Genomic DNA, 1,153,433 nt, shown 5'->3' with positions numbered 1-1,153,433 from the left:
AGAACCTTGTGTGTGTGCACCGAGGGGTGGTGGGTAAGAAGGAAAGGCTGTCCCAAATTTACCGTGGGACCAGTATCTTTTTTTTTTTTTTTTTTTTTTTTTTTTTTTTTTAAGGTATGTGACTTGTCTGTACAGGACCAGGGAGAGGATGCTTGACTAGGTAGGTGTCAGATCTGATCAAGCAAAGCAGCTCCCTTGTTCCCAGCACAAGGGGCATCACGGAGTGAAGCAGCAGACCAGCAGAGCTAGAGCTGGAAGGGAGCAAAGGCAAGGAACCTGTAAATTATAATACTGCCACTTGAATATCTAACATTTCACCCTCTGTCAGGCTTATTGTTCATGTTATCTAGCCAAAATTTGAAGGCCTTATTCAATAATACAAAACAACAACAACAAAAACAAACAAACAAGCAAAAACAGCTTGAAGTTGGTATGATTTTTGTCCGAATAAAGCATCAAGACGTGCCTCATTGCTGTTAGAAACTGTATACAGACATGGCTCTCTACAAACATTGTCTGTCTCTAATGGCTTAAAATCAAAGGCAACAAAATAAGCTCCAGGCAAGGCAGATACTTCAGGAAAGAAGATATAAGGTGTAAAGAGTTAGACGCAAGTATGAAAGATGTATGGAAAAGCATGAGCTTAAAAAAAGGATGTAGAGGAAGCCTGACACATAAGAGGGGACTGTTTACCAGAAAACAGCATTATAAAAGGAATAGTCTGAGTGTAGGAAAAAATTGCAGGGAGTAGCAGACAAGTAGATTGCAAGGGACACAGGAAGAAAAGCAATAGAAGAAAATGAAAACAGACAGGTGGGAGAAAAGGAAGTGAATGTAACATCCATCAGGATTGAGTTTTTCATTTCTTCACTGGGGAACATTTAAAACCAAATTATATTTTATTAAAATGACATACACGAGAAAGGATTGTAAAATTGTCTTTCATTCTGACTGGAAGGTAGCTAATAATGTTAGTAGTTAAAGCAGGGAGAATGGAGTAGAGAGCAATGCTTCTATGGAAAGAATGGTTTAATTTTTGTTTCTGGTTTGCAGGAAAGCTGTTTGCAGGCTTCTCAGAGATTTAGAGTACAAATAATCATAGCAGAGGTGGATCACTGGGTCTGACTGCTGGTGATGATATCAAAGGTATATGATAAACGCAGTTTCTGACAATTACACGGATGATAAAAATAGATCTGTGCTTACATGGTGTTTCTGTTCTCGAATGTAGGCTTAATGTGATAGCATTTTTTTCATTTTGGCTTCTCTTCATCTTGATATGCTGGTATATTTAGGGAGGATATTTTTGCTAGTATATTATTTATGTATGTTTTTGTTACCTTGCAACTCAGAGTTGCTAGCAAGTGCTATATTAAAAAAATTATAAAGCATGTAGTGCAGTATGTGGCTCAGGGAGACAGCTGTAATTCAGTGAGCCTCAAAATTAATTTAATCAAGATCTGAATAACTTTTTCCTATGAAAATATCATTGCTTTAAATCAGTTTTAGAAAAGTTTGATTAAACTGGAAAATTAACGTTAGTACAATTACAACATTTCTTTTTGCTCATAAATAGAAATGCTACATGAGAATCAGGTGCAAGAGATGCTAAAATCTGCAAGTGTATTCCATGACAGTAATGCACATGCTGTCACAGTCACTTGGCATTTTACCTTGTATGCAGGCCAAAGCTGCATTTGGAGTCTTGTGAGCAACAGGACACAGATTGGAAGACTCCAGTCATCATCGCAACCCTGGCTGGCTGGGAGTGTGTCAGTATGGTATGGGGAGGGCCCATACATGTACTCAGCTCTGTTAGGTGGAGGAAGCGCAGTGTCTGAGCTACAGACTTCCACCATTCACTAAGACAGAGAATGGTATTTTTTTTTTTCTAGAGTGCTGCATTCCATCTAACCTAGAAATGTCATAAATACATCATTTTAATGATGAAGTAATTTAGGTGTTTTGTATTTGAGCTGCTGTAGCAGTATGTCTGTTTCAGTTTCGAGAATATTTCTTCTACCATGATAATCGGATCAGATTGGCTGCTGATGTTGGCATAGTTATAGGGTGTGTGTATGCCCTTCTGTATATGGGATAAGTGAATGCATATGCATATGTGTATACAAATATGTGTGTGTAAAATTAGCATATGCTGGCAATTATAGCGCTACATCAGCATATCCCTCTGTAACAGCTTTTGTTTCTCCTTTAAGAAAATAACTCTATAAGAGCTATAACAGCTATAAGACACCTTTACAATGGCAGAGAGGGCCATACTATGACAAACTGCATAATGGTCACAGAAAAGTAAAGAGAATCAAATGAGGTAACCTGCTAAAAGTTCTCATGTGTCTATGATACAGAACTTCCAGGATGACAGGGAACCAACAAAGAATTGGAAATCTTCTAAACAGAGTCCAGTTTCACTGGCATCGTGAATAATTGGTGGCCTAAGTCAAAGGTCTTGAATAGCGGTTGCAGAAGAGAATTGCTTGTTTGAAAAAGACAGGAGCAAGGCTGGGTTACTCTATATTCTGTCCAGGAAGGTTAACTTGCTCAAAGTCTAAGAAGATGGAAGAAGGCTGTATATTGAATATTTCTGGTTAAATATATGGAAGGGTAAGAAGACCTAATACTATTGTTGAGCGTATTACAGAACTCTTAATCAAAAGAAGCAGGTGCAGGAAGTAAATACCAAAAGCACCCAAAGTAAAGACACTAATGATCTGATTCCTGCCACTTCCCTGATCTCTAGCTTATAGAGACTGCTATAAGTTTGGAAGTACATAGGTAGTGCTACTCGAGGGATGTACTCATAATTCTGGTAACTCTTGTCTTTCATTCCTAGAAGTCGTACAAGCCAGCTAAATCCAACTCTTCTTCTACATCTATTTCTGATTGTCCCATGAATTTAAAGCCTCCTTTCTAATTATTGACATAATTTTTAAAAAATGGTCTTATTTACAACCTATATGTAAACATACGTTGTTTGTGTAATTGGTTACATGATTTGATCAGTCTCCACTCCCAGATATTCTAGCATCTGCTGCTTCATGAAATTTCAGCCAAATGATATAAAATTGATAGCACTTTGGTGGGAAAGAGAGATATTGAACACCCCATTACTAAGAACATGTATTATTGGATGTTAAGAGTACATATTTCTCATGAGGACACCAAAACATATTTGGTGCCTAAAATCTCTTCCTGTAATTAGTCCCATGACTGTAGCATATTCTTTCCCAAAAACATCTGGGATAAACTGTGAATTTTATATGTAATTTTGAAATTACATCTCTTTGTTCTGTAATGGATGTTTGTAAAAGTTTTGAAATTGACGTTAGACCTGAGTGCAGTTATCATTATAGTTGCAATGCTGTAGGTCACTCCTGCCACAGTCATTCTTATTTTTGCCTGTCAGTCCTTTTCTTTAACCCCTTTCCTTCACTGTCTCCCAGTTAAGTTCTCTTTTCTAAAGATTTAGGGGTAGACTATGAATTTATTTGTGCACAAAACTTGCATCACAGTACTTCCACTGGCAAAGCTGAAAGTTCTCACAATTCTGTTGTGTTTCAGGATTTGTGTTGCTTGGCTTTTTTTTTTTTTTTTATCTTCGGAATAATGAAATTTCAAAATGTTTTTCTGTTCTTCAGCTGTCCTTGATACGAGGGCTGTTACTGTGATAAACCGTTGCTAACTTCCACTTGACATACTTTCAAGGGAGAAATAGCACACAGGCTATTTCACTCCTTTCTGTTCTTATTTGGATTTTGAGGTCCTTCTTTCTCACGCAGCAAAACTAAACGAGATTCCTCGGCCTTAGCTTGGAATCAATCTTTCCCTTGTATGCCGGCAGGTATGTGGCACCTTCTTCATTTCTATCCAGTGCAATCCCACTGAACAGGGATTTCCCCATTTCTACTGCCTCAGGTTATGCTGGATGTCAATGATATGTGGCGTGTTTCCTGCGTATCACAGGAAATCATGATAGCAGGCTATCCCACTCCTGAACACTAGAAGGTAAGGAAAAAGACTGAATATAAAAATCATATATTTATTATTTAAAAAAATATAAAAGAATGTGTAATACTCCTTTAGTACTATTTGGGCTAGAGTCGGTTTTCAATATTTTGGGTGGGTAACACAGAGCTGACTGCTCTCCACTGTGAGAGGTTATCCATCTGGCCACTGGACCATAAAGTTTTACTGCAAAATGAAGGCAGAGTATTGCCAGTGACTGAAAAGCATTATGCATGTTTATGATGCTATATAATATGGTAAGTATTTTAGAATATGTTTGGAAAAATCTAAAAGGTACCATTTAAGTGATAGCACTGAAGCAATGTGGCTTTACAAGTAAAGGGATACCTAAAATCTGTGTTAAGACACATTAAGAAAGTAGGTTTTCTGTGAAATATGAAGGGGAAATATGTCAGCTCGATGCATTTTTAAAGTCAAGCAGATCACCTTATCTGGAGGTGGTCCATATAATTCATGCTCCGCTTTCGATCTTCATCAACAGCTCAGAAAAACAAGAGATACTGTTCTGTATTATGAAAACTAGACCCCAAATCTACAGAACCCAGTAGACCTCAAGCTGCATTTTGGGACTGGTACCCATTTCTGCAAAGCAAAAGGGGCAGAAAGAATGCTTGTTATGTCTGCTTTTGTAAAGGTAGCGGGCTTTGTGTTAAGTGATGCAAATGAGTATAACAAAGTCACTGAGCTTATTTAACTGACTGTTTCTTACTTGGCAGATTTAACAATGGCATGCTAGAGCAGGATGTACTCCTCAGGAAATGAGGTACGTGTTCACTTATGCTATGGTATGGACTGGGGGATCATGATTATGTTTTGGTTTTATCCTTGCAAGAAATTTCTGTGCTAACTGATAAATATTAATATTGCAGTCAGAGTGAACTAGCACGGTTTTACTTCACGTCTAAGTACTAGCCATTTCCTGGCGTAATTTGCTTAGGTGAAGCCTGAGAAGTCCTGTATCAAGCTGTTAAGAAGCAAGTCACGGTTGAAGTATTAGATCACTTCACCATACCCACAAAAAAGTATAGCTGTTGCTAAGTATATGTCCTGGAACAGACTTGCTTAGCAAGTAAACGTACTAATTTTTACTTCAGGTTAATACCAAATTGCTAAGAAACTTGCAGTTATGCTGTATACTTGTGGGAGGTGAAGATCTTAGATAATTTGACAGATGCCACTAAGGAAGAGAAAAAAAAAAAAAAGGGTAGTATCTGCCTTGTGCAGGGATCTGCAACCCCCCGCTAGTGATCCGTGCTTGTTGTTCTCAAACAGAGGGGAAGGCAGGCGGCTGAGTGGAGGGCCAGGATGTCTCCACATGGCACCGCACCACGAGTGCCATGTCCAGCAGATGCAGATACTCACGCTGTATGCAGAACGCAATAAATCTGCGCGCTGGGACACTTCGAAGTACTCGAAGCCAGTTCCGTGCACAAGTTGCACTCATCAATTAAAAGGCTTTGTTCCAGCCCTGACTTTATCACGTCTGTCCCATGCCCGCTCAACCCGCCGTTACTTGTGGGGAAGGAAGCGGTGAGCGCGGGGCTCCGGCGCAGCTCCGCCCGCCCCGCAGCCCTCCTGCGGGCAGGGGTGCGGGTGGCAGGGCCGGGCCGGGCGGGGGCGATGCGCGAGCGGCGCCTCCCCCTGCTCCTGCTCCTGCTGCTGCTGCTGCTCCCCGCGGCCCCCGCTTCTCGCCGCTGCCGCCGGCTCCCCGGGCGCGGACTCCGCGTGCCCGCCCCGCGCCCAGGAGCGGCGCTCCCTGCCGGCGGCGCCCGCGGGCCGGGCTCTGGGCTCCGCGCCCCGGCGGCATGAGCGGCGCGGCCTCGGGGGAGCCGGCCCCGGCCCCGGCGCCGCAGGCACGGGGGGCAGCGCCCGCGGTGCGCGCCGCAGCGGGGGCGGCGGCCGGGGCCGGGGGCGGGGGCGGCGGGGCCGGGGCCGAGCGGCCGCCTGGGGCCGGGCCGGGGCAGGTGCGTGCGCGGGGGGCGCCGCTCGCTGTGCGGCTGGGGCTGGGCTGGGCTCGGCGCGGCTCGGCTGGGCGCCGGCGGAGCGCGGCGCTCGCTCGGCAGCGCTCGTGTTTGCGCATGACCCCTCCCCGCCTGCGCCCTCCCCTCCCCTCCCCGGCGGCGGCGGCGGCGGGGAAGGTTAGGCTCGCACACAGGCGGCTGCTCGGCGGCGGCGACGCAGTGCAGAGGTGCGGGCAGGTTGCGCCGGCCCCGCGCCCCGTCCCTCCCGCGCCCCGCCTGCCTCCGGAGCCCTCGCCCCGCCGGCGGCCTCGTCGCGCCGGTGTCGGGCCGGCCCCCCGGCCATGAGCGCGGCGCTGGGTGTCCCCCCGCCGCGCCGCCTCCCCCGCCGCCCCCGGCGGCTGCCGGGCTCCAGGAAAGTAGCTTGATGAGTGTCCAAAGTAGCAGTGGAAGTTTGGAGGGGCCGCCATCTTGGTCCCGGCTCTCCACGTCCCCACCGAGCCTGCAGGGCTGCTCCGCGGCGGCGGCGGCCTCCCAGCTCCACGGCGCGCCGCCCGGCAGGCCGCCCAAGGAAGGTAACCGGCGCGCCGCGGGGCTGCGCGGGGGGCCCGGCCCTCGGGGAGGGGCCCGGCGACCGCCGCCGGAGGCCGGTCCCGGGCTGGCGGGGAGAGGCGGCGGCGGCGGCGGTGGCGGCGCGGGGTCAGCCCTGGGCCCGGCGGCGCCGCGGGGAGCCTCGGGCGAGCGGGGCCGCGCCGCCCCCGCCCGCCGCCGCCGCTGCTCCTCGGCGCCTCCTCGGTGCCCCTGCGGCCGGCTCCGCTCCCGGCCGTCCTCCCGCGGCGGGCGCTCGCCTCTGCTCCCGCGGCGGCTCTTCTCGGGCGGCCGCTCGCCGCGTCCTCCCCGACAGCGGCTTCCCCTCCTCCTCCTCCTCCTCCTCCTTCTCCAGCGGCGCGCCGGAGGTGCTGGTGGATGCGGCCGTTGTTGCTGGATGGAAGGAGTCGGGCACTTTTGGCAGCATGGAGGTGGGGCAGAGAGAGGGACCGAAATCGCAGCGTTTGTCCCTAGCACGAAGACGCCCTCGGGAGCGGCTGCCTTTGCGGCCCGAGGTGACAGGGCACCTTACGGCCACCACGGAATGACTGCAACTTTCTCCTTTCCTCCATCACGTCTTAGATGATAATATTTTTCTCCTCCCTCCCCTGCTCCTCCCCTCTTGTGTTACACCGACAGCCAGAGCGGGGTGTTGTGGGTGTTTGCAGGGAATATCTGTATGAAGGTTACGAGCAAACAAGTCCCCTTTCTATTCCGTTTCGCTTATTGTCTGTTTTTTCCTCCGTGCATTGAGATGGATTGCCACAAGATGTAGCAGTTATACAGCTGGTGAACGGCTCGGAGCTTTCAGCTAAAATAACTACTTGCTGAATGTCGGCTGGTGGCGGAGGAGAACTTTTATACACAGATACTTGCATACTAAACAGTTGTATAATTTTACTCGATTTGCCCCGGTTTAATGAATTCCGTATAGCTTTTCTTCTAGTGTCTGCAAAATGTCGCTGCCTAAGCAGGAAACTTGCTAACTTTAAATAGAAATGATAGCGAGAAGGGGGAGTCTTTGTTTTTCAAGTCTTCCTGTAGCTTTTGTTGTTGTTGTTGTTGATAAGCAATTTAAGGACTTGGTAACGGGGATCTGCTATCCTGAAAACGCGTAATGTAGGACGTGGTTCTCCATTTTCCATGCCAGTAGTTGTCAGACTTGTGTCACTCTCTGTCACTTTTGCACACGCTCCTCCAGGTAGATTGACATGAAATGCTCTAGAAAGTACCTGGAGAGGGATTACCGTATATGTTAAAGATGCTGAGTAAAGTGGCAGGCATTTTGTGCTCCTGTGCTCTCGAAAGCTGATGCTCTCAAAAGCAGCTACCGCCAGCTGAATATGCAGTTGATTTTAACTTTATGGAGTGTAGGTTTCATCACTGTCGCAATGCTTGTTATGAATGAGTGTGCATATAATATTCATGTAGGGTGCATATGTGAGGTATTTTTGAATATATTTCAGATGCCTGGCATACAAGCATGAAATGATTATTGCAGTATGACATACATACATACGTACATATATATATATATACATATATATATAAATTATACATAAAAACAAATATATATATATGTTATTTATTGTAAAGAAAACCGGCGTTCATTGAGAGTGTTATCTAGGCATGGAAAAACAGTGTTGTGAAATTAATTTTTTAAGGTGATGATGATGATTTTTACTTTTTTCTCACAACTCATGCAGTTGGATTTTCCTGGGCGCGATGGTTTACATCGTGTAGTTCAGATTCAGGGGTTACAGAGTAATGATAGCCCTGGTATGTGCTTGGTATTATAATGTACTTTATTTGCATAGCGTTCCTGTGTTGTGATGATTATGTGGCAGAGGTAGGTAGTTATGCTTGAGAATCGGTGTAGGCTATCAGCAGTGCTTGGATCTACAATTTCTGTTTAAACTGGCGGGATGTTAGCAGCACACCTTACTTCATTCATATACATGTATTTTACAGTGAAGCATCATGCATGAAAGCAATAGGCCATCAAATAGAGGCATGTCAGTGCGTTCACAGACACTGGCTTGTGTGCATGCAAGAATCATGGCAGACCAAACTAAGGAGCTCACAATGTTTGAAACGCAGTGTGGTGTGTTCATAGGAGTTTGTGTGCCCACGTGGTCTGGACTGACGAGCCCTTGCGGTGCTGCCGGAGGTCATGGACATGTCGGAAGCGGTGTGTGAGGCCATAAGCCTGGGTGAGCTCTGAGCCATGCTCGCGCTGGGTCTGGGGCCTGGTCCTGGTCTTGCTGTTGGATCTGTGGGACCCAGCCCCACTCCTTGACCTCAGGAACACAGGCCTCACTGCTGTGAGGGCTTGGTGCCTGCCCGCATGGCTCTCACCATCTTCTAAAGGTTTATTGAGAACAGAAACCCCCAGCACCCTGATTTAGGAAGTCCTGAAAGCATGCTTTGAACCACTAATATCGAGAAAGCAGAAACAAACAAACAAACCTCTGACACATATAAAACTGTCACCCAAAGATGTGTTTTTGTTGTTGTTGTTTTGTTTTGTTTTTTAATTGTAAATATAGTACCTTGTCAGTATTGAAAAGGGACTACTTAGGAAATACAGGGTGAAATGAAAGAAAATAATTAATCTCTTCTGAAGTGCGTTACAATATTGTAGCAATACTTCATTATAATTCATCAGATGTTATCTTCTCGTGTCTTGACTTATAGGGGCATCATGGCATAGCTATGTGGATTTGACTTAGGTTTTTTGGGTTTCAAAATGAAAATACTGAACTGGACTTAAGTACAATGATATCCATACACTTTTACTATACCAGAACTATCTCATGTTTCCCTCTCCATTCAGTATCTAAATTCTCATAGTTATATCAATTATTTTATATACCAGTAACTTATATGTGGTATATTTGGTCTCTTGTTCAAAAGCCGTACAATACGGGCTATCGGGAATTTACGATAACTATTTGTTATTTTAAATAACATATGTGATCGTATAGCTAGATCTCGTGCCACATAAGTTTCTTGACTGTTGACTGCTTTGTGGCTGCCTATAAGGAGAGTGCCCATAAGGAGACCAAACTGGCGAATTGGAGAGTGCTGTTTTGTAAATGGGGGATGACAAGGCAGAGGGAAGAAGTCTGGGGAGGGATGTGTGAGTATCTTGGAATAGTTCCTCTTCAGGGGCTGAGGCAGAGCCCCAGTGACTGGTAGTCAGGCATGGTGCTTTGCAGGTTGTTTTGTGTGCTTCTGGCTCTGAAGACTTCTGTTAAAAGCAGAACACCACCAAACACATCTCTGAATTGCCATGGCAGGAACATGAAGGTGCACATTTAGAATTTGAACCCAAGTTAACATATGATGACAACAGGGTAAATAACCTCATTATTTATTAAGCACTGTTTGAAGGAATAATGTTGTATGTGTAGCAAACTTTGGTGATAATTATTTCTTAATTTGATTTATATACAGTATTTGTATTCATTGTTACCTAAAATATGATGGTAGTTGTCCATCTGAGCATAGACATACAGGTTTTTGTTCTTCAAGTTTCCAGCTTAGCAAATGTTTGTAGGTACAGGTTTGTGTCACAAGTGCTTCATATAATGATATAGTGTTAGTACATGTGCATGAAACCTACCTTATTATATTAAAACTTGCATGTTTTTTTTTTTTTTTTTTTTTTTTTGGTAGTGTAAAAACTCAACTGTTTTATTTCCTTAACCAGTAAGCTCTCAGTAAGTTTGTTTATTGCCATTTCTTACCATTTAATTGTAGATGTAGAGCTTTGAGAATCTTATGGATTTGGCCGGTAAATGTGGGAATAAAGAAGAATGGGAGCATTTGCTGTTGAAGGTGATGGGTGTATATCTACATGGCATAAACACATCAATCGTATTTAGGCTGGCTACAGCAGGTGTTGTGTAAGGCTTAATGTTGTTCCACTGGTATGCACAGATTCTAGCTTGTGATATTACTGCTGTTTCTGTTGCAGATGTGTTTCTTACACTGAGCTAATGCCAAATTCTTACAAGATTTTATAGTGTACCCAAGTGAGAAGTGGAAAAAGACCTTTTTAATATGGGCACTTGTTTGAATCTGGTTTTCTGAAAGGCAAGTGTTGCAGAGAATAAAGCAAATTAATGTTCGTGTGATTGTTTTGTTTTAATTCTGTTTTAACTTGCCTAGAATGGAGTTTCCCATTAACCTATTCCATTTTAAATGGAGAGAGAATCGATATCTTTAAGGATAGGCTGTATTTATTTGTTATTACCTCCATTCAGATAACAAGCATGTTATTTCTCTGATTTTTTTTCTGTATTTTTTTTCAGTAAGTAAAATTTTTCTTTAGCAAGCTGAAATAATCTTGCTTCTTTGTAATAATTTTGTTCTGCAGTTATTGTTGATACTACCTTGGATTTTCTTCTAAATGGTTGTAAAATACTATTTTAAGTGCTCCTGGAAAAGACTGTTGTATGTCCATGGTCAGTAAGCTCTGTTTTGCTACCTGAAGAAAGGAGATTATGGAGACATGACTGGCTTAAATAGTTGTCTCTACTTTGTGTGTGTTTGACTGAAGGTGGCATTTTGAAGTACTACTTGTTCCTGATCCAGATTACTCCAACACTAAAAATATTGCCCCCACGCTGAAATTTTTGCACAAGTAAATGCTGGAGTTGAACTTAGTAAATACTATATGTTTATGAAGTAGAATATTTCCTGAACTGTGGCTCCACTAAAACCTAAAAGTATACCAGGGAAAAAGTTTTGTCTTTACAATCTTTACGAGCTTCTTTTTCATTGGCTTGGTGTGTTTTGGCTGTGGAAGAGGAAGAGGGAAATTAGGGTTGCTGGATTGCTCTAAGTAGAAATTAAAGTTGGGTAGGGAAAGAAAAATAATTACTTTTTCTTTTCTGTTTAGAATGTGTTGGTGGGGCAGTTCCATGGAGGTCCCGATGGTGACTCAAGGGTAGCCGTTAAACAGAAACTGGCCTTCAAAATACAGTCTGTTTTCTCGGGTGGGCTTGTAACTGAAAAACTTCTAATGGTTGCTAAAGATAGCAAGGGACGGGCACTGCACTTTGTGTTCAGTGTTTAAGGACTGAGTTCTGCAGCGGTGGAGAAGGGCTAGTGAGCATCAGAAAGTATTTTGGATCCTGCATGTCCTTTCTTCTTGACTCAGTCCGTATTGAGGTACTCAGTTTGGGGTAGAAGCCCAGGTTCTGTGTCCTTCCTGAGGAGCCTCTTGCTGGAGGTCTTCCTCCTTTCTTTCATTCCCAAGCAGAGCTTCAGAAGATGCCAGCGGGAAAACCGGGGCAACCAGCTGTTCCCAGGGGCGGACGCGGTAGGTGGCAAAAACGTGAGTGCTTCAAAGCTTTAAAAGAAGAGCAGTCCAAGTGTGCCCCAGGAGCAAGGGCAGGAGGGCTCGGCTGGGGCTGGGCGTGCTGGAGGCTGACGGTGGGCGGCTGCTGGGGGTGGGTCCACGCTGGGAGGGTTGACTGAAATCAGTGATTATATTACTAATTTTAATCATGGCTTAAATCAGCAAGCAGGAAATCCTGATTAAATAATTGTTTTTAATTTTATTTGCATTTGTGCTTAATTATTTTTCCCAAAGAAAAGTTGATTCTAATTGGTCTAATTTGATCACGCTTCTTGCTAGGCAGGGGGGGCGCATCTATATGCGTTTACTTAAGTGGTTACGCAGCTTAGATTCTTGGTGTTTAAGAAACATAATTCCCCATGCTTTAGATAGCTTTTAGCTAACTTTGTTAGCTAAATAAAACGAATCCTAATTGTGCTAGATACGTAAGAAGAAACAAACACATCCGAGTGTGTTTTGCGTTTAAAGCAGATTAAACAGAAGTGGAATCATCTGTAGTTTGTGAAATGAGTTAGTTGTTTCTGGCCACCGCGCCTTTCAAGATTTCAAGTTATCTGATCATACCCAGTCGCTCTTCCTTTGTTTGGGAGAGAACACCAAGACTTCTGCTTCCTGAATCGTCCATTGCTCTTTTGGTTCTGAGCGAAGTGGCTGCTGAACTGAAGGAGCTGAGCAGGCAAAAACAGCAGGAGCGGCTGCAGGCCTAGGTTGCTCGGGGCTTTGGCCCTCCCGTCTGGGCTGCGTGTGGGCACCTGCCAGCAGCATGGTACTGCCACCGTCACAGCAATAAGGTTTATGCTCTTCACATGTGTTTTTCACCTGTGTGAATTTAATAGGTCATAAACATGAAGCCTCGCCATAAATTACCATTCAAAATTAAGCTGAAATGTTTTAACACCAGGGGGTATTTCTAAAATACAGAAATAAGAAAAGTAACACATCCTATACTCCAAAGGCCTTCTTAACTTTAGGTGGGGAGGCTCCGAGGCTGACAAGTATCCTCAAAAGATTTGGAATGAAAGTTAGGGGTGGTTAGATGATTACAAGACTGTGATGGGAATCTAGTAGCTTTGGAATACGGAACTTCATTTACGGGAGCTTTTATGTGAAACTGAACATCAAGGGAGATGGTCGGTATTCCCCCAGGCCACCTCCACTTGCTGAGAGGTAGCAGCAGGAGCATTAAGAAATGGCTCTTGCCTCATCATATCTGCACAGCTTTGAGTGGGTGGAAGCTTAAAGGCCGCTGTGCTTTGTAATGTCCTTATGAACAAAGCACTCCGTACTTCAGGGTTTAAGAGATTGGGATGGTGGCAAGAAATTCCAGAGTGCCTTTTAGAGGAAATGAAGCCTGACTGTAATTACTTGGAGATTTGCAAGTACTGCATTCCCTTTCTTTGGACTTCTAATACAGCTATACCTGTAAGAAAAAATGAAGCAAAATGTCTCTTTTGAGGAAGAGCAGGAAATCTTGATGCCTTTAGAGAGAGATCTATTGTATGATACCATGTACGCCTAACCTTTTAGATACTTACCTAGTTTTATGCCTGTACCCTCAGCTCGTAACATGTAGATGCTTCAAGCACCGTGTCCTGCAGCTGTGGCTTCTGGTAGCTAACGCTTTATTTATTTTTTGGTAAGTCATAGACCTTTTGAATGATATGTATAAGAGCAATAAGTTGGAAAGTAATGTTAAACATACAAGTTCTTTTTTTTTTTTTTTTTTAAACTTGTATATGTCTGAAATAATATAATTCAGATCATGGTCCTGGACTTCACTCAGTGAGTTTCTGATGCTCTTGGGATCACCTGGAATTAATAACAGAGGCATTTTCTGTTTCTTCTTCCACCACTGAATGATGGGAGCTCTTGTTTGTAGGGAGACAGACTCAGGTGATGCCACAAGTAAAATTTCTAGTATGTCTTTCTTGCACCCCTGTGGCTAAGACTGAGTAGGCCTGTGCACTGTATACCTGCATATGATAAATGCTGCTTTGTAGTTAATACTGCATTCCCATCAGTTCCACAGTTTTGCCCTAAACTTTGCAGCTGTGTTTCAGCCAACGTTTGCAGATGTTTTTTGTTTGGTTGGTTATTTTTTTTGGTTGGTTGGTTTTGTGCCCTAATACCCTTTTTGTAGCTATTTGGGTCCCCAGGGAGATTTCAGTCTTTATTTCCTAGTTTATTCCTAGTGAAGGTGATGGGAGAAGAAGCATCCTTTAATAAGTTGGTGTATTTATTATAAAGCAATTGAAAACAAAATCCCCATGTTATTAATAATATGCTTTAACATTAGTAGAACCATGTCTTTTAAAATGAACTTACAGAGAATTATAACTAAAGCAATTGTTTAGAAAGTGTAATTTTATTTTGGTTGCTGGAGGTCTTTATTAGAAAATGCTTCTAGTCTTGATGGGTAATGATCTGTTTTTAACAGTTATATTAAAAGTTGTATAAAAAGATGTTACAGAAGTTCTGAAATTTTTTCAAAGTAAAAATTCTTTGGTATCTTTCATAATGTTCCCCATACTTTTGCCTTCCTTTTGTGCCTTATATGAAGATGAATGGCAGAATTATTTGATGGCAACTAATCCTACAGCTGATGTCCTTCGAACTAAACTTTGTGGCTTGGTGGAAAATAATCACATTTTGTCTTAGTTCAAATACGGTATTGGGAAGATAGTGTTCAATGTTATACGTTGTCCAATGAAGAAATACGTTTCAAGTAACCTCTTTCTTTCCATTTAGCGTTGTGCATATTGCAGTATGATGTCCCTTATTTGGGATAACTTTTCATTGGAATAATTGTATCAAAATGCTACATATATTAATGAGATTCATTGCTTATTTATAATACCTTGTGTTCTGTAGTGATTGACCATAAATCTCCACTTTGATCTTCTGATAATCCAATCCTTTCTGTGCATTGGTCACTGAGAATTAATTGAATAAGAAAACATACGAAGTCCAAGCATATCTTTAGTGTATGAAAGAGTTGTGAAATAAAGCATTTAAAGAGGAAATTTATTGGAAATGAGGTGGTGTAAAATGTGCTTAAATCAGTTGGAAATACAGTAATGCATTTGTCACATAGCATAGTGTCATTGCTAGCACATTCCTTAAATTAACTTTATAACCAGTGCACATTGATCTTCTAGTCATACTTGTTTTTTACCATCTTGTTCTCAGAAAAAGAACTTCAATCATTCTGTCCTAAACTTTGCTCACTTCTGTGTTTATTTAAAAAAATATATATTTTTTCAAATGAAAATTCAGTCAAACTCTAAGCTTTAGCCTTTCATGAAAGGTAAATGCAGGAAGGAGTGGGAGAAGTTCAGCGTGATGAAGTACCAGCTCAGCTTTCTTCATGTGTGCAATAAAAGGGGGAACAAAAACAGAAAAAACACACAGCAAAACATGTTGAGAGCATCAAAACAATGCTGCTTAAACCAAAGTGGGTCATTCTGGAAGGCTCAAAACAAGGAGATTGTGCTATGTGTTTTTATTAGAACTCTGCAAAAGGATAGTCTTCTCAGTATTTTCACAAGAGATGGGTTATGACAAGTCTTTAGTAGATAGTAGAAACTTTGATTTTATGGGAGAGAAAAGATCAAAATACTTTAAAATGCGTCTTTGCTTTCTCAAGATTTTGTCTAATTATTTTTTTCAGGAAAGAATCCCTTCTGTGTGCTTTCACTTTTTTAAGGTGTATCCAGGAAAGTGTCCTACTTTCTTTTCCCAGCCATTTTACCCCTGGTGTTTGCCCTTCACCAGTGAGGTGAGAGCCTGTACTGTAGTGAGAGGATAATCGTGATGATGGCGGTGGTATAGGTGATGTGCCTTCATTAAGTTGTTTTTTGGGTTTAGTTTTGGTGTTGATGGTTATGGATTATTTTATTGAAGTGGGTTGATTAGTACTTATCACTAGGGTTTTGCTTTGTTTTGCTTTTTTTTTTTTTTTTAAGTTTCCTTTGCAAGTCAGTTATTCCTTGAGCAGGGAAGTGGTTGGTATGTCTTTGATAGATATTTTAGAAACTTTTTGATTATTAGTGTTAAGCTTTAGTTTCAGTAGGTCTATTCATGGTACTGAACTGTATTAAAAAAGTTATCTTGCAAGTTATCCACAAGATTTAACTTAGAATAAAGTGGAGAAATCGTTATTATAGTACCTTTGTATTTAGTATTTTGAAGGCCACCTTAAGGAGTTGGATTTTTGTATTTTAGCATTAATATAGGGTGCCAATAGAAGTAATTCCTGAAGATGTGGGTTTAGAATTTTTAAATGAAATGCCAAAAAAGCACTTTTTTTTCTGTGCATGTTATTTTATGAGTTTGAAATCAAACTGTCTGTTTGATTTATCTCAACTTGTATAATCTGATTGCATGTTACATTTTTTAATTAAATGGTATTATTAAATGATTATGATGCTAATAATGCCTAAGATGGATAACACCAGTATACCATTGTCTTTGCTACCTTGTCAGATGGTATTTTGTATTCCGCATCCATACTTTTTTTCAGGCCTATGCTGTCACATCCAGAGCATCCAAGTGGTTAATATTAAGGAACAGTCAATTTTATGCATCATGCATGCACACACTTGCTTTTTGTGTATACAAAATACGTGTGCGAAGTCTCCATGAGCTGTTTGGTCATTTGGAATCCTGTTGTTGTTAGGACTCTTCATCCGCCATAGCAGTCTCATGAACACATTAAGCTTACTCGAACTTCGGTCCCTTTCTAGTAAGAATGTTCTAAAATCATGTTGTCTCTTGTTATGTACTTCTTCAAAACTTGTTTCATGATTTCAAATACACCATTTTGCTAAACCTGCTGGTGAGTGTTGCAGATAATACAAAATTTGGTTGCTAGATTAATAGTACTAGTTTTACCGTACTTGAGTTTTAGTTTTTTATAGATTGCTGTTTGCTTTCGACCAGAGAAATAAAAACATGTCAAGCTGAAAGAAAAATATTGTCTGTATATTACATTAGTATTATATTTCTTGTGTTTTTTTGTCCACTTGTTATCTTTGCAACATATATCTTAATTTGGGAACGAAATATCGAAGCTGTGATGGCAAAACAGTTTCCAGTAAATGACCTTAATAGTGATTTTTTTCCTTGTGTCGTGTGATTGAAAGCTGACCTGATTTGTTCTCCTGACTAAATCGCAGCGTGCTGTTCTCTGAGCCCTTTGCTTGTTTTGCTGTTCTAGAGAAGTGCAAATAACAGGCACTGGTCCCTGCCAGCATCTGACACCACCTTCCCAGCGTTTTTCTTAAATCTTCCTTCTTCATTTGTTTATACCAAAAAGAGAGGGAGAGGGGGACTGTGCCGGCTGCCATGTTGTTGTGATCATCATTGTTGCACCATCGGTTCCGTCATTCCGAAGGAAGGCAGGGTGTCAGGCAACACTACCAGGGACTCTGCCAGAAGGTGCAGGACCTGCCTGTGTGCTGGTGGTGCACCCACGTCCCACTCTCTGCACAGAGAGTGACATGCTTTCCCCAGCAGGCTCCCTGAGGCTGTGCCTTCCCACCACTGGTTTCCCTTTCTTACCAGCACTTGGCCACAAGCGTGACCTCCTGTGCCATCAGCGTGCTCTGCTTCCTCTCAGCTTCTGTGAACTTTAATTTTCCTCTTTGAACTGACAACCGCGTGCTCGGCCTTCGTGTTTGTCCCATACCGTGATGGCTGAGGAGTGCAAGCTGCCTCTGCGCTGGTTTTGCCAGCAGGACTTTGTTTTGCAAAGGGAAGAGGTGGCTGCTGCGGCAGCGACACCACCAGCACGCCCAGCGCTCAGGCACAACCCGAGGGGACGCTCGGGGACACGTGGCTTCAGGGGGAGAGCCTCCCAGGAGCTCCTCCCCAGCGTCCTGCGGTGTGCTGCCCAGCAGAAGATGAAACAGACTTCTAAGGTCATAGCGGATAGAGGTCCAAATGGAGGTTTGTGGTTTTTTGGCAATAACAGATCCTCTTAGCATTTCAGTCTTTAATAATGGAAATTCCTTGTGGTTTTTTAGACTTCAAGTTAAGACAGGTCATTACGATTGCTTTTTGTTACATCCATTGACTGGTTGAATCTACTGGTTTCTGCTTCCAGCTGTGCGGAGGTGTGTGGAAGAGTGTTCCTGACAAAAATAAAACATTTCTAGTAGGAATTCTCCCATTTGATAAATAATCATTAGCACAACTAATAATGTTAGCTTGTAATCAGAAAACTATTACGTGAAAGTAGTAAGCGAAGACTGAATCAGTGATTCAAGTAACTAGTAGAATACGTAGTGTGAGTAGCTGTTAAGGATTGAAATTAGTGTCATCAGAGACTCAACTGCTGTGTTATTTTTTTAATTTTAAGTTATACCCAGACCTGCACAGCGTACTCAGTCACTTGCGTCAGCACATGCCCCCCACACTCAGAAATTTGCTTGAGCATTTTGGCGCAGCGGTGCCCCTGGTGCTGGCGCTACGCGGGAGCCGGGCGGGATGGCAGGGACTGCTGCTGGCTTGCCTACCCTCATCCCCAGAACACTGCCAGTGAAACTTTCTTGCTCCTGATGGGTTTGGGGTTAGTGAATTTCACTCATTGTTAAAGTTTAGTCATCCTCAGGCTTTTCCTGTCTGAGGCCATGTTGCCAGGGAAGGGAACGGGTGTGTGAGGGGTGCCCAGTGCCTGTACGCGCAGGCGCTGGCCTGCTGGGGCTGCAAGGGTGTGCCTGGCGTGGCCCTGCCTCCTCTCCCAGTCTGTTGCAGACTTAATGCTGGATTCATTCTGGTTTTTAAAGTATCCTTGATGCGGTCAACTTGGGGTGTAGTTACCTCCAGCATCAGGGTTGTAGAACCAGAAGGGTTAAACATATGCTGGGTGAAATGCATCCCAATTCACCAGCCATTTGCTCCTGGTAGCACAAACTGGTCTGTCTCTGTCAAGTCACCTGTAAGGAGGAGGCTCTGGGAAGCTTACTTCAGCCGTCCGAGGATCTTCGTGGTCCTCCGTTGCCTGAGCTCTGTGAAGGAGAACTGCTTTCTCTCTCATTGGTTGGGGAGGAGAGCTTGGGTCACACTTGTTCTTAAGTTATGCTTGCTGTGGTCCTCAGAAGCCAGTGTAATGACATCAGCCTTTAAAGTAAGTGCGGTTAGTTCTGTAGTGCTACAAGTACTATGCAGCTGTGTTTTCAGGTCTTTCTACATGGTGGATGTTGTTAATTACACGTTTTTACTAGTGTCTTGAATATGTATGTTTTATTTGCCACATTGAAGACTAAGAGCTGCTCTTTCCTAACCCCTGGTTGTTCTCGGGGCTTTAACTGCACTGATGTTACAAAACTTAATCCAAGTGATCACAGGCTTTGTTCCATGAGGTCCGTTCTTTATTCAGCGTGCAAGATGGGCAGTCCTCAGGAAAGAGCCGTGCTGAAAAGAATGAGAATCCCTTCTTTCTTTGTTCTAAAACTTAAATGAATGAAAGTGATAGTATAGCAGAAAAGAAAGCTGGTTTAAAATTAGGCAAAGTACTAGATAGGAGAAACAGCTGTAATGCAGATTTCTTTAATGATGATGCTGAGCAAGACTAAAACCAGATTTCTGACAAATGATTACATATGATGTTTCTTTGTTTTTGAACTGGGTGGGTGCTGAATTAGAAATTAAAACATTTTTTCTTTTAGCCCTGAACTTGATTTTTCACTGATTCATGTGTGATTTCATACTAGACTTTTTTTTTCCATCTCTGTAGGATGGAAGTAATGCTGCAAGGTCCTAGGAAAATGTAGGTGTAGTCAGTAATGTATTGGTGTATGTATGTAATTTATTTGGAGCTGTGTTCTGAGACACTCCTCCTTATGAGGGGCATTGAGGAAGTGAATTTCTTGCTGTATTCAGCAAAAGCTTGGATTCTCTTGTCAGTTAGAGACGGCTGCTTGAGTAAATTAAAAGAAAAAATAAAGGAAAAGAAAAGAACAGAAAAAGAGGAACATATCTAGTTGCCTGATTCTTTAAGCACCACCTAGCCTCTAGACAGGGTGCCTACAAGAGACAAACAGCGATCAGTCATGCAGTTGGCGTGGCCTTACTCAGCACAGGGGGACGGAGCCACCGTTGCATGAGCTGCCTGGTGTCGTGCTGTTTTCTCAGCAAGCTTGTCGAAACTCTTGATGTAAATTTTGTTTGTTTCAGTTTCTAGTGTTTTATGTGCTGTGTGCTGTACGGGTATTTCAAAAGGAAAAATTAACAGTGTTGATGTGAGGTTAAGACCATTTTTCTTAAAATAGCGTTGCTGAAAAGCCAAAATGGCATATGAGGCTTGTGGTTACAGTCAGAGGTGAGTCGACTGTCCCTCTTTAATCTTAGAGGCTTGATAATTTCTTTTCTACATGTTTGCTGTGAAACTGTAGCCTGATACATAAGTATATGGGGGTTGAAATTTGGTCGATCCCAATGTTATGAAAGAAATAGATGAATGTAGTTGGAAGGACTTGTTTGATTTCTCACTAGCAGCGCGAGGCTCGCCTGTAGCAGTGCAGGTGGGAGCAGCGAGGGGAGGGGAGGTGACTGTGCCGGAGAGGTTTGGAGATCACAAGGGCAGAAGTGGCAGTAGGAGCTACGGAAGTAAGGCGATTAGGAAGTTTGGGGAATTAACAACTGAAACACGCTCCTATTGCCACAGATACAGCTTTCAAATACCAGATAACTTGTGTTGAAACTGGGAAGTATGAGATTCTATGAAATTGTTTTTTATGGCCACCTTTTTACCCTATGGATAACTTCCAGACAAATTTATTTGGGGAAAAGGTGTGTGGTTTGTTTGTTCCTTCATGGCTCGCTTTTTCTGTGGAGTGAGCAAGAGAGGCAGAAAAATGCTGCGGGGAGGGGCACTGCTCTCCCTTCCTGCTTGGTAGGTGACCTCTGCTTTTAACTTCCTTTCCACTCCTTCCTTAGATAGCAGAAGCTGCTGTTTATTTTTGATATGTACAAAAGGCCTGTGCCATTTTAAATTCTTGCAGAACAGCCATTTCGTGGGCTCAAGCATTTAGGGCTCCTGGTTTGTTTCCTTATAACTGAATGCAGCAAATGAAATGTGCTGTACTTTCTAGTATTTCTCTAGGTAGATGTTTCTTCTTCATGACTGCTCCGGGCTTTTAGTGCTTTTCAACATAGAAATAGAGGGGGGATGGAAAGAAGTGAGCTTTTGTTGAAAGTGTGATGCGCTTTTTTGGTGTATCACAAAACTCGTGTTATCCTGTGACCTGTTAGTCAGTGTTACCAACAAGTGACCCATAAACTTGCAGCTTGCTTCTCCCTGCCTGCTGCCTGTTCCCCAAAGGGGACAGGGAGCATCTGTTTTTTTTTTTCTGCAAATGAAGCTGAAGAGGGCAAATTCTGCTTCTGTCTTTCTGTCTGGATACCCTTTATAGCACTGTCTGGGAGCAGCAGTAATTGCTGCAGATTCCTCTGCATAGAGATGAGAGGGGAGCTGGTAGAGACGGGCAGACAGCATGTCACCTGCATGTGTTTGGCCCAGGCAGTACTGTTTTTTCTCTCTCTTGACATAATGTTGTGTTCAAGGCAGATGTGTGCTACCTAGAAATAGTCTTTTAGTGTTTCTGCCACAGATGTCTTACCATAACTTTGGCCAAAACCTTAGTCTCTTTCTGTAAAATGGAAATAGGCTTTTCCTAACTTACAGGGGAATAGTATGCATAAACTTCTCTGTGTATTGTTTATTTCTTTACTGGTGTACTTATATACTACAGTGCAATATACCGACACCGTTCTGTTGTCCTATGGGGGCAGTATGTGGACGTTTTAACTTTTTGATTCACCAAGCATCTCCAGAAGACTTAAACAACAAGAACAACAAAAACAACAAACCCTAAGTGGTGCTGTCATGTTTTCTTCTAGTCTTTCTTCTAACTTGATAGAATACATCCATACGAACAATATCTTCAATGTATTTTTTTCCTTAACCAAAATGTTGTCATTAACTCTAAAGAAAGGAAAGTTACTGCTTTTGACCTTACAGTGAAGTCTTCCATTTCCAAGAGGAAGTTGCCTGGAACCTAGAGATGATTGCTTAAGGCTTTAAAGGAGACTCTAGAAAGTGCAGTACCATGTTCATGCAGTCACAGATTATTATAGTGGTGAGAGATGACCAGAAATGCCAGGAGGGTGTGCTAGTTGCTTACCCAGCTGCTGCCAGCCCAAACAGTTGTCTTGAACAAAACTTTATTAAAAGCACTTTAAATGAGTGCTTTGTACTTCTGATTATTCTGTCACTGTAGCAGATGTTCAGATGCTGTCATTGAAAAAGAACTTTACTGAAGATGTACAGATACTGAATAACACATGCATTTGTTCTAAATGGACTAAATGCTTAGAGTAGTAGTTTGGACAGCGAGAGTGAACTAGTCAGGTAACTTGCTCTCGGGTATCACTGTCATCAGCTGTGACCAACAGAAAATGATCAGTGAATACTGTTAAGCTTTCTTGTTTCTTTGATATACATGGGATCTAACAGTTCACTATGAAGTGGTAGAAGGTAGTGGTATTCAAAAGCCATCAGTCATCCTGTTGAGTCAGAACCTGCTCTTTGATCACTTTTGGTAATCAAAAGTAATCCAAAGAACAATTGCAGGTGAGTAATCTGGATTTCAAAAAATATGGCAAAATACAGCACTCAACATTAAATAGCAACAAGTTTCAAAAGAATAGATACTATTCCCTATAAATAACATATTCAGGATATCACCAGTCTAGTTTGTAGATGTTCGGAGTGCTCAGTTCTTTGTCAGTCTTTTTCTGCATACAGTATTGTAGCCAACAACACGGGAAGTCTGTTTTTAGCAGATATTTTACTATTTAAGCTCTTAGACTTATTCTGAACTCATACAACTTTTTAAGTAGGACATATCCAGAAGGGTTGTTATTCACTGATAATACTTCTCTGTGGAGTATATTATTATTTAGTGCCTTTTTTGTTTGATACAGGAAGGTCTTCAAGATGGGAAAAGATTTGGGGTTTCAACACAGGACATACACTCAGCTTTTCCCTAGCACAATATTGTTTTTAAGTCTAGAAGAGATTACTGGACATGGACAAGGATCTTGGGCAAGTTCTTTGTCCAAGTGGAGTGTTCTGCTCTTTGGGCACAGCAGGTACTTCTGTTACTATGACCATGAACTGATCTGTTGAATTCAGTTTTTCTCTAGTTAAGGACTGTAAAGGAGAGGGGAAAATACGGCGATACTTATTTTCAAAAGGTAGCCTCCTTACCGCTCTTGAGGGTTGACCGTTCCAAGGTAAAGGATTTCAAGATTTAGTAATACACCATATGTTCTTTCAGTTGTCCTTTTCCCTTTGTTCATCAAGCTAAACTTTATTCAACAGACTCAGGAAGGACCTTGTCGTGGTTCTGTTGCTCATAGCGTTATTTGCTATGCTAATGCTTCCTGTACATGGTGCAAGTGGAGTTGTATTAGTAGCTTGGAAAATGGTTGGGTAGGTGCAATGTTGAATGTTCTGTGTTATATCTTATTGTTAAAAATTATTCTATGCTTGTCAACTTCTATCATTAAGATAGGAAAAAAAAAAAGCAAAAATAATGATGTAGTAATTTCAGGGGCAAAGTGGGAAAAAAAATGTTCTGTGACAAATTCCTGCAAGAAAAGGTAGCATAAAGAAAAGTCTGGCTAAAGACTTATCTATTGTAAGGACTTGTGTCAAATTAAGTGTTGAATCTTGTCTTCTGCATAATGAACAGGATTGGAATGAGATGTGGCATGCCATTGTTTCAAATGAGTATTTCAAAAAAGCTTTGGTAGCTTTCAAACCCATCAGCATCATCAATTGTACTTCAGTCTTAGAAGATGTCATAGACATACATGTTGTATATTCTCAGGTTTGGAATATAATTTTTAAAGGTGCTCAACCAGCTGTTTTTCTTCTTTCAAGTATTTCTCTTGCCTACATTAGTGCTTATCTTTCATAGGTACTGTGCTGCACATGTTGTGCTTACACTGGTGCAATAGATTTGTTGCCCACGGCGCTGAAGGAAAGCCCAATTGCTTTTATGCAGTATGTAGCCAAGCTGCTGTCACTCAGAAATAAGAGCTTTTGGTTGCTTCAGGGGGCCAGCATGCTGTTCTTGAGTCGTGTATGGCTTTTGGGCAATTCGGTAGTACTTGCAGGGGATAGAACCAGAGGGGCTTAGAAAGGAGGTGTCTGTCACTGGCTTGCCTTGGACATAGTTACATGACCAGTTCAGCCCCACTGACAGCAGAATAGACCCTTGGGGAGTTTCTTGGGGAGCCATTGAGTTTCCGTCCTTGTGGCATGTGCCCACACGCATGAGTGTGTATTGTTGGTTCATAGCCAAAATGAAGGCTTTGATAAGCAACTTGTAAATCCATCTCTGCCTCAGCTGCCTACAGCTGTCTGATGAGACACATAACAGCCAAGGGATCCTTAGAATATGGTACCTAGCTGAAAGGTGGGAAGATCATTGGGTTGTTACCCACAAATGCCTCCTAGCTGATGTGGATGGATTTGGGCCAAGTGGTTTGTTCATAATTCTTTCTTTAAGATGTTTGTGGAGGTTCACTCAGGAACATTTCTCTGTAATTCACTTTTCCAGCTTGTTGGCCAGACAATTGAAATCCAAAAACTGGCAGCATATAGATGAAGTCTAAAGATCGTTAGAATTTTTTAGCGTTAAAGAATTGATTTCTGTTGGAGAATGATTTGTAGAAAATGGCTTATCTATCCGGCAGCTCTGGGCTGGTGAGCTGTTGGAAAAAGTGAAATAAACAACCTCCAAATAGCATTCAAAAAAAAAATAAAAAAAAATCTATGGTCATTTGGGGGGGACAGACTTCAAAAAAGACTCTGAAAAAGAAATAGATTGCATCTTGGGGTTTGGAGAGGAAGTACACAGAATATCTTCCTGACCTTACAGCACCAGGAGAATTAATGTTGAACATAAGAATGCATGTAACCCTAACCATCTGCTCTTCCTTATCAACTCTTTAGTTCAAGGGAAATCAGAAGTTGTAGGGGCTTTTTCTCCCCTTCAGAAGAATGTGTTTTGGTGTGTTTTTTTTTTTACTTTGTATTTTAACAAGATTGCATCCAACAATCATACAACTGTAACCAGCAGACAAAAGTCTTTATAAAAGTACTTTGGAAGTGGATTTTCAAATTACATTTGTCAAAACAAACAAAAAAAAACAGCTATCTTCTGATGTTTATAGGGAATATTTTTTTCTTATTTGTTAGATTTACTGTATTTATGTTCTTTAAGACCGAAGTTTTTCGGTTACATTTTTTTTTTTTTTTTTTTACTTCCTACAGGTTTTATATGGACTAAAGTCTGATCTATCTGCCTGCTAATTATGCAGCATTTTTCCTAAATAAAGCGTCCTCCTTCCCTTCTTAAAATACCTCCTCCCCCCAAACCACAACTCCGATAAGCAGTAGTTATATTTCACTTGCCTGCATTCTTTTGAACATTATCCCCATTTTAAAGTACCTGAGTAGCTTCAGAATCTTTTGGCTAGGTGAAGGGCTATAAAGACAGAGAAGTCTGAAGTTTGTTTGAAGTTAACTGTAAATCTGTAAAGGAAGGAGAGACAAAACACTTACTAACTTGAATTTCAGTTGCATTTCCAAGTAGTGCTTTTAGGAATGCTGTTTAAAGTCAATAATTTTCAGGCAAAATTGTGGCTTTATGTTGCTGGATTTTAAACAAGTAATTCAGTAAGGGTATCATCTAGTTCAGGTTGTTACTCATTGGAACCCATGTGGAAAAATCAGCAGACATGAATGATATAAAACAACTTGAGGTATGGGATGAGTTGTCTTACTGAAGTCACATCTTGTATGTTATTTAGGTTGCTCTTTTAAAAGCACAGTCCTTCTCATTTCAAGAGGATTGCTTTGTGAAATAAAAGAATATTAAGTGTTTTAAGTTCACCTAGGCACCTTATCAGTGGTAAGAAGTCTGTTAGTAAACAGAGGTAGAAGATAACTTGAGTAAGAAAAACTGTTATCATAGGTCTTCTTCCCTATCGCGGGCTTTGATGTTACCAGCTCAGGGACTGAGGAATACTGTTTTCACTACGTATTTAAAATGACTCTTGATCAGTGAAGTAGGTTCTGTTCTTTCCTGACCCTAGGTTTAGATAAGTATTCATTAGGAATTTCCTATCACTTGCAATCTTTTCAAAAGGTTAGTTTCACTTGAACATCAGGATGTATTTTTTTTCCCTATTCTACTGTTTCTACTGCTACCCTTTGACTTGAAAGTCTTCATTGTAGCTTGAAAGTAGTACTCTACTTTTTCAAGTTGCCTTTGTGGAAGTTATAGTATAATCTACCCAATATTTATGGTCTCCTATATAAAAGTTAATCCTCTGGAAAAGCCAGAGATTACAGGGATTTCTAAATTTCCAGGTTATGCGTTGTCATGGCTGATCTGTGGCTGTTTTTGTTACGTATTATGTAAGTGCTGCAAGTCTAGGGTCTTAGTAAACAATGTCCTATAGATTTTGGATATGTGACTATTGTTAGGAGGTATGTATAATTTGAGGTTTTTCTGTTTTAAATCTCGGATTGTATTCTGATGTCCCGTCGACTGGTGGTTCAGGTTGGATGGGACCTTTTTGACTCCAAAGGCCCTAGAGCTTGAATGCCTGTGGCCTTGGGCTTGTAGCTCACCCTGGATGGTGATGCACTTCAAAGCCTTCTACTGAGGGTGGGCTGTGTTTGTGCTGCTATCTTGGAATTGAATTCTTCCTTCTCAAATTACTGCTGGTTGGCTTGATGCCATCATACTAGCACCTCAACTTGTTTTCTTAACACATTAGTAGTTTTCAAGGCTGTCTCCAATGCTGTTTTCTGTGATTCCCCAAAACATGCTGTCGAAGAAAGATTTATCAGCACAGGTCAACTTTTTTTTTTTTTTAAATCATTTCTCAATTCCACAGCCTAAATGTTCTATTTTAAATGGAACAGATATTTTTCTAACCTAAAAATTAGGAAACTTGCATTCAGTCCATACAGTGTGATGTTTTTACTGTATGTTGATTTGCCTTGCTTTTTCACATGCTTACAGTTATAATTTAAAGACATGCTCCTTCACTGACTGCTTGTTCTGAGTTGCTTTATTGCTGAGCCATAAATAAAGTATAAGCTGTAATAAATAGAAAGTTTTACTATTTAGAAGAGAACTGGATCAACGTGACTTGTACTTGTCACTGTACCAAATACTTCATTTTCTTGGAGGCAGAATATTAGCTTGATTACCTTATTTTCTTGGAGAATGAGAAAGTCCTTTCTGGCTGCTTCTGCAGTAAGGAAGGCCAAGAATTTCAGAAGGATGAGAGAGAAGAAAGAAGCTGAGTATGTATTTTGTTGCTTTTGTTTGTTTTTGTTTCCCAAATGAGACTAAAGCATAGTTCAAAAGGAAGTACATGTGGATGCAGAGATGAGATGCATCTTCATGTTGGTAAGACTTTCAAGGAAATCAGTTGTGTAGCATTTTTTATGAGACTGCAAGAATTTAAAAGTCTGTAAAGCTTTCGTTTTATCTGCCGGTGCATGTGTATGACATGGTGTCATGATCAGTTGTTAAGAAGTTAAATTATTAGAGCATCAACAAAGTGGGATAAATATATTTTAGGATATTCCAATTTGAAATAAAGTTACTTAAAGACTATAAGAACTACATTACAGTGCAGTTACCATGCTAAATCTTGATGTTTCTAGTTCCAGAGATTGTTTGATACTTTTATTTGAACTTCTATTTAAAAAAAAGAAAAAAGTTTTCCAGGCTGCTTTTCTTACCATTTGAAATGTGTACCATTCCCCTCTCCCCCCCTCCCCCGAGTCTCTTTTAGCCAGGTATTAGTTAGATCTATTGATCTTAAGCATGCTACTGTCAGTGAAGAGAATACATGGTGGTGATATAATCAATGTTAATGTGAAGTGTTCCAAAACCAAACATTGGACATGAATCTCACGCCATGCATATTACCATAATACCTGAGTGTCTACAGGGAGTACATTAGGAAATTCTATTTACATTTGGGCTATTGTTGAACTGTCGTCTTCTCTTCAATAGATAAGTCTCCCTGCTGAAGTATTTTGTTTTGGAATTAAAAGCTATATGCATATAAGACTGCTGAAGAAACCAGACCAAACCAGTATGCCTTTCACTTAAGTGAAAGGTGGTTTGTGCCAGCCTTGAATTCAGGGGAGGGGGCCTCAATCTAATCTTAAGGGTTGTTCTCAGAAGAATCTAGCTTCTGCATAATGAACTTTATCTTCATTGTAGAAGGCTGACAATGTGTGAAGCTGTTGATCTTTCTTCATCTGGAAGCTGTAATTGATTGCCAGATAACAAGTGTCCATTCAGGGTAATAAGGGAGTCGAAGGTAAAGATTGAGGCTTGGAACTTGATTCCGTATTTAGTAGGAAAGAAACTTGTCTGATCTGTCAGGCCTTTGTGTTTCTGTCTGCAGCTCTGCTCTGTAGCCTAGCAGTGTTCACGGTAGAGATCATAGTATGCGTGTGTCCCAAAAGATCCAGTTTGTCATAGGTTAAGACTTACAGCAGAAGCTTCGGCTAAACTTTCTCCTAAAATGTCATTTATACTGAGGTGCGAGCAAATGTTTGGTCAAATTGTCATGTCTCTGCAAGTATTCATATATTTGGGCATTTGAGGCCTGGTGTACAGGTGTTGTTGCACTTAATTATTTTCTGGTTACCAGTTGTGAAAAATTCAAACTACTGTGGAGAATCCACTGATTTCTTACATCTCTGTTTTGGTAAGGTAAAAATACGATATGACTGAGGATACTGAATGCCATGCAAAAGCTTGCAATTTCTCCGAGTTTATAATTCTGACTTTTGACACAACCAATTGCTAAAGAAGTTATGAGACATTTGGACTTCTCAGAAGAGTTTTGGCAAACAAAAGTCCTTCACAGGACATTATAATAGGACTTTTATACTAGAGGCTGTGTAGGGTTCTGAAAGCTAAATTGCTGCAGAAGAACCCACCCCCCACCCTATCAAAATACACAGCAACTGGGTAGTGTTGGTTATTTTTTATTTTCTTAGATGACCAAAAGAAGCTTTGCAAAATCTTGTAGTGATTACAAGAAATAAAGAGAAGTTGCTTTTTAGGGCTCACTGTAATCATTTAGGTAATCTTTGAGTTTGTTGTTGTTATTTGGTTTTGGTTTATTTTTTTTTTTTGAAGATAGTGGGCATTTGAGTGGCAGCAGTTGGTAGGAATGCCAGTCTGTCATTTAGCATCATTATAAATATGCCTCAATAAAATGCTTGAGCTTTGAGTTGGTGAATTGGCTTTCAGAGGTAGGAATGAAGCTAGTTCAAGAAGTCTGTGAGTATATTTTTAAAACTATAGGTTTTGTTTATCTTGTTAGCAGCAGTAGGATTTATGAAATTTGTAGTTTCCATGAAAAGAGAATTCCAAAACCTTTTTTTAATAGTGCCATTTGAATGCACATGGTTATTACTTTCAGTCCTTTTTGTACTATTTTTCTGACTGTGTGTTGTCCTGTGGGATTGAAAAGCACAAAGTTGGTAGTTGTATTTTAGTTGAAAAAATAAGGCTACAGCATTTTGTGAGGTACTAGAGGGATATGTCACTAAAATACTTCATAAAGACTTTGGCATTAAATAACTTATTTAAAATAAAGCAACTGAAATGTTTCCAATTTGAAGATAAACTGAATGTTCAAGTAGTTGAAAAGACAAAAACAAAGAACACAGTTTGTGTAAATACAGAAGGCTATTTGTCTACATGATCTTTAAGACTGATTAAACAGTCGTAAGTGATTTAAATACAAATTAGAAAGCTGCACATCATGCTCGTGCTACACATGCTCGTGTAGGCTGAGCTCATCAGAAGCTCCTTTTATTCCCCCACTTCCCCTTATCTTCCTTCCCCTCCTGATGCCAGGAGCACTGCTTTACCTCCTCCTGGCAGCATCTGTAGGAGGCACCACCTGTACAAGGGTCTCTGCTTACTCCTGGCTCCTTACACATTGCTGATGCTGCTTCTTGATTGTCTGCCTTCCAAATAATACCGCATTTCCTTGTGTGTGCTGCAGACTATGGTTTATGTCCTCATTTTCCCTTTTTCCTGTGATTTTTACTTGACTTGGATATTGATATTGTGATAGTCTAAACAATTTAAATAATACAGTGATCAGGGGGATTTGCTGAATTGGGAGGTTTTATGCTGGAAAATATTTTGCTTTTGTCGCTAGTTTTTTGTGTTTTTTTTTTTAATAGCTATAAATAGTTACCTAGTTGGCGTATCACACACTGCAGGCTCCATGACTCTTAACACGCCTCTAACAGATTTTAGTTTTCACCAAAATTGACAAGGGTATTCTGATACATGGAAGTTTACCCAAAATTTCTAGAATTCATTGAGTTAATTTGTTACTAAGTAACAGATGGTGAAACATTGACAAGTCAGTGGCATAAATCCTATCTTTGAATAGACCGGTGACATTTTTGGCTTTTTTGTAAAATACTTCACTGCAAGCAAGCTTTTTAGGGAATATAATGATTTATTTTATTTTATTTTTAGGAGCAATGGATGAGCTTCATAGCCTGGACCCAAGAAGACAGGAACTGTTAGAGGCAAGATTCACAGGAGTAGTGAGTGGCAGCACTGGGAGTACTGGAAGTTGCAGTGTTGGAGCTAAAGTAAGTTCTAAGAGCAGGTTACTCAGATCTGCTGTCTTTGAAATGTTATCTTATAGTGTCTCACTTATATATTGCCCATGCTATTTACTTGTAAAAGTACTGGAATGTAGTAGGGTCTCAGAAAAATCATTGTTAGTTGGTGATTTTGGTTTAAGATAGGATTGTTTATCCTGAAATGATCTATGACCATATGAACATTGAATTGTTCTTAAAAACACCGAAAAATGGAGTTATACAGGCTTTTTCATGGTTTTGTTCTAGTGTACGTGTGATCAGAGGTGGAAGTTTTTCCCAATATTTAAATGGAGCTGTCTCTTCTGCAGATGGCCAATTATTTAACTGTTTTGTGTGAAATAGACTCACAGAGTCGTGTGTGACCTATGTTTCCAAAATTAAACTTGTTTGAAGACTGATATATATGTAGATTAGCAAAGCCGTATTCCTTCAACTTTTCCAGGCATTTATATCAATTTTACGTACTTTCATTATACACTTTTTGCAATGTGTCCATTTATGTTAAAACCAAGATACAACACTTCAGTGAAAACCTTATGAACATTAAATAGTATGGCTTAATTACCTTCCAAATGTCATATATTACCATTCAGTTAACACATCTGCAAAATAAATCTATCTTTATAACAAATTCTATTCAAACTTACTTCAATTTCTAATTTTCTTCAATACTGTTGCCTAAACAGGGTTACTTCATTTTGAGTCATTTGACCCTGATGACCAGATACTGAAAGATCACAAAGAACAAGTACACATAGGCATTTTTAAACTAGAGACTGTTTTAGGGGGGCAAACCGTTTTTGTGTGTGTGTTTTTAGTGGTGTTTTTCTAGAAATCTTAATTCAGACGTGATCTAGTTATTCAGAAGATGTCACAGATCTATACTGTCCTGCAAGCTGATGCAGCGCTGGAATTTAATGCTTTGAAGCAAGCTGAGCGTGTGCCTTCAGAATAGTTGTTTTACTTCAAAGTATTTGTTCTGCCTTCCTATATGGAAAAAGAGAATAATCCAGCATTATAACATTTTTTTTATTTAAAAAAAAAAAGCTCAACTTACATTAACAGTTTTTCGTAAGTGAATACGGAGCAGACTCTTTCAATAGAATGTCCTTGTCATTCTTTGTTGAAAAGATCTTTGGATAAATCAGCCTTAGAAAAAGAATAAATACTGTAATTTGAAACTATTTCAGTTTTTTTCTTTTTTTGCTCCACTAGTCTAAATTTGTTGTAATAGGGGATATATTTTGTTGTAAAAATGTACAATGATATTGTCAGTAGCTTGTATTTTTGCTGTTGAATGGATTAAGGAACTCTCTCTACAATAGCCTAGTGCCTGTCTTGGAGAAAACTAAAACATCATTTATTTTGAAAATTAAAATTATTAGTAGCTTCCAACACTTTAAGCAATATTGGATGTATAAACACATTTGTTGGAATCATTTTGTAGGGTTTCTCATTTAATGTTTTGCTATTTCCAAACGAGACTGAAACAATTTTGATATTTTAGTCGTTTTTTGTTTTTCTTGGCTTAAAAGAAACTAAAATAGAGAACCATGTCAAAACATACACGCATCAAGTTTCTTATCCCAGGGATATTACAGGGACTCTTATAGCTAATCATTTTTTCCTTACAAGCATGAAATTTGATCACCGTTAATTTTTACAACTGTGAGTGATAATAAAGGACTAGCTGTTTTATAAATGTGTATGTAGTATTTGGTATTGTATTTTTCTTGGTAGGCCTCAACAAATAATGAAAGTTCGAATCACAGTTTTGGAAGCTTGGGATCTTTAAGTGATAAAGAATCAGAGGTAAGTATACTGGGCGTATTTATTATTACCTAGAAATTTTAATGCTTGCAAGGCATAATTTATATTCCACTTGGCTTTTAAAGTAAAATACAAAATACACATCTAGATAGGAGAAAGCATGCATTACTAAAAAGTACTGTTCTTTGGCTTTTAGTCACAAAACTAGATTTTGTTTACTAGTTTCTTCTGGTTTACCTATCTAGTCATGCAATGAGGATAAATACTACAGCTTTTGGTGCTGAAAATGCTTAAATACTTTGCTAACTTTTTTTCGAATAAGTAGTAATGCTTTTCATCGGCACAGATAAACTTTGACTAAGGTTTTGAAAATATATTTGTAATACTTGGTGTAGTAGAATATCATTTTACAGCTGGACACGTGGGATGCAGAGGCAAGATGTTTTTTTCACAGTCATGTCCAATCTACTTTTTCAGTCTCTGCACAGTGTTTTAACCTCAAGCTATACTTCTGGGTAGGAATACATACTGTATATTCCAATATACATCTCTATATACATTATATATATTTTAATACTTGAAATCTGAAATATAAGTATTTTTAAATGGTCTCTGTACCAAGCAGTTCAGTATTGCAAACTTGTGTTTTCTGAAAGTTCAGTCTTAATGACATTGAATAATGAAATATGGTTTCTTGACCCATTTTCAGAAGTTGTCAGTTGTATTCGCTTAAATTAAATTTTAATTGTAATACCAAATACGTTAACAAGTTATTTTAAGAACAGAACCCTAAAAACATCTGTTTCTTATGTGCTGTAGTCCTATGGAAAGTACACTTTAATACCAGAAGCAAGGTGTCTTTTTATGGTGTGACAATGAAGGTTTCGTAATAGAGAATTCCTGTTGTGGAAGGTAGTATAGAAATACAAAGACGTGCTCATATGGGAAGCAGTACCATCACTTGATGTGTTGAGAAAGAACTACTGTATTACAACAGCTGTTGAGAGAAAAATGTAGAAATGCAAATCTCAGAAACATTGAAATGAATTTGTAGCAAGAATGGCAGCTTCTTAGTAAACATGGTGGTACATGGTACATTCATGTAATCATACTGTACTTTCATTGCTAAGTTACTAACAAAAAGAAAAAAGAAAAAAACATTCTCACTTAGTTTTCCACACAAGTGGAAATTTTTCATTTTCCTGGTGTGTCAATTTTTCTTTTTTTTTTCTCCACAATGGGCTGTAAAAAAAAAAACAACTGTAAGAATTACCTTTTTTTTTTTTTTTTTTTTTGGACTGATGGAAGCATCAAGGACAGCATACTTGGATAATAGTTTTAGTAGACATACTTCACAAAGTAAACTTTGAACTGCAAAATAACTCGAAACCAAAATTTATTCTGGCTCTTCAATCTTAATACCCAGACCTGTATTTCAGTTTCTTTTTAAACTTTTATATTGCTACTGTTTTATTAAATGCTTTGTTGGTATGGTGCATATTTCTTAATTTAGTGTTGTAACTCTGTGTATTAGCTGTTTATAGTTGGGATAAATCCTAAGTTGACTACCTCAGATTGTGAACAAGTGCTTCTGTTAGTTTTCCAGTATTTTTGGTGTTCCCCACCATTCCTTGCTAAAGTGGATTACTCCTCCTTGTTTTGATTACAAATACGTTCTTTTAATTATAACTACTATTTTCTGTTTTCTGTAGATAATGAATTATTTAAAGGAGGAAAGCCTTGTCTGTGGCTTTATTTGTCCAGTTTGATTAGTTATTTAAATGTTTTGCTCTGCTTACTTGTAGCTTTTCAGTTGCTTCAGTTCCCAATAATACAGAACCCTCATTATAAATGTAATTTCAGAAATAACTGAAGGTTTGATCTAATTGGAATTCATAATGTGCTGCTGAGAAAAACAGCACTGCTGTATTTATTTGTGTATAGCTATAAAGCTTTGGGGGGGGTGTAAGATTTAAAAGAAAGTACTTACGCAAAACTCATCTCATTCATTGTGCAAATGAAAAATAATAACAGCTAAAAAGCAAAAGGCACACTGGCGATGTAAGTGTTGAGACAAAAAAAAAATCTGATTTTATTACACGCTTTTTCCTACAGAAATTACTTCCTTAGTTACATTGTTACCAGTTTTTGCAATAATGGTAGAAGATATTTAACTATACATAAAATATATAGAAATTCTTCTCCAATTCTTTTTTTTAAGGAAATTGATTAGTTGAGAGTTGGTGCTTAAAATGTTTTTTTCATAAAAGAGGATGTTAAAAGCCAAGTTTTAGAATATAAATATGAAGAAAAGACTGAGGGGAACCACATTAGAATTGAGAAGCAAGCTAGGATCAAGGCCATGATGGTCAAGGCTCTGCTAATATGCCAAGCTGTGGGTAACTTTAGCATAGATTCAAAAGCTAACTTTGGGTAACTTCCAAAATGTTTTCTTGCCTATGAAATAGCAGGATTTTAATCTGAATCTTGGCTATAGGTAAATCCTTCTGAAGTGATTGAAAGCAGCTTGAGTCGTTGTTTACTGGGAGGATATGCCTCAGTCCCATTAGACTTTGGTTTCTTGTAATTTATATGATTCCATCCATTAGAAAGGATTTTGGAGAATATTTGCTAGTGATAGATGCACACTGTACATTGCTATGCAAATATTGTGTTTAGAAAAGGATGATCATGACCTTGTTGGGTAACCTCATTAGTAACCTCATTAGCGTGCTAATACTTTCTAGTTTGGGAAGTTAAATGTTGAAAGAAATCAGGAGAGCTTGAGGAAATAGACATTTATGAATTACTTGAGTTTTAGTTTTAAAACTACATGTATAAACCTGTTTGAATGTCTGTTTTTTAAATAGAAGACATCAGTCGCTGCAGTTGGAAACTAATTTTCTTCAGGGAGAATTTTAAATGCTTAAGCGTTAATTAGCTTGTAAACAAGTTTTTTTGGCTTGATATGGTAGGTAAAACTGACTACATTAGAAGGATAACTGCAAAATTAAAAGCTGGAAAATACGAATAGGATGAAAGTGTGTGGCTAAATAGTTTCAATCCAGTTATATGGAGAGAGAGCTTAATGCCAACTATTTACCTGACAGCAATTGCAAATGATTAAAATAATATTTCTGAGGTACACTTTCTGCTTTTAGAATCATGTCATCGTAAGCTAACTCCGTTTTCAGGAGTCCGTGTTGTTCAGTTGGCTAGTGTACAATAGCATTGTAAAGTGCACAGATTTCAGTTGGAAGAGTTTATTTCATATAATATTTAATACATATATGTGATTTGAACTTAATTTGTAGCCTGCTAATATGATGGTTATAATTGTAAAGCTTCCAAAGGTGGTTTTTGAAGCTATCCAAAAAATTAATGCCTATAAACAGTATATGCTATAGATAAGGAAGTTAGAGCTTTCTTGTTCTGACTTTCCACTTGTAGGCTGATAAATTTCTGTAGATCACAGGTAAACTCAAGTGGTTCTTTGCCACAATATATGTTTTGGGATTTTTGCAGAAAATGTTTGAAGGTACCCACGTGAAGTTCTTGGAACTGAAACATACTCAAAATGCTTTTAGTGATAGGTTTGAGATTTGAATTATGATGACGTTTGCTATATTGGAAAATAATGCTTTAAGCACAAAATTATTCACAAACTTGGTGAAATGATGAAATACTGGTATCATAAAGGAAAGAAACATCTTATCACTGATGGCAAATTTAGTCTGAGATATTTTGTACCATAAGATTTGAACTTATCTCACAATGCTATAGCAGTGACATAAGTGAATAGAGTTGTTGGATCACATTGTTTTTGTTCTTCATAGACTCCAGAGAAGAAACAGTCAGAACCTTCTAGAGGAAGGAAAAGAAAAGCAGACACTCAGAGTGAAAGCAGCCAAGGTAAACTAAACTGTACATGAATTATATGGTTATTTCATACATTCAATCAAATTATAATGCTGTTTTTAGTGTTAGACTTAAAAATGCTGCATTTTTGCTTGCGTAAGACGAGTCTTGGTTTTTGTATTATAAACTACACATCTTCCCACCCCACTGAAAATTTATCTGCCACTGGAAGGGACAGGCAAGTAAAACTTGAGCCATGTTTATAATAGCCTGTAAGAATTGTGCACTGCTCTGCGTGTAAGTTGCAGCTGTGATGACATTCTGTGTAGTTTTAAAATCGTAGCAGTTCTTTTCATCAAAAATACCTTTGTGGTTTGTATTTCTCTTCAGTACATAAGGAGAAAAATGGTTTACTGATTATAATGTGTGATTGCTTGGTTTTGAGGTATATTTAAAAATGATTGAATTCTATTCTTCCTTACTGTGTGTACAGTATAGTGCTGTAGAGGGATGGATGACTCAGGATGAAATAAACTTTCCATTCAGTGTTTACAAAGCATGGTTATTGTTGTTCCTCTCTCTAATGTGACTTTTGAGGGGAGGAAATGGTGGAAATTTAATTTCAAGACAAAAATTAATCAAAAGAGGAGAAGAACTAGTTATGATAACATCTGCATTAGATTCTTTTTGTTTCTAAGCTAAGAAATGCTATTTCAGATTCATACTCAATGTGCTCCATATCTGGAGGGCTTCATGATGCAACATACTATTAGTTGAAGAATTATGTGGTTTGACTAAAATGAATTTCTTTGTAAGTGTTACTTCATAGAGACCTGGTTTGTTCAAAGAACTTGAATGAGATTTCCTATTTCCATTGTTCTAGTAGCTCATCCTTCCTGCTACTAGTAGGAGTTGAAATTAGAGATGATAGAAATTTTTAAACTTTTTGGCATAAATTATAACATGATTATAATGTTTAATAATTACTATTTTACTGTCAGCAGCAGTGAAACTGAGTAGTCTGAACTGCAGCATTCATAAAGAACTGTCCTAGGAAACTGCAGAATATTGGAGCCGTAGAGTTGAAGCACAGCAAATTCAACTATTACAATGAAAAATGAAGAACAAGCTCTTGTCTACAGCATACCTAGGATTTTGACTTCCATAACATACAAAATAATCTATAAATGTTGAATAAAAGTAGTTCTTAAAATATGGAGGTAATTAGAAAGTAGGTTAAAATCAGTGTGAATCTACATGGAATTGGCTGTGCCAAAATAAGTTGATGTATTTCATCAGTGCAGTTATGACGTGGAGTAGACTTTCTCTACCAAAAAAAAAAAAAGCAGTCTTTCTGATTTATCTAGATGAGAGCAAATTTTAACTTGATAAAGTGATATATAGGAATTAAGCATGGAGAAATCTAGCAGAATTACCTGGTAGGTAAATACCAGGATAACTAGTTGTATGTATGCAAAATGGGTAACTTCTGGAGGAGTTAGCTCTATGCTATTATAGGTCTTTGGTTTTATCTAAATATTTCAGGTAAAAGTTGGAGGAGTTGTGGACTCGGATGAGGGTGCAAAGGCCTTGCAGAGGGATCTGGATAGGTTGGAGAGCTGGGCGATCGCCAACCGCATGAAGTTCAATAAGAGCAAGTGCCGGGTCCTGCACCTGGGACGGGGAAACCCTGGCTGCACGTACAGACTGGGCGATGAGACGCTGGAGAGCAGCCTAGAAGAGAGGGATCTGGGGGTCGTGGTAGACAACAAGTTGAATATGAGCCGGCAGTGTGCCCTGTCAGCCAGGAGGGCCAACCGTGTCCTGGGGTGCATCAAGCACGGCATCGCTAGTAGGTCGAGGGAGGTGATTGTCCCGCTCTACTCTGTGCTGGTGCGGCCTCACCTCGAGTACTGTGTGCAGTTCTGGGCACCACAGTATAAAAAGGACATGAAACTGTTGGAGAGTGTCCAGAGGAGGGCTACGAAGATGGTGAAAGGCCTGGAGGGGAAGACGTACGAGGAACAGCTGAGGGCACTGGGCCTGTTCAGCCTGGAGAAGAGGAGGCTGAGGGGAGACCTCATCGCAGTCTACAACTTCCTCGTAAGGGGGTGTCGAGAGGCAGGAGACCTTTTCTCCATTAACACCAGCGACAGGACCCGCGGCAACGGGGTTAAGCTGAGGCAGGGGAAGTTTAGGCTTGACATCAGGAGGGGGTTCTTCACAGAGAGTGGTTGCACACTGGAACAGGCTCCCCAGGGAAGTGGTCACTGCACCAAGCCTGACTGAGTTTAAGAAGAGATTGGACTGTGCACTTAGTCACATGGTCTGAACTTTTGGGTAGACCTGTGCGGTGTCAAGGGTTGGACTTGATGATCCTTAAGGGTCCCTTCCAACTCAGGATATTCTATGATTCTATGAAAAGTCTTAACACAGAGAATGCTGCCAAATGTTTCTGTTTCTTCACAGTGACTGTTAGTGACAAAAAACTATGCATCAATGCCAATACAGAGGCATGTTGGACTAGTAAGAGGTGTTGAGGGCTGAAGCGATAGGAAAGTTTGAAAGTCTTTGCTTAAAAAGGGCAGATATAACTTCGGACCTATGGTTAATGATCTCCTAATTTATTGCAAAAAATCCTTTCTGTAAAGAAAAAAAAATTGAACAGCGGTATACGTACAAGATATCTCCTAACAGGTAGTTTGACCAGTTTTCAGTTTTATCTTAAAGCATAATAGAGTATTTATGCCATTGGATATAGCCTTGGTGACATCTCTGGAATGTCGCGTATGGGTTGGGTCACTCGTGTCAAAGAGTTCCAGTTGATTCTTCTGAAGTCTTGATAGTGATTATGATAAAAGAAATTCTATTTCCTTTTTCTGCTCTATCTCCCTAGTGAACGCTGTGACATAGATGATTATTAATCATACTGTGAGGAATGGAAATTATTGTCATCTTCCATGCCCACACTGTTTCTGGCACTTAAGGAAATTCTTGGGCTGAACATGTGGGCAACTCACCTGAAGCATTATTGATAGGTTAATTTGGTATTTTGGATGTGGGTAAACTTTGAGATAGGGTTTGAAAAGGGGAGGGACTTGGTGCTAATGGTTTCATCTGTAGAATGAGAGATGAGTTTCCTGTTATGAAGAAGAGGTCTAGACTCACAGCTAAGTCTGTACTAAATCAGGTTTAGAATTGAAGTGTGACTTCATGTCTGATTTCTCAATGAATGGAATATGCAAATCTGTTTGTTGTGGCCAGTCCCTTAATTATCTGCATGGGGAGAGCACATATTAACACATCAAAGAAAAGGAATTAACATGTGTTAAACTTTGCAATAATTACTGTACAGGTAAAAATGTAAGATATTTATAAATAATATGTTTATTCTCATGCATTTGTTTCAGGAAAGAGTATTGGGGGACGTGGTCACAAGATTAGTGACTATTTTGAGGTAAGATTTTTTATAGTTTTTATAGGTTTTTTTTAGGTTACTTTTTTGTTGAAAGCAATTTTAAATGGTACTTGTGAACTCAGGAGGATTACCAAACTACAGTGACAGCACAACATTGCATTGTACTTAGTGGCCTACCCTAATGCAAGTTTTGCATTAAAATATTAGATATAAAAAACTCTAGCTTTTCTTCAGATTATGCACTTTTTTTTTATGTAAATTTGTGTTAAGCCTTGAAGTAGAGCTGTAGTGGTTTTGTGGTGCAGCCTGAGTTAAAAGGCAAAAAACATTTTCTTTCACACTTTTGATGACCAAAGGCTACAGTAACACGAGTAATGCAATCTAGATTACAAATTCTTTGTACAGATGAGCTGTGTCATTCAGTGTTTGTATAATATATTTTAATCAAAAAGCTTGACTGATTTGAGGGTCATATCTTCTCTTCAGTACCAAGGTGGAAACGGCTCTAGTCCAGTTCGAGGTGTACCTCCTGCAATCCGATCTCCTCAGAATTCACATTCCGCCCCTTCTTCTGTAAGTTTGTGAACTTCATGACTGCTGGAGATAGTTTAATGGTCTAAAAGTAGTATAACTAGAAAAAAAAATCTATATATAAAGGAAATTTTTTCAAAGGAAGGAATTAATTCTTTAAACAGCAAAAATAATAAAAAAGAAATTAAATGTTAAAACTAAAAATTTCTAGAGCTAAACTTTTAACAGTGGGACTTTTTTTCTAAAAACAATACAAAGTACGAGGTAATGATGTGAACGGTTATAAAAATCTTAAAATGTTTTACTGACACTTACTTATAAGCCTCAAACAAAAATGAGTATTTTCATTAATTACAAGGAAAATGAACTCCTGACTTAGGACTTGAATGCTGAGCTTTTGATAAATCATGAGTTTTAAAATAATCGATAAATACTTTGCCTGTATCCTTTTATAATTCTCTTCATTAGTCACAATAATTTTTTTTTCCCCTCATATGCATGATTTTAGTGTTAGAATCACATGCATATGCCTACATGGCCAAACAGCTTCTGTCAATTACAGAAAGGGTTTATTTTTTTGTGTTGGTAGACCCTGGTTTTATTCCACATACTTTCAATTTCAGACATCCTTTTATTCTTGCGAATAGTATGGAGAATAATAAAGATTGTGGAATTTGGCTTGAAAACTGTCTCATTCATACAATCTAGTGGGCTTGGGGAAGTATTCAGTAACAGAATTTGTGTTCTGATCAGCACTAGCTTCCCCTTTCAGGTTCTCCCATGGGAAATAACCTCTCTGAAAATAACTCTTATTATTTCGAGTTGCAAATGCTTAGAAGCAGAAAAATAAATCTCTGTAAGATTAGCATTGCCTTATGTCAATCTTGTATTGTCTTAAATCTTTCAGTCTGTTTCCCAAGAGTGACAGTCATAGTTTTCTCAGAGAATATATTGCATCCTTTCTAGAATACAAGTGATGTATAACAGCGTAGTGGTAGTACCTGATGCAGCAGGGTACCTTGTGTAGTAAAGGTACCATATTTCTCTGTTCGGTATGATTTTCCTGCTATGAGTTATAAACAAGGTTATGTTCATAATTGAATATTAAAGTTATATCTAAAAGTCTTTGTTATATCTAAAAATCTTTGTTCTCATGCATTCCAGGTTCGACAGAATAGTCCTTCTCCTACTTCATTAGCTTTTGGGGACCACCCTATCACGCAACCAAAGCAGTTATCTTTTAAAATTACTCAGGTAAGCACTTTTGAGTAGAGCTATCCTGTATCAATTCAGACTATAGAAAAATCATGTTTATTTATTTGTCTTTCAGCTGTTTTAGAACTCTTAAATGATTTCAAGTTCAGCAGCTCATAGTTTAAATCTTTCAGATTAGTTTTGTATTGTGTTCTGCTTCCAGTATTAGATGACAATGTGCTGGCATGCTTTTATAGAAGTTCTTAGCCATTGCATGATCTTAGAAGGGGAAGCTTCTCTTCCAGATAATATTTAGGGTAGCACCTGCTATTGTCATATTACTGTTCAAATAAAGTATTGAGAAAGAAAAATGAGCTGTTAATCAAAATGTGATATAGTTCCTGTCATGACTTTTAAAAACCGATAGCACCTGTTTTATCTTCTCTGCCATTTCTAATGTGATTTGTTCTATCTTTCACAAGTTAGTTAGAACAAGGCTACTTCACCTGTTAACCAAATACAGAGGACTTGAAGTAATTAGTTGACATCTACGTTCTTGTCCTGCTTTATATGCTTATTTGTGAACAATAACTTGTCAATTGGTGATGAAATCTTTTCACACTGTTAGTGGTTTTGTCTCAACTGCTTCCAGTCTTCCTAATGAAGGGAGAAAGTAGCTTTGAATGTGAACCTTCCACGTCACTTCCAAAATTCATGAAAATAATATGTGCTGGACTGCTTAAATGTTGTTGAAGTAGCTTATTTCTCAATATAACCAACATGAGAAAAATAATGCTGTAATTGTTAAAGAAAATGGTTAAATATTTCAAAATGTTCTTTTCAGACTGATCTCACAATGTTGAAATTAGCTGCACTAGAAAGTAATAAAAATCAAGACTTGGAAAAGAAAGAAGGTCGTATAGATGACTTACTCAGGGTAAGTATTAGACATTGTTAGTGTTAGGTAAAGAAATCTACAGTGTTAGACATTGTAGACAGCACTAGGTAAAGATATTTATTCACAACAAGCAGTGAATTCTTAGCAAATATTTTAAATGTTTGAATAATTGATGTTTTTCATAGTTACTCTAAATGAAAAAGTTAAAAATATATATATTTTTTATTTTTTTTCTGAAAAATCTGAGAAGCCTATAAAATAAATGCAGAAGGTTTTTTTCTGCTTCCGTATTACAGCTTACTAATTATTAAATACATTTATAGACTGTCTGAAGTTACAAAAATGGTTGATGCTGTTTAGCAAGCAGTTACTTACGGAATTAAGTTATATAATTTCACATAATAGATTTTGTCTTAGTTGTGAACAGCAGTCATCAATGGGGCAGCTGTTTGCAGTTTCAAAATGGAGGTCATTGTGACAAACTGTTACAGACACTAACTCTTTCATAAGAAACTTGTGCTATCCTGTAGTCTAAGACATCTTCAGAGGTATAGGAGCCTTAATGCTTGTGCTCCTGAAAGTAGGGTTGGAGAGGTATTATGATGTATTTAAACTGCATACTAATGAAACAAAAGGTACTCCGTTCACAAATCATAGTCTGTTCACTATTTATATGTGTGCAAGCATATGTTTATCCATGAAACAAGACATAAAATTGTACTTATAGGCTTCTTGGGTGCCTGTTTTAGCACAGTTCTACAGTATGTGACGTAAAAAGCTAATCTCCAAAAAGCAGGGAAAAAAAAACAAAAAAAGGTCCATTTAAACAAGATAACATTGGTGTGTTTTTCTACGGCAATAAGATGAATATAATATAATAGGAATATAGGGAACTTAGTATGCTTTCTACTCAGTTGAATTTTTTCACAATGAAAATTCACAATGATAAAAGCTTGATTTCATATGACACACTAGAATTTTGCATTATTTCAGTAACAATATACAAAGGATCTGGAGCTAAATTAAATTTTCAGTTTAATATTGGAGGACTGTAAAAGCAATCAGCACAATGCTTTTATAGAAAGAAAACAAATACAGGCTGAATGCTCTGTATTACAGAATGTGGTTCAGTGTAAAGGAAATAATGTTCTTAAATGCAGTTTCATTCAAGTTCTTTCCTATTTTTCAAATAGGAAGAAAAGCGTCCTTCACAGATCTATCTTAATATGTAGAAATCAGATTTTTTTGAATATTTTTGAATATTTATGTATGTGCTTACTTCAGTTATGTGAAAGAAGATACATATGTTGAAAGTAGATAACTTTGTTTTCTCTGACTGCTGATAAAAGAAATAATGAAACACTATTTTTTAATACTTTTTTATATTAGGCTAACTGTGATCTTAGAAGACAAATAGATGAACAACAAAAGCTACTTGAAAAATACAAAGAAAGGTTAAACAAATGTATTTCAATGAGCAAGAAGCTTCTAATTGAAAAGGTAAGTTTACTGTTTTTACAATGTTTGTGATAAAAACTGAGTGTTGCAGAACTCCATTATGATTCCTTAGTTTTCGCTTTTTCTGTAACTTTTTCAAATGAATCCCTGAGACGAAAACTTTGTATGCATGATCTCTATCTGGAAGTATGCATTCTTTTATAAGTTCGAGTATCAAAACGAAATGTTGAGCCTTTTTCAGATTGTGAAAAAATTTGCTTTTTAAAACTTTTTCCCCCAATTATGAGTAATTCAGGTATAACACATCATTAAAGATAATAATTTACGATGCAACTAATTTTCTGGATAAAATTTAAGATTGTAAGTGGGTGAAAACATTTTTTGAACTTACTCTGTTGTGGAGAAGAGACAGATAATCTTTTTGAGATGTATAAGTGGCTGAGATAATTTTTGATGTAAAATAATAAAATGCTATCTCAGAATTAATAGAAGCAAGGACATGAAGATGACCATTTGCTGCCTTCATACTACTTGGAAAGAAATGTCTATTTCAAATGTAATGCCAATTATATTTGAACTAGCAGCACTTTTCCTTAAAAGACAAGGATACCTTGTTTCCCTTCCTCTTCTTTAAAATTGTCTGATTAAAAGAATAACTAATAAAAAGTGAATAGAAAATCATTTTATTAAAAATCAGGATATAAATTTTTTAAGGTAAACAGTCGAGTCTGTTCCCTAACACTAGCTGCTAGATGCTGTTGTCAGATAGAAGGGTGCAAACTGATCTTGTAGATTTTTAGGAGGAATTTCCTTGCTACCATATCATAAATTATTTCAGTCCTTTTTAACTTCCAGCGTGAGGGGAATAGAAGGAAAAGATGCATCATCTATGCTGCTAGGTGAGCAGCTTCATACCAAGAATATCACATAGGCATGCCATGCTGGCCTCCTCTTCAGTCTTGGAAGTCTGTTAACACAACAATCCTTCATTCCATCAACTTCTCACTATGTGGTATTGGGCCATAGGCCCAAGACGAAACCTACCTACAGTGCGTTCCTACCTAGCGATTCTTGAACCCAGTCACTTTGGTACAAGTAGTAAATCAGATATCCTGTCAAGGGAGTTTCCAGGTCAACGCAAATAGATACACTTCTAATATCTAAACAGGTTTGTTTAATATAATAGACATGTACAGGCATAATCTTAATTATACACTTAAACGATGCTGACACTGTTAGTTCTGCTGCATTTACAAATAAAATGTTTTATTAATTATGAAGACAAGTAAACTTCATACAGAAACTAAGTCTAACTCATTTTTTTGGTGTATACATATCATCAGTACCAATTCTGAAAACTGCAGATGAGCTCTGCAGAAGTGAGAATAAAAGGAGCAAAGTAATAAAGGATTTTTTTCATCTACTGTAATTTTTCCTCTCCCTTAGAAAGCTGTTGGGGGAAAAAAGCTGAGTACTTTACTGACTTTTTGAATATTTTAGTATTACTAAATATGAATATATTTTGTTTTCTTAGAGCACACAAGAAAAGCTGGCAAGCAGAGAGAAGAGCATGCAAGACAGATTACGCCTGGGGCATTTTACAACAGTTCGTCATGGTGCTTCGTTTACTGAACAGTGGACAGATGGCTTTGCATTTCAAAATCTTGTGAAGTTAGTCAATGCAATATTCTTAAAATTCTCAGTAATTGTTAGTTCCCTCTAGTGGATTTTTTTTATTACTGAGATTCTAGGATTAGAGCAGCTTTTCATACATTATATTTTGCTTTGCCTTTTGAAGACTGAGAATACAGTACAGGACTCCCTTAACCAGCTGAGAGAACACTATGGCTGGATGTCTTTGGAAGATGATTCGGATTCACTTGATTTTAACTGTCTTTACAAAACAATGTGAATGTACTAATTGAGCAGAATGTAATTGTTCAGCTTAGCTAGTAGAAAGAGCTGGGAAACTAAATCTGTGATTTTTTTCAAGCATCTAGCTGGGGATCATTGGGACAGATGAAATCTGTGAAGTTCTCATTGGTCACATAGGTGTTCTGCACATGCATGGTTGTAGCAGCTTTTTCAGGCAACAAGCTCCTCATTGCAATGAAAGATGAGGGACAAATCTGGCAGCCTTAGATAGTCTAGCCCAAATGGATGGAGGAAAGAAGCCAGCTGGAAGTGAGCTGCTGCAACAGGTCTTGCAGCAGAAATGGGGCCAAGGAAGAGCAGCCTGGGAGACAATTGGAGATGGTGGTAAAGTAATTATGCAGCGCATCAAAAGATATGTATTGGTAACGAGTCTGATTCACTCTTTGGATCTATATATTTGAGTAACTCACCAAGATTTTAGTTTTTGAAGGGATTGTGTAGTCTTAGCATTATGTGATTGCATAGGATGTTGATTTTTTTTAAAGACAATCTGTGTATGTGGTTTGCATAAAAGCCGTAATTGTCATAAAACCAAACTGATGAGTTGTTTATCAGGGTCAGATCAAATTCAGTATTTGGCCTCTAAAAATCAGCTACTTCCTATTGACTCTGCTGCTTTTCTTTTGACAGTACAAAACAAGGTATCTACCAGCTCAGGTGCATTTTTTTTCCGCGCAGAAATAATGTGTAATACTTTTAAATAAACAAACTGCAACAACAACAAAAAATACTTCAAACAAAAAAACTACTTCAAAATTAAATTGTGACAAAACTTATGGAAAAATCTTCCACCTAGTAAAGAATCATAGTTATTTTTCCTAAGGAACATTTTCAGATATACAGTACATTTTATTAAAAAATCTTAACTTCATCAATTTAAAAGATAGTTCTTTAAAAATGTAAAATGGTGAAACTTTAATAAAGCTTTTTTTGGGGTTTACAGGCAGCAAGAATGGGTGAATCAACAAAGGGAAGACATTGAAAGGCAAAGAAAGCTCCTGGCCAAGCGAAAGCCTCCAACTACAAATAATTCTCAGGCACCATCTGCCAATTCTGAACCCAAGCAGAGGAAAAATAAAGCTGTGAATGGGGCAGAAAACGATCCCTTTGTTAGACCCAATTTACCACAGCTGTAAGTTTAACATTTCAATCAGTCTTTTACATAAATTCTCAGATATTGTCTGTGTGAGTTCCATTCAAATAACAGCATAAAAAGACACTCAGTATATTCAGCAGCTATATTCTTACTGAGGACTTGCTGATGTTAGGGAAATTTGCACCACTGCCTATGAAGATGCCGTACAATTGCCCAATTTATTTTTGGTAGTCACCAGAGAAAGGCCTGTTCTGTATTTACGCAATGTTCCTTCTTTTTTCATAATCCAGAGGAGTCCTTATTCTGATTTCTCACTCGTGCAACGTTACTGATTTCTGTTGAACTGTTATTTGTCCACATTGATTTAGGAACCTCTTCTTCCATTAGAGATAATTTTTTTTTTTTATTTAACAGTCTTTATCTGACAGAAAAAGCTTTTTTTTTTGCCTTAGTATTTGAAAATGTGTCCGAAAAAAACAAAAAAAACAACAACAACAAAAAACTTTTTCCCCCTTCTGAATGCAGATCCTGAGTTCAGCTGTCTATTATGGTTACTGATCTATTTCACATATTGACACTTGAAATTTATTGTCATTTACACATAAAAAATTGAGGGCTATCAAAGAGTTTTCAATTCTTTGTTTTTTTGTTTTTTTTTTTCCTCCAAACAGAAGTGGTACCATCCAGGGCACAGGCAAATGTGTTCTTGACATTTAATTGAGTATTTTGAGAAGTTGCTTTTTACAGATACTAGTTACTGCCCTTGATGCTGAGAGGCTGCAGCTGATGGTGTTTTGTTTTTTTTTTTTTAAATAAAAAGTAAATAAGTAGGTTTAAAAAGACCAGTAAGTTAATATTTTTCTTTGCAGAAGTAGCCTAAGTGTGTTGCACATCATCACATGTCACCTGTCACTTGTTGGAGGTGGTAATTTATACCTCGAAGGAAGGGAACTTCTAAATTCCTTTGGTTACATCTACAAAATCATACGTTTTGACCATCAGTTTGAAGACAGCTGCACATATATGGATAATATATCATTCTTAAAGATCACATTGTGAAATTGTTTGGCTGTGACAAAAATATCAAAATATAATAGTAAGGCTGGCAATATAAGCAAATCTTGATTAGTGCTACTCGTTTTTTGGCAGAGAGCTAAAGAGTGTTCACTCAATTTGATTCTTTAGCAATACTTAGTGCGTACACTTCTTTTTGGAACATAATACTTCTGAATAGTATGGCAAAGATTACTGTCCTGTTAAAAATAATTTTTTTGTTTGAATGTGATATCTCTTGTTATTAAAAGTAACGTTTAAGGAATGAAAAATTACAGAACTTTTAATTCACTTTTAGTTTTAATTTACAGGCATGTTATCTTTGCCTGTATATAATCATTGTGTTCTTATACAGTATATGCTTCTTATGCAAGTCTCTGTATATTTCATAGTAAGAGAAAGCAAAGGTTTTTTTTCAGTTGATAATGAGATTATGAATTACTAGGATGGGCATCCAAGCAATATTTTCAGAACATTTGAGTCAGTGTGGCTCTAACCAATTCTTATTTTCAAAGTAATCAGGAAAAAAGATCTTCACTTTGAATGTGTACCCCATCAGCAAGAGAGTAGTACGTTTATGGTTGATGGGCTGATGTTAATGCTCTAGATTGTATGTGGGGCATTTTCTTGTGTAGAGACCACCTTTAAGGTTCCCCATTAATAGTGAAAGTTCATATAGTGTTTTCCACCTTTTAGGAGCTGATAATATAAATATAAAAATTTATTTTCAAATATGCAAACCAGATTTTTGTTTTAGATGCCTTCCATATGTAGCAGCTACATTGTATTCACTAGGAAATACAAATAAACATAAATAACAAAATGGTGGTAGTAGGAAGTCTGTAGTTCCCATTTCTTGTATTTGTGTAGGGAACTCTGTGTCGCTTTTTCCATTTATCATTGTCATAGAAGTTGTGTTTTGTTTATGAAGTTTGAAAACCCAACAATTACTATTTAGTACTATTTATTTGTATACCAGACAGGTGCATTTGGCCATGTTATCTTTCACGTTAAATTTCCATAAATTTGATGCTACTTTAGGAGATGATAAAATATTTACTTTGGGGAAAAATACAGAAGACGTGGCCTAATTATTAAGTAGGTCAAGGTGAATTCCTGTTAATAGACTTCTGAATAGCTTTTGGTGTTACGCAGTTTCAAATTATTTTGAAATTACTAAAAAAATTAAAAAAAAAAAAAATCATTTAATTCGGCTTAACCAGTTGTGTTAAACGGCACATGAAAATGCTTGCTGGTTGCAGAATTGCCAAGAGAAAAATCAGAATTGCCCTTTTGTGTCTAATAAAATGTTATTGAAACTGCTTTTGCCTTGAAGTATCCTAATTTGAACATAACATAATCAAGATACAAGATAGCTCGCCTTTATGATAAGCTTAAAAATTTTATTTCAAACCTTTGAGAAGGTTTTTAGTATGTCCTGAGATCACAGAATCATTAAGCCACATCATCCTCTTAGGCCTTTACTTGAAAGGGTGGTAAAAATATTTGTATTTATGATTTGTTACGATTTTATAGAGTAGTGCTGTGTGTTGATTCCTTTTTGCGTCTCAGTACAGAATTAAATATGCCTTGTGTACCTTGATAAAACAATTACTAATTCTGCTCTTCCACTTTAGAGTGGATTTGTCATCTGCTGTATGTGATTCCCTCCTATTACATCGTGCTTATCACTGTTCCTGTGTTACGTTGAAAGTAATGATCTTAATTAGTATAGCCAAATGGAAGGTGTTCTGTTATATGAAGCTAGGGAAAATACAGAGCTGCTGGGATTAATGAACTAAGGCAGTAGTAAATCAGCACAACATACATGCAACTGATCAGGCAAATCTTTTTCAAACAAACATCCTGCTAACTGTTGCTAGCAACAAGTGTCTACCTTCCTAACACTGTTTGCTTTAGAAGATGTCTCCAGCTGCAGGTATTGACAAGAGAAAATGATCTATAGCTTTGTAACAAGCAATGTTATTGAAGACTTTTCTGAAAACAGTGGTTAACTGTTTTGAAACTGACTTAAGGTGTTGCCTGTAGATATTCTTAACAAAAGCTTTTTAGTTTAGCTGGATACACCATGTTCTCTGATAAAAATGTAAAAGCAAAGTCTTTTGTATAGGTAACTTCAGTGCAAAGCGGCCATCTGTCATTACCCTGAGTGAAAGGTGATTTTGGTGTAAAGACTTCTGTGTTATTTAAACACCATTCTGATTTTCCAACATTCGTTTTGTGGCCCCAACCAAAACTAAAAAGTAGTTTCAGTTTTGTGAGATCACTTTTCTACCGAATGAAGTAACTTTATTAGTCCTATGTTAAAGCAATAAATTGAAATGTATTTCAAGAACGAAAATGTGTTTGAAATAGGGGTAGCCTTCATAGTCCTGGGAAAGTCTGTTTAAAAAATCCATTCCAAATTCCTGGTGACTTCAGGGATGATAACACTGGTCCCAACTTTTTGGAAGTAGGTCTTAATTTTTTACCAGGCAGTTGATTCTAGAAGCAGCATTTTATGTAGTGTGGGTGGTGTAGTCCTTCCTCTCCAGCTTCAGCCATGTTGGTTGTACTTAATTCCCAGCTGCCTCTTTCTCTGCTCACCCAGTTAGTCCATGAGAGTCTGCATGGGTCCTCGTCGCTGTACGTAATTTGAAAAAGAAGAGCAGAGAGAGCTGGCAAAGTTTGTTAATGTAGCTGAACAAATGCATCAGTTAGAGGGAGCATTCTGTTCTGTATGGAACAAATAAAAATATTTTCAGAAACTTTTTCAAATTGAAGTGCCAACAATGTGTCTGGGCTTTACAGGACAAGTGACAACAGCTCTTTTCCTGAGGCAGTCTCTTTCTAAGGCAGACATGGGAACAATGGAAGTGGGACATGGCAGAAAGACCTCATGGAAGGCTTGAATCGGTCAGCGTTCACTGACCATCTTTGTAGAAATTCTAGGAACTTGAATAAGTTTTGACCCAAAAAAGGAACACTTCAAAAATTGTAACCAAGAGCTTGTACTGGATGTGCAAATTGCTGTTTTGGGGCATGTCAGCATTCTGCCGTTAATGTGTATCCAGAATGATTTTTCAACTGGGAAAAGGTGGGAGGAGAGATTGTTGCAAAAGTGCCAGGCTTAATTGTCATGACAACCAAGAAGCATTTGGCCATTTTGTTTTTGTGTATGTGTGTGTTGTCGGTACCCACTGGTAAGAATGTTTTGGTCACAGAAAAAAGGTTTTGTCCTAACTTCTGAGGAAGAAGTGCAGAGGTTGGTTAGGTCTACTTGTGCATACTGTGTCGAAGGCTTATAAATTAGCCTATGAAAACATCATGAAGCTACTGGAAAGCTCATTTTTGCTAATAAAATAAATGTTTAAATCATGGTACCAAACCTCTCAGACCAGGAAGGCTGCCTGCTTTCTTCCAGTGACAAATAAATATGGCATGCCATGCCCCTACATGCCCTGATTTTCCATTTCAGTACACTTAGTGGCTGGTAGCAGCCTGTTGCTGGCCTCCATCTCTCCTGTGCGCTTCTCATCTTTGTCCTCCGTGCCTGATGAGTCCTGTGTTTCTTGGGTCGTGGGGGAGTAGCCCCTTCTGCAGGATGATGGCATCTTGTAGTTGACTTCTGCTGTCAGAAGGGGCTTCCAGTGTGATACCAGCCTGCAGAAGGCAGAGGGTAGACATAAGTGGGAGGTGGTGGAAAGCAGTCTGGTCTGGGTGTTTTCAGCCTGTGCAGTGGGCTGGTGGCCTGTGGCCAGAAAACAGACAACGTGCATGTCTTTGTACTATCTGTTATGTGCTATTTCAGCAGTATGTAGGCAAAGTATATATAAAGATAAAAAGTAATTAACCCCTGCTTTTTTAAACACATATTTCTGAATATGAGAGAATAAAGTCTTGTTTTTCATAAGTAACCTAACAAAATCCAAAGCAACTTTGTCTGTGTATAGTTGAGCATTTTATATGCCTTCCTACAAGATGCTATGGTCAGTAATGACAATTTCAAATTGCTGTGAATCATGCTGTGTCTCTAATAGAATTAGATTTGTAAGGAAATAGAAAAATAGAAAACAGTAACTTATTGGGATATAGCATGGGCACATGGAAAAAGTGACTTTGAATCTTAATGTTTTCAATATGACCTCTAACTTGTGCTCTGAGCTCAAGAGGGCTGTTTAAAAACTTTTTGGAAGGCAATAAGTGTTAGAGCTGTCCAAGCACTTTGTCATAACTCTACTTAGAGAGCTGAGGTTTAATTAAAAAAAAAAAAAAAAATCCTTTATTGTGTTATTTTTTCAGGGGATCTTTGGTTTTAGTGCTTTCAGTGTTCAGTGAAAATTCCGTAAAGTTTCATGATACACACTTTGTATTTTCAGTGTGTTTTACTTGTGATTCAGCTTTGCTAAGCCACCTAAAAATTATTCTACCTGAGAGAGACAAACATTACAAAATCTGTATTTCTGGAAATAAGTGCACAGACCTGTGATTTATACTGCACATAGGAATCTGGAAAGAAATAATACTCAACCTCATTCACATTGACATTCATTCTTTACTTTTTTTTTTTTGAGAGAGAGCTTATTCCATGTTCAAGTAGTTTGCTGTTCAAGCAGAAATATTGGAAACATGTCAGGGATGCTACTGTGAGTTGTCTAGCTTGGCCTTGATGCTGTCCTTGATAGGTCTATCATTAGAGCAGGAATTAGTGTGTTGTTTTCTTAGATTTCTTGCTGTCATTCGGACTATATGTGGAATGCCTTGCCAGCTTTCCTGTGCTATTGAGACGCTCCTTTTCACATTTGCTGTAATGCCTCCTCTTCTCCCCAGAGGAAATTTTGTCAGGAAAACAATATAAATGTTCAGTCCCAAAATACGGCTTTGAGAGATTTTCTGACTTTCCTGGAGAGAGGTGAATTTCCTCATTCCATTGTCTTCAGCATGTTTGTGGATTTCGGTTGGTTGGGATACATGGCTGCTTTTCATTCCAGTGGGGAAGAAAGATCCAGTGGGGAAGATGCAGAAAGAAAGATTAGAATCTTTAGAAAGAAGATTAAAAAAGATTCTAAATTATAATCTACTAGAAAGAAAGATTAGAATCTTTAGAAAGAAAGATTACTTTCTTTCTAAACTGGACAGGACGTGATCATGGGTGCTTTTTTCACCTGACTTGGAGTGTTTTCTATACATTTGTATAACTTACCTTCCGAGGACAGTTGATAATTCAACCTAGTAAAATGTGGACTTGGTGAAAACATATTCTGCTATTATCTTTAGCTTTGCATAATGCAAATAATAGATCTTGGCAAAGTAAAATGTGTATGCCGTCCAGCATTAGTTTTGTGCCTGTATTTGTAGGGATTTGTGTAGAAGCCATACTTTTTTCTTCCCCACCCCAATCTCTTGTCCCCCTTCATCATATACGTATGGTTTCTTCCCTAGAAGTTGAAGTGTCTTTGTTTTCTTTCTTTGTGATTTCTAAGCGGTTCTGTCCTGCATGTTTGTTGTTAGTGAGATGGATGCTGCGTGTAGTCAGTTTGTATGTTTCTTAGTTACTCATTCATATGAGCAGTCTGGATCCTCTGGGTGCTAACAGACCTCTCCTAGAAAGCCCACAGACAGTGAGGGACCTTTGAATTAATTGTAACCAGGAATCTTATCTGAAAGGAAGATGAAGAGAGAACAAGATGAAGAGTTGTATGCCAATTCAAAACTGAATTTATGGTCTCATGCAAAATGTAGTGTTAATGAACTTGGAATCTGTGGATTAGCACTACATTTTCTAAATTGTGGATCAAAAATCTACTGTTACAAATCTCATCCAGTTAGTTTCTGTATCTCCATCTCTTGGTGCATTACATGTTAGAGTTGAGAACCAAGCAATGAAGCATCAGCTGAAATACTAGGGCGGTGAGATGATTTAGAATGCATCCAGGTAATCTAACAGGCTGTCTGGGAGAACAGCTAGAGTCTATTGGGAGAGGCAGTTAATGTTCCAGAACACCAGACAAAGGCATTCTGTATGTATGTTTTCACTCTGAAATTACAAAGGTGTTCAAATGGTTCAAAAATGTACCTTTTGATAAAAAATGTACCTTTTGATACCATGGTTGTAAATAATTAGCATAAGATGCTCTGTTTACTGTAGCATTTAAGTAAGAATAGTAAATAAGTTTTTTTTTGTTTTGTTTTGTTTTGTTTTTTTTCAGTTTGACTCTAGCAGAGTATCACGAACAGGAAGAAATTTTCAAACTTCGATTAGGACATCTCAAAAAGGTATGTATATGGTCTGTTTTTTAACATTCTGGGGGCATGTCCTGAACCATGAAGACTAGTACTATTAAAATAAGGAGAGGGCTTCCTTGCCATAAGCATTGGGAGTACAAGGGAATAACAGTGAATCCTTGTAACAGAGATGTAACTGCCACTACTGATCTCATTTTAGAGTTGAGAATGTGGAGTCAACCAAATCTGATATGTAGCCTTTTTACATTTGTTTTTAATCTTTAAAAAGATCCAATGTATGGGACATGGTAGTTCTGAATAAATACCATGTTTTGATTATCTACAGTACACATTTCAGTTGTTACCAGTTAGCATATTACATGTAGTAAGAGAGAATAGAATTTTCCTAGTTTTATGGAAAACCTCCTCTCTGCCTCTTAAATGATATGTGCTGACAGATACTTTATTCCAGTTCCTGACTTCTGAAAAAAATCTAGTAATGCTTTTTTATTAAATCCATTCTAATAAATCTGTGTAATGGAGTAGTTACGATATTAACAAGCTATTGCTTATTCAAGTAAGGCTTTTGAAGAATAGCCTTTGAAAAGGAGTGACTGTTGAAGAAGGCAGAAGTATCTCAACAAGTGTGGAAGGAAAGTAACACTAAAATGTAGATATAAATGAAACTCTAGAGATAATTCAGTTTGAGTAGACAGGTATTTTATCTGCTGAGCAGTAGCTATTGAGATGTTTCATCAAAACAGGTCATTGTGTTTTTCCCCTTGAAACATGGCAAGAGTCTGTTTCTGGCTTGTTCTCTTCAGTTGTACAAATAACCTGTTACAAATCCTACTGTGATTAAATGGAGCTAGGCCACCATGTGAAAGCACTGATACTGTTGATCAAAGAATATGAAATACTTGAATCTGTGGTAAGGAATTTGCATACAAACTTGTTGGCCCTACAATGTAGACTGCCCAGTTTGCCCTTCACTATTAATGCTGTAGAAATAGCACCAGCTTCATATCAAATTCTGTTAGGAAATTTTGTATTTTTTCCCATGCTTTAACTATTTTGAAATCTATTGGAAATTTTGAGTGACTAATGAAAGAAGCTGTTCCAAATTTGTTTAATCCCCAAATTGTTTTTCACCTTTAGCATCAATGCTAAAGTATGCTCTGTATAAGAAAAAAAATTATTTGACTGAATGCCAGAGGGGAAATAAATATGATTTCTTAAAAACCAAGTTTGAATAAATCTGAAAATAATAATAAAAATACATTATTGCATTTTAATTCTTATGGGTGATACAGATTTTGTCGTTAACAAAGAAAAATATTTTTATCTTTGTACATGGATATATTCCCTAGTGCTTCATTGCTGGTTACATTTATTCTTTCCTTCTGCATATGCTGTTTTGCTGTCTGCTCCTCTTCCTTTTCACTCTCCAGATGCTTTCCTGGTGCTCTTATTTTTGGTGCCCTGTACATGCTGCCACCACCAGTTCTCTTTTTCCTTCTGCTCCCCAGGAAATTCTTTTCCAACTAGCAGCTTTGGTCCTGGAGAGAGGCTCTTGTTTTCTCACTTCCTTTTATATAGCACTGACCTGAGGCAGCTAAGCTGGTTCATTCTTGCTTAAAGGTATTCACAGCCTGAGTGTCCTAAATAACAGCTGGAAACAATGCAACCAGCCAGTTCTCTTTGGACTAACATTGGCCTATGAACCACATTTTGAGAACCACTGAATTGCATAATATATGAACAAAAAAGCCCAAAAGAGGCATAACTGATGTGTGTTTTTTTGTCAGCCTTTGGGAAGAACATAGACAATTGTGTGTGTATAAGTGTGTGGCCTTTTGGTGGGGGGGGAGAAGGGCTTGAATTCTTTATAGAAGACTAATGGGTTATGAGGAACTGCATATCATTTCAGGATATTTAATGGAAAACTGCAAGGATGAATCTAAATATGAAAAAGTTTAACGTTATATAAACAAACAAAAAAACACTTGACAGTACACATTAGGAAAAACAAATGATCCAGCTCGATTTGCTATCAGATTTAGTGTTACTTAGTCCAAATTTTAAATTATGAGGGATTTGAGTTTCTTTATTTGAATGGATGTTCATCTAATGTCTTGTTTGGGATGAGGATGGTGTGGTATTTTTTTTTGTTTGTTTGTTTGTTTTTCCCTTAGGTTATCATAGGAGAGATTCAGAATATTAACTGAAATCATCTGGTCTGGTTTCTGAATTTACTCATTTAATTAATGTATGTTCTAAGTTATATAAATACAGTTGTTGTTTCAGGATATGGTTTTACGATGTACAGTTTTTGGAAATACCATCTTTAAAGTATTTTATCTCCACTGTGCTGACTTACACCTCTATTCCCTTGTGCCATGACTTGTTGCTCTGTTGCCTTCACCAGCACTGCCAGAATGTGCAGTTACAATATAAATTGGATCAGAAAACTGATCTAGCTTCTTTCAAAAAATAAATGTTTTTTTGCAAGGCTTGCAATTTTTTTTTAAATTTTTTTATTTTTTACTTTTAAAGAAGAGATTGATTAGTTTTCCAGTCTGGTTCACCATGTACAAATAGCTGTGCCAAAATAACAAGAGATGGTGTGGGGCGCTGCTTCCACAGGCACTGCTGGGAAAAACAAAGAAAAAAAAACAAAAACAAAACATATCAAATGCAAGGCCTTCTTTCTCCTTTTCAGCTAGAATAATTCCATAATTATTAGCTTTCATGTACAGACTAATTTTGTCTCTATTTTTTTCCCCAAACTTTCAGGTCCTATAGGTACTAACTCTGAAATAAATGCAACACTTTCTACAATGTGTTTCAACGAGTATATGTTTTTTGCTTCAAGTATAAATATGCTGGTTTACACAAATTAGGCACTGTGCATTCTTATTTTTGGAGGCAGGGAGAGTCTGTAAAATCTGAATAGATACTTCAGTGCTGTTTGATACATAGCATAAAAATGACATAATTCTAAGTGCCAGGATTAGGGAATGTCCTAGGTGTATGTACTTTAGAAATTGCATTTGAAATTTTAGGCAACACATGTTCTGCATTTGTAATTTTAATAAGATAGAAATGAAAAAATCTTTTGAAATTAGCTTGGTTTTGGTGTTTTATATCAACACCTTTAGAGCACTTCTGCTGTAATGATTTATTCTTTTTTTTTTGGTTTGTGCTTCAGCCTCAAAATATTTCAGACATCTTTTCTTAATCTGCCTGTTTGTACAAAATCTGTAACTGCACGTATCTCAGTTTTTTCTTCATTGTACATCAATTTCAGACCGCTTCCCAGATAATTTCTCTCCTTGGCTGAGGTACAAAACCCAGCTGCCTCTCATTTTGAATAGCATCCCTACAGTGCAGAACAAAACTATGAACATCCCATTACCTGTGGGTTCATGGACAGAAGGTTCCTTGAAACAGGCTTTTGCCTTATCTCTCTGAATTTTTCAGGCTTTAAGAGAAAAACAGTGCTTCCAGTTCAGCAGGGTTTTATAATGTTATGTTCCTCTATTACCACTAGTATTGACACAGGGGTAAAAATATCCTTTTCAAATGGGGAGTAAATGAGCTTTTATACTTCATTCTTTTCATTTGCAGGAGGAAGCTGAAATACAAGCAGAACTTGAACGTTTGGAAAGAGTTAGAAATCTTCACATAAGAGAACTGAAAAGAATAAATAATGAGGATAACTCACAGTAAGAGATTTAATGTCTTAATTTTGCATGTCTACTTTTAATATAATGAGCTAACATCCAATTTTAGCTATAAGAAAGAAGCAGGTTGATAAATTTTTTCTTTGTTAGTTTATGTGTGTGTATATATATATATATATATATATATATATATATTTAAATCATTTAAACTTCGCCAAATAGAAAGGTTTCCAGTTTTTTAGTTAACGGTTTTATTGAATATGCAGGAAATAACATACACACACAGATTATAATGCAAGGAAGTTAAAACTTTCAAGACCATGTTACTAGGTTAAATAAAAAATCTTGTAAGGGAACCTAATGCAATTCCCTTAGCTGCCAGTAATGCAAGAAAATGGTGGGGAGGTTTGATGTCAGAGCAGAGATTTTATGATGCAGTTAAAATTAGTTTTAGTTCTATTGCACTGTAATTTACATATTGCACAGATACCTGATAGTAAAAAGATAAATGCAAAGTATTTTGAGTTCAGTTAAATGTTACTCTGTACTTCAGCTTGCATGGCAATTTATCATAACGTTGAATTGACATTTAAAATTTGCTTTAACTATGTAGATTCCAAAGTAATTACATAAGTAATAAAGTGTGTTTTCCATGGTGGAGAATACAAACATTAACACCACAGTTCCACCAGCAGTTAAAGCTGGCACTGTCGCTTGAAAGAAACCAGTTCTGCCTATCTACTGTTTCCTTATGCACTTGCCCTTTTTCTTTTCACATGCTAGCAATAGCATTTCTGTAGGGAACAGATGCTGGAAGTTGATTCGAGTTAAATTTCCAGCTCCTGTGGTTTCTTTTTCTGGATTAATTTTAACACCATATCAATCAAACTCCTGGCCTAGTTCTTTGCCCCCCATTGCACAAATGCTTATGCTGCCATGAGGAGAGAGGGCAACACGAGGGTGGAATGAGCAGCCATGGGGAAGGAAATAGCAGGACTGGGCTTATTTCTTTCTGCACTAGTAAATGTTTATGGAACAGTAGCCTTAGGACTTGAGGGCTTTAATTTCGGCTTTTTAGACACAGTAGATTTATATATACACTAAGATTTCTGAACATTAAAGCGACAAGACATGAAATTGTTTTCTACTGTTGTAATGGTCCCCATACCCTCAGGGAATACAGAAAAATTTTGTTACCATGTGGCTATAGTGCTAATTGATAGCTAAATTGATGTTGTGACATTGTTTTGGTTATGAAAAATAATGGGTGTTGATGCTTACACTTTGGTGGCAGAATATTTTCTTTTGAAAATAAATGTCCTACAACAAAATAAAAATAAACGTGTTTTTTTGCATGTTAAATGCTAAAATGCTAACCACTGTTAATCCTCAATGTTGGCATAAGAAGTTTAAAAAAAATCATTCAACAAGAAGGAATAAATACCGCAGCAAAAATTATCAGGTTGTGTGTCCGTGTAAACATTGTGTAGGAAGGGCAGGGACAAAACATGCCCAAATTAGTCCCCCTTGAAAACAGTTACAGGACATGGACAAGCACCTTTACTTCTTTTTCCAGTCAATGTTGGCATACTTTGTGATACAAAATTAAAAGCTTTCTACTTAGTGTTCATATTTTTGGGGGTTTTGGTTGGGGGGGGGAGAAGTGGCAGAGTTAGACTTGAATATTTGCCAAGTAGCCAAGCTGCAACTTACAAGTGTAATACAGAAGACAGAAGCAATGGGGAAGTCATTTAGGTCTGCAGCCCCTGCTGTCTTTTCCTAATATTACTTGGGTCTCAGCCACTTGATAAGAGTGGGTTCTGAAGTGAAGTGGCCTTTGGGTCCTGACACAAATCCTGCTGGGTTTTCAACTTCCACCTGGGGTCTGAGGCTGAGCCCTCTTTCTTGTTGAAGACTTCCCCTTCACATCACTCTACACATGCATGCATCCCTTAAGCCTCACAAACATGAAGTATTCTGCAAACTTACCTGTTTGGGGTCCCAGGCTTAACAACAGAATGTAGGAAATTTTGTATTGCCCAGAATAAAGATGAGTAAACTTGTATGTTACAACCCCACTGGGAGAATAGAACAAGTGGAGGGTAGAGGTTAAGGCTTCCCTGTCTGGGCTGAGAGCTCGTGAGATGCCGGGGCTACCTGCAGGGTGCTGGTTCTGAGTCATGGAGAGCCACACAGGGTTAGCAGAGGCAGCAGTGGAGGGAGGAGGTGGAAAGGTTCTCGCTACTGGTCCTACTAGAGGCATAGATGTCATAGAAGGACCAAGAAAACTTTAATTTTAAAATTTTCAAGAGTGGTTTGAAGAAATGGGCTACTGATAACATAACATCACTCTCATAATTATTATACCTCTAAATTTATTTAATCTGTACTGAATGTGTTGGTTATTATTTATGATTTTTAAAAAGAATCAAAACTTTAACATTCAAATATGTATTAACCTTCCTTAAGGTTTTCAATGCAGTCTAATTAGCAGCTGGCTCTAGATTTAGGAGTATAGGTATCTCATCATTGTACTGAAAATGTGATAAGATTATAGAGCCTATCAGGCTTTGTGAGGTCTATGACCCTATGAGGTCACCTGTCACTGTGAGTGAAGAGACTTGCAAACATTTGTTTTGTTCATGTCATTTACTACTAGAATTCATAAAATCTTACCTAATATTACCTAAATATTTACCTAGTTTCTTTTATCTCTGAAGAGCTCTACTAAAAATCCATATTTCAAAAGTGTAAACTCTGAAATCCCGTTTGTTATAGAAAGACAATCAAGTCACCAGCTCAGCTTACTAGGATTTTGGAAGCTGATAAGAAATGTGTTTTCATCTAACAAACCCCCAAAGAGTTCCAGCAGTTATTATCATCTGTCTCTGACTCCTTCACTATTTTTTTTTCTTCCCTGTGTTGCAAACATGAGCAGTCAGACTCTGGATGACTGTATGGAGAGATTTGTTTTGTCATCCTCACGTTTTAGCAGAGAGTGTGGTCCTTTTCTGTATCTTTCAGCATCATTTTGCATTTGGAAGGCATTTTTCCTTCCTGCTTTTGATAAGAGTATGTGCAGATACTCAGTCCTTTGGTATGTTTTCTTGTGTACTGCTGTTGGTTATTTTCTAACTTCTCAGCCTTATATAAAGTCAATTTATATATACATACATGTATATATGTAAAATAAGGAAGTATATCTTCCTTATTTGTTCCAGAAAATGGAAGCTGACATCTAACAAATTCGGCACAGCGAGCAGAGAGCCCTTGGTTCCCATCTCATTAACCTTTATGTAGAGGAAGGGTTTGGGATTTCAGCAGGATACATGTTGTAGGATGATAGGGAAGAGAACAGCAGCCCTCTAGTGATACAGGTTGCAAAGCAATATTCACCTGTGTTTAGAATATTACTGTTGGAGAGTTTCATATTTATTAGCAAAGGATAAATGAACAGATTGAAAGGGTGGAAAATGTTTTGAGTTCTTTGCTCACTTCTGATTTTTCAGACAGCCTAGAAGCAGAACTCATGCTATAGAGAGAATGCAGACTCGACTGTTATTACTGTTGCTGACATTGACAATGATCACTGTTGTTGATAGGCAGTGGTTTAGTTTCAAAAATTAAAAAAAAAAAAAGACAACGCAGAATAGTATTTTCTCTGTTGACTCATCACAAGAACAGTGTTTACAGTGAGTGGGTTAAGGGTGTTTTTCTTATCCTCACAAAAAGAAAAAAATGACAAAAGTTTGTCAGAATTGTGTGATTTGATGATGGTGTTGCGATAGCAGTTGTTTGCTGAGTAGTCGGCAAGTACTGAAATTGACTGCGTTGTATAGTTGTTCTATAAGGTTGCACATAGGGAAATATTATTCAGCGTGTTAGATATCACTAATAGAGAAGTTCTGTTTGAGCTGCTTGAAAAGTAATACTAAGAGATTTACATTTTAGGCTATGACTGTGTACCTTAAACAGAATTAAATTATTATTTTTTCTTTCAAGGTTTAAAGATCACCCCACGTTGAATGAACGGTATTTGTTACTCCACTTACTTGGCCGAGGTGGCTTCAGTGAAGTATACAAGGTAGAGTGTGTTTAGTCTGCTAAATCTAATGTTTGAGTCATATATTTTTGTACATCGAAATTTGGGGACTGGGGCAGAGGGGTGGTGAGGGATCTGAATAAACAGGAGGATTTTAACATGGTGGTGTACTCTTTAAACAGAGGTTGAACAAACTCCTTTATTAATGCGTGGAAGGAGTTAGCAGTACAGTAGACATGAGAATTACATGACAGTTTTTTTCCTTTCTGTTGGGTGTTATTTTTGGTTATAACTTTCCCATATTTGTGGGTTTCTTTTTTAGGCTTTTGATCTTTATGAACAAAGATATGCTGCTGTGAAGATTCACCAGCTTAACAAAAGCTGGAGAGATGAAAAGAAAGAAAACTACCACAAGTAAATATTAATGACTTACGCTTCGTATGTTAAATTGAATAGTGTTTTATTGATTGTGGAAGATTAATGTATCCATCTTCTTTTAGACATGCCTGCAGAGAGTATAGAATACACAAAGAACTGGATCACCCCCGGATAGTTAAACTATATGACTACTTCTCCTTGGATACAGATACGTACGTACATGAAATAAGTATTTCCTAAAACTTGACGAGGATTGTTAGTATTGTATAAACAGAAATGAAGAATATTTGAACAAAAAGAATATGTTCTTGCTTTCAGCCAAAATGTTTAGGGTTTTCTTAGGGTGACATCAGAAAACAAACAAAAACAACAAACGAAAAAACAACATGAGTTTCAGAATTTTGTATCGGATAAATATTGCAGACCTTCTATAAAGTGATGTAAACACCGTTTTGTAACACCTGACTAGCAAACTCTACAGGGTGTTCAGAGGATGAAAGGGAATATACAGTGTTATAATGCTGTTGGGCAGAGCAAGGGCTGCTGGAGGGCAGCCCGGAAATGCTGTAGCTTAAGTTTCCAAGACTAGATACCATCAGGAGCCTTGGTAGCCTGAGTGTGGCCAATGGTCACTGGGCATGAAATTTTGTGTCACAATAACAAATATATCTTTTCTACAGAGAAATATGACTGCATAAATAAGTGTGAGTTGGGTTGGTAGGGGTTTTCTGTTTGTTTTGTTTTGTTTTTCATACTTTATCTCTCTCTCTTTAGTAGGGATGCATTTTCCTGTTTGGTGAATATAAAATGTTCTGATTGATGTCAGATTTCATAAGTAATGGTTATGCCTTGTGTTTGACTAACAATTTCACTCATATAGTTTAATATTCAGGCAGCCGTTGTTAAGCTTGTCCATATCAAACTAGGTTGTCATATCTCTGATCTTGTAGTTCGATACATCATTTAATTTTGTCTCTCTAAATTCTGCCCTAGGTTTTGCACGGTGTTAGAATACTGTGAAGGCAATGACTTGGATTTCTATCTCAAGCAACATAAATTGATGTCAGAGAAGGAAGCTAGGTCCATTGTAATGCAAATAGTAAATGCACTACGGTATCTCAATGAGATCAAGCCCCCTATTATACACTATGATCTTAAACCAGGTAAATGAGGAATGATAAAATTGAAAATGTCAGCCCCTTTTTTATCCTTATTTTATTTGTAATTCATGATTGAAAATACCAAAATTATCTTCTGTATATCAGGTTTATTTTAATCAACTGAAAAATGGGTATTTCTCTTTCTGATTTTATTATAAAAATCAAATGCCTTTTCTTTAGAAAAATGTCTGTAGTAACTTTTCTCCTTTGTATTATTTTGATTTCGCTTTGTAGGAAAAAATCATAGACCACATAGATATGTCCATTAGCATTTACAACGTAAGCAGATAAGATCATTAATTGGCTCAGTCCTGTCTGATCATGGTGTAATGCTGATTTGTAAATAATTTTTCCCTTATGTATTTCTTAGCCTGTAAAGGATTAAAACAAGTAATCAATCACTTTCTGCAGCTGAGGATAAGCATTTCCAACCAGGACTTTACAGAACTTTTTTTTTTTTTTTTTAAACGTTGGGTCTAGTAGTGCCAGGCTGTTCGGTTGCTACTATGTAGTAAGTTGTTCGTATAGATTTCTATTATGGAATAATAGCTTTCATATTATGGCATTGTGCCAAATGTATTCTTAGTCTCCTTATTTTTTGTTCTCTTTTTAGAGGAACCTCATCAAATAACTTCTGTATCAAGAAATTGCTGTACAACTCTAACACATGGAGTTAGATTCTTAGCACATTATTGCAATAATGTCTTGGCACTATTTTGTGTCATATGCAAACCCTGAAATGTGTAGGGTAGGATTTGTTTTGCACATAAAAATATGGAACTTCATTATGACTAGTATACTGCTACACTTTGCGGTTTCCTCAGTGTCCAGCTAGCTCCCAGTTGAGGGAGCCATTTCAGATGATGATGATAACCTAGAGAGTTCCTGAGACTGCACTAAAATGTGTCATAGTCAAGTCACTCTAGACCTGAGGATATACAAATGATGTAAAGTTGTCACTGACCCCTCATTAAGTTGAATGTTCCTGAGAATTGAGTGGAGTTTTGAAAATTAAGAATTCTGATAGCTTTTTTTGAGCTTTATAAAAAAGTGAAACAACTTTTTTTCCTCCTCCTGTTTAGGTAATATCCTTCTTGTGGATGGAACAGCATGTGGAGAAATAAAAATTACTGATTTTGGTCTGTCCAAAATAATGGATGATGATAGCTACGGTGTGGATGGAATGGATTTAACTTCCCAGGGAGCAGGAACTTATTGGTAATGCCTGGTTTGATTTTATTGTTCAGACTCTGGGTCATTGTTCAGACTTAAGAAATGGTTTAATAGCTAATTCCTGTAGATAGCTAGGATTAAAAATACTCACATGGGTGACAAAGATTCTTATGCAGTATGGTGGATCTTGATATTCTCAAATATGACAGGATGATGCCGTAAAGCGAAGTAGGATAAAAGTATATATACAATGTGGAAAAGATCTGTGTGATTGATAAATATGGTTTCCCAGAAGAAGCAGGTGTTTAATCTTTGGCTGCAGGTGCTTGAAGACGTTTGACAGAGCTGTGATGATTAAGTGTGGGTGCTTAGTCTTTGGAAATCTTAGAGCAGGGATTACCAGAAGGTAATGTCCTTAGGACAAAAGAGCATTTACTCTTTCATCCTAAAGGTTAATGAGAGCTCAGCAGCTGTGACTTGTTTTCTGTGTACCCACATGCTTATCCCAAAACCTGAAATTTTGGAGCTGCCTAGAGAATAGGAATGACAAAAAAACCATTTTGTTGCTTACAGAAAAGCTGTTTTTCGAATTCACTTTCTGAAGATGCGCCTTCTTTTTGGCACAGTAGCTCTTTGGGCTTGGGTGCATGGTGGTTGTGTCAGGGTGACTGAAGTAGAAGCCTACATAGACCATGTTATTACTTTGTGAATTCATTTGCTCTTTTTCTCCTTGTTTCTGCCTGTAGCAAGAATACAGTCTGAAGCTGAAACCTAACTGTAAACAGAGAAGCCAGTGTCGTTCCTCTTTAATATTGCATTTTTCCCATATTTGAAAGTTGTACATAACATTTTTTCTATTTTCCTTCAGAATTTTTAGGAAAAAAAAAGCATACTCATTCAGTAACTAAAATGTGTATGTGCTGTGAAAAGACAATTATTCCAGTTAAAGCATTTTGGAAGTGTTACACTGTTTTGCTATTTTCCTTAATATTCCACCTACTTTAACGTTAAGTATTTAACTGTAGGAACACGATTCAAAGATTTTTTCTGTTGGATTTCATCTAAAATAACACATGCACTGGCAGTGCTGTGAACTGGGAGATCAAAAATGGTCTTTGAGCATTAGGGATTTGTGATGAATCACTTTTTATGAGCCCAAAATCTTCGTTAAGGAAAGTTTTGAGTGAGTTAGATGTGGGAATCTGTCTGTGTGAAGCCAATCACACAAATTTAGTAGTATAGTACTGGGAAAGATACTTTCAGTCATTAGGTCCAGTTACCTCTCCTTCCAAGTAGTCAGGTCACATAATATATTCTGTAAACTTAGTCGTTTGTATTGAATTTAGTGCTTTGTCCCTAATAATCTGATTTGAAGTCTGTTCTGTAACCTCAGTTTTATGATCATTAGAAACCTAATCTTCTAATTTACATCCTGTGTTTACTTGTAGCCAGTTTATACTTGTTTGTTCCTGCACCAACAGTGTTCTCCTCTGAAATAGGTTGTTTCCCTTCCTGATAGAGTAATTGCTCTATTGTGTTTTTATATTCTTTGGTTTTTCTCTGAGTTGGAGGCTTTCCATCTTCAGATCATCTCAGTAGTTTTTCTCTGCACTTGAATCAATTCAAGACCATCTATCTTTTAATGTTACAATCAGAATTGCACACCAGTATTCCAGAATAGATTTTGTGATGTTGTGTGAAATTAATATTCATGTTGCATTCTTCTCATCTTTCTGCTTATTTCCATTTTTACAAACATTCCTTCAAGATTTTTTCTAAAAACTTATATGCTGTTGATGAAAGAATGTCTGGTCTGTAATTGCTGTAATAGGTTTTTAAACATTTTTAAATTTTGAATATTACAGTCATTAATACTTAACTGCCCTCAGCTTGATAATTTGGAAGATTTATTTGTTTTTTAAAGGAGAATCCATTTCACTAGTTCTTTCCTAATTCAGAGATGGCATAGGAACTTACTCAACTTTCAGCCTTTTTAATACGGCTTCATGCAGATTGTAGGAATGGAAATAAGTGACCTTTGTCTACCATATACCTCTCTGATTAATGTCATCATTCTTACTGAAAACTTAGGTAAAGTATCTGTGAAGCCACATGTATGTTAGCTATGACTCCTACGCAGGCCTTGCTGTAAAATGCCCTGTATAGCTTTCATTTTTTCTCATGCTGAAAGAGGAAGAAGGCATATATTTAACCTAGGATCCCAATACTTGAAAAACAAATGATGATTAGTGGTTTAGTAGGTCAAGAATAGGCCCTCTGTTTGAAAGACTACGCAAAAAATTGTAACATCAGTTCTGAAGGGTGTGTGAAGTGTTGGAATGAGATCATAAGGTAACTGTACAGTTGTCAAAAAATCAGAGGTGGTATATGAAGCATTTGTAGAATCGCATATTTGAACAAGTTCTAGTGATTGCATACGTGTACTTGCTGACATTTAGGCACATTTTGTTTTTCAGGTACTTGCCTCCAGAGTGTTTTGTAGTTGGCAAAGAGCCCCCAAAGATTTCTAATAAGGTTGATGTATGGTCAGTTGGAGTAATCTTTTTCCAGTGTCTTTATGGTAGAAAGGTAAGGAAAACATTGCTTGAAAATCTTAAAGCTTTAGTGTAAAATGCCTGTTTCCAGTAGACTTTGAACAATGGTTATAAAGATGTGAATATATACAGAAAATGACTTGTAGTTTTATCTGGCATGCATTAATATTGCAAGAAATGTAGAAAATTTTGACAAGAACTTTTTAATTTTATAAATGGTTAGAAATTTATATCACCACTGTAACAACTTACTGTGGTATAAATATTTATGAATCAAAATAGTTGGATATTCATGCAGAAAATCCTGTGCTTATTTTTCAGCCATTTGGCCATAATCAATCACAGCAAGATATCTTACAAGAAAATACAATATTAAAAGCCACAGAAGTTCAGTTCCCTGTCAAACCTGTTGTAAGCAATGAAGCCAAGGTAAGATTTCATACAATTGCAGGGTAACGGTTAAAACCTGTCACTTATTTTTGAGGATTCAGCTATAACATTGCTCTTAAGTAAAGAATGCTCCGGGATACAGTAATTAAATATATAGGAAACTATACTGGAGGACTAATATTTTCATGTTTTAATTTCATCAAACTTATTTTAAGAATTCTTAAAATTTTGTCTTGAAAGCAAGACCTTACAATCCAATTTTTTCTTGTGAAGTAGACATTCTCTAAAATCACCTGCTTTGCTTTTTTGCAGAAGACCTTAACTGTCTCACTAAAAGTTCTTAAGAAATACTTCTGCAAACAGTAGAAAGCTCTTTCTGAAAATAGTGAATGTTTATTCTCCCCAGCCTTACTGGCTTAAAGAACTATTTGACTACTGAATACCTGGAGAGTGTGCCTGCCAACATTCTTCCCCTTGAAAGGTCATAGTATGTGTGTATGAACTTAAATCTGAGTTTAGAAACACAAAATCTTACAATTAAAATATTTCAATGATGATTTGAGAAAGAAGACTAATTAAATAGTTGAACAGCCTTAACAGTATGGATGGCAATATTTTCTGTATTTGATAATATTTTTGTTTTGAAAAATTTGTAGTATCAAACTCATGTACAGACTAGCCATTAAAAGAACAGATTAATACGTTTTCCAAAACGGCTGCCGTGAGTATCTATAACAAACCCAATTCTGTGAATACGGAGTAAAGCATTATATATGAGTTGTTTGTAAAACTGTCCTGATTTCTAAAAAACTAGTGGAGATATGCAAAAGTGATTCTCTCATTGGGAGGGGAAGAAAAAAAGAATAAAAAAAAAAGCCAGATTAATATAATAAATATATATATTATAATATATATAATACTATGGTTTGGGACACAAGCTGCAAAGAATTTAGGGATGTTAAGACAATTCAGCTTCTCAAGATTAAATTGAAAGAAAACACAGCTCTAGATGAAGTAGGTTTCCCAAAATAATAGGTCATTTCAGTTCATAAACCTATTATTAAAAATTGTGGTATGTTTATGATGAATATATTTTCTAGAAGTTTGATTTGAAGTTACAATTGTGAAAATTTGTTTGAAGAACTAGTTTTTCCTGTGTTCGTGTGTGTGTTTTGTTTGCTTTTTGGTTGATTTTTTTTTGATTCATTTGTTCCACTTTTGGGAAGTTTTTTCACCTCGTGTCCCTTACAACACAGTTGTAAGTGACAGACAAGCATACTATAACTGATACCATTACATCCTAGTGGCTTACATCTCTGTCTTTTAACTCTGCATTTTTTGTTATTAGTATTGCTTTTGTAGAGGATGTCAGGAGAAACTAGACAATTCAGCATGGTTCTCTTATAGAATTAATGACTTATTTTACATCCTTTGTGTTCCATGTTCTGTTTGTTTGAAAAAAAAGAGTAAGAGTAGAGAACATTTAAAGTTTATTAACACTGTCATGATAGCTGTAAAAGAGAGGGAAATGTTTAATCTCTGGTGGAAATACTATAAAACAATTTCAGATCAACTTGTAAATTTGAACTGTTCATGATGACTGTGCAGAATCTAAATTGTCTCTTGGATTTACAGGCCTTGTAGTTGGAAAAGAACAACTTCTAAACTGAAATTTTGATTTGGAAAATACGGGTATTAAATAAATATGGAATCTGAAATGACACTGATTTTTCAGATTGTCCTTTGATCCTTGACACTTTTTCTTATTTTGTGCAGTGTTCTGCTTTACATTACAGTAATATCTGCAGTGCCACAGAAGTGTTAAGTATTCTATGAAAATTTTAGAAACAAAATGTTAACCTGAGAACCATGCAAGTAATTGTTAACAGCTCATTTGATAGGGATTAATTAAGAAGCGATTGATTAAAATCCATAATGTCCAAGAATGTGTGCATATATGTTAAGATGTGTATGATTTTTATTTTTTAACTTATTCATGCTGGATATGAAGTGCTTGAAGTAAATTCTAACAGGATTCTTTGGAACATGTATGAGAGATGAGTTTTCCTTTAATCTTCAATTTTTAATTGGAGCGAAGAACAAACAACTGAACAGATTTATCGAGAAAAGATATGTAATTCTTTTCAATTAAGTTCTAAATTAAGTAATGATGTGCTAATCAGTTCTGTAGCAATAAAAAGGATTTTCTATCATTAAATGTTGAAGCCCAAGTTCCCAAGTGACTGAATGTTCTGTGTGTACTAGACGTGAGACTTGACAGAAACTTTCATTGTAAAATAATTGACTGACATTGTATGGGCCTACATGAAGGATAGTATATTGTCTCAAGAGTGTTCTAGAAGCTAGAAGATTTTTTTTCAATTCATCTGGTTTAAAATATAGAATTGAGTGTTCTCTGGCAGAGAAGTTCCAGCTAGGTACTGATTTCATAAATAGTCTATTGGTTATTTAATACCAATTGAATGTGGCAACAACCGGCTGTCAAAATTCACATTTTTGCTGTATTCAGTCATGGCACACGAAAATGCCTTTTTCCAAGGGCAAGCTAAAGCACTGAAGTTTTGTCCTGCATCTTCCATCTAGTCTTCATCTACTGCATTGCTGAATGGTTTAAGAAGTTCTGTGGAGCTCCTTCATACTTTTTCAATCCTCTGACATTTGCTTTTAGCTTTAACTAAGCTGTTCAGGGATAACACATGCAGAATTCTCACTGTGTGAGCTGCTAACATTTTACTTGTAAATGTAGTTCCTGTTTTTTTGTCTGAACATGGAAATACATATTTGAAGTGTGATTATTTTAAGCCAATTAGGCTTTTTTTTTTTCTGCTGCAACATACTCTGTTTTTCATTGGATTCAGTAGTGAAATGTTAGGCTGTCTTTGAACTGAATTATATAAGAACAAAAGATAATATTCAAAACTAGTTTATCTGTGAGGACATGTTTCTTTGCTTGTAAGCAGATGTAATTATTTGGAATGGTATTGTAATTTTTTATATTCCTTTTCTAGGCCTTTATCAGACGCTGCTTAGCATACCGAAAAGAAGATAGATTTGATGTCCATCAGCTGGCTAATGATCCTTATCTTCTGCCTCATATGAGGAGATCAAATTCTTCAGGAAACTTGCATATGACTGGGCTAGCAGCATCCCCTACACCACCTACTTCAAGCATTATTTCGTACTGAAATTTCTCCATTTGAGGAATGGCATGATACCTTTGTGTAGTTTCCAGATGCAGACTTGAGCTTGAGAGCATTTGAGTGTTTTTACGCAGGACAAGTTTGATAACTGTGTTTTCAGACAGAAGTCCTCCTACATAGTGTCATTTGTATGATTGGAATGGATCATGGACTGTGAATAAATGTACCCTTCAGAGAATAACCTTTAAACATTGAAGGATGACACTGCCTGTTGCACACTAACAGGTATACTGTGTTTAAGACTGAAGAAAAGGTTTTTAGTTTTTTCTGGGGAACATTGTAAATAATCTTTTTAATACTTAAAGTACATTTGGTTGATACTGGAAAGTTCTAACAGGAAGGGTAGTTTTTCATTATTTAAATTAAAAAAAAAAAAAAAGAAGGTAATGAGCAAATTTAAAAACACAGGAGAAAAATCTGTGCCTGGTTATAAACTAAATAAACTGCCATGTATCCAAGACATTGATCTTTTGAAACCAAAGTAAGAAGTGCAGGAAGGTCAAAGCTATGTTCTATATCGGATTCTTCAGATAAAATTATAGTATTTTATTTGGCAGCTCAGGCTTGTACCTCCAAAAATGTGGTGTTCTTTCACAGAATTTTGATTGGAAGGTGATAGGGAATTCCCGGTACTTATTTCTCAGATAGGTTGCTAATTTTGAAATAGACTCAGTTTTCTAAAAATACTATACTTGCTGTGGTATTGAAACTTGTGAAATTTTTCCAGGCCTCTGATAAAAGCAAGCAACAGTATGAAACCAAATGCAAACAGGTCATGTATAATGTTCTATGCAGGAATAATGATAAATTCCCTTCTAGCTCTATTGTAAATTGTTGTACAGATGTCACATTTTCAGTTAAATTTCAGCAACTTATTCCTGTACAAATGTTTAAAGTATGGCTTTTTCTAATTGGATATTGTATTTTTTTTAAGTCTCCCTCAAAGCGCTTTTAATTGCTGCTAAACGCTGTTGCTTTTACTTTCGCAAAAGAATCAAATGACCTCCTTAAGGTGCAAGTCAACTGTACGTTATAGAGAGACTGAGTAGGTAATTTGTTAACAATCAAGGCATGTAAAACAGATCTGTGTTGGCAATATACAGTACAGTTCTTTAAGTCAGTTTATTGCGCTCCTAACCTGTCGAGCGCATCAATACTAGATGTAGAAGTTGCTCATGGCTATTCTCTATTTCTGGAAGTTCCTATCAACAAGGAAATGTTTCTTGTGGCTTGTACAGATATTTTAAAATGTGAAACATTTTCTAACTGCCTTGTATGGTAGAAATTTATTTTTCAGAACAGCATATCTCTCTCCCATTTGCTATTCTTTTTACTGTCCCATTCTGGATGCTGAATACCTATATGTAATTTTGTCCATGTTTCAGAAAAAGGAGGCTGTATTACCACAGGTTTTCATTTAGTATTGTACAGTTAAACTGTTGCTCTTGTTTCTGATGTTGCAAGCCATTTTGTTTTCATTGTATATAAAGAAACATTAACTGTCTCTTTAAGATGCTGCTGAAATTGTAGAGAATGTAGCCAAAACAGTAATAAACAATGACAGTTGAAATTTCAAGGTTTTCATTGTATGTTTTTGCATTTCAACAAAGGGCAAATCAGTTTACCATATCACTGAGCTACATGTAGCTATTAAAAGCAGGCTCTCTTCAATTACAAAGGGCTAATAATACAATAATTCATTCAAGTAACGTTAGGGCTGAAAGGGGAGAATTCCATAAAACTTCAGGCGTCTGTCATAATGAAGTAACCAATGCATTATTTCATTGACTAGACCTCACAAAAACAATGTCAAGTATTTCAGTAGGTCTTTATGGATTTTTTTAACCATAGGATAAAGTTAGACTCAATGACGTGTACTGCCTTCACATTACACCGGAGTGCTGGGACTGCACCCTTTTCATCATCTACAGGGTGAAACCAAGGAGTCTTTTGCTGCATTGTCAAAGTGCAGGGTTCAAGAAATGTGCTATAGCTGCACACTTATGTGAGATTTCATTATTTCTTACTCTGCGTGTGTCAATCTCAGGAGTTAAAGACTATTTTGCCTAAGGAAAAATGTAGGATTGTGTTAACTATATTTATTTAACTGGAATGTATTGTGGTAACTTCTAGTTTATTGAAGTTCAGCAGTATGTTAGAGAACTGCTTAAGTAACTAAAAATTGTATAGCTACCTAAAGATAAGGGAGATTATGCATTGTACGTGCAGACTTGTTTTTCTTGTTAGCATCTGGGAATATAGCCTGTTGTGGCTGAATACATGACACTCCAGCTTGACAAATACATACTTCTGAAATCTAAGCACTCATTTTTAGTAAGTTTCCCCATAGAAATAAAGAAGAGTCACCATCTCATCTTTTGAAAGAAAGTTGCAAGATTTTTGCCTCCAAAGAACAGTCGTGTTTGTGTACAATACCATCAATAAAAGTTTTTTATTCCCATGTGGAGTCGCTCTGTGGTCACAAGAAGATGTCCAAGTTAGAGTCTTCAGTGCCTAAGATTCGGCAATTTGTGCTTGGGATAGAAGTACCCCTGAGGCCGAATCTAAAGGCCTGAATTACTGCAGGTTGTCAAGAAATGTTGATCTGCTTTAGGTAGTCCATGTTATTAGTAATTTAGTCTGTATTTCATGTGTATTTTACTGATTTCATCACACACCATCCACTGCTATATTTCCTAAACACGCCACTGATTTAGCATCAGGTAGATGAGGAATGAAGTTAAGCTTCATCAGTTTTTATTGAATTATTGAATCTTGGAAGTAAAAGTTTTATTTTCTTTTATACTCACAAATACTTCAAAATGTCTACATTTACTGAAAGATGCTAAAAGCATATGTTGCTATACTGTATAAACACCCATGTATGAAACAGAAGTGACTGCAAGATAAATTCTGCATTTTTAACTATGATTATAGTTAAAAAGTTAACTATGATTATAGTTAACTGCAGCCGCAGTTAACAATGGTTGGCTTGTTTCTTTAAAACAACCATGTTTTGGCACTATTCTATTTGTGTTTCTACTGAAATTGTTCAAATCTTACTGTGGAACATTATTCACCCTTAACTTGGTCTATGCTGGCTGTTGATAGATGCAGCTTTCCGAGAGGCTAGTTAATACTTGAATTTTCAGAAAAGTGCTTTTAACTCTAGCAAGAAGATGGGAAGAGTGTTGTGTTGCTGGCCAGCTGCCCAAGTGCTATTGACCACACACACCGCAGCTATGAGCAAACTGCTGCATAATTAGAGAAGCTTTCAAAAGCCCACAAAGCCGCCAGCCCTCTCGGTATGCGAGTCACGGGTGTGTGAGGCACAGTGCCGCTGCCCGTGCCACGCAGCTTGGTGGGGGGTGCAGGGCACTGCTGGGACCCTGCATGGAAGCTGGGAATTCAAGTGGATGACTGGCTAGGTGGTGTTTTGAGACCCGGAAAAGGAAAATATGCCTTGAGTCTTGAGACATCCCAGGAGATCCTGCTCTTACTTTGCCATCTCCATGATTATGGGAAAACACAAATCCAAGGCAGGAGAGCAAGAAGGAATCGCTGTTTGTAACCAACCCATGTCAGTGCCACTGGGCTTTACATCTTGTGTCTCCCCTGCCCACAAGCTGAGGAGTACAATTTAAATTACTTGAAGTCTTTCCTTTCCCTGTTGCACTATTGTGGGCTGAGTGGCCCTGAGCAGGGTGCTGAGGGCAGACCTGTATCTGCAGGCCACACCTATCTCCCCCAGCCTGTCCAGCTCTTTCAGCCAGTCAGGTCGGGGCACATTGTGTCTGGGGGGTGTGTACAGGGCCCCGCTGGTGCTCTGCTCCAGCTCTGCTCCCAGTTGCAGCTCTGCTGGGGACAAATCTGCTCCTGCCAGGGCACAAGGCCCACCGTGCCCACCCGGCCAGGTGGCAGCTGCCGCCATTTTGTTGAACTGCTGCTGGAGGAAGTGGCAGCCACCAAAATGGTGGGTGTCTCTGGGACATTTATTTCTCCTCAGAGGGCCCTGGGACTTGCTGGTCTACTCCAAAAACAGGTAATTTTGTTGGAAAGGGAGCCCGGGGGGGCTGTCTGGTGGGGAGGCTTGGGCAGGGTGTCAGGAGCTGGGACAGACACAAAATTTGGAGGCTTCCAATGTCAGTGCCTAAAACACTTTGTTCTCTCACTTGCTGTTGTATTTTCAAAGATACTTTATTTGTGTATCAACTGCTGTCAGAAGAGAGAGACTGGTTTCATAAACTAGTGGTGTCTTGCTACGTGGGACTGAGGGTGTTTCACTGTTGCAGGCTCACTTTCTGTTAGGCCTGCCAGACCACCATGTCTGTGCTCAGTCACCAGGCCCAGGTATGCCACATTTTTGTAGTCCCAGCATTATCCTGTCATGGACTTCGGGCCATAAACAGCCCTTCTGAGGGCTCCTGCTCCCTGAAGGCCAGTACGAGCAGTGCCATGTTCCTGTCACCACAGACTGACTGAGGGAGCACAACATGGCTGACAGGCCCGGTGCCACATGCCGGCTGCCTGGACGGCCAGGAGGCACGGGCAGCAGGGCTGTGTGGGCCTCAACACAGACCAGGCAAGGGACCTGAAAAACTCTCTGAGGTACGTCCTGACAAATTTGTCTACCCAATTCTTAAAGATAGCTGTCAGTGGAGAGTACCCCACCAGGAAACTCCAGCTTTTCTTCATAACCTTTTTCTTGCTGCTTGTTAGGCCTGTTAGTTTCTGTCCTATGTATGCTGTGAAGAACAGTTCCCTGTCATGCTGCTAATATATATATGCAGATGATTAGTTGTTTGTTTGTTTGTTTGTTTTTTTCTCAGTTTTCTGGTTATTGTGTTTTTTATGTAAGACTTAAAGGCCAAAAATTAGTTTGGTAATAGATTTTGACTACTTGAAAGGATAGATTGCAGCCTAAGCAACTATGTGACCATAAGGTACCATTAGAAGCAGCATATAAATTGTTTGCTGCTATTTTAACAGAATGAACAGTTAGTGATACAAACATAAAAAGATTTCAAACTGCCTGTTTCCAGCTTTCAGGTGTTTGTTGTTGTATGTGCCTCAGAGTGATACCTGAGGGGCTGGAAACATCTACTCCAAAAGAGGATTCAGTTTGTAAAAAATCTGAAATGCTCTAATAATTGCCTGATGTCTGTCCTGCCTCAGCAAAGTTGCTGTTTTGCACTAGCCCAAAGGCCTTTTAATACTCAAGTTAGGTGCTGTGCTTGCTTACGTGGCTGTGGGTGAGAGAAATGACCCAAAATAACCCTTTTGTTTGGGGCAGAAACATGAATGTTTAACCAAGTGCTGATTTTGAGTTCAGACTTGCTCACCTAAGAGTGGCTTGCAACTTTCTTAGTTTTATTAAATAGGAATGTTAGTAGAGTAACTGCTGAAGGTGAACCTTTTCTCTTGGTCTGTCTCTTGTACTCGGGTGAGCAAATTGCCTTGATCTACTTTTCCATGGAGTTAAATGATGAAGAATTTGTGTCGAACATCTGCTTTGCTTTCTGTGCAGTCCCCATGTATTTCACTTTGAACTGAATGCAGGTTTTTTGAGCGTTCTCTGGAGTTAAGACTATTATCCTCTGAACAAGTGAGGCTCTTCCATTATTTATGTCACATATTCAACTCCTAAAAGAATGTCAGTAAAACTCCTGCTGTTGAAGAAATTAATTTTTTCTATTATTCTTAAGGTGTAAGTAATAGAGTGAGTCACCCTGTGATCTTTTTATTGTGCTATGCTTCACGAACCAGTAAAATTCTGTGTGTAAATGAAAGGAAAAGGTTTTCCCTAGAAATCTCATTTTATATCTAGTGTTTCTCGAGCTAATCAGGTATCATTAAGAAATTACATGATGTTTTAATTCAGAATCCATTTGTTCAAATCTGTGGCTGTCTTGTTCATTGTTAAAACACACGAGGACTTTCTGTTCTAAAAAGTGATGGAGATCAAAACATTTGCTGTAGCCTCAGAGGATGTGCTACCATCAGACCAGCAGGTCAGCTAGCAAAGGAAGGTGTTTGCCTGCCTTTGTGTGGAAGCTGGGCCACGATGTTAAGCAGCATGTGGCTCTGTAGTCTACTGAAACAAGCATTTCCCAGGCAGAGAATCCTGCATCCTGAGCCCTGAGCCCAGTGCTGTTCCTGTAGATTGGCAGGTGTCTTTTCAGCATAAAACATCAGCGGTCCCTGGATATATCACCTTTGTGTTTGCTATTACTCATGGGAAACCATTCTGCTCATACACAGGGTTCGGATCGGTTTTGCACGTGGCCTGCTGATGCGTATTCTTGTTACTTTCAGCACTGGGGCACACAGGGGTGGCATAACTGCTCCCCTCACTGAGACCAGAAGGGAGTCCTCAGCAGAGCCAGGGACTTCAGTAAGATCTGGGAACATCTATAGCTCAAAGAGACGTCCAGTGCTGCAGTGCCTGTCAGTACCTTGCTGAATCAATGTCATAGTTTGTTTTTGATGATCAAATGCTAAACTATTTATAGTTGAGGACAGAACAAAAGGAGTCTTTATGCACTCTCAAATCAGCCTGTTCTAAATGTTTTTCACTAACAGAAAACTACAGTAGTTAAAATAATCAATTGTAAGCAGTTCTTTGATACGCAGCATCTTGTGGTAAATACATCAGCTGTATGGACAAGCATTAGGGTTGTTTTTTTTTGAATGATTCAGTAGCTAAGTGTCATAGACATCTGCAAGCCCATGTCTTGCATGTAGTTTATGCATAGTATGTACAAAGATGATGTTACAGATTGTAGTACTCAGGTAGGATCTAGCCCTACGTGCTTCCTATTGATCAAATTCCTTTTAACCATTCTTATACACTGTTTGCAAACTGCAATGGAACAGTGGGAACTGGGGCTTTGCAGAGGCTGAGACCCTGTTATGTTTAAATATGCAAATGAGTGTATGGATTTAATGAATACATAATTAAATAATAAAGCCAACAGAAGCCTGAAAAACCAATGCTGTGTCCGGGAGTGCTGCAGCGTGTCGCCGTGCTGCCATATTCCATGACGCATTGAGGATGCATTCCTGAAACATGCTGTGGTTAGTAGTTGGATGGATAGTGAAGGCTCCTGTAAGAATCACTGTAGTGGAGGTGAGATGTGTGCAGGGCCTTGAGAAATGCTGTTTGAATAGCCAGGGATATATTTTGCAATAGGAGCCCTTTCCTATTCATATCCCAGGAGTTCTTCCAGAAGAGTTCTCACTGCAAGACAAAGACAGATGAGAGGCCTTGTTCTGACTTACCTGTTGGGACATGCTCGTGCTTTCTGAGGCCTGGAAAGGAAAGCTGGAAGAGGGAACCTGACTCCCTGTCAGCATCAGTGAGAGCTTGGCTGGACAGAGCCCCGAGAGCTGTGCTGCTTTGTGCATGCGTGAGCAGATCCAGGAGGGCTTTGCTTGACTTCATTGCTAGAACAGCAGTTATCACTAAAAACAACAGGAATTACATCGACTTAAAGGATTCAAAGAAGTAAAACATGTTCCCCTATGCTCCCCAGTGTCTATCTGATCTGCCCTTGGGCTGAGCATGACAGAGGAACGGGGCCTGCCAAATGATCACATACATGGGGCTGACGTAGCAAGAAGTTGCAGCTTCTTTTATTCTCCAAGGTTTGTCCCTCTAAACAGCTCCATGAAGAGTTATTGCACAGCTTTGTACATTTGCATAATGGAAAACTTTCTTCTTGACAAAAATAATCATCCTAACTAGTGCACAAATGGTTCTTTTCAGGCTTACAGCTGCGGCTCAGTGGCAGCTGGCAGAGCTGATTCGAGTACTGGAATACCTTCCCTGTGTGCCTTTCTATTGAAAAGCCAGGTAAATAACATACTAATTGGCAAACCGTGCATAAGGACTTGCCCATAATGAATTTAGAGCATCATATTCCATTGGTTAAATGGTGAGTCGTGTCTGTTTATATGATACCATTAAATGCTCATGTTGCTTGTTGGGTTACATATGGCGATATGCAATGCTGAGTCTGAGCTCATAAATTGTCTTCTTAGAGCTGTCACACGTCAGGACAGTTTTATTACTGAGCCTAAACCCATTCCAGCCTAACAAATCAGCATGTTGTAAAGGTTATTGTCATATCATACAATTAAGAAAACCCAGCTACATAAAATAGAAGAATTATTCTCACATCCTTTATTATCTGTCCCAATTCCTGTGTTTTTAATGAATCTCACCCTCTTCCCCTTACATTAATGCCTTAGTTTACAGGTAGAAGTAACACATCAAGATACAGGTGGCAAGTTAGACAAAACATGGTCCTAATGGTGAAAACTATAAAAAATTACAATTTTTTTCTCCTTAGCTCAGAGACCACTGAGCTTAGAGACTGCTGTGAGGAATTCAGCTGAGTTACACCAGGAAAGCTTTCCTGTTTGGGATGTGCTCTGATGTCCCCTGTTAACATCAGGCAGTGATGTGACGGCCTCTGTTTTGTGTTTTTTTTTTTTTAATCATTATTTTTTATTCAGTGAATCACATCATATTTTTTCCCACTTGTATTGCAAGCAATTGCTTAGGTTGCAAGGGATTTTGTCAGTGCTGTTCTAGGGAGCAGTACAGCCAGGGCACAGAGAAAAGCCGCTCTGAGCTGTTCCTATTTGAAACTGGGGAAAAGCACCGGGCGTCAGCTAGGTAGGGCTCCAGACAGGTGGTGTTGACTGAAAAGGAGCTTCAGCTGTGCTCACTTAGCTAACCTGCTGTGTGCCCACGATGTGTTCAGACAGCCACCATGTACTGGGTGGCTACCAGGTGAATCGTTGTAACAGCTAATGGCAAAGTGGAAGGAATTCTTGTGGCATTCCTTATTCAGCTGTACAGAAAGCAAGGCCAGAGCACATGAGGGAAAGCAATGGTGCCTGGGCCACCACAACTGTATGCGCGCTGTGCTGCTCATAAATCAGCATCAGCCAAACCAAACCTTGCCCCAAAGACTGGGAGGTGCCACTGAAGATTTGCACCAGAGGTCTATGCCAGCAGCCCGGGCAGAGGAGAAGCACCTGGTGTCCTCTAAGTGGCAAAGCAAGCTGCTGCACTCAGGTGCTCCCCACCTGTTTGCATCTTACCTGACTGCACCCACCTGCCAGAATCAGAGGCTGAGACATACAGCTTGGGCATGGGAATAGCAGAGCGGCAGATGCTGGGACTGAGCCGTCAGGATTGCTCGTCCCTTTGGGATGTTGGACCAGGCCTACCTTCCCTCTTGCAGGCAGAGGATTTAAATGCTAGTCACACTGATTTTCTTAGAACTTGGCATCCTGTATCGGTATTTGCTAGTATTCGGCTATGCTTGACTAGCTATTGGTTCAGCAAATACTGAGAGAAAACTGTTTCTCTTACAGCTTGTGTAAAGCGGGGAGGAATGTTGTGGAACAAAGGTGGAGAGAAATTTGATGGTTTATATAATCCCTCTGACTTGGAGCATTAGTCTTAAAATAAGGATCAAAGCAGGATTGAAGTGTGACTTCTGTTTGAGGATTCATGGTATCATTTAAAAGAACTTTATACGTAACTGTGACCATTCTGAGTTTTGTCTTCTCCATTCTGGTGTTAACCCCAGACTCTCATTAAGAAACTTGGGAATTTTAGGTGTTCAGGTACCATAATGATGACTCTATAAAAGTTATTGATTAATACCTAAAAGTTTGAAGCAAGATTCACATAATGAATTTGTAACTGAAGATGGCAGGAAATATTGTAATTCAGCTCTTCGTCTCTGTTCTGGAGTTTATTCTTAGTACTGACTGCCGTTCTTATCATATGAAATGACAAAATCACAACTCAGACTCCCTTTGAAGTACCACATTTATCATTCTCAAGTTACACATTTCCTTGTGATGGTCACTGCTTACAATTTCTAACATGCTATTCATAGGATATTGTGGTGATAAAAGTACATTAATGATAGGAGCTTGTAGTTCTAAATTAATTTCTAATAAGGTGATAGACAGTGATAGCTGCTGCAACATACGATATGCAAGAGAGTTTTTTACTTTAATGTACTAGTTAGTAACCCTAATAGCATTCTGCTGTATTTTAAGGCAACTAAATAGCCTTTTACCCTGGAAGATTTTTTTTGTATTTTTGACCCCAGACAAATATTTAATGTGAAAATTACCTGAGTGCTTCACAGAAGTTAATTCCATCAGGCTGTGGTGTCACGTTAGACATGCCTTGCACTCATTTGTAGTGCACAGGGAGATGCTATTTTATAGCTGCTGGTCTAAGAGGCAGAGTGTGTGAGACGTGTGCTGCTCTCGGTCTTTCTGCACACTTTTTGGCCGGGTTCCCTCTCAGCCAGACCCACGCAGGTGCGGGCACCTGGCACCTGAGCGTGGTGTCCCCAGGAGGTTCCCCTTTCCCAGCCGGTGTCCCCAGGCCCTGCTGCTGGCAGCCTGGTGAGCGGCCAGCAGTGAGCAGCCAGCACCCAGCACCCAGGCAGGGATCGTGCCCCTGGGAGGACTCGGCCCTTGAAGGCAGCTGCCAGGCGGCTGTTCTCAAATGTTTTCGCTGCGTGGACATCTTGGAGGCGATTTTCTCCTGCAGTCCCCTTCCCTTCCCTTCGTGGTTGCACAAATAACTTCCTTCTCCAGTCATGGTCCCACAGTGTGCTGTATCCAGCTGAAACGACAGGGGGAAATTCAGACACAATGCAATAAAGCAACTGGAATTTGTTTGTCATAAACCCCGAGGGCATGTTCTCATTACAACAACGAGTGGTATCCAGCAGTTACACTCTTTCATGTTTGCATTACATCCCTCTAAACTGCCGAGATTAGAGCCCGCTTTCAGTGCTGTCTGTAGGTCTTTGCTCGGTTTGATGGGGAGGAAACTTTTTAGCCAGGGCTTGGAACAAAGAGACTTCCTCCACACGACAGCCATTAATCCTACCCTCGCGGGTGGCATAATAGCTTCATTCATTGACCCAAACCAGTTGTTTTAAGAGGAGTGCAAGGGAGTGGGGGCAGCTTACCTCTCACCTGACAGGCAGCCAGCAGCACCCAGGGTCGGCAGCAGCAGGCACAGCCTGGCAGGAGGTGGAGGAGCCCGCTGGGAGCCGACGCCACTGCCCACAGGTGCCTTGCGTAGCTGCCTAGTTCAGTGCTTCTTCTGTGCGGTCACACAAATACTTGACCAAAGCAGTGCTTTTTTTAGCATGTAAGAACATAGCCCATGCTGGTCTGCGCTGTCTGCTGAGGGTTGTGAAGAACCAATATTTCCAGGAAACAACCAAGATCACAGCAGCCACCACAGCCATCCAGGCGCTACCAGCATTGAAGCGCACAGAGCCATCTCTGCAGTTATCTCCAGAGAGCAGCAGTAACAAAAACTCACTCTCTTATAAAGTGTTTCCTGACTGAACTAACGCAGGAAGAACCCAGTGTTGTAATTAGCCCGTATCCCATGGGCGCAGCAGCGATTACTCCTGTAGGGTTTGCCTGGATTTGAGCATCTGATAGCGCAGCTACATTTACGCTCCTCAGACATCAGGGCTGCGCCCACACTGAGCGCCGGGCGCCTTTGTACGCAGTGACTCAGCAAGTACAGTTGTTCTGGCAGATGCGTGCCAGTCCAGTATGCACATGCACAATGTTTTCCTAAGTGCACTAAACTTGTAGTTACACGGGCAGTAAAATTCTCACTCAGTCTGTGGGATTTATGTAGGGTTAGACTAACGCATCATATTTCCAAGTCATAAGCCACCAACAAAGAATTAGCAAAGACTGCTGCCATGCTCGGCAGCATGTTTGCACTCTCTGAGCTCTTAAAAATGCTGACGGTATTTTAGAAATCTTTGTCTTTCTGGATGGGGCTTCTTAAAGCTGCGAATTTCTAACTAGATGTGGAAGTGGAAAAAGTTGTTAGTTTCTCTTGTCCATGCTGTCCTGCCCCATTCCCTCCTTTCAGCATTGGCTGGCACAGAAATGCTTTTCTAAACCCCACCTCCCTTGGACTGGAGGAATTCCCCCATTTCTGTTTTGGACAGGTACAATGCGCACGGTCTCAGAGCAGGCGTCCTCAGGGGGAGAAGAGAACTGGCACCGGGGGCATTTTCCACGGGGAGTAGGGGACTTGCTCTCCTCTCTTTGTTAGCTGTAGCCTCAGTGGAAGACACAAATTTAGGGGGGTACCTAGCATCCTGCAGAAATCTACTAGTAAATGGACTGAGGCAAATGGAAATATTTATTGCCAGGTTTCTGTGGATGAACTTGTAAAGAAATTAAAGTTAATCCCAAAGAGGGATGGATTGGGTCAAATGCGCAACTAAGAGCAGGGAGGAATACATCAAACTCTGGCAAACTCAGGCCAAATGCCATTGTTATTTGGTGCTTTGCATCTAGAGATCTAATGAGATAGAGATCCAAGCAGTAATCCACGCACACGTGCGTGTTGGCAGTACGCTGCCTCTGCCTCGTTACGAACACAGCTGCTGAGGCAGGGCCCTCCCCACGTGTTCGCACAGACCCGCCACGGGAAGCTGAGAAGTCAGCTGAGACCTTTGGATGCTCACTGCAGTGCAAATATCAGAGATAAGACATTGCCTAACAACATTTGCCACTGCTGAGAAAGGGGTGGGGTGTCAGCATCTTATTTACTTACGACTCAAGCAGACAGGTCCTTAAAACTGTTGATCTTACAGGCGAGAGGAGTGTTAGATATGGGGAGAATTACAACAGTGGAAGCAAACGCTTGCCCTTGTGAATTCTCATGAGCTATATTTAGAATTTAAATCCAAGCATAATTAAACAGTGCTAATGAGACAGAGGGGCTTATCTTCATTTGGTGTATAATTGGTATCACTGATTTCCTCATTCATTTTTTCCTAGTTTTAAAGCCATCTTGTTCTAGTGAAATCTGATGGTAAAAGTTACCCTGCAGTGAGAAGGTACCTGGCCTGGAGCGTAAATTCAGCTGGAAGCCTTTTAAGGGTTGCAGCTTTCTTGATAGCATCAATAACTGACAGCAAAGACACCTGTGAATGTGTGGCCAACACTCAAGAGAGGCACTCCTCATGCAGTGTGCACTTGAAAAATGCCGTTTCACACAGGATTACAAAGGCCATAATGGAGAGGAAAGGCTCACCTCCTATTTCTAGTGAGGCAAATGTGGGAAGAGTTTTAATAGTGGTAGGTGAATATCCACCACCATCAGCTGAGGTTTCTGCCTTGAAATATCCTCCAGCTCACCCAGAAATGTGGAGCTGGCACAGGAACTCCTGGTGGCGTTCGGTGGCTGCCATCTTGCAGCCAGTCAGAGCGGAAGATCCCGCTGATCTTACCTGGCCTTAGTGGCAAGCCCGCAGCTAGAGCAGCAGCCTCTGCTACAGCTCTGCCTGTTGCAGCCATTCCTCTGCTGGCTTTGTCTAGGCCACAAAAAAGTCCAGCCCCCTCCTGCTGCAGGTAGCTGTTGGTTTTTGAGCAGCAATAAAATCAGCTCTCGGAGCAGTCTATTTTTACCAATGTCCCACTTCACTTTTCAGTTGTGTCTTTGATTGGCTTCAGGCTCCTTTTTATTATGTCTTACTGCCTCAAATGCACTCAGATTTTTTGAGGGTGTAGTCCTTCTTTTACATCTATTGCTGCAAACTGCAGCAAAATCAGCTGTCTCCTGTGGGGTGGCACATTAATGACTATGTCTCCATACATCTCAGTGCCAGGTGCTTGTGTTTACCTGCTGACGGGTGCTCAGGACCACCGTTCATTCAGTGCAGACGGGATGTGCCTCACATCCTGGTGGGAGTGCTTGCAGCCAGCTGGAATCGGTTCTCAGCAACTGCTTGTGGAATAAGGAGTCTCCAGCCCCTCCTCCCTGCAGTGACCACTGCTAACTAAATGCCCGTCCACCCACTGAGCCAAACCAGTTCAAAGAGGAGCACTGCAGTGGCTGTGAGCAGACTGTTGGATATGAAGAGGGCAGAGCGAGATGAATCCCACAAAACAGCAATTGTTTTTCATCTTGCTCCAGTAATTCAGCACAGACTTGTTCTTTGGGTTGCTGAACCCAAGACTTTGTTTTGTCGTTTTTGAAAGGGGATTTAAACACTTCCCTGGTAAGATGGTTCTGCAGATTAATCTGAGACGTAGGAATTATTACAAGTATTTGGTCTAAAGTTTCCTTTGCTTAGGTTCAAGGGACCACGCTGACCACATCACCTGTAGTAAATGCCCCTCCATCTTTTCAAGGCAGCCTCCTTGGACCACTTGGGGCTGTGCTGCTGTTCCAGGAGGTGAGACTTGCAGCTGTCCTTCCCCTTTATCACTGCCTACCTGAGCTGCTCTGTCAGCACGGTTTTAGCTTTCTAGGGGAGCAGATCATTTCAGAAGTTGTTCCTCCTCAAAATAAATGTCTTCATCTGCATATAAATATCACAGAATGGCGTGTCTGCTCGTGCTGCTTTTTCACATTTCTAGTCTGAGTGCTCAAGCACTTAACACCGCCCTGTGGCTGAACAGCGATGAGAGATGCCACTGGTGACCCTAAGAAGTGAGAGCAGCAGCCAGCACAGGTGCTTGGCTTGTGAGCAGCCAGAGCTGCAACCACTTGGCTCTTTTTTTAGCCCAGCTAAAAAGATGCCCTTTTCCAGGAAGGTTTCTCTCTGACTTAGCTGTGAAGCGGAGTTCCTGTCTGCCTGTGGCTATGAAGAAAAGCCCTACGGCTCTCAAAAGTTGTGGTGACTTACGTCTTACCAAATTTTAAAATCTATCTTTGCCTTCTGCTGCCCTAAACATAATTTTCAATCACATTATTTTTTAAACCATCTTAGCTTAACTGCTGGGGAGCCCCACTGGCAGGATTAAACAGCTGTTTTGGTTCCTGCCAAGGGTGGGTGAAATGGCAAGCACCAGCTCTGCCTCCCTGGCTGCTGGGGGACCTGGAAAGGCACCGATGGCACAGCGCTCGCAGACAGCTGCGGAAGGGAGCTGAGGGCATCAGTTATTAGTTGCCTAATCAGTTTGAATTCACAAAGCACATTCCTACTGTTTGTTTTTTTTTCCTTTTTTTTTCTTTTTTTAGTGAGCTATATACAGGTCATGTTGCCTGCCCTTCTCTAGTGAAGCACACCTGCTGGATAAGCAGCAAAACTCCCCCTTGCACAGGACGTGGGGCTAGAAGCAAAGGCCTTGCACTTGAACCGTACTGTGTGTGCTCCCGGGCTGTTCTCAGCATGACAGCCCAGAGCAGAGGTTGCCCATGTTTAGCTCAGTATGCGATAAGAACAGCTTCCAATTACTCTTAATCCTTTTGAAGAGTTCTCCTTGAAGAGAGCACAGTGTCTCTCCTCTAACAGGCGACACAGGTGTGAGAGCAAGCGAGCTGCTATTGCAGCCTGCCTCTTGAAAACCACTTCTGTGCCTTGGGGGTGCCTCGGGTGTCGGGCACAGAGCAGTGTCTGTGGGTGCTCTCCCACCGGCTGGCTCATGGCCCTCCCTCGGGCCGGCCCGCTGCTTCTACACCAGCCACAGAGCTCTGCAGAGGAGGTGACCAGGGCTTGCAGGCCATCAGGCAGCGGATGTTGGTGCCAGCATCTGTTTCTTTCTGCTGGGGCCCTGAGAAGTTCAGAAAGCCTTGGCTTTCCCTGGGAGAACAGCATCTGAGGAGTTCGAGGCAAGAGGTGACAGTAGGACCCCTCTGCTCTGTGGAGAAGCCAAGCAGGTTGCCCAAACGCGTTGATTAACAAAGCCATCTGAGTTCCCTGCCCTTTAATAGATCGCTTTCAGTGTCTATCTCTTCCTACACACCACAAAACAAAAAACACTTTTTTTTAGCAAGCCTGTGCTACCCTTTCTGAGTGCTAGTGCATGGCACCACCCAGAAAAGACACAGCTTTTAGGTGAATAAGGAAAGAAAAAAATGTGAGTGGAAGATGAAGAAGACAAGCATCTGAGATGCCCTCAGGCCTTACCCTACAATATTACCTCTGTCAGCAGCCGCTGAGGCAGCACATCTTTCGCAGACGGGGCTGTTGGTGTATGTACTGAGAGATGGCGATGAGTTGGCCAAGGCTGGAGCAAGCACTGCCGCTAGCTGGTGAGTTCCTGGAGCAGACCACGCTTAGCCTGAGCTCCAGCAATCTGAACCTGCCATGCTAGTGTGCCTCTGTGTGAGTGAGGGATGGTAGTTCCCAACAAGCATTTCAAAAATATTTGGCTCAATTCTTCAGGGTTCTAGCTATCTCACCCCAAATTCCTCAAAGTCTTCCTACTCCTTTGTGACATGTAGTTTAAAGCTAAAAATATTCAGAAGCACAATGCAATCCAGAAGGATGTTATTTTTATTACTTTTTGTGTTGCTAGGAAGGAAAATGGTCAAGAAGTGGGTTAGGAACAATATGTTCCTTTTCATTATTAAACAGGTACTTCCCAGAGACCTTTTTTTTTTCCCTTCTCTCTGACCAGGTGTTGCTTGTAAGATGGATAAGAAATACATTCCAAATAAAAATGTAACCTTTAAACAAAAGGTATTAACAGTATTACAATTTTTTTTGAAGTCATTTAGAGTTTTTAAAAAGCCATTTTGAATGCCCAGCATGTTATTTGGCAACACACAGACTTCCAGTTGGTTTCTATTTTCTTAGCAGTTGTAGTTGCTTTCTAACAGGATTTTATCCAAGTACTGTTTATATGTACAAAAACATCTCCTGATGTCAGACGTCTGAGCCTTAGGAAACCAGTGTCACTGCCTGGGACCTCATTTGTTCTGTTCCCTGTTTTGTGTGAACACAAGCCCACCTAAAGGCATAAACAGTGTTGTGAAATAACTTCTCATATCTTTTCTTACAAGTCTAGCTTTTAGCATCATAGTTGATTAAGCTTGACTAGTGTCTACTGACTGTTAAAACTGAGCCTCTGTTTATAAAAATGTCAACATTTGCTTCCAAATTTTTATGTTTCTTAAACAAGCTGTGCTATTCCTCTGTTAGCTTGATTTCCCAGATCTTTTCTTTAAATTCTGTAAGCATTGCCTGATGGTACATGCCAGCCCCTATCAGTGCACATCTCCATGGGTATGTAGAAACTCCACAATGGGAGGTCTGAAGCGTTTGGTTTGTTTTTAATGACTATTCTGAACATTCAGAAAATGGAATTTCTTGGGAAGTCAGCTTGAAGGATAAGGTGGAGATGGTAGCAGGGTGGACGCTGCTAATCTCAGCTACTGACCTAGCTGTGCGACACGCGGCACACACATTGCAGCATGGAGAAATTGAAGCTGTTTCTCTAATAGCAGGTGAGAATGTAGTGGTGTTTGTTTAAGATACTTGGCTATTTGTGGCTAACATTCATCTAAGGAGCAAGAAGAGTGAAAGGAGCTGTTTGTTCATGAAATCTGCCAGCAGAGGAAGGTGCTTGATTGCAATGAGTGGGAAGAGACGGCTTCGAGGAGCTTGATCCTAGGCAGTGCTGTAAGTGTCCTTGCAGCACACCAGAAAGTCCAGAAAAGCCAACCCCCCGCGACCCCAATAGTTCCAACACCCCAGTCAAACATAAAGCCTGCAGCTCTACATGGCTTTTACTGATGACTAATAGTGGAGAAAGGGTCCTTGCAGTGAAATCTTTATTTATCTTCATTGTCTTCTTACCTCACCAGCAAGCCTATGTCAAATGCAGGCTTTGAAGCTTAGGTTCACAACTTATGTTGCATTTCATAGTTTCTGCTGGGGTTTCATAGCCCACCTATAAGCTGCAAATTCCATGAACAAAGTGTATGAATTTGCAACCACTTGCCTGCAAAGAGCAAACAGCTCTTGGACATGAGAACTGTTATTAAAATGGGTTGTTTTGTTGGCAGAAGTGGCTTTCACTGTTGCCATAGGTTGCCCAAGGTGAGTCTGACCTCTGTGGTTTCTCTGAAGCTCTCTTGTGGGTGAGCTGAGCAACATTGGAATGCAGCTTTTAAGGATTAGCTGAGCCCAACAAATACAGGAAACTGTGCTGAGAAAGTAATACTACATTGCACAACAAAGGAAAAACCTTATCTTCTGATCCTGTAGGATAAAAGTTCCAAGGCTGAGAACTTGACTACTTGGTAGGGCCATACTCGGCTTGTAACTGCAGCATAATCACCTTTGCAGCCTTCTCTCAGGGCAAAATTCTGCCTTTGCAGGTATACGAAGGGGCAGTGGAGAGGTAGGTGTGTGGCCAACAGACAGAGCTGGGACTGTATTCTCCTGCTGAGGAACAATGATGAGGACTCTTCCCAAGGAGTAAGGTAACAAAACATGAACCCCACCAAACCTTTCTCGACGAGAGCAGGCCTCCACATGCCAGTTCTGACGGGGCCCAGGCTGTGGCCTTTGAATTACGAGTCTTGATGGAGTTGCTTGTGCCAAGTGTATCACAAAAACACCACCTTGGTATTAGCGTGCAACTGAACTAACGTGCAAGGGATATTCCTAAGAAACACCACTTGGCCCTCAGAGTGAAATCCCAATGTGCTAGCTGTACACTGTCAACTGAATGTGTTCACAAGGCCTATGGATAAACGTGAGTTGAGGCTTCTGGAAAAGGATGTATTTATTCCTTACTAAGCTTACTGCTCCTTTCTGCAAAGCTCTTAGCAACTTGACATGTTACAAATATCTATGCTTTAACTTTTATGGAGCTTTATCTCTCTGTCTGGGGAAGGTGATGGGGTGGGCAGAACTGTTGAAGAATCAACTGTGGTAAATGAAGTTTTATTACGTTTGATTAAGTGAGCAGTTTTTTGAGATCATTCTTGCATCTTAAATAATTCACTTTTAAAAAAAAAGTGCTATGGTGAGTGTTGGCTCCTCATACTACAGCTAAAAAACAGTTTCCATCACAGATGGTGTAGGCAAATCACAAAGAATTTTTGCTTTTACTAGAAGGCCCAGCACAGGGCTGTACAAATACATGTCATTGGCAATGCTCTGGAGAACATACAGAGCACGATGACAAAGCACGAATTACTTACAAACGCAGAAATATTTTGCGGTGTAGTTTTTGCCTACACCCATTACAGGATTCAAACCTAGACCGAAACAGATTCTAGGTGCCCAGCTCCAACTGATGAATAAAAACTGAGCTCGATGCCAGTGAGGCCTCCATGGTAGGGAGGGATTGTCAACATTTGTTTGACTAGTACAGACAAAGCCTGGTGTATAATTGAGGAAGACAAGACATCATGATCAAACATCAGCGATCCTTATCCTGCCCCTTAAATTTAATTCCATAATCAGCACTTATATCACGGAGAGGCTGCAGATATTACCCAGGCTTCTCCTTCAGCATTGCACTATCTAAAATGAGTCTTGCCTGTAAGGATCTGTTTTCTTCAAAACAAACTTTGATCCTGCTCCTTGCTTAGCTTGACAAGGTGCCAGCAAAATTCTGGATTTTAGGAATAGCTTAAGCTCAGCCCATTCCTGCCTTCAATCAGTTGGTTTTACAGTTATCTGTGATTCCTCAAAGTACTATCATACAGCATCCAGCTGGCATCCATTTGAATACAGTTGTGCTGCTGAAGGGGAAAGAAAAAAAAGATAACACCATCATTAAGAAGCCTAATCTTGCAAATTCAGCAAAAATAAACTATTGCGCGCCATCTCGTGGCACTGCACAGCTATTTCCTGGCAACACGCTGGAGCTCCAACCATGACAGTGAGATTTAATGTTTGACAGGGTTGCTTAAAAAAATGGCCGTCAGGGTTAGAAAGAGCCCATTATACGACCACACTAAAGCTTCAAAGCATTCATCATCATTAACGCTTTATCCACGCTTGCATCTCGACTTTGTATCCTCAGCAGCTGTCTCCTGGAGCCGCAGCAGAGCCTCAAGCTGCAGAATGCACCTCTTTGACATGTGCTTGTGGTTTCTCAAGCAGAGCCATAGAGATGCTCCGCACCCAAAAAAACAGCTGAACCACTGAACACCACTGCAGCCTTTTGTGGAACAGGAAAATCCTTCCATCTTCCAGTAAGTCATATACACGTTAATCATTCTTAATTATATGCAGGACTTAAGAGATTCTTGGTATGTCCACCTTCTTGTCTCCTGTCAGCACAGGAAGAACTCCGTATGTTGATGTTTAAAATAAAGCTAGTGTGCTTATTCATAACTGTTCATTAACAGCTGAATGTATGAACTGATGGGAACAAGGTTAGACTAGCTGTCAGTCCCTTCATGTATCTTCAGTCTTTCTTCCTGCTTACTCTTTTAAAGGGGGAAAAAAGTCACTAAAGATCCTTGACATGAAGTGATTAAGCCATGATTTCCCTAAATCAAGCTAAGGAAATCAAACTACAAGGATAAAGTACAATATTAGGGGTTCTGGTCCTTACTTCTAAGTGACATGTTTTTGATTCGCACTTTTAATTTATTAGCTGGGAGATTAGAGCTTAAATGCTGCACCACTGAATCATCTCCAAGCTTGAAACTGTGTTGTCTTCAGCAGAACTGCCTTTCTTCCACCACTCACACCCATCAGGTCGCTGGATACATTAAGGTGTCTTCTTGATTGCGTTAAGTAACAGAAGTGCACGACTTCAGATTAAGCATTCTATTTTTTTCTGCTATTAGAGACAACTGCACAACTATGAAAGTTTGCAGCTTGCAGTTGGAAAGCACAGAAACGTATCAGCTAACCTCAGGTATTACTCTAAAGGACATTGTGCCATCCTATAAGAACAATCAAAAAGGCATCTGATTACAATCAGTAATTACAATCCTGGTAACAATTGCTCTAAATTTGGTACGTGACAAACCTATTTCTACTGCTCTTGGGTTAAAGAAGGAAAATAATGATGATAATGATGAGGACTGTAGCTGGGAAGGTTGTAAATTTACAGGAAGGACTGTTAGACCTGTAAGGCTTTTCGAAGCTCAATACCAACAGACTTTCTTTATACACAGTAAAGAAAAGAGGGAATATCCTTATTCTCATTCCAAGGTTTAATTCTGAGGTATGTGATACTGGATTTACAAAAGTAAATACATTTCTGACAAGCAGCGAGCCCTGTACTTACCAAGGCAGAGAAGACTCCAAGCAGTTAAGAAAATAAACTGCTCACAGTGTGAAAAAGTAAAGGTTTTGGGGTATTTGACAGACCCTTAAAGGCATAACAGCTGATGAGGAAACATGCAGTAGTGGGCCAAAAAAAAAAAAAAAAGACAAATACTTAAGTGATAAAGATAAGGCAGGACAGCAGGTATTAGATAAGGCTTCCACTTGAACTAATTCTTTGAATTGTTACGATAAGCAATTAGATGCACCTAGTATTCCAAGCAGTGAGCAGGCACACTGCGTTGCTGAAAGGGATTATGTGGCTGTGGAGACAGACGTGGGCTCCAGCTTGCTGATGATACTCCCAAAGTTTGAACATATTAGTAGCAAACACATATGAAATCCCAGTAGTATAGAAGGACTGGAGCAGTGTAGAAGAGTTTTCCACATCAGTTGCACCTGACACCTGGAGCTCAAGCACTATCACCTGGAGTACAGCACACATACCAGGTTATATACATGGAAGTCTACAATTAATCTGTAATTTTCATCCTGAACATCAATTTAAAAAAAAAGTTTGAAACATTTGCAGGCAGATTTCATGACTCATTGCTACAACAGATCTAGCCACTTCTACTGACCCTGCTTCTACTAGGAAGTCTGGCATTCCCCTCTTAGATCTGTTCCTCTGGACATGAGCCCTTGTGCTTGAGAGAGTTAAGCTCAGAACAGTTGCAAGAATTTCAGCATTAAGCAAATAAACGTGCTATTTTGTCACATGGGATAAAATTCCAGGAATTTATTGCTGTATGTATGCTTAATCCATTAATTTGTCTTACAGTAGTCATGAAGTGCCAAATTGTGTGCTACATTTAACATTTCCTGCATTCCCTTCCAAATGCCATTTTACAGTGGGCGTGTGAAACAACGCAGCAGCAGTCACAAAACATGGCTTGAGCATCTCTCAAGAGCTCAAAATAAAGATTTGTGTACAAGCTGAATAACAAGATGTCAGTTAACAGGTCACTCAGCAACTTTAATAGAAATACCTTTAGGTGGAAGTTTTGCACTGTTAAAATTTACAATTCAGACTAAACATTCTCATCCCCACTGTAGTAACAAGATACTCGCAAAGACAAGAACTATGGTATGTAAATGTCACACGCAAGAACTGCTTCATTTCTATCAGAAGCAAAAGTTGCTAATAATAAGCAAGGAGAGGCCTAGCAGACTAAGGCTATCAGCCTATATTAAAAACATATACCTCCGAGTTTGGCAGTGGAATTCTATTTACCACCTTGAATTTTATTTTTTTTGGCTAAGTACCAGTACTCTTCCTCCCCACCCACCAAGCACACTTTATAAATCCCCTTTATTTTTATTATACCTCCATATTATTTACAGGATTCCTAAAGATTAAGTACAAACTAGTATGAAATTAATGATAGTTTGCTCTTCAAATATGTATCCCATGGCTAAATAAATACCAAGCCAATCCAACAGAGTGATCTGGAGTTATGATTCAGAAGCTTGTGTATCTGTGATGCCAGATGTTTTCTCATTGACGGCCAAGGATTCACTTGATTTGTCAACAATAGTCGCCTTAGAAGTTGGGGTAGCGCTATCCAAGGTGAGTGTAGAGGTCTGTTCTACATTTACAGTAGTGCCAGGGTCAACGGAAAAGCTTCCAGCTTGAGTCATGGAGGGAAGCAAATCTGTAGGCACTGTAGAAACCTCTGTGACCAAAGGAAGCAGGGGAACACATTTTGGTGGCATCGATAGAGGTGTTATTCCCATTAGATTCAGAGGCGGCAAAGACGGAAGAGTTGGCAAACCTAAAAAAAAGAACAAAAGCAGTGAGCTGCTACATATCACAGATCTGGATAGATTCTGTGTTAGTTTAAAACCTTCCCCTTCTCTAATCCTCTATTTAATTTCAAATGGCTACCTCTTCTCCAAGAGGAGCGTGAGCACAATATACCTGCAGTACTGATTCGGCAGACGAGTTTCAAAGCCCAATATATTTTGGAGACAAAGAATCAGAATAAACTCAAGTTTGTTTCCGCCTCCCCAGAGGACTAGGACTTTAACGCATTAATACTGATGATTAGATTTTTCTGGCTTTCACTTAAGCTGCCAGAAAAAAAAAAACTAACGAGAACCTTATTCCATGTAAGCTTTCCATTTCTTTTTGCTTGTTCCATATGTATCTTCAGCAGTTTTATTTTATTCAAAACCATAAATCTAGCATTAGTTGGTACTTCTGGCATTCAATCAGGGTTCTTCAATCTCCTTGTCCAGCAAACAAGGGAGCACCTCATATTTTCTTCCACCCATAAAACTACATACTTTATTTCTTGGCACAGGACAATCTCTCCTGGGGTTATAAATCAGGTAATATGAGATGAAACAACTAAACACAGACACAGGCTTAGAATTAGTTTATCTCAAAACATATTCCTTGCCTACCCAATCTGGGCACTAATGTCAACTCCCATCTCCAGCAAACATTCAATTTATCCTCTTTAGGACTCCACCAGATGGTTCTAAATGAGAGTGTCAACGATCATCAAGGAGGGACCTGCTATTACAGTGTTTCAGTTTGCAGAAGCACTTACCAGGCTGTATGATTTCTGGAACGATGTGTGGTGCTGGTAAATTAAGTTTGGACAGATCAGTCAGGTTGGGAAGCCCTGCTGGTAACGGCATCAGACCTGAGAGGAGAGTGGAAAAATGACAGTTGAAAATTTCAAGCTTTTTTTTCCCCCGTCTCTGGGATCTTATTATTTGAAGTTGTTTCATATTGCTTTACATCTTGATTATCATCTTTACATATAAAAATACAAATTCACTTGACTTTCAACTTCAAGTTACACAATGAAAAAAAAGTTACCAACTGCAGGAAGATAGGACTAGTAAATATACAATCCTAATCTTTCACATTTTCCTGAGGAAAACAGAATCTTATTTCAAGGAATAAACATTATTTAATTTCAAAGTTCAGCTTTTTAATAAAAGTTATTTCACTGCAGCACTGTACCAGAAGCCTTCCATTCCTAGCTTGAATGTCAGAAGATCATAATAATATGAAATGCAGGAAAAAAAAGAAACAACAGTATTAAGGATCGGAAATACTATTCTTAGTCTTTTCTATTCAGTTTATAATTGAAGTTAAACACAAAAATATATAGAAAAGGCAAAACAGTAACTTTCAAGGTCAGGAAGGACTAAAAATACAATACAAACATACAATGAACATAACACATGGCGTTTCATCATTGTGTTTGCTGTAAAACATCTTTCCCCTCCTGATTCTCCTGTCTTAGACGAGCTGTATTTCTGATACAATGGCTTTCTTCCTACTTTATAGTTAGTTCAAGGAAGTCTAATTCTGAGATAAATTGCTAATATTACAGTAGCAACAGGGAGAGGAGGCAGAGAGTCTAAAAGCAGGCAACTGTACACAAATTTTGATGAAAAAACATCTTTCTTTACCTATCTGAGAATTTATTAGCCACAAAGGCTGACATCATCTGAGTCAGAGCTTTCAGTTCAGCTCTAAGCAACTGAGGTTTTTTTAATCTGAAAAAAATCTGAACTTCGCACAAATTCACTCAAATTTTAAACCTCCTATATATTTAAGGCTTAAAATTTGCATGTCCATACTAGTGAAGTTGTAGTGCAGTATTCTAATAACTTTCAAAAAGGCTATGGTACTATTCTGAGAACAAATTGGAATAAAAATTCATATTTGCAGCTGTTTGGAGAGAAGGGTTATGGATGCAGGAAAGGAGAAGATATCAACAGAAGCTAAAGTTAGTGGTTTACTATTTTAGCTATGGGGTACAAGATTAAAAGTTCCCTGCTCTTGTATGCAAGCACTTAGCTCCCCTACATAATATTTCCTATGTTACAGACCATACCTCCATGCATTACTTAAAACCTTTATCTACTTTTTTTACAGCCTACAAAACAAAAACACAGTTCCTTCAGAGTTTTGGAGTGCATGACTGAGTCCTGTACCAGTGCATCAATTACATGGCAAAATCCCATACAAAACTTATCTTACCTGCTATTCTGGAGCATTAGTGCTCAAAACACTGTTACCAGGAAATAACATACACTACTTTGGAGACAGACTATTGCTTTTATTATACAGGGTTTAGTTGGTAAATAATTCAGAAACAGTAACTGCAACATATAGTTCTATACTGTTAGCCGTCTGCTTATACTAAGAAGAACAATCAAGCTGAGCATTAAAAAGGAGTCTCCTAAAATTGAATTTTTAATAGATGAAAGGAATGTAGGAACAGGCAAAGTATGCCTTCCCTGATCTTTTTTTCTGTCTTCATGTCTGAATGAAAAGAACAAACAGGAACTCTGAAGCTGCTAGCCAAAGTATTTTGCACCATACTGTTTATGACGTATGGCAAGTAGCAATGTATCAAATCAAGAAGTGTTGCAAGCACACCTAATACCTTCCATAGAAATCTAGAATGCTAAATCTACTGTGCAGGGGGGCCTGAAAGGTAAATGATTATCAGCTTTCTTGCTAACTCAGTCCTCTGCGCTAGAACCATGTGTACGGTGGGTCTATATAAAAAAAAGCTCAGAACATTGCAGAGATTGTATAAAAATGTTCTGAATGAAATGCCTAAGCTGTACAAAGCTATATCCTGTAGCCCCAAAAGAAGGGTGGGAAAAAAAGACTCTGCTTTCTCCTTTGTTTCAGAAATGTTTTAAATGTTACCTACTCACCTGGTAATGTAGTTGCTGGATTAACTGGTGGCACGGAAGTAAGGGACTGACTGACTTGTGGTGGTAATAATGGAACTGTTGGAACACCTGGTGGAGTATACAGGAAAACAACACTAATTTTAAGCATACAACACTTCAGCTCCCTTCTTCAAGGGAGTATGTGCCTTAATTAACCATACAACACTGACGAAGAAAATCATTATTTAAAATAACACGTATTTCTTATAGAAGTTACCAAATCTTTTGTGAGCAGTACTTGCATTATGCTTGTGTTAAAGAGAATATAACTAGTACAATGATCTAGCCTTTGTTGTTAAGTAAGGTTTTGGGAAGACAGAGGTTTGGGGAAGAGTCTCTCTTCTCCCTTTTATTAAATACATGCAAACACCTGTGAGTCAAACAAAAAGCCAATATACCTATGCATTTCAGAAGTTAGTTACTTCAACACTAACCTGTACTGAGAACATTACTGACAGTAGTTGAGGGTGAACTAATAGAAAGTCCAGAGAGACTCTGTTCAAGTCCTGCTGGCCCAGGGGGTAACGCCGGTGAAGGATTAACTGATGACAGCTGAACCTTTCCAAAAAGAAAAAGTTACATCATTAGGGTTTGTTTTCACAAGAACAAGTAAAAGCAGAAAAAAAAACCAAAACAATCCATTTTACGAAGCTAATGGAATGACTACAACTTACCTCTGTAAAGCCGTCTTTGAGAGGACTGAGAGATGCACTAGGCAACTGTCCTGGGAGAGAGATTTTCTTTCCCTCCTCAAATGGGCGTGTAGGTATCCTATGCAAATACCCATAACCAATGCCACATCCTAGGCTTTTAAAACATAAACATTTAAAAGTCAGTAAAGCAACTTTATACTAAAAACTACAGCAAGCAAATGCATGAAATACCCAAGATGCCAACAGGTTTCAAGATAAGTTCTATACAAATATCTGTGTTTATGGGAAAAAGCTAAATGTTGCCTCATTTTCTATGGAGAAGTAATCATTATGAGACAATAGAAAGGCAACTGTAGCTTTTAGCAATAAATATTTAGCACAAGTTCTATTGTTATTTGAACCAAGCAGCTGTATCAGGAATACACCTTGGCATTCAACTCATGCCTGTTGTTTGCAGTCCTGTTCTGGTACAGTGCAATACTGTACGAACATACTACAGCCTAATGAGTATTTGAAGTCTCATGCAGAAAGCAATCATTGCACTCTGTGCATTTTTGAACTAGCTAATTTCATCTGCAAATATATCCCCCCAATTAGTAACTAAATCTGAATTTCAAGTATGTATGGAATTTACTATAGCAGAAACACACTGGATATAAGAATAGTCTTTTCCTGGTTTTATAGGGAACTTAAGGAAGCAGGTTTTAGGCTACTGCTAGTAAGAAAGTTGCCTCAGCTCCCATGACGCATTTTTTCTTACCTGCCTTCTCCACCCCAGGCAGAATTTGGAGTAATCACCACTTCCCGACAGTTATCTGTGTCTGTGTTGTACACATAAAGTTTTAATGGCTTTGTTTCATGTGTTTCAATAAGGGAGAAGAGATCTTCAGACTGCAAAAGAATAATAACGAATGAGGGCTCCTTTGTCCTTATTTTATCACTTGATATGAGAATGATTATCTTCCTTGTCCCAACTTTCTGTCCCAGAACCTGGAAACTGCTACATGGTACAGTTGTTGCAGTGTTGCTGTTTTATCACAAGGAAAACTTGAAGTCATTTGCTGGTACAACTCAGAAGATATGTGGGACAACCCCAGATCTTCAATCTGCTATTTGATATATTAACATTAGAGTACAAAACGTTTGTATCTAACTTCATAAAGATATTTAAAAGCAATTTTAATTTCCAGAATTGCATTTAAGCACAGTGCAGGGGCAACATGCCAGAACACCTTCCTCTTGGTATTGTTACTTTAATTAGCAGTGAACAGACAGAACACGGGATGTTTCAAACTGCCTAGGTACTGTTTTCTAGTTTAACAGAAAAAAATCAGTGTTACTTACGTACGTAAATACATATATATATATTTTTTATATATATAACTTACATAAATGTACACACCTCATTCATAACAGTATCTGCTCCAATGATATAGTCACTGTGAGGTCTGAGTCCAGCCAATGCAGCAGGAGAATTTGGTTCCACTTCCTGATTTTAAGATGGAAAGTTATGAAACATTACATAACAGTCAGGGTGCAGCAGAACAGTTACATATGCACTTCACACAAGTTTTGAGTGAGACAAACTGGTCAAGTTTTAAACCCAGTTAATGGAACTAGTAAACTGAACTAGTAAAACAGCAGTGAAGTGACAGTCTCATTACACACCACCACAAGGAGTTCAGAATACTGTGCAACAGCACTGATACGAGATTTGATAACATACACGATTCTACTTCAAAAGCCTTTCAAAAAACAAAGCCAATGACCAGAAAACAGACCAATTTCACCTCGTAGTTTGCATACCCCCTTGCAAGTTACTTTTCTATAAAAAGACTGAAAACCATTAACAGTAAGCAACATATTTTGCAGTAAGAAAAATACTCAGAAGTCCGTACATACCAATACATGCCATACGTTTTCGTTGGCCCCATCGAAGCTGCAGAAACGAATGCTCACCCCCAGCAGGCCCTGTCCACCCCACATGTTGCTGGGGGTCACTGATGTTTCTCTGAGCTCCAGTGTTTTGCTACTGTACACCAGCATTTTTACAGGTTTTTCAACATTTGCTTTCAACAGGTCCTTGAGAGTGTCATTGTCTTTATTCTGTAAATGTTTGAAGAAGAGCTTGATTTAGCGTTGAACACGGTGAACATCCAGTTCTATAGCACCACTGTTGCATGTCTGAAGTCCTATAAACACTAAGCATTATCAGAACGTATCTCTACAGCTATTTCATAACAAGCTTTCAGTCCCTTCACAATTCTGTAATACACCTCCAGAGAAAAACTGTGGTTTCCCAGTAATAGATCATATATTCCAAATGTAAAAACACTTCAATTAAACCTAAGATATAATATACAGGAAATTGACATTTAAATATGGAGATACGCCTGTTTCCCGTTCATAAACTTGGTACTTTTAACAAAGTTCACATCAGAAACATTCAATTCCTACAACATTCAAGTAATTAATGACAGAATTTTTGCACTGATACTAGCTAGCTCCAGTAACTTGTTTTAGGATAACTTGTTACCCAAAACAGAGCAACAGCATTTTTGGAACTATCAGTTTGTGGTTTTTTGTTTGTTTTGTTTTTGTTTTGTTAAGGACCAGTATATCAACAGCATCTGAGGCCATGTTTGCAAGAAGACATTGGGAACACCTCTCTGGCAAGAGGGAGCAGAGGACAGGGACTGAGGCACCCCTGAACGAGCCAGCTCTAGATTCAGAAGCCATGTACCAGCCCCACATGGGACCAAAGCCGAGCTGCACTGCTCACAGACATCCTGGTTACAGGCTCAGTTACACCACTTCAAGTTCCAGCTTAGCATTTATTGCAGCACTGTTTTGCACGTGGACATATACGTTGCTCTGATTAGTTTAACAATCCTCAGGTAGTAGAATCTTAGGCTATGTAAACATGGACCTGTTTACTCAAAACCCACGCAGGACATAATGTGCAATTCAAATTCTTAATTCTGCAAGTAAATCTGTATTATGAGAATGCCAGAAAACTGATTTGAAACAGCAAGTTTTGAGAAATAACTACAGGGCCTACTTGTCATGCTTCCAGAGAAAAAAATCACTTAAAGTAGAGCAGATATTTCCACAGGAGAAAGAAAGAGCTCATCCCACTCTGAGCTCTTTCCGTATGTTCTTAGATATGCCCTGCAGCTTTGCAGAGTCTTTCTTGAACCAGCTTCACTGGCAGAGTTTACCCACAGCTGTTTTTTTCCACTGCTCTGATGGTTTGCTGTCTCACAACAGCTCTGCTTGAAAACTTTCTCACATGGTTCCTGCCCAGCTAACAGCTTTGACAACAGTTCTTTCAACCAACTTGTTTTGACTGAAATGAGTTCACAAGTTCTCACACAAGCAGTTTTACAGATGGAACTGGAGGGGCACTCACACAAGCAGCTAGAGGTGGGTCAGCAGCTAGTATTACCTTCTGCTGGCAGAGATGGTTGCACAGAGTGTCTGTCTGCACTCCTACTTTCCAGCATAATTTTTGATACAACTACAGTTATAAGGTAATGGAAATTGATTTCTGATGTAGTTAGGCATTCCAATTTTAGACCAAGGATAAATATTATATATATATTTAAATAAATACAATTGTTTATCTATAGAAATAAGATTCCCAACATGTTGCTTGTATTCAGTCAGTATTATAAAATAACAGCACACTTACCAGTCTCGAACCATTAATAGACACAATAAAATCAAAGAACGGCTCCAGTCCAGCCCTGTGCCCCGGTGAGTTTTCTTGCACCTACCAGAAAATGAAACAAGAGTTCAGCAACAGCGTACCAGTGCTGGTTTATAGATTAGAATTGTATTTCTGGTTGTGCTATGTGTAGTTCTAGAAGCTACTGATATTTGTACGTACCATTTTTAGTATGTTCAAATACAATCTTTTGGATCAAAACAGTACCTCCCTTAAAAAGCATATAAAGATCACTAATTTATACTTTATTGAGGAAGGACAATACTAAACAATCACTGGGACAAACACTGCTTCAGCAGCTGCAGCAGTTAAATTGCAGACATTTATTTCAATAAAGGACATTATGGTCAAAGGGCAAGCATAACAAATTCTGAAGAAGTTTGTTAAAAAGCAGCATCTTTACCCTGACTACCAACACTGGGCCCTGCTTTTCATCTTACACTTATTAGAGGAAAAGGAGAGTTACATCTGCGTAAGCAGAGGTTGTTATCTCATGATTAAACATCACCTGTTGACATTCCTGAGAAATAGAGGGCATGTGTACAAGCTATGATTCATTACCATACCAGCAAGCCACAAGAAAAGGGAAGGATGCAATGTTGCAGCTATGGCAGCTCAAATAATTCAACCACTCCACTAGAACAGACCTAAGTGTTGGATATGCATTTCTCCCAGAATCTTAAAGTATGTTTTTAATTCCAAATGGAACAACTGAGACACATACTCTGCCAGTGCTGGCTTTTCACTGTTAGATGCATTGCCAATATAGACAAAAGAAACTCCAACATGGCTGTCAGATTTTTCCTACTGCCTTTGGAGCAAAGCATATCTATCTTTACTTGTCAATTGATTCATTTTACTTGCTGGCTTTCTTTTACATCCTACATTCATCTTCCAAATGCTCTAAAAAGCATCATCCTTTACAGTGTGGTTTCTTATATTACATGTTAATCCATCTGACAGAACTGGTACAAATCTGGTAGTTTGTTCAATACCAATCTAATTCTGCAGGAATTCAGCTTTCTTAGTATGACTCATTTAAAAGAAAATATTCTAATACGGAAAAAAAGTTAGATTACTACTGAAACTGGCCTCTTAGACTATTTATCTCTGCCTGACACAATCACAGTGTCAGGGCTTGGAAAAAACGCAGATTACTTGTGGGTAGCCTTCTGTAACAGATGCCAGAAGCCTAGAATATTAGTGTCACATAATCAAAACATTAACAAAAAATAATTTGGAATCAGTAGTTTCATTAATTGCTGTCAAAATTTGATAAAGCAGCCACCAAGTACAAATTAGACACTATTCTGACACTGTCAGCCAAAGCAATAAAAACAACTGAGGTAGAAATAACATCACAGAAAACCCCATTTCCAATGAGATCCTAACATGTGTCTACAGAAGTGTCTCTTCAAGACACCTGCATGCTCCTTGGAAATGAAAGGTATTATCCCTAGGTGCCAGCTATTAACTGCATGGGACCACAGCTCTCACTCACCAGCACAGCCCAGCAAGCCAGAAGCACGGGGCTGCCCCACGCTACGAGGCCAGTCTGTGGGTTTGAGATACCTCTCGCCAAGAGTCACTGGGGTCAGAGAGTGAGCTGTGCACCGGGTCAGGGGTGAGAGTACAAGCTACACTCCACGTGGTGGGCCCCCTGACGTGATTGCACAGAAACGCCTGGGCACACTGAGGATGTGTTGCTTTGACTTCAGTGAACTGTACCCAGAGCTCATCTTTAACTTTAGGTATTAAAACTTCCAAAAACATAGAGCCTCAGAACAGCATCCACAAACAAATTTTAGCTTAATAGAGAGGCTGGGTGATTATTCTGCTCAAATGTGGAGAGCATTTACTTGTTAAGTCAGGTACTCGAGGCTTTTCCACCAAAGAAAGGTTAAACAAACAATTTCATGAAAGCAGTAAAGAACTCCAGTTTCCGATGGACATGTTCCATAATTGCATTCTCAGGCTTGAAGTTTCTCCTATACTCGAGTTATTCAACACATCCTTTCCTTGGATGTGGTTCTTCTAGTAGCTAATGAAGGACGAGCTGTTTGTTGCTCAGTTTAGGGAGGGGACAAGAAAATGCTTTATAGGGTCTCCCTACCTCACTCCACCACCTATTTCACATTTTGTATTTTCTAATATGCCTGACAGGAAGGCTTTCCACCTAAACAAAATCAGCAGATGGTTTCAGAAAATATTGGGAGAACTCGTAAAGTCAGAAAATGTCATCTTAAACCTCATCAAGAAAAATGAGTAAACCCAGCAACCCAATACATTTCTTCAGATAACGTACCAGATTGTTAGACCCAGATACACGTCATGGCCGTGAAATCATGAAAAGCCAGATGCCAGCCAGCAAACAGCTGCAAAAGCAGCCCTGACACGGCTTTATTCAGAGATTCTCCTTATCCAGAGATTCTCTTTATTCAGAGATTCTCCTCCATTTCTAAATGCATTACTTAAAAGAAGAAGAAAAAGCCCAACCCCTCTGCCACAACATCCTTCCCACCACAACCTCACATATGATAGATGACATCCTGAACCTTTTAAACTAACGGTGACCTGTATTCAGTAAGGTAATCTTTTAAAATTAGAAGGAGCACCTACAATAAATGAGAATTACATATACTCAGCATCTATCAATGTCAGGCTCACTGACACATGAAATGGATGGATTTGGTATTCTAAGTACATTACTTACAGTCTGCCCAAAACTGATGAAGGCACCGTGAGAGCTCCCGAGTTCTGAACGATTAGTTTGCAGAAATTATCTTTAGATGTTGAACACTTTCCCACATATCCATCTGAACCCTGAACATCTTTGCACGGTCTCTTTGTAAAAGAGCTTGCAGAAACTGCCAGGAAGCTGTCTCTGAAAGTAATCAAGCTCTTACAGCTGCATAAATCACACAAACACATGTACCTGTACCCCCCTTCTGTCACCGCGTGTCCTCATCCTGTGGTGTACAGGTTCAGTCACAAAGTTCCGTATTTCCCTAGCTTGTTTGGGCCTGATGCCACTGGTGGGAAAGCGTTTTCATGCCTGACAGTCCCAGCAAAACCTGTAAGTGCTGTACTCATTCCATGTGAGAGCTCTTCCCCTCGAAGAAGCAACATGCTCAGCACTGCGTGACACCAGCAGTGACCCCACACAGCTCCACGCTGTGACCCCACGCTGCACCATCGTGTTTTCAACCATCCATCCATCCACCGCCCTGCACAGCGCCACGCACACAGCACAGCTTTCTGCTCCGAGCACAGGTCATGGTTCTCATCAGGAACTACAGCAATGAAGGGTAACTAGGGGTCCTGGGAAACACGAGGGCACAGAAACCTTGCTGCTCGTGATGGAAATAAAGGTTCCATTTATAGGTACATAAATTCTGGGCCTCCTGAGCAATCCTGCTTTGTGCTTCTCTGCCTGTATTTTCCAAGTCAGTCAGTAATCGAGTAAGGACTGAGGGGAAAAAAAAAAAAGTCAAGTATTGCCACTCACAACAGATGCGACTGCAGGCAAGATACCATGCACAGCTGCTTAGGAAGCCTAATTCCCTACAAGCCAGCTGTTACTGCAGCCGTGTAAGTTACAGCCACCTGTGGGTAAATGCTGTGACTTTCGTGAGTACAGAAAAGCAGCACAATAGACTACCAAGAAGAGCTGTGGAACCACTGCCACCAGAGGCTTTTAACAGCAAGCAAAGAAAATATCAGGAATGCTGAAAGTCAGAAGGTAGAAAAGGGCTTTATGGCCCTTCCAGCCTCATATAATGCTGCAGGCCCTCAGCTTCTTGCTGAGGTGGCAGCACCCAGACAGCAGGGCTGCTGAGCACATACATCACACACGTTATTTCACTTTTAATTCACTGTCATGAATTAAGAAAGGAAAAAGTTTCAAGAGCAAGACACTAATAATAATCTATGTAACAAATAAGATTTTTTTTCCATAAATACATAGTATTTCTTCTCACTAAAAACTCAACACTACCCCTCTGTAACTACATAGTATAGACTTATTTCACACATTACAGTAGGGCTGCTTAGCAACACAATGGTCACAATTTTAAGCCCTGAGCCTCCAATGCTACAGCACATGGAATGAGGCATGGAAGCCATGATTCTCAAAAGCAGATGAAGGCTCTTGGCACTTTTGAAAGTCATACTAGTGTCCACTTAAACCTTTTAGAGCTTGGCTGCGAGCACTAAATACACAACTTCTAGTAAGCAAAAGCTTCAAAGCATTTTATTTTTCAAACAAGAAATCCTAAGTAATATTTACTTTAGTACCAACAAAATGCTGAATAAAGTGTTTTTTTTTTTGTTTTTGGTTTTTTTTTGTAGTTCTTCTGCATGCTCTGTAATAGGTGATAAAACTTCATTATGTATAGTCTATGAGCAATTCCTCTGTTAGGGCTTATAACCAATTTTATTTGTCAGCTATTATGACACATTACACAGTATAACTGTATTGAATTTCCTTACGAACAACCAGCTTTTAAGAAAAAAAGCTTTATAAGCTTTTTATAAGAAAATAGATTCCCTCCGCACAGCACCAAATTTTATTTTTAACACACAGCACTCACATTGAGCATTTAAAAACCCAGCCCCCTTTAGAAAAGAAGAATCCTCTTCATGGCTACATGCTTGCATCTCTACTACAACAAACTGAAACATTTAATTAAAAGTTAGAAATCTACACTTCAGGCACAGTCATTCACTATCTTTTTGTGAGAACAGCATATGACACAGCAACATACAGATCTCTAGCAGATAAAAATTCTTGTATTGCTTATTTTTGAAAAAAAAACAAAAAACTGTCAAATGGAACGTGGACAAAGTAGCAGCTTTGCATTTGTAATGCCGAACAGGAAAGTTTTTCAAAATTACACTTCAGTCTGATTTGAAGAGCAGACATAAGCGTCTACTGAGAATACACAGAGGCAGACAGTCACCCTACTCCACCACGTAATTGTATGTTAAAAGGTGTATATTTGTTTCCAATGTAAGAAGAAGCTATGGTGAAAATCCCCAGAGTTCAGTAACAGTGCACACTACCAGCTGGGGAGGCAGCAGTTAAAAGCAAGATTTATCAGCACATTACACAACCCAGTAAATGAAAGCCTAACAGCAGAAGCATGTATGACAAATAAAAATATGTTCTAAAGAACTGATTAAAACACAGGACAGATCATTAGGTGTACCTGTGAAGGGGCGATGGCAACAGAACAGTCTGCAACTTTATCTCCATCTTAATTAAAAAAAAAAAAAAAAGCTACATTTCAGTGCCTAGGAACCCCAACAGCACAGTCCACAGCAGCTTGTCCCATCAAGGATACCTGTGATGAAATTGCTTTCCTTCTACAACGCTTCAGTCCTGGAGGGTTCATATTTCCTGTTACAAGTGCACTGATAAAAAGCCCACAATGAAAGCAATGCTGTGTTGCATATTAGCAGGAGCTGCCAAAAAGACTCAAGTAATCTTTTAAAGGAAAGTGAAAAGAAGTGAGAAATTAACGATTAACAAGTCTGTATTATTCCCTTGCTCTCTGTTCTCCTGGTCCTGCTCGGAGTGACAGGAATGGCACTTGCTCCCAGCCCCGCAGGGAGGCGGTCGGTGCGGTCTGGAAGGCTCGCTGTCAGAAACCTGTGACGTGCAGCTGCCTGGGCAGCTTCTGCGTGGCTCCCAGGCCTGCCAGTCTGATTTACATGAGCAAAACACCGCGCTCAGAACTCAAGTTTGAGCTCGAGTATAAAGTAGAAGACAGCAGGAGCACTGCTCAATGCGCTGCCAGAGGCTGGGCCACGCAGACAGGCCAAGCATTTGCGCAGAGCTCCTCCAGCAGCGGGAGCTGAGCTTAACATCGCTGAGCACCTTGCTACGGAGCACCAACTGCAGGGCTCAGCTTGGGAAAACTAAGTTGGGAAACTCTACTCACATACATTTAAATTTAAACATTTCAAATTATAATTTTATGGCTCTTCTCAATTTTGAATCTACAAACCTAACTAAATATAAGCACTGGCCTTGCTCCTATTAGGCTGCGATCATGGTGCAATTTAAGATGCCTGTCAACAGGAAGAATAATGGTTCGTTGTCATGGCATCTGAAGACTTCAGCAGGAAGATACAGTAGTGAAAAACAGACATCAGTCTGCTTGCAACAGCCTGCCGGTCCTTTCCTGCATTTAATGGAAAACTGGCTGTCCTCTCACAAGTCAACTTCTTCAATGTGCACCTACCATTTACAGTTAGAGACCAGTAATCAAACACTGCCACCTCAAGTTACAGAAAAACCATTACAACCAGAAGGTGCCTCAGTGAAAACAAAGTTGCCAGATTCAAGTAGAATTATAATAAAGGAAGTGGATTACGCTTCATAGAAGAGATGTGCCTCACTTTACTAACAAGCTCTGACCAAACCGTATGAACTGCTGAATCTGGCAGAGCTGACATTCTAACTGCACACCACTTATTTTACAGCCCCTGAGAGTAAGAAGATGGTATTTATGCTATCCCATGCTGAAGAGTAAGTGTCTTCCACAACATGCCTTTCTCACCTGCTATCCTAAAACAAGGTATTTGGTGGAGGAATGGAAAAACCAAAATGGATTCTTATACATTAGCAACATTACAAAGGAGAAACAGACCGCCACGCCTGCAGCTTATGTGGCATCTTTTCTAGCAGACGAACGGGTGTTATCAGAATACCAACATTCGCTTTCCAAAAGCATCACCCAACATCTTAACACCTCAGAGACGACCTCTGCTCTCCCACACGCAGCTGCAGCTCTCCGCCAGCAGCCCCAGCCGGGCACGGCCCTGCAGCTCCTCCACACGCCCGGAACGCGGGGCCGGCCCGGCTCGGCAGCTGAGGCGGCCAAACCAGGCGCACACGGGAGCCCCCGCACAGCAGCGCCCGCCGGGAGGGCGCCGTGCGCTGCTCCCGCGCCGGCCGTTGGCCTCCAGCCCCCCGGAGCCCTCGGAGGCGCTCCCGGAGCCGCCCGCAGGCCGCGGCGCCGCCCCGCCGGGAGCCCCCGTGCCGCGGGAGCCCGGCCCCGGCCCCGGCCGCTGCCGTCCCGCGGTGCCCCCGCGCAGGGCCGAGGCGGCGGGGCCCTAACGGCCGCCCTGTCCCTACCGGCCGCGGGCCGCCCCCTCCCGTCCCGTCCCGTCCCGTCCCGTCCCGCCGCGGCCCTCACCCTCAGGACGTGGTACCCCTCGGTGCCGCCGCCGGGGATGTCGACGCTCTGCGAGGCGCCCATGGCGGCGGGCGGGCGGGCAGCAGAGCCGAGCCGAGCCGAGCCGAGCCGCGCGGTGCGGGGCGCTGCGGGCAGGGCAGGGCCGGGCAGGGCCAGGCAGGCCCCCACGGACGTGGCACCCGCTCCTCCCGCCCGCCTCGGCAGGGGCGGGGCCCGGCGGCGCGGGGCAGGCCGGGAGGGGCCGGGGGAGCGGCGCCACAGCGCCCCCTGGCGCCGCCTCCGGGAGCGGCAGCAGCGGGAGGAGGGGGCGAGGCCGCGCGGTGGCCACGAGGGGCCGCGCGCCGCCCGCTCGGCACTGGCGCCCCCTGGCGGCCCGGGGGGGGAGCGCTGCGGCCGCCGCTGCCTGCGGCGATGCACGGAGCTGGGCGGGGGTCGGGGCACGGCGCTGAAGATCCTGGGTATCCTGATGGAATCCCGATGGAATCCCTTCGTTACAGGAAGAGTTAACCTCGCGGATCACCAAAGGCAGCAGCACAAAGCAAAAGGGCAAAGCAAGGAACGCGTAACTAAACTGCGTCTGACAAGAAATCCTGTGCGCTTTATAGGGAACGAGACGCTTACCGCAGCACGGTGTAACACCGACGTGAGTCAATAAAGGAAAAGTCACCCAAACGAGGCCAAGACTGTTACCAGCTGAAGCTCGTTTCCTGCTTCCGTACATACGCCATTTCAATTCTGGAAGAAGTTCCCAGCCATATTCTTTTCTTTTTTGATGCCAGTTGTTTATGATGGACAGCATCACAGGACATCCAGCACAGCAGTTTTGGTTCGCTTCCCTTTATCCAAAGGCTTCTGCGGGATCCACAGCTGGTGGCCAGCTGCCACCCATGGTCATTCTTTTGTGCTCTGCTGGGAGAGCGGCCCCTTATGTTGCTAGGCAGGTGCCATCAGTTTTGAGGACTGCCCGTAGGTGTTCCGTGCCCGCGAGGCAGATGCTAGGCAGGTGCTGCCCTCCCGGTCGGCTGCCTCTGCCATGCCCGCCCCTCCTTTGCTGTCTCTGTGGCCAGACAGTTGGCAGCTGCTGCCTCGCACTCAGCAGAGGCTGGCCATGCTCGCTGGCATCCTAGCTCCCCGTTCGCTCTCCCGCTGGACTTTCCTGCCCTCTCTGCAGTTACGTTATTTGTAACATGGCAGATTTCTGCACCTCTCAACACTAAAGGCCCAGGCTTTGATTCCCTTTTCTCTCAGCCTTTATTATTGCTTCCTTCAGTCACTTCCCGGCCCGGGATGGATCAGTCACACAGCCAGGCTCTGGCACTGACTGGCTGGGGACACATTTCACTGTCACACTCTCACCAGACAGAGGAACTCAGACGTGCCTGAGTAATGAAGTGATCTTCACAGAGCAACCTGAAAGGAGCTCTGGATCCAGCCAGGCCCCAAACTGCTGGCTCTGACACTGATCATCCAGGGTGTTCAACCTGTGGGTTTATCACATTATTTTAGACTTTGACTTTGTTGATATTTCATGTGCTGGTTTTAAATATCAGTGGTTGTCAACACCTCCACCCCTTCACAGCTAGGCGAATGGCACATCAGCTTTTTGGTTTGCTTCAGCTGGTCCCATCTGGACCAGTTCTCCTGGGGCACTCAGCACAGATACACCAAACTGTAAAAATGCACTGAGCTGTATCAGTTCAGAAACTACACAGTTAAAACAGGCACAGTGTCATGGGTAAAACCTCAGGGCTAGTGGGGAAACAAGGCAACAGAGATTTTGTGACTGTGAGTCTGCTTGGATGCTACGTCCTCTGAGAGCTGGTAGGTGCTGCTGCTTTAATTGTCAGTTTGTCTTATGCTCACAGACACAAATAAATTCTGTTTCCTTCTTCCTCAGGAGATCTCTAAATGTCTCATGCCTGCATGTGGTGCACCCCTTAAGAGAAATATTAACCTGGCACTTGTCTGGAGACGTAAGCCACATGCATTACTGCAAGGCCTTAGATGCTTTTTTGTAGGAACATTATTAGCCTTACCACAGCATCTCAGGTTTCCATCAAAATGCTGTCACTCCATTTGGGCTGGTTCTGCTTTGGTGAAGAAGGATGTTCTTTGTCGATGTCCACTGACTCCCATTAAAGACTGAACTGAAACACCAGATTTATCTGATGAAGTATCTTTGGTCTGGGTCCAACGTTCTATAGTGAAAGGCTAGTCTGTAAAGAAAAAGAACATTTAAAACCCTCTTAAGTGAAAAGACACAAAGCCTACATGGGAAATATGGAACAAAATTGGCTGAAAGTATCACTTAAGACCTAATGACAACAAACTTCATCTGCAGAAATTAACTAACAATATAAGCTACCTGTTCCTTTCTGTATGTATCTCAGCAGCTGCATTTCAAAAGTAATTAAAGTTAATGAGCTGTGCTTTGTGGTAGAATCATGAAAACTTAATTGGCATAATTAGTTGTGAGATAGCAAGCGCATCTTCCTGGATAACAACATGTCATCATTTGATAAGAATAATAATGAATTTAACAAATAAATCACAGCCCTTCTAATATGCTAGTAAAATAATGAAGGAGAAGAAACACATATGTGCAAATGATGAATTATTAGTCTGGAGATGGCATACAATTGTCTGCATGAGACGGATGTTGAAGTGGCCTTCTTGAAACTGTCAGCGAAGGCTCTTGGCTAAAATCCAGTTCCCAACAGATGAGACAGCCATGCTGACCTTTGGAGAGGATGTATTTCAAATGCTTTCAGCACAGGCCAGCATCCCTCCGCAGAGCAGGAAATACAGTGGCTGAAGAAAAGCAGCTTACTTTCCCTCCTTAATCCCTTCTGTATTGTTGGTGCTGTGCAAACAGGAATAAAGATGGATGGAGAAACCAGTGCATGTGAAACAGGAAGGGAGCTACTGAAATAAAAAGCACTAGCCAACAGGTTTGACCCAAAGCATCCAGGGGCTAAGACAAGCAGAAAATGATGATTTATTGCAGAAATGTCCTTAAAGTGAAACATACACAAATACACCAGAACAAGAGCTTTTGAAGCATTATTAAGAATCGGTAAATCATTTTAATTAATGTGTGCCTTTAAAACTAAATTAAGTGAATATTGCCAGAGTTATGGGGTGGCCTGCATCTCCAGTGGATAAGGTAATAAAAGGGATTGTCCCAGTAATCAAACACTAAGAGGAGACAGTTTTAGGCAGAAACAGATCTGTCTAGTGACTGAGAAGAGGATGGGACACAAGAAAGCTCTTGGTCATAAAATCTTTTATCCCTTAATCAACCTCATTCATTCCTGCTGTAAACGTATTGCCCAGCACAAGGAGCTGCAGGTCAGCATATCTGCTTGTTGAGTCCAGTCACAGCATAGCAGGACTGGGGTAGGAAGGAGCCATAAACAGTCTGATGTATGTCTAAAAACAACTCATCTGTTAGCAGTGCTCAAGGAGATTTGATATCCTTTGCAAGAGTGCAGGGAGCAAACCATGGCCACTTGGAAGGCATCCACCTGGCTTAGAATTTCACATTACTAGAGGGCATAAAGCACAGATCCTTCAGCTCCTTGGAAAAGTAGCTCTAGGCTGCACAAATGGCTGCTAAAAGCCTGCTGACACAGAGAAGCCTTAAACCCATCCATTAGGCTGCACTAGAACTCACATACACTATTCACTGCTTTGGTTTAGGAGCTGTAGGTGTTTTGGGACTGAGGTTATCTAATAAAAAGGTAAGCTAGGGATGGTCAGCATTTGTGCAAATGTGAGAGTCGTGAGGCTGAAGAACCTGTGCTTGACCTGCTACTGGAGACAGTTGTGAAAAGAGCAGACCATGTGTGAAATGTAAAGAGAAGTAGCATTGAATCCCTTTGAATGGAAGCCAAGTGTTAGTGAGCCTCAGTCCAAATAACCCCTTACAACTAGGCAGGCTGTGATTAAATACTATGGTCTGATGCTCTAAAAGTTAATTAAATGCAGGAGTAATGTGGGGCTTTTTAGAGCTGTTTTTATGGTCGTTAGTTGCTATGCAGCTGAAAAGAGAATGAAATGCAAGCGAGGAAGGCACTAGCTGGACAGGTTGCTCTCAGACGCAGTCTTCCCAGGGACAATGCTGCAGGGCTTGCTCTCCTTTGTGCTCACAGCAAGGCACAAGAAGACCTCTCTGAACTCAGAAAGCCAAGTCTTGACCTCTTGACATTTTTTACCACTATAAAAAAATCCAACAATTTTCATCGCATTATTGCTGATTTACACCATTGCACAAGGGAGGGGAAGCAGTTTGTGTGAGATAATTAGGAAAGACTTGTCCCCCCCAGAGAAAGAGCTGGAGCTAATAATCCCTCGACTGAAAACTCAAACTTGCAAATGCTGTGACATGCAGCAGCTTCCTTATGTCAGGAGGAGGGAAGAGCCACAGTGTCAGCAGGATCAGACAGCACACTGCATCTCTGTAGGGTGGCAGATAGCTGGCAGAATTGCTCTCTGCTTTTCCCCCAGAGCTCCTGGCATGAGGACATATTGGAGATGTAGTCAGTGTTGTCATGCTCTGGTTATTATCAGGAACAGCTCCTCTGGCTGCTGTAATTTGCTCTGAGGACGGCAGATGCCATCAACAGATCAGAGGGAGAGGGATTGTAAAGGTAATCTACAGCCTTCTTCCTCAACTGAAGTGAGTCCAGAATTGAGACTTTTATTTCAGAAACCAGAAATTCAGCAGAATTAATTTGTGGAGGTGCTATTAATAAACCACAGGAAATTAACTAAAACTTTAATTACTTTGGCTAGTAGAAGTGATTGGCTGTAATATGGATTAACTCTGCCTTTTTTTCCCAAAGCTGTTGAAGCCCTAGTTGTTTTCTTTGAGTTGGACAATGACAAGTAGTTTTCAGATAAATTTGTAAGGGGCATGGGTTTGACTATTAATGTATTATAGTAGTCAGTTTCTGACAGAATAGCTTTTTATAGTCTGACAACCTCTACTTGCTTCCTGTGGACACAGTGGTTTCACTTAAGACTAGAAGGCAGCAGATGAAATCCCCAAATAAACATCTTGTGCTTCCACAAAGATTTGAAAATGTGTGCTTCGATCTCAGAATGGGCTCGGTGAAATGAATGCCCTCAGTCCTCTGCCTTCAGAAGTTATTCCTCTAAACTTGTAATCCTTACTCTGGTTTGTTGTCCCATTTCATATAGCCAAATCAGATCCCAATTTCTATCCCAAAGGACAACAGTAAGCATTTCAAAGGAGGGTATGACTAAGAACAGGCATAATAGAGAATAATCTTTAAATACATATACTTACAATAAAAGATGCATTGATGAATTGTAAAGAGAGGGCACAGAGTTAATGAAAAATGTCAGAATGTCTCAAAGATTTGCTTGATTATTACCTAGGAAATAACACAGTGTACATGAAATCATGGACAATAGGTTTGCTTCACTGTTAAAACAGAAAAGAAGTCTCTCTAAATTATATTGGGCTGAAAAGAGGGTTTATAATAGAAACATTGATAGAATCTTAATTATAGAAGCAAATTGCTCAGACTAAGGTTCTGGCCACCCAATTTAGGAATTAGAATGCAAGTATTTAAGAGGCTTAATAGGCCTGCTACTATTCAGCTGCAGATAGCAGCTGGCTTTAGAGGTACTGTAGCTAGAGATGTTGTGTAAGAAGGGATTATAATGGAGGATAAATTAAGTAATTTTAAACCACTTCATTACATGATACTTACATGGGCTATTTGTCAGTCATTTTCAACCCAAGTGGTTAGCCAAAAATTAGGAGTTTTAGAAATAGCTTACAATAAGAGACTTGGGTGATAGTCAAAGATTTGCTGCTGCAATCCTTTTTGTTTACCAAGAACAAGTTAAATCCTGTTTTGTTAAACATAATAAATCAAACAAAAGAAGTGTTTTTTCTCACTAGAATCCCTTCTAGAGTATGTCTCGGTTGTCCAGTACTTTCTGCAGTGGTATGTACTATTCCAGTTACAGTTCTATAAAGGGCTCTAAATTCTTTTATTTTAAATGAAGGAGTCTGCCACACTTTGCTTCTAACAACCCTTATTGAGAGTTGAGAATGAAACAGAAATGACAAGCTTAGGTATGCACAAAAACAAATAAACAAACAAAACCCCTACTTCTGAGTCTCCCAGCTCAAGGTTTATTCTTCGAGACAAAACAGCAGCAGAACAGAGACACTAACATACATCTTGACTGTATTATCTAACTGCTAGGTTGTGCTGAGAGATGTTACGAACATCTATTGATGAAGACTCTACTGGAAGAAAGAAGTACAAGAGAAAGGCTTATGCTAAAGAGGTCTCAAAAATGAACCATGTATTAAATCTTTTACTGTCCCATCCTGAATGTCGCTCCATTTATTGTACCTGCCACAAAGGTTGAACACAAGGCCCTTCTTGGCAGAAAGTCCAAACCTTTTGGCCTTAAAGAGTAATTGCAAACATACTAAACATTAAGAAAACAAATTGCACTTGGCTTGACAGACTTGACCAGGAGTGCCAAATGTAATTATTCAGTATCAGAAACAAAAGACAACCCTGTGATTGTTCCATACCCATTTTATAGATTAGGTCTTCACAGATTTGGCTCTCAGACCACATGAGCAGCTCTAAAAGCCGTAAGAAACAGGAATGGCGTATGGACCAAGGCACAATTACAGGAAAGTTGCCTCTCTGGGAAACCCTGACATTTTCTTCTGTTTGTCTGAGTGCAGAACAGTGTCCTTTAGAACCTGGTATCGTCCACAACAGCCACTTATACACATGCTCTCATATCCCACAGACTGCTGCTGCTGGGCTTCTGCCACTTTGTTGTGCCTGGGACAGGCAAATAGTACAAGAGAAGAAATATGTAGGACCTAGAAGGTCCCTCTTTACAGAAAGAAGGAAGAAAACAAATGTTATCACAGAGAATTTGGGTTATGCAGGACAAATAGCACACTAGGACAGCGCCACTGGGATGATTTGACTACATAGGCTACACGTGCTGTTCACAATACTCTTCTTCCCTGAGTATGGAGCTCCAGCTCTCTGACAGCCCTCCTACGAGCATTCATTAGTCACAGAAGGCCACATTCCTCCATCTTTTGGACAGCTACAAACTAAACACCATTAGCCTCTTTCCAGCCATGCTTGAAACAATACATTGCTAACTCAGAGAAAGCAATCTGCCTTAGCCTCAGGAAAGGATCTTTTTAGTCTTTGTTATGTTTTGAGTTATTTTCATCCCTGACATGTTCTATGAAAGCTTCCACAACTGTGTATTTCTTAAGCTATCTTTAAGCTCCCTTCAGAAAAATAAAAATCTTAACTTCTTCTTCTCCTTTATCTTTTCTTGCCCTGAGAAGTCTTTTGTGATTTATTTTCTTCTGCCACAGCAGCTGATAACTTTTTTTCTTTCAAGCCTTAAGGGAAAGGATTCTTTTATCTTCCACAAGTCTTTTTTTTTTTTTTTTTTTTTTTTTTTTGGGGGGGGTGAGGAGGGGGAAGCATTAAGCAAGAGTAGGATCTACTAAGTTTTCACTGTTATTTATCACATTACTGCGACAGCAGGATGCCTCTGCTGGGACCTTGTGAACTTACTTTATTTATTTGGAGATTAGATTTGGAAGTTTGAATGCTATCAGACAAACTGGTAACATAATACAATATATGCCCTGGGAGTGGGAATCTTGTATGTAAACGTTTCTCAATTCATTACCTTAAAATCCTCATAAAAATGCTACTTGATAGCATATGCTGCAGGTAAAATTATTAAAGCCAGCCAGAGGATCTTTCTTTTTAAGAATTGCCCCTGGAGGAAACAATAAAAATAAAAAAAAATGGTTAGGAAAAAAGAGAAGTATTGGGATATACGCAGATCCTATGAGCCTAGCCATAAAGCAGTGTCATCCCAATGTACTATCCTGCCTTTTTCCTCAGAAGGTTGACTTTGTGGTCTCTCACATGTACTAATGAAAGTGGCTGAAGGCTGAAATTGAGGTTAATTCTTCCTTAACTGGCTAGGCTACCCAAGCGCTCTTGGCACTGTTTCCGAAGACGAAATGCTACAGGACTTCCTGAGAGAATTAGTAAAAACAATGAGTTTTAGAAAGAGTAAATATGTCACAACTATGTCACTGCTAAGTATTTTAAACCAAAGTACAACTTATCAAAAGTACATCTTATCAAAATAAGATGCAATATCCCTGCATAGGCATTTATTTCATGTGGGCTTTCCACTTCACTGCAGACAGACAGAGCTCACTCTATGTCCTGCAGTGTCCTAAAGGCAGCAGCAGAGGCTGTCACACACGTGTTGAGCTTAAGCATCAAATGAGTAGTTTGTCATCTGAATTCACCACAGTGAAATCCAAATGACAAAGAACAATAATGCTTTTCCATGCTGCTCATAAGAATGATTCAATGATCCTTGCTAATACCACCTGCTCAAATGCTTTTCTCAGCAAACACAAAGTTTGGGAGATGGGAGCTGGTGAGTCCAGCTGGATCCCATTGGGATGTGCTGGAATGGGTTTTGTTTACTTTGAGATGAGATTTGCAGGTTTCAGTGAAATCAACAGAATTGGTGACTTAGTGTAATGTACCAGCTGAAAGACCGGTGCTACCCCTTTGTTCCTTTGGTTACTGGCTCTTCTCTTGCTGTTCGAGGTAGATCACCATTAGAGCTGAGGTATTTGAGTCCTGCAGGGACCAGAGTACTTCTCTGACTGCACTGACTATCTTTTAAGCTACAACAGACTGCACTGACTATCTTTTAAGCTACAACACATTGTGAGGATAATTCAATAATGATTGTATCTTAACCATTAGAGGGCTTCTTCCTTCCTACTTGTAGGGGTAGCATTTTGTCATGTTGAAACTGATGAACGAAGCATTAACTATGACTTTCAAAGATGTTTCTGGAAGATCTTGCAGCTGTTTTCAGGAACACAGACATCACCTACCTAGTGTATTCCTTTGAGCATCTTGCCTTGATTTGGTCTCAGGGCCAGTGCCCTACGGGATTTTCCACATGGCTTTTAGATCCCATCACAAACTAGGATATTACCCTAAGCTCAGGCACTACTGGAACAGGGGTCTGGGCTGAGAAACTTCCAAGAAGGACACAGCAAAGCAACTTGAAGAAAATGAAAGACATAATCATTTGGGATTTTTCCTACTTAAGTCACCATGAAGGGGAAAAATGCAGTCAACATCAGTCTAGCAAACAGAAGTCTGGAGGAAATTACTGTGGCCAGGAAACAAAAGGGGACATGGCAGTTTACCCACTGGTTTCAAGGGAAGCCACAGAACTGTTTAGAAAAGGAACAAGGAGTAATGCAAGAGTCAGAAATTGCAGGCTAAGGCCCTGATCCAGCAGGAGCTGCAGAAGTCACAGGCTGGCAGTCATAGCCTGCCAGGGAGCAATTCTCAGATTCAGGTCTTGATGTGAGCTCTGTCCTCACCCAGGCGCCTGTGTGCTATTTTCCACCTTCTGCCCTTCCCTCCAGTTATCGCTTCTCTTTAATGACTACTGAGAGCCCAGTGGGAAACTCAAAATCTGCTTAGTGGGGGCTGTATGCAAACTTTACAGAAAAGTATTTTTTCATGTTAAAATATCAAAGGCAGTGGTATTACTTAAATTGCAAATCTCCATTTTGTATAAGCAAATTTTGTCTGTTAAAAATGCATTGTAAGATTTATGGGAGATTCCTAGTTCATTTCTTGTTTACCTTGTTTTGACTCCTTGCACCCTCTCTAATAAAATTGGCTACTGTCTTTTGCTGAGACTTCAAAATGTCCATTCTCCTACCATTCTGCGCAGCTGTATCAGCAGCAAAGACTGGCAGCTTAAAGCTGCTGGATGTTTAGCCATGAAATATGAACCTGAAGTTAGAGGGATGCAGAGATGCAGAGCACCTCCTGTGGCCACCCTCAGCTCATTCTCCCCCATATGTCTATTTATCCTGCTGTGACCACATTCCTCATGGAACCATAGCAGTACACCTTGTCCTAGTCCATTACATTTGGCCCTAATTTTTCTTCATTTAATTTCACTGAAATACAACAGAATTACGTGAGGGTGAAATTACTTTTTGTTTGTTTGTTTTTTAAGTTCTGTATTATCTTCTTACTTATGCCATCAGGTCTTAGTCTGCTAGACAGCCATCAACAGATTACAACCTAACTGCATAAATTGTTAACATTATCATTTGTTGATGGTTTCCTTGTTTTTTAAAGCAACCCCACTAATTCCCAGCAATTACAGTCAAATGCAAAACAACTGTAACAATTACTGAACCAGCTAAAAGCAATTCAACTGCTGTATCTTCTAAGACATTACTGAGTCCAGAGACCTACAAATTAAACAGACCTCATAGTACTAGTTATAATTACAATGTGTTTTTTAGAGCATGGATAAGTATGAATTGCATGATAAATACCTTCAGTTTATAAAGCAGTTAAAAAGTTATTTGTAGCGTATTACTAAAGAAAGCAAAACCAAAAGACTTCTAAATTCTTTCTAACATTTTATATATTTTATATATGTATATTTTAGATCTATTCTGTAGTTTTATTTGCTTTTTATTGAATATCTAATCCAGGTATTAGGTAAAAGTCAGATATAGAGACATATGTATATATACACACAATCCTCCTTGAGAAGATTCAGCATAACTTGCTATAAAGTCTTTTCAAACAGTAATTGAATTATAAATGTGTGTGTGAGAGACAGAGAGTGGAAGTGTGAGTAGGTTTTGGTGGAAGAGAACCTACCACATCTCACACCCCATTCACAACTAGGCATAAAAGCCTGATTTTATAGTGTGATAGGAAATGGGCCCCATTTTTTTCTGAATCCTTGATACTGCTTATTTTAACTGACCAACAGCTGCCCAGATTGTTGAATCTGCATTTCAGACTGCACATTGGATACAAAGCAAGAAGAGAGAGGCTAATAATCTGTTAGCTCACATCAGTTGCTTCTGTAAGTCATTACAACATTTATTCATGTGTTTTCCACTATTTTGATTTGCCTTTTGCCATTTCAGATGATTTCAGTAACAAAACTTGCACTATTTAGCCTAGGAAATGAATGCATAATTTGATAGGCATACACACTATCAGAAAATGAACATGATTTAAAATAGTTAAACATAGCTTAACATGGGTAAAAGAAAGCTTTACCTTTCTGAACAATTCCTCTGTTCCCCTTTGCTGAGCGATGTGGATGTAAAAATTTAAAAAGTGTTTCTAGCACCTATAAATGTAATGAAAAATATTACTGCTGGAAAAATCCTGTGCGTAGTAAATTATATAAATAAATAATTAGTGACAGGTAATTATTCACATACATTCAATGTGTTCTTACAAAACTACATACTTTAAACTGTTATTTATTTCAAACTATAAGTAATGAGTGTCACTTAGAGTCTAGATTCTGTTATCAAGTAATTTATTGGCTTCTTCTAATGCTTTACTACTTTGCAAATTATTCAGTCTTAAATGTGCTGTATGCTTGCTTTTATCTACTGGGCAATTTTACTATGTTGAAAAATACAGTAAAATAAAGCTCTGTGTGACTGTTGTCCTCAGCTTGGGACTATAGGACTCTTTGGTATATCACCACAGAACACATTATCTCTCTTTCCCCTTTTATTTGTACCTGAGACATCCACCAAGGTCAGGGTGTCTGAGCTGGTTTTGCTTTCTCACAACAGGAGAACTACCCCATCTCCACTTCCATTCAAACATAGATATGAGGCTGGTTTGGTAGCCTGACAGAGAAACCCTTCTTGCACTCAACTCACAATTGTCCATGCACGTGCGTGCACACTCATACATGCACTTGCAAGGATCTCCTTCCTTTCAGTGGAAGGATCTGCAATGTGCAATGCTGTGAAGATGGATGGATATACAAAGTGTTATTTACCTTTACCTGATGTTGCAAGCCTAGAGACGTATAGCTGTACATGAATTATGCTCACTTAAATAGATGAATTAGTAGCGTACTTTATAAACCCTAACGTGAGGACAAGGTCCCAAGCAGAGGCCATTTGTTCACTGAAGCTTTTTTAATTGTTTTTGTTAAAAGATGAGTCAGGAAGAGGCATTTCTGTTCTAAGTTCGAGCCATATACATTTTCGTGAATACCCAGCTCTCTATGGCACAACCCAGTGATCTCAGTTTCTTCTTTTGATGACTTTGTCAGCTTACAGGATATAGCTCTGGATGGAGCTACAGGGTGAAAGAAAGTCACCAAATTCCTCAGACATCCCGGACTTCTTCCAGTATACCAGTATTTGTACAACTATAAAACTATCATATATAGAAAATCAGCATATGTTCCAAAGTTGTTCAACAATAGCAACGTGTAATTATTTACATCACAGACACAGAATTTCTGGGAATAAATTAAAAATAAAATAGATTTTTGGGGAAGGAGAATTGTAGAAATAACTGGCCTGATTACTCTCTTAAAAGTGATGTTGATGTATTCAAAAGGAAGAAATGTTGTGTTTTCTTTCAACTGCAACACTAGCTCTAATGCTGCAATCAGAGTCTGTGTGTACTCACTCAGGAAAGCAGAGGGAGCTGTCTGATGGCAATTACAATTCTCACTGCTAGGGAGCCAGGTCACAAATTAGCAATCTGACTTCTCATTATATCTTGCAAAAAAAAAGAAGACCTGATGTCCTTTGGAAGACAAGAGAATATGCATTGCATTATACTGTAACATAGCAGAGCTGGTAATTAACCAACAGAGTAATTATGTTTCACTACATCTAAGCAGTAACAACAACGAAAAAGACAATTCACTGATATGGGGTATTTAGAACAGGGAAACTAAACCTGACTTTTCTAGTGAATTAGAAAAAAAAAAAAAACACTATTGAAAAATACGTGCAATAACTGAAGATGAAGCAAAGTAGTATAAAGAAATATAACACCCCTGAAACATAACATAACAAGTTACAAGGAATATATACATACGCGCATATATATATATATGCATATGCATATTATACATAGGTATATATTACAAGGAATATATACATACGCGCATATATATATATGCATATGTATATATATGCGCGTATGTATATATTCCTTGTAATATATACCTATGTATAATATGTATATGTATAATATGTATATATTACTTGTATATATACAACCCATATAGACAAATGCGCCAAATTATTGCAGCAGCATTCCTACCAGCAAAATAAAAACATGGATTATTAAAAGATATTGTTACAATGAATTAATAAAAGTCCTATTTTCCACATATAGGAAATCCTGCTATAATCCAAGCAGCTATGGTTCTTTGGTTCAGCAGTGTCACACACCCAGAATGTGGAGCTCTCACCCCATTGCCCTGTGAAGCTATATTCCTTGGGAAAATCAAGAACTATGCTATCACATTTAGTGACTGGCAGCGCTATGTGTGTAGCAGAAAAGTGCATTAGCTGAAACAGACACAGTCACTCAGGCCCTTTTCTTTAAAGAATGCTTATGGCCAGACATTGCAACAGGGAATCATAAAAAGTCAAAGTAATGGAAAGAAAGAGTTCATTTTATACGATCTAGTGGTCAGTCTGGCCCTATTCCCACAAATGTCAGTCTTACCCTGCAGGCAGATTTCCCAAATGTAAAGCACGAAGCTCAATTGAGATTAATGGCTTTTTTTCTGGAGACCAGGAAAAGCACTAATTAATAAAGCAATATATTGAACAGCAATCATAATTTATATGTGCAATCTTTAGAATACTTAATAAGAACTGACCAACATGACCCCGAGTGAGAATTATCTTCTGCCTGTCTCACACTGCTTTTCATATACCTTGTATTTGTCCAGGTCAAAGATAACATTCAAGTTTTTCTTATTTTCAAGTACATTTCCTTTATGTGCCAGGATTATCCAAAGAATTGTTTGTATCACACTGAGTGGACAGGATTTGAAATCAGTTTATGTTGTAGTCACAGATAAAAGGCTTCTGTAGGTTTAAGTTAAAGTAATTGCACTTACATGTGTTGATTTTGCTTTTACTGTCCATTTCTAGGCTTTCTTGAAACATTTAACTTAGTTTTTCTCTACTTCCTATCACCTGTAATACTGTTACATATTTTCTCTCACACTGCTGTGGGACAACTGTTTTCTACACAGAAAAAAAGTCAAAAATTTTCACACAGTAGTTCCTGGCTCAAACCAACTGTTCTCAGATTGACTAGGAACAATATCCTGTTAAAAAGCATATAATTTAAGAAATTCATGACAGAGATTTAATCATTCATAAACACACACACATTTTCAAAGGTAAGGGAAAATAATTTACTACTTCCTTCATGATATACTAGTTTAATGTTAAAGAATCTTTGCAGATGTTCCACAAAATGGTCAACATCATGCAATACTTTTTTTTTCCTGATACATATTATATACATGCACATGTCCTATATCAAGGAATATAAATACACTCACAAATACACATATAGAGTATACTTATCCAACTTAAAAGAATTACATTCAGATGCTGAATTTTAGACATATCACCTAATAAACTGCAAAAATAAATCAAGGTATGCATTATCTTATCTTTTAATTTTTCTATTATCAACATTAGTAAATGATGCTCCATTTTTCCTTGGAAGATAAATCTATTAAAACAGAGAACCAGAAAGTTTATCTTTCTTTACTGGTCTACTTAAAAATTTCACCTTATCTTTTATTCTAACCATCAATTTAATTCTGCTTTGTTTAGAAGTCCAGTTCTCCCAAATGCTCCAGTGAAACCCCAATCCTTCCATGTTGAGCAGCCATCCTTTTAGACTTTGCTTTCTGTTGATACTTCATCTTCTCATTTCCTCTTCACTAGCTTAATTCCAGTTCTTGATGAAGTACTCCAGATTCATCTGTCATCACCCTAAGCATACCTGTTGCAATCTGCAAATTATAAAACACTAAAGAAGAAATTTAGGGAGATATGATTCTATTGACATCAATGAGCTGTACCTAACTACCAAATCTCATTCATGTCCTAACATTTTATTGATTATTTTATTGATTAAACAATCTTTGCATAAGCAGAAATCTCCTTAATACTCACAAAAGATATACATTCATTTTCCATTATTTTATTTTAGTGCATTACATTATGTTATCTACATGCTACACTAAGAGACTGGACTTAAAAAATGTTTTTGCAGCATATAACTTTCTCATGCCCTTTTTTTTTTTTTTTTTTCTGCATAATTTTTTTTAACTTGGGAAAAAAAACCAAACAGTTCTTAATAAACCTCATCCTACCTGCAGGATGCTCATCTTACCCTAAAGTAATCAAAATCAAATCTGTGTTACATGTTACTAAAAATCAATGGCATTTCTATGGATAGTGCACAAATGCACATGGCAGTAATTAATCAAAATTTGTATACATCATGAAAATCTTTTTATACTTCTATGAATTCAAAATTTATTCTTATTTTCCAATATATTTAGTATACACAGAATTAAAATATTTTGACTCCCACAGTAGAATGGCAGGTTACCCCAAAATATGGTCTAGAAACCAAATTTTTAATTACCTTTTTCATGTTATACAGGATACATACAACATGTATGCATCATGCATAATATAGATTGATACACATGTATTATGTAATTCAAGTTTTGCCACAAAATCATTAATTCATACTATGTTTACACAGGAAAAGACTTGTAGTTTGTAATTATTATGCTTCATTTAAGTCTGACTTTGAAAAAATAAACAAAACAATATTTCCATGAAGTTATACATTCTTACAGACTTTACATTTCAACTATTTTCTGCTCAAACTCAGTTTCTGGTGTATTTTAAAACATATGACTCTATGTAAAACACACTGGATTTGTTTGATGTCAATTGCATTATGCATATCCCCCAACCCTGTTTTTTAATTTTATTTAATTTTATTTTTTTATTTTTATTTAAGAGAATATAAGAATTTCAGTATATTTTTCTACCTCAAACTTAGGGTTCCATTCTGTTGAAACGGTCTTTCAGTTCCAGGAATGGGTAAGATTGATTCATGCAATCAGCAACAGTTCTTCTGTGGACTTCTGTGATAGTAAGATTAAGCTTCCCTTGTACACCTTTCCAAAATTACTCTTACGCAACATATTTATTTGACTCACAAATGTAAAGTTGCTAACATTTCCACTGTAAAAGACTGCACATTATAATGCTTACTACAAAAGTGGCTGAACCCTCATCCAAAGAAAGACGGTTTTAATTGCACTGCCTGACTAACTATGATAAGAATAATCACAGATTTTCTGCTATGCAAAATTTCAACACTTGCAATCAGTCACCCAGTATCCCATAGCACTGATTTCACAGTGTTGTCGCCATGGGGCGCTGTGGGGGCTCCTCTTGTGGGGGCATCTCTGTAACTTGTCAGACAAGCACTTAACTGCTGAAACGTAATACCTTTCAAAACACTTTTAATCCTAGTATCCTAGTCCCATCCTTATTTATTTATTTGTTTATTTGTTTATTTATTTATTTTTTACATAAAAGCCCTATTTCTGTCAAGAGGACTTTTTGATTGCATAAAAACATCATAGCTCTGAGTGTGTGCAGATTTAAATATGCTTAGCAAATAAACACCAAGATCAAACAGTGGCATGGCAAAGCACACAAAATTAACTATGTATTCAAGTCTTCCTGGAAGTAAGACCTGCATTACAAGAATATAAATTTTATAAATATAATCACATATTAAATAGCATCATTTTTACCAAAACAATTTGATCTCATTTTTTTTTACCCATTCCAAAGTTCTTTTTTCACTTTCCTGGATCCTCTCTATGAATAAGTTGGATGAGAATTTCAGAAACCACACAAAACACCATACAGACAGATACTTTTTAAAGCATTTTTACATATTACTAATATTTCAACTACCCTCTTCAAAGATTAATGTTCAGAGCTTGTGGTTCTTCCTCAGTCTGTGTTGGTACAAGCTGACATTCAATTCACAATTAAAACTAAATAGTGGCCTTAGAATTTGCCTTTTTAATGTGAAGGATAATATATGGCTTTTGTCTCATATTCTTAAGGAAACAAAAGAGCTCACAAAAATTATATGAGATAAATAAGACAGTTTTAAGATCAACTTTTATTGAAAAATTAAAACTGCATTGCATATCTTCTTTATAACTTTGACATTTCTTTAACCACAAAACAGAGATTCTGTTTAAAAAATCTCTTCATATTTGTCACCATTCAAAAAACAGATTATGAATCATCGTTCAATTATTTTAAAATCCTGGGCTACTCTCAAGGCCCCTGGTTCTTTCTGTCTGCAATGAATGGTATAATCTATCTTCTCCAGAAAAGTACCTTTAGTAATACAACCAGAATTCTCCTCATTCAAAATCAACAGCTGCTGTTGATTTTCATCTAATGATCGGTCTTTTCTATAAAAATTGCTTCAGTTAATAAGCTCTGCAGCTACATGTTCAGCTAGAACCTTGTCTATTATTTCTTTGATCTGAATTCACCCAGGCAAATTACAGTGATTGTCAGTGTGATTTTAACGACAAAATTGCTATATTTTAAACCTCAGAAAAGCAAAGTTACTCACCTGGAATTGTAATGCTTTGAATTAGTCAACACTTCTGTATATCCATACTTCCTGATCTCTCATGGTTAATAGCGTATGGATTAAAAAACAGGAATATTCCAGGAAAGCTTTTGTTTGAGAAGCTGTAACATATTACCGAGATGAAAATTACCTGATAAGAAAACACAGATGAGTTTTCTTACTGATGACCATAATTGCTCTGTTAAATTCAGCTAGCCAGGTCAGAAACTAATATGAGCCCTGTGCATGTGGAAGCCAGTACATGTAATAGGGAAGCACTCTGGAGCTGGTACTAGAATTAAAAGCTTCACACACACCAAAAGAAACAAACAAACTAAACTAAACTAAAAACAGTATAACCTGTAGGTATCACCTATGTCAAGACAACACTGCAGAAAGGCAAGATAAAATTCAGAGTGTAGGAAGATGGATTTAAAGCTCCAATCTTTAGAGAAAGCACCTCTGTGATAACTTTCTCATTTCTCAGGCAAGCAGGAGGAGCTCTATTATTTCTCTCTGTATAAAAGCCATCGATGGCAACAGCTAAAACCTCTGATGCTTCTTACCTCCAAAAAGCAAGATGCACCACTAAATAAGGAAGCTGAAATTCTAGTGAGCAAAACACAATATACGTGTTGAGGAGATCTAGATCTATTCCTGACTACATCAACAGACTGTCCAAGCCTTGCCGTACGAATGCCAGTAAACCATATTACAATCTTTCCTACAGTTTTGCAGTCAGTTATATCAGATAATTCTTTTTACCTAGTTTATATGCTTCTAGGGGATATAAAATTTCAAATACCATAGATTGTTACTATCATATCAAGACAATGATCTGGATACAAAATCCATGAGGTTAAAATGTTAAGGTTAGAGGATTAAGTGTAAATTGTGATCTTCCAGCTTTGTAATACTGTTTCTGAAATAACCTGACAAAGGAGGTGCAGGAAGTTAGAAATTCTCACCTAGGAACTTGTAGAAGAAATCACAATGATTATGGTGCTGCTGGTGTGGAAGATGCAAAATACCCTAGTGAAGTAAGGTCAGTAGTTAAATGCATTTGCATTGATTATCCTAGTTCATATTGTTTCTCATAAACCAGAAGAAGTAAGGACTCAACCTGCTGTAGCTGGACTTTGAATAAAGTAAAACTGTGATGGAGACCAGATTTTAGGCAGAAGCCTTTAAACTGAAATGTGACAATGCTCTCCCTTCAAAACAAATTTCATTCTATAATCCTAAAAAACAGATTAAGTGAGAGGCCCTCAGATTTTGATGAATAGCTTATATCTAGAAAGAATAACGATATTGTGGAAGTTGGCACTGAAGTCAATATTCACACTGCTTCTGTGGGGCAGGCCTCAGGTCTTACAGCATAGCTGTTTTACATCAAAAAATGTTAACTAGTAAAGGCATAGTAAGATAACAGCCTTATAATTAAGGGAAGTTATGGTTTAAGATTAAAAAAGCAAGATACCAACTGCACTATCTTGATGAATAGAACCTACTAAAGAAATACTGTACTGCTGGGATTAGTAGGGGTTTCAAGGCTTAAACATAATGATGTATATAATCTTTTGAAAGTCATAACCATAAACTTAGAAGATAGTGACAAATTAAAAATCATTTTAGATTTAACTTGGATGATATCAAGAAAAGGTTTTGCAGAATGTTAGGGAAAAGGAATGAACAATAGTCCTACAAAAAGTTGGAAAGGCTGTGCCTTTCCAATGTGATATTTATTTTACATATTCTTCTTTCTACCTGTTCTGACCCAGCCGAAGATGTGAGACAGCATCCTCAGAAGACAACCTGTGGGACCTGCAGGATGGAAGTATCTGCTGCCTGTAGCTGTCTGTCCTTCCACAGAACTGAAGAGGGTGAGAGAAGCTGTGAATATGGCATAGTGTGACTGCATTTCACTGAATATTTCTAAAATAATTAGATTTTATTACTGATTTGGAGAAGAATAAAACAAACAAAAAAAAGAAAACCCAACTAATAATTGACTTGCATGGGTAATAGACATAGAATCATATATGAAGAGGTTTGAAATCAGCATATTCCATTTATCACCATGACAGTAATTTTGTAGACAGAGAACTATTGAATTTTCATTTTGTTCCACTATTCTGCTTCCAGTATGGAATTTTCCACTTTGCAGTATTGATTATCTAATGATTAAAACTGAACAAGCTGCAGATGGCGTCTATACTTTGAAAAGCCTGGCCAGTTTAAATTGTTGCAACAAGCCAGCTGTATTTAAAAATTCTGAGATGAATTTTGTTTCTATTTATTTTATGTGCTCCAACTATATAGTGAATTTAATTTCACTAAAAGAATGGTGCTGGTTAAGACTCCCATATAAATGCTATAGACCTTCAGGAATCTTCCCAAAGAATTTAGTTAGGATGGTCATACAGATCAGTTCTGAAACACAGCTCAAGACCAGGGGCCTTGGTTAGCAGCCAATATTCACTAGAAAAGCATTCAGAACACTGAACAGACATTCTGACATTACAATAAATAAAAATGAAAATTCTAATAGATTAAGGGGATTTCATTATTTGACAATCTATATACAATGTTAGAATTCTTTCTAATCAGTAAAATTATCTGTAAATTATTATTTTAAGGGCACTACGATTTAAATGAAAGTGTCAACTAATATTTTTGTATTTTTTCTTTGGCTCACAAATACACTAAAATACCATAAACATTATTTAGAACTTCAATAATATATAAATAGGATACATTACAAATGGAAGAAAATACAAGACAACTCTTCAGCATGGTAAATCTCTGCATATAAATAAGCAAATATTTCATATACCTACAATTCAACAGTTATCTTGCTGTAAAACTATTACATTTAAATCCTTTTACACAAAGTCAATTAACAATAATATACACAATCTACACAAATTAACCTCTAAAAATACAGCAATAATATACCTGTTACAATGACTCTGCTACTATTATCCCCTGATGTGACACTAAAGGGGAAATACAACTATTTTACTCAAAGGTGCTGTTGGAGTTTGCTGTTTTGTATGTAAGAGAAGCACCAACAATAAGATTTAATACTGTTATACGTTTTCTTTAGCTCCTAAGAATCTACATATTAGAAATGTTTCTATATGTCTATTTTTACCTGGCAAAAAATCTGTAGCACATTATCCACGTCATTAGTTGTTGAAGGAAAACTTAATTCTCTTAAAGTGGAAAACATGCTGTGGCTTAGGTCTAAGTTTATAACCACTTTATATATATATATGTATATATATGTATATATATAATTATATATATATTTATACTGTACATATGTACTGTGCAGAGTTCTTAATTTTCTATTTTAGTACTTACTAATTTCCTGCTGACAACAATAAACAAGACCAATGTAAGAGTCAACAGTACTTCAACTTCAAGATAATACATTTTCCCTCAGTAAAATGATCTACCAATACATGTATGTTTTAGTAGCCTATACCTTGTTGTTGCTGTTTAACGATGTCTTAGGAGATTGGAGCTTACAGAAAGGGAATTTCCTTAAAACATGTTCTGCAGGACTGGGTTAAAAAAATAACCAGTACTGGAAAACAGTGAATTAGAGAAATAAATAACTCAACCATTGCACTACAGCTCCTGCCCCAGTCTCTCTATTTCCTCAATGAGGAAGTCTATGTCAGACTTCGTTGCTGCTGGATTTGAGATGACCATTCGGAAGAAGTTGACTTTATCACCCTGTGGCTGATATCCAACCATGGTAGTACCTGACTCCATCATCAGTGCTTTGATTTTTGGTGCCACCTTTAGAAATTAAAATAAGAGAGAGAGAGTTTCAAATTTTTTTATGTCTTTTCTTTGTATATCACAACCTTTCTTAATTCAGGGAAAACAAAACAAAACAAAAATTAAATGGGCAAATCAAAAAGGCAATAAAAGAGCAAAAGCTTGAAAAACCACATGCGTGTTTAGGATTGGATACTTAAAGGAAAATCAACAGCAGTAACATCCACCTTTTAAGGAATCTTTTGATTACGAGACAGACACTAGCATCCTAGTGTATTCAGTCTGTAATATTTTTATATATCTAACATACATATCATTTCTATATGCTGATTAATTAATTTCTATTCTTATAGCCCAAACAACGAATATTCAAATGACAGGTACTGGAAATGCACAGTTCTGCTACGGTGTTTGGAAAAAAAAAAGAGGTATGGATGATTTTGTCATAAAGAATTTTATCACACCCCCTCCCCCCCCAAAAAAAAACAAAAACAAAAAAAAAAAAAAAAAAAAAAAAACAAACAACAACAAAAAAAACTCCGGTACTCCGGAACCAACTTTTTGAGTGTCCTGGATACTTTCCATGAAAATATATTTGTTCTCAGGGCCAATTTGCTAGCAGGGCAATACGGGGGATGGTGGAAATTTTTCTACAAGATCTCTGTCATAAAGAATATTTTCTGCTAGCATAAGCCATGGAAACCTTCCAGTATTCTTGCAATACTGCACATTTACCTCAGTCTGACTTCCTCGCTTTAATTTATAAGGAATACTGTTCCAACCGTCTTAATATTTGGGATTGAGTAGGGCAGTTTTGCTGTTCAGTTCTGTCTCCTGCTCTACTGTCTGCCAGCCAAGGTCCGATTTCTGGTTCTCAACTGTTTTGTAGGATGCTTTATAACGTTCTTTAACATGGTCAAGTCAAACATTTCATCTTTATTCCCAATCTCATCTATCTTCCTTTTTTCTCTCACTTTTGGCAATTTCTTTATCTAACTTATCAGTGGGTTGATCCAGGAATTTTTGTTCTCTCCCATTCGCTTTCTCAGTGTGTTGCAGACAAAACAATATCTACAAAACCTCCCAATTTGGCCCATTCTTCTTCCTTTCCACACATAAAAAAAGATGCAATTCATTTTTACAACTATAAAATCATTCTTTTGTCTGCTTAATTTATTTCATTCCACTTCTATCTGTCGAAAATGTTATTACAAAATTAATGTCTTTCACTTCCCTCAAGTCCTACATAACAGAGAAATTCTTCTGGTGCTTGTACTATGCCCTCATTGCCCTTTGTCATTTCTTAAAAAAAAAAATCCCAAAGTCTTTCAGAAGGTATTCATTTTCACTGAAATGGAGTAATTAGTTAAATATTACAAAATCACCCATTACTAATCAAGAACATTTAAAATCAAAATAAAAACTTGAGAAAAGGCTTACAGGTTTTCATGTCCTTTACCTGTCCCTTTCAAATAATTACCCTTTCTTTTCTCTTGCTGATATGGTGTTCAAACAGGATGGGGACCTTTTTTGTGCCTAGCTACTTTTTAAAAACTGTTATACGCTTTTGGGACCACAAAAGTAATAAAACACAATGAATAACTGAGTTTTCTATAGGGAAAATGTGACTTCAGCCCCAACAGGAGACAAAGGTGAATAAATATCAAGGTCATAACAAGCAATTGGAAAACTGATGTCCCAGAATCTGAAACATGTGTCAAGACATGGATGTATTGTTTTGAATTAACACAATACTTTGGGTTGAAATAGCAGAGTATATTTTTGCATTTAACGTAAGTCTCACCCTGTGTAACTTTTCTCGTCTCTCATCGCAGTCTGGCATGCCCCTGAGACTTGGTGGAATATACCAAAAACATACGTTTGTATGCTCTGGCTGCAAAAAGAATAACCAAACACGTACATCGATAAACAAAATAATACAGATCAATCAGACATTCTATGGGCTAGCATATTATAGCATAGACTTAGATGCCAAAAAATAAATAAATACAGTACTGCTTTTTGCATCTACTATCTTAGATTCCCTATACATCATCCCATTTGCAACATTTAAGGGTGCTAAGTGTCAATGTCTTCTACCTTCATGCAGTTTTAAGGGGAACTGCTTTTTAAATTCCCTACAAGGTCAACCCCATTTTCCTTTTCGTAGTAAATGAAGAGATAACAGATATGCTATTCTATGAAGCAGGAGTTTATACAGTACTGGGAGTTTCCACAGAACACAGCATAAACAGATTTGCAGTTATGTACGTGGCAGTACCTGGAATCTCAGAATTAATAGATTTCTTTAAGGTAGTCTTCATGCCCTAAACTCAAAAGACCTCTGCAGAGGAGAGAGAGAGGAGATAAAGCTGACATCTGTGATATAAACCCACAAGTAATTGGCCAAAAAATTTCCCCAGATGTCAATAATCATGTAATTCTTCAGAAAATAAGAGCAGTTCTGTGTAACTGGGTTGAACTATGAGAGGTGTGAAGACTGTTTTCAGAATTCCATATGGATTTAGCTCCTACACATAGGTTAAATGAAAGAAAACTTACCTCTCCTTCAAAAACCATTTCAAATTCTTCTCTGTTTTTGATTTTAGTATAGAGATATTCTGCCAGTTCCAGGCATTTGTTGATCTGATTTTCAAATCCTACTGTACCCTTTATAAAAACAAAGTATTAATTATATAGTAATATTTCATCCCCTGATGTAATCAACTTTGCAGACAGGCTTCAATCTTAAATGGCTTCGGACAAATCATTTAGCAGAATTATCTGTTGTAATTTAAAAGTAAAGTTGATCAATCACTACAGAAGCAGCTAAATATGTCATAATTGTCATCACTATTTCCTTTTGTTCTGTTTTTAAGAAAATTTATGATGATAAAAACAAAGACTTCTGATATTTTTAATAGAGTATTTTTTTCAGTTTTCAAATATAAAAATACTGTGTCTTGGCATCCCAGTTCTTCTTGAAGACCATGAACATGGAACAGAAACACAACTGAAAGGGTAAGATCTGGGAAGTAATTTATTTATCTAAACAGTTTGCTATAACTTTTCATTTTAAAAAGTCAGAAAACAAAAGCCTGTTTGCTTAAAGTCACTGTCTACCTACCGGTCTTCTGTAGTATTGGATTTTTTGAAAGATCATAATCCCAGAAAAAGTAAATGAGCATTGATAACAAATAAAATGTAAAAAAAAAAACAAACTTTTTTTTTCTTATAAGTATACTCCTTTATATGAATGAATAAGTAAAAGAAAATCAAAATTATCTTTATTATACTGCAGGACTATTTCTGAACTACACTGATCAAGTGACTTAAAACTTTCCTGTTATTTCCATCCAAACTTATTGATGGCTAATGTCCTACAAGTTGAATGGTTCTTTTTTTTACTTAATTCTCAGATATACCTATATGTTTAGAAATTGTGATTATGGAAGTGTTAAAAAAGCCTTCCATTACATGAATCTTATAAATTAAATAAATAATTTATGATATTTGAACTCTGATTTTATTATTTACCTTTGCTTTCCACATCAACCAGAATTTGAAAATGTCCACATGTCGACCACACTGTATTGCCTTATCTCCAGTGTCATAGGATACATCGTACTGTTTGTCTTGCTGGAAGAGATATCCTGCACACATTTGATTGCAGCCTTGAAGTATACCCTGTAATGAAAAGCATGGACATATATGAAACATGTCATAAGTGTGAATCTGTATGCATTAATAATACATAGACTGTATATCAAATACGGACAGAAGTGCATTGCAGCCTTTAAAATGATGGTCTACAGACCAATGGAGATCTACGGGCTACAAGTAAGGATCTCTGAAGGAAACACAAAGGAGAAAATTCCTGTATGTTACACACAGTTTATATATGCAACATTTCTAAAGTGGTCTGCATCTTCTTTAAAATATATTAGTGGTCCTTTTAAAAATGTCAAAGACCACAGCTGTAGCTGATGAACACAAATACACCCATCAAAATTCCCCCACAGAGAATGATTTTGCCAAAATCCTGCAACAGTTTGCATGATAAGCATGCATGCCACTAAATAATGGCTAGAGCTTCCCTCCAATAGATCTCAAAGTGCTTTATAAAGGCGAGTGTAACACTTCATGGGAAACATTCAGTTTAGAGATGGGTCAACTGGAAAACAAATGGCTGATCTAGAACTGAACTCTACAACATCTACATCTCTGCTCTACAGACTGCTACCACTTCCTCAACAAACATCTTCTAGTAGCAAATGACATGTTAGAAAATAGGGAAAAAAAAATAGTAGTCCTATCCACAGATGGCATGACTTTTTTTTTTTTATTACCTAAAGAAAATACTTAGAACTTAAAAGAAGTAAGACACCAGTCTTGCATTGATGGCAACAGAGAATCTTGAAGGAAGCCCTAAAAATACATAGTATGTATTTACACATACAAATTATGTGTTTTAAAAATTAATAAAGCAGTGTGGCTTGCTTTTAACATAATTGAGAAAATTTTAAATTACCACAGAAGGTAAAATACTTGCTTTTCAAGTAAGCAGTTTAGACAGTGACCAATTACTAACACCAAGGCTGTATGTTCAGTATATCATGGGAACAAAGGGACAGATTCTCAGATGAAATAGACTGGCATGGCTGTAGTGTTGTTCTTAAAATATGCAAAGATCCAGCAGCTGAGTATCTGACCCATATTGTCAACAGCTTTGACAAAAAGAAAAATGAACAAACAAAAATTTCCTAAACACAATATAAATCCACATGATTATTCCTTCCAAAAGAAGTTTTGAAATGAAATGGATTTTGCCCTATTCTTTTGAAAATTAGGGTTTGATAGTTACATTTTTTTTAACTGCATAATCACTAAATATAAAACAGACCTTCTCCCGGACCAGAATGGCAGAACATTGCAACAATACTCCCATCATCTTGTGTGGATTCCAAGTGACTGAATTGGCTCTACAAACAAAACAAACAAACAAACAAAAGAAATACATTCAGCTAGGTATGGAAAACAAAAATTCAACCTGGAGTAGTCACTTCAGTTTTCTGCTTGTAGCTGGAAATGCATGGAGATTTTGACCAGCTTATTTCACTATGGAGATCATTACTATCTCAGATGTCTCCTTTCCCAGCTGTCTCATCCAGGAAAGGAATTTTATGTGCATTAACTCTTTAATATCAGACTTCTGCTTAGTTTCTATTAGTATTAATACCAGATAATTAATGTCAGACTATGCTGATTAGCTGAAATACTAACTTCATCCCCAGATGTGTCCAATTCTAGAAATAGCACTAACAAACCTACCAGAAACAGTATGACAGGTTATTATTGATTCAAGGTACTAACAAGAGGATGGGGCAAAGAATTAAGAAAAATAATATGAAGCACTGAAAAAAATCAGTTCTTTGCCAAACAGCTGCTAGAAAGGTATAAAACAAAGCAAAATACACTTCTAATGCTTATCTGCTGCTCCAGGTAGAGCCATAAGCGGCCTTTTCTATACTACCTTGTCAAGTCTATGGACTGTTAAAAGGCTATAAAACTTTACAATCCTATCATTCTGCATGTAAAGGTTAAAACTCCTTATGTGTAAGCACAAGTGGATGCATAAGATCACCTAATTTACTTGTCAAACAGATAAGATTTTCTGTATTTTAATATATCATCCTAGACAGTTTAATGATGATGCTAAAATAAATGTACCACCATTGTATGTCCACTGACCTCTTCACCCCAAGTTATTAATTACCAAACGTCCTCTTGATTCACTGCATGTTCCAGTAGAAGAAACCATATAATGACATTTCACAGACTATACAGATGTTAACACAATCTGGTTTAAAGAAAGTTCAAAGAGATTTCCTCCTTCCATCCCTGTCTCTCAGAAGACACAGACACAACCACGGTTCCTCTGTTCCACAGTTCCTCTTCAACGCAACTTCTTCACCCAAGTCTGAGGGTGACTGAATCCACAAATACCCCAGATACAATTCCAATTTTCATCTGTGCTTGGTTAGATAGTAGCACATATTGGCCAAAACAACAGGGCAGCCTGGGCTGCACCTGGGCAGCTCACCCTCTTTCTAAGCCTTAGGCAGTGCAGCCAGCAGGTTAAGTAGCTCAGCTGGTGTCACTTTAGAGATTGGACTCTGGGAGTCAAGTATCTTTTTAAAAACTTCAATAATAGTTCAGATGGAGTAGTCAAGAAACAAGAACTTTATATAACAGCTTGTTTCTTTCTGAGAGTGCTATGGTTTCAGTTTTGTACATTCATTTAATTTTCAGGGTTCCAAACAAAGGCAATTTCAAGTAGCATTCCAAAGAAGCATTTGGTTTATTTTAACACGAAAACATCATTCTCTATTCTGCACAGTCAGACAGCCAGAGGCTATCCTCCTGCAAGCAATCCAAGCTATGTACCCATGGCAGCATGCCAGTCCTCCTATGTCAATGTCTCTGGGCAGTCCAAGTCTGCCCGAGTGTGAGCAACAGACCTCAGCTGGGGCCTGTGACAGTCGATTACATGGTACATGTGAGCCCCATCACACGTTTGAAGATAGTACAAGCTGTTAGAAAAGAAATAATATCATGCTTCGTGGCCTGCTGTTTTCAATATTTGCTAATTAACTAAGCTTACCACCCGAGTTAGCACCTTTGGGTTTACCTCACTTCAGAAGAGGTGTGCCAAACTACTTTGACTAAATCAGTGTAGCTTAAGGAAATTGTTTTATAATACTAACTTCATATTAGACATGTTGCCATAGCATGAGTGAGTGGCAAACTGGACTGGGCAGAGGCTTATACTGTTCTGCTGTTTTGGAGTTCTCTTACAACATCCTTCTTTGTGCCACAAGGGTCCATGTGCTTTTCCTACCAGTCCTTCCATATATTGTTTTTTATCCTGTACTTGTTCTTACTTACAGTATGAAATGACCACCACTGGGAAAGTCTATCTAATGAAGAACTCTGTTCACTGCTCTTATTTTATACCTTTATACAGTGCCCACATGCAGCACAGCTGGCTAAAGGAAGGAATTTTGTGCTAATTTGGGAGTACATGGGTAGAGTTTGTTTCGAATCCTTTTTTGATTCCCTTGAAGTTGATACCTGCAGTGATGGGGAAGACCTTATGTTTCTGGTTCTTCATTACTGTTCTGATTTTTATTCAGATGGGCAGCCTTTTATGATAAAGTAGTTTCAGGGAAAGTCTAGAGATAAACACACACATGGTACTACGAATATGGCATCTTCTACAAACTACAGCCTTGTCAACACTGGATGTGGAAACATCTATGCCAAAGCCTATACATGGAACTCCTAGGTCTAAATCTTTTCATGAATTTGTGAAGTGTCATTTACCTTACAAAATTACTTAAATAACAGGATTACTAATACGGAGCGTGTAGTACCTTTCTATTCCATTCAATTTATGACGATGCTTTCGGGACATTAAGAGTCCACCTCCCCAAGCAGCCTGGAAGAGATAGGAATAAAAAGAGAAGACTTGTTGTTTTGAAAAGCCTAACATATTTTAATTTACTCAGGTTCTAATAATAAATATTTTAGATCAAGACAAAAAGTGTAAACTAAAATCCTATATTGCCTTAATAACGTCATGTGAGTAAGCTACTTACATCTACATGGAGCCAGAGGTTGTATTTTTCACATATATCTGCAATCTCCTGTATTGGATCAAAGGCTCCATATACTGTTGTGCCTGCGGTTGCATTTACAAAGAGAGGAATGTATCCCTACAATAAAAATAACCGTATTAACTATAAAATCCAGCCTCTTTCAGATAAACAAAAACAAACAAACAAAAACCATGAAAACCATTTTGGCAATGTTGCTACCCCATTTTCCTGTCTGAAAATGTTTTTCTTCCCAAGTGAAAAGTACACACAAGTACCTACAGAAACTGAAAAACTGACTGCAAAGTAGGAATGAACTGTCTGTTTTTATTGCACTGTAAGTCCACAAAATTAACTAGTTAGAAGGTAGAGAATATTATTTTCTCTAATTCTTTCTGGTGAGGAGATTTAAAAGTTCTAGTAGCACACTAGCAATAGTCAACTAAAGCTTAGACTTTTATAGAAATATAAAGGAAAATTAATTAAATGTGTTAAATTGTGATTTGAAAGCTTGAAGTTATTCCTTTAATCTTTATCTACTGACAAACAGAATAGAGCAAAACAAAGCCATCCGAAACAAAAGTATTAAATGTAGAACCATAAGATCAAAATGAGACAATTTTGAGTTAGGTTAAATAAATGTGAACTGCAATTCCAAGTATAAAGAAGATAAGAAATCAAGAAAAATCTTGATACCCCTAACTTTGGTGGTTTTATATAAAATTAATGGATTTTTCATTGTGCTGATTTAAGAAATAATAATAAATGCTTCAAAAAATTAAACTTGCTAGGTATAGTCACTAACCCTGCAGCTTCACACATGGAATCTAAAGGAATTTTTAGGACTAACATCCAACAGAATTTTTGATGTTTTTAACTAAACTTTAAGGTTTGGATAAAAGTGGTTTTAGTTTCGTGTTTTAGTATTTTTCCATACTATTTCCAAACAGAAAATTATTTTAAAAATTCATAAAATACAGATGTGGGTCAAAAGTGTGTGAGATAGAGAGAAAGAGAAAGAGAGAGAGAGAGAGAGAGAGAGAGAGACTTTTAATAGTAAATGGAAACCATGGCAAGATAATTCCCTAAGCAATATAGAAGTGTATAATTAATCAGCTGAAAAAAATGTTATTATAACATTTATATTACTATAATATGTTTGTTTAATGTTAACCCTCAGCCTTCAAAGGAAGAGGTAATATATTTTACTAAGCTAAATATTTAAGCACTAATTTTTTTAAAACGCAAACCTTTTGTTTCGCTTCCAAAATTTTTGCTTCCAAATCAGCTGGTATTATTTTGCCTCTGTAATTATTGTAGAAACAGAAAGACAAAGAAAATTAAAGAGTGCATAGAGAAATACTAGCTACAGTTGAAATAATTTAATAGGATTTTCTCAACAGGCCATTAGCAACTTGACACACTGTATTGAACCAGTCCTTAAGTACAATAAAAGAAATTTAACAGATGAACACATTTAATATATCAAAACATTAGCATCTATCCTACCTTTCATTGCATTTTATCAAAATCACGTTGTCTGTTCCAAATCCAAGTGCAGCTCCAGCTTTCTTTATTGAGTAATGACTCTGAAGGAAACCATGCACATTTAATGGAGTAGCCATTTAATAATGAAATGTCTTCACAATATACATTAATTAGTTAACAGAGTATTGAGCTCACATGTTCTGAGGTAAAGAGAACCAGTTTAGGGACTGCAGCCATGCCTTTGGTTTTGACTTCAGGGAAATATTTGTAGCGTGCAGCCATTATGCTGTACATGTTGGAAATAGCTCCTCCTGTGAATGAACAAATAAATGAAAAGACTCAGAGTGATGATGAGAAAAAAATTATCTTATTAGACCAAACACATACAAGACTCACTTGGATTATCGGTGAAAGTGGCAGTGAACTATGAAAAACCAAATCTCTGAAATATATGGTCATATGTCTAAACAGCATAGGGACAGACGCTCTATAAAGCCATACTGATAATCTATCATCTCTTTCAATTGCTAATGTTTTGAAACACATTCCTAAAAAGGTCAGTTTTCATTTCATTGCTTTTGCATGACAGCTTCTTGTTAGCATGAAAAACAGGAAGTTACTGAATTCTCTGGGTCTGAAGAAAATTCACATACTGGATAGATTTATCCTGTCTCACTGAAGATGTAGAACTAGATGGCTAAGAGGTAGCTTTCTACAGCTCAAGTAGTTATCCTAAGTTTCCTTTATAGTCAGCTAAAAGAATATTTTGATACTTACTTTTGAAGAATGAGAATTGAGAGAAAATATCTATTTCCCTTTCTTTTCTTCTAAAAGGAGCTCAGGACAACTAGCTCAGTTGAACAATGCAGACAAGATTTAGTAATAAGAATTAGAACTACAACACTGGGCAAAATCTGTATTTTTCTTGCAGGTGGGACTAGAGACCAAGCAAGAGTGCATTTCTGGATTTTAGGTAGGCTATTCCAAAAGGAGCTGGAATTTGTCCTTCATCCTGTGAAACAGGATGGTTTCTCTTGAACAACAAACGCAGAAATCTGGAGTTCTGCTGGGTGCCCCAGCTTCCACATGGTTTCCCAGTCTTTTCTAACACTGCTAACAGCTTTTATACTGCTTTCATGGGAAGACGCTTCGACTTGGTCTTCAGAATGATACTTCTGAGAATCCAGTTGGATTTCTGGGAAAATTATGGCCCAGAAAGTGACAAACAGTCCCTTTTCTTAAGGCTCTCAAGAACGATTGGTCAGGAGAAGTTGTGGTTCTGCAGGTCATTACCTCCAGAAATGACACACGAGAAAAGGTGTCTAAATGCCTAATTACATGCCAGAGCTCATAATCAAGCTTTAAAAATGTTAGCCATCATAGACAGACACACCCAAAGATAAATTTTTTTTTTCAACTTCTTTTTGTGGGATGTTTGAACAAAGCATGTATTTCAGGTGAGAAATTCATACTTCTAAAACTCTGACATCATTTTGTCTTGAAGACATTTCAAGCAAAACATGGACATTCAGACACAGCCTCTGTTTATTTGAATATTTTAAGTTCAAATAAACGAGAAAAACCCACCAGGTGAGAATATTCCATCGCCATCTTTATTCGACCATCCAATAATCTCTCTCATCTTTCGAAGTGTTATTTGTTCCATGAGGACAAAAACAGGGGCAATTTCATATGTAAACCTACATGGATAAAGCAAACAAAATAAATAAATAAATAAATATAGATTTCAAAACACACAATCAATTCTCAGACTAAATTGAAAACTAGAAATGTGAAAATGCTCAATTCATAGAAAAAAAAAACAGGAATCTCCAGCATCTGATATAGCAAACTTTACACAAGCAAAAATCCTCAGGAAGACAAAATGTGAAATATTGGTCAATAAAGACCTGCAGTATCAATAACTTTTCTATTATAACCAACATGAGACCTAATGTTTATCATCAGTGTGCTAGGGACTGCTGTGCTGTCACACATTTGTCTCCCAAAGTGCCAATTCCTTATGAAAACTGTGAACTTACTGAGCTAACCACAGCCATAATTAGAAGTATTGAGCTAGGCCTTCAAAGTCTAAATACAATTAATTATGTGGATTTATTCCGTTGATGATCTCCAAGGACAACTTATTTCTACAATACCATGTGATCAATAACTGTCAAGAGTAATTATAAATGATGATTTTCTAATTAACAATTACAAAAAAAACAAGACAGCAGTCAACTGTTGTACCCATTTAATGAGGGCAAAACACATTGCATAGTCTGGTATGCCATGATGTCACAGACAGCTCTGTGGATGGAAAGTGACAGCCATACAACCATTTTTTGGATAAATTGCTACTGCTGTAAATAAACTGCTTGCTGTATATACCAAAAAAAAAAAAAAAAGGGGGGGGGGGCAGAGGTGAGGGGGGTAGGTGAAGGCAGAAACAGAAAGGAACTAAACAATTAATCTGTGATTTTTAACAGAATCTTCAAGAATATGACACCCTGACACTGGATCTGACTGATCATTTATGCCTTCCACTTGTACAATTTTACGAATGTATACGTTGTTTCTTTAATACTAAAATGACACTTTGATAATAGGTATGGCAAACCTTGAGGAGACAAGCTATGCCTGAAAACTTGTCTTTTACTTATATCTACACTGCTTAGTTTAAAATATTAACTTTCATATATTTTTTCTTATTATTACCATTGCTATTTTGAGAAGCAAAAATACTACTTATTTTGCTTTGATCATCATCAGAACTGTCAGAAATAGCTGAACATGGATCTGGATTTTGGGTGCTGCCAATAATTAGAGAAACACAAAATTAACAAACTAGCTGGTGTCTGCAATCTCCTCAGTAGCAAAAACATGACAGCTCATTTTGATTTGTGCTTTTTTTACATACTGCAAGTCTAAGACATATTCCAACCTTTATTTAGGCTGAATGTCCAACAGAAGCCAAAAGGAACTCAGCAGTGTACAAAACAGTGTAGCCTAAGAGAGGACATACTTAAGTCAATGTGATTTTTTTTTCCAGAAGTTTAAATGCATTTTTATTTTTATTTTGAGGTCTTGCACACTGATCCCTACATACTTCCATACTTCCTGGAAGACTTAATGGCTTGTATAGAAAGTATACAATATTAAGCTTTTTTTTTTTTTTTTTTTGTATTCAAAATACTAAATGATCACATGGGAATTTTAAATTATACTGAAAAGCAAGTAAAATAGAATTTATTTATTTTATTATGTAATTATTTTCTGAGTCTCCAAAGAGAGACTCAGAAAAAGTCTCTCACAAAAAAGCTTACAAAGAAGTCAAAAAACCAATTGTGGATGATTATAAATGACAAGACCACAGTAGTTATATTAGAAGATGGCTAAGATTCTGAAAATAGTAACTTGCTCAAGGTCAGTCCAACTTGTTTTAAATTTCAAGGATTTTGAAAATTTTGCTAAAATGCAGAAAATGTGTTTGGCCCATAAGGAACTGTCCTACTTTAGAGCCATTCTCCCGACAAAAAATCCTGACTAGATTTTTTTCCATACAGTTACGACCTGTACAGGTATTTCTATGAATTAACTAAAACGGTCATGAATCTCAGGTTTTCTCTAAAAGAATAAAATAATGGTTTTATCTTGGTAGTGGGTAGCACTGGCTTAATTCTGCCCTCACGTAAAGGCAGAAGCATTTTTATTAGGACAAACCATTCTTTCCCTGTTCTCATTTGCCAATATTAAAAAAAATACAAACATTCTGAGATCAAACATAAAGCATTTTAGATTATATATGTTAATTTTTCATAATTATGCATATGCATATTTATGTACAAATGCATAAACCCAATACTATCAACACAGTTCTCTCATCTCGGCTAACAGCGGGCATAAAATGAACTTTCAGACAGCATCATTGCTCTCTAACCTCAGCTGGCTGCCGTGTGGTGAGTGAGCTCCCCATACTACCGATCCCTAGAGCTGAGTGAGTAATAGCAGCTCCTGAAAATTCCACCCAGAAAGCCTTAAGCTCAGTGATGGAGCTATGAATAGCATGTTGATACATTATTTCCAAGTCAACATGGGAAGTTTATTATGTTTAATTTAATATAGCATCTTCACAGTGACATTTAAGGAACACTTCCTAATGACAATATAACTTTTTTTAGAAAATACAGATGTTTTCTCAAAATCCATTTGAGAAAGGAAATAAGTATTCTTCTAACTGTACACTAAGCATATATTTTAAGTAGTGTTTATAGGGGGAAAAGAAACATGGGAAATCGAAGACATACCCTACCACAATCCAGTGCTACTGTCATGTTACATGGTTGCGTAACTTAAATAGGTTAGAACAGTTTCCAGATAAAGGTCAGAACCTGCTCTTCCATGCCAGAACACCGCTCAGAACAAGTCATATGTTCCCCAGAGCTCGAAGAGTCAGTATGGCTATCGTTAATAACTTTGTCAGTTCTTTAAATTGTATTTTACAAACATCTTGCTTCAACTATACTTGCAATTACTGTTACTTTTAAAGCAAATCATGTTGACCTTGGTTTGCTGAAAAAAGAGCAACATACCATTTTGCATTTGATAAACATCAAACAGATTCAATTTTAACACTTGCAGAAAAGTGTTTTCAAGGTAGCTTCACGTTTAAAGTACAAATGGATCAGAAACTAGCTTTACAGAACTAGCTATTTAAAAATATAACTTTAAAACCAAAATAAGAAAGACAAAAGCAACTTCATAAAAGAGTTACTCTTACAGAACTAAGTGTGATGTTTTTAATAATGATGGTAACATTTCAGAAGATTATCAAAGTCTACCACATAGCTGAATTCTGATTTGCCATATTATTCTTGTGCAATTTCATTGATTACAAAAGGATAGCTAAGCTAACTAAGTCAGTCAAAGGAAATGAAGCCTGCAAAAAAGTGACACTCTTTAAAGTATGTTTTTGTCACAGAGGAACAACATTTAATCAAGATTTTATTTTATAAATGTAATCAGAATTGTTTTAGCTTTTATTTATGGTCCTAGGAAAGAAAAAAAAGTACCCTGCACTACCAGTTTTACAATTAAAATATATGTTGCTGTTTGTTTGTTGTGGTTTGTTTGTCTGTTTGTTTGTTTTTTTCTTCTAGTCAGCTTTTAGATCTGAATCTCTTACAGCAATTTTTAGCAAACAAAACTAATTGGAAAGATGATAATTGTAAAGAGCGGGTTGGTTTTGGCTGGAGCACCTTATGCAATTTTCTTTACTGCTAATGTCACAAAACAGGCACAGCTCCTAATCTACACAGAGCTGCTAGTGATCAGCTATACTTAATGAACCATTTATTCATGGATGGACCAGGGAAAACTGTTCATTTTCAGATCTGCAGATACATTTCCTGTGTTCTGCCAATTAGCAACAAACTAGCCAGACTAGAGGTAGCTTTACAGTTAAAACACATCCAATACAGGGCTAAAACAGAAGGCAGTCAGTTACCTGCCAAATATTTAGAGACCCGGCACATTTTGGAACATATGCAAATCAATACACAAATAAAAAGCATGAAAGTTTTCTTCACAAATGACACTTAGTTGCAAAAAAATCAGCATAACATCTTTCACTTACTTTTCTGAAGCATGCATTACTTTTGATGTAAAAAAAAAAGGAAGTTTTCTCGTTCTAGAAGTAATTTTTTACTTTTTCTGACTTTATTTTTTTATAAACTACTTTAACAAACCTTAGAGTGGGTAATTCCTTCATTACCATTAAACTAATTTCCAGTATTACATTTTTAACTCTTTTGAAGCCACCCAGAAGTAACTTCTTTACCAGCACGTGCACAGGAAAAGGTGGTGGTCCACGCCTTATCTCTGATGCCAAGAAGGAAAAAATGCAGTAGTTTTGCTTATGTTGTATTCTACTGTTACTAAATGCAGAATTACTCAGTCTATAGACAAATCTTTTTAAAAAAATGTATGGAAAAGATAAAGACTAGTCCAAGAGAAGATAAATCCTTTCTATTAGAATCTGAATATTAATAGCATATTAGAATCAGCATATTTTATTCACCACGTGCTCGGATATTTGCATTGTATTTATAAGAAATATTAAACTGTTCAGCTTCACGTAACTATTTGTTCTGCATTACTGTCACGGGTGACACTTTTATTGAAGATCCAGCAATCAGCATTTAAAGCTGATAACTACAGATCTATCACGATGCATGTCTATCGTGACAGATGACAACCCCTGTAACCACAGCACGAGGCACAGAAGCTGGCAAGACACCGCTTACATGTTTGTGTTAGCAGTCGATGTCAGCCACTCCCCAGCCAAGCCAATGATGTCCAGCCCTGTGGAGAGCTGATTGAAAAAGCGCGGATGACCTGAAAGACAATTGAGAGCGGCTCAGCACGACCCCACGGCTGTCCCCAAAAGCTCCCCTTCCAACCCAGCAGCGCCCCTCGGCTCGGGGGGCGAGGAGGCCCAGACTTCGCCCACGGCCTCGCTGCGGCTGGGGCCCTGCCGGCCCGTCAGCTCAGCCGCCATTTCGCCGCCCTCACGGAGCGGGCCGGGCTGCGGCCCCGCTGCCGGCAGGGCGAGCTTCGCCCGCCTGGCCTCAGCAGGCAAATGCGCGTCCCATCGCCACGGACACGGAGTCCAAACGCCGCCAGGCGCCGTCGATTATATCGGCCCCCCCGCACACCCCGCAACGAGCTCCCTCTGGCAGCCCTCCCGCCATGGCGGCCCCACACGGCGGTGAGGGGCTGCTGCCGCCGAAGCCCCTCACTGAGCCCGACATGAAGCGGCCCCGGCCCTGAGGAACGGGCTGCAGCTCCGCGATAAGGACGCGGCTGTAGGCGGCCATCGGCGGCTGGTTGGGAAGGGCCTGGAGAGGCGGGGCCCCGGGGTAGTGGGCTGAAATCCACAGGGTTCCTTTATTGATGATTCCTAGGATTTCAGTCTCTTTTTCATTAAACGTCTGGCGAACATAAAGAAGAAAAACTGCAAATTCGGCGTCATTTATGCCCTCATTTACCTAATGATATTGCTCCCCGGAGATACAGACAGCTCGCATTTCATCAAGTGAAAAAGATTACGTCTTAAAAACTTGTTTCTGGGCTCTGCAAACAGCACCGAGCCCTGCCGCCGGGGCCGGGCGGCGCACGGCTGGAGCCGAGCTCCCGGGGCCCGCTCCTCACCCAGAGGCTCCCCGGAGCCGTGCGAGCACCTACCTGTCCTCACCCCGTACTTGAGCGTGTCCCTGCAGTCCACCAGGATCTGCTCCAGGGACTCGGGGTTGTCCGAGAGCTCCAGGTTGAAGCCCTCCATGCCCTCCAGGAGCTGGTGCGGGTGGTGGAAGTCCAGCACTTTGGTGGACCTGTCAAACGTCTTCCTCACGTAGTTGAGGAGGATGTCCACGACCTCCAGCAGGAACTGCATGGTCTGCTCCTCGCCGTTCTTGGCGGGCAGCAAATCTGCGGGGCAAACCAGCCGTCAGCGCCTGCTTTGGGAGCGACAGGCGGAGGTGAAGCAGCCCCGGCCGCCCGCAGCCCTCCCGGCACCTGGACTCAGCCTGGCCAGGGAGGGACGGGGCACGGCGAAACCGGCCGCTGCCCCGGGGCCCCTCGCCCGGTGGGGAAGGGCGAACCCGGTCACCTGCGGGAACGGCGGGGCCCTCAGCCCCGGGAGCCAAAAGCCCCGCAGCTGCCCTTCACCTGGCCCGCTTCCTCCCCCGAAAAAAATAATAATAATAAAAAAAAAAGAAAATAAAGAAAGAAAATAAAAGATTGATTTCTCTTCCCCACCCTCCCCGTAGCTAGCAATCACAGACCGTTTCATTGCTGATCTATTGAGGAGGAAATAAAATACGAAATTGCTCTCCTCCTGGGAGCTGGCTCTGGGGTGACCCCGGAGGAACAGCTGGAGCTGAGCTGCGGATCAGCCCAAGGAACATAAACGTGCATTTCAGGAAACTTTTAAACATCGCCAGTGCGGCCCTCAGCAAACACACTCACAGCTCCCCTCAAAAGCAGCCAAGCAAAAGCACGGTCTGAAGGCGGCTGCACTTGCAGGGGAGGCGAGGGCAGACTGCTAGGGGACGTGACCGGGCTGGAGCACGCAGAAGCTGCAAAGAGCGTTTACCTCTGGCATACAAATTGGAGAAGTCTGTCTCGGTGCGCCGGAACCTGGACTCTTTCTCGCTGTTCTCACAGGCCAGCAGGCTCTTGGAGGACCGCCTTTCCTTCAGGGAGCTCACGATCCGGCCCTTGTCTTCCAGACTGTTGGTCCTTTGCAGGAACCCTACATTGTTATTGCAAGGTGCACAGGTCAGAGTTTTCTCACTTCCCAACATGTTTAGAAATATCTAAAGCAGCTCTCTAGACACCAGTTCGAAGCTGTGTTCGCTCTGGATCTGACTAATGAGGTCAGGAATAAGAGTATTTATGGGGTTTATTTGCCTCCAGGAGGGAGAGCTCAAAACGCCATCAACTGCAAAAACCCAGCCATGCAAAAAACAAATTTTTGTCATTTAGTGCAGCGGTACATTCTTATTAAGTCGATCAGACAGATTCCACTTCAGTAGCCAGCCACTGGAAGAGAGTTCAGGATGAGTCAATGCTATTTCAGCCTGCAGGCGAAGTTTATGGACCCAGCAGACAGGGGCAATGATGTATGATTAAAATCAGGGCCACTTTTGCTTCTCCTCGCGGTGCTCTCACGCACAAAAGACACGAGAGCGAGCAGCCGTCCTGGAGCATTCCCCTCCAGGGCTTAGGGACACGGGTAGCACTCACCAAGCCCCCTCCCCGGTGCCAGTGGGAATGATGTCCGCACCGGCACGTGTCCACACCATGAGGATTTTCCGCCCGAGAAAGCGCTTCAACACCGACCCCGATCCTCCCCGGGGTCCCTGCTCTCTCCGGACACGCAGTTCGGGCGCCCGGGGCCGCCGCCACCGGCCGGCGTGACAGCGGGGATGGAGCCACCGGCCCGGGAGCCACGCAGGGCCAGCCGGCTGCAACCGGGCGGAGCTGTGCCACCGGCTTCTCGGGATCTGTCCCGCGAAATCCATGCCCGCTAAAACGGGCACCGTGCCGGCTTCTCCCTCAGCAGCGAAGGCAGCGGCTTTGGGACCTCCCCGGCTGCGCCGAGCGCGCCCAGGTTGGGGGCAGGCGGTGACACCACACCGCTCGGAGGGGCACCGCGCTCCCCGGAGGTTTGCTCGATCTGTTTCGCTTCGAACGAGTAGTGCCTGAAACCAGGTCTCTTCGCGGCTGGGGACGCCCGCCAGAGAGGAAGACGTTGGAGCGAGGACAGCCAGGGCTGGCACTTCGCCCTTCCGCGTCCCCCGACGCCGCTCCTCGCCGGCCGCATGCCCCGGGCTCCTTGCAGCCCCGATGGCTCCCCCGGCCCGGCCGGGCCCCCTCAGCGCGGTGCGGGGACAAAGGAGCGCCCCGAGCCGCTAGGCCGGCCCGACAGGCTCGGGGCAGCCCCCGAGAAGGGAGCCCCGGAGCGCAGCCCCCTCTCGTGGCTGTGTCCGGCGCACTTTTGTCGTTTTGTCTCTTCATATTCATGCTTCGCTCATCAGCTTCCTTCTACGATGCTTTGAGGGACAAAGCTTATGTGAGACAAGCTACTTCAGAGAATCTCTCTTCTTGCAGAAATTAGGAGTCCGCGACCGAGGAGCTTTATTCGTGTGCAGTTTTGTTACTGCTTTCAACTGCCCCTGCAGCGGACCGCGGGCTCCTGCACCTGCAAGTGGTGTTCGCCTGCTCAACGGGCGGCGCAGCTGACACCGAATTAGGTGCGATCTGGACTGGACTGAATTGCGGAGCGACCACCTGCACCCCAGGTCCCGCGGCTTCGTTGTGCTTAGTTTGGCCACTCTTCTTTCCGCAGGGCTCCAGGCGGCGACGCTCGGCGGCAGAGCAGCGACGGGAGCGAGGTGCTCGGCAGGCCCCGCAGAGGTCGGGGCGGGCGGCAGGGGCAGCTCCGCAGGGGCCGCTCGGAGGACGGAGGTGCCAAAAGAGGTGCCATCCGTACCCAGCGCGAAAAGAAACGAACAAACCAAAAAAGAGACCGCTGTAGAAGAGACCCAGCAGGCAGCAGCGCACGCCGTACGGCAGGGTTGCCTCTCCCGCAGCAAGGGGGAGCGCGGCGCTCCCCAGCTGCATGCCGCAGGTGCCCCGCTGGGAGGTATTTGCATGGACGAGCATCAAGAGGGATCGAGTTTTTGAAGGCAGGGACCGACCCGGCGAAGGAGCCCCTCGATCCCCGTAGTGCCTACAATTCCTGCGTGGTTTCACAGAGAGGCTGGGCAGGAGGCAGCGTGCGAGGGGCTCGGCGGCGATCCCACGGGCTGTGGCTACGGGCTGAGCCTCCACCACACGGGGCTGCTGCTGAAAGCCCACCTGCCTGCGGGGGAGCCGCGGCGGGCTGCCGAGAACTCAGCCGTTCGCCTTATCCGGAGCAGTTCTGCCACGTCGAGTGCCTCCACCGACGGCAGCAGGCGGTAGCGGAATCAGTGCCAGCGGCGGTGTTAGTGGCCGGGGTGGGAGAGAGAGGTGCAGCCGGCAGCTCCGGGCACGGGGGGCAATCTTCCCGTGCTTTGCACGCTGAGATACTCCGAGACCTCTTCAAAACGTGTTATCTTTTCGAAGCTGATGCGTGCGGTGACGGGGCTGGGGGTGTGGCAGCCGCAGGGCTCTTTTCAGGCGGTGGCTTTCAAACAGAAAGGAACGGAGTTCGTCCTTAAATCGGTCAGTGGTTTGAAAAGAAATGACACATAAATCTCGGGTGCGTAATTACTGAAAATGTCAAATACAATATAGGAAACGGGTGGAAGGACAGACCCATTGTTCAAGACCTGCGCTCTCTTTGAGCTGAACCCTTATTTCAAGTTCGCGTTGAAAATGAATCGATTTCGGTGTGATACACAGAAAGAACAAATCTTAGTTTTCTACAGCTTTGTAGCGGCACAATGCTTAGGGTCCAGAATAATGTCTTGTGAAAGGTAAGGACAAGGCGATAATCAGCTCTAATAGTCGAACGTTAGCTGGTTTAGCACGCGTAATTAGGATATTTGGCATCCTCAATGCTTCACTCCGTATATTTACCAAAGGCAGCCTTCCCTTTCTGTTCCGTGAAGGTGTTAGATCCCAGTGTGAGGGCTCATATCAGTCGTGATCGAACTCGATGATTCCGAACCACCGTTATTAGCCACGGTATGTTTTCCGTGTCAAACAGAAAAAAAAAAAAAAAGCCAGAAAAGGCAAGCTAAAAACGAGCAAAATAAAAACAAAACCACAACATCATCCTTGCTTGCTTTGATTTCCCTTCACAAAGGCACTGCTACACTCTCTTTCGCCGCTCTCAAATCCAAAATGGTGGGATATTTCATTTTCAGTGTGTTTGATCTGACGCCTAAATTGAGGGAAGCTGCGATGTCCCCCTGTAACCCCGGTAGTCTAGCAACATGGAACGAGCCTAACGGTGCGTTACTTTATCAGTTCTGCTTGCCGGGCTAAATTAAAATGATGATGAAAAAGCCCATCGCTCCAGCCACTGAAGGGACTGGTAGGGAAACGGTCCATTACACGCGGATCAGGGGCTATTTATAGAACTAAGCGACTACTCGTTAATGCCGCCTGCGGGTTCCAACGAGATCTCTAATAGATACTGGGTTAAACACTTGCACCCTGATTCGTTTTCTGTCCAAACTTCCGCGTAGCAAAACGTTTAGCTTCGACTCGGAAGAGTAGGGCAAGGGGCTCAGACATGTCTTGGCTTTGAAAAAAAGCCCATTTCTCCCAGGAAATAATCCCCCGCCCCCTCCCAAAAGAGGCAGCTGGGGGAAATCGGAAATAATTTCTATTCATAAGGGGCACAGGCTAAGCTGAACGATTCTCGTCATCAGCAAATGAAAATTTGACTGTTTGTTCACGAAAACGAAGGCGCTACTGAGAAATCTGGAGAAGGAAGACAGCTTGTTATCTGCAAATGAATCTCTTGCTATAACGTTGTGATCTGATTGTGCATTTGTTTCCCTTCCTGCATCTCATGTGCCTGCGCGCTGACTGGCTGCCAGCACTATCTTACCAGCGCAGCAAGCTGACGAATTGCTCTTTAATAAGGCTCTCGTTAATCTTTTTCCCCCAGGAGATCCGTATTTTCTACTCCGATAAGGCTGAAAAATTTCAGGCGGCGAGGCGGCCAAACCCCCGTGGGTTCCCCCCGCCGGCCGCCCGGCGCTCCCCCCGCGCCTTCGCACCCCCAGCAATCGCAGGAGGGGCGGCGGAAAATGCCGGGGCCGAAGCAAACGCACGGGAGGGCGGCGGAACCGGGGCGCGGAGGGGAGCGGAGCGGAGGGGAGGGGAGGGAAGGGGAGGCTCCGTGCCCGACAGGGGGAGCCCGAGGCCGCCGCCCGGGGCGGGGTCGGGGTCGGGAGGTCGGGCGGACTTACCGCATATCTTCAGCCCGATCTTCCTGGTGCACCCGTGCGCCACGCCACACCACGAGTCGTAGGCTGTAAGAGAGGGCAGAGGAGTTCCCTGAGGCGGCGAGACCCCGGCGGCACCAGCCGGGGCAGCCCGGCCCCTGCGCTTCTCCCGCGACCCCCTCGGGGGGCGCCCTGTGCCCGGCCCGGCCCGGCCCGACGGGGCGCCGGGGGAGCGCTGCCGGGAGCGGGGCGTCCCGGAACGCGTTGGCGGGGCTCCAGGGAAGCGGCGGCTTAAAATAAAGTGGCGTGAAATGGGGTCACAGCCGAGTTCAGGAATTAATTGGGTGAAAAATAGTATTTGACTGGATGATGGGACGTGCCTCACTGAGCCCCGGCCGGACTGACGGGCCGCGGGCAGCCGTGATGGGAGACGCTGCCGGCCCCCCAGCCCCGGGGGCACGGCACCGGGGGGCCGCCCCCTCCCTGCAGGTGGCACGGCGGCGGTGGCGGCGCCGGGGGGAGTGGTGGGTCCTGGGGAGGGAGGGCGACGGGCTGGGGCTGGGCTCACCTGGGCGGGGGAGCGGCGGCCGGGGGCCCGGGGAGCCTCGGCCGTGAGGGGGCGGCTCAGCCCCCAGCCCGGCGCTGTGCCCGTCCCCCCGGCGGGGAGAAAGCCCAGCTCTTCCCCGGCCGCAGGGAGATGGCAGCGGAGTTGTGCCTGGCAGCCCTTTCGGGGTAAAAGCTATTCCCCGCCTTGCCTGACAACCTTTCGTCTCTTACTGTTGCCCCCGCTTTGTCTCGCGTGCTTTATAGCACGGAGCCTCCCCATTTATTTTTTTATTTTTGGTAGGCGACAGCCGGAATTGCCCGGCAGGGCTGTAAACTGATTCTCTATCCACCTGCAGCAGCCTCTGCTTCCCACTCACACCTCAATAACTCAAGGCGAATTCAGAGCAATTAGGAACACAAGGCTTTGAAAAGCTACAATTAGCATCCAAATTTCGCTTGATTACAGGCTTCAGCGTGGGCTGAAAGGAAGCTGTAGCATTAGCATTTATAAAACGTAAGGGAGGGGGAAGAGCCCGCTTCGAGCCATTGGTGTAACTTCGCCCTTTATCTGATTCATTTTCCCCGCTCCCTTTACAACATCCCGATTTTTTTTTTTTTTTTGACAATTCAGTTTATTGTCTAAATCCGTCAAATGCGGCTGGAAGAGAAAGGCAGCGCTGGCTGCTGCGGTGGGCTCTCCCTCCCGGCGTCTTCCCCGCACGGCCCCCTCCCGCTGCCACCCGCGGCTGCTTTCTTTGTGTGGAGCACTTTCCGCACCTCGCTCAGCGGCGCAGAACGGGGCTTCACAGATTCACCGTTTCGTTTCGAATCTGGTCTTCCCGAGCCTAGGTGGAGGAAGCCTCCAAAATGCTTTAAACGAGGAAAAGATTAAAACCTACTTGTGGGTCGTAAATTAGTCGGGGTGGGGTCCGGAGCGTCGTTGGAGGACGAGGGAGCAGAGGAAGCCATCCTTTCAGAAAAGCCCCGATCCCTGGAGCTCGGGTTTCCTTCGCTATTCCTCCGAGCGCGGGTGGGCAGCAAGGAATTTACTGGAAGGAAGAAAAGGCGCTTTTAGTAGCCTGCTCTCCTGGAGGACCGCGCCGGAGTCCTGTGGATGCCGGCAGACAGGAGGCTGCAGCCTCCGCCGGGCAGCGCAGGTCCCGGGCAGGCGGCGGGACGGGCTGCCGGGGGCAGGAGGGGTTCCCCGGGGGCAGGAGGGGCAGCAGGGAGCTCAGCCGACCGCTGCGGGGCCGAGGCGCTAAGCGTCGCGCCGGGAAAATGCCTCGACAGGCTGAAGAACAAACCCGTCCCTTCGCTGAATGCCGAGGCGCTGCCCCCCTTGCCTGAATGACGGATTTAGCAGACCATGAAGTCTATCGCAATTATATCGGTGGCCGCTGAGCAGGGCGATTATGTGCCTCGCGTCAAATGCAAGCCAACGTGCAGTGCGGGCTTCGAAATTCCCAGCCCAGATGCCCTCCGGTCCCACACGGAGCCCGTTTCTGTGCGTTTCCAGCCCATCCCCGAAACGCACGGCAGGCTCAGCGCTCGGAGCAGACCCACAGAGCCCCCCCGCCAAAACAAAGGTGCATTTCTCCCGAGTCCGGCGGCACGCGTCACGCACACATGTGTCGGCACACGCGTGTTTCAGCAAATCAGGGGCAGGACGTGCTCCAGAGCAAGCCGGCGCTCTCCGGAGCGAGCCCTGGCGCTAAGGGCGCCGACGGCGGGGGGCGGCGGGGCCGGGGGAGGCGCGGCACCGGCACCGGCCCCCGGTCCCCGGCCCCCGCGGGCGGGCACGGCACCTCCATCACCCGCTCACCGGCGGGGCAGTGCCGGGCTCGTCCCCTCGTCCCCATGGCTACCTGCGATTTATTTCGTTCCCCTTGTCAAGAAAATGAAGGTCGCGGCAACGAACGAGCGCTTTCTTTGTTAGCTGCTTTCGCACGTCGGTAGCTAGCGATTCGTTTCCATTGTTGGGCGCCTTCACGCCCGCGTGTAAACGCAACGGATCGATGGTTTCAATGGTAAACAAGTATTTCGCTTTTTTTTTTTCGGATGAAAAAGAAAACAACCATAAAGCAGAAGAGATTCGCTAGACAATGCCTGGGAGCGAAGTAACAGGTTAACGCAATGTCTAAGACGCTGGCTGTCTCAAAACACCCGTTATCCCTCTATAGGTACGACAGCGACCAAAACCGATTTTAGGAAAAAAAAAAAAAAAAAAAAAAAAAGGAAAAATTGTAAAAAAGCTCCAGATCCTGAAAGACTCTCCCGAAGGTTTGGAAAATGGGGTGCGCATCAAGACTTACCGAGGGGGCGAGCGGAGCGCTCTGGCTGCCGGCGTCCAAGCAGGCAGGGCGACTCCAGCCTGGGAGCGACTCGCCGCTTATAAACTCCGCCAGAAACGACGTCGGAATACCAATCGCGCCGCGGAATTTAATGCGAGATGACCTTTTTTTCCAGAAGTGCTCGGATTTGCTTTTTTAAAAGCGTGAATCGCCGCTTGATCTGCTTCGACGCAGGCATGAGTCACAGGGCTGCCGCCACCCACCCCCTCCGCGCCGTGCCGAGCCGTGCCGTGCCGTGCACGGGGCTGGGAGCGGCGGGCCGGGGCGGGGACTGGAGGGGCGGCCCCCGGCCCGGCTGCTGCCGCCGCCCGCTTCGCCCCGCGGCTCCGGAGCTGCCCTCGGCCTTCGACCCCACGCGGGGTTTGTGCCTCGGGCAGGCGGCAGCGGCGGCTTTCCCTCGATAGCACCGCCTCGCCCCGAGGCCACCTGCGCGAAGGCAGAGGCGACCCGGCTGAGCTCCCGGGGGGGCCGTGCCGAGCGCAGCCCCGCGCCCCCCGCCCCGCTCCGCCGTCCCCAGCGGCGGCAGCGCCCTCGGCGCGGGTCCCCGCCAGAGGGTGGCAGAGGCCCAGGCACCGCCGCTCCCTCGTCTTCCCGGCCGCAGGGGAACACCTGGATCTCTGTGACCTCCCCTCGGCGTTGCCGCTACCTTACGGCTTTATACCCCAGCCCCTTTTGCTAAAACGCGACTCGTTCAGGCAGCATTCCTCTGGCAGCCCGGCCCCCGGGTTTAGGTGCCTAAATCCAGCCTGTGCCACGGAGAGGGACGTTGGGGGGAGAGCAGCCCGATGGGGTCCTTCAGCCCGTGCTGGGGGTGCTGGACGAGCAGCAGGGACGTGTCCTTCTTGAAGGACTCGAGGGGAAAACTTCAAGGTCTTTTTGGAAAGGAGCCCGACCGACTGAGGGCGTGAAGTAGGCGAGACGACTGCTTCGCCGAGCAGCCCCACTGTCTAGGAACTGGACACGGAGCAAAAGCACTGGGAGCACGAAAGGCAGCTTGAAAACACGGCTGTAAAGTTCGCCGGCCCTAGCTGCCATGTCCTGCTGCCATCTGTGCCAGGCATTCGTTTTCAAAGGTTTCATCGTTTTCAACCAATCTGGCAAAACGTTCGCTCTGCGCGGAGCAGAAGAAACGAGAACGCAATTGTGGCAAATCGGCTTTGTAAGTGACCACAGCCATGGCTAGGAAGCGCGGCCGGATCGCCGTGCAAACAGCCACCGGCAGCTCACGGAAGCCCTCCGGAGCCACGGCTCACGGCGCCCCGCCGGCTCCCCCCGCCCCGCGGAGCGCCCGCCCCGCGCACATCCGCGGCCCGGGGCAGCCGCCGGTGCCCGCAGCTCCCGCGGGGCCGCTGGGCTCAGCACCACGGACAGCGGGCGGCGCCGCACGGCACGGCCCGGCCCGGCCCGGGAGAGCTGAGGCAGAGCTGCGGCAGGCGAGGCGGCCGCCCCCGCTAGGTGGTGCTGCTCCTCAAGGCAGCCCCGCCGCACGGCCGCTTCCCCGGGCGGCAGCGGCGGGCAGGCGGCAGCCCACGCCTCCCGCGGAGCAGGGAAGCGCTCGGTCCTTCCCCCAAACCCCGCCTCGGCAGCGGCCCGGCCGCGGAGCCCGGAGCCTTCGCTCAGCCCGGCCCCGCCGCTGCCTTCCCGAGGCTGCCGTCCCAGGGCCCCCGCGGGCCGGCTCCCGGAGGGCTCCCCGCCTGCCCTGCGCGGGTGAGAGCCCCGGGGGCTCGGGGCTGTGAACCCAGCCAGCCACCGAGGTTGGGGAAGGCGCAGGGAAGCCCCGACCCGAACCATCAGCAGCGTGCAAGTGGCTGAAGGCTGCTGCCAGCGCCCCGCTCAGATCACACTCAACCAACCAGACCGCTTCCAGCTCCCTACCCGGCCGTGCCACAACACGGGGGCTGAGTACCCTGCGGGGGCACAGGAGCAGAAGTGATGCAGGTCTCCAGCGACAGAGACCAGTCACTGATTATACAATGCTTATAAATGTGGGTATGCTTACAAAGCTGAGTACCGAGCAGGGGAATAACCGTTGTTATTACAGCCTGTGGGCTTGAAGAGGCATTGTGCTAGGAGCTGCACACACCATTCCATAGTGTAGCACGTATTTCGAGATAGGAAAGCCTCCTGCCTACAGTGTGAGGTGTTCTCAGTGTAACTACATGCCAATGGAAAAGCAAATAGCGGAAAGGCAGTGTGCCATGTTTTTTTTTTTTTTTTTTTTTTTTTTTCCTCCTTCATATTCAGAACTACATTCCTATTATATATGAATTTATGTGAAGGGAGGAGAGTAAATTGGCTTTTTGGCAATCATTGTGATTGTTGGTTTTCCTCCATGAACATTCTCTTTCTGTTGCCTTTTGATATTTTGTTTGGATTGTGACTATGTTAGCTTGTAGGGACCAGGCATGCTCCTTTCTTAAAACTGTATACAACAGAATGCAACTGAATATCTGTGATGTTTCTGATTTTTTTTTTTTTAACCACACATTTATAATAATGTATAATCAAGGCCGTTATTACAAAACATTAATTAATTAATTAAAAGGTATCTTTTTCCTTTCCCCACCATTTCTGGTAAACAGTCGCATCTCATTTACCTGTATCTTTGATAAACTGGAATAATTTAAATAGCAAATTTCCTTAAATCTTAACAAAAGAAAAATTGGAAAACTAAGTATTTCAGAATTTTCCTGGCCTGCACCTGCACTGCTAAAAATACAGATACAAATTATTGCATGTCTGTAGCCAAAGAGTGAACATGCCAAGGAAATTTAACAAACTATTGGTCTAATTACTTGTCCCTAGCCAAAGAATTCTACAAATGGAAATCAGGTGAAGAACTCTATTCTAAAGATAACTTCTGCTATCTGGTTTATGGCACCTGATAAAAATTCACTGAAGTTAAGAGAGAGGTTTGCTTTGGGTTTTGAGATCGATCAGATGCTGATGTATCCAACTGTCCCAAATGTAAGGATCATGTCCATCACCCAAATTTCAAAGACAGCTCAAGATGAGCTGCCAGCTAGAACACTCAGCACTGCTGTGATGAAGGGCACTTGGTGAAATCTAATCTGAAGCACATTGTTTTACATACTTTGTGGCTTCTTGCTGCAGGATGTCCCCTTCCTGATCCATGCTGGCACGTGTTGCTGTCCGTTTTGATCTGCTTCATCTGAAAAACATCCCAAAGTTTAACCCATATCCTGAACCAACAGCAGCAGCAAATCCCCACTCTCAATATCCCCAAGCAAACATAGAGGTAAAGAACATTCCTACCTCCAAACCAGAACAAAATATATAACAGAGTTTTATTTATCTGTATGGATCAAAAGAATTAAATTGTGGAACTGTGATTATAGCACAAAAAAATAGTGACAACAGTATACCCAGTAAGTCTACTCTCTATGAGATTTAGGATTTACAACTGTTTATCCTGTGTTTAAAATAAAATTTAATTCCAGTCTGTGACATTAACCCTGTAGAGACAAGACAGCTAATGCTTGGATTCTCTCCTAGCGATATGTTGTTGTAATTGTTACATGCCTCACTGAGCTGTATCTTTTTATCCCATTGGAGGGCATCAGTTTACAATTAGAACATTCAGTAATTTCAGTAATGCTGCTGCAGAAGATAATGCAGTTTGGCTCAGAATGTATTTGTAGAACTGGACTCTGGGATCTTTTAATACATAATTTATTTAAATTAAGAATATTTCATAAAGAATCTTTAAGATTCTTTAAAGATTCATAAAGAATCTTTAGGAAACAGGAAACATGGACTTTTCTTTCTTTCTTTCTAAGTAAAGGCTTCTCAAGCCAAAACTCACTCTCATGTATGGACTTTCCTAACTCTCAAAAATTTTCATATATTTATATACCATTATAGTTGTGCATTTGCCCCCCCCCCCCCCCCTTTTTTTTTTTCCTTTATTTTCTTTTCCTTGTGATGAAGTCAGGTTTTGGCTTGATGAATTTGGTAGCACACTAAAGAGTCACTGGTACTTGTGAAATAGTAGGCATTTTGTAGCATCATACTTAAAAAGCCTGATCCTTCTGCTATCTTTTTAGCTACAATTCAGAAATAGAAATATTTTATTTCCAGAAATGAAGGTTCAATACACCCTGTTGAAATGAAAGTGTTTTAAGAAGAAACATGATATCTAAGTAATACTTAGGTATTACTTAAGGTGCAAACAAAGCATACAAAGGCAATGTAGAAATAGGACAATATGAACAGGTACTTTGTCCACCAGAGAAAAAGGACATGCAGGTAAGAATTTTTTTTCCTATTTGAATGAGCAGTTCATATTTCCTGTCTTGAGGGGCTTTACTTTTTTTGCATTCTCACAATAAACAGATGCATCCAATTTTGAGGACTGAAGGAGTGCATAAGTTTTAAGCAAAGCCATCAGCTGTTACTGATGTTACTTTCTTTTCAGTATTTAGTTTGGAAGATTATATGAGAGAACTGAGGACTTACTTTAGGTAAAATACCTCTTCTCCCAGATTGAGAGACATGTGATTCTAACTGAAGTCACTGGCTCTCAAACAGATCTTCAGATTAATGTTGCATGTTCCAGACACATATTCAGATCTATTCATGTAATAAATTCCTGTCCTCTACTTTGACCCTTCAAAACTTCTAGGCAAACATTCATTTACCAAATGTTCTTGATTCCCTTTGCTGGCATTTTGATAGCTGCACTAAAAGGAGACGATCACAGGAATGAGCAGAGCTGCAGTCATCAGGGTGGGCGTTAGCCACTCAGCACTAGAACAAGAGACAACTTTGCTTCAATATCTTAAAGTTATTTTAAAGCCTGTGCACATCAGATAAAGAGCAGCACTGCCCTGAACCATGAATTGAGCACAACCTCTTTATAATCTTACGGGAAACTTAACGTTGCAAGGATTTAAAGGAAATGTCTGGGAAGGGATTCAAGGGAGGACAATGGATAGTGCTCTGGTATTCCTGATGGCCACATTCTCTACAGGACAGATAACAAGGCTACCTTCATTACTTTCTGACCCCAGTGAGAGAACACCAACAACCTCAACTTTCATTTACCAGCCATCTTTTCTTTTCAGAGACTACTCATCTCTTTAAGCAGAAGTCCAGACTAAATAAACTTAAAGTGATCTAGCAAAAATTCTGAAAGACATGACAGATATCCAAGCTCATGCTTTTCATACCATACAGAAAAGCTTGAACTTGGATGTAGTTTCACTGACCGCTTCCTTCACAGAAAATTCTGTCCAAAGGCTTAAGCAATCTGCTGACTGCAAAATGATCAACACATAACTTTATAGGATAGTCCGGAATTTTCTTCTCCAATATTTGACATGGACATGTAATTTGGCTTGTGTATGGTTGTAAATTAGCCCTCAATTACTTCAGATATTAACATATCCATGGCTTGCCAAAGGCAGGCTATGTAAAGTCCTGCAACTGTTTGCAATCTGCAGTAAGAAAAATTGGTACACGCATTAAAAAATACTGTATTTTCTTTAAAGAGATAGTCTCTTCCTCAAAATACACACAGCATGGAATCTAGGCAAATGAAGGATAACTACCAAGAGCTTCAAGAAATTCTTGCTCAAGCAGAAGCTCTACATATTAACTTGCTACTTAAGTGTTTGTTGGTTAACAGCCAGAGCTCCAAAATACCAATTTTAAGCCAAAAACAAACCAAACAACACAAAAGATACCAAGCCCTTTTAGAAATTATTTGACAAATTTCCACCACTCAAAAGATCAAGAAGCACATATTTACTAACAAGGTTTACAAAAAAGCCACCTTCATCAGACAGTGAAAATTAGCTTTGTATTTTACAGTTTTAAATATAACTTCTGTTATTAGACATGATAAATTAGATATAAAAAAAATACTTAATTTCCTTTAAAATGTAGGTAAAGATAAACTGGCTAAAATGTCTGCTTTCCAAACAGCTCTGAAAAGCTTTTGAGGCCTTTCACCTGAGAGGGGCAATAATCCTCTTCCTATGCTCTGCAGTCACATGCAGTTCTAACTACTCAAAATTATCTCTATCATTTTCTGAGTCACCAAGCTGATCCTCCTAACAGGTTTCTAATTTTGATTAACCAGACAATATAGGTTTCAGCAAAACGTGTGTATTACTCCATTTGTCTTTGCTCACACTTTTCTGTCCAATTCCACAGTAACAGTATGCGAGCTTTTCCTGGTCTAATTTATGAACGCTGTCTAAAGGTAACGGTAACATAGCTATGGCAAGGATTCAAACTTCAGAACACTTGAGTCACTCCTTATTCCCAACATGCCACCTTCTGAGTACTTTGATACATTTATTTATTTTTTTTTATTGAGTATGGGACTGTGAAAGCAGATGACAGATGTTTTAAAAGTAATTAGGGGAAAAAAAAAAAAAACAAAACCAGTTATCCTTCTCTTTTTCTTTGTAGTAATTCTCTAGAGAAAGCATGAAGAACAAGAATGTGCCGGTGAAGAGACAGATGACAGGACTGATCTTCAGAAGCCAACAAGATACATAGACAGCATCTCCATGTACCAGTGTATCAAGAAGTACTGGTGAATTACAAAGGCATCTCTACAACACAGGAAGATCTCTTAAAGAACAAAAGTTACCTGGAAGACATGGGGTTTCATGTCCTCTATGCTGCTGGGACATGCTTGTATTTAACAAAGAAAGAGACACTACAAAGCCAAGTCCTGTAACAGACATAAGCATTTGATAAATCTGTCTTCTTTACCCATGTGGATTTGCAGCAGGAATTATTGAAAGAAAAATAACACAAGACAGATACTACAGAAGCTAAGGGCAACTAAAAAAAAGTTTTTGTATATAGGCACATCTATCTAAGCATAACCAACATAAACCAATTATTTCTCCAAGACTTATAAACTTAGATCATTTCACTATTACCTGAGTATTTGTTTCTCATATGAAAAAGAAAAAAAAAAGACTAAGAATTATTCAGTAACATTTAGATACATCATAGGTAAATATTGGCTTTTCTCACACCAGCTTAAAAGGAAGTAACACCCTTAAAGTTACAGCATGAAGTGGCTACTATGTAGTTTCAAACATCAATATCAGGCCTTAGAATTTCTATAGTGAAAAGCAATACTAAACTTTAATGTACTCATGTCTTTAATAAAATATGTTTACTGTATCTTTTCTTCTGCCTACCCCAGAACAGCATGTTAGCTATGTTTGGTTTTCATTAGTTGACTTTACTGAATGTGATTACACTCAATCCAATTCTCCATCCCCATATAACTTGGGATTTTATACAATAAAATTCTTACTATTTAAAAAAAATAAACTTTAAATACAGTAAGAATTGGCTACAAGCCTTACCTGCAGTAGCATGGCTTAAATCAAAATATTTTCATAATTTTAGTGCAAATCTCTCGCTTTATCTGTGCAGTTAGATATGTACCTTTTTATAGGCATGCCAGTCAATTTATATTTGGACTTTTAAAAACACTTAGCTTATTATCTGTTTCTTTCAACATTGTAACATGGTTCACTTAGTCTTCACCATGTGGACACCAACTGATTTGAGGTAATACATATGGCAGACATCCCACATAGACATCTGCATTAAAAATGGCAGAAAATATTAGCACAAAATGTAAACCATCTTGAGTTTATATATCCGATCTATTCTTGAGATACTCTATTAAAAAGGGAATTTGCCTTTCAAGAGTATATCTGAATCATTTTAAAGTTTTAATGCCAGTCCAGAAAAATCAGCACATTGATAAAGTAGGAGGAACAATCCCCAGTCTATGAGTTTTCCCTGTCCATTTTAAAAGTGTGGATATGAATTCATTTAAGACTTGAGCAAGTGGTTCTTTCTTAGAAAAATCTCCAAATTAAAAAAACAAGCAATAGGAGCTGAGTAACGCAGACTCTAAAACTAACAATTCAGGAATCACAGCCTCAGAGGGCTTGATCATTTTCATTCCTTTCCATTTATGTGAGAAAAGAGGTGCTCTACTTTTCTCTGGAAAGCAGATGGCTTACTTATCTCTTGTCCACTTCTACAAACCAAACTTTTGTTCTTTATACAGCTTAGTTGTGTCCAGAGAAACAGCTGAATATCTGTGGTAAATTTACTCCAGAAGCTCGGTCCTGTAATTTCTTTATGCAGACCAAACCCACCAGGAATGTGAATTCAAACTTCCACAGTTGAATATGAATATTTTACATCACAGTGACACCCTTCAGCCATAGAGTATGTCGTCTCAGTCTATAAGTTTTTAAACATTAACAAAAAAATAATACTGAAGGGATACAAGTCACAATCTTATGAGTTACACAGATTTTCTGATCAATTTTACAACTAGCATTTATTCAACAGTGCTATAGAGTTTCTCTCTAAATTTGGACAGGACAAAAACCTCAGGTAAAGCTTTTCAGTTGAAATACTAACAGCTGTTTCATTAATGTCAAAGCCATACAACCAATTTTCAGCAAGCTGTGTTTTTATTTTAAGGTGGCATTTCTGTCACTCAAAACTTTGTTGTCATTTTCCAGAATAAAGAGTTTCACAAAATCATACTGGAAGATTTATTTTCACCCATTCAAGTGGAATGTAGCAAATGTAATACTCCTAAAATACTATGTTTTGCTCAACTGACAGTCTAAACCACAGTTTCCATGTGACTTGCTGCTCCAGGGAGAAAATATTTTACCAATTACTTCTGCATACATCAAGTATGCATGTGTCATCAAGTTAGAGAACAAGGTTATTTTTGCAGGTATAAGTTTGAAAGTAACACAAGGACAACAAAAATTCCAAGGCCTGATATTAATGTTAAAGACTATTGAAATTCAGAAGAAAAATATTATTAAACAGTGTAATTTAACATGCCTGTTGGAGAATCACAGAATCATCTTCAGAAATACTATAGGATTTTCCAACAAATTTTCTTCAGAATAACAACTTTCTTCTCCTTTTTCATTACTACTATTTGAATAGCTAATACTCTTGGTGTTGCTGTTTCTGCTTTCATCACTTTTTTCTTCATCATCTTCACAAATGGGGACATTTGCAGGTTCCAGTTATCCTTCTGCTATAAAAATACATAAATTTATTCTTTGTTGTACTATATTTTGTATTAAAGAAGTTAAAAGGAAGCAAGTAAGACAATTAGTTTCACCTATTTTCAATTAAATCATTTAATACCGATTAACCCTTTCTAGCAAATGAAGAAAGCTCTGCAATGATTGTGTGTCAGACTGCAGAGTTAAAACTATGAAGTCAGCTTGTATCCTGAAATGTGCTGTGACCACTTCACTCTTGGAATAGGCTCAATATAGCCCTAAAATCTACACAGCTGGTCACCAGAATATCTCTCATTGAGGGGTGGAGGGGAATGCTCAGATGAATTAAGCCACTGTTTAAGCTTCTTTGTTGTTCCTGTTTCCTGTAGCTACATAACAGCAAGAGAATGGGAGAAGATTCCTACTCTTTTCTCCTCCTTTCCCCTTTGCCAGGAGTCTTTATATGCTAAAATATACAGGACTAGGAAGTCCTGATCATGAGTAAGTAGTGTAAGCTAATGTTAATATGGAAGGGAAGAAAATGCACATCTAAATGCACATCTAAATCTAAAAATGCTTTGGAGTATCCAGAGATGTCTTAAAGTAATCTTACAATTCTCTCCTTTTCATTGCAGTATATTACAGAACTCTGAGGGACTTCCCTTAAGGTTAACGCCTTTCAGCCTAATACCCATTTGATGACAAACGCGGCTAACACTTCAGCACAATTCAACCACCTTAATCACAGGTAACATCTCAGATCATCATCAGCCTTCTTTTTGTGAATCTACTGAGTTCCCTTACTTATTGTTATATATTTGCTGCTGGAATTTTCCTGCCCAACTGCTAGGAATTTTTCTTGAGTGCTCCTCTTCCACTTCAGTGCAGGGTGAGCCGAATTAGTTCAAGGTCTAAATCAATGCTATGGACTAAAGTAGTTTACACTATATTGACAAAGATAAGGGGAGCTCACTTGGCCCATTCTACCTGTTCTGAGTTTAAGAGATGGTTTGCAAATTCATAAGAAGGTTTCTGACTCCTTCCTTCTTTAATGTACTGTAAAATGAATACTTGCAATTAACAACTAGAAAATATTTACTCTGGCATTTTATAGCCCAAAGTAGCCTATTTAAATCTAGAAAATCTAGATTAATACAAATATTTTCTCAATTACTGGCTTCTAAAACACAAAGTTGGGTTTCTATTATTACTATAATTCACCGTATTTATCTGTGAAAGGCAAAAATGTCTCTACAATAAAATAGTGTAGCTGTGATTTGTAAACTTACTCATCAACACCTTTTCTTCAAGAAGTAGAAAAAACTGCTTGGCCTCAGCATTTTCTGGTTCACAGATCAGAACTCTAATTTAACAGCATAATATATTACTAACATACATATGATGACAAAAATAAATAGAAAACCGGAAATAAGGCTTTCATTTATGGTTCATGAAAGTGCAATTATACAAATGAAGAATTTTACATACACACATATCAAAACGGTCCATTCATAACTTAAAGAGTGTCAAGCCTATTGTTATAAGCTCTGCTCCCAGGTAGCACCATAATTTTGATAAAGTGACTATGATGCAAAAAAAGTATTCTCAGTTGATATTATTAGTAATTTTGTATGAAAGTCTAGAATTAGGATGGGAAAAAGACAAATTACATTTAAGAGTAATAATGTCATAAGAATAATAAACACAGAAAATCAGATAACAGGTTAAAAATCTGAAAGAAACCCCCAAACAGTAAGACATGAAAAAGCATTAATATTATTTTCCATACCATGTGCATGCATAAACCATAAAGTGAGAAAAACCTATGTAATTACAAAATTTTACCTGAAAGAATAATCTCCGTATTTTCCTTAAGAGACAACCTCCCTCCCCTACCTAATCTCTCTTCTTTTTCAGAAGTACCATCTTTCCTCTTACAGTCCAATAGATATCTAATTGAATTCAGACTATATTAGGATCTTAACATATACTTAGCTTTGAAGTTTTCTGTTCTGATAACATACTCGAAGGAGTACTATGTCTGGAATTTGTGTACTTTTCCTCAGTTATGCAAGTTGGTCCAATAAAAGACATTACCTCTGCCATTGCACCAGGCTTATGTTTTTAGTTCATCACCAATATAAAAATGCTTCCACAGGAGTCATTCCCACACTTCTTTTTTCTTGCTGGCATGACAAACACCTAATAGCATAATGGAAAAAGGAATACATCCAGCAAAAATGTCCAAGAAAGACTCTATCCACAATGGCCTTAATTTGCTGATTAGATGTTTTTTTTTCCTTGGGAGTAGAAATTGAGATTTAAATCCCTGAAAGCAAAAGGAACTAAATTGGAGTCTGTTGAGATAAAAAATAAAACTTTCACTGACTTCCTCTGTAGAATTTCTTTACACTGGCCAAGTCTTATTGTCTGGCATATAAAGTTATTGATGCTAGCAGAATTTCAGACTCACCAGCTTCAGAAAACACAAACTTTATTTTGACAGAAGTTATTCTGTAGTGTGTCAGCCATTGGATGTTTGTTCCATGTTAGTCTAGCTAGAGGGCATCCACCACGTATTTATGGAGCTGTGTAATGCACTGGTAAAAGCCAAATGTTTTCTTTTTGTTGCTATATAAAAGACTATTCTCTACAGAGCTATATTCAGGAGATAACAGAACTGAAAAACATGTTTCTTATAGTCTGAAGTATGTTTACAGGCAAATGCATTACAGAGATAAGCACTCATCCCAAGGGTGAATACTTCTCCGTAATGCCAGATATAAACAGGTGCCAGGATGGTATAGTTAGACCTGAGGAAAAACATTATTTTGCACAACTGAGCTGCACAACTATTGCTTATAACATCTACTATAAAATAACCCATCACAAACATCTCATTTGATTAGTCATACCCTAATATATATATATATATAAATAGTAAAAATTACATAATTTTTCACTTAAGTTATCTGTAATAGCCACAGCAAAATAATACATCACTATGTAATAATCCTACAATAAATATTTTCTACAGACAAATGAGTTGGTTGAGAAATGAACACATATGTAACACACGTATTCTGAAGGACAAACCAGTAGTTCTAGTCATAATGATGCATGAGTAACCTCTCAAAGCTGAAAATCCCTCAGTTATAAAGTACCAGAAAGGAGCAGTCATTTAGCTTGCTACCTTCCTGCTTTCCACACAGCAAAAGAATTTTTCTTACATTTTAACAAGCCTTCTCCTATTATCCATGCTTTACATGGAATATGATGAATAATGAATTTTTTCTTTGCAATTAATTCCAAGGCAACCCAGATCAAAGTTGGGTTCAGTGACAAAAAATGGCTCTAAATTTTAGAACGTGTTTATTTTTGAAGCCATGTCCAGCTGACAGACCCATCCAGTTCAGACCATGTTTTCTCTGGCTGCCCAAGATGCTGCTTTTCTCCCCTCTGTCTGCGCTTACCCTAGGCAATGGCAGAACATGCTGACTGCAGCTGCCTGATCTGTGCCACCAGTCTCTTTGGCAAATCTACTATGTAACAGAAATTCAAGCTGGGATAGAAAATGTCTAATTACCTGCACATCCTGCTAAACCTGCAATTCAAGACTATGGTGAAGGTAGCCACAGAAGTCACTGTGGCAAGATTTCTTGCTCAGCATTGCCGTCAATCACCATCTGTTGACTGACCTCCAAGTGACCAGCCATTGAAATATACTGGATGCTACCTCAGTTTTTTAGAGGATTTAACACCTATTAAAAAACAGGGCAAAATCAGACTTATTTTTAATTGATATTTTAGAGATTTGTCTTGCATGGGAGACACTCATTGTCCAAATCTAAATCCTAAAGTACCTTATATTAAAAAGTAATGATTTTCCACATAGGGAAAACAAAATACATTCTCCTCCAAAGTTATAACACAGTGAAAGTACAGCGTTTTTCAGCTTCTACTGAACGAAGCTAGATCGCATCCAGACTATCATGGCCAAAAAAAAAAAAAAAAAAAAAGAAAAAAAAAGGTTATGATCTGAACTCAAATCCCAAGAAAAAAAGTTCTTTTGCAGACTTATTTCTCACTTTGCATACGTATATAACATTATAACATTTATGATAAAGAAAGCTACACTGAAGTTCTTCCCCCCCCCCCAGGCAGTACCTCACTGGGGCTGACAGCATCATTCTGTTCTTCAACGCACACGGAATGGTGGCAACGGTGGAGATCATTTATTGACACTGCATCCCTCAGCAGTTCCACAAACTTTCCTGAGCTTTAACAGCTCACGGAAGCCTTTCCTTTTTTATGGTTCTTTGAGATCGACATTGAAAACATCCAAGCAATTGAAAGTGCTCCTGTGTTTGTATACAGCAACTATGTTAAAGCATAAGTAATATTTATTTCTGCTTTTTCAACCATTACATTCCCTCAATAATTTGTCATTTGAGGTCTTAAAAATAGGTGAGTATTATCAGTAGCTTCCACAAACACATAATCACCATCAGCATGATCAAATCACACAGTAATTTTGTGGTCAGTTATAAGGGTGCTGAAAACAGTTCTCCAAGAAATAGACCCAGACATAGAAGATTCAGATGTGAACATTCAAGCTACAGCTATAAAGTTTGGAGAGTATGCATCCAGTATCCCACAAGGTTTCTCTTTATTTTTCCAATCCAAACCAGTAACTTTGCAAGAACAATTATAATAGTAGAGGGAGATGACAAAAATTCATTTAAGTACAGTTTAATAACTACCTCAGAGTTTCTGCATAATGGTGCCCACCCTAGAATCATTAAGTGCTTCCAAATGGCACACACCATTTGAATCACCATTTATGTCCAGAAGGGGCATTGCCTGAACAGCTAATAGCGTCTTTCAGTGCTACATTGAGAGCTGAGCAGAGCTGGAAGCTGATGCTTGCTACTTTTGCCTCTTTATGGGTGAAAAAAGTAAGACTGGAGTAAGTTTTTTTCCTGGTCACGATCCTGTTGTTGCTTTGTTACACGTTTAATGTATTTCTTTAATGTGTACCTGAGCAAACTTCAGTTTGGAAGCCCTTGAGGAGTACAAGGTATCGGGGCACATGGAGAAAGTAAGGAAATGTTACACGTCACAGCTTTAGTAAAGTGCACACATTGAATTATGGGCAAACTGTAATTTTTTAGTCTAGTCTGCTTCTCTAGAGTGAATATTCTTTTCAAGATAACCTGCCTGGGAAATCATACAAATGTAATAAGCATTAGGTCTGTAGTCTTAAGGGATACACACATTTCTTGACTGAATAAACCATTTTAAGCTTCACAAAAAACACAGAGGTAATGAAAAACAAAATCCCATTCTGATGCACTGAAATAATAGGATATCGTGACTTAAAGATTAGAAGTATTAAAAAAGCATACCAACTGGTTTATTTGGCAAGCCCAGAGTTTTCTCTTAACCTTGTAAGGACTTTAGTTTTGGTGGTTAAGTTTTTCAAAGCTGTGAAGCCAACATCAGGTTGAACTTTGCACACATCGATGCCCATAATGAAGTTTCTATTGATGTCGGGGCACAGGATCAGCCCTGGAGAGGCATTTTCACAGTATTTTTTTTAAATTACTGTTTCTAATTATAATGTCCTTATGTATTCTATACAAAATATGTTACACTTCTCTATCCATGTTTTTCTATAGGAGTGATAATAAAAACAGTAAAAACAATTATAAGACTAGTCACAGAACATGAAGATGTTGAAGTTCCTATAATGCAGCTTACACATTTTTATAGTATTTATTTTTTATTTGATTTAAATAACAATGGTGCCAAGTGAACCACGGATTAAAGAGTTCATCCATGTATTTCCAGTCTTTCAAAATTAATTGGATGACAAATGATTGCATTATCGAGCTCTAATTGCTCAAAAAAGCATGTAATAGATCAGCTGCAAAACCAAAGACTTCTTTCTATGGCACTGCTTGAATTGATTCAACAGCCACTTTTGAAAAGCAAATACAAAACAGCTGTTTCACATTTGGTTAACCTGATGCAAATTTTGTTCCTTATCTCTGTGATTTCTTGAACTTGAAGATGGTGATCTGTTTAGGAGTTCCACTTCAAATATGCACTACTGAACTGACCAACCCCATGCTTACTTAGATTTTCTTAATTGGGTAACAAGTATTTTAAAACAAGTGTTTTAAAAGTTTAAAATTATTTAACAATTTAACTTTTAGTTCCCAGATATATAATTTTTAATTGTGCATATCTGTTTACTCACAAAACAGAAAAAGTAACTTTAAAAAGTATTAATTTTCTATTTAGCATATGGCATTACTAAATTCATTATGCTACGATTTTTTTTTTTTTTTGCAATTTTAATACAAATCCACAGAAAGATATAAGCTGAAACTTTGCCACCATTTCATCATCTACGTGGATATTCAGAGCAATACAATTTAAAATATCATCAATAGAATATCTAAATGAGAAAAGAAACAAACCGTTGGCATAAAAGAGGCATATATTTAAGTGCTGGAGTAAGCTGATGCTTACACTCTTAGTCTCTGTCCTTTTTAAACAATTGTGCCTAGTAGAAAATTAAAAGCAAACAAACAAAAAACTGCATTAAAAAATTTTTAACACCAGACTATCAGAATTGGTCCAAATAGACATGCAACATCAAAACAAATTGATTTTATTTTATTTTTATTTTTTAACACTATGGGGACCACATGATTTTACCCAGAAACAGTTACTGAGGCAATTTCCTGATGTCAACTCCTAACTCAAAAAAAGAAAACAAACAAACAAAGAACACAAAGAAAAACAGCCAGGACTTTCCCAGTATTTTCTACAAGCTCATGAGGTGGGCTTCTTCCCTGGGGCCTCCATCTCTAGCAGAAGAAATCCATCCAGCAATGCACTGACGCACATGCTCTCACTCTATCCCATTATGTAAACAACCACAGTACGTACTTACGTCCTATTGAGATCACTGAAACTTAAATGTCTGCTTAAATCAATTTCTCTGTGGATTCCTTAGTAAGCAAACCACATGAATGCTGCTATTATGCTCTTTAACATTTATGAGGTGCTAGAATTTGTAATTATTGTTTCCAATGGCCTTGATTTTTCCACTGTTAGCAAACCACCAGCACAGACTGATTATGTAGTACTAGTGGATCATCACAACAGAGCAATATAGAACAAATGTAAAAATGATTCAAAAAATGTGTCTAATGAACACTCTTCATCGTCAGAGAAACAAAAAATTAAGCTCCTATGCTATGAGTGCCACATATCTTACCCTAGAGCCATTTAAAGGTCTTACTTTCTATGTCTTCTAAAAAAATACAATTGAGTCTACAATAAGTATGTCACACCCTGCATCCACACCTTGGACAAGAGCAGTTCAAAACTCACCTGGGAGAGAAGGGACAGCATACAGCCCCTCCTTGTCCACTGAACTATGGCTGGCATTCAAGGAGAGGCAGTGGGAATGAAAGTGCTACAGAGGTTTAGTGGAGCTGTAGGCTGCACTGTGTCTTTTCCCATCTGGCAGATCCCAACCAGGTAACTAAGCAGGGCTGTGCGACGATGTGTGACTGTACAATAGGGTTGCTCTTCAGTGTGTGAGGAGGAACAGCAGTCTCTACAATAAAGAGACACACAGAAAGTTATTGTGAATTCAAAATGAAAAAGATTAATTGCACTTACACAAGTACCTAACCTAAAAAAATCCTCCATCAGCTACAGAAAAAAACAATCAAAAAACCACCACAATATTTTTTCCTTAACTGTAACTACAGTGTCAGTTATGCAACTATATAAAATTATATATAAAATTTGAATGTAAAAGTTTCAACAAAATTAAAGGAAAAAAACCCTTAAAATTTCATACATCACAAAAACGATGCCAAGAGCAGCAAGTATCCTACTTAACCTACTTCGCCCTTCAGAATGTGCATTTTTTATTATAATTCTAATTTGGTCCACTGGGTGGATTGCTCCTCTTTTATCCACTAGGTTTGGTCAAATCAGGGCAATACAAGAACCACTGATGCATGAAATGATAGGTCAGTGTAACCTTGTCATGGAGTAACATCCCTGCAAATCACAGTAAACAAATAAAACAATTCATTTTATATGCACAGGGTTTTAGGCATAAATTTCAAAAACCTGACGTAGGAACATTCTTACTTCAAATATAATATATTGCTGCATACTACTATATGAAAAACTGATTTAAATAACTTCTTAACAAACAAGGGGAGAAATTTACAACTAAGCAGTAGTTGTAGCGGCCATTAAAAAGTCCCCTTGAATCACCACTGGCTGCAGTGGCCATTAAAAACTCCCCTTCATCCACCACTGGCTATTCCCAGATAAGTATACCTGATTTCTTCTTATGATCTTTGTACAATGAAGGCTTTGTACAAACTTTTGCAATCAAGATGTGTCTTTGTTTTCTTGTCTGTTACAGATGTCTCTAGAGTAGGTTCATCTAAACATGAGGCACAGTACTTTTAGCACAACTTTTACATGTAACAGATTTGGTGTTGCAATGTGTATTTTTCTTTTTAATTAGTTTATCATGCCAAAGTTAGTATTAGATTGTTAAAGTTTCCAACCGTTTAAAAACAGATTTGTCTTTTAGATGATTAACGATCATATAAGAACTTTGTAAGACAAGTATAAAGGTAGTCAAAAACGGAACTACCACCCCAGTAGTCCCATACTAAGACATCATCCTTTAAATTCTATTAGAGATATTAATGTGTGGTTTTATTCTTAAATAAAAAATAATAATAATTTATTTTCCTCTGCTGTGCATTGCTAATAATACAAGACCTGTTTTTAAAACTTTCAAAATAAGCTACATATATGTTTGTGTGAACGCACACACATAGACAAAGGGTGGAAAACACAACTTACAAGGTTGGCATTGTGTGCTCACACTGTTTTTAGACAGTGGGAATTAAATACTTTTTTTATTAAAAAAAAAAAAAAGTATTTCATTCCTACTCTCCTCCCTTTCAGAAAAACACTATTTCACTATTTTATTTTTTTTTTCTAGTTAATTCAGTAACACTGATCTTTGGAATAAGTTATTTTATTCCAAATTTCTTACATAATCAGAGCTCATAATCACTGAACACAGACAGTGGTATTACAACACACTAAATATTGCTTGATGCTATCACTTTCACTAACAACAAATACAGGCAGCATGGCTCTTGGATTGAATCTCTCAGCTTTCCAAGTGGAAATTTAAAGAACCCAAAACACCATTTAAAAGCACAAAGGTGGCACATACTTTGATTAATATTCTTTTTGCTAATATGATGGGGGATAAGTTGAATATGTGTGGAGAATCCAACAGTTCTAATGTTTCCCTGTTCTAAAACAATGGATGAATAACAAGTATGAAGCCATCCTGGAATTTTAGAAAGTCTGAAAAAAATAAAGAAATAAAGGCAAATTAAAAAGTGCTATGTAACCAGAGGTCCATTAAGTCATTTTAAGGACACGAGTCTCACATACTCAGCAGAACAGAGAAATGGGGATTCTGTGGGCCTGTAGACATCTAAGGCCCATGATTTTCCACGACTGAGGACTCTTGGTTTGTGCACATTCTCTATCTAACTAAATCAAACACACACACAAAAAAACACACACACACAAAAAACAAACAAACAAACAAACATGAAGAAACACAGTTTAGATATTCTAACCTACACACTGCAGTACCACCAAGACACATCTGCCCAACGATCTAACTGGACCCTCTTTATCTTAAAAAGGTTTGCTGTATGCAACAGCTGTATAGAGGACAAACTATGTCTACTGCTGAGTATCTAACGCATACTGAAAGGCTGAGTTTTGTTTTTGTTTTCTTCCCTTCCTAAAACAATTTTAGGTAGCCATAGGGATACTTTTCTTAATTAAAAAGTATTTCATTTTATAAACAAACAAACTATTTTAAACTTAAAGAATCAGTGAATGGAAAAAAACTTGCATATTTTAAGCATTATCTAACTTAAACATGTATGTAACACACAGCTGCATAATTTAACATGAAAATATAGATCAAAATAATTGTAAAGTCTGAAATATATTGTTTATATTTATACATTTCACAGAGTAAAGAAGTGTTGGAAACAGGTGTTGAAAATATTCCATTTTTCATGTGGGAGATGAGAGAGCACACATGCTGCTCTCATGATAGATATCTCAAGTAGGGTACTCCTGTTAGTGCAATTTTTCAGAAAGTGGACATGTCAACTACACAATTTACACAGTAAAACCCAGAGACAGGTCTATGCTACAATGCCATTATTAGTTTTCATCAGGGTCTGTCTGGCCACACAAAAGACAATATATTAATATTCTTAATATTTCTTAAAAACACAAACCAAAAATTCAAAACAAAAATATAAGACACTAAAATATGTCACTTATGCTCTTATATACTAATAGGAAACACACTTGCCCCTGTTTTAAGAAAGGGCTTGGAAATTATAAGCTCTTTACTTATCTGTTATCTATTAATCTATTATCACAGATAGCTCCTATGAAAATACCATCTGGACTGATCAGTTTTGGCATTCTAAAAAACTGAAGAAGAAAAAATTAATCAAGCTTGGTCACCATATCCATTATAAAATCAACTCGAGATATATGAAGGCTCCTATGAACAAAATCAGTTGGTTTTCCATTAACCGTAGCCTGAAAAGTCCTATGATGCAGTACCTATATGCCAAAAAAAAACACTGATAACATTCAACAAAAAGATCTGGAACTCATCTGGATCAAAAATAAAGCTATTATTTTGTAGTCAGTGTTAAGGATACATAAATTTTCCTAGAGCATGCAGATCAGAAACTCAGTAACAAAAAGCAGTGTTCCTCAACACGCAGTAGCTGTGCATCCTTGAAAGCAAGAGCAACGTCTCTGCTCTCCTTGCCAGCACTGGCATTTGTAAATGTTTTTCCCTTACCACTATCTCACTTTGAAGCAGCCAAAGCAAGCCGTATTTCAGTTGCTGGGTTTTGGCCTAACCTCACAGAAGGCACACAGCTGTCAGGAAAGCACAATGTTTTATGTTTGAATTCCACTGAAGGGCCAGGCTCTGCTCCCTTAAAAGTCAGAGAAAGTTTTTCCTTTGACTTAATTGGGAGCAGAAAGAGGTCCCAAGTAGCAAGTTTCTTCAACAATGTGCCTATTTCAGTGGAATAAAGCGACAGGCAAAAAACAGGCCAGCAGGGAAGAATACCAGTGCTACCACCTGAGAAAGTGGCTGAAATCCAGGCTAGATCTCATTGACATCCCAGATGTGGTCCTACTTAATCTTCTGACAACAGATAGCAAATGCCACTGAAACAACCATGTCAGCCCAGCCCAGCCCAGGTGCCGAGCTGGTTTCAGTCTAGGGGTCCCTACTGACACTTGTGCCTATGGGCTGCTCCACACATGACAAGACCTGTCCCATGACGAGCACCTACAGCAGTGCATGCATGCGTTCAGCCTGCCACCACAGAGCTGAACCCTTCTCCTGCACCTGGTCCTAAGCTCAAGGAGCTGTCACCACTGCCCCGTGCCTGCTGCTGCTGCCCTTAGCTCGTGCCCTGAGCATTGCGGTTACCCTGGAGCCCCGAGCCCCTGCCTCCCTTTGGTGCCCTGCAGCAGGAGATTTTTCAGCTGGCTGATGCCATCTGGCTCTGGTCCACACATGGCAGGGGATTGTTCAGGAGTAGGAATGAGCAGCACAGGCGGAAGAGGGGGAATTAAAAAGAGATAGGATTAACTACTTCAACTGACTGAAGCAGCACAGGCTCTGAATGCTGAACCACGTGTCTTACGACATGGATCCCTCAACTGCAGTGTACAGGAAGCTCACCAGATCTTACGTACTGCCTTGGAAATACATATACACACACATGGAATCATAAAGATGTGTTAGGAAACTTATCAGAGAGAAACGAAGTATCAGAAGGGCTATCCCCTTTCAAACATTAACATCCTAGCTGTTCTCATCTTTTTGTTTCACGCAATAAAGGAACAAGATAAAAGTCAGGACTATCTGCTTGTCAAATCACATTTCATTCTTTTAAATTAAATCAGCTTTCATGTTATACAAGCCTACAAAAAGGTTTTGAAAGCTGTAAACCCATACATTTTAACTGTTTTAACTCCGAAGTTTTCCACTAATGGGAAAAAAGCTTCAGGCTGCGCGTGCCAGTGGGGGGCTGCAGTGGCACCGCTCAGCCCAGGGACACCCTGTGGAGCGTGGCCATGTGTGGAACATCAGTCTCGACACCGATTATTGTTATTATTATTAATTATTATTATTAGGAAGTTGAGGAAGGCGGATCTGCAAAATGCGTTCCTGCCCACAGCAAAGAGCCGAAGCTCCCTGGCCGCAGGCAGGCCGCTGACCCTGCTGACTGCACCTCAGCAGCACGGGCCGCAAAGAGGTGGCCGGGCCCCATGGGCAGCCCGTGGCCCTACCCGGCATCTGCCGCGCTCCCTGGAGGAGGGGAAAAGGCATCACTGAGCGCAATTAAATCCCCTCAGCACCAGAGAAAACTGAAATGGACGTAAACACAACAGCTCCTTCTCAGCGAGGGTATCAGCTAGGCACACAAACAGCTATCTACAAGCACTGCGGGCCTGCAGAGTGTAAAGCCGTTCGTAACGGGATGAGACAAATCCGTGAAGGATCAGTGTGTCGCGACTATTGAACGCAACAAGCTACATCCAATTCCAGCTCAGGAAGTTCCCGGAGCACTGTTCCCCAGAAGCTGAGAGGCCATGCCCAGGGGAATATCTATTTAAATATGCTTTGTTTTTAATCCATTTTCCTTAAGCATCTGTTACTGCAAAGCATGCTCCTAGGTTAAACAGACCTGTGGTCTGGCTCATGATGGTTATGCATCTCTGTTACACTTGCCCTTTCCCCTGAGAAAACCATTCTGAGCTTCTCCATTCCTGCTTGCCGAAGGAAGCTGTGTGTGACAGTACCTCTCCAGTGATTATTTGGCTGGGTCTCAGGGAGCGTGCACCTTCCTTAAGATCATGGCCCACCCTACCACCACCCAAGAAAAGGCACAGCCCTGAAATTATTTTAAACAGATGCAGCTAGGATATCGTTAAACCTTTCCTGAGAGGATTACCTTGGAGTGGGTAAAATATACTGACCCCAGGGGCATGAATCAGAGCCCTGCTAAGAACTCAGAAAAAGCTGCATCCTGGTTAGGTAGAGTTATTAAAAACCTATTAACTGAGGCCTAAGACCTGAAGGAGGCAAGCTGCAACCCTAATTAAGGTGTTTTGTTGCCACAGGCCACAAAAACTTTGGGGCATTACCTGTGAAGCCAATGTGCGATCTATCTCTGGGCAGATCTTTAGGGCTTACCCTATCTTTTTGTGAACCTACTCAGCCGAATGGTTGCTTATTGCCGTTTAGTTTAAAGTGATTTCCCAATGACAATGAAAATAAGCTTGATATAAGTAAAATTGTGAGAAAAAGTCACTTTACATGTTACAATTCTTAGATTTCTGAACTTAAAAATCCTTGGTATTAAACATCATTACTGTAGCTCTAGATGCATCTCATGCTAACATGCTTTAGTGTTACAGATTAGTTGGTTAGGATTTCCCGATAAGCAATTAAGAAAATGTTCCATGTTTGGGGGAAAAAAAAAAAAAAGTGCTCCTTTCTGTCAGCCCAGCTGCTAAAGACAAATATTTTCTTTTTCAAAATTCTAATTTTGATACTGGATTGTAATTGATGCATAGGAAACTTTTACACATGGAAAGGAGAATAGAGAATCAGGATGGCCACTTAGTTTGCCTCTGACTGATTTAAGACTTCATGGCTTAACCAAAGAGAAGGACATCTCCTGCAGGCAAAAAATCAGATGAGACTATTTTATGCTTTTGATTTACCTTTTTGAATAAATGATGATAGATAAAAGTGATATCACTCTATAAAAAAGCGCTGTGGAATCAGCAGCAAGTCAGGAGGTTTGGTTGCTTTGATTAAGGTTTTTCATGTGGCATTGAGATGGTAGGAACTCAGTCATTTCTGCAGCAAGATTTCATGAGAGAGACTGCTCTTACTGCTTTTGAGATCAAGAGCAATACATTCAGGACATATTAAGGATGGTACATTACATAGTCTATTAGTTTTAAAGGGGTGAGGCATGCCTATAATTGGAGGAAATCTTGGTTGGCTCATTTATCTTATTCTATTTTATAAAGTGTGCTTTGCTCTATGCTGTGTTTTCCTCTTACCCCTTTTAAACAGGAAGGATTTTTTTTTTTTTTTTAATTAAAGAACAAATAATTAACACATAATTGGCACATACTCCATAGGTTAAAACCAGTACAGGCTCTGATGTGATTTAATATCTCAGCCACAGGAGGAGGATGAGGACTGCAGCATCCCTAGACTACTGCTCCCCAGAAGGAATTGTGCATTCAGAGGAACAATTCCTTACCCAGAGGCAGTGGATAACTGCAGCAATTCCCTTGAAGGTTAAAGATTCTTTTGTTAGAGTACCCACTTGATTCACAGATATACTTTTTAAATTATTTTTTTGAGAAAACAGACCCACATCCCAGAGCATCCCACCTCCTCCAGGTTGGCTTGTGTCCCTGTGGGGCACACAAGTACTGCATCTCTTTCTGGACCTTGTGCAGTGAAGGGAAACTCCACATGCCCATACCCTGCTCTGTCTTGCAGATCTGTACAAAACCCACAGGGAATCTAAGCCTGCATCATCATTTTAATTGTTTTTACCAACATCTAAGTTTTGCATCTTTGATAGTGTGTGTATCTTAATTAGGAGCTGTTTCTCAAGTGTATTGAAAAGCAACTGAACAAACCAAATAATTGTATAATTCTAATAACATCATTCCGAGTATTCAAAATATCTAATTGCTGTAGCTTATTAAAACAAGCCTAAACTTACCCTCCTCCTTCCCCTTTCTTGAACATACCAAATGGCAGAAGTTCTAAAATGTAGATCAGAATCCAAATCTGAGTATTACAACTGATAACTAACACCTGTTCTGAAATAAGCCTAGGAGGAATGAATGCATTTAATAAGAAGAGAAATGAGATTCAAATGTACTTCTAATGTATAACGAATGATTTTAATGTAACATACTATTCTGCTTTACTGGGTGTTTAATATTTAATATTACTATAGCTGATTAAAAGTACAGTTCTAATGAGAAAAAGAGTTGACTGGCAAAACTAGAAGGTAATTCCTACATTTAAATCTAAGTGATTTCAATACATTCTAATTTCTGTTTTTAGCTTAGGAACCGTTCTTCATCTTATGTGCCATGGTATTTCAAAACAGTGTAATTGCACACAATGATTTTTGGTGGGATGGGGGGAGAGTGCAAAATTCATAAAGGCAACGCAACAGCTGCATACTAGCACATCCTACAGAGAAGCTTGGGGCTGGACCACAAACTCTTGTGAGCTGTGTGGCAAAACCATGAGGAGTGAATCAGCTAAAGGCTTCTAAAAATTCTTGGTTCTTGTCTCTCCTCTGCATTCAGGGAGAAGAGAAGGGAACTAGGACTCTTTCTTAATGCCAATATTTGTGGCCATAAAATGATTCTATGATTATTATGTTCCTCCATATATGATAGAAAACGTGATTAATGAACTAGATTAATGAACTTCAGGTCTATGCAAATCTCCCCCCCCCCCCCCTTTTAACTTTTACAAGCCCTTACCCTGATGAGAGCTGGGAAAAACAAACAAACAAACAAACAAACAACAGTTCCCTGTAGACTGTCAGGATGCAGAGATCATCTTTAGCTCTGTCACTCTTTGTATATCCAAAGTGTCATGGGGATAGCAGAGTTACAGTTCAAGTGTTCACATGAATTAACTGAGTTGCTCTGGCCAGTTTTAAATAGTGTTACAGGAAACATACTTCCCCTAATGAGATTGCTCACAGTTCTGTTCCCTTTCTAACTTAACTGTTCAAGCACTGAATATACCCTTGATTCCAGTACTTTGCAAGTAGCTTGTCAGTGTCGTCACACAATTTATTCAAGCATTTTATTAAGAAGCTCAGACATAGCCTTAGGTCTCATGTGGGCATTTAAGAAGATTTGGTTAATATTTTGGAAAATACAAAAGTGTAATCTTTGCCTGCTTAAAACTATTTCTTTCTTTCCTTTCAGAGCAAATGAACAGGAAGAAGTCAGTGGAGTCACACTGCTAAAGGATCATGTAATGCTGAGAAGAATAAACCTCCTATATTTGGCTACTAAAGTGAACATGCAATGTCTTGTAACATGCTAAGTAAGCAGATGTCAAGTGTTTGGTTGGTCTTTGCAGGGATCAGCAAAAGCAAAGCACTACCGCTATTCCTGGTCATTCTAGAAAGCAGATTAGTTACATGTAAGTGGGAGAAATGAAGCCATTTCCACACTCCTTCAGGATTAACATGCAGCAGCTGAGAACACCTGACATTCTCAGGCTGTGTTCCCCTTCCTGACTAATCTTTAATGAGGGAATAGTGCGCATTTCCCTTTCCCTTCTTCACAAGTGCATCTTACGCTTACAGAGAGCAGTCTAAACTAAGGAGGAATGTGGCAGTGTGACTGACATCTCCTTTCTGTGCAGATGAGACATCTGCACGTGGAGATCACAGGCGCACCATCTGATCCTGAATAAAGCATGTGGGATATGACCCCAAGTGAAGATATGGGCTTTGGTCTAATAAAATTTCTTTTAACCTGCTTTGTAATTAGAGCCTATTTTGAAAGTGTGCCCCATAATGGCTGGTTCATGTTAAAAAGGAAAATGAAAAATGTTTTTGAGTAGTATAGAGGTTAATGCTGGAAATTTGTTTAAACAGCTCAGAACTGCTACAAGAACAGGGACTTAGAGGTAATAGGAATATATCTTTACAGACAGCCCTACCTTTTAAAAACACATACATGACGTTGTTCCTAATGAAGCTGGTGATGTGGATATTTGTAAACAGAAACATTTAACTTATGACACAATTTAACTTATTTTTGAAAGGAAAAATAATATTCAGATGGGAATCTCCTAAATAAAGTGTTCTTCTTATGTGATCACATAATATTCACTTGGAACATCTCTGTCACTGTCATGGTAGAAGTCTGTGATTCGCTGACATCAGGGTATTTCAAATGTAAAAAAGATTGCCTTTTATTACGGGTCAGGTTGACAGGAAGGGCAAATTGTGATGTTGCCTAAAGTGAGTTACTTGCTCAGTTTTGGCATCAATAGGCAGCAGAGGCCAGTGAGTGCTGCTCTAGAAAAGAGGGATTAAGATGAGCTAGATGGAGGCTAGGGAGTTTCCTACCATAAGGGAGAGTTTATATCATATTAGACTAGAGAGAACAACTACATCTAAACCATAAAAGTCTGTGTTCACTTGAGGAGGAGGTAGACCAAGGTTTAACCATATGATGCCACAGGCACAAGTGTGCCAATCACGAGGAAGGTGGGGGAAAAAAAAAAAAAAAAAAAAGACATCTGCACCCACAGAAGACTACTGTAGATGCAGCTATACAGACAAGACAGCACTTTTGCTGATACCGCTTCTTTTTTAGGCTGGAGGTGAGGAAAAGGTGCAGGAGAGAAAGGGTTACTGTAGTGATGCACAAATTATAATGGCTTCTAGTATACAATATTCTTATATTGGTAAACTGTTGCTTGTTTAGACTAAAGGGGATTAGGTATCATGAACCAGATTATGTTTTCTTTCATAGTTCAGTTATGTTAAAGGATATATATATATATACATATATATATATAATCAAGCCTTTGTACCACTAATGGAAAAACTTGAACCTCTATACAAGGCCTCTGCACTGCTAAAAGGTGCACTTAAGCTGTACTACAGGTACTGATGAGCTCATACCTCAGTAAAAACTCACTGAATGTTGGGAGTGCCTGGCCGCTAGTTTCAGTACTTTTCAGCATGGGACTCACTGTGCAGCCACCTACAGAGGCGACGGCCCCCTACCTCACACCTGAATGCCCTCTAGTAGATACCCGTAACCTTGCTCAGTGAGCATGCAGGGTTTATACACAGCCTTGAACTAGGCTCCCGCTAGAAACACAGCTATGCAGTAATGTAGTCACCAGACCTGCATAAGGAACACACTGGGATTTTGTGTGTACTTAAGTAAATGTCTCCCACAACAAAATTAAGAGATGAGAAGAAAAGCAGGATTGATGACCCCCCAGATTAAAGGCCACATCTCGCTGTCCATAATCTCCCACTGATTCATCACATCACAAGGTCAAAATACGTGTTTTCTTCCTTTTTCATTACCCATAATGAAACCTTTATGACTTCAAATCAGTTGTGAATAAATATTAACAAGGAATAGAAACAATAAAGTTTGTTAAAAGAGCTTGTCATTAAACACAATTCTGCTTATCATTTACTACAATCAAGTCTATTCATTCCATCAGCCCAGGGCTTTGGACCCTCCTTCTCTGACCTGCATGTTAACACTTACCTGATGATTGTGAGCCTAGCTGGTTGTCAGACACTTCCTGGTCCTTGGTGCCTTGGACGCTGTTTGAATGCAAAGTTACTGAAGATACCTGCCAGGCAATCCTTCTGGAGTAAAGCCTTGCTTTGAAGTTCAGTAGTCTCAAAGATAGATTAGGGAGCTTGTGTAGTAAGTATTTTAATAAGTTTGGCAGGAAATTCTAAGAGATCTTTGAATTGACTCCATCATGTGCCAGAGTGGCAGACCACACATCTTTACCAAAGAATTCACAAGGATCTCATAAAAGGTATAAATAGTTGGAAAAAAAATGAAAACAAAAAAGATTCTATATATAGTGAGCCATAAGATCTGAAATTAAGCTAGGCATTATACTTTTGTTTATTGTCACTCAGTACAGAGATAAACTGACAAGATCTGTGAAATCTAACAAGGCTAATTTAAAAGTGCCTAGATGTGCAACTACTTGAATTGAACAATATATTTACCCTAGTTATGAAGTCTTGAGGGGTCTGTCAAAATGCTTGAAATATCACTGAACAGTAGAATGGGTATTTTGCCTGATATAAAAAACCCAAGAGACTAGCATTTTATATTCCCTATTTCTTCAGTAGTCAAGACTAATATTAGATAGGTGAGAATTCACAAATTAAAATCGTTAATTTGTAGTTACTTTAAAACTTAACATAATCCCTTAAAATCTGCAAATAATTAAAAGTTTTCAAAAAGTTACATCTGTAATTTACTATGAAAAGAATAATCACTGTAACAGTTTTAGGAAGGGCATGTTTCTCAATGCAGTTTGAAAAAAAATGTGCAGAGCAGTATTGAGTAGAAACAGAAATTTACAATAGGAAATAAAGCTGCAAAGGTAAGACAACTGGATAAAAAAAATATAGAAACTTATACGAGAAGATTCATTCAGAACAACTGAAAAAATGGTCTAAGATAACTTAGAACACAGGCCTGTATTCTGATGCTGATTTTATGTCCAGTTTCCCATTAAAGTAGAATTCTCAGTATTGTAACTAGTAGACCAAGGGTTATTTTTCCAGCAAAAGCCAGTAATTTTGATATTATAAAAACACATTTTAACATCATAGGATTTAAAAGAAAAACTTTTACCTTTCTTTAAACAAAGGCATCAACACCACATTCTATTATTTTTACTTACCTTAAGAAAGATGCATCTTTCTTTTTACTTTATCTTCTGATGTACCTAGAAAGCAAATTTTTAGTAACTAAATTTTTTATCCTGCATTTTTTGTAATAGTAGTTGAGGAGCTATGAAATACAACGTTATACATTTGTGGGATTACTACTGTGAAAGCCTGGATAGTCAGGACCGAAAGTTGAATCTTGCAACACTGTCTCAGGTGAAAGTCATATTCACATCAACATGAAAACTCTGTTGTGATGAAACCCAAATTAGGGTCACATGATTAGGCCCTTAACTAAAAATAATCTGATGAACACTATATTAAAAAATTATCTGAAGAACTTCTTTTTTTTTCATATTCTCAACTTAACAGTTTGCCTAACTATGAAAGTCACTTTTCAACACAGAAAAGATGCCAAATCTCAAGTTTTAAAACTATATTTTGACTTTTTTTTTTTGGTTGAGATTAATTAACTTGAATTAACTATGAGATGAATTAGTTTATTTGATGTGTCTATTATATCAATGACATTTAAGATTTAAAATTCAGAATTGAATTGACCTTGAACAGCATATGTACTCAAAATGTGTAATTAAAAAGAATATTAATCATTTAATTTTATAAAATGAACAGCTGTTCTAGTTGATTGGAAACAGCTAAAAGTGTAAAATGTATTTTGTGAATGCAAAATTAAAAGTTAATTTTATTATAGAGTGCAATTTGCCAACTAGAAATAAATTCTTGAGATGTAAGCAATATATTTTTGTAACGCTCTACCCATATATCAGAAAGGTCACATGTATATTTAAATGCCATATTACTATAAAAGTTTAACGATTTCAATTGAAAAGCTATCATATGATTTAGCTATTTAGAGATGAATATGAAACAGCTATGATTGATATGCCCTCTTTTTCCAATGAACTATTTAAAAGCTTTAGTAAAATAATGTTTTATTAAATATAAACTGTTACTTTTACTTACCTTGTGTCGTGGACGCCTAATTCTGTTTTTCCATTGCTTTTTTTTTTTTTTTTTAAAACTGTTCTCACAGATTAAGATTTTAATTAGCATTTGACATCATGGATTTTCAATTAAATGCATCTCTCATGACAGATATTTAACTGATTTTGATTGTACATATTTTTAACCTGTGCACTTTCATGCTTTAAATGCAGATATTATACAGACATTATACAAGGTGCAAAGGCTACAACATCAACATGATATACATATATATATATATATATATTTAATAATTTACCACCCTCACTCCCAATATGGTGCTGGCACTATAGCCTGGGATATAGTTATTGGTTAAAGCCTAAAGTGTGGGCCTATAAGTAACTGAGGAAGTGGTAAAGCTGTCAGCGTTTCAGTACAAGTTCTGTCTTGAGAACTGAGTAAGAACCCAAAAGATTCTGGCTAGACCAGTCAACACAGATGCTGGGTATATTCAGTTTGTCATCTAACTGGAGCAGAATCTTTCCATAACGGCCCAGCTTACAAATCACAAAAATTATCTGGCTATTTTCTGCTAGTTACATCTGCTCTACCAGAGCTGTTCTCTAGTTCATACTCGGGCTAACCTTGTGCCAAAACGCAGCCCACACGTTGCTTCACTTCACGTTAATACTTCCTCTTGATCTTGGCACTTAGCAGGGAAAGGCCATTCTCCTGTAGCAACATCCAAATACATTATTCTATCCTATAAGTGGATCTTTTATATTCTGGGATACTCTCATTTCCCCTCTACTGTGATCAACAAAAACACTTTCCATTACTGTTCATTTTAGGTAGGTCTGATCTGTACATAGAACTGAAAGGCTATTTAGTGAAACAAACTATTTTCAAAGCAGTCTTGAATTCTGTAACGTTACATTCTTAATGTAACTTAATCTCAAAGAAAGGAAGGAAGTTGCCCCTGATTGCCAGGAAACATTTTAAAAAGCAGAAACATTATGCTAGATGACATATTTAAGTGTCTGTTGTAACTGGGATGCGTTGTTGTCTCAATGACTCTTTAAAGTGAGAACTTTAAAGAGAACTGGACTGTGTCTGTTTAAAGAGAACTGGACTGTGTCTGTTACTGCCTCCGTTGCTGGTGCTCCTTCGGTATCACTAAATCTCTATCGTATCCTTCAACGTGCTTCTAGAGACTAAATCTCTGGCAAGAGTGCTAACCAGTGATGCCAAAGGTATTTTGCTCAATGCTTTCTATCATAGGACAGCTTACAGAAGGAGCTGTAGTAGCAAAGAAAACAACTGATTGTTTTTTTAATTAAATTATTTGACCCTAAGACTTTGGTGTGAGAAATTAAGTCAGAATGATAAACACTAAAATACTGTTGAATAGCTGTACTGTAGTAACCGTCCATTAACTTCTCATTATTTTAGATGTGAGAGCTCTGCTGGTATTGTCTCATCTCATTATTTCCTGAGAGAATATATTCTTTCCAGTATTTAACACACATATACACACATCAGTTTTACACATTCTACTGCAATGAACATCTATCGAGTTGCTGTTTCTCTTGATTCCGAATGCCACGGCCAAGGGGATCTCTGTAATTACGGCTGTGCCAGAGCTTGTTTGACAACTGCCACCAGAGGAACCCATCTGCGGCAGTCTGGCTCCAGCTTAGTCCGAGCAAAGTTTCAGGCAGCACTTCTTGTTTGTCTGTCTCATTAGGCAAACAGAGAACAGAGCTGACTTGGTGAAAATACAAGGTGAAAAAGCATATTCTCGATGTTTAAAAGCCAGATTTAGCAAACGATTGATCAGGTTCCTCATCGGTTTGTTTTATACAATTTTCAGTCAGAAAAAGGAATAGGGAAGTCGCTACAGAAAAATATCCATTATTTTCAAATAACTTTGCCAACGTTAATGTAAGCCTAAACTGACACGATGCCTAATGACACATTGGAAACCCTGAAAGCTCGAACTGCTCCCAAGCGCTTTGGAACACAGCCTTGGGCCGAGCACCTTCCCCTCAGCAGCAGAGCGGCCGCCATTTCGGCACACGGGGAGGAGGGCGGGCATTTTGCCCTTAAACTCCGCAGGTCTGCTCACAGGTACGGTGCTGAAGGCACGTCTGGGCAGTGCCGCGCCACAGGCATCCTCAGGCAGGGCAGGGAAGAGAAGGGCAGGGCAGGGCAGGGCAGGGCAGGGCAGGGCAGGGCAGGGCAGGGCAGGGCTGGCTGCCTCCGGCCCTGCAGCCGGGCCCCGAGGCGGCTGTCCCTGCCCGCCGACCTCAGCTCACAGCCAGACCCTGCCCGCCGCACGGGCCCGCACAGTGACTCCCAGCGGCGGCTCCACGTGCTCCCCTTTACGCTCACGGCTCCACGTGTAGGGAAAAAAAATAAATAAATACAGCCCGGGCCGGCCGCGGGCAGCGGGAGCTCCCGGAGGAGTTTCCCTGCGGCGGCCGCCGGGCGCCTCCCCCGTCCCGGGGCGCTGCGCTCCGCCGGGGGCTCGGCCCGGCCCCGCCGCGCCTCAGCGGGGAGCCCCGGGGCGATCAAACGACGGCGACGCGGCGGGACGCCCCCAGCGCGGCCCCAGTGTTAACGTGTTTATTGGTATCACGCTGCAATCGCGGGTCGCTTTACAGAAACATCTCATGCGGGGGCCCCGCACGGAGCCGAGGAGGAGGAGGAGGAGGGAGGGAACACTCGTGTCCGAACAGAACCGTTAAATAACCTGTACACCCAACGCCAGTCTTTTCCCCTGAAAGCACCGAGGGCCGGGCCCCGGGCTGGCCGCCCCGCTCCCGCCCCAAAGGCCGCGCCCCGGGCGGCACCGGGGGGAGGCGGCACCGGGACCGGCACCGGGACCGCGACCGGGGCCCCGCGGCTCCTCCCGGCGCCGTGCGCCCCCCGCCCCGGGTCCCTGCCCCGCGCGGCGGTCACAGGTCGCGGCCGTCCTCCCGCTTGACGCCGTCCGCCGCCGCCTTCAGCTTCTTGTTCTGGTGGGTCTTGACGTGCTTGGCCAGGTGGTCGCTGCGCATGAAGCGCTTCCCGCACTCGGGGCAGACGAAGCGCTTCTCGCCCGTGTGAGTCCGCAGGTGCCGCTGCAGCTCGTCGGAGCGGGTGAAGCTCTTGCCGCAGAAGAGCCAGTTGCAGACGAAGGGCCGCTCGCCCGTGTGCCAGCGCAGGTGCGCCTTCAGGTGCGAGGTCTTGCCGTACACCTTGCCGCAGCCCGGGATGTGGCAGATGTGCTGCTTCTTCTTGCCCGGCTCCGCCTCCGGGGCGCTGCCCGCGGCCGACTGGCAGTTGGGGCAGCGGCAGCGGCGGCACCTCCTGGCCGTGGCCGCCAGGGGAGACTTGGTCTGCAGCAGGGCGGCGATCTGCGTCTGGTACTGGGCGAAGTCCGAGTGGCCCAGCACCAGGCTCCGCGGCAGCGCGGCGGCGGCGGCGGCGGGGAAGCGGTGGCCGCAGCCGGCCGGGGCGCCGGGCTGCTGGATGCTCCACCAGGGGATGTCCTCGGGCGGCGGGTTGGGCGAGAGCTGCCGGCAGGGCTGCGCCGGCGGCAGCAGGTTGGAGTAGCCGGGCGGCAGGGCGGCCTGGGCGGCGTACGGGACGTAGGCGGGGGGGCAGCTGGCCGGCAGGGCGGCCATGGAGGAGGGCAGCATCTTGACGGGGGAAAACTCGTAGGGGTAGGAGGGGTCCGCCGGGGGGGTAAGGGGCAGCTCGTGCGCCCCCCCGAAGGAGGGCTGCAGGTGGTTCTTCTGCGGGGTCAGCCCCAGGCTGGGGTGCGGCGGCGGCAGCCCCCCCGGGGAGTGCGCGGGCATCTCGCCGCTCCACGGGTGGAAGATCCTGGAGGGGGATCCCAGCGTCGGGTCGTAGGAGACCTGCAGGAAATCCGAGGGCGGCGCGCCCGGCTGTCCGATCCGGCTACAGGTGGCGGCCAGAAGAGCCAGCGGCGAGTGCTTGGCCAAGTCCGGGGAGGCGCTGGGGGTGCGGTCCTGCGCGGAGCGGGAGGCAGGGGGGAAGAGCAGCGCGTTACTCGCCGGCCCCACGGGAAACTTTCTGCGCCCCCGCCCGCCTGCGCGCTCCCGTGAAGCCCCGCCGCTCCCCGCACCGGCGGCAAACTTTCCGAAGGCACCGCACGCCCAGCCGCCGGGACCGGACCGGCTCCGGCTCGGGCACCGGCACCGGCGCCCCCCGCCCCGGGGCCGCCCGCACCCCGCTCCCGCCCGCGGCCAGCGCCGCTGCCCCCGCGCCTGCCCCGGAGCTGCCCCCGCCCCGCGCCCCCCGCCCCGGGGCGCTCCCCGCGGCCCTGCCCGCCGCCACCGGCCCGCCCGGCCGAAGGAGCCCCGGGGGGGATGCGCCCGGAGCCGCGGGTACTGACCTGGAGGAAAGCCTGCAGGGAGTCGTTCCGGAGGACGGCCACCGCGGCCATGGCTACTGCGCCCGGGGCGAGGGGACGGCGCCGGGGCACTGCCGAGGCATGGAGGCGCCGCGGGGAAGGCGAGGAGCTGCCCGCTTCGCTTCGCTTCGCTTCCCCTCCGCTCCCGCTCCGCTCCCCTCGCCTCCGTGCCTGTGCCACCCCCCCGCGCCGCGCGATCTCCGCGGCCCGTCTGCCTGCACCAGGATCACCTCCAAGAATTTGATAAGGACTTTGCTGGGCCGCCAGCCAGTCAGAGGGAAGATTTATGGCTTTGAAGTTTGCCGCTACCCAATCATCAAAGAATAGCGGCTCTTTCAGAAGCGAAAGCAAATCCTTTGAATCCACAAAGCTCCTATGGTGTGTTTGTTGGTCTGGATAAAAGAACTGATTATTAGGGGGGATGGGAAGGGAGGAGATAAAGGCGGGACAATTAATGAAGTAATCACTATGTGGGAAATGTATATACACAAATAATTGGATTTTCTTGATCAAAGGACCCCTTACCGCCTGGAGACCCTCGCACTGGATGTGCAAGACACTGGATCCCCCCCTCCCTCTTCGCGGTGATTTTTTTTTTCTTTTTTTTTTTGCTCCTAAGGATTTGTGGCAGAGCCCTAAAGTGGCGACGTGGCTTTGTTATCGCCCGAGAAATCTGCCTCCGGATTGCGCTGCCGGTGTTTGGCGGCCCCAAGTAACAGCAGCGGCCCGGCGAGTTCACCTGACGGGGCCGCCGGGTCCCGCTGTAGAGCCGGCCGGCAGCAGGCAGGGGCTCCCCCCGCGCCCCCCGGCCGCAGGGACGTGTCCCCGCCGTGACTGCGCCGCCCCGAGCCCCCGCCGCGGCTCCGGGCCCCCCGCGCTCAGCCCGCGCTGCCGGGACCCCCCCCGGCTGGCAGGGGGCCGCGGGGGGAGCGCAAAGCCGGGGCTCGGCAAAAGGACGGCGGGGGGGGCATCGGCTGTGGGAACCGCGACAGACAGACGGACAGGCAGACAGGCAGAGCGCGCGAGCGAGCAGCCGAGAAGCGGCGCGGAAAAGTTTCCTGTTCCCAAGCGGGTGGCACAGGCACGATTCCCTTACACGAGGAGAGTTGGCCGGGCCGGCGGTGCTGCTGGCGGCGGGGCAGGGGGGCAGCAGGCGGCCCCCCCCAGCCAGCCCCGGGCTGCTCCCGCTCCCCGCTGGGCTCCAGGGCCCGCTCCGCCGCCTTTCCGGTGCCCACGCGATGTACCCGTGCGCAGGAGACCCATGGCAGCCCCCCGGCGATCCCCCCCTCCGGCCCGGCCCCGCGCCCCGCTCCCCACCCGCTCCGAGGCCGTGGCGAAGGCGCGGGGCGGCCGGGCCGGGGGGCGCGGAGCTGCGCGCCCAGGTGAGGCGATGCCGCCCGCGGCCGTCGGGCTCAATTGTATTCACAGCGCCGCGGGAGGCCCGCTAAGCGCCAGCACGCAGAGATCGCTATCTGCCCTTCCTGTGGGAACAATCGCTGTCCGCTCAAAGGCTTCCAGGAGGCGCAGGGCTGGCCTCAGAGCGCTCCCTTTGAAGGGATCTCAGCGCCCGCTCCTCTCCACGGCCCCGCCTCGAGGCCCGGCGAGAAGAGAAAGCTCGGCCCGTGCGGCACGGCCCCGAGGCGGGCCCCAGCCCCCTGACCGCCACCGGCGTAACCCCCCGGGCCCACGGAAAGGAAACGAAAGGAGCGTCTATAGGTAGTGCAGGAGCACCCCCAGCCTTTAACCTACATTATTTCCCCAGATATCTCGGTTAACCGAAATGGTTTGCCGCTAATAAAAGAGTTAGTGGGAAGTTGGGCAAGTTTCTACACAGATGCCTTACTACAGATGCCATAAATCTGCATCCAAGTAAGTACATTACTTAAAAATCGAGAATAATTTCTCATTTCTGGAAGAAACCAATGGGCTGAATAATGAAACGCCGCAGTCATAATTTTCTGTACAAATAATTAGTGTTCAAACTCGGAGCATTTCAGTCTCTCTGAAATGTATTCTTAATGAAGTGATGTTCAGAGCTGTCATTAAAAATGCAGGGCTGGAAGATCAAAGTACAATATTTATTTTAGAAATTTGTTTCAGTTATCAGGAGATACAGGTATCAAGGCCAAATGTCAATTCAGTTACACAGAGTGCTATTTCCCCGAGAAGGGGGCTGCTGCTCCATCCCTGCATCAGGCAGGGAGGCACCGGGCCGGGGAGCAGAACGGAGCAGCCCGTGCCAGGCTGCGGGGATCCTGGGCAAGGGACGGCTTGGAGAGGGCAGAGCGCCGAGCTCCTGCTTTGCCCCCAAACAAAGGGGTGCCCGATGGCCTCCAGCCACCCCACAGAGCTGCGACAGAGCCAGCTGTGCCCCTGCCTTGTCCTGTCCCCGAGCCTCCCGCAGGCTGGGGGTCCAAGGGGCCCCTGATCCCCTGTCCCTGCTCAGCTGCCCATGATGGTTGGCGGGGGGACCGATCTCCCTCACAGAAACAGCCCGGCAGCCACGCTGGAGGGGCACAGGCCACGCTGGGTTAGACAGCAATGGGTGACTTAAGCACAGTGGATAAGAAAAGTGAGGCGAGTGTCTTCAGAATCGGGCTTTTTCAAAGTCAGGAGTCCCATTGTGACTGACTGACTATGCGGGTCTCTTTGGAGCCTGGCTCAAGTGCAGGTAGCAGAGAAAGTGATACTTGGAACAACAGCTGCTGGGCTGCCAGGGCTCCCACATCTCTGCTGTGCCTCTGCCTCCTGTGTGCAGATCACTCCACCCGTTGGCCTTCGCCTGCTCCTGGCCCAGAGCCTGCCCCGGGGACAGCTCTGCTGCCGCAGCCCCCTGCCAGCACCCCCACCAACTCGTCTCTGACACCCCAGCCCCTCTGCAGTCCCCTCCCATGGGCCTCCGGTCCCACAGCTCGGCCAGGGCAGAGCACAGGCATGAATGACCCTGGGGAGTCTGGATGGGCTCTGGCCACCTGCCTGCCCAGCTTGGGAATCCAGTGCTGCCTCAAATGAAACACTTGTTCTTTAGCAATTGTGACAAAGGAACAGAAACAAGAGCATTTTTAAGGGAACAGCTGCATTAACACTCAGCCAAGCCTCCCAGTCAAGTCCTCCATGAGAGCGTGCAGGCTTTAAACCTGAGCAGGCTTTAAATAAACTTGCTCCAGAAGCCAGTGACTTCACACCATTCCTCATTCAGACTGTGACTGTCTGGTTTAAAACTATCCTAAAAGAAACCATCTATCCACAACAGCATGAAGTTTCACCAGAAGTCAGGTAAATTAACCCATCTATGTAGCTCTGAGGATATATGGATATGTTGCCAAAAGTTATGACTTACGTGCCATTAATATTATTATTATTTACAACAGCACATTGTCATTTTTATGCTAGGTTACATGATTGGCGTAGCAGGAGGAGCCCTCGGACCATATGTTTACCATGACAGTATATATGGCCTGTTTACTGGCTTCACATTACCAACAGACAGCTTTAACAAAATTGTATCTCCTAAGTTTTAACAGTTTCATTTGAACCTCAGTAGGAGATGAAAATAAAAGAAAGATTAAAAACTGCTATGGCATCTCCTGTGTTTCTGTGCATGAATGAAAACCACAAAACCCTAGACACAATCAACACAAGCAGAGACATATTTAGGATTTAAAGACTTGCCTCGACATTTCCCAGTCTAGGTGTGGATTTCACAAAGATTAATAGAGGATTTCCCAAACCTCTGAAAGCTGAGCTACCCTCTAAGAGAAGTAGAACAAATTTTATGCATCACTACAGTTTTACTGCCTGCTGTTAAAAGTTTAAATATCTTAATGCATTCATCTCCTGCTCCTTCCTTGGCTGGCCCTTGGTGACTCCTCCTCCTGCCTTAGGGAACATTGGTGAACATTTCTGGATATACTTCCTCCTCTTGCTGCCATACTTTATAAAGGAGTCGGACTCTTAACTATATCAATACTGAAAGTGTTATTATTGGCTCTGGTTGGAATGCCTGGGACACCTTTCAGTTCAAAATGGTAATTTCCAACCCTCTGGAAATGCCTTTCTGCCTCTGGCATACACGGCTGCATTTTCTGCACCACACTAATAGCTAGATATGGACTTCTGTAAAATGGAAAGCAAGCCAAGACTCTAGGGAGCAGCTGAAAAGGATCTGCTGTGTCTACCCTGCTTGTCCTCTCATTTTGGGAAACATTAGGTAAAAAAAAGTAATAAAAAAAATAGCCTGTGCATTTTTGGTCAAATGCATTTGTCTGGGGAAAACTGGATGGAAGCCTTTTATTTTATGAGTACAGATACATATAGCCACTATTACACTGCGATTGCTCACTGTGCAATGAAAAGGTAATTAAACTTGTCTCTTTTTAACTACCAAGAGCGTACTGTCTAAAACCTGGGTCTCATTGTAATTAATTTTAGTTGCTTAGTATATTTATTGACAAATTAAACAACTGCTTGTCTATCTACTGTGTTAAAACCATGAACAGCACAAAGTTTAGACAGAAAGATCATTGTTCAGCCTACACTTTAGCACTAGATGATCATATGGCTGCCACATTGTTATCGATTTGGCTGAACGGATTAATCCAGAGTTGTAAAAATACACCTGTTACTTAATGAACTTGTGTTGTAATTTCAGAACATTTTGGTATAGAAAAGGTAAGTATTTTCTAATGGCAATATTTTTCAACATTTCAAGAATCACTTCTGAAATAACCTATTCTTCAAGGACTACTGAACAAGAGTGTTTAACAGCTCCATAATCTTTCTTACAAAGTGCAAGTGCTCTATACAAAGTCTTCAACAACTCCACTTTAGCTGGGGAAAAGAATAAGAAAAGAGAGGAGAAAGAAGCCTACTTACTGGAACTGTGAGGGTCAGACAGGGACACAGACTGGGGCACGCTTATGAGATTGAAAGTGTGTTGGGAAAGAGGTACTGTCAAGGGAAATCACCTAACGACGCTCTCTATAATACTTTTATGGTATCTTACTCCAGTAATACATACATGTTAGTGAAAGGCAGTCAATGCTCCTCATGCCTATTAATTACAACATAGCTAAGTGCCCCCCAACAGGGGAAGAGTTTGTGAGAACAACCTAGAAAAGCCAAACTCCTGAAGCACCCTCAGCCTGCAGGTAACCAGCAGCCAGTGTGTCCCAAACCCAGCCACCAACACGTACTGGGGCTCAGGAGGCAGCACCACAGCCATTAAGTGGCCTTCACATGCAGCCAGTGGCACTGATTCATAATACAGAGATGTAGGCAATTGCTGCTATTTGGCTGGCCAGGAAGGGAGGATTTAAAACCCACTACCCCACTAGTCCCCTGGGATGCCACAACAGGCTCAGAATCCCAAAGAAGTCTGACAAAAGCTTCATTTAGAAAGTTGAAATAACTTCTCTCTCCTTAGCTGGATGTAAAGACTTTAATACATAAAAATAATAAATAAATAAACATAAAAATAGAAAATAAAAATAACCTGCTCTGGCAGACTGACAGAAAGGTCTTTTCAGAAATGCAGTGCATGGTTTGTTTCTGTCACTTAATACTTTGATGTTTTAGTGACGCAGGGTAATACTCATGTAACAGTATATACAGGTAAGTGAGGAAATGATATGACCTATTCAAATTTAAATTTACAAATAAATAAATAAATATGCCATCAGCAAAATGATTCCAAATGTATACAACACTTGTATTATGCTTTCCATCCTCACAGAACTACACAAATACAAAGTCATTCTCACCAGAGGCTCATGCAGCAGGGGCAGCTTCCATCCCCGTCTTTACAAAGGCGACATCTGTGGCCATGCACACAACTGCTCCAGCCTTGGAAAGCAGAGTCCCCTGCCTCACTCTTCCACGGAGATTACCAGACTGCTTTTTACCAAACACTTAAGCAAATCACTCCAGCTCTGCTCAAAACTCAAAACCACAAAGCGAAGCAGCAACAACCAAGGAGCACTGGCCGAGGCACATCCCTCCTGCTGGCTGGCTGGTCATGCCAAACCAAAGCAAACAATCCTAATCTGGGAATAAATCACATTTCACTTCACTCTTCAATAAGCCCCTCTCACTCAGGGCCAAACAGCTTGCCCAGCTGTTTGAGCACCCAGGATAAGATGAGGAAAAAGGATGTTCCTCTCAAAGACAAGGCTGTCAGCACGGCCAGGACTGCTGCTCCAGTCTAACGAATGGCAACATTTTTCTCACGCTTCTAAAAGCTCTGAGGTGGAGGGCAAGAAGAAATAACTTTCAAAGTGGTATGCCACCAGGCTTGTCTCCCTCAGTAAATCTCCCATCCCTGTTTTTCATACTCCATGCAGGAAACCCCCATGCTCCAGTACTATTGAGCAGAGTATCTCTTATTATACCAAAGAGAGATGGGTCTGTGGTGAAGGACAGTTAATACAGTAAAATGGAAATGCATTCTTAATCTAAATTACCTATTTCTTAGACTAAGTTACCTAGTTCTTACGCTGGGAAATGAGACAGAGAGAGACTATGGTGCTGCACTGCTGGGATTCCAATGCCCAAATGGTACAGCTCCATCACACAAGCCACTTTTAAATCCAAGTAATTGGATTCAGAAGAAACCTATGACTGACCATCACTGACTGCTTCTCAGAAGGCCACAGGAAACCAAAAGGGACCATTTTCCACATTTTTCATCTTAAAATAAGAAAATCTGGAGGAAATAAACCAACTCAACAAGTGCAATTTCTTCAGTCTCATCAGATTAACATTATAAAATGCTGTGATCCTCATCAATGCACCAGAGTATGGGGTTGAACAACAATGTTCTTCTGTCAAAATTGTTACAGAAGTGGAATAGCTGCCCACAAAAACTGAACTGGGCTCCTGATTTGCTGCATGTTTCACTTCCACTGCTACACACACAAAGTATACTTGGCACACCGAGTGATTCAGAAAGAAGCTATTCTACAGTGCCAATGATTCTCTTTAATGAGATATAGTTATCAGTTGATTTATGAATTTCTCCTGCCTGTTCTCATTTACTTGGCTCTAAATTAAGGATAAGATCATTTGCATTCTACAAGTAAAACAGTGTTTAGAAGAGAACAGAGTAATCAAAATCCCTCTTAAATCAAGATTTAGAAATATACATGGAGAGGTTAGAAGTAGTTCTCCCCTACCTCGCTGAAAAGGATAAAAAATAGTTCTAGCAATATCCATTAAACTCGCCAGCAAAGGCTCAAGAAAAAGCATTGCATTTCCAATTTTATCTAGTTTTCCATATTAGTATAGCATTACCTTATCTCAGGAATTTAATGTAGGAAGAGACAAAAGGAACCTCCTGCCTCAGCTTTCTGATACCCCAATGACCTCCTCCTGGGAGATCCTATGCTCTCTGTTAATTTAGATACCATATGCCTCATTGGTCATCAATTCAGTTGCTGCTCTCTATTTTATAGCCCTCAAAGGGATTTTGATCACATTGTCTATAAAACTAATCACTTCCTCTGTTTACTGTTGCTCCACCAGTCAGGCATGCCTCAGCTGATCAGTATTTTCTTATCCTTACTTACAAATAGCACGATTTTGTTACCTTTGTTCTTTCCTTTGGTATATGCTTTACTACTATTTATTTGCTACTTGCGCTGCTTTAAGTAAAGCATCAAAAACTGGAAAGCACTTGAGGAGGGATCCAGGAAACAGAAAACACAGCTACATAGACCCTGAACCAGCACTGATGCATGGAGCCAGGAAGGAGCAGCCTGGAGACCAGGACTTTCTCGTTACATTACAGCCCAGCTTTATCTGCTGACATTCCTGCAGCCCCATGGTTGGCCAGGGTCTCAGCTCTTGTTTGTGTGCGTTACAGGGTGGGTACGTTTGATCTCCTTTTCCTGTGCAAACCAGCATTTTGGGAGGGGGCAGAGACAAAATGCTATCACTTTAGGTGGGGAGGCAGAAAAGGTAACCTCAGAGCATGCACCAGTTCAGTGCTGAGACTGGCTGGAGAAGCTAACAAGGAGCATGGCCTCATGTATGCTGATGCTGGGGTCACTGCTAATGAGAATACCAAGATGAATGACTGGAATGTTCTGAATGATAGATTGAAGCTGTTTTCATCTCTGTGGGGTGTTCTTTTTTGGCTAAAATAACATTTCACTCAGAAGTCCCTACAAAGGCATATACAGCTTCTTACACTTAACCCATTTACACATACTCAACAGATAGGGGATCGAACAATAGACAAGGGGTGGGAACTTTGTCTCCACTTTCCTGCTCTCACCTGCCACCAGCCAGTAGCACAAGTATTTTCCATAGCCCACCTTTCTTCATCTTTGTGTAAGTCAGCCAAGCTTACCAGGGACAGGGTATGTCACCCAGGTGTGTTGTGGGGACAGGGAGGAGTATGCAAGTAATGGGCACAATTCAGAACATTTTTCTGTGTAATAGGAGTGCAGCTGGGGAGGTGGGGGAAAATATGGAAATTGGATCAGCGACCAAAATCTTGGTACAGACCTGAGTAAGAAGAGGGTCAAACTGTGCAGCAAGCGTTTTGGGAGAAGCTTAAGTCAGTGTGTCGGTGGTACTTGTTGCTGCAGTCCTAAGCACATTTACCTTCACAACTCCTCTATAAAGCAGTAGAACGCTATCATTCTGTTCCTACTAAAGGAAACAACAGGAGACAACACCCCTTGTCCCACACCACATACTGATCTTACTGAAGAGCAAAGCGTTGAACTGAGTAGCCCAACTGAGAAGCAGAGGCACATATCGTAGGACCGTATTGTTAAGATGTTCCACCTCATTCCCTTTGCAAAATCCACTATTTTATAAATCCCTTCCATCCCACAATTTCATGTCAGTCTCTCCTAACGCTTGTACACTCTCTCAGCAACTTGGAATTATAAGCAGATATCAATCTTTCTGTGGGAAAGATAGCTGAGGAGTAGAGATCAGATAAGAAACGCGCAGCCTATGCAAGCACAGTGATAAGCCAACATGCCCACAACATCTATATTTCTAACATGCCTAGTGGACAGTGTTTAGAGCAGATGGTAACTGAAAAACAGAGCCTAACACCTTTGCTTTATGAAGATAAAACACATATTATGTGGGCTGTACTGAACAGACAAGCGTGCCTCCACAGTTCTAACACTGAACATACTGAGCAGAAACAACCAGATACTTGCTAACTTTTACAGCCTATCCCTTCTCTGCTTTGGCAAATATTTCATCTTCACTTCAGGATTCTGTCCAAGGCTCTAGTTTCACTTGCCAGTCATCAAAATACCACTTTTAGAGGTGAAAAGCTGTGCTGAAGAAAGACCTTAGGATTTAATACTGATACAACCCCTCAATTCAGTAATGCTACCATCCATATTTCCTTGAGCACACACATATGGCAGCAGTCAGAAGAGCTAATTTTCCTCCACCCTCACTCTGCCATAGTTTTCTTACTACCTTAGTCAGTGTTCCACCAACCTTTCCCAGTGAATCCTTCTACTCCCATGTATGATGAAAAAGTGAATGTAGCTCTACAGCCCATGGGTATCTCCAGCACCTACCGCTTTGCAGCCATCACTTTGTTTGCTAGCTATCAAGAATCTGATGCTCTACAAATACATAAGGGACCACCAGACAACCATATTTCTATATCAATAAAGTTTTGAGATAGTTTGTTTTTTCCCTTACCAGCTCCTTGTTGATCTGTATTTGGTTGGTTCCCTCAGTCTTACAGGCATTATTTAGGACATAGCTGGCATGCTCACATCATGGAAGTCTGGAGAGTTCAAAAGAGGAATAAAAGTTTGGGGTGCTTTTCATTCTTGGCTACTCAGAGCAACTCAGAGGATACAGAAAATGTTTTCTATTATCCCTTGTTTAACAGCCTTCCTGCATGTCTTAAATTTCAGTCCAGGTTTTGTTGCTATCATTTACAGCTTTACATTAATATACAGGGAGCTAAATGAAGACTCATAGGATACCGAGAAGAAGCTTATGATGCTACCTCTTAAGAGTGTACATGTGCTATTGTTAAACACAGTTTTGCAGCTACTGACAAATTATTTTGTCAAAATCGCAAACACTGTGATTTTAATGAAAGTATCCAGATTAAGTCTGGATGAGCAGACAGATTACATATTTAATTGTAAATGGGCTATAAACATCTGAGATCCTTACATATGGAGGAAATAATAGTATCTATATTTAGATATTTGAGTGAAGCTTGGGTTTTTAAAGGATTGAGCTTGAAAAATCAAAGTGATACATTTTGATCTCTGGGTATTTGTCTGGTATCTCTTGATCAGTTTAATTTGAAGGTGAAAACATAAATATATGTTAAGAGATATCTAGAGATATGCATCTCTGTGCAATTTGTCTGAAAAAGCAAATCATTTTTTGCAACATAATGAAGCCATGAAACTAAGGGGAAAATGAGTTTTTTTTAGACTATATCATTCACACAGCAGAGAACAATCCTCCTCAGAGGAAGGCTCACAACTATATTTCCCACAATGTTTATAAATATGAAGGATAAATCACAAAGCTATTTACATCAAGCCATCTAACAGCATATTCATGGTGGTATGTTTGGAGATCTATTTGCTAATTAAATATACTATTTATCACCTACCTATGATTTTATCACCTAACCAGTAGGCTATCTATCTCTCTGGAGTTGCAACTACTAAGTTTCTAGCATACTGAACAATTAGTATTTTTGAAAACTAAATAACGCCAGAAACATTTCTTCCTATTCTTATCATGTTGGTATTTTCTGTAAACTCAAACTGACTTATGACAGGAAAGATTCTTTCCAAAGCTTTCAGTAGATTTTTAGAAGGTAATGGTTTTAATGGTTTTAAAACCTGATTCCTTGCAGTACTGCAGGCCTAGGGAAAAAAAAATCTACTCTGAAACATTAAAAAGTGAAGATTGTTGGTCATTTCAGAAACAGGAACCAGATCCCAAGATAATAAGTCACGGTGATCTTCTATTGTTGAAAAGCTAATATTTAGAATACTTAGGAGTTTTATATCTGATTTTATTTGTCTTTGGTTATGGAATTCCAATTACTGGTCCATTTGTCATTTTGCATTCAAAGCCACTTATGTGGATTCACAGTAATTATACCACCAGACTTCTCAAGAAGCTGCAACGCACCTCAAAGCGTTCTACCGTAGGTATTTAATGCATTTTAAGAGGCTCTGAAAGATCTTTTGAGGCTTTATCATAGCCCAAAATAAGGATAATCTTCAAAATTTACTCAAAGTTGCCTCTTCTTTGAAACCTCATGGTTCCTTTTATTTTTTTCTTCCTTCTCTCAGATACTTTCCTCTCTTTTCTTCTAAGTCTCTCACACTGTAGTTTTCTACTTCATTGTTACTGAGTCTGTTATTTTTTCATTAATATTTCTCTGTTCATGTCCATCCTTTAAAATTCTTCCAAGTGTCACCCAGAAATTGGATACAACAGAGGTTAGCACTGTAGGAAGCATCAGGGTGAAACATGAGGGCTTTGCCCTCAGAAATAACGAGTTATGTGCTCTCTGTTTAGGTCTGTGCAGCAGTTGGAAAGAAGCACTGAAACCAGCACCTTGTCACTGTGCTGTGGTAGAGACAATGAAGAATCCACCTCTAATTCTTTTTGACATAAAAGAAGACATGAGAGAGAAACATCCTGACCACCTTGATCTTCAGTTCCCTCTTCCTGTGAAAGCAGGATGACTATGATGTTTCCTGCATGTTGTAGCTCAAGAGAATGAAAGTATAGGGGTATCTGGAATACTGAGTATTCCCAGGAAAATATCTAATAGTGCTCAAAGAGCTGTCTATAGCTCAAAAATGCCTTAAAAGAAGGAAAAGTAGCCTTTAACACAGTCAAATCAATACCTGTCATAAACACTACATTTCCTTTGAAAGTTTCTATCACTGTACTTTTAGCTGGTCAGCAACATTTCCAAGTACTAAGTGTATTTTTCTTATTATCAAAGCAAAGAAATATTTATATCCTCAGGACTTCCATTTGCAAATTAAAAAAATCATTTAAAAAATGTAAACTATAAATGAACCAGTGACTGGAATTTCTTTCTGAAAACATTGTATGGAGTTACTACCAAGTTTCTAATAGAGATTTTTAATTTACTTATAGCTAATCATGGGTACACTCACCTTCTTCAGAATTTCTGTTGCAAAAGGAGTCCAAGATGTCTGTCCCTTTTGCACTTTGCCTCCTATTTTCTTCATAATTTGCAGATGCACTCTAAAAATCATTGGGAATTTCCAGCTTAAGTGAAAAAAATATGCAGAAGATCTAAGTTCAACAAAGGTGGCTGTTTCTAACAATCTATAGCAAACACAAACAACACAGCTGTCAGCTGAATGTTACAAATGGGGCCCCATAAACAGAGCTTAACAATTTTGTTTAAGATCACAAGTTCCCAACCAACACTTGAGCCACAGAAGAATGTCCATTAGCTGCTATAAAAGCAAAATTGTTAGGGCTTTGTGATTCAGTGGAGAGCCCGAAAGGCAGACAAACACCAACATACTGGAGAGTAGAATAAATTCTTTAATTTGAATAATTCCCACTCTTCTTCTCCCTCTCACTAGTAGGAAATCATGTTTCATTTCAGTTAAAAACATTTTTCTGCTCTACATTTAATCATGTTCACTTTTTTTTTTTTTTTTTTTTTTTTCAGGCTTAGCTCCCACTAGTCTCCTTACATAGCACCCAGTATGATTTTATATCATGAAGAAAAAAAAAATCAAAATCAAAAACCAATAAAACTGTAGCTAGGGCTGTTTTGTCCTCCTGTTGTTTTCTTTAATCTTTTGTTCAATGTATGGAAAGAGCTAACATTTCTGGGCTATCTTAACCGCAGTGATCTGGGAGCAAAGCAAATGAGATTTAGTAGATATGTTTCTGTTGTCATTATTAAACTTCATATGCTTTGCTATGTAGGCAACGTGTTTTATTTCTCTTAACTTGAAAGAGGTTTCTGTCTTATTGTTGCAATTTATTAAGGGCAAACAATCTAGGGCTTATAATAGGCCTGTAGGCAGAACAAAGCCCTTGTCAAATGGAAGGGTTGGCTGCTCAGCTGGGTAGCATGTAAATGTGCAAAAAGAACTGTTCTGTTCAAAGACACTAGACATGCTTTTTAAATAAAACATCTCATATAATTGAGAGTTGCCATTTATTTAAGTGTTGTGTTGGAAATTATAATTTTAAAAAAAATTAATTTAACTGAAGAAACAGAGCTGCAGTGTATTTTTTTGTAAACCCTCATAATAAGCAACCCCCCACATGTTACTAAGGTTATTAGAGCCTGAATGTTATATGCTTCTAAAATGGCAGTTTATTTTCATTTTATATCACTGTGTTATGCAAGTCAGAATAAGTTCACTGCTTGCTGTATTCACCTGGGCAGACAGTGCGAACTTTATCTTACCTTCAACATACGTTTGGGTTTATTTTTTTATACAAGACATCACTCTGGCTGTTACTTTGACATGGTATCACGTCTCAAAAAGTAAGACAGTTTCTCATTCTACAGCTCATTTAAAATTTCTCATTATGTGCCTCCTTTGCAAGAGCTGAAATTAAAATGACAGATAAAGATAACAACATAATAGGCGCTTTTTCATGCACTGGTCCACTTGGGCACAGACAGTTCTTTTTTCCTCTTCTGTTGAAATGGATAATCAGGACAGTATCATCAATTAGATTTTTCACTTTAACTTTTCATAATGTTTCCAGACTTCACTATTTGGCAAAGACAATTGGGACAGATTTCTTTATTTTTTCCTCTGGCCTAAAACTCAAAACCCCCCACTTCCCAAACTGTTACCACCGAAGAGTTTATTAAATGGCTGAAAAAGACAGCTGGTCCCACCATCTGTTAAAAATTTTCAGGGGCCAAATGAAACAGGTTACACCTTTAGCCATGCCAAGTCTTCCAATACCCCCTCCCTCTCACAGCCTGTGGAGGGCTAATCTGAATTTCACGCTCTGATTTTGCTATTGCTAATGTCTGAGCTTCTTATGTGCGCTTCTTGTAGTTGCTTATATTAGTTCTCTTGCACTAACAAAAGCTGCCCTCTCCTTTCAACCTAGCTCATTTGCAATCAACGGAATCCTGGGTCTATAGTCTCCTTAACAATAAGATACTGTACCTTGAAGGAAACCCACAGAGAACCTAATATCTGACTTTTTGGAGCAACAGAAGAAACCAGGGGTACGTTTCTGTTGTTTTGCAGACACTTTTCTATAAATGCTAATGGAAGTAATTCAGACGTGCCAACAAAGACAGAATCTGCAACACACTGCAGGTGTGAGGGGGCTGAAACAAAAGGGATGCTAACCCTAATGGTATTTCTTGTCATTAACAATTCTTTGATGTTCATACTCGAGGCTCTCTTTTATCTTCTAGTTTTTCAGCCATCTTTGTTAACATGCAGTGCAACTAAATCTTATTTTTTTCCCTAACCTTTAAAGACATCTGCAAAATGTTTATGCTAAGTTAGTTTCCATAGCATCTTTCTGTAACACACATTGAAGTAAAATGAGATAAAGCTTGCAAGGTTATTATTAAAACATCAGTAAGTTCCTATCATTAAGTGAAAGGAGCAGATCAATAAAAAGAAGCTCTTAATGTTACTTTAATAAGGATGAGTTTCTTGTAACAGGACTGGGGATTAACTTCAGTGTAACAGAAGTGGTGTTTATAATATAGCAGCTCTGTTGATAAGAACCAGTTGGTTTTACTTGTACTGATTAAAAAAATAAATTCAATTGTAAGAGATCAGTAATTTCCTATACTAAAGAGCTTTTCACAATATAATATATTTAAGGGCATTTTAATTTTCCAGAAGGGATTTTTTTACCACTAAGTGGGCAATGGCATTCACTCAAGGCACTGTAGGTGGAGTTTTTCCATATCCATCTGTCTTTCCATGACTTACAGATGGAAAAACGCTGTGTCTTTTAAAATGTTCAACTCAGTAGGATGACAGCAAAATGAAATGAACAATCAAAGCACAGAAGATGCCAACCTGAACTACTGCACAGCACTACCAGCAGACCCAGCATTTTGTACTCATCCCATCGGTCATGTCCTGTTAGATCGCATCCCATTTTATCACAGTCTGTTGCATTATTGTTGCCGCATGCTGGAATGTTAAATGAGCAACATAATCAATCAATACCAATTTCCAATTGGAATTCAGCTGTAAATCTGCATTGAGTTCAAAATGCTGGAGATTGTAACACAAATTATCAAAAGACACAGTTTTATGAAGCCTTTCATTTTGTTTTTCCTTCAAAACGTTAGTTTTAACAGATCCATTTTATCAAATAAATTGTCTCTGCCTGCATTAAATACAGGACTTACCTTGCATTTAGACGTAAACTTCCATCACACTAATCCTACATATGAAGAATACAAAGAACTGTGGTTAGATTCGTTATTTTTCTTTTATAGCTTACTTGCATCTTGAAGCATAAAGACAAACTAGGGACAGTGTACTTAATATACTGTTTTGTCCCAAGTTTCAGCTGTATGGATTGACAGATTTAGCTGCCTCTCTTGTTTCACCTACAGTATTCAGCTGTCCTAGAAATGTGTATGGGACTTGGGGATCTTTGATTATTGTCAATTTTCTCAAATTAGTAGATTATTTGTAATTATGTTTCTTATGGCAGTGCTGAGCGGTGATCATTCCTGTTTTGGTAGAACTTGCAAAATCAAAAGTTTCTGTTTCAAGGATTTTGTGATCTCACTACAAGCTGTTCTGTCAGAGAAGCCTATGGATAATCTAACACAGTTAATGCAGCTGGAGAATTTGTTGCTTGCTAACATGAAGTAGAAGTAAGAACAAAAAGAATTTAATAAACTGTCAATTTTGTGAAAACACTTCTACATTCCTCTCCCCTTGCTAAGGGCTCCAATGTAGCAAATCCATACTGTCACCTCCCAGACATACAACAATGCCATACTCCAGTTCTGAGCTTTCCATGGGTCATTTCCATCAGAATCACAAGACCTTGTTACTTTCTTCCTGGCCTCAGCCATCCCCACCAGCACATCTCACATCATGATGTCTCAGCTCTGCTGCTGCAGTTTTAAATAGGCCTTCATCAGAGACTTGCTATAGTCAGTATCATGATAATTTTGGGACACTCATGCCTCCCTCCCTCCCAGCACTGTACTCCAGCCCAGTGAACTGCCTCCAGCCTATGTTGTGGCCATATTAGTTTCACTGAAAGATCAAGATGAGAGTTTCAAGTCTAATTTTCACTGGAGATGGGTCAGAAATTGATGTTTTGGCCTTTTGCAGAAAAATGCAAATATGTTGCTCCACCTACTTGCCATTTCCACTTGCCAATGATCTTATAAAATGATATTTAAATTGTTGCAAAATAATCTCTCTCTGCAACTTAAAAACAAAAACAAACAAAAAAAAAAAAAAGAAAAAAAAAAAAAAAAAAACAACACAATAGGCCTGCTAAGCAAAAGCCAGGAATTTAATCGATTACTGGCTTGATCAATAATATGTAATCTGGTTTCTGGAATCATAACTCTAAGATGTGTTTTTCTCTTATCTGTTCCTATGTCCTCTAACATCACAGCACAGAAGTACTACAATAAACACTGCCCTGTAACACAATGAATATATTTACTGTTCTGACTGATTCTTGATTTATACATCTAATAAAATAATTTCCAATAATTCCTGAGAAATCCATTAAGATGAATCATGGCATCAGCCTGTGTTTGAAGACACAGTGTGCTGTTATTTTGAATTGTTGGCCTCCTCCCTTACCAGTTCCAGTGCCCATCACGATGGAGACACAAAGTCTCTCTCACCAACTTCTGTAACCTCTAGCTCTGGCCTAGAGGACTGCTCCCAGGCCTCGGGTTTTCGTAGCGTCCTGTGCTAGTTCCATCACGCTGGGAATCCTGCTCTCTGGTCAAGCAGGATTTTGTTTTCTGTTAACGAAGCACTCTGCTACAACTCCTCCCGGGGTGAACAGTCTTAAAGAAAAGGCATACTAACAAAATGTATTTCTAATGCTAACAATAAAATTGACATTTTTAATATTTTGTTGTCAGAGGTAAAAGCAGAATAGATAAGCTTATTACACGCCGTATCTTGTGCATATAACAGTAGTAAAACTACTTAGCTGTTTCCAATAGAGGATAACACTTTTGTGCCTTATGGCCTTACTGTTTATCATATGCACTCTTATGTATTTGGTTAACCCAAAGATACTACATAATGCCAGAGTTTGGTTACTTCCCAAAATTCTCTGTTTTGAGAAAAAAAAATAGGAAGGAGAAATAAGGATATGACTGACTGCAGTTATTTATCTCATTGGTAACTCATCTCATTACTATAAAAAAACAATTCAGTTCAGTTCTTATAAAGGAATGAAGCATTTGAATATATATATATTATCTTTTTTAAGGGTTAGTTTTAAGATTGGGGCTTAAATCTCATTTTACATCACTTTAAATTTAGTACAAAATAGCTTCTAGTACTAACCAAATATCTTGACCCATAGTCATTTACTTCTACTACAAAACTGCCTCCTTACTCCCTCTCCAGGACATCATAAATCTTTTTACCAAATTACGTATTTCCTCATTTTCACTAAAAAAGAAACTCATCAAGAAATTCTACTTACAGTGATGGATCTAAGTTCTAAAATATGAGATTTGATCATCTGTCCTTATACACCTAAAATCAAGCAAAGATCAATGAATTCTAAAATGAGACCATTGTATATTAATACTGCAGGAATTAGGCATACATGTACTGCACTATCAGAGACAACCACATAATTACGAATATGAAACTCACGCTGTTTTCCTACTGTTTATTGAGTTCAATATTGAATAAGACAACTAGACCTGAAACCACTACATATCTTCTATTTTTAATATATTTTTAATTTTTAATATCATCTATATTTAAAACCATGTCTGTTTTTCATGATGATATAAGATACAAATAAAAAATATTCCTTCATTATAAAGGATGTTGGTTATACCAATGAGGGTTAGAGATTATCCAGTCAAGACTACTGTTCAATAAAGTATTGCAAAAATTGAAGATATCTACACATAGAAAACAGCAACACTATGAGATAACTTACAGATCTTTATAGTCTGCAACTATTTATATGGAATGAAAAGTGCACTGGAGGTATGTAGAAAGTCGTATAAGGAAAGTGAATTGGTAGCTCCTTTTTACACTCTGACAACATGTTGGAAGCTGTCCAATTCAATTAGAAAGGACCATGTTTAAATACATTCATTTTCTTTTAAACTGAAACAAAAAATCCATGTTATGTTTTGTATATGGATGTGCCATGTATAGCTCTTGCCACTAAAATGTATCAGAAGTTAGAAATTTAGTGGAATTAAAATACAGTGATACAATTGCTTGGAAGTGTAAATATTCACAATTATACAAAATACAGCAAAATACATATTAGTATATATTTATAAAAGTATGATGCTTATATTAGCAACTACACTAAATGGCACAAGATAATCAGTATTTGTGCAGTATTAGGGAGAAATTTTCCTTTTAGGAAGGTGGCTTTGTAAATGTCCAGGGTTGTTTATTTTCTGTACCTACCACTGAAAAATTTGGTTCTGATCATTGCCAGAAAAAGGAAAATGAGCTTTTGGTCTGACTGAACCTAACAAAGTCTTCAGTTTTACATTGTATAGAGTTATATTTTATAAACTTGTAAGTAACAACTCCTTGGACAGCATGACGGGGACTACTTAGAAGATCTTCAGTGCACAAAAGCCCTTTCCACCACTCTTAAGGTGTATAGGTTAAGAGAGGTCACAGTGGGGGCAAATTTAAGACGGCTGCAATTTACTCCTATTCTAAGCTTCCTTTATGTTACCGAAGTGATGTAAATGTTTAAGTGAGAAGCAAGTTTAAAATTACCAAATGAAAGGGGCTAATCTTCAAAAGCTCCCTGCCCAATTTACGGTTGGCAGAGAGAGAAGTTTTCATGCTACCATAACTGAAAGGCTGAAATTGTCCTCAGCAAGAACTGGTTTCTAGTGCCATTAAAGTCTGCAGAAAAAATCTAAAATCCCTTGTTGAGCTTCACTCTTTTCTCTCCTATCTGCTGAAAAGCGTTAAATATATTGCACACACAGCCTAAAAATGTTCTTTTTTATAACAGGATTTAAACTCTTTACTTTTATAAAATATTAAGAACAGGATGTTACGAACTACTAAGCAAAATACATTAATATTTCAGGATAACATATGTGAAAGGAAATAAAAGAGAACAATACTTAAATGGTATCAAAACCAAATGATAAAATCTAAACAATTCATGTTGATATACTCCCACTGACCATGAACACCAGATTGTCATGTCTCCTGCACTCCTTTTCCCTGTTTCTTATGACACGACATGTCATGCGTTTGTCCTTAGATCTGATCTCATATATTTTCAGAACTATCTTTTTAACTCTTTTTTTTTTTTTTTTCACCTTTAACTGCGAAAATCTATTCTGCCAACTAGTCACCAGTAGCACACCTCTGTACTGCATTCACGGACAGTGCAAGACTTTTTATCACTTTATGCAAACAAAAATTGCTGTTCATCCTCTGCTCCTCAGTCAGAGGCTCTCGCCCTTCCTCCTTCCTAAGCATGCTCTGCGTGGTACATTCATGCACAGCTAACAGTGCCATCCAGCTCCCACTCAATTCCCAAACAGAGCCAGTCCTTAATGCTGGAGCAAAGAAGCTGCTATGCTAAGTAGCAGCTCTTTGGTCTCAGTTCTTATAGAGGCTATTGAGCAGGCTGTATTACAAAATAAAACAATCCTGCTTTTATGGGACAAATATTGTCTCCTGAACCCAGATACAATCATTGCTGTAACCATCATTCAACACTGGTGGCCAGACAATGGTGCCTCCAGTAAGAGCAGCCACAGACTAGCAGACAGCAAACATGCTTTCTTCCCCTGTCACACAAAGGAAGAACTCAGGCAGGCAGCCAGCAGGAGATGATGGCTTCTCGGTACACTGGATACAACATGTCCACACTTTAAGCATGTTGTTACTCCCCCATTCTTATAGGATTTGATGCTCAGGATGGTTCTTAAAGAAATTATCTCTTCAGCAACACAGTTGTAATGCAAGCCAGAATTTTGAAAGAAGCACTTCAAAACACTTGAGCCACCTTCCCATTCACGCATTCATCAACCCAAACAAACACATCTATCAATCTTTTGCCATTTTTAATGCAACTGCACAGATCTACAGCAAGATGAGGATACAGCCTTTAATCTAAAGAGATGTGTGTGCTACAATAAGGATGAGAAAAGGCCACCTCACAGGCCTAGTGAGCATAAACTGAATTAATCAAGAAGCAAATGAAGAAAGGGAGGTAAGCTATGGAAGAAAACAATGGACAGACTGTCCTGATGCACAATTCTTGCCCAAGAAGCAGCAAGAATTAAACGTGCAACTCCACAGTTGTTTTCAGATAGCAACTTCAGTATAAAAACATTAGTGACATCAAACCAATTCAAAAATTATAGCAGATGCAGATAGTGGCACTTCACGTGACAAGGAAAACATTATATTTTACCCTTTCTTGGTGATCAAAGAGTGCTTAAAATATGACACAAAATCTCTCTGAAGTCCATTTCTGATGACTGAGATTGGTACAATCTTAACAATCAGGAAGAAGAAAAAGAAGGACCTAAGGGATGTACCTAGGGAGTATTTGCATTTAGCTTGTGCTTACTATTTAATGTTCTGAAGCTGCTCTTGTTAACTCAGGCCCCATTCAGCAAAGCACTTAATCATATGCTGAAATCTCATTGATTTCAGTGGGACTTAGGTTTTGGTTTAAGTGCTTCACTGAATTATATATTATTTTTCACTTCCCATTGCTTCTTTATGAAATTAATACAACTACTCAGCATAATGTATTCAATGTAAGGTAAGCTTCTGGTTTTTGGACAAGTGATGTATTACCTAACTGGAAGCCTCACTACCATTTAACTGAAACAATTGATAAACTCTAACCATGCATAATAAGGATATGCATTGCACAAACAATAAAAATATATTTTCCCAAATAGTTTTCAAAAAGGAGGGATGGAACCACAAAGTATCAGTATTGCTAGAGCTCCCTATGATCTATGCCAGTATAAGAATAATAGTAAGTCATTTGAATCTTTTCAAAATAATGTCATTTTCCATCCAGATATGTTGCAGATTAATAGACCCGGAGAATTTATGTATTACGTAGGAAAGAAAAGTTGCACATTATTTTTTATGAAGTATCATAACTCTTTCTTGCTATATTTTCACCAAAAGTAAAGATACTGATCTGCATTCATGCATACGTGTAAATTGCCATTCATATTTGTATTGCATCTTCTAATATCATTAATTCATCAGCAGCTACTCACAAATTCTCAATTGTTTAAGGAGTCCTTAAATTTTAAAGACTCTAAAACCCACGCCCAGATGCACAGCAGAGGAGAATGAAGAGTGAACTGAAGGACTTCAATCTTTTGAAGGATTTTAACTTTTAGTTTCAACCTTTTGTTACATTTTGAGTGAAGAACGAATGAAGGATTGTTCCTCTTGGAACAACAGAACATTTCTGTGTTTATTAGTAGAGACAAAGCTTTTGCTGACTTATCTGTGTTGTTCCCTTTTCTACTTTCAAACCCTTTTCTGGCTTAGGGATGCTCTGACTAAATTTGTCTCTTGTTTCCAATGACATCTTTCTTTGTCCTGTGTCTGAAAAGATGAGGTCAGTGGATTTGGATAGCAAGAAATTCTTTAACTCGTAGAACAAGCGTGGACTGTACCTCCACGAGGAGGAAGGCTTGTTAGCATGGATCAGGGTAAATCCATTGGAGGGGAGATAAAAATAAGTGTTATAATTAAACCAATATGAAACACGGTCACATTTAGTCAACATTGTTTATCAAAACAAAATCAAAAAACATTTTGAGCAAAGTTATAAGGTGGTATACATACAAAGACTTTATTTCCAAAAGTTTTTGACAAGAGATTGTATGGAAAAGAAACAAAGAATTATCACAGATCAAAATTGTGGGTCAGAAACTAAAAGTAAAGATTAAGATGAAGCAGTCATTTTTCTGTCACAGAAAAAGTTTCCAGCAAAGTGTCTCAGTGTTCCATAGAAAGTTACATACTGTTTCACTAAGGATTTGGAAAGTAAGTGAAAAGTGAGTAGAAAAATTTACAGATAACGTTTTTGTGTGTTACATACAAGAAGGCAGTAGGAATCACTGAAGCCCAGGGATTAAGCCCAGGTTAAGAAAGAAATGAGATACTTGCATGGATAACAAGAATATCCAGTCCCAACGATGGTTTCAGTCACAAAGGCTATATAAAGCAGTCTGTGCAATCAACTAATGTTAGCTTTAAAATTGTTTTGCTTCTTACGTTTGAAATATTTTTCAAGTAAAACTTATGGTAAAGTAATATTTCACATGAAAAATATTTACGAGGCAAATTAAGACACACTTTTTATTTTAAATGATTTTACTCTGTTCATTTTTATAGTGTTAAAAGTCATACAATGCACAGAAAATTACAAAATATAGTGCTTTAATATCAATCTAATGAAATATTGAACATTTTCACTATGACCCCAAAAGACGGTTTTTAGTACAGCATTCTTTTAATCCAGATCAGTTCCTTGATCTTATTTGCCACACAGCAGTTGTGCCAGCACAACAGAAGGGATGGCACAGGGTGGAAACAGCAGCTGGGGGGAGCAGGGAAGAAGGGGCTGGAACTGCACAAAGTAACCATGCTGCTAAAGAAACATGTTGATTAACAACAGCAACGTGTACAGGTAGTGTTGTTCCCCTTTACTGGAATTATTTATGGAAATACAATTTAATATCTGCAAAACCATGTATAAATTGGTGAAACGAAGTTGCTAACTGAAATTGTATTTTTAAATATATTATATAATCATACACAAAGTTAATTAGAAGAGATTACCAGCATGAAAATACTCTTACCAGTATTAGTCAAAAAAGTGAGTGAAGCTCAGCTTTGAGCAAAAGACACTCCCCTTGGAGAAGAAGGAGATGTGGAACTGAGACAGCTGTCATCTTCAGGGATTGATTCAACAGCTGACAGTGATTTGTAATACTCATCCTCTCCATCAAGCACTTTGATTTGGCTTGAAAGAAAACAAACAACATTTATTAAGTTAAAAAATGAATTCTGTCAATATCTTCAGAAATTGAAACTTCTCTGTGGATGTGAGAATGAACACTGCTAAAAAAAAAAAAAAGAAAAAAAAAGTCTGAGATGATTTGATCAGAAAGACATAGTTTTTACATGTGCCGTTTACTTCGCTACTACTTTCTTATGTTTATATTCTGAATGGTTCTAAGGATCAGTGAAAGGCAATGTAGTCCTTCTTCTATGTGTATAGAATGACAGACCAACTGTTTGCCTCCGATGGCCATTTACATTTGAGCAATGTGGCTTTTTTGCCTATATATGTTCCATATATATGGTATGATTTTGGTAATATGTTTCAGCTGACAGTTTGCTGTGCATATGAACCAAAGATCACATCACCAATTTTGGGGTAAAGCCCTACTGACGTCAAGGGGCCTTCATTTTCCTGTGATGTTTGAATAGCACTGCAGTTCCATGTTAGTGATTTTGTTCCCTAAACAGGAAAACAGACTTTTTAATCTAGGGGAGAGAAATCAAATAAATCAAATTTTGCTCAGTCATGTAACATTTTGGGCTTTAACCTTGACCCTGCTATTCATACGCTCATATTCAGATGACCAATTTAAAAATGAGAAAATGATACAGAAAATTCTTGTAAACTTTTGGAGTAGATGCTTTTTGAAGACCCAGCATACACCGGTTCTCTCTGGTTCATGTGACCAGCCAGCAAAATGTTTTCAGAACTCTATAGTGGCCAGCTTGGCTTTTATGAATTGTTTTCAGTGATTTCTACCTATTGCCAGGAGGTAACTGTTCACGTGACAATGAAAAACTGACTCGGTCCAATGGAGAAGCAGCAACTCCCTCTTGGGCTGAGTGGCATGTCTGTCAGCTCTTAAAATATGCTCCCCCAGGAAGGCATACCACTGTGAGCGTGGTGTTGCAAAGCTGGTAGGGCTTCTGTCCATATTATAGGTTAGAGGACTTCAGTTTCAACACCTTTCATCTGGAACCATTCACTAGTACCAAATACATTTAAAAACATAAAGGTTTTCTTTTGTAGTCATAGTAGTACTCAGAGAAAGCTGGGGAACATATTTTGTTAGAATCAGTTCTAGTGTCTGCAGACAGCAGTACACACAAGTTTTACATTTGCTTCTGTAGAAAATGTCCAATGTCAATGCACAGAGATATGTTAATTGTTTATTTTTAGAAACCTCTCTAGAAAGTTTTGCATATTCTGTAATATCACAAAGGACTTCTTCTGTTTACAGTTGCTTAGAACTAAGAAGATAGATATTTACCCAAGTTTTCTTGGCTTCCTCTTGCTCCCTTGATATTCTAGAGTTCCCTGTGGAGAGGGCCAAGAACACACAGTCAAAGCAAAGCAGCAAGTCGTTAATTTTTAATTCAAAGTGATTTTGTGTTGAATGCAAGCAGATGCTGATAATATCAGAAGTCACAGCATAATTTTTTTGATCAAAGGGCTCAAGTGAGCCTGATGAAGCATGCATCTTGCTCGTCTTTGATAAACCACATCAATTATTCACCGTGAAGGCAGACATCCTGACATGAAAGCAACAGATAAAGAGCATAAGCACATGTTCAAGACGAGAGCAGAAGAACGTGGGGGTGGGGCTGGAGGGGCTGAAACAGGTATTAATAACAGAATTATTAACTGGAAACAAAGCCAGTAAAACAGCTTTATTGCCACTTTGAACTCACATTTAACTGGTTATAGTACATGTTGTCCTCAGGGCTATTCAGCATTTTGGGCTGCTGACATCGTCGACGAGGTGTTCTCAGCTTCTGTTCAAGACAGTTTTCTGAACCTACAGTAAGATAAGACAATTTAGTTTTAAGCTGTGCCAGGTGCTGTGAACATCTCAGCGTATTTTAGTCTGTAAACAGTCCTTTCTTCTGTCCTATTTGGTCCTGGATTTATTAGCAAGTCCTATTCAAAGCAAGCACACAGAAACTTGGGATCTTTGTTTTCCGTTTTGAAACTTAGTTCAAACACAAGTTTTTAGGCATAACTTCACTTTTACTTTTATAACATTTTTTAATTCTTCCATATATCTGTATCACACAGCTTCTTATTCCTTTCACTCTGTATCTTAGCATCTTCTGTTATCTGAGCAGGAAATTAGGTATATTGTGACCAGCTAGGGATATATCATTCAGCAGCAGCAAAAATGTTTTCCTATCGTAGACAGCAATACAGCCCTTTGACTGATGAGACTTACTCTATTATCACCATTTTTATTATATAAAAAGACTACGTTTTGACATGGCTTTCTGTTTAATCAGAGAAATCAGACCGGTTTGGGATTACGCTTTCTTAATATAATTCGTGATGCACTGTAGAGTAACAGTTGCTTGGAGTCATCTGGAAAGCAGAGTTTAAAGATGAAGGAAATATTTCAGAAGGGGAAGATTCTGAAAAGAAATAACAGCCTTTTTATTTTGTCTTTTTTTTTTTTTTCATGTTAAAGAAGAAAGACATTATGGTGTGCTGTACTTTGTTTTACCGGGCATTTTCTGTGGCACATCCTGTGGATTATCAGAACAACTACTTTCAGGATAAAACAGAAGCACTATTTACTAAAAGACAGTATGGTGGGTAAGGAAAGGTCATTAATTTTTCCAATAAGATTCCCAATGTCTTTGACTTTTCTGACATTTCCCTGTTAAAAATGACAGTATGAACAAAAAAAATTTTTTGTGGCACCAAAGGAAATATATAAATCTTACCACATTTGCACTCCATACTGCATGGGAAACTTGCTCTGATCCAAAGGGACAGAACAAAGATCAAGTAGCACATGAGTTCCTTTACACACTTCAAAACTGAAGTCAATATGGCTTGTGTGGGTGCAGGACTCTAATCTAACAAATCCATTTTTAAGATGTGGCCTTAACTAACAGGTAATGTTAAAAAGGAGGGTTATCATACACACAGGTTCACAGTCTGTAACTATTGTCTTTTTCTGCAGTTACTCAGGTGAGGTAGAGGACATGCTTGAACTTGGGCTTTTTCAGCCAAATGACTGACAGTTCTAGGAGATTTTCCCTCTTTCACTGTACTTTCTGCACAGTGAAATCTGCAATGTAGTTTTTTCACAGCGAGGGACTGCAGTGCCTGTATGGAGGGGAGCACTTGTTTTGTGCCAACCATCATCTTCCCTCACAACACCTAGGACGGATGGCAGGTTAAATGGCCATCAGGTTACTGACTGGAGAGCTAAAATTAAAATCTATTTTATAGAGAAAAGTTACATTTTTCTAGTAATACAAAATAAGCTTTAACTAATATTTTTGCATTGCTGCTAAATATGATGCCCAAATCTTCAATGCTTTATACTTCTCAAGTTCAGGAGACCTTTATATTTTTGCTCAAGAGATTGGCAGCTGAGCCTGAACCTTTGCTACATACCTGTATTGTATAAATCCAGACAAGGCAGAAGCTGTTCTGGAAAATACTGCATGAGAGTCTGGGGAAATTAGGTGCCCAAATACCGCCTGTGTCTTTGGAAAGTATTTTTCTGTAATATTTAGATACGATATTTTTTTACAGTTTATTTTTACAGTAATGTAATTCATGAATAACGCTCCAAAAGTCTTTTTTTGTTGTTGTTTTTTGTTTTTTTTTTTTTGTTTTTTTTTTTTTCAGTCTACCAAGAGGACAGTATGAATAAAGACTCAGGCCCTCGCAGTTTGCCAAAAGTAAGTATACAGCACACAAGTATTTAGAAGTTTTCAAACAGCACTATAACATGATGAGGTACTCTTTCTTCCTTTTACCCAAAATATTGTTGTGGCCTGATGTTATTTTTCAAAACATCTATGTGCATAGTCTTCATTTTTATAATGTCTTTTATTCATTAGGATTCTGAGACACTAATATTTTGTTCTAGCTTTTTATCCTGACGCTTAATTATTTCTGTATATTCCATGGGTGGTCTGCAGCTTGTGTCCAAAGGAAATACCCGTTCAGTGGGCCCATTTGTCTTAGTGTTTAGTAGCATACTACACGAACAGTACAAAATCTGGTAACATTTATCATAAACTACCATATCTGGAGAAAACTGTATTAACATGTGCTCAACACTCAGCAGTTGAACAGGCAGTTTAAACGGTGTTCTGAAATATTTAGCTTTGATGACAAACTTTAGGCCTCCAATAGGAAAAAAGTCACTTATTTTCAAACTAATAGCAGCAGCACCACTACCATTAACAGGGTGTTGTTTGTGTTGCACCCAAATTGTGCCAAGAGCCTCTGGCATGCCCAGACTCCTGGGCTTGCTACAAATTCAGAGACCAGATAAGAGAGTGCACACAGGCGCTTCCTTCAGGCTGTCCTTTAGCACCAGTTTTGAAGTAAGGTATTTGCCTCCCTTTGTCTGGAAGAAAACTTTTCTTCCAGGAAAGCAGAAATTCCTAATGTTATAGCTTCTTTATTGGTAAATCTTTTACTGCAGTGCAGAAATAAAACAGAGTAGGTAAAATTCCTTCTGCCCAGTGCATTACATCAGCTGATCCAGCCAGCACAGGGTAGACTGAGGCTCTGGGTGTCCTCCTCCTTTCCTCACTTGAACCCAGAGAGGCAGACACAAATGGGTGAGCAGGCTCATGTGGATGTTTCCCTAAAGCTACCATAAAATTGATGTTGCTCACAGTGAAAGGAATTAGAAACTGGCAGATGGGTAAATCTGTGAGAGTACAAAGTATTTGTGAGTAAACAAATGGATTGGGTTTCTATTTACTCCTCTGTTATGACTACTGGTCAACTTTTTGTTCTTCTGGCACATAAGAGCCCAAGTCAATATATCAGGACCTTGCAGTACTCAGACAGATTAAAAAGACGCATGTTTTCAACTAAATGTAAAATCAAACGTTTGAGTTACATTTTTCAGAACGAGGAGTTGTATAATGAGAAAATTACTTGGGAATCATCATGGATATTCAGGATATGAAGCAGACTGGGTGCAAAGCAGAAGGCTACTCAGCAGAAACAAGGAAACCATTTTATTGTTGGGTGCAGAATTATTTTAAAAAGGGGGCTGTAAACTGCAGAATGTTTTGAGAACAATTTGAGACCCTGAAAACCCACCTTACAGTGAGCAATTTGAAAAGTGTCCTATTTTGTTGTTTCAGAAGAAGGATAAGAGGAGTTTTGAAGCATTAAACACAATGGCAGTGGAGGGCTTTTCACCTTTTTCCATGACATCTCTTGATTTGGAGATGATTATCACATTTTTTATGCCATATCTTATTTACATGACTTTTCTGTTTAAAAATCCATCCTTTCAACAAACAGTTTTTTTTCTTTTTTTTTTTTCTTTTTTTTTCCAGAGCTGCACAAGCTGATGAACAGTAAGATTTAACAAAAGTCTTCAAAACGTTCTTTAGCAATGACACAAAGACTTTTGCACCTAGTATTTGGGCCCTGACCAGTACTTACAAAACAGCATTTGAAAAAATGTTTCTTTCTAATGAATTCCCATGAGGGGCATGACTCAGAGAAAAATCTCATGTTAGTTGTCCTGTCTGTCCTGCTCATCTTGGTATTGAAAACTTGTAGACCGACACTGGGCATGCTTTTCAGAGGAAATGCAAATCACCAGATTGTGTTCTCCACAATCAAGCTGGGATCTTCTTCAAATATTCATGATTAAGTCCTTATTCCAAAACCCCATCGATGCTGATAACTTTGCCAAACACTGCTAATTTTTCCTATATGGTAAATTTTGCAGAGACAATGGTGATGAGGCAGCTACAACTGCATTTGGAACTTGTAAAATCCACTGATGTGAGTCAGACTGATTTAAGGTTGGTGCAGCACAGGGAGGGCACTAAACTGGATGACGTCATACTTTTAGCAAGGAATGCACCGAAGGGATCTTTGCCAACACATCAGTAATACAAAGCAGGCTGCATTGCTGACTCCCTTGGTGAAGGGCCTCCATCCACTACCACACATATTGAAGAGTGGAGCTGAGTACTCATTTTCCTTCTGAAGCCATTTATCCAAAGCAACTTTGGAAGGGATTAGTCTTTTATCTTTATGTTACAGGTGAATACAAACATAACATTACAGAAAGGGAAGTCCTTCTCTAATTACTCAAATGCAGGAAGATACATTTTATGAGGAGAAAGGGCAGCCTGGTAAAGGAAAAGTAATGGGGCCATACTTCTTATTAAAAGAGTAAGCAAAAGCAAATAAAGTAGATAAATCAGTATGACCAAGAAAAATAGTAAGCATGTGTCTGATTTCCAATCTATAATATCAGATGAAACATGAAAGTGCAACCCTTAATTATAAGCAAATACTAGCACAGGCTCATGGGATCTCATCATAACATCTCAAGGTCTACATTCATGAAAATTTAAGCAATGTTTAAAATCATGTTAATTTGTTCTTTGTTTGTTTCTTTTCCTGCCAGTCTAATTTATTCCAAAAGACTTTGGTTCTCAAGCCTGGATATATTGATCATGCCTATGTAAAGCATTGTTATAGCCTGGGGAGAAGACTTTTGTGGAAAAAACTTGTCTTTGTTCTCCTTTGATAATTTATATGTATTTTGATGTTTTCAAGCTTTTCCAGTTTTGAATCATTTTTTAAGGCAGCAAGTTAACTTCACTTTTTCTCTTGAAGTCTTGGGCAAATACAGAAATGACCTCACAGACAATTATAATATGCATCCTCCTCCTGGACTGGATGCTAAGTGGGTAATTATGTGCAGCATGCTGATTTCAAGGAACAGTTATATTTTCTTCTGTGCCATACAAGTCTATTCAAGCAGAGGACTCGAGGGGCTAGTGATTCTGGCTCCCCTCATATCAGTGTTAAATGGGAGTGACTGAACGTCATTTATGCAGTAAAAAATGCTGTAAGTGAACTGGGCTTTGTGATCTTAATTACTTCAGCTTGATTTTTAAAGAAGAGAGATTTACAAAGGGCACATACTGCTGTCTGGCCATGAGCATTCACACAAACACGTCTTCTTCCTTTTCTCATCCCCATGATTCTCCACCACTTCCACAAATTTGCATCATACCATAAGTGCAACAGGGGAGGAAAATGAAAAACTTGCCCAGGAAGCAGAGTGAATACTCAGGCAGTTAGCCCCCACTGAGCTCCTCCTGCACCTGCCTGACTGCCATACTAAAACCAGCCAACGTAGCACTTTCTTGCACACTCCTGAACTGCAGCCAGTCTGACTGTAGTATAAGCATGCACCAGGAGACACCAGACCCACATCACAGGGTATTTGTACTCTGCCTGTTAAATGCAACCTGTTATAAGTGTGTCAGAAACAAGGGCAGGATAATGGCTGCAACAGTCTTCCCAGACCAAGTGCTGTAGAATTATCTCATAGCTTCACTCTTGGGACTAATGCAGTTATCAGGTCTATGCTGTACACTATAAGTATTAAATATATTACGGTAGTTCCCACACCAAAAAGATGCTGGAGGCTCATGGAAAATAAGCACTGCCTCTGGCAGATTTTAATCTCAATACAGGAGAAACCCAACAGACAACAATATGGGGTAGGAGAGAATAAAAAGTAGGACTACTTGGTGACTTAAGCAACTATGTCTCTGATATCTTTGTGGTTTTCCTTCTGAGGTCAGAGAAAGAGGAAAGAGAACACTACAGCAAGAACAAACACAGCAAAAAGGTGGAAAATAAAACAATCAAGTAAGATACTGAGTAACTATGGAATAGAAGAAAAGGAAATAGCCATTAATGGTGCAGCAGTAGAACCTAACTAAGTTCTGGCATCAGAAGATTTGATTAATCTAAGAACATCAGGAGCCTGGAGACATATTGGCATATTTAATGCTATTAACAATTGTAATTCTCTCCAGGATACTTCATGCTTACCCAGCAGTAACTTCAGTATGTTCCATAAGGCATCCATTCTGTTGGTATAGTGAGATTTGGTATGACTGGGAACCATTCTTGCCACCAAATTCACTTACTCTTCCGCTACAGAAGAGTGTCCAAGAATATTTATAGGGGCTGGGGTTCTTCATGCCGCTAGTGACAAGCAAGCATGGAAAGAACAATAAATCAGATGTTCTTTGATGAGTTAGAAGGCCTCAGCCCTTGCTTACTCACAAAATATCTTACTAGAACTTCACTCAAGTGTTTCTAAGGGAAAAGAGTTTAACAATTTACATATATATATGTATACATATATTAAAATGCTTATAAAGAGAGATTAATTCTTAGCAAATCATGCAATTCCCATGCACTCAAAGCTCTTACTTGGGTTCAGTAGGTAAGAATAATAAGCTAGATTTAATTATTTTCAGTGTCAAGTGCTTTGCAGTGTAAGTTGATAGCTCCAAATGTAGTTACTAGATTCACTGAAAACAGAATCTGGAGGGGTAAAAAGTCCTATGACAGAAAGATTTAAAATAAAAATCAAGCTTCATGATCACCTCGGATCCCCCACACAACTGTGGTGAACTAGAATTCTGTTTATTCAGATGGAGTGTGTTCATAGTGCCAAGAGCCATAGACTGCTAGGGAAATTAGTGTAGCCTCTTTGATGTCATGTGCATCCCAGAATCTGTAACACACTGCTAAAACTGTGAGCATAGCCTTTTGTTTATAACCCTAAACAGAACCATTTGAATACACACATTGAAAGAACTCATAACAGGAGCGATGCATTTTCTTCTACCCAGTGATTCATTACTTACGGCTTCGTTTTGGATACTGCAGTTCTATGCAAAGACATATGCTTTAGATCATAAAGCACACTAAGCAAATCATAAGTTCTTCAAGATGGTATGTAAAGGCTGTTTTTGCATCTGTTTGTTGCCAAAGACCCAGATGATACTGTAATTAGAACAACAAATATTTTATGTGAAATCAATCATTTAGCTGTCTCTGAACCCTGAAACAATGTCTTTTAGATACACTTTGTTGGGAAACAAGATCCATAAATAGTTAGAATCTTGGCTTTTGTTGTTTTTTCCCCTTCTGACACAATTCTGATCCTTCACTATTTGTCAGTTCTTTCAGTTTCTATTGTGAGTGACTTAACTATTGATGGAAAAGGCAGAGATTAAACAAAGCATGCTGAAGAACTAACTGCCAGTGACTAGCACGGATGAGATTCAAACGTGTCAGTAAACAGCGTGCTTCTACAAATTTGGTCCTGGAGACATCCTCCTACACTCATTGAATATACACAACCTCTCATATGCCCAGCATGTAATAACATCTAATGGTGGGTTCCAGAGGTGAGGCAACTGGTCAACTAACCAGTCAAAGCCAAAGAGGTTTACACAGGCACAACTTTAACTTTAGAAAAAAAAAAAAAAAGCAAACATGCCAAACCATCCTGAATGACACAAGCTAGTTCTGGACAATGAAGAAAAGTTAACTGATGATTATTTTTCTTCTCCTCCTTAAAGAAGACACAAGGCAGTTGTAGGAGCTGCTTTTCGGTTAGTTCTTTTCTGAAGAGACAGTTACTGATGAAAAACAGGACATTTCAGGTATGTTGGAATTACTACATATCACAGCATATTTCATGGTTTTAGCAGCGCTGCTTGATCCAGTAACCACCAGGTGATAAGAAATAGCTATCTCACTTTACCATGTGAAGTAAGTGATGCCTCTCTTGCTCTCTGAGTGATGTTGTAAATCAATATGAGTAACTGAAGAAATTCACAGGGGAAAAACCTACTGAAAACAATTAAATACAAAGAGATCATTTCTGGATCGGGAAATCCCTGAGCCACAAACCATGCTAGGCTGGGCAAATCTCTCTGCTTGTCCTACTTTTGTACTATATTCCACGCTTTTGCTCTTGGTTATTGTCAGAGAGAAAATTAGGCTAAACATACTTGGATTAGATTGGAAATACTCTGTTAGGTTTTTGTTTGTGATGCTGCTAGCATTCAAACAACCAGGAAAGAAACTCACTCAAAATAAATCCACGCAGCCCAAATCCCCAAGAGACACCTGAATCCGAGGTTGAGGTAACACCTCACGAGATCCATACCAGAGTCTTCAATGTAAAGATGATTTCAAAGTTAACTTTAACCGCTCATGGCAGGAATGTAGTACAATGCATGCTTTTTCTATTGCACTGCACCAGATTAGCCTGAGTTTCTAGAAGGCAGAAGTAGAAATCCCACACAAAGAGGAATACAAAAGAAAGCCAGGCATTCTTGAATTCTCTGGATATGCTTATTTTCCCTTTCTGTAAGTGCTAGTCCGAGGTACTAGTTTTGAAGGACAGACACCAGGAAACCTACACAGGCACTGTGCACCCAAAGGGCTGCTATGATACAAGCTTTTCCCATCAGCAATGTATCATAGTTGAGACTCAGTCTGTTGGTGCAGTTTATTTAGTGAAGTTAAGAAAATAGGAATGGAAAGAACCTCAGGTATTTCTCATACCTCAGGAGGTATGAGAAATTTTCAAAATTGCTCAGTAACAAAAGATCCTTATAAATATCCTCAGAAATATAGCATCAACAATGGAAATATTTTTGTATAATACGACAATGGCTATTATTTCAAATAAGAATTAGGATGATGATTTAGTCATTCTGATTGATTAAATAGCTTTGGAAATGTTAAAATATCATGATAGGATCATCAATTTCAGAGATATTCTATAAAATACGGTTGGACTTGCTAATGCACAAGTTTTTAAACTGCATATTATGGATCTCTCAAGAGCTATCGTGTGCTAATATGCCTCAGAAAACTCACTGGACACTTGGCACTGGTTCATCTTGTGGATTCCAGCTAAGAAAAGCAAAGCATATGGGGAAAAAGATGAATCCAACATAAAAAGTAAACACTGTGATTAACTTTTAAAAATAAAAAGTCAAAACATTCAGTACATTAGAGACGAGTAACAAATCACAAATACCTTTCTAATACTGCTTCTCTACAAGGCCAATTGCTGAAGCTGCCAAAAATGCATCACACAAATATAGGGAGCTGGTCTCTGCAATCAAAAGTAGGGCAGGAGGCAATCTGTAAGTTCATAACTCTGTTAAAATTTTGCTCATAGTGGGCATGTGTTTCAGAGTTGCTGTCCTAGCATAGATGCTTTTAAAGGTAATTCCTCACCTTCTTCCAAACTGAAATAATAGCATTTTTATCCCATATCCTCAGAGATTAAGCCACTTGATTGACTTTGAATTCTGGACACACAGGAAATTTGTATTAATTTAGCATAATGATGAGGCGCAATAAAGGCTCTGTGGAACCACAACAGCATGGTCTCTAAGGTTTTGTTCGTTACAGAAACACAATTTGCATATCTAAAGGCTAGAAACCATGGGTCCATATTGATACAACTAGTATCTCAAATTTGAGTGTAGCAGATTCAGCATATATTTCAAAGAATAAATGGTAGAAGACCAAGATAAAACTCTCAGTAGATTTCTTCATTAAGTTGTTTTTTTTTTTTTTTTTTTCTGAATTCAAGGTAGTTGGCAGCAGTAACTTTTAAAGGAAGTATTAAAGAAAGCTTGACTGAAAGCAAAAATACCACTAGTTAGGTATCTGCTTTCTAGTGTTGCTACAGGGACTTGGTCTGACATTTGTAAATGCTGGAAGTGAAGAAGGCATTGGCTGGATAAAGGGAACTAATGCCGCTGACCTATGTGTTACAGCGATCTATTCCTTTAAGGGGGTTTTAATTGCTACAGGGATTCCTAACATTAGACCTACGATTATTGGTGACTCACAAGTGAACTATAAATCAAACGCAGGCCAGTAAATTCCTAGGAAGCATTTCGAAAGAGAAACTGAAGAACTATGATCTAAATATTCAGTCAATAACAGAGTTAGAAAGTAAGTAGGACTTGAGAAAACAAAACAAAACAAACAACAACAACCACGACCCTTCAGGCTTTAAAGACATCTGTGTACTATGTGAAACAGCACCTAGATTTTTTTCTCCTTCCAAATCTAAATCAGTAACCATTTACTGGTAACTTAAGCTATGAATCTATGCTATGGTAGAATGCTAGACACATTTAAAAACAAGAAGTCATTATGTCAAGACTTTGAAGCAGTGAGGTGTAGCTCATTAACTTGTACCCAGAAAAGGCAGGTGGGAGCTTCCAGTAGTATGAAAGTGCTTTCAGAAAACAGAAAAGAGGTTTAAAGAATACTGAGGGAGCTCTGTGCAGAGTTTCAACACTGGGATGTTCAATTCTGCTAAAGCAATTTAAAGCCGTGTATTTCATGATACTCAGCCACACCATCTGCAGTAAGAGAGGGGAGTGAACACAACGTGTCTGCACTTTTCATCCAGTGCTACCTGAAAGCATTTAAAAGAAACTTTGGCAAAAAACTTCAGCTCATAGGAGCAGAGGAAGACATACACGTGTGCATATACAAACAGAGCGAGTTGACTTTCTGATAGTACAGTGACTTGCTTATGTGACAATATGTTTTGTTCTGAAATTACATTTCTTGACAGGGCACAGCTTGCTGTAGTATGTCAGCTCACTGTAATATATTCCCCTCTGAACACAGCCTTTGTACTTGAGTATCGCTTATTTTAAATTGGTAAATTCTACAGAATTAGTTGGAGTTTTGATTTTTCTCATAAATATATGTCTAGTTCTGGTGACTTTGATGACATTTTACTTCTCCGAGCATAATAAACCCTTCTTTACCAAAGTGAATGGTGATTTTAGGGTTCAAACTGAAGTACTACAAAGGTGGCTTTTTAAAATGTTACAGCTTACCCATTCTAGAAAAAAAGGCTCCTTCATGGTGTCTCAGTATAGAAACACATAGTTTTTTGTCACCCCAGAAAATACAGACCAAATGATTTCAGGAATTTATTTGGGAAGTAAATTTGGGTATGTTTTCCATCCCCTAACTACTTGATTTTTTTTTCAGTCCCTTTCTTATAATTCTGTACTACATTCTTGGCTAGTAATAGAGTAATATATCCCTAATGAATAGCTCGAGATACAGTAACATCAAATTCTGTTTGTGTCCTGACCCTGTACTTGGGTTTGCTCATACTTGAGCAAGCAAAGTTTGAATTAACACTTTACTAGTTACGGCGCAATAATGCCTTGTATGAATGGTCTACAAAGGACCACGAAGAGCTGCAACATGAATAAACTAGCACATTGCAAGCGTACCTGTGGCTGTGCAATGCCACTTCTCATTTATCTGTCATTTGTACCTGAGCAGTACGACCATACTTTCTTCTATAACATATCCTGATAACATATCCTGCTTCTCAGTAGGACTAATTAGCTTACGCACAGCACTGCACTCATCCAGCTATACTGCCTCCAGGGTCTGATTCACAACTAGCTTGAGCAGCTTTGCAAAGTACTGGCATGCACAGTGTCAATATACCACATGCTTATAGTATGGCTTATTTTATATTAACTTTCCCATGGAGACAAAACCTAAAAATCAGCTTTAACTCTGTGAACAGGTTCATTGAAATCTGCTGTTGAAGTAATGCTTCAACAATAATGACAATATCCTGTCCCCAGCAGAAAGGCTCGTGTCCTGAAAATGCTAACACTGATGCACATGTCCACCACTAGAATTAGTTCCTCTGAAGTTAGCCCCAGCAAGAAGCATATGAATACAAGGGAAAAAATGGAAAGTACCACAAAGTCACACTGATAATAATAATTTAGAGAAATATGATTAAAATGGAACTCTATAATAGAATTTTAAACTGACCCCTTTAGAAAGGACTGTCTTAATTATTTTGATTATTAAAAAGCCCTATGAAGTAAAAAGTTAGGGGCAGAGAGACATAAGAATTCCTTTTCATTTGTAGAAGATATAATAAATTTAAAAATTCCAGCACTCTTTCTACCAACACAATACTTGAATTAACTCATGAAGCAGTTTAAACTCAGTGATAATTTAGTCATTCGCTTTCTACAAATGCTCAAAAACATGTAGGAGTACTTAGGCTAATCTCTGATGAAAATTCCATATGTTATATTCTTCAATAAAATAAGCACAAGAATAACTTTTGGTTTCATGGAAAGTATCATTTCCACATGTAGCTGATCGGCATTGTCTAAATTAAATGAATATGAAGCTGGTGGATGGACAGAGGCAAACTGAAGATAATCAGCAACATTTACGTTTTCCAACAAGGTACAACACACAAATCACTTCAAAGAACCCCTACAAAATTATAATTAAAAAAAAAATACAATATAGTGAAAAGCAAAGAAATATGACTTGTGGACTGTAAGTTATAGTTCATTGTTTGCTTTCACAAGGTAGAATGGCAGGAAATTATCTCCCTCTCGTCACGCATTTCATTTTTGATTAGGTGATTTTGCATTATTTGTAACTTCAAAAAGCAGCCACAAAAATATGAGGTGCCAAAGACATTTTTTTGTTCTCTGAAGATGCAATTTTCTAGAATAAAACTGTCTATAACACCACGTACTGCAAAACAAGATTTTCAGTTTTTACTGCAGTCACTTATGCCAGCAATCTACATGAAGTCAATGCATTATGCATAATGCATAATGATAGGACCAATTGTCTTTAAAATAAAAGTTATTATTTAAAGACATATTTTTACTACTATCAACCAATAACACACATTTGTTTGAAACAGATTATTGTTCTGTCAACATTATGTTCATTATGTGTCACCATTTTGTTCAGAAGAATCCATGATATAAAAAGGGCTGGATTATTTATACAGAATCATGTATCTTTCTTTTTATTGCTACAATATATAGTAGAGGTTACACTTATGCTTTTTCTTCATTTTTATTTTATTTTATTTATTTTTTTTCTGTTCTGTATCTCTGCTGTTAGGATTTCACTTGGACAGTTTATGCAGAGATAGCCAGCTGGTCAAAGAGGTGCTTCTCCTGCCATATTTAGCCTTGGGGCCCCAAGGTAGGCTGCAAGCAGGCAGGCTGCACAGAGAGAAGGAGCCTGTACCACTTACCACTTGACAGTGCCAGCAAAGGACTAACGTCCTCACCACACCTGTCCTTTCTATTTACCTCACTCCTGCTGATAGACAGGACTACGATATCTGTCTGTTCATATAGAGAACTTGCAACATCAGCCTTGAGAGGAATGAATTTCCCAGTCATCTCTGCTGAAGTGTTAAATTCAGATGTCTAATGATGATATTTTAAACTTCATCGTTACTTTTGTCACTGGAGCTCAACACCCACAGGTGAAGGATAGTGAGTTAGTTACCTTACAAAGAGCTGCATGATTTATTGCTCATTTTACGCAAGAAACAGTAGCAGCCTGTGCCACTACGCAAGGAACACTTGAGTCCTCATCACTAGCTGTGAATCTGGGCCCACAGAAAGGAGACTGAGCCCATCAGAGTTCATCCTTGTGATGAACACCGTGGTAGGAGAGTGATCAAAGGGAACAATGAGGTGAAAGAGCACACCTAGTTACCTTTTCAAGTTTGATTTGTGAATGCGGAAAATAGTCAGAAGTAAATGTTTTACGTGCTGTCACGAATCACTTAACTGAAGAGGAGCAAAATCTTGTACTTCATGTAAAACCATAGGGACCAAAACAGTAATCCTGCCTGCAACTGGGTTTTTCTTCTACTTTTAAAGAACGTTGGGTATTTTTGTTTGGAGTTACTCATGTTTAAAGAGAGACCTGTATGGTAACATTACATGACATGCTGAGCTGCGTGTTGCAGCATACGATGCTGGTTTTCACCTTTCAGACAGCGTAACAGTTCTCATTCACTGGGTATAGCTTACGGCAGCCTGGGGATAAGAAGTGCACTGTTGCTGCCAAGTGTAACTAAGATGGCATCCAGCCGTATTTCTAACATTTACTAAAGACCCAAACTATGGCAATTTAACTTGGTATCCATAAGAAAAATGTAATTATTGTCCATACTCAACAAGAAGTCAGTTAGTAACACCACAAGTGTTTTTTTTAATGGTATCCAAAAGTCTCTTCTAAATTACCAGCATTTGAACACGAGAAACTATTACAGTAGAGTACAAAGTCAATAAAACGATCTCACTAGACTTGGCAACAAGCATAAGCAGTTTTATCTTTAAAAATAGCCTAATGCTTAGTAGTATAACCTCCAAATTAAGTTTAATGGGTGAAAATGATTAAAGATTTCTGCAAGGTGTTCCTGCTTCTTGGCCATTAGCATGTCACATCAGGATAATTTAAATCTCCTTTCAGTTCTGGGTACTTGAGATCACAGCTCTCCTTATTTCGAAAGGGGAGGGATTTCCACCGCTGTAGAAGAGAAGCATTCCAGTCAAAACTCTTCAGCAAGTGCTGTGGCCAGACAACTGTAACCGCACCCGAGTTAGAAGTTAGTCAGGCTTCCTTCTTATTCATGTATTTCTTTGCTAATACTAGAATTTTAGAGCAACAGAAACTTTTTTGTGTGAATTCAGGTCATATTAGCTAACAGTTTCAGCTGAAATTACATGAAAAAACTTCAGAGATGTTGAAACAATTCATTCTGGCATCTCAAAAACAAAACATTTTGATTTTGTCACAAGGGGACTCCCTTCCCAAAACAGAGGAGGTAGTGCTGCCACCCCTGATATCTAAAAACTCAGTGATTAGGCCATGTTCTTAGGTTGTGAAAGATGTAGCTTCAAACACCTCCTTTAACAGATTTGGTACAGGGACTTGAACCCAAACATCAAGCTTCTCAGGAGAGTAACCTAACTGCTGGGCTAGAAAATATTCTTAGGTAGGTTTTTCTCAGCCTCATTTGTTGAAAGTGTCCCACTTTGCATAAAGTACTTAAATATTCATTGAAACGGAGATTGAAAGCCAGGTGCTGGCCTGCTTTTCCTCTGACTGCTCAAATTACCACAATCTTAAGTCATTCACATGCTCTCTGTTTCTGTGGCCTACTTACAATTTAGTGTACATTCCACCAATGGGAGAAAGGGGAGAAAGAAAAATGCTTTCTTCTCCAAACTTCTACATCTGCCTTTGGCATAGCCCAGGCCAGTAAAACTACGGATTGGTCAAAGTTTTGTAACTTACCTTCAGAAGGACAGTAGTATGGAAGGTAAGAAATGATCATTTTCCAACACGTAAAGTAGTTAAAAATAAAGCAGTTATATGACAAGAAACACTATTATTTAAAGGAGAAAGAAGTGAGACATCTGCATCTATTTGTATCCAGTGTTTATCCCTATTGGCACAATTAATAAAAGCTATGCATAAATCACATGAAGTTCATTAAATCCACTGGCTCCGGCTGCTGACTAATTGGTAAATACACACTTGATAAAAATGTAAAATGTATGCCAACTCCACATTTTAAAACTGGTTTCTAGTTAAGATGTCTCTGCTTCCCAGTTGCTTTTCCAACAGAGCTTGATTTTCATGGTTATTGGTCTTAGAGAAACAATGGTGCTGAGAACTGTGCCAAAACATCTTCGGCTCTAGAGGAGGAAAACAAAAAGGCAGCTCTATTGAGTTTACGGAGACCGAAGAGCTAGCTATTCTGTGTCCAGATTAATTTTCTGATGTAGCAGTGTGTCTAAGGCCTGCTGAAGTCAGCTGTGAATATTTCAGCAGAATCTTTCAGGCACTTCAAATCCTTTGTGAAGGTAGCCTTTAGCACTTACTTCTGCAATGTTGCACTCAACTAGTGCTACATGAAGGTATCATTGCTCAATGAAACTTTGAGTGAGTTAAATCTGCCAAATTGTATTAGATTACAATTTGAGGAACTATACAGGCCTATGCCTGGAGCAGACAGAGTCTGACACTGCTGGAATTACACACAAATGAAAACTACTTATGAAAAAATTGATGGCTGCATGATTGGCTGTGTCTGGAGCCATCTACCTCAACGCATCCCTTCGTGCATCTCCACTCTCAGGCAGTGTGAATGAAGCCTTTGTACCTCTCAGCCCACTATACCCTGCTTTCAGAGGAGCCATGAGGAAAAGAGGCCAGCATCCAGCCAGCCACAGATTTTTTTAGATAGGGAGCTCAGCAAAAGGCTTTAATACTTAAAATGTCTTTTAACGGATCTGTGGAAAGCCCCATCTGAAGGGTCTCTTCTTGCCACCATCACTGATGGCTCTGATTGTGGAAGGCCTGCCTGACATCAAACAATCCCAGATGCAGAGGGGCCTTGGGAGCTAGCCCAGCGCTTTGTCTGGGCCCAACCTCAAGTTTTCTGTATTTACATTTTTTTCCAAAACATGATTTAGAACAGATGTTACTGGACACCACAGCTCTCCTCCAGGGTTCGGGCAGAAAAATCACAGCAGAAGAGGGAGATACAGAGCTGCTCAAGTTATATTACAAGGGGATATTGATCTGTACTGCAAAGAGGGGGCAAATTCTGTCCATCTCCAACTTCAGTTTAATTAGACCCATGTGCAAACATCCTTGCTGGCTTCCTTCTAGTAAGGCTCAAACAAAACACTTGGTTTGATTGTGAACAGCCTTATAACCAAGTGGACTATTTTAGGTTAGGGATGGTTTAGGACCATCTCTGCTTGTATTCTCTGTCCCTGACACTGACTTTGACAGTGCCTGAACAACATATTCAAAGCACTTGCCTCAAACCACACTTATGGTGTGCATGTTTAAAACAAAGGATGAAATAATGTTGACAAACAGTATTACGAAATTGATACAGCTTTAATAGTGGCTTAAAGAAAGAAATGGGAATAAGAAACTCCCTTCTTCTCTAGACAATGGGTGGTGAAATGAGCTGTCCGCAATGGAGGGAAAAAGCTCAAAAAGAAACATTTGGAAACAATACAATGACATATGGTCCCATATGCTGAATCTATAATGCTTCCTAATTCCTTCAGGGTAAAATTCACCCTTTTCCTGAACAAATTCCAAGTAGCTGGGATTTGCCTATGAGGACTGAAGGAGAGAATAAAATTTGACCTCTATACGCATACAGACAAGACACATGGCTGTGAAGCAGCTTCTCTGCAATTGCCATCTTACCCACTGATTGAAGCACCACTCAAATTCTTTCCACCCTTTTGTGGGTATTTATAATTGCTGATGCACAGGCTCATGTGCATCATGAATGCTTCCCCTGTAAAGTGCTCCCCAGTGCAGAGGATGTGCTCAGCTTTCTGAATCAAGGTGGTACAACAGATTATCTGGAGTTGCTTTAAAATCTTATACAGAAAGCTGCATGTCAGTGCCAATAAGGCATGCTCACGACACTGTTTTGAATGAGTTTTGTCCTGGGTATTATCTGAGCTGACTCTGAGGTTCTACTTTGCTACTTTAGCTGCCCAACTGGCTCAGCTCAAGAATGCTGTACCAAGAAAGCTGATCTACAGCAAATATGGGAGCCTAGCGAGAAGACCTCTAAACATGAGGTACTGCATAACCCAGGCTTTGAGGAAGATTCTTTACTATATTAAGATGCCTCTTCAGACAGAGTTGAAGCTGTTGGGAGAGTGAGCACCTTACCTTACAAGCGAATTGGAGTCATAACCCTAAGGAAAGAGAGGGACCTTCCTATGGAATTAGTTTCTACTCTATAAGAAGCATCTTCTAAAACTAGCTCTACTCATTTGGGTTCAACTCTACGTAGGAGAATTCCATTAGCTTTTTTTATTTTTCTTCTGTAAGGCAGTTATGAAACCATCCTGGAGATGGATATGATGGGGGATTTAGATCTCTGATTCCCCCACTAAAAACAGCTAAGACCTTTTGAGCCCGTATGCAGATTAAGAAGTATTTGACTCAGTTTCTCCACCTGAAGGACAGGGACAAAGGCTATATGGACAAAAACTAAAAAATACAAGGAAGGATGCAGAGAAAGTTTAGGTCCAGAACAACTATAAACTCCCAGAATAAACTTCTGCCAAATAAGTTTCTAGAAGGCACTAAGCTTACCTTAATGCTGAGTTTTAATACTTGAGATAGAGCCAACAGTACATTGTAAACATACCTAACACAGGTACTACACATGCTATGCTACATGAATGAAAAGATTCTTTGGGAAATTCTCCTATCCTGAAGAGAAGAAATTATTATCCCTCTTCCAAATTAAAACAATCAGTTACCACTTGTCCTGCCCTGGTTCTGAAAAGGGCAATGGAGGCTTCTCCTTGGCTACTAGAAACCTTTCAAAAGCTAAACCAAGATGTGGCTGAGAAATGAATGGTATGGGGAGGGAAGGAACATTAAGTCCTGTATTTTTATCTCCAGAACTACTCATTCTGATAGTTATTTGCCTCTGTCTCTTTGGTTCTTGTCTTTGTAGGTCAAAACACTTAGGGTCAGGCACTATCTCTGTTTATTTGGTGTGCATGACACCTCTATCAGAACGTGAATCAGCATGAGTAGTGTGTCAGCCCATGTTGATGATAAGAGTGACGCCTGCCAGTCTCCCCCCCCCCCCCCCCCCCCCCCCCGTGGGGGAGACATTAACACTACTATTTATTTATTTTTTTTTTAGAAGAAAAAAAAAAACAAAACAAATGTGAACTTGACACTCTCACTAGACCATCACTAGTGCTTGGAAAAGTCATCTCTCTTCTCATTTAATATTTAGAAATACTTAAGAGTTTGAGGAAAATATTTTCATGGAATGTTTGATGTAAAAATGCTTGAAGGCAGATAGATTTTTTCAGTTAACATTTCAAAATTGCTTCAAGACTGGATGAAGGATCTGATGAAATTCTTCTATGTTTTAATTTTCCAGATGGAAAATGAAACTCTATTTAATATTTAAAAGGTCTTTTACAAAATACACAGAACTATTTAACACTACCTGGGTTATTCTGCAGGAAAGGGAATGGAAACAAACATGCCTGAATATACATCCCGGCAGCCACACTGCAGTTCATTCATCTGAAGACTTTGGTGAACGTAATCACATCCTTCCTTCCAAGGGATGCCCTTCCTCACAGAAAGCACAGAGCCAACAGATTCTTGTCAAATAATCTGAATAATGATTGGGAAAAAGAAGGATCAACTCACCCATGACAAAGCTCATCTTCTAGATGGACTGAGGCTGGTACTTGTCTGAAAATACCCTTAGATTGACTGCAAAGCAGCAGTGTACAATTACTGCACCTACCTAATATTTCCTGGAAGAGGACAAGAAGCAGATAGGTCTACATCCCTTATAGACCTATAAGGTCCATATCACTCATCATCTGGCTGATCGACTAAGTTGTCTTTACATGCAGCTGGTAATGTTTTATATCAATCTCCTTTCACATTCTTTCTTTAGTGACTGCCCTTTTTGTCTTACTTAATTTCCTCTTGCATTAAGAGGGCAGTTTCTGGATAACTTAGCTCCATGCATGTGTGGAATGACTGATACCTGTTAGATATATCACTGCACCATTTACTCTAGAATGGACTAACACTTTAAAAATGGATGGTAGGTTGCAGAAGAGCTGTCATTTGTTGATTCACTAAAAAACAACCTTGTCTTGACCACTCTGATACAACAACAGCAGATGCTTTATTCAATCTTCACATTGTCCTACTGCTTTCTACAGAAGAATCACTACCACCTTAAATCAGGAAGATGGTCCACTGATCACAGTCTCTTTTCTCAATGTAGAGAGGACAAGATTTGCTCTGTCGTGATGACTAATTGCTGTTATTTACTACAGAAAGACATGGACCTACTTGAAAAATTAGGGTTTGAATAGTTCACAAGACAGTGAGAAAGAAACAACATCTTAGACTTTCTTCCTAGCTCTGACCAGCTCAGCTGTATTTCAAGACAGCTTTGGTATATATGCACCCTTCAAGGCAAAAATGAGAAAAACAATTCTTTCCGTAACTTTCAGTCTTTATCAGCCTACTATAGCAAACAATGCAGATTAATCTCTTGTAAGATCCTGTAGTACTAGCAAGACTTGTTTTAAGCTTTCCCTGTTTATTTTTCTCATCTTTCAATGGTATCTCTACACTGCAAACTCACTCCTCCTCTGACAAAACTGTATCCCCTATCCTTGAATATTTATAACAATAACTTGGAGGAAAACCTAAGGTCTACAGACTTAGAAATCATGATGCACTAAATGCACATCAAATTTCTTGTTAGGGCTAATTCATCTGCATGGAGTGTTAGGATCACACTGCATTACATAAGCTTCTAGTTCCAGTTCATCTGGAGGCAGCTTGAGAGTGCTTGCTACCTTATGAGTAACATGCATCCCAAGGTACTTTAACATATAAATTTTGTAACAGAGAATTACAGAAATGTACTCTAGCCCAAAGACACAATAAACTTATGATTCATCTTCACTACTCTTGTCCAAAGAAGTTTTCTATGAAGCAGATGACTTTTTTTTTTCTTCTTCACTTCTTGCACTCAATTTATTAAAATCCAGCAAGGTTCCCATAAATACATCTATTTTAGGGCCTAGCACTGTTACGGGCACACATACTTACAAGTTGAAAACCATCTGTATTTCAGTTTCTTGGATAAAGGGATTTGCCATCTTAAAAGCTGGTGGTAGTTTGTAGTTTTAGAGTGATATTAGATGCTCTGACAGAAAGCGATACTGCACTAGTACTGTAAAGTACTACATGTATGAAACCAGAACTCAATCTACCATAAGAACTCAGTTTTCCATTTGGAATCTGTGATTGAAAACTGTTAATTCTTAATTTTGTTAAGAATCAAATCTTAACTTTGCAATGACTTCTTTTTCATCTGCATGCAAGATTTTTAAAATAGGACTGGTGTTTCCTTTAATTAGTATTTGATACAGTATTAATATTCCTATTTATCTTCTACATGCCATATGGATTAAATTCTCATTACTTTTGATCTTAATACTTTTAAAATATGGAAATCAGCAAACAGACAGCCTCTTTAAAGCAGTGTTTGCACACCACATCTATTATTGCCTTGGGCAATAAAAAATATCTGCATTGCTAAAATTCCAGAATTGTGAGGAAATCTTGAAAAATCAGATATTAAACTGATCAATCTAGACAAATTATGTAATGACCAAATGAACTGCAGCCCTTTACTTTCAGATGTATCTAAAAACAACATTAAAAGTGTCAAAGACCATTAGAGAATATGTACTTAAAATGGATCAACAAACTTCATTTCTAGAAGGAGAAGGATGTTTTCACAGATTGATCTAATTCCAGATACAATGCTTTAAAAGAATACAATACTTTTTTAAAAAAAACTTACCTTTAATCTCAGACATTAAAAATACAATTGGTTTTCATGTTTATGGAAGATATTGTTATCTGAATTCAACTCTATTTTTCCAACATGCTAGAACATTGCTCATGAGTAGTTTTGCATGGTCACATATTTCAGTTTATCTGAATAAAGCAGAGAGAAATGTATGGGACTCATCAATATAAAGAACAAGTAAAGAGAATACATGGAACTGACATCTCTGTTCACATCTCTATGGAATCTCCGATGGCATGGGAAGCATTTGCATTTACTGGTTCAAAAATACTACTCCACGCATTGGTGGAATAGTATTTATGAGTGCCCTAGTCTGAAAACAGAAGCTTATCCTAGTCATTTTACTTTTGGTCTTCCTACAATATACAATAACAAATCTGTAGCAAGGCTTGCTGAATCTCTGTTTATATTATATTGCTGAAGCATATGTCAGAGAGTTTTCAGAAGAAATTAAGAGAAAACATATCTGAAAACAGGCTGTCTCCTTCTATGCTCTGACTGGAAGGTGGAGGGAGGATAGTACGTAGATACATCCACATCCTGTTCCCCAGAGCACTTGTGGACTGCCTGCATGGGGTATCCATCCCCAACCTTTGAGCTTTGGAATATCTGAATCCATTAAGAAATATCTTCTGATTTAAAAACAACAACAATAAACAAACAAACAACAATCATTGATCTTCAGTATCAGGAAAGGCATTCTCAGGGAAATTGGGCAGTGCTGAGTCCATTAGTCTCTTTTTTTTTCTTTTTCTTCTTTTTATTGTTTCTGATCTCATCTAAAATGCACTGAGCCCACGGGACCTTCTCCATTGTCTTGACTAAACTCTGAATACAGGCCAGAAGCCTGTCAGCCTGATGTACTTCTAGCACCTTGCTTTATTTTGGTTATTTTATGAGCCAACAGGACTAAAAATTGGTGTTTATCCAAATGTCATCCAAGACCAAAGGGAAAGCCTTAAATTTGATCATGAGGCCATGTTTGGCAAAGTTAATACCAAACGAAAACTAGAGCCTGAGCTTGTTAATCCTATGGCACAGTGGCAGTGCCTAGACCATGACTTGCCAGGGTGCACACCAAGCAGAAGGTCCACAGCTTGCTTCCAGAGGAGGCAGTGAAAGTTTCCTGACACAAAGAAATCAAGATTTGGCCCTTAATTTGAATGACAATTTAGTTTAAGACATAGTTCTCATCAGTAAATTCTATCAATGACTGTATTTCTTACCATCACCTGGATTGATGAAAGTCCTCAGCTAGAAAATATTGCTATTTTTTTTACCAGAACAATTTATTCCATCTGGCAAACTGCTTTAAGGACTGCTTTACTGTGATGAGAAGCCTTTCCAGCAAGGAGGTTTGCTGGCATACATCAGTAGAACAGCTATATTTTCAAAGCCTACTAACTGCAAACACAGCCTAGCTGGTGGGTTCTGTGCATGGTAGTTTCTCCACTGAAGAGACTGCTAACTCTGCTGAAGTAAAGTAGGCTTTTCCTTTAGATTTCCTTTAGATTTCCTCTTGCATAAGACTACAGTAAAAACCACATTTGTTTCACAGAAATCTGCAAGTTGTAGCCATACATACATACCAAAAAGAAAATACATCAGTGCCCTTAAACTTCCAGAAATCTGATAAGTACTGCAAATGTTATCCTGAAATTCCTATGCAGATATTTTTTTTCCCTCGCAATTATTTGCAAAGACATCATTACTAGGGCATTACTTATCTAAATAGCAATTGTACATCCATAATTGTCTTTAGGATAACTAGGTAACAGAACATTTTACAAGTAATTTAAATTTCCCTTTTAAGCATCTCAGTGACACTGTAGTGTCATCGGACACTGCAGCACTTAGTTATTGCATCTTTAATGCTTTGTGCACTTCTATCACAATTATTGCACATTACTGTTTCACAACACAAGTAATGTAATATTTTTGTCTTTACCATGAAATATCACACAGAAAAGTTTGTTCCCACCCATGCAGTAGTCTATACCATTCCGATTAATAGTTTAAACTTCAAATTCTAAGCAGTCATTTAAAATCCACATTTTCATCATTTTCACATTGAATGGCCTTATTTAGGCAATGAGTGCTATGGACTTTAAACAAGACATATGAGTAACCACTACTACACGCTAAAGGATTGGGCCCTTGCTTCATCATCAACCTCTGCCTGTAACCGCAGCGTTTGTTATATTCAGGAGGAGGAGATGCTGCAAACAAGCCTGTGAAACTCAGTGTTAAGAAATCAAGGATCTCTTGGCTACTGAACTCACAGCTCTGTTCTCTAGTTAGTTCACAAGCATTTTATATCAAAGGGATGCAAATGTGAAGATTTAGAAATAAAGGAATAGCTTTCAAATTTGAGGCTAAATAAAAAGCCTGACAAGCAATACTTTTAATAATCCGTATCGCTTTATACACAATATTCCTTCCTGTAACTTAAACACAGTGCTCCACAGCAAGACTCAAGTTCATTTTCACCTCTGCTCCAGTCGGGAGACTTACTCAGTTCAATGACATAGCACTTAGAGAAACTGCATCAGAGTACCTTATGGAAGCGACCCCATTAAAATAAGTTCATGCAGCTATTACAAGTAAAACTTTGCCTTACCTTCCATTTTTTTCATCACTAGGATCTGGAAACCTCCTGTCTGCCTCCCCATGACACATGGCACATCCACATGAAAATAATCTTGGACTTTCCTATTTCAAACAGCTTCGCAAGCGCTTTTGCAAGTGCCAGCTGAACTCCGTAGGCTTTGTGTCATGGTAGTAGTCATGCTGAACGGCTTGGTGGGCTATAATTTATTCCAGACACCCATGGCTGGTCAGTTCTGGTAAGAGCTGAGGCCAACCACTTCCTCATCTCATCTGTGATGTTACGTACCCACGTGGAAACAGATAGAGGGTACTCTGGCAGAGTACAGACTACTTTCATGGGCAACATGAGAGGACAGTTCTCAGAACATCTCACCTTCCTGACCCGCCACCATAGGCCACACATTCTCATGAGAATGTGGCACAATCAGGATATCAAATGACCAAAGTCTATTGTTTAAAACAGTTCAACTGTTTTAGATTAACGATGACTTCTTTTCCTGTGTCCCAGTAAAAAGGGGGCCTTGTTTCAGTTCTAGATCACTCTTGGCAAGTCAGCTGGGAACATGCAGAACACAATGTACACCAGCTTCCAGCACACTGCTGCCTTCCTGCTCTGAGCTTTGTCATCCATTTACATGAAAACAGGCATAGGCCCATCCCACGAAAACTTGTTTTGCTCAGTTTGTTTTTGTTTCAAAAGGTCCTTCAGGGGAAAGAATCTGGTCAAAAATCCAGCAATATTTATTCAAATTGTTTTTATAAAACACACTTGGGGCTCCAATCTGTGGGAGCAGTATTTTTAAATCTTTGTTTTTTTGTTTCTGATTTGTTGTTCTTACTCAATGTTCTGATGTTGGTATGAACAAAGCCAAACAAAAACCCAAGCATTAGTTCAACTAATGTAAACCAGATACAATGGGCTAGATTTATAGACCAGCCATGCTTATTCGTGGTGTAGCATGAGGATGCATGATGAAGTCAAGTATAATAGGCCTAATTTACAGTTGCCCTGAGGCCCCTTCAGAGAACACCCCTAGCACAGAAGGCCTGTTTGCTGCATGCAAAGCCATCTCTGTGTCTTTGCTCCTACTTGTCCCAGGATAGGAAGCACACTAAGGTAGGGCAGTACAAACCTGAAAAAAAAAAGCCACTAGGGTAAAAGGCTGCAGGATGCATGAAAAAAAATCCCTTTTCACCTATAATCTCTCATTTTCCCTAGTTTCAGCCACTGATACTGAAGCGGGGAAACCTCTGCAGGCACAGGCACATCCTTCCCTGCTACACCCTTTCCAGAGGTTACAGGAGGCATTTTATACGCACCAGCCCAGCGCCTGCAATGCTCCAGTTAGCTTGCACATGGAAAGGTAGACGTGGCCGCTTTTACAGGCAGATTCAGCTCTTCTGTCGATCATAGGTACCAGTCAGAATTTTCAGAAGAACTCAGCTACCTCTTTAGCATCTAAATTAGTAGGCAGGTTCCCAAGGCAAATTTTGAAAATCTCCCCAGGAATGCATGGCCATTTAGGGCGTCACTGAATGCTTTGGAAAATGTAGTTCTATTTTGCCCCAGAAAAAGACTTTTTGGAAACTCTTAATAAGCTGGCCAGAAGTTCTACTGAAGCCGTATCCCATAATGTTTATGCTCCTCCAGTCAAAACAAATTTACTTATACCCTTCAGGAGAAATTCAGTACTTCCATGCTAGAGAACCTCTCCTAACCTCCTTTGGCTCAGTTTTACCCCCACACATCACTTTAAGCATGTTTGCTGTTCTGGGTGTGTTCTGTTGCCTTGAAGAGCAATAACATGAGCATTTGTACACCTTCACGGGGCTGTAGGGAACATGTGTGAGGCAGGAACTAATTTTTCTAACTGCAGTGAAAGGAACTGCAAATCCAAAGACAGCCAATAGTGTTCTTATTCCTGACAGATTTATTTGGCGTATTTGTTTGACAATATCAAGGGAATATGCATGACATCTAACACTTATTTTATTTTTTACCAGGGCACAAATGAGAACACAATGTCTTCTTCCAAAGTCTTATTATATTATTACTTGGTTAGTTACAGGCTATAACCAGAGACAAAACTGAGGGACGCTTTCTTTCAGCAAGAAGGGATAAAACCACTATGCTTGCAATGGCTTGGATCTTGATGACACACTGATAAAGACTGTCCTTAAATACTGATCTTAAATTGTCTGCTGACTTGAAGAGTAAATCATGCCCTAATTCTCTGAAGCAACTATCAATTCAGCTGAAAGCTATTCTTCTTAAAGAAGCATGTCCAAAAACCATGGCGTATCTTCACAGAATCACAGAATTTCTAGGTTGGAAGAAACCTCAAGATCATCGAGTCCAACCTCTGACCTAACACTAACAGTCCCCACTAAACCATATCCCTAAGCTCTACATCTAAACGTCTTTTAAAGACTTCCAGGGATGGTGACTCCACTTCCCTGGACAGCCTGTTCCAATGTCTAACAACCCTTTCGGTAAAGAAGTTCTTCCTAACATCCAACCTAAAACTCCCCTGGCGCAACTTTAGCCCATTCCCCCTCGTCCTGTCACCAGGCACGTGGGAGAACAGACCAACCCCCACCTCGCTACAGCCTCCTTTAAGGTACCTGTAGAGAGTGATAAGGTCGCCCCTGAGCCTCCTTTTCTCCAGGCTGAACAAGCCCAGCTCCCTCAGCCGCTCCTCATAGGACTTGTTCTCCAGGCCCCTCACCAGCTTTGACGCCCTTCTCTGGACCCGCTCAAGCACCTCCATGTCCTTCTTGTAGCGAGGGGCCCAAAACTGAACACAGTACTCGAGGTGCAGCCTCACCAGAGCCGAGTACAGGGGGACGATCACCTCCCTAGTCCTGCTGGTCACACAGTTTCTGATACAAGCCAGGATGCCGTTGGCCTTCTTGGCCACCTGAGCACACTGCTGGCTCATATTCAGCCGACTGTCCACCATCACTCCCAGGTCCTTCTCTGCCTGGCAGCTCTCCAACCACTCATCTCCCAGCCTGTAGCTCTGCTTGGGGTTATTGCGCCCCAGGTGCAGGACCCGGCACTTGGCCTTGTTGAACTTCATGCAGTTGGCCTCAGCCCATCGGTGCAGCCTATCCAGATCCTCCTGCAGAGCCTTCCTAATCTTGCTCTGCTTCAGATGACCCTGCACAGTCACAGACTTCTGGAAGAAATAACTAACCACCACAAGAAGCTCTAGAGCAGCATGAACTTGACTCAGAACTCTGGCCAGTACATTTGGAAAGGTATATGAGGTGCAGAAACAGTCCTAGGTCAACAAATTCAAAACAGTCCTAGGTTAATAAATTCAAGTCGGACTCTCAACAACCCTAAATTACAAAATGCTAATGTCTTACTTAGGTCCAACCTTGAATAAAAAGACAGGTGTAAACAGCTGAAAAAAAAACACCCTTATGTAAGGAAATAAAAGAGAAGAAAAGGACTGAAGGTTTTTTTTTTCAAAGATGAAAACTGCCCAAAAGCTAAGCTTGACTCATGTAAAACCAAACAACCGAACTGTTAAACTTGTGCTCGCAATGACCCCTCCTGTAATCCATGAAGCAAATTATGTCATAATTTGACCCAGCATGCATTAACAGTTTAATAGTGATTTATTTAGATCCTGCAGAGATCATTACAATTTTTAGAAATATGACTGCCAAAAGTAGAAGGCATTATAGCTATATGATTGCACTGGAGGGGACAGTGAAACACAGAATGTATGACTGTAAATGTTAGAGGTCCATTGGGGGTAATCTCAGTTTCTCCTGTCTCAGGTAACTTTTGGAATATTATTCTAAAGCTGAGTGAATTGCTTAACTGACTCTGCTATTTGGAGTCTCATGCTTTATCTTGTCTCTTTTCTTGATGTGGTATTATGTATGGACATATTTGTCCTCTGTTTTTTCATGTGTTTTGGATAGCCTTCAAAACTCATAAATAAGAAATGAAAAATGGTCACTGAATGAATGGTTGTATTCCACAAGGGAAATTTTCCCTTATTTCATCTAATCTGTTCTTTATTTTCAAAGATTTTGGACTAGTTATTGATCCAGTCTTTTAGAGACACACAATTCATAAGCATAAAGAATAACGATGTTACAAATAATGATGCATTAATATGGGCACTAATGCATAGGAAGTAGTTTAATAAGTATTGATTATCCTTCAGAAATTTTTTGCCTTTCAAGGGACAGCATGAAGCATACCTTTCCTACGCCAACAAAGTAATGTACTCCTTTCAAATGCTCTAAAGCTTTTCTGACTGTGTTTATTTTGTGGATGTGATGAGGAGAGGGAGTTTTGTGAATTTAAGTGTTTTTCCTCAATGTGTGTCATGACTGGCTTGTTCTGTATGGCACTACCATGTAGGCAATCTTAAAAAAAAACACAAAAAATTAAAAACCTTAAAGCTACAATTTGCTTATGATGCTGAAACATGGTAATAAAAATCCCACTTCATCTTCAGTGCTGTGAGACATCTCTGCTTTGTCTCCCTATGTTGACCACTGTCACCAGTGAAGGTTTCAGAATAGATTACAGCTTGCAAATGAAAATATCTACTGACTACTCATGTGAAATTCCATTTTTCTAAAGTTGTTAAACTCCTGATACGAAGGTGAGAAATTCACTCTTTTCAAGCTGTAAATGAATGATCAAAAAGGCACAAAGAGTGACCCTTGATACAACAGAAAACTGTTTGCTATAAACTCTACCCAACAGCTGTTCTGAATATCATTGCAAGGGGCAGACCCTTACGAGGAGGTTAAAAATATTAGTACTTCCAATTTTTCAGTTTCCTATGAATGAAAAAAATACTTGGGAGCACATGGACAACAACAGATGAAAGGAATTGATATCACTTTATCTCTAAGTTTGATGAGCAAAATATGAGGGGTGGCGTCAAACTGGAATCTTGTATCTGTACCCCTTTGGGACACTGGATGCGGATCTGAACTTTATTCAGCTGTTTCTGAAAAGAAATCAACAGCTCAAAATTTTTTGTTACACAGATATCTTTTACCTATTTTTAGCTATAGCAGCTGTTTGTTTTGAAATTTTAATACAACACTCATAGGCTGGTACTCAAATTAGTTCACAGGTTTTTTGCAGAGCTGCAGCAAACTTTTTTTTTTTTTTTTTTCAAATAAGCCTTTCAAAACCCACAAGCTTACTGTTATTCATTTGATAGTCATACTCTTTATCATAACTAAGAATATGCAATAAAGAACAGCATTAAAAGAATATAAAAAAAAACAATTGCACCACTTTGCTGGAGGGCATTTTTGGTGTTTGCAAACCCCAGTACGACAGAAGGAGGCTGGAACAATGCAATAGTTTTTCCCTCATTCTGAATGTGACTTGCGTGTGTGCACAAGGCAAAAACAAGCACACCGGTGAGAGGGAGTCCCAACAACAGCACACCCACAAAGACACAGCCAAAGACCTGAAGACTTACTTCCTAGCCTATAGAGAAAACTAGCTGCAATTGAAGGTGGAGAACTTGTATAGTTCTCCAACTTTAATTCTAGGCAATCACATGTATTCTGTTTGATTCCTAACAAAAATGTGTGTCAGATGGGACAAGTCTTTCATTGGTACTCCTGATGCTGTTCAGCCATTTGACTTTCCTCTCCATCCTCCCCTTCAGACTTAGCCCAGACTAATACGACAAGCAAGAGGCAATACTTAGTAATTATATAGGGCCCTTCTCATGCTGTTTATTGCTTATGCTTGCACTTCTACACAAAATAGTCTGATTTCTAACAGGCAGGACAAACCTTAGAGACAAAGAATTGGTACTAAGACATTTTTAGAAAGAGAAATACTAGAATTCATCAAACTGCTCTTTCCATATATGTTATAACAAAGATACATTTGTTTCCTGCCTGAGCCCATGTAGAAAAGCAGCTTCTTGTTCCCATATTGGCAGCAATAGCAATTCTTCCTGTGATTTTGGTGTTCTTATCTTCCCTTAGGGGAAAGGTGTTATAAGCAGGAAAGGTGGGAGTGTGGCTTTCTATTTCTGGTGTACTGCCAATGTCAGCCAATGCACAAGCACAACTGGCTCTCAGTAATTCTCTCTATATGCAAGAAAGATCCTTAAGAAAGATTATCCCTGCCTGGGGGACAGAAATGAGCTCTACAAGCTAGTAATTACTGCTACAAGGTAGTATTTGCTATTGCTATATTCAACTTAACCATTAAATCAACTGAGGTCATACGCGAGAGAACTAAAATGTGGAACACTTTTAATGATGGAGAACAAAGGAACGCAATCACTGTCAGGAGCAGAGCTGAGTCACAATAAATAAGTGATGCAAGATAATTTCTTTCCACCCAAATATTTCATCACCAGTTAATGATTTATTGAACACAATACCTATTGATCAAACAGTATCTGCGAATAACTTGTATCTCCAGATATTCACACAAGTTGTGGCAAATATTTTGTCTCATCTATCCTTTACTTGTCAGAGGTATTATTTTACTCATTTACACCTATCAGCCATACTAATTGTATACTATGGTTTGGATTTCCATCCACTAGGACAATTACCCAGACTAGAATGCCGAAAAAAATACAAACATATGCAAAGTATGTAAGATTTTGAAATTAAAAAAAAAAAATCAGAAATAAATTTATGGGGCTTTCACAGGTTTCCCATACTACCCCATACAGCAGGTGAACTGTAGCTTGTGTCAGAAAGACAGTGCTAGACATCATGTGTTAAAGGGAGAAACTGATCCCTTACTAAAATCTGTTTTTGTGGCACAATATTATTTTGTATACTATTTAATTTTATTAAACATATCATATTCCTTACTATTTTCATATTTTTCAATGAGAGACATACTTGTTCTCTTTTTATTGCAAGTGAACTGAATTTCAACATATTATAGAACTAACAGTGAGACCAGTGGTCTCTGGAGAACTTTTTATATGTGCAGTTTATTTCTGCATTTTACTTGCATCTTATTTTATTGCTCACCTTTGATACTAATCAGTCATGGCTGCAGGTCAAATCTTTTTGCAACGGAAGCAATCACAACAACCAATCCAGAAGTAAACCAGTCTATAATGAAATTCACTGCCTAGGGCTAAACACAGAGCTAACATGTGTTTAACAAATCAAGGCTTGTATTTATCACTTGTCACTGTTTGTGTCTTTGTCTATTGGAGGAAAAAAAAAAAAAAAGTACAACAATTAAGAAGCAGGAGCAAAGAGAAACTTAGGAACAGCACAATTTCTTTTCAGACTTGTTGTGCTGTTACTTCGGCAGAATGCAGTCTGCAAATCATGAGTAGAAAAAGGTTTAACAGAGCATCTGTGAGTTCAGAATACAAACGTCATCAGTACAAGTCATAGCTGAAAACTCTGCATATGACAGAGAGAAGTTCAACTGACTAAATTTAAGTTTTGGAGCCAGATTTTCTGAATCCACACTTGAACTACATATTGAGAGACTGAAATACTACAACAGAGGTACTGTGATTCTCACACCAATGGCCAATGAAGCTAACTGACTCCTACACAGTAGAAATGCAGAAAGACGAAACTCAGGCTTTCCATGGGATGGGCAGGTGATGTTCCCTCATGGGGCCAGGGTTCCACCATAAGCAGTGCAGTGCACAATAATAGCCTTACTTGCACCAACAAAATCTATCTGCAAAAATTGCAGCCTCACTACTCTGGAAGGATTTTTATAGTTTCTAATAATGATAGAAACAATAATGATTTTTTGAGACAGCTTTATTTTCAAGCCTATTTTCTCAAGAGACATCCTAAAAATATCCTTTCTTTCATATGACTTTTGCTTATGCCCTTTTTAAAGGCAAAATGAGCGACTTGCAAATGTGATTTCTATTTACTACATCCAAAGCCCAGCATACATCTTACTGTTGAAGAGGTCAGTAAACTGCCGATACTCGATCTTTAAGGGGAAAAAAGAAAAAGAAGCTACTTTTTGTCTGGCTCATGCCAGTCAGATTTTGGCTCATAAGCAGCAAGACACTACTGTGGCAAGATCCTTTCAATGGAAATTCATTATACAACATACCTCATTAGCAACTCTTCTGCCTGAGGCTTCAGCTGCAACACGACTAATAGTAATTCCTCAGCTATAGTGTGGTATATGATAGGAGAATACTATGGAGATCTCATAGTCCTCATACATAGTCACACAAGCTCAGTGCCATCAGATCATACTATATGATGCTACTTTGGCTTCTTCAGTGATTCTTGTAACGTTCAGACTGTCCCATGCTCTTCATAATCCCCCAGAACACTAAATACCAAATATCCAGGGAATTTTTCATGTTTATTATAACCAAGAGACCCGATTCCACTCACTGTTATGATAGTACTGACTACAGTCAAGTTTTTCATGATTTACATTCCTTCAGTGTAAAATTAGTCTCAGTGGGGGGCTTAAAAATGATGAAATGAAACTCATGATTGTATGACCCAAAATAATTCTAAATAGATTATAAATTCTTTCACGTAAAATCTATCATTCTGAAATTAATGACATCTATGTACCAGTATCTTATCATTTGCCAATGACAACTAGTTGAAAGTCTAGGCAACTACGGAACAGTGGTTTTGGTTTTCATGTAGATACGAAGATTGGCTGTAAGGGAATCAAATAGGAAGCTGTTACACAGAGAAAAATGGCTGAATGCCTTGGGCTGATCTCTCAGTTGCACAGAGTGGCTTCCTTAGTTGCAAGACATACAGGTCTTGATACCACTTCTTGTGTGAAATATTGCCTGATCTTTATCACAATACCTATTCTGGTCAGGCTGGAATATTGTCTGTCTATGAATCAAAGCATTAAAAGTGACCCCACTACCAAATTACTAATGACTATTGCATTGCCATTGCTGTTATCTTTTTTAAAACAAAGCACAAATAGGAATTACAGGAGATTACAGTTAAAATTATACTACAACATTAAATTACTATGTAGAATAGGATAAATTCCCTATATTTAAGCACATTTTACGTGCAAGTGGAAGACATCAAATCAAGACCGTATGCTAGAGCTGAGACTGAGGCAGCTTAAAGAGTATTTACAGTAACAAAGTCTGACTCAAAGAAAATTCTACTCTGAAGCAAAGACCAGTCACCTGAGTATAATCACTTGAATTGGGTGTGATTCTGTAATTCATTTTGAGCTCTGTATTGCTACAGCTATAAAAGACAACGCACATGTATCTATAATTGGTATAGCCTGCATATTAACACTGTTTTGCTGCAAAGGCAAAATATGGAATATCTGAATCATTGTTTATATGTTAGTGAATATTATTACATACAATTTCCAGTAAATACAACTTCAACAATACGCAAGTATACCATAATGAGCTGCACGTCTTTTTTCTCAGTACAAACAAGTTCTAAAGGCTTTCCAAGGAAATATATTTTCATTCACTTTCTGAGATATCTCTTTAAATTTATATTCAGATCTTTAACATTACTTTACAGAATGTTAAAAAAATGACAATAGAAAGTATCTGAAATCAATTTACTAGTAATGTTAAGCAAGATATTTGCAAAACGCTTAAACACGTTTTTAATTAGTTTCTTCATGTTTAAGATCTCATGAACACTGATTCAAGAAAACATTTACCTGACTATCTTAAGAATGCAGATAAATTCTATGAAATTTATTTTGTTGATTAAGTGGATTTCCTGAAACAACTGCACCAGTGCCTCTTAAAATTACTGCAAAAGTGTAACCAGCTATAGCAACTGCTGGTGTTGTTATGCTTATGCTTTTAAAACATGTTACCAAGTATGAGTTAGGACTTGGTACCACATGGTAGAGACAAGGACGGCTTTGGTTAACCACAGCATGAACTCCTCTGTTAATCAGAAATAGCTGGCACAATTAAAACAATAACTGCTTGCTAACTGGAATAGCTAACAATATCTTAGTTAAGGCTAAATTATTTCCCAATTTAAAACAATAAAATTTTAATTTTAATTTAATTTAAAACATTAGGACTGGTGTCCTACCTGTGAGCAGAAGTACTGTGGAAGGGCTCATTACTTGTTTGAGACCAACACTGCAGGTAATCTTGTTATTACTCTTAAAATCACCTCTTCCTTGCACTGCTGTTTTCACAATCTTGTTTTTGGTCTATAAAATGACTTAAAAAATGTCGCATATGGTCACATTCATTCATTCATTTCAAACAATTCTGAGGCGACAAGTGTCCTCATCCCTTGGGCTCTGCTCAGAAGAATTTTTGTGCTTTCAGAAAAAGAATTTGCATGATCAAGTAGTCCGATTCTACTTGCTTTGGAAATCTGATCGTGCCCAATAAATAAGGATTGCATTTTCTCTCTGGCAGATCTGTCAGTTATCAGAAGAAATCAAGGTTTGTATTTACACACAAAGAGAAGTAGATGCATTTTTAATTTAGACAACTTATTTTAAATTAAGGAAAGCAACAAAGGACTTTCAAAGGCAACACAACACAACACCTTTGGCTATCACACAGAACCCTTCTGCCTCCCCAGAAATATTTGTCTCTTCATCTTCTTTAAAGAGACAATACACAGCAAAACAATTCAGAAAAACAAGATGGAATAGGGGGATATTTTCTGAAAATGTTTCATGGACTAAGTTTCAGCAAGACTGTGGTCCTGAAAGAATGAAAGCTGATCACTTGTTTAAAACTGAAATTAAGCTCTAGCAACTAATGAACTGATAATGAATTTCCTGTTTAGGATGATGAACCTGTAAGTATCACCTCTGTGATGACAACAACAGAATAAACTTTGGGGGAGTAATCTCCCATGCACACAACACTCCTTACTAAACTTGTCTACAGTACTGTCTAAGGTGGGCAGCAGCCTTCTTCCCTGTCAAGCAATAACTTAGCACATTTGATTATATACTTGTATACTTGTCCTCCACCAGTGCAAGAAACAGTGATTATCTTCACGTTTCTTCAAACCCAGCTCAGCTACATTCACTAAACTGCATTTGATGATTGCTTTACCAGAAAAGGAGGGGAAAAAAAAAAGAGCAAAATTAAAAATAAACATGCTAACTCTTAATTTCCAATAGTTTTGAAAGTATGAAAGATTAAGAAATATAAAATCAAAGGGCATATTACATATTCTGACTTTTACAACTACAGCACAAGTTTCACTACCTCAGCTTCAGAATGGGGCTGGGGATGCTGCAGATTGCATAATTCAGAACATCTCAGAACCCTGGCAAACTTCTCCGCCTCTCAAACTTTCAACACTGCAGATAAAAGTGTGCAAAACACAATTTAAACGTCATCAGCAGACATATCCTGTTCTCGTACAAGTGAACATGGCCAGAGACTTTTATGTTCTCACTTGTTTAAAATGTCTGTGTTAGCATTAAGAGTTATGTCATCCTCTGGTCAATGTGGAGGTAGTGTTAGCTTTTTATGAACCTGTTGCATTTTCATTTAGGAAAATACCAGTTGTATTTACTTTTGAGTCAAAGTTACACTGGTCAGCTCCTTATGAAGCAACTGTTTCTCATTAACTGTTTCAAACATTCTCACTACTTATTCTAAGAGAATATTGCTACTTGGCCTCTGGAGATTATGTCTGTATTGTTTTCATTCTTCTTCTACAAACTTTTTGTGACTAGAATGTTGCATTTCAGGATTGTTAGCATTGACTGGACTCCCCTTTCCATCCTAACAAAAAAGGATAACAACAGGCAGAGTGTGTCACATCAAAGACACTGGATAGACTCCTTGGCTTTGCTACTAGCACTTCCCCAGCACCCTAGCAGAAATTTCTGAGCAGAGCAGAGCCAGGTCCTGCATTAGTCTACTTAATAAATACATTCATAAATACAGAAATGTGTCAACTTGTAAAAAGTATTTTCTCTCTTTTGTATTCTGTTTCCCTTCAATTGCACTAGAGCTTCACTCTAATGAGGCCTTAAGACAAGTGAGCTGCCTATCCTCCATTTTGTGCTTAAGCCTAGATACAAAGACTCCCTTCTTCAGCAAACATCAACACTGCTTCAGAACTGCGTCACAGACCAGTACAGAACCCTATCACAGTCTTTTTTTCTGTTTGTCTCTGTGCTCCAGGTCCATAGCACTACCAGCACAATGACAGAATAGTTCTGACTGCAGTGAAGCTTAAGAAGAATTCAAGATGAATGTGTAACATTGCAGAGTAAGGTTTCATTATGAAAACTAACAGTTTCCTCATTCTTTGGACCACCTAGTGGACAGCTTTTTGCTTTGTGAAGTACAGCTTATGTAGTAGAGTCCTATGTTATAAAATCCATGTATTGTATACATGTTCTTATTCCAAAAGGAATGTTTGAAATTTCCTATTTCACTTCATTTTCACAACAGGTCTAAAAATATTCTGTGCTTAAAAGTATACCTCATGCACAAAGACTGAATACAGATTGAGTAGGGCATCTGAATTTCTGAATGCAAACTGTGATTTTAAAAAGAAGTTGGTATTCTTCAGCAGGTTTACCTCCTTAACAGTCATTCATGGAAGCTGGTTTATAGGATCATCTATCTGAATTTCTTAATGCTTAACTGAGAAATTCTTTAATGCTTAGTCTTTTATGTGTACATGTTTCTTAAATCGTTCAGAAGAATTTTGTCTTTATCTCTTTTTTTCAACTTGTATTCTTCTACCACTTCACATTTTCTGAAGTCTCTCTGAATTACTGGCAATGGCTCTGAATGAGATGCTTGCTAAGGGTGTAATTCTGCCAATTTTACTCTAATTGTTTTACTTCAGATACGATGTCACTGATTTCAAGAAGACTAGTTGCAGGATAACATACAATGCCCGTTGAGAGTAAGGATGACAGATTTGGGCCTTGACTGCCTTTCTCAAGAGGTTTGCTGCAATGAAGATATTTTGTTTGACAGGTTTATTGTTTAACATGCAATAATTTAAGATTCTAATGCACACATCCCCTGAAGTCCCACACTATGGATTCAAAAACCCATACAGAATGAAATGAGTGAAGAGAATATAATGTATTTCTCAAAGTGCTGTGTTTATGTGCAACTCTGTTTTTAGTGTGGAAAACATTATTCCTGTGTAAAAGACTAACAACATTGAATTTACATTATTTCCTATAACAGAAGGGTCTCCATACATATATCTGTCTTCTTAACTTCATTTTGTAAATTGTTTAGCTGAACTCTGTAAAACCTAAACACATTAATTTGCAGGATTAGGTCCCAAGTATTCAGATAAATATTTGTAGACTAACAAGATGAAAGGTGTCTCATTAAATATATAAATAGAAATGCTTACATATGACGCAAGATTATGAACAATTCATTTTTAATAGTAACCTGGAAGTTCATGTATTATCATTTATATGTTGACAATAGATAGAGGTATCACTTATTGATCTACTTCATCTTAAATTGTGGACTGTATTCTGTGATACAGTATTAAATTCAGGGATTTTGCAAGCACTAAATAACTACAGTGACATAGAAGAATATTTTGATAGGTATTATTTCCTGGAATAAAAATCATATCAGCTAAAACTCAAAAAAATGTCATAATACTTAAAAAGTTTTTAAACTGATGCTGACCATGGCAAAAATAACGTGTCAGCAAATAAAATAGAAACCACATTGCACAGATTTTAGAATTATTGCAGATGTTCCTGTGTTGCTGACTGAATCATTGTGAGTGTAAACAAACAAGTTGTCTTTCATTCTGCCAAACATAAGAGATTTCATTACTGTCTTCCACTTTTGAGGCTGGAAGGCAAAGGAAAGCTGAAGCTCTCAAAAGCCAATTTCATTTCATTAAAAAGGTATTTCAAGATTATTAACCACATTTTTAGTAGAAACTGTCTTTTAAAAATCTCTATACTTCTGCCTCTGTAATTCAGGTATTTAAGGCTTTTTTATATTTCCAGTTTGAAAACATGTAGAAGTTAGTTAGTTCCTTTATGTTTCCTGCCTTCCAAGGGATTGTTAAAAGACCTCATGAATACATAAAGCAATTCACATGCTGACAACATGTATTTTACAGATAGTAAACAAAAAATCATGGTTACACTGGTATTTTTCTTACCTCCTTTTTTAGGGGATCTCAAGGGACGTGACAACTGATGGTCTGCAGCTGCCTGGGATTGGCTAATTGACTGTGAGTCATTCATTTTGAATGATTTTTTTACAATAAACGGAGAAGCAGAAATCTCATTCAAATCCTTCTGGAATAAAGAAAGCTGTTTTAGGCATTCAAGAAATGCCACAATAACTTATAGTTGTGATATCACAGAGAGCAACTTCATATTTTTTACAGCTCCAATAAATGACTAATGCTAGATTAAGGTTACACAAAATTCTTGTGGCTTTCAGCAGCACTGACTTAGCATCCACGTCACAAACATTTGTTTACTTTTTACCATTTAACTTATTTATCCCCTCTCCTCATGCAGGTAAATCATAGCATGCACTGCATGCTGATTTCCTCTCATAGTTAATTTGTATCTTTAGAAAAAAAAAAAAAAGCTATAGGAAGGTATTAATCTGCTTAACATTTCTAAGTACATCATCCAAGGGATTTTGTTTTTTTAATCTTACATATGCTCAGCAGAGTTACTGGCAAAAACTGTACATTTTCTCCATTTCATCCTTTCAACATCAAATGGTAAGCAGCAAAAATTGGATCAGACTTCAAAGACTATGCTGTGCTCCAAGTCACAGAGCGACTCCTCCATTTCACATATTGAATTCGAGCAGGATATCAAAGTGCTACCAAAGAACCTCAGGTCCTTACTAAAAAAGAGGCTCTAACATCTGTAGAAAGTGAAGTGCACAGACAAATCACCTCAGGGAGCAGCTAGCATTTATTCTCAGCAGCAAATTTCCAGCCTTTTGATTCTCTTATTCGCTGTACCTCCCTGTCTTTCTACAGAACTAAAGTTCTTAGCAAGCAGGCTTTTGTCTCAAAGACTTCAAAACATCACTAACGGTTTCATGTTCAGCTGGCTATGCCAAGCAGCCATGAACACACTGCAGAACTGTGGACTCAGGAATTTGAAGTTACAATGCAATGTTGGTTTAGAATACAAACTTAGTAGTACCTTTTTTGTTTGTTTGTCAAGAAAATCAGGCACCACAGGAGAAGACTGGTTATTGGTTTGCTGCCTAAAAACAAAGAAAAATAAAATATGTAGTTTAAATACTGTAATTTCTTCACTCTTGTAAAAGGCTTACAGGCACACACATTTTTGATGCTTTTCCTTTTTTCCCCATCCCTAATTTCTAAATATGCACATATGATCAATTCAGAGAAAACACAGACCAGTCCCATTTCCTTCTGTAAGGAAGTGCATGTTATTAAACACAGTAACTGGCTATGAGCAATCTATTTGACATTAAAAAATTGTGCATACGTGTAAAATGAGTTTATGAGAATTCTATGAAATTGGAGTAATTTATTAAAATTAATTTGACAAGATTTTACATGAAACATTTTTTTTCTTCCAGAGGCTGTGAAAAGCTGTTTTCACAGAAAAAAATCAAACTTGGGCACTCAGAACATGTGACACAGGAGGAAGAGGAGAGATGCATGGCTTTGTGATTTTTAGACATTTGGATTAAGCACAGAGCAAGGAGTAAGAGTTCTTAGATGAACTTGGTCTGCATTTTTATTATTTTACCATTACGTGTTTTGTCACCATACAAATATTAGAGGCCAACTCCTGCTCTCATTAAAGCTAACCAAAGTGTCATAAAATCCTTCTGCAGGCTCTGATCCTTGTTAGGCCTTTGTAGTCAAGGGATTTCTTCAATACTGAAGTCCACCCAGAAAGGCTTGCTCCAAAAAATGTTATCATCAAAAGATGCTACCAATTCCATTTGCCAGATTTAAAAAACAAAACAAAACAAAACAAAACAAAACAAAAAAACAACTGAGGTTCATAAAGAGTATTTTATATGCTCACGGTCCTATAACTGGGCTTAAAAGCAAGATTTTCTGTTTGTCAAAACATGCCTCAGTCATTTTATCATTACTTACCACCTCCCTCACAATCTTTCTGAAAATACAATTAATAGCAGTTGTACTTCTACTTACAGATAAAAACATCAGAAATGTAAGCTTCAGTCATAGATTTCAGCTTACGACATATACTGTAGCTTTTTTTTCATAGACGGGAAAAGGCTGTTTAAGGCAGAAAGCTTTTTCGGTTTAACTTATTCAGTTATTAAAACTGAACACATTTCAGCCCTTTCAGGCACAGTGGTAGGGGAAAACATAAAGGACAAAATCTGCTTTAATGAGTAACAAAAAATACGTGTGTTACTTCAAATTTCATTTTTGTCACTAGTTGTGTTTCAGTTGGCTACATTAAATATAAATGACTCATGTTACAATAGAACATATTGAAATCTGTAAAAATGTCTGGCCACATGTGCATTTTACCTTTAAAATGTAGCTTTAAAAAAATACTTTAAATTAAAATGACATTACTGAAGGTCTTGGAACATTCCAGACTGTTACCTATCGGATCTGACAACTGTATATCACCATGCATATGTATTAGATGATATATTTTTTCTAGGGTATCCAGTTTGCTAAAATATTTCAAGCCTTATATTGCAATAGGGTTTAAGCTCTTAGGTTAACTTTATCTGAAGGTTTTAGGAAAGCTCAAGGGGCTGACTTGATTTGCTACAAACTGATCACAATAATAAAGACAGTATCATTGTCGTCAAGAAGCTATCTTGGGGTGTGGAAACAAAAGGAAGCATTCACGAGCACAGTAAGCATCCAACTTTTCTGGAATTTTATGAATGAAGTTTGGATTTGCTTGTTAGGTTTGGGGGATTTTTCTTCCCCTTTATTCTTTGACACTAAGAAAGCAAAGAGAAACATAATGTCCAAACTTAATTTATATTTGATGGTGTTTTCCTAAAGAAGATTAAGGAATCCATTTAAAAAAAGCTTTCTAATTTTGTTCTGAGATACTTCTGTAAAAAAGATATTCCGTAGTAGTAGATATTCTGTAGAATCAAAAAGATACCAGAAGTATCAAAAGATACTTCTATAAAAACTTTCCTGTAAAAAGGAAAGTACAAAAGATGTCTAGGATTACATTCAACCTTGCATTTCAGCATGTACCATATTGTCCATAAAGTTCTTTTTTGATATTTCTCTTGTATATATATTGTTTAGATAACTATATAACAGGATTACTTAGACAACTTGCCCAAAATTACTCAAGCATTTGTTGACATGATTCATAAACCCTCGCTCCCCCCGCCAATGCAGAAAATAAACCTAGTATGAAAGAAAAATCATGAATAATCCTCAAATACTGCTACAGAGGATGCTTAAATGAAAATCTGCTGTTGGATCACTATGTTGTAAGTGGACCACCATGCCAAAAAGGAATGAATCATGATCTAAATTTAATATTCAGATTTTGAGTGTTTTGGATCTGGATCTAAATCTGCAGCTTGAACTAATCTATACGTTCTAAAAGAATCTAGAATTTAGTATGGTTTTGCCAACACTTTAACTTTGTCAGGGCTAGAACGTTGTCCAAATGCTTAAAGCATGAAGGTACAGGTCAGCAACCTGCCTTCTGTACTCCTTAAGTTAACAAAAATCAGCCTCTGGAATTCTGAAGCCCTTAGGACCTTGATTCTCTGTCAGAATCCAATGGCACCATGTTTCTGACTAGAACAATTGTAAGTTAGGCAGCATATGGCACAATAAACTCCATCCTCCTACAAAATCTGCTGTTGCTGATAGAAGCTTGCATTTGATGCTTACTAGCTTTTACTCAAACAAACAAACAGAAAACTTGACAGGTAGCTCTACATTTCTGCGTGACAAATTCCAGAACAGAGAACCTTCAAGGGTGCTCAGGAATGCATCACTAATGATTTTCTAAAACATTTTACCATTAATCAGGAATTCATTACCATAAGTCATGTACAGGTGAGGAACAGTCCTGGGCTTGAGGTGGCGGTAAATTGTCCCCAACAAAACAAAACACACAAAAGGAAATGAAGCAAGACTACTAAAAGACAAGCAACTACTGCAAGACAGGCATCATTTCAGATGTCAAACTGACAGGGAACACTTCTAAAAACATGACATCATCTGCAGATGCTGAGCACCTTGAGATCTGGCTCTGAGCTCTTCTGAAAATCTGTCTGGTATTATATGCCTACGAAAACGAAACATAAACAGGGAGGCAGCTCAGCAGCAGCTAGCTCACGAGCCAATTAGTGATGGTGGCTAACATTTTCAAATGTGGAATCTGAGGTTGATTTTGAGGTACGGGTATCTTTGACAAAACTGCTTTTTCTATCATTTCCAAAAAGTTTTACTTTCCACATGTGCAGGAAAACAGTGTTTAGGTCATGGAGATGAGATTCAGTCAGCTTACCTGGAAAGAACACAGGAGATCTAGGTTCACATACCTGGTTTCAGTCAGGCAAAACAGAAATTTGCTGCTGAATGTTCAGCTACTTAGCTCTAACACCTCAGTCTTCATGTACAGACTATATAGATCACTGAATTAGCAAGACACGTTGACAAAAGAAGAAACACTGATTCCTAGGGTCTGTCTACACATCTGTATAGTGTATAGTCATACTGTCCTTTGAAAGTAGTCAAATCATAGCTGCATAAAACGCTAGAGCAGACTAATTTACACTGAAAAAGATAGCTGTGTTTTTGGTGTCATTCTGAACATTGCAAGTATAACTCTACTCAGAAGTCAATGCAATTTGGACTTTTCTCATTTAAATGCTTTTCAAAATGTTACAAATACTCCCAGATATTCCACTAGGAAGAATAAAGCTTATTTTGCAGGAATAACATATTTCCAAACAGAAAAAAAATATTTCAGTATGGATAGATGAAAATTTCTAGAGGGATGAGGAGGGAGAAAAAAAAAAAAAAGATTACACTAAAAAATTCTGCCCAAATTCTATTTCCACTTATACCTTTATAAGTCACGAGTAACTATTCAAAGTTTTGAACTGCCCAGTAGTTAGAAGCTGATAAGTCAGCAGAATCAAGTGCAATGGGTTTCTCTGAATTATTTCCATCACAAGCAATCACCTCAATGTTTGCTGTGATTACAAGTAGGAAAGTGAAGCAATTAAAGGAAAGCAGAATGCTTTTATATCGGCTTTTGCTGTGGAAAGAAATCAAAATTCCTATTCAAGAGATGGCTTCTACAAGAAAGCACAGTGCAGTCTTGACAGAAACTGAAATTATCCAAGCAGGAAATTATGGAGAAATGCGAAGAAGACATAAGCTTTAAATCACCAGGACCTGATGGCATTCATCTGAGGGTTTCTCTCCCCCACCTGATGTTCATTTTCAAGGCATGGCAACAATGCTGTTCCAAGTCAAGGAGAACTCCTCTAGAACAATTTGTATACTTATTTCATACATTGATGCAGCAATAGCTGCTAGTGTTAAGATGCTATAAAAGTGGTGGTTGGCTTGTAATTACAAACCCATTGGCACAGAGATGTTACATTTCAGGAAGTCAGTGTGTTTAGGAATAATAAAAGAATTTTGGAAAGTCATATAAAACAAATCCATTTTCAGAGTAAAAGCAGATACACTTTGTTTTTCTTTTCTTTTCTTTCTTTTTTTTTTTTTTTTATAAGCTTGTCTAAACTTATTTTTTTAAAAGCTACAGTGATGGGGATGTCAAAACTTTCCAGGTAACCTACACAAGGCTTAACTCATCTTACCATTAACGAGAATTTGTTAGTTTTAACTTAGCTCTCCTTCACTGCAATGCAAGCTCACCTGATTCTCAGTGGAGAACAATTTGTTCCATTCCTTTTTACATCAGCTTCTCATGACTAGAGAAATGTTACCACATGTACCCTTAGTCTTCAATCTCCCTTATAATCTCCCCCTTTAGACAATATTATATGCATCTGGGATCATTTGTGTTACCAAGGGATGTCCTCATTTTCTTGAAGTGTGGAGTCTAATATACAGCATTAACTGAGATCTTGAAAGTGGTGAGAAAATGTTCTGATGCACAGGTGATGTAGTATGTATTCTAATTGCTACTACTATTGGAGCAGCATGCCATCACTGACTAACATTCAGTTTGAGATTCATTATAGCCCATGAAACTGCTTCTAATTCTAATCCAGTCCTCCTAAAATCTTATAACCATCACTAACTTGGTAGTGATACAAATTCAGTAATCAGACTCTACTTCATCAGTCAGGCCACCAGTCAGAAATAGATTGATTTCTGGAACTTAACTGATACATACTTTCTGACGAACAGAGAATCACAGATAAACACTCTTTGCCTATAACTTTCCAAATGCCTTAACTGTCATGCCCATGTATTTTTGTTCATACTTTAATATACATTACAATAATCAGACCTTTGAAGCAGGTTGTTTGTTGTATATTTAAATGTATTGCTATATTCCTGTGCATAAAACAGAAGAAATCTGTATGTAAGTTTTCTTTCTGATCCTGAGTACTTTACAGCTTATTCTTCACTTTCCAAAACTCCTTACAGGAAAATAAATGCAAAAGAATATTTTATTATTATACATTTCAATTCAATGGTATGTGAAGCCACAGTGAGGCTGCCTTCTCTAGGGAAAGATTACAAGCTACTGTGTTAAACATCTGTGCTATTATTCATCAGCCTTCCTGTTTCCTACAAGTTTCCTGTAGGACTGAACAGCCATATGCTTAAAACACAACAGCCCCTAACAGCTACCTGTAGAAGCAAGTCTTTTTATGGGAAGTAAGTTAAAAGGTTTAGTCCTAAGATTCTGAACATCACCTGTGAAATGCTCAGCAGTTTCAAGTCTCACTGAAATCACTGGAACCTGAGGCCATCACAGATAAATTTACAGGATTAGGGAAACGAACTGCAAAATTTGTTGGGTTTTAAACTGAGAACTACCAGCAGTAGTGGCAGTTAAGCAATTCCAGGCAAAAGAAGGTTTTATTACCTGTCTGATTATGTACAGCAATCAGAAGCGAGTGCACGAACTGAATGGCCAATGTATTTTACATGGCCACCTTCAAGCTAAATATTTAAGGGCATTTAGACATTGATTTCAATGTAAGTTCACTGACTGAATACCTTTAGAAGTCTGTATCTTCACAGAGCCCAAATTCACCTCAACAGCTACTGACTGTAAAAAGTTCATGAGCCTCAAGGGATGTACACTTAATCAAAATTTAGCTAATCCAGAAAAATACATTCGTCTGGAAAGCAATGAGGAATTCCAGAAACAGTCTAATTTAGAATGGGAAGAAAACCATTCCTGGCTAACTACATACAAAACAGATGAAATAGAAGTTTAAAGAGGTCGTCTGCCTTCAAAAAAGTTTGTGTGAAAACTAGAATACTAAAAAGACAAAATGTTTAATTACATTGTAAATAATAGGAATTTGGGGTGCCCAAAAGAACTGGTAATATATTATTAGCTCTTGCTTTATACCGTTATCGCAGATTGCAGAACAAATATTTATGTAATCCATATTGATGTATTGATGTAATAATCATCAGTAGTTCTAAGGAGATCACAAGATCACCTCTCTTAAGTACTTAACAGACAGAGGCAGCTGCACACATGAAAGAAAATTGGAATTACAAAACTCATTATTCCAGTATGCAGTGAGGAAACCCAAGGACAGAGCCACGACAGTAAATTGCAGCATACTCATTCTTTTCACTGAATAACATAACCAAAAAACTGTACTTATGTATTTTTTTTGTCCTTGTCCACCTGCCTGAACATTTATTTATTTTTTATTTTTTAACTGAAATCAGACTACTGCAAGGGAGAGAAACTCTGGAACATTATTAACCTGGAAGGATGCAGGTGGTTACACCTGAACAAAATCATTTAATGCACCAAGGCATTTAGCAGACGTTATTCAACCTAAATCAACCAAAGTTGGAATGGAATAATGGAATAATTACAGTCTACTGTAATATAAGTTACTGATTTCCTCAGAGAACTTGGAAGAGGTGTAACAGAACCTGGCTTTTTATGCTGTATAGAAATGATATAAAATAACAGAAATAAGAACTAGAAGAAGCACTGAGATTTCCTGATGCCTATCCCACATAAGGAGAGATCTCATAACTCTTAGTCACTGAAACCTGCTAATCAAAGGGATTTCTCCAGCAAATGCAACCATCTTCCCTAGACCACTGTTGGAGAGAGAGACTTTGACAAGAGCTAAAGACCTAGCAGTTCCCTCTTCTACCCAAGAAGGCGCAGGGCAACATTTGTCTGGAATGACTCCCTTGGTAAGAAGACTTAAAACATCCTTCCTCTACAAAGAGGAAGGCACCATGGTTAAGCTTAGGCTTTCTGCCAGTGACTCGGCCAACTGCTTTTTACAGCTCTTTTCCCTATCTCACTGCAGGTCTGCAAGAAGGTTTACAGATGCAAAAAGGCACCTTTCAATTCCTGAGAATTTAGTAATGTGCTGCAATTAGTTCTGAAATGCTGAGCACTTACAAGTCTGTCTGCAGTCAGAGGTATTCTGTGTACTTCTGAGAAGTCCATAGAAACAGGACAGCAACCCAGGACAAACTGCAAATAAATCTAACCTCACTTTCTTGGAGAACACTGAGATGACTAAGCTGGTAGGGGGGCTGATTAACCTACAGGTGCTCATCTTCAGAAAATGGCAAGTTCCCCAAGTGCCAGCTGAATCATGATGGCATGCCTGCTCCTTTCAGATTTTATTGTGTGGAAAATGACTTCTGTAGATAACAGACAACAAAGGATTCAACTCACCAGTGCTCTTCACAGCCAAAATCAGAGGTAGAGCAGCTGCTCATATGCTGAGGATCTGATGCATAGGCAGTGCTGTTTCTCAGTCTTGAGTAGTTTTTACGAACAATATATCCCCTGAAAGCTGAAAAACATAGTTATGCATCAGAGAAAAACTCTGCAGAGCTTGGAACGCAGACTGGCACCTGGCTCTACATACAGTTCAGAGCTGAATGCCTTCAACTTTTACTGAACCAGTGGGCAGAAAGAGCACTCAGCACCTCACAGGGGTGCTTCAATGTTTGCAGTATTTGCAACAGTTTGAAATTATACAGGGCTTTGCTCTCACTATTATAGTCACCATTTGGCACAGCCCCGGGAAGGAATAGGGGTACTGAAAGGAGAACATGCCTAATTTAAATAGGAATGTATTTAAACATGCAGTAGAAAATCATTCTCAAAACACCTTCTCTAATCACCACTCCTATGATTTGAGCTGCTTGGAATTTTACAGAATGAAAAGTTTCATCCACTTTTATTGTAGAGGGGTGGGGAGCCAGAGGGAGATGCATTCAGTTAAAACTAGAAGAAATTGTAACAACTTCTACTTCTCAGTGAACCATAACCATTACAAAATATTTGAAATGCCTCTCATACAAATGATTCTGGGGGGAAAATATCTACATAGATTGGACTTTATACCATTAATTAAAAATACTAGAAATACTAAACAAAGTAGCAAGCATGCAGTGAAATGAAATGACAAAGAAAAGGGCAATGAATAACATTTTGAAGATATCTACACTCTTTATTTCCATGGAGTGTCTCTGGGTTTGGGTACCTAAATAATTTAATTACATCATTAGCTTTATCTAATGTGAATTCACTGGAATCCTTGACATCTGTGAGTAGTTAGTAGTAAACCTCCAGCATGAACCAGAAGTGGTATATGCTGTACTTATGACAAAAGACTTTAAAAAGCATTGCAACGTACAATTAAAACTGTAAATTTTTAAATTTTATTTATTTTAGGGTTTATATTAACCATTATTTTAAGTAGAACTATCCTGATGAAAGGGAAGAAAGGGCTGAAAAACGGAAACTAAATGCGGCATCAATGCCATAGTTTAAGAGAAATTGCAATACAACAAGAAGTTGCAGTACAAGAAGGCTGACAGTTGGGAAGGAGAGGAGCTGCTTATTAGCACAGCAGGACTGCAACTTAGAAACTGTGAAACAACATGTAAAAGAAAATTGGAAATAAAGTTAGGAAATATTATGATTTTGAGGAGGGGAAAAAGTCCAGGAAAAACTTTTAAGCACACTAAATGCATGCAAAAACACAGGGTCAGTTTGTAGAATAATTACCAAAAGAAGAGGAATAGATCCTTATTATTGGAGTGTCTAGAATCTAGGGTTAAATATTACAGCGGGATGCAGGATAGACACAGAAATAGAGTGCAGGACCACCTCATGTAGGATCAGCATCAAAATAACAACCTAGATTACACAGAGAAAGCAAGAGGTAGAACAGAGATTATAAAGAAAATAAATTGAGAACAGAGAAGATGACAGAAGATGAAGTTTTTCCTGTATCTCGTGCCTGTTATTTTATGAAAACAGAACCATTACTTACCTAACTGAGAAAAAAAATGTAGAATTTGGAATCTCATGCTTATTAACAAATTAAGGGATAACTGTTCTTCTTTTCCTTTCATTTAATGACTCATAAATTTAGCCTTTTTTTTTTTCATAATTAAAAGGTAATGGAGGAAAAAAATAAAGCTACCCTGATCACATCTGCTCTTTCCTTTAGGAAAGGCTGTAACTGATCCCCTCTTTTCTATTTTAATTCCTGGATAGTGTTAACAGCCTTCTTCCCAGCCACTACCTCCACAAAAACCTGCATTGTTTCACTTACTCGTGCAATATAAGAAAATAAAACCATCTGAATGGTTCAAGCTATAGTATAAAATGCACCATAACAATCTAAGCTTTTCACTGCTACTGATGTTTCCAGGATAAGAAGCAGCAAAAATTGCCTTTTAATGAGAGGTTACTAAAATAAATAACCATTTACTTTACAGAAGACACGACAGAAGCCAGGCCTGCTGAGGTGTTGTACTGAATACAGAGCTCAGGTATCACGAGGCTGAGGAACTTTCCGCCCTTAATAATCAGACTGGAAAAGTCTGCCTATCTGGCAGAGATGAGCCAAGCACTCACTTGCCCCATGCGATCAGGCTTCCAATCTTTAACTATCCCCCACTGACCAGACAAGGAGCCTACTCTGATGTTGGCAGCAAAGACAACTGGCCAGCGGCCATCTCTCTGCAGCTGAAACATGCTGAGTAGCAGTCAGTCTGTGGACTACTGGAAAGATAAAGAAGCACTGAAATAAATGAACGAGTAAGATAAACTTCAGTTTTCTTCCTAGTAATTTCTTAACTTTCAGTTGTTTTGTGTGTGTATATAAAATCAACCCCAATACCTGCCATGTTGTGTTTTGTTTTGTTTTGTTTTTTTTCCACCAGAAACTTATTAATGACAGTGAAATCCATTTTGGCTTTTCCTTCATTCACTGCATATAAACTGCTTTATCTCATTTTGTAAATGTAATTTTTATTCTGACTTTTGTTTCCATAAATATTTTCAGTACCAATTCCTCTTCAACTTAACCTTTCCACAAGCTGGTTTCTAATGTTCTTCTAGAGTACCTTGAATCATACAGGTTAAATGGCTGTATTTTTCCTACTTTCCCTTTGACTCATGGGATAACTGAAGTAGCAGGATAAACAAACATCTCTCTCTCAAAAGTTCATCAAGAATATGTAGGACTGCATCTTCTCAGCATTTATTAACTGGATCTATAATGTTTCAAAGGAAATTCATATGCAGAGAATTCTACTGGGGGAGTCTGAGAGGCTGGGAAGCTGCTCCATCACAGCAATTTGCATTACTGACTGGTGCTGGTTTTGACACTAAGCACTTGGCTCAAAGAGTGTGAAATTAGCAGACTCATGTTGCTAGTGCTCCATGAACAATCACTGCATCACTGAAGAAGAATGATTACCAGCTGTCACCTCATTTTCACCTTATGCATTCTATATTCCAAACTTTACAGCAACTGTATCTTTAACCCTAATCTTTACATAGCCAATGATGACAGGATCTAAACTCAAAGTAACAGAGGAATGGAGCTAAATTTTAGCATTCTAATTAGTCATTCAGTGTTAAAGAGTTTATGTGCCACAACTTCGGACATGCATTTTTACTTTTTCTACCGACCAGTTCTCACATGAAGTAAGTTTTCTATCAGCTTCAGCGGGTAGCAAACCAAGAACATATTTACCTCTGGAAGTCTGAAGTTTAGTGTTTTGCAGTTAAAAACCTTTATTCTAAGATCTAAGTACTAAAGCATATACATTACATGCAAAGTTACACAATTCCAGATAGCAAAAGTCCAGGCATTTTCCCCGTGATTCCCATAGGAAATATATGCTTACAGACTTAACGGTGAAGCACAATGTAGAAAGATCAAAGCTAAACAATAAGGTCTATGCCAGAATTAGGAAGAAAAGAGATGAAGCAGTATTTTAAAATAGTAGAGGGATTCATTTTCAGTTGTAAGAAATCATGTTAAATAGGCATTTTCTACACAGACACATTTTTAAGCTATATTATTACCTGACATAATGTGTAAGAAAAACTTTGGAACTGAAAGCTCAGGTTTGCTGAATGGAAGGTGTCATCATAGTTTGTAATCAGAAGTTCATTTGCTACAAACAGCATATGACTTTCTTAATTTGCCTAGATAAAAGAGCATTCAGCAGCTTAACTACCAACATCTGAGAGGATTTGGAGTCCATGAATCTGATCCTTCACTTCATGCCAAATTAATTTTACTGAACAGTAAAAGAGATGGAGAGTCATGTCCTTTGCTGAGTCCCATGAATGCTTCCCCTCTTTCACCTATCACTCTGGATGGATCTTGGATGATGCATTTTTAGTAGCAGGGAAAAAAAAAAAAAAAAAAGAAAAAAAAAAAACAACTCACATCTTATGTTCTTTGATGGAAGCATTACAAGAAAGCAAGTCACAAGTTCTCACATACAAGTGTTAGCAATCAGGGTACCAAGAAGAGGAAGACTCGCCAAGGCCACCATCAAAGCTGGTGTCACTACTGTACATCATCACTTGGACATATGAGTTTTAATTACTCTGCATTACACTAAAAAGTTCTGTCTTGAGACTTGGCCAAAAAAAATGAAGTGCAGATGACTCTGAAGCTGTTTGTAAATATCAGCAAGGGAAAGGAATAGGTTTTCCAAGGCCTCTTGTCCCCTTCCTGATTTTATCAAGGGCACGAAATCCTGTAAGAATGGTCTCCTCTCAATCTCAGTAACAGGAGAGAAAACTAAAAAGAAACGCAGATATATCCACACAGAGCCTAGCTCAGAGAGGGGTATATTCTAGAAGTAAAGAATGACTGGATGCCCTAAGCTAGTATACACAAGGAGATGAAGAAGTAAAGATAACCAAAGCTGTGCAGCTTGCACAAACCCTTCTGGTTTGACCTGTATGTGAAATCAAGGTAATACAATCAGTCAGTTCAGCTACCAGTAAGACAAACACATACATTTCTTCAGTGGTTCTTAAACTGAGAATGTTATTAGAAAGGAAGAAAAGGGATGATATAAAACAGTAAAACTGGATCTGTTACTTAGTGCTTGTTATTTTCAGGAATAATTAATAAATAGATGTATTTTTAGATATATTTATGCAGTGCTTAGAAATTTTTGGAACATTTTGCTCATGCAGTTCATAGATCTTAGAAATTTTTGGAATGTTTTACACAGTTCATAGATCTTTACAACAGTATTAGCTGAATACATGCAGACACACGGACATATTGACAGAAAAAAAAACTGTTCAAGAAATACCTCCTTTTCTGCTATTGAAGTCAACATTAAACTTTGCTGATGAAAAACCCAAAGGTAACACTTTTATTAAAAACTAACATTTATTATAGATATGAAATAGTGTATTACAGTAATTCAGAAGCCCTCTCTCTTTTTTTTTTTTTCTTGTAATGGAGTAAATTTTGCCAGAAGCTCACATAAGATCTATGTAAATAGCGAACAACGCTGCACAGCAGAAGTTGCATAAAGGAAGCAATGCAAAGGGATACTTCATCTGGTTTCTTTCTGAACATCTATAACATTTTTTAAGGGGGATGGGGGAGAGAGAGAGAAAGAAAAGATCAAAAAAAAAAAAAAAAAAGCACCCAAATCTTTAGCTCTTGATAAAGAATTTTCCAATACAATGTGACATATGGTGAGTGTGTGAGCACGTGTTGGAGGAGGAGACGGTGGCTCAATGGATTAGTCATTTGCCTTTCACCTCTGGAAGCATAGTTAAACTCAGTCCTGACCAGAGTTGCACAGTATATTCCAGATGGCTAAAGTGGGCCTAATTAAAATGAATTCAGTGATGTCACCTCAGATCTAAGTGAATCGCATGCACCATTCATTTGGCATTTTGGCAATGTCAGCTCACAAATGAAATAAACAGATTAAAATCCTTCCTTAAGTCTTTCAGGACAACAGTCACTCCGCATAGAAATACATGCTATCATAACTAGATAATGTACTTTTATAATTCAATTATCTGTTTGTTGTTGTTGTTGTTTGGTGTTTCTTTGTTGTTGTTGTTGTTTTTATTCTAATTAACGTATTATTCTAATACAAAGAAATGTTAAATGAGACTCCCATGTGAGGCAAATCAGTGGAGCAACATTTCAGTCAGATGATTCAGTGGATATACACTGATTTGAACCAGCTGTGAATCTGGCAACATAGTTTTAAAAAATAATTTATTTTAACAAAATCTTTTTCTTTTTATGTAGATGAAAATCAAAACAATACAAATCCCAATTACAAATAAATACTTACACAGAAGTACAAAGTATTGCTAATGCAAATACTACACAAAATCATTCTTCACAATTCCTCTCTAAGTTAAAAAATTGGCATCTTCTAACCTTCACAGTTTAGAAAAGCATGACAGGAAGGAGTGGGAAAGGTCTTATGTACCCTGTGCACCATTTTAGCCATGCATCTAATAAGATTTGTGCCTTCTGAGAACTTGTAAGGTAGATATGCTGAAGTAGGGCAGCTTTTTCTTCCCCACCTCATTTAAATTCACAAATATTTTATTTCCTAGTAAGGGTGTTTTCTCTCCTCTGAAATAATGACTTTTTTGTGTAATATTATACACTTAGGAAATATAACCTCATGTATATTGTGAGGGTTGTTTTTTTTTGTAAGTTTGTTTTTTCTTCCAACATTTCATCAATGGATAGCGAACTGCTGGGCCCACAGAGATCTCCAGACCACCAGCTCATGTATTTGAAAGGCATCTGTTTATTTTTAAAATGCAAATGCAGCTTACCTCAAAGACTGACTTGCAAGAAATGAACAATCTGAACAAGTCAAGAGGTTTCCAATCAGGAGCTGTGTTCCTCCTTTATATCAGGCTATGATCACTTGCTGTCAAAACCACTTAAACAATATCCTGGAATCTGAATGAAGTCCCCCCACAATTAAAATGAGCAGGATAATCCTGCAAGAATTATTCAGGCAAATCATTTTTCACACAGTTTAAAGTAATGATAAGGTCATTTACAAAAGAAATCAGCGCCTTTGAAATGCTGACTTGTAGACAGAGGACTGCCTGGAGGAGGGCCATAGATAACAGTGAAGACTGGCCTCCTAACACTACCCTTGCAGTCTTTGGAACTGATTCTGATGAAGAGAAGGCCCAATAAGGTTAATACCCCTACTTTGATCTCTGTCAAAGCGTACCAGCAAGAATTAATTTACATTTCAGATGAAAAAGGTTGACAGCATGAAAAGGCATCTTGTTTCTGGTATGTGAATGTGCTGTAATAGATCGGGAATTCTGAAAGGAAGTTCTGAGGAAGCTAAAGGGATAAGCCGAGCGGCTGCTTTTATTGGGAAAGAGATGAAAGGAAAACAAATTTCAATATGCGCTGTTCTGTAGAAACATGTAAGCCAAATGCTTCCTAAATTTCAAGGCCCGCTTGAAGATGGGGGTGGGGAAAGGAGAGGGAAGTACATATATTTTAATTATACGGTTTTGCTAATGTCTGGATGACAAATGCAAACAATAAATCTCATTGCCCAAAAGTGCTCATTTAAAAAAAAAATAAAGCAAAGGTGACCACATTGAAAAGCTGCCTTGAAATATACATTTACATTATAAGATGTGCAGGGAAGGGAGAGATTTGGACTTGCTATTGTCTCCATGTCACAAGGCACTAGAGCAGTGTAACATAAACAAGAGGAAGATTACCAGTGTATTTTAAAACCTAGAAAACAGCCACCATTAGCAAGCATGAGCTTTGATTTTAAACACAAAATGATTAGCATGTAGAGAAGAACAAATGTGCACAAGAAGAAATTTCAAAAAAGAGGTCCTAGATAGAGGTTTCCAAAGGCAGACAGAAATGTGTTGAGGATTATTGTTATTGTACCTCATTGAGTGCAGTGCCAAAGCTAGGAGGAGCAGCCAGTGTAATTAATACAAACAGAGGTATGCTGTGTCACTCTTAACCCTATAGTCCTAATGCTCATTCACCCAGACTGGTCACTGAAACTGTCAAGTGCCAGGTTACAAAGGAACAGTGTGTGTGGTGGTGGGAAGAGTGCTAACAGCATTCCTCCAGCATTAGGTCCAGAGGGCTGAAAAGGACAGAACTGTCCAAATGCAAGGGTGTGCATACCCTCCCACTGTCTCTGCCGTGTTCAACACAATGTCTCAGAGATGACAGGAAGAAACACAGCTCTGAATCTCTTCCATGTGTGCAAACAGCAGAATAGATCATTTGCTTTCTCTAAAGAGTTAGTAATAAGTATGAATCTCCTACATGCCTAAGAAATCTGGCTGGATAAAACTCTAAGGCAGAATGTCCCCTACAGCTTCCAAGTGATACTGCTACACAGCAGCTGCCAAGGGAATCTGAGTTAACTCTCATCTTAAATACTGCTAATAGCGGGAAAGTGAAGGGTCAACTGTTTCACTTTCCTTTCTATAGCAAAAGGCTATCATAAAAGTCAGGAAATCATAGCTCAGGTATGGCCAAGTGTAAATGTTGCAAATACTCCAAAAAACAGTTGTATGTGGTATTTTAAGATCTGGTCTCTGTGGTATCATGAATACAATAAATGACAACACAAAGGAGAGGATGAAGGGGAAAGAATGCTTATGCAGTCCCTCAGTGCTTGCTGTAATAGGAAGAAAACATTTCTCCTTAACATTTCTCCATAACAGTTCTCCATTGAATAGAATACTCTGCATTTGACCCTAGAGCTATAGTTTATGATTATACATAACTGTATGCACACAAAGCTGTAAATTACTACTTTAACCTAATGTTAATCTGTTCCTTTCTGTAACTAGATGGGTATTCTACTGTCTGCTGAAAGTCACACTGATACTTTTTTTCAGAGTAGGAAATTTAGGTAAAAGAAAAAAAAAGTTGGATTTACTGGAAATGGCTTGACAACAGAATAAAGTAAAAGAATATTTATAACTCTTACTTTTCAGACTGACTTCAGGCTATATGATATAGAGTAGAGAGGTGACAGCTTAAGGAATTATAGCAGAGGCAGCTGGTAGAATAAAGGTGGTGCCTTGGTTTATTTGGAAACACATTTGCTACAACTCTTTTCTGATCAGCTACAGTCTTTCACCTGGGGTTGGACAAGGAAGGTGTATTACACTGCATCATATGGAGGCTGCTTCACACTGGCAGCATGTGAAAACACCATTGAGTTCACGGCACTGGTTCTCTGATTTCTGTGCCATATGGTACCCTGCTCTCTACTAGAGACCTACACAGCCCTATGGGCCTGTTCTTCCAATAATCTCTTTAAAGTTATTCAAATTCATATTGATATGGCTGCATAGGAGTCTGGAAAAGAGTCAAAGATTGGCCAAAGCTGGCAAACTCAGCAAGCAGTTGAAAGGGAAACTTGGCAACCTGCCAGGACCAGAGTTTGATACAAAGACAGAGAAATGCAGGTCCAGTGTTTCCAATCCACACTTTCCGTCAAAAAAATCCAGTGCTTTATACCAGCTCTACACATGCTTGAATCATACTGATTGTGCTAAGAAGAATCTTAAAAAATTAACTCAACAGCTTTTAATTTGTACATTTTGATTGCAGAAAGGTACTCAGAAAAACCCCGAAGTATCCTAACTGTCACCTACGTCATTTGATACTGAAGAGCAAATGATCAGAAATAATGTTTTTGACAGCTTTTGTTTGGGCTGTGTGTATTTCTCTTGCCTATAAACACTGACATATGAAATCATCCACAGCAAAATAGGTGCTGGCAACTGAAATAATGTTTTAATTACCTGCTTGAATATGTATAGCAGCATCAGTTCTTCTGTTCCTTATTTCCTTGTACTTCCTGCGAGCTTCATATCCTCTCCAGGCTAAAAATACAAAACCATGTGCTGGAAATTACATTTATTTAAGGAAGTGCTACAGAGTCTACAGTCAGAGATGTGCTGAAACTTTCATCCCTTCTGCCACAACCACTCCAGCCCCCACTACCAGTACCTCTTCCCCACCCACCCACATGTTGAACTCTGGGTTCATGACTGCAGTATTCACATCCTTGCAACTTCAAACACCACTTCACTCGTCCAAATTTTAATCGTCACCATGTGCTCACTGATGTCCTAATCCAAAAGGCAAAGGTCCATGATAATTGTGCATCATCAGTCAGCACAAGAACTCCCCTTCTCACACAGCTCCCCAAATTCAATATAAGGAAGCCTGCTAGATTACTGGAAATCAGCTTTTTATGCACACCCTATGACTTATGTTATCTGTAAGTCTGGTACACATGAGGAAGGAGAGAGGGAAAAGAGAGAGGGGGCCAAGATACTACATTTCATCTATGTGCTGCATGCTAGTGTAGACACACCTAACAATATTTTCCATTTGTGCACAGGTATCACATCCAAAATACCAGGATATCTAAATGAAGACATTACTGAATGCTAAGATGACACCTTAGAAGTAAATCAGTAATATTTACATCAATTAGCTGGAGAGAAATGTAATCCTGGTTATTTTGATTTCATAATAAACTATTACATATGAATAATGTGCATACACTTTAACAGCTTGAAATGCCAACATACTCAATGAAATAGGGAATGTGAACATTTACCTGACTGTATGGTAACAGCACTATTTTCTCTTTTCTCTTTGACTTTCTTGTACCTCCTTGCTCCAAGCCATCCCTTGATATAGGCTTGCATGACCACCACTCTCCCTATAACTTCTCGCAGGAACAAATTTAACTGTTCTATGTGGTAATACTTTAGAAAAACCTGAAATGGAACAACAAATTTAATATTACATGCAGATAGTAGCATAACCTATTGTATTTTGCTTTTTCATTAATCTTAGGTCAGCCTATTTTAGGGCACTGTTGCTGGGAAAACTTGTAAAATGCCAGTTCCTGATAGAGCAATCTTGTGAATTAAATATTTGCTCTCAGTGTGTTTGTGGAACTTTGTTACTGAACTGCTTATAATTACCCCATTGCAAAAACAACAACATATTTACCCCTTTACAATGCAAATTGGTCACGGGGATGTTTTCATATACCCACAATTTTGAAAGACAGCCTTTCTTGACAGTGGAAGGATAAATCCTGTAGTATATTTGTTTTTAGACAAAATTGTCTAACAACATTCCACTTCAGAAGGCAAATCCTATGAGTAGTTATACACACTTTATCTGGGTCTTGAGCAGGAAATCTCTCCTTGTTTTTCCTTTGTGCACCATAAAACAACTCAGGATACAACATAACTTTATTTTCACAGAAGTCAGCCACCACATTTTAAACCATGATCAAAGGCTCTTTTATCAAAGAGCCAGAAAATCTCACCTGAAACTCCACAGATAATGTACTAACCAGGCCCACAGGATGGGCCAGAGCATGAAGTTTCAGTCATGCCATGATTAATAGCAGGAGGAACTTCAGGGGGACACTACCACAGCAGGCACTGACAGATGTGCTGTCCTTACCAAGGCAGCCACGTGCAGAGCGCACTTTGGGGAAGTACCCAGCACACCTTTCCTCTTGTAGCATGAACTCAGCTAGCTTGGGAGGGCACCACTGTAACCTGGGAGGCTAACTTAATGGAACAAATTCCTTGCTCTTCTCTTCATTTATGCAGTACTTGGCAAACCACTATTAGACATGTTTTGCACTAAAAGGACACTATTCTTGATAAAATGTTAGCACGCTCTACCTTGGTTTTCCCAAGAATCCAGTTTTCTAGTTTAGATTTCTCCAAAATGGCAAGACAGTTTTCTCTGCTACCAAGGGGAGTCTCATGTGCCTTGAAAGCAAGGTAGTAATACCTGCAAAGCCAAACAACAAAGAAAGACTCAACAATAAACACATACTTTCACTGTTCTTCTCTAGCACAAATCTGTATCTCCAGAACTCATGGGGCAAATTACTTATACTCAGTACTCTTTTCATAAATCAGCTGTCCTGGACTTATATTTGAAAATATACATGACAAAGGGAAATAAGTATTTCTACGGTGGTGACAAGAATCTGCTGCATTGTAGAGATCCCCATCTGGGGTATCTATAAAGGTCTTTCACAAACCAGTGCAACACAGGAAATATCCAAGGTTGCTCTGAATTTTTCAGATGAGTGAAAGAACAACAGAGAAAATGAAAAGTAATTGAAATCAGAGTAAAGGAGAGGATGGCAAAATAAAACATTTTACATAACGTGTGTAAAATAAGCACACCATCTACAGAGTGGTATACTTCTGCACAGTTCCATATGCAAGCTACACTTGCAAATCTGCAAGTTCTGCTGAAGAAGCAGGTAATACCTGGTATTCAGTGGACCTTTATAGATTTCTGAGTGGGAGAAAAAGTCAAATACTAATACCCAAGAAGGAGGAAGACACCAAAGACTCATGACCTGAGGTCCGTTTTTTATGAGAAATACCAAAAAAGGGTATTCCATCAATAGAATCTTTCAGTACGTTAGTTACTTGCATTGGTCATTTTTCACAAAGAAATGTAAGTGGCCTTGGCATACTTTGGGAAACAGAGGTTATCCACCTAAGAAGTTTGAGGATTCTTGAGCTTGTTTGTTACAAACCTCCATCAATGGCAGCTAGGTAATTTCCATTTTCAATATGACTAATAGAACGACTGCAGATATTCAGTCTGTGAAGAGAAAAGGCTAGTGCCGGTAGGGTGGGTAGTACACAGTCTATATTAGTGATAATGACTGAATATTGATGCTGAGAGGCTGCTACCGTGTGTGAAAAATAAAGATCAGTTTGCAGTATAAACAACTCTCATACCAATCTTAATTTACGGAAAGCAGGGTGCTCAGACTGCCTGAATACTCACCTGTGTTTCATACCTCCAGAAGAGGTTATGTTTATGCATAATTAAAACAACTGGCATTGCTACCGTATCAACTAGGATTTTTATCAATACTGATGGTTAAACAAAACTAGCAGCTATTTTAAGGAAAAAAAAAAAGTGAACTCCTCTTCATATGAATGTAATAATTTTTAATATGCATAAGGATTTCTGTGGTTATGCAAGTCATTAGGCATCGTGTCTTTTTTCTGTTTGATTGGGACAAACAATTAATGGAATGATTACAATGAACTTTAGTGGCCTTCAGATCAGGTCCATGGTAAACAACATTGACTTTTGTTTTGTTCATGTTCCCTTGTTCACATGAAATGAACAGCCCCTAACAATTATGTGAAATAAAATTATGGTGCAAATAGTTAATGAAAAAGGGATGTAAACATGTTTGAACTGAACAGACATGAGGAATGACTGCAACAAGCCCTGCCCGTAAAGCCACCATGTGTTCGTGAAGGATGTTTTTTTAGTATTTAAGTAACTATTGCAGACAATTGTTACGTAACAGCAAGACCATGGGCAGTTAGTTTAAAAATTTAAGGTTATTTTGCCACAAGTACACAATTAAATGGCAGCAACTGCCACCTCATCTCTCATTTATGAACCACCATGTGTCTTCTTGGTCTTTAGTTAGTTACACTTCTGCAGAAACTTCTCTATTTACTTTGCGTCTGAAAGGAATTGGCAGGTTCAGCAAACTGTTATTCTAATTATTAGCATGGGGAAGAACCATAATCTGTTCCATAAAGAAAAGAATCTGACCAGTGAACCTCAGAGACAGATTCCTCTGCAGCCACATAGAGGCGAGAAAAAATCCTACCTCATACTGAAGAAAATACGGAGAAGCAATTATAAAGAATGGAAATCGACTTTTAAGGCAAGACTTTTTTTTTTTTTATCAGGAGAATATGATTTTCAAATATTAGCTCCAGTTAATCTCTAGAGATTAGCTCCAGTTGTCACAAGAAAGAAAAAAGAACCACTAAAAGTCAATAAAGATCAAAGGAGAACAAAATGATGTCTGAAGGAAGAAGCACTGGAATCAGTCCCGGACCAGAGACATAGATATTCACCATGTGGAAACATTGCCCACTCTGAATAATGATAGGAGATTATGTATTACCGAGTCAAGGTTTTTAATGCAGTAATTTTCTCAATAAGATGATATTGCAAAATCTTTACCCAAGTCCTTCAAAATACTAACAGTCATGGCATTTAGCAGGTATAGAAAAATGTGGTGGATTTAAAAGAAAAAAAGCACATTTCTTCTACTTTCTTACTCAACTTATAGATGCCTGTTTTCACAACACAAACATTCCAAGTTACACTAATAAAACTCTGATTTAAAATACACATGCCCCAAACAAATCGCAATAGTGTGCAATTTCAGCACATACTTGGCAGGTACGTCAGGGAAGTTGCACTGATTGTGAATTGCTTTTTGATTCAAAAGCTAGTTCAGACAGCCTTGTCATTTATACATACGCGGAACTTAAACAGTTCCTTTCCTTTCTTAGAAGGAAGGATGATTCACATCAATGCTCATATCAGGTTTCTGCTTGTTCATACATATTTTAAGACATATTGTAGTTTAACACCATTGAACAATTTTTGTATAGCACTAATTCAATAAAATAGTCAAGGAAAACCCCATAATTTTTAAATCTTACTGTTTTATCAATGACAAGCAAATGCTTTGTTTTCTACACATTATCTGTTTTCGTGATTAAATCACCAACTACATGTAATTTGACTTTATGTGCTCATTGTATATATTAACTGTATCACAGCATACCACATGCCATATAGGGTCAACCAACTATTCTCCCGAATCTAACATCTCTGTATGGCAATAGACCACATTCAATATTTTGGAGGAAGGTAAAATGTTTCACCTTAACGTATCTGGTGAAAGTTTTAAAATATTATACATGGTGAAATGGTAGTGAAAATGTCTGTGCGTGCATCCAAACCTCTGAGTGCAACTACAACTGTGTTCATTTTTATTTAGTGGCCTAATTACATTTCTATCATACTTATGTAAATCCACTGCACTGAGATTACAGAGAGTGACCTCTGTTTACATCATTCCACCAACAGAAGAAATTAGATCCTTAACTGCAGAAAGGTAAGGCTATAAATATTATTCACTTCCACATGGGATGAAAGTTTCACAATTCTACTTTTTTATTTCCATATTTGCTTTTGTTCTTCCAATAGAAAATACTGTGGTCCAGAACACTGTAGTGATCTTTTAGGTTAAGCCCATGTTTTTATGTCTATTCAAAATAAATAAATAAATAAATAAAGTTTCTAGTCCTTCATGTGCTGTTACATCAACACAGAAGGTCTTAACAAAGGAGTAATGTGCAATCTAGTATTTCCAGACAAATACAGGTAATTTAATCATAACTGACACTAGATTTATATTCAGACATTCGTATTATGTCCTAAATGCACAAAAATACTCTTGAAGGACATACACTGTAAAATCTACCTTGAAGTATTTTGAATTCAAGATGAAGAAAAAATTTTACACCCTGTTTTGGAAATAAATACAAGGCTGAAAGAAAGACTTAATATAGAGATGAAATGATAGTCTTACTCCCAAGGCAGCTTGCTAAACGGGCTGCAGGTTGAAGTAATTCCGTGCCCAGTGTTTAAAGTACCATCTAAATGGGATCTTAGCACTGTTTTGCTACATTTAAATATAGTAATAGCCATAAAGACTCTTACAAACAACTTTGCATGAGATACTGGTGAACATGAGCAAAGGATAAAGTTGGTAGGATTTTCTTCTTTTGATGCACATGGTTACTCATACTAACAGTAAGAGTATCTCAGTGATTATAGAAAAAAATTACTCTGGTCATAATTAAGAAACTGTAACGTTTCCACATAACTGGTACTACTGTTTTAAGAACTATATGGTTTTACTTGTTTTGAAATAAAGACGATAAACCCTGAAGTGACATATTTGTGCAAAAACACATTATTTTTTTGAGTTATCCATCCTGCTTGAAAATTACCTAAAAATGAAATATTCAACTATGTTTCCTAAAAACATTTGACTAATCACATTCCCAATAGCAGTAAGAGGGAAGTATTTTCCCCTCAGAAGAACTGATTTCTCAGCCGACGAAACTCTGAAATTTTGTATTTCTTAACCAGTGGTTCTTATAATGTTCTACAAACTATCCTACATGGACGTTAATAATATTCTTGTGCAAAACATACATTAGAGTGGGATTAATTGTACTTAATGGTAATTAGGCATAAAATAAAGTTTTTTAAAAGTTGAATTTATCCCCAGATGAACAATTGCAAAGCTAGGACATGCAGAGTTAAGGTTGAAGACATCAAAATATGCTTAGACATGGAAAACTTCAGAATAATGCTATGTGTTAACTATTAGATTATGGTCATGACATTTTAGTGTTGGTGGTTTTAGCTTAGATAAACTGATTGCAAACAAACAGTTCAATTTATCTCCTCTTCAACTCTTAATGGTGAACTGTGGAAACAATCACTGAAGAGCATTTAAACAGCACCATTAACTACTATAACAGCATCACTTACTAAAGTTCCCTTTGCATTCCAGACTTAAAATCTGCACCAGCTCTACACAATTAACTCAGTAAAGTGATGATTAACCATTTTTCTCTTTAAAAAGAATCTGTATTAAAATATGCTGGTCTGAGGGGGAAAATGGAATGATATGTGAAAAGCTTGAGGTGTGAGAAGGGAAAAACCCTAATCCTAATAAGAAACCCCTCAGCCTCGCAAGGGGTATTCTGAATGTTCTAAAGGACATTTGTTTCTTCTCAGCCCTAGAGTTGGGAAGTTAAAAAAATAATAATAATAACCACGATGTTTTTGAGCACTGAAAGAGCCTTTAAATAACTTTCATAAATTCCTAATTTTTATTGGTTGTATCTTACCTCTTTCAAAAACCTTCACAGTAGAATTTATAAAATTAATTACATTGGACTCTGTATTGAGAGTATAAATCAAAACATGTAACTGAAAAATGACAAAAACATCTATAGTACTCTTTAGTAAAAAATACCTAGCACATGCTGTAAATCACAGAATCAAAGAAATACTCCCAGAAAAGCATAATGTAGTCCACTCTGCATATATAAATTGTAAGGGATTGTCAAACATTTATCTCCCAGAGGTTTTGAATTTTCTCTACCCTGCAACTGCTTACCAGTGCTCTGTGGATGACAAGAGTCTACAAAGCAGATGTGGAAGACACAGTAATTAATCATATGTAAGGTGTGCAGAAATAGTATACATATCTGGTGAAATCTAAAAACCACTAAAAGAAATAACAAACACTTCCATGGATTATAGTAAGATCAAATTACAGGGTGGGTTTCAAGTTTTGTCTCCAAAAATCACTGGAGGACTTTGGTACAGAGTAGATGCAGTGTTAAAAAGTTTTCATTAAGAATGTACCATTTAAAGAGTGAGCATTTATTTTCTCTTTAGCAAATCTGTTCACTACTAATTTAATTCAGCGCTTCCCTAATTTTTAATAAACAAGACAGAAGAAATGTCAGGAGAAACGTAACACAGAGAATTTAGAGACTGTATTGGTACCAGGTATACCAACAGTGACCTTATTCAAATTTGCACTGTGAGATTGAAAAAAGCAGAACCAACCTTATTGGGATCGTTGTTACAGTAATATCACAGGTATTGTCACGAGTTTATGACATCATATGGCTATTAAAGAGAAGGTAGCACTCATAGGAAAAGCACACCCTGTATCCTAATGCTGTACAAATAACTTTAATGCAGAATGTAAACTGGCAGAGAAGTACAAAGAAAGAAAAAATACAATCCTTATATGAAACTTGTACAAAACTTCCCAAAACATTCCTGTGTGCTTATGAGACACTTGATGCCTGACATCATTTAGCACCACTAGATTCTCAAGTCTGTTATCTTTCAACCCATGATAGAGTATATGCTGCATTACTAAGACTGTATACAGCTGGGGGATAGGTAGCAAACACACACTGGCACATTACATCACATCACGTGAAATTCCAGGGACCTGGGCACTGGGATATAGCAAGGAGTGTCTCATCTAGTGGGACTTTCAATTCAGGTCCCCACTAAAAAGCACACCTCCCTTAGCTGCTGTGCAGTGCATGGTCCCTATGTGCCCCTGCAAGCCAGGCACACCTGGCTGCCTGATTAGATTAATAACCTGTGCCTGAAACCTGGGATTCCATCCTGACAGAGGGGACATGGTGCTTTCACAGCAAACATGTAAGACAGACACACGATGGTATGGGGTGTGAGACGAGGCCAGTGCATTGCCTAAGACTTGATAAGTCCGCAGTGTTTACAGGGGGTGCAGGTTACATTTTCCTACTTGAAGTAAAATATTTGTTTATATACATAAAACAGATGATTGTACCCTTGGCTAAAATACCATTGCATGAATGAGTTACAACCAAGTCCTGTCCTCACCACCTGTTTTTTAACCCAGTACACTAACTTCCAGGTCTGCAACACTGTGAAATCATCTGTTCTACATGAAAACAGAAGACAGTAAAGAGTAACATTTTGGAGCTTTATCTTTTGTTTACCTCCCACCTGATAAACACTGAATGGTACTGTTGACTGCCTTTGATTGTTTTGTCCTCGTATTTCCTGCTAAGAGTTTACAAAACAGCATTATTGAACCAGCAGATAAGAAGCACACCTATTTGTTTAATAACATCAAGGGAGAAAAAGTGCTGGCTCATCCATTTTGTTGTTAAGTTACTCAAAAGGATCAAAATACCAATTAACTTGCTCACTTAGAAAATCTTTGATATTCTCAGATTTACTGACATTTTGAAACTCTTGTTCATACTTGCCTAATGTCTTTTTGATTATGAACAAAGAAGTGCCAATCTGTTTAGCATTTGACCTGTTTTCTCAAACATTTTTATGTATTCAACTACTTACTTCCTAAAAACACTTGACTAGTCATGGCTCTAAGTGGAAGAAAAATGTTTCCTATTCTACCTTTTTTAAGCAGTGCTCATCATTTTTTTTTCTAGAGTATAATGGAACAGAATTTGTTTAAAAATAAAGCATTTACTGAAAAAAAGGAGCAAGAATAATGCCTCCCACCCCTCGGTTATATTCTGAACTCAGTCAGAAAGCCATCTATGCTGGTGGTCAAATTGTTAGATCTCTATCCACTTCCATTGTATTGACTTTCTTTCCTGAAAGAATTGCACCAGGTTGAACTAAAAAATTGGGGAGTATCCAACTTTTAAGTTAAACACAATTTGCCTTTATCTGCAGGAATGGAAAGCTACAGTTGATGCTGCTTTTATTACCATTTCTTTTCAAGGTTGTACTCAAATTCAGTTCATTTTTAAATGAGAAAATTCTTCTGATAAGAGAAGGCCTAATTTCCTCTCAATTTACACTAATTTCAGTGGAGCTAATCTTTGTTCACTTACGTGTAAATTGGATAAAAGTTAAGGTTAATAATTCCCGTTTCAGCCTCTTTGGGACGTTGCAAAGATGTGTTAGTGATCGCAAAAATTATTTTTTCTTAAAACTGCTTTCAAATGGTGTGATCTTACTAAAATTAGTCATATAATACACAAATGGAAGGTGGAAGGAAATCAAATCTGAGAATGAAATTGCTTTGATGGACAAATGAATACATTAGTTATCCTTCCTCAGATATGAATCTGTTGTGTATTCCTGTTATATATTAATTTAGCATACTAGTACATTCAAATCAGAAAGTTTCTTGATTTTTCAAAATGAATTGATTAAAGTTTTTTCTTCAACATTTCTCAGTGTAAGGACCACAGATACACAATGACTGATTTACACACATGAATTTACTCAGTCCCTGGGTTTTTAGAAAGGCCTGTGAAACTGTCTCTTCTTTCTCAAAAACATAATCAGCTACTTCCCTCTAGCATCATGTGAATGCTTTGTTTTCAGTAGATTCATTAACTCTGTGTTGTCTGAATAAGCAATTTCTTGTACAGGAGATATCACTAATGGTTTAATTTAGCCATTTGTTCCTACTGTTGAGGGGCTGACTACTTAAAGGCACTATTATTCCATTATTATCAGCATTACAGACTGGTAAGCAGTAAATACTACACACAAAAAAGGGTATTTTAGCTCTAGAGGAAACCATAATGAGACTATAAACCTTATTTCCTGAATCAGATTTTAAACTTCTTGACACACAGATTCTTTCAGTATTAAAGCTAGTACAGAGTAGCCATGACAAGGGTTCAGGTCCACAGAGATCTGATTGTAATTCATAACTCCAATATACGTGACTATGAGGAAGCTGTTACGAGGAATATTCTGAAGTCAGAGATCTTTCTTGCACATGAATATGTTTTTTTGTTTGTTTGTTTGTTTTTTTCCAGTTACAACACTACATTAAATCTCGTCTTTACTAGGCTTATGTCAATATACAGACACAAGCTCTTGACCTTTCCACTTACTATTCTTGATCCTGAGAACAAGTTGCTTTTTCATTTGAATTTACACACGTCCTGAGATAACAAAGAACTGGGGAAAAGTTGGGGGAAAGAAATGAGATGAAAAGGGATAAAAAAAAAAGGTATAAAAGAGAAAAGGGACATGGAATGGTAAATATTTTTACATAATGAGCCTCCATAGGAACTACCCCAGCATGACACAGATTTGAAAACATGACTTAGATTTTTCTAGTATGTCTCTTCTATGCACTAAAGGATGTAACAAATCAAATTTGATAACTTATTCACAAAAATATTTTAAACAATTTTTTTACACCATGTTATATCTAAAATCAATATTGATGAAAATTTCTCTGCTAATATTACTAGGCTTTTTTTTTTATATATATATATAACTAACATTTTCAAGCTTGAAATTAACACTCTCATCAGACAGGGTTTTTTTAAAACAAAATTTTTATATCAGTTCATTCTTAAACTTGTGAATCTTATTCTTATGATGGCTGTAGCTCACTGACCTTCCAAATCCTTTTATTGTCTGAGCATGATGAACATTTTCACATGTTGCCTTTACTGAAGGAATCATAGAGACAGTCTTGCTACTGAATACTAAGTGCTCACTGCTGGTCTCACACTGACTTTTCTCCATTAGAGCTCTCAATCTCTCATGTAGTCTTTATCTCTGATAGTCACTGCTGTCATTAGAGAATCAGGCCACATGTACAAACCAGTGTTTGTAGAACCTTTCATACTTAAACTTAGAATATATTTTACTGAATGGAGTTTTAAAACAAGAGCCATGTTATCGAAGTCTTACCTTTTCACAAACTCTTCAAAAAGGATGCGATGAGAATATCCTTTTTGACGTATTTTGACAGTTTCCAGAATTCCAGTATATCGTAGCTGCAGTAGAACTCTCTCGTGAGAAAATGTTAGTGCTTCTCGATCATCATTAGGTTTAATGCAGCGGATAAAGTGAGGTTGTCCAACAACCATTTTGGATAAAAGATCCATCAGGGAATACTAGTGAGGAAAAACAAGGATATACACACTTAGCAAAAAATTGCAATGCAACTATATATGCAGGAAATATATATTTGTAAACAGTATGGAATGATTGATTATATGCCAATTTGTAACATTAATGTTAATTATTAAATTTTTATTAGTTTTTAAGTTTTTGTCTAAAACCAGAACCTATTAAAAGTGTTCAATTGTTAAAAACAAATTACAATTCTAGTTTTCATTTCTTACCCCTTTCTCTTCATCACTCCTTATATTACATTTCTGTAGTTTAACAAGGCCCATATTACACTTTTTAAGTAACAAGTGTCCTAACTATAATTCTACCGTAGGCACATTAGATCAAACAAATATCCCCAACAGGAGAACAAGCTTTATTGTGAAACAAACAATGATAAAAAAATCACAGAAAATCATCATGAAAGGGATTGTAAAAAGTCATCAGCTCAGTCCTTTTCTGACAGAGAATACTGGATATATCAGTATCACTTCAGACACATCTCTGTCTAATCTGTTTTTCAGAATCGCTGATACAGACTGCATAACCTCCCTGGATAAACTACTGAAGTGGCACATTATTGTAACTATTCATAATGTTAAGCTAACACAGCTAACCTAAATCTTCCAGCTGAAATGTGGGCTGACTACTTTTTGCCCTATCCAACCTGAATATAAAAAACAATTTAGTCTATTGCATTTTACACTAAAATGAAAATATTGGTGCTTCTGCTCCATCCTCACCTCGTTATCCTATTGTTTGATCAGTATTTGCTGCAAATACACTCAGTCTTGAAGCTACACACAATTCCAAGCTGACTGAATCTCGGTGTGGTCACCTGGCTGCAGGCTGCATTCAGATTATGGTGTATTTTCAGACTCAGTATGTTTTAACTTTTTTTACAGTCCCCACACAGCTGACATGTAGGTCTTTGCAAGAGAACACTCATGCTATACTAGACACAATGGTGATCCTTCTTGAGCAGGGAGCTTGGTCCAGATGACCTCCAGAGGTCACTTCCAACCTGGCATTCTGTCATTCTGTAATGATACCTCTAGGTTCCCAAGTCTGGATACTTGTCCTTCTATCCTCCACACTGGGGCAACACCTCAGTATATATCAGCTGCCCCTGCACCTTTCTTTATATTACTTTGCATGAAAAAGAAAACTGGTATTCATACATGTCATGAAGCTTTGACTCACGCTGGCACACGCGGCACTGTGTGCTTCTCCCATTACGCATGGTGTTATTGCAGCCCAAGGACCAACTACTCAAAATTTTTCTGTCTGTAATGACTGCAAGAAAATAATATCAACCAACAGACTTCAACTGGCATGTGGGGTTCCTGACTCCTCATCTGCCTGTTCCAACAGTTTCACTGCCTTCTCCTTACCTGTTTGATTTGAACACACTGGATTGCTGCTAAAGTTTAACAATCTGTCTGATTTATAACAGTGCTTGCAAAAGATGGATTGTTTTCATTATTATAAATGGGAAATCCTAGCCTTTAAAAGTAGGTATGCCTGAGTTGAAAGCCTTAGTAATGGCAGCTATTTGCAGTCTTCTGTTCATAAAAAGACCTTTTCTAGACCTTCAGCATTTTAGATGGAAATATTCTAGATTCTAGATCCTATTACCAGTATACTCTGGTGACACCAGAAAAGAACCAGTATGAGAAAAGAAAAAGAAAAGGAGTAAAAGAGAATTTACAGGTGACAAAGGCCTCACAATAGAAGAAAAATATTCTCTTATTTTTCTCTCTGATCTCACAACCCCACAAATATTTCCAAGATATCTGCTGTTCTTATCAACAAATTATTTGTCTAAAATTTAATTTTTGTACCCTAAAATAAGAAGCCATAGTTTGTCGCTTCATGTTAGTTGTTTCCTCAGGGTGTCGCATAACCTCCATTGTGTCAACCTGGAAAACAAAACTCAGATGTTAGAGGTGTTCCAGAAACACTGCAAACCTACCACACCTTACCCAAAAGAGCTAGGTACGATATTTCTTATGGTCATTCTTTTAGATGTGAATACTTCAGAGTATTCAGGGCTGAGAATTCTATGGCCCTAGCAGCAATCGCTCTTTTCCAAACAGCTTGGCATCCCAAACTCATTCACAAAGCAAGAAACCATATTTCATGTTTGTCTTCCTACATGTTAGACTACTGTCAATGCATTTATTTACTAAGTCTTCCTAGATGGACAGGCTCTTCTGGTTAGGGGGTAATTTCACACTTTTGTCACGATAGGATATTGCTAGGCCAAGCAGCCTAGCAACGAAGCAGCCGTCAAGATGCAATGCCTTATGAACTGATTTCTAAAAACCCTTCCTTAATCTTCTTATCACTGCAGTGAACTTCATCGAGTCTTATTTTCTATATAAGAGTTACTAGTTTTGTAATGACCTGGAAGTAACCCTTCCTTAATCTTCTTATCACTGCAGTGAACTTCATCTGGTCTTATTTTCTATATAAGAGTTACTAGTTTTGTAATGACCTGGAAGTAAATTATCAAAAAGCTGCCTCATTTTGCTTACATGTGGAAAAATGTACTTGTCAAATAAGACGTGACAAACAGAGTAGGTAACTGCAGAATGTACGTCTTTTCCTATCTGGTGTTGTATTTACCACTGATTACTTTAAATTATCATTTTGATGCCAAGAATTTCAGCAGTCTCACCCGGCTGAACTGCCTTCAAATACCACTTTTTCAGCATTTCTGTAGAGATCACAGGAGTTATTTTTAGAGGGTATACATGGACAGCAAACATATTGCTCCTTGTATATTTTAGTTAGATTGTCAGTACAGCTGTTCTTATCAAAATGAAACCAGAATTTATGAATGAGTATAACCATGGTTACCAGTCACAAGCAGATTGTGTTGCTGTATTACAGCTCAACAAAATTAAAGAAAATCAACCAGCATTCTGTTTGCATGGAGCATTAACAACATTTTAGCATTCACTTGCATTGTGGTAGTTTACCATCTGCTCTGACCAGGTGGCATTTGTATAAACCAGATAATGCTGTTGTCAGCACCTGTGCTACATTTCCTGGACTTTGCTCCATATGATCATTTCCAAAACTGACTGACTTAAGACCACTCTTCTGAACACTAAAAGTACTTGGTGAAAGATTACAGTTTTCAATAAAGTAGCTGTGTGTCTTACCTTTAGGAGATATTTAGGAGACTGCATGCAAAATATAAAGGAAATTAAGCACTAAGTAGTAATAGATCAAGAAAATGGATTTTGTGTTGGGGAAGAAATCAAAAGAGAAAAAAGACAAGATTCAAATTAGTGATGGTACAAAGGGAAACAGATTTCCATAAGGGCGACCATAAAAATTTCAGTATGGTTTTGTAATCTGTGTTGTTTTAGCCCAAAGTGGTGTACATGCACTAGTACACATCTCAAACTAATACATGGGAGAAAAAAAGATGCAGTTTGATTTCAGTTTTAAGGGTAACAGAAAACACTGTAATGTATGCCAGTAAAAAAGCCTTATCAGCACAGACAACATCAAACATCTTAAGAGGTCATGTGACAAAGTAAACATTAATGACCTAAGTCAGAACAACAGACTTGTCCATGGGGAGGGATATGGGAGTGTTTCAAAATTATCTTAGCAAGACAACTGCTTTCTGCGCATTGATATCTAAATCTCTGGTAAAGGTCAGGTAGAAGACAAAGCAGTGAAAACTGACAGTAAGTTCAGAATAAATGGTAACATTTAATGTTAGAAGACAGACAATTTAATCACAAAGAACACCAGCAGCAAACACACAGTTTTCAATGGGGTTCACTGTAGTGAAGCCCAAGTGCCCATGAATTTGAGCATCTAAATTGGATACTTTGCTGTCTAGAAAAGCGTAGACTCCTAATGATATTTTCATTGGAGTTTCAGCGCTTGTGATCTCTTACTCATGTTTGGAATATCTGCTGTCCAATAAAGGGTGAGCTAACGCTTTACCGTTTGGACAGTATGATAACATGAGCATCTCCCTTTCACAGCTACTTATTGTCACCAAACTGGTAGAATCTTATGATCTTTAAGACTGATACTCTGTCAAATATGGTTTACCACAGTCTGCTGGGTTCAAAAGGGTTTTATTTTGGTTTTGTTTGGTTTTGCAGGGGGAAGGGAGTGGGCACACAGAAAAACAGATGGTCAGAAACATTTACAAAGGAGGATGTAATATAACTTTTCTCAGAAAAACAGGCTACAACCAGTATCACGAGATTCCTTTTTCTTTGGGGTTGTAAAGTCAGACCTGTGAAATCTGTAAGGACCAGGACAAATTTCAAAATCTTCTTGACTAGAAACATCTGAAGGTGGATTTTCTTTGATAGAACATTGAAGCTGGGGAGATTTTGCTCTAAGAATTTTAGAAGTTTTATCTCTAGTTAATTTATAACATTGCGAGTATATGAAGTTATGTGGCTTTATGGTAGGGCAATAATCACGTGTATAATAGGCAACTGGCTTTATCATAACTGTCTTGTCAAAAATGACAGAACATAATAAGAATGTCATGATATAATCTTGTGTTTTAAATCACTAGCCGCTCTTTTTAAGCTAAAATGAAGAATAGTCCAACAGTTATGTCACATTTTTACATGACAGTAGTCGTGACGTATATACATTTATGTGATTACAGCTGAAATGGAAAACAGCTGACCTAGAAAAGACAAACTGTTTCATCACTAAAAAGAATTGCTTCTAATAGTTTTGAAACAGTATTACAAGAATGATTTATGATATCATGTCACCTTATGAGGTCAATGGAAATTATTGTTTTCACATATTGGCTACATCTGATGTTGGCATGGTATGAAATAGTATAAAACTGATAAATACATTAAGCAAAAAAAGCTCATAAATTAAATCATAAGTAAAAAAATCCAAACTTCCAAACAAAATTATGACACTTTTGGATTTGTTTTATAAAGTGTAAAATAGTAATTTAAAATATTGTTCCTGAAGTTATAATTTCATAAAACTTGTATTTTTTTCAGCTAAAAACTGTATCAATTAACATTTTCTGAATAGCGCTGTAGTTCTTATGCATGTCTTTTAACTCCTTCTTTAAAAAAGTGAAGGGTGAAAAAAAAACCAACACTTAAACACTACTTAGTATAACTGAATATGTTTATTAAAGCTCTAAAAGTGAGCTGCTCTATTCCATTCCAGCTGTAGCAATAAAATGCATGCTTACAAAGGTTCTGCTGATATAAGCTGGATGTGGAAGACAATTTTTGTATAATACAAGAAAATTGGACAGACCATAATCTGTCCTTCAACACTGAAAGCGTTTATACCAGAAAGGAAATAAATCTCTGAAATTCAAGTTTGTGTTTACAGGTATAGCGAAGGATATAGATGTATGGGTGACTCACATGAATTACTGCATCTATATTTGAGCATGAGCTCCTTATGATAATAGAAAATGGAAAAAAAAAAAAAAGAAAGAAAGAAACAGAAAACCCTAAACATAAAATGCTATAGACTTTTGAACAGTTGATGTTATCACATTTTAAAATTTTTGTTTGTTTTGTAAAACAAGCAAATAAACAAAAACAACAAACAACTGACTAAGCAAACTTTAACTCCCTGAAAGTGGGGAGGGAGTGCAGATGCTATCAACTTGAGGCACAACAGTTTTCCTCACATATTAAGTAAGCTCAGTTGGTAATACTATTAACTGCCATAAAATCATCCCATCCTTTTGCAATTATGCCACATACTCTTACGGCAAAATCCAACGGCATTTAAATTTCACAGTCATTCATTTAACTCTATTAGGAATAGTGGTGTTGCTGAGTGGTTCTTTTCTGGTTATTTATCTGTTACATATGTCCCTTGGTTTTTGATTTTTAGGTTGAATAGATCATTTTGCCATTTTGCCTTTCATATGGTTAAATGCACTAATAAAATTCTACCTAACTGAATCTTTTTCTAGGCTAAAAATTGTCAGAGAAAAACCTTGAACCCACCGAAATCAAGAGGAATAGTGCTATTGACATTAATGTTAACTGAGATTTACTCCAGAATTTTAAAGATTAACCAGTAGTAAAGCGATTCTTCACTGGATTCTACAGTAAGCTTCTCACCAAAACTAGAAACTGTGCTCCCAACTAAGGTATGTTTTCTGATTTTAAGATAGACTCTAACTTGGTAAGAGCTCCACTATATACCTACATCAGCTAAGCATTTGAACCATAATCTCACTGTACTATTTCACATGCAATTATGTCTCTTCAAAAGGACCACTACTAACCTTGATACGCCCAGCACTAAGCTGTGAAGGCAAAGACCTAGATGCTGCTGTCACTCTGGCTCTTGCCTGTGCCAAGTTACCTGTTTAAAAAAAAAAAAAAGACAGAAACACTGCAAAAACTGTTCAGGAAGCTTAGCGGGGAAAAATTCATATGGTGAAAAATAAGCTTGCACAACAGTAGTAAAAATATCAGGCCCCACTACACTTCTTCCCCACCCAGCTCATTACTAACTGTGCCTTGCAGAGCATTCAGCATGAGCATGACAGAGAGAGCAGTGTTGATTTAAAAGGGAGGAAAAAGTCAGTGATAAGGTGGCATGTCACTGACCTTAGCTACTGAATTGATGAAAACAATGACAGCACAAAGGCATACAGCTCAATCACTAGTAATCAATTTCTCTGTGACTCATTCAGAGATTTAAAGGAGAAAAAGACAGCAGAAACAATCTTGTTTCTATGAAATCATGTGGATCCTGAAGTGTTTAGACATCATCTTAAGCTCACAAACTAATGAAAGAGATGAGAAAATGATAAGACAGTATCTTTTCTTGACCTTTTGACATATAGGCCTACTTAATCCCCAATCTTATTGTCCCTTGGGGTTTTTAAAGACTGACTCAATTCCTCAGGCAAAAAAAATTCTGTGGTGTAAACTGAAAGATGAGTGCCTTTTTTTTTTTTTTTTTTGCTTTGTTTTTAATTGTACAGTATGACGTGTCCTAAACTTTTTCTGCTGTACTTGCAGAAAGCCAAAGTCATCATAAAACAGCTTTTCAAAATAAAGGCTCAGAGAAGAGAGAGGAAGTGATATGGGCCTGTGCATATGCACGACACTCTGTATATTTCAAAGTTTTAGCAAGTCTAGCACAAGATGTCCAAATGTTTTCTCTGGCTATATCTTCAGAGGCTAAACTGTGATTAATAGCATTGAAAGAACCCTTTGAAGCAGGATTGGTGACATCAAAGCCCTAATCCATGGGTGGCAGGATTTTTATAATGAGTGGGAAGCATTTTAACACATTTCAAAGGATTTACAGCATGAATAAACAATAGGCCTCTGCAGATGTACCACACACCTTTCAGAACCAGAACACATAAATAAGTGTCCATTTTAATTTAAATGTAAATAAAGTGTTAACACTTCTTTCAGATGCTAAGTGCCTTGTTTGCATCAACTCCAGTGTTTAGCTATTTGCTTTACAGAAAGACAGTAACTCTAAGCAGTCTTCAGAGTTTTGATAAACTATGTATTACATAACTAGTAAGGAGGCAGGATGGGAGAAACAAAAACCAAGAACACTTAATCGCTGGTAGTTCTTCCATACAGAAGCTGAGCAAACAGCGTCAGCGTACCACTGAAGGGAACTTTTGCTCTTCTCTGTGAACACTGAAAATACCAAGCTCCTGAAATAGTCTGGGGACCAACAGTGAGAAACTGCGATGACATTTTTTAGAGCAATTCAAACATTCTGTATTCATTTTCAAAAGTATTTCCCTTTTAAGATGCTGCCATACACAGAAAGTACGCCCATGATTTTGGAAACTGCTTTAGGCTATAGCGTTAATGTTTATGAAAACTGCAACTCTGTTTTGAAAATCTTGTGTCTGTATACATACATGCGTACTTACACGTATTTGTAAAGTCACATATATGTGTATGTATATACATACATGGTATATACATCTCTCTAAGATTAAAATTAGGGTTTTAATGAGCATGTAGTTGGCAAATATATTTTTCTCTTAGCTGTAATTTTGATATTTTTCTATGTAAGAAGTTGCTGATTTGAGCCCTTTTTTGGCTTAATAATTAATCAGAAGTCTTTCATGACTTCACTTACTAAAATGAAACTAACAAGTGGTCAGTTCCTACTTGAAGAAAAAAAAAAAGAACACTACATATCATGAATTTGTTAATTAAGTTCTTTCTTTCTCGGGAGTAGGCTGGAACTACATATTTAGGTCATATTCCCAATTTCTGCAAGTCCTGTGGTAGTTGACTAATTCCAGTTTGGCTGCAGTAGTTTTCAAAATTTCTTCAAATATATTTATATATAATATGCTATTATTTTCAGTGCTGTAATTGATGTTCAGAAGATAAAGTTTTGTATTTATAGGCAGAATGGGTGACAAAAAAACAAAAAAAACAGCAGGTACATTCTTTGTTCTTTACATTTTTTTCTTTTTTTTTTTTTTTTTTTTTTTTTCTTCAGCTGGCCATATTGCTGTCTGTTTTCATTGTACCAAAAACAGAAATTCTGATTACATTTTAAATGTTTGTAATCTGCTAGGAGAGTTTTGAATTGACCTAGTCAATTACTGCATTTTGCAGAGAGTTCTAGTATTACTTTCATCTGAGCATCAGCTTTGGCTGGCTATCTTCCCCACTACTTGCTCCCAGGAAGAAGCTTTTTCAAAACAGAGATTTCCTGGTTTTCTTACCATTACTCAGAAGTCTTCACCTAGTGTTCTGACACGAACATGCTTTTATAGGAGATTTCAGAGTGATATTTGCCAATTAGGCTTTTCATTTCAGTGCAATAGGGTGCCATATACGTAAAGTGTGAGATCTATACACGATGTCTGAAACAAATGCTGAATCCCATCTGGCAGTCTTGTAGTAAGTACAGTCGAGCCAGTGCTCATTCACCTCCAGGACTGATTTATTTGCATTTTTTTTCAGTGTATGTGAAACTGCTAGTTGCTCCCTAAGTTAGTTGCTCCAACAATATTGTATTACCTGGTAGTTATATTCAATATCCCATGCATTTCCGAGATTCTATGCCAGTATACATGTTATTGTCTGAATACAGCATGGTCAAAATACATAACTGTTTACCTAGCACGACTGCAAACTGCTACTGGGAAAAGCAAAACTCATTCATAAACAATGATTTGCTGTCTCTTTTACACTCATAATTCCATTTTTCTTATTGGCAAAGGTAAAGAATTAGCTAAGAATAAGACCAATATTTCCTTATGGATTCTAATCAATTCTTATTACATATGTCAAGTGAACTCCTATACAATCTGTCAATTACTGAATTGCAGCACCAGTTGAAATCCACAGAAAAATGTTACTAGGGTTTCTTTTCCAGATCAAACACAAAATGATGCTTCAGTAAAAGTTCATGAATTAGTTATTTTAAGTAGTTCATGTTCAGGAAAATTACTATCTGTAACATGCCTGAGCCATTAAAACTAATAACAGGACAAATGTGGCTTAAAAATGAGTCTACATAAAAAGTAACATTTCACCTAGAGTCAGGATGATGTTCATAGTCAGTAAACATTTGGAGTACCTATCCCTGCATTCAATTTTCATTTACAAGGTCATTTACTACTTCACACACCAGAAATAATAAAATGTTATTCCACTTTGTGAAGAACGTCAATATTTGAAGAACAAATGTTTTTAGATAATATCATAGCCAGTTGAAACTGCCATGGGTTCCTTGAAAGGTTAAACTGGTTAAAGGTTAAGACTGCATTGTGCCTTTCAGAATTCTAGCTTCACACACATTATATGGTCAACACTTTAGACACCTCCGTTTTTGTTTCTTTCTTTTTTGAAAAGGTGTTTACAAGGGAGGGGAGAGAAGTTAACTGCTAGAATTAGGATGGATCTTTTAACCATGTACATGTTTAATTTTATTCACAGATATTTCCTTTTCAGCCTTTTCAGTTCAACAGGACTGCTCATTTGAAAGATGAATGTTCCTACCTATGAGCTTGCAGGATCAGAGGCTAAGGTATCTGGGATTGCTTTATGTCAGTGGGGGGGTCAGACAAGCCCCAATGTTTCTCCCATTTCTCTCTATTTAATAATGTTAAGAATATCATTAATGCTTTGTGAATTTTCAGTCATTAAAGTTTGTGAAATGCACTGAGAGTTACCAACAAAAAGAAATAACAGCACAGAAGTCTATGCAATCACTGCTAAACTCACTGTGGCAATGCTCAGCAAAAAATTTGTCTTGAAACTGTATAGAAAATCCAGCTCTGCAAATACATTTTTCACTCATACCTTGTTCCAGCAAGGTAAGAAAGACAGTGGTGTCAAAGTACCCTATCTCTTCCACTATGCAAACCCAAACAGAAGAAGTTCTGAAAATATTTCAAGTATTTACATAGCACAGAAAGAAGAAATAGGTTGTCTTTTTTCAAGTTGGACTTTGGTACCACTCTCTAGATTTCAGAAAGGCCTAGTCAGCATTCTTGGCTTCTCTCTTGCATCACTGGCACTTACTGTGGAATCTGATTGAATTAATGATTTGTCCAGCCGTTGACTTTCCACACTAATTAGGAAAGGTTCACTCTAGCTGGAGGTTGCATAAATTTGTCAGTACTTCATTATTCTTAGGTAATGGGCTCTAAAAGTAGTATCAAGCAAATATTAGTAATATTAGCACTGCATTTATAATGACATTTTGGTTATGTCTGCCATAGATCACTCCTCCCTCCCAAAGTAAAAGCATGCCAGGTACGAATTACATTATGCTTTGATATAACTTTCAGTTGTGAAGTGCAAATGACTTACAGAGAAAGAGCCTAATGACAATGTCACCTTACTGTACAAGCTGTACCAGGGATATTACTATTACAGAGAGGGCATGCTACAAGCTCCTTCCTTATCCTAATATATTTTATTAATTTCTTTCATGCTTCTGGTTCAGATAAAGAGGGGTTACTTGAAATACCATGTAGATACAGTATAATATGGTCAGAAATGCTACAATGCATTCATATTTCATTGACACTGCTTCTAATCACAGCTAAGCACTTGCACTCCAGAAGAGGTACAGAGTCAGACAATGTCTTTGACACACACATATTCTTCTCTGTCTTTCCTTTCAGTACATTTTATCTAGCCTAAGGAAGTCGACTGCTTATCTTCATAATGCATTTTCATCTTCTGCTACTTTAAGACTAAGCTTTTCTTAGCTTGCCTATAAATGACTACATGTAATTTTTTATTGGGTACTAATTTGAATCTGGACACTCACTATCAAAACTATTATTTTGAGTCATAGGAGGCATTTAAGCTAATCTCGTGCAATAAAAAGCTAAGAATCCAATTTTCTCATATACTACATATTTTACACAAGAATGTATTTATAAAAATACTATCTGTCGAATATAACTATCGATATATACACACTTCCACTGCTTCTTATTCTGAAAAGAGAAACACTTGATTTCCTATTCAGAATAAGTAAATAAGAAATAAGAAATAGTATTTCCAAAATACAATTCATATTACAAAACAGAATCTGATAGCCATGAAAATTTGGAAATGGTGAGGCCTGCCTTGGGATACCCTAATTATAATTGCCTCAGGAACAAAAAATATGCAATTTTTTGACCCACATTATTTGAAACGAGAATTCTATGCTACAGTGAACTAACAATTTCTGATCACTAATTTGACTTCCACAGAGGTTTTCTTCGGTCTTATTGCTAGCATGAAGTATACATAGATCATATTTACAGTTACTTAAAAGCTTTATATTGCTAGACCAGGAGAGGAGAAACTGAATGTAAATTGGGTGCTGTACTACACTCGCTATTGCATACATCACAGACACTTCAGTGGTCGCTTCCCACGCTAGCAAGGCATTCACTGGCAAACAAACAGCATGATGTTTACAGCAACAAATAACTCTGCTTGTAAGCAGGATTCCTGCCTTGTTTAAATATTGTTTTAACACTGTAGGTTAGTAGGCTCCTTGTAGAACGCAAGAAAATAAAGACACTCCTGACAGCAGCTGAGATGAAATGAAGGTCAAACTGCCTGCTGTATTCCAAGATATGTAAATGTACGATCACAGTAAGACAGGTCTTAGTGGTCTAGGTCTTAGTCATTACTACCTCTTACCCTGACCTAGTAATGACTATGAAAGCACAAATTATGGTATATAATTTATTACTGATGGTGTCCAAGGTGTTTTTAAAACACAGCCTTGAGTATTAATGGCTACCTTAAGCAACATGCCTGATTTTCCAGATGAATTGAATCAGAGATAGGCAGCCATCTACCCAACTGGAAGTGTGTTCACTAAAATGCAGTCATTTTCTGAAATATCACAAGCACATATGTGATCATGTGACATGCGAGCAAACCTTATGCCATTCTGAGAACATCACAGTCCCATGAAATAACCACATTTACAGCTGGCAGGCAAAGCAGGCATGCTATAGTCTGATCATGTGATAAACATGTTTCCAGGTACAGGATCAGAAAGGATCACATGGTTCTGGAAAAGATGGTGGCAAAGAGGGAGTGGATTACATGCTACACATATTCTCTACCTGGCGACAGCCTGGTGGATAAATGTTAGCCACTTCTGTCCAAACACAGGATTAATGGAGTGATTCACACAGTACAGCTGAGAGCTGCCTGTATGAAGCTGCAGCTAGACAAAACTGAAAAAATTAGAAACTGTTTGGAAAAATTAGAAGTCATGGTGTAAACAATGTTGGAGTTTCCAACTCTCTGATGCCCAGCATTTTAGTCAGGTCTGCAGCTTGACTATTTGGAGACCTGACTAACTGGCTGGGGGCTGACATGCTGTCTGCAGCACTGGAGAACAAAGTGACTCTTTTTTTAATCATTTATGCATTGTCAGGAGACACAGGCCATTTCTTTCAGATATGGTCCTTAGTAACTTCCACCCACATCTTTGGTAGTATAAGATTTGATGCTGTTGTATGTGATCTGCTTGGGACAACAAACCTTGAAACCTCTGAGGAAGAGCAGACAGTTCAGAATTGTGCAGCAAAGCACCTCACCGCCAACAGGACACTGACCATTGCCTCTGTACATTGCCCTAGTTCCTGCAACCACACCCACAACTAGATTAGGAGGAAACAATGAAGATGTATTTTCTGTGTAAACCTTAACTTTGAAAAATGCTCCATTAATTTTCAGCATTAGCAAAACCAAACCAAACCAAAAACAACAAACAAACAAAACCCACCAAAACCATCTTTACTGTAATGACCTCCATTCACAGACAAGACTCTTCCAGTGGCACAGAGTCTTCCAGTGGCATCTGGAAGAGTCTGTTAATTTATGGTTACTAACGCATGGCGATTTAGATCTGGCCTCACTCATTATTTTATGTATGTGACAGCCTTTCTTTTGTACATTATGTTAAGATTCTTTTTTTTTCCAAAAAATTATATGCTTTGACTAGAAAAGTGAAATTTGATTATAAAGAATGTGGTTACCTTAGTATTTTATCTCACTAACACAAACCACTAGCAAGTGTTCTGGTAGATTACCTCCAGCATCTGGCTATCTCAGAACAACTGTACTCACATACCAATTAAGCTTCACAGTACTCAGTTGAACCTGAGGCCAGAAAAAAATTCTACAAGAACACTGAATAATCAGGAAAACAAGGAGAAGAAAACAAGGAGAAGTCAAGAACCATGATTTCTAGCCCACCGTTTGCATTTCCAGAGTACGTTCATTTCCCATGCAATGTTACAAAACATTCCATGGTATATAGTTGATCACTTAGAACCTGCTACTGAAACTGCTCAGTACATACAAAAAGTCTGATTTAGATCCTAATAATGTCACTGAAGTTAGCCCAATGAATTCAGCAGTTAAAATTCAGGCACATGGAATAAAATGGAGGAAAGCTTTCTCTGGCCTCACTGTGACTATCAGTCTTCTCAGTGGCTAAAACCCCAAGCTAGACAAGATAAAAAAGGGTGTCAAAAACAGGCTTTTACTCTTCAAGAGAACAGCTGTCTTTTAGAAGTCTAATTTAGGATAAAACATGGTTGCAGAGCTTTATGGAAGTCCCAGACCTCCCCATATTTGAAATCTAGTCATTAATGGTGCTGACTAGTCGTTTAATCAAGTCTCAAAGGCTTCTCAATGGAATGTTCATTCCTCTGGATCTCAGCACTTCTATGTATTACCACAAATAGCACAAAGTCAGATATTTTTGTGGAAATTCAAAACATTATTCTGATTTATGTTTTTATCTCCACACTATAAAACAAATACCCACTCATACAAACACCCACAAACACATTTTCTGCCTTTGATGCACACACTGACCTGCTATTCAGGCAGTTCTGTTACAAGCTGTCTTACATCAAGCCAAATCAGGTCAGAATACTGACCTTTACAGTTTATTGTAGGCTGAAGGAGGTAAGAAAATTTATAGTATTAAAACAAAGTACATAATCATAGTAAGACTCAGACTATGAAATACTCAAAAAAAAAAAAAAAATGACAAGATCCTGCACACACTTAGAGGTTTCTTTTCCACCAAATGCACTCATCTCTTAGACACAGTAACCTCTAATTCAATTATTTTGAAAGACAGGGAAATATAAGCATGTACTTTGTAAAGGATACACCCAAAAAAATCCCTAACCATTATAGATATTCAAACCAGCCACATTATCTGAATATTTAACAAATTTATCTGCTTTACAAAATCACTGGAAAATTTAAGAATAATTGCCCCTCCAAGGTCTGATCTTGGGAACTACTGAATGCCTCCAATGATGTACCAAGCATCTCTGATGCAGTGCCTTTATAGCACACAGTGCCTTTAGAAACTGCCTAGTAAACTACTCATTAACATAACTACCGTACAATATTCTCTGAATATTTCTCTATTTAAATTCTGTGTATGCTGCAGAGTGAGATTCCACAGTCTTTAATATTAAAAGCAATACATCCACTGCCGCCTCAATATCAACATGTTTTGGATTTAGTTAGCATACAATGAAGTGTTAAAATTAATTGTTGTTTATTAGTGTGAGATAACGTCCATTATAGAATTGAGAAGTTAGGTTAGAAACTTGAAAATTTAGAAGATGTCTTTTCTCTTCCAAAAGAAAGGTGAAGAAAAATTATTCTCAAGATTTGTTCTACAGGGGACGTCCTATTACAAATCAGATCAGTAAACTCATCAAGATCTGTTCTTAAACCTGTCCACTTGTACTTTTTTGGGGGGTTCAATTTGCAAGCATTTCAAGACAAGGATCTATACTATGCCTGCTGTCTGTTGCCCATTTTCAATACAATATAATCAGTGAAGTCACATTAAAAATTTTGAACTTCTGCTTGGGCATCGTCCTTTACCAAACATAAGCACAATTAATCTAACTTGGCCTTCCCAGCTGTTGTGCTTACTTCCACATGGAATTCCAGTGATTCACTGACACTCTACTCATATAGAGCCATTCTCAACAGTAAATAATTGTTAAACCTTTCATAAAGCCCAAGGTCTCAGTCCTGCTAACTTTGATCTGATAGATGGTTCTCTTTCTAGAGGAGTTTCATTTTTAGGGCTATCTTTGGGTATGTTTTATTTGGATCCTAGTGCTAGCACATCTTGTGAGTATCTGTGTACTATACTTGTCTATGAAAAAAAACCTTAGGATGTGAAGAAAAAGAAATACTGAACTGTAAAATGATCAACTGAAAAACTAAAAAAATGTAATCAAACTCTACCTCAAACACAGTTAAGCTACATTTAATTTAGTTTACTGATGTCCCACATCTGCAACCCAGTAAAGTTCACAATTGTTACGTTGCACAGCTGTGGTTTAAAGCCTCTCTTTGCACACAACACACTGGCAGCAAAGCAAAAACGATTAACTTTTATATGCTTTTAACATATGGACCAGTCAGAAGTAGGAAAGCCTCTGTGTTCTGAGTGAAAATATACAGCTTCCATTAACCTGACCCAAATTCTTACAAAATATAAATTCTGATTCATGTATAAGCAGAGAGATTATAATTACAATGGCTTTGTTTCTGATTCATTTGCCTTAGAGTGCCTGCAGTTATCTGTTGGAGGTGAAAATACTAACACAAAAGTGCCATTATAAAAAGAATTTATTGCAGGATAAATTAGTGAAATTAAGATGTATTCAAGTATTTTGCTCTATTGTGATGTGTGGAATTAAAAGAAAAAATCCACTAAGCCCAAATGGAAACATGCTATATTTCAGTGACTCTGACACACGCCAAGCCAAGAAAGCTGCAGCTATTTATCACTGGATGAAGTGCTTGTGCTCAGTAGGAGTGCACAGTAACGACACATGACAGGTCATGTCATGATTTCACTGAGAACACTGGCAAAGCACCTAAGATTTTAATTGGCCAAGATTTCACTTTGTGCCCAGTAGAATCTGTTCATGGGGCTGAAACGCAAGAAAAGCCATTTGTTTTCCCCAGGTTTTGACTCTTCATGAAGTATCAGTTGCTAACAAAGTTACAAATAAATTAACACTAAATAGTACTCATCACCTTGAGAAATTGCTAAGCAATGGTGAAAAGTAATTCTTTGATGTGATTTTGCAGAAGGCCCTACTTCTTGTATGCTTTAGTGTGCATAACGAAAACCTAAAACATCTATTTTCACATTCTTTCTCAGCATGTGGTCTGTTGTTTTTTGTTTTTAATGAGACATACAGTGTTTATAATTAATTTTTATCTGAGGGCTCTAAGTAGGGCCGGAAATATAAAGGTATGAAGAAAGTGGAGTAAAATCAATGCTGAGGAGGGAAGATGACCTTTAAGCAGACTAATTATAATTAATTTGTTTTTGAAAAAATACATTTTCCTCATATGTTGGGTGAAAATTCTTCCTTGTTTAAATATTCTAACTCTTCGTTGAAGGCTGTGAAAACTTTCACCCCAGTTCTCTCTGACAAATTATGCTCAAATATCTAGGGTGTATGAGCAATGAGCTTATTAACCATGGGTGATACAAAACCACCATAGCACTCTGAATATGTGAGCAATACCCAATGCTACTAAAATTATTAGATATGATGTTGCTATAGCAGTACTGGTGCTCAGCTCTGTATTTTTTCTGTGCCGCCAAGCCCAGATCCCACATATCCTTCTCAACTGGGATATGGACATTTCTCTTGGGTTCCTGCTCTGGGACTGGGTAGGCTGGAGTATTTTTCCTTTCCTCCTTCCAGCTAGCAACTCTCCCCCACCTCTCCCCAGCAAGGATCTAAGGCAGAACAGAAACACCATGACAAAAGCTCTAAGGGTCTGTGAATCAGGAAAAAGTCTGCAGAGATTGTGTTTCAAGAGTAGAGAATCATATTGTTTCTAGAGTAGAAAATTGTACTGCAGCTTTTCTGGTAAAATGAAAACCCTCTTGCACACCTTCCTATCTCCCCAATACAATCAGGTCAGTTGGGGAAAATAAGGTATGAGAGGAAAAACGGAAGAGGGAGCTACAGTCTCAGCAAAGAGAAAAAGAAAAAAAGAAAAAAAAGAAGAAAAAAAAAGCAAAAAAAAAAAAAAAGCTTTTTAGCCCAAGCAGTCTAATGGTATCAGCATTTAAATGTGATACCGCAAATTCTGAGTATCAGGACTGAAGTCAAATGGTCTGACTCCTCATTGCTACCACTAGTGACTGTACCAAGGCTCTCCCAAATCTTTTCAGTTAAATTGACTTCTATTACAAGTTGACTCTCTTTCTAGATTGCATGATTCCTTTTCACTCTGATGCTTTAGCTATGACTGTGATAACCAAATAAGAATGCATGAATGGAAAAGTGCATATTCAACTGGAGTAGTGGTTAGCTTTCTTAAAATGCTCTATTTCTCTCTTGTATTTGGAGTAAATTCTATTTTAGTTTTAGAATGCACAAAATCCTCATCACAAAGAAGCTGCGCCTGTAGAAAAAGTGACATATATGGAAACAATTGAGAGAATCAGTAGGTTAAATCAGAGTATGTTCATTCAGCTTTCAGGTTAAAGATCCCTAGAGAGTACAAACAGATTCCAAAACATGCTAAATGTACCTAAGTTTCCTCTGAAGGAAGAAAAAACAAGCTGCACACTCTACAAAATTAGTCCCAGAATGTTTGCTTTAAGTTCTGGTGTCTTATATCACTAATTGTGCACTCTTTTAACTATAAATCACTATTACAAATGTGCACTTAATATCCTGCTGTTAATTTCTGGTTCTTTAAACTACAGAGTCCGCTACTATGAAACAGAAGCATTTGTTAAGAGGGGATAAGTATATTTGATAAATTAAAGGGATTAGCACGATCTTAAATTAGTAAAGGAATTTAGTCTTTTTAATATTTATTTTCTTGCTGCTGCTCAGTTTTTGACAGTGGAAGACATATCAGTTATATAAATGTACTTCAAACGGAAGACCTTCTCAGGGTGGGAAAGGCATCTTTTTGTTCTTACTGGTATTTAATAACTACATTTCAGTAATTGTCAGACCCATGTTAATAGTTTCTTGCTTCTGGGATAGCACCACCTAGTGACTCTTATGCATAACGGAGATAGCTGCTTGGCAAAAAACATGTACGCTGCAAATTCCAGAGCTAGTTGTAAGCAGATGTGAGAATGTGCTGTCACTCATCTTCAAACAAAACACCAGAGATACTGGCAGAAGGCTCATTTCAAGTCAGGGTTACCTGGAGAGATGCAATATGGCTTCCATGTAAATTATTAACTTTCGCATCAGTCAGTAATATACAAAAAAGCTGGAGAAAATTGTATCAAGATTATGAATCTTAAACTGTATTTTTTCTGGTTTGCTTTAGGAATGAAGTACATGTCAAGTGGAGGGAAGAGGGCTAAGAAGCAAGGCCAGGGTGTGATGGGACATTTACACAGTCACTATTCTTTTCTTTACAAAAGCTTCTTTGTAGAAAGTTAAGAGTATAGCATTATCCTCCTTTACTAAGCAGAGATGAAGCAGCATTGCCAATACCTTCTGAATTCAGCCAAACCTTTCATTTATCTTGCAAGCTGCCAAAACTAAACCTGGCAACAATCTGATTTTAGAACACAGGCCCCAGCACAGGATGTGGGTGCCAATTATATTAGACAGCTGGAAAAAATAGAACAAAATCACAAAGACTTTCAAAAAATAGAAATGACATAAGGGTTTTAAGCTATTCTTATAACACCATGCACAGGAGCATATGCATAATAATTTTTAACAGGATGTCCTGTACTGACTTGACAGAAATACAAACACCCAACTTGTTTGAACTTTATGGAAAGGTAGATGTTTTATAACAGAAACCATCCAATTCATTTAAATAGGAAACAAGGAAGGAATGTAAGAGAGGAAAAAAAAAGTGGAACTACACCAACATGGTAAACATACATTGCTGCAATGAAAAGCATCTTCATATTGAATCTTTCATGCATCTTAGGCAAAATACTCAGTTTTGTGCTACTGCCACTGAAAATACCTCTAAAAAGCCAGAGGTGGCTGAGTTTGCATGAAAGCATCAGTGTTCATGTGGCTGTCTTGTTCATCATCAAATTTAAAAATACCAATAAAATCAAATGTATAATGTTTACAAAAACTGTGACAGTGTGTTGTAACTGGGAGAAAGCATCTAGTCTGTTTTATTCTGACAATAGCTCCAAGGTATAAAATGGCTGGTAAAGAGGGGTGTGGAAGCACAGTTGAACAGATGCGAGCTTTCTTTTTTGCTTTGCTTGATCGATCTAGCATGAGTAGAAAAACTATTTTTACCAGTCCAACAATGACTCAAATGTCAGAAGAAATATACACAAAGATTCTTTGTTTCCCACTTAGGCAATAAATAATCCTACTCCATCTTAAACTATATCCCCCTCCAACTAAACATGAAGCTGAAAGGAGAAACAAATTCCTCATTGGATTCCCACCTCTAAGGGAACTCTAAATTGGTAATTTGAAAGGAGGTAATCCAGAGCCTTCTAATTACAGGAAAAGAGCAGAGACAATGTAAAAGGAATCCATCCTATGTAGAATATAAATGGATATTTTGCTATCAGTTACATACATGCAAAGAAGGCTCTAATATCTGAGTTCCTCCAAATGTTCCTTTTCTACATAAAAGTCTCAGTAGAGTTTGAGGGCAACACCAGAGTCTGTAATTGGCTATGACGTTTCCAGAAATCCTATGCAAAGCTGCTGCGGGCACAAAACTGCATCTACAACCTATGTACAGCAAGCCTATACAGCACTACCTAATGCACATACTTCTGCTCAGAGTATTATTGATACTCTTATGTTATATCAGACTTGCTTATATTATATCAGACAAAAATGATTTTGCAATCTAAAACAAGACATTGCATTTGGATTATTCCTTATTACTCCATCTATTTCTTATCCATGATGAAAAACAAACTTGAAAAATGTGGAAAGCATCGAGTGACATTTTTAATGTGTACGTTTCTTGGCTTCTTGGCATGCATACTGCAGAACGATCATTCCAGCTGTCGTACTGGATTACTGGTATTCTGGCATAAATCCATGGAGTAATCAATTTTATTTAGCTATTTTATTTAGCCATCAGTTTTATTTACCCATAGATCTGTGCACTTTTGTGTAAGTCAGGGCCAACAAGCTTTAACTAAAGTGAATTAACTAATCCTAGCAGATTAGTAACTGTACTTTATAATTTGTTAGAAACTTCTTTATGTATTGCATTGATGAATCTAAACAGGTGTGTATTACCTCCAAACAAACTATCTACGCTACATGATTTAGAAACTCTAAGACATGTTGCACACGAACATATCAATCAAGAAAATTCCCATGTTCTCATCCTGCTCTGAAAATGAGTTCTGGCCTTGGGTACCAGATAATTTCCCTTCCTCTGGAATACATGCCTGAGTTTATACTCACATAAGTATTAAATATATAAATAAAATAGTATCATAATTTGGTATCTGGGAACTTTATACAGCAGAGCTGAAAAAGAATGGCAGGGTTTTATCTAGAAATAACTAGATTTTCAAAGGAGGAAAAGATTGCAATGTCAGCAAAGCTGTTGCAGAAAATACCTGTTTTTGTTAATGGGCTAGAGAAGAGCTGCTGAAGAAGTTTGTTCTCTGAAGTTCGCAACACCACCACTATGTCCGCAGGAAGAGTGTCTCTGTTCTTCTCAAGAAATGCACAGGCATCATACAATACCTAGCATGGAAACAGAGTCAGACAAGTCACCAGAAAGGGTTGCCCTAAAACTACCATGTTATTTAAAGCGTGAACAGTCAAGATGACCTTGTAGACCAGTTAGATTTGCTCTGACAAGCCAATGAGTTATCCACAAAAGATTTAGAAGTGTACAGCTACAGCAATGTCTTCAAAACGTGAACTGCCTAAAAAACCACCTATATTCATGATGTTATTCCAGATCAAATTTGGTTAAGTAGCTTTACTCACATTATGCATTATATTAAGGTTTGCCACAGCAAAGTACGGTATGCATGAAGTAACATAACAGAGAACTCATTAAAGCTTAAGTTGACAGTTTACATGTGAAATAAATGGTTCTCAGGTAGTCACCATCTATTTGTTGTCTGCAAGAAACTGTTCTGTAACTAGATCTCTTGGAGGAACAGGAGTAAAATTCAGATGCAGGTCAGTATCAAGGTGCATTAAATAGGCTTCTCATTGCTTCTAAAATGATAGTAGGAAAACTTTCATCTAGGACCTTTCTTTCACTGTGCTAGGGCGTATCAGTTTTGATTCTTTACTCTCCAATGCTTCAGTAGGCAAAATTGCCTTTTAAAAAATTATTTAAATTGTATTTTATAGAAATTAATGCCTGGCTATTTGTAATCATTCATGATTTTTTTTTAATTTTGCTTATCCTTTTTTTTTAAAAAAAAAACAAAACTGCACTAATATTTAAACTGGTTTTATTATTACTAGCAACATTCCTTACTAGCCTAATTCCACTGGAGTCCACGAGTTAAATACAAAGAAATTGAAATGCTCTCCTACAATGGAGAACTACTCAGTAGTGGTTTTATGACTTGGTCATTTGGGTATGAAGAATTTAATAAACCTGTGTGAAGTTTTGCATTTATTCCTACCAGGCCAGAAAGCCAGACTAAGTTTACTAGAGCATATCATAAAATTTTTGATTCTGAAGAAGAGACTTTATTGGTAACTATAAAAAAAACATGGCTATTTCATTTTGACTTTTTGTTTATGAATGAAAATTTGCACCTGAAATCACAAGTAAAGCTCATGTTATCTGAAAAAAATGGACCATTAATCCCCATATAAAATAACACATGGATTGCTGAGAACAAAACAGGTTAGGTGCTGTGGAGTACAGTTGTGTGTCCTAGCAAGAATTGCTCCCATCAGTCTTTCCAATGTTTTCAATATGGGATTTAAGTACTATGGGAGATATTGTTACATGCTGCCTTTACACATACACATTACCTACAGTCATACACACAATTACCATGGCATTCACACGATGTTAACAACTCTGTAGCCTGTAGTAGCCCGACAGTGTTGCTCCTTTAAAAATATTGTAGTGATGTTGCTTCTGGTGCCAGATTTATTTCAGAATAAAAGGCAGTTAATGTCTACCAAATTTCTGAAGAGATCCTAAGGATAGGTTCTAAAATGGACTACTTCACACAAAAAATTTATTATAGATTCTAGGTTTTCTAACTTTATCATCTTATCTGTAAACTTTCTCATTGTTATATGAGGGAAGAAAAAAAAAAAAAAAAAAGCAGTTACTTTGGATAAAACAGATAATGACCCCACCACTAAATAAAAAGTCACATGGCCCTACCTTCCCAGCATAGTGCTGAATACCAAATGACAGTTCCACTCCTTTTGGTCTCCAGAAGTATTTGCATCGTAAGTTATCCTCAAATTTATCTAAACATTTGAGAAGTGACATTGATAAAAATGAATAACAGTGGCTAAGTAAAACCACCATCCTAATTAAGGACTGCTTGCTGCTATACTGCTATATACACATGCATTATCAGATTGCCCAATAACAGCTGTGTGCCATCTTCTTCGTGCTTTCTTCCAAGCTACTACTTCAGAATAGAACAACTCAATCAAAACGAGAATGTCTTTCGAATTCCTACATTCATGCATAGTTTTGTGCATGGAAACCTATTAAATAATAGGAGCTAATGAGAAGGTGTGAAAACTTGTTATATTTTGCTGTGAATTTGCTTTCTATATATGTATGTATGTACATTAAGGTTTGGGGTGCATTTATTTCAAAGCTGTGCACGTATCTGGCCTGCCTAAATGCCTGTTATTTTTATTTTCCCCATCTTCCTTTCCCCATCCATTTAGCTTTGTCTATCATGTTTTAAGTATATGTCAATGTTTTCAGGCTGGGGCCATCTCCCATTTGCCTTTGGACATCTACAGGAAAAGATGCTTCTATCCAAAGGGCTTTCTGTTTCCTGTGACACACTTCTGAACAGCTGACAGAAAAAGAAACACCACTTGCTATGCGGTGTCTTCTTTGCTCTGCGATGTTTCATACTCTTTTCAATATTTTGTAATGAAATTAGTGCTGATACTGTGAAACTTGCTATTGTATTTCTTTATCTGCACTTGCAACTAGAGACCCGAGGGAAGAATCAATTAATAAAATTCTCCATCATGTTGTGTAGGTCAGACAATATAATTATTTTTTTCTAATGTTAGAATCCATTAGTATTTTTCTTAGGCTTTTTTTTTTTTCTATTAATGTGTAACCAAGCTTGAAAATCCTTCAATTTAAAGCTAAAAGAATCAAGTTTAGAATTTAGCAGGGAGGGAAGGGTTGGATGCAGAGTTGGGGAGAATTAATGATTTCTTGGCACATCTGGAAAGGGCAAAATATCTCAGTTGCTATCTCCTTGAGGGATTCTGCTCTTCTGTGTTCTCAAGATATTAGTAAGTTCTAGACAAGAGAAAATGCCACCGTCAAAGTGCAAGTTCAATATTAACTGTTTTACATGACCAACAGGGAGGCTCACAGCTTTAGTACACAAATAAGGACTCGAATAAAACCATAGCATTCAGTCTGTCTTTGACCTCATTTCAAATTGCAGCCCAGAAGTGAAAAATCTTGCACATATATCATGTAATTTACCAGGCAGCTGTTTTTCTGTGACTGAGTTTGAATCCCTGCTGTACATTACATTGAACTGGAACTCTGTTACATATCACAGGGAAAAATGTAGCTCTAGTAAATAAAAGCATGACAACAGTTTTAAACATGGCATGCACTGCACGTTTTAAAGTTGGCGCCAAGATTTGTTAAGACATACATAAAATATGCATGAAGGAAAGGTAACATTGTGCCAGATGGCACACCAGAAATAACACACACTTTCTATTTATGATGAGATAATCTGGAGTGAAGCAGTATTTTCTAATTGGATAAACATGGGCCTAGGATCCTGGGACATCTTAACTTTACTTTCAGTATTAATGCTAACTCCCAGGGTGGTCCTAGTGCACAAGAATCTGCTATGTTGCAGCCTTCCTTCTATAATGAGGATGAATGCTTCTTGATGTACCTCCCATACAGGGACAACACACAGGTTATTTCCTTAAAACACTGAAAGACAGTAAGCCCCTGACACTGGATACGTAAGATAACTTTTGCAATACAAAAAACATGCATCGTGAATGATGAAGCACAATGAAAAACATACTTAAAACGTCAAGCAAAATGGCACAGTCTCAGTAGGACAACTAGGCTAGTAAAACTAAAGTAAAGATGTCAATCCATGCTCACGAAATGTATGTTGTTTCCCAGGATTTTTGTTTGCTCATACCAACTAACGTTAGGTCTGTTGCCTGAGGAAATCGACTTTCTTCATCTAGTAGAGAAAGGAGACCCATGGGTTTCTGGAGAAACATATCTAGAAGCGGACGGTTATCCTCATACTCCACTGCAGCAGCATCGATTCCCTCACTCTGATATTCCATCTACAAAGTTACCAGCACAGTTTTTATATTGAACAAGTAAAAGCAACATTGTTGGGACATTAATGATGCACAGCAACACTCTGTGGGCCCCAACATTATTAACAAAACAATAACTACGCTGAAGGATTTGGCCATGACTTATATTTAAACCCCATAACCATTTTATAGTTTATAATGTACTCCTGAATATGATCTATGGGTCAAAATGGCTGATTCAACTAGACTTCATAAGAGTTGAACTTACTTGCTCAAGTGCAAATATATGTTGATTGAAATAAAACTGGATCTGCTCATTAGCAATATTTATGCACAGCTGTTCAAAGGAATTTCTTGCGAAGTTCTCAAATCCAAATATATCTAGTATCCCAACATTCATCCCATTTTCAGCATTGCTGCATGTGAAAATACAAACGAAATTCAGCATGGGCAACACCCGGTTAAAATCAAAATAAACATGGTAACTAAGATTGCATGATCAATTCAATCTGCTGCAAAAACAGCGGAGAAAAATTGTGTTTTAACTTATCAGAAGTTATGTTTGTTCAGCATCATTAATGGCTTGGTTTTACACTTGCCTTGTACAAATTTCTATGAAGGAAGCTGGAGAATCACAGGTGAAAAGCAGGAGAAAAACTCTTTGCAGATGTATTAAAACAAGTGGTTTCAATAAGCAGATCCCCGATAAAACCTATTCAAGCTCTAGTAGAATGTTTTTGCTATACTCAGTGAGCAAGGTAATTTCTACCAAGTCTCCTGCTGTTACAGAAGGATTGTTAAGGGTGTTAGCTTATGTATTCTCATACTACAGTCACACTGGAACTGCAAGTGTGGTTGATGATATTTCTGCGTGATATAATAAAATACCAAGTAGGAATCTCCAAGTTATCTCCAAGACAAGAAAAATGCAGAACATATTAATGTGGTGCCAAAGTACAGCATTGCATTAACATTATTCTGTGGTAGAATTCATAACTAGCATCATCTTCAAGTTATGTTTGCAATATTTATTCCACATGTCCTACTAGAGTACTTGTTCCCTCCATGCCTTGTCCCAGGAGGGAAGAAGGAGTCTTGTAGCAAGTAGAAGCACTTTGACATCACCTAAGGCATTCTCTTACATCTATAAATCTCTACAGCTGCTTGAAAAGAGCAAAGCAGCTAGACCAGCTCTTGGCAATTAAAAAAATGTGAATGTTTCTGTAATTTCAAACAATTCAAAATTGTCAATTACAACTCAAGTAGCAGCATAATAATAATCTGAGATCTCTATTTATTACTAACGCATACTGGCAGAAGTACTGGAATGACAGTGAAAGCGTACTGAAGTTTTCAGTGCACTCCAACTATTTACTGGCTTTTGGTATGACCTAATTTTCACTACATAAGAAGCATCTTCTTAAAGAATTTTACGTTATTTTCGCCATCTGATTTCCGTTGACTTCAGTAGCTAAATTCCACTCAGCTCTTTGAAAATGTTGGGGTTAATGTCCCGGAAACAGAATTCAGTATCACAGCATGAAAGCCATTTTGAAGACTTAGCCAAAATAAACACAGCACCCCTCCCGCAAAATCAAAAATATACAAATGGATGAACCCATCAAAGACTACTGCACAGTAAATACAAATGATTCACCGATGTGTAACTTGCCATATATTTTTATCTGGCTGAAGCAGCGTATTAATGCGATTTACGATCCAGCTGAAGAGCCGGCCATAAAGTGCTTTAGACATGGCATCTCGCACATCAGCTGCTTTATCCACAGTGTTTGTTCGAATAATAGTTTCCCCACGTGTTACAACACAGTGGGATGTTAGGGCCTCTTGAAGTTCTTCTGACCCAATACTTAGCAGTGCAGCAGCTGAAAGACAGTGAAGAAAATATATTTAACTGTGATTATGCAGTGGAAATCACTAGCATTGCCTGTTACCACAAGTTAAAGATTCTCACAGATATAGTCAAATTGCATTTGTAGAATTGACAATGTTAAAACGTGCTTACCATTATCTAAGGCTTCTGGGTTGGGAACTTCACTTTTATCTGTTTGGTGTTGTGAAGAAATGGCAGCAAACTCAATATTTCCAGTATTTAGGATTCCAGTCAGAATTCTGTACACTGAGTACACTTCCTGTAAAAATGACAAAAAGCACTTTTAAAGGAATCATATTAGATACGTACACTAAATTTACTCTATGAAAGAAAAAGGAGAACACTGGAATGGCTATTAAAGCTTGTACACTGTTCTGTAGGCTCCTATTGGTTGTTCAAGTAAGCTCCTATTGACATGGACGAGTGTGATGCAGAACTGTGAATGGACTTGCCTGATTACAGAATGAGACCTCAGGCTGGTCCCAGCTTCTGGGTGTGTGGGTTTGCTTTCATAATTCATTTCTATCATAAGAGAGATTCTGTGGCACAGGTGTGTATTCACACAATCAAATGGCAGCCTGAACACAGGCGATGCTGGAGACGTTTTTAGAAAGAAGGTCAATAATGGTTTAGAAAATGTATCTCTTACCTCATCAGTGAATCCTATAATTCTAAAGCAATGCTGAATTGCTTCAAATTGTCTTCCATAGGAATCCTTAGTAACAATATCATGCATTACTCTTCCAGTTTCATTATCAATATATCTAAGTAGAATAGGAGAAAGAAAGCACCAAACTAGCAGATATGCCAGTACAAACTCCCATGACTTTAATGTAGCTGCATCAGCAAATGGGAAGAATATTCATTGAAATATCTTCCAATTAAATATTTTGGTACTAAGCTTTAATTTTTTAATTAAAAGTAATTAACTAACTTTTGCTTATACTTTGTTAATATCTGTTCATAGCGTTACTAACATTTTATACACACACACCCTCACCCAATACAGATCAGATGCTCTCCAAGTACAGATGTCAATCAAAAAACACAATTCTAAAATGTATTTGGGGTTCTCTGAAGTATTACAAGAAAGCATGAGGTGACTGTCCTGATCTGAAAGTAGGACAGAATATTTACACAATAATAAGATTGTTCCTTCCTTCTCTTTAAATTATTCAAGTTCTCATACAAATAATGTAATTCTTTATTGTCCATCCTTTCCTTTGCTTGGGATGATTAAAAAAGATCCTTAAGGGATGTTGAAGGATTAAGAGAGATTTTAAGGCATCATACTGAAAGCGAGAGCTGATAAATAGCTAATTGCAATGAATAGTTAAAGCAAGTTACCTAGGAGGCTTTTTTTCAGGAAGTCTATATTCAGAAAGTTTCTTCTGATGATAAAGGCCAGCATAAATATAATAAAATATATGGAAATTTTTCTCTCCCCTGGAAACAAAAAAAGTATTTATATAAAGCACAGATGTTTATACTCGCAGTATCTTGTACAAGGAAAAGTGGAAATCCTTATTGTGAGCTAATTGAGTAGGTAGCAAATATCACGCTTGTTTTAATGGTATAGGATCAGTGTTAATAACAGTGAAAGCCTGATGACAACTATTTCAACTGTGAAACACAGAATACCCAGCCAATCACAATATTTCTCCAAAGAATTGAATGGATCTGGCTTCCAATCCAAAAGAACCTTACAGTTCTTTTCATTACAGTACTGTATAAAGGACTAGCACTTCAGTAGAAGACACTACTGAAAGCATTTAAAATAAGAGTTTTTGCAGAATTAAACAGAATGCAAACATTTCATAAACATGAAAGGACAGATGATTAGTACACTTACACAGCCTGTTTTATGACCCTTGATTTTTCAAGTAGATACTCAGAAATCTTTGCCCCCATTACAGCTCCTGTGGGCGTAAACATCATTTCCAGATATTTTCCAAAGCGACTTGAGTTGTCATTGATGGCAGTACAGGCATTCCCAAATGCTTCAACCAGAGGATTCACCTGAAGAATTTTCTCACGCAAAGCACGGTTATTGGCCTTCACAGAACACATACAGACCAGAAGGACCATTAAAAGAATATATTGCTTGCCCACAATCCAATTCCTGCCTCAGAAGCATACCATCCTGTTATCGTAACTTCTCATGGAGTTTGATACCCTGCTAACCTAATTATACAATAGGGCCATAAACTGAAAAAGAAATGTCCTATTTGTAAAACAATATATATATACAAATACATGTATTCTTCCTTCTCTGCAATTGTTCTGCCTCCAAAGCTTCATGAAACTTAGTTAAAGCCCCCAAACCATCAAAAATTGAACAAGAAGAATATTAGCTAAGATTGAAATCATACTAATACATCACAGAATCACAGAATTTCTAGGTTGGAAGAGACCTCAAGATCATCGAGTCCAACCTCTGACCCATTTTGGACGTGCTGCCTTGGCTTGGCAACAAGACGACCCAGCCAGGCCACAGGGCAGGTTGAAAAAAGCCCTGGCAGTCTCTGGGGATGAGGAGCTGGACTCCCCACACACACATCAGCTACTGCAGAGCACATTTGACGCTGGATATGAAGCCTTAAAATTATGGTAAAGTCTAAAATCGGGCAATTGATTGGCATCTCTATGTACTAGGCAAAACATCTCAAAAGCCATGGTGGTTCACACAGTAACACGCACCAACACGCTGATTCAAAACACAAAAGGTGTATCTCAAAAGGCATCCTGCCACACTTATGGTTAACCTTACACACTTATTTTCCCATTGATTTGCATTAGAATAATTACTCATTGCATTTAAACATGTAAGAGCTTCTAAGATCAGATCCAAAGCAAGATCTGTCATTCTTTATTGTATACATGAACAATGTCATAAACATGGTAGATAAGTATAAGCACCGAACATTTGGAATTTGTTGCTTTCCCTTTAAAAGTATTGAGTGGCTTGGCGCAGGTTGTACTCTAACACCTTGATTCAGTGCTCACAAATGCTTGATTACTCTGTCCCTGACTTGAGTGGGAAAATTCACATGAACAGTTTTAAGTATTAAACATTAAATAAAAAGAAAATTTCAGGGGGTGGGGAGAATTTGTTCATAGTTTTACATGATTGGCTAGAAATACCTTTCCCAAGAAGGTCAAATGTTGGACGATCAGATGGGCACTTTCTGTCTTTCCAGCACCACTTTCCCCACTGATGATAATGCACTGAACACACAAACAAAACAGTAAGTGCACAGCTCACCACATGATCAATAAATGGGTTTTCAGCTGTTACTGCTCCTGTTTATTATTTAACTTTTAGTACCAAAACTGCAAAATACCTTAGGGGTCAACTCACTCAACTTCTTTCAGAAAGGAAGATCAGTAGAGGCTGAATGTAATCATTTCTTAATTCCTTAGATCACTAAAATGCATCTTGCAATACCTGACAGGAATGTGCATATATGCAAAGGAGTGAGTGATATTCTAAGCACTAAGACAAATGAGTGACCATGTCTACAAGCTAACATACACTGTGCACACAGGCAGCTCGTTGCAAATATTTAAAACTCTGAAGATTGCCACAGCTAGTTGACGTAACATAATTCAACAATGCATCTGAGCTCACTTCATTGAGTTCATTTGAATTAACATGAAAAACAGGGTACAGCTGTACTTAATATACTCACCAAAAGTCTGCTCCTGGCTTTAAAAATTATGTTAAGGTTTGCTGCTGTGAGAGATTATCCTGTAAGTGATGCTGATATTCAGGCTAAAACAACAGACTGACATCTAAACATTTCAGAAAAACATGCATCTGTTCATTGGGTGAGTCTGAGAGAACATACCCATGTTATTCCTGAGTTGGCAGTCTGTATGTAACATGGTATTTTATAGGTTCTCCAAAGGCTTACAAACTCGAGGATTAGCTGGAAGCACCTGAATTACTCAATCTGCTTTCTGCTGGTATGTTTCATGAATGAAATGAAAGGCCAGTACACCTGGAATGTCAGTTCAGAGCTGAAGCGTGAACACTCCAGGTCACAGCAAGCATGAATTCTAATGCTATTTATTATTTTCCAATTTTTCATGTGCCTACAGATCACCAGTGCAAATATTAGTCCATTTAGAGTACAGTATGAACTGACATCGGATAAATGTTAATGCCAAGCAATTGCACAGACTTGTAAATTTCTATGCAAACACATGAGACTTCCTTGCACCATACAGTGACTCATGCAAGATTCTTTGCTGGGAAAAGAGATGACATCCTAAAATACTTGATGCAATGATACTTGATACAGAACCGAGCTTTGTGAAGGGGTTTGAAAGAGACAGCAGTTCTCCAGACAACATTTCTGACCAAGAGAAAGATTATCTATTCTCCCCTCCCCAGCCTGGAATATATGGAGTCATTCCAGCTCTTTTATTTACCATTCTCACTGTGAAATAACCTTGCAAGAGCAACCTTTGGTGTTCCATAAAAAGCAATGCATACCAATGGGGAGGTAAGTTATATAAAGTATATAAATATATATATAAAGTACATGGAATAATTAGTGGGTATGTTAGGTACTACTAGACTCTGTGCTCTATGATAGATATTGCTGTGAAGTTTTCTTAGGAATCAGACATCCTGTGGTGTCTGATAGAAGGTGTGGATGTTGACTAAATAATGTTAGTGATATGACATTTATAGCTCATTTCCTTAATTCTTGTCAGGTATTTTTGCGTTTCTTGGAAATAGACAACCTAGTGATGGACTCACAGTATTTTGATACCTAGAACGGTCTTAATCTACTTTACTAGAGGAGTCATGTACAACAGCTTACACAGTCAAAGACCATGAGTTCTTGCAGAACTCATACTGGCCATATTTGACTTTAGCTTCACCAGAAATGTTAGACTTTGAGTCAATTTTCAGGCTTCAAAGGAAAATGCAAGGGAAAGCTGAATGGATAAACAAGCAGAGTAAGTACATTTTTGATCTAGTTACATTGTACATCTAGCACACCCTAGAAAGAAGAGCCAGCATAACATCGCCAGTTAATGGAGATAAACATACTCTTGTAGTCTTTTACAAACAGAAAATAGCAAACTATACATGCCAGCAGGCATAGGCAGATGTCTGCTAATAATTTGCTGCCTCTGCATAAATGCAAATTACTTCTTGAAGAGATAGGAAGGACATATAAAATTAAAAATCTATAAAGTTAGCCTGATGGACTGACAACAAAACTATTTTTCTCTAGACAATAATATATATAAATAATTATTAGACCCCAATATGTATGTACATACGACACATCATATTCAAATAGTGCAAAATTACAGTTTTAAGAATGCAATAAAAAGGAATCTAACTTCTACAGCACAGTATTTCATTCTCATTAAAATCATTGCTAGACTTGTGTCCTCATTACATTCATATTAGACCTACCCTTAATATAGTTTACTAAACAATGACTTGACGGTTTGTGTTTTTTGTGACTTGCAGTAAAAATAAATGATTATCCATTACTTGCTACTGTCTTTCTGCAATGGAAGAGCAGTTAAAACTCTGTTAACCTGCTACAGCACCGAGACTCCCCTATTTTACACAAGTGTAAATAATTACAATACCTAGTGCAAGACAGGCTAGGATCAAATTGTACTGCAATAGCCTGTAGTTGGTGTCAACTGCCAGAAGTTCATGGGTGTCTGGGAAACTACAATGGTCAGGTAACCCTTCTATTTGACCTATTCAACTTTGTGCTCTCTTTTATGCCACTGTCCCAACCTGACTAGATTTCTGCTCTGTTTTTCCTCATACAGGAATAAATGGCTTAAAGAAATAATCTGAAAGTACAACATGAAGATTCTTACCTGATCTTTGCTGAACGTAACCATACTTTGGTAGGCAGCATCTGCAGAGGCAAATATGTGGGGGGGATTGGATGAACGCTTCACACCATGATAAAGCTTGGAGAACTAAGAAAAAAAAAAACCACAAGTCAGAATACCTAATTAAATTGTACAAATTAATTGTAAAATTAAGAATTGATAAGGAAGATAATGACTATCTTCTGCCTACTAAACAGAAGGCAGTTGTCTGTTCTACCATGAAATTCACACTGAATCACCCAGCAGAGGAGTTGTAATTCTTGGCACCAACCACCTTCCAGAACACAAATTACAACACCTAAAATACATTCCAAAGTTGCCTTCACAAGATAGTCAAGAGAACTGTATCACAAGAAATACAAATACAAGCATTCAAGCAGGGAAATACCCAAGGTGAACCACAGAAACTGCAAAGAGTGAAACTGCAGAGTAAATCTGGAATTTGGTGCCTCTGCCTGCAGCCCTAATTTAGGCACCCACAGCCAGTAGGATTTACAGCTCCACCTCCCTTCATATTCATAAGGAATTAAGCTGCCTCTATCTTTACAGCATTTGATTCACTTGTTTCTTTTAAGCTGCAGCTGACGGTACAGAACATGTAATAACTCAATAGTGAGAGCAACTGTTTGGAAAGCAACAGCCTCAGCATGAGGTGGTTCATATAACCATCTTCTGTTTCCTGGAAGAAAGTACTAAATGCCAGACAAGAACAGCAGTGGCTGGGGCAATATTCAGGCCTCCTGTGAAAGTTGTGTCACCATGGGAAAAGCATCAAAATCAAACTACATCAAACTGAAAGGTGGGGGGTAAATAAATAAATAGCCGTACATCTCTGAAGGAAGAAAAGGCTGGGGTTAGTCTGTGATCCCATCATCATTTAAGTACTTTAGCCAGTGGTGTTAACAAAAAATGCAAAGTAATGTCCACATCTTGGAGTCTCTCTTACCTGTGGAGAGTAAATGCTGAGATTCTGGAAGGGGTTTAAGGCTATTAAAATGTCTCCCACATAAGTATAAATTTGTAAGTCAGCATAGCGTTTCTGCAGCTGATGGATAATGGTATCCTGAAAAGATTACAGAAAGTTTGATTGTTAAGCAATATTTTTCCAGTCAAGATAATTTTTGTAAATATACTGAGAACACTGATTAAAAAGTACTTATTATACGTTATTAATTATTTCTTAAACACTGACATCACAAAAACAAACAAATATTTTCAAATTTCTCACTAATATCATAAAACTAAGTTAAATGGCATACCCTATTGCCAGATAAGCATGCACTTTGCTGTATCAGCCCAAGAAGTAAACTTCCTGAAAACAAAATGGCCATGCAGATTTTCTGCACTTCACAGTATGTTTCCATTTAATTTTTTTATTTGACTGTGGAAAAAGGATAATAGTTTTTCAAGGATTAGATTTGAACTGGTAGTAAGAGACTGCTTTAAGAAGAATGCTAACACGATTTAGTATTATTATGTCATCTTCTCACTGGCATGCAGGTTAAGGATCCTCAGGAAAAAAATGCAGATAGTCTGCACATAGGTGTTACAATAAAATATGCAGCTGATATTATTTCACCACTTTTTATGCAGAAGTCGTAGATGTGTTACTCCATATAATTCATCAGTTTTAGAAAACTCACTTAAATCAAAATCTTCATGACTAAACTTCCCATTTTAGGGCACTTGCAAAATATTTTAAACTGTCATCACTCATATTTAAATTCTTCACCATAAAAGGATTCCCTGCTACTGCTTTTATGTCATTAATAAATAGAATATTAATGATGATAGCAGATCAGTCACAAGACAATTCCTTTTCCATGCTGAGACAAAACCTTGCAAAAATCTCTTCTCATTCTGTTAAAAGAAACAGGGAAATGTGAAGCACAGTTGTCAGAAACTGCTGCTCAGACAGTACAATACCTCATCTAGAACTTCTAGATTTACTAGATCATCATCCAGAGAGTACTTGTCAGCTCCATCCACATGGTAAGGTCTTCTAGTATGTATTCGTTCATGCCTGGAAGTTTGTTAGTAAAGCACCACAGTTACAAAACTTGATAAAATACAGCAAATACAGAGGCAATGGGAATCATGGGCGAGTGTTTTGGCCATGCAGAAATATTAGGCCCGCTCTCTGAAATACTTATTGTTAACTTGAAATACCCTTTCATAAAAGCAACACATCAGTTTGCTGTGCAGTGTAGTATCCCTGTTTTCTTTCCCACAAGATATATTTATTAATGCTCACAGAAAAGATTTCTCTGTAGATTTACTACTCCCCACTAATACTGAAAAGTATTTTTAAAATATCTTTTCCCTTCTTGATATAAGTTAAAAAAAAGTACCACTCTGATTAATTAAATCTTCTCCACCCCATGTACCTAGTCTACAGTTTTATCATCTAATGAAGTTACAAGAAGTAATAAGTAGTATAAAATCCTCCTATTACCTTGTTGTATGACAAAGCACCTCCTCAGATGACCCTAGATCTGGTCCAGAACATTTCTGAACCACAGCTGCCATCAGACTCTAAATTGTATGGATGTTCAGTCAGCTTGTCCTCAGAGATTTAAGCCACACAATAAGCAGCAAAGACAAACAGTCACATAACCCCTTTATAATCAGATTATGCTGAAGGAATCTTTGAAATTGCTGTGTATATGTTTTTAAACAGCACATCTTTTTGAAACAGGGACAAATCAAGACAGTATAATATGTCTTCCACAGAGGGGGTGAAATATGAGTGCTGTAAGCACAACTAGGCTTTTCTTTACAACAAACATAATCAAAGCATAGTAGGAGGACACCCACCGAGATACAGTCTGCATCCTGCTGAGTAACATTTAGCATTGATCCTCAATGACAGTCCCTGACAGATTGTTTCTGCATTGGTTGCCACGTAGAAAGTATGAATCACATGCTCATACATCCAGAAACAATGCTCAATATTGTATCAAGCAATAACAGAATGATAGTGTAACATGACAGGAAATACTCTTTATCTATAATGTTGAAGGTTAAGGTAAAGATGTAGCAGGTCTTTCTTCTTTAATCCTAAATTCCTATAGTCATGGAATTGTGTTTGAAAAAATAAGGAGAGGCTCTTGCTTTTTGTCTCTTTATGAACACTTACACATGAACTGAGTAATATTTCATTCAGTAAAGAGACTATTTTCATACCCAAGAGCTATTGTGTACAGAAGAATTATTGCTTGGAAAGTGTCTAACAAAGAGAAAAGTGTTAAGTATTGATAATTGTGAACTACATTTAAAGATCTTCATTTTTTATGTCTATTTTTATTCATTTTTCTTGTCTACTTTTGGCAACTCTATGAGTTCTGGAAAACTACTCTGTAATGGTTTATTTGAATTGTAATTAAATAAAACTGTGCAATCTGTTTTGTCAGCTAGGATATAAAATACAGGGACCACAGCAGGTTTTGATGACAGTCCCGCTTATATTTTCCATCCTATGTCCCCAAACAGAAATGGTTGTTTCCTTTATGCACGTATGAAGAAATGAAAGAAGAACACACATAAACTGTGAAAGAGAAATTCTTCCAGTGGTTATTATTTCCAGTGGGCAGCATGGAGACAGCGTCAATTTGTTCAAAGTTCTATTCAATTAAACCTTCCATTTTCAGATTTTTGTTAGGTGCTTACTACATTCATGAACGTTACACTTTGCTGACAAGCCAGATCCTCAAGGGAGTACGAATGCATGTAAGTGGCATAATGAACTACTGTTTTTCTAATTGTTGTTTCCATTTCAAAACAAAATTTAACCTCTTACTTTACAGCTGAGAAAAATGTTGTTATAAATAATTTAAACCATTTAGAGATGGGAGCAGTTATCAGCCCACAAATAAAGCAAGGATTTTAACAGTTTCTGGACTTCATGGAGATGTGACTAACAAAGCAATGGCTAGACATTATAACTAATATAACTAAACTGTGAGGATATCTTTTCCTGGCTTAAGCCATCATAACCACAATATTAAATTGCAACAAGATGCAAGTATGGATTTATATACCAGAGGTGCAGGGAGGAGGAGGAAAGAGGGCACATCTAAACCTAAGCATCTCTAATTGCAGAATGGCTTTGCAAACTAATCTGTTATCTGATTGTGTATTAAACTCCCGCTGTTTGTTCTCCTTAAGTGATAAATGACTCAACTGCGTTATTGGAAAAGTGTTTTGTTTTGTTTTAACTCTATGTAAATAAATAATTAAGCAAACTACTCTTAGTCAAATATGTAAACCAGATAACCTTTGTGCATATATTTCCTTGTGCTTAACTCATTTTCCTAAGTACATGATTAGGAAGAGGATATTAGGAGCATAACATCACATTAGCTTCAAATCTCCTGCTGGCCTCATCAGTTTTCGACTGACCCTAAATCCTGCTGATATGTTGACAGAGCGGGAAGAAAGAATACATACAGTAAGCGTTTATTATTTCTACAATTTTACATCAGAAGTACACCTTGCTTTTAAAGTATTTTCAAAGCATTTCTTAAAAACCAGAAGGAAACACTCTTACTTGGAGGAATAATTGTAATTTTTTTTTCCTTCAACAGTGCAATTGCCAGCCTTTTTTCAATTACTGTTAGATTCACAGAATGGTTTGGGTTGGAAGGGACCATAAAGATGATCTAGGTCCAACCCCCTTGCCAAGTGCAAATTCTAAGCAAAAGGAAAATTGACAGCGTTAGCTTATTTGCCTCAAGGTTCCAGGAATGTTCTGATTCATATGCTGTAGGATGTAGTCTCTTCATTACAAAGTGGCATAATAGGGCTAGTCACTTAAGGTACCTAACCTTATAAAGCCTGAAAAGCAGTATTAGATTTATTCCAGAATTCTAGTAATGAGCATTCTCTCTTGAAAAAGGCTCTGTTCTCCCAAACATTTTCACTTCACCTTTTTATCACACAAAGATAGCTGGAGAGAGTTTTTTTCAGATTTTGGAGGAGTAGCAAGTGGCAAGCAGCACTTCTCTTGCACTAGATGTCAGCCACAGTAATAGAAGTGCACTGTAAATAGCTATATGCTAATATGACCCCGCAATCAAGCTGATGATGGGGAAGGAGAAGCTAAATTGACCACAGATACTTCTAGATTGAAAAATTACCTTGCTGGCAGGTCCAGCCTGAGGATTAAAGAACCACAGATCATGAGTTTTTTTGTTCTTTGGAAAGTCCCCTTTCTCCAAGCTCTCCCCCCTCTAACCCCAGCATTCTTTTATAACAGTGCCTTTACTTTGGCCTCTTCATGCAGTTAAGTATTTGTTTAGTGTTCTTCTAGGACTCACACAGGAAAGCTTGTTTCTGTACTAGTTGTCCTTTAAGTTATTGCCAACTTTAAAATGATTTGTGCCCAAATAGAGATTACAAGAAAAACACTCAACACGATGAGAGAACAAAAAAATAGCAGTGAATGTGCTGTTGTCACACAGAGAAGCACAACCTATTCCCTGTGCATTGCAAAGAGCAAATTTTGCTCCTGTACATCAAGTTTCAGCCTGGAATAAATTGTTGAAGCAAGGTCATAATAGAAACACTGACAAAACCTTAATTACAACAATATAAAAGCTGTAGCTATAACAAACATCTGTGTAACCTGCAGTAAAAATACGTATACTGTAATCAGACCAAGGATTGATTGCCTTTTGGGGCCCCAATTGCTTAGTAATTTTTTTTTCCTGTACTTTTTAACTATTTTTTAACAGTCACCTGATACGTGTACAGATGAAGGCTAGAAGTATTGCATTTAACCCACATTAAATCCTGTGTGTGCAGCATTTTACAATCAGAGAACTATTTCTGTTTCTGTTATTCTGAGTCCAAAGGAAATTACTGACTGAATGCAATCAAGTTCCTTGCAGTTAATTGCTTTCAAGCCTAAATGTGAGCTGGCAGAGAAGCTAGATATCTGGTTGTAAGAATTACTTCCTTGGATGGACTGCTGCTGTAATCCAGCTGGCTGACAGGAGGGGGGAAGCTGCCAAGCCACCATAGCCTCATCCTAATATTGGAGAAAGCACCCAGAACCTACCTGCCCTTCTCAAACTATTACATTTGCCTTTTTTTTTTTTTTTCTTTTTTTTTTCTATTCTTTTTTTTACTTCCATTTTTACAAGCTTCTTCAGGTTTGGTTCATCTTGATGATAAGGTTACATTTTTCTCCCTGAAAATCCAAGGTTTCTCAACTGTCTGTTCCCCATTACAGTGGCACACTGACCCAGCATGATCCAGAACAGTGAACTCTTTGCTGTCTACACTAAACTCGTTTAAAAATAAGTAAATAATAATAATAACAATAATAAACCACAGCAGTTATCTACCCAAACGCTGAAGTTCTTTCATTCTTTTAAAAACTGAAAACAGAGATTACTAGATCATTTCCTGTTGATTCCTACGAAAAAGCCTATTCATAGAGGAACATAAAATACCAAGACTGTAGGAAAACAAACGAGATAAGAATAAACCATGCCTGGAGTTCACCTCTTCAAAGCTGCTGATAATTTGGAAACAGCCGCTTTGACCCATATAACCAAAAGAATTTGATACTTAATCAAAATTGAATTTCAACATAGAATCAATTCTAAGAATTTTATGCCAGGAGTTAATCACTTGAGGAAATATAACAGACTATTTCTTTGCTGAGCTTCAGCTCTATGACATTTCATAGACAGGGATAACAAAACAAAAGTAGATGGCAGTTGAGATTTTTAGGTATTATGATTACCTTAAAACTGTTACGGAGTTACCTACTGCATTTTGTAAGCTGCTCTAGGTTAGCTCTCCCTAAAGAATACATAGACATACAAATGAAACACAGCTCATACCTATACTAGAAATTATGTCCATTGCTTTATCACCTTTTAAGATAAGAAATCCTACAACAGATCTCCAAAGCTCCTTTTACCTTTTTCTCGGACCTCCACGTAATAGTTTTCAATAAGAATAGTTTCTAATATTTTGAAAAATGGTTTGTGAGAACAGCACCAAGGCAAAATTTTTGAATGCATTCTGTAAAGACTCTTCCCTGCTTTCTTCCTCATTACATGTGTGGAAAAAAGGGTATCAGTGCTAGGTTTTGTGCAACTGGCAACACCACCCATTTTCATAGGGATATGAGATATCTGCATCTCATGCATAAAAATAATGTAGGGAAAAGTACTTAAAGCTGGTGGAAATGTCTCAAAGAGCATCCTTTTCATCAAAAAAAAAAAAAAGAGCAGGAGCAAGTGTTAATGTTGTGTGTGTGTGGTTTTTTTTGTTTTTTTTTTTGGGGGGGGTGTTGTTTTTATTTTTTGCATTTAAAAAGTGTTAACTTTTACTAGCACAAATCTTTTTGTTTTAGTTATTAATTTCTCACATAAAGGAAATCGAGTGTAAAGCTCTCTCTAGGAGGTTACCTCATGGCAAAAGGACATGCCAAAACAATATCTTTGTCAGAAACAAACTGATGATAGCAACAAATGTCTGTTAGTAGGCTCTTCTCAGCAAACCCAGCAAAGAGCTCCTTTAGTTCAGATGGAAGACAAGCTGTGATGAGCTTAAGTCTAACTATACTGATCTCAAAGTTTATAAATGAAGAATTGAAAGAAAAATAACGGAGGAGTTTCAGGCTGTGGCTGCAAAGGTCAGACCAGATGATCCTGTCAGAAGGTGAGCTTGCTTCTTTCTACCTGTATCATCCCTTACTTTTGGTCACTTGAGATAATCCCTCCTTTACTTCATCCATTTTACTTAAGATGATACTTACTTTATCATCAGCTGATGAACCCCCTTCTCTGCAATTTCTAACACAGTAAAAGAATCATCTGTATCTTTCTGCTGGCTTAGTTTTCTTATTTTTTTCTTCTACTTCAGAAGCTCCAGTTCAGGAGGTTTTGATAACCATTGGAGCTGAAATAAAAACAGCATCATGAGCTTGTTCCTGGAAGCTGTGGTAGAATGGGAGAAAGAAACCAGTTCTTTCCTTTTTAGTAGCAGTGAACTGCTGTATCAGCTCTCCACATCTCCATTATACCCTTGGGACATACTTTGATGAGAAAGTTGAGCCGCGATTTAAAATCTCTTTGGCAAAGAAAACGATCTGGTTCCGTTTTCTGACTTCTGTGGCTTCCCTTCCTCTCTTGCACCAGCTCCACCTAGTCTTCAACCCCTTGGTGAGTCAGATACAGTCAATAACCCAGGAGAAAAGCAGTCCTGATTTAATTTAATTTGGCTTTGCCAGGCTGGCTGTCTCTGCTAGTTCTCTGAACTCAGTCAGCTCCCTGGCAGGTCAGAGAAGCCCCAGTTAACACAGCAAGAATATGGGTGAGGAAACTGGGACTTGACAACGAGCTGAGACCATTTGTGAAGCCAGGCTTTGAGTTAAAGTCACTAATGTATTTCAGGACAGATCCTTGGCCACAGTAACATAAAGCAATGGGAAATAAATCCACAGTGTTGATAACGGTTCCCTCAGAGCAGGTGGAATTGCCTCCTGGACATAAATTACACCCATAAAGGATATTCTAGGCAAAAGCGAACAAGCCTGTGCTGAGAGAGATTCAAATGAGACCAACAGAGAGCCGTGATAGTATAGTATAGTATATCCCCAAAGTTCCTGGCAAGCAGAATGTCACTCAGAGCTCCGAGAACAAATGGGTGTGACTGAAGTGTCATGCCAGTGCTCTGACTGCTGTTACATTCTGTGCATAGGTGAGTGAATCTGACTTGGAGCAGTCTCAGGCTTGTATGGGAACTTGGAAGCTGGAAAAGTGGCTTAGAAATACCTTCATACCCCCTTGCACTGCATGATCTAGATCTTGCGTTCAGGTACTTGCTTAGCCCTGTATGCATATATTATTTAAATATAGTTTTTTAAAAAAGAAGAATAAGGACATTTAAGTTGTCTTGTATAGGTTATTTGTCTCTAATAGCACTGTAACATTCTCAAAGTAACAGAAAGCTATGTTGTGAATTGAAATGCATCTGATTATACTTTCATTAATGTAAATCGAGAGTAAATCTGTCAAAGCTAGAAAATTGACTGCATACTTAGCTTAGACCCAGTTACACACTGTTACCTGCAAACACACCTTTGCATTCAGTGGGGGAAATGCCACAAAAGTAACTGCCACTTAAGCAGCCCGAACATGCACATCACCTGGCAAGGGAAAAGTGATTATATTCCCTGTCTACTCAAACCTTTTCTCACAGGTAGGAGTGCCATTAGAAAAGATGGATCACACCAATCTAGCTACACAGGTTAGTCCCTTTTGCACCTGCCATGAACTACTTCCCCTTCCTGAGCCTAACCAGCTCAACTATAATGGCAGATAAATAATGCAAGTGACATTTTTTTTCTGTGAGTTTATATTATGTATATATTATGTATAGTTATATATTTATAGTTATTTTATAAACACCTTAGACAGTTTTTTAAGGCTTTTCACTGCTGCCATTTTTCCTAGGGTTAAATCTCCCTACTACAGAGCCAAGCTCTTTACTGTTATCAGACTGTGTCTATACCTCTGGGTATAAATTATAATTAGATGCTGGTTGGTTCTCTTGTAATAAGCTTATGTTTATAGTCCAACATTAACTGACTGATAGTAAGTACCTATTTAAAATTTAGAACTTTCCTACTTTCAGAATATAAAACTGCCATTTTCAGTCCTGGCTAGTTATAAGCAACTGAATGTAGGGCTTTACAACAGAAACGTTCAGCATTAAAGCAGTCAGCATTATGGAAGCCCAGCACTTCTTAATATTAAACACTGTTTTCAGATGCTCCTAGTCTTTAAAACTGTAATATTTTCAATTTATTTTTTATTTATTAAGGCATTCCTTAGAATACAAGCAAACCTTTGGAAATGTTTTGAGATTCTTTCTACAAAGCAGCTAAGACTCCACTTTTTGGCACACAGACTTGGTGTTTTGCATGGATATGCTTTTGCAGTGCTACTAATTTTTTCCCAATTTGATCAACTTACAAACATTTGGAAAAATCAGTGCCTCTTCATTCTGAACAATATGTTGTATATTTCAATGGTAAAGCTCACTGAATTTTTGTTCTCACTGAGCATGCTCTCAGCCCTGATCAAAGTGGGTCAGTGCTTCAAAGAACAAGCAAGAAGCTAGGAGTAGTACTGTAGTAAAAGGCTGCAGTGATCAAAAAAAAAAAAAAAATCAGAAACACATTCTGTCTCTTCTCCTATTTGGAAAGGCTGAGAGAACTGGGACTGTTCAAAAAAGTCTCAAGAGGGACCTTATTAATGTATGCAAATACCTGAGAGGAGGGTGCAGAGAAGATGGAGCCAAGCTCTTTTCAGTGGTGCCCAGGGACAGGGTAAGAGGCAACGGGCACAAGCTAAAAAACAGGAGGACCCATCCAGGAAACACTTTACTGTGAGGATGGCCAGGCACTGATACAGGCTGTCCAGAGAGGCTGTGGAGTCTCCCTCCTTGAGATATTCAAAAGCCATCTGGGCATGGTGCTGAGCAGCCTTCCCTGGGTGTCCCTGCCTGAGCAAGGGAGTTGGACCAGATAACCTCCAGAGGTCCCTTACAACCTAAAAGATGTGATTCTATGATTCTTTAATAGTAGTTGTACAGTATATTGGCTTCAAAGTGAAGGTAAAAGATGACTATTTCTCCAGTAGCCTAACCTTGCCTCCCCTCTTAGCATTCACTGGCAGTGGCAGATGCCCTCTAGTTCAGAGGCATGGCTAAAAGCAAAATGACAATGAGTATGCAGAGAGCAGGGCTTCAGGAGTAGAAGTGAAACTATAGCAGAACTGGGAAAGGTGAACTCAGTGATGTGAAAGAGCAAGTGGTTTGCAAGCTACATTATTAGTTTATGGACAGACTTGGGGAAATAAATACTGGCTTGGTCTTGATTCCTTCTCATCCCACATTATGGAGACAGATGCCAAGGGGATTTGTTGGAAAACCATGAGGAATCCATTTCAGAGCTCCTCTTAGCACAAGAATCATTCCATTCTTTGTATCTTCTATTTGGTCAAAAGCTGAGAAAATGCCATTATCTTTTGTGCCATCCAACCCACAGCTGTAGTAGTCTATCTGTGAGGAGTTACATGGGGGAGATCCACTCAGGAGGAAAGATACAGCAGAAACCTGTAGTGTAACACTGGCATAGCTTCCTCTCTCACAGTAAGCAGTTTCTGGTATGCATTTCCAGTGGGGAGAGTGCAGGGAGAACAAGCTAGAAGTCAGCTTCACCTTGAAACTGTACTTATAGCTATTCCTTTATTTTAACTTGTACATTTTTGTTTGTGCTTTCAGCATTTAAGCTACAGAATCTAATGGCATATAAGCATATACATGTTTATGACTTATGAATCATGACATTTAATTTTCTTCATCAACATTAGTAGCTGTTTGTTTATAATAATGGGCCAGGGCTTATCTCATGCTAGACAAATTTCATATTACAGAATGATTGCTGAGCTTGGAAAGGTGTGCTCATTTGCATTTAATTCTTTTTTGAAACAGTGAAATTCTGCCACCCTCTGGACAGCAACTAAACTAAGACATTTAGTAAACCTCAAAAGTAAAAAGTAAAACAAAACAAAAAACTCACTGTTGCTGATGAACATTTATTGCTTTTTAAGCACATATTTAAATTAATTACTAGGCTGAATGAAAAATAGCAGTTATTACTAAACCAAAGGCAAAACAATTATTTTAAGTACTGAATAACCTACTTACTAATAGCATCTAATCAAAAAGGACACTTTAAAGTGTTTCATTCTTAACCTTTTCTAGTAGTCACTTCTTTGTTCACTGTTGTATTTCTGCTACCAAAATACATCTTTAATCATGCCTCAGACCAGAGCATTCTGGAAATTCTACCATCTCTGAGATTAAGCCAAAAGCAAATACATATAAAATTAGAGTTCAGTGGAAAAAGGCTAAGGAGAGTTTGTATCATGACTGACCAAAGTAGCTTTAAAAGCTATCAGTGGGAAAGTATGTTTCTTGCATTCACATGGCATACAGCACTTACTGCAAATAATATTGCTAGTCAATACATTCATATGATCATTTGAAACAGTAAATATCTGGGCATTTAAAGTTTTGAATTTTGCTTCCAGGATTAGTGGGAGGAAGGATAGCTGCTGCATGTGTGTTGTACAGTACCTTGTTTTGGCCACAGAGCCTAGCTGCTGCTGTTCTTGGATGAGTTCAGCCAGCTGTTTTTGCAGAGACATATCTTTACCATGTACTTGTTTAATAAACGGGTGCTCCAAAAGGTGGGTGACTGAAGGACGTTTTTCAAAATCCTTGATAAGACACCTGTGACAGAGAAACAGCAGTCTCATGCAATGATGTTATTTCATTACAGTGTGATTTGAGCTAGCTTAGTGTGTGGTTGTTGTAGTATAGTAGTTTCCTTTTCCACAAATTTGAGTTCCTTAGTATGCAAACAGACTTCTCCTATATATTGGAATAAATCTGACATAAAATACTTAACAAAGTGAATTCACCCTACAACTAGTATAAAGGTTATGAATTTTACCTTATTTCAATCTTAAAAAAAAAAAAAAAGTAACTAGCTTACTATGAAAAAAAGTCATTGTATCTTATTAGTACTGTACAGTTAATATATACTAAACATCACCTAAGATGAATAGACAATATTTCATTCACTTCAATTTTCTACCTATTCTCCAATTACAGTTATGATAAAGAACTGCAGGACATTGCCTAATAAAAACCACAACTGAAACTTGCAATACAACACCAGTCAGAACAATCTGCTGTGAAGCTTTGTTCTGTGTTTAAAATTAATGTTTCAGATAGAGCTTCTATACCACGATGGTGTGAGCATAAGAATCATAGAAAAATCTGTAAACCCAATTATTTCAGCCTGGAAAAGAAATGAATGAGTCAGATTTAAATGCTAGCCAGGGTACCAAAGTTCTCTCTGTGGTAGAAACAGGTGATCAAGTAATGAGTAAAGAGGTGCATCCTATTAGATTAGCATGAAGTGTTGTGTTAATTTATATAATCAAGATTTGAAATTGAGAACGCAGTGATTAAAGTAAAATTCTCTTCTGTACAATAAAGCTGAAATAATACTGTTCAAACAGAAGAATGATCTAACAGGATCAGATTGCTTTAAAGTACCCTCTAATTCCTCTTTACATTAAAGTATTCTATTTCTTTTGCTCAAATGCAAACAATGATAATAATCAAGCATGGGAGAAAAGCTGCAATTCAACATACATCTCCCTCCCAGCAACTAATATTTTAGCGAATCATAGCCCAAGATGAGGTTATCTGATGAGATATGTTCATGTTACATACTTCACGATTACATTTCATATTTGCTGCTATTAACTGACACATATAAAGTATTTCCTTATCAGGGCCAAGTATCACAAATAAAGATTATCTTTTCACCCAAAAATTCATTGAAACTAATTCCTGTTAGAATAACAGATATTCTAGCAGTATCAATACAAAACTTTAAAATATATATATATAAAATATCATACACATTAACTGATTTCAAATATTATCAAGCACTTGATAAAATTGATAAACTTGATAAAACAAATAAAGTTTAGCCTCACCTCAAACACTTCACTGAAGCCTAAAGTCTGGTCTTAAAAATGATCCTGCAATGTCTTTGGACATAACTTTAATACTTTAGGTTCCTGAAAACCATTTTCTCAGCCTCTTCTTGCTACATGTAGTCCAGAAAAGACAGTCTGTAAAATCTGCTGTCAGTTTAACCGTTTTGGTGAGTTTTGCAATTGGTTAGAACTGAAGCCTCCCAACAGAAGACTAAACTAACAGAACGTGCTTTATCTCCATCCCTCTGAGTGCAAGGCTATAAATACCACTCCTGTCCTCCCATGAAGAGAGATCTATCATTAGACGTTAACAGGTTCATGTCTCCCCCAGCCCTCACACATACTTTTCTTGCTGTCATCCATGGTCTTTAAAAGTCAATACACCCACACAGACAATACGGTCCGTGCCAATCCTGGTTAAATTTATGTGTTTCCTGAGAAAAAGGAAAAAAGCATTTGAAAAGAAAGATACCATTAATCAAGACAGGCAATGGAAAAAAATACAAAACCATAGAAAAATCGTAGATTGATGACAAGTGTCTGAAGTGGGTATGTCATTCTGAAAAGCTCATGCACTCGTGATTTTTACCATTCTAACAGTAACTACAAATTCTTTTTGTTGATACTACACTATTAATATATAAATGCTCCTGTTTCATTTGAATACATCTGGAACATTACAGTGAAGATGTGGCAGCAGTTACTTTTTAGACAGTTGAAAGTTGAGTTTAAATGGAATCTCTTCAAGAAATTACACATTTCCACACAGAACACCTTGAGAGTAGAAAAACTTCTACCCTGTGGTACACATTTATTACAACAAATTTTGCTCTGAGCTCAGGACCAATGCACCCCCAAAGATACCCTATGGACAAGATCCAGAAGTTGCAAGATAATTTCTTTCCATAAAGATGGTTCCTACATGAATCATCCAGATGTCCAGGATACTGCATTTATTGAGGAAGTCTGACAAGATGAGAAGGGAAACACTTTAGAGGAAGAAGTTCTTAGCTCCTCCATTATGTGCCTGAAACACTAGCTGTTTGGGTCTTGCATGTGTTTGAATGAGCATAGGTCAGTTCTGTCAGAGAGAGGGTCTTGAAAACTACCTGAGGATTATTTCTGCTGTTCTGCTGACTAGTCACATTGCATGCTAGCTGCTCTTCTGCTTTGCAACTCCTTAAGTTTATATATAGTTTCATCTACATTGCAGCATTTCATTTCATACACAGTAGGATATTTTTGCGATCTCTGGTCATTTAGGATTTCACTTGAAACAAAAGTGAAGCCTCGTGAATTCATAAGACAACTAAGCTAGTGACACACAAGACACAATTGCAATTCTGTGATCCAAGTCTCCATTCCAAGTTCAGACAGCTTACTGAACGTACTCTCAGATGGGCAGCAAGATGTCACAACAAAGCAAAGAACTAGTGACTAACAGCTAACAAGTCTTGGGCCACCACTAGTGAAAAAGGTGTCAGGCTGCCAGTATCAGTGCAGAAGTTGAGTAAGGTATCTACACTGGAAGCAGCATTGACACTATAGAAAACATCAATGCATTTACAACGTTAGGGCCTGAAGGAAGGTGAGCATTATTACAGTGCTTTCTACTGTGCCTGCGTCCACAGTTGCCATAATTGATCAGTACATTTGGTCAGGAAATATAGTCCACATCAAGTGCAGAAAAAAATCAAGAATATATACTTTTGAAATCTCGTGACGTTAACATTTAAGAGGAAGAGTACAGTAACAAAGCAGCTTTTATAAGGTCACTCACCACAAAGTATTCCTACTTAGTGTGGCCAACAGAAATCAAAGTGAGCATTGTGCATGTGCAAGTAAATATTAAGAAATCATGTCACTGTAGGATTTGCTTCTGGGAAAGGAGAAAACCAAACTATCTTCAGATGCTCATCTGAGCATTCATTTAAAACCAATTTGGACAGTTAGCTTAGGAACTGTCAAACATCAACCATACAATTACATACCAAACTAACAAATGTGGTGCACCTGCAATTTAATCCAATTTGTTTGACCCATAGAAATTATACAAAAAAAAAAAAAAAAAAAAAAAAAAAAAACTTAAGTGATGAGACTGCCTCCCACACAGCAAATTGACTAGAAAATTTACTACAAGATGAGTTTCTCATAAGGTACAATGAAAATATGATCATACTTGGTCTGCAATCTTTTGGATCTAAAATAACTCTGAGAGTAAGTATGCAGAGATTGGAAAAGAAACAAACACTGTACATGTTGGCCTTGATGAAAGTCAATCCATTACTTAATTTGAAATTCTACTATCTTCCATCGTGCTTTCTTAGCTGAAAATTAATTCTCAGAATTCATTAGTGTCACTACATTAAACATAGGTTGCAGCCATTTGCTGCAATCTCAGAGCCAGGCTCCTAAGCACCACTTCCATTCTGCCACAATTACAGGCAAAGATGAAGCATTTATTAGCAAAGGATAAGAGCAGCCTCCTGTACACACAGGCCTGTCTGAGGCAGCCTGTAAAAATTCACTGGCTGCTTGCACTTGTCCGATAACATTGTTGGAATTGCTGTATCTCACCAATGTAAACTGCCATTTTGCAAGTGGCAGATGACTGAAAGGAGAGCTATTTTATCAGCATTCATGAGCTAATACTTAGTAATCAATAAATGGAGAGAAATTGATTTCTTAAGAACTGCAGTGGTGGTCTAAATCTCCTGTGTGTTGCGAAACAGAAAACAGTTACTGATGTCCTTCAATGCTGCAAGCAAAACTAAGCACAGCAGAAGCATTTTCTTTTTTTCTTTTCTTTTTTGTTTTTCCAGAAATACTTCTTCGTTAAATAATGATTTCTTTCCCCATAATTACTTTCTTTAAAAATAAAGCAAGCAGCTACAACTCTAACAGATTAGTTATGTTATAATTTCTCTCTAGTACATTTTTTCTTTAATTTTTATTTCTTAAAAATGTTGCATTTTCAAATGGTTTCCCAATTTCTAGCAGGGTATTGGAACTTGTTTTGTCTCATAAACCAAAGATCCAACCAGGAATCTAGTCACTGTATATCATCTATGTGCACAGACAGTGATCAGGTCATTTCGAAAAAATTATGACTGTGTATCAGATTCTATATTAGACTTGAGGAATCCACAGCCTCTGGGCAAGAGAGAGAGAAACTCCCCAATCTGTGCAACAAATGGTTAGATGATCTCCCAGTTTGCATAGGTCATTTTATTCCTTGGGCTTTATTAATATGCTTGGTTTTGCTATCTGTTGTCTACAGTCATCCTCGTACAGAAAATACATAGACATAAACATCATTTTATATCTGAACAATGATGCCGAGCACTTTAGGGCCTCTGCCCCCAGTTATGGGGATGTTAACCAATGGCACATTGCTCTGGTGAAGCATGTTGTTACCTGCATACCTGACGAACACCATTCCCCAGCACCATTTATCAAATTTTGTATTTGTCATGAACTCTAATGCCCTAAATTATTTAGTTTCATAAGGATGAGCATTTAGAGAAATTGTAGCATCCATTCATTGATATGATGGTGCATTATACCCCAAACTAGTCTCTTTCGGCACTCTTAATCCTTTCTAGGAAAAACAAACCAAAACCTCCGCATCTTTTTTTTTTTTTTTTTTTTTTAAATCTTTATTGCACTCATAAGAACTTTTCTGATCAAGTCAGTAATACCCTGAACAAAAGTCAATACTTTTAATGGAACAGTAAAAGATCAAGAAAGGAAAAATAATCTCTAAGATTGCTTTTAACTGGCTAACATACCCTGTTCCTATCCAGCACTCTGATGGTTCCTGCTACCTCTGTGCCACATGGTGATCAGACACATGCAGGAGAGACGTGGAGGAGAAAAGTGATCTCATGAACTACATCTGTAATGCTGCAGGGACCTGCCTGCTTCCCCAAAGCCTCCCTGCTTCCCAACCCCAGGCCTGACCCTCCCCCAGTGCTGCAGGTCACTCATTTGCAAAAATGAAGTAAAAGGCTGCGACAGCTCTGCCAACAGCATTTCTGTTTTCAGTCCTAATTCAATGGGACATACAGGATACAAATAACCTTATCTTCAGAACTATATATAGCTGCCCCTTTGGAAAAAGGGAATGCTGCCACTGAAGATAGGTTAAATAGGTCTCCTGTCTTGAACCAGCGCACCATGATAAATAACAAGTATTTTACTGTTCCTTCTGCTACAATCAGATATCAGAATGAAAGACTGAATTTATGACAAAGTAGTCAATTATCACATGCATAATATAAATTCTGATGCTCAGAACACATTTATATCTTTATTGATCTGCCTTTTGGTAGCAAATGCCATAAATAACTAACCTTACCTAACAATGAGGGAAATACTCTCACACTGAAATGTCACCAGCAATTGTTTTCTAAATAAATCTCCTTTATGTTTCACTTTTAACATCAGGCACCACATAGTGTAATTTAGAAGATACGCTTGAAACCTAAGAAAGGTTCACTCACTCTGAAATTGTAAAATAAAGTGCAGCAAATAGCTTTCCCTTTTCTACAGGTTCAAATATCACAACAGGTTTCCCACCCTCCTTTGGGTTGCGTAGACACAGTAGTTTGCTCTGGCTCATACAGGTGGCTTAGAGAACAAACAAGGGGAACTGTGGAGTGGCACCCCTCAGCTCTTGGTCAGACTTTGCTCTTGTTGAAACCCTCAGAATTTTACCAGAGACACCAGAAATTCCACCGCTAATTCTAGCAAGCATCTCAAAAACAATCAAATGCATTTTGTACATGCAAATGCATATTGCACAGTGAGATCACTTTTTTTTCCTATCCTTTTACCAGGAATGGGTCCACTCTATTTCTCTGGCCTGTCCTTGAGGCCCTGAGATCACAAAAGCTTTTAGAACCTTTTATAACTGAAGCTTTTTACTATAAACAATATGCTTTGCAGTTGAATCAAGCATTCTCCCTTAGGTCTTATAAACCTCTGTAGTGACAGCATGAAGCTGATTTGAGGCAGCTGAAGCAAAGAAAAGGTAGGAGATATGGAAAGCATACTCAGACGCTGACAGCGTATTTCTTCTACATCTTACGTCATAGCTGGAAGGAAGAAAAGAACAGAGATCTTTTCCTTCCTTTAGCTTTTTAGTACACTCTTTCCTAGTAAAAAAAGGGAGAGACACTAAAAGGGCAATTGTAGATCCACTATGCCAATAACAGAGCAGTTGGGAAGTCTCTCAAAAACCATTAAACAGACCACTTAATGCCCCCTGCTGTGAAACTCCAAATACAGCCGCACTCTGACATCTCCATACAAGCTAACAAACACCTGGGCAGATGAGACCAGGTTAGTTCTACTACTTGAAAGTCCACAGGCAACAGCAACTTTCTTCCCATCACCGTGTGCCTGACCTGTCCTGTATGCCACAGCCCACAAGAGAACATATCTGTGCTCCCTGAAGCTTGCCTTCATCTACCTAGCAGTATGTTGGACTGTTCCATTCCCAGCTCTGATGTTGATTATTGGGTGACTTTGAGCAAGACAACTTCTTCTCCAGTTGTGAAACCTGGGATTAAACTCACATCTTCATGCTGCAAGTCTGACTGACAGGAAGGAGGCATCATTATGCTACTGATGCTTAATCAGTCCAATGCAAAGGTACTATTGTCAGTCAGAAATTGTGCTTTTTTTTTCCCGAGTCAAAATTTTACTGCTTATATTTCCATTCTTCTGCCTTTCATGTCATCACAAATGCATTGCAAACAAACCTGGATCATCTAGAACATACATGTATGTTAAACGCTTTCTTTGACAACTAGAATAATTTAGCTGGAAGGGGTCTAAAGTCTTCCCCTAAAACAAACTACTACAAATTCAGCACAGACATATTCCGCTTTGCTTCCTCACTGGAATCTGTCAAGAAGTAAAACTGGAACAGTTCAGGTTTAAACATGGGCTAACAGTGTTAAGCAACTTCAGAAAGGAGTATGGTAGAAAGTATCAATCAGAGGCAAAAAGAAAGGACAACATTGTTTTTTCCAGGATCATAGACCAATGGCAACACAAGAGTGGCTGGAAATCCAGCTTCTACCAAAGAGCGGACAGAAGCTTAGAGATTGTGGTAAGATGATACCAGATGTAAGCACAGTCCTTGCAGAAATACAAGATAGAAGGCTGGTGGATTAGACACCAGTGGGTGTCTAATCCCACAAGTGGGATTCTGGCACTCAATTACAACATGAGCTCAAAGAACAGAGTAAGGAAACTGCCTCATCAGGCAACTGTTTCACATGCTGTCTTTTATACTATAATCTTACACGCAGCATACTATTCCTAAAATGGCTAATGCTCCCCAACTAGACTTGCCACTCCAGCATAGATACTTATCTTTCTTACTACAATATCCTTAGGAAATAAACTGTAGGTGTTTAAAATTGGGAATAGCAAACCAATGAACCCACAAATCAAAGAGAAGAATGACTACTTATCTCTAATGTTAAGGAACTCAACAGGCTACTTACTGAGTGAAGCATCCTGATACTATGACATTTCTATAATTTAGCATGATATGTTACAGGGTCAGGGCTTCAAACTTACATGAGTTTCTCACCTCTATGCAAAACTGCAGCTTTTTACTAAAACTGCTCATTAGAAAGCTGGAGATAATTATATCCATCATATATGCCTATTCATCCGTATAAAAATGTCTCGCGCAATACTCAAAAGTGTTGGAGGTCTTTTGTCAGGTATTATAATTTAGCATTTCATCTCTTGATGGATTCTCAAACTCTACAGCCATGAATAAAATGGAAAAAGTTACAGATTTGTTGGTAACCCTACACATCACAATCTGCATCTTTATGTCATTTACAAACCCCTTGGTCTTTGTAGACTATGAAATCAGTGAGTTACGTCAACCGCATATCATGTACTCAGTTACAGAAACAGTGAAATGGTCTTTAAGTATTATGAACAGAATGTCATTAAACAACTGTTTGGATTGTGGAAAAAAAAAGTTGATATGCATTCAGAGAAGTTATACAACCCATATAATCTGTATGATCTAATTACTCTGATGTAGTCTCAACAATATGAAATTCAGCTTGTGAAGCTGCTTAAAAATGAGTGCAAAAAATACGTTTATTGAGACTGAAAATTAAATTGGTATTGTATTTGCAATGTCATTGCTGAAATAAATGTTATGTTCTGATGACAAATGTGACCATAAATTCTGGAAGTCCACATTTTGACTTTACTACCTGAATTTCTTAATTCTTTACGTTCTTCCAGTTCACCAAAGGATAATTAATTTAAAGAACCATAATAGCTAGTCATTGGTTAAATAAATTTAAAAGCAGAATGTCTGTCCCTGGAGATACCATTGCTCATTTTAATTAAGATTACCATTTGGTGATGTAATGTAAATAAAGGCTATTGTATCCTTCTGCTCCAAGAGATCTATCCCTAGAGATCAGTCAAGACTTAAACTGCCAAGAAAATTATTTGCGGCACACAAGCTAATTTTAGTGTGTGTGTTATGTTTTTGTTTGTTTGTTTGTTTTTGTTGTTTTTTAATTAATTTTAACATAGTCTACATTACTTTATGAATGAATTCTAAAGTACTGTATGTCTAAAATGTGTTAGACAAATTTTTATCTTGAGAGAGCAATAACATCTGTGCTGCAGCAATCAAAACATTAGGTTCACAAACATTCATAGGCAAACAGTGAACTCGTCAAGGCTGGTATTTATTTGAACATAGAAATGAACACAGGTAAAAGTCTACCATTTTTAGGAGCAAATCCTCCAACAATGATGTGGTTGTTTACATGGCCTTATAGGAATGATAATCCCTATTGTTATGTAGTTAAAAATAAACAGAGAATTAATTCTTTCTCACATTACAAGCGGAGCAGCCTAGCTCTTCATGGACAATTACAGTAGCACAGATAAAGAGGCATACCTAAAAACTTTACTGACCTATTTAAAAGTAATTATGTGCTGCATGTATCTCAGTAGACACCAAATACAAAATTAGACTGCTGCCAAAGACTGGCTTGGCTGAAGTCGGGTCTTCACAATTTTTTAAAACAAAATATCTAGCTTGATTAGCTGTATCATTGTGAAAACCCTTGAGGACAACATATTACAGTCTTTATCTCAAGTCAAAGTCAAAAATACTGGAAATAGAAAAATAAATTCACCAAGCTATGAACCTCCTTGGCCTGTTCTCCATTAAGACTTTGTAAATATGTATCTGACACAAACATGCTGCTGCAATATTATCTGTCTTGGAGCGGTAGAATTCAAGCCAAAAATACAGACTTTACTTTAGAAAAAAAGTAATATATTATTTTAACAATTTAAAGAGTCACCCACAAAAATATATTGAAACTTCCACCTAAGGCATGTTGCAAATCACTATAACATGAAAGAACATTTATAACAAAAATGCCTCTTGAAACAGTGAAAAGCATTCTGGTATTTCAAGGCATTACAATGGGGAGAAAAGGCTACGATGACCAGGTTTGGCAATCTTGACATAGATGAAATTATTGTGTCAACAGAACTGAAGTCAGAAGTGTGCTTAGCTACAGATGAATGCTTGTATTTTTCCAGTACACAGGTCTGGCCCACAGCTTGAACCAGATAAGCTTGTTATGCAAATGATGTTAGCCATCAGGAAGGAGATAGATAATAAAATTATTCTAAAGCTAACCACTCATCACAAGGGAGACAGAAACATCAAGCAAGGTCTTAACATATGGATAAAAGGCAGTATGGAATTTATACAATTGCTGCTTTTAATTTATCATAACTAAGCTGTCACAAAGGCAGGCATCATCAAATACATAACTAATGCACATAAATGAGCCAATTATCAGTAATGGCTAAAAGGTTTGCAGTTGTATGATTCAATGTGTGTGTGTTGTTTTTTCCCTAGAAAATTCACTAGTGTAAGTCCAAGCCCCCATAAAGATATTTTGTAACCTCCGCTTCATAACAACCTTAATAAGACATGCACGAGATAGCATGAAGCAATGTCATGGAGAATTCCCTTTCAGTGTTCTCTCACAGGTCTCTATATAAACAGTAAATTTATTACAATTGTTGCATTTATTCACTTTAAGAGATTGACTGCAAGTATGCTTCCTTACTTCATTGTGTGCATTACTGTAAAAATTAAAAGCAGGATCTGCAAACCTGCAGATGTTGCTGGTGAGAGGCAGTAATTAAGCTAAAGTAATTAAAAATCAATCTGATTAAAAATATACAATATGAGGATATCAAAAACCCAAAGGACGAGATTAAAACAAGTATAGCTATAAAGTACTAAAGTACTGATTTCTGATAAGAACAATGCATGCCGAACTGAAGGACTGAACAAATGATAAACTTCATTTTTTGTACTGTTCTCAAGCTCAGCAGAGACTTCTAAAAAGGAAGACCCGAAGAAAGAAAAATCTGGATTCCAGTGCAGAGGCACAATGTTTCCAAGAAAGGAATATAATCTTCATACTTAGCTGGTGCACTGACTCTCTAAAGCACAAGTGGAACATAACCTCCTTGCACTAGAGTTCCCCAAAATACAGGGTACTGTCCATATATACTGTAAAAAGAATGTTTCTCTATAATAGAAGGGAATTCATCCACCACGCGGTTACTTCTGTAGTTAACCACTGATTCCACCACAGATTACAATGTTTACTGCTGAGTAGAAAAGGACAGGCATTGTGGAGAAACAGAACTCAGGTCAAACTGCTTTAAAAGGATGTACTTCTACTACATGCTCTTTAAGAGATCCTGAGTCACATTGCAGTAATGATAGTAATGGCCTTCCATCATATGCTATTAAAGTTTGTTTCACCTTGCTGCCTGATTTAAAGATCAGCATAGTAAATAAGAATATTTTTTATTTGTATTCACATTAATTTTTCTATTTTAATTTCTGCTAAAATGGGAAGACACTACTGCATAACTGACTGAAAAACTTACCAGGTATGGGTATTGTAATCCTCCACAAGAAACTATACATACATTGAGATAGGACAGATTAAATGTGGAAACGTACATGTTTCCAAACCCATCTTAAAAATTCAATAGTGGCCGGCAGTGTTCAAAGTATTTGGTTATCTGAACAGTGTGAACTTCCCAGAGTTCGATAATATCATCCCCCATGTTACACAGTTTAAGCTGTATTCGGTCACAATGAAATACAGTCACACACAAACCCCCAAAATCCCTTGTAGAAGTTGCTCTAAGATTTATGAATATAATGCTAACAGCTAGTAAAGTACAATTTCTTAGTTTAATTGTAAAAAAGAAAAAGGCAAAATGAGCATATTTTAGTTCAATGTAGCATCCAGGTAACATGTTACACTGTTGGTACAACTCATGTTCGTTTACATATTGAGTATACAAACTGCCGAGCATTTTTAAGGTGGAAAAAGACAACTACTGTCCATCTAGTCTTCATATTCTTATTTTAAATTGACCGGCAGTCATTTTCACTAGTCCATTTTCTCTTTGACACAGAAGTCCACCCCAAAACCATCACGGCAATCAGGTATACATGTATTATAAACATGCCCCAGGTTTAATAAAAAGTCAAGAAGCAAATCAACTACAGAGTTAAGAAGCTGTGAAACAAATTACATGAGAAGATCAAACTGTGCTTTTTAGCTCTCAAAAACTGAAGAACAGTTTAGAATCTATGAAAAGAAAACTGAAGTTAAAAACCTGCAAAAGTAACAGCTTCATAAAATAAATTCTGCTTTCAGATTTGACACATGTAGGCCTTGCTGAACAAACTAGTTTTAGTTTATTTTTTTGTTTGTTTTTAAGAAAATAAAACTCACTGTGAAATGAAATGATTGAATCCTCTGCACCATTTTTCAGGATGTAGCAAAGTAGGAGGAGGATTTCTGAAAAAAAAAAAAAAAAAAAAAAAAGTTTGGGGGGTTAAAATAGTAATGTTTACCAGAATTTTCTCACAAATAGTTATCAAAGATTATACTGGTTCTACTAGGGATAAAATGATGGTCAAGAAAGTAATGCCCAAGTGGTCTATATGTCCTTCAGAGGCAAGTTGGTTTTTTCTTGCTGCTGCTTTTTCATTGACAGTTTTCCTCTTTTCATGTCCTTCTCCTTTTATGTCAATACCTTTGAAGTTGGCAGTCAGTAGAGCTCACAGTGTGCTTTCCAGCATTTCCCTTTTAATTCAGACTGACTCAGAAAAGATCAACTGAGACTGGAAGATTAACCTAGCCATCACACCCTTTTAGCCCTTTACCCCTGATCACCAACTCTAAACATGACTTTTTAAGTATGGATATAATCAAAATAAGAACCACCAAGTTGTCAACAAGCTGTAGGACGCTCAGTCCAGATTTCAACCTGTATTCAGGTTGAATGACTCAGGAGATAATCTCTCCATGCTGTAAACTCTATTAAAAATAGATGTTACTATTTAAAATGACATTTAGCAGACAGTATTTTTATATTACATACTGTCTTCCACAGAAATTACCTTAAACTCTGATAGGTTCCATGTTACTCGATGTATTATTATTTTCCTTTCTGACCGTTACAGTTAAATTACATGAACATGCAGAGCAAGGCTTATCGGTCAAGTTAAGTGGACCAAATTTCAGTGGACAAACTTACAGCAAGAAGTATTCATAAACTGCATATTGCACTATCACCTTTCAAAGTTTTTTTCAGCAGCTTAAGATTTATTAAGTATTGAAGTCCATTTAACTTCTTAAGATTAAACTTTTATTTTATAAAATTTTAATAATTTGTCCTTTGCTGCATTTGGCAGCTCAATACAAAAGATCATGTACTGCTGAATTGGCAAAAAAAAAAAATCACATGACTTATTCAACAACAGAAACATTCACTAATAGTCTGGGTTATATAATGAATTGCCTCATTTATACCAGGACCACATTTGACAGCAACACGCTGTTTGGAAACATCTCACAGAACAAAAAGGTAAAAAACATAAACACAATATGAATTAGAGTAGATCTGTATAGCGGTCTTGAATTTTTCACACGTTGATTCAGAGTAGTTCCATTTAACAATTACTCTCAAACAAAACACTAAAAGGAAAATAAAAAAGGAAAAGACCACGTGGCTTTGTTGTAGATGGATCATTTTTGTTCATCTGTATCTACTCAAAACAAATGCAGTCATCTAATTTCACTGCAGGCTGTCATGTTTTCCAGGATGAATATGTTATTACTCTTCTCTTTTCTTATAGAAGACTCAGGGAACACAATTTTCTTCATGAAGTGAAAAAATCCAGAATACTTGAGATGTGCATCACTTATCAATTTTATTATTAGAAAAAAGATATGATTGGTTATTTTCAATTACAATAATGTTTCAGTGCTCTCTTCCATTTACCAGGTTCATATATTCATACACATCACAGAATGTGTGGCTGTGTAGGAGCGTAAAAAAAAAAAAAGCAGCAAAGGATTTCAAGAGATACTCTAAGACAAAAACCTTGTATTGAAGAAAGGTAATCTTTAAAAACCTCTTTCTCTATAATGAAAATGGTTATCAGTCCACACAACCTACATGCGTGACCTCTGGAAAGAGCTTTAATAGACTCATGGCTGGGGATTGCACCAGTTATGCTATTAGTCTTTATTTTGCAGGAATAGCACTCTATCTGACAACTTGAGTTCTGGTAAGAACAACTTTTTATTGTACTGCCTAAAAGTACGATGGCATTTCTTTTTAGAATGATGCCAACATTTTGAATTTCACTGCAAAATAATTCATTTTTATAGAAGCTCAGTTACTGTTCATGAAATATGTAGATTCATCTTTCCCCTTCAAACTGTTCTTAAAGACCTTCCATGGTGCTAACAACAGTGCTTACAAAAAGCATATTGTTTGGAGGCACTATTAATCTTACAAGTATCTTCTTCAAGGAAGAAAAAAAAGACACATGGGTACTTACATTAGTTGCAGGTGTTATGATGGAAACAGGTGGGATTTCGTCATAGAACAGATGAGCAGAACAGATGTCATTCAGGAAATACATTTAGTCATTGGCAGGTTAATGATTAATGAAGTAAGTCATGTTTTAACCACACAGAACATGCTTTGTCCAACGAATAACTAAGCTACTAAGCACTTGCTGGTAGCTACTGAATACTCCCTCAAAGGTGGCTGAGTATGCTACGTGCCAAATTGTGAACTGTGGACACAAATACACAACCAAGGAATCTGTAATTCTAAAGATTTTCTCTTGAGCTTGATAACTTTTGTGTTGTTGATAGAAATGATACATTGTTCTTAATTTGTTTGTAGTAAGATCACAGAATTAGTAGTCCTTTGTTCTTAAATCACTAAATTGATGCTTCGAGTACCCTATCTATAAAATTGGGCTAAATGGATCCAGAAGCTTAACTTTTAACATCTATAAAGCACATTGGTGCCCTCAGGTGAAAGGTATTACCTAAATGCAAGGTACAAAATAGGCTCACCCTCCTCTGCCATTATGCCCATAAAGAATTTCCAGGAAGGGGCATAAGAGTGTCAGTTAAGCTTCCCCAACATCTCTTTACCTAATACAACACAAAGTGTGCTTCATGATGATGGCAGAAAAATCCATCGCTTCCATGGCACCTCCAGAGCTGATATCACTTAAACCCAACTTCTAGTCTAACACAAGACGCCAGATATGGAAGGGCAACTCACTACCAAGAATTAAAGTTGTTTTGTTTGTTTGTTTTGTGAGCATACTAAGTCCTTTGCAGTTTGAAATTAATAATATGTTAAAACACCTGCAATTCATACTGCTTTAAAGATAAAATGTAAGACAACCCATACATTATCAGGTGCTAAACTACAGAGAAACACAACACTTGCCTCACCACTTTGGCTTATCAAATTTCCAACGAAGGCCATTTGCAACTCCAGATTATATTAAATACAGCACATCGAGTTCTATGGCTTTTGTATCCTTGCATCAGCTGACATCACTGAATTTCAGCAACATCTGGCAGCTTCTACAGTACTCAGAACACATTCACAGAAAAACTGAAAGCTATACCTCTTGTTAACTTGCTACCATAATTTACTCTACCATCTTCATATAAAATCAGAACACTGCATGCAACCTCTCAATCACCCTTGCTACATATACAACAAGCTGAAGGACAATATAGTCTTATTTTCTACTACAAGAGATGGAAATTAGGAGAAATAGATATCTTATTGGAAAAAAGTGAGTGTAATTGGGCTTGCCTTTTGAAAATGTTCTCTTTTGAAGCAAGATGAGTAATCAACCATTTATTTCCCAACATTGTGTCTTTTATTCTTTCTTTCTATAATTCATAATTAGTTATAGAACTGCATGCTCTGTTTCCTGATGTATTGCTCTTGTGAGGAGCTGGTCACATACTCTCATATTCAGTGTCTTCCATGGTCATAGTGATCCTGTGTCTCAGAAGGAGTTTTGCTTCAGTAAGGACTGCAGGATTCAGCCTGTATAAGAGACCTCATGCAGAAGCACAGTGTTCCTTAGAACACAACAACATTAGTAAGCTTATCAAACAAGAACTGCTGCTGAATTCTCAATGATACATGTACAGTTATGTGCTAGAAATAGTTTAATCTGTCGAGCTTTATGTGTTCCCCGTCATTCAGCCTGCCTCCAAAGTCACAGCTGGTGAAACAAAATCTGTCATTTTACCACAATAAGGCCAATGATGCAGTTCAGTGAACACCATTCATCCTTTACAGTAAGCTGTGAGCCTAATTACAGAACACAGATAATAGATTTTTTATTGGGAAAAGGAAAATAAATATTTTAATCTTAAAATACATCTATCAAAAACATAATTAAAATTGAAAATACATTTACTATTCTTTAAATTACTTCAGTAAATTTAGCCACATAAGCCAAACCAAGATAGGGCCTCCAATGACCAGATTGTATCATCAGCCTACCACGTTGTTTCTAATGAGGAATTAGCAGATGAACCTCCAACACCTGTCACCGTGAACACACCCTGGCAGTCACAGCCCCATCCATGCATGTTGCAATTTATTTATTTATTTTTTTTTTAGGCATACTGAAATATAGCAACCAGAGACAATAGTTCTGTTGACAGTTGCCTAGGTTTACAGGTAGGCAGATTTAACATGAAATTGAACCATTTGTCCCTATTTCCAAAAGCTAAGAGAAAAAGACATAGAAACAGTAGAAAGTTAACCATATATAATGAGATTTTCCTACAAAAGGTTACATAAAACAAATGGTTTGTATTTAAGTAAGTTAACATTTGACATTAATTAGTACCTGACAAATTCTCACAGTTTCAAGTCCTATTCTGCAAAGCATCCCCACATAGGGTAACTTACTGAAAATAACAAAAGGATTCTCAACAAGACTCAGAGGATTTCCTGGTTTGTGGCCCATTCAAATCAGTAAGAGGTTTCCATTGATCTAACTGAATAATTCACATCCTAAACACTCCCCCATTCATCTGCCTCCTACTAAAGGCTACTCAAGTTTGATTTACTTTCAGTATTATATTTCACCAAAGTTCACTCAGTAGGAAGCAAGGTACTGCCTTCAGCTCTGTAAGACTAAGATAGAAACTGCAGTTTCCAAGCAGGAGTGAAGAATCAGCACAAAATCCTCCCATGTATTTGGAGGCAGGCCTTTGAAATTACTTGTTCAAAAGCGGATGGGGTGGGGAGGGGAACAGAGAAAAGGTATGCTCCTGCCAAATTCACCCTCCAGCCACCTCCTCACTTGGAAATGATTCACTTCTGCTTTGGACTAGTTTCTCCTTCTCCACTCCACTTCCCTTTTCCCTGAAAGGACTGTTCTACTCATGTAAATATCTAGTACTAAACTGTTAAAGTACAACTTCAATTCTTATCTGCTAGAATATTAAAGGTGCATCTACTGAAATGATGTCGAAGTGCCTTAATTCTAACAAGGAGAGCAAGGATATGCTGCTTTAAACCAAGGTCAAAACCTGCTATGGGAATGTAGTCAAAACCTACCCAGGAAACAGTTAAGAGAGAGCAAAATTCAAGACACTCCTGCCTCATTGCTGAAAGAAAAGAAAGAAAAAAAAAAAAGTTCTCCTTGACCAAGTATTTTGCTGTCTTTTATTTACAGAGTTATCTGGTATTTCCCCCTTCACTGGAATGGATGTATTGTTTGTTCCATAGGCTGTACATAGCGCTAAAGTCTGTAAAACAAATGTATATTGAGTTTAATGTTAAATTGACAAATACGGATAAGAGACTGTAGGATCCTAATTACTAGAAAGTGTCTAAGTTAGCAATCCACTTTTAAAACTTTTTTTTTTTTTTAATAAAGGGTCCTGATCCAGTAAAATGCAAATTGAACATCTGCTTACATTCTTTCTTAGAAAAGAATGATGGCTCTGCATTTTGCGATGTATAAATCCACACTTGCCCTCTTTTGGTTGTGATTTTACGTGACTGTTTATTTTGATGCTGCTAAGTAAGCAAACAAGTGGATTAACAATGAACTACAGGTCCGGCTGTAAAACAAATATAAAACCATAAGTGAACAAAATATCAACTACCTCTTTAAAACACATTTAAATGAAGATTTATTCACAGGTCTCCAGCTTAGAATATTTCATCAGCCAGCATAATAATGAGCAAAAATAAATGGTAAAAGATAGTCAGTTCCAGAATTATGCACAAACCTCCTTTTGATTTTCAAGATTCATTTTATGCATTGCCAAAAGAAAAGCACTTCAGGAAGAATATAAAGAGAATATAAAGAGATGTCCCAAGAAACCTCCTTCACAGGAACAATCCTGTGTTCAAAAAGGTAAATATAAAAGTCACCTTTAAAGTAATGAGTATGGAAATAAATAATGTGCTAAGCACATCAAATTATTTTGAACATCAAATAACCACCTTCAGAAAATGCATTTTAAAAAATCTCCTTTTTTTTTTTTTTTTTTTTTTTTAACTTTATACAAAGAAAATGAATGAAAAAGTATTGTGAAGTGTTCTGCTTGGGAACATCTGGATTATCTTTGACTTTTTCCCTTGAACATTGCAATTCACAGGCCACTGGTTTCAGGCAGATTTGGCAGCTGCAAGGTTTCATTAGCCTTTTTCAGGACTTGACAAGGCATCATTTATTCTTGTCATTTACTCTTCAGTTTCCAGTTTCAGTTTCTGGTTTCACTGAGACAGAAACATGTATTTTATTTCAGAAATACTTTTTGATGGAGGTGAACTCACACAGTTTTGCATTCCAGTGGTCAAGCTTTAAAACAGACAGCATAATTATAATTATGCTTTGTCATCTCATTTATTCACAGAAGTTTCAGAGAGTTAAAGAGGCACCAGCAAATTAACCGCAATTGAAACTGAGGAAGCAACAATAGAGATTTTTATTTATAATCACATCTTAACTGCAATACAGTATTTTGCTTTTCTATTAAAACCATGCCTCTGTCAATTTGCAAAGCAAGAGAACTGACAGTTGTGAAAGAAATAAAGATGGGACTATAATATTTCTGTGCCTGGCTGAAATGCATATCGTGTTGTCTAGACACTAAAATTCTGTAGCTGGAACAGTAGGATACTGCAATTACACTGCATATTTGTAGAGTTGTCTTAGAAAATAAAGCATCTTAAAGTGAAAATCTCATAGGTAAATTTCTAAGGGCAAGTCCTCAATTGTACGTGTTTCAAATCCCCACTGTACAGCAAGCTAGCTTATGAGGCCTGAGTAGGCCACCAGCCTGAGGTCCCTGCCCAGTGGAGCAGGTCCACTCTCGGAAAGCTAAAATTTGGCTCAACAAGAGGAAAGCTAACTGAGATGCTGCAAATTGTTTGTCTTAAGTGGAGGAAAATGAACTTATATGACGAACGTAAATAAAAGGTCTTTGATAATTTCAGACAAGCAGTTAATAAGAGATGACTGAGATATAGCTAACATGAAAATGCAAGTGGAAAAAGCAAGAAATGGTCAGAAGAACTTGGGATACCGTTACAAAAAGAGAAGCAAGATCATCCTCAATGAGGGTAATTTCACTCTATGATTCCAGGAGCCAAAAAATACTAACCAGAATATTAATTTTCATCCCAAGAAGGCAGCTTCATTCAGGTAGTGAACGAGGAATCAGAATATAAAATTTTCTGTTCCAACCACCTCTGCCAGTAAACTTCTGTGATATACTGGACAAAACTTTTTGCTACTTGTACTTCTTCACTTGTATTTCTTTATCTGATTAATTTGGCTTTTCTTTTCAAAGAGGAAGACACTTTCTTATCCCTCCATTTCTGAGAGAGAAATGAACCTTTTCTTAGTTGAGTCTCTATGGAAATATGAACAAAAGCAACAATAACCTCATAAAAGAAGCTTATTACTACATGCTTGATACGGCTAGTACTAAATTCAGTCATTATGGTTGATGAGAACAAGCACCTACACTCTGCATTTTCAACAGGAAACGAGGATTACTCTTTATTCATACCTTTTATGACTCACACCTTACTCAGTGCTTTCAGTTTAGTCTGGCTCATACCATTTTAAGAACTGCTATTATTCTGATACTCTTACCAGTCTGGTTCAGAAATGAATACTTATAGAAGGAATACATTAGTTAATGGTGGCACGTTTCCAATGAACCACTGGAATCTTTATCATGGCCCTTGTAAGAAATTCACTAAGTACTGAAGCATAAAGAATAGTACAAGACCTGTAAGAATACCTTTTTTATTTCTTTTAAATTGAATTCTCTTACAAGATAACACACCTTCTGAGCATAAGGACTGTATGTGGATTGGAATTAGTTTCCTGACCTATTCTTTCCAATAAGCTCGCTTTCAAAACATTTGAATTTTGGTCTCCCTTATAAAACGTTGTATGACTCAGGAATTACAACTGAAGTGAAAACTAATAAACACAGGTGACAAGCAAACCAAGATCACCAAATGCAAAGAGTAGTCTCTCTCAAAAAAAAACAAAACAAACAAAAAAAAAACACAAGCACCATCACTAAACACTCTGAGGAGACCAAAACATTTATAGCAGCACAGTGATGAAACGTTGTTGGAAGACAGAAAAGAGCTGACATAAATCATTCTGCGTGGCTTAAGAGAACATTGGCATCTGACACAGGGAGATGAAACAAGAAAATAGCCAAGGATGTAATCTAGGAAACAGAAATACAATACAGACCTTTTGAAAATAAATGCTTTGAAGACCGTTACTTTCATGACTACTACGAAATGCAAACTACCACATGATAGACTGCAATATCCTGGGAATGGGTAAAAACCCCAAAGCAACTGGTGGTGAAAGGATGGACAGGAGGAATACTTTAAAATAAATAAATGGGTATGAGACAAGCACATTGTTCAAACTGTGGAAGAGTGAAATTTGGGTGCCCTAAAAATTGTTAGATTTTTGCCACCAACTTTAACTGGGAAAGGATTTAATCTTCTGTGAACATCAGTAAAAAAACATGGTGTAAACAATGTGCAGAATGCCATAGCAGTAATTGTTTTGGATACAAAAATGTGTTTTAGGTGTCTTTTTCTATAGTAAATATTAACACACTGAACAAGAATCCAAATTACAGCATGGTTTTATCTTTAAAATGTTAAAAAACATCAGGTACTTATGTTCCAAATAAAGTCAGCTGTGATCTACAATCAAACTCTTATACAATCAAACACCTCAATAAATATGTGGAAAAAAAAAAATGCATTTGTGTCCTTTTAGACACCTAACAACAATTAAACTATGCATAGTCATGTTTTCCCCAGTTTTTTTCTGGAGTGCAGAGTTCTGAAAGATTTATTGAGATCCTCCAAACTGAAGTTAGATATGCTTCAAAGAGAGCTCTCACAAAGAGTATTACTGCATATTTGATTTGAGTGAGCACTAACTGTATCTGAGGAGTCTTTTAAAAAGTCATCATAGGTTCTACAAGGCTTAAATAGCCAATGCAAGAATCCAGTGAGGGGAGATAAATTGTTTGTTTGTTTGTTTTAAATAAAACCTTAAAATAAATGAGCTGAGAAGTAAAATATTTTTATAATAATAAAAATAGAGGAAACTATAGAATACAAACCTTGCTTCTCTCCTAAATGTCCTCTCAGTAATTGATTATGAGGAACTAAGAGGCAATTATATATGTTGTCATGACACGAGCATTCAAATAAAAACAAAAAAAACAACACATGTATCATGACTAAACAGAGAAGAAAATTACACTTTCACCAAGTCAGATCTCTGTTTCTGTTCCAGCATAGGATGTTTAGTGTTCTTTTGGTTTCCCTAGACAGTTCAAGCAGATGCTGCCTGAAGAAGTCTGACACATTTGCATGCTAGCAGCAGATCATGGTTCATCAACTTGCCCAATAAAGCTATCTTTTTGTAATTCAGCACATTCTCACCCAGTGCTTGGTCTATTATGTGAATAGTCTGGTAGAAGGGAATCTGATTAACTTATACTGTGAATGAAGAAACCTAGAAGCAGCATTTTAGCTAATTTAACCAAACTAAACTGCATAAAATCAAACCATTGTAGTCAGCCAGGTAGAAAGGTGAAAGTTGTTACAACTATTTTTTCCTAATACTCTTGGAGACTGTGCTGCTGAACACTGAAGCACTGACACACTCTCTCAAGAGGAGAGACGCTTCTGCCCTCACAAGGTTACAAAAGCACCATCTGCACAGGAAAAACAAAAACAAAAACTTAAGCACTCCCTTACCAAAACCACAATACTTGCTTTCAACCAAGCTCCCCTCTGCTCTCAGACCCATCTTGTTCTCCCCTTTGCCGTGTGTCTGACTTTCCAGCCACAGTCTAAGACTTTCCTCTCCTACAGTCATACTGCAGAAGACAACACCGTGTCCTCCTTTCAAAAAAGGTTTCATCAGGAAAGCCCCAAAATTATCAGTTCTCTCATACATGCATCACCAACACTTCCGATCCTGTTTTAAGCAGCTGTACGTACAGACTCCCAGTTCCAAGCCCAGAACAGACCAGCACCACCATCTCATACTTGACTTATTTTGTTCATCAGGGTATGCATGCCTGCTAAAATATTGCTCCCATAAAGTGATGTATTTTCTGTTTATTTTTTTTCTAAATACAGCTTTCAGTCATTGGTTTTCATCATTCACTTGCCAAGCAGACTAAAGTGCCAACCTTAAATACCTCTATCCTAGAGAAAACCAGAGCTATGCTCAAATTGCTTCTAACTTTCTCTTGGATATGTTATAAAAATACTGACACACTTTTTCAGTATAACAGAAGTAGTTCTCATTAAAAATAATCACAATTTTCCTGGAAAATTCACTTGGTTTTGGTCAGTTCTACCAGCTTCTTTTCCTGTCTTATCAGCTAATTTATTTATTTATTTATTTATCTTTTGCATGCCATCAGTGCTATTTTATTTTGGTTACTAACGACCAGAACAATTAGTCCAATGATTGTCTCATTCAGACTCAATAAAGAAGTGAAGTATTTATCTTCTATCTGTATACTACTCACATTTCCACTTATATACCTGCATGTATGACAAGAATCTTTTTACCACAGCACAGACTAAGGCAGGCTGGAAGACCTCAGGACGTCTCTAGTTCAACCTCCTGCTTAAAGCACAAGCAGCTCTGAGCTCAGTTCAGGTTGCTCAGCACTTTATCCAGTCAGGCCTTCACAAAGGGCATTCACTATCAGTCAAATAGCTCCGTGTAAATACTGGTGCTGTCACAGGACCAGACTTACAGACCAATTCACCATATCATTATCTGTTACTTTTTTCCTCCTCTTCTCCTCATTCTCCTTTCCCTGCCTGCTATTTCTTCACATAGTACTAGTGTAATGTTTGTAGACCTGGAATCCAACAGTCATTTAGTCTGACTACATTTCAGATCGTTCATATGTAAAAAGTGGTCTCCCTGCACAGGATGCAGTTCATCTTTTGCCTGAGAGTTTTTCTTGTCCTTGCAACAGTGGTGAAAACTTGCATCTCCTGGCCAGATTCTTGAGAGAAGCTGCAACACAGCTATAATCTAAATGACCTTTCATTATCATAAAATAAACCTATGGAAATCATTATTAACTCCCTGAATATCCTAGTTACCAAGATTTATAACAAGTGTCTACTCCAATAAATATTTCTTCAAAATTTTTATGAGTTCTACCTTATGATTGCACCTATGATAGGAAAGAAATAGAAGACATTAATTGTTAATAGTAAATGTGTAGATATGCCCAGTGCATTATTACTGCACTAATCATGAATAATGATTAAATATACTGCATGGAATTTTAACATTAATCAAACTGAAAACTGTAACAAGTGAATCAATATATTGCAAGGCACAGCTCCATTTCACCAAGCATGTTTGCAAATAGTGTGATTATTTGTTATTCCATATTTTTGGAAAAGACTTTAGAGGCCAAAGCACATTGGTATTTAGGGACTTACTATTAGAAAAATAAAAAAATAACAATTGCACATTCCTTGCAATCCTAAAGATAAATACAATCTTGCTAGTCTATGACTACTATCTAAAATGATTGGCTTCCATTTTCTTCTGCTTCTATCAGTCAGTGAATTAATTCCTTTACAAATATGAACATCAATATTCTATTTCTGAGAAAGGCATCCATTTTTCAATTACATCCCATGAAGCCTTTGGTACTGTGAAATGTGTGAGGTGTCTTATTACCTCTGCAGTACCAAAGTATGTGAGCAGATTATCTTTTTTCAAGCAAAAATTTAATTTTTTTTTTTTGATTCATTGTAAGTGATGTGAGCTACTGAACTCCAACATTAACCATAGGCTATGAGGTATGGTTTGGAAACTCCCAGGGCTAATGGTTTGAAATCTAGTTTCATTTCTTCAGGATTGCCCTCAAAACACAATCAGATCCATATTACCTTCCTTGAAAAATCAAGTTCTAACTTGATCGCAAAGACACAAGCATGGCAGGTTGCCTGAAAAGCAGCAACAAGCAAAAACAATCATCCCAGCAAAAAGAGAAACTTAAAGCACAATAACTCTCCAGAACATAACTGTGCTTTGTGTGCAGCAACCTATGGGTAAACATGTATGCAAAAAAAAAAAGACAAAATGTTTGACAGACACATCACAGGTAAAATATGCAACTTAAATCTACACATACATTCCTAAATTGCCGTTTGATGTGGCTTTAACCTGAGACTGTGTTCCAGTGTTAAACTGAAAACTAGAAGACACCTTCTTCGCAGCTTGCCCTTTTACCTCCATGACTCAATGATAAAGATTATCACAACTTACTAGTAAAATGTTTCTCTCTAAAACTGAACTACACACAGATGAGAGATATTGAGGCCTGAATATCCTCCCTGCCAGCATTATGGCACCTGTCTCATAGAAATTATGAATGGGAATATATCTTTTTCCCCTATACAACAAGGTTTTAATTCAAATGTCACTTTCCCCAAGGCCCACTGCAGGGAAAAAAGAAAAACAAACAAACAAAAAAACTCTCTGGAGGAAGCATGAAGATGGATATCGTGCTAGGCCACTGCTGACTGGCACAAACACAATGTGAAGCAGGCTGAAGAAGGATGCCTCACGGCCTGGGAAACTAAGGGAACCACTCATCCAATATATTCCTCAGGCGGTGCTGTCTGCAGGTCTCTTAGGAACCTAGACTTGAATGCAGAGCTTTCCTGAGCAAGTTAGATGTGGGAACATCATCTGTCCTCAACTGTGGGTGAGTACCACCCTCAAAAACAACATAGGGCAATTTGTAGCCTCTACGTACAATTGCAATACTTGCTATTTGTTGCCAGCAACAGGAATTCAGCGTTTTTGTCCTTTCCAGTATTCAACGAATTTAACACAGTAATGAAGGCTGCATTTGCCTGCAGCTGTTCCAAAGGGGGCTGGGTGGGGTGAGGGGAAGAGATGAGTTGGGTTTACACAATTTAAATCCTGATGGACCATTTTGAAAGGGAAACATAATGCAATTTTAACAGATTCTAAACAGCTTGCTTCATGCATGCTCACTTAGTACTAAACCAAGACATTCTTAAAATTTCAAGCAGGGAAACCTGCTCTGGTTACCTTGGTGATAAACTAAAGACAAAAATTGCACATAATTGTTGCTGATGTCACTGCTCCCAATTGTTTCCAAGGTTACGGAGGATCTCAAATAATTGTGATGTTTCATTTCTAGACTGTATTGAAAGCCCATTTTCTTTTCTCAGTAAATTGTTTAGTGCTGCAGGTAATCTATCTAAACCTTATCTAATAAGGCATCAGCAGCCTCTCAGCAACCTCTAGTAATGATGTAGATTTATATGTTGAAAGTGTAGCTACCTAGTTCTTTACTGAGCAATTTGAGTCTGAGATTATCTCAATTATTTTTAGCCTAAGAATCTATTTCCATAACATAGTATATTAATCAATCATATAAAAATATCTGAACAGAAAATGTCTTACTGCAAAGCAATATTACATGTGAATTATCTACCTAGAAGGAAGCTGTTCTCTTGGCTGAATAGTGGAAAATTGGCTGTTAACTATTTATAACTGACTGATTTTCCCACTCTGTCTTCAAACTCATTTCAAATGCAGAGCACAAGTACTTCCCTGTACTAAAAAAATATTCAGCCATTCTACACCTTCTCCATTACAACCGCTATTTTACCATGCACCATAGCAAGAACCTCCTTAAAATTAGTAATTGCTGTATTGAGGATTATTTTCTTGCCCTCACAACTACAGGACAACTACAGACAATGTTGTTAACTACTGGGCTTCCATGTAAATTGTCAAGACATGAGAAGTTTTGAAAACACACTAAAAACAATCTATTTTTCATTTACATAATTAAAGCAAGATTTTGTAGCTAGCTCAACTCCATAAATCTAAGCTACGTTTAAAATCCTCACTTCTCTTGAAGGAGACAACAGTTAGTGGATGTCCATCTACCACCTCTCCTTGTGCTGGATGCGCCTTTCATCACTTGACTGCTCTCAGACTGCAGGGCTTGACCTTGTCAGCATGAAATTTTCCACTAGAGCAAAACAAAATGGCACTTACTGTATCTTAGCCGTCTGCTATTACTTATGCAATGGATTTTGAAAAGTAGTAATTTACTTCAGAAACTGGTTGACTAAAACAGTTTACGTGCATTTAATGCACAAAATGAATGGCATATGGAGTCACTAAAACCATCTGCTAGGCATCTCAGCTTCTACCTAGAGCTCTGAGAGGGTTAGAGTGCAGTGCTGAGAATAACACAGAATACGAGATGATTCTTTTCTTGTTTGCTCAGAAAATGGCTAAAAGCTGGGCATGTTTATTTTCACGATTATTCATTTGAGTTTCTCGATGAATTCATTTCAGCTGCACACATTTTAGCTCTTGTGTCTGTAAATTCCTTGCATGTTCTAGCAACAGATATACTGGCAGGAATGTTTGCTGAAACAGCCTGTTTTAAATAAGCAGTGGAGAATATAAATATAAAACAATGCCCTTCTACTTGTAATTGCCTGTATTGACCAGAAAGCCAGCTGGAAGAGAGACTTAACCAATCACAAAATGGCAACCACTACGTAGGCAAAGTCCTTCCTAACAGCTGAAATAGTAAATGTTTATAACAGGCTATTCAACAAGCCACAGAGCGCGAATTACTTGCTGAAATTAGTCTATGAATATATCTGAGGAAAGAATGTAACTGCAAAATCAAATTCTACTTGCAAACAATTTATGAAATGGAATAGAAAGACAAAATCAGTAAGATAACATATGCAACTGTATAATTGTTTATGTGATAACTAACTAGCTAGAGAAATACAGGAGGGAAATTGCACCAAGATGATTTAACTCCAGGACTTAATCTCCGCTATCTCATGTAGTATACAGAAAATGTTTATAATATTTTGCCACTTTCTCAAATATATTAAAACGGTATAAGGTAATGAGGAACAGTTTTACCGTGATATATCTGCTAACTGCATATACTTCCGTTTTTAGATGTATCGCCAGACTTAAAGACTAGTTATCAATACATATTTACCAAAAGGGTTGTTTCTTTACCAAAAGGGTTGTTAGACATTTCTTTACTGAAAGGGTTGTTAGGCACTGGAACAGGCTGCCCAGGGAGGTGGTGGAGTCACCATCCCTGGAAGTCTTTAAAAGATGTTTAGATGTAGAGCTTAGGGATATGGTCTAGTGGGGACTTTTAGCGTTAGGTCAGAGGTTGGACTCTATGATCTTGAGGTCTCTTCCAACCTAGAAATTCTGTGTGTGTGATATTTGATATGTTCTTAGACACAAATCGTTCTCTCTGCTTTGTAGACACAGGTGATGTAAGGAAAATACTACTACCAGCCACTCAATTACTCAGTTCAACCCTGGGAAAAGTCTGTTCATGTCTGATATTGAAACTCTAGGACACACTTGACTTTTACCAGTTTATGTACCTGCTGGAAATGACTCAGTAACATATAACTTCTATACATCTTTAGATGGACAGAGTCCCTAATCAAGCACATTTTGGTAATGTTGTAAACTGTGAGGCAATGTGATAACAGTAACATTTAAACATCTTGTCCTCTTAGCACTCTTTCCCCATGGAATTAATACATGTTTTGTCAGATTATATGAACAAAATGCCAGGACATTCACCCATCTTGCTCCTTGGCTTATCTGAATATGGACCTGGTTTCTGCAAAGGAAAGCCCCTGGCTTCAATTTTCCCTTTCCTTACCACCATATGATTGAACATTTATGCTCAATGGGTAGGGGTACCTACAGAGACAAACAACTTCCAACTCTCATCAGACTCTGTTCACCAAGGAAAAACCAAGAGGCATTATAAAGCTTTAAAAAAGCTGTGCCAAGAGCCCCTACAATTATGCAGTAAAGGACAGATGAAGGGAGAACAGTTGATATAGTCCTGCCTTGACTCAGTAAGGCTTTTAACAGTTTTCCACAAGAAACTGACAGAAAAGCTGATAACAGATGGCCTAGATGAGCAGACAGTGAGTTGGACCAAAAACTGTCTAAATGACCAAGCCTGAGGGTGGCGATTCAAAGTCTAGTTGGACATCAATAGTGTGGCGTACCCCAGGGGTGAATATTGAGTCCAGTCCTGTTCAGCATCTTTACTAGTGATCAGGTTGATGGGGCAGAGTACACCCTCAGCAACTTTGCTTACAATACAAACCCAGGAGAAGCAACTGATACACCAGGGAGTTGCGCTGCCATCCAGAGGGAAGGAACCTCAATCTCACCTACTGGAGAAGGGAGACGGGTGCCTTCTCCAGCTTTCAGAAGAGCAATACTTGACCGATACAGATGAGAGGAAAAATTAATTCAGTTTCTGTTAATGGTAGCTGCCAGTGAGCCTAGAAATTTGCTCTAAATTTACCTGTGGTAAACATGGTAACAGGGTAAACAGGATGATTAAAGAGACAGATCCTGAAACAAACGATCTGTGCAACGTGGTCTAAAATCCTCACTTTCCACTGGTATATATACCCTTTCCAGACTACAATGTACATTGCTTATCTCCTCTTTGCCATGTTGCTTTTCATAGACATAAATTTTCTTTTCAAAACTTCAAATCACTGCTACCATAAGAGATAACACTGATACAATGCAATGCTTCTCACAACGTTGTTTGAAGAACTTATACGTCTATTTTACTTCAAAAAGCTGAGGTCTAATAGCATTTGACAATCTTTTACTTTGTATTATTTTGCCAAAACAGACACACCTAAGTAGTGGCAGCAGATGGAAGAGGTTAAAAGTATCAACTCCCAAACTACCAACTTTGTTAGGCCCCCTTCCATTCATAATTTAGACCCTTCTGTTGGAGATTTGAAAATATATTCCTAGACAGATGACATGTTAACAGAATCGTTTCATGGTTCAGTGTCTTCTCAGTATGATTTATCTCTACCTGTAGGCACTGGAGGTCCCTTTTCAGGAGATTTATGATTTAGTTCCAAGAATTCGTTTTGATAAGGGACAACGTTCACATCATTGTAAAACAGAACAATAACATTTTCTCTAAGATAATGTTTCCTTTCTTACTACCATTTTTAAGAATAAGACTTGAGTATGTAGTATCACAACTGTTTCCAAAACAGTACACATTCATATAGTAAAGTGTTCATGAATGAGAAAGGTTTTAAAAATTTCTATTAATCCATGAACACACATCCCCTTCTCTTCCAAATCCACAAAGTAAATACAAAGATTAGGTCCAGAAGGCTAGTGTCTAATGAAATATCTCACTTAAAATTTAACTGACATTTTCTTCTTCTCTCCATCTTTGCTATCAGATATTCTCTGTTGGACAAGAAAAGAGGTTAACCACTGAAAAATGCTTAAGCATCTGGCCAACAGCTCGTGCCATGTTATCAAAAATACAAAGTTAATGCTTCATATCTTTTTCTTTTCTTTTTTTTTTAAAAAGCAGTATTTTCAGAAATGTTCAGCATCCAGCATCTCCTACTGTGAAACAATGGTCAGGTTTTCAGAAGAGTGCAGCACATTGGAGTCACCTATTTTTCATGCCTGACTTCAGACACTCAGTAAATTCTGAGTGTTCACTTGCCCTCTGAAATTCAGTTCTTTTTGAGATAAATTCAATCTCTAATCATGTTTTCTTTTGCTGGACTCAATGAAAAGAAAGTTTTACATTGTTCTGCTCAAACAGATTTCTGGTAGCTGCAAGATGGAATACTAAGTGTGAGAAACAGCGCATGTGATGCCCCTTCTTCAGGACAAGGATCATTATTGTCAGGTCATCGGTGAGCATATGTCATCCACATCATACTGGAGGCAGTTAGTAGTTACAGTTTAAAATACACTAAAAATGGAGAACAGGAAGTAACGCATCTGTTTGCAGCCTTTCAACTACTGCTATTTATCTATCAGAAGCATTTACGGGCCTTCTACTAGAATCTTCATAATAAAACCCTTACCCTGAACAAGATGGGAGAAGAGAACTGCAAATAAGAAAAGCTAAGTCCTATTCTGACAAGACAGTTGCTGCTCATGTTGAGGAGATGTAGGAGACAGACAGATATGACTGAGGCTTTGTTATCTAAAATGTCCTGTTAAGAACTATCTTCAGTCAAAAGAAGCACTTTCAGCAGACAGGATCCAGATCAGAGACAAAAGCATCTGAATCAATGTCCTTCAGCAATGCTATAAGGACAGAGATGTTAAAACTACCAAATAGTTATGAAAATACAGAGCTAAGAACCTCAGAGCACTGACGAAGAATGCAGAAATCAGATATGTTGGTGCCAGTTCAGAATTTTCCATGTTACTTCTGTTCTGGACCAGCTGCCAGTCTCATTTGTCAGCTCACAGGGCTGACACTACAAGCCCTGCTGTTTCCTTATACATGTAGACACTATCTTGTACAGACACTATAAGAAAATCCTAATTTAAACAGTCTTTCCATGAGATACATAACTAGAATCGGATAGAGAGAATGTTTATAGCAACTAGATATATTGTTTTCCACTAATGTCTTCTGAAGAGGTGAATGTAAAGTATTTGAAATAGAAATATAAAGATAATTCTAGATTTAAATGGGCATAAAGGGCCTCTCCTTGCACCAATGCCCAAACATGTGCAGGGGTCCTATGATATACATGCAGACATGCTCCTTTGCAGACCTCTAGTCTATTAAAACCGGTGCTTTGTACATTCCTGGCTCAAGCTACAGAACTGAGACGTGGACCTGCGTTAGTTGGAGGTGATAAGCTAAACAGAAATCTGAAGTTTTGGAATAAAGATTTAATTCCTCCACAGAGTTTCCTGTGGATTGAAATTTAACTATGCTTTGCTGAATATTGCATTTTCTAAAGCAATGTCACTCTGACCTTCCCTACTATCGTTCTACCTGCTGTATAGAAAGAATAGAAAACTGTAATTTGTTACCTACTGGAAGAACATTTATGCTTTGTAACTAGTACCAACTGAATTTAGTATCTTATTTGCTTCTTATTTAGAGAATCCAAAAAGCATATCATGTTTAACTACTGTTATCTTTTCCCATTTTCTTGCTTAAAATAGCATAGAAAAAAACATAAAAGCCTAATTGTGTATCATCTGCTAGCACAAGTTGAGTTCAACACAGAAGGACAGAAGGTGTCTCCAGAGATTTTGGGGGTATGTAATTGCTAAGACACAGTACAAAATAATTCATTCATTGGTTGATTCAAACCTTATAAAGTCAAAGTAAACTGCACAGATCTCATTGCAATTCATTTAAGACTAACACCTAGGTCCATAACTCACCAAGCTGACACTCAAAGCCAAGGCTAGCAGTGCACCTACTGGCTGTCCAGAAAAAAAGCCAATAACTAAACCAACAATAACTTAACTACTTCAGTTTCCTACTTGGGAATGGAGGAATTCTGTGGAAACACACATACAGATTTTATTATCTAGTTTATTATCTATTAACTATCATTATTTAGCAACTAACTTTTTAAGGTACATTCATGAAAACCGATTATTCACTCCTTGGTAATAAAAGTTGTGAAGTATTGAAAAGTTTTCTGCTAACATAAAGAAATCAGCAGCACAAAAATCAAACCAGTTTAGCACACTGAAAGTAGTATAAATAGAAAAGTACAGATCTATAGTAGCCAAGAATGTAAGGGAACAAGGAAACAATTTCAGATAACTCTGCCTGAGTGATGTCCAAGTGTCATATACTGTGAATGTCAATTTCACCCCTTCTTCTTGAAACTAAGGTCAAATCAATCCTATCATCAAAAATTATAACGGGAGAAAACACAGAGAAATCACATATATGCAGGAAGTCAATAACACATGACATTTATTGTTCATTATTCTTGGTATGTTTTTATGCTTTCAGACAAAACGGAGCTTGACTGTAAGGTACCAAAGTTACACCATCACTATAACATGATGTGGTGCCATTTTGTTTTAGTGAATTTAGTACATTAGTAATTGAACAATAGCTGAAACCTGATTTGCCAATTTCACATCAAACCCCAAGAAACCACAGCTGAAAGAGGAGTGGTTATTAACAAATTATATTACATGTCTCTGTCAAACAGTAGAGTATAGGCTCATACACAAAGCTGGAGTTACATAAGGCTATATCCTGACACAGAAGTGATAGAATCCCAGAATTAGAAATGTGCACCTTAATATGCCCCTTCAGCTCCACTGAACTCCAACAATAACATGGCTTGAACGACAAATGGCTGTTCTAACACAACTTCAGAAACTGCTAATGGCAACTTCCCAGTTGAAAGCTAAGCCTAGCTGAACAAGTTCTCCATTCTCACTATACCCCTGAGGTGCAGTAAACTCCAGGTTTCAGCTGAGTGCTGCTGTCACCATCATGCACTGACAGTAGTCACGTGAGACAGCCCTTCCTTCATCTCAACAGATGTGCAGAATTATGGCTTGATTTAAACTTCTGGCGGAGGTTTAAACCCTATCCTCTTATAAGGCAGCCAACGTTTATCAAACAGAGTTAGCAAGTGGCACACAAAAATAAAAGCAGGGATTTCTTCCAATAAAAAATAGCTAAACTATAGACATTCTTGCTACTACACGTTATTGTAGTTAAGAAATTGCATTGAATAAATTCAGAGATGAGAAACCCATCCTGGGATACTAACTGCCTGAAATGACCAACTGTCTTAACATTTGCATTTACAATCGTGATATTATCATGAAAGCAAGAAGTGTAAAGATGCCAGATCTCTGAACTCTGAGGATTTGGGATTGAACTGCCTTGGAAAGTCAACTGCAATATAGTAGATTACTTCTAAACTATCAAACTATTATAAAAGGGTGTCCTGGTTTCATCTGGGATACAGTTAATTTTCTTCCTAGTAGCTGGTATGGTGCCATATTTTGGATTTAGGATGAAAATAAGTTTGATAACATGCTGATGTTTTTGTTGTTGTTGTTGAACAGTGTTGCCCTGGGGGTGCACAGGAAGCTGGGAAGGGACACAGCCAGGACAGTTGACCCAGACTGACCAAAGGGACATCCCACACCATGTGGCATCCTGCTGAACAACAGCACTGGTAGGGTTGGCTGGATGGGGGGTACAGGATCAGGGACAGGCTGAGCAACTGCATTGTGAATCACTTTTTTTGTATATTGTATTATTATTATTATTGATGTTGTTTTCCCCTACCTTTTGTGTCCTATTAATCTGTCTTTATCTCAACCCACGAGTTTTACTTTTTTTCCCCCAAATTCTCTCCCACTGGGGAGAAGTGAGCAAATGGCTGCATGGTGCTTAGTTGCCTGCTGGGTTAAACCACGACAGAGGGGAATGCACTTTCTCTCTCAGTATTTACTCTCTCTCTCAGAATTGACTTCAAACAAGAACCGGGACAGAAGCTCTGTTTCCCATACCCCAGGCCCTTATGCCATTCAGCACTGGTCCACTTTATCTAATTTGAATGCAGTTACCAGTAGCAGAGCATAGCTATAGCTTATAAAACACAGAGCAGAAGGAAGTCCCTTGACTTATAAGCATAAAAGACTTCTACCATTCTATTAAGTAAATGTACCCATTATTTATTTCATCAAAACAGATAATTCATATTGGTTTTGCTAAGTTATATGGAGATGCAACAGCAAATAGGCAAAGAGAGAAACTATAGACAGAAATCAAAGCCCCCATATGTTTTGTTCTATGTATCACCCTATTGTTTGCTGTTGCTTTATACCATTGACATGACTTCTGTCCTCTCAAGCTGTTTTGAGTACTGATAAAATTTATAGATATTGCTTTATTAATCCGAAGCCTACCTCACTGTCCTAATTGCCAGGATCTGTTTTGCACTTGTGCAAAGGACACAAGATGAACTGCTGCTTCAGTATGAATAATTTTGGAAAGAGTGTTGGCAGTTCATGTCTGGGCTGGAGAGAAGGAGATAACTATATGATGCAGAACCTAGCACAACTGCATCTGCATATAAATAGACTTAATCAGAAATGCAAATTGCAATCAGAAGAAATTTTAAAAGCCTGTGATAACTGAGCAGATAACAAAAGGTCAAACTCTCATATAGCTGAAGGTTTTAAACTGTTATCAGTCAGCGGCAATTCTTTCTTTATAAGCAAAAAAAAAAAAAAAAAGACAAGTACATGCCAGTCTGTAACCAGTGGCAGACGGATTCTTGATATATTTCTCCTATTAATACAACTGTTCTGTTGTTAAACCCTATTTTACACTGTTAATCAACTTATTCAGGAAGCATCAATGAAATGAGAACAAAATGAAAGCAAAAACAGTCATCATGAAGTAATACAGTTAATTTACATGACCACACACGGAAGCAATTTCTATCTCCTCTTCATATCCATGTGTGAGGATCCAGATCGTCAAATCTTAACATACTTGGGTAAATGAAAAAATAAATGACGACTAGTGTTTGCTGCAATCAACAGACTGTTTCATAGTATGGTCAAAATTGCGTGTTTTTCTTCCACAGTAAAAGCAGCCTAAGACTCTACGAGAATAACATTGAAAAACGTTATTCAACAGCTTCAAATGTTGGCTTCTTCCTCTTTTGGGAAAAAAAAAAATAAATCGATAGTAGCTAAGAAAAATACATTTGAAGAAAGGTACGTAGATATTATATGATTTTACTTACTAAAATGAGAATATAACAAATGTTATTATACATCATTTCAAGGTGGTCTAACCATAAACCAGTCTAAATTCATGTAGAAGTTAGGCTGAAAAAAAAAAAGTCTTGACATTACACATTTTTAATGTGTTATCTTATGAGAGATTCTTAGGATTTGAAGCAAAGATGTTTACCAAACATTCCTTTCACCTGACTAAGTTGCTTCTGAACAAACTAGTGAGTGAAGAGAGCCATCTAGTGTCATACCTTGGAATTTTAAAAAGGGTTTTCACCGGATGCATGTCAAATAGAGGAGGGTCTCCATCCCCGAGCTCAATAGCTGTTATTCCCAAGGACCATACGTCACATCGAGCATCGTATGAATAGTCATACTGCTGTTCACAAGCAATGACCTATCAGCAAAAAAAAAGGAAAACAATGCATTAACCTAATGCACATTTCAGGCCATCCTAGTATGACACATAACTCCACCGAGTCATGTCTAAAATCCTAATTAGCTTTCAAATGCATATCTTTGCCTGCATATCCCAGCCGGGAAAAATCCCACAAAATGTAACAGTAAATTAGAACTTCTTAGTTGTTTTGTGTGTGTGTGTGTGTGTGTGTGTGTGTGTTGTTGTTGTTGTTTTTTTCCATTTATTTAATATGGTAAGATCTGTGGAATGCTTCAGATACTGATACAAAGAAATACACTGTACTAAATTCTGGTTTTGAAAACACTTCCTACAGAAACCAATGCAATAGCAGAGAATACTATTGATGTTATTCTTACTAACTTCTATGACTATTCATGAGGATAGACTGATTTGCACAGCTGTTTTTTAGATAAGAATTTTCCATCAATCATTCCTGCCAATTTTGGTTTGTTTGTTTATCCCTACTAGGACTGAGTAGTTAAAAAAAAATAAAAAATCTTAATTAATACATCATGTACCTTTTTCAGTTTGTCTAAGACAAACTGAAATAACAGGAATCTTTCCTTGGACATCACCAGAATTTTGTATCACAAACCTAATGCAGACTACCAGTTAATTAATTGCTTTCATTGTAACCAGAAGCTAACCATTAGATAGAACCTGGAAACAATTTTGCATTTGAACATGAGATTCAAATTCAAGTTTAGCCTTTATCTTTGCAACAGACTCAAGCAAAAAATCACAGCTTCATTGCCTTTCATTCTATCATGATTTGGAATTCTGTCTCAAGTTCACCTTCTCAAATTTAACCAATTATATGAACTGCTATGAAAACGTTGGATCCCTGAATATTGCTAATATCTACTTCTATGATTTTTCCTTAAAGTTTTAAATATTGTTGCTAATTTGTACTTGAGATAACCAGAAACTTCTGATAGCATGTCCCAGGATGGATGTATCTGTGTTCCTGTAAGAGGGTTTTGTTAGTTTGTTTTAAACTTGTGTTACTTCCAAGTTCTGTGCTAGGGCTTCAGTTTAGGATAGTGCTTTGCAGCTTTGCAGAGTAAAACCTGCAAGTCAGCATTCCAGGTAGCTGCTGGCAGACAGTCACACAGAGCCTGCTATAAGAAAACCTTTCCTGCAGAAGATCCTGATTACAAACCAAGCTCTCAAATACTTTCTCCATAAACTCCCTTAACAGGGGAGCTCCAGGTTCTGTTCCACAGGCCCATAGAGCCTGCCCATCTTTTGCTCTGGAACTCATGACTCCATCACTTACTTTAGCAGAAATCAGGGGTGTTGCACATACTATTTAAAATACTACAGCAATGCATATGATTTTTTTTTTTGGGGGGGGGGGGGGGGGGGGGGGGGAGGGCAGTCAGTCACTTATTAATTCCCTTCTCATCAACAGAATGTCTTGAGTGAAAGCTCTGAAGTATTTCTTAGTTCCTCAGAGAGTTCATTATAACCTCAATTTCATCCCAGAGATTCCTCATCTCTTGAAAAAAAAAAAAAAAGTTTTGCAGTGTAACAGGCAGATGCTATGCAACTCAATAAGTCAGCTTTAAACCACCAGTCTCATTTCAGAGGCTTACACAATGATTTAATTTCCTTATACCATGCCTTAAAGAGAAGGAAAAGAAATGAAATTTGTTGTAGAAACTTGTAAGAAAGTCAGTGTTGAGATCCATCAGCAATATTGAAATAACTTGTTCTAGAGAGGCCCCTCTTGGCATTGGCTACAATTTCCTTCAATGCAGTTTTGCCCAGAGGTTGGAAGGGATACTTGTGTTTCTTGATTGTTTGTTTCTTTATACAGTTCCCAAAGCATCTGTATAACCATGGACATTTAAAAAAAAAAAAAAAAAATGTCATGCAAGTTTGATTCCAAGGTCATGACTCATAGAAAGCTGAAAATGGTTTATCCCTACGTGACTAATGAAATGCACTTCCTTTTTTAATACATGAATAATACTTATCTGCTTGTTTGAAAAACCATTAGAGCCCATCTCCTCGCAGTGATTATCTCAGAAGTTGCCTGGTTCTCATAATTGTGCTGAGTCCTTTGCAAATACTTGGCTATTTGTTCTCATACTTTATGAGGCAGATAAATATATTTTTGTTTTCAAGGGAAGGAAAAGAAGCATCTGCTCAAGGTCACAATGGACATCAGCAGCAGTGCCAGGAACATAGCTGAGCTCTCCTGCATTCAAAGACACCACCACTCTTTGCTCTATAAGCACACTAAATCACTTCTAAGTACATAGCAAGTTTTGCCATTGGCTTGTATCTCAGTCTTAAAAGGTTTAACAAGCTACACCAAAACTATATGAAAACAAAGGGCTTTGCATTTGTGATGGATGATGAAGAGAAGGTATACTGGCACTGTTGGTTAAAGAAGAAAAAAGTCTTTGAGTTTCTCTCAGCTTCATAATATATTAGATATCAAACAAAGGGAGAAGAATGAATAAAGCATCTCTGGACGCCCTGGGCTCCACCACTAACAGCCACACCTTCAGTAAATAGAGCACATAGTGGTAAAATGACACTACTGCAAAATACTGGCACTAAACACTGTCAGATTCTCCTCTGTTCTAGTAACAGAGCCTGAAATGATTGTTTTAGAAAAATATTCCCCTTAATTTACATTGTCTTTGTTTCCAACTCCAGCCAAGGGACTTTGCTAGCAAGTACCTTGTAGACAGTTAGCATGGCTATAGCGAGACCAGCCTTACAGAAAATGTACAAATTGAACTGCTTTTCTGACACTGCACATGCAGCATGTATATGGCTTTAACGATCACTTTGGTTTGAAATAAGTTTTACATTTCTGCAGAACTTATTATTAGAATCTTACCATTTTATGCGCCACTTATAGAAGCACCAATGGTACTAATTTTTATTTTCAAAACAAGAGTCTGATTTTACAACTTTTTCCTTGATGAAAGGTCTAAATGGAGAGTTCGCTTTATATGTTGGATAGCAGACAACACTACCTCAAAACAAAGTCTAAATAAGAAACAGTTCTCTCAGTCAGAGTTTACAAGCTAAGCCCTTGGGAATGCCCCAGTTCTGTCTTGCCTTTAAAACCACTGGAACTCCCTGCAGAGCAAAAATCTCTGAAAGCCAAATAAAAAAGGAAAAATACCATTCACTTATCCTTAATTATGTTCCTGTCTCTACAGGGAACTCAAAGAGACTTATTTTTTGGGACCATCTGTCCTTTTCAGTCAGAGCTCTGGAGCTCAAACTGCCTCTCAGCTTCCAAGGCTCTGCTGATTCCTGCTCTGCCCAGCGGGGTGTGAAGGCAGACAGCCCGGAAGAAATGATCTGAAACTGAAGAACACGCTACTTCCTTTCTCTACCTCGTGCAAAGACTTCATCACATCTGTACCAATTTTATATCCAGCAAAATCCTCCCTTGCTGGTACAAGCAAAAAGGAAGAGGCAGTTTGCTTCCCCAAGCAGCAGGGGATGATGCAGTTAATCTCAGGATTTGCCAGTGAATGCCATGGGAATAAGCACCAAGTCCTGCACTTTGGCACAGACTGGTTACGTGCACACAGCAGCCCAGGTTGCTAAGGAGACAGACTGTCACCTTTTGTACTAGTTGTAATTTCATCATGGTTTCACACCCAGCCATACAGCGTTAGGATGGAAAACACCTTAACATCACACAGAGAAACAGACAATGGGATGGTAGTTGTCAACACCGTTTGTGTTGAGGGTCAAAGTCAGAGTGAAGTGGGGAGCCAATCACTGGTCTGCCAAAAACAGCACATAAATGAATCAGTCACACAAACTGGAGGGCATTTTGAGAAGCCAGTGATCAGGCATTCTGTGCAATTTATAACGTCTACAGAAATACAACAGTTCACAGAAATACACAACAATTCACTCCCTGACAAGAAGATTTTCCTTTTTCTGAAGGATATAATTCTACTTGTTTTGAAATCATTGCAAAGATTTTTTTGAACTTCAGCAGGTGCACAAGCAGATCATGGGGTGGATGTAAAAGAGGCAAAACAGATAATACAGAGAACTAGCTGTTATTGGTACACTGGACGTACTGCTTATGGGCAGAAAGTAAGCTATACTACATATGTTCATATTCACATATATTCAGCTGAAGCAAAATACATCAAACCTTTCAAAGCTTACCTGGATTTATTAGAAGTGAACTTACTTCCATTTTGCCTCTGCACAGTCAATGCACGTACAAAGCATAGCTGCAAGCACACACAATACAGTAGACTGATAATAACAGTACGGATCTGCTACCTAGAGACAACTGCTACACAATTAGCTCTGGTGACCCACCAGCAGAAGCTGCTCTGCAGTTAAAATGTTGATGCTCCTGAAGAAAGGCAGTGCTGTTTTCAGCTGCCGTAGCTAACTAAGCAGCTTATGAGGTGTGTGAGCACAATGCTGAAAGCAGAGCACTGCGTATGAAAAAATAAACGTGGTACAAAATACTTACCCTTGCTGCAAGGAGAACAAAACTGCTAAGTATGAAAATCAAAACAAACCAACTGAATTTCTGCTGTCCACCTGACATTATGTAATCCAACTTAATTTATCTAGATGGTAAATATAAAATTGAATATTGTTATAAATCCTACGTTCTCAAAAACAAAAACACATCACAACTCTTTCACCATAGCATTTAGCAGCACTGGAGATATTGAATTATCCAGACCAAAGTTCATATCTTTGTATTTATGGTATAATATATGTAGATTTGTCTATATGAATATACATGTATTTGTATTTCCCCTATCAACCCCTCAAGCACATTTAACCTATTAAAACAACAGCAAATTTGCAGCTGAAATTGGTTCCATATTCCCCATCTTCTTATTTGTATTTCAGTTCCTTATTTATGACTGTCATTCAAATTTCTATCAGAAAAAGTATATCGTTTAAAGTGCTACCAAAATAAAAAGCAATTAATATTTAAATATTTTGCATTAGTAATTATTTAAATTAATGTTGATCCATTGAAAATTATATATAAACAATTATGTTTTTTTAACAGCTGTGAATAACTAATTTTTATTTTTTACCTCACCCAAGCCAAATAGTCCTGAGACCATTAGACTGCCCTGCCAGAAGGCTACATCTGTAGGGAAATGGAGTACCTCTTATTAAACCAACTGATACAGGAAGAAAAACGATCAACTTTTGAGCACACAACTGTTTTGTTTTATACCATGAAAATTAAGAAAGGGGTAAAAATAACCAAGACAAAAGCTAACATTTATTTATTTGCTTCCTATAAAATCTGTGTTCCCAAAAATATAACTTTGTTTATATCATGCCAGTCAAGTCTCAGAAGGTGGCACATTAGAGTTACAGGCATTTCAGTTATATGTGGCCATTTAGAGACCTAACTCTACCCCATACTCTGTCACTGACCTGCTATAAAGATTTCACTTTTGTGTCCCTCCTTTCCTCCATCCAGTCTTGCTCCAATGGTTTCCACCGTTTTTTCTTCCGTGCTTTCTCACACTTAGGGTGTAGCAGTTTCTCTCTGGCATGCCTATACCACTTACCACATGCCACAAGACCAAACTCAAAGCCAGTGCTGAATTCCAATAAAATATCTAATGTTCCTAAAAAATAATTTCTAACACTGTCCCACTGCTTTAACCTCCAGAAAGCAGGGATGTTATTTCAGAACATATATCAAGTAGAAAATTCCTTTACACCCTACACCTAGCGTACAACCATAAATACAGTAATGGTATCAACAAGCAATGTTCAAATCACAATGTAGCAAACATAATTCATATAAAACGTTTATTTTTTCCCCACTAAATCCATGGGATTTTCAAGAATTTCACAATTAATCCTTGTGCTAGATAAACACAAAATTCTGTAGAAGCAACTGAAATTTTCTCTATGCCTATCTGTCAAGTTTCTCCCTAAAACTGATTGGTGATTTTTTTTTATTACTATTTTGAGTGCATATTTTTTAATATTGTCTATCTTATATTACTTACTGTAATTCACAAAGTTAAAAAGAAAAGCGGTTACAGTTAATTCAGTAACATCTTAAAAGCTGCAAGAGAATAGTTGTTAAACATTTTTGGAAGATGTTAAGAGGAAATATTTTCAACATTTTCCTTATTAAAATCAGAGAAAGTACATTGTTCCTTATGTTTCTTTATCATAACATGCACATACTGTTTCACTGTAGAACTGTTTTTAAATATCTTTCAGGCAGAAAAGTGTAGATATATTCTATATTTTCTTGAAATCTATTTATGCTATCTGTGGTGTGAATTCCTCCAGTTCATTATAAATCAGTGTTTACAAAAATGCCATGGTTAGTTGGCATTTAAAGGCATAGTGTAAATGTGCACATCAGAAGAGCTTATTTTAGCTAATAAGGAAATACAGCAAAGAGACCTGGAGCTATTAACAGGATGGTGACCTTGAGTCCTATGAGGTAAGCAAAGAGCTGTCAACTAAGATAGACTGGAGTATGGCAAAATGAGAATACATTCAATAGTTTCATATGAATGTATCAGTGTACTTTATTTAGAGTTAATTAAAAAGATAAGTCCAGGTTTGCAATGACATTATCTTTTCTACATGATTTTTCCAACTCAGTATTTAACTACACAAGATGTATTTATTATTAAATGTTTATGTGCTGTTTTTTGTGTTGTTTTTTTTTTTCAACGTTTTTTTGTTTTTTTTTCCCATGTTTCCTACAATAGGAACGTAAATAAGAGGTAAGTAAGAGAAATTAGGTCTAATCTACAGCATCCAAAAGAAAGCTGGTTTTGGTCCAGATTCTAAAACCTGAATATAGCCCTTACTTAATGAATACTGACTTCAATAGAAAAGCTGCTGTGAGTATTCACAAATGAGATTTTTCTCTTTATATATTTTTCTGTATTACTACAGATGTCCTTTTGGTGCTATTTATTTTTCATACTGGTTTGGTTACCTTTTCCTTAGATCATGCAGAAACAGTTTAATATTGAATGCAAATATTATTCATTGTTTCAGTATTAGACTTATTTCACACACATATGAACAGATTTAAAGATGAAAAAAAACACAAAGGAACACTGGGGAAAAAAAAAAATAAGCTAGTCACCTATTGTTCTGACACTCCAGATATTTATTCTGATGCTCAGATGAACTCAGTTTTATCCCCAGAAATATGAGTTAATTCAGGAGGGAAAAGGAAAATAATCTGTTGTTTCTCCGGCAGTCTGGCCGGTCATTACTTCGTTTTCTCAGGACAGTAACAAATACCCATAGTACAGAATTGGCACAGTTTTAAATAATAGTGTGACATCTGTAATCCCTCAGAAATCAATAGCAAAATATAGCCAAAATTTTACCTCTGATGAACCCATTATTATGGAACTCATATGATACCTTTAACAACGTTGGATCTCTTCCCTACTGTTGCGTGTCATATTTCAAAATGTAATTCTTTAAAGGATCGACTACATTTTATATTCATTTTTTCAAACAATAAATATGTATGTGCCATTGTCATTTTATAGCAGTTATCAATATATAACGCTGTATTCTTTGTGTTTTTAAATTGCCTTCATTGAAGACAGAACTGAAGAGATGCTGATATTCTTCTATTTCTGTTTCCGAAACTAGACTTGGGCCAAAGAAAAGGTACAGATTCTAACTGTATTTGTTTCAAAAGTCAAGTTTAGTTTCAAGGATCTAAATGGCCAGATCATGATAGCATTTAGAAATCAAAACATGAACTGGGACATCAGAAGCAAGTATGGTGGTTTGCTTTTGTGATATTTCAATTACTTGTGAAAAAGAAAATTTGCAATTTAATTCTGACTTAGTTTTGTCCAGTTCTGCAATGAAGGCTGAACACAAGACACACTGAGATTTGGAAATAGGAATGTAAAGGCAGTTCTGTTCAGAAATTTCAAATCTGGTTCCTCCTACTAGCATTCAACACAAATTATTCCAGCATAATAGCAGCAGCTTTCAGTTAACCTCAGGTGTTTGGCAATAGGGAGCTTTAAATAATTACAGTACTTAAACAATTCTGCCTTATTTATCTTTTTTTTTTTTGCCTTGTCTGTACTCAGTGTTCCAATTTCTACATGTCTATGTTTGTAAGTGTGAGACAATACTAATTAGGTTAAACAGCAATGATTGATTTTCTGTGAGTCTACTTAAAAGCTTCTCTATCCTTGCCAAGTTCATCACTTGCTTCCACACTGCCTAGTTTCTCTACCTCTGCATTTTCAGCAACTTTTGGTTAATCCTGTGCTCTGCTCAAAACAAATACTCAAGGACAAATCTTTTTGATCTGTCCTGTTACTGCCATTCAAGCCTTAGTCATCAGAAGGAGGAAAAAAAATAAAAATGTCCCAGTCACTCACAACGGTTAAGCTGCTGCTTTTCATGCTGACCAGCAAGAACACTGAGCTGAACAGGCCACCTTTTGCCTCAGCCACTGCTATTTTCTTCTGATCTTTTGCTACTGCAGGTACCACATTGTATAATCTCTTTGATGCATTTTGCACACCTGATCTTAAAACATGACAGTTTTCCTTGTTATACAGACTACTCCTACTCCTTATTCAAGCTTATCTAGTAGTTGTTGTTTCCAGAATAGTTGTTTCCTGCTTATATTAAGTTATTCATTCATATCTGAATATTTTCCTGTGGTTTAACACAGCTTCACTTCGCAAGGGTCATTTCTCTACAATGGTCCTGTAGTCTCCTTTCAAGGTAGGCTTTTTCATCTTCCCTCTCTATTTTCCCTTCAGATCAAGTTTATCTTTCTCACCCTTACGTGAGATGAGGTCCCATGATGGATTTATGCATTGACTGGGTCTCCTGTGTTTCACGTAGCAGTGAAAGTCCAATTAAAAAAATAAATAAATCCTAGTCTTCACGCTTTTTATTTTGATGATTACTAACATTTCTTTCCTGTCCTTTAAGGTATTTTTGGATTTGACATAGATTCTATCCTATGTCAAAACCTTTAAGCAGCCAGATTTTTGTGACTCTTGAGTGCTTTTCTAGTTTTTACCAATCTTAGTACAATTTCACCTAGAAACCATTGTTCCTAAAAAGCTGCTACCCAGGAAGAGTTTTTCAGCTTTTTTTTTTTTTACCTTCCCCCCCAGTTCTAAGCCTTCATATTATGCATAAAAATTTGGCTGCACTTATTTTTAAAATACCAGAAAGGTCTCCCTAGAAGTAAGGTAAACTGCACTTCACCCAACAGTTGAAAGAGGTAATTCATACAAACACAAAGAAAGCAACTGTATGACTTGAGCACGTGTTACAACAACTGGTCATTTAAAAGCTATTTCAACAACAGCGTAACAGGCATCTGAGCATCCTGCAGCAGTTTTGCAGATTGGCGCACCTATGAAACGTGCTCAGTGTGGCTTGCATTGGCATGCAAATGTGACTATGCTTTATGGCACTGGGTTGGCGATTTTGACAAATCTTTCCAGTAAACAGGAAGGATTTAAAGCTAGCCCTGTTCCAATTTTGATGTGCTATGCACATAACATACATTGGTTATAAGCATGTCATATTTTCTGATCAAATCTATCTCAAAGTCTCTGCTTATTCCTGCAGGTTTTTACCTTATGTTAAGAATAAATACTTGCAAGCAGGATGAAAAATACATTTGGTATGATTGCTGCCTTTGATTGCAATTACTAATGCAAGACCGTACTGAAAAAAAAAAAAAAAAAAAAAACTTCTATTAATCTCAGTTCAATAAAATATTTCATAATATAAGGAGGAGTATTTTTTAAAGGTTTCAGAATGTCTTCAATGAAGGTGATTCCATAAATAATGCTTGCACAGTGGTTTCTAAGGTATCTTGTGTCTCCTTTGTGACGTAAACTGGTTGTTATGGAGATGGTAAAATATCAACCATTCTTTGTGAGACTGTACAAGATCAATTTTGGATCTGTTACAGCAGCTTCTTTTCTCTGCTCAGCTGTAATCAGCCTTCCTTAGCAAGAGAAAGGGATGTATAAAAAGTATAAAGTATTTTAAAACAAACATTTACACAACACTTTAAACTGTTTGATGTACAGAAATAGACCTGCGTGCACTTGTATGTAACATGCAAATTTCATCCCAAATTCAATTAAGTTTAATGGCCTTCAACATAAATAAAGCTATACTGTTATTTAGGTTTAAGAGCATACAAAAAAATCAGACCACTCCCTTTTTAACCCCTTTTGTTTTTTTAATTTCATAAACTGTATCATATAAAAAATGTATTTCTTACAGAGCGGTAGACTAAGATCAACAACTTTATATCTTAAAATCTTTAATTATTTGGATAACCATTTAACCCCAAATTTACTGAAATTACATAAGGGACTTTTTTTTAAAGTGTGTTTTAACTTTCTCGAGCTTCATGAGATAGAAGATAAAGGGTTATGCCTGGAGAAAATTGTATAAAAAAAATATAGTCTAAGGCCATTGGCTAGGACCGCCACAGATTATTTTTCTCTGTTTTTAATCTATGCCAGTCCATGGGTCCCACTGTGCATGTTCCCAATCAGTGAAAGAAATCTGAACTTTAGGTTTTGGTACTCACAAACATACAGAGTCTTTGTACCACCTCACAAAGTCAACCAGCTGTAACTATTGTCTGTGTTACTCTGTTCCTGAAGTAAATCTTGTAAAAACAAATAAACAATAAGAAAACATAAAATTTATTGTCTAGTACTGGCTGCTTTTTAAATCTATGAGTAAAACTTGCTCAAATTTTACTATAATGTGCACCCATCGCTCTTTCACCCTGACATCTCTCCCACTGCATTGACACTTGTAACTGTTCAGTGGTGGGAAATAATTTCTTTAAACACAACATGCAAAACTTCCTAGATGCCTGTTATACATTTTCAATTACCTACTTCCCTTCTACCATAGCATTTGAAAAACCTGTGAGAAGTAGTACAGATTACATGAAACTATTACATGGACTATACATGAAAGTTGTTGTTCTTTCCTAGTAAACATTTAATTCTGGTTTAGTATTTACCTTCATACTATGACTGATTCCATGACATCAACACGCATATGATTACGTTGAAATTTGCCATGTTGTAGCTTATTCAAACACTTTATTCATTACATTTTTTTCGGCTCAACTACTTCACAAGACAGTCTGTTTAATCTTAAAGAACACAATTAATTTAAGCTTAAAGAACACACAGCTGAATCAGGGTTTTTTCAGTGTCCTCTAGCAGGACAGGAAGGTGGAATCTCCTTCTCCCACCCTGTATTCAGATGTATAGACAAGCACACCAAAACACACTCCCCCCTGCTATAAGACCAGCAGGACGTAAGACCCTAATGGAGAAGGAGAACTAGATGTTTGAAAATGCATTAAGATCTTCAAAAGAAAGACAAGTCAAAAATTATTAACAGATGTCATTCTTATCTACTACTACTGTTCAGTGTGCATACTTCAGTTTAGCAGACATTAAATCCTCATTAATTTAACCTTTCCTTTAAATATCAGTGCTGCTTAGGCCAATATAGTAATAGATTAGGACGAGTGATGCAAGTTTTTGCTCCTGAAAGCACACACGTATAGCGTAAGAACTACTATTTTTTAATCTCCCTCTCCCACACTCAGAGTACCTACCTTCATAACTAAGCAAATGGATCAACAAAATGGATCAATTAGCCAACTGTAGAAAAACTGCATGCATTTTCTCAGAACAGAAATCCAACCATAGGTAACAAACCATGAACACATGCACACAAATATTCACACTGTGTAAGACCATGCAGGGCCAGAGCAGTGTCAGAAGCATTAGCTCAGGAGAGGATTGGTCCTCAAGAGACTGCAGATTTGCAGACTTCGGTTTCCCCCATCCCAAGCTGTAAGATGTAGATCCCTATCTACTATATACCTGATAATTTTATGAAGTGTTCCCTTCATCTCTCATATTGGAACTTTTCACCTAAAAAGAATTTCTATAGAATTACATTGAATGTATTTGATTGGGAAATCATAAAATTTACATGGAGACCCCCTGCACTTTATGGAAACATGACAGAGAAGAAATTATTGAACATTATTACTGTTAAAGAAATCAATTTTGTATATTCTAACAGGACATTCATCTTACTGAATAGGGGCCATAGATATAGAGGAAAGTAGAAACACAACCAAAGGTAACAAGTAGAGATACTTCTTTCGCCTGCTGAGTGGGAAAAAGAAAAAAAAGAAAAAAAATATGCATTGCAATGAAAGAAGACAACCCAAACGGGATAAAGAAAACATTTGCCTACCTCAGGTGCCATCCAAAAGGGTGTTCCCACTGAAGTGTTTCTACGCAGCCGTGTGCTGGTGAGCTGGGCTGAAACACCTGCAATAAAACACATCCAATCTTGGCTTCAAATTCATTACCTCATTGTAATCAGTTTACTTCAAGTACCTGTGAAACAAACTTTGAGCCTGAGAGTACAGCTGCAGAATGCCTGGCCAAAGTAGGTGCAGCATTTGTACTGAATTTTTTGTTTGATTAATTTCCTTTTTCCCATATTCATAGCTTGTCCCAGACAGACCACAGCTTGCTATTTTATTTCAGAATTGCTGAGAGATTCTTTGTGAATGACTCTCAGTTTGAAGCACTTTCATTCAAATTCAAAAAATTAATTGGCACCTAAATATCACAGACATGTAATCTGCTGTTTTCATGAATATAAACTAGAACATTTCAAATTGCAAACAGAATTTAAAACTCCTGTTCCAAAAATATTGCCCAACTCTAGCTGAAATTTATTCCCTGAATACTGCTGGCAGGAAACTTGCTCACTGGAGTATTTGCTGAAGCTCCTGCTCAACAAAACATTTATGCATTTGCTTAAATCTTTCTCTGTGGAGAAAATCATGGAAGCTCAAGCTCACATTGTAGCTTATACTTAGAAGTTAAGCACGTGCTTAAAACACAGCTTGTGCTTCACTGCTTTGCTGACGGGCTGGACTACTGAAGCACAGCTGAAAAAAGGAAGGAAGGAACTAGAGCAAAATCAACCACCACTAAACAAATTAGAATGAACTTTCACAGCAAATCTTTTTCTGTGCTCTGGTCAATTTATAATTGAATTATAGAATTCAGGAGCATTCCAATAAGCTGACACAAAAGCAATATTGACTTAAAAATATTTCAAGTTAACATGGATTAAAAAAAAAAAAAAAGAAAAAGAAAACACAGGTCCTGTGGTATTACGCAAGAAGAGAAACAGGTAGACACATATGACAGACTTGTGCCTGATTCCAATAAATGAGATTCAAAATTGTCATTTGTAAGTTAAATAGATTGCTGGCTCCAAGATTCAACTAGAATCATAGAATGGTTTCGGTTGGAAGGGACCTTAAAGATCATTTAATTCCAACGCCCCTGGCCATGGTCAGGGACACGTATCACTAGACCAGGTTGCTCAAACCCCCATCCGACCTGGCTTTAAATTCTGTATTTATTTTTCATATCAGTGTGATTGCAAGCCGTCAGTGATTTATGGAGTATCACTGTGAAACAGCTAATGGTGAGTGCCTACAAAAAGACTGCATTTGACTCTGATCTTTCTTCAGCTAGCCTAACTTGGAGCTGTATCTATGGTCATTCCAAAACAGCGCAGAATACCAAAGAGCAGAGAAAGAAAGTAAGAGGAATACAGTGGGAAAGAGAGGACGAACGTGAGCATGAATGAATGATTAGTTGCAGATATTTTGGGTCAGCTTACACTATGGTGAATATTTATTCAAGTATCATGCTGTTGACAGCAGTTGAAGAAAGAAATATGTATCATGTTGAAAAAAAACAAGTCATAAAGTCATGCAATAAAGGCAAAGAATTGCCTTTATTCTCAGTTAAGGATATTTGTGCAATCCTCTCTATGTGCTAATATGCTTATGTACTGCCTTGAGTACGAGATCTCTCCTCCCCCCCTTCAAGACTGTCTCATTCTGTCGACAGAATGGACAGAGCTCACTGAGGTACTCACTGAATACTTCCTTTTATCCCCATCAATTTGAATTCTAGTTCCTTATGTAGTATGCCCATCCAATGGGAAATTCAGAATTATTATTTCCTTTTCTTTTTGACAGCTTTCCTTCGCTCCTTATCAAACAGTAAATCTCCTTAACATTCCTGCAAAATGAGGAAGGATTATTAGTTCCAGGGATTAACCTAAAAATATAAAATGCATCCACTGTTTTTCTGTACTTAATCTGAGACCTTTCAGTTTTCAGGCACTCCACGTGCCTTAAGTATAGCTGTAATGGATCTCAGCTGCAGTTCAAGAACATTTAGCTCTTCTGCAAGGAAGGAAAAGATGTTTCAGACTGGGTACTACGAAAATGAGAAACAAAGTGGCCATTTCTAAAAAGTTTGATGCAAATGACTTGATAACAAGAGAAACTCTGGCAGAAGCAGGAATAGTCTTCAATTTGATGCCATTCAGATGTCTGAACTGCAAGACCATTCTCTTTCTGAACCCTGCATTTTTCACAATGTATCTTCCACTTTCTGCAACAAGTGAGACACACAGTTCTACAATTTTGCCTATGACTCAGTACTAATTTGTTCCCAGAGTCCCTTCTGTGACTAAGGCAGTGGGCTAGACAGGAAAAAAGCAACTTAATGAAAGTTTGGTGCATGATACTTCAGACAGGAAGCGCACAGATATGTTGCATCTCGGTATTTCCTAATGGTTAAATATTAGGGAACGCTTGAGTGTTTGGTCATATATTTTTCTTGAGGTAGTTGTATTTGTTGTAATTCACTAGTATTATTGTTTAAATTTAAATGTCATAGAAACACACATACACACAAAATAAAAACAAAAACATAGAAAGCAAGAGACCAAGAAGATGCCAGAAAGGTTGGTATTCTCATTTTCCTTCATGCTCTGCTAAGCATACATCTGTTATTCACACAGTACTATTCTCAATGATAATTACCTTATGTATTATATGGTTTTGCTAATAAATCACATATTACTAATAATCTGTTTCTGTTACCCACTAACAAAATTGATCATTCCATTGCATACATATCTGACAGACTAAAGCATCCCCTTATTTCTTTGAGTGGATATTCATAGGAAGTAAAATGCTGAACCAAGTTAAATTTTATTGCCAAGTCAATTTCTCTCTCCTTCTCTCTCCCTTCTCTTCTTGTTCTTATGATGTTTCCAGACTGCCATGCTAATATCTAACAAACAGCAGTAATCACAAATTAAATGGATACTGGGTTTTGGACCCATGGGACCATTTTACCTTCTGCTCAGAGGGAGTAAAATGCTAGAGGCTAGCAAAAGTCATTTCAGAGAGAAGAATGTTTTCTTTTCATATGCAAAAGATTCAATATTTAAATTTAAATTAGGAGAATTACCCTGAAACTGACATACTTTGTGAAATGAAAAAAAGCTTTGTAAATAAAATGACACCTTCAAAGCTACTTTTAATTATTAAATTATTATGTTTATGCTTTTAAGCCAGAAGTCTATCACTGATTTTTTGCTAGAATTTTTATTCTTGCTGTATCTTGCTTTTCCATTTTTCCTCCTCAAAATAATCTTGAGTATCCTCCTGAAAAAGTCTCTCATTATAGCATTCTGCCTTCCCAGTGGAAAGTAAACAGACGCCTTTGGCTAAACTGCATGTATCAAGAAAACAAATGGGAAGTGGTCATTACCAAAGTCAACGAGCTTGACTCCACCTTCTGTTGTCAGAAGAATGTTGTTCCCTTTGACATCACGATGAATGATCCGGTTATTGTGCAAATGCTGAAGGCCCTATATGCCAGCAGTAACAGAAATAAGTTTACTCCCTTATTTAAAAACAATTACCCTACTATTAGGGAATGTAATGAAGACAATCTGCACATAGTCTATAGAAACATCTGTCCACCAGATTACATGCTCAATACAACCCCTGCTGCTATAATGGCCCACATAATATTGTCAACATTACCATACTTTATAAATGGAAAATGTATGTATGAGATGAGTAAATTGCACCCTCTGCTGTCATTACAAGCCCAATGAACATACTTACCAAGAGAGCACCATATAAAATGTATGAGATTATAGCTTCATCCAATCGTTGGCCACACTTCAGCAGACCTTTGACAAGCTCTGTGACAGAACCTCCATTGCACAGCTGTGAAGGGGGGGAGTTGCACAGGGAAAAAAAGCAAGACAAGTTCCCAGTTACTCAACATGCTTGGTTAGGCTGCGAACACCTACCAAAACTGCACTACAATAAAAGTCTGGGAACAACTAGATTTTTATCTTGAAGTTATTTAGGTTGTCCTCCATACCTTAGAATATAATTCATTAACGATATTAATAATAAATCACAGTGACTTAGGTGGGGAAAGGGAAGTGAAATTTTATAAAGTGGAACTTATAAAATGTAATTAAAAATCAAAATATTATTAACAGGACTGTATTTTGATGTTAAAAGAGGATTCAAGCCCAATTTAAATTACTTAGTATTTTCAGATTTGTGCATTGTATTTCTGAAAAAAATGTTTTTGTGCAAAGAAAATGTCAGACAGAAAAGACGGATGCTCTTGATAACCGTGAGGCAACAAATTGCAGTCATTTTAAACTTTCACTCCATCAATGCTCCTGCTGGCAGGCAGTATAAAGTAGACAGAAACCATATCTTTATACTCCAAACTTGATGGCATGTGCTGCCAGCAACTGATATAAAGCATTTTGATCCAGGAAAGCTGTTTCTTGCGAGCATTTCACTAGTAATGGACAGCCATACAGCAAAAGAGGAGGAGAAAAAGTAAAATTAGAATCTTTGTATTTTTCACCCACACCATTACTTCACTGTCCATGCCCTTCTAGTAGCTATTTTCCTCTCTTTAAGGTGTCTACTTCTCATCTTAGGCTATTATCAAAGTAAGATCCTGCTTATAATGAGTAAATATGCCAAATCTATTCCTAAAGGAAAAAAAAAAAAAACCTACAACATTTTTATTAGAGAATTTTGAAGTTGCACATTTAACAAATATATTTCAAAGATGAATCAAAGTGAATATTATGTGTATTTTGTTTTAATGAAAAAAGTGTTAATGTATAATATAAAAAGTCACTGTTACACATACATAAATTTGCATGTAAATTCCAAGAGATTAAATTGTTTGCCTTGTCTGGTAAACTTATCCATACAAGGAAAACAAATATTTTTTTAATGTCAACTGTCTTTTAAATTTTGGAAAATGTGCACCAAAAACCACATGACATTAACATACTAACTGATAAATTCTGTACAGAGAACTAACTCTCCCACATTCTACATTCAATTTTGTTCTACAGAAAACTTTGAAATTTTGCTGTACAAAATTTGTTATATGGAATACCACGTATGATATATCTGTCCAACATGCTACTCCAGAGATAAAAAAGAAAACACATGGGAAACCAAGCCCAAACTCAACACAGAGCCAGTATGTATACAGTTAAAAACAAAAACAATAACAAAACAAAAATACTAAAGATCCTTTTTCAATTGTTACTGAAATTTAATATGAAACATTCAAACAGTTCATTCAAACAACATAATTCTGCAGTATATAGAAGGTAGATATATTGATGACATTCTACATTTGTTAAGTGGAAGTAAAGCTTCTCCATTCTGCTTCCAGTTATCATTCAAGAACAGACAGTAGAATTTCTAAAATGATCTGTACTTAAAAAGCAAATGTTAACTTTCTTCAGTCTAGTTACAACTGAGTAAAATTTTTGAGTGGCCTGCTAGCTCTACTCATCAGTCTATGCAAAGCTCTGTATCTATTAAGCCTAGAAAACATTTAGAAGTGCTCATCTTGCAACGATCTTTGGCAGTCACTTAACTGGCAACAAGACTACGAAGTGTTAGTTTCCACTTTTCATTGCAAGAATACTGACTGCAACTGAAGAAGAGATAATAATAAGCATTTCTGTTGCTAGTTTCTCAAACAACCAACCTCTAAAGTTCTGTAATATCATTTTTTTCCATTACATTTTCTTTGTTCACTTGTGCAATAGGAAGCATGTTTGTAACGGAGGAGTAACGTCCTCCATGTTACTCCTCATAACATTTTGCATTTCCTTTGAGAGCATAATCTCTCAAAAAATTAGAGAAATGTTTTATCCAATATTTTCCCCAACATGAAAAAAATAAGCTGTTTTTAGGTGAACCATTCTTATCAACAAGATTTGTTGGGTTAGGAGGAAAAATGTAGCTTCTTGAATAGAAATAAAATGCAAGGACGTTTTCTATTAAATAAAGTTTGTGTGATTTTCAACAGAGGACTATGACACATCATCTATCACCCTTTTTTTTGATAAATAGCCCCTATCAGTGAATCATGAAAGTCAGTGACTCTTCTAGCAATACAGAACAGAGGCCCACCAACATTTGCTAGTTAAGATGTAATATTATCAAAATGTTTTTACCTCAAGTACTAGCCAGAGCTGTCCTCCCACATACTGATCTGCTTTGTAAAACATCCCATAAAATCTAACAACGTTAGGATGATTAGGAAGAAACTGTAAGATATTATATTCTGCTTCAATTTCTTCATCTACATCCTAAGTAGAAAAAAAATACAAAACATATAAACACTATAAGCCTGTTCAAAACAAAACAAAATTATAACAACCATTTTTTAATCAGTTTGTAATTTTAAATGGGTTTATTTTAATGCTGCTGAAAATACTCACATGGAATTGTAAATTTAATCCACATCAAATCATGATACTTTTGTTTTTACATACAAAAACATGAAATCTTTGTAAAGTAAGTGGTTCTTCTTCAAGGATTCTTTTAATACATAATATACATAACCAGAAAATAAATAAAAAAAATAAACTGAACTATGCTTGGCTGTCTAAATAATACATTTGCACATGTATTAGTTTTTAACTTGTTTTCAAACATGCATATTTTTTAAGGTGCAAGCTACATGTAAACATGGAGCTTTGATTCATTCTTTTCTATGGTTCATTCAAACAGAACCATAGATGGGGCCACACAGAGAACAATTTCACAAAAACTCAAAGTGGAACACAATAAAGACATTCTTAAGAGGAAAAGACAGACATACACCAGAAACCATTGAAGAGTGAAAAATCAAAATTTGTTAAATAAGGAAATGTTACTAAATATTTGTTAATGAAACAATTCTGTGACAATTACAAAATACTGTTTAATATCAGCACACAAGCTGCAATTCAGAACAGCACCTAAGCAGTAAATTTGTTTCTGCAGAGACTGCATGTATTAAAAAAATATATCATGCATTTACATGTTTCTTTTTTTTTATTATTTTTCCTAAAAAGGGTATAAGCTTATTTAGTACCTTATTCAGATTTATACAGGAGAAAACCAAGATAATTTCGGAAGTGACAAATGACAGAAATTCAACTTTTCTTAGTAAATATATTAGCCTATTATGAACATACTCCATCTCAATCCAACCTGTACCACTGCCAATTAAATCTTTCACTGAAAACTAGGGCTTTGGTTCTCAAGGGAGGTTAGGCATTTAACTCCCACTACAACTGAAGCTGGTACAGAGCTACCTCCAAGAATCCATCCTGTGCTGCTCTTCTGTTTTTACCTTAACAATTGCTTAGCAGTGTTATCTACTTAGAGAAAATTACTATAAAATATCCTAAAGTTCACAGTCCTTCTGCAATGGAAAAAGTAGTTATTTTAGGGAGCACATAAAGTAAGAACATTTAAGATTAACAGCATTTTTTATTTCCCCTGCTGTAACAGGCCCCTAAAACGGATTAATGTCTTTCTGCCTTCTTAGCATGTGCATGCTCCAAGCACAGGTATCAAAATTTGTACCAGAAGAATAATATAGATGTATAAATTAAACTAGGCAAATGTCATCTTCAAATAATATGCAAGATGATGAAATTGTCAGCTGAACCTTTGAGATGCTGGTTCCAAACTGTTTCTTTCCACCAATGCATTCTGTGAAAACATTCCCTCCAGGATGCTTTCACGTATCTCACACATTTGAGCTACATTTCACATCTGTTTAAAAATTCTTTAAAATTAACAATGAAGTTACAGTTAATGTTTTTACTTACACTAATAGGATCCAGTATCTTTACTGCTGCCAGACTTCCATCTTTCTTATTGGCAACCTTATAGACTTTACCATAAGTGCCTTTCCCAATAGTCTCTATAATTTCCCAGGTATCTGAGGGATCAGCTAATGATTCTAGTCCAATCATATTGGAGTTATATTGAAATAATCCATATAATGGCTTCCTGGAAAACAAAGCAAACACAAATACAGTGGAAAGCCCTAAGCACTTCTGTACTAAAGCAGCAGTGTTATGATAAAGAAACAAAATGCTGTCCTAACTTGAGAAGAAATCCAGATGGAATGACAAATGAAAACCAGGCAGAAAGATAAAAATCAATAAATAGAGAAATGCAAAGAAAACACTGAGGACCATTTCTCTCTTGATTTTTTGGATCATTTCTCTCTTGATTTGATGGATCAACTAGCACCTCGTTCCAAATGATTTCAAACACACACCTGAATTTTAAGGTTTGAGCCATTTCTTTTCTAAGCATATCTGATATCTGCAAACCTGCTTGAAATAACTTTTAAAAATCTACTCTCTCATTTACCTCTACAACATTTCCAGCATCAATAACAACTATCTTACATGTGAAATTTAGTCAGAAAGAAATGTGAGCCTGAGTAGGGAAACTGAGAAGTTAAAAAAGAGCAAAGCAGCAACTGTTCAATCTAATTAAAGAAATAAATGTGCTTTCTGCTCATGATAGAGAAAAGAAGAACCTGCAATCGAATTCACATGCAGTGCAGATCTGTATAGCAGTATTCAAAAATGGAAGCATGTGTCCATTTGCCTGCTTTGTTCCTTTTCCAGAAGAATTAAACTTTTAAAATTCCTTTAGATGCCAAGGAAAAGCATTTACATTTTATTAAAGTAATTTACTATACAGAAGGCACAAAACATGACACAAAACATTTGGTTTCTTGACAAAAAAAAAAGACGAGTGAAATAAAAGCTAGAGTTGATGGTCAATGTCATTAATCCGTTGAGGGTCAATAATGTAAGTTATTAGGACAGTTTCTCACTACTTGGATCCAATACATCATGCAGCAAATAAAGAACAGTATTTTGAATACGTACAGTCAGCATCTCAACAGAGAAGCAGGTCAATTGAAAGAATTCACCAAAATCAGTGAACAGACTGGACTACGTGCACTGAAAACAACAGCCTCAGAGATGTAGTTCCTGTTAAGCCAGCCTTAAGAGCAAGGTTTGCTTGGGGAGGGGCGAAGAATGCAAACGTATGTGGGAACAGTTGCATATCAGGTTAGAGAAACAAAGAAAAACCAAACATAAGAACATGTCATTTTAATGCTTTCGGAGAAATACTACAGTCGTTCATGTGCAAAGACATAAAAGATGACTGCAAACTGTTTTGATGCAACCCACAAAAATAAATAAGTAAATACAAACAAAATGCTGGTATTTCACTGTCACTGTAACTACTAGCCCATCACTCAGAATGTCCAGAAAATGATACATGGCACTCTTCGTACAATGTAAAACAAACATCCAAGAAGACCTTAATGCTAAAATGTCTTTAGAAAGAACTTTCTCCTTTCACTCCCTGCACATCAGGCCTCACACCTGTTCTGGGCTTTGAGCGATATACTATGGTGGCTTCTAGCTGTGAAAATCTTACCAATGGCCTCCCCAGAGAGAGCCTCAGCCTATCAGAGACCTACGGATTACAAGAATTTCATGATTTCTGCCACCAGATGGAGAAAACTTCTCAGTGGTTAAATCTGTTCCAAGTGGGCAAGCAAAATAGCCCACACCAGATGCTGAAAAATTACACTTTGGCAATTAACTCTATTGGCTGGGGAACATCTTACACAAAGCTATTTGTGGCTGCACACACACAAACTATTTGAGGAATGACTAGATGCCTACTGCACTCCACCAAACCCTGGTTTGCATACTGTAGAATAAAGCAGAGCAAAAATAAAAGCAACTTGATGGAGTACAGACAAGCTGCTCTCTGGATAAAACAGGGGCAAATAGCACGACTGATTTATTTTATTTATTTATTTTGGTAAATAGGAGAGATAACACACTAATTTCAAAATAAATCCTGTAAGAGCTTACCAAGATAGACAAGAGCAAAACAAAAATTATTAACATAGTTCAGGTACTGACAAGGTTTCTCTCCGCTGTCCATGAAATGAAGCATCCTCCACCAAGAAAGCAGATTTCATGGGTTTCTCTGTAACACCAGGACTCTCTGAAAACCTTCAGCAGTTGGAACAAACTGAGTTAGACCACATACAAACTAAATTTTTCTGATGGAAAATTCATAAATAACTTTTATGTCTATTTAAAGAAAATATCCCTGTGAGAATGGCATTAGAGTCAATAACTGTGTCTTATTACCACTTAATGGTAAGACAGACTACACATATTGTCTGATAATAAAAGCGTGGACATGGCACATGGTTTAGTGATAAGCCTCAGTAAGTCAGGTTGATGGTTGGACTTGATCTTGAAGGTCTTTTCCAACCAAGATGATTCTCAGAAAAGATAACGTAAAAGAAATAAGGTTATAGACAGTTCCCAAGTTATTTTGCTCCTTGTGGAGCACAGTTTTCTTCAATGGCTTTAAACGGTCCCAAAAATAACCATCTGGAAAATTACGTGGTATTTTGCTAGTCCTACTGTGATCCTCACTGTTGATTCACAAAGCTCAAACTATATTGTGAAAAGAAAAAAGAACCTACACATTATAACTACACAGATATTTTACATGATGTAACTACTTCTGGAATAAAATCAACAATTTTTTTGGAACATTTATTATTTCACAGTTATCTTTCACAGAAATCAAGAGGGACAAGAGGGACTCATAAGCAAGGAAAACAGTGCCAGGAATGGCTTAAGAATTACAGTTCTGTTTTCAGTACTGCCTTACTGAACTTTCATACAACAGTTATTTGCCTATTGCCTTCCAACAGGCACCCTTTTTCTAGTTCACTGTAAAAAGAGATATCCACATAGGTTTTGAAATTAGTAACAGCCTCACTCCAACCTGGTGCTTATACAGTGGTGGTATACAGCACTAGACAGTTTTGAATTCTGACATAGCTTGAAGGGACATAATAGCACTTCCAGTCAATATTAGTGAAACAATCAAACATCCTGTTTCCATATGAACAATTCTTGCACACTACTAATTTCTCAGCATTCTGTTTGTTGAATCCCTCTGCACCTCTTGTGAAACAGCTAGCTAATACTCTTATAGCATCTACACAAATGGTGGAAGAATGAGAACACTGTCCTCAGACATATTTCACTATTTGTAAGGAGCTCAATATTGCTTCCACACTAAACGAATAACCCACAGACAGAAGAATTCAGAAGGCAAAGTTGATATAATCAGCTATGGCTTCAGCCAGCCATGACAGCCCCTATTCTGCTGGCTACTGATGGTCACACCAGGCCAGCTACCTGAGAAGCAATTGTTAGGGGAATTAACGAACCACTGAAAGGCATAAGAAAATCAATAGTCAGAACAGCTTCCTCTGCTAGTCTCCTCCCGCTGTTCCTCACTGGCTAGGTTAAAACAAAGAAGATGTCAATATCCTGAAACAAGCAAAACAAATGAATCTATCAACACACCATCCTGTAACTGTTCTCAAGTAGTCACAGAAAAGGGCATTGCAGAATGTCCTGTGCGCTTTTCTCTAGGGGATGAAGGTCAGTGACGGAAGCAGACGGAAAAAGATAGAAGTATGTTCAAAAGCTGTTATTGATGCTATACAACGTATGAACAAAAAGGACCATACTTCAATTGATCACGTTGTTTCACTAGGCCAACAGGAGAAAAAAGATAGGACAGTCAGCAACACAACTGCTATTATTTATAGATGAAAGGTAGGTCCCTGAAAACACCCCTACTAAATTCAGTCCACAGAACAAGCCTCTGTTGATTACAGAAATCATCAAACAGACTCTGTGGGTGTTCAAAACGGAGACATAGGGGAAGTAACTGGGAAACATGTTCTTCTCCCTTTTCACATGCTCCAACTAAAACTTTTTAATCCTCTTATGAACTGTACTCACATACATTTTCTTTCACTACAAACAGTTCTAAAATATATTAAGGAATATCTTTGTTACTTTCTTTCCTTCTACATTCTTTTCATGGATGCATTGGATAACCTAAACTTTTAGAGTTGCAAGATCAGCCACAGGACCAGGACAGAGAGCAGACTGTGTCCAAAGGTAGTTCTGAGGAAAGTGTTGTGAATACTTGCTTCCTTGTCTTGTCCTTGCTGAGCTTGTTGTTATGTTTTCAGTCCATCATAGCATGAAACATAAATCATATTCTTGAGATTAACCATAAAAAATTGCACACCAAACACAAACTGACATCATGGCAGAAAAATCTAAATGTCACTTCTTCATTCAGTTATATGGGTCCAGAAATAGAGAAAACTTGGTTAATGCGCAGCTGTGTTATCTGCTTCCACTTAGGGATCCTTGCAGTACAACACATACCTAAATTCTCCATAATGGATATTTGTTGCTGATTCTGTTGCTGGGTCACAAAGCTGGGTCACTTACTTTACTCTAGAACTATTCGTCACCTCATCTTGCTAATCCCAAGTAAGCACACCACAATGCTCTTGAGAAAACTTCTACAAGCTTCAGGTGAACACTATCAGCATCTCCCTCAAAAATCATGTTCTACTTCCCAGAAATTCATTCTGATGCTTCTTTCTTATCCTGGACCCATGGCTTCATGTTCTTTATAGGCTACTGCCTGTAACAGCCATACCAGTTGCCTTGACCTGAAGCCTCTTCCTTGCTGAAAGGAACATGCAAACGATGTGGCAGCAGCCTTAAAGAGAGCTGCTTAGGCATGCATAGAATGGGGCTGCGCACTTTAAGTTTAATTAAATGCTGCCTCAATCAGCTACATAATCAAGGATGGAACAAGAAATCATTGAGGTTCTCTAGAGTAGGAAAGTCTTAAAGATGAGGGTGAACTGAAGCCACTACAATTTTTTAATAACAATGATCTCCAGTATCTCTGAAAATTTTGTGGGGCTTTGATTCTCTTCCATCTTCACTGATAGAACAAAAGTAAAAACTCTGAAAATTAGCAAGATGTATTATTAATGGCAAATGACACTGCCAGGGTTTCTGGAAGGTACTTTGTATTTAAAAATATATACATAATGTAACCAACAGAAAAAAATTGTATTAATTGGTGAAAGACCAAATGCTTTGCTAACACTCCTACTGATGAAAAAAAAAAAAAAAAAAAAAATCACCTCCTGCACAGGGTAAACAAGGTATTTTTGAAGAGCTGTCCTAACCAGTAAGGTAAAGGGAACCGTGCTGCTGGTATATAAAATCTTCTACTGAAGGTTTCAGTACCCCTGAAAATAAACCTACTCATCATTCATGAGGAATTACAACACGTTTCATTTGTCTGACTGCTAAATTAATCAGTTCCATGTCTACAACTCTGATCACCAAATGTTAAATAAGATGGTCTACCTAGCCAGTTACCATGATAAAATCAGTAACTATTACATTATAAATACAACAATAAACGACAGAAAGACCCACAAAATATTAAACAGGAATTATTATCCAGGATCAGATCCAAATTTCTGAAAGCCATTTACCAACTCAAACAGGAAGTTCTGATCAATGGCATTTCTATTGCAAAAATACTATTTATATTAGCCATCTAACCAGAATTCCAACAAACAAAATATACTAAGCAGTTACAAATGACTAACAGCTAACATATCAATTTCAACTCAGGCTAGGAACTCAGCATTAAAATGAAGTTTATAATCCCATGAGCCCATTCAGTTATAAACTGCAGGTGGCAAATCAAGTGACTACCGGCTACTGTCCCCATGTGTGAAAAATCAATACCTAAGAAGGTTTTCTCCACCTTCTCTGGCAGCAATTTAAGAGGGCAAACAAAACACATGTGTTAGCGTTAAAATGGAAGGATGAAGGGCAATGAACAGAACCATGACCCTTAGACCAAAACCAGCCTTCTCACTGCAGTCTAACCACAAAAGCCTGAGATGCTTTGTGTACAGATGACCAAAAAAAATAATAATCTAAAACAGATGTAGGAGAACTGAAAGAAAACAACTGCAAACTTACATTAGCGACCTACTTTCTGAAACCAGCTTTTATCAGATTTTTCTCCTGCTAAGGATATTGGAGTTCTTCAGAATTAAAATAGATTCCTCCCAGGGAGCACCCGTATCTGCCAGTGCTGCGCAGAACCGTGTGTTCTGCATGCTACTTCCCATGTCCCGTACTAGACAATACACTGCGTGTTAGCTTAAGTTGCTGTCACAGAGGGTACAGATAAACTGGTTGAATCCTAGCAGCTTCACTTCGTTAATGCTAAAGATCAGTGTGACACTAATTGATCCTGAGCCTGATCTATTTATCAAGTCTTTTACATGCTGAAGCTGAAGAATTAAAGCCACTCGGTCATTCACAGAGAGTGAGCAACAGAACTGCTCAGTTTTTTTGAAGGGATATTCCTACTGTTTCACAATATACTTTAATTGTATAATGTAATCAATCATAATTCATCACCATAGTGCTCCAGTATCACTTTTACAGCAGTTTTATTCTAATGAGGATTTTACAGAACACTCTCCTATATCCATAAGAAAAATAATAATAAACTGTTAACTGTGATACAAAGAGCAGTTCTCAGTGCTGACAATGACTCTTGCTTAAGATGAAGTATTTTCATCAGTAAGCTAGTTGTTATGCATTACCAGCATGTGTGCAGTAGCCTACCGTGACACCAATTTGCATAATTTCTCTTCTCTAACAGGCTTCAAAAATAATAATAGGCATATGAGATAGAATCTATTAATTTTAAACTTCCTTCAGCAGCTATCTTTATGGAGCGGTTATCAAAAGAACCTTTAAAGAATTAAGTTTAATAAATTATAAATGTATTATTCGGGTTATACTATCTGGGCCGATAACCATCTAAGTTGAATTCAGTTACAAAGACCAAAGCACATCCACAAGCAATTTGTTCAACATGTTTCCAGAAGAAAAGTCTTACAAAAATTGCAGGACAATGTCAGTGTCTGCTGCTGTTCACAGTTAATTATTGAACTTGAAAATCAGTTAAAGATTTTAGGGTACAGATACATAAAAGAGAAGGACAGATAGCGATACGCATACGAGCTGCTCTGAGTTGTTATACCTATATACAATATTTAATATTGCCTTAATCTACAGCAAGAAACAAAGACAACTTTTTTGCTGGTCTGAACCCCAAAGAAAGACATTACCATTTGTTAATATTTTAGGCAAGCAGAAAAATTCATATGTCAGCAAACTCTGATGGGAAGCTAGCTTTGGAAAGGAAAGTGAAAATAGCTTTCCACACTGTAACATAATAACTGATGGATCTCTTCTCATTTCCATGACTTCTGTATTTGTATACTCTGATCTGCATAACAAACAACACTGCTGCAACACCATGATTCTCCCAGATACTAACCTGATAAGAAATCGCACTTTGTGATTGCAAAGACGAATTTAGATCTGGGTGCACTTTATTATACATTCTGATACATGGTCACCAGTAAGAAAGACCTGATTTGTCTTTATTGTAGAAGAGAAGATGCCTGAATATCTACCACAATTTACATATGGGCTTAATCTCCACTAATACAAAAACACATTACCAAAGTACTCAGCCATCCATTGAGGAAAAGGGGACAAGTACCTTGGGAGAAACAACAGATGCCAACATGAACATGAGCAAAAACTCTCAGAGCTTGCTCCTGCCAGGTATTACACACTGAGAAGCACTAATCAATTTCAATCCCTACTGATTCAGGGGATTTGGCAGAGATTAACACCTGCAAAAGCTGTGATCTTGAAGAGAGAACAATTTAGTAATAAAAAATAAAATAAAATAAAATAAAATAAAATAAAATAAAATAAAATAAAATAAAATAAAATAAAATAAAATAAAATAAAATAAAATAAAATAAAATAAAATAAAATAAAATAAAGTAAAATAAAGTAAAATAAAGTAAAGTAAAGTAAAGTAAAATAAAGTAAAATAAAGTAAAATAAAGTAAAATAAAGTAAAATAAAGTAAAATAAAATAAAATAAAATAAAATAAAATCCATGAACTTTCAGAACAGAATTTAAACACAACACAAAACAAAGAAACAAAGCAGCCTCTTTTCGGAGTTCAACTCCTGGACTGCTGCAAGCACTCCTGAAGAAGGTTAGGAGAGTTACAAAGATAAAATGTGGCTCATAAGGATGGTTTACTATGCACTGGGTACAACAACTATCACCTGGAAAAAACAGCCTTTAGCAGTTCAGTAACAGCTATTCAGTTTTATTTTACATACTGTTCAGTTTAAGGTACAGCTCTGTGTTCAATACTGTAGACTTTCAGAACTTGAGAACTATTTTGTGACACCATTCAACAAACACAGAAGATAGATAGATAGATAGAGGGCACTGAGCCTGTTCAGCCTGGAGAAGAGGAGGCTGAGGGGAGACCTCATCGCAGTCTACAACTTCCTCGTAAGGGGGTGTCGAGAGGCAGGAGACCTTTTCTCCATTAACACCAGTGACAGGACCCGCGGGAACGGGGTTAAGCTGAGGCAGGGGAAGTTTAGGCTTGACATCAGGAGGGGGTTCTTCACAGAGAGTGGTTGCACACTGGAACAGGCTCCCCAGGGAAGTGGTCACTGCACCAAGCCTGTCTGAATTTAAGAGATTGGACTGTGCACTTAGTCACATGGTCTGAACTTTTGGGTAGACCTGTGCGGTGTCAAGAGTTGGACTTGATCCTTAAGGGTCCCTTCCAACTCAGGATATTCTATGATTCTGTGATTCTATGATAATATACCCCTAGGTCACCACAAGCAGCGCTGAACTGGGAAGTCAGTTGAGACTTTCACCATAGAAGTAAATGAGACTGCATGCTCAATATGCACAGGATGCAGCACTATGTTTGCATCACATTTTTAACAAAACTATGACCTACAGACATTACGTTCTACTACGTCACAGAGCAATAGATCGTCTTCCACAATGAGAATACCCACTGCAAACAACCCCAGTTCCTACCTTCTGTTGAATCTAAGAGTATCTACTAAAAGAGCAAAGCTTGAAAGAGAGTAAAAGCACGGTAAACAAAACAGCAATTGACACCATCCAGTCAAGAAAGATACAGAGCGATGTGTTGTAAGGATCTTACCGTAGGATGCTCCTGTTACTAGATAGCATTATAAAGTGTTTACATTTCAAGTACAATTGAGTTGAAAGAACTCATGAGATACTTTTGACTGTAACTCATGTCCTTACCACACAAGCCATATTTATACAAGCTTCAGGTTCTCTGTTCATATTTGGACAAATTAGTACTTGACTCAGAGATATACTGGAAGGTACCACCTACACAGACATTTCCAGCATCTTTCTGAAGATTACAGCAACATTATACTTGATAGTCTGCTGGAATATCCACACAGAATCCTCACTGCCTGTCCCCAGGTCACTGCAGACAGACAATCCCATGGACTGGTACGTTTATAAGTGTCCCTTGAGGCTCAGCGCGTGTGCATATTGGCCTCGCTGTCTGCTCCTGTCACAGAAATGCGACCTGTGGACCAGCTCCACTAGCTGCACAGGTATGCTGGCAGCTCTTTCTGGGTGCCCTGACATCCTCTTGCAGTGCTCTGTTATAAGGGTATGTATACTTACAACATGGAACACTTCAATACGCAGACTTAACAGGGTTTCTGAAGACTGCTTTAATTTAGCTATTACATGGAGCATAAATGCAGAGTTAAAACAATAAACATCTTGTCATAAAAATTCCCTGTCTCCGCTTTCTGATGTGGCAAATTCTTTCACCTTAACCCACTATACTCAGGAGTCCTCAACATCTTCTTTCAAACTTGTACCATTCGCTCTGAAGCACCATGGATCTTTTATAAGTCACTCCTCCCGATCTCAGTAGCAAGCACCCTTTTGTGAACAGAAAGGCTGATTTTCCTTTAAAACAGCTGGTAATAATCTTTGTCCCTTAATCTCTCAGCCTTCATACTTAGACAGTTCCTCTTCAACCCCACTGTGTAACCAAAACCTCCCACTGAAGTCTGCCTCCCAGTTTAAGCTTAAGGCTTCATATCTGACTTGTCACATGGATTATTCAACACATTTAAAGCCATTCATTCATCAGAATTTTCTTCTTTATTAGCTTTTGGCAGGTACAAGGTTTATTTCAAACAATCCACAGAAGCAAAAGTAGATCAGACAATGCAAAAACACCCCCATCTAAATCATGCTTGTAGCCCGAGAAACTTAGACACAAACTTCCCAACATCAAACTGAAATCATATACTGCATGGAGATTCCCTAAATTGTCCAAACTGTCAATATGCTCACATTATATACACATTTCTGTAAAAGCACTTTCCTCACACCACTACTATTCACACATTAGAAGGTTTGTTGAATAGTCTAGAACACCAACGGTTGCATCAAAAAGATAATCCCGTGGGGGTGTTCCAGCAAAAACAGTATTTTGTGCTGCTTTTTGGAAATTGCCATATCTGACTGATATCCTTGTTGTATCAATTGTGCAAAGGTAATTTTCTACAATGAATTATTCATTTCCTATTGTTATCGGACATCTGAGATACTCATAAATATTTATACGACCAGTTAATTCACTAATGAAAACTGAACTCCTTCTAAAAATGGGATGTTATCTCAGAGGAATGCTGACCTAATGTTATGCTTAACCTTTACATTAGTGAAGCCAACTACCATATGGGACGCAATTACAGGAGCTGGAAAAAAATATTTTGAAGGCAGGGCATAGGAACAGGTTAACATATCAGGACAGAACAATGTTGTCTGTACCCTAGAAATATTATTCCACTTTTCCCTATCTCTAATTTCCAGTTTGTAAAATTGGGAATAACATTCTCTACCCTTACACTCTTTTTGCAATCCTTGGGTTTCTCACTACCATTCCAGAGAGGTTTCCTCTTCAGAAATAGAAATATCTCTTTGTTTTAGACATTGAGTTATTGGTTTGTGCATTTGCTTCTGCAACTTCATTACCGTTCACAACCACTAAGAAATGTTTTGGGCTGCTAGCTGCCTGAGAGTAGTTCACTACCACCTACAGATTGCAAGAGCCCACAGGCACAAATTCCTTGGAGTTAGCCGGCTGTATTGATATCATCCTTCACTCAAACCAGGTCAATATAAGCTGCTAATAACAGGATTTATTTACTATAGCCACAGTAGACAACACAGTTCACCAAGGTTTACAAAGTCATAAGAGAACAAATATTAAAAGACACAAGTCTATACCCATCTAGACTTAAATCAGCCTTAAAGGTTTCTCATATCTAATAATTTCACAGGTCTTTTTCAGCTTATATACCCTCACAGAAGAGAATCCTACTTCAGCAATCATTTTTGCTTTACAATCCATCCCTGTCTCTGGGATAACTCCTCTTTTTCCCCTCCCCTAAAACACAAACTACTACTCATTCATCTAAGAAGGGAGTAATTTGTTCTTTCCATCAAACTACTGCTTGCCACCTTCTGGAGAGGCTGATGTGAACAGTTTCACCTGCCCCTTAACCTACTTTGGTGATTACTCACATCTGACTGAACTTTTCACAAGCTGTCAGCCTCTTGCGAAGCATGACAGTAGCTGCTAAATCTCAGAAACAAGACTCTGTATACATTTACATTTTTTTACGTTTGTTATCTTATAAATTAACAACCATACTTCAAGGAGACACACTAATCAGGGTGTTTGTCTCGTTTAATTGTGTATTTAACAACAAATGTTGCTGGAGTTACTGGTTCAGCATACAATCCTATTTTTGAGGGATGTTGTAACAAAGCAGATCCAAGGCAGGGCTACAGATCCCTTGTCTAGTTCAGTCCACAACATGGGGGAAAACACTGCTGTCATGAGTCTGGAAGCAGAGGCACTACTGGGAATAGTAGAAAAATGTACAAATTACAAATACTTCTTTCCTCTTGTCACTGCTGAAAGAGATCATTAAAAGAGCTTTACAAAGACTGTTGATTTTAAAACTGCAAATTCATGTGTCTTATCTTCAGGGAAAAAGGATCTCAGACCTACTGTGATTTCAGTAATGATTCACTCAACTCCTGGGCTCTGGGAACACAAAAATGAGGAGGAAAATTGAGGAGCTGTAAACCATGGTTCATCCTGTACCTTCAACTACAGAATGCCAGTGAAAAGTAAAGAAAAACAGCTAGGTGATAGCAGATTCTGATGCAGTTTTTTCTAATTTACAATTTTCTGCTAATTCAGATGTAGAAAGGATATACAGTGCAGTGTTACAAAAACAGAAGGAATGAGGCACTCCATGTAAAAATTATAGCCATTGAAAATTCTCTCTATGTGTACAAAGAAAATAATGAAAATCCATGTCTGTCAAAAGATGAAGATACAATCATGCAAGTTTGGGGGTTATATAAGTCCCTGATAAAAGATCTTATCATAATTATTCAAAAGGAAAGTACTGCAAAATCCAGAATTACTCCTTGACAAGGCAATTAGATTTTGTCAGGAGGTGAAGTCATCCACGCCAGAATTAATCTTATCTTGAGTGGGTTGAACTCTGACACAGCAAAGGAATCCAAAACATACCAAGAAAAGAGACCTGCAGCAGAGAGACAAGTAAGCTCAGACTTGAGCAAGATCAGCAGGCAAAACTGCATATCGAGTGTAAGAACCAGCACAGAACTGCTCAGCACATGAAAAGATACGTGAGAAGCACAATGGATTACATCATTTTGTGAAAGTCTGCAATGTGCCTGCTTCAGTCAGGAGCTGCATTTAACAAGAGCCCATTGTCCTTGGTCCCTACTTGAGCTAAATGACAGCTACGTACCCCAGTCATTAACACCCAGTCCCTAACCCATGGACTTGGTCTCCTGGCCAAACCCCTAAGCCTGCCTTGCTGCTACGGACTTGTCTGGCAGTCACTGGACGGTTGGCTAACCCCCAGCCAGACTATTTTTTCATGGTCTCTATTTTTACTTGCTTAAAGAAAGACTGATGAAGATATGCATGCTACAGCACTGCCTGTAATAAATGATAAATTTAAGAATTCACAGACTTTTAGACTAAACTTTAATGGTCATATCTTACACTAGATACTCTTTACATATAACATGCACATTCAAAAAAGGATGTGGTGTTTAATATACAAGATGCATATTTTGAGGTAAACAAACTTATTTTTTTTTTACGCATACATGTACATGCATAGAGTATGCAATCATTTGAGGACATAAGGATACATTGCTCTTCCTTAACTAAGTAGTTATTCAGACAACTAAGATTTAACTATGCAAAACCTCAAACTGTAAAGCTGAACCCTGTTTCAGAACCTGCTTTAAAAAATCACCTGCCCCAAAAATAACTTTCAAATTTTAGTTTTTTCTTCCTCCAATTAAATAAAAAGTTCTTCCAAAATTCTCATGACTTAGAATTTATTATTCAACAAAATTAGTCTTTGTCACAAATTATAAAATGATTCTGATTCTTTAAGTCTCTTAAGCTCATGGAAGTGTGAGACTACTTCCTCTGGCTGATGAAACATTCATACCCATTTGTCATCGGGACTTTAATAAGTAGGAATATAGCCTTTTCTCTTTTGTGCAATACAGAACTGACAAAGACCTTTCCTCCACTTAATTTTGAATGTTGGATTAAGATGCTTCCTGAAACACTCATATTAATTTCCCTTTCCTGTACACCACAGTAGAAGACATAAGTTAAAACTTTCTTAGAAAGATGACTCCGTATTTCAGGTACACAAATAAGGTTTATGTATTTGCACTATCCAAAGTTTACAGTTTTCATTATTAAAACATCACACTTCCATTTTCTGCATCTCTTCAGATGGGCCATTGTTAAGACTCAGAGAAATCTGAATAATGTCCAGGTTAGACCACAGATCTATGTACAATGTTCATGGCATCCTTACAAGAAATAGCCCCAGTAGCATTAATCCTCACAATTTCTTTTGGCAGATATTCATGTTACTTTGAGGCTGTACTCCAGACAGTTTTTACTGATATACAGATACTGATGTACAGACAGAAGAATCACTGGATGTAGCTTTCCCATACTACTACCCCTTACTTAATTACTTGTTTTAGGACAGAGTATGTATCTGTAACTGGCTGCATTCAGAACAGAAAAGCAGACAGGAAAGCAGGACAAAAAAGCTGAATTCTTAGAGGAAAAAATCATAGTAAATATTGGACTAACATTCCTAACTGGAATTCACATGACACTAACCTACTTAGTATCAGAACCATTCATATATTCCCTCAAATTCACTGACTATTGAAAGTCACAAAATTTTATAAGATCTGTACACTCATATTTATACCAAAACAGAAGCAAGATGTTATACAGTAACACTACCACTCCTAGTAGTCCTAAAGGCATGAAACTAAATACACAAAATGATAAAAACTGCCTACAAACGATCATTTGAAATTTTGTTTTTTTTAAAGAATATCTTTCCTCTGGTAATTTTCTATGTTTGTAGAAGGTGTACAGGTTGGAAAATGAACCTGAAATATGACCAAAACACATTCATGCAAAAATGTAAGTTTTGAGCTCAGACAAAAACCGTCTTTCCATCTCATTTCAACAGCATGAAGAGCACATGGGTAACTGGGGAGAATAACCAACATAGTCCTTCTTATGAAAGATTGCAAGGATGGAGACCAACTGGATAATGAGAAAAAAGAGACAAGTGAAATTCCCAGTTACTGTACAAGCATGCTTGGGGGGGGGGGAACAGGCGGGGGGGGAACAGGGGGGCAGACCAGAAACAAACCTGTTTCAGAAGAAAAGTATGATTTTATAGATCTAGAAAACATTCATGCACTGAATTCTTTCACTCTCTATCTAAGAGCGACTACAGCAAGGACCTCCTCCAGAGCCCCATCATGTAAAAAATCATTTACTGAGCCTTCACAGAGCTATAGTGCTGATTGCTGGATTGTTCTTCAGCCGCTTCAGCAGCTCTCACTCTACTACCAGATTCCTGACTTTCAAACACCTCATTTACAGCCTCCATATTGCTTCACTGAGCAGTGCTGATGGCTGGTTCTCAGTCGCAGAGGGTTTCCAGTTCCCCGTGGTTTAAGATTATACTTCCAGTCTCCTGCCTCATGTGCTTGCCATCAGAGCTTCTGTCAGTGCTCCCTGAGGAGCTGTTTGTAGCTCTTTCTTCCCAAAAGATTAATATTCCCTTTATTTTCTTTCAGTCAACTTGCAGTAAAATGCAAATAAGAGTTGAACAGAAACTACCAAAATGCCTGAGTTTGTATACGCACAGGTTATCAGCAGTAAGTACAGGACAATCAGACAACAGAGAGAGCTCCTACTGCCAATCAAATAGAAGCTATGACTAACGTTCTCCAGAGAACTCTGAAAATTGGAACTGACTCATATTTGACAGCTAGAACCACTCCGTGACTTCCCACTTCAGGAGCACCTTGCCAATAATCAGGAGGAATGACTGCAGCATGGGGAGGCAAATCTGAGGAAGCCTTAAGATTTCTGGACCAAGAACAGTGCTTTGAGGAAGCAGCAGCATTGCAGCCTCGTTGAACATTTAGCACTGAAGGCTAAAACACTGTTTTTCCCATTTTGATTGTTGTGGAGTTCATCAGTTTGCAAAAGACATGCCCCTGGAAACTCTGACTTTCACATGTGGAAGCATCATCGTAATTTATGACAACAGTAGGGTGGGGTGGGGAGGGACACAACTCTGCCACAATTGTTTATAACTTTAAGGGCATTATCTGATTTAACAAGTACTCTGAACTGTATTCTTAGCATTCGTTTTACATGCATGCCCAGTCTTTCAGCCTGTCTTCTTCCTGCTCAGAGGGTAGTAATTCTTTGTTCCAAATGCCTTTCCACAACTGGGCAAAGGAAGGTGTTCATTTCACAGTGGCTAGTTAGCTGCTATGAGGGGGTGTGAAACTAAGCATGTTGTCTCAGCAGTGCTGTTGAACTCAGTGAGGCTCTCAGCTGCAATCATATGCCACCATAAATGCCTTTTATCAAGCTATTAAGGCAGCCAGTTTCTGTGTTATGGCATATATATGATTACTGTCTGTCGTGATAGTCCTTCACTGTTGAAACTAGAAAGTGTCCAAACTACCACTAGTGAAAAGCAACTTACCCTATTTACACGATTCACTGCTCATCTCCTTTAGTTTATTATTAGATGTTTCTGCAGACCCTCCAAACCTTCTGCTAGCATAAATTGCCTCAGTTCCCTGGACCTATGACAGGAACACCAGCAGGGGAGCTGCATTAACCTTTCTATTTATTATCAGCTGCTAAACTTAGTCACTTCTTTGACACTAACACTGGTCCTTCCTCTACATCTGATCACAATATGCATGATCTTCCACACACCAGACAGTTTAGTTTTATGATCATTTTTCACGAAGACAAGGATCTTGCCACGAAACATAGAGCATCATTCTATGTATCTTTTGCAAGCAAATTTAAAGTAGCATATTCAAAGTATTTTTTTTTTTTCAAAAGAAAGACCCACACAGCTAAAAAACCAAAAAAATCAATTAAATGAATGGAGGAATTTTCCGCTGTAAATGTAATACAAATAATTTTTGAACAGGTTTCCAAGAGCACAACAAACTAAAGATGGGTTCTTTTAAAATACTCTGTAACTTTTTGAAGATACACTGTTCTTTCTTGAAGTCCTTTTTAATAACAGAAAATGTTTTGAATCTTGTAGCATAGCTACTGTATTTATCTCTTTTCATAATCTCCCCTGGCTTGCTTCTCAGAGCCATTAATTCAAAGCTCCATCTGCTACAGTTGCTCATACTGCAGGTGACATTTATGTTAGGTTTGTTTCCTCAGAAGAAAATGTATTAGAAAAAGTAGTCTGACAGGTCTTTATATCCACTTCACAGGCTGCACATAAAGTATAAAGATCACCCATGTAACTATTGACAGAAACGGTGGGAGAACAAGTGAAGACAACAAGATGTGCACCAAACATGCCCTCTTCTTACAAATGAGGTGGAATTAATTGCATCTATCATGCAGTCCTCCAGGAAGTTTAAAACACAGTGTGAAAAATGTACAAGGAGACAAGAAAACTGCCATCCCATTCTAAGCTTTTTACTTCTCCTGGTCTAGTTAACACAATCAGTCTGAGTTTATTCCACACACAGAAGAAAAATGTTAGCAACAGAAATATTACATACTTTGAATAACAGAAGTTGGGGCTTTTAATTTTTTTCTTTTCCTTTCAGAACAGCTTTTGCAAACAAATAACAAATAGGTCAGTAACAGGTTGTTTGGACATGATACAAAGATGACGGGATTGCTCCATGACAAGTGAAGTAACTAGATGATGGTTACATAGGCAGTATCTAGACTACTTAGCTGATATAATTAGAGATCAGAAACCTAAAAAATGACATATCTCACCCTATACCTCCAGGTTTTGCTGGCTAATCTCCTCAAAGTCAATTTTAAAGCAAATGCTTTGATGAGACGAGACAACAGAACCTGGGGTAAGCTGCTGAGCATTTGAAGGCAAACCATCTTCTACCAGCAAGAGTCTTGGTGTGTTCTGTGGACTGACCCTCAGGTCTTTATAACCCTAAGGAGGGGGACCCTTTGCAGGACACCTCCCTGACAACACGACATTACAAAGCTTTTACCAAGGCCTTCACAGGGTGCTGTTTGTTATGGATACTGAGCCCTCCTAAGGAACTGCTCCACAAAAACCTTCTGTCTCCTGACAGTCCACTGCAGAAAATAGCACACCTGGTGCAAGGAGACTACAGTTAGTGGACTCTTTGAGACTTCCACTCCTGAGTCCAATGGCAAGAATGGGGAAAAGCTGGGAAGGCAGCACAGACAAGGCACAACTTAACAGCTAGCAGCTTCCGTGACAGAGCTGGAACTGTGTCAAGGACAAAGTAAGGGCTTCACATGGTACTACAGCAATCCATAGGTGTTAGGGCAGTCTTACCCAAAGGTATATCATTTCATCACTCCAAGATCTTCCATCTAGCCCCCAGAGTGTTTATACATTTGCAGGTCACACAGCATTTTGCAGAGGGAACCATGACATATAGTGCAGATCAATGTGCATTCTACTGATTTACTGATTTACAAATCTTGCAAAGACAGCTCTGTCAAAGACAGAGGCATCTGCTGGCTAACAGGAATCAGATCTTTTATATACATGGATAAGTGCCTACCCCTGCAAAAATCTAACTATATTTTGCTAATGTTTTGTGCTAATCTAAGTATATTTTGTCTTGCAAGAGTGAGGATCACCTTAGTGCGACAGCACCAACTGTTTTGTTATTAGCTCCATTACCACAATGTCTTAGAAAGAGCTACTCTTGTCACTACCAACATGCATATAGGCATGCAAGATCTTTAACTTAACACTTATATATGCAAATCCTTAGTTGGAACCTGTGTTGCCTTCAGCATTAATATTCTCAGTAAACTGATTTTTCTTTAAAAATAAATATTATTCAACCTGTGAGTTTCTTTTCACAATAGGTTGACACTGATGTAGATGTAGCCATGAATCTGGGGAGTAAGCTACCTTTTTTTTTTTTTTTTTTTTTTTAAGCAAAGAACTAAAACAGGAAAAAACATGCCATGAGTCGATTCTCCAGGCAGGAGGTATAATGAAAGCAGTACAGGCTGCATTCTTCACAGTCCATTCTTCCTTATAGCATTAAGGTTGCAAAAGCTTATTCTGCTTCCAATACTGTAGGCACTACCCATCATCAAAAACATCAACACTACAAACTCCTAACTCAAGACTAGCAGCTTTTAAGGTATGATTTATAACAATCATTCCTTTGAAGAAAATTAACAGGTAAAGCCTGCAGAAATTAAACACTGTAGTTTCTCTCCAAGATGAGGCTGAAGACTTCCCTCAGAAATACAACTAAGATTTTTTCCAGCCACAGAGATCTGTATTTCATCATGCCATGTACCATACAGTTCAAAAATCTTTGCTTAGCAAGTAGTTTCTGAACAGGAGTAGAAAGAGAAGTAGCTGAACAAGAAGACCACAATCACAAGGGCAGTTCTACCCTTCAGGAATGTTACAGAATGGGATTAACACTTCTAATGCAACCCAGGTCAAATACAGTTGTGCTGCCTTAAGTGCATGAAGGCCGCACTGAGATGCAAAGCAGAGTCAGTAACCAATGTTATTTTGAATACATGTTTTCAGTGAGCAATGTATTAATCCTCTCACTATGGACTTGGTGTTACAATGAACCTGGGAGTCAGATATTTTGCCTAGCTTGACAGTTTTAATTTCATTGCTTGAGAAATCAATCAATCAATAAATAAAGGTTAAGAAATACAGCTGTAAGCAGAGCAAAACTTCATAGATACTAGCTGCCCATCTGGAATATAATTATGACACGTTAGCAGAATAAGACAAGGACTTATCTATTTTGTGGGAAGGGAGACAGAACAACACAATACATTTGTTTTTCACAAAGATGCCATAGGAGATTAAGTACAAAAATTCTTTCTTACCTAATCCAGTTTGCTTCAGGACTTGCTGAGTTCTCAGATGCTGTAACAACAAACAAGAAAAAGTAAAAGCTTGACAGCTTTCAAGACACTTGAGATCTTTGGCATTTCTCCAGCTATTTCAAAGTAACAGGCTACCCAAGCAAACAGCTGTTGATACACAGGAGCCTGATTGCATGCAGTACGGTTCTGTTACAAAGCTATTAACAATAAAAGAGAATAAGGTGAAAAATTAAAGTTTGCATCCTTACCTGACATAGCTCCTGGTGGCCATATGCTGGACTCGGCAAAAGGTGCTGTCCCTCTGAGCAATAAACCTAGAACGGTTGAAGGCTGAATTATTAACAAGAACATGAGGAGTTCTCAAGCACATGATGAATGAAACAGAAATCCAAAACTTATAGCCTGATTTACTTTGTAAAGGGAACTTAAGAGAGTTTCCTGAATGCTCATTCAGTTGATCTATTTCAAATATACGACGGCACATGGAAAGAAGCAGCACGATGCTTTACTGCAGTGCAGGGCTAACGACGAACACAGTTCTCTAAATCATTTTCATAGTAATCTCTTACAAAGTGGAATTTGACTATAATGGAAATGGCTGACTTTTATTATATGGCTGTTGTATACGTTCCCATTCCCCTAGTCGCCTCTCTTCAGTCATTAGCAGCTAATGTGCTTCCAACACTGTGTTTTGGCCTCCAGCTTTTTTGTACCTAAGACCATAGATGTGCTCTTCAAGCAGCTGATAATTGCACCGATACAGTCTCTAAGTTCATACAGTATTTCTGGTTTAAAATTGGGTCATCCAATTAACTTTGAATATGGCACAGCTGGAATGAAATCAATGATTTCTGGGCAAAGGCTGAAAGTTCTCTAACATAACTTTGTGTCTTTTGATACTGCTGATAGCAATTAGAAAGTAGCAACCAACATAAGAAGCCTTGCCAGGATGAAAGAAAAAATTGACATCAATTTCTTCTCTCAAGAGAATTTTCTAGTTCTTCTGTATTATGTTCTGCAGAATTCTTATTAATACTTGCAGTGCCGTGCAGCACACTCTAATGATCAGCACAGCTTTCAGGAAGTGACCTTATCTATTCAGAAACTCAGGTTCCTAATTCTAGGGGCGGGAGACACAGGACTTGTGAACATTAACATGGAAGTTGGACATTCAGACTGAAACTCACAGCAATGAGAACACAGGACCAGTATGTGGAGCCAGGAGATGGGCAACTCTGAGGAAATGGCCATACCTGAAACTCTGTCTATATGAGGGAAGCAACTCAGTGCCTCTGTGCAACTGGGACTGAGAGCCTCAACTTGCTTTCTCTATTTAAGTATCTTCCCCCTATTGAAAATCACTGCTCTATCTTTTACCGTGCTCTGGGTTCTCTTCTGCACAAGCTTGTTTTATCACCTGGTCAAGTATCATTTCCAAAAAGTCTACTCTGGGTACCCAAAGCACAAGAACAAAAATAGAATCAAGAATAAGGCAAAGTGCATTTCTTACACATTTGGTAGATAGGACATTAAAAGTTTGTATTTGAGAGGAAACAGTAAGTAACATATTGCAGTGACTTTAGGAAGTCTGTACAACTCACAGAATCACAGAATTTCTAGGTTGGAAGAGACCTCAAGGTCATCGAGTCCAACCTCTGACCTAACACTAACCGTCTCGCAGACTTCAGAGAAAACTCGCAGACTTCAGAGAAAAAGGAAAAAAGCAATTGTGGGTAATAAGACAAAGTACTGAAGGGGAGAAACATGAAACTGAGACAAAGAAAGTAAAATAGGAATGATGGAAATATGTAGAGCTTCACAGACACAGTAAGAGACACTTGATATAATGGGAACAAACTGTAAGTGTTGAGGGATTTCTTGAAACAGCAAAAATCCCATGGCTTGCTGTAGCTGAGCAAACCAAGCTACCAGGGCAACTATGAGAAGTTCCCATGACAGTGTTCCCACATCGCCCAATTGAGGAATTCAGAAAAATATTGTTACCAGTAGCTGGCTTCAAGGGCAAGGTCTATGTGACTGCTAATCACAAGGGGGTTGTTTTCTTGCAGGTGGGGTTGTTTTCTTGCAGTTGTTTGTCTGAGTGCTTTTGACCAATAATCTTGTGTGAAACACTGTCCACCCCTGTTAAGTTCTCTATAAAAGTTAGGCTATTCGGGCAATAAAATGGAGCATGATCTGACTCTACTGTGTGTCTGTCGTGCTTTCGGCCGTGCTTCCTGCAACATGTAAGGATCTGTAAGATTGAACTATATGATAAACAAAGCAGGAGTGTAATCAGCAGGAGAAAAGTACATGTATAAGATATGAAGGAGAAACTGAAATTGGGATATGATGAGGAATTTTTTTTTTTAATAACAAGTATAACAGGTATATATAACTAGGTATAACTAGAAAAATTCAGACCTAGAAGTGCCGCCTATGGAAAAAAAAAAAAAATAGCAAGACTGGAAAGCGGCATCAGCACACATGTATGAACACCCAAGAGACAAATTGAATCCCAGGTTTGAATGTCAGTCAAATGGCTGCCTCTCACATTCAGACACACATAAGCTGAATAACCAGTTCTGCTTCCTATGAGTAAAACCCTGCTAAATAAAAGACTGGAAGTGTGTATTTATTCATACAGGTGCTATCTGTTTTACAGAATACATAGTTTTCAGTTATTACACACAATGTGGGCATAATAATTCACTGCAGATTAAAAACAAACAGATTTTTTCAGCAAAATTAACAGCTTAATATATTGTTGAAGCTTTCAACTAAGAACTCCGAGCCCCTGGAAATTAAATCCCTTTTAAGTGTTCCAGGTTGCTTACCACAAAAATTGATGGACCTAATGTAAGCATTACTGTGTGAATTGGAGGGGTAAATGATCCATAATAGTTCCTGCAGTAGTAGAGGTGTGAGCAGAAGACAGGCAGAGATGGAATTTTCTTGTGAACCACAGAAACTGTGTGTACAGTGAGAAAGGTCCACGCTCAGCCAAAAAATACACTGTCCTTGCAGAATGTTAGACAAACAGCTGCCTGAACTGATACTTGTAATTATGCCATTACCTCTGGTATGCTGAGCACATTCACCAATGTACCACTCACCTCCCTCCACAGTCAATATTTTACCATCAGCACAGGACGGAGGAAAAGAAAATTGATTTCAGTTACTTTAATTGTCATCAACCATAAAGCCATCATGCTAAACCGGCAAACAACAAGACATTTTCCACAGCTTTACACTTTCTCCTCGTAATCTGACCAATGAAGTAGTGTCTATAAGAACAGGAGGAGAAATTAAAGACGCAAAAATCATGTGCAGCTTTAACTCTTCCCTTATTCCAAGATGTTTTTATCATACATGCCCTACTACTAAAAACTACTCACCTGTCCAGTTTGCTTGGGGGTCTGTATGAGGTTTTTTTCTCCCTTCTTTTATCTTGCTAATCCTTAGGCTCTCCCCTCATCACACTTCCTCTCTCTTGTATCTGCTTGGATTAGATCACAGGAATTTACCTCTAGAAATGAAGAAAAAGTAAGTTTGTAAGAACTAACAGAAAAGAAGCTACAGCTACAAACACACAGAAGAGAAGCTACAGCTACAAACACACAGTATCATGCTAAGTGCTGTTCAAATGACAGTTTAAAACTATGGCTAGAAAAAAAAAAAAAAAACACTGGACGATTTTTCTTAAGCAGAAAAAAGCAAACCAATACCAGAATTTTCAGCATTTCAAAACACTTTCCTGAAGATAAACATTCTTTGATGACCCTCATAGCACTCACTGCACAGTCTACAAACACTTTGTTCGTTATTCTCTTCTCCTTCACTTCCTCTGTGACAGAAGGCTGGTAAAGGCTCTGTTTTTCTGCAATACAGAATGTTTCTCTTTCTCAGGACAAGCTTGCACTCAGGAGTCCTTTGTTAGCGAGCTGCTCCAGCCATTAGCACAGCAAGAATCATTGTCTTTGTCCACTGAACTTTTTATTCTGAATGCATTTGGCAAAAACACTGCAAAATTGGTCCTGGCAGCTCTTAAAGCAACTGAACAGCTACTGTGCTTCCACTAAATCTCTCATCCCTGTAGTTATAAAGCCAAGAATACAGGTATGTTTCTTCTTTGGACGATACTGGAAAAATCATTTACTGTGCACATACATCAACAGGACAGCACACGGGTCTGAGGAAGGAATCATACAGCTGTCCTCACTCTCCAATGCACAACAGTGTATTACTGCACATAATATTCCTATAGGTGCTTAAGCACAGAGCACCATGTGCAGCAAGCATCAAAACAAGAGTGTGAAAAAGTTCATATTTTCCCTGTTTCTGCAATGATCCATTTGCACTTAAACTGACTAAGTTCAAAAGAGTCTGACCTGGCTTGTACCTGTAACCTGTAGTCACCTTGCTTCTAGACAGACTACCATATGAAAATATTAGCCTGGGAGAAAACTTGGTCTGCTTTGTGCTAGTCACATTTTTATTTTTGGAACAGAACTTGGGTGAACTCTTCTATTTTTAGTTAATATGCTATACTGCCAATAGCCTACATTGACTTGAATAAACACTAGAGGATTTAAGGATATGATGTCAGAAAAAACAATCCATTAGTGTGAAGTCATACATCAGGAATTAAGTGGACTTCAATTCTGGGGTGGACTTTAATTCTAGGGTCTAAAAAAAAAAAAGAGGTTTGACGTATTTTCGGAATACATTCCACAAGACTCAACAGTTAATTAAGACATAACCAATTCACTGTTTTTGCCAGAAAAACCTCAGTAACTACATCTGGCTAGCTGACGCTTAACCAGTATTAAACATCTTCATACAGGAATAGCTTTTAACTTAATTATTTCAAAGTACCTCAAAACAAAATACTGATCCTTGGTTTTCAATATGGAATGAAATTGGAATTTTAGAATGGAGATTTTGAAGGGAAGAATGAAGTGAATAATTAGCTTCTAAATATTAAAACTAAAAACTATTTTGTATTTATACAGAACAGAATGTTTAGAGAAGTAACTAGAAAGACATTTTATAGGTTCTCAATTTGCGTGTAGTATTGCCTGAAGATGTTACCTTTTCTTAAATAATTACCTGTCTATGTACCAGGGAGGAAGAAAAATACACATGTATCAGTTTAAAGGAACGAAACAAATATTGTACTACTTGCAAACCATATCACAGTTCATTATTAAGTAGCAGGTCACTCACAGAAGTGCTCTAGAGCAAGTTGGGCCTGCCTTAGTGCTTAGGGAACATGTACGTTCCTTCAGTTGTTCATGGCTTTGCCCTGATGTGCCTGACTCCTGTCACACTTACTTCTCAGATTGTAGAAACCACGGAGGGTTTTTGTATTCGAGTATTGCTTTCATATACACTTTGGAAAACACAGCTGGCAGCGACCTGCAGGGGCAAGCTACCTGCACAACCGCCGCAGATTTGCTTGGCGGACACAAGCGCCGCGGCCTTCTGAGGGGAGGGCACCGAGGTAAAAACGAGATGCCGGCAGCAGGGCCGAGCTGTGGCGGCGCAGCCCCCTCAGGGTTACCTCAGAGCCCACAGCCCCAGCCCGCCTCGCAGCGCCAGCGCACTGCGGGGCACACGGCGGCCGCCATTTCGAAGCCCGGCTCCGCTGAGGCGCGATTCCCGCTCCCACCGCCCCATCCGCGGCGGGGTGGCCCCGCGGGGCTGAGGAGCTGGCAGAAGCGGAGCTTCGCGTCCCTCCGCCCCGCCTCGCCTCACACAGGTGAGGGGAGTCGCGGTGCTGCGAGGCGCTGGCGGGGCCGCCCCGCTCCGAGGCGGGAGGAGCGTTCCCGCCTCTGGCCGCAGCCTTGGGCGGGAAATTACCTCAGAGCGGTAACGGCTGCGGAGCGCGGGAAGGGCCCGGGGGCTCTCAGGAAAGATCGATGAAACACCGTAAAAAAAAAGCGATGTTTAGTGAGGTGTTAAAGAAGTAGTTAGAGCAAGAAATGCGTATAAATGTATAGTTTTGCATTTCTTTCAGTGACACTTACTAAACACCGTGGTAGTCTCTGTGTCTGCTGCACTGCCCAAAACAAAACAGAGCACAGGTCCCTCTGCACTTTGGGAAGTTGTTCTGGTGAAAGAAATGCCTTATAAAGCTTTCCTCTTATCTTTGAGCCCATTGTGCATAGCTGTACTGGGGCTTAGCCATGATCATTTTTTCAGATTATTTCTGGTTGCCTGATCTGCAGAAATTCGGATAGGTACGCTGATACACTTTTCCTTGTTTGAAAAAAACAAACAAACAGTAGGTTGTTCAATTGCTCTCAGTGTGCCAGTACTTTTTTTCAAGCCAGCATGCCCTCAGGGCTCCTTGCTCACCTTCCCCTACCAATCTCAGCATAAGCATTTTGCCAGCTAATTGCAACCACCCTCTGCTTCTTCCACAGGGTGTTTTTTTTTTAATCTGTCTCACATGCTTAGAGATCCATAAACTGAGCAGACCTATTTTCATAGTCAAAAACATGCAGTTCAGCTCTGCGTTTCCAGGGTCTGTGTTTTGGGTGACAATTCCTATCATTCTAATTATTCTGTTACGAATAAAGAGCAACTACTGTATTCATCAACTTCAGTCAGGTCTGGCTCACTCCAGCATCCAATATAACTGTAAATGTGAAAGCGCTGTATCGGCTCTCATCTCTATTTCTTTGGACTAACAAAGAGTCTGTAAGTCATATTTTTAATTTAAAAAAAAAAAAAAGAGGTTCTTCCTGCACTCCCTTTCTCCATTGCTGCACCAATTTTGATTTAACAGACCAATAGTTTCTAACAGCGAAATGCCATCATTCTGACAATACTTTTTTTTAAAATCCTTTCTCTTGATTAGAAGGTTCTGAGCTTTGTAATCCTATCCACACGCATTTTTCTTGCATCCTAATAAGCTAATACAAAATAATCCTTTAGCAAAACTGAAAGTAACCGAAGGCAAACCTTGATTCAGATAGGAACATAGATTATCAGCATTTTCTCTGAATTTAGCCCATGGCAGCATTAGAAAGAAACTGAGGTGACGTGACAGTTTTCAATAAGCTTTGCTGAGCAATGCTCCTTTTCATATTACTGTTGTTTTGTTGAATTCTTGTGCAGTGGTGTACGCAAAAACCTTCATCACAAGCCATTATTTTCTCTGTCCACAGTTGCAAAACTCCTGTAGTATAGAATTAAATAAATAGTATAATAACAAGTAACAGACAGCTCACACATCTAGTCAAGCTGACCCTCTCAGACAGCCAGCAGGCTTGTCTAAGGGGGATCCAAATGCCCTTATCCTACATGCCCTAAGTCTACAGAAGTTATACAAAAACATCCCTTTCAGCTGTGCAGTAAGTTCTAAAACATTGCTCTTTATTGTCTTGCATAAGAATCAAGCTATATTCAAGCAAAGATAACATCTGCATGTAATAATCTTTACATCTTTCTTTAGGATTCTCAAGAATTCAGGAGCTCTGGGTATTCCTAGATTTCTCTCACAGTTTATGTGTTGGTTTTGAACTACAGAAACTTCCCTGATTATCGGTCTTCTGGCTGATAAAATCTAGACCTTTCTGAGCTCTGTTACAAAAGCTCATCCATAGTCATCCATATCTTCATTTTTTTTTTTTTTTTTCTTTTTCCCCTTTTCCATCTCTAGAATTTACCAGCTTGCTTTGTTCTGGTGATGATTTTTTTTTTTTTTTTTATTGCCTTTTTCACTGGCTACTTGCATGCCAGCTAGAATGTTTCCAAACACTACCAGACTGTTCAACATACCTGTTTACAGTGAGGGTACAGTCACACTGGGTAACTACACTGTACTGGAGCTACATGAGTGGTGTGCTTGCAGACTTCGTGTCATGTGGTAGATTTCCCAACAGACAATGGTTTTCCACAGTGCAGCAATTTTCATTGCAGTAGCTTCATTCCAGTAAAACTGGAATTCACAACTTGTCAGTAGAGTCATCCATGAATTTCACAAATACATTAGTAAGGAATTTGAAAAGGCAAATAGCGATATAAGTTCAAATCAAAACCAAACAAAATGTTATATTAATTCTAACAAGCCCATTTCAGCAAGAACAAATTTCAGAACACATAATCCTTCCATTTTTGTAATGTTATACAGGATAAATAGGTTTATATTTAGTCATTCTTTACTGGTACCTGCACTTCTTATTGCCTTTGTCAGCAGATTATTATTGTTATTGTTTGCAGTAATAAATAGAGTTGTCAGTCCTAAACTAGCTTCCATGAATGTAGTTTATCCCATAGCTGAACTAAAACTAGCCCTATTTAAGTGCAGCCATTGTTTTGTTTTGTTTTGTTTTGTTTTGTTTTGCTTGCAGATCTTCAGTAGAAAAGAACAACTCTCAATTGTTGTCATGGTTCTGATTACATGCGCAGTGATGATTGACCCATTATACTATGGGTCTAGTGCAAGCTCAGCAGGAGATTGTGTTATTCCTAGCCCTTCTTTAGACTGTATTTAAAAATGAAATAATTTATTGTAATTTCTTATTTTGTGTGGCCATGGTTAGATGCTAAAAAGCAAAGATCTATTATTAAATGAAATGTTATAAAACATTACAGAATTGAATGGATATGGAACATTTTTTCACAGTAAGAAGTAATGCTGTATTTAACTGATGAGCTTTTCCAAAGTATATTCTATGGATGTGTTCAGTTGCTGCACATTTTTCAGTATTTTTTTTCCATGCATGTGTGAATTTGTTAACAAATTTGCTAACAGTTAAATTGCCATACATTACTGACTGGTAGTCAGTCATGTAACCAACAGGTTATAAATGGAAATACTTTAGTCATAAAACATATTGTAATGAAACCTACTCTTTAAGTAATTAAGAAGTGGAGATGCCCTGATACGTTGTATATAATCTTTAAGTGGATATACACAAGCATTATTCACTACAGTTATTTCCCTTAGAAGTTAGAACTTCATGTTTTTTAAATACTTGTTCATCTCTGTATGCATTTTTCTTTGGCCAGAGATGGACTTGCAATTATAAACAGAATGCTTGGTTGCATTAACCTACACACATCATGAACACTGATCAAGGAGATGTTAAAGTAATAATAATACTAAACAGGTTTGCTCGAAGAGGAGAAACGGTTGCTGAAGATTTTGAGGACACTGCTGAAACCTTTACTATTACCATGAAAACCTTGAGACGGTTTGAATGCTGGCTATGCAAGTTTGGATAGAGCACTCTGAATTGTAAGTGTCTGAGTCAATGCATATTGCGTGATATTGTCTTGTCCTACCAGGTCATGTGGGTGCCGCTTCAGTTTTCCTTTCTCAGCTTTTAAATAAATACAAATGCATCCTTGTTCAAGGATTGCCACCGTCTTGGAGAAAAGAAACAAACTCTGTGGCTCAGCTAGTTCTGCACATGCCTATCTTACCATCAGCCTTCAGCTTTGCTCATGGGGAGAACTTGGAATAAGCACTGCCTCCATCAGTTCTTGCCTCCTTTTCCAGATCACATCCTACGTTGTTCACGTGGAAACATTCCCCCATCATGCTTGCTACTTTCTTTTCCTTATCTGTGCCTCTGCCTAAGAGTAGGATTCCTATATTTCTGAGAGCAAAAAGGACAAAAAAATAAACTATGCAGAGACTGTGGTGTCCTATCGTTTCTAATAGCTCCCTGGGAGAGTCCAAGAGCCTATCTCCAGTCCCAGGGTCCAGGCTGCAGAAGTTGGGGCCCCTGAAAGAAAACAAAGCTGCCAGTTCTCAGCCCACTGAGCCAAAGCCCAGACTTTTTTTTTTTTTTTCTGTAGTACAGAAAAAAAGCTGCATAAGGAAAAAATAAAATCAGACAGTATTTCATGTTTAAAATAATCTATGCAAATTCCAAATAATTATGCAGCATATGACTCAAATCAATAGCAATGCTGGGAAAGAGAAATCTAGTTCTTTATTGGCCTAATTTCTTCTTAGAGCACCATGTCTTTCTAATGAGTTCCCTTAGCGTTCAACATCCATCGATGCTGCCACATGCTTACAAAGGTAAATCATTTGAATGGGCTTAGCTTTTTCGTATTTATTGTTGCCAGGGGAACCACATTGTTGTATTCACCAATGTAATATGTCTTTTGACGTGCTTTTTTGAGGACCAGATACAACAGATGTGCAGCATCCTTGGAAATACACTCATACAGAGAAGCATTACTGAAATAATTGAGCTTGAGCTTGTTTCAGATTTCTTACTTCTTCAGACTGATGAGACTTGTAAAATTGTATCATACGAGTAATATTCACTAATTCTGCCCACTATTTAAACAGTGATAGATATTTCACTGACTGAGACTAATAGGGCCCATTTACTTTTTTTTTTTAATACTCTTTTCTTTGTATAAGGTGAATGGTTTATTTTTATTATGAAGTGTTGCTATTATCAGGCATTTGACTAAAAAAACTAATCTGATAAGGGATAAAAAAGATAAAATGAAAGTATAAGCTATTTCTGAGTAGCTAAGTGGCTGAAGGTTATTTGAATGACATCTATCGTGCTGTAAAGTATCACTTGTACAAATACAGTATCAGACTCATGAAACATAATGAGCATCTTTGACTCAGAATGTTTGTTTCTGGTAATAGATTCTGGCAGAAAAAATGTAGAGGTGTTGAAGAGATATCAGTATGTCTAGCATCATGTTTGGCTGTGGGAAACAAACCAATTTTAACTTCCTGGTGATATTGATTACTGCCAAAATATCTCTGTGGGAAGGGGCAACATTTGAGATTGGAGGCAATAAACCATGAAAACAAAAAAAAACATGGAAATAGAACAAAGCATGAAAGGACCATTGCTCACTCAAGTCCTACATGTGTATTTATAATCCTTTGTTGATGGGAGGTGAGGTGCAAAACATATTCATTGACACCTGAAAAATAGACAAAGGTTCATTATCTACTTTATTTGTGAGTAGTCTAGCAAAGGTTGAAAGAAATCATGCGATGAGAAATGTATTAGACAAGAAGAGCTGTAAGCAATTCAGATAGCTAAAATATACATACGTTATAAGCAGCATAAGTAATCGACTAAGGGAACTCAACTCTATGGTGAAATTTTTCTCCTAGAAAATTCCTGCTCTGTGATGCTAAGTAATGAAGGGGAAAAAAAAAATACTTTAGCTCCAGTCCTTAAAACATTTGTTTCCCTACTCAATGGAAGTGGAAATGTCTACCACCCACGTGGTACATACTAGGGATAAAGGCAAAAGGAATAATAAATTGCTTATTGGGTAGTAAACTACTCTATGATGTGAGGGGTTTCCATGGAACCAGCTCCTGTTTTCACAAATTAAGAGACCGGCCTGTTCTACATCAAGTAACAGAATTACAGGAAATGGCTTTTCAAATTATGGTATTTTTATAGAGGCTCATTTTGAAACATTCTAAGTGGGACTCAAAGCTAAATTTAAAATGGTTTTCAAACATTTTTTTCCACATCACATTTTCCTGTACCGTGCATAAGCATACATTGCAAAAATTGTGGGTTTGGATAGTAAGATTAGCTTTAAAAACTGTCATTTATTTAACAAGATTCAATTGTGTTTTTTGAATAATATTTCAAAGAAACACAGCATTTGAAGCATGCCGCATTAAATCTCCTGAATATTTTTAATGATGAGAAAGTACAAATGATAGAGTATTAAGGAGAATCTAAAACCTTAATTAAAAGGAATCTTTAGTTATTCAAACATTGTGCCTGTTTATGCAACTAAGAATTCATGAAGTCTTTGACTTCACTGAGAATACACTTTTCCTGTTTAACCACATTCATCTGCAGAAACTAATAGCTAGTACATCCTAGCAAGATTACAGCTGCAGTGACTGGATGGTATACTGGCAGAAGCAGCAAGTCCCAAGGCTGGACTTGCAGAAGTTAGAGCTCTCGTCAGCATAACAGCACTTGCTCAGGCAAACAACCGCCCATCCAGGAAAACATGAGTGGGTGCTCAGAGCACTATACCCTGCCAGAAGGCATTCATGTGGAATGGGTTTTCAAACCAACAGTACGGATCTCACTTACTGCAGTGAATAATCCATGTAACAGAGAACTGTCACGCAGCCAGCTTCCTTGTATTGCATGCACTGCATCATCCCTGGGAGTTGATTTAATAGAGAGCTGTGAACCTCCATACATAGGGTCAGCCCATTCCTGTGGTTTTCCTACTCTGCACACAGCATCACTTCATTCTTATTGAGGTTAATGTTCAGACAGCCTCCATTCATCATTAGCCTCACCTTTGAAAATAGAGACTGCAAAGCAGGACTGTAAAATCTGGTTTAGATGAAAATTACGTCCAGATCATATACAGATCTGCACAGTAATTTACTGTCTCCTCTGGCAGCTGTATACACACAGCACAGACTGAGCTCACAGGATTCCAAAAGTAAAAATTCCAAAAGAAAAAAACAGCAATCTTTGGATACTGGAGCAAAACAATCACTTTTTGAAGGAAAAACATCATTTGTTTGTGCAATACTGTGAGTTATTCAAGATTCCTATTACAGAGGTGATGAAAATATTCACTGAAAATTTCAGGCCACCACTAAAAACCAATGCTATTTATGCAAAGGTAGGAACAAGACTGCTTCACCAAGCATCTGAAAGGTCAAAAGAAAAGGTTTAATAAACAAATATATCCATTCAAAATTTTGCAGTAATAGTTATTCCAGAAGCAGATTTGACAGAAGATTCGTTTTCCCAGGACAGTTTCTCAGCATTTTAATGTTAGCACTTTGCAGCAGCAACACTGTAATAGCAGGCATAAAAGTAAGTACAACTGTAAGTGGTGTAGTTATGAGCAATATAAATTAATCCAAATTGTTAATCAAACATACGCAACTGTGTGAAGTAATAAAGAGAAAAATACCAATTTTCTTTATGGGAAGTACTTTGCACGGTTAAACTTTTGACATTTGAAAAACTGCCTGGCTATTGTGTGGAATTCAGTAATGATTGTATTTTGGATGATGGGTGGATAGAAAAAAATTCACCAACACACAGATTGACAGTAGACTTTTATTAACATATCTTACAATGTCGATTACTGTATCCCTAGTTTTGTAGTCCTCTGATGCATTTTAAAGATGGACTTAGATTCTACAGTAATGTACTGTACTTAAATGATCATTCATACAGGATATCACACCAGAACATTTGAGTAATACACACACGCCACTCTAGTTTGGACCTGTTATTTTTCAAGGTTAGCTTAATAAAGTAGGATAAAAAAAGTAATGGGGGAAATTAAAATTCTTGTTTAGCAGCATGCAAGGATATTCAAGTACAATTTTCAACAAAGTAATTTTTTTGTGTTTTTAAATTGACTGGTGACTAATTCACCAGTACTAAAATAAACACTATGAAATACCCAAATGTTAAAGTTAAGGCTAATAGCTTTACTTCACATCCATATGCACAACCAGAGAACGTTCCATTTCAAATAGAACACAGTAATCAAATTCTGGATACGTTATCTCTTGTAAATATAACATTGGAGCTTCAAACTACAGATTACTCAAGTTCATGAGCCCTGTAATAATGTTATGCTGGAGATGTAAAGAATCTTTTTGTTCTTCAACCACACTTACAAAATGGCCTGATATTCATAATGAGCAATGCAAAAATATTACAGGCAGAACTTATGATACAGTATCAAAAAAGTAATATTTTGGAAAAGACATAACTGCTTAGTTGGCGAAAGAGTAATTCTAATCTTACAGGAAGTACTGTAATACTTTTGAAATATATATATATATTTATATGTCTGTATAAAAAACAGCATCCATTATTATGGGGGGTTTTTGAATTGCAGGTATCCAGAAAAACGTATTCTATTTACTCACTTTTCCTTCTGTCCATTCTCTTTGATTGCTATACAGTCATTTTATTTCCCCTATACACTTTTCACTAGATAATGACTTCCACTGGGGAACTGTTTTCAGTGTATATGTGGTTTTATCATACGGTGTTTTTATTTTACACATATAAATTTTATTTTACACACAAGCTATGAAAGTCAAAACTACCAAAAGTGCTAGGTAGTACTGAAATAGCCAATGTATGTCCAACACCTGTGAAAACATCAGTGGCGATATATTACATACCATTATTTTTTTAGCTGTGATCTTTCCTGCCTACTTACACAGCATGGGGTTTAGCCCAGTCATGCCTGTTCCCATGATTATTTTTTTTTTAAACCTCTAAACATGAACTGGTTTGGCATTCTTACAGTGAGGCTGCACATGCATTGGTTGTTCACATAAACTTCCTCTCATTTGGTGTTTTTTTTTTTGTTGTTGTTGCTTGTTTTTTGTCCTTTGTTTGTTTCCTTTTTTTTTTTTTTTTTTTTTTTTTTTTTTTTTTTTTTTTTTTTTTTTTTTTTTTAGGAAACCAAGCAGAAAGAACAGTGATTACTCTGAACAAATACAGTATGGAAGAACCTCCTGAATTGGCAAGAAAGATACAAATTATGTTTGATTTGTAGAATAGCCTGCACATTTCCAAACCAATCATTCTGGAACATGTATCTAGTTTGTAGTAGCAGGCAGGCTTGTGGTTATTACACTTATAACTGGGATCTCCATGTTGGGTGCCATACAAATTCTCTATATACAGCAATTTCTGTATGTGTTATCACTAACAGTTTATTCAATTAATACGGAAAAAAATCTCATCTCTGGAAGAGAAAACAGAATGTGTGTTCTGGATTACATTAAGAACAATAAGCTACCTAATTTACAGCTATTTCATGTATTTTATGGAGGAAAAGAAATCTATGAAATTCCTGAGAAAGCATAAGTTTTCAGTAATGCCTGAAATATTTCGATAGACCTCTTGTGGTAAGTGAAATATTTTTTAAAATTCAACTTTCAGACCAATTGTTATCATGCAGTCTCACAATCATTTTACAATTCATGTCTAATTACAAATGCATATTAAGCAAAAACCTCAAACCAACACAAGAAAGGCAAAGAAAATTTATCCAACATATTTAGTAGATGTAGTACACATATACAGTTTCAGCAAAAATTGCTAAAAACTCAACTCCACGCAGAGAAAAATTAAAACTTGACAGGTAGCACTGGAGCCTCTAAACAACTGTAAGTAAAACTTGTGCTTCTTAACAATATTGGACTTAAAAAAAAAAAAAACACAAAAGAAAAATGGACTACTGAGTGCAATCATTGCTCACACCATTTTGAGGATTTAATTTCAAATTGTTGTATCATTATTTAATAGCAACAGCAGCATATTATGCAAAAATTTCACGTGTTGACCAAGTTCCATTTCCCTTTTATGCCCATACCCCACTCCACCCCAAGCCAAAGAACTGAACTCCCATTCATTTAAAGCTATTGTCAGGTCGAGATGCATTCATTCATGGTAACAGCGATACGGTGTGAAGATGATGATTTACAAGCCATTATAATGTGGCCCCCATCTTTTATTGATATGATCAAAAGTATGAGACACCCATTGTTGTTCAAGCACTTTGTATCTTTCCTTGCATATGTAGAGAGGTTTACCACGCCTGTTAAAAAAACAATAACAATGGTTAATACATCAAATAAATGGAAAAGTTTCATTATTAATACAAATAATGTGGGATATTTGTATATATTTTTTTCCCCAGTGGAAGCACACATCTTTATTGGTGAAGGGGCTGTTGGTTTCGTTTTTAGTAAAATAGCTGCTGGTACGTTCTCTTCTCCCTCTTGGATAGCAGAATTCAGAGAACAATTCTTGTTCTTTCAGGTATGTATAGCTTTCCTACATTGGAAACCAACTGCTTTGTTTGATTGAAGGCCAAACAACAATTTTCATATTTGGGAGAGACGTGTTTCCTGCTGGAACATTTAGAATTGAATCCTTCTGCTGGGTGGGCACTTGATGCATGTAATTCTGTTTACGAGTACATGTTCACGATTACACAATCACTCTGTTCATTATTACATGATTTGGGCCTCCAAAACTAAGATCAGTCTAACTTGTGGAAAATGGGAGTTTTTCCCTCAAGGAAAGTAGGTATTTTTTATCTGTTACTGCAGATATTGCATTATATAAAGTTGATAATACATAGAACAGCAACAATAAAACAATTGTAATTAAAATATTACCTAAGATCTCTGTCTTCTTCACCATGTGCATCTAGATAAACAGAACCCCAAAGGCAGAAACGATGACCTCGTATGATGATGATTACAGATGCATTAATCAAAAGAAATATTCCTGTCCCAGCTCCACAGTTTTGAGAATGCTATAATATTATGGATGTAGAAAAGGAAGAGTACAAAGATTCAGTTAGTGACTGTCGGTTTTATGACAAAAAGATTTTCCAAATAGTAACTAGTTTTCCTTGAAATAACATAACACACATTATTTACTAAGGAACAGCCTGACAAAGTATAGCCTGCCCCCAAATTCTCCAAGCAAACTAGGAGTCCGTGTCTTATGCTGCCATAACAACTTCAACATACAAAAATGGTTGTCTGCTTTAAAAAATGGAAGATGCTCTTTATCCTATTAAGAGTTACCTAAGAAAAATGAGAAAAAAATATTCTCAACAGTGTCGTATTTGTTGTACAGCATGAGCAAGTATTTTGCACAGATGACAAGAATAAGTATTCAGAAAAAAAATTCCCATTTCATCTTTTACAATGGTGTCTGCAGATGAATTTGCTTTCTCTATCTACACTCACAGATGTAGTCTACAGCTCTACAAAACTAATAATTAATTTTTAAAATTCATTCCTGCTTGCTTCAATGTCATTCACTACTAGTTAATACAGATTGTGGCATTTACAATCAATTTATTTTGTCAATAAAAATCTGTTTTTCATACAGTATTATGATGACTGGAGGCTGTAATCCCACTGACTAAAATCTTACATAATTATTTAAATATATCTTTAATTATTCTTCCTTATACCTTTGTTTGCATGAAGCTGAAACCTTAACTGTTACTTACATTTACACTTTAAATTTTGCTCACCTCTCATTCTTCCACTATAATAGCAGTAGAAAAAAGAAAAAGGTGAGCGCAAGGAATTTTGGAAAAGTCCAAGATCCGTATGGAACTTCTTTGGGTTTGCTTTTATGTCCCATTTGTAAATAGCTCCCCAAGAAATTCCCCTCAGTTTTGTGAAGCCCATGTAGTTCCAGTGTTCTAATAACTATTCTATGATGGGAAGCAGAACAGCTCTCAAAGTAAACCTTAATCATGGACAGGAAAGTGATACTACGTGCTGTCCAACTCAGGTTCCTGAAGGAACTTAAATATAAGCTGACTAGAAAAATTTGCTGCTGAATTGAAGTTGAAGGCCTTAAAATGATGCTTGTTTAGCTATAGTCTGCAGATCACTAGTAGACAGTCAGGTACCAAAAAACGTTCCATGAAAGAACAAATACAAACATACATTGATATTCTTATGTACACAGAAATCAAGGCAACAAAACAGAGGAAAATTAAAATGATATATAAGCATTCTGGATGCACACAAATTTCAATAGGTTGTGAATGAAAACCATGTGTCAACATTGCCCATGGTGGCTTTCTAAGAGTTTTTCAAAGAGGCGAATAGGGCTTGGGGTTTAAAAAGGTTAATAAAGTTGCTCTTCAGAATCAAGTCTAGGTCCATCTTACCAGAAATGAGCAATAAACATTATACAAACATGTTTTTATAAGAAAAACATCCAGACTAAGTGATGGAGTTAAAAATCATCTATCAGTGTAAGAATCTATTACAGAACTGGAATTCTTTCTCTCTTACCAGTACACATTCACAGTAACTCTGTTGTTTGCAGCATAGTCCTTTCAAGCATACGAAAGTACCACAAACTAGACAAACAGCAGGATCTTTAGGAACCTTGGTACAAACAGTACAAGTCTTTCTGTGATAATACTGAAAAATGGTATTGTAATTCTCAGGCAACTGAAGGAGGCGTGGCAAGTCCCACTTAGGCTCCTGGATAAGCAAAGCCTAGAAGGAAGATAAGAACAATCTGAGTTCTACACATTGATTTATTTAGAACTAAGAAAAGAATACCAAAGAAAGGAAGCATGCCATTTAAAATTCTCTCAATTCTTCTCTGTTTGAGAAATTCAGAAGTGTCTTACAACAGTAGACTACTCTTGGTGAACACCCTCCTTGAGGTCACTTTTCTAACAGTTAAAAAAGGAGAGCTAACCTTTTCCCATGTATGTTTTCTAAACATGACACTTTAAGTGAAAAAAAACCTTCATAACTAAAGCAAAGAGGATTAAGATTGGCCTATGGGGAAGACTGCAGGTCACTATCTGCATCAAAAATTTATCTCAGAAACTTCACTGTCAAACCCTGGCAATGATTATGAAAGCTGTCTCTTAGATAAAATTTAGACAAACTCTTCCTTCCTTTGTTTTGGAGTTAGGCTATGTAACTGGTATTTGAAAGCATGTGCCTGATTTTCAAAACTGCAGTGCATTTTGAGGTCATTAAGAACTGATCAGCACTCCAAACTTTTTGGAAAACCAGGTGTTACGTAAATACTGGTTTCAGGCCTAACTGTTCTCTTCTGCTCTTGAAAATGCTGTCCAATTTATTTATCTATTTTTAAAGACACTTCTGTGTTTTGCTTCAACCTACTTTATCTTACTGGCTTTATAATTGATGGGCATAAGGGTCAGATGGGATCTTTCTTCACAAGAATAGCACCTGTCCCTTTTCAATCATGAAAAGAACAGTTTCACTGCAATCTCTCTCAAACGCCTATCAATTGGCAGCAACTGTATTTCGAGGTTAATCTTAGTATTCAAATATTCATTTGCAACATCATAATTTACACCTGCAAAATATTAAGAGACAGACACACTCTGCAGAGCCAGGAAAGCATCTGGCCTGCTCTTTTACACCATTAACTTAGGAGAGGTGGACTTAACATGTTGACATGCATCTTCTTTTTATGTCCATATCCACTAACATTTCTGATTACAATTCCTCTCTCATTTACGAGTCAGCTTCTGAGATCCTTATCCAAAAGGAAAAGACATACGCAGTGAAACAAGCAATAAATAACCATTCCTACATTAGCACTGTTTTGAAAGTAATTTTGCTACATACCTTTACTTGATCTGGATGTCGTTCTGCAAATGAAGCCAACTCTGAGCACCACTGTGATATCATGTCAAATGCTGGCACTGGCCAATTGAGACAAGAGGCACTGGTGAATTGATCAGATGACTGAAAAGATGGTAATAGACCTAGGCAGCTTGCAAGAACTGTGAATTCTTCATCTTCCTTTTGATACAAAACCAGAAGTTTCAAATTAATACCTATGCTTTGAATTTCTGTAGTTTATTAAACTACATGTAGTTCACATAAAAAATGTGTCTATTCCAATAACAACAGTAAAGATATTAGCATCATTGTGTTAGAACATCTTCACACACACAGAAAAGAGTCCATGTCTTCAAACTACCTCAAATTGGATTCTCAAAATACAACTGGTCAGAAAATAAAAACAAACAACCATCACACAATGAAGTCCAAAATGGCTCCTATCAGTTTCAGGTATGAGAATTGTGATGCAAGGAAGTAGGGAAGTTGATCTGCAGCAAACTCTATTTGAATCAGCTTAAAATGTATGGAGCTTAAACATAATCGTATGCTGATGCAAAGTCTCTAAGAATAAAGTCCCAAATATTAACAGACATTAAGCAACTCAGGACTGAAGTCCAGTCTGTGTGGAAATTATATAATCTCTGAAAATGCAGCACAAGCTTTAAAACTATGTTGGTATTTTATAGACAGGTAAGTATGACCTGATAAAATAAATATGTTTTGTTGTTGTTGTTTGTGTTTTTTTTTAATACACATTGTTTTTCAGGGAAATTGACCTAAAAAAAAAAAAAAAAAAAAAGATGCTGCAATGATGCAGAAGAATGCTAGAAAATATGATTTAAAAAGAAAAACACTCAGGAGAGAAAATATATGCCATGGGAAAAAGAAAAAAAAAAAGGTAACCTTTGAAGGTTTTGTTTGTTTTCAAAATTTCTAGCTTTTAAATGTGAGTGTGCACCTTCCAGTCTGTACCTGGCAGCTAGGTAAATCCCCTCCAAAAAGATGGTGTTGAAGAAGGCTGGTGATCCTGAGGAAAGGTAGACAGAACTGTTGCAGATAGCACTCTACAGAATCAGGATTTACCTAGAGGGGAGGAAAGCAATTACTATATTCTGACCCGGATAAGCTGTCTCCTATGAAAGAAACTCCAGTATTAACCATTTTATTTATACTCCAGTTTTAACTGGACACCTTAAACAGAGTGCATCAAACAAACATAAGTTCCAAAGGCTGATTATTTCACTAATAATCTGGAAAAAAAAAAACGTTTCTCTGCACCCCCACCTCAATTCCCCCTCCCCCCCCCCAATATTTTTTCTACTTACACGTTCAGTTTTTGAAGTTTCTGAAAGGCATTTTGTACACATGATTAGAAAACACAATTGTAAGAAATATTTGTCGATAACTTTCTCAGCATTGTCCCTGTATGGTATTACTAAAAGAAAGATTTGCACAGGCAAACTGTCCCAAGGGGATGTGCTTTGATCCAGAAAATAAGAGTCGTACTGCAATCTTTAGCAAGATCAGAGAAAACTCATTATAACAACTAGGCTGAAAGAATTAAATGAGAGATGGAAAGGGGGATACACTGTATACATTTCCAAGAGGTTTGCCAATACCACTGTTAATTCTTCAGTCTCTCCTTCTTCGAATATCTTCCCCTTAGACAGCTCACTAACCACATGACCCAGCAATACTTCCCATGATTTTTCTCCACCGGATGTATTCTGAAAATAAGGAGAAAAAAATACGCAAGTCACAAAAAGGAGAAAATTTTCTGAAGAGCAATGAAGTACGTTTCCTTTTAATCAGCGCATGAATTTTGACTTAAAGATGCATGTTTAAAATAAATTGAAAATCTAATTCTACACAAGGGGAACACGTTTAGTTCATACAATGAAATGTGAATTGCTACTTAAAGTACTTATGTCATAAACTGAATTATATGAAAACACTCTCCTGTGCATTTCCCATTTTTGGGTGTGAGTATAGAAAATGTTTAAGGTTAGGAAAAATTGCTTTATGGACACTGTTTTGACAGATTTTGAATAAAATAAATGTTAAGAAAAAAATATTATTTTCTAAAATGCACCAACCAGAATGAGTTACAAAACACTTGCCATCTATTGTAAATTGAAATGAGTCTATGAGAAAATGGAACACTGTTTGGAATGAACTGTATCGAGTAGAGATGGGAAAAATTATTTAGTGGAAAGACTAGCCACTTGGCTTTGTGCAACACCATTCAAAGGCAACAATTATAGAAAGCCATCAGAAACAGAAAGAAGAGAAATAATTACAGGAATACTGCTAAGTCATACAAGATTGTTTCCAGAGAAAACACGATTGAATATGTATTTCGAGCCGTGTTGGTTGCTTGATCACTTGGCAGCAACACAAAGGCAAGACTTCAGCTCAAGTTTGATGTCTAGTACACCAAACAAAGATTCACTTGGCATTATCCACAAAATAAAAAAATTAAGTAACACATGATCTGTGTAGTCATCCTAGGATCCAAATGTCAGTATTATCAGCATGTAAAAAAAAGACAGTCTGAACCATATATTTAAAACCATTAGGTCCTCAAGAAACTTTGAAGAACAGAGTTGGATTTCTAAACTAAAACTGACTTCCCTTGTCACAAACAAAGCAAAAGAGTTCACTTGAGGACTATGGCTAAGCTCATGTCTGCTTCTAGGCACTAGCAAGAAAGTGGAGGCTGAAAGAAGAGATGGGCTGCAGAACTGTTGGGAGAGAGAAAGTGGGACCTGTGTGATTACATCACTGACCAGCCCTCAGTGCACAAAGATCTCTTGAACACACGGGGTCCAGACAGCATTATGCTGGATAAGGAGGGAGAGAAACTGGAAAAAAATCTGAGGAAGGACAAGCTCAAAGTGTCTGCAAAGCTGCAAGACACTTGAAATAAAAGCCAAGAAAAAAAGAGTAGGTGTCCCTGAAGGGTTGAGAATAATGTAGAGATCAACTTAAACGCATACAGCCAAGCTGCTATCAGAACTTGGACCTCTGTACACAGATGATCTACACAAGACAGACAAGAGGAAAGAGGAGGATGTTTCCAAGGGAGAGAGAGATGTTCTCATAACAGTGCATATGTGGCACGGAGCACTGTCCTTATTTACCTCCTCTTTGCTCTCCCACTTGAAAAACTGTCAGCTTCCAATGGGCTTCTCACAGGAGAAGAGTCAAAATTCTCAAACTGATAAAGTTTGGGTTAGATGAACTTCACTAGATAACAGCATCCATTAACCGTAACATACTGTTTAAAAGACTACCATTTTCCACTCAGCCTTAATATCCAAACACAACTATGCTAGTGGAAATTCTACTAAAATGCTGTCTTTAATACCAAAACAAACAGCTACTTCAAAAATCCATTATCTGAGACATTATCATTATTTGTAAGCCTAAAGCACAAATACCCTTTGTGTTCTGCAAATGCCTTTATGCTTCTATAAGAAAACAACTTAGTACTAATAGGTAGCAAGCCTACCTACCACATGCCTTAAGTCTACTTTGACACAATAAAATTTCACTGTAGACAGCAAATTAAGCATTTTAAGTGCATGTTCAGATAAATCCCAACTTCTGCTACTAACAAAGAGGCAGTCCATGGGCTACGAAAAAAATATAAACTGGTAACATTTTAATATATTCTTACGCCTTCTAACAAGAATTTAAAACTACAAAATCTATCATTTGGGAGTCACTGAAGTAAAAAGAAAAATGCAATCTTCCCCCCACCCCCCCAGCCCCAGAAAACCCAGTAATAAAAGCTCACCAGCAACATTAGCAATGTTTTCTAGCAGGTGTTCTTGAAATTCTAATGTGACACGGTATTGAAGGAAGGGGGTGAAGTGAGAGCTAACAAAATGCAGTATTGCATTTGTGATCTCAAATGCTTAATGCAAGTCTGGAAAAAAGTTCTGCATAGCAGCAGTTTGGTCAGCAGATAATTTGTACTTAGTACCTTGGGGGTAGTGACATACCAGTACACCAAAGAGGACTTAAATGTGAAAAGCAGGTTGTGTTTCTCAGTGTGTCTTCTGTTTTACAGCCAACATAATCTAAGACCCAACTGTTGTATAAAGGGATATTCCTACTCCCATATCCTCTCCTGGCCCCAATGCTTCCATCCTTTCTCCTGGTCTGCACTGGCACTCTTCTCACCCTCTGGAGAATCAATCCATGGAGCAGAAAACTGAAGTAAATGACAACACCAGTTCATGAAGAAGTGGGGGATGCATAGGATGGCTAAGGTTAACCGTATCTTTTGGTAGCAACTGGCACTCAATCAGCTCAACTTCGCTATACTTGCAAATGCCATCAAAAGGCAAGGACATGATAGGGAAATATTTACCTGTCTGGTTTAGAAATTTCCTGAATTCCTTTCTGCCTCTTCCTCATAAGAGCACTCTAGACTGCAAATTCAGAAAAATGTGCATGGCTGGCCATGAATAGCATGAATAAACAGGAAAAAGACTGAGTATTTTTCCAGTGGCAAACTTACTTGCCTACATGTTCTGTAAAGGAATGCATTAAATCAATACATTGAAGCACAGTAAGGCTTCAGTTTTACTGGAAAGAATACTACCTTTACTGCATACCACTGTAATGAACTCGAGTGATACTGCATACCTACATTCTTGTATCTGAAATTTAGTTCTGGAACTAGAAACTTTTCCTAAAATCTGCAAAGCCTGCAAAAATAGCACATGCAAAAACAAAATACTGGATTTCTGTGAAGGAGAAGCAAATTATTATATGCAGATTAGATATAAGTAGAGACAGCTGTTAAACTTCTACCAGAAATAGATAAGGAAAAGTTCATAACTGTTTTAATAACTTAACCAACCTTTTTGAGAGCTCCTGACTCTTTCCATGCCATTCTATCTTCAGCACTACATTTAACAGAAAGTGCTGCCAAGGCTTGAGTATACAATAAAGTGAAAAGCACCTTTATAATGCAGGTGAAGTGTTCTGTAAAACAAAGGAAATAATTTATAAACATTTCTATTTTTAGCAAATATATTTATTACAGCCTTTAGCTAAAGAAGCGATGCTTCTCAAATGAAAAGCAAGAACAACATGAAAAGCATAAAAGCACACAAAACAAGATAACTATATTTGCGGGCTTTCAAAAATTACTTGGCAGCCTTAGTGAACTGCACGAGTAAAGGACAAGTTATTTTCCACTGCTCCATATGTTCATCTTAATCCTGATCAGCAGTAATCCTTCCTAGGGACTTGGTGATATTACAGAATTCTGTTTTGTCCAAATGTTGCATCACGGTAAGCTACTGATTACCGATAGCTGCAACTAATTGGGTCCTGTAAATGTAAGCAAGCATCTTCCTGTACCTGTTGGTAATGATTAAATCATCTTACATTCATGCAAATACTGGAAAAGTTAAGTTACCAAAGAAATGCAAGAAGGACATTTAAGACACTTCATTTTCTCTCTCTCCATTTCCCAATATGGATCCAGGTATATAAGACGTGCTGCAAATCACCCTTTAATGAGTACCTATTTACCAATGTTCATGTGAATACAGAACTAGGACAAAAGATAAACTGTCATTTTAGAACTTGCTTTCTTTTAAGAAATCTTTGTTTACACTTTTTCATAGCATTTTAAGGGCTTATCTCCTACATACAGGCTGCAGGAGAAAGGCTTTGAAATCTTTTCTGGGAAGCTAGTGTAGTCAATATAAGACTTCCTAAAATTGGGACAGGAAAAAAGGTAAATGTGATCATTCTCTGAAATCAAGATATGGTAACCATCCTTTTCTCTCCTTTTACTCCAGGCTGTACTTCCCATCTCAAATAATCTGATTTCTTAAGAATCTAGGCAGATCAAAGATGTTTCTATCATTACTTACACCATTCCTTAAGCATAACAGTAATATATTATCTAAAACAATGTGTACAAAAATGAGGGTTTTTAAGTCTACTCAGGCTTTGAAGTTAAGCAAAATAATTTTATTTACAGAAACACCTCACAAAAATTGGGTTAAACTCATTTTTCTCCCCAAAGGATTTAAACAAGTTTCATACATGAAAATGAAAAGGCGGTAAGGGAGATGAATTGCCTTGTTTCTCTGTTCTTATATCTAACATCAAAACACACTATTGAGTTCTAAAATGAATACAAAGTCTGAATATATAATGAAGTCTGTGAACTAACAATTGTTTATTTAACAAATGCTTACAAATTAATGCAGATGCGAATACTTTTTAATGTCACTGAGTATATACAATAAGCACAATTTAAGCATGTAAAAGAGTATTTGTAACTATGTAATGAAAATTACTTTTTTGTATTATCTTCCTTCAGAGCTTACGTTAAACATGACACTGAACACTGCTATATTTCACCGAACTTATTCTACAGTAAGTAGCATTATAATTGGTTTTCCTCTCCCCATTACCCCAGAAGGAGAATCCACCAGATCTGAATAGCTCTTTAGGCCATACATTTTTTCCTCTGCTGAGACCTCTGCTTTCTTAAAAATCCTTCTTATATAGAAATCCTAAATATATGATGTATTATTTTTACACCTAAAGCAGCAAAACTAGACCACTGGTCAACATTCACTGATCTGCCACAATCCATTTCATCCTCTAGATCTGTTCTGCTGAGGTTGTTATACAGTGCTCACATGGGGTTTCTTAGCATACTACAACTATTTCACTTTTTAAAAATCTGATTTCTGTTAAATAGGATTCTTCTTCATCCCTATCCCCACTTAAAATCTCTAATGAATTTATTAATTAGATATAATGTTTTTGTATACTATAGATTTAAAAATAAATTGATGTTCTTGTATTTACTATCATGATTCTTAAGTGATTATGAATTAGGTTTTGGAGAATACAGAATTGGACAAAAATACAATCTCATATATAATAAGGGAAGTGGTCTGGACTACTCCTCCTATGAGGTCCTGACTTCTGTACAAACAAGTTTAATCCTGCGTTTTTAGGAAAATATCAGAGGAGCAGCTCAGAAGCAGTATGCTGTGTAATGAGAGCCCAGGCTTTGAAAACAAGTATTCTACAGTCAAAAACATCCCACGGGAGGGGCACTAATACCACAAGCTGTAGTACCAATTGTCATTTAACTACTATGTTATCTCATTTGTAAAATGCAAGATATTTGACATCTGTAGGTATCCATAATCTTAGAGCCGTTATGTGCTCACCTACCACAAAGAGCTGTTTCTTTGCAAAGAGCTATTTTACTCGCCTTTCTGTGGAGCATGCTGAGGCTGCTCAGTGTTTTCCCATGGCCCCCTGGTGGAGCCTGTGTGCTTTTGTTAAGTCTTTTCCCCTTAATAACCTTAAGGATTGCTAGTGTATTTGTATGTTGTGAAGCTTTTGGTCCTTTATGTTGCAACTGATACACTGTGCAATATTCTGCACTAAAATACAGTTAGGACTTGCATGTTAGTACACAAAGACTAATGTGATATTATTCTGACAGTCTAGAAGTTTTATTATTGGGGCTAGTTCACTATAATCAAGACAGTTTAGTGCAGAATTTTTGTATTTATTTTTATACAGTATTGAGAAATGCTTTTATGTTTTTATTTTTTAAGCTTTTTAAACAAAACTTTTTGGACCCAAATTAATTCACAGCACTCCATCCCATTATGTACATTAAACAACTCCCCTTTAAATATAAAGCTTATACAAGAAACACTTCTGGAAGCCTAACACTAGCTTTAGTGCAAGAAGTGTGCAGATGAATGCATTTATTAGTGTCTATATGCATCTTTCATTTAACTGTGATTGCAAATTAGATGGTGCATGTTGTCAGGCAATGACTACAGAAAGAATCCACAAAGCAAATCAAATACAAAATGAAGGACCTTTTTTAGTGAACTCAAAAGGGCATCTTCATATGAACAGCCCTTGAAAATATTCTTCTTCATCTGAAACTTGAACAGGTATTTGAAAAAATAACTTCAGAACAAAGGGAGACAGCACTGAACTTCAGATAATTCATGAAAGGTATAGTGAAAGTCCCAGTATACAGATAAATATTTCAGCTTCCACACTGAAATTGGATACTACTCAAGTTGATTACATTCATTTTATATTTAGTCAAGATCCTTACCCAATCATTAAAGAAAAGTGTTAGTGTTCACCCCAGTGCTGCTTGCTCTATTTCCATTGCATGACATTGAAACTTTCTAGAAAATCAAAAAAGTGTCAGAGCATCCAGGTCAGACTCTGGCATTCAGGCCTTATTAGAGTCGAGGAGAAAAAAACAAAGGGACTGAACTTAGGTATTACATGCCAAGGAAGGAAATCTTTTCTACATAATATATTAGCTGGGCTAAACTCTCAAAGAACAGCTTTTGAGTTTATCACTGCCAAATCATGGATCTCTTAACAGCAGCACTGCAGCACATGCTAGAGCACTGCCAGGCTGCATAACAGGGCTTCAGCAAGCACCCATGCTGCTGTGTGATGCTCCTCACACATGGCACCAAGCACAGTGCCAGGCCACTGATGGCCAGATGACCACTGATTCTGTTGCACCTACTTGCCCCATGCTCACCCAGATCCAGTTTTTAATAATACAGTGGTGTTTTTCCACTTTCAAAGCAAAGCAGAAATTGAAGCCACATGAAGCTATGAGCACTAATCTGCCCACAGGGGTCTCAAGTCAGGTACAATTAATGGTGACTATGAAGAATGTCCATTTTGAATTAAGTGACTTGTTCAACATATAGAAATAGTGTTGCAGAAAGGGCATAGATTTCAGTTTACAAGGACATAAATTTAAGTTGTTTTTTTTGTTGTTTTTTTTTTTTTAAACTTCCAAGCCACTGTCTCCGTTCTGTATTAGCTTTCTTCATACAGAATATCATTTCCTACTTCTGTAAGAAAGGAGCTAGAGATCTTACAAACAAATTCTTCATTTTCTATCATTCACTGTTGATGAGTCCTAATTCACAACACCGTGAACTGCCCATCTCATGTACTACAACTGCCACAGAATTGAACCAGAAACACCTATGTGGATCATTATTTAGTCTTGTACAAATTTCAAAATGCAGAGCATGTGAAGCCTATAAAAGCTACACCTATGTTCTACTGTCAAAATCTGAAAAAAAAAAATTACTAACTGTTTTAGTATCTTAAACACAGTGGTCATTTTGCTGATTACACATGAGGTACACTATGTTCTTCTTTCTGTTCTTTAAAAAATCTGGTAAATGCTTGTAAATTCTCTGACCTCCACCACAAAGTTTCTCCTGTAAAAAAAATGATTTAGTTTATAGTGTTTTTTCTTTGTGATGAATTCAGATCAATTTTCTTCTCTGAATGAAGAGGCTGAACAGTAATGGCATTTTTATTGCTTTAATGGATGTCAGATTGAAAAAGATACCAACACCCATTCACAAGTTAATAGGGTAGTTAACACAATTCCTCATGCTGTATCTAAAGGGCAAAAGATGAAGTTTGGGTCCTTCCTTATAGAACACTCATTTGTTTATTTCTCTGTTTTAAAAACGCAGTATAAACAAAAAGGATTTTGAGTATGATTTCTAAAAAGAAAAGATGAAAAAGAAAAAAAAATGAAAAAAGAAAGATGAAAAAGAAAAGAAAGATGATTTCTAAACTAAAACTTTAGTTTTAGTTTCCTGTAAGGATGCAAATATGGTTTCTCTGAACACAGCAACAAACCTAATAAACGATACTACAAAACCAGTAGCATTAGAAAATAGCATTGACGCTGAAAGGAGGGAAATTTTTCATTGAGTCTAAACCTACAGAATCACCATTACTGGGAGGTTCTGCACCATACTGCAACACCATCTCTTCTGCAATGTATTTAAGTCTATTGTTATTGGAAATCATCTATCAGGGCATACAAGCATCAACCCTGTCTGAACACTGGTGTCAGCCAAGTCCACAGGTCCTGCGCCCTGCAATCACTCCAAAACAGCAAAAAACATAAAGGAAGCAGCAGAGTCAAATGTACTTTTTTTTTTTTTTTTTTTTACCCCTGTCACTGGCCTGCCACATGACCCTGCACAAGACGTTTTTACCTTTTCATGCATCAGCTCTCTACTAAGAATTAATGATATTGACATTCAACTCTGTGACCTATGCACCCATTACAAAAGTTCTGAACAAATATGTTACCTGTTTTTCTGAACTGCATTCTACACCTCAGGACAGAGCATTATGAAAGACTTTCTCTGCCTTCTGCCTAACTGTTTTGATGAAATCAAAATTAGAAAGATAAATGGCAATTTATTTCCAATTTAATGCTTTGTAGATTTGGAGTGGTTACATTCATCTTCTTCCTGACACTTGCCTTTTTCCTTTCAAATGCAACTCATACTAAAGCTAAGAGCACAATCACAATGTGCTACTGATGTGTGGTATTTTATGGAATTCTCCACAGGATGCCTTACTATTATTAACTGAATGCTGTCTTTCCTACGATAAACATACACCTTCATAGATGTTATTCTCCAATGCTTGAATATAAACTACCAAAAGACTTATTTGTGCTTTGACTTCACCTCTATCTCCTTATTTTTCAGAAGTTAGTCTCATTATACTTTAATTTATTGCTCTTGTTCTTCTGAATACAAATTAAATTTATTTTAAAATTGTGGTTAAAGAAAAGTATGTTTTGGACAGTATGCTTCCTATTCCCTTTTTTATTTTTTAACTTCTAGTATTTTCATACTTTAATTATTGATGGGACATATTTAATCCATAAATATGTACACTGAATCAAAAGAACCACAACCCACAATGTCAACAGACACACACAGTTGCTTGAGCTGAACATTCAATAGTAAGGACTGAACCCCTCTTCAGTGGAAGCAAATTTTTGGTTACACTTAGTAAATTAGGCGTATACATCAAAAACAGAACAGTCCCCATATTTACCTACTCAGAAATTAACAAAATCCATTAGGTATCAAAACTGTGAAACAGATCTCCAAGCAGATGTTCATTGTCAGTGAAGTAGTAAGATGCTTGTTTGTTCTCTTTTTAAAATAAAGGTAAAGCTATAAATAATCAGAGCTCAGAGGGGCTGAACTACCATCTTCTGGACCGTACTTATGACTAGTAAGCTGTACTACTAGTTTCAGTTACTCCTTTATTACAGAAAAATGAATTTACATTTAAAAAATTTTGTGTTTAGCTATAAAAAATATGGTTCTTAAATTAATATTTATGCCAAATTTTTCTATATGCCATCTCTATTGTAGTTGCTGCATTACAGCAATTACCATCTTCATATGTGACCTCCTATTATACACGACTGCTACAATTTAAACTCTGAAAGTCAAACTAAATTACAAGCTTTCACCCTTAGGCAATCGGTTCAAGTCCAAATACTGAAACACCCCTTTAGGAAAAGTGATGAAGGTCAAACAAAGGACACTTCTTCAGCAAAACAACTTAAATAGTTTTTGCTCAGTTCTTGTATCTTTACTGAATAAGCTGTCTGATAAGGTGAGAAGACAGGGAACACAGATAAGCCTGTTGAACAACAACCAAAATTTCTGTTCAATGTCACCTTCCATAGATAAGGCAGAAACATTATTTTAGACTACACAGTAGACAAGTTATGATTTATCATCCTGGAAATCATCATGAATGCACCCTCATATAAATAATAATTTGAATATACATAGTTTTGTAACATACCTTTGTGCAATGGTTGAGGCATGGTTAAAATCTGGATGAGCAAAAGGGATGAGACATCTCTGTAAAGTACGGGAACTTCTGGCAGCTCTTCACTTATCAACCTGGAAAGAAAACCCAAAGAAGATTACTTAATTTTACAATATAATTCTTCATGTTTTATTACATGTTAAATGTTAAATAGCATTACATTTGTAATCAAGCTTATAGAAGCCAAACACCTGTCAAATCACTAATTGATCTTAATCTTAAAACCATTTAATGTTACTAATGGATTGTAAGAACTCATAACAAAGTTACCATTTGGGTACCTAATTCTTGTTAAAGCATTCCAAAACTGTCAAAAACTGCCCGAACTAATTATTTGTATATACAGACTCAATCGACATCCAGTATTTTGCTTTAAAAACTTTAGTTCTAAACTAACAAAATATAATGCATAGCAACACAGTAATTTAATTATTGTTTTTTTGTTGTTGTTGTTGTTTGTTTTGTTGTTTGTTTGTTTTTTTCAAACTGTGGTATTTCACAAATATTTTGTAACAACAACTAATCCTCAAACTACATTAATGTTATGGGACTGTTCCTACTGGAAAACAGTGAGACCTTAGAAAAGGTATTGCTTTCCCTCACGTAAGGAAATGAACATTCAAGCAGCCATCACAGGTGGGATTATCCAATTTTACAAGCTTCATTAAGAACCCCACAGAGTTATAAGGACAGCAAATAAGCACATAAAGAGACGCTGCAAACTTTCAAACTATTCAGATTCATTTGATGTCATAAAATCACTTTATGGCCACAGTCATAAAAGCAGAGTATGTTTGTAGATAGGAGGTAGTGTCTTTCTAGTTGGTGTAACAATGTAGCAGGTTAAATAGCCAAGTCAAAAATGCAATATACATCCTCCATTAGCACCTTTCCTCTCTGAAACACTCACAGAAGAAAGTGCTGTTTGGATTCTTACACGTTGCCAAATAATTTTGGTGCCAAATAGTCTGGTGCCAACTGGCTGGCTGTTAAATGTCAGTGAAATAACTGAGTAGATGTTTGAAGATAAAAATGTTTTTTTCAAAATGATACAGGCATTGAAGTTGCTAATCTCACCAAGTTTCTCTAATTTTGCTTTTAACTATAGCTAGTTTTATTTTATGATCTATGACATTGATTTTTAAACTAACCATCATTACATAACCGTGGGCAACTTCTTATAAATTAAAAATCAAAGTTTAGAGATAATATATGTGAATTACTGGGAAAAATTAACTTTGAATAAGGTTAAGACAAAAATGTAGATATTAAATCCTGATCACATTTACCTACAGGCATATCAATATCAATATTATTTAACTGTCATATAACAATTAGGTCAAATAGCAGCTCTGTCAAAATTAGGAAAGATTCTTCTATATACAGAATACTGTGATTGACTAGAAACATTAAAAATAAATGAACTCATTTTCACATGCAGGAACAACTGAATAATTTGTCTGATTTATTCATTTCATACAAATTGGAGAAGTAAAGCCACATTAAATGTCAAGGTTTTAGATAAGCTGCTTCAGTATACTTCAAGCAGTGCAGCTTATTAAGCACTTAAAAACTGCTCTGTCATTTGCTAAAAGCCTAAGCAACTTTTTCATTATGACACTGAAACTGAATTTGTAAAACCTGTTTGGAGGATGGAAATTAACCATCCTGTTATAATCCCCAATCCATATGGGAAAGCTTGATAAATATGACTTTACAAAAAAATTCTGCCACAGCAGCAGCAAGTAAAATGGAAGCAAGTTAAATTTCATATGGGACTGAAGTAATATAAAGTAAATCAATTGTATTGTAGTTGTCATCTGTATCCATAAAAAAAAAAAAAAGGTGGGGAACTGAATGGCACAATGAAATACAAACATGCCAAAATAAAAATGCATTGCTTGATTTTCTCTGTGGAACTGACCTCTCCTCCAGTCCAAGATAATTGGGCTGCACCTCTTTCTGTGCCAATATCAAAGCTGCCTAACAGCTGAGAGCATAGCAACCCTGCCTCTATATTCAGCATCCTCTTCCCTGATAGAGATTATATGGGAGTCACTTCTTTGGGAATGGATACATAGAATACAAAATTCTGTTCTACTTGGAAACAAGCAGCATCTTCGTCTACTTATATCCTCCTCCTTCCCCTCTTCTCTCAGCCAGATAAACTTAAAATTTTTGTTTGACGCTAGCTCCAACTGATATTTATTGAATCTCTAACTTTACCAAGTGGAAGCTTTGAATTTCAGGCTTCTTAGGACTGTCAGAAACAGAAAACCTGTGACACGGGGATAAGGATACAACTAAACAAAGGCTTATTCAATGAGGACAAATTTATATCCTCTTTAGTATTTGCAGGGTGAGAAATACTGCCTGCAAATTTCAACCCACAGAAAGGTCAGAGGAATACACAGTTACTGATGTTAATAATTAGAAAGTAGAACTCCATTATTTGTTCTGGCTACACTCTAGGATATAATCACATTTCGTATTTGTTCTTGTGTCACAGCAGATTTTGCAGCAGGTCAGTTTTTCTCGTTACACAACATGGGATTTCACTGACAGTACTAGCATTAGGCATTTCCCATTCTCCCTTTCACCACTGTGCCCCCAGCACTCTTCTGTCACCCATTCCCAGCATATTAAAAATAACCTTTCTAAAAATGGATTAATTCATTTACTTTGTACATGATGCAGCCTGCTCAAGTTACATCAGCACAGCTGAAGGTAGTGTATTACAGTATATGGGAAGGAATAAACAGCTAAAAGCAATTACTCTTGAAGCTGGCATTACTGTCAAAACTGACATAACATGCCCTGAGACACTGATGTTTTGGGTACTGAATAGATCGTGCCACTCTGATGCAGGGTCACAAGCAATGTGTGTATATGCCATCTCTAGCACAAACCTTAACTAAACCCCATTGTCCCACCAGCCTACCCTCTGACTATCTTCAGAAAAAACAGTTTTATTTTTCCCATTTCACAACAGTTTTTGTGATAATTTGTGATAGTAATGTGACTTTCCTGAGGTTCCCACACACAGTTGCTCAATCCTATCTCTGTGCTGCAGTTCATTGCCTCGGTACAACACTACAAGCAATCACTGAAGCGATCTAGCTTAGAACAAAACAACAACAAAACACTTCAGTAAAAATAACCTAGAATAATTCAGTGTTTCAAGTCATCATGCGGTTCCCACCTGCTTCCCAACAGCTTCTACTGCAAAGACCCTTAATGCTTTACTGAATCATTTTTTTGCTAACATACATTGTTTGTCAACCCAGGAATCAAATCATAGAGATGGAAATGAAAAAAGCATAACCTTTCATTTCATGTTTACCATTCCTGAAATTTAGGCTATTTGGATTAGTCCATTAAATTCACATCTGGGTCTAGTAATTATTGCCTCCAGCTTCTCCTTCTCTGTCCCCTGCCAGAAGCTATTATTCCACACTTACACCACAGTAATTGTTTATTCGATCACCACTGAAACCAGATATGTCTGTAATACAACAATTTGTTGAAGCACAGCCTGTGGGATCAAGTATATATTACACTGGACTGAATGAACCACATAGGAGAAAGAATCCACTACACCATTGTGTGAAACATCCAACAAGCACCTTCTCAAGAGTTTCACAGTTCCTCAGATTTAGGTTTCACTCTTTTTTTCTTTTCTTCCTTCAAACAACAATATTTAAGCTTTTTTTCATATAGTACCTTCTTGTCCAGAAATGTCCTAATCTCTACTTTACCTTGGTATTAGTGCATGAGCTCCCTCCTTCCTATCTTTCTTCTCAGCTGCCATTTTCAACTACAGAGTCATCAAAGTAGGGTTGTGAATGAGGACACTTTGGGAGGTATAGCACAGCAATTCTGTGAGTCTTTACAAATTACTTTAATCAGTTCTCCCAGACACATGAAATCTAAGGCATATATATATGAATAATGATACCTGGGTTGTAGAAAACGAAGCTAAAAATGTGAGCTCTATATCTGGGTAGGTTTGTAAACATTTATGTATTTAAAATACAGTAACTAAAATTAAATAAGGGTAAAAATATAATGTAAGAGCACTATTATTCCAAAGATTTTTTTTGAAAGTTATCTTCCTAAATAAATAAGGATGGAATTAACGTCTTTGCAAAATTACTTTCAACTGAGATTAATTTTAAGTAAAAATTAGAGAAAAACATTGCATATTAGAAGGTTCTTTTATTATTAAAAAAGTTGAAAATCTTGGTTGATGCATAAGCTGCTCCTTTATAATATAGGGTTTTATGTGAGGTGAGTAAATTAACGAGTTTGGTTTAAATTTATGTTGCTTCTGTGACTTTCCTGACATATCGTTTGGAATCAATGGCAAGAATATAGTCAGATCGTAAAAATCTTTTCCTCTCATTGAGATTTTTTCTACAAGTCTATACTTAGTTTTATGTACTGGTCAGGCTGAGGATTTATATTACTTGGTTAGCCTCAAAATGGCACAGCGCTGTCCACATTTTAAATCTCCAGTGGTATTTTTTTTTCCACCACCCTCTATCTTCTTCAGTGTACAGCAGTGTATCACTTTCTACTTGCTCCATATACTCTTTCCTGTATCTGGAAAAAATACACTATTCTGGATCTCTCAAAAGGCTCTGTGACACTAAGAAGAGTGCGATTAGATCATTCACGCCAAACATATGAATGCCATCTTCAAGTGCAACCACTGCTTCAAAATTCTACAATATAATTGCAGATATCCATCTTATGCTTTAATCTATATATTGAAAACATGTTTCCAATTACACATGAATATCCCTCCTCTGCAAGCATTCTGGGGCCTGCAGACTAAGGTAGGTAAAACATTCCAGGAGGTGAACAGCAAAATTCCAGTTTGATTGCATCTGTATATCTGAACAGTAACTATTTTGTGGCAAAACAGATGATCTCCCAGCTATAGCTTCCTAAACCATTTAAGACTTGATAGTGCCAAACCATCATCTACAAGTCTATCAAGACATCTTCTGAAAAAACAGCACAGAAAACAAGAGAATTACTCAAATGCATTTCCAACATGCAACACCTCTGTTTATCATACCATTATGTTCTATGGTACCAATCACTTCTAAGCGATTCAAAACACAGACTACTCTAAATTCAGCTTGCAACAATCTAATCTTCATAAAACAATGTGTGAATTCCATCAAGTCTCTGTTAGTGAAGAAAGTTGCTGTGTTTTGGAAGATGTGCAGCCCCTCCGTTAATAGCTGCTTTCAAAGCCAGCAAGCTCCTCAAATACCAACATGAGAAGTGCACAGATAAGTCCCACAACCAACAACAACTTATCAATATGATTCTTAGTGATAACTCAATTCAACCATACTCCAAATTTATTAACCATTGCTCAGTCTAGGTCAGGGCAGAACAGAACCACATCAAAAACTTGCAAAGAGGCTTGAATGCATGCTGAATAAAGTAGGTTTTCCAGTTACAAAATTGTTAATGTTTTGTCAAGAGATTATAATCTGTTAACCTAATCTAATTACTGCAACAATCTAACACTGATAGCAAAACAAAAGCTGGGGTCCAGGAAGACCAACAGTAAAGTCTCAAACTAAAAGCAAGCACAAACTTTTAGATATTTTTTTCCTAAATTGCAGATTAGGATTGCAGCATAACTATTTTAGATTAATTTTTGAAATCTCACAGTGCTTATGAAACACAATGACAAATACGTAACTGGACAGAAACTAAAAATACATTCCTTTCAATTTTATTTCAAAACACAAAACAAAGACCTTAGCTCTGAAGAAGTTGCTCAATGTGCCAGAAGGAAAAGTAAAATAAAATAAAAATACACACAGGCACTATTTTCCTCTTCTGATGTTAACTACCTGCTAAAGCAGGAGTTCTAAAAATATTAATCTGGTTTTAGGCAAGAAAAAAAGTAGTAATACATGACTTTTCTGCTCCCTGTCAAGGCAGAATCTGATAAGTGAAGAGTTTTAAGTCAAGTATGGAGACAAGTTCTTGCATAACACAAATACCTAACTCCATGTATTATAATGTTAATCCTTGTACAGCTGTGTATGCAAGGTTAATGTTAAAAAAGCAGACTCAGGTAAATAACTTGTTTAAAACAAGAAGTGTGATGAAACTCTCAGCTTGGACTTGAATTACTTCTCATGAGTATTCAAGCCTACTGATGCTATTTCTGTAACAGCTTTAAGAATTGACTCTTGATTCAAATTTTGTCTAGCATCCATACAAATTATTGCAACAATCTACTTACCCAATACCATGAAATTGGCACGTGCCTAAGCTTTGGAGTGATATATTTAAGCTTTAACTCCAAACTGCAGTGTGACCAATTTCAGGTAAAAGAAAATTTAAGATTTTTACAAATACATATACACAGTTTTTAGATGCTAAATTTATAAGCATACCTCACAAAGAATTGAATTTAAGACAGAACACTACTCAAAATCTCTCTGTAAGGATGTTTTGTTAACAAGGTAAACCTGTTATTTGGTAACTTAAAATACTTGCTCTGGATTTTTGTCCTGCATTGGCTGGGTTAGTTTCCTCCAGGGATTGTATGCAGAGTCAATACTGTAGAGGCGCATGTGCATGGCCAACACATGGAAGAGCTGATCTGAAAATTGGAAAAGAAATTGCTGATTATTATATACAATAATATAAAGTATTTTACATTAAGCTGCCAGCGTTTATGTTTTAAAAGGAGCCTGATATATTTCTAACACAAAGCTTTTATTCCTTACTCATATAGAATTTCTGCCTTCAATATACCTGAAATTAACCTAAGGTTTCTGGAAGTGCTGCCCTGTAGCAGGAACACTCCAGCCCTTCATTCTTAAAAGGTTTTATGTCTTCATGAGGTTGTTTTGTAGATGACTTTCAGAAGAGAAACAAGCAGATCTTCTGACCACGCCATAGCAATGCTTAAGCAGTAGTGGTCTTCATAATGGCAGAGATTTGTCTATACAACCTTCAGACAAAGTTTGCTGATAATAATCAATTTTAAAACATCTGTACAATGACTGTGAAAAAATATTGGTAAAACATTTCCAGACCCTTTTGAACGAAGGAAGCTTAGTTTATAATTCATACACATTATTGCAGTAACACATCGTGCATTATTACCTATATTAAAATGCACAGCTTTCATTTCTCTATGAAGAGAAAGTGAAAATGAAAATTCTCATTTCTCCTACGATCAACACAAGTACAGATAAGATCCAATCCTTTCTCCCTTAAACAGGCCAAGATGCAGGCACAATCTACATAGACAGCATTTTCAGAGAGGTATGCACAATAAGAATGTCAGACATCAATTCTTTGTTTTTTCTGTGTTTATTATACAGTTAAAGTCTGGGCAAAATAAATCTTTAGATTTATATTGAAGTCATATTTCAAGATATTATATCCTATAGCTTTGCTTTTTTTTTTTTTGAAAAAAAAAAAAAAAAAAAAAAAAAAGTATGTCTTGCTTTTTGCTTCTCCTGTTCACTTTTCTGGGAGACTGCTTTCTTTTCCCCCTCCCCCTCTTTTATGTTAACTTCTTTCCTGAATATCTTGCTCCCTGACCCCCCTTTTCCCTTTCTTTCTTTAAGACTCTTATTCTTTCAATTGATCCCTTCACCTCCTACTCTTAATCTCTCTCCCATCTCTACAACCCACTTGCTCAACCTACACATTCACTCACAGGTCCTCTCTTTTAAGTAGAAATAGCAGCTATTAATTTATTTTCCATAAATAGACAATTACTCAGAAGTACGCAGTGGCCAAAAAAGTCGCATGATGAAGTCAGCTGACTATCAGAGCCTGAGGGCTGTAATTAGCTCCTGGGGTTTGTATAATAATTGGAGATGTAGATGGCACTGGAATTGATTGCTGTCACCTGCTTTCTGAATAAAAACAGTCAATGAGGACAAAATAAGTCATCTTTTCTCCTGGCAAGAGATTCTAGCAAAACATTGCTTTGCTGACAAACTTCAAAAGCCTGAAAATATACCAATGTTTCATAAAAACCATACTGCTTCATTTATTTTTGTTTAGAATGAGAGCCATGCAAGCATCCACTCCTTCCCTCTTGCCGCTCCGCTACTAAATAGAATGTCAGCTTTTTCTGAACTGCTCCTAGCTTCAAACAGAAATAGGCAACTATGCAAAAAAAAAAAAAAAGCTTTGCATTATTAATTAACCCTCTGTTCTTTTGATAGCTATTTTCCTGAGACTTTATTAATATAAAATGAAGCAGGCAAGTATCAAATCCTAGCACTAGAGAATCTATTTATAATCTCCAAGTATGCAACGTTTGTGGAGTCAAAACACATTCTAACATAACTGAACCTGAACAGAAGAATTCAGGTTAGCAGTCTTGTAAAATGGCATTTTTGTGGGTGATGAAGGCAGCTGTCACTGTTTTACATGACACATATAGAATGTAAATGTAAAGCTAGGTAGTAGGTAGTAAGTTATGGTGACCTTTTTCAAAATATATTTTATGTCTTGACTTATAAATATTAAGATATTCTAAGTCAACGTAGCACAGCCATGCCTGTTTCTAAACCCTGGGTAACAAAGGAATAACATTGCCCCCTAATGGGAACACTGCAACAAAAGTCACATGATGGTGTCGCTTTCAGAGATAGTAAAAGTAAGTTCTGATTTGTCTGTTCTCAGAAAAAAGACTATCGAAGCAAGACTAAATATTGTCAGAAACAGGTCTATTTCTTCACAAACAATTTTCTATTTTACATTACAGTAATGGCACAAGGACATGTCCAGTGAGAATACATAGAGAATTTATAGTGTGTGTTAAGTTCATGCTAGTTTACTTCCATGATAAGTACTTAAATGCATTTTGTCACAAACTTCTTCCTTTCTTTTAAACTGAGATGTAAACGCCACAGCTGTACCACAAATTTACTGCTACTATGGAGTTTTTGAGGAAAATAAAGAAAATCACTGGAGCACTGAGAATTTAGAACTGGCAACTTTACGCACAACGTGCTTGTGTTTTTTACTTCTAGCATTCTTATGATTGTGAGACTGGCAAAAATCTGCCATGGGGCAAATAAACAGCAGAGGTTCTCTGCCTGTGTATTCACGTGAAGACATCATTCCAAAATGGAAGCAAAATAATAGAGCGTCCTCTCTTTTGGGGTTATGCTATTTAAAAGGTTTAAAATACACTTTCTTTCTTTCCTTTTTTAAGCAAATTAAAGCAAAACATTAATATGGCAATGGCCCCCACACAACAACCCTGCCCAGTCTTCTGAAGACCAGGAAGAAAGGCCATAACCCCCTCGGCATCTCTAACTCCTCCACGTTCACAGCATCTTCACGTCAAGGACCTTCTTAAGTGGGAAAGCCAGGAACAGCCTCAGTCTTCACAAGAATATTCTTATCAAACTTTGGTAAAAGATGATTAATTTTAAAAAGCACTACAGCATCCAAATTACAGATTGGTAGTTACAAAAACACAGCAAAATGAGAGTTAGATTTATTCACAGAAGATCGTGAGAAGCTAATAGCAAAAATAATTTTATTATAATCCATCTCTTCTAATACTTGCATGGTATTTGAGACAAGCTATATAAATGACCTGGATTATTACTGGCTTTCAAACATGTTCATGTGACTCAAATATTACCTACATTGAAGCAGCACAGTCTCCATTCTCCTAACTTAGATGGTCCTTGTTTTCACACAATACTTGCCAAGCTTCAGTAAAATGCTTAATAGAATCATAGAGATTAGCATTTAGACAGTAGCTTTAGCTTTGATTTATATTAGCCTTTCTTAATTCATTTTCTATAAATAGAAAAATAAATCTGTTGTTCCATACACTTCTGCTCGCGGTACATTTTTTTTCAGCTCTTCCTATACCAACTCTACTTCCCAGTTATCACTGCTGAGAGGAGCAACGAACTATATCAGAATGAGTACTTCAAAAAGTGTCTTACGCTTTGAGCTGCTCTGTCTTTGCATTGGGATTAAAGCTATTAGAGGAAACATTCTACTGCTTCCACTCCCATAAGAAATCCAAAGTTGGTTGGTATTTTGTCTACATAACCCCACTGCCTGCACTAGCACCTGTAGTTGCATTGTTCAGTATTTTCGGTATTAAGGCACACTGATTTTACAGATGTTAACAAAGCTCTTAAAAACCTTCTGCTATCCTTGGGTGCATAATGCAGGAGTCTATAAAGAGAAGGTCATTTCACAGCTCTTTTCATGTCAATCCTGCACAGCACAAAAGAAAACTAAACTCTGAGAGATGACCGGATAGGGATTTGATGATTGAATGACAGCATTTATAAAAATGCTGTGCTGAACTGACAAAATGAGTAATTCAGGAAGTTATATGCAGCTGCAAGTTTTAGTCTCACTAGTAATATCTTGGTATTGTCTTTGCCAAAGTGATCTCAAATTTCTACATGCTTCTTGCTGCCTTTTATTTTCTTTTCTTTTTTTTTTTTTTTTTTTTTTTTTAAAAAACAGTCTCTTGACCGTTAAGTCAAATCCCAAATTAATGAGATTTAAGTCACAGGATTGGTACCTGTTACTAATGCCACTTCTACAATGTACAACAGTGTGCTGCAATAATTATGACAAAGAACAAAGAAAAATAAGGAATTGGCTGGCTTGATTTTGCTTGCAAAAGTTTAGATGACGTTTATTCCCCAGTCTCATGTTTTAGAAGGATGTAATAACATACTGATGTCATGAAAATCTCCACTTTCTTACTTTGATCCAATCTTTTCTAATTCTAGAAATTAGTATTCATATTTAGAATGTCATAGGATTACAAAGCAGTAATTCAGCAGTTAATCACAAGTGGAATGCAAAACATCCTTGTCTCAACTGCTGCGTGAAGATCTTACAAGACTCTTTTAAGACCTCATGCTCTTCTTCACCCATAAGCCTGCTGTATCTATCCAGAAGTGTAGATTACAACAAAAAACACTTAACAAAAGCAGATGGGAATTGATTGTTAATAAGGAAACTGAGAATTTTTTCCTCCTTAAAGAGCTTTTACATAGTCTACTTATCATCAGCAGTTGCAAAGACTTGCTGACAGCATCTTCCTATTCATCATTGATCCAGGAGATTGAAATCAGTAAAGAAAAAAGAAATGTGAAAGTCAGGAAAAGCCTGTTAATGCATGTGAATAGTCTGTACAAATATCTGAAGTCTTAATTGCTGATGAAACAACTATTTTCTACATTAAACTTGCCAGTGTATGAAATAAACTTCAGCAATGGATTATTATTTTTTCCTCTACAAATGGTATCTATTTTTACCTCTCATACCATGTATGATGGCATACCAAACTTTTTAGGAATAGTTGGGATCATCTATTCATGAGAAAAACTGCTTTTTCAAAGTTAGCACAAATGGATGCCACTGAAGATCGGCAAATTGTCAGCTCCTAACTTAAAAGCAAATGAATAAACAAAAATCCTCACAGAAATAAACTACCACCACCACCAAACACCCACAGAAATAACACCCACAGAAATGCACTATACCAAGAGAAAAAGCATTCCTGAGAACTAATTTTATTCTTTTTTCTTTCAGCGGCCGCACAGATCTAGGTAGGAATCTTTGTAATCACATCCACGTTAGGGGATTACAGGAAGGAGATTGTTGCACTCAGCAATTCATAAAAGCATCTGTTTTTTCCTCCTACAGGAACGAGCCATACGTGTGTGCTGGCCATACTGTAACGTCTGCCTCTGTTTCAACAACCAAGGTGGCTGAAAAACTTGATACCATGGGAGCAGATATGTACAAAAAAAAAAAAAAAAAACAGCACAAAGAGCTTAGAAAATGCTTCAAGCCAAGAAAATGTTCTATGCTCACAAAAACAGAGTGATGATTAAACTGGTACTAACATCATCTAGACAGACTACAACACTAAACCACCTACAGATGCAAAATACAAGCTTAAAATGAACAGAAGAAGGAAAAGAAAAATCAGTGGAACAATATGGCTTCCCAATGGTTAGAACCATCACTGAAGGTATGACAGTGCTGGACACTAGGCCAGGTTACGTGAGTCTCAAATACTTTATAATGTCCACTTGTAAACAAATATCTTTTCCAGTTAATACACTTGATACACAGACTCTGGTAGCTATAGTGAGTGTGAAGATAAGGTGCTCCACACAGGGAAGCTGGAGCGAGAGGACATGGTGATGGGGTATTTAATTCTTCCTGAAGGAGAAACAAACAAACCATCTATCCTCATGATAAAGAGAAAAAACAGATATAAAAAAAAAAAGAAAAAGCAACCACAAAAAGAGAACTAGAAGTTAAAAGGACTAGATTATAAATTCATTACAGAATTTATATAATCATTATGGACAACCTTTAAATACCATGGAACTGTTCACTCACTATTGCAAGGTTACTAGAGCAATCACAATGAAAAATATTTATATACAAATTAAACAGAAACAGGCATAAATGGTAAGTACCAATTGTTCAGCCGTAATATTGCATTCTGAAGCTGCTCTATAGATACAGAGTAACAAAAACAGAAAACAAATCATCATATCTTAAACTTTATAAAACAAAGAGGTAAGACCTGAACACTTATATATAAATAAGACTGCCTTTATGGTTGCATACTGTGTAGCGCATACACACACACCCCTTTAAACCTTAAAATGGCAATTTTACAGCCAAATTTTCTTCAGCATTCCTGTCACACAAACTCTATCACTAACACTAACAGCTACATTAATCATTCTTAATTTTACTTCCCAAGAGCAGCTGCCCTCATGGTTCAATCTACTAAAACAGCTCTTGACCTATTTGTTCCCACTGCCTTCGCTGACGCTTGCCAGTGTAACAGCTCACCTGGGACAACATACTCTGTTTTCTGCTATATCTAATCACTGAACTTCACAGTTCTTACAAGACTAATACAGTGCGGTGTGCTTAATCACAAGACATGTCATTATCTCATAAGAAAAACAAAAATGGGTTATATTTGGGGTTACTTTTGCTATACGTGAAATGAGCTATGTTTACAAATAAAAACAAAAGCCATGTCAATGTGTACAAATGAGACTAAGAAAACAGTACACACCTTGAGAGAGGGTGTGAAATTTTTAAACCATTCTTTCCTCACTGCACAAAGCGAAGAAGTTGAAGTTACAGTTTAAGTGAAAAGTTAAAATAGTACATTTTAAGTGAAAACTAGAAAAAACAGCAATATCGATTGGAAAAAAAAATGACTATGGAAAGAGAGTAAAATATATTATACAATCCATCTGTCTCAAGAACTATTTATTTTTTTTCTTATAAATGCAAATAAATTAAAGAGGCAATGAAGGAAAATCATAATTATGTAACAGCCTTATTGAAATAAACCCTGCTCTATATCTGGAAAAGTAATTCTCCTGCCATTAGTCATATTTGGATTACTGTCCAAAACTAAATTACTAGCACTAAATGGAAACACAGTACAGCTCTGTTCCAAGACCCCATTACCTTACATTAAAAATGAGCCCATTTTATTGGGAGATAAAATACGACTAGCTTGCTACATAACAATTAAAAAAATACTAACACAGTACATAAACAGCATGTGAACACTTGAACAATGAATAGATGACATTTATGTCTCCACATTGTTTAAAGCAATGTAACATTCATTTACATAGTGTATTTCACCCGGACACTTCAAAGGCTACCTTCAGTTTTCCTGAGTGTAAGACAGATAATAAGAACACCAACAGATCTGATTTAGATCTAAATATGAAAATATATCACTCTATTAAGAAGTGTGCAAAAAGCAAATGCCTTATTTTTAAATGCTGTCCCTACCTCTTCATCAGAGGATATGCACTAGAACTCTTTAAATAACGTACCCTTTAAATAATGTAACTGATAGATGAAAAAGCACTATTCCCATGAATAGCACAATCAGCAAACAGAAGTACACAATAATTTAAGAAAGGAAGAAAAAATATTATAGTAAACAAAACAGAAAGTGTAAGTAGAAACGATCAAGGAATGTTATCATATTTAAAAAAAGATTATTCAAGTTGTATGAAATGATTCAAATACTTGAATCAGATCATGGGAAAAAAAAAAAGTTCTTCTGTCTGTGTACAAATTCTGAAGATGAGGATTTAAAACTAATTCTTCTTTCCTTTGTTACTTCACTCTTTACATTGGCAACTAATGGAGTTACAAAAATGGCATTGCTGGTATCAAAAGATGCCTTGCATTATCACAACCACTGGTATTAAAAACCAGCTTAAGAAATTTAAAATAAGCTAGCAGGTAACTGTGATTTTAATCAAGCCCTTTTGGTTTGCAAAAGTAAGAGGTATACTATATAAAATTTCCACACATTCTTCCCTATATCACTGAAGATGTAAGTATTTCATAAATATTTTAAATTTTGTGACAATACCAAACCAATAGTTTATACAACTTTACTTAAAGCTTCATTAAGAAGACTATTTCCATATTTTTCAAATGTGAGGAACACCTATCTTTTACTGGAACAAACTAAACTTGTAGAAAGTGATTTATTCTGATAAACAGACACGGTGGTTTATTTCCAAAGATACATACAGAGTCACTGGCAAAACAGTAGAAGTGCTGGAAATTAAGTAAGTCTGATTCATGAATTTAAACAGGACTTAAGTTTTCTTATCTTGTCAAAGTTACAATCCACCATAATGCAATTCTCCAGTGAAGATATATTCTCTACGTATCATTTCCAACTTGGTAATTCTCAAAAAAAAAAAAAAAAGTTTCTCTAATGATAAGTCCTACATGCATTTCAAGACTTGAGGGATATATATCAAGAATCTTGACTTATCTTTTCACTGGCTATCAGCTAAAGGTATGGTTCTTTCTAAATCAGATCTTAAGTATTTCAGAGTCCTACTTTATGCAATATGATGTTGAAGGGATGGTATGGTGAGTATAAGGATTAAATAATGTTTTACACACAACAAAATACAGTCAGCTATTGTGCCCTCGGCTTGGTGGAATTTATTTATTAAACTTTGTGGTATTTCCTCTGTTGGTGTCAACTGTTATAGTTCAAATAGAAACAATGGAGCTACAGAGAAACGCTGAGGAAACTGACTAGCTCTCTGGTGGTTCAACCATTCTCTGCCAAGTCATGTTCTTGCAACAATGATGACATTAGTTGGTGATTTCAGGGAAAACAAAAACAAACAAAACAAACAGCAACAAAAATAAACCCATTATTTTATCCTATCTATTTATGTATATATTAAGCTTTTAAATAGGCACATGCAACAAATTTCATACTGGTATGGCATCAAACATTTCAGTGTTTTAAGCTGTAAGGAATATATTTTATTCCACTTCTATCATTAACAAAAAATTACATGGAGAAACTGTAAACTCCTGTCTTTGAAATACTAGAAGACAGAAGTATGACCTTAGAGGTTACAGACACAGTTCTAAACTTCGAAATATCAAGACATACAGAACTTGCATGGCTACTAAAAGCTGGTATGGCTATCTGAAAACAGGGGTATATTGTCATGTTCGATACCATTCTGTTTTTTCACTTAAAACTGGAAAGCCTTTAAAATATTTCAAGCTGACTTCTCTGCCCTAAACTGTTCATCATAGTCCTTCAAATAAAATGCCTGTGAAATAGGTAATGCATTCAGTAAGTGGCTGAAATTCAGAAAGAAAATGTCCACCTTAATTGTAAGCATACAACTCAAAGTAAATCGTATTGCAAGTAGAAATTATTAGTACAGCCTTGATTTTGTTATATGCTTCGAATTTGCAACAATGATCTAGGGATGCATTAAACACATGAGTTATTCAGGTAATTTACTTGTCTGGGAGAGGGTGTATAACAATGGTGGGGGGGACACAACGCGCAGTAGGATTTATAACAATTTTTCAGAAATCAATCACAGCACTTGAATGAAATACAATGAACTTACCCTTCCTGGCAGTAACAGAATGCTCTTACCATAGAACAGACATGGGCAACATAGCACGTGATGGGATTATTCCATGGCTCATCATCTCAAATGATGAGAAAAGCATTGCCCATGGATAATGTAGAAAAAAAGGTAAAGATGGGCCCAAGTTTTCTAACATTTTTAGTACTGAATCTACTACTGCTGCAGCAGCATAAGCTCAATTCAAACGAGCATTATTAGTATTAGTATTCTGGCAGGCTTTCCAAATTTTCTTGACAAAAGAAAGTGTCCATTTCTAACAATCTACATTGCAGTAAAAGATTTTATGTTAAGAAAAAAAAGCACATCTGTCAACTATAAATACTTTATTTGACACGTATTCAATTTTTAAGAACAATGAGGATTTGAGTTTCTACCAAAACAAGCCTGAATTTTGCAGTTAAAGAGCTAAGAAAATTAGAGATAGTGGACATGATTTGGTCCCACACTTACAAATCTGCTGCTACTGTGAGCTACAAGAGTACTCAGAGAAACAGAATTCCTTTACTATTAATAGCAACAGCCAAGGTGAACAAAGCCTTTCTGTATGTCCACAATTCCATTTTACTCTTACAATTCTTAATAGATGTACTCACAAAAAGATGCAAGTATTGAAAACATTAAATGGACACTACGACAATTGCTTTCTAAATATATTATACTCACAATATATGCATTGCTCTAATGAATAACTAATGGAAATCAGACCAGATTTCTCAAATTGTAACAAAAAACAAGATCCATTATAGCAGAGCAGAGGAAAGATTCTTAAAAGAAAAAAATGATGTTTAGAAAACGTTAAAAATAGACATCTTTATTCAGTCTGCTAATAATTTATATCATACTACATAAAATAAAACTTACTTAAACACGATCTTTTTCCAGCTGTGCTTGCACCTCCTGAACATAAGTTGCCTCCTCGATGGACAAGCTCAAGTTCCAAGTTTGTTCTGCATGAAAAACATGATGGTTTTGAATGGAATAGCACTGTTCAAGCTTCTGCAGACATGACATTCACCATAAACTCCCAGTGTACACTAAATGAAAGAAAGCTGTAAACTAATCTTTACCGTTAGGTACTGCCAAAATATGACCAAGGACAAAGCAAACATTTCCAAGATACTAACACATGTGATTTAAAAGCGTTTGATTAGTAAGTACTATATTAAGAGAGCGACTTCAGTTGTGACTGAAGAATAAATAAAGGTTAATTCAGCAGCATTTTTCTGTATGCATACAACTCCTTGATAATAAGGGAATTTATGTGCAAATCTAAGACGACAATGTACAGCTTGGCTAAATTTCAATCAATCGGGTAAGTCTAAAATGAGTTCTCTTCAATGGCAGTGCTTTTGTTTTCTTTAAACAAACAGATAGTACAATGGATATGCCATCAAGTAATTAAGTATGAAACTAGTTTGTTATAATGGAAGCAATGACCTTTACTGATAAGTTAGTCAAGAAAAGCCTGAGAGGTTAATTCTGAATGAAACACTGATATTCAGTGTAGCTCATGAAACAAGAGTTGTGTCACGAAATCTCTACACACCACACTGATGATTGCCTTCTTAGTGTTACTGTAATCTGATACTTAGGTGCCAATTGCTTAGGCCATATTCGATAGCTTTGTTTGATTTTGGAATTGGATGTTGCAGTACTGTGTTATCTTTTACCCCCAAGACCTGGAGCAAACAACTTACTTTATGCTCTCCGAGAGGTTGTTTTAACAAATCAACATACATTCCTTTAATTAAAATAAAGGAATAATTGTATTATTCTGAAACATTATTTTGTTAATTTAATATAAACTGCAAAGCTCAGTCCAAACATACTTAGTTCTTCAACTAAAATCATACAAATTTAATATAACATGACTGAATACATATTGAAAACTATTCTAGAGTTTTATGCATTTAACATATTTCAGTAATTTATGTAAGTAAGAAGAAACTACAGGATGACTATTTTATTCAAAATAGAATATTTCTTTAAAATTTCAGCTCCATCAGTTTGAAAGAATAATGTTTTTGATATGCATTGTTTGTCAAGATACTTTCATATGCTTCTAAAATAGTAACATTTCAGAATATTACTGTCCTTAAGTTTTCAGCTTATACCACCCATTTCTGAAGGAATGCTTTAATCGTCTCTGCTCAGAAAAAAAGCAATTTAACATTGATAATGTGCCTGCTCAGAGCTCCATCTGGTTGCTGCTGATAAGGGCATCTGTGTGACAGGGGAATTTTCCACTCTTCAGGCGATTTGCAGTGCTCACTGAACTTCTAAAAATCTACCAGCAAAGAAGCAGGGATAGGGATTTCATATTAGTGGACAAAATAGCAACTGTAGATCAGAATGCGCTAGTTCATCATGGGAATATAAATGAAACCAGTATATTTTATTTCTACAGACCTTCTGATAACTACTTTGGAGAACAAAATTAATGGCAGCCTCCTATTAAAGCCAAGAGAATTAAGACATTCAGGTAGTGCTTCTGATTTAAATCTAAGAGCAATTTTAGATCCAGAATGTTCAATTTCCCTTTTACCAAGACATATGTACAACTTTACAAAACAGAAGTCAGGATCCTGAAAAAAGAAAAACAAAACTCTTCTTGATGCACTGTAGTTAATGTATAGAGAAAGATTTCTAGAAACATACTCTCTCAAATAGCATAGTAATTTTCCCTTTCCCACACTTCTTCATTGCCCCAAGCTTCTCAAAGTCAGTAGCTTATTAGTTCAGCTTTTTTGAAAAGCTAAATATTAGCCTTTTCCTTTAAGACAGCTCCTTTGAAACACACCTAAGCCTTGGTGGAATAGCACACAGAAGGGAAAGCATCATCTGTGACACTGGAACGCTTGTCCTTATGAAGTTGTTCCACACCAGGTATAGCTCTAATTGTTTTTTAGAAGGACTTGCATTTCTCCTCCCTATTCAAGCTCCCTTCTGCTTTGGGATCTGATAAAAACCCTTGAGTTCCGCCTACCCTCTGCTGAAGGAAAGCAGAGCTCTCACTGTCTATTCTCTCAATGGAGAAAAACTCAGGGCATCTGATAGCAAAGTACACTTGCAGAGACCACTCTGTGTTCCACTGTTCTATCTCAGCCCCCTCAACATGAAGAAAAGAGATGGAGAAAGAAAATCTATATAAGTGACTTTTTCCGTTATCTAAAAACCTTTGTGCCATTCATTGGAGCAACGAATTTTGTAGAACACTGGCTTTATCTTCTACACCCACAGAAAAAAAATGAGAAGATGGATTTTGTTCAGTTGTACTGAATCCTGATTAAAAACTGCTGGACTTCATGCCTTTTTGTGGGTTTTCATGAGCATACCAGGGTGCATGGATACTGCCAGTTCCTCAGAACTCTTACCAGGACAGAGTATGAGAAGGTAAAAAAGCAAAGCCATCTGCAGAAGGAGAACGTATTTGGACAGACCTCCTCATTATAACAGGACAGAAGAATCATGTTAGACACTACCGTCTTATTCACTTCACCTGACAAAGACAACTTATATATGAAAAAACACATATTGAGACAGACTGGAGGAAAAAGAACACATGGTTCTTTTATCGGTTTATACAGAGCTGACTCCAAAAAACAAAGACATAGATTACACAGCCAACAAAGCAAGAGATATATTGCTATGCAATACAGAAACATCCTCCAAGCTACCACAAATGACAGTCAAAGTTATGAATTACTAAGAAACTATTAGAATTAAAGCAAGGCACTCAAGATTTGTGAATGACACTATACTAATACCAAAAATGTCAGCAAAGACAAGGAAGGATATGTAGGAGAATGGTATGACTTTAACAAGGTCTGATGCCAGGGAAAGGGGCAGGTAGCTAAGGAGCTGCTGCTCCAGCTGTGCACACAGATCAGAATGCCAGAACACTGAATGTCTCTTTTGCTATGAAAGCAGACAGAGGCTAGCTCTCCCACTAACTAGTGGAGAAGTCCCTTGTAATTTCTTTCCTCTGTTACCAAGGACATCCGTCCAGGGTAGCAAAACCGAAGAAAGGGCAGCAAGGTCCTGTTTTCCTGAAGCAGAAAGGATAAGCAGCTGCAACTGCCTCCATCTTGTTTAACCAGTAGTACACCCAGTTCAACAAGCAGAAATCTACTTCAAAGCTGGCCTCTGAAATAGCATCTTTGGGAAGACTGTACAAGATGCCAGCTTCTGATTGCAAATGGAACACAGTTTATAATATAAAAAGATATACAGTGTTTTAAATTAATTCACTTGCATGAGGTCAATAAAAATATCATTAGATTACATTCAAATGCTTATTTAAGCATGCACTGCTGACTTTGACTACTACCAATGCCATATTAAATACCAGGAAAAAAATGATTAACTGCTGCAGATGGTCTGACCAAAGACAATAGAATGTTTCAGAATACATGAAATTACAAGCACTCAAAGGTGAATTGATTGGTAAGGAACACCAAAATACCATCACCTCAAAAAGAACTATGGATGGAAATAAGGAAGAAAGACTGAATAACAGGAAGAGTTTCAAGAAATTAAGTTAATTCACTCTGTGATTTGAAAGTACCATTGTGGATAGTCCATTGTTTGGATACTTAAACTTAAATGAAACAAACAAAAATTATACAAAGAAAATTACTATTTTTTTTTTAACCAGCTCACTTAAATTTATGTCCATTACATGCAAACTGTAAGGTTTTATTAACGTGTCTTCAGAGGTTTAAAAAAAAATCAATTTCTTTAGTTCTTATGTAACTATCAAGTACTTGAAGTTTGCAAATTGGTATTGCAGAATTAAGACAAGAGAAGTTAACCATTTTGCAGAGGACTTGCCAGGCATACTCATAAGTGATCTTATGAGTTACAGTAACAGTATGGAAGGGTGCATCCAACACCTGAAATCCTTCATACAAGGATAAATGGTAAACAGCTGACAGTAGTCTGACCTAACAAGATTTCACATTGAGTACAGGAAACATCTTAATCCTAGTGGCAAATGATAAATTGACCCCAGCACCGCAAGAAGCAATGAAACACCATTCTGGTTTGATGTGCTTTTAACTCTTGGAAGAAAAACAAAATATCTTGGGTCTATGATGTTCATACAAAAATCATAAAATAGATCTATATTTAAAATAGGCTTAGTTGACATACGTATCATTACACTCAAGAAACAGAATTTTTATACCTTAAATGGCTTGTAAAGTTACTGTTGCAAGTGATCATAGTTTTATACAAGAAATTTTGAGTCCTTTGTATTTTATGAAGAATAGTAATTGTATTGACCAAGTATCGAATTGCCCGAAATCTCAACATTATTTACTCTTGTATACAATGTATCACTTAAATTAATACAGAATAATCTTCTCTCTTGCTATGTATATAATTCAATTGCTCTTCTTAATCAAGGTTCTGTTAAGATACTCTTACAGAATACAGATAAAGGTTCTGCTAACGGAATTATACAATAATCTAGAGTTGGAATGGAACTCTGGAGATCATATGGTCCAACCTTCTGTCAAAAGCTGAGCCTCAGATTTGATTATCCAAAGCCCTGCTGAGCCTAGGCTTGAACATTTCCACCACTTACATAGTAAAGACACTCAGCAAACAGAGTTTATGGAAAAACTGTAAAAAATGTTACTGGACTATATCACTTCCATGCTTGCACTTTCTCTGCAGTCACCACCTTCCCTGCAGAGCTGACTTATTAAGGGTTTCAAAAATTAGTTGCTTAATGAGTATTTCAGCATCTTCTTATGGGAAAACCTCGTGTGATAGTATATTATAGTAAATCCAAACCGTTTTGTGTTTCAGAACATCTTAAAATTAATGCTACAGAGACAGAGGGAGGGACTGTTTTCTTTTCTTGGCTATGCTTCCTCTGACACTGACAGCAATCATCTGGAATCACATATCACAGAAAAAATACTAGTACTTTTAACACTTCAAAAAGAAGTTATATGAAAAGAGATCCCCAGCTGCTGATACAGGAAAGGCTCCTTCCATGACCCCCAATTAAATAAGCAAAACTAACATATAATGGAGAGATTAAAAACACTCTGTGGTTTTAAAAAATAACAATATAGAAATAAACTAATTCTGCTACATAACAGCAGAAAAGATTTAATGGTTTGGGAAAGGAAGGTAGAAAATAAATTCAACATAAAATTTTGATATATGGAAAGCAAAACACAGGATAAAGAATAGAACTAGATAAGCAGCACACAAGATGTTCTCCAGGTTTTGCTCCACTGCTGCATAAACTAAAAATGAACTGAGAGGCACGTCATTCCATCTTACATATGCCTGCATATAAAAATCAGAAAATACAACCTTGATATACTAAGTGCTCAGAAAGCACTTTTTAGAGAGGATGTGACACAATTTTAATTAAAAATATTTAAAAAGGAAAACTTATGTGGTAATACCATTAGCGATAACCAAAATCATACAATATAGGAAAAATTCTCACCTGGCTACCGAATACATAAACAGAAAATCATTGTCAGGTGATCCAGGACTCTTGCTGTAATCTGTGTACTTCTTCTGTGTGGTACTTTTTATGTCTTTCATTACAGATTCCATTTCTTTACTGAGATTGGTTTCAGACTATGAACAAAGACAAAAGATTGCTTAATTCTACATGAAGAAATGTAGTAGCTGATCACAAAGTGTGCTGCTTCCATATTTATAAAAACAGATTTGCAATTATGAAAAATATGCACTAAATGTTAATATTCTGTCTCACAGAATGTTTTGTTATTCTGATTTGTTCAAAATAGTGCAAGCAGTGAGATTCTTGAACTTGCATTATTTTAGAATGTATCTGCATTGCACAAGTACATGAAAATAACATCGCTATCAAGACAGAAAGGCTAACAATATTAACGAAGTTAATTCCATGACTCAGAAAGACCTTACAAAACTTTGCAATACGGGAGCATCCACTACGCTGCATGCCAAGTACAACAAATAATCCATATCCAAGTGTTCCTAATAGATATTCTTTAAATAGCTTCCAGTTAGAAGGATATCGGTGTTTTCACATTGTGCAGAAATGATACATGAATTTAATATTACATGACTCAATTCTATGTAAATTACTATGGAAAGAAGTGAAAATGTACTCCAAAAAATTATATGAATCACATTTTTTCATAGCTTTTTTATGGCTTATTTTTAACAGGCACTCCAATAAAAGCTGTAAACATTTAAAAATATTTTGATTAAACAATAAAATGTTATCTTCCTTATCAAAAGGAAATGAAGTTTCCCATGCTGTCGAGTTTCTAAGAGGTCACAAATGCAACATAACGTAAAAACTGAAAGGTAGAGGCAAATTAACAAGGATCTTTCTGCCTTACACTGATGCTTACTGGGAAAGTTCCCAGCTGTTCTTGAAGATCTTCCACCTCCTGTACAAGATCTTGCATACACTTGTTACTATGACTTTGCCAAAGGCTTCTTTCCACGTTGTTTCCAGGATAACAAGGAAGAACACTGTTAGCAAATTGCCTACAGAGGGGACAGGTAAATTCTCCTTTGTCGACTGAAAAACCCTGGAGGACCTGGTCGTTCTAGAAGAAAACAAAGAAAATGTAGCTGAAATTTGCCAAAGGTTAGACTTTGTTGTTTTGGTTTTAGGTGTATCAATTTCTAAACTAAAAAGTCTAAAACTAAAAACTGTAAAGAAAAAATAGTTTTCACTCATGTTAGTAGCTAGAGCTTTTTCACTACAGACTATTACAACCCTCAAATTCAACTACTCAAAATTTCTAATTTTAAGTATTCTTCATGGTCTAACAATATCACCATAGGAAACTACAAAACACTTCAGTGTGGTATTATGAACATTTCACATGTGCTGTCTCTATCAATTCCCATTGTTTGAGATTCCCCTAGTAGCAACTTCTCATTTGTCAAAAGATAGTTTTATTTTCAGTCATTAAAAATACTCAACAATACTTCTCAAAAGTACAGGCCATGAAACTTAATGAAGTAGCCACTGCAGGGCAGCATGACAAAAAAAAAAAAAAAAAAAAAAAAAAAAAAAAAAAGCTTATTACTTCCTCTTTATCACAAAGGATCAGAAAATGGACACGGAAGTATCTGTTTGGGAAGTGGGGCCACCTTCAGAGTACTCCTGTTACTGGCAAATGACCTTGTTTCAGTGTTGTGAATAGCCCCACGAGACCTGATAAAGTTACACATACTCTTCTGGATGTTGATCTCTGATTGTGCTACATAAAAATAAATGTTTAAATAAAAATAAATGTTTAATCCAGATGAACACAAGTCTGTATAAATTATTTTGGTACTAGGAATGATAGAGATCATCAAAATTATTGTACACTAAAAAATAATTTTAAAAAATTATTATAATATAGAAATCTTTAAGAATAGAATGAGACAGAATAATAATTTATTTGCTGTTTAAGTGAGAAGCCAACAGGAAAGGGAACTCAGTATCTATATGAAGCAAAAGGTTGTTTTTCTAGCATTCTGTAAAGTGAGTTTCTACAGTGAAAGCCTAGATTTTACTTAGTTATTCTGATGACATAATGAACCCCAAAGGTATCTTCACATTTAAATAGAAAAAGAACAATTCATAATTGAATCCAATAAAGGTGGCCCAACTTCCAGTTCCTCAAAGGGGAAGTTTCGTAGTATGAATAATGCTAATACTACAACTACAGAATATTGTTCATTTTTCTCAGAAAAGAAACAAAGGTATGAAAAAATAAAACTGAAGTATTACCACATGAATTAAACTTCAGTGAGAAAGTAATTTCATATCAAACAAAAAGTTACCATTTAGTGTAAAGACTAAATGCTACAAAAAATAACAATCACTTAAACTCATTACTTCCTACCACTGCTGAGCTTATGATAACATTCTACAGTGTCACTGAGAAGATCCATAATGGGGCTGCAAAAAGAGGTTGAGGAGGTGTAGGAGGCCAGCAGCATCAATGTATACACAAATCAGTTTTCTCAAACCATGAAAAAACATGAATGTCTGTTCCAGTCAATAATTTCTGAGGTTTAACTAAAACTATTTTGAAACCATATACATGGAAGTAATAATAATATTAAATTATGATATATCAATAGTATCAAATTATAGTATTTTCTAAGGAGAAGAAGAAAAAGGGTGAGGGGAGTGCAAAAAGCATAATTCACAGGAGTGAAGCCATTTCAATTCATTTATTTAAACTGTTTGTATATAAGTAACATATCTTACCTAACTGGAAATAAAAACCTAACTTTCCTAATATGAAAACTCATGTTTGAAATTAACCAAACTTATGCTTGTAAAATACATTCCTCAGTAACTTCTAACGCAAATTAAATATCAAAATAGGAATCTATGAAATAGAAAAAAAAAAAAGTAAGAAATTCATTACCTGACTATGTATGGCAGGGGAAAAAAATAAAAATCTTTTTTCCCCTGATATATCAGAATAACTGAAAATGAAACATTTCTGCTGATAATATCACAGTGCAGTAAGATCTAATATCTACATTTCAGAAACATCATAAAAATATCTTATTCACTGATGCAAAACTTAAGTATCCAATCTTTCTTTCGCTGAATTGAACAGTGTAAATCCAATGGATTCTATTGAGAACAGTTACAATCCAAGTAAAATGATGATCTTAGTTTTACTTACCCGTAAAGATTCCATGTAAGATTTATGACAATCTATGTGCAAAGTGTGACCACAGGTTTGTACATAAACACCTCCTTCCCAGCCTATTGACACTGCTTGAAGGCAGGAACTCTAAAAAACAATCAAAAATCCAGAACAAGTAAGAAAAACAAAGATACAAATATATATATATATATATATAAGGGTTAGGTTACAAGGTATTTACCAAAACTCATTTTAAGATTAGAAAAAATAGTTGTTATTTGCATTCTATCTAAAAGACATGTATTATGGAAATAATTTATCCAGATGAAAAATGATCTATTTAAGTGATTATTCCTTCAGAGGGGAAAAATATTGCCTAACTGGCAGGAAATGTCATATTTCAGTTAAGAACATGCAAAAGTAACTGTTATGGAAAAAAATTGGCCTGGTTTGTCCAAACTGTATATAGCACATTACTTTTTGATACTCCACACACACGATCAAGAAATAACAATTGACTGCTTCTGTTTCCAACTTAAAATTTTCACTTCTGAGTGATATTATTCTCATGCCTCCTGAAATCTGTTGTTAGAGGAAGGACACAGTAGATAAACAAAAGAACTTATTGCTTAGCTCAGCTGAACAAGCCACTCAAGACATGAACAGATGTTTCCATTTTTATGCCAAAAGAAATTTAAGGATTAGCTTCTTTCAAGCAGAGATTTTTTATTTTTTTTTAGCACAGTATTGACCTGGAAACTTGAAATCAGAAATAGCTAATTCAACAAATGGTTGAATCAGAACTGGAAGTCTTAAAAGCAAGATGCTTTTTCATTGCATTCTAGTACATTTTATACCAGTCTGTTGGTAGTGTTACCATATAGAAATGGAAAAAATACACTTCAGTGAGATCAGGCTTTTGAGTTCACAGTTTACTTGGAATGTCTTCCATTTGCAGGATGCAAATGTAAAAATAAAGCTACAGCATTACGTCAGTACTTTTAATCTATTCAATATCAAGTAATGTGCATTAACAATGGGGAACAATAAACAAACATGGGTATACGTTACCAACACACAAACTTGACACTTTCTCAGCATGAGAAACGGAGATATTATACAAATACCCCACAAATAAAGTGTGCTACTTTATTTTTAGGCGAATATCCATATTAAAAAAGAAAATCCTAGGTTAACTGAGGACAGGTTCATAGAAACAGTGTCTAATGTCATCAATGCCAAGAAGAAAAACTTGGCAAGTTTCAACTATCTGTGGATCACAGACTGAGAAAGCTAGCAACCATATCTGTCTAATTTTTTTTTTTTTCCCTTCTCCTCTTTAAAGCCAATATGTAAGCTTCTAAATGCTGGTTATTTGGTTAAATCTGCCGAAGAGCTAATATGTCACCTGGGACTAATCTATAGACACGAATCTAGGGTCATGGGACACATTTCCTCCTGCCCCAGAATAATTTCTGGGAAGAGATTTGTATCCTTACACAACTGTTTTATATCGTAGCAGGGAAAATATCAGACAGCATTTCCATAAGGGTCTAACAGTGACTGAGTTCTGTTAAGCAAAAAGAATTGGCTCTCAAAATTAAATATGAAAAGCTGTAATGTATTGCTTTTAGTTATATGAAGCAACATAAAACTCTGCTTGGAACAGCTAACGGAACTGCAAAACAGACAATAATGTATCAATGGAAGTAAACGCGAACTTCAGTCATTTTGTACAGAGTTCAGGATATAGCAGAAAAGGATCAAGTCTTCTGCGGGCCCCTCATTCCCATCCACTCATCTTCACTTTCTCTGTGGTTGTTCAGAAAACAATTACAGGTCAAAACTACTCTTTCTACTTCCTCTCTGCCACTGAAATACTTTTAACCAAGAGTAATTCTTAGTCACTTGTAATGAGCAGTTCTTGGTAAGACTGGGTCCACAGAATGGCTACAAGAAAGCTGGTGTTTTGAAAGTAATACTGAAGACAGCAAAAGCACATCTCAATCGTGTGGTCATGCTGATTTGTGAAATACCCGCTTTTAGACAAGATCTGCACAGATATTTAACAAATATACGTTCTGTAGATATACTATTTGCCTGTGCTAAAAATGTAACCAGGGGAAAGCTAGACACTATTTAAAAATAAGGACCCTATCAAATGTAAACACTTCGTAACTACTGCAATACAACGAACTGCTGCTAAAAGTAGAAACGAAACTAGGAGGAAGACTCTTACTTGGTCATTTCCTTTACCTTTTCACACACCTCACTTCATAAATGGTAGTACTGTTCAAGTGAAATACTTACATCTTTAAAGTATCGCTGTAAAGTTGTAAGCCTCACATCATGCAGTGCTGCACAGGTATCCTTGGAGTATATCTGCTCCTCCTCAGTAGTTGGCAGTTTCTTTGGCTCAGTGCTATTGCGGCATTGTCCCAACACTGTATACAGAAAAGAAGCAAGAAAGAAAAACAATATGCTGAAGAGTTAAGAAAACAAGCAGCAAATTCTGGTTTGTAACTACAATATGTTGTGTTGATATTAAACAGTAAAAAAATTACTGAAGAAACTAAATTCTGAAAAGAGTGTTTTTGTACTGGAATTGTATACACACAGAGCTATTTTATTTTCTCTTTTTTTTTTTTTTTTTTTCTAATGTCCATTTTCCTTCAGGTCTGCATATGTGCTACTTTTACAAAATAAACTGCAATAGCGGGGAATTAAACTGTTCACTCTTCTCCCAAACATTTAAAATTTCCCAGTATCCTTAGATCTACAAATAGCCTTAGAGCAGACCATCCATACATTGAAAGAGGACTTCCATTTCTTTCCATGCTCCATGAAACTCAACAATATTTATGCATGCATAATGAAAGCTGTAGAAACACTGCTTATCTAACAAGTCACATTCATACCTGAAGATGCTTGTAATAGTACAACTAGCCCTGTAGGTCTGTCTTCTGTAGAAGGACCACTTTGCCCACAAATTACACAATCATATATTGCCTCAGAAACATGCTGTTCCGATGTAGCTATCTCCATGGCAATATCAGCATCTGGCGATTCTAAAAAAGGATAAGAAAACCAGCATTATACAAAGGGCAAGAAATTCAGTCGCACTGATGTAGTGAAGAACACGTCAAAATCATTTCTCTATAGTTAATCTAAAACTAAAAAATTGAAGGTTACTTGAAACTAACCTTGCTGCCTCAAGAAAGACATCTATACAAGGAAGTACATGTTTTCCCATGTTCAAAACTATTTCTGGTGGAATTAAATGTTTAGTTTGTGTTCTGTAGTAAACTTCATCTTTTTAAAACATGAGTGAAGATAAGAAGCAACTTCTATTTCATTAGATACTATACTGAAAACTCAGAATATGTAGGGATGAAGGGTAATGAATACGAATCTCTACTAAAACCAGATGCTGATAACCAACATTTTCCTTCTAATTATTGCCTGAGTAAGTCTGAAGAAATAGAAAATAATTTTAAAGATGATGAGACAAGATTAACGAATTAAGCAGTAGTATCAACCCTAACATGCAGATCTGGTCATCAGGTCTAACTGCCAAATTGAGAGTATGTCAAGTGAGCTCCTTTTAGACAAACCACCTTAAAGACTGAGATGCCTTCAGGCTATACCCTGTAAGCTGTATAAGAGTCAACAGTACATGTTTCAACATTTATGTTAACCTGGAAGTACCTGTTTTAATATATGTATTTTATATACATAAACTTGACACTTTTCCACCTTGGTTCTTCTATATCACACATGTATCCTTCCACAGAGTTAAAAAAAAAATACTACTAGTAATCTGTCTTATCAATGAGCATGCTGTATGTAAGCAGTCATTTTGTAACATAAATGTACTTTAAGGAAACATACAATTCATTTTTTTTACATGAAACTTGGACAGTCCTTAAAAATTTGGGGTGCATTAACAAAGCAGCCTTCTGCTATTCTATATAAAATGTAGTGTGTAATTTAAAATTAACTATGAAAAAGTAGTATCTGAGATCTGTTTTTCCAGTCGTCCACATTATTATTTCCTAGGTACACAGACAGAAGTGCTAAAAGCTAAACATCAAAGTGCTGAAGCAATTACAACTAATGCAACTTTGTTCACATGACAAGTAGCAGTAGTATTTTTGGAGGCAGGGTGAGGGGAGGATGTTAAACAAAAGATAATGTATTGGAAGTTATTTCTTCATCTGGTTCAATATCACAGAATGGCTGAGGTTGGCAGGAACCTCTAGAGATCACCTAGTCCAACCACCCCACTCAAAACAGGATCAGCTACAGCAGATTTTACAGAGCTGTGTTCAGTAAGGTTACATTACAATCAATACTAAGTGAAGCCAGATTTTATCTGAAGTTAAAATGAAAATTCTTTACTAACAGTTTTCACACACTACTGATTTCTTAAGCTAAATTCAAGAGAAATTTCATGCACAGAAGGAGAAAAGTACAGCATATAGAATCATTTATGCAGTCTGTGCAGGAATAGACTGTGCCAAAATCCACTTGAGATGCTCTCTGCGGGAAAAAAAAAATAATCTAGAAATAAAGCTAAGAACTCTTTTTTGTTTTGGAAGAACCACAAGACTACATGATCCTCTCCTAAGTGCTCAGGAACACATACACTCAAACTCCTGCTCTAGAATATACAGGTACTTTGCTTCCGTTCTTTCCTAGAAGATGAGTTATCAAAAGAAGAATACCACCTCCTGACCTTCAGGTATGCCCTTTATCTCCTTAAGTAGGCCAAGGTGCTGGATAAACAACCCAAAAACCTGAAGCGTATCAAGAGTCCTCATGCAGAAACACTTTTAGGAATGCTCTTTTCCATAAGCCCACAGCAAGCTTAGAAAAGCCTGCTGCTATGAGGAGAGACGAGCTGGATTCAAGGCAGCGTCGTTCTTTGCTATGAAAAAATCCATGCAATGTTCTCACTCACAAGGCAGAACCAAAATTACGCTGTTTTAGTCAGTATTGATTTCTCAGTCTGTTATTGAGGGTCATATGAAAATGAACTATGATCTTCCTTGACTTACAGCTGTTAATACTGTACACATCTATCACCATCTAGTGGCAGTCAGATGTACAATGAACATAAAAAGCAAAATGCATCAACTGCAAGCATTTTTTTATTGCACAAGTCCAAGCAAGCAGAAAACCTAGCGGCAATTGTTTACTTCCTCCTGTTACATTAAAGCTGTTTTTCATATTTAACATCACCTCATAATTGTGTAATGCATACTCACATATACCTGTACATCAGAAACACATGACACAACCACAGAGCTCCTGTCTTTACAGTTTTCTAAAATTATGTCAGTGAAACAAATTATGCAATCATTCACTATTTTTAGTAAGCATAGGAAGAGAATAGAGTGCGGCAATCTCATTTTGAACAATTCAGCAGAAGTTCTTAGTATCAGCTAACATTCTACTGATAAAGTATCATTCATTCATCATGAATTCCATATTCTAAATCTAAGGAAAAAAGTATCTTAGTATTTAAGAGGTACTTTCAATCAATTTAGAAGTATATAGATCAGACACACTATTTCCAATGTGCAGACAAATCAAAAACAAGCTAATTTCAGAATTCAATGACCAAATAGATACTAGATGTAGATACAGCTACATCTAGTGCTAGGTGACTTTAGGGCACAATAAAATTTCATAGGAGCTAGATTTCTAGCACCGAGGAGGACTTCCTAATAAATGATTTCCTCCAGAGATAGGAAAAAAAAAAATGTCAACCTACACAAAATGCATGGGTAAGAGAAATAAGAAAGGAGAACCTACAAACCATGATTACTGGCTTAAACTAGTTTTTAGCTTCCTTCTGACAGCATAACTCCTGAGGTGAAAATAGATCAGTGGCAGTGTGTGTGTGTGGGGTGGAAATGAAGAAAACTCCACATAGAGTGATCTTCTCAATCTTGCCATTCTAGTCCTGCTTATCTTGCCTTCCAAAGTTCTGTCTCCGTGGAGCTCCTGTGGAAGCAGCAGACCCTGGCTCACTAGCTACAAGACCTACCTCTACATACCAACAATAAGAAGGCTAAGAAGGTATTTCAATGAAAAGAGCCACTTGTGTTACATCCTAGAACATTGCATTATTGAGAACAAAAGGAATCCTCTGTCAGCTGTTTTTAAATGATACAGGTACGGGGGCATATTAACCTTCAACTTTTCAAGCACGTTTTGCAGGAGCCTGCAGTTCTCTTCTGCAAAAACACTGTTGTCACACAACACAAGGTACCTCAACATGTCTCTGGAGATTCAGAAAGTAGGTACTGGCAACAGGAGCAAGGAGGACCGATGTGCTTCTAGCTGCTAGGCCAAAGCCTGGCTTTACCTGCCAGCCAGCAGTCATATAAGACAGCAACTGTATTTTACGTTAATCACTCTTTGGAAAACAACCAAAGATGCTCACAGTTTTAAATCTTTGGGGGCGTTGGAGTTTACCTAATTGGTTTCACCCAGACTTACCCTAATGACATCAATGCCTCTGAACGAGTGACTTGGAAACACACAATAACAACATGGCATACTGGTATCAGTTCACCAAGTTTATTTTCTGAGGTTTGCCTGCTGTCAGAGCAAACCCCACAGCCTTACAGCATGTTCTGGAAGTTTTCTTTGCCCCTGGGAATTCACTCAGAAATCTGGATAAATATGAACCTCATTAAGAACAACAAAGTCCAAATCACTACAGGATGAAAATATTTAAACTGAGACAGAAACCTAGAGTAGTGCCAAACACTTTACTGGGTTTTAAAAGGAGAAACACTTTACTGGGTTTTAAAACCCATGGGTTTTAAAAGAAGTTTATTATTTAGTTCTTGGCTTAGATTTGTACTAATAGGAGCAAAAGACCCCAATTTACAAAATCCCAGCATTTGCCACCTCCTATCAAATACAGATCAGTCTGCTAAAATCTCCGTTACATGATGTATTGCTGCCTTTTTTTTCTTTTCTATTTTGTACTCTCCCTAGTTTAAGGCTATGATTCACTCCCCTTCTTTCCCCTACTCAGCAAAACCTCAAAACACAAACGGCTATGTAAAGGTGTCTAAACATGATAAATATAGCTTACAACCTCCGACTGTAGTCAATGTACTTCCTGCTGTACACGTTGTGTTTCAGAGTGGCCCTCTAGCATCAAAGCAACCATTAGTATGCTAATAGCCTCTGTCCTGACCCAGCATATATATTCTCAGGAGATCAGTACTTAATTTATTTTTCTATCTGGGTTCAGAAGATTGAGAGTTAGGAAATGTATGTCACCTTGCATTAGAACTGTTCACTCTCTTTTAAAAACTAGCTAAGGAGCATTTGCCTGAAGGACAAAATGATGTCCTGCTGCAACTGTGATAGGAAAGAAACAAAAAGATGGTACTGCGTGTTCATCAAAAGGCGTGCCCCAAAAAAGTAATCACATCGGGCACTTCAGATACAGCAAAAACTATACACAGAAATCAAAATATTTTAATATTTATAATACACAACTTCACCAATTTACTTTTTTTTTCATTAACTTATATTTGATTAAACAGCTTTGTAGCTTGCCTGGAACGAATCAAAATATTTCATGTTTGTAAAACTTAGATACACATGTCATTACAAATATCACTGCAATTTGTTACAGGCCACCATTAACCTGAAGCAGAGGGATTTATTTTTGTTCTGCACAAGTTCAGCCTGAAAGGCAGCAACGTTTCCAAAATGTCTTGCATGAAGTTCCACATTATGATAGACAAACAATAGCTTCACACTGAGATAAACACTCAAAACAAAAATGGAGAAGCAGGTACACTAGGAGGCTACAGGGCCTATGGAGTTGTCTCTGTGTGACTACTTAACACCATTTTCACTCACTAGCTATTCGAGTATTTCAAGAGCTCTATCTACTGTTCTTAGTATGATGTTACTTGGTTTGTTTTTCTACTTCATGCATTTGTCCTGCAAACAGCTAGAGACAGAATAGTGGATTCTGTTCCATTTCAATTCATTGACACAACTATTTTTAATTTTCACTTAATTACATCCAGCAAAGCAGTTGTCACAGAACATATATAGAAGAAAAAAGGGAGCAAAAAATGGACAGTCTATGCAGTCAGGAGAAAGCTATTATGAAATTTTTGAAGTGCTATCTCCAGAAACCAGTTAAATGTGTTCTCATGTTTTCCCAATAGAACATGTCCATATTACAGAGGAGGAAAGCTGAGGAAAAAAGAAAGGATTCCTGCTTTTTCATATCTTTCAAAAGTGCTAGTTTTCAATTAATTAATCCACACAAAAGTATTTTTCACTCCTCAGTTAAACACAAGTAAGCTAATCAAGATTCATATTTTGCTGTATAGAAACCTGTAAAGAACATATTCTCAAGAAAAACAGCTGATTCTGCTATATAGCCTGTAAATTACCCAGACTACAGTATCATCACTCAGAGCAACTAAGATCATCTGAAAATTATGCTTGCCTCAATTCTGTACATTAACTAAAAATGCAAAACCTTTGCCATATTAAAATTTGACACTCTATGGTGAAATCTTAAATGCAATGTTGAAGAGAGACTAACTTTGGAAAGTTTTAAATTAAAAAGTAAATACTTAAAAACACAACACAAAATGTAATCACATCATCTACTGTGTAATAAGAAAATTTTATTTCCTTCAGATAATGTGCTGTTCTTAAGTACTTTCAAGACCATTTAGCTCATTCCTTACATTACATTACATGTTCAGTATTATCTGCTCTAGAAAACATGACTAAGCTGCATAATTCTTTAGTTCAGTGGTAGAGTTTGTGTGTCTTTTTGTTTGTTTTTAACTGTGAGTAAAACCAGCAATACTTGCATGAAAAAAATTTACAGTAACCAGCAACACAAAAACTTACCAACATCCATGGCAGTTTCCATGAAGCTTTTCTGCCTTGAAGCAAATTCAGCCAACAATTTCTGTTGCCTTTCTCTGGCCTTCTGTCGCCTGAAAAAAAAAAAAAAAAAAAAAAAGGACAGTGGAAGGATGTGGAAAAATAAGGCAGTGGGAAGTAAGTGTAAAATAATTTATACCGTCAGGTTGATTACACTTACCACATTAAACAATCTCATTCAAAAATTCTAGTTTTCTCTAAATAAGGGATTCATTTTCAAGATTAAAGAAAAAAATCTATTATTCTAAAAGTAGACTTAAAGAAATAAAAGCAAACCAGCAAAAGGTCTGAAGTCCAGAAGGAAATAATAAAATCCTGTCCTAAAATACCTCCAAAGGATCCTTAACAGATTAAGGCTTGGTATCATTAAAAACAAACCAAAACACCAGCACCACCGAGGACCTTATTCTTGAAAGTTACCTTTCTGCTACACCAATGAAGAATAACAGAATGAAATGCCAAGTGTTGCACAAAAACAAGTACTCACAAACAAACATATTAACCAACTACTACAAGTAGATAATAATAATAAAGCCTACCTCACTCACTCTTGATATCAAGCCTGATGCCAAGGGAAACAATTATGAGTAACTTCTTTTCCAGCTAAGGCTCCTCATCCTGGCGTCCTCTCCCCGACTTCCACCCAAGACACTGCCAACCAGCAGCTTTTATACCTTGACTTAAGTTTGAGATAGCCTCCAGTTTGAAAGCCCTTATCTTTCTGGAGCCAAGCTGACTTCACTGTTTTTTTCCTTATTGTTTAACACAGCTCTAGATTTACAAATGGAAGGCATTAGTTAAGATGCATTCTCATCTGTCCTTAAACTGTATTAGTGACCAAGGCTATATGACCAGCTATTCTGTAATTCCCCTATTGCTCCAAACATTAAGTACAGATCAGCACATCTTTTGTTAGTTCAGTAAAAACAGCAAGTTATTTATCAGACACTACTTAAGTGTGCCCGCTATTTTTCATCGCACTGCCATCTGAAAAATTACCCTTCTCCACAATGGTACAACTCACCGTATATTCACTCTAAAGCCAATATCACAAAGATCTTGATCCAAACCTGCAAAGGGATGTCCAGCTCCCAGTTCCATCTCCACTGAATCTGTATGGTACTATATAAGTTTTTACTTGTACTATTTGTACTATTCCTTTGCAGTGTTACAAATTAACAATACATAGTAATATCTCATCATTTTTTCCCCCTTCCGTTTGTTTTTCCTGAGTAGGGCATGGCTTTTAATACTTGCTGTCTCAGATAAGAAGACCATTAAACTATATTTCTGTTCTCTTCTTGTTTTCATCTTCATATCCTAAACCAGTCCTTCAAGGTTTTACTTAGGTATCCTATTATTTTTATAGCAACATTTCACCTTGTTTTTAAAATACCCTGTAGGATGTACCATTTACATCCTGCATAATCTCTGCATAATCTCTTTCTGCGCTCATCAGTGTCTGGTTTTGCTATATTTTTACACGTGTCACTATCTACCCACTACAGTATGCATATTTACCCAAGTTGCCTCTTCCTAAAGTACCAGTTGACAAGAGGTAAAGTTGACAGAGGAAATGGGAAAATTCAAGTGGGGAAAAAAAATCAAACTCGCACTACAGCTGCTCACCACATGGAGCTCGTGGAAACCTACATGTCCCATGGATGGGGACTTCACAGAGGGAAGCTCTATCAGAGCTACAAATCCTATTCATCAGCACTAATAACATTTTTTTTTTCCTCCTAGTTAGAAATAACTAGAGTTACTGACAAGGAATTCAAGAACAATCACTTGGCATCTGAGTCCTCTTTAGTCCCTGGTACTGCCTAATCACCACTGTCCTGGCACAGAAACAGACTTGCACATGCTCAAAGCAGCTAACGTAACACAACTTGTTACCCTGAAGTGCCCTGTTTATACGTCAAAGCTTTGAACTTGTTTTCCTAAAGGCACCTTAAAAATCTGAGTACCTCTGTCCCTTTATCTGTCACATTTTACTGCCATCATTTCTCAAAATAACTTCTATTTACAACAAACTTAAGATTCATTATTTCTATGGATCATATCAGGGCATTTATTAAACCTGTTTTTATTTATTTCTCCCTGGGAATTTCTCAATATATGTCTCAGCTGAAAGCAGAGTGACTGTAAATAAAGGCCTTTAATAAGAAGACATAAACAAACTCTGACAGATTCAGAACAGCTCTGTAATTTTCCATGATGGCCCATGGGGGTATGACACTGCAATTGAAAAATACTGCAGGCAGCTCAGGCTCTCTCTTCTAGTTCTGTATTTTGGTTTCTATAGTGACAACCCCTTGCCTGAGCGATGTCAAATTTGTCATTATATGTCAAAGTAACCAAAAAGGGTGATCACTGAATGGTCAGTCTGCTTGATCTTCATTAATACAAAACTGGACTTGGAAAAAGGAAAAAAAAAATGAAAATGACAGCCTGACTATAATAAGCAATGAGATTATATATGATGTTATTATATGTATTATTACATTACATAAGCAATGAGATTAGTCACTTCAGTCATCACATTGTCCATTAATAAATTCCACAGGTCCTCAGCTCTTTCATGGTTTTGAGGGGAGGAAAATAGTCACTCAGACACAAAGAACTGGAAACATTCATTTTCACTATTATGTTAGCCCTAGAATTTAACTTAAAGTATAAATGCACACAATAGTTAGTTTCAAATATCACATCTTTTCTAGAGGGAAAGAAATAACCTTAGCCTTTTCTATATGGAAAGTTACGTGATTAATTGATTCTTATGCTTCTCCTGTACATAAATCTAGCACTACTGAGCACCAGATCAATCAATAGATGCAGAACATCTATTGTTCTTTTAACACCCCATTATTTTCTTATTAACATTACCTTTCTTCTTTATCCAAAGTTTTCTTCTCTGCAGAACTAATCTTTTTTGGTGGTACAGGAGGTGTCACCTTTCTGCAAATCTCTTCAATTATACGTTTATTCAGTCTGCTCTGTACAGCAGCTTTCAATAAAATTCTTTCTACTGCTGTCATTCCATCACCATGAGAGTATCTTGGAATTTCTGGGTGGATTAAAACATCCACATCATCCAACCACGGAGGATAGTAAGAGTTCTGTTTTCCTGAGAGTTTATGATGCAACTTAATCAGCAAGGACAGTATACTTTCTTTGACTTCCAGAATAGCTGTGGTTAGCTGTGGAGTTGCACCAGGTGCTGACCATTTCATTGATGCTTTTGGCCGAACCACTTGATTTGCCTCACTGGTGTTCCGATTGATGATTTCTTGAAATTTTTTTCTACGTTCTGCAACCAAACTGAACACTTGAGCTGTCCCTGAATTCTTGGAAAAAAATATAAATTTTAACTTTCAAAATACAATTAGAAACAACGTACATTTATAAAACTATAGAAAATATTTTAAATTAGGAGGAAATGTATGAAACATTTTAAGGTTTTCTCTCTTCCAAAGAATATTGAAATTTTGTGCATCAGAATATTAACCCCACATCATACTTTTATACAAATCTGAAATATGCAGCTACATAAAAAGACAAGTACAAAAAAATTGTCTGTAACAAAACAACAACTGGCTTTACTCTTAAACTTAAATTCTGTTCTCCAAGGAGTAGTTTCTTACTAAAATTATAGATATGCCTGAAAGAGTATCCTTAAGCCATTTCTTTAGCATAATTCTACTGAGCACTGCTGCACAACATAACACAATCTCACACAGATGAACCCTGCACATCCCCAGGAGCACTGTCCACCTTATGTGGACTTATTAGGTGAGACCCAGAAACCGCACACACCCACATCTGCAAGCAGAGCTTGCTATCCAACACCCATGAGAACAGTTACACTAATGGCAGAGCCCATTCAGATGTTTCTGTTCTATGCTACCCTTGTTTGCATTCCCAAATTAAGGAAACATTGAAGCGACTCACATATACTGAAGTCATAGCTGAGATGTTTCCTGCTTATTTTGAACATAAGATTCAAAACTTGTTAACATCTTACCCACTTCTCAGAAGTCTGGGCAACCAAATACTTCAAAGATCCAGTATAAAGATGGGATTCTGAACTTCACCTAACCTACCTTGTTTGTTTTCATCTACTGCATCTAACATACCTGCTTCAAGTTTTAAAGTATTTTTCCTAATATTAACATGCAATAGGAGTATCTAATGCATTTCACTACAACACCTTTCTTTACCTCCAGCGTACAATAATCAGAAGTGCTGTATACAAAAGCAGCCTTTACAGACAGATTATATTACCTAGTGGCTACAAACCTTTTGGTTTTGCCAAAAAAAAAAATAAATGTATTTTTTATTGCCATTACTCATTTCAAATGCACTTGCAATGAAAAGTTAAACTAACCAAGATTTGAGTAAGCTAGAACTACTTTATATTATTAAATGTTAGTGATATCTTGACAAGACAAAATGAGGCCTAAACAAAAAGCTCAAGCAGTAAGCTAACAATGACATTGCATATTTGATAGAAATTTTTCATTTGAAAATATGTATTAAAAATGTAAAGACAATATGTATTAAAAACGTAAGGACTTCTTTTTCCTTAGAAGTTTATTACCTAAGGTTAAAATCAAAAAATATGAAAAAAGCATGAATCCTTTCAATATAAATTAAAAGGAATTCAAGAAAATTAGAAGATTTCACTGAACATTAAGGTTAGAACAATTAAAGGCATGTTGCTAGTTAATTGCTTAGGAGAACAAACTGCACGCAGATCTACCTCTCTCTGAAGGCTCTTCCGCCTTGAACACTGGTAGATTGAGGACAAAAAAAATCATTAAATATATCATTTGGAAGGAGATACGTGAAACATTTTCTATTTCTGCTATCAGTATACTTAGAAAAGATTACTGAAGAAAAAATAGTATTTTAAGAAATTTATAAAAAGAAATACAGCCTACACCCCCCACCCTCCAAACGAGACAAAAACAGGCAATAGGAAAGAGACCACTGTTTTTATATACTTACTTGTGATGAAGCTAAACCATCTGAACTGGTACTTGCAGGTGGTTCTTTCTTCACTTCTGGAGCAGTTTCTGGTACTCTTACACGGACATAATTAATGAAGTGACGCATGTTAGAAACCAAGTTACTACCTGGAAACCAACTATCATGACAACGTTCTTGTCCACCTGCAGATTCCTTAAAAAATAATAAAAAAAAGTGTACATTCTCTTATGTGTCACAATAATTTATGCAGCTTTTATAATGGTACTGCAGAAACCATAACCTTTTCATGAGATGTGAATAGTACGTGCCTCACTGAAGCCCATCTAGCTTTTAATTATAATAACTGATACCTACCCTGAGGACTACAGCTCTGATAAATATATATATATAGTATGTTATCAACACTATGAAACAAAACCAAAAGAAACTACACGGGGTAATACAAAGCTGCATAATCTAAGATTAATACAAACTATACACAAGTCAAGCCCAAAAAAAACAGCAGATCCTTAGTCATATTAGAAAAATATCACTGATCAAAGTGCCCAGTAATAATGGTTTCATTTGAAAATCTAGAAATTGAACCGAGTTTTAGATTAAATTCCTTTTTTTTTTTCTTCCAATCAATTTCAAGTACTGATTTACAGAATAGTAAGGATGCAACTAATCTGTGTTGCCAGGTTATCGGTACAGAAACCATTTCAACACAAGACAAGATACTAAATTCCTCTTCATATGAGTATACAGTTTTTTAATATTTATTGCTTAGCTGATTCCTGCTTTAAAAAAATGTTTTATTCTAAAGCACATGGTAAAATTAGTAAACATTTTTTTTTGTTGTTAAATATTGATTCATTAGACAAAACTTCCTCCCCCCCCTCAGAAAGCCTTCTTACCTCTTCCTCTGATTCTTGTTCTGGAGAATTTTCCAACCCCAGCTCAATCAAATACAAAACCATGCAGAGGACATGTTCTGACAAATTCTGATGATCCATTAATATCTAGGCAGAAAAATAGACATTGTAAAAGGCTTTATCTTTGATATTCCCACAATCTCTCTTATGAGAAAAAAGCAGAAATTTCTAAAAGCATGACAGACATCTATAACCTAAACTGGGAGGTAAAGCAAGAAAACAAAATTCTCATACGAATAAACTCAAAGCACTACCTACCAATTTACTTTGCATGACCTTCCAGGTTACCCACACCAAGAAAGGTACGAGGCCTTGAGCTACATACGTAACTATTTCTTTATTTATCTTTCTTTCAATACATAATTTTATTTCACGTGCTTTCGAGAGTTGTATTGTGAGACACGAGCATCGATTAAAAAGAAAAGACTAGGCAGGCAAAACAACATTAATACACTATATGAACTTTAACCACCTCAGTCATTTTAATGTTGTTTTGTGGTGGTTTTTTTTAAGCTCAATTAGCAAGAGGAAGAACAACTCTAATTGAAAGTATTTCCTCCTAAGAACAAAAATTAAAAGTTATATAAATTTGAACCTGACTGTTCCAAATAAAATCTATAAAAATATGATTCTAAGCACTCCTGCTCTAGGAAGTAGAAGTAAAATATTAGACTTAATGAGAATTATAACCATACCTTGTAAAGAAGTGTGAAAAGCACGATGTGCAAGGTTTTACAGTGTAAAAGCTTTATGAGACCTTTGTAACTTGGATGTAGTGGCGTCCTCTTCTTGTAAGGAGGCCATGGGTTGCCAGGAAATTTACCACTTTGCTTTAAACTGTTGAAACACAATGTACTTATGTTAGATGTTGCAATAATGTGGACAACTGTCACTGTTACAGGCCCATGCAGCAGTCTTTGTTCAGACCAGTTTTAGAACTGACAACCATTTCTCAGCCATTTAATTTCTCTAAGCAACATTCCAAAAAACTGAAGTACACACAGAATCCAGTCCTACTTTTCTGTGGATTACCACTGCTTGAAATGACATTTTTAAAGCTATATAAATTGTTTACTACTGCTATGAATTGAAGAATTCCATTTTCATTCTAAGAGGCACATAGAAGAGCAAGAAAACTTCTCACATCACTAAAATCCATGTGTTAGTCAGACATCAAACATAGAAAATTCTCTCCTGCAGTACTGGGTTACAGGCAACAGCAGGAAATGCTAGACATAATTTACAATTTCATAGATACAACGGTATTGGTAGAGCCAAATATACCTAAGTAAGTGTTAAATTCAATGTGGAGCCACATTTCTAATACTGAGCTGGAATCCAGTGCGCTACACAATGCAGATACTTAACATCACTAGCTGTCTCAAAATCACTTACAGTGTATGTTTACAGTGAGTTTTGACTTAATACAATAAGCACAAGGGCAGAGAACAAATACAGTGAAATTTTCTGAAGAATGTTTTGAACCTGATTTTTATTTCCCAAGTTATGAAATAAAAGAGATCCAGATTAAATTAGTTGAAATTCCGATCTGTAAGGGTAAGAAGTTGTACTGAATAGAATATAAGGGACAGAAAACGGACCAAATCTTGTTGCATCTTAGAACTTAAGAGTGCCCATGAGCGTTTAAATCAGAGCTCATTTAATTATCCCATGGTTTCTGTCATACATGAACATACAGAAATAAATGCATCATCTTCAACATAATTTCAACACACCCGTTACAGAAGCACAGAATGGTTATGGGCAGAAGGAATCTCAATGTTATCCAGTCCTCAGGCAGGCAGGGACATCTAGAGGAGCCCAAGGACGTGTCCAAGCAGCTTCTAGAGATTTCCAAGGAAGCAGACTCCCTAGCCTCCCTGGGCAGCCCTTCCCAAAGTTCTGACACACGTACAACAAAGGAGTGCCTTCTGATGTTTAGGTGGAACCTCTTGTGCTCCAGGTTGTCTACATGGGCTGTCTATACACTTACAAGCTATTTACTCAAGGACAAACGTGGGGCCTGAAAACATTCATAACATCATTAACATTCCCAGGCAGCAAAAAAACAAAGATAAAAAAAAAATTGCAATAAATGACATGACATTACATTTCTAAAACTGATCCAACTTACAAGGCTGTGTATCTGTCCATTGCAGACTGTACATCTCTACGGTAAACTGTTCGGAGTATTACCATTACAGGGTCAAATTCCTTATCCCAGACTTCAGCTGTTGTTTAAAATAAGTCACATGTTAAAATTCTCTTTATAGACACTACAACTTATTCCAGAGTTCCTTCTTAATTATATAATAGAAAAATACATAATTAAAGCTAATCATTTTTTCAGCATAGTACATATTCTTTTGAATTCTTACTAACAATATTTCGTACTTTCTAGATTAATGATTACTACTACTTATGAACTAATACTGCTTATCTAGACATCATGCTTTCACCATCAAAAATATTTTTCCCAGTTCCAAGCCAGAAAATTAACCATTAAGGCAATAGATCTTTTCTATTAAGCAACTTTACTTTACTGTCTTCTAGTTCTGTTTTCTGTTAGATAGCATTTTACTATGTGGGGGGCAGAGGAGAAAGAATCATACATTCCTGATTAGAAGACAGCTGAAACACACACAGAGGATTTTATTATATATATATATATTTAATTCAAATTAATTTGAGGTATATTTAAGCACTCAATTCTAAGTAAATGAAGGCAGCCCCAAAACACATTTCTCTGTACTTTTCTCTATGCATCTTGCTTCACACCTTTTAATTTCAGAGGATATCTAACAAAACATTGTAATTATTTTTCAGTTGGAACTTGATAAGCTCATGCACACTTGAAAATAGGAAATAAAGACTGCAGAGCAGATAGCAGGTAAGCAATAATTAACTATTAAGGGTGAGCCAAATGACTGTACCTTAACATAATCTTTCGTTCATTCCTGACAACAGCCAAGTTTCTTCTCAAAAAACATGTGATCAATCATTTACAAACCTGTCTTTGTTTTTTAACTAGCATACAAGCATTATTTTAGCATTTAAATCTTTCTTATTCACATTTTCTTTTGTAGCTTTAAATAAATATGCTGAGTAGCATCTCAGAGCAATCAAAAAATACAGAAGTCTGAGCAGAGTATTAGTAAAAACATTCTGTTTAAATGCGACTTCTTATGGACTTGTAAATGGAAAGAAAAAGTTTCCAACCTAAAGGCAAATTAAGATGTCCCACTCTACAAATCATTTTGAAGTGGTTAGCTCCTGTGACACGGCAATATGAATTCAAGATTCAACTCAAGAAGGAAAACAAGGGATAACAGAAATTTAGCTCCAACAGCAGGCCTAACACCATGTAAACATTTACAACATTCTTCCAAGTTTTCACAGGCAAAAGAGAAAACTGCCTATAAACTAAATGGCTTCAAATTGTCAGGCCCAACATTGCCAGTTCTCAAGTCATCCCGTAGGGAGGAAGGAGTTAATTCATCTTCAGCTATGCTATGAACTGAAGCACAACCAGAGCACATGGAGCATTTCAGATTCCTAGGAGGCTTATCTGCTCAGTGACAGGAAATGGAACACTGAGTTCTTAGATTCTTCCTCTCCTTTGATATGTCAACACTGTTGAATCCTATTTAGATGGAAAGCAGGTCAGGGAAAAAGTTTGTCATTTTTGTACTGCATGCACTGCAGAATTACAGAACAATATTCTGTACCTTGTCTAGCTTGAACTTTGTTCTAGACCCTCACTATTGACTGTGAAACATGTTACATACTGGGATATTTAAACAAAATAATTATGTGTCATGATATTTTTAATTATAAAAATGTGAGCAAGTTCAAAAGAAAAGCCTTTGCCACTGACACCCTGCCAGTGTAAAGAGTTATAACTTAAAAAAAAAAAATAAAAGACACATTCAGTAATCACATGAATGATTAAGTATATAGATCAGTGAAATACAAACAACATGATCCTTCAGTTCTTCACTTTTTTTTTTTCCTAAGGACACCTGGTTAATACTAGAAGCTCACTTTTACTCTACAAAGTATAGAACTAAAAGCCATTAAGAAGCTTTAGCAATGCTCTTAAATACAATAAACAACATAATATAAATATTATATTAACATATAATATGTAATTATATAATATATAACTATATAACTATATAATTACAATATTATAATATATAAATATAATAACAATGGAGAGGTCAGCTTTGTTGTTATTTTGGGGTTTTAATTTTTGTTTGTTTGAAACAGAAACAAAACAAACTCTGCTTAAGCTTCTTACTAGTGAGTATATTATAAGAGCACACTGATTACCATACCTTTTGGTGTGTACATTCCTTGCTGCATGGAACCTCCAGGTTCAAAAACAGGAGCTTTAAAATCAGCAACTGCTGACAAGACTGATTCAAAGCTTAAGCTTCCTGGAATAATTCCACTTTTAGGATTGGGGTTTTCTGGAATGTAATGCTTGTATTAAGGAAAGCAAACTTTACACTTAATTACAGTACACAGCATTTTACTTCCATAGACATTTTCACTAATTTCTGAGGCCACACTTGGGCAGTTCTCTGTGTTTACCACAAGAGGTCTGTATGCTCCAGATACTATGGTTACCAGAGTGAACCAATTGTGTCTACAACACAGTGTGTTCTTTTGTTGTTTTTTTTTTTTAAACCAAGCCAGTTGCTACACACTTACTCAAAAGGCAAGTATTAAGTGAGAACTCAAAACTACAAACCCCCTGTGTATATAAACAAGTTTTTGTGCTTTCCACCATTTATGGACACTTATGCTCTCTTAATACCAAGACTATTTTGCATTTACAGCTAGGTGCAGAACAAGCAAGTAAACAGCTTGGTATTCACACACGCCATGCAATTCTCCAGCTGCGACTGACTACTTCTCGTTTTTGGTAGTAATACTTAATCAGCCTACTGACAATACCACAAATGACAAGTAGCAATTGCAAATAAGTGAACTTCTGCTTAGTGATAAGTGACTGCTCATACAACAGGTTTACTTATTTTACATACTTTGGTGAATCGCTTAGGAAAAATAATCAAGAATGCGAAAATGCAGTATTGGGAACATCACAGAAGACATAATGAAAATAATTTAAATGGAAACTGGTTTTGAAAATATAATAAACAAAGATAAAATTGTATATGATATATCCTGAGTTGCTAGGATCTTATGGTAATAATTCAGAATCCATATTCTGTATTTCTAACTCTCAGACTCCTCCTTTCCTATCTTTATAATACCTAGTATTTTTGCCTAATGCCCACCACTGGATTGCAAACCACTGGGCAATTGCTGCTAGGTATTTAATTTGCCTATGCAGCTTAGTTCATTTACAGCAGTAAAACCTATTTGTACGGAACTGTTCTGGGATGTGAACCATTACTACTGTGCAGAAAGATCTAGAGTTTGCTCTTGTTCAGGCAAGATACTTTCCCCCAAAACAGATACATTTCACTTTAATTTCAAAGCAGCATTTTGATATAAAAAGCAATAGCTAATATAAGTGGCTTCTTTTTATAATGGGATATGAATAACAATAATTAAAGGCTAAAAACAGATAAACCTGACACTTGGTTACACTTTCTACAATGTTATTGGAAAACAGACTTGGCTTTTCACCTGACTTTTGTAGTGTTAAAACAATAACAATAATAATAAAAATAAAAATACCAGTTCAATATTTTGTATCAAAAACTATTTAAAACTATTACAAAGTCTTGCATATTCTGTACAAAAGACCAAAGCTGGAACAAACGCTTTTGCTGACAATACTTATACGCAAACACATCTTTACAAAACTTGTTATAATTACATAAGCTAAAAACACGATGCTGAAGCTCCCAAATCCCACTACTCTCCAGTACTTGTCTTCTTTCACCTGTATTAGTTAATATATTCCAAGGATATGAGATCCAATAATGAACTGTGCGTCCTGTCATTCATACAGAGTTGAGCTACCATCTCTGCTCTGAGGATCTCATCATCTGTCATTCCTAGAATAAAGTAAAAAAAAAAAAAAAAAAAAAAAAAGACATTAAAACACCATGACTTAAAAACACACAATCAGCAAACATTTGTCACCAATACAAGTTACATTTGATACAAACATTAAGTATTGATACAGTGCTATAAAAGTACGGCAAAAAATGGGAAGGGGCTGCACACAGGGAGCTATACTCAAAGGTTGTGAAAGGGACACAACCTCAAACAGAAGAAAGAAGTACAAACTGAAACTGCTTGTCATTCTGAAAAAAATAACAAATTTTTTTGCAATCACAACAAAATCACTTAATTTCATTAAAGCCATTTTTCTCCTTCTCCACATATTTTGTCATATTTTGTCCATTTCTAATTCAGAAGGGATTAAAACTCAGTAACTGGAGAGAATGAAACTGTGTGTTGAACACTCTTCAGTAATATTTGGCTAATCAGCTTTATTGTGGCAACTAAAGGTTGGGAGACTTGAAAACGCACAGCCACGTTATTTACATAGAAGTATCCCTACAGCAGTAGTTCTTACCTAAATGTAAACGAAGACTTAACAGAAGGACCAAAAACGTTAATGCTCCTTCCAACATGGACCTTTCATGCTCTGAATCAAGAACTGTATTTTGATGCTGTGATGCCATTGTTAACAGATCTACCACCTTAAATCTACATAGCAAAGAGCAAAGTCAGAAACATTGTTCTCCAACATCAAAATACTAACGTTAAATGTACTGATTAACTCAAGGCACCATCTAAATCAGCTCTAAATTAATATAAAACAAAATGCATGTAATGCAGAAATATGCAAACAGATATGAAAACTCCCTTAATTTCACATTTTTACAGAACTGTGGGATGTGCTATTTATTCCACATGAAAACACTTTGTATTTATGAAGATATTAGAGTTAATACCAATTAATGTTTTTAAACCCTGACTTTATTCTATAGACAGGAAAGCAGGCATCCTTTCTGTGGCTCTTAACATTGCAGTTCTATTTTCTACTTCCAGTTAGCATATTCTGAAAGCTTACGTATGAACTTGTGAAAGAAAAAAAACAAAAAACAAACAAATAAAACAAACACACCACAACCCACAAACACTACCTCACACTCTGAAGATAAGTAAACAAAATATCTCAGGTTTCACTACTGTAAAACAAAAGCCAATCATGTATAAAGTTGAGGATGTGAGATAGCTCTTTATCCCAAGTCCTTATTTATGTATTAGTTTTGGCTAGGCAAAGTTGTTCCACTAAAGATTATCAGATATGCACCTTTTCTCTCACATGGCATTAATTAGTCAACAGCTAGGAAAACACTGACCAAGAACAATCTTTTAATCCTACCTTTCAAAAACTGATGAAATAAAATAATCTGGGTCAAGCCTAGAGGCACAGACCTGTGGAAAGAGAATGAATTAACTTTGTTTAGTAGTTTGTTTTCAAACAAACACTGGCTTGGCTTCTCAGAAAACTTACTTGCAGCAGATAAATGTCAGGATCAATCATTGAATTGCAGAAATGAGACTGCACGTAAGTCATTGCCTGTCCTTTAATTTGTAGGCCATTTCTAACCCACATGTTGCTATGAATTTCAGAAAGGCTTGCCTGTTCAGGAAAAATAAAAAATACATATACAAAAATTGATAATACAACTGTATAATCCAATGTTAGCAGATCAGTGTATTATTATACATATTCATACATGTATACTATAATTGAATAATAATTTACTTCTCACAGTGAGTCAGGGATGAAAAGGAATTAGTGCAAGTCTACGAAACAGATACCACATCTAAATACAAGAATGTATTTCAGACAATGAAAGTGATCAAAGCCAATGCAGTGATTTTTTCCCCCCCTCTCCCTTCCCTTCCCCCCACAACTGCATTCCCCCAAATCTTAAAAAGGACTCCAAACATGGTGTTATCAATGGTTAAAAAGAAGTTAGGTATAAAAGTAGTGATTACGAATACTACTCAGTATCATTTACATAAAATAAAATTTTATAAATAAGAATAATGCAGCAGCAGCAACCACTCTTGAATCCGTATTGAATTTTCAGATTGAGTTTTCTTTTCAACTTGCACTCCATTAATAGCGACTCCATGAACAAACTCCTGTATTCAAATTTGGTTATCCTGATATCCTTTCTGGAAGTGATCTAGTGAATATTGTCATCACACTTCTCTAAATTGAATTGTTAACTAACACTACATTTGATTTTGGAAACAGGAGGTGAAAAAAAGTTCATCCAACTCAGTATAGTCTATTTATTATATTGTCAATTATCATTATTTTGATATTTTACAATTAATATTCCCCCATATTAAATACTTCTAAATATATTCAAATTACCAGGGCTAAAATAATCAAACAGAAGTGGGTTTTTTTGTTTGTTCGTTTTATTATTATTATTTATTTTTTATTGTGTATCTCTACATCTGCATCAAAGACAGAAGCCTGCCCATACCTGAATCTGTAGTGGGTGAATCATTAGTTTCATCAGCATCTCCTGATCCGGCAAGATAGTATCCAGATCTAGTTCTTGGCACTTGACAGCCTAGAAACAAAAGCAAGTACAGATTGTACTGAATAATCACACTCCACAGGGATTTTCCATCTTCTGTGCAACTAAAAACACATGCTTACCTTACTTAAAAACATTGCAAAGTAACGATGCAGTGGCAAATGAAAAGTAACCTGGTTTGGAGCTGGCTGAAAGTAAAATACAGATATTTTAACAACACATATAAAACGAAAAAAGACACACACCTCTAAGTGTCTTTGTCACAATCACCAAGAACGGTATCTTTCATGTGGACTTACTTTCCACTAACCTACTATATTAATTAATTCCCCTGCCCTTTCTAAGGATTCAGAAATGTCCCTTATTCAGACTCCCACAGATAGTCTCTTACTAAGCCCCCAGTAGGTAACAACACCCTGAATTGACTGAAAGAGTATCCTTGCTAAGGTAGCAAAGCTGCCTCCCCATTACTATATCAAAGGGGACTTCCGTCTTGTCACAACATTCAGCAGAAAAGTAATACAGCAGCATTTCTGTGAAGACCCACACAGATTAAGTCTGCACCAGCAAATTTAAATCATTAAGACTCCAGATATACAGAATCCTAGATCACACTGCAACTATTAACTACAAAATATGATTTCAGCAAGGCAATCCCTTTTCAATCAATACCTCAAATAATGGTTTAATTGGGGCTGGAGAAGCATTTGAAGCGTTCTCCATGGCTGGAAAACCCTTGAAGTTTAACAAGAGTTCTACAGTGCCTTGCTTAAATCCATTGATACATACCTCATCTACAAAATTGATAGCATCAAACCAGTCCTGAAGTGCTTCAAGGCAGTATCTGACAACATTCCTTGTGTATTCTTGTGTTTCCTGCAGTAAGAGAAACCACTGTACTATAGCAGCCAATACTGTGTCAGTGTCTGTTTTCCTATTATGAGTGCACAAGATTATTTCAAGAATACTTTTACATTACTGTTTATGGCCCCATCATACAGAAATTGATAAGTATTCAGTTAGTTTCAATGCTACTCTAGATGCTGAGCATTTTAACAGTGAGAAATAAGGCACCTTCAGAATTATCAGCTGTTCTTATCGCCTGCAGGTTTGTTCGGGTTTAATTTCTGTATTTTTTTTTCAAAAATAATCAAAATGCAAGCATTAAAAAAAGTCTTTCCATGCAATCTAAACGAATTGCTAATATCCTTTAAGTTTCATCCACTGCAACTTCTTTACAGACTTGTGCTAACATAATGCACATGAAACGTAAGGACAAAACACTACTACACAGATTTTAACAGTAAGAAAACCTTGTTATGATTATATAATCAAGTATAACTTTATAACAATGCCCTAATACAAAAATATTTTTCAGATTAAATAAGGTATTTCAAGTCTAGATGTGCGCATTGCCCTCCAGGAGTGAAGCAGTGGCACACAAGAACAAAAGGAGGAAAGGGATGTAAACCCAACTGCTCTGCCATCAGAGGAACTTAGAATCCCTTATTTCTTATGGGCTTCTTGCTTAATCTGCCTTTCTCCCTAAACACAGACTCTAGACCTGCCTCACACTTCGAGGATAGCTATGACACCCTTCTCACGCAAACAGTGATAGGTCTTAAACAAAAACAAATAAGCCCCCCTGGCCCAAAGCTTAAAAAACAAACAAACAAAAAAAAAAAACAGCAGTTGTAATTCAGTGTTTGACAGACATTTTGGTATATTCATACTATATCATTATAATTTATATCACAGAAAGGCTTTTGCAACTGTCTAATCTAAACTCTTTAATAAAATGGATGGTGTGCTCATGCACATTTTTTCACTGCACAGTTCAACTCAGGTATTACTGTCTCATAGACATTACAAATCTTAAACACTTATCTTTGAAGTTAGCTTATTATTTAATAAAAAGAACCATAAATTCTCAATAAAAAGGTGTGTATTTTCCGCACATATAAAGTATTCCTATAACCAGATGGATTACATTTTCACCATCTTTTTTTTTTTTTTTTTTTTTTTATAACTTCAAGTCTAGAAAATAGTATAAACTCTTTGCTCTAGTTAGGAGATGAACAGATGTCATAACCTAAGAGGCTTTTACCTCGTGTTGTTAGTAAAACAATACAAAAACAATTACTCTACCCCCCATCATAAGGAACCTTCTATATGTAGACACAATCAATATTATAATCCCTTTAGGGATAACTTATTTCTCTCCCTTCCCACTGAAGGGAGGCAGAATGGGTCAGATATCTTTATCAAGTTCTTCATCAGATTAGACGTTATTCCATATGTACAGTCAGTTCGCCCTAATCCTAACCCAAACTTGTGGTCCCAGTTCTGGAAATAATAAATTAGGTACAAGCATGAATCCTCCACTGATTCTATAGAGAACATGGGTTGATCACAATATTATATATTCATTGTACAAAGACAGCCAGAAAAATCTTTTCAAATACAAAACAGACAGGACTTTCAGGTTTGAAAACTCAAATATGTCATGAATAAAACATGACTAATGACAGAAATGTTAGTCTTACCCTAACTTTGCAATGTGACAGAAGACCCCACATTGGCTGGGCACAGGCTTCCAGCTCAGCAGCAAAGGCAGCATAGTACGTCTGTGACTCAAACTCCACGTGCTCATTTAATTCTCGTTTATTTAAATTCATACCTTCAAATAGATAAGCATAGTTATAAAACAAAATATCCAACTAGGTCAAAATGGAATGCAGTATTTTCAGCGTTATACAAAACTACTGGAACAAGCAGTTTGAACAGAAGTAGATCAAAAAAGAGCAACAGCTATAGATTGGCTAGCAACTGCAGCCCTTGCTTGTCTGGCAATGTTAACATGGACAGCAGCCCTAAGCCTTGTTACGTCAATGAACTTCTGGATGGAATATATATGCACCTCTTTCTAGGCACATTTACTAATGAAAAGTTCATGATAAATGTATACTACATATAAAATACTCTATCATAATAAAAGCATGCATCTTCACAGCAAACACAGAAAAAGATCCAAGGTTATCAGGTGATTTTACTCAATATTTAAATTTAGAATTATACCAGTAAAACTTCAATTGTAAGTTATGACTTGCACTGTAGGTTCAACCTAACAATTGTGGTACTATGTATCTCACTCAAGTACGATGCAACAGCTCTTTAATCAGTTCATCCATTAGATCTTTTATTCTTAGAAAAACTACCTGTTTCCTAGAATATATTGTTCCCTTCCAGAAAAACATACTTAAAGATTAGTGAAACATTTACATGTAACAGTATAAGGATTTTGCCACTGTGAACATTAAGCTGTCTTAACATCCTTGTACCTGTACAGATTTTAGAAGTTGCATACCTTGAAAGAATGATACAAAATTCATCCATGTAACCAGAAGACCATGATCTTCCAAAAACTTCTTTGCCACGCTTTGGTGTGAAAGTATGTTTATAAAATCACTAACGAGAGGCCAGTAAGTATTATTCTTCAGTAGTGCTTCCCCACAATTCACCACAACATGTAAACTATTTTCTTCATCTAGATTAAAAAAGAGGGAACGATATACACTTTTCTGTTTTACAATTTTAAAATAAAGTTACGGGATAACACAAAAATAACAATTAGGATTTATTGTCATCTTGTGGTAACACACACACACTGCAGAAAGGTGTTATTTAGACTGTGGTACTCAAGGTGGTTTCCAGATCTATGGACTCATCAACATAGATGCCACTCTAGTAGGAGATGCCCATACTTTGAACAAGACCATAACCTTTAAAATGTCATTTGAACTGTAGCTGCACCAAAACTCCTAATATTCAACCTCACCCCAGTGACATGAGAATCTGTCACTTGCTTGTTTGGAATCATTTAGCATAGATCAAAGCCTTCTTTAAATCAGAGTCCAGCCAAGCAAAGAAACTTGATCTCCAGCATATCTGGCCTTTGTCCCTAGCTCTATGCAACAGGGTGGGCAAATTTCTCTTCCCTCTGTGCTCACTCATCAACAGCCACCTGACAGAAGCTTTTTCTTTTCCTATCCTCTCTGAAGAAAACACCATGCCAGATTTATTGTTTTAAGAAATCTTTCCAACTGGTTTCTAACAGAAGCAGAACTGACAGTTTGTGCCCTAGTGGAAGTAGTGCTGATACGAAGGCGATACAGGCTAATAGATGCATTAGTAAAACCATCACAGGTATGCCTTTCTAAATATTGTCAAGATGCACACAAAGACCAAACAATTTCTTCTATGAGCATGTGAAACCAATTTTGAACTTGACATGCTTCCAGTAATCAAGCTACCTTACAGCACGTAAATGGGAATCTGGTGACCAAAACCTACACAAAGTCTTGAGTCTGAGGAGAAAGAAGATTTCTACTCTGAATCTGGAACAGAAAGAGGGTCTATGCAGTTTTTCAAGACTAAGACAGGAGCAAGTTCCCAAAAGGAAGAGAGAAGAAATAGGGCAGAAGGGAGAAGTCTCTTCCCCTGAATCACAGAAGTACATCTTCTGTTCTACATCTCTCACATAAATCTGAGTGATTTTCATAAGAAGGATCTCCAGAAAGAACAGTAAAGAAACAGGATTGGTCCTGGATTCACGATGCACGGGATATAACCTTCCAGCACCCCTTGCCAGGTATTATCCTAATTCAAACCAATAGAATTAAAATCTTGCATCTGATGGTCAGCCTTGGGGATGGCTCATGTCCAGTTCAGATGCAAAGAAGGACCCTTGCAGTTACCCTTCATGCAGGCAGAAGGACCACAAGCAGTACAGCATAGCCAAAGCAAAAAGACACTGCTGTTAAGAGACTCCAAACTCTGGCCAATGAAGCATGTGTACCTGGACCAGTTCCCCCTGCTATATATGTAAGCAACTTTTTCTTCTCCTTTGCTATTGAAGAACATACTTTTTTCCTTTTACTCCAAGTTGTTTCATTTTATTGATTTACTGGTACCAAGAAAGAAAACAACAACAACGAAAAAACATTCTTACCTCCATTATTTCAACAGAAGTCTTCTAACTTAATAATATCATATTTTGATCTTGACAAATTTTACTTCCCAAGAACACAGTATGGTTAGAAAAAATGAATCAGATTTCATCCTGAAAAATATTCTGCTTGTGTTGTATGCAGCTATGAACAGATACTTTATTGTTACACAGCAACACAGAGCTCAAAATTCTTCAACTCACTCTTATCTGTTTGAGTTCCCGAAAGGAACAGGAAGCCAGAAGTTTAAGAAGCTGCACAGAGCACTTCTCTGCCACCATTGATCAAATGCTACTTAATTGCTCCTGTATCCTTGTGTATCTGCAAAGGAAGGAAACCAGGTCTGGCTGTTGGGCTGCCTGGCTTCCATGTGCTCACATTGCCTATCCAGGAACAGGATATCTCAACCATCTCTGCCTGAATCCACACAAGTACTTCACAAAGAACCAACAGCTAGCTATGTGTTACTGGATTCTTCACCCCACTAAAGGAGATAGAAAAGTAAATTTATTTTAAGTTGGCCAAGGCATTGTCACTTCTTCATAGTACTCTGTGAGTCAGGGTTATGTAAGGGCAGTCAAACAAAAAAATGTTTTGGTTTTGATTGCTTGTTTTTAAGGAGCCATTACCAAAACATTTTCCTTGGGGTATAAATTCTTCCATTAGAAGTTCAGCAGCAGAAAAGTACTGGAGGAAAACCCTTTAAGAACATAGAGACATCAGTCTTCCTGGGCAGACAGCTTTACCATCTGCACCCACTTTTATCCTCATCCTTTCACACTGGGAGAGGAGTAAGAAGAGTTAGTAATGCGTTCCAAGTTGGCGTCAGTACAGCTCCCAGGTCAAGTCTTTGTTTCAGTAACAGAAGTTGTCCATAATCACTTGGCATTCACAAATGCCCTGAATTAACTGTGTACTTTTAACAGGTCTCCAAAAGACAATTAACATTAGTGAAAAATGCAAATTAAACATGCCTTAGCAGATTCAATTCTTGGTATATGTTCTCCTTACTCCTCTTCAACATACTTTCTCCATCTGTTGGCTGGATTTGTAAGCTTTGTCTCATTCAGATCCTATAATGACCTACTTGTTTCCACTAGCTGTACAAACCAAATTCTTTTAAATTTATCTCACCAGCATGGACTTGTAACAGACCGCTTGCTATTTCCAGCATCATAAGGTATCCCTTGAACTAAACACAAGATACTAGCCTACAAAACTGCAAAAGAAGGCCAGTAAGAACGAGAGGAAACAAAAAGTAATTTTTTCTTGCAATTTACAGTCTGCCTGACCCCACATATACAAAGCGGCAAGCAGGAAATGATGTAAGCACATTAAGAAGCACCCAGACTGATTCCATGATGGAGTCTTAGCTAAGACAAACCACTGGTACTGGGGAAGTAGGTAACATCACACCTTGGGAGAGCTGCTCTACAGACAACTGTTTTCTCACAAATCTCTAACCAATATAACTGCTGTTATTTAAATTACTAGCTCCAGCTTATATAATTAACTACCATGAAGTTTCTCCAGATATTGCCTAACCAGTCGTACCCCTCTTTCTGCCCTGATGCAAATACTGATCCATTACCAGAAAGCTAGCAACATCCCATAGTGAACAAGTAAAATTGAGAAAACGCTTTGAAAATAGCTTTAAATGCAATTCCACTAATACGGCATTAGTTTAGCAAAGATCACTTCATATACAAACTGTATAAGAAAAAAAGTTTCAACAATGCATTGAATGAGTCCATATTCACATTTTTCTTTTGCATACTGTAAAACAACTCATGTAGGGCACCAGAAAAGTTTTCCATGTTGAGGTCCAGCTGAATGAGTGCACATTATGGCTAGATGATGGATGGGGAATTTCCTGTTTCAGTACAATGCATTCTGTATTAAGCTATATGTAGAGTGGGCTAAGAGACAAAGTACTTCAGACAAAAAAGAACAAATTTCATGCAGGAGTTGATGATATTTATCTAGCAATACTCAACCTATCTAGAGTATTTTTGAGTTCAAACTACGATAAAGAGGACTGGGAGGTTTGCTGTCTGTTAGGTACAGGAGAGCATAAAAAAGGTCAATAAAATTTGTTGTGCCACCATCTTCAGATAAGGACAGGTAAAACACGGAGGATAGAAATAAGACTGCTGTTTTCACATTGAAAGTTATACAATATACACTAATTTAAATTCAAATTGCCACTCTGTCAACTAAAAGCATGATCAAATGATATAAATCATTCTCCCGTAATACCACCAATCCTTATGAAGGTTAAAAAGAAAACTAATTTCAAATACTTCAAGTAGTTTGTGAAATACTGCAAAAATATTGTTTAAATTAATAAAAGTCTCAGTTTTCATATGTAATTTCTCATCCAAACAAGCTTCATAGCGTATATCCACTTTAACCAACAAATGGAGTACCTGCAATATAGTGCTCTATTCTAAATTATGTAACATTCTTAAGAAAGAAAACCCTACAAAACAGAGGATAAAGAATCAATACAATCCTTGAGAACTATCTACATTTCTAGAAAGTTTTCTAGGAAATTCTCAGACTCTGTCTCTACCATATATTGCTATATCCTACGTGTTTTGGAGATGGGAGGGAAAACATGCACTGAATTTACAAAGAAAAGATATTAAGCTTTCTACAGAATCAAATTATTTATTATCTATGGAAACAAGAAAAAAAAAAACCTACCTTGTAATTCACTTTTAATAAGGCAACTTTCCATCATATATAATAGAACTGTGACCATAATATCCAACAGCTGACATTCTTCTGTTACTTGGCGTGCAAGTTCTTCATTGCTGAACAACTGAACACTGATATGCACAATTCTGTTAGACATAGTGTCTGATTCATGGCTTTTCTTCAGTGTTTTCATAATAAAAGCATAATGCTGAACAAAAGTTTTGGTAAAAGCAATCTGAAAATTATGAAAAAAATGATGTTAACAAGCACCATTCCTTTCATTATAAAATACTCTCTTACAAAAGTACTATTAGTACATCCTTGAAACACTAAGTTACCATGGCAAACTAAAAACTGATGGTCCCATGTCTAGTTTTTCCCGAAACACTACACATGAAAAGACACATCTATGAAGAGGGGTAACTTCCAATATTAAGTAACCCTAAAATCCAATTTTCTCATTATATACATACTACAAAGAGAAAAAAAAAACACAAACACAAATGTTGAAACAAGAAATGTAAGGTCACAGCATACCTGTGAAAGTAATAATGTTCTAAAATTTATCTTTTTTTTCTTTAACATCCTAAAACAGGGTGTAATGTCACAAAGTGACATACTGCAAACAATGAGATCAGTAGTAACTAATAAAATGGCAGTAACTTGATCACTTGCAATCATCTACCTATGGAGTAAGGTTTTCACTCATCTGTCAAGGATGACATTTTAACACTGAATTTCATCTACTGTCAGAGTATTCTATTTCTTTTTAATAAATTGTTATTAAAAGCTTTATTTTTTTTAAGTGCTTTCTCCTAAATAACTGAATCATCAACAAGCTTTGCTATTCACTATGCAACTGCTGTTTCCAAAATCAGATCATTATTGAAATATATCGATTGATACGTATGAGTCTTGGAACAATTTCTGGACTGCCCCATTAGCCTTCACTTGCACTGTAAAGCAACCTCCTGCACTGCACATACACGTGCTCATCTGCCAGTTCTGAAATCATGTTTCACTCAGTACTTTCAATTTCTGAATTAACACCATCTGGACATCCTTTGCTTAAAAGGAATAAAAAGTACAAGTTACACACCATTGAAAATTTTCATCTCAGAGTTTAATATCCCATGTCTATTCCTTCTGGAAGTATTCATCTTTTATAAACACAAAATAAGACATTTTAAATCCACCCTAAGGCAGTTATCACTACACTGTACACAAATCACTACTTCATTTTTACCTGTCTCAGATTCTGCACTTCTACATTTTTTATTATAGCACTATCATGATAACATAACACTGCTGTTGGGCACAAGGATGGCTTCTTACAGCAAATATCCTTAAAAATAAAGATCAAGTTACTGATGTAAAATAAACAAAACTGAACAGGATATTACTGCAGGGAACAACACTACATTGTCGAACTTACCCTGCTTTATCTAGCCCAAAATGATGGAAACTTGTATAATATTTGAAAATGCCTTCTACGTACAGCACCTAGCACAGTGGTGATTATTTTTAGCTACAGCCTCTTGCAGCAAACACTTAGCAATGTATTTGCAATATACTACCTAACTTGCTCAGTTATTACAACAGCATTCTGGCATTTCAACCTAGAACAACCTATCATATAATTTGTTTTAAATTAAGGCTCGATACAACTGCAATCACTGGCAATGAAATTTAAAACAAACAATATTTATAACAACAAAACATTTAAGCTATTAATCTGGTATTTTAAGTTAGTATATTAATGCTATGATCATTATTTACTATTAAACTCCAGCAACACTAAAATACAACATGCATTTTAGCAAAGCAATTCCATGTTTTTATTTTCCATCACATTATTTCTTCACAATGTATTACATTTAAATAGGATTCTAAGGTTACATCATGTAGGGACTACAAGTTGATTGCAAAAAAGGTCCTGCTAAGCCAATTGCTTGATTTATTTAAATAAGCACACATCAAATCTTTTTACGCCTTACGTCTATAATGAATTTCTGAAAGTACTGTACTATCTACACAGCTTAATGCCATAGTCCTTAACACACTTCAACAAAGAAAAGGCATAAGCTTTACCCATATGTTCATTCGTAACTTCAACAAACACAGCTCCTTCTAATTTTGAAAGAAAAGAAAATAAAGCAATTCCAGAGGTTACAATGCTGAAATACTGTAGTAAACTGCAGCCCATATATTAGAATAGCAAGAGTGTGGTAAGTCAGTCCAACTACTTCAACATCCTGTCTTTGAGTGGCTAACACTGTATAGACAAGAGGATGATATGGAATGAAGTAAAAATGCAGATATGGCATAACTCATCTTTCCAAATAGTCATTCAGCTTCCAACCATTTGCAAGTAGTGGCTTCCCAAGACATATGTGTTTTTTGCATATTTAATTACCTTCTCTGATTGACTCTGTATGATCTTGCACAGCCTCTAGATTTGTAGCCTACGCAAAAACAAAGCTCTTTTTTTTCCATCTCATCTTTCCTCTTAGCTGCTATTCAACAATCCCAGAACTTTCAGGAGCCTAACATCAAACCCCTGGCTCAGTTAGAGAACTTGCATCTCCCATGCTGCCACATGAGAGTTGTGCTGAAGTTTAGTTTCCAATAGAAAAACCATTCTACAGAATTTGAAGAACGGCACATCCACAAATTGGTGAAGTCCTATTGCTCTGACTTCCTCAGCGTTCAGTATGGGAATGCCTGAAGACGCACAATTTCTACTTCTCCATTTCTTCATTTTCTTTATTCCAGATTATAGCAAGGCTCCACTCTTGCATGTTTTACACTCTTCCACGAGTTCACTGTTTATAGTCAACCACTTCTTTTCTTTCTCCTGGAAGGTCCGTTCTATTTCTTTTGTTTTTCTTCTTGCGGAAACCTTGACAATACAAAAACACATCTAATTTCTTGGAAGCTCCAGTAAGTTTCTCTTTTACTTTCTTTCTCTTCAATTGTAAATCTTCAAAGCCTCAAATGTCAGAAAGTGCCAGAAGGGATGCCTCAGGCACAAATCCTGTAGGGCAAAGACCATAGAGCTATTAACTCAGTGTTTTAGCCTGCCATTTTCAACACCTCTTCCCAATACTCAAACCCTAAAAGGGGTTTGTTTTCTTATTTAAAAAGAAAGTTGTGCAAACAGAGATTGCTGGTGTTTCACTGACTCCTGTGCAGGGTATGGTGGAGTCAGTCAGCTGCACTACCTTTATGCTGGCGATTAGAGATTTCAGCAATTTCTGAACGTGTACAGATAGCCAGCCCTGCGTCTACGTGTCTGGCTAGCTCACTCAATTTATCAGAAAACCAACCTTGCAAAATAACCCTGATGGTTTAATAAACTAAGTTAGCTCAGAAAAAAAAAATAAAAAAAAAAATCAAACAAGTTGCCACAACAGCACTGCCAGAAAAAAAGTAAGACAAAGTACACATGCTAAAGATGAAATGGGAGAAAGTAGCAGAAAGCTGAGAAATCACATGAAAGTTCATATCCCTACAGGCATTTCCTGCTCTGACTTTGCTTACTGTTGAAAAACACCTTTCAGATAATCACAGCAATTAAAATAAACAGATTCTAAGAGATTTGAAATAACTAGGGTTCGTGCTAATATTAAGTTTATATGTAGGAACTGAGTTAACTGCTGTTTAATCAAACACAATATTAACTTGGTAACAAAACAAAAGGAACGTTTAAATAATCCTTTTGTCTGAACATGCAGTATGGTGGCTGGAAAACAAATTGCTTCCATATAAAAGGTTGCAACCACTAGAGGAAACGAATATACCACAGCCTCCATTCCTAGTACACAATGAATGAAGATTATGAAAAACTCATTGAAGACTGAGGCTTCTTGCCACCAGAAAAGTGATCCTAAGATCATAAGAAGCTGTAGTTATTACTTGGTATATCATAAAGATAAATGTATCAATACTTACCAGATTCCTCCTCATGCTGCTAGCAGTTGGGTATTTTCATAGACAGGCAGGACTCTAACTAGCAAAGGATCAGGAGAACTGGGGGTCCACAAGGGTCTCCAAATATCAAGAAAAATTCAAGCTTTATGGCAAGGGATATTCAGTCAAAATGTCCTTACATCTTCTCAAGTGTTAGTTGAATCCAAGACCAAGATGGATCTAAGCTAGAATCCCAAATCAAAATAATGTCTCGACATGCACAGAGCATAACTTTAGATCCATGTTTTATCCTTTTCTTTCTTGCAAGTTATCTTCATATCCTTTATGCCGATACAAGGTTTCAAGGGGCACAAATGCAGCACTACACCAATACAAAGGAGCATTCTTGAAGCAATCTTCATGCCTGGACTTCAGGATTTCTTGATCTTTGCCTCCCAGCAGGAATTGAGAAGGTCCAAAACTTTAGCATGGCTCAAAGGTATGACGTGATCAGAGCAAAATGTTAAGCCTCACTGCTATGTATACTAGGTCTTGGAACATGTAGAGCAAACAACCAAGCCTGGCTGTGCACCAAGATTTAAAACAGGAAGATGACATCCCGTCTCCGTGACTCCAAGCCAGGAGACACTTGGTATGGACAACTGCAAAGCTCTGCAAGGAAACAGCTTGAAAGCTGCCAGAATATCCTAGGGCATAACTGAAGCAAGTATACTCACACTGTAAAGGCCTTCATGGAGAAATCACTGCCTACTACAACAGTTGCAACAGGAATTAAGTCACCACAATAATTTACCAGTTGTACCACACTATAGAGTCACTTAGTGCTGAGCCAAATCTTCCAACTGATAAAAATCCAATTTACTACGTAAAACAAACAAACAAAATCCTGTACTTGCAAACGTGAACTAATAGCCACAAAGGAAGAACAGAAGACAAGAACGAAAATTAATGCTGCTGCTCCAAAATCATCAGTCTTTTGTCCACATCTCTCTTCAAGCACTATACACTCTAGACTAACAGAATACTCAAAACAAAGTAAAAGATCTGCATTATTTTACTGCTTCGTATTCACATATAAACATATGTGGCTTCGTGCAAGGCATAAAACACTCTAAACATATAAGAAAATGATGTTTCAGTTTGAATGAACTAAGACAAGTACCTTATAATCTTGATCTGGCAGCATGTTGAGTAAGAAAGTCACCATCTTCTGTGGAAATTCATATTTTATCGTCCAAAACAGTAATTCTTCTAGGAAACATTTATGCTTCAAAACATCCATGATAGATTGATCTGCATAAAAGGTTTGAGGAGAGGATGTGTAATAATTATGTCATAATTTTTATCAATAACGATAATGCAGTTGCAAAATCAGACACACAACTAACAAAAATTTAACCTCTTAGTGCACAATTTTTTTTTTCAGAAACACGGGGAAAAAATGAACATAGCCAATACTACGTAATGCAAAATCTTTAGGACTAAGGAAGACCTCCTAGAGAAGTCAATGAAGTTTTCAGTACAATTCTACTACAAAAAAAAACAGTCCAATCTTTGCTGATTGCATTAAACCTTATTGCCTTACTGCAATAGCTCCACCAATTTTAATTAATCACAGCAACCTGTAGTCACTTACTCAAGGGAAGCACTTAATAACGTTCACCACTACTAAGCTAAGTGAAAACAGCAAAACATCAAAAGACCATTTATGGTTAAATGGTTAAGTTTTAATCTCCTAACAACACTTCTATTTGCAGAACTCTAAACAAGCTAAATAGAAGCAATAGTTTATTAGCCATTTTTATTTTAAAGACAAGGTAGGTATAACCCTAGAAAATTACCTATCTTAAGTCAATGAGGGATCTCTTTTCCCCACCCTCGCAGTTTTTGTTTCATTTGTTACTATAAAAGCCAGCATAATGCCCTGATCAGACAGTATACGAGACAGTCCCATCTTTCCCCTTTCAACTCCCAGCTGCTCACTCTGCCACCTTGTTCATGTTGACAGCACTCATCTGTACATCCCTGTGGAGTACCTACAGAGGAATCAGATCATCTTTCCATTTTGTCAGCCAAGTTTTCAAGGAGATTAGTTTCCCAATACAGTTCACTGCAATACTGCACAAACACTAACCTCTGCTAGAATAAACTGTTCATAAAGCTATGGCTTGACAAGAGCGTTAATTAACATCATTGAAAAGAAATACTAAAATACAAAGCCTCATTATCATCATTCTTCATTACTTATTTATGTTTTAAAACTACAACAGGAATTGTTCACTCCCATAACATACCATTTTCTATAGCCTGGATATTATTTCTTTGTAACTAGAAATCAAATAGACCTGAGGACAGACCCCTCCGCACAATATCATGTATCCCAATGGGACTTTACAAAGTGCTTTCATCAGCACAGATTCAAAAATGCTCAATCTGGACATCTTCTAGCCTTGAAGACTCACCACTCCACTGAGGTATGACAGCTTCAAGGACTGCACAGGATGACTTTGTGCCTACTAGTTAAACAGCAATCACCTTCATTTTCCACCATTACCAAATATCAGAGTTCCACTGTCAAGTGACCAATCAGTGCAAAACATCTCAGGAATTGCGAAAGATTGTGAGAAATAGTGAATAATTTAAATTTTAGGGATCTTCTCAAGACTCTAGCAAGCCACACGAAGAAGAGAGTACTTTATTCAATATATTCTACAAGCGCTGAAATAAAAAATTACCTTCACACACTCATTAAAGACGTTATAATTTTTACAAAATATTTTGTAAAGTGTTACATATCACCTACTGCAGCAAATGTGTGATGATCGTTTACATTTTCTTCCTCGTCTCTTGTTAAGAAATTACGTGTGTCAATGTACTGCCCATGAAAGCTTGATAGCCATGCAGACTGAAGTCCTCTGTCCACAGAACAGACAGCACAGGTTTAGGTACATTCCAAGTGCCCCTGAGTGAGAACACCGGGCATGAAGACAAGTGAGGCAACACCTTATCTGTCACTGATGTGAAGCTTTCTCTGACGTGTACCACAGTTGTACAGCGCATATTAGTTGTTTTATACAGCAGCTTCAGTCAGGGACAGAAGAATATATATCCAATTACACCTGCTACAGAATTTAAGTAGGCAGAATGCTGTTACCCAACTTGGAAAATTTGTCAAGAACTCTGGGACTAAAGCTCCCACTCTTGTGAAAAAAAGAAAGTTTTATCACAATTTTAAATTTTCTTCAACAAATTAAAGAAGTAGTGCCTGTGGGTTTAAAACTGTCCTAAACTTCACATATTTCAGATGGATGCAGGTTTTAAAACAGAGTAACAAAACGTCTCTCAATACTCAGTCACACACCTGTATCAATGACACCTCAGGATAAAAACCACATTTTCTTTAAAGAAACCTTTTATTCCTTCCCAGTGCCACAAAAGACTCCGCAGCCTGTTTTAAACACCTTCATGGAATATATGTCTTAGTGTACCAAGACATCCCTGGTATATACATAACCCCCCAATGAAGACAGTACCGCTGAAGACCTAGGATGGGAAAGGGAGTGTGCTTATATGGAAAAGGTAAATCTGTTTTTATTCAATACTCAGTTTTCTAAAATTTTCTTTTCATACTCTTATTTTATACCATATTGGACATAAAATATGAATACTGAAAACTTCAGAAAACTATTCAATATTTAATAAAAACAGATACTCACCCTTCCCCCACTGGCAGACTCCCTCCTCTGGGGCTGATACTAGGAGCTACCAACACCATGAGCACAGTCCATGTTGGGATAACTCAGAGGGGGGAAGACTACAATCCTGGGGGGAAATCAAATGTTGCATTAAAGAACCACTTTTCCTGAAATGCCACTGCTCATACTGTTTTTCAGATGGAGGACACTTCTAAACATGGGCTTCCTCCCTGCCCATTTTCCATAATCAATCATTACGCATCAGAAAAAGGACCATCTTTTTCTTGCATTATCTGACTAACTTATCTTTTAGGACTTAACAGTCTAAGTAAGAGAGCTTTCCTGGGATGTCAGTAAAGTTCCTGCAGTTCTCCATATCTACCACATTTTTCATAACATCATTAATCTGTCACATTTCTGATTCATTCTGAGTCTCTCTTATCCCTGCTTATAGTCTCTCTTATCCCTGCTTATATAAACATGTATTGCTGCAGTATGCAGGAACCAAGGTACCTCTGCCTGCAGAGCCTTCATGATCTTTCACATATCATTGCTTCACCTCTCAATAACACACCTGCCCAAACATTTAGTTCTCTGCTTTTCCAACTTTCCAATCTCTTCTTAATTCGAGCTGAAAACACTAGAAATAATCAGTCTTCCTTTCCTATAACCCTCACAACACTTTCATATCTGTTTATTGACTTCAGGAATTTCTGCATTTCAAATTCAAGTTCCAAATCTTCACTTCAATACCTTTACAGGAATTTTTTCAACTTTCACCATCACAACAGAACATTTTCACCCAAATGTTCTTTTCTCAAATCTTGCAGTTTCTTTCTGCTTCTGATGACAGTCTACTAACACCCTCATAAAAAAAAATAAATATTAAAACACTTCACTTTTTAGCACAAAAACACAAAGGAAAAACACGAGATAAGGCTACCTCGTCTCTAGCCTACATTCACTCTTGAATTAGAACTTCCACTGACCTCAATGAGAGTGCTGTTCATCTTGGACTAGAAATTGTACAAAGGATTAGTTTCAATCTAGGAAAATAATGAAGTAGTTTCAAAGGAGACTTCATCCGCATATCTTTTCTTAAGCATGACTAGAAAAACATTACAGAAAACCAGCCAGAACCAGAGAGAACCATTCTTGCCTGGCTGAGAACATAATCACATTGTACAGTGGCATAATGAAAAAAATTGTCAAGAACAAATACACCAAAAACCTGTTTGCCAAGATGTATTCTGGTCCTGCCTGCCACACAGTGAAAATAGAACGAATTGTTAGATGCCAGCTTACAACATGGAAGTGACAAAACAGTTGGTCAAAGTCCCAGAAAGTGATACTCACTCCCAAGAGAATTTGAAGTTGCAAAGTCGCACTGTTTCAGTCGCTATTCTTTTTTAGACTATTATGTTTAATGCTTGCCACATGCAGCTCCACAGTGCTTGGGAAGTGATTGAATATCCCTAGATAATTCTTTAAGATAGACACAAAGCAAATATGATACACTGAAATCAGTACTTCATAAATACCTTTGGTGGTGCTGCTTAGTTTCACCCTCTTGCGCTTGCCCACACCTTGGCTACCATCCTGGTCCTCCTGGGGTAGAGGAAGAGTTTAAAAAGTTGATAACTGTATATTTAGAATTTTATTGCCAAGAGACTATACGCTCTCAAAATCCTGGTTCAACTATCAAGCTAAAACAGAGATGCCCTGAATATACTCTTACCACAAAATACTTTTGCTGTTTACAGGAACCAAGGGCTCAGTGCAACTCATTAGGGAAAACAGTTCTTTAAACTGTTCTTTTTCCCCCCTACAGGCAACATTATCATCTGCAAGTTCAGACAACTTCATCTATTTCAATAATTTTGTCAGTTGGTTGCTTTGATTTCTGGAACTGGTTGCTACAAAAATGTTTAATTTAGCACTACAAATTTTCTAAATGTTGCACATCCAAGGTTTTATTTTACTCATCAATGAGGATTCTTTTTGTTTGTTTCCTAAAAAACTTATCAGCTAACACTTCGACTTGAACACTTCGAAGTTGGCAACACAAACAGATGGATATTTTCTAATCAATACAAAGTTTTGTTTCAAGAATAAAGTCTTTTTGACACTTTTAAGAGACCAATTCTAATTGCTTGTTTCCTACAGAATAAAGCAAACACTTTACGCAGGCACTTGTCATCTGAAGCTCTCAATGCACTCTGCAAACAAAACAGCAAAGGATCCAAAATGCAATGCAAGTTAAAAACATCACCACCACTTCACAAAATCTAACACTTAAAAAAATAATGTGACATTAGAGGACTACATTAAAAATTGTGTTTCTCTTTTCTAATGATAGCAGTCCCAATGAAACTCTGACATAAACAATTTCTACAGGTACTAATAAAATGAGAGAAAATTAATGCAAGTATGTATGGCTAAAAGTAATCAATCAATATCAACCTTCTCTAATTAAAGGTCCTACTTCAGTTCTGAATTTCAAGAGGGATTGTAAAGAACACAGAACATAAGAAGAAACTATTCTTCACTGGGGAGAAAAATTATTCATATTTTATATGTAAGGATAGACCAGAAGCATCATGTTAAGGAAAGATCTGAATTTCTCCTCATCTCTTCAGTACCTCCATCTAAAAAATCTGTAGCCAACTTTTAAGATTTTGAACATTTGAACTCTTAGATCTACTGTGTTCTTTGTGAACACATGTTACTTCTGCACTCAGGAGGCAGTCAGTTGTCAGCACGTTGTCACAGATCACCGCCCCACACTAGAGAGGCCAAAGGTGCCAAACAAAAATCAAACCTGATAGAGATCATGATACTACTGCTGGAAGAGTCTGCAATTTAAGTCTCCTGTCCTGAAGACAAGGAATCAAAATTCAAATTCGAATCAAAAAACACCTTGTTTTCACCCACTTATTACACAAAAATAGTACCAGAAATATATGCAGATTTGCTTTACATAACAGAATATTTAACAATATGCCTAAGGTGTGCCACCCCTGTCCAAATTTCAAATAATAAATTTTATGTAATATCAGATACTATTTTATAAAATGGTCTAATTTTTGTACTATTACGTTAAACATACAAAGTTGTTGATTGCAATTTTTAACTAAGTAATATGTTATTTTAGCGTTCATTAAACTACAATGATGCCAAAATGAGATATCCAATACAGTTATCCATCAGTGTAGTCAAAGTGTTCACGGACTGGGTTTTATTACTTGGAACATGTTATTCTCTTAAATAGGAAAGGTTTAGAAACGGTCTTTTTTTCTCCTCCTTTTGTACGAAGGAAGATACAAAGGCGGAAAAATTAATGAAGGAAACTAATGGCAAGTTGTCTCCAAAATATCACAGGTTGGAACACAAATCATTTTAAAAATAAAGCACAAAATATACCTATACCATTTTAGGGGAAAAAAATAAAACCAAAAAACCCACCCACATCTCAGCATAAATTCATCCATCCAATTCATTTTTAACTTAGAACCATCTACTATTGTAGAAATTAAGCCAGACGCTGAACTGTGCAAAACTTTTCAAGTTACTTAATTCCCTAAGGAAGCACTACTTTAATTCATATCCTTAATAATCTAGCTCTTCATTGGTGAAACAATGCTCCTTTTAGAACTCACCTCAAAGGAAAGTACACTAGACTTTCTAGATTTATCTTAAATATCAGAGAAAGAAAAATCAGAAGTACTCTTGCTACGTTTCTAAATTCAAACACAGCTTTACTCTCCTATAAGAGATTATATTAGAGCATAAAAGAAGCTCTAAGTAGCCTTTGTAACATATGGGAGTAACAGAGGGAAGAAAGAAATTCTATTGTTTTATGACTTCTCTTTCTTATTTCTCTAATAAGCAACTCTCCAGTAAGCTTTTCTCTAGTATGCATTTCACCGTCCACCTGCCTAGTTTTATTTAGGCTTTTTGAGTTTCTTTTCAGTAATTCACATTTGCTAAGCAGACCACAATTATAAAAGATTTTTAAAGGCATAAAAAGCCATCTTTCTTTCAGCGATGCTACTGAGATTTACCTATGTAGGCTATTCCAGTACCATATTTATAGAATGTTTCCTCTTTGTTGTTTTGTTTCCTACAAAAAGCCTCAATATTATTTTAATTGCTTTCTATTTTATGTCAATGGAATTTTATTGAAAATAGAAAAGGAAAAATCCAGAAGCGCAAATATACATTAAAGATCATTTAAATTTTTAGTACTTATTGGTTTTACCTTCAACTTTACTTCCTCATTCTTTTTTTCCTTTTTAATTTCTAAATGGAAGCTTCAAAACAGAAACTTGTGCTTTTTTTTTTTTTTAATAAAAGCATCTTAATAACATAATTAAGATTTTAATGTTGATCCCAGGTATGTGAGCATGTATGGAATTTCCATTCAGGTAAATCACATCTGCAGTAATATGGTAAAATATTTACATACAATAAATGGTTATTCACATCCTGGAGATCAGAAAAAAGACTCTCCAGAAAGCAGGCATCTGTAACCGGCAAGCTGTAGTGTAGTTGCCGTAAAACCTTCCTCATTTATAAATAAATTATATTTGCCTTAAAACTTACCCTGATAAAAAATTCTTTCTGCCTAACATACATCTCTGTCTCTACCTCTATCTTGGACATCTTTCCCAAAAGTAGAGTGTTGCTGACATCTGATCTCTCTTCAGACTCTTACAAGTTCAGATTACTCTGCTGTTCCCATTACTTCCAGAGGTAAAACACCAGGAAGGATACTAAGTCATTTAAAGTTTAATCAAAAACACTACTTGAGCATATTAACATTAACTTGAACTGCCTTTTTAATTCCTGGGCTTTAAAAGTGATGTTGCTAGCAGTCTTTTGCAAGTTTTTGTTTGGTTTTGTCAAGCAATGGTGAAAAAACAACAAGCGATACTTTGAAAATGCCAAATTATAAATAGCACTGCTGAAAGCATACCAGATGCTGTTGTGCCTGTGACAGAGGCAAATACGTCATACAACTGTTTCAGATACACACAAGCAATTGTTTTTACTTCAATTACTGTTCAGAGAATTCAAAATAAGCAGAACTTCTATGAAAAGTTATACTTAACATTCTTTAAAATTAGTTATACTACCCTACCATATGTCTAAGAATCAGTCTGAAGGCTTACTAGTTGAAATTAAGATTTAAATAATGGGGGGGGGAAGGGCAATGAAGAAATTGAAAAAGTAATCCCATGAAAATTTAACTTCCCACATTAAGTTCCACTTGTTTATTGTATCTCAGTATAGGAGATTCCCTCCTTTTTACTCCCACACAATACACACAATATGTTTGGTAAATAAGGTCAGGTCTACACATGGGAATTTCTCTGCAGATAAATTCTCACTACTGCTATCACCAGTTCACCTGGATTCTCAGGTACCAAAAGCTGCTAACATCATTCTGAACATCACATGCTTTAAATTTGCTTTAATCAAGCCCCATTTACTTGATAGCGACTTTTGAACTACTTAGACAAGTTTCTTCTATATTACTTATATAAATTGAACTGAAACAATATTAGCAGAAATAAGGATTTTTTCCAAGATGTCATTAGGGCATGAGATCTGTTCCTTTACATCTCCATTATTTCCAATTACTAGAATGGAGAGAATGTAGTAGACAGAAGAGTAAAGGTTTGCAGAATTTGGCTGCAAGCAATTTCTCCTTTTAATATTCTGTTGCAGTTTGTTATATTCTTTAATAACAGTCTCACCTCATCTGAAGAATCCCCTTGTCCTGATGTTGCTGTAGCACCTGCTAAACCTTTTGAAATAAGAAAATTTAGAGATTCCTTTCATAAGTCTTATACTGAAAGAAGAATATTTTATGATATTTAATTAACCAGTATGAAATGGAAAAACATTAACTTTCTAAAAAGATACACAGCACTGGACTGAGAAACTGGGGTCAGATTTCCAATAAATACTCAGAATACAAAATCTGGGTGGGATTTGCAAATATGTTCAATTGCAAAACTTCAGTGTACTGAGTTAGAGACATGTTCTTTCAGAAATTGCAAAAAATCTCCAACTGCCTTCACTGATCAACAAATTCCACAGCACTTTTGTAGGAACAGGTCATTTAACTTAGTTGCAATGACAAAATTCCACTACGAGCAATTTCATCTTGCCTACTCAAATTCCACTAATTCCACAATAGGAAAATGATGCTTAGTATTTCAGAAGTGAACATGTTTAGTTTTGTTGACAGAATAGAATCCTGTAATTTGCTGGTGCACTAAGTAACAGTTAATTCCACAAGTTTCATTATGACTTGCCTTTAAAACAAGGTAAAATATACATATATTTTTAATATACGTAACAATAATCAAGTCTTATCTTAAAATATGTTTTTACACAAACCTTGAACAGCTAATGTGCTAGTACCAGCTCCTTGTTCCTGCATGCCACATGTAAGTTTATCCTCAGGAAATGCCAGTCCGGAGCCTTTCAAAGCAATGAGGTACTTTTCATGACTTTTCTTTGCACATGCATTCTCTCCAACACCTTGAACACATATGTAAAACAGCGTTACAGTACAACAGCTACCTGGTTCATATATATTATACCTTACGTTCTGTCTTGGTCTGTGTTTTAATAAGCTGTACAATTTTGAGAAGTAGACTCTAAGACGTTTTTCAACTCATAAAACAAAATCCAAGAGACCAAAGACTCTCAGTTTTTCACCCTCCAATTTGGTGTTTTCTTCTAAATGATATACTTAATTTTCATTTTAACAGCATTGCCACCATTAACACCACAGGAGAAATAAAAACAAACAAACAAACAAAACCCCCACACATTTATTTTGATATTTCAAACAAGACTGGGGGGGAGGAAGGACCTAAGATTTCCAGAGGACAGGAACTATAATGACAATACTCCATATATAAATTCTGACAGTTGGAACTTTTCTTTCGAAGTTCCAGTTTTGGCAGCTTCAATTAACAAAAATTATTCAAAAAAGATATTACGACTCAGAACAGTCTGATGAAGGCAAGTCACACCGTATGTTTTGGATATAAAATTTACGCAAAGAAATTGATTGAAGAAAAAGTGTTCTATAAGGAAAAGATAAAAACCTGATAGTTTGCTCCTCTAAAGTTTAAGGAAAATAAATCATGAAAAAGTTGCCAGCACCCTTTCAGATATACACCTTTCACACCCCAAGCTAGAAGTGCAGGTTCTACTTTACTATCATCTTCTTTACTATCCAGACACATATTCTCTATTCCAGAGGTCCAAATAATAAAGCCTTACTTCCTATTCCACATCTCTGTCTCAGGAAATCCATCACATAAGAGAAGAAACGTCACTAAACTTCTCCCATTCAAATACCATCAGACAGGAGCAAAAGAAGAGGATAAAAAAAAGACGATAAAAAAAGATGGCAGGATAAAGGCAACTGCCCCTGCAGTAGCATTTATCCTTTCAAAGATTTAAAGATTGCTTGTTCAGCTAGCTGCTGCCAAGCTACAATAATTACTATTTGTTCCTTACCTATGCAAAGGACTCAAAAATGATACCTTCTAATTACAAGAAAACAAGACAGAGTTAGTTTATACTGTTTGGGGTGGGGCAAAGGGGAGAGTGTTAAGACTGACTACCCAACATTTTTAGATTCACTGTTACTTAGAACAGGATAGAACAAATAATTGCTTGTACAGGATTGATTATTTTTAAGAAAAAAAGCTTTTCACAGAAGTGCAGTACATATGATGACCTTCTGCTGTTCAAGTCTCCTCCAGTAACCTCTGTGAGATCAGATCCCAAAATATAATACACATGTCCCACTTCCAATAGACACAATGCATCTTATTTGGCAGCAGTAAGCTACCATGTTCACTTCACTTTAAAGTGCGTGGATTTATTGCAAAGACCCATTTGAAATGATGCCTCTTTATACTGTTATCTGGGACACAGAAGGTAAGTGATCTGCTGCTGTATAGGTCTTAATACGAAATGCTTCCAGTTGTTGCTAAAACCCATCCCTGTTCTATCACCAATAAAATATATCCTTAAAAACATGCATTTTTCTGGAGTTTCTCAAACTAGATAAAAACATGCAGAGCTGAAGTGATAAAACTTGCACTCTTAAAGTCTTCACAATTCAGAAATTTAATTACTAGAAATAACACAAACATACCGGAGCTAAGATCTTTGTAGAACTGTTGGCTAGTCAAAACCTGTGTAAGAACTGATCGCATTGCTCCTCCCATTTTGGTCAAATCTTCTAGAAAGGAAACATGAGGCTCCAAAACCAGGAGGATTTTATGAAGGTCTTTCTCTGATGGTAGATCAAGAGCTGAAAGCCACATAACAAGAACTTTTGGTATAAACATAATGTAAACTAGCCAAGACCTACACAAAGCAAAACAGCTATGACTAACACAAAAGGAATTAGCTTATGTATATAATGCTCTAAAATTCACATGTGTAATCTTGACTTCATTTTCAGGAAGAGCTCAACACAATGCTGGGTAACTAATGTATTTAAGAAGCTCTTCAGCAGAGAACAAAATCAGATGGTCTCACCAGGCAGCAACATGGTTAGGAAAAGATGCACACAATTCAGTGATATAAACTACAGATAGCATGCATGTATTTGGGTATTGTGTCTCATATCTCAAAGCAAGAGCGCAGCATGGTAAAATATGCTAGGGACATGCAAATTTAAAACATACCAGGCTCATTATATCCCTCTCGTAAGTGCTGAATAAGGCTAAAGATGAACTGTGGAAGAACCAATTCTGACATCATCAACAAGTCTTTTGGGACACATGGAACATTTGAATTTGACTTAATCCGGTGTCTTTTACAAAACCTACAACAAATGAGAAAAATGTTAGCCAAGCACAGTTCAGCAGAATTACCATACATTAAGAAAGACACTACTTTTTTCCATTTTCAGAGCATATACTTTTACATTAAAGATAGGGTAGAAACAGTATGCTGAAATTCCAAGCACAATGTCCAAATCCACCTTGTTTCCAAATACAAAGAATTATAGAGTTGCCAAATTTATTTCCCTTCCCAAAGTTAACATATCTAGTTTTATCTCAGACACATTAGAAGCATCTTCCATTTAACAATTACAAGAGCAAGGATTTTCTTCACCTAGACATACCTCCCAATTTCTAGGTTATCTAACTTAAAAAATATTTATCTAAAACAGTTTCTCTTCTTTATTTGAAACAGTCAGACACTGGCCTGATTCTTCAGAACCTCGTTCATAAGATGACTTTTTAATGCCTTTTGACATGAATAAAAACTTTTGAAAGCACTGGAATTCACAGGGTTAGTATTTACTTCAAATGTATACCAACTGAGATTTACTTATCAAAGTCTGATAGAAACACCCTACAAAAACTGCACTAATTGCTTCATTTAAAAATAAAACATTTCTTCTCTGAAGAACTCCTGTTTGGTGGTAGCTGAGGCTTGGCTAATACACGAGGACATGAGGTTGAGCCAAGTCCCATTAGAGCAGACAGAATGATTTCCCACTGACTTAACATAAGCCTGACTCAAGAGCCACTGAATACTTCTCTGCTCCCACTCTATTTTTAGAAGGGGCATTTACCAACAAGAAAGGCGTATTTACCTATGTCAAAGAAGCAGCTAAGAAGGAATAAAGACATCTAAACACACATAATTTAAGAGTACATTTTACTGAAAAGATTCACTAGACTTCACTAGTAATTTTTGAACACGAAGATAAAGAAATTGATTCAGTATCACTGAGATACAGCTTTGTGTGAATATGAAAAAATATTTTCTAGGTTTATTCATGCTTTCACTATATTTGCTATGCTATAAATTCCCTAAGAAGCCTGGTACTCTCTAAAGAGAGCTTTTCCTTGAGGACCATCCAAGTACCACCCTCAAGACAGGAAAGAAATAAAAGAAAAACAAAAAGTGTAGGATTAAAAAAAAGATACAAGAACCCAGTGATGAAGACAGTACCTTCATCTCTGTTTTTACTGAAGTGTGGCTAGCATCTTCACAAGATTTAACACTAAGAGCTTCTCCTGTGCTCTTACCCATTACAGATGAGACATTTCATTATAAAAAGGTAAACAAAGATAGTAGTAGCCAGATGATTTGCTATTGGTATATACAGCCTACCCACCCCCATGGAAAAAAGTCCCTGGGAGAAAGACCTCAGTGATGACTAACAACTTCTGAGTTAATGTACAAAAGGAAGGCTTTCAGTTTTGTCATTCACAAAAGCGAATGGCACTCACAGTCATTCACTTTCACTTCTGTCACCCACATACAGAAATCTGAACTGCCATAAGTCACAGGTCTCACGTTATCTGGGCCGCAATACAGGAGTCTTAAAGGCATTTGGTTTCCTTTTCACCACTACCCTTGTAAGAACAGATCAAAAATAATAATAATACGGGCTTAAAGACACACAAGGAAAGAAGTACTGTGCAGTGTATTTTAAAATCTTTTACTGGTCCTCTCCATATATTTCACATTCAGCCAAAAGACGTGTTTTTACTGGTTCTCATCACAAGCTAGGGAATTACCCAAAGCATCAATCCAGAAAACCAACACTCAGTTACTACTATTTACAAAACAAGGGTGAAGAAATCAGACTGAACCCTTGTCTACAATGTTTGCTTATGAGACTCCTTTATCCTGAACTCTTAAAAACCAACCGAGCCAACCAGCTACACACTGAACACAACAATACTGCCACTGGATGCTACTTCTCAACCCTGAAATAGTGGTCCTCTATTCCACTCCAAACTCCACTGCCTTTACAGGGTGCCGTACCATTCTTCTACAAATATTGACCAAAATACCAGACAAGGGCTTCCAAGATCCTCAGAGTATTAAAACAGATGAAATTATTTTTTTCCACCAAAAGCCATGGCTAACTTCAGTAAAAGGAGAGAATAACACAGTAACTTGCAATTAAATAGAAATCAAAGTTTAACAAGCCATCTTGTCCACATGACCTCAAATATAATTCTTGAAGTTCCTTATGCTGCATTGATATCCTATTTGTACAGCGTGGAGGAACACTTAACATTTACCTAATAGTAAAGAACGCCATGCATTTTTAATATAAGCAACATATCAACTATTGAGCAACCTTCACTTTAGACCTTCCAGGTTCATTTCATTCTCTCATTCTATTTCTGCCTTTAATAGTTCTACTGTGAATTTCTGAAACGTGTTTTAGAGGTGGCTGCAGGTAAAATCACCCCTTTAAGCTGCAGTTTCACAAATGCTTAAGTTGAACTGGGTCAGCCCTGCCACAGTTCTGTCTCTTGCCCTCCTACTTCTTCCAGCACTGCCACTCGACCGATTCTGCCTTAGGCAAGCTCAGGAAGCTAAGCTAGTAGGCAGCTCCTTACTCTTCAAAATACATATATATACACACACGTGCATGCACACACATCAACAGTGGCATTCCACCGAGCCAGCTTAAATCCACTAACACTCACAGACCTGCCTCCTTCACGCTGAAAATCACACTGAAATCGCTAAGTCGTCATCATCCCTTCCCCTGCTCACCTGAAGGGGAGCAAAACACACAGAAGAAAAACCCGACAATGCAGGAGAACCAGCTCGAATTTGAATGTGTATAATGTCTTGCAACCAGCAGATCAGGTAGATACAGGGCTCGCTGTGAAGCCAACTCCTCCACTTCAAAGAAGGGTTTTTAAACTTCCCCAGTTATTAGAGCAGCTGATGAGTGCCTTCAGAAGCAGCCAGACCACACCTTCACAGCTTTTGAACGTTTGCACAGCCGTCCTTACACTACATCCCACAGCATCTCAAGTTTCAGTTGCATTCCAGAAACTTGACATAAGTTCATGCATATACAGAGGAACTATTTTTACCCTCACTTTTCTCTCACTGTTTTGTTCCCTGCCTCCCCGTGTTTAAAAGTCATATGTTTTAAATTGAATCATAAGGCTGTCCATGGTCGCACAAGTCTTATAATACTATAGCACAATAAGTACCTGACTCCAAGAGAAACTTCCAGGCATTCTTGTCTAGGTAGCAATTACTCCTCTGAACAACAGGACCCAAATAAAAACTACAGGAACTTAACTCCTGAGCAATTCAATTCCTAAGCACCAGAAGTAAGCCTGTACCTGATTCTTCAATTCAGCAACAATAAATCATATTTAAACTGAGTTTTTATTCACATTTTAATTTCATGCCATTGAATACAGTGACTCAATGTCATGTAATGTTTCAAAGTTTTCAAACAAAATGAATAGATTTTGTAAATAAGAACCCAAACACTTCAGAAAGAATAAGCATTTTGTCCCAACAGTTAAACTAACAAGCAAATGTTATGCTTACATACACTACACTTATGTTTTTACAAGAAAAAAAAAAAGCAAAAAAAAAAGCAAGATGTTAGATATTTTCTAAGGGCTACAATTGTCTCTTAGTTTTTATGAACTGATGTTTCATTCTTTATATACTGGTAGAGTGTTTATATTTTTTTTCTTCTTTTGCTAATCACATACTACAGCAAATTTTAATTCAGAGCAAAAACAGGATTAGAAATGTGTCTTAATAAAAAAGGACTTTGATGTATTGTAGCCTCGCTTTCTGTAAACCCACTTTCCCATGCCAATTTACATGAAGTTAACTGTAGAAAAGCAGAGAAATAAACTACTCTACTTGTTAATTTAGGCTGTTGGGTTGGTGGGTTTTTTATTCCTCCCCCTAGTAATTCAATTTCAATAGTTAAATTAGTTCTTTTCACCTGCAAAATAAGGTGAAAGATGAATCTACATGGCACTGACTTCAAGGCCGGAGGAGTGACAACTCGCCTGCTGCTGCTTGGAAGGAAAGCCGCAACCAACAGAAGAGTTCAGAGACAAAACCAAGCGTTTGCCTTTCTGCTACATGGGACGCACGGACAAGAAGCAAACCCCAGCAGGAAGATGTCAGTGTAACCCTCCTAACCAGGAAAGCTCCAAAGTAGAGACACTGCTATCAGTAGAGGAGGCCTGTGAAACGTAGAAGAGAGAAAACCCATAAACACCATTAAAGGGCTTCCTCCCAGCCTGTAAGCCTTCACAACAAGCTGTTTAGCTACGCTACTAAGCTAGAAACCAAAGATCAGATACTTGGAAGATATTCTGATCCTTGCAGAATAGGAGGAAGAGAAGCAGTGAGTCACCAGCAGCGCCCTTAGAGCTCGGTGCTCTGCTGAGCTCCCTTCAGCACAGCAAGCTCCCCAGCTAGGACAAACAGCAAACAAAGAGGCTCTGCAGAAGAGCATGTCTATTATCCCCTCTTAGTTCTCAGATGTAAACATCTCATGTAGTAGGTCAAACTATGCTGATTTTCATTAACAGACAAGTACCCACTATCAAACAGTACATTTGGCTATTTCTATCACAAGACCCTAGAATCAGTATAAATGAGAAGGAATGAATTTTTGTTAAATCCACTGTTGAAAGTTGTTAAATTTGAGCATTTCTATAAAAAGTCAAGCAATTCAAAACAGCAACCATCTTCTGCTGCAAAAATATTGTCTTTCTAAAAAGGGCAGATGCTCTGGGATATAATTACAGCATTGAGACTGCATGTAAGTAAAGCTTACATTTACCTTGCTTGATTGAAAAGCCTTAATTTAGACTATTTTAAATGTATTTATACAGTAACAGACACTGCTAGCTAACTTACAAACATAATGCCCATTTGAAAAAGCAACAGCAAAGAGGATATCACAGCGATCACAAAATGCGGCCCTTGCATGTAGAAAGGGCGTCAGTTGCTCTGTTAATGGCAATACTAAAATCATTAGTGTGATCTTAATTCAGCCGTTTGCATGTATGAATATGAGTTCTAACCACAATTTTCAGCAGAAAAAACAGCTTTTTTCAGTTGAGAAGAGATACAGTACTACTTAAACGAGCAGTTAATTTTGTTGTACTGAAGAAGGCAGTGAAGAGAACACTCTTCAAACTCAACTCTGAAAAGAAAACTCTATGAACATTAAAAAAAAAAAAAAAAAAACATGAGGAAATTGTGTTCCAAAGTCTTTCACGAGATGGAGTCTAAAGGTATTACCTCTATTTTTTCCATATACGGACCTAAAAATAGACAAAGATACAAGGCATATTCTAATTCTGGATTCTAATTTTTTTGGATTATTCAGAGTTCTTAGCCTCGCATAGCATTCACAAAGCAGAATTCCCAGATGACTTCAAAAGTAGGTCTGAGACACGAGAACACCAGCAAATGCAATATATGGTCCTGAGCCCTCATCAAATGCATCTCTTGTTGACCTCACTCTTCCCAAACTGTTAGCTTCCATACAGTCTCCCCACCAAACTGCTTTCAGAGTACCATCAATTATCTACCTTAAAGCACAAGGAAACACATGTTCTATTTAAAGAACAAAAAGCAAAGTTTCCAAAATAGAGTCAACAAAATATTTTTCTGACTAAGGAAGCAACTAAATTTTCTTGGGAAAATTTAAGCAGGTCAAACATCCGGCACGCAATACTTAGTCTCACACAGTTCTATGTGACTGCATAGTGCCACACGTAAAAACAACCTTCATTTCCTCAGGATTTGAGTAAGATGCAGCATTTTAATAAAAGCTGTCAACTTCAACGGAAGATGCTGCTTCAGTCAGGCCCCCAACAAAATGCATATATACGTAATCTGCAGTTTTCTTGGACAGGTAAGTGCCCATTAGTTTCATACCAAAGCCATTAACGCTGCAGGCACTGTGCAAAAAGCAGAGATCCTGATGAAGGCAACAGTTAATTATACAGCCCTTGTTAGTGTAAAATTCAAATGGCTCTGCTGCTCAAACATAAACAACATCTACCATTATTGTCAAAGCTAACTGCCAGAACCCTCCATAAAGGAGGGCACCTATGAGACTGTTTTTTAGATCATCTGCAGTTGTCCAATCCCATTGCAGGCTTTTTTTTTTTTTTTTTAATATAAAACTGATATTCTGCAAGTTATAAGGAAGAGTGTCCTAACATCTGAAAGAAACTATATTGATTGTCATTAAGAAAATTTAAGAGACAAAAGTGCCTTGGGAATGTGTTGCCCAAACGTACACCCCAAAATCACATTTACTTTGCTGCCAACAGATCTCCTGACAGCTCCTTGCAGATCAGACAAATAATGCTCCACCCCCTGAAGCAGCAAACTTAGAATCCTGGAGAGCTGATAGGCTCACGAAAAGGATAAAAGGAGCTTTAGAAGTTGGCTGGATCAAAGCAAAGGAACTGGAAGTCAACAATGGTTAGCCCAAATCTAAACAAGACTGTCTGCACAGACTTCCAAAACACCAGTTCTTCTTAAACTGAGCACATAAAGGTATATTTCAAAGCGATAGACAAGTCATACAATAAATAAATCAAATTTCAGACAAGGGATGGTATATACCAGTAATACCAATCTTTAGACTACTGTTCTGTTCCTCAAACCAAACTGGTCTTAAGAGCAAAATTTAGGGGTAGAACTATCATGTATTTTTCAAGTTTGTTCAAGAAGTAACACAGCGAGAATTGCAGCTTCTAAGTGTTTAAATTACATATATTGATACGAGTCCCAAAGGTGACAGTGACTTCAGGCCCTTACTGACTCCTCTGAAACAACTGTGTGTTTTCCTGAGGCATGTATCAACTACGTGGCATCTAGTCAGGCCACGGCTCTAAAAGCAATAACCCAAAGTTATCACTTGGCTGTCAAACATTTGGAAAACATTGCAGTAACTAATTTAGAGGCAGATATAGTCCTCATTAGAGACATTCGTAAGAGAAATCAAGACAGGCAAGTTTGTGAGGTGGCTTTATCATTATGGACCTAACCACCAGCAATGTGAAGTCTCCTTCTTTCCAAGGAAAAGACCTCACTTGAAGCTCTGCAAAAATTACTGAATATTATTGGGGAATCCTAAACAAAAGCACAGAAACTATATGGAGTTGGGGGCTACCCTACAGAATGCTCCACGCACCAGCCCAACAATCCTAAACGTGAGGACCTTTTCAGGTAGTTTCACAATGCTCGAGTCTAAATTCCTTGACAGCGTGTAGGGCTTCATTCTGCTTTTGAAGCATCTGTTCCAACAGCTCCTTGGAAAAGAGTCAGAAGGAGCACTTCTTCCCTCCCGGAGGCTGCACTACCAGGCGAGCCCAAGGGCTGGGAGAACCGGAGCCTCCTGGCCCGCAGAGAAAGAGCACAACTGGCAGAGCCGCCCCAGGAGGGCCAGCCTTGGAGCAGCAACACCTCAGGTATGCTCAACACGTCACTCACTGTTGCAAGACAGTCGATAAAGTAACCACATGATCTACTTAATGCCAGTAACACAGCCATTACCTCTGCTTCCCAGAACCATGCCTGAAACAGATCTGCCTTCCTGATACCAAGTGGATCACAGCTGCTACAACCTGAGATGATGAGACCTGGCCTCCTGAACAAGAACAGAAAACATCCTGCAGTGACTACTGTAAAAGATTTCTCAACAGCAAGCTTGTTTGTTTATTGTCACTCTGTTACAGTTTTTTCACAGGTGCAGAATAGGAGAAAGGTCCTTTACTTTTACTTAGCAAAACAAAGTAAAAGAGATAGCAAATATTCTTCCGTAGCTCCCCAATAGGACAGAAAGGCCATTTGTAATGAAATAAGGTCCTGTAAGGAAGAGCCTCTGACGGTAGGTAAAATACGGAACTACGTCAAACAGGGAAGGAAGAATATGGGGACAAAGTAGCAAAGGTCATCAATACTAGTTAAATTTTGGACAGCAAATATCTATCTATAAAATAATACTTCCTGGATGCAAACATTTTAATACACTGAAAAAAAAAAAAAAAAAAAAAAAAACAACCAGAGTTGGTTCAAACTACATTATACCAGGAGAAAATTAGCAAGCTAGAAGCTATGAACATACTCCTCATGCTCAAGAGAAGCAAAAGGAGGCAAAGAGATTTCTCCACCCTTTTTGTACAGGACCATGTCAGACCCAACAGAAACATCAGCCATCAAGACACACGTAATTTTAAGAAGAAAGACATCCAAACTAGGGTGCAGATCAGAATGGATCTCCACAAAGCCTAAATGGAAAAATTAGTAAGGATCGTCAGAGACGGGGATGAAGAAAGCTTAGAGCTGGGTACCTGAAGCTGCTGTTGAACACACGGCATATAAACATAAACCTTTATCAGTCACCTTGTTTACAACTAGAATATTTTTGACTTCATGCATGGCTACTATTAAAGAAATGGCTCGCTGTTACAGGTAGAATTTGATAATTTCTTAGACCCTTTTTTATAAGCCATACGAAAAGGCAATGCTCCATGTCAATAGAGCCACCGGTTGCCATAACTACCCGCAAATACACAGCAAACATCAATGCAAAAGCCTATTTAATGAAATCCTTAACCTGGCTTTTTGCCTCTCAGGATATGCAACTCTTGATGGAGATGTTATTCTCTTTGTACTGTAATGCAGCACTATAACATCTGCTTCCCACATGATTAATTTAACAAATAAGTCAACACAGTGAGGCATACTCAGAAACAGGACACGAGGGAATGAAATAGCCAAAGTGTGGAGGCTCCCTAGTATATCAGGTTATTGCCTACAGGCTGAAAGGGAACACAAGAGCTCAAGAAAGTAAGGCAGTACTCATCAATAACAGGCCACTGACCAGCTATACCCTTATTATAACCACATGCCATATTGCTTTCTTCAAGCTTGTTTCATAAATGATGAAGTTTCATTACTACACAAGACCATCTACCAATCAAAAAAATATTCCAGTCTGAACTTCCCTTGGTTCAACTGCATGTTTTTTCCTAATGGACAAGTTCACCTGCTGAACTATGAGCACATGTCTATCATCAATGCTTCAGAACTGAAAATTTTTCCTTCAAAACATTATTAACCACCTCTGATGGAGATGCAAAATTTCATTTACCTATGGCTAGACACCATATGGAAGAGGACTACAAGCTACTTTCATCTCCTGATTGAATTTCAAACTCTAAGAAACATAGTCACAGCTAGAGCTTTTAATACTCAGACAAGTAGCTACATGGTTAAAATTTAAAAATTTAGATCTTTTCTAAAGTCTAAATTGCATTCTTGTAGACCAGAACAACTGCATTTAACTTAAGCATCAAAACCACTGAAATTTGCATGGGAATCACAAGGTCTGAGAGTGTGACTACCTGATTTTTCTAAAACAATTACACAAGGTACCTAAAAACAAATCAGCATGCAGCTATTACCATTATATACCAGTATATAGTGTATCAGATACAAAAATAATAATAATAATAATAATAATACTCAGTTATCTCTAAAAAGTAAATTGCAGTTCTGATTAGTAACAGAAGATTAATGCACACATATCCCCCTATTCCAGACCAAGCCACCTCTAGGTTTACATTAGCCACCCTAAAGAAAATGAAAAGATGTTCTAGTTGGTGAATTGGAGAGACTTCCTTTACACTAGACAAGTAGCTAAGACTTCATTAAAAGTATTTTTCAAATGCATCAAATGAAAAAACACTAACCATGCAGACCAGATAACAAGAACCAAGAGAAACAAACTATTGTTACTGAAATATTCATTTACAGTATCCACGCAAAGTTTTATCTACCATCTGCCTGCTCAGATAGAGTTTGTAAGTAGGTTCCACATTTGATTCCCTTGCTATTAATAGAAGCCTAGGCTGGGGTGGGCAAGGTTACATCAGGCTAGACACACTCCTATTTCCTGAATCTACAATGAAGGCCTCCCAAGGAGCATGTAAAGCAGTACCTTTGCAATTGTGTAACTGATTTGTATACACAAAGTTAAATCAATTTATCTGAACGCACTGCACTGAAGCAATTCGAGTCAACAGGCAAAACCATGTCCGTGAGTATGTGAGCCCACATGTTTGCACTTGTTAATGTTTTTACATTGGTTTAAATTTAACTTACTTTGTCTTACATGGCAAACAATGTTTCTTCTTCATTTAATTGTATTGGCTTAAATATGTTCTTTAGATAAGCAGGTACAACCGTCTGTTGAGAGCAGGCTCCCCATGTATTGTCATGTAGTATCCTCCTGCACAACCAGGACTGGAAATTTTACTCAACTCGAGTGCTGTTTCTGAACTGACACTATGAAATTCTTTATCTGGAATAATTAAATCTACTGCCGGGACCTAGCTCATACCAAAGACAACTTACTCTTGAATTCTACTGTTAACAGTAATAACTAGAGTAAATCTAACAGAGAAATGAGGGAGAGTATTCTTAATCCCTCAGAGTTTGCATCTGTTTACATTGCAAATTTAACATCAATTTCTACTTCTCTATTAAACAAGCTTTCTTTGAGAACAGAACTGTTTAAAATGGGAAAAGAGGCAGAAGCAATAAACTCTGGGATAAGAGCAGTATTAGAATTCATTTTAATATTTACCTGAAGTAGTTCAATTTGGCCACACTCTGTTAAAATCCTACCACTAAGAGGAGCCCTAAATCTATCCCACACTGAGCACTGGAAGAAGTGACATTAAATTTTTTTCTTCCTTCTCAAGATCAAGAGGAACTGGTACTTCAATGACACTGAGGAAAGCAAAAACACCAGAAGTTGAACAAGAACAGATAAAGAAGGAATTACTTCAGGAGCATATGCTTAAAGTCCCTGGAGACGAAGGAAAAGAAAAGGAGAAAAAAATATTCTCTCCAATGGGAGGGAGTCTACAAGTGGAAGTGATTCCTTCAAAAAGGAAGAATGAAGAAATGATGAAGGCAGACGGTAACATGAACAAGAGGGGGGGGCAAAAAAATCATGACAAGAATCAAAGCATGAAGTCACTTCAAAGCAGAATTGCAACTCCAGACACAAAGAATGAGAATCAGGAAGACAACGTTTAAACTGTAACAGAAAAAAAAAAAAAAAAAAAAAAAAAAGCAGACTTCATGAAATACCTAAGTAGAAATGATGCAAAAGACAGAAGGAATTTTAAGACATGTCATGAAGCAGACTAATTGAGTGAAAATGCTAAAAATATGAAGAACCAAGGTAAGGTTTGGTATTTTTACACTTTCCTAGAGTTTTCTGCTATCTGCCACAACTACAGATTTACTGGGAAAAGTGAAGGTGGCTCTTCCAAGAGCATACCATCTTACCACGGCTAAAACAATCAAGACAGACTATTCCAGAAACCTGCCCAGAAGAGAAGCCCCACTCAAGTACTCCAAACCACCTTCTGGTGAAGCCCTTCACTCTCTGGCAAACAAACAGGAGTGCAATGAACTCAGCCAAAGATACCCAGTTGTGAAATGTCAAGTGTGCTGGCTAGGTATCACCTCTACCCAACGGGTCGGCTGCTCTGTCCCTTTGCCATCGAGCGCAATGGGAACAAAGGCAGCCCTGACGAGGTACCACAGCCGTTGCCGCCTTACAGCCAGGCGCTTGCGCCTTGCCCCCAGCAGTCTCAGTGCACGAAGGCAGCTGACCTCCGTGAAGCCCTGCCTGACCGTACCCACCCAGCTCCTCGATTTCAGCCTGTGACCTGCAAACAGCCGGCGAGGCGAGCAGCAGGCTGGGCACACACACAAAAATGGCTCCCTCCAGCCCGACCCGCTCCCTTCAGCGCCTTCGCCCGGCTGAAGCGCTGGGCCGCAGCCCCGGGCCGGCCGCTCACAGCCCCTCGCCCCACCCGCCCCCGGGGCCCCGGGCGGGGACCCCGGCGAGGCTCCGTGCAGGGGGGGCTCCCCCGGGGCCGGGGCCGGGGCAGGTGCCGCCCCCCGGCAGGTGCCCGCCCGCCCGCCGAGGCCGCGGCGCTCACCCGGCCTCTCGCATGACGTTGCTGTCGCCGCAGTCGCAGGCGCCCCCCGCCTGGCTCCGGAACATGTTGTAGTCGTGCCCGGCGTGATCGCCCTGGTGGAAGCACTCGGCGCACAGGCTCATGCAGGGCGAGATGCCGCAGGTCCGGCAGCGGTAGGCCACGAAGTTGGCCGTCCACACCAGGCCGCACAGCGTGGCCGGGTCGTAGAGCCGCACGGCTTGCACGAAGCTGTCCCAGGGCTTGCCGCCCGACAGCAGGCAGCGGCACCACTCCAGCGCCTCGCCCGCCGCCTCGCCGCCGCCCGGGCCCGCCGCCGGGGCCAGCACCCGCTCCAGCAGCTCCCGCAGCTTGCCCGCCGCCTTCGCCGCCCTCGCCGCGCCGCCTTCGCCGCTCAGATCCTCCTTCAGCTGCCTCGCCTCGCTCTGCTTGTCCGGGCCGCTGGCGCCGGCCCCCGCCATGACGGGGCACCGCGGGGCCGTTACGGCTGCGCCGGGCTCCCGGCTCCGGGGCTCCCCCTTCGCGTTCCTCCCCTCGCTCCCCTCCCAGCGGCGCCTCCCTCTCGCGATAGCCGCGGAACCGGCGCCCTCCCGGCGCTGCCTCTCCCCTCCCCTGACACTGAGCCCTCCCCTTCCTCTGCCCGCCTCGCCGCACTGGCAGCGCGCAGGTGCGCGGGCACCGCCGCCCCGCAACGCGTCCCCCCCGCAGCGTGTGGCCGTCACCCCGCAACGTGTCGCCGGCCGCCCCGCCCCGCACGGGACGCGAGTTCAGAGCCACGGAATGTCCCGAGTCGGGAGGGACCCACAAGGATCGCGGAGTCCCAGCCCCTGGCACCACGCAGCTCTGCCCAGCGATTCAGACCGTATGGCTGAGGGCAGCCCAAACGCCTCCTGAACTCCAACGGGCTCGGTGCCGTGACCACGGCCCTGGGGAGCCTGCTCCAGTGCGTGACCACCCTCTCGGTGAAGAACCTCTTCCTGACAGCCAGCCTGAACCTCCCCTGTCACAGCCTGACGCCATTCCCTCGGGTCCTGTCACTGGGCACTAAAGAGAACAGATCAGCGCCTGCCCCTCCGATCCCCCTCGTGAGGCAGCTGCAGGTCTCCCCTCAGCCTCCTCTTCCCCAGGCTGAACAGCCCAAGTGCCCTCAGCTGCTCCTCATACATCTTCCCCTCTAAGCCCTTCACTGTCTTTGCAGCCCCCCTCTGGGCACTCCCCAACAGCCTCATGTCCTGTTTGTGCTGTGGTGCCCACACCCGCACACAGGGCTTGAGGTGAGGCCGCAGAGCACCCAGTGCCTGCCCGGCGCCGCGTGCCACCCCCCCAGGCGGGCAGCCCGGGTCAGCACAGCGCCGCCACAGCCGGGCGCACTGGGCCAGGCACCGCCTGCCCGGGGCGGGGCGGCGGCTCGGGGCCTGCGCCTGGCGCCGGGGCGGGACGGGGCGGGGCGGTGCTGGCCCCGCGGCGGCTCACGGCGCCCGGAGGGGCTTGGCTGGGGCTGCGGTGAGCGGCCGGAGGGGCTGGGGGGGGGACTCGGGTCGGCCCCGCGTCTGCCGCAGCCCCGCCGCTAAGCGCTGCGAGCCGCTCGTTGCCGCCCGGGCTGCGGCGGGAGCAGCGTGAGGGAGGCGCGGGGCTGGCGGCGGGGCCGCGGCGTCCTGGCGGCAGCGGGCCCCGGGCCGGGCTGCCTGAGGCACCTGGGAGCTGCGGGGTGCAGGGGGGGGAAGCGGAGAACGACCCCGTGGGGGCATTCGGCGTTTGTTGCTGGTATCGCAGCTGCTGACACGTTATTTGCATTAGAGTCGTGGCAGAGTCGGAAGGGACGCGTGGGGATCATCGAGTCCAGCTACAGACATGAAGAAATTAAAGCTTAAAGAGCTGGAGAGCTGTCTTCAACAGGTCGATACCTTCGAAAGCCCCAAGCTGCTCCTTGAACAGTACCCAACGAGACCGCACATCGCAGGTAGAGATGGCACTGTTGTAGCTTGGCTCTTTTACTGGCTCTGCATACAAAGCTTAAGTGCTTTTTGTTTTTGCCGCGGTTTAAAGCCTTCACGCTAGAAATAGTTGAGACATTGTATCCACCAGAAACTTGAATCAATTTTTCTATGATGTTAACTTACTTTCATTAAAAGAATACTGTTAATTTACAATCCAGAATTAGAGAAAATTGATTTAAAAGATACATATTCAGTGATCTACGTGAAATCTCTCCAGCAGACCAAATATCTACAGTTCAACTACTTGACAAAATACTAGTTTTCACATTGAAATTAAAAGAGAATTACAGGCAGTGAGAACAAGCTTAATTTCGCATGACAATAAACCTTTGTTTCAGAGTTTTCTGAGAAGATAGTTTGTATTGATTAACTGGATGCCCATTGGGTATATTACTGTGTTGTTTTTTTTTTCTCCCCTCAGCATGTATGCTTTACACAATTCACAATACTTTCGATGATATTGAAAACAAAACAATTGCAGATTTAGGATGTGGTTGTGGTATGCTCAGCATTGGAAGTGCAATGTTAGGAGCTGGGTAAGTAAATACTAGGTTCTGGATGTGTTTTTTTTGTTGTTGTTGCATTGTTGTTTTTTTTTTTTTTTCTTTCCTGGTATAAGACAGAGTTGAAATTAAGATTAGAACATGGTGCTGAACTAAACTAACTTTAGCCATCTATTCTGGTGCATAATCAGGCCATTTAGTATGTTTAGATAATTAATAACCGTTCAGCTTCTGGGAGGGGTGAATACTTGCCTCAAAACAGTAACATTTGTTTTCTCCTGAAGCATTAAATGAACACATGAAACATCTCAAACTTTAAAAAGATATTTGAAAAAGGCAACAGAGCTGCTGACATTTTTATAAGTACTGAATTTGTACTGTACGCCTGTTATGTTTACTAGTTAAAACAAGCTTGTGCCATTCCTTTTCAAAACTGCTATAGAATTTAAACAGTTTTATTTTGCAAAATACTAATGTGGCTTTTTTTTTTTTAAATAGATTTTGTGTGGGGTTTGACATTGATGCAGAAGCACTGGAAATATTTAACAGCAATCTTGAAGACTTTGAGCTCACAAATGTTGACTTCATTCAGTGTGATGTCTGTTCTTTGTCTGACAGCATGTCAGAGACTTTTGACACAGTTATCATGAACCCTCCTTTTGGTACCAAACATAATAAAGGTTTGTAGATACGAAAGTCATTTAGCAATTACTAGAAGAGAAGTATCAAGGGACACACTTCTAATGGAACATCTCTCCTCTCTATTGCAATGGGGGACCTAACAAAATTTTGCTGACCTGAAATCAGTTTCATAAGTAGAGATTAACCAATTCAATGCTATAGCTAAACAATCACTGGGTTTCAAATAAACGACACTAGCTATTTCACATCCCTTATTTTTTGGTTTTACTTAAGCACTTGGGAAAGTTGCAAAAACTTTTTGCAAAAATACTTTCTGTACCTTCACATATTCAGTGTTTTTTCTCAAATAGCTACTGCTTCAGAAAAACTGAAGCGTGAAGCAAATCTTTAAATCCTCTAGTTTAAAATTGCATTTAGTAATTTAATAATTTCAACACTTTTAGGAATGGATATGATTTTTCTGAAAACGGCTTTACAAATGGCAAAAACAGCTGTATATTCCCTTCACAAAACTTCAACACGGCAGGTAAGTCCTTCATTTTAGTATGGTGAACATTAAGCTGACAATTATGCAGTTGGTCAGTAATCACATATTGTCTTTAGCTTCTTTGATTTGTTCATATGGTATACGCCTATTTGGGGTAAACATTATTGTCAAAGAATAGCTGTGACTTTGCATGCATCAAGATAAGTACATCTAATATTTTAAGTTGAAAACAAAGGTGCAGACTTCTTAAATTACTACAGCCATTAAGATGTTTTTAAGACTATCAAAACCAGCTTTTAAATGTAACTGTATCTGTTTAATACTGTAGCACATTCAAAAGAAAGCAGATGAATGGGAAGTGAAGATGGAAGTCATAGCAGGTAAGATTAACTCAGAGAAAAAACGTTTTTCTTGGGGGTGTAATATAGATGTAAGTCCTTACTAGTCAGACAATATCCAGAGAGAAATTTAAGTGTGATTTGCAGTGAAAATGACAGGGTTTGTTTATTTACGTAATCTTAGTACCTGTCTGGAACATAAGAAGTAGGCACTTGATGAATAAAGCTCAGAGGAAGAGTTTCTTCCCAGACTCAATTTAGCATCCTAAATATTTTTGGCAGTTACTCTGTTATCTTCCTGATTCTTAAGTACCGTCAGCTATATGCTTTATAGGAGTAATATAACTTGAGACATTTTGAGAAATTTGCACAAATGCTTAAGATGTTTTTCTGGATCTCAGCCATCCAGTTATTGTCTGGTATGGTTGGTTTAAATGTTCAGTCATAATCTAGTGCAGAGATCAAAACAGTTATCCCATCAAGGGCTCACAGAGATAGGCAACAGAACATGGATGGAGGGTGCAAGTTAACTGACTAATAATCATTATAGCATAACAATTTTTTGTACTATTCATAGAACTTCGATATGACCTACCAGCATCGTACAAATTCCATAAGAAGAAATCGGTAAGTATAAAACCTAAAACAACTAAGAAAATTCTGTTTTGTATCAGGGAGGTAAATAATTCCATTGAAAGAAATGTAAGTTTTAGGGTCATGTGTACTAGATGATTAATAGCATTTGAAAGAAGTTTGTTATGACAGCAATAAGTTCCCTTTGTTGTTACCACACTTAGTGGTTGAACAGAGGGGTCAGTAATGAGCAGTTTTAAGTTCTGAATTTATTGGCAGCTGCTGTTTAATATAACTTCGAGGTTACAAAGTCAGGAAACTTTTACATTTGAATGAGGTGCCAGAGAAGTTGAGAGCATCTGACAGTATAAACAAAACTATAAATACAAAATAATTCTCCAGAGTGGCATCTTAAAAGTAAGCATGCTGCTTAGGACAACACCAACAAAAAAAAAGCTGTAACCCAACACCACGAAGCTCTCTTCTCATTGCAGGTTGACATTGAAGTGGATTTCATTAGATTTCTGCCAAGAAACTCCTGAACTGAAGCATGTCTTTAAAACTTATTTAAAATGGACTAATAAAAACAATGTTATTTTTATTTTAGTATTACTGATCTCCAGCTCCATTTTCTGTTTTCAGTTGTTTTGGTGCAGGTTCTTCTTCTTCCATTTCCTCTAGTGGTCTCTTCTTAGGACTTGCCGGTTCTGCAAGATTGAATACATATAAGTCATTTACGGTAAAGGAAAGCCCTTTCAGTATTACCACAAATCTTCTGGGGAAAAAAAAGATCAACTAAAATACTCTTATAAGTGTTCTTAGTATACATGCCCCAGAATGGGTCCTAGTTAATCCGTAGCCATTGCTATGATAGAAGGTTTACTTATTATGCGACTTTGAAGTTTTGAGGTGTTCCAAAATACTTTAAAGAACTTGTTCTTACCTGTTCTAAGGCAGGTAAGAAGATGAAGGAAAAAAAAAAATCTAACAGGAGTAGGTTTGAATGGGTTTTGTTACAAGCAGGTTCTGTATCCAATGAACAGAAAGAGTAGCTCTTCCTCTTCTCTAAGTACCACTATCCAGAATTGGTCTTACTGTACAGAATGCTTTGAACAGTGCTGCAGTACAGCCACAGCCATCTAATAATTATTTCAACATACTTTTATTATGCATTTTGGACAGTTTCAGCCTCTGGAAGGAGTCATGCAGAGGACCCTTGAAGTTATTTTACTGGTAATGACATATTGACAGAGGACAGAAATACTACAATAGAGGGCCAAAGCTTGGCCCTAGTAAACAAAAACTTCTCCATAAAATAGCCCTGTGCAATAAAGAATCTATACCCTGTTAACATACCTGTTTTAGTATCATCTTCACCTTCTTCCTCAAACTTTATTTTCTTGCCCTGAAACTGTACTTTCCCTTTTTGTGCGCCTTGAGGTATCTTTCCCCCTCTTCCTTTTCCTTTGAGTTTGCGTCCTGTTGGAATATAAGATAACAGGAATTCTGTATCATTTGTGTTTTTAATTGGCAAGCTCAAAAGAATGCTTTATAAAAAGTAATTATTATGTATTCACTATCTTATTTTCACAAAATGCCACTCATGGGACATTGTAAATGCTTCAATGAAAGAAGGACCTTTTGTTTTCTGTTTCAGCAGTTCCTGCTGCTCTTCCATTATTTTTTTCAGAGCTTCTTTCTCTTCGTCTCCTTCTAGCAACTCCCAAGTAACATCCTTGTTCCGAAGCTGTAAGTTTCCATTATGTGCTTCTTTGGCTTTTTCCAGAGCTTCTTTTGCAGTATCCTTAAATAGGATAATTCCCTTAAAAAGAAAGAAGGCCTTTACGTCTTACTGTGAAAACACTCCGCTAGAATGATGAACAACATATCCTGCTAGGTACCTCAGCAAGTTCATTATGCTTGCATGATGTGAAAAATCCAGACTGAAACAAAACCCTGAGACTGTTGTAACAAAAATTCCTAGTCTCACTTTTGAGCTGATCAGCTGATGAACCTGGAACCTTTACCCGTGCTTTCGAAAGAATTCAAGTGAATGATTTCATTCTCTAAATATTCTGCAGTTCCACAAGTCAAATTAAACAAAACAAAACAAAAGAATTATTTACTTGATATAGGAGCACATGCATTTAATTATTAAGCTTCAAACTCTAATACTACGATCTTTACTCAGAGTCCAAGATTATACTGACCTCCTTTGCACCTCTTACAAAGTGTATCCATTTGATTTCTCCATGATCAGAAAATACTGTATGGAGATCTTCTCTGCACGTTTGATCATCTAGATCACCAAAAAACTTCAAAAGACATCCTGTCTTTTCTTCTAGAGATTTCTAAATAAAAGTTGAAGACATTTTTATTAACGAGTCAAGCTTTGAATATTCTTTCCCGACCCCCATCATAATATTAAAACATGACAGTAACTAATTAGCAACTGAAGTCAACCCTCTTAATGCCATTAGTAACCCAACCATTCTCGCTACAGAACTTACTTATGGTGACACCCAAGTCTCACACGGTGCCCCATAACCTTGAACTTATTCTTTTTCCTTTGCCTACTACGGATACATCTATGTAGAATTTAGGATTTTCCCTTAAGATAATTAAGGCTCTTGAAATTTTATAAAACAATTTCCTGAAGGCTGACCTGAAATTCAAAATTCCTAATTATTGATATGATCCTGTAAGGATTTAATAATTAGCACAGAAGAATGATTATCTATTTTATTGATGTATTTAGGATCACTTCTGAACAGGTAAACATACCTAGCAATTCAAATCCAGGATATGTTCCTTTAAACAAAATCAGTCTCTTGAAAAATAAGACAATACAATGACAAAACGAAGTCTTACTGTAGGTTAGTTGTAAAAGCTGAAAGGAACACATAGCTGCAGTAGCACGTTAATGAAAACGCATGAAAGCACAAACTGAATAGTTTTTACGTAGACATTTAAAAAACCCATACCATCTCAGCATCCGCTGCTTTTTTCAGCTTTTCTTCTTTTTCCCTGTAGAGAAGTTAACATGAGTTATGAGTTGGTTCACATGTGGTCAGGTGATCAAAACCAGGCATTTCTGTTGATAAGGACTTACTGTTTAGCTCTTGCTTTGGCCTCTACTTTGTTTTGTTTCCTTTCTTCATTCTTCTTTGTACAGTACTCTTCCCTTCAACAGAATGTAAACTAAGTTAATGCCGATTAGATTATCCCATTAAATTACTTTATAAGACAGGAGAAGCCAGTAAGCAACTGAGACCATATGTAGCAGTTGAGATGCTGGTCTGCAAAGGCTTGTGCTATTGGTATCTGTACAACAGTATAGAAATTTACATCCGCCCTCGACCATTATTATTAGGTTCATATATCAGTTAAGTGGACTTACTTGAAAAGCACTATCAACTCTGTGTCTTTGTACTTTTGGTTTGGGATTTCTGTGAACTTCTTAGCAGATTCAACACTATCAAAAACCGCAAATATTGATCCCTGTTAAATAAGAGACGTTCAGTGTCAGAGTAATCAACAGAATGTTCTCCAGGAGGCATCCCTGCTCCAGGTCTTAATTGTTCATTGCCAAAAGTTACCTTAAACGTTTTCTGCAGAGTTCTCCTCATCTGAATGTTTTCAACTGGACCCTTATCTTCAAGCCATTCTTTGATATCATCAAGAGTTGCATCTACTGGAAAGCCTTTCTGCAAGACAGCACAAAACTTCAATTATATATGACAAATTGTGACACTTTATCAGATATAACCACCTGACCATCTAGTATGAGTTAATTCAAGCTTTAGTTTGGTTAAATGGTTCTCAGTCCAAGTAATTCAGAACAGCACAGAGCAAAGGAAGAGCTTTACTTACAACATATACTGATCTGTTTTTAATTGCAGCCTTGTACTGGTCATTCAATTCAGGAAGGGGTTTATTTGGAGACCTCCTGATTTTAGTTTTGTCTTCGTTTATTTCCATTAGACCAGTCTTGGATTTTCTTAGTGCTTCTACTATAACACCAAAATCTTTAGACAGACGACTTAACCTATTGAGTAAAGAGACACAGGTCATTAAAACTATCCAGGCACAGCTGAAGCCAACTGTTAAAATCCCAACAAGAATTTTATGTGCAGACCAGGGACATTTGGCCCAAACAGATTTAAGTAGCTAAAAATTACCCTTCCGTCCATATTAGCTGTACTATGTTTTACCTGTTGAATTTGATCATAACTTCTAAAGGCACCCAGCCATCATCTAATTTGATCTGTTCCTTTAAGAACTTGTCTCTTGGTAGATTGTGATTTCCAAAATAGTACTGCAAAAAAAGAAGAAAAAAATGTCTTGGAAATACTCGAAATTCTAATTGTTATTTTTACCAGATCAACAAAGTTCTCAAATTACTACTTCCTGCTTTAACAGGACACTTCCAAAAGTTAGCTGCAACAAGTAAGCAGTTAAAAAAACCCTGCTTCATCCAATGGGATCGTAATCAGGCAAAACTAGGAGGCTGCAGATCTGTTTAGGAGAGGCATGAGGCTCACTCTGTTAACATTCCTGACATTGTGTATTCATATAACATAATTCATCAAGGTGATAAAGATCTGCAGGGTCACCAATGAAATTTATCACCAACAGATTTAGATTTTAGTCCTTATTTAAGTGATGCACGAGACAAGAATAGTATCTTTACACATGTGTATTTAAGTGTTCATTTACCGTGTGCTCATTTTGATTGTGCCTGGCTTGGAAAGAGCAGTGTCACACAGGTGACAAATTGTTTAACTGAGCACAAAGTAGACAAGTTCATCAGATTCTTTTGCTTGCTAGCAGTCACCTAGCAAGGGTCAAATACATGAAGCCATAGGGTAAGTGGAAGTGTTTCCACCAGGATCACTATGCTTTAGGAAGAGCCAGCTCGAGTTTTACAATAGTACGTCTCCCTCTAGCATACCTCAAGTTCACATTACCACATGGCTAGCTCTGTCAACTATTTATCCCCAGTCTCGGTTATTTTCATAAATAATGACTATGGCTTCATATGCTGACGGATTCACATACAGATTCACATAATTTTGTCCTTCAGAAAGAAGGTTTTGTTCTGGATATTATTTTAAGTGGTGTGTTCGGTTATCCATTGTAGGGTAACCCTCCAAGCCTCTCGAGTAAGAAATAATGAATGTAAAGTAGGGCATTAAAATTTAGTCGTAATTTGTAGCAATAAATTACAGAGCAGTAAATCATAATAGCAAGTTATGCAGCATGCTAATATTTTCAACAGCACAGATTCCCAAATAGGATTTTTTCCCCAATTGCATACAAAGAATAACCCCAATGAACACAATTAATAAATTGTTCAATGATACATTCACTTGCTGTAATACCTAAAATGTTATCAAGTTAAATGTTTTGTATTTAAGCAGTAGTCTTACAAGCAACCTTTGACAAACGTAACTTCCAGCTTAGACTACCACTATGAATGATTATAACATATTAAAGTCTGTCACAAGTCTATGACTGTTTTTTTTTTTAACAGAGCTGAATATTTAAGTTAACTCTATAATGTTAATTTCTCATTAGCCAAATTCTTAGTAATTAGTCTCCAAAAACTACATGAGTCTAGATCGAAAACTATAAATTGAACTTACCTCAATTTGCTGACAGATCTTGCTTTCCAAGATAGACATGTTTTCACCATCTCCATTTTCAGCCATTTTCATTAGCTGCAGTGAAGAGAATTTAGAGCAAAGGCACTAAGTATTGAATACCAACTTCTACAGACATATTCATATAGCACCACATTTAACTACATTTAAACAAGGTAACAGGCAAGTTCTTCAGCCACACGTTTATGCTTATGAGTCAGCTCTAAATATGACTGCAGAATTCCAAGTGGAAACTGAAACTAAGAAACAACTACTTAGCTGTTAAACCAGCATCTGGCATTCTAACATTTGAGATAAGTAAATAAATGTTGTCATTTTAAAGCATTTGTTATTTACCTTTTTCTAGTCACAGATCCTCAGTACCTAACAGCAACAAATCTGAGCCAACAATAGCCAACGTTTATCAGGTCGAACCCAATCCCTCATCACTAAGCAAAACATGAGTAACAAAAATTGTTTGATATTCTTAGTAAGTATAATTAGAAATTTTCTGACATTTCCACATTGTACTTAATCCTTGAGAGTTCAAGGAACTTACTGGAGGAAAGAACGAAGACATCTGCCTTTACTAGTACATCCTAAAGATGTCCAGTGCTCCCTTTTATGGATTTGCCTTCACTGCAGTTCTGCCTGAATACGGCATCAACCATCTTTGAGAGGACACGCTGTTTTAAGTTGAAAGCAATTTATTCTCCTAACTAGTATTAAGCTTATGGTTCCTGTATATCAAATACAGTTGCTATATGCAGTAGGAGATTGGTAAGGAAGGGGCTACTGGACAACAAATTAATGGAGATCAGATGCTGCTCATCGAATTGCTCTTGGGACAGATGGAATAGAGTTATTCTTGAGGAAAAAAGCAGCTTTATTAACCTGTCAGAAATCAGTCTGAATTCAGTGTTCGGCTGTGAACCACAGATTTCTACTTTCTCCCTTCTCACACTACCAAACTCGTCAAATCCAGCTGCAGAAAATAAAGCAGACCGATGTCTCCTCAGTTACCCCAGGCCAAGCCTTGAGGCAGGCTGCAGCTGCTCGCCCCTCAGCTGGCCTTGCTGTTCCACACATCACACTGAATGGTGCACGGGTTTGTTGGAGCAAGCTGTCTCTTTGTACAGGTTTTTGTTAAAATAAAACCCAGGACCTTGTGGCTGCGTGCTGCCAAACTACCCGCAGCTCTGTTACAGGCAAGGACTAAGGAGATGCAGCTCGTCTGAGATAATGGATACAAGCGAATCAGTGCAGCACTGCCACTGCCTGGGCTTTGGCTTTGTCATTTGGAGCGACCTCCCCTTCAGCCTGCCTAGGGTAACCAGCTTCTCCTAGCCTGCCCCCAAACCCGCTCTGCAGTGCGCAGGATGCCCTTGTTTACTGCTGGGTACCCAAGGAGCCCTTAAATGCCAAGCTGATAGGGCTACCAAGTGCCATGGAAAAAATGAGACGTTCTTGTCTCTGCCTGGCTTCTGCTGCCTCAACTCCTCCACCTTCCTATAGCCTTGCAAACCCTCCTGTGCAAGCAGAAACACTGTGCAGGTTAGAGCAACACGAGACCTCGAGCAAACAGTGAGCTTGAGTCTCGTGAGCAGAGCAGTTTTGCCAGAAGGCGCCCACCCGAACACCCGCACCGCTCCGCAGGCCTCATCACTCTCCGCATGGCAGCCTCAGGCCCTTCTCACGGATCGGGAGCTGACGGTGCCCCGGCCCCCATGCCCCGAGGCAGCCGCCGCCTCCTAGCACGGGGGCGCTCCGCGCGCTGCGCACACTCTGCCAGCCCCTCGGCGCGGGCACCTGGGCCCCAGCCCCCAGCTCCCAGCCCCCAGCAGCAGCAGCGCAGCACGAGCAGCAGGAGCAGGGCCCCGGCGGGCGGGCCCCGTGCGCCCCGGGGGCAGGGAGCCGGGCGGCGGGAGCGGCGCTGCGCCAGGCGGCGGGAGGCGCGCGCACAGCTCCGCGTGCTGCAGCGCTGCTCCACGCGGGGCGCCGCAGGAAGCGCTTCCCGCCGCCGCCACCGCCCCCGCTCCGGCCCCTTCCCGCCCGCCAGCACCAGCCCCAGCCCAGCGCGCGGCGGCCCCGCGCACGAACCTGCGGCGGCCCCGCCCGGCGCGCCCCGCACCGGCCCCGCTCTGCAGGCGGCGCGCCCCGCACGGCTCCGCTCGGCTCCGCTCCGGCCCGGCCCAGCAGCCTCCGCGCCGCCGCCCGCTCCTCACGTGGGGGCCGCTTCCGGGGCGTGGGGCGGGGCCGGGGCTGTGAGGCAAAGCCCCGGCACTCGGTGCGCTGGGGGCGGCCGCCTCAGGGCCGGGCGGCGCTGCAGTGGCACCAAGGAAGGCGCCAACGAACAGCCCCGGCCCTGGGGAGCGCCGTGTGCCCTGTGCTGGTCGTGTAGAAAGTTTAATGTGAAAATAGCACCAGTGAAAGCGGAGCAGCGAGTCTCTGAACCCGTGCGCTCCCCTGGCTCTCCAGCATCCCAAAATCTCCCCAAAACGAGGATGGCTCTGGGTTGGGGTTGGGGCTGTGCAGTACGGGCGCTGCCCTCCCCTCACAGGAGAGCCGAAGGCCTCTCCCCACTCGCAGGAACGCTTCAGATCCCTGCCTGGCTTTTAAATCATTCTCTGCCGTGGAGATTTCCAGGGTAAATAAATGAACTCTCTTGCTAACTCACTTGGCCCGTGCGTTTCAAACAGCACCACGGGGTTCGGTTCCTCAGACCTCTCTGCATTTAAGAATCTTTAAACGCATTTGGCTGCATCCCCACATAGGTCACAGCAGGCCAGCTAACCAACCAGGGCACAACCCGCACTCAGTGACAGTCAGACACCAAAACGTGAGCTACACACACAGCACAGAACTTTACAGCAAACCTCAAGAGTTGAGTGAACACTGTTACTACCAAATGCAAGTGACAAAGTAGTACAACAATGTGAAATAACAAAAATATGTTGACAGTGCTTATGATTAAGAAGAAATACTGTGAACTCGTGAGTTCACCTTCTTGCAGAGTTCCTTGGATGGTACCTGGTAGATCCAATAAAATCAGTATTTCATGGCAGGCGGCACTGCTGCTGCAAGAAGTTCCCACCACAACTTATCACAGCCCCCTGCTGTCCCTCCCTTTTGCACCAACATCTAACAGCCGTCTCTGCTGTCATTTTATAAGCTGGATTGAAGAACCAAAGGGGGCTAAAAGAGGCTCTCTGCTCCCCCAGCCTAATTCTTTATTTGGATCACTTCTGTCAGGCTGCATGCAGCTCCACAGCAGCTGCAGTGCCACAGCTCAAGAAACAGGGTGGAGGGATTCTGGACTGTCCAGTCTCTCTCCTTGTATTTCAGGAAGACACATGTCAAATTTTATTTCAAAAACAGTTATCATAGTAAGGCTTTTCTCTGAGAAAAAAAAAAAAAAAAAAAAACACCAACCACAAATCAGCCAAAAAGCTCACTGCAAAGCCATGCAGAGTTCTGGAAAACTAGTGCACATTCTGTTGGCAATCCTGGGCTACCAGGTCACATTTCTTCCCCTTTTCCCAGCCTGTGCTCTTCTTCACTCTGGCAGTTGAAGGTGGATTTACAGGCACCATGCAACTGCCCACAGTTTCTGGATGCGTAACCTAGTTCTCCTAATACTATAGCTCTATACATACCACACACCTAGCTAGTGGCAATGAACCATTTCTACAGCTATATTCAGTGTATCAGAGATTTTATCATAAACCCAGTAGTCCACAACAATGCAGAGTACTTTGGTTTTACTCAACTTAGCACCAAGTTAGAGTTCCACCTGGTGGCTAATGAAAACAGGTTTTTCACAGTAGTTCCTGTATAGCTGTGCATAGTATTATAAGGAAGTCATATGAAAATTTTCATGTCAGACAGTGAATGAACTGAAAATATATGGAAATATTTTTCCCACATTTATGCTTCTGAATTGTTTAAAATGAAGATAAACCATATAGCTTTTAATGAATGTCTGCTAAGAGACTGCACCTGACATTTCACTCCTGAGTTAAACAGTACTACTAGGAGTACTGCATCTGCTGTTTTCTGTAGCAGCAATATGAAAATCAAGTGTTTATACGTTATACACACAGACACAGCCGTGTGAACGCATAGCACTGGGAAGATTACCTACTGCTTCCCATTTGTTCAGTTCAGGGTTGTATTTCTCAATACTCTGCAGGTATGTTCCTTTTGAATAGGAATATCCTCCTGTTACATAGATGCATCCGTTCATGACCACTGCACCACACTCCATTCTTCTCTCCATCATGTGAGCCATCTGCTTCCACTCATTCTGCTCTGGGTCATAGCAGTCCGTGATCGTGGTCTGTCCACCCACAAAATAGATCTTGTTTTGTAATGTAATTGAACACAATCCATATTCTTCGGGAAGAAAGGAATACAATTCAGCTCAGCATGATAACGTTATCTTAAACTGCAGCTACACGACAAACATTGGGCACCACTGATGCCAGCTGAGTTTCTTCAGTGAACTTGGTAAACACCCTCAGGAATTTCTGCTAGACATACATAGACGAGCACCAGTATTTAGTGACAATCTCTTTAGAAACTTATTGTTACCAAATGTAGAAAATAGAGAAAGCCTTTTGAAAATTCATATAGAAGACCTTTGCCAAACAATTATGAATAGACAGATTTTATGGGAAGTTAGCTTACTACGTTATTTACTAAAGTACAGCCGTTCCTTAGTTGAGTATTATAAAGTGATTTCTATACAGCAGACACTTGAGGGGGGCCTTTCCCTCCCTTCTCCAAGCCTGGAAATAATAGATCATCCCACAGGGACAAGCGTCCACTCTGAACCTTGCTGCCCTAGAAGTTCTCCTCATCTTACTAGGACCTAGTCAGAAACTCTTAAGTGGGCTTAAAGGTTTAAGATTAAACAAATCAAACTCTATGCTCATTACAGAAATTGTTTACCTGGATGCGGACTTGTGGCGACTATACTCCACTCATTGCTACCTGAATGGTATCTCTGGATTTTATCATAGGTGCAGCTTCCTCTGTAGCCATAGTGACCTCCGGTTACGTAGATGACTTCGTGCAGGACACAGGCGGTGGCGTTTCCAACACCTGTACACAGTGTGAAAGTCACAACACACCTTCAGACTGCACGCAACACCCCGCTGGCACTTCCACTGATAACCCCAAGTTAAATGGCTTGTTAATTAACATAGGATGAAATTATATTTGCAAGTATTTAAGTGAATGTTAAATTAAATAAACTGTCAAGACACCTTATTTTAGTAGTGTAAGTCATGAGCAATTAAATAAACATGCAGTAACCGACAGGTATTGCATGTAATATGGCCATAGAAAAATTCACATAATCCTTATAGTCATTAGGGACACGGTCATGCTGGTTTTGAAATAGGGAATTACTTTAAATATTTCACTAAGTTTCAGTGATTTTTTTATGCCTCACATACATGGAAAGAACAAATTCAATGGGAGCTGAGATTATTCAGTGTCTCAGGGTATTTTTAGTCTTTCTCATATTATTAACAACACTGCTGTACAAACAAGGACACAAATAGAATGTAGCCATGTTAACTCCGTCTCCAGGAGAACAAAACAAAAATAAAACAAGGGAACTGCAAGATAAAACAGGCAAAACCTAGCAAATTAGTGTGTTTTTAAGTATCTAAAAAGCTTCAGGAAGAAAATGTGACAAAATGCCTGCACAGAACATGTAACTGCTCACAGCATTAACACAGCTTTCCTGGATTTAAATTAAGAGAATAATAGCAGTGATTGTGGGAAAGATTTAAACATTAAAGAAACAATTGCATAAGCATGATTAGCATTTTTCCTGTTAGATATCTTAAAAAACTCTGAAAAAATACCATGTTGCATTAACTTAAAATAAAATCTCACAAAAGATTTTATTTCTAATTGAAAATAATTACATTAAGTTATAAAAAATATTATGTGTGATTATTTATAATTTTTATAACCAAGTAATATAATTGAGTGAGGTTGTGATCCAAATTCATAAATTTTTAATAGATCACTATTTTGGCTGCTAAAAATAGGTATGAGTGCTTTTCCTAACCCTCACGCTGAAGATTAAACTAAGTAACCTGAACAGATGATACACTGAAATACGAGCAAGCTTCATGCAAGAAAGTTTAAGTGAAGACACTTATTTTGGTATAAATTCAGATTATTTCTGTACAATTATTTATAATATGATCCCTTTATTCACTCTGAGGATACGCTGAATAGACTTTAATCCCAGGTAGGTTTCTAATTTCTTTCCAAACTGAACATAAATTGAGCTCCTGAAGGAAGACAAGATTAAAAAGAGACCACCACACCACCACCTGCTCGTTCATCCTGTGTTCCATGGCTCAGCCCAGCCCAGCATTTGGATGCTTGCAGCAGTTTGGCTAGCGAAGACCTGAACCAAAGCCCACCACAACCACCAGGATGCTTCCCATGCACTTCAATAGAACTTGGATCAACCCCTAAACATGTCAGTGGCACTTCTGTGTGGCAAAAGTGGAAGGACTGACATTGAAGCAGACACCACACAAAACCTTACGTACCTTTGATCATGTTTGCAATAGGAACCCATTTCTTTTTTAAAGGATCATAGAACTCAGCTTCTTGCACCGGAGCTCCCTGCCGGTAACCACCCAACGCATAGATGCAGCCACTCAGGGACACTGCACAGTGGTAATACCTTGCGTCGAGCATGGGGCAGCCTTCGGTCCACTCATCTCTCTCACTGTTATATATCCACACAGTATCAAGGGCTTCGATGCTCTCCGTTCTATAACCTCCCGTCACATATATGTCAGGTCCCAAGTTTGTGACCCCATAGCTCTCCCGGGTATGATCTGGCATGTCTGTTCCCTGGACCCATGTGTCAGTTAAGGGATCCCAAACATGCACCTCTGATAAGGGATGCCAATAATACCCTCCGATCACATACATGGTGGCCGTAGGTCTTTTGGAAAGGCCTTTGGGGCTGGGATTCAGGGCGTTGTATACGAGTGACCGTATTTTATTATCGTTAAGTCGGCATTTTTTTTGTAGGCTTAAAGCTGACCTCAAGTACACGTTATCTAGGTCTATTTGGATGCAACTCAGCAGTTCATAGATGTCCTCAATCCTCTCTTCCACGTTGTGTGCTACCCACTTCACCACCGCTTCGATGGCTGCCTCCTCCTTCCAGACATTCAGGTTCTCTCTGGAGAGGATGAACGCGAGCTTCTCCTTGCCGATGTCCAGGAACTCCTCCTGCTTCCACACCTCTTCGAACTGCCACAGCAGCATCCTGCGCGCCTCCTTCTCCAGCTCCGAGCAGCTGTGGTACTCGGCGAAGGCGTGCATCCCTATGCAGTTGTCCGTGTCCAAGTGCCTGACCAGAAACTGCTCGCAGGCTTTCTTCACCGAGGCGAACTGGAGGAGGTCGGCCGCCTGCAGCAGGCTTTGGACGTTTCTCTTTGTTATCTGGATCTGGGAGGTGTAGGCGTAATTCACGAGGGCTTCCAGCACGGCGTGGCTGAGCTCGGGAAGCCTGATCTGGCTTTTAGCCTTCTCCTTCATGTCGGCCGTGAACATGGCTTTGAAGTAACCGCTGCAAGCCGCCAGGACGGCTCTGTGGCAGCGGAGGCAGACTCCCGAGGCGCCCTGGAGCGCGATATCGGTGAACAGCCCGTCCAGGTAGAAGCCGCGGAACGCCCCCAGCAGCCGCGCGGGGTGCGCGGGGTCCTCGTACTCGTACGCGAACCCCTCCGCCTCCGCCCCCTGCCCGCACACGGCCATGGCCGCAGCGCCCGGCGGCTTTGTGGCGCCCGCCCGGCCCCGGCCCCGCCCGCTCCTTACGCCCGGGGCTGCCGGGGCCCGCGGGAGGCGGAGCCGCGCGGGCAGCGCCCAGGTGGGCGCCCGAGGCCGCGGCGGGCTGAGGCGGCTCCTCCGCCCTGAGGGACGGCGGCAGCTGCGCGGGCAGCGCCTCCCGGCCGCAGCGCACAGCCGGAGCGCCTCCCGCTGCCCCGGGGCTGCCCCTGCCTCAGGCGTGAGGGGAACGAGGTCAGGGGCGCCCCAAAATTGTACAGGGCTCCCCTCAGCGCCTCAGCCTGAGAGGGGCAAGAGACAGTCGCGAACTGCGCTGACTCCGACTGTAGCAAATTATTCCTAATTTATACGGCTTCCAAAAATGCGGTTCGCTATTTCAGCCTTCTCTTCTGGCGGTGTTTTCAGCAGCGGATGCCCTGCACACATCTGGAGCAGGCCCTGAGGGCAGAGGCAGGGCCAGGGCTCCCTCAGCAGCAGTGCGACTCGGGTCCTTCGGATGCACCAGCTGGGCGCTCCCTGCCCTGAGCTGCAAGGGCGCCCTTTACCAAGCAGAGGGAAGGTTCTTGTTAGCCAAGTGCCTGCAAACCCCAAGCTTAAATTAGGAGGGCTGCTGCTCTGCACAGATTTAAAAGCATCATTTTATTTTCTTTGCATTACCGGTGGTACTTCCTAATTCCCACCAAAAGCATGGATGGAAGAAGGAATCTGAGTGGGGAGGTGTATACAGACATCTCCTCTACCGCGCTTGCTCACATGCAGGATGCGACAGGACTCAAACTTTCCCTTGCCCTCTATGTAGCAGTGCAAGACAAACAAAAATACCTAACAAATCCTTCACGCATCTTTGACTTTCTTGGTTTTGTTTCTTCCAAACACTCTTGTTGCATTGTTAGCCCAGGGAATGTGTTTTGTGGTGCAACCCAGGCATTAGCAGTAGGCTCACCAGGGCCTGTCCCACAGCTACATTACTCCACTTTTATTTTTTCTCTGGAGCATTCCCTTGTAGGGCCCCAAGTCTGTCTGTATGCCCCCAAGCCAACAGCTTTGTTTTGCTGCTGGTTTTCACCTTCCATTTCATCAGCTTCCTATGGATATGCATGAACTTCTCTTAGCCCTTGGCCACCCTACTAGCACATAAGGTCAGGACATAGGATTACAGCTACATACTCTTTACAGTAACCTGTGTATAATACCAGATCTGTTACCATACAGCAAAATTCCCATACGCTCAGCAGTCTCCCATTATGCATTCCTTAATATCTTTACCTAAGTTACCACATTTCCCCAGAAGCTGGGCATTTCCCCCCGCCGCCCCTCTCAGAGGGCATGCTGTTTTAGCCACCCAGCAAGTCAGGTCAGCAACACTAAGTACAGAACATGTACCCTTTCAAGGATCTCCTCTGTCTTCTCCTTTTCTCTTTTGGTTGTGTTACCAGCTGAAGCTGACTTCACAGTCTGGAGGTACACGTCTCCCCTCCCTTATACCCAAATGTGGAAAAATGTGGTAATTGTGGTGCTTCAGAAAACTGATTTATTTTTTTTATTTTCAGAAGAGGAGAAAAAAAATAACACAAGACCTCATTAATTGCTTAATGGCTTACCTACTGGAATGGAAAAGCTCTTTCTGTCTCTAACACACAATTTGTCCAGCAAATAGCATCAGCTCTACCCTGTACTTGAAATGATTGAATCATAATAGCTAATCTTTCAATTAGTTTTCTTTGCTTAATCTATTCTCATCTCCCACTTCTGTACTCCATCACAAAAAATAAAAACAATCCCTTTTTGATTATGGAGATTAATGTCTTAATGATTCAGCAATATAGCAAATTACAAAATAAGGTTCCTATGGCTGAAGAATATTAGGAAACCTAATTTAAGTGGAAGAAAAAAAAAAGAATATTCATATACTAGGTGGCTAGGGCTTTTTTGTTTGTTTCTTTGCTTTTTAAATAAGCAATAACTGAGATCTGGACAATAACTGGACAAACAGAAGGCAAATTGTTTTGCAGGTAGGTTACGAAGAGCACAGAAGAAATTGGCACAGTACCTGTTAACACAGCAGCACATCCAGAATGCAGGAATACACAACTTTAAGAAGTAACCACACAATATTGTGCAATGCTACAGTCATTAGCACTTTTGTACAACACGCAAATCAGAAGACTCAAAACTGTTGAGGCCCACCAGTTAGCAAGATGCCATCTTTGTGCCCTTGCATAAGACAAGTTAAAATCTCTAGTATAAACACCTCAGACAGCTATCAACTATCTGTCAGCTGTGCACCTAGTAAGTCAAGTATATTATTTGAGACACCTCAGGTAACAAACTGCTAAAGCAACCTGCTGTAATTAGTTAAAATAGGTGAAGGACTAAACCCCAGTACAAGGCAGTACTCAAAGGAAATCTTCATTTAAAGATTTCTGCTCAAAATGGGGAAGACCACCCCTAAAAACCTTCAACATAGAGAAAGAAGGTAGTGACAACATCAAGTGTCCATAAGAAAATGAGAAGAGTGCTGCCAGACAACACAGAAGACAATAGCTACAGCAACTGCAGGTTGCTGAGCTACAACTTAGACATCTGCAACTGAACTACTGCGAGTTAGACCAATTTCTCAGCTAAGGCACGTACGGGTAGAGAACAGACATCAGTTCAATAGCAGATTATAACCTATTTTGGGAGACTGAGAAAACATTTGGCATGAAAAAGTGTGACTTTAATGAGACATACTTCAGTATGCATAGCACGAAGTCTTAGGACTCATCTCGCTGTGAGTGAGAAAGACTCCCTGGTCACAGACGGTTCCTGAAACTACTGAAAGGCAGGTGAATTCTGTTAAAAAGTTAGAATGGACACAGATGCTCCCTTGCAGCCCATGAGAGGGCTATGTGGTGCACAAGAGTGAATGGGCAGAACCGTTCAAACACATGCACATACGCACCGTTCCATGGGCCCACACACTGCAGCAGAAACCCATTGAGGAAACAGCACCCGGCTGGCTCCGAGGGGTCAGCAGGGAAGATCTAACCAGCAGCAGCCCTACGCACACGGTCAGGGTGATAGTCAAGGGAATAGGAGAATGGCTCTCCTGTCAACAGCACCACACTGTTCTTACTGCTCTCCAGAAGACAAGGGGTCTGACTGACAATGTAAACAGTGGTACCCAAAGACTGACACCCAGACTTGTGTTCGCTCTCCCCAGGCCCTGACAAAAACAGGTGCCTAACTAACAACACAGAGGCCAGCAGAACACATTACACAAATCATGTATGTTGCTTTTGTCACTGACAGTAACTTTTATTGTCTTTAATTAAAACTCTTAAAAAGGAGTTTTGTTTGGTAAACATTCAGTGTATTAAAAATATAAATGCATCTTCAGATCAAACAAGATTAGAGGCATACCAAATCATTTACAAATTAAACATTTACCCTGATTAAATAGTATTCAAAGCCAATGGTTCCAGAACCATGCTCCAAAAATGTTAAGAATTTAAGTTCTTTATAAGAATTATTTCTTTCTTTTGTGCACTAATCCCACTACTTTCCCTGAGCACACGGAACAGACCTCACATGCAGTCAGTACACCTTCGGGGTCAGGAGAAGATTAATGGTGATTCCTCCTGCAACCCTCTCACCCCCTTTTTCACTGATGTTGGAACATGTAATATGCTAGAAAGCCATTTTAACATCACTTTCCCACTATTGCCAAAAGTGAACATACAGTTTTGTATTGTGTTTAAAAAACATGGGTTCAGAGCACATCACAGTTCTAGTTTTGTGCTTTTATGCACACGTAGTGTTTCTCTCCTGGGAAGAAAAAGGCGTAACTATATTGGTTTCCTTTTATCATCTGAATTATTCCTTTATACGCAGCTTCAGATAAGACGCTATTTCAACAGCAGTTGACCAAACCAGAACAGAACACTCTACAGGACTGTGATCTTGGGAAAGCTGAGAAATCCTTTTCTCTAAGGTATACCCATGCCTGGGCATAGCAATATCATTCTTCTTCAGAGACATTACCGGACATAGGTCATTCCCACCATCACCTATATATACAACTTGTGTGTAACTTACTCCTCGCTCCAACTGTTTATCTAGGAATTCTTTTAAAACTTTCCTTTTGCAAAGGTTTTTAGGGCACTTCGGACAATGGTGAGCGTGAAAGTTCTGCACAGTTAGGTAGCCGGTACTGCTGAACGCTGCAGGGTTTGTAAACACTTCATCAAACACCTTATGGAAGTCAGCGGCTTTTAGAATCCAGTCAATAAATACGGTATTAGAGTCTGAAACAATTATGCAGTCAAAAAGCTCCTTGTTCTCGCCAATAAAACGCAGAAGATCTCCCATTCCCGCGGTGAAAGGGATCGTTGTCATAGTCCTTCTCATCTCCTCCTCTTTGACACCGCTGTCTCCCAGGTAGACAAACACTCTGCCCATGTATTCGGTCCAGTGCCCCGGCTGGTAGGAGTTTCTCAGTCCATGAGGAAGCCTCTTCCCAGGAGCACACTTCACGATCCAGGTGTCGCTATTTTCATCTACGATCGTGTGGTCAAAGTCAAAAACCAACAGGAATTTCATAGCTGCCCAGGGTCGGTTTACAGAACAAACAAGAGAAGAAAAAATAATAATAAAAAAAGAGAAATACTTATATAAAAGACACTACTCAGCTCCTACCCCGATCTTGTGCTCAGGTGACAAACACGACGCGAGGGCAGGGCGCTAAGACAAGCACACAACCTGGGGGCGCTGCCTGCGGCCGCTCCAGCTGCGGGACGCGAGGCCGAGGCCGAAGCCGAGGCGGGCAGCCCGCGGCAGCTCCGGGCCCGGCGGCGCATCCCAGAGCCGCGCTGCGGCACCGCCCGGGCCCCGCGCCGCCACCGCCCCGCGACCGAGCGCGGCTCCCGCAGCCGGGCAGCGCTGCCGCCGCGGGGCAGGGCGGGGCCGCCTCAACGCCGCCTCAGGGACCCTCCGCCGGGCGCTCCCAGGCTCGCAGGGGACAGGCCCAGGCCCGGGCCCGGCCCCGCCGCTCCCGTGGCGCCCCGCGCCAGCCCCGCCCGCCGCCGGGTTGCGCGGCAACAGCGGCAGCCGCAGCGCCGGGACATGGCGGCGGCGCGGCACGGGCGGCCCAGCGGGAGGGGGCGGCTGCCCCGTGAGTGCGCGGGGTGCTGGGCGCGTCCCTGGGCCCTACCCGGGGGCAGCGGGAGCGAGGCGGGGTCCCCCAGGCAGCGCGGCTGGAAACGGGCTGAGGGCAGCAGCAGCAGCAGCAGCAGCAGCGCGACCCGCGGTGAACGCCGCGGCCGCCCGTGGCTGGGCACCCCCCGCTGGCAGCGCGCAGCTCGGCGCCGTTCCCCTCGGGAGTGCCGCTGGGGACACACAGGGCGCTGCTCGAAGCGCGGCGGTGACCTGGCGGCTGTGGGAGTGCCCGCATGTGGGAGTGTGCCCGACACAAGGCGCTGCGCGTCCTGCCAGCGGCTCAAGGCACTGCTCTGCCGCGCTGCTGCGTTGCGGGAGGTGCAGGGCGCGCACTGAGAGGGGCGGCGAGGCACGGCCTGCGCCCCTGCTGCTGCCGCACCCACCCCCAGCACCACCTGCAGCGCCATTCCCCAGTCGTTCCCTGCCGGGAATGAGTCCTGGCCCCCATGGCCAAATACCGTCTGCGAGGCATCAGCTACCACAGCCCGAACCTGCACGCACACGGGTACAGGGACGCGCAGAGCTACGCTGCTCAGCGCCACGGCCCAACTACACACACTGCCCGCACTCAGAACACAGGCACAGATCCTCCATCACAGCTCTGGGGTACTGGGACAGGGAGAGTTATTGTCAGGACGACTCAGTACTGATAATATGCAGGGACTGAAATCCTGCTGCAGGTTTGAATTTAGGATTTTGTGATTCCAAGTAACCTCAGTATCTTTTCTTCCCTCTACCTAGCATTGCACAGTTCTGTACAAAGTAGTGTTCTAGATGGATGTTTTCTTCCAAATGGAGTAGATCTCCATCAAGTAATTATATTGCCAAAAGCGGAATGGGAAAGGATGCAGGACAATCTTGGCAGCATTAGTAGGGAAGCAGCACGCATCCTTGCTGAGAAGAAAGAACGTGAGGAAATGCACCGACACTCCAAAGCGGCTGTAAAAGACTGGCCCAATACCATTATGGTAAATACAAGACACATCTGTAAACTAGGTGATGCATGTAGGCAAAAACACAACAATATTTCTAGGTGTATTCGCTTAGTTTAACATCTGCTTTTAAATGTGTATTTTAACTAAGCTACGTATAAATAGTTTAATTGTCAAATTAAACCTAAGATGCAAAATTAAAAAAAAAAAATCACTCAGTGATTCATCACCTTCAGAATGGTTTATACATTTTTTATTCCATAGTTTTGAATGTGACTTCTAAAAAAGTGAATTTTTATCTGCATTATAGGGCCAGGCACAAAGGAAACTTAAAGCCAAAAAATTACGTGAAGAAAAGGAAGAGGAAGAAAGAAAGAAAGTTGATTTGGAAGAAGCACAGTTCCAAGCAGCAAAACGGAAGGAAGCTATTGATCAAGCAAAAACTTACCTATACTATCAGAACGAAAGAGTGAAAGGGTTGCATGTTTGTTGACAACTTAAAATATTTAAATTAAAATTGTATTGAATTTCTTTAAACACTCTGAACATGCAAATTAATTGAAATGTTCTTTTGTAGAGTGCACTGCTACTTACTGAGGTCCTAAAGGAAAGAGATGCTCAAATTGAATTTAAAAAGTTCAAGCCAAGTGTTAACAAAAAGAAGGAAGAAGAAGCAGAACGTGAGCGTAAAGAAGCTATTCTCAGAGAGCAAGAAAAGGCACATCAGCGTTATATGGATCGACAGGCAATATGCAGAGATCAGTTGGAACAGTAAGTAGTAGTGAAATAGGGTTACTTGTGATTAATTATGTATTTAAACTCTCTTCGCACACATACATCCTGTAAGGTTTTACAGAAAGTTGCACACAATGTTGCTGTTCTTTACGTCTGACAATATACCCAACTTCACTTCAAAATGTCAGATTTTTTTTTAAATTTCATAGGCAAGCAGAATCTCTATCTGTTCATTACTTCACTTGGTCCCTAACCCATTTTTTTAACCCTTTTTTTTTGTTTGTTTGTTTCAGAATAGAGGAGCACAAGCGTCAGGCAGATCTGGCCAAGCTAGAAGACAAAAGAGAAGGAGAAGAAATACAGAGATTAAGTCGACTGTATGAGTTGGAAATGCAGAAAAAAATGGAAAAGGAACATGAGGAAAAACTTGAACGCCAGAAGCTGTATCATGTAAGTGACAGGAAAGCAGAGAGTTCAAAATGCTTGTTTTACCTTGTCTTCTCAGAGTGAAGCAATAGCGTTAATATTATATAAGTGGACCTGCTGGCAACAGGAGGTTTGCTGACAACTTTACCAATGTTAGGTCATATCCCTACATTGCTGGTTGCAGGCCATGTCTTCCCTGTCTGCTCTTGAGAAGGGCCTCTTGGGTGGAAGTCCCTTCTCTTGTCTGAAGGGGTGACATCAGCACCTGATGCTCTGACTGGTGTACGATGAAAAGGTCTGCTGTAGACATCAAGGAACAGTCTCCTTGACTTGAAAACGGCATTTGGGTACTGTGTACCTGCCCTGTTTCAAGCCCATTTTCATTTGTTAGGAAGAGGGAGTAGTCTGAGTCTGTGAACATGAAAATACCTCTTTAACTTGTCTTTCCCTTTATGATTAGATATGTTTAGAAAATTGTCAAGATCTGCTGCCCTCCCTCTTCACCTTCAAAGGCACCTTGCTAAATGTAAACCAGACACGCCTCACAACGCTTTTGGCCAGCATGCAAAAGACAGTAATTTTTTTTACATAGAACTCTAGAAAACTCCTCGTCAGCTAGGATTTGGATTAAGCTCAAACTGGGATAGTTTTGGATGAGGTGGGCCAGGAGTAGCACAGTCTGTGTAAGTATTGGTGGGGTTACGCAGTTCCATTCCTCTCTACATCCCCCTCTCCCACGTGTGTGGATGGCAGCGAGGGATAATGCTCCTTGCATTGCATGCTGACCTGCATAATGGGTTGGAGGAGCAGCTGTTTAATGCTCATTTCCCCTTCTCCTTTCTCCTATCCACCATCTCCTTCATGCATGTTTGAGCCATAAGAAGAAGAATCCCCTTCCTTTCTGCTCTCTTTGAAAAAAACGTGAAGAGAAAACAGAAGAGGAAGTGATTCTTTTAAGTTGCAGCCAAAGGCCTAGATTTTCTGAACTTCATCTGTTATATCAGGACTGTTTTGCCTATGCAGAAGCATGTAGCTGACCAGAAAATAATCAAGGCAGCAGAGGAACAAAAAGAAATGGAAGAAGATGATCGGATTAGAGCTCATTTCAAAGCAAAGCAAAGGATTGCCACGCTGATGAAAGAGAAGGAAGCTGAAATGCGTAGGTAGGTACAAAGTTTGAGTATCAAATGTATCAAACTTAAGAATTATACAGTTGTCACATTCAAGTTCTTCAAGCTGATGATATAACAACAAAAAAAAATCACAGTTATTCTATAATTAAATTCTACTCATAGGGAAGAGGAGAATTCAGGACAAAAAGGAAGTTCTTTCACAGGTTCATTAGTTATAGGTCTATGTGTGTGTGTCATCTCTCCCCTCTTCAAAGTACAAAGATTTACAGAAGTGCAAGCTGTGTGGCAGGAAGAGAAGACTGATGGGTTTGGTAGCAGCAATGCTTCAGGTAGACCAGTTGCGTATGTTAAAATAGCTCATGTGCTTCTGCAGACTAACACAGGAACGTCAGGACAAAATTGTTACCCAATTGGCTGCCCAAATGAGTGAAGCATTGAAGATGGAAGATGATCGTATTGCTAGAGACATTGCAAAAAAAGAAGCTGAAGAAGAAAAAAAGAACAAAGAGAAAGAAGCAAAAACAAAGGCTGCCATTGAATCTATTGCTGAACACAGAGCCACCGTGGTAAAAAAATAATAAATCATTCTTATCCCTCTTTCTCTCCTATCCTTCCAAATACCTTTTAGATACATTGTGGGTTTTAGCATAGCAATTGTTAGTGGGATGCTTGTGCATGTTCTCACTTAGCAGCTGCCTCTTACTTACATCCAACTCCTTAAGCAAGTTGCAAGTGGCACATGGGAAGATCCTCTTGCAAGAGATCAGCATGCTGCATCAGGTCTGCTGACATCTTCCTGGGGTCCTCTCTCCCTCTCCCACCTCATGCTGGGCACACATCTGTTGGTGCTGCTGGAAACTCGGGGCTTGGACACTGGCCAGCTACGATGATTGTGCTTACCAGCGAGTGCTGATACAGGGCTGCATCATCATTGCTTTTGTATCTGGCCTGCAGAATGGCTGGTGGCAATACATGACTCTTCAAACTGGCAGGGTAGCTACTTGGCTAACCTCTCTTGTGTAAAATTCAGGTGAAGATGAAACTGGAGAAGGAGAGAGAGGATAAAGCAGAAAGTGTAAAAGAACGTCATGAATTAATGGAAAAGAACCGCATCTACCTGGAAGGGGAAAAAGCCAAGAAACAAAGACAACGTGATGCAAGTGTGGAAGTACAGAAGATTCAGCTCCAGCAGATGGTAAATAGAAGTGCTGCACCCTGTCAGCCCCTTCAGAAAGCAGCATGCATCTAAAGCAACAGTATGAGAGGCTGAGGGGCTGGGAGAGGAAGCATGCTGTGGTTTTTGTTAATCTTGTATGCTCTGCAGATGTTGGCATTGGGACCAGCCACATCTCAGCAGTGGCACAGAAGTCTCTTCTGGGCTTTCTCAACCCTTGTTGGTCAGGGAGGATGACCTGGAAGGGCAGGCGATAAGAGATCGGCCCTTAGCAACTATGGCTTCAGGAGACCCCACTCAGGAATGCAGATCCCCCTTCTGCATTTGAATTTCCCCTGAGCTCATGACCCCATTTTTCAAGTCCTTGTGGCGTCACTGTCCCAGTGTGGGAGCTGGTCATACAAAGCCTTTCCTCTCAAGGGGTGTTGTGCATGTCAAGGCTGTTTTGCAATGACACATCACTTCTTGTCCTGTGTTATTATGTATTGCTGCTGGTCTCTTGTATCTTCTGGGCAGATTACCAAAGAGCAGCAGCAAATGCTGATATTCACTCAGCTATTCAATGTACCCCTTCTTTTTTTGTGGTGAGTGTGGAACAGAACTTGGGAGGGATGTTATTTGACAAATATCAACTACTTAGCATTACTTCAAATGTCTTGTAAATGTACCCTCTTGAAGACTCCACAGCTTGTTATGTTGTGAAAGAAATACCAAGCTGTCATTCCCTTTTCTTCTTCAGGCAGAAAAGCAAGCAAGAAAACAGCAGGAGAAGCAAGCAGACTTGGACTACGATGCTCAGAAACAGCTTATTGCACTTTGTAGGGAGCGTGAATTTCAGAAGTATGCCAAGCAAGTTATTGAATCAGAGTCCAAGACTACACACAATCTCTATCCTCTCCTCAAAGCATCCAGAAATATAACAGGACTTGGATGTGGGCCATTTTCCAGAGGAAGCAAAGGAATAAATCTTAGTCTTCACGAACAGGATGTTGCTGAGACCCAGTTACCTGCTTGTAGCTGTACTACTGCACAGGAAGATAAAAATATGAAATAACACTGAGACTATACAGCAAGGAAAGACAGAATAGTTTTCATGTGGTTAAAAAGATACCTTTTTGAACGTTATGGGCAGAGTCAAGACTGCAAACAGATCTATATTAAATATATCTTACGAATCTGGAAGACATTTGAAAAAATAAATACCAGAGAATTGAGTGTATTCTCAAAAGTCACTAGCTTGTATTTCATGAAAGTCAGCTTATTTAACTAGAGGCAGCAGTGTGTTACATAGAACTGACGGTCAACAGAACCCATTCCCGCCAAAGGCTCACTATTGCTGCTACGTTTTAATGATTTTTCTAAAAATTCACTGTCCCAGGTTTTTCAGCCCTGTGGGCTACTAATGCAATACAAATTCCCTACACAGGTGCAAGAAGTCACACTATTCACTAGCCTATTTCCAGTTCAGTATTCCCCATAAAGAAAAAATAAATAAAACATTTACAGAACCTGCAGGACAAGAAAGAGCAGCTAAATACATGCAGAAGCTAGAATACTTATAGTACTGCAGTTTTTATAGTGTTTTGCAACCACCTCCATAAAATTAATGCCTTGCTGTAAATCAGTTATGTGAAAATATGAACGTGGTTTGGTCGCAGCCCTTAAAGGTCATCTAAAAGGCATTATACACCCCCATATAGCTGTAAGTAGCTACTACAAAAACACTGTGGCAACAAGAAACAGCGCGGTTTGGGCAGCCTTTCAGACAGACCGACAGTGGTGCGAGCTGTGATTCCGCCGGCCTTTGCCGCCCAGCTCTCCGGGCCAAACCGGGGAATGCCGCAAGCTCTAAGAAGCTAGGAGAGTTTCCTAAAAAGGGTGCCTGATAATATTTTACTGTGGAAAACGGGCCTCGTGGGTGCCTTCAAAACTCTGAGCCCGGCTTCTGACCGAGGCAGGCTTCGGAATGGGCGGGGGCGCGGAGCCGGCCGGGGGCAGCGATCCCACACCCTCCGCAGCGCTCCTCCCCGGGGCCGGGCCGCCCGGGGCCGTCAGCAGCCGTCGGGCCGGGCCGGGGCGGTGCCGCTGTAAGGCCGCTGCCAGAGCCGCCGCCCTGCTCTTCCTTTCTCTTCCCGCCCTGCCAGGAGCCGTGTCCGCCTCAGCCCCAGCCCCAGCCTCCCGCCGCGCTCTGGGCGCTTCTCGCCGGGCAGCGCCGCTTCCCTGACGGGCCGGGCCGAGCCGGGCGGTAGCGGAGGCAGCCGCCGATGGAGTACCAGCAACCGGGCGCCGCCGAGCGGGAGGCGGAGCGGGAGCGCGGGCGCTACGCGGAGCGCCGGGCCGTGGCCAGGGAGCAGCTGGCGCAGTGAGTCGGGGCCGCCACCGGGACCGGCACCGGGACCGAGCCCGGCCCGGGGCGGGCGGCGGGGAGCGGGGAGCGGGGCTCCGGGCGCGGCTCCCGTCGGGCCCTCCCCGCGCCGTGGGCTCCCTGTGGCAAAACACCGCCTGCTCGCCGCTTCTGCCAGCCCATAATAAGTCATCCGTGCGGCCGGCGTGGGCTGAGGCCGCGCTTTGTCTTAGTGCTGGCGCTGCGCGGAGGTGGCAGCTCGCTGCTAGCCGGGAAAGGCCGGACTCGTGCAGGCAGGGGGCTGACAATCGAGATACCCAAATGGGATCGCTTACTCAAACCCATCTGCTGGTCGTGTTTGCTTTTGCTAGTACTGACTTAACTGGGAAATCTCTCAGTGCTTCTTTATGCCAGAAGTCAACTCTGGCGGAAGGATTTGCAGCCACCACTTAAAAACCCGTGGCTGTATTTTGGTCCGATGCGCTACTTTCACTTCAAAATACCGGGCTGTTCCGTGCTCAGGTACCTGCAGACATGCAGGATCCCGACCTGCTCACATTGCGGAATCCCCAGCCCACTTACTCCATTCCTTGCCTGTTTCAGAATACAGGAACACAAGCATCAGGCAGAGCTGGCCAAGCTGGAAACCAGAAGAGAAGGGGAAGAAATACAAAGGCTCAACCAGTTGTACCAACTGGAAATTCAGAGAGGAAGGGAAAATGAACAGGAGGAAAAACTTGAACTCCTGAGGCAGCATCATGTAAGTAACAGGAAGTCAGCGAGTTCGGTGCTTGCTTCACTGTAGGTGTCTAGAATGAAACAATTGTATTAGGGTGATGGATAAATGGGCCTGATGGCAACAGGAGGTTTGTTGGTTGCTTCATTAGCAGTGTTAAGTTGCATACCGATGTTGAGAGCTGCAGGATAGGCCTTTCTTTTGTCTGTTTTTGGGAAGGGCCTCTTGAAAGTCCTGATGTGACACCTGAACTTTAACTGGACTACAATGAAAAAGTCTGCTGTAGACATCAGGGAGTATTCTTGGCTTGATACCTGGATTTCGATTCCATGTACCTACTCTGTTTTAAGCCCATTTTTCCTGGTCAGGAGGAGGGAGTAGTCTGAGTCTGTGAACATGACTTTTTTTTTTTTTTTCCATGTCTTTCTCTTTCTGATTAGAGATGCTTAGAAAACTTGTGAAGACCTACTCACCACACCTATCTTTCCCTTCTCTGTACCTCCTTCTCCTTCAAGAGCTGCTTGAGATAATTGGGTCCTGAGTATTCTCTTCCATCTGTTTCTGTTCAGTATCTTCTCCGCTAGTACAATCAAAGAACTGCTATGATAGTTTAGGCGTGAAGTCTCTGATAGATTTTTCTTAACCATTCAATATTTCTAAAATCTCATTCTGTGTGACAATAGTAGTTATTTTCTATTTAAACAGGAGCATGTAGCTGAACAGAAAGTAATTAAAGATGAAGAGAAACAAAGAGAAGACCAAGATGATGATCGGATTAGGGCTTACATTAGAGGAAAAGAAATGATGGCTGATCTGAGAAGAGAAGCAGATGCAGAGACCAGTAGGTAGGTTGAGGTATTTTCAGTGTTAAGATTCAACTTAATGTTGTGACAAATGTTACTGTGAATTTTTACATCAGCAAAATCCAAACTGATGCAAGAAGGTTTTCTGTGAGTAGAACTTAACAAAAAGTAGACAATTCAGCTGAAACCGTATGTTTTAGTAGAAATTGGTGCTGTGGGGGGTAGGTAAACTCTCAAGCCTTCAAGTTGCCTAGATGCTGAAATGCAAATCTCTCCATCAGTGTGTTGCCTGTCTTTCTCTGAGAAAGAAGGAACATGTTTGACTTAACTAGGCAACAGTATTAATATTCTTACAGTAATAGAAGAAATATTGTTTACTTGTGTAGCTGAGAGGGCCAATGCAACAAGCACCCTTTGCTTTCTGCTTCCAGCCAATGCTCCCAGCATTTGCCTGCAGTGACAGTGGGTTAGGTGGACTCCTCCCTGTGTGATCCATTTCACTATAGCAACAAAAAGCAAGCATGCCAAAAAAATAGGGAGTGCTTACTTGCCACGTCAGTAAAAGGATGTCAAAGAGCTGAATGGGTGGGCCTCTGTGGCAAGAGAAGATAGAAGGGTGGAAGCAGGATTGCTGGCTTTAGTTGGGGCAGTGCCTCAGATAAGCTGAGCATATATTGGATATGCTGGTATGTTACGGTAGCTCATGTTCTACTGCAGGCTAGTTCAAGAGCATCAGGACAAAGCTTTTCAACAACTAGCTGGACAGATGAATCAGACATTGAGGATGGAAGCTGAACGTTTTGCTCGAGGAGCTGCAGAGGTAGAAGACGAATACCAAATGAAAACCAAAGAGAGAGAAGCAAAAAATAAGGCTGCCATTGAATCTATTGCTGAACACAGAGCCACCGTGGTAAAAAAATAATAAATCATTCTTATCCCTCTTTCTCTCCTATCCTTCCAAATACCTTTTAGATACATTGTGGGTTTTAGCATAGCAATTGTTAGTGGGATGCTTGTGCATGTTCTCACTTAGCAGCTGCCTCTTACTTACATCCAACTCCTTAAGCAAGTTGCAAGTGGCACATGGGAAGATCCTCTTGCAAGAGATCAGCATGCTGCATCAGGTCTGCTGACATCTTCCTGGGGTCCTCTCTCCCTCTCCCACCTCATGCTGGGCACACATCTGTTGGTGCTGCTGGAAACTCGGGGCTTGGACACTGGCCAGCTACGATGATTGTGCTTACCAGCGAGTGCTGATACAGGGCTGCATCATCATTGCTTTTGTATCTGGCCTGCAGAATGGCTGGTGGCAATACATGACTCTTCAAACTGGCAGGGTAGCTACTTGGCTAACCTCTCTTGTGTAAAATTCAGGTGAAGATGAAACTGGAGAAGGAGATAGAAGATAAAGCAGAAAATGAAAAAGAATGCCATGCATTCATGGAAAAGAACCGCATCTACTTGGAAGGGGAAGAAGCCAAGAAACAGAGACAACGTGATGCAAGTATGGAAGTACAGAAGATTCAGCTCCAGCAGATGGTAAATAGAAGTGCTGCACCCTGTCAGCCCCTTCAGAAAGCAGCATGCATCTAAAGCAACAGTACGAGAGGCTGAGAGGCTGGGAGAGGAAGCATGCTGTGGTTTTTGTTAATCTTGTATGCTCTGCAGATGTTGGCATTGGGACCAGCCACATCTCAGCAGTGGCACAGAAGTCTCTTCTGGGCTTTCTCAACCCTTGTTGGTCAGGGAGGATGACCTGGAAGGGCAGGCGATAAGAGATCGGCCCTTAGCAACTATGGCTTCAGGAGACCCCACTCAGGAATGCAGATCCCCCTTCTGCATTTGAATTTCCCCTGAGCTCATGACCCCATTTTTCAAGTCCTTGTGGCGTCACTGTCCCAGTGTGGGAGCTGGTCATACAAAGCCTTTCCTCTCAAGGGGTGTTGTATAAGGTAATGCCGTTTTTGTGGAAACTTGTTTGCATTTTTCCATGTCTTCTAGTGCTGAAAGTGATATGAATTCACAATACATGTTACAAAAGGTGTTTTAAAAAGCAAAGTAAAACAAAAAGCTTTGTTATTCTGTCTTCTTTCTCAGGCAGAAAAGAAGGCAAAAAAAGAGCAGGAAAAACAAGCGGATTTGGATTATGATGCTCAGAGAGAGGCTGCTTTTTGTAAAGAGCAAAAATTTTGGAGATAAAGACAGTAAGTAACTGAATGCCATGAACACACACAACTTTTATTGTCCTGTCCAAATGTCCAAGGAGGGAAAACAATGTGGATGTGGGCTTTCTAAGCAGATTTTAGTTCTCCTTTTTTCTCTCTAAGATAGCACAGGATACTGTCAGGACTCAGCTGAACTACTGCTTCAGAAAATTCTGAAAGAACATGGAAGCTATGCAGTAGGGATGTTGTGAAATATCAGCTAGTGACCTACAAATTTAGTTTCAGTTAAATAGACACCTGTAGAAGTGGAGAAGTAAATCTACATACAATATACATTAAAATAAAAAGTGTATGAGGGGAAGGTTGGTTGGTATAACACTATCCCCACTCCTTCTTACAAACGTATATGAGCTCTCATCTCACTCACGCTGAGTGAATGCTTGGAACTGTGTGGGAGTGCTGCAGCTTGCATGGCCCTCAAAGCCCTGCCTGAGAACAGGGCCAAGACCTCCTCAAAGCTGGCACAGACCCAAGTGCTGTCTCGATTGCTCAGACCTGGTGTGGTGTGAGCTGCTGAGCCATTTTTGGACAGCAGTGTCTGGCTAGGTGCAGCTGATGCTCTGTACCCACTTCAATTAGCGTGGCCCAAACAGGCCCTGTTTGTGGACTGAGGACCCTGCTACTGAGAACTTGACGCGCATGCATGTCTGGGGCAGCTTGCCCAGAATAGTGCTCAGCTGGTGTTGCGGCTCAGTACCCATCCTGGTAGGAGCACATCTTGAAGTTTTATCCAAAAGGATCTAGTTTGTGATCACTCCAGAATGTGAACAAAAGCACAGTAAGTAGGAACAATCAAGACCTATCTCAAACTCTCTTCTGATCTGAACAAATGCTAGCACAGCTGCACTATTAGCTAAAAGTCATGCAGGGTTCTTTCCAATTATCTTTGAGTAATTGACTTGAGTGGAAATTATTTTTTAAGAGGGCATGGCAATTAGTTTCTGAAATAGTCTCTAAATTCTTTTTTTTCACTAATGAAAAATTTATTTCCCTTCTTTCTGAGCCAGTGCTCTTTTATTACTTCAAACTCTTTCCAGCAAGCAAACAATGCAAACTTTTATTAAAGCTTTTGGATGGCAAAGCTGAAGCCTTAAGAAGAATCATTGACTACAGTAAGAGTTATGCTGGAAGTCTGCAGAGCTTGATAATGCTCCAAATGCATCGCTAAGTGAACATTTGCATGTGCTGACCACTGTGTAATTGGTGAGTTAAATGGGTCTTAGTCTACTTCCACAGCAGCAAGAAGCAAGGTGGATTGCAGCCTCACTTCCTGCTCAGCTTTTTAAAGAAAAAAGCCCTGTTCTGTAGATTGCATTCTAAATCTACAGCCTGCTTCCACGGGCCTTATACCCCTTTCACTTTGAGCATCTACAGAAATACCAAACTCAGCCACCAGGAAACAATTCTTCCTTTCACTATACATAAAGTGAAGTAGGAATCCTGTGTATTTTCTAAATGCACTAAGTGTTGATTCATTTGACCACGTTCAGCACAAAAAAAAATGGCATGAATTGATTACATACTACTGACTTCCAAAGATACATATGCTTTGTGTGCTTGCTTTAAATGACTAACTCTAGTTGGTGATCCCTGTAAAACTGCAAAGAAGTGTTTTTAGATCATGGACTTAACTTGAGGTTCTAGAATTTTTAGTGACAAAACATTTTGGTAACATTTCATTGTTCTTCACAGTTTTCCTTCCTGAAAAGCAAGAATGGAAAGCCTCTTGCAAGAGTAATACAGAAGACTTAAGTCAGTTTTATGTTTGATGTGTTGAAGAACACAAAGGAAGAAAAAAGGACTGGGAAGAAACTGAGAGAACAGCTCCTTGTGCAAGTAGAAACATGAAAGCTATTGAACAGCCTGAGATAAGAAATAAATGAAACTGAGAAAGCTGGGCTTGTTCAGTCTGCCAAGGAGGCAGCTAAGGATCTAGAACAGCCTGCAGCTGGTTGAAGGGTAGTACAAATACAGCAGAGCCAAACTCATCTCAGTAGCATCAGGTGATTGATATAGCACAGTAATGTGGGAGATCAGATAATGTCATGAAAATTCCTCTTTGGCCAGGAACATGGTCACTGGCCAAAAAGGTGGTAGTCCTCACCTGGGAAGGCTCTGAAGATGTAGCATGTAAGGCAGGAGGCTGACCACCAGGGGTACTTTTCAGCCACTATTTGAAGATGGTAACAAAATGCAGGAAGATAAAATACAGCTGGTAAGAGAGAATCTGCAAAGCAGGACGTACTCTACTACCTAGTGTCATTACTGGTAGGGGCTATTAGCTGAAGTTTTAACTAACAGCTATCAAATCAGAATATGCTCTGAGAAGTGACTATTAAACTTGAATTGGGTTAACATCTTACCCTCTCTGGTGGGGTGCTGGCTTGCTTTGGGTTATAGCATGTGTAATTTCATAAGTAGTGGTCTTATAAGAAGGCTAGGATCTTAGAAATGCAAGTCTCCGGGGGACTGAACCAGATACCTTAAATCCCACTGCCTTTTTTCCAAACCTGTCACTCAACTCTGTGGAAATAAACTGGCAACTTATGTGTGAAGACATGAGCTTCCAGGGTCAAGCATGATGTTCTCAACAGTACTACAACTCTGATCACTGCATAGCTATTAGCAGTATTGACTCTCCAGATTTAATGCAATTCTGACATAGGAAATGGAAGAGAAGTTTTCAAAAATGTCTCGTCCTAGGTTGGTGTGACTTTGCTCACAGTGCAGTTCTTCACTGTCAGGTACCATTCCATAGGGTAGAGTTACTAGTTCCATTCAAGTTCTTGAATGTTACAGTCTGCTACTGCTCAGCTCAGAGGAAGATTGAAGAGGACACAATTGGAAATATTCTACTGCTGAAGAGTAGAGTTGACAGCATGGGGTGATTAATGACTGACATTTTCAGGTGCCAACAGAGACTGACTGTTACTCCTGAAACCATTTTCTAAATCTCTGTTGGTTTTAGGCCAAAGAACTCATCCTGTTTTATTATTTTTTTTTCCCAGAGTCCTGTTACTGACTCACATGTTTGATATCTCTTGAAATAGAAGAAAGATATAAATAATATGCAATTTTCTTCCTTGTTCTTGGCAATGCAGCCTTGTCTCTGATGAATTCTCCTTGTTCTGGCAGTGCCATCTATCTAGTCGTTCCCTTGGCATTCTTGCAGCACCATCAGTACAATCTAAGCTTTTAAGTTTGGTCTATTGTGGCCTTCACAATTAAGAATGAGAGCCCACAAAGGAAATATGTGCTAGACACCTAAGGAGAAATGTGATTCAAACCCACCATTTAATCTGTTAAACCAATCTTTAAAAAGATCAAAAACAGCCTTAAAGCGTAGTTGTTCATAGCTGCTTGATACTATCTTGTATAAGCCAGAATGGTAGTGTTGTTTTTGTCTCAGTTTCTTATCTCCAATACATTATCCAGAGAAACGTACAATTCCTTTATATACTGAAGGCCTCATGCATCATAACTGCAGGCCCAATGAAATTAAATACTAGATAAGTTAGTAATTTTTCCCCTTCCAAATGAGTAGCACTTGATTTGGCCTGTTTTGGTCATATTTTTTTTTCCTTTTAAAAGAGGTAAAGCCTCACCCATGGCAACATTTACTGGAAGTAAGCAATAGTTACTGTGCTGACCAGAGCCAGGATCAGGCTACCAAGATCTAAAAACTACACATCCTGCAACTGATACAGTGAAAGGGGGAAAATGAAGCCATTACTGCTTTAGGATGATTATTGTTTCAATTACAGCCCCTCACTTAATTTTTCATTGAATAAGGATTACTAATGACAAAGGAGGACTTAACTCTGGTTCTTTCTTCTTCAGAAATCCATCGGACAAGTACAGAAGCATCCACTACAGAATAAGAAGCTAGCCACGATCTTCTAAAAACCCACGTGCCTGTAGAAAATCTATCGGTGCCTAATAGCTGAAACTAACTCTGGAATATGGTGGAAGGCATGCAGTTGGCCAGGATCTGCCCATATCCAGCTCAAGTACCATAGCTACAGCTATACAGCAAATACAGTATTCTTGTTATGAAACAAAGCAGTAGATTCACTTTCTAGGAAGTTAAGAGGTAACAACCTACACATGTATCTGAACACTTGTGATGTTGGATGTGCTGTACTCCTTGAGTGTTACTAAACCTCAAAGCTTAATTAAAACTTTACATTTTGGCTTTAAAAAAATCAGCAAATAATAAAATTAAGTAAATTGTTTAAAATAGTAGCAGTAATACCAATGCTGGGTGTGTTTCTTCTTAACAGTTTTCTACTTAATTTTACTGTGGAGAATGCAATGGAAAACAGGAAGTCTACATTACCAGTGGCTGAATCTCTACTCCTTTCTAGGAAAGAGGTGCCTGCAGCAAGGCCGTTGTCTGTCTAGCACTCAAGTTTCTTAATTGACTGTAGGAAATGCAAGAAAGGTAGAGTATGCTTTTCTGCAGTTTCCTAAACAGTGCTGCTGGCACAGCCAGGTTACTAGGAGGGGATACTGGTCTAGGGGCCCTTGTGATCAAAGCTCATCCCTGTGCTTGGTTTTAAGATGTCTGTCAGCTGTCCTATTGCTGTATTTAATTTCATAACATCAGACAGATACATCTCCTGTAAGTGGTGAGAACTATTCTGCCTCACAGACCCATTCCCAAAAGAATATATTGAAATACAAGATCAGAAGTGTGAAAGTAGGAAAAACATGATAGTAAGACAGTAGATCAGTTTCATTACACAGCTGCATTTGTTAGAGTGTGAATAGCCTGTCATTTGTCAGTCTGTAGTGGAATTGCAGTTTTCTATAACTCATCCAGTTTAGCATGGAACAAAAACCTGAGTATTCACATCTTCAGTAAGACTGTATAAATCTTGGCTCAACTGGAGTGTTCTGATGCTAAATCACAACAGCCTGTGAAGTGTAAAAATACTAAAACCACTTTAAAATGCTCAAGCACATTTAAATGCACCAGTTAAACCACATGAAGTAGAAATGAACAATACTCTTAGTTACATACATGTACAGAAGCTAAGTAATACTGTAAGAGGCACACTTTGCAGATATAGTGACTATATTAACATATGCAAAAATATATTACTGGAAAGTAATGAAATGCACAATTTGTGGATTAAATTGTAAGGGTTAATTCTCCCAATTGAGAACTACAGGTTACAAAATGTTCAAGGGACAGATTTCCATATACTTCATGAAGTACTATGTGCACATCACTACTTAAATAATTGACCACAATTCTTTTAGCTGGTGAAGGAAATCAGTTACTACCGAGTTGATCTTACAAGAGATTATAAATAGGCCTCAATTCCTTCAAATCCTTCCACCCATCCTTTTAATTACCAGTTCTTGATTAGTGACACAGTATGTTTTTATATACAGTTACAGGCATATATACAAGACAGGCAGAAATGACTAACTGCCAAAAATAAGTTTACTTAAGGGCTTTACTTGTTGCAAAGTTTCTAATCAAAGTCAGGGTGCTGTATTAGTTCAGTTTAGCCTATTTGATTATTTTGTTAGAGCTTTTATGAATACAAAAATGTTTAAAATCAATCAGGTATAGATGTGTGTTTAAGCTACCTAACATCTGTCCTCTGAACTTGTTCACGTTAACTGCCTTACTCATTTCACATGAACAATTACTTTGATTATGAAAGGATATACCTTTACCTTAGCATAGTTTTACTATCCAAACTCTCCATTTGATTACTGAAATTAAACTTACTTTGATAGCATAGCTTTTTTAAGTGGATATTACTTTATGCTTCTATTATGGATTACAAGTTTTGTTACAGCAATGTTCCTAATGTGAGTAATTCAAAGGTAATAAGTACTACACTAAAAGTACACATGCAACAAAATGGAAAGCTTAAGTTTTATGCTAGGAAACTGCAGAATTATACCAAATTCAAATTTTGCAAAGTGCCGAGTTCACAGGGATTGTGATAACGCACTTTCTTGAATAATTTGGTTAAATGCTGCGTAAGGAAAGTTACTATTTCCAGTAAAAGGAGGAAAGCAGCAGATAAGAGTTCTTAACATTTGCATCACATCAGCTCTAGAAAAATGAAGATTAACTGTGTCACTCCAAGTGGGTTGACCAAAAATTAACTTATGGGTACCACTGAAAAATACTTGAGCCTTTTCTCATAAAGTTATTCAGGTATAAAAGGGAAAAAATGATTTAAAATAAGGGTTTTTGATAAAGCATAATAATTAACTTCAGGCTTCCTATTTTAAGTCCCAAAAGCAGGGCTACACGTTTTTGCCAGTCAGTGAAGCGATGAGTCTACTATGCCCAAAAATACTTTATTTGCTTCAGTAAAGCAACAAAGAAATCAACAATTCCAGGAAAGAAAGATGAAGGACTGCTTCTTTTATGTTTACATTAATCTAAAATTCATTTGCCAGGCTAACACTATTACAAATCAGACATTGTTCAGTGGAACACAGCAAATTCTTCCAGGCATCTGACAAAGATCACTGCAAGAGAAGTCTATAGTGTGGGATTTCAGTAGCAAGTGAAAAGTTTCAGGATAAAGTTTTATCAACGAAATAGAACAGAGAGGTAAAATTTAACTGTTAGCCTTTGAAAATCAAAAGAAAAAAAACATGAACTGAAGTCCAATGTGCCACCCAAAGAATTATCAGACAGCAGTACATCTTTAACAGGCAGTAGTGTCTACACAACCTTGTTATCACCAACCACCAAGAATTTGTGCTTCAGAGCTGATGGCAGTAGCCAGAAAATCCATCAAATATGGTCTGTTTCTGGTTAAGTTTGCAAGGCTCTTACCAATACAATATTCTTCAGCATTTTACATACATATAGGCTGTAACGTATTAGTAAAGTGTCAGTTTCTGTTGCCAGTATGACAGAGAATACGTGTCTAACCCTTGGAGATTATTTCATGTCAGTACATTCACTTTAACCATATACTTGCAAAGTTCACAGTGCATTAAAACGCATTATGCATTAAAAGGTCGGTTTTGGGGTGCTGACAGAAAAAACTGCCTTCCAGATACAGTGCCACCACCACCCACAAGAGATGATAACCTCAAGCATTGTTTTCATCACCTCCAGTAAATGTAAGTATTGCTTTGAAATACGCTCCCCGTTCTGTTCTCCAAGCCAAAGGCCAATAACCTGTGACACTGCAGCCAAAGATGGCACTGAGCTCCACACTGACCGAACACAGTTAGCCTGAGGCTGAGAACAGGATAACTCTGCCACTGAAGGAAGAAGTGGTTCCGGCAAAGCAAGAACCACATGCTCACAAGGTGGAAAGAGCTCAGCGGTGCTTGGGGACATCTTTCAGTCCAAAGGACCGTGTTTCAGTCCCACTGAATTTGTACCAGCATACTCATTTTCTGGATAAAGAAAAGCACAAATCTGGCACATCCTCCCTCTTACAAGACCACAACTGTTGTATTTCAATTTTAGCAAATGGAAGCGATCAGCACTAAAACAACTCGCCAAATACAATACAGACAAAGCATGCATACATCAGGAGTTTAACTGTATCCCACCATGTGCAATTAAAAGTGCCCAACTTCTTACACGCTGCATTAAAAATAAAACGAGCTTTGCACGACTTACTCAGATGAATTTTAACCTGCTATGAAAGAATTAGAGCTCACTTGATCTGTACAAGTAGTTTACTGAACTATAATGAGGAAACTAATCCATATTGAAGATATACAAGTGCATTTTTTGAAACAACTAGTTACAGACAGCTGCAAACTACAACTGAATAGTCTCCATTTCAAAATTTTAATTCAGTACATTCAAGACTTTGTAAACCATTACAGTTTTGTAAATTATCTCATATGGATTTCCTTATTGCTGACTGGTTTTATTTTTACCCTTTTCTACAGCAGGAGTTGATATAGTTAGTTGAGGGTTGTTGTTTACAGACTTATATGGCCTTCAGTGGTATTGGCAAGAATATTCTCAGTAGTGCAAACATACCTCTCAAGTAATATAAAGTTGGCTTTTTGTGTGTAGCAGCTCCACAAAAAAAGATGAAATTCTACTGCAGTTTTTAAATGAGACTCTGAAGCACACTGCATGCATAGTGCAGTGTAAATGCACTGAGGAAGCCTTTGACCTGCCATACAATTCTCTTACACCTAACTTTTTAACACAGCCCTCAAGATTGCGCTAGAGCTTCTGAGTCCAGAGTTGCTACACACAGAACAGGTCCACTACAAGTCTTCCATTCAGTCATGTAAGCCCTTTTAAGTAACAGCCATGTCATCTACCCAAGAAATGCTTGTGAAATATTTTTGCATGTTCTGCACAGAATTGCAACTGCAATACAGAATACATACAAAAACAGAAAAAAAGTTTATAGCCCGTATTTGATAATGTTACTTTTCAGTAGAAGAGCTTGTGGCACTAACTTCTAGTTTTTTCGTTCTGTTAAAGGGTTCCTCAACGTTATTCACAGTTCTATATTCCCTTTTGCTTTCAATACATAAATATCTGTTATTTTCCTTCAGAACAACTGTTGGATCACAATACCAAGCCAAGTTCAGCAATTCTGCTAATCTGCTGTGGACACACAAAAATCATAAAGTGGGTTATTATATTACAAAAATACCGGCAAAGATGCTAAAAACAAGTTATAACCAAACAATCAAAAATACTGCTGTAAAATCAACTGAAACGTTGTTGTACTTGGACACAGTTTACATTAATGCCCATCACTTTAGAAATTAACATTTGCCAGCCTTCAATGCAAGTAGTTCCAAGGGCTTAAAGAAGTGTTGGGGTTTGTACCAAATCTGCCCTTTCAGCCCACTATAGTTATACCAGCTGCTCTTGGGTATCACACATGTGGGCAGTACTGTAGCAACACAAACCAACTTCCTTCTCTTGTATATGAAGGTATGATGGCAAGAAAAAAAACAAAACAAAACAGAGTAAGGTCCTATAGGCAGAACAGGAAAGCAGAAAAGGGAGGGAATTAGTTTGAGGAAGACACACATGTAGAAGACGTGGAGGATTTCACAATACAGTCTTTATAATGTGGGGATTTAAGGAAGAAAGCAAATCTTGGTTTAAAAAATTTAAGGGACTGTCTTAACTGCAATTGTTTCCCCATTAACTGTTAAGCAACAAAAATAGGAATGATTTGGTGGTTCCTTGTTCTGATCAGTGACCACCACTTCCAAGAGGTGAAGACACACCTTATGAATTGTCACTGTTTCATCTCTGCACATCCACTAACTAGTGACTGAAGCAGGGCAGTCAGAGCATCCAGGCTCAGTTTTCCACAGTAAACAAAGATGAAAGCGTGGAACAGAGAAAGGGAGGTTACAGAAAATTATGTAGATGAGCACTTCAAAAAATAATTTTTCTATAGAAATACTTAGGGCAAAGAAAAAACTCTCAAGCGTAGATGGCTGCCTTAAAACATGAATGAATTCTACTGTTGATAGTGAGAAAAGTACTAATAGTGAAGATTTAAATAAATTATCTCACTTGGTGATTAAAAAAGTAATTTTCCTCCCAAAATAAGTAATTTCTTTAGGATTTATACCTACTGAATTACAGATATACCAACACTGGAATGATGGACCTCTTGCAAAAACCTCCTAGCTTTAAGATGACACAGTATACATGCAGCTTTCTTCACACATGAAGAAAGCTTCCTCACAGGCAGTCATTGTTTGCATCAGACTAAGTTCATCAGGTAGAAACTAAATATGGCATTGAAGGTACCTTCCCTAGCTGCCAACACACAAGAAGGATACATAAAACAATGAAGTATTTAAAACACAGCACACTGTATTACACATAGAATTTGTTTTTTCATTTCAAGTTTATTAAAACTTTAGCAGTACAAATGATCCAGGTTTTAGATTATCAAAAGACCAAACTGGAGTCCACATCTTATAAAAAGGCGTTCCCCAAAATGTCTCTAAAACTTTGAGACAATGGAAACATTAAGTCCACAAACTCATCCATGCCTGTCGTCATCTGTTCCAGGACTTGTTTCATGATCGGACTTTTTATCCTTACTAGGGGCATGATCTCTTTCCTGACTCTCTGATTTTTGGTTAATTTCTTTCTCTGTTGAAGATCTGGTCTTTTCCTTCTCATTACTCCTGCGTGAGTATGATTTTTTTGAATCTCTCTCTTTGCTACTTGGTCTCTTTTTTGAGTCTGGACTTCTATCTTGATCTCTACTAGACTTCTTATCTTTACTGGATTCAGGACTGCTACTGTCACGGCTTTTTGAACGCCTCTTCCTTTGGCTTTCAGAATCATTCCTCTTATATGAGCTTCTACTTTCTCTGTTTGAATACCTCTCTCTGTTTCTGCTTTGACTTTCCTCTCTCTCTGAGCTTCTTGAGTCTCTCCTCCTCCTATTTTCTCTTCCTCTGTATCTATCTGGCGTACCTCTCCTTTCTCTGCTTCTTGATCTTCTTCTTCTTGTTTCTCTGTCTCTATTCCTTGAGTAGTCTTTACTTCTACTGCGATCTCTGTCTCTGCTTCTTGATCTTGCTCTCCTACCCCTATCTCTGCTTTTGCTTCGTTCCCTTGTTCTACTACTGGAACTATGTTTTCCTCTACCATGATCACGCTCTCTGCTTCTTGACTTATGTTTCTCCCTGTCTTTACTCTTCCTATGGTCATGGTCGTTACTTCTTGAACCTGCCCTTCTACTTCTCTCTTTACTCCTACTTCTTTCTTTCTCTCTCCCTCTGGAATCATAGCGCTTTTCTTTTTCTCTACCTTTCTCATGGTCCCTCTCTTTGCTTCTTGATCTTACTCTCTTTTCATCATGTCTGCTGTGTTTGGAGTCTCTTTCTTTACTTCTTGATTTCTCTCTGCTTTTACTATGGCTTCTAGATTTACCTCTTTTCCTGGTCTTGCTCTTGTTATGCTTGTCATCTTTTTCTGAATTCCTTCTTGTCTCCCTGTCTTTACTGCTGGATTTGTGATCTTTTTTCTTCTCCTTTTCCCCTCTTCTGCTTGGGCTTTCAGAAGCTTGTCTGTGGTCTGATATTTTTCTCTCTCTTCCTCTTCCTGGGCTTTTTTGATTATCTTTCTTTATTTCATTTATTTCACTCCTTGGAGAGAGAGAAAAAATACATTTTAAAAATATTGTGAATCCCCTCCAATCTGAAAAATAGTCAGAAGTGAGACTAAAACGAAGTCACACCAGGCCATCTGTATTAAAACCCATATATTTATGGTAGCCACAAATTAGCATGATTGAATTCTGACAGTTAAGCGCTGGAATAATCAAGTCAGTGTCCCTTTTTCTTCAAAGTAACTATAGCTGAAGTGCCTATTACTTTGATATATACAAAAATTTAAATGCACACAGTCCAAAAAGAAATAATCTTACTTGTCCCCTTTTATCCATCTTTCTCCACTAGACACTCTCATTCTTTGAGCTCTTTGCATTTCTTGCCTCCAATGTGGAGGAGTTTCACTGCGTCGAAATCGATCTCTTGACCTGGATCTGGAAGGCGTCCGGTAACGCTTGACAGGAAAAGAAGAAAAAAATATGGGTATAAGTTAGCCATCAACTGCATGTGAAATTCAAAGCAGTATTTTATCCCCAGTGGGTGATTCTCCACAGCACCTAACATTACACTTAGATGTATATATCAGGTTTATGCTTCCAAGTTAGTAATTCACCAAAAAAAAACGTATTTGATGTTCAGCTACAGCAGGAATACAAAATGTCTGATCAAGTAACTATTTAAGGTAACTTCTCAGCAATTTTTTGGTACAACATCCAGATGTGGAAGTCTTCTGTCCATTTTTAATTAGTACAAATACAAGTTACTTTTCTGACAATGAAAATTCTTAGCTTTGACAAGCAACACCAAAACAACACTTTTTTTTTTTCCTTAAGCTCACCTTTGAAAATAAGGGCAGTCTTCCCCCATATTCCTTCTAGTGACATTTTACAGATTCTGGCGTTCACTAGAACAATTTCTGAGCTAGATTCACTGATTCACAAACTACTACAGTAACACAATGAAAGCGTTTGTTGTTTTGCATCCTCCTTCTTTCCAACTCAGTACGCAAACAGTAAACTAATTTTCTTTGTCTTACTTCAAGCTTTAGCCCGCTGATCAATTATAATGCACCATAAATTACACGTGCATCCTCCCACCCCCCAAATTGACCATCCTAATGAAAAGGCTCAGTAAGAGCATGCTGCCACCCTGTTTCTTTTGGGGAAGGGATTGCAAACATTTACCCGTGGTCCTCTTCCTTTTATTTTCCTTCCAGATCTGGTCACCAACAATCTTCTCTGGTATGTTGACTGGGAATTCGATAGATTACTAAAAGTAAAGTGATATTGTTTGTAACACTGAATGAAAAGAAGATAAAAACAGCTTCATATCTTCTTCAGAAATTAAATACAATCAAAAGAAAACAAACATTAAATGTTTTCCTTTATTATTGGCACAGTAACAACCACACCACATGCCTTTTGCTTTTGTATGCGGCATTAACAGAACAAAAAAAATAAACTGTTGATATCAGAAAAGGTCCACCTTTTCCTTCAAATTTGTTGTTAACTATTTTACATTTTGGAGCCTGATGACCACACATGCCAGGACAAAGTAATGACACACCATAAATTTAAACTGATACTTCACTTTTTCAGGAGTGGCTAGCTTAACTTTTTTTTTTTTTTTTTTAAATGTACAGAAGATATGTACACGTATGGGAGAAAAGCTGCAACGCACTGATTGCCTGTGCGAGGTTTTATTCACAGATGAGAAAAGTGAATATCCTCACACAGCTCTGAAAGGCACTGTTGTGTTCTGGCAGTGACAATACAAAGCCACCCTTCATTATCAGTTCATTTCATGAGTACAGCTGAGGTTCATTTGCGAGGTCCATTTAAACTGTTACTGTAAGAGAAGAAACCCAAGCAGTAAAGTTTAAATTTAATTGCATTTCAACCTCTCTAGTACAGATAGAAACAACAGTGGACAATCACAAAATCCTACATGGAATAACTGCAACACCTGTGCCATCTCAAGTTTAGGTTTTATAAAACAGGCTTAAGAGATGTGCACAGAACCTATAAAATGTCACAAGGGCACATTTAGTAATTGTTACACAGTACTAGCTTTCCATATCAAATTTCCACTTTGGGTTAGTAACTAATGGACAAAATAATATTGATAATCTCTAGGTAGCTCCCAAAAGCAGCCATCCCTCTCAATTTCCAATGAGAACTGTACCTAAAAATTAGTTGACACATTTCCTCCTTACCTTTCTTTTTCCTTTTTTTTTTTTCAATCAAGTCTTTATAATAAAGGGAGTAGGCAATCTCGTCTTAACTACCTTTAGGTTAAATCTCTTAAACAAGCGCGAGACAAAACCCCAACTGGTTCTGATCAAGTAGTTCCCTTCCCTGTCCCCCTCTAACATTCCCCATGAATGCTTCAGACTTCGTGACCAGAGAATATTTCACGACTTCCAGGTATTTTGTTTTAAAAAAAAAGTTGTAAATTCATATCAGACAGTTGTATGTAATGAATTGTAAATTAAACTACACTCCATTTCACTTGCTTTTTCTTGAATCATTCATTCTACATTTTTCTTTCACTAAAACTATTTCCAAACATTAACCTTTTGTTCTAGGAACAAAAAGACTTGTCAACTGCAAAAAAAAAATTATCCACCTGTGCTCAGAAACATGCAATTGTTTAACAGGGAAAGGACTCAGTCTTAAAACAGCAATATGACTGTCAGTGTCTCATCAAACAGGTATATTACCTTTCTCTTTCCTTCTCTCTGCTTTTCCTCTCTTTTTCTTTCTCATCTGCTTTAGGAGGACTTTTCCTCATCAGGAACCGGTTTTCAGGAACAGGAGGAATTTCTTCAGGACGGACAGTAGATAATGGCTGTGCTTCAGGGTTTTCATCTTCACTTTCACTGGATGAGCTTTATATTTTGTATAAAAATAAATATTTACACTTGAGATGAGTTATCTGGATGAGAAAAAAAACCTTTCAATCTATTTAAGTAAAATTAAAAAAAATTTGCTTAATTCAGTACACAGTAATAAAATAAGAAACGTGGGGAACAAATAACCATTTCAGAAACATTTCACCCCCATATCTTTACTCCAAAACATGCAACTACAGTAGATTCTTACCCAATATTTTTCTGGTTCCAACGATGCAACACTGAACATACATTTATTCTATGGTTAGATACAGCTTTCTTGAAATATTTTACACTTGCATATAACTGACTAAAAACTACTGTAGCTCCAAGTAGTTGGTAAAAACAACAAAATTGTGTGAAAGTGGCTTACTCCCACAGAAATAATGCCTGACAGCACTAAATGAGTATTTCTTATATTTTACTGCCAGCTTGGAAAAATGTAACTTGGACTGACACAGCTTTATCTCATGTTGAAAGACAAACTATTAGATTAGAAATACCGCTTTCAGAAGCAAAAGACTGAGTTTTATCATCTTCCAGTGAAACTGCAAGACTTTCAGTATATTACACAGAACTAGTGGTATGTTTATCTGTAGTATTTTGTTTAGTATACGGGAATAAAAGCAAAACTATATTCTCCTAAGTCGCACTGGATATATGTACATTGAGTTGTACAGAAATGAATTTAGGTAAACAAGCTATCACCACAACCACCACTTCAGTCCAAGCATTCACACAACTCGATTTGGAAAGTATGCAAAATTCTTGGTCCATTCTTTCACTCCTTTACAAGCTGCAGCATGTTTGTACACGGACACTGTCCTTTACCATCAGATCAGGAAAAATAAAAAACAAACAACTAAACTTGTCTACTTCACTAGATACAGAACACAATTTTGTGTAGCTACAAGAGAAAATTACACCACACAGCATACACACAGATCTCAATACTGACCTTTTCTTGCTCTTCTTTCTCTTTTTCTTTTCCTTCTTGTGTTTCTTAGAATTTTTCTTGTGTTTCTTTTTTCGTTTTTTCGATTTCTCTTCTGAAGCACTCTCAGAATCCGATGATGAATCCGAAGACGATTCTGAATCACTTGAACTTTCCGAGTCACTGGATGAGGAAGACGACTTGTGTCTTTTCTTTTCTTCTTTCTTGGCTATAAGTCAGAACAACAAAGATTTAGATATCAAACAGTTATAAATAAATCTCAGAAAAATCAACTTATCTAGTAACTCCCTATGCTGCTTGCAACTGTGTCTGAGAGTACTTCGTCACAATACTTGCAAACAAAGTTTTTGGAAAAATACTTTCTCCCAAGCAAAACACAGCATGTGTCTAGAAGTAGGTAGAAAAGTTTCAAACATTTTATGCCTATGAAGAAGATCTAAAGTACTAAATTTGTACTGTCAAAAATTTGTATAGCTGTGTATGTTTTCAGATGATGTTTTATATAACATCACCTATGTATGAAGAATAATTAAAAATTTAAATGTTTATAACTTTTTTTTATAAAAATAAATTACTTCAGGTGTAATCTGACTTGATATAAAAGCTACTCAAACCACCAACAAGGGAAGTTTTAAAACAAAATAGATACTAGTTTAGCATACACTGAACTGATTACCCATTAAAGTCAGCCCAACAGAGGGAAGACTCAGATAACCAACCTTACTACTACGTGAAATGATGCTCAGAGAACAACTCTAATCCCCCAGCTCAGCATGTTTTACACGTTTTTCTGCAGAAAGATAGGAATTGCTTACTAAGCCATCCGGTTTGAAAAGGAACCCAGCTAAAGAGCAGGCTATTTCTTAATTACACAAGTCACCAGTTCTTGGTTTGTCAACTGGAGCTCCAAATCAGCAATTTACTAGCAACCTTATAATAGTCCAGCAGGAAATAATACAGGGACACACACAGCTTTTTACGCCCTCTAACTGATCTGAGACTATTAAAAGAGATGCAAGTATGTCAGTTGTGATAATTTGAAAAAAAAATATAACCATAAAAAAGTACTTTAAGAACTTCACTACAGGAAGTCTGGGCTTCTGAGTCAACACACTTTAGGTAAATTAATTAAATGGCATGAACATTCTCCAATGTGTTAAGAAATTCCCATAAACTCTTAATCCACAAAATCAGAAGTCCTAGCCAGAACTCCAGGAGGGCACGCTGGCTGTTTATGGACTACTACTACAGAGTTTTCTTATTAGCATCAAGTCTTTTTTTATATATCCATTGGAAACTGCAAAGACATCTTATCAAACTACACTAACAGTACAGCTGCAGACAGAAGAAACTGAACCTTCAACATTAAACACAAGAAAACTACACCAAAATAAACATTAATGTCTGAACAGTCTGTTTTCTTTGGCAAGGAAACAATGTATATTTTAGAACAACTTTTAAGGCCTTAGAACAGGCTGCAGGTCAAAGGAATGAATTTTAACATAGCACACCAATCTTAACCGAAAGCATTAGCCTATTTTACAAGTTATAGTAAGTTACTGCAGCCAAAGAATTCAAGGTTTACAGGTTTTTATCTAATCTACACCAACGCAGAATCAGTTAAAGGCAACCCCCCATCCCCAAACCACTTTCTGCACAAAGCAGCAAAGTGAAAAGGCAAACACCAGGCACCAAAGACAGCATTATAACTACGCAGCCTGTCTGCCTCTGAAAACTATTCAGATTCCACATAACAGAAAACATAGAGGTGTCTCCCTCAATAGAGCAGGAATTATTTTCTATTACAGATAGAGAAATTCAACTGTTTAGTCTAGCCAAGCATTTCTTTTTTTGACTTCCACTTGTGCCAAACAAGATGTAATAGCTGATACTACTTACGTCGTATCAGTCATTTTTTGTAAAATAATGAAAACAAGTACTTCAAGACATTTTTTAAAGGAGTTGTAATGTATTTCTGCCATTTTTTTATTTATTTTTTAGATCTTCAGCAAAGTAACAGGTAGTAGTATTATATCACCTGCATAAGTCAATACCTCTTCTGTTGGAACCTAATACCCTATTCTGTCAGGTATCTCATTCAGAATGCTGGTCAAGTTTCTATATATCAGTGATATATACCAAGGCAAAAAGATTTCCTCTTCATAGTGGTGCAGAGAACTTGCTTCTGGAAGACTTGGCTGAGATGAAAAATCTGGGTAACAGCAAGTTAGCCGAGGGTTAATTCACAGTGGACTAGATACACAGTGCAGAAAAATCTCTGCAGAAACAACTAAGTATGGCATCTTGGCCTCCCTTTTTTCAGTCATACTTTTTTTTTTTTTTTTAAAACAGATTTTCTTTTTCTCCTTCTAATGTTCCTGAATCTCCACATTGGAACAGCAGCTGAAGCATAATCCCAGTGCACTAAATTGCATTAACTTTTCAGATAAGCATGGCAGACATGTCATAGCTGTATGATTTCCAGAGCAACGTTCTTCATCATGTTTTTATTCACAACACTCATTATAGACAGACTAACAAAAGCCAGAGAGCCAACTGAAATACAACCCCTGTACTTCATAAGTTAAACTACTCTTCTGGTCACTTCTGTGTGCAGTATAAACTAGTATGCTACCTAACCATTTAAAGCAGCCTATCAACTGAAATTAGCTGAGGTTACCATCAGATGTAAAAACTATCTGAAAAGAGCTTCTGGCAAAATTGCATCCAACAGATGGGTCCCTTACTACACTGTTAACTTGCCATATTGGTCCAGACAAAGATACCTGGTCTATTTTCTCAAACTTCTGCTCAATATCCTTATTAAAGCACTATATTTAGTAAAAAGTCTGCTGTTAACATTTTATATTAGCCTTAGATTGTCTAAACATATATACTTGGTCAGAGTGTAACAAATAAATATCTATAAAGAAAACTGAACTGTTTCCAAATGTATTTCAATCAAAGGAGCCTGTTGTCATACAGGTGACAAACAAAAATAAGCTCTGTTGATGTCTAAAACACCACAACCGCAAGAAGTACTAAAGAAATTAACTAGTTTCTACATCTCTAAACACTTACGTGCTTATCATCTACGCTACACTTCTGGTTTTGGCCCATTTAAAAAAAAAAAACAAAACAACACACTATATTGCTTCCTATAAGTCTTCAGGCAAAAATAAGGTGTCTCCAAGCTCAATTCCCAAAATGTCTGAATAAGAAGTCGATAAATGTAGTTATTTTATGTATTTTTGCCGTCCAGCATCCATTTTAAATGTGCCAAAGGCCACCTGCCACATTTTTACTTGCATCATTGCAACAAGTTTAGGTATATTACTACCTTAAACTGGGCAAATAGTAACTACAAGTGGAAGTGAGTTAGTGTGCAATTACGAGAACTAACAATGTGATTCTCCACTGATAGAAAGCAGCTTCACTATCAGATTTATGTATTTAGGAAATCCCGTTAGGGTGGAGAGGGCAACAAAAGAAAAACTGTTCACTCAGCAAAGACAGAACATTGGGCAAAAGCCTTTGGATATACTTGGTAGTGACAACTCACTAGCTCTGTCCAGCAGCAAATATTTTGAATACTGAACCAACGTGGTTCTGGCCAATTAAAGATCAAAATAAACAAAACCACTCCTGTAGCATGAAGGTCAGTGAGAAGGAAATAGACTTCTATTTACAGTTCAACTTTTCCAGCTCATTAACTTCAGGATTACATTTCAGCTTATGGTCACATCTGAAATAGATGCCTCGCTTCCTACTCTATTCACTGTGATGTACAGTATTTGCCAGATTTTGTGAATTACATGATTGTATTGCATAGCACAGCTGAGCGAGCAATCTCCACATCTCAGCTTGCTCTGAAATGTAGCAACTCGTTAGTGCCATGGTATCAGGCTCATGGACTTGAAATGAAAAAATGACCTGTCCAGAAACAGTCAGGTTCGGGCATGTAAGTCAGAAGAGATCTCATCTTGCAAGTCACAGCAATGACATCAATACAGTTACCTTATATGAAGTCCAATAACTTGTGCGGGACTACAGCATACTCTCCAAGAAGAGGACATGTCTACTTCGAGACATTAAGACAGGTATTTCCCTTGATTATTTTTTCCAGTGTTTAATCACCTTGCTGTTCAGAGTATTTTTTTTTATTTTTTTTTTTAATTTTGCACATCTTGCTTCAGTTATTTGCCATAGGTTTCTTTTTGTTTGGTTGGTTTTGAATCAGAATGTCATTTTAAAATAAGCTTCTTTGTTCTTTAAGAGTCTTAGATATGCCTTTGGTTAATCAAAGGTATGACCAAGAAAAACATAACCACGTTTGCCTGATACAAAATTTCATGAACTGGTATCAAATTCCCACTTATCTTAAAGAAAATCAAGTGTGTTACTTGTTCCATAAGTTTTCTTGAGAATGATAGTAGCTTAGCTAGTTCATAATGTCCTTTCTAAACACTGGCATAGTATTAGTGGGTTCCTACAGTTGTGGTGGATTTTTATTTTTTAGAACAGCTTCCAGAAATTTCCCACACACTTTAAGATTTTCTTAAAATAACACCACTTGGCCATGGATTCTTCCTTAAAAACTTGTCTTCTCTCATTCATTTTTACTAAGTCACTTTTCCATTTTAAAGGAAAAAAGAGAAAATAAACAAGGAAAAGACAAATATTGCACTTTTCTACATGATCATCCTCTCTAACCCTAAGGCAAAGTTTCTGCTCTAGGCCTCTGCAATATTGTACTTAAACTTGGATCTTTGAATCCTTCAATTTACATATGATCTATTAAGTTAACTTAGTCAGGTTATCATCTTTTCATCCCTATACAAATCAAGTTCTTCTCTACGAACACAGATTTGCTTCCTTCATAAAGCACTTCATCTGGATACTCATGCCAATACTCTAAAATCCAAACCCTATTCAAGTTCAACCCAAACATTCAAACTACACACTTAACCTCTACTGTGATTCCTTCTGGTAGTACCATCTTGGCTTCCCAGTCAAGCCCAAGAATTATTAGCTCAATTTAAATCTATGAAGACTTGCCCAATTCCTTTGTGCTGCCTACCCAACAAGCCTATACAATGAAGATTTTAGTTTAAGCCTCCCTTACTATCATTATATACTCTCCCACAAAAATTCAGCAACATTCTCCTGCCATCCCTGGCAACCTCCTTATCCCTTTGTCTTAAACAACAAATTCCCAGAAGCAGTCTACTCTGGTAACTGCCTCACATTTCACATTATCAGTTCTCTTTTGCTTTCTACTGTTTTGAAGTGCTACAAACAGTTCCACCATTTGATGATTCTCTGTTTATGATTTTCCATGATGCTGCTCAGCTCCCAGGAATTGCTCCTCCCATCTGGACTCCCTGGCCTCTTCCTTATACTGGCAGGTCAAAGGGCCCCTCCTTCTCCTCTTCTCAGCTTTGGACAGCAGCTTGGCCAATTTCCTTCTGCTGACGTGATGACAAAGTCTTCCTTCCAACTCCACTACCTCAGGCCAACACAGCTCAGTGGTTCCATGTTACACATGTACCAAACAATCCCAGCCATGCCATCATCTCTCATCATAGCAGTGAATTTCCCTCTGCAAATCCTACAGAAAACTCTTCTCTTTCAAAAGCAGAATTCTCTGCTCACCAGGATCGCCATCATGGTCTACAAGGCAGCACCTTCATCAGGTTGGCACTGCATTAGTGCCCATTAGGGCCAATATTACTCCCTGCACTCATTCTGCTCTCTGTCTGCCCACCCTGGTGGGTAACACTTGCTGTTTTCCAAACACTCCTAGTATTTAGTACTGTGCCTTGCAGTCAGTTGAGCGGCCTTCCCCAAAGCGCTGGCAGCAACCTCTTTCCCCGGCACACCAGACCATCCTAGCAGTACTGAAGCAAAGAGGTAGGACTACACAGACAAACGAGTAAGACCAGACAGTCAGATATCCCCAGAAGTCTCTTCTCTTTGAGGAAGAGTTAAAGAAAAAAAATATGTTTTTTTGTATTTTGTATTCCTCAGTCCTTTGATGAGGACATTAAGCCCCTAACCAACAGCTTTAAGTCCTCCAACTGTGTAATTCAAACTAAAACTTTAATTTAGTCATTCAATTTCAAGCCTCCTCGAGTGGCTTAAAATGGAGCATGGCAAACCAAGGAAAACACGCAGGACAGGCATCTCCCCCACTAGCTTCATCCATACTATAAAGGTATTATATAATCTGATGTACCATTCCCTTCATTTTCTAACACTAACAGCACTAGTGTATTTTGTCCTGAGATAAAATTATGTTCTAACATGCAGGATGACTCGTGAATTAATCTAAGAAGTTGTAGAGAAGTCATGAGCCGTAAGATAACTTTACTTGGAATTTTGAGGGACTGAAAAGATCACTTCAGACTTCAAGGTCATTCTCCTAGGCATCACAACAGGTAAACAGAGAACTGCAACAACAACAACAAAAAAAAAAAAAACAACCAAGAAGCTCAAGTTTGAATGCCTGCATTTTCCTTAGGCCAAAGAAACAATTATCCTTGACTTGTGCCTCAAAATCCTTGGTTCAACCCTTCACAGTACTTATCCACTGAAGGCACTAAGAATGAAAGAGCATAACAATCTCTATCAGAGTTCCAACCAAACATGCATCATCGGTGTCCTCCACTGAGATTTTCTGTAGGAAGCAGCATCTTTGATTGACCCTTTCTTTGCTAAGAGAAGCAGGATCCAATCTGGAAGACCACATACAGCTCTGGAATGGCACAGCAAGAGCTCATTTCCCAGAAGCCAAGGCAAATTCTGTCACATTCCTGTTCATGAATGTACTTTATAGCCACTTGAAAAGGATTTCTGCTAAAGGGAAATTTCAGGCTACTATAAATGTTTGCCCTTAAGACTTACCTGAAACTTGAAATAAGCTCAAAAAAGCAGCAATTAATGAATCAAGTCATCAGTGTCATCAATGCCATCAATGCACTTAACACAGCACCTTCTTTGGAACAAGTGCTTGCCAGCTTGAGCAAATTAGCAAAATGACCTCGGTTCACATATATGTGGATGGACAGATAAACTTTACCTTTGGATTTTGGAATTAGCTCTCCACAGCTCAGTATGCGTACTTCAGCATATGGTTTACTAGATGCATCTGTTTTCTGGTTTTCTATTTCTCTCACAACTTCCTGCCCTGAGATGACTTGTCCAAAAACAACATGATGTCTGGAGAATTTAAGCAAAAATAAGAATTCTTAGTACTTATTTTTAAAGTAGTTCCCAAACAATAAACATCAGAAGATATGGGATACTTACCCATCTAAGTGAGGTGTAGGTTTAGTTGTTCTGTTGTTTCCAGATGATTTAATTTCAAGAGAAAAACAGGTCAATTTTAGTGGAAGGCAGTCAACATTTGAAGCATACGTACATATGAAGATAAAAGTTATTTTAAGTGAATTAATAACATGGAATACAACCACTATATATTATTGTAAATTTGTGTACAGTTAAAGATATTTCCTGTTTTATGCAAATTACCTATTAAATCTTTTACCACATTTTACTAAACAAGAAAAAGTACAGAAATTTTTAGACAGCATCCTCTCAGAAAACGTAAGAATTTTATGTATTGAAGTAATAGGAACCAGGAACAGATTAAAAAAATAAAGGCAACTGGTCAAAGAAGCAAAATTGAAAATAGCCTCATTAGAAAATAAAAGAGTAATCAAAGGAAGAAAAAATATCTGAATATACAGAATATTTGACATCAGGACTTTCTCTTTATATCTCTAGACAATTAAGCAGTTTGCAGCAGTCTTCCCCTACAGTAGGATTACTAATGTGTACAGATGTCAACCATGGCAGAAATCAAAAGCTGAGATAAATACAGTAATGATTTTCCAGAAATCCCAAAATAAAGGTCTAATGGTGACAAGTATAACTTACCATGTTAACTAAGATTCATGATTTCAAGAATGTTTTCTACAAATAAATTAAAGAAAGGTCTACTGCAGTTACCTTCTAAGATAGAAAGCTTTAGACATAGCTGTAAATGAGACTGCATTGGGAAGTTACCTTTTGACAGAAAATTTCTAAACTGCTTTGAGGTAGAGAACCTCTAGAGCTGTTTTGCTTCCTTCCATACAACACATATTAGAAGAAAGTGATACAGCTCTACAGGGAGCAAACAGGTGTATGTTACTGCCTGAGCTAGAATACAGATACCGAAAACTACCAAAAACTCTTTTGCACAGACAATAAGCACTAGATACACAGAAGTGATAACAACAGTTTCCCTAAACAGCTTATTAGGAAAATGGCTATTTCCATGAACTCTGTAAAAAGAAGACATTTAGGTTGCACAGGAGGTAGTCTACAATATTTAAAAGGATTACCTTTACAGCTTACAAACAGCAAACCACGTGCACATTGCAGAACAATACTTACATAAAGAACTGTGAACCATTTGTATCTTTCCCTCGATTGGCCATTGAGAGAAGAAATTCTTTGTTGTGTTTTACAGCAAAGCTTTCATCTAAAAAAAAGTGTTTTCAATTACTTTAAATACACCACATGTGCTTAGATAAATGCTCTAAGCAAATTCACCCATGTTAAGTAAATCTATTAGACACTTCTGTAAAAAGTTGCATTAGAATTAGATTAAAAATAGGTATTTTTTTCAAATACATTATTCTTTTCATTTTAAATAATGCCATTTAAGAATTAATGGCTTATACCCAGAGAAAAACTAAAAAAATGGGATCTTGTTCAAGAGATTTTTTTCCTACCAGGATTAACAGAGACCTCATTCTTTTCAGCTGTTGCTCTTTTTTATTCTGCACATGCCAATCACTACCTCTTTAAAGCAAAAAAAAAAAAAAAAAGTTTTCAGTTGTGCACTATTAATAAACCTTGTCACCTCCGGGATTTTTTTTTTTTGTTCTTTTTTAATATACACGGATACCCATTTTGATGACAAATCCAAAATACTTCTGTGTCGGTCACCTACACAAATGAACTTACCTAAACTGCCACTAAGAAATAAATTGAACTTGAGTGAATCTCACTTCTGGTAAGTAAATAATTTTGACAGTTCAGGTTAAATCTCAATGAAACCATTAAAAGTAATCACCATTCTTCACTTAAGACACCTGTAAGAGACCATTCCATCTTCCTCCCTCCACAAAACAGCATCAAGGCTGTAGGGGGAGCCAAACTGCTCACAGGAAGTTTGATTAATATTCTTTAGATATAAATAGCAGGAGCAAGCATTAACAAATTAAGAAAGTACACAATCTGTAAAGCTATGGTTTCACATTACACTGTGTATGGCAGTGCTATGGAGAGCCCATTGCTGTGTTACACAGGACTGAGAATCCTACCTAATCCTAGACTAAGTTAGTTGGTTAAGGGTGCCAGTACAAGGAAAAATTCCTGTGGATCGTTTCATGCTGTCACTGAGCTGAAAAAAACACCTTGCAACTGACAGAAGGTAGGCAGAAGTTTTGCTGCTTCTCCCACCTCACCCAACCATACATTCCCATAGCTACTCATTTTTGCTGGTAATGATGCTCGCCTAACTACTGACTTGGATACATTTACTAATGAACTTTTTGCCCTAACAGTCTTCAGGCATTTTAGCAAACTGAATCAGCTTACAGTGTGATCTGAGTAACAGCCAGTGCAAGGTATAACCTCCCCTTTGGCAGTTGCAAATTGACCCTAGTAAAATAGCGAATAATTATTTTGATAGTTTGCTACAAGTTCAGACAAGAGCAAATGTTAAAAATGTCAGGGAACGGGAAGAAGTATAACCACCTTTGCCAAGGGCGGCTAGCCATCACATGGGTTTAGGTGTAATGTGAAACTGCTCCAAGTAACACAGAGATGCTCCAGTACATTCTGGACAAACAGGATGAGAAGCACATTGGAGAGAGAAGTACTTATGCAACAGACTGAAGTAGATACAACCAGCAGTGTGAGAAAGCTGATGGCCTCTTTATACTTAACTCCTCTTCAGTTCAAGAAAGCAGAGCTTTATACTTCCTTATAAATAAAGATTTGCAAGAAGACCTGACTCCATTACTACTTGCTCCTTCTGACTAGAAAAGGTATTCCCCAACTTAAAGCTTGCTGCTGAAGCCAAATAGTAGGTTCAGAATCAGACTGCCATGTTTAGCAACAGTTACCAAATTGTAAAGCTAACAAATATGAAAGTGTTTGGTATTAATTTTTCAGTAATTAAAAACGTTATTTTAAAATGAAATATTACCTAAACTGTTAAGTCAAAGGCCTGTAAGACCAGACAAAACCTTAACAAAAACAATGGAATTCAGGTTTACCAATTAAAACTACAGGATGTATAGGTAATGGTTTATAGTAACACCAAAATAGAACAGCCTGATAAAACTCTTACCTTCAAAAAAGCCACCATAAATGGATTCTCCTCCTCTGCCATTTCCTTGAAAGAAGAAATGAGTTACAACTTAAAGTAGTGATCAAAAAGTCTCATTACATGAGCAATGCTTCATAACAGGAAATACTGATTTAACTGCATCCAAGTCAGTAACATTATTCTTCAAGATATGCAAAAAAGACTAGGACACATCTTTATAGTTCCATTAAACAGAAGCAAACTTGGTGAACAAGAAAGTTTTCCCACGTGTTCTGCTACACACTCCCTGTTTTCTTTATTTCTCAGCAGCAGATATACTTTACCCTTCCATTTACAACTTTCCATAAGTACTTAGCGCTCTAGTTGTGAGGTTACAGAGCAGAAAGTGTGTATAAATTGATGTAATTTTATTACGCAAGTTTCCATTTAAAGCTTTTTACCCATTTTCAGCATAAGCAAAGTTAAATCGCATAATTGAAGTGAATGATCTTACACAGGACTCCCGCAACATTCCATTGCATAAGCCTTACATTTTTCTTCAAAGATTCACATCGTACCTTCACTGAAGTCACCTCCTTGGATCATAAAATCTTTCACTACCCTGTGAAACAGACAACTTTTGTAATGCAATGGCTTTTGGGTGGATTTTCCTGTACCCTTTTCACCTAAAGGAGGGGGAGAAAAAACAAAGTGACTCTCTTTACTGTGGAGATTCTACAGGCACAAAGCGTTACGTAAGTATTTAATCAAAATCATCTACCAAACGCTGAAAAATTTGTGAGGCAGGCACATACTTGTAATACCAGTAAGAAGCTCACGTGTAAGAAAGCACAGAAACTACCTTCTATCTCTACAGTTGTAACAAAAAGAACTCCTTACTGACACTAGTATACAACAAGATAATCACCTCCTCTGTTTTTGTCAGGACAGCTACAATTAATTCACAGAAAGGTAAACTAAGAACTCAGATAATGGAAAAGTCACCTAAGCCACCTACCTGGAAAAGCTTCAACAACTAAGGGGGGCAATATATTACTATTACTGCTGAGAGGACATTAAACCTATACACATAACTCAAATTGCTTTTATTGAGTCATCCATTCTAGGCCTCTTCTACATGGACTGACTGAAATTAAACTGTTTAGTTTAACTTAAACATGTTTGCCCAAATTCAGGTGAGGAACTCAGATCTTCAATTACAACACTGCAGGACTAGAAGCAGCATAAAAGTTGATAATCAAAAATTAAACAAACAACATCATAAGGAAAGAGTAGAGGGGAACGAGAAATAGTTTTGAAAGAGTCTTGTGCCATCCTCCTTCACATCAGCTCTGGTGCTCTTCAGACTCATAACCAGGCTCTCTGCCTCAGCTAAAACACTACCCACTTTCACCACTAGCTTCAAATAAATAAGGTCTCTAAGTTAGCAAGATGAATGGCTCATGGCATGGTCCCATGAATGGCAGAACCAACCTTAAGGTAACAGTATGGACCAGGACTATACTGGAAGGGAAAGGATTCTTCCTTTCCATGTTGGCAAACCATTAGACAAGCTCCTGAGCCATGAAACTGGCAGTTTTTGTCAAGGGCAGTTGCCTCTGAATTTACCTGTAGCAGACTGCTGCTTCCATACAGATCTAAGTAGGAAAAACACTTCCAATAGAAACTTGGACACGTGCAGCTATATATTCCACTGGCTTGGCATATGACTGAAAAAGGTATTGCCAGTAAAAAGCAGAGGTGCCGACCACTGTTTTAAGACGGCAGCATACCCTCTTCAAAACTACCAAAAAAAAAAAAGAAAGGAATGTAAAACCCCACAATTTTGAATTAAGTTGCTTATGATCAATATCATAAATGCTTTGTCAATATACTTTCTTAAATATGGTAAAATATGGTCAATTCTTAAATATGGTAAAGCAGAAAAGTTTTTCAGCCTCAATGTGATTTTGAACATAAGCAGTATATTCTTATCAGTACTTGCTTCTAACCTGAAATGTTGTTCAAAGCCTTCAAGTCAAAAAGTTAAAGCAGTAGTGAGAACGAACACCTTTCCACGGTAAATCTAACTTTTGATAGCACATCAAGAATGCCATGGTCATAAGAAATCACACTCACATTCATTAAAAAGAGTAATTCTAGGGTTTAAATTTGTTAATTAATTTTGATAACCTGATTCTGAGTCAGCACACCTAAATCAGATAATGCCTACATTCATAGTGCAGCATTCATGCTGACTGCAACCTGTTCTAGCTAACTTAACATGAATGCAATTATGCACCCACACCTGATTCAGATCGTATTAGTACTCTTGACTGATTTGGTATTAACAGCTACAAATCTTGTCCTGACAAACAACAGAGCTGGAAAGAAATAAAGCAGGAAATGCTGAAGACGCAGAACACAGATTTATATATTCACAGAATCATTCTTGTGATAATGTGTAAGTTTTGCTAAGCTGTCAGAATTTTCAACAAAAGGAGGTATCACACTGGGAAATAACTCTACTTGGAAATGCTTCTTGGAGAGAATCTTCTAAGTACTTGTTCAATAAATAACCTGAATTTCACTAGGAATGGAAATCACCACTCTCCATCAACAAGTAAGTTACAGCAAAAGCAAAAATACTGATGAATACCAGCAACACCTTTCAAATATCTCCAGGTATCATACGAACGAAAAGCAAGCCTGAATGCTTGACTTATTGGCTGCCTTTAGATGATATACAACATGAGCAGTAACCACCATGCTAGTACAAGAAAGTCAACTTATTATATCATCATTTGAAGTTGATTAGTACATGCCTTCTGCAACATCCTAAGCCAAAGAACTACCACCACTTGGTGTCTGCATCAGATGTGTACGAGCCATTTGCTAAACCTCCAGAGATACCAAGAACTCAGTACTCACACTTAGTTTATACGTAAGAAAATGTCAGGAAAAAGTAACAGATGTCAAACATGGTATTACATCAGAAGCTATAAATACATTTTAAAAATATACAAACCTGTGCAAAGGCAGCGAAAATTCTCACATGTCTTTGGACACACATCTGAAAACAGTTCAAAGACCACTCTTCCAGCTAGAAAAAAAGCCATATTTGTTATGAAGTTGACTGGCATTTATGATATTCCTACAAAATATTTAAGAACAGTATCTTATTGATTTTTTTTTTCATTTTCTTACCAGGTACATTGTTGATGGCTATGTCAAAAAAGCAACGAGGTCTCTGGACCTTCACTCCCATGGCTTCAAAAATTTAAATACTGTAAATAATACAAATAAAATTGAGTTTATCTTTTCCCATAGTGAAACTGAATAATTCAATGTCAAAGATTTTATGAAGACAATAAAAACTGCCGAGAAGATAAAAGAAAACCTTAGAAACAGCTAGCAAACCAGTAGTTAAAAGGATTAAGGAAGCGCTATGCATTTTAGGCTATTTTTGTATTTTGTAGACCCAAATGAGTCATTTCATTTGGGTTTGTTGCAACAGTATTGAATTTAAATTTCAGTAACATACTTAAGATGAGAAAATACAAGAAGATATTGTATTGTATAGGGGATAAAAAAAGCTTTAAGTTTTCTTGCTTTCCAGGTAATCACCTAAAATTTTCAACTCCTAGAATGCTTGGATCTTCAAGGTAAAGTAAGTATCAGAGGAAAAGAAAGTAAAGTCAGCTTTGAGACCAGAAAGCACACTCAAACAACTTTCTACAACTGTGTTTCAAAATTTTTAACCAGATTGATTTCTGCAGTCTGTCAGGTTCGGTGTCAGTGGCTGAGAAGGCTGCTCACCCCTCTGGCCATGGGTGCGAGCCTCAGGTAGGGCCCGTTCTCCTGAAGAATTTTTCTATTATTACACCTGGGACCATGAACTACAGCTGCTCAAGAAAGTACATACTGCTCGTAATGTTTTGGAGCACAGGAAAGCAGACAGCACAGGACGCCCAACTTCCTCAAGCACCATTGCTCTGTGAGACGGTCAAATGAACACAGTCCTGCTGATGGTCTCCTACTTTCCCTTCACTCCTGTCCTTGCTGACACACGTGTCCACCTGCTTTCACTGCGTGTTCACAAAAAATCCCCAGACAGCCTGCTGCCCCTCCGGCACCCGCAGCAGCCACACATGCCACAAGCAGCACCGCTGTGGGCCACACTCAGCAGCCATGGCACCGTGCCATAAGCAGGGCTGCAAACTGGAGCAGCCACACGAACAGCCAGCTCTTCCACATAAGAAGAAACACTCACAGGAATAATCCATTGGGCACATTCCGAAGCCTGACTGGATGCAAGGTGAGGCAACTAGACAGCTCTGAAAAGCTGACAGACACATTGAGCCCACTAGATGCACACCCAACAAAAACAAGATTCTGCACAATAAATACTCACACCCTCTGCTACTTAAACACTAAGGTTTCTTCAACATCAAATTACAGGTGTTCATACAAGCTATGGCTGTGGAACACGGCTGTGGCCAGTACCAACCCATAGGCTGCTTACTGCCCATCCTTCAGAGGAGAAATGCCTCAGCAGTAAGCACAGACGTGAGGCAAGGTGCCAGACCTCCTGCCCATGGAGGTGACAGGCTGCTCCTGGTGTTGTACGCTGCACTGGGAATGGAAGGAAGGAAGTGATGTACCATTAAAGGATTTTCATTGAGGTCCTCCTAATAATTTTGCCAGTCAAGTATGCGCACTTTCAGAAGTAACCGAAATTTTTGCCACAAATAAAGTGACTGGTCAAAGAGTCCAAGACAACGTTTGATGATTAAAACTTGACAAATCACTAACATGTTGTCATGTTGGGATTAAACATTCTTTTTCTTAGGCATATTTCTGGGATTCCTGTCACTGCAGTGTTAGCAGCTGCTCCAACTAGCATCCAAACCATCCTACATTAACAACAACAAAAAAAGATGTAGCTGTTCCACAATTACTGCTACATGAAATTTTATTGCCAGAAAACACTACTCAAACTGAATTGACATACTGCACACATCTCTTCTAGAGCTCTGTAGCTGTGCCACAGAACAGCCTCAAAAATTCATTTGTTGCCATCTGTCACTCCCAGAGTATCTACATCAGGAGGCTACAAGAAATCAAAACCTACTGGAACCATGTTAGCCCATCTTCCCTCTCCTTGTGCTCAGCATCACTCCTAACATCTTACCAAGATTGCACAGTGAAAAATCACAAGAACAATGCAGGCCAGATTTAAATGAAATACCACTCAACAATTGATCATTCGTGTGAACAGTATCATGGCCAGACTCTGCAGCCATGCACATACCTGCTTGGCTTTGTAACAAACGCATTAGTTCACAGAAGCCAGAGATTTAACCAAAGCAGCAGCAACCCTGCCTCATCCCGCTTGTTCCTCTCTCTCAACTGTTGTATTGACAGAGGAGAAACAGCAAGTTCTGTAGCCAGGCAGAGAAATCGAAAAAAAAAAGTGCACATCACTGAGAAGTTGGAGGCTGTCGGGTCAGCAGATCGCTGACCATCACGCAGCTGCACGAACTCCTGGGAAGCAGGAGAGAAACAGCAACACAGGCTAGGGAAGGGAGAGATAAGAGAGGCAGGAGGAGACACACACTGCCTTCCCTTCCGACAGGCACCAGCCAGGCCAGCCGCCAACTCGCACAGTGGCAACAGCAGAAGGGGCTGTACAGCCGCATGGGGGAGACGAGAGGGGGATTCTTCTAAGATGCCTCTCAGAAGAAATGCTATCCTATTTGTTGTTTGATAATAAAGCTGATAGTTTTAAATGATCTCAGACATGTAAGGACCAACAGTGAGACAACTGTACTTGAACTTTAAGCATGTATGCCTTCAGCGCTTGAGCAAGGAGGGGTTCAAACTTGCTTTACAGGTGATTTGCTTGAGAAATGAGGAGGTACGCATGTACATTTATATACAGTATTTTAGCCAACATAAATGCAAGCTATTTTAATATGCACTGTAATTATAATTGATAACACTGGTAACAACTAAAGCTGAACTGTAAAATACATGCCTTTATGATACGTTGACACGTATTTTACCTCAGTCAATTTGTAATTAGGTTCTGTAAAGGAAAGGATGGAAGAGGGAAGGACAGACAAGAGATTTCTACCTGCATCCCCACTCACCAACTCCTGCTCAGTTTGCTGTTTCTCTACGTACTGTGAACAGCAGAACAAGTGAAGGTTGGGATGTTCCAGACCCCCACTGCCCACACTGTCTCCAGGCTGCTTGCACCTTTCAACACGGCTTCTCCCATGATCTCCAGAGGGCCCCACACTTTCCCCAAATGCTCCAACAGCATCCCCCCAAAATGAACACTGGCTGCATTTGGTTCATAATAGCAATTATGTTAACAAACATCAGGCCAAGTAAATACACCTCCTCCTGAGAAGATATTGCAAATGCCTCTCTCGGGGAAAACACTGACAGCTTTTTTTGTATGCAGCTATTGACTTCTCTAAATTACACAGGGCTGCCTCATTTTTAAAACCATTTCGAAAACAAAAACTTACTGGAAAGGCTGAGGTATGAAGAAAGCTAGATGTACACACAGGAGAGAGATGACAAAAAAAACACACTGGATAAACTTTATCACATTCTTCATAAGCCAGGCTAAGATATCAGTGACATTTACCCTAGCCACCTACAAGCCAAAGGAGCATTTGCTCACCAACATACTTCAGTACCCTTTGTACAGCCAGCCCTTCTCCTGAAGTGTTACAGGGGAACTTACAAATTATCCATGAACTATTATTTTTACCCATGTCTTATTTCATACCAAACACAGTCCTATACATGCTGATTACTTCAAATTTGCCTGCATTAAAAGCAAGCACATGGGGATGCATGTTAAAGAATGAAGAATAGCAATTTGAGAATAATAAAAATAAAAATGGAGAAAACTGCAAGTAATGCTCAATGCTACTACACATCTAGCAACAACAGGGCTTACACAACTTGCGTATTTTTCCCCTTAAGTTTATTTTCAACTAAAACGTAGGATACCCTTAACTTATGAGACTTGATAGAATCTGAAGGGAACATGATTTAGTCAACCAAAAGGCACCCGCTATACCTGCATATGCAAATACGCTACGCTGAAGGGCAAGCTTGAAAAGTCAGCTGACTTCTTCCTTCTAAAACTCTGTAAGAAAGGACAATAAAACAACCCAAGTACTACTATTAAATGTTCAAGCCATTCAGCATCTTCAACCACCTCCTGCTAGAGGAGCCTCTTAGAGTAATTAAAAACAACATCAAAAATAACCAAGAACAACCAACTTCAGCACACCTAAACTGGTCTGTTTGTCCATAAACACAAAATGCACGCTAAGCTGAACTGTAATTCCATTTCCAGAAACAAAAAAAAAAAATACACCAACGATTTAGTTTCGCTGGAACAGCTGTACCTACAGCCAGTGCATCACCAGCTGCGGCTGTCAGGGTTCACTCTCTTCACACCTGCATTAGCATAATTATTTTGTTCAAGTATTTGTAGGATAAAGTTGGCCAGCTCACAGCCAGGCTGCAGACAGCTGTTACCTTTCAGAATGAGCTTTGTCAATTGAAAGAACTGTCACACGCTGTTCTCAAGCATTCCTCTCACAGAGATTGTCACCCATATTAGGTGATATGCTAAAAAATGCATCCTGTGTTGTTTTTGTTTTCAGTCAAAATTACTTGTGCTAGCAAGGATCTAGCAATAATGCTGCTTAATATAACCTAGCTCCTTTTCACTGAAATGGGTTAGTCAAAATGGGTTAGACTGACGTGCACGCACAGATGCGCATCAAGTAAAATACCAGCATGTCATGCATCTCACAAAAGCTGACGGCAAGCAGCAACACAGTACTTCCCAGTTTTATGAGGGAAATAAATCCTTCATTTTTAACTATGCTGAACGGTTTATGGGACTGGCTATCTGTGTCAGACCCTGCACATGAAGGAATGTGTTTAGAGAAAAATATTATTGTGTCCTCCTCCTTCAATTCATTCCACCTGTCCAAACCTACTCTCCTCTCCCCTACTTTCAATCTCTCCTTAACTTTGTGTTTGTTTCTTTGCATCAATGTATAGTTATCTTCTGCTGTGGTCTTCATTTAATGTCCAAATGAATGGAACAATGAAATGTGTGAATTCACATTCCTACCATTTTGTTCCAGGCCATCTACAAATGCAGGAAGACTGCATAAACCATATTGGTTTATGTTACAAAGAAAACCATCCAAAACCTTCAGAAATATTTTAAAGCAAAACTTGGAGTCTAGAGAAAGCAAATACACAGAGTGAACACTAAGCATACATCAAGTTCACTAAGGCTGTTGTTCCACAGTCACTTGAAGCCAGTATAAATGTGGGCCTCTACCAGAACGCAGGGCTTGTACAGCAGTGTCGTGAGCTCTCATACAGGTAGGCGGTCACTTCACCACATGGTCACTTCTGCCTCCTTCCAAGAAAAGGATTCTGGCATCAGCTTAAAATGACAGTGCAGCCAGAGCCTATGAATGTTGTTTGTATGTTTGTTTTAGTGTGGATTAAATTGCAAATGATTTTATATTGCTAAATGAGGGATACAAAATATTATTATCAGTGCCATTCCTGTGTCAGAGCTTCTAGCTGTTAGGATGATACCAACAGCGTGAACAAAAATCCAACCAGCTCTATCCTCTATCTCAATCACTTCCTCAACATTTTCCCAAACAGAGTGACTCTTCCTCTGTGTTTCACAATCAAAAAACTCTGAATTGCACCAATGACAACTAAGAAAGTAAAATAAAAGTGAATTAATTAACCAGCAGCACAGGATTTTTTACCTTGTCAGCAGATTTCAGAAAAACGTACTACACTTCAACATGTTTTAGGTTTGAGATGCTGTCTTTGCAATCATGTGAACTCAAAAATGTTTAGAAGGAAAAATAAATAGCATTGTACACAGGCCTCTGGAACTCCTTTCTCCAGTAACTTTCAAAGTCTTTTTTGGACTACTTATAAAACATCTCCTTCCCCATCCCCAAGAATCAAGAGGTACCTCACAAGACCAGCCATTGTCTTCTGAGGACATGAGGCAAGAGCCTTCTAACCTCTTAGAGAGGTATAAGAAAGCAGCAGCATCAGATAGGTACTGACTAAATATGCAGTACATAATCCTACACTAATGCACTGTGGAGTTAAATTTATGTCCCTTTTAGTATGAATTTTTGCAATTAACATTAACTTAGTTGTCTTGTACTGAAGCAAACAAGGAATGCCTGCTTAGTTATAGCATCTCATCTGGGAGAACTAACACTCAGCTGAGAAGGTGGTACCATTCCCTTAAAACTATTTAAACAGGTGAACAAGTTCTCTTTATTTTCCTAGTATAGAGAAACCTAAAGTGAAAATGATATTACAATACCTACTCACTCTTATAAATAGCAAGAAAAAAAACTTGGTCACTGAGTAAGTCATGGTTTTCTATCACCTGGTTTATGCAAAAAGGTGTTTGGGTGTTTTTTTGCTGTTGGAGTTGTGAAAAAGCACATGTATTTTCCCAGGTCTGTGCACGAGTAAGTGCCTTTGTTGGAGCTCACTGCTCTCCCAGAAGCAGCAAAGAACATGTCTGCTTCAATTCTACTACTCAGGACTGGAAACTGGAGCAGCATTAAGTCCAACAGCAGCCACTAACTAATAACGCAGTATTTTAAAACTACAAAAATACAAAAAAAACCACAACACAACTATTTGCAGAACATAAAAGAAAAAGTGTTTAAAGGGTATAGTGTAATCTCCAAGTAATTTACCTGTTTGAACCAATAAAACAAAATTCAGAAGTGGAATTCCATCTTCTCTTCAGTTACTGAAGATCAGAATTAAGCAAGACCGTGTAACAGCAGGACATGTAGTTCTAATGCCCACCCATGTTTGCCAACCATAACCAATCTTGTTCTGTGATCTCTTTTTCTCTTCTTTTTTCAACTACTTCAGCTCTACTCCCCTTCCCAGCCTCTGACCAAATCCTCACTCCATTAAACGATGGCCAGGTTCGCTCTCTGGCACTCACTGACTGCTTCCAAATGGAAGATGGTTATTGAATGGAAATGGACGTGGCCCAGAGGAGCAAACCTGTATTGGAGATACCATGCTGCACTACAATATTGTCCACTGCAGTACGTATTCTTCACTCCAAATACTCTCATAGTCCACAGATTTTCTGAAATCCTAAGAGGAAAAAAAAAATACTATTTTTTTTAACCTCTTGATGACTGACTAGCTAACTCCAGAACAATTTCTGTTTCACAGAGGAGGACTAGAAAAACGGATAGTGTCAGTAAAAAATATAGTCCCAAACGACACTCTCGGACTATTATCAACTACACTATTCTTTGTATGGCCCCCTTCAGATTTACTTCATATGTAAAGCTGTTTCTTTCAGATCTTTAAAAAGTAATACAAAACTGGTAAGTCAAGATTATATACTCTTCAAATTGAGATAGACTAATGCTTCATAAATCATATCTAGCTGTCACATTTTAATCACGATTTTACCATGGTAGCATCTAAAAACTTGTCATACAGGATCCCAATGCATTAATGAGCAGGAATGGTGAAACAAAATGGGGCAAAAGATTTAACTCAAATAAATAAATAAATAAATAAAATACTCCTACCCAAGAGAGACTTCTTCTGCAGGTAATATAGAACAAAAACATGAAAAACTGAATATTCTTTCTCAGATCAGATTCTTCTTAGGAAACTGACTCCATATAAATGAGCCTCGTGTTCCTCTTAAGACAGGTAGCAGACAGTTAGTAAAATAGTAGAATATGATGCACTTAAATCATTGAGCACTAAGTAACTACCAACAAAAACGACTTTTTTCTAGTCACCATCATGGAAGACACCTCCTGCGAATAAACTGTAAGGCAACATAACAGGAATTCCAGCGAGTTTTGATAAGGCTTTTTTTTTTTTTTTTCTCTTAAGCCTCCCTCCTTCACAGCCTGCTACCGACTCGGAGGATGACCGGACACACACAACGCGCGGAGCTTGGCCGTGGCCCTACACCAAACGCGCCTGAAATTCGTTACCGACAGAAACCCGCGAGGCGCCCTGAGAGATCTCTACGGGAGAGGCAGGGACCCTCCAGCCGGCCACGGCAGCTGCCGGGGACTCGGCTCGCCGCGGAGAGGCCTGCGGAGGGGAGGAGGCCATGTGGCAGGCAGGCAGGCGGCCGCTGGCTGTGGCTGAGGGGGAGGAGGCCCCGGCGTTCATTCAAACCGCCGAGCAGGCCCCGCAGCGGGGAGGCGGCCCCGCGCCGTGCCCGGCCGCACGTCGGCCTGCGGAGAAGCCGGGCCCGGCATCGCGGCCCCACCGCCGAGCCCTGCCCGCCGACCCCCCCCCCCCCACACACACACACCGCGGTCCGCCCCCAGCCTCCCCCCGGCGGCCGCTGTCCCCCGAGCCCCCTCACGGGAGGCGCCGGGGCCCCTCATACGCCGACCGCCTCGGCCGCCCCGCGCCCGGCCCCGCACGGTCCCCGCGGTGGGCCGGGGAGGAGCCGAGGTTCCGCTCTCCCCGTGACGAGGCCCCTCGGCGCTGCGACCTCCGTCCCCCGAGCCCCCGCCGCCCGCCAGCCCAGGCCTGGGGCCGCGGCCCTCGCCCCTCGCCCCGGCCACATGGCGGCCGCGGCGCCCGCACTCACCCCGCTGGCGGCCCGCGTCGCCCCGCGCCGCTCAGCGCCTGGCCGCCATGTTAGAGCTGGTGCGGCACGGACTGCGTCAGCGCGAGGCAGCGGCGGGAGGGTGGGGAGAGGAGAAGGGCGGGAGGGGGCGACCCCGGGGGCGGTGCGGCGGGAGCGGCGGCGCCCCGGGCCGGTAGGGGCGCGGGCTGTGTGTGGGGGGGAGCCCCGAGCACGGCTCGGCTCGGGGAGGCGGCGAGGGCCGCTCGCGAGGAGCCGAAGCGGTTGGGGGAAGGGGGGCGCCCGCCCCCTCCAGCTCGTCAGCGCCGCTCCGCCCCGCCGCCCGCTCCCGCCACCCCTGCTGCCCGCCGCCCCCAGCGCGGCCGGGAGGGTGCCCGTGTGGCGGGGGGCCGGGCCTCCCCCTGCGGGCACAGCGGGGCTCGGCCGCCCGAAGCGCTCCGGACTGCTGCTGCTGGGCTTCCCCCCCTCCCCAGCCACGTCTCGGCGTCCGGAGTGACCGGGACATAGGTAAAGGAGGCGTCCCACACCGCCTGCTATGGGGGCTCGGCGCGCGTCAGTAGGGCTCGTAAGGAGCTGAAACGGGAAATTTCCTGTAGAAGTTCATGTGGAACAAAGTTCCTGATCTTATCGCACGTCTCTACTCCTATTCAAAGTTTGTATCACTTTGTAATAGACATAGGGACATGACATTTTATGACGCTATGTAAAGTTGTGAGACCCTTCAAAATTTAGTCAGACTCACCCCGAAGCACATACCTACTGCTCAGACCAGCGAGTTGGCAATCATACATAACAGGAAATAATGAAAGTGCTAAGTTCAACAGGCTTCTGTTCCTGTTGGAAAATTAATTTCCTCCTTCCAAATTTCTGCCAGAAAAAAAAAAAGGGAAAATAGCGACTGGCCCCTGTGAGTTATGAAATCCTGTAAAAGTTGGTGATCAGAGTACTGTTTAGCGAATCAATACCAGTTTCAGCACAACATACTTTAGTAAATCTTGTTTTCTTCCCAACTTAAAATTTAAGGCAATTTAACATTTTTAATTTGCATTATTAATTGATTAGCTAATTGATTTCACCCAAATGCACTTGACGAGTCAAAAGTAAAATATTCAGCATTTTGTAATTGAAAAATGCACATAATTTGCAGAAGTCCCTACATACAAATATCAAAAAGTTTACTTTTATACAGGGAAATTAGACTCCTGGAGTTCCTTGCTAGTTTGCACAAGGCCTGAGATTCTCTTAAAAGGTACGTGCTACCCAAAATAGGGCATATTTTACTACTTTGTGAGATTTCCATATTCATAAGCATCCACAATTTGAGATATAAATGCGGTCAACAATGCAAAAAAGACAAAACCAAATCAGCTATAAAACAGGCAGTCACTTAACTCAAAAGTTGGTCATGGTAATAATACTGGTTGTGATTTTAGATAGAATGATAATGATCTCAGACTGCACCACAGAAGCTATAAGAATAAACGAGCACGATGAGTATGACTTTATCGTTGCCTTAAATCGAGTGATGTGACTGACCACATCATTAGCTGTTAGATGGTTTTTGTTATTTTAGATGGTGGTAGAGAAGGTCCAGAAAGGTGATCTGGAGCTATACATATACAATGTAAACAACATACATGTTACAACATATGTCAGATGTGTGTAATAGAACTCATATTTTTAAACTTTGTTTTGGGTAAAGCATAGAAAAATATAATGTACAAATAAGGTAATGTTAATTCCAGTACAGCGAAGCCAAACACGTGAACTTCACTCTTGTTGAACTTCAGTCCCAGTGTGATTTTTCTGGACAGAGATGGTGTTTCTCCCCTCCAAATATGTTATATAAAAGTTGGTTTTGTTAATGGGACCTTAATAATTGATATTCGTGGGGTGCACCAGGCACGAACCTACAGATAATAATATGGCCTTGGAACTTTAAAAATATTCTTTTATTTGCTTTGGAAGGCCTAATTTTTTCCCCTTTTTCTGTACATCTGGCAGCTCATGGGGATGTTTCCATACATCTGCCAGCTCTTGGTGTGTTGGGGCACACATCAAGGCAGCGCAGAGACGCACCAGGGTGCACAGAAGTGAGGCGATGTGCTTGTTTTAAGCGAGCAGCCTCCTTTCGTGGCTTGCATGGCAGAAGTCTTGCGAAAACGCGAGTTAAGGACTTGTCAGATTCAGCTCGGCGGGCGTAGGGATGCCTTAAAAGTCGTAGATAACACTGATTCCCGGGTTTCCTTATTTAAGCTAGCACCAAGGACACACCTCGCACCCCGTAGCCGAGGCTGTGCCCCCCGGGCGGCCTCCACCCCTCCGCCAACCGGCGGGCGCCGACGGCCGGGCCCGGTAGGGGCGGCGGGACCGGGCCGGGGCCCCCCGGGGCAGCGGTGAGGGCAGGCGGCGCCGGGCCGGGCAAGGGTGGAGGGCCCGGGCCTCCGGAGGAGCGCCCTGCCGTTCCCGCCGCCTCTGAAGCGCTTCCGAGTCACCACCGCTCGGCGGGGAAGTGGGAGGCGGCCTCGGAAGGGGAGGTAGAGGAGGAAGGGGAGGAAGGCCGCGCCAGGAGCTCTGTCAGTCACACGCGTGGCCGCGGCGCGGCTCGCAGGAGGGGAGGTAGCGCTCAGAGGCCGGTGGAAAGCGTCCCGTGTGGCATAAGCGGTTCTCGTAATGCCCGAGCACCTTAACGCTCTGCGCCTGTCGTCCTCGGCGCGCAGAGGGTGTACGCGTGTTCTGTGTGGAGAATTTCCTGCCTCACCCCAGTTTATAATGCGGTCTTGATAATACTAAGTTTCGGGCGCTTTTATCTGTTTTAAAGTACTTTATTAAATTATTAAATAATTAAAATAATTTATTGTGCTTTAAGTTTGTATGGTAGATAGAAGAGGATAGTTACTTAGGTGGGTAATCGTTTCCTACTCTTAATCCATGTATTCCTAAATTTAAAAACATACAATGTTTCCTCTTGGGTTTCTTTTTATAAGATATTAAAATTAATTACAACTTAAATCACATAAAAGCTTGTGATAAATCCCTTGCATCTGCTAAATACCTTCCAGAAAGGCAAATCCTTGAAAACTTCCTGCAGTTTTTTTTCTACAGAGATCCCAGTCACTAGCACAGGGGATGCACGGTCCATTGCAGCGCAAGAGGGGGAGTGGATGCATTACCTGGGCTTATGGGGAAATTCTGCGTGTGAAGTTTTTGTTTTTTCTTTAGCTATTTTATTTACTCCATTCTGTCTTCTAGCTGAGTAGCTTGCCAGTGTGGTGGAGAGTAAAGGTTAATTGATAGGGTAATTTTTTTTGCAACCACATGGACATATGAAAATTGGAACAGTAAACATGGCAAAAATATCCTAATAAAAAACTTTGATTAATGTTTTGTAATACATTGTATAAATTCTTTAAAACAAGTTTAAATATATGAGCATTCTTTTAAAGGGATTCCTCTGATGCTGTCTTAGTTCTCCAAAAGCATAATAATACAAAAATACTCATTTACAGCTAGGACTCCAGATGTGGTCTTGCAAAAAGGTTAAAACTGTGCTAGTTTTCAAGCTGTATTTTGCTATCACATCATTAGAGAGGAAACACATTATTTTTTCGTCTTTGTAAACTAGGTTGTTTGTGTAGCTCAGTAATTCTGATAGCAGCTTCTACTTAAAAGCTGTTGGTGGAACAGTCAACAGTTTCTGCTTTTGGCTATGGTTGCTCTGTATGATTTTCTTCATATATATGCATCTACACAGCAAAAGGGAACAGATGAAGTATTTTTTAAAAAGCTTGGAAAATATGTGGGATAAAAAAATTGCTGAATGGTCTTATAAAAGCGGTCAATTTACAGATCTTCGATCTGTATTTCAGCTTATTGAATCTACATTTTAAAATCTCATATGAGAAGTTTTTTTTTCTTTCTCAGTAGAGACCTAGTACCTGTTGCTGCTCTGGTCTTGATAACGTTAGACTGATGGAATCATGCCTCCAGCTGAAGATCATTCATATTTGTTGATGGGAATAAGGTATGTTGATAATTTTTGTTGGTAGTGGTTATATCGCCTAAGCAAGACTTCTGGACTTTTCCATGGTCTCTGATTTAAGGGAATTTAATGGGTCTTTTTGGTGTACCACAGTATTTACCACATCTGGTCTATGTTCTGCAGCTCAGAACCAATTCTGTAGCTTGTAGAATATGTAATTGTTGGCACTACATAAATTGGGGGATATATTAAGAAAACAAATCACTATTTGTCATTTTTTTTTTTTAGATAAAACTGTAGTTTCCACTATAATTTGGGGAATTAGCTTGTTTTTATTTTGTACAGTGATTTTAGCTGATGGGACTGATCATCGTTCTGTGTTACAGATGTGGTGAACCTTTGTGACTAGAAGTCAAATAGCAAAGTCTTCAATGTTTACAAAACAGGGACTAGAGAGAGCAGAGTGAAAAGAAAATGCTGGGAGAGACTCATAGGCAGGGAACAGTTGCTGTTAGTGTGGGCTGGGCAGCGGTATAGGTCTGGAGTCAGCCAGCGATGCCAGCTCAGGAGCTTTTGCTGGGTCACTTCCTTTTACTGCCAACAGTTGTTTCCTTTCAGTTCCCAGACCCCAGTTTGGGAACATGCTGCCGGCACGTTATAGAGCCCATCTTTGCCTTCTCAATACTAGCATGACAGCACATGCATTTTAGAGGTAGGTTTCTAAATCTGAAAACTTACCACGCAGACAGGTTTTCTTAGCGCTTTTGAGTGTTTTGGTGTACGTTGTTAGGAGGTTCTCTGAGAAGAATTCAGGATGTATGTTTTTCTTAGAACATTAAAAGGCAGAGACATTGATTTTTAGTAATTATAACTGTACGTGACTGCTTTAATTCTATTTTACTCCAGGTACCTCAGAAATGAATTATTCTTAATACAGTGGCCCTACTGGATGAAAGGAAAATAATCGCCTGTCTTCCAAATGCCCAAGTTTGTTCTTTGTAAGAACATGTTTTACTGTGAAAAATGAAAGAACCTTTCTGGACACTTTAAAGATAGCTGGTGGACTTAGCAAAATGCTTTGTTTGAGGAAAGTTTATTTGTTTGCACTGAGACGTTACCAAGCTCGAACTCTGAGTAGTGATCTGCTTTTGAGCCAGATAAATAACTGCACCCATGAAGATGAAGTGTTCAGTCTTGTTGGAAGGAACAAGGCCAGGCTTTCTGAAAAACACGTGGGAATTGCACTGAATGTGCTGTGGCAATTGCAAAAGAAGAAGCCTCTTCTCTTAAGGACTAGTGACTACGTAAGAAATCACTCCCAGTTTCTTGCTCTTTGCATTTTAGCAGAAAACAAGGTAGAACACATGGAAAATGAGGTGATAGTGGACACCCTGTACAGTATTCAGAGGTAGGCAGCATTATGTTGAATTCCACGTCTATACATTCTGTGTCTGGTAATAAAAAGAGTGTCGCTGTGAGTCCAAATTCCAACTATGAGGAAATGGGGACACTGTTCTGCCTGAGCTTCTGTACTCTTACTGTGTGACAACTTTCTGTGCCTCAATTTGCCAGCTCCAAGCAGGATTGATATGTTTTGCACTCCCAGTAAATGGGGTTATGATTAATGCACAAATGTTTATAATGTGTTTTTAGATACGTTTGGAGGGAGTGGTAGAAACTTAAGATGTGATACACAATGTGAAGATATGTCTCTTGCGTGATTTCCTTTCAATTTCTGAAGCAAACTTTCAAACTATTATGTCTTTGTTCTGAAGGCTCAATGTTGAAGACCATGATTCTCTAGCAGGAGTGCTTGTTACAGAAGCATGGAAAAGATTAGAAAGGCAAGTACTGTAATTTTGTGCTTTGTGAAGGGTGTAAGGTGTAGGTATGGTTTGCCTCACACAATGCTATTCAGAGTTCTCAAAGAGTATTTACAAGATGTTTCAAACATTATGTGAGTATTTTAAGTGTCTGTTGCCTTTTGAAGGTTTTGGAAATTATTTTTATATAATGTTAAGGCTTTTAGTTGATGGAGTTTGGTACTTGGATGCTGAAGAGATTGAGATACTGCAACAATGGATGTCTAACATGGATTTTGAAATATATTGCCTGTGATTTATGTCTGAAGCAAATTGCAAGTTTTGATGTTTACAATGATAACTTCATGCTTGCTGTCCAACCTTGAAATGGTAGTTTGAAACCAGCTACGAGCTCATCTTAATACTAGTAATGATGACTACCAGCTCATCTTAATACTAGTAATATTTTTTTAATTATTATTTTAAAACACCAGTATTTTCCCATTGTGATTTTTTTTTTTAGTATTGTAATACTAATTTTTAGTATTGTAATTTTAATTTTTTCACCTCAGCTTAATGGCAGGAGCTAGTGTCAGTCTGGGCACCAACATCACAGAATTGCCTTTCCCAGCTTAACACCTGGGGCATCTTGACAAGTAAATAAATTCAGTGTAGCATGAACACAAAATGACATTTAGGTAATAATTTACATCCATTTTAGCTATTTCAGAATTTATTGCTTCAGGATGTAATCCTCATAGATCTCTTACACTGATCTGATTAAACTGAAGAACTTCCATTTTTTGGAGAGCTGTGTGTGCACAGTATGTTTTCGTATAAAGTACAGAGGTATTTTGACAAAGTTCAAGGTATCACTGTAGGTGACCAAATAGGAAATGTGTAAATATCATTTCCTTGTTTTGTAATTTGAGTTTAACCTTTATACAGTTGCTGAATTATTTTTTTGCCTTGCTATTCACTAGAAATAAAAGGCAAATAATATTTTCTTTCTTTGATGTCTTAACAGGCTTAGTTTACCAGCTCTATCGAAATTTGCACTGTGTTTATACAAGCAGCGCAGACAGTTTAGTCCCGTAATTGGCAAAATAGCTCATATTGTGGACATGAAACTGGATTCTATAGAGGACATAAGGTAAGTGTCAAGAGTGAAATTGAGTAGCATGAGAAGCAGTATGTCACAACTGCTGGGGTTCCTTTGTTAAACACTCCGTTTTTCTTAACTGAAGGGTTTTTGTTTGTTTGTTTGTTTGTTTTCTTCCCAATTTGGGCTTTTCATGGACAGGTTTGCTCAGGTGACTCTATTTTCCCAATTACTTTGTGAAGAGTTTCTCTATTACCAATCTAAGTGCTGAATTAAAACTGATGTTCCACTTACAGTGGAAAAACAGCAGGTATTTCTTTAACCAAATTCTAAATTTTACATGGAGTTTTCAGAGAATTTAGAGGCTAGTGATTCACTAGAAGTTGTCTGTCTACCATGAGATGAATAGTTTCTTTCTTATGACATTAGTATAGTTTATTATTGTGAGTAGTAATATGGAATCTTAAAGCAGTGTCATTTTTAGACTGTTTTTTGACAAGTTAAATGAATCAATTCTCTCACTAAGGTATTTATCGGATTACCTTAATATTAAAATGACTTAAAACCTGTCTCCCTTGTCAAAAGAGTCTGAGCTTCTTTTTCTTGTCTCTGTTCTGTCTGGGTCATCTTAGTAAAGGCCGTTCTAGGCTGCTCTTTTTTTATTTCTTTGTACAGCACCACCACCAGTCTCAACTTCTTTACTTCTTTTTTTTTTATTATTATTTTTTTTACAGATATGGGCAGCCAGTTTATGAATCTAACTGAATGAGACAGCATTTCTTTAAAGGATTGATTCACCTTTGGTTTTAGTTATCCCCTTAGGAAGGGATTTTTTCTTTAGGAAGGGTAGTGACTAGTTTCCCCAGTCTGTCTCTTGAGGATTGATTGGGTTTCTTTAGTTTTCATTGAACATCAAAGATCTTTTTGCATATTTGAATTGGGCAAGTCAGGGGTGTGCATTAGGCAAACATTTTTATCATAAACAATTTTGTTGGAGGTGGTTGGAAAATCACAATCATTTCAGTAATTCACTGGAAGCAGAATTTTGAAATTATTTAGACAAGTGATTTTTGTTTAGCTATTTTTTGTACATTAGATTTAAAATTCTCCATGACACAGAAGTCAGCAACATTCTAACTAACATTCCTTTCTTTGGCTAGTTTATTTAAGAAGTCTGAAATGTGTTACTTACCATGTTCAATCTGTAAGCATAAAATCTTTTGAATCTTTTTAGGATTTTGTCAGTTTTGATGATCAGCATATCTGATGTTATCTCACAGAGTTTTCGAGATCGATTACTAAAGAAGGCTGAACAGCTCTTAGGAGAAGAGGATGAAGTCTACTTCAATTACGCCAAAAGAATAACACAATTTCTTCAAAATGTTAAACTGACATACTATCCATTGCTAGAAAAATGTAATAAGATTTTCCTTAAAAGTGCCTCCCAGCTTGATTTACACAATATTAGTATTATTTTCGGACTGTATGAGCAGCTGGGTTTTGACAGTGCTGAATTCCGCTTGGTTGCTAAACGGCTGCTGTCTGAATCGATAGATGATTATCATGATCCTGAAACCTTTTCAAAATTATTTTTTATTCTTGGGCCTATGGCCGGATCCAAGGTGAGAGAAAGGTAAGTTTATTAACAATTTTGTCTTATTTATGACTTACACGTAATCTTACACACAAATTGAAAATGATTTAGTGTCTCAGGGAATTTCTGAGTCTATCCATGAGCTGAGCATTAGGTTTTCTAGTTGTAACTTTATAGCGATGAATTATTTCATTTTGCAAACACTGTCATAGCAGTTTGTCTTGCCACAGTTGCATCAAAAGCTGGATCTAATAAACAAAGGGGAGTGGGAATACTGTTATTCAAGGCCGTCTTGCAGCTCTGTCTCTTAAACTGAATCATTTCGTTTCAGGGGGGATGGTGGTAACAAACTTACTGACTTTCCCCTGAGAAATACATGCATTAGCATGTGTTGCTTTTTCCTTTTAAGATGTGCAGTAGCTGAAACAGTCTGAGTCTTGTCCTATCTCAGTTTGCTGTACATCCTATTCTATATGAAGGGATGGCAGCAGGGAACCCTCCAGCATTAATTTAGCAATTAGAGCATAGTGTTGTGTGGCAGATCTTGCTCTGCCTGTTTGTCTTGCACCACAAAATCTTCTTTGGGGGTAGTGGTAGTCATGGATCTCTCAAAGTCTTTGGTTTTAGGCAGAATTTGCTATGTTAATTATGATTAGTCATATTATCTGGCTTTTCTTCATGAGCACTTACTTCTATTCAGAGCTCTGGATATACTGTACAATCAGTTATGAAAGCCTGTACTGGTTTTGCCACAGGTGGCCAAAACCTTTTCCTAGATCTTTCTGTACTTCTTATTGAAGGTCAAAGTGAAGCAGAAAGTTATTAGTCTTACTTGTCTCAGAACAACTCATGTTTGATTCTGTTATCTGTAGTTTGCTGATTGATGGTGAATTGTTTAGTGCCTTAGAGTATCTTTCTTATTTTTGTACTACTTTCAGAAGTGTTGGACTCGCTGACCTGATGTAGTACGTTTGCATCTCTATCTGTGCCATAGATCTTTGCCATACTGTTCAGAAGAAGGGTTCACAAGATAAAGGCCCTTGGTTTTCCTGTATTTCCTAAAGTAATATGTTGGTTCTTTTTCCTCCCAGACAAAGAACATTGCTACAATCTTTGCTTCATCTTTTCAAAAATTTTGCTTAGGAAAATAAATATTTTCTTTTCCTCTTCAGGTTGCTAGTGACTGCAGCGCACATGGCAGAAGGATTTAGCAGTCATCAGGTGTTGGGAATACTAAAGACAATGCAGAAAATGAAATGTAGAAATTCTCATCTACTCAAAAAGTAATTTTTTTATACTATTAAGTGGTTTTCTTCTATAGGCAAATTATTTCCATGTAGTGTGAAAAACTATGTAATATCCCACCGGGAGTGGAGAGTGTGTCACTTACATACAAATGCATACTCTATATAATTAGCTGTTACAGACTTCAGAATATCACACCTTGACCCAGAAGTAGTTGAGACAGTTCAGGAATTTCATAGAAGGGCATTTGAATCTTATTGAGATAATATAATACAACTTTTATCTTCTTTACTATATCTTTTCTGAATAAACTTATTCTCTAACAATTACTGTAATTTTATGAGAGAAATGAGCATACATGAAGTTGTAGAGAACGCGTCCTATCTTAGGGACACGTTACTGATGCGAGTTGTTTCTTCAAAAGTTATTGTGCTCTAATTTGAAGTAAGTTGTATTGTTAAGAACCAAACCTAGATTTTCTGCAATTGTAAATTGAACCTGGTTTATAGGAGAGGTACTATCTTTGATACAGTTAGGGTGCAAGCAATTGAGGTTTTAGGTATATGAGACTATCATCAGATATGTGATATGGAACAGAGTTAAAAGTAGGTTATGAGCACCCCAGATTGAATGTAGTTGTATGAACCAAATAGATCCTTGTAAGAAAATAGACAAATGTAACTCTGGTATTGATGGGAAGACCAGGTGAATTCATGCTTTTTCTCCTTGAATCTCACTGTCTAAAAAAGGTCTTAATAGAAGTCATTACCACACTATACAAATCTAGACTTCTCTGGCAGTTTTAGACCAACACAGATGTAGCGACACTACAGTTACAGTTTAAATGAGTATAGTTGTGCTGAACCTGGCAGTGGTGTTCTGGTTTTTCCCATTCTTGATTTGCTCGTTCCAATGATCGAAATTTAACTGGTTGTAAATTCTGTATCAGAAGTAATTAGAGAGGAGTAGCTGTTTCGCTGTTATAGTAGATCAAATAACTAAAGCCCAAAGCTGGAGAGAAGCTGTTGCATCTAAGTGGAGCACCATCAAAACTGAGGTGGAGAGGAGTACAGGTGTATACAACCCTCCACTTAGGTACTGTGCAATGTGGGACATCCTTTTTTCATATGGCATGTTGTGTTTTGCAGTATCTTTTGCATTAATATAATACCATGCCATCTTTTTCTGTTTGTATTCAGAATGGTTTCTGTTCTGCACAAACACTTGGATAGCTATCATGTATTACAGTTGATAAAGTTAACGCAGTATTTGATGTTGTTGCGTTGCCACGATCAGGAGCTGTTAGCCAAACTAAAAACATTGCTATTTGGGTAAGTATGTATTCCTGAAAAAGTAATGGCCTATTGAAGTATTACACGGTTGTCTAAATATTTTAAATAACAAGCTAAAACATTAAATTGTTTTCATGAAATATGAAGAAGTAACAAACTCAAAACAATTTGATTCTGTGAACACGTACATGAAAGGACAGAAAATTGATATTGTCTCAACTGTAGACCTAGCAGTATCTGCTAGTAAATTTGATATCTTTTTAAAATAGATTTTCTCTTCCCTCCATTGGCCACTGCAAAATAAAGACATTGAACAGGAAATTTTTACTGGTACTTTACAGGAAGGCTATGCATTACTGTCTTCTCTGATACTTGAAGGAACAAGTAATGAAAAGTATATAGTAAGGGTGTCCTGGTGGGAACAAGTGAAATTATGAAGCAGAAGTAGTCTTCTATTGATTGAAGAACTTCCTAGTTCTCGTGGTTAAAAGTTGCCACATAGAATGGGAAATTCTGGAATTGTGGGAAAAGAGATCTGCCACCATCACTTTCACTTCTCAGCCTCTAGGAACGAAGTGCCCTGGCTGAACATGTTTTTTTGTGGATGATACCTTTGTTCCTCAGGCATCTCAGAACTTGGTGCTCCCCAGGACGCCTGCTAAGAAGTTAATTTGGCAGTCACAGAAATTACCCAGGCCCTAGAAACCCACAGACTCGGCTAACAAGGGCAGATCTTCTATCCTTATTAAGGACTTTTGTGTTCTCAGTAACACGTGAAGCCTCACTGGCTTAGATGCCCCCTGTCACCTTCTTTTTTTCAATTTTGAATAAATCAGAAGAAAGAAGCTAATCTTGGAATGAAAAAAGCTGGTAGTCATTCTCTATGTGAACTTCTACAATGTCATTCATTTTGTACTTATGCTTGAAACAATGTGCTGCTCTTGACTTTTTGAATAGAATTTTCATGCATGTAATTTACTGATTTATTTTAACATTTGCCCTATGTCAGTACTGATGGCCTATTTTTCTTTTGCATCTCTTCCAGTTTTTTAAAATCTAGTGTCATACCTGCTGATACTGCTGCAATAGTTCGTGTTCTGGCCATGCTTCCTTCCTCTCAAGTAGAAGAAATCATTGTAAACAAAGCAACAGCAATTCTACCTCAGTGCAATCTCCAGCATTTGAATTATATTGCTACAGCTCTTATCAAATGGAATCACTATGACCAGTTGCACTGGCAAAACACTTCAGAGCTATGTGTAAAGCTTCTGCAGAAAATAAATGACTGTGGATTTCAGAGGCTTCGCAAAGCTGGGAATTTAAATCTTCTGTTGGAAGAACTCACACATGTGAATGGAGAGTGGTTTCAGGAGGTCATCAGGGAGCAAACTGTGGCCACGTGTCAGCACTTGATAGACCAAGTAACATGGGCAAATGTATTACAGTTGTCTTTTTTTCTCATAAAGACAAACCACCGCTGTCCTTCATTACTTGACAGAATAGCATCTGTGACTGTTGAAAATACAGACAAGGTATTACCGTTTTTCTTTCCATCTACTGTGTAAATTACTCAATAAGAAAGGACAGATTAGTAGTAAATGGAACAGGTTTAAAGCCCTAAAAATCCATTGGCTGGTTTTACCTGAAGTTTTCAGGTTTTCCTGAAGGTTGTGTTTTGTTTTGTTTTGTTTTTCTCTTGAATCTACCATTTGAAGCGAGTGAGGATTTTGAGTAAACATAAAAATAAAAATAAAAGGAATGTTCTTAGGTAGTGTACTCAAGTAATCTTTTTAGCTCACTTGCAGGAGTTTTATATGAAGCATTTTGTAATTTCATTCCATTAATACAGATTTCAAATACAGATTTGGACTTGGCTACTGTTTTCTAAGTAGATACTTAGATTGCTGTAGCTGTCTCTTATTTTCCATGATACTTGCAGCTTTTTAACAGTATTTTTGCATTGGGCCAGAGGTCATTCTAGCTTAGGATCCAGGCTTTGACAAATGTGAAAACAGTTTGGTAGCAAGGACAAATAAAGGTTTTGAGATCCTCTCCCTGGAACAGTCTTCCACAAATGCCGAGATTCTGTAGGCTAAAGATGGCCTATGAATAATCCTCTCTAATAGCTGTTAATGGATCTGTCCTACACTTTCTTTTTTCTGGATTTGAATCTACTTATTTTTTAAGCCTTTACAAAATGGCACACTGATAGTGATTTTTTTTTTAAGTTAATCATGATTGTTTAAAAGCATTTCCTTCCATTCCTTAAACATGAAATCTGAAAGTTTCAGTACATTATATTAAGAGAAGCATTCAGCTTCTCCACAGCTGCGTGTTATAAACAATGTAGTGTGGCTGTACATGGAAACATATACTCCCAGTACCTTTTCTATTTCTACATCCTTCTTGAAGGATGGAGGTGGTGGACTAGAACAGCACAGTGCTAGGGATTTCTCCTGAGCATTGAATTGATGTGTTTCAGAGAACGAGCCACAGCTTAAGAGTTTTCTTCAGTGTAACTCTCTTTGGAGCTCATCTTTGCATTCAGGTGTACATTATAATTAAATATTTCTTTTATCTTCTTACAGTATAGCCACATCGGATGGTGTATGTTTTTTCATTACCCCTTCTTGTGTGGATCTTCTCAGTACCCTGTCTTTTTGGTCAAAATTACTATGTTTTCCTGCTGTCTTTTTTCAATTTTTTGAAAATTTTCAATTTTTTCTTGTGAGAGCATACTCTCTTTAAGAGCGTTGGATGGGAAACCTTTTTAAGAGGTTAAAGTCTAAGCATACAGTAACAGTTGGATTATCTACATAAAATAGATTTTGATTTTTAGCCATAGTTGCAATTTTAATGACATGCACATTTTATTATTTTATTCATTTTTCTCCAGTAAAAGCTAAGGACCCCCCCCAAAAAAAGTCTTAGTCTCCCCGTTCTGAATGAATTATGAAACCTTTTTTATTATAAAGCAATATTAGAATATTTTACACTGGCTTAATTTACAATGTCTTTTTTCTCTCTTCCCCAGATCCATCCCTTTGAAATGTATTTTATTCTCTGCCTTTTCTCTGTTCTGAACTATGATCCACCTGGCAATGAAGAGTTCTTTGAGAGTTGTATCCAACATCTTACTTCTAACTTGAGTAAGTGCATTAGAAAAACATATGCTGAGTAACACACAGACATTTTATTTATACTGGGCAAGAGTGGGATTAAGATGGCATTTTTTTAAGCCAGGGGAAAAAATGTGCCTGTATGTTACTACTAATATTCTGCAAGATTGAATGTATGTTTTATGGGGTTTTCTAGCTTCATTTCATCCTTTAAAAAAATGCTGTTAATAAGGGAATAGAGAAGTACCATGAGCATAGTGTAAAACAAATGAAAAGTCTGATTAATGTACTATGCAGGTATTGGAATTAATTGTTTTGGCACTCCCCAAGGAAACATTAGATGAGGACAGGACATGTTTATAGTTCATCACAAAGAGGTGACTAAGTTGTAGGGGAAAATGTATGGCCACTCAATTTTTTTCTTTTTTGTTTGATGATATAGCCTAATGGAAGTGCAAAAAATTGTTAGCTACTGAAATGTTGTGGAGTTGCCTTTTTAAGATGGAGTTGTTTCCTCCTGAAAAGAAATGGCAAGTGTTACCTTACACTTTGGTGCAGTTAGCAGAGGTACCCCTTCATCTGGATATGTGTTCATTTAATATGTTAAGACAGAAACTTGGATGAGTTGAGATGCAGGAGAACATTGCAAGTCCTTTCTATGGTATGTTGTGTTAACATGGATTTCCGTTTGGCTTTTAAAGGTTGTTTTGAAACTCACCACTTGGTGCTGCTTGGTCATGTTTTGGCAGTGGCTGGTTATTTTCCTCCAGCTCTGATAAAGACAATATTTAATGTTTCTTTCCTAAGCAAATTGGATGCTCAACTTGAAGGTAAATATCTAACTCTGATGAATTTGGTTATGTAGTGTTTGACATAAAATGAAATTGTGGACATATATATTACTTCAGAAGTAGACTTATTCTTTAAATCATTTCGTGTTCTGGAGAAAATCCTCTATGTAATCTAGTCAGTATTTGAAGGCTAGAAGGGAAGGAATGAACAAAAATCTGTGCTTTGTTTTAAAATACTGATATATATTACAGATGCTGCTGCCAGATGAGGGTTAATCCAAACAAATTTTATAGTCAATTTATTGCAATCAGTATATTCAATTTCATTGGGAATAAAATTACCTGAATGTAGTATTATTGCAAGAAAGAGCCATAGTCCAAAGGTCAAGAAATAATGTGGAATTCTTACCTGTAAGAAATGAGTTGCATTGGTTTCTTCTCCCTTAGTAAGAGACTGAGTGTTTTTTTGACTGTTTCCTGTCCTTGTTTGCTATAGATGCACTACTGACATTTTGTCATCCACCACGTAACTAAAAGTTAAATGATGAGAGAGTTTAAATTGCTACTTTCTATTATGCTATTCTTCTTAATATCAAACAACATTTACTTTTTGTTTTTCTTCAAAGGATTTTTGAGAAGCTTTTAAAATTTTGTGGCATGAATATTATAAATACTATAGTGCATGGATATTTATTTAGTAAATAATTCAGAGGTAGCCAGCTAGTAAAATGTAATGGGTTTTTCACTCTTCAGTTCACAGCTTTTTTTTAACTTTAATTTAGTCCTGTCTGATACCTTAAAGCAGAGGGTCCGCTCACGCCTTATGAAACTGAACAGAGCAGTCTGTCTGGAATGCCCGGAGTTTCACATCCCTTGGTTTCATGAGCACTATTGCCACCACATCTTTTATACAGGTAAGAAATTTAGGAGGGGAAAAACTGCCCTTGTAATAATCTGTTTTCAACAGTCTGCTAGGCAATTGTTCTAAAACTTTCCTGCTGACAATAGCACACAACAGAAGCTCAGAAAGGCACACTCCCATTATCCACTGAGGGTGTGTTCTTGAAAAGTGTGAGCATATTAATGTACTTAAGAGGGGATATTTATACCTAAGAAATACAATTTATATACACAGAGTTGGTATATATGACATAGGGAATGAAGCAGGAACAGGATCATCAGGATTGTCTACTAGAGGAGATGCTGTTTTTTCAGAATGCATCACTGATCCCTACTTCACTTAGGAGGATGAACATTTGACTTAGATCTCTTAGGGTGAGCATTTTTGCTACTTCTTTTTAAACTCACTGCTGTCATCTTCCTCAGAAGAATCGAGGTCCATCAAGGCTGAGAGGTGTTAAGTGTTCAGCTTCACAGGTGTAGGAGCTGAGATCTTCAAGAGCAGTGACCATTTCGGAAAGTCTAGACAATGTAAATCCAGTATCTCCTCTATTAATTCTTAAGGAGAGATCTACTTTGCAAACTTGTCTGCGTTACCTATGAGACTGAAGATATTTAATGGAGCAAGGCATTAAACAATCTGAAATAGGTAGAGCAGTGACAGATAGTGGGGTATCCCCATAAGAGATGCAAAATCAGTAAATGTTTATTTAATGATCTAACTCTATAATATATAGAGTATATATATAGTCTATAATAAGCTCTAAATGCTTATTTAGTGGTCTAAGCAAGATTAAAAACAAGTAAAAGCGAAACCTGAGAACCGCTCAAACCAGAAGCCAAAGTGTTTGTCGAATGTGAGTGGGAAAACTCAGGATGGAAAGTCTGGATTTGCAATTTGTGCACCTAGTACATTAGTAGGCACCTGTCACTTTCCTCCCAAAATGTGATGATATGATCTCTGAGTTATGATGGAATAACACCAGGGAACAGTGTAAAAGCTTCTTCAATTCAGTGGGCTGACTGTTAAAAATGCAGTGTCACAAAATTCTATTTCAAAATGTTGGTTGTTGTGCATTTTGATATGTGAATTCTTTATTTTGTCATTACAGGTAGGAGCCGAATAAATCCACTGCGACAGCACATTCACAAAATGCTGGCAGAGATCTTAGGAGGGAGCCATTATACAAGAGTGTCTGTTCTCACACCATACTACTATGAAATAGGTGAGAATTTACTCCTTTAAGGATTGCTATGGAGACTGCTGATACCACTATTATCACCAAAGTTAGGAAGCCCCTGGGGCTGGGGATTCTAAGGCCACAAGATACTGCAAAGAAGAAACTGCTGTTTTGGCAGTTAGTACAAAACACACTTTTTAAAAATGTTATGTAATACAGATACAAACGTTGGATACTGCGAACTATGATTGTCACTTAGTTTTTCTGAATGTAAACACTATACTGATCAAATTATGTTTCTTTTTTCAGACTCCTAAACAGAGTTGTGTTTTCTTACAGATTTTGAGTGCATTCTGGATAAAAATAAAAAGCCTCTTTCCTATATGGCTCAGAATATACTTCTGGGTGCTTTGGAGGGAATACACTGGAGATGTGACATCAAGGTTGAAGAGAGAAAGGCTCTGCCACCAGGGGCTCAGAGGTTAGTGCCTGGAATTCTTATATGAGTTCTTCCCAACTTAGGTCAAGTTTAGTCCAGGTTTCTGATGGTTTTGTCCTAAATAGTTGGTGGAATCCCTGGACTGTTTATTTTTCTGTTCCTTTTCCCAAAGCTTTACCCTTCCTAGGTGTGGTGGGTTGGCCCCAGCCAGCAGGTAAGCTTCTACCCACTTGCTCGCTCATTGCCCCTCGGGTGGGATGGGGAACAGAATCTGGAGGATGAAAGTGAGAAAAAATATGTATATTCAGTCAATATAAATATAGATCAAGAACTGAAGGGGAAAAAAAAAGAAACAGAAATCAAGCGTTGCAAATGCAGTCACTCACCACCAGCAGATAAAGCTTTCACTACTTTGGAAAAACTCCTCATCTTATTGTGGGCATGAAGTTATGTGGTGTGGAATATCACTTTGGCCAGTTGAAGTCAGCTGTCCCAGGTGGGCCCCCTCCCAGTCTCTTGCCAACCCCAGCCTACACCCTGTGGGGGCAGAGTGAGAAACAGAAGGCCTTGATGCTGTGCAAGGACTGTTTAGCAACAGCAAAAAAATGGGTGTAGATTTATCAACACTGTTTTGATCACTAGTCAAAAATATGGCAACATAGAGGATGTTATGAAGAATATTAATTCCGTCTCAGCCAAACCCAGTACACTTGGGTAGATTTTTGACATTTTAGATTTTTGATTACTCGAGTATGTTCTTGACCTTTGTATTTTATGAGATTAGAATACTGATCTCCTCCCGCCTCTTTGAATGTAAGCCTTGAACATGTTGGGTGCTGGTTTTGCCATTTGAACAAAACAGATGCAAGAAAGAAATACTTTTTCAAAGTGATGTGAAGTTCCAGTATGGCTAGATAAATGTAAGGAAAATGTTTTGTCTAGTTTCAGGAAGTTGTTTAATTTTCTTTTTCTGTGAATTGCTAGGTCTATCTAGTAATGGTCTTACTGCAAATATCAACTGAGCTAGAAATACCACGTCTTGGTATTCAGGTGGAACCTGAAAGTAAATCCACAATTTTGTTGTTTGCAGAATTGCTTTGGAACTTCTTGATTCAAAAGCTTTTATCAAAGGTTCACATCACCTGAAAGGAGAAGCTGCAGTGAAAAAACGACACCTGGAAATGCTGGGGTACCGGGTCATTCAGGTGAGCAGTCAATAATATTCTGTGTCTTCTATTGAATTGTACCTGTAGTGCAGATTGATACATTTTCCTTACAACAGATTTAAAGGTAGTTTTCCTCTAATAGTTAAAAACACCTACTGGGTGAGAACCATTCTTTAATTTAGGGGTGAAATTTTGAGCTGTTTATAGACTTTATAGAACTTGCACGTTCTCTGAAAGCACCTGAAGCAAGGATGAAGTTAAAAAGTCTTAGCCTTACCTTACTGCAGGCAAACTAGCAATCTCAACGTAGCCTGAATAAAGAAAAAAAGTTAAAACGGAAATTTTAGTTCAATACACCAAAGATTTTTGCATGAGAAAAAGTTGAACATACACTCATAGACCCACACAGAATCAGTTATGGCAACTCACATGTGGGTCATGGATGCTGGCTGTCTGGTGGAGTGGTAGTACTGTGACTACAAAGACTAGTGGCCAGAGTTAATTCTCACTCATAAGCATAGATACATTTAGGTAGTGGAGGTTCATGAACGCAGATTCTCCAGTATATATAATTAGTGTGTTACCTACTCTAACTTTAATTAGAACCCTCGTGTAAGCTTAAGGTTTTCTTCTTTCTGTCAACATGACAAACATCCTTTTTCCTATTGCCTGACAGTAAATGTTAGCCTGCTGACATACCACCCAGGTTGATGCATTAACGTTGTTAACTATGATGACCTGGGATTTTTCTCTCAGTTTGGGTTTCAAAATATGGAAAGTGGGAGATGGTGTAATGGAGTAGTCATAGCCTGTATTGTATGGGTACCTGCTTCACATCTCTGCAACTGTTGCTGCTTTTTGAAAGCAAACTGACTCTACTTGCATAAAGAAGAATTTTTTTTTTTCAGTATCTAGAATAAACCTAGCTCTTAGGACACAGATGATAAAATATGTTAAGGTGGAGAACAACAGGTATCAGAGAGCCTTATCTTTGCTGTAAGATATGTGTATGTGGTTTGTGGTATGTGGTTTGTATCAGGCAACATTAACACTAAGTTTTTGTGACTTTGTTCTACAGATTCCTCACTTTGAGTGGAATTCTATGGTTTTGTCTACAAAAGGTGAACAGCTAGAGTATCTGAGAAGGTGTCTATATGAAACACAGTGATGTCGAAGACATAATAAAAAGTATTTTTTATACAAACACGTTATGTTCTATTAAACTTCTCATAACATTGGAATACTTACTTTCCAAAAACTGTGAGGTAGCTGGACCAAGGCTTCCCATTGGGTATTGGGTGTAATGAGACTGAATCCGAAATTTGTTAGAGTATAAAAGGCAGGTCACAATGTGCCACAAAGATATGATAAGGATGCTTAAAATCTCCCCTTGGTGGAAGCTGTATCAAGTACATGGGTCTGTGACAGTTTTGCCATAAAAATTCATTATTGCCTCCTAAATAAATAGCACAGAGATTGGTCAGATATGAAACTGTCCAAAGAAAAAGCTGGAAGTATTGTGACTGTAAGAGAGGAGGCAGCAGACATAGTGGAAACTATGTCTGTCCTCCAGCTTGTGACAGGATGAGCAATAGAGATCAAACAGAGATTCTCTGTACTGTGAAATCAAGAAACTGAAATGCAGATTTACTAAGAATAGGACTGCTATTACAGCAATAGGACTGCAATTACAGCCATTCTGTTTTCATCTTCTAGAACAGAGAGAACATGGGTGACTGTCAGGGGAGGGTGTTGTGTGGTGAGGAACCTCCCAGCTGCTTGCTTTTTCTACCCTGTGATGTGGTGTGCGCACAAGAAGTAACGGCTTAAGCCTTCTGGAACACCTTCACATACCCGAAAGGTAAAGTAGTTCTAGAGATCTGGCAGCCACCTAGACTCTGGAAACATCTGCACCACAGTTCAGTGTAACTTGAAAGGGATAACTGAGATATTTACACAAGATCAGGAGGAAATAATGCGTTTTTTCCAGACATAGGTACTTACTAGTGACTGGATAATTCATGAAAATTTTTATGGCCTTGTTCATTGGACTAGCCCTCACTAATGATAAAATTAAACTGTCTAAACATATTCTGGAAATAATGCAATGCATAAAAGAGCAAAATTAGGCTGAAAATGAAACCAAGAATCAAGACCAAGAAAAGTCTTTAGAGAGTCATAAATACTACCTTGGTTATTGGTGGTGAAAAACACTGTTTTATTTCTGGTGTTTCAAAACCATCTGCCAGTTATCAGGCTTCCTGTGATCACACTGAGCCTGGGTTTTGTCAGGTGGCATAAGATACTGAAACGTAGAAGGAAAAAAGTAGAATAGCCAGGAGAGTGTTCATTGTAAAGTAATAAACTGTAGACTGGTTACACTATGGCAAATGGGCCCATTTTCAGAAGCAGCTGTTGTGACTACACTTCCTGCTACCTCACAAGGACAGCAAGTTGTGCCCTGCCTCTTTCACAGACACACACAACATTTGTATGTTTTCTTGCATTTTTTGTACAAGCATTCTTTTTACCACATTGTTTGAAGGCTGGCAGAGGTAAGCAACTACATTTCTGAATTGACCATTGTGCACCTGGCAGTCACTTTTTTTTAAACCTCAGTAACAGGAGAGGAATATATTTTTATTGACTTAATCCAAATCAATGTGCTGATGAAATGCCAGGAAAAAGGGACAGAATTGATCTAAGTTGCAAGGTGTTCTCCACCTGAGGCAGTCCTCATGTGTGGGATGACTGAAAATACTAGTAAATTGTCTGCTTGTGGTTGGTGATGGTGCTTCTGATCAAACTGAAAAAGGCTCCAAGGGTCTGTTCTGTAAAAGTGCTTTAAGGAAATGTCATTGAAGGCACAGCATACAGACTATCTGTATATTCTATTTTGTGTAAAATTGAGAAAATAATCATCAATATATGTTGGGATATCAGAAGGTGGGCTTCAAGTCAGAGGGCTGTCTTATACCCTGCTTCCATACAGGTGGTCTTCAAGTAGCAACTATGCAGTGTAAAAAGGTAGCAGTGGCTGTAGCTGGAGTGATCAGTCATGGATAGTCATGTGCTTGGGCTGGACCCTGCATTTCAGGTATGTTTGAATTATGTATAGATAAAGTTAGTACTATTCACAATGGGGAGATGATTGAAACTCGCGATCAGTGGATTCAGAAAGTGCATTTAGGAGAAGTAAAATATAAAACAAGTATTTTGATAAAATATGCTGCTTTTGATCCTTTGCAGTCATTGTCTTTCTAAAATAAATCTGCGAGTTTTAGATCAGATAGGCTGCTCTAAACTAGTGATTTAACTGGAGTCGAGGAGAAGATTTTAAGAGTGCTGAAAAGCTGAGGACTTAAAGGAAAAACAGAAAAGATGTCCCATAGATTACGTACCCATGCACAGTAACATGCTGAAATGAGCTGTGATGGCTGTGCCTTTCCCATGTGTTTGCCCCTCTCCTAGGAAGGCAATAGTTCCAATTACCATTCAGTCAGGTGTAGTGGGCCTCATTTCCAGTTTTCCTCCTCCATCAGTTGAAATTACATTGCTTGAGTGTTATGATACCCGCTTTACTCAATGGAGATATCTTTTGAAGAGATTTTCTAAAAATGGCAGGCATGTTCTACTTCAGCAAAACTGAGTGCTCTGATCAAGGCAAAGGCTATAACCTGTATCCGGTCAATATGATAGCAATGATGAGCTGATTATTAAAAGAGGCACCACTGATATTTTTAGAGTCTTAAAGTTTAATTGTTACTAGTTAAATGCTTAAACATCAAAATACATCAATTCTTTATTAGGTGGAAAAGTCCTCCATGTCATAAGTGCTTGCAGATGATCAGTTGTTCTGGGACTTTTCATGAATGCTTGTCAATGGCCTCAGATCTCTGAGGAAACCTTCCATAAAATACTTGCTTTAGAAATAAATACAAAAGCATAAAAAAGTGGAAAATCCCTGTTACCAGAAGCCAAAATATAATACGTGAAACTGCAAAGCTATTAACCTTGTAAACTTTTCTCTCTTTCCTCACGGCTGGCTACTAGTACAGTGTTGGCTGAGGTCGGTATTTCTTGAGCCACATAATACACTTTTTTTTTCAATATGTGTTTTAATTTCAGGGTAAATTAATTATTTTTAGAAGGCTCTAATGAAAATATTCTCAAAATATGGCTGAAGAATGCAGGATTTACATACTGCTAAAGAGAGAAATCAGGCTGTGCAAACAGCCAGTTAGTACAATGTAGCTAATTTTATTCTTAATTTAACAGTTAATTCATTCTTGAGCATTGTTTGGGGACTAAGTCATCACTATCCTGGACTGAGTGTAAGGATAAGCAACTAGTTTTATTTTCCACTAAGTGGAAAAACAGAGTTCTCTCAGAAATCTTCATTTATTCTAATCAATTTTAATTCTTCAGGATTTTAAAGGTTAACAAATATTCACCTCTTGTTGATTAGCTAGTCTATATCTTAAGACTTGGATAGACAGATTAACTGTTTAACAGTTAGGAGAATAACTAGTATGCTGCTACAAAACTCTGAACAATTTGGGGATATTTTCATGCAACAAAACCAGAAGAGCCTATCTAAACTCCCTCGCCATATCCCATTTTCCATCATTTTGTTTACAGTTTTGATAGCTTGAAGAGATTTAAGCGTGTAGCCAGGCAGGAAGCTCCAGTAGCATATCGAATCTCTTTGAGTATGCCAATCCATTCCTTCTTTTCATCATCATACCTGCATTTAACAAAATAAGGTCAGAACATAGCTTCTTAAAATTTGAGTTTGACATTTATTTTTTTTTATATGAGTGAAAAAAGGATAGTCCACACATTGCAAAGGCTTGTAGCAGCTTTGTGCTGAACAGTGCTACAGAGAAGTGCTTTTGTCCTCTTAGAAGAGAAGTATGTTCTTGTGCATGTTAGTTGTCCTTTTCCTGGTCCCTGAAGCTCACTGCTTCCCTGTGTCATATTTCATTACTCCTATGAAAGCCTCCTCATCCTAAATATTCCAGCTGAATTTCTTTAAATTCTTACATATAAAGTTTTTTAGTTTTTTTTTTTTTTTTTTTTTTTTGTGGTAATCCTTCCTCTCTTTCTGCCAGTTAAAACTCTTGTATCCACCTCAGCAACTGAAGCCACAGTAGAGGCACAATGTTTCATCACTGCTACCATGATTTAGGTAAATTAATCTAGGAGATACAGATTTCTGATTTCTCAGAACAGTTACTTATTTGACTAATAATACATATATATGAACCTCTCTGTGTATACATGCTTCCTGCATAAGAATGTCACAAAACAGAGAACGTTTGTACAGCACACTTAAAAGGCTAAACCTGCCAACAGAATTTATTTTTTTCCATATATCCTTGCTATATGGTAAAAAAGAATCTAAATGTCATGACTCAGACTGTTCATAAGTGCTTCACAACCTGTGATATGATTCACTTCTAGCGTTAAACATAATATTAATTTTATCCTTTGGTGTCTACAAACCTAACTGCTAATCGGGCTATCCACCAGGAAAGTATGATCAACATTAAACTTACTTCCATATGTCAGTGACTTCGCTAGGTGCAAATTCTTTAGATTCGAGCTGAATCATTGCAAAGCCTCCAATAGCATACAAAGATCCACTTAAGGTGACTAAACTGATGGAACTTCTCTCTTGGGGAAATTCAGGCAGAACCTCCCACCTGGAAATGAAAAGAAAAACCTAAGTCAAATACATGTCAAATATTCTAAACTGAATGTACTTAAGATACATTTCTCGGCAATGTAAATGCAGCGGCTGTGGACCACTTTCACAGAATCACAGAACTGTAGGGGTTGGAAGGGACCTCTTAGTGAAACCATTCCACTTTAGTGAAATGGTTTACTAAAAGAAAAAAATGAATCAATCAGTACTGAGTTTGTTTCTCCATCCACACAGGAACTTCATGCAGAAATACAAGTCTTAATGCCACAGAATTACACTGATGACATCTCCTTCTAGAGACCAAGTCTTACAGGTCTCCTGGTCTCATCATCACTAATATGCTTTATACAAATATGTCTGTCTCCTCTAATGCCTCATTTTTTCCCTATTGTTTCCAACATAAGTTTTCATTTCAAGTGGCACAGACATAATAATTTGAGAATAAAAAATAATAATTAAAAAAAAGTAGAGCTCATTGGCTTAATTTCAAATATTCTGCCAAGTCACACCCATGAATGTATAAAACATAGAGATATCTCACTGCCTGTCAATGTCAACATCAAAACCAATAGGCTACTTTTCTTCTTACACTCGCATGACTTGACAGTAACGAAACAGAGTAAACTGAGACAAGAACCTGCAGATGTTTTCTGACCATAGGTTGCGTGTCTGAACAATGGAAGAGAAAGAATGTGCCAAACATAATGGTGACAAAATGACCTTAACTTTCATTTGCTTTGAATAGAATGTGTAGAGTCCAAAACTGTAGAATTTCTTCTTGCATAATTCATTTTTTATATTGTTAAATTCTATAAGTAGGTCTCTTTAGGATTGTATATGTTTAAGTTAAAGTTTCTGTTGTGAGGGTGATGGCTGCAATTCTACCTTAATACTGAAGGCAGCACAGCCAAATGGGTTTACGTATGATTGAAGTACTTTAAAATAAAGGTACATTGAGGACCACTTAAAAGTTTAAGCTATCATAGAAAAGCTGTGCTGATGTTAGAATAATATCAGCACCAGATATTTTTGTGGCTATCTCAAGATCTTAAAAGCCAAGGTGATAGAATATTTGCTTAAAAATAGTTTGATCTTAAAAATAGAATCATAGAATATCCTGAGTTGGAAGGGACCCTTAAGGATCATCAAGTCCAACTCTTGACACCGCACAGGTCTACCCAAAAGTTCAGACCATGTGACTAAGTGCACAGTCCAATCTCTTCTTAAATTCAGACAGGCTCGGTGCAGTGACCACTTCCCTGGGGAGCCTGTTCCAGTGTGCAACCACTCTCTCTGTGAAGAACCCCCTCCTGATGTCAAGCCTAAACTTCCCCTGCCTCAGCTTAACCCCGTTCCCGCGGGTCCTGTCGCTGGTGTTAATGGAGAAAAGGTCTCCTGCCTCTCGACACCCCCTTACGAGGAAGTTGTAGACTGCGATGAGGTCTCCCCTCAGCCTCCTCTTCTCCAGGCTGAACAGGCCCAGTGCCCTCAGCCGTTCCTCGTACGTCTTCCCCTCCAGGCCTTTCACCATCTTCGTAGCCCTCCTCTGGACACTCTCCAACAGTTTCATGTCCTTTTTATACTGTGGTATAAAATAGCTTGCACTTACTTATTTGTGGTCAGATCAAAAGCTTCAACAGATTCAGTCAGGCCTTCTTCAGTGACACCACCCGCAATGAAAATCTTGCCCTTATGGATAGCTGTTCCAAACATTGAGCGAGCCACTTTCATTGGAGCCAGGTCTCTCCAGTCTCCTTTCTTTGGATTGTATACAAATACTCTATTAGTACATTTCCTGCAGAGAAAAAAGAAAAACTGAAATCGTTTCTAATGAACTTCTGTTTTGTTCCAAGTGAGACCTAGTTGAGGTGGGTTTTGTGGGTTTGTATGTAATATCTCTTTCATAAGATCTTCTCTCTGATATAGTGATGGAATTTTTACAAGTCTGTAAAGCACTAATCATCCACAGAACTAAACCAAATGTTAAATGCTGCTTCCATAGGGCAGTAATTTCACTGTACCTTACAGGACAAAGTCAATATCCTTTCTGAGGGCGTTCTGCTCAGGTGGACTCTTACGGAATGTACACCAAAGGTTAGGGTCAACAGGAATTAACTGAATTTAATAATGGAGAAGATCAGAATAGGTTTATTTGGTAGTTCAAGATAAACAAGTATGCATGTATGTGGATCTATGCACCTTTATGAAATATATTCAGTTGTTTTACAGCTCTAATACTGAAACACATGAAGAAAAAAGGAGCAGTGGCTGTGCAATAGACAGTTTGAATCTGTATAAATTAACAAGACTCATAGTGGGAGGAGCTAAGATGACCAAACACTAACTATTGCTCTCTTCCAGAAGAAAAAATGCATTGAAAAATAACTCCATCAAACACCAAGAGAGGTCTTTCCATCTTTCCAATGATTCAAAGAGAATGTAGGCAGATTTGCTTACACCCTAGATTTTCATACTGTACATGAAGACTTGGGCTTGGAAAAGTCACTTTCACTCCAGAACAACACCAAGTTGAAGTCCAAGGCATACCAAAAGCCAACACATGGACACTGCTTTAAACATTAGCTTATTTTAGTTTATGCTAGGTATGCCTCATATCATTTCTCAAAATTTTATTGTTTTACATGGACTCTTAGCCCAGCTGAGCTCATTCTAATGAAAGCAAATGAACCAGTAACTTCATCTGTACTGCAGCTTTATAACCACTGCAACTTCTTGTCACTATGCTTTAGTAAAGCACTCGCTTGCTTGGAAAATTACCACCACACACTCAGTAGCAGCAAAAACTTTGATTTTTCTTAACATTATACCCAGTAAGATATAACAGGCCTTACATGTGAAAAAAATTGAAGATCTGACAAAGTAGTTCCATGGTACCTAAGCATTTCTATCTGGTAAGAAATAATACTTCTAAAGAATATTCTCACAACTAACTGTGATGACTGTGTGTGCGTTCAATTCAGAATTTGCCTTGGAAATAAGTAAAGTGATTAAAACAACTGTTAGGGACTACAAGGTAAACATAATTTTACCTTATAATGAAAAATATACTCTGTATACTATAACGTGTTGCCTTCTGCCAAATTGTAAGCAACCTTAACCCAGAGATGCAAGAAAGGGATACCCTGCTTTCTGAGTGAGGACACAGAATCTATAAAGAACCCAACAATGTTCTAAATAATTACGAAAAGACTTACTTATCATCAGTTTTTCCACCAAGACAATATATCAGTCCATTGTTTGAGATAGTAGCATGGCCATAAACTTTGATAGGTAGTTTTTTGATCTCACCCCATTTTATTGCCCTGGAACAAGAAGAATATCACTGTTAAGCTCTTTAAACTAACAATGGGCTATTGACATGTCCTCAGTGGGCATAATTAAATTGTAAACATACACAGGATCATAGCACAGGACTGAATCCAGTGACTCCTCAGTGCGAAGGTCTTTGCCTGCAATTACGTAGATCTTGTTGTCTGACTCTCCCAGCCCAAAGAGACACCTGGCTGATGGCAGTGGAGGAAGGGCAACCCACTCACCAGCAATGCTGTCCAGCTGAAAGAGCATCACAACAGAAGATTTAGAAAAGGCAAGTAGTAGAAATTCATGCAACAACAACTGTTCCACAGAATAAATCTAATCATAGATCAGATAATTCTTTTTCCAGAAGTGTGTTCCACAGTCAAGGTCTGCATGGTAAACTGCATCTCCCAGATTTGTCAGACCACTCCTGTCGGACAAGACATTTTATTGCAATGGTAATATGTAGATCATGGCCATGGATTGCACCTGTAGCTAGATCTGGGTAGCTTTCAGAGGACAAAATGTACGCATCACGGGTCACAGTCTGTTCATTGTATCAGTCTCGAAGATGATATCTGTACTGTTGATAGGCACTAAACTGGTCATGCATTTTTGAGCTATTGGCAGCCTGGTTTTGTCTTTGGCTGCTAGCTACCAAACAAAATGTCAATAGGTTATAGTAACAGAGTAACAGGTGCATCACTGGTAGAGAAAGAGACAATAGTAAGTGAATGTTGGTATGGTTCACATTGATATTTTAGAGGGATATTTTAGCCTCATGGGTAATGCAGAAAAGAATTTTAACTATACATAGTAACAGCAGCAAGCAGTTTTAAAGATGACAAGTGAGAAAGAAGGATTCGGGGAAATAGTTTTAGACATATGAAGTAGGATTTTAAAAATTTCAGCAATTTCTAGTGTCAATGTTGAGGTTTAGTTTTTCAGGGGCCCCTTTCTAGTAGCATAAGACTGGTTATTCAGTTCTAAATTACACACATGTACATTATTGACATTGTGGTGTTTCTATTGGAAGAATGTATCTGTATCAAGTTCTGCACTTCACTGAGTAATGTTTTACACCTACAAAGGGACATGAACACTGTCCTCTCTAGCAAACTGACTTCCCTCTCACAGGTATAAGAGATTCCTGAAACCAGCTCTTTCACTGTGTGTGAAATCACAGCGAGCCTTAGTGCTATAAACACTTAATATTTGCATTTTTAGATACCTGAAGGCTTTAAAATTCTGTCACTACCTATCCCTCTATTTACTTCATATTGGCAAAGGACCTACATTCACTCTCTTAGGGCGGTGTGCCTAAAGACAAGCTGTGGCCAGCAGCATACTGCATGATTCATTAGAAGATCATTTAAATATCAAAGAACATGTAGACAGATAGCTAAAAACACAACAGACTTAGTTTATGATGTAAGCGTGCCAAATGGTAATTCTGCTACTTTTCTGAAATATGTCATGGGACTTACAATTTATACAGATTTACAAAGTCAAGAAAAAAAAAAGAATTCATAGTTGGAACTTTGTATTTAGTCTACTGGCACCAACAGTTTGTGAGAACAAACTTCTACCTATAAATAACATATTTTGGAATGCCCTCAAATTTATGTTTTCAAACATAAACGTAACAAATTTGGAATTTTAGTGAAAAAAGTGACATTTAAAATACAGGCATTATTACAGTCATAAAAATATTTCAGATACAAAAAAAAAGAAATTGTATCTAAAGAAGCTGAGTAATCAACATTCATGGAACTTAAATTCACAGAAGACATTCAACAATAATATTTTTAGTCTGAAGTGTATGCACCTGTACAGAAAAAAAAACAGGACTTTAATGAAAGCTAGTGCCTGGATATAACATGCTAGTTAATCTTTTCTGAGGTCTCACCATGGACTTAATCTTGAAAGAGAAGATGCAGGTCCCTTGGTTTCACTTACCTTTATGAGACAGGAAAAGCTTTCTATAGGAATTTTTCTCCACTGACCAGAGACTAGACAATTCACTTGCATAGACTCCAAGTACTTTTCAGTGACTCTTACAAGCACCTGTTACTGCACCAATAATTATAAAGCTTATACCTGGAAGAAATACGATTGGAAAGGCTGATCCTTGTTCTCCTCTTCTACATACAGTCCTCCAACAACGTAGACCTGATTTTGTTTGGTGACTATACTGGAATGATTTCTGGGAATCTGTTCCGCCAGGGCTGCTAGGTAGCATTCATTTTCTAGAGGATCATAAGCTACTGCGGCAGTGTCATTAACCAGAAGAATTAGGTCTTTGACAAACATACCATGCCTGGGAAGGTCATTTAGATAGCCAGGAAGTAAATCTTCATCTCCTACATCACCATTTACTTCCCCTTTGTTTGACTTGTCTTTATTTTTGCTAGAGTCAGGCAGTTTTCCAGCAAAAGCATCCTTAATAATCTTTACTTTTTTCTGAAGATCTGAGTTGCTTTTAATTATATCATCCTTTTCAACATGTTCTTTGAAATATTTTTCTGGCATAAGACGAAAACGTATACAGTCAAAAACTTCTCCCAGGTTCTTTACTCTGTTCTCCTTGTCTTTTCGGACCCATTTCATTACCGCTTCAAATACCAGTTCTTCCTTTTCTACATTTAAGCTGTCAGGTGAAATAACTGAGATAAGTTCATGTGGGGCAAGCTGCAGGAATTCGTCTTCTTTGCAGATCTGCACAAAGTGATCTGAGACAAAATCACGGGCAGAAAATGCAAGTCTTGGGCAATCAAGCAGAACACCTAATCGAAGGATGGCCAGACAATTACCAACAGCAAGCCTCTTTTGAAGATAGGAGACACACACGGTGAATACAGAAGGGATCTGAAAACGACTGGCTAAAGCAAAAATATCTTGCACGTTAGAATCATTAAGATCAATACTTGCTGAATAAAGGTATTTGACAATCATATCCAGGATGTTGGGGTCAACATTATCCAGAACTACCTCCTTCTTTTTCTCTTCATTTTGCTCAGATAAGAAATACTCACGAAAATAAGGGCTACATGCTGATAGAATCAATCTGTGGCAGGGCAGGCTTCTGTCACCAGCTTTTAGGGAGCAATCTATAAACTTTTTCTCTTCCAGGAGTTCCTTGAGGCCATCTTGAAGAAGGGTTGATTGGTAAAGTCTCAGTTCTTCAGTAAGTTCCCTTTGGGAATCCATTTTGTGAATGCTTGTGAAAGGGTGGGGGGAGCAGAAAGCTTTAGCTGTTGACTGCCCAAAGGTCTGTCCGTAAAAAAGGCAGACCAATGTGCTTTGCCCTGCCTGAAGCCCCTGCAACTTAATCTCACTAGCTAAATATAGGTACATACTCTTACAGGTCGGAATTTAGCATGGATGGTTTGGAAAAGAGTTGCTCTCACAGCTGTCAAAGACTGAAAGAAGCAACTGCTGCTTTTAGTTACTTTGGTCAGGTTTTGCCATCATTCTCCACATTTAATCAATGACATTACTTGAAATGTAAGAAATTACTTGATATGAGTGAGGACAGCAGAATCTGACCCTCCGTGAGACAGCTATGAACAAGATCATAAATATACATGTTATCAAATACTCTGAAATGCAAGGATTATGAATCAAATTGTCAGCTGCAATTACCGTTCACTTTTTCAGGAAGTTGCTTAATACACCTCTCGTTGCTACAGCTTCTAAGGAGGTATCAGTCACAGAGATATTAAAAAACCTTGAACTCTGCATCAAAAAACATCTCTGCTCAAAAAACAATTTTTACATATCTCGCATCAGCATTTTTTCAGATACTGAAAAACAACCTTTATTTTGAGGTGCTTCTTAGCATAGTTTTGATTGTATTTATTTGGAAACAAACAAAAAAATGTTTAAAATATGTCTTATTCAGGTAAAGTAGTTTTCAAAAATAATTTAAATCTCTACCCCCTCAATAAGCAGTCACTCTTCGGTTCAGATAATCGGTAAGCACAATCAATCTTTTTAAATTCAGCTGTTTTAGAAATGGTGTTAACTGGTGTTTAATGCTAAAAACAGTACCTAGAAGAAGCAGGACAACAAAAAAACACGTAATACAACATATGAACAGTATTTAATGGATGTGTTATTTAACAAAACTAAAAAAATGATCTAAGAGACCCAAGCAGTTTAAGAAGTGTGAATTTAGAAAAATTATGCATATGATGGTTTCACAATTTAGACTGAGAACATTCTGATTTTTATTAAAGGTGGTAATAGAGAAAGTTGTATAGTAAAGTTGTAGAAAGTTGTATAATATACCTTGATAAAGGATTGTATTTTGTCCATACAGGGAATGCTTTTTACCCAGATAGTAATTTTTTTTGCTTTTAATATAATGGAAATAGGACAAAAAGACAACTAGTGGAATGCAAGACCTATAAAGAGGTATAACATTACTTGAGTTTATTGAAATCTTAATTGCTTTTCAACCATAAGTAGTGTTTCATTAAAATATATACCTTTAAAGATTTTCTACAAAAATATCTGCACCACAATTAGTTTACTATAACAGTCAGCTGCTAAAACAACAGCTGAATAGACAGCTCATTTGACTTTTTCCACTTACAGAAAATAGTACAGAGGTCTTATCTCTCTAGAAAATGTAACAGCTGCATCTTCCCTTAAACAATAAATGACTCATTTCTAACACATAACACCATACAGGTCTAATGACTCAGACACAGGATCTATTTATGTGTGTACTTTGTCATCCCATAAAACAAACAAACAAACAAAAAAACAAACAGGAAAAAAATATATGAAGATACCTGGATTGCAATTGAGTACCTGGAATGATACATAATGAATTCTTCATAAATGATGAGATATGAAAACTAGTATTTGGAATGGTATTGCTTTTTGTCAAAAAAAAAAAAAAAAAAAAAAAAAAAAGTCAGTAACATAACACTGCTACAGTGACACAACCAATACATCTGGATACAAAATGTTGTACATTTAATTGTATTTCTATGTAGCACAACATGAAACAAGTTATGGAAATTTGATTTAGATATAATTACAGGAGAGTACATTGCTGTATGAAAATACATGAATACTTTAAGTTGGGCATGAAACTACATTCATTGCACAATCAAAAATGGTGTTTTCCTTTTCTAGTATGCTTCTAGGTAAAATGTGCTACAAGGTGAAATGGCAGGAGTGGCTGATCCCGGCAGCCATGGCACTAAGTGGGGCATTAACCTGTTAAAAGCAAAACAAAAATGGTGGACCATCTGCTTTTAGGGTAGGAAGCCTTTGCTCTGATACCCTCTAACACCCTGCCTTAAAACACCTGGGGTACCAAGGTGTCAAGAATGGCAGTAAGCCAATCACAAAGCTATATTAAAACACACGGTGGGAGACATTTTCATATAATGCTGGTTAGAATGGCAGCTGAAACAAACAGCAGCCACCATTCATGTAGAGGAGAAGGACTTTCAGGTTCAGTGGAGTGGGACTGCAGGGGGCTTGTAGAGCACGTGTCTGCCTGCAGGGGGTGGGACTCCCACCAGAAGCTGGGGCCACACTCCTGTCCCGTGCTCTGGCGGATGCTGGTCCTCTTTCTACTACTTACAGGAACAATGTAATAAATAGAAAGCTTTTATGTGTATACAGCTTTTGAATAATCGTTCTGGCATATCCTGAGTACACATTATATAGTATTTGCCTGTTCTTTATCTGCTACTCTTGTATTGTTCAATAACCTATCGATCTCATAAAATCAATAAGAGCTAAATGTTTAATTGGTTGGGAAACAAATACATAACGATCTCAATCAGGTCATTACTTCCCAGAGTCCCTGGAGTGTGAATCCATCCTTTAGCTTCTCTATTGCAAGTCCTAGTTCTTCTGAAAAAACAGGCTCCCGATCATGTTGCTTTTTCGGATGCACAAGACATGAGATAAAATAGAAGAGAAGATACTTTTAAACTTAATTATCCAATTTTTAACAACATGAATTCAACATCATAAAAAAGGTGTTCTTACCTTGTTTTCATCAGCAAAGTAAGCCTGCAAAAGAAAGAAAAAGCAACTCAACCTCGAGAAAAACATCATAGTTTAAATACAAGTTTGCGAACAATTCCTTATTCCTTGGGATAAAAATTGTATTTGTCAAATTTTCTTCAACGAACCAGTTTAAATATATAAATATATATATATTATATTTATATTATATATATATTTTTATATATATTATATATTTATATATATAAATATATATATTTAAACAAGATCAAAGTAATTCCTATGTTGAACTAATTTACTAAGGGCTTTACTAAAGTTGGTGAACATGTTTTCATTAAATAATACCAATCTCTGAATTTTTCAACATAATAAACAAAGACTTGAAAACTGTAAAGTTTATACATTGCATTTGCTACACTAACAAGTACTTAGTAGGGAGTAAAATGATAAAATGCAGACAAGCTAACAGAATCCTAATATTTTTTTCTTCAGGTGCAGCAGTATTTATTAATCAGTTTCAAAAAACGTGACTTGAAATGCGTAAGTAATACCAAAATTCAGTTAAGTAATACCAAAATACAGCTAATATCATACTCAATATAAGAAGTGATCACAGATTAACTGCACAGTTAACCAAAGTTTTATACTCTTGGACAGAGGTCTGTGAAAAAGATACAATCTTTCCCATTCTTTGTGTGGAGAAATCAAGACTCAAACTCCTTAGGAAGAGCAATCTCTGAAAATATAGCAGCTTTGTAAGCCTCTGGATCAGCAGGCTCTACATCATCATACTCGTGAAAGAGCCTGAGCTTTAATCCAGGTAAAAAAGCTATCAAAAAGTAAAACAAAAAATTCCTTTAATTAAAAGGTCTTCAACCATGCTGAAGACAGAATAAACAGTGAAAAAAAAAAAAAAAAAAGGAAAAAAGGAAAAAAAAAAGGCAAGAAACAGAGAAAAAGAGAGAAGGGGTAAGGAAAAGGTAATGTGATCAATGCTTATCTGCCTTAATAAATGACAACAAAAGCAAAGAAGGTAGAAAGAAAATTGGTGCTAGTACTGCTAATTCACCAAATTTAAAAGATGGATTATGAAGACTTGTCAAATGGCAATGTGTCAAGGCTAGCATGTTAAAATGTACCTGTGCAATCAATTATGATCAGTCAGGTCTTACTGAGATGTGTGTGCAAGTAAATTTAGAAATTCCCAGAAGGAAGATCATCAAGTCCTGGACAGTCTAATGTGTTTAAAAATATTTTTTTCTGAAATACAGGGAGATGGGTACTAATACAGTTTTCTAAACTGGTATTGGCAGGAGTGCAAAGGTCGTCAAGAGTGACTCAAAATTATCGTTGCCTTTCTAAAAATCTTTCAAGTTTGTATCTTAGATGAATACTGAGCATATAGACATCACCTCCTATTAATCTGCTCCAAAAGAAGGAAGACTTTTTAATATGATATATTTGATTATTCTGTACTGCTGGTTCTTGAGCTATTCCTGACCTCAATGTGTTGATAAACAACTTGCAACTACTACTTTAAATATCGACTACAATTTATTTTGAATAATAGTTTGTGCTAAAAAAAAAAACAACCACAACATAAATTCATGAGTAATCATGATTATAAAAAAGGCATGTAGGCAATATAGGTTTAAATATAGAAAGTTCATTTGTAGCTTAACTTTCATAGAATAATGGAGCTATACACTGCCTATATTTGAATAACCAAACAAGATTTTTTTTTTTTAATTTTTCTGTGGATAAGCTTACCACAAAAGCATCTGTCTGCTCATCAGATTCTATTTCCACATCATCTTGAACTTGCTCCACTGTTAAGTCTTCAAGAGGCTGGGGCTGCAAGTTAAAACACTGAAGTAAATAAATCCATATATACAATACATGTTGAAAGTACTTTTATTACTGCTTGTTAACACCAGATTGCATCTGTTTCAAAATAAATGAATCGACTACCTTTTCTTCCATTTCATAATCCACTCCAAATATTGGGTTAACTGAATAAACTCTGTGAAGTGAATTAATTTCTTTCACTGCCTCCTGTAGTTTCTCCACAGGGTCTATCTTAAAACCAAGTACATATCCTCCACTCTGTGTAATAGACGAAAGAAGACTTTATTAAGAAACTATCGTTGCTTGTTTAAACAACTTTTTCCCCCAATGGGGATTTGTAGTTTAACAAATTTCAGGTTGACGATGAAAACATTATCTGTATTTTGGTATCTTATTTTCAGTCGGCCACTTAAACCATGGGTGGAATAAAAACAATGACAATGTTTCTCCATGGGATAAATAAGCTTTAAACTGTTAGTCCATTAGACAAATGGGAAATAAACTTATTACAAAGAAAAACAAGATCAAACAAGGGAAGGAGAAGTTACAAAGTGATGCTAATGATTAATTTCCAGCTACTTAATGAAAGTTTAGTCTGTTGGATCTTGATATCATTATTAAAGAAGCTTGTATGTAAAGTTAACTTTTTTTAAAAATGACTATTAAAAGCATTTCTAATAAAGGTCAAATTGAAGAAAAATCACTGTCTCTTAGAGCAAAGAATACACAGGTGAGAAAGATTAAAAATAGCGGTCTTAAGTACGGAAGTAATGAGTTACCAAAGATAATCTGTCAGAAAACACTGTCTTTAACAGTTAAATTATTTTAAACTGGTCATGCTGGCATTGTTTTGCTTAGAGAATTCCTAACTCACAACAGCCATATTGACCTGAACATACTGAGATTTTTAAGCAGTGTAAAGAGGATGTTTTTTAAAAGTTGTGTTCTGAAGGCCACATAGAAGGAACACTAAGTAGCTTAAGAGCAGCACTATCACATTTCAGCATTAAATAATTGTATGTATAAAAATTTAACCAGCTGAAAAAGGCTATTAAAGCTTCTTACCTGCTGAGAACTCTCTATCACAAGTGCCAAGCCAAACTTGGAGTCTCTTATTTTTATTGAACGCTAACAGTAAAGAGGTAAAAACTGTTAAAAACTGTTTTGGAATTACTTGATATAAGTTTGTTTTGTTTATTTTCAATTATTATTATTTTGCACAGTACTAATTACCATTACTGTTCCTGGAAGCTTGGCTAGCAGCATTCCCTCCCATTTACCATTACAAATCTGAACCACTGAAACCACAAGGAAAAATGTTTTTTATAAGAAGTGATAATAGTTAATTTCTGGACATTGGGTTCACAGATCATTAGTCTCACAGTATGCAGTTGACAGGAAGCACAACAGTAAATAGTTTGGAAATTAGAAATACAAGCCGTTCTTCAACATCTTGACATGCTCATGAAAGCCTCCAATTAACCTGGACAGAAAAAATCCACCCTGCAGTTAATGCTGGTAAGACCAAATTCTTCCCTGACTTTGGGACATAAAATACTAATTCACTGCGAAATGGGAGCATTACTTGAAGACTAGAACTTAGCCCATTTTGTTTTGTAAATGGCTGTTTCAAGGTACTTACAATTTGTAGATAGGGTATGCTGACATTAAAGCTGTCATTCATATTTGCATGCCAAACTATTCTCACATTAGTAATAAAAAATGTTCCCAAGTTTCCCTATTAAAGAAAAGTATGTTAGAACTACTTTGAAATATAGAGCCTTTTTTCCCCAAACATGATGATTACTGATACCTGTTTACCATTAGCAGGATACAGCTTCACATTTAATTCTGTAAAGGTCTGATCCTTTCCCACCAAAACCAGTGGAAATGCTACTATTGATCGCTAAGAAGCAAGATCCAGTCTTTAAAGGATACAGCACCCAAGTGGTGAAAATCACTTGGGAGTTCCTATTACTGTAGCAAAGCAAGATCAAATCACAGCATGGCAAACCTAATGGGAGTACGTGAAGTGTCTGAGAGTGTTCTTAACTGTACAGATCTGGAATTGGCATATAGAGTAAGTATAATGGCATGTGGGTTAAACTTAGGCAATTGTAGAGATATGTGCCAAGGGAACACAGAGGAAAGAACTTTTTAGCTTGTCAGGATGGATCTTGTTTCCATTCTGGACTAAAACTACGTAGATAAAAATAACAGCTGCCATTTTGTTTCATGGCTCTGGGAAGTACTCGTAATTAATTCCCTGTGTAATAACGGAACTGTTTTCTATTTTCTCCTGAAAGTATTTATTTTACCACATTTTAAGACATAGATTCCCATTCAAGTATTTTCAGTTTCCAGTAATCAAAAGAGAATATAGTCTTACTAAGTAGTCAAGGCTGCAAGTAAACACAAACATGTAGCAGAGCATTTTGGAAATGGCATGACTGTCTTTCAGGATAATACAGAGCTTTAGACTCATAAATATCTCTTACTAACATGACCTGTGTATCTAGTTCCATGCATGTTAGCTGAGTCATGTAGACCTGAGGTTGCCGAGAACTTTATTGTACTGAATAGCAAATAGATGAAATCAGCTGCATGCAACAGCTTATGAACTGAACGAAGGGTAATACCTCTGAGGTTACAAAACTGTAATTGCTAGTTTTTTTTGTTTGTTTGTTTTTGTTTTTTAATTGCCAAAACACTTTACTGTAGTCAACATAGTCTCATTTTTCACTATACCTGGTCACTTGATAAATTCCAAACTCCATTGATTTTATCATATATTTGTTCTTGTGGTAATAATCTCAGTTGCTTGTTCTGAATCAATGCACTTCTCAGCTTCAGGTCACGATACATTTTAGAAGTTTCATAAGCTCTGAAAAAGAAAAAAATCACCAGGTTATGATTTCAGTGTCTTCTATCATCTTTCAGTGCTTGTTTTAGCACCAACATGAAATGCTACATATTTTCAACTTTTCTTATTATCATGTTATACAAAAATGAGAGTACTATTAGATTTTCATCAATGAAAACCTTTATATTTCAGTTCTTACTGGAATTACTTTTAAACTTTTTTTGATACATTTTAATCTCTTAAAACATGTGCATATGCTATTTCTTTCTGTTCCTTAAGATTGTCATCTCCCAGCCTCCACTGGGAAACATAAATCTAGCTCCTATGTTACACATAGTATAGACATCAAGAATAATTTTTCACTATCAGTTAGGTCACAAATATCTAATTATATGTACATCAGTATTCCATAGCTCTTAAATAGAAACCAGTGGTAATGTGTTATACCCACATTCATTCAGATGCCTTAACTTTCAGGTGGGAAACATCCACTGCTTTTTATTTCAGTCGGAGTTTTGACCAGTATTTAACTAATTTCCATTACATGGTCCACAATTAGGGAAAATTATTATATGCAGAAAGCATAAATAGAAAATGTACACTTAGATTATCAGCTCTTTGGTATTTTTATTTAGACAGTTCATACACACAAGATGAATGCTTTGATTAATGACTGGTATTTACACACATTAATTTTCATTATGTACAGTTATCTACTAGAATTTGTAAGTGTTCTTTCCCCTCTTTCTAGAGATTGTGTTCTCTTCTTTCAGAAAGGTTTTGTGAATGTTAAATCTGGGCAGTCCACCTACCACAGTAATTCCAGATATCTGATCCACTGAATTTCATGAATGAACAAACACTATTTTAAGTAGGATACCTGTGCACAGCAATAACTGAAGTGAAGAGTCTGGGACTTCCAGGAACAACATTGGTAAATATGAACTCAAAGCGTGTATTGTTACATTTAGTCAATATATACAGAGCTTCTGTTTGTCCCCGTAATTTCTGCAAGAAAAATTTGAAATTTAACATTTTGACAATATAGCAGCTTGCCTATCCAAAGGTGCAATCCTGATTCTACTACTGATCTACTGTTGTCTTCAACTGAACAGGGATTTCACTCTTTTTTTCCTCCAGGAACTAGCAGTTCCATCAGCAGCAGAACTAATGAAGTCTGCCTGCTATACATATGCAGTATCACGACAGTATTTTTGAATTTGCCTCTTACCATCCAGAGGCATCATCCTTCTGTTCATGCTCCCCAAATATCCTGGCTCTATGTCACATCCCTTTTCCTGGAATGTACTGGCTGAGCAGCCAGGCCATACACAGGCCACTTGGCCAACTAGCAGCTACCATGTGGCTGGATGGGTCATCTCCCTGCTACTTCTTTGCTGCTAACCAAACAAACGGCTTCAGTGTTGCCTGTACCTCAGGCTATGTATTTGAGAGCTTTCTTGCACAAAATTATTCTCTCTATAAATCTTCGTTAAATGTAGACCAAGCCAATAAGCACATGACCTCCCAAAAACAGAGAAAAATCACCAGTGTGACTACATGTGTTTTACTGCCTTAGGAAACTGAATAAAATAATGCTCCTATAAAAAAGTAAAACTCTCCATTCTTTAAAACTGAACTATCATTACTACTCTGTTACGGTTCTTGCAAGTAAACTTTCAGAGTATTATTTATACAGTGCACTAAGTATAAATAATGAATTGCAGCTTTTTATTTTTATAAGTAACTTACTGAGTTGGCAGTTCTTGTAGTTATGTTTATAATGCAGTTGTAACCAACAGCTGAAAGGGGAAAAAAACACAAAGAACAGCTCTGAGAACAAGAAAAAATAATACACAGAACTAGAAAGTATAATACTGAATTTTTTAGCAGGCAATTTTATTTATTTTGTAAATACATATAAAAGTAGCATAGTTTGTGTGTGTGCAGTCATATGAGAAAGCAAATGCAGAATAGCAATCAGTTAGAGAACCTAAGTTTACACAGCTTATGAGTGGAATAGATTTTCATTACTGACTGGCTATTGGGACCTAAGCACTGGAAATAAATTGGGTACTGAGTAAGTGCCTCCCGACCCTACTTCAGCAAATTAAGTTAAATGTGAGTAAACTAGCTGACTATTCACATGGTTAAAATCAGAAGCTAATTTAGAGCTTTCAGTAGGGAATTTGGAAAGGCAGGTACTTCTGGAGAATAAAAACTGTATGTGAATACACAGGTGGCAACAAGAAATACAAGTATAGCAAAGTATGAAGAAACTGAAATTGATGCTTCTTTCTAGAAAAATAATAAATCTGAAATACTCTTCAACTTATTTTCTAAGAAATTAACGTTGAATATTAATATTTTACTTTGAATTATTGTAAAAGTTCCTACATTACAAATAGATTAATTCATAACAATTTATTTCAGACTTTATAGAAACAGAACAAGACTTTACTATTCTGTACTATAAACTGTAGTATTGGGAAAGTACAGCATACCACCACAAAGGAATCAAAAAATATTTGCAATCATTTAACAGGAGATGACACTTACAGAGATTGACTCTGGGCAATGACAATGAGCGCCAAATAATCCGCAAATTTGTCACAAGCAGTCTGCCTGGAAATAAAAAGTATAAATAGTTTTCATCTGAATAACTGCCATTAAATTAAACATTCCATTCTGTGGTACATATGTATCTCTAGTTTTGCAAAACCAGAATACTCCTTCCTCTTGATAGAAAGAAGAAAATCACAGGACACCCCAGCAGAACAATCGCTAACCTCCCCCTCCTTTTTTTCCCAAACATCAGGAGAGAAAAACCAGCAAGAGGGAACAAATGAAAGAATCTCTAATATATATCATCATTCCTCAAAAAAGAACCAAAGACATAAACTGCTTTCACATCTACCTGCCCATGGTAAAAATGCAGAGGCACATGATTGTGCAGAACTGTTCTGAGAAGAGATAGGAAAGACTGTTAACTATCCTAATCGAATTCATGAATAACCTCGTTACGTCATATGCGTATTTCTTAGATTCTGTATCATGTATGCTGGCAGCTTCACACACCTTCTGAATCAGTAAGGAGAGTGAATGAGTGTGTGCATGCAGGTGTTACTCCTTTCAGTTTAAACCAGGTTAGGAAAAACTATCAAAATAACTGGAGAATGACATACACCTGAAAAGAGAAAACCTTTAATGTTATAGAAATGAAACAACCTGCAATCTGAAGTGCAAAATTTTATGCAGTGATTGGTCTATGTAAGAATTAAACAGGACTACATCAAAAGATCATAATTATTTTTATAAATACATTATTCTTACAAGGCTTTCAATTCTAAACACGTTTTGAATCAAGATTATCAGCTTCCTCTAACTATGAACTAGATAAACTATTTGAAAATACTCCCAGAAGAGAATGATCTGTGAAAAGGAAAGACATATTTCCTGCAAACAGACACTGGTTAAGTAGTAGGAACGTTACAGTTTCCCTAGGTAAATGGTTACCTCTGTCTCCATTGTTTCCTTTGGTATCTTCAATAGACTCTAAACAGTCTATAAGGACCTCTCCAGGTCTCATTTTCATTTGTCTAAAAAAGAAAAAACAAACCAAACCAACCAACCAACCAAACAAAAAGCAACAACTAGTGAGAAACGGATTTATCCTCCAAAAAAGGACTGTCTATATTTCTTCCCTTCCTTTTTTTTTTTGCTTAGTGCATCACACTACTGAAAATTCCCATACGTTCACAAATCAACATTATATACCTGAAATTGTTATCACCACACACAGCTTATGAAAAATTCTAATACCTTCATTAATACCTTAATTTTTAAAACCATCATAAAAGATAAATAATTATATAGGAAGTATGACAACCTAACTGCGCCCCAAAAGAGGGAGAATGTGTGTGAAAGTGGGAGACGAGTGCAAAGTTGCGTTCGCTCATGTCAATTTTGACAGATAGAGCTTGTTGCCTGTTTCTGTACTTTTAGGTCAGAGGGAACGGAGCTGGGCTCAGAGAGAACAAATGCCCCAACGGAAACGTCAGGTGTACACTGGTAAGGGAAATGCTCTGCTGAATTTTGAACCATTTATTTGTATTTTGTTCGATTTAATTGGCCTAACTACTGAATTACGTATTAGACTTGGCGTGCAATTGGGCTACATTTTAATCGCACCGTGTGGCAGCCCAAACTCCGCAGCCTGCAGACAGAAAGAAACCAAAGGCGTTTCCAGGGCGGGACCTCCGTTCAGCACCCCCGAAACGCCCGTGACAGCTACTTTTACTTCCTATGGCCAAGTGGAAGCAAGACAGGGACCGATCCCCGTGCCCAACTCCCTTCATCCACCCTTTTAAAATATTTTTACACCGCCCATCCGGGCCGCGCCTCAGCATCCCCCTTAGCAACCGCCTCTTCCCCCCTGCGCTGCGTCACGTGACGAGACCCCCGGCCGCCATCACAGCGGGCGGCGCTGCCAGCGGGTACGGCACCATTATCGGCGGCCGCCCTACAGCCCGTGCCGGGCCGTGCCCCGCGGCAGGGCAGCGCCACTCACTGCGGGGAGATGTCGAAGCGGACATCTCGGTCCTCCCACAGCACGTCCAGCACCGCGCTCATGGCTGCTGCCGGCTGTCGATCTCCCTCCGGCGAGGCGGCGCGGCGCCGCGGCAGCGGGGGCGGTGCTTCGCGCTCCCGCAGCGCTCGGGATGGGTGATGGCGGGGGCGGGGCCTGCTCGGCCGCCTGCCCGGGCTGTGAGGGGCCGGGCGGGAACGGGCCGTGAGGGGGCTTCGAGGACCGTTTGCCAGCCCCGCTCCCTGATGTTACTGCCCGGCCTCAGAAGCCGCCAGTGGGCGCTCTGTGGGGGAAGGCAGAGCGCCTCGGGCCGCTGGACACGCAGCGGCTGGTGCTTGGTAATGGCCGTGTGCTGAGGGAGCACTGGAGCCAGATAAAAGGGAGCTGCTGGAGCCAGCCCCAGACACAGCCTGTGCAGCCGGGGGGCCTAGGCTCTGTGTAACCCCCTTTGTGTTACAGCCCTAAGTTTGCTTTTTGTCGTTTTAAGCTAGGGTGTTTGAAACTACTGCTTCAGAGTAACTCCAAAAGTGTATCCAGCTGAGCGTGCTTCAGTGAGCACTTACCCGCTCCCCCCAAAAGATCCGACTAAAGCACAAATCCAGGGAATAAACTTGGCCGTTGACAGGTTTTTTTCTCAGAGCAGCCCTTCAATTTGTGTTGAGCCCGCTACAGCCAGCCTGGAAGTTGCAACAAGCTCCCTCAAGTAGTGACGAGCGTCAAGTCATGACAAGGTGCACAAAGGCCCGCCTATCCTGCTCCTCGCACCCACTGCCCCACCTGACCGGGGTGAGCAGGGCACGGCTGAGGAGAAAAATAGTCAGGGAAGAAAATTCTGTCTTCCTACACAGGAGTGCCCAATCTGTGCTGTTTGGTCTCATTACAGATTGAGGCAAAAATCCTGTTACATCATCAGGAGCATGATTGAGTGTGAGTGTAGAGTGAGGTAAGTTTCTATTTCTGTAAGGGTACTATTAAACACACTGTCCTGGCAGTAAAAACAGAAATGTTTTATTAGAAACAAGCTTTTAAGCACATAATACAAGTAATAATACATTATATAAAGGCAGACATAAATGTAAAAAGCAATATGGTAGTGACAAGCAGTAAAGAATAAACTACACTGCATTTGAAGATTTCAACATAAGTTAAGAGTTTTTAAGAAATAAAATACTAAAATGCATTTAAAAATTAGGACTTTTAGTAGAGGAACAACATGCCAAGAACCACTTTGAACATGAACTAACCTAACTTACTGATGTCAGCTACTGGTGCAGTCACTCATAAATTTGTGGAAGTATTACAACTGCATTTTTCATGTATCTTTCTAGTTAAAGGTAACAGAGGAGAGCTTACAGATAAAAGGGCAAAATCTAACAAGCATGTGGTTGGGAGAGGTGAATAGCTCAACTACCTCCTTGTCTTGTGACCTGGAGAGTGCGTAGGGAACAAACTGATGCATTTACTGTGTTTATCTAGTAACCTCTGAGTCGTGACATGAATGTCACTTGGAGACAGATATTTTGTGCTTGGAATATTAAAATTGGGTTTGTCGGAATACTTTTCCTTAAAGAAAGTGAAGAATCTGTAGAATTCATGCCAACTATTGGGTTTCTGTAATGAAGAAGAGAAATTATGTGATTTTTAATGACCAAAGATTGCTTCTCGAAGCCATGTTGATAAATTAAAATGAAATATAGTTGGTGATTATAATGGTAGTATTTAGAAGGCAGGGCAGTTAGTATTGCAAGTGCTATACTGATGTTACTGAATCTTGGTAAAAAGGAAATGAGTACTTTTGATAGTGATGAAAATTTGGTATTTTGTTATACTACATCATACAACACGCATAGCTAGATGTTTTTCTAGTTAGTGAGTATACAACTTCACAATCTTAACATTCTTTAAATTAGTGGGTTTAATTTTACATACTCCATAACTAAACCAGAACAATAGTGTATGATTTATAGCAAGTAGCAAATTAATGACTTGCTAACTATTAATGTAGAGACAGATACAAATTCTTACCTCCAGAAGAAAATACACAAGCCTCTCTACATTCCTCTTCACTCTCAAAACGATTTGCATTCCCATGACAGCCACCATACCAAAACTGAGCACAAGCATTGGCTTGTTTATCATAATACCATTTTATGATATAAACACGGCATGGCCCTTGATCCAGCCTTAACTTGCATCGGAGGTCCAGAACGCTTTCTAAAAAAAGAAAGAAAAAGGAACAAACACAGCTGAGTGTGTAAAAATCAATTGCACTGCTTAATTTTTAACTTTTTAACTTTTTTTTTTTTTCGCTGCTGATATTATGTAACCATTTAAGATTAACTTCTAATGATATTAGCGCATCTTAATAGGTCATTAACTAAACTGCCTCTTTTCTGACATGGTTCTAATAACTTAAAAAATAATAGTGTTACGACTCCACATACAAAATGAGCAAACAGTATTTATCTGATTATTTTGACATCTAAATTTTAAAATCTAATAATCAGCAACAAATCTTGTGAGCAAAACAAAAGTGCCGTCCAAAGACTTGCATCAACTATTTTCAGACCATAAGTGTGACCATCAACTTTCTGCAGTGCATTGCTTTGGTTTTGACACTAGTTCTTTTTGTGGTGTGGGAGCAGAGGCATTAAAATAGTGGCAACCTACAGATACACATTAGAGAATTGTGACTTGCCAGTCTCACTCACTATAATACCATGAGAAAAACATTTTCCCTTCAAGTTTAATATTGTGATATCAGTGTTCTGTATGTGTCATTTGCATCCAGTATCTGGAAACTTAAATAAAATAAAATATTAGAATATAAAGCCTCTGGGTTAGTCGTGCCCATGTTCCCAGGAAACATACAGTCTATTATGATGTTGTTTAATCATAATACATTCTTACTGGAACTCAAACATCTGAACCCCCAAAGTGATGAACAGAATACATTAAGATATTTCATCTGAAAAGAATGAACCCTTTGAGTGGTTAGCTAATTACTGTATTTTGCTTCAAATGGCTTCAAATTCTTTCCTTATTTCTCTTCTGAAAGAGAAATCTTTCCAATTCTGAAATCATTGTGCTGCATCTTCTCTCTCTTTAATGCAGCCTCCTATCTCTGCAGACCAACCCTTTCTGGTTGAAGAATTCCATGCTTACTGGCCCACCTCAGCTAGTGCTACGTTTCTCTTTGATGCTGGTGCCATTTATCAGCTCAGTCTGCTTCTGCTATAAAATGAACAGTGAGGTTTGGCACTTGGGGAGATGAGAACTGGCCAACAGGCTGGTGAAGAATTACAGCTACATCTGCAATAAAATCCTGAAGTGGCTTCTTTTCCACAGCATGGGCTCATGAAATCTTCAGAGTGGATAGGCCCAACAGAGAGACTCTGATTTAAAGCCTTATAAAGTTAGTATCGTGATAAGAGAGAACAAAATGAAAAATTAGTTAGGATCTATAACCTGGCCTTGGTGTGAGCCCTGCAGTTGAATGAGTCAGCACTTCGTCTGATGGTGGCAATGATGATATGGCTGCAAGTAAAAAGAAACAACATGAGGCTTTTTTTTTTCATCAGCCAAAAGTAACTAGAAGTTGGAGATATTAACAATGATAATACCTCTAGTGTCCACTGTTAGCAAAGATGATTGTTCCTCTTCCTCTAATTCCTCTTCATAAGCTTCATAAACTACCACAGGAGGTACTTTGGTCTGAAATAAACATTTGATTTTCTTTCCTTTACAGATATTGTGCAGTGTCTCAAAATGAACAGGCCCTGCACTGCTTAGGTTTTCTAATGTTTTTCCTTCCCATTTGCCTAGACTGCAGTGTTAAGAATCAGGATTTTAACCTCACCGGATTGGTTTACCAGGACAGCTGTCAATCCTAAACATGTTTTTTGTTTCTGTTTTCAGTTCATTTTTTTCAGAATTTTATTAGAAACTTTAGCATGCATGTTTCAGTTGAGTTTAATGACTATTTTTAAAGTTAATTATTACTGCAATTTCACTTTAATAAGGTTATTTTTCCCACTGGGACACAAATATAGCTGTATTAAACACAGCAATAATAATATTTGTAACAGTTTCAGGAATAAATTGTGGCCATTAGATAACTGTCTGCCTGCAATATCTGAACATGTATTCAGAACAGCCAGCTCCAAGTAGAGCAAATGAAAGGACCTACTACAGTACCTGTCTTGGAGAAAAGTAAGGGAAAAGTTGTATATTGCATCAGGCAGCAGAGTAAGAAATACATCAAAAACTTTTGCTCATTAAACTTGCTGAATTTTCATACCGGGACTAATGGTTGAGGAAGATCACCAAGTCCCAGAGGACTTTCTGCAGTGGCTACTCCAGGTGTCTGTGCTGAAAGTGATTGCCCATTAACATTGTTGTTCTGAAGCATGTAATACGAAGAACTTGAAGATACTAAATGTAAAGATGGTCCACTTATGCTTGCACCATTTCCATTACGATTGTATATTAAGGTACCATGTTCATCTTCACAGAACTGGTTGACTAATTTGGACTCCAGAGCTGTTTAAAAGAAGTATAAAACCCCATCATACACAGAAATTAATTGGATTTTTGAATTTGGATTATTTATACATGTAAATAATGTGCATAAAATCTAGTACTCCTTTGGATTATTTATATGCATCTAAGAAGATGACTCCAAGCTCTCTAAACTGTGTATTTTATTATCACAAAATCGCCAGTTTTTAAGTCCTCTACATGATCCAAAATATGGTGAACTCACTAGGGCTGTTCATTTAAGCTTAGTACCAACTACTAGTTGGTAGTGGGAAAGTAACTGCTTACTTTACTCACATGAATAACCCAATGAGAATGGGGTATTGAAATGAAAGTAAATAATTAGAATTTACCCCAGCATTAGATACTGGTTTCAACTCCAGCAGATCTCGTGCATGAGCACTTACTCAGCTTAGAAAGCTAGTTTAAATGACTGCTTTCCTAGCCTGTAGGCAACATCCCCTGTTGGCATGATATTTCATTGACTTCACCATGACAACTTAAAAGAAGGAAATTTTTATCTCCAAGATCCTGTTATTTTGCACCTTTGAACTAATCCTGATCAGCATCAAAATATGATTTCAACAAAGATAACGTATTTTTATTCCTCTGTTCTGAGAAGCATCAGATATAATGCAGAATAAAGCTGCAGTGAACGCACCTGGCAGGGTATTAAAGTCATCGATGAGATACATATGTTCTCTGTCTGGATCGGAAGCAATCAGATTTAATTCATGCACAAACTCGGCCTGTGTTGGATCTGAAGTATTTACAATTCCTATCGCATACATTTCGATGTTTGCTGCGTGAGCCTCTCGAACAACAATGTCTAGTTTCACTGCTTCTCTCTTGTCTGCTTGGCCATCTGTTAGCACAATAGCTACTTTTCGCACTCCTGTTCGAGCACCTAAAAATCCTTCCTGGGTTGCTTTACGGATAGCAGTTCCTGTGTAAGTGCCTTCTCCCATGTATTGCATTTTTCTAATTGCTTGTTTGACATCCTGTTGAGTTGTGTACTTGTTGAGATCAAATTCTAGCCGAACTTCTAAACTGTATAGTACAAGGCCAATTCTGGTAGCGTTTCTGCCTACAGTTACTCTTTCTACTAAAGCAGTTACAAAGTCTTTGATAATCTCAAAATTTTCTGGTCCAACACTCTCAGAGCTGTCAATCACAAATACAAGCTCCATAGGAATTTCCTTACACTTAATACCACAACCTGCAAAGGAAAAATAATAATAAAAAATAACAGATCACAATGACTTGGTATCCTTTTGGAAAGGAGAAGAATGCAAGTTTTACAAAGAAAAACAGAGTCTGAAATAAAAAACTTACCACATATCTCTTTAATTAATTTAATTATATCTTCTCTCTGGATATGAAAAAAATACATATAAAAATATTGTACCATTTGCCTCTTTCAAATAATGCATAGCATTGATGCTACCAAAGATTTTGTTTTTGTTGAGTATCTGTGTCCACAAAGAACCTTAGTGTTTAACTTTCAAATCCGATCCTCCCAAAACTGGAATAAGTTCCACATTTTACAATGAGATATTTTGTATGGCATATAAGAATCATAAACGTGACAAAACAGAAATACCTCTATGTAAAACAATTAACTGCTATTATTGTAAAGAATGTTTGATGATGTGGTTCTCATTAAAACTTGAAGTCAAAACCCATTCAAATTTCAGAATCTAAATAAATTGGATATTCCTTTGCTCTTAAAAACAATAGGGAGTGGAGAAGTAGACGCAGCTTCAGGAAACATGCTGCTTTTAGTGAGCTGGCATGTGAGAGTGCCAAGTCAGAATGGAATTGGGATTTGTGAACACTAGTGTACCTGGCCCACTGTATTACCCAGCTTTCAGCACTAAAACCAGCTGTTTTCTTCAGAGTTGTCTGTTCAGAGAAGTGATAGCCTCAGTGACATGCAAACAAAACTTTCTTTATTACTAGAGCAATCATTTATTGTATGTTTTGAAGTGGTAGGACTCATTTGGCACTGAGTCAGTCTTTCAAATACAGCCTTTTGCCACTGCAAATAGCTCCTGCCACAAACCTCACTGACATGCTGAATTTGGGCCTTGTGCAATTGATGTTTAGCAGGAGTATAATTAAGGCCCAAGGCATGATAGACCATGACAGGTTTGAAGATCTTTGCTCTTTAGACTCTTGATTACTGTTTTAAAAAGCTTCCTTGCAGCAGGTACACACCTGGCTTGTCTAACACTAACTGCAAAAGAACATAAAGAAGAGAGAGAAGTAAAATCACCAGGAATTTTAAATTCCATATCAGCATGAGGCAGATGAAAAAAAAAAAATCAGAAGCTTTTCTTTCTATATTATTTTTGAGCTACACCTAGTCAGAAAACCCTTCCTATAATAATTTATGTAGGTTGCATTTTAATTGGTCATACCTTGTGTTTTGTTTATAATCTTGCTCTGATGGAATTTAAAGAAAGGAATTTGCTTACTGTGAGGCCTTGGTCTCCTTTTGGTCCAGTTTTGCCCTGTAACAGTGATCATTAATTAAGCTACTACAATTTGTTAGTAAGACTGCTATTCAGAATATTACTTCATCAGTACCATTATTGAAATAATATGTAGTCAATAAGAACTTCTGCTAGAAAAAAGTGTTCTTGTGATACTAGCTTGTACCTACCATATCTGCACCACTGGAAAGATGGTGAGGTCTTTATGCATAGTGGATGACCTCAAGTCTCCCATTGAGTCACTGAATTTTGGGTTATGTATACTTAATAGTATGCAAATGCCAGAATAGAAGGGTACCATGTTTTGTTTTCCAGCTTTTGGGGGCCATTCCATCAGCAGAAGTTACCATTTTGCCTTCTTTCATCAGTACATCAGCTTCAACCTACAGTTGCTTGGTTGCCATAGAATAGAACCACATAGTTTTCTTCTTAAAACACACATGTTGGCTTTCACTGCCTCAAGAAGGAACCCGTGTTTTGTGATTGAGGTACTCAGAACAGAAATGTCTTCTTTGTGCTTTTATATGTTTTCATATTTTCAGTTTCTTAAGTATTTTAGATTATGAGTAGTTAAACAGCAAGAAAAATGCATAACCCAGCTTTAGTTTTGAGCAGTTAAGAAAACAGACACGATAAAACTGAATTACTCACAGGTTCTCCAGCTAAACCAGGGTCACCCACATTGCCCTTGTCTCCTTTTTTCCCCTTTTCACCTGAAGCTCCTCGATCTCCCTTTGAAGCCATGTAGGTAACCAGATAGAAAGTGTAAGTAATTTTTTTATTACATTTTTCACAGTTTTTGAATTTTGTGAAGAAGTTGTACTATTGGGTAAGCATTTTCATGGGAATAATAGCTGAAGTAGTTTGAAAAATGAACCATCCCAAACAAGTCTATGTAGACAGAAGGGTCTCATAGGATACTGAATGATGAACATGAGTATGTGTCTGAGAAAACTAAGATAACCATAGGGAAATTGAGAAGAAAGGTGGGGGATGTATTTGGAATGAGTAATGGAAATATTCTGAGAAACCTTTTGGCCCAGAAAAGGTGCTTAGGTTAGCAAACAAAGGAATTAGTGCCTTCGGGTTTGATTTTTGCTAGGCTATGGGAGTTTGTATATTTTTTATAAACTGATGTGATCACATCCAAAAACTGATTTCAACACACATTTATCTTAGCACTAATGTAATCCCCAAATATTGCATAACTCTGTGGGCAAATGAAAGTCGACAATATTAAAACCAATATCTGTATTTCTTTTAGCCGCATTAGCAGATAAGCCTCACATGATATTAACATATGCAACATGGAAATTAATATAAAATATTAAAAGGGTCATGTGAATGGCTGGGGTTTTCCCTTTTCACAGAATTCACATGCCTTTAGTGAGAGCTGACTGTACTGAGCATTTTCAGTATGTTGGTTTGGGGCTCAGACATTATCTCTGATTTAGGTACCATACCTTCTGTCCCAAAAGCCCTTCTCCAGGAGGGCCTCGTGGTCCTGGCATTCCATGAATTCCTTGTTCCCCCTAATGATAATCCAGGTTAATGATATTAACATTACATAGTCAGTCATCATGCGTTATTTTTAAATGTTCAAAGAGGAAGTGTTTCAACTGCATTTTAACAAGTGTGTTCAGCAGTATGTCTACCCTACTATATAATGTGTATAACATACAATATTTGAAAACTGCATGATCATTATCTGTTCTAATTTTCCTGTTCTCTCTTTCCATCCCACTTTATACCTTCTTGTTCCCCTTTTCTTTCTTTTTGCCTTTTGAATCTGTCTCATCTGATACATGTTTCACATAAAAGTGCAAAGTACAGGGGAAATGAAACATTACACACAGATTCAGGATGGAGAATGTTTCTCTACCACAGGTGGTAATTCATGTAACTACTTCAAGCTGTCTCTGTGGGTATGAAAGACCTGGGAAGAGGATAAATAATATTTTTCATTCTGGTTCATTTTGTGAGTCTATCTTGCCCTCTTAAAAGATGTCCCTGCTTTCTCCTCCCCCAGTCCACACACCTTTGGGCTTGTTTGCAGCAGTAGAGACAGAACATACTTTGTAGGTGCTTAAATTATCTTTCTCACTGTCCAACCTCAGGTTCTGTTGCCATATAAGTGATAACAATGTGCACTCTGTTGATTCCTTAATACTGTGATGGTCAGACTGAAAACTCAGCACAGGTTAAATACTGAAGACACAGTATAAGAGAGTCATCTTACCTTAATTCCTTGAATGCCTTCACCAGGAGGTCCCAATGAGCCAGGTGGCCCTGGGCGTCCTATGGCTCCCTAGAGAGAAACCCTGCATGTTAAGTACAATATTCATAATAAAATCGCACAATAATTTGTTGTACCACCATGTAATTTCCTGTCAGTCTTCTGCCACATTAATATCTTTTTATAAGTAGTGAGGATAAAGTTGCTCTGGCTGATAAATATTTTTTTTTATCCTTTATCAGATTATTTAAATCCAGTTGATACTTCAAAGAAGTTACTCTGGACCTTATGGTCAGAGAACATGAATCACCTTGCTGTTTGAGATGAGCGTTGCACTGAAGGATGGTTTGTATTGGTGGGACACTGAGGACTGAATTATGATTTAAGAGAGGATTATTATTTCCTAAATGATGTGGTATCTTTCATCACCACTAAGCTTACAGCATCAGACCTGCAAACATACACACTAATGTGGCATTACAAATACTCTCTTGTTGCTAATTTATAAGCTCATTTTTTAAAGAACTTAGAGAAAATGTTTTAAAGAATTTAGAGAAAATGTTCCAGTTCCATATGTTTTCCACAGGAAGTAATCAGAATGCATGCAGTATAGTATTAATTTTATACCTGTATTGCAAATCCAGTGGCCTTGCATGAAATTCTCAGTTTTCTCATTTGTAAGGATCCTGTATTCATGCCTAGCACAGGTGGGATTGGTGCTTTACCACCACTTAGCCATAAACCTAGCCTGCAGGCCAATGTGTACAGTCCAGGACCAGCAAGACACATTGTACAGGTGATACATCCTGATGTTATGAAATCCTTCCTTTTGTCCCAGTTCATTTCTCTTATATTCACATTCACATCCTGAAACAGCTTTTTGAATTAATAGACTTCTGAAGTCAAGCTGGAAGAGCATGAATTTTCCATTTTGGGAGGTTTCATAAGGAAAATGGCTTCTTATTATTTCCTGGCATTTTTTCAGGATGTATATTATAATTATATATTACATTAGATTATTATTGATTTACTTCATACAGTAAAGAAAAGAAAAAAAAGAATTCTGGAAGAGCTCAGTAGTTTGCCTGCAGCTTTAAGACTAAGAAAGGCAAGACACTGCTAAGTGCTTACTAGTCCATTAATCCTAGGTCTGGAAAAATGCTAGATCTGAAGAAATTTTTGCTACTAAATTGGAGGTACTGTTTGCAGGAGCTGCATGTTTTCTTCATGCAAGCTTATCATTTATTTATCCTCTGCAATAGGGAAGAGGCCATGGTTTATGTCAGGTTAACAGAAACATTTTTGATTTTCTACAAATTAAAGACACTATATTCCTTAGTTATCTGTTGGATTATTTATTTCTAGTGAAGTGTGAAGACAGAAAACATAAAGATGTGTATGCATGATCACATTCTATACTTTTTTTTTTTTTTTTAATAGATTATGGGAGATGTAATTGTTTAAATAGCTTACTTTTGGTCCTGGCAGGCCTTCTCCTGGGGATCCTGGGAGACCAATTGGTCCTCTACTACCGGGATCACCCTGAAAATTGATACTTTAAAAAATTAGTGAATATCAAAGTTTGATTTCTAGAATTCTCAGCATCTGTTGTGCTCAAACAGGACAAAGAGAGATTTGCTGAAAAGCACAGTGTAAGTCTAAACAGAGCTAAACCATGAATACTGCAGACAAGATGAGAAAGATAATGGATTTTAACAATGGTCTAAACATACCCAAGACATGTACAGTCAGGCAAGTTACAGATAAATTACAATTCCCATATCATAAAATGAACTACAGTTCCTCCAAGCCAACAAAAATCTTTTTGCTTTCTTGCTTGTCAGAGTTGGATCATACTTGATGTGCACATTGGCACTGCTCTAACATACTTTTCCTGTGAGTGCCTTCAGACAGCTAGCAGTTTGAGGCGAATGGAAAAAAGACATTTCTCCTTTTAAGATAAAGGAGGTATGTTTAAATAGCTGCACTCAATCTGTCAATTGCCTGTATAATTCAGGTAATCCTACAGTCAGCACCAAAATGAGTTCTGAACTGAAGCTTGAAGATCTGCAATGGAAGCTACCTTTTATATACTGACAAGTAAGTTAAAGCTGTATGAAAAAGATACTCTGACTGTGACCTATGGGTAGGAAGTATATCTGCATGGAGTGTATGTATGCATTTACTTTTCTAGAAGTTAAGGTCTGTACCTTAGGTCCTGGTAGTCCAATTCCATCAGGGCCTTGTTCACCAGGAATCCCAGGAAGGCCTGGCAAGCCCTGAAATTGTATGCACAGACAGAATATGAATTTAACTTAATATGAATTTAACTTAAGGCTATGTTGACTGCATTTTTGTTAACATTAATATGGCTAGTATCTTGAATACATTGTCTCTTAGTGGGGTCACTGAGGTCTGTAACTGCTTAAATTCCACTCTGGTAAGCCAGAAGTTGTGTCAGTGTGCATCTGCCTATCACCAATATGCTAAATAAGCTGAATATCCCAAAAAGTTGATTTTATCTATCTGCTCACAATACATAGCTAGCATATCACCAAACTCCCTGACTGTAGGCAGTAATCCTCCTTCAGTGCTCCATACACATGCAAGCAAGGGAGAGGAACAGAAGGCCTTTTCTCTTTGTATCCTCTTTGCAGGCATTAGTCGTATGTACCAGTACAGGCTTCTGTAAAGGTCTGTAAAGCTGATCGACCCATTCTTTGCCACATCCTCAGCAGCCTGTTGAATAGAACTGAGGACTGTTTGGTCTTCTGACTCTGGACACAGTTGCTTTTTCAGTGGTTCTGGAAGATAGTGCTGCCCAGAGCACACACCCACGTATATGGACTGTACCCCGTTCAGCTGGGCTATGATCTCCTGTTTGGGAGTTAAAATTCTGGATGACTGGGCAGAAGACAGTATCTTACATTAATCTTACATTAAGATATTGAGGAAATTGATTGAAACGTTGGTGATACTTTAAAAAAAATCCCTGCTTGGAAAGTGTTGCATTGTGTAATCAAGAGAAGTGTGGGACTTGCACAGTCTTGGACTACTTCAGATTTCTTTTTCCTTCCATGCTGAAATGCATTTCCACAGTTGAGGAGCATAAAAGACAAGCAAATCTTTTTTGGCATGTCAGCTGTGGAAGTTAATCACTTTGGTGTACCTATTTGTTCCCAATTCACCTTAAAAAAACTGTCTGTAAACTTACAGGTGGACCAGGATAACCGTCTCCTTTTGGCCCAAAGGGCCCAGGGGGTCCTGGAAGGCCTCGGTCACCCTGATGAAGGCAGGAAAAACAGATGAGATGACTGCCAGTGCAATTGCTAGCAGGAAATGCTCCATGAAAGTGAAACTTCTTTGGCAGGCAGTAAGTTGATTTTATCTATCTGCTCACATATTTTACTATGTAAATGGTTATTGGAGGTTATTAATCCTGGGCTAAAAGGGGGATATTTAATAGCTCTGAGGATATACTGGACCTTCCAATTTTAAGTCACTAATTGGATCTCTTTTGAGAGCTCAGTCTGCTATTATTATGACACCATGTAAGAGGAAATGGCTTCAGTTGCATTCCCCATATTTTTATTTATTTTTATCATGATTATTATTGCTCCAGTTTTGGGGGCACAAGCCCATCTTGACAGACAGCCATAAGTCTAGCATGGGAACTGAATTACTGAGTAGCTGTTTTAGATAATGCTAACTAAAGATAGATAAACTACTATACATGTAGAGCACTGTGAAAGTTCTGTATTGCTTCTGCACGTGCTTTTTGTTCTTTGTGGTGAGAAAAAGGACTCAGGGCTGGGGACACCAGCAATTTGTGTGGTCAGTTTGAAAATGTTTTCTGTCACAAGGTTCCTGCCTGATTTTGTTGTTCCAGAATTGTATTTTCCTATACTGCTGTGGAACCTCATTAAAGCAATTGAGTGTAACAGGAGCTTGTTAGCAGAGATGCACTATTGAGCTCTTTTCATGGATCCAGATAGCTGGAGTATCTCAGATACAGAGATTTACCAGAAAAAGTAAGAGGATTAAACCCTGGCAGCAGCACTGGATGGTGCAGTGAATTGCTCTGAATTACAGCTGAATGGATGATTTGGATGGATGTCTGTGTTTGTCCCTCCAACTACCCAAAGTACGGGTACGTGTAACAGTGCCAAGAAAAGGCATAAATTATTTTAAAAAATTAAGCTATAGAAAGTTTTACCTTGTAAAGTTTTACCTTACTACACAGCTTAGTGCAGACGTTTATCTAAGAGAGAAGCAACAGCAAATGCACTAATATTGATAGCAAAAAGTGAAGAACATAGTCACAGAAACATGCTGAGCATGATCTAAATAAAAGAGCTTTGACAATTTAAGACTAGTCAGAGAACAAGGGACAGGGGCTGTACTCGAGTATTGTCAAATTCACTAGGTCAAAGCCTGAAGAAAAGTTGAATCTAGCTAACACTGAGACAAGATGAGAGAAGTGCTAGAGAGAAGTCCTTAGAGGTTAGCTGCTCTTTCATGTTCTTCTTTCACTGCCTAAGGAATCTCTTCTCACATGGCCAGTTTGGCCCATGTTCTGAGATCTTGTTGGAGTCTACGGATTACTCTGTGCCATACCTAGGAATGAAGCCATGTACCTAAGAAGGACCCTGGCTGAGAAAAATTAACTGTTTGGCATGTATGCTGCTGTAAGCACATAAATCAGGTGTCCTCTCCATATTTACTCATTATAAATTAAAAATAGTCAAATTTTCCCTGGTCCTCTGCCATGTGGAAGCTTATGGTTCATGGAGTCTGGAAGATTGACTGTCCATGGTGATTAATTTATCAATTTAGGAGCTACCTTTGCCCCAGGAAGCCCAAAACCTGGTTCTCCAATTGGTCCAGCAAGACCAGGTAACCCAATGTCACCCTGCAATGATGAAAACATGTACCCTAGTTAGTTATTTCATTAAACATCAATCATAGACTGTTTTTTATTATATATTACACACAAACAGATATGTATCAAATTTAATAATTTTATATATATATATATATATACACACACATAACATATATATATACATACATATACATATACATATATACATATATATATATATATATATATATATATATATATATACATGGGCCTGGAGAGCAAGTCCTATGAGGAGCGGCTGAAGGAGCTGGGCTTGTTCAGCCTTGAGAAGAGGAGGCTCAGGGGTGACCTTATTGCTCTGTATAAGTACATTAAAGGAGGCTGTAGCGAGGTGGGGGTTGGCCTGTTCTCCCACGTGCCTGGTGACAGGACGAGGGGGAATGGGCTAAAGTTACGCCAGGGGAGTTTTAGGTTAGATGTTAGGAAGAATTTCTTTACTGAAAGGGTTGTTAGGCACTGGAACGGGCTGCCCAGGGAGGTGGTGGAGTCACCATCCCTGGAAGTCTTCAAAAGACGTTTAGATGTAGAACTTAGGGATATGGTTTAGTGGGTACTGTTAGTGTTAGGTTAGAGGTTGGACTCGATGATCTTGAGGTCTCTTCCAACCTAGAGATTTTGTGATTCTGTGATACATATATATATATATACATACATATATATATATACACACATATATTTGTTTCACGGGCATTTAAGATAAACACCAAGAACAGATGAAAGAAAAATATTTTGATACCAAAGATATCAAAGACAAAGAAATGAACTGAACACAGGTAGACTACACCTCAAGCTGGCAAATAATACCAGGTCATGATGGTAACTAGAATGCACACAATATATAATCGTCGATAGGAAATAAGACATTTTAGGTAACCTTCTAAGGCTGAAATTATTTACACAATAAGCATGTCTACTTCATTGTTTTCATACTGTATTTGAAAGCACTAGGAGCTGGAGTGCAGATGTTACCTTTGGTCCAGGCACAGCTCTTCCAGGAGGGCCTGGCATTCCAAGACGTCCTGGCACCCCAGGCTCTCCCTGCAGTGAAGGAAGGAGAGTGAAAGCAATGGATTTTTCTGCAAGTACCATGAGCATATCTCAGAGAAAACATCGGTGTGGCAGTTTATCATATTCCAATAAAATTCTATTAGAAGTCTCAATATTTTGTTGATACTGTATGTTAAGTGAAATCTAGCCATTGCAGAACTGATAAGCAGTATAGTTCTGATTTCTCAATGGAAATGAGGTTCCTCTCAGTCACTGAATAAATGTATATTATTAGAATTCCTTTTCTTAGGGTATTCTAGACTTGGTTCAGCACTCAGGGCTTCCTGCTGAGCTGTGTAGGTGTACAAGAAAACATTTATTTTTTCTGTCAGAATAGATTTTTTTTAATTGTCCTTTTAGTGTACTTTATTACCTCTTTTTATTTTTCTTCTTATGTGGAAATACTATTGTGTGAATTAATAATAAAAGACTTCATAAGAAACTGGAGGAGAAACTTCTCACTTTCAGTGAGTAGTGAGAATTCAAACTCCACATCCCTAAAAGAGTATCAGCCATGAATGAGTCTGATCAGTGTAAGGGAAAATAAAATCCTGTTACACGTGTATATGCTATACACCATATTGTCTTCCCAAATATTTCAGCATAAAATGCCAGTATTAGTGCTCCATAACTTTTTCCAAGTCACTGGGGAAACAGCAGGTGAAAGTAAAGTTTTTTAAAAATGCTTCCAGATGTTTATAGTGATCATAGTGTGTCTTGCTAAGGGAAACCTTAGCTGAACTTTGTGGGTTTTGGTAGTTCTTAAGAAGCAAGCTAATTCTAGGCAAGTTGTTCCTGCGATCTACAACAAAGCACAGTTCTGTCGGGCTGTTTTACACACATAACATGATAATGAACATACTTTAGCTCCTGCAGGCCCAGGCACTCCTGTTGGTCCTGTTAATCCACGTATTCCTCTCTGACCTTGATCTCCCTACAGAAATGGAGAAGACATGTCACATGTAGCCAAATATTAAGAACATGTAATTGGTGTAATGTCTTGGACAATGACTCCAGCAACTTCCAGTGTCTTTATTTTATAGGGTAAAGATTACAGGATAAAGATAGTGACATGAGAAACCATAATTACTTTTCCATCAGCGAATTAGTATAGAGGACCAGTACAAGAGTATTTTATTTGTTCGTTTGTTTCTTTTTTTTTTGAAAAAGATGTCCTGGATGGTCTATTATCAACTTCATTATTTACAAAGTTGGTTTACGCTGAGGCTGGAACAAATTCTGCAGCTAGCCGCTTCTAGAAACACTTGTTAACCTATTTTTTGAGATGTATATTTTCATTACTTGTGTTAGACTAAAAAAAAAAAAAGAAGATTTTGACAAAGCTATTCCTGGAGCCTTACAATTCTGAATGGCACCTGTAGTAAGACATTCTCACCTTCTCCCCCTGTATTCCAACTCCTGGAGCACCTTCAGGGCCTCTAAGACCAGGTAATCCTGGTTCACCCTGGAATGAAAAAATTAAAGCACTGTTTCAGAGAACTAAATACACATGGTGCAGAGTTAACTTTATATTCATTTGAATAAACTCAAAGTCAAAGACTTTTAAAAGTCAATGGCAAAATTCCCACTGATGTCAGTGGGCCCAGGATTTTCTTCCCGTATTCAGAAGCAACCACTGTAAAACTCCAGGTGGAATTCATGAAGTAGCATGTTTACTAAGTAATAAGTGAACACTCTGAGTACAGATTTTTTAAATATATGGGTATCTCATTCTGGGAAAATACGATGATCATAAGGCTACAAAGGGTTGCCTTTAGCCTTTGTAGTGACCTTCCTTTTGAATTGAAGGGAATTTAGGGGATTAAAAAAGCCGACAACTGTAAACAAGATAATAGATGACCACCACCACCACCCCTGAAAAAAGAAGAAAAGGTTTCCTTAAAATCATATGTTTGAAAGAGAATTTTTTCACCAAAAATGTGCTACATTTCCACTTGTCCATGAACACCACTTCTCTTTTCTAGGTTTGGATATCAGCACAGGGTAAACAGTAGGAATGTTTGAAAGGAAGCAAGAAGGCTGCAGAGAGATGAACCAACCTTTTGTCCAGGCGCTCCATCTTCTCCTGGAAGGCCAGGCAGACCTGCAAGTCCTGAAAGGCCTGGTTCACCCTAACATCAATAAAAAGTAAGTCTTTCTGTTAAATACAGACTTGGTACTATTCTTTTGCTGAATCAAGGAAATTTATTTTAAAAAGGCTACTAAACTGTGTGTATTTATAGCAAACACATGCATATGAACCAAAAATCTTGTGTTTTTCAAAATAATGACAACTGCCATTTATTACTAACAAGGGAAGAAATATGTCTGATTGTTCTAACTGTGCATTTTATCTAGACAAATAATGTTATTAACTGTTAATGCTCCAGTTAATTCTTAAAAAATAATAATACCATAATTTCATTAAGTGGTAGCTTTAAAAGTAATAGGAAGACCCGACTGTGATTTGATGATGGGCATTTTGATGGTGCATATCAATGTTAATCTATTAATGGCATTGGCCTATTTATATAAGGTTCAAAACCCTGACCTAGTTTTAGATGAAATGGGGTCATTTGGGATCAAATGGATTCACTCAGCGTTACCATAGTTTGAGAAATGAAATCAAGTAATGAAGCAGTTTATTTCCTTTTCCAACCCCCATCCCAAATTCCTATGTAACAAACAAAAAAGCAAACTCAGGAGACACCTTTGCCTTTCTACTGTCATGGAAGTGCATTTTCATCTACTCTCCTATTTTATGTTAATCTGGCTGTTGGTAACATAGGGACTTGTTAATATCTCAGTCACTTCAGCACTGAGATAATGTGGTTACAACTTCCTCTGTGTTCCAAAAAAATTCTTCTTTTGTCTAGTAGCACAGCTTGCTTACTGTACAAATGTGTGAGGGTATAGCTGTGGCTCTGTTTACACCATATCATTTTGTGTGAAGAGGGAAGGAACAGTACAATAACCACTGTTCTGTGCTTTTTTCACCAGCTCAGGTTGTAGTTTAGTTTGTGCTGGGGACTGCCATTTCTGACAGGTGTTTAATATTTTGGATCGTTGTCTGGGCAAACCTGTAGGTGAGGTGTGTGCTACACTAATCTGAACATGGGTAGGTACATCAAAAGTTTCAGTCACAATAAATATTCCTACTTTTGTACAGAACTGGTATATATTAAATGTTTCAATTTCTGGAGGTTACTGAAAGTCTGTGTTGAAAATTAAAAAGACTAAAAGCCTAAGGTTTATCTCTAAACCTGTTTTAAAGTGCCTACAGAAAGAACACTCAAAACCCACAATTTTTCAAATTCAAATAAATAAATAGAATAATTCCTCTATTAACAATGTACCTTAGAACCAGGTTCTCCAACACCTCTTTCTCCTGGCACTCCAGTTTCTCCTGGCAAGCCTTGTTCACCCTTAAGTAGAAATTATTATCAAGAGCTTTGTCACGAAGAAATAGAAAAGCAAATGTTTGGTTGGTTATATTTAAGGAAAGATTAAATAAAGATACTACCTTTAGTATAATGTCTTTCACCCTATCAATCCTAAAAATCCTTAAAACCTATCAATCTTAAATCACAAAGATTGATAATCTCCAGGTCCCTAAGTACATTTTGGGCTGTCACCGGAAAGTTGTTGGTGGAAATGATTAATGCTATAAATCTATAATTTTATGCCCCTGTGAATGTTTCCCACCAAAATTTCAACAGCAAAGCTAACCTCCATAAACAGCTTGCCCTTCTCTTTCTTTGTACCAGTAGTAAAGCTTGTCCTGTAATCACATCAAATGTAAGAGGTGATCTCTCATGCTCCAAAATACTTTACCTGATATGGACCTTTGACCCACTTACACCTCTAGTTCCTTTAGACCATTCTTTAATAGCCTTCAGGCATTCAGAACTTCATCTGACACCTCTTTTCAAAAAATCACTTTAAATCTGCATTCCAAACACTTGAAGGTTGACTTCTTTTATTAACAGTTCTGGATTGTGCTAACCAGTCAAGGCTAAATTATCGTGACAGTTTTCCTTCAGCAGTGGTAATCATCATACCTTGGACCATTCTGAACTGCTAGATACAGTAAATTCACAAAGTCAAATGAGGCAACAGGCAGCAGAATTAACATGGAAGGCAGCCAATCTGTAAGGTATATATGTATTTTTCTGGAATAAGAAACTGCACTGAGAATAAAAGATGCTCTTGAAATGGAAAATAATTTCCTGCAATAAGTCAATTTTTAGATTGGTGTTCAGCACTTTAAGAAGCATAAGGATAGAGGCAGACCACTTCTTAATCAGAAAACGTAACAGTAAAAACAGCACAGGAACTTGTACTTCATAAAATTCTCTAACCTTTGGTCCAGGTAGTCCCTGTCCTGGTAGCCCTCTGGAGCCGGGTGGTCCTTTTGGGCCCTCCACTCCCTGAAAAGATTATATAATTAATTATTAAAATTAAAGTATATTCTGTTACTAGACATTTAACTGTGGGGTGAGGGGAAAGTGAAAACCACACCTTCTCTCCTTGAATTCCAATTCCAGGTAATCCTATTGGCCCAGGTAAACCAGGAGGACCAAATTCACCCTGGCAAATGAAGTGCAGTTAAACAGCTGTATAAAAATACAGAAACAATCTTGCATATCTCTTGTGCTAGTACATGTTGACTTAATCACTTCATAAGTCAAGGAAGCTGGGGATCTGACCTTGTGTCTTTCATATATGCATCTGTTCCCTGCTGGTTCCATTATTGCAAACAAGTGCTAGTCTGTTTTTCCAGTTCTAAACCTTGATTTTTTGCACGGAATCAGGTGATTTTTGTAACATTTCCTATCTTAATATAAAGAGATGTTCAAATAGGTTCATAGAATTTCTTGGGCATAAATGTCTACAAAATACCTTATTGTGTGGGGTCTTTTGTGGGTGTCTTGCCTCATTACACCTTTTATAGTGAACAACCCTCTACTACGTAGATTTATTATCACTTTGGTAATCCCCTGGTGTATTTACTGCTCACCTTTTCACCTTTTATGCTGATGCCTGGAAGTCCACGAGGACCTTTTGGTCCATCAAAACCACGGTCTCCCTACAAGAAAATAATAATGCAGCGTTAACTATATAAATACACAGCTGTTCTCTCTGAAGTAACTAGAGACACTGTTTGCTCTGTCATCATGAAAACCAAAATGAGAAGAACCAGAAAGCAGCACCTGGTTCTGCTTTCCAGGATACCAAAGAGGTCTTCACAAATGGGCTTGCTCTGCAATTTGAAATTGCTGAAGAAAATGCTGAACAAACTTCTTTTTATCTTTCTGCTCACTTCGATTGTATTGGGTCCTGTCCAGCTTCCCATCAATTCAATGACAGAACCATGACTGATTTAAATGTCAGTAGGGCTGAGTTCTGAGACTAGCTGAAGGCTGAATTCTGCTTATTTGTCTCGTGGGTTAAAGTGTTGTAATGAGAATCTGGCTCTCACTAAGAGTTTTGCCAGAATAAAGACCAGGCTAAAGTGTCCTGTTTGTAGAAGTGTATTTGTAAATGTCATTGCCCTAAATGTTTATTTACAATCCAGTGGTCTTGAGGAAAATGCATATTGTGCTTTCTTGTATTTCAATTAGTAAAACAAGCAAAGACTGGTAGCTAGCTTATGCAAATTGTAACAGAATCACCCAGGGCAATGAAGTTATATGCCCTCAACAGGCTTTCCCTCTCCCTACTAACCAGTTCCATCACTTTATCTTTGACTGAAAACTATCATGTGGTTTTCTCTTAAAAAGAACATTCCTTACTCCTGAAAGTTCAGAACACTTGCTTGCATTTTGCATTTTACTGAATTGTGAGCTTCTAGCAAAACTGTTCTGCTGAAAGAAAGCAACTGTACAATTTGTCTTAGATTAACAAATCATCTGCTTAAAAGGCATTTAAAACTGTACAGCTGACATACTTGGCAGCCATAACTAGGATTAGAGATACCTGTAGACTTTGTTTATACATGTGTGGCTTCGGGTCAGATTTGGCAGTAAAAAGTTGGGCTTTTTTTTCAGAATCAAGTGGTACAATAATGCAGACAGAACTCCCCTTTGATTCTGCCTATCTCAATTGCTCAACAGTTTCAACTAGTTAATTGAATTAATTATACATTATTCCATATTTGTGCATTGCTCCTGTGCGGAACTTATTAGTTGTCATGTTTCTTCCTACATGTATTGGTATTTCAGCATCAATGCAGTGATTGCTAAATATACTTCCTTCCAATTCTTTTTTATTTTCATGGATAAGATCTGCTAAACAAATACAAGCCATCAAAAGTGAGACTAGATAATTAATCATAAAATATATACTAGGTGTTTGAAGAGATAATGTTGCTAGCAGCAGTCAAATTTAAATCCACCTGACTGCAGTATTGTGCTAAGCAAAAATTATAAAACTGATTTTTAGTAAAGGGACAATTGGGGCCTGCATCTGTGAAATACTTGTTTATTGTTTTCTCAAGCAAAATTGCCTTGGTGGATGAATAAAAATGGGTGGACCTATTGCACAGATGTGTGAGAGAGAGGAACTCATTGGTTTCCAGGTTTGAGGCTGTATCTGATAACATTGCTAAAACTATGCTAAAAGGGAAGAATTCACCACCTATACTTAGGATGGTTTGAGTGTCAAGAAGCCCTCTAGGAGGCTTTTGCGCGATCTAGTGAATCTTACTAGTTCAGGATCATTTTTTATATAATAACTATTCATCCAGTGCAACTCCCAGGGAGACAGTTAAAAATTATGTTCCATTTGAAACAGTAATAATCAGGTAAAAGTCACACAGAAGGCCACAGAGAGTATTTGTCTCAGGACAGACACTGGGAATTAGGAGACTCTCAGGGAATCTCAGCATCTATGGTATTGTTTCACTAAAGCCATTTCGCTCCTGTGCAAGCTGTGCCACTTGTTGCTGTAACCAAAGTTCAAAGTGACAGCCCATGCTGAGTTGGTTTTCAGCAGACAGCAACAGGAGCTAGTAGGAAGAGATTTAGTGAGTCCATCCTTGTAAGCGAAGCTACTGCTTGTCATTACTTCCTACTGTATCTGCAAAACAGTAACAGCAGTTTCCTTTTCCCACAAACTGAATCCAGCCTTTTGCTAAAATGCATAAGCTGAGGTATGATAAAGCTTAGAAACCTGTCTTTCATGAGAGAAAAGATACACATATATAAGGATTTAGAAATAAACAACAATAAAAAGACTTTTTTTTTTTTTTGTCTAAGGAATCACTTTTGTAATAGTTTATGTAAAGCCAGATGCTAGAGGCTGTTTTAAAATTACAGCTGGAATTCTTTCCAGGCTTAGATCCTGCAAATTAAGTGTCAGGGCAATTAAATATCAACTTTACAGGCCAAAAAGCCTACCCCTGCCTAGAAGTTGTATTTAAACCAACTAAATTCTCTGACAGTATAGTAGATTAATTGATACCAAATTTTATTATTAAATTACAGCTAATTTCTGAAATTCCCTTGTCTGCTATGGACTTGTTTTGGCATGCACTCATTCAATGGCACTGCTCTGCTCTTAGAACCCTTTGATTGCTGTACCTTTGCTCCTGGAAGCCCTTCTCCTGGTGAACCTCGTTCTCCTTGAATACCTTGTGGTCCTTGAGGCCCCTGTTAACGTAAGTTTAAAATGGTCCAGAATTATTCAAATCAAAACCAGCATGTTCAGTGTCATTACAGGTTATAAGCATGTCTTTGGATGTTGACGTGTAGCTATAACCTGTTAAAAATAATACAGTAATATGATATTCACAGTGAATCAGTGACAAGCATTCTGGCCTGCAGCAATAACAAGGCAGCCAGTATTACTTTTCTGGTTGCTTACAAATCACAGATTATGTAGCTGAAATTGATTTTCCTTACACTTCTGACATTTTCACTCCCTAAACTTTAGTTTGATTCACAGATAGTTACTAATCATTATTAATATTTAACTGTAATTATGAGAAAGAGGGAAAACCAGAGTAAAGACCATGCACAATGGTACTGAAGAAAATCTAGCTATACAAAGTTATGATGGCAATTGATGAAGAGAATAATAGCACATTTCTTCTTTTTGGAAGCAGATCTGATAGGAGCATGAGGGGCAAGTAAAACAACAAAAAACTTTCATTAAATGCAGGTCCAAAATGTCTCCATTTTGAGCCTGTTTCACAATGTTTTCCTGCTCCTTTTTTTTTCTTTTTTTTTTTTTTCTCTATTTTTTGAGATTGCACATACATCAGAGAATGGCAGTGGATTAAGCTCTGCTTAACCTAAGTGTTATTTAAAATGGTTCTGTATGTGGCTTTAGAACTAAGTCTATTTCCTAGGTAAAGCTAACTGCACTGCATTCAGCCATAAAAAGGAAAGTTTTTTGTGGCAAATAAATTTAAACAAAACAAAACAAAACACACACAAACTTTTAAAAAATCAATTTCTCATGTCATATCAATACAGATAACATGACTAACAAAGATGTACATCCCCTGTTCATCCACAAAGCAGCTCTTTCTCTAAGCTGTTATTGAAAAGACCAAGGAAGCACCACTGCATAAGTCTGACTGACTGTCACCACTGGTCTTATTAGTACTACTCTGTTGTTGTCAGCTCTTTAACAAGAATTTGCTTCTAAGTGTATTTTCAAGCAGGCTTGAGTTCGGTTAGTTCAGTGATGAAACCATCTTTCTGTTTGTTTTGGAAGCACCTCTTTTGAAATAATTGTTACAAATCTTTCCCTTGTCAATGGGCAAAAGCTACTTCTGAAAAAAAATGGACAGCATTCCCTCTTGTGGTTGTACCAGAGCTCTTTCATCCAGGTGACAAGAATCATAGAGTCAAGGTTGGAAAAGAACTTCAAGATATCTTGTTCAACCATCACCCTACTACCAATGTCACCCACTAAACCATGTCCCTAAGCAATTGAGTCTGCTGTATTGTAACTAGCTCAGCAAAAGGTGCTGTCTGACACTTTGAAAAAAGGGACTATAAAACTGGCATACTGATTTTCTGAATTATCACATAGAGATTGACTTTTTTTTTTTTTTTTTTTTTTTTTTTTTTTTTTTATCGGAAGAAGGAAGGGAAAAGCCTTCAGGTCCAAAACTGCTATAAATTCTGGAAGTCAAAATTTTTTTAATTTCTTCCTCTTTTATCTTTAGTAAATGCAATAATGGTCAGATTATGTTATCTGGTACCATTTGTACAACATGAATGTCTTGACGTAGGCTGTTTCATGACAGTTTCTAACGTGTCAGTGGTTGAAATGAATCTCTCTCCCAAAGCTTATACTAATGTTCTAATGGTACTGAAAAGCATTCAACTTCAAAGTCATCATATTTAGATTTGAATCTATTGGGAACAGATTTATGTAAATATTTATTTGGCTTTGCACAAGATGTCAATTTTTCATAGCTAGTATGAGACTAAGATAGTTAGAAAAGTTAAGGAATTGGATACATTTTCAGTTTATTAAGGGAACTGAAAGTCAGACAATGTAGTATGTATGATGGTGAGAACTAGTGGACGAAAAAAAGAGCATCATTTAACATACACATATCTCTTTTAATAGGGTATATTATACATACACATATCTCTTTTAATAGGGAAGCACTATCTTCTAGTAGGGTGAAGTCCCACTTCCCCCTCACCAATTAAAAAACAGACATACCAGAAGTCCTGGCTCACCAACTCCAGGTGGGCCAACAGGGCCTGGTCTTCCTGTCAAACCAATGTCACCCTTCAAACAAAGATGTATTTTTAAATTACTTTATTTAGATATTTATATGTGTAGCATATAACAACTCATCAGACACTCTGACTGAAATATTTAATGTAGGAGAATACAGGAATGGCAGAGTATATATACCTGACTGTCACCTCAAAACCTCAAACTAATGCAACATGCAGGAAGCAACAGACATTGAACTGGTGCATTTTCACAGCCATTAGGGGACAGCCTCATTTCTGCATTTAGGAGAACATAATGTTGAATCTAAATGATTAATTATTCTCATCATATTCGTCGTACATTATGTAAGTTACAGTACTTTTCCAAGAAGTCCATATTTCTATCTTAGTGTTTCTTTTTTCCTTATGCTCACCCTAACCAAGAAGCCTGTTTTTCACAGAATAATTTTTGTTTAAGGCTACATATGCATTTTTATTCAGCTATACGCTCCTTAATTTGGCTTATATAAACCATAAAAACTATTGTAAAAAAATTCTTTAAAGTACATACTTCAAATGTACTTTTTTTTTTTTTTTTTTTCTCCAAACAGTTTTGATCAACATACAAAATACATCTCCAGTACCACAAAAAAATAACCATCTGGGGGCTTGAAGTCTCATATACCTTGAAGTGTATTATCTCAGCTGTCTCAGTCTTTATTCTTGTCCTACAATACACACAATACAGAAGATTACAAGTACTTGTACCTTTGGGCCTGGCAGTCCTATTCCAGTCTCTCCAGGTAAGCCTGGTGGCCCCGGGAGACCTCTTTCACCCTTTTAAAAGAATGGAAAAAGAAACAATTCTGCACATAAATTGGTGTCTGATGAAATCAGTTTAACTCAGTTTGTTGTAAAAGAACAGATTTTGAAGTTTATTTTTTGTATATCCTGAATTTCAGACCACTGGAATTGTCTTACACATTACTTCATCTCTCTTTCAGTGTTTAAAAATTCCCTTTATCAAGAGCATAGATTTTCCTGTACAAAGTGATACCAGGCAAAAATGGAAGAATGCTTTGCTTCATGTGAGATACGAGTTTTTCCCACCCAACTGCTGTATGACTCACTGTTGGCCATTAGGCCCTCTAAATATGGTGCAAAAGGAAATACCAAAAGAGATATCAAAAGAGATAATGTCCTTTCTAAAGTAGAGAGAAAGCAAAGTAGCATGTAAAACTGGTATATTTTGCATTACTGTGATATTTGTATATCACATTACCTTAATGTGATATTTGATTTCAAAATAAGTAATAGCATTCATTTTCGAGTTTTTCCTGAAACACTCCTTTTTAGTAGCTGGAGAACCCTATAGCCTTGGATGAAGTATTCAGTTTAAGGCTTGTCTGAGAAGCAAAGTGTAACTGTTCTCTCTCTTAATGAAGTTAAAACAGTCCCTGTAATTGTGTGTAACATTCAGGGATATTTGTATCATACTAGTTTAACAGAAGACAAAGATACCAGATTATTACAGGACCACAGAATGAAGTCATTGCTATTGGTATACCCAGAATTTGCAAAGGGGAAAGTAAGAAGTACCCCCAGCAAATCTTAACGATTTAATAGATGTAAATCCTATGTTTGTGAAACAAATGAAACAAAACAAAACATATTTACAGAGGGGACTGGATCTTGCATTGAAACATTGTGTGACTTCTGGGGCCCACCTTCAGAGGGCCTGCTGCAAGACTGTGTCCTGAGTTGCACTCATCCTGGTGACTTTCAGATATGTTTTGCTTAGCATCAGTAAACAACGGAATTACTAATTTTCAACTATAGAATTCTTGAGAATGTACAGTTCCAAGAGAGGGCTTTATATTTGAGATCCCTAACAAAATTCCTGCTTGGCACTTATGGAAATACAGTTTTACACTGAAAACTGAACAAATGTAATACTACACTGCTGCTAAATAATATTCTGTGATGCAGCCATATTTTAACTGTTTATGAGAGAGGAACAGTTTGATTTGGACCTGAATCCAACATAAAGAGCAAATTAATACCTTTCTTAGGAACTTCTTAGAATACGAAGAGTATATGATTTACTAGCAATATCATATTCAGATGCATCCCCTACAAAAAGGATATGGGCTATAAAATTAAAAGCATTATTGTTGTGAGGATGTGTTAAGATACCTCTTAATATTAAGAAAGAGAAGAAATAATGCAATTCTTGCCTTTGATCCTTGCAGGCCTTCAGGCCCTTGATCTCCAGCTTGTCCTTGTGGACCCTATTAAAACAGGTGTAGTTAATGAGATTTTTCAAGGTTTCAGAACAATGGCAGTTTGGAAAACAATCTCTCCTTTGCTATAGCCTATATGAAAATACAAGTTACAAACATTTCAGAACTGAAGCTATACTTTCTGGTGCACGTGTAGGTTCAGTTACTCTGGTCCTTGGGAGAGATAATTTGGCTCTACCTCTACTTCAATATAATAACAGGCAATCTATTGTGAAGATTTACTGAAGCATGTATTGTGGGCTAAGCTTCTTGGCTTTCAGCCAGAATATTGGGATGAAAAGAGAATAAAGTGTTCCCATGTACTTCTGTGAGAAAATGGAATAGTTAGACACTGAATGGGAAATAAGTTATTTTATTTTTTTATGGAACTGCATTTGCTGTGATATTTGAGACTAAATAAATTATGAGGGTGATTTAGTTGTCTAGAGTGCTCCTCCAAATTGTTAATGTTGCTGTTTAAGAAGATAGATTTTGGATGCCTTGAGTTCAGTGGCTCAAGAATTCTATGAAAGTTGTGGCCTGGTATAATTTCAGAGCTTTGAATACCAGGAACTATTTTTTCTGTTCTTATCATTTCTTCTTTATTTATTTATTTACCTGGAGCCCTCTTGTTCCTCTGGGGCCAACTGGACCTTCAGGACCCTAAAAGGCAAGCAAAAAAAAAAGACAATTTTCTGTATATTTAAATTTGGTCAAAATCATTTGTGTAACTTTTAAGTAAGGTATCTGATTTAGATAATTTAATACTAAAAAAAAGAAAAAAAGTCAAGAAGAGCTCACCACCAGCTCGCTTTAAGTGGACTGTGGTAATCAGAATGCAGAGTAAGAATGAACAGAGTTAATTATCAAGGATTCATAGTCCAGGATTAAATTCTGTTTGTTTCATTTAAAATATTCACAGTGATTATATACCAAATATTAAAGGTTGGTGTTGGAGTTAAAAAGCCTTTGTTTCATTTTCATCTCTTATTCCCTCTGACTACTACTTCAAGACTTCTGTCTCTGTTAAAGTCAAGTAGAGTTTTACCAATGTTACAAGCAGGTTTAGGCTTGGGCCTTAAGAAGTACCATATTAAAATACAGATGGAGCTGAGCAAATTACTGAAATTATCCTTGCTCGCTTTCATTTTTTTCAAACTGTACATTGTTATCTCCCTCAGCTTTAAAATTAATATTTGCCTTAAATCTATCATCATAGTTGTTATTCAGGGAGTTGTATTTTTTTTCTTCTGTATTTTACTTGTGTTTCCTGAAAGCCTGACAATTTTGTGGCTACTTACTCTGTCTCCTTTTATCCCTGGGATTCCACATTCACCTCTTTCACCCTTAAAAGGAAAATGAATAAATATTTATTCCTTTATAGAATACATAGTATAAAGAGCACATCGTCCTTATTCATTGGGTGCTTTCATTAAAACTCATGACCTAAATGTGATTATTTTCCTGACATATTATAGCAATCATGCTGTGAGTTCATTGGTGAAGAATAATATTCTATTAGAGCTTGTGCAGCACTTGGTAAAGAGATGTCAATGTTCACTATTATTCACTAGAAATATAGCAATATACATAATAAATACTAATCAAATTTTGATACAAGCAATTTTGACTAAAAGCGGTACCTTCTCTCCTTTATACCCAGATTTCCCCTAGGAAAAAGAAAAAAGCAAAGCAGTTTGTAAGGATATATAACCCAAATGAACAGGATTTCAGGATCTAATGAGCAGTCATGGGATCTCTGATAAACATTGCAATATGTGTAAATACTACTTCTACTGGTCATGATAGATGTTTTTATATGTGTGTACAAATCTTAGGAAGTGCCATTTGTCTGGGATTTTGATTATGTAATAGCAGATCAACTAGCATTAATATTTCCATCATAGTGAGAAGCATTCTAAAATAAGAAAGCAAGAAAAAAGTCACTAAATAATAAGAATGTATTGAATAAATATGAACAAAGCAGAGCAATTAGTAAGTGAATGAATTCAGTTAGGCACTAACAATGTGGTCCTGTACTTGCTCCTATATATATTTCTTTCAACTTTTTCATTACTATTACACTTTAGAACCTGTATTTGCCAAATAGATCATTCTTACAGGTGGGAGTTATTCTCTCTTTTTAAGCAATCATAGTGTTTTCAGCTCTTTTAGTGTTAATGAATTATGAATTATTAGCTGGTAAACCAGAACTGAAACAAAAATGTTTTGCCTTTTTTTTTTTATCTTGAAGTAGATCAACATCAACACAGCTCATTGGAGAAAAAGGGGAAAAGAAATTTTTTTTTTACCTCTATTCCATCTTGACCTGGGATTCCATTAAGACCCGGCTCTCCCTGTGGGTAATCCAACATCAAGATCAGTGAAATTAGGAAAAAATAATATTTTCTGGATGAGCTGAATATTGGCTTAGTATTTCTATATTAACAGAGTTACCAAATCTTTTGCCCAAATCTGAAAACTCACATCACCTTTGCTCCTTTCAAGCCTGGAGCTCCGTCATCCCCAGTGCGACCCTTTTTACCCTGAAAGAAACAAAATAAAACTCTTATATGTTAGTCACATAATTTTATTTCACAATATATAGACTATATATTTATGTTGCTTCTTATAGATTTATTTTTAAAGCATCTCTGTATTTACGATAGCCTTGAAATTAGATTTCTGGGAACAGCATGGACTCAATGGACAACAGTTTTTCTCAAAACAAAAATTGGGTTCAGTTACTTTCCTAAAAACTACCAACAATGAAATAAATCTTGTTTTGTACAGTGTATCAATTATTCAACAAAAAGAAAATGAGAAATGACAGCTACTTACAGCAGGGCCAGGAAGGCCTTTTTCCCCCTTTTCACAGTTACATATGGCAACCTGCGGACACTTTGAATGAAAATAGTAAATCCAAATCAGTACAGTTTAATAAAGAGAGAGAAAGCACTTGAACATTACTTATAAATTCCTGAGTAACTACTTTGAATGAACCAGAAATGATCAGAAACCTGTTATATTTACATGTTTTACAGAAAGTTTTTAGCCTTCTGTTTACCACTCATGAAGAATGTGGCCTCTGTACTCCAGCCAAAATTCCATATTATTCCTACTCCTGAAATTTCAGTCATCTTGATAATGGCTTTACCTTCAACCTCCTCACAAGGTCAGTTTATTAGTATGATTAGTGTCTGTGATTATTGATCTGTTTAGATTAATAGTCTGTGTAGAGATAGCCAAGACAATGGAATAAGAAAACATCTATCACCCTTTTTACCTTTATTCCACTGTATGTAGGACAAATCATAGTCTATCTCCAGATTGATTTATAAACAAAAGATGTAATGGATGGATACTTTTTTTTAGTTAATGTTGTTCATTGTAATAGTTTTATTTTATTTTTTTCTTTTTCTTTAATCTATATGGTCATGTGCTCCAATCAGATATCATTGTGGTACATAGTTACATGATTTTTATTTGTGATTTTTTTTTGAACTGTTATATAATACAGAATTTGTACAGCTTCTGGGGTTGTTTTTGGCAGAGGAGTAGAGAACGTTATTTTTATTTTTGGTTGTATTATTTCTTAAACATCCACTCAGTTTGGAGACATCTGTTAGTGAAGGGCTTAAACACCATTCTTGTCTGAACATCCCAGTGCTTAGTAATGTGTCTTCCAAGGGTAACACTGAATGGCATGCTACTTCAGGATTTATTTTAAAGGAGAAAAATCAACACAACAGTGAGAAATAAAATGCTTCAAGTTGGCAAACGCTTATAATATATAAAAGTTTCCTTGCGCTGCTCGTCAGAATGGTCTTTCCCTGATATGACTGTAACTTAAGTAGGACTAAAATCTTTAAAAGTTAATTTTATTATACCACAAAGTGGCAGCCAGACCTACCGGTGCCTACAGACAGGGTGACACAGTGTGGAAAAACTGAAAAAGTACAGTGTGAAACTTTATTCCAATTTCTTCCTTTTGTTTAACTCTTTATCTTAGGAAGGTCATTAAGGGCTAGAGCTGCACCACATACAACTCAATGTCATGTGTACTTATCCACTGAGTCTGTTGAATGACTTTCTAAGATATATCAGCAAATTCTTGTTAACTTAATACTCACATGTTGTTCTTTCTCAGCTTTGAGAATAAAGAGAAAAAGTAAATGAATTTAGGATAACAAATTAAAGCTCTGTTGTGCAAATACAAAAGCATGTAGTTTTACTTGAGGACAATTCCATTGGAGTCCATATGTTACTAACCCACCATGCTAACAGCTTTATTAAATTTTATGTTTCCATGTAATAGTAAATGTCTATGGGAATATATTAAGCAGGAATGCTGTATGGGAAAAAATACTTACCTCTTCCTCAGACAGATCTTTCTATGAGGACAGATATTGGAAACAACATTAGAAACAATGTCATAATCCAGCTCTACAGGAAGAACGATAGATGTAAAAAATAATTCTTTCAGCAGTTAATTAAATTAAGCAAATAACATATTAGATAACATTAAATTTTAATTAATGAGAAAAACGTTAACAATCTCTATTTTAAAAAATAATTTCAATAATTTAATTTCCTATTATAGATTGTTGACTGCACAAATCACTGATTCCTTGTCCAGCCATAGCTTGCTACAATTACAGTGGTAAACAGACCTGAAACAACAGTTAGCTAGGTATATGGGAACAGCACACTCAGGGACTGTGCTGTTTCCAAAGTGCTGAATAGCAGTAGCCCCCTAGAATGAGTGAATGGTACATATTCTACACTTGAGAAAACATCAGATGCTCTTCTGATTGTGCCTAACAGTGTGTGTACAAAATGTGAACAGTAGTAGCTTAGAAAAGATGTGACTTAGAGCATGTTTCTCTTTGACAGTCATCATCAATTAACTGTTGTTCTTTTATAAAATCTGTACAGCTAAAACACCCACACGTAATGTGTTCCTCCAGCCTTTCACAACAGATTTAGTCCCTCGAGAGGACATAATCATGGTGAGGAATAGCAATGCAATACAAATCTCCAAAATCCACATCTATGCACATACAATTATGCCAAAACAATTATTTAAAACAGACATCATTAAAACAGATTTGATAAAGCGTGCTTAGTCACTTGAGGGGTGGTTGCTGTGTTACAGAAAACCAACGGTAATAGCAGAGAAGATAGGAAAGGTGATATGCAGGGAATCCAGTGCAGAATGGCAGGCTATCAAAGTGAAGGACAGACAGGAAGGCCAGATCTTATGCAAGCTCTAGGCCTGTATGAGACCCCTCAGCTGTTGGGTTCGCTGCTGAAGTCTCCTGGTTGTTATTCATATTTTCTCTATGTATGGTCAAATCAGGACTTTATCCCCAGCTTGTGTCACCAGATTTATAGTAGTCTAGGCTAGAGCATGGCACTGTTCTCCACACTTGGCAAGGAATGTTTTTTGTAAATCAAGCTTACACACAGAATAGAGGCACCCAAGCAAAACAATTTACACATTTCCTCTTGAATATGGGGTAGATTTTCCATGGAAATTCATGTCTGTGATCAAGTTCAGGTTTGATCTGAATTGACATAAGGTCTACAAATTTATTTTCACTTCTGCAAGAGCTGCATCTTTTTTGATACAACATCACATTCCTGCTTGTCACAGAAGAAAGCATTAGGATGTCAAAATTAATTGTTTTAAGAAAGGAGCTTTAGAATACCTTTCTTAAGAGGAGAAAAAAATGATAAAAATAACTTCACAACAGGTCTCCATGAGTCTAATTCAGTTCCAGGTTCAGTATTTTGGATGACAACCTGAACAAAGAGGAGAGAAAGGAAAACTACACTTTGACACAATGGTTTTGTTAATGAGTGTCTATTAGTGGGCTACTTCAGTATGTAAAAATAAGTTATAATGCTTTAATAGCATAAGAATTTCAATATATTGGGAGTAAGAGTTTTTTTCACATGTTCCACTAGCCATTTGTAAATATTTCTCTGTACATACCATTTCTTTGAGAACTTTCTCCACAGTTCCTTTGTCCTGAAGGTTGAAGACGAACCTGGATGCTGGAATACTGGCCAGGAGCCGGAGCTTGGCAGCATTGCTAACCTCCTCAGCCACTCTGGTCATTCCCATTGTGAACAATACAATTCCTTGGTGTTTAGCGTCAGCTGTAGCTGCAAAAATATCTGGGTTTCTTGGATGGTCGACTCCATCGGTGAAGAGCACGGCTAGTTTCACACTACCTGGAGTCCCTTCAGTCATGTAGAGTTGTGTGAGGTTAGTAATAGCGTAAGTTGTGTAGGTACCATGACCTATGTAGGTGATGGGAGCAATGTGAGATTTGAACGCTTCAGGACCTTTCCAGTTACGGAAAGTTTGTTCTATGAGAACAGTGCTGCTGTACTGGAGTAAGGCCATCCTCCAGCTAAGGGTCCGTCCAGAACTAAGCTGCAGACCTTTCATTCTGTCTACTGTTTCCAGGACAAATTTTTTCTGCTGTTCATGATTATAATCCTTAGCACTCTCGGAGCTGTCCAGTAAAAAAGCAATTTCCAGAATGCAGTCTTCATCTAGAATAAATAGGTAGGAAGGTGAATGGAGTGTTTTCATACTAACTCTCCTTCTACCCTTACCTTTCTGTGTATTTTAGGCTTCAAAAGTAGGAGTTCAGCTGTTGAAATTTAAGAAAACATCTGTGATTCCAGGAGTGAGACCCTTGTGAAGGTAGAGCATATAGAGGCTGAGGAATTTGCTCCAGAGCAGATGCCCAAGGGAATAAGAATCTAAAGGTGAGGTAATGTCGTGGAATGTGGAATGTTGCAGTGGTGTTTATACATTCATTCTGTCCTCGTGCTGGGTAGCAGGATTGGGACTGGAAAGGTGGGAGTGATCTTACTCACAAAAACAAGTCTTATTGAATGAGACACTGGAATGTGATTTACAGAGGTAGGTTTCTGTCCCTGACACTCACATACAGTGACATAAAAAATTCCAAGAGCAGGATCTGCACCAGTGTACACTGGAGAATAATAATTTTCTGAACTACTGATGTATTACTCTGATAGAAATGCAGTTACAAAAGAAACAGTTAAAATAACATGCTACCAGCCATATTAAAAAACAAAACAAAACAAAACCAAGTAATCTCCTCTTATAAAATACACAAAAGGGGAGGGAGAGGAAAAGAGCAAAAACATCGAAGTGCAAAAATCAAGTGAAAACCTACAATGAGGTGAGTCTGGCTGATTATAAGTAGTATCCTAGAGGGTGAGTTAGCCACATAGTCCTGAGTAAATGAATCAAGGAAAAGAACAATACCTATTTTAAAATGATAATACTCACCTTGATCACTTGGGCTGGGATATCTTTCTACAGTATTTGACAGAACGTGTTTAGGTATGGGTCTTCTCAGTCCATAACTTTTTTCTTCCCTGAGATTTTCCGCTAAAAATTGATGTTGTTCAAGTACCCACAAAAGCCACCAGAGTCCGAAGAACATAATTTGTTTGGTTTCTGTTTCCTAAACAACATAAATAATAATACAGTAGTAGTTCAGCAGTACACAGACAATAAAAAGTTCAGTTTTGCTTTGACAAGTTGCTTAATAGGCTCTTTTTTCAAATATTCCCTAAGAATGAGCTGGGTTTTATTTTCTTTAGGTAAGAGCTTCTCCAAAATATGTCATAAATAATAAGCAGAGACATGTTGAAGTGATTTTCAGGCATAGTGCATATAGTTAGAGCACTTGAGAGACAGACATTTCACATACATGCTTCAGTTCTTTTCTCTCGTGCTGCCTAGTAGCATTTATAAAATTAGCATTTCTCAAAAACCATAGCATTGGCTGTGCCCCTGTGGATGCAGAGTGAATCCTAAGTGAACTTCACAGGGGTGTTTTTTGAACTTGCTGTGCCCAGGGTTGGCACAGAAAGGAGAAGGAAGAACAGAAGCAGAAGTTTTTCCATTCTCTCTACTCAAGAACCCTGTACCACTGAGGGTCTCAGCTGTCCTACAGAGGAACAGTGATGGCCTGAGGTTGCTGTCCAGACATGAATGTATTACTGTGCAACCCCGGGGCCACAGCGTGCTGAGCCCAGGATTAAGAGCTACCTATAAACAGGACTTCTTTCTTCTGCAGGGACTGAGCTGTTTGTCCTGGGCTCACCAGCATACCCAGAGCTCACAGACTGCTCAGGGCTGCTAAGTCAGTGCTGCCTCACTGACATCTCCCTGCAAGCTCTTCCAGGTCAGTGCAGCACATAGCAAAAGGGCAGCTCAGTGTCAAGAATAAACCTGCCAGGACCTGAGCACCTAAGAAAAGTCCCTAGCACAGCTGGGTCTGCAGGGCTTTTCATTTCCTTCTGGTTGGGGCAGGATTTGTGGTGCCCATGGACACAGAGAACACAGGGGTCCTTACCTTGATGCTCCTAACCAAGAGGCTCTGCAGAGATGCAGGATGCTGCCCTCAGCTTGCTGGCAGCAGCGCTGTCCTGCCTGTGCTGGGTGCTCTGTGAGGAAAGGAGGGAGAAGTAGGGTTGGAAGCTCCTGTGAGAACTGGTGTCATTTGTAAGGAGGGGCCAGTAAAGGCAAGGAGAAAGGGGAGTCACAGGAATTCTCACTCCCCCTTCTAGGCACCCACCCACACCTCTCCAGGCTATGCATATGTATCCCTGGTTTACACCCCCTTCTCCTTCTTCCTCCCCCCTGCCATTTCCTCATACAGATTTTCATGCATACTTGCACATGTATGGACGAGGACTGTTTGCACCCCAACACGCTTCCCTACCCACTAGCCTACTGACATTCACTCTTTTCTCCCACCACCACCACACACCTTTCCCTCCCATACTTCTGTGCATCTGTCATGCTTTGGCAAAGCAGCTTTTGATACCAGGTGTTGTGTTTTCAGCATCATCACAGTGGTCCATGCCACTTTCAGACCTATGTGAATCTCCTTATAAAGAGGGATTCCTGTCACTGCTGTAATAGAAAGATTTGTAATGTCCCATGGGCTGGGCCAAGTGAAATGTCAGTGCGATTACCCAGCATGACAAAGCCAAAAGACAGATCAGTTAGAAAGCTGTACAATTTTTCCAGGCTTGTCTGCCACACCTGTCCTTCCAAAAACTCTATTAATAGAGACCAAGGACTGTGACACACAGAATGGTCCTCTGTAAAACTAAGCTAGGTGGCTGTGGATCCTGAAGACTTCTACCAGTGATTGCAGCTTGTCACCTAATTCTTCAAATATCATCAGAAAGCTTTTGTTACAAATAAATGTACTGAACAAGTAGTTCTTCTCTACAGAAATACTTTTTTTGTGTGTCTTGTGGATGCATAATTTTCCACCTTCATGCACACAAAGAGGACCCAGCACTAACCAGAGTCTTCCTTTCCTTTTTAAGAGTTCACCAGCTCAGCCGACATTCTGACAGTCACAAGCAGAGGCTAAGGGGATTTCCCTTGCTTTTACTCACACATTTCGATTTTGGTTTAAGTAAGAAATTAAAACAACAATTTTATGCCCTTTAGGGAATACAAATAATATAGTGTTTAACTGAAATAGATATAATAAATGTCACATAGCCCTTAAATCTTACTGAGAAAAAAAAAATCTAATTCTATCAAGAAAAAGCATGTTAACTATGGTTGGGATTGTGTGCCTCCCACAAGCAAAACATTGTCATTCTTTCATTTTCACTGCTAATTCCTACCTTAAAACATAGCTGGCAAATAATTTCTTAATTAAATAACTATTCTGCTTGTATGTTTTGTAGCAAGTTCTTGGCTTCAGGATATTTCCTTTTATTTATGAATGATGTTCACCCTGAGGACAATTTTTTTCTCTTTCTTTTTTTTCTTTTTATTTTTGGCCAGGTGCAACTTTAAAAGCTTAGTGGGGCCTCCACATTTTATAGCTAGTTGTATAGGATACATGGCATTATTCTGTCCAGAATTCTAGGTATGTAATTTACTGTATAGTACACTTCTTGACTTGTCTTTTGAAGTTATATATTCTCAATACCTGCACTATTCTTGTGGTGATGTTCTATCAAAACTTAAATAATGCCAATATAAACTATGTGTGCATTGATGCACATGAGATAACTGTTAGAACCAAAAATGAACAGTAAGCTTTTTTGCCTCATATACTACAAATTCTAACAGGTTTAACATTTACCAATTTGACATTTTCATGGCATGACACCAAAAATATTTTCAAAATAAAATAATTGTCTTAAAAGCTATGATTAGGAACATTCATGCTGTCATTTCAATGTTATAAATTTATTGCTAGAATTTTATGAGCATACAGTTCAGTATTTTTGGAAAGATGAAAGTTACATATTTTATCTTGAAGAACTTAGACATTGGATGCTTCAGCATGCAATTAATTATATTTCTATTCACCTACATGATTTGACCTCTCTCTCTTTTTTTTTTTTTTTTTTTTTTTTTTTTTGAGATGGCACTATAGGTTTGCATACTTAGTTGACTGAATTGGGCCAAGCTACCTCAGCTCACAAAAACTTCCAGCAAAATGACAGTAGCTGGCACTAGGATTGTTAATCTTTTCAGGACTCAAAATAAATGAATATAAAGGCTACTTTACAGTTGCATCAACTGAAGCTGAAGTCACAGATATTGTTGCTGCATATTCAGATCTTTGGATTTTTTCCATAACTGTTTGAATCCAAGACTAGTCACCTCTTTGATCTTAGTATTTCAATCTGGGAAATGAAGCATAACCATTTTTTCAAAGAATAAAGAAATACAGAAGAGCTATTTAAAAACAGCTAAATAGGCTATATTAAATCAAAAGAAATTCCTTATAATTTTAGAGCCACGATAAAAGACATAATGAGGAAAGATACACTCTTTCTGCAAGTGAGTATATTTAAACACTATCAATAAGGGAAACCAAAGTGATATTGTGCCTACTTTTGTCTGCCATTGCCATTGTGGTGACAGCTTCAGGGCTCCATGAGATTGCGCAGTCATTTTGAAGGGACACTGAATGAAGAGCTGGGGCTAAGAGATGCCAGTTGATGTGTATAGCGTGGCCTCTTGCACCAGCAACAGTCCTCACTGTCACTTCCAATGGACAGAAGTAGCAGCAAGCTTGACTCTTCCAGACTTCTTACCTGGCTCTATCTCCTCCATCTGTTCCTCCTCCCTGTAAGCAGGTATGGCTCTTACAGCCTTGTCTAGCTCTACTGTGACCAATTAATCCACTGGTCAGCAAAATCCAGAACATTTTTGAGAAAGCCTGTGTCATTTCTGTTAAGCTAGACTAACTAATGTCTTCTACCATGCTGTCACATCACTAAAATGTGACATTGCCCTGACTCATCCTTCTTCAGCTGTCAACAGGTCTGTAACAGCACTGGAGACGGAAGTAATCATGAGCCAACATAGTTAGCAAATACCATCTGAGTATTTCCGTACACTAAGAGAATATTCAACCAACAGGAAGGCTACTTTTTGAGAGCAACACTAAGCAGACAGAATGTTCCCTTTTTTCCTCTGCTCTGATAGTAGTTTTTTGTCAAGAGCTTGACACGATGCTTCTGAAATGTATTTCCACCTTTTTGCCACTTCAGTGTGAATAATACACACATCTTGTCTGCTGTGAACTGTTAAAAATATGCACATTTCACACAGTCTTCTTCTAGTGTTTCATGGCCTCAAGACAGTCTTGACCATTTAACCTCTGTATCATGCTGTAGTGGAATTCCAAGAGTATTTATTTAGTTGTATTTGACATGTAAGTACATGACCACTATGTTGAGGAAAAAAAAAACAACAAAAAACAACACAGAAACGTACCTGACTTGAACTAGTAAAATAACAAAAGCATACCATTTACAAAACATTTTATTGTAAATATTTTTGTAAAAAATATACAAAATATTTACAATATTTTGAATTCTGTTATTAAATATCAAGGTTATAAAAAATGTAGTTCACAGTCCTGTAAGTTGTATCACAAGCATGAATTTTAAGAAAAATAGTTCAAAAGTTCAAATACTCAGAGTAATTGAAAAAGAAAATTAAAAAAAAAAATCAAAACCAACTTCGCTGAAGGTTGTATCTGAAGAAAGATAAAATGGATACCGCTGTTTTTCCTTCTAATTGCAAAATGTGTTTTAGTGAATTTGACAGCTCAACATTCGGGTTGAGTACATTATGTCATGACAAATTGAGTTGAAGTTGCCAACTGTTGTGGCTGCAGTTTAAGAAAAATAATTTGGACGTATATTTGTGACAAAAGCTGTTTTTTCTCTATGAAAAATTATGTCTTCATGGCAGAGCCGTATAAAAACCTATTATGAAATCCTGGCATATGTGAAGGTAGTGGCAGAACTATTGATTCCAGTGAATCCAGGATTTATCTTTGCTTTTTGGTACAAATATTGAGCATCAAGCATGAAAGAGCTGAGCAAGTAGGCTGTATCGTGTTTTCATCTGAACTCATCACAGAAAATGCTGTAAGCAATGTTTTTTGATATCAAGGAGTTACTCTCTGTGTAGCTCACAACAAATCCTACCGACTCTTCAGGACTAGTCTAGTAAACACAGTCTTTTCTTTTACATGGTATGAATTTCTCTCCCCATTTCTTCTTTCTTTTAATATATCTCTTCCGCAATTTTTCAGGAGGTGCAACCAGGAAGTGTACAATTGTAATGAGGCATAAAAGGAGGGAGGGTCTTCAGTACTTTCCCATTTGATCTTTGTATATTATTATCAAAAGCTTACTATGAGCATAACCTGTGTGTAATATTAATGTTAGCATTGTTTTGCAAATTTTCTAAGAGATATTTTCCACCTTACAGCCTAAGTAAATACACATATATGTAAGCAAGTTATTTTCAAAATTTGTGGCATTCAGCCTAATAAAGCAATGAAAGAATATACATAAAACAGTATCAATAGATTTTTAACATACTGAATATTTGACTATTCATTTAATAATATTGAACATCTAACCAGATCAAGAATACTCTTAAAATGGAAACTAAATGAAATCTTAAAAGATTTGATTTTCTGTGTCGGTACCAATGAAAAAGTACTTAAACAAGTAATTATGCTGGATTTGCTGTTGCATTTGTTACTTGTAAAATACACTTTGCACAAATATTTTCTTCCACCTGCCTTATATTCAACAGCATGATACCTGTAGCTAGCAATACTAAACTCTTTTACACTATCCCTTTTTTAATGCAGTAATTACATTATTTTGGGGGGGCATGGAACACTATATTTTCATAGAGTTGCAGTAAAAAGCAACTGTTTTAATCACACTTACCACATTTAGAGAACACATAGTATGGCAATTGGAAAAATAATTACTCCACTGGAATGCTTAGCAAGTTAAAGCATGTTGCTGTACATAGAGTATGTTGCAAATGAAAGTGATAAAGAGTTGGCAGAAAAAGGCAAGTTCCGTACACTTCCAAAGCTGGAATCCTTTTAGCATTGGGAATAGGTTTCATCTTTCAGATAGGTGATTATCTATAGTGTTACAAGAAGACAAATATTTATCTTACTGCCCTTATTGCCAATATAACCCTAAACTTGCATAAATGCCAGAATTTGCATCTTTGGACCTACGGCTTTTATTTAAAAGTATTTACAAACATATGTATCAGACCCTCTGCACCCCTTGCAGCAGTCTTGTGGGCCCAGCAGCCCTCTCAGCCACCAGTGTGCTTTGTGGTCCCACTCTCCACCAGCCCTACCTGCTTGCACATCCCCTTGTTACCCTTCATAAGGTATTGGCCCATTTCTGCAGTCTGTTGGGGTCCCCAACTGGCAGTAGAAGCCCCAGACTATGTGTTAACCTGTATCAGTATGCTGAGAAGTATCATTTGCAGTCCCACCCATGGATTGCTAGAGGCTAAGACCTACCCTGCTACTTCTATGCTGGTAGCTAAATCCAAGTGGTAACAAGTTTTAAAATCAAAGCCTGATTGCCTGCTGCTGACCAAGCAGAGTCTAAGCATACCTGGAACTGCTGCAGCACCTGTGCATACCTATGGTTCATCTAGTGAGGGCTCCTCTCAGCTGTGAGGTTCTCTCAGGCTCAGGAGGCAGAAGGCCCTGTAACCTGAGGGGAAGGTGTTCTTAGGAGGAGAGATAAACCATGTGGGGGACAAAATGGCTTTTAGTAGTTGGGATTTGGTTATTACTGCAGAGTTAACTTGCTAAGTTGTGTAAGTAACTGACAGGGCTATAAGATCCTCAGCAGGAGTGAAGGAATACAATCAGCAATGTGAAACTGAGGGAGGCTAGCAGACAAGTAAGTAAATGTTTTAAAATATTAACAAAAGAGCTGTAACACTGTGTATGCAAGTGTAGCAATGATTTTTGAAGTGAAGAAAGTTTTTTATTTTTTTATTTTTTAGATAAGACTAGACCTACTGGAAAATGCTAATAGATCTCTTTAAACAGCTACTAGCTTACATGTATTTATGCTGTAATCTTTGGAATCTAGCCTAGCAAAAACCTGAGTAGACCTCTGTTTCTGGATCTGAGGACTATTATACCAATATATTAATGATGATGGGGTTTGTGTTAAAGATATTCTTATTTTTAGTAAGATTTTTTTTTTTTTTTATTTAAATTTGTTAGGTTTGCAGTTATCAATGCTGAAGCTCTTGAATTCGAATAAATGTATTGAGCAAGTTGTAAATTTGTTAGTACCATCCACTTAAGAAAATATTGGTAAGGCTCTTCCTTGTGGTAAAACAATATATCCTCTTTGTCTAACAATACATAAAAACATTAAAACATTGGTTTAAGTGAAATTTAATAATGGGGTATTGTGATTTTACCAGTACTTAAGCCAAACCTTAAATAATGTATGCAAACACAACTGCAAGAAAAAGAAGTCTTATATTCATCTTCCGTTTCATGATTAGAAATACAAGATACTAAGATGTGTGAAGGTTAGTATGGCTTCAGATACTCTACTTGCCACGTGAACCATAAATAGTTAAGGTCAACCATAGTTTGAACAGTATTTACAAAACTCATTGCCTTGCCTCATAGTGAAACTCTGCTGCTTTATCTTTGAAGTGTAGAGGTGGGGGGGGGGGGGGGGAAACTTGTCATTTTTTCTAAGTACTTTCTTAGACGTTTTTTGTGCAAATATGTAGAGCATCACTCTGAGAGGAATTTTGACCCAATTCAGGCTATGGGAGGTCTTGTTGAATACTGAAAGAGGAGAGTAGGATGTTTCTGTTTTCCAAAGCTGTTTAGTGATTAGTAGGAGAGCAGTTACAAGGTACCTTGAAAATATCAATCACTTGTATTCTTACGGAAGATGGGAATGTTTGGTTACTGAGTAAAATGGTCTGGAGGTTCAAAATTATCTCCTTTATGTTTGCATGTAATCACTAAATGAATGTGGAATAGTGGTAAGAAGCTTTCAGCTGTGCGCATTAATCCAAGAACAGGAAGGACAAAAGAAACACCTTTGAGAACACTTCTGCTTTAATGAGCTCATAGTTATGTGGCCTTGCACCTTTCCAGGTGTATGAGCTTCTGGCTAATAGCCCCTCTCCTGTAGGTTATCAGTCACGGATGGCTACAGACATGTGCTCAGTGCAGGAAAAAACAGCTTCTATGTATAAAGGATCTGTTAGACCTCTGCTGGTAGTAGTAACAAGCTTCTTACTCAGTTTATGTAAAGCAAAAGTAATGTTTTGCCCCAGATACAGGCGGTATGGACACTGAACTGTAGATTCCTGTCTGCTGTGATTGCTAGTATTTTATAGATCTGTGCATTAGGTGCTTCTTTGCTCCTTTTAAGGAACAATAGAAAAAAATTCTGTCAAGAATTACTGGTACTCTGAAAGACTTGCTTTGAAGTGGTCTGTGTTTCAGTAGATGATTTGATAGACTTGGCTGCAGCTATTATGCAAACAGATAGGTGTTACTGCAATATTATCCTGTGCTACTGGTGAACTAGGAATCTTTTCAATAATAGCTCACCAGATCTTGCATTATAAATCACTGGCCCTAATACTATAAGCTCAGAATAATATCATGTGGCTTGTGCTATAAAGATATTTCTCTTGGTAACCTGCTGTTTGTGCCCTTTCTACGTTCCCCTGTTACTAAAGCTAAAATAGATCAAGTAGCTGACATTTTGTAATCTGCCCCATGTGCAGCACTGATACATCATCTCATTTTTTTATATATGGTTTTGAGAGAGGATTTAATTTGTATTATCTCCTCCAAATAAGATTACAAATTTTTTCAAGACATTGTTGCTATTCTTGAAATGGATACACTGTGAAAGTGTAACTGTAGTTGAGACTCAAAATTGACAGGCTTTGGTCTCAGATTTTTCAGAGTCTTTAAGTTTTTACTGGTTATGATGGTAAACACAGTGCCTTAGAAAGAAATGATTCTCAGTATTTCAGCTGATGAAACAATAGAAACAATCCAGCAGTCATGTTGTGCTGGATAAAGCATGTCTTTGGACTGAGGCTACTGTCTTGCATTTCAGTTAAGAACCTCATTCTGTTTGTCTGGAACATTCTACCTTAGTGCTAGAATGCATTTGCTACTCTATTAATAGTGTTAGTGAAATGAGAACTACTTCTCACAATAGCCTAGTGATATTTGCATCACTCTGCCATATTTAATTGACCATATTGAAAGGCTATGCTGTTAAGGATTTACCAAAGATAGGGTGTATGCTAAGGAAGGCACTTATTACTGGTATTTCAAAAACCCAGCCATATCATCATTGGATGAGCAGAAACTTTAATTTTATGTAGTTATATCTATCAAGACACCATGCTTGAACAAAATCATAATAGCTGGTGTCTTTGAGGGAAAATAAATTGTGTTTTTATATTAGAAGTATCTCAGAAATTGCTGTATCTTACTGATCTTCAAATCGAATGATATTCCTACAGTCAAAACAGACTTGTCTATTACAGTATTGATGATTGTGAAATAGATGAAGCAAGTGATGTAGAAAGTAAACTCATTTTTTCCCTGTATGGTGATTGTGCTACCTGTGTTCTGTATTCTGTTTCCACAAAAAAAGTACTTGCCTTGGTGTTGGATCAAAATTCAATAACTAGAACCTGTCAGTTAATGCTGCATCAATTGAAATCAGTCACTAATACATGAATCTAATACCATGTTTACAATTTTTTTTATAATCCTTATAAAAAGGATTACTTGGAAATGATAGAAAATAAATGTCTATTTCTGAAGTAGTTAACCTACTGCAGTGCTTTAACATCAAAACACCTCTCTTTCTGTTACAAGTATTATTATATATTTACCATACTAAGTAGAGAGGTGTGACTAGATTCTCTAGATTTTTTTTTTTTTAAGCCTATATGGTGTTTTGCAATACTACACATATGCACTTAATGTTTGACTTCTTAGATGTTTTTAAGAAAACAAGTTTTCAGCTGATTTACTTTATACTTTGTAGATAAAACAATTGAAGATTTTCAAGTGGTTTACAGAAGAAAAGGTTGAAGGTCTGGAATGGAATCTCAGTATGGAATCTCTCGTTTTAAAAATCAGGTAGCTATGCGAAAAGAAAATCAGTTAAAAGATATGGCCACAGGGTGTCAGTCTTGACTCGAGCATGAAAGAATGAAAGGTTGTGGGCCGTGCTGATTGCAGATGCTTGATTTGAGATGGCTGACTGAGGAATAGCAAGACTTACATACTTGTTTCGAAAACTCTAGGAAATCGATCTGTCATATACAAGTAAAAGTGCTGTGACTATAGCCACTCTAGTTCCAGAAAGCAATCAAAACATATAATGAGGTGGCTTTATTGCTTTGTTGTCAGATTGAATGCTGTGTTTGGGCGTTGCGCTTTACCTGTTTATCAGAAAGAATCAGAAATAGTTCTTCTTTCCTCCTCCCTGGCTTGAGGAATGCTGTCATAAATCAGGGCTGAGCAAGTGCTGGTCTGAAATAAGAGTGGGCTTACACTTATTTTGTAATGGAGAGTGGGCTACTGGAAGTGTCCTTGCAGTACAGAGTAAGATCTTCTGTTATGAACAGCATTTCCTGCTAGAATGAATGAGATACAGACTTTTTGAGTTAGCCTGGCCTGATTAGTATATTTACTGTGCTATGCTTACACTTTTTCTTTATATAAGAATTTGGTCTTTTTTATGGTTAATATCATGTGATGACATTATGATGGACTTTATCATTATGATAATGATGGTCTTTCAACCTTCTCCTCTACAAACTACTTGAAAAGATTCTATTGTTCTGTTGCACAGAAAAAACTGAAGTGTTTTTTGTTTGTTTATTTGAGGATAGCATTTCTACACTCTCTTCCCAAACATTTTTAATTGAGCTTTGGATATTGTGTATGCAATAAATATCTAAGTCTATATTACATTTAGTTATATTGTACTTATATATCCACCTGACAAACAAGGAGATAAAATTACTTCAGGGGACCACAAAAATTAGTACATGAGCTTTGTGCCCATCTCTGTTTGTGAATGGGGTTAGACTACTACTATTCAGCTGAAACTAAAATGCTGATTCAAAATACTCCATAATGTTTTCATGGCTAAAATAGATTCTGTTCTGAATCATCTCAAAGTATGAAGACTTTCAGGAAAAGTATAGTGAAATTCAAGGGAAAACAAACAGATGTAATACTAGTTAAGAAAAATTGTTCATTTTAGAAAGTTTCTGAAATTAAATTACAAGGTCATATTTTCTGTTTTTCTGGAGATCCAAACATAGTCTAGCAGTTTGCTCCTTCCCCCACTTATTTAATTGTCTGCATTAATTGCTTATATTTTCAAGAAGTTTTCTCATCCTGATCAAACTGCTTTTTAAGGGTGATGTGGTAATACTGACAAAGGTGATATAAGTGGGAAGGAATGTTTCTAAAAATTGAGAAAATTCCAAGTGCTGGATTCTTATATTCTTGATGCTGTACATTGAACTGAGATAACTTGAGGTATATGCTAGCTGAATATTAGAATGTCCAAGTACTTCCTGTGGGCAGAATCCTGAAGCATCTTCATTGCATCTTTTATGTTCTATCTAAAGCAGTTAATTCTGTAGGCATGTCAGTTACAGATACATGTATTAGAAATAAATGATTATGTTGTAGAGCATACTTGACTGCTTCACGTTTTTGCTAGAGGGCTGTGGGACAGAACTGCCCCAAATGTCTCAAAACACACCTCCATAAATTATGTAATGACAACTGCCACATGCCTGTGAAGGTGGTTCTGTGATGAGGTGATCTTTCTTTCTGTTCCAGAGGGGACTGGGAGAAGTTTCATGATACCTAAGGTTATTCTTTTCAGCATGCTCATGAAGCGTGACCTAGACGAAGCACCAGGCACTTAAGCTTGTAGTGCCTGGTGCTTGTGGTGTAGCATAAAGTGAAACTTGGACTTTGTTACCCCAAGAACCTCTTACATATTGGTTTTGAAATTGGCTTGCTCTTTTTGGAAGCTCCTTAACATGGAGTCAGATATGACAAAGAAAAATATGTAGCTGGTGTATATCTTGGGCAGAGAACATTGGTGTGAAAGCTTTAGCTAGGAAAACAGGCTGCAGATGGAGTTAAAGCTGTAGTTAAAACTGCTGACCATGTGGCTGTTACTGTGGGTGAAGTGCCAGCTAAATCACTCTTTCATTCAACCATAATTGTAAGCGTCTGAGAAGCAACCAGTGACTTGGTTCAGTGGCTCTTGCCATAGGTCCCCTGTATTCCTTTTGTTATGCTGCTGGTCTGTTTTATTGGCCTGGAGTAGAACTTCTTACCACATATACGTATTTGAAGTTCTAGTGGGAGGATTTAAATAAAAGGGAAGTTGCCTGAGTAGCTGCTCCTGGTTCTGATCATTATATATTATGAAGCATGCTATTGCATAGTTAGGACAGTTACTCTGCCAAATGAAAGCAGGAGGAATTTGCAAAGTTCATAAGGATTTTGATAAAAGATTCTTTTAAGTATTGAGCATTTCTTTCCTATAGCCTTTGCCATGTCAGGTATTTGGTCCATCTCAGCCCCATTGGTAATGGTTGCTATCAAAAAGAAGATAAAGCCATGATGGAAGAAGTCCTTTGTCCAAGATTGAGATGTTAAGTGTACTGAATGCATTACTGTTTTATTTGCTTAGTCATTCATGCCATAGGCCTTCCTGAGGAGACTCTTGCAGTCCACGTCTGTTTCCCGTGTCTGTTAAATGTCACCTCAGAGATCAGGAAAAATTTCTCCTCCTCCCCTTAAACCCTTTTAGCCGGGGCAGCTGAAGTAAAGATTACTTCAAAGGCCAGGCATGGTTTTTCTGTTCTTACTGGGCATTGCACTGGCAGTAGCCCTAATTTTCCTCTTACAGTTAAATGTTACAGCCATGCCTGGTACACGTCATATTTGTACATATCAGGAATATCTCTTGTAAAGATGCTGGAATTGCAGTAGCTTAAAATTGGTGTAGTAGAAAATGGAATAATTCCCCATGCACATTAAGAACTCTGAGGCAGAAAAGACATGTGACTCAATATCCCTTATCTTCAGCTAATTCCTTTCAGGAGTGCTTAGATAAGATTAAAAGAACCAGGCTTCCTTCCAAACATCTCCGCTTTTTCACCTGAAGAAATTTGCTGAGAAAGGAGCAGAGTCAGCTGCCAGCATGTCGCAATGCATGTTGAATTCAAAGAAAATAGGGCTCATTTCTGCAAATGTGCATGTGAAGCTGCTTTTTTTGAGGTTGCAGTTAAGTTGATAGAAAAGGTTCCGTTGACTCCTCTTTGTCATTAATTTTCAGTGGAAAATTATTTAAAACAAATAGCAACTCCAAACAACAATCTGAAAGGATTCTGCCAGGCAGTTTAAATAAACCAAGTTCGACAAACAATTTGAGCTGCAAAGTTAGGTAGTGTAAAAATGTAATTACTAATGTTGCCCGAAAACTTTAACTCTTCAAGTGTATTTTTTTTTTTTTTTTTAATCTTAGAGAAACAGGTGCCAGTAACAAAGATCTCTGCTTTGTTTGTCTGGTAGATGAGGAATGCAGACACAAAGACAAAAATGACATTAAAAAGGAAGATTTGATAATATTGTAAGGTAAAGCCACCAAACCAAATATTTAGTGTAATCAAATTGTTTATCATGGTTTGCATTTATTTTTTTGAGCTCTCCATTCTGAAACCATGCAGTGAGTTACATACGTGCTGCAAGAGTGACAGCGTGTGATGAAGTCCCCAAAATACTGAACTGCTTTGCACAGAGGACTGAATAAAGCCTACTGTAAACTTACCTTGTGCTTCAACAGGCAGACATTGCAAGTAAGGTATCAAAAAATGCAATGAAGGGAGTATTCCTGTAAGTGTTGAGACCAAGGCCAAAGATTCCATTTATGAATCTGATATGAGAGTTTCTATGTTACAATGTTTTTAAACTGAACACAGTTGGGAGTATCCACAGTGGATGAGAGGCTGGAAGATGAAGCTTTTTCTTCCCTTACTACTCTTCACAAATCACCTGAAATAACACCGTATTAGTTCTATGCTCTTTTCAGTGTGATTTACTGGTATAATTAAACTTGTACACTGAGTCAACATTGTGCTTAACTACTTCTGTTCTTCACAAACACAGAATGGATCAAATCCAATTAAGGTATCTTCAATAAAATTACATAAGATATATCTGTATTCCTGGGTTGTCTGTAGCCATGATGTGATGGTAAGGGCTGCATATGAGTGTGTCTTGCCCTACAGCTGGGTGGGGGGGTGCTGTAGAAGAGAGGCAGCAAGGAAAGGGGTGGGGGGGCAGGGAGTGGAGTGGAAGGACTCTGACTCCATTGTCCTGTGGGCCCTGTATGTTTTTCTAATACCGTGTGTTTCTGAGGCTACTTTTCTACTAGAGACTTGAAATCAGAATGAAATACCAGCATACTGACTTGGATTTTCCTGTCCTATTAATATTTATGTGCTTTTTTTAGACACTGTTAATATTTCTTTAAAATGTAGTATTGGCTTTTAAAATTTTGAAAGCAATAGATGGAATTTAAGTAGCTACCAATTGCTGTGATAGCAGACTGGGTTTATCACAACTCTGTGTAAGTAGGATGTAAACATCAGTTAATATATTACTGTGTTTTCCGGAGCAGGAGATAGCGTTTAAATGTTGTGTCTAGAATCTGTGCAAGTCCATACATAAAAATCCAAGTACATATTAATGTCTAGACTTCTTAACTGCACTGGACACCAGTATTTCCAGTATTTTTATTATTCAGGTTTTAGTGATAAAATTACTGTGGGAGTAATTTTACATGCTTATTTGATAGTGGCACCCAAAAGACTAATGAGGATTAAGAGTTAATTGGATGGAACAGTGTAAAAATATGATTAGGCACCAAGATAATAAGTTTTAATGTAAAGCATTGCTTGAAATATCCTTATGTCCTCTGTACTTAGAAGAAGTGCAATGTGAACAGGGATAGTAGCAGATTCTTTAACCTGAATTTGCAAATGACTCATGGAAAACTACCTTTTGTTACAGGGGGAAGAAAAACATTCATCTCCATTCCTGAAATGTCTGAGAACACAAAATTCAATTGTATCCCTTTGGAAAATGGTCTGATGAGACAAGTTTTTAAATCTAAAAATAACACTTCTATTTGGTATTCTAGTACGTGGGAAAGCCCTTAATCTTATATTTTTAACCATTAGCAGAATTCCAGAGAGAATGGTACTTTGAATAGCTTTCTTCTAATTTGACCCAATTATTATACTGTTTAAAACCTAAAGGTCAAACTTGAATGGAAAGCTGCCTCCAGATCCCTAGTCTTTCACTGTCTTAAACTCAGGATGCGTGTGAGATGATGACAGGTGGCTTTAAAGTACCTTTTGCCCTTTCCTAATCCTGGTTTATGTGGATTTAAACATCACAGATATAGTAAGTAGTCAGCAAACTGCTCTATCTCATACATAGTTGCCCAGGGATCACTTGGAAGTACGAAAATAAAAGAGACTGTAGTGTTTTACCTTCGTCTCCTTCTGGTATGCACTCTAGTTGTTGTTGGGAGCAGGATCTGCTCTGGTGACCTTAACCCATATTCAGTTTCTATGAGGTTTTGTTGTGGTAAGTTAGTTCAATCCAGCAGCTTCGCAGCTTCATTGTTGTTAGTCTGATTTTTTTTTATTTTTTTTTTTAATCCTGTACTGCAACTTGATTGATATGTGAGCTTACATAAAAAGTGTGTTGTACTATAATAAGAGTAATAAGAACTACTGCACTTATTGACTATACTCTTTTTGTTTGCAGTACTGTTTTCTGTCTTTTCTAACCTCATCTTTAAAGAAGCAAATTAATGTCTGAAAGGAGACATTAGGAAAACAAGAAGGTATAGGGAAGGAAGGAAAAGGAAATGACAGTTTAAAAGAACGTGATCCATACTGGGATAATGGAGGGAATAGCAATAGAAATAAGAAGAGCAGGATGTCCATTAAGAAAACAGTAAATGGCTCTTGGTACTGTAGGTCTACAAGTAAGATTTGGCTCTAATGTTCTCATTCATCAAAAAGACCTTGGTGCAAAAATAGAAGAATGCTGGCAATAACACATTATATAATTTCTTCTGAAATCTCTGCTGATTGTAGTAAATATTTCAGTATTTGAAATTATTGTAATCTGATGATAATTGGCCAAGTTGGGTGATAGTAAAACTTTGGAGCAGTTTCATGTATCTCAAATATGAGGTCTAAGTTTTATTGAAGCTCGCTTACCTGAATTAATTTAACAGATGAAAAAGCTTCTCTAATGCTCTTGTATTACTAGATTCATGAGACTGGTCAAAACCTGTGCAAGATGGAATCAGCAGTGATTATTGGCAATAAGGTGCATAAAGGAGCAGTTATGACAAACTCATATTACACGGATGGCATGGGAAGCCTATGTTGATTGAGCATGTAAATATTTGTCTCAAATCTTTACTAGGTCTCTTTGCTGTGTATAAAGAGAGAGATCTCTATTTTGTGCGAAAAAGTAAACATGACTCAGCAGAGTTTCTCTTCCTTGGTCTTTACTTTACCTTTTCTTATCATCTTCTGTTTCCCTTAGGATGATGATAGCTTTTAAAATGAGAACTTTACCATTCATATACATGTCTTTGCTCTTCAGATTGAATCCTTTTATTATGCTCAATAGGTAGGAAGTCTTGAAGACCTCTCAGAAACAAAGGCTAATAAAAATTTAGGAGACTGAAAGTTTGACTGGAAAAACTAACTATTGACTACAATGTCTTGCTTCCATAAAGGACAGCTAGATAACAAGTTTCTAAATCTATACAAACTCTTTCGTCATCTTTTCTTTAAAGATACCTTATTTTCTTCCTGCAGTTGATCCAGTCATCTGATGTTTCATTTGAATAATGGCTTCAGGGATTCAGTATCAGGGTCACTGACTGCTGATGAATCTTAGCTGAGACTACTGAACTTTGAAGCTTTCCCTTGTTAGTATAATGGAGCCACAGTTTAACCTTATGTCCCCAATTTATTTATTTATTTTTCAATCCAGAAGAAAGAAAAAATAACTGTGACCTGTGGAAATAATCTGAACATTTTGGGAATTGAAGACATAGATGGTGGTACCTACTTGATCACCCATCAGCTTTTCACAGGTAGGTGGCAATAGTAATATATCAGGACTAATGAAACCCCTCTGCTTTTTTTTTTTTCATCGTTCAATAATTAACTGGTTATCCAGCTTCATAATTCAAAGGTCTAAGGTTTGAGGCTTGTCCTCTTAATTATTTCTGGAGTTTTGACTACAACACTACAATATGAATAAAACATGACTTTCAGGTCAGTATGAGGGTTCAAGCATATAGCCTTCAAATTAATGAAACAATGCTTCTGGTGTACCTAATCAGCCACAAAGGATTATGGGGACCTAGGGCATTTTCATTAGTATCTCTTAAAGTGCCTTGACACAAAGTAATACAGCTCCAGTTTTTCTGGAAAAGTTAAACATAAAGCAGTCTTTCATATGGAGCAAAAAGTTTTTAATATCTAGGAGAATGTGGTATCTAACCTCCTATCTGTTTTTAATGGCTCGTGGCTCTGATATACAATAATGTTTAAGGACAATTGTTTATCTTCAAAAATAAATAAATAAAAAATAAATAATGAATCCACCTATCCCTACCTCTAAAGCCATTTAAGACACCATTATGACACAGGTATGTTGCATAGCTCTGTTGGTATACATTTTTTTTCAAACTATTTCCAACTTGTAAACTACTGTTCCAGTGGAAATGTAAGCACAGTGTAAAGAATGTGTTTCAATAATTCTATGAAAATTCAATTTCTTGACTGTGCCCTTCACCTTATGGTATAGTACAGCTGCCCTAGAAACTCCAAGTGTTACAGATACAAAACTTCTTAAGCTAAGCACCAGAGAAGTGTTTTTAATTTAAGATCTTATCCTGAATAATGTGGATCCCCAGTCATCAAAACAGTAAAACAGCAGGAGGTATCCTTTACTGTCTCCTAATCAGGAAAAAATCTTAAATTCTGCAACTGTGGATTATACAATAATAAATTCAGTATGCCAGAACAAGCACCAAGAAGGAGGAATTCAGTTAGATATCTTGCAAAATACAAAACACACCATTAAGCTGTTTTTGATGGTCAACTTTCACCTCAATCCCCTCTTCTGTTAAGTGGTTATAAAAAATGACATTGCATGCTTGCTTGCTGGTAGTTTAAGTGGCTCTAGCTTCTCCAGACACAGAGTTTGCTAGTTCCTTGCGGATTATAAGGTAGTCTGATGAGATGTTGGCATGAACAGTGAAATTGGTTTGACTGTTGTGTCTCCTACTGCCATTTGCAGCTCACTCCTGCATCTGTGGAACTGTGCTGTAAGGCAGGCACAGCAGTTGCCTCTCTCTTGAGGACCTGAATAACTGAGGGGACAAAAGGGGGAGTGAATTGCAATGCTGAAGCTCAGAGGGAAGATGGATAAAGGGGGAAGGGTGGACTTCTCAAGCCAGTTACCTTGCTTGCCAAAGTCTGTGTTCACTGAACTGTCCTGTATCTCATTCCTGTGAACAAGTCCCCCAAGGAGGAGAGGTTTTTATTTTTATTTTATTATTTTTTTTAAATTATTGTAATCCTTTTGACCTTATATATTAATGAGTTTGGTCTCTTCTTGTCAAAGTGGTTTTGCAGGTTGGCTGAATCAGGTAGTATTTTCAAAGCAAGTGATTTGAGTATTGTTCCTCTGCAATCAGCTAAGAATTGCTAAAAATGTATCTATTCTCTTAAGCTATCGTTTTCTTCATATTTTTCCATTTAATAGAACAAAAAATATTTGTACATCAGTATACAACTCAGTGGTTGGTATGCACAGAGTGTTTCATGGTAGCTGTGTTTTGGTCATACACTAAATAACTTTGTTCTCAGATTTTCATAAGCCTATTGCTGTCTTTTTCAATGAACACAAAACTTGTTCACAAAATTCATGGGGTAAAACCATATTTTCAGCTTTTCTATTAAACTGGCAGTGGTTAATCTCTGGCTCTCTGAAATAAACACCAAAACTGTGAGAATCTATCACCTGCACCCCCTGTACTGCTAAACAATGTTCTCTTTTACTTAGTGTTCTTTCTGTCATTCTGGCCTGAAATTCTAATTAATATACTACTAATCTGAAGGAGTATTAATTATCTTTTCTCAGATGCTTTTGATGGACTGCCCTTGTGATCTGTGGAGCATTTGATCCTGGCTGTTGGAGAAACAGCACATAACAATTCTTAGCATGTGATAATTCCACCTTAGAAGAAGTTCATCCTGAACACCCCTGAGATCTGCTATTAATAGGGATGTATGGCAAAGAAAATCAATAACATAAGATATTGACACACCGTTTCACAGTTGATATTGTTGCCTATTTGATAATTAAGTTTTTGATCCAACTCTGGGAAGTGAAAATAAAAAGTAATTTGTAGGACAGTCTAGCTTAAATGGTATATTAAGAAATAGTAATCTTACCTCTTACTAGGTTCACTCTGTCATCTCTTATAACATCACATCTGCATTTACTTGTAAAAATTGCTGAGGTGGATGGTATACTGTTTTCTCTTCCTGCCTTCCATACTATGTATTTTTTTTTTTTCTGAGAAGAATACTAATTTCCTTTTGGATTTTTGTAGTTCTCATCTATAAAGTGGTTGAGAGATTCATCTAGTTTTATATGTAGGAAACTAATGCACAGAAGAATTTTGGTTAAAATCCTTTGATTTTTTGGGTACCTAAATTAAGACATCCAGGACTCAGTTTTGGAAAACTTGGTACTACGGATTAAAAGTACAGCTCCCATGAACTTTGTTCACAGCAATGAGCATTTCAAAGTTTTCTTAAACAGGCCCAGGTGTCTCAAATCAGAAAATGAATGCTTCAGAAGTTTTAAGTGACTTATTATATAGAAGGGCTATTGCCTAGGTAGAGCTGGAGTATTGTTCTCTGCTGTGCTAAATGTCTTTCCTTCTTTTTTGTTGCACTGGCTGTATGTATTTACATTTCTGCAATAAATGAGTCAGAAGATCTCCTTTGGTACTTTGTCCTTATCAATTACCATACCTGCTGGAATGTCGAATGAGGTAGCATCCTAAGGAAAACAGCATGTTCAGGCTTCAGAAATGATGATACTTTGGCTTTTATTTTGAGTCATGAAAATTTTCTATGCATTTTTCTCCTTTATGAAATACCGTGCTGAGACGTATAACCTTGTATTATCATACAGAACACTTAAATGTGAGAAAAGATAATATTTGCATTGTTTGTGTCTTATACACAACTACAGTGAAACGTGGGATATATATTCACTGAGTAATTTTAATAATTATAAAATAATTATTTTCTACCATATGAACACTCTAGGGAAATCATCAAGAAGACAAGGATTCCAGTCTTGATTTTTCTCAGCATAGCTCAATCTGCTCTTGTAAAGGGTCTTCAGAGTTAGTCCATCCTACCCTATTTCCCTTGAGAGCATCCCAACAGGTTTTTAGAATGCCCCTTTACTTCTAGTCCTTCTCAAGTACAATTTCCTGTGTTACTTTCTTGCAGGGTTCAGACTGGGTGCTGAGCAGTTGAGCTTGAACAAAAATGAAGAGTTACTCAGAGATGAAGAGCCAAAAAAGTCTACTTGCAGTAAGGCAGGTACCAAGAATTTTGCTAATTAGGTGTACAGCCAGGGACAAAGCATACTTGCCTTTGTTTTGTAACTGTTTCCAGGATGGGGCACAGGGACTTGGAGGTTGAACCAGACAGTCCCAAATGAAGGGGGGAGAAGAGGATTGGGACTGGTTTAGTCTTTATCCATTTCCTTCCACCTTTCACATAAAGAAGCCTCATCTCCATGCTGTTATTGTTAAAATCGATTACAGGCCCAATGCTGCAGGGATAAAAATGAGGGTGCTGGGAAGTTTATTTTGTGATGGTCTTTGCTAGTCTCACTTGTTCAGCGGCAGTTACCAAAAAGACTCACAGTTCTCATGCGCTGCTTTTTGTTCCAGGGTGCAGTAATATAATTCCAGGTTGAAAGAGAAGTTGTAATATGTTACTTACCAGGACATTTTCGGAAACTTCTTGCCATGGCTCCACCTGCGTTGTGCAATCCTTACTTTATGGGTTCTGTTTTGGCTGATTCACATCTCCTGGGTTTAATGTTTCTTGTGTTCATGTGGGCTAGGGATCCACCTTTGATCCAACGTGTCTGTCTTCTGGAAATCTGTGCTCTACTGATCAGTACTCATTAGATGCTTGAGAACAACATCAAGGGAGGTCATCTTTTTGTTACTGTTAAATTGGTTTGTTGTTGTTTTTGTTTGCTTGCTTTTCTGGAAAATATCTGCCTGGAAAATAACTGCCATTATTTTAGGTATTGTGAAATGTGATATGGCTTATATCAGAAACTTGAGTTCAAGTGCTGTTTTGTGCTTTTCTGTTAAATTAACATGACACTTTAAATTGTAGAACAGTGGAGATGGATGAAATCTGAGCAATGAACTTGCTGCTGTTGGATTGTTACACAGGTAGAGATGGAGTCATTTTTAGTTTATATTTGTATGACTTGTCATGCCAGTGCTCTCAAAAAAAAAAAAAAAGAAGGATGGCTGCAGGAAGCCTCTCTTTAGTATGACTAAACAAAAATAATAAAGGAGCTTGCCATGCTAAAAGCTTAGGATTTGGTCATGAAATTGGAAATACATTTTATGACAAAATGTTTTCAATTTGGAAAAACCTGGGTTTATCCAAGGACAGATTGACCACAGGATTACCAAATGCCAATGGCAATTACAGCTTTACTGAACGATGCACTGGGCAGATCACCAACCTCTGTAAAATGTCCTAGCCCTGAGAAACTCAGAATAGACAAGAAATTTACAGGTATCAATCTGACCTGCTTCTTCTTTGAGTGATTCTCTCTCTTTTAAAAAAAAATCTAGCCATCAGCTTTGTATCTTTATCTAGTCATACATCAACCCTGGTGTTTCTGTCTATTTGTTAAGAACTGGATGAGTTTGGGTACTTCAAATTAGAGCTGAACCCTGGTCAAAAATCAGGCCTTTTTAATTTTTAACTTCAGAGCTTAGCATGCATCTTTAATGTGTAAGCAGCATGGCTGTTTGTTGAAAATTACAACTTTAACAGCTTTTCTGATTGCTTGCTTACAGCAAAAACCAGGCAAGCAACTACTTCACAAACTATATTTTGAATTAAAATCAGAATTCAGTGGACAACTGTATTACCTATGTTTCTTTTCCCTCTACCCTTCTAACAGTTGTAATATGCATCATCTTAAAGATGAAATAATACACCAAAAATCCCTAGGTCTAGTTTAGTCAGAAAATGTTCAACTGACTGTCAACAGGAAGCTAGGAGGGAGACGTGTGCTACACTGGCAAAGACAGTCTTGGATGTAGTTAAGGGAAGGCCTTGAGTTGTTTGATATTGCAGCTAAAATCTTGCTGAAGTGCTGCTTGATGGTGTCCAGCAAATCAAGAGTCCCTTTAGCTAGGTGATGAGCTGCCATGGTAAGGTGAGAGGAGAAAATTTTTAGACGAAGTAAACAGAGAACAGCATTATCCTGTGCTGGCTCCTTAGTGACTCTCATTCTTCGGCAGTGAAGCATCTGGGCATCTCATTTAATTTCTCTTGAAACACAACGAATAATGAGTAGGAAGGGCTGGCCCACTGTCTCTGGACAGGGCTTTCCCTCACTGTCAACAGTGAGGGAATTATTTCTTATTTCTGTTTAGAACCCTTACTTACACTTTATTGCTTACACTTCTTTCTGTTTAGAATCCTTGTTGTCTGGGAAATGCTGATGTGTAGAAATTATAATGGTGAACGAGGCAGGAACATGACTTGCAAATGCCAGCTGTGTAGGAGTGAAGCAGGTGCTTCCCAAAGTTTGTTTCCCAGTCACCCCAAACATGCAATGACAGAAGTCTGCACGTAGCTCCCAAGCACTGTCTGCCCTGTCTGTGCATTGCTGGGGAGTGAACAGCTTTAAACCACTTCCCTTCTAATTAAGAATGGTCAATCTGTGTGTTGGCTTTTCAGGCACCCATCTGTACAGAGCGGATCTGCTTGCACCCCTCTGAGGATCTCTTCCTTCCCTCCCCGCTGGCGTTGTTGGGGGATTAAAGCAGCGGCGGCCCCATACACAAACGCAGCTGGTTCCGTTTGGTCAGCCTGAGCCTTGCTGTGAAACCACGACAAGAATTCCAGTAAGTTGGCAACACTGAAACACAAAGAAAACAACAATAGGAAAAGACCTTCCGTGCAGAAAGGAATGTTTCAAGCACTGTTCTCCTACAGTGAAAGGAGAGAGGGTGGGAGGGAGGAGAGAGATTTGAAGAGGGCAGGTCCCCCTCCTCCCCCAGCAGCTCTGGATCTTGTGATGGAGAGATCTTATCCTCTCTTTGTGATTCAGAGGTGCCAGGAAGCTAATTGAATATTCTGATCTGCCCCCAGTGTTTCTTGTGGCTTGACCCCGGTGCTGTGTCGTACCACTACACCAAACAGCCCTGAACCTGCATAAATCACAACTTTGCAAAAGCCTACACTCCACATCTTCTCCCCCTTCCCTCCCCCCCAGCCCCCCTTTTTTAGCTTGATAGATAGAAAACCTTTACAGAAAGGTTTAGGGAGCTTAGTGCTCTACAGATCCTAAAGGAAAAATCACAATCTGCTAATAAACAGCAACGTGTTCCTCTGCAACTTTTGCAAAAATAATGCAGGCACCTCCACCCCTTACTTGAAATTGCAGTTCAAAGCAAAAAAAAAAAAAAAAAGTTAATATTTTGACGTATCACTTAAGTTCTGCTGCAGTGTCAGCAAACACTCATTGCAATGTAAGGAACGTTGCACGAAACAAACATAAATAATATATGGAATTTATGAAGGTGAGATCATTAAAATTAATCTGGCAAGTTTCTTGCAAAACAAGCAGACCAATCTCTCTCCTATGGTGCATATGCATGGTAGCATCTTTCTGTTCACATACGTGTGTGTGTGTGAACACATGCATAGTTATGCCATGCTGTTCCTTTCTAAGTTTTCTCTAGTATTTCTGAGCAATATCCAAGTAATTTAGCTTCCTTTAGTTTGTGTGATGCTCTTGCTCCTGCAAAGAAAGCCTCCAAAATGTTTTTGCCCTCTTCCCAAGACTGCATTCCATCCTGAAGTATCAGGATATCTTTATCTTTCCCCCGTGATACCATGCCCTGTTCTACCCTTGTTAGTAGGTATATGATTCCTGAAATAGCAGCAATAAAACTCAGGCAGGCATTTCACATGTGCTGTACACTGTTAGAACCAGAGTAAGGTGTCTCTGATATCTTAAGCATTCACAGCCAAAGCACTTCACCAAACTGATTTTATCTCCCTAGAAGGTGCAGAAATAAGTTTCACTGCTACAGTTTCCCTTTTAAATTTTTTCTGTGAGGAATAAAAAAGCCCCACCTTCTAGGCTTTATCCCCTGCATTGGTAAGGAGGTATTTCTAAGTTGTCAAGTACACTTTCCTTGGTTGGAGCATGCCTGTGTGATGCTAAAACCTGGGCTGTATTTCACTTGCAAACCCAAATTCCCCTCAACTAGCGCCTACAGTCGGTGTGGCACCACGGCCCCCGCTCCCCAGCCTGTGCAGAGCGGGACCGGCCGCATCCTGCCCCCGCTGTCGGCGGGGAAGGAGGGGCAGAGGCAGCCCGGGGCTGCGGGGCCTGGAGCGGTGCCTGATTCCCTCATGCTAGTTCCGGGGCCGCCGGGTATAAAGAGCTTTATGCAATGTCTGGAGGGTGGGAGTTTATAGAAAACGCGATGCCTCAACAGGCGAACGCGCCTTTCTTCTGCAACTAGCGGGACAAGCGAAGAGACGGGGCTCCTTGCGCGCTGCCCTGCAGCCCGGCACCCCCGCGTCGAGCGGCCAGCTTCTGAGGGAGCTGGAGCATCCCAGCCCGGATGGGACCGCACCGTCGGATGGACGGCAGAGCAGCAGCTGCCTGCAAGCTGCTCGTTTTATTCGCCGCGTGCATACTGCGGGGCAGCTGCCAAGGTAAGCGCTGCGCTCCCGCCGCCCCGGGCGGACAAGTCCCGAGTGGGGCTAATAGCGGGGCTCGCTCGGGCGCTGCCGCCGCCCTTCGGCAGCGGGAGCCGGCGCTCCCCAGGAGCCCTTCGACGGACTTGGTGTCTCTGGAGGAAAAGACACTGGCGCCTTAAAAGAAAAACACCACAGACCACACCGGCTCTGTAATTTGTAATTTCGCTTCATCTCAGCTTTAAGTTATCCTTTTTTTTTTTTCTTTTTTCCTTTTTCTTTTTTTTTCTGAGTCGTGCAAACTTTTATTTATTTATTTATTTATTTATTTTTTCCCGGCGCGTTGCACCAGGCAGCGCCCCGTGGCTGGGCACCTCGCGCTCACGGCGCCGTGCGGGGCCGCGGGCTCTGCCTGAGGTGAAAACCCGCGGGGCCGGCGGGCCGGGCCCCGAGCAGCAGCGCACGAACTTTGTCTGCGGGCTTTGCCGTCGCTAGGCGACGCGGCTGCATGTGACCCGCCGCCGCGGGCCCTCAGCCGGCCGCGGGGGGCGGGCTCCCCTCGGGGCTCCCCTCACAGCCCCACACAGCCCATCCCCGGCTCCCCGCCCGCGGCACCGGGCTGCGGGGAGCCGGAGGGGCCGAGCGCCTGGCGGGGCCCCGGGGGTGAAGCGGCGGCGCTGCTGGGTGAGGGGTGCGTCTGCGCCTTCAAGTTGTTAATCTGCTTTCCTCGCTCAACTCTTAGGTTAAGCTCCTTAGGCAGAATCAAGTAAGTAATTATACAGCAACTGCTGCTAGCGGCTCCCGCTTGGGAGCGGCAAAAGAGGAGATAGCTAATGGGCTGCAGGAGACCTGCAAAAGCCCTAGCCAAGGAGGTCACGCTGGGCAGGGAGTTAATCCGGCGCCCTGTTAGGTTACACTGGGCAGAATGGAAGCTGCAGAGCTCCTCTGGAAGTGCATTTCCTTGCTTCGCTCCCACTTTTCACTCTTCAGAGTGCCCAGTAAGTGACATAACTGAGGGAGAGGAAAGCTCCGACCCCTGCTCGTAGGCAGTGGACGCGCAGCACTTTTCACTTTGTTGGTTCCTCCCGCTCCGCTCCCTTCAGGGCAGTAGAATAAATAATTGTGCAAGCAAAACAGTTCTAGTAATGGCATAACTGATACCCGTATAAAACACCTGGATGGCAATCTTGACCACACTGATTGTTACTGTGAAATACTTGATATGCTTAAGTTGAGATCCTTGAATCTTGAGGTTGTGTCAAGCCCTCATTTAAAAAAAAAAAAAAAAATCAAAAATCATGCAAGCAAATCCAAAGAAATCAGTGAAAATTGTGTTATCTTGACTAATCCTCAGTATTTTGAAAATATGCTTCCAGTAATATTTTTGACTTTCTCAGGTTGGTGATACCTAAATATTCCCATATCGTGACAGCTACTACTAGAACGAGTTTCACTTGGCTACTTTCTCAGTTGATCCTGTCACAACTCTTCCTTCATTGAGTTAACTCTGGATTTCCTGAAATTAAATATAGCACTTACAAACCAAATAAAAACACCCCTTCTTGTAATAGCCAGTAATACAGAGCCTGGTTCTGCAGCTTTTCCTCTCCAGGCGTTATTGCCTGTAAGGTGGCTGTTACCAGAAGACATTGCCACTGAAACAGAAAAAAACTACCTAACTAGAGGTAGTGTAAAAAAGAAGTGTCATGAGACTAATGTTAATGTTTGTTTTGAGGGATGGGAAGGCACTACATACTCAGAGACACACTCCAGACACTGGATGGATGTTGCACTCTCAGCAGTTTTACAGAGGGCAAATGAGATCGCTAGGACAACTTTATGGTTGAACAATGAGTTCTTTAGTCTTACTGCAAAGCATATCAGATCTGTATACTCATGCAGTGCTCCCCAGTGTCTGTGAGTGCTCTCACCTTAACTAACACGGAAGGTTTGCTGTACTTTTTCTGAGGAGACTTCGGTACCTGAAAGTGGCTGAAGATTTTTCTGTTCTAAATTGGTTCCATGCCAGAAGAACTGTTAGTTTCTTTATAAAAACATTCATATATATGAAAATCACATGTAAATCATTCATTTAAAAAACAAACAAACACACAAACTGGTTTTCTTTATTAAAAAAATACTCTTTAGACACAAAATAGTAAGAACATTATTTGTAAATCTACTATATTTAGAATCTATACTGCCCATATATTTCAGTTGCTTAAATTTCCTGCATTGGTCTTCCTTTTTTGGTGTACCGTAGGTCCTGATGACCTACTTTCAACACAGATGATGTAAATATTCCAAAAATATATGTATTAGCATCAAAATAATACTATTGATTTCATAAATAATTAAATAGTTTGACTTTGGTGTTGTTTTTTATCACCAATTCTATTAATTTAGTACATGTTACAAGACACTGCTAGTCTCACCTTTTTTCAGGCTAGCACATAATTGCAGTGAAACTTTGTTGCAGTTTATTGCAAAGTACCATTTAGCTTTTGTAAGGCCAGACCTTCCCTGTACTATACAGTTCACAACATCTAAATTGGGGTTTGCCACCCCCACATTCCCCCAACCTCCCTCACTCCCCTTGTGGGTTTTTTTCTTTAAGACTTTTCACGTATGGCATGAAAGAAGACAGATTCATGTTGCTTTGAATCATATGAAATCAGTGATTTCTTAGCATGGCTATACTTTCCTTGCTGATAATCATAATATTAGTGTAAACTTACAAATTCTGGGAAATGCAGCTGGAAACCTAAGCATTCTCAGTAACATGTATGCTAATTTTTTGAAATTTTTGATTCCATATTGAGCTAAGAGGCCAGAAGATCAAGCTAGGTTGACTTCTGACTTTAATTTTTGCTCCTTCTTTAATAACTCATAGTTTGACGCTTTTAGAAGTTTTCTGTTGATACCAAGCGTGGAAGACTTTCTAAAATAACTTTTTTAAAGAAAGGCAGTTACCTGTTCTGTAGACATATTGTCAAAATGTGATTTGCCCAGATGCTTTGCTGTAACACAAAAGTTAGTGCATCAAATTTGACGTACGTCTTAAATCTCTGCAATGATAGATCATCAGTTTAAATGTGACACAGCCCAAAGTGACTAAAATTTGTCATCAGCTCAGAAATCATAATGAACGGTTGCATGAAGTTGAACGGTAATGAATAGGTACGGTAAGTCCAAGTAGATGAAACCTCTAACCGTTCTTTCCAGAATGGCACGGAGAAACATGCTCTTCCATCACGTATTTTGAAAGTTCGATCTCCAAATCAAAAATTCAGTGTGTTTTTACAGATGCTGCCTTCATTCAAATCTATTCAATGCCTGTGGAATGATGTATAGTGACATTGCTGTAGGCAACAGGCCACAGTCAGTGTTCATACTTCCTTGTACAGTGCTGTGTATGTTTAAATGACAGAGAAGTCTCTCTGTAAGATTGTGCTCCTGCCAAGACCCACTGCATGAGGCTTTCCTCAGGGACCAAGGATTTGGGAATAATGAGAAAGGATGACAAAAAAAATGAATGTGATAATGCAATCCCTACTTACAGTTTTAATAGGTATCATGCCTTACCTATGGGCTGCAACATTCATCATAATCCTGCACTGATATATTTTACTTATTTTCTCTTGGTGATGTACTTTTTCAAAATCAAGAAAAAACTCCTACTCAGTTTGTGTACCTGGTTCTGAACATGTGTCTTTCCTGAGGGCTAAAAATTTAAAAGTACATCTCAGTGAAACACATTGTAATCTTCTGGCATTTCAATTAACGAGACATAGCTCTGTGCACTGGCAGTCATCTTTTTTTTTTTTTTTTGTAAGGCTCTTTTTAATGAGTAGTTCTCTTTTAATACATCTCTTGATTTTTCTTAATAATTTACTATTTCTGTATCCTGTTCAGCAAAGCATAGCAGGAATTTGCTAAGTAATCAGGTGAAGTGAAGAATGGGACAGCCCCCAAAAATTTTAGTTAAAAATTGAAGGCAGTAATTGGATGACACCTAGTTAGATTTTGGTTCTGTGCCAAATGCTAGAATTACAGTAAATAATTAAGCTAAAGGAGTCAAGACAAATAGAGAGAGAGCATCTAAGGAGATTTCAGCTAAGATAAATGTGTGATGTATGTGTTGCTTCAATTTCCCTGTAAGACAAACTAAAACCTTCTTTCATACATTGAGCTGATTGGAAATTTGAGCAATGAAATCCCACTTTAATCCAGATTTATTCTCCGTGTGTTTTGCAGGAAATGAGCAAAGATTCATTTGGGGAAAAGGTAGAATGCAGTTTCATTAAAGCCTTTTAATTCTTCTCCTTTTGGGCTTCCTGGATTGACATGAAATCAGTCACACTGTTTGGAGCCTTTCCCCTTCCATACGCCTTGTTGCACTGTTAGATTATTGCCAGATCAAAGCCCAGTGGTGTTTGCTTTTAACTCCTCATTATTTAGCACAGAAACTGGAGGTTCTTTTGTCAAGACTTTTCTTACTGAATACTCTTATTTTTAATTAAGCAATAATCAGACATGTTTTAGAGGTAGTTTCTCAACTGGGAGTATTGGATCAAATGTTGTTCTGTCATCCTACAAAACTTGTTTGATCTGAGAGCTTGTGAAAACTCTTCAAATGGACAAATAACATGAAACTTTGAATTGTATTGTACTATCCCTTCTTAAAGCAGGAGCTTTAATTGTGTCTCCTCTTTTAGAACTCTACTTAGTAAGTGTTGGAACCACATAGCACTTTGGATGTTTCAAAGGAAATTATACTTTGTAGTAGGTATTGATTGTTGAAAAACATTAAAGGTCCCTTTTAATTCATGATCTGCACGTTGACATCTATATAAAAAGACGTTTATGTTTTTATTCTTGATTAGGTAACAGTTGCTAATTAGCTATTATAATCAGATAATTGGTCAGTGTCCTTCTAATGCTATACACTGCATGTGGCAAATAAATGCAGACTTTTTTTTTCAAATTACTTAAAAATAAAGTGCTTCTTCATATAATTTAATAATTGTACTTTATTCATAAAATGCCTTGAACTGTTTGTAGATGAAGAAAGAGTAAGGGTTCTTCTCAGTAAAGTCAGCGCAACTCCATTGATTTCAAAGAAATTACCCGAGTTGTACTGATCTGAGAGATGGAAAATAGGATTCAGTGAAGAGTAAACATCTCTTTTAATAGCTTATTATTGCTTGAGATCCATTTTGAAGTCCACTTTCTTATGGTAATGTTCATTTTATTAACTGTTTTTTTGTTTCCTTAGCTCAGCACATTTTAAAAACAGTTCAAGAAAATGAAGTTTAATGAGTAAGTGTAGAAATGTTTAATGGAGTGGATAGCCTTTAGTGGATTCTATAAGCTTTTGCTGTTGGTTTCAAGCCTTTTAATGTTTTCTTTGTTTTGCAATGCTTGAAGTAGATTAGAGATCTAAGGATCACTGTTACAAGTTTTGCTTTGGATTAATAAAATGGCATAAAAGAGTTAACTGAAATCGTTCTACTTTTATGCCCTGTTATAATTTATGCTTTTAACATGAATAATTTGACTTTGTTTTGCATTCAAGAAGTGAGATCTTTGGCAGAAGGGCACTGTAAAACAGTACTCGGTCTGTCTAGTTATTTGCTTATGCAAGCAGGTCATGATGCCACCACCTACTGAGTAGAATCAGAGAACGGGGGTCCATTCCAGTAGGGACTGCTGTGATGAGGATTGAAAGCTCATATCTTTGTGGAACAAGGAGAAGAACAGGGGTTTTAGGTGTGCTCCGTAGCATCTCTGCAAAAACAGTTGGTGTAATACACAAGATATCTCAGAACTCATAGAATCATAGAATATCCTGAGTTGGAAGGGACCCATAAGGATCATCAAGTCCAACTTCTATATTCATATTTAGAACCTGGGTAATGCTTTTATCTTCAAAATCCATTGTGCACAGTAGCAACTCAGCTAAACATACTAGAGGGTTTAGTTAGAGGAAGTACAGGGCTTGCATAATTTGAGCGCATACTACATGCAAAAATTGTGTTCCCCCAGTTTTCCCAGAAATGGGAGGTTGACTTCACATCAGTCAATACCAGTGGGAGACCCCGTTTAGATCTGACCAAGCCCTTGTCAGGCTTTGACACCAAAGGGTATAGTTTCCCAAGATGTGATGAGCCAATTTGCCAGTTCACTGCTGCTGAAAGCAGGAGGCCCCACTCCTCTCCCTCCCGCAACGTCTCAGTCCCATGTTACTGCGTGGGTTCTTGCTCCTTATGTGGTGCTAGCACCACTGCTTATCAAACCTCTCAGCAGCTTTCACTTACAAGCCCAGTGGAAAACTAAAACAGGTCTAGGGAGCTAGATGGCATGGTGAATTAGGGCAGCACACAGGAAGGCCTGGTAATCAGCAGAGTTTGGAAAACCCTAGCATCTAGTGGGAGAAGGAGCAGAATTGGAAAGAGGGAGAGAGAGACCCTTTTTTGCATGGTTAAGTAGTAAGTCGGTGGGTTGGCTTCGCTGGCCATGCAATTGCTGCTTAATGCTACTGTTAGGTGCATATAGGAAATGCCTGGCTAGCATGCTAGTGACAAGAGTGGTCCCGTTGGGGCTGTAAAGAACCAGTGTTAGCACTGCTGGAAACCCTTTTGTAAAGTTGTCTAGTGTAAACAGATGGCTTGACTTGAATGGGACTGCTCACGTGTTCACTTTTGAGCAGGATTGTAGGGCTGTTCTCAACCTGCAGTACAATAAATGAGCTGGACGATAACCAAGCGCCTGGAATGCTGCGGCAGGGTTGCAGTGTTAGTGGCTGTCTAGCTGAGTTACTGAAAAAGCGATTTGTACTACCAAGATATAGCAGGTTTCTAAACCATTTCACTTGGAGCAAATGAGCTCCAGTTTGTGTCTGAAGTTAGTGACAGAGTTTGTGGTGTCTTCTGTTAGGTTGATAGCAGTAGTAGATAATAGTTTTGTTAGCTTTGCCGTTTTTGCCTTTTCTGCATGAAGTCAGCCGCAGAATGCATTTTAAGGCCTGACTGACTCTCACTGGGAATGAATTTTAGTTCCCAGTGTTCTGTAAAGGTACCAAAGTACTGACATTTCTTTTGTTACCTCTGCAGTGAGGTAACTTGAAAGACATAAAGTTATTTAGTGGAGTAATTAAACTGGGCCTCCTTAGTTATTAATCTGAGCCCTGACAAATTCCTGTTGGCTGACCCAAGTGGGAGATCTGAATAGAGCCTCAGCCACGGAGCAGCGCTGCCCCATCTGTGCTCCAGCAGGCAGGCCGTTGGCCTCACATGGGGCTCCTTTGGCACTTCTACTAGAAGTGATATTGTTTCATGGGATTTGTATTATAATTGTAGACAACTGGAAAAAATATAATTTAACAGTGGAAATATAAAAATCCTGGTAGCATTCGTTTTTATTAATTTTGCAGTTTTTAGCTTTACTAAGCCAGCCACAGACCACAGAAGCCACTTTAGAAATGGTTATCTTACAGTACAAATTTAAAAAAGCAATAAAGCTTTAAAATTGAACTTTAAATCCTTTAGAAATCTTTTTTTTTTTTTTTTTTTTTTAAGAAAAAAAGGAAACTAAAAGACAAATAGTTAAAATCAGTGAAATAACGAGTGGCAAAATTTAAATTAACGAAGGATGAGGTGAAAGCACCAACCTTGACAAAATGCTTTATCCATACTAAGATTTTATTGCCTATTAGATAACAAAAATGATTCTTCCCTGGTTTTTGTTCAGTCTCCTGAATAAAGATGCTTTAGCAATCAAGTACTGTCTTTTTAGCTGTGCAATACTTTTTAACTTGCTGGCCTTCTTAATTTTTTTCTTATGGGGTCACAGAATTCTCAGAGACTTTAATCCCAAGAAATTTCATTCAGTGGCAGAGAGAGAAAGAAGGGGAGAGAGCCCCCAATTATTGCCCGTTTGAGAGAAAATCTCAGTCATTCTTTGTTTGTATAGAGATACTGACTTTTTGTCCAGCAATATACCAGGTGCGGTCGCAGCCTTGTTTCTAGCAGCATTTGGACAGACTGATGGAACTATTTCTATGAGGAAGGGATTACGGTTTAAAAGTTGCAAATCTGTAGGCAAACTCAGAGGGCTGGAATACCTCTCCAGGCTGAGGGAGTTGGGGTTGTTCCGCCTGGAGAAGAGAAGGCTCCAGTGGTTTTCCAGTGCCTAAAGGGGGCTTACAAGACAGCAGGAGAAGGGATCTTTATCAGGGAGCGTAGTGAAACTGTGGGTACCCCATTCCTGGAAGTGTTTAATGATGTGGCTTTGGGCAGCCTGGGCTGGTGGGAGGTGTCCCTGCCTGTGGCAGGGGGAATGGAACTGCATGGTCTTTCAAGTCCTTTCCAACCCAAACCATTCTGTGATTGTATGTTGTGTTCTACTGATACCTGGGAGAGAACCAGTGCCTTTTTCTGTTATTTATGATTATACATGATATAATAAATTTCTTGTAGTTACTCTCTTCTGATTGATTCAAGGACTTTGTCTTTTTAGTATTACTGTTTTGGTAACCGGATTTTTATTAACAATGAAATATATATATATATATATAAACATTTAAAAATGAAATAGCTGTAGGATAATTTAATTCTCACTGCCAATTTTAAGGTGTGTTAAGATAAAATTGTGTTCTGTGAGAGCACATCAGACAACATTGCTTTTCTAGTTCAGATGATCTTTCTTTACTTAGGCCTTTAGCACATGGCATTTCTTTTTCAAAAAGCTTGATAAGGGGTGATCAGACATAGCTATTAGCTGCTGGCTGAAATTGCATCACTTCAGAATGAGGGGGAATCATAACAAATGTCAATGAATCAGAAGAAATACTTGTACTTCCTACTACCACAGTAGATGGTTGTAGCATACAGCGTATCTATTCTGTGCAGACACTTCAGTTCTGTTTTTCTGAAAATACTGTTATGCTTAGTTTTCACCAAGCCCCAGTCGCTATTTCTGATGTGCAGAATGACAACTGGGTATGCTATGAAGCTTTGGGATGCAGATTAAGTTGTCTTTTTTATCCAAGAGTCCCAATAGGTATGAAGGTGCTGCTCAAGTAGTGAACAATTTTGATGTGGCTATGAGTTATAAGACAGAAGTAACTTTTGTTCTGTGTGCTCACTGTATTTATTACCTGTAAGGGGAAATGGTTAATTTTTTGCATGACAAGTTTCATTTTTAATTCAGTAATTTATGATATAATATTCCAGTAAAGTTTATGGTTTGGCAAAGTGTTGCATGTTGCATAGCAATTTTCAGTCTAACAATAATATGTAAAATAAATGTAAATGGCATGATTTCAATGGCATAAACTGGATTGTAAGACTTTTTACTGAGGCTGATTCCTAGTGTTGCAGTGACTCATCAGCTTTCAGGAGAGCATGACTGAACTGAGTGCAGCTCGCCATCTCAGCATGAGGTTTAATTTTGAGAACAAACAGCACATTGGTTGGAAAATTTATTTAAAAAACAATACAGCTCTCAAAGTGAGTGTAGCTCCCTGAGAAGGTGGTTTTATCATTGGCTACTGCATCTACATGTATCAAACTTTCTCAGTGCTGGGTACTGTACATGCCATAAGTTGTTTGAGCACTTTTTTTTCCCTGCTTGCTTTTTTTAATTTTTTCTTTTCATTTTCCATGCGCTATGTACTTGTAAATACTTCTTATTCTTGAAGATTGTTCTCATTTGGCTATATTCCCCCTCTCCCTACCACCCCCTTATTTCCCAATTATTATTCTACAGCAGCCTCGGGGCCATTAGCAAGGTCCATTCTTACAAAAATGCTTGGGATGCTTCCTTCTGTGAGTAATTGGGGGTGTCTTTTACTTCTACTGTGTTTGCTTGTTCTTCTTCCTCTTCATGTCATTTGGTCAATTAGAACAGATTTTTGCATATTTAATGTGCTATTCATAAAAAAGAAACTTCTGGGATTGAGGAGAGCTCAGAAGTGTATGCTTCCCTGGGGATCCACAGTGCTAGCTTCACTTACCCGGCTAACACCATCACAATTGAATTATGTGGATTAAGACAGCTAATGTCAAGACAACTGGTTAAGATTACGCAATTTAGTGCAGATTGTGTTCTTTCCGTATAATGTGTCTGAAATACATTTTTATATCATGGAGGCTAATGTTCCACTTCCACAAATATTGTTTCTTTTAAATTCGGCCAGAGGGTTAATAACTTTACTAAACTCTTTAAGAAAGGAGTATAAATAATTTTTATTAGTCTCAGCAATGAAAATAGTTTGTATACATTTGGAGATAAAGATAGTGTCCAATAAAAAATAATGGCTGATTCTCAGTTATCACTGAAGTGTGGAAAATTTGACAGAAACTTAAACGAAAGAAGGAGCATGGTCTGCTCAATATAGGGAATATTTACTTTATCAGTAAAAAGGAGTACATGTCCTGTCTATTAAAATTAGACCTTGCTTAAAAGGATTATTTCTTATTCCTGCCTAGTTATAGGACTACGAAGACAGTAAGAGTTGATTTGTTGCTATTTAAAATGTGTCCGACTTGAATCAAGATTCCAAAGGTGTTGCTGTTTTTATGAGTTTGCTTACAGTACCATATGATGGTAATGACATGTAATATGGATATGTGCTCTTCGTGGGCATGTATAATAAATAAGCTGTCATGATTTTGAATTCAAGAGATCTTTTTTTTCTTTACATTTAGGATTAGTGTGAATAATTTAAAATTATGGTTTGTGTGTGTATACATATATATATATATTTTGAAGTGATAATGTAGAGACCACAGTTACTTTGTTCTGAATACCAGAGCTTAAACAGACAAACAAACGAAAAGATTTTTTTCTTCCTCAAGAGGGCTGCATGTGACTTATCAGAAAATTTGGAGCTAGTTCTGTGTATTAGTAGTTCAGCGTAATACTTGAAAAAAAGAAAATTAAATTCATTAAAAATGAATTTGTAAACTTTTTTTTTTTATCAGGCTATTTACATTTATTGCTTTTTCAATTGAAAAAGCTGAACCAAGGTAGAGAGGATGAGGATTATGAATATCTTTAACGTTGCTAGGAGGCATTTACAGTGTCATTCCTTTGAACTTGATGTCTGTAGGAGACTTGAACCCTTTTTTCTTTGCAGGAAAGCTTTCCTGCTTAGTTTCAGTAGATTAAAATACTGAATTTCTTTAATTCCTGGATTTATGTTGACGCATTAGCAGAAATGAATCTATAGTTCTTTTATAACTGTATTAACTGAAAACAAATAGTTTAACATAGAATACACTAACTTTAAGTATTTCTAAAAAGCGTTTGCATGTGAACATTATTAAAATGAGATTTGATGCCTTAGTTTTAGCAATGATTTTAGTAGAAAAGTATCAGTATATGCAAGTGTGTGCAGACACAAAGCATAGAATATACTTTTGGAAAGCACAATTTAGTAATTTTCTATTATTTCTTGTATCTAAGTGGCATTGCTGATTTACACCAGAAGAGACAGCTGTCTCAATGCCTCAATGCTTTTTTTTTTTTTTTTTTGGCATTGAGGGAACGTTGTTTCTTAGTATGTCCTTTTGAAAGGGAAATGATAAAAATCTGTTGTAGTAGTGAAACATTGTACTTCTAAGTCTATTTTGAAAGACAAAACTTTAAATTTTCTTCTTGAATTTTAAGTTTTTTTTTGGTTGAAAGTCAATGAGTAAAACTTTAAAAAGTAGGTATCAGAATCTGACAGGCAAGATCTGTTTATACCAATTTGTGGTATAAATCATCTGCTGAACTCAGGGCGTGGTTTGCTCACAAGTTCTGCTCCTGTGAGTATGGAACATGTAGCTCATCCATCTGAAATGGAAATAGACTCTGCATATCCAGCCAGGCTTACACAAAGGAACAAATAAGGAAAGATTAAAATTAAGTTTCCCTTCTATTTTCATTTTGTGCATCCTCCTAGTAAGTTCTATTTATAATCCAGTAATATTTAAACACAAGTAGATTTTTAGGGAGAGATGAACTGGAGGTGTAATTTTCTGTTGCTTTGTGAAATAACAGCTGTTCTATTATTGTCATCAGTGGGTTTCTGCTAAATTATGAGGAACCTATACAACTAGGATTTGGGAGCCAAACCTCTAAGTCCAGCTAGTATCAGTGGAGAAACAAATCTGTTGTTTCAAATTCTGGCCTCTGTGCTCTGTATACAGAGGTCTTCCAGTTATGTGAAGTGAGCACAGACTTTTTGTACTGTATTTTTATTAATACTGTCAAGATAATTTCTCTAATATAGCCTAGTTAACAGACATGTAGGCATAAAACATGTTCAGAACATCTTTTCCTATTGTAATTGCTAGCAGAAAACTACTTTTCAGGGCATTTCACAAAAATAAGCAAAGGTCTTTGGTGAATTATGGATTTTCTTTCCTTCTTCTTTGGTGCGGGGGAACGGAGATGGAATTTGCAGAGGTTCATCTTCACCTCCCTGAGCATTCCAAAACCTCAGACTGTGTGAAATGTAGTTAAGCTAGGCAAAAATCCGACATCAAAATGTATGAGAGGTGTATCTCCAGGACTTCACCTGCAGGGCCATTGGAGTGGGCTACTTTGGTGCTTATTCTGTTTGGGGGCCACGTGGAAACAAACAGTAGTACCCTTTGTTGGAAGGCAGCAAGGGAGAAAAGAGAACTTGTCACTTGCAGTTCTTTTTGTAAAATTGATATGGAGAAGCTTGTAATGTGCAGTTTGTTAACACTTATTTTTTAAAAACTGCAGATACATTAGGCACAACAGTTTAGTTGAAAAAATACTGCCTTGAAAAATGTTACTCTTCAAAAAAAATAAAAACAAATTTGTGAGATGTAATTCCTGAAAGGTGAAGTAATCACAGCAGTGTGTCATTTCTGAGTGGACGTTTTGAGTGGTACAGTTTACCCTGGGTTTAGTACATTCTTCATTACTTTAAATCTTTCATACAAGATCAACTGTTAAAGAGATGTTAGCAGTTCTCAACAATGTCGTGAGGAAGAAAGAACTAATGATTATTTTGGTCTATTCTGTGTAGTCAGACTGCCATGGTGCCCTTAAAATCTGTGGATGATAGAAATAATTCAAAAGGTGGGGAATAGATGAAAAGAATTGGAGAAGACTGTAACTGTTTAGAGAAACTGAAAGGAGTCCAACTTAATGTGTGGAGTTGTAAAGCAATATTGGTTTCCATTGTCAGTCAAACATAAAATTCTTTCTATTTCATTTTTAATACAAGAAGATTGAATTTAAGCTTTAGTTCTCAATGTAAATATTTAAACACAAACATATTGGGGCAAGTGAAGCAAAAGGAAACTTGAGAGGGCATAATGGGCTGCCTTTCTGTTGAAGACTGTAGCCCTATGAATTGGAACCATTGTGCTGTGAAATGCCTGAAGCTATTAACCTCCCTCTTTTCTGATAGAGTTCTGTATGACTTAATGTGACATCAAGTAACATTCATTAGTGGTGCTAAGGTTGGCTACCAACCTCTGGTGGCAGTGGAGTTTGTCTTTGGCAATGGTTTAACTTGGGAGACTTCATTCCTATGCAGTGGTCGCTGCTGACCAGCTGTTGTTGGTCGTTGATTAGTGTTTTATCCTGTCTTTGCTCTGAAAAAAATCACTGCTATGTTTCTTTATTCCATTAGAAAATGACTACCTGGCATAATCTTTGAGCAAGTAGCTTAGCCAGAGCCAGTAATACTAGCTTCCTTTTTTCTAACCAAGCAAATTATGAATCTTAAGCATGCACTGAGGACTCTCTTACAAGAGTATCTCAGACATAAAGAGCCCCAGAAGGTACAGTGACAACATCAGCATAAAGCCTAAAGAGAGTAAGAGTGGCAGGAGTTTAGGAATGACGCTTTGGGATATATCTTTCCAGTGAGAATTTTGATCTTTGGTTTGTATTTTCCAGTGCTAGACTGGTTTATATTAAAGATGACATCTGTTCTTAGCTTTTTTTTTTTTTTTTTCTTCCTGAATATCAAACAGTTAAAATCGATATTTAATATTTAAAAATTCTTACTGTTAATGCCCAGAAATTCTTTTTTATATATGTATGATTCATCAGGTCTGCCATGTATTTTTCTAGTCTGTCTTCTGGTAGTGCTTTAATCACGGTCAGAAGACAAAAATGTGTTATAATAAAAATAAAGCAAAACTAAAAAACCAACCCTTTATCAATTTTGGACTTTCAAAAGTCACCCAGGTACTTTTCTATTAGCAAATCTTAAGCATGAGTGTAAAACCTGAACTTCTTAATTGATTTACTGCTTGTTTTTAAACTCAGTGGTTATTTCCTGCAGGAATCCTGCTAACAGGATTCTGTTTGCCTGAAAGAGGTGTCTGGTTTTATCAGTATCTGTCAGAGGAAATCAGAATTTCTATGGAAATTAGTTCATTAGTATTAATTTTTGGTGGCATCCAACTGATACATGAGCTGCCTTCCTATTTAAAAACAACAACAACAACAAAACGGTTTCTTATTGAAAGCAAAATCTTCCATAAATTTTGTAATTACTAATCCTTCAGTGAATCAAGGCTTCAAATAATGCCAAAAAACAAGCGGATGTCCCTTGTCTTCTGACAGTTCCCTGCTCTCGCTGGAACCCAGGTGCTGCAGGCTCACATTGCATAGCCTATACCATTGGAAATAGTCCTTTTGGACTCTGTGGATCATCCCTGGTCAGTGTGAGTAATGCCTGCAATTAGTTTATTACCCAAACTAATACTATTTAAAACAGATAACTAAATTCATAGCACTTAAATCACAATTCTTCAAATCTCATAAGTTTCCAATATTTGTTTTTATGCAGAATATGTACATTTAAGTGTAGAGCAAATGGTTTCTGGAGTTGCTTATGGTAACAAACCATAAACAATAATAGATGTTTTCTTATTGATGATGTGGTTGTTTTTCTTTTATTCTGGATATTTCTGCTGAGTGTTAGTAGCAGTGGATTTTATAATAATTCATTTTGCCCCAACTGCATTCTCATTTAACGAAGTCAGAGTTAGTTTTGATCAAAGCAGAATCACAAGCTTTTTAGAACTTGGGTGAGAAATGGTCTTGAAACTACAGATCACTTTTACTTTTTCCATATTACTTGCTTCACAGACTGTCTTTTAATGAATTAATGCCATTATTTGCTATGTGATTATCTTTGTTATAAAGATATTATAAAACAGTCGTACATGAGGTATCAGTGGCTTTGTATTTTTGTAAAGGTGTATCACAGCTCTTTGCCTTCAGTCACAAGTAAGCATGGAAGATAACATCAGAAAAGGCTAATGCCATAATTAAATGAATTATAACAGGTTTGCTGAAGAATTGTGTAAACAGACATTGATACAGCACTTACTGTATGTAGGTGTGAGCAACTTATGCTCTAATTTTGTGAAGAATTACAGTGTAGGAGAACTGCATGCTTTGCAGATTTTCTGTTAACATTCAGTTACCATTTCTCATGTTGTACAAAGGCAGCTATGTTTATAATGCTTTCTAAAAAGTTTATCAATGTTATCTCATTTATATCACTATAAGGATATGCTTAAATGTAGGAACTTATTACAAGATAGGCAAAATAAATTAGCAGTTGCGTGTAATGCCTTAAAAAAATTGGCTAGTTTTTCTTTATAAATAATGTACAAATTATAGTGTAATTATTGCACATATTGCATGTTTATAAACCTCCCATTCACTAGAAACTAATCATGGATATGGATTTAATTCTGAATTGTAACTTCTTTTTATGTAAGTAACTATGAATATTCTTGTGGTTTTGAAGAGCAATATATGCTAAATATGCAAGTGGGTTTAGTTTTTACTTTAAGTAATAATTCCAACTGATAAATGGTGTTTTATGCATTGTGTTCATTAGAGCTTTAACTGCTAATCTCATATGGAAATGTTGCTTTGTAGGGTAAAACTCAGAGAGAGGGCCTGGGATTCCAGAGTGAACTTGTACATTCCTTCAGGGCAGTTTTGCAAGGGAGGTTGTTGTGTTTTAAAGGTAGTTGATAAGAGACCTGCACCACCAACCCCAGACCTGCACCACCAACCACCATCGTGCATTAGTCTATAGAAGGTATTTGGGCGAACATACTCCTGTACCACTCTGTACCACCATTTATCCAAGTGAAATTTTTGACCATTTGCAGGATACATTATAAATCAGGATGTCACTACCAGACAATCAGATTTGAACATTCCTTGCATAAAGTAGCTTGCCTATATCCCTTAGGAATACATCACTTAACTGTGTTTATGTGACAGTGTTGATATGCCTGGTTTTACATGAAAGTTAGGGTAGCGTGTTATTTATGTCATCATGAATTCAGAAAGTAGGTGGTTGTGCTTTATATATACTGGGGTTATCTTCCCTGGACAAATCACTCAGAGTAATTGAAAGATGTAGTTTTATCCTATGGTTATTAATTAAATCAGGAAACTTTTTATTTTCTTCAGAGTTGGGCTTTGCTACTACCTCATTTTTTTTTTCAGTGTTCCCTGCTCTGAGGTGCTGACAACAGATTAACATGAAACAGAGCTCTGTTGAGCCTAATTATGTTATAGCTCATTGTTTTGGGGACCTATAAAACTGTTCACTCCCTTTTGATGAGGCTGTAGTCACAATGAAAGGCCATAAACAGTGCATTTGCTCTCTCCTCTCTCCTATGGGACTGGAGATTTCATTTAGACAACTCTAATAAAGGCCTGATCCAGCTGCATTTACACTGGAAGTGAATGTTTCTTTATCAGGTCTTAATCCTTAGTAGGTCAAGTGGGAGAGAATAACAGCAGGCTAACTTTTATCAGCCTTAAATGTCTGAAAGCTTAATTTCTTTTAAAATTATTTGCTATTTAAATGATGACTGAAGACATGCTTTACTGTACTTCAGAGGAAAGACTTTAAATATTAGGGTATTATAAACCAAAACAAAATAGAGAGCTTTCTATACATTCGAGCAGGTCACCAGTATGTGGCTACTGAAACAAGATTTCCACATCAAAGGGGGTTTATTATTATTATTATTATCTACATGGGCTGTGGGGAGGACAACATGTTTAGCATATTTAGCCCTTTGATATGTTGTGGAAAATAATCCCCTTCCTTTTTGTGAATCTATACTGTCTGTGAATTAAAAATTGGAACATTCCTGTTAAATAGCTGTCTGTTGTATATGTTCCCCTCTAAGACCTTTTTTCTCTTTTCTGTTTGGATAATATATGAGTGTATTAAAATTAGTGACAATTCAGTTAATTCAATTTTCTAGTAATTAGTTGGAAATGTCCTGTAAGAGTTAAAGCTGGTTCTTCCTTTTTTTTTTTTTTTTTGACTGTCCCAAGGCTTTTTCATAGAGACACCTACTTATATTATAGTATTATCATAATAATCTTTTCTTCCCTTTCCATGCCAGACGGTTATTTGACAGGAATACACTCCAGTGTCTGTTTTGTTTAATTGGTACTACTAACCTGCTTGTTACTGTGTTTTACCACAGGATGTGAGCGTGGGCAGTTTCGCTGTGGAAATGGTCGCTGTATTCCTGCAGATTGGAGGTGCGATGGGGCCAGAGACTGCTCCGATGATACAGATGAAGCTGGTTGTCGTAAGTGAAACAACTGTAGAGCAAATTTTGATAACATAAGAAATACTGAGTTCCCAAAGTGCTCCCAACTGTACCTGTGATACAAGAATGAACATTAGAGGGAGAGAGAGGTAGAGAAAAATCCTAGTTGTCTGAGATGACTACGGTCTGCTCAGTCCTGTGGAATCCTGAATATTGGGTGTGCATACCAATACCACCAGTATCACCTGGGCTCCAAATTTTAGGATCTTTGAAGCCCTAGACAATGAACTGTACTTACTGCACCTTAAGCAGAGACTTGGATGGTTGTTTAGGGTGGTTATATTGTCCTCAGTGTGTGCAACTCTGACAAAAATTGCATTCAGCTGGGCTAGTCCAGGCGAAAAGACTCTTTCAAGCTAAATATTAATATATATATATGCATATATATATATACATATACATACATATATATATATGTGTGTATATATATATATGTAAATGAGGAAATTCCCTCCACAGTCTGTTTACACAAACTTGCCTGCATTTATGTTCTGGATGCTAGTGTTCTTTGAGCTCTTGTGGGCTGGTGTGGTCATCAGCCCACTTACAGGTTAGGCCAGTTTTTGTCCCATAGCTGATGTTGAATGCAAAAGACTAATTTATGTTGATTCTTTTCACACTGGATTGTTTCTTTGCTGCTTGACCCATATAATAATTGGAGGTCATTCACACAGCTTGGCAGACTGATTTGTTGCCTAGCATTTATTTAGCTCCAAAAATAAGTGCAATTCTTAATGAAGAATTGCCTTAAACTGGGGGGGGGGGGGGGGGGGGGGGGGAAGTGTTGTCCCATAGCTTACTATTTCAGCTTAGTTCTGAGCTGCAGCTGGATAGAATTGGTTGGGCTTTGAACAAAGGGAGGGTAAAATTTGTATTGACTTTGTGAAAGCTAACAGAAACCTGACATCTACTGTATTTGTCATAGTTAAAAGCATGATACTGAATTGTTCTCGTTTTCATACGTGTGATGAATTAGGAAGATGAAAATGAAACTTTACATCTTTTTCAGTTAATTGTGCTTTTAAAAACAATGTCATAATGTGCTATAGTTAGTGGGGCACAAGTGTTTAGGAAGATAGTTCTAAACTATTTAAAACTGGCCTATGGTTAAAATAATATTACAAGATTATCCTTCGGTACTCAAAACAGGAATCCAAAAAAATATACATGAAGTTGATTGTCTCTGATTGACTTCATCTAGTTACTTTACCTCTAATATTATGTTGTACTTCTCAATACTAAATGTACGAAGTGATTTCATTTTCTGCCTTGAAACCTTTTGTATGCATTGATACTTCTGCTTACATTTCATTCCGTGAGCACAAAGTGTTTCTAGATGACTTTGAAGCACAGCAAAAACATGATCCCATGAAAAAAGATCATTAAGACCAGTGTCCTGTCTACTGGACTGTTTTGTGCCAGTGATTCTTCCCAGGAGTATTAACTAGGGGTGGAGCAAGTAAGCTGTAATACAGTTTCAAGCATTTATTTTGACCTTCCTCTCTAATGGCTCCCTGTTGTTTGGCTATTGAAAAATGCAGAGTGAAGCTGGGACAGCAGCATTCAGGTTCTGACATGACCCTCACTTTTGCCTTATGAATTCGTGTAGAAGAATTCATGAGCTTATTTTTGAAAGATCTTCCTACCAGGAATAGAGCAGCTGGGGTGGAGTGAGGGAAACTGAATGGATTTCTGTGAGCCTAGGGAAGCTAGCATTACTCCATACAGAAGTGCAGAAAAAGAGGCTCTGGCAGAGGACAGTTCAAAGCCCCAAGCTTTTGCTGTGGTCTGCCTTTCTCCATGGGAGGATGCAAAACTGAAGATCCATACAAAGGAGTTCACTAAAACTAAAGTTTAGCTAAGTTCACTAAAACTTGAGCATCCTTGTGCTGTGCCCACTCCCTGATCCGTTCCTTTTCTTTGATTTGTAGTTGTATTTCTTTGGTTTGTTCATGTATTTAGCGGAAGTTAAAATCTTAAGTCTTAAAACCTTAAGTCTTTCTATTTATTTAATATTTTTATTTGAAAGTGCTTTCCCACATGTTTGTGAAATGACTTCTTTATTCTCTGCTTACTTAGCACAACCTACCTGTGAGGGAAATCAATTCCAGTGTCAGACTGATGGTGAATGTATCCCACACTCCTGGGTATGCGATGATGAGGAAGATTGTGAAGATGGTTCAGATGAGCATCAACAGTGTCGTAAGTATTTAATATCTAATGTTATACCAACTTCATGAAGTAAGATATCATTAACATAACATAGTGATAAAATACAGTAACAAACCTCCTTTAAATGCAGCTTTTACCAGAAGAGTGTCTCCAAAGTAATTTTAGATATTATATATGCAGATAGGACAAATTTGCTGTATTTTATTGAAGAGGCATCTGAAAATCTTTAAATCTGAAAATTACTGATGTTTTAGTTAATTAAGAATAAGAGAAATAGGAAGATATACAGTGCATTCTAGTTCTGTGGCTGATACAGAATTTAGCAGGTAAAAAAATGGTGAAATCTACATAATACCCTGATACCTAAACACTGTCACAGCAAAAGCTGCTTCAGACATTGCATAACATAATTCATACTAGCATCTCAGAATTAAAAAATAAAACAAAAAAACAAAACAAAACAAAAAACAACCTTCATTTCTTTGTAGAAGTTTTACATGTATGCATAAAAAAGGAGTTATCAAGCAGTTAAGTATTTTTAAAGATTCTTGTATCATGTTCAGAGATGCTATTTAATGATGCTACTATTGAAAATGACCAGAGCAGTTCTTTCTCATACTAGATGTACAAGAAGTGAGTATTCCTCCCTCGTAATGGATGGGAGGAATACTAAAAGTCCTGGTATGGGATGAAAGTTTGGTCTTCCATTATTGGGACAGCATCATCTTTAGACATTGTTCCTATTACTACTTCATTTAATGTGCTACACTGGTAGCAATTCAAACATAATTAATACACGAAGTGTTTAATGTTCTCCGTGTATTTTAGCAGCCTTACTGCCATTGCTGTGGGCTTTTCTCTTTTTTGGTATTGGTAATAAGATACATATTGATTATAAATAATAATAAAATACAATACTCTGATTTTTTAATTTAGTAACTAAACTGTTTAAGGGCTGCATGCGGTTATTTATGTGCTGAGGTAATGAACAGTGAACTGGGATGACTGTCGCACCAAATTATATTCTCTGCTGCATTGTGGCATGAAAAAGGAAGAGCAAGTTGTTATGGTGTTTTTTTGCTGCTACTTCTAGTAATAGAAGTTCCTTCTAACGTGTGATTAGATTCATTTTTCCCGTTTGGTTCTCTGTGTAAATTTTGGATAATATCTTTAAATTGCCTGAACAGCTCAGGAGATGTTCAGTAACCCCCTTGATTAAAGGTTCACAGGTTTGGGTTGGAAGAATTTTTCTCACAGTTTACGTGCCTGCTTGTCGATCTCAGTATGTGTTCCTGCTAAGGATGGAAAAGTTGGAACTAAGGTGAACTGCATTTTGTTTCCCTCTTCCTCCGGGCAGGTGTCAGCACAATTGCTAGTTGTGCGTTAACTAACGAATCTGTAAATAAAAATGCAAAATGGTCAACAGCTCTAGGTTAACTTTTGAACTGGGTCAGTGTAACACTGTTCTCCATGTACTCGTTAATTGTGAATATTTTGAAAAGTTTCTGTCCGTAATTACACAGCAGAACTGTGCTGTTGCTGCTGTTTTTGAGCCATCTCCTCGTATGGGACTTTTTATCTCTGTGCTTGGGAATGATAGAGGAGCTTTTATTTTTTGAAACTTCCAAAATCTTACCTGAGAGCCAGCTGGACAACAGATCTGCAAGTCACAAATGCAGAATTGCAAAAATACCTGTTCTACTTTGCTGTATTGATTTTTTTTTTATTTTTATTTTTATTTTTTTCTGACACGAGTATCTGAGCTTGCTTTGGGAACACTGCTGAAAGGAGGAAGAATAGAGACCCCAGTAAAGCAGCAGACCATATGCCAGCATATAGATTGGGGTGATGTGAAGGCATAACATGAGTTTGGAAGGAACAAAACTGCAAATGGCAGAAGGGAAGTAAAGTTAGCAGTGATTTTACCATTCAGTTATATCTTCATAGACTCAATTAATTTGCCTAAGAGGAAATGAGAGTATAATTTAGCTGAAGTAGAATCAAAGTAGGATCATACAGTTTTATGTGGTTGCTTTTCACTGACATAGTTATCTTGAGAAGAGACGTAATCATTCTCAGCCCACTGGTAGTTACCTGACTGTTGAGGTCCTGGCTGTTTTATAGAGAAGTGCCTTACCTCCAGCTCTGCAGTGTTTACATGGTGGCAATATAGATGATTTCTTGTTCACATTCATTATGCTTGGGTAGTTCACCAAATAACTGACAGGCACCGACAGATATTGACCCAGTAAACAAAATAACAGAATAACTTGACACAATGAGAACTAGCAGTTTTAATCATTTTGGCAGAACAATTAAAAGGAGGTAATTTGTAACCTAGAGGTCCACCCTGCTAGTGGAATGAAGCAGTAACCATGCAGGCTACAGAAGGCCTCACAGAGTTATGTTATTTGCTATCTACTTGTCAAGCATTTTTAAGTCTACCTGCACATGCAAAAGTAAGGGAGGGGGGAAAAGTCTTATGCTTGTATTTGTGAGAAGGATGGAGTAATTAAGAAAGGAAGAAGAAAAGTAGTTTTCTACATTAAAAACTCCTGGTTGAAGGAAAAAAACTCATGAATGCCTGTTTCTTGCAGCGGGGAGGACATGCTCAAGTCAGCAGTTCACGTGTTCAAATGGACAATGTATCCCGAGTGCGTACAGGTGTGATCGAGTAAAGGACTGCACTGATGGAACAGATGAAAGAGACTGCCGTGAGTCTTAACCCTTAGCACTATATCTAGTTTCATCTCATCTCTCTGTGGCATTTTAATCAATTTGTAAGATTAAAGGGCTTGTTGATGGACAGGATGCCCACAATATGCTTCTTGTTACGAGAGTTTCATTGCAAATTCTTTTGTGTATTACAGCTGATATTCTGATACAGGTTCATTATTGAGGAACTCAAATGCAAACCACTACCATAGGGTCAAGACTTCTTGTTTGTCATTGTCCAAAAAATAATAAATATTGCATGGGAGAAAAACAGCCATGTTTAAATGGCTTAAAGCCTTAGGAGACTCAGAGCTAATTTTTTTTTTTTTTTTTGTCTTCTGTTTGTATACCCTTTACTGAAATCAGTGGTATAGCTATAACCTGTACAGAAAAGCAGATTTTGATCCCAAATAATTTATTTGAACAACTTAACCCTTTGAAAAGCATTTGTTTTCAAAAACTGTAGGTTCTCCTGTAAATGAAGCAGCATTGGGTTGTACTACGTTCAGAAAAGCTGTTTATATTGTGCCAATAAAACAAAGATGGACAAGTATTTTTTTTCCAGTCTAACTTCCACAGAGTTGAGGCTGCCTGACTGTCTGGCTACAGCCTCCCTAGATCCTAGCCTAGATTGAGTACTGATGAAGAAGACAACTGGGCACAGAATCAAGGTTATATTTTTCAGAGATGCTTTTGCCTAATAGCTATGCAAGAGTGTGTGTAACAGCATGTCTATTCATTATTGATATTGAGGAAAATCTTCACGTCATTCGTATCAGCTGTTAGAACTTAGTATGCCTCTGAGAAAAAGGCCAAACTCTAAACTTTGATCAGAAGCAGATTGGAAGCAGATTTGGGGGGGGGGGGGAGGGAAATAGAGGTTAGCATGATAAAGAATAGATAAAGAAGCAAGAAATGAGTTGTTGTTAATGGTTCTACTAGGAGAAAAATGGGCATATGTGCATGCTACGTAAAGGAAAACCGGTATATTACATGGTTAGCGAACTGCTAATGCATTTTATCCCTGACTCAAAAGTGGCTAAAAATGTGTGCTCTTTAAAGTGAAAGGTGATTTAGAACTAAATGATACTTTGGAATAAAAGGTTGCTGAGACAGACAGCTTGGAACTTTTCCATTAGACAGACCACAGCCAATTTTTAAGTCACCAACACAAATGGCTAAATGCCAAGATACGAAGTACCCCATATAATTGCTGGAAGAATATCTTCTGTATCTTGGCATTTATCTGTTAAATATCAGAAACAAAGAGATTTATAACTTAATTTAGCAAACGTATTACACATGAAAAAAAATCTTGAAGATATTTGTTTGAAAAATGGATTTTCTATGAATTGAAAAAGGGGAACTGCTCAGCACCTCTGAAAAGTCTGTAAGTAGTCTGTGAATAAGGTATGAAAAAGCCAAATGAAATGAAGTGATTATTATAAAGCAGTAAATCTGTGACAGACTGGGAGAGGAGTCCTAAAGACAATGCCAGAATTCTTTCTTTGGGCTAGAAGTCACATTAACACGTGAAAATTGAACTGCACGTTTTATTTCATGCATAACATTCTCAGCTAAATAATTAAAAAGGCAGTTTGGAAATGAGTCTCTAGATACCTTAACAGTGGTGCTCTGCTGCTGTGTGCTCCAGTCACTGCAGAATCAGACAGTAGGCCCCGTGACTGTTGTGAAGGCAGAATATTTAGCCCCAGGGAGAGGAACTGCCTCATATCAGTCAGCAGCCACTACTCTGTTTTATTAGAATATGTGTTGACAGTCCCTCTAAGACAGAAGAATGACTGTGACTTGGAACATTAAAAGTCGCAGTGTTGGACTAGTCTAGAGAAATGTGATGGTGCTGAAGACAGGTAAGTCAGGAAGACTGAAATGACAAGACCTATCTTTGCAAGGCCTGACACTTTAAACAGAAGCCATAAGACAAAATGAATTGTTTGGTAACTTTATTAGCTATAGAATAGGAATTAGTTTAAGTATTAGATTTTACTGTTTTAAAGCAGACTTCAGGAGTTGCTTTGAACATTATTTTTTCCTACCGTTACTATCCATTTCCCTTTCTACCCTATTTGATATAAACAAATAGAAGTATCACTGTTTTGCTCTCTTCCTTTACCTCTATTTTTCCCTTATCACATGATTTAATAAACAAAAATGAAACATCCAGGAACTATGGAAGAAAAAGAGCTATTTAAAATTGATCCTGTTATTTTACGGAGAATCACAGAATGCAAACTTACATGTACATCTGTTTACTTATGCCTTGCACTCACTGATCTTTCTGGAAGCAAATTTAAATTGTAAAGAAGATAAAGTTTTATTGCTGAATAAGTTACATTATTTAAGAAACTAGTCAATTGCAAAATGTCACCAATATGAAGTAACTCAACAATTAAGCAAGTAATAAAACAGAACAAGGGGATTCAGTGCCTTAGTCCATTTTACTGCTAATGGGATTAACAGGAAGGGAAAACTACCCATGCAGAGGCTATGATAAACATCAGAACAATGTTTCAGCTATGGGTCATGTAATTAGTGCATTGAAGCTGTTTCAATTTCATAAAATGATTTTTTTTTTTAAATTTCCATTTAATATGCATATCAGGTTTTTCTAGCTGTCTTAGTAGTCAGCAGCTAGCAAATACTTCTATTTTAAAACTTCAGCAATGCAGAATGAAGTGACAGGCAATTTAGGGTCACAAATACTTCTTTGTAGTAAGCTGCCAATACTGGCATCACTTTACTGTATTATATACTTCATTTCCTTCAATTAAAGGTAGAATTTTCTCTTCTGCCTCAGCTTTGCAGTTGAAAAATGAAAATCCCAGCCATATCCAATTTTGGTCTGCCGTGACTGACAGCATACAGCTCTGAATTCACTTCCTGAATACAGCTTTGGTGGCTGAGCACTGTGCTGAGCCCAGGAGGGAGAAAGGGGAAGTTTTTTAGTGATGTATTTGTTGAAGTTGATGGGCTGAGTGCTGGGCCAGAAGCTCTAGATTTTCACTTCTAATTTGGATGTTGAGTTGCTGCCATGGGTCAACTGCCTAACCTGTTAATTCCTGCCTCTTGTTTCCTGCACTCTGTAGCTGTTGTGGTCAGGAAGTGGGCAGTCAGGTCTGGGATGGATTTGCAGAGACGAGGGTGAAGGTGAACAAAGATCAAGAACTGAAGAGATCATAAGGGATGTAGTCCAAACAGGAAGAAAAGGGCTGTGGTCAGAGGCTAATGTTCTTAAAGTTGGACAAATTGTCTATAATAGCTCCAGGATAAGGCAAAAATTCAGTCTGAAGGAAATGTCTGCATCAGGGAGAGTTTGAGTAAGGGAAGAAGCAAAACTGAAGCAAGGTAAGAAGGAAGCAAAAGGTTATAGTGGCAGGGATCAAAATCAGGGATTAAGGCCAGGGACAAGGCTTTGGTTGGTTTGCCAGCCCTCAAAGCATCACTGCTATGAACTCTGCCTGATACTATGTGGCTCAAAGGAATTTTGGGCTAGGTCCTTCTCCTAGTGTCTGTTAGCTCTCTGGGCAGTGATATGCCCCTGTGAGATGGTGACTCATGGCAGTGAGTCAAAGAGTTTTAATTATTTTCATTTTGTAAAATGTTTGGAAGTTTTGCTGTGATTAAAAAAAAAAAAAAAAGACACCTGAAAGTAGGAAACTGCCCTTTTACTTTCTTTTATTTTCTTTTATTTTCTTTTATCCTTCTTGGAACATGGATTGGATTTACAGAAGGTTGTACTTCCCATATACCTCCTACATCTCTGTGACAGAGACGAGTGTCTGCTGAATCCAATACCAATTGCAGCCGTTTCCTGTTACTGTTTTTGCATGGATGTATTTCCAGCTTCTAGAACACAAGTGTTAGGCGGAGAGCAAAGTAATAGAGCTTTGCAATTCCTGTGACATGGCTTTCAAGCATCTTCCACATGCCATTTAAATGTGTTTGCAACTGTTGCCCCTGACCAGGTTGTGGGTTACAAGGAGCAAGGTCTCTCATCTGTCATTTGTGCTGGCATCTACTAGTTGATCATATTTTGCACTGAAGTGCTGGCATATTATGGGGAGAGACTTCAGAGAAGTATTTTGGCTAAGAAAATGAGATGCCTCAGAAGAAGAGGAGAGAGAGAAGATATCACATTCTGCCTGCACACTGGAATGAATGTAGTTGGGTTTCTTCCTGTTTCCACAAAGCTTGTATTATCGTCTAGGAATGGAGGTCTCAGGGAAAAGATCTCCTCTTTTCAGTTTTCTTTAATAAGCCACAGGTTCTTGGAAGGAGAAGACAAATGAAACAGTGTTCACATGAAATGAAGGCTCTTCACAATTAAGGCACGGTGAAAGAAAACGCTGTATTTTCCTGTCAGTCCCTTCACTTTTCATCCTAACCCCATCTTTAGTCTCATGCTGCAGTCTCTTTTCCACTCTCCACTCTTGTACAGCTGTATTCTGACTTCTGTAGATGCAAACTACCTACCTTGTCCTTCTTTTAACTAAGAACATTATCCATCCTTTACAACTCTTTCTAATGCACCTGTCAAAAAAGCTATGTGTCAGGGTCCCTGGAAGAGAACCCTTCCTTTGACTTTTTTTTGTAGTTCCAGGTCATGCACAGAGGTCTGACACTTTTTCTGTGTGTACCCTAAAGCAGAGACAGTATGACTAGCTTTTCTGATGGGTATCACTTCTTGCATAGCTTACTTTTTTTTTTTTTGATACCCGAATATACTGCTTTGGGATGAGGTGCCCATAGAGAAATCTTACTTTTAAAAAAAAGTCAAATAAAACTACAAGATGTTTACTTTGCAAGCCCAAAATGCAGTGAATAATATAAGAACTTTTCACCTCAATTCAAAATGTCACAATACGCACTTTCAAGATTTTCTTTGCTGGAGGGCTTATCATTATGCTAGATTTTAAAAGTATTCCAGTTTAGGGCGCTCTTTCCCCTTCTAACTCCCTCTGCCAAGGTCCAGATTCTTTTCAGAATTTTCCTTTTAGTGATATGGAGTAGAAAACTCAGCTCACTAACATTTTCTTAATTTTGGAAAGACAGATTTTCTCAAGTCTTCTTCACTAGCATCTTTAAGTAACAGGCAACTTTCCCATTCTGGGCTCTCCCAGTACAAGAGAGACAAGGGAATGTTTAGGGCACGTGTTGACATTGTCCGTGCAAGGTGTTGGAATGGAAGCTCAGGGAACTAGCAACAGAAGGCCGCAGGTAGGAATGCAGCAGCTACCTTTCTTGGATTAGCCACCTGCTGTCCCTACCTGCCAGTTGCTGATTTATATTAAGTGTGGTAAAAGTGAACGAAATGGAATTGAATCTATCAGGGATGCAGTTGGGTTAGACTTGTTCTAGTGGACATCAACACAACTGTTTATGTTCTCACATTAAGAACAACACTTAAAATCATGTAAGCCTCAACCACAGGTGACTGAAGTTTAGTGGGAGTGTGATGATATGTAGCAGAAGTGAGCAAAACAGTTTGTGACTGCCTGGAAAAATTGCAGCTTTTCTGAGTTCTACAGAAGTAATTTAAGATCCATGTTTTGAATTTCAAGAGTATGAATACAAACATCCCTAAGTGAGAGCCTGCTCCGTCTACGGTATTCATATTTATGGAGATAAAATGGAATAAGAATTCAAACTGAAAAACTAAAAGGTGTAAAATGAAATTTGATTATTCTTTTTCTTGAGTTCATTTATCTTGCTATATTATCTCTCCACATAGAGGAAAATGTTCAATAAATCCCACTTCTAAAAATAGCAATTATTTGCTTTTACCAGTTGTCTGAAATAACTTTTGACTATGTAGCAATATCTTCTCCTACTCAGCATTAGTACTGCAAGTGCTTAATTGGTCGGGTAGTTCCATTGAACTCACTGTTCATATGTATAAATATTTTCGGAATTGATTTAAAGTTCTCTGAAATAATCCCATGGATTGTAGGCCATCTACTTAAGTACAGCATCCAGAAGATGAAAACATAAGTTCGATAGATTTTTGTTTGTTTTGGGAAGGGGAAAATGAGTAATAAAAAACAATGATCCCAAAGTGGATCGCGGACTTCAGAGTTTAACATCCTTGGTTTAATTAGAACAAAAGGTTAAAAATGTGAAGTCTTTGGATGTGAGAGCTTGCAAAATTCTAAGAGGATCTAGGGACTGTAAACTTCAGGAACTTCTTTTCTACCTAAACACTTTTGTTAAAATTAATAAAGTATAAAACTGAAATACTAGAAAATAAAAAATGTTCACTACTTGTTCTCCTTTCATATTGCATCATCTTCTGTCATATTATAAACTCTTTGGATTGTGAATAGTTTTGAGCTGCATGAGGGCATCTGATTTTTCCCTAATTTTTTTGTAATGATTTTTAGTAACTACATAGAGGATATTGTTAAATAGCTGTTAGAGGAGACATGTATTAGATAAATGGGTTGTTTTTCAGTTGTAGTAGTATAGCAAGTTGTATATTCCTGGTTTATTTTCCAATAAATCAAGATAATCCAATGGATATTTGGATATGTATGACTCATAGTCTATGGTCTAATACCTATGCTAATACCAAGGGATTTCTTATTGTAGGCTACCCAAGATGTGAGCAGTTATCCTGTGCAAATGGAGCATGTTTTAATGCAAGCCAGCGATGTGATGGCAAAGTTGATTGCAGAGATTCTTCTGATGAAACAAACTGCAGTAAGTACCACATGCAGAGAGATCCCAAACAAATTAACTTTAAAAGATGGTTGATAAAGTACAAGATTTGTGATTTTCTGACAGATGTCCTGTATGTTTTTCTGTGCTAATATCTCTTTCAGCACATGGATGTACCAGTATGCAGTTTCAGTGTGCTAATGGAGAATGTATCCCACGAGCCTTTATCTGTGACCATGATGATGACTGTGGAGACAGGAGTGATGAAAATTCTTGCAGTATGAGGGTTTTTTTTTTTTTGCCTTTTTTTTTTTTTTTTGTGTGTCTTCTTCTCTTTCTTTAAATTCTTTACTAAGAAGTGGTTCAAGTGCACAGCACATAACAAAAAATAGATTGCTTGGCTATCTGACCATAAGAAGCTAGTCACCGTTCTACACAGTATAATTTTTTTTGCAGTAGCAGTGCTGCGTCAATGAACTTTTTTCCAGACTGACTTTGCTGCATAAGCACCTTACTAAGCAGTAACTATTTGAATGTGCTGGATTCAGTGACAGCTTGCTTCTTGATGTTCTTGTCATTTTGTTCAGTTTAATATGGTCCAAAGGTAAATATTTTTTTTTTTGGTCCCCAAATTGGTTTGGTTCCTTTTTTGCATTTTTATTTTCTGTTCATGTCAGGTTTTAAATTCACAGTTCTCTTTCTGGAAATTTCTTGCTTATTCCATTCTTCATGCTCAGGTATTCCAGGGTATTGCATCTCCAACCAACATCATCGATACAAAGCTGTCACTTACAGAGGTCCCCCATTGATGATGGGATCTGAGTTAATTTTATCTTGTGTATTGTTGGAAGGCCATATGTTGCCATTTAGTTTCTCTATCCTAACAAGGACCTAACGTCAGCATGACTTCTTTCCCCTAGGATATTTCTCTGTTATCTCTTTGGCAATGTCTGTCCTTTGGAGGACCCGTAAATGTTTATGAATTCTTACCAGGGAATGCTTAACAACCATGGAGGGCTTATACAGTGCTGGACATGAATGTTGTTTGAGTTTTTTACTCTCTTTCTCTGAGTACAAGGCATACAAGTATCTTTACCCCCGATACCTTGGGTATCATCTTGTTATGTCCACCTTCAAGAATCTTGGTAATAATGTCTAGTACATCTAGTTGCAAAATTAGTTGAGAAATTTAGCCTATCTTCTCATTTCTGTAATAAAAACCACCAGTGTTATTTTAAAATAAAATTCATACCTGAAACCATAGCAAAACAACACTGTTTACAATATACATGAGATATGGAACTACCTCAGTTTTACAGGAGAGATCATAAATGATTATTCATCTACCAGACCAAAGTAGTATTTTGAGCATTTTGTAATTTAGAGTACATGGATTTACTGGTGTTCCTTTCCTTAGCTTATGCAACTTGCAGAGGCAATTTCTTCACTTGTCCAAGTGGCCGCTGCATTCATCAGAGCTGGATATGTGATGGAGATGATGATTGTGAAGATAATGAAGATGAAAGAGGATGTGGTATGTATTAATGCTAATTTCTAATGATGATGTTTTCGGAAGAAGTCCTCACTAAGCTAATTCTGTGGAATAATGACCAATCAAGATGTTTTTAGATTGTTTTCATTCTGTGAAAACCATCACATTCCATCTTTACCACTTTTTTTTTTTTTTAATTTATGCAATACTTAGTATATTGTAGTGTATATGATAATTATTGCTGTGATATTAAGTATGATGCAAACTAAGTTTATCATATAGCAACAGCAGCTTATTCTTGCTTGACTTTTGAAGTCAGTGTTCTTTTGTTGATTTCTGTAGGCAGAAGGTAGGTCTTCACTGAAAGTGATAATTCTCACTGTTGTAAGTAAAATGAGCTTTTCAATAATTACTTTTTTTTCATGAACTTTCTAGGAATAGTTACTTTGTAATAGAAGAAGAGCTGAACTGTTTGATTCTTCCTTCTGTATGCAAACTATTCAGATTTTACCTTCAAAAAATAATTATAGGCATGTACATGTAATCAGAATTTTTTCCAGTATTCTGTTTGCAGGGTGTTCTTTTTTTTCTTTTCCTGTGAAAATTTTTAGGTTATCCATTAGAGAGACATAAGGCTTCTATTAACCAAAAAAAAATAAAACAACAAAAAAAGCTTGATAATGAGAATAACTCGGTTCCTGCCAAGATCTGTCATGCAAGAAACAGAAATTTGAATGAATAAAAGCGTGTTTTTTTTTTTCTCTTTCATTGGCCTTTTCTATGATAAGTGTTCTCCACTTCATTTAAACAGCCTTTATATGTTTTTAGACCACAAAACCGTGTTTCCATTGCTGGGGTACCAGTTACTCTAAAACTAAATTCTTTTACTTTTTCTAAACACCACCAAAAATGAAAAGAATTAATATGTCTGCACAAGTATTGTTTGCATTGTAGTTTGACGGTAAAAGAAAGAGCACGACAAGGAAGTATAGATGATACCTCTTTTATAGTCTTTCCCAGCTGTGTGCAGGAATCAGAAACTGAATAATGAATAATTGAGATGCTTTGGGAAGGTTTTAGGGAAGAAACTTCAAGTATTATTTGAAACATATTCCTCAATTAGGCCTGTTTCTCTTCTCCACAGAAAGTGGTCATCATGAATGCTACCCAGGAGAGTGGGCCTGCCCTGGGTCAGGGCATTGCATTCCAATTGGGAAAGTGTGTGATGGAGCTGCAGACTGCCCTGGAGGAGAAGATGAAACTAACATCACTGCTGGCAGACACTGTAGTATGTATTAGAATCAAAAGCATATGTAGAACAGCAGAAATGTCTGTATTGGTATCTTTTCACATTTACCTTTTATCTGCTAAACAAAGCAGAAATTTCGGAACCTTGCTATTTTATTGGTACTGTTTTGTTTGAATGGTCTGAAAAAGGCATACATGTTGTGAACAAACCACTCCTTTCATAAATCTGTGCATCAAGTTTCACAGATGAGGATTTTAATTCCCTCTATATATCCTAAAATGTACTCTGGAAGGCTTGGACAGGTGTGCTGTATGCCTTTTAAATTTAAGTATTTGTGTTTTTCTGTAAGCAAAAAGGAATGCTGAGTACTGTTTGGAACACAGGACTGAATCACTCTGTTGTATGCCTTGGCTAAGTCACTTAGATTAGAGTTTTCAAAAATGTCTTTTCACCTGGGATATCTGGTTCATCAGTTGGTGGTGTACATTTATTTTACATTTTCACATATTTTATATTTACATATATAAAATATTTACATATTTTACATTTTCAATTTTTAGGAAGAGGAAAATTTCTATTAATGAAACCGTGCCATTTGGGATAGGAAGACAGGAAAAAATAACAGGAATTTAAAACTTATCATAAGAGCACCTCGTGCTTTGCTAAATGATGTAGTTGTGACATCAGATGTGGGCTGCAAAATGAATTGTTTAACAAAAACTGTTAAGAGAATGAAGAAGGAAAGGAAGTAGGAGGAAGTCAGCAAGTGCTCTACAGTTTTAATTTGGTCACCTGTCATGGAACTGTTCATTAGTTATTAGTACAAAGAAAAGGAAGAGGGATAAAGGTAAAAAGAACAAAGACAGGAGAAAAAGATGTGTTTTTCTATGGACACAGTCCATCCAGTATATTCCAATGTATTGGAGTAGTAGGCATATTCTTAATACAATGAAATAGGTTATTTTTTCAGCGTAAAACAGTAAATTATGAGGTTATGTGCCAATAGATGGAGCTCAAGGAGGCATTGTTCATGAGTAGGTTTTGTGGAACCAGAGAAAGGTATGGTGTGTTGCAGATGGCTTCCTCTGTGCATCTGTTCACATGACATTCTTACTAGTGGTGTCTCTTAGAATATTAGTTCTTCTCCTTTAACTCTTATTCTCAAACTCTATTATAAACGTTAGCCTACCTTTCATTTCCTTGCCTGCATGTGTGTGACCATATGGGATTTTTGTGGAACTTCAGACATCATTTCATGTGCATGTTTGTTCTAAGAAACTGTTCCTGAAATTGTAGATTAATCATTGAAAAGGCTATAGTGTTTTGACTGTCAAGTGAGGGAAAGCTGTTCTGCCAGTAATAGCTATACTTGTATTTCTGAACTATTTCATTTCCTTTTTAGACATATCACACTGTGCTGCTCTGAGCTGCCAGTATCGCTGTCATTCCTCTCCTTCAGGAGGGATGTGTTACTGCCCTGCGGGATATACCATAAGTAGCAATGACAGTCGTACTTGTATTGGTAAGTGAAATACAGTGACTGAGATATCTGGTACCTTCTCACAGCTCAGGGGGAAAGTGGATACTGGAAAGCTGAGTTCCAAGTGGATGGTTGTACTGGCAAATAGAGAATCTCTAAAGTCAGCAAAAGAATAACTATCTAAATAGTACAACAGTTACATGGTGACACAGAAAAAAAAAACAAGCAGATATCATAAAGATGAATTCAATAAGACCGTTAAGGACATAGTGAGAGCATGATCATGTTTAAGATGATTTATTCTTGGGTGGTGCTTTCCTTATCAAATTGTGTTAGAGGTCTTTTAGTGATTAGATGAGTGGAATATGTTTCTGCTTCAGAGATGTGTTGTGCTGTATGGCTGGAGAATCAGGTAATGATGTTCAACTGTTCAGGACTTTTTGAAAGTGGATGGATGTGAAGACAGTAGAACATTTGTACTTCAGAATGAAAATAGGGCTTTGTATTTGCACTATGGAGTAGCTGTATCTTCTGTGACATACCAGTATAGACGTTATTTACACGAAAATGAATTTTTGCAAGAATGTAAAGGTAAGTGAGGTATTTTTGTGCTTGATTTCTATTCTTTATCTGCCATACATTAGGAGCACAAACTGTTGGTGATATAAATGATTTATCTCAGTAATTGGATATATAGTAACTTCAGAATTATGATATTTAGCACTGCCTGATGACAAATATTTACCCAGATTCTTTTATCAACTTTCAACCCAAGCTGTGGTGCTAGTGCTATTAAAAGTATTCCAGGTGCTCCATCTTTCATGAGATTTCTGTATTGTCAAGAATATTGGGTAGCCTGGGGCTATATGAGCTGCAGTGGCAGCATGGTTGCTCTTAGTAGAAAGGAGGAGTCAATGCACTGACTCCAGGCACAAAATTGTTCTTCCAGTCTTATGTGGGAAATACAGGAAGGACACATTTGCAAACCTGGTGCAGTTTAAGTGAGTCTTTCGTTATTCTCCTTGACTACCTTGTAAACCTAGCTGTTTGATTCTGTCTTGGAAATTCAGATCAATATATTTCGGTTTGCAGAGATGAACTAAATACGTTTGTAGTGAAACACTTGCGATGGAGGAAGAGTATAGTGTACAATTCCAGATCTTATTTTTAATCAGTCTTACTGGTTTACAGGCAGAAGAATTAAGCCATAGTATTAGCAAAGTGTATCTTCTCTTCGTTTGCTTCTGTCTCACTGTATACTTATGATTTTTAAGATGCATGGAAGCTGGAAAGCTACTGACAACATTTTTTCAGTACCAAAATGTACTATCTAGGAAATACTTCATTTTTACTTATGTATCAGCACATATTTAAAAACAGAAATTTCAGTGTGAATAATATTTGAGATTTCATTTTCTTCATTTTTGGCTTAACAAAAGAATTGTCAGTTTCCAGCAATATAGCATACTGGTAACACTGAGTTTTCAAGTGAAGGAGGTCAGGCTTTTAATGTTACAAAATCATGTGTTAATTAGTGTTAAAAATCTCCTGGGCTTTAAATAATGACAGATATCATGAGACATCAGACAATGCTCAGACCTGATTTTTTTTAATTCTTTTTTTTTTTCAAGACATAATTATAAAAATTCATGTTTTTACAAGAAGGTTAGGCTAATACTTCACTGTTTTCAAAGTAAAAGATTCTGCAGCAACCCTGGAAATTTCTTTTAGAGCATGTCTGTGAGAACTTGCTGAGTTGTCCTTGTTGCAAACTCTACTTATATAGTATTTTGCATGCCAGAGTGAACTTCTTTCCTTGTACTTTTTGCTGTCTGGTTGTGGTGTGCAGCCAGCTTTTAATTGGAAACCAGACACCTGTGTTAGCGTGGTACCAAGTCTGAGCTAGTAAACGCTGCCTTTTAGCAGGGCTTGTGTGCTGATTTCACGCCAGTGGCCAAGTAAACTTCACAATACCGTTCTTTCACTCCACCTCCTCAAAGGAAGAAGGAGAGAAAATATGATTAAATTGAAAAAAAAAAAAAAAAGGTGGTGGTGGTGAAAAAAAGATAATTTAATCAAAGGGAAAAGAGAAAAAAAATAAGCAAAGGCTGAGCAGAAGCAAGGAGAGAGAAAACAGTTATTCTCTGCTTCCCATCAGCAAGCAATGCTTGGCCACATTTTGGGAATCAGGGCCTCAGTAAGCATAGTGGTTGTTTTGGAGGACAGACATTTTCATAACAAGAGCCCTTCCTTCTCTTACTTTTTTTTTTTTTCCAGTTTTATGGCTGAGCGTGCCATCACAGGTATGGATTATCCCTTTGGTTGACTCTGGTCGGCTGCCCTGGCTGTGTCCTCTCCCTGCCTCTTGCCCACCCCAGCCTGCTGGCCTTGGGGAGCTTGGAGCAAGTCTTGGTGCTGTGCCAGCGCTGCTGAGCAGTGGACATAACGTTGGGGTGATGTTGGTGCTGTTCTAGCGACAAGTGCAGAGCACAGCACTACGTGGGCTGCTGTGGGGAAAGTTAACTCCATCCAAGTCAGACCCAGTACAGCTTGTTAGCTTGACTCAATACCATGCTCAGGTTAAGATATGGCTCACCTTCAGAGAAATCCAGCCAGGTGTGCATGTGTGTATATGAAATGTACTTGCATCTAGTGCAGCAAGAATGCTGCATAGATAACTTACATGTTGTGGAAAGTAGACAATAACATCCCTTCCCTTCCAATCATTTTTCCTCTTCACCTAGCAGTTTTTTTTTTTTTAATTGGGTAGGTCACTGGGTAGCAAAAAACAGTTGTTCTCTTATCTAGAAGTAGAAAATTGAAGCATTTGTGAAAAAAATAAAAAGAAGACATACAAAACTTCTTTTCCTATGTCATCATTTTGCAAACATACAAAACAAGCAGAGAGGACAAACTTGAAGCTTCCCAAATGCAATGCCATTCCTTTTATACAAGTCCTTGTTTATAAATATACCTTGTTCACTTAACAGATTTTGATGACTGCAAAATGTGGGGTGTCTGTGACCAGTTGTGTGAAGATCGTGTGGGACATCATCAGTGCCACTGTGTGGAAGGTTATTTCCTAGAGCATCATCGACACTGTAGGGCCAACACCTCAGGTTAGTGCAAGAAGTGCAAGAGTCTTTTGCTGTTGTTGGACTAATAAATAGAATTTAAAATGAGGCAGCTTTCAAAACTATAACATACATCTTGAGGTTTTAAGGTCAGGACAGCATTCAGAACATCAGCAGAGGTCAACAAGAGACTGGCCTGTATGTGCTGGCACCTGTATGCTGGTGGAGCTGGCCGCCTGAGCAGAGCTGCTTCTCTCCAGAACCATGGCTTTGGGGCCCCAGCCCTTATTCAGAATTCATGACCTCCCCAGATTTGGGAGATCCTTGCCAGAGCCGTACTTAATAGATGAGTTCTTGTTCCTGTGGGAGGCAGTTTCCTGACCCAGGTTTCCTGACCCACTTGCTGTGTAACTCCGTGGGAGCGAAAAATCAGGAAAAATCCCCCTTTTTTAGGAGAACTGTACCATGCAGGAAAATGTTTTTGCTGAATTGTGAGTTCAAACGCAACAATGCTTGCCTCACACAGAGTGTGGTTCCCCATCAACAGTAGGCAGCTCCTCCTGGTTGTTCACCTCCTGCTCTGTTCTGAAAGCAGACCCTGGGAAGCTCTTTTTCTGTGGAGATGTAAGAGCCTGCCAGGCTTTTGTGTGAGACAGGTGTTCCTGCCTGCAGGAATGGGAGTCCCTGCTTGGCATGGCTGATTAGCAGTCTTGCTTTTCTGAAAAGCATGAATTTCCCAGTTCCCTCCCCCTTCTTTCTTTGCAACTGCTGCAGAGCAGCCATCATTCTGCAATTTTCTAAATATGTCCTCAAAAAGACAGAATTTTTGGAGCTAATGAAATTTGACTGTATTAAGATGTGCATATGCCAGCACAAGGAAAGATTATTCTGTTTTGAGGAAAGTTCTGTATCCTTCACAAGAAGCTTTCCATTCAAACTAGTGTTACTCTTAGGCCACTGAGTTGTTCTTGTGTTGATTTTCTATCATTATTGTGGAGTTCATACATGCTCTAAATCGGTTTTCTTGGATTCATTGTTACTGGGGAGGGTTCTCAGTGTAAGGTAAGATTTGGAGTTAAATATATTCTTCACAGACATACATTAAACCTTTCAACAGACACCTACTTTGGAAATGAACTTCCCTTCAAAGACTTACTGGAATCTCTCTTCTGCTGTAAGATACAGCAGAGACCTTCTGAGGAGATGAGGGAATAAAGAAGGTGGAAAGAACAGTACAGAAAAAGCCTAAGGAACATGGTCTGCCTGCAAGAATTAAAAAATATCTGCATCCCATTGGGCAGAAAAATCTTGAGAAAAAATATACTTTGATTAAAGGAGATAGGAGAATTGAATCTTTAGGAGTTAAGATGCACAGAAGTTTTGTAAAAGTTTTTTCTGGCAGAGCTTTAAACACGTATTGCTGCCTGGTTTGCATCAAGACTGGAAACTGAAGGCAAATCAAAGCAAATTTGTAGTCACATAGAACCATCTATCCAGGATGTATATATGTATGTATTACAGTGTCCCTTTACAAATAGCTCAGTTGCAGCGTAGTGATTTATTTGTCACCCTTGCTTTCAGCTGGTGTTGCGTCAATTATTTTTTCTAATGGCCGGGATTTACTGATTGGAGATCTTCATGGAAGAAGTTTTCGTACTTTGGTGCAGTCACAGAATCGTGGTGTTGCAGTTGGAGTGGACTTTCACTTTTATTTACACAGGATCTTTTGGACTGATACAGTGCAAGATAAGGTGGGTATAAATTTTGAGAATAATAAATTTTTGTGTATGTGGAAGTAGAGAACAGCCAGAAGCTGAATGTGTTGATAGGCTTTCATTTTTGAGAGCACAAGCTGGCCGTATTTTTGTTTTCTAACAAAAAAGCCCCTTGAAATGTTTTATGTTAATGACTGCATTTTTCAAGCTATACTATTACATGTGACATATTTAACAAAGAATCCTATTATGTGGGAATGTCTTGAGCAATTTTTAATTTTATTTGTGATGGAGTCCAAAAAACTAATTAAGAGAAATAGTAGACATTCTTTCAAAACTGGATAATTTTTTCTTGGCAATTTTTTGGAACATGATCATTTAAAATGTAAAAACTGTGTGCCTTCCAAGATGATAAAAATCAAATTTCTTCATATACTTCAAATAGCACTGTAATTGAGCCTAGATAACAAATATTGACAGTATTTTGTGTAATAAGCCAATATCTTGTTACATTTTTTTTTTTAAGAGGAAATATTTTAGCTTCAAGGTAGGGTATAACAGAGTAATTAAAAAAAAAACCCACACATACAAAAAAAAGAAAACACACACAAAAAAAACCCACAAAACAGTCTGGAGACCCTTGTGAAAGTTAGACATCACCCTTCTTCTTTCTTCTCCATGCGTAACTTAATGAAACAAAAAAAGTCCCAGATCAAATGGTGAAACTCCAGAATCTTCATCCCTGTGTTGGCTGCCATGCAGAGTAAAGAAGAATCCGTGGCCTGCCTCCTGCTGACACCATGTATGCATCAGTTTGGTGTCGCTGTCATTACGAACCTACTTAGAGCTGAAAAGTAGCATTTTCACTACAGTGCCAATGTTACTTCTGTTGGAAAGCACACTGCATGGCTTTCAAGTAGGACAGGAAATGAGCACACAAATTTTTACTTGTTATCAGTTCTGGCATTTTTATTTTCACTGCAGGGAGTTCCTGTTACTGTGATTGCATTGATAGTAGCTGTGTTAAGTCAGGGTCAAATCTGAACTTTCATGAGACAGGAGATTTATCTTATGTCTGTAAAAGGTGCAAATACAAGGTAATATGTGTTTTTCCACTGCATACCCCATATGGCCAGGACTGCCTTTTTATCTGCCCCAATATTGTTCAATTTTAAGTAATTAATTAGGATTAATTAATCTAATTAAATCATAACTAGAGCACCCTGAAGCAAACAATGACATTAAGAATATTCTTGTATGATATGCATTTCTATTCTTAAATTATACTTAAATTCTAAGTATTATTAGGGATTTATTTTATTTGCCTTTGTTTTTTCTTTTCAAAGATTAAGATGAACTAAAACAGCAACTTGCGGGTTATGTACATTGTCACCTTTATCTCATGTGGTGTACTGCCTTCTCACTTAATGCCCACAAGTTCTTGCAGTAGCTAGGTTTCCAAAGAACACAATAGACAGTTACTGGTTTGCTCAGTTATCATTATTTGGACCTGAAGAATATTTAAAATTATACAACCATTTCAGCTGTTATTTTTTCTTGCATATATTTACTTGTGGTAATCTGTATTTTCATATAGATACATTTCAAACTTCATGCTGTTGTTCTGAGAAAGGGATAATGATTCCTAGCTTTTCATATTACCCAGCATTAGAATCACATGACTTCTGTATAATAACAAATTACTGCATTTATATTGCTTGCTTCATGTAGCTCTGAGCTTGCTTGTAAGATATTACTTCTACTTGAAGCATGATGCTGTTAAAATTAGTTTAAAATGAAAGAGAAACATAAGCAATGCTGAGCCTTCTTTTTGTCTGGATTGAGCTTTCCTTTACTTTCTTCAGTTTGCAAAGTAAATTTTCCTTGTGATTTCCCTCTAATGGCTGGTGCAGTAAGAGCTCCCCCATTGTTTCTGGCCACTCGTGAGAGCTTTGCTAAAGCCTGTTAATTTATTTCATTTAATGCAAATACCCTTTCTTGCCAGATTCCAGAAAAGCAATATGCACTTTTCTCATCTGTTTTTTAATCCAGAAACTTACCATATGTGCTAAAGAACAAGCCTATTTTGGCTTCTTACTTTATTTTTCTGAAATCCTAGTTAAAGACAAGCTTCCTGTATTTCTTGCATTGTTTTCAAAATCTTTGCCAAAAAAAAAATAAAAAAAATTAAGCTGTGCAATAGCTTAGTAAGTAATTTGATTTTATCTAGTGGCCTATTGTGAATCTGTGCTGAGTGTGATGACAAATGACTTGTGATTAGCAAAATGTCTTGAGTATTGATAATATTTGTATTGCTTTCAGGTTTTTTCTATTAATATTGATGGATCTGATTTCCAAGAAGTTTTAAATGTTTCAGTTGACACACCTGAAAATCTAGCAGTGGATTGGGTTAACAATAAACTGTATGTGGTTGAGACCAGTGTGAACAGAATAGATATGGTTAACTTGGATGGAACAAACCGTGTTACTCTTATTGCTGAAAATTTGGGAAATCCTAGAGGAATAGCACTTGATCCAACTGTTGGGTAAGTGAAAAGTGTCAGGTCATGATAAAATATACCAGAAATTCCTTTATTCACATGCACTAGGAGGAGAGCTAACAGACAGCTCTGGGTAGTTGTTTTAGAATCTTATCTAAAATCATTTAAACCTTCACATTCTATCCGAAACCGTTCTACATTACTGTGGGAGAGCTGTACATGGCTTTTAATTCCCTTTGTGTGGTGTCTGTTTTATTGCTTCAGCTCTATGTGCACAAGCACATATCTGAAATGTATCTGTATATGTACAGATATATTTTCAGACATAAGTATCTGTCTGAAAACAGCTAGACTGTGAAGTTGCTTCAAAGACTAGAAGTTATCCTTGAAGATTTGTGTTACCATCCCCAGATTTCCTAGTATCTGAAATAAAGTGGTGGGGTGAAGCTGGGGAAGCTAGTGTCTCATAGCCCAGTATGCTTCAGAAATGCATGTGAGCCATGGAAACTTAGATCTTCAGAGAACAGCATGAGGAGCTTTGTGCAGTTTACAGTGATGGATGCTGCTTTCATGATGCATGGATTTGTCACCTGTTTATTCTGGCAGCACACTTAAGTTTGTATTTTACAAAGAACACTCAGTATTTCTGAGGTCTTCTGGGTGAAAGCATGTTTCTTTCTGGATTCATTCTATAAAAGAAAATGCAGATCACTTCTTGGGCAGGATGCATGAAGTGTGTTTTCACTGTATGCTGAGAATTAAGCTCTGGTCTTCAAGACTGCTGTTTTTAAATGATGATATGGTTTCCAAATGCTATGTAAAATGTTGCTTTTTGGGGGTGCAATCTCACTGAAACATGAGACTTCTTTTTTTCTTTCTTTATAGTTATTTATTTTTCTCAGACTGGGATAGTCTGTCCGGTGATCCGAAAGTGGAAAGGGCCTTCATGGATGGCACAAACCGCCAGGATTTGATAAAAACAAAGCTGGGCTGGCCTGCTGGAATAACTCTGGATATTGTATCAAAAAGGCTTTACTGGGTTGACAGCCGGTTTGATTACATTGAGACTGTAACTTATGATGGACTTCAAAGGTAGGAGGAATATCATTCCTTGGAGGTTATAGATGTACTGATGATTTTGTATCAAGGTCAAAGATAAATTTGTCTAACAAAATGGGATTCATAAAGGATGAAAATTCCAACATAATGAATGTGATGTACCTTGATAATCTATGGTGTCATACTACTTCCGGAAAATCCCAGTTCCTTCATCATCCTTTGTCTTGTTTCTACATTGAATACCTGCTTACACTTTTTTATAATGTACTCTTACAGCTCACCACTATAGTACACATTTTGATAGTGTCTGCATGTTATTATTTTTGAATACTATGCATTGTCTCAGACCATCCTATCTTTGCATCTTTTTCACAAATGAATTTATTTAAACTGTTGATCTCCAAAACACCACTTTGTATAATGGGTATTAAGTGCATTGGGTTTTGATCTTTTTACACTTGATATATCTTGTTATATCAACGTTGTCAGAAATTACATCCTCACTCACCTTATTGTGATGCTGTGGAAAATATATCAGCATACAAGAAAGGAGCCTTTGAGTTTTTGTGGGACTGTTCCTTAAAGTATAGTGTTTAGAAGCCTGCTTATCTCTGTATCTGTAATAGGTCTCTATTACTCAAACACAAGACAAAATTGTTCACTTTCAACATACCTCTTACATAGTGACTTGAAAAGCAGTCCTCTCTCTGCTCAGCTGACTGGCTTATTGCTTAATGTGTTCTTTCACTTATTCTAAAAATAACACTGATATCTTTGATCTGCTCCTTTATCTGTATTTTTTTTCAAGGTTGTTTTCAGGGTTTAATAAGGCAAGAGCGTGTTTAGTAAAATCTCCGGTTTTTGGAGATAAAAACTTATCGCTAATAGCAACACCAAAAATCATGTAAATGTTGTGCAAGTGGGAAGAGGAGATGGCATAGTCATAAAACAATGTTAAGACATAGCTTACTGTCCAACTAATTGCATTTCGCATGCCTACAGCTTGAACCTAAATCACCCTGAAAACCATTAGAGTAGAACTGTAGAATTCATCTAATTTGTAGATCTTCCTTCAAGACTCTATGAAAATAATATTGTAGTGTTATTGTTATGTATTGTTTTGAGGGCTTATATGTCTCTTTCTCCCCCTAATGTTTATCTAGAAAAATATTGGTCCAATATCTTGCAAAGAATAGACACAATTTCTTTGGTTTTGCATGGGTGATTAGTTCAGGCCCCATTTCCACAAATCTCTTTTATATTTATTTATTTATTTATTTATTTATTTATTTATTTATTTATTTATTTTTACTGCCTACACTGGATTTTATTTTTGGCCGGTGGCTGTTGCAGCCCTAATATTTTTATGTTCAAGGCTTGAATATTTTAAAATGTTGCAGGTATCCTTTCATTTCCTCTGTTAGCCACTTTCTAATTTTCTCTCAGCATTTATGAATCTATTGTTGAGTTTTTGATTATTCACTGTTTTCCTGGAAGTGGCTAACATTTTTCATCTCCTTGTTTTCACTTTTCTATGTTTTCTCCTTATGCACCCTGTACGTTTAACTTCATATCTTCGGTTTATTTGTTCATTTTTGCCTGTACTTTTGCTGCTTTTATGTCTAGAGAAGTAAAAGCTAATGAATAAATTAATAATGCTGTGCTTTTTGATCTATTAAGAGAAGTTATTTTCTAGATAATATTTCGTAATTAATTAAAAATAAATCTTTATAACAGGAGAACAATAGCTCATGGAGGCTCAGTAATTCCTCATCCATATGGAATCACTTTATTTGAACACAATGTTTATTTCACTGATTGGACCAAAATGGCAGTGGTGAAAGCTAACAAGTTTTCAGAATCAAACCCTCAAGTGATCTACCAGTCTTCACTGAGACCTTACGGAGTGACAGTTTACCATGCTGCCAGGCAGCCATATGGTAAGACAAAGACTAGCTGATAAATAGTGATTTAGGCATTATCTTACCAAAAGATGCTAAAAATTATGGAAGACTTATTTTGCCGTAAAGAACAAATAATTAAGATACATAAATTTTTAGGACTGGTCTTTATCATGCAGTGCTTTCATCCAGGTCCTATAGCTAATGACATGCCAAATGCAACATCTAAAAGCGGGGCTGACAAAACATGTTGATATTTGGAAGAAACAAACTTGTGCTCATTGAATAGTTTTGGCATTTGGGACTTCCTCAACACCACAATAAGGGTGCAGTTGGAAAATGCTACCAGCGTGAATGAGTTTTGTGAGAAACATTTATAAAGTAGATTTATATGTGGAAATTTCCACCTTAATGATGGCCTCAGTGCCGTGCACTGAGCATATCTGTACAGAGCTAAATACCTTGAATGCTGGTTAGCTCAGGTGGGTCTTGAGTGCATTCCTGCAATCATACAACAACAGTTGTATAATTTCCATGTGATACGATTCCCACAGAATTCACATGATTTATTATGGATGCTGGAAAAATGCTGAAAAATCGGAATTATGATTAAAAAAAAATTGCCATTAGGTTTACAGCTGAAGTTATAATTGTACCTATATTATTTTCCAGTAAGAAATCCTTGTGGAAATAATAATGGAGGATGTGAACAGATCTGTGTTCTCAGCCACAAAACAGATAACGATGGACTAGGTTACCGCTGTAGATGTATACTGGGCTTTGACCTCCACATAGATGGGCAGCATTGTGTTGGTAAGAAAATGCCTTATGATTGCTGGAAATGATAACGTTCCATTAACTGTAGAGATGTTTCTGGAACCTCTCTTCTGTAGCATTGTGGGTTCAATATGCAAAGGACTTCATGTTTTTCTATCACAACTGTTTTATGTAATAATCTCTGCTGATGTTCATTTCAAGCCACAGCGACTTTAACTCACATTCTGTAGCATTTTAAGAGAGTTTGATATGGATTGTGTGTATAATTAAGCTCTTTGCCCTGAAATTAACTGTGGATGCTTGCTAATATGCAGATTTTGCATTATTTTTAACATTGTGAACTGCTCATTTACAGTATTGCACAAATCAAGTTGGTCTTCCTTTGAATAAGTATGACAAGAATAAGAAATTCAGGTTTGGGGTTGTGGGCTTCCATGAGGAATCCTCTGCTCTCTGGGTGGAGAATTGTCGCTAGGAGGTTTGCCATGTGCAGCTATTGGCAAATTAAGCCAGATATCTTGTCTGCAGTTTTACTGTTTAACCATGCAGTTATACTTCTGGCTACTCAGATATTGTCTGGCAATAAGGTGGCTCCACCAAGCCTTTTAGTTATTCTTATGTAGATCATTGTAAAGAGATCGGCATAGAAGATCTCTGCATCCATAGGGATAATGTTTCCTATAAAGGTATATCAGGACCACAGTAACAATGCAAGAGGAAGACCTGGCTATATCACCTAGTATTCTGGATTGGTTTTGTTTTTTTTTATGCTATTTTATTTTTCATGTCTGTGTATATTTAAATTCATATTGTATCAAGCTTTCTTCTTCGATTTCTAGGATAGTAGTGCTGCCAAAGGAAAACAAAGCTTTACAATTAATGCTCAGTTGTCTCACCCAGTAGGTAAAGGCTGTATCTGGTCTTTTCCTTTGCAGCTGTGCAGCAGTTCTTGCTGTTTTCATCCCAGCTAGCAGTGCGGGGGATTCCATTCAATCTTTCTACACAGGAAGATGTCATCATACCTGTAACAGGAAGCCCATCGTATTTTGTTGGAATTGACTTCTATGCTCAGGATGACACCATTTTTTTTTCAGACACAAGTAAAGACATGATCTATAAACAGAAAACTGATGGTTCAGGTGAGAAGCATTCTTAAGAAATTAAGAGTAATTGTGGTATGAAGAGTAGATTGTGTATTCCAAAAAAGCCGTACAAAAATCTCATTGTGAGATATACAGAAAAATCTGTGTCACCTCAATAATATGTAAAATGTTTGTTAAAACCATTTGTTTAACTCATATTAAGCTCATGAAAGTAGTTAGTCAAAAGTCTCTGACAAACTTGAGGAACGTGATTTGGAATTAACTATTTGTAGCACTTGTTACAAATTGTATTTGTCATCATCCATCTGTTCATGTATGAGACTGAGTTTCTCTGTTTTATTTCCCTATCTGGAGAGCAGGATGCTTGTCATGATACTGAAATACAGAAAAAGAACACTATGTTTGTGAGATGTTGGGAGTCCTCTATTTGTGGTAGTGTGAAGAGTCTATCTAATTTGTAATAATGATCAAAGGTATATTAAGTCACATACAGCGTTTTGAACTTGCTTGATGTCTTAGATCAGAGTAATGGTAGACCACAGCTGACAATCACTATTGAAAAAATAGGTAGGTCTGGTTGTTAAGATGTAACTAGAGGGACCGAACAATGTTGTGTCCTTACTGACCTTCATTCATGAAACTCCTTCCAGCAGAAGCTTGTTTTTTCTCATCTTGGCTAGTCATTACTTCTCCTCTTTTGAGTTTGTGCTTCTTAAGCATTATCACTCCTTCACCTGGAGCGAAGGGCACCCCCTTACACGCACACTTTGTTATTGTCTTTATATTAAGTAGCACAGAAGTAGCATTTTTACCAGAGAGAAGCACTAGTTTTGTGAACAGAATAATGCATTCAGGTTATTTCCTCTGTTCCTAAATATGTACAGTGATTGAGTGTGTTGTAAATTTTAGGAAGAGAAATTCTGACAGCTAATAGAGTGGAAAGCGTTGAAGATTTGGCCTTTGACTGGATCTCAAAGAATCTATACTGGACAGACCCTCGGTACAGAAGCATAAGTGTGATGAGGCTGGCAGATAAATCTAGAAGAGCTATTGTTCAGAATTTAAACAATCCTCGATCAATAGTGGTTCATCCTGTTATTGGGTAAATATTCTTTGATTCTTACTTGAAACTATATGAGCAAGCTAACCTATTTTGTTCACTACCCTGTAACGTTATATAATACTACCCTTAACTTTGACTGTAGGCATAAGTCAGAAGGATCAGGAAAATATTCTTTGTAATATGTGCACTTACTTGCAAATGTTACCTGGAGGATGTATTTTTGCTTGGGTCTTCCTCCCTGGTGATAGTTAATTGAAAGACGTAACAATTTGAACAGATATGTACATTTCCTGACAAAAGGAACAAAGCACTTAAGAAGATTTTGAAAATTGTTGCCCACAGGATAAATACTAATTGTCAGTACCACTAACAGTTGAGGAGGGGAGAGGGGGTCAACACGAAGTTGTGTTTTTTTTTTTTTTTTTTTTTAGGTATGTGAATATGTGGTACAAATAAGAATGTCAGTGTTGTTCACATATTTGCTCTGCTTAAGTACATTATATAAGCAGGCTTATATGTCATCTGATGTGTCTTCTTATGTTCTTCTTTCAGGTATATATTCTGGACAGATTGGTTCCGTCCTGCTAAAATCATGAGGGCCTGGAGCGATGGATCCCATGCCTTGTCAGTTGTGAATACAACACTAGGCTGGCCTAATGGCCTAGCAATTGACTGGAGGTAAGAGTAATACAGTTGTGTAAACTGTGTGCACTGGCACTTTGTTGTTGAAGATACATTTTTTTTCCAACTTGTTAGAAAGCCTGTGAAATGCAAGATATTTTCAGACAACACCCTTCCTTTCCTCTACGAACCTCTTGACAGATTTAGTATTGTTAATAGAGAAGACGTTAGTTCTTCCTAATAACATCTTTTTTCATTACTTCTACATGTGCCATTTTCATTACTTCTAGTTCTCTAAGGCTGTACTGGGTGGATGCCTTTTTTGATAAAATTGAGCACAGTACCTTTGATGGGCTGGACAGACGGACTCTTGAACGTATTACTCAGATGACTCACCCATTTGGCCTTACTATTTTTGGAGGTAAGTCTGACATTGAAAAGTATTATCTGTTAATATCAAAGAATTTTGTTCATATGATGATATGTGAGATAAAAAATACTGCCTTTGCAATATTGTTTTTGTACATAAAGCTGATGAAAGCTTCTGTAAAAATATGTTTAATACTACTGTTTTTTTCTAAGTCTGCTTTTATATATATTTTTATTTAAATCATATGAGTCAGATCAGTTAACTCAATTAGTGCAACAAAGCAGATATAATGTAGTAATTATAGCTTTCAAGTTGTGTGCTTGTGCTGGAAAGAATGTAAATCGCCTCCCCAGAGATGATCAGTAATTTCAGCATTTTATTAATTGTATGTAGAATTGATTGGATTTATAGTGTGTGTGAAGAAAGAATGCAGCATCTGATGCCTTTTGATATTGGGCAAAAATATCTTTTAAATATTTTAATGTTTTCTGAAGAGAAGTCTTAATGAATTGTTTTAAAAATTGTCCTGGAATTTGAAATGTCAGGAGAGTCTGTTATATCTGTCTGGCTCTAAGTTCTGTCTGCCTCTGACTGAAGGGACTCACTGCCTCTGAAATAAGTCCTTTAGTCTTTTTCAGGAAACAGCTATGAAAAGTTATTAAATTTACATGAAGTGCCTTGTGGTTTTATCTTGTGATGTTTGATCTTTTATGTAATTTTGCACTGTAACTGTAGTATGTTAAATGTCTTTCAAAACAGGTTATGCTTATTTCACTGATTGGAGACTTGGTGCAATAGTTCGAGTGAGAAAGTCTGATGGAGGAGAAATGACTATTATTAGGAGGGGCATTAGTAACATTATGCATGTGAAAGCATATGATGCTCATTCCCAAATAGGTGAGCTCATTTGTTGTGCAGATGAAAAACACAAAATACGGAATAAGAGGCAAAATATCAGGAAAGTAGACTTCTGTTTTCTATTTCAAAAATGGCCTTGCTGAATCAGAACTGTGACATGTGCAAGACCCAGCACAAGCACTTACAGTCTTAGGTTCCATATTTCAGTGTTTTGTAACTATATGCAGTTTTTCTCTACCATATCTATTACTGTATTTAATAACATTGTAAAATGGAAATATGACTCCATTGTATTTTGTGTCATTTTATCACGAATTACAACCTTGTATTTATCTTTTTCTGGTAGAAGTTTTAGTTAAACTGAACTACTTATTTCAAAGAATTGGGTAAACCTGTATTAAAGTACTATTCATAAAATAATCACTATGCATAAGTTGATAATTTTTTATTATTTTTACTATTGAATTCTATGCAGTTACATGATCTAAACAAAGAATTTGGTATTGTAGTTGACTTAGTAAAATACAGTATGCTTATTAAATGTGATCAAAGCTTGTGTTAAGTAAGGTTCATTACCAATTTGGTGTACAAACATAGGATCAGATATCCTAGCCTTGCTCAGCCAAAGGTCCTCATTTGCTGTAGAGTACTTATTTGCAAACATTTGCCAAAAAAATGGCAGAAAATTGGACAAAATTTTATAGCATGTTTTTGGCTTTCTTAAACATTTGTGTCATTCAAGATTTTATGGAATTGAGGACCTACTGATGTACATTCTAGTACTCCTGTCAGTGAACTTGACCCTATTTTGCAGTATAGGCAAAACCAGGATTTGCTCCAGCATCTTTAAATAAACGAACAAACATTCTTATGCAATTACTTTGCACTTTTAATAGTTCCCAAGCTGTTATCACTAGTGTATACATTGATCTTCTCTATCACTTTTTAAGGCTCTAACTACTGTAACAGAGGAACAAATCCCAATGGAGACTGCAGCCATTTCTGCTTCCCAGTACCAAATTTTCAGAGAGTTTGTGGTTGCCCTTATGGCATGAAACTGGCTTCTAATCAACTGACATGTGTTGAAGATCCATCCAATGAGCCACCCACTTTGCAGTGTGGCTCGTACTCATTCTCCTGTGGTAATGGAAGATGTGTGCCTCGATACTATCAGTGTGATGGTGTTGATGATTGCCATGATAACAGTGATGAACAAAACTGTGGTTCTTTAAGTAAGTAGTCCCTGCAAAAAACATCTGGAATTTGGTGTTTGCATTTCGGAAAGTTTGATGGGGCAGCCTGATTTCCTTGCAACAAAGCCCAATTTGTTAAGGTTGTACTTATGGATAAATCCTAAGATCAGTTACTTCAAAATGAATAGAGTAACTCCTAGGAATAGGGGATTCAACACTGGGACACCTAAGGAATGCACGAAAATACTCTTTTCTAACTAGTTCTTAAAATTGAATTTGCAGAGTAACAAATATCTTGTCTAAAGAAAAAGTTATTTTGTTGTGTAAATTTGAAACACACTGGAATATGACTTTCTTGTCATATTTTAATGCATGGAGAAGGACAGTCTTAATGAAGATGTTTTAAAAAGCACAGTAAGAAAAATAACAAAATCATATGCATTGCCTAGTCTCCATCTAAGATTAGCTGTTAAATTAAATAAAGGTGACGCTCTAAATAGAACTTTTTATTATATTTGGGCACTTCTGAACTATTTGTTACGTATTTTTTTTTTTTTTTTTCACAGCAAAGTGAATTGGAAGTACATTGTTTTATTTCCTGGTTTACCTGGAGTGGCTCATACAAAAGCATTGTATTTTGTTGATCAAATAAATTGAGAGTACAAATGGATAATTAGTTTTGATAAAATACTGAAGATTTTTTTTGGCTTTTATGGCATACTTGGTGCTTTTTTTCTTCAGAGTTGATCATTCCTTATAAATCACAAACAAGAAAATAGGATATATTAATAAAACGTGCTCCTTACTGAATAGGACTAGCAAGTATGACTAAGATATAAAACCTGTTTCTTATTAGTAGGCTAGTCTTGAACAAGTAAAATGCCCTTTCGGGAAAAGGAAAGTATAGGAAAAAAAAAAAGGCTACTTGAAGACATGATTTTTCTTGTTTTTAGATTGTTTTGAAATGCTTAACAATTCACATTATTATTGATTCTTGCAGACAAAAAAAGCTTGTAAGAATTTAGTTCAATTTTTCAGCATGTTGCAACAAGACTAACACTTTCATTTTAATTAATGCACATTTTAGAATTTGATGCATAATTTAGGCATTATGTAAGCATACTAAATATATCTAATATTCTACTACTACGGAAGATAAATTTTGGAGATCTTCGTAAGTGTCCTCTTTTTTTTTTTTTTTATTTAGACAATACTTGTTCTTCATCAGCTTTTACCTGTGCCAGTGGACAGTGTATTCCAAGTCGCTGGCGTTGTGATAAACATAATGACTGTTTTGATGGCAGTGATGAATTGCATTGTCCTACACAAGGACCCACTTCATGCCCTGCAACCCTGTTCACCTGTGACAACAACAGATGTATTCCTAGGATCTGGCTATGTGATACTGATAATGACTGTGGTGATGGGTCAGATGAAAAAAATTGCAGTAAGTATCTGATCTGTCATGTTTATTTTTTTTGTGTGTGTATATTTACGTAGATATGTCTGTTGGTGTAAGAATGATATATAAAATTAGGAAGAAATAAGTAATATCTGAGATTAATATTTTGCAGTCCATAACATGTCAAAATCTCAACTAATATGAACTACCAGAACCAAGTTAAATGCAGAAAAATCATTAAAAAACAGTAAGAAGGGGTAAATGTGATTGTTCTAACTATGATGCTGCATAATGTCATTGACTGCAATTTACAGCAAAAATCAACTGGAGCTCACAGGTCCTAAATGCTTACTTACTGAGTGATCTCAATAATACCTGATCTTGTAGTCAGTTAATTTAGCATGGAAGTATTTACCTAGAAGTATCTGTAATTATTTCACAGTGAAGTAGGACAGTTTCTCTGTATAATTTCTTTAGCATTATTTCTCACTGATTGGAATCTTCTGTTTGTTTTTTGCCTACATATGAATAAATAATTACTTGATACTAACGCATAAGTGCATGTCATTTGTATGATTACCAGCTGCTGTATTGCATGCTGCAAGTCAGTGATAGTGTCTTTATGCTGTCTCCGTATTATCTTGAGTTCAGAAGACAGAAAATAAACACAGCTGTGTTTATTGTCATTCTTAAATAGCTTTCACAGGTACTTGTGAACCCAGGCAGTTTCAGTGTCCAGACCATCGCTGTATTGACCCATTCTATGTCTGTGATGGAGACAAAGACTGTGTGGATGGTGCTGATGAGCATGACTGCAGTAAGTGTACTTTGTTTGTTCAGCACTGCTTTCTAGTTTCCTACTGTTGCCCCTTGAAAGGTCTTTGGTGACCTCATACTACCAAGATAGCAGATGGCATAATAAACCTATCCATAAATTAACTCTGTTTATGATACCTGTTTTAGCATTTGTAGTAAGCCCTTTGATCTCTTGGCTGGTTGTGAAATTGGGGGTATGAAATCTAAATTGTCTGTAGATTGCAAGATCACTGCATTTTCTCTGTCCTGTGGAAATCATGGTCTTCACTGGAATGCAGACTCCTGATACCATAGCTGTGTTGTGCACCTGTAGAAAAATAAGGTGTAGTTTAACTCTATAAAATAAAGTAAATTGCTAAGGTAATATTTTTTATTTTTTAGTATACAATTGCAGTGCCACAGAATTTAAATGTGTAAGTGGAGACCAGTGTATCAGTACTTACTACCGGTGTGATGGTGTTTTTGACTGTAATGACCACTCAGATGAGACTGATTGCCGTAAGTATATTGATGCGGAAAAGTCTTAATTTATTCGGTGAAGCTTCTCAAAATTTTGTCTTATCTGCTATATCAAGTAATTTGCAATACTTTCATTAGAACCTCAAAATTCTTTTTAAATGTACTTGTTTATAAATAGTTCTTGTGAGCCGAAATTTCATACATGGTATGTTCCAGCTCAAGAATAGATTTCTGGCAAAGAATAGTGTCTGCATTCCTTTTGGCTCTAAAATTTTGTTTTATTTGGCACCTTGGTTTCAAGGCTTAAAAGAAAGAAGTTTATTCAGGTAGAAAGCTGTAAATCTTTTATCTATGTGAGTTATATTGAAACTTTTTCCTTGAGTAATTTTTCACATTTAACTTAGGATTTCTCAACGCAAGACAGTGAAAACTTGTTTCAGAGAGTAAATTCACGTTGTGTTGGGCATGTACATAGATATCATTAAGTGTATCAATATGCACTTGCTTAAAATATAACAATTGCTTTGCTCATCATTTTACAAAGAAGGAGTTAAACTGGCCAGATTCTGGAATGTCATGTAGATTGATTGTAATTCCGTGGCCTGATCTAAAAGTGACAGAGTTCTTTATAGTGTTGTAACTACTTATGCAAGATGTGAACTGAGCATAGTAATTTTTCATCTCTATCTAAAATTAAAACAGTGTCTGAACTGTAACATGTCACTGTTTTAGCTACAAGACCACCAGGGATGTGCCACCAGAATGAATTCCAATGTCAATCAGATGGCAGTTGTATTCCTGCTAACTGGGAATGTGATGGACATCCTGACTGTGCAGATGGCTCAGATGAACACCATAGATGTCCTGCCAGGACCTGTCCTCCATCCCTTTTCCGCTGTGACAATGGCAACTGTGTCTATCGAGCATGGATATGTGATGGTGATAATGACTGCAGGGATATGAGTGATGAGAGAGATTGTCCTACTCAGCCCTTCCGGTGCCCCAGCTGGCAGTGGCAATGTCCAGGTCACAGTATCTGTGTGAATCTCAGCAAAGTATGTGATAATTCTGCTGACTGTCCAAATGGAGCTGACGAATCCCCATTGTGCAGTAAGTTACTGTTCAGGCATCTACAATAGCCTACGATGTCCTGTGGCTTCAGAGAGAAACAGAATATGTTGAGTATCCAGATGACAGCCATGTTATAATCAGCATGTATAAATAGCATAGCAGCATTTCTATCAGAAATTGTAAGCTCACTGTAATTAAAGCACTAATTACAAAGTGGAACTTGCTTGCAGATGAAAGGAGACTATGGTAAATTCATTAGCTAAAGTCTGATCTTATGCTCTGAATTGCACTGACTTAAATATGGTTTCTATATAGCAATATGGGAATGAGCTTGGTTTTCCCTAATACATTGACTAAAGAATGGTATGCTTTAAGTTCAGAAGAAATGTGATTCAGTCTTTAATATTTTCTTTTTCTAACTTCGAAAATCATGAAAAAAATCGAAAAGCTCACATGTAGCCAGCATTTGTATTTGTGTTGATTTGTTGATTTGTGTTGATTATGAATTGATTTAAGCATAACCTTTTTCTTTCTTTCCTTCCTTCTTTTCTTTTTCTCTTTAATCAATGCACATTCTCAGATGAACCCCAGCCAGGTATGATTATAAGTGACTTTAAATTATTTTTTATTAACTCAAATTTAGGTCTGGAGTTGTACAGTAAATATTTTGTATAATCTAGATAGTTTTGAAAGCATTGTTATAAATGTTTAGGAGCATTTTCTTTAGCATTCATTTAATGGGATTCAGAAGTAAATAAATACTATGTTATTATCTTTCTTTATGTGTATTGTGTATGAGAGCCTCAGTTCAGGCTTATGTGGCATAACTGATGATTGTGCAGTTTTACCAGCAGTTTTAGGGTGGTAATGCAATAGCAAAGTATTACATTTAGTATAGGAAGCTTTTGTTAAGTGCTTATTTCTTTCCCTGATTCCATTTCAGATCAGGAGAGCTGCTCTGACAATAATGCTGGCTGCACTCATGAATGTATACAAGGCCCCTTTGGAGCTCAGTGTACCTGTCCTATTGGATACCAGCTTGCAAATGACTCCAAGACCTGTGGTGATATTAATGAATGTGACCCTCCAGGCTTTTGTAGTCAGCACTGTTACAATGAAAGAGGGTCTTTTAGGTGTTACTGTGATGAAGGATACATTCTGGAAACCAATGGGAAGACCTGTAAAGTCGCAGGTGAGGAGTGTTGGTGGCAACCTAAAGAATGCCAGTAGTGCCTGGAAAACGTTCAGCTTTGCCACTTCCATACTTTTTTTTTTTTTTTTTTTTTTAAAAAAAAAAAAAAAAAAAAAAAAAGCTGATGCAAAACATCCTTACTGGTGGCAGATCACTTTGAGTATTGCACCTGACACCTAAGGGACAGTTCCTAATTGGAACTATTATTTTCTTGAAATAAAATATTTAAATTAATGTTCTGGGTTTTTAACTTTGCAAGGACCAAAAATAATATTCTAGAGAAATGCAGTGCCATGCACCTCTAAACCATAGGTTGAAATTTGCTCTTTTATGAAGTTCAGTGCATCCAGAGTGTTTAAATCCCAGCCTTTTCATAAGACTTCATTACTCAGTGTTATTTTTCTCACAGAATTATTGCTGGATAGCTTATTGGTTTAATTTAATTTCTTTTCCTTTGACAGAGTCTGGGAATCTTCTCTTGCTAGTGGCAAGTCGTAACCAAATCATTGTGGATAACATCACCTCTCAGTCACATAGTATTTATTCTCTCATTCGGGATGGAAGGAATATTGTGGCTATTGATTTTGATTCAGTCACAGATCGTATCTTTTGGTCCGATACAACACAGGATAAAATTTGGAGTGCTTACAAAAATGGGACTGACCGGAAAATAGTAAGTTCCACTGAGTTATTCTTGTCTCTTCATTGTGGAGAGAAAATGAAGACACTGTATCTCCACTTAACAGAAAGAGAAAATTCCAATGTACTAAGAAGGGAGATAACATAGACAGAGTGAAACAATTCAGTAGATGCTAAGCCAACATTTCATACAGGTTTTTGAAAAAGAAAACTGAATGCTTTCAGGAAACTTTAATACCAGGCTATAAATTGATTTTCCTATTAGGAGGTGCATACTCCTTCACTAGGCCAGCTGAAGTTAGTAGGAGTGTTTGGGTATGTGCTTTGCTTGCATTTTGAATGTGTACATTGTGACTTGTTTTAGAAAGTGTTAGACATTTAGTCCCCTATTTTCAATACCTATAGAAAAGTGTGAAAAAAATATTTTGATTTATTCCAGTGAATTTGTTCTCTCTCTCTCTCTCTCTCTCTCTCTCTCTCTCTTTATCTCCTTTTAAAAAATTTCATTGTTAAACAGGTGTTTGACAGTGGTGTCACCGTGACTGAAAGCATAGCTGTAGATTGGGTAGGTCGCAATCTTTACTGGACAGACTTTGTTCTGGAAACAATTGAAGTCTCTAAAATGGATGGGAGCCACAGGACTGTGCTGATTAGTGAAAATATAACAAACCCAAGGGGACTAGTGTTAGATCCCAGAATTGAGTAAGACTTTTTTATGTTTTGTTTTGAAAAAATGCATATTTTATGATGATAACAATATTCTGATATTCCCAACCTGTACTGTAATTGTAAATGACAAGTGGAAGAGAAAACCTATGAGAATTTTTAAAATGGTGTGTTCACAGCGTTAATTTAATATCTAATGTCATATGATTGTTGTTTGTAATCTGTTACTCTGTGTCACTGTAACAAGATACCTGCTCTCTTTTGGAACAGGTCTTCCTGTATTTGCTTCCTAGTTGGAAACTTTTAACTTAAAATTCTGGTATATCTTTATCAGGCAGAGGTATACCGATGCACAGTGTAGGTGGTATGCCTACCTGACAAAGAACAGGCTACTGCATAGCCCCAGCCATCATCACAAACTGATGTCATCACAAAAACACTTTCCTGTTTTGAACAGCAAGTGGCATAGAGTAAATGGAGTGTTATCATTTGAACTGGTCATGTACAAAGTTTTACTGGTTTTTGAGCTCTGCAGTGCCTTGAACTCTGTTTACTGCCAGCCATGTGGGGCTTTTTAGTTATAGTCCTGTTAGCATTATCCATGTATGCCTGTAAAAGCACAAACCCATACCAAGTTTAGTATTTAGGAAACAGAGAATCAGATTATAATCCATGATGAAAATAGTTCTATTTACTGTTATTATTTACAAAGGATAGCAACAGTAGAAGTATTTGAAAAAAATTACAACAGAAATGATGGTAATATCTTAAATTAACATAATCCTGAAATGAATGATTTCAGTATCTTTGTGTAGAACATTTCTTAGAAGTGTAGGTTTTGTTGTTGTTTGTTTGTTTGTTTTTCCCTTGCTTTAGGTCTTTTTTTTTTTTTTTTTGGCTAATGAAGTTTTGTAGGCAGCTAGTTTGTTTTTTTTTGTTTGTTTTCAGATTGGTAACCACAGGTTCCTTTTTTTCAGTGCTCATGTGATGTTTTGGACTGACTGGGGCCAAAACCCTCGAATTGAAAAAGCCAGCATGGATGGCAAAATGCGAACAGTGATTATTAACAATAAAATCTACTGGCCCAATGGACTCTCTATTGATTACCCAAATAAACTTCTCTATTTTGCTGATGCATATCTTGACTATATTGATTTTTGTGATTACAATGGAAACAACAGACGACAAGTGGTCGCAAGCGATTTGGTAAGACATTAAGAAACAATGTTTTCCCTTGTGCTTCCTGATACTAATACTACTACCGTATTTGCACTATGGTAGGCTTAGATGTGTATTTTTCTTAAAACTACTCTGGTGAAGCAGATATTATGTATTCTAGCTGCTTGGTACAGCTGGAAAATGAAGATTTACATACACTATCCAAAGTCCTTCAGGAGATCTTCAAGGAAACCTGGAGCTTAGTGTAGACTGTAGTGCTTTAGATCTACACGTGTGAAGTCTAACAGCGACATCTGAGATTGTTGCTACTAGCTGGTGCATTTGCTGTAGGGAAATAGAGCACAAAAAATCTGCAAGAGCTTTCTTCTTCAACTTCTGTGGATGATGAATGCTGCTGTTCTTGATAGCAACAGAGGATTTTCTATTGCCAGGACTTTTATGTTCTGGGCACTTCATGAAGACCATTCCTCTGGTAGGCTGTCTCGCAATGAAGTGCTGCTGTCAGTTGGCAAGATGGTATACCAGCACAATGGTTTAGATGTTCAGTTGGTATGCATAAGCTGGTATAAAGTAATGACATGTATTTTTAAGAATTGAGCCTTGTGGCACATTTATCCTTTTCTAGACAGACAGTTCTTGTGCATTAGGAGCTGGTACAGTCTTTTTTGCCCCACTCTTAGTTTTCAGAAGTTTAGATAAGCCATCTTCTTCAACAGGCTGGTAAATTACAGAGGAGTTTATCAGAGATCCAAGGTCCTGACAGGTCCATAACTCTCGCATTTTCTCTTGTGTTCTTGAAAATCTGCAGTTGGGTGTATATCTGTTGGTTCCTTGTGTTCTGCCTTGTGGTTAGACTGTTAATTTCTCATGCTGTACATCTCACAGCCTCTATATAGCATTTTTATTTAAAAAAGAAGAAACATCCCCTTAATTAATGCCATGTTTCCCCCATAACTAGTGCCTTGTTTTCAAGCAATAGATGATATTTCATATTCTTTTCCTGGAAAATATCCTTTGAGGTACAGCTGCTTCTGCTTTCTTAGCTATTTATAAATTGTACTTAGCTCTGTTGTGCAAACTTTACATGTTCTAGTCTCCAGAACTAAACTGGTAAACATCCTTGTCTTCTAGATATTACAGCATCCACATGCTCTAACTGTCTTTGAAGATTTTGTTTACTGGAGTGACCGGTATACAAACCGAGTAATTCGGGCAAATAAATGGCACGGAGGAAACCAAACAGTTATGATTTATAACATTCACCAGCCTTTAGGGCTTGTGGCAGTCCATCCCATAAAGCAACCTCATGGTAAGTTCAGCAAAACAACTTTGATGGTGTCAAAAATGTGCCATAAAGTAATGTCATGCATAAGCACTTCCGGAATCAGTCATGTAAACAAATGGACTGGGTTAAAACAAGAAAACACTTTATGCCATTGACTTACAATTGAAGATAATTTCAGTTTGTCCAGCCTGCTGAATATTCTGGTGTTTAGGGAGGGTGACCAAGAAGCATGTAAGCATAACAAATGCCAAAAATAGGAAAGTAGTATATGGAGTTTTCCTGCTCCTTGTTTTAAAGGGCTTTATAACAAAATCAGAGTTTTTGAAAGTGTTACCATTTTTAAAATTTGTCTCTGTGGCATACCAGACTTGGCTCCATGTACATGAATTCTGTCATGCTTTTAGGCAAGTTAGTGTCATCATCCTTCTTTGAATACATGTAGACTTGCATTATTTTACTTAATGAAATAATGAATAAAAATCCTTAATTACGTTCAAGATTCTTTCTCAGATCATATGTAGGTCATCTCTTGCATCTTGAAAAGCTATCAAAAAATTTTTTTTATATCACCTTTTATCTCTTTCAGTTAGCATCACCTTCCAAATAATCAAATCACCTTTCAATAATCAAATAATTATGTCTTCATTTCTACAAATGAAGACATAATTATTTGATTATTGATATTTCAGTTGTAGTACTAAGACTGTCATCCACTCCCCTTATTTTGTAAATCAGTAGATTTAACATCAGCTAGTTTTAAGATTTGCTATATAGAAATGAGGCATTTTCTTATACTTTGAGTTTTGAGTGTATGCCATTGTTTATTGCCATCTTTTGATTTCTTTTATGTTCGTGTTAGTTTTTATATTTGGAACAACTGTGTCATTTCCTGGAACCTATACGTTTTTAGAATAAGGCCTGCTGAGTTCACTAAGGGTATTTATTCTCAAAATCTATTTTAATTTTCTTACGAAGATGGTTCATCCTGAAAAATCCTCTTTAACAGCGATTGTATGGAAGTGATCTAAATGGTTGAATTTTAGTGTATAGTAATAATAGCAGTCAACAAAGACCTTTTCAACTGTCCTATTTATACTTTACAAGCTTAGACTGCAAATTTCAATGATTCAAAAAATTACATATTGAACTGATACTTCCTTTAAATGAGGCATAGTAAGCTACGTTATCTCCTTATTTTTCTCCAAAAAGCTTCAGTAAATAATTTGAATCCCCCATCCAGAAAGGTTATTGTGATCAAAGACTGAAAATCTCCAGGCCTTCTCATCCAGTTAACAAAAGTTTGAAAAAGAGTTTGAAAGATTTGATACGATACAAAGAAAATTAAAAGATCAATATGGTAATGTTGCTGACTTTCCAGGGAGAATTAAAATGTGTTAAAAGTGTATTGTAGTGCTTGTAATTCTTGGAAGTAACTTTATTTTTAATTTCTAATACCAGAACTGACTTAGTGCTGTTTGATGTTTCCATTATCAGTGATGCCAAATGTTCTTTCCAGTTGGTCATATTTTAACAGTTGCTAATTCTTTTTTTCTTCTTTTTTTCTTTTCAGGTATCAATTCTTGTGCATCATCCCCCTGTAGCCATCTCTGCTTACTTTCTTCATCTGGACCACTTTTTTTTTCCTGTGCTTGTCCTTCTGGATGGATGCTTTCTCCTGACAACAGGAACTGCATGAGAGGTATGGCAGCAATAATGAGACATGAAAAAAAAACACCTGACAGATTGTCAGAGCCATTTCTCTGTCAGGCAAAAAGCTTACTTCAAATCTCTGAGCTGCTGCTCTTGAAATCAAAGGTTGGGGTCATTCTAGACAGACTTTATTTAGAAAGCATTGAATGAAATATATTTGGCCTAAAGATGTGGAGTTCTGAAAGGAGCTCAAAGCCAGAGGTTGCTTCCTTTGGGAGAAATACATATTTAAGCTCTTAAAAAAAAAAAGCTTAATTTAAAAATGTCTAAGCATGTTTAAAGTAACCTGAAAGTTACCTGAAAGTAAATTTATGGTAAAAGAATAGGAATACTCCTTTACATATAAAACAACAAATCACAGAATTCCCAGTTATATTCAATAATAAAGATTAGTTTTTGCTGCTGTAACTGTATGTTTCTTGAGTACTGCTTAGTAGCTGTTAGAATCGATCTCAGGAATGTCTTGGAGAGTCTGAGCTTTGTCTTGGTGGTTCCCATGTTCCTAGAATATGCATTGTGATTGCATAGTGCTGAAACTTTCAATGTTAAAACATTACAGTGATAATTTCACTCCTGGTGAGGTAAAAAAAACCTTTCATATAAGTGCTTTACAAAGCATCATGGTTAATATTCATCATTTCTGTAAGCATCAGGGAACCTTTGGTAGGGGGAACACATCAATGCTATTTTTTTGATGAGAGGAAAAGTATTGAAGCATAACTCTGACTTCTATTGTATATTTTCACAGTTGAACACCCTTTCCTTATTGCTGTGAGAGATAATATAATTTATGGAATTTCTCTGAACCCTGAGGAAAAGACCAATGATGCTATGGTTCCGATAGCAGGAGTTCAAAATGGTGTTGATGTTGACTTTGATGACTCAGAACAGATGATCTATTGGGTTGAAAATCCGGTAAGTTAGTCTTTGTGTTCAAAATGCGCAGTAAAATAAGACTTATTTAAAGTAATGTTTTTGAATGAAATATATTAGCATTACAGGTAATGCTTTTAAGAAGTATAATTGAAAAGGATTAAAGTTTTTTTCCCCCCTAGAGCACTAGATACTTCGTCTCTTTTGTAAATTAGTTTTCATCTCTGTCAGCCAAAATATTTAATTAATGCTATTTCTGGATTACCCAGAGACATGAAGAGGAAATATCAGAGAACACTGACAGAATTGTACTCTCAGCCCATTGCTATCATCTGCTCTTCCTCATCTCTGTTAGCCTAGGGCATAATTCTGCAAGCACATCCAGAACAGTTCTCCATGGGAGTAGTACCTTGGACCCAGAGGCACTAAACATTAGTATTCGAGTGCGTGCTATTAGAATGAAATTATATGCTTGCATGGTCTGGTCTCTGGTCTGAGTGCTTCTTGAAGTAACATAATACAGAGGCATCTTCTTCTTAAATATAAGAATGGGGTTGCAAAGTCGAAGCCACTTCCAGGTAGCAAATATGAGGCTTATAGTTCTAAAAAAATACTTTGAACTAGTTTTTAATAGTTCGTTATAATTATTTGACTAAGCCTCTTTAATGACTGTCCTTGCTAAACTGAGAGATATGTGTTTCCTAAGGATAACTTGCCGCAAAATATCAAAATTAGTGAGTTGAGTGTTTGTTTTTGTATCATGCCCTAACATCACATACTGTAGGTGATACTATTAAGCATGCAAGCTGTAAATTACCATTTCAGAAGTTACAGAAGAAAACTGCAAGGATAATCTCAATTTTGGATCTTTCTATTGCAGCTTACTAAAAACTTGTTTCTTATGTATTTATGTTTACAGAGAACACTATTTTCCTTTATGAGATTTCAGGTTTATTCAGGATGGTTAAATTGAGGTATCCTTATAAAAATCTTTTGATAATAAAGTACAAATTACAGTAGTGTGACTGCACATAGCTTAAAAATATACTGATCAGGCTTATATAGCCATTTTATTTCTGTTCTTCACGTTGATCTGGTTAATGAACTGTGGTGCCTCTTTACACCATATAATTATGATTTACAATAATATTTTTACCATGGTTATGCATTGAGGACATAAATATTTTCTCTCTACTGGATTTTCATTTTTGCTAAGAAAAGATTGTAATATAAAGTATCTGCTCACATAGTTAGAATAAACAAATTTTATGAAACTGCTCTTGATATTTTGTCGCTTTTCTTATCTTTTTTTCCAAGGGTGAAATCCACAGAGTGAGGTCAGATGGATCTAACAGGACGGTTTTTGCTCCAGCAGCTGTTATTGGTGCTCCTATTGGCCTAGCATTGGACTGGATATCTGCAAACCTTTATTACAGTAATCCAGGGACACAGTCAATTGAGGTAATTATTTAAGAAGGACAATTGAAAACTAAGAGCATGGATATATTTTGCTACTATGTATACAGTTTGAAATTAGAACTGTTATTAGTGAAAAACTGAAGTTAGTTTTTTGAAGCAAATAGTGTGAAGAGAACTGATTTACACACTTAGAGAAACAAGCCTGAATTTGAGCACAGTCAAAAAAATTTTGGAAGCAATATATTCTGTGAACTTTATTTATGCACAGATCTCTTTTCTTCAAGTTAGTAGGCTTCTGGTGTTTAACGCACAAACTCTCCTTATCACAATAGCTATTACTACTATTTTCACTTTAAGTTAAAGATCCCAATGCAGTGCCTCTGACAATACAGGAACGTTGTCATTAAACACAATAAGATCCACTCCCAAATGCTTTGATATCATAATATGTAGCTTCCTGGACACTAACAGTTTGATGATATGGGAAGAATAAAACTGCTGTTTATTGTAGGGAAATAGAGGATAAGCAATATGTAATACTGTAATGAATGTTACTGTGCCTGGTTATGAATTTCCTTGTCCTAAAGTCATCAAATTTAAATAAATAAAAGGTAATACTTTTTGAAGCAGCATTTCATCAACCCCTTCAGCCTGTAATACTATCAAGATATTACGGAAATTGAAAGATTAGCTATTTTTAGAACTAGGATACTTATTCATTAATATAGGCAGGTTCTGAGCAGCAAGTAGCTGCTTTAAGGAGTACATGCGAAAGAAAGACTGATAGGAGTACTGAACAATGTACTTTGTAGCATTAGACAAAATTTTCTGTGATTTCAAAGTCTGGTGGATTTAGGTTTCCTTCCTTTAATTTGACAATCTATCCTAAGTTCTATATTACATGCCCTGACAAGTTCAATATTTGCATAGGTCCTGAAGCTGCATGGTGAAGTAATGTACAGGAAAACTCTGATCACTAATGATGGTACTTCTCGGGGAGCTGGAATGCCAATTGGTTTGTCAGTTGATCCAGCAAGAGGGTAAATTTCTAAAGCTGCAGTTGTTTTGCATGAGTATTTTCTACACATATTTCCTAATTTTTAGGGTCTTAATCTTCAATCCTAGATTTGACAGTTTTGTGTTTTTTTTTTTTTTTTCCCATGTTTGTGCACAATTTATTCATTCTTTTTGAGGCCTAGAAAATTATTGCATGACTACATAAATTTCTGCATGAATGTTTGTTTTCCTTAGTTTACCAAATACATGCTAGCATTCATTTTTTTTTTTTAATTAGAAAGGATCCCAGAATATTATGATTGTGAAAAGAGTCACTGTAAAATGGGAACCCAGAGTAAAGACAATTATCAAGTCTTTTTTTACAATACCTTGTGATGTCTGTGTTGAGGCCTGTCAATAAGTAAAGACACAGTACATAGGAAGAATGTCACATGTTAAATAGTGTAGTACTACATATGATTTTTCTAATCTCTCCCAACATAGGATCCCTATACACTAGTCCACAAATGGAATGAATAGAGCTATATTTATTTATTTATTTATTCCATCAAAGTACTCAAAACTGCAATATGATACTTTTTTTTTTTTTTTTTTATTTAATCACAGTGTTTCATAGGACCATATTAGTAATGAGACTGTTCTGCTGGTGACCTGGCAGGTTTTCAGATGAAGTGATGCCTGACTTTTTGTTCCTGCTTTGGAGTCTACCCTTTGCCCTAGATGTTTTTCAGCAACTGAGGCTGGAGCAGTGGCACTGCTATATATGACCCAGAGCCAGTTAGTTGAATTCTGTTTCATACAGATTTTATGAACTTGCAGTTTTAATTACAAATTGGAACCAAACTTAATGTTGCAACTTTGCAACTGTCCGTGAAACAGGATTATTATTTGCCTGTCTTCTTGCTATACACTGCTAATAATCTGCTGAGGTTACCTGCTGACAGTATTGTGGGTGATGCAGGAGAGTATATAGATTTCTGAAAATGGTTTAACAAGCATTGTTCTTTTAAAACAAGATCTGTTTTTTTCATTGAGGTCCAATTCAAAGTGATCACTGTTCATCATGTACCAAAGTATTTGGCTAAGGAAGGAGATGGATTTAAGCATATGTCTTAGTCACTTTGGGGCATTGATCTCCTTTACCTAAGAGGTATGATGATGTGTTACAGGAAGCTGTATTGGACGGACCAGGGAACTGACAGTGGAGTCCCAGCAAAGGTTGCTAGTGCAAACATGGATGGAACAGGCATAGAAACCCTCTTCACTGGCAACCTTGATCACGTGGAGTTCATTACCATTGACATTAAGGAACAAAAGTTGTACTGGGCAGTCACAAGCACAGGAGTGGTAGGAGATAATTTTTTAATAGTTGCTTTGTTGCTGCTTATCTATCTGTGGGTTTATGATTACCAAGTGTAATTCAGTGATGTTAATTTACTCATGGAACTGGGAGTTGCAGGACCAACCAAAATCTGAATAATAGTTGTTACTGGTTACCTTTAAAAATGTAGGATGACTTGAATGGAGAATTATTATTTATTAGTGTCCTGCTGACCTTTTCCATCCTATCTATGGAAGGTACATAAAGACCTTATGCACGAAGGGATTTTAGTAGCATATGTTGTATTTTAATTTTTTTATTGTAACATTGAACTTATATTAAGCTTTAAATTGATTTCTTAGATTGAGAAAGGCAATGTGGATGGTACAAATCGTGTGACCCTGGTGGTTCATCTTTCTCATCCATGGGGAATTGCTGTGTATGATACCTTTCTGTACTATACTGATAGAGATTATGAAGTTATTGAACGAGTTGACAAGTCTACTGGAGCAAACAAAGTAGTACTGAGAGACAACGTCCCACGATTGAAGTGCTTGCGGGTGTATTATAGAGACAGTGAGTATTTGCTAAAGAGGTCTTTCAAGATTTCTAGCTTGTGAAAAAATCAAGCTTCTCTTAGAGACAGGCTACATGCTTTTTAGAAACAAATTATTTGATGTGTCAAAAGCATTTTCCTCATTTTGGTAGAGAGATGTTTTACCATTTTCTTAAGGCATCTATTCACATGCATAATTTTACAAAAATATTATCAATGTAAAAATGACTAAATAACAAGTTCTGTTACTTTAGCTTCAAATGTGTGCATCTGTTGTATCTGATCGGTTGCCTCATTAATCTTAAATGACAAGAAAGCAGCAAATTAATTACTAATCTGTGTGCTTAAATGGTGATTAAGCTGGATATTTTTACAGCTGGTTGGTAATACAGTGCAAGTATATGAATTTGGTTGTATGTCTGTCAGTGATGATACAGTTCAGATTTTTCTGTGTTGCCATGTCTTTTTTCACAACAGATTCTGCTGGTTCCTCAAATGGTTGCAGTAATAACATTGGAGTTTGCCAACAACTTTGCCTACCAGTACCTGGTGGATCATTCTCTTGTGCCTGTGCTACTGGCTTTCAGCTAAATCCTGATAACAGAACCTGTTCTCCATATAGTTCATTTGTAATTGTTTCTATGCTTTCTGCAATTAAAGGATTTAGTTTAGAGACATCTGATCACTCTGAAGCCATGGTACCACTGGCAGGAAGAGGTATGTGAAAATTATAGTAAGAGGAAATCTTACAATGCCTACTGTTTTGGCATTTCTTGCCTGCATACCCGTGTTTGAAATAAGTTTGTTTATACTAAAGATAATTAATTACTACTTTTCAAAACATTTCAGGACGAAATGCACTTCACGTGGATGTTCACATGCCCTCTGGTTTCATTTACTGGTGTGACTTCAGTAGCACAGTTTCCTCTCAGAATGCAATACGTAAAATTAAACCTGATGGTTCTTACTTCAGAAATGTTGTTACAAATGGAATAGGACGAAATGGAATCCGTGGCATTGCAATTGACTGGGTAGCAGGTAAGTATAGGCAAATTTAGGAGAATGTTATTCTTTACACACTGTAAAACTTGTAAACTAATATGAATTTATCCTAAAGGAAATATTTTGAATGGAAATCATACATGATTTTAACTATGCCTATGAGCTGATTTTAAAAGAAAAGGAAGTAATGAGTGCATCTTATGTTTATATACATATATAAAAATGAAAGTTTGTCTATCTTTTGGTATATGACCTAGGTATAAAATGATAAACAGAGTAAATATATAGAGCCTTTCCTTACCTGATGCTTTCATATTTATCTTAGCTTTCTTTTATTATCTTTGCATTCCTAAGTGGCTGTTATCAGTATACTACTATACCTTACTACCATAGTGAATTACGTGTATCAGAGAAGATTGTACAGAAAAATTGTCTGATGATGTTATAGATAGAAAGGACTTCTCATGTACCCTCAGACTGCTCTGTGGAAATCCTATAAATTTTACTGAAAAGTAAAGAAAGCAGAAGAAATACTTTTTCTTTAAACCTTCATTTTCCCTTTCACAGTTCCCATTTTTATTCAAACATTAAAGATTAATTCAAATATTAACTCTTGAGAAAGTGTTCATCAACTGACCACTGCCAGTAATATTTTTATTTTATACATATACATATTGTGTATATGGTTTGCAAAAGTTTTTTTCTGGAGTTTGATAGGTTTGGAGGGGTTTTAGGATAATCTTCTAACATATACACTTAATTTAGTTACTGTATGCAGTGCTGTGCCAAAACACAGACTTCACAGTTTTGTGTTGTAAAAGGTAAAGGGATAAGAGTATGGAAGGGCAAGCCAAAAGCAGCTCTAAATTACGAATAAATATTTTAGATAGAAAAAAATAAAGAAAACTGTGGTTAATGTGTTTTCGATGGCATACCAATGGTTTTCTCTAAGGAAATCATCAGGGGTTTAGAAATTAATTGACGGTTGTCATTTTGGGTATCTCTTTTCTAATTCCTCCAAGTGGAATACTTTGTGTTCTTAACTTCTAAGATGTTTATGGGTATTCATTTTATAGTTTTGTATTTTATGTTTCTCAGGTGGTAATGCTGTGTATTAACTTTGTTTTGTCATTCTGCTTTTTTTTTCCCTCACTTTTTTAAATACAGGAAATCTTTATTTTACAAATGCATTTCTGACAGAGACTTTTATAGAAGTTTTGCGCTTAAACACAACTTATCGCCGAGTTTTGCTTAAAACTACCATAGATATGCCAAGGCACATAGTAGTAGACCCAAAAAACAGATACCTGTTCTGGGCAGATTATGGGCAAAATCCAAAGATAGAACGTGCATTTCTTGACTGCACCAACAGAACAGTTCTGGTGTCTGAGGGCATTGTCACACCTCGTGGGCTGGCGATAGATCACAGCAATGGCTACATTTACTGGGTGGATGATTCCTTAGATATGATTGCAAGAATTCAGCCTGATGGTGGTGATGTTGAAATTGTGCGCTATGGCAGTCGCTATCCAACTCCATATGGTATCACTGTCTTTGGGAATTCTATGATCTGGGTGGATCGGAACCTGAAAAAAGTCTTCCAGGCCAGCAAGGAGCCAGGCAACACTGATCCGCCAACAGTTATCCGAGACAACATTAATTGGCTAAGGGATGTTACCATCTACAACAGTCGTTTTCAGTCACGTTCACCCCTTGACATCAACAACAATCCTTGTGTGGATGACAATGGAGGCTGTTCCCATCTGTGTTTTGCCCTGCCTGATATGCAAACACCCAAATGTGGTTGTGCCTTTGGAACACTAGGCAACGATGGCAAGAGATGTTCCATTTCAACAGATGATTACTTGATTTTTGCCCTTGAGAATGCCCTCAGAAGTATCCACCTAGATCCTGAAAATCACAGTCCTCCCTTCCGCACAGTCAATGTATTAAGAACTGCAGTGGCCCTGGATTTTGACAGCATAAACAACCGAATATATTTTACACAAAGTTATCCTTCAGGGACAGGAAGAATCAGCTACGTTAGTATTTACTCGGGAATGGGCACTCCAACAGTAGTTGCATCTGGTAAGTACACAGAATTGTGATTCAAAATAATTGGATATTGAGAAATACAGACTAGCACCTAGCACTAGCTCAGCAGGTATTTTTATGCTAATGGTCAAGGTAAACTGTTTAGTTAAGATAACTGATTAAATGCTCCTTCTGACTCTTCTGCTCATTTTTTTCTTCTTCTGAGAGTCTTATTTCGTCTTGATCATAATGAAAAGGAAATATAAAACCGGTTATATGTTATTATGTATTTTTAGTAATTTTAAGATCGCAGCAAGTACCACAGAGATACAGAAAGATTTAGGGAATTTATCAGTATGAAAAGATAACTATATGGTATTAATTCATCTGTAAAACATCTGTAATGATACTGGCTATTGCTGTGTTTGTTTAAAAAACTGAATTATTATGATTATGTACAATCCTAAGTATGTACATTGTCATAAACAAAAAGTATTGCAGTATCTCAGGAAACTGTACTGAACTTGTTTGTGTGTCTGCATGTGTCTAAGACCTGGGGACTCCAGATGGCATTGCCTTTGATTGGATCAATAACAGAGTTTACTACAGTGACTACCTCAATCAAACTATCAGCTCAATGGCTACAGATGGCTCTAACCGCACTGTGATTGCCCGGGTTCCACGACCAAGAGCTGTTGTATTAGATCCCTGCAGAGGGTATGTGCTGCACTTCGTATACTTTTATCATGATTGCAGATGAAGCTGTAGTTTGGACTTCGATGAACACTGCCAGATGCTTCCTGTTCTAAGCCATAGGTTCCAGAAGCTTATAATTGTCTTGGATCTAATTCTTAAGGTTTTGAGCTGGTATCAGCCTCAGAGTTCTGAGTTTTCTTCAGAGACTTTTAGAACATTTATGAATGTGTAGTATATGAGGCTCCTCCTCTAACTGAAGTTGGGAGCCAGGTATTGGGGGTTAAAGGAGAATGATTTTCAAATCAAGTGTTTATCAAGAGACTACCTGTCCTCCCTTTGCTATCTATTTCTTCAAGATTATCAAAACCTGATAATCAAGGTGGCACTGCCAAGAGATGGAGTTGTATATGATCTTTACTTTCTTTTGCGCTGTGTTTCCTGAGTGCCTCAATTTTTTTTTATTTTTATTTTTTATTTTTTTAATATCAAAACATCTCTAACAGGCTTGGGGGGGCAGTATTAAACTGTATTTGAAATGAAGAAATATAAGCAGGAGAATATGTGATTTTAAGGAGACATAAGAGCTGGGAAAACTTAATTCAGTGGGTGGAGTTCAGTCCAGTGGAGCCCAATTATCTCCGCTAGAAGATTCCTTTGTAAATATGAGATAAAATAGGGAAAGAAGTTCTTTCCCTCTCGTTTTGCACACCACAGTTCAGTGGAAGTCACCAGGGTGGAGATATCCTGGAGCAGTTAGAAACTTTGTGAATTTCCCTTGCTGAAAATAAAACTTTTTAATCGTGTTACTGACAGGTATATGTACTGGACTGACTGGAGTTCCAATGCAAAGATAGAACGAGCTACACTTGGAGGAAACTTCAGAACGCCCATTGTAAGCACAGATCTGGTATGGCCAAATGGGCTTACCCTGGACTATGAAGAACAGCAGCTATACTGGGCTGATGCAAATCTGTATGTATTGATAACACAGTTGTTGTTTTGCTTTAGGTGATTTTTCAAATAGGTCTATTATTTATTTTTTATGTTTTTTACTGTTTTTCAGCATTTCAGTGGAATTTGATAATTTGTATTATAAAATATTAAGAATTACTTAATAGCAAGACAATGTAAATTCTTATTTTTGATGCGGAACTACTGTACCATAGGGGGTTTTGTGATATCACAAGGAAGAATTAGTCCAATGCTTTATGGCATTTGTACCAATTGGAAGTTTGTTCAACTTACTTTTGACCCATGGCTTTTATAGCAATCTTCTCTTACACATACAGTCCAGTGTACATTTTTGCATTCATTTCTCATGGTTAATGGCTGTCACTGGCAGAATTTGGCTTCAAGTTTTTGCTTTTGCCAAACAGACAGAATCTTACCCTTCAGTGTATGCCACCAGGATTTCCGTCATTGGCATGAAAGCTTTTAAAAACAGTTTAGTTAATATCCATTCAAATTCACCTATATTCTCAGAGAAATCACTGCAGCAATCAGACTTTTCTCCTCAGGTTCTTTCAGAACAGCAGCTCCTTTGCAGGCTTCTCCTCTGCTGCTGTGACAGAAAGATGTCTGTAATGTAACTTTTATGGTCTGTGCCTCTGTGGGATTTTCTGGAAGGTAGGCATCCTTATATGGATTAATCTGTGTGCAGGGAATCTGTAACTCTGTCCTAGGGATCCCGTTACAGATGCAGAATGTCAAATGAGACATCCTCTTTTCTCTTCTAGACTTCAGTTAATGAAGGTAGGGCAGCAGATACATAAACAGTGTGAAGTCTTCTACATTCTGACTTCTCATGTGCAGGGAAGAAGAATACTCTTTTTCTTAAAGAGGTGCTTTATCCCCCCTCTTTAGAGGGACAGATGCTAGCATAGGGTAAGACATGAGAAACAGACACTCAAAGAAGCACTGTGCTCCTTAGCTTTCAATGCTAAAAAGTTGAAGGACATATTTTAAGATGTCATTATTTCTTTATTATTTTAGGCAGAAGATTGAGAGGTGCACCCTCACTGGTACAAACCGTGAGGTAATTGTTAGCACTGCTCTGCATCCATTTGCAATGACGTTGTTTGATCAGCACATATATTGGACAGACTGGAACACACGAAGCATTTACCGAGCTAATAAATATGATGGTTCAGATCAGATTGTAATGATCATGAATCTTCCACAAAGACCAATGGATATTCACGTCTGGGCAAAAAGCAAGCAGCAGCAGTGTACCAACCCTTGCAACCAGTTCAATGGCGGTTGCAGTCATATTTGTGCACCAGGTAAGCTATTACGCTTAATGTCTGTAAGCTGTTAGTATTGTCTGTATTAGAACTCATAGTATAATAGGTTTCATTTGCATGGGGACAGATGAAATATTCCTTAGTGTTCCCTGCAGTGTCTGGGGGGTTGGAATTAGATGATCTTTAAAGGTCTCTTCCAACCTAAACCATTCTATATGTGTAATAATTATTTTATGTATATAATGCAATCAAAATGATTGCCATTCAGGCTCATGGTACTTTGCAAACACCCTTGAGGGTTTTCCCTGAGAATCTTTGCAAATAAAAACCACGTTTCTCTAATTTAAACCAAAAACATTTTTTTTTTCCTGAGATTTTAACTTTGATTTCCTCTGGAGAGGGATGTTAAGTCAGCTCAGCAGCATATAGTTATGTTAGAAATATATATTGATGCACTATATACTGAGTAGATACTTCCTATCACTCGTTTAAAGATTCTTTACAGAATCACAGAATTTCTAGGTTGGAAGAGACCTCAAGATCATCGAGTCCAACCTCTGACCTAACACTAACAGTCCTCCACTAAACCATATCACTAAGCTAACGGTCACTATTTCTTTATTACACGTTATTATGAAATCTTTCCCTAATGGTTACTTTTCAAATAAAAGGTCTGTACTGCCTCATCTTAAAATTTGGGCAGTTGCTGAGAAGATAGCACAAACTGATTTCTGTACACAGTGGGGCAGGTACACTTTTGAGTCATTGTCCCCAGAAACACCGTCTGACTATATCTTCAGCTGCATATTGGGGTGAGACTGGAGTGATATATGTACCCCACCTCATAACTCCTTGTGCTTATGTAAGGAGAGAGTCAAAGTGCTTCAACAGGTCACCAATCTAGATGGCCATGAAATCAGAATTGCAACAACCCCAAAGAACATAACTGCTACAGAGCTGATTCATGTGTTCTGGATTTCTCTAAGATATGATCCTTTACTCTGGAAAAACTCATTTAGTGCCCGCTTTCACTTTTAGGATCTTAAATGCCATTAAAAAAATCTGTTTTGATTGAAAACATCTCTAACTTCTCATTGATTTTGAGAAGAGCAGTTAGTTTGTTGCAAGGAGTTTTGAAAATTCTCTTTTGATTTTGAGGGATAGAGTCTCAGCTGGTATAGCTCAGACATTTGAAAGCATCAGAGACCATCTTGCAGTCACCCAAAAACTATTTGAACACAAGCAGCTTTTAAAGTACTCCAAGTTCTGTTCTCAGTTTTTCTAGGGAGCTCTAAAATAACTCTTCTGGGTTTCAATGGATTTGCCTTCGGTTAACTGAAATAAAAATCTGGCTAAGTAGCCACACTTCTTTCTAAGCAGGTAGATTTTATAGGAGTTATGAGGTTTTCATTGCATTGCATTTTCGAGTATAACATCTGTGAACAGTTTAACAGAACCCAATCTAAAGCATCATTATTATTTTTTTTTTTTAAACTGTCTAACATAAATTTAGGTCCAGATGGTGCGGAATGTCAATGCCCATCTGAAGGTCGCTGGTATTTAGCCAATAATAACAAGCACTGCATTGTGGATAGCGGTACCAGGTGTGATGCTGGTTTCTTCACATGCCTGAATGGGCAGTGCATCTCAGAGCGATGGAAATGTGACAATGACAACGACTGTGGTGATGGCAGTGATGAGTTGGAGAGTGTGTGTGGTAAGCATTTAAAATAACTGCATGAGAAAGTCTGTGTGCAGACTCCGTCCTGGCTGTACAGTATTCTCCATCACTTGTGTGGCTTTACGATCACAGATCATGTAGCTGTAGTTTGGAAATGATCCCCTGCTTGCTCATACTTGTTGTCTTACATCATGAGGTCTGAATGGAAACTAATTTGCTCTACAATCCAGAAATGTTATAGTATTAACTTTATATGATGTGTACCCCATCTATACTTTGTTAATTCAAATATGTATTTTACTTTTCATGCAGTACGTTTTGCAGCTGTGTTTGCACTGGCAGGTAAAAACATTGTGATTTGATTTGCTACTTTGAGAACTTAGATTATTCTTTATCCATGTATTTTCTTATTATTTATTTTATTTTATTTTTTTAAATATTTTACTATTTTGTACAGCTTTCCATACTTGTCAGCCAACAGCTTTTACCTGTGGTAATGGGCGATGTGTACCCTATCATTACCGCTGTGATCACTACAATGACTGTGGAGACAATAGCGATGAAGTTGGCTGCTTATTCCGAACTTGTGACTCCCACACAGAATTCACTTGCAATAATGGAAGGTGTATATCTCTTCAGTATGTCTGCAATGGAGTAAACAACTGTTACGATAATGGCACATCAGATGAGAGAAATTGCCGTAAGTTCATCCTAACTACCGAGTACATATTTGAGTCTGTTTTTTTTAGATCAAAGAAGAGGCAGATCTCCCTGTGTATGAAGAATTATGACAAAGGCAGCAAAAAGGATAAAAGTTTTTTATTTACATTACAGATTCTGACGATTACAGATTGTCATTTTGAAACAAACCAAGTCCTTAATCTGCCTTGATCCAATAAATACTAATAGAGTGCTTAATGTTAGGTATTGTGAGTAATCCCATTGACTTCAAAAAGATTTATTTCAGCTGAATTGGATGCAGAGCCTACGTTTTTGCAGAGTTCACAGTGGATTTTTCTTGTACACTTTGTATCATGACATGTTAATTGTATTAGGTGTAATCATCAGGAGTGAATATTTTGACTGTTATAGAAGCATCGTTTATAGTTATGCTTTTGAAAATTATAATCCTTATACTTTTCAAAAATTTAAGTCATATTTGTTTTCCATAAAATAGAAATTATGATTAGTTCAGTATTGACTACTAATACAGTTGATCAGGATACTTGTTTTTTTTTTTTTTTTTTTTTTCCACTAAGGTTATGTTCTTTAATGGAAAAAATTATCTGGAGTTAGAGAAATAGTTTGATAAAAATGTGTTTAGGGGGGACTTTCTGTTTTTACATTTTTGCTCACAAACTGATTTTTTGCACTATATTATTTGTGACTTATTTTTTATTCTCAGTGAAATCTGAATATTTGAAAATCTTGGTCTATTAGTTATTTGTGGTTGGTATGAGGATTCACACAGTAACAGCTTGCTGCAAAATCAGGCATTACAGTGTGAATAGCTGTCAATTTACATTCCCTCAGTCCTGAGTATTAGCAGGTATTTCTTTGATAATGTTTTTGAAAGTACTTTTCCCAATGAAAGTAATGGCCTAATTGTTTCCATATGGCATCAACAGCATGAGTATACTCATTTGCATTATTTGAATGTTTCTTTTTTCATTTTCCAAGGAAATTGAAGAGAAATATAGCAATGAAAATATATAATGTACTACAAAGAATCTATGACAAAATGTACTCTGGATTGATCAGAGTCACAAAGATGGGTATTTAAACAGTATTATGTGTCTTTCAATGTTATATTCGTGGAAAAAAATAAAAAGAAGCTCTAAAGAACTTATGCTTTTTCCCCCCTCCTTAAAGCGGAGCGCACTTGCCAGTCTGGTTTTACAAAATGCCAAAGCACAAACATTTGCATTCCTCGAACGTATTTATGTGATGGTGATAATGACTGTGGAGATATGAGTGATGAGAGCCCTACTCATTGTGGTAAGTTAATAGAGTCAGTTACTTTCTTGTACTTCAGTAATTCATTCCACTCCTCCTTAACTTTGCTGTAACTCTTAACTGTTCTCAAAACCTACTCTTCTGTAGTACTGAAGAGTTATAAGGTGTATGCATTTTATTACTCACTCTTGTTCATCTAAATAGTGCCTATATCTAATAAAATCTTATTCGTTTTTTTTGATGCCATTTTAATGCAGCATTTGAGAGATCATTTCTTTTGCTCTGCACACTTTATTTGTTTTCTTTTTTTTTTTAACATGGTAATTGTCACTGAGATATTCTACTGAATTGGCTTTTTCCTGAATTTTATTAGTAGTATATTTTCGTTCTAATCAAATGGAATTATATACAGTCTCAAGTGTAATTTCTTCTAGATCTTTCATGCAGTTGCGTGTACCTTAACTTAGGATTTATTTTATTGTTTTGTTTTGTTTTTTAAGGTTCCAGCTATTGAACAGAAGTGTGTAGTTTTTAATCAGCTTTAATTACAAAACAGCATATCTTTTCTAGATGTTCGTATTAGGTAGTAGGTAGTGCTTTTCTCATTTAATAATGGATATTTTCAGACAACAATTTATTTTTAATATTGCCTGAGTGGATTATTTTTGCTTTTGTTAGTTTTCCTAAAGTTGCATGCCTTGAATTACCTATGCCACAATTTTTCTAAAATATGAGTTCAGTTTTTCTGCTCAGAACTTGGCCACTTTTATGTCTTCTGTGTGTCAAAAAATATGTGGCTAAATATATGGACATAGTGAGTCTTGTGCTGCTCATGAAAGGTATGCTTTCTCCCTTCTATTGTTTTTGTCCAATCACTACTGAATTATTTAAACTGAGAAGTGGTGAAGGGGAAGAAAGAGCAGGAGATAGGAGAATGGGAGATGAAAGAAGCCCTAAGACGTTAATGAGCAATGTGTTAATTGCCTTTGATTTTCATCTCTAAGGTATGTATAAGACCAAGTTAAAAGGGCAGACTAGGTCCTTTTTGGTGTCTTGGAACCATCAGAGGGTACGGAAAAGCATCAGCAACTACTGAAGAAATTAGCAAACCTTACTGCATGGGATCTTGTACCACCTGGTTTGGGCACTGGAGAAATTAGTACTTTTGACTGTGTTCATTTTCTTGTGCACAAATCTGAAGTATAAGTTCAGAACATATTTATGATTGCTGCATGCAATCCTATTTGCAGAGCAAATTATGTCTACTTATTAGCTGATACATATACCTAAAGAGAGAATTAAGTCCATTTTTTTGCTTACAGACATCAAGCTAGTTTGTACAAAGAGCTCTTTGCAGTTAGGCTATGAAAATATATCTTTCCTAGCATATTTTTTTCTCTTTCTTTTCTGGGGTCTGTAATGTTTTTGCCTAACATGGATTCAAAAGCAACTTAAAACAAGTTGGAAAGGTAACAGAAAGAAAGAAGTCATACATAGGTTTTTTCTTCCAGTCTCGCTGACTTGCACAAATAATGAGTTTCGTTGTACATCGGGGCGCTGCATTCCTGCTCATTGGTACTGTGATCAAGGAATAGACTGTGCTGATGGCTCTGATGAACCTGCCTCTTGTGGTAAGTTTACACACAAGATATATACTGAATGGGTTATGGAAAATCTATCTGTAGTGTCTCTTGCAGGCAGCAGCTTGAATCCAGTCTAGGTAGAAAATAAGTATCTTCTGAGGTTTTTTCATGGACTCTGTGTCACTGAGTAATCTTAGTCAGTAATTTTGCTTAAAGCTTTGTGTGGAATATGAAGGCTTTTAATTGCCACGATTGATTACTGTTAACGTATAACCAGTCTCTTTATAAGACTGATGGTGATAAATCAAGTGATGAGAGTCAGCAAATATTTTGGTAGTGTTTTGAACGTAAGACTGGTTGTCATGCTGTATGGGAAGTATGTGTGCAGTATTGCATTTGGGGAAAAAGGGAATGTGGGATAGAGGAACATTTTTGACTAGTATGCAGAAGAGTATTACAGACTTGCAATAGGCAAATCCAGTATACACCATAGAAACTGATGGTAATAAGCAAGGGGAGAGGAAAGATGATGGAAAAAAAAGTGCAGTAATTTCTAGGGAAGAAGAAGAGGGGCTAACTGAAGTCTCTGAGAACTAATATTACCGTGCAGCGGTTATCTTCACTGTAAAAGCTGACATAACGCAAGACTAAACAGATTCTTCTATGATTCAAGCAGGGCTCATAGCTCACTTTGCACTTTTTTGGAGTTGCACCTTTAGCTTAAGAAAACATCTTGCATCTTATGCCAACTTTAGATCCTCGTTTTGTAGGTAGTAGAATAAAATAGGGTCATCTGCTGACTGCTGTATTCATGTTGAATTGAATGCTGTCTTTATATTTTGGTCTTCTGGTCTCAGGTTTCTTAAGGAGGGTACCTTTGAAGTATAACGAGATTAGCATGCTGATAATCCATATGGTATGGTATTTGTAGAGATTGCCAATATAATTGACCAGGAGACTCTGGTCTCCTAACAGGATCCGTAGCTCTTATCTGAGCACATCTCTTCTACCTAAGCTTCTACTTTACATTTCACTGACATAAAATTCACCCTACAACAGCTTCCTCAGCAGATTATCATAGCAGTACAGGTTAGTTTAACAAGCAGAGTGATTATGTTCATTTTTAAGTGTCTCAAGCGCGGACTTGTTCAAGTGACCGATTCAGATGTGATGATGGCAGATGTATCCCAGCAACGTGGATCTGTGATGGTGATAATGACTGTGGGGATATGAGTGATGAGGATCAAAGACATAATTGTGGTAGGTGTCTAATACAAACAGATACTACACTTTCTTTGGCAGGCATTTTATTTATTTTTATTTTTAAAAGAAATTCTATCTGTAAAGGTGCACATTAAGTGAGAGGTACAACCTTCCTGTACCTTCATTTTCATTATAGTGAATTAAAATTGAAGACATTACTGGCTATTAAAAAAAAAAAAAAGGAAAAATGTTCTAATTTTGTGAGTACTTCACTTTGTTTTTCTTTGATTTTTTGAGTTTCAAAAGTGATATAATTAACCTGGGACGTTTGTATGATTTGGGCAGCAACAGCAACTTCGGCGGAGGTACTCCCTGATCATCACATGCTACATCTTGTGCATATTAATATCTACATAATTTTGGCTTTTTTTTTTTTTTGAAAATAAGTGATATAAAACAACAGCAACCAAAAAAATAACCAACAACAAACACGGCAATCAAAAGAATGAACAAAGAGAAGAAGGTCCAGCAAGCCTACTCTTGCTCCTAGATTCCTTTAACAACAGCTCTATACATTTGTAGTTCTTGTCCTATTTAACATCAGTGGAGTTCCCTCTGCTCCCAGGAGCACTGAATACTTTGAAGGAATTAGGGGTTAGAGAGCCTAGGTTTAATATCTTTTCAGCTACCAGAAAATCTGGCCAGGTGTGTGCAAAGGTTTTTAGTGAGTGTCTATTAAGTTCCAGAGTTCTGCATGTGCCAGCATGGGCTAAGGAATCCTGAAGTGCTTTGACTCCAAGTCAGCCTCTCTGAAGAGCAATGCCCAGCTGAGTATTAGTTGGAATCAATCTGAGTTTCATGTATGAGAGAGCTCACTGTTATCTATTTCTGAACATGGAGCAGAGAATGTCCCTTTTGTAGACTGTGTCGATATCCAGATTCTATGTGTGTGTTTGTGTGTGAGAATTTTACATGTAGAGTATAACTTGCTGACCCATTAAATATGCTTTCTATCAGCAAACCGCAGTTGCACAGCAGCTGAGTTCACATGTGCCAACAATCAGCCCCCACTCAGGAGGTGCATTCCTCGGGCATGGATCTGTGATGGTGATGCTGACTGCAGTGATGCTCTGGATGAACATCAGAACTGCACACGAAGATCTTGCACAGCAAATGAGTTTACTTGTGATAATGGCTTGTGCATCCGAAATGCATACAGGTTTGTAGCTACTTGAGCTGCTGCAGAAAATCCTCAAAATTTGCTTGAAGTAACTTCTTTTTGCACTATTTAGTTGTAAAGTAGATTTGCATATTATAGTGTAACTCTTTGTCTGCTGTACATTCATGCATTTGTCTTAACTTGAAAATGCTCTGGAATATTTGATGTCAATACTCCCAGTTCTCACCATTTACATTTAGTCATTTTTTTCTGTGCCTAATAACCCTAATGGATGCAGGGAATATGAGAAGTATTCACAGAATCAGACTATATATTCTGTTCCTCATTTCTGAAAGTCTTTTGTATTGGAGTCAATAATATATGACCTTTGGAAATCAGGAGAGTGAGTCTAGCTATCTGCCCTGGAGATGGTGACTGCTGCCTCAGGTTTGAAAAAAGTATTCATTCTTCTTCAGATGTGACAGGCGGAATGACTGTGGTGACACCAGTGATGAAAGGGGTTGCATCTATGAACCATGTCAGCAGCACCAGTTTACTTGTCAGAATGGGCGCTGCATTGCCAAGGCCTACATCTGTGATGGGGATAATGACTGTGGTGATGAATCTGATGAGCTGGAACACCTCTGCAGCACACCAGAAGCAACGTGCTCTCCCAATCATTTTAAATGTGACAATGGAAACTGCATTGAAATGGCTAAAGTCTGCAATAGGTTCGATGATTGCTTAGATAACAGTGATGAAAAAGGATGTGGTACGTGTAGATTTACTTGGACTGTCTTACTTCATTTAAAATGTATCAGTGGCTTAAAAAAAAAAAGGTTAATTACAATTATCTATATATTCTGTGGTGGTATCTCAGAAGAATTACAAGACATGTATACATATAATCTTTTTTTTTTTCATTAAATCATGTTAATTATTTACTGTTTTATCAATTATCATGTGAGTTAGCCCAGATTCATATTCAGCATTTTCAGGGGAAAGCAGGGAGAAGGAGGAATATAGAGGGTAATTGGGAAGTCACTGCACTACTTTCTCTGTAAATCAGTTGCTTGAGTAGAACTTCCTTTCTTTCCCTAGGTATAAATGAATGCAATGACCCTTCAATCAGTGGGTGTGATCATGACTGCACAGACACCCAGACAAGTTTCTACTGTTCTTGTCATCCTGGATACAAACTTATGTCTGATAAACGGACTTGTGATGATATTGATGAGTGCAATGAAACTCCATCAGTATGTAGCCAGATTTGTGAGAACACAGCTGGCTCCTACATCTGTAAGTGTGCCCCAGGCTATATCCGGGAGCCTGACGGAAAAAGCTGCCGGCAAAATAGTAATATCTCCCCATACCTTATTTTTAGCAACCGTTACTATCTGAGAAATCTCACAGCAGATGGCCAGTCTTACTCTCTCATTTTGCAAGGACTGAGAAATGTGGTGGCACTGGACTTTGACAGGGTGGAAAAAAGGTTGTACTGGATTGATGTGGGCAGGAAGGTCATTGAACGAATGTTCCTAAATGGAACAAATAAGGAGGCAGTGATAAGTGATGATGTGCCGAACGGGGAAGGTATCGCTGTTGACTGGGTTGGCAGGTAAGAAAATACATTTTTTATCCTTCTGAGCTACTGAGGAGATGATGTGTGAGGGAGTTTACCTTAAGGTTCTTCTACTTCATAGCATATCCCTGAAGAGCACTGAATTAGCTTTTGGATTGTGCATGCAGTATTATACAACTTCTCTGGAAATGTTCATCAGCTTCTAATACATTGCATAACATTTTTGTTTAATTGCTCTTGTATCTACTTTACTGAGGTTATATCAGAGTTATTCACTCATCAGTAATAAAATAGTACATCTGACTTGGGAGAAACTTGTTAGGAAACTGTCAATGAACAGCCTAGCCAGGCAGGAAGCTGGGACATGATGTGTGACTATGGGGTAGGAATTCTGAGCTTAGGCTCTTCCTTTCCTAGCCATTGCTGGGATTGGGATTCAGGCATGAACAATAGGCTGTGACAGGGAGATAGATCTGAATGAAGAAGTAATAGTGAACATTGATGAACTTAAGCTCTTGTACCGACATGACGAGCATGTTTCTTTTGCTCTTGAAAAATGTGTGTTTTCTGGACACTCCAACCACATGATTCTGAAGGGCAGTATCAGGGTGAGGTAATTGGAAAGTAATTTGCATTGTGATTCCTTTTATTGTCTGCCATGTGTCATAAGGTAGTTTGATTTATTTCCACAGAAACTGTCATTATCTGGTCCCTTCTCTGACAATGTTCTTGGCTGCATTCTATCACTTTTTGCTTTATTTTTCAACTGCACTGCTATCAGTATGAAAAGTTCAAATAGCATGAACTGGAGAGGAATGCTGACTCTCCAGAATAATGAGTGTGGTTCAGAAAGTCACATTTGGAACTTACGACAGAGTGTTTTTGTGAATATGTCGATGTGATCGTTTTTATTTTATACCACTTTGTCTGTAAAGCTAATGATAATTAATGTTTCCAGCACTCCCAAGTGCTTTGTGATTGATGGAGAGGTGAGGAAGGAAAAGACTAATTTTAGCCAAAGTGGTTGTATTGCTCCTTTACTAATGCAGTTGCTGAATTAATTCAGCTACCATTAAGTCAGTTTTTGTTTAGCTATTCCAGAAAGGCTGAAGGATGATACAATGGTAGATGAGCTGTTCTGCTCACTTTCAGTACGGGGGGAGTACTGGAGGATACCACGAGTTGAAGGTTGGGGAAGATAATTTTTGCACTCCTTGCTTTTTGGAGTTCCATAGGACTGGTGAGGGTTCTGTGGACAGAAACTTTGTTAGGCTATTTCTGGAATGACCCTGTTGCACACTGAAGCAGAAGAATCCATGCAGGGAATTTCAAAGTAGCCTACTTTAGTTTAAATTAAATAACTTAAATGTTTTGTTTTGTTGCGGGCTTTCAAAAATCAGTGCACCAGCTTGCATGTTTTATTTGATTACAGCTGTAGATAATTCCTAGGTGAAGTAACAGAACTGTTAAAAATTCTAGGTGAGGTTTAAATAAGGTTTTCAAACAGCAATGTGTAACAATTTTCAAAGGAGAACCTGCTAATGAGAGTAGAGCTGGCAGTGTGGAAGAGGTGGTGAATTCTCTCCAACGCTTCACAGCTCCAGTCAAAATCTGTTATACTGCATGAATGCTTTTCTGCTCTCTTTAGCCATTGCCAGTAGGAGAGTAAAGAAAGAGAAGGTGGCTCAGTAATTTATAGGCATATGGCATATTATTACTCAACTGGGTAAATGCAAGTCACCAATGTCACCAATGATTGTGGATGCAGGAGCAGCAGGAGTAAAAATGGAAAATTGAACGTTGGTGTAAAGAGATGTCAGTACAGTATGTATGTTCTTCCTTTATAGTGGCTGTATTGCTTCTTGGAAGAAAAAAAAAAAAAGAAGGTGCTGTGAAGTAAAATAAACCAAATAAAGTAAATTACAGCAAATAAATTAACTCTAAAATATTTCAGAAAATTGTACTGGGTGGATGCCTACAAAGATTGTCTCTACGTCTCTGAACTTGATGGAAGATTCCGGAAAAAACTCGTGGATCGGTGTGTGGATGCCAACAACACTTTCTGCTTTCAGTACCCCAGAGCAATTGTTGTTCATCCAAAATATGGGTATGACATTTCAAGAGTGTTTTTCCTTTCTTTTTAAAATAGTCTTGCACTGTCTCTGAAAAGCTGAAATAAAAGGTCGTCCATCTGCTCTTAAATTTGTGCGGCATTAGATCTTCAATGAAGCTTAGGAAAAATAGCAGCTTGCCTTTCATAAATGTGTATTCTGAGCTGCTAGGTATCATTGAAAGTGGAATTTTGTTGCATGCGGACAAGGAAATTTTGTTTGCAAGGCTAAAAAGGTTGGTAGATATGTGTGTAGTTTGATAGACAATGGGGCTGCCGGTTGCATTCTTTGAAGATGAATGTGATTACATGCATCCACTTGTTTGCTGTAGTAGTTAAAGTACAAAACAAATATATTAACCTCTTTCTTATTTCCCTCTATATGGTTTTGTTTTGTTGCAGGAATTGCTTTATTTGGGTGTGACTTCTAATACTTGCTTCAGCGTATTTTTCCTGCAGTCTTAACTATAAGTGTTTATTTGAACAGACAGGTTTACTGGACAGACTGGGCAGATCGAGCTTATATTGGACGAGCAGGCATGGATGGCAAGGACAAGATGGTGATCATCTCTACAAAGTTAGAGTGGCCCAATGGACTCACCATAGATTACACCAATGACAAGCTCTACTGGGCAGATGCCCATCTAAATTACATTGAGTAAGTACACAGAGAAGAATAAAACAACTGAATAATTGCTCCTGCTGGGTCTTAGTGGTAGCCTTTATAGATGATCTAAGCACAATGCTTCTACCTACTGACTGTAGGAAACCAGAGTCAGGAAGTCTGGAGTAGTAGGTGATGGGAATGACACATTGTCCCTGTTTTTCGTGTCTTAGGTCCCACTGGAAGTCATCCAAAAATTATTGAGGAATTCAGGTGAAAAGATTCAAAGTCTATGCTGGAATATGCAGTTTATCAATATCTGGGAGTACAGCCTGAACCAAGGCAGAATTGAATATAAAATCACTTTTTTGATTCTCTTGTTTCTGCCTACATGTATTGAGTTGAGCTGAAACTAAACTAGTTGTGTGCTAATAAAATGGTATACAATTCATTAGAGGATCTCTGAAAACTTGTCGTTAATTTTATAGTCAGCATTTACAGCAGTATCCATAAATGTGACATGAAATTTCCTGCTAACATATATAGCTTTTTCCTGTTCATTGCAAAAATCTATTATTTTTTTTTTCTATTGTTGGAAAATGGCTGCTTAGATATCGTACAAATGAATAACTAATATTCTGGTTCTTGTCAAGATGTTGAAACACTTTAAAAACAATCCTTGATGTTAATGTTTATATGTGCATTTAGGGTTAGATATAGATCCATTCTTCTTTACATCCATTCATCTAGCAACTTTTTTAAATGCAAGTGTTAAAAATACCTATTTCAAATACATAAATTACAAGTATACATCTCTATCTCTTTCTTTTTCTTTAGTATTTCATCATTTATCCCTATAGCAAGGTCAGCAAAACCAAAAAATCTTATTAAAGGTATCTTATCAGATGAATCTCTAAATCAGAAAGACATGTAAAATATAGGAATTACAGAAGGCCTGTTGTCTTAAGTGTTCTGTTATTAGTAATGTGAATGATCCAGGGCAGTCTCTTATGTGACAATAATAATTTGCTGTAAGTCAGTAAATGTGTAAAATTTCAGTTGGCTAACTGATATACTTATGTGAGAAGACTTTTACGTGTCAGTGGATGTTCCTCTATTCCATTTATTCCATTTCTTTGCCTAGAATAACCTGTACTACTTTTCTGCATATGTTAAAAGGAATTCACTGAGGACAGTGCTCTATCATGGGACTAAAGAAGCTGCAATTCCACCGTTGCGTGGTCCTGGTCACCGAAAATGGCCTACAATTAGCATATACAGTAAATGTAAGATATTCTATCGTTTCTCTGAATGTTTTGTGCATTTTTCTTTGTGTAGGTACTCTGACCTGGATGGACACCATCGTCACACTGTATATGATGGGACTTTACCTCATCCATTTGCCATAACTATTTTTGAAGACACGATATATTGGACTGACTGGAACACAAGAACTGTTGAAAAGGGAAACAAATATGATGGATCAGACAGGACTGTTCTCGTGAACACCACACACAGGCCGTTTGACATCCATGTTTACCATCCATACAGACAGCCATTTGGTAAGAAAAAAGAATGAGATTTGCGTTTAGAGGGCCGGCTGTTACTGAAGATTAATTGGAAGCAGCCCTGAGTACACTCAGCTTTTGCATTTGCCTAGGGAAATAAAATCCACAGAATAAATGTAGTCCTCTATTTTACATATATAAGTGGTCTTTGATTAGCTGCTTAAATAGAATCAGACTAGGAGTGCATCATTTTAAATTAGTTTCTTAGAAGTCTTCACTGAATAGTATACATTTCCTGTATATGAAATCATAAATATTTCTTTCTGAGCGTCTACTTATCTAGGTTTTGCTTTTCAGCTTACTACATATAAGCTTTCAATAAAGTATTAGAGGAATCTTTTACTAACTGAGACATTTGTGTCGTGGGATTTGCAAAGTACAGTAATATTTTTGTTTGTTTGTTTTACCAGTTAATAATCCTTGTGGCACCAACAACGGTGGTTGTTCCCATCTTTGTCTAATAAAAGCTGGTGGTCAGGGTTATTCCTGTGAATGTCCTGACAACTTCATGATAGTCCAGTTTGGCAGTACAGCACACTGCCTTCCAATGTGCTCTAGCACCCAGTTCCTCTGTGCAGACACTGAGAGGTAAGTCCAATGTTCATCATCTTTTTCTGATGCCTTTTAAAAGATATATTATAGAATTTAGACTCTTCACAAGGGCATGAAACCAGGTATTCCTCCTGCTTTTGTTATAATTCTGTGATGTGCTGGCAAAGACAAAGCCAGGATTAGACAGCCTTACATTTTGGAAAAATATTTGTATATTCCATGTTGAAATGATTTTTTTTCTTCCTAGTATGACATAGCTAATGTAGCAAAGTAGTTTGGGTTTTTAGAAACATGTAAACTCCATAAACCATTTCCAGTTGAAATCATAATCCTGGACCTTTTTTTTTTTTTTTTTTTTTTTTTTTTTTTTTTTTGTATCTTTTGCAATGTATCTCTTTCTGCCAAACGTGCTGTCTGTGAATGGACCAGGAAAGCCATTTAGCTTATTTGGGGGCAAAAAAAAACCTTTCTCTGAGACAAGTGCATTGGGGGGAGAGGAATGTGGCCTAAGAGCTGCTGTGTTTATGTTGTATTGCTCTGGAACCTGTGAGGCAGTTGTCCTCACTGGGTGGCATTTTGAAGCAATACTACAATGATGATCCCTGGTGAAATTCTTGTGCTGAAGTTCAGGTGAATTATTAACATGTTAACCTGATGAAAATCTAATTGAAGATTGATTTCACAAACACGAGAGATGGTTGCCACAAATACACCTTAAAATTCAATTCTTATTAATTAATTTGCAATGATCTTACTTCTAGAGGCCTACAAGTATAATCTGTTTCTGGAGACAGTCTTCTGGCTTATTTTATTAGGATATATGCATATATGAAGCAGAAGACATGAAATTCAAGATGTCTTGGAAGTTTTGGGAAATAAGGCTGAGATGAGATTGTCTTTTGTGCTCTAAAAGGATGGTCATTTATCTGTAGAGACGCTTCCTCAACAAAGAAAACATTGTTTTCTCTTTGTTAGGTGTATTCCTATCTGGTGGAAATGTGATGGACAGAGGGACTGTCGAGATGGCTCTGATGAGCCCCCTACCTGTCCACACCGATACTGCCCTGTTGGTCAGTTCCAGTGTAACGATGGGAACTGCACAAGTCCACATTTCTTGTGCAATACCCAGTCAGATTGCCATGACAGATCAGATGAAGATCCTGTACTTTGTGGTATGTTACCAGTAATAATTTTAAGTGAGTTTTGCCAGTAGGAAACATGTAAACAATATGTATTGTTATCATCTGCTTTTTACAGATCAAGAGATTAGGTAGGGACATGCAGGTCCTAATTGTCTAGTTTCGCACCTGCTAGAGCAGTATACCACAGTGCAAAAGCAGGGTAGAGGAGAGCAAAAAAGTATAAAATGTAAATATTTTCTATACCTTTAAGTTAATTTTCACTGATGTAAATTACAACCTGAGCTACTAGATACTGGAAGTAGGATCCTCTGTATTTTGTCAAGAGTAAAGCCCTGATCAATATGAGGAATATAAGCCTTCCTAATGTACAGATCAGTCCACCAGGCATACTCATTTTTCCCATATTCTAGAATTTTGCGTGATGGGACAAATTAATTTCACACTTTACATTGCACAAAACCCAATGCATGTGGGAAGGTTGTTTTGGAGAGCTGTTTGTGATAGCAGAATTTTGGCAGTAGAGCCTAGTTATGCTTGTGGAATAATGTTATTGCCTGAAAAACCTGTCCTATTCCACATACTTACACCTAACTTAAAAAGCACATCCTTAGTCTTCTGCTTGTAAATAATGTACTTCTGGCAGTTACAAGCATAGTAAAATAAAGGAAAAAGAAAACACTGTGGTTGTATAATTAATCGTTTCATTGCTATCCGTAAGCAAAGTGTTTCTAACAATGACAATTAAATGTTCATTTTACATGAGTTTCGAATAGCTACACTTTTAAGTATGGCATGGGATCATTTAGTAAGTATAAAGTGGCAGCTGCATAACGTCACTGGTTTGATGTACTGTATACACTTAAAGTCAGTTTAGGTCTATATTATTCCTTCTGCTCATCATCATGTGTGTGGGGTTAGAATCCCTTAGTCTAGAAAATGTATGGTAATCATAATGTATTATTTCCTCTTGAAGAGTTTTTCAGTACTTGTGACATAGTAGTAGGGTAGTGTCCAATGAAACATAGAAAGTATAGAAGCTTTGTATGAAGTCCTATTTTCATAGACCTTCAGATCTCACCCAGTTCACTGATACCACTAACTTTAGTATAACAAACTTTACCCCTGGGGACAGAGGATGTACATTTATAGGTTATGGAACTGTTATCAGCACAGTCTTCTGTGTTTTCTGGCATGTTCATTCATGCTCAGAGGAACAGGTGTATCGAAGTGTGCATCTAAGTTGATAGTACGGCCAGAACCAGAATGTCACATAACTCCTCTAGTAAGTAACCGGGATCCCCTGTCTCAATCATACTTAAGTGCTGGATTTAGTCCTCTCTGCTTTAGGAGCAGGTAGTATCTGCCTCATTCCTAGAGGAACGTAGAGCCTTAGTGAGCCTAACTGAATGCCTGTGGTATATGTGCCATGTGGCATTAGAAATCTGTACCTCAACTGGGCAAGTAAATGCTAATGTTTTAGAGTTTTACTGACTTTTTCTTCCAATTTGTGGTATAGACATGATAAGTGTCCAATTGACCTAAGGCTACTGTAGCAGACTATTCCTGTAAATTTCAGCATCCTAATAACCAATTTATATTCTTCCAGCTAATCACCAATGTGAAACCCATCAGTGGCAATGTGCCAATAAACGATGTATCCCAGAAGCCTGGCAGTGTGACAGAGAGGATGACTGTGGTGACAACTCGGATGAAGATAGTACTCACTGTGCAAGTAGGACCTGTCCCCCAGGCCAATTTAAATGTGACAATGGCCGCTGCATCCCAGGATCCTGGAAGTGTGATGTGGATGATGATTGTGGCGACAACTCTGATGAGCCGTTCCACGAATGTAGTAAGCACTTAGCTGGAGGAAGCTACTTAAACTGTGGTGCACTGAATGCAAAGCAAACTGCATTACTTAATTTATCTGAAGATAAAAAATTATTGGAAAGGATTTTTTTCTGCAAGTTGCTAATATGCAGTAAACAGTATTAGGAAACGTAGAATCTGTGTGAATAATGCACTGCTCTCTCATTCTTGAAGGTGAAGAAGCTTGCTTATGCTGGCTGGCTTACCAAGACTGACAGTGTCTCACTCTGACCTCCTTGAATCTAGCAGTTTCATGTGCTTGGTCCCTAAAACTATTCTGTGAACAAGATTATATGCATATATGATCTATTGCTTGTGTGGAAGCAGGAAATGCCAGTTCATCATTTTTTACCTTAGAGTATGACATAGGGCATCCTTTTTACAAAAACAAAGTTTTGTTTCTTGAAGCTGAAGTTTCTCCAGATGATAGGCACATGATTTGGAAACAAAAATTACAAGCAGAACAAATGCAAAACACTGTCTAGCCTACATTTAACAGTGGTGCTTTCCAATGTGCAGCATGCGTCTTTGAGTCACTGGTCATCTGGAAGAGCTTATAACCAAGCTTTTCCATATGAGGACAAGTTGCCTTCCCTTGCATCTGGTTTTGGGGCTTCTGTTGGCACCATTTCCAGCACTAAATACTTCAGGGAAAACCACATTGAACGTGTTTTGAATCTGTCATGGGTTTCTAGTATATGCTGAATACAAGCAGCATGGATTGGAAAACATACCACAAAATGTATATTTTACTGTTTCTTTTACAACATTGAAAATAGCAGATAATTCTTTTTAGTAGAAGGAACTGACTAAATTTTGACTGATTTTGAAAGTCAAAATAGCAATAAGCATGTTTTTTCTTGACAATTGCCTCTTGTATTTCAGTGGGTCCTGCTTATCGGTGTGACAACCACACGCAGTTCAGCTGTAGAACCAACTACCGTTGCATACCACTGTGGGCAGTGTGCAATGGGAATAATGACTGCAGGGACAACAGCGATGAACAAGGCTGTGGTATGTCTGAAGAAGGTCATTTCAACATAATTTTGTACCAAAAACATTTATTCAAGTTATAAACATCTTGAGTTTGCGAAAGTCTTTTCAGTAATAATGTACCTGGGATTTTTTTATTTTATGTCAATTAATTATCCTGGCAGTTATTTGTCTTCAGGAAAACCTCTATGTGTAGTGATTCATTGTGCAGCTCATGTTTCGGAAATATTTTGCTTGAGCTGAATCATTATAGACTATTAAAACTGTCACTGTGTTCTATATTTACTTACCTCTTGTACTGCCGAAACCATCAGTGTGGGAAGTATGATGGTACTTTCCCAGACTCTTACATTTATGTTGAAACCTCTCATACACTTTTACACAAAGCTTAGAGGACATCACTTCACTACATCAGAACCAGAAAAGACTCAAAAGTGTTAACACTCTATGAGGGCAGGATGCCTTGTAATTTTTCTTCTCTGCATGTAGAATTGTAAAAATGTATGTCACCAAAACCGTGCTCCTTTAGTCAGAAAATAAATGCTTTTCTTTTCTAGGGTTCTTTATTAGTAGGCTAATACAATCCATTCATTTTAGTAGTCATTAACTCAAGTTACTCTTTTGTGGATGGAGCGGTGGCTCCTGTGAAAGCAGGATAGAGGGTGGGATTTACTAGGACCACTCGTTCTGGAATAGTGGCACTGTAAAGATTGATCCCTGTTTTCCTTTGATAGCATGAAGTTTATTTCTTTGTGTCTCCATCTCAGTTCTATATAGTTATTTCAGCTGTTACTTAATCACTCTTCTAGTACTTAGTCCAGTTTTTGTCACATACATCTCTGTCTACTTCTGTGTGCATTACATCGTATTCAAAGACTATGCTAATGTGTGCTGGTCTTATGTTTTGTTGGCAAACTGTGTACGCTGCAGAGGAGATGACTTGCAGTCCGTCTGGAGATTTCCGTTGTGACAATCATCGGTGTATCCCACTGCGCTGGAGATGTGATGGAGATAATGACTGTGGAGATCAGTCTGATGAGCGCAACTGCAGTGAGTTCTTTTTTGACTGTCATGTTCAGCTTTTGACTTAACTTTCCTATTTCTTATGAGAATGGGGCAGACAGATCTCAACAGCAATCATTTGGTGCTTTTTTGTACAGCTGTATTTTCTTTACTGGCTATCACAGTGATGTTGCAAGGCAGCATTTTTGATATGTAAAAACACTGATAAATCCAGTCATTACAACAAAACAAATTCCTGTTTTCTGGTAGGAAGTGACATTTGAATTCTGCCCTGTGTGCAGATGTAGGATTATATAGTTTCTAAAGCAATGAACCTAGATTTTCCCCGAACTGGAATAAAAATTATTTCTGTGGTAAAACAAATACTTTTTCCTTGTCAAGAAGAGACATAGATTGTTGAACAAAATGCCAAGAATATACGGGGACAGGCTTTTAAAATATTCAGTTTTAATGATTATATAACATTATCAGCTTCTGTCTGGTTTAATGAGACAGGTGTGGATGTTTAAATCTACAGATGGGAAACTTTACACATTTGTACTTTCATTTTAAATTAAGGTCCTCGTGAATGTACAGAAAGTGAATACCGTTGTGACAATTTGCACTGCATTCCTTCCCGCTGGGTCTGTGATCATGATGATGACTGTGAAGACAATTCAGATGAACGTGACTGTGGTGTGTATTGTCTGGATGTGACCTTTTACATGTTCAGACTTTTGTTTCTAAAGCAATAACTTTTTCTGCAAAATGATCTTTTATGGGAAGCATCTTTAATGGAGTAATGTTGACTGAGTCACCAAAAGTAGCAGATAGTATTTTAATCATCTGGGATGTTGCCGTCTTCCATCGGATGATCTCAAAAAATAAACACTGTATGGATTTGAATGAGGAGACATTTCAACAGTTATTTCTGAATCTTTTCAGAGCTAAGAACCTGCCACCCGGGTTATTTCCAGTGTAATAGTGGACACTGCGTTGCAGAGCGCTTCAGATGTGATGGAAATGCAGACTGCCTTGATTTCTCTGATGAAACAACTTGTCGTGAGTTTCAAGCTTTGCAATTGGTGTTCATTGAGCTCACTTCCAGAAAGACTTGCACTTTTCTGTCTCTTTAAGTGAGATTGAGATGACTCCATAGAGGTACTGAATTTTGCAACACTCAGTGATGTCAGTAAAAATTGAGGAGTGTAATGTTTTGAATCAGCTTTTTAATATATGAATGGGTTGCCTTCTCTTACATTAATTGTAAACACAATCATAATACTAGGAAATTAATATGTTTACACGGTCCAGCAAAAGATAGATGTATGATTGAATCAAAATTTTTGACTATTCCCACTCATGTTGCAAGATCCACAGCTTCCAGTCATACTGTATTCTAAAAAGGTTCTGTAATGGAATGGGTTTTTATAATACTCAAAGGAGTGTAGATAGTTTAGTAAAGTAGCAGTGAAGCAAATGAAATTAAATACTTTTCTGTTTTCATCTTCCTTCTATGGAAGATGAAAACAGAAACTACTTCCTTCTGACCTACTGTGAAGAAATGTCCTGGAATTTGCATTGTGATAGTTAATCTCTCAAAATTGTGTTCACACAATATTTGGCTTTTCTTAAGGGGAGGAAAATGTGTATGAGAAGCCACTGAAAGGTCAAAGGTAAGTTTTACTTATGTGGATTAGGACAGTCGTGTTTTTTCTTTGATCTAGTTCAGTTTTTCACAGATGTAACAGATTTTTTTTAAACCTATATCTAGGTACTTTATAGGTACTTGGGTCATTCAGGTTTGGTGCCAGTGACACTATTTACCTTTTTTACGTATCTAGTGGTAACAGCTTCAAGCAACGTTTGCTAAATTTGTGACAGTTTATTTTCAGAAGCTTCTGGGAACGTAATTTATGTTGTTTCAATATTCATCTGAACCTGAATTATTAAGTTGTGGCTTCCAATACGTACTTAGTCCTTGCAGGCTGTTGTTGCTGTAGATCTTTGCAGATGCATACTGCATCTCTTACTATAGAGAGAAGAGTATTTTAAAAAAATAATATATATATAATATATATATATATATATTAATATATATATATATATATATATATATATATATATATATATATATATATATATATATATATAGGACCAACCCGAGTCTTTTTCAGGGAAAACAGGGAAAAAACAAAATTTTCATTTAATATTTTTTTTTTCAGCAACACGATATCCTAATGGTACATACTGTCCACCCATGTTGTTCGAATGTAAAAACCATGTCTGTATCCAGCCATACTGGAAATGTGATGGTGACAATGACTGTGGAGATGACTCTGACGAAGAACTTCACCTTTGCTGTAAGAGAGAAAATTTGTATTAAAATGAAAAAAAAAGCATAATATAATGTATAATTATAATAAAGAGAAGAAATAGAAAATAAAATTTAAATGTTTTCATTTCAGTAGAGATTCTCACGGACTACTTTCAGGACGGGTGCTGAGAACTTTGCTTCATATGCAAGTTCACTTCATCCTCCTATAATATGTTTCTCATTGCAGATGTTAATATATGTGGGAGAGCTATATCAAAGAGCTAAGGACAATACTTTATGTTTTCAAGTGGAATGTTTAAAATAAGAGCATCAGTTGCATTTAAAGATATAATTCAGATAATTTATATTTTCAAAGGTGAGCCTTTAAAGCTGTCTGTAGTGTCGGAACATCTTTGTTACAAGATAAAACTGATCTGGATAACTCATGACTCAATGGCATGAAGTATCAGTGTGATTGACTTGATCTCTGTGGTTTCAGTGGATATTGCTTGTGAATCTCCGTTCCGTTTCCGATGTGAGAACAATCGCTGTATATATAGTCATGAGCTGTGCAACCAGGAAGATGACTGTGGAGATGGAAGTGATGAAAAAGAAGAACACTGTATGTATACACAAAATTTAGCAGCAAATAGGAGATTCAGTAATTGTGACGTGTCTAATAATACTGAAGGCCTTCAGAAATGTCAAAATCAAACAAAAGTATATGAAAACTAAAGCTCAATATAAAATAATTTAAACTTTAATTATTGGTGCTATGTGTTCACAGGTCTCCATGTAAGTAGCAAAAATAAACAATGATTTGCGTGAAAAATGCATGGTTTTCAAAATTGAATTGTGTTTTATTATGAACACTAACAGCTAAATTGTGTCTACTTACTATGAAGTCCGAAATAAGAAAGAAAAACTTGTTTGGCTGTATCATAAATAAGGATTGGATGGATATTGGACATTTAAAAAAAAATAGATAAATGGGTACTTCTGAATTCATGGCACTGTTACGTACATAGTAAGAGTCAATATTAAGGGACAAATCCTGCAGAAGCCCTGTTAATATTCAGTAGGATTTTGCCCGTAGATATCTGAGGTAGTTCTTACTGATTGTGTTGATTTTTATATTATATAGTTTTATCATATTTTTGATTACTTATTAAGCAACCAAAAAAAGCTAATGTATTTGCTGGTTTTATTGCAAAATTTTCTTAAATTAGTATTTTACTAATAACTCAATCTCTTGAAGTCTGCAGCAGATGTGTATAGTATAGAGTTAAAGGGTATTAATTACTTTGCACTATTATAAAAAAAAAAGTTCAATCTACTATTAACAGGAAGTTTCTAACTTTCCATTTTATGGAGGTGGAAGGGCTTCTTCACTTCACTGGGGTGTGACTAGGTGTCAGGAGGCGTTGCTTAGCTTTATGATACTCTTCCAATGTCACTCTAGTCATTATTTTACCACATTGCATCAGCTTCCTCATTAGCAATATGTAATAGTGCTGTCTGTTGGTACTGTGTAACTGAAGTTGTGATAGAGGAATGTTTCTCTTCTCAACTGTAGGTAGAGAACCGACCCCAAGACCTTGTACAACTGAAGAATTCAAGTGCAGTAATGGAAATTGTATTCCTCTACATTATGTCTGTGACAATTATGATGACTGTGGAGACCATTTTGATGAAATGGGCTGCAGTAAGTAACAACATTAATTGAATAAAAATGATAATGTTATTTAAATAAACATTTCTGAGAACGATAACAATACATGTTCCTTCATGGATAGCATAGTCAGACATAGTTTTTAATTACCCCATGCTGGGATTATCTGGTTAGCCATGACAATGTAATTTTTTTTCTTTCTTTGGGTGAAAAGCCCTAAGAAATTAAGTGCTCTGAACAGTCTTTTTTAGACTCATAGCATTTATGCATCACAAAAAAAAGGTTTGATCTTGTTTTTAATCTTGTTCTGAGAAGTGTTGCATTATGAAGGCAAGAACAACCAAATAGTTAAATTGGAATTGCCATAGGCCAACCTACAGAAGTATTCATGGGCAGATCCTGAACCCATAGAAGTTGCTCCAGCCCTGTTGAAATCAAAAATATATTGTGATACTTCTATTGTCCCCTTTACAGACAGAACACAGAAGTCTATAGGGACAGCCATTACTCAAGCTGAGGGTCCTCTGAGTTCCTCTGTGCATGCACAACTTTTATTAATTATGCCTCATGAATCTACTAACAGCCATTTAAATGCAAAAACTGTGACTTGGACTTTGAGGCAAGAGACTATTCTGATGAAATCTAAAAAAAAATAAAAACCCAAGTCTCTATACATTCATATAAAGAGAGTTATAGACTCTCTTTATATATAAATATATATATATATATATATATATAAAAATATATATATATATATATATTTATTTATATACAAAGAGAGTTATGACCATATACTTGCAATTTTAGTTTGCTTCAATGGCTTCAGGTGAAAGTGTGCCAAATAATGCACTAGTGAATTACAATCCAGCATGCTTGCAAAGCACAAATAACTTGTGATCCTATAGTGCAGTCCCTTCTTAAGCAGCTGTATCACTTACTATCCCTGATGGTCTTTAGGTAATATAACCTAATGCAATGACTTGATGAAAATATAAAAAGGATCTGAAACGGTGCAAATCAGACGCCTAGCAGTCAGCATTCTACCGTTTGTGGATAGATATAAATGTAGGTCAGATGATAACGTTCCCAGTCTTACCAATATCAAAAACCTGAGATGTTGAGAGAAAAGCTCTGTGTGTGTGTATGTATCTACACAATGAATTTATGCTTCTACATATATATGAAATTGATGTGTTTAAAATTAATTAGGACTGGGATGTATATGTTATAAAGGAGATAATGACCTTAATATGTAATGTTTTTGTCATACATTTCTATCTTTTCTCATGATGTCAATAAACCATATGTTATTTCTTTATTTCTTTCCTACTTAGATACAATCTAAATTTTAAAGGACTTTGTATATATGTAGAGTAAGTCAGAATCAATATAATTTTATGTGTTGAGAAGAGTATAATTTTCTATTTGATACAGAATACCTCACGTACCTTTTCTGTTTTAGGCATTTCTTTAAAGGGCAGTGTATTTGGTGCAATGACCTGTATTGACTTCACTAGGCTTTTGATTAGGTACTGGATGAGTATGTTGTCATCTTCTCTATTTTCCAGATATAAGTAATATGTGGTCTGTGGCATGTATGGCAGCAGTTGAGAACACTTTTTGTTTAGGTAATGAGAAAGGACTGGGTAAGAAAGAGGTTGCTTGGCAAAGGTAGGAGTTAGTCATGTGTCTTAGTTTCTGCAGTTGCTGCAGATTCTCTTAAGGGAGATGAGTTGGATGTTTATGGCTGTTAACTCTGACCCTGTTCACCTACTTCTATAGTGAAACTATTCTTAGTTGGAAGTTCTTTTGACTGACCTTTACCACCCTGTTTTAGTTTGCCTTAGAGAAAGGATGTTCACATTAATTGGATTTCACTTTGGAAAAAAACAGAAGGAAAACTAACATTATCCATTGAAAATGCTTTTCAAATAGACAATAACGATCAAAATTACAACGTCCTTATCACTTAATTATCACTTATCACATTTTTTTAATGGTTATAATTGTCTAATTCATACCTTTTTCAGATACTGGAACAGAACGAACCTGTGCCGAAAATATCTGTGAACATAACTGTACCAACTTGAATGAAGGAGGCTTTATCTGTTCCTGTAGACCAGGGTACAAGGCCAGTGAGATTAACCGAAACTCCTGTGATGGTATTTTCATTCTTCTAAACATCTTCTCACTGATCAGTGTTCAGTGACCTGTCACTTCATCATTCTAATATGACTACTCACTCCTACATTATAACAGGATGTTTGTACATTTACCACATGCTTCTTAAACCATTTTGCTGAATCATGTTTTCTAACATGCAGGCGTCATTCAGTAAAGAGGTGGCTCCACAGTTCATTTTTTTTAGGCTTTTGTTAGCTGTGGGTATACATTCTTGCTTTTTGGTGTATAGGTGTAGTTGTATCTTTGCAATCTGAAGCATGAAAACTTGCTATTATTTTTCCTTATTAATAGAAAACTTACTGAAGGTTACACTCTCATTTGGTTCTGTTTCAGAACAGAAAAGTAAAAAAAAAGAAAAAAACAAAAACAAAACTTCAGTACAGGTTTATTGTGCCATGCTTTTTCTTGTTTATATGCAGATAAAATATGGAGGAGTTTACTCAAAGGCTATTGGTAGTGATTATGCAGTATAGTGTGATTGTGGTTACCATTTCAGTATATTTTGACAAGATCACTTCTGTTTGTTGCTCCCAGATCTTGTGGACAATTTGTGTGGCTTTATTAAACACAATCAAAGGGCATTCCTCCCTGTCCTTCCGGCTGATATTGTTTCTTAGGGACTAGGTATCTGTGTTTCAACATTTCAACAAGGGTTGCTCTTGCATCTTATTGTAGTCATGCCTCATCTTTTGTCTTTCCTTGGTGATTTAACACAAAAATACACAATGAAAAATATGTCTCTTAAAAGCAATCTGTTGAACATAAGCTATACAGTTGTTAGCAATTTATAGTTAAGACTTACGTTAAATAAGTGATTAGAAGTTCTTTTAGAAAACTAAGGCCGATTTTAAAAATAATTTATTATCACGGATCTTTTAGCTTATGTGGGGAAGGGATAAGCTAATGCTTCATGGAGTAAAGATGGCCAGGATGTGGAAGGAGAGATTAAACTCTAGGTATCTTTTCTCTGCTTATGTGTAGATATCAATGAATGTGAGATCTTCGGAACGTGCACCCAAGACTGTAAAAATTCCAAAGGAAGCTATGAATGTTTCTGTGCAGATGGCTTCAGATCTGTGGGTGATCAACAAGGGAAGCAGTGTGCAGCTAATGGTATGTTAACTGACAGCAAGATTGATCGCTACCTGTAATGAGCAAGTGTTGTACAGCAACTTAATGAATACAATCATCTCTTTTTATGGAAGTGGATAACGAAAACCAAACTTTATTCCGTAGCATAATATTATGTGTGTTTTCCACTCGTTCCATAATCAGGAAGAGAAATGCTCATCTCTGCTTCCAGTTGTAAATATTAAAAATAATATTTTGGTTTGGATCACTGCCTTCCTTTCACCTGAAATTTTCTCTAAAACAAAAGACTGCTTATCCTGTGGATGTCAGCAGAAGGAAATTAATGCTGCCTATTCCTGAAGTTTAGGTTTTTGCAACAAAAGAATTAATCAGAAGGAAGTTGCATTAAACTGGTACAAATCAAAGGCACTTTGATGACAGGTTGCTTATTCGTTGTTCATGGACTGATGCACACAAACAGAAGGACTTTGGCCCATATTTAACTTCAATCATTAGTTTTTTTGACATACCTCAGTGCAGTGACTACAGTGTGTGACAGCCATTGAATAGGTAGATAGTTGATTCAGAAGATAATTATAGTTGAGTAGTAATAATACAGAGCTGAAGAAAAAATTGACAACACGGTAGTATTATATAAAAGACTGAAACAACATCATATTTAGAAAATTACTTACACTGTAGCAGCTTTCAGAGATGCATGGTAGCAATATGGTACCTGGGTTTCTGCTTGGCAACTTCTTTATGTGCTGGTGTCTCAGATCTAGTTCTTTGAAATTTTTCTTCATAGGTTTTATTCAGGAATCATCTAGATATTCTAGACATGTAGATATTTTCATGGCTCCGTGATATAGGATATCATGATTGTAGCTGATAACATTGTGAAATTGCTTGTGCCTGAAGTTCTATCCATGCCCAGAACCGTATCACTCTTTGTAGTACAAGCTCACAGCACTTATAAATGAGGGCTTTCTTTGCCTGTGTCTGCTGTGGGCCTGATAATCAGGTGTTTTCAGAAGACACAGAGAATATCAGGTCTTTTTCTTTATTGGTAAAGCTGCCGATTTCTGCAGTGAATTGTGTGCTTATTAGAGAATGGAGTCACTTCCCTTATTGTTCCATAATTGTGCATGCCTTAGGGGGAAAAGGATCTGTATTCAGATAAACGCTTCATAGACTGAGGTTTATTAGTTGGAAAAGGCACTGGTAAATGAGGTATTCTTTTCCCAGGTGAATACCTTTTCACTTCTTACGGGTTTTGTGAAGATGTCCATGACTCCCAGCTGGACTTGGTCATTGACAAAAGGGCTGTACAATTGCATGTTCTCACCAACAGCGAGCCAGCTGGGACTACTACTCCCACTTGAGTGGGAATAGTACTCTACTTGAGTATAACCCAGATTATTAGAGTACTGAGGCTAACCTCAAATTAACCTGTGGTCAGGTAGGAGAGCATTCTTCTGACTGTAGATACATTGGGTAGAAGTACTGAGACAGCTCCTGGCTCAAGATACTGGCAATTTTTTTATAGTTACCAAAATAGTTCCCCATTTGGTAAGGTGCTTAAGCTGAGCTGCACTGTGTGTAGCTGCATTCCATTTTTGAAACGTGACATGTCAGTATGCCAACACTGTGATGTTCAAGAATTTTTAAGGATTTTTGCCTTAGTGATGATTATGGCTGCACAAAGTCTATGGTGAAAAGGACAGTACTGTTTTCATTGGTAAGCATGCCCAGTGTTTTTCATGAAATTTCCAAATTATTATTATTTTTTTTAACTAAAAAAATCTAATATTAAAGCTCTGAAGCTTTAGAGGTGGCCCTCTGTCCTTTCTGCCGCTTACTCAGTGAGAACCTGTGAAAACACGAGTTTAGTTTTAAATGTAAATGACTTTTATCTGTTTGTTTTTTTTTTTTTCCTAAAAATACAAGGAAGTAAAGTTCATTATCATTTCCTAGGTAATCCTCCATTGTTACTGCTGCCAGATAATGTGCGGATTCGAAGATACAATATCTCATCAGAACAGTACTCTGACTATATCGATAACCAGGAGCACATCCAAGCTCTGGATTATGACTGGGACCCTGAAGGAATAGGCCTGAGTGAGTATATGTAGAACATGAGTACTCAGCCATACAGTTGTTTGTTTGAAAAGACACATTTCGGTAGCATAGGTATTTAATTTATGTTGGAAATCAAAATCGAACTAGATTAACTGGCCGTGTCTTGGCTGAACATGCCCATCCTCTCTACTTGATTCTTCAGCATCAATGTGGTTCATTTTAATACTTTGCTTTGGTGTAGCTAGTTTTTGTTCTGTTTTTCCTTTTGTTTTGATATGAGTTCAGTTGTGGAATTGTTGCTCTTTAGGATTATGCAATAGTAGAGGATTGCTATGAACAAACCTCTTCCTTCTCTTCTGTTTTTGCCAATCCCCAAACCTTGATTCAAGTCTTGAAAGAACTGATCTAAACTCAAAATCCTGTGCAAAGGCTTCAAAGCTAAAATCATCTTCTCTTGAAAAATGTAACACATTTCTTGATGATCTAGGCCAAGATGTTTTTAGATGTGCTTCTTAACTATGATAAATGGCTTTAAAATATGTGCAGTAACACAATGTAATTAATGCAGAATATTCTGTTTTTTATGAATTTAAAAATTGAACTAGTCTCTTGACATAAAAGGCTCAGAAAGATTAGGATTTTCAAAATATGAGGAATGACTAAACATTAAAAATGATCCTTGATTTGTTTTTTAAGGTATTGTGTACTTCAGCATTCTGGGGCAGGGTTCTCAGTTTGGAGCCATCAAACGTGCCTATCTGCCCACATTTGACAGCAGTAGAAACAATCCTACAAAGGAAGTTGATTTGAATCTCAGATACATAGTTAATCCTGATGGGTTGGCTGTTGACTGGGTTGGGAGGTAAGTGCACTGAGAAGCTGGAAAAATGTTGTAGACTGAAGATGTCAAGGGTTTGATCAGGCAGTGCAAAATCCATTTTTTTCCTTATGAATTCTCTCTGTCTCAAGGTATTTGGTCTCAAAATACCTGAATAAATAAATGAATAAAAATTGGTAGTTCAAAAGCCTATTATAGTAAGTTCTGTTTGCCCAGACAGCAGTTAACAGGCCAAGTGCGTGTTGCTGACTGCACCATGTATTCTCTGAGGAAATATACATTACTCCACAGCTGGCAGATCAGTTGTATGTCAGTTAGGTGATAATATGCTAGCCTTCATGACAGAAGGATTCTAGAGACAGTCTTCTGAATGTGGTTCACGAATTTTGGATGTTCTTGATGATGTTGTCAATAGGTTGAGGAAGAATGGTGTGCAGATCATTGTAAAGCATGACTTTTCTGGAAAACTGAAAGCTAAAAGAAGGAGCTTAGGCATCTGCTTCCTCTGTATTACGTAGTTATCAACTATGATTAGTAATGTTTATATTTTATATCCTTAGAGTATGACTGGAAGGTGCCTAAGATCTGGATTGTAGCTAGGTGGCACTTAATGCTGAATTGTGATGATGGCAAAAAAGATTTTTTTTGTAATGCTTCAAGTATATGAGTAGGCAAAGATTGGAAAAAGACTTCTGTTTCCAGTTCAGGGCCTGATACACAGCTTCTGTCATTGAGATTCCTTGTGTTAGGTGATGTATGCTATGTTAGGTGATGAGTTCTACAAAATAGTTAGGGAGTTGTTCATAAAGTATGTCATGCTGATTTCTAGAGCAGAATAAAGCCAGTCTGGCAGGCTGAAGCTATTCACTAGCCTGAAAAATTCTGCCACTCATGACAAGTGGAAAGTTACGTCTTCTAGCATTTTTTATTTATTTATTTAAGATATGTGTAATAAAGCCTGGGCTAACCTCCAGCTTTCAAGTTATTTTGCTGTTAGCTTTGTGAACTGCAGGACATCTGAAAACCGAATGTCTCTGGGGGTGGGAGGGAGTGTCTGAATTTCAATTCAAAAATATAAATAAATTCTATCAAATGTATTTGAAATCTGTAACATTGTAAGATAAAGAATAGAGGACATATATCACCAGCATCATGGTGAGGCTAGCATCTTCAGTACTGCAAACAATGTTGGACTGATTCCAGGGCAATGTTGATAGTTTTATTTATTTTTTAAAATCAATTTTAAGTGTCTGCACATGATATAAAAACTGATATAGGTATTTTGAGGCACTTAGTACTTCTGCCTATCTGCAAAACAGGAACTGTAGTATTATCTCACATTCCCAAGACACCTAGGGGATAACTTATTCCATCAGAAGGCAGTGTGTGGTTAGTGAGTAGATATTACTGAGTGAGTTACGTGTATTATGTAAGTTGAGAAAAATATAGGCAAGATGATAATGATAAGCTAAGTCCAAAGAAGAATGGACCAAGTGCCCTATCTGTAAGGACTAAAAGCATTTTCATCTAACATGGTAACTATTAATTAACATCTCTGTGAGAAGACAAAAATCTAGAAAGAAGCTGTGGATGAATTAACTGGATAGCTTCAAAGTTGCCTCATAAACTGCATATAAATTGATAAATTTCTATTTGTAATGAACTTGATTGTTACCTGGAAAACTGAATCTGTAAAGATGCTTATTAGCCTTCTCTGGTGCTTAAAAGTAACAATGAAAGTTCTCAGCATCGCTTCAGTGATGGTTATTTGACAGGGAACAGAGGCAGCTACAGAAACTTCCACAGAAGAGAAAACTAGAGAGCCTGTGGATCATATCTCCTAAACTCCTATATCTAGGAATTGGATGTTCCAGACTGAAAAAGTTCAGTTGTAATCAATTCTGTTTCATTTTATTAATTTTGTTTGGTTTTGATGTAGCTTTTTTTTGAAGATTTTTTTTATTCCTCTCACATGTATAAGCTATTTACTTTTGGAATGTTCTGTTTTGTTTAATTCAGACATCTTTACTGGACTGATTCAGGGACTAATCGTATAGAGGTGGCAAAATTAGATGGACGGTACAGAAAATGGCTTATCTTTTCTCTACTGGATCAACCAGCAGCTATTGCCGTCAATCCAAAAAGTGGGTAAGTACTACAGGACTTGCCAGAATTATTTTCAATGCCATTCAGTACCAAAACCCCACAATGGTAAACTTTACAGGAGAGAGTATGAGAGTGCTTTCCTGATCGAATTCAGGGTTTTCCTCTTACTCATGTCAGGAAAATTGTATACATGAGAATATATTTTAGGTTCATATTCTATATAGGTGCTTGCATTGGTGATGACACCAAGTAGGCCAAATAAAATCTCCTTTCTGTAATACTGTGTGCCCACCAAATTTCTCTGTTAAAACTGAAATAGGGAAATTGATGGCAACCTCTCTTTACTGGCTCCAAGTAGTACAGAAATACCCACTTTCAGTGGAAAACAGTGTAAATGTGCTGGTACATTCAACAGCTGTGCTTGCTCCATCTTGTATTAAATGATGGATCACAGGATGTTGTTGTATGTGCATCTCCCGGCTGCAGTGAAGCAGCACAGTTTCTTGAAGTCACTTGGGCTCTGCAGCTTTTTCGTGGCTCATGAATGCCCAGAGTAGTCAGTTGTTTTTCTTCCACTGAGAATGAGAAATTGCCATTGAAACCACTCTCTTTCCACATAAGGTCACAAGTTGCAAACATTCTTCTTTGGTATTTATCTACTGTCTTTGAAACATGCTTATTCAGTTAACTCAGCATGACTTTGCTAATCTCACCTGCAAAACAACAACTGCTGAGCAATGTTATGTTCCACAACTAACCTGTTCCATGAATCTTCAGTGGATGATTGTGGCAACCAAATTCTGAATTACGCTAAATTGTGGTTGCGTCCTTTCAGGTTCATGTATTGGACTGACTGGGGAAGGCAGCCAAAAATAGAACGTGCCTGGATGGACGGACAGCAAAGACAAACTTTGGTCTCTGAAGACCTTGGCTGGCCAACAGGTCTTTCTATTGATTATTTGAACAACGATAGGATCTATTGGAGTGATTCTAAAGAAAATATTATTGAATCCATGAGACCTGATGGGACAGACAGAACCGTAGTATTACATGGAGGTAAGAATTTACTGTGGAATCCTTGGTTTTCATGTGCGAAGTTAGATTTTCAAGAGCTTTTCAAAGTCTTGGTAGTGTTTGCTCCTCCTTTATACGGGGATAAAGAGCACACCAGGTTCAGAGCTCACGATGCCTGGGTATTAGATTCCCTGACAGTACCTTACATGACTAATCTAGGAACCTTGTGGAAAATTGGATTCATGCTTTCTAATGTATATTATTAAGTTGTCTGCAGGTACAGCAGCATTAAGTGGTCAGCCATGTGATAATATATATCTACAGCTATAAACGTCATAAAGTGAATGATTAGCTGATATATTTAGTTGAAGAAGAACAGCAGTTGTATTGCTCTTGCTAGAGATGTGCTTGCTGACAGCCCATTGTTTGGTTCCTTTGAGAAGTAGGAAGTCCATACAGCCTTGATGTCTTTGAAGGCCATTTATATTGGATAGCTAAAGAACGAGGAGAAGTCTGGAAGAAAGATAAATTTGGAAGTGGAGAAAAAGTGAAATTGTTGACGGTAAATCCGTGGCTTACTCAAGTGCGCATCTATCACCAGCATAGATACAATCAGTCAGGTAGGTAATCAGCGTCCTGGATGAGCCATTTATTGCTAAGAGATTGAAGTTGGTACCAATGTTTTCAAAGAGCCTAGTATTCTAATAATGTGATAATATGTATTTCTGAAAATTTAAGAAGAAATAAAAGGGAGGGGGTGTCTGGCAGGTGTTTTCTGCATACCCGAAATGAAATCAGCAATAGAATATCACACTGCTCTTCAGAGTCTTTTAGTAATGGGTCATAGTCAAGTTCTTTCCCTTCTTACCCTCTATCTTGGAACTGTCATAGAGATGGCAGTCACAATATAAGTTTATCCTGGTATATGCAAAGTGTTTTTATTTATGAGGGGGACATTTCAACTATGACATGCCTGCAGTAATGACAAGAGGGATGTCCAGAGGATAATCCAGCATACGCCCCCTCTTCAAAGATGTTTTAGCTTTCAGAATCAGAAAGCTCCACATTCCTTAGAGATGTTCTGTTTCTTTACTTTCAGGTGCTTTTCTGGCTTTCAACAGCCATGGTCTCTCACTTAGGAAGAATGTAGGAAAAGGCAGATAAGGACTTTGATGGAAATGTGGTGTTTGGGCATCACTTGTTTTAAAAAATTGATCTAGACTTTGGAATTTTGGTGTTTGATATGGAATCCCCTGCCGTATCTCAGAAATATTCTGAATTACTTCTTCAGCTGCCTTTATCACACTTTTTTTTTTTTTCTCCCCTCCCAGTGCCTAATCCTTGTAAAGATGTCTGCAGTCATCTCTGTTTGCTAAGACCAATGGGATACACCTGTGCTTGTCCTCAAGGAACTCGGTTTGTAGAAGGAAGCAGCACAGAGTGTGATGCAGGTAAAATAATTTGTGAAACTGGAAATGAAAACAGAGGAGTTTTGCTTTCAGAATGCAAGTACTTTACTGAATCAGACATATGGAGGGATGATCTGGCTGATACAGCAGGTGTATTTAAGTCAGGTCATCTGGCTTTTATTCTCATTATATAATTATCACGTACTGGACAACCTTTTAAGCACTAGAAGTTAGTGCTTGGTTGTTGCATTGCAGCAGAGCCCTCACAGAGTTTCCGTGAGCACAAAGAATATAGAATTGCTCAGCCTTTCCTGAGAAAAAAGTACACCACTGCAAGATTTCTATTTCTTTAGCACTCCCAGATTACAATGATGTGGATGGTATACAATATGTCTTTGCAACATTTATTTAATAAATTATATCTTACAGCATTATGTCAGACATCTTTTATATGGCTAATCTTCTCTGAATTCTTTTTGTATTAAAAGATAAAATTTCTTTTTTTTTTTTTTTTTTTTTTTTTAACACAGACTTAACCTCCTTACCTCTGACTTACATTTTCTTAATAAATGATGATGCTGTCTCCTATTGCCATAAGGTGTGAGCTGCAGAGGGAGGAGCTAGTGAAGTGATGTAATAGTAGTGGAAGCGTACAATACACTTTTAAATAAGGATCATTAACACTGTTGATGGAATTTCCTATTTGCTGTTTATTGCTGTGAACTCACTTCCATCCACTGTTTTTCTGCATAAATAAATGCATCACCACTTCTTAATCCTCTCTGTATAACTCTTCCAGCTGCTTGGATCAAAGAGTTTGGGCGAAGGAGGTGAAATGTTGCTGCTTTCTGAATAGATGGTTTTGAAGGGCGGTGGTGGGCTCCATTGCATGAACAAAATAGAGTGATGGCACATGCAACTTCTGAGTTACTTCTGCCTATTTTTACTGAATAAGCCATTATTTTCTGAGAAGAGGTTTTACTTCAATTAAAATAAGTTGATTTGGCAGAAAAATAAAAATAAATATGTGCATAAAAAAGCAAAATTAATAATGAAGGTAGTCTGTAAGTTTGTATACATAAGGTCTGTGGAAATAAATAACATTTTCTGTAATATAATTTATTTGGCTGAAGATGTCCTGATAACTGAAATGTGGCTTTCAATTTTTGCAGCTATTGAATCCCCTCCCACAATGCCACCAGCATGCAGGTGCATGTACGGAGGAACATGCTATATAGATGAAAGTGGTCTTCCGAAATGCAAGTAAGTCAGTATGTTGTTAGGGTAGTTCTGCATCAGATTGTGCTGATTTAGTCACACAGAACAATTCAAGGCTTTGAAATGTGTTGGAAATGCTTCAGAAGATGCTGTACTTAGGCAACAGTATGTTGGTAATAACAACAGAAAAACACATACAAGCATAAAAATATCAGCAAATAAATTATGCATCTGTTGGGAAAATGTAATGCAAAAAAATGTAAAAAAAAAAATAATATAATAAATAATCAATGCATCTGTTTGGGGAAAAAACAACAACAGGGCAAACCTGTATGAAGAGTAATACTCAGTAAATGTGTCTTGGAACAGCCACTAGGTGCCATCAATGCGCCACTGAAATGAAATCTTTTGCCTTCAGTGACTAGCTTTTTCTCACTGGGCACTTATTTCCATTTTTAATTCTAAACAGATAACAGACATTATCTTTACAGTCCGTGAAACATATCATTACTAAGCATGGAGTTAAAATTTATGGCATGTGGATAAATATTACAGAATATAATAATAACACTGAGATCCTAGACTTAAAAGTCAGTCATTCAGCTGTTCTACTTGTATTCACAGGTGTTCTTATGGCTACACTGGGAATTATTGTGAAATAGGATTGTCAAAGGGAGTGCCTCCTGGAACGAGTAAGCTTCAAGTATATATTACACTTGATATTTTGAGCTAAGGATGTGTAATAACTCACTATGATGCCTTTGGAAGGCCAAGATTTTAATTCTCTGGGATACTTTTTACAGTCAACTATGTTTGCTTGAATGTTGCTTATTCTTCTGTCTTTGATAGCAGCAGTAGCAGTGCTGTTGACAGTCATACTAATCATCATAATTGGAGTGTTAGCGGTTGGAGGCTTTTTTAACTACAGACGAACAGGCTCTGTTTTACCAGCGCTTCCCAAACTACCAAGGTATGTGTCAAAGGCTACATAGCTGGAATGGCTGAACACTGAAAATATGTTTATGCCTAAATATTTCTAAAAAATTCACATTGTTTGTCTTGTGCCAATTCTGTTAGAAAATAGAGGTGCAGTATTGCAGCAATTTGATTGGATTTTTGATTGCAAGCAGTAACATAGCGACTGTTGTCAAACTCTTCCACGTTCCAAATTAGTTTTTAAATAATCAGAACTAGGGAAAATTGTTTACATCATCTGGAACTGGACCTTCAGTTCAGAAGGATACAAAAGACTATAGTTACATATGTTTTAACTTGTTTCAAAATTGTGTAAGAAAGACAGTTCTGGCAAAGAGATCTTTTTAACATTGGGGGCTGAGCTCTTCTTCAGTGCTGTATTAATCTGTTTAAAAATACATGGAGCAATTGTAGCAAACCTTTGTTTCTGTCTGAGAAATGTGGGCTTTTTGTAGGTGCCTGCACTCCTAATAGTCATCATATACAGTGAAAACCAGCTTTGTGAAATATAATTTAAAAATATTTGATGTTTTAAATCAAAGGAAGATGAAGTAATATGACTTGTAATGGTTTCAAATAGTTTGTTTGGAAAAAGATATTACAATGTGATGCATCCAAAGTTTTATTTATCTTCAAGCCAGTTATGTGTTTTTAAAGTCATAAAGCTACGTCTTCAAAGTCTTTGCACTGATTTCACAGCAGTAACTCTTAAATCAATGTGATTAAATTATTGTAATCAGTCATATGGCTGTAGTTATAACTGCTTCCTCACTCAATGACTACACTGAATAAATTAAATTTATGAATTGATGTGGTAAAATTGGGGCAAAATTTTCATGCAAATCAACCCTACAGAACAAAGAGTTTATAGGAGATTTTTAAGCTTCTCACTGAAATTCCCTGCTTTCTACTTTGCAAAAAGGAAATTTTCTGCATCATCAGATAGTGAACAAGTAGAAATTGTAATGCACTGGCTCAAAATTTACTGTTCAACTGTACTTGTCATATAAGGGAGGCTATGTGAAATAGAGAGTTCAGTTTTTTTGTCTGTGAGGCTTGATTCACAATTTTTGTTGCTCCCATAAATATGCTGTAGTGCTGCCCTTGTTAAGTCCCTCTTCAATCTGTTAACTCATCCATTTACTGCAGAGTTATCTCAGGCTTAGCTGTTATCCTTAACATGGGACTTCTCTATATATGAGAATCCTAGACTGAAGTTTTTAAAAATTGAATCAGCTGGTGCCTAGGGGGACCATCTGGTAAAGTGTACACACACAGCACCAGCTGTAGACAAGAGTTTTAGCACAAGCCACCTCCAGTGAGGACACACAAATGGAAACAGTATTTCAATAGTGCTGTCTTCCTTCAATTTATGGCAAATTGGGCAAAAGGAATTCAAAGGTTAACTCTGCAGTTTGTTGTTTGCATAGTTTTGGGAAGTTCCATGCTCAGAGTTCTGGTAGAAGCTCTGCTGTTTAGCTATGCACTACTACCTTTGGCTGCTCCTATTATTTTGAAACTGACAGTGTTCCTGTTCTCATGTTTGCATTTCTCATGCAAACCTAATGTGTACTTGTGGTCACTGTAAATCTCTATGCAGATTGAACATTTGCGTATATGAAAACAGTGTCATTTAGGTATCTTCGTGATTTGCATGCATAAACATTTTTAGTATACATGTTGTTGGAATTATATCCACACATTTGTACAAGCCATTGCAGCTTCATTTTTTATCAGTTTCAATGAATTTGAACTTCTGAGTGAAGTTATACATTTGCCTGTAAATAACATTGAAGTAAGAGTAGTCAAAATGTAGTTATATTTTGGGGAACTGTAATTTCTTGAGCCTATTTGATGTCTGCATGGGCACATAAAAAGATATTTGTGATCGTTCTGAATGGGAAAACAGGTGGGACGAAACTGCTGAACTAATGCTGGAATATAACTGCTGGTGCCCTTGTTAGCTTGCTTATAGCCAGCAATAATTTCAAGTGACATCTATGGTTTAGAAGGACAACTATAAGAAACTGTCTTTACAAGCTTCCTTTCCATATAATATGTTCTTATTTTATTTTATTTTATTTTATTTTATTTTATTTTATTTTATTTTATTTTATTTTATTTTATTTTATTTTATTTTATTTTATTTTATTTTATTTTATTTTATTTTATTTTTGCAGTTTAAGTAGTCTTGTTAAATCTACTGAAAATGGCAATGGGGTAACTTTCCGATCTGGAGCAGATGTGAGCATGGACATAGGAGTCTCTGGTTTTGGAGGAGAATCTGCTATAGACAGAGCAATGCAGATGGTAAGGTTTAATTTGGAAATAGCTTTTTTTTTTTTTTTCCAATAGTGTTCTTCTAATGTCATTTTCTGCTGATAGAGGCAAATCTTTTATGTAAAAAACATAGTGAGATGATAAATGTGTTCTAGAAAAAGAAGTGAACATTAATAGATAATTTCCTGAAATAGATTTTGTACATTGAAAGCAGGGACAAATGCAGACTGTTCTTAAAAAGATAATGTGACTACCTTTTCTCAAGATATATATGGTATAAATTAGATGTATCACTTGCTTTACTATTTCAGCATATTGTGTGAATATACAGGGAATTAATTAGGCATTTAAAAATAGCGCAACAAGGAGTGTCTTGAGGATCTTTGTGTTTTGCAGAACAGGTTGAAATATGCAGTTTTCAAATTCAGATTGTATATGTTGGAGAATTCAGATGTAAAATTCAGGCCTAACCACAGAATATACTACTTAGCACGGCAAATCACCAACTTGGGCAGTTTCTTATTTTAGCAAATTTAAGCAAATCAAGTTTAATAATTTGGGGGACATCATCAAGTGGAACTCTATTTCATCCTTGTTTTGTTATACACATCTGAGAAATAGCACGTCTTTGTGTTTCCTATGCTGTATAGTTTTTCTGTGGGAAAAACTATTCCCCATTTTGCCACAGTAAGTACAATGCTTAAAAGATTTTTACTTCTACAAATCAAATCTCAAGTATGTTTGAATAAAAAGTGCTTGCTTGCAAAATATTCACTGGAAAATCCCTCAACTTTTAAAGATAAATTTCACACTTAACTGACAGTAAATTAACATGAAATAAAATGAGCGAAGACAAGCTCATAATACGTACACATGACCTTTCTCTAAATAAAGAAGCACATTAATTGTTAACACTAAGCAGCTGTTGTAATGAAACAACCACATGAACATTTGGCTTGAATTACTACCTGAAGTCTTTTTCATGCATGGAAAAACTTTATGGTACTTTCAATTTTTCTGGCCTAATATTAACATATTCTGAAGTCCAACTGATGCATTTTTTTACATTCCTATTAACATTCAGATTTGTATACCAGTCAGTTCTACTTAAATGTCATTATTTCACCCTATATATTCAGATTAAAACCAAAATGTTGTGTACATCTCTGGGAAAGAATTCAAAGGGTTTGGTTTATAGCAGCAAAGAACTGTGGGATGTTCCTCCTAAAATTTTAATACTACATGTGCATAAGTGGATGTTGGGGGGATATTTTTCAGTGTTGCTGTTCTTAGCCAAGGTAGGCTAATTTGAGGGAACAAACAGGAGGGTAACTGCATGGTAAAGAGGTATACTTAGGTAGTACAAGTGAGGCAGTCATTTGTAGAAGTGAGGCAGGTTTAAAGAATTTGCTAATGTACTATTCCTGCATTAGTCCCCACTATTCCTGCGATGGGTCTGTGACAAGGGGTAGGATAAGGGAGCCTGGGTAGGATTTTGTACTTGTTTGCATTATCATTCTACCTGATAATGCTTGGCTGGCTAGCCCTGGGTGGCTACACCTATGTGGCACTAACTGTTTTCTTACAAAATACTCATGTCAGCACATTTGCCCACCTGCTGCGAGCACTGTTGCTGAGCTCTATGTTTGACACTGTATGTGTGAAGTACTTGCTATCCACACAATGTTTATACATGGCAAAATATTAATTTATAAGAGATTTGATTAAAAAAAAAAAGTAAAACATTTTATTTCTGACATAAGTCTTGTGTTCTAACTCAGGGGATGCATTTCTCCTTTGTCTCAAAAAATATAGCAATCTCTCTGCTGGGACAAAATTAATTAATCCAATTCTCATATACTTAAGATAATGCTTGTTAATTTGTGTGTCAGTTTGAAGCCTCTGAAATTAAATGATTATTATGTTATTTATGCTTTTTTTTTTTTTTTTAATTATGCTTTGTTTGATATTTTCGCTGTGTTGAAGGTGTGATTTTTGGGAGTCATCTTTCCTCATCATAAAATACTTTGAGTCAGCTATTCAACAGTGTTTTTTTTTTCTTCTTTTTTTTTCTGTCTAGGTAGGAGACAGATTTGTACTGGATCATTCAATGGTCCATGCTGCTAAGCCAGAAAGTAAAACAGTGGATAATAAGCTAACATTATGCTTTTAACATACATGTATGCTAGATTTTGTCTAATCCTTTGTGACAGTAAACATGGGTGTTTCCCAGAAATGGGGAATTGGACTAGTTAGTTTTTTGTAAGAGTACAGACATGTTTATTGTGCTGTAGTAACTGTTTTTTGTTGTTGTTTGTTTGTTTTATCTTCCTAGAATGAAAACTTTGCAGTAGAGTCAGGGAAACAGCCAATCACATTTGAAAATCCAATGTATACAACCAGAGATAGTGGAGCCAGTGGGACCAGTGCAGTTACAGTTGTTCAACCAACACATGTAAGATAAACTTAGGCTTGCCTTTCACCCTTTATTTTCCTTTTGACCTCCTTTTCGTGTTTGAGGAAAGGTAATTTTTCTTCTCCTCCTACAGGTAACAGCAGTTGGTAGTAAGGAAAATGAAAATTTTGAAAATCCTGTATATGCCTCTGTAATATCTGCTAGTCCAAAGGAACCTCCTCAGAGTACAGATGCACCTCAGGTAGTATATATGCATGGTCTAGGGCAGCCTTGTCTGTTTTGTGCTCCAAATCAGAGGAACTGAATTGTTAGGGAAACTGCATTATAGTTTCTATTCTGTTTAAATAATCCTATGGAGCTGGCACAAAATCTGCATCAAGTCCAACTAACCAGGCTATATTTACGAGATTTCATGAACTGGTCAGGAACTGAAAGGAAAGGAATGCAAGCACAGAAGGGCCCATGGCATGCAGTTAAGAATCTGTTGAGATTAAGACTCCCTTTCTGCTTGGCACACCAAGATATTTTGAAGATGATAGATTTGAACAGAGGATTTCCTTGCACCATGTGTTGTGCTTCATTTTGAGGGCAGATACTAGTTTGAAACTTGTATTGTAAGAGCTGTAAATTGGCATTGTTCCAGAGCAGAAATGATTATAACTGAGATTTTACTTCGTGTTTTCAACAAGAATTTGTAAAACCCTGATGAATTACACCTTGATAGAAGCAGCAGAGTATATTTTTCCTATAAAATGTGAAAATTAAAAAACAATAAAAAGTGCATATTTGCTTAAAACAGTGAAAACACAGTTCTTTTTGGTACTGAAAATTGAAACAAGACATTTGGTCGCAATGTACTGTCAGTGTCTTTTCACATTTATTTGTAACTTTATATTTTAAATTAATAGTAAGGATATTTAGAGCATTTTTTTGTATTCTTATAGGACATTTTAACAGTCACGATTAAAGTATTACCTCATCTAGATTATTCATGATTAAAGGAAGATACATATTTATGTCTTAGAATCAATCTGTGCTGATGGTGGCTTGTTTGCAGGACTATCTTCACACCTTGTGCACTTAAAAGTATCTGTGATGAGTTTTGAAATGGCATCTCCTTCAACCTGCTATTGCAGTTTCATGTCCTTCCGTAATTTCTCTTACGTTGCTTTCAAGTCAGTTTTTCTCCCCTTTGACCTGTTTTTCTGGAATGATAGGCTCTCCTGAATTAAGTTAGTCACTTTTGGTCTAGTGTTGTGAATACTGCTACAGGTAAAGTAACCATAGCTGATTATCCAGCAGAGAAGAAACTTGGGCCTCGTGTAGTCCATCTTTTGATGTCTGTTGGATTGCACTGGATGCATTATGTAACCATTTTGTTTCCCTTCCTACTTCCTATCACATTTTAAATGTACATTCTTTGGGAAGATGCCTCGTTTAAGAAAAAAAGAAAAAAAGCTCTCATTTCATTTGAGGTTTCGATGTTCTTTCAAACAGATAAACACAATCAATAGTAAAGGATAATGTAGACTAAAGGAGAGGTCACTTGAATGACATAGCAAAGTATTTAAAGAGGTAACCTTGAACACTAAAGCATAGTATGACTTAAAGTTTATTATATAAATAAAATTTATATAATTTGATAATAAAAGATGAATTTATTTTTCTTTTGCTAGAAACATCTGTTGAACAATGTAGTGAGGCTGGTTGACTAGTGAGAAAGTAGAAGCTGTCTATATTATTGTGGTATAAATGAATATTTTAAATATTAGTTGTGGCCTCCTGCTTTTTGTGATGAGTCTCTGAAGTGGTTGAAATAAATAAGACTCATACTTACATCTGCAGAGAAAGGGTTCTAGACAGTGCACCTTTTCTCTTGCACATACATTTTATCATGCTAAAGATTGTTAGAACTCAAAGAAACTTGAGCAGGCCTTGAAATATTTAAAGGAGTGCAATTAATTAAAATTACATGTCAGTATGAGAACATCCAGCTGAAATCACCAAATTAGCAGACAAGGAAGGTGAAATCTGTCAACTGTGCTGTCATTTTGCTGAGAAATAGAAAAAAATGTATAAAGCTCTAATAATTTTTATGTTTCAGGAATCAAAGTGGAATTTCTTCAAGAGAAAAACGAAACAAAACACTAATTTTGAAAACCCAATATATGCAGAGGTATTTCTTAAAATTGTATAATGCTATTTTTCAGCTAATGTACTGCAGGACTTCATTCTTGCTTTTAGAGGATAAAGGATATGGGTAGATTCTGTTGCTAAGTGAATCAGAACACACATTCCAGCCCAGGTCAAGATGGTACTGAAGCAGTTTTGAGAGAGAAATTATCAAGTCTTGTACAAAATGAGGTTCTCAGCTGGCAGCACAGCTGCATTGCCCACCTCCCAGCTTTCCCAGCCCAAGCACAGAGTCTACCTCCTGCTCCAGGATCTCTCATGCTGGTTTCCACTTGTGGGTGCATTGTAGTAAAGCTCAGAGTCCCAGCACAAGTGAAAGATTGTTGTACTACTGGGGATAAAGTGTCTAGTGCCCTCTCATTCCTGGATTCAGCATAGCACAAAAATTGAATGGCTCTGCATACTGCAGCCCTGCTTCCATAACAGCCCATTTTTTTCCATCCATGCAGTCAAAGGAGCCAGTTCTTTTAAGATGTTATGCCAGCTACTGCTATGTGTGCTGGAGGAATTCTCCCATGGTTGGGTGTGAAGACTTTAAGTTCTACTGACTTGATCCAGTAATTTCAGTCTTTTTTCATCTTACAGTTTAAAATTTACAGAAAGCCTAAATGACCTAAGAACTTCAGTTGCACAGTCATGAAACTAAAACTTAGCTGCATTTTATGGAAAATTTGGGTTTCTAGTGATGCCCGAACAAGGTGAGAGAGTTCAGGAAGCCAGAGGATTTACTTCCCCAAAGCTTAGAAGTTTGTAAATAATGATTTACAAACAGTAGTACTGCTAGTGCTGTCTACACTCAGGTATGTGCATATAGACAAATCGAGTTACTCCTGACATTAACCATTAAAACAGAAGTAGCAGTGTGCAGAGAAGGTTTGGAGTAGATTATCTCCTCAGCTGTACCTTCTGAGGTAGAATTAGCATTTGACTTTCTTTTACAGGTGGTGACTTGCAGAAATAACATATACTGTGACACTTCAGCTAAATATTTGAATAGCTAGTTGACATTTCTGAAAGTTAAGGCTGGATATTTTGTACATTAGAATGTAAACTTTGATTTTATGTTTATTGTTTCAGATGGAAAAGGAACGGCAACAGGACACAGAAAATGTCCCTCCTCCCTCTCCTTCACTGCCTCCCAAGATTACTCTGAAGAGAGACCAGCCATTAGCTTATACAGCAACAGAGGATACATTTAAAGACACAGCCAGTCTTGTTAAAGAGGACTCTGTTGTGTAAGTAGGTAACTGATTTAGGGAAAACGAGACACATCCATTTGCACATATATTTTTTATAAACAGAAGAGTAAGGTTCACATTCAAATGCTTTATAAAAACATATACATCTTTTAGTCAGTGGCTGGAGATGTATGTTGAAGCTATGCCTTGTTTTTTGACAAAATTGCCAATTGCTATTTTTATGAACAATTATCATGATGTACTTACTATATGTATATCTTTGCACTGAAGCTGTCTGAAAGTAATGTTATAAATATATTGTACATTTGTAAATTTCAAAGATTATCTTGTTTGTTGATGTTCCTAGTAGAAACCTGTATGAAATTGGTTGCATTTTTAGGGATAAATTCATTATATAAAGGTTTAAACTAAAAATACAAAGTGAATATAGAAGCATTATTGATCTACGGGACCTTTTGAATACATAATGGCACCTTTTAAAACTTCTACTGGTGCTCTGGGCATGTTTACCACCTGTTTAATTTACTACTGGATGTAGAAATGGGTGTCTCTGTTTATCTAAACAAAAGATGGAGAAGTCAGTGCAGCATTATTATGCTGAGTAATTACCTGCGCAAAATGTTGTTCCTACAATATTTTAACTGCCTGGGATAAAACAATTTCCTCTCAATCCATAAGATGTACTTTTCCTCTAGGTTCCATTAAAACCATTCCATTAATAGTGTTCTTAAAAAGATTTGATATATTTAGATTTTAGTGTCATGAGTATGTAATTTAATGAGATTCTCTCCTGATCATCAGTGGAATAGCTTTGTTCTTATCTGGAGTCTCTGAAAGTCATTTGTACTATTAAATGAAGTAGCTAAACTTTTATAACAGCTTATTTCCAAACGGCAAAATACAAACTATACTGCTTCATTTAAGAAATGATTCAGTTTTTTAAATGTGAAAGTTTAATTTTATTGACTATTTATTTCCTGAGGTGGACATTAATAGAAAGGGAAACAATTTCTACTAATGCAGTCTTTGTAGTTATCTGCTTATTTCCGTAACCTTCTATCAGTATATGCTGTATGTCTTACCAGTTTTTCTATTAACTAGGCAAGGTAGTTTCCACAGCATGAACTATTTGAGGAAATTTTGAGTACCACTGCAGGAACACGTTATTGGCATTCCTGGCTAGCTACTCATATAATTTAAAGATTCCTAAATTACAGTCATTGAGACTTCTGTTATTTGATTGTTTTATGTCCAAGTTCTCAAAATATATGCTATTTCTAATTAGAATGCTTCTAATTATTTTGTAATGTACTTTGATTAGAAAAGACAACTGGAAAATTATGCTGCTGAATAAATTTAATAAATGTATTATTTTATCATATCCCTATTCCATAATTTTTTTGTCAATGCTCTGTGTACTTTTGTTAGTCTGGAGACTATAGACAGAGCTTTTCTTTTTCCCTGTAAGAATTTTAACTTCTCGGATGTTGAAGAAAACCTTTCTTGGGAAACTCTAAAGGTAGGTAGTATGTAAATTTGATCCTTTAATATACTTGTTGGCAAACGATTCCTAAACTTTAAATGGGCTTCTTCCACTCTGTAGTGTACCACAATGTATTCATCTGTGTATGTAATTTTTTTTGGGTTGTTTTTCAACAGAAATTTTAGATTCTAGCCTTCACTTAATTTATTTTTCCCTTATGGCTAATCCCTGGCTGAACTCCTGAATTTTGGACTCATTCTGTTGTTTGAAAGAGGGCCAGTCTTTAGAGTTCAGCGCATCTGTAATTGGCCACTAAAGGGCTGATAAATTATAACAGTTAATTTTTTCAATGTATATTTCTCTACAGCTGTCAGGCCAGGCAGAGAGAACTATAACTGCAGATATTTATCATGCCAAGAGCTAAAATAAATTTATTCTTGAAGTCATTTGCTAGAGAATAGAACCTCAGTGAAATACTTAAACAGTACTAAACTGTTTTTATATTCTGACCCTTTCTTGCACGTGCTAATACACATGCAGGTGCCCTGCCCCCCAGTACACACACTCAGAGTGATGAAACTGCTTTTCTTACATTTGGTGTTCTGACCTGCACATGGTATTTTTGTAAGCTTAATTGAATTGCACATTAATGATTAATCGCTAACGCAGATCTTTAGCAAATAAAACCTTTACCCCTTCAATTTTCAAATCGCCAGGAACACTACCATGTCAGTCTCTGGCCAGGAGTTTAACAGGTAGAAATAGCCTTCAAGAGGCACAGTAACTTCAACTGCTGTTTTACCATTCTGAACACACCCTTTGTACAGTCAAACTAATTGGCTGTAGCATACACTAATGATCTGTTTTATCTAATTGGTGAAATAATTATCCTTTTAACTTACAAAGCACATTGAGGATGAAAGAAATGTAAAAGTATATATTTATATATTTATATATTTTAATATTTCCCCCATAAACTATACTAATATTATGACTAAGTATTAAAAGTACAAGTAGTAAAATATAAGTATTGCTCTGTTTGGATAAAATAGCTTGTGTTTTTATCTGTGCACAGTTGAACAGTCAGGTGATTAGATGTGGTCAAATTCTGCAATTGTAATTTTTGGAATATGTTGCAATAGCTGGGCTTTGTTACTATTTGATTTCATTTCTTGAATTCAGAAGCTTGTGAAGTTCAGCAACTATTGAATATGACTGTAACCAAATGCCATAAAATAGATGATTGTCTGAGTAAATAATATTCTGTAAGGTACAAGTATAAGATACATGAGTGGATCAGTGTTTTATTTCAAATTCAGTAGAAACCTGTATGTTGATGAAGTCTACTTGAAAAACAGATTCTTTTTTTTTTTTTTTTTAAATAACAAAAAGCACATCAAATGTTTTGTCGGGTGAGTAGTACTAGCCAGCTTTATAGCTGAATATTATATGAATGTATATACTTCAGATCTATCACTTCTGAGCACAAAAAAGTAAATTTACAAGTCTATCTCCAAACTCAGGAATTTTTGGTAAGTAGGGGAAAAAAGCATTCTCTGAAGGGAATTTAAGCAGCTTAGTAACTGGTAAAGAGGAGGACAACTAGTTTTAAAAGGATTAAGTTATTTCCATAAAGTTGATGTAGTTCAGTGTTAAATGTTGGTTAGAACTCCAGGAAATGAACTCCCAGTAGCTGTTCGAGTTGGAAACATCATAGAGAGTAGCATGTCAGATAAACAGCATTGGGCATAGGAGACAAACAGCCAAAAGAACTTTGCATCCCATCCAGCTTCATATCATGTCCTGGGGTACTTTGCTATCAGGGCATGTTCCATGCATTTTATGACCTTAGAAATACCAGAGTTGCACAGTCTTTTCGCTGATGATCTTTGAGCTTTTCTGTCTGCAAAGAAGAAAATAAACCTGAAGTATTTATTCAGTGTTCTCTGTGAGAAGATTCTTTACATTTATAGTTGTGGCAACAGCTTCTGTAGATGGATAATGCAGGTTACTTTAAACTACTGGCTTAAGTACTCAGAGAGGTACAGCTACAGCAGAGCAGAGACCAGCAAGTGCTACAAAATACCCAAGAACCAGGTAAATAGAAACTTCTGTGGCCCATGTTGTGAGCCAGATCTTTCCTACTGTAAGTGCAGCTGAAATTTTTAGCTCTCAGTAAGTCATAAGCTTAATGAACAGTCATACCAATTAACTCCCCCTGCCCCCGGACATTCTGCCTCTAAGTACCTCAGAACTAAGGAAGATAGTGGGCCTTCACATCTCACCAGTCTCCTAGAGAAACATCTCACCAGTCTCCTAGAGAAACTAATAGAACAGGCCTCATCTACCATGCACATACATGTATTCCAGAAAAGTGAATTCTTAACAGAAGTTTCTGAAATCCAGCAAACGTTCACAGAATCACAAAGTGGTTGAGGTCAGAAGAGACATCCAGAGGTCATCTTGTCCAAAACCCTTCTCGAGTTGGGCCACCTAGAGCAGGTTGCCCAGGATCCTGTCCAGGTGGCTTTTGTAGTCTGCAAGGAGGAGACTACACAACCTCTGTGCACAACCCCTCCCAGTGCTCGGTCATCGAACAGAAAACCTGTTTTCTGATGTTCAGATGGGACCTCCTGTGTTCCAGTTTGTCCTATCTTGCCCTGTCACTGGGCAGCATGGAAAACGGCCAGGCTCCATCCTCTTTGCACCTTCCCTTCAGGTATGTATAGACATTAATGATACCCCCCTGAGCCTTCATACAGCCCTTTTTGTACTTACATTCAGAAAAGTGTTTTTCTCCATAGGTATCTGTAATACCAGGAGTCAACCTGTTCCAATGTCTTGAGAGGTAGGACTTGCTCCATGATAATCTGAATTAACTACTGAATTAACTACTCCTGAATAAAAGAAACTGTACTCAACAATGCTTACTTTCACTCCAAAATGCTGAGTCTGTATCCTAGAAGAAGAAGAAAAAACGCAATACCAATCCCTAAATAATGGCATAACCGTAAAACATGTAAGTTGAAAGTCTGTCACATAAATTAATATTTGAGACTTTGGTTCTTGTCTTCAAATGTCAGAGCAATTTTATGGGATGTTTAAATTAGCTTCATAATGCACTACCTATCACTGTAAAAGCACAGGAGGTAATTAACTCTGAGAAATAGCAGTGTTAAGTAGATTTGCAACTTTTCTGTGTGATCTCTTTTGCATTGTTGCAAATGATGCAACAGCTGCTTCCCTCTGAACCTTGTATTATCAAACTAAAACTTTGTCTATTTCTTGTATTTCATCTTCCAGCAGAAGCAGATTATTAAAGTGCTTGGGAAAAAGTAAAGGTGAGCAAAATTTTCAGTTGGATTTGAACTTTTTTCTGTACTTTATAGTGAAATGGCTATGGTTGAATGGTTAAGTGTTAGTGCAGTAGGGTCAGTAGGCTTCTGGTAATCTGGTTCCCTGTGTGTAGTATGAGTTACAATGCGACTCCTTCAGAACAAAAATGGCCTCTCTGTCCTGTCAGACAACTGCGGAGACCCAGGCAGCTGGGTTTTGAAGCATGGCAAAGGAATGGACCATGTGTACATTAGTCTTTAGTTTATATTATATTATATTAGAGCATATATTTTCTTTATATAAGCATTCGTAATTGTTTGCAAACAGCTTTCTTAGACCCTGTGAAGACTTGGCCTGTTGAGCTATGCCTCAGCCATCCCAAGGCAGTACAACACGTTTCAGTGAACGCCGCTCACCTTAATTTTCAGAAGTACATTTGATAATCTGATTGCTAGAAATGATGTGTAATTATGAACTGATTATAAAACTTTGTTAAATGGGAGGAACGAGTACTCTGTTACTGAAACCATGTGAAGATTTAAGGCTTTCTGTTCACCACTGTTCCGTAAAAATTCTAGCATTATATGTAATGGTACCGAGGTTCTTGAACCAATAGTAGGGGAAAGGGAACTGAATTGCCAGCTCTGCACAAATGGATTTATCAGTGCATGGTGAGAAATCAGCTAATTTTCCCTAATTGCTGCATGAGCATATTTCATGAATTAATAGACTTTAGAGTGGAGAATGTAGTAATGTTGTGATAAGACAGTAGCAGGCCAAGTGCAAAGTGACTGTTTATGTTTACATCAGACTTGGAATGAACTCCCCAGCAAAAGAGCTGCAAAATGAAGCCAGGGTGACTGGGTTATCTTTGGATTAGTTTCAGAACTGATTTGACAGGGACAATCCATCCACAGAAGTGGAGGAAGTATAGAAAGCCATCATTGAGCTTTGAGAACATAAAAAGACTCCTCAGGGCCTTCAGGGTAGGACCAGCAGAAAAGGATTGACATTGAAGACTGCAGTGTCTGAGAATTAGATCCCTGCTGTGAAGTCAAATGTCTTCTCCAAGGCAGATAGGCTTTCCAGATGGGAGACCCATGGCGCCCCCATGGTTTGATTGTGGCGTCTGAAGAGCTTGAAAAAGGGCCTTGCATACCTCAGCAGCTTGGAAGAGCTCAGAGATCTAAGAGTATGTATCAGTACCACAACACCAGGCTGCTAATAATTATTACCATGATTGTATGCTACTAAATATATTTTATAAAAGGAATTCAAACAGGCTTCAGTGAAAGATATGTGAATGTACACTTTTGTAATCCTTAGGCAGGAAATGCAACATGTCTAAGGTCCTAGTGCTTCATGTATGTATATCTGGTAATTTAGCATATACCAAGCAGCCTATAAACACTAAGTACAACTTGCCCAGCTTTTGTGTATGCAGTGGATTCATGGGATTGATAGCTGCATGCTAGCCATTTGTCCATGTTAGGCAAATGTTTCCCATAGTGGTTTCTTGGTGGCTGTGTTCATAGCACTGGAGATTGAACGCCCAAACAAGTGCCCAACACCCTTTTCTTTTACTTTCCCTATTTAGGCAAGATTTCTAGAGAGAAAATGGAAGAGGCAAACATACAGTCACTCTTCCTCAGCACATTCAGAATCCATTATTAGATTCATGCATATATTTTTAAGTACTCACTGTAAGATGTCAGAGAAAGCTTCCATGCCCCATTTGGACAGGCTGTAGCCACCTCCGACAAATGCCATGAGGCCTTTGGCATCAATTAAATTGACTACTGTTCCCTCATTTTTTTCAGAAGTGGTAGAAGCTTGAGCATGGTTTCAATCAATCCCAGTAGATTAATGTCCGGCACTGAGTGGAAGTCATCAATTCCCAGCCAGTCAGTGGGTGCCACAGGTGTTCTTCTTAAGTATTGCTCACCAAGCCAACAAGCCCTACAAGGATTGCAAAATCATTTATTTCTGTATGTGGTGATATCTTACCTTAGGGTTTCAGATGTAGTATTGGGAGCCAAGCACACGCTCTGCAAAAACTTCAGCGAGATGAATACAGCTGCCTGGGACCTGATTGTAAAAGTCTAAATCTACTCTGTACACCTGGCAAAATTTCTGTTGAATTTAGGCAATGACTCTAAAAGAATATGGGTAAAATATTAAAGGAAAATATTTTCAGTTGGAGATAGAGGCCACTGTACTGGGTCTATTATCCACTGAAGTATGTGGGCTCCTAATGTGCACTTGTGAAAACTGAAGAGTCTAGGTAAAAGTGGAAAGGCTGATTTTCCTGGGTTGGGGTCTAAAGGTCTAAACTAAACATGCAGAATTAGTCAATGCTTCTAAAAATATTAGCTTAACCCTGTGTATTGATAATGCTGCTTTACTACCTTATAAATTACTTGAGGAGCTTTAGATAAATAGTGACGCCTCTGAGAGGACAGCCTGTGCCTGGAAGGAGAGGCTGAAGGTTCAGAGCTCAGTCTCTGTAGAAGGTGTCAGAAGGAGGTGACGAAGTTAGCAGCGCTTACCCTGACTGGGAACGCGTCGCTGGAAGCAGGAACCTGCAGAGGACCAGCAACACTGAGGAGGTAAGCTCAAATTATTATTTTGATCTTGCCTTCATTTGTTGCATTCAAGGACGGTCTGGAACTTTGCATGATAAGGGGACAAGGTTGTATTGGTAGAAGATACTGTTTTTTGTTGTATTTTTTTTTTGTTTGTTTGTTTTTCTGTTTCAGCTACTTAATTAATTAATCAGCTTATTGAATATTTGATACAACTGCATGGTACAGCTGGTAGTTGCAGTGCTTTGACCCCCTTTGGCTGTCCTTAACAATCTGATCTGAGCTGTCAGCACTGAGAAAAAAAAACATGTTTATTGTCACAGTTGAATATATTTACCGTGAAGATCTTATATCATTGTGTGCCAAAACCAGAACTTAGGCCATGCCTTTTAACTCCACTCATGGCTATCCAGAGACAAGCTCTTCCTTTGTTCTAGACAATTGCTCAGAGATGCATGACAGCAGCATTAACAACTCTAAGAAAACTGACTGAAATAGCAGGCATTTAGATATTACAGGTAGTGCAGTTGATATTGTGTGCGTTACAAAAATCAGACTTATTCAGCCACGCAAAAACACTATTTGGTTTGCCACAGGAGTGGTTAAAGAGCCCTGTGTCAATTGTTTTCAATTGGGTGAGCTAGTTTTATTGCCCGTAAAGTTCATTCTAGTAAAAGTTAGCACCCTCCTCCTGACAAGATTCTTCAACTGCACCAAAAAGAGCCTGAAAAACACACCTGGGGATGATCTAGTTTGAATAGCTAGATTTGTAGGCACCCTGTTAGGAAAAGTGTGGGTAAGCCCAGAAACATTGCTGAAGAGAATCTTTTTGAACTGGGAAGTGACAGAATTGAAGAGAGAATGTGTTTTATCAGAAAGAGGAAAAACTCTGCGGGTAGCAGAGAGGCTCCAGAACTCTTAGCTAGACCAGGTTTGGTTTTACGGCGTTATTTTTCTGGTAACTGACCTTGCCATGTACCCTTGCTAGCAGTCTCCTCTATCACAAATACCACAGCCCTGGCGAATGCTGCTGGAATCAGCCAAGCCCATTAGGGAGAGCGAGAAGCAGAACCATAGCTCTTGGCCTCTCTTTCTGTGCTACATGCAGCAATGACGCAAAATTCCCTTTTGTCAAGCCATTTAGGCAGTGCACTTCTAAGTCTGCTGCCACAGCCTGCTCTGAAGACATACTTTCCACTCAGGTTTCTCACTCTGTACTGTCTCTGATGAGCCAGTAAATGACGAGGGAAAGTATGGAAGCCAAAATTGCTGTGTGCAGTGAGTCTGAAAGTGAGGGCTATTAGCAAATAAGTTAGTGATCTGGAAATGCAATGAAGTAGACATGCTTGGCTCATCCTCCAGCTTCCTTAGACTGAGTTCCCGTAAGGGGCTTTGTTTCTGGTTGCAGCCCTTCCAGCTCGCTGTAAGTTAGAGGAGAGCAGGGGTTAAGAGCTTTGGCACAATATAATTGTGATCCATGAATAATACATGCCTTGGCAAAACCTTCTCCTGACCTCCTTTTCAACAGTTTTCTACTGTTTGCAAGTTTTACTTGCCGATCTTCCTAGTCAGCCCCGTCCTCTCAGGATGCTTCAGACTAAAAGGAGTGACTGCGTCAGTTCTCGGAGGAGTGTCTGGTGGTGTCTCTTTTTTGTGAACTCTGGCATTTATTTGTGCTAATACCGGAAAGAGAGGAATTCTTTTGTGAAAAAGGACAATTCTCTTTGACTGTCTGTATGATGCCACCCAGTCTGCTTTTCTAATCTGGAAGCAGACTGAGCCCAAGGATGACCAGAAAAGCCAAAACTGTAATAGTGGGTCTGCAGACTGATTTGTGTTGTGTGACGGTGACCCATTTGCTCTCTCCTCCTTAGACAAAAGAGACATTGGGACAATCTCTGAGCCTTCTGTCTCCTTCCTCATTCTCTGTCAAGTGCTGGTACAGAGTGAAGTAGAATATATTACATGGGAACTATGTTTGCATAAATAAATGGGGAAGTGCATGGAGATGCTGCCCTCAAAAAAGCACTGAGGGAACCTAAGGTTTCCTGACTCCGGTGAGGAAGATACTGTTTACTTATTACAAAGAGTTCTGATAAGTGTAGAATGCAGTTCTTGCCATTGGAATCTACAATTGATTATTGTCTTTCTATTTGTACTTTTGCTTTGTGCAAGAATTAAACTAAATTAATTAAAACCCATATATATGGGAAGGCTGATCATATGGGAAGGCTGATCAGCGTCTTCCAGACATCCTGCTGAAGAGAAACTTTTGTACAGATGCTGAGTAGCGACTTAGGCTGTAGTTACCTACATACGTGTACACATGCAGACGCGATTGTATTCAAAGAATGAACTGATACATTAAAAAAAATGAATTTATGATTATTTTTAAATGCTGCAAGTACTCTATCAGGAAGGGGTGTTTTATTACATTTTTCTGTAACTCACAGATGTCTGAAGTTAAGCATTCCTTTGGCTGATTTTTGTGTGACATCCTTCATACCTTAAAACATGTATGGTAAAGGAAACTCACTGTATTAGGGCTGGTTGCTAGAGTCCTTCTGGTGTTCTTGATCCTGCTGAGTTAGTGAAGTGATTTGGGTTTATTTTGATTTTAAATTCCACCATCATCTAATCAAGTAGGAGTGGACAGAGTCTCAGAATCTGATAGTGAATGAATGTTGGACTCATTAAATAATGACCTCAGACACAGCTGATACATGACCAGTGACAATATTCATTGCCACTTAATAATGTTGTTTGACTTAGTTGGATGCCTCTGTAGCTGTGGATATGGACCTCTGAGCTACTGGTTAACTCTCTCTGATATGAAAATGTTAAGCAAATATATGCAGATAAGAGTTTGTTTCTCCTTCCACTGCAGTCTGCAGGATGGCTCCATTAAAGTTTTTGGGTGTTAGATTGGTCTCTGGGCTGCACCAGTTGTTTTAGCAGCCTGTCTCCCTGTTGTGTCAAGGCTAAAAAAACTGGCCCTCTAGTTCTGGTACCTAAGCTGGATATTTGGCTTTTTTGCTGCGAACGTCCCTGTAAAATCTGACAAGGATCACAATGCTCCTGAATGTGTGCACTTTGGAATCATTGTTGTAATGTTTCACTCGGTGACATTTATTTTGTGAGAGGACTTAGAGTGTGCTCTGACAAAGCACCGTTAAAACACTACAGAGAAGTTGGTTCAGCTTGTAGCAGGGGCTCTCTGAAGTCTGGCCAGGCTGCACACTTGACTCCTCTAAGAGGAACACCTGGAACTGCTCTGGTTAGCACCAGTGCCTGAATTTCACAAGCAGTAATTGGCACAGAAGATCTGTAAGGCATGGAGCTGAGAGGGCAGTGCTGTGTGTAGAGCCTCCGCTGCTCATCCCTCCCCCTGAGCCCTGGGCTGTGTCCATAGCCTGCAGTCCCAAAGCCACCAGGCATCCAGTGCTCCCTCTCCAACAGCACCTGGACATTTGGTGCTTAGCACCGTGGCGGGCTTTTCTCTCCTGGAGCCTTTTGCCAGTATTTATTCTGCTAGATGACGTCTTATTTGCTGAAAGGAGACTGGGTCGGAATCAGAAACAGTTCCAGTTAAAATTTTCCTCCAAGAAAATTGGCTAGTTCTGTGAATGTGCAGTGTTGCACGAAAATAGTTCTTGTCTGATAATTCTGCAGCACTAAAAAGCCTCTTCTCTGTCAGGGGCATAACAATTTTGAAATAGCTGCCTGTAGTGGCAAAGAGCGTGTTTCCAGGGAAAATGTCAGCTTGGTATTTCAAGTTTTGAGATATTTCCAGAAATATTGAATTCTGATTACTAGTGTAGCCAGTAAATAGCTGAAGGCAAATTCTATTTCCCATTAAAATGCTGATATTTGCCTAGCAAATTGAGAACTCCTGGGATGGAGCTTGGCTTCTTGCGCACACACAAGTGCCATTATAAAAGCAATTGATTTTAAGGAAAAGCAGCGTGACTACACTGAGAGCCCTTTTTAGATCCTTAGGTGACTGCAAAATGCAGCATCCCTCTGCTTCCTTGCAGTATAGGAAGCTGAAGCACGTAGACCCTGCTGAAGGGGCACATTACTGCTTTACTCTCGCAGCAGGTGTGCTTGGGCAGTTGTGCCAGAGAACCACAGGCCGGGTGAGGTTTGGGGTCTGGATACACCTTGGATTTCTTTATCCACCACTGTGCTTACAGTGCAAAACCTGCAGAAGTCAGTGCTCTGCTATGGCGTAGTGTGGCCTACCTGGCGTGCTGAGGAAGAGCTGGCAAAGGGAAGTGTATGGCCTCTGTTCTTCAGAAGTAGCACTCATGTAACCCTTGGGGGAAGGTTTAGGTTGGTCAGGCAGTGCTCTGACGGGTCACCCAGCAGCTCTGCAGATACTGCAAAGTACAAACTTTAATAAGCAGCCACCCTGCCAGTGCTACAAAACCTCTAGTTTTCAATTAACAAACTGAACAAGTACAAACACATCATGTCTCCCACTCTTACGTGAGCTATTCCTGCATGTGCAGGGCTTTGCACTTGTGTTTCATAGGAAAGAGGTGCTTTTTTTGCTGGCTGTGTAAAGAGGACAGTGTGAGAGTTCAGTTCAGCAAGTAACTTAAGATCATCCTTAATCTGTCATTGTAAAAGAAATACATACCCAAACTCTCCTCCTCAGTATTTTGCATGGAGGTGAACTCAGTCCGGTGAAATGAGGGCTGATTTCTCAGCATGACTCTATCTTTCCTTGAACTGCTTGCAGTTCAGATTTTTTTTTTACCACATCATTGGTAAAAAACACAGGGAAAATAAAGCCCTGTAAACTCTTAGGTGACTGAACCAGTCATTCAAAATAGAGAAGTCAAGAAAGATTCCAGATGTTCTGAAGAACATTACTGAGTTAGCGTTTTATTCAGCACCTGTAGGTGCTTAGATAAGCAACAAGTGATTAAAATCCTTCCTAGAAAGGAAGAGACCACATGTTCTCTCTCATCCATGCACTCAAAAACAAGTGCTTAATTTGTTCTCTTAGCTACTCTGCAAATGCGTATAATGGGTACTGCTCACTGTAATGTTAGACATGAGCTCTGTTCTTGCACTGGTGCTCACATTCTGGGGAGACGTGTAAGCTCACCGTGTACCTCCAGGTGCTCACAAGTTGACTTCACCAGTTATTTCCCGTGTCAGAACATAGAAACTGCTCGAGACAAACTCATAAGCTTGTGCACCAACACGTGTGTGGTGGTAGTTTTCGGAAAAATCCCTCTGTAAATTCTGTGTGATGGTTTTATGTTGGCTGACACAGTCCTTCTCCTTGCTGTTAATAATTAATGACTTGTGCTGTGATGCTTCTATCTTAGGGACTTACTTGCTATTAATCCTCCATGATAAGCTCCATCCCTGACTATCCTACCTCTGTTGTATAAGCTTTGCTGGCTATATGTAGTCATCCGTAAAGCCTGGGGGACTGCTCAGAATCACTAGAGAGAATTAACTTAGTTGGGAAGGACTGACCTGTGCATTGTGTTGAAACCAGCAGCAATCTTCCCATTGATTTAACTGGGATTGGTTCAGATCTGCATCTTTACCCCTGCACGTGAGAGAATTGTTCTTGGTAGGACTTGGTCTTCTGGGGACAAAGATTGAGGAAGATGTATCCATGTGTTTGTCAGCTCTCAGGGACAAAATTATTTGCTCTAGGCCAGGGGCAGCTTTATGGTACTTTAAACAAATCAACTGCCTGAGTAACTAAGCAATATTTGTCAAATAAAATTTGAATTCTACCAACTGTGCAAGTAAAAAAAAGCTCTGCAATTTGCATGAAAAAAAGACTCTTAACATATGACTGCTTGGTAGTTTGTTGGCTACCTGACCCAGAGTCTGCTGGGCACTTGTGATTCAGCTGCTCTTGTCTGAAAGTGCAAGCATAGCTCCTTTCCCCCAGTTGTCACTCCTCCCCATTAGCGCTGCGTGGCCTTCACTCTCAGGTGTTGCAGAAAGAGAGGAGGCTTGTGCAGAGACCCTTCTCAGTGGTAGAATGAATGAATAAGCTTTTGGTGAAAATTGATCTGAAGCTAACTGAATAAGAAGAAAATTAAAGCTGGGGAATCCAAGCGCGGTTGCAGGATGGAGCTGGAAGTGATCTGGCCCTGAGCAGATGACCCGCCTGTGGCAATCAGAGGCTGCCCAGCCTGGCTGGGGACCCCTGCCAGGAGCTGTAGAGAAGGTTTGTCCTCTGCTTTGTGGGCAGGTTCCTTCCCTCTTTGGTTCCTCTGCCTAGTCCTGTCTGACCTGATTTAAACAACAGGCTCTGCTGTCTGGTTGAAGTGACCATAGAACAGCCAGCTACCAGCAGGCAAAGCCTGTTGCAGATGAACATTTATCCAGCAGTGTCAGGCCAGGATTCTTGCTGTTGCAGGTAGCAGTCCTCTGCCACACAAATATAGGAGGCAAAGTTTAAAAGCAGTTTCTCTGCTGCAGATTTAGGCTCAGTATTCTGCCTTGGAACTGCAGAAAGCTGCATAGATCCTGCTTAGCATCTTGGAAAACATGCTGGTAGAGAACATGCCACCAGAATCTGGCCCTTCGTACAGTAAAAAGTGTCTTAGCAGTTGCAATGAGCAGCTGATATTTTTCCTGAATTGCTAATTTAAATAATATATTTACAGCTAGTGTGTCTTGTCCCAAATTCTTTTTGAACTTTACTCTAACCATTGCATTGCTAGTGTCTTGCAGCAGCTGATAGTGGTTTGACAGGGGCTGACATAAGCCAGCCAAACTTTGATTTCTAAAGAGCAGGTGTTGTTATTTTCTACTTTCTTTGTTTTATTTCTTTAATCACTTTCAGCTGAGTAATCTTGGTGGAAAAAATGCTTTAACTTTGTCTATAGAGAGAATGAGACTCTGTCTGAGGTACTGACAGGGCTTTAAGTTCAGGCGACACCATTCATATCTCTAGGGCCTCATGCTGCCTGCTCTGCAGGAGACAAGTTTTTCAGTGACAGAGATGGAATGAGCTCATGCCTGGACAACTAACAGCTCATGCTGATTGGGACAGGGAAGCCACTAGCTCACCAGACAGCTTATACAGCAGCCTTTGGCTTTTGTGTTAAATGAAGAGAGCTTAGTTTTCTATTACTTGGCTTGGCATGAAAATATTTGTAAAATCAAACTGACAAAAGCAATGCCACCGATAGGTAGTTCAAAGGTATTCACTTCAAATGTTCTCTGGAAAGAATGACCTTTTCAGATAACTGAGATCTAAATGAAATGATCACACTAAAGCCTAAGCATAAGCTGCACTGAGAAAAGTAAAAAAAAAAAAAAAAAAAAAAAAAAAAAGTGTTCTGCAGGCTCTGAAGAAAGTAAATCGAAAGCCAACAATATAAGGGTAGCCACTGGGTAACTTGCTCTTTAGCCAAATTCACTAGGGTGGGGAAAGCATTCTTTTTTTTTTTGGTTGCAGGCCAGTTTCCATGGCAGTGGGAAATGACTTCCTGAGCAATGTGCAGGTGTGAGGTGGGGTCTATGTGTTTGTTGGCTGCTTTGTCATGATGAATTCCAGCAGCGCCGGATTGTAGCAGGCACTTGTGTTGTCAGGAGCTGAACAAGAGAAGAGCTGGTCTGCACCTCACAAAACACAAGGTTATTATTATGCCAAGAAATAACTTCCAGAAATAACTTCCAATTAAAAACAAAACAACGACAACAACAACAAAACAAAAACAAAAACGTAATGCGTTAGCTCTTCAGTACATAAATTGCAGGCATTGTGTCCCTGTAGCTGGATCCACTTTTGTAGCTACAGATCCTTTACAACACAGGGTAGAGCTGGACTTTACAGATCCTCAGGATTTAGCATAATTACCAGGAAAATGCCTCACCCAAGGTTTGCAGAGTCCTGCAAGTGGGACATGATGTGAACTGCAACCATCCGAACAATTCAGGCATTTTATTTTGCTCTGTCTCCAGTTAGAACTGCACTTTTCTTTCGTTGGCCTCAAAATAGGCATTACTGTGCTAAAAAAAATCAGCATTGGGAAGAAGACTTCCTGCTGTCCTTGCTAGTTTATACTGCAAGAGCTCAGCTCTCTCAGAGGAAGGCCCTGTTTCCATTCCTTCCCCTTCCAGAGATGACAGAGCTCTTCCAGCTATGGGGGCTTAAAGTTGCATTCTCTGCTTTCTTGGGATACTTTTGTCGTGTGGATCTTTGTGAAAATTGGAACCTCTGAGGGTTCTCAAACTAAGCACCTAAAAGGTGGAGGAGCTGAAAAGTCACAGCCATTTCTGAAAGTTTATTAGTTCCTTTGTTCTCTCTGGTTTACACTTTAGAAATGAAATAAAGCAATAAAAAAGTAGTTTTTTTATTTTTATTTTTTAATAGTAGCAGATACTGGAGAAATAGATGTATTTCTTACATTCATAGGGCATGAGGGTGTATTTCAGGTATGGTTTGTATCATGTTGATGTAAAGGACAAATCTTACGGAATCGGCCTTGTCTGCAATGAAGAATATATTGGCAAAGATTTAGTTTGCGTGGGAAGCTGCAGGCTTTGCTCTGTTTCTCAGGAGTAAAAAGTCTTGTACAGCTGCTGGCATTTTTGAAAGGGGAGTCCAAAACCACTTCGCATCCTGCCCAATGATGTAATGGGTGCGTGGATAGAGGCTTGTTAGGGCATGCTCCATGCACTCAACAACCAGGGAAATGTCCTCGTTAAGGCAGATCTTGGTCAGTTTTTCTTTCTTTGCTGCATCTGTAAAACTCAAATAAAAGACTGTTCAGTGACAGACAGGAAAAGTGACTTTTAACTCTTCATCCAATACTGATCTGTGCAGTTTCACTAAGGAACTGGTGTTCGTTGTTTATCCCTACAGAAGAATTCATAGCAGTTTCTGGGGACCAAGTACCCCATCCATAATGATGTTGTGGTATAGTTTACTCCTGAACCAGCCTAGTTACCCTTTACTATGGCATAGTCATGGCACAACTGGGTTTGTATTGCAGTGACAGTAGCTCAGAATAAACCTAACTGTGAAAAAGGCCAAGGGAAACAAATGCTGTGGTGCTTGTAAATGAGTCTCTCTTAGTAAGGAAATTGCTTTGCAGAAAGCTGTGAAATGCAGTTGTAAAGAAGAAACTTGATGGGCAACAAAGTCCAAGACAAACAGTTTCTGTTGAAGCAGGCTTAAGCAAGTAGTCTCTGTCAGGCAATTCCTGAATGGCTTCCTCACCACTGGGGTTAGCAGAAGCAAAGGGAATTTATCCCTATTTGATTACTGAATAAATAAATAATAATGACAGAAAAACATAGCAAGCACATTGGTTGGCTACATCATCAGATAAATGTTTTTCTGTTTGGGAGTTTGCTCAAAAGCTACACTCCAACACAAATAATTAATCTTTAACTGAGATTTGAATAAAGTTTCCCTGAACGAGTTTTTTGTGTGGATAACCATATTGTGATGCAGAGGCATTTGAAGAGTAACTTCTCCCATGTAGTCTCTTCAAAAAGTCAGAATGATTAGAAGATATAATGCCCTTTTGCAAGGCTTTCTCAGCAAGAAATACATTGATTCTTTTTATTCAAATGGCCTCACCTTTCTGAAAATACTCCTCTCCATACTGCTTTTTAGTTCTGGGAGGAAGCTGATTCCAAATAATCTCCTTCTCTTTCAGAATCTTTACTGGACTGGATAATGGTGTTTTGAACAGTCCAGGTTGAATGCAAGAAACATTAACTCCAAAAGCTTTCATATCTCTCCTGCAAAGACAATGCAACGATTTAATCTCATTAGACATTCTTATTAATATTGTGGGATTATTTTTTAAAATATTTTTGCATATTTTTTTCTGTACTAATACTTTTATTTCTGGCTTTACATGGCACACCAGCACACAAATACTGTGAGGCAAGCACAGTTGTGAACTTTCAGCCTGTTATCTCAAAATGAAATAGGGATGAACTATCTTACCTGTTTAACAGAGTGCAAACATATACAGGCAGTGACTGTGCAGTAGCTAGCATATTGTATTTCACACCCTATTTCACTTTGCAGTTGCTCATTAGTTATCTGACTTGCCTGTAAGACTATCTGGCTGCCTAAACTTAAGTATCTAGAGACATTTCACATGTCTTAGTGAGTCCTTCTTAACCTCCATCTGATGCTCTAGATGGGTACCACATCCTTTTGGTCATGTCTCCTATCTGTCAGCCCTGTGCAAGTGTCATGGATACCTCCTGGTATCTAAAATGGCCCTATATATTTAGGCACACAAATTGTTCCTTGTTTTACATGAAGAAGCCATAGTGGTCTCCAGAATTAGTGTGTTATATTCTCTAGATCTCTCTAATGATTTGTATTGTTAAGAGAAGACACTTTGGAGAACAAAGCTTAGACAGAAATTAATATCGTGCAAAACCTCATTGTATGTGGTTTTAGTGGTGGTGGTGCTTGTGGTTTTGTGTTTGTTTGTATGTTTTTCCTTCCCTCTGGATGGGCTGCTGTTGGCAGTTTCCAGTTGCACTTTTAAACAGGAAAATGAGGTTCTGCAGAGACATCTCAGTTCCTTTGAGTCAAACCTCCTCTGCAATAAGGCCCCTGTGCACGCTGAGGTAAGTTAGTTATGAATATTCAAGAGTACCAACTACACCACAGTACCACCTCAGCATGCTGTATGTGCCAAACCGGCTTTGTATCTCAGGGTTCAAAAGTGACATAATATATGCTGAGAAAAAGCGTTTTTAAAAAGAATTATCCCAAAGTGTCTAGTATTTTTCAGTTTTATATCAAGTGCCAGGCTTGTAGATCAGCTTCTGTTCTGCATGTGCTGATTTTCAGTTAGTCTGTTAGCCTAGGAAACAAAGAGCAGTCTTTCCTCACAGTATGTTATACCTTAAGCTGTCATTAAATCCTTCTACCCCAAACTTTGAAGGGCAATAACCTCCACTACTGAAGGCTAGGCGACCTCCAACACTGGATACGTTTACTATCCTTCCCTTTGCTTGTTTTATCAAGGGAAGCATATTTATTGTAACATTTATGAGTCCAATTAAATTAACTTCAATTGGTTCTCTAAAGTGTTCAATATCCAACCAGTCTGTAGGAGCGGATGGCCCCATAATTCCAGCATTATTAATAAGTCCCCAGAGACCTGCAAGGAAAAAAAAAAAAAAGAACATTAGGAAGCAAATTTTTGCTGTATGTGGTAGAATAATTGAACTGGGTGAGACTTCACAGCAAGTCAGTGATGGGCCAAAAGGACAACAAATCTGGTTTGACCTTACTCATAGCTTTTCATGGGGAACAAGATCACTTTTTGCTGGAAACCAAGCACAGTTATAAATAAAAGCAATCTGAACGATTTATAAGCATTTTTATGAAGAGAGGAAGGGTAACATGGAGATTGGACTTTAACCTTAAGTATAATTGGTACTATGGCACATCATAATAGACCTGATTTAAGGCTCAAAGTTAGCAGAATCCAGCCCATGAATCTTGTGTCTTTGTAAACCCTACTATACTAGTCCAACTGAAATCAATTAGCATTGGTAATAGGAGCAGCAATTTGTCTTGCGTGATTTATTGGGTCAAAAAAAACAGGATTTTTTTTTTGTGTGTGTGTGTGTGTGTGGCCTGCAAAGCAGTATTTCAGAGTAGTTACATCTATTCCCTATAGTTTTCAAGAACATGTATTTTTTGCTATCTTAGAGTGAGTGCTTAGAAGTCATGTATTAAAAATTTTCACATTTTAAAGTAAGTATTCTTTAAGCTTGTTAAGCAGAAATTTCTTTCATTTTTTCCCTAGCCTTGTAACATAGCATAGGAGGTGCTGAGCACTCACACCCAAATCCAGAAGGTGCATGCAAGTGTAAGCAGTCTAGATGAAGGTTCCAGGAACTGGATTTCTGTTCTTATAATGATATGTCAATAAATCTGACTTCTTGAGGAAGCATTCGCAGATACTTAGCTGTCACTAACCACTAAGCAGATGTATAAACCATGCCTCTAGTGAGATCTCCTTCCATGTTTCTGGAAGGCAATAGGACATCCATGCACACTTGTCAAATGTTAATTAGAGTAAACTGTGAATATAGCATGGTGTTTTGGGGGAAACTTTATTGCAATTGTTATTATTATTAATTTATTTTTAATTTTGGAAGGCAGATATCTTGGCACTTACCTTCTGACTGAACTTCAGCTTTGATCCATGCAGCCACTTTCTTAACACTGTCTGAATCTCTCACGTCCAGCAGCACTGTCTGAAGCTGGTTAGAGGTCTCAGCTTTTAGCTCCTTGGCACCTGTTTCAGTTAGGCAGCTGGCAAAAACACGGAATCCCTTTTTATCAAAAGTCTTTGCTGCCATATTCCCAAAGCCTGTGTCACATCCAGTGATGAATATATATTTGCCAGTGAGATTTGTAACCTTCATCCTGTCTCTTGCCCTCCAATGCCACCACAGAGAGATGGTGCCAAGGAAGAGTACTATGTAGAAAAGCATTTTTACTGAAGTTGTTTGGACACGTTCTTCTGAAATGAAAAACAAAAGTTGCTAGTTATTAAGGTATAGTTGGCTGTTTTTTTCCCAAGTTACATGTCTTTATGAATGTTTATGGAAAAAGGTATCTCCTGGAAAGCAGGAGATAACCTAATGCAATTGACTAAGAGAATAATTTGAAATAGATGTAACGCTGTGCAGATCTTTACAACTGTTACTTATAGACAACCCATCTCTGCAGAGCAAGATGCAGTGAAGTTGCATGTACTATAACCAAATTTTCTTCTGGCAAAACTTAATTTAAAAAGAAATTGCAAACACCTGTTATGTTTTTAGTCCCCTAATAGGAACAGGAATACCACTGTTATTTTCTGCACATAAGAGCTGCTTTCTGTTCTGACATGTCAAGTTTTTATTGTGTAATTTTTAAATTAAGGCATATATTTTATATAATTTTAATATATAATTTACTAAATTTTAATAGTTTTATAATAGTATATTATTTTTATTGCAAGTACTGTGGCTGCTCATGGTGCTTCTCTACATAAATCGGTATGCTGGTGAATGATAGCTTCTTGTACTGACTGGTATTGCAAAAGCTGCAATGCAGAGATGCTAGTTTTTGTTGCTTAACTTCCTCTGCAGCATCAGTATAGAAGAAAGTGTGATTAAGTAATTAGGCAGATGCCCACCCCATGTGGTGTTTCACAGTTGCTTTGTTAAGACGAGGAAACTTTTCTCTGCATATGCAAGCATTGCAGACCAAGCAGAGGGAATAGTTTCCCTTCTCCTATGGCAGCATTAAAATTACCACTCTACCTTTCTTGCCTGCACCCACCCCATTTGCTACAGCTTGGTGGCAGGCACAGGCTGGCTCCCGGAGCCTGAGGCAGACCTGAGGACTCGTGCTGCCTCAGCTCCTGTGGGAAGGCCTGGGCGGCAAACCGGGAGTGCAGGGGAAGAGACTGCTGGAGCAGGGGACGCGGTTCTGCTGCAGCTGTGGAGATGTTAACTAAATAACAAGTAGGTTAACATAAGGAAAACATAGTATGGGTTTAATCTTTAATTGGGTTAATAAATAAAAATAAACGCCGAATTAGTAAAGCTGGTGGAAGAAAAGGCTCATCGAGGCCTGTTTTTGCTACAGGAACAGGCATGTCTACAGACATGGGATTTGGACAGTGTGGTAGATGGTTAACTTCTGGTCCCTGTGGTTGTTAGTCAGTGGGTTGGTGGGACTTCATATTAAAATACTGAAGTGCTGAAATTGCAAGGTTTTTGGTCAGAGTACTTTGTTTCCAACTCCAGCCTGCAAGGGAGACTGAAAGGTGCTGCACCTGCCCTCAGTTGCAGCATGTGGCAGTATAAAGATCTAATTTTTTATAGGGGCCACAAACCAAAGAAGAACAAAATCAGAAGGCTAATCAATAAAAATTATATATATTTTTCTAGTTTCTTGGGGGGGGGTGGGGTGGGGGGTGGTAATGAGAGGCCCTGGATCAGAAGCCCTGAAGGCATTTTGGAGAAGTGTTTGGGAGAGCTGAGGCACGCAGGCCAGACAGGCCCATGAGGAGGCGCCATCTTGACAAGAACTGCTGAGGTAATCAAGGAGCCTGGATGCGAGGGGGAGTAGGAGGGGAGAGGCACTCTCAGAGAGGTCTTTATGAAAGTTTTTATTTCAATACATTGAATCACTATTTTGACAAAAATTACATTTTTTTTTTCCCATCTGCTGTTTTTATTTGCACATCAGTTTGGAATGGAGAAAAAATACATACAAACTTTGGTCAGATCAAGGGGGTAAATGAGTGCATATTCTGCTTCTAGTATGTTAGTATGTTTCAAAAGCAGATGGTGAGAAGCTAGCTATAGAAACAGGGCAAGTAACCAGAGGTAATTCCCTCACCCGGTATCTTCCAACCTACTTGCTGGAACAGCTCTAGACATTGTTTTGCAGTTTCAGGATAGCATATTTTTGTGGCCAAGAACTAAATGTGTTATGACTTGGTGGCATTGAGCAGACTTAGACCATGGGAGGAGAAATGTTTGTTTCGTTCTGTGTGCTAGCCTCCCACCCAAAGGTATCCACGCCTGGCAATTACCCACTTGGACTTCATACTTTCCATAGCAAGAGAAGATCACCTTTACACAAACATCCCTATTGTGCCCAGAGGTACTTTCCTTATTTCACTGTAAGGGAAGTATCAACTATTTGCCGTTTCAGTGAAGAAATGTAGTCTGGTTGCAAAATAGGAAAGTGACTTCTTACCAGCAAACAATTCTTTGCTTGCAGCTAAAACCATAAAAGCAGGCATCAAAAGAGGAAGACTTGCTCTTCCCTTAGGTGCAAAAAGGAGGTTTTTCCTTTGTGTAGAATACTTGCTAAAGGTGCTTAGAAATGGCAGTAACTTTTTCAAAATTTGTGCTAAGTTGAAAGAGGTAATGTACATAAGCGCCTCGTGGGATTAACATAATTTCCTTTTCAATAGTGTAAAACTCAGAACAGTAAGCTCCATATAAAATTCACTTTGCCTTGTACAAGGTGAATACTAAGTCATGTTTATGTAATTGCTGCGGTGCCAAGAAAAGAATGAAGAGACAGCATGGGGGTACCTGCCAATCTGACCAGCTGTATGCTTATACTGACAGTTCCTGCAGCTTCTCACTCTTCCAGTCTTTGCCCTGATCAGAGTTCCAGAGAAGGGACTCTGTTTTCTTCCAGCCTGAATTTTTTATTTGTGTCCTCTAAATATATTTATTACTGTGATAGTTTTTTTTTTCAGACAAAATTGATAAGTAGTATGCAATGACTACTCCAAGAATGGATATGGAAGTCAGGTGCCTAGTAATTCAAGCTGTAAACTGCATGTACTTTAATTAAAATGTTGCTTATTTAAAAAACAGGGTACAAGAAAATAGATTTAACTAGCTTTATTCAGTATTCACTTTACTTCAACTTCATATTATTTAGGTGTAAAATGATGATAACACATAGAGCAAAACAGCAAATATAATTTCAAAGACTTGGAAAAATAAAGATGCCAACAAATCGGTTTGCTTTGTTTTTCAAAGGACATACAGATAAAGCATAATGTGGAAGCAGAAGTGTACTATGATATTGAGATTTGCTTTAAAATTCTTGCAATTTGAAGTGCTATCAGTGTATGTGGCACAGTTAAGATAGGAATTATACTCAAGTCAAAGTCATCCAGTTTTTGGCTCCTCAGCTCTGGGATCACTGTACATTAGCTGCAAAAATTAATTTGGCTATGAATGGCTACAAAATAAATTAATGAAGCGCGAGAGCTGTCTGCTCAATGCCTTCTGTCCAGCAGGCTAGTCCAGACTGCTGTTCTTGCATACAGACTTCAGCACAAAACACTGAAATAAGCTGATCATCTGGAACCTTAGCCTGCAGTGACAGACTGAATCTGTTTACCTGGTAGAAAAATGTAACCACCTGCTCCTCCATAGCTGTCAGCATACAGAGCTAAATTTCTGGGTATTTTGCGGAAGCTTTGGAAGCATTTATGTGATTGCTGCTACTACCTTTGTTCAATACTGCAATAAAGATCAATGGGTTGTAGACTACAGCTTGGAGCAGAGGAGTACGCTGCCAAAATAGCACATGGATTTTCATTTCTTACTGAGAAATGATCTGTCCAGGAATATCTAAGATTCATTTTTATTCACTTGTTCCTGCAAACTGTTGGAAAAAAATCCACAAAAGAGAGGATAATTCTGACAATATACTGGCCTAAACAGCCCTAAAATTCAGGGAAAAAGCAATTATTTAACTTCATTTGGCTCAATGAATTTTAATATTTTTCTTCCTGTGCAAAGAGGTATTAAAATGTTGCAAGCTGTAAGGAAAATGTTTCCCCTCAACTCAGACTGTGACTGAGGGGAATTATTCTGATGGTATTGCTCATGTTTCATGAAGTAACTAATATCTATCATTTATTTTGGCTCAGAGTTATTGTATGTGTTTCATACCAGAATAGGTGGGAGCATCTGTCCTCAGTCTCCTGGATTTACTGAAGTCCTGCTCTCTAGTTTTTTAATTCAGTGACTAATTCTTCTTTCATTGAAAGGTCTGTAGGGCTGAATCTAGCAATAGAAACTTGAGCTTGAGTTTTCCCTTCCTAGGACACTGGAAGGAGACAAAGTGCAAGAAAGCTTGAGAAGATGAGGTGCATTTGGCAATTTTTCCGCTAGAAGTTGTAAAACAGGAAGGTGATTGTGTGGGAGTGGGACCAAAACTGAGTACTGTATTTTCTTCACTTTGCTATGTTTTCTTCCACCTTTTCCACTCCTATATCCTGCACTGCAAGTAACTATTTTTCTCTATGGTTCTGATATGTGGTGGACAAGATAATTAGTACCGTAGTATTATCTTAGTGCTATTCTCAAGGCTATGCTGTGTACTTTAGTAGAGATGTAGATGACTTTTTGTTATGAAAATGGGAGATGACACCAGGTTTGGGTCTGGTAATGCTGTTGTTGTGTGCACTGGAATGATGCTCAAAAAGGGAAACAGCTCAGGTGAGCTAAGTTTGATTCTGATGCATTTATGCGCATGAGGACCTTTCATGGAAAGTTTGAGAGTACAGAACTAAGGGGAGCCAACAGTCACTAAGGTTAAGGTAATATCTTTCCATCTTGTTTTATCAGCCAAGGCTCTCTGTAGTGAGAACTGATTTCAAAGGGGAACTAAACCAAGTTTGCCATTTACCTGTAAACCCTGCAGGTGATGTTGGCTGGGGCCGCGGCATTGTCCCTTATTAAAAAGTCCACGGTGGGCTCATCTCCAGTGAGAGATCACTACTGCTCAGTAGTTTCCTTGCTTTTAAATGTTCATCTTTTAAAGGAAGAATACTAAAAATGTAAACGTCCTGGAAATAGGCAAGCTATGTGTTAGAAAACCAGGATTCTGAGCAAGTTCTCAATCTGAGCTTAGCATAACCTCCAAACCAACTTTTGTACTATTCAGCTGATGTTGCTGCCTACAGCAAGGACAGTAGTTTACACCGAATTATTATATGGGTAATAAAGTAATTCTATACTAATAGTGATAAATAATGCAGTAATAATCTCTTCCAATACATTCATTGTGAACTTTTTTTTTTTTTTTTTTTTTTCCAGAGAACTGTCTGGTCTCTTCATGTATAATTGCTTTCCAAGTAGCCTGACTTTATGTTGTGAGATTACATTAGTCAAATTTAAACCCTTCATTAGATGTCAATGAACTGTAACCAGTGTGACCGTGTGGTTATTGACCCAGGTGCAAATAGCCAATGCCCAATTTAAAGATTCAGTCCTGCCAAATGGGTTAGAATAATGAAAACATAATGGGAAATGGTTGGGTGCTTCACTGACTAATTGAACAGAATTCTTCCAATTTGTTCTACAATAGGTGCTTTTTTACAGCCACGGGTGAGTAACAAATATATCATGTTTAATGTTTCAGAGATAACTGATGGAACTTTCTGAACTGAAAGGTACCTGTATTTTTCCTTCAAAATAATCTAATCCAAATGCTAAATTGTTGTCTGTAGAGTTAGTGCTTTTTGAATGGGACTATTTGAAGAACAAGACATTCAGGTCATATTTTGAAGCAAAGTGTCTTTCTGCATGTATGCTGTCATTAATATCTGAACAACATAGATTAAAACAAAAAATGGAGGGGGGGGATAGAACTTTTTACAACCAGCTTTCAATACCCTCTACAGCATATATTAATTTATCACTGTTTGCAAAGTACTCTTTTTAAAATATGAATTTTGAGTTCCTTAATGATTTTTGTTTATCAAAAAATCCTGTGGTCATACCTTTATTGGCTAGAGTAAAATGCAATTTCACTTCAGTGCTGTTTCTCATATATTCTCTGTTGCTAGTTTTTATTCTGTATACTCAGGGGCAGATGAGATGATCTAATAATCTTCAGTTATCTCTGATTTCTATTATCTATGTAATTCTTAATGGAGACATCAACATCTGTATTTTTCAAGATGTTGTAAGTGGTCCCCAGATAAACGTCTAGACCCTAAGGAAGGTTATTTTAGTATTCTAATTCATCTTGCTAATCTTATATATTAATATAAGGTAATAAATGATGCCTGCTGGACAGGATAGTATGTGGATAGTATTTGATGTGTTGAACTTCAGAAAATAGAGGAAAAAATGTTTTATTTATGAAATATTGGGCAGTCACATTAAAAAAAAATAAAAAAATAAAAAATTGAGATAATTCCAGAAAGTTTAGCCCTAGCAAATGTTTGTAACAAGAATCCCTACTCTAGTCTTTCATCTTTTTTTTTCTCCTATTTTTAAAACTGCATCAGAATTCAGGTTTAAAAGAGTTGTGAGATACATCATAATGTTAAAATACAGTGTCAGAATAAGCATTGAAGTGAGACTTCTCAGCATGATGACAGCACTGAAGGGACAGACTGATTTTTACAGTGTTCCACTAAAAAAGTAATATAGATATTACGATTTCATAATAGATATATAGGTATAGATATTATGATTTCAAAGTCAAGTAATAGCTGAAAGATGATGAGGCAGAGAATGACTTTGCTTTGCTGAGCTTTTGCCTCCTTCATCAATTTACAGTATGACACTGTTCTTTATCTTTCTGAAGCAGGAATGCACTGTATTTTTAACCACTTCCTAGATGGGAGACAGAATCAGTACTATGCTTGTATATCATTTAATTTAAATCAGGTTTATAATTGCTGTGAATTCATGAAGTATTTTAAAGCTGCTAGAATGTGCATATAAATACCACCCTTAAGGTTTAGATTCATTTTGTTTGCAGAAGAGGAAGAAATATAATTTCTTTACTCCAGCAGAACACTTGTTTTCATAATCCAGGTAACATTTCCAAATGCACTAACTTCAGTGTAAAATCAGCTGTTTGTCTGTTAGGTCAGCTTTCCCTATGCAGTTCCATTACTTGTGTGCTAACCCAAGCAAAGCAGTTTGTACTAGAACTGGAAACAAATGATGGCTTCCTGTAAAAGGACAAATTGCTGGTAAAATTATCATTGTTTGGAGAAGGAAACATGAGTGAATGGTTGAAATTTGTATTTTCTGTGTGTCATAAATACAGTCATAGACACTTTAACCATTTGAACCAGAAATCTGTAAATAATAAAAACATCAGTCTTATTTTTCTCACACTCATGGCTTTCTTTATTTTTTTATTTTTATTTTTTTGAATATGTCCTTTCTAGAAACACATACCTAGTGTTAAAAAAAACAGTCAAGCCGTAAGATCAGTTGCATATTTAAGCTGTATTTTCCTTAGAATCACTTCACTGTGAAGGGTTCCTCACTGTTAAACTTATGTTTTGTAAATGTAGCACAGTCTTTGTTTACAGATCTCTAGCTTGAACCTCACAACTAAATTGACACTTAAAAAAAAGTCTTGACATTGTGACCAATGAAAAAACTGCTAACGTTTTGCTAGCTAATAATCTTTTTTAAGAAACTTCTGGAACTTTAGGATAATTTGAGAAAACAGTTTTTGGAGATCTATTTCAAACTATTTCAATTTATCAGGCACTGCAAAAGGCAGGATGAAGAAAGCAGGTCAAGCTTTGTATTTTCACTGAATAAGTTAAAATACCAGGAATATAGGCTTGCTACGAAGGGAACCTACTTCTATTTCAATATAAACTGAGTTTTTCAATATTAAACTTTATTATCTGGAAATTAAGCCCTTCTTAAAACTCCTCTTCTATATGCCAGATGCAAATTCAGCTGAATTGAAATTTAATGGTTTGTAGATTAGACCTCATGTGAAACAGGGTGATGTGTATATGATGCTTTCCTTTCTAGTCAGAAGCGGGTGTTGCATGCTTTCTCTGTTATAAAGTGTAGTTGGGAATGTGCACATGGTAGAGACTTTAACCAAGGAAATAGCATAGCCTTGTTTGGCCCATTTGCCATCTTGTCTGAGAGAACAGAAAAATTATGATTAAGTTTATAAATTGTTTCACTGTATGTGGGAATGAATAAAAAACCCTGCGGTTTTACCTAGTCAGTGGCTATTGTAGTCCTCATTAGATTTTTTGCTGTTAGAGTACTGATTTGGCTTTACCCATGTACTTAAAGAAAGAATTTGGTTCACAATCTAGGGGATCACGTAATGTGAAGGGGTCAATTTACTGACCAGTGGCTCAACAAATCCTCTCTGCTCATCAGAAACTTCCAGGCAAGAAAAACAACATCCACAGAGTAGCAATTAATGAACCAATGCCCAAATTAAGGGAGGTATTGAATGCAGTTCTGCAGAGGTCTGTCTTACTTCTAGTATAATCCAGTAATATTGATAATGACATGGGTGACAGAATGTATGATATACTTATTAAATATGAGCATGACATAAAAATGGGAGAGACTGCAGATATGCAGAAGAGCAGGACTAGAATTGAAAATCATCTTAACGAACAGGAAAAATGGGCTGAAAAATTTAAAGTGCAATAAAAATCTGGTAAGAGCAGACAGGAGTAATCAACTGTGAAAATATAGTTTGTAAAGCAACTGGCTCTGTAGAAAATTGTTTGCAAAAATTAAGTGGTTTTGTGGGTTACAAACTGAATGTGAATCAACAGTGTGATGCTTTTGTGAAAAAAAAAAGAAAAGAATGTCACATTGGGTTGTATAAACAGGAGTATAATCTGTGAAAAGTGAAATAATCCTTCTTTTCTCGGTGTTGGTAAGACTGGTGCTATACTGCTGTTACACACTTAGCACTTCAAGAAAGACTTACTGGAATCTAAAGGAGACTAGTGAAAGTTATCAGAGATTTGGGAAGTACGAACAACAAAGGAAAATGGAATGAAATGCTTTATTCTTCTGAAGAAGGAAACTTTTTAGTATTCTCTAAATGTATACAGCCTACCTGCAAATTGGAAGAGTATTATTTCCATATCCATGGTGGATTGCTTAAGAAGTAGGGGGCTTAGATTCTGACATGTAAAATTCAGATTAGATATTAGGAAAAACCTTATTTTAGCAATAAGGATAGTGAAGCACTGCAATTGCTTGTGGAGGTCTTCATCTTTGATAAACATCCATCAAAATGACACAAGCATAATTAAATTATTCCTTGGATGTTTAGAATTAACCAAGAGACTTAGGTCTTTCCAGCCTGATTTACTGATGATGCACATGCCAGAGATGTACATGTAAAATTCAGGACCAGATGATAAAAGAAAAGAGAAGGGTTCCCTCTGTTATGGTTCTACTGGCCACTTAGCAGCTCGGCCAGGCCCTGCTCACTGCTCCCTTGTAATTGAGGCAGGATCTGTCATTTTGGGCTATAATCTACAGATGTAATCTGCATAAAAGCAGTAGTTAATTGTAATATGACCATTAGCAGGGACAGGGCTGTTTGCAGTACGCTGCAAAGCTCGTCAGAGCCACTTCCATTTAAGGTAGGAGGTACTGAAGCCTTTTGAAGGATTTGCACTTTGGGGTGCTATGGAGATCCTTCTCCAGGATGTTTCTCTATTCTAGTTTCACTGTGCCTGGGTTGTCCATTCTGTTACAACCTGTGCTGTAATCGGGGGCATTGCCCTGGGATGAGGGCAAAATGAGGGCAAGGATGAGGTAAGCAGGAATTTAACATAATATTATTGTATGTTCAAAGGCTAACATATGCTGATACTATTTTTTTCTCCACCCCTTCTCTTCAGGACTTTGGATTTGAGTAACTGATCAACATGTCTGACCCTGTTGTTCTACGTAGCATCAAGAGATTGGGAGAGGATAACTATGCTTTTGATTTGGATGGTAAATATAAGGAGTTTATTCTACAGTCAGTTTCAGATTTTATAAAGCATGTAAAACTGGTAGTGGGTGGTCTAAGTGGAGCGGATAGTCAACAGAATACAAAGCAAATGCTCTGGAATAAATACACTCTTATGTAGCACCTGCTGCTGTTCTGTAAACCCGTGGGGTATACTGTCTGCAAAACAACATTTCTGTAAAAGCTATGTATAACAATCCCTTCTGGGGGACAATCTTTACTTACCAGCCTACATATTCAGTGTCTACCTAGTTTTTTGTATTCAGCACTTTGGTGTACAAGTAAATGGAAAAAAGTCAAAAGTTCTGTCTACCCTGGTTTCTAGAGCTGCTTTCATTAAACGTATAAATCTGTAGTGATATCTACAGATAGATCTGAGAGGCATTAAAATTTTGTATTAAATATAAACTATACAAGAAAGCAAAACAATAGCACATAATGGAAGATAAATTGCAATAAAATGTAATGTACGTCTGTACCTGCATCGTACGTAGAGTAAAAGGGGTTCAGAAGAGGATTCCACCACTCAAGTATCACCAGGTTCCCTAAATAAACGTCTAAGTCTGTATTTTTAAAATCCTTGCCAGCTGTGGCCTAACTCTGGATTTATTTAAGCTTTCATTAAAAACCTTCTTGCAGAACCTAACGAAATGCTCCCAGCCATGCATGAACTAGCCTGTGTACTAAACACGGGCATTATTGGGATTTACAAAAATGGCCTTCATTCCCAGTTTCACTTGCTCCAACACAAGAATGGGTGTTTTTAGGTGGGCTCTGAACAGAACAGCTGGATGAAGAGTGTGCTTTTTTTGTCTTAGGTTCTCTCTTTTTTTTCTTTGACTCCATCAGATTTGTTGGAGCAATCAAACTAGACAATGAGAAAGACTATGGAGTTTTATTTCATTTGAAAAATTTTATGATGGTTAAGAAAATCTCTGCAACAATCACTGTAAGGTCATTGCTGTAAATGTGAGTCAGAGATGTGGCAGGGCATATTTGTTTCAGAATTTCCTTGGGTTTTATGGGATTGCAGGGGGATGTTTAAGGAATGTTTGGATATGGTACCTAGGGACATGGTTTAGTGGGTAATATTGGTGGTAGGGGGTCAGTTGGACAAGATGATCTCGGAGAGTTTTTCCAACCTTACTGATTCTTTGATTTTATGATAAAATCAAAGCTGGAATGCTGTTTTTGGTGGCTGACTTAAAAATCTTCATCTGCAATAGGATGTCTTAAGGGACTGTAAGCATAATGGTAGAGTTTGAACGTATCTGGAGTATACATTTTGGTCTTGGACTGAGCCCTGGTTGTGTTTATCTTTGTAGAGACTGACTGGCATATGCAAATATAAAAGCAGCTGTTCTTTCAGCAGATGATACATGTGATTTTTTGAGGGGTTTGAAGTTAGGAAATGAACAAGAGCTTTGTGTGTAGAAAGTGTTACGTTCCCACCTTCTGTCTCTCTGTGCCAGCCAGACTATTCTTTTGGTTTTAACCATCCTCATCGAATATCTTTCACTTTGCTGGGATTATTCTCCTGGAATAGATAATCTCCTGTTGAACAGAGCCAAGGTGCTGTTTTTGGTAGGAACTTCAAATCTATTGTAAGAGCTGATAAGATGACAGCGAAGGACATGATTCTCCTAATAGCTTGAATGTGTTCATAAACAGCATTAGGCATTGAAACAGGTTGCCCAGGAAGGTGGTGGAGTCACTGTCCCTGGAGGTGTTTAAGGAAAAGTTGGACCTGGTGCTGAAGGAAATGGTTTAGTGGGTAACATTGGTGGGAGGGGGACGGTTGGACCAGATGATCTTGGAGGTCTTTTCCAATCTTAATGATTCTATGATTTTGTGATAAAATCAAAGCTGGAATGCTGTTTTGGGTGGCTGATTTTAAAATCTGCAATCCAACAGCAGCAACTTTGGCCCCATGAATGAAGTAGAAACCCAACATAAGCATTTCTGAAAGTCTGCTCTCTTCCCAGGATACTACTACCCCAGCACATGCTGCCCTGCATCCTGGTGAAACAAGCAGCTCTCTGCATGCTGAAGAAAAGCAGACCTCCCCACTTACTTTCCTTTTTCTTTTTTCTTTTTTTTTTTTATTTTATTTTTTTAAAGCTTTTAACTGAGGCTGCTAGCTGAGGGCAGTTTAAGTGCTTGGGACGTTTTGGGTACTAGTATTTGTTGAGAGGGGGGAAAGACTGAACAGAAAAGGGAGTGAATAGGTAAAGGGGTATGCCTTTTTAGGGCAGAAAACCTCATGTCTGTTTCAGCCATTTATTTAGATCTCCCAGATTGACTGTATTTATCTAGCTGTGCTGGAGGGTTGCTTTTTGTCTACTGGCTTGTCTTTTGCACTTGCTGTTTTTACTCTTTATAGGACTTTAGCAAAAGACTTTCTAGTGGGATCATACCCACTCTCCTTTTTACAGTTAGGAATTTTTGGCCTATTAAGTGTTGTCTCTGGTTTCTCAGTTTCCTTAGAAATGCAACTGTCTTCTGCTTAATGTAGTGTGCAGTTTACTGAACTGTTAGAGCACCTTTCCCAAGGCAAGCATCAGTGCTTTAAAATGATACTGGCATTCTGCTGAGTGATTTCTTCCACTCTGTAATTTCCAGTGAGGTATTTTTCAATAACCATGTTCTGTACATGTTACTAAGAATTATCACACTCTGGGTTAAAAGTTGAACACTGCAACTGTAGGTATAGTTAATAGCCAACTTTAGTTGGGAGCCTTTTGAGTACAGTTTTTCTTCATTTGATTCAAGTATCAGATTTTCTCAGGCTTCCTTTTTCTGTGTGCTCACAACAGCAGTAAAAACTCAAATTCTTGACCATGTTCTGCAGCTTTTCTTTGATTCTACGCTTTTTCAAATTGTAATTTAAAAAAAAATAAAAATCAAAGATTACTATAGCTTTTTTCTTTATGGTTAATATATTATTTCATTGTCCCTACATTATTGTCTTTACTATAAAAATCATGTTGTGTCCTGTCTTTCTATTTTTTTTTTTAAATTATAATTGTGAACTATTACTCATCTGTTTCTTTCCTTCAATTTAAGCATAGGTAATGTCATTCCAATTTTTCTTCCTTCTTAGAAACTGCAGGCCCACAACAGCTGTACCTCTGTTCCTTGGACTTTTGAATAGCATTGCTATACTCTTGTTTTCCTCTTCAGATTTATAGATTAAGGTTTATTCACCTTTGGAGTGTGCTTATTTTGCTCTCTAAATCAATGTCTCAGAATGCTGTGCTTTTTCTCCAGGTACCAGGTTCTTTTGTTCTCCCTTTAAAATTTTCCTCCCATGAGCCTTTTTCAAATCTTTCAAATCATTATAGATGTCACCAGCTGCCAACCTCCAGCAAACTGAAAACAGATGTTTCTTTTTCCTTTACAACCAGTTGTTTTCTAACACCAGATGATTCTTTGTACTAATAATTCAGAATTATAAAACCTTCTGGAAAATTTCTGGAATTCATGGGATGTACGTATGTCTTTATTGAAAATATATTTTCTTTTTACCATCCCTAGGTAACAAACAGAGCAGAATAAAAGTGATGTTAGCTAAAGCCACATAAAGTTATCTTACTAACTTCATATAGGAGATGGTGACTGGTTGAAAAACATACCATGGTTCTGAGTCTAATGCTAAGTTTCCAAGTACATGGTAAACTTGAGCGAGGTGCATATGCCATTAGGTTATACAAACTGTGCTATCTACGTATGTATGCGTATAGAATGCTCTTTATGCATTGTCATGTCAACAGACTTATGGCAGATGTTTTGTACATCAGCACTTATGATGACACTTCTTTGGGGTAACTGTCAAGCTGCACTTTAAGTATGACATCTTTAAGACCATCTCTTGAAAAGAAGCTAAATACAGACCTGTCCTGGGGGCTACAGCACAATTGAATCGTGTAGCATAGTTCCATTTCTCTAAGTTACAGTTCCTCAGAGAATATCCCAAAAGACACCAGTATCTATTCTTACTCTCCAGTGACACAGCTGCCCCTTTTCTGCAGGATCTGCAATCCCTAAGTTGTTGGAAGGCAAGAATGATGAGCTACAGCTCCCTCCTTTCAGGGAGCACACATGGACTGTCAGCAAACTGAACTGTTGTGAGGTATTTCATGGTGCAACAGTGTCCAAGTGAACTAGCTCAATACTGGAAAAAATGTTTACAATGAAAACGAGTTGATTTTTGGCAAATGTTTTTGGCACATTTTTTCACGTGGGGGACTGAGAACTTAAGACTACTTCTTCAAAAGAAAACAGGCATATATTGATATGAACTTGCTAGGGCATTTTTAGACCCATGTCAGTTCTTGTCCCTGACTTGATGTGTTAGTGGAAATAAGATGCTTTATAATTTAGGAACAGTTCCCATGGGATTCCAGGGTTTATTTTCCATATGCCTGCAGAAGATTTTGTACTTGAATGATAATTATTAACTCTGCATTTATCTTCCCCAACAGGTAACAGCTTCAAGAAATCAGAGTAAGTCGTACACAAATGAAACAATCAATATTTCTAGGAATATTCAATAAATTTTATGTAATCATATCAAATTGAAGCATTTGTAGATTTAAATAAGGACTATCCAAACATTTGGATGTTAATTGTTTCTCTAATTGACCTCAAAGAATCCATTATTACACCGATGTTTTGAGGTGTTTATTATAAAAACAATGCGTAAGCCTTCAGATCATTTTAATCTAACCTCTACTCTAGTCCCCGTCTAAAGTTGAAAAGTACCATAAAATTACTGACTCCAAAGAAATCTGAAATGGCTTGTTTCTTCAGTAATTTTAGGCAAAATATCTCAAACAAAATGTAATTTCAGAAAACTAATGAAGAAAATAGAAGAAATGATTGTAAAATCTCATTCTTTCTTTGCTAGAAATTTCTATGCCTATGAAGAACCTTCTGAAAGAAATAAAAGTGAAAAGTGAGTTAAGTTCAATTCTGTGTACTATCTTTGCATATAGAACAGAATAAATACTAAAATACAAATTTATAATTGTATGTTTTCTGTTCTTGAAGGTCACCAGAAAAGAAAGAAAAAATTGTCCGTGTTGGCTTCTTTCAGCTGGTAATGAAATCAATGAATATAGATGTCTATATGGTTCTGTAGAATAAGTGACAATAATGTATGCGGTTGTTTTGGGGAATAGCTGTGAATAAGCCAAATTTGTAAGGAATTAAACTATTTGGCATGAGATCCTGCCGTTAAAATCGATAGGAATTTAATAGAACTATTCTTCATTTTGGTAGTTCAGTGTTAATTATCAGTATCTGTGTCATAAATGTCTATTACACATGTTATTTTGAACCTACAAGTAGATATGGGGACAAGCGTTAAGTTGCACATTAAGGATCTCGGTGACCTCAGTTCATTCTTATTTCTGCCAAAAACTTGCTGTGCAATCTTTGGCAGATAATTTAGGTCCCTTGTAGTTATGGTATTGGTATCATAAGATTTGGTAGCTACAGAAACTTGGAAATGCTCAACACCGTGTGGTAGGTCTAGCCTTAGGTAATGCATTTGGTGGGTCTTGGAGACCCATCAAAAGAGATATGCAACCCAGCAGCATGCAACAATTTTTATTATTTCTATTTTGCATGTAGTTTTTGCATGTTGCCTGTAATGTGTCCAAATTAGTAAGACCCTGACTGTAGTACTGAGCTAGTGCAGTTACATCCATGTGGCAAATTTTAGCTCGAGAGAACAGGCAGTCCACACTTGACAACTGTGGATGTGCCCAGAGATAGAGAATAGTGGAAAAATATAAAATGCAATTTCTGTATGGCAATTGGAGCAGGAATCACAAGTCTTTCCTTCCCTGTGAACTAGCCTACACAGAACTAAGCATGTAGAGAGATTTAAAACTACAGAAACCAATAAAGCTCTCTTCCACATTGTATATTTGTTTGTTGAGAGAAGGGTTTGAATTCTGTACCCTTTAATGCACAGCTGATTAACTCCTGCAGTGCAATTGCTAAACACAATATTTTTGCATCAGAGGTGCTGAAAGATTAGATATCACATATCTTTGTACTTTTTGTGGCTCTTTTAATAAGAGAATTCTTAGTTTTCTTATGAATAAAGTTTGCAAAACAGTGATAGTACTACAGTTCACTCTTTTTTTTTTTTTCCAGAAAAAAAACATTTATTTCTCTTGTATGTTGACTTGTTTTTCTGTTTATCTTGTTTCTGTCCCAACGTCCCTTTTCCATTTGTGCTCCAAATTCCCACACCTTCTTCTATCCAACACTTTATAGCACCTATAGAACCTGGACAGGTTCTTCAACAGGCTAAAATTCTTCTTCATACTCTTATTTCAAAATATATAGTGTTTGGTAGTAATTTTCTATATGCACAATTTGGTCTATACATTTACACGACTTCAACCTGAGGATCAGACTTCACACAGTTGTGACCAAGGTAACTTGGTCACTGTATTTTAGCTGAGTCACCAGCTGCATGTGTCAATGCTCTTGGCCCATGGCAAATGTAAGGCAATAGGGCTTAGCGCAATCCTTTTTTTACTGCATAATGAATTATGTTTCTATATATTTCTCGTAGCTTAAGAGCCTGTGCACAATTGACTGGCTTAGCTAATGCTTTTCAGGATATTAACTATGAGAATTTGCTCTGAGACATTTAGGTGGCTTTCTACCACAGCACTCCAGACTTCTGAGAAATTGGCAAGCTCTATTCAGAGGCTTTGCACATTGCCCTAAGGCTTTTTCCTTCATTCCTTCCTTCCTTCCTTTTCCCTTTCTCCCTCCTCACAAGAAATCTGCACAGCTGACTATATGTATGGATTATAATTACTATTCTTAATCTTTTAGCTACTGTCTGGAATGATGATAATGTGGAATGATATTGCATAATTAATATTATATGATAATACATTCATTCACATGATTGGATTCTGCTGTCAAATACTTAAGGGGAGCTCATCATAATTTATGAGACTGTAATTACACGTGCAATTAGATTAGATTGGAGAGAGAGATTTGTCTTCTTTCTGTATTGAAGAAATGCTGACATTTAAGGAGAATGGTTTTGTATTTATCCACCTGATTAATGATTTATCAGTATACAAGAAACATGGAGACTACCTCTCAGCAGAGACCATATTTTTTTCCTGTCTCTTTAGTTTCGATTTTCTTCACCTATGGAAATTTTAATGATGGCTGTTGGTAGTTTCTGTGCTATTCTTCATGGAGCAGCCCAGCCAGGCGTGTTGCTTGTGTTTGGTGCAATGGCAGACACATTTATTGAATATGACATTGAAATGCAAGAGCTTAAAGACCCAGGCAAGATATGTGTAAATAACACCATAGTGTGGATTAATGGTACAGTTCATCAGAATGAAAAGAACACCACAATAAGATGTGGGTAAGTAGTACATGTGCTTGTTTCTTCTACTGTGTTATTATGGCTGTGTTACTATGGTCTACAATGTATTGCTACAGAAGGTCAAGCTCAGCTTTTAAAGTTTCTATTTTCTATCGATAGGGCATAGAAGGAGCATGTTTTTTTTTGTTACAAAGGCCTGTTTCAGAGCTAAAGGGAGAGAAGGACAGCTTGGATATTGTTCATTCAGCTTTAGGTGTCAGCAAGGATATTCTTTGGTGGTGATTGTTCTGATAACATATATCCGCTATGCATCTGAAATGACTTAGATGTTTTCTGTGATGACCCACTAGGTAATAATGTCTTCTGGACATTTTTGTTAGGACTTAGGTGCTTATAGGTGCCTGATGACTTCTGAGCAAGTTCACTAAACTTTAATAATTGAAAAGTGCACTTCTGGAATGCAATTCATTTTAGCTTATGGGAGATGTCTAAGGCAGGTCTGATGGACTGCCCTTTAACAGTGCCTGTTTCTTCCCATTAGTTATAATAAAGGAAGTCTAGATGAATCATTCATATATAGAAATCTGTCAAAGCCAAATTTGAACCTGTAACCATTCTTAAGACTTAGTTTGCAGTGCATCGTTCTGAGAGTTTTCTAATCTCTGAGTGGTAGTAAATTATATAATTAAAATTAAAACTCACTTGTCTAATGGTCTCTGAAATTTAGAGGATATGAGAGGTGATCCACATTTTTAAATGTAGGTGGCCGGGTCCAAATTATATCCAGACTGTCCAAACCAGCCCCTGATAAGGGGCTGGCAGTTGTGGCAGGATTTGCTACAGACCTCCGTTTCTCTCAGGCATTAACTAGCCAACAGGTACGATACATTAAGACATTAAAAATGGTAGTGGGTATTTATGATAGACACCTGGGTTATTTTCATGATTGTGTTTTGCAAGAGATCAGGTCAGGTACATAGTTTTCTCTTTTGGCTTAGAATGTGAGTATAACAAATTCTGGGGAAACAGAATAAAGCTTGTTCTTTGCAGGACATTTAAAAAAAAAAAAAAAAGTCTGAAAGAATATCCAATAACCAACAAAAAAATGTTTGTTTCAAAGAAATCTGAGTGCAATACCAGCAACTCAGTGCCCTTCAGTGATACTAGGAATAATTTAATACTACTACTTGAGCTGAAAGAGATGATCATTTCAGGTTAGCAAGAAAGTAATACTTGAATTTACTTCAACCTCCTTCATTTTGCTCTGTAAAACACTGTTTAAATTCAAGTGATATTTATTTGTATAATGGTACAAAATAAGCTAATTCAACATCTAATGAAAACTTATTGGGCAGCTCTTCCCAGAAAAAATATCTTATGTGTGCTGCTGTTGAGCATGCAGTCCAGTGGGGTTTCTCATCTGGCCCTTGCATACTGCACAGCTGCTCCAGGATGCAGTCAGATTTCCTGATACTTGCCAGCTACACACCCCTGTGCAAGAGGGAGAGCAAACAAACCAGCCCCTGCTAGCAATAGCCTCAGTATTGGGAAACGGTGCCTCTGGTAATGAAACAAGCTGATTTACCACCTAACCTGACTGTAGACTTGAAGAAGTGCCAGATTGGAAATATGTGAGAAACATTAAACAGTATCATTAGCTCTTTTAACAGTATCATTAACTCTTTTTTTTTTTTTTTTTAGGCTGCTGGACATTGAACAAGAAATGACCAAGTTTGCAGGTTACTATGCAGGAATTGGTTGTGCCGTGCTTGTGTTAGGATACCTCCAAGTCAGTATTTGGCTCCCTATTTTGATTTCAAGGTTTAAGTCACTAAATAATTAAGTTTATAATAACTATGTTTCCTTTAACTGCTTAGTCAACAGCTTGCTTGAGCAGAGCAGACACTTTCAGTTCTTATCCTATCAGCTGGAATATGTTAACTCTGACAATCTGATACCTCCTTGGATTTGTGCATGCATACCTTTGTACCCAGATGTGTTTTACCCAGTGAGGTAAATGCATGCTGTTCTTTTCACACCAGAAGAATTATTTGCTCAAGTGTGGTTACTATGGAAGCCATATGTCCTCCTGAAATAATAGCTAAAGGGCATGCAGATTCCTAGTAGGCATCTCAACTGAGTTCAGCACTGTGTTTCAGATATAGAGATATTATAAAAGTAATAGTGTAAAATAGTGTAAAATTGGTGTTGGAGGAGAATCACACTTCACATATTCTGTAGTAATGGTTCAAACCTTATGACTGATATACATGTAAGCCACAAGCTTGGACAATTCCTGCAGAATCTGCTAGAATCTGCTGCTTTTGAAGCTTTTTGTAATCACAAAAACCATTTGTCATTCTCCTTCCTAAAAACTGAGGGCTTTGCTGAAGAGTAATGGCTGCCATCCCTGTATTATTTACAGCTGTACATGGACTTTTTTTTTTCCTATGGCATTCATGTAACAGCACAAGTAATTAACCTTGCTTTTTCTCCTAGTCTGTCAAAATTGAGACAAATGCTCGATCCAGAGGCTTAAAAAAATGTTGGATTATGTAAAGATCAGGGGCATAAAACAACTACTGTGTGTGTGTAGCCAGAATATATTTTACCTGAATAGTAAGTTATCAATAGCCAAATTGCTTTTTCCCATTTTAGCCAAATTGCTTTTCCCATTTGTTGGGAGTAGAAGGACTTTTTACTGCAATTTATCAACCACATTATGCTCTTCCCAGATATGCTTATGGGTTATGGCTGCAGCTCGTCAGACACAGAAAATCAGGAAAGCATATTTCAGGAAAGTAATGAGAATGGATATAGGCTGGTTTGACTGCACATCTGTAGGAGAACTGAACACCCGAATTTCTGAGTAAGTAATTTAGAAAAAAACACGCAACAAAGAACATTTTTACACTTCTTTTCCAAGCACAACAGAGTGCCAATAACTAGGCATTTGACAAATGCTTCTAGTATAAAGTAGAGCTATGTACCTGGAAGCAGGGACCAGGCTAATGGTCTCCCCCACATTTAAGCTGAGTGCTGTAACTCTTAAGCTACAACTATTTCCCTTTTATACCTTTTCTGTCAGTGAATTTTGTTTGCTTGTTTTTGTCACCTCATCCTGTCCTTCTATTCTCTTACTCTGTGCCCAGTCCTTTCAGAGTAGTCTCTAATTTGCCAGTGCACGCCCCTCTGAGACTCAAGATGACGGTTTAAACCTTCTCTCATGTAAGGGAAAATTACAAATAAACTTTGCTCTTGTTGGCTTTTAAAAGAAAAGAACAAGGTTTACTTAATCTTCTGCTAAAGCAGGTACAAGCACCTACCTTTAGAAAAGGACCCAAGGTAGGTGGAGCAACCTTCTTGTCCTGAGTGAACATTTAGCTCTGAGAAAAATGGAGTTTAAAGCTTGCTTCTTCGCTTAGTGGTTCCTGTTTACAGGATGAAGGCAGCTGCAAGATGAATATGCCAACTCTAGATGGCTCTCTGTTCTCTGTCATGCCTGCATAATAGTAGGGATGATTGCAAAAGGTTTTTGTGTAGTTGAAGGGAATTTTTTTGTCTTTACTCACTGCCCAGTGGTGTCTATGATTTTATGTGGTATTCTTTTTATGAGGAGTAAATGCCAAGTGTAACTGGCTGTGAGGAATTTCTCTGACAAAAAAGATGAACTGAACAGTACTTCTCTAATAAATAACACCCAGTTCTCTGTTTGTTAGAACAATACTATCTTGTGCCCACATAAAGCTTCCTGAACGCAAAACGTTCTCAAGAAGAAATATGAACCTGTTCTTCAACTCATCACTCTCCTGTTTTCAATACAAGACTGTAATCTTACTTAATACATCGATGAGCTAACAAATCTGCAACTTAAACGTCAGTGCTGCTTGCTCATTTTTGTTCCAAGACTTCCTAGTTCTTCTAATCTCAGGGGTGAGATAGTAGCCAAGAGTGGTAGAAGTATAATGAGTGTTTTGCTTTGAGACATTTTTTTCTACATTGGCAGTGGATAAGTGAGAACAAATGCACTGTGCAGCTGCGTAGGGCTCAAATGATGTTAACCACCGCGCCACTCTCCCCCATGTGATACAGCTGTCATGTTTTCCCAGTGCTTCCAGCAATAACATAGCAGTCATCTATTGTCCTGCTCTCCCTCTCATTTAAAGAACAAACTAACTGAAAAGGTTTAGAGAGGATTTGGGAGGTGGTGGAAGGTGGAACAACAAAGAGAGTTATAGCCTTCCTCCTACCCCCTCAGCAAGGCTGTACTTAGCGCTGTATTGATGGGAGGAATGCCGTATCAGCTACTCTAGTTCTCCTTTATCAAATAGCTGCTTCCAGCTGTGATGTCTCTGCCCCCTCCTTTGAATCATCTGGAGCACAATAGTGAATGAGACTGCTCTCGGGATGTCTTTTCCTAGGAAAAGACATTATCTTCTTGGTAGTACTCATGTATAAGTGCCTTCTGGCATTGCAAAGGTAACAGCTTTTCTCACTGTAGCCCAGGGTCTTTGGAATGGGTAATGATGGAAAGAACAGGGGTGAGAAAGGGCCCTCTCCAAGGAAAAGTAACCCCCATGTGGCCAAGACCAGCAACACAAAGGATAGATATGCTCACCCATCTTATTATTTTTTTTCCCTCCTAGTGATGTTAACAAAATTAACGAGGCTATTGCTGATCAAGTGGCAATCTTCATCCAGAGATTAACCACCTTTGTGTGTGGATTCCTCCTGGGATTTGTCAGTGGATGGAAATTGACCCTTGTTATCATTGCAGTCAGTCCCCTGATCGGGGTTGGAGCAGCCATCTATGGCTTGGTAAGTGCGTTCTGAGAGGTCCACATTCAGGTGTGATGAGCAGGGAAGGTCATGTCATAGAGCTAGGAGGCTTGCTGAAAGTGGAGGCTGTTACATCCCTTTAAAGTCAAGAGAGGCAGATTCTGGTCACAGCAGCACTGGGGTGTGTGTGTGTGTGAGCTTCACTCCCACTTTGTGTATTCTGATTCCCAGAATAATACATCCGGCTTCCAAGATGGGATTGTTAGCATAGCTTCCATGGGATCCTGTGCATGAATTTGATGGTTGCTGAAATCAGAGACTTGCCTACAGCATATGATTATTACTCCACACCAGGTTTAGATGGTTAATAGATGTGGGACTTAATTTCTATGACTAGGCTTTTAGATATGACCCAGTCTTGGATCTTTAAAACATTTCAAAAACAACTGCTCAGACTTACCTCAAGCCGTCCCAGCTCCCAGCAGCTGCTGTGTCCTCCCAGTTGTTCCTTTCTGCTCCTCCACCCACACCCTGTACCTCCCTGTCAGTGTGCAGAGGAACCAGGAAGAAGAGGGGAATCACAGGATCGTCTGCCTTGCCACCTCCTCTCCATGCTCCTCCTCCACATTCTCTCATGATCCTTGGTTGGGATCAGCCCTCTGACTAGCTCTCTTTCTTCTTTACCTCAGGAACAGTTTGCTGACATTTTGCTATCAAACTTCTAGTGTAACTCTGACAAATTTTGTTTCTTCCTGCTCTCCTTTTGCAATGTGCTGGCTGCAAAGCAGATGATATGAATAATGACTCAGTGTGAAGTGGGAGAACAGCATTCTGGCAGGGAATGAAATCTATTCCAAAATGCATCTTTACTTCATTTGCAATTTCTTTCTGACCTCATTCCCCTTTACGTTTGTCATTTTCCCAATTTTAATTCTTCTTTCTCTGTCCCCTTTCGTGTACCTACATCCATTTCCTCCTTATGAACCTTACTAGCCCAAGTCTTTGTTTTGTACCGTAAAGAAAACATCCTTGCCATCAATTTAGCCTTTTTTTTTTTTTTTCTCCCCTCTAGGTTTGGCTAATAGATGTCTAGGGTAGTGTATTTGAAGAGGGCAAACAAGTAATGATGCTTTACAATTTCCAGGGGTATTTAACTCCTGATCCAATACAGTAGCTTTCTATACAACAGTCCATGATAACATTTTCATCCATGAATGTGAGCATTTTTTGAGCCTAAGTAATCTTTCAGCAGCCAGTATGCTCTGAGATGCTGTGTAGGAAGCTGCTTACTGTTGTCCCACGAAACAAAGCTTAGTGGTGGTCAACATCTTTTTTCATCCTTCCCCATCAGTTCCATTGCTTCTTCTTCCCGAGGCTGGGTCTGCTAAGTGACTAAAAGGCTGTTCTTCCTGCTTAACCTAACCCTTCCTCCCAGCGTGCACACATCCTCAATCTGTGGTCTGCTATAACCCACCCAGTAGCCAAGAGAGGAAGGGAGGGAGCGAAAGCAGATGTTGTGAGGTGTTCTTTCTAGTTGTTAGGAGCAGAGCTGTTGGCAAATGGGATTAACTGCTATGCAAAACATGCTGCAGAGGTATATACCCTAACACAAAGACAAGCCTTTGAGTGGGCAGTGTGCTGTTAGGAGCAGAGCTGCTAACAGAGTGACCTCATGCAGGGCAGGCAGCACTGCATGGCAATCAGCACTGCTCACTGCAGTCCGTGTCTGTACCTACAGTTGAGCTGTAACCAACATTTCTTATGGTTTCATAGGCTGTGGCAAAACTGACAGGCCGAGAACTAAAGGCTTATGCAAAAGCTGGGGCTGTGGCTGACGAAGTGCTCTCATCCATCAGAACAGTGGCTGCTTTTGGTGGGGAGAAGAAAGAGGTCGAAAGGTTTGTTCAGACAAATTATAAAGAGTCTCTGGTTTCTTTTTCCTGTAGCAACATAGCACTGGAATACACTTCAGAAATCCACTTCAAGTAGTCTCTGAATTCTGAAACAGTGACCATCAAATAGCTTTGAGAATTAAATGCATGTATGTTGCAAAAACTTAGTTTTCAAATAGAATTATTTATGCAAAACCAATTTCATAATTAAAGCAGTGAAATAAAACATCAGAAATACTATCGTCCAGTCATTCTCACTTGCAGAAACTTACTTGCAAATTTGGAGCACATCTGAAAACCTTGGGTACTTTCAAGCTAAGTAAAAAAAAAACTAGTTGCAAGTGTCATAGCCTCCACAAAGACCCATATTTGTTGTGCCTACTGTAAAGTAGGAATGTTTGTATTATTAAAAACAAAATCTTCTTGGATTGGGAAAGAAAAGTTTCGTCACATATTGTTGTCTGTTGTTTTTACATACATTGCCATGTACCTGTGTATTACTTGTTGCTTTATTTTAAATATTGCAATATGGAGCATGAAAATACAAATTCATTAAAAGATGTCAGGGAAAGTAGTAACAGTGATAGTTACAGAAACTGTACTTAACAATAGTAAATGAACATTATAAATACTTAAAACTAATTAAATGAAAACACTGGTAAAAATATCTGAGGGAGACGAAAACAATCTTATGTCTTTCTCAGTTACCCGAACACTTTGTCATTGTCACCCTCATCTTCTTACAGACATACCTGATCTTTAACCTGGTGCTGGAGACAGGGTTCTAAAATTGAATAGAATATTTGGTTCAAATTTGGACTAAATTCTACCTAAAACACCTGTAATTAGCTGGTCTTAGGTTTTCAGAAGTACTTGCTCAACAGAAAAAAATAAGGGCAAGGTGAATTTTAGATGATTGAATCTAAACTATTTGCTTCATTTGTTGCCAAGATTGCCGATTGCTGCTCATATCTTTCCCAGTTACACTTAATATTTATCAGTGCTTTTCATCACCAAGATTTGATGATGTTAAACAATTTTCTCTTGAATTCATTTAAAGCATGATATGGTTGTAGAACTTCCTCTGAGGTTTTGGGCAAATTGTCAAATCTCATGCTACTCTGCTAAAACTGCCAGTCACTCGGCCGGGTATCTGCAGTGAGTGTGGTATTTCTTGTGCTTGTTTCACACTCTGGTAACACTGCTGGTTTCAGCAGAAGTAGTCAGGGTCTCTCGCTTCAGACTGAGAGGTATCAACCTCACGTGGCCCCTGTGTTCACTGCAGCACAGTCAGCCACTGAAGACACCTTGTTCTGTTGGTCTTCGTTTATTTTAATTTTATTATTAAGTTCATTTCATTCACTTGTGTTTTTCTACAGATACGATAAGAATCTGGTGTTTGCTCAGCACTGGGGGATTCGAAAAGGAGTAATAATGGGATTATTCACTGGATACATGTGGTTTGTAATTTTCCTGTGCTACGCATTAGCCTTTTGGTATGGCTCTAAACTTGTCCTTGAAGAAGATGAATATTCACCTGGTACTCTTTTACAGGTACCTATTTTAGCTTGTTGCAACTTTTCTGGATTGCTTCTTAAAACATTTCTAGAACACTTACCTGTGATGTTCTGGTATCTGGTTGTTTACTGCAAGGTCACTGCTCAGTATGTTTGAAAGTATATGACACAACTGAATAAGATGAAAAAAAAAAATGTATATTTTAAATATTTCAAAATGCTGCCTACGGTGATCAGAATAATGCTTGCATTTGAGAGCCTGGTACACATCTGACAGAGATCAGAAACTAGCTTTCCCATATCGTGTGTTGCCTTGTGGCATCTGGGTTATTGCCTTCTGTGAAGAACTTTTATTTTGATAAAAATAAAACCATTGTGATAAAGAGGAACCTGGCCAAACAAAGTTTTATCAAATCTATCAAATTTTGGTTGATGTGCTCCAGCTTCACCTGCTTCTGATCTGCAAGGCCAAGATCCAAGGTTGTACTCTTGAAGTATCCTCTGATACTGGATGCTCTGTCCAGCTGCATTTGTCCTCTGTCAGTCCTGACAGGATGAATGGGTACTGTGGCTCATTTTTTGTCACGTTGTCCTAGGCTTAGACTAAAAGAACATTGTGGGGCTTTTCCAGGAAGGTCGCTAGTGAGTAACTCTTCCCTTTGGTTGTTGGGAAAGGGCTTGAAACAGTGAGCATCTGTGCTACCTGCAGAAACGGTCAACTTAAGACCTAAGGCCATTTATGAAGAGATGACAAATGTTCCCAGATGTCACAATAGAGAACTGAAATAATAATTTCATAATCTCATATACTGGCATATCCAGCATTGGTAGTAGCCCATACACTTCTTTGTGAGAGGGAGACCAAAATACTCCCTGTAGCTGGTACCTGCTCCAGAAGTAAGTTTTGTGAGTATTGATTTAGATAGGAACTGCAATATACAAAGACTGTAACACATTTTTAAATGCTTTATATTTTTAAATGTTGTAGACTCCTGTCTGCTTACTGGCCAAAGACATTTCCAAAATAATCTACTTGCCATTGACATTCAGTTTCAGCCCTTGTTTCAAGGCACAGTCATGCATTTGAAGTAAGGTGGCTCAAAAAACACGTTAGCAGAAGTCAGTAAAGATATGAGTGCATATATGCTTAGGCCAGTGCAAATATGATAACTTGATTTAGTTCAACCTGGAAGCAAAGTTGTGAAAGATAATGAAAATTGTTTCTAAGAGCCATTTGTTTGCTTTTTTGTGAGCTAATTATGCTCACATAGTGAGTCACTGCAGCTCAGTTGATGCACAAGAACTCATTAAGCCACTATAGTTTGATTTGCCTGTCTAAACTCTCAATTGTAATAAAGATTTGATGTCAGATTTTGTTGATCTCTTTTTCTGCTTTTACAGGTTTTCCTTGGTGTTTTAGTAGGAGCTTTAAATCTTGGTCAGGCATCTCCCTGCCTAGAAGCCTTTGCCACTGGCCGTGGGGCTGCAACAGACATTTTTGAGACAATAGATAAAGTAAGTAACACATTCCTAAGCTGTGTCACTGTGTGGTGGGAATATAAACAAGCCTCAAGCAGCTGCAGTTTATCCACAGTGTAAATGAGGAAAAATGAAAGCAATTGAGGAAAGATTGACTGTGCAATAGAAAAGTCTACCAGCATGCACACACGCTCAGAGAGGTTGCCTAACAGATTCCTTAATGAAGCTTTACCTCAGCCACTGCTGTTTCTTACTCCCATACCTCATACTCACATACGGTTCCTGGTTAGTGCAGGTGCACAGAAATTGTACAGGCAGGCATTATCAGTTGCCTTGCAGTCAAATTTTGATCAGGCACCTAGCTCCCAGCCCCAAGATGGTGTCAAAAGTTGTGTCTCTATTGACTTTAGGTGTCAAAGGTGGATTTATACCTTGAGTCAAAGGGAGACCAAATGAGTGCAGGCAGTGATCTTGCAGCATTCAGAAATGCTCATCACAATATTCTCTGTACAGATACATATTTGAAATAAACTTGCATAAGAAGGTCTGAGAGCCGTTGTCATCTATTCATGAGGATGCCTTCTCTAACAGTATATATTTAGTGGCCGACAGAACACTGTAGATTTCTTAACAGTACTTTATATCTCCGGTCATTGACAGGCCTTACTGTGCTTGTGCCTATTTAAAAGTGTGTAAACACATTAAAATGCTGCTTGTCTTTACAGTGCACATAATGGTATATAAAGAAACTCAAAGAGCTGTGGTAATGCTAATGGACTTTTTCACAACCCGTCAGTGTTCTATAATAATGATAACATAGATGCCTTATAAATGCACTTTATAATCTAAAGCTTTTGCTCTAAGATAACTGAAAAAGAGATGAATAAGGGAAGTGTTTTTTAGAGAAAAATTTAGAAAGCAAAAAAAGATTTGCAACAGTAATGATTAATCACAAAATTCAAGATAAGGCGGAGTCAGATAACCTTAGGGTAAAAAAAAAAAAAAAAAAAAGCTAACGTGAGATTTTGTCCATATAGAGGAAGGGGTGACAAATTTAATCAATCTGCTTGCTGCATTTCTAGGTTTGTGATTTGATAGTAAAAGCTCAGCTCTGCCCTCATACAGATTTTCTCTGGCACTAAACTTACGTGGTCATACTGCAGTTCCTATTTGCAGGATTAGTTCATTTCTTAGTTCTGTGCTCATGTCTGATGGTCCACAATACCCAAGGCCTTGCCAAACATATGTGAGACCCAAAGCACTTTGTGGAAAAACCTCAAATCAGAATTCCATCTCCTAGGACAGGGCATACAGGGATGGATGCTTGAAATGTAAAATGATGAAGTGTGTAGGTTTTCAGCAATTATTTTTTTTTTTCCAGTGGTGTAAGAGTGTGTTTATATGTGAAGTAGTAGCCATTTTAGTCATGAGGAGCTAGCTAAATCAACTTAGCTGCATCCATGAAGCATTCTAACTATTCTGTTCAGCAAAACCTAGCTGACTAGTAGACTGTGTGAGTGCAGTAAGCATAAAAGGAAAAGAGGGTGCATTCATTTTGCCTGCACTAGCTGCCAGTGACAGCTCTCCCATCACTTTAGTCTTTCACTTCATGTTCCTTGCCTGCTAGGCCAGGGGCAGATCCTGCTGCTGGTTCAATGCAACCAATTGCTGTTCAAACAAAGGTGCCATGGCTTTGTAAGGTATTGGGAATATTTATCTACTGCAACAGCGTTGGCTGCTTAACAGCAAGTAAATAACACAATACATTTTGCCCTAGAAACCCACCATTGACTGCATGTCAGAAGATGGCTACAAGCTGGATAAAGTAAGAGGTGAAATTGAATTTCATAATGTAACATTCCATTATCCCTCCAGACCTGATGTAAAGGTAATTATTCATCATCTCTTTTGTGAACACTTTTACTATAAAAAATATATCCTGCCAGCAATTTCTGGATTTTCAGTAGAGTTTGCTTTCCATAAGCCTAGACCTTCTGTTTAAAAGTAGGCGGTAAATAATTCTTCTATCAATGGTGTAATTCTATTTACCATTATTTTGTTTTACCATTCTGACATATCTGTTGCCATATGGATTCTTTGCCGCTGAACATAAACTTGCAGATTTCAGAAAGTTCATCTGCATACAGCTTCTCTTGCAATCAGTTATGCACTTTTATCAACTTGTGCAAGAATAGGAGACCAAGTAATAAGCTGAACTGAGCAAGGAAATTTTCTAAAAATCTTCCATTACCCTGGGGATGTATCACGTGACCCATTACAATCTAGGAGAAGGTACAGGAGCACTGGCTGTATAGCCCATTATTTCTCTACTGCTGTGTTTGAAGTGACAAATCCTCCTTGGAAAGTGCATTTGGCAGACAAAGAAGCATATGAAGTATCAGATTATTCTATATAATTTCACTTTTACATTCCTAACAGTTATGCTTTAACAGGCATTCATAATTCATATAGACTGTTCTTTAAAGGTGATTTATTACCAAGTTCTCCGATGGTATTAGCTTCACTAGTTCTTAATGACGAAAAACAGGAACAAAGAAAGATAAAAATCTGATGCCTGTCATGGAAAATTGTGTTCTGCATTTATGAACTCTTCAAACAACATAAAAAAAAAGTTTTCTTTTTCCTTTTTCTTCATATATATATATATATTTAAATTTGTATGTTTACTTTGAATCTCCATGTAAAGATAAAGAATATAGGATGGATCTCCTCCTGCTGCTTGCCTATATGACAGTGAGAGAATTAGAATGAGTAGATTCTTTCTCTTTTCTTTTTTCTTTCCAGATTTTGGATAACATTAATATGGTTATTAAAGCAGGGGAGACAACAGCTTTTGTTGGAGCTAGTGGAGCTGGAAAAAGTACAACAATACAGCTCATCCAGCGTTTCTATGACCCCACTGATGGCATGGTGAGTATCCTGTTCTAGCAGGGATTTCTCTAGTCGCAGGGACTCGAAAGAGTGACTTGGTTTCTTCTCTGAGATGGAAAGGAACTTTTTAAGGAACTTTTTATTTTTTTAATCCAGTAAAGAAATGAGTGAAATCCCCTCTCAGGGGAATACTGAATAGATAATATTATCAAAAATTATGGGAAAAACTGCTGGGAGAAAAATAAAAATCAGTGACAACCTGAATAAAATCTGTACCTATAGATAAAATTATTAAGGAGTGACAAACCATTTTATGTTACGGGAAACTCAGTATTAAACATTTAATCATTATCCCATAATACTGATTTAGCATCTGCCATTACCATTTAATAATAGTTTGGCTAAGAATATGAACTATATCTGTTAAGTCTCATTCTTTTTCTGTTTTCCTAGTTGGCACAAATCACACATATGGTGACCTGTATTTGAATGTATAAGAGACAAAAACCAACTTAGTGTCAGCATAGTCTGCAAAACTCGCTTATGCAGAACTCAGTTACATTTGGGTGTGTGTTCTATGATTCCTTCTTGTGTTTTTCTTGCCAAAAGTTTCAATATTAACAAAGAACATTTCACCATATGTCCTAATAGTACTTTGGAATCTTGAAGACTAGAAAATGTATGAAAATACAATGGTGCTGTTCACAACAAGCTCTCTTTTTCCATTGTCAAGAAGAAAATTTTTGTAAACTTTTGCTTGTCTGCATTTTACGAAAAAGGCCTCCCCTTCATTAGCTTCCTCCCCAGTACTGAGACAAAAGAATAAATTTGGCTAGAGGTCTTGATTTACACAGATGAAAGATAAGGACTAGAAAATGAGGTACACAGACATACTTTGAGGCCTTGTGAGTAGATCAGGCTAAAAAATAGAAATTGCTCCCTTTGAAAGTAACTACCTGTCTTTAAAAGTGTCTGCAGGGAGACGTCAGATGGTTTATTCTTCTGCCTGGCCCTCTATGGAGCAGTTAATCCATTTTTCTAATGGAAAACATACATCATCTGTATATGCTCAAATTTGTAATTCCTTTAAATAAAGAAATTTTGATGGGTACTTTCTGCCTGGGTTTATTTGTGAGACCAAGAAAAGAGAGGTGTTGGGAAATGAAATCAAAAGCACAACTCCTACACACTAGAGCTGTTGTACACTTCTGCTACTACATTGTAGTGTTTCTTGTATGAAAGCTGTTTTTTACAATGGGCATAGAAAAACAACATCATAAGCCCTTTATTTTTATTGTGTCTTTCTTTGTCTCTGGACCGAAGGGAATAATGTCCTTGAATTTTATTTTGCTTGTCCTTGCTTTATTTGGCTTCTGTAGATTACTCTGGATGGCCATGACATTCGCTCCCTTAATATCCAGTGGCTACGCTCACAGATTGGTATTGTTGAGCAAGAGCCAGTGCTGTTTGCTACCACGATTGCAGAGAACATTCGCTATGGTCGGGATGAGGCTACCATGGACGACATAATCAAAGCAGCCAAACAAGCCAATGCTTACAGGTTTATCATGGACTTGCCACAGGTATGCTGTGCCTTGTAAGTAAAATTTGATGGAAAAATAGAGATTCTCTGTGTCTTTTCCCTCATGCAGCCACTTGTGATGGGCAGAAGATTAAAATGGAGAGTAGGCAGTAACCTGTCCTCAGATCAGAGTTAATTAGGTCTTACTATATGGATTTCACCAAGTTCACATATATATTATACATAATTATAAATTATTCTGGCTGTCTAGATCTTAGGCTGTATGTGTTTATCTAATTCTCTACCTGAAGCTGGTGCGATAATCATGAATCAGAGACGTGGTATTCATGAGTCACATGCCATCAGCAGACAAATCCAGCTCACTGGAAAGCTTGCTGGTGAGTCATCTGATGGAGAGTAGGCAAGTGTTTTCCTCTCCATTGCAGCTTTTGCTGATAGAGTTGTTCTGAGCCAGAACAGATCACTGCACTTTCTTTTTTTTTATCAGTACATGCTTTTGGTCTGGGGTTGGCACTTTGCTCCAGGCAAGACAACATTGTTCATTATGAAGAAAATTACTTCATCAGCTCTCCTTTGCATTTGGTGCACTAATGATGTTTTTTGTTTTTTTTTTTCAAAAATGAAAAATTTTCTAAGTTATTCTCAAGAGAAGTCTGAGAGACATTGTACCAGTATCTACGTTGATTTCTAATAAGACCTCTTTGTTACAAATTTCTTCTTTTTTCCTTTACTCAGCAATTTGACACTCATGTTGGAGAGGGTGGAAGCCAGATGAGTGGAGGTCAAAAGCAGAGGATAGCTATTGCCCGAGCCCTTGTGCGAAACCCTAAAATCCTGTTACTGGATATGGCAACTTCAGCACTTGATAATGAAAGTGAAGCTATTGTCCAAGAAGCACTTCATAAGGTTTGCTATAGTATAACAAAAGTTAGACTTACAAGGGCAGAAATTATTTTGAATGCATTCTGCAGACAGTGCTGCTGAATTTCAACAAAGCAGTAAAGACCTTTTTTTAATGGTATTCCTATGCAGAAATAGAACCGTAGTATTATTGGCAGGAAATATTTTTTCTTGCATTTGGACCTCAACTGGATAGTTCCCTTTTTCCAGAGATAAGTGCTTATCCTGGGGTTCTCTATGCTCCATCTTGTTTTGTGTGAATTAGGATCTAGTCCATGTGTTCTGAGTCCCACAGCAAACCCCTTATGAGGGGAGTTTGGCATGAAGTAAGTAATAAGATGCTAAGGACTGTCAAGATTTCACCAATTCTATCCATGCCAAGAAAGACTCTTTTCCTTGTCAACTATGTGATTCATCCAAAAAACTAAATATTGGCAGCATAGACCCCTACTCCCAAACCAGCTGTGCTAAGCTCCTTTTAGCCTTCAGAGAGGTGACCAATAAAATTGATAGGATCCCAGGTAGATTCATCTAATTCTACAGTAAATATATAAGATAAGTCAAAATAAAGCTGCCATTTTTTCTCTACATTTAATATAAAGGGAGCTTATTCATATGTAAATTTTGCTAAAACAAACGCCATTCCTAATGCCATTGGAATGCTACACACAGACAATAACTATCAGATGACTGAAGAAGAATCTACAGTCTGTAGAGAGGTGTCACTTGCGATCCTGGTCATTTTTCCTAACTTCAGTCCATGAATCCAAGAAAGACTTTGCTAAGGCAATGCATTCAGAACACTTGAATTACATTCAGGAATAATTCTTCTTCTCTGGTAGCAAAGAATATTGCAGTGATCCATCATGTGTAATTGACTGTTCTAGAACTTTGAAAATGTCTGGGTTTCTCTGCAAAGCTGGAGATAATTGCACTCCAACAAGTGTTAGTGCTGAGTCCAAGTTAAAACACTTAGTGCTGCAGCAGTGCCCCTTCACTTAGTGCTGCAGCAGTGCCCCTTCACAGCCTTCATACTGCAAAAAGATGTTCCCACATAGCTTAGACTGCTGGCAAAATGAACACCCAGGTGTCTGTTTCCTTTTTTTTTTTTTTTTTTTTTTTTGTGGGGAATATGTGGGCTATGAAAGACTGCCTTTGATTTAGAGAAACTTTAGGTGATAGAGCATTGGTTCCAAGTGTTTCCATTTGCTGTCCTGTGACTGGGGCTGGTTTTGTTCCCTGTCAGGCTCGCCTCGGCCGCACATCGATCTCTATAGCTCACCGCCTGTCAACCATCAAAGCTGCTGATGTCATCATTGGATTTGAGCATGGAAGGGCTGTGGAGAGAGGAACTCATGAGGAACTCATGAAGAGAAAAGGGGTTTATTTCATGTTGGTGACCTTGCAGAGTAAAGGAGACGCAGCACTTACTAGAGCAGCAACGGAAAGTAAGTGTCTTATTTTCTTTAACAAAGTGATGTAGAATTCCACAAAATATAGATTATTTTTTAATGGGGCTAATTGCTTTCTCCACCCTCTTAATGACTGACTTTTAGCAATCAGCAAAGTAATACATTGATAGCCCTAACCAAGAGGTTTTTACTGCATGTACACTGAATAACCTTCCTTCTATAGATCTGCCCTGAAATATTAATCCTCATCAGCAGTACCCCGCCATTTTATATTTTGATTTTGTGCTGACAGTCCAGCCATGTCACATTTGAAGTACAAGCAAATTACAGAGTATTTTGAAACCACCCTATTTGTTTTACTAGAGGAAGATTTGAATCAAAGCTTCTGGAAATGGAGGTCTAGTAGAATGACCTTTTTATTTTTGGAAGCATCATAACTTGGATATGATTGTCTTAAAAGAACAATTACAGTATCAAAATAGGGAAACAGCGTTCGGCACTCACATCCCAAGTGAGATGGCCCAATATTCAATTATTTTCATCTTGTCAAATACAAATATTAAAACCTGGGGTATATGTAGGATGAGCAGCAAAGTGGTGCTACATTCCTTGCCTTCTACAAAGTATTTCAATTATAGCTTGGAGACTGCACTTTTTTACAAATCAACACTGGACTTAAGTTGTATGTAATTTTAGCACAAACTAAAGAGCTGTATATACTGTATTTTACAGCAACAGAGAATAACATTGAGCCAAATCTTGAGAAAATCCAGTCATTCAGCAGAGGAAGCTATCGGGCCAGTTTGCGGTAAGTCTTAAAAATCAATGTAAATCTCAGTATTTCTGGATTTCTAAATTTCTCCCACCATTCCATAATCCCAGTAATGTTAATTAATCACTGGTCTGTGTGTTTTGAAAAAAGGGTGGAAGGGCTTCAAACATTTCATTGAGACACCATCCACTTGGAAAGCAAGAGCTTGGGTAATATATTAATGATTGAAGGTCCATGGATAAATAGAAAGACTTAATTTTACTCCCCTTTCTAGACATAGGACCCTCTTGCAAGGTTCTGGCTTTCTATATTGATGTTCCATTTTTGATATTACTATCATACAGCCATGCATTTATATTGCCTAATGCACTTTCAATCCATTCACTTTTTTTTTTTTTTTTAAAGAAAAGACATTGAGAGGTCAATGATAAAATGTGTGAGGACAGTTTTATTAAGGCTTCTTCTTGATGAAAGTGAAAGCTTTTTAAAGCCAGGCAGTCTACTTAGATGTCTATTATTTCTTTCTGGCAAGCCTATGTCAGACATGCAAGTGAATGTATCTCCTACATCACAGGGTCATGTTTCAGTGGGGAGAGAGCTGGATTTTTTCAGCATCCTGTTTTTCTGGACTGAACTACTTGATAATGGTGAATTGACTTGATGTCTTAATAGCCTATGCAAATGTAGTAGGATACACCATAATTTTCCTCAAAAAAAACACAACAAAAAACAGTGCAGGTCACACAGAAGACAACATCTGAGTGTTGGGGTAGAGTAAGATTTTGAAAAGTATTTATTCCCCCTGTGGCATATTTTCTTCTCAAAAGTTGAGAGAACACAGGAAAAGAAAGAAGTCAGTGGGAGTCCAATGATTTGCTTCAGTGAAACCTGATGTAGTTGCTATGAAAACTGTTTTTGCTTTGAGAGCAAGTATTATGTTACTGAACTGTGAAGAACAGACTATATCTGTCCTCCTTCACAGAGCTTCACTTCGGCAGCGGTCCAGATCTCAGCTCTCCAATGTCATCCCCGACCCTCCATTATCCATTGCAGGAGATCAGGCAGAGTCTGTGTATCTTATGTCTTCATATGGAGAAGATGATGGACAAACCAAAAAGGTCAGGTCCAATAGTTCATTATTAAATTGCAACCAAAAAGGACATCTTTTAATTGCTTGTTAATGAGAACCTGTAAATGTATGTTTCTGTTATAGGCAGATATGTCTTTTTGGGTTGATACTTTTCTCAAACAAAACCACCACTTCAAGTCTTATCTTCTATATCCTCTAAGCTGTATTTTGATGGACCTCATGCTTATTGTTCCACATAAAATTTCTAGCAGACCATGAGCTCTTGTTAAAACAACATACGTTGTAGATCAAGTTAAAAAAGACATATTAATTAAAAGGCATATAAATTAAAGTTGAATTAACCAAAAAAGCTCAAGGTGCTCAGTCTGTGAAATGTAATAGCCACTCAGCAATAGAAATGATGCTACTTCTTGTTCAATAGAGTAAATTCCATTTCTTCTCAAAATCAGCCGAAGGTGTGTGAGTAAAGAGAGATCCTCACTGCTAACAGGCCCAGAGTCCTTTCACTGACAAGTGTCCTTGCACAATCAAGTAGTATAGAAAATAACAAACACGTTAAAATCATGCAGGATAGAACCAGTTCTTTAGGAATACTCACAGTGGGTTTCCAAAGTGCTTATGAAGCTCCCTGCCCCACTTTGCAGGGCTACAGATATTCAGTGCAGAAAACAGCAGTTAGAAGTCTCTGTTCCTGCTATTGCTGAGCCTATTCTGTGGATAAATAAGTGGCTTTAGTGCTGTGACTCTGATACTAGCTCATAAGGAAGAGAAAAAAAACCAACAAAATGTTTCCACCCATTCATCCTTGCCCATTTCCAGCAGATGGGTCTTTACAGTGTCTGTTTTGTCTGGGCGTTTCCAGACATACGAATGGCAGAGTTCAGCACACTGAGTGTTGCAGAAATACTGCACAAATCAAACTGCAGGGTAAGTTATAATTTGACGATCAATATTCTGCTGGTACTGGGAGTAATTATGGGAATTCTGTCCATAGTCTGACGATGTTTCACAAAAGGGAGGCATAATTAGCACGTATAAAGCTCGACTCTGGCTCTCACTCTTACGTCTCCATTTTAGTTATGTTGCACACCTATTAATTTGATGCAGAGTCTGATCAATGTGTTTACCCACAGTGCTGTAAAATCATATTTAAGAACGTTCCAGGAGAGACATAAAAAGCCCCTTGTGAGGAAGAAGCATAAGTTTTGGTATTGAGTACTGCATAATGCATCATCTGGAGACAGCAGACTGGGAACAGTCTGAGTTTCTGTAGCAGAAAGTCTGCTCCTAATTAACCTCTTAATTTGGAATTGGTAGAGCTACATAAGGCATGAATCTGTCTCTCTTTCTCCAGGGACAGTAGCAGTAGTCATTTGTGTAACCTTCCTGTGACTCCCTAGCCCTGCAAAGAGCTCCATGCAGCAGCCAAGGCCCATCATTGCCCCTTCCCATACAAAGCTAGAGCAGCTGTTTGGGACTTGGACATAGCCATTTAACTGACAATGTTAATGATATTTATCTTGCTGTCATAGGCAGAACATCACTGGGAGAATGTGTTTGTTTCATAAATCCAACCTGTTTTTTTCAGGAACCTGTTGTTGTGGAGGAAGACATCAAGCCTGTACCATTTACCAGGATTTTGAAATACAATGCCTCTGAATGGCCATACATGGTGCTGGGATCTCTGGGAGCAGCTGTGAATGGAGCAGTCAGTCCTCTCTACGCTTTGTTATTCAGTCAGATTCTTGGGGTAAGTAATGCTAACATTTTGAAGCGTATTTTAGCTCTTAAGCAGAAGGGAGCAAAGGAACCTGTGAAACAGTACTTGACATGTTTTGGGTGAGTCTTTAGATCTTGTCAAGCAAATGGGGTTAGGCTTCTTGCTTATAAACAATTATTCAGTAGGGATATTTATATCATTGTCATCATGCTATCATTTGAGCTCTTTGGTGGGGCAGGCTTATTAGCATTTGTCATGTGTGCTTCATTATCTCTCATGTTCACTTTCCAGGAGCTGTTGGTGGTGGGTTTCTGCACACGCACAGGGTTTATTTTAGGTGAGACAAGCTATACCTTGCATCCAGGTATGGTGAGGAGGGACACCTGCAGAAATCCCTCCATGCAGCATTTCATTCTGCAGCCTTGGTCAAGCCTTTAAGAAAGCTTTGGTCCCCCTAAATACTTCACATTTTTCTTCATATTTCATTACTGGAACATTCAGCTCCTTGCTGTCTGCTCCCTGCAGAATGCCCAGGGAGAGATAGATCATTGTAACAGGTTTCATACCTGCCAGCAGAAAGTAGACTTGCATCAACAAGTATGTAAGAAGCAGGAAAGAGGAATGTGTTTTTAAACCTTGTCATTCACTAAGGAATGTGTTACCAGCAAGCCTCACTTGAAACTTTTCAAGAGCTTGTGTCTGTTTCTTCCTTCAAACACTTGCTGGAATAGAAAGAGAGGATGCTTCCTCCTTTTGTAAAACAGTTTTTTGGGGAAAACATTTTCCAAGTTAGTTGGAAACTAGAGGGCTGCTGAAGGAATTCAGCATTGCTGTAACCAATGCCCAGGAAAGTGCCCTAAATTGTCAAGAATCAAGAGGATTTGTGTTGTTTCCTATTGAGTAAAGTAATGACAAATTCACTGGGAATAAAATGGAAATGCTAGTATGGTTTAGTGGTTCAGGTAACTATCAGAGAGAGGGTAAAACTTGCGTTGCAATCCCCATTTATTTGTTTAGGTCATGTTAGGTATCTGTACAAAGAACGCAGGATCTAAGGGGTAGACATGCTTCTAGAAACTGGAGGTTTCACTGTTGTTTTCTGTGGGGTGCGGTGGGGTAGGTGGGTGTTTTGGCTTTGGTGTTTCTCTCCAGGAAGTTGTTAAGGCTGTCCCTGGTGGTCCAGTTAGTGGCTCCTGGCCAATATGCTATAGCCTTTTAGCCTCAGGTCTGCTGTCTCCAAACACTTGTTAGTGTCTAGACCTCATGCCAAGGGCTGTGAATTTCACTAGGCAGCAGGTGAGGCACTGCTTTGTGTAGTCTGCAATGAATCTAACCTTTAACTCCTTCTGAGAGCTGGGTTTTCTAAACACTGGGAGGTCAGGGCCTCAAGTCATCCTTCAAGATGCTGAATGCCTTTACAGCCAAGGATGCATTCCTCCTCTTGAAGGTCTGAGTTCATGGAAAGAAAGAGGCTCCAAGAAAAAACAAGCCACAGCCAACATGAGCAAAGTCCAACATCTGTGTTTTATTATTCATACATTTAAGAAATTTCTGCCTGCTGCCAAGGAAGGCAGGCAGATGGAACATGCATCTGCTTTCCAAGCTGTTTGACTATCTGCAGTGATGTTGTGACAGACATGTAGGCTTGTACTCTGGGAGCAATACACTGGAGAAGTGAGGGGAAAAATCCCCACAGCTATAAAATCAGAGTAAATTTAGGAGAGTCTGCCTTGAAGGTGCTCAGAAATTAGTCCCCAAAAGTCAGTGAAGATCTGGATAACACTGGATATGTCTTTTTAGCTGTTCAGTTCAGATCAGAAGTGTACTTGTGAAACACGTTTCTCAGTTGTTTCTTCTTTCTGTGCTTTGGTTCCCATTGTGGAACTGTCTGAGTATGGGAAATCATGTGCTAGTGAAGCTCAGCTGGAAGGTGTGTTCCAACTGTTTGCAGTAAAGAGATCTCTTTCCAAACAATGTTATCCTGGAATGCTGCATTCAACTCTAAGGCCCCCAGCACAAGAAGGACATGGACATATTAGAACAAGTCCTGAGGAGGGCCACAAAGATGATCAGAGGGCTGCAGCAACTGTCCTCTGAAGGACTGGCCAAGGGAGTTGGGGTTGTTCAGCCTGGAGACCAGAAACAGTACCATAGGACTATAATTAATATCACATACACATTAACAAATGTATGCGATGATGAGTAGTTACTCTGCTGGTTATGTGTTACACTAACAATGTATGTGACATGACTGTTACAATGAAGTGCATTTTACCTTCCTGTCTAGATAGTGCATACCATGGTGATACTAACATACTGTTACAACAATACTCGAATCCAGAATTCTTGCAGGACACAGTTTATCTGTTCACAGTTCATCCATTCACCTTTGTTATTTTTCATTCGGTCCAATTGTTTTAACTAGAACATGTGATGGAAAGAAAACTATGCTGTATCTTTTCTAGATATGTAAGTTACAAAGACAGTTGAAAGTTGGTCACAACCTGTTCAATTCAGGATGAAACAGAAACTACTGAAGCTACCGTGGATTTCACTAAGGGGATAGGAAAAGCAGCAGACTATTTTGTTTTGTTCTTATTGTGAAGGATTAAATTAAGAGTTTTGCATCAAAGCATATCTGGTGACTTTCTTCAAACAAAGATTAGTCTGAGAAAGTAATATCCCTTGCTACTGAAAAGGAGTATCACAGCACGGCACTGGAGCAGACGTTAGCTTGCATTGCTAAGTGCTGTTTAGATATTATCATTCTGGATTTTGCAGGATTTATTTTGCTGCCAAGGTACTTATGTACAAAGTGGAATTCCCAATAGAGAACAGCTATTTCTTTTTCTCAAATTCAGGCTCTAATTCCTCACTGTTACTTTAATGTATGGATCACTTTGAACACTAAATAACTTGGGTTGACCTTTTAAGATAGGAATTAAGTTTATTTTTGTGGAAATTTTGTACGTTGCAGCTGTAATGAAAATTTCTTATTCTCTTTCTAATGTTAGCTACTAACCTAGAAGAGTTTAAGATAGTTTTGATCTAAGTAAAGCTCAAATGCACAATTTAACTACATAGAGAGCAGGCTGAGAAGTTGAGAGGTGAGGCAGTTTATCACAGTTCTTACCTGTGAAATCCAATTAGAATGAATTTAATATTAGCAGAGAAGTACAAACATAAACTGTGGCTTATACCTGTGAGTAGCAGTAGTTCAACAACTGCAGGTAAGTTAACTGAGCTACATATCAACAGATGTGAGTGTAAGTAATTGCTAAAAGATGGCTTCTTAGATTTGTACCACTACTTGAGCAGCAGCCAGTAACACCAGCTGTTGTTGAAGAAGACCAGATATAAATAACACCAGATAAAAGAAAAAATTAATGGAGGTTGCAGCTGCGCAGGATGGAGGGGCTGTACTTTAAGCTCTAATGCTTTTTCTTAAGTACTCAGCAATAAACACATATCCACAATCCTTCAGTAGAAGACAATAGGTTCCTCCTGAAGCCTGCTTACAGCAATTATAACAGCATTAGTGTTGTGCAAGTAGAGTCATCCTAAACTGTAATGACTTATGAGTTCTTCATTTCGTATGGCCTTGTAAGGTTCAAATTGTCATAGATTAGAGAGGTCAGGAAGATGCTGCAGTGTCGCTTTGTCCCTGCGTTATTTATTTTATTGCTGTTCTGGTTATCGGCCAATACTGGGGGGAGAAGGATGCGGTTGATAATTATAACTATGCACAGACAGCAAATAATCTCAGTCTATGTAGATGCTGAATATAATAAAATTGTTGATTAACAGTAGTATGCTGTACCCAGGCTTACCGTAGGGAAGTAAGTTGGCATTTACTAGAGGTGAGGGAGAGCCCTGTGTTACGGCTTTGGTTCTAGGCAGGGCTTCTGCATTTGACAATAAGTTGTGAATTAATGGTTCTGGAAACAGGGATGAACACACAGATGCTTCTCCTCCTGGAGACACACTTCTGCCCAAAGGCAGCAGAATAACATTTCCTGTTGTCCTCTCTCCTTCTGGACAGACTGAGCCAGAGAAGAGTAGTGTGCACCCAGGTTGCCTGTCCTTGAGCCGTAGAAGCCAGATGTGGTCCTGTCTCTTGGGCTCAGCTGGGGACTTCCTTTGGTGTTGTCCTTCCTTCTTTACCTGTACCTAAACTAACACTTCTAATATTATACCATGCATTTCTTTCAAAGACCTTCTCCATTCTTGATGAAGAAGAACAAAAAACACAGATCAATGGTGTCTGCCTGCTCTTTGTCTTGATTGGACTTCTTTCATTTTTTACACAGTTTTTACAGGTAATACCAGTGCAATGTAAGTAAATTTGTTTCTGATCTCTTACTCTGTGTGTATCTCTTCCTGTACAAAATTTTTGTTTATTGTCTTGAACTACAGGGATACACCTTCGCCAAGTCTGGTGAGCTGCTTACAAGACGCTTAAGGAAAATTGGTTTCCGGGCGATGCTAGGGCAAGACATTGGCTGGTTTGATGACCGGAGGAACAGCCCTGGTGCCCTGACCACAAGACTTGCAACAGATGCATCACAAGTCCAAGGGGTAAGACTTTAACACTGTTTTACTGTAGGCACAGATTATAGTATAGTTGTACTATAGGCCTATTTTGGCACATCATCACAGACATTAACTAGCATGCAAAAGGCAAAGTCAGTGTAGATCTGTTGCTGGTCAGCCAATTAAGCTTTTTCTGTTTATCATAGACTGTGAACTTGGAACAACTATCACTGTATTTAGCTAAAATTACAACTAGGATCACCATTTACATTGTTTGTGTCTGTATTACCAAAACAAAAACCACAAAAATCAATGAAATTAATACCAATTAAGTGGAACCAGGAGGAACATCCAAGAACTTTCATTGATTTTTTTTTTCTGAAGATGAATTAGCTTTTTGCCACAATGTTTGTGTGTTTATTTCAAAAATGTCAGATTCATATTTTAGCAACATTGACCAGTAATCATGTTTTTGAGTGTTTGGCATGGTATTGTTCTTGCTGTTTGTGACAGGTTTGATTTAAACTGACAGTCCAGTGGAAAACCATTTAACAATACTGGAAGGTGCACTAGCCAGGGATCCATGCAGCCCATTTCAGTGGGATTTACTATTTGGGAAAGTGAACCACTATCCCCATGTGCTGTGTTCCTTAGGGGATGAAGATTAAATCATGCTGAACTGTCAGCACACTACCTATCTGAACTGATCCTTTGTTAGACATTAAGTCAGACACCATTTTACTTGGCCCCAGTGCAAGTAATTTTCTTGAAATAAAGGAAACATACAGATGTTTCTGTTACAAATAATTGGCCTGATTCAGCATGACTGAAGATAGTGGATTTGTTTTTTTAAACTACTAATTCAGGACATTTTAAGAATTTAAAAGGCAAACGAGAGAAGTGGCTCCCAAACCCCCGTCAGCAGGAATTTCCATAGACTCAGAGAAACTATCTGCAAGCCTCTTCAGAGCATATTTTAATATGATTTACAGATTTTTAAAGTTTTATAGGAAGAATTATTTAAAGATTATTGAAGTTACTAATGGAACACAAGTCAATCGTATCTTTTTTTTTTTATTATTTTATTTGAAGGCAACTGGATCACAGATAGGAATGATCGTCAATTCCTTTACCAATATTGGGGTGGCCATCATTATTGCTTTCTACTTCAGCTGGAAACTGAGTTTAGTCATAATGTGTTTCCTGCCCTTTTTGGCCTTGTCTGGAGCTGTGCAGGCTAAAATGCTGACAGGATTTGCTGCTCAGGACAAGAAGGCTCTGGAAGCTACTGGACGGGTAAAGTTATTTAAAAACTGTATTTGCAACCAATTCTTATTTTGCAGTTGAAAAGCAGGGAATTTGAGACCATCAGCAATTCAAATGTAATGAAACTTACATTTTTTTGCAAATAAGTTGCAAAATTTCAGCTTGTAAAAATACTGAAATGCCACTGGGAACTCCCTAGCTACAAAAATATTTACTGTGTGTAATGTGGGCAGGCCTGCTGCCTTTGGAACACACAACTTCTTTTGAGTTGAGTTCAGGGCTGCTGAGTTCTGGCACATCACTCAGAGCCTGATCCCTTTTGAATATACCTAGTTCAACAGTGCAGAAACCAAACTGCATCATAAATACAGGGGAGTTAGAAGACAGGTGATGTGAGGAAGTGATCCATAGAGACTGCTAAACATGGAAGAGTCCAGTCTGAACAATCAAATTTACCGTACCTATCTGTACATTCACATTATGTGATAATGCAACAGATCTGACCCTTAAATTTGGCCAGAAAAAAATACCCTGAAATTGAATGGAATACTTTGTAATGATTTATAGTTGGATCTCTTTGTATGTTCTGAAAACAGCTATAAGCTGTTTACATAGGGAAGCGTCACACCCTGAAATGACTATCAAACTCCAGACAAACTATAGTGTTATTAAACCAACTTCCAAATAAAATTACTTGAGATAAGTACAGTGAAACTTGGCTCAAACTGTAAATTTACTCCTATAGATGAAACTGTAGTGCTGTTTTGGGGATAAAATCTCAAATTTTGACTGGAAACAAATATAATAGAAAACCTAAAATTAACTAGTAGTTAAGGCTCCAGAGAGGTTTCCAGCTTAGGGAAGGATCATGGGGATTATCTCAGTTTCCCATGTTACAAGAACTTGCTTACTTTTTGTCTATGTGCAAGGTAAAATCCTCATGTCACTGGTACTAGAGTCAAAATATCACCTTCCCTTTATAGGTTCCATCGCATCAGGCTTGTTTGGATGTAAGAGAAACAGTAAGGGTTGAGATGGAATGGAAAGACAGCACAATCAAGTGCTTTTAACTTATGAAACAGAAGTTGGGCATAGCGACCTGTCTACCTGTTTCCTTGATTACTGGTATAAGTAAATTAAGTAGCGTAATTGAAATATACATGCTTAATTAATAAATACATGTAATCAAGGAAATAATAGTGTTCATAAAACTTTTTTGTTGGATACATTTATTCTCACTACATAAAAAAAGTCACAAGTAGAGCACATACCTGATTTTGTAAGTGTACTTACAGTAACTTAGCTTTAATGGAGCAGAGCATTGCTACTGAGGATGGTAGTACAGATCTGGTTTATGTAAAGTTTCTCTTTAGGTTTCCAATATTTGGCCAGTCTGTATCGTATTTCAATAAGCTTATATATGATTAATGCCATGCATTTGTGAAAGAGCAGCACTACTTTTCTAAGTAAAAATTAGGAAATCGTACTCATAATTGTTTTTTCTCCTCCAGATTTCCAGTGAAGCCCTTTCTAACATCAGAACTGTAGCTGGGATAGGGAAAGAGAAAATGTTTATTGACACTTTTGAGAAGAACCTGGTTATGCCTTACAGAGCTGCAATCAAAAAAGCAAACGTTTATGGAATCTCCTTTGGCTTTGCCCAGAGCATAGTGTTCATTGCCAACTCCGTCTCTTACAGATACGGAGGGTTTCTGGTTGACACTGAAGGACTCCATTACAGCTTTGTCTTCAGGTAGGAGCGTGCCTGGAGCCAGACCCAGGCTCCTCTCCAGCTGTGCTGGTCTGGGTGGAGCACGCAGTTTCCCTACAGCTTCCCACAACTGATCGTGTTCCCCTTCCCTGCAGGGTGATCTCTGCTATTGTGACCAGTGGGACTGCTTTGGGAAGAGCTTCTTCCTACACCCCGAACTATGCCAAAGCCAAAACATCTGCTGCACGTTTTTTTCAACTAATTGATCGGGTTCCTGAAATCAGTGTTTACAGTGAAAAAGGGGAAAAATGGGTAAGAGTGGAAACAGATAAGTATATTGAGCTGAGCAACATCTCAAATTAAGCATTGAAGTTGCAGTAACAATTTAAAAAGCAATGAGGGTGGGGAAGTTGTTTGAAACAAATTCCTAATACAAATTCCGATTAAGAATTTGTTTGGGTAAATATTAGGAATTTGTTATTAGGAATTTGGAATTGTTATGAATAACTGTTAGGAATGTGTTTGGTAAAACTCCTGTAAATTAGAATAGGAGTAATTGGGATGACTCACAGAATAGCACACTTTTGCTTTCTGTTCCAAAGTTCACATATAAAACAAATTATAACTAACTTGTATATATTTTTTTAAAGTTTATATCAAAAACTTGAGGTTGCTTTTGAGAAGGAGAGTCATCTTGGAATGAGGCAAAATTAAAACGCTTTATTTTTGGTCAATGGAAAACTCAGACTCAGCAAATTCAAAAAACTATAACTTTTTCCAGAATTAAGTAATTTTTAAAGTAATTGTCACAAGTATATTAAATACTTTGCTCAGACCGTAAAAATAGGGTATCTTGATTCCTTTAAGAATTTAGTAAGTTTTCAATTCTGAGAAAGTTCGAAAACTGACCAGATTTCCTCTATGTTTTTAATCTTACAAAGTTCAGTTGATATTTTTAAAGCATTCTGCATAGATGTGTTTGCATGATCACCGAATATGTATTTAAACAGTATCTGTATTAAAATAACTAACTTACCAATTTGCCAGGTGATCCCACTTCCAATTGGTACCTCTGGCTGGTGTAGTACAGGGCCACATCAGTAGAGCAATAGTGTGACGACTACTGACCATCTGTAGAACAGCTACACCAGTAAATTTCTAATCCCTCTTTCTGGGCTAATTTCATAAGCACTAATATCAAATTTTAAATGACAGATGCAAGAATGGAATTAGAGGAAGAGTTATTTTGTACTTTATGACTCAGTTTCAAGCTTGAACTCATTGCAGTGTCTTTCTTATTTTTTCTCTAGGATGATTTCAAGGGAAGCATTGAATTTCTTAACTGTAAATTCACATACCCTTCTCGGCCCGATATTCAGGTCCTGAAAGGACTCTCTGTGGCTGTGAAGCCTGGCCAGACTTTGGCATTTGTTGGAAGTAGTGGCTGTGGAAAGAGCACCAGTGTCCAGCTTCTGGAGCGTTTCTATGACCCTGAGAAAGGAAGTGTGGTAAGCAAAGCAAGCATGATTTGTGTACTGTTGTTTCCAGCAATGCTACAAGGACTCCTCCAAACGTGTCCTACTGTGCAACCTCACTAAGGTAGTACGCATATGTAGTTGGGTTTTCATCTCCTCAGAAAAATGAAGACTGTTCAGACAACTCCCTAAGTATCAACTCCAATGTATTCAGGCAAAAGGAGACTACTGTAAACCTCAGTTGCTGTCTCACATTATGCAGGCCACAGGCATTCACTGCGGTAGCTCCTGTATGGAACACGTAATGTGTGGTTGACATTGTGGGCGCACAAGCAAGAATCAAGCCTGACTGAAGCAACAGAGAATCTGGAACATCACTAAATATATAGCCTCAGCGTGCAGCTTCTTTGTGGGTTGCATTTGTCTAGGTTTATCTTCCAGTTATTCAATTACTGATAGCTTAAAAAACCTTTATAACTTTTTCTTCTGTAAATACTTAATCATCCAGTCTGAGATCTTTGCAAAAAATTAAGTCTTGTGATCACTATGCCAGCAAAGCAACAAATCATGTGCCTAACCTTAAGCAATTAAATAATTTAGTTGGAGTTAAGATCAAGCAAATGGTTTAGTGTTTGGTTGGATCACAGACACAGAAACTATTCATCATACAAAAAGAAGCATAAGCAGATTCTTACTAAATTACAAATTATTAAAGTATAAGTAATATGGCTACATCATTTAGTTCTGCTGTAAACTATTTGGGCTTTGCAGATTGTTTTGGAATTACATTTCATGTTTTCTCCTTTTTCTTTCTAGTTAATAGATGGACATGACACCAAGAAAGTAAATGTACAGTTTCTTAGATCAAAAATTGGAGTGGTGTCCCAGGAGCCTGTGCTATTTGACTGCAGCATTGCTGATAATATTAAATATGGCAGTAACAGCAAAGACACAACGATGGAAAAAGTCATAGAAGCAGCCCAGAAAGCTCAGCTGCATGACTTTGTCATGTCACTTCCTGAAGTAAGTACAACTGATGTTTGGCTGTGGGTCTTGGACAGGCTGCTCAGCATTCACTGGAGGGAGGCTCACCAAAACCAGTTGCAGTTGCTGAAGTGAATTCTTTTTATCTTGCTTTTACAGCTAGACCAGTAGGAGCAAAGAAGCCTCCTTTTGTTCCTGAGAGCTTAGGTGTGAGCTGTCCCTGTGTTCTTACTCAAGAGGCAAATATTTACAAAACTGAAAATAACATGTATAATTCTGAGTTAGGAGAAAACGGAAGATTTTCTTGTCAACTGACAAGAAAGAAGAGGAAGCACAGTTCAGCAGTCAAAGCATTATACTGAGTCAGGAAATACAGTTCCTGTTCCCAGCTGTGGGAGTGTTGCCTTGCAATTAGAGCATGATGCCCTAAATCAGAATTTTTGAAACTGGCTGCTCACGTTCACTTAGGAAGTATTCAAATGCACAGAAATGATATAGACATAAATTGTAAGAATACAAAAGGTATGAATACAATTTAGGCACCCAAACAAAGCACTTGTCCAATGAGCCCTTCAATCACTTTTAGCCTCTTACCCAAATCTAGGTTGGGGGATCTTTTGCATCAGACAAATCAGCCATCATCTTACCATTAAATTTTCTTCCAGGTCTGTCAGCATACTGAAACACATGGTTCAAAGATGTCTCCCTGAACACTGTATTACTCCCAGAGTATTTTTGCCTTGCTGGGTTCTTTAAGGAGGAGACAGCAATGGTCAGAGCTCTTGCCTCTCCTGCTGCTCCTTCAGTTTGTGTACTTACATATTATTTACACCTAGATAAAAATCTCCCTTTTCATATGTTTTTCAGAAATATGAAACTAATGTTGGGGCACAAGGATCCCAGATGTCTCGTGGGCAAAAGCAACGCATCGCTATAGCGAGGGCCATCATACGAGATCCTAAAATTTTATTACTAGATGAAGCTACATCTGCCTTAGATACAGAAAGTGAAAAGGTAAATTTGCAGTGATCAGAAATAAGGCAAAATTAATGCAATGGCTTAGGCTGTACAGTACCTTTTTCTGTTCTTCAGAGACATCCTGCTGTACAAAAACCACATCACCGCAAAAGTATTCACCACTGTTAATTCAGCACTTATACCTTTAACGATCTTTTTGAAAGATCTAGAAGCATAGCCATAAACACAACAGCAAGCTACAGGGGCTGTTAAGACTGCTGATGAGAGGCAGCACTTTTAAAGTACTGTACATATTAATTCCCTGGATTTCAAAGCATTCAGTGGGAATCTTCAATAAATATAGCTTTTGCACAGAAAAAAAACAAACACTGTGGGGCCTAAGAGCTTGGGCAATAGTTTGCATGGCTTGGTTACACTCAGATTAGACAAATGTTAGAAATTTAGAAGCATATCCAGGCTGAGCTAACATTCAATGTGACAGCTGAAATACGCCTTCCTTACCGTTTAATTTCTACTCCTCGGTATACTTATCTGTCCCTTCTTTGTACTGCTACTAGATTAAGTTCATGACCCAGCTAAGCACACCAATAACATAACCTTCAATTTAGCTTTGTAGTCACTTGTACAAGTATTGCACAATATAGTTAATGAGTTTGAAGCAATCAGCCTTCTCCAGCTCTGAGCCCCAACCTGATTTGCCATTCCCACTTTGTTGCCTTCAGACTGTACAAGCCGCACTGGATAAGGCCAGAGAAGGGCGTACCTGCATCGTCATTGCTCACCGCTTGTCCACAATCCAGAATGCTGACATCATCGCCGTGATGTCGCAAGGAACCATCATCGAAAGGGGCACCCACGACGAACTGATGGCCATGGAAGGAGCGTATTATAAGCTTGTTACCACTGGAGCCCCGATTAGCTGAACTGCTGTGATACTAAGTTTCAGATTTTTTTTTTCTCTAAACAAATAGTCTGCAGGAGGTAGGCGTATGCAGGTACCCGTTCGTGCTTTGAGGACTACGCATAGGCTGATGCATGCAGGAAGCAGCTTAGCCCACTGCTAAGTGAAAAGGAAAGCAAGCCCAAAAATGAAAAGATCTTTGCTGAGCTGGGGAATTGCCACCAGCCCCAGTCAGACTGCACAGTCCTGTCCTTCCTCACAACTAGCAATCAAGGAAGACTCCAGTCTGGTGTTCTGGAAACTGCCACTTCTCTCTAGGTGAGCTGTATGAATAAAAAAACAATCCAAAGCATGATGTGGTATTATTGAAAGGTTCAAATATCTCCTGATGTTCGGTTCAAATATCTCCTGATGTTCGGCTCTGCAGAGGATTACAACAGCTACATGTGCGAAACCTTGACCCTTCCCTGCCATGCCTATTTCAGCTGTGTTGTTGGGGGAGGCTGGGTTTCCACTGCATGCAGTGCTAACGTGCTGGAGCCCTCAGCTTGACATACCAGTAACCCTTCCAATAAAACCAGTAAGTACTCACAAAGAAGGCAGCAGCTTCACAACACTAAGGAAAGAAAAATCAAAGAGGAACAGAAAGCGGTAAGACTCAGTTCTCCTGCTCTCACCACTCAAAGGTGTCAAATAGATTTTAAAAATGAATAAATGCTTTAGTTAAATCAATGTAAAATTCTACAGTTAATCAGCACAGTTATTTAACTCACTTCTGTTGAGATGGTGATGGATAATGTGTTTTCTGTGTTTTTCAGAAGGCATGACAATGCCTTCGGGAAGTATTTTTAGATACCATAAGTATAATCAATAAAAGTAAAAAAAAAAAAAAAAAAGCCTTAATTAGCTACTTGTTTGTATTAGGCAGAGTTGATAAATACAACAACAGTTAATTCAAGAATAACAAAGATCAGGAATTACCTTTGACTGAAGCTTGTATCTGGAACAGTTTGTTTTAAGGTCTACTGCATGTTTCTCTGGAATATGTTATTGGGTATTGTCTGCTGGACAAGGGCCTCTTTCCTTTAGGAACTGGGAACTTGGAGACAAAGTCCAAATTACAGTACTAAAATTTAAGTCATAATTTGCAGCAATAGATTGTTACTGGCAAAGTCATTCTGCAACTTACAGGGGGTGGTGGGGCAGTTTTCCCACTTTGTAACAAGCCACACCATAATGGAGTTTCTTACAAAACTGTGTAACTACTGTACCAACTGCTGAAACTCAAATAATTCCAGGCAACAAAAAACAAAACAATTTCAGCTTTCACACAATTTCAGTAATAGCATTTCTTTATCAGAACCTAGTGAAATCACATAATCAACATCAAAGTGCTATTTTTTTTCTAAAGAAGCGTATTCTATTTAATCCTTAACTGAAAATGAGTAAGGAAGCTGCGTTATTGGCTGTCTGCTTTAATCATTAGAGCTTGTTTCATGTTGGCACTGTTAGGTTAAAGATTGGACTAGATGATCTTAGAGGTCGTTTCCAACCTCAATGATTCTGTTTGCCTCTGTCATTTGTATCACGTGCATTCCCAAGGGCCAACCCAAAATTATTCAGCTTGTTTTCCTAATTAAATGAGATTCTTCACATTTCTGTCATCCCAGCACTAATTGGAAGTCTAAAAGCAATAGTATGCTTACATCTTCTAAGCCTTGTTACCAGATCACACATAGACAGCCCTAATTACAGATATTGTTATAACCTTACATTGCACATATACTCAGTACTATAAGGAAAGTAGTGCTTAGAGATTGTGCAGTGAAAGAGAATATGCAACAATAGGTGCTAAATAATGAATAAAAAGGGAAAAATATCTGACCATGTATATATTTAGAGCATTAGTTTTATATAACAAACATATTTAAAATATTAGTTACTCCTGTGCTTAAATAAACTAAGCATACAAGAATATAAATTTGCAATGATTTACTCTGCAATTTCATTTTCTTGATTTACACAACCACTAACTGATTCAGGCTTGTGACTTTCAAACTGAGAGAATTAGACTAATTTACCTTTGCGGTACAGAAGCATGAACAACAATCTTGAGGGAATATGCCAAGATAATTTCATGATTGATAACTTTCTTCATTTGTTGTTCTGTATAGTAGAGGACTCAAATATTTTCCACATCATACACATGCATTTTCAACATCAAAGGTATAATAATTAGCATTCATGATTTATATGACATTTTTAAAAAGTAAAAATGACAAAACCACAGTAATGCAATGATATATTCTACAGAGTCTAATTGAGACAAACTTAAATGTTTTTCCTCATCAGGCTTAATCAGAAGCTGTTTTGCTCAGGAAGCTCAATAAGTTAAGCCTATAGAAAGCTTTTCTTAAAATTATGTTGGCCTTTTCACAGTTCATAGGGCCAGCTGTACAGTTGTAGGTGGTATAATACTGTCACACCCTTAGCTAGCAGTTTAGCACACAGTATCTCTATAAAAAATCAAAAATATTGAATATCACTATATACAACTGAAGCACCATCTAGTTTGTGGACAGAACTAAAAGACCACCAAGTAGCTAAATGAAACTATTCAATTATACTTTAAAACTTCAGCATGACTCAGAGTATTGTTAGAAAACCATACTGCAGTATCCTTCATTACAATATTTCTAAGAATAAAGTCAGCAGCTACTTAACGTTTTTGAGCTGCCAAAATCACTCCTGAATGTGCAGATGTTAGATACACTGGCTACTTACCAAGAACACATCAAAGATGCAGTGGCATCTCCCTTGGATAAAATGAGTTAGCAGAACTGTCTTTGCAGAGGGTTCTTGAACAGCTCATATCCATCCTTACATTGCCAACCATTTCGAAAACTTATCTAATTAAGTTTCTTTTCAGTTGTCCTCATTAATGAGTGGACACAGTATGGAACCAAGGCAACTACAGTCAGAGGCATAGCTGCACTCTTACAAAAAGAGAGAATGTAAAACAAACACTCAGTATGAGTAGGTATCTTAACAACGTTATACAGCTGCAGTGTTGCTAAAGAAGCAGCTATACACAATACGCGGAAGCTTATCTTACAGCTATTTTTACCTTTGCAGCTTGCGATGAACATTTCAGAATTAATACCGAGACCTAGGCCAAAGAGTGCACCTAAATTCCTCACCAGTCCAGCAAATGGAGTAGTGTCGATGTTTATCCAGTCTGGATTGGCACACCACTTCTTGGCCTTTGGAACAGACCATAACAAGTCAATATCAAGAAGCTTGAGGACTAGGTAAAACCCAAGGGCAAAGATGAAAAGAAACAAGTTTGTCTTGATGTACGTTCTCAGGCTTGCTGTCTGAATAGCAGGGGCATGCTCAAATGCTTCCGCCACAAGTATGCCTGCGGATTAAAAAGTCAGTTTTACAGTGAACAACACACTTACATGTTGAAGAAGCACTTTTTACACTGCCCGTGTAGAATTTGACTTTTGAAGACAGAATATACATACATATATATATACACACACAGAATTAACCAGTCCTGTGGTACACACACAAGTCTCCCACTCATACCTGATAAACTGAAAAAGAAAAAACATAAAATGCCAAACACTGCGTGTTCTGTATCTGAGACATGCCTTAGGCTTGACTGTATCTCCCAGATGACACTCTATTAAATATGGGATGTAAACTAGAACATTCCTTTTCTAGAAGAGTCCTCTGCTCAAAGGCTGGCCTCAGCAATGCACCTTTCAATACCAGTTCCCACACAGGCTTTAAGCATTGAAGGACAAGCCACAGAATGCAACTATCCTCTTTCTTATTCATTTTATCCTGGTTGTGAAAAGGGACAGCTGGACTGCAACTGTTAGCAGTGCTGCACAGCCTTCTCTGCATACGTTAAAGAGAATGGGAGCAGGCAGCCCCTACTCCATGCTCTGGTCACCCTCCTCAGGATCTGAGAGATACTAGAGAAACTGTTTATTGTTTGAACATGCCAGATACCAATATGAAACATACAAATAAAAAACAAACAAACAAACAACATCACCCCCACATACTTAATCTTCCTAAATTCCCCTGGGGAGTTTGTACTGCTGACAGCTTTTTCTCAGTTCTGCCCCAGATCTCTGGCCCAACTGCATCCATACTGGTTTGTCTCGGACCTCACTTGAAATGAACAGCAACAAATAGATTCCTCCTGAGAGGAAAGTAGAGCCATATAGGAGCTATTTCCTCCCAGCTACCCTCCACCCAGGCAGCACAGATGAAGATCAGATGTAGCCAGTACAAAAACTATAGTGCTAGCCTGTATCAGTATACACTGTGTAGCATATTGCCTGTAGCAATAATGCAGTTGGAGTTGGCTGTCATCTGGAGCAGGTCTCACTTCCTGTGTGAGTCACAGACATCAGATACAAACTGTCTTGCAAGTACAGAAGGCAATTGCAAGACAGACTGTCAGCAAACCTCGATCTTCCAGAGTGCAGAGCACCACTGCAGGTGCAGGTTGAGTAGCACTACTGAAAATCTCTTTAACGTATCATATTTCAGGATGTTTAGATTTTGCATATATAATGAAAAAAATAGTAAAATTAGCAACATTACCGGCAAATACTCCGAGAATAACTTGATGAGGGAAATGTGTTGCTATGAATACTCTTGAGATGCACACACTGATCTGGATAATCCAAAAAATACTCCAGAGTAATGACCATGTCAGTCTGAAAGGGAAAATGAAGATGCTTAAAAATTGAGATATTTCACAATTTACAACAGGCCCGGTTGTATTGGGCTCATATTTTTCCCAAGCAGAGGTTTACAAGCGGAAAAGTTTAGAATCATAGGATCAAAGAGTAAAGTCAGTGCTAAAATACTAGTGAGAGAGGTTGTTCTTGCAGCTACATCCAGTGATGAAAGGCATCAGTGGCAAGTTAAATTAGCATTAGTACCTTGAACATATTTAGCATCGTGACAGCATATTTAAACACAAAAGATCATTATTTTGATGACAAAATCCACATAACATGGGAACAATCTCATAAAGCTTGGAAAGTACAACCATCAAAGTAATTAAAAGGCTTCCCTGCAGAGCTGAATACCATGGTACACTGAACTCTGCCAGTATTTTGTGTTTCCTTTAAAACGGATCAATGACTGATCAAAGCAGTAAATTTATGTACTAACCAAAAGATAAAATATTTTGAATTATATTAAATGTTTTTACATATCTGACACAAAAGACCTGACAGTCTTTAATAGGAGCTGAATCACAGATACCGTGATGCAATAACCCTAAGTTAATAAACACCAACATATAGAAATGCACAAATCTTAATATTATTTGACTTCAGTTGAAGTAAACCATAATAAAGTTTTTTTTGTTTGTTTGTTTACTTGTTTTTACAAACTGGATAAAACTGACTGAATATGTTGTTAAAATGAGCCCGTTAAAAACATAACATGCAAATAAACATCAGAATGAATTACAATAACAGAGAGATGCTGACCTGTGAAGGGTAACTGCTGATTTGTCCTTCCACCTTACTGTGTAGCTAAGTGCTGCTGTTACCATTACATACCAGACGCAGGAGGATCCCATGGCATGCCCAGATGGGCTTCCTAATAAAGACAAAAAGGAAAAGTTCAAGCTAAAAATGACAACTATAACTTTGGCATAAAGAAAATACCCACTGTCTGTTACTCAGGCATCTAATCATTTAGGGAAGGGGGGAAAAGGTTAACAAAACCTCAAAGGATGTTGTCAGTTACATCTCAAAAGTTTAAATTTCTTATTTTTTCAGAAAACTCATCTATACAGAGTCCAGAACTTTAGCCAGAAATCAAGTAGGTAACAGTTTACCCATATTGGGGTGAGCTGGTATCTCGACCAGAAAGCATACAATTTTTCCATGACGTAGACTTTGATTATGATTAAAAAACAGAGCATCAAGTTGTTAGTTGAATACTGATGTATTTACAACATTGTCATATGTGTACAGGTTTAGTTGCCTGTCATTTTTCCCCAGAGAGTCAGAGAGAAGCATTAAAAAATACGGGATGACAAATTTGAGTAATGTGTATTTCTCCTGCAGGAACATGCTTACAGGGAATGTGTCAAACTGCTGTATTTCTGTCATATTCCTCAATGTATGGCATACCTCAGCTACTTGTGGTTAAATACATCTCCATCAATTTGAGTGGCCACAAGCCTAATTTAACAAATACTCATGCTGAAGCCTGCGATGTTATTCTGACATCTTGTTTCTATAAACATCAGAACCCCCCCCTCAGGGCTGTAGCATACAACATACAAGTTATATATGCATAGGCCACCTCAAAATTTCTACATCATACAAAATCATCATAAGTCACATCCTCCCCCCCCTCCAGAAAACATTGTATTAAATGTATCAATGTGATCTCCAACATTTCTTACCTGGTCCAGTTTCACATGTTATAGGAAACTGTTCAAGGCATGGACTTGACTGATTGGGATAAATCACTGTTTCGTGCACCCACCAGTACGGACGATGACCAAATAAAATCCTAATAATAATTAAAAAAAAAAAAAAAAAAGTGAAATGAAGCAAAGATGCAATAAAAATATTTTTATATAAGAACACCTACACAAAGCATGATAAATAAACTTACAATGAATACAAAGAGCTATGCTGCTGAAATTATTCCATAATAATGCTATAGGTTCCTCTTGTCTTATCAAAATTTAATTTCAAACACACCTTAAATAACTTCAGTGTGAATTCCTAGTTTAGGAGTACAAGGAAAGTCTACCACTACACCATTTGCAGAATGTTTTCTAAACTTGAGGAACATGCAGTAACCATCATTAGAAATAGCAAATTTTACAATAAACATGACTTCTTACCATTTAAATATGAGGTTGAACCAATCACCAATGACAGCCACCCATATCATTTTAGTACCAACCACTTGGTTGAGTTGAAACCAGAGAGGAAAATAAATTGAAAATATATTGCGAGGATCTCCAACATGTGACATAAAATTAAGAAAATCCTGATAAGCCCTGTAGTCCTTCTGTAAATGCTGAATGATAAGCACGCCATTGCTATGAAGGAGATCCATCTTAATTGGTTAGACTGTACTTGAAATATAGCAAAGTTCCTTTAATCTTAAGTTTCTAGGGAGAACGACAACCATGGAAGGGAGCTATTAAAAAGTGAGAGAAGGTGATTGACGTTGCCTTTATATCGTATCGGTGGGGTGTACCCAGCCATTCCTGGAACACGTGGCTCCAAATCTCCAGGAAAGCACATGAGTCTGTTAGCACTGGAAAGCTTTTCTGTTTGCAAATTTTAATTGGAGGAAACTAAGTGAAGTACATGCTGGTCAGCAGCAAATTGTGGGGAAAGTTTTGTGGAAACACAATGCGTGACTTATGCAATCCTTTGTGTGAACAGTTGGAACATGTTTGCTTGAATTTTTTCACAGTTCATTTCTCTGCAGGATGGACATTAGTAGTGTGTATACTTCATTAAGTGTTGCCTCTATAAAGGATAGAAAGAATACACAAATGATTGGACTCTGCAGAACTGTCATTAAAACTGTTCATTTCAGTTTGAAACTGAATTTGGCGACTATACTGTTTATGCACAACACATTTTCAGTCCAGGAAAATACAGCCATCATCCATACATTAATGATTCTGTTGGACACTAGATTCACTCTTAAAACAGTTTTCTCAAAGCACAAAAAAGCAACCGTTTCCTTTGTACAAGAGGCCACATTGATCAGGGCACACTGCAGATGAAGCTTTGTCTCAGAATCATCTCACGCAGCATCACCAACCTTGCACATTGCTTATACCATGGGGGTGCTGCACACCTCTGCCAGGAGGACCTGAAGCCTGACCTACTGCAGCCCCCTTCTTGGTGCCCAGCCCAGCAGAAATGAGACCTGTTTTGCCAAATGTGTGGCTGGCAGTGCTTTCCTGTAGTATTTCCATGGGAAGCCCTTGGCTTCCTCTGGATGAATGGCCAAGAGGAGGTGGAGAGTCTTCCAGACACTGGGATTTTAAGAGTACACAGCAAATAATGTATTAGCGCATCAGACCTAGCAACTTTAATATTAATAACTGCAGCATAGGAAAAGATCGTGTTCACCTGGGAGGCAGCTACATAAGAAACGCTTTTCCCAGAGATTAAACGGATGCCAAAAGTCTGACGATACCCTTGTCTGACAGGCAGTCGTATGCAAGGGAGCAAGCAGAGTTCTGTATCTGGCTCTAATATTCAGACCTATCTTCCATTAAAGGTAACCTGTGCTTCTGAAACAACCACAAGCAGAAAACAAGCAGCTGTACACAGTCACCAAGCACTTCCCTGCCACTTTCTGCGTGGCGCCCAGGCTGAACAGCACAAGCCGCACCGACAGAGATGCGGGCTGCCTCACCGCCTTTGCTGAGGAGAGACTTAACAGCTTAACGCAGCTTGATGATGTGTAGTCAGGGAAGTCACACGGAAACCCAAAGCAGAATCAACAAATAAGGCGTGATAATTGAATGGACTTAGGAGACCTCTCTTCTGACACAGTCTTACCTTTACCTAGCTATTAATAGTCTGCTTTTAGAAACATCTTAGCAGATGTAAATCCTATACTGGTTACTGCTATCACTCACAGCAAGCCATGAAGAAGACCTTAAAGTTAAAAAAAAAGATTTAAAACTCCATGGACTGTTTCTGAACAGTCTCAGAGGTTGGACTCGATGATCTTGAGGTCTCTTCCAACCTAGAAATTCTGTGATTCTGTGAAATAACTACTAAAATACTTTTCTGTACATTGAACAAATATCCACCTCAATACGTGTCCCTTCATTTCATAGAAAATCTTCTTAAAAACTAAATTTCAGTACACTTCAACATAAATATTTCCTAGCTTTCTGGCTGCAGATCTTTGGGGAGGTTTGTCTCTTGCCAAGCCCTACAGCTTAGTACTCTTCAGGGTGCCTAGGATGGAGCCATGCAAATGATCTGGAAGGACCTAACTTTCCCAATAAGTGATTTCTTCAGAAACATCTTTCCCACATAGCATGTTAGCACTAGAGGAAATGCCCCTTTGCTTCAAATTTAAAGCATCCCTCCTTTAAAGATCAGTAGAATTTATAACAACAACAACAATCACTCTTTTGTACATATCTGGGTTTAGTGTGTAAAAGAAGTGGAGAACCTGAAGCTTTCATCTAATTTTCAGTCTAGTTTATAAATAATTAGCTCTAAGCTTTCGTGTAAATATCAAGTCAGTGGCTGAGTAACAGCTATCTTATTTATAGTACTTATTTAAGACAGCAACTGTAATAAGGTAAATAATTATTGGTCTATTAGGAAAAATTATTTTGCAGTAAGTTTCCATCAAGATACAATGCAATCTCCTCTGAAGAGACCACCAATAGAAGAGGTCACCTTCCAGTCTCTCTCGTACAAGACGTGCAGGACCATTTCAGTAACTTGTTTGCATTATTTCTGAATATTAAAAAGTCCACCCCTGACTAGCACTGGGACAGTGCTGCATCTGCTCAGGCTGAATCCTCCTTCTCAGACTGAACCATTCAGGCACACTTTGGTGCCCCCAAAATGTGGTAGATGTAATCTTGGAAGGCATGTCTTGGCAACACCTCAGTAAAGTAACCTCTTTTAATACCAACATCCTGATACTAATTTTCATTGCAAATATTTTGCTGCTGATTCATACACTGCTAATTATCCTTCTGCTTAGACAGATAAGCACCTTAGACATAATCAAGACAGAATTATGCTGTTAACAGCTAGCAGCAAACATAAGCTTTAATTTTCTCCTATTTCTTCTGCCTGTTTCAGCAGCACGTACATCTTGGACATGCAGTCATGTTTACAAAAACATTTTAAAAATAAATAAACCCACAATCAACAAAAAAAAGCAAGAAGGAGTTTTTGGAATAGGTGAGAAGGTTTGTATGAGCGAGGCAGTTCAAGCAATGTTCTCATCTGCCTGCCCCACTCTGGGTCCTGCCTCATCCTGCAGGCCATCAACAGCTGACGTGTCATCTGCTGTCCTGCATGTGATATTTGGTAATCTATAAAATTCTGATACTACAGCTCTTTTTAACTCCAGCGACGAGCAAAGAAAAGATGGAGAAACGTGTGTGGAAATACTGTATTTAAGAACTTGTTTCAACTCCAACAGTTGAGAACTGCTTCCTCAATAGGCTTTTATTCCCTACTTTTCTACACAGAGCACTGCAAAATGCATCTGTAATACTTGTAGTCTTTCTAAGTCACTTGAGGTATATAAGAAATCACAGAATCACAGAATTTCTAGGTTGGAAGAGACCTCAAGATCATTGAGTCCAACCTCTAACCTAACACTAACAGTCCCCACTAAACCATATCCCTAAGATAAATAAAACTATTTGCTGTTTTTAAGCAAGTAGAAATGTAAGAAACACCAGTGATCTGTATAAAATAGTCAGGAAGCGCATGCATTAAGTTTTTAATCAAAGCTTTTGATGTGTTTGTGGTCTTTACACAATCCAAGACCAGTGCTTGGTCTTCACATGAGCAAATGAGCTCTTTGTGCAATGCATAACCCTTTAAAATCATACCCGTTCACATAAAGAGTTTTTAATTTATTGATAGCTTCTCAGTTTATTTTCCAAGACATGTAAAAACAGAGACTCTCTGTATTCTTGGTAATAATAACATAGAATCAAAAATCACACTGATTAACCACAGAAGGGAGGACAAGATGTTTGTATCTCCTTTACACCTACACATCAGAGCAGGTGTTACATAACCCATGTCAGACGTTGCTAAGCAAATGTTTGCAAGGGAAGGAAAAACCATCAAAGTAAACATTTTCTAAAATGCTGTTAATGGAGTCCTATGTACTGGGTCTAGCTTTCTGCTACATTATGTTTAGTTAATTGAACAATAACATTGATTTCCACATCGGTGTTTTCATTGGCACTGGACCAGCTACAAGGACTAACTAGCAATTTAGTCAGTTCACAAGTAAACACCGTATACAACAACAGACAACTATTTTCTTAGGAATGAACATTTTCCAAATAGAACCCCTGAGAAGATGTATCTTAATTATATATTTAAAAAGAGAGGTATTTAGGAAGCTCTTACTTTCTTTGCACATTTCAGGCCTTCCAGCAGTGCTCACCAGCCCCACGCTGCCCTAGCGGAGGTTGGACTGCTCTGCGGCCACACTGACCCGGGGAGCTTTAAGCGAATGCTAATGTGAACCAGCTGCTTTCTCTTGGTCAGCCGCCTTCATCTAATCAGCCCTCGTTAGTAGTAGTTACAAGGAAATTACTAGAATAATGAATGGCTTCAGAGCGATCCTCAAAGCTGTATTAAGTCTATGCTGAGATCACCTGAGTAACACCTGAGCAAGCTGCAGCCAGCAATTCGCTAGCTGTGGGCACAAACGCTGAGCAGCCTCCCTGACGAGCTGAGGGCTGCCACCTGGGGTCACAGCTGGTGCCTGCCCCAGCCCTGCGCTGTCCCAGGGTGCGAGGGGGGGGGCGGGCAGTGCTGCTGCGCCGCGCTCCTGAGGCGGCTCGGGCAGCTGCAGGCCGCCTGGGAGAGCCCCAGCCCGCGCCTCACCGCTGGGCCGCCCCAGGGACAGGGTGCGGGACAGGGACGGCAGCCCCACCGCCTCAGCACCTCCTCACCGCCCCCTCTGCGAGCCCCGACGAGGCGGCTCCGCCCGGGCGGCCTCTGTGCGGCGGGGCGGGGCGGGGCGGGGAGGGGCGGGGCGGGACCGGCCCCTCACGGCCCCTCACGGCCGTTACCGCCCCGGCGGCTCCCAACGGGCGACTGCGGCTTGAGCCAATCAGCGGCGGGCTTGTTGTGAGGCGGGCGAGAGCGGCGGCCAATGGGAGAGCGGCCGTTGGGCGGGCGGGAAGGCGGCGGCGGTTTGAAGGCGGCAGCGGCCTGGCGGAGGAGCCCGGCTGTGGCCCGCAGCCGCTGCCCCGCGGCCATGGCCACCGTAAAGGCAGAGGACGAAATAACGCTCGTTGAGAGGGAAATGAAGGAGTTCTGGGCCGAGCTGAAGGGCGTTTACGGCACGGAGCAGCTGCAGCAGACCCTAGCGCTGAGGGACTCGTGCAAGGAGTCCCTGAAGGTGCTCTCGGGTGAGGAGGCGGCGCGGTCCCTGCACCCCCGCTTTCTCTAAGCCATCCCCAGGCTTCTTCGGGTAACTGAAGTCTCTTGTCCTTACAGAGAAATGGGCCAAGAAGCTGAAAGAAGGGGACCTGATGATTGATAAAATTCAGGAGTATAGAAACGGTACGGTGCTTTACTTGCTATGTAGTACTTCTAAAATTAACAACGCAGCTAAATAGCGTTTAACTTCCCTTTTAAAAGGTAACCTGTGAAGTCAGAACGAAGATAGAACAGAAGCTAAACGTGCAATTACAGGATGCAAACTGCAAGTCAAAAGCAACTTGCTGGAGAATTTCATTGATGATACAAAAGGATAAAGATTTGTTAAAAGTTTTCTCTGTGGCATTCTTGATGCTGAAGAATAAGTGATTACACTTAAAACAATAAAGTACCAGAATTTGTTGACTGCAATAGAAAAACTAAATTACTTAGTAAAATATTGCAAACTATTAGTTAAATGTTGTGAGGTTAGTTACGTCTCCCGTATGATAAAAATAGAATATGGTCAGCTTATCAGTCTAGGATTAACTGCTCTGAATTCTGTAACTGAATTTCAGAATCTCAGGTAAATATAGTCAGCATTACCATTCTGAAATATCAGTCAGCATTACCATTCTGTACTTTTTGTCAATTTGTCTCTAAACAAGATCCACCGTCCTTGTGCTTTGAAGATATGAGTTGTGTCTGGCAGCAGAAACAGACTGCATGTGATACAGACAGTATCAGAGGAGCTGCCTACTTTGTAGCTTTACTTCTGAGTAACTTTTACTTCATCCTGATACTTGATGCTTACAGTATGCACTTCATTAGATCTTATTCAGTCACCTCAAACTGTACAGATAAGTGCTAACTAGTGGGAGCCTAATTCATCAGCTGTAAATGTTCATATTTTCTTGCTTCCTTTCAGAGATTCTTCAGCAGAATAAACACATATCAGAAAATCAAGAACGATTGACAGAAATAAAATCTAACCTAAACCATGAAGAAGAGCAAAAGAAGGAATTGACTGACAATATCCAAGAACTTAAAGAAGAGTTGATGAAGAAAAAGGAAGGTGAGAGTTTTTAATTAGAGGAGGAAGTGTTTTTATCGCTTGTTCTTGATGGGCTTTACTACTGTTTATTTTTTCTCTTGTGCTTTACTGATTTTTACTTGGAACTTCTTGTGGCTTTTAAAATCCTAGTGGTATCATCTAAAAACAAGGCCGCTAAGGAGAGAGTGGAACGACTTTGCAAGTCTAAAGAGTTGTTTGAAGAGCGGCTTGGATTGGAAATACGTAGAATTCATGGTATGTTCCTGCAGTTTCCTCAGTTCCATATGCAGTGATACAATGTGGTTTACGCTGAATTATGTAGCAAAGGATGTAGTAGCTCATGCAACTGTATGCCTTGGACATACATGTTCCTGTCAGTAGACTAGTGTATTACATTGGGTCATCTTCCTCTCAATTACACACTCGCTGACCATGAGTGCTGGTTGATTAGCAGCCATAGTCTTGGCCTTGGACTGTGGCTCTTGCTCACAGCTGCTTTTGTTACTGAAGAGCAGTTCAGATGTCTTTGCAAATCTGAGGAAGATAATGGTTGGTAACTTTGCCAACTCCAAGTAAGTTATTCCCACTCCTTAGCTCAGATATTACCGTTGTTCCTCAAATGGCAGAAGATGGTATATTAAAACATATTTGTCTTATAAAGAAACCAGGTTTACTGAATTTGCAAGTATTGTAAGCATTAATTAAAACAATGTAATATTGTGATTTTTATTCATCACTGTGACTATCAAGTGAAGTGTTAATGAATTCTGTTTGTATTTGCTTTAGATGAACAGTTACAGTTTATATTCAGACATATTGACCACAAAGATCCTGACAAGCCATATGTGTTTACCCTTTCCATAAATGACCAAGGAGATTATGAAGGTACGTGGACTTTAAATTTGTAAATAAGAGGACAGAATCTGATCTCTGTATTTGGGGAAGAAAAAAAGTTGTCATCTTTGTCTTCTAATTTATGCATGGAAAACTTTGCAGCATTAATATAACTTAATATAGTTTCTCTTGTTTATATGAAAATATACGCTCCTCTGTTTGTGGAATTGCTGTTTGCTGCTTTGCTTGGTACAAAGTAGAGAGATACAGGGACAGATACTTGTTGCCTCTTACGCAAGAATAAATGTCTATGCTGACAGGTGTATTTCAATCTGCTCGAGAAGCCTATAGGAGAGAAAAAAATTGGTTCCCCACTATTGATTCCCTACGATTGTGTGATATAGGAGAAGGATTGAAACTAGAAATGCAGAATTCCTCTTTTCAGAGATACAGCCTTCCAGATCTTAACTCAAGATAGCAAAGACCAGCAGCAGTTACTTGAGTACTGTGCTGAGTTGCTTCTAGAAGAATACTCCAGACTCTGCTATGCCTCTAGGTATGGACACAGCAGACTGCAGTTTTTACTAATTCAAGTCTAAATGGGGCTGAAATAAAAAGTTTATCACATGCTGGGCTACATCAATTTTCAGTCTTCACACCTGCAGAGCAACAAAAATGTTTAGGAATGTGTCTCAGTTTTTGAGTTAGGCTGAGAACTGCTCTAACAACTGAAGCAGGAGCACAACACTGCGTGGGAGGACTGGAAATCAAAAAGAATTGTATGTTCTTTTGAGGCTTTGTCTTCACTGAAGGAAAATGATTTAATAGATTACTCAAAAATAATGACAAACTAAAACATACAAATATAGCAGACTACATTATATTTCATAGGCCCAGAAAAAAACACTAATAGTGAATTTTTTGTAAGTAATTTTTTTTAATTTTTGTCATTTTTAGTGACTTCCTGTACTCCTCCTCTGGATTGTATAGCAGAGTTCCAGCAGAAAGTGAGAGAAACTAACAACTTTTCTGCATTTGTTGCCAATATCAGAAAGGCTTTCACTGCTTTATCTTATAAACAGTCCGCCTAAACTTAGCTTATAAATCTGTTCCTAGCTATAGAGCACTTCTTATTTTTCCTTTGTGTGTTGTGCAAGTATCTATTTATTCATGTCTTACTCTAATCTTTAAATAAAGAAAAATAATGAAAACCATGCTTTAGTCCGCTATCATCTAGAGGCATTTTTGATCATTCTTGGAACAACATTATAATCAACTGCTTACCTGAGTGGCTCCAGACATGTAAATGTAAATCCAGTAGCAAGTAGCTAAATTCTGATTTGAGGCCTTTGTTTCATGAGTTTTCAAACATGGTTAGCATAGTATTTCTGTTCGTATTCTGAGACAGTCAGCCCAAAAGTGGAAGCCCAAGAAGCAGGGATGTGGGAGGTGAGTGGGGTTGTTGCACAATGTTTAAAAAAAAAAAAAAAAAAAAAAACACAAAAAAAACAACAACAAACCAAACCTTTGTACTAGCCATAACTATTTTTGAAAAATATATCTTTTTCTGAAACATGAGAGCCAGATTACCCTCTTACTTTCTACAGGTGGTAGGAAAATACTTTTCTTGGTAGCTTTTTTTTTTCCTTATGCTTCTGCTGCATTTATTTATCCTTTTTGAAGCCTGGTTTTATATTTATGGTCTTTAGTGTATGATACAAAATAGGTTTTACCCATTATAATATTAAAAATTGTCGGTCTTCTATTTACTAATGGAATTATAGCAGCCCTCATTGTTCATGCTTCACACATATAATCTTATGCTGGGGGTGGGGGAAAAGCCACACAACCGAACCCTATTTCTATGTCTTCCTCATCTTACACGTGACCACCTAAGTCTGGTGCTGCTTACTCTTTTCAACACTTAAGAACGCTGCCCCCTCTCATGAGAACTGTATTTTAAATCACCTAGCTTGTAAGAAGCATAACAGTGCTACCAGTTATCTAACAGCTGCTGTATAGAAGCAAAACATCCAGCAGGATGCAGCCACCTCACTTCAATGTTTTCAAAGGGAACTTTTATGCATTAGGGCTGTACATATTGCTTAGATGCACTCTAGCATATCTCATTTGACTGTCATCTTCAGAGGGTAAAAAAATTACTGAAACATGCTCTGAGTAATAAGTAGAATAGACTTACTGCCTGTTTCTTCTTTTCATCTGCCATCATTTCTTTTCACATTCATCCTGGGCATGAGTAGCTGGTTTATTGCTTCCAGCGAAGTTACTTTATGAAGATTGCTGTGTACAGAACATAAAATATGTGACAACCATGGCATTGGAATTTACATGATTAAGAATTATTTGCTCAAAAAGATGATATGCCTGCTTATAAATATTCTGCACATCCTCCTAAAGCAAGCCTCAACGTTTAAAATGTTTATCGTGTAATTTAAGCCTTTACAACCTCTTCTGGAGTTTGAATAATGAACCAAGGAAAATCAGATGTGGATCTTACTTCCTCTAGAAAAAAGCTAGGCATTCCAAAAGCAGATTAAAACTATAAGAGTATACAATAGAATTGTTTCACTTATTACAATATATGAAGTAAAAACTAGCTTGTGAAATCCTTGAAACAGCCTTTATATTTGAAATCTTGTCTTTAAATTTTAAAACATTTGTGCTTTTACTGATTGCACTTAGTGTGTACAAAACGTTACGCATGGGAATCTGGCAATTTGGAATTTTGTTTGTCAGGAAGTTGCACAAGACAGCTCATTCTAATAACAGAGACAACTCAAATAATACTAACTCAACAGATGCAGTTGTTGGGACCCCCAAGTACTGAACAGCACTCAAACTGAAACATCCCAAAGAGGTTGTGGGACAAGCTCTTGATCTTAAAAGCAAATGCAGTTTAGGGATTATGACACGCAGTTAAAAATCTCCCTCCAGCTGGTGCTAGTGCTCTATCTATTTAGCGGGATCGGGTTTATCTCAAGGCGCACACATAAATCTTATTTTAGTGAAGGTCAGAAAAGGCTTTTATTTTTTCATAAATCAATTTGCCCAGCCCTGAAGGTTGCTTTCCCTTTCAGACCATTCACATGTACTTAGCTACCATGCATTGGCCAGCAGCTACTGCTGACCACAGAGAAAACAGCTGGTAGACACCAGTGTGTATGCTCAGCTCCTCATCACATTTATTTCCCAATGTAATGCAAAAATCTGGAAAAAAAGGGCATTGAATTTGCTAGATATTGAAAATGCACTGTGAAGACAAAATAATGTTAAATATTAGTAATATACAGAGTGCATTTAATCACAATCACTGTTTGTATGCTAGTTGAAGGTCAGATTTGAAAAGAAATTGAATTACTATAACAGTCATTCTGGTTAATAGAACAGTTTTATTACACACCTACTCAAGTAAAAGTGGAGGTGGCTATGCTGAGTATATTGACATTTTTTATAAACCCTCTTGCATGTTGCTTGATACTTTAAAAAGCAAAAGAACAAGTATTGGCTACACTTCTGAAAATTAAGAAAGACACTGAAGTTATGCTGAGTTTCTGTCATATTTCAATTGTTTTATATTACTTGCTATCTTTAATGCCTCTGTAAACTTTGTGCATTTATTGAGTACCCTGGAATTGTCTAAATAAGTCCTGTCATTATAATACTGTAAAATCACTACGCAATCATTTGTGAGTGATTTATAACCTTTGTAAATCCCTGCTGAACTAGATATAACAAACACATACATACATAAATCATCTAATCCCACAGGCAGATTACAGTATGTTTTTTAACTGTGTGAATAAACTATACTAAGTAATTATAGTAATATCATTACGTTTTTAAAAGAAATAGTTGCAACCAATTACATTAAGCTTTACTGCTGAAATAGGATTGTATGCCTGAAAGTTGGGGGGAACAGCTTTGATTGCCAGACAGTGAGACTTTGTTCTTCTTGTTACCCCTAATTAGTCTAACAATTATACACAGAAAGCATTTTAGAATCCTGAGCTTATAAACAAGTTGTTCCAGGAGAAGCAGAGCTAATGAGGCCTGATTTCCTACAGATCTGTTTTTTTTTGTTTTTTTTTTTTTTTTTTCCTTCCTTAAATGGTGCCATTCTTTTCACTGGAATATCTCAGCTCTTTATAATCTACCTAGTGGATGGGGGCCCGCACCAGTCCTCAATTATGTTAGTTTATCTTCTGTTTGGCTGCTACTGCTAAAACAGTACGATAATGGTTGCTCTGTTTACCCTCCCTCAGTGCAGAGCATTGATTTGTGGTTCTCCTTTACCTGCTTGCTGATTTCTAATACACCATTGAAACAGCAATAGCTGCAACACTATCTCATTTTCAAATTTGGATTAAGAGGTTTGGATTCAAAAGTTTGCTAAAAAGAGTGTTTAATCATACAAGTGCATACTGTATTTTATATGATCTTATGTATATTTTAAAGTGCATATGCACTGAAATGAGAAATTGAAGGAAGATACAATTAGTGTTAATCCGATTTCCCTCCTTTTCAGTCACAGCATGTTGAACAATGCTAATTGCTATTGACTCACCTGTTGGTTTTGTGACTACACGGAAACATGCTTTTTGGCTTGACTCAATGAATTCTTTTGCACTGAATACAGGATCATGGGCTCAGTTTTTCAATATCTTGTATCTTCTGCACCAGAGCTTCAACTGGAATAACTGGCTTGGCAGAGAAACAGGTCTGTTGAACGAATATCAACCATCTGTTGCTACTGTTTTGATCAGAAGCATGTTACGTTTACTTTACATCAATGACAATTATCATAAAGGATTCCAGGCATTTGAGACCAGTCTGCACACATCAACTTTCTGGCTAAGCAAGGAGAATGTAGAAGTGATAGAGGGGCAACCTTGTGGATGGTGTACTAGCTAAGTTAAAGCACAATTCAAGAAAATGCTTATTTAGGTTAAAAATAAAAACAGGCAACTAATCTTACAAATGGAGCTAACAAGAAGAATACTTAGTTGTCTAACTCTATGTCTGACACAGCCCCGTTAATGGAAAGACAATGCAGCAAATTGATAATTGCATTCTTTTAACATTAGCTGCCAGTTATCAGCATGACTTACTGGTCTGTATTATCCTATACTTTGTGCAAGGCAGAGAAGCCATCTGATAAAATCATGGAAAGAGGAAAACCTCTTCTGACATGCAGTCCTCCATGCTGTCATGTGCAACTCTGCAGCGATTATCCGGCATTTTAGACTCCAGCCTTTTCTAAAGGTAGCCCATGATTCTGACAGTCTGCTTGGGACTGTTACAGTAGGCACCACCTTTACTAAGTGCTCTGCTGATGGCATTGCAGTGAATCAAGAATACCAAAATTACAGTTAATGTTTATGCAATTTACATGAGAAAGTTGGTTTACTTGCCTTAGCTGGTTTTGCTGAAGTTTCCCTCCACTATCATTTCTTGTCTGTAATGGTTGGTACAGAACAGGAAATCCAGAATATAAAGAAAGAGAACAGGATAACGAAAGAAGAAAGGGGAGCAAATATAGCACAGGATGGAGCAAAGGAATCCTAATTAAATGAACATACCCATGCTATCTGAAAATATTCCAAAAGTCCTGGTCACACACAGTGCTGATCTTATTCCTCTGATCAGAAAATATACAGTACACAATCCATGACACTTTACTGCTGGCATCCACCACAGGGTAATATTTTTTCTAAGAACAGAACAAGTTCTTGTGCCATTGCTCTTGTGCCTCTGCAAGCACAAGTAATTCTGCCCTTACTAAGAAAGGACTTTCAAATGAAGTATTTTTGTTACTTACTACAGTAATGGCATTAAGCAGAGACTCATCAACACGGAAAGTCTTTACATCCTGGGAGAAGTTTGAGGAGCCTATTCAAACCAGCAGAGTGGGTTAGCACAGAGGGGAGCCTGCAAAACATCAGTCCTTTTAACTGTATTTGACTAAATTTAACATTGATTTGGAAAGAAGTAAGGACAAAATTATTCCCAAGGTACAAAGGCATGCTTTCCTGTAGTAGAAAAGCAACTGTGGTATGTTCCCATGTATTGAGAATGTAGGGACACTGCCAAAAGTATTTCTGGGATTCTGAACTGTGTTCAAGTTCAAAAGAAAACCAAGAATGAGATGGATTTTGCATGACTTTGAGTTTGGCTGTAAACATGCCGGACACCTCTGTGACTTCCACTTGTAACAACCTTAGTATTTCCTATAAAGGATGTGTAGGAAGGTACACTTTGGCACATCCAATACACCAAATAAAATATGAAAGAATTGTAAGATGGAACTACTGTCATTATACACACTGAAGACTTAAGTGAATCCAAAGCTGTATAAAGATGTTGAATGATCAGCTCTAATATTAAGAAATGACATGCAGTTACTTAGGAATGGATGTGGTTGCCCAATCATTTTGTTAAATTGCTAGCACTTAGTATACTTTACTAAGGGAAGAAAACTAATCTATCAGCCTGTTCACTGGGACTTGAAAGAATATGTTAAAAGTTTGAGCATTGGCCCAGACTTTTGGGGAGTTACTACATCACCCCATTTATAACGGAGACGGATGTCATGCAATAGAGTTTTGAGAGTCTGAGCTCAAGTTACATTTGGCTGTAATATCAAGCATTAGAAATGTGCATCTAATCTTGTTTCAATTCAGCACTCATTCTATCCATATGGCAGCTGATAACGTCACAGTTAGCAACACATTTTTCTTCTTCCAGATAGCATTGTTCAAAGCTCTATGGTGGATACATGTCAGATCTCACAGCTGAGGTCTTATATAAGAATTCTCATATGCCAAACAGCTAAGTTTATGCTGGATGCTTGAACTACTTGCAAAAAAATGAGCCCAGAAATGGGACAGAAAGTTGCTAGATAAGTAGACACAGGAGGGTACTGATGCAATTTAATTAAAGAAGGATCACATTCCACCTCTGAATTTTAGGATTTTTAAGTGGGGAGATTGCAAGAAGTTGCCTAAATATGGCATGAAATGCTGTTGTCATGCAGTTGTATGGAAGCCTTACTCTGTCCTATTTTGGAAAGAGTCAAAATAAGCTGCATATATTTCTCTGTCTCTCAGCAGAGCATTGGCACAGTATAAGCTCTGGTTTTCCAGCCAGGTTCATATTGGTTGTTATGCAGTTTTTTTCAGAGCATTAGTATTTCTGGTGAGACTTTAAATCCATTAGATAACTAGCCCTAATCAATGTATAAATGTATTTATGGCCAGCGTGCAAATCTGTCCCACTCAAACGAGGCTGACTGTCCTCTGCACTGCAGCAGCATTTCCTGCCAGCTTTTCTCATAGCTGTAACAAACTTCTCTGCAATTGCTCTGTTTTATTCCTTATGACAGATGTGTGGACACTTGCTTAGATACCCAAGGCCAAATTCCCGGTTCGGTTTTGTGCTGGATACTTGGACTAGTTGCAGGAGTAGCACACACATTACTATAAAAGCTTAACAGTCAGCAATCTCAGTGGTTACAGACAAGTGTGCTGGGAATTTCAGCAAGAAGAGCATCTGTTCTTCCTGGACATCTTACTTACTGGGTTTAAGAGACACTCTTCTGATATTTCATCACTGTTCATGGGGAGAGCCAATGTGTTAAGAGTATTAAAGTCCAGCTTAGGCACACCCCTAAGGAGTCTGTGAAGAGATCATGAAATGAAAGTACTGATCTCATTCCCAAGAAAATAATTCTCAGAATCAGCACTATCCTTTCCTCCTTTATGAGTCTGGCAGCCTATAAACACACTGGATGAATTGTCTGGTAAGTGCACTAAGTCCTAGCAGAACAAATAGTTACGTCATTTAAAGAAAAATCTGCTCTGTCAGTTTGTCTTTTTTTTTCTGTTGTTGAAAATATCAGTCACTGATCTCCATTAAATGGATCATCAGTCGGGAATAATCGTAAATGGTACCTGGACAGAATTAACAACACAAAGAACAGTGTTCATTCACAGGGCAGTACAGCTGCAGAAGAAGGTTTAACAGGTGGAAGAATCTGGCCCACTGACTTCAATAAGAATATACCTATATAGTGCTAATGTACTTCACCAAAAGGAAACTGAATATACTAGATCACTCATCGAATATTCCAAAATCTACAGCTTACCTAGGATATATTTATGGAGAACTGACTTCATCCTCCACTGTGTGAAGTGTAACAGTGAGGACCACCATTCAAGACCTGGACTGAAGACTAATTCTATTTCAGGGATGCAGGAGACTCTCTGAATGAGTATAATTTCCTGAAAGTTCCCCAGGACACACGAGCTAATTCCCCCTTTCAAATGCTGGGAAATTTAAATAGCTCACTCTTGGGTAGCTGTACCATTAAGGCTGGGCACTGAGTCAGGGCTCCGTCACAAGGACTCACTAGTGACACCACCTGCAACACCCATTTGAGTACAGACACTTCTTACTTTCAGGCCCGATGCACCCCTTAAGTGTGACTGTTAGTTCCCACTCCTGGGTTTTTGCAAACTGCATATGCGTTACCGAGACCTGTCTTGGGCTTCAAATTTGGAAATTAGGATTTGGAAATCGCAAGAGATGTAAACAAGCAGCACACTGATTTGTCACTGACCATCCTCTGGCAGAATTACTAAAACCAAAGCCCTTTTACATATACAGCAGTGAAGATTTGAATATTCATCAGTGCAGTCAATATACATACATCCATTCTAAATGGCATTCTAAAAACAGTTACCTCTTGCTCCATAGTTGTGGCTTGGTTATGTGAATGGTGTAGCAAGTTCTGGTCTAACAGTTTCCTGTACAGTATTTGCCTGATGACATTTCCACTGTTTCCCCATCTCCACTGAAACAGTACAGAGAAGCCTCTGTTTCTTGATTTTGTTGATAAGAAGCAGTGTGTTTGAAGCTTTACGTTTTAAAAAATATATTAGTCAGTCTCCCGATGGCCGTTCTGATAACCCTGAATCAAGAAGGCTACTGAGAATACCACCAACTCAAGTTGTACAGAGGACAGCGTCATCTCCTGGCTCTGAGATACAGGTTCAGATTGCCTCACAATTGCACTGGAAGTTTTTTTCCCCAACATCCTACACTGCAAGCTCAAACCCAACTTGCTGTTTTTAATATTCCAAAATCTTTCTTATCACTATTGCTTTTCAATTTCTTTCTCCCACTCTCTCTGTGTCTGTAGGGTGACTCTTCCCCAGAACCTTAATATGCTTACCTTAATAGTTTACCTTAGTATTACCTTAATATGTTTATTTTGCCAACACACCTAACCTTAGGGCTCTCTGCAGGCTGTTTTATGTGGCAATCCATAGCCCCTCATACTGTGCATTAACTCTGAATTTCATGAAAGTAGGGCTAGTTTACGTCCATGGTAATCTTTCAGTGCTTTTCATCTACTAGTTCTAAAACACTTTTTTCAGATTTTTTTTTTTTTTTTTAAATTTCACTCTTGATTCCATCACATTTTTACTTTAGGACTGAACTAGGAGTCCAAAAGCATGGGCTGCCTCCTACAGCCAGCCTCACTTACTTCCTCTGTGCAAAGCAAAGCAAACCCCGTGGCTCCCCTGATGCATCATCATCAGCAGTCTGGGGAAACCCAGCTATCTGCAAAGTGCTCAACCCCTGCCCCTCTAACACTTGCATAGCTAAGCTTCACAGGGCAGGTTATAGGTGTTAATGAAAAATAAATGTAAAAGTAAAATAATCTTATTTGCATAAAGCAAATTAACCTACATTTGCCTTGCACAGATAGGTTTTGGATTACCAAAATTAATGGATAGCTGCTTAGTATTGGGTTTTCACAAAGCTGTGATCTCTGCATTTTACAGTGCAGAGGGAAGAGAAATCAGCAGCAAGAATTCTGGACACCTCAGTTAGCCCAACATGCATTCTAGCTTCACACATTTTACTCATACCAATATACCTCTGATATCTCTTATACTTTTTAATATTGAGTGTGTTTACATTTTCAAACTCCCCAGTAAAACAAACATGGGAACTCAGTGGAAATCACATTACAACCATCCTGGACTCCTCTAAACCTGAGCACAAACTAGAGTCCTGTTCTATGAAATCCACTTAAGAAGGCAACCTACTGACAAAGGTGGGCAGTGTGAAATAAGTCAAAGGGCCAGGAATAGCATCACACAAAACAGGGCACAAAGAGGAACAAAAAAAAAAAAAAAAAAAGCAAAAAAACAGGATAAATTAGGGAAACAGCAATCCTCCATCCATGCTATCAGAGCCTGGACTACTGGTGTGGAGTGGAAATTCCTCTGTGCAAGGTCCCAGGCTCTGTCCATCACAGTGTGATGAGCTGCGTCACACTGAAATTTGCCCACTTAACACCTTTATACAATCAGATTCCTTCCACTCACCTCTTGTCCTGCCTGTGCTTGACCTGTGCTGGTCTCTCAAATGGCATTCTCTATGGGCAACCACTGGGTTTTAGCTCTTCCGAAGCAGCACTGACCTCCTTATGAGGCTTCTTCTGAGATGGTGTTTCTTGTACAGAGGGTCTTTTACAGACTTAAAGGCAGTACACCAAGAAATTCTTGCTATTTCTTATATTATCCTGAGCCACTTTCTGTACACAGTGGCTCTTCCTGTACTATGTAAGTTGAGGGGTAGACATAGAGTAGGAAGCAAAAGACGTTAGACATACAACTGAATAAACTAAAGAATAATTACATCTCTTAATAAATCTCTTCAATAACAAGAATTCAAATGCTGTATTAAAAGCACTGCAAGATTTGCTTTATATATTATAATAGACATATATTAACAATTGCAGTAATTACAGAATCACAGAATTAGTTCTTTAGTTTGTTAAATACAATGCAAATCCCCAGTTTACTTCTCTTTGAAAGACAAATCTTCCACATGACATGTGAAGACTACTACATAACTGGTAATTGTGTTATGAAAACTATTTCCTTAATTTTCTGCTGAAGTTGTGTGAATACTTTTTATGCATCGCATAAAAGTATATATGTTTATACAACATTTGAGTAATTCCTCATAATGTTTTAGTGCTGCACCACAGGCTGCCTGACAGTGGAATTTTGTAAGCTCTACTTTTGGGACTGTATGAAAGAAATTCCAGCTCAGGCATTGCTACACATAGCTAGTCTTTGTTTAAAAAACAAACCAAAGCCAAATCCACCAACCAAAAAGTAACAAACAAACAAAATAAAAAGACAAACCCTCAGCCACCCACCTATAAGCCTTTACCCCACTTCCTCTTAACAGCAGTGAAAAAAACCCACAGAATCCTATCATAAATAAGCAAGCAGATTTGGTCTACTCCGTAATGACACAGGTCTGAAAGATGCAGGTTCCTTAGCAAAATAACAGCTTTTTCTCTGGAGAACCACTGTACAACAGTGGCCCTCTTCTCTCACTTCCAGAAGAGGTAAGTTGTTAGTGCTTTACTGACTGATAGCCTAACCAGAAACAAACAAATGAATGTCTAATTAAAAATAAACTCTGACCACTTGTACTGAAAAAAATTACAGTTTTTCTGAAGCTCAAGCTGGTATTTCAGAAATGATAACTTTCAAAATTTTACATTTGAAATCTTAGCAAAATGCCTTTTTTTTTGTAGTTTATTTTATTTATATTTTATATAGAGAGAACTTGCTCTTCTGACACTTACTGTTATGAACTGCCTCAACCAAAAAATACCAGAAAATACCGCAGTGATGACCTCAGCAAAAACATACTTTATCTGCTCTAGAAATGCTGGCATCTGCAGTGCAGATGACAATCCTTGATCTAAAAGAAAGGAAAAATGTCATTTGCATTTCATGAAAAAGAGAAGGCAAGTGACAGTAGATTCCTAATACTTATGTTTATTATGAAAGTGTCTCCAAATTTAAATAGCCCACAATACTGATTGGTTCCAGAGACTTTATGAGGGATAATTATTTTCCATATTAAAAACAAACAAACAAACAAAACCAAACCAACCAAGTTAAACACAAAATAACTCCCAAAGTTCTACACAATAGCTATACATAAAAGGACTTTCAGCTAGCTAGCACATCACTGTGTCTGGGACAGTGGAGTTCCTACACATCACTGCATTCTGAAAGAGTTGCTCAAGCACAGGATTGTCATGAAAACACAGGTGAAATAGTGTCATCTGCCTCACCCTGATTTGCAACAGGCAGTCAACATGCACAATACATATGAGAGCTCGTCTATGGATCTACTTAAATCCCAGGACTGTGAGAAGTTGAATTTTAACAGAAGAAGATGTAAAATGTGTTTCCTTACACAGATCATTTTAGGTCATGTAAGACAATCTTGTTGGTTTTTCATTGTCACAGCTCCATAACATCAATTCATGGTATTTCCTCCATTTTTCAAATTGAAAGCAGTTTCAAAAACAGAATTCTGTACAGACACACTCAAACTCTGTGTTTTCATTGCAACTACAATCAGAAATCTTTACCATTTAAAGGCTACACATTTATGCCACTTTTCCAAACTTCCACTAGTGTTTTTCAAAAAGAAAAGAAATAAAGAATAAGGTTGTCTTAGTAAAGTTTCCATTAGGTCCCTGTTCCAAATCAAAACCAGTCAAAACAAGTAATACAAACTGGTTTTGCTTTATGGTTTAAAGGCAACTATAGTTTGCAGAACACTGAAGTTAGGCCTAATAGGTTTTACATTACAGGAAGGGTAAAAAGTATTCAATAGCTCCTTTTGCACAAATGTCACAAGTAGTAGACAATAGGAGACATACAAAAATGGGTTGTAGCAAATAGATTAAAAAAATACCAAAGCATCAACTGTAGAAAACCAATAATAGCCCATATTTCTCCGAGAATACAGAAGGCTGCAGTAATGAAAAGATGAATGTAACAGGCATTAGGCTTCCTACTAGAATACGCTGCGTAAAACATGCAGCATCTAAATCAACTCATGTTGATCATCATTGACATTTGCTGCAGGGTAACAGCTTTTGCCATTGTGTTCTGTTCAGAACTAGAACGTGATTTTCACTTAAAACAGATACAGATTTAAAACAAGAATCGTTTTACCATAAGCAAAGCTTTACTGCATGTACTTGGGTCTCAGAAAAAGGATTTGGCATCAGCAATCACACAGACTGGTTCCAGGCTGAAACAGGAGCACCTAAAAATGTGACACCCATTTCAGTTCTGCTGGAATCATTAAATAAATAACACATATAAAAACTACAAAATGGCAACAAGGAAACAGCATGGGACACTTTGGTATTTTAGAACTAGCACTATTTAACAGCAATCAAGATTCAAACGACTCCAATATCCACCCTTGTTGTTTGATAAGATATTCCTACCAATTTCTGCAATGTTTAAGTGTTTTTTTTTTTTTTTTTTTTTTTTTTTAATGGAGAAAACAACAACAACAAAAACAGCAACATATTTTTCTTTTGGTATGAAAAATGCCAATATGAAAAGCAGTAAACAAAAGGAGACCTGAATCTTATTTCACTATATTCTGGGCTGGCTAGGGAGAGAAGACAAATTCTTTCTACTTACTAATAAACTCTACACATCATTTCCTCATTTTCCTACTTCAACATCTCAACCACTGTGTTGTGTACTGTACTATAAAAAGGGAGCATAGAGTTTGAAGACAAATAGGTTATGAAATACAAACCCTTATTTCTAAAATGAATAAAATGACAATTCTACAAAAGGTACGAATATACAGAACTTTCTAAGATATCGCATTTACCATGAGCCATGCGAATCACTTTAATAAATTTTCAGGAATGGGTGTGATTATCTTCTCAATATTTAATGGCCTCCAAAAGCACCTTGCAAAGCTCTTCAGCAGAGAAGCAAACAAATTCAATTAAAAAGGAAATAGTTGCATGACATTATCTCTGCAGAGTAGAAGAAGAAGCCAAAGTTTTGACAACCATTGGTTAAAGCAATAAATCAAAGCACACTGCCAAGTATGATCACTAAAACACTTGGTCCTTCTCAGTAAAGACAGAAAAAATGTGTGAATTTTTCATCTCCATTAAAAATTGTAGCTTGAAAGTTTAGCGATTGTTCAGCAAAAGTTAATTAAGTACTTGACACTTACCCCATTTCCACAAACATGCCATTTCAATCACTGACCTTGCCTATTTTCCAGACATATCTGTATTAAGTTTATCCTAGGCTGCTAAGAATGGACTCCAAAAAGCCTGGTTTATAGGAGATGAATAAGTTACTAGACATCAGTTGAATCTTGGTAACTGTTTACATGCTTTAGTGAGTAATAGACACAACTTATTTTAAATGTCAAAGGAAGAGTTTCAATTCAAGTTGCATTATTTAACAGTGGGGGTACTCTAAGAATCTACATATCCAGAAATGGTCAAGCCAATTCAAGGGTTGTAACCATGACTGAACATCTGAATCAATGCTCTACAGCACAACTGGAGAGGACCAACAGAGAGAGAGCAAAGGTCTCCTGTCTCTTGTTTGAGGACTGTTCATGAGATCTGCTTTCTTTCCTGATATCGATGATATCACAGCACTACAGGTGTACACCAACAGTTGAGAACAACATTTTGTCCCCACATACAACAAAATATTTACCAGAATGCCATTTTTATACCTATCTTTGGAGAAGGAAAATGGTCCAGTAGAGGTAGAAATCAACATTATGAAGATGTGTTTCAGCTATTCACTGAGGGGGTGATTGGGCACTGGAGCAGGCTTCCCAGGGCAGTGATCACAGCACCAAGCCTGCTGGAGTTCAAAAAGCATTTGGACAATGCTCTTGGACACATGGTCTGATTTTTAGGTAGACCTGTGTGGAACCAGGAGTTAGACTTAATGATCTTAGCGGGACCCTTCCAACTCAGGGTATTCTATAATTCTATGATTCTAAGCTGTTACTCTCAAGAACTTTCTCAGCAGGTCAGATGTCAGAACTAACAATGCTTATTCAATATATCCCAATAAAATTTTCTTTTAAAACCTTACTATAATGTTCATAGTAATTAGTAACAACTGCCACTTCAAATACTGTGGATGGGATACCTTCTATTGCAATCATGGTATCTTCACACATATAGCTGGCCTTACAGATAACTGTATGAAATCAGGGTCACAGGAGACAGATTAGAAAAATTAGAGGCAAAGAAGCTTTTAGGGGAGAAGGAGATTTGAATAAGACTCTTGCTCCCTCATATATGCTCAGGGACATATAAGCTTTGAAGCTGCTGAATTACAAGGTGCCTGGATTTTTCAAGGGATGTCTGTAAAACAGACAGCGTTCCTCACATGATTTACAAGTTTTCAGTTTTCTTACCTTTATTTGTTACTAAATGGTGGTACTATTTTCATTCACACCATTCTGTCTTTACTTTCAGCACATCATTCACTAACATGCATATGGTCCCTATGGATAATAAAGGTTTCAAAAGTTTTCAAGAGTCATGAGTAGAATGGAACGAATCGCAGTGTTTCAAAAAGAGAGAAGTGGCAACAAAACTTTCTTCAGTGGAGTCTGTATACATTAGAGCCTTTAAACATGTTTTATGATGATAGAAATCATCTATATTTTGCTATTTGCATAGGGTGGAAGGAATAAGAAATACTTCCTTGGCCTAGGCTTCCAGCTGAACACAGCACTCCAGTCCCTTTCTGTACAGAAGACACACTGTTACATTTTTTTCTGATTTATTCCTTCCTTTTTTTTTCCTTTTTTTTTTTTTTTTTTAAATATATATATAAGTCTTTGGTCTACAAGCACATTGGTTCTGTGTGCACATATACAATACTGTTAAACAGTAGGTTGCATAGAGTCTGTTGCCCAAGAACCTTGCCTACTTTTGGCACTGCTGTCACAAATCACAGAAAAGTGTCCTCCAAGAGTTGTATGATCCTTAGCATCCTACATCAAACTGTGATCTAGAAACTGGAAGAAGTGTTATATATGTATATATATATATTATGTTAAAAGAGGATGTTAGTTTTAGGTGTTATTTTGTCTTCTTTGGGACACGGTTTGTAAATATTGGATGAAGTAGGAGAGCAAAATTATTTAACAGACACACCTTTTTTTTTTTATAAAGGTGACAAAATACTGCTGAGCCTTCAAAGTTTGCTGTGAATTATGTTAAGTGAATTTTGCTCAAGTTCTCATGCATTTAAAATAAACTACTTCTAGTAATGTATGACATTGTGCATTTTCTCTCTTCAGCCTACCAAAAAAGTGGCAATAATTATAAGAATGATAACCTAGACTGAACTGTGTTTGAGGAAGCAATGACTTTCCATCTGCTGTTTTTTCAATAACAACTCTGCTCTCATCCATCTTAATTTACAAGATCAGTTTCAGGAGTGAGTTCTGGATTCACAATGGTGCACTTGAACAAATACCTTTCAACATCGAATCTCCGCATAAAGCCGCAATCTATAGAGGTCAAAAATTGCAAGACAAAAAAAAACAACACAACAACAAAACAAATAAAAAACAATACAAGAATGAGTGTATCTTAACCATTAACATAAATGCTTTTGGGCATTTGCACAACCAATCAAATCTACTTCTAATGCAATTAACCACCAATTTTGAATTTTAGCTTATGCTAAAATAACATCTCACAATGACAACAGGTCTTTTTCCCCAAATCGCTAATTGACCATATTACCTACTATTTAAAATATCAATCCAGTGTTTTAAAACTTTCTGTTGGAGAAACGGCCACTGTGAATTGATAGGCAATTTCAAAACCAGCACTTTAAAACACAAAGATAGCAAAAATATCTGAAGCAGAACTAGAATCTGTAAAGCTATGTTCTATCTTTTGTAATTAATAAATCAAGCAACTATTACTTATAGCAGACTCAGCAAAAGCAACAGGGATGGACAGAAGAGATCTGAGCGTGATGCTCTCCACCACTGAGAAAAAAGTTTGAGAAAGGATATTCCCTTTTGTTCAGAAGTTCCCAGAAAGAATACAAAATAAATAATATTTTAAAGACAGTACAAGTGAAAATACTGCTCCCATTGTGTCAATTACATACACATACAGCATGCCTACGTATACAGAATGATGTGTTGTCTTCATTCACAAACAGGAAATATGGCAGTGCACTATCTGAATGCTTTTGTACTCCTAATTTTTTCTGATGCTGAGATATATGAAGAAACCGCATTCGCAACTTATAATTTACTTCCATAGCAAACAGTTCATTCTGTTTGTGTCTCATGACACCCAGGGATTAATGCTCCTCTGAGCAAGTGCCACCAGTGATATACCCGTTTGTCCCATTGGCACCACCGGTCCCATTAGTGGTGATAGAGCTGTGCGGGGTCTTTGAGCGAGGTACTGTTTCTTCCTCATCTGAGCTTGATTCAATGTCACTTCGGTCATCCTTTGCTACCTGCAGAATTTGAAGAAGAAGCAAGCAGTAGATAATTTTAAGGAAAGAACTGAGCTTTTTGGTTCAAGCTGGAGTCAGAGAATTCAAACAGCTTTCAGCTGGAGCTTTGAAAGTGGTATCAGCTCTGGCACATTCTCTGTCTTTGCCTGCCTGCACAGCTTCAAACACAGCTGCCTGTACACACATCCTCTGCATGCAGAGGCAGGATGAGAACTGTGCCCTGATGCATTAAAGGCATTATGTCAAAGGGAGAACACAGAGTTCAAGGCAATGGGTGGTGCCCCAACTAAAGGTAACCACAGTCCAAGCTCCCTAGTTCAACCTAGTCCGTGTCCTTCTGCCCTCCTACTACAACTCCATTTTCTTTGTCTTCCAGACATGCGGAGTCTCATAACTGGCACAGGGATTCCCATACTTCCTTTGGGGTGATTTTCTTTGACCTGATAATGCCAGAATAAATAAAAATTACTAAAGTACTAACTTATTATTTATAAGTACTAACTTCTCCCCCCTCACCTCCCACATGGCTCCCAGGAGCTGTGCTGTGGGCTGGCTGTAGGAGGTAGGAGTGCTGGCCTAAACACACCTCACTGCACCAGTCTCTGATCTCTGAGACGTGGTGAGAGCAGTGCTCGGGAACACCAGTTGTACTCCAGTCCCTAGCACAGGAACCCCACACGTTCTTGAGCACTTCAACCATCTGCCCCAGTGTGCCATTGGAAAGCTGCTTCAGAAACACACTGACTTTAACTGCTAGGGATTTCCTGCTAATTTCCAGCTGAACTTAATTCCTGGCAATTTATACCCATTTACTGGATGAATTATGTTCCTTAGACTAAGGAGTCTGCTCTTCTCCATTGTAGAGCTCTTTGAAGATTATAAATGAGGATCACTAAGTTTGAGAACTGAGCACTAAGTCCCTTCAGAATCCCTGAGGTGACTTTGCTTTGCTGTGTTCAGTCATGTGCACCCAAAACAATTAAAAATGTGGGGAAGCCAACAACAGACAGGTTAAGAAGAGCAAAGAAGGGCAACAGAAAAGAAAATCCTGCAAAGAAAAAGCCCTGCCTGCCCTATTTTTTCAGGGCTGTTTTTTTCTAGGAGGTAACAGTGGCACTGCCAACATATAGGATCATAGGATAACAGGTCAGAAGAGGCCTCAGGAAGTCTATGCCTAGCCTCCTGCTCACAGCAGGGTCATCTGTGAAGTCATCGAAGGTTTATCCCAGAGCTTTATCCAGTCTGGTCTTGATGAACTCCAAAACTGATAAAAATACATCAGAGAAGTTTAAAAAGAGAAAAAAAGAAAAAGAAAAATCAGCAGCAACAGAGAGAGGCATGAAGTTGAAGATGCAGGCAGCTTTTAAAGATGCAGCTGTCCATGCCTGACTGTATAGCTGAGCTTCCTAATTCTTTTGGGATCTATCCATCCTGTGCAAGTTACCACATCTGAAAATTACAATTGACTTTACTATAGTGAGTGGACATAAAGGTGACAAAACACATGGCAAGTCTTTTCACCAAGGAAATTAAAACAATTAAAGATCAGGGAATGTCACTGAATATATATATGTTTGCTTACAACAATCCTCTGCCATCCCAGAAACCCCTGAAGACAATTTTGCTCTCCAGCTGTTGCTTCAGAAATGACTATTTGCCTTTGAGGCTCCCAGTGCTGTTACCACCCTTACAATACTGTAACACCTGAGTAACACTACTCTGTTTGGGAACAGAGAAGAAAGGAACACAAAGTTCCCATACGCCTGAGCATAACTGCTTTTTAATGTCAATGTCTAGCATGGCAGCAGTTCTGACACCTGTGAAATTGGACTCAGCTGAGGTCAGAAATTCAATACCATACCTACACAGCTTCAATTAACAGATTACTTCAGTCTCTTATATACAGGGACTTTTGTATTAAAACTGTTGTGGATATAGAACTAAGCTCAGAATTACACCTTTATCAGACAAAAGAGAATGGGCTCTCACAGTGTGCCTGTGATCAACGTGAGGGCAGACTAGACGATCTTAAAATTCTGCATCATTTTAAATTCTTCTAATATATTAAATTTACTGCAAAATCTTCTGCTAGCATCCTGCCCCGAAGCCAATTAACCAGAAGAAGATTGTATGATGGGACCATTTATACAGTGCAGCAAGTGACATACCAGGGCCTTTCTACACGTACATAAAATGTGGTATGAATGCAGCACATCTTGCAGTACTTAATTATCTTTGTTTATTTCCAAAAGGACCCATTGGAGTAATTCCTACAGAGTGCATTTAGAAAATATGTACCTAGATTTATAAAACTCCTAAGCATAACAAAAATTAAGAAATAGATTATCAGGACTGGTTACAAATTTAACGATAAGAAATTGCTTTACTAGCTGAGCTGTTCCAAAGGTAAATACTAGTAATACAACAATAAAACCATAATTAAGAAAGAAGATCTACTGTAAGATATCTACAAAGTTCAGTGAAAACTGCTTATTTTAGTGTGGAAACTGAAAGACTAGGGTTATAAGTGAGGAAGAAAGTTAAGATCTAGAGGAAGAATCCTCAAGTCGTGTATGTGCAGCTTTAACATTGTCACTGTCTTCTTGCAAGTGTCTGACTCTGCTTTCATGCAATCTTAATTTCCTCCTTTTGTGCAGCTGGTTGAGCACAAGGCAGAGGACTTATGCTCTCATGTATGCTTCCTCAATGGTGACAGAGCAGCATGTGTAAAAATGGTTGTAATGCAATAACACTCAGATACTATGAATAGAAGAGGGTTTGAATGGTGTTGGACAATGCACAGGAAAGAAGCAAAAACACCCTTTAAAGACAGTCTTCCTTTAAATATGTAATCACAAACAATGGATAAAAACATCAAACAGAAACTGCAAAAGAAAAAAAGAAAAACAACACCCTGCTATTGTGCAGAGCACATCTTTTGCATAGTAAATTTAAAGAAACTTACATGCAAGGGGTTCCACTTCCCAGCCTTCCAGCACAGCACAAGGGAAAGGATAAACAAGCAGAGTAAGAGACAGTATGAAACACTTTTTGAAGTCACTGGTTTAATTCAAATGGGACAGTTGAGGGTAATAACTGGTAAAAGCAGAGAAGCCTGAAGTGTGGCTTTCAGGCATAATACAGTTCAAGAACATGTAGCCACAAGAGCGAGTGGCAGATTCTGGACTCTGTCCAGCAAGAGGCTGAGCTCTCAAGTACATTCACAGAAAGCAGTTATCTGCAGAACAATCCCATTCCCTTCAGAGGTGGTCACATGTCTAAAATATCAACTTATGTGCTCTACTGTTTAAGGGCAAAATACCCTGTACTTTACATGATCAATGTAAACTTCTTTAATCTAAATGTGAGTGCAGATTCTGCACAGGAAGTGTACTGGGGCTAGTATTTCTGTGAATTACATCTCCCCATCAAATCTAACACTGTTAGCAATATACTACATTGCATCCCAGTCTTGCTGTGAGATTCCTAGAAAGCAACTACGTAGCCCTTTGCAGGATCTCATTATACCAAAATCCAAAAGAGATTGTGGTTTGTAACTTTGCCACTAGCAAAGGCAGAAGAATTTCAGTTTGTATTATTATAACTACCAGCTGGGAAATTAACACTTTTCTAACTACTATGAAGAAGAGAAACAGAACTGGCAGCCACTAAAGAGCAGTTTGCCTTTTTTTTTTTTTTTTTTAATCCAATTTCTGGAATGTAGCTTGGTTCAGTGCATCAGATTATAAAAAAGAAGCATGGAAGCATATATAAATACAGTCACTATAAAGAATGTACTAACTTATTTAACATTTGTTAGGAGTGGAAGAAAATTCCATGAAAAGGAAAGATGTGTTTATGTAAGACAACATGTGCCTTTAGTAATGGGTTATGGATCAGAAAGAACAAGTACCTAAGAAGTAACCATGTATTGATAATGAAAAAGTTAAAAAGAATAAACACGAAACAGAGGTGTGCTGTCTTACCTTGCCCTTTGAAATAGCTTTGTAGGCTGCCTTTACGATTAGGTAAGACCAAAAACAGTGCAGAATTTGAAGAACCACAAGCAACACATTGAAGACCCACAAGGCAGGAAAATTGCCCAGAGCTTCATACAGTTCAAACAATGTAGTGTTTAATATCCTAGAACAGAATGAAACAGAAAAATAATTACACTTTCTTTAGGCCAACAACCTAAAAAAAAAAGACCTTTATAAATCAAGATGACAAATACGTGATAAGATGGGATCCACCCATATAGTTGCTTCTTACAGCAACAGCGACTTGGACTGAATTGTATTGGTGTCTCCAGAGATTACCACCACCAAAATGTTGCTTTCAATGTTTAACATCACTTAACAAACATCATGTATAGGAAAAAACAATTCTCAGAGTGCATTTCTTCCCTTCTTTTATAAAGCTGGCAGGTGTCAACTCTCTCAAATAACCCCATCCCTGATTAATAACAAAAATTACCTATTTATTTATTTTTGATCTTGACTTCTGATGGGGTTGGGTTTAGTAACTGCCTATTACCAATAGGTAAGAGAATGCATGAGGATTGCTACTTTGCACCGCAACTCCCAGGCAGTACTGTGCTCTTCAAACCACACTCCCAGGCTGGGATGGTGACTGCAACCTCCCTTGCTACACAAGGGAGAGCTGTACAAAGAGCTGGGCAAGGTTTCCTGCACACTGCCATCTGAAGTCCTGACAGAAGCTGATGGGCTTGCCTCAGCGTACACAGCTATGAATGTCTTTGCTTTCTTGACATCAACAAAGTGAGTAAAGTGCTATCAAGAACAGAAAACACAGCCTGAGCTTGTTCCATTAATATGAAACTTTACCAGTATATGAAACAACGGCATACACATGGCAGGATTCCGCCCCTTGTGGGGTTTTCCAAGACTGAGAGTGAGCTTTAGTGCAGGCACTGAAAGTGATGCTAAAATATGACTTGCAAAGCTTTGTAAATACAGAACTAATTATTCTCTGCCCATAACACTGATATAACAGATTATTTTGATCTAGACGTTAGCAAATAGCCTGACAGTAGAAGGTGAATAACAGGCATCAAAACAATTGCATTTTTGGAAACAAATAATGATCTATGAATGCCTGTTATGGGAGGATGGAGGTGGCCAGGAAAGGAGGAAATCTGAGGATTTGTCAATCTCCACCCATTTTCCCTGCTGGTATGTATTTTTTTTACTTATCTATCAGCCTGTAGCCACTAGATGGCAGCAGATGTGCTTTGTCTGAAGGCAAGGGATCTAACTGAGGTCCTGTAAGGGATTCAGGACAATATGCTTCACTTTTGAAGTGTTAGAGATACTGGGCTCTACTTTTTAATAAACAATCAAGCTTGCCATAATCCTTTCCATATAAAATTCAGCTCAAGAATATTTTATTAAGAGGAATGTACACACAGCAAACCCAGAAAATAACATTTAGTGGTAATGATTTATGCGTATAAACAGTATTGGCCAAAAATCAGTCAGCAATTTTTAATACACTGGCCTTAATACTCTAGGGCATTTCATAATAAATATTTTACCTTTTTATTTTTGTTTTCTTATGCTAAACTACAAATGCTTTGCAATTTAGTGACAAGTGTACTTCTTATAACCTTATTATCCAGCTGTGTTTTTTAGAATGTTTTCTGTTTCTGGAGTGAACATCAGAAAAAGAAGCTGTTTTCCAGCTGATGAAAAAAAAACCATCACATTATTGCTTTTGTCAGCTAAAACTCTCCAGTCTCAGCTTTCTGCTATTTGTTCTGCCAATGGTAGCATTGCTCCATGGCACTGCAATACCCCACTTCATAATTCAAGGGGAAACTCTCAGGCATATCAAAACATAGCTGTAGTCAGCACTGTTTTACTTCACCAGTACTTAGTTTAGTTCAAACTATGATATCAAATTCAAATTTACATCAACTCCTGTATGCAAGCCTACTGTTACTTACATCCAGCTGTCTTTTTTTATGTCTAGAATTTTATGTGCTCCAGAATTTAAGTGCAGTTTCTACAGGTTTCTATCTGCATTTTTATTCACTGGCCTGAGTTAATCTCTGCTGACTTCCATAGTAGTCAAGTCAAAAAAGCAGCATTAGAGATACAGATGGTCTGTTCTTGCAGGACTGCAAAATATTAGGAAGATGGGAAGGCCAAAAAGAGTGCTTGTGATTCCAAAAACAGTTTCACTGTGCAAATGAGTCATCTACTGTGTATGAGGTATGGGAAATAAGCTTTCGCTGGAAAAGCAGAACTCTCTGTAGCTTGCTTGTGCCTGGCATACTAAGGACAGACTGGAACTCTCCATAAAAGCTGCTGAAAAGATCTCACTAATTGCTCAGTAATGTTAGGAGGGGTCAGAGACATGATGTACAGGCTAGCTGTGGAGATACAGCTAATGCTTACAGCATCTAGGCACAAAAGGCTGAGCAGAAGCTGAGCGGAAACTACAGAAAATTATGGAAAAAATGGAGGAAAGCAAATAGACTTTTTCTAAATATAAATCAATTATTTCATATCAAAAGCCTGAAATGGGGGGTAATCATAAAGTTAATGGGACAGAAAATGGAGAGTAATTCTTCCTATAGACTGAGGAAGGGACGGAGGAAGAAAAGTTAGACAACTTTGCACCAATTCTGCTTTTGAAAGAATTCAACAGAAGTATTTTAACCAACTGCATGAGTAACAGGGGCTGGAAGAAGCAGCATGAGAATGGATTACATGAAGGAAAGAGCATCTATGGCATGAATGTACAAATTAACCTTTGGTTCAGCTACTCAGAAAGGTGCTTAGGTACTTAAACCTGCAAACCTGCTTTCTGGAATATTACAGTTCTCCAGTTGTTAAATCCCAGCTTTTCAAAATGAATGGTGGAAACTTTGATTCCTGTCTCTCTGACTTAAAAAGCTGGATTTGATCTCAGAGAAAGAAATTACTTTAAGATGCAAGTGCTCTACTTCTCTGAAAACTTTGGTCAGCATTTCTCAGGTCCTGCAATTTGACACAAAATATTAGCTTCTGCTTTGAAAACAGGTACTGGCCTACAGAAATCTTCCTGGGGCCTTGAAAGATTTTAATAGCTGAACAAAACACCAGAATTTCATGGAATATATTTTTCTCTTTTCTCTTGTTAAATATTTCCCAAGTGGGGTTGTGTACCTGGAAGCATAAAGCTCTCAGTTTAGCATTTTGAATTAAGCAGTGGCTGATGAAGACACATTCAACAAAAAGCACATTCAACACTTAAGATCATCCAATCCACTCTTACAGAAATCTGTGGTCTCAGACAAGGACCGAGACAGGACTCAGATAAGATTATGCTCCCTCCCATCAATTTAGTGGGCATAAGTCCAGGCTTTTGGACAGCAGAAACTAATTCTTGGTTAGTTGATCACTTGTCTTGCACTTGAAATGCAACAAGGAAAGGGAGATGAAGGAAGAGAGATAGAGATGGATGGGTGGAAGAGTAAAATGTGTATTTAAATTTATCTGAGAATTGGCAAAATGTGCCGTGTTTGTTTCTGAAAGAATCTTTAGAGGAATGAAAGGAGACAAGAAAGAAGGCCATGTGGAAAGAGTAGGCAGTTTTCCAGGCAAGCAGGAAACCCATGATAAACTCTGTAGAATGAGGCATGTGGGGCCGACTGCCATGCTGGGCACTATTATCAAATCCAAAGGAAGCAAAAACCGTGCAGCTGAAATGAACGCTACTGAGAGCTGCCTGAGCTCCTGCAGCACTGCCAGTGACCAACACACTGAGTATGCAACAAGCTGAACAAAAGGCTTGTGGTTACTGCAGTGGAATAGGTATAGCGAAGGACAGCAAAACATCAACCTGTGTGTCTAAACAATTTCAGAATAGATGTCTATCTTCTTGGCCAAGCATATAGTATACAAGTTTTTCCATATTCAACCATAACTGGCTGCACTGGGACATCTTGCATACTGCATTCATTACAGAGCAAATAGCTAATTGCATCTAGGTGTGCACAAATGAAATTCAGATCTTATTTAGTGCAAGTAATCCAACAGCTACATATACTATTTCCACCAATGCTCAGAAACTTCTGCTTCTTTGAATTTTTCCTTTAAAAATAATGGATTGATCTTACTTCTACCTCAAAACATAATTTATTCTTCATTACACGTGGTAAATAGTGACCGAGACCAGAGATCAAAGAAACAGGAGTCCTATATTCTGTATTTAGCTGTTCTATTACCTTATTGTGAGATACAAGACATTTTCAAGTTCCTTTACATGGTATACTTATTGTTAAAGATGGATATAAGGTATCAATACATCCTATCTGTCTTACAAAGATGCTGGGAGACTTAATTCATTAGCTTGCTTGTAAACTGCTATGGACTACCTAAGTAAAAAGATCCCATAACACTAAGAGTGTGAAAGTACATCCACATGTTGATCAGCCATAAGGCAATATATCAGTAAGTTCATCAGTAGTCAATATTTATTTCTGGGATTTAGACTTTCATTGAAATCTAACAGGACTTCATAAATCAGGCTGCCCTAGCTACTTAGGGTGATAATGCTATGCTACCTTTATGCAACAGGTGACCTCACAAATGTTTCTGTATGCATGGCCTTAGATGAGCTACCCAACATTTTCCGTGAGATGGGTGTGAAATGATGGGCAAAATAGCCATTAACTTCAAGAAATGTTGGTCTGTAGTGCTTGCATATCCCAGAACCCTCAATCTGCAGCACAGCTAAATATTTAATTATAGCAAATTCAGTATATAAAGGTTTTACTGCCAACTTCTCCCTCTTCTGAGTTTCAGCTCGGCCAGCTGCTGTTAGGACTGCGTCTGTACCACTGTGCTGCTTTGAACAGATGCTTCTTGGTTCCTGCTGAGTGGAAGAACAAGCTAGTTTCCCTTTTCAGATCTTGCTGTCTCTGAGATTTTCAGTGCCTCAAAGGAAGATTTATGCTACTAATCAGTGCATGGCAAAAATGGGGGGAGCAGCATAAACCCACTGCAAACTGAGAACAGTCAGAAGAACCAGTCACTCACACAGCATCATTGAAAGAGGGAACAAGGGACAGAACAGGAGAGAGAGACAGAGAGAGATGGTCTTTCAAGAGCATCTCAGAGGAAATCCTCAGATTTTTGGATTGGTGCTGCTCATTACCCTCTTCCTTTAGACAGTAAGTCGATAAAACATCTCCACAAAATGCAGCAACAGAAGGGACAAACTCCTGAGTCCATACACAGAGCAACGTTAAACCCACATACTTCAGTTTTATCAGGGAGGTCAGCAGCATGTGGAATTCTGCTCATCCATCCCAGCCCCATATCAGAGGATTTGGAGGTCAGCTGAGGCCTGCTGCTCCTAACGCGGTACTAATACAAAGGCTCAGCTGCTGTGCAGACCAGTGGCTCCTGCTCTAGCACTAATCAGCAACAATACCTCTTGGCAGAAATCACATCCCTGACACTGAGACCATGTTATTTTTAGCCCTGTGTAGATCAATAGGATTTCCAATTACTTAACTAAAATGATGCACCGGACAGGAAATTATTCATGTTTGATGTACTGTAAAAGATACCGTTCTGATCAAGCTGTCACTGTCCTGGGTTCAGCTGTGCTTTTCTCTTCACTCAATTTCTTCTCATCAATGGTTACTGCCCATTTACTGATTTTGCAGCCACTGGCATGAATATAAGTATTTCCACTCTTGTGGATAGAAAAAACACAAGAATACAAGGTCATAGACACCTTCACAATCCAAGCTCAAATCTCAAATCTCAGGAGAGTCTTTCAATAGACACTAGGATATGGAAAGAATTCAAATTTCCTAGCAGAATGTAATTATACACAGCAAAATGTTGTATCAGTAATGTATTCTGGCAAAATGCTTGTGTGCAGGCCTGTGGATCACAATACACAGGCAGAAACAACATTATGCTAAGAACGACACTTCCACATCTGAAAATCTCCAAGCACACATAAAACTTTTACATGCAAATATGTTATCAAGATCCCTTTGCCTGCAGTTCATGCTATTCTCTAAATAGGAAAGGTGTTCGGTGTAAACTATAGGAGACCAATTTCCAATCCTTGCAAAACAGGCTATCAGAGGAAATAAAAGGCTTCCTCATGCCTCTTTCTGTTAACTACAAGTAAGTGCAGTACCTGTGTGCAATGAATATTTATCCCTCTTGCTTTAGGAGCACACCCTGATGCTGATGGCAGACAGTTCAGGAAAAAAGATTACCCAAACCTTCTCTAATGCAGGAGCTAACCAGAACTATTTCAAAAACCCACAAAACATCACAGCTGCAGTGACCTCTCTGCCAGGTACCCAGTGCCTTTCAGGTGGTTTATATCCCATTAGGAGTACTGCACTCTGGATTCATTGGTCTGCTTCTGAGAACCTGGCTCTAGAGTAATGGAATCATTTTAAAATACACAAAAAATCATGCAGCTTAAAGAAGTGTGGTGGCACAGCGTCTGTCAGTGATTTATCCTTCAAATAAATGACTCAGGTATTACGGTCCAGTTGTGGAAAAAATGCCAAAAGACATGGATGGGGGGGGGGGGGGGGAAACAAAAAGCTTATGACTTCTACCTTTGTCTCCACAACTGTCATAAGAACTTCCTCCACGGCAAAGGCTCGGAAATCAGTGTTGAACAGTTTTCATTTCAATCCAGCTTCCTCAACTGTGATCTGTACTTTCATAGCTGTCATAGCTCACACTCTGCCATTGTGCAACACTGATAAAACCAACAGGATATGCTCACTTACATGGGTGCTGACTTTATTCCAAAGTGTTTTGCTGTAATGACCCCCTTCTAGCTGAGCACTAATGAGACTCTAGCTGCATCATAGCTGTTGATCACGGTGCTCAAAAGCCATTTACTATTTCAAGCTGGTAAGTTAACTACCATTCCCACACTTCTGTACAGCTAAAATTTTTATGTCCCACATAATACAGCAACTTGCAGTGAACAAGCAGCATTGTTCTGCTTTTATATCAACACGGTGGCATTATAAAATATGCCCCACCAGCAGCAAACACCCCTGCTACAGTTCAAGCCTTTAAAAGAAAAGGGGGTGAGAAGAGGCAGAACATTTGCCAGTGTTGAAACTACCTAGAGCCAGCCAGAGCATCAGCACTCCTATGGGCTGCCTGTGGTACTTCTGCATTAGCACAGCTCTCCCCTCCGCAGAACAGGTTATGCTTTAAAATGTATTTGGGGGCAAACTTTCCTCACATTCCTCTCCTTTAGACAAAAACCGTGTCCAGCCTCTTTTTTTCTCCCTTCCTTCCTGCAAATGATGCAATTTCAGAGAACTTCAGCTGACTGAAATGGCAGAGCCAACCCACAGTGCAGCCTCCTTTCCAGTCACCATGCCCTGTGAAGCTGCCTTAAAAGCAGCTAAAGCATCTGGCCACAGGAACACCACCAAAGCTGCTTCCCTTCCCTTGAGACATTTACACTCATCAGAATAATTCTGAGCAAAAGAAGCATTCTGTTAATTGTCTCTGTCCTGTTTTCAATCAGACCTCAGGTTTTAGAAAGGACAGATTTCCTAATAAAAGAAGGAAAGTGAGTACACAGTCTGAACAGCCTGTCCCTGACAACAGAAGGCATTATTACAGCCACAGGGAACAGGCTGTAGAACCTAAAAATGAGGATAGGAATTGACTTTGGAAGTCCTGATGAAATCCTTTTTTATACAATATTTTCCAGTTGTGATCACATGAAAATCTTTGAAACTGAAATACCAAGCAAATGCCACTTCTTTTTGTTTACACTGCAAACCCACAATTGTGAATGACACATGTAACCTTTCCATTTCTTATAGCTTCTCTGTAAACAGCTGGTTCGGCACTCCAAAGACTTCAGTTTTGATTCATACAGTACTCAGAGTCCTGAGTTCACAAGTGCTGTAAACAATTTGAGGAAATAAAATAACCAGGCAATACAAAAGACATCATTGGGTAACCTTTTGTCAAAAACAGATGGGATGACAACATTATATGTAATCTGCTAAAGAGCTAAGACAAGAGTCATGAGTAAATTTATGGAGACTTAATTAATAAAACTTTTTTTTTTTTTTAATGCATACATTGAAGTCTATAATTTCTTCAAATGTATTGCAGTTAGGTTGCCAAAAACTTATTAAATGCTCTTCATAAACTAATTGGTTAGAAGTTACCTCCTGAAGCTACAAACAGCCTGAAATACAAGCACATTAGACAATTTTTGCTGCTAGTTCTGCAGCATCCACTCACTGACAGTGTGAATAATATTGGGAATCAAGTACATTGGATCAAAATAAGAATTTATTCCTTCAATATCTGCTACCCACAAACAGCCTAGATCGTTCTTTATTTCAGACAATGTTTTAAGCAAAATGACCTTAAAACAGTGTCAGAAGAGATTTATTTTCCTAATAAAAAAGCAGCTTATTTTACAGCAGAACAATTAGAGATGTTTGCCCAGTTGTCCACATAGTAGTAGCCAGGCTAGAAAGGTTTTTGCTGGCCTCAGGATCCAGTGAGAATAACTAAAGCCATCATGAAACACTGTTCATAGGGTCCAGATGAGGTTGGGGCAGCTTGGATTTATCAAGTTACCTGGATTCTTACCATGCCTAGTAAATGACCAGAATTCTTGCTTTAGCTAGTGCCCACGTACTGCTTTGATGTAGTGGGATGCTTGTGGGTTTGAGCTTTCTGTTTTACCAATATGTTCACAGGAATGAAACAGGGTGCCTCTGTCAGGGTCCACATGCTGCCTTCCCACAATACACATGCTCAAAGGGCCGAACAGCAGAAAATGTGCCAGGAAAGAAAAACAGTATCAAAGACGATGATTCAAATTCCATGCATGTTAAGAGCTGCACAAAAACAGTCAATATCAGCTAGAAACAGGACAAGGCTAGGAAAAAGAGAGGTTCAGCAAATCTCTGAAGCAGCTGCTACTAGTGGGGGCTCTGCGCTGCCCTATTCATAACTCAAGCTGCAATTTCACTCAGAAGCTGATTGCAGGATAGAAGGCAGGAGACAGAACAGTGCAAACTGGCAATACTGGATCACTGTTTGGAGACCCACTGTGTGCTGTATTCCACACTGTTGTTCAATCAGTGATGAAATTCAGGAAGGGCTAGTCAGCTGGTCATGCAGAGATGAGAGAAAGATGGTAATAAGTAACTAGGGTTTGTTCCAGCACACCATTGTGAAAAGAAGTTAATTTTAACTCAGCAAGGATCACACCATGCCTGTCTGGTTCATGCAGATATTCACTGCCATGAAAAGGCAATTAGAAATCAGCCATGAACCAGACTGTACTCTCATGGGCTTTAAAAATGAAAGAATAACATGGAACCAAGTTATTCTGAGGTCTGCCAGACCTGCGCTTATACAGGATTTGTTGGCATAAGAAAAAAAAATAATATCCATTTAGCAACTGCATTTTGGAGTCAATAAGAAGACAGGCACCAGAAAGAGCCTTGAGTCGTTACAGTGAGAACTATTTTTCCTTTTTTTTTTTCTTGACAGAACCTTTTCAAACAGATGCACAAATGGAATAACCAGTTAGATATACCTACTAACATTACACAAGACTGTAACAACTAACCAAAGTGGTTTACTGTCTGTGCTCACAGCTTCTAATGTAGTACAGTAGTGGGGGCATGCTGCGACTTCACAGATCTCATGAGTGCAAACACCATTTCCCTGCTCCTCTGACTTTTGACAGTGGCACTTGCCAGTAAGACTTCCCTGAAACTTAGTGTGTTCTAGTTCTCATATAACATAATTAATTAAAAGTAGCAAAACACAAACTCATATGAGTACTATTCAGAGAAACACAAAGGAACATGAATTTATAATTTACTACTTTCAGAACAGACCATGTATACAACGTGGTGCCTGCACATGGTCATCGTCAGCCTTGCTTTCCTTGAAGTGTTCTCTTCCTTCTTTGAAACCCCTAAGTTGCACCTTTCTCCAGTTACCTTAACACACGTTTTTTAAACAGAGAATGGGTTTAGTAACCTTGTATCTCTCTCCATGCCAGCCACCTTTCTTCCACTGAAGCTCTTGGAAATACCCTAATTGTCACTTTGTGAAAATAGTTTCAGATACTGAACTCTTCACAGCATTAGGAGATCTATACAAACAGCCCTGTCAAAAACAAAACAAAACAAAACAAACAAACAAAAAGAAAAAAAAAAGCAAAACAACAACAACAAAAAGCACCCACATATTATGGAAAGATAAGCAAAGCAGGTGAGTAGTCTTGGGTTTCCTCTATAGTCAGCCTTCAGGAGTTTCAGTTCTCAGAACACGACCTCTGCAATGAACAAAGAAAACTGGAGAGACTGGAAAATCTTGGCTGCTACACAGCATCACCTTCTTAAGACCCATGCCTCCTCGAATGGAAGTGCCATCTGCACACCTCAAAAAATGATTAATAAATATTACAGCCCCATGAGTTCCCCTGTCCGAATACTGAAAGAAAAACGTAACAGCAGCAAAAAGCAAACCATTCCTTTATCAACAGAGAAGACTGTCTGTGTAACTACATCAAAAAGAAATGTTTGAGGCCTAGGGAAAAGGAATTGCAAGGCTTATTGAAATGAAGAAAGGCTCGAGGTAACAGTTTTGCACAGCCTGATTAGACTAGCTGAGGGCTCGAATCACTTCTATCAATTCTTCAGTTTGAGATTGCCTTCATTCTCTCTACAGTCCTCTATCACCTGAGAAGGCATCATGTTCCCCCGACTCGCAGAGAGTTGTATTTTATGTTGTAATTTGCTAGAACAGTGATTATGCGCAAGTGGGAGAATTTCACAAGCAAAATGTCTTGTCAGTGGAAATAGCAGCTTTACTCCTACATTCGCTTAGCAGCAGGAGGCAGAAAGTGTCCTGGGGTTTTTGAATTATTGCTGAAATGAACTCCAGATGCCTGTAGAAAGACTGCTAAATATATACCTAATTGCCTGTTTCTTTTGTCTTAGCCCTGCTGCTAAACAACCTTCAGACAACAGCATTTGATACATTCTGAATTCTTTATTAGCACCTTTATGCGGAATTAAATGGCACTTGTGCAAAGCTGGAGCACAAGAGCATGCCAGCGCTTCATAAGCGACGTTGCTGGAACCCTGCCTTGGATGTTCGCCTTCTTGCGTGGGGGAAGTTTTCTTATAAATTACAGTCTTCCTTTTACATTGCACACTCACCAATTTTATACCTCTCAGTTTTTATGCTAGAAAAAAAAAATTTGCATATTTATGTAATATTAATCAGGCATCAAATTTTGCTATTTTGAATATTCAGCAACAAGGAAAAGGAGGGCAAAACTATGTTTCCTGGCCTGCTGCCACTCCAATGACTCATCTTTGCTGACATGCAAGCTAATGGGGGTGAAGATTTATAACTGCAGCTTCACAGAAATAAAGGATTTTGATGGACAAGCTTGTATGTCCCATTCTTCATCCTTACTAACTCTGACTCTCACATGCAATGCCTGCACTACATCTGAGAACTACGAAGCTGCCTCTAGACTTCATAATTACAGATCAGGATAACCATTAACTGCATGTACATGAAGGCTATAGTCTGGAAATAAGATGGTATCAGAAATCACACATCATACACACCATACTTGTACTGTATTCCCTGTAATTGAAGCATCCTTGCACATAACATTCCACCAACAGCTTCCCTTTTCATTGGAGCCACCTTCTGAAGATACCTCTCCAATTATTCCTTTCTGCTACAAGGTATTTTGGGGCTAAATAGTTTTACTCAGTTTGGCAAGAAGTAAGTGGAGTCTGATATTCTGCTTCTTACTCATGCAGTTAAGCCTATTATACTTCATGTACTCCAAAGCAAGGACTTCACTTTTCTTGCAATGTGGTTGTTTTTGCTATGAGAATACTGACCATTTATAAAGTAGCAATAAATTTCCACAGCTGAAGTGCTGGAATACTAAAAGAAAAGGTATAAAAATAATGAAAATGACAATTTCAAGCTACAGACAGACTTGTCAAATACTATTACTAAGAGCATCAGGTGCCAGGTGGACTCAGAGAGTGATTCAAACAGTATTTATGGTTCGGCATCCTATTTTGAAGGCTCAAACAAATGACTGAACCATTCACAAATTCAAATTAGATAAATGTGCTCTTTTGTCAATTAAGGGGGAGGAAAGGCAGAGTGATCACTAGTGTAACCACTCCATGTGTGAAAGAGGAGTACACTGTCTACTGCTAAATCCCTGTGATTCACACAGTCCCTCTACCTTCACTGCCTTCATGAGTCTACTTTGAATGATACCACCTAATCACAGAAGTGTGGTGACACATTCTTCCACGCTTCATATGAACAAAATATGGGCATTAGGCAGGCAGTAAGCTGACCACATTCCTCTCAACCTTTAATTTAAAATATTGCTTAGTCCTAGCAAAGGCTTCCTGCAGGGTAACATTTGGCTGCAACACTTCATGGAAATCACTCTAGATGGCATGGACCTTCAGTTTCTGAGCCTCAGTTATGGTTATAAATACAGTGTTATTTTAAACACTTCAGGTTAATAGTTAAAAGGGTTAAAATAGTTAAAACAGTTAAAAGTTAAAAGACTTTCCAAAATTTGACTACCACATTAAGGATGTAAAAGATAGGAAAAACTTGACCTTGCTGATTTTCAGATGTCTCAAGAGAAAAAGCATATTAGGCAGCTGCTTCTAGTTCAATGCGTAAAGGACTAACGACCTCCTTCAAAATCATGCACTCTGAAAAGATTAATCTGCTCTTTGTTGACTATTCAGCAAGGCAAGCACACAGCGGCGATCTGGTAAAGTTTGTGTTTGAATAACAAAATTTAAAGTCAGCAGTTCCCTGTTTGCCAGTTCAAATAACACAGAGAGGGGTTTAAATACTCTGCTAGTGCTGCAGATAAATGCATAAGGCAGCTTGCAGAATCACAGAAGGGTTGAGGTTGGAAGGGTCCTCTGGAGGTCATCTGGTCCAACATCCCTGTTCAAACAGGGTCACCTAGAGCAGGCTGCCCAAGACTCAGGCTTTTCCAGGTCCCATGTCACCAGGTGCCCTGTCTCCTTCAGCAGTAGGTCTGTATTTCCCTAGTCTTCCTTTTGTCACCTATGTATTTATAGAAGATCACCTTGTTGCCTTTGACAATCCCCACCAGATTCAATTTCAGTTGGGCCTTACCTTTCCTAACCTCATCCCTACATGCTCTGTATTCCTCCCAGGTTAGCTCTGTAAAAAAAACACACTCAAAGCACTCAAAAAGGAGTGTAAATTTATTATTATTTTAAAGCCATTAGAGAAGAGAGGAATAAGCAGTGGGATTTCTATTTCAAGCTGTCATCGTCTGACTGAGTCTTCTCTGAAGCAGAATCATGTACACTGCAGTCTCCAGTGGCAGAGCTGCACTGGTAGAATTTGGTCTTCACTGCATTTCCTAATATAAGACAGGGTGTGACAGACTAAATCCTATTAGCAGACGTCCCACCATTTTCCCTGTCTGAGATCATACAGATAGAAAAATCAACTTTATTTACAGAAATTCAGTGTATGGCCAAGTTAGCTTTGAGAAACAACTAAAGAAAGGGAAGCAAACTTGTTTAAGAAATAAATCACTGTTCCTTCGAAAAAATAACAAGCACTTTTAAATATGCATATTGTGCATCTATCCCTTTTCTCCTTTTGTCATGGGGCTTTACCAACTCACAGCGCAGTAGGGACTAGGCATTATCACATTATCTTTGGAATCATTAAACACTAAATGAGACTTCTACATTCTACTGTTAATATGACCTGATGACACAGCTCCCTAAGGGCACCTTGGTCTTATCCTGTTTGCACTGAACAAACCCCTAAAGAGATACCATTATATAGGATCTGGGAGGAAAAAGTGACAGAGGTTGATATTAGTATCTGTAAATCATCTGTATGCTTAAATAAGGAGCTTGGTGGTAATGCCTCTAATTAAACCTTTGCCAAAGGTAACATTTCTGGTATTTCTGTTGGTTTGCCAAACCAAAGCTATCATCATCATCTTCTATTGTAATGACAAACCCCTCCTGGTCTCACAGAGATTTGGGTTAGTTCTGTTCCTACTAGAGAAAGGAAAGATCCTGAACACAAAAGAGCCTTCTCCCAGCCCTGCTCATACATAGAACACATTGGCCTGTGTGGGAGCATTTCTTTTTTTGGCAAAGGTAACTCATACTGTGCTTGCAGAGAAACTTGAATGGGTTTCTGAACTGGTGTGCATCAGGCTGTCTTCTAACTCGCCAGCAGCCTTCTGGATGTTGAAGATCCTAGCTAAAGAACCAAATGCCTGTGTCTGTCTGTGTGTATGATGCATGTGTTCTCACCTAGGAAGAGAGAGTGAGTGCACATGGAAGTGACTGCCTTTGGGAAGAGGTGAGATTACATTACCACCTGTATAATTACCCTGAAGATGCATGTATTATACAGCTTCCCCAGGACCCCCAGTTCAAAGGAAGGGTGAAAAAGGAGTACTCTGCAGTATTACAAATCTGCATGGCAATAACATCCTTACACAATTCAGCAGAGCTGAACTTTCCTTAGCTCCCTGTGTTTTCTTTAAGCTGAACTTGTTTATAAAGCGTGCACTAAAAGCTAATGAGCAGAGCCTAGCTTCAAGCATAGCCTCTGGTCAGCATCTTCAGAGACTAATATCATATTCCCCCTCTAACTTCTTGCCAGAACAAAAAACTACCTGCTAACCCAAAGCCATGTGATTTTCAATCCACTTCTACCTTAAAACCAGCAGAAGCCCCATATGTTTCTTGTCTAGCACACAGTAAATATAATGGCACTCTAGTAAATATGCTATTACAACACCTGGTTATGTCTGAAACTCTCCTTGATGCTCTGGGAAACAGAGTAATGTCAATGAATCATGTTCAATTATAACATAGCTATTTCCAAACTTGTTTGATGTTTAGCATTAGACAAAAATGATATGCTTACTCACCATAAAGGATATATGCCAAGCCTACTGACAATGAAGACAATGGCAAACGTAAGGAACAGAAGGTCACTCAGTTTTTGATACTTGCAATAGTTTGCCATTTTGGCAGCCTGTAAAAGAAAGAAATGTCTGTTTACTTCTGTGAGGACAACTGAACTCTCTGGTATTGTGCTGTAAAAGGAAGAAATTAAATTTTGATGAAATCACTAACGTTTTTATTGGTCACCTCCCAGTGACCTTGTAACTCCTCTCTACCAAGCAGCTGGAAAATGTCTTCTCAAAAACAAAACAAAACAAACAGATTGCATGAAAACAGAGTACTTCTTCCACTTATTCCATCTCCTTTTTGAAATCTTACAATTTCAGATTCACAAAATTCTTCTAAACCTTCTTTTGAACTCCATTATTTTTGTGCTATTTTTGTCCCCAGCCTTTTAACCTACCCATCTCTCATCACCTTCCCAATATGCTATTCTTCTGAACCTGACCTAATAAAACACTTCCTTCTTTCCCATTAGGCTCCACTTTCATTTTCACCAACTATCCATCTTCCAGCTGCCCCATGCTCTCCATCTTCTAGTGTTTTTTATATACAAAATTTTCTCAAATCCTCTATTGTGCCCAATATTCTATATTCTCCCATAGTCTCTCTCTTTTCCTGGCCTCTATGGAGCAGTTTCCACCTCTAAGATTATACTCCCCTCTTTCAAATCTTTTTCCATGGCTTTCTACTGCTCCTGTTTCTTCCTTGCCCTCTCATTTTTGCTCTCCCAGATTGTTGCCCTAAGCCTATTTTTACATGCTTTTCTCATATATCGTAATGCCATCTTTTGATTCCTTCCTTGGCGGAGAAGCCAGCTATAGAACCTTTAATCAAACTTTTATTTAAAACTTTGATCTTTCCTAAAGTTGCCTTGTCCTCTTACCTCTTTTCTTCTGGAGAAAACAGCATGTACAAGCAAGATGTTAAGGCATCTATGCTTTTTTCCAGAAAGTTCATGTGCATAAGCAAAATTACTTATTTTACAGCATCTGCTTCAAGGAAGGAACAGTTTTTCTTTATGCTTTGTGCCAAAAGTCTACAGAGAGTCACTGCACAATTAAATACATGAAGAGCCCTATTAAGTGGCCACTGTCTGTGTCCCTCTGAGGGGACTGTATCCAGCTACTCTATTTCAGAAAATGCTTACTTGCACAGACTTTCCAGAGGGCTAAGAGGAAGCAAAATAACTACAGTTATGCATATAGAATACTATTCTGAATGCAGAATTCAAACCAGAGAAGTCCCTAAAATGGTGAGATACTTTTGCATTGTCTAATTTTATCAGTATGAACACAATTAATCTGTAACTGTTGAATGCTTATGTCAGACAATCCAGATGCCAAAATCAACCTGTGCCTTAGGATATTTCATACTGTCTGCAATACTTCTGTTCAAAACCTGAACATAAAGGATATCCTTACTAACAGAAAACAGATTAGGGAGCTCACAAAATATGAGGAAAGCCACAAGTGCTGCAAAGAAATCACATGACTTCTGAATCAGTCTTATATTCTGCTGGACACAAATGAGTTTCCTAGCAGTTTGTACTCACAGTCTGGTTTAGGGAAAAGAGAACACTCTGGATGCCAACATGTAAAGCAGAGGAGTTACTAACATCTTGATTTTCAGATGACTGAAAGTTCAGCTAGGAATTTTGGATGTATTTCCATGGTGGCAGCCTAAAAAAGCTGGTTTTATGGTGTGTGGAGCTGATATTGCCATAGCAACTTGTAGTAGTATCATGCCATTTCTCAAAAACAGTACAGCTGCTGGGTCATCAGTTCTCAAATAACAAATTTACAAATAAAATTGATACAGAACTACTGCTACTACAAAAAAAAAAAAAAAAAAAAAGAAAAAAAAAAGGGGGAAAATGAGTATGTTGCTGCATGGAATTTGGCCACGTAGCACAATATAACACCATTTTCAAAGCTTAAAAACTGTGATGACAGCTGAGCAATCTAGCTCTTACAGACACCCTTGCTGGTCTATTTAAACCCATTTATATTACAGTGCAGCTGTTTGCCTTGGTCTAAAGTGTCCATTCCCTGCTCTTTTTGAAAAGTGTGTTAGGAAATAGCTGGAACCTGACAGAAAGGAATCTGGTGCAACAGTCAGCTATGTGAGGCTCATACACCAGAAGCAACCAACTACTTCACATCCATACGCTGGCATAAAAAATGTCAGTGTTCGTTTGAAGTAGGAAGGTAAATGAATCTGGATCTCAAGGTCTCCAAATTGGTGGGGTTTTACCTACTGTAGTGGGTTAATTCACAGTGTTTCCAACCCACAAGCTGTACTGCAGTGCAAAGATCCTTAAGACCCCTTAAACAACTTAGGTAGGATGCTGAACATAGCCTCTCAGTGACCTAGGGTTCAACTTAAGCTAATGTACTGGTTTCCTAGGCAAGCAAGTGACCCTGTGCTTGGTCTATCCTTCAGTGGCTTAAGATAACTTTCACTGAGACCTAAGAGAACAGCCATGGATTCCTGAAAATCACAGAATCACAGATTGGCTGAGTTTGGAATGGACCCCTGGAGGTTATCTGTCCAAACAGGGGCACCTAGTGCAGGTTGCCCAGGACCGCTTCCAGGTGACTTATGAAGATCTCCCAGGGTGGAGACTCCACAACCTCTCCAAGAAACCTCTGCCAGTGCTCCATCACCTACAAAGTGCTTCCTGATGTTCAGAGGGAACCTCTTGTGTTCCGGTTTGTGCCCATTACTTCTGGTCCTGGCACTGGGCACCACTGGAAAGAGTCTGGCTCTGACCCCTTTGCATTCTCCCTTCAGATATTTTTATACATTGACAAGATTCCCCTTGAGCCTTCTCTTCTCCAGGCTGAACAGTCCCAGCTCTCTGAGACTCTCCTCACAGAAGAGGTGCTCGAGTCCTTTGATTTTCTTGGTGGCCATACACTGGACAGTTTCCAGCATGTCTCTCTTGTGCTGGGGGGCCCAGAACTGGTCAGAGGACTCCACGTGTGACCTCACCAGTGCTGAGCAGAGGGGAAAGATCACCTCTTCTGACCTGCGGGTGATACTTCGCCTAATGCAGCCAAGAATACCACTAGCCTTAGCAGCAAGGGCACATTGCTGACTCACATTCAACTTGGTGTCTGCCAAATCCTGGTTCCTTTCCTGAAGAGCTGCTTTCCAGCTGGGTGGACCCCAGCACATACTGCTGCCTGGGGCTGCACAGGACTCTGCACTTCTTGTTGAATTCCATGAGATTCATCAGCCCACCTCTCCAGCCTGTCAATGTCCATCTGGTCAGCTGCTCAGCCCTCTGGCTGAGTTGTCCCTGAATGAGACAACATTCTCCCCCATTTCATCTGTGAATTTACTGAGGGTGCACCCTACCCCATTGTCCAGATTGTCAATGAAGACATTAAACAGGACAGGACTCTTTATTGACCCCTGGGGTACCCTGCTCACTACTGGCCTCCAACTAGACTTTGCACCACTGACCACTACCCTCTGGGGCACGGCTATTCAGCCAATTTTTGATCCACCTCACTGTCTGCTCATCCAGCTTTAGCAGCTTCTCTATGAGAATCTTATGGGGGCAGCAACCAAGGTTTTACTGAAGTCCAGGAAGACAATACCCCCTGCTCTTATCGAATTCTACATGTATGACTCTTCTTTACCTGCAAATGCCTTAAAATCTGTGGAAAAAAGCTAATTTCCAGTATTTCCACCAACACATACCACTTTTTGCAATAATAGCAAAATGATTGCATCCTCAATCAGCTTTTCATTGGGTGTATTCCATTATGAAATAGGTAGGTGGAAAAAGTCTAGTGGCCTCTGGAAATAGCTTTCCATTTCTACAAATATGTAACACACAGAACAGATCAGGTGCACAACTGACCCGTCATAGCAAGAAATTCTACCAGCTTCTTTTGCAGCTAAATATTTTTCTTCCTCTGCATTGACTTTCCATCACTAATGTCCCAAAGCATATGAGTCCATCTTTTCTCCTACAGCACTGGGGCTGTGACCCACTGCCCTGGCAGAAGAAAGTCTGTTGAGTTAGTCATAATGGCTCTCTTAGTAAATGCTTCCCTGGGGTTGTGATTCTTGTTCTTTATAAGTGGCTTTAGTATTTCCAGGTAAAACAGACTGAACAAATTGACTAGGAAGGCCACTAAAGACTATGTCTCATGGGGAAGTGTATTTGCTGAATGTTTTCATATCATGTGAGAATAGCAATTTCTCTTTCTTTTGGGCTTTGAATGAACAAGAGAAATTGATCAAAAATGTATATCTCAGCTTGCTCAGGGTAAGGTTTTAGCTAGCCTACTACAGCTACTCTATGGTAGTTTTCTCATTCCACAAGCACCGGTCTGATCTGAAATGAGCAATGTTAAGAATGTCCTTCTGGTGGCAAGAAAAGAGTAATGAAGAAAGTTTGGGGGAATTCGCAGGCAGTAGAATGGATATACACAGATCTGTTACTAAAACAGAAAAAAAAATGTAAAGATGTAATTATTTCTAACCACAGAAATACATATTCTCTGCTACCTTCTGCCTCAGGCAGTCATGTGACTTCTACATTAAGAACGGATTAAAAAATAAAAACAGTTGCAGCATAATCAAATCAAAATGGCAGGATTTTGATTCTGAGATAGGTGAATCATACAGTGAGGCTGCGTTGTTGCATAACAGGATCCTTGAAACTACTTTAAAAATACTTGTAGACAAAACAGTTATTAATTGATCCTGCTGGAGAGTTCACAGAGCAATCCTAGCATTACTCAGAGCAGTCTAAAAATGGATACATGTACAGGATGAGAAAATCTCTAAATTGCCACTACAGAAGTTAGAGACCATCTTGACTTAAAAGAGCATCAATCATTCCCTCTTCTCCAAAGCCAGCTGTTTCATACTGGCATCTAGATGAGGAGGCACAGGAACCTGGAAAATTCTCAGGACCAGCACTGAGCTCATTGCCTGTACACAGAACAGCCGAGAAGTTGGCCAGTGCCCCCTGCTCAGCAAAGCACAGAAGAATCAAATAATGACACCTTGATTCTTTGAAAGACAGGATTCTCCCTCAACTCGTCACTTCAGACTGGTCAAGAAACAGGAGCTTCTATCCAACACAGCCACCGCTTTCCAGATTTCACAATCTTTAACTTTTGACATTACCATGTGATATTTAAAATCTACTTGTAACCCTCCACAGCATGTAATGCGTTACCAGACTCTGATCTATACAAGCAACTTACCAAGGGATAAACCAGCCTGAAAGCACAAACATGCACTGCTACAAATGTAATGTATTTGAGCAAGGAAATGTGCTATATTAATCACCACTACCTTCTTGAACTGGCCTCTTTGCTGAGGGAATAGTTGTTCTGCATAGCAAATAGATTCCAGCCACTGACACGTGAGCTCTCAGAGTACCATGTAGAGACACTGATGACACACGTATTTTCTCACCTCTAGGACAACATCGGCCGCATCATGGAGACATAAGGTCAAGGTTCCCACTCGTGTCAAATTGGTTACGTATGAGAAGGTTATCAAGGTGACTGTTACAATGTGATGTGTAAACATGATGCCAAAATCCTGGAGCAGCAAGAAGCAGAAAAAAAAATCAAAACAAAAAAACAACAGTGAACCAAACAGTGAGATTCAATATTCTTATACAAAAATGGATGGATATTTTTAAACCCAGCATTATGGTTATGTTACAGAAAGATCCTGCTACTTAATACATATATTTCACTTAGACTGAATAAAGTGGTAATTGTATGTTAACAAAAGGTAAAAAGATTATTGAAAGCTAGGAAATTCCTACACTTCTCAGTTCATAGTAATTTAACCAAATGAATCATTTATGACTGAAGTTACATTGAAAAGCCTCATGTACTTATAAATAAATTACACCATATTTTTTATACAGCAATCAACATGCAGCCTGCAAAATAATGCATCATTCACAAGAGTTCAAATAGCTACAGAAATACAAGAAACATATTTCCACCATGGTAAGAGCTTTTGACAGTCACCTGCCAAGCACAACTGAGTAGTTTCACAGCTGAGAATCCCAGTTCCAGTTTTTCACTTGTTTTTTTTTAATGAAGCTGCTTTGTCTTCACACAGTGTTGGTGTCAGAAAAGTCTTTAAATTAGCTGGTGCAGCTCCTCCTGCTCAGATCTAAGCTACTGCCTTCCAAATGATGCAGATTAACTGGTCTTAAAACCAGTAACTCACAGAGTTATTTGGTCAGAAAGTAACTGTTACTACTGAAAAAAAGTGTGAACAATAAAACTCTTGGACCAGAAAATTCCCAGACACATGCTGAGGAGCAGGCAAAGCAGAGGGAAGGACCAGTCTGCCTGGCTTAAGCTCCCAGGTTGATTACTGGGAGAACAGAACCTATAGGGATGAGATTCTTCTCTGCAAGGCACCAAATCATTTTAAAAAAGAAAAAAATAAAATAAACAAACAACAACAACAAAAACAGCCGTGAGTATGTAGTATCAAAACCCTAAAGGAAAGGTCACAGACATAATTTGACTGGGGAGTACCTCCAAGCATCAGGTGCCCACCTAGCAGAGCAGCTCTCAGCAGTGGCCCTCATGCAGGGCTGTCTAAGGGAACAGATCCAGGAAGCCACGAGAAACAGCTCCTCCAGGCAAGCTCTTCTTCACCAAACATTTTGGGAGGCAGTGCTTGGCTTTGTGGCAGTTGTTATGTGCCAGTCCTGCTGAGCTGTCTCCAGCTGAGTGGCTCAAAGCAGAGAAACTGAAGCTGCGATGTGCAGCCTTTGGAGAGGCAGAACCTGGCTTGCAAAGGGAAGAAAGGTCTGAGGCTCTTCAGGGAAAGTGCTGGTGAGCCCCCACTAACACAGGGACAGCTGTAGCTACAGCTGCCCACTGCTCTCTCTCTCCAGTGCTGGGAAGAGTAACTAGCAGCACGCTGCCTCTCCCTGGGAATGGAGCAGGCACCTCTGTGTTAAGGGAATGCCGTGCCACTTGTACTTCCAGTACCAGCACTCACCCGCACTGCACACCTGGAGGCTGTGCAAAAAACCTGCAGCTGGAGCTGACTCACTGCCCTCATAGGGAAAGGACCTCCTCCCAGGAGCTGAGTAGCTATCAAGTGCTACAAGCTCCTTTATTTCTACAGCTACTCATCAACAGGCACTGCCAGTATTTCCAACACAAAGATGAAAAAACAAACCCACAACCAGACTAAAAGCATAAAATTGTATCCTAGCTTGATATACATCCAACATTCCTCAGCCAGATTATTTGTTCTCCAGCAGTCTGAAGCACAATCATATACGTTCAGCAGGCATCTCAAGCCATTGCTTTAAATCAATTTTCTTAAAACAGACTGAATAAAAGGAAAAATATAAGCTGTTTTTCTCTTTCTGAGGATCTTACTGGAGAGTGGGGATGTGATATCTCAGTCATTTTAGTAACCAGAAATCCCCACATAGGGACCATTTGACCTTGCCATAATCAGAAAAACAAAGCACCTACCCTTTCCCCAGGAGTATTAGTAAGGTGCTAGCGTTCCCATATGGCCATTCTGCAGCCTAGCACTCTACCTGCTTCAGCTGCAAGTGCTATGGCACTGTCTTTTATTTTCCTGCTAATTGCAATTACATTTGCACGTTGGCAGTCCAAATGAGCAAGGAAGCCAAGCAGAAATTCTCCTCTGTTTTTATAGATGCCACATTCATGTTATACAATCACTACATTTCTAGTCCCTCTTGGGAACTCTTCAAGGCTTTCCTGACAATATGGATTATTCCTAAGCAGACCTAATGCTCTTGGGCAGCAGTCTTCTGCACTTCTGCATGAGACTACTTACAGAAATGCTGTCCAGGGAACTCCTTCCCTGATAATGTTTCTTAAAAGAGACAGCTGTCTGACCCTGCCAGTTCTGAAACAGAGATGCCGGACTGACCTACTGAAAATTGTTAGAAGAAAGTGGCAGTGTGATATAAATAAGAATACTCCTGTTACTCTGGTCTGTCCTTTCCCATTTGTGCCATTTCTTCATGTCAGTAATTATTACTATACTTGAAGATGCTATGTGTTAGATTTTAATTACACATAAAGGTAATGAATACACAGAAACTGATGTTGCAAGTCTCTATAATGTCAAGAGGCACTTGTGTTCCCAGCTCACTCAAGCACTTTCATCCATACACAGTAGATGAGTAGTTGTACAGGAACAGTTTCTTTTTTTCCTTTTAAAATATATTTTGAACTGTATGCACATTTGCACAAGATGCATTTATTTACAGCACAATTATAGCCTCCAGCTGTAACTTCTTAAAGATGGCATGTGCCTGCAGATCTTCTACAAACCTGTTAAAACAGTCTGAGGTTCAAGTTTTGTAAATTCCCTTAAATACACTGTTCAAATGTATTTGTAGCAAGCAATACTTCAGGTATTCAGAAAGCATGTTAAATAAGCCTCACTGCTTTTAAAACTTATCAGGGGCTTGTGAGAGTAACACAGTTCGCCAATCTAATTATCTTTCTCTGTGTTTTACAGAAAGGAGTATGGGAAGCAGGAGAGAGAAGATACAATAATAATAATAATAATAAAAGATACTAGATCACAGTTTTTGAAAATGGATGGAAACTCTTAACAATAGAACATCGTTACAGCAACAGAGTAGATGTTTATGAAGCAAATAACACTCCATTATGAAACTGTAAAAGTTAATCTACTCAGTTCACGGCTTTAACTTGATGCCAGTAGCAGGTATGGGCAAAAGTCTTAAAATTTTGCTCATATCTCTTCAGCCAGGCAGAGACAATCAGGTGGAACTTATAAAATCTGAATAAAGATAAATGGGTATTTGAAAATCAGCATACCAATTGGAAGTCATTTTAAAGGCATGCATTTGTTGTTAGGGAAGAATAAAAGACTTTGAAAACAGTATGTAGCACTTCTCTTGAGCTACACAAAGTAAAAGACCAGTGCTGGAGTTACGGCAGTGCCAAGCACCGGCACTTTCAGAGAAGACCTACAGCACCTTGCCTTGAGAAAGCCAGCTGCATAAAAGCAGTTGGCTGAATTCCCACAGTGTACGAGGCTGCTAGGGCACTTTTGATCCTCCCAGACTACAAGACGGTCCCTGTTGAATTTAAAACTATCTAAAATGATAACCACAACTTAGATAAAAGTATTTCTCTCACAGTAACAAGAAAATATCAACAGTTTTCTAGGGTTGAGAACTGTTAATCTGCTCTGCATAAACTATCATGAAGTATCGCCATGTCTGATATTAGCTGGCAAATATGCTGCTTCTTCCAGCTCTGTATCTCACGTTGTATACTGAGTACATTAAGAAGTTTCCACATTTTTAAAACTAAAATTAAACCTGCTCTTTAAAAGAGAACTATGATGGTGCTGCAAGAGCTGGTGTCTCTGTCAAGGTCATACTTCCTGCAGGCTTTGAAGCGTTAACTCGGTTGGCACCTTTACTTGCTGGCCTAGTGAAGTGAGGGTCTCGCAACGCACAGAGTAGCTTAGGAACATGGCCTTCAGGGCCAATCTGTTGTGACATTTCAGGTCTCAAAATCTGCCAAGTGCTTCAGTCTTGGGCCAATATCACACTTCTTGCCCTTGCCTTATTTGACAGGTTGAGAACTTGTAACACTTTTAGCCTTTCCTTGTTGGTATATATACCCATGTATTTGGGGCTCCTGAATGCCTGATGTGAGAGATCTGGGCGTTGAGGCTCATCTCATGTTTTCCTAGCACCATCTCTGTTCCCGCTAGCCTGATACATTGTCTGTCTGATATCCCTCTACATCCTGAGCTGTCTTGTCAGAGAGGACTTTCTGGCTTTGTGCTGTGATCCGGCTGACGGCTGCCATTGCCCTGATGCCCAGGAGCGTGTGCTACTACTGTTTGTCAACTACTGTAAGCTGCCAGCATTAACATTATTCAACTCACGGGTTGCCTTGACAGCTTGCATTTGCCCCTGGACACAGCAGTTTTACTGTCTGACACCAGCACATGGCCACATTTCTCCAGTCTGATCTTCCTAGTTATCAATTTTGTTTAAAATACAAAAAGAACTGCCTCCACAGTGCAAACTGGTTCGTGATCTCATACTTTATTTACATATATGGCATCTCTCTCCACTGTCTCCTGCAGGGTGCTTATAATGAAAGGCTTTTGACTTGCTATCACTGCACTACAGATACCGTGCTCCCACTCTGTTGGATGCTCCATGCTCACACACCGCAGATGTATGGGATGCTGCTTTGACTTAGTGCTCTGGGGTCAAGCACTGCAAATCTGTGACTGAAGTGTTATTTAGCTGATAGCGATTCACTTCTCCACCTCCATCTCCCCTTCTATTTCCACCGTAGGCTGCCGAGAAGCCTTCTCAGCAGTCATTTTTATATGTATGTGTGTGTATAAATATATATATATATATAAGTCATTTATATATAACAGAGAGACAGAATTGCAAAAGATTGTTTGCACCTATTTATGGACAGGATCAGGCTTTAACTCTGTGCTCAGCTCACCAATGGGAACAAGCTCTCCAAGTCACAAGGGAAATAGCTATTGCATTTTCCCAGGAGATATATCAAAGAAAGGTGTTACTGACTGTCACAATGGACCTTTTCAGAATTGTACTTGACTATACCTAGGTGCTGCTCAGGTATCTTCCAACTACGTTTCAAGGAAAACAACTAGTCAGGAATCAATTAAATATTATTTAAAGATGTAATGTTGCAATTGCAATGTTGTTCAATTTTCCTCCCCCTGAAGAACAAAAAAGAGAAGTACAGCCAATGGCTCAGAGCAGAGAGCTGAATGTGAATGTAGGGGGATTGATTAGACACAGCACATTTCTGCAGTGATAACCTCAACAATTATGAGGTTTGGTTGATAACTAAAGGTTAGATGTAGCATCAGTGTTTAATATTAAACATATCCCTTTTTTCCCCTGCCTGCACAGAATAAATTCAAAGCCTTCACAGATCTTACCAAAAAGATGGTATGAATTTATGAGGTAGCCTTGCTCTGTCAGTGATATATCATCATTTAACTCTTAGTAGAAATAATACATTGTATGTGATCAATTTCATTCAAGTCACTGTTTAAGAGCAGGAGATCTTTTCAGCTGATGCCATTTCCCTTTGAATATTTGGTTATACCAGGCTCTTCTTCCCGTATGCAGAAAAAAAACCCTGTACATCATAGTAACAAGGAACAGAATGAAACAAGCACTTCAACACCAGTTTCTCAGTGACAACTATCTGCAAGTTCCACTGCACAGATAATACAGATATTCCTCAGGTCAAGGTATGTGTTTAAAGCCTTCAATATTTTTAGTCTTGATGTTCTTACCTTTCTTTTGATGTCAATGAATTGAGAAAACATTAAGGACCAGTAGAATGACAATTCAACAATGTAGTAATAATGAAGGTCGGGCATCAGCGGCTGGAAGATGGAGATGAGAAAAGGTTAACAGAGGGTCTAACTGATATTACAAGTATCTGAGGTCTATAGGACAGATGTGCAATCATCAAGGGATTACTCAATTATGCATAAGCATCCTATGCAAGAAAAATGATGATGGTTGCCTCTTTTGAACTTTGATGGTTCTGGAAAAAAAAAAAAGCTTCCCAATCTACCCTCTTGACAAATCTTTACAGTATTGTAATATCGTAATACCAAAAAATTATGATATCCATTAGGAACCTAGAACAAACTAAATTCTGCCCATTCATACTCTGTTTTGAAAGATTACTTGAAACATCTTGGTGTACCTCATTAATGCGTGTATAAAGCACAGCAAAAGAAACAATAATAGAGCAGATTAAAGAAATATGATACCAGTATATAATATCATCTGCACATGTTAAAAATGTGACTTTTAAACAGGTTTAACTCTTTCTGATATTAAGGCCCTCCTTTAAAGATTGTAACCATTTTCTGGGAACATGTTAACATTTGTGAAGAAAAAAATATATAAATTTACCCAGGCATCTTGCTTGATAAACATTATTAAATAAATGTTTAAAAGCAAAAGAAGTAAAAATAACAAGACAGAGTTTTTTTCACAACCAAAACCAACCTGGGGTAACTTCAAAGGAGGTAGTTGGTGGCATGCATAGGGTGTTTAGCCCCCAGCCTAGGAGGCAGTCCTAGGAGCTACTCTAATTTCCTCATGATTTCCTGCTAGTCATATCTTCCATCACAGACAGAGAGGGGCCCTGGCACAGGAGATGCTTCTGAGGGCATCTCTCAAGAACTATCTCTAGAAAACTGGTCCAACCAAACACCCAAGCAGGGCAAGAGCTATTTCAATTAGCAAGAGGCATTTCAGTTGCCTCTTTTATTCCCACTCCCTTTTGTAGACTGATTCTTTTTAGTTGAAAAACAGTCTTTAGGTGCCCACTGAATGTTGCCTATGGGTTATTTAAATATAGACATATGCTTATACTTTATGAAAATGTATACACTCAAAATCAGTCTTTTAAAGCTATTGCCTGGGCCAATACAATCCTTTTCTGATTTAGTGATACAGTCAGTAAGCTTTTAATTAGGTGTAATAAAAAGGGACAAGAACATGAGCTAGCAATGGTAGTAATGAGCTGCAACTATTAAATTCATTATTGCAAGAAAACTCACCAGGGAAAATCTCTAGTAAAACAATTAAGATAGTCAGCTGCTTTATTAACAATAACTTTAGAACTTCTATACCCATATACAATGATAATGGGGGGGAATGAGGCTTTCCCTCCATGAAAAGATCAACAGTGTTTAACTTAGTTAAGTTAACCAAGTTAACTTAGTTAAGTTTAGTTTAGTTTAAGTTAAGTTTAAGTTTAATTAACTTTAGTTTAGTTTAAGTTAAGTTTAACTAAGTTTAACTTAGTCAAAATACTAGGTTTCAGTTCCCTATAGACTTAATTCAATAGGACTGTTCTGCACTTATGGGTAAGTTGTCGCCCAAATGATTAAATTGACCGTATCTATTGTAAGTCCAGCTGTATTTCTGCAATGTTGTGTTGAATAAATTACAAAGGGACTGTAACAAACAAGAGATTAGAAGTTTTACTTAGTTAAGAAAAAGAAGAGTCAAACTGAAAAACCAGTACGTAATCCTGATGAGCACTCAGTAGATTTTTTTTTGTCTCTGAGACAATGATTTTAATAATGGTTTTCATTACATAATTTCTGTTGGACCTTGTCAACTTGTAGCATGATTTTCGATATAGCAGGTATAATTACCACCCTCTAAGAGTTGTAACTCACTTTCTGAATGACTTTTCTCAATCTGCTGAATCTCCGGCTTTGCTAAAACTTTCAGCATCCTCAGAACTTTGTAAAAAAAATGGCCGTTCCTCCACTGTGGCAGATGTCTGCTTTCACAGTTAGATTTCCCAGATCTGTTTTCAGATCATGTGATTCATATCAAAATAGGTGTGATAGTTATATTCATATTTCCCATCTTGAACACAAACAAGACAGTGAGCATCTAACAATGTTCTGAAACACCATGGAGCCTCTTCACAGTAACATATTGCCATAGAGCTGCACCATAGTACAAACAGAGCACTGCAGAGATGCCATTTCTGATTTTAGGCAGCTGTAGCTTTTACCTGATATGGGTACCCATTCCAGCACTGTCTGGTATTCCAAAGCCACGGTGTCTGAAAGAGAAAGAAAAAAATAAACACTCTGTACATAACATGCTGGACAAAATAAAAAACTGGGAGACATGCAGCTCAGTTACGTATCCTGTTTTGTTTCTTTTTTTCCTGTTTCCAAAAGACTTATACGATTATTTCCTTTTCAATGCCACAAGAGATAACAGAGCCTTTTAAATCTGTTCTTGTAAGCAGTTTTTTCTTTCAGAGTTCTTTAGTTTTATCTTCATTTTCTGTGCAACTGAATAGGCTCTATGTAGAAAACAACATATGGGCAAACCCTTCTACCCAACATCTTCAACTGTTAAATATGTCTACAATGGACAATAAGAAAATGTCCAAACCAGCAGTAACCAAGCAGCCACACTTCCCTTTTTAGGCACTAGCAGGAGCAACTCCTTTTCGCTATGCATGTCTTGCAAAGCACAGCTGCATCTCAGGTTCTGGAGGCATCTGGACTGAGAAACACACGTCTACAGCACAAGTACCCACCCACTGGGTATCTCATTAGAAACACAAAAGAAAGCTGTGGATTCAAGATATTTGCGCAACTGCTTTACATAACCTTAGCTTCCCTACATGCGTATATAAGGGTGGCAGAACATTGTTAGGAGGTTCCCTGGATTAAGACACACATACCCTTACAGCACTACATGCTTTCATTAAGATCACTGTCCCAAACGAATCCCGTGTGTGTGGAAGAAAGCATTTTCTTGCTTTCACCATCAGGTGGAGCAGTCCAGCTCAGGCAAAGCTTAACAACACACGCATGTAAAATACAGCATGTGAGGAGCATCAAACCAAATAAAATGAACACTAAGCAGGATGTTGATCTGGAGCCTAAAGTCCTGAGCTGAGAATCAGACTAGTAGAGTCTTTATAAATAGGAAACATTTGTACCGTATTAAAATACACTACAAATGGCAGTCAGAATTATAGCCCAATTCCCAACTGGTACTTTAGTCCTGATTATGATTTGTCTTACACAATGTCCAAAGAGTCTTTGTGTGCTAACTGAAGTAAGATGACTATTAAAGGCTCTTCCTAGTTTTTTGAATGCATCCTTCACTCAGAAAACAGAACAAAACTTGCACACCTGCACCCCCATTGCTCCTCAAATGGAAAGGGATACTTGTTACAATAACCTGAGCAACATTTACAAGTAACAGACCTCCTGGAGTTTCTGATGTGCCTCTCATGAGGCTGTAAGAACAGTGAAAGTCCATTGAAATCTCTCCATCTCTCTGTTCGGGACAGCAACCAATTCATCGGTTCAAACTTCTCTGTGGTACTTACTGTGGTGAGTGAGTTCCTTTCATTTCCCACAACAAAAAAGGTCTTTGGAAACAGACACAGACTCTCTAAAATTGTTTCTAATATACAGAATTTTTGTCTGACAGCTGCCTAAATTAGAGCCATACAAATATTGTAGGATAATTCATAGTTTTAGCCAGGTTTGAAAAGCTGTAACTGTCTTTCATATCAGATTCAGCTAGAACTAAGAGATGCTTCCTACCCAATTATTTTGCTATCTAAATTACAGGTGCTAGGAAAAAATGCACATTTTTCTCTGTCAAATATTATGATGTATTGAGGCTTCTTATGAGAGATGCTTGCTATAGGAGCTAGCTGCAGATACAGAGGTCTACATTCAATTAAAATGCTGAATACTAAATAAAATAAGCCTCACTGGAAGAACCCAGAAAGACTTTACCACAAAGCCAGAAAGGATACCACAAATTGAGAAGCAATGCACTCCATGCATTATTATTAAGTCTCAGAGACCAATATGTGCAGAAAATCTGCTGCTTCTGAGCCACAGAAGGCTCAGCAAGCCACGCTACCACCTCCAGCAAAATGCTTCCAAGTTGCTGTTTGGAAACCTAATGGATCCTAGGTGGGCATGAAGCAGGCAGTGAGGGCTAACACTGTGGGGGATCTACGCCACCTTCCCACCTCTCTTCCCTTCCCTGTCTCCCCTGTTTGACTTGCCTCAGCTTCTCAGAGTTGACCGTAACTGCTGTAGTAGCACTGGACTTTGGTTGCAGTTGCCCTGGAGTGAAGAGGTTAAGAAACAGCACTTAGTGTAAGCACAACCTCCCCATCCCACCTCCACAATCAATGCAGCCCTAGCCTGAAGCTCACTTCTCCATGAAGACGTGGTTCCAGCTGGAACAGTGGGGTGCGTCCCTTAGTGACCCCCAGAGCTGAGGGATACTCTGGGTAGGCTGTGGCTGGAAGGAGAGAATCCTGAACTGCAGTGCAGCACCTAGACGTGGGCGAACTAACCAGAAGGGAGTTGATGCAGGCATGCTCAGGGCTCAGCTGAACCCTGTGTGCACTCACAGGACAAACCCATGAACCTTCTTGCACCGGACAAGCTCACTGCTGGGCAGAGCCCAGCTCTACTTGGGAAGTCCCACAACAGACTGGGAGAAAAGGTCACTGGCTTGGCTCGGCAACAGACCCTTTCTTGATGAACAAAAGAAGCATGCTACTGTTTCCACTACCTACTGAATACCCAAATATTGAGAACAAGAAGTAAAATGGAAGTGTAATGCCTGGGAAGGAGGTGAAATGCAAGGAACCTGATAACAAAAAGGCTTCCTGAAGCTGGAAACAATACTAAAAACTTCAGTACCAATAATGTCAGGCACAAAGCACCAGCCCCAGTGCTGAAATCCTCCCTTACATAACAAAGGAGCTCAGATGGAGACTTAAGCTTTACCACACTTCAGTAAAGTGTCTGATCAGTGCGGTATCAGTGACAGTGAAGGATGACAAACAGCTGTTGAATCTGCTGTCATTTACAGCATCAAGGAAAAAAACTCCTTTCTCTTACTTTCCTTATAGGAATATCTGTCAAATGCTCCATCAAACGTCTCTCTAACACTGTGATTAAAGAGAGTAATAATAAATCCCCTTCCATTTGTGATCAAGATTTTATCTGGCTTGCTTAATGTACCTGGATACAGCTTTACATGATTTTGTCTCCGACAGCTATAGGCATTATAAAGTGCAATGGAAAATAGTGTTTTTAGCATCAATTAAAGTCAAGGTAACAAATACTTTTGGCAAGTATCTACCCACCTCACTAGTTTTTGGCTGATACATGCACAGATACCTTATGGCACTTGTACTTCTACTTTCATCAAGTTAGAGCAGGTTCTTGTTCTTTGTGGAAACAAGTAGTACAGCTGAGGCCAGAACATTTCCTCTTGGTCAGCATTTATTAACTGAGCCCTGAAAATGCTGTGCTAATTTGTTCTTAACCTTAGACTGAAAGGTTTGTCATCTTATACCTGCATGTTGTTTCCTCTGTTCCCCATGAGCAGCTGTGTGCTCTCACCGCAGGCAGAACACGATCTCCTGCTCAAGGTGACGGCCACCCCACCATTTTCCAGGCTTTACAGCTTACCTATGTGGGAATGCAATTGTGACAGCAGGGGAGGAGGAGACTATAATTTTTCTGTTGACTGCAACGCATAAAAGTATTTAAGACTTCCACCTATTTTTTATTACCCAGGAACTGAAAATTTCGTGCTTTTAGTGAACAGCACCTTTCAGAACATCAGCAGAAGGACAGTTACTCATAATTAACAGTTCTGGTTTTTTGTTTTGTTTTGCATTTAATCTTCTTCATGCTTAAATTAAACAGTATCTCACTGTTCACTTTTTTTCCAATTAAGGTTAAGAAATTTAGCACTTTTTCCTTATTCAGTATATTAATAGGCATTCTTCTATCACATCACTTGGTCGAGTAAGTACTCACTTAGAGGGAATTTACTTGAATTGCCTTTTTTTTTTTTTTTCCCTTTATAACACCTGCATCCTCTTGGCATGGTAAGCTGAATGGCTGTTGACATTAGAGGGAAAGCCAGATCACCGTGGCAGCTCACAAAGCATCCCTCTGTAGTTTCCCAACCCAGAGGCACTACTTTGTGGTGCATAAGTGACCCCGCCCTCTTATGGTAAGACCGAGAGACTTTTCACAAAGTGCATCTCTGCAATTCCAGCCTCATGGTGGCTCCTGGCTCCCTTCCCCATCTTCTTTCTTGGGCTAATGGCGCAAGAAAGAAGCAGCCTTCCTCTCAAAAGAAAAATACACACCAATGAAAATGCATGCTTCTGCATGTAATGGACAAACACTGTTGTTTTTCTAAGCTACAGAAAAACTCCCAGATATTAATTGTTGTAAAGCAAATCACAGCTGAACAGACACAGGCTGTTGCAAAGGAAAAACAATAAAGGAAAATAATGAGAAGCTCTTCCTTGCTAATAAAATTTATAAACTGTGCATTGATTTATTATTACTAAAATAAGCAAAATGCATTGAGTTGTAACCCATGTCCTTTAGTCATTAAGCCTATCTTTATTAGCTCTCTGAATGTACTCCAAGCACTGCTTCGACTAAAAAATAGCCAAGAAATGCTGAGAAAATACTCTGTTATTTCTTCTTTAGAGAAGCAAAATGGAATTAAAATCCACGTTTAACTAGACCCGCTGGGGTAAAACACTCACATATAGTGGCATAGCTTGGATACTCTGCAAGCCACACACACAAAAAAACAAACAAACAGGAGACTTGGAGAACTGGCCTGTGTTTCTGTCCATGTAGGGGCTGTTAGCTGCTTTATTAAAATCAGTCACCTTAGGCATTCAGTTTATACAGCTCCTGTGGCATCTGCTGGCAAGCTTAGCAGCCAAAGTACTGGATAGCCAAGAGATACTCATCTCAGAAGAGTTTCTCTGGTCAAAGATGCTCCACTTTTTGTTCATTGCTGCACTCAGCCGCAGTTGATGGCCTACAGCAACAAAGCTGAGACCGAGACCTCGGCCCTGTGCCACTTCAGCAGAGAGGATAATGACCAGGGAGTATGAGAGTCTGAGCCCTCAGTCTGTGTCAGATTTCTGGAAAGGCTGCCTTAACCAAAAAGCCATTTGATATTCTAGAGGAGATGTGGCATGCACATTCCTGTGGAAAAGTTATTGATGCATCACTACTGATTTTTCAGGGGAATGATGCGAATGAAAACCTCCAGCAGTTCTTGGCAGCATCCTTTTCAGTTTCAACCAGAAAAGTAACTTTTATTTTAAACTTTTGGGCACATCGCTCTTTTTATTATGATCATTTGAACACCAGTGGCACATTCATGATTATCTGGATGTTGGTAAGGGCTCCATTTTCTGAACATGTTTCTTTCAGTATTATTATGATTATTTTCACAATGTGACACAAATGAAATGACATTTCTTTTCTTCCACAAGTATCAGCATTTTGCAGCAAGTTTTTCTCCAGCAGAACAAAAAATAAACTCTTCCTCATTTTCCTTGATTTTTAGATTTACAAAGGAATAACCAGAATGCTGTGCGTCAGCTTTTCAGTTTCTATGGCCTTCCCTAAATTTACCCAGCCTCTTAGGACTTCACACTTAAAATGTCTCAGAAACTTTCTGTGATCATTTAGAGATGTTTTTAACCTGTTCTGCTCCAAAAGACACCCTACATAAAACAGAATCTGAACCATACTAATATCATTCCTTGTTGTGGTTGTATTTATTTTGGTACTAAAGTACTTCTCATACTGAAGTCTCACCCATTTAAAAATCACATCAGACAGCTTTCAGCATCCAGTGGCTGTCGGGACAGGCATTTTATTCAGGATATTAGCAGCAAACAATGCCAACAGCACTGGCTGGTTTTGTTTATGGCAAGATAAACTGTGGAGTCATCAGACAAGGCTCTCTGCAAAGACAGGATTTAACCGCCCCCAAATCACTAAGTACTGACAATGCGAAATGGAAAAATCCATGGCTAACATTTTGTATCAACTTCTGCACACTCTTCTTCCCAGTGACTTGTGGTTTGGTTTGCTGCTCACACCAGGAATAGCATTTTCATAAATTCTTCACAGACCCAAGCAATCATTCATCATATTTCTTGGCACAGTTCACAACATAAGTGAAGACAGTATGACACATTGCCGATGAAAATCCTGAGGTGCTCTTTTCATATATTATGACTGAGCAAACTGCCATAAGTTTCTGCAGAACTGTTATTGCTCTAGAGTTTAGTGCTTTGTGTCTGCAGAAATGAGGTGCTGGGAAAACACACTTGCAATGTAGAGCCCAGCCGCTCCCCTTAGCAATCTGCAGTGCTGACTTCCAAACGTAATTACAAATGATACTTCTACTAATCGGAAACTATAAAATATACAGAAGGACACATTCCAAGGCCAAGATTAACAACAATCACTGAAAGATGCACTTGACATTTCAAATGCAAATGTGTGCACAGAAGTATTTTTAGAAAAAAATATGAATTCAAAATCAGATTTATTTACATAAAATAATTTCTGGAAAGGCAGAGTAAGCTCAATGCAGCACATACATCCACTTTTTCCTTTGCAGATATGATGTACATGTATGTAGGTCTGTTGTGGCATTTATGTCTTGTGCTGATAAACACACAATTTCAACTTCCAAATGATGTGGAAAATCACTCCCCAGTACTTTGAAATGAAGATGGCAAAAGGAAGCGATAATTGTAGAGGATGGGAAAGGGCCCTAATATCTGCCAAAGGATGGAGGTGTCGGGAGGGAAGAGGCCTGCATCATTTCTAGCAGTTGACACTCATTAGAGCCCCCTGGGTGAAGTTTTGCATGCATTGAACAGAACCAAGGAATTCTGCAGCCAGAGAGGCTGGTAGCTGCAGCACCTCCTCCCCTTGCTCTGATCAGCAGCCCTGCTACTGAGTCTGGTCATCAAACAGCTGGGCTTGTTTGAGTACCTTCTTATTCTGACACTTCCTCTTCTGCTTGCTTTGTCATGAAGAGGCTGGGCTGCCAGTGATACCTAGATAGTTTAGAGCAGCTGAAGGTCTATGGAAATGTAGAAGCTTGGCTAAAGATCCTGTTTGTCTGTGCATAACAGGTTTCCTAGTGACACAACTCAACATATTTTGTACTTACTGCATGGTAAGAGGAGTGCACAAAAAGTAGCAGACACGTTCAGCAGAGCACTCCAGATGCCAGATAACACTTTGGGGAAGCAAAGCAGCTGTAAACCCATTAGCTTTACAGCTGCCTTGTGTTTTTTGATCACAGAGCCAGACCACACCAATTAACCTAGAATTTGCATCTAAGAGGGCATTTTTGAATTTATTTTATTAAGACAGACAACATGCAACCATGGCTCTGGAATCAGTTTGAAAAGAACAAGTGTTGAGGTTTACACTTGGCAAACCATAGCTCTGTAAGAGGGTGAACTGCATAGGGTCATACATGTAAGAGACCAAAAAAAATCCCAAGAGAGTATTATTAAAACAGATAAACAGGTCAGTTCACCCCTGGTAGCTGTGCAGTGCTCCAAGATCGCTGCTAAACTATGGGATGTCAGGATGCTCCTCGCTTTCCTACAGGATGCAGCTTCAACAGAGCTCCAGGGTTTCCAGCACACTCTGCTCTGACACTACAGTTACCCAAAGGCACACAGGAAAGTGGTTAATAATTAAACTCATCATTACATATCTACTTTCTGTAATTATACCTACTATCTGTGGCTGATCTGCCAGAAGAGTACATCTGGCTGGTTTTGACCAGCTGCTGATTTCCATGCCATTTGCTGAAGGGAAGCATTCACCACATCCTACGTTGTCATCCTACATCATCCTACTGACACTGACTTTTGGAAATCCCTGGTGAGCTTCATTCCTTCCCCGGACTTGCTGTGTGCCATCAGGACTTGATTTACTGACATGTTATGAGCCCCTAGCTCACAAAGGGAAGCAGAGTCCATCTCAAGTAACAACAAAACAACTCTTTCCTGACTGAGCACTAAGGTACAATTTCAAGCACAAAAACAGATGCTTAAGGTAGAGATATTTATGAACTTACACTGCCTGCCAGAAGAAGACTGTATAGAGAAAAACAGAACAAAATCCCCTCCACTTTCCACTCCTGCAACAGCTGTGTTTTTCTGGAGGTTAGCATTGGCAAATTGCAGCAAGGTCTCAAAATCATCCCTGACATCTGAAAGGTAGGAAGTTACTGCAATTGCAGAATTTTGAATAGGAAATACAGGACTTTTCCAGGTCACAGGGCCAAGATTTAACCCCAGGGATAAAAGAGTGTGTTTGAAACATCCGGTGCTGTTACCTGGTGAGGAAATCTTCTAGCAGTGATCTCCTCTCACTGCTGCTACTAAAATCCTGACAGAGTAACTGACCCACTCCCAGACACAGAAGCAGATCAAGTCTCAGGAGTGGCTGTGGCAGCACAGCTCCATCCAGACAGGCTGCTGCAGCAGGCAGCCTGAAAGTGCCTGTTGTGTGCCTCTCCAGCCCCACTGAGGTGATGTTCACTAGAAGACCAGTTTCTATAAGCAGTTCCATCACTGGGCACAGCTAAAACAAGGCATAAGGATGGACTAAGGCAGCCTCTTTCCCTCCTCCTCCTGCAACTGCTGCATTTTTCTGAGGTCAGTGCACGTACACTGGAGCAGGGCAATTCACCCTTGGGGTGCTGGCGTCCTCAGCAGTGTATTTAATAATGCCACAAGTAGTGGGAACTGCCTGGGAAAAGGCCAGTGAGGAAAACCTCAAATACTGTATTTTCCTCTAGCAGAATAAAAGACTGTGGGAAAACATTAATTAATTTTAATGTAAGAATACAGTTTACAAGGCACTGCTTCCTGCCCAGTTCTGAGCCAATGGCTCTGAGAACATTTACTACACCAAGCAGAGTAAAATGGACATCTTAAAAGATTTGGGAAATTATGTTGCCTAAGCCTATATAAACTTTTATGTTGACTTTTCTTCTTTTATTTCCATTTCTCCTCCTGCTGAGGAAGTGCGTATATACAATCTTTTGTTGTTTCCATTTGTCGTCTTCCCACTGGATCCATTCAGACATAACTTCTGCTTTTCTTATGCAGCCCTCTACTAAAACAGCTAGCAAGAAGAGTGGCTGGTAGAGATGGAAGCAAAGGAACTGTGCTGGTGTTTTATAACTGCTCAATTAGTAATTAATTTTGGATTAATATCATGAACTGTAAGTTCTGGGCACAACAAACACCTAGAGTAGCTGGGCAAGAAGGAAGGGTTTGCTCCCTCACTTTCCTGAACCATACAAATCTCAAGGAAGAAGAAAAAATCTATAATCCCTGGTGAAACTCCTTATTTAAGTTACACGTGAAACGACAGCAGTTAAGAAAACAGAAGCAAAACTCATAATTAGATTTGAACTTAAAGGAGTATTTCCAGATGATAAAGTCTGCCATCTCCCAAAACCAGTAACTGAGACCATCAATAGGCAGGAAGAATGAGGTAGCTTTACGAAAAAATTAATTAGGAAGCTGTGGAAGGTAATACAATACAAGAAAAAAGAAATGCTCACTGAACTACCAGTAACGTATCTGTTTATCTGGTAAGCTTCTTTTCCCTAGCACTCAAAGGGTGAAGTGAAACAGCTTTATGACTTGAAGCCTTATACTGTAAAAATACACAGTGATCTAAAGGTCATATTAGCTTAAATGAAGATAAAGTTATGGGGCTCCAAGTCACTGCCTCAACAGTAAGATCAACTCAATCATGGCGATTCAAAGCACCAGTTGGATTATTAATAACCTGCTCTTATATCCAAACGTGCACTCTTTGCTCAAGTGTAATTAGCTGTGGAAAATAGGACGGCTTTGTTCATCTGAACAGTAAAATAGGAAAGCTCCTGCAGTAGCAGAGCACTGTTCTAAATACTTTGCTAGAGGTAAGAATGAGCTACAGTAGTTTCCAAATGAATTAAAGCTATTTTTATCCTAAAGTTGGTCAAATAAAACGCTTCCAGAATTACTTCCGCTAGATCTGCTATTTTTATATATAGGACATTGAAAACTCCATGTCTTTCAGAAAGCTGGTAAGTGTTGTGCTCAAGTCAAGGCTGGTTAGCAGGCTGCAGCAGGACAGGAGCCCTGCCCTGACCAGAGCAGCAGCGTAAGGTGCAAGCACTGACAATGTGGGGCATGGCTCCCTACCACCTTAACTCTTTAAACTGCTGATTACAGAACATTTACTCTGGTGTCCATGGATATTAAATACCCCCAGCTGGATACCAAACAAAGAGAAATTCAATTCTAGATATATTTTAAATTACTGCGTCGTTTTTCATTCCCTTGCTTATGTCAAATTTGTCCTCATTGTCATTATGGTATTCATTAGGAATATCATTGATAGTCTCCTTTTGCCTGTTTCTTTCAAAAAACCTTTTATTTTCTTTCAGCCACAAATAAATTCTGCCATCTGGCCTAGCTTTGTCGTCTTTTGCCTGATCCAGTTATTATATTAACTTCAAACGGCTTACACAATAGATTATTTCCTATACTAACTGGCCTTCTCTTACAAAACCTCAGTGTCCAAACTGCATTCATTCTTCCCTGTTAATGTATATTGAAGTAGTGGAGTAATTTAAAATTAAATTTCTCTGCTGACTTTGATCTTTCTCACAGCATGATTCATGATTTATATTTCAGATAGCCAAAGCACTCTATTAATCTCTCCTAAATGCCCTCAACCATTTTTATGCCCTTTTGAAAGAGACATCTGAAACAAATTCCTTTTCCATTAGATGGATCTAACTTTGGTCTTGCTGGAAACCTTTTCTACTCATGATACTTAAAATTGCAATACAGCATTTCCATTTTTCACAATGGCATCCTTTAGGAGACTCTGACACAAGTGCTCTTCACTGTTTTCACAGCAAATTAGAAATTATGTTATTTAGCACCCAATGCTGAGCCCCACTTTCAGGAAAGAAATCAAACTAGATTGGATTTTAACATCCAGTATTATTTTAGCTTAACAATTTTCATTACTTACAAACACTGAGCAATTTGTTTTTCCAATTAAAAAAAAAATAAAGAAAAACAGACCAAATCTATTCTAGAGCAAGTACAATCTGACAAAGGCAAGCTTCATTTCCTCCCTGAGTGGCATACATATCACATTATCCTTCCGTTAATAGAACAGTAAAATATCAAATATCAGTGTTGTGTTAAAAGCACTCCAGAGTGGTGCCTGACATTCTTCATTTAAATGAGAGTATTTATCCAGTATGGGACAGATAAGCTCAGCGAACAAAAGCAGTTACAAGGCTTCAGTAATGGATAATATAACAACTTTTCGGCCCTAACATGGGAAGGAAACACCACAACACACACAGACTAGAATACACGCCCAGCTGAACGCCTGCTTCGCTTAATTCAGGAGTGGAGGAGAGAGGGGAAGCAGAAAGGGCTCTGGAGCAAACCTCCTGCTGCCAGCTGCTGTCACACTGCTGTTTTCTACAGCCAGGTCTGAAATAAACCAGGGTGGCAGATATTTCAAAAACTCATGCTTTTGTACCTCAGAGCTAAAAGGAGAAGAGTTTGGCCCAGCTTAATTAGTCTCATAAGAATCAAACTGTCAGATATGTTGTGTACTCACAGCAGTGCAAATGTTTCTGAGATACTGTGCTTCTCGTGTCTTTCTGCTCATCAGAATAGCCAGAAGCAACAGCTTCATGGAGAAGTACATGCAGGAACATGAAATGGAAATAAGCGATAAGCGAAGTGCTGCCCATTCCCATCCAGCTTGTTTTTTTCCACTCCAAATCAGGTAAGTCACATGCAACATGTTCTGTAAATAGTTTTCCAATAGCTGAGAAACTTTTTCAATGGAATCAAGTTTGTTCTACTGATAGAAATACCAAAAACTATGTAAGGCATTGTACGTTTTCAATTAAATCAGTAGGATTAGTATCGAATCCCTGGATGTGATACCAAATTCATCTGCAGTGTTGCTCCATGCAAGTGTAAGGAGTTTTGACCAGAAACGTATTCTGCTGCCATCGAATTCCTTAGGTGCTTCAGAGGTAAGCATAAACTAAACCAAACTTCCTATTTGTTATTCATCCTATAATAACTTTTAATGCTCATCCTCTTGTCCTGTAGAGGAAGCAGACACAGGCAAGTACTACAGTGATTTATTTGTCAGGTTGGCAGCTGCTGGTGTTTTGTATCACATTTTTTTCTAATACAGTTTAGATCTGCCAAAAGCAATTCCTACCTGTGATGATTTTTTTTGTAACATTAATCAAAAAAAAGATTAAAAAAGCCACAGCTACCAATTGCTAGCTTGGCAAATTCTGCTGTCACAGGTGATCCTTGAAATAGGACAGCTTCTAGTGGGAAGAACTGTCAAGTACTTTAAGAATGACGTACGTCATGTTACAATTCCCATACAATTCTAAGGAAAAACATATATTCTTTACTGCTAATGACAATAGAAGCCAAAAGCACCCCACAAAGGACGTTCTCTTTGCACTACAGAAGACTTGCACGAAGAATTTGAAACTATTTCTGTATTTAAACTCTTGTTATTCCCTCCAGAAAAATATTGTTAATATTCTAACTAAAACTCAATTTAAACTGCAGCACAGGCTTCAGCCTTTCTTTTGTAATGCTGAAAAGGTAGTTTCATAGTCCCAGGTCAAATTAAAATCCCAAAGTCCAAATAAATGCACTTGGCACCTCCATATCCATTGGTTTCAGAAATCATGAGTTGCTTGATCGGTGCATCCGGAAGGGAGTGGCAGTGCAGCAGTGCTGTCAAAGTGATCGTGCAGCCCAAGGGCTCTTACCCAACAGGACATTTCTGAGCCATTAGACTTGTAAAACGCAAGGCTCTGGGGAAGCATGGCATCAGCACTATATAGTGGTTGGTTATACTTTCGTACCCTGTAAGAATGTATAGTTGTATTTATACTTGCAACCTAATTTGCAATAATGTATGAACATTTACAGCCCACTGACTGCAGGCTTCATTTCAAACATGATAATTTCGAAAACTATTTCCCATTTTTCTTCAGTTCCAATTTCTTCAGTTCTCAAACCAGTGCCAACTTGAGTAACATAAGCTTGTTTAAAAGCACAGTCAGTGATCTTCTCCTTTATTAGCTGCTTTGTTCAGCTGCAGACCACACAGTACCATGACTTGGTGTGCACAGTAACCATACATATGGTGCAGCTTCCCAAGTAAAGCAGTTAAAAATGTCAAATTTGGAACCTGTCATGAAGCTAAAATGAATCCTTTTCAGCAACGTGTATAGAGAATCAGTGACATTAGGAAAAGAAAGGTATTCACAGTTGTGCGCCGCTTGACTGTTTGAACAACTCTTTGCAGATGCAGTCACCTTTGCTGCAGCACAGCTGCTGGCTCATGAAACTGACAGGAAGACTTCAAAAGCATTCCGAAAAATCACAGTTCAATAAAGCATTGCAACCAGCGTGAGGCTTTTGAGAAAGTCACCATGTGCCTCTCCCATGGCGTGACTACAGCAAAAAGTCACTGGACAACTGAGGAGGACCAGCTGGCTTCAAAGCAGCTGCATCCGGGCTTCCTTCCTCAGCACATTCAGAGCCGGTCGATCACAGCAGCAGCCGACGTCCATCCTGCTGAACCTTCAGGCTACAGGGCACGGCATCAGTAGGGTTGAGTCAGAAGCACCCCCAGTCCCACTAGCACTTTGGAAATTGCAGTGTACAAAGACAATTCCTCAGATGTATTCTCTCCCTGTTGTAGAGAACTGAAGGGAACAGTTAGCCTTCGGAAGGATGGCACTCCCTGGAGCACTTCTGCTGGAACATGACTTACCAAGATTGTAAAAGCAAGGTCACTGCTATCTGTTTCTTCAGGAAAATATGTTGATACTACATAGGATGATCATGGTAAAAAGATGGCAGCAAGAAAAGAATGAAACAATGCAGCCTCCCTGTAGTGCATGGGAGCACATCAAACCTGTAGTCTTCCAGGACTCCCAAATCCATTCCTCAAAATGTACCAACAAGCCTTGGGCTGCACAACACAGAACTGACCATAGGGAAATGGGCTGCTAAAACAAACCAGCCTTTCCAAGAGAATTCGAAGGATAAAGCCATACCTTCTCCCAGCTATTCATCTTTAGATAACCCACGCGAGAAATCTTCAGAGAAACAGACCAGAAAACAAATGTTGCACAGCCAGTAGAAGCTACCAGAGGTCTCACTCATGTCATGCTTTCTAAGATCAGGTCATTCTTTCCAAAGCTACGCTAACCAGATCAGGAAAATTGAGAAACAAGTAACTGACCTAATTGTACCCTCCATTGCTCCTCAGGAATACAGCTCAGCTCTCATGGGAACAATTAAGGAAAAACAGCACCAGTATTAAAAAAAAAAAAAAAAAAAAAAAAAGCCTCATGTACCGCTGTGGAATTAGAACTTTCCTTGTTCATTAGGCGAAGTAACTTCTGACAGAACCACGTTGCTTTATTGAGTCACTGCAGGGAACCACTTATAATTTATGCTGGGCATACTCATGATTATTTCCTACCAAAGAATTCTCGCCACCAAATTCAGAGAAAAAAAAAGAGTTAATTTTTTGTAGACTGAATACTTACAGCCAAAGGCTCTACGTACATCTAGCCCCCTGCAAAACAGTCAGTCTACATTTAATAATTAGTTTTGACTCTACAGAGTTAACCCCTCATTTCACAAAACAGCCTTATCCCATTTTATCAGCCTAATTTCCAAAGTTTTGATTCAAGCTTTCCAGTAATCCAGCAGTTTTATTGCTAATTCTTCCCAAACTGAGGGTATTTTTACTTCCAAAGCCCACTACCTCTTGGAGGTCCTTGAGGACAGCTTGTCTTTGGTAACCAGAGCAAGCAGAGTGACAGCAGTTGCAATTTCTTAGGTTCTTAAACTGACTGAAATAAGCTATTACCAACTCATTAGCTTAGTGACCAGTAGAGACGCGTTTCCTTTAAGGTGGAAGTGTATGCCAGTGTTTCCGAAGTCACTTTATTTAACAGCTAAAATAAATGTAAATGTATTTGATGACATCGGAACACATGAATGCATCCAGAACAGACCTCATGATGCTCTGAAGAAAACTGAAAATGTACTATCAGTGACAAAACTGATGCAAGAAACAGCATACAGTGAAACTACCAAACTGTTTAATACCAAAATATCAAATAGCTGCAAAACTGATAGTAAGATAAACAGAAGAAAACATAGAACAAAACCTGAATGGCAAATGAGAGACCACTCCAGCTAAACATCCCATTGTTCCTGCGTCCGAGTCTTGAGTTACTTCCCACAGGAATATGAACTCATTCTTCATCACAGAGACATCTCTTTCCCCAAATAAAAACCCTACAGAGTACTTTACTTTACCTGTGGAAATCAAGAACTGTTTACTTCTTTGGAGGTTAACAATCTCAATAGTCAAGAGATACAGATGAAGTGTATTACAGAAAACATGTCAAATACCAGTCACCACACCATGAATCAACTTTTTTTTTTTTTTTTTAATGCAAATGGTCTGACGTTAGACTCTAAGATTCTCAGTCAGAAGCAATTCAAAATGACATTTTCAAATGTTTTTCAAATCTCCCAGGACTGTAACATCTGTGTGCGCTCCTGTTGCTATTCTGATCCAAAAAAGGCAAAGAATGCGCTGATTCACCTCAGCAGTGAAATGGAGCATCCTCACTCATAAAAAAATAGCATCAGGAAGCCAAGTCATCTCTAAGTGCATGCAGAAACGTTCAGAGAGTAACAGGCCACATCTTGCTGTCACACAGCCCTTAGCCCGGTGGTTTGTGCACACACTTAAGGATAAAGTGAATCATCCTATAGTTTCAAAAAAAAAGAACTTTTCAGAAAAGCAGAAGTGGAATTGCTTTTTCCACTTCATATCACACTGCAATCTTTCCAGTTGCCTTCCATACATTCACATTACTTCTATTTGGAGTCAAATTCATAGTTCAGTATGGCCTTCCTGTTGTTTTGAAATAGATCTGCACTGCTATCGCTTGCAATTTCATGATCAGCTGTTTCAACAAGATAGTTCTGTTGTATGGGGATAGCTTAGGAAGGGAGATGCAGAACTGCCCCTCAGTCACCTGCAGAAATATGAAAGCTTGTTGCACCTGGCATTTTCTAAACAGACATAGTATCCTGATATCATGTGCTTTACTTCAAGACTAATTTTGAAAAAGAGTAAGTCAAAAGTGGTGTTCTTTTTTTTTTTTTTTTAATATATATATATATATATATATATTATTTTTTTAATCCAGTCAGATGGTCCTTTTCCAATTAGGATAACCACATGACTTCAAATTCCCAAGTCTCAATATAGACCTCCCAAGACTCTTACCAAGGGGAATTCATGCTCTTTAATGACTTTGTAATTCTCATGGGCAATTAATAGAACTGAATGTGAAGAGTCACCAAATGTTGCCTGGAAGCTTTGCTTCCAGATATTTGTAAAAGTTTTTCATTCTACAGAATTACATAGATACTGCTTAGCACCAAGACTCAGCGCTTAGCACCAAGACACAGCAAGCAAGTAACAAGCCAATCCTGAATTCCTCACTCTGTTTATCACCAAAACGAATCCAAATTTTAACTATTAACTATTAATTAACTATTAATATTGACTACCAACTCTTAATTAACCAAGTCATTACTGATTTCATTGCAAATATTGTTGAAGGAAACAAAATGTTATCTTGTTCCTATATTAGCAATAAGCAAAGCAGTCAGTTTACTGTTATGGGAACTTAGTGTCTTGCTGGCACCAATGCTGGTGTGGTACTCTACAAGGGAGTATTTTGTAGACATGCAAACAAACAAACAAACCTGTAGCACCATGCTGAAAAATCTCAGCTCCAGTTAAAAAGGTGAAAAGTTTGCACATACATGATCAGAATAGAAATATAGTTGGTTAGTTATCTTCTCTTCTGCTTTGAATTTTAGTGATTTACGAAGATAAAAAGAATGCTGCAGTACAGTTATTACAAAGCGAAGACGTACCTCTGGGCATGGAGGGTATTATGCCAACTCCTGGTAGGACCTGCAGGCATATCATTATTTCATATTCATACTTCACAGAAATGACAGTATTTGAGACAAAACACCTCTGTGCAAGAGTCCATGTCATTACACGCAGCTTAGCCTGGACAGAGGTATTCTAAGTCAATACCCAGCACCATTTTGTCATGCATTATCTATGAGGATGAATATCTTTCCAGAACTACTAGGGCCTTGGTACCACCCATGGAAAAATACCAGCTTTGTATTAGATAATTTCTTATCTACATCAGACCTTTGCATTAAGGGATTTTGTGGCCCACTCAGTCTTAAGCCCGAAATCATTTAAATTTGCTGTGGAAAGCAGCAATGGAGTGAGCACTGAGTAACGAAAGAAAGCTTCACCTTCTCTTTGGTGGTCAGTGTCTCAGTTTGCTTCCTCACATAGAAGAACATTGATCACCAAATCTGCCCTTGAAAATGGTATTTTTGTGGAGGAAATGAACTGGCTTGAACTCTGACTTACAACGACATTGATCCCTTCTTCTCATAAAGCACCAGAAGTTCCAGAAGCCATTTCAAATACTGAGTCGGGACCTGTTGGGCCCCTCAGCGCAGCGGCCACCATGCTGCTGAGGTGGCTGGAGCCAGCTCAGCAAGATGGCGGGGCCCAGCCTGGCTCTGGCCTGGCGCTGTGAGGCAGCGGCTGGGGAGATAACACCCTTATCTCCTCACAACTGCCTCATGCTCATTACACAGAAAGTTAACAGCTTGTTTGCATCAAATTGAAATTTGGAAGAACAAGAATAAATCTGTATCTTAATCTAGCAATGAGAGTCTCTTTTGGGAGCCTTAGTATGCCACTTGGTAATATAATGAGCTACAACTCAAAGTGTTAAGTCAGAGAGGAGTTGAAGCAGAAGCAAAAATTTATAAGGAACGTTTAAAAAAGAATCCAAAACCAAGGAAACAATTTTGTCTTTGAGATGCTTTGACACTAAAATGTCATTAATTACTTCACCAGTTACAGACAACGACTGCAAAACTGCTAATAAAATTAAACCTTGTGGCTCTGTAATATTCATTTACTTATTTTGACACAAAGGAAAGTAAAGGCTGAAGGCACACAGGAGCTGGGGAAACAAGGAATATCTAATATGATAATTAAATACTAACACCTCTACATTAAAATAATTACTGAAGTCTGTTGCTCTCTTATACGTACATATTAAGACAAAATTTGTAGGTGATTCAATGCTTTGGCCGAGTATCTCAAAGGCTGTGAGCTATTCATCTGTGTGTGGTCCATTTGTGAGTAATAAAGCAACTACCTTGCCATCTTTCCTCTCTTGCAGGGGACAAAAGAACTTAATCCTCTCACTTCACTGAGGCATTTATTTCATTTGCATTGCAAATATTTATAAGAGAACACCAGTAACATACCTGCACCCTGCAGTCAAAAACACCTCCTGACTGAAGAAGGCAGATATGAATGGTAGAAGCTACATCTTTACCATTTCTTTATGCCCAAGAAAAGGAAAACAACCAGAGAAGCTGAACATGGGATATGCCATCAACAGTACACCTTTTAAGAAAAAGGTTCATTTTTACAATGTCACTTAATGAGTGATGCATTATCACAACAAAGGCAAAGTTGACAATGTACACACTTTTAAGCTAGGTCTCTGTTGTGCACAGACCATGAAGACAAAGACTTATTTAAGTCCTATAGACCGATTAGTTCTGATGTAGCAGCGCAAAATCAGAAAACAAAACTTTGCATCAGATATTTTTCCCGGTGAATAGAGATTTTTGAAAATACTGTTTAACAAAGGTAACAAAGGTACGATTTATGGTGGTTTTTATGACTGAACACTGTGCATCAAGAATGTTTCTGACACTGGAAAATGACCAGACCCAAGAGAACAGCTCAACAGAGACAGTTTTCAATGATTATGAAGTTTCAGAATTCCAAGAACGTACTCAGCAACTGACCAATGTGACCAAAGAACTGATGTCTCATATCATCAGAGTTGTCGAGAAGTCTTCTATATGACTATGTCTTATTAAACTTGGGCACATCTTCCCCCCAAAAAAGCTATATAAGCTTGTCAGCTCTACAAAGCCACCAAAGACCTCGTGGCACTTTTTGCAAGAATGGTGGTTTGGCACAGTATCCTGGTGAGATCTTCCTTTGGTAGCTTGATGGGGCACAACGGAACTGAAATCCACCCTTTTGCTGACACTGCTGAGGCAGTAATATTGCTTTATGCAGCAAACAGGGAAGGTGACAGTAAAAGACAAAGTAGCAATGATTCATGTGCTGTGGGCATAATGAGAAATGTGTTTTCAGAAAGAATCCAAAAGGTGAAATTCATCTCTAGGCAAGGGGCCAGCACAAAGCAAAGGACCTCAAAACTAGCTCAGAGTGGTGCTTAAGTAATTGACAGGCTCCATGCCAGTCTTGTAAGTAAAGGTGAATTTCTACCTCCAACCACGGGAGAGCCAATTGTAAACAGAAGAGAACCAACAGGTCAGCAACAGCATGTGCAGCAAAGCAAAGGAGCAGCAGGTTGCAAGAAGACTAGATTAGGTCAGAAGGGAAGGATCATAGTACAGAGGTCAGAGTATTTTGTTGCCTGGCAATTCACGAGCCAACAGAGAAACTGTAAAAGAGACAATGCACTGGCATTTGTGTTTTAGGGATATAGCCTTTTGTACAGATGAGCTGGTTCACATTTCAAAACCTCTAAGAGACCTTAGATCCCCTTATGTCACCAGATGTCTTTGCACAGGTTATCACATGTTTTTTGCTTCACCAGCAGAGACCAGTGGCTTTATTATTGAGAATTAATAAACCAACAGATAAAAGAGCTACAGAAAGAGAACACGTAGCATGCAACCATGCTGCTAAAGCTGGCATTAGGAGAAAGCACTTGCCTGGAAAACCCTGCGTAACAGTCTTCAGAAAGAAAGTGGTGTTACTTCCCATGGCAGAAAGGCACATCCTGCACAGTGCAGTCTACTGCAGAGCTTAATGGTGCAAATACAACTGCCCCAAAGATCCACAAGTCAATGATTACCATATTTAAGTGGTAGATAGCCTTGCCCCACACCTAAGAGACACAGACAAGTTGCTGCTAGTGTATCTAGAGTTCAGGGGAGCAATGGAGTCACAGCATCCCTGCAATTCCATGACAACTTCCCAGCCACTGTATAAATCAAGTCATTGTAGAGTTTGACAGTGAGTTGCACCAACTCGCTGAACATCATCTTTAAACCGGATTCTGTACTCCCAAGCAATATATTCTTCACATGAAAAAAATAAATAAATTGTAATACAGTATTACTGAGAGCAAGACCTTGAAAACCAGTGTGGCAAATTGGCTTGGTTAGAAAGGAATAACCAAAGCAAAAAATACAGAAGGTAGGTACACTGTTGAACATGAACAAGGGAGTACCTCATGAAAGCAAGTCTCAAGTCCAGCCAATAAGCAACACTTCCCACTTGAGATGGCAAAAATCTTCTCAAATCTGGGATCTTAACTATCCAGAAATGGACAAATGAACCCATCTTGAATGATTCTGTTATTTAAAAATCACCAAAATGCAGTTTCCCTTCTAAAAATACTTTCTTATATACATTCAAGCATCTGACATGTGTATTCATGATATAAAATCTCTTATCCAGCTGTCCAAAATGTCCATCACTTAAGCATTAGTTCAGGTTTTAAAGTCAAAATTAGTATTTCAAATGTGTTGCTATACTGGTGGCATATTCCATTCCTCAAAACAGGAGTGTTAGCAATAATTACTCTTCCTCCTACTCTCACAGTTAGTGAGTGTGTTGCTCTGATGGGATTATGCTTTTTCTCTAGCTTCCTAAAGAAGCAAGTAAGTGTTTCATCGCAATTGTTCCCTTAACAAAGACAAGATACACACACACAAAGAAAAAAACAACAAAAAACCACAAAGGATTATCCAACTTAGTAATGAAAGCTTTGAAAGAAGCTCTCCTCCAGATTCCAGGGTCAGGATTTTATTCCTTTCAAACTCAGATTTCCCTCCTAAGTGGGCTCAGTAAACTATTCAGTGTTTGATGAACAGTAAAAATACTGTATTTTCTTTTAGTTACACAATATTACTGGGGAGATGATGCAATTACAAATATAAATACAGTCATAATTTTGTTAATTTACCTGCATTCCCATGTGGAAGACTTGAGCATATGAAGTAGAACACTGGAACAATGACTATAGCATAAAATGATGTGATTCATTTACAATACTGTGTAAAAACAAATAATTAAATGTGTACACAGTTACATAGTGAACAAGTTTACTGTAAAAATTAAAACATGTTGAAAGTTAAAATTATAGCAAAATCACAAAACCCATCTTTGTTAAGACTAGTTTGTTTAAATACTGGTATATTTCATTCACACAGCCATGCTGTGCTGGCAATCCCTCCTCAAACTGAGTGATATTCTGAACAGGGAGGACGACATCCACACTGTGGATGTGGATGACAATTGTCATCTCAGCCTTTAGACCCAGCTCACAATGCTCGTAATGAAGCATGCATTTTCTGTATTCTTTTCAGTCTTTAGAAATACTGGTATTCAGAGTTTTCCCAAGGACAGACACTTTCTTTGTACTGTGTAAGGAAGTTTCTGAATTGTTATCGTAAGACTTTAGTTTAGCTAGAAGGTTCAAAAAGTATTTTCTTTGTTTGTCTACTTCGAAGCTGAGAAATATCAAAATAGTAATTTTATCCATTCTCACCTCCAAAGGTAAGGAAAAAGAACAAACCAAAAGAGGTTGCCAGAAGAAAATCAGTAATTCTGAAACCGTAAGGGACACAAGATCGTTCTCCCAAAAGAAATTAAGCACTCCAATACTTTCAAGAGAGATCCAGTCTATGGCCACCAAAAAAAAAAATAATAAATCAATCACTGAAACATCTTTTAGTTTTAAATTAAAACTTTTCTTATACAATCTACCATTTCTCACATTTCAACACATTTGCAAAATATTTAAAATAAGATAAAGCTCTATGAGGCTGAAAAGCAAAACAAGACTAAGGTTGCTTTACCTACAGGATTCCCTACTTGCCAATTATATTATTCTGAAGAGTATGAAACTTTAATCTCATTGATTTAAAACAAACCGTACTGTTGCGCAAAATTCTAGTGTGAGCTTGAGCTGAAAAACATTACTCCATGTATTACTACGTATTTGCCAACAAGCTAGAAATATCATATGCAATACAGGCACAGGGAAAAGAAAATTATATTTTTCTTATTCCACTGCACCATGGCCACTCTTCTTTTCAAACACATGTAGAATAACTTGACTTTGAGTAGGGACGTCTTCCGCATTGAGCAAAACATCCTAACAAGTCAGAAACCAACCACAGAGCATGGAGCGTTCAGCACGGTGGCAACATTCACTTAACGGTTTGTCATTAAAACTGTTTTCCTATTTCACGCTACGCTCACAGGAAAAATCACAGAGCATGTTAATGGATGAAGTACGCACAGAACAGGAACATTCAAGGAGAGAGGGAGAGGTTGTGCATTATGTCTGGTTCTGCTCTATTTGGAGAACAGGTGCACACTCTGCATCTCGGGCTGACCACTGGTAAGGGGCTGACAACAGCTGATGTCTCCTCCCTGCACAGGGCATCATCAGCCCTGCTGGCATTGAGTTGACTCACCTGGAACAGCCTCAGGAATTACAACTGTAAAAATTAAGGTTCTCTACCCCCTGCACTCTCCATACTTTTGCTTACAAAACATCAGAAACATTTAGAACACACTCTCTTGTGTTAATTTTTGTCCAAAATGAATAGATGAAATTACATTAATACACCGAGACCACACATTCCCCTAAAATACATCTCTAAGAATTACGAAAATATCACTTGATTTGCACAAAAGCTCTGAGAACTAGCAACATTGCAAAAATAGTTTGAACCACAAACCCATATAACTGCCCAGGATGAAGTTAACAGACCTATGCCAGGGCATTTAGAGGCTGTCAATACCCTTCTCTATTTTAAATCACCAAAAACACAGCATTGATAGGAAACTCCATGGAAACTTCTTTCCACAGCGTACCAGACAAAGAATGAGCAAAACCACAGCATTTTTAAAATCACTAATAGATTTTTATTAAAAAGCATCTTCTACCAGAGGCATTTAAATAAGGATAGTGCAGAAATTGACCTGAACACTTTGGTAAACTTTTCTGCCACTTTAATGCCTATAACGAAAATAATAAAGTGAACTAGACATGTTGGTATACCCATGTGTTTTGTTTTTTTTTTTTGTTCCGTTAAATATTGATGAGCACTTATATTCCTTATAAGTGCCAATGGCAGCTCATTTTATGAATGCAAATTAAATTTTAATTTTGTTCTTGATGAATGTAAGTTTTATGCCTGTGTTCTACATTATACCTATACAAGACTTGAAACAAATCCATAATGTGTTATGAAAGCATAATAATGCAAGTGCCTACCTTTTTCAGGAACCGTACTCCATAGGTAAATATATAAAGGTAAAATGTAAATCTCCACCTGCAAAAGGTACAACAGATTAACTCTAGGATACCAGGTTTATACACTTCATAGCTCAACACATTTCTTATAGTACTGCCAACACAACATAACCCATGTCACGTTAACAGAATCTGAAGCAAGGTTTTGGTCTGGTTTTCTAAGACTTTTGTTATCAAGCATTGTGTTCATCTGCTGCCTTTCCCCCCACTTCCCACATGTTGCAAAGAAATTCACTTGTTATTAGATACTGGAAAGTCCACCAAGCTTAGGAAAAAACAAAAGAATTAAGGATAGTCATCACCACTTCTAAGTGGCAAAAACTTCAATCCCTTTACTAAGTGGAGAATTCTAATATGAAAGAGATTCTTAAGAAACCATGTTTCACTAATTATACCCTGATAACACTTTCTTTTGAAAATTGCACTCCAATTCAGGGAAGCACTTCTGCACGTGATTTCAATGTATTGAAATAAGCAGTAATTCAGTACTTGTTTAAATTACACATCTGTGCCATGCTTCCCAGCTCCCTGCTTACTCTGTCTTCATGTTTCAGAGGTTCTTATGGTTATACCTGCTTACTGGGGCTTCATTTTGATGCCGTCTTACATGGGAAGGCAGTGTTAAAATTAAGCCATTTGTGTAGAAAGAAGTTAGATTTTCACTTTAAAAATGTAACACGTAGGATTGCTGTCACTTCTAATACTTAGGAGTTATTGAGCAATCAGAAAAAAGAAAGACACTTACTGCAATGCTTCTACAGGACCTGACTTCATTATTAGGACAACCATAACAAGAAATTTTATTAACCTTTCAACAGGTAACATTAAGAGTGCTGAACACCAAATATGGTCTTCAGTAATGAAAAATATCACCCACAGATAGCCAGTTTTGCAGAGCACATTTCCGCACTTCACTCTTAGTTCTAGTAAGTGTATTTGCATCAGACAGACATGCTGGATGCAAGTAGATATCCATAACTTATGTCTGCTTCTAAAGAGTTTCCTAACCACACATTTCCTGGAGAGTTTTATATTCCATATTTTCCCAAGCATACATGAAATAATTTCTGGGCTTCTAGGTGTTCTTTTCAGAGGCTAACTAGAAGCCAAAAGCAAGGTGACACAGAAAATGAGACAGAAGCCAGCAGGAGATCAAATCATCAAATCCAACCTTACAAAATGATCATCTCCAGGTCTTTCTTCCTTTTGCAATAAAAGAAGACATAGAAAGTATCTTCCTATCTTCTGGACCCATTACTGGCTTAAGAAAAAAGGGTCAATAGACGCATAACAAAATAAAATCAAAATTTTATGCAGTGCAAATTCTTACACGAATCCCTGTTTTTTCCAAGGGTTGAAGTGACTACACAAACATGCTTGAGATAAACACCAGTGACTTACTATTCATAACATTTACAACAGGATGAGATTTAGCTTCATTAGTGAGGCAATACTGCTGCATGAATCATCTTCAATTACGCATTTTACAGCGCAACTTTCTGTTCACTGGCAAAACTATTAGCTTACAGTTAATTGCCACTGAAGTGTGCACAAAAAACTATTGGAAGGGTGTCAACGCTTCTATGTGTAAGAAGGTCAACCCAAACCTTACTCTTCAGAGCTACTTTTACAAGTATTTAGAAGGAAAGCTGTGTCAGACATAAATAACCTTATGATACGCTGAGTACAGGACAGTGTAAGAACATCAGTAAGATTTAAACTGCGATACCTAAGCTGAACAGAAACTGTGTCGTACCCTGTAACCTCCAGAGCACTGCAGAGATTATTTATTTATTTGGTATTATATAAACACCAATCCCTTCAGTAACACCAGCAACACAGCTCACAGCTTACATGCTGGCACTTTTGTTAAGATACTGCAAAAAAAGAGTACTTAGGTGGGTGGGGGGTAGGAGAGTAGTTGTGCTGGTAAAAACCTTCAGGCCACGCCATGCGGAAGAAACAGCAAGAAAAGCAATATGAAGCAAGGTTTTATTTGGATAGTAGTTTTCTTATTAGGCTACTCCTATGGCTAGGAAACCTGCTGTTTAACTTCAAAGCCATCTACCTCCTCTACTGAAAGCTTCAAGACTGTCATTGAAAAAAATATACATATTAGAAGGGAAAAACTGTCTATCCTCATCTCACTGTTGAGCACTCTCAGTGTTCTTATTTTACTCATAATTATGAGCAGTTGTTATAGATCCCTCAAAGTTGTTTTTTTTTTTTTTTCTTTTTCTGTTGTTACATTAAAAATCTCCTCAATATCCCCTTTATTTCACACTTCTCTGAGCAAAATTTGTAACATATTTGAGGACATTTGTAAATTGCTGTTGAGAAATGCAAAGGCATTCTGAAGTATTTGAAATATGGTGCTGGTTAAGATTTACATGGTGGAGCTCAGGGATTTTCCAGCCTGTGTGTTTCTCTGAAAGCCTCCCACTGCAGCATTTGCTGCAGCTGGCACCTCAGTGGAAGGAAGCAGCTCTTTTCCGAAATGTGCAAATTCACAAATACTAATTTCCCAAGCCTAACATTCCACCCTCACCCCAAACTACTGCCACAGCCACAGATCTGTGCCGAAACCATGGACTAACCCACAGGAGAATTCCTGGAGCTTTTGGAAAAAACTCAGAGCCAAAAGCCACCAGATACTAGTTGTACCTGCCAAAGGCTATCAACTTGCTCCAAGCATTCAAGTGCTCCACAGGTGATATACAGATACAGGCATACGATAATAGATGCTGTTAGTATTTAATCTTTTTGCCAACCCTCCCAAACAAGTCTATTTGGGTTGAGCATCAGAAGGCAAAGAAAAGCTCAGGACTGGATGACAGACAAAGCTGGTTGATCTTCTAAATAAATAAATAAATAAGTATAAAGGTAACATGCTCACTCCTGAGGAACAACATTCACAAAAGCTATTCAATAATCTTCTGAGTTGGTCAAACTGCCATCAGAATTGGTCCCCTGCATCTTGCAGTTGCAGTGCGGTGAAGGACTTTCCATTGCTCTGTGTCAGGCAACCGGATACCTTTTCTGTAGGCTTCAGAGGGAAATTCTGCCTGGCTCAATACCCACACAGGAGTCTAAATAGTTTAACACATTGTTTTACCAGGACCTGAAGTTGGTATGATGCAGCAATTAACAGTAAAACATCCACTGGCCAAGGTCAAATGGATAACTATGTCCTTGTTTCAGCTGGGACAGACTTAATTTTCTTCCTAGTGGTTGGTATGGTGCCATGTTTTGGATTTAGAGTGAAAATACTGTCAATAACATGCTGACATTTTAGTTGTCGCAGAGTAGTGCTCACACAGAGCCAAGGACTCAGCTTCTCATGGTGCCCTGCCAGTGAGAGGGCTGGGGGTGCCCCAGGTGCTGAGAGGGAGACAGCCAGGACAGGTGGCCCAGACTGGCCAAAAGGGACGTCCCACACCCCGTAGCATCATGCTGAACAATAAAACGGGGGAGAGTTGGCTGGTGGGGCTGCTGTTGCTCTGGGATGGGATGGGTGTTGGTTGGCTAGAGGTGAGTAATCACATTGTGCACCACCTTGTTTTGTGTATTCCCCCCCCCCCCCCTTTTCTTTCCTATTAAACTATCTGTATCTCAGCCCACAAGTTTTCTCCCAGTGCCCTATCCCATCCCACTGTGGGGGGAGTGAACAAACAGCTGTGTGGTGCTTAACTGCCTGTTGGGTTAAACCACAAGAGAGTACAAGAAGGTTTGGGAGAAAATTAATTTTAAGTTATTAAAACATTTCTTATTATACATTGAGTAAGTATATCTGGTCTAACTAGCTAAGTAACTATATTCAACACTTTAGTAAATGTCGCACATTAACTACTACTTACTGTGCTAACACCAATGGTCTTAGCAACTGGAGATATTTCACTTGTAACTGTCTTTTTAAACAAAAAAAACAGATCCTTGTTATCTACAAATTAACATATATTGAGACCTATAAAATCTACATTAAATTAAATCAACATTTAAGGCCATTTACAGAGTGAGTGATGTTAATGAAGCATAATAGTCTAAAAACATATACATACAACAAATGGACAGAAATGAGGGATGTTATTTCCATCAGCTTCAGCTATAGAGTCAGAAAAGATAAGAATGGATCTGGAGATGTTGGCTGCACACTATCGGGAATTTAACTGTAGATATATCACAAATTCTTTGCACAAGGTCACACACAGATCACTCTGCCTCTGAAATACACTGTGAATTGAATGATCACATGTTTCTCTGCCTACTTTCCTACCTCAGTGCAGAGAGCCAACAATCTAAAACTATGCCAATATTTTATTGGCATATGAGCGGTCCTCACTCCCCCCAACCTCTCCTTTTGCTCACTAGCTCAACAGTAAGAACATCTGCCAGATGTGGGAAAACATAGGTTCAGTTTTCTCATGTTACATCTTGCATGCCCCTGATGGGTTGTTAGCCCCAAAACTATCATGTGTAGGACCATCTCTTCTTGTGAAGCTGCTTTATGTAGCAAAAAAAAAAAAAAAAAAAAAAAAAAATCTATAACTTGGGAGGAAGACAAGAAGAAATGGACTGGAACTATGTCATGAAGCTGTACAAATCCCTCAAAACTCATACATAGAAGTCCAGGAAATAAAAGATAAATATATCTCATGCAAAGAAGATTTGTCCAAGGTTGATCGGACAAGGTTCAACTCCAAATTCAATTATTTTCCAACAAGTACTCTATCTAAATCTATAATTCGCAGTCTACAGTACATCTATCTTTATCCCTCCGTTTTGGTCTCAGTGCAGTCTACTGATGAATAAATGATACAGTGGAGGGAAACAGGAGTAGGAATCATGTCCACATGGCAATACATCTGAGTGTCCAAAACACCTTAGCATTTTGGGAATTTAGGCAAAATATTCTGTATGCACAGCATACTATAGAAGAAAATGACATCTTTAGTGTGAGATTATCAAGTCTCATTCCCAACTGAATTCACAAAGTGGTAGCTGATTAAGAGAGATCTTTAATTTATCCTAAGTAATAATGCCAACACTCAAGGTTGGAAAATGCCCTTAGCCTAACCACTGTCCAATTAATCATGGACTACAGGGAAGGGAAAATCTCTGGTCAGTAGCATAAACCCTCTTTAGGACCCTTTCTGATAACTCTCTTAGGGTCCTGAGTCATCCACAGCTCAAGCGTTAGCTCTGCAGGCCACTGGGGATGGTTGCTGTTAGGGTCATAGCTATTTCTCTGCAATAGGGAAAGTATCAAACTGTTCTACATCAGCAACAGCAGAGCCCAACTGACTAGGAAAAGCAACACAAGGTTTGTATTAAGATACCTTTTGTTCCCCTTCCTCCCCAGCAATATTCTCTGGCCCATTTACACAACACAATGGAGGCCACTAGGTGAAGCACTCCATTCCGGGTGACTGCTGCATCAATTCACATTTAACTGAAAGAAGAGGACAGCTGAAGCTGCTCTGTTTTGTGAGAATTTGCTCTGTCCCTCAGATGTGAACACACCTCCAGTCAGTTGTGCAGACAGACGGATTCTGAATGACCCAAATACACTCAATTTGTATGGCCTGAAAGGCTTCTTAGGTTAATTTAAATCCAGCAAACCCAGATGAATGCATACAAGGACCCAATGTTCTGGAAGACTTGATCTGTCTGCTCAAAATAAGGTTTACAAGGTTCACTTCGTCCTGCACTAACATGCCTACAAGACCTCCTGATTGAACCAGGCTTGTGTCTGGTCTGCTTGAGCCCAACATGAGTGAGATCAACTCTACATATGAGCCTTTAGGGTAATCCTTTCAGGTTGGGCTGTGCTTATCAGGGCAGTTGTTATGTTTCAAAAATGGATGTGACACACTGCAACAAAGAATCACAGTAAAGCATAGTAAGATTTTTTTTCTTTTCAAATGTAGTCTTAAAACAGATGCTCTAAAGCACCTGGAGAGTACAGCAACAGATCTGACTGTTCTTGTTCAACACGTAAGTGCTTCCTGATCCAAAGTACAGACAGTTTCAAAACCTCTCAACCCTTTTAACTTTGAGCCACTAATAAAATTTTAAAGATGCTTCAGCATGATACAGAACGCTATGGAGATGGAAAAGTTGAAGAGCATCTGCCAATTAATCTGGTATACCCGATCATGCTCAATTCAGCAAAAACTATTTAAGTGTACATCTAACTAAGCACTTTGCAGACTCCGGGAATACTTCTGAAGAGGTTTCCTTCAACACCCTGCTGAATTGTGCCCTTAAAATTTTGCTCCAAAAAGTGAGATTGAACTTTAGCTAATAAAAATTAATTGTTAGAGCAATTAACTGAAACAACTTACCCCCCCCACCCAATACATCAGGTTCATCTTCCCAATGACCTGCTGTCTAATGCAGTGAGCTCAGCATGGCTGCTCTCCCAGGAAAAAGACCTTACATTGCCAACTGCAGATTAAACAACCCCTCATACCTTCTTCCCCTCCCCCAGATTTGTAGTTGTCACTTACAGAGACACTTTTGCCACTGTTTTGCTGCTGTTAGGGCTGCAGACAGTAACATAAGAATGTCATGCTTCAAACGGTTCACATTAGACAGTGCTAAAACCGTCATATTTAGCAATTATCCATGGGCTCTTCAGATTGGCAGTAGTCAGTTCAACTGGCTTTCCAGCTCTGAAAGCCATTTTCATGTGACAATTCAACTGGTACTGTATGTCACTCTACTTTGGGCAACATTTTTTTTTGGCCTTCCTTGATCAAAGCCCTAATGCATACTAGCAATAAGCACTGGTATCCTGCAGACCCATTAGGGAATTGTGGTGGATGGTTACTAACACTTCGCAGTCTATGACACTATCTAGAAGAATAATGCAATGAATTGCCACCTTCATTTGAGACATCAGCTTTTCAAAGAATGTAGAAAATCAGAGTCCCAACTTTCTTCCACACAGAAGGCAAAAAACAGCAGGTGAAAGAGGCTGATAATCCTCGTGGCACACTCTGAGCATTCTGCCTGGTACGCATGGGCACATGTTTTCACATGCAAGTTTTCAGAGGTATCTCCTGAAGAACTTCTATTCCTAGTTCCAATCTCAATTTCCTTCATCTACTAAAGTTATTTAAAATAAACTGACAGCTTTATTAAATCCCTTCTGCATGTACTTCAGATCACGACAAACATATACACAAAACCCAACACAAAGCATATCAGAAACACAATTAGAACGTAGGACAGCCTCATGGAGTGCTTCCCATCGGTTTAGAAACCAGGCAGAAGCAGAACACTGCTTCAGTTTGTACCTTCCACAAAATCCATACTTACAGAAAGCTCTGTGACAGCATGTTTGATGGCAATAGACCTGCTGTTACAATATTCTTCCCCCCAAGATTTCTTTAATGATAATTTGCTGCATTTTTTACAGCCTGACAGATGCAACAAGAATTATATACTGTTAATTTAAAAATAAATAAAGATCTTCTTCTTGCCCTTCTTGGCATGGTAGTGCTGTTGAGCTGCATTGGAGCAATGAAGCAAAAGGTAAGCTCTATGGTTAAGTTATTTGAGGAAGGAATCTGTTATAGACAGTTCCTTACAATGTGCAAAATAGCAGGTATGATGAATTGAGAAATTTTTATTACTTTCCTCTGCAATTTTATGGCTTAAGATTTGGCTGGCATCAGATTTTCCTCTTGGCTGCAGTTTGAAACAGTTATTTAATATTTAATGTTACAGTGCCACTTGAGACCATCCCTGTCCTAAATCTGTATGCTCAAAGTGTAGCTCTAAAAGTCTTACGAACAAAATTTAGTAGCGCAGGAAAAAAAAAAAAAAAAAAAAGGAAAGGAAACACAGTGATGCAGTTTTATAAATAATAGAGCATGTTTATATAATTAGACCACAAAAGATGCACAATGCAGTAGGTGTTCTGGTAATTCTTTCTAGGTTATATATCTTCTGTTTTGTGGTTATGTAACTGCCCCTAAGGCATCCAGGAGAGAACAACATGAAATAAAGCTCTGATAAGACCTCAGAGATCCGTTAGCACTGCCAAATCTTGCCCTACTATCATCTGGAAAGCTCATGGGAAGAACACACAGAAAACAGACATTGCTGCCATGAACTCTCCCCTGTGCTCTGACTGCCAGAACTGGTTTCCTCATCAGTGACATTCAGAGCACACAGCTGACAGGAGACTTTGAGAGAAATCAGACCCAAGGTCATTCCATCCTGGACTTCTACACTCTGTCCTTACTGGTAATCTCACAAGTCACCTACATTTTCTAACAAAGCCTTTCACTTTCCCTGCAGCAATCACAACAGACACTGTGTCCACTCTTTTTCAGTTTTAGAGTAATAAAAACTTAAAAACTTCCAAACTGCATTTGCTTTTCCAACCTGGATGAGTCTGTGCTTTTTGCCTAGTAATGTTGTCTGAGCCATGATGACCAACATATATCCATAAGGCAACTTTTGTGACAGGTAATTATCATTTTAGACCACATTATACTACCTGTTTCCATTTTTTTTTTCTCACGTTGAAAGTTACTTTCCTCCAGCATTACATCATTTGCTTCAGATTAGTTCTTAACCCACTAAAACAAGTGCTGGACCATTACTGGTATTGATCTTGATGTTTCTCACCTCTGCTTGCACTGTGTGCATCTTCTTGCTGAGGCCACTGCCAGTATCCTCTGTCATAAACCACTCCTTGCCTTTTTTGTGGTGAGCGGTACTCCTGTGTCACCTACCTTACAGTTATGGATATACATAGATGCTATGCCCATATATTAAAAGTATATAGGCATAAAAAAATTATTCTGCCAAGTCAAAAATTTATTTCCATGTAGATACAAGGGAAATCTTCCCATAAATGCATTTTGATTGACAGCCATACAAATGCAGCATTAAGCAGGCATTACTTTGACCCAGGTCAGTTTAGAGCTTTCAGCTTTTAATAAAGAAAACGGAGGGGAAAAAAAAGAGAACTGTATATCATAAGCTGCCACACTAGCTTGCAAACTATTTAAATTTTAAGCAAATAATCAGTTCAGCTTCCTCCAAAGAGCATGAAAATACTTTATCAGACAACTTGCTAACACAGAAAGCAATGTAGTTAAGTGCCTGTAAAGAAAAAATATTAAACATTGTGGAAGCTAATTCTCCTCTGTAATTGCATCTCCGTGAACAGATGCACATAGTCCACGTATCTACAAAATGAAAGGTAATCAAATGCAGCAGAAAACCGTGTGACAACTTAAATAAGAAGGAGAACAGAGAAGTAAGGACTTGCATGCCAATTCACTGACTGCTGCATATAAAATAAAAACTTACTGCCACTACCTGTCATAGTGCAAGATATTTTGATACATGTTGATTGTGACTAGCAACCCATAGAGAACAGGTAAGTCATACTCAAATTTCTGTTTAGTGGTAGAGACTGAAAAAGGAAAAGATACCAAGTAAGTTTGGTCTACCAAGTCTGTACAATTTGTAATCTCCTATGGAAGAGAAGAACTTGCTACAAAAGCCATCTCTGGGGAGCTCCAGCTGGGCCAAATCTGTGTGGATTCAGTGTGAAGTTGGCAAACAACATTTACCAGTTCTACACATGCAGAACAGCTAACAAGTCTAAAGACAACAGAAATCGAGTAAAAATGGTACCTGAATTGTCTTTTTTATTAAATGAAAATAAGAGTAACACTCTTATTCTGGATGGTTATCTGGTGGATATCTGCATTTACTCATAAAGCAAAGATCTACATCCACGTGAGAATGGAAGATTTATTCTGAAACTGACAGTCTCTCTCTGGGAATAAATACTTGTTTTAATGTGTTTCATAAAGTTACTACTGCCTAAGCTAAGATTGGTCATGCCATTTTCATACTGTGAATATGTAAAAGGTCAAACTAAAGCATAGTTTGGACTGGTAGAAAAAAAAAAAAAAGAAAAAAGAAAATATCGTAGTCAGAAAAGAACTATAACTTTCTAAGAAAAGAGGAACAAAGTATAAAGCAAAGTATAAAGTATAATATGGAGGAACAAAGTATAAAGCAAATGTTGCGCAATAATCATTAACTAATCACTAAGACATATGATGGAAACAAACATCAAACATACAGGATAAAAGTAATGAAAAGAGAAGAACGCTGTGAAAGGGAGGGAAGGAGGTAAGTGTTTTTGCTGTCTTCCCCCCTTCCACACAGCTGTTATACTTTTAAAGGCAATATCGCAGATAAAATAAAGAACTGACGAGCACCGGTATGGATTTGAGAAGTGAATAGGACCCTCACTTAATAGATAACTATTCTACACTATTTGCTATGCTACTTTGGCAATAATGGTTTTATTATTGAAAATTACATTTCAGAGAAATAAAAAGCCTTCAAAGTTTAGAAGTAATAAAATATATTTTTAAATCCAGTCTATGTTCCAACTCATAAATCAAGAAAAAAAATCAGAGGTGACAGTAATTTAAGAACTAGAGATATCAGTACCTGAAAACTACCACTTAGAAGAGATCAGTATCACAGACAAGCACACTAACAAATGATGAGGAAAAAGAAGCCCACAGCTTCATATGCAACAAGAGAGACAAACTGACAGAAATCCTGGTACTGAATTCTCCAAAGATCCTCCCCAAATCATCAAAAATCAGTTTTTAAGCCCTGTGATTCTCATCCCATCTACCAAGCATAAGAAGCAGTCTTGAAGTCTGCAGCATCCCAGACACAGCCTGTACTTCCCTTGTGGCTCTTCTGAAAAATCCCAGGCCTGTCTAGGCGTTCTTTCACTTTCAAGCCACTATCTGAGACATTTGACAACTTCATTTAAAACTGAGACTGACTAAAGAGGCAGCCTCATCCACCATCAAGAGACGGACAATTTAAGGCACACAGAATATATGAAACAAGCAGCTACTGCAGTCTGTGCAGTTTGCCTCTAGTTGTCTTTAATTACCATACTGAAGTTGTGATTTTGATCTAGTATACACAGTAACTAAAACTTTGGGAAGATTTATTTAATTTCCATAACATAAAATAATGATGAGCACACACAAACCACAAGAGAAAAGAAATCTAGTTAATTTATTATAACCTTGCTTAACGTGCAGTGATAATGTTAAGCGATGGTATCTTTGGAGGGCTAGCGTATCAGTTAATTTAAATTTTTAATTTTATTTAAAAATGTGTCACAGAAGGCAATAAAAGTAGGGAAATCAAAGTTTTAAGTAATCCAATTTGAGGGAAGAGGGGAATTTCATAAAATTCAAAATGAGAAGTGCTTACAGCACTGCCTAGAAATACAGTGAGCATAATCTGATGAACCAGCGTGGTCATCTTCACCTGCTTGCTCCAGCAGAACAGTAAGGGGAGGGGTCTGATGATTCCCGACACCTAACCAGTGTCTGGGCACAGAGACGCCCTGAGACCCAGCTGAGACACAGACCCAGTATTTTTCTATTCAAAATTGAGAAATAAGGATAGAAGGATTAGATAGAGGATGTAAACATACTCATAGGAACAGCTATTCAACAGAAATGCATTCATTCTCTTAGCCACTGTTAATCTAAGCACTTATAAACAGCTGACAGCAGGGAGAGATCCACTTGTGGCACCCATGGCATACCCTATCCTGCTCCACCAGCCCACATCCTCCTGCCTGGCTGCACCAGAAGGGGCCAACGGCTGCAACAAAAACCCCTTCTCCCTCCTCCGCTGCACCAAAACTTGAGCTTTCCCATTTGATGCGAGTACTGCCACAGGGTGCCATTTAACTCCCATGAGCTCACTGTGCAGCCAAGCCAGTGCAGGCGACAGGCAGGTGAGGACACAGGTCAGGAAGGGACCTTTACAGCTTATGAGAGCAGCAGCGATAGCCTGTGCTGCTAAATGACAGTTGGAGCCAGTTGGAGCCTGTGCAACTACACTACAAGCCACTGAGAGAAAGCATCAGCACAAAAGCACACAACAAAACCACAAAAGAATATATAATTTAGCTACTCAGGCCCGCCTGGCCATCAAAGAAGTGTGAATAGTCCAAAGCCTGAGAATACAGATGCTCCCAGAGGCAAAGCTGGAGGCATAAACCCACTGTAAATCACCAAACTGCCGGCTGTGACGCCCAGTCTGGGCATCTGGAAGCACGAGTGCTGAGCAAGCTGTGCATTGGAGAGGAGGCACAGGCATGATATTCAGTCCTGATTCATCAGAGAGCAAGTGTTAGGGCAGGATTAAAATTGCTCTCAGTGGCTGCACAGTGTACTCATGACTTTAAATCAGGACTGCTTGTTTTGCCAGCCATTAAATTATTCACGTGTTCAGGACCTTGTATTGGGTTTATGTGGCAAGGTTTTGATAGCAGGGGTGGTGCAAGGTGGCCTGTGTGAGAAGAGCCCAGCAGCTGCCCCACGTCAGAGCCAGCTCCAGCTGGCCCCAGAAGGGACCTGCTGCTGGCCAGAGCTTGAGCCAGTGAGCAGTGCTGGCTGTGCCCCTGTGAGAGCAGATTTAAGAAAGGGAAAAAACTGCTGGGCAACTGCAGCTGGGATAGAGTGAGAAAATAGGAAACAGCCCTGCAGACCCCAAAGTCAGTTCAGAAGGAGGGCAGGAGGTGCTCCAGAGCAAAGTTCCCTTGCGGCCTGAGGAGAGGCCCACAGAGGAGCAGACTTCCAGTTTGCTTTCAGTTTCTTGCTGCTATAGCCTGTTTGATACAGGCAATACATAAATCTCCCTACGCTGAATCTGTTTTGCCCATGATGGTAATTGGTGAGCAGTCTTCCTGTCCTTATCTCAACCCTTACACCCTTTCTCATTGTATCTTCTCCTGGTTTTCCCTTGAGGAGGGGGACTGAGAGGGCAGTTGTGGTGGAGTTCAGTTGCCCATCAGAGTAAAACAACTACAGGCCTCAGGCTAAAAATTACTACATTTTATGTAACTCAAGGCAACAAGCACTGTCTTAGCCTCTCTCTTTCTCTGAGAGGGAAGCCATCAGTGAGCCAGCTCTGGATCGTATCTTATGAAAAAGAATATTTACACTAAATGAAAAGGCTTCATCAATACCCTTCCGCACTGTCTTCAAATGTGGCTTAGGGAAACAAATTCCGCTCAGCGTACCCTGCTACCAGACAAATGAGTCAGTACCATACAGAGCTATTCAGTGTTATTCTCAAGGAGCAACATCTCACGCTGATGTAATATGGAGCAGGATTTTTCTCGTAGCTTTTTATAGCCATGCATGACTCTATGCCTTTTTGCACCAATAGTTTTGCTGACACATGAGACTCAGTATAATTGCCCCATTCTCTTTTACCTCATATTAGACCTTGTATTCAAGTTCTCTGTTTTTTCTCTGTGATGCTATTAGATATAACACTAAGAGAAAAACATTTCCTTGACCATATCAATCCCATCATCCAGATGTAAATCTTACAGATAAAATAGCAGTACTTTACACACTAACTACAGATCACAATTGCAAGACTGTCTTTACTTCTTTCTACACTGTAGTTGCCACTTGCTAGATGACTTCAATTAGAGTCTCCTTTTTGGCAACCATGACTCATCTCAACTTCCCTGCTGCTACCTGCAGCTATAATAAACCCTTCCTGCACCCAGTGAAGGTCATGTTTTCCCTGTTCCAGAACAATTTCACGGACTCCAACTCCCTCCACATCTCACTGAAAGCCTGTGTACTCCCTCACCCACCTGCCTCACAAATCTGGCTCTGCCAACACCTCAGCTCGTACTCCTTGCTATGTCCTTTGTTTGGCCAACACAGTTTGCTTTCATGGCTCTTCTCTCCCTTACCTCCACACTCCAGTTTTAGCATGCATGATATTCTGCAGTTAAAAAAAATTAGTCTTCACAACTGATTTTGATGCAAACTACGGCTACAATTTATTTATCAGCACAATACTGAATATTCTGGTTGCTGAAGTAAATACAGCCATCTCTTTAATTACAAATTACTGCTGACTTACTGCCTCAGGAGAGCAATGAATACCATGAAAGAAACATGAAATCCTGTTTAATTACTCAGGGTGTGAAAAACTGTTTTCACTATTCAGTTTTGTACATGCTTCTTCCCTTTCTTGATTAAGTATTGCCTGGTTCTTCCACTGTGTGACAGGTAGTTGCTGTTTCTTCATACAAATCATTTCTGTATGTTTTTATCTTTTAATAAGGCAACCCTCGCACTTCTTCTATTGTCTCTGATCTCCTACACAATCCTTTTTAGTATCTATGCAGTCACTGTCCTGCTATTTGCATCTGCAAAGCACAATACTTTCATGCTACATCTAATGAAAATTCTAATTAAAAACATCAGTGGAAGAGTTTGGTCTGCTCACACCGGCCTAGCAGTACACTAGGGAATGGTGACAGGCAACCCATCTCTTTAGGATTCAGCAACAGTAATTATATTCCCTTCAAAGACAACTTTTCTTGAGCATTATCAAAGTTAGCCTTTGCTGCTAACGCTAACGCCAACATTGAATCCACATCATCTGATGTATGAATCCTTTCACAGACATTTTACAGAGTTCAAGGTTGCAGAAGACCAACTAGCTTGGAGTGGTTCACATCCACAGTGCTCTGAGCTGGAACACTGGATAGCAAGTGCCCAGGATTTCCATTACATTGATAGGAAATATAGCTCCAAAGTGTGGGGGTTGTGGGTTTGGGCTTTTGTTTTTCTGCTATTTCTGCCCTGCAAGAAGGATCACAGTTTCGCAGATAGCAAGACTGATGTATTGCATCTTGCCAGCATAGTGCTTTTATAGCCTGACACTAAGCATGTGCTGCATGCCCTATGGCACAATGCGGAGGCACTAGCCCTGCCTGGATAACAAGACTATCCCAGCTGGAAGAGTCAGATTTGGCAAGTTTTATATACATATCATCTGTCTAGAGCAAAGCCTGGAGCAAATTATCTTTTCAATGAATTATCCTTTCAGTAGTGCCTGCATTCCCTTTTGGCAGGAGGTAGCAGCATCACTACAGAAAGTGAGTCCAGTAGTACACCAGTGTTCACAAAGTGAAGACCATTGGAGATAAGACCTCTGGCGAAGAGAATGAAGGTGCACCCTGATTTTTCAGCTTTGTTTCTATTGCAAAGACAAAGATAATTAAAAAAAAAAGTAACTGAGATCTGAGACTTTCAAGTTGGTATTTTTAGAAAGACACATCACAAAAACTGTATTAGATGAAACTCACACCTTTGATAAAAACAAAAATGGATTATTGGTATTAATTAATATTCTTCTTTCTCCAGCATTTTTATAATAGACATCACACAGCATGTTTCTTACTCCCTTCTTCTACCAGTTAAAAAAAAAAAACAACAAACGAGAACACCCTTCCTGCATTAATAGCATTTTATGGCTATTTAAGAGGTACCAATTTATTTTTACCAGCAGCTTTATGGCATACAAGCTATCAGGAGTAATTGACATGAAGTTCCCATATATGAAGTTCTACTTAGTTACATGATATTCTTTACACGAAAAAATAATTAATATATATCGAGAGACCTTCAGAAAACACTATTAAAGTGTTTTTTATTTGTGAAGGCTGTCAGACACAATCTTTAATGGTTTGTCAAGGGTAACTAGTACAAAACAATAGGATGCCACATGGAAAAATCACAACTGATTTAAAAAAAAAAATAAATCACACCACAAAGTCAAAAAAAAACAACAAACAAAGCATTGATTTATACTAAATTATAGGGATCTCTCAGATTACTCATTTGAAAAAGGGCATATTCTTTTACAAGGACAGAGCATGTAGCAGTCCCTTCTCTCTCCTTTTGATGTAATAAGGTTGGCACAATTAGAGTGTACTGACAGCAACAGTAAACAGTAACACTGAAAAGCTTCTCCAAAATAAAGTAGGATGCCTCAAAATTTAATTTGCAAAGTGCTACACTTTGGTAAATTGATTGAAAGAAAAATCTGTGTTCACACTGCCTTGCCTAGACCTGATACTCATGTAGGTTAAAAGAAGCTAGCTTGGGCAACTTTTTAGCTTGACATTAACTCTCAGTGCAACTGGGTCATTCACAGAAGCTCAGAAACAATGACAGTTTCCCTCACTCCCTCTTTACAGCACTGTTTTAACAGGTTGGCATTCTGAGTTAGCAGCTTTGGAGAAACGACCTTGTTGCTTTACCTGAGAGAAAGCACTCACTTCTTTGGGCTATAAGCCCAGATACTGTGCTTAAAGGAATAATCCTCCTCTTACCCCTCCTGCTCAGTTCCTTTTGTTGTAAGGCCATGGGAAATAAATAAATAAATCAATCAACTGCATTAAGAGAGATGTACAGACATCATGCAATTATTTTGACACTACTACCAGAACTACAAAGTAGTTGCTCCAGTATCATAAAAGTCTTTGTGAAAGGCTGATGGATATTTCCATCAGGGTCACAGAAATCTCTGTGAAATACTGAAAAGAAGCCAAAAAGTTAGGGACCAGCAATAAAAATATGCAAATGACTCAACTCTTCACTTGTATAAATGTTGATCAGTTCTATTAACTGCTTCAGCACAAAGTGGCCCAGAAAGAATAAATTGTATTAATTAGTGCCTTTCAGTACTATGGCTCATTGCAGTTTCCTGCTGCCACTTCACAAAAAGTTCCAGAAACTTTGGATTTTCCTCAATGCTTTCTCTTTCGGGCAAGACTGCTCTGCTATAATCATCTACCAGAAGTACCACCTGTAGCAGGAACACCTGGCTGCAGCACACAGCTCACTGCTGGAAGTTAGAGGGAGAGGGAGGAGCAGAACTATGTATCTGCCCAGTTAGAAATAGTAATAATCCAGGATAGCATGAAAAAATCTCTGCCTTTTTGTCAACGTACTACATAGACATGCAATTTCCACCAAGCAGCTACCAGTTGAGCTATCAGTGCTTTGGATCTCCTGAACAGACCAGGGCAGCAGTGGAGAGGTTCTGCCCAGCATCCATGACAGCATGGATGGAACAGCCACTCCTGCCCCATGGAAACCCGCAGAGGAAGGCAAAGGAGATTTGATAGCTCTATGCCATTAAACAGCAACTATCACACTTTCTTGTCATGTTATGGTTAACTAACAGAACCCTTCTACTCCTTAAAGTCAAGTTTAAAAAACAAAAAGTCTAATCTGTGGGCTAACTTCAAATATCAGCTTTCAGGCAGAGTTATCCTTACTGCTGTCCTTACGAATTCCTTTACTCACAACCGCAGATCTGAGCTTCCATTTCACTTGAGTAGACAGTGCACCCAGTAAGGGTAGAAGAAACAGATTTTAATACTGGTAATTTGTAAGTGACTTCAGTGGCTACATAGCTGCAGAGCCTGGCTACCTCAAGAGATGTGAAATACTTAATCACCTCCAAGTACACCTTAAATACATATACATGCAATCCATGCATTGCACATCGAGAATAAGGAGTTGTTACATACATATGCATCAGCAGCAAATCATCTGCTCATGCTGGCTGAATCCTATCTATCCAAGTCACCTTGTCAGAGACCAATAATAATAAGAAAAAAAAATATAAAAGAAATCTGAAATCAGTGAGTGTAGTAGCATCTGGTCCACATGGCCGCCCAATGCACTTCTTCCTCCATGATATCTAAACATTCAGGCAATTTACAAATTCTACTAATTCCTGCAGCAGGTAACAACCTGAGAAGCTTCCAAGGAAAAAACCTTGGGTTTCTCCAAAGAAGGACTCCAAGTCATCTTAAGATGCCTGCAAATATGAAAAGCTAGATAGCACATATGACAGTGGCCAAATTCCTTCCCATTTTGGGTGTATGCTTTGTATTCACACTTAGAAGCCACTCACCTCAGGGGAGCAGCACTGCTTTCCAGACATCCCCATTCTCTTTTCTAGTTGTGAAACACTGGTCAGTTCTCTGTTGGATGAAGCACTGAAGCAGCAGAAAATTTGTATTGACAACCCTGAATTAAATGGACCCATAATATCATTTACCACTTCTTCTTGCTTCCATCTCAAAGATCCCTGTATTCAGCAGTGTTCTGTAGTTGACTTAAGTGGGCCTAAAGCTACACAAAATTTGGAGCTAGAAGATTTTTGATGCCTATTTGTTTTCTAGTGCTTTACTGCTACACACAAAAGAATTCATCAGTCTGTGCTTTATGTGCTTTGTTAAGATTTGTATCAGCACAGTTCAGAATTTCAACAACCAAGCAGCTGTCTCAATTTCTTTTCCTTGCATAGTTATTTTTCTAGTGCAATTCTGCAGAAGAGAATTACCCTGCTAGTGAAGAAAAGCAATAAGACCAAGAAGTTGCAAAACAGCCCATAAAATTTTCACAAATGTGCACAAGTGAAAAAGTATTCTATACTGTATATATCTCTCTATACACATAAACATGTACACAGATAGATACATACAGCAATCTTCCCCCCCAAAACATGCACAAACAGTTTCACTTCCCTGGGAAAAGGGTATGTTCTGTCTAGGAGGCGAGATAGAGACTCTTATTTCACCTACATCAAAACTAAAAGTCACCCCACTTACAGATACTTTACTATCCAAACTTCCTCTACAGAAATATGTTTAGAAAAATAAATGAAATTCTTTAGCTCATCAGTCAGCACGCTTCTATGTTTTCACATGCAGACTGCTGCATAAACTCAAAAAACACTCTCGGACATATCTATCTGCCAGCTCATCCTTGGAAATCATGGAAATAATCTTTAATAAGCAGCTTTGGACAGCAAGGGAGGGGAACATGATGCTTGTTCTTTCTATGCTATTTAGCCTTTGAGAAAAGCAGACATGCCTAGGCACTGGCAGTGTGAGCAGCAGCAGCACAACAGACTGAAGCGGCCAAGAACCTAGAGGTCACTTGGAAATCACCACTGTGTTGTCTTTCAGACATATTAACAAAGATATTCGTGTGCCCTGCATTCTGTCTGACAGTCACCAAAGTTACCATTCAAGGTATTCCAGGCATTACATTGTCCCAGTTGTCCCCAGCATACCTCAAAGCCTTTTTTCCATGAGCATATTCCATGCCTGGAATTCCCATTCTTCTATATTCAGATGTAACACTCTCCCTTAAGACATTTTTGGGAACTCGTTCTCCATTAATGGCCAGTCTTTTTTTTTTTTTTTTTTCCTTAAATATATTTGTGCTGGAATTATGCTCCAGATGAGTCCTTAGAGCATTTGGACCAATTTATGCCACCCACCTATAAGCAAATCAATAGTCCTCTACAGAAACAACTTTTAGCCTTGTAAAGTACTGCAGATACTCTCCATGAATAACATACAAATTACACAAGCCTTAGGAAAGATTCAAGGTAATCCACTTGGTGTTTTCTGATGTGCCGCATGCTTAAAGAGCAGAGTACAAGGTTCTTCCCTTCCTCTTGTAAAGGAGAAAGCTTGTTCTTCCTTGATGTTAGGCTACACTATGAGGACAGAGACAAAGGAATAAAAAGCAGTAGAAATGCACAGCAGTAGAAAAGCCCACTGTGCACAAAGTTTGCCAGTTCTCCTTTATTCATCTTGGATCTATCAAGTGAAGAAAGCAGAAAAACTGCCTATATTCCCAATGAGAAAGAAACATTATGCACAGACTCACTCCTGTAGCTGCTACCTGAGCATTACAATCTGAAGTTGTACAAGGTGGGTGTCTTTTCCAGTGACTACAAACATCCTACTGCTAACTCCAAGTTTCATTTCAGAACCATCAAATCCTTGAGAAACAACCTATCAACTTGCTGGTAAAATAAACCTCTGCACCCCGTTTATTACTGCCTTTCTGAATAACACTGGATAATGAATCATCACCTGCTGATACCATCTATTTCATGTTTTGTATAGGTACGTATCACCATAACATCTGAAGCAGGTACATGATGCCATTGAAGTCTCACTATCAGCGGATTCCACAGCTCCAATAACCAAGTGGCACCTTCACTTGAAAGAGAAGGTTGAGACAAAACTGAGGTGACTGCTGGTTAAGGTCACTGCAAAGTCATTTGTTTTCACAACAAGACTGTTGCACAGGCAGTGCCTACAGACATATTACTATGTTCTTCTTCATATAGCTACCACATGCTAATTCCCAGGACATATGATAAAACCCAGGAAAAAAGAATTATTTGATTTTTTTGGAGGAAAAAAAAAAAAAAAGGTGTAGATTTTGAAGTTGCTCTGCACTTTGTTTAGGACCATAACTGGAATACCTTGGGGGGGAAAAATGGGATAGGGAAATTGAGAAATCTGGGGCAAGAGAAATAAGAGAAATCTAGTGAAAAAATTTACTGTTTTAGCCTGTCTGGGTCTGGATCTTGGGTGTCATTCATGCCAGCTGAGTGCATTTATCATCAAATTTCACTGCCATCCTTTGCCCTTTTGAAACTCCTCTATGTAGTAACCAAGATATCCATTTGGCAAGATAAGGCAGTCAGAAACAGTCTGCATCCCCTCATGCATGTCTGTCTTATCCTGTGCAACAAGGAAAAAGCCATTTTGTGCCTAAGGAACACTTTTACTAGCAGTAAATTGAACTGTCTGCTTGTAAAAAGAGTTGGAGCTCTTCTTAGGCAGCTCCACATTTGCTGTGGGTTCTGTCACTGTTCTCCCCAAGTCTTTGCCAATCAATTCAGCTGCCAGCAAAATGGAAGACTTCTCTGGAAGGACAACAGCAGCTCAACAGCTGAAGGTGTGGGTGGGGATTACTGTTGCATTGTTTACATTATGCCTGCTGGCTACTTACCGCATGTTTTGCTCTCTGTCAGGGCTTCTGACCCTTCCACTGGTGCTCGAGTTACTGCAGGTTTGGAGTGCGGCCGTTCCTATCTCTGCCATGGGAACATGTGCTTCATGCACCCTAGAGCTCTGTAGCAGCTGTCCACACATGGATTCTTCATCCAAAATGTCACACAATTAACTACATGTCAAAAGGCTATTGGCCTTGAGCGGATCTGGATTTCTTTGCTCCAAAGATACTGCACCACATGTAGTGCCCTGATTTAACTAGACACCCGTTTCACAGCCATACTGAGGGGAGAAAAGGGGATCCCTGACTTCCTGGTGCTATTCCAACTAACGGCCACCAACTCCATCCAGCATGCATGACAGGACACCTGGTAGCACCTGCTACACTGCTGCAAACGCTATCAGGGCAATGCGCTCACACAGAGAGCAGCATGTTCTACAGTAACAGTACTTGTGGAGCCCCAGAGGCAACTCCCCCTGCACCCTCTGCAAACCATGAGCCGAGAAAAGCTAACTGTTTCTTCTTTACACCAACTTGTTTCTTTCTGGAGATACAAGTATTGTCATTACTATTAAGTATACATGTTGCAGTAACGCCCAATGGGCCTCTCTAAATGAAGCTGGGACTTAATTCTTCCTGCAGAAGTTAATTGCACTCATTTCAGCTTAATTTCACCTTCCAGTTTGCATTCACAGCTCTTATCTACACACTTTTGCCATAATGTATGCCACAAAGAAATATATATATACACACACTCATACACATATATATACTTTTTAAAAAAATTTATTTACTTGTAATTTTTAATGAAATCATGTAAAATTGTTTGGATTAAAAAAAAAAAGTAAAAAAAAATAGATTTAAAATAACCAAGTTTCACTTTCAAATTTAAATAGTCTTCCTCTATTGGTGCTGACATTTCTGTCTAACACTTCTTTCCCAGCTAACAAAAAGCATAACTAGTTTTAAGCCAGCAATAACATGACTACTTGACCTCAGGGTATGATAAAGCCGATACTTGTTTATGGCATTATTTGCCAAGCCTCTTGATTTGGAGCATGTAAAACTTGCCTTAAATGCACGACCTTCCATATCAAAGGAACAACATTACAGCAGTGCTGGAGGGCTGAGTCTTATAACTAATAAGTCTTTCAAAGAAACTAGTATTCTTTGTGTTTTGTTATAAGTTCAATACCTATCATTCCTCCTTTAAGAAAAACATGTAAATGTATTAAGTAGATTTAGTTTTTCACACTCTTTCAGTGCAGATTAAGTATTAGTGTGTTAAATCCAGCCAGCATGAAAATCTGACTCAGAGACAATGGGGTCTGATTAGAAAAAATAACTATGTGTAGATAACCAGTTTTGAAGAGCAGCTGGATTCTTGGAAGCAGTCCCTAGAAGTAAACCTTTGCAGGTGAAAAATAACTGCCCAAAGAAAGTGTAGGAGCCTTTAGTTTCTCAGAATTACGTGCACTCAAGAAGCTGTGCTAGTAAAAGGGTCAAGCCCAGGATGAGAAAAACAAGGAAGGGCTTTTTGGCTTTTATTTTTATTGCTCCATTTCAGATCTCTGTCCAGCTGTACAGAGAAAGGAGAAAGACTGTGCTGTAAAGACAGTTTGCTTACATGCTCTCGCAGAACTTCGTAAGAGTACTGGGCTTTTCCTGGTTGCGTCTTTGTCGAAACCATCGTTGAATGCTGCGTACATCCCAGTCCAGCTGCTTGGAGAGTCCCTCCAGCCTCTTCTCATCCGGATGCTACAGAACAGAGAAGGATAAAAATTATTTCCTCTTCCCAATTGTGGTAATGCCACTTTTAATTTAGAACTGCTGTAACCACCTCCCAATGGCTTATAGACTGCTTGTCAGACAAATGGATGCATAGAAATAAAATGACAGAGATCTCTGCTGGCACATCCACACCAAAATATGTTTACGGTGACAGTATCTTATTGATATAAGAAGGTTGACATATGCTGCCATATTGCATATTGGTTATTACTGATAAAAACTTACAGGGGGTAACTGGATGAAACCTTTCATGAAACTTGGGAAGTGATGGTAAGCAGAGGTTAAAATGACATATCTATCAAGCAGAGGGGCTTACAAATGCTCCTCTGCCTGCCACACAGTTTGTATATTCCAACCTTGGTCCCACTGTCAGTTACAGAAGTGAAGATTTCTTGACTGACACAGAAAGAAGAGGATATATCCCATGTTTGTGCATATTAATGTTAAAAAATGAGGTCATTAAACAAAATGACAACTTCAAAAGGAAAATCACCTGGGAAACAAAGAAAGATTTTTTTTTCTTTAAAATAGCTACACAGAGTTATCCTCCAAAGCAGTAAATGTAAAACTCTCCTTCCATTCAAGTGGCTGTTCTCTGCAAATCAACGTAAAGGCAAGGTAAAATAAAATTAATCTATTCTTAATTTGAATACTAAATAGAGAAGAGTGGAACAGGCCACATTTATGTATGGTACTGCATAAGGACAATCTACATATTTCTCCTGATTACTTTTTTTTTTTTTTTTAATTAAGGAAAAGCCATCGGACAGTCTATTTTCTGGAGCTTTAGGTTTAGGTCTGTAAGCCAGTCAGATACATTGAAAAAGATACACATCTGCCACCACAAAGACGTTGTTAAATGTAGCAAAGGGTAAAGCAGCAGTCTTTGCCAGGGTGAAGCTTCCTCTATCAGTCTCCAGCAAAGAAGTCAGAAAGGAAAATAAAAGAACTAGCTGAGAAAAGGGGGAAGTTCTCAGAACTTCCCATCCCTTCTCAGAATTTTTTTTTTTTTTATTTACCTTTTAAGTGAATCAAAGTAGCCACTAGGTTTTCCAATGGAAAATTGAGAAAAGCTACTCTCACTGACTTTAAAAATCTAATTCTTCCTCCAGCTGAGTCAGGGAGAGAGCACACATGCTGTATCTTATAGAAATGAGGCATGCATCACTTTCTATGAAAACAAGACAAAAATTGCACCAAGTGCTCTGATGATCTCAGCATAGGGTAGGACACAAAAAGAAGGCATATTCATGGCGTATTTCACTGTCTCTGACATTGAACCCAATTTAGCACTCTGTTATCTTAATAGTTTCTGAAATTCCAGCTAATTAGTGTCTTTGCTGTGGTGTGCCCAGCTGCAGCCTGGAGCCAAGGTGGAACTGCTGAGTTTCTTCAAAAGAGAGGCTTCATCATTCAGGTCTTCACAGGTCTTTGCACTACAAAGAACTGTCTGTTGACTTTTTCAGGAGAAGCTAAAGGACGTTGCTTAGTATTGTGTGAAAACTCAGACTACAGCAGAAGAATGGACAGGATGACAGGTTTAGCTGAAGATCGTACAACGGCAGCTGTAGAAACAGTGGCAAGCAGCGGCAAAAACCTCATTTTCTACAAAAAGAAAACGAACAACCTGCAATCTAGAATACTGTTCAGTCAGTTCTCCATACTTTTCTAGCTTTTCCCTCCAATTTCAAAGGACATTAATCACAAACAGCTAGGACAACAGTAAGCCATCAGCACCCTGCTCTCAAGCAGTTGCCCTGGAAGGGGTAGCTTCAGAGTTTCATGGAATACACAGTAAGGTCCATCTTAGTATCTCATAATTTGCTCTTCATTCAAAACACACAAAAAACTCATCCTAACCAAAAAAAAAAAACAACAAGGATTCCATGGAACTTCCTAAAAGGAAGGAAACAAAATAAAGTAGGTGGCCATACAGCACCTACGAAGTATTTCTGTAACTTTTTTTTTTTAATCAAAAGTTTACAGGACACATCATGAAAGGCTGCACAACTGTTCAAGTTGGCATGCCAATGAAAACCTTGACACTTTAATGTTATGACATTAGCTGTAAAAATGGCAGTACTGAACTTAGAAGTTATATTCATTTTGTTCAGATGTGTTTTATAATACCATATCCCACTTTATAAGATAAATATTTAGGTAAATACTCTACCTTTGTAATGGCTGTGAAAACTTTTTCCAGGATAGCATTAGGTTGAGCTTTTTGTGGTCCATTAGCTTGGACTTTAAGGCCTAAGGCACACGGTTTAGCAATGAACCTACGAGAAACAGAAGAGTGAAAAAAGAATGTAAGTGAAATCCTTCAGTTATTTACTTCATTACTGTTATCAATCAATGACATATGGTAAATGTGCAAACATTATAACCCTGCCAACAAGAACCAATACTTAGCCTAACAGCTTAAAAGCAAGCTCATACAGGCGATTACATGACAAAATAAGTAACAGCACTTTGAAGGATGAAATGAACTCCACGGAGCACATGAAACAGGATTTTCTTTCATGTTGAAGAAAAAAAAAAAAAGCATAGAACAAAAGCATGAGAGGAATGCCTCCCAGAGAAGCACTGCCTAATGAAAAGAGCAGGGCAGCTTGCAGAGCTGAAGAACACGTAATGTTCTCCTCCTCCAAATAAGGCCTTTTTCACAGATCAGTTTCCAGAGTAGCTATTGCCTTAGGACTCCTTTTGCACAGTGAAAATTCAAACAAAGTCCTTAAAGGCAGCAAGCATTGAAGATGCCCAGTCAATACAATTTTCTGAACCATGAAGTTCAAATGATGTTGAGCCATGACTCAAAGACTTTGCTTAAGAAATAGATTTTCCTCTAAATTCTTATGCCCAAGCACAATGCTGTCACAGATCCAAATACCAATCTATAAATTCAGCCAGTTTATAAACTGGGAATCTCTAACATATTTTAGAGTTGAATTAAATAGCTTACACTCAATGAAAACCACTCCATCCATTAAAAAACTAAACTGTTTGTAACTATGGGTCCCACTCTTGAATCCCCGAAGTCTAAGGGATTCAAGTGTGGGATTAATAGCTACAAAGTCTTTGTAGGAATTCCATCCATATAGGAATAGTAAAGGAATCAGTAATATCTGTCAATAGCACCAGAGGTGCCAGCCTCTGCACCACAGAAAAGTATGTTCAGATGTATTGAGGCTAACTCCTTTGAAAAGAAAGGAGAAGATACTCTGAGAGGAACACACCAGAATTTAACCTTACCCTCTGTTCACAAGCAGCAACTACTATAAAGAGTCACATAGTTGGAAAAATATACAGGAAAATTTGATGGGGAGTAATTCAAGACACTACTTAAATAAATCATATTTATGCAGTACATGCCTGCCTATCTGTAAATTATTAAGGCTCAGATATATCGTTTCGTTCTTCATTTCTGTGGTGCCCAGCACAATAGGACTCAATCCATACAGCTGAAGAGGAACTAGGGTAAAATAAGGTTTACTGACTTCTAACAAGTGCATGCAGCTGCAGTGGTAACTGAAGTGAGAACTGGATCCCATCGTCCCCTGAAAACCATCAGTTTCCTAAACTTCTGCCATCTTTGAATTAAGTAATTCTTGATTTCACTTCAAAGATTTTATTTTGTTGAGACTTAATTTGCCACAGAGACGAAACCAACACACTAGTTAAGCAGCTCTGTGTTTATCCACCTGAATACAACCACGTGCTCTTCAAAATTATAATGTTCTTATACACATTCAAGCATCATTTTAAGTAGTTTTGAACTAAAATTGCTGCTTCTGCTGATTAAAGTGAAATATAAGCTCAGCATTCGCGTTATATGAAAATATGCAATTTGTACACTAGCTAAGTAATATACAAGTCCCCAATTTAAAGTGCAAGAGATACATAAAACCTGCTTTTATTAAAACTGAAGGGACTTTTTTTCATCTCAAACTAGATGACAAAAAGAAGTGAGAGTTGTATTCTTTAGTTCAACATGGATATATACAAATCAGAGCTGGTCATTGCTGTTATCAGGTAATCAAAAAGGTGCAGCTGAATAAGCTGATAAAATGCACATAGAGTTTGAGTTTAGAAATTTACTTTTTAATTCTAAGGACTAGTAAAACACTTCCAGTCACGTAACAGATACCAAGATTCTCAGTCCCTTTACATCCATGTTTTATACAAAAAGCTGAAAAAACCTCTTATCCTTCTGCTGATGGAAGGAATGTGATCATCATTCCTTCACTCCAATAAAAACACATTTCCCTAAACATGCTAATTCAAAAGAAAAAAATAAAACATTGAATTTGTTAAGGTCAAAAGCAGGTATGAGAGTCCCTGCTAGAAAATTCTACCAGATGCAATTCCAAAAAGCTTCATGCTGAGTTGATCTTCATTTAAACCTAAGCCAAGTTCCTGGGTCTGCTTAAATGCCATTCTTAAAATGACATGTCTTGCTAATGAAATGTGTAGAGAAACACAAGAGAAAGCACAGATAAGATTTAAGAGAGATTTTTGACTTTTCCTATGAAAACTTAAGCTTAAACTATACTTTGCAATATTTAAAATTGTTTTTCAAGGTTAAAAGGAAACTTTTAAAGTATAATTTAATCAATAGGATCCAAAATTTCACACCAAAAGTAAAAAGCATCATTATCATAATTCTCACTCAGCTTTCTTTAATAATTTAAATTGATTCATAATGAAACAAAAGTAGTGTTTGATACATGCACAAACAGAGCATTTTGCCAAATGTTGTACTTCTTAAAAGCTTTACTCATTTTTTCCATTTCTTCTGCACTGTGGTATTCAATTCCCTAAACAGTCTTACTGAAACCCATGGGACTATTTATTGCATAAGGTATTGCAATTAAGAGGAAAGAAGTATTGTAGAAGAGTAAGGAGAGCAGAACTGAATATATTACCAGCTTTCCTCCCCACATGTAAATCTGAGCAAACACCACAGCAATCTCTCTCTTTCAACTGATTTCAGTGAAGCTGAATTGAAAGCTGGCATTCAATTACACAGAAATTAAAAGGACAATTTTTTTTTTTTTTTTGCCAAACACAGCCCCATCCATTCCTTACCTAGAAATGAAATAACAAAACAAGCAAGGGAATTAAATTCAGAATTCAAGAACCTTTTTAAAGGCGGCCTCCTCATCCACTGTTTAAAGCCACATTTAAGAACAAAACTGAACCAAAAAAGCCACAGATGACCATTCAGGTAACACCAGGTACTTCAGAGTAACCAGGTGGAAGGTACTCTGCCCTTGCTGGCCTATAAATACCACGCTGCCTGCTCAACCATGACAGGCATCTAGCAGCGGCCTGTACCTCCCGGAGGCAGCCACCACAGTTTGGACCCTGCCTGTAGTTCTCAACTATGTGGAGCAGAAACAGCGAGGCCTCATGCTCCACCCCAAACTTGGGAATTGTGTTTTCTCTATGAAGGACACAAGAAACCCTTCACAAAATAGCCCCTCATACGTACCAGACCATAAAAAGGAGCAACATTTCACCAGAGGCAGGTAACTTTGATAAAGATACCATGCTGCCTTTCCAGCCTGCTCTCTAGCAAATGTCCACTAGACAAAGCCAGCCACCATTATGGCGTAATGAACACGGGGGAAGAAGAGAAGTAAAGAAACAAACTAGTTTTGCCCTGGTGGAAGGAGCTAAATGCCAGCTGGGTACAGTTTACTCCTTGAGGTGGCTACAGTGGGCACAACGCTGCATTTGAAGAGGTCCAAATCCCATGTCCTTTGATGCCAGCTGAAATGAAAACCCAAACCCTCGGACTCTTCAGAAGCCATTCCTACCCCTCTACACCAGACACGCAGTTCCTTACGTTCATAAAATTACAGTTAATAATAAACTGGTTCCTCTTTCTTCATCTTCCACACCCTGTGAAAGTTTTCCCTTAGAAATAGGAATGGGTCAGACCCTCAATAAACACAAATCATTGTGGATGCATGAAACTGGAAACGCAACTTTAATATCACAAATCAAATAACCTCAATAAAACAGTAAGGGAGATGCCTTCACTCAGAGTCAGTTTTATACTCCTTTATTGCATAGTCCAGCCTTACTAATTAATTACCATAACCCTTTTAGCTTACTGCTATTCGTCTTGACAAATTACATCAAGTCCCAGAATTAACTAGGCATCTTAGTGTTGGCCCTCATAATCCTTTGAGGCTGATATTTATCAGCACTAGCAAAGTTTGCATTAAACAAATAATTCAAAGTGTCACAGGAAGCAGAAAAGTAAATTGATTTTTTTTTTTTTCAACTCTGCATTTTACTATAAATCAGAGACCTACTGGTGATGTGTAATATTTGTCCCAGATCCTGTCAGAAACCTGCATATAGCAGTCAAAAAGCATTTGGACAATGCTCTCAGACACATGGTCTCATTTTTGTGTGGTCCTGTGCGGAGCCAGGAGTTGGACTCAATGATCCTTTGGGTCTCTTCCAGCTCAGGATATTCTATGATATGGGGCCAAAGCACACGCTTCATGCTGCAGTATGGCAAGATCAGATCCTTGCCACAGATTTGATTCAAACTCTCCCTTCAATTTAAATAGAAAACAAGTATACACAGGCGATTATTCCATAACATTACTAGGAGATTTTGGAGGTGCTTCAGTAAAACCAGTAGTCACATTGAGGGGGTGGAGCTGCTGGAGGGGAAGCGGAAGCGTTCCTAGCTCAAATGGTTGTACAGAGATACATCCTTGACTTCTAGGAAGATAAGCAACTTCTTCATTAAGCCACTGGAAATACGCCTGCAGAGCCATCCTGGATCACTAGGGTTTCCCTACCAGCAGGTCATCTGCTATTTCAGAGGTGACCAAGACAGTCACCCTTTGCAAATCCATGCTTGCCAGGTTCTCAGTAGCTTTGAAGAAGCTCACACCTCTGCAGTGCCTCCAACAGGTTAAGAGGCATCAGATATTTTTTTAAAACAGCCTGAAAGGTCTGCAAGACTTTTCAGACAGCACCAAAAAAATTTATCAAGCTAGCTGAGCTAATTAATATGTGATTTAAGAAATGAAATACTATTAAGCAAAATTAACACATACAGAAAATACTCAAACAATGGTTTACCCTAAATATTCAGTTTAAGAAATAACAGTCTCAAAATAATTGACAATGATAGCTAGCATGTTATATATGTTAACCAGTTCAAAGCATGTTTGGATTCCTTCCCACTGCCTTTGAAGTGATAAAATTGTACTACTTTGCAATGCTTATTCGCCAAGTGTTTCTGCTCTATTTGGAGGCTCACTTGATTTCACCAAAATTTTATCTCTAGAACAAAATAGCAAGAATCCAGAAACTGAAAACCATAAACGTGCAATGTATTTCTTTTTAATAGGAAAACCAATAAAAAGCCCTTAACCCTTCCCTGTACACAAAACTTCACCAGCTGATAAGAAAGGGACCCAGAAATCATGACCAGCCTTCCCCCTGCATTGCAGAATGAACAAAAATTTTACTACAAATTTTCATATATCTTTTCTACTGTGGGAAGATACTTTACTACCTGCTCCTTGATTTTACCATACTGTCCTAATATAATCTTCCAAAAAGCTATTGAATTCATGTCCACGTATACAAAGTGATAAAGACAAAATTACCCATTCAAGAGAATCTAAATCAAGACTAGGTTCTTTGATGTAGACGTAAAATTATATTTTATACTTCCGCATATAAAGTTGGCAAACCTAAATTAAGTTGCCATCATGAGGGACAGAACTGGAAGTCTTACAAGGCCCCAGACCCAGGAATAACTGCCAACAAAATAAAATTAGAACTTTATTTAAGTCATTGGTCTCCCCCTATCAGACAATAGAGCTGTCCCTTTATTTACATGTAATATATTTTGAATGTTGCTATATGTTAAGTTTTTGAAAAGATGTTCAATTTTTAGTCGAAGTCTTTCAAGCTAACTGCACTGAGACAAGTGACCTGTCTGCTTCACGACCTCGAAACCTCTCCCAGGGTTTGCAAGCAAAGACTGACTTAATTTCAGTTTCTGACCTATTATTGTCATTTCTTAGTTTTGCATCAACCTTCTTATTTCTCCCAAGTCTTGTAAAAGCAATGATTTCTTCTGTCTAGATGTGACACATTTTAATGGCTATCAGGCTCTGAAAAATCATCCCATGAGTTAGAAAACAGTTTTCCATTAATGTTTTTCAAGCACAGACATCATGCTTCTTCCCTCACTTGAACAGTTTTATTCTGTGGCCAACTTCACTATGGAAGCCCACATACAAGATTTCATCAGTGCCAGTGACATACTTGATATATTTTTTTTCTTTTTCTTTTTTTAATGTTGATCACAGCTTAAACCAGTCCACTTTGCCTTTTATTTTTGTTAAAAGTATGTCATCCTCTGGACAAGCCGGTAGGATTACGGGCCTCTTATTACAGCCCAAATGTCAAAGAGGCTACCCATCACCTGCCAAACGATCTGCTTTCTGTGAAGGTATCTCAGCCGGCTCAAAGCATCTGCACAAAAATGCTGAGACTGCTCTATGTGAGCTGTGCTAATAGATCCAAGGAGTAACGAAGCTCCTGGACAGAACCCTGGCTACAAAGTCCCCACAAGCACTGAGAAAAAACATTTTTGCTTTAGTTCTCACAACCACAAAAACACTTCAGTTAGTTGCCAGCTGGTACATGAGGGGAGGTTGAATATCCCCTTCCTGTGCTAAGGATGCATCTTCACAGATAAATTTGGGAAAACTAAGGTGAATCAGAAGTGCACCTCTGGGACATCTCCAAGAATAATGAACTCTAGTTTGAGCTAAGTGGTAAACTCTGACTACACACATACAGCATCTCTGTGAACCTGATAAAAAACTCACTTTGACATAGGCACTGCTCAAGTTGTGCTTGCATAAGGGACTGCTGATGCTGGTAACGCAGCCAACTCTAAGCTGTATAATGAAAAAAAAAATAAGCAACCTAATCCTGCAACTTAAACACATCCATCAAAACTCATTTTTTCCTACCAGTATATTTATAAATACCAGCAAATGCAGTTATAACCAGCAACAATTCCTCTGTGCTAACAATGTGCCCAATTTGGTTTTGAAGAGTTGGGCTCTCTTTTTGAACGTGATGCAGAACAAATTTTCCCAACTCATCTACTTCATGCTCCCTAAAAACGGGGAAAAATCATTTCAGGGACTAATGATTGCAATTGTCTAACTTGTTGGACATTGCTGTTTTTCAACAGCAATCTAAATATGCTCTAACCACAAGAATGAGCAAGAGCAGAAGAGACTTGTATCTGAGCAGATACTCAACAGATTTAGTGCCACAAAACAAACAATTGCTGAGTTTGTTTTGTTATTTTTGTACAGCTGACCTATTTAATTCAGAATTTACCTGTATTATTAACAACAAAAGCAAAAAATCTTGACAGTTCTAGGACAAATTCAGTAGACAGGTCAGCTAGTCACTTCAGGATACCTTGCCCAGAACTGATTTTTCTTTCTGTTTCTCAACACGAACATGTTCTGCTGCAGAAGCACCACCAGGCTACAAGGCCTGAAGCTGAGGCAGTTCAGAGCCAGTTAACCTCACCAGTAGCTACACAGAGAAGTTAAGTTCTCCAAAAGGTGTTGGCTGTGCTGGGAAATGGGTCACAACTCTCACATGAAAACCTTGCTGAGGCAGGGCACTGCCTGCCCAGCACACAAGCCAAGCATGATGGAGAGTGCCTCAGAGGGCAGCGGGCAGGAGGGCTCAGCGCCAAGCCTTTCAGAGAGTACCTATTCCCAAATCCCTAAAGTGATGTCAGAAACAAATACATAGATACACTTTTCATCTAAGAGGTCCGGTGCCTTTCCTTCTCTTCACGGTAGAGACGCATTATCTGTTATTGACACACCAGCATCATTATCCCATCTCCCCCACCAAGTGATAAAAACAAAGCACTGTACTGTGGAACCCACATATGCTTCTAAAAAAAGAAAAGCTAAGTAGCTTTCAGGAACATTCAAGTTACCGAATGACTGAGGTTTTGTCTTTCTTTGGCTCAAATTACTAGAAAGCACTTATATTCCCTGGAGGGTAAAAAATGATTGCTGGGAAACAAACTCTGAGTTTTAATTTTTTCCCCTAAAGTTCTGAAAATTTTTTGTTCATGTTTTGACCTGACAAATTTTCTCAAGCATGCGTGTTTTCAACCTCGGCATTTCTACAAAGTACTGTATATTTAATTTTAAAAGACTTAGAAACCAAACCAAACACAGACAAAAACCCACAAAGAAAACCATCATTCACAAATGTCCTGTTACCTCATAACCACAAAGCTGGGAAGCTATTTGAAATCCTCCCTAAGAAGGGGCATTGCTCATTCCCCCTAACAAAAATCAAAGCAGCCATCGAGCTGGCAGCAGCAAATGCACCTGGGCATCCTTTGGATGTCAGGGAGTGGGGCTGGTAGCAGCCTGGCATGCTGGTGAGAGCCAGTGGAACTAATGGCCTGGAATGAGGAACTGCTTCTCTGAAAGAAGGAAGCACAATCCAGCACTTCTCTAAGTGCAGGTATTTGCTGGCACCTAGCACAGCCAGAGTGCCAGAACCAGCGATGCCAGAAGCGAGTGCATGGCTGTACGCCTGCTCTGCTGGCGGGACCCCACTCTGCAAAACCAGGCACCAGCACTCACGTGCTGCCACAGCCCTGGTCACACCACAGCACTGCTCCTGGGCTCCCTTCTTCTTTCTGAAAAAGAATGACATAGTCAAACTTACAGCTAAGCTTTGGTTCGATTTCTTCTTTGATTTATAATTCCAGGCACAGATGCTGTGAGTGGAGAGGACAGCCACGTGCTGCAGTACTGCCTCAGCTCAGGGCCGTATAAAACTGCTCCACCTCGGCTTGCAAGAGCAAAGCTTCGCCTCAAAAATCTTTCAGTAATTTTTCAGCTGGGAAGCAAAATGTCCTATAAATTCAGCATACTGTCCTAGCAAAACAGCACTCAGCATTAAGTGTTTTTCATACTTTGGATGCTATATGAGTGAAAAATGGGTTTGTACAGATCAGTTTTAGAGAAGAAAATTTGGTCACAGTAATCTGCCTGGGGGCAGTACATGATTCAAGGCCTGCCATCCACGTGTACTTTCACAGAACGTTTAACATTATTCAACAGTCTTTGGAAGAGGTAGCTGTAATCAAAAGAAAAAAAAAAAAAAGATGTAGTAGCTGCATTTCAGCTTGCAGGCCTGCTGTTTTTTGCAGTGCTAATACACACACCACTTAAAGTAAATAAAACAAATTACTGACAATTCTTTATTGTCATCACTCAACAGCACTACTATGAAATGCTTTGTCCTATAGATTTACCCTTTCAAAGAACATGACCAACCTGAACCACTTGATTTTAGTAAAATTAGATATTTTTTTTTTGCAACTGGGTTTCTCACATTTAAATTTCTTTTTTTTTTTTTTTTGGACTAAACATGGGTATCTAAAAATTATCTCTCCACAATGTGCAAAGTCAAAAATACCAACGTCTTCCTGACATTTTGCTTCAATCACAAAAAAACATGATCAGCAGCATCAGTTTGGCTTCAGCTACCTTTGCATGCCTGATAGCTCCAATCAAAACCAGCCCGGCAGACCCTGCTGATCACAGCCCTCATTCTACCCTCTATTCACACATACCATCATATTTTTGCCCCACTGAGCCAACAAACCTATTTAGTCCTTTCTCCAATGAGCAGAAACGCAGTGGAGAAGTCTATCTCAAGATGCAGGTTAGCTTAAAAGCAGGACTGAGTGGAGCAGGGGGTGTTCAGCCACTGATGCAGAATGCTCCAGTGCCGCCTCCACCAGCAGCGCTCCTGTTCCTTGTCCAGTGAAGAAGTCCCTATGGAAATGGGAGACAAACCTCGTCCAACAGCTTACAAATAGAAGTAGCCTCAGCCCATGTTTTCCAGACATGGAACCATTTTGGTTTGTTTGTTTTGTTTTTAATTTATTATTATTTTTAAATACATATGCATAAAGCTCTAAGCCTTTTAGTTTCTCCTGAGATTGTGAGACTGAAGACCTGAATCATGGAGAAATTGCTTGTCCAAAATATAACGGAACTCTTGCCAGAAAGCAAGAAGAACTGTACAAATGTGGAGAAAGGTCACAAATAAATATTTTTTGCAGCCAGCTGTCTAATGCTTTCTTTCTTTGTAATGTCTAAAAATAAAGAATTTAGTCACTCTGTAACTTTCCAAGGATGGATCAGGCAGAGGGAAAAGGGAGATGCGCTCCAGTCCCACACATCTCTTACACACAGGGCTGCCTCCCAGTAGACCTCAGCAGGCATTATCAAAGCTGTAGAAGGTACAGATGATACAATACTGAAGGTATCACTCCTACCCTTTTTTTTACATATGGTAAAATCAGGACATACAAGTCAGGGTCAGTGTTAAAATTTACATCCCCAAAGTTCTAGCCCACTGCTAGAGGTCAACAGAGATAAAAAATATTCTCCAAATTTGTAAAAAACTGTGGCTCATGGACTTTCTAGACCAAAAAAGCCTTCTGTGCATGCAGCAGTCCCCACAGAGCTCATATCCCCTCCCCAAGCTGCAATAGTTTCTACTAGTTCCTACTGAGACCATGCAAACTTTTGACAGCCTGCGGAAGAGCTCCAGCTTAAATTCAGGCTGTGTGAAGAGAACCTTCTCCCTTTGTTATGAACTCATCACCCCCTGGTTTCAATTCTCGCCTTTTACTGCTTGTACTGGAGAAAAATGAACAGTCATTCCCAGTGCATCTGTTTCCATACTACTCCTGACCCCGCTGAGCTGTCTCCTGCTCCTCACTGCCACGTCCTGAAACACAGAGCTGATAGGTACCACTGTTTTGGCAAGCCTAAGGCAACCAAAGCTGTAAAATGTTTACACATGAAAAAACACATTGCCCAAATGGGATTAAGTGATGGACATAGAAAAGGGCAGAAAGAAAGCATGGTAGGAAGGGAAGGGAAGCTCTTCAGCGTCACTTTATGTTTTACTTCGGTCACATTTTCAGTATGTGAACTAGGAAGGAAAAAAAAAAAGGCAGCAAGATCTGTGAGCAATACCTGCGCCTGCATCAAAGGGCAGCCAAGGCATCCCAGCCACTGGCCTGGCACATGGACACGTTCTCTTTCATTCTTCAAGGCAGCTTCCAAGATACAAAGAAGTGCAGTTACCTACCACTTGGAAATGGCCCAAAAGTTACTAGGTGCCTCAGAGCAACTGTCTAAAGAAGTAAAAGCCTCAGTACTCACTTTGATAAATAACGTAACCGCTCACTAGAAAGCCAGTGCTACTCCTCCAGGTTCCTCCTTGGTAGCTCCTAGTGTGGTCATTACGTGATAGCTCATTACATCACTGCCTTCTTACAGTTTTATATTCATTTATTTTCCTTACGCCGATCAATTTACTACCAGGAGAGAAAATAATGAAGGATGTAGTTAAAAATCCCCAGTGATCACTCTAACAGCAATCAATCCACCCAATATTGTTCTAAAAGCCCAGGGCAAGTCACAGAACAGAACTGGGCAGTTCAGCAACATCTTCCTGAAAATACTAAAAAGTGTCTGAAACGTTGAGCTATTATATTGTTCATCTAGAACAAGAACTCATTAAGCGACCTCACATTAGCACGCATTCTTTCAAAAAAGAGAAGACACAAGCAGCTTTACATTCAATGGAATGATAATAAAAATTTAACTCTCCAAAACATTTCAGGCCTTTTTGGCTCAAGGACCCCTCCCTGCTGCCTTACTCCATGGGTCCTGCAGCCAGGCCCTGCCCAGCCAGCACAGGTGTGCTTGTGCATCTGAGGAAACGAGCCAGGCTTGCCTGAGGGACTTACAGGTGTGCTCTGCTCTGGGATATTGTCGTTGTGCTATCTGGGACAGCCACAGACTTCAGGTCTAAAGAGATGAGCACACACCATGAAGTCCTTAAATATTCATAAGCTTCCTCTTTGTTCTCCTGGGTGGGTGACTGCCTGCCCCACTGTAGGTCTGGCATGGTATATGACAGAGGACTGAAATAAAAGCCTCGCTCTTGATGAGGAACCAGTAACTCTGGTGCAAATCCTATTTCCCCCTCCATCTGAAAGTACGACATGTTTCAGGAACTTTCCTACTCCGAGATGAAAGCTCGTACTAAATCTTCTGGTGAAGACTGTTCCCTTTGAAGAGGGAATAGGTCGTGAATGTCTCACAGTAGGATGGCTGAATTTCTGGAAGTGCTTGAAATAGGGATGGTTGGTTTGACTTAGAGGTTAAACTTTAATTCCAAGAGCAAGGTCACAAAATCATCTAATCTTTTGAAAGAACTTTAGAGGAAGCAATTTTCATCCTGGCTGGTGGGTATTAGTCACACAAGATGATCAAAGGTATTCATCCACTTCTATATAAAATGCATATGTGCGTGTGTACATGTGTATACCCGTATATATGTACATATACCAAGCGTGGGACAACCAAAGCAAGAGCCAGCTGTAACACATCTCCATATGAAAAGACACACGGCCCAAATGGGATTACATGACGGACAGAGACAAGAGCAGGAAGAACGCATACATGTATGAACATACAAATCTATTCAAACACAGAAACACATACATGTAAGTCATGTATCATGATGTACTGAATTTCGGAAGGGTTGGGTCAGGCCAGGAGAGATGAGGGTTCCCTGGAACCCCCTCCTGCCCAGCCCCAGCCCTTCTCACCTGGCCGCCCAGGGGGAAGGACCCACAGCAGTGCCCGACAGTCTCAGCCCGTGCTTTCTGCCTTCCACACTGAGGCTTTTTTTCCCAAAGCAAAGCCCACCAGTGCAGACAAAGGCTCAGCAAGTCTTTCACACCAAATGCTCATAACACAGCTGACAGGCATCTCATTGTACTCCTAATGCGTGATAAACAATTAGCAATTGGACAAAGCAGTGCGAGAACAAATCCTATTAACAAATAATAGGATTTGCTTGTGGATCACCCAAACGCCACTTTGGCAATTACTCCCTTGGCGGCTGCAGTGGGAAGCGCCAGGCCGGGAGCCTCGTGGCACCACATGCACATGAAGCACACGCAGCTCCCAGCCAGCCCCTGGGCTCACCACGCCACAGCAGCAGTGGCAGCAGCGTCCTTGCCAGTGTCAGCAGGATGGGAATGGCTGCAGCACGTGGCAAAAAGAAGTAAAGAAGTAATCATGGTCTGAACTTGGGTAGACCTGTGCGGTGTCAAGAGTTGGACTTGATGATCCTTAAGGGTCCCTTCCAACTCAGGATATTCTATGATTCTATGATTCTATGAATCTACCTGGGGTAATGCGAACCACTTACGTTTTGTATCCGTATGCGAGCATATTTTGTATGGCAAAACAAGCCAGAAAATAAACTGGTACAATCCTCTTACCTATTTTTTTAAGCTCGGTCCAAGATTTTTCTCAGCAACTTAATACAGCCACTGGTAAGATAACATTCATTTAAAGCTTTTAAAGTGGCAGGTATTTGTTACTCTTAGTATTTCTGTTTAGTGGAGCCATGCCTCCTCATCTCCTTGTGATCAATAGAGTTGTCTTGTTTGTTTGTTTGTTTCCTTTAACCAACCACAGTGCATGTTGCCTGGGATAAAAGCAGTTTCTTCCACACCACCACCACCACGTTACAAAGGAACCAGGCCCTGCTCTTCCTTGAATCAGTGCCTTCTGTTAGGAAATAAAAATAGGAACTAATAACCAAAACTGGGAGCCCACGAGTTATAATCATGTCATTATAGAATATCTCTAGGCAGAATTAGAAAAAAAAATGAATCAATTGTAGACCATGATTTTTATTTGTTAAATAGAGCAAACTGGGTATAAATTCATTCTTCTTATTTAGGAGTATAACTAAAAAGTTGAAATGAAAAACTTTCTGCCTTTTAAGTAAGCTGTGACCAGAAGAGGTGATGGTATGACAGCAGCAAAGCAACCTGGGTGCTCCTGAATGTCCTAACCCTATAATAACCCAGCCGTATCATCAAAAACCACCCAGTAATACTGAGAAATAAATGTGCTACCTCATTGGGGATTACCTCTTCCACAGGCGTTTAATGCTTATCCCACTGCTCTGGGTAATGCAGTAAACGGAGCGTTCTGGTGTGAATGAAGAGTCACAAGATTGTTTGGAGGAACAAACATTGAGGCTATTTGGATGGTACCTGGGGATGTTGGCTCGCCAAATGGAAGCGACACCCAGTCTCTCACCCAGCAGTGCCAGAGATCAGGTGTGAGCAGCATTACTGAACTTGACCTGCCTAGCGCTGTGCCCTAGGAAGAAAGGAGGAGATGGAAGGGAGTGGTGGAATACCCAGGTAAGATCATTGCAAGGCTTGTTTTTAAGACAGCCACACAGCCTGTTTGCCCAAGCAAAAAAGAGCACTTACAGACCACCACACACTCAGCCAGTGCACTGTTAAGACTCCTGCACTTCCCTCCTACACATACCCCAGAACATTCAGAAAGCACATCAGTCAAGTATTTGCAGATTGCTTGAAGTGCATAAGGCTTTGCAAGCAGAGAGCGCTTGGTAATTACCAACTTTACACAGAATTATACACGAAACTCTGCCTTCCCCTGACAACAAATGAGATGTGACATCTCTATCCAGGATACACAAAGAAGTATCAGCCCAGGACTGTAGCTCACTTAGAGCTGGACTGGAAATGTCAGATCAGCAGACACGATTGCTTCAGAAGGGTACTCAGAGCAGCTCTTATGAGTGTGCATCTCCTTTCAGCATCCTGGCTGACAGTCACTTTCTTGGCAAGCACGTCAGTCACCGACCTCAAGAGAAACATTAGACACAGCCTGAAGAGTGTGACCACTGCCTCCATGCCTATGGCCAAGGAACACAAAGAAAAGTCTGCGGAACAGCCAAAACTACAGCATCATCACAAGTTTTACTTTAGAAGAGGAAAAGTGACAAATACATTCCACTGCAAGATCGACTTCTTACCTACGGCAATATCTTCCCAGCTTCAGAGAAGAACACTTGCAAAAACAAGGAGGGGTGAAGGAAGGGGGATTGGGAAAACTACTGTACCAAGGCATGCAGAATCTCCTTTTTCATGCTCTGAGTAGTTGAATGCTGCTGACTGACACATACAGGCCAGCTGAAAAGAGGACCAGCCTCTGAGAAGTTCACATAAAGCTGACACAACCTCCCCTGACCAGGGCGCCACCTTTGCTCTGCTTATCACTCATCAAAGCACGCTCATCCTTGCTAACTCAGGACTATCAGCTCCTGCCCACCTCAAGAGCCTCCCTAGCTGAGAAGAGCCAACAGAGGAGCCAGAGCCATAAAACAGCAGAAATCACGAGCAAATGCTGAGAAATTACAGAGCTATGTGGAGCTGTGCTTGTGCTACGGCAAGATAAAGGGGAGCCTCAGGACAGGCCGGGTAAGAAGCCAGGGTGTGACCTAGGAGGATGGGCATCCCGGGTATCCGGTGTCCTGGCTGCAGTTCCAGCTACAGCCCAGAGCAGCTTCAGAAACAGAGTCCGTTCCCTGACTTTCAGGTGGGCATGGTTTTCCTGAAGCAGATGCAAGAGGATCAAGAACGAAACCAGTTATCAAAGTACACAGGACGGGGAAAACCCGTCAGGCTGGGGCAGAGCCCTGCACATCAGCAGAGCCGTGCACTCACAGCTCTGTAAGAAAACCTCTCTGCGATCAAATGGTAGAAGACAAATTATACATATATGTATTCAGCAGCTGAGTACCCCCCCTTCAGATGTTTGTTGTAAGGCTTATCCCGAGCATCTGCAGGGTCAAAGCACCAGTCATCTGCCTGTCATGAATCCCCATGCTGGAAACAAGAGACAGCTTGCTGTTGTATTAGTGGTACTAAATCCCTGGTCCTTCACTGCTAAGTAATGGAATTAAAATGAACAAACAAGCAAACTTAGCAGAAGCCATGACCACTTGATATAAATAGAAAGAAGAAGGCAAAATGATTAGCTTAGAGACATTACCAAAAACTTTTAAAAAATATATTATATTTCAGCATTGTTTAACCTTGTGTGCAAAGCAGTCACACTGACTCCTGCACAGAGGGAGGAATATGTGCTTCACACACACGTCATTAAAACTGCTGGCAGGCTGGAAAAGCAAGCGTTTAATATCACACAGCTACCCAATGCAGAAAGAGGAGTGACAGTGGGCTGGGGGAGGGAGAGAAGAGCAGAAAGCAGAGAAGCTCACAACAACCCAGCAGAAGCGCGTGCCTTCCCTCACCTCCTCCCAGCTGTGCACATTTCCCTTACACTACACCGCACTGACAACAGTTTGCATTTTAACCACCAAATCTGAACATTCAAAATAAATGCTGCTGTTCACGTGGGGAACAAAAATAAATAAATAAATAAATAAATAAATAAATAAATGCTCTTCTACAGAGGCAGATTTACAGCTGATTCTGCCTGCAGTGCCAGTGCCATGCAGACTGGAAAAACTAGGTCAAATCTTTTGCCAGCCAGCCTCACTGCTGCTCCTCCCCACACTCTTTCTCTTCAGCTTGCGGTAATTACGGAAGAAATCGATGAACGAACACAGCAGATCTGCTATTTGGGGCTTCAATTACTTGAGCCCAGTCCATATCAGGTGGGTCATCGATGCAACTACAGATGGAAGGGGTAAAATTTTAATCCTCACAATCTTTTGTGATTCACAAATCCTAATCCTAGAACATATGCACTGAATGCTGCTTGCCCCCACGAGCAGCCAAACAGCAATGGATGTGAAGGGGGGGGGGGCAAGGGACAGAGAGAGAGTGGCTAGGAAAGGACAAAGAGAGGCACTGCTGGGCTTCCACTTCTGCTGTACTTGTAATGGAAATGTATCTGGTTTTTTTTGTTTGTTTGTTTGTTTTAGGCTTAGCATTTTTAAAATGAAATCTTGCTAGTCTATTTCCTATAACTTGAGAGTGATCAGTTTTAGAAAACTCAACTATCTCCGTTTTGACATGGGATTTCCAGAGTGTAACTGTAATAATAGTTTTTATATCTACTATTCATTCTGTATATGTTTTAAATAATTATCTCTTAGGAAAAAAGAAGACTCAAAGACTGCAATTCACTGTCACAAAAACTATTTTTTTTTTAACCTTCATTAAATCTAGGACCAAATCAGTCCAATTCAGCTTACTCATTTTTATTCATTTCTCTCCTTCTGTCGCACAGGCAGAAGGCACTCAGATCCATCATTAAAAAGCAAAGCACTGCCGCCACCACCGAGATGCAGTTCAGTATCAGCTGAATACCAAAACAAATTGCTCTCCAACTCCATTTACACCACAGGCAGCATCCTGCCTGACAAGTTACTGCAAGAAGAAAAAGATGGCCAACCTGACTGGTTTGCCAAGCCACAGCCCCAAAACCTGGCATGGTTAAGTGCCCCAAGATGCAACCCTGACAGATGGAGGCAGGGGAATGCCAGCAAGCCCCCCAGGCTGGGACACTGGACATCTGGCTGGCAAAATACATGGCTACATTTCAGCCAGAATTAATGGGAAGTGGCATTGTTTCTCTCTCTGTTCAGGTGCTCGGTGGAGTTTCTGTGATGATGACAAGGCCTTTTTCTCCCACCAGCAATCCCACGTAGCACCTGGAGGAGCCCTTTAGAGCAGCCTATATAACTGAGCAGCAGACAAGAGCACAATGCATCCAAAATGCAAGAATGCGCACCGGGAGCCTTTGTCTCTGTTTCTTCACGCTTACCCTTCCTGCCTTTGGCTAAATTCCTTTGAAACCAAGGCCATGCTATGCACAATTCATCTAAATCAGCCCCATCTGGCCTTTGTTCCTGAGGAGGGCCTTATTTATAGTAGTCACTGTTGAACTTTTACAGTCTTGGATAATTTTTCACCCTTAACTCAGCAAGCCATAAACAATTACTGTCTCAGTACCTTAGATAAATAGCTATGGAAACCCTAAGGAAAAGGTTGGATTTTGTTTGCTCGTTGGGGGCGAGGAGCTGGTATTTTGGGGTTATTTTGTTGGTGTTGGTTTGTTTTGACAGTGACACATTAAGAGTGGGAGGCATCTTGGACCTGAACCCACGAGGACCCTTAGAGTCTGGACCCAGTGGGATGTAAAAGACAACCTAACGAACACTGCTTAATGTCTGCTGGATCGGAAGGAAAGTAAAGACGTGGCAGTGCTGGCATTACATACAGGGAAGAGATGAGAAGATGGACCAAGGAAGGTGACAAAAATGAGCATTTCCGAGAAAAGTGACAAGCTAAAAACATCCTGGACCCTCTGCATTGTCAAGCAGCAGTATCCAATGTGCTGTGACTCACTCCGAGCAAACCAAATACTCAGTTTTGAAGCCTGTATCTTAACCTTCAATGATTTTCCTCAAAGAGTACTGATGCATGATAGCGTAATGAAGATCTTTTGTTTCTATAAAAATTTGAAGCTTCACTTTCTATTAAGCCTTTCAACACAGGTCAGATAGAATGTCTGCATATATCTAAATCGTATTTCCTTCATTTAGCTTTCATGTTTTAAATACTAAACCATGATGAGAAAAGTGTTCTGAGATCCAGATTTTTTTCCAACCCATTTAATAGACAAAACAAATGATATTTTGACCAGTTTCATTTATAAAAGTATTTCATGTTCCACAATTCAATCAAAGATTTGCATCATTCCATAAAGATACCTGAAAAACAGCAAACTTTATTTTTACTCCTAAACTATTAGCTAAAATTACACTATACTCAGAAATCAAGCTGGAAATTTCTCCATTTATTTAAAAAGCAACCCAAATCAGCATTTTATACAATTCAAAAGAAACTTCCAAGAGCAGTCACACTGTATTCTGAGCAAACAAAGCACAATTTTCCAATTGTTTAAATTTCTTCTGTTGGATCATTAAAGCATCTTATGACTAATATTCTAACTATAAACTTAACTACTTAAGTATTTCTCAAAAGGATTAAAGTTTGTGGATTTTTTCTTCAAGCTTCTGCCGTTGTGAAAATATACAACCAATCTTTCAATGAACAGCTCTTCTCCTCTATTGAGTTCTCGCCATAATGAACATCTGGCAAGTCTATAAATTAATTGCCGAAAATGTCTTGTGTTTCTAGATGATCCAGGCAATCATAGCTGTTCTGGATTACTAGTGAAGATCGCTGTATTTTTCTCTCTCACATGGACACACATCTCCTTAGAGTATAGCATAAAGCAAAAACAATTACTTGGCATTATTTTTAATGTAATGTGCTAATCATGTCTTCAGGGAAGCACATTAGCACACTAAGTTTCCCTAGATCAACTGAACGCTAGTTTTTGTACTCTCATAGTCTATGGTTATCAATGGAGCCGCACCCAGCTGACTGAAAATGTTGTCTTAAAGTCAGGAATTCTACCACCAGTTGTTTGCTAACAGCAGAGTTCAGTAGGGAGTTGCAATGGGTTCCTTACAGTTTGAATAAAGGGCTAGAGCCCACTTTAGAGAACTTTTTTTACATGTAACAATATTTATCTGCCTCACAAAATGTCCATCAGACTCAAACTTCACCTGCTTGCTCCATCTTTGGAGCAAGCCCCATCTTTTGCTCCATCCACATTTCCCATTCTTCCTGCCTATACTGGCATCCTGTGCTGTGGCACTTCATCTAACACCCAGCTGTGAATCTTCTGTCCTTGGAGCTGGCAGTTCGGCACTCAGAAATGGGCCATTTGCAACTTCTGTAAATTGAAGTCACCTGCCCTCATCAAAGTTTTACACTTGTCTTGACTTTCTTTTTGGTGTTCCTGCTCTCACTGACCATATGGGGCTCTGGAGAATGAGGACCCAGTCTTCCACTAACACTTGCCAGAAATTACAGTACTTGTATTTTCCAACCAAATCTGGAACCTCATTAATGACTTAATTTGGAAAGAGTAGAGAGGGTGCTGTCTCTGCCAGACAGAAGATTTCTGGATGCCATCAGCAAAGATAAATAGACACCAGTCTGTAATCATTTTGGGTCATTTGCCAGCTGGCATCTCTTCTCTTTCTTACTTGTAATCTCTGTTCATTAAAGATGCTGCAAGAAGGTGGGGAGGGTGCCTGAGCCTGCTACACCCTTCCAGGTGGGAGGGGGTTGCAACAGTACAAACACTATGGCTTTCCACTACTGTCTTAAGAAAAAAATAATTCTTAAGAATTTTCAGAGCTGACCCCTGCCTGACTTGGGGCAGACAAATCACACGTACAGGAAGTCTCTTTCTTTCCTAGGAAAAAAGCGCTCTCACGTACCTTGGAATTTAGGAGCATATTTCATGGGATCAGTTGCAAATGCAGACTGCTTCTAGTGAGAACGAACAAATCGGTATGCCTGGTTACACTGCATTCCTCCCAGGTGCATGCACACACATGGGTCATGCTTCCCCCAGCACACACTCTGTATCTTACAGTTTCACTCCTTATTCCCACACACCAGCAAACGCAGCTGCGTGCTCCTTTCTGCCCCATTCCACCTCTGGTCTTCAACCCCTCTGTTAACAATTTTTACGTAGAGAGAAGACAGAAAACATGGGGAGCAATGAACTCCTCAAACCTTAAATTCCAAGCAAGAGAAGTGCTGTGTTGCTGCTGCACTGTATTGCCACAAACATTATTTTCTTTGCTCATACATATGAGGGGGCTGACTTGTCATGATCTGTCATTTGAGATGGAAATATTTATTGATGGCACAGAAAAACTCTAACTTCTGTTTTTATTACAAATTTTAATACCATTATTTAAGAGGCTTTAGAATATTAAAATTCCTCAGCCTGTCCCACAGTAGGACAGAAAGAACTTAAATTTTATCACTATCTCATTTATACCATAAATAATCCAGCTGCAGAATCAAGATCTAAATCTAAAACTATGAGCTGAGAGCCAAAGTACACTGTGCTAGGTTTACCACATCATAAATAAAGCCTTCGAGTAAACTAAGTCCTTCATTAAAATTACAATTTTAAGACAACCTTGTAAATACTAACTTTTCATACCCTGTAAACTGTCTGAGGGAATGGGTTTTAGGAATTCAGCAGAATAGTTCATCCTGCAGTAAATGCTGAAAGCTTTATGATATTTGTGATAGTTCTCATTAAACAATGTGAACACATTTTAGAAGTGAGAACTGTCCCATAGGCTAGAGTTGAAGAGTTCACTCCTGTGATTCTTCTTTTGGGTTGATACCTGCTCTCCTGTGGGTAAAGCTGGTGGGTTGGCATTTGCCTCACATTCACTTGAAGAGAACCTGGTTAAAGTGGAATCATTAAAAAAAAATCACAAAATGGATCCAGAGCTATTTTCCAGCTCACTTTTCCTATTCTCCATGCAAGTATATTCATTCAGAAGCCTCTGTGTAATTTCATGCAAGTAAATACCTGCAGCACTATCAGAAAAGATAGAAAGAGAACCCTGTTGTGAAGAAGAGAGAGACAGATGTTATCGGGATGGCCTTGGAGGTCGTGATTATAACCTATTTAATATACATATGCTCACACACAGTTGTACTCTCTAAATAACAGAATTGTGACATGTGAAACAAACATCATCATCATTAAGGAGGGCACGTTCCTTTTTCTGTTTACATGTACCCAACAAAGCTCTTAATAGATATATTACTACTCTGACAAGTGACTATGGTGTACACAGAAGCACCTGGATTTGCATTAAACCAGTTGCTGCACAGGCTGACGGCAACGCAGTTGCAGCACAGTTTAGAAAGAGTTGCCAACACCCCCGCAGGATCGCCAGTCCCTGTTACAGAAGCACCAGGATATTCCTTCCAGGTCACCCTGCATGTGCCGACAGGAGCTACCACCACAGACATAGCTGACATTCCTCATGCTGCAAAGTGGCTTTGTGAAATAGCAAACCTAGGGCAAGACACGTGGAAAGCTGTCGGCAGGGTACCTGCTCCCAGCCAGTCATGAAGTTGCAGACCTGAAGCCTACAGTCAATATTAGCTGATGCTCTTGTTCAAAAGGGATTAAGGGAGAGAAGCAAGGCTATTGCGTGATCTTGTTACTGACTGGTCACTTAATGCCATGCAGGAACAGAGGCTCACATCGTACTCTGTCAAAATAAAGAAAGGGGGAGGACGTGTTTAAAATGCATCAACTTTTTCCAGTTAACATCCAGTAAACTAACCTTCTGCAGGTGAGGATCACAGACAGGTGCATACGTATTATCAGTCTTGGAAAGAAAAGTGAGGGCAGAGAGTGAAGCATGGCCCATGGTAAAGGAAAGAAAAAAGGACTTAAAAAAACAAACATATAAATGATTACTTTGATTTCTATCTAGGTATAGCGTTAAAACGGCTTTTGCTTCATAATTTCTAAAACAATATTCAAATGGCTACATGTATCTATATGTAATGACACACCATTTCTGCTCTTCCACAGAGGTTTTATACTGATGTAACACCTGCATTCTGTAGAAGCTAATTCCTTAATTATATTGGCAGAAGACCAGATTCTGGACATTTGTGAGTAAATAAATCATGCACAAGAGCAGTATGCATCCCCGGCTGGTATAAATCAACCTGACCACCCTTGAACAAACCGTGATTTGCACCACCAGCAGACCTGCCCAGTATGTAAATAATCAAGTAAAGCTGTGTGACAAGGCTCTCCTCATGCATGTAATGCAGTTTCACAAAATTAATGTACTCTTAACACTAAAAGCAATATAGGCAAGTGAATGCTAATAATTCAAGAGAGACAGCTAATCTGATGTACAGAGTCCAGGATGTTTCATAAATTTACAGTTCCTTACTGTAGGAATTCATTGGGCAGGGAGCATGGAAAGCCCTGACCATTGTAGTCTCAATTCTTTGGATATGATTTAGGATTTTCTGGCCCATGCGTGGTGGGCAGGCCTAAAACTTTGGAAGAGATTCACAGAAGCCTCCAGGTGCAGTTAACAGAAGTCTGAATGAGAAGACCAGATGGAAGTGGTAACACCTGGATTCCAAAGACCATTTTTGTATGTAAAAATGGTCTAATATAGCTTTTTATTTGAAATCTCTACAAAGGATTTTTTATCAACAACAAAGCTTAGATGTTGGGATCTGCTGCCTTGACTCTTCCTTCCAGTAAACCTTCCCTGAGACAGAACAACCAATAGAATCAAAATAAAATCAGAAAAAGAAAGCACCATCTGCGATTCTTTCTGAGTTGCAAAGACAAGAGCAGTTGCAGGACAGAAAACATTTAAGGGTCATGAAGAAGAGGAGAAAAAGATTAGAAAGATACAAAACAAGAAATAAACATTATTTTCAAGATAAGAGGAAAAAGCAAGGGACATTTGTTCTGAGACTGAGGACACAGCTGTAGGATGAGACATACGAGAGAGTGTGTGTCAGGAATCATGTATTTTGTTCCCAGGTAACGCACTCTTATTGAACTCTTAACACTCAGTTTCGCAGAAGATCTGAAACAATCAGAAACTTGTAGCTGTATATTGAAGCACCAGGACTGTAATAAAGACGTGATGGCTATCATGTTTGGAGATTTTATAGATGTGTGTCACCAAACTCACCCTCAAGAACAGGGCAAAGATTTAACTACAGCGCACTTAAAAATGAGTGTAAATGCAAATGCTTCAACATAATTTGGCCGTTTTTTATTCTTTCAGTTACATTACTTAAGAGATTTGCTGTTACTATTTAAAGCTCTAAACCCCAGTGAAGTTATGTCTGAATTATCCCCATCAAGAAACAAGAAAAAACACAAGTTAAGGTTATGTATGTACCAAGTGCTACTTTCTTGTCAAAACTTGACGTCACCTCTCATTGGAACATTAAGCAAGATGAAGTAGTGTTGCTCCATTTCTACCGATGCACTTTTCATCTTGACAACTGAAAATAAAATGCCGGGCTGGCGGTTTGAGCTCATGCTATGATTCCAGAAAATCACCAGCCTATTTTCAAGAAAATTAACCTGTTATGATTTAAACAACAACAAAAACTTTATAGGCAACATGCATACGTATATAAACTGAATAACTCTAAAATTAAGAACCGGTCAAGAATATATGCTTTTGGAGGCTTACAATGCTATAGAGATCTCATTTTTAACTCTACATCATTGTCCTATAACCAGGCCCATTTAACTGTGCTGGCTGAAAGTCAGGACATCTGTTCCTAAGGAAATTTTGACATTTCTAAATTTCCATTTCATTCCAAATTGGAAGAAAACCAAATATTGGTCATATTTCATACAAATGCTCTAGAAAATAACAATTCCAGGTTAGTGCATGCACACAAAATAAACTTCCATTAATTAACTAGGATAAAGGGTGTTTCTTCTGTCAAATATCAAACTGCTTCATTACCACCCCGACAAATAACATGATGGCTGGTCTAGAAAATGAGATATTCCAAAATTTCATAGCTTTTCCAAGATTTAATTAAATGTTTTTTTAAATAAAATAGGAAAGCAGTATTACATCAGAGTGACACGATGCCAATGTGATTTATAAGTTCTTCTGTGCTGCGCACACACACATATATATATATATACACATTTCCAAATATATGTGTACTAGCTATATGGACAACTAGGAAACGTGGAACTAGAGACTAATTTCTCAGGGTTTTTGTCTAAGACTGATTTAATCTTATTATCTTGAACACAAAAGGAATAAAAGCTTTTCCAGTAAGATATGCAACCATCACTCCCTCTCGACAGGGAACATAAGAGTTCCCTGTTTTCTGAAGTATGAATCCTTTTGAGAACAAAATTATCTTAAAATATTGCAGTGTGGAGAAGAATCAGTTTATGGAGAACAGAACTGAAATTATCCTCAAAGTTGCCTGTTATAATCAGATTTGATGCTGTAGGAAACTCAAAGTATTGATCCTACAAGGGAACAGGAAATGTGCTTAAGAAGAGAAAAGGAAGAAAAAATCCAAATCTATTTCTTGATGTACTTCCTGTCTGTTCACATGCCAGACTACAATAACAGCAATTGGAAGACCCATTCTATAGCAAACAAAAAATGCAGATGTCCATCAAATGTGTGCTCTGCCCTAGTTGAGTTTCACTTGCAGACTTACAGTGAACTTCAACCTAATCCTCACCTATTTAGGCTTCCACTATAGAATGTAATCTTCCCGCAGGCTTGGACTCCTGGGTGCCTCCTTGAGTCTTGCAGTGTACAAACACGGCCTCACCAGTACTGAGTACCAGGGGATCATCCCTCCCCTCACCCTCCTGGCAGCCCCCTTCCCATTGCAGCCCTGATTGCCACTGGTACATTTCTGGCTGATGTTCAACTTGCTGTCCACCACCACTCCCAGGACTCCATCTGCAGTTCAATTTGTCATAATCACGTCAATGCAATCACTGCAAAGTTAATTTAGTTCAAAGGGTGTTGTAATCCTAGGGAGCATTTGGCTTTGGAACCGTTCATATTTTCAGGCTGTTCTCTTATCATCTCGGTTCTCTCCCTTCTCTCATACTAGGTGTGTGGGAAAAGTTGACAGATAAGTATCAACCACCCAATTACCACCCAATTATTGCTTAAATACATACAAAACACCCTCCCACTTGTGGTCTAACTGCTTGCCTTTCTTTTTCCCAAAGGCTTCTTTCCAACATAATGTCCTTAAGAGGAACAAAGACACCCCATTGGACCCAATCATCTCGTTCAGCAGCATGCTTTGGAGGACTGCTAGTTGTAAACAGCAGGAAGTCCAAGCAAATATAGTGGACAACTGGGGAAAAGCTTGTCAGCAGGCACATTCTCACTCATGACCTTTACATTCTTGTTTTCAACAGAAGCAACTGGTCTCACCAGTTGCAGCAAGGATTCTGGTCTTGATGACAGGCTCGTTTTATCTTCTACAGCAATGCCCAGAGAAGCCACAGCCCTGGGTCAGCTCCAGAGGCTGGAGCCCTCCGGCTCCCCAGTTGATCAGGCCTCCTCCCTACAGAGCAGGGTCTGGAAGCTTCCCGCCACCTGAGTTCACGCTTTGAGCTATGCTAAACATTTCTCAGCTCATCTTCATTTCATCACAGCTTTCATTTCCTCTTTGTTATGCTACAATCCCTGTAGCTGTAGACTAACATTCCACATTTACTCTGCCCACCTACGAAGGTGCCATATAAAGGCTAAGTCCTCTGTTTCCTAAGAAGCTGGCCTTGTTCAGCAGCGCAGCACCTTGCCTCCAGCTATGTGGATCATTGCGTCCTTCTGAGGAGCCAACGCACCACACAGCCAGAACAGCGCAGCAAGTGCAGCAGATGTTACTGTACACCACTCCAATCTTCCTTTCAGTTACTTGCTTGGTGATCTGCAACTCCTCATGAGCAAGTGGGGGCTCCTTACTTGGCTCTGTGCAGCATTTGCTATTTCCAAATAAGCAGCTCCCTGCCACCTCATGAAGGTGCCTCTCTCTCCGGCCTAGAGAGCTATGCCTGTTTGTAGTATCTGCCCAAGGAGGCAGTATTACTGCAAAAGCAGCTTTCAAGTTTGAAGTTTCATGTACCTACAGGATGCCAAACATCACAGCAAAGCAGAAGCTGAGTGGCCTTCACTTCCACTTTCTTTCAGAATCATGAGAGTCCCAGGGACGTGGTAAACAACAGCACCAGCAAAAGGTGAGGTATTTATACAATATCTTATAGAAACTGAATCATCGCCACCAGACGGAAGGGAGTAAAAAGATCCCAATTCCAAAGTAAGGATTTCAGCCTCATTTCTATCAAGCTTATGTGTTTCTGTTTGTTTGTTTGGTTGGTTTTTTGGCCTTCTGCTTGCACAAGTAAACTTTATCTCAAAGGATGGCAAACAGGCAATAAGCAGATGTGATCTCACCACACAAAAGAAACAAGAGAGACATTTCTTCCTCTGGGTCATCCCATACGCAAACACAAACAAGATCAGGAATCTAAGATTTTATGCCAATGAACACCCTTTAGGGTTCTAACCTTTGTTTTTTGCACTAGCATAACGATATCAGCTAGATTGATTTATTTATTTTTACAGTACCACAGGTTAGTCTCTGCACCCACCTACCCCCAGCCTTGGGAGAGAAACCCAGACAGAGCAGGTACTATTTAAAGGAAGCTTTTACTAAACTCACACGGAGGAAAAATGTAAGTGGTTCAGATGTATTCCTTTAACCATCCTAATGTGACCTGTGAGTGTAAAGAAGGCTTTTAATTATTTTACACCAAGCTCTAAGGAACATCTTTTGTTGTAATATTAACACGAAGATTAGCTTAATGGATCTGAAAGATATTTCATTAATACATTGTGGTTAGGTTTCAGCATTCTGCTCTTCCCTATTCAAAACGCAACTTAGATTAATGGCTGATATACAGATATATCTGTATTTTACATAGTATACAACAGATCTGAGTATTATGCTTCTTTACAGCTCTTAGATTTTCTTAGCAGTTATACAGACAGCTATCTTGAGAGTTGAAATTTGATTATGCAACATCAGTAACATTTACATGAAGCTCAACAGTATGAAAGTTTACAAAGGGAAAATGTGACATTTTGAGATGCATTAAATACATAGGAAAAAAAATCATCATATTTCACTCTCTGCTTCCGGTACAGAAGTCACAGCTCCACCAGCATTATGAAAGTCATCTCTAAGCTGACAGCTGGCTACGCTCAGTACTTAACTCTCCCTCCTCTGTCACCATTTGACTACTTCAGAGTAACTGGGAAGGTATCATCCCTGTGAGAAATCAATGACTGTCAGATGGTCCTAACTGAAGACTCCAACTCTTCATCATGTGCTGAAAAGACTTCCTCACAGAGGATAGAAGAGCTTAGACTAGCCAATCATCAGAAACGTTGCTCACCTCTGAGCAAAATATTAATGATTCCTGCTCTCTCAGGTGACCAGAAATCCCTGTTTCCCCCCCCCAGAAAAATCCTTTAAATGCCTGACGAGTGAAGGGAGTCACTGGCGCATGAGCTCACAAAGTGATCAAGATGTTAGATGAACACCTCCAAAGAACTATCAGTACTCATTGGATCATTTGTGAGGTGCTAATTCCATTCTTAAGTAGACTACTGAACATTACCTGAAGTTATGCCCCTTATGAAAGCCATGCACTCTTGTGCTGTAATTTTAACTTATTCCAAGACTCCAAGATGACCTTGAGACAGGCACAGAAATCCCAAATGTCAATCAACTGTCAAAATTGTTGTAAACATGGAATATTTTTCAACTGTTAGAAAAAACAACACAACAAGCATGCTCAAGTAAGCACTGCTCCACTGCAGCATCCCCATCCTCTCCACCCTGCTGAGAATTAACAGAGATAGTGTCATGGGAACAGATTTACCCAAATGATAATCTACTAAATATTTTCTATGGACTGGTAAGAAACTTGTCTGCAGATGTGGGGAAAAAAAAAAAAAAAAAAAAGCAGAATACCAGAAACTCTTCTTTTTCCAAGAAGAAATTCTTAGCAAATGCCTGTTAATCAGTGACAGAGACAGAAGTAGGAGCAACAAAAAGAGCCACCATCAATTTGGATCAAACTGCACAGTTACAGGAATCCAAGAGACAACCGAATGGAAGTTTCTAACAGTTGCTGGGTTCTGTTCTCAGACAAAACACCACTAATAGCAGCTCTGCCCAAGTAATAAGCTCCCAGTATCCTCTAGTAACTTGTCACTGGAACCTTTCCTTCAGCTGGGATGTGGTTTGGCTGTCACTTGGACACTTTAGAAATCGGTTTTAATGGCATTCTCTACAGGAGTTCAACACGTATTTCCCATTTAACTCCCAATTTTGAGATTGGCACTAATGTACATCTATAAATGTGCCTTTACAAGAGACATTTAAATGGTACCTATTTTCTCCATTCTGCCTTCTTTTAAAGGAACGTGTTCGGCTTACATGTGAACACACACCTACGGTTTTCTCCAAGCAACAGCGATGCGTAGCAGCCAGCAGTCACACCTGAGGTGGGCGAGCGTACGCTGTGCTGCTCAGAGCTAGAAAGGCAAAACCAATCATTTTGCTGTGAGATATCTACTTGTTTTAGTGACTGAAACCCAAACACTGCAACGCTAGGAAACAAAAACTGGTTGCATAAACAAAAATGTAAATGACAGAAGATTAATAACTAAACTGAAAGAAAAACAGAGAAATGGATAGCACAATCGGCAAGATATACATTCATTTTAAATCCATTTACTGTTAGTGCTCTACTGATTCTACTATTTCAAAAAAGAAATGGGTTAAAGTTTAAAAGAAATAGCTTGTCACTTTCTTCACATTGCCAGTATCTTTTCGTAAGGGAGTTACCAATTTCAATGTCTAATTCCATTTCAACTGAATTAAGTATTTATCAAACAGTTTTTGACAACAATAACAAAAAACACAATAAAACCACATTGATTATGTTATTAGAAATTACAAAAATAAATAAAAATAGAACCGAAGAAGTTCCTGTCAGTGATCACCTGCCTCCACTTACACACACGTGAATTATACCTGAACGATCAGATCATGTCTAACACACAGGGAACTAAGCAAGAAAACTACAAGTGTCACTGCCTACAAACAGGTTTGGATGAGTGAAAATGACAATCATTGCCTCACGTGGCCTGCTGAGAAGTGGTTTTGAGCTGCTGGAAATGCACAAAGCTCGTGCTCACTGTTCCAAGCTCTATATCCTCTTTGACCTCCCTGTTATCATAGGAGAGCACGAATTCTGAACATCTTAGTGATGATGAAAGCCAAATTTTTATGTATATGCCACATATCAGAAACCTTTTAAGTGCTTTAATGTACTGCCACCTGAATTATTTGTTACAGTTTGCAATATATATATACATGCTCACACATACGTTGTGTCACATCGCCCCGATCCACTAGGAATTACAGTTACACTCACTACATATGAGCCAGCTGAGGTTACCTTTGAAGCTGAATTATCATTATAAAAGAAAAACGTCATACAAAAGCCACAAGTTTCCATATGCTTTGCATCTACGGTATCTTGATCTGACTGATCTTAAACCAGGAGGCTGGCTCAGTTTAAATCAGTGCAGCTGGAGGGCTGCTCCTGTTTACAACCAAGCTATCTCTGACCATGTAAACCATTCCGTCAGCTGAGGATGATCAGCTTCACCTTAGAGAAATGTTCCCTATAGCAAGGCCTGAGGACAATAAAGGCACTGTAATCCCAGATTGACAATTTATGGAGATACTTTATTAGATCTGAGCCCAAACTGTTGCTTGCAAGGCAAGAGAAAGAAAGCACATTGCAACCACAGTGCAAGGAAGAGAACCAAGAAATACGAGAACATGAGCCAAGTGTACAGAACGCAGTAAGAAAGGTTACTTGACTCAGATATAAGATTGCTGGACCACATCAGAAATGTGTTTAGTTAGCACATCTTTTGGAGGATTCAGCCAACCTCTCCCTCAAGAGATGGCTCTAAAGGAGAGGAGCGTTACCCTCTTGTTGTGTGTCAGACAAGCACACTGATTGCTGAGCAAATATTATCTTTGTCACCACATGCCCCTCACGGAGGACATGCTTGGGACAATAGGAAAGGCTGCTGCACTCAGCAGTGAAGATCTATGAGATCCCACAGAAGAAAGAAGAAAAATCATATTTTGCCCAGAATAACAAATGCTTCTTTATCTTTTTAGGCCAACCGAGGCTGCAGCACCCTGCTATTAGCTAGATCAACTTCAATTCAGCTTTAACCTGTTTTGTCCACTCTAGAACTAGAGAGGATCTGGAGAGAGTGGTAGTAATAAAAACTCTTGTGTCTTTATAGATGAAGGTGTTGGGTAGTACAAAAGGGGATCCTTAATTGCTGATGTGCCTTTAAAAACAAATAACAACAAAAAGCACAAAAAAATGATGGATACCATGAAGAAATATGTCTCCACATTACCACCACAGTGCTGAACTCATGTCATCTTCTGAATTACTAGGTAACACTATCATTGTGCTTAGCTACAGTTTTCTAAAATATACTTTGTGTTTAAAGAGAGAGATAAATGAGAAGGAAGGGAAAAAAGGAAAGGCTGTTAACGTATTTCAGCACCTCATCCATAACTATGACGGCCTTAGCAGATAGAGCCACTAAATCTCACAGTTATGAGATTATACCTGTGAGCAAAGCTTATTTCTAGAGCACTCATCATCATCAGATCCAATTGCCGAAGCGATTCAGAACACGCTTAATGTTCTAATCTACTTTTTCCTTTCATCCACAAGTGTGATGGCCAGTGATGACAGGGTAGGGAAATGGAAGAAAAAGTGTTTTATTTAAAAGAGAAAAGAAAACAATTTCAGAAACGTCTAGATTCTTTTCTGGACTTTGCTAGATGATTCAAAGGAATAGCGAAACAAACAAATGGAAAAACCACTCACCACAACCAAAAATATCCACCAAGCAACCAGTTGAATTAACTCTGTTAATAATAGGTGAATAGACATAGAACAAAATTTTCAAGTTCTATGCTTACAGTTGCACACAAAAACATGGGCACACAAATATACGTATTCTATATGTATATAAAGTACATATAGATATGAATGAAGTCAACTTTTCATCTTTAGCATGACAAGTTTTACCCCCCAGACATATTGAGAACTTTGTAAGCAGACATGTGAAGTCCAAATCATAGCTCCACCTGAAACTGTATTTCTTACAGCAGTAAGATCTGGGAAGTTAGTCATCCTTTAGCTCAAGCAAAGTAAAACCATTCTACCCTGGCAGCCAGCTACTGTGAAGGAGTTAGAAAATAACTGATACTAAATCACCAGATTCTCAGCACTGTGTGGCTGCTTGCCTACCAGAATAAAGAATTACAAGAGTACCTGTTAGGTATCTTGCAGAAGGAAACAGGGGACATGCTTCTGTTACAAGTATTTCACTACAGCCATGGATTTAAAGTACACATGGAACTTTTAAAGTTGTTGTACAGCATCTATTTTTATTCGTCCTTTAAGCACTACCATTGCCAAATCAGTGAACACATCTGCAAAAGCTTCTTCCAGGATGCAGCACATATAACATCAGTCACCAACACTGAGTTTTGAAAGGAAAAAAATGCATGTTTTAATACACAGAAAAATGAAGAAATCATCAGTTTAATAGATATTCCTGCTCTTGTCCCTTCCAGATCTCAGACATTTTTACCAACTGAAGTAACTGCAAACCTCTTTATTAACGATGCATGAGGTATTTCTCTTGCTCCCTGCAAACAAGAAACCAAGGTCTGATGAAATACATTACTAATGAGCAATAACGAGGCTTGATTTTTCTCTCATTCAAAGACAATCCTCCTACTTTGATCAGTGGAAGCAGATCCAGTCACTTCTGCTCTGCCTGCTTTAGTAAAATGCTGTATGTTAAAAATCACAACTGTACCAGGCTGTGTGGATTAACCTCACATAAAATGGCCCGATCCTAGTCCCACATTGGAGGCTTACAATCGGTTTGAAATTAAAAAGGAACAAATACATACTCAAGTAGTTGTTAATAAAACCTCTTTGGAGGTCTCTCACCTATTATCAAGCTACCAATACATGTTTCCAAAGCTGAATTTCAAAGTTAGCCTAGCGAAAATAGAAGAGGTATGGAAACGTACCCAATTCCTCATCTGCATAGCCAACACTTATAAATATAAATGGTCTTCCAAATTAAAAATTACTTCAATTGAATTAAGAAAGCTAGCCTGTGGGGGTAGATGCAGACTACTAAGAAATCATAGCAGCTTCTGTGCTACACAGCTGCACCAGAACCGGCAGAAACAGAGTGTTTCTAAGTTTAGGCTGACATTGTCTCCGTGACTAACTGCTGTGCCCCCTAACACAGCCCTGCTGTGACACACGTTGCAGTTCAGATGGCAAGAGATGCAAAATCACGCACCCGCCCTCAGCACTACGAGGCACACGCTGTACAGACAGCAAAGGGAAGCTGCAACCAGCGAGCGATCTGGCGCTACCTAACCGACACCGGGTACTTTAATTGCACTCGTACTGCGGTATTCCATCTGGGACAAGCGGCTAGCTCAGCTTTCCACGCTCCCCACAAGTTTTGCTGCCTTCCAGCAGAGTGCCACACAAGTTGCTCGGCTCTGGGCGCACCCGCAGCCTGCCCCGGGCACCGCAGCCCCCGGCCCCGTGCTCCCAGGGCAGGGAGCGCCCAGGCGGCAGCTCCGCCCCGCAGGGCTGCGATTTCGTCGCTGCCACAGCACCGTGCCAGCCCTTCCCCGGGGCGCAGCGGCTGCTGCTCCTCCTCGGTCCCCCTCGGCCCTCCTCCGCCGCCCCGGCAGCGCTGCGGGGCCCCCGCTCTTTGTTCTTCGCGGGCACAGCAGCGAGCACGCAGGAGAGCCCGCTCCGCCCCAGCCTCCCCACACACGCCCCACGGCCCCTCCGCGGGAGCCCCGCGGCGATAATCGCGGGTGACCCCTCCTGTCGCGACAGCCTCCCGCTGCCCTCAGGGGGCGCCGGCAGGGTGGTGGCCGCTGGCCCCGGCCGTGCCCAGGTGCCCCGGGGCCCTGCCCGCCGGCGCCGGGCCGCAGGTGGAGGAGGCCGGGGCCGTTCTCGGGGCGACCTCGCCTCCTAGCGCCCGCTCCGCTCCGCGCCGGCTCCCGGAGCCCGGAGCCCGCCGCCCTCCCGCATCGGGCCCGCACCGCGACCGAGCCGGGGGCACGGCGCTACCGGCCCGGCCCGGCCGGGGCAGGAGGACCCGAGGCGGCCCCCCCCGGCCGGCGGCCCCCCAGCCCCGCGCCCCCCGCAGGAGGCTCCCGCCGGGCGGCTCCGCGTTACCTCTCGAAGAGCAGGCGGATCATGAAGATGCAGAAGGCCAGCGGGAAGGCGAGGTAGAGGTCCTCCGCCTGCGGGAAGGAGGCTTCCTCCGTGCTCTGCAGGTCGGCCCAGGTGACGTTGTGCGGCAGCCAGAACCGCTCGTTCCAGAACCAGGCGAGGATCCCTGCCATCTTTGCTTTGTCTGCCGCGGCGCCCCCCGCTCCGCTTTGCTCCGCTCCGCTCCGCCGGCCTCCCTCACCGCGGCTGCCGGGGGGGAGGAGGACGGAGCCGTGCGGCAGCCCCGCCGCGGATACTGAGGCTGCTGCTGCTGCTGCCGGTACTGCTGCCGATACTGCTGCTGGTGCTGCCGCCGAGCGCCGCGGCTGTGCCGCTTCTCCGCCCCGGCCGCCCGGCGGGGGCAGCGGCCGCCCCGCCTGTCACACGGCCGCGCCGGCCCCCATTGGCTCCCGGTCGCTCCCCGCCGTTACGCCGCTGCTCCGCCGCCGCCTCGGGGCCGCGGCCGCCGGGTGCCCGCCGCTGCCTTCCCCCCCTCCCCGCCCCTTCCCCTGCTGTGGCAGCCCCCAGGCGGCGAGCACCGAGGGGGTCCTCGCCCCGCTCCGAGGTTTACACGGGTCGCCACGGGAAGCCCCCCACAAGCCCCTTCCTCAGCCCGGCGAAGCGGGGCCCCGCGGCCGGCGGCCCCTCAGGGGCTGCCCCCGGCTCTGAGGCGTTGAGGCGGGACCCGGCGCCCCGGCTGAGAGGAGCGGCCGCGGCACCTCGCGACCTCAGCCCGCGGAGTGAGGCACGGAGTGTGCGGGCACAGCGCCCAGCTGCAGCGAAACTGAGGTGAGGGCTCTGGCTTGGCGTCCCCAGATAAAGCAAATCGTGCTGTCTTTACGTAGGTTTTCACTTTCAGTTACTTATCTCGCTGCCCGCTTCCAGCTACAAGAGGAAAATTAGAGTTGTCTCCACCAGACTTTACAGAAAGGTGACAGGCAGGCTCTAGCGGAGCGGTGGCCTCTGGGCTGTAGGCAGGGTGGTCTAGGCACAGACAATTACTCCAGGTAGTAGGTGTACGTTATCCCTACGCCATCAATGTTTTTCTGCCCTGCCCTGCTTTATTTTATTTGGCTTCAGTGTTCACCCCTGTATCATCACCCCCTCCAGCTGGCTACCAAATGCCAAGAGAAGCTGAGTGCTGTGCAAGGTGAACTCCAGAATTTTATTATCCTGGCTGTACATTTTCTGCCAGCTTGCTCTTTTCTCCCTGCTGACTCTACTTGTCTTGCCTGAAAAACTAATTACATGGCTCCTCATCTGTGTGCTGGCATTTCTTTGCTGAAGAAAACTCCATGGTATACACACAACACCTTCACACTGTGAAAAACATGATATCGATTTAACAAAATTAACCATGTTCGTATACGGAGAGGATTTCCATGCAGGACATTTGGGAAAGTTTCAGGGAATGTTTTGGCAGGTTGGCTGATGAGCCGTGCAGGTGAATCTTCCACTGGCGTATTGCTGAGCCAACATCCCCTGTGCCTGTGAAGTTTCCAATTCAGTGCTTCTGGTCACTCCTAGATGAAAGCTTTCCTTGATGAATAGCTCTTCAGATATAATTTTAATAGCTGTCAATATGCAGATAACCATTTGCTTCATTAATGATAATTGGATTTAAGGCAAAGTTAATTTTAATCAGAAAATTGTTATCATTATTCTGTATCTAAAGGTTGACCTGTTTTTTTTCAGCGTATTTCAATATTCCGATCAGTTTAGAAGTGTATTCAATATTTATGTCTGTTTCCAATACAATGAGATAGCTCTTTCCCAGACATTGCGGAGGCTCACGGGCTCTGGCACTTGGCATTGCAGATACAGGAAAGGAACGGATCTTTGCAAAGTGAGCCTAGCAACAGTAATAACATGATGATGAATAAGAGGTTAATTCCTGCTGAACAATTAGTATAATTGACTTTTGTGTCAGAGTAAAGTTATTTCAGGGCAACAGCTCTCTAAGCCTATCTGAAAAGAAATGGCATTTCTGAAACATTTGGGAGGATGACCAATTAAAAGCTTTTAATTGCATTCAAATTGTAGCAGCAATCATGTAGAAGGAGCCAAGAGGGGACTATGGAATGAGAACTCCTGAATCCTGTGCTGTGGAGGGAGATATTCCTGGGAGGGGCTCAAAAGCAGCCCTAATATTTTAAATTTTGTAATAGCCCACTTTTACTATTATTATTTTTTAAACTTGCAATGGTTTATTTGTTCATTTGCAGTAAACAGGAGGCTGTTTTGCACCTCTAAATCTCTGTGAATGAATTTGGTAATGTGTTTGTCAGCACCACTGCGTCTGTGCCATGCTACTGGCCACCTGGAGGAGTTCCTCGGCCAAACCAAAAAGCTGCAGCAAAACCTGGCAATTGTTGGGACACTCAGCAGCAGCATGCCTAGCAGGAGGGCCGAGAGCAGGATGGGTGCTGTGGGGCCACTCCTCACCTGTGGGGGGGGAACCGGGAGGACCATGGACATGTGGATGTGGCACCCCGAGGCATGATCCTGGGCTGTCTTTCTTCTGACTCTGCCTGCTGGTCCCAACAGCTGTGGGCTTCCAGTTTCTTGTGCTGTTAGTTTTGTCAGCTATTCTAGTGATTTCACCTAAAAACTAAAACCTCATGGATGGAGTGGCAATCTTCATTATGAGACCTATGCTGGACCACTCAAATCACTTCTGACTCCTGCATGGGTTTGTTATTAGTCTGAAGGGATCAGTGTGACTTCACCCGATTACCAAATGACGTACCCTGAATTCAAATCACTGTCAGAGCTCTGTGTAATTGGGCTTAAAATACATCAGTACAGTAGGTGTCCCCAGGTTATATCACTTCAGTTTTCCTTTTTTTTTTTTTAAAAAAAAATCTTGGCAGACAAGCAAGTTTTGACTCTTGGGGAGACATGCAATGGTAATTAGTTTGACTGTTGTGAAAAGACTTATGGACAAGTAGCTGTAGTTGAAAGAGTGGTTTATGTGCCACAGGAAGGCTTGTGCATTGTGCTGGGCTCCAATTTGAGTCAACCTGAAGCAGAACTGCTCTATGAGGATTGATCAGAAGGAAAGGAGAAAGCAGGGATTGCCTGAGTCACTGTATGTGTCCATGCTTCATTCTTCTCCATTGTTCACTTTGGTTTGTCTTCCTGATTTAAAGGAAGTGTGCCGAAGTGTGCATTGTAATTATGATAGTCGTAGTTTACTATTTCAATGTTGTGTAACCACCCAAGCTTATGGTAAACTGAACTAGACCCTATTCACACTAGGATAAGAGTAATCAGTCTTCTGCACCAATTTTGGCTAAATTATCTGGAAAGAAAACTTCTGATTCATTTTGCACAGCTGTGGTTTTATCTCAGACAAACCAGATACACTGCATTACACTTCCAGTGGCATTTCAGATACATCTGCTTCATGCCTACTCACTGGGCCAGGTTTGAGCTCCAGAGTCACATTATGATTGACTTAGTAAAGGGAATTTCCCAACCTTCAAGCAGTCAACATTTACTGTTCAGGTTATTGGTACACAGGTACCAGGTACACAGAGCTGTACAGATCTTGTCTTATCATCTGGAGATGCTCTGGGGGACCACAGACTTCCAATAGCCCAGCCTTGCTTCCATGTTCAGTAAAATCTGGGCACTGACTGATGACACAGTTGTGCCAGGCTCTACAATGAGCATGCAGCCTGGAGTCTATGCCAGCTTCATGTCAGCTGTGAGAGGACAGACAACAACAGACAATTGGAGAGTTACTCTGGCACAAAAAGCAAGCTACTTCAATGCTAAGCCATCAAAATGTTTACAGTGGATTTGTGTTGACAGTGTGAGTTTTTGAGAGATCAGTACTTCCGCTCTCGTGTCTGCAAGCTTTGCTCCAGTCCTGGCAGCCTGAGTTATCCAATGCGTTAGCAAACAATTCCTGAGAACTCCAGAAATCACCCTCACATCTAAACTCACTTCCTTCCTCACTTCCATCTTCAGCCAGCTTCCAAGGTGACATTGTATCCAGAAGAATATTCACCTGATCATCTCATTGATTTTTTTCCCCATAAAGCTGTTTTTAATATGGTTGTTTCACTAGTTATCTGTTAACAGTTTGTGTTCACACATGAATGAAACTCTTGCCATTTAGTATTTGGTTTAAAGACCCCACATAGATGTAAATTATTATTTGCCTCCGAGCTAGATGATAGGCAACTTGCTGGCAATATATTTTTATTTTCTTATTACATTGTTTTGAATTTCATCCTTATAAATTTTGCTGTACTTATATCATGGTTGTACAGGGAGACCTGAGGAGAATATTGTTTTCAGCAAAAGTACACATTTGGGTTGACTGAAACAATCGCTGAATTCATGCTAATTTATCAGATAAGTATTTTCATCTCCCCCAATTATAACATACATTATTGTGACATTTTCAAGTCTAAGCATCCATTTTTCATTTTCTTACACTGCTAGAGTAAGGTTATTTCACTTAAGTGAATTGGAAGCAAAATATAAATCAAAGGATTGGTTAAAATCAGACACATCAGAACTATATGATCCAAGTATACCTTTAAAGCTTTAGATAGCCATTAAAAGGTCCCCTAGCTGTAGTGACAATGTCAAAGCTCTCAAGATTGAAAGTCATGTATTATTGCACGTGTCAGTGAAATGGGAAAGGTACCAGAGAACTAGTCTGATAACTCGGTAGCCATGCTCCCTGCTGGGATAACTCTAGTGCTGACCATGCTCTATTGTGAATATAGCAACTTGCTGTGAATACAGCCGTAACTCTATAAAAGGAAGATGACACACCATCCTGTCTCCTCCATCCCCAGAGCATAGCTGTAGTTGGCACTGACACCAAAAGAATTAAGTATGGCTTTAAGCGTTTTTTGGATGAGACCTATACTACTCTATTTCTCCTTTCTGTTTGGAGTTATGGAGAGGAAAAAAGAGAGACCACCACCTTCAGGCTTCCCAAGCTTTGTTTCTGCCCCAGCGTGTGCTCTCTCTTGGGCTAGTTCATGCTGGGTTACAAGTCAACAGAAAAATTGGAACACTTTCTCTACCTTTATTATGAAAAAGGGATGCTTCTTTATTTCCCCAATGAAAACACAAAGCACAAACACTTCGTCTGCCAGATCTTGTATATAGGTTTAAAACTATGGCTTTATATTATTATATAAAGTAATTACATAACTTGATTTGAGTGTTGTCTTTAGGCCTTGTCCAGCATCATCATTTTACCCATCCTAGCAGGCTGCACTCATGCCTACACTTCCTCAAATGGGTGGCCACAGCCGTTTGTGTTCTCTTGAGCCTTTGTTCCTGCTGGCCAGCCGGAGCCACCGCACACCCGCAGGACTGGCCCAGCAGAGCAGGCAAGGAGCTCTCTTGTGTCTGTGCACCATAGCATAGACACACCAGCAAAATCTCTCCAGTGATTTATCATTCCTTCAATTCATTCTCATCTGCTGTGTGTTTTGGGATAACTAGTGGCTTATTTAGCAACTTATTGATTAAGGAATGTAAACATTTGTGTGTCAATTCAAGTATCAAGCAGGAGAGCTGAGAGGACTTGTTTACCTGCATAAAACATTCACCCATGTTTAATGTTGGTGTGGCCCCACCTTGAATGTTGTGTACGCTTCTGGGCTCCCCAGTCTAAGAAGGATGCTCTGGAAGCATACAGAGGAGGGCAGCAAAGCTGGTAAAGATGCTGGAAGATGCATCTGTTGCGGAGAGGCTGAGGCCACTTGGATCATCCAGTCTGGAGAAGAGGAGGCTAAGAGGCAGCCTTGCTGCTCTGCAGCTCCCTGAGGAGGGGAAGCACAGACTGAGGTGCCATTCTCTGCTCCCTGGTCACTGATGGCAGAATGGCTGCAGCCAGCAGAGCTGTGCCAGTAAAGGGTCAGACCAGACATGAGCAGAAATTTCTTCACTGCGAGGGTGATGAAACACTGGAACAGGCTTCCTAGAGAGGTGGTTGATGCCCCATTCCTGTCAGTGTTTGAGAGACATTTGGGTAACATCCTCAAGGACATGCTTTAACTTTGAGCTCTGAAGTGGTCAGGCAGTTGGACTGAAGGTCTCTTTGAAGGTCTCTTCCAGCTGAACTATTCCCTGTCAATTTTTCCTCACACAAGAATAGCAAGGCTGCACAAAACAAAGTAGAGGAAGAATAAGTATACCGGTTTGTGTAGTAGGCCAGTAAGCATCCTCATTTGGAAGAAGACACAGAGGAATACAAATGAATTTGCCCCGAGCCATGCTAATAAAAGAGCAAATAACATCAGCCATCCCTCCTGTACTCACAGACTGTGACGTGTATGAGCTGGGGAACATCACTGCTGATCTCAGTGCTCTTTTGTTTGCAGGAAGGGAAGGAATTCCCAGGGAATTTAGCATAATCTGTATAATTAGTGTTGGGCAGTCATGAAAAATTAAGTACATTCAGTAGCTACTACTTCATGGCTTAGTGTGTAAACTGAACACTGAGGAACCAAATATGTACAGAAGGTCCTTGGCCGGAAGAGCTGGATTACCAGTTTCTTAGTAGACTACAAAAAAATTACAGCAAATGAACTTGTGTATTTGTACTGATGTCACATGACATCTCAACATTAGTCATGTATCTCTGAAAGCTCAAAAAACAACATCAGAATGGAGTTTTAGAGATATTTACCTTTTAGAGAAGGATAAGGCAAACTTAGAGAAGTTTTTCAAGGCTTTTCCATTTCATAGGTCTCTGAATGATTCACTAAAATTGTTTTATGGTAACTTCACTAAGAATTCATTTATCAAAAACATATTTGCAATGCTGTCTTCTTAAACACTTGAAACATCAATTTAAAGAAAAAAGATTGAGAGAACAACCAACAGCAATGATTCTGTCTAGATCTCCATTAGTAAAAGCTTTCTTATTTGTAATAAAGACTACATTTTCTGAAGTAATATTTAGTCTTGAAAAGGTTGAATTGGCTCTATTGCTTGATGATTATTTTGTATTTTTTTCTATTGCATTTCACACCAAGAGAGATAAAGGGAGATGCTAACAATTTTGCATTGACTGTTTACTTTTGTCTTGTGCAGGGGAGAATACCAGGGTGATTAATGCTCCTCCTGCTCTGCAACGTGAGGTGGATTGTTAAACAGGTGCATCAGAGACAGACAGACATCCTCACAGGTTGCCACGGAAGAACGCAGAATTGGTGAGGTGAGTCAGTACTTCTTCCCACAAGAAGTACTTGCTAAGACATCCTGTTGTAAGCTTATACTCTGTATACCATGATGCAACTATATAGACGTTCTACCAAACAGGATTATAAGTGGTTCTTAGAAACATATATAGGATACAATTGGTTATGTTAACAAAATATGTAGTGTTGAGATTCATTTATTTTAAAGGAAAAATTCAAAGCCTATGAGACCTTTGTCTCTCTAGCTAGAATTTCTAGAATATTGTACTGAGGTAAGAAAAAACTGACATTAAAAAAAGTATTAATGGTTTTATACCATTTGTGTACAGTCCATCTCTGAAGTCAATGGCAGTTTTGTCTCTGACTTCAGAAGGAAAACTATCAGACCAATAGAGAAGGCAGTTAGCTGAGCTCATTATCTTCTGTCTGTCATCATAGGCTGTTGCTATATTGCTTTATCTAGAGTACATTTAAACTTCATACAAATTAGAAACACGGCAAATGAGAAGGCTGTTTTAACTGACTGGAGGTACCATCAAAAAACTTTCTCTAGAAACTGACCTGAAGAGATTCAATATGCCAGTGAATCTACATTCTCAAAACAGAACTTTTGCAAGGAACATTGTTTCACCAGCAGCAGAACAGATGTAATATTTCATTAATTTCCCAGTTAACAGCTGATACTGCTGAGGTTGGTGGTCTTGATTATTTCAGAGGAACCAAATTCAGGTATCTATATGCTTGCTGATCAGCACTGCTGCAAAACATTTTCGTGCTAGTGCTGGCTCCTTACATACTGGCTTTTGTTACAGTGCTGAGGAAGCCTCTACTTCTGCACAATGAAAGGGGCCAGGCTATAATTTAGAAACTTTACAAACAAATTGTACATTGGAAACCACTTTTTGTTAGCTAACCATGTTCATAAAGAGACCAAAATAAATACAGCTGCAAAAGCTCAGGAGCTTCCCTGGTGGATGAGGTCTGTGTCAAGACAGCTAAATTAAATAGCAAAACTCCAAACCAAGCACATGAGGGTAGCTGAATAATATCAATTAACATTGGCAGGCTTTTTCTTTAAAGAAATCAAGATTTTTTTTTTTCCCCCAAAGTTTATTTTCAATCAAAACAATAGCTGTTTCTTGGAAAGGATATTCATTGCAAGGAAAAAACAAACAATGGTATCACTTGATGTTAAACAAACTTTTAACTAACATGCTTATCAGTGCCATTGTTGGCTACTGTTTATCAATAAAGAGGTTTTAATTTACTGAAACCCCAAGTAATTAAACCTCAGGAAGAAAATGCTGCTTCTAGAAATAAGAACTCATCACAGAAACAAATAAATGAAATAATGCAAACCACAATGCACTCATTTCTGACTATGCATTTAGGATATCAACAGAGAATGAAAATCCAGCTGGCTAGGGCCCAAAGCGTTGGTGGCTGGGGGGGAGGAAAGCGATTTAAAGGGAGACAGTTTAAAGTAAGGAGAATGTTATCTTTCTTTATCCTGTTGCACCTTCCAGTGGATTTGATCACCAAGTACAACACATTTTTGTTCTGCCCTCCGGGGCAGATGGAGAACAGAGAGAAATGTTCTGACATGATGCTAACTGAACCTGAATCACTCACATGAAGGCAGTTCTCTCCCATCTCATCACAAGTTCAGGTGCATCAACACTTCAGAGCACAGTTTCTGCCACACATGGAATTGCAACACTCTGGTCCAGAACAGGAAAAAAACTGCAGCTGTTAAAGTGGAAAACTGAGCTGAGATGGGTTGTACCCTGCTGGCTGGGTCATGTAGGGAATTCTTCCTGTACCAAAGCAGGAACATAAGCTCTATCAGGGAACTGTAGAGGAAGGCAGGTAGCCCACTGTAGTAACACAATTTCAAAACACAAAAAAACTTCACATGAGCTGTCATTCAGCTGAGTCAGACACACAAAGCAGTATTATATTGCAAAATAAACTCCTCATAGTGTGCTCATCTTTAAATAAATGCCACATCTTTAAATCAGATAAGCCCTTTATGTCATATTTTTCAAGTCCTCTAGAACACCATCTAGGGATGGGGGAAGTTCTGCCATTTTATAAGTGTACAGTTTCTAGATTGATTTTTCACTGTGTGGTAAAATCAACACTCCCCGGCATGTTATTTTGGGTCATATACTACACCTTCTATTACATGGGTGTTTAGATCCCATTAAAGTCTGTGAGGAGGCAAAGTCACAATGCAACTGCTATAATCCTCTGCTTCTTGCAGAATATGGAAGATTTTCTTTGTCCTATAGTACTATGTTTGCTGTATTTGTTTTATCACAACAGCATTTCAGAAGTCACTCTGAAAGCAGAGGATCCAAACAAAGATTTAGGATTAAGGCTCCAACACAACTTGTAAAATTTTACACTCCACAGTATCTTGACTCAGCCTCTGCAGTATTAGAAGAACAAGAAACCCTCCACTTCAGAAGTACTAATGTTGTGTCAGAATTATAAGCAGCCAGCATTTATACATTTAAGTTTTGATGACTTTTAAAATTAAAGTTATAAAAATACTACTTCCCCTTTGGTAAGTTCAGACTTATGTTTTGCAGAAACCATTATGCAATGTAGAGCAAACCCAGGAATTAAAAACCGTAACACTGAACACTAAACAAAGTACAAGCGTCTGAAAGGATGGGCTGAGTTAATAACAGTGTGGATAGTCGCCATGTGAGGGAGCACTTAGTGTCAATTTGTCAACTCCTTTTAACCGCAGTTGGCAGCGGCAATTTTTTCCTTTTTTCCTTCCACCAATCAATAACTACAAAGACCCAGCAGTGAATGCTTTGCAGGTGTTCTTTTGTAAAAAGAGAATATTAATTAGGTATTTGAATCACTAATTGCTGTTTATTTCTTTGACTTTCTGCATCAATTATTTTTTTTTAATGCTTTCCTTTTCCAGACTTCTCATTGCTTCCTAAGCCATTTTTGTTTCTCACTTGATTGCCTCTCCTCTGTCCTTCCCTATGTATGTGGTCATTTTTCTACTCACTTATTATTCAGACTCAACGTTCACTAAATTTGAGCTGTGAATGTGTATATTTTTACTGCAATATTATTTGAGAGGGTTAACAGGTTTATTTATTGGTGCACTTATATAATTATGTTCTATTTGGTTTCATGCTGATTTGATTACAAAATCAGCCTAAGAACTGCGAGAAAACAGCATCAAATATATAGGCAGAGGCTGTTTGGAACAGGAATTAGGAGGCTACTAAAATATGCTTTCAAATTCACTCACCCACAAATATCAAAGATAGTTGGCATGTTTATCACAACATTCTCAGCATGTTTAGTCATCTAGTAAAGCACAGCATGGAGTGAAGCAAATACAAGCATGAGCAAGGATTTCACCAATGCCAGTTGATTTTGGAACAACACTCTAAGATTTGCAACTTCAAGGATGGAAAAAGGCAGCGACTATAAGGAGAGTGTACTGCTGAGGGGATAGCTTTGTGCTTGAAGAACTTACTATTCGTTCTTTATTTACCTCGGTGCTTGCAGTTTTTCCTGCAAAGTGGTTGGGTACCAGAGAAGAAGGGCAACTGAAAAGACTATCAAGAAGCATTTTTTTTTTTCCTGTTGACTTCAGAGAAGCATAAGGCAGTAACAAGGGAAGAAGTTCATGCTCTGATGGCACCTCTGACTGGCTCAGGGGTCATGTGAAGCAGCTATGAAGGGAACTGCACTTGATAGTGGCTGACTTAAGGATGATTTATTGTCTGCCTGGCAGGAGCAGAGATCAGCATCTTGTCTAAAGTGTTACATCACATACCTTAGGAAGGGCCACTTCAGATGCTATTTCCAATTCTAGTAGCTCAAAGCCACAGAAGAATAACATAGCCCAGCACTTGAAGTGAGATCTGCTGATGTAGCAATTAGCAGTCACCCTTCCTTGGTCTGGCCATGCCATAAGGTTGGGTTAAAGACAAAATACCATGATGGGGGAAGCTCATATGTTAATAGAATCTGGGACCCAAAGATTGTTGGGGAGACTAAAACTAATCTGTTCCCACCTTCACCTTCCTCTTCTTGCCAAGGCTACACAGACCCAGCTGACAGTGTAGCCACATTAGCTGTACGGAAGCACTGTAATCAGAAACATCTACCTTAGATTAGCACTTAATTATTCTGCTGTCACTGCTTAAATGATAACAGGTTTCAGGTAAATACCACGGCGTTATCCAGCAATTCTAATACAGTCTGTTGGCAGCAAATTCTGTTTTCCTCTCATCTTGTCTGTCTCTGATAACACCTATCAGGACGGGCATTAAATAAAAGATTAGCAGTCTTTGCCTTCCTTGGATGGCTATTAAGGGCCTTTAAAAATAAAAGTCTAATATGGAGATACTTCAGTGATTTTACAAGTAGAACAGAATCATCTCTGTACATAACCCAAACTACATACCTATGCCAATCACATCCTACTATTATTTCCCTGCTCCAGTAACTGGTACCGTGGCAGGAGAGACTGCCTGGCAGTTTTGACTTCTGAGTTTGCTGTTTTTCTAAACTTAATATTGCTAATCTTTAAATCCTATGACCCTCTACTTTTAATGTCATTTTGTTCTTAAACAGATGACTCTAATCATCTGCTTCTCAGCACCCTTCTAATCCTATCAATTTTGCCTATTAAGTCACTAGATATATTTCCCTACATAGACTTGTAATACTATTGTTAGCTGGGGACTCCTAAAGATCCCCTTTTTACCATGACTCACTGCCTTATTTCCCAGCACACTGATTCTTGCCTTTTCCATTATTTTACTTAGCTGTAAGTTTCTAAATCTCCTTGCCATCAGGACTTGTTAAGGGAATGTTTTACATGGTTTACGACCCTTCCTGCTTAAGGAAAGAGCTATATTCAAAGAGGTGCACAAAGTATAAAGTATTTCAGCTGATAGGGACAGATTTCTAACCTAAAACACAGTTTAGTCATCTGCAACTCTGAACAGCCATATAAACATGCTACTGCTTTTGAAGTTTTCCTATTGCCTCAGTGAAACCCTACTGCCTCCTTTAAACTTTTTTTTTTTGCACAGAAATAGTATACTGCTTTTTTTTCTCCCCCTGTACAGATAAAAGTCCGCATTCCTCTTCATTTCAAAACTAAACATAAAAGTAATTGCACAGAAAGAATATCATAATGCACTTCTTTATCAATGAAAATCTGCATTACTTACAGTGTTCACTCTGAAGTGTCTCAAAGCCTGTGCCAGCATCCCAGTCTCTCTGACACTCTTGAGCTGTGTGGTGATGCTAGTAGCCACATCAGGATTTGAGCAATTTCAGATTTCCTCATAGCTAACCACATGCATCCACAGCTCTCATTTGCCTGGCTCCAGGGACAGTTGTGTATCTCTGAAATGCAAACCAGAAACAAAAGATGCATGAAAATTTATGACAATCAACAGCAACTGGAGTCAAAACAGTAGACTACCTTCACTGTTTGCCCCCAGAAACACAGAGAACAGTGACGCACATACTTCTGTTTCCTGTAGAAATATTTTAGTTGTCCTATCCTGAACTATGCTTCTGTCACTTCAGGCAGGAGCCTTGACCTGTCCTTTGCAGCTTCTGCCCCGCATACAAGTGGGCATCCTCCACAATCCTATGCAGCGTCTGATACTTCTGGGCCAGCAGTCAGGAAAGAAAAAATTGAAGTGTGGAAGTGCTGACACTGTGTGAAAAAGAGGAAACAAAATGCATATTCAGAAACATGCAATGAAAATGCACAAGTATGAGGTAGAAAACTTGTTAGTTACCTACTTCGGGATGTTTTGCTTAACTGTAAATGTATTGCACACGGGATGGCTGTGTCCTGTCCTACAACCCCCAGCTTATCTAGCCTGGCTGGTCAGCCCCTGCGAGTCTGAAGAATCAAGAAAGCGTAAGCTATCTGTCCTAATTGCTCAAGAAACAGATCCAAGACTGGAGATAAGGGATTAATAAAAAAGAGGAAAGGCACTCCACTGGTGAATTTATGTTAATTAAAGGCAAAGGAGCTACGGATACAATTTTCAGGTCATTGCATCTTTGCTATTCCCAAGGCTCGCCATAGGGACTTAATAGTCATCTATCTTGTCTGCACATTGGGAGGGTTAATTGGCATTTTTGCATCAGCTATAGCACATGAAATGTGCTAATAAATTATTAGAGTCCTTAAAAAGCATTAACTGCTTAGAAAATTAGTGGTGTATAAGTAAGTTCTGAAAGTCATACTACCTTTAAGCATACATTCTAAATCAGTCAAGATTTCAGCAATAAACACCTAAAATCCCACTTTCTAAGAATCAGCAAGAAGACATGCCAGAAGCTAAGAAAAACTAAGCAGCTGGAGGAAAAAATAATTGCATGGCTGCTTTGTTATGCCTGAGGGTCCCAAAACCTGAGATCTACTCAGAGAAATATTTTTTTTAAATGTAACTTTTGAATTCTTTTTCTTCCAATGCCCAAACCTTGGAGGGAGCCAGATGCCACTTACCCCACAGCCAGAAACCATCACTTTGTGACTTACACCTGATGCTTCTGTAAGGGCCCTGAATGGAGCAAAACACAACAGCCTAGAGGGGAGCTGGTCCCCAGACACTGGGAGCACAGAAGGGGACATAGAGCATGGGAGGACCTTTTGCCCATACTTGTCACCTGCTGAGTAGGGGGAGCAGTACCCAAAGCGTGTGTGTGGGGGTGCTGGCTTTTACAATTTATGATGAAAGAGGAATACGGCAATTAGGGTAAACGATTGCAGTCACACCCTTCTAGGGAAAGATGAAGGCTGCAATGCCACCTGTGTAAACATGTCAGGAGGGAAGCATACCCCAGGCATGAGCAACAGCTGCAGTCCACGTGCTGCCACCCTTCCCTGTGGTTTTGAAAGGCACAAGTGGAGCTCACAGTCATTAACCTGGGTGAACTCTTAGAGGTATCATTACACATATGAGGTCTTTTCCGAGACAGGTTCTCAAGGGGAAAAGTTGTTTTACTCCAACTATTTCAGGTACGTTCACACAGCAAAGACACAATTTTCTCCTGGGGCATTCCTACTGGCTGTAAAACAGCACTCAATTTACTAAGGTATGTGCAACATCTACCATATGCTACAGTTAACCCAAGGGCCAGATTTTTAGGAGTTCATTCTACGAAACTGAGGCTGCAACGGGGAAAAAGAAAAAAAAAAAAAGCCAAACTGTCATAAGACTAGCAACCGGATTCTTGGAGGAAGGTGGCAGACTGGAAATGAATTTGTGATGTTGGGTAACTCTCTGGAAGCCTGAAGGATCTGGCCCCACCTGTGAGACAAACTCTCCTCTTTGGACATGTGGCCTCCTTGCACATGCTGTGTGGAGGCTGGAGCTGGAAACTGTCAGCTTTCTGGCATGCGAAGTGTCAGGCAGTGGCGTGCACTGGCAGCCAGATCCCATCCGTCTTGCCAGGCACGGAGCTAGTAGAAAGGGATACTCCAACATGGAAAATCTTTCATCTTACTTGGCAGCTGGTATCCTTATACACCTCATGGCTGTGCTTACTCCACTGAGACTCTACTAGAGAAAGCTTTATTTTAGCATGCTCTGTTTACTAACACCTTTTCAAACCCTAGTGTAAATGAAGCTGTTAGAAGTTTGCAGTCATTCGCTGGTTAAAATGACCTCTAGCATAAAGCCCAGAGTCTCACTTGACAAGCTAACACGTGATAAAGCACAGGCTGTCATCACACATGAACAAAAGCAGTTACTGGGTGATGGTTCACCATTTAAGTGCCACATTAGGAATAATTATGACCGGATGAAGTATATTTGTTTTTAAATAATCGATATGTTTTCAAACACTGTTGTTGGCAGAGCAATTTGTATTCTGATGTGTTTTAATGTGAGACATCTGAAACACAAGTGGTTTCAAACTCCTTCCTTCTCCCTTCAGCTAGCCTGCTCTTCTCTAATGGCTTGTCGTAGCCTCCTGCCCTTGTCCCTCACCCTGTGCAATAGAAAGCAGCCCAGAAAAGAACTGATCTCCCCATGGAAAAAGCACAAATGTGCCTCAGAAATTCAAGTATCTAAAGCTCAATTTGACAAGTTTTTTTTACGCAGGTCTCTCCTGACACTTTGAGGCTTCACAAAATTTATTGCATAATACCTACATACTGGCAGAACCGCCTGTAACCTTTATGCCTGATATGTTACATGGACTGTAGGAAGAAAGAGCAGAGGCTCTGGATCAGACTTTGTTGCTGCAGGAGGCTAAAGCAACATCTGTTGAGTCAGCCCTGCTGAGAATCCAGCCCAGAGGTCTTGGGGCAGGTACAACTTCCTTCGGTGCCCTGGGAGGAGGCTGGACAGCTTTTCCCCTGACACATAGCTGTACAGGTCATAGCAAGCAGGACTTGAAGGAGAGTCCCAGCCTTGTAAATTCATGTCTGAAATTCATCATCAGACAGGTGCTACTTCAGTATTTTATATAACTGCAATTGATTGATTGCCAGTTCTTTTGAGGCATTTAATACATTTGCAAAAGATGAGGCCAAGAGCTTATTTTTTTCATCTGTCCCAGAACAAGCCAATAACTTGGCAGCTGAATCAGACCCAGGGCTCAATTCATCTGTCAGCAGTCAGTGCAAGGTATTTCAGAAGAGTATGTGAGACCTCTGCAGCTGTCAGATGATGGAAACAATTTGTCTTCCACTCTCCCCCTACACATGCTTTAGATTTCTTCCTAATCTGCTGGAGATTTTATGAATCCCCCCAAAGCTTAACACCCTTCAGACAGCCTTATCCATAGTTACAACTCTGGATATTTGTTATCCAGTGACACTGACTATCATTTGTCAGCTTTCATCGTTCTCCTCATGACAGTGAATGCAAAGGTTATATTAGGTGTCCAGTGTAGAGGCTCATTACTTTTGTATCCCCATCCTTTAATTTAATTGAATGTTGCCTTGTTCTCATCTACAGACATAATACAGGTGGAAAGCTTCAAGATAGTTCATAATATATTTTTTATCTCCCATGCTCTTATTTATCTTTGCATTAAAGCAAACAATCCTTAGCTTTTTTAATTTGTCTGCATAGGGGAGTTTTTTCCATTCCCTTGATTGATCATCGTTTTCTGATCACCACCTCTTCCAGAAACCACTCTAATGAGCTCAGTGGTATCCTTTCTGACATGGAATTACAAAGACCACACAGATGATGCTGCAGTGTCAACATAAACAATGCCAATGTATATATTGTAAATATAAACAAAGCAATGATTTTTCCTATCACAGGGTATCTGCCATTCTTTTCTTTCCCTGTAATGACTTGTTTGCTCTTTTGGCCACAGATAACCCATTGAGGATCCTACAGTGATGCTTCATTTTAAGTTTTAAATTAGTTTGGACTCCTATGGGACATATGATTAGTTTAATTTTTCCCTTCCAATCTACAGTAGATGGCATATCTCAGACTGAAAAGTTATTTGGTCCTATGCTGTCTGTTCTGTTTAATCTGGGGAATTTAAAAGAGACCAGGATAGGTGAAGCATAATTTTAAAAAATTGCCTCTCTCTTCATAACCTGTGTTTTATTTTCCTGGATAATTTCCTAAATGACAGTCTTACAATTCAGTCAGATAATTTCAGCTTCTTTCTATTGCTGAAGCAAATTGGGATGATAAAAAATAAACATCAGTTTCCTTAATACTTTTTTTCCCCACACTTATGCTACAGTTTCTTAGTATTAAAATACAAGAAAGTTATGGGTTTGGGGGTGTTGTTGGATAAGTTTTTAAAGCAGTTTTAATATATTATTTCGTGGCAATATAGAATAAGCCCGTTTGCTGCAGTTTTTTTAAAACCTTATTTAAAATTTATTTAGGGACCCCAGCAAGTCAAGTATATTTGATTGAGGGTAATTCAACCTTTCTTAAAAAGCAAATGGCAAATAACTCCTTAATAGTTACCTAAATTGAACATAACGAAGTTGCTTTATTAATATATTCATAAAAATATTTTGATGATTTGGGTACCACCAAATTATCTGTGCATATTCTCCCTTTTGATACTTCCTGGACACATCAGCCTTGGCCAGTCTTCAGTAATGCTTATGTGAACAATGCTTATGTGAACAAGATTTCCTTGAAGCCAAGAATTAAGTGTTTTTCTCTACCCAGAATGAAGAATTCTGGAGCACTTCTCATCATGAATACACTATGAAGTAGTCGTAAAACAGGGTTAGCAGGGCTGCCTAACAGCTGGCCATATAAGTAGTTGTGTTGGAGGACTGAATTCCTTAACACCATTCATTCATTCTGGTTTTCAAAAAATTACTTTGGTTTTTAATTTCAAGCATGTCCCACCGCCCTCCCCCCCTCGCCCACCAAACCCAAAATTTAGGGAGTCTTAAATGCTTGAACCCACTTATTTCTGTGTACAGAAGAAAATCTGTAAAAGCATAGAAAAACACTTACTTAAGATGTGAGGATAAGAATGGGGACCAGAACTAGCCTGAGAACCAAGAAATAAGAATTCATATCCTTATGTCTGCTGAAGAAACACAGTGTGGTCTTAAGCAAATCATTTCACATTGCTGTGGTTCTGCTTCCTCTCCAGCTGTAAAATGGATATTTTTAGTCTGCAGGACAGGAAAAAATCATGAAAATACAGTAATTAACATTTCCACAGCAAATAGACATTGTGGTTGTATATATAAAGCTGGCAGAGATCTTCAACTGACTGTCACCAAGATTATTGGTAATTAGGCTTAAACTTTGGATCCCATGTGCATCCAAACCAGCGTGGTCTGGACAGAGTTGAGGCATTGGTTCTAGCTCAGTCTCTGACATTTTCAGAGGAGACAGGACCTGGCAGCTCAGCTCTTCTACATTCTTAATCCACCCCTGCGACCTGCCAGGACAGCCCTTAGTTGTCCTTCTCTGACTGGCAATCTGCTCCGTAGGTTTGACCTCCTACAATATTAGCCCCATGTAGTAACTCATAACCTTCAGTCGTACAAGGTTCATTGATAGCAGTGGCAGCTATCTAGGATATGTGTTAGAAGCAGCGTTACACCAAATGAAATTGATGCAAATAAAGCCCCCACGTTCCTCCAGAAGCACACACTCTGGTTATGTCTGTGCTTACCTTCCTTGTAAGCTGGATCTACTGATTGCCTTGGAGGAGCAAACTCCTGACACTGCCCAGCGGCAATCAGCTCCTGAGAAGAACAGCTCCTTGTGCAAGCCAGTTATTACCTGGTCTAAACCAGTTTAGAAAGGGATCTTTCTGCAGCCAAAACTAGGATGTTTGTGCATGCCTAAGTGCTCAGACCAAGGAGACCAAGGATGATGATATAGCAGCTGTGATTTTGAGTGCCTCAGTGAGCTTAGTAACCAGAAGCAACTGGGACGGTGATAGTAAGTAACATTGGGAGGTCTCTTTGTCTGGTGCTTCTCTTACAAGTATTTTAGGGGTGATAAGGGGTAATCCCCCCGCACATCTTCCTCCGGAGATCTCTAGAAAGGTGGTGTTAGTTCTGTTGTCACTCCTGAGCCTTCCATGTTTGCATCTCCACTGGCTGATGCTTGTCAGAACTGACACCAAACAAAGTGAGTTTGAATCAAATATAGCTCCTTCAGAAGGAGCTGTTTCACATTCTTCCCTTTTTTCTTCCTCACAGACTTCCTGCACCACCTGCAGGCAATGCGGTTGTTGGCATCAATGCCAGAAGTCACTTGGGAGCCTAATTTGCAAAACTGATGCTGTTTCTCTGTAAGATGTCAAATATGCATCAACAAACAGCTGCTTGTTTGCTGTGATCAGCCCTGTGGCTTTGAGCACCTTTCGTGCTGTCCATGGTATAAAAATGGTATAATTGAATTATAAAGAAGGGTAATGGGATGGCAGTGAAGGAGATGCCGTTTATGAATTAGATCCCTCATTCCAAGGTTTTTTGAATATGGAGCAGCTGCCTATGGTGTTGGTTTTCCTCATAGGATGAATTGTCTTTCTATTAGTTAGCAATGATTTCTGTAGTGATATGGAGTGGCTGGACAAATAGACTCAACTGCAACCTAACTACAGCTTGCTGCAAATTAAGGTCCCTCAAACAGGCATCTCTCAGAACCAGGTCCTTCCTGGCCAGTGAAGAGGGCAGGGAAGGCTGCCCTTCAATGTGCAGGACATATCTCTGAAAGCTGGACTGAAAAAAAAACCCACACACATGAAACTTCTATCTGGTTAATGATACTTACTTTCTTAGAAGCTTTCTTGCTCACCTTGCTTGATTCTCCTTTTTAAAATGTGTTAAAACAGGAAAAGCTAAAGTTTGACTTCAAATTCCACTTGTGACACTGTCTTTGGGTCCTGCACCAGTTGTATGCCACACACAAATGGAAGTAACTTCAGTGATGATTTTTTACCAGTAATGTATTGATACCAAGTTTATATCTATTTTCTAAATATCTTAGCAGGAAGCAACACTGACCTTTTGACATATATTTAAATGGGAAACCAGTTATAGTTAATCTTCCCTTTCTCTATATTCTTCAAGGACAAATATACTTTAGATGTTATTTAGCATACCTTAGCATCACTTCAACTTCTTGTCTGTTCACTTGGTTTCTTGATTTGTAGGAATAGTGTTTGTTTTTCATGTGTGATAAAACTGTCTCAGATTTGATCATCATGTCAAAAACTCCAGAGATACAATACTGGTCCCAGATGGATTATTTGTTTGTCAGTAATTTGAAAGAAAATTGCTATTAAAAATAAGACTTGGGTACAAATTGATGAGATGGTATATCAGCCAGTATCTCTGTGTCTCTATATACCTGTGTCTGTGTAATGCTTTATGGCAACCTGGACAGTTCTTTGTAAGTCACGGTACAGAAGACATGTGGGTACTAATAATTTGGGATTCTATTAGCATTCTTCACCCAGACACAATGTGCTGCAAATGTTAATTAGGTCTCATTGTGCCCCTTTAGTTTAGCTCACTACTGTGAAATCAATTCCAATATACCATAAAGAGCTATTTATAAAGAAGTAGTTTAAGCCACTATTGTTTTAATCTTTTGTTCTAACCATGAGTTAGCACTTCCTCACTGAAGTATTCATACATTGACATGCATCCACTTGCACTAATGCTCATACATCAAGGTGAAAATAGACTCCAGGAATAAAACTGAATAGCTAACCTTGAATTCTTGATGCAGATAGCCTCTGTATTTTCAGAAGTGTGAATTTCTCCTGTTTACTGACAGGTTCTTACAAACATATTTAATTGGCCATGTTATAATGCATATTCAGGGTCTTTTTAAAATGCACATTACTGACAATATAATACAGTAACTCATGTGCTTTATTACACGTATCTATCTTTTGCAAGATCTATGGAGAATATCAATGCTCTCATGGTTGGATATAAATGTTCTTTTGGAGCTGACAAACATTCTTTTATTTGCAAGCAATTAGAGGCGCTGGATTGCCATATTGGTCATACAGTTCATACATGAATATGTACCAAGGACACCTATGGTAATTCATGGGTGTACTAAAGGCTGTATTTTCCTGATGACAGAAACATTAGTCATCTTCAATAGATGCAAGATTGAACCTTATTATCTATGTGTTAAAAACCCAATGTTTTTAGCTGATTATGTATCTGAGTAAGAGCAGGAACCTAATGCCACTTGGGTAAAAGGAAAAAAATCTCCTGCTGACTTGAATGTTCAAGGTTATTATGTCCTACAATGGCAAACTGCTGTTTAAGGAAAATGATGCTCTATTTTCCAGTATAAAATGAGCTCATTGATCTCAATGTAGATACATAAACTACAATTGTATTTGACTTGAAAATTGCTTAACATAATGTTAGGAAATTCTCTGTATCTTCTCTTCCATGGCATTGCAATATTGGATCTATATTCACTGTCTGATATTTTTAATTAGTATCTAATTTCACCAGGGCAGATTGTAATACAGATATGAAATGGAGGATACTGCTGGGAAGAGCTAGTAAAAACACAGGGATGTGAACAATGTTGTCTCATAATCATGGGTCAGTTCCTCTTACATCTTTCCTTTTGAATTAGCTTTCACAAGGAGTAACTTCTGTGGTGCTGAGAAGCCTACATGCATGTTTAAGGGGAACTTACACCGTGTTCTGAGCAGCTGGTTATCCTGAAGGAACAGAACCTTCCAGGGTATTTGAGATGGAACCTACAACATGACATGTTTGAAATGGCACTTCATCCATTTATAAAAAGAAGGGGAGAGTTTTCCTATTCTTTTCACACTGAAGCCTTCAAAATTACTGCTTGACAGGTCTGACCTGTGGTCAACTGCACTACTTGCATTAGGAAATCTATCTGAAATGTGTTTATTTTAGAAGTTACTTGCTAGAAAGAGACTGAGTAGGAGCACAGAGGGTACCAGACCTCACTCTCCCTCCCGACAAAGACTGAGAGAACTAGCCAATGCACAGCAGATTTGTAAAGCAGGATATGCAATAGAAAAGGCAAAGAAGAGTGTTGTGTTAATGCATCCTTTGAAGCACTGCCACATTTCTTTTTAGGATATTCCTGAGAGAGCAGTATATGAAGCAGCAGTTTGACTCTCATGGCTGAAGATATTCCTCCTACAAATTTTAAGCTAGGATTAGACTGCACCTTTCAACAAGTAAAAGTTTTTGGGGTAAGGGCTAGTGCTATTACCTCTGTGCTTAAGTATTTTCCAGCTTTTCTGCTTTTTTGATGAAACTTTGTTTTTGGTGAGTAATTATGAAAGAAACGGAAATATTGGCTGGAAAGTTCCTTTTAATTGCAAAATTAAAATTGAGTAATTGAGGTACACTGATGTCTCACTGAACACTGCTCTATTACTCATGTGGGTCTTCACACACAATGCATGTTATCTTCTTACTCCATATTAGTTGCTTGAGTAAAACATTACCAAGCTATTTCTGGTTCATCTGAAATTAATAAGCTGGAACTACACTAATGACCATGGTCTAGAGTTGGACCACCATTTTTCAAGACACCCCCAGCAGCAGCTATTTTGTGACTGCAGGTCACATTCCCTGTCTCCATATAGGAGTACTTGCTGACTTGCACCTGGAACACTGATGTGCATGGGAAGTCAGAGCTGCATTTGCACAAACTTCCCTGTGGGCTGGCATTTTCTGTTCAGCTTAGGAACAGACAGTGTGGTATCAACTACTTCCTTCCAATTTGTAGTGTAAAAGGACTGTGTTAGGTGCTAAGACAGGAGTTCTTGAATTCTGCTTCCTTTCATGGGAATCAAAACACGATAAATCATTGCTTACATTCTGTAATACGTACTTTTGCTAACATAGAAATATTTCTTGCAAAGGCACATAATTTGACCTTTTCAGAAACATTGTTCTAATTTTGTTGGTGCAAACTTCTATACAACATCCACTTTACAGGATGGGATCTAAAGGACAAGGACTGACAGGAGGATAAATTTGTTCCTTTGGCTGCAGATACTGCTGATGTTACTGCTTATCAAGAATTATCTGTCTTTTTTACAGCCCACTAGAAAGTTTCCTGAAGAACTGTACTTCACTAAATTAATAATGAAAACTACACAACAGAGAAATAACAACCACTTGCATGCACTGTCAGGTAGAGGTTTACATTACATGGTCTAAAGGAGGGCCTCTTGCAAATACAATACTTCAACCAACCAAACAAACAAAAAAACACATGCTGCTTTTTGCTGCTTTTACCTGAATTTACTCAGTGTGAATTCAGTTTTCAGCTATAGTTTGGAAAGAAGATGGAGGCCCCAGTTCTTTCAAAATAAATAAATAAATTAAAAATCCTCAAGAAATCTGCATTCAGCTGCATGCATACTCTCTTGTTCTTTGGGTTCTTTCAGCCAAATCTGTTCCTCTATATGGACCTAGCATTAGTCCAAATTGTTGCCTCAAATCTGGAGGACAGCATTTTCTGCAGTCTTTCTGTCTCTACATATTTTTTTAGCCAACAGCTTGTGAACTGGGATGACCTTTTCTATTGGTTTTAGGTATATAAAGTGGATAATCATAGCAGAGGGAGACAAAAAAAATCAATTTGGTGAGCAAGTCCATTCTCCTTTAAGGACAGACTGCAGTCCTAGTGATGGATGTATCAGATTAAATTGTCACTATAATTTGATTTTGCCAGACATCTGCAAAAGTGATTTATTTAGGTAAGGGTAAGTGTAGAAAGGGCAGTAGCAGCTCTCTCCAAAAATATCATCTCTCTTAAAATCATCTTTCCTTGTGGATGTTTTCATTCTTTCCTGAAACAGTTAAAATATTTTAATTATCAGTGGAACTGCAAAGGTTCGGTGTCTCTATATATCCACCATAAGAAGTACCTAATCAAGAGCAGGAAGACAAAATAAGAGATAGAAATTACAGTTAATCAGGACATAGACAATTAGGGATCAAGTAACACCACATAATTCTTCTAGGTTGGTTGATCATTTGTTAGTATGACAGAAGAAAAAATGTCCACCTTTTAAATTTGAATGATGTTTTCCAACAAAAGCTCACTTTATCTGTGAATTCATTACCAGAGACATACGGGTTGATCAAAGCATAGGCAACAAGGACATTTGAGACAGAGAGGAGAAGTGTATCACTGTCTCCTTGGCATGTTACTGTGGATCAAGTAGGACCAAATCAGTTAAAACTCTAGGAGCATGCAGTCAAAAGCTTGCCCAAGCAATCGCAGGGGTAATGATGTTAACTGCCAGGAAATACGTGATTTGCACTTTGTGATGGCTGCATCAACTGGTGAACTACTTGCTATTGCAGAAGGCAAGAAAAATATTTTTTGAATTTTCACTCTGTGATTTCAAAGATCATGCATTAAAAAATCTGAATGATTTGCACGTAGGTACTCTTGTGATAAAGTATTCTATCCACTGCACTGTAAGAACTGGTATTTTGCCAGTATCCAAATAACAGGCCTTATTGATTAGAGATTTGTCTCATACCGTTTTGTGCAGCTATAGCTTTGAGACCACCTGCTTTTAACTGCATGGAGCCTTCATCTGAACACAGAGCTGGGAGCCAACCTTCAGCTCCTGTCTCAGCATTAAGTCTATAAATTTTAGCACTTTATTTTCTGTTAAAATCTGAAGAACCCACTGAAAAAAACTTTTCCACAAAGGCTGTAATACAGATATGATACGAATTTTGAACTGCTGGAATAAGGTTAGTAGAAAACAAGGAGTATTAGTGATTTTTTTTCAGAAAAAGACCAGGGTCAAAAACCAATAAAAAATAAAGTTGATGGAATGAAGGATTCTGAAATGCAACAATAAAATACTGTGATAGTTAAGAGATTGGGTAGGTCCTTCTTTTCTTCCTTTTATGTAGCTATAGACGTTTGTTAAAATTGCAGTGCTTTTGAAAAATACTGTGGTATATTTGACCACCAAAGCAATCTTTTTTTTTTTTTTTTATTTTTAAGATTTCATAGGAGTTACTTGTTGGCATAATGACATTGCAGAGAGGTTACATGGATGTTTTTTGTGGCATATAATAATTATATCAAGGCATTTCTTACAGTAAAAGTCATAAACAGACTCAAAACTTCCAACGCAAAGAAAGACAGGGAACATAATTTTCGGACCTGGAATTTCATTAAAAGGTGCTATTTCATTCTCAGGACCTATTTCAATAGCTTATCACTTCAAGTGTTATGTGGTCCACAATTTCTACTTTCAGATAGGGATTTTATTAAGTCTCCAAGTAATGAAAATATATATAAATTTCAGCTCCATCATTCTAATTTAATTAGTTGCTTTGCCAAGGGACTGTTGGTACAATGTGAGAATATCACAGCCCTGCTCTGCTCAGTAGTGTTGGGATGGAAGGCTTTCCCACTCCAGGAATGCCTGGTGCAATGCTGACACCTCTGTCTCAAAGAGGCTGAATGAATGGCATCCAGCCAAGGAAACCCAATGGGGGCCAAATGAAGCCTTGTGACGCCCTAAGCAGTAGCTCCCATGACCATTGGTGTATCTCATCACATTGTACCACAGGACAATGAATCCACTTAATGTTTTGCTCACTTGCCAGTGTCTCGGATTGCTCCCTCCCCACTAAGATAGGAGGAATGGGCTTTCCTGGGAGACAGTGGGTGTCTGATATCCAGCCCTCTGGGCTCCGTGGACTCTTTGAAGTTTGAAAGCAGGCTCTGCATTGGAGTATCTTTTTGAAGAGGAAAACAAAGTATTAGAGATATTTTAAACAAATCACTCTTCATACCAAATGTTGTACCTGAAGACAGATAAACTGAGGAAGGATTTCATTTTTGGTATGCCAGCATGGTAGTGGGGTGGCTTTTTTTACATTTCCAAAGAGCTTTGCAAAACAACTATTCAATCCTTGAGAGTGGTGGTTCAGAAGGTGATGAGGCAATTTCAGTAACCTGCAATTTCTCATAGTGTCTTAATGTTAACAATCGATCTGATTTTGCAATTCTCTTACAAAAAAAAGTTTTTTGCTTTTTTTTTTTTTTTTTAAACTGCATTGTATACCAACCACATTACATTGTACATTCATTATGTGTACTTATATGCACAAGGGAATTAAACTGTTGTGAATAAATAAACTGAAACTTTGATCAAGTAACTTTTGTAAGACTTGGTTGAAAGATGTAGAATTTTGTCCTTTCTGATTAAAAGAAAATGTTTTAGACAGTAGTTCTCAGCACTCAAATTCTGCTGTTAATCTCTAACTCATTTTTAAAGATAAATGCCTGGAAAGACAAGGAATGATAATTTAACAGCAGGTAAGATGATAAGAATGTGATAACGAATATAAATAAGTGAAATAGTGGTGGACTGAACAAACATGGAGAGAAACTTTTTGTTGGCAAGTTATTTCTGCCTGCCCTTCCCACCTCACCTGGTCATGTTCCAGAACTTCGAAGAGACAAGTATAGCTACCAACTGTCTGAATTCCAGCATGTGGCAAGAATCTTTAAAGATGTGACTGTAATTACACAACCAACCACTGAATTTTTCAGTTTGATCACAGTGAAGAACTACAGCACATCTAGTACAAATGTTAACCTGCATCAGCTTCTCTTCACATTCTATAGCACCTGTGAAGTCAAGGAGAACTTCTTTGACTGTAGGTCCTACCAACAGCTCCTATCCCTTGGCAGCTGGAACTCCCAACAGACAAAGCAGACTTAAATTGAAACCACAGGATTTCCAGGGCACTGAGTGCACCACCAGGCAAGGTCCCCTTGCAGAGGTTTTGCTGTCTGTGCTCAAGGCCAGCTCCAATACAGCCTGGACCAGATTCCTGTGAGAACAGTGAGGAGCATCTGGAGCCTCTGCTCCTGCATCTAACCTCAAGCCTTTGCCTAAACTGCATTGTAGATTAGCCTGTGCCAGGCTTGTTCTTCCTCATCTCTTGCCTTGCTGCCTGGGCTTCCTAGCTTTGCCTTGGACCTGCCCTGTCCCTGCAGACTCACCTGGTGGTCATCAGACCATTGGCCATTCCTGGCTGCCATCCCTGGGCCTACCCCCTCGCTTGGCCAGATCCTGCCAGATCCTGCCTACTGGGCCGCTGCTGCCCCTGCTGCCTCTCAGCACCCGTGGGCCTGGCTCACCTGCCCTCATGGATTTGCCCAGCCCAGACACCTTCCAAAAATGCTTTAAATCTTGGAATACATCTAATGTTAAAAGCAAAACAAGATTCTCCCTTGCATGCTCCTAAATGTGTGTGTACTTCCCCTTCAATCTGTGATAAAGCCCATATAAAGCCCATGGGAAAAGTAATCAAAGTACATGGAAGAGTAAGGAGTGGTACTGTTGTAAAGCAATGGCAGGATAAAGATACAAGATCCTATCTTGTACAGAACACTGATACTGATGGAAAGAATTAAGAAGGCTTTTGTACATACAGGCTAGCTTCAGTTCTGGAGCAGAATCACTAAAATTCTGGCAAATACATGTAAGGATTGACTATTTGGAGTTTAAGCTCCTTAAACGATTGAGGGAAAAGGATAATTGGCACCTGTGAGGCACAGAAGCCTGACAGCAAGGCGGGAAGCAGCAATGTTGTCAGGGCTGCAGGATATAGAGTTAGTGGCTCTGGAACAACAGCAGGCTCTGTACAGCAAAAATGATCTCTGTAGTGAATTTATGACTTTTAATATGTAGCAAAATTATTTAGTGCTCTTCCTAGGCTCATCTTTGGAAAGCAGCCTAGGCTAAGGGCTGAGAGGTCAGAGCTGGAGTGCCAGTTCCATGAAAAACGGTCTCCTTGTAGGTAAGGGAGTGCTTCCATCCCTGAGTGTCCCTGCTTCTGATCAGTGTCTATCTCCAAGTTTCCATGTCTGCTTCAGAACTGAAGAAGTTGTGACCTAAAAAACTTCTCTTTCCTCTTCGTCTCCCCAACAATATCAATTAGAATGATGTGAGATATTCCTCCCTCCCGTAGCCTTGTTTCTGGGAGTATAAAGATATATATATAAGCTATATTCTAACAAAACGTCACTAACTCTGTAGTGAGTATAAGTAGCAGAAAGATGTAGACATCCACCTGCTAAAAATAATTTAAGCTTCTGCAAATTGCTTAGACAGCTGAACTTCCAAGCAAAGTGTAGGCGAGAGTGGGAATTAAAAATTAATGTACAAATCTAGAAACTGGCAATCTGCAAGTGAGATAGGCCCTTTTGCCTCTGTGATTATAGGCTGTATCTAGCCCTGTCATCTGGTTGAGTGAGTGTCAGCTGCTTTAAAATTAGTTCATTGTCTTCTTGCAGTTTGGGGCTGCTGTTAAATGATGCTTTGTGGCAGTCTCAGCAGAGGTACTGGAGACTGATGAGGTGATGGAGTTTGAGATCGTGTTGTCTCTGCAGCCTGGGGAAGCCTGCTGTCTGTCCGTGGTAATTGTCTTGTTCCATCATCCGTCTAGCATCCATGCTAGTCAGCTTGGCAACTTTCGGGGGGCACAAGGTTAAAAATGCTTCAAAACTTGAGAAAACAGGCTCTTTCTGTTATGATATCTCTCATTTGAAAGTAATAGTCCTTTAGATTTGTCTGGCTGGCTTCTACAAAAGAACTTCTAATTCATCAAGCGAATGGAAATGTCACCTGAATGTTGCTGAGGAATATGAGATCAGCACTAATACAAATCAATACTGGTTACTTTCCTGATTCATAATGTGTGTGTCAGATTGCAATTCCCCTGGCTGAAGGCAGTCTGCCGGATATGTTTAGCTAGTAGCACACAGTCATTGTGGGATCTCCAGAATATAAGATTTCCATTTAAAAGTAATAGTGAATTTTGAAACCTGAGACTCATTCAGAGATCTCATGTTGTCATTAGTGTGTACAGGTGTTGGGTACATGGTTGGATATGTTTTGTGAGAAAACAGACCTAATGGTGTTGGTAGCTGAACAGCACTATTTCCAGCTCAGGGTCCATGACATCAGGGGCAGTTTCCTGAAGTGTCTCATCATTCATAAGATGATGCTTCTTTTGTTGTACTGATGCCAGGGAGCATAAAAACACCCTGGCTGAGTCCTGGACTTCTTGTGAGGCACCTTTAGATTCTCTGTGAATATAACTATCAAATTACTTTTCGTCTTTTCTTTTTTTTTGGGGGGGAGGAGGGGTAAAAAAATTAAACAGATTTAAATTCTTTCTCCTGCTTTTTGACTAGATTATATACCAGTGCTTCACAGAAGTTACACAGTTGAATAAATGCTTTGTCAGAATTTGTCAGAGCAGCTTTGAAGACGATTAGTACTATCTGCAGTAAAAATGTAAATTTAAACAAACAAAACCAAAACTATTTTATTCTTATTGTGGAAAAATCTTCTGTGAGCTTGGAGTCGTTAATTCACTTTATAGCCCAGAATCTAAGACCCTTATTAAGTCTTATTTTTTGATTTAAAGCATTCAGCAGACAACATCGGACTCTAAAAAAGAGCATTTTCTGATTTATATGTAGATAAGTATACATATACTGCTGTTTAATTGTTCAATATAGCATTCAGACAGTAAACAGTGTCAGGGAATATCAATAAATAGGATACAATAAGTGTGAAGATAAACCTTTTCTATTGTTTGCTCCATTAAAATGGAAGCATTTTACAGCAGCAGAAGAAATATGTATTGCAAATATTGTAACTCCTACATATTTGTGTTTACTTATTACTCTGTTTCAAGCAGCAAAAAATGCTCTTATATAACTTTGGGAGTACATCTGTGGGAGAGACAACAAAAAACCCTGTATGTATTATCACTTGTTAGGAGTCTTGGGAGAATTAATGAGAAAGAACTGGTAATTATTTTTAGTCTGACAAAGCAGCAAAGCAAATACTCCTTTCCCTTCTCATTATTAAAGGCCACTATGTTTCTGCCTATTAGAGAAAAACTGTGAGGTGTAAAAGCAGGTTCAAAGCCTGTCTGGTCTTCCTTAACCATGTTATTAATAGATTCTTGGAATACAGGCAGTTATCTGCTTGCTGAAAACCTTGTAGCAGGCAAAGGAGTTCCTGCCCTTCAGCTGGGGAGGCATAAGTGATCATGCCCATTCTAGTGCTTCAACTTCCTTTCTGGACAACATTTACAAATAAAAAGGTATTTTTAAAATTTGCAGGTGATACCCGGAACCTTCTTGTATGGCTTAGAGATTAAAAATGATATTTAGTGATTCTCAGCTGAAATATCACTGCTGCAGTTGATAAGGAAAATTCATTTGTTCTGCTTGCTCTGTGTCAGGGGATTTGGTGATCTTGCCTCAGCTCTGCAATGAAACAATACTTACATCTCATTCTGTAGCATCTGGTCTCCCTCCTTTCTGGGTTTGGAGCCATTATGTTCCTTTCACTGTCTCTGGCTGGAGTGGTAACCCTGGCTGTCATCTCTGATATCTACGACGATTTATTTCCATTTTTGTCTGTTTCAAAGCAGCATTCATTCCTAGGGAGGTTTTCTATTTCTTTGTTGTTTCGCATATCCCCCATTTTTTTTTTTCTGCCTCCAGCTTCCCCTGTTATTAGTATTCCAGTTTGGAGTTTTTTGTGAAAAATGTCTGTAGGTTACCAACAATGATTCATTGTTAGAACTGCTAAATTATAGTCTGCACTATTAAGTAACAGGATATGGCATCAATGGAACAGAATGTGATGCTGTCACTATAGTCCCTTTCAGTACGGATGGTATTACTTTAAAAAGACTTTCAGCTATCTTGTTGAATTGGAAGAAAAAGACACCAACTTTACTGTGACATGCTCAGACTTGTGCCACACAAATTGCAACCTAGAATGTTTATCCAGCTAAACGACTCTGACTTTGTCAATCAGCTGCTTAGCTGAGATACTCCTCTAGCATATCTGTTCCAGGAAATTGAGAATATTAAATTATATATTTTTGCCACCAACATACACAAGCCTATGAAGGATTTTACCAGTGCCTTTTTTTCTCGTCACCAAGCTACTCTTTTTGTTTTCACTGAAGTTGTGTCTGTGGCGCATCACAAACCTCCACAGTAAATCTGACACAGAAGCTGCAATGAGGCCCATATAAAATTTTACTAGCTCTATTGTTTGCTTTTTAAATCCACACATAGCCTATGATTTTTATTTTTTTTTTTCTCTAACATTTTACAGATCAGCACTTTGTTGTCTAAAAACAAAGTTGACGTTGGGTTGGGATCTTGTTCCAGAATTGGTAGGTGCAGCTGGGCACCTCCTGTCCCCAATTGTTCTAATGGCCTTAATCGTATAAGCTCTGTTCTTCAGGTATATTTTTGGCAATTACAGTTCACATTTTGCTCAAGACAGTTTTTTTTTTTTTTTTTTAATCTAATCTTTATTTAAGTACCCACCTCTTGTTTTTGTCCAGTCATGGAAGCAAAGGCTTTCCCAGCATTTATTTGTTTTCTATATGTTAGGTATTGTTCTCATTCATGCTACTACTGTCAGGACCACCTGCAAGTCATCCTTGATTTTGAGCTTTGACGAGCTCCTTCCTGCAGGGCTGTGCTGGTTCTCAGCCCTGTGTGGAATATCAGACTGTTTTCCATTGTCTACGCATTCCTCCTGAACAACTTCAGTTGCTTCAGTGTGCCAGCCCGCTAGCCGAGATTTTGGACTCCTGAAAGACTTGGAATGAAGTTTTTGTTCATAACCCAACCCAGTGTAGGAGACCAGATTAACTTCCTAAATGTGCACAGCTTAAACAGGTTGCCTATTCCCTTGTAAATTCACTTTCCTTTTGTATTGTAAGGTTACAGGACACGACACTTTGACGTTTCAAATGTATGCATGGTGCATTGCTCAAGTCTGTGTAATGCAAGTTTATAGTAAACATATTCTAAGTAAGCAGTTTCTATATGCATGATGTTAAAGAGATTTTAGTTACTGTGGGGAATCAGGTTATACTCCAAGAGGGTTTTTTTTATTATTATTATTTTATTTTTTTTATTATTATTTTTATTTTATTTTCCTTGACCCTGCAGATTCAGATGAAAGCTCTGTTTAAGTATTTTCCTGTTGTATTTTGCCTGCCCAGATTTTCAGCTGTTCCAGTGCTTCCAGCTGCCCAGTTCTTCACATCAAATACTAATCTTGCCTTTCATTGTTATCTAGCAATATTTACCCAGGGCCCTACACATTCCAGAGAGAGTTGTGATGACTCCCATTGCTCTGTGTGTGTGGAAATAGAATATCCTCTCCCATACAGCTCTCTCTGGTGCCACTCAAAGATCAAATGCCAGAACTACATCAGTTCAGCTGATGCTTTGTGTAACTGGCATGACCTACATCAGTGAGTACTTTCATACCAGAATGATGCCACGTGATGGTGTAATCACTGGTAAGACAAAGCTTTGCCCGTGCTAGGACTTGTTTACCAACAGAGGAAAAGCTGCATTTGACTGGCACCATTTCCAAATATGTTTTTCTGTGGAAAAATTCTGCTTTTATATTAGAACAATAACTGCTCTTACATAAGCAAAACAATCAGAACTAGTGAAAGCGGAGTTTTTACTGCTGTAAATAGTTTCGTAAGGGCAATCATACAGGGCAGAGCATCAGCTCAGAGCTCTGACTTTCATAGCTGTATCTGCAGAGTACACATTACATGCTATAAAAAATAAAAACCTGCTCATACCAGGGTATCTGATTTTCACGTACTGTATTGATTGACTCTACTGTATCGGTAATGACTGAAACAAAATTAGGAGTGCTTTCTTTGAATGTTATACCGCTAGGATGTACTAAATGTAGGGCTTTTATGGGTACAGCATCTATGAAAAATTGTCTATCGGTGATGTTTTGTTTGTTTTAATAATATGCCAGTAAAAAAATGAAAATTAGGTTGTGTCTAACCTGCCTATTTTCTGTTTCTTGTGTAGTAAAAGCAGTGTTAAAATATTTAGATTGCTGTCACTCATGGATAAATTGGACTTTTAAAGAAACCACAACAACATTAAGACATGAATTAGAAAATAATGTTGTTTATACTGTTACATTGGAAAACACATTTCCTTCAATTAAAAATGGTGCAAGGCCCAAAACAATTGGTAAAGGTCTTTTAAAGAAGACTAAAATGCAAATCTTTGAGTCAACATTTTTTTTTCTTTACTACTGTGAACAGTTAAGGATGTTACTGCTGTACATTTTAGCTCTTCTTACAGGTGGTAGAGAAAGCAATTATAGTATTTAGGAATCTTACAGGATTCTCACTGTTCTGAGGAAGAGAGATTTTTCTTTAGACTTGAGTTCTATTCTTAATGTGTTAACTGTCATTTTAATCTTCCTGGAGTGGACTACTCATTTCCTACAGGACTTTTGTTTCATACACTGTTTCATAGCTTGCCTTGTTACTGGTAAGCTTTGTGAGCTTTGCCTGATAAATAGGAAAGGATGTCAATTTTTGACCTTTCCCCTTTGGGTATATTGCCATGTTTCAGTGCTTTCTCAGGCTTGAAGGAATTAAAGCAATCTGGATCTGCAGCTCTGCTGAGAGTGCTTCTGCTCTGTGCTGCTGCTCTGGCTGTTAATGGTGGGTGTAGGGAGCACTCAACACGTGAAGCACTGGAGGCTTCTTGGTGCTAAGCCCTTGTTGCCGGGGCTGCATGCACTCCAGTGGTGTTTGCAACCCCTTTCCCTCCGAGGTTGAGGAGCTCTGCCCATCCTCCAAAAGCAGAACAAGCTGCCCTGAGAGATAGGAGCCTGAGCTTTTTATGATGCTTGAGCTAGACTAGGAATCTAGTTGAATTACTCGAGGGGAAACTTAGCCAGGGGCTTTGGACAGCTTTATTTCTCATTTGTAAATCATAATGCTGGAAAGAAATCATAAAATATGAGAAAAGGTTATTTTATTTTTAACTGCCATTTTGATTTCCCAGAAGGAATTGACCACTGCCCACCAGTACTGACTCCAGGTTTTCCATTAGAAAAAAGAAAAAAAAAAGGTAATTTTAAAAGTCATCATAAATTTCTGTTTAATAGTTGGGTTTCATATACAGGCATACTTACAGCTTTAAGATTACAAAATGATTTCATCTTACATCCCTCAAAGTAAAAGTAAAACATTTTATTTTTAGTGTTTCAATCTCAAGCGCTCAAGCACTTTACAAACATTGCTGAATTGAAGTTTGTAGCTTTCCAGTAAAGTATGAACTGTTCTTTTCCTGATATTATAAATGGAAAATGTGGAAAGGCTAGGGTCATTTACACAAGCAATGAATAGCCTTTTATAATGAAGTTATTTGTTTAGGATTTACTGTCATTCCGTAACCATTTAACAAATCTAAAACTGTGCTCTCATTGAAATGGTACCACGTTCTATTCTCCACTTTTGGCCAGTTTCTCATGCCTCTCCAGTTCATCCCCTCTCTCACTCATTTGGCTGCCTGGTAAACTAGTTAATTTTTTTTTCAGCTGAACCAAACTGGGAATTACCAACCAGCCTGATCTCGCTGTGAGACTGTGTGGAATCTCATCCTTAGAAAATGCATTATAGTCCTAGTTTTGCTACAGAATTCTTGTACGACCTTTAGCAAATCCCTAAAGCTCTCTGTTTCCAGTTGTAAAATTGAGATAATTATACTCCCCAGCCTTTCGGTATGTGAATATTAATTTATTAATATGCATGAGACATTCATACCCCACAGTCATGAAAGCCATGGAAGCTCCTAGATCAACATATTTATGTTTTTTATTCATCCACAGCCAGAGAGAGTTCATTCCTGTTAAAAGCCTCAGTAACTCAGACACCCCCATAACATCTTAATAATATTAAACTGGAATTCAAAAGCAACATTAATCTTTAGTCCAGTGTCATCTTCATGGTGACTGTATCCTAAATTCATTTGAATCATCATAGCAGAAATTGATATTCTGGCAAGTTCCAAAAAGTATATGTTGCCAAAAGGCTACTGTTGTCAATGCATGACTAACTGCTGTGTAAATATTCTGAGTGTATACAGAATTCTGAATTTGGAATGTTTGAAATATATAATCATTGGTGCACCATCATGATGTAGGTAATGAGCCACCAATGCTTATGGTGCCGGACTGAGCCAGTCATTTTTAAACCGGTGATTTTCAGTTTCGGCTGGCTTGGTAACAGCAGCAAGTCAGCTGCAATATGCGTTCTCATGGTTTCATCTCAAAAACTGGATGGGGAAGACATGAAGATGTAATTATCTTAATGCAAGTTCTACCATGCAATGTTAGCTGTGACACTGAAGAAATAGCTCGTATGAGACCATCTCCACTCTCCAGCTCTGCAGAGAAGCTTGCATAGGCTCCATTATTATTTTAAGTGACTTCTTCAAAATGCCCATAATGGTCCCTTAAGTTCAGAGCAGTTGAGACTAAGTTGTGAGTATTTTCTGCGTCTGTGGCCTGAAAAATCAGATGGTTAAATAAGAAAATACTTAAGAAAAAGGTTTGGTGTCTTCATGAAAGAAAACAGGGCTTCATTCTATTTCTGATAGGAAAAGCCACTAATCACAGGGGTAGGTGTTGGGGCACTGACTGCACTTACCAGAAAGGCAGTGGAAGCTTCTATTGCAAGGACCAGTAACAGCTTGGGGCATAGCATATGAAGAAATAATTAAAAGGCCAATCTAACTACATAACAATGAATTGCAGCTTAATGATTACTGATTCAACAATCGTTAATATCCAGAACACAAAATCTTACAGCCTGAGTTTAAGGAGGAAACTTGCTGAGCTTGCAAAGCTTTACAAAGAAGGGAGGTGGAGGAGGAGAAGAGACACAGACATCAAGGCCTTCAGCCTAGGAAAAAAAAAAAAAAAAAAAAAAAAAAGCAACTTGTTTTGTAAGGTCACTATGCCCTGTAAGATACTAATTTCAGGGAGACTTAGCAAAAGCAGAGCTGACACAGTGACTAATGAACCAAAGGTCCCAGTGTATTAAGACCCTTTTTGTAATTCATATTGCCAAAAAGATACTAATGCTTTTTGTGTAAGCAAAAACTAACCTAAACTACAAGCTTTTATAAAAGCAAGCATCCCAGTGACAATAATGTATCTGTTACCTACTTAACTATATATTTACTAGAAGAGAAAGGGTGATTGAAAGTATTTAGTCCCCGACCATCAGCACCAGCTGCTGTTGTATCAGCCATTGTATTCAATGGTGTCGTTTAAAAGCACAGCCATTCCTCACTCCTATCAAATTAGAGGCTTTCAAACCTAAGGTACAAAATTGCAGGCAGCTGTGCTGTACCATGTGATGGTTATAACTGCAATATTAGGCCAATTTTGGGTGAGAATATGGCTTTGCTTTGCTTGTGTCTCTAAGACAGACGTGATAGCAAAGATAGCTCTTTCTTGCTGTTTAAGTTTGTGCTAGTTTATGTGGTTGTGGTTGCTGTGGTTTATGTGGCAGTAGGTTGTGCCTGCTGTTCTTCCTATTTTTTTCTTCCCTTTTTGTCAGAAAAAAAGGATTGGGTGTGTTTCTAGTGGTATGTGTTATTGTTTGTGACCCCTATTCCTTATGCTTATTTCTGACCTTATATAGGTATATTTATATATTTACCTATATATTTATATAGGTATATTTATAAGGGTAACTAATTGGTCACTTGTGTTGCTGTGGACACAAGTGTTATTCTTAGTTAAATCCTTCAAACCTACAGATTGAGCCAGAATTATTTTGCTCTGAACACTGTTGTTCTGTCTTCACATGGTACTATGGGGGGGCTACTGAAAGGTACGAGCACTGTCTTAACTCTTTCCTGTGGTGTTCTACAAGCCTTTAAATAGCACTAGTGTTTTTGTAGGCTGGCTATGTAAAACACTTCACTTTTGAAATCAATCATTGGGTGAGTCAATCCAGTGGCTTTGAAAATCTTGAGTCCTACATTTCTGAAGCACTTGGAAAGACCACGCCATGTTCAGATGGGATAGGACTGTTCTGAGCTGTCTTTGACGTCCAGAACACTGACTTTGTGAGTCCTAGCTCACAAAGTCCACAATCTCGGATATCCAGAATATGAAATATCCAGAATCTCGGATAGCTATTCACTCAATGTTTGAAAAGCATGATCAAACAGTATTTCCCGAACTCCTTTAAGCAGCAGGACTATTCCCGTACATCTCCAGCAGGGGACCTGCTTCCAAAAGGCAGCTGGCCTACTAGCACAAACCAACTGCTTCAAGGTCTTGCTGTTGCTTTCTTTTGCATTATAGCACTCTGCTCTGGAACTTTGAGTATTATCCAGGTTGCACGGAGCACTTCCCACAGGTCCCTCTGTTTGTTGAGTTGCTATCCTGAAAAATTCTTCCTATAAAAGCTGCTAATTTCAAGAAATGGGGGAGTGCAGGTACTCCCTAGAAATTACCGAAGTTGTGATTTTTGTCCCAGGACTTACAATGCTATGATGGTGTCAGATATAAACCAGCAGTTTAGCTAGTGAAAGGGCGGGAGCATCACAGGAATTCATGGCTCAGGAACTGAAAACATCCCCCTGCCACCACCCGCAACAGCTGAGTACAGATGGAGAAGCTGGCTGTTTTCCATCATTAGTGAGTAACCCATTTCTCTGTGCTGATTGATTTGCCCTATGCTGTCTTATTTTTTTTCCATGCTATTGCTGGCAGAAAGGTCTTCTCTACTAACAACAAGTTTGTCTAGTTTTGGCATTGAGCTTAATATTGAATGACAATTTAATACTTCCTCTTCCAAGTCATGTTGACCTTTAGTTTTGTGGCAGATAATTTCTAACGTGTGTATATGAAGATATCTTAATTGCTTTTAAAAACTAGTTTGAGGGAAATCATTATTTCAGCACAAAAGCATGCAATAATGATTTTTCTATTACTGTGGGTTGCCATACTGAGCTTAGCTCTTGTCTGTAAGAAAATAGGAGTTCAGTGCACAAACGAGTCCCCATTTGCAAGCTGCTTATACACCTATTGAAATGTTAAGCAGTGATTGAAAATCTTATTTTTTTTATTCTGCTTTCTTAGTAACACAGTAAAATAGATCTTTTTGTTTTGCTTCTAGTTACTAAAAGTATTTACCAAATAAGCTACATAAAGTTTAGTAAAAGAGGCTCATCCTGAATTGACCTAGGACTGAATTAAGTATTTAACAAGCTACATGTATCCCTTTGTTATGGCTTTATAGCACACTTCATCATGCTTCCTGACAGCTTTGAGATTGGATTTTGATATTAACCAATGCTTGCTTTGAGAAGGTTCCTGCTCACATTTCCATTATTAGCTCCAATGACCTTAAATTCCTCCTGTAGTAGGAAGTGAAATTTTTAATCTATGATGAAAATCTTTTCTTACCATTCAGATTTCCATAAATCTTTTAATGCAAAGTATTCAAAGTAGGCGTGAGACTGCAGGCTGTACAAATAGCTCTCTTTTTCCTAAATTATTTCATAGTAAGTGAAATCCTGCTGGCATTATACAACAGTGGCGCTACTGCTAAGAGGGTGGAAAAGTTTTAAAAAACAAAATTCCATGGTAATATTAATAGCAGAGAATCATGAGGGATTCTTAAAATCTGATCTTGCATGAGGGCAAGCAGTGGAAAAGGTTAACTGTGACCTCTGTTGGCGCATCTGCTGGAATCGCTGGGCAGGGGCTGGCTGCAGGGAGGCCCCGCTACCTGTCCCCAGGGGCCGCCTCGCTGCTGTGCGGAGCCCTGGGAGCCGCCAAACCCCAGCGGCTCTCGGTGCCCTGAACCTCCAACACAACCGTGCGGCAGCAGCGCTGCCGGCAGTAAGGCTTGTGTGCCCGGCCGCTGCTGCTGCTGGCCTAACAGGTGCTCGCCGGCATCCCTGCCGCGGGGCTCGGCTTCCCCCGGGGGTGCGCCCGCGGAGCCGGGCGCTGGGCGCGGAGGAAGATGGCCGGGGCCGGGGCCGGAGGGGGCGGGAGGCGCCGCCGGGGCCGCGCGAGGGGGGCGCGGGCCGCGCTCCGCCGGCGGCCCCACAGCCGCTCCCCTCAGCGGCGCGGGGCGAGCGGCCGGGGCCGGCGGCGGCGCCCGCCTCTGCCTCCTCCCCCTCGGTGCCCTGCCTCCTCCCTCCCTCCCTCCGCCGGGCGGCCGGGAGGGAGCGCGGCCGAAAGGTGCTGCTGGAAGGGAAGTTTGAAGAAGGTCGCCGGCTGCCTGGGCGCTCCCGCAGCATCATGGCGGAGCCGGGCGAGTCGCCGGTCCACGTCCAGCAGCCCCAGGCGGCGCCCGCCGCCCCGGCCGTCGGCTGGCCCATCTGCAGGGACGCCTACGAGCTGCAGGAGGTCATCGGTCAGTGCGGCGGGGAGCGGAGCGGAGCGGGGCCGGGCGGGCGGCGGGGGGATGCCGCCGGGGGGAGGGGGGGCGGGCGGCCCCCGGCGGGCTGGGGCTCGCTGCCTGCGGCGGATGCGCCCGGCACTGCGGCGGCGCCGCCGGCGGCTGCCGCAAACTTTATCCGCCCGCCGGCGGCGGCCCCGGGGGGCGGCGGCTCCTTCTAGAAACCGCCGCGCCCCGCCCGGTGAGGCCCGGCCCGGCCCGGCTCGGCCCGGCGCGGGGGGTTTCGCCCCGGTGCCCTGCGAGGCGGCGTCAGCCCCACGCCGAGCCCCGCTCTCCGCCGGGACCCCGGCAACTCTGCGGATGCGCGGCCGGCCGTGCGCGCAGCTGTGCGCGCATCCGCTCCGATTAGTCGGCATTTTTCCGGTGCTTGGATGGGGGAGGTAGAGCTCGCCCGGAGACCTGCTGCTGCATCGCCCTGACTTCCTTTTCGCTTTTCTTGTCGTCTTTCTGGGTTGCTCTTGAGCCCTGTCCTCTTCCCCCCAAGCGGTCGGTGTCGCCCCCCATCCACCTCCCCGTGCCCCCGGTCCCGGCCGTGTGCTCCGGGGGTTGCAGCCCGGCTCCCCCGGCGCACCCCGGCTTTTGTCCCGGTTTGCTGCCAGCCCCCCTCCGCAGGGGGCTTTGTCCGTCTGTCTGTCCGGTCAGTGCGAGTCACACGTGCTCCATCTTCACCCCATGCATGCGGAGTTGTGCAGTGTGACGAGGTGGCAGTGGCTAGCAGTGCGTGGGGTGGGCAGGTGTCTGTCTCCTGATCTACACGTTGCTTGTTGCTAATAAACTACTTTGGGAAAACTTGCTTGTGTTTGTGTGTGATGCTTTGAACTTGGAGCAGATGCTGCAGGTGGTAAAAGCCAGGTCGGACTGGGGTTGTGGCATGTGCGTGAGGCCATTTTGATGAAAAAATCCAGGAGCTTTGCCTGGTGATGCTGGTGGTGATCTTTGATATTGCACAGCCATCGCTAACCACTGTCAGGCTGAGGACAACCAGAATGCATGTTGGCGATGGGGGCTGCGAGCTGTAGGTACCCAGTTCTGTCATTACGCTGTTCTCCATGAGCACAATCCAAACAGCTGAGAACTTCTTCCTTGAAGTGGGGTGACTTGCTGCTAGCCCAGGTGGTCCTGTTGTGCTTGTCTGCACTTCCTAGGCTGTGAGAAGGGACTAAGGAGGGACGAGGGTTCAGGTGTTGGGTACCAACAGGTCCAGGGAGGTAACGCGCCTGAAGCAGCTCTTGGTGAAGGCCCCATGTAGGCACAGGTTTGTTTCCCAGAGGCTTTCATCTTGCTCAGCATGGGGATGGGTCTAAATTAGCCAAGCAGAAGCAATGCTACTGGTATAAGCTCTGTCTTTGCTGAGGAGCAAGTCTTTCTTCTAAGTGTTTTTAAGAAAAAAGCGTCAGAAAGTGTTGGATTAAGCCTTGTCTAGGGTTGCTTAGGGTGTGACGTGAGTCATATGAGTTATTTTAATAGTGGTTATTTTCTCTTGCAGTTCTGCAGAAGGGCTGGGTGAGAGTTCCTGAATGTCTTTCTCCTTTCCACTTATAAAGCCTGCATTTTTTTGTAGTGTAAATCATTTCTAAATAATAATTTTTAAGAATTTGTCCATTATAAGGGTAGATGCTAGTTGGAGTCACAAATACCTATCTGAAGGAAACTTTATTGCTTGTTACCTATTGGTGCTATTAGATATCAATATTTCTACAATAAAGTGAATGCCTAGTGAGGAAATTGAGGCCAGGTTGTGTTGAATTGGGTTCTTAGACATAGTGAACTTAGCTGGCTTGAGTTGAACTTTTACTAAGTTTAGGCTACATATGTGACTTTTTTCTTAAATGCATTGAGGTTTATTTTGTATCGTGACAGATCTTATGATTAGTCTAATATATGCATATATATTTGCTTCAACATACTGGAGACCATTAAATTTGGTTGCAATGCTCTTAAAAACAGTAAAACAGTGAATTCCATGCAGTTGACCAAATGTGGACATAACATTCATCCAACATCTCCAGAATTGTTACTTGAATGAGTTTGGTGAGGGGTTCCTGAAGCAACTTCATATCTGAGGGAGGGGAGAAGGATCCAGCCTGACCTCAGCTCAGCAGCCATTCCTGTCCCTCTGCGGCAGCCGTGCTAAGGTCAAATGCCTTGTGAACGTGAGCAATACCATGCACCACCAAAGCACAGCCCTTCATCTGTGGAAGGCACTGCCCAACTCTTCCAGAGGGACTGGGTTGAGTCCTCAGGGCTGGCTTCAGTTACAACAGCCCTTTGCCACTTAAATGTGAAAAACAATGTATTGGAGCGTCTCTGTGGGCTTTGCAGGAGGAAAGGTACGCAGGGTGAGGTACCCCAAGATGCTTTATCACAGCACTTCGCAAAAGAGTAAACTTTATATCATATGGCAATTAATATACACGGTGCAAAATGACTTCAATGGGCTGTTCTAGGGGGCATTTAAAAGTTTGTGATGATCATAGGATAAAAAGTTAAAATCATCACTTGTCATATATGTTGTCTCTATCCTGTGGATTTAGCGGGTTGGAGAAATTTTGCCCTCTTTATGAGAGCGTGAATGCTTCTTACTGCTCATCTGTGCCTGGCCAAATGCAATTTTGAAAAGCAAGACCACATGGTATGGATGTCAAATGATATGGCTCTTCTGCCTTCCCTTCTCTGTCTGTTGCTTTCTTTGCAATTGTTAGGAGGTTCAAGTGCCTGTGAGAATGCTAGCTGTAAGTTGTGCTTCTTAGGAGATGTTATTTCACGTGTGTTTTATTTTTAAGGTTGTTAGCAAGTTCTTTGTAAACTCTTGGTATGCAGTTGCATGATACATTTAATCTGCTACAACAGGCAGCTGTTGAGAAGATCTCATTGATCTGTCAGAAAACTAGTTCTGCTGGGTTAGTTTTCGGTCAGATCAGGTTCCCTGTTTGATTTGCTGCATGGCTGATCTCATGGAAAGAAGAGGCTCTTCCTATTAATGCCTGTATCCAAATCTTTACCGGGGCAAGAAGAAATTCTGATTGCTGTCTGTAAATGTGTAGGATAGAGTTAAGAGATAAGGAAATTGTTGCATTAATTCACATGGATATAGGCTGTAGAAACCTACGCATTTAGGCATTAAAAGGGGATTCCTGACTGTTCGGATGGTGAGGGTCCAAAACAGCCTTCCCGTAGGAGTTAGAGATAAGAATGGTAATTGCTATTAAGGGACAGCCAGACTTAATTTTGTGAAGATTTGGGAAATCTTTGTGTGACTTTAATATATCAAGATAAAATGTGCTGTGGATTTTGTTTATTTATTTTGTAGCTGGATATGACTTAGGTTAAAAGAATAAACAAACAAAATAACAGAGGTAATAAAACCAATACTCTGAGATTTCTTTTCAGTTTGAGTTTATTTCCGAGTAGTCTGGATAAGACAGCTGAAATAGATTTGTCTCAATTGCTGTCACACAAGCAAGGTTTTTTCCTCCTGAGAAGCAATGGAAATCTGCACAAAACAAATGTTTAAATGATAATCAATATAAAAGCATGAAAATTGAGTAGTCTTAATTATATTTGTATTCTTCATATTGTTATGAGTCCTACATCACATGGATGAGACAAAGCAGCACTAAATGTTTTTTGTTTTTTTTAATTGATATGAACAAGAGACTTTGCTCTTGAAAAACTGCATTGGAGTTGATGTTCTCTTACTGGCTGTAACTTGGTGTTTGTAAAACTGCACTGATAGTTTGGGGGAAGATTCTGTTAGGGACAAAGAGCCATTAGGATGGCTGCTTGCTCCTCTTACAAAGCAATAATTTCACTTCTCCAGTTGCAACTGATCTGGAGAATTAAGAATCTAGAAAACAGGCAGAATTAATTGGAAAAATAAAGAGTTCCAAATGATGGATTATCTTTACATTGGTTGCAGCTCATTAAAAAGCTACTTTAATTGAACTGAGGCTTCTGTCTAGTATTCCTAGTTAGCCTTTCTAACTTTGAACTCTAAAATATGTTGTCATTTGCTACCTTGTGATGTTCAGTGTTAAGTCAAATGTGTTGGGAGTTTGACTAAAACAGCTTATAGCTCATGGCTGTTCTGCTCATTTTGTAGCCCTTATTGTAAGCGGTCTATGAGCCACTCTCACATTAACAGCCAAGAGGTCTTTGGTGTTTCTGTGGAATTGAATACTTATTATTTTTTCCCTTGCTGCATGTGTGTTGCTAAAGGCTCTTTGTCTGACAGAGAATACTCCCCTGTTTTTGTTGTTATCAGGGATCTTAGTTTGGCTCTGTAGAGAGGGTCTGATTATGATGCTTAGGAACTGATGTTCAAGTTTGTAAGCATAGTATATGCTGTTTTGAAAAGTTTCTCTGTAGTTAAAAAGGTAAAATACAGTAATACAGTACTGTATTTTGTTATTTAGATGCTTGTGCCTCATTCACACTCAAAAATTTCTTATCCCTCTGCTTAATTAATCTTTTTTTTTTTTTTTTTGAGAATGTTTGGGGTGGGGTGAACAATTGAAGGGCTTTTGAATCAGTCACCTTGGATATTTGCTTTTGCAGGGGTTTTTGAAACCCCCTGTAATTCCTGTATACAAAACTGCGTAATTTGATAAGTAATGCTTAATGCTACCTGACATCTTTATCTTAAAACTTTGTCAAAACAAACGTGCGTATTTACCTTAATTCTGATCCAAAGCAAATTACAGTTGTTAACAATAACTCTTAAGTTATAAAGGCAGCATGAGTATATTGTGTATGCGCACATCGAATACAGCATTCATAACATTCATCATGTGAGTTGAAGTGAACATAGCTTCATACATCTGTAGCTTGACAGGGAGAGTTTGTTTTGCAGGTTAAAATTCTACATTTTGGGATATAATTGATTGAGATCGCCTGTCAGCTAATAACCATTTGAAGAAACTAAACAAAAGTTAAATCCTCATTGAGTAATGTAAAGGGGGTGGCTTTTAATTCAGTTGTCAATGTAAAGACTGCCATGGTACAATTAAAAATACCTCTTAGAACATCCTCAGTGCCATGCTGCAGACAAGGCTGTGCAGAGCACTTAGTTATTATTTGACATGTCCACACATGATAATAGCAGTGTTGGGGAAGGGAGCTCTGTCTTGACCTTTTTTTTTTTTTTGTTCTCCCAAAGAAAATGAACTTTCTATGCTAGAAATACTGAGATTGGTGACAAAACTGTAGTTTCTGTCGTCTTTAAGACATCAGTCTTTAAGTGATTCATTGATCAAACCTTGCTATTGTAGTAACTTTTAAAATTGTAGCTTATGCAATTGGGATTCAAACTTGTCAGGAAGAAGATTAGTTATATTGTAATCTGAATGGCATGGAGAGCACATGTTTTCTTCATTTTTGGCTAACTTGCTTTGATTTTGTTGCTATTGCAAGTAACTAGCAAGTCTTGTTTATAATTTGTTAAACAGAAGGGTAAAGGAACACATAATCATCATGCTCAGCATGTCAGGCAGTTGACTGGTACTACATAATTATAACTTACATGAGCGTATGCTGTGTTTCCAGCTCTTGGAATCTGTCTGCCTCCTTTTCACTTGGATCTCGTGCCCCTCTGCTTTCTACCCTCTTCCCCCACCCCAGATTCTTCCGAAAGAGAAGGTCTGGAACTTCAGACCCCAAAAGCCCAGAATTGGCTTGAGTGCTGCAAGAGGAGCAGTTCCGCTGGGAAGTGTGGAAACTTGATTCTTCTTAAGCCGTGCAGCCAGGCTTTGCATCTTCAGTGTGGAACAGCTGCTGTGAGCAGCATTGTAAGAACATGCTTTAAAACTTTTTCCTTCTTTCATGTATCATACAATGTTCTACACTTCAGGTTGACTGGTGACTTGTTTGGGGAGCTTCTGTGACTCTGTGAAGACACTGGCAGTGCTGATAAAGGTGGTGGGTTTTCAAGAGCCTATCTGAAGAGATTTCTGGTGCAATTTTTCAAGGGTGCTGAGTGTGGCAGTTCTGCTACTTTCTGCAAAGTGAGGCTCAGCAGAAAGCTGTAACTGTCACCATTGTTCATTTGGTTGCTGGTGTGTTCAGTTTGCGGCATCGATGGAGTTAATGTTTCCGGTCCTTTGTCCCCAGGTATTTGACTAAGCATGTGACTTCACTCCGTGGCTTGGTGAAACCTCACTGTGATAAATTAGCTGTCTCCATTATTCCTTTATCTTTATGATTAACGATTTCTGAATTGTTTTATTAGTCTAATTATTCCTGTGAATATCTACGTGCCTCAGAGGTATTCTGATCAGAAGTAAAATGTAGGTGAAACTCAAGGATGTCGTATAAGGCTGCTGTAATGATTATGTTGCATAGCTTTTAAGCTGAGCTATGCTAATGCACTTGAAGAGAAATGGGGGAATAAAGCAGGTGGAAAACTGGAAGGTTTTAAGTGTTCCTAGTCATGCTTTCAGATAGATGTAGCATGAACCTAAGACTCTTGATCTTGTAGGTCAAGATCAATATTGGATGTCTGAGGTTTTTCTTAATAGAAACAAATGATTATAGCTGTAAGCAAACTGTGTGCCAAGTATACCTGTTTTATGGTAGTGGTACAAAAATAGTTAATTGACTATACTGGAAAAATGTTGTGTATTTACCTGCTGATCGTGTTTTCTATCCTGTAAAAGTAATATGGATGAGATCATGAGCTTGGGCTATACCTTTTTGTCTTCTGAGAAGGATCATATTCAGACTGAGAAGGATCAAAACTGATCTATAAATTTTATTTTCCCTTCTCACTTCTTTGATTTGAAGACATTTTATTATGTGGACTGAACCTAAACTTACTTGTTTCTGTTAGCCTCGTGCTTCCAGTCTGAGCTGGAACTCTATTGGAATTAGATTAGAATCACCTGATGAAAATTCAATACTATGATAGCATTTGTATTGCTCCAACTTCTCTATTATTTCATGAGGAATGGAATCAGAAATAGGTAAGTTTTTGCTTGTACTGTGCGTCCATGACAGGCTCATTCTAGCAGAACGTATTCTGTTGCAGTGAGCTAGCTAAAGATGCTTTATAGCTCAGCACTGTAATGTTAATTGCAGATCTTCATGACTGTGGTAGCAGAACTCTTTGTGTTGGTAGGTTGCTGTTCTCCATTCTCAGAAGAGAATGATGCAGAATGTGGTGACATCCAGAAGACCTAGAAAATAGAATTGTCCTAAGTGCTTGCTTTCAAACTAAATGAGAAACAATAAAATGTGGCAACTAACTAAATCAACAACAGTGTTTGTTTGTAGTGCTACTCCGTGCAAGAACACTAATTCCTTTAACACCTTTTTTTTTTTTTTTTTTTTCCCCTGGGGATGAAATATGGTTCAGCATAGCAAATCTTCTATTTATCCTGCTTGTGTAAGGTGAAGTGGACTTAAGAAGATAACCTGATAAGGGGTCTCTGGTCTGTACAATGAGTACAAGAACTTCCTATCTGGTGTAGCTATGCAGAGCCATTTCCAGGGTGAGTTTTGCCTTCCAAATGTGTTTGCATTTGTATGTATACAGAATAGTGGTTTCTGTACTGATGATGGAAGAACAGGAAGGATGGGATAATCACAGTCCATGTTTCTCTTCTGAAAATATTTCAACTAAAAATCAGATCTTGAAATTTATCATCACAGAATCATCTAGGTTGGAAGAGACCTTCAAGATCACTTAGTGATCCAACCTCTGACCTAACACTAAAAAGTCCTCCCCAAAACCACATCACTAAGCTCTACAGAAACTTATCTTGCCATGTAACATAAAAGTATTTAAAGTTTCTAGTATGAAATATGATTAGATAGGTTTTGTTTTTGTGTCGTGTTTTAAGGTAGATGTAGTTTAGGAATATCAGACTCTATGCTAGAAGAGTATTGGAGTAAATATCCTTGTATCTCTGAAGTTTTCAAATAAAAAACTACTTCTGAAGCAGTGCATTTATATCTGCTATGATAACATGCCAGTGCTGTTCAGGAACATGATTCAAATTAATGGTTAGATTAACATTTTTTTAATAGGTAATTTACATTATTTTCTTCTAGATTATTGTTTTATAGATAGCTATAGCTCAAAATTGTCGTTTCTTCCAGTGTTATTCTTGGGCTTTGCTTTGAGCTATTCTGAGAACTGAGGGCTGAATAAGGTTTGAACGCACGTGTAAGAAGGAGATTAGAAGAAGTAGAAAATGGAACCCTGCCGGTCATGCCTCAGCTTGGAAAAACTAAACCTGTTCTGGGAGTCTTGCAGTAAAGATTTTCTTCAGCTTTGTACTTCAGGCATGAGCCTGCAAAACTTCAGCATGTCCCTGGCCCTGGAGATCATTAGGGGCCTCAGGGCATCTTTGATTTGAGGCTTAGGGCTGGGACAATGTCTGATGAGAGCCAGCCACCAGTAGTGTCAGTTGACAGGGTGAGAGGCAATGAGCACAAATTAAGAAACATAAAATTCAATGTGAACATAAGAAAACTTTTTTTTACCATGATGGTGATCGAACAGTGGAACAGATTGATCAGAGGAGTGGTGGTGTCTTGATCTACAGAGATGCTTAAAATCTGTCTGGGCAACTTGCTGCAGATGACCCTGTTTGAGCAAGGAGGTCGGACTAGGTGATCTCTAGAGGACTCCTTTAGCCTTCAATGATACTCTGGGTCCATGGTTTAAAAGTGTTTGGTGGTATCTTTGTATGAAACAGCAGAAAAATATGCTTAGGGCTTCATTCTTTCAAGGCTGTCACATATCTAGGAAGCAGCTGACATGGGTATTCCTTAATATTGCTGTTAAGATTTTTCCTATGAAATTTGTGCTGACTCTTCAACCTAAGATAAAACTAGACCTTTAACAACAAATTTGGATACAAAATCTCAAAAGAAGAAAATGTCAGATTTCTCTGTCTTGTCTAGATAATCTTCTTTGGTTTAAGTTGAGATTTATTACCCAGTGTTCTTTTGTTGTGCAGCTGACTGGATGATAAGGAAGTTTATTCTAGCAGCTTTTTCAAATGGATTTAGAAAAAAGCTGCCTTTTGTGGTGCTTGTATCCATGCGAAGTGTTTTATGCTGCTTCAGATCAGTGAAGGAAAAACAGAATGCCTATGCTGGTAGTCCTTTCTGGAAGGCTAATTAGTGACAGGGGGATCTCTCAGACTTAGTGTAGAAATCCCTTCACAGAATCCCTGGAAACTTCTCTTCTTAATAACAGGTAGTTTGAAGTCCGTGGTAGAATGTTTAAAACGTGTATTGGAAGCAACGATGTGAAAGACATACTTTTGAAGTAACCCGATAAGAGAAAAAATATTACTGTCTCAAAACACAGGCAAAATTTCTGAGTTCTGTCAAATGTTGCAATAAACCTGAAGACCTTTAACACGTATTTAAATGCTTTTGTGTAATGCTATACAAAATAGCATTTGTATATGGATGACAAAGTTGAAAAAGAAAAGTGAGACCTGTTAGGTCATTGATGTAATCTGACTTTATCTCAGCGTATTACAGCAGCAAAAAAAATGCTTTACACAGATGTTCTTTTGTATGTCTTTTGGCTTTGTGAATTTGATAGCAAGTTGGTGGTACAACCATAAAAGGGGAAAAAATAAATTACGTAATTGCCTGAAAAAAAGACATATATTGTGAAGATGAATGGATAATGACAGTCAAAATCCATTTTGGTGTTTGAAACATTCTTAAACCAAATCGCATTTTTCACTTCAACTTTTTCATGTCTTTTGTTGGGAAAGTGCCAAATGGCTAGGAATCTGTCGGAATCATTCAAGATGAGCACAGCGTGTCCACATCTCGCCTTATCCCAGGAAGGCCCCAGTTGGGTGTACAACAGGAGGAGGTTAGTTCTGCAGGTTTGTTCTGCAGATTTTATAGGGAGTTGTAACACAGTGTTGCATAGCAAACCTCAAAATATTTCCTGGAGTTTATCTAACAAAATACTTCATCTAACCAGTCCTTTCACTATTTTATTGTGTGTGTGTGTATGTGTGTGGGGGGTGTGTGTATGTGTAAAAACACGAGTTCAAAAAGCAGGGGAAAAATAATTCCCTCTTGTCTCTGGTTTTATGTGTTGTTTTATTGCTTACTGTGAATCCCCTTATTTGTCTGCATGGAGAATGGTGTTTGGTTCATGCTCAAGCTTGCTGTATCTTGTCTTTAGCACAGGTTGGATCAGGGCTTAAATAGAAATTCTCTTTTAGCTTTTCCCTAATGTATAGTAATTGATACGGATGTTCAGGGTATTTACCTAAGACTGCAGTGGGATCAGAAGTATTTATAGACCTTTATCATCTTTGGAGAGTTTTTTTTTTTTTTTTTTCTGGATTATTTATGCTATGTGCTTTCAACACATAGAATGGGGTAGGCATTGCTAGGCCTCACACTTGCATAAACTACTCTACCACAAAAAGTACGTAGAACAACTGGATTGCTTAATGCCTCTATTGCCATAATGGTAATGTTCTTAAATGCCTAATTGCAGAACAAATTCATTTTATGTAACTCAGTGAGGAGTTAAGCAAATTAATTGTGAAGTGATGACCTGTCAGAATTAGCAGTTGTATGTATGGGCCCAGATTTCCTAGGACACTTAGTGTATTTTAAGTGAATTCTGTCAGTGTCCTAACAGACAAGGATAAGCAAACTGGTATGCATGTGAATTATAAGAGGAAGGGTTTGATTGCAGCCTAAATTAAGAACAAAGTAGACAGGAATTGTAAGTAAGCAGTATTTGCTTGCTTATCTTGAAATGCTTTTGTTCTTAAGAACTGTTGTGTGAAGATGGAGAGAGAAATTGTGAGGTAATTTTGATTTCCAATGTTTTGGATTGGAAGGGACCTTCTAATTCCATCCTCTGTCCCTTCCACCAGACCACGTTGTGCCAAGCCCCATCCAACCTGGCCTTGAACACTTCCAGGGATGGGACATCCGTAGCTTCTCTGGGCGACCTGGTCTGGTACCTTGCCTCCCTCTGAGTAAAGAATTTACTTCTGGTATCTCATCTGTACCTACCTACCCTCATTTAGTTTAAAGCCATTCCCCCTTGTTCAATCACCACACTCGCTGACGAGGATTCCCTCGCCAGCTTTCCTGTAGCTCCCTTTGGGTACTGTAAGGCCTCTGTAAGGTCTTCCCGGAGCCTTCTGTTCTCCAGTCTGAACAACCCTAACACTGTCAGCCTGTCTTCGCAGGAGAGGTGCTCCAGCCCTCTGAGTATCCTCATGGTCCTCCTCTGGACTTGGCATAATACGTTCATGTCCTTGTTCTTCATATGTAGTCGTCAAGAAAATTTACCATCACCAACAACTAATAACATTATCCTCTTGATGTTTTTCTCTTCTGTACTGAGACGAAACAGAAGAACTATGGAGTGGAGGGAAGTGTAGTTGGGTAGAGTATCTGAAGGGACTTACAAATGTGAGAATCTTTAAAAGATGTTTGTATCGGAGTAAAAAGGAGCTACTAAAAAGTAAGACTTGGTAAATTGTTACAAGGGTAATGAGGATGCTGTCTTTATTTTTCTGAGGAAAAGAAAAAGGAATAGTTGTAGGCCTGTTTTGAACACAGTTACTGCACAATGGTTAGTGAGTGGAAAGTCTCAGACCTTTCTACATAACGTGTATCTGTGCGTGCAAAGTGCACGCAGTATGGTGTGGCCATCTTGTCTTTGCTCTTCCTTTTTGAGGCTTGGCTAGGGGAGCGTAGGTAAAGCTAAAATGGTATTTGTCAGTAGTTGTTCAAAGATCCTTCTCTTTGCCAGCTGGAAACAGGTTCTGCGAGGGTTGAGTTACTTCAAAAGCAGAGAGAAAATGTCAGATTTAGAACAACTTTAAGGAACTTAATCAGATAAGCTTAAATCCCTGACAGATTTGTTTGTTGGAATTTCAGAGAACTTTATTTCTGTTCTTAGGTTATGTCCTTTCAGAAGTGAAATGTAATCGTACATAATAGCTCTTGAAGAAGTTTCTGTTGCATGAACCGAAGTAAGTCAGAGTATTTCTAATGGCTGTGCTGCTCTGAAGGCAGGGTCGTACAGAGTGCATAGTTCGGAGCACGAAGGAACAGGTTGTTTTAAGTGCACACTTGTACTACAAAGAAGGATGACAGTAAGAAATGAGTTCAAGATTACTCTGACCTACTCCTATTTCACAACAGGCAGAAATAGGCATCTTCATGTGGACTGCAGTTGCATTATTTCATTGTGAACTTTTGAAATTGGCCAAAAGAGTTCTTGACTTTCCTTCCTAGTGTTGCAGGAGGATGACATTTCAAGTAGTGGGAAAAAAATCTATCACTTTTACACAACTATTTTTTTATTTTATTTTTTTCCTGTCTGTCAACTGGTGATCCTTTTGTTCTTCTGCAGGAGACAGCTGGATGTAAAGGCTTCGTGGTTTATCCTGCCTGCACTTAGATTATACTAGATCTGTTTTCTAAAGAGAGAAGTGATGGGATGTTTAAACCAGTCTGTGCTTCAGTTATGCAGTTAGCATGGTCACAGCTATAAGGAGTAGGTTTTGGAAGACTGGTAAGGTTCAGTATACCTGAAGAAGTCATGGCTGTCTGTGGTGGTGGTTGTTGTTTCACTGTATGATGGAGCATAACTCACGTCGTCTGTTCTCTCTCAACTGAATTACTTATCTGGATAGTCCATTTTATAGCAGCTGTTCCTCAGGAACTTCAAATTTCTGCTTGTTTAGTAGACCCCAGAGTAGGGCATCTTCCTTTACACAAAAAGGAATCTTCAGACCAGATGGGAAATCTTCAGACTTCCCTCATCTTTATCTCTGGTTGTTTACCAGAAGAGGAGAGGGGAAAATCTCTTAAGAAGGAGGCATATAGCCACTAAGTGCCTGGCTTGTACTTCAGTACTCAAAACTGTTTTTTCAGACAAGCTTTGTGTGTAGGTACCACTTAGAAGGCAGCGTGCACAGAGTGCCTTGACTAGCAAAATATTGTATTGCATATGGTATTCAGAAGGCAAAAAGAAAGAAGAGATACAGAGATAGTTTGACTTTGTTCTAAACATAGAAACCTTTTTGCATTGTCAGTGCATCATATTCTTCATAGGGTGGAGAATATCGCACTGAAAGGCCTCCTCTGTGTCTGGGGAGAAAACACCAGGAAATGCATTGTGACAGGCTTTTTATATAAATAAATTTCAATCTAGTTCGTGTCCTAAAATCTTACGTCTCATCCATTTTCAGTAGCCAAGAGAGGAACAGATCTTCAACTTCTGTATAAGGATAGCTCAGGAATAATTTTGTAATCACGAACTTTTAAATAGCAGTAAGGACATACTCTTTGGTTTGGGGTCTCACAGAACTTTCACAAGTGCTGTAGTAGTTGTGGAGTCAGTGATGGGACAGGATTCTTTTTAGTAATTTATTTTTCCATGATGTTTTAAAGTGTTTCTTACTGGCATTGCACTTCAACTTGAGGAAGCAGTCAGGATTTCGTCATGGCTTGACTGAATAATTTTTCTGTGCTTTTCTGTTTATCTTTTATGTGGTCATGGTGTACGAACCCATTTTGGAAGTGATGATCTGATTGCTTTCCACAAGTAGCAAATGCTATTTGACATAGGGAGAAAAGATGCTTCAAGAAAAGTCTTAATCTTAGTTCCTGTATCTTTAGTAGGTAAAAAACATGTTGTCTTCTCCCCTGCCTCAACCTACAGTTGTGTAGCCAAAATAGCGAGGGGTTTTGTCTTGATGTCTACTGAGCAATAACTTCAATGGAATGGTGTAGGACGAATCTCAGAGTTGCATTGTGCTGACTTGCTGGTTTTGTCCTTGGGATGTTTTATTTATTTTTTAAATCTCTTAATTCTTTTATTGCTTATTGAGTTTTTAAAAGACTTTGTTCTGTAAGCAGACAGAGCAGGACATGTCAATATTTGCCTGTGACCGCATCCTGCAAAAGAATGACTAGTTAGTCCTGTGGAGGCTTCTTTTTCTTAAGATGAGTTCAGCATTTTTTAATAACTCATACACTGAGTTATTAAGCTTTGTGATTTGATTGAGGGGGAGGGTGGGAGGAAGGAACCAAAACACCAAACACGTGAATGAACTGAAAATATCTAAGCAAATAGCAATTAAAACTTGGACAATAATTCTCAGTCATGAGGTATTGTCGGTGCTGTTTTCAGATGTGCAGAGAGAAAAGCTCTCAATTGTTCTTAAGTCAACTTGTAACTCAATCCACGTTTGTAGAGCTTGACAACAAAAGGCTTTTTGTTCACAGTTTGTATTCATCTAGGACATGCCAATTATTGAGGATAAATAGAACATAATGTATGAGCAGGCAACTATAACATGTTGCTCAATTCAGTGAGTTACCAGAAATCCATTATGTATATTAAAATCGTTGGAATTGCAGGTAGAAAGTACTCATTGGGGAATTTTGGATTTCTGCTCAAATGAGCATGATGTAATTACTTTGAAGAAGCCCATACTGCTGTATTTGATGTGGCAGCAAGAGACGCAACCACCGTACAGCTCTTGTAATATTAGTTGCAATCATCTGATTGAGGCAAAGCCAGTGGGTGCTTGACAAAGGAAGCAACAACCCCTCTTACTCCTGCTGTTCACAAATAAAGCATGCTTTGAAAAAGGAAAATGTTCTCCCTAATGTTTTGTTCAGTTCCATCAAGCATTGTTATCTGTGTATTGTTTGACCGTATGTGATTTAAACATCAACTGGGACTGACTTTCCCTGCCAGACCATTCAGCAACACGTAGTTTCTTACTGTTGGTGTGATACTTGTGCCTCCTGTGCTCTTTACAAGAATCAGCATGCTTTTTGTAGGATGTTACCCTAATCATGATGAATGAGCAGGAACACATATGAACCTGTAGAAAGTTTGGCATATTCAACTTTAATGGTGTTTTTCTTTTCATTGCACAGTGGGAACAAAAGCCTGGTAAGCAGGGACTGACCTGAAACAACAGAAAGAAATAACATTGGATAAAGCACTCTTCCCCGCCCCCTCTGCCCTTAACACTAAATCATGTTAACTCTGTGAGTTATGTTCTTGATTGACACAGATGTGTCCAAAGGGAAAGGTGTGATGGCTCCCAAACTATATGAAATGCATTTAAGAGGTGGGTGTGACTTGATAAGAGAGCACATCATTTTAAGTTTTTATCTTGGGAATTGTTTGTGGAGTATGGGACAGAAGCTTTGGGGTAGAGACTTCTTTGCATTTGAGAGATGTGTAAACTGACTTCCTTATAGAAAGATGTGCATGTGGGGAAAGCACTGAAAAAGGGTTGAACAAAAAATTAAGTTCATTTTAAATGCTATGTTCTTGCACTGGACATGGTTTTATACTTCTGTTATATTAAGTCTGTGTTCCTTTTCTGTCCTTTTTCAGGTAGCGGTGCTACAGCAGTTGTACAGGCTGCGCTATGCAAACCCAGGCAAGAACGTGTAGCAATAAAGAGGATCAACTTAGAAAAATGCCAAACCAGTATGGATGAGTTACTTGTAAGTAAATCAAAGGGAGAAATATCTACAGGGAGATGCTCCTCTGTTTTCATTTCAGTTTTTGCTTGGTCGGAGTGAGGGCAAAATTTTGTAGAGGATAATAGAAAAGGACCAGAAAATAACCTGAAAGAGGCGTGCCCTTTCTCTAAAATAAATTGTACTTATGTATGTTTTCTAACGCCACAAAAACAAGTACAAATTTGAATCATTTGGGATAAACCAACTGTTGGGAACTGTGGGAAGAACCTTTCCCCTTGCATTCTGGAGATGTGATTTTCAAGAGATTACTGTCTGGTTATCTCTTGTTCCTTAACACTGGAGAAAGATATTTTTTTCCTTTGGTTAAACAATGATCAAAAATGTGCAGGTAAAATTTAGAAGGGTTTCTTAACGTCTAAAGCACCAAAAGTGGAAAAATGTAGTTGATGGAGTATTTTATGCTGTCTTCTGTGGGGAAAACTAAAAATGGCTACACTACCAGCTACACAAGGAAACTCTTGTTACAGCTAATAACACACATTTATCCGACAGGCCATAACAAACCATTTGAGGAATGCTATTTGTTTGGGTCACTGATCAGAGGAGGGAGGTACCTATAAGATGCCCTTTGTAAAAGGGACTGAAAGAGTTCTTCCTCCGCACTGGTTATGGTAATCCAAAGTCACAAAACTTGTTCATAAAGCAAACAGGCACTGTTGCTTTCTATTGCTCCTGGTCAGGTGCTTACAAGATAATTGCTTATTTATGTATAGGCAGCATAACAAGAACTGAAGGACAGAACCATTCTAAAAGTGAGAACACTTTCTTCTGTTCCACAGGTTATACTACTGCCTAGAGACTGTGGGCTTTTTCTAATGCAGAAATTCCTGCCTCTGAAGGAAATGATCTCCTCAGCAGGGAATTGCCAGTGCAAAAGATATCTTGAATTTGATACAGAGGGTATGGTCCATCCAGTTTTCTTCAGATAAAATGGCTTCTTTGCAGTGGAGGACCCAAAATGCTCTTCCCCTGGTGATCGATGGCATTTGCCTTCAGTTTGTGCAACAGTTTGTATGGGATGTTGTTGTGTTCTTAAAGAAGATTGGGGTAGTGAGAACACTTCTCTAAAACTAAAAATACTAATTAATATATTTAAAATGGTCAAACATTCATCTTATTCATCAGAATTTGAACTAATAATGGGAATTAAAAATTAAAGTCACAACAGATCAAAAAACCCACAAACTACAAAATGGCCAAAACTCTGCAAGAGATGCCCAGATTGTGTAGACAGATGACTACAGTTACTTACCAAATTGTATATAGTTACCTTGGCAAGTACTTGATTGTCCTTACTGTTGAGATGCCTCCACTGTCTGATACATGAGGCAATAGCTTTTGAATTTCTTGTCCCATATTGCTTTCCTTTGGTACAGACAACTGTCCATACCATCTTTATTATTATTTTTTTTAATATAAGTTAGTTTCTGCTTTTCTGTGCTAAGATTTTTTCTTTTATTTGTTAACCTGTTTTGAGCTTAACATAAATTCAGTCTTTCTCAATTCCTGGTTAGAAGGTTAGGGAAAAAAGGCCATATGACTTCTTTTATACTTCTATATATTTCTACACACATGTGCATGCCTAAACATTCAAAATTATTTTTTCAGTGAAAGTATACTTATTCTGACTCTGTAATAAAGACTTAAAAATTGCTTTTAAAAGAAAGATGCTACTCTGGAGAAGGAAACCATTTGCCTTCGCAACTCTTGTTACACCTATGCTAACATTTTTGTTTCCCTTGATTAAATATTTAAAATGTTCTGTTTTGTTGTTAACATTTTTGAGTCTGCTCAATTTTCAATCACTTGCTCTGATCAGTTTCTGTTAGTGTGGGGATACTTTAAAACTGCCCTCTGAACATGCTGTTTTGGAAAAATCCTGCTGATAAGTTTCTATGGATGGTGTGCAAAGGCCTCCCTCACATTCTCAGCTATGTGGCCTTCAGCGAAGTAGAAATTGCAGCAAGCTTGATGTCCACATAAACAGACTTAAGATTCGGGCCAGTGTCAATTAAAATAGAAAAGCAGTGGGGGAGGGGTTTAAATAATACTAACGTTACACACAAACTGCCCAACTCCTGAAATTCAATACTTGGTTTCCTGCAGAGTCCTGTGCTCTCACTGTTGTGTGCTAAACGTAACTTAACCTCAGAAGCCAAGAAGTTCCTGTCCTTAGTATTGTTCTGACAGAATATATTCTTCCATCCCTTTAGCTCGTCTTAAAAAAAAAAACACAAACAAGCACCCCCCTAAAAAACAAACAAACACAAAAAAACCCTGCCAAACAATAAAAATAAAACAACAAAAAAAGCCCTCTGTAGAATGGCTTACTCTCAGCACTCTAGGAAAGATGAGAGTCTGGATAGCATGAAAATGCTGTTTTGTACTGCTTGTATGTTCATTATAGCAGTAAGCCTGCTGTGTGTTGTGTACTGGCTTTTAGATAGTAGCTAAGCTGTGCATATCATGAAGGGTAGCTTCTGAATCCATTACAAGGCTTAGCTGCTACAGTGGAGTACTGTCAGATCAATATGGAACTTGCGAAGCTGTACAATAAAAGTGAAATGAAGCCTTCTACCTAAAGGCCCTGACAGAGCCGTTTCCAGGTAACTGTCTCTTTCACCAAGAAATTTGAGTACATTTTTCTAGAATGTTTGAAGTTCTGGTCTGATAGTCCTTTGAGGTAGGCTGTGTGGAGGAGCCCCTCACACAGTATGTCCAGTTCCTCAAAGTGGTTGTGTCCCATGTGCCTGTGTCCCTCAGGAAACACCCACAGAACGGTCACCTGCCGGCTTACTTGGAGCTGAACCCAGGTCCTGTGAATGCTGCAGCTTAGCACTGAAAGTAGTTGTCTTGCAGTTGTTTATTGCTGCGTCACCCACCTGCCCTTAGGCTGACATATTTTCGTGCAGCTGATCAGTGAAACTGGATCAGAAATAACCTGGCTGAAAATAAGTTAGCTTTTAACCTGGACATGTTTGCTGATGCAGTTCACACACACCACAGGGGAGGGAGAAGCAGGGGGATGAGGGCAAGACTTGAAATTTTAAATGCCACTATGGCTTTGGTGCTGCCAAATGTCTAAAGTGATGTGAATATGAAGACAGCTTCTGAGCATTCACCTGGATGCTATGCTACAAATTCTTCCTTAGACTGTATATTTTAATTGTTTCTTACCTGTGTGTCATGGGCCTCAGCCAAATTAGTGAAGTTTATAGAGGCTTACTGCATGGGATAAGGGCTATTCAGAATTAAACATCTGAAATTAACATTTTCCCTATTAAAAGTTATTCCCTTATTTCTCATGGTGTGATTTCTACTTTGTTTTGTAAAGACTTGTTTGGAAGAAATCACCAAAGCTGAGACACAAGATACCTTTGGCCATGGTTACTGTGATAGCTCAGTTTTTGCCACCAGTTGTTGCAGACAGCCAAAACATTTGAAGCATTTTTGGGTTAAATTGGGAAGCTTATTATAGATGATTATTTATACTTCTGCAGTTTTCATGCACTAATAAAACAGTTAAGATGTGTTTTCGTCCAGTAGTGGCAAGCAGACTTCATGAGCAATCATTATATTACCAGCATAGGAAAGCAATAAGCCAGTAGAAGGTATGAAATAGTCACGGAATGGGAGAGTTAAGGTAAGAATTTGGTATGCATAGTTGAATTAAGAACCTGAGGCAGAGACAATGATTTGGCTTTGCTTTAAGATCTACTGGAAAAGGAAAATGTGCCCCACATAGATTTCTTCTCTTTTGTTTGCTGCCTATTGAATCCCAGAAAACAAACAAAAATTCACCCAAAACACGGTGTTGCAATTTGCTCAGTTAGGCTCATTGCGTGGTTATGCAGACGTTCATCTTTCTGTGGTTCAGGGCTGAGAAGTTATCTGGGGAGGAGGACTTGACAACATTACTAGCTGAAATGTATGGCAGACTACAGCCTGACTTAATTGCCAACAGGCATGAGATTAAATCAGTTTTTAATAGCATAATTAACATTTTATTGTAAAGAGATTGTGATCTTGAACACTGCCTTCCCTTCCTCCCCCCAAAGTCTATAAAATTGTCGCTGAAATGAGGCTGAAAGTTGAAAACTGCCTCTGTGGTAGCTGTAATCCAGCTAATTGGGACTGCCATAGTGCCTGCCTTGAGTGAGTACTGGTGAATCGGTGTAGCATGGGTCCACCAGAAAGCAGTGGGTTTTCGGGGATGGATTGGCTCCTGGAATGGCTCTCCCTCCAGGAGCACATCTGGTGTCAGGGATGGTTCAGGGCTGTGTGGCCAGAGGCAGAGAGGAAGAAGGAGGTAGGGCTGTTGGAGCTTAAGCTGCTGTGATGCCAAACACTCAAATACAAAGGAGGTTTAAAGGCATTGGGGTTTGGCAGAACAACAAGAACAGCCAGAAAGGTGTAACAGAACGGTTAAGTGACAGATTAACTAGAGAAGGGCTCTCTACTTGAAAAGAAGAGACAAGGTTGTCATTCTTTATGTGTACAGCTGTATTGTAGATTGTGTTACTTGGTAATGCTGCATCATCATGCATCTGTTGGTGATTGTGTGCTCCTTTGCTCAATTGTTTCCTCAGGCTTTCAGTCAGTAACATTGCTTTTTCCTATTCTACTGCTGTTTGCTTACATGACTGTGGTCCATCTGTCCACCTCACAGTAAATAGAGCCAGTGTAGATGTGTATTTTGTCCTACCACTTCCTTCCTTCTTTCCCTCCTGCTCCCATTGTATTTTCATATCCCTTTTGAACAGGAAAGGCAATAGGTTTTAATCTCTCCTTGTGTTCTGCTGTCCAGTCTATTCCCACACCTTCAGCTCTTGGAGTGGGCTTATTCTTCACTGCTCATTCTGGGACTTTAAACATAATTTCTCAGCTGATATCAGAAGAAAACTGATGCAGTTATGCCTGTATCTCCTGGCCAAGCATCCTTCATGTTCTTTGCAATAATGTATTGTCTTGAATGTAGATCTATAGGTAAAATTGAAACGTTTTCATGCCTTGAGGCATATTCTTTGCATATTTCAGTTTTGTTACAGTATTTCACTTTGGAATTAAACTTGCACTTTACACAAGCAGAACTGATAGCTGGCCATGTTATGTTGGACTTTGTATTTCTTACAGAAAGAAATTCAAGCAATGAGTCAATGCAATCACCCCAATGTGGTGACCTATTACACATCTTTTGTGGTGAAGGATGAGCTTTGGCTGGTTATGAAGCTGTTAAGTGGGGGTAAGTTACTGGTTTTACTTGTTTAGCTGCAAGGAAATTGCATGAATTTTCTAATGTGTGGTCTGTGAGTTAATTGACCTAAACCAAGTAAGGAGAAGGCAAGAGAGACGTTATAGGATGAATCTTGAGGACCTAGACATGCTAAATGTTATAACAGCAATGTACAAGCTTAAAAAGTCTACATATCTATATCGATAATACATACTAGAAATTACTGAAATAAATTATGTTAATCTAATTGCTGTTATTTTTTATTCTAAATCACTATGTTAAAGTTTGCTAAGGCTGTGTAGGGGAAATTAATGATGAGAATTAAGTGATACCTGTCAATGTGGCCTTTTTTTGAGTTACAAATCCCTTCTATTTTTGTAAAGATTTTTTATTTGGTATTTCTCATTTCTTATCCAAGGAATATTCTTCCCTAGGACAGGTCTTATAAATATCACATCCTTTTTGTTGCTTAAGCTAACTGAACACCCTTTACAGTTATTCTGGTGATAGTTAATGGTACAGAAATGGTATGTGGTTCTGGAAGAAGAAAAGGATTAAATTGAATAGGCTTTTGGCTTAGACAAGTGAGGCCCTGATGTACTGTGAAGTGTTGAAAAATACTTGGACAGGAAGAAGATACTTAAATTAAATTCCTTGAGATTAGTAATAACTGAAGTTCAGTGTCAAACCGCAAGTCACTAGGAATGTAGTCATCATTTGTGTGCAAAGAATATCTCCTAGTCTTGCAGCTGCATGTTTACATCATAAACTCCTGAACTATAATTTAAGGTGGGTAATAAAAACATGTTTGGTGTGCTTGTTGTCTAAATCTGGATTAGTCTTGAATTTTTAGTTTACCAAGTGGGTCTTCCTAATGGATCATTGTTACGGTATGCTTGATAAAATCCATTCCTTTGTTTCTCATTTGAATGAGGTAATAGTTTGCTTTATTCTGAGAGCTCATTAGCTGAAGATATAAATTGCAGTAACAAGGGAAGAATGACGAAATAACTTTCAAGAATACAATATGATAACGCTGTATATATTTTTTCTTTTTTTCTTTCTTCCCTGGATCTATAATATAGGTTCAATGCTTGATATAATAAAGTATATTGTCAATAGAGGTGAGCACAAAAATGGTGTCCTTGAAGAACCCATAATAGCAACAATTCTTAAAGAAGTTTTGGAAGGTTTAGACTATCTACACAGGAATGGACAAATTCACAGGTAGGAGCATGTATACAGTGAAAGCATTTTCTAAGTTGCTGTGTAGGGTGTTGATACTGGTCAGCTGCAGTTGCTTTGTTAAGCAAATTGTATTGCCTATTTCACATACTGTAAATGTGATCAGTAATTTTTAAATCAGATTGCTCAGGCAGATGCTGTAATCTTCACTGTGGTTTGTCACTTTGTACTTGTTTAGTCTTTATTCTGTCTGTCCCTTTTATAGCCAAGATAGGCCTGTGCTGCACTAAGTCTGCCAAAACTGTGGTCTATACTTCTGTAACTGCTGGTACTCCTTATATTTAATCTGACTTTAGTTTGCAGTGTGGTCTGTGGCTTATACATGTGTTTGTGTTTGTATTGCACAGTAAACACATTATCTTAGGCACTTGGGCACTGCTGCATAAATGTGGAATGTATTTCTTCCTGATAATTAGTAGTGTCTAATACAATTCTACAGATGTCTCTATATGACTATACATAAAGCCAAGTCTGATATTATGGATCTGCATCTTGATGTATACGTATCTGTGATTATTATGTTCTGTATGTTCTCTATGCTGGCTACCTTGGTATAAATTGTGTAGACCCCCCAGTGAGGTCTATACATACCTGTTGTAGTGATCAGGAGGTTGCTTCCACTGTTTGGAAATGGGAAGTGCTGTACTTTGACCTCCCTAATTAATTTTACTGAGGTGAATTTGCCTTTTAAGAAAGATGCCAAGAAGGGGCCCTGTTTCTAGCACTGGTCTTTATGATAGAGTGTTATCACAAAAAATTCAGTGTAGACAGAACTGATAATGGTGGTGGCAGGGATATAACACAGTAATGGCTCTTTCTGTGTACTACTAACGTCTCATCTTAGAAATGAACTGCCTTTGATGTAAATCAAGAACTGTTTCCTCGTTTTGCAGAGAGGAAATTGAGATAAATGGAGAAATAAAGAACAGTTAACTTGACTTCTGGTCTGGAATTCCAAAGATCTGACACAAAACTTAATTTGTAGTCTTCTATTACACTGATACGGCTGCAGATGGAACATTCATTAGCTTTTAGGGATAACAGGACCCTTTCAGGTCAGATTTGGGAATTCCCCTTTTATCTTTTTAAAGGAGCTTAAGGATAAAGCTCCTTATTACACATAAGATTTCTCCTTATAATACCTAATTTATAAACAGTAATACACAGAAGTCCTGTTCAAAAGAATACAATGTGCATTCCTTTTCTCTATGTATGTTGCAGGTGAAAGCTGTGGTTTGGGGAACACTGTATTAAGCAGTATTTTCCTGTTGGAAATGTTTCAAAAATGAAGGGATTTTGTTGTTCTAGTGTACTCTCCTTTATGTATAAGGAAGCAGGTTATGTTAGTTTTCAACAACAAAGTGTTAATTTCTTTCAGTAAATCCTGGAAAGGTTTGCTGAAATTGTTAATGTTTATGGCATTTTCTGTATGAAAGATTTATCTATCTTTTGCATTAAGAATGGGATGTACATTTCTATTTTAGAAAGTATTTTTTAAATGTTATCTATGAGTAGTGTGTTACATGGATAGGTAGTTGACATTTAAGTGCGCATATTTTTGACAGATTCAGTTTCAAGTAACTTTTAATCCAAGTACACTATAAAAACACGGTTACTATTTCAGAGCTTTAATAACTTAATTGGGTAGAAATCTGCACTATATTTACCATTCGATCTTTCAGGAGATCAAAGAAGACAACTTTTTTCACTTTTTTTATTAGTGGTGCATTTCAATGTGAGAAATTGTTAACTCTTGCCATAAAGCTCTGAAACCATTTGTGAAGTTACATCTATAAAAGGAGGTAAAACAGTTGGACCTAAATATTTATTCTAAAAATGTATCCTTGAATTCTACTCAACTTATGCCAAGGCCAATTTGTGTGGCTGTACACAAAGATAAAGCTTGAGTTTATTCTGCACTATGTTTTATTGTAATACTTCAATTCTTCTTTCTGCCTTTTAAATTGTCAAATACCATCTTGTGAAACTATGTAATATGAAGATGTGCTTTTTTTTCTTCATAAAATGTAAGTTAATGTATTTTCTTACGTCTTACATAAAAGTAACTTCTTATTTGTATGTTATAGAGATTTGAAGGCTGGCAACATTCTTCTGGGTGAAGATGGCTCTGTACAAATAGCAGGTAATGGCAGTGATTAAAAAAAAAAGTAATGGCTAAATAAAAGAACAAGGAATATGAGGCTTGCTGAAGGACAATAGATAAGAGTTTTCCTATTGGCTTTTAACTGGAGAGTTGTAGCTGTAGGTGGTCCAGTTTTAGGATGTTTGGTTAATGATACATGACTTTAAAATTTACTCAGTATTTTTGTGTCAAAAGGCTGATATTCTTCCTTGTAAAATGTTTTTGCCTTGACAAAGTAAAATCTCCTTTCATCTTTGAAGAATAGGTACCTGATTTGTAACGTGGATTTTACCTTCTGGCTTCTTATTTGCAAAAAGTACTTTTAGGTCTTCCCCTTGTGACTGCTCGTTATTCTGCACCCCAAGTTTCTCTTATGAAAGAGAGTTGACTTTTATGAGTTGACTTCACTTCTACTGTATGAAACCTTTGCTTTGTTACTGGTAGTTCAAGTGGTTATATCTTTTTTTTTTTTTCCTATTCCCCAGATTTTGGTGTTAGTGCTTTTTTAGCTACAGGAGGCGATGTGACTCGTAACAAAGTAAGGAAAACATTTGTTGGTACTCCATGTTGGATGGCCCCTGAAGTGATGGAGCAGGTATTACAAACGTTTAAAAATAAAAATAAAATATTTAATTTTTATATCTTGAGAAATCACTACCTTGTTTTTTCTTGCTCTATTCCAGGTGCGAGGTTATGACTTCAAGGCTGATATGTGGAGTTTTGGGATAACAGCCATTGAGTTAGCAACAGGAGCAGCACCTTATCACAAATATCCTCCTATGAAAGTAACTGTCACTTTATATTAGTGCCAAAGGGTTCTAGAAATCAGTTTGTTCTGTCTTTAAACTTCTTTGGTTATTGCAATTTTTTTTTTTCTATTGACAAATGGCTACAGGTAGAGCAACTTTGTGGATGCTGAATGTGGGTGGTGGTGGTGATGGTGTGTAGGCAGCTGTGTGAGAGCATTGACGTGCAAGGCACAGACCTATGAAACTGGGCTTTTGGGCCTTTCTTACTAGCATTTAAGATGGGTTGCTTCATTCACTTTTGAGGAAATAAAAAGAATAAACACGACACTTCTGTTGAAGGTAGAAAAGTATGTAGTACATTCTTTGTGATTTCTTCTGTCTTTCTGATTATGTTTTTGTGCCTATTGGCTTTTCAAATAGGGTGATGTAGAGGTTTTCTGAAAAAGTGTCTCCTCAATTTGGACATTTTTTAAGTGATTTAACACTTAAGAAGTGTTAAGACTTTACTGTATCCCTCTTGAGAGAGAATAGTGCTGGGTCACTATTTCTGATAAAATAATGGAAGTAACAGAGTTTTCTGGAAATGAGTTTTGTGCCTCCTCTTGAAGAAGAGTGTAGCCTATTAGGGAAGCGTGCTGGGAGAAAGGGGGGAAGCTTGTGGCTGATGTTTATTTTTCCTAGAGTAGTTAAAAAAATTAAAAGTTCACAACTAGGAAGATACACCATCCTATATAGTGTTAAGATGCTTAAATTTATAGCAACTGTTGTACACAGTAGTATTTCTGAAAAGGTGTAGAATGGTGTCTAACATAGCTGATAAAGGAATAATTGTTTTTTTATTATTTTTATAACATCCTAGAAAAATATATTTCATTATTCAGGCATGAGATCTGCATTTATGTCTGAAATACTGTAAATGTTGCAGTGTTGCACCACAGTGTTTTGTATTTTTTTGATCTGTGCAGTAGAAATGTCAATTGCAGCAACCTTGCTTACTATTCCTCTTTTTCTGTTTCACTCGTATGTGTTCACATTATTCTCACAAGTCCACACTGCAGGGATGCAACACCTGGGCACAACATTTTAAGTATTCTGACCACTTGTTCTCATCTATTTGGGGAATTTTAAAGTGGTGTATATATCCTTTATTTTTAATGTATTTTTTTATCAGTTACACCGTTTGTTGTTCTGAGGACTGTATAGAAATGCTGTTGTGATGGTCAGCACTACTTTGTTTTAGTAGTAAATCAAGATATCTAAATATCTGAAGAATATTTATTCTTTTAATTTCTGCATGTTTTGAATTGGTTTTGCTTACAGTACCTTTTCCTGGGTTTTACTGTAGGTGTTAATGCTGACATTGCAAAATGATCCTCCTACTTTAGAGACAGGTGTAGAGGACAAAGAGATGATGAAAAAGTATGGCAAATCCTTTAGAAAATTGATTTCATTATGCCTTCAAAAAGATCCTTCCAAAAGGTAAGTCATTATTTCCACACACCGTGGAATTACATTTTTTAAATGTACAGACTATTTAGGGTTCCAGTATTTAAACATCATTTTTAAGCATATGATTTGAGTTTTGTAATACTAACCTTCAGTATCTTCATATGGGGAGAAGAAATTGCCTCTGAATTGTCACTTATGCTTTATTCTATCTTTTTAACCTAATTTGATTATATTTAAATACGCTGTTCTCATCAAACAAAATTCTTGCTGTATATCTTAATTTCTCATTGGAGGCAAGATATAAATTTTTGTTTTCCATAATCTAACAAGACTGTTCAAGTTGATCAAACAGAGCTATTGATACCCAAACACTATGACCTCTTGGCCTTTACAATAATAATTAAAAAAAAAAAAGTCTTGAGCTTTGTATTGTCTTTTAACTTTAATATCTCCAGAGAAAATTACTTATTAAGAGATATTTTTGTAATCTGAAGTGGGATGCTCTGAGCTTGTTCAGAGATCCTTGTATTACTGTAGGCGATTCTCTTTGTGTTTTGATTCTTCTTGCTGTATTTTTTGAATGGGGTAGCCAAGATGATGAAAATGTTAAACATTTATTTCAGAATTATTGCTGAAGTTTCCAGTTCCCAGAGCAATTCATTTATTTATTCTTTATTCGTTTTTATGCAGACCAAGTTTTGTAGGTGTCTTGCTGAAGAGGTGGAGGAGGCACATTCTAATTCACATTATTTCCTGAGGGTGTTCAATATAGCACTTTTCTAAAACATTCACAGCTGACATTTCTGGGGGGAAAAAAAAAAAAAGATTATGGTCTGAAAGAGCCATTCTGACTGAGTAGTGTGATTAGGTCTATTATGGTATGTTCTTCATTTGCTGATGTTCCACTAGCATTAAGTCCAAGGTATGAAGCAAGTCAAATTTCAAGGATAACAGCAATACTGGAAGTAACACTAGACATATATAATTAAGAAAAAAAAAAAAACCTGCATGTTAAGATATTTATTCTTGAAATCCTTTAAATTCTGCTGTGACTGAAAGGTCATTTCAGATTCCTCAGTTCCTTCCAGTTGGTGGTCTTAGTATCAAGTCCTAATACTTTAAGCTTAGCACTGCAATTTGCTGGCTGCTTATGGATCAGAATGAAGCGTTCTGGCAAATCAAGTATAATCTTTGTCCAGAGAAGTGGATGCTCCCTCTTTGGAAATGTTCAAGGTCATAAGCAACCTGATCTAGTGGAAGGTATCCCCTGTCCATGCCAGTGGCTTTGGAACTAGATGAACTTTAAAAGTCCCTTCCAACCCAAACCATTCTATGATTCTCTTCTCTGAAGTTTCTTTTAAGTGTCCTATGTTCAGCAATTTTCGGGGAAAGATTAAATGAATAGGAAAACACAAGTATAAAATTAAAATGGCTTTCCTCCTCTCCTTGAATATACAATGCTAAGAGTTACCTGATACCAGTGTTGAAACAGTAGTGTTCTAACACATACAGTATTTTCATGGTCTAGATTGATCTGAACTGAACAACTAGCCCAGCATATAGGTGATGAGATCTACATGCCAGTTACTCTTAACTTGATAGAGAGCGTCCTTATATTGTAGGGTTATTGGTACATTTTATTTCTTCACAGTTGGAAGTTAGTTTTGCATTAGAGATACTTCCATAGTCATTGTGTAGGAGACTGCTTTTTCTGGCAAATTCTGTGACTGGCATTGCACTGTTGTCTCTCAGGCCATGATGTTTTTCTTTTGGGCTTCTGTATATGAGTATTTCTCTCCTCAGTGAAAAGTATGTAGGTTACAGTCCTCGGCTGTAATTCACTCCTAAGTGTGTGTGGCTAACATGCCAAGAAAGCACTTTCAGATCTGTTCAGAAGTGTCTGGTATAAATAATGGTGGAGCAATGAACACTAGTTTGGATAAGACTTTACCAAGAATCTGGCTCTTTGAGAGAGAATAGTGCTGGGTCACAAAGATTTGTTTTAAAGTTTAAAGTTGATTTGAGATTGAACTTGAAAACTCAATGCAGAAACTGATTTTTAAAAGGTTCTCCTTCCATTTTGCCCTTCCAAGGTTTGTGTGAATTACAGCTAAGATTGGTGGTTTTCACAGTATCACCACTAAGAACTCCATTATTTTAGAGTCTGGTGCTTTGGAGTGGGAGAAAAATAAGTGCTCTGTGGAACTACTGTCTTATGTCTAAATTGAAAGCTTTTTGTTGATGACAGGAGTAGTTTCATTATTTCTAGCAGGAGCGAGCTGGGATACATTCCTGTTTTTCTTCACTTCCTCTTCAGATGTGTCCTCAGAGAAATTAACTAGTTCAGATTTTTTGTTCTTTTATTTTTCCATATGGAAACTTTCCACTGTCTTATCAAATCTAAGCTGTATCCACTCTATTGCTGTAATTCAAATGAAAAACCACAGCAGATGTTGCTTCTGTTCATTTGGAAATTATGAATCTCTGAGATTCCAGCTCCCCTAGATTTAGCCATATTGAAATCAGCATTGGGTAGGGGCCTCAGTTCCTAATAGAAAGAATTAAAACAAAACAACACCTTAAGGATTTTATTTCATCCCAAGAGATGCTTCTCTTTCTCTCCAGAGTCTGCTTCAGTACCACAATGTGGCTTTGTTTGGATGTGTAGCTTTATATCCCTGAAGCTAGGGGGACAAATCCCTTTATTGGAATCATTTCAGTAGCTGTAAGATTATGAAAATCTGTTGGAAACTTCAAAAATATAAACTTGAAGGTGATTGGAAAAAATAGACTTGAACAGAACTGCAAGTAAGCGTGAAATGTGTAGGTTTTGACCTTAAAACTATTGAATTGGTATTTGTTTAGTTGGGTGAAGCTCCTCATGGTTCTTTGTTTTTTGCATCAAATTAATAGTGTCAGTATTGTTTCTTGTGAATACCTGCTTGCATCACTGAAGAAAGAAGGCAATTAGCAAATATGATGTTACTGTTTGGAAAATGGAATTAACCTTTAATTGCTGTGGAGGAAAGTTTAGTTGCATTCATGGTGTCACTTGGGGAAGCATGTTTTACTTGACTTTTTCTTTTTTGTCCTTTTGTATTAAGGGTAAAATATATTTGCATTGAAAGAAAGAAAAATGTACAACTTAGTGATTTTTTGTGTGGTGGTGGTGGTTTTTTTTTTTGTATCTTTGCCATAGGGAAACATTTTTTTCATGTGTGGTAAGTATGTATGAATTAATTCAGTAGTTATTGCCATTCATTTCCCCATTCATACAGTACTAATTCAAAAGTATTAGAGACGTACCATTTAACTAACGTCCTGTACTGTATTCACTGAGAGGGGTCTTTGTTTTCTGTTCTAATTTATTATTGATCTTTCAGGCCCACAGCAGCAGAACTTTTAAAATGCAAATTTTTCCAGAAAGCCAAGGTAAAATGTTTAACCCTACAAGTAAATTTTGCTCTGCCTTAAAATCTACATGATTTTTCTTCTTCCCATGTATTGGTTTTTAACTTATGAAATGTTGGTTTTGCAGAATAGAGAATATCTGATTGAAAAGCTTCTCACTAGAACACCTAATATAGCACAAAGAGCAAAAAAGGTGAGTGTATTCACCTCTTTCTTGACTTGTATGCAAGGAAAGGCGGGGACTGTTTAATTCTCTTAAATTTTAATTGACTTGACTGAGCTGTTCTCTTATGCACTCCTTTATAGCCTTCTCAGGGTAGCCTTTGGGCATTTTGACTTTCTTGCTGGCCTTGTCAAAGTGATGCATGGTACATATCATTGTATGTGATATGATTATTTTTCCCCAGTCCCTTTTGGAAACTTATAGGTGAAATGGTTGTGCAAATGAAAAGTGGCAGATCTGCATGCATATACATGTAGGTTCATAAGCTGCATAACTAACTTGTATCTTTGATTATCTAAGGAAAAGCTAAAGGTACTGAAGTAGTAATTACTGACGACTAGCTCATTCTCTGGGTTATTTTAAACATTGAGTATTTTAAATGTGTAGAAGTCAGGGTCAAACTCTACAAGAGGGCTCCTGAGTTACTTGGACCTATAAAACCTTATTCCAAAATGTATGGAGTTAAACCATTACCTTAATTATTAACAATATTATTGATATTATTAATTAATAGTAATTATTAATTATTATCTTGAACTAATTATTATTAGTTATCCCACTACTATGGCATATGCTGATATTTCTGTGGTATCTTTGGCACTTGTTTAAAGGAGTTTACCAGGTGAGGTTCAGCAGAACTAAAAAATTCTTAACAGGTAAATATTTTAAAACTTAAATAATGAAGCACGCTACTGTTCATAAGAGCTACTAGACAGGAATGAATGTAGACTCCTGCTTTGTAGTCTATGAGAAGTTAAACTTAATTCCAAACAAACTCACAATATAGGTTCAGTATGAGTAAGCTGCTCAGATTGCTAAACCTCTGCAGGTATCAAGACAAAGTGCTCAGTCTAACTTTCTCAAAGTCATCTTTCTGAGAAGATGTTTGAAGGAGGGTGTTTCCAGGAAAGAACTGTTGCAGCCTTTCGTGACACACCAGTTCCAGGGTTATTGGACATCTGTAGAACTTCTTACGTGTTCTTAGCAGTGAACTGAACTGATGCTTGTAACATTTTGTTGTCTTTGTGAATGTTTCATCTAATTGTTTCTATAGCTGGTGTTCTGTGATAGGAAGAGGCTGTCAGTGGGTTCAGTATAGTATGAGTTCTTTCTAATTCTTCTCTTAGGTAGAAGCAATTTGGGAAATCAGTGGCAACGGTTGGACTTTGAGAGGCTGGAAAACAAAGCTGGAAAGAGAGGGCTTCTTGTAGTGTAGGGGTAGTAGTAGCTTGTTGAGCTGTGCACTATCTGCAAAATGCAAAGTTCAGCTGTTTGGCCATGTGGTGGCAGCAATGCCCACATAAAAATTGCCCTAACTGGAGAGAGAAAAATAAGTAGAGAGAGCATTTTTTCATTTTCCTTCTTGGGCATTGTAGGAGTAATTTAGGCATGCTCTAGTACTAACTCTGTTTCCAACAGAGCATGGACCTCATAGAATTTCTCTCAGTTGAGTCCTCAGGTCAGCTATAGGAGCTGCATGTTAACTCATATATACCCATGTACATATACTGATTTTTTTAAGTTAGCATCTGGAATTGCAAAATGAATTCATAGTAGCTTCCCTTGTGCCATCAGCAACAGCTTGTTGAATGTTTTTTGTACAACTCTTCTTAATTTGGAGGAGAAGTGATTCTTAATAAGTAAAAGCTAAATGATGCTAGAGTAATAAATTATAGGCCTTTCAACTGCAGCATAAAATAATAAAAAAAAAAGGTTTTAGCTTGTGAAAATACTAAATTATTTACATTTTGCAATATTAAAATTCATTAGGAATTTAAAATTTAATTCACTTACAACTTTGCATGTAGCTGCTGTTTTAAGATACTATAAAATATAAATGTATTTTAATATTAAAACTGTATTTTTTTTTTTGTTTAAATAAAACAGCTTTAAGCAGAGTTTGGTTGCTCTAACATTCATGTAACATGTAAAATGTCTAAGAGGTCACCCTTGGAAAGAACAACCCTTGTAATGGAAAAAAGAATGTCTCTGGGTAAGAGATAGGAAGGAACTGGTGTCATCACTGTTTCAATTATCTTCTGTAGCACTGGGTAAGAAATGCCTGTAACTAATGATCTACAGTACCACTGTCGGTGCAGGTATTTGATCTGCCCTGTAGTAATTTATTTTTTCTTGCACTTACTGCACGTACAGTTACTTTGCTTTGTTGCTCAGAACTCCAGCCTCAATATAGTTTTAACTTTAAATTCTTTTCTCTTGACATAGTATTCTCATGTTTTGCTAATGTATTTACAACTTACATTTGGTGGCAGTTTTGACTAAATATGAATACAGGCCTGTTTGTGAAATCACCGGTACACATGGTCTTGTATGTGTGAGGAAAACATTCAAGCCTGTAAAGATGCTTCCTATTATAAAAACCAAATGGATAAGATTCAACAAGTCTTACAGCTTGGGTTGAAACTACTGTGTTGTAAACTACATTGTTGTGCATGTATTACCCATGTGCCTTTGTTCGTTTTTAATTGTGTTAATCTTGAAATGATGCCTCTTCTTGGTACTTCAGGTAATCAAGGATAACGTTAAAACACTTCTAGAATTGACTGGCCCAGGAGGAACGTATCTTGCCTGTTTATGTGCAGAACCTGCTTAAATGCATATCAGTACCGATCTACAAGAACAAGTGTTACGCTATGCAACTTGGCCATTTAGGGTTTTGTTAATGTTACTACTCAGTTGGGAGACCATTGCTGGTGTCTAGAAAAACTGGAGAAATGGCTGCTGTGAATACTCCAAACGCAGTGCGGTCTGACAAGCAGGGGACAGCTCTCCAAGGCCACACTTTTGTTGCTGATTGAAATGTGGGAGGCCTGACTGAAGCTTCTTGCTTGTTGGATGGTGTTATGGTAGAGAAGCCTGTCCTGTCCTGCTTAGATCAGGGCTGTGTTACACCCCTGTTAAGCTCTTGCTAAGCTGTTGTATAGATACATGTTTTAACACGTGTTGAAGTAGTTTTAGTTTTGGACTGAACTCTAAGTTTTATTTCATTTGTGACTGAAATTGCTGTATTGGAACAGAGGAGGTTAGAAGCAGCTTCCAGAATTCCACAGTCAGCTTTGAAATCTGGTCAAACTAAAAAATTAATTACTACTGTACGTACTCTGTATGCCCAAAGGGCATTTGTCAATTTTGTGATTTTTATAATCCTATTTCTTTAATTTTGAGAACCTCCTGCATAATTGCCACTTTTACAAAATGAACAGGGAAAAAGGTGTGCCTGAGTTACATTTAATATCTATCTGAACTGTTACTAGTTAAAAAAACAAAACAACAACAAAAAAAAACCACAATTCTGAGTAATTGGGCTTGAATTCTATTTTTCGGAAGGTGCTATTGCACTGCATTGTTAATAGAAGCTCTTTAAACCTTAGAGTTGTAAGTTAATGGGGAAAAAAATGACAGCATAAAGAGATGATTACTGTGAGTGATACCAGTTTTTATTAAAATTTCAGTAGAAATACCCTTACTGATGGGTTGAAATTCTAGGTCTGTGGTAGAGCTAATTAAGGGAAATGGATCCGAATGGCATGTTATCCTGTTAAAGAAATTAACAATCCTAGTAGGGAGAGCAGTATGATACGACCTAAGCAAGGCATCATTTGCAACATTTGCATGTTGCAGTGATGGATTTGATCTAATAGAAGCTCTTCACCAAGGGTTGGTGTTCATACAGCTGTGTTCCAGACCTTCTGTAAAGCAGAGAGCAACACTAATCTGAGCCCAGATTATTAATAAAAGCATATATTCATTGCTGTGATTCTTGACGCTTCAAAAAATGCTTACCTCATTATGGCTGATATATGAGGAGAATGGACAGATGCTGTCCTGGTATGATTTTTCTGGAAAACAGCAACTGAATGATAAGTATGTATTGGCAAGACTCTGTTGGGGAGGCCACTCCACCGCAGAGTATTAACTCCTCAGTTTACCCGTAGAACTGCTACAAATAAAAGCAAAAACAAAGAAAAAAACAGTGCAGCTATTTTTAATGATGTTGAATATTACTAAAAAAATAGAGGAGAAAAGGGCATTGTCTTTTTTGCAAGGTTTGTTTTCAAGATGTTGAAAGTAAAAATTAACAGAAACACTTCCCACGAAATGTGATTTTTTGGGGGTCAAATTTACATAATCGGAAAGTTATGCCTCCATTTGTGGTTGGTGGAATCGGAAAATGTTTTAAGAGGTGGACACTTACAGTTTCATCAGCTTTGTTTTAACACAAAACAAAAAGAAAAGACTGCGGTCAACATTTGTCCGTTACACTTAAATGCGGTTGTGCCATAAGATACGAAGAACTTCATATGATGTATATGGGTTCACCCATCTGTTCTTTCATAGAATGGTTTTGCCATTTGTAGAGAGTTCAGGAAGCTGGATTTTGTGCTCTTAAATGAAGCTAATCTGTTAGAGAACAGACAGGCTTTAAAAGGAACTATGGAATAGTTGTCTCTTTGAGTCTTTTATGCTTCAGATGGCTGTAAACTTTTTTATAATACATGTAACTTGTATTATTTTTTTTTTGGTGGCATTTAAAAGCTTACATGCAATTTATCTTAACCATTAAAAAGTAATCCGACTTTGTATTGGATAGTGTTTTCCAGTTCTTAAAACATCATAGTTCAACTTCAGAATTCATTTATGTAGTGAAATAGCCATCGTCATTCGTGAATGAGCAGATCGGTGCTGTTACTCCAATGTTGTGTTCGTAACCTCTTGACCCATTCAAAAATGTCTAGACCATGACTAACATGAAGTTGGTGAATAATGAGAACTTCTTTTGTTAGACCAGCAACTTAAATACTTAACATTTATCTAAGTTGTTGAAACTTAATACTGGAGGAGAGTTTCATTACCTTGAAATGCAAGTGTAGTATATCCTTAGAGACCCTGTTGAATGAGTTCTGGCTAAAGACTTGAGACAGCATAAAGAAACTGCATGATGCTGATGGTATATTCTTTGATCAGGAGGTCTTGTAATGGTATTCTTAAAGTTGTTGGGGAGAATGGGTCAAGCAGGACATCCTTGAGATTATGCTGCCCAGTGGTATTACACGGGAATTAATTTTAGCTGAAAAGTGCTTCTGGCTCGAGAAGTTAAAATGATGGAAAGAACTGGAAACTTCAAGGTTTTAATCAGAACAGGCAATTTAAGGCTCGCAGATTAGAAAGATGGACTGGAATAGTAATAGTGTGCAGGCAAAGTTCAACTTATGCTTAGCACTGAAGAGTAGCTCCAGGAGAAGATTGCTCACCTGCGCATGCACAGTTTGAATACAGTTAGGTAGTATGTAAAATGAAAAGTGAAAAAAGTCAACTGAATTACAAAGCTTGTGCATCTTAACTGCTGTGTGGGAGAGCCGCAGACAGCAGAGGGCAGCCGTATCTAACACAGTGCAAGTTCAGTCCTTGTAGTCAAGAAGGCTGTGGGAACGTTGCAAAGTTAGAAGCTCCTCTAGGTCTGCAATGTTCAATGCTAAAGCCTGGTAAAATGTGTGCTGTTTATGTCATACTAAAATATAAACACTGGAGTTTTAAATACTTGGATTTTATGAAAATTGTAGATTTATGCTCGTTATTTTCATGATCATTTATAACTTTTTTGAGAACTATACTCATTTTTTTTTGTTTTGAACAGCTTAATTCCTTTTAAGTGTCTTGAATAAGCTTGGGTCTCTTTAATACCTTCATTTTCCTCTCTCTGATTGCTCCCCTGTATTCAATGTGTAAACTGTGTGTGTAGGTAAGTGTTCCTGGCAATTTTCTTAATTCGTGGCCCTGCCTTCCTCTCTCAGTTTTTCTGTCACATTCATCATCTGAGCATGATACTGTTTGTGTTTGGCTTTGAAAACAAACCAGTATCATATGTATTTAAAGCAAATTCTTTTTTTTTTTAATATATTTTTTATTTTTTAATAAACATGTCTGTTCTTTGACTTGTGCCGTTTTATCCATTAAATAAAAGAGACACTATTCAAGAAGCAGTAGAGAGTTAAGGAAGTCCTATGCAATTTGAAATTATCCATCTCTTTCATGCATTGTTCTTTTGTGAAAAAAAAAAGAAAAAGTAATGATCTTGCATTTATTGACTTGAAATTTCCAGTGTAAATGATTCCAGTAGCGAGTAAAATTGGTAATTTAGAGATTTGAAAAAAATTTATGCGCTAAATGACTTAGGTGCCATTTCAGTTTTTGCAGTCCTTTGTGCTGTATTAAGGAAGAAATAAGTAGTTGTGAATTTGCATTAGTGTCTCACAGTTTTCCCTTATTGACTTGTCTCTCTGAAGGTAATTATATATGTTTCATAAACATGACATTGCACACTTCAAAGTAAACAGCTGTTTTGCAAGGGTGTGCTGGATAGCTGCTAATACATACTTTAATTCTAACAGAAGAAGTACAGTTAATTATTGAAGACAAATAATGTGGGATCAAAATTTGATTTTGAAAGCCTAATACCGAAGTAAATGAAACATTATGATCATAATTCTAATATGAAATTTTAAATGGGATAACAACTTCTATCAGTGTTTCCATGTTTTGTGGACACCAGTTACACTTGACTTGGAATTGAAAAATTCAGTTGGAATTAAAAGTTTATTGGATTTGAAGGATATCACAAGATTTCCTTTATCTTGTGAGATAATGTATATGTGAGAATGTTCACTGCTCATGCTTTTTCTGACTTAGGACATACAACCTGAAGTTCTGATGATGCTTTGTCTCCTCTGGCTAGGTCACCTTGGAATACTGAAATTCAAAACTTTCAGACTTGAGAGCACGGGAGATGTGTACACCAAATAACATGTTTGCTTCCCAGGAGCTTCTCTGTGTTCTTAATTCAAAAGGTTCTTTTCTCTTACATATGTAATATACCCACCAGAAATGCCTAAAGAAACTTCCCAGCAACAGCAAAACCTTCAGTCATCTGTGTCTTCTCAATCTGCTCTTTATGCAGAACCTAGATGTGGTTGTACAACATAGAGAAGCAATAACAATTAATGTGATGTAGAACATGAATTGTAACTTTGGTTAATTTTCAAGGTTCAGGACCAGCCTTACCTATCATTTTCTGCAGGTATGAATTGTAACCCTAGGAATGTTTCCATAATGTGGAGACGTGGGTGGCATAATAGAGAATTTGAAGCTACCTGTACAGTGAAAGATGTGATGCAGCAAACCTCCCCAGATCTTGCAAGGGGAAAGGACTTACATAGTCCTGAGTGATGGCTTGCACCTAACAGAATTTTAATTCAGAGATGAGAGTCCAAATTAGTGTCTGGCCCTGAAATAGCAGAATTATTGCAGAATTGGTTTCTATGTCAGGTTAAAATGCTTGCTGTCAAAACAGCGGCTTAGGCCTCCCTGCATTTAAAAAAACAAACAACAACACAACAACAACAAAAAATGTTCCTGCACATAAATATAAAACATTTAGAGTTCTGTCTAACTACTTTTGCAAGTAGGACAAAAAAAAAATCTAGAAAAGGTGCTTCCACATAAGGATTTGTATTGTGCAGAGAGGCTTAAGAGAAGGGAAAGCAAACATCAAAACAGCAATTTACTGTAGTATCTTAATACCTGATTCTTACAGAGCAGAAATATTTGGATGTTATTTTAATAAGGTAGTGGTACATTCCATTAATAATGATAATCTGCATAGATATTGGTGAGGGAAAAAATAACCCTTCCCAATTACATTTTGGGGTTTGGAGGATGTTTTGGCTTACGTCAGAGTTGAAATGAAACTTCCCAACATAATGAACTCTTATGAGTTCTTATGGGGAGTGTAATAACCAACAGCGAAGGGATTGGGGTATCCACAGGCCTTTAAGACTCAGTTGAATGGCGACTTCCTCCATCTCTTGAGGAAACATCATGATTATTGAACAGAGGATGACATATACACAGGGGAATTCAGGCTCTCTCCTGTACCTCAGATTCTTTTTGGAAAAATGTGATTACAGCGTAGATGTTCATATGCAAAATGAATGATGGTCTTTTGCATGAAAATATTTTGTAGAAAAGTGAATTCTCCAATATCTGCCTTTTACCCCAAGTGCTAAGCTGTGATTAAATTTAGAACTGTTTTAAGCAAAAGGTTTGTGCTCTGATTGGATAAATTTGATGGGAAGCTGATTTCCTTCATTGCATTGCAATGCAAATAGATGCATAGATGTGAGGATTTAAATTAGTTTATGTATCTTGGGAAACATTCAGGAAAGGTTTGAAAGAGGCCTGAAGGTAAAGTTTGTAAAACCTGATTGCTCAACAGGCTTAAGATGAGTATGGAGGGAACTGGTGTGTTTCTTAGAGAAATGCACAGAGTAAAATCTGCTAAAAAACAGAATTGTGTTCTGTAATGTCCTATTCCTCTTTTTTTCCTGTAAAGGTAACAGGAGCAAATGGCATGGTAAATTTCTTAGGTTGAATCTGTATGAGAGGTGAAGCTTTTGAGCCTTGTGATTTAAAAAAAAAAGAAGGGGGGGGGGGGGGAAGGGGGTATAAACAGAAAACCTACCTACCTCATCAATTACCAATTAATACTAGCACTTTAAAGAGCAATTCAGCCATCTTATCTTTAAGAAATTCTGGGGATCTGTAATAGTGGTGTCCTATCTCCTGCAAGAACCATTACACAGTTTTAGGGAAAGGTTGAAATGTACAGCATTGTTTAAGTGGTTCCTCCTTGCTTCTAGCAACAAATCAGAGTGCCTATATTTAATGTTTACGTTCCTCTTATTATGTTAAACGGCAACTGATGATCCAGTTACTTTTGAATCCATAACATAGGGCAATTGTAGTATGATGATGTGAGAAAACAACGTTCTGGTTGGTGGTTGTTTTTTTTTTTTTTTTCTTGACAGATTTATGTTCAAGCTGTCTGGAATAAACTGGACTTCTTTATGAAGTTTCTACGGAGTAGCTGGATAGTAGGATTCTGTTGCATGTGTGTATATATATATATATATTAAAGAAATAAGGCATGTTTAGGATTTATTTTCTGTGGCTGATAAACAGTGATGGTTTTCATTGTTTGTGTGCCACGAACCAGTGAAAAAACATTGATTCTAATGATGATTTTATAAAATTTCAGAATCACAAACGCTTGAACTTTGATTTGTTTAATCTGTTGTCTGGCAAATTTGTTCAAGTGAAGTTTTGTCTAGTTTAGTGTGAATTTTTGTAAATTTTCCATAGTTATGTGACTACACAAATTTATTTGAAGGCATTTGGAAATTAGAGTCATGGACTAACTTACTCAAGAAGCAAAGGACAGATGCTGAATTTGTTTGGAATTCTTTTTACCACTTGCGTTTGAGTTTGTATTTGCGTTTTTCAAGCTGGTTTATCCTTTGAGATTTGACTGAGGCATGTAAGTGTCATTCCACCAAGACTGTTTATTGCTGTTCCTATTAAATAGATGATCCTGTATCAGGGCATCTTTTTGAACACAGTAGAGAAGCAAAAGATTGCTTACAAATGTGCTTGTTAGCTTCTTTTGGAGTTCCTGTTGGTGTGCTTGTGTTTATCCATGTTGACAGGTGTCCTTCATGTCTTTAGTCTGTATAACTTATGTCCAGTATTAACACTGAGTATTTCCTATTACTCCCCCTCTCTTACTGAAAGAGCTGGGGTATAACTGATGTTAATGCAAGATGCAGGGGAAAGCATCAGTTACTCCCATACTTGGAAGTTTACCAGGTGATGGTAACTGTGTGTTCTTGGCCTTTGTCAATTATCTAGGAAACTTGAGCTTTTTTTTTTTCTTCCTCAAGTGAAGAGAGATTTAATATTGGCTTTTTTTTTTTTTTTTTTTTTTTTGTGAGGCTTTCCATTAATTCTTGAATCCAAAAGCTGCTATAATTTCATATGCTAAAAAAGCTACTCAAGACACTGTTTTGAAAATTCTGTAGTTTTTGCTGCCATTGCAAAGGTTGTGTGAAGTAATGACAATAAATATTTGAGAGTAATTGAGTGTAATAAATAGGAAAGTGTTCTTAAGTGTAAAATTTAACAGCATGATCTTTGTAATAACACAATAATTTTCTTGAATAAAATCTTGGAGCTTTTTGAAGCAGTAGAAAAGATAATGTCATGAGGAACAATTCTCTAAACACTTATTCATTTTTGTAGAACTGTTTCCTTGTCTCCTCTCCAGTAAGCTTAGTGTTAATTGTATTTTCCCCCTATCTGGGGACATGCCACTAGACCAATGCTAACTTCTTCACCTTTATGTTTGTTTTTTTTTTCAAAAAGCCCTTGAAATTCAGGAATAAATTAATCAGCTTTCTTGGAATAGGCAGAATATTTAGTTGAATGAACACCATACTGCTTTTCTGAGCTAATGTTTGTATTGTCTTTCCTGCAGCCATGATTGCGGCAGTGAGTTCTGACCACTCTTATTTTTCTGTTATAAAAGCAGTAACTGTCTTGTAGCAGGGAGCAAAGCATGTACAAAGTGCCGTGCTGGTAAAGGTGTCTTTAGGAGAAAGCCTGCCTCTGGAAGAGGGAGAAGTCTTTAGGGTCTTTCTTTTTCCAGCATCAAAGTCAAATCAGGCCTCTTACTAGGACAAACTGCAGAAAATGTGTGTTTAAATAACCAGCTTGTCATTCTCACTCTCTAGGGCATGTTGGATCGTGTATGTCTTGAATACTGTATTAGCAGATGTAGCTGAACAGCATCAGTGGTAAAATAAAACACAATTTTATCTCTAGAAGAAGCTAAGCTATATGATTCCATGAGATGCAAGATCTCCAGGAGAATGTGTTTGTTTTGTTTTTTTTTTTTTTTTTTTTTTAATAATGATGAAGATTTTCCACTTGGGAATCTACAGCACGCAAACTGTAGAATAGCAGACTGTTACATAGCTAGGAAATAATAGGGAGCATGATTAGGGTTCCATGAAGGCTTCTGCAGATGTTGGAAATGGATGGCATTTACACATTTGCCTCTTTTTAAGAATTTAGGAACAAATTGCTTTTGGAATGTAAGTTACCTGTGCATGGAGCATGGTAGTGGTATCTTCTATATAACTGAAGTGTTTAGTGCTCATTAGTGCTGTGAATTTTGCTCGCACAAATGCACGTCGTTTGTCATATTTTCAGGTTACCTTTACTTTTTTTGTGGGGCAGAGTTAAAAAATATTATAAATCCGGATGTGATTCTATCCCAAGTCTTCAGTTGCTAGAGACTTTAATGTTAAATATTAAAGCTTAAATATTTGAAATACTGGACAAATCAGTAGTCTTTCTATTGAATGAGGAAGACAATAGATGCATAGTTATTACTCATACTGAAAAAAAAAGGTTTTAAATGTGATCTAGATGATGTGCTCTACCATGTATGAAATGCAGTAGTTTTTTCTTTATGCCTGTATTCAGTGGCATCCCACAGTATGTCCTTTTTGTTTTAAAAAATTAGCTGCTGAAATAAAACACTAAATGTGTAACCAGGCCAAGTTCTTTTTTATTTTGAGTAGCTGTGAATAAGGAAGTAGAAAGATCTTAACATTCAGAAAACATTCATTCCCTTCCTTGTCCCCCTACAAAAATAAACTTGTAAAGAGATTGCAGAAGCAAAAGAATCAGTGATGAATAATAGATTCTTCTTCCCCCACTCTCTGTAATATCTACATATAGCAAGCACTTCAGTGCCTAGAAGACAACAATTTCTTTTGCTTCCTTGTCGTATTCTGCTTTTCATCAAACTTTGGGAAAGTGGGCAGCTTCTGCATTCTGATGCTAGAGTTCTCTCTGTATCAGGCAACCTTTGAGCTAACTGTTGATGGTTAAGATTTACAGTTGCTATGTTCATTTGGTTAAGCAGACTTTCTCCCGGAAAGCTTATGCATGCTATTTTTTTGTCAAGAATATTAATGATCTGTATCCTACTTTAAAAGGGCAAGGGCAAATAATTTTGTCAACAGACTAATTTATTCTTATATCTTTGTGACTCTGATGTGAATCTTATTCAGGAATAACCAGCATACACAGTAATAACTTGTTATCTAATAATTTTGTGGTAGTTACATTTTTTTCTCTCATTGTCTAAGCATTCTGTGTTCCAGCTGATGTTCATATTGTCTCTTCCACAGCTGTGGTAATGCTGGCAATGTCTTAAGTTCTTCTTCCTACAGAGTGTATTTAGTTGCAGATTACAGTGTTCTCAGCTGCGTTTGTCTTGGGTGCAGTTTAAATGCCAGTCATTCAAACCCATTTTTTATTCCCTGTGTGCTCTTCTGATTTATGTGAAATATGTTTTCTAATATGTGTTAATTTGTCTTTGTTAAGCTGAAGGCTTGCATTGTTTTCTTTATTAGCTAAAGTTATGAATCAGTTTAGTTCTGTTTTGGAAGGAGCATTTTGTTTTTTTTAAAACAATAAACCCCAATTTAGAATTGTGCATGTTTTAACTTGTTTCCGTTTCCCTCTGAATTATTTACTGAGAGATAATCCTTGCATAAAGAGCCATCAATGCTGCGAATTTTGACTAAAGCTGATGGAGAAATTGCAGTTGCATGCCATGTAGAAGAACTTCCTATTTTTGTAGAAATAAAAAAAGTTTGTATTGGTTTCATGCTGTCTCAGATTTGATTTGTGGACTTGAATAAATCACTACATTTGTCTGTGTCTTTATTTTCTTTCATAAAAATAGGAGGCCTGCACCAAGATAAGAGAAATATATAGAATATTCTGAACTGCTTTAATCATAGGGGCCAAATGCATGCATGCTGCTTTTTAACAGTCTTGTAATAGTATTTGAAATGATAAACCAATAGTAAAATTGCAGGTACTTATTTGCAAGATTCCAAATACAACCACTGTGATGTATTCTTGCTAGGACAAGTGCTAAGATTGTTGTTCTTATTCCCCTTCCTTTCTCATCAAAATTAATGTGCTAAAGCAGTACATTCTCTGAGGCTGGTTGATACTTGTGCCTTTGGGAGGCTTTTTCATGCTCCCTTTGATCACACTGCCCTCACACAAGAAAGAGAACCTGCATCAGGATCTCAGAAGGGTGTTCCAACTACTTAGTCATGATGCAAGAATTTATTAATGACTTAAGGCTATTCTGCTTCACAGAAGAAAGTTGAGAACAAGAGCTCTTGTCCAAAGAGATGACGTTTCATTGAGGAATGGAATCTGATTTGTTCCAATCCAGTGATAAGTGACCTTCCATTAGTTTTCTTACAAGCAACCATTATAAGGTATAAGGTCTGTCTTAAGTGATGCTGGCCTAAGCAAAGTTAATTTCTGAAGTGCTGGATGAACAGGTAAGAAAACTCCACAGTCTGGATCTTAAAGAGAATATGGAATTCAAGCTACCTGTAGTACTAATGGCTCATGTCGCTTGAAGACAAATGCCCATTCTCATGCTGCTGGGTTTCTCTGCAAATTTCATCACCAACACAAGAAAGACTGGAGAGTTGGGCTGAAGTCCACTGACTGTTTTAGACTTGCATATGAATATCTACAGACATGTCATCTTTCCAGCAGTTTGAATCATGAATTTACAATCACGGCAAACTGTGGATTCAGTTGCCAAATATATCTTTAGTCTTGACACCCAAATTCCCACCTTCTTCCCCCTCCCACTGTACAAATGAAGAATATGGTGCATTGTTTGCAGGGTAGTTCATATGAGTCAAATGTTACAATTTATTTTTGTAAGATAAAACTAGAAGAAAATAGTTCTGTCTCATCACTCAAGGGTAAAGTGTCATTGAATCTCATCAAAAGTTTTGATAAACAGGACACAATCTGGGCTTGCTTGCTTTCTTGATCACTGTATGGCATCCTTTGAGAGCTACGCAGTACTCATCCCTAAGTTATGTCTTCAAACCATACTTGTCTTAGGTACTTAAGCTTTCTTCTGCCTTGTCTTCAGGTAAATTTTCCCCTACCAGGATAGAGGTTCCGTTCCCCCGCCTAGAAGTTGGGATGAGTGCTCTGTCTTGCATACACTTGATGTTACTCATTTTCATTAGTTTCCTGTAACACTTCATTTTGAAGGCAGAAAAGCTCTACTGTCTGTATTTAAGTTTATCTTCAACATGCATTTCAGAAAACAAAAACCACTTTTGTTGAGCAGGAGCTGGGAGTTAAGATCTGTCAGAAATAGAAGAGATTCTCTAAGTGGGATTTGAGATGTCCTGAGAGAGGTGTTCTTGTTTCACTGTCTCTGTGAATTTGGGTAGGAATACCCTTGCTGTTTGAAAATATCTTGATGTTATTGCTGTCAGTTTGTGTGATCTCTTCAGATCTGCTGCTGTCTCTACCATTTTTTCCACAGTTTCTTGCAGTGACCAAGTGAAGCTGAGATTATTGGCAAAGCATAGGTGGATACTTTTTGCAGTGGTGAACATAGGTTTCTGTAGCCTTCCATCTGTACCCATCCAGTTTATATTTTTCTGATAACAATTGAGTGTTAAGTAGTCCATCAGGTCCCCACAAACTCTCATAATCACTTCTGTATAGTGATTTTTTGTTGGCCCATTGCACTGTTTTTTCATAAACTTTTACAAGCTGAAGCATTTCAAAGAAGGTCATGCTGCCAACTGCCATAGGAAAGAATCTGTAAGCTTTCCCATAAGGGGCTGCAGTTTGATGGGATAAAATGGGATAATTTTTTCCTCCTTCTCCCTCAATGGGCAGTACCTGAATATTTTTGCTACAGATGTGCGGTACCTGTGGCACGGATTCCTGCTGTTGTATTGTGGAATGTGAATGCTGAACAAGCTACAGTTAGTACATGTATGTGTTCTTCAGCAAAGTGCTTCTCTCTATTACACAACCATTTTGTAAATTGAAAGGAAATGATCATAACACAAAGCTGTGGAAGAATGTTGTCTAGAAAAATATCTGCTTTGTTAACCAGTTCGATTAAGATGCATTTCAAACATAATTATAGCAGTGGGGCCAGTAGGTAATTGTTTATCTCTGTTCCTTTTTCTTCATTTTCCTCTGCTGGTAGGCCTGTTATAATTGCCCTTAGTGTACATGCTAGAAAAAAGAATTTTCTGTGTTTTTTGTTTTGTAGTCCTGTAAGCAAGAAAATAATATAGAGCTGTACTGGACTGATGAACATTTCAAGAGTAATCTAAGTGTCAGAAAGACTTGATTATTAGGTAGTGAAAAATCTTCTGAAGATTATAGCATAGGCACTTGATGTACCTTATAAAAATATGCTTGCTTTCATCATCCATGTTGTTTCATGAGATGGTTAAAAACAGGTTAAAGATTATATTGCGTCCTTGTAAATCAGGACTTAGGAGAGCACAAAAGACAGATCTTTGGTGCCCAAAGGCAAGTGTTTAAGAACAAGTGGTAAAATTGATTTCATTTATCCTGTAGTTATCAAAAGTATGATCACTGTGTTATGAACTGTATGAAGATTGCAATGGCTGCTGCCCCCCTCCCTGATTCGTATATCTAATGTGGTGCTAATATGGTGTCCAAACTCTGTAATTGTCATTACAATGCTATTACATGCTATTTCAAAGAAAAAAAAAAGACTAGTGTTTTTTTCACAGATTGGTGGGCTGAGTCAGCTCACTGTGCAGCCACAGTGGTTCCAGGATGGAGGTATAGGATTGTGCAAGGCTGGTGGATGTCCCCTGACTGTGACTTCCCATAGTAACAAATTCTTAGATTATCTTGACTGCCATATCTTTGCCCTCTAAGGTCCTTCTCTGGCTGCTGCTCCAAATTCAAAGACTGAAAAGCTTTGGGTGCATAATGTACATTTTAGTCCTTTACATTTTGTGGTGTATTTTATTCCATTGCCTTTTTTTTTTTTTCATTCAAATACAAGTTGAAGATAGCTGTTTCCTAAAGTACTTCATATCTGTAAGCATTTTAACAAATGTGCAATGAGGAAGACAATAGAAAATCTGAATAGAAACAGCTCTACTGGTATTAAAAGTCTGTTGATTAGTATGTATTACAACAGAAACTTAAGCTAATATATTTTCATCCACTACATGATATTAGCTACATGGGTTTATGATGGGAGAAGAGACAATCAATTTGCTCATATGGTGTGCCTCTCTTGCTCTGAGCCACACCTAAGATACATGCCTTCCCTATATGACTGAATCATTGTGTCTTTTAACAGAACTGAGACTGAGAAAAGCCACTCTTAATAAAAAATTCCACAACTTCATTTCTGAGAGAATGCAAATGTTAAGCATCTACCAAAAAAAAAAAAAAAAAAAGGTGTGGTAGACAACAACTTTGCATTTTTGAAGGCTGAATAAGGTTGGGGACTTTACTATAGCAGAAATCAGGATTTCCTGTGAATGGTAGGAATCAGTCTGATGAGCAAAGTACAAGTCTAGACTTTTGTTTGTCTGCCTTTAGACACCTTTCAAGAAAATCATTTAATCTAACACAATACTTTATTTTGAAGTAACTTACTTTCTTTTCCTTGAGCCATTTGTTTATTGCTTATTAAAAGGCAATCTATTTAAAATCTTGAAATGCACTCTATCTTCATCAGTAAAGCTTTCTGCTATAACTCTGCTAGCATCATTAAGCTCCATTAAAATCATTCTAGTTAGAATAAGTCTTCTGAACAACTGAAAATGGATGCAGAAGAGATTTTGATCAGTGCATGTAGTATGTGAATGTCTCTGTAAAACATTCTTTTCTTTTTGAAAAACATGTTTTTGCTTGTGGTTGATGTCCTCTCATAGGTTAGTATATAGTTGTTGGGGAAAATGCTTGTGCAATTGCACAGACTACATCAGGACTGTTCCTTGTAGGACAATAAATGGTAACGGCAAATGCCAGGCAAATTGCCTGCTCTGAGTTCCCTTGTTTCCCTGGTCATGTGGACAGCAAGAACCCACTGATTGTGCAGCTGTAGCTAAAACTGGTGCATTAGGAGCCTGGTATTGGAAACAGGAAGGGTAATGCAGAATTTGTCCTTAAGCGACGGAGTAGGATATTCCTCTGATGGTCTGTACAGTTTTCTGCATTGAATCCACTTTTAATGGATTGTGCAGGAGAGAAACTAAGGGAGGAATATGAAATGACCAGAGATGTCAGGTATTCGATTATGCTAGGAACTCCTCCTATAAACTAAACAAAAGTGTATAGAATAATAATCATGAAGAGCTGTTGATTAACCAGAACATCAGTGAAGACAAAAGATGTCTGTGTAATGGAGAGCACTTAATACTTTTGTAGGTTAGACGAGTACCGGGTTCCAGTGGTCACCTCCATAAAACAGAGGATGGAGACTGGGAATGGAGTGATGATGAAATGGATGAGAAGAGTGAGGAAGGCAAAGCTGCTGTTTCTCAGGAAAAGGTAACTTTTGTTTCTGTCAAGACATTTGTACTTTGCAAGGTATTCTGCCTTAATGTTAATTGTTAGTGTTTCTGGATCTTTAATGCATTAAACTGGATAGCTCATATTTGACTACATTTGTTTTCCAGTCACGAAGAGTAAAAGAAGAGGAGAACATGGAGGTAAAAATGTCTCTTTCATTTTTTTTTTCTTCCTCACGTGTGAGTGAAGGGATTTCTCCTTCAATTTCTGTTGTTAAAAATGTGGATTGAGGGGGGAGTGTTGTTGATTTGGTTCTGCAGCTTTGTACAGCAAGTACTTGTGAGGATAGAGCTGCATGCAGCTGGGCCTGTAGCAATTAATTTGAGTACACATTGGGTGAAATAGATAGGAAATTCAAAGTGATGTTATTTTTGTGCCCAGGAGAACTGGTTAAGATAAGTAATTTGGCCATTTTTAATGAGTCCTCCTAACTGGATTACACTAATTGCTGTCTTTTTGTCAGAATGGTGATGGTTGTTTCGGAGTAGCTAGAAGATGTCCAAATAATTTTTCATTCTCAGGATTTGTATCACAATGTGTAGCTTCTAATTAAAATTCTTGATACTGTATGAAGTAAAATAGTTCAGTACTGTGGAATAGTAGATTAATTCAGAGTAATAAAATACCATACTGAGTTTCATGGCCTTGTGCTGAGAGTGTAGGAAGCATCAGTGCTGTAAATAATGGGTTAAGAAGTTTACCCATTACAGTCAAAGTGGTGATCTTTTTAAAAATGTCTGTTCCATGGGTGGTGACACTTGTCACTTCACCTTCAATTTTATATTTTCTGATTTTCATGGTGTCACAGAAATCTGCAAAAAGAGTTGCTGGTTTGGTCCTGTTTGCTCCTGTGATGCCCCAGTGTAGTTTACATGCTGCTTCAGTACCTGTCGAACTTGTCATTAAGGGCTGAGATGTCTTGGGGCCTGTGTGCTGTTCCTCATGCTTCTCTTGCTCCCAAAAAACTTGGGGATTGCCTCACCCTGGAGTTTACTCTGGGATTTCAAATCAACATGTAATTAAAATTGGGCTTCAAGTGCCAGAGTCAGTTTATAGAGGGAAGACCTTGATTGCACGGAGTAGTTTTACATGCCTGTTGGTTGTATCACTTGAAGATCATTTTGGGGATAATTTATACTCCTTCATTCTTTTAAAAACACTTGTAAGCTTTAAAGTCTTGTATTAGTGAAGTCTTGGAAATGGTTTCCCATAATTGCAGCACATATGGAAGTGGTCAGTCTAGCTCTGATGATCTCTGAAGCATGGCTTCCACAGGGGAAGCAGATTTCGACAGGCCACACCTCAAAGGCATTGCTCTGGTCACTGACTGCTACCTATTGTATTGATAAGAATGGTTTCTCAGAGCAGTTACCTCTGTCTGATGTTGCTTTTTGAAGGAGTGGTGAGCAGATCCCCATTATGTCATCTGGGTGAAGGAAAAAAAAAAAAAGTTCTGTTGGCTTTTGTTTTCATAAATGTTCCAGAAATGTCCACAGACTTGTGCAGGTTACCACTATTGTTGTGTCTCTGTTCATTGTTGATGGACTGCATGCTCCCATAAGTGGACATAACAGACCTGTTAAAGATGCAGATATAAGAGTACTAGTTTATATTAATGGAAGAAAGTTAATGGAGCTAGAAAAAAAAAAATCTGTTCCAATTCTAGTAATCAAATAATTTTCCAAATATTCATTAATTTTTGTTTAAAATACACAGATCATTGAAATCTCATATATCTCAGATCTCATGTATTAAAAATGTAGCTTTAATGTGAAAAACTGCTGGAAAAGAATCAAATGAGGTTTGTGATGCACATCTTTAAATTGTTTTGGGAGGACTTGACTGTAACTTTAAACGAATTTCTGGGAGTGGTGACAGTGTGCCAAGTTGTGTATGGAATTGTGGTAGGATAGAGGACCCTTAGGTACTCTGCATGTAGAATGCTTGAGACTTGATATAAATGCTAGTGGAGGGCTGGGCAGGGTATTACAGTCTGTGAGGTAGGAGTGATAGTGTGAAAGATATCTGTATTCATGATTTCTCTGAAAGCTGTTCTCCAAGCTGTGATGCCTGCTTTGATACGCTACTTGTACTTAGCGGGTGGGTAGACTTGAGGAATCAAAATTGCTATACAGAAATAATGGGAATAGTAACTTGATACTCTCACTGTGCAATTATTATTTAATAGATTACTTGAGTTTTGATGCAAGGTAGATTAAAAGTTCTTACTCTTTGTGCTTTAATATAGGCCTTGCCATTTGTATCTCTGTAATTCAAATACAGCAGTTTTACTGGTATCAGCTATATTTTAGACTGTTACTGAATGTGTTTAAAAAGCCTTTTGAGAGTTTGGGGATGTGTAAAATATTCTCTGAAGTCAGACTGTTAGCATGGCAAGTGTTTCAGGACTTTTTTTTCTTTGGCATCTATTATAACACATTTTGCTTTTTTTCTTTAATAGTCTCAGCCTGCTGTTAGTGATGAATATAGTGAAGTTCCATGTGCAGTGAATCTTGTCTTAAGATTAAGGTAAGAGATTCTTTTATTTATTTTAACATTCCTTGTAAGGTGACTATATTATTCTTGATCTCCCTCATTACTTTCATAATATTAACATAAAATAAGTGTTAACCTCTTTAATCTCCCAGTATGACCAGTATGAATAGTATTTCTGTGACTAATTGCTGTCTTTTAATTGCTTACTGAAATAGAATAAAATGAAAAGCAGAATATGAATGTGGCTTCAGGCTAAATGTATCCTTCATTAAGTATTTTCTTTCTTTTTTTCCTTTGCAATGCAGGATCACAGTGAGAGATTTTTAATGAGTTTCTTTCACACTTCAGCAGTCAGCCTCTGACAGAAATAAACCATAGCTATATTACAAGTTGCTACTCAAAAAACATTTTTCACTGGCAAGTTTGATCAGCCACTGTAGAGAAATGACAGATATTTTAGGAAATGGATACAAATATGTTGTCTGACTTTAAATTTAATATGTGGTTAAAATGAGTCACTTTTCATTAAAATTAGTTTACAACTAAGATTTGATAATGTTTAATTATGCAGTTTAATTCTTGGATAGAAGTGTTTGTTGTAATGAAAAATTATAAAAAAATAGCTTTTTCTTTATTTATAACTATTTTCCTTAAATGGCTAACTTGGTTAAAAAAACTTGTTGTCACTCACTTTAAAACTTGTTTTCAGCCTGTTTGTTTTGACAAGTGATTACAATATTTCACAGATACTCTAAACACTTTATATAGGTAGAAGTAAATGTTATTTAAACACAAATAGAGAAATATTTACAAAATTATGACCAGTATATTAGCAACAATTAGCAGATGAATGTACAACAAGTAGCTTTAAAACAGTAACATTCAAAACTGTTAATAATCACAAAAAATACACAGTACAGAATGAGTGTCAAGTTTCCAAACCTATTATCTCCCCTTTTCTTTGACTACTTTCCTAGTGACAGCTGCAAAAAGTTGTTTGGCTGCCAAAGGTTTTTTACTGAAGGGAAGAGTAATAAATTTTATTGTGGGGAGAGAAAATACTTCAACATTATTTGGAATTGGTTTAGTTGTCCAATTTACATAACAGCCCAGTTATGCTATCAATATTCTTTTTCGTCTTTCTGCTGACATACATGTAGATGAAACCATTTACAAAACAGACCAATTGATATTGCCACATGAAAGTACCAGTGAGGAGACTGGGTATTTTTGAAAGTATGCTGAAACCTGTAGAGTGATAAGCTTCTACCTAGTTACCTGCAATGTTGACATATCCAAAGGGCAAACATTTTAACACAGTCTAAGGGTAGAGATTATGCTTTCAGTTTTACTTGTAGCTCTTAAGCCAGAATTCAAGGAGTGATCATGAAAGACCTGAGTTTCCAAACTCTTTGTGATGAACTTCTTTTTTTAAAGAATATTCCTAATTTATGGGTGAAAAAATTCCTACCTCCCCATTCTCCTTAAAAGCAATTCTGAATAACTGTAGTAACTAGGGTTACGATTATGAATGTTTCTTCACTGTCTACCATTAAACATGTAAACAAGAATTTAGCTTTTAGAAACCAGAAAGCTTCTCTTAAAGAAAATAGTCTTCAACAGGAGACACCCTCAGGGGCCTGGGAGCGCTCTTGACTGTGTCTTGGAAAAACAAAACCCGATGCAGAATTTTGCAGATTGAGCTTTGCTAATTTTGGCTGACCTATATTCTGAGGCAGAATGCTCTCCTGTGCACATTCCTGGCCCCACGAGAGCTCTGGCTGTGTCCTGCCTTGGTGGTAGGAAGTGAGATGAATCATATATCCTTGCAGTGTTTGTCTGGATTTCCTTCTGATGGAAACCTAAGCATGTGAGTAGGGTCAGAGCTGGCACATGTGTGTAGGGGGTGTGTGTTGGTATATGCAGTTAAAAGGTTTTTCATCTTTGGCTTTATTGTAGACACATTAATAGTGGCCCTGGCCTGTCAGTGAGTGGTTGCACCTAAGTAGAGAACTTAACAGTTTTTCTCTTTTGGGGTTGGTTTATCAGCAGTGAGCTAATTTAGGAAACCAGCTATGGGGAAAGCTCTGAAAAGTAGTGGTTGGGGTAATGGAATTGTGGACGTAGTATTAGGATTATTCTTTCCTACCCCCAAAGAGTCCTGAAATTTGGACCTTATCACTGTGCTAATGAAAGAACAGGATGAGTTTGAGGCTGGCATCCTTGTGAATTATTGACAAGCCTGTATTGCACCAAGCAATGTACATGACAAACTAAGAGACTAAGGAAGCCAGTAGTGTTTAGTATATTAGTGCTTGAACTATTTTTTGAATGTTTTGCACTAATTCAACTGTTTTATTTTGTTACCGGAGGGGTTTCTTCATTTAAAAAATAAAAAATAAAAATTATATATCATAGGATGTAGCCTGGAGGCCCTCAGTTATGATCAGTTAGTCCTGGGTTAGCACCTTTTTGCTTCCCAGCTGTCCTGATGCTACAATTATTGTGGGGTGATTGAGCTTACATTTACAGTAGCTGTATATGAGGAAAGATACTGTGGCCCCTAAGTGTTCTCCTTTGTTTTAATCACTGAGCGAACTTTTTTTTGAGCATCCGAAAGAAAAATAATACGATAGTTTTGGCATTTGTAGTTAATAAAATCTGGGTAGATGACTTGCTTTGTATCACACAGCATTCCCTCAGGATCGTAATGTAGTAAACAGCTAATACACTCACAGGGATTTCTGCATTTATCCACCTCCAGCGCAGGCTTTAAACTGTTCTGCTGATGTCTTTTGGTGAATTGATCATTAAGTCATATAGCTGATAGAGACTTGAGCACATCAGAGTATTTTTATGGGATTTGTTAAAATGAACCATAAGTTGTGAACCATGTTATTATGAAGCAAGTTAGCTACAGTATGAGGATAGAAACGATTTCCTGTGATGCTTCATCTACCACTATTATATAGCTTTTAAAGGATGCCTTGGTATTCAGATAAACATTGTGAACATTAGATGCCAGATCTGAAGACTCAAAACTCTCAGCATATTATCCAAAATGTTGGAAGCTTTTTCTTTTAAAATAATTCGCTAGAGGCAATCAAATTATATAAACTGCAGTAGCTTGATGAGTTCAGAACACACTGGTTTTAGATGCTGTAAATTACTGTAAAAAAAAAAAAAAGTTAAGTACCGATGTGGGTAAAGATGTAAATAGCAGCAAAATACAAGAGGAATGAATTACAGGGCTGGGGTAGGGGGTGAGACTGAGAGAGGAAGGGCACTAAACATGGCAAGGGAAGGCTCAAGAAGGTCTTATCTTGTTGCTGTTTTCCTTTTGTTTCCCTGAAGAGAGGGGCTATGGGGTAAGGTGACTGACAGCAGCAAAAGGTGAGCATCTCAAATGTGAATGAACTCTTCCTGTGTGATGGAGGCTGGCTGGGCAAGGATTTGAGGAGAAAAGGCATTTTTCCCAGTGTCCTTGGACAAGAAAGGGCTTAAGGGATGGTGGGGAGGAAACCAATGGCTGTAGTATTGCTGACTCTTTTTGGCTGGGGAACTATCTTAGTTTGCAGAGAATTTGTGATAGAAGCCTATGTGACCATTTAGGGCCTTACAGGAGAAGTAATTTCAGATGGGGGTTGAGAGTCTTGGGAGATGGATGACCTTTGGCAGGAAGGAAAAAAGGAACTGCTGACTTTTTTTTTTTTCCTTCTAATGGATGCAGCTATGCTACACCAAAAATATCAAATGTTAGATGATAATACTGTCGAAAAAAATACAAAACTGTTCCAAAAAGGTTAATAGTATATGCAAAAATTTAAAATTACCCTCCCAAAGGAGGAAATTTGGCAGAAAAATTGGTGCATTTCAGTAATTCTTTTACTGGCTGGTCAAGTTCTGTCATTTTTTTCCAAACAGCAGGGTTGGACTTAATCAGTAACTGAGTAGGGAATGCCAAACTAGCACCAGCCTCTGTTTAGTGCAAATGGCATGTTGTGGATGAGAATCGTAACTTCATCCTGAAATGATCTTTACAGAATCCCATGGCATCCTTTGTAGGAGTGGTGGTGTTTAATTTTGTTAGTCTGGGTAATTTCCAACTTGAGTATCTGACTTCTCTACCCTAAACTTGTATTTAATTCCTTTTTATTTGAGAAGGCAGCTTTTTTGTTGGGGCTAACTTAGAAAAATATTCTCTGTTGTGAGAGTTCAGGTAGCATAATTGAATTTAAAGTTTGCTCTGACCAATTGATGGTTCACTCGCATCTTCACTTGCAGATGGCATTTTTGCAATTCATTTTCTATCTTTTGCACCGTTGTAGCTTGGAGTATTTTTGTCTAGAAGTGAAATTAGCAGCAGTGTTTTAAGTAATGCAGTACAAAGCTTGTGAAAGGCTGTGTTGTTCAAAACTTAATTTTGACCATTAGTATTTTAAAGTTCAGCTTTTAATTAAGAGACTGCGTTCGTCTTTTGCAACGAACTGAAAAAAAAAATGGTTCTCAGATACTGCCTCATCTGTTGCCATAATCCGAACTGCAAACCCAAACTGTGTATGGTTATGTTGAAATGTTGATGCTGCTTTATCCTCTGCTTCACAGAGGAAGGGGAATTTGGTACTGGGGAGGGATGAAATTCACATTCCAAGTATTCTCTCAGGAGGCTGCACATGCCGTGTGTCTCAGCAGAGGACCCTGGCAGGAGGTTTAAGGCAATTCTCTGTGATTCAGTCCACTGCTGTGACTGGGGAAAGGGGAGTGGAGAGAAGATGCCACTTTTCACTTGAAATTTCCAGTTTAACCACCGTGTTGTTACAGTTACAGATTTGGGAAGGTCACTGTCTGAGGATTTGACTATTTAGATTAATAACAGAGACATTTCGTGTTAAATTAGGAGACTTGTTAATGGTTAATAGTTAAGAATTGCAAATTATCTGAAGCAATCTAAGATGGTTAAATTAGCTCCTATGACAGGAAGATAATTTACTGACTGTAATTTAGAATGTCCCAGGACCTAATTTAATACAGTTCCTGCGCACCAGATGAATTAAGCCTGTGGAAGAACAAAAGGGACAAATGGAAATTTTTTTACTCAAGGCGCTGGCAAATGGAATAGTTCAGTTATATTACTGAATGTCTTATTGAAAACAGTGTGTAGAGAAAATGCTAAGGCAGAATTGCCTGTAATAATACCTTGATAATTCGTGTTATTTACAGATAAATGTTAGTGTGTATTTTTAACAAAAACATTTTTTCGGTTAATGTAGCTGGTTTGTCACACTGTATACAATCTCTGGGTTTTCCTGTACCTTGCACACTGTATGTGGTTTTTATCATTTCTTGCCTGCCACACCTAATCTCAAAAATTTCAGAGAGGAACATCAAGGATTATCAAAGGTTTGCAGAGGAATAATTCCATGAAAGCTGAGGGGAAATTTCTGTATCTATATATAGTAAAAATATATCATGTGTAGAACATAATGGCACAAAGCCTGAAAGCAGGGGTTGGTTATTCATTATCTCAGTACAGAAACTGGAGGAATGAGAGGAAACTGGCTGATGACTATGTTTAAACTAATAAAAGGAGAAGGAAAAAAAAATCACACAAGGTGCACTTAAACTTTGAAACTCCTTGCCCCAAGATGTTGAAGAAAAATTCATGAGGGTTATGAAATGCTTAGAAACCACATCAATTTGAGGTAGTTCTTGAAAGACAAATGCTTTGTGGCTGGGGCAGTAGTTGTAGTAAGAATTGCCATGTCCCAGTTCTGCATTGTTTCTTAGGCACCCACTCTGACTGCTGTCAGAAATACGAGCACTTGGTTGCAGATACCTAGCAGAGCTCCTTTTGTGTTGTTAATATTAAAGTTTGAAGCTTAATTTTTAGGAAAAAAAGATATCTAAATAAGCAAAACAAAACCCAGAATCTTTTCTGGCAAGATCCAGAATGAGTCTATAATTGACCCAACATAATCTAGAATTCTTAATTCTTTTTTGTGTGTATTTTTGTTTTGTTTTGTTTTGGTAGTACAGTTTCTAGCTTTTCTAGTGTTGAAACTTTTATTCTAGGCTCTTTTGTAAGAAGTGGGGCTGATGTGTATCCTTCACCAAGGACAGGTATTTTTCATTATTTTTGCTTATTTAGAATAGCTTCTGTTCTCCAGTGCGTTTAATGACAAAATCAACAGACCAACTCCCAGCTGTGTGGTAGATTTACAATGGGAAAGTAACAGAGCTTGTCTGTGGGCTGGAAGTTGGTCCAGTAACAGACAACATAAACAAAACCATTTGTAGAATTGCTGAAGTAATTTTACCTTTGATAATGGTATTGAGCATTTTCCTATATGATATTTTGCCATCACCTCTAGAGTTTTTGCCTTCCTTCAGGCAGTCGTGGGAATGTGGTTACTGAAGTGAATTTTGATTTCACAGTATAGAGACTTGATTTAAATAACCTGTTTAATCATGATTAAATCATGACTGAAATCAGTAGGCAGGAACCCTTGATTAAACTATTGATTCTAATCCTGCTTTTTGTTTGTACCTCTATTTCCTTCAGAGCTTGCACCTTGAAAATAGTAAATTGTGCATTTCTTATTCACTACTTAAGGATGTTTTTATACTTTGCTGTATTTTTATTGAAAATTAAACACTGAAAAATGTTTTAATTAACAACAGCATCTAAAATGTAGTTTGTATACTGTCAGTTACTTAATAGAGAACTGGTATACTTTTGTATGTAAAATTGAGTATTGAACCACATAATCAATATTTTTTGCTTATTAAATCTAGGTTATCAAGAAGATTTGAATGTCTAAATATTTAGATGTCATGGAATTAGGTGTTTAACCTGCATAGCTGTGGTTTAAATTATGTGGGCAATTAATTGCATGTGGAGATGTTGCTGATGCTGGAATTTTAAAATCAATAGAGCTTTTTATTCCATTCCAACTTTTTATTGTACTTGCAAAAGAAATAAAGTGTCTATTTGATTTTTAAATTCAATCAACATCTCACGTTTGAATGAATGTTTTCTTTTCAATTTGGTTTAGATCCAAACTGCACCTGGCAGTGAACTACAAATCTAAAGTAATTCAGGGAAAAAGTGTTTCTGTGTAACAAAGTGAAGCACACTTGCTATTTTCAAGTTTTAGGGGGAAATTGCTGTTCAATGCATTACAAACACTAAATATATATATATATATATATATTTATATATATATATATAGGTGCTTTTCACAAATTAAATCTTTACCACTGCTTAAAAACAACAACAACAAAAAAACAGCCACCGCCTTTTGTGCTAATTCATGAATAATTTCAGGGAAAAACTTAAATACTGTCCTCTGCAGCAACAAAAATGGTAGCTCTTTAACTAAGTTGTTTCCATCTGCTCATGTGAGAGCAGGTAGGAAGTGTAAGCATCCAGAAATGATGCAGGTGAATACTTTTTCATTGCAAATAGGTCAGTAAAACTCATTTCATTAAGCAAAAGTTAAACTTGCAAGGCCCTGTGCAGAGAAATGGAAAATTGAGAACTGAAATTAAAAACTCCATTCCAGAATTTGCTGTTTGACTTTAGCTTGGAATAAATATAACAAGGAAAAAATTGAAGGGTTTATAACTTTGCTTTGATTTAGCTTATGACATCAGCAGCTACAGAAAGAGGAAAGGCCCTATTTAAAAGTGTGTTTAGGTATATAGATAAATCTGAAATACTTGTAGTTCTTACATTTCTATGTCAAGAAATGAAGGCTTGATGCTGTAAATCAGCAGACAGAGGAAGGACCTGTTTTCATATTTGGCTTCTAAGATGATAAACTCTTTTGTAGACCTCTCTGGTGGTACTTCAACGTCTACTGGAGTTTTGTTGCTTCTTCAACCAAACAACTTGTGCATTCTCTTAGTATTACAATCACATTCCATATATTGTCACAGTATTAAAAGTGTTCTAATTTTTTTAAGTAACTTGGGACAGGTCTATGGATAAAACTGTCATAAAGTCTTCTGCTGGAGGAACACTGTCTACCCTGGAACTATGGACTGTGTTCTAAGTTGATCTAGTTGTGACTGTAAGTCACTTGGTGGCTGCTGTTGGTGATGTACACATCCTTTTTCTGTTTGGTAGATGGCAAGGGGGATCTTTAATAGGTAACTGCTGTCTCATTCCGATAGCATAATAATCAAATGATGGTGTTTTGTTGTGACATTGGCTGCTTTTCAGTCTTGAAAGCACAGTTGGGCTGTGTTTTGCCATCTGTGTTACTGCTGTCTCTTTAAATAGTGTTTAATATATGTGTTGCTTCATTTCAGGGGTCTGTTCTTTACCTAAGAACATGTAAACATTAAGTGGTAATGGTGGTGTTTTGTGTTTTCTTTTGGGTCTTATAACCTGATCTTGAAACATCATATCCTAACCATATTTCCTCTTGTTGGTAATGTATATGGAGAGGGATAATTTGTAAACTCATGAGCGTTTTCCCAAATCTGCTGAAGTATATGGTAAAGTTTTAATAGACTTCAAAGGGCTATGTATTTCAGGTCCACATTTTACTAACATGTAAATTTTAGTGCCATTCTGGTTGGTGTCAATCTGGAAGCTTGGCAGACATTAAGCATCTCTTCTGAGACTACCAAGAGTTAACAGAAATGTCCTTCCATTTAGTCTGGAACTTAAATGAAGTCATTAAAACAAATTTGAGAGGAACCATCTCCCTTCAGGATGCCATAGAGGTGTGATCTGCTCCTAACAGTGTGGTGATGTGTAATGGAGGTGCAAGGATGTTGATTAGTAAATGACAGTTGAGGGTCGCAGTGTTAAACAGATTTCTGTAAACATGCAGTGAATCCTCAGGAGGCTAATGCTGCTTTACAGTAAACGTTCTCTTCTGTTGTGTTTGTATGATACCATAGGAGCTTTAAAGTTCTGATTCACAAAATTACTTTAATAAACAGACTTCCTTTTCTTATTGCTTTAGTTATTGTTCTGTTACATTCAGCCTACCATGATCTCAAAACCCATGTCTAACTAGTGCATTATGCTTTTAGCATGTGAAAGCGAGAAATGAGTGACAAATATTGGGAAGGAAGATGATCTTTTGAATTTGAATACCAACTGGTGGGGCCAAATAATATCCTCTCTGCTCTGACTCCCCTGTTCCTCCCCCCATATTTGAATAACAAAGGAAAAAATATAAGCAAAATTAAACAAACAAACAAAAAGACACAAATCCTAGTCTTTTGGGCTTTTTCTTTAATTACATTTCTTGCATTTTACATACAAAGATCTTGCCCCAGAGATGCAGAATGGAAATCGAATGGGTACATGTCTGGGATGTACAGCCTAGCTATCACTGATTAGGCAGCTCTGTTTCGATGGGAATGTTTTCTCTGCAGTCTAAATGAGCAGAGGTCATTTAAATGCTTCTGCCTTTTTGATTACAGCAACAACTGCAGTTGAGGTAGTGCAAATAGCATACTGCTTGCCTTTGTTTCCTAAGAAATACTGAATTGTTGCTTTTCCAATGTAACTTAGTTTGCTTCACTGGTAGTTTTAATGTAGTTCAAATATCAGAGGGGAAGAGTATCTGTGAGACATAAAATTTTTACAAGTGTAACTTTTATTTTGAGTGTTTTGTTAAAGCAAATTGATGTAGACTTGGCCAACACCAGAAATCCCTGATGGTGGGGGAAATTCTGCTCTGGTGGGAGTGAGGCCTACAGGAACATGGGGAGGGGAAGACTGTTGGGATGGGCTCCTTCATTTCAGAAAGGAAGAGTACGCGTACTGTTACTTAGCTGTTGTAACATGTATCTCATCAAGGAATACAGACTCTCCCTAAATGTTATATGGAAGATGCTAAAAATTGTTGGAAATAGATGATGTTTCAGATAACTCTTTATAAGAGATAGTGTATAAACATCTGAAAAAAATGCAGTAGTAAAAGACAATGAAAATCTGTTCATTACGTAGTCAAGATACCCTAGTGTGATTTAGGCCTTAATTTTAATTCCAAGATACATATTTTTCTTGAATGTCGCTTACATGATTGGTGTCTTGTGCAGAAGAGCAAAAGACATACTGACATTTGATGTATCCAATTTACAGTGTAGTCATTGCACCAACGTGATTTCTTATCTTAATCTCACACCGTAAGTGGTAGTTCAATGATGTAGATCTATCAACTGCACGGAACATTTAATTGACTATAGCAGGAATTAGATTATCAGGTAGTTATTTTTAAGGCTTTGTCATTAAATGTGAATGTCTGAAATCTTCATGTCTGATTTTTCTAGTACACCCATATCAGTCTAACTGGCTGTGAAATTTGTTTATTCTCTAATCTTGATTTTTGTAAATATAAACATTGTTCTGCAAATCGTCTCCTTCAGAATAGAGTGTCGTTGTGTCGTCTTCTAATAACAGACTGTTCTAAGTCCAAAGGCAGAGGGGGCGAAGTCATGAAGTTGGCCCATGCGTTTTTGCTGATTCTTTAGGGAAACATTACTTCCTAGAAAATCAGAAAGCAGATCTAGTGATCTTAAGGTGGACATCACATGACCCTGATGAAAAATCATAGTGATGTTTTGGAAAATGTACTTTTGTAAGGTGCAAAGTTTTAAATTCTGAAATTATTTACCAAGGAAGATGGCTGACAAAACATCTTACCATAGCTTGCTTTGGTGTTGCTCTTATTTAAAGCAGGGAAAAAAAAAAGGCAGGAAATTAATGTGTGCTAAAATGCACAAAGGTGTTTAAAACTTACTACTCTTTAAAAGAGATGGGCTATCTGTATTCATGATAATTAAGGTATATCTGTCTGTAATGGCACAGAGAGCAAGAAGCAACTAAGAGGTATTAGAAGAGACGGCAAAAAGGTCTGAGTTTGCATTTTAAAATAGAAATAACTTTTTCACAAATGTATTAGAGAAACTAGGGACCATTAAGAAATGATGGGAGAAGATAAAAATTATTAATCACAAAGATATGAGTGCCTTTTTTCAAAGACTATTTCTATGTCTGAATTTAAGAAGAGATTGGACTGTGCACTTAGTCACATGGTCTGAACTTGGGTAGACCTGTGCGGTGTCAAGAGTTGGACTTGATGATCCTTAAGGGTCCCTTCCAACTCAGGATATTCTATGATTCTATGATTCTATGTAGCAGTAATAAAGTCTCTGTGTGCCGCTACATGTTGTGAGTGTAATTCACGTAACTAAAAAGAGAACTCCAGTGAACAAATTAAATGGTACTTGGAAGCTGTGTACAAATAAACCAACAAGCCCAAACACTTGTCACCAAAGTGTGCATGGGGGGGCAACAGGGAAACTAATTTGTAGTAACAGTAACTAACTAGAACCAGAGAAGTGTCTGAAGACTGGAGAAGAGCATGAGCAGCTTTTAGGGGAAAAATCAAGTGCATCTTCTGTTAGGTGGAATATATAATGGCATAAATAATTTATGGAAATCAATAAACGTCTGGAAGGTAATGGAACCAGAAGCAAAAGCACTTACAGGCTTCTAGCTAATGAATCTCGCCAAACTTCCTTTGTTTTCTTTCCTGAATAATAGAGTATAATTAGACAGAAAGCAGCAGCATCCTAACTTCAAAATAGTTAAGTATAACCTCTCCAGACAGCAAAGTTGGACAGCTCAGTGCATGTCAACCTTTCTTGAATTTTTGTATTCGCTTTAATAAAAATATTTGACTAACTAACATCTATTTGGGACATTCTTCAATTTGAAAACCAAGTAAAATACACCCCATTTTCACCCTTCTTTAGGAAAGAGTGTGTTGAGAGCAGCTGGTCTCTCACCCAGCTGTATTGGTCTGTTAGAAAGTTGGTCATTTTTGTGGAACTTTGTAATTACTCAGAGCCATTTTTATATGGTGCATGTTTTATGGGAGGTTTGGGGACAGAGGTCATCTGCGAGCCTAATCTTTTTAGTTTCTAAATAGGTGATTGGTAAGAGTGCTGAATATACAGAATTTCTTCTCATCAGCTGTATTTAGCGTTTGATTACATGGAAAAAGATATGTAAGCTGGAGCAATTCGGTATAGCTGCTAATAAGCAAGATTTTCTAGTTTATCTCTGTAAAGGTGTGAGAAAGTTTTTATTCCCTTGATTTGCCTCTTCAAAAATGTGTGTAGGAAGAGGGTATGTAAGTCTGAGCTAAATCCCACATTCAGTCAAAACATCTCCCTCCCCCCTTTCCTCTCCCTCTCTCAGAATGCTAAATTTCTGTGCAGTTTCCCTTTTTTTGGAAAGCAGCAGTTTTAACAAGCTTATTAGACATAATAAATTTCAGCAGAGGGGAGTGGAGTGTCAAAAGGGAACTTGGAGATGGGTCATGTGTGGTTTTCTTCTTGACAGAAAGCCATCCAGGTTTTCCGGGCAGTGGGAAGTGGAGAGCTGAGGTTCATACTAATTCTCTGTTGAATAAAAATAGACTAAGTGCGGCAATCTATATAATGACAGCAGATTTTTACAACAGAAGTAAATGAGCCTAGTAAAGCTGTACCTGTCTAGCTGCATTATCCACAGCTTTGTAGTCACGTGTTGAAACTCTATAGCTTTTTAGGGTAAAATTTTGGGAACCTGAAATTCCTTCCACTTCGAAGCATTCAGTATATTCAGTAAATGAGTACTCTTCATTTTAAACACTGCATGTGGCATACTTACTTTTCAGGCTTTGCTATTTTGCTTTTGTCTGTGTTGCCAATCACTTCAGTTTTGGTTTTCTTGTGTGTTGCTGTTTTTTTGATTCTAATATTTTTGTAAGTATTTAACAAGTGATAAAAGCTCTAAGGCACAGTTGAATATGCTTGCCTGTTGGATTTAGTTTTCCCACAGCAAGACTTCATGACCTGGTATGCTGAAATACGAGCTTGCTCACAGTTCTCCTTGCTGAGGAGAAGAATAATAGACCGCAAAACACATTCTGTTGCTATTAGCTTTTCAAGTGGATTGAGCTATTCATTGGAAAAAGTGTGCTACAGCAATTTAAGTTCATCTCTGTGCTCAAGTCAGCTTGCCATTTCCAAAAATGAAATGGACATCTATTTTGTGAAGAAACTAATGTTTTATTGATGGTAGAAATTATTAACTAAAACTGAAGTTGGAAAGATGCAAGGGATAGAGGTTTGGAACACAGTATGAGATTATAAAGGAATTCTGTAACATGGATAGTAAGTCCCATATGACTGTGTAATATATTTAACTAGTTAAAGCACTCTCAGGGGCAGAAATCCTCTGGCTTTTATGCTCTGCCATTTATTTTATGTGTATGAAGTACCTCCACTGTTGAGGCAAAGGTGGTCAGTAAAAGAAGTTTTTCATTTCAAAACAGCTTCATAGTAGATGTTGTGCATCAAAACCTGCTTTTCAGTCTCTAAAATGAGCTTCTCCGTATGTAGTTGATCTCTGACCAGAAGCTTTAAATCCAAGTGAATATTTTGTGACTCTTGGAGAAGAAGTGTGATATATGCCATTCAGACTATGTTGAACTGGTAGAGCTGGTATGGCAGAGTGTCTTTTGAAGACCGGAAAGAATTATAGGATGTTATTCTATCCTGTAGACTAGGCAGACATTTTCAGCCTAAGCATCTTTTTGTTGGTTTTCTTCAAAATACTGCCATGAAAATGTGGTGAAGTCTCTCCTGTTGGGATGCTTTGGGAGAGTAGCATATTTGAAGTTGAGGAAAGTTCACATTACAAAAAATTGCTCGCCAGTGCGATTTGCATTGTCTGGACATAGGACCTCAGGACTTGTCACTAGAAAGCCAGTATGTTATTTTTTGTACTTTGTCTGATGCTAATTTCATGTAGCTTTACTGTTTATCGTGAGATTGCCATGAAAATGAGTCATTAAGAGAGAAAATCAGGAATCTGGCAGGTCTGGTAAATGGAAGTAGGGTATGTGGATGTCAAAATAACTGAGCATCTCTTTTGGGCAATATCAAGGATGGGATTTGCAGCTGTTGTTTCTGACCTACCTGATTTGATGTGGGAGTATCAAGCAGGGGTCTGGCCCTTGTGCATAGGGAGGGTTTTAGCCAGAATTTATACCCCGTTACAAAGTTCCAGATCATCTGATTAGGTTTAAGAAGCAACTTCCCTTTTCACAGAATATGCTCTGAATGAAGCCTGTGTAAATTTCTGCTTACGGTGTTTAGGCACATAGTTTAGTGGGCAATATTGGTGGTAGGTGGATGGTTGGACCGGATGATCTTAGAGATCTTTTTCAACCTTTATGATTCTATGATTCTAATCATGATAACTGTAAAAATCTATTTTCTTGTATTTTATTAAAGGCATGAAAGAACCAAGACCTAGTCTTCCACTGGCTTTAGCTGGTACACTCTGATATTGTGAAGGAAGATAAAAACAAGCCATGTATCAAAGATGTGTTGGCTTTTTTCACCCTTTTTGTTTGGTTGGTTTGTGTATATTAATTCAGATTCCAGAAGAGCTTTGTAAATGAGAAGTGTGGAAGCCTTAATGCTAAAGAAGATTTGTTTTATTGGAACAGTTTTAATATTTATAAAATTTGCATCTGAGGGCTGTAGTTCTAAGAGTAAAAACTGATCTGTAACAAAGAATTATATCAGTATTTGTCATAAGTGAGAAAATGTATTTTATAAACCTCATATAATATATTGATCTGATATGGAGAGAATATAAATTTGCTGGGATTTGAGCTTTTTTGATCACCTTGGATATGTCCTCCAGTTGGGGCAATATTAGAACATAAAATTAAATACTCTTCACATATTTAAAAGCATATTTTAAAGCTGAATTTTGTTTCTCTGAATAAGCCGTTCTTCATTATATTTTAATATATACACTGAATGTTTTTCAGGAACTCCAGAAAAGAACTTAATGACATAAGGTTTGAGTTTACTCCAGGCAGAGGTAAGGCTCTTTCAATTGAATAATTCTCTGATTGTTCAGAAAGGTATTTCAGAAACTGATTACTGCCTATGGTTAATATAAACTACCTCTGTGGAATGTTGCCTAGTATGCAGAACAGTATATGGGATTTAACTTGAACAAGAATTGCAGATGTATGTAAATTCTAGTGGCAAGGTAGCATAATGTACAGCATAATCTACACAGTACATGTATACTTCATCAATTTTGTGTCTTACTGAAGTGATCTGTGTGGTATGTAAGATCTTGCAGAGTGATATTTATGGCTTTGAAATGTAGTTTTTCACATTTGGAAGACATCATAGGAAATGCAATATAATAGCCATAAAAGTACATGTGGTGATGGTGGTAATATTTGAGTTTACTTGCCCTCTGTAATAAAAGAAATTCTGTTAACGAGTATGAAGTGTACACCCTGTTTCAAACGTTGTCTTCAACTGACAGTTGAGTTGCATTTCTAGCTTATGTATCATCACCAAACTTAATTCTGATATTGAAACTGATGACTCTACTGAATGCTTGTAGAACTTTATTGGGTTTCCAGTGCTAAGAATTGTAAGAAGTCATAAGATTTATTTTTGTTTGAAGAATACAAGATATTACTGGGATAAAATGCACAAGAGGATATGTTGAGAAAGAAGGTATCATTCTTGTTACGTAGCAACCCTTTGAACTGTGAACACATTTCATTTTTCTTAGAAGTCAGTATTCACTATACTTAGAATAGCCTTCAAAGAGCATCCACCTTAAAAGAAACTAGATTGGGGAAGATCTCTCTCTTCCTGTAAATCATAGTATCTTTCTTATGCAGTAGTTTTGTGAAAATACTCTGTTGTCTGCCTGCACTTCTCATTAATTTTGATAATGGGTAATAACAAGAGAGATTTCTTTACTTAACTTGGCACAGAGTATCCTGGTTTAGTCACTGTCAAAAGAATTACTTAAATATTCTCCAAGCAGTTACATAAGCCATGCAAGATGTCTTACTTGGTCAAAAACGTAGGATATGTCATAGTAAAGTACAGCAAGACTGTTCCTTATAATTACTGAGGCAGCCAGAACGAGGCTTTGATTCTTATCCTCAAAGCTCTGCAGAAATTGCAAATCACTCAGCTGTATTCTTTTTCACGTGTGTTTTTCTTGAGGAAATTATGCAAATGTTTTAACAGCCCCAAAAATGCAGATACTTGGCATTGACACCATATGCAGTTGAGACTTTGGTGGAACATAGGCTTGTTCCTGCTGTTTCCTACTTCTTACCTTTAAGCCTTCCTAATTCTTTATCCAAAAACAAGTAGTAGGCACAGGGACTTCGGAATTAACCCACTCAGGTACAGCAGTTGATGCCCGTCATCTCCTGGGTCACAATACTTAAAACCTATTTTGAGCCTAGACCTCAAAGGAAGTAATAACTATGTAACTCACCAACTCCACTGATAACAAACAAGAAAATCTAATATAGCATAGCACTAATATGAAGAGCAATAGCAGTGATCAGGGAAGCAATGAAAACACCACCAAAATATAGTTTATTTTCTTGGTCATGAAAATGCTGAACTTGTAAACATGTAAGAGTACCTAGTTAAATAGAGAAGAAATGCTTGTGGCCAGGAAAGGACTGTAGGGGGGTTTGTAATGAATCAAATCATCACCTCATTTTGCTGTGTAGAGGCTGATAAGATAATTATCTTGGAAAATTGTGGTAATTTTTTTCCCTCCTAATGAAAGATGATTTTGAATTCAAGCCTGCCACCATGGGAGTTTATGAACTAAAATATGGTTTTGTTATATTGCTTTGGATACTTTGTTTTGTGGGTTCTCATCCTTACTCATTTCACCTTTTGGACAGACACAGCAGATGGCGTTTCTCAGGAGCTGTTCTCTGCAGGCCTGGTTGATGGCCATGATGTAGTTATAGGTAAATTACATTTTTGTTTGCAATTATGCTCTTGTGACAAATTTGTGTTAAATGGATGTGAAAAAATATATTCTCTGATGCTGGTTTTCAAAAAATCCTATTTGTCCTAATTTTGCTTTCATGTATGCATGGTTCAATCAGCAAGCCAATTTTCATACTAATCCAAGGATTGTTTTTGGAAGTTGGAACTCTTCAGTGGTTTGAGAGGAGTGATATAATATAGATCTCCCGTAGGATTGTTTACAATTCAATGATTGATCATTTTTGCACTAACTTAATTTTTGTTTAACAATAAAATGATTTTGGAGTGGAATTATTCAAAGTATGTTTTGGCAGCTCTGAAGTTAGTAAGTATCCTGTTGAGTTCATGGAAGTAGAAGCATGCCAAAATTTAGAATCTGGGGAAATTGCATGTAGAGATACCATTTCTAGGGGAAAAACAAAAGATAATTGGAAATATCTTCTGGCTGCTGAGAAAAGAATACTTTATTTTTTATTTTGTGCTTCAATGTCTTTTGTTTGTTTGTTTGTTTGTTTGATGAAATTTAGTGCCTGGCAAATGTGATGAATTTGAAAGTGTTCCTTTCCCTCCAGTTGCCCCTCTTCTGATTGTTCAATGCCTGTAGAAATACAGTTGCCAAAATCAGAGGAGTGATAGTAAATGTTTATAATATGAAAGCCGAATCAATAAATCCTAGTAGCTTGATCTTTGCATTGTAGTCAAAGAAGTTCATATCAATTGATTCAATTCTCATTACCAAATGAATCCCTAAATTCATATGACTTGCCTGGAATACACACTAAATATATTCTTAGCTACATGCACACTAAATGCATTCTTAGGCTAGCTAGGGTATTTCAGAGAGAAGGCAATACCTTTTGTTTTCATATGTCCAGAAGACAGGCTGACTCTAGCTGATGGAAGAAACAAAAATCCTACCTATGCCTTTACTTTGATTTCTAAAGAAAAAGTATTTAGGGAAGGTTAGCAGATGGTACAGACTAGCAGGAGCTCTTTCAAAGTCAATTCTACTATGCTCTTACAATAAGGGTTCAGGGGAAAAGGTACAGCTTGGCCTCAGTGTATTAATCTTGAAATATCCATGAAGAAAAATGGTATAAGCATACTGTTGTTGATGCTTTTTTTTTAGATTTTTAATAGTTTCAAGATATTTAACTTTTTAAGGTAATTTTTTAAGAAGAATTGTTGACTGTCACACCTGCTTGGGCAGTCAGCTGGCACTTTGTTGTACAGAAGTTAGGCATTAGGTGGTGATGCTGCAGTGCAGTTCCCACTGGGACCTGGTGGAACCCTTTTTGCCTTCTTTGTTCTTCCCTTTTCTCTTTGCTGCAAAGTTCTCTTCTGTTGCAAACTCCTCATACTTTCTGTGGAAATAGCAACATGAGTAGGATTTGGTATCTTTCAGGAGAAGTTTGAGGAGAGGCTATATAGGGATCCCTCATGGCTTTAGGGTTGTTTGAAGTTAGATGATCTTTGAGGTTCCTTCCAACCCATGCCATTCTCTGATTGTATGGGACTTTGGCCCTTGAAGAAGCACAAATATTTAAGTAACGTGGTTTTCCCTAGCGTGTTTGGCTAGACCACTGTCTAGTTAATAACATAAGTTTATTCCCTTATTTAGTTCCTCCTTAGAATTGCATCGAATACTTTGTTTTTTAGTGCTACAATGGTCCTTTTTGTCCCTGCAATAAAGGAAATCCAGTTTAATTTGTGTGCATTCATTATATACAAGAAATTTATGATTTAATTAATTTTAATCAGTTTACAAGTCATTTTTGTGGAGTCATAAGCCCTTACCTCGAGCTCCACAGGCACAAATTCTTGCATTGCTTTCTACTGTAATTTTCACTTTTCTGTTTCCACCTGTGAAGTTAAGTTTTCAATTAGGCTGAGACATTATTTTCCCAGAACATGACTATAGATTTCATGTTTTACTAAAACACAAGTTCTGGTACTTATTTTTTTCTGTTACTGAGATTTTATTTTTAATTAAGGAAAAAAGTTCTGAGAATAGGTTTGTGGTTTGATGTGCCAAAAATGGCTACGAGTTGTATGAGCATGCAATAAATCTTGCATGCAAGCATGTTATTGAAAATTTCAGCTTGTGATTATATAGTCTTAGTAGGAAGAAGAAAGATTATGGGATGTTTAACTGTTGTAAGGAGCAGCAATGAATCCACTGAATCTTGCACGTTTCATTTCACTATGTTCTTGCATCTATCATTAAAAATGCTTAACAATCCAGTCATATTTTAATATAGCTGTTCAAATTAAAAACAAACAAAAGCACAAAACAAAAAAATATAATGCAACTTCAAAGTGCAATGCAACTTAGTATATTAGTAGTATCTTAGAAAGTTAGTAGCATCTTAGTAGTATCTTAGTAGTACCTTAGAAAGTTAGTATCTTCGTAAGTAATATCTTAGTATTAGTATCTTAGAAAGTTAGAAGCAATGCCAGGTTATCCCAGCAAGGATGTGGAGGTCCTGGCCACATCTGTTTACAAGAAATTGGGCAAGTTTTGAGCTGTCATCACAACTGTTAGCAGCACGGTCCTGAAACATGCTTCAGTCCTTTAGTTTAAAGCACTAAGTCATATACATGTAAGAGAACAGATGGTGCTGAAAAATGTAAATCTGCTTACAAAACTCATTTTCTTTGTAAAATGATTTTGCCACCTTGTTCACTCCAAATTAAAAGATTTAAAATCTTCCTGTAGAGGAATAGGGGAATAGTAGAGATGAGTTTGGTTAACCTTCTTCACCAGAAGAACTGATTCCATTAGCTTACAGATTGAAAGCAGCTGATAAATTACCTTTCACTTTTCAGCTGAAGCATGCAGAAATTCAGCCTCTATAACCTGAACAAAAACAAAGTTCTGAGATAGCCTCATTAAAGTTGTTCCTGTAGTTTCTTTTAATGAAAGCTGAGACGTGTAGAGGCTGGGAGAAAAAAGAAGTGAAAATACCTGTGCTTATGTTGAACTCAACAATTTATTGGTGTAATAACTGGTTTTCTGAAAGGGTACTCAAACCAGAGTCAGCAAGGCTGCTGTGAAAAGTATGGCCATGGCATACGTGAGCTGAAGCTGTTAATAGGGACCAGCTGACATGTAAGTTTTATAGAATTCACTGCTAAGCATCAGCACTCTCCACCTTTTGAGTCCTGCTGGATTTGCTTCACTTAACACAGGCATCCCGGGAAGATTTCCATTCTGATAAGCAATAAGTTCGGCTACCTGTTCCGCAGAGAAGCAAAAATTCCATTTTGCATGTTCAGTTCTCGCTACGTTTGACTGGTTTCTGTTCTTATTGACAGTAGCATTGTTTCACAGGAGGTCTCTAGATCAAGGGAATCAGTACAAAAGATTTAGTTTTAAAGTAGATTTTGAATTCGCAGAAGGGAATGAGTCTTGGAGCCTATATGTAGACATCTAGTTGATGAGGTATTTTTATGCAGCTCTGAAATAGCTGTTAAATCATGTGAAAGATCTGTGATATTTTCAGAATGTTTTGAGATAAAATGTCTGTGAATATGCAATATATGTATATTAGGTAGTAAATGTTCAGGTAGTAATGCTTTATTTCAGTTTCTTTGGTACCGTAGAGGAAAGTTGAAACATATCAACACTCAGTTGCAATCCCACTTTATTGGTGTGCATGTAATTGCAGCAAAATCGTAGGCTATAGTTAATCTTCTGGAGGCAATCCTTAAATTTCAGAACCTACACGTGTCTATTTATAGTTATTTAAAGGAAAAAACAAAACAAACAAACAAACAAAACTACCTCCCAAACAAAGCTTAAATAAAAAAGCCTTGGTAGTTTTGTGGTCAAGAAATGTGCAGTTGTTCTTCACTGTGTTAATGTAACTTTAATTTTAGTGGTTTTTGTCAACGATTATCTGTGAATACCTTGAGAATCAGAGAAGATGTACTTTCACATTTACTACATCAGACACGAACTACTGGTGAATAGCCAGCTATCTGTCTTTTGTCTTGGAACCAGACCCAGATATCCTTTTAATATCTGGAAGAGCAGCTTTTAGTAAGACAAAGAAAAAGCTTCCTGCTTAGTAAGGTCTAATATGTTTAGAAGAACCAGCTGAAAAAAAACAAAAGTCATATTTTGAAGTTAGATATTTTGAAAGTCGCAATTTTTTTTAAACATCTTGTCTATTTTCTTAGAATTGAGAACAGAATAGATGCCAAATTAGTTTGATTTTGTGTGCGTGTGTGTGTGTGAATTTGAAGCAGTTACTGTGGTAGGTGGATAGGGCTAACATTGGCATCCAGAATAAAAGAAGTCATGGCCTTGTGTGACTAAGTTGGCCATGAAACAAAGAACACGTATCAGGCCAAATGCAGAATGACAAGATTTCAAGGGATGTTAAGCAGTAAATAATATGCATAGCTCCCGGTTCATCAAGAGTGTTAAAGCATTTGAAACTGAATCACCTGATTCAGTCTTACAGTATCCTCTCTGCTGATGCTGAAGTTAGTTTCATACTCCAATAAGAAGCTGAAAAAGCAGAAATCCGTTTTGTTAGTATACTGTCTGTAATAGCATCTTAACTCACAGTGACACTGATAATCAAATTCATAGACACTGTCACGGAGTTCCTCAGTGTATATTTGTTTTCCTTGTTTTTGTCTTGCTTTTGCTTTTATCTTGTTTTGTTTGCTGTCTTTTTAGATTAATCAGCTTTAAAACTGGATGAAATGATGACATTTTTCAACTAATATTTTATTGTAATCAGAAAATATGATCATGATACATAAGTAGAAAATGTATTGCATAAATTTATGTCTTCACAAAGAACAGTGGTGTTGCTAAGGGTGCATGACCTGGGTAGCACTACCATTTGAAGGCAGCAAAGGTTTGTCTTTCAACATCAGTAATGTTTTGAGATGCAAAACATTTGATTTTTGTAATCTTTGCTACAAGAGAGTTTGCTAGAAACATTTTTCCTCCTGTCAGTTGTTCAAAATGGGTGAAATAACTGATTTTTTGCGTATCACATTTTGTATATTCCAAAGTTTGAGGTACCCATAAGCTTTATAATGAGAAAATGCCTTTATAGATCTCAGCAATTAATTACAAGCATCAGAATAAATAGTTTACCTTTTAATGTATTACCCAGAGAGGAAATTTATACATATATACAAGTATATATATGTTTAAACAAAAAAAATACTATATTTTAAGGTATTTTGTAAACTCTTCTACCTTCAATGTGTGCACATAACTCTGTATCTCTATAGCAAGAGATATATATATACATGCATTACAGATAGGAGAATCTCACTAAAAGTCCCAAGGGCTTAACTAGGGACTTAAATATTTCAACACATCTGGCTCATTTAGAGCTAATGCATTGAAGGGTGACTCATAATGACTAGACTGTTGGGAGTTCTGGGGATTTGAGATACACCCTCAGGTAATCAAGCTTTGCATCTAGTTGCTCTTTCAAAGTTACTTTAGCTCTATATGTCATATGTAATGGATGCACTTGAGAATGTATATTGTGTGAAAAACGCTGGTTTCATGCACATTCCCACCTTACTGAGTTTTCTGTGTGATGGAAATTTAGCGGTTCAAGACGGAAAACAGAACGTCGTGTTGGGTGAATAGTAACTGCTGCTGTAATGGCTGCTGTGGCAGACCTACAACATGACAAAAGATCCTCAAAGTAAACAATTAAATCTGTACACGTATCAATGTATTATATTCGATGTGCCTATCTGTTTTATAGTTATGGACAAGTAAATTATAATTTTTAATTACTTTGGGGGGGGGGGGGAGGTGGAATTGGCAGTTGCCTTCAAAAAAGGTTCATTTTTTTTTCATTCAGTCAAGCTGTTCCTACTCACCTGTGTAGGTGGGGGACAAACCTATCTCTTAATCCGTAGGATTAGTTTGGGTTTTGCCTATCTCTAGGATTAGTTTGGGTTTTGCCTGACAAAGTAGGTGATAAACTTAAGACCCAAGTGTTCCCTGCCCTCACAGGTCTGAGTTGTTTTGTGGTCTTTCATTTCTGGTTCACCAAAAAAAAAAAACAAATCCATGAATTTGAATCAGAAATTGTCAAGACAACAATGTTCCTCTTTTCAATAGTAATTCAGTTAGTGTTGTTTGTTTCCTTGGCATTCACTTCTCTACAAGTATGTCAAAATAGGGATTTATTGATATACTTCAAGCTAGAGGTAGTCTGTTTCAGAACCTAACTACTGCAATCAGGGCTTCGTTTCTAAATACATTTTTCCTTCTTTCAAGTTTCAGATGTAGGTATTGAAGTAACCTGGCTGCTCTTTCATCTTCTTAATAGTTTTGTCAGAACAATATCTATAATTCATAGCAGAACTGAGGACAGGAGGAGTTGTGAACATCTGATGAGGAAAGGAATTACCAAGTGATAATATGCATAGCAGAATGTGACCTGCTTTTTTCTGCATAGACCTACATTTCAACTCCGATCCAGCATGATAAAGATGCCTGTTGAGCTGTCTTTGATATCTTGATGTCTTTCAAACTGTTGTCAAAACCTTTGTCTGAAAGCTAGCACTTGCTTTCTGTGTTCAGTCACTGGCAAATGATTTTTTTTTTAACCTTGTACTCTGACTCATTCTTTGTATAGAAAATTTATGAGCATGATTTACTGTAATATCTTAGGCTTGTTAAATATCCCTACTAGCAATGTTGGGCAGCAGGACTACGTTTTTATTTTAAATGTTCATTTGAGACTGCACTGTGGTTTAAAATGCTTAGGATCATCAGAACGCTTTTCTCAAAATGATGAGGGAATTGTGAAATCTGTATATACTCCTGCCTCAATCCTTTGAATTCTTCCTAGGTATTATCTACCCCTATTAAGCACACACAGAATCAAGGTCTAGAATACATAAGCATTTAGGTATCCAAATATGTTCTATCTACCTTTTTATAACACTGTTTTAAATATGCAGTGGTTTTTCTAAGTGTTCTTCACACAGGTCTGGGGAGGAAAATATAAATCCTGAAAATTTAGCATTGTGTGTGGTGTTTTTTTTTGTTGTTGTTTTTTTTTTTTTTTTTTTTAAGTTTCTTGGAAAAGGAGCATTTTGCCAGTTGCAGTTGTATTTGAATTTAACCAGTAAAATAGTATCACATTTTCTTTTTTTTTGGCACAGGGGCTAAAAGTGTAAATGTGTAAATGTAATACATCATCTTGGGATCAGATATTTATACTAAATATCATCATCAAACACCCAAAGTTCCGATTAACTTGCTATTGGAATTGAAATAGCTATATTTGTAGTGTTAAAAATATTTCATTATCCATTTTGTTGCAGTGCTTCTGCTTCATAAAATACGTTGCTTCTATTGGGTGGGAATTTTTGTCAGCTACTTACAGAAAAATCTTGTATATTTTTCAGTCTTCAGTTTTTCAATTTTTGTCTGTGACCCTGGGCATCAATTCCCTGTATTAATGGATGATAATGTGCAGACCTTTGTGATCTACACTTATTCCATAAGCTCTTTATTTTTTTTATTTGAACAAGGATAAATATTTAAGGGCATGACTTGATTTTAAATGTCAGACAAGAATATGCGTCCCTGATGTCTCTTCCATGCCTTTGCCTCTTCTGCTATTGAGTAACATAGCATAGCTGTTCATGAGCTGAAGCTTTGGTCTCAATTATTCCCCCAAGCAAGCTAGCTCAATGGCAAACTACTAGTTAAATGTCCTTTAAAAACATCTTTTAAATGGGCCATTCTTAGGGAGGTAAGGATGGTTTTATCAAGTACAGTTCTTCATGCCTGGTACTTCATATATATGCGAGAAAGCATCCATTCCCGGTTTCTACCATGGTCTACTATGCTGGGGCTCAGAAACCACGTGAACCACAGGACTCAAGTGGTTTTAATAATCACTTTTAGCTGTGTGAATTGCTTAGCACCATAAAATTGTAGTCCTGCTGATAAGGATGCTGAAGGAGATTTTCTCAGTTTCACACTATTCAAGAGGAAACTTGTTTGGCCCTCTGTTGTTCTGTAGATGAGTACTGCTCTCTTGCAACTGTGTTTTCTGACTGTGAAGCTGCAAATCAAACTCTTGGATATTAAAGCATCAAATTTGAAATAGAATAAATCATTTCCACTGTCTTTGCATCCCAATTCAGCAATGAGAATTCAGACAAATTTGTGAGTCTTAATCTTACTTTGATAAATTCCTAATGCCAGTCTTGTCATAAATAATATATTTCTAAATGTTTTTAATGTTTCTCCTTTATCAGTGTCCAATAGCTTCCTTCGAATAGAAGCTAGGCTTGCTGCTGATCTTTATTTTCTTTCATTTCTTTCTTATAAGAATCACGTCTAGCTCCTTGCAGTCCTCTAGCAAAAAAAAGCACTTGTTAGTTGTCACAGATCTCAAAATGCTTTAATATTTCCCTTGCTACTGTTCTCAAGAAACATAAACAAAGGGATTTTGACTAGCATCCTGAATGGAGGAACTAATGGAATCATGCTCACTTAGAAGACCTTTTTGACTTATTTGAAAAGGCTTTTAATCTTTAATGCAGACAGTTTGTGAGCTATTAAATAATAATAGATAATAATAATAGAGAGATCTGGAAGAATTGTGACCAAAGGTTGATTGCTATGGCTGTTTGCATAATATAATGTAATCCAATGCTGGCTAGGTTTCAAAACTTAGTTTTGATTTTGTTCTGATCTTGCAAATGCATGAAAATCACTCTGCAGTACAAAATACAAATGAGTGTATATATTGTAATGAATGTCTTGTAATAAGTGAAATTGCCTCATGAGTATGCATCATCAATTCAGCCCTTTGGAGAGAAGCCCTACCAGCAGTTGAATTACCAGGGATCATAATTCTAGTAAAAAGTATTCCCTGTCACTCAGGCTTCCTGCTTCTTGAGACCCATACAGGAGGATACAGCATTAATCCTCAAATCAGCGGACTCCCAAGGCATTTATTTTGTAGAACTCTATGTATCAGATGAAAATGGCAAAATAACCCCCTACAGTTGGGGGAGAGGTAATGTCTGAAACAATCGGAGGAAAGCCAATAAATCTGTGGTGCTTTGAGTTTGGCCTTTCTAATAGCAATACACTCAGATGAAGTAGAGAGCAGCTGAAGGTTGCTATTTCTAACAGACTGAGTTTTGGACTACGTAAAAATGATTTCATTTTTCATTTATTTAAAACCACTTTTTTATTTTCTCAAAGCTTTTTTTTTTTTTTTTTTGTGACAGGTGACAGTAATTGTGTGCCTGAATAATGTCTTTCCTTTCTTCATATCTGAATTTCAGGATTACAATATGCAGTAGCTTTCCAAATCGTTGAACCTAAGCATAGCTTCAGGAGTTCACCATCCTTTTTTTTTTTTTTTTTTTTTTTTCAAAATGGAAAAGCATTTGAATCATTATTCTTTTCAGTGCCACAGAAATATCGCCTTGAATTTTAGATGCTGCCTGTGTCTGTGTTTATGCCAGATGGCTCTGGCTCAGTTGGCTAGGTTGCCATCGTACAGGAAATAGTTCTACTGTATTTCATATAGCTTTATTTACTGTCTCATTAATTTTAACTTTTTCAGAAGTTTTCCCTATTCAGAAGCCATTAGGGTTAGATTTCATGCTGTGTTAAAAATTTTCAATAACCATGCAGAACCCTGTCACATTTGGAGAAGCAAAACAGCTATTTGAGACTGCCCCAAGTATGCTGAGTCTGTTACGTGTATTTTTGTGTGTGTGTGATCATGGAGATAGCCTTTTAGTTCTGTTGCATTAGCTCATATTGATTTGCTTATTTAAAATTTTAACTGATGTAGTAGGCTAAAAATGTTGTATAGCAGACAGTGATTTGTAGTATATGCTAAATAAATGTGTGTGCTAGAGGATGCTGGCTATGTGAGCTTCTTATTTATTGTATCTGCAATTAGCTGTCTGTGTTGTGTATATTTATATGCTGGTGTTGACCTTTTTTATCCTATTGCATGTTCCACAAGTGCAGACGCTCACTTTGACAGAGGGACACAACCATTTGTCTCTGAGCAAAACCTGCAAAAGAACCTGGAATGATTTGTGGTACATGGGTTGATTATATGTCCTTCAGAAGCCTTCTGAAGCAAGCTGAATGGCCCCTCGTTTATTGCTGTAAACAACAAAAGCCTATTGTGCTAACTGCTGCTAAGGTTTGAAGAGGATTTTTGCTCTAAGGCACGATTTGAAGTATACTCTATTTACTTGGGGGGTTGCTGGCAAAGGTTTTTCCATCACTGTTTAATTCTTTTCCTGAAGTTATCTTGTCCATATTTCTTCTGCCTTTTATAGTAGCATGGCCAAAACATCCTGAGAAACGCTTTGCAAAATAAAAAGTAGGGTCTCGTATATCCAGGCCTTGTGGAAATGGTGAATTCTCAACAAGGTTTTCAAATTGTCAATTAGTGCTGCTTGCAGACATACTAATCTACTCGGAATTTCAGAGGTACAATATCCAAGGCATGACTTCAGAGTACTTCAAAGAAAAATGGCTTTGTCAATCGAAACTGTAGTATACTTATGTTGGAGATGAGCTGTAGAGTAGGATCCAGGGACATGTGTTTTAAAATGTCCCCAATTTTCCAAGTAGCTTAAGAATCAGCAGAGAGAGTAATTCCTCCCTTCTTGGAGCCACTGTTCTCTCTAAAAACTCAAATTTACTTGGCTTGCTAACTTGTGAAGGAAAAATCTTGGGGAGCACGGGGAAGGAGAGGTAGTAAGAGAGGGATAGTTATTTTCCTCCTATTTCCCTTAAGCTTCTGGTAGTGTTCACAGATGTGCTTGGGTTCATCTGCATTTCAAAACTTTAGGCTCATTTTTTCATGTCTAAGGAAAATGAAATCTTTGTGTGTGTAAACCTTACTGGGAAGGTTCTTGAATCTTAGCCTGGTGAATTGTTTTCCTCAATGAAAAGAGCTTAAATTCAGTAGCTGGGGAAGATACTAGTGAGTAAAGCCTAACAGCAGCACTGTTTCAGTGATTTTGTTCTTTCCTGCTTGATGTGTTCAGTAACTCTGAATAGGGCTGAACTGTAGCAGCAACTGCTTGTTTGTGGGAACAGTCTTTACTGTTGTGAGCATGTCTGACACAAATTTCTAGGTGTATTTCAGGAGACTTTGCATACTTAATCATCAAAATTGTGTAGGTATAGTAACAGTCCTAAACTTTTAAAGTATATCCTTAAGAGTAGTAAGTTGTTTTAAATGTAACAACTTAATTTATTGCATTTAAAGTAGTCTGAGTCTTCCATTCTAGAGTGTGGTGTTTAACTTTCATTTTTGTAACCTTGAGGATGTCTTATTTGTGGTTAAGGTGGAATCCCAATCTTTTTAGAGAAGTAATTGGAAGGCAGTGCAAGCTGGCTGTCAGGAAGGATTTTTAGCTGCTTGGATGGCTTCTGCTGCCTGTGCTGCAGGCTCTGTTTCTGAAGGAAAATAACTAAACTGGAAATGCCATGAACACCTGCAGTTCTTGTTTCACTGATGTTTTTCCTAGCTATTTACATCAGGACACGAAAGATTCAAGTTATCAGTTGAGTCAATATCTTCAAGCTATTCAGCATTGGGACACATCTCTCTGCACCTGTATGCTTACTGAAGTACCTAGAACCTTTCATTTATACTAATATAAAAAGGATCATAATTATCTCATGATCTCTTAAAAAAAAAACAAACAAAGCATATTTTAGACACAAAGTCTGTGTTTCGGGAAACTAAATTAAGACAAATGGCTCTAATTGTTGGCCTTGCCTTCTAAATAAAGACAAAGACCTACAAAAACAAAAGCAAGGAGTTAGAAAAAGGAGCAAGCTACCCAACAGTACAATGTGGTTTTGGTAGGTAATTACTCACACGTTTCATTCTTACTTAATTACTTACATTTTCAGATATTGCAGAAAGAGCCCTTTGGGGGGATTTGCATTCATTGTGGCTTTATCAAACTATTAATGACATTATCCTGGCAAACTTAATTTTCCTGCCTTTCAGTAAAGGCCAGAAAATGTAAAACCCAGAGTATCAGAAGTCACTGGTGAAACACCAGTTTTACTTGAACAATGCTGAATGTATATAACTGAAATTGAAAAGATATCTGTAGAAAACTGCAGGTGTGCCTATTTTTATGTAAATTCTTATTCTAATATTATGGAATCTTTGCAGGTCTGCTTTCTCATTTTCAAGCGTAGCCTGAAAACATCTGGCATCACTCCCTTAAATCCTCCTAATCTTCTGTTTGATTAAACACATCCCACTCTAGTTATGGCCCATCAGAGAAGGAAAAATAAAGCATATTTCATACGCTTACTTCAGATGTCTCTCCAGCATTTTATATGTAAAAGGTTTTGGCTTGTGTTCATATTAAAAGTAAAGACTGGTGAACAAATAACTGTAGCATCTAATGAACCAGGTTTTTTGAAAAGCAATTTTGTAAAGAAAGTTACCAATCTAAAATATCACTCCTTTCTGTAACAGATTTTAGTAAAGATAAGTAAATTGACTATTTACATATATTGCTAATATCTCTCTTGCTACTTTTGCTTTAAAAATTTGAATTTCTTCCCTGGTAAAGAATCAAAGGGGGGGGGGGGCGGGGGGGCTTGGGGAGGGGGGTGTTAAGCTTTTTAAGATTTGATACTGCTTGTGAAGACCTCAATCCTGCTTGATAATTGTATGTGGTATTTATTAAAACACTTGCTGATAAACTAGCTGGTGTTTGCAAGAGCAGGAACAGTAACTTTGCCCAAAGGCAGGTGGCAGTTCTTGCATTCAGGTGAAATAGCCAAGCAGCCTGCTGACTTGCAGTTGTCATCCTACAGCTGGACTGCATTAAATGAAAGGCTGGCCCTCTTGAAAGCCCATTTAAAGCTCATCTTACTGTAATGTTTTATAATAGGTAAAGTTAGAAGTTTTTGCACTTGAGATCCGATTCTTTATCTCATTTTGTAGATCTGAATCTCTCTTTGGTGAAGCCAACTAACTCTAGCTGGAGAATTTCTTTTATTTTGCTTTAAAGAAATGTTTATGGGGCTTTGGATAAACCAGAACTCTCTTGAGTACATGATCTTATTTTATAGATATTTAAGACATACAAACTTGAAGATATTCTATCGTGGCTTCAGGAGCTATGAGCCTGAACACAATATTTTTGCCTTCATGTGAGATTAAGTATTAATTACAATGAAAAGCATTATTTGTATTTGCATGTATTTTGATAGGTAGGACATATTGCAATAAAAATGAATTACTGATTGTGGAAGTGAACTGTGTGATTAAAATAAAAACTGTTTGTGATGACTAGAATAAAGATTATGAACAATGAAACTTTAAAAGTGGAAATACTTCCTATTTTAGTGGCTGTAGCTGAGTTCATTTAACTGTGAAGATTATTATTTTTTCTTTCCAAGAAGTGTTCCACACAGAATGTACCTTCTGCTTGTTTTTTAAGGTTTGTTTTTATTTTCAAATACTTTTTCATCCCTGGTTTAATTTGTTACAAGTCTGCAAGCAATATTCTGCCATTTTAATGGTATAGAGAAAATGAGACCCCCAAAATTTTTCTTTGCATTTAATGGTGGTAAACATTAGGTTGGCATAATTGTTTATTTCTTTAAATTCCCTAGCCAAATACTGTACTTCCCTCTGTGGGGCCAAATTTTGTTTTGCTATACAGAGTGAATCATGTACTACCAGGCTCACTGGAGTGAAAATTTTGTCACCGTGTTACTAGAACCAGTGGAAGAAGTAGGAACCTGAATTTTGATGCATGCTTCAAACATACGTGTAGCAGTAGGACATTCAACTTGCAAATTGTTTTCTCGATATCTTATATTCCACGTTAGGAAGTCCGTGGCAAGTATTATTACAGAGAACATCCAGCTTGGTGCTTCTCTGCTGTATGATACTTACCTTACAGTATACTAAGAAGTCTCTACTACTTAATACCTGCTTATTTCATGTCTCAATAGCTCTGCAAAGTGTGGATTCTTTTTCTCACGTTGATATCTTGTTGATGACATCTTGTGCTCATCAGTCAGTTTTGAACAGAGGCTTTTAGTTATTCGGTTAGCACAGGATCTAGTACTGTGCAAAGCTGGCGAGCAAGTTCAGTAAACCAACAAAGCTGAAAGCAGCCACATTTTTTGTCCAATATTAATGATAACAATATTGTGTTTAAAAAATAAAACCACCAAAACTAATACCACAATTAAAAATTTGACTTGTGTGGTTTCATAGAAAAAAGGTTTATTTTCTTCCCTCCTCTGTTTGCTTTAATCTGTAGATTTATTTAGTGTTCACTACTGTTGCATCACAAATATTGGTCATACATAGAGTAGTTTTAAGATTAGTTTCTTATTTTATATCACTCTTATTTTTGCTGTGTCATCGTCCCCCACGGTTCAGTGAGCTGTAAGATCACTAAGGGTCTGTGTGGGTCCTGTTCCCAGCCCAAATAAGGGACAGAAGCACAAATATATAGCCATGAGGAACAGAACATCTGGAGGAAAATGAGCTCAGTCTTATCCTAGAAACTTGTGCTGATGGAGGCCCAAGGTATTAGCAGAACTACAGTAAAAATCTTGAGAGCTGTGTCTCTGCATAGCCTTTGCTACTTGTTTATGACCTACCATGCACTTGCATTTGTGTGATTGTTGAGCAAGTTTAGGGAATAGGCTAGACTGAAAAATCATTGTTTGAGGGTTTTCTATCATGTGGTTTTCAGGCTTTTTTCCTTTACTCAGTTCATATAGGCACAAAATACAAGCTACCACAAAAGAGAAGACAGATTTATGGCAGCCGAGTTGCCCTATGACATCCAAGCGAAAACTAGAGTGTAATTAAATGATTCAAGTGGTAACTTACAGGCTTGTATGTGTATAGAATTAAGATGATAGCCCAGCACGAGTATGAGGTTTGATGCCATGTTGAATGCAATTTTCTGTAAAATAATTTTTTCATACTTTATTTTACAGTTGCTGCTAACTTACAGAAGATAGTAGATGATCCAAAGGCCTTGAAAACATTGACTTTTAAGTTGGTAAGTTCCTAAGTAATGGGTAATACAGCAAATACAACTTCAGAAACAGAATTATTCTCTTATTAAAGAACAGCCTGTTAATTCTTTTTCAAATAGTTGAAAATGCCATGCCAACCATTTAGCAAAAACTGAAAAACATTTTCTAGCCTTCTCTACATCAGCTGAAAAACATGACAAGAAATTACTCTTAAAGGTTTGAGCTTGTAATGCTTGAACAAAGCTTTCTATCTGTGACAGTATCTCTTCTGACTTCCTGAGGGTGAAAGCATCTATATTTTTGTGCTGTTTCTCATTCTCTTCCATCTGTCCTAATATATTTTAACCAGTTGGATGCTGTCATCCAATAAAGTTGTTAAAGATTATTAAGTACATGTGAATTTAATGCAACTTCTGTCTTTGATAGGGTGGAGAAGGGTGGTAAAGGTGTGGGGAGAATCCTTATAGAATAGTTACATTTGAATTTAGTTATTACTTAAAGAAACAGAACAGGGAGCGTGTCAACTTTTTGTGAGAAGTTCTCAATTTGTGAGCTGTGACTGACAGTCATGTCCATCAGTTGCAAAACAGAAGTCTGTAGAAAAAATGATATCAAAAGTGCTCACAAGACTGATTTTAATCTCTAGACCAGTTACAGCACTGATTTGTTGTAAGACAGACAATTAGATTTATACTGCAAATTTGCATTTTCCAGTTATCCAGAAACTCTTGCAAGGAATTGTGGAATATTTTATTTTCATTATGGACTTCTGAAGGTGATCTAGCTCAACTTTCTGCTCAAAGCAAGGCCAGCTTTGAACTTGCATGAGGTTACTCATGGCCTTTCCTGGTTTAATTTGAATATTGAAGGATAGAGACTCATCTGAGCAACCTGTTCTGATATTTAACCACTCTCATTGTGAGCAGTTTTTTTTCACCAGTTTCTTAATGGAATTTACCATGCTTCCATTTGTTTCCACTGTCCTCTGTCCTTCCATTGCACACCTTCAAGAAGAGCGTGGCTTCGTCTTCTCTCTCTTCTTTCTCTATATAACCTCCCTTATAGTAGTTGAAGAGGGCAGAAAGACCTCCTTTTCGTCTTCTCTTCTTAAGGGTTTTCTGCTTTTCTGCAGATGTCATGCACTCTTGCCAACTAATCTTGGTATCTTTCCACTGGACTCTCCGGTACATCATGTCTGTCTGTACTGAGGAGCCCAACTGTGGACACAGTACTTCAAGTGAAATCTCCAAAGCACCAAACAGAGGGAACAATCACCTCCTGCCTGTCGGCTACGCCTTTGCTAATCCAGCCCTATATACAGCAGTCATCACTGAAAGCATATGTTGCTGCCTCACCCTCAACATGTTGTCCACTGCTAACCCAGGTCCTTTCCACAGAGCTGGGGTACTTCACAAGCTGCCTGGTATGTTCTGACATAATTCTAGCTGTAAGGAGTTGCTTATGCACATAAAAATGCCATTGAGCAGCTATGTGCACAACAGGAAGAGGAAGCAGGTGTCACTTGTTCATCAGTTTGTGAAGTAATTTCCTTATTGAATGTGGGCAGTCCTCACTGAAAGGACTTAACCCTGACCCCAGTATTTCTGTCAAATGTTTTAATAGTGACAACCTAAGAAATAGTGTAATGGAAATGTTTTTTAGGTAGTCTAAAGGAAGCATGAAGGAAAGAAACAGAAACTAATTGCTATAATATTCATGGAGTCTGGATTTTATCTCATTTTCAGCTATTTCATTGAGTAGATAAGTTGACGGATGAGGTGACTGAAATTACTATGTGTGAGAGAGAACCTAAAACCTACTTTAACAGGACATTAGGGATATGAAGTCAAGTAGTTCCACCACTTTGCAGGGGGGAGGACATTCATTCACATCAGTTCTGAGGAATTTTGAAGTTTCAGTGAAAAACAGGTGAAAAACCCAGGGAAGAACTGCAGAAAGAACTAAATTGGAGAAAACTACCTGTTAGGTTAAGTTCCCTCTACCTCTACTCTTAGTTCTGGTAGTCCTCTGCAAATGGACGCTTTCTTCCAATCCCACTTCCAACACCTGCCACTATTTCAGTTACAAAGGTCACCCTTTCCGCTGCTTTCTTGTCCTTAGTTCTTCACATCAACCTTCTTTCAGCAAAGCATCCACCCTTGAAAGTTAATCTTGCTTCCACTGTATTTCATTACTGTTTGCCCCTCCAATCCTCTCTTTATCTTCTATATGTATCACAAGAAACTGACATCGTGCCTGGGACTGTTCTGAATTGCACTATTTGCCCTAGACCATGAGTCCTAATTTCGGTTGATTTTGATGTGCTCATGATGGATATAATTTAATATTAATAAATTTTATTCCAAAGTCTTAATTCAGAATTGATGTGCTGCATTTGTTTTTATTTCTTGGTAAAATCAAGTTGAAAAATTTACATACCTAAAACTATTGTATGATTAGCTATGTAAATACCAAACTCTTGACAATTAGCTTTCAGCACCCCTTGCTGAGAATGACTCAGACACATGTGAAAGACTAGACTGAATGCCTATTAGATAAGTGAGTCTCCAGAATCACAGCTTTGTTTATAAAAGCAGCTGCTTCAGATGGGCTGTAAAGAGCCATTTTTAGAGTAAGTGACCTAGTTGGTGATAATGTATAAATTCAGGATTGTTCTTCCGATGTCATTTTTTAAATATAGATTTGAGTAATTTTATCTGACTAAATCATTTGGACTCTTTTTTCCTCTACAGTCTAGTAAAATTAGCAGAAAAGAGCTGTTTTCTTTTAGGAAGGGATTGGGGTACAGGACATGTAACTCAAATGGTTTTGTTTCTTTGCCCCTTACTATCTAAATATAGCTTAAAGGTTGATGCTTTTTTTTCTTTTCTTTTTTTTTTTTTTTAACTGATCTGTTCTTGCTGTCTAAATATCTTACTTTGGCTTTATTGTATAAGCAATGGAATCTCACCAAGACTGTTCAGATAAATAGATATACCAGAGGTGACAGAAGTTTGCGTTGTTCTAATTCACATACTTAAATTAGAGGCTTGAGATTCTGAAATTTAATATCCCGTAGTATCCAGTTATTGTTTTTATACATTGAAAACAAAGCAACTTGAAATCTTAGGTTGGGGTATTTCTGTGTTTTAGCTTGATGTATTGCTTAAATATTGGGGTGCAGTCAATGTCACAAGGTTTCAGATTCCAGTGAGTGAATGGTGTTACATTCGTATGCCTTATCGCAGTGAGAATTAATAGACAGTCCTAAATCAATGTCTTTGTCCCTTCTAAAGGTAAGTTCCACTGGCTAGGTAACAGTTCCTGAGGTTAATTTTTAACCTAAGTCTCTTGCTGATATTTTTAACCAGCTCCCTGGGAAAATAACATAACTACAACAAGTATCTAATTAATTCTTACTCTTGATTAACTTAATACATGTTCAATTTCTACCTGCTCTTATATTGTGTAGTGGGGTAGCTAAATAAACTGTCCAGGAGAATTTTCATTTGTTTGTTTTCTTCACCTCTCAGTAAGGTCTTACTGAATCTGGGAGTGCTTATATATGATTTTATTAAAACACATTTTCTTGGTAAATATTTCATGGGGATTCAAAGTCTAAATCTAGGTAATCCTATATCCATTTGGAGGATTCAATTGGAAAGTGTTCTTTAGTATAGGATTAGTTACTATTTGTGGACAAGGAATCTGGTTAGTATCTCAGTGCTTGCAGATTGCTTTTGCTGGTATTTTGCTGGTATACTATTTCTATTCAAACAGCAAGTATTCTCATTTGGGAAACAGGAACTTATGTCTTCAGCATTTCTGTCTTTAATGAACTTATTTATTATTTTGGCAATAATTAAAGTGAGGTGTCTGAATGAATCTGTCTTTAAAGTTTCGTCTCCTTGTGTGTTTAAGTGCATCTTTGATCTTACAATGGTGATGTTCTACAAAACATGCATAATATTAAACCTCCTTCACTTGTGGTGGCTAACACAGAATTATGACTTCTCTGCAGGATCCAGCTGTCCACACTTTTGGAAGGAGGCTGCTTTAATATACAAGTAAACTTGAGGAAACACAAAATTATTATGCAGCATAATTAACATTTTGTCTAAGGATTTTTCATATGAAAAAAGGGAGAAACTACCATTAATAAAAGAATGCGTTCAGTCCCTTAACAGTGAGTTGCAAATAGTAAGAGCTCTTCTCATATGCTGCTGTTTGCATATAGCTTTATTATGCTAAGCACAGAATCTAAGGTAGTAGGTTCCCGGTACATTAAATATTAGACAATATTGATTGATCAGGACGGCATTTAAAAATCTGTTTGCATCTAGATAAAGTTGCTTAGCATGTCTTTAAGGAAATTGATAGCTAGAGTATAGAATGATGTAAATAATACTAACTCTTTATCATGACATTTTACAAGCAAAATGCAAACTCCATTTATTTAGTAAATTTCCAATTCAAAAACACAATGAGGCTTCCTAATAACTAGTGATGGTGATCTCAGACTTTTAGCTTGCTCTTTCAATGGAATAAGACCTTTTAAATACTGCCTGAAAGGAGAATTGTGTGTGATAAAAGTAAATTTGAAGGTGTAGCTTGATGTAATTTTTTCACGAGTACCAATAAAGTTTATTTTTGGTTGTGAAAACTCAAGTATAATATCACTTGGTGCACATTGTATGTGTGATCTGAAAGGTTCTGACAGTTTGGGGGGGGGGGATATGCTAATGATTCTGAAGGCACTTTTTGAAGTAATTTACCATTACACACTTCACCCAATTTTATTATTACTTTGAATTGTATGCTCCGTAAGTGTAGAATGCATTTAAAGAAATAAAAAAAAAAAGTAAATTATGTGCTACAGAAGCTGATTTTATATTTAAAAATCAAAATATTAAAATGTTTTGCCTATGTAGTATGTGTTTTTTTAAAGCAGACCTAAATCAACTGTTCAATATGAAGCAAGATGGTTTTTATATTCTTCATGTTATTTATGAAAAATGATTATTTGTGCCACTTTATTCTGTAACAGCCACTAGTAAAGATTCTGAACTATACAATTTGAAGTGCTAGATGGTATAGTCAGAAAGGGGATGTTCTTTTGCAACTACTTGTATATACTTTTCATAGGCTGCTTCAGTTTCATGTTTAAAAAATCATTGGGTTGGTATTCCGAACAGACTTTGTAGCTGGACTCAGGACCCTTTTTTCAGACATGGGTGTCTACAGCACAACAGTAAAAGGTTGGATTCTGTATATGTAGGTTATTTGCTCAAGCGACAATGGCATGCTCAGATGAATAAACAAGTTCAGCTCACATTTGGGAAGTTTGGGTTAAAGAATTTTGGTCCTTAAGTGACCTTTTGGGATCGCTGCAGAGAGCACTTTGTTTCTCTGTGTTCATTTCACAGTCTTTCATGTTTTTTTTTTTGTTTGTTTTGTTTTTCCAATATTGATTTGAAGATTGTGCTAAAATGAAGGGTGCGTTGACTGATGCTGACGGAAAATACACCGAGTAATGTGAAAGCTTTCCTCCAAGTAAGCTGTTTGCTGACTAGGCAATACAGGGAAAATTTATAGCCTGATTGTCAAACAGTCCTTTTTAACCTGATGTCCTAAACATTTCTGTTTTTACTTGCAGGCCTCTGGCTGTGATGGCACTGAGATTCCTGATGAAGTGAAACTGATTGGGTTTGCTCAGTTAAGTGTCAGCTGATGTCTGTCCCATGCCCCAAGCCGAATTGTGAGATTACGAAGAGGCCAGCTTAGCTGCAAAGGAAAATTAATGCACCACACACTGAGTTCTGCTTCATTCTCTAGCAATTCACAAAGTCAGAACAAGCAAAGCCCACAGCTACACCGCTGCTGCTAATGTTCAAAATGCTACTAAATGTCTTTTAGCAGTTGATTTGGATTTCCCCCAAGTGAAAAGCCTGTGGAAATGCACTCAGGTGGCTGTATTCATTGGTTACAAAAGGAATTTTCTATCAAGCTTCTTTCATAAACTTTTGAGTGATACTATTTTCTTCTTGTACTTGTGGTTGATAATACTGCCTCTGTTCTGTTATACTTAGAAGTTAGCATAAATATAAAAGTTGGGAATTACTAGCTGAACTTGAATTCTAGTTTTAAAACTGACTGTGAATTTTATTTTTCATATATTTATGCTTTACACATCCTAGTAATAAGAAAATGATTTGACTTGGTTACATGTTATTTGCAGTTAATCTCCCATTATTTAAAAAAAATAATAATTCAGGTATATCTTTGAACTTCTAGGCTGTGTTTTTGTTGTTTTTTTTTTTTTTTTTTTTAATCAATTAATTAGGCATTAGCAAGCTTTTGTTAGTTGTGTCTAAAAACCAGTCCACAAACTGATTGTCAAGGATGTGGGAGGTGCCTTGAAGACATTAATGTTTTAAGAATGTGCCTGAGGCTGCTTCAATTTAGAATAATCTCCATTTTCTGTAAGTACCATATATGTGGTACTATATAATAGTAATCTGAGCAAGGAGGGGTTATACAGTAGCAAAGGTGTTAAAGTATTTTGACTATGCTTTATTGGGGAGTGTATGAGCTAGAACTACTTTAAACTGTTGTTGTTGAGGTAGACTGCTTACTGTGTCCATCTCTGACTTGATGTATCCTTAATGATAGAAACTGGTTTCATACAGGTGATAAAAACTTGAAGAACAGATTTCTGAAGCTTTACTTGAAAATCTGCAAAATACCAAGGTGGAGTAAAAATAATAGGGCTTTGTGCAATGATCCAGTAAAACTGTTAGAAAGAAAACACTTCTGACCCAAGTAGTCTTATGCTTAACCTGTGGCATAGATGTTATGGAGCTAGTGAACCTTAGAAAGATTATCAAATATGGAGACACGTTTCTCGGACATTACAATTTAAACTACTTCCTAGCTAATCCTAGATAAACGGCAGCTCTTTAATGTACTGAAAATGGCAAATATATATTATTAAGAGAAGTTATTTATAATGCCTTGTCATAATCGTTGAGGTGTTCTAGAGCCATTTGCGTATGACTCAGTGTAATTCCATTCCATCCTCTTGTTTACATGATGATTACTCCAAGATGACTGCAAAGGTAAAAAATAAAAATAGAAGTGTATTGCACAAACAGATTTGCATTTTGAATTTCTGTGTTCTGTGTACATTTCAATTGCTGTGTGGTGGGGTGATGTTATAACTCTGCTGCCTTTATTTAGTTGATGACAGGTGGTACCTGTGCAAGGGACGTGGCTCCCTGTGTTGTGGAGAAGAAAGGGAGAAAATACCATTTTCCTGTTCACAGTGCTTTGCAGAAGCCATTTTTAAGACTTTGAACTGCTGAGGTGTTCATACTTCACAAAATTATTCTGGAGCAGGACTTCTATTCTTGTGGGAAGCTGGTGTGTCTGAGGAGGGTGCCTTAGGGCGGGGCTAGGACTGTGACCTGCTGCTGCTGGCCCAGGTGTGGGCTGATGTCTGCAGCTGGGACTTGCTGGGGCAATTAAGGCCCTCCCCAGGTGACTGGTGCCCTCAGGACCAGTATGTGGAAAGCCCGGTGCCTGGGTGAAGGCTTTGGTGGTGCGTGGCTGCAGTGGCCAGGGGCTGGGTGCTGTGCTGTGGCGGGCAGAATGGCCCTGTGCTCCAGTGGGGCCAGGCCTGGCCTGCATCCAGCTGAAGAGAGCCAACAAAAATGGTAAGTGTGCCCCTTGGTGACAAAAACTGTGCGTCTTTCCTTCGCTTTGAGGTACTGTGTAGGAGCTAGTGTAACATTATTGATGATCTGCTCAGTATTGCTTATGTATCGGCAGTACCTCACCTCAGCACACTCTTTCAGGCTGTTGATCCTTGCCAACCTTTGGCTGATGCTTTCCCTGGGTTGGCCCCTGCACGCTTTGCTGCTGGCTGCCCCGAGCCCAGCTGCTGGAGAAGCTGGGACAGGGGACTTCTGGCTGCCACCAGTGGCAGCAGGGACAAAGGCCATGCTGTGGGGCAGGTACCAGAACAGGGCCTGGTGCCTCTGCCATGGTTGTGGTGGGTGAGGACTGAGGGCAGCGTGCCTCTGAGCTGAGGGAAGGCTGCAATTTAGCACAGCTAATTAGTCTTGATCAACCTTTGTATTGAAATGAGAGTAAATCAGAAAGTACCTTAAATGTGTGTCTTCCAGGGAAAAGAGTTAATTTCCTATACCGATGAGATCAATTGGTGGCTGTGTTTTAGGTCTGTGTCAGATTCCTCATCATAGTTATATATGTTTTTGTTACATATATTAACGCCTGCTTCTCACAATGTTGTGCCAGCATTGACTAATCCATCTTCAAAGCAGTTAGCTTTCTTTTTCAGGCAAACAAATGATTGTTCAGGGTACCTTGTCGTTTTCACAGGTCTATAAAAGAAGTCAGAATATGTTAAATGATGAGAATCTTGTGCCACTCACTGGCCGCCTCCCCTAAAATCGGGAAAAGAGTGTTGGAGTATGAGTAGCAACTGTCAGAAGTACTTACATGCTGTGCTGGTTGGGACTGCAGGAGGTATCTAAATAAAAAGGAATGTAAATACTTTAATTGAAGTATTCAGCAGCATTGTAACAAGATAAAACTACAGTTGTTACGCACTTGCAGTCTGAAGCAGAAACATGGAAATACTTCAGTGAGCTTCCTTGGCTCAGTGAGACAGCAAATTCATGCGGCAAACTTGTGCAGCAGTGCTTTTTATCACAGCTGTGTTGGGGCTGTTTGTTAAATGTTTTTTTTTTTTGCGGCTACTAAAGTATTGTTAAGAAATACAGCGTAAGCAAAATGAGTTCAGAAGAAAACTGGCCTGAGGGAAAAGGCAGTTTAAGCTTTAAAGCCTGTTAAAATGATGTTCATGAATTAGTTTCTGCCCCCAAATGTATACAGATGAAAAAAGGTGAAAATAAACAGTAAGTTGCAATAGAAAGTAGTGTACAAGTGATGACAGAAATAGACACCAAATCTAATAGGAATTAGCTTCCTGAATACCACATCCAGATAGTCTGAATATCAAGGGAAAAGAGAAAAACAGCAACTATTCGCTTGTTCCATGTTTACATGAAGGAGAATGGATACAGTTCTCATTTGTGACATGACGCATACTGCTCCAAAGCAGTTGTGGTGCACATCTTATGAAGGTGTTGCTGGACAAACCTTGGGCCTGCTGCTGCCTGCAGCACCTGCCTGTGTTTAGAGGAAGAGGTCTCTAATTCTGAATGAGATGAAGCTGGAACAGATGAGTTACCATTCAGCTGTCTCTGAGGCCAGGAAAATTGGGCTCAATGAAATGTTTTGAAAATTTCTATAGGGATGGTTACAAGCCACTGCTTGCAGCTTGCAGGCTCTGTGGGCTGATATCTGTCCATGGAGCCAGGCCTGCCAGTGCTCTGCTTTAGCACGATGAAAATAGCAGCGTGTTGTGGACTGAGCTGGAAGTCAATAGATGAGGGGAAATACAGTTCTGTAGTTTTATTTTCAAAGCGTTAAAAAAGAAGAATATAAACATACAACTTAGCACAAAAATGTGTTTGGGGAATAACTGGTTTGTGCTTGCATAAAGGCTTGGGGGAGGAGGGACATTTCCAGCCTTTTCTCTCCTGGGATTCCAGTATGGGCTTTGGGCCAGGAAAGCTACCTCCCACTCCTGGCAATGTGCACTTCTCAGGCAAAGAAAACAGGAACACATCTTTTTTTCCTCTGGTAAGTGCTGACCTCAGATACTCTCACCACACATACAGAGAGCTGTATGCAAACTGTAATGCAGCTAGCAAGCTGTGATAGTAATTTTGGCTTTCTAAAAGTATTACAAATGTGTTACCGTTATTTCCTCTACAGACCTCCCTGCCCCAGAGCATACATCTGCTTTATGATTGATATTAGAGGTAGAAAGAGGTAAATAAGCCAGGAAACACCACTGAATTTTTTCCCACGTCCTCTTCTGAGATGAAGATGAGTGTATTTCAGATGGCTTAGTCTAACTTAAGCTCTATAACTCGGAGGCTTCCAGAGCAGCCCTGTAAAATTTGATCACAGGGCATCCCTTCAGAATGTTTTCAATGTCCACTCTTTTCCTATGAGAGTGAATGCTGTTTGCAGCTTGTAAATGATGTGCCTCCCCCTCATGCTTTTCTTAATCAGAGATTTATTTTCCTTTTCACCACCTACCTCTGCATAATGATGTCGGATGGTGAGATTGGCCTGTGCCTGAAATCAATTAACTATGATGAGGAATCTGACACAGACCTAAAACACAGCTAATTGAGTACATGGAAAACACTGATTTTATTTAGCTGGGAGCAGAGAATGCTACCCCCACCCAGTGTTTTTCAAAGCAACAGAAAATATGAGACCTTGCTTATAGCCAATAAAAGTTGATATATTTTTTATCTAAATTGATTGCAATATAACTTTATTTGATCAATTGCTGCGTTTGTTCACTGCATCAAGTGGGCAGTCTTTCCACCCTCTTGCCATGTACTCATGCATGTGCGTGCACTAAGAATGCTAATTACTTTCAAATGAGAAGTTAGAAAAGCAGCAGGAGCCTCCATCTTCAAGTTCGCTGTTCATGTGCTGTATTAATGAGCTGGTGGAGCAACTGGACTTACTCAAACCAAACAAAAACCTCCAACAAAGTCTGATTTACTTGTGTTTTCTTACACAATGGTCCAACTGATTAAATATCCAGGCGCATTAGTCGAGCATCATGACATTTTGTTTATCCATTTTCTCACCATGAATAAGCCCAACATTGCAACACACATAAAAATGTGATTTTATAGCTGCTTTATGATTGTTAGGTTGTTGTTTGTCAAGCTGCTTGCATAGTCATTGTAATCTGAGATGTTGACCCAAACCCGGTAGATGTGAAGTTGTTTGCTTCTAATGATGTCCAGAATATGGGCGATGATGGATCAATGAGCAATTACAGGGACTTAGAATGTATGGTAAGAAGGAGAAATATTTAATTTTCACTGCATAAACCAATAGGGATGCAATCTTGTCCCTTTCAGGACATGAATATTTTGCTATCTAATCTTCAAATGTGAAAGCTATGCTTGTTTATTGTCTCAGTAGGGTGTAGAAAATCACTAATGCAACTGGAGCTGTTTTTGTAGAGGAACGGCTATGAAAAATTGAATTGGAATAGATGGAAAATACAATTCTTTCCTGTTTCCCCCCTTAGGTACAAATTTTATGAATTAATGAGAAACAGCTATTTTTCCAATATAAATCTTTTTTTTTTTTTTTTTTTTTTTTTTTTTTTTTTTTATGTCTGAAAAGAACCTAGATGGTTATTTGGTTCTCTTTCATCCATGTAATAATGAGGTTCATTAGGGGAAGGTGCTGCTAATGCATAG

The 1,153,433-nt window shown here is 38.4% G+C and overlaps 23 protein-coding genes, 5 long non-coding RNA genes and 1 pseudogene across 96 annotated transcripts; 10 read left to right on the top strand and 19 right to left on the bottom strand.

The window, feature by feature from the left end:
• The first annotated feature begins 3,722 nt into the window (after positions 1–3,722).
• On the top strand, positions 3,723–72,341 carry TLK1 (tousled like kinase 1). Of its 4 annotated transcripts, XM_068685659.1 has the most exons (22): positions 3,723–4,023; positions 4,761–4,807; positions 30,591–30,709; positions 32,465–32,536; positions 36,331–36,406; positions 39,763–39,809; positions 40,257–40,343; positions 41,466–41,555; positions 42,340–42,432; positions 43,783–43,893; positions 45,386–45,522; positions 46,730–46,918; positions 54,145–54,211; positions 57,791–57,888; positions 61,849–61,930; positions 62,211–62,302; positions 62,389–62,478; positions 63,260–63,429; positions 64,509–64,644; positions 67,077–67,188; positions 67,476–67,583; positions 70,574–72,341. In XM_068685659.1, the coding sequence occupies exons 3-22, from the start codon at positions 30,596–30,598 to the stop codon at positions 70,748–70,750; spliced, it is 2,148 nt and encodes a 715-aa protein (XP_068541760.1). In that variant the 5' UTR covers positions 3,723–4,023; positions 4,761–4,807; positions 30,591–30,595; the 3' UTR covers positions 70,751–72,341. The 4 variants fall into 4 exon arrangements, with proteins under 4 accessions (XP_068541760.1, XP_068541759.1, XP_068541761.1 ...); XM_068685658.1 differs by lacking the exons at positions 3,723–4,023; positions 4,761–4,807 and adding an exon at positions 6,037–6,577; XM_068685660.1 differs by lacking the exons at positions 3,723–4,023; positions 4,761–4,807 and adding an exon at positions 6,038–6,232.
• A 2,195-nt stretch (positions 72,342–74,536) lies between these two features.
• Positions 74,537–91,948, top strand: LOC137858234 (uncharacterized). Of its 4 annotated transcripts, XR_011097588.1 has the most exons (4): positions 74,537–74,807; positions 78,534–78,620; positions 86,741–88,215; positions 88,917–91,948. It is a non-coding gene; the product is annotated as an uncharacterized lncRNA (long non-coding RNA). The 4 variants fall into 4 exon arrangements; XR_011097589.1 differs by having other exon boundaries at positions 74,540–74,807; positions 86,744–91,948; XR_011097590.1 differs by lacking the exon at positions 86,741–88,215 and having other exon boundaries at positions 74,542–74,807.
• Positions 91,949–92,560: 612 nt separating this feature from the next.
• GORASP2 (golgi reassembly stacking protein 2) lies at positions 92,561–108,358 on the bottom strand. Its single transcript, XM_068685657.1, has 10 exons — positions 108,141–108,358; positions 100,900–100,980; positions 99,108–99,311; positions 98,608–98,694; positions 97,966–98,096; positions 97,227–97,359; positions 96,987–97,110; positions 96,535–96,621; positions 94,395–94,490; positions 92,561–93,611 (listed from the first exon to the last, which is right to left on the bottom strand). Exons 1-10 carry the CDS (start codon positions 108,201–108,203, stop codon positions 93,292–93,294), a joined length of 1,326 nt encoding a protein of 441 aa, XP_068541758.1. The 5' UTR covers positions 108,204–108,358; the 3' UTR covers positions 92,561–93,291.
• Positions 108,359–125,301: 16,943 nt separating this feature from the next.
• On the bottom strand, positions 125,302–154,534 carry GAD1 (glutamate decarboxylase 1). 2 transcript variants are annotated; one of them, XM_068685655.1, is made up of 17 exons: positions 154,040–154,534; positions 152,627–152,776; positions 151,206–151,268; positions 146,885–147,043; positions 145,975–146,217; positions 145,035–145,125; positions 140,317–140,429; positions 138,925–139,040; positions 138,751–138,830; positions 138,492–138,546; positions 137,245–137,361; positions 137,020–137,084; positions 134,487–134,565; positions 133,121–133,270; positions 132,146–132,253; positions 131,388–131,477; positions 125,302–129,601 (listed from the first exon to the last, which is right to left on the bottom strand). In XM_068685655.1, the coding sequence occupies exons 2-17, from the start codon at positions 152,694–152,696 to the stop codon at positions 129,428–129,430; spliced, it is 1,773 nt and encodes a 590-aa protein (XP_068541756.1). In that variant the 5' UTR covers positions 152,697–152,776; positions 154,040–154,534; the 3' UTR covers positions 125,302–129,427. The 2 variants fall into 2 exon arrangements, 1 of the variants encoding a protein (XP_068541756.1); XR_011097583.1 differs by lacking the exons at positions 125,302–129,601; positions 131,388–131,477; positions 132,146–132,253; ... (2 more) ...; positions 138,492–138,546; positions 154,040–154,534.
• A 4,200-nt stretch (positions 154,535–158,734) lies between these two features.
• On the bottom strand, positions 158,735–184,848 carry LOC137858232 (uncharacterized). Of its 3 annotated transcripts, none has more exons than XR_011097584.1 (10): positions 182,831–184,848; positions 172,439–172,575; positions 170,545–170,773; positions 168,543–168,705; positions 167,302–167,495; positions 166,721–166,895; positions 165,232–165,336; positions 164,424–164,521; positions 160,704–163,163; positions 158,735–158,848 (listed from the first exon to the last, which is right to left on the bottom strand). It is a non-coding gene; the product is annotated as an uncharacterized lncRNA (long non-coding RNA). The 3 variants fall into 3 exon arrangements; XR_011097585.1 differs by having other exon boundaries at positions 164,424–164,497; XR_011097586.1 differs by lacking the exon at positions 164,424–164,521.
• Positions 184,849–185,387: 539 nt separating this feature from the next.
• SP5 (Sp5 transcription factor) lies at positions 185,388–188,838 on the bottom strand (the record flags this gene model as incomplete). The annotated part of the gene is made up of 2 exons (XM_068686713.1): positions 185,388–187,780; positions 188,167–188,838. Coding segments are annotated over 2 exons (1,731 nt in total), but the record flags the coding sequence as incomplete, so codon positions are not given.
• Positions 188,839–210,210: 21,372 nt separating this feature from the next.
• MYO3B (myosin IIIB) lies at positions 210,211–407,036 on the bottom strand. 4 transcript variants are annotated; one of them, XM_068685651.1, is made up of 38 exons: positions 406,754–407,036; positions 404,714–404,844; positions 401,564–401,629; positions 401,316–401,355; positions 381,661–381,844; positions 380,011–380,145; positions 377,612–377,716; positions 377,250–377,349; positions 373,840–373,916; positions 361,370–361,515; positions 338,296–338,361; positions 325,995–326,150; positions 315,753–315,849; positions 314,773–314,889; positions 313,809–313,913; positions 311,085–311,168; positions 309,793–309,995; positions 309,288–309,386; positions 308,590–308,704; positions 308,073–308,199; positions 307,722–307,932; positions 306,318–306,465; positions 305,920–306,073; positions 303,915–304,003; positions 302,158–302,287; positions 287,333–287,412; positions 284,223–284,243; positions 282,894–282,971; positions 280,846–281,051; positions 271,368–271,479; positions 270,275–270,437; positions 269,448–269,528; positions 260,025–260,145; positions 252,324–252,387; positions 251,309–251,447; positions 213,147–213,253; positions 212,726–212,772; positions 210,211–211,413 (listed from the first exon to the last, which is right to left on the bottom strand). In XM_068685651.1, exons 3-38 carry the CDS (start codon positions 401,568–401,570, stop codon positions 211,278–211,280), a joined length of 4,050 nt encoding a protein of 1,349 aa, XP_068541752.1. In that variant the 5' UTR covers positions 401,571–401,629; positions 404,714–404,844; positions 406,754–407,036; the 3' UTR covers positions 210,211–211,277. The 4 variants fall into 4 exon arrangements, with proteins under 4 accessions (XP_068541752.1, XP_068541753.1, XP_068541755.1 ...); XM_068685652.1 differs by lacking the exons at positions 284,223–284,243; positions 401,316–401,355; positions 401,564–401,629; positions 404,714–404,844; positions 406,754–407,036 and adding exons at positions 383,803–383,895; positions 387,241–387,428; XM_068685654.1 differs by lacking the exons at positions 210,211–211,413; positions 212,726–212,772; positions 213,147–213,253; ... (26 more) ...; positions 404,714–404,844; positions 406,754–407,036 and adding exons at positions 337,727–338,148; positions 383,803–383,895; positions 387,241–387,428.
• A 7,338-nt stretch (positions 407,037–414,374) lies between these two features.
• UBR3 (ubiquitin protein ligase E3 component n-recognin 3) lies at positions 414,375–518,025 on the bottom strand. Of its 6 annotated transcripts, none has more exons than XM_068686729.1 (40): positions 517,488–518,025; positions 505,362–505,501; positions 504,824–504,982; positions 503,041–503,184; positions 502,392–502,441; positions 498,171–498,237; positions 494,097–494,227; positions 489,008–489,236; positions 484,657–484,836; positions 483,836–483,969; positions 482,079–482,165; positions 481,412–481,477; positions 481,233–481,322; positions 480,239–480,367; positions 480,107–480,159; positions 479,291–479,424; positions 478,679–478,763; positions 477,066–477,208; positions 474,860–474,956; positions 473,421–473,562; positions 472,708–472,812; positions 471,830–472,003; positions 471,582–471,611; positions 469,706–470,166; positions 466,781–466,869; positions 460,780–460,929; positions 460,172–460,305; positions 457,898–458,008; positions 455,588–455,800; positions 454,696–454,832; positions 449,082–449,167; positions 438,751–438,856; positions 432,187–432,287; positions 425,348–425,472; positions 422,091–422,198; positions 421,444–421,554; positions 420,472–420,648; positions 419,143–419,352; positions 417,490–417,629; positions 414,375–416,903 (listed from the first exon to the last, which is right to left on the bottom strand). In XM_068686729.1, the coding sequence occupies exons 1-40, from the start codon at positions 517,943–517,945 to the stop codon at positions 416,786–416,788; spliced, it is 5,604 nt and encodes a 1,867-aa protein (XP_068542830.1). In that variant the 5' UTR covers positions 517,946–518,025; the 3' UTR covers positions 414,375–416,785. The 6 variants fall into 6 exon arrangements, with proteins under 6 accessions (XP_068542830.1, XP_068542831.1, XP_068542832.1 ...); XM_068686730.1 differs by having other exon boundaries at positions 455,600–455,800; XM_068686731.1 differs by lacking the exon at positions 471,582–471,611 and having other exon boundaries at positions 517,488–518,024.
• Positions 518,026–518,837: 812 nt separating this feature from the next.
• Positions 518,838–522,633, top strand: METTL5 (methyltransferase 5, N6-adenosine). Of its 2 annotated transcripts, none has more exons than XM_068686798.1 (8): positions 518,838–518,987; positions 519,282–519,444; positions 519,903–520,017; positions 520,483–520,664; positions 521,070–521,152; positions 521,442–521,493; positions 522,029–522,078; positions 522,519–522,633. In XM_068686798.1, exons 2-8 carry the CDS (start codon positions 519,336–519,338, stop codon positions 522,564–522,566), a joined length of 639 nt encoding a protein of 212 aa, XP_068542899.1. In that variant the 5' UTR covers positions 518,838–518,987; positions 519,282–519,335; the 3' UTR covers positions 522,567–522,633. The 2 variants fall into 2 exon arrangements, with proteins under 2 accessions (XP_068542899.1, XP_068542900.1); XM_068686799.1 differs by having other exon boundaries at positions 518,902–518,987; positions 519,258–519,444.
• Positions 522,272–535,514, bottom strand: SSB (small RNA binding exonuclease protection factor La). Of its 2 annotated transcripts, XM_068686742.1 has the most exons (14): positions 534,254–535,514; positions 532,623–532,775; positions 531,814–532,064; positions 527,673–527,747; positions 526,239–526,342; positions 525,898–526,072; positions 525,624–525,731; positions 525,425–525,525; positions 525,137–525,208; positions 525,009–525,051; positions 524,235–524,375; positions 523,663–523,846; positions 523,381–523,503; positions 522,272–522,731 (listed from the first exon to the last, which is right to left on the bottom strand). In XM_068686742.1, exons 1-14 carry the CDS (start codon positions 535,476–535,478, stop codon positions 522,634–522,636), a joined length of 2,853 nt encoding a protein of 950 aa, XP_068542843.1. In that variant the 5' UTR covers positions 535,479–535,514; the 3' UTR covers positions 522,272–522,633. The 2 variants fall into 2 exon arrangements, with proteins under 2 accessions (XP_068542843.1, XP_068542844.1); XM_068686743.1 differs by lacking the exons at positions 531,814–532,064; positions 532,623–532,775; positions 534,254–535,514 and adding an exon at positions 529,770–529,926.
• A 3,265-nt stretch (positions 535,515–538,779) lies between these two features.
• PHOSPHO2 (phosphatase, orphan 2) lies at positions 538,780–540,388 on the bottom strand. 2 transcript variants are annotated; one of them, XM_068686797.1, is made up of 2 exons: positions 540,252–540,388; positions 538,780–540,094 (listed from the first exon to the last, which is right to left on the bottom strand). In XM_068686797.1, exon 2 carries the CDS (start codon positions 540,090–540,092, stop codon positions 539,367–539,369), a length of 726 nt encoding a protein of 241 aa, XP_068542898.1. In that variant the 5' UTR covers positions 540,093–540,094; positions 540,252–540,388; the 3' UTR covers positions 538,780–539,366. The 2 variants fall into 2 exon arrangements, with proteins under 2 accessions (XP_068542898.1, XP_068542897.1); XM_068686796.1 differs by having other exon boundaries at positions 540,189–540,315.
• Positions 540,389–540,563: 175 nt separating this feature from the next.
• On the top strand, positions 540,564–546,335 carry LOC137858680 (cilia- and flagella- associated protein 210-like). Its single transcript, XM_068686757.1, has 9 exons — positions 540,564–540,663; positions 541,449–541,675; positions 541,950–542,123; positions 542,217–542,410; positions 542,668–542,824; positions 543,824–543,963; positions 544,307–544,499; positions 544,964–545,128; positions 545,847–546,335. The coding sequence occupies exons 1-9, from the start codon at positions 540,615–540,617 to the stop codon at positions 546,159–546,161; spliced, it is 1,614 nt and encodes a 537-aa protein (XP_068542858.1). The 5' UTR covers positions 540,564–540,614; the 3' UTR covers positions 546,162–546,335.
• An 805-nt stretch (positions 546,336–547,140) lies between these two features.
• Positions 547,141–555,457, top strand: LOC137858689 (cilia- and flagella- associated protein 210-like). 8 transcript variants are annotated; one of them, XR_011097912.1, is made up of 7 exons: positions 547,141–547,469; positions 548,055–548,211; positions 548,893–549,032; positions 549,708–549,900; positions 550,365–550,539; positions 551,097–551,194; positions 552,908–555,457. XR_011097912.1 is itself a non-coding variant. In XM_068686792.1 (7 exons), the coding sequence occupies exons 1-6, from the start codon at positions 547,372–547,374 to the stop codon at positions 551,187–551,189; spliced, it is 855 nt and encodes a 284-aa protein (XP_068542893.1). In that variant the 5' UTR covers positions 547,143–547,371; the 3' UTR covers positions 551,190–551,194; positions 552,908–555,457. The 8 variants fall into 8 exon arrangements, 5 of the variants coding, with proteins under 5 accessions (XP_068542894.1, XP_068542893.1, XP_068542891.1 ...); XR_011097911.1 differs by having other exon boundaries at positions 552,223–555,457; XR_011097913.1 differs by having other exon boundaries at positions 547,142–547,469; positions 555,056–555,457.
• A 5,593-nt stretch (positions 555,458–561,050) lies between these two features.
• On the bottom strand, positions 561,051–588,361 carry PPIG (peptidylprolyl isomerase G). Of its 2 annotated transcripts, none has more exons than XM_068686754.1 (13): positions 588,216–588,361; positions 579,713–579,792; positions 579,534–579,608; positions 577,084–577,191; positions 576,548–576,592; positions 574,579–574,666; positions 573,448–573,477; positions 573,218–573,357; positions 566,140–566,344; positions 565,011–565,178; positions 563,473–563,557; positions 562,606–562,742; positions 561,051–562,324 (listed from the first exon to the last, which is right to left on the bottom strand). In XM_068686754.1, the coding sequence occupies exons 2-13, from the start codon at positions 579,771–579,773 to the stop codon at positions 561,208–561,210; spliced, it is 2,259 nt and encodes a 752-aa protein (XP_068542855.1). In that variant the 5' UTR covers positions 579,774–579,792; positions 588,216–588,361; the 3' UTR covers positions 561,051–561,207. The 2 variants fall into 2 exon arrangements, with proteins under 2 accessions (XP_068542855.1, XP_068542857.1); XM_068686756.1 differs by lacking the exon at positions 588,216–588,361 and adding an exon at positions 586,315–586,541.
• A 218-nt stretch (positions 588,362–588,579) lies between these two features.
• FASTKD1 (FAST kinase domains 1) lies at positions 588,580–608,031 on the top strand. 9 transcript variants are annotated; one of them, XM_068686751.1, is made up of 17 exons: positions 590,205–590,831; positions 591,465–591,510; positions 592,140–592,236; positions 593,101–593,602; positions 593,970–594,038; positions 595,024–595,149; positions 596,333–596,731; positions 597,865–597,975; positions 599,137–599,268; positions 600,275–600,761; positions 602,264–602,378; positions 603,050–603,178; positions 603,922–604,053; positions 605,152–605,265; positions 605,560–605,701; positions 606,750–606,864; positions 607,904–608,031. In XM_068686751.1, the coding sequence occupies exons 4-17, from the start codon at positions 593,268–593,270 to the stop codon at positions 607,991–607,993; spliced, it is 2,496 nt and encodes an 831-aa protein (XP_068542852.1). In that variant the 5' UTR covers positions 590,205–590,831; positions 591,465–591,510; positions 592,140–592,236; positions 593,101–593,267; the 3' UTR covers positions 607,994–608,031. The 9 variants fall into 9 exon arrangements, with proteins under 9 accessions (XP_068542854.1, XP_068542851.1, XP_068542852.1 ...); XM_068686747.1 differs by having other exon boundaries at positions 592,137–592,236; XM_068686753.1 differs by lacking the exons at positions 590,205–590,831; positions 591,465–591,510 and adding an exon at positions 588,580–588,719.
• On the bottom strand, positions 605,708–607,138 carry LOC137858695 (uncharacterized). Its single transcript, XR_011097922.1, has 3 exons — positions 607,103–607,138; positions 606,046–606,196; positions 605,708–605,930 (listed from the first exon to the last, which is right to left on the bottom strand). It is a non-coding gene; the product is annotated as an uncharacterized lncRNA (long non-coding RNA).
• Positions 608,032–610,560: 2,529 nt separating the features above from the next.
• On the bottom strand, positions 610,561–619,113 carry KLHL41 (kelch like family member 41). The gene is made up of 6 exons (XM_068686768.1): positions 617,954–619,113; positions 615,951–616,108; positions 615,751–615,858; positions 614,145–614,330; positions 612,387–612,533; positions 610,561–611,572 (listed from the first exon to the last, which is right to left on the bottom strand). Exons 1-6 carry the CDS (start codon positions 619,061–619,063, stop codon positions 611,461–611,463), a joined length of 1,821 nt encoding a protein of 606 aa, XP_068542869.1. The 5' UTR covers positions 619,064–619,113; the 3' UTR covers positions 610,561–611,460.
• Positions 619,114–620,263: 1,150 nt separating this feature from the next.
• On the bottom strand, positions 620,264–631,292 carry BBS5 (Bardet-Biedl syndrome 5). 3 transcript variants are annotated; one of them, XM_068686773.1, is made up of 12 exons: positions 631,135–631,292; positions 630,081–630,163; positions 629,124–629,189; positions 628,317–628,366; positions 627,445–627,572; positions 626,450–626,585; positions 625,344–625,439; positions 624,767–624,829; positions 623,825–623,959; positions 623,624–623,707; positions 621,875–621,898; positions 620,264–621,764 (listed from the first exon to the last, which is right to left on the bottom strand). In XM_068686773.1, the coding sequence occupies exons 1-12, from the start codon at positions 631,194–631,196 to the stop codon at positions 621,663–621,665; spliced, it is 1,029 nt and encodes a 342-aa protein (XP_068542874.1). In that variant the 5' UTR covers positions 631,197–631,292; the 3' UTR covers positions 620,264–621,662. The 3 variants fall into 3 exon arrangements, with proteins under 3 accessions (XP_068542874.1, XP_068542872.1, XP_068542873.1); XM_068686771.1 differs by lacking the exon at positions 631,135–631,292 and adding an exon at positions 630,756–631,086; XM_068686772.1 differs by lacking the exons at positions 623,825–623,959; positions 631,135–631,292 and adding an exon at positions 630,756–631,099.
• A 755-nt stretch (positions 631,293–632,047) lies between these two features.
• LOC137858676 (collagen alpha-1(XXVIII) chain-like) lies at positions 632,048–687,105 on the bottom strand. 4 transcript variants are annotated; one of them, XM_068686739.1, is made up of 41 exons: positions 686,980–687,105; positions 682,135–682,207; positions 672,378–672,479; positions 666,785–666,875; positions 665,710–665,887; positions 664,369–664,937; positions 662,741–662,761; positions 661,209–661,268; positions 660,860–660,913; positions 660,680–660,724; positions 660,011–660,037; positions 659,669–659,713; positions 658,986–659,030; positions 658,323–658,376; positions 656,854–656,922; positions 656,087–656,155; positions 653,980–654,048; positions 651,417–651,485; positions 650,918–650,986; positions 650,758–650,826; positions 649,753–649,821; positions 648,457–648,528; positions 647,793–647,861; positions 647,259–647,330; positions 646,319–646,387; positions 645,269–645,337; positions 644,642–644,686; positions 643,640–643,708; positions 642,636–642,704; positions 641,899–641,967; positions 640,429–640,497; positions 639,653–639,721; positions 638,841–638,921; positions 638,172–638,207; positions 637,027–637,063; positions 636,353–636,910; positions 635,453–635,694; positions 634,776–634,866; positions 634,621–634,689; positions 633,178–633,366; positions 632,048–632,763 (listed from the first exon to the last, which is right to left on the bottom strand). In XM_068686739.1, exons 5-41 carry the CDS (start codon positions 665,864–665,866, stop codon positions 632,753–632,755), a joined length of 3,615 nt encoding a protein of 1,204 aa, XP_068542840.1. In that variant the 5' UTR covers positions 665,867–665,887; positions 666,785–666,875; positions 672,378–672,479; positions 682,135–682,207; positions 686,980–687,105; the 3' UTR covers positions 632,048–632,752. The 4 variants fall into 4 exon arrangements, with proteins under 4 accessions (XP_068542840.1, XP_068542839.1, XP_068542841.1 ...); XM_068686738.1 differs by lacking the exon at positions 672,378–672,479; XM_068686740.1 differs by lacking the exons at positions 682,135–682,207; positions 686,980–687,105 and having other exon boundaries at positions 672,378–672,486.
• A 3,579-nt stretch (positions 687,106–690,684) lies between these two features.
• On the top strand, positions 690,685–807,571 carry LRP2 (LDL receptor related protein 2). 5 transcript variants are annotated; one of them, XM_068686727.1, is made up of 79 exons: positions 690,695–690,975; positions 708,483–708,590; positions 710,691–710,813; positions 713,381–713,497; positions 720,108–720,218; positions 720,341–720,454; positions 721,594–721,710; positions 722,813–722,956; positions 724,320–724,439; positions 727,388–727,516; positions 729,053–729,222; positions 731,509–731,732; positions 732,573–732,779; positions 734,484–734,686; positions 735,320–735,460; positions 736,360–736,563; positions 737,437–737,629; positions 738,143–738,268; positions 738,502–738,632; positions 739,341–739,478; positions 740,390–740,671; positions 741,840–742,079; positions 742,732–742,851; positions 743,232–743,348; positions 744,042–744,419; positions 745,324–745,572; positions 746,034–746,245; positions 746,729–746,913; positions 747,855–748,083; positions 749,188–749,365; positions 750,912–751,040; positions 751,800–751,966; positions 753,242–753,385; positions 754,274–754,383; positions 755,530–755,707; positions 756,044–756,257; positions 756,715–756,954; positions 757,087–757,275; positions 758,407–759,327; positions 759,825–759,990; positions 760,783–760,941; positions 761,962–762,251; positions 763,726–763,929; positions 764,351–764,593; positions 765,766–765,891; positions 767,361–767,480; positions 768,561–768,692; positions 769,653–769,854; positions 770,271–770,566; positions 770,896–771,412; positions 773,331–773,483; positions 773,974–774,144; positions 775,429–775,652; positions 776,069–776,246; positions 777,186–777,382; positions 778,959–779,204; positions 780,107–780,235; positions 781,145–781,264; positions 781,796–781,912; positions 782,162–782,278; positions 783,442–783,579; positions 784,033–784,155; positions 785,110–785,238; positions 787,236–787,367; positions 788,371–788,502; positions 790,438–790,581; positions 791,239–791,404; positions 793,400–793,528; positions 794,322–794,542; positions 794,947–795,120; positions 795,832–795,951; positions 797,082–797,172; positions 797,752–797,819; positions 797,977–798,097; positions 800,283–800,412; positions 802,718–802,837; positions 802,932–803,039; positions 804,903–804,974; positions 806,069–807,571. In XM_068686727.1, the coding sequence occupies exons 1-79, from the start codon at positions 690,882–690,884 to the stop codon at positions 806,228–806,230; spliced, it is 13,983 nt and encodes a 4,660-aa protein (XP_068542828.1). In that variant the 5' UTR covers positions 690,695–690,881; the 3' UTR covers positions 806,231–807,571. The 5 variants fall into 5 exon arrangements, with proteins under 5 accessions (XP_068542829.1, XP_068542828.1, XP_068542825.1 ...); XM_068686724.1 differs by having other exon boundaries at positions 690,696–690,975; positions 794,944–795,120; XM_068686726.1 differs by having other exon boundaries at positions 690,696–690,975; positions 794,941–795,120; positions 797,980–798,097.
• An 892-nt stretch (positions 807,572–808,463) lies between these two features.
• LOC137858661 (retinol dehydrogenase 7-like) lies at positions 808,464–819,029 on the bottom strand (annotated as a pseudogene).
• Positions 813,488–875,474, top strand: ABCB11 (ATP binding cassette subfamily B member 11). 2 transcript variants are annotated; one of them, XM_068686737.1, is made up of 29 exons: positions 813,488–813,618; positions 835,788–835,884; positions 840,385–840,406; positions 840,810–840,857; positions 840,953–841,001; positions 843,076–843,317; positions 844,980–845,067; positions 846,014–846,147; positions 847,925–848,096; positions 849,831–849,955; positions 851,329–851,503; positions 852,868–852,981; positions 854,723–854,833; positions 855,751–855,876; positions 857,217–857,420; positions 858,116–858,286; positions 859,527–859,728; positions 860,425–860,500; positions 861,447–861,582; positions 863,143–863,304; positions 867,489–867,593; positions 867,691–867,852; positions 868,900–869,103; positions 870,585–870,826; positions 870,940–871,096; positions 872,095–872,292; positions 873,076–873,282; positions 874,111–874,257; positions 874,944–875,474. In XM_068686737.1, exons 2-29 carry the CDS (start codon positions 835,815–835,817, stop codon positions 875,142–875,144), a joined length of 4,050 nt encoding a protein of 1,349 aa, XP_068542838.1. In that variant the 5' UTR covers positions 813,488–813,618; positions 835,788–835,814; the 3' UTR covers positions 875,145–875,474. The 2 variants fall into 2 exon arrangements, with proteins under 2 accessions (XP_068542838.1, XP_068542837.1); XM_068686736.1 differs by lacking the exon at positions 813,488–813,618 and adding an exon at positions 831,360–831,513.
• Positions 821,937–848,984, bottom strand: DHRS9 (dehydrogenase/reductase 9). Of its 4 annotated transcripts, none has more exons than XM_068686780.1 (5): positions 848,518–848,984; positions 825,762–825,898; positions 824,474–824,732; positions 823,178–823,341; positions 821,937–822,333 (listed from the first exon to the last, which is right to left on the bottom strand). In XM_068686780.1, the coding sequence occupies exons 1-5, from the start codon at positions 848,691–848,693 to the stop codon at positions 822,107–822,109; spliced, it is 963 nt and encodes a 320-aa protein (XP_068542881.1). In that variant the 5' UTR covers positions 848,694–848,984; the 3' UTR covers positions 821,937–822,106. The 4 variants fall into 4 exon arrangements, with proteins under 4 accessions (XP_068542881.1, XP_068542879.1, XP_068542882.1 ...); XM_068686778.1 differs by having other exon boundaries at positions 825,762–826,109; positions 848,518–848,655; XM_068686781.1 differs by having other exon boundaries at positions 824,675–824,732; positions 825,762–826,109; positions 848,518–848,655.
• A 427-nt stretch (positions 875,475–875,901) lies between the features above and the next one.
• G6PC2 (glucose-6-phosphatase catalytic subunit 2) lies at positions 875,902–897,106 on the bottom strand. Of its 5 annotated transcripts, none has more exons than XM_068686786.1 (7): positions 893,790–897,106; positions 891,405–891,505; positions 881,583–881,692; positions 880,654–880,765; positions 879,752–879,867; positions 878,250–878,543; positions 875,902–878,118 (listed from the first exon to the last, which is right to left on the bottom strand). In XM_068686786.1, the coding sequence occupies exons 2-7, from the start codon at positions 891,422–891,424 to the stop codon at positions 878,048–878,050; spliced, it is 723 nt and encodes a 240-aa protein (XP_068542887.1). In that variant the 5' UTR covers positions 891,425–891,505; positions 893,790–897,106; the 3' UTR covers positions 875,902–878,047. The 5 variants fall into 5 exon arrangements, with proteins under 5 accessions (XP_068542887.1, XP_068542885.1, XP_068542886.1 ...); XM_068686784.1 differs by having other exon boundaries at positions 875,902–878,543; positions 893,790–893,944; positions 894,805–897,105; XM_068686785.1 differs by having other exon boundaries at positions 875,902–878,543; positions 893,790–893,944; positions 895,044–897,105.
• On the top strand, positions 887,007–890,418 carry SPC25 (SPC25 component of NDC80 kinetochore complex). Its single transcript, XM_068686795.1, has 6 exons — positions 887,007–887,306; positions 887,395–887,460; positions 888,245–888,391; positions 888,521–888,625; positions 889,157–889,255; positions 890,162–890,418. Exons 1-6 carry the CDS (start codon positions 887,048–887,050, stop codon positions 890,293–890,295), a joined length of 810 nt encoding a protein of 269 aa, XP_068542896.1. The 5' UTR covers positions 887,007–887,047; the 3' UTR covers positions 890,296–890,418.
• A 3,972-nt stretch (positions 897,107–901,078) lies between the features above and the next one.
• On the bottom strand, positions 901,079–1,021,603 carry CERS6 (ceramide synthase 6). Of its 2 annotated transcripts, XM_068686769.1 has the most exons (11): positions 1,021,201–1,021,603; positions 987,531–987,636; positions 985,194–985,324; positions 962,775–962,832; positions 939,316–939,366; positions 937,055–937,147; positions 931,148–931,276; positions 925,660–925,766; positions 910,620–910,776; positions 909,599–909,622; positions 901,079–906,633 (listed from the first exon to the last, which is right to left on the bottom strand). In XM_068686769.1, the coding sequence occupies exons 1-11, from the start codon at positions 1,021,368–1,021,370 to the stop codon at positions 906,472–906,474; spliced, it is 1,188 nt and encodes a 395-aa protein (XP_068542870.1). In that variant the 5' UTR covers positions 1,021,371–1,021,603; the 3' UTR covers positions 901,079–906,471. The 2 variants fall into 2 exon arrangements, with proteins under 2 accessions (XP_068542870.1, XP_068542871.1); XM_068686770.1 differs by lacking the exon at positions 909,599–909,622 and having other exon boundaries at positions 1,021,201–1,021,597.
• Positions 1,021,604–1,021,885: 282 nt separating this feature from the next.
• STK39 (serine/threonine kinase 39) lies at positions 1,021,886–1,149,193 on the top strand. 9 transcript variants are annotated; one of them, XM_068686760.1, is made up of 20 exons: positions 1,057,161–1,057,233; positions 1,058,335–1,058,495; positions 1,075,183–1,075,198; positions 1,075,323–1,075,379; positions 1,075,652–1,075,764; positions 1,080,937–1,081,045; positions 1,082,122–1,082,263; positions 1,084,369–1,084,424; positions 1,084,910–1,085,019; positions 1,085,108–1,085,209; positions 1,086,519–1,086,652; positions 1,090,006–1,090,054; positions 1,090,161–1,090,226; positions 1,107,471–1,107,593; positions 1,107,722–1,107,754; positions 1,110,076–1,110,143; positions 1,124,978–1,125,030; positions 1,126,898–1,126,966; positions 1,141,999–1,142,063; positions 1,147,697–1,149,193. In XM_068686760.1, the coding sequence occupies exons 2-20, from the start codon at positions 1,058,412–1,058,414 to the stop codon at positions 1,147,769–1,147,771; spliced, it is 1,524 nt and encodes a 507-aa protein (XP_068542861.1). In that variant the 5' UTR covers positions 1,057,161–1,057,233; positions 1,058,335–1,058,411; the 3' UTR covers positions 1,147,772–1,149,193. The 9 variants fall into 9 exon arrangements, with proteins under 9 accessions (XP_068542865.1, XP_068542861.1, XP_068542860.1 ...); XM_068686759.1 differs by lacking the exon at positions 1,057,161–1,057,233 and adding an exon at positions 1,057,242–1,057,275; XM_068686758.1 differs by lacking the exon at positions 1,057,161–1,057,233 and adding an exon at positions 1,057,249–1,057,432.
• Positions 1,024,098–1,035,155, bottom strand: LOC137858693 (uncharacterized). 5 transcript variants are annotated; one of them, XR_011097915.1, is made up of 5 exons: positions 1,034,950–1,035,153; positions 1,033,952–1,034,145; positions 1,033,649–1,033,826; positions 1,030,053–1,030,237; positions 1,024,098–1,027,377 (listed from the first exon to the last, which is right to left on the bottom strand). It is a non-coding gene; the product is annotated as an uncharacterized lncRNA (long non-coding RNA). The 5 variants fall into 5 exon arrangements; XR_011097918.1 differs by lacking the exon at positions 1,030,053–1,030,237 and having other exon boundaries at positions 1,033,948–1,034,145; positions 1,034,950–1,035,155; XR_011097914.1 differs by lacking the exon at positions 1,030,053–1,030,237 and having other exon boundaries at positions 1,034,950–1,035,151.
• LOC137858694 (uncharacterized) lies at positions 1,055,744–1,057,128 on the bottom strand. Of its 3 annotated transcripts, none has more exons than XR_011097919.1 (3): positions 1,057,008–1,057,128; positions 1,056,487–1,056,741; positions 1,055,744–1,056,344 (listed from the first exon to the last, which is right to left on the bottom strand). It is a non-coding gene; the product is annotated as an uncharacterized lncRNA (long non-coding RNA). The 3 variants fall into 3 exon arrangements; XR_011097921.1 differs by having other exon boundaries at positions 1,057,063–1,057,123; XR_011097920.1 differs by having other exon boundaries at positions 1,056,947–1,057,076.
• Positions 1,149,194–1,153,433: the final 4,240 nt, after the last annotated feature.

Source organism: Anas acuta, chromosome 6 (assembly GCF_963932015.1).
Source record: "Anas acuta chromosome 6, bAnaAcu1.1, whole genome shotgun sequence".
Taxonomy (NCBI): Eukaryota; Metazoa; Chordata; class Aves; order Anseriformes; family Anatidae; genus Anas; species Anas acuta.
Note: the sequence above shows the minus strand (reverse complement) of the source record. Positions and strands in the feature narration are given on the sequence as shown.

Bases quoted from the DNA above. Each gene is read 5' to 3' on its own strand.
- TLK1 (XM_068685658.1), top strand. From the start codon at position 6,430: ATGAGTGTCCAAAGTAGCAGTGGAAGTTTGGAGGGGCCGCCATCTTGG. The intron at 45,523-46,729 runs GTTAGTCAATGC...TGGGGTTTACAG, and splicing joins GCATTTCAAAATCTTGTGAA to GCAGCAAGAATGGGTGAATC. The intron at 57,889-61,848 runs GTAAGAGATTTA...TTTTCTTTCAAG, and splicing joins AATAATGAGGATAACTCACA to GTTTAAAGATCACCCCACGT.
- GORASP2 (XM_068685657.1), bottom strand. From the start codon at position 108,203: ATGGGCGCCTCGCAGAGCGTCGACATCCCCGGCGGCGGCACCGAGGGG. The intron at 98,097-98,607 runs GTGTGTACATTT...ATTCTTTTGCAG, and splicing joins CAGATACTGTTATGAATGAG to TCTGAAGATCTCTTCTCCCT. The intron at 93,612-94,394 runs GTAAGTGCTTCT...TCTTTTTTTTAG, and splicing joins TCCAGAAATCATACAGCCTG to GTTTGCCAACTCTTCCGTCT.
- GAD1 (XM_068685655.1), bottom strand. From the start codon at position 152,696: ATGGCTTCCTCTGCTCCCTCGTCCTCCAACGACGCTCCGGACCCCACC. The intron at 151,269-152,626 runs GTAGGTTTTAAT...CCTCTCTTACAG, and splicing joins GACTAATTTACGACCCACAA to CCTACGACTCGTGGTGTGGC. The intron at 137,085-137,244 runs GTAAGTAGCTTA...TATCTCTTCCAG, and splicing joins ACCTCTGGCTCCATGTAGAT to GCTGCTTGGGGAGGTGGACT.
- MYO3B (XM_068685651.1), bottom strand. The intron at 306,074-306,317 runs GTAAGTTCAACT...GTAACTTTGTAG, and splicing joins ATATATTTGCACTTGAGCAA to ATGGAATATCAGAGTGAGGG. The intron at 302,288-303,914 runs GTAGGGCCATGT...TTTCCATGCTAG, and splicing joins TTCAGCACTATGCTGGGAAG to GTATTGTATGATGCCTGTGC.
- UBR3 (XM_068686729.1), bottom strand. From the start codon at position 517,945: ATGGCGGGGGCCGGCGCCAGCGGCCCGGACAAGCAGAGCGAGGCGAGG. The intron at 489,237-494,096 runs GTACTTGTCTTA...CATAATTTTCAG, and splicing joins TGCCAGATCAAGATTATAAG to ATTGCTTTTACCAAAACTTT. The intron at 472,004-472,707 runs GTAAGAAGGCTT...TTATTTTTTAAG, and splicing joins AACAAGAATCAGAGGAAGAG to GAATCTGCAGGTGGACAAGA.
- METTL5 (XM_068686798.1), top strand. From the start codon at position 519,336: ATGAAGAAATTAAAGCTTAAAGAGCTGGAGAGCTGTCTTCAACAGGTC. The intron at 520,018-520,482 runs GTAAGTAAATAC...TTTTTTAAATAG, and splicing joins AGTGCAATGTTAGGAGCTGG to ATTTTGTGTGGGGTTTGACA. The intron at 521,494-522,028 runs GTAAGATTAACT...TACTATTCATAG, and splicing joins GAAGATGGAAGTCATAGCAG to AACTTCGATATGACCTACCA.
- SSB (XM_068686742.1), bottom strand. From the start codon at position 535,478: ATGGCCGTGTGCGGGCAGGGGGCGGAGGCGGAGGGGTTCGCGTACGAG. The intron at 525,526-525,623 runs GTAACTTTTGGC...CTTATTTAACAG, and splicing joins CTCTGCAGAAAACGTTTAAG to GGATCAATATTTGCGGTTTT. The intron at 522,732-523,380 runs GTATGTTAACAG...TCAATCTTGCAG, and splicing joins TGAAGATGATACTAAAACAG to AACCGGCAAGTCCTAAGAAG.
- PHOSPHO2 (XM_068686797.1), bottom strand. From the start codon at position 540,092: ATGAAATTCCTGTTGGTTTTTGACTTTGACCACACGATCGTAGATGAA.
- LOC137858680 (XM_068686757.1), top strand. From the start codon at position 540,615: ATGGCGGCGGCGCGGCACGGGCGGCCCAGCGGGAGGGGGCGGCTGCCC. The intron at 540,664-541,448 runs GTGAGTGCGCGG...CCCTCTACCTAG, and splicing joins CGGGAGGGGGCGGCTGCCCC to CATTGCACAGTTCTGTACAA. The intron at 542,124-542,216 runs GTTTGTTGACAA...GTTCTTTTGTAG, and splicing joins AAAGAGTGAAAGGGTTGCAT to AGTGCACTGCTACTTACTGA.
- LOC137858689 (XM_068686792.1), top strand. From the start codon at position 547,372: ATGGAGTACCAGCAACCGGGCGCCGCCGAGCGGGAGGCGGAGCGGGAG. The intron at 547,470-548,054 runs GTGAGTCGGGGC...TGCCTGTTTCAG, and splicing joins GCCAGGGAGCAGCTGGCGCA to AATACAGGAACACAAGCATC. The intron at 549,033-549,707 runs GTAGGTTGAGGT...GTTCTACTGCAG, and splicing joins GCAGATGCAGAGACCAGTAG to GCTAGTTCAAGAGCATCAGG.
- PPIG (XM_068686754.1), bottom strand. From the start codon at position 579,773: ATGGGAGTGAAGGTCCAGAGACCTCGTTGCTTTTTTGACATAGCCATC. The intron at 566,345-573,217 runs GTAAAGTTTATC...TCTGACTTATAG, and splicing joins GCTAATTCCAAAATCCAAAG to CCAAGAAAGAAGAAAAGAAA. The intron at 563,558-565,010 runs GTAATATACCTG...CTTTACTTTTAG, and splicing joins AGAGAGAAGGAAAGAGAAAG to TAATCTATCGAATTCCCAGT.
- FASTKD1 (XM_068686753.1), top strand. From the start codon at position 593,268: ATGCTTTGTTTGAGGAAAGTTTATTTGTTTGCACTGAGACGTTACCAA. The intron at 604,054-605,151 runs GTAAGAAATTTA...TTGTCATTACAG, and splicing joins CCACCACATCTTTTATACAG to GTAGGAGCCGAATAAATCCA. The intron at 605,266-605,559 runs GTGAGAATTTAC...GTTTTCTTACAG, and splicing joins ACCATACTACTATGAAATAG to ATTTTGAGTGCATTCTGGAT.
- KLHL41 (XM_068686768.1), bottom strand. From the start codon at position 619,063: ATGGATTCCCAAAGGGAACTTACTGAAGAACTGAGACTTTACCAATCA. The intron at 614,331-615,750 runs GTAAGTCTTTTC...TTTTCTCTGCAG, and splicing joins GGTGGAAAAACTGATGATAA to GAAATGTACTAATAGAGTAT. The intron at 612,534-614,144 runs GTAAGTGCAAGC...TTTCATTTCCAG, and splicing joins TTTGATCTGACCACAAATAA to GTGGGAGGTTCTGCCTGAAT.
- BBS5 (XM_068686771.1), bottom strand. From the start codon at position 630,973: ATGCTGAGGCGCGGCCCGGATGGGCGGTGTAAAAATATTTTAAAAGGG. The intron at 627,573-628,316 runs GTAAGTTACTTA...TTTTTCTTGCAG, and splicing joins CTACAAGAACTGCCAACTCA to AAATTACGGGGACAAACAGA. The intron at 626,586-627,444 runs GTATCCTACTTA...TTTCTTTTTCAG, and splicing joins TCAGTTATTGCTGTGCACAG to AGCTTATGAAACTTCTAAAA.
- LOC137858676 (XM_068686739.1), bottom strand. From the start codon at position 665,866: ATGTTCTTCGGACTCTGGTGGCTTTTGTGGGTACTTGAACAACATCAA. The intron at 658,377-658,985 runs GTAAATAAATAA...CTGTTTTAATAG, and splicing joins GAGGAACAAGAGGGCTCCAG to GGTCCACAAGGACAAGCTGG. The intron at 637,064-638,171 runs GTAAGCAAATTC...TTTCATATCCAG, and splicing joins AAGGAGACCAAGGCCTCACA to AGAGAAGATATAATTAAATT.
- LRP2 (XM_068686723.1), top strand. From the start codon at position 690,882: ATGGGACCGCACCGTCGGATGGACGGCAGAGCAGCAGCTGCCTGCAAG. The intron at 745,573-746,033 runs GTGAGGAGTGTT...TTCCTTTGACAG, and splicing joins GAAGACCTGTAAAGTCGCAG to AGTCTGGGAATCTTCTCTTG. The intron at 753,386-754,273 runs GTAATTATTTAA...ATATTTGCATAG, and splicing joins CAGGGACACAGTCAATTGAG to GTCCTGAAGCTGCATGGTGA.
- DHRS9 (XM_068686778.1), bottom strand. From the start codon at position 826,080: ATGCTTTTCTACATAGTACTCTTCCTTGGCACCATCTCTCTGTGGTGG. The intron at 823,342-824,473 runs GTATAACATACT...TTGTCTTTGCAG, and splicing joins GGATTTAATGACAGCTTAAG to GAGAGATATGAAAGCTTTTG. The intron at 822,334-823,177 runs GTGAGGCCATTT...TGAGTTTTACAG, and splicing joins AGAGGAGTATTTTCAGAAAG to ATGCAGCAAAGAAAGAAAAA.
- ABCB11 (XM_068686737.1), top strand. From the start codon at position 835,815: ATGTCTGACCCTGTTGTTCTACGTAGCATCAAGAGATTGGGAGAGGAT. The intron at 848,097-849,830 runs GTAAGTGCGTTC...ATGGTTTCATAG, and splicing joins GAGCAGCCATCTATGGCTTG to GCTGTGGCAAAACTGACAGG. The intron at 861,583-863,142 runs GTCAGGTCCAAT...TGTTTTTTTCAG, and splicing joins ATGATGGACAAACCAAAAAG to GAACCTGTTGTTGTGGAGGA.
- G6PC2 (XM_068686787.1), bottom strand. From the start codon at position 882,250: ATGGATCTCCTTCATAGCAATGGCGTGCTTATCATTCAGCATTTACAG. The intron at 881,693-882,032 runs GTAAGAAGTCAT...AATTATTATTAG, and splicing joins TTCAACCTCATATTTAAATG to GATTTTATTTGGTCATCGTC. The intron at 878,544-879,751 runs GTAATGTTGCTA...TTTAATCCGCAG, and splicing joins TATTCTCGGAGTATTTGCCG to GCATACTTGTGGCGGAAGCA.
- SPC25 (XM_068686795.1), top strand. From the start codon at position 887,048: ATGGGAGAGCGGCCGTTGGGCGGGCGGGAAGGCGGCGGCGGTTTGAAG. The intron at 887,307-887,394 runs GTGAGGAGGCGG...TTGTCCTTACAG, and splicing joins GTCCCTGAAGGTGCTCTCGG to AGAAATGGGCCAAGAAGCTG. The intron at 887,461-888,244 runs GTACGGTGCTTT...GCTTCCTTTCAG, and splicing joins AATTCAGGAGTATAGAAACG to AGATTCTTCAGCAGAATAAA.
- CERS6 (XM_068686769.1), bottom strand. From the start codon at position 1,021,370: ATGGCAGGGATCCTCGCCTGGTTCTGGAACGAGCGGTTCTGGCTGCCG. The intron at 937,148-939,315 runs GTAAAAGCTACA...TCCATCTTCCAG, and splicing joins GGAATGGGTACCCATATCAG to CCGCTGATGCCCGACCTTCA. The intron at 925,767-931,147 runs GTGAGAAAATAC...TTTCTTTTACAG, and splicing joins CGGCCGATGTTGTCCTAGAG to GCTGCCAAAATGGCAAACTA.
- STK39 (XM_068686760.1), top strand. From the start codon at position 1,058,412: ATGGCTCAGGAACTGAAAACATCCCCCTGCCACCACCCGCAACAGCTG. The intron at 1,085,020-1,085,107 runs GTATTACAAACG...GCTCTATTCCAG, and splicing joins CCCCTGAAGTGATGGAGCAG to GTGCGAGGTTATGACTTCAA. The intron at 1,090,055-1,090,160 runs GTAAAATGTTTA...TTGGTTTTGCAG, and splicing joins AATTTTTCCAGAAAGCCAAG to AATAGAGAATATCTGATTGA.